At 42.9% G+C, this 1,057,972-nt stretch overlaps 18 protein-coding genes, 3 long non-coding RNA genes, 2 other non-coding genes and 4 pseudogenes across 56 annotated transcripts; 13 read left to right on the top strand and 14 right to left on the bottom strand.

Annotated features, from left to right (window-relative positions):
- Positions 1-138,477: 138,477 nt before the first annotated feature.
- Positions 138,478-138,584, bottom strand: LOC115932148 (U6 spliceosomal RNA). The gene has a single exon (XR_004068471.1). It is a non-coding gene; the product is annotated as a U6 spliceosomal RNA (small nuclear RNA).
- Positions 138,585-170,592: 32,008 nt separating this feature from the next.
- SLC2A1 (solute carrier family 2 member 1) lies at positions 170,593-204,111 on the top strand. The gene is made up of 10 exons (XM_004025589.4): positions 170,593-171,654; positions 186,915-187,010; positions 199,046-199,206; positions 199,386-199,626; positions 200,219-200,381; positions 200,474-200,661; positions 200,940-201,044; positions 201,221-201,322; positions 202,449-202,652; positions 203,026-204,111. Exons 1-10 carry the CDS (start codon positions 171,637-171,639, stop codon positions 203,224-203,226), a joined length of 1,479 nt encoding a protein of 492 aa, XP_004025638.1. The 5' UTR covers positions 170,593-171,636; the 3' UTR covers positions 203,227-204,111.
- A 22,170-nt stretch (positions 204,112-226,281) lies between these two features.
- Positions 226,282-227,029, bottom strand: LOC101145474 (V-type proton ATPase subunit E 1-like; annotated as a pseudogene).
- A 10,815-nt stretch (positions 227,030-237,844) lies between these two features.
- On the top strand, positions 237,845-239,313 carry LOC101145118 (E3 ubiquitin-protein ligase makorin-1-like; annotated as a pseudogene).
- A 2,222-nt stretch (positions 239,314-241,535) lies between these two features.
- On the top strand, positions 241,536-243,711 carry LOC101147875 (transmembrane channel-like protein 6; annotated as a pseudogene).
- A 31,039-nt stretch (positions 243,712-274,750) lies between these two features.
- Positions 274,751-280,653, bottom strand: ZNF691 (zinc finger protein 691). 4 transcript variants are annotated; one of them, XM_004025584.5, is made up of 4 exons: positions 280,565-280,653; positions 277,812-277,934; positions 277,485-277,662; positions 274,751-276,276 (listed from the first exon to the last, which is right to left on the bottom strand). In XM_004025584.5, exons 3-4 carry the CDS (start codon positions 277,566-277,568, stop codon positions 275,413-275,415), a joined length of 948 nt encoding a protein of 315 aa, XP_004025633.2. In that variant the 5' UTR covers positions 277,569-277,662; positions 277,812-277,934; positions 280,565-280,653; the 3' UTR covers positions 274,751-275,412. The 4 variants fall into 4 exon arrangements, with proteins under 4 accessions (XP_004025633.2, XP_055202402.1, XP_055202390.1 ...); XM_055346427.2 differs by having other exon boundaries at positions 277,485-277,549; positions 280,565-280,630; XM_055346415.2 differs by lacking the exon at positions 277,485-277,662 and having other exon boundaries at positions 280,565-280,620.
- A 151-nt stretch (positions 280,654-280,804) lies between these two features.
- LOC109024303 (uncharacterized) lies at positions 280,805-285,364 on the top strand. The gene is made up of 5 exons (XR_004067774.3): positions 280,805-280,860; positions 282,548-282,721; positions 283,782-283,828; positions 284,316-284,457; positions 285,219-285,364. It is a non-coding gene; the product is annotated as an uncharacterized lncRNA (long non-coding RNA).
- On the bottom strand, positions 282,248-309,706 carry ERMAP (erythroblast membrane associated protein (Scianna blood group)). The gene is made up of 13 exons (XM_055393197.2): positions 309,425-309,706; positions 302,481-302,685; positions 301,495-301,610; positions 296,697-296,786; positions 296,115-296,462; positions 292,089-292,205; positions 291,479-291,511; positions 290,057-290,089; positions 288,324-288,344; positions 287,180-287,200; positions 287,055-287,081; positions 286,937-286,963; positions 282,248-284,715 (listed from the first exon to the last, which is right to left on the bottom strand). Exons 4-13 carry the CDS (start codon positions 296,779-296,781, stop codon positions 284,000-284,002), a joined length of 1,428 nt encoding a protein of 475 aa, XP_055249172.2. The 5' UTR covers positions 296,782-296,786; positions 301,495-301,610; positions 302,481-302,685; positions 309,425-309,706; the 3' UTR covers positions 282,248-283,999.
- LOC134757445 (uncharacterized) lies at positions 289,452-293,528 on the top strand. Its single transcript, XR_010131371.1, has 2 exons — positions 289,452-289,577; positions 292,112-293,528. It is a non-coding gene; the product is annotated as an uncharacterized lncRNA (long non-coding RNA).
- A 135-nt stretch (positions 309,707-309,841) lies between the features above and the next one.
- SVBP (small vasohibin binding protein) lies at positions 309,842-322,893 on the top strand. Of its 2 annotated transcripts, none has more exons than XM_031003364.3 (3): positions 309,842-310,050; positions 310,661-310,810; positions 319,676-322,893. In XM_031003364.3, the coding sequence occupies exons 2-3, from the start codon at positions 310,697-310,699 to the stop codon at positions 319,760-319,762; spliced, it is 201 nt and encodes a 66-aa protein (XP_030859224.1). In that variant the 5' UTR covers positions 309,842-310,050; positions 310,661-310,696; the 3' UTR covers positions 319,763-322,893. The 2 variants fall into 2 exon arrangements, with proteins under 2 accessions (XP_030859224.1, XP_030859228.1); XM_031003368.3 differs by having other exon boundaries at positions 309,859-310,050; positions 310,636-310,810.
- A 5,983-nt stretch (positions 322,894-328,876) lies between these two features.
- TMEM269 (transmembrane protein 269) lies at positions 328,877-341,932 on the bottom strand. 3 transcript variants are annotated; one of them, XM_055393176.2, is made up of 7 exons: positions 341,802-341,932; positions 340,517-340,617; positions 337,259-337,397; positions 334,295-334,392; positions 333,449-333,592; positions 332,580-332,780; positions 328,877-329,096 (listed from the first exon to the last, which is right to left on the bottom strand). In XM_055393176.2, exons 3-7 carry the CDS (start codon positions 337,297-337,299, stop codon positions 328,969-328,971), a joined length of 612 nt encoding a protein of 203 aa, XP_055249151.2. In that variant the 5' UTR covers positions 337,300-337,397; positions 340,517-340,617; positions 341,802-341,932; the 3' UTR covers positions 328,877-328,968. The 3 variants fall into 3 exon arrangements, with proteins under 3 accessions (XP_055249151.2, XP_030869009.3, XP_055249147.2); XM_031013149.3 differs by lacking the exon at positions 340,517-340,617 and having other exon boundaries at positions 341,802-341,926; XM_055393172.2 differs by lacking the exon at positions 340,517-340,617 and having other exon boundaries at positions 333,449-333,529; positions 341,802-341,925.
- A 55-nt stretch (positions 341,933-341,987) lies between these two features.
- On the top strand, positions 341,988-350,933 carry LOC109024688 (uncharacterized). Its single transcript, XR_002004177.4, has 4 exons — positions 341,988-342,200; positions 342,755-342,875; positions 350,037-350,197; positions 350,692-350,933. It is a non-coding gene; the product is annotated as an uncharacterized lncRNA (long non-coding RNA).
- On the bottom strand, positions 347,058-359,657 carry C1H1orf50 (chromosome 1 C1orf50 homolog). The gene is made up of 5 exons (XM_031013139.3): positions 359,463-359,657; positions 359,229-359,344; positions 353,207-353,293; positions 351,988-352,119; positions 347,058-351,647 (listed from the first exon to the last, which is right to left on the bottom strand). The coding sequence occupies exons 1-5, from the start codon at positions 359,539-359,541 to the stop codon at positions 351,462-351,464; spliced, it is 600 nt and encodes a 199-aa protein (XP_030868999.1). The 5' UTR covers positions 359,542-359,657; the 3' UTR covers positions 347,058-351,461.
- P3H1 (prolyl 3-hydroxylase 1) lies at positions 359,611-379,341 on the top strand. Its single transcript, XM_031013136.3, has 15 exons — positions 359,611-360,346; positions 364,377-364,529; positions 367,438-367,627; positions 367,845-367,976; positions 368,906-369,045; positions 371,185-371,274; positions 371,606-371,658; positions 371,833-371,954; positions 374,163-374,290; positions 374,458-374,553; positions 375,408-375,558; positions 377,417-377,534; positions 377,936-378,011; positions 378,322-378,462; positions 378,863-379,341. Exons 1-15 carry the CDS (start codon positions 359,882-359,884, stop codon positions 379,016-379,018), a joined length of 2,211 nt encoding a protein of 736 aa, XP_030868996.3. The 5' UTR covers positions 359,611-359,881; the 3' UTR covers positions 379,019-379,341.
- A 6,061-nt stretch (positions 379,342-385,402) lies between these two features.
- Positions 385,403-394,296, top strand: CLDN19 (claudin 19). Of its 2 annotated transcripts, XM_004025578.4 has the most exons (5): positions 385,403-385,876; positions 387,134-387,298; positions 387,406-387,490; positions 389,688-389,840; positions 390,584-394,296. In XM_004025578.4, the coding sequence occupies exons 1-5, from the start codon at positions 385,654-385,656 to the stop codon at positions 390,630-390,632; spliced, it is 675 nt and encodes a 224-aa protein (XP_004025627.1). In that variant the 5' UTR covers positions 385,403-385,653; the 3' UTR covers positions 390,633-394,296. The 2 variants fall into 2 exon arrangements, with proteins under 2 accessions (XP_004025627.1, XP_018893057.1); XM_019037512.4 differs by lacking the exon at positions 387,406-387,490 and having other exon boundaries at positions 389,688-394,296.
- A 28,798-nt stretch (positions 394,297-423,094) lies between these two features.
- YBX1 (Y-box binding protein 1) lies at positions 423,095-443,164 on the bottom strand. 3 transcript variants are annotated; one of them, XM_004025577.5, is made up of 8 exons: positions 442,818-443,164; positions 442,072-442,135; positions 431,923-431,956; positions 429,161-429,250; positions 428,505-428,807; positions 428,186-428,268; positions 424,395-424,660; positions 423,095-423,463 (listed from the first exon to the last, which is right to left on the bottom strand). In XM_004025577.5, the coding sequence occupies exons 1-7, from the start codon at positions 442,981-442,983 to the stop codon at positions 424,426-424,428; spliced, it is 975 nt and encodes a 324-aa protein (XP_004025626.2). In that variant the 5' UTR covers positions 442,984-443,164; the 3' UTR covers positions 423,095-423,463; positions 424,395-424,425. The 3 variants fall into 3 exon arrangements, with proteins under 3 accessions (XP_004025626.2, XP_018872243.1, XP_018872249.1); XM_019016698.4 differs by lacking the exon at positions 429,161-429,250; XM_019016704.4 differs by lacking the exons at positions 442,072-442,135; positions 442,818-443,164 and adding an exon at positions 442,173-442,599.
- Positions 443,165-443,916: 752 nt separating this feature from the next.
- Positions 443,917-467,397, bottom strand: PPIH (peptidylprolyl isomerase H). Of its 4 annotated transcripts, XR_008681468.2 has the most exons (11): positions 467,055-467,193; positions 466,659-466,723; positions 466,316-466,339; positions 466,001-466,045; positions 464,663-464,705; positions 460,616-460,708; positions 459,503-459,590; positions 458,983-459,023; positions 458,129-458,218; positions 446,680-446,823; positions 443,917-444,355 (listed from the first exon to the last, which is right to left on the bottom strand). XR_008681468.2 is itself a non-coding variant. In XM_004025575.5 (10 exons), exons 1-9 carry the CDS (start codon positions 467,118-467,120, stop codon positions 458,150-458,152), a joined length of 534 nt encoding a protein of 177 aa, XP_004025624.1. In that variant the 5' UTR covers positions 467,121-467,397; the 3' UTR covers positions 448,803-448,977; positions 458,129-458,149. The 4 variants fall into 4 exon arrangements, 3 of the variants coding, with proteins under 3 accessions (XP_004025624.1, XP_004025625.1, XP_018872257.1); XM_004025575.5 differs by lacking the exons at positions 443,917-444,355; positions 446,680-446,823 and adding an exon at positions 448,803-448,977 and having other exon boundaries at positions 467,055-467,397; XM_004025576.5 differs by lacking the exons at positions 443,917-444,355; positions 446,680-446,823 and adding an exon at positions 449,511-449,821.
- A 1,307-nt stretch (positions 467,398-468,704) lies between these two features.
- On the bottom strand, positions 468,705-661,988 carry CCDC30 (coiled-coil domain containing 30). 8 transcript variants are annotated; one of them, XM_055393051.2, is made up of 22 exons: positions 660,978-661,967; positions 651,913-652,094; positions 644,651-644,756; positions 642,415-642,568; positions 635,005-635,076; positions 628,011-628,126; positions 626,305-626,403; positions 588,546-588,671; positions 585,842-585,979; positions 579,913-580,082; positions 569,113-569,362; positions 558,953-559,132; positions 548,204-548,413; positions 543,911-544,065; positions 535,941-536,103; positions 514,435-514,547; positions 488,147-488,288; positions 482,936-483,072; positions 480,736-480,850; positions 479,223-479,405; positions 472,120-472,187; positions 470,725-471,741 (listed from the first exon to the last, which is right to left on the bottom strand). In XM_055393051.2, the coding sequence occupies exons 3-22, from the start codon at positions 644,663-644,665 to the stop codon at positions 471,531-471,533; spliced, it is 2,817 nt and encodes a 938-aa protein (XP_055249026.1). In that variant the 5' UTR covers positions 644,666-644,756; positions 651,913-652,094; positions 660,978-661,967; the 3' UTR covers positions 470,725-471,530. The 8 variants fall into 8 exon arrangements, with proteins under 8 accessions (XP_055248987.1, XP_018872232.1, XP_055249006.1 ...); XM_055393012.2 differs by lacking the exons at positions 569,113-569,362; positions 579,913-580,082; positions 585,842-585,979; positions 651,913-652,094 and having other exon boundaries at positions 468,705-471,741; positions 661,297-661,964; XM_063699728.1 differs by lacking the exons at positions 569,113-569,362; positions 579,913-580,082; positions 585,842-585,979; positions 651,913-652,094 and having other exon boundaries at positions 661,539-661,964.
- LOC115932122 (U6 spliceosomal RNA) lies at positions 556,285-556,391 on the bottom strand. Its single transcript, XR_004068453.2, has one exon. It is a non-coding gene; the product is annotated as a U6 spliceosomal RNA (small nuclear RNA).
- LOC109024295 (thymosin beta-4) lies at positions 624,815-625,165 on the top strand. The gene has a single exon (XM_019016718.3). The coding sequence runs from the start codon at positions 624,886-624,888 to the stop codon at positions 625,018-625,020; it is 135 nt and encodes a 44-aa protein (XP_018872263.1). The 5' UTR covers positions 624,815-624,885; the 3' UTR covers positions 625,021-625,165.
- LOC129525057 (small ribosomal subunit protein eS1-like) lies at positions 632,708-633,554 on the bottom strand (annotated as a pseudogene).
- Positions 661,989-662,430: 442 nt separating the features above from the next.
- Positions 662,431-704,209, top strand: ZMYND12 (zinc finger MYND-type containing 12). 5 transcript variants are annotated; one of them, XR_002003761.4, is made up of 9 exons: positions 669,087-669,315; positions 675,150-675,291; positions 676,564-676,735; positions 684,995-685,164; positions 688,488-688,610; positions 689,622-689,733; positions 691,719-691,864; positions 694,140-694,344; positions 703,229-704,209. XR_002003761.4 is itself a non-coding variant. In XM_063699755.1 (8 exons), exons 2-8 carry the CDS (start codon positions 675,229-675,231, stop codon positions 694,260-694,262), a joined length of 909 nt encoding a protein of 302 aa, XP_063555825.1. In that variant the 5' UTR covers positions 662,431-662,447; positions 675,150-675,228; the 3' UTR covers positions 694,263-694,579. The 5 variants fall into 5 exon arrangements, 3 of the variants coding, with proteins under 3 accessions (XP_063555825.1, XP_018872160.1, XP_018872175.1); XR_002003763.4 differs by lacking the exon at positions 703,229-704,209 and adding an exon at positions 695,288-695,495; XM_063699755.1 differs by lacking the exons at positions 669,087-669,315; positions 703,229-704,209 and adding an exon at positions 662,431-662,447 and having other exon boundaries at positions 694,140-694,579.
- On the bottom strand, positions 664,791-669,096 carry PPCS (phosphopantothenoylcysteine synthetase). Of its 4 annotated transcripts, none has more exons than XM_019016645.4 (3): positions 668,931-669,096; positions 667,853-667,956; positions 664,791-665,610 (listed from the first exon to the last, which is right to left on the bottom strand). In XM_019016645.4, the coding sequence occupies exons 2-3, from the start codon at positions 667,943-667,945 to the stop codon at positions 665,287-665,289; spliced, it is 417 nt and encodes a 138-aa protein (XP_018872190.3). In that variant the 5' UTR covers positions 667,946-667,956; positions 668,931-669,096; the 3' UTR covers positions 664,791-665,286. The 4 variants fall into 4 exon arrangements, with proteins under 4 accessions (XP_018872190.3, XP_004025620.1, XP_004025621.1 ...); XM_004025571.3 differs by lacking the exon at positions 668,931-669,096 and adding an exon at positions 668,130-668,705; XM_004025572.4 differs by lacking the exon at positions 668,931-669,096 and adding an exon at positions 668,575-668,685.
- Positions 704,210-706,731: 2,522 nt separating the features above from the next.
- RIMKLA (ribosomal modification protein rimK like family member A) lies at positions 706,732-744,180 on the bottom strand. The gene is made up of 5 exons (XM_004025570.5): positions 743,849-744,180; positions 725,374-725,604; positions 720,398-720,484; positions 714,816-715,019; positions 706,732-710,526 (listed from the first exon to the last, which is right to left on the bottom strand). The coding sequence occupies exons 1-5, from the start codon at positions 744,009-744,011 to the stop codon at positions 710,036-710,038; spliced, it is 1,176 nt and encodes a 391-aa protein (XP_004025619.1). The 5' UTR covers positions 744,012-744,180; the 3' UTR covers positions 706,732-710,035.
- Positions 744,181-746,626: 2,446 nt separating this feature from the next.
- On the top strand, positions 746,627-949,505 carry FOXJ3 (forkhead box J3). Of its 8 annotated transcripts, none has more exons than XM_055392956.2 (13): positions 746,689-746,707; positions 813,985-814,045; positions 848,534-848,858; positions 861,692-861,766; positions 898,339-898,422; positions 920,069-920,170; positions 926,708-926,836; positions 930,866-931,040; positions 934,191-934,607; positions 936,500-936,601; positions 936,972-937,163; positions 943,942-944,049; positions 946,216-949,505. In XM_055392956.2, exons 2-13 carry the CDS (start codon positions 814,002-814,004, stop codon positions 946,329-946,331), a joined length of 1,869 nt encoding a protein of 622 aa, XP_055248931.1. In that variant the 5' UTR covers positions 746,689-746,707; positions 813,985-814,001; the 3' UTR covers positions 946,332-949,505. The 8 variants fall into 8 exon arrangements, with proteins under 8 accessions (XP_055248974.1, XP_055248931.1, XP_055248958.1 ...); XM_019016587.4 differs by lacking the exon at positions 746,689-746,707 and adding an exon at positions 789,199-789,217; XM_019016579.4 differs by lacking the exon at positions 746,689-746,707 and adding an exon at positions 789,699-789,786.
- An 11,539-nt stretch (positions 949,506-961,044) lies between these two features.
- On the top strand, positions 961,045-963,124 carry GUCA2A (guanylate cyclase activator 2A). Its single transcript, XM_004025565.5, has 3 exons — positions 961,045-961,152; positions 962,204-962,411; positions 962,844-963,124. The coding sequence occupies exons 1-3, from the start codon at positions 961,078-961,080 to the stop codon at positions 962,906-962,908; spliced, it is 348 nt and encodes a 115-aa protein (XP_004025614.3). The 5' UTR covers positions 961,045-961,077; the 3' UTR covers positions 962,909-963,124.
- A 7,040-nt stretch (positions 963,125-970,164) lies between these two features.
- GUCA2B (guanylate cyclase activator 2B) lies at positions 970,165-972,574 on the bottom strand. Its single transcript, XM_004025564.4, has 3 exons — positions 972,444-972,574; positions 971,119-971,305; positions 970,165-970,450 (listed from the first exon to the last, which is right to left on the bottom strand). The coding sequence occupies exons 1-3, from the start codon at positions 972,534-972,536 to the stop codon at positions 970,389-970,391; spliced, it is 342 nt and encodes a 113-aa protein (XP_004025613.3). The 5' UTR covers positions 972,537-972,574; the 3' UTR covers positions 970,165-970,388.
- Between the last annotated feature and the right edge of the window lie 85,398 nt (positions 972,575-1,057,972).

Consider the following 1,057,972-nt stretch of genomic DNA (forward strand, 5'->3'; position numbering starts at 1 on the left):
AGTGAGAACATGCAGTGTTTGTTTTTCTGTCCTTGTGACAGTTTGCTGAGAATGATGGTTTCCAGCTCCATCCATTCCCTTGCAAAGGACATGAACTCATCCTTTTTTATTGCTGCATAGTATTCCATGGTGTATATGTGCCACATTTTCTTTATCCAGTCTAGAATTGATGGACATTTGGGTAGGTTCCAAGTCTTTGCTATTGTGAATAGTGCTGCAATAAACATACGTGTGCATGTGTCTTTATAGTAGAATGATTTATAATCCTTTGGGTATATACCCAGTAATGAGATCGCTGGGTCAAATGGTATTTCTAGTTCTAGATCCTTGAGGAATCACCACACTGTCTTCCACAATGATTGAACTAATTTATACTCCCACCAACAGTGTAAAAGCATTCCTATTTCTCCACATCCTCTTCAGCATCTGTTGTTTCCTGACTTTTTAATGATCACCATTCTAACTGGTGTGAGATGGTATCTCATTGTGGTTTTGGTTTGCATTTCTCTGATGGCCAGTGATGATGAGTATTTTTTCATGTGTCTGTTGGCTGCATTAATGTCTTCTTTTGAGAAGTGTCTGTTCATATCCTTTGCCCACTTTTTGATGGGGTTGTTTTTTTTCTTGTAAATTTGTTTAAGTTCTTTGTAGATTCTGGGTATTAGCCCTTTGTCAGATGGGAAGATTGCAAAAATTTTCTCCCATTCTGTAGGTTGCCTGTTCACTCTGATGGTAGTTTCTTTTGCTGTGCAGAAGCTCTTCAGTTTAATTAGACCCCATTTGTCTATTTTGGCTTTTGTTGCCATTGCTTTTGGTGTTTTAGTCATGAAGTCCTTGCCCATGCCTATGTCCTGAATGGTATTGCCTAGGTTTTCTTCTAGGGTTTTTATGTTTTTAGGTCTAACATTTAAATCTTTAACCCATCTTGAATTAATTTTTGTATAAGGTATAAGTAAGGGATCCAGTTTCAGCTTTCTACATATGGCTAGCCAGTTTTCCCAACACAGTTGTAGATTTGTGGTGTTATTTCTGAGGCCTCTGTTCTGTTCCATTGGTCTATATCTCTCTTTTGGTACCAGTACCATGCTGTATTGGTTACTGTAGCCTTGTAGTATAGTTTGAAGTCAGGTAGTGTGATGCCTCCAGCTTTGTTCTTTTGGTTTAGGATTGTCTTGGCAATGTGGGCTCTTTTTTGTTCCCATATGAACTTTAAAGTAGTTTTTTCCAATTCTGTGAAGAAAGTCATTGGTAGCTTGATGGGGATGGCATTGAATCTATAAATTACCTTGGGCAGTATGACCATTTTCATGATATTGATTCTTCCTATCCATGAGCATGGAATGTTCTTCCATTTGTTTGTGTCTTCTTTTATTTTGTTTAGCAGTGGTTTGTAGTTATCCTCGAAAAGGTCCTTCACATCCCTTGTAAGTTGGATTCCTAGGTATTTTATTCTCTTTGTAGCAATTGTGAATGGGAGTTCACTCATGATTTGGCTCTCTGTTTGTCTGTTATTTGTGTATAGGAATGCTTGTGATTTTTGCACACTGATTTTGTATTCTGAGACTTTGCTGAAGTTGCCTATCAGCTTAAAGAGATTTTGGGCTGAGACGATGGGGTTTTCTAAATATACAATCATGTCATCTGCAAACAGGGACAATTTCCTAATTGAATACCATTTCTTTCTTTTTCTTGCATGATTGCCCTGGCCAGAACTTCCAACACTATGTTGAATAGGACTGGTGAGAGAGGGCATCCTTGTCTTGTGCCGGTTTTCAAAGGGAATGCTTCCAGTTTTTGCCCATTCAGTATGATATTGGCTGTGGGTTTGTCATAAATAGCTCTTATTATTTTGAGATATGTTCCATCAATACCTAGTTTATTGAGAGTTTTTAGCATTAAGGGCTGTTGAATTTTGTTGAAGGCCTTTTCTGCATCTATTGAGATAATCATGTGGTTTTTGTCATTGGTTCTGTTTATATGCTGGATTATGTTTATTGATTTTAGTATGTTGAACCAGCCTTTCATCCCAGGGATGAAGCCAACTTGATCATGGTGGATAAGCTTTTTGATGGGCTGCTGGATTTGGTTTGCCACTATTTTATTGAGGATTTTTGCATCGATATTCATCAGGGATATTGGTCTAAAATTCTCTTTTTTTGATGTCTCTCTGCAGGCTTTGGTATCAGGATGATGCTGGCCTCGTAAGATGAGTTAGGGAGGATTCCCTCTTTTTCTATTGATTGGAATAGTTTCAGAAGGAATGGTACCAGCTCCTCTTTATATCTCTGGTAGAATTCGTCTGTGAATCCGTCTGGTCCTGGACTCTTTTTGGTTGGTAGGCTATTAATTGTTGCGTCAATTTCAGAGCCTGTTATTGGAAATATGATCTCTCTTTTTTTTTGCCTTAAATGTAAACTGAACCCAAGATTTCCCTCCAAACACCACTCAAAACAAAAACCAGCTGAACTAGCCCAAACCAGGAGCCTTTAGATATGGCCTTAGACCTACTCAGAAATGGAAAATTAAATTTCAAATTCTGTCTGAAAGAAAAGGCATCTATGTCTACTTTGGAGTTCTATAAACTGAGATTTCCTAAAGGGTCTTAATTCAGAGATGGGTGAACTCCCTACCCCATATCCCTCCGGGCCATGACAGGAGGAAAAGAAGGAATGCCCACAGCAAGTGGAAACAGGATGAGAGCTAAGGAAGGAGTTGGTCTGAAGCCCCTGGGCACACGAAGAAATTGCTTTTGCTGGAACTAGTTTCTGTTGTGAGGGCAGCAGGAACAAGATGCCATGGGGATGGGGACCATGTTATGCCTGTCTCTGCATCAGCCTGGTCTACACCTATGTCAAGTAGCTTGGCCTGAAGCTGAACAAGTTCATCCAGTATGATGACAACACCTGGTACCTCATCAAAGGACGATGCTACTGTAGCTGGGAGGTCAAGGCCAACCCAGATCTCTTGAGCTATTCTGTAAGCCCCACAGAGAAGGGCAAGAGTGCTATGAATCTCTTCTACGAGTTCATCGACAAGGTGCCTTCTGCCTTACCCCAGCATGGGTCAGGGAAGAAGAGGGTCTGGCCTAGGGTCACCTGGCAAGTTAGTGGACCAACCCAAGTCAGCTGACTCCTATTCAGTGCTCTTGTGATTGGGCCACATCTCTTCTAACAATCTCCAAGAATGTTGCCACCAATCCCACTGCCCAGTCCCCTCTCTTCTCCTGTCCCTGGGTGGTTTGATTAGTGGCAGTGGGAGGAAAGGGAACCACCAGATAACCCAATTCTTGGTAATGAATCAGTCCTCCTGGCTTGCAGTGAATGTCTTCACCTTAAAGTTTAGTCTTCAAAAGGTCTTTAAATGAAGGTGAGATACTTGGGAAAAGAGGAGCTCCTGAAACTACCCTTGCCCTGGTTCTTCAACTCCCATCTCCTTGCGCCCACCCAGGAATTCTGCTCTAATCTAAAGCTCCTTCTCTCTCTTACCCTCCTGCAGTTCAAACATAGTCTGAAAACGTTCAACTGCAGCCACCTGATGTCCTTTTATGATTCTTACTCCACCAAGGTGAGTGAGGCAAAGAAGCCCCAGAATGGGAGTAAGGGGAGGGGTCCACGTTCAGCCTAGGCCCTGGGGTTGTCCCCTGCCTATCTGGATGTTCTCTTTCCACTGTCAAAACTGTCACCTTTCTGGAGTCCTGCCCCACCCTTGCCTCGGCCCAGTCACCTGCTGAAGCCCCACCCTAAATACCGGGCCCTCCACCCTATACTTCCATTTACTGAGACCCCTCTCCACAGGCTTACCTGCTGAAGGAAGGGAAGCTGAGCCGAGGAGCAGTTAACATGATTAGAGATATGATGAACCAGCATGTTTTATACTATAAGTCCTTCTTGGAGTCCCTGTGGGCTCAGAACCTCATAACCAAGCATGACAAGTAAGGCTGATCTGGGGTTGAGACGAGTCAGCCTCTCATCCAGCACTCAGAGCAGAGAAAGGGACCTGGGATTTATTGAGTACTTACCATGTGCAGGCGCTGTGCTGAGCACTTGCCAAGAATTGTGGCCTTTAATCCTAATGAGCCCCTGTGAGGCAGGCCCTATTGTTCAGAGCCATTTCAGAGGTGGAGCTGCTGACAAGCTATGGAGCTTCCCCAAGTTCACACAGCTTGGGCAAGGTCAGCGAACTCCTCTTGGGAAGCAGAAATGCAAGGTGGCCGAATCCATGGGCTGTGGAGCTGGGCTGCCTCTGTCATCCTGGGAAAGTCACTTCTCTCTGGGTGTCATCTTTCCAAACGATCAAATCCCTCACTGGCCAAGGGCTGTATATTAATTAAGGCAATGCATACGAAGTGTCCCGCACAGGGTGCAGGGAGCCAGTCCATCCCTTTCCAGGCCAGGAGCCCTGCTGGTATCTGGCCCGCGGGCACAGGTACCTCCCACCCTCACTGCCCCATTCACCCTTGCAGCTTTTTCGAGATCACTGGTGGCTTTGACCAGCTCCCCAAGGCCCTCAGCGCCAGCTTGAAGCCCGGCACCCTCCACCTGAGGTCCAAGGTGGAGACGGTGGTGAGGGACGGGCCCAAAGTCCGGGTCTCATACCGGGCGGACTGGCCCGCCTCTGTGCAGCGCACCCTCACAGCTGACTACATGGTGGTCTCCGCCTCGGCCAAGGCAGCACGCCTCATCGCCTTCCAGCTGCCCCTGTCCACGGACAAGACTGATGCCCTCTGCTCCGTGCACTACACCGGCGCTACCAAGGTGGTTTTGGCCTGTGACCAGCGCTTCTGGGAACGGGACGGCATCCAGGGCGGAGTGTCCATCACCGACCGTCCCTCGCGCTACATCATCTACCCCAGCCGCAGCCTCCCCGACGGCAAGGGCGTCCTGCTGGCCTCCTACACCTTGGATGACGACTCCCTCTTCTTCACGGCGTTGAAGCACGACCAGGTGGTGGACATCATCCTGGACGACCTGGCGGCCGTGCACCAGATACCCAAGGAGGAGCTGCGGCGCATGTGCCCCTCCTCCGTGGTCAAGCAGTGGTCTCTGGACTCCCTCGCCATGGGCGCCCTTGCGGATTTCACACCCTACCAATTTGTGCGTTACTCGGAGCAGCTCTCACAGCCAGAGGGCTGCACCCACTTCACCGGCGAGCACACCGGCCTGCCACATGGCTGCGTGGACACTGCCATCAAGACTGGCCCGGAGGCCGCCAGGAACATCCAGGCTGCTGTGGACCAGGAGGCCATGGTAGGGCAGGGAGAGAAGCCCTTCACGAACCTCCAGAAGGGTTCCTCCCCCGAGAGCCACCCCTGAAGGAGTCTGGAAGGTGCAGGATGGGAGGTAGGCAGAGGAGGCAGATACCCAGGAGAGAGGTCACCTGTAGTCCCCCCGGCCCACAAACAGGAACCCGAAATCCCAAAGAACCCAGCTGACAAGTCCTCAGGAAACATCACCCCCTCTCCTTTTTCTCCTCTTTTCTTGTAGGAAGGAAACAGCAGAGCCAGGGTATATGGAGAGGTAAGGAAAAAAAAACAAGGATGGAGAATGCTAGAATCCGCCGGTGGCTTGGAGGAGATTGTCTCCTGCTATAAGAAGCAGCAAAATTCTTGTCACCTACAAGCAGAAGCCCCTAAAGAAACAGACAAAAGCAAAGCCACAGTATCATTCAACCAGACTGACCACACGGCCACAGCACACACCCCACAGCACACACCCCACAGCACACACTGCACAGCACACACCCCATAGTACACAGTACACAGCACACACCCTACAATACACACCCCACACTACGCAGCCCACAGCACACACCCGACAGCACACACCACACAGCACACACCACAGCACACACCCTACACTACACACCCCACAGCACACACACTTCACAGCACACACCACACAGCACACACCCTACACTGCACACTCCACAGCACACACCCTACACTACACACCCCACAGCACACACCCTACATTATACACCCCACAGCACACACACCTCACAGCACACACCACACAGCACACACCCCACAAAACACACCACACAGCACACACCCCACAAAACACACCACACAGCACACACCCCACAAAACACACCACACAGCACACACCCCACAAAACACACCACACAGCACACACCCCACAGCACACACCCCACAGCACACACTCCACAGCACACACCCCACAGCACACACAGCACAAAACACACCCCACAGCACACACCCCACAGCATACACCCACAGCACACAGCACACCACAGAACACACCCCACAGCACACACCCCACAGCACACACCCACAGCACACACCACACAGCACACAACCACAGCACACACCACACAGCACACACCCCCCACAGCACACATACACCCACAGCTCACACACACCTCACCATTGTGTGCCTGAGCCAAGGGCATCATGTCTTGGACCAACATGGAGTCTAGGTGGATGAGAGTGATGAGAGTTGTTTTTTGCTCTTTTTTAGTGTGCAAGACTGGGATATTGGCTCCTTATAGATGACTCCTGTCTCATAGACTTTTCCTGTCCACCCTCATCCCTCCATCACCAACCAGAAGACCCATCTCTGCCTGCCTAGCCCACACATGACCCTGGAAGGACACCATGCTTGTTCTACATGCTCCTTCCCAACTCTTATCCTCTCTAAACCCAGCCTGTCCTTCCAGGCCTAGTTGAAGTTCTTTCCCCTCCCCCAAAATCCTCCCCTAACATTCCCACCCAAACCCCAGGGACCTCTCCTTTGAACCACAACCCTTTTCCCCTAGAGTTTCAAATATTTGGCCTGGAGATCTTATTATGCTGCTATGTAATTCCTTTATAAAGGTGTATTATTTCACCAAGGACTGGGACTATATCTTGTATGCCTTTTTGTGTTTTCCTCAATAGCCATGAAACACATATTATTTCCTGCAGCCTGTCAATAAATATTTGCTACACACCTACCATATATCAGGTGCTGTGCTGAGCACCAGAAATACAAAGAAGGAGCCACATTATTACCTCGAATGAAACTTCACCACCACCTGGGTCCCCATGCCTCCAAGGACCAGCTCCCAAATCTGGATCATTTGTTATCCGAAATCCTTGGGGACCAAGGGCCATTCTTTGGTATTTGGGTCCAACTAGACAAAAAGAAAGAATAAACAATGTCATAAACCCTCTTCCTGGAGAACATCCCCTCTAGGAAGCCCCTGGGGGACTCTGGAGACTAGCACAATAAAGTATTGGGATAGAGTGTTGTGGATTAAGACTGTGTATGGTGTGGGAGGAAAGCGGATAGAGAAAGGAAACTCCCATTTCATTACTACAATTTGGTCTCTTGTTAAAAGCCTGTATTCTGGTCTTCCATTTGCCCCTATTTTAGTCAAGACTTCTTTAGTTTCAAGTGACAGAAATCAAAACCAGCTTAAGGAAAAGGAAGTGTTTTGGCTTGCACACCTGGGAAGTCTAGGGAGAAGCTGGCTTCACCCAGAGTGACTGGATTCAGGAACTGAAAGACGTCATCAGTGTTCTCTCTCGTTCCACCTCTTGGCTCTGCTTTCTCAAAGCACCTCTGTATTGGGTTGAATAGTGTCCCCCAAAATTCAAGTCCACTCAGAACCTGTGAATGTGACCTTATTTGGGTCTTTGCAGATGTCAAGTAGAAATGATGTCATAATGGATTAGGATGAGCCCCAATTCAATGATTGGGAGAAAGAGAAAATTTTAATTATGAACATACACAGAGGGAAGACAGCTATGTGAAGATGAATGCAGAGTGATGCATCTACAAACTAAGGAACATCAAAGATTGCCAAAAAGCTATGAGAGAGGCATGGCACAGATTATCTCTTAGAGCTTCCAGAAGGAACCAACTCTGCTGGCACCTTGCCTTTGAACTTTTGGGCTTCAGAACTGAGAAAATAAATTTCTGACGTCCAATTTTGTGATGATTTGTTACAGCAGCCCTAGAAAACTAACAGCTTCCTTATTTCTTCCTTTTTTCTTCTGGCAAGGAACATAGAAGCAATTCCAAGATCATATCTTTATAGGTTGCCATCCAAGAGAAAAGAAAGGGTCCCTCTTTCCCAGAGTCTTCGCATTTATTTGCATCTTGCCCATCCACCTCTGGGCCTAGAAAGTAGGTCTTGTGACCAGCAGCCCCGGTGGCCACCATAAAGGGGGAATGGGACAATCTATTAAGAAGAGTATCCTAAGCAGATAAAAACAATGGATGTATACTACAAACTTCAACTCTTCTGGATCCCAAGGTAGGCTAAGGAATTCAGCTGAGATTCAGGGCCTAGTTAAACCAGCTCCCAGGCTGGGCGCAGTGGCTCACGCCTATCATCCCAGCACTGTGGGAGGCTGAGGCGGGCAGATCACGTGAGGTCAGGAGATCGAGACCATGCTGGCCAACATTGTGAAACCTCGTCTCTAAAAATACAAAAAATTAGCCCGGCATGGTGGCATGTGCCTGTAATCCCAGCTACATAGGAGGCTGAGGCAGGAGAATTGCTTGAACCTGGGAGGCGGAGGTGGCAGTGAGCCGAGATCATGCCACTGCACTCTAGCCTGGTGACAGAGTGAGACTCCATCTCAAACAAACAAACAAACAAACAAACAAACAAAAAACCCAGCTCCCTTGGGACTTCCAAGGCTGGATGGCTCACCACCAACAGAGTCACAATAGACACCGGGAACTAGAAGCATAGTAAACCATATTGTAGAAGCTGGTTCCATTCAGGGAGGACTCTTCTTCTAAATCATCTCCTGAACTGTTTAGATTTGGTATCCCCTTTAGTGTCTTGATAAAAGTCATCCCTTTCTGAGACTCTCCAAGCCAGCCTGAGAGGAACCCTGACCCAATTCAGTCCAGGCAGAGAAAGTGGCAGAAGGCAGAACAGGGAAAGAATAAGGGCCCTGAAGAGCTTACCATGAATCTCCATGAATTCCTAAGAACAGGATCCCAAAGAAACAAGTCGATGAAGAGCACAGACAAGAAGATGGGCAGCAGGTTCTCTTTGCTAACCTCCATCCATTAGCTATAAAAACGAGGCCCCGGGGGCATGGAGACAGCTGTGCAAAGAGGAGGGAACAGAGGGAGGAGAAAATCAATGGTGGAAGCCTGATTCAACTTGTGTTTTAGAGGCAAATGATGCCTAGCATTTGTATGGGAGTATTGGACATAGATTAAAAGACTCAGAGACTCCAGAGACCATCGCTGGGTCCACAGAGCTGTCACATGGGTTTCTTGATTACTAACAGCAGAAACCAAATCTGAGTAACTCAAGTAAAAAAAAAAATTGAGAAAGAATATCAAGAAGCTCACAAAATTAACAAGAAGTCTCAAAAACCAGTCTTGGAGAGTTGTCAGAAGCCAAAGAAGACTCAGTGACCTGAGCCACAGCCAAGGTCATGCCCCAGGACCTACACAGGCGGCACCATGGCGACTGAGCACTGGGCCTGGCTGCTGAGACCACCACCAGCCAAAAGATGCTTCCATTGCTGCTAGAACTAATTCTCAGCTGTCCACTGCTTCTTAAGGTCATTTCAGCGAGTTTCAAAGTCCCAGATGAGCACCTCCAATCTAGGTCAGTCCCCACTCCCTGGCTGCCAAGCATCAGGGAAAGAATGTAACCAGCAACACTCTTTGGCTTTTGAAGTGGGAGGTGAGGCATTGCCTGTCATAAAACCTTGCAATCATAGATTTGCCAAACACAGAAAACAGATATTGACGTTGGGCAGACATAAGGTATGGCCCAAAGGGATGAATAGGACACAGCGTACCTCTGCTATGTTAGCTATTTAACCCCTCTAAGAATCATTCGTCATCTGGATGATAAGAATGACATCCCATTATATCATGGCTGAAGGGACTGGAGATCCTGTATAAAATGCACATAGAGATTTTAGGTGTATAAAACACACAGTAGGTCCTTGCCCTCTCATGCTCTGAGAGAGGAATTATTTTCAGTCTAAAGAGGAGGATGCCCAGACTCAGTGAGGTTGAGGGACTTGGCTAAAGCTTTGACAGTGAGTGGTGGGGAGAGGATTTGCAGCCAGTGCTGCCTGACTCAGAAGTCTAGCTCTTCCCACAGTAAGATGCTGCTGCCAGTCTAGTTGGAGAGAGGAATTGCTGGCCTGAAAGAGATGAAGCACATTTCAGACCAAGCAGATGCCAAGGCAGGTAAGGTGGTGGGAGCTCCTCGAAGGTTGAGATGAATAGGGGCCAGAACTGACGGCTTGCCTCGGTGACATTATCTACATAATGTTACACTCTGCCATTTCCCTTCCTACATACTGTCTTGAGGGGGAAAAGAACAGAGTTGAGTTATAGCTCATAAAACCAACAGATTCTCTACAAATCTCCGCTACAAATTTGAGTGACTATTTTAATGTTACTACACTAAAACTGGAGAACTTTCATGGAAGCATGAGCACAAAAAACAGTCATGCATAACATATGCCTTAACAGAAACAACCATCGAGAATGACTCCAATAACTATCAAGAGATAAAAGCATCCCCCAATCTCTCCAGAAAGCACCATCCACACGATCCATTTGAAGGTCTGACTCTGGGAATTCCAGGCTGCTGCTGGCTGTGAGAGCATGAAGAGTCTAGAACAAACCCTCACTTGGAGCGCCTGGGCATGACATCTTCTCTTCCTGCTCCCAGGGGTGTTCTTAGAACCCAGTGAACGAGGCAAGAGCCAGGTGCCAGATAAAGAGGCAGCTGGACTTGGAGCTGGGCCCTTTGGCTGCCAAATACCCACTAATAGGCCCCAGGGAAACGGGCGAGGTAAATCCTTCCAGGAGCAGCAACTTAGCCTGTCTTCATTCTCCCTTTCCAAGCCCTTCTATAGTCATCATTGAATTTTGCCTCCCTGCTTGACAGATAAGGAAGTAAGGCTCTGAGAGGGAGATCATCTGGCCCAGGGCTACCAAGCACACAAGTGGAAGAGCCCAGAGGAGATGAAAATAATAATAGCCATCATTACTGAGTCTTACTTCGGAGGCAGTGAGTTAAGAGAATACATCCATTTTCTAACTGAATCCTCAACCCCCACTAGGAAAAAAAAAAAAAACAACTCTATGAAATAAGCATTATTATCATCTCTATTTTACAAATGAAGGAACTTTCTGAGAAACACTGGATGTTAAAGATGGAAAGAGGAACGGGTCAAGACAGTATGCCTAAAAATTCTACAAGAAATACTTCTCTTCTCCAAGTCTTTTCTTTTCTTTTTTTTCTTTTTTCTTTTCTTTTTTTTTTTGAGACAGAGTCTCACTCTGTTTACCAGGCTGGAGTGCAGTGTTGTGATTTCGGCTCACCACAACCTCTGCCTCCTGGGTTCAAGTGATTCTCCTGCCTCAGCCTCCCAAGTAGCTGGGATTACAGGCGCCCGCCACCACACCCGGCTAATTTTTGTGTTTTTCTGTTTTTGTTTTTTAGTAGAGACAGGGTTTCACCATGTTGGCCAGGCTGGTTTTGAACCCCTGACCTCAGGTGATCCACCTGTCTCTGCCTTGCAAAGTGCTGGGATTACAGGCGTGAGCCACTGTGCCTGGCCTCCAAGTCTTTTTTGACACATGACTGAGCTGTCAGGAAAGAGAATTATTTAGAAACTTTAAACAACAGGAAAAAGGCAAATCCACCAGAGAATTTAAGTGCTGGAGCTGAACTTTGCTCTGAGGGTATCTGTCAATACCTGGTGGCCTCGGGTCTGGGTTTAATAGACGACAAATGAAGGGACCAGAAATTAAAGCCAAAGTCCTGAGCAGACGCAGAAGGCTGAGGCGGGAGGATCACTTGAGCCCAGAAGATCGAGGCTTCAGTGAGCCATTGCACTCCAGCCTGGAAGACAGAGACCTCTTCTCTAAAAAACGAACAAAGTCCTGAGCAGAGACAGGTCAGACCAGACTGTCACCTAAAGGTATGATCTGCTCCTCTCCCATCTTCCCCCACCAATGGTTGATAATATCAATGGATAAACTAGAGAAAAAAAAAAAAAAAAAACTTGCTCCACAAAGTAAAATGGATTTGGTGTTAGTCTTGGCTCTGGGAAGAGGAGGAAAAGAAAAAGAAAAAAGAAAATTTATCCCTAAGAATTTTCATACACAAGCTCACATTTACATAGATTTGGCTGCAGTAGTTACACTACTTCTATGTCCTAAAAAACCCAAAGCCAAACTTTTAGTTTAAAAGGGTCCCAGATGGGTTATGCCCTTGGATCCCGAACAAATAAAAAGTAAATCTTCTCTAAAGGAAAGAAACTTTAAATCCAGGACTTCAAAGAATGCTACAGATAAAGTCCCAAGGAACAGGAGATCAGGATTTAAAAACACCTAAATATATGTGGAAATAAGCCACCATAAGGAAGAATCAGAAGAAAAAATGCAAATAAAACCCATTAAAAACTGTTGATATTGTAAAAGCACCAATCAGCACCCTGTCAAAACGGACCAATCAGCTCTCTGTAAAACAGACCAATCGGCTCTCTGCAAAATGGACCAATCAGCAGGATGTGGGTGGGGCCAGATAATAGAATAAAAGCAGGCTGCCTGAGCCTATAGTGGCAAGTGGGTGAGGTCTACTTCCACAGTGTGGTAGTGCTGTTCTTTGCTCTTTGCAATAAATCTTGCTGCTGCTCACTCTTTGGGTCCACACTGCCTTTATGAGCTGTAACACTCACTGCGAAGGTCTGCAGCTTCACTCTTGAAGCCAGCGAGACCGCGAACCAACCGGGAGGAATGAACAACTCCAGACGCACCGCCTTAAATGCTGTAACACTCACCGCGAAGGTCTGCAGCTTCACTCCTGAACCAGCAAGACCACGAACCCACCAGAAGGAAGAAACTCTGAACACATCCAAACATCAGAGGGAACAAACTCAGACAAGTCGCCTTTAAGAACTATAACACTCACCGCAAGGGTCCGTGGCTTCATTCTTGAAGTCAGTGAGACCAAGAACCCACCAATTCTGGACACAATATTAGAATTATCAGATAGAAAATATAAGATAAATCTGTTTAATATCAATAAAGAAATAAAAGAGGGAATGAAAACATGATGAAGGAAATGAGGGTGTCCAAATTTGCCGATCTCATTTGAAAAAGAACATTTAGAAGTGAAAAAGCATAACAAATGAAATAAAAACATAAGGGTTAGGTTTAAAAGAAAGGCTTAATTGAAAAGGTAATTAGTGGCCAGGCATGGTGGTTCATGCTTGTAATCCTAACATTTTGGGAGGTCAAGGCAGGTGGATCGCTTAAGCTCAGGAGTTTGAGACCAGCCTGGGCAACATGGCAAAACCCTGTCTCTACAAATGTACAAAAATTAGCCAGTCCTGGTGGCACGCACCTGTAGTCCCAGCTAATTGGGGGGCTGAGGCAGGAGGATTGCTTGAACCCGAGTGGTTGAGGCTGCAGTGACCCGAGATTGCGCCACTGCACTCTAGCCTAGGCAACAAAGTAAGACCTCCATCTCAAAAAGAAAGAAAGAAAGAAAGAAAAGGTAATTAGTAAATTGGAATTAAAAACTGAAGAAATTACTTCAAGACAAAGAGATGAACAACGTGAAAAAGAACTTAAAAGCCACATAAGATAGCAGAGAACATGTTGTATAAATTTGATGTAGCAGAAAGAGTAGATAGGAGAAAGAGAATACTTGAAGAAATTTCCCAAAATTGATGAAAGACAAAACAACAGATTAAAGAAGTCTGACAAATTCTCAAGCTGGATAAGTAAAAAGAAATTCACATCTGGATACAACATGGTCAACTGCTGGATGAAATCAACCCAAAACTGCTGGATAAAATCAACCCAATAGTCCCATAGACACTTTTTTTGTTGTCTTTTTGTTTTTGGATAAACATAGAAATGGACCCCTCTGGTCAATTTCCTTTTTTTTTTTTTTTTTTTTTTGTGAGACAGAGTCTCACTGTGTCGCCCAGGCTAGAGTGCAGTAGCATGATCTCAGCTCACTGCAAGCTCCACCTCCTGGGTTCACACCATTCTCCTGCCTCAGCCTCCCAAGTAGCTGGGACTACAGGCACCCACCGCCACGCCCAGCTAATTTTTTTTTTTGTATTTTTAGTAGAGACGGGGTTTCACTGTGTTAGCCAGGATGGTCTCGATCTCCTGACCTCATGATCCGCCCACCTCAGCCGCCCAAAGTGCTGGGGTTACAGGCGTGAGCCACCAAGCCTGGCCCTTAAAGCTTGAAACTTGCATTTGTTTTATCTGAGTTCCTTCTTAGCAACACCCTCAGGCCACTCAAAAAAAGTATCAAAGAGCTGAAACTTACCAGGTCACAGCATCCAGACAATGAAATGCCAGACCCCTCATTCATCACTATTGCTTCCTTACCCCTCCCTAGTTCCTTGGGAGGGGTACATTTTGTGTTTTCTTATGCATTGTTACATTTCTTCCCTGCCATATAAACCTCTAATTCCAGTCATCAGGGGAGACAGATTTGAGACTGAGCTCCCATCTCCTTGGCTACAGCACCCAATTAAAGCCTAAAGCCTTCTTCTTTGGCAATAATCCTGGTCTCAGTGATGGGCTTTCTCTGGGGCAAGCAGCAGGACCCAGACCAAGCCCCTGGTGTTGTGGTAACACTGAATACAAAAGACAAACAGAAGGTCTTAAAAGCAGCCAGAAAAGAGAGATTACCTATGCAAGGCTGCCAATTAAAGTGATAGCTGGCTACTCCATAGCAGCAATACAGGTCAGAATACAATGGAATAATACCTGCAAAGTGCTGAGAGAAAACAATAGTCAGCCTAGAGTTCAAGACCAAGCAAAATGATCTTTCACTATTAAGGGTGAAACAAAGACATTTACAGGCAACAAAAATTGACAAACAAATATCAAGTATGTAAAGTAATAATAATAATTATTATTGTTTGAGACAGTCCCCCTCTGTCACCCAGTTTGGAGTGCAATGGCACGATCATGGCTTACTGCAGCCTCAGCCTCCTGGGCTCAAGTGATCCTCCCACCTCAGCCTCCTGAGTAGCTGGGACTATAGGCACATACCACCATGCCCAGCTAATTTTTAAATTTTTTGTAGAGATGGGGTCTCCCTATGTTGCCCAGGCTGGTCTGGAACTCCTGGGCTCAAGCAATCCTCCTGTCTCAGCCTACCAAAGTGTTGGGATTACAGGTGTGAGCCACTGCACCCAGCCAACAATAATAGTTATGACCAAATTTTGTGTTAAAAATTTTAAAATAGCACTAAAATTCTAGACAAGAATAACCTGTAAGTCCAGAGGAAGGTGACTGGAGATGAACTATACCGTGTCCCAGGAAAAGAAATAACAAAGTATGGTCACAGATAAGGCTTGGTAAAATCACAAGAAAAATACTATGAATAGCTTTATGCTAATAAATTTGAAAATAGATAACTTTTAAACTGATGGAAAGGACAATTTTATATAAAAATATAATTTAGATGAAATGGACAATCTTATGTAAGGATATAATTTACCAAAAACAGTCTTAAAACGTATATTGATCTATAACCTTTAAATAGATAGAATTGATAGTTTGTAATAATCTGCCCCCCTCCCCACTAAAAAAAGACCTTGGAAATTTTAAAGGCAAGTTCTGTCAAATATTCAAATGGCATATGATTCTAATTTTACACAAGTTGTTCCAAATAATCCAAAAAGGGGGACACTGGGCAGGAAATGCTCTCAAATTCATTTAAGGTAATCAATCTAATTTGATACCAAAGCCAGTAAAAAGCTGAAGAAAGAAAATACATAGACCAGTTTCATTTACAAAGAGAGATGTAAAGAGCCTCGATACATTAGCAAACCATATCTCATATGTACAAAAAAAAAAAATCTTTTAGCAAATAAGGCTTAAAGGAAGCTTTCTTGGCCAGGTGCAGTGGCTCACATCTGTAATCCCAGTGCTTTAGGAAGCCCAGGCAGCTGAGGAGGGAAGATCACTTGAGCCCAGGAGTTCTAGGCTGCAGTGAGCTATGACTGTGCCACTGCATTCCAGCCTGGGCAACAGAGCAAGACCCATCTCAAAAAAAAAAAGAAAAAACCAACAACAACAGCAACAAAAAAACCAGCAGCAACTTTCTTAAACCTAAAAAGTATATCTTCTAAAAATCTATAGCAAACATCAACCTTCATGGTAAAATACTACATATAATTTAAGTCAGAAACAAGACAAAGATGCCCATAATTACCACTTCTCTTCACATTGCACTAGATGTCCTGACTAGTGCAATAAGACAAGAAAAACAAACATAGAGTTTAAGAATTGATGAGTAAACAAAGTTGCTAGCATTCATAAATAATTGGGTTATGTATATAGAAACACCAGAGAAAATACAAAGTACAATGTAAATTTACATAACAGTTTATCAATTTTATGAAAGAACAGAAAGATATTAGTGTTTTAAAGATATTAGTGTTTATTTTTAAATTATAATGATTAAAATTGTGTGGTTTTTGACCAATGAAACAGAATAAAGAGACCAGAAACAGACCTTCATATATGGGACAGTAATATGACAAAAGTAAGCCCTACAAATCAAAGTAGAAAAAATGGTCTATTCAATATTTGATCTTAGGACAATTGGTTACCCATATTTAAAAAAACAGAGCCTTATATATCACACCATATATAGAGATCCATTTCAGGTAGATAATCAGTTTGATGTGAAAGCAAAACTTTAAACTTTTAAAAGAAATTATAATAATGATCTGTTTATGAGCTTGGGGTAGGGAAGGATACAGAACATATAAAATGTAAATTATGTAGGATAATACATTTGACGACAAATAAAGTGTGTCTATGTATCTAAAGGTACAACAAACAAATTGAAAAGTTATGGCATAGTCTGGGGGAAAATATGTGTAGCACAAATATCAGCTGAAATAGCATTTCACTTAATCTTCATGGCAACCCTGTGAGATGGGTGTTTTATGTCCACCTTATAAATGTAGAAATTGAAGCTAAGTGAAGATAATACATTTGCTCATAATTGTGATAAACAAAGATTCAACCTAGATCTGTCTCCTTCTGAAGCTTATGCTTCTAATCCCTCTACCACAGCTCCTTGCATAAACACGAAGCACCATTGAATGGGTGCAGAGATGAGGGGCAGAGGAACAGAGACTCTAGCACAGGAGAGAAGCCAAGAAGGCATCCCCAATATGAGAGAAAAGTGAGATTTCTGGATGATAACAGAGTAACCAAACCAGGTTCAAGCAACTCAGAAGGCTCCAGAAAAGAGATCTTCAACAAGATGAAGTTTTAAGAAAATCTTGTGTATCTGAATTTGGGAGAAAACTTAGACAATAGTGGGGAAAGTATGAAGATGAATTAGTAATAAATAAATATAAAACTAAAGAAGAAAGGTAAATGGAAATTAAACACTATCTATACAGTGTGTGCGTCCTTCAGTAGGTGAGTGAATAAATAAATTGTGGAATATTTAGGGGATGAAATTCTATGCAACAGTTAACAATGAACCCACTACAACGATCCATGTATCAGCATAGATAAGTCATTAACAAGAATGTTGAGTGAAAAAAACAAATCGGAAAAAGTAAAACATACATTATTTTATATTTAAAATATGAGAACAAAATAATACTATATATAATATTATTTTTTAATAAATCCATATTCGATAAAAGACTATAAACATCAACAGAAGAATATACAGTAATTTCAGAATAGTGTCTACTTCTGGGGAAGAATGGATTGATACAATTATAGCAAAAAGTTAAAAGGTGTTAAACCTGGATGATGGATACAAGGATGATTGTTATATTTTTGTTATATTCATTTGCATATTTTTCTGTATTTAGAAAGTATTCCAGAAATCTTTAAAATCAAACACACACACACACACACACACACCCCCATGAGGAAGAACTGCTTAAAGTGAATCAACTCTTTTCCAAACTGCTTTCAGCCTCCAGGCTTTGGAAATTTAATACCAAAGCCTGGTCCATGTTTTGATCAAAATTCTTGGGGCAACTGAGTACAGAGGCCCATCTAGGTTCTAGGAAATGTTAAGCAAAACAATGGGCCTTGCCCCAGGAAACACATCAATAAGGAAGACTCTGAAAGTTTCTATAAATTGAGCTGATAAATTGATCAACAAAAATATTGACATGAACACTGTGTATTCAAACTGGCATGCTAGTACAAATAAGGAAACAGCAAAGAGGGAGGAGACTAATATTTATTTCGCACAATAGAGTCCACTGTTCAAACATAAGCCTGCTTTTCTCAGTACACCCACCAGGCCAGTACAATACTCAAGCAATGCTAAGTGATAAAGTTAAGCCTTTTATCAGACCTAATTAGGTCAGTCCCCTCTGATCTTCCAGAGCAAAAGTTGATCAAAAAACTACAGAAATATTAATGGCAAGTAACACTTATTAAATGTACTACAGTATCCCCTCATCTGTGGTTTCACTTTTTATAGTTTTAATTACCCATGATCAACTGCAGTCTGAAAATAGGTAAGTACAGCACAATAAGATATTTTGAGACAGAAAGGGGCTACATTCACATAATTTTTATTATGGTATATATATATATATATGTGTGTGTGTGTATATATATATATTTTTTTTGAGACTGTCTCTCTCTGTCTCCTAGGCTGGAGTTCAGTGGCATGATCTCAGCTCACTGCAACCTCCACCTCCCGGGTTCCAGCAATTCTCCTGCCTCAGCGTCCTTAGTAGCTGGGATTACAGGTGTGCACCACCACACCCAGCTAATTTTTGTATTTTTAGTAGAGAGAGGGTTTCACCATGTTGGACAGGCTGGTCTCAAACTCCTGACCTCAAGTGATCTGCCCGCCTCGGCCTCCCAAAGTGTTGGGATTACAGGCATGAGACACTGCGCCCAGCCTATTACAGTCTATTCTTATAATTGTTCTATTTTATCGCTAGCTATTGTTAATCTCTTACTGTGCCTAATTTATAAATTAAACTTTATCATAGGTACCTATCTATAGGAAAAAACATAGTATATATAGGGTATGGTACTATCTGTGGTTTCAGGCATCCACTGGGGATCTTGGAATGTATCCAGTGTGGATAAGGAAAAAAATGACAGTATTTTTCAGTTGTGTTTCTAAGTTCTTTAGATGTAAATGCAGAATCCTCCCAATGCTATTTTGCCCCTCATCTTACTGATGAAGGAACTGAGGCCCAGAGAGGTTAAGGCCACATTGAAATAACATGGTGGAGTTACCATTCAAAACCAGGTATTCATGCAAAAATCCAATTCAAATTGGATCATAGAACTAAATGTGAACGTTTTTAAAAAGACAAGACTTGGAAGTCTAAAGAGTTATGTTATGGTGATGTCAGCAAGATGGCAGAAGCTCCAGGTCCCTGTTCTCCCATGGAAACATCAAGTAAACGACAACGTATTTACTCAAAATCAGAGGCCGGGTGCGCCGACTCACGCCTGTAATCCCAGCACTCTGGGAGGCCAAGGCAGGCAGCTCACTCGAGGTCAGGAGTTCAAGACCAGCCTGGCCAACATGGCAAAACCCTGTGTCTACTAAAAATACAAAAATTAGCTGGGCATGGTGGCACATGCCTGTAGTCCCAGCTACTCGGGAGGCTCAGGCACGAGAATTACTTGAACCCAGGAGGCGGAGGTTGCAGTGAGCTGAGATTGTACCACCGCACTCCAGCCTGGGTGACAAGAGCAAGACCCTGTCTAAAAAAAAAAAAAAATCTCGGCTCCTACAGTTGTAGGAGCTGTAGAAACCAGTCAAGGATCTGCAGCAACCAATCAATTAAACACCCAATCAAGACAAAGCAACACTTAACACAGTAGGAAATTGTGTAGCTTTTTTTTTTTTTTTTTTTTTGAGCCCTTGCCTACCTTCTCCTCAGTGCAACACAGTCAGGAGGAAGTCACACAATTCCCCTTTCAGAGGGAAAAGACTGGGACTTGTTTGCACTGTTCTGTCTTGTCTGGAGGCTGCCTGAGGAACTGATTTTTATCTCATCTGACTCAGCTTAGATGGGAACGGTGGCATAGTTGGATAGCAGGTTGGACCCCACTGAAAGCAGTGGCAGGTGCCATGGCACATGAAAACTGCCGGAGAACTGTAGACCCAAGGGCACTTGGAGCGGGAGATTACAGGCAGAGAATTACAATGGAACATCTAAGACCCTGAGAAGAAGCAGGGGTGAAAGTCTTAGGAAAATCAAGACGTTTAAAAGCCGCTGTGCATATCTTTGAAAAGTCCACAACTAACGTCATACTCAATGGTGAACGACTGAAAGCTTTCCCTCTAAATTAGAAGCAAGAATGTCTCTTTTTATCACTCTATTCAACATAGTACTAGAAGTCTTAGCCAGAGAAATTAGGCAAGGAAAAGAAATAAAAGGCATCCAAGTTGGAAAGGAAGAAGTAAAATTATCTCTGTTCACAGACAACTTGGTCTTGTATGTAGAAAACCCTAAAAATCCCACCAAAAACAGTGTTGAAACTAATAAACCAATTTAGCAAAGTTACAAGATATAAAATCAACATGCAAATATCAGTTGTCTTTCTATGCACTAACAACGAACAATCCAAGAAGGAAATTAAGAACAAAATTTTATTTACAATAGCATCAAAGGGATAAAATACTTAGGAATAACCTTAGAGGCAAAAGACTTGTTCACTGCAAACTACAAATTTTGGTGAAAGAAATTAAGGAAGACACCCTTAAGTAGAATATCTTTTCCAATCCATGTTCATAGATTGGAAGATATAATATTGTTAAGAAGTCAATATTACCAAAAGGGATCTACAGATTTGACATAATGTCTATCAAAATCTCAATGATTTCTTTTTAGAAATTAAAAAATTACCTGGGCAATGATTCTATGAAAAAAAATCCACGTCAAACTAAGATAAAATCTCAAGGGACAAAACAATCGAAAAACAATGTCGGGGAGGAGCCAAGATGGCCGAATAGGAACAGCTCCGGTCTACAGCTCCCAGCGTGAGCAACGCAGAAGACGGGTGATTTCTGCATTTCCTTCTGAAGTACCGGGTTCATCTCACTAGGGAGTGCCAGACAGTGGGTGCAGGTCAGTGGGTGCGCGCACCGTGCGCGAGCCGAAGCAGGGCGAGGCATTGCCTCACTTGGGAAGCACAAGGGGTCAGGGAGTTCCCTTTCTGAGTCAAAGAAAGGGGTGATGGACGCACCTGGAAAATCGGGTCACTCCCACCCGAATACTGCGCTTTTCCGACTGGCTTAAACTGCGCACCACGAGATTATATCCTGCACCTGGCTCGGAGGGTCCTACACCCATGGAGTCTCGCTGATTGCTAGCAGAGCAGTCTGAGATCAAACTGCAAGGCGGCAGGCAGGCTGGGGGAGGGGCGCCCGCCATTGCCCAGGCTTGCTTAGGTAAACAAAGCAGCCGGGAAGCTCCAACTGGGTGGAGCCCACCACAGCTCAAGGAGGCCTGCCTGCCTCTGTAGGCTTCACCTCTGGGGGCAGGGCACAGACAAACAAAAAGACAGCAGTAACCTCTGCAGACTTAAATGTCCCTGTCTGACAGCTTTGAAGAGAGCAGTTGTTCTCCCAGCACGCAGCTGGAGATCTGGGAACGGGCAGACTGCCTCCTCAAGTGGGTCCCTGACCCCTGACCCCCGAGCAGCCTAACTGGGAGGCACCCCCCAGCAGGGGCACACTGACACCTCACATGGCAGGGTATTCCAACAGACCTGCAGCTGAGGGTCCTGTCTGTTATATGGAAAACTAACAAACAGAAAGGACATCCACACCAAAAACCCATCTATACATCACCATCATCAAAGACCAAAAGTAGATAAAACCACAAAGATGGGGAAAAAACAGAACAGAAAAACTGGAAACTCTAAAAAGCAGAGCGCCTCTCCTCCTCCAAAGGAACGCAGTTCCTCTCCAGCAACAGAACAAAGCTGGATGGAGAATGACTTTGACGAGCTGAGAGAAGAAGGCTTCAGATGATCAAATTACTCTGAGCTACGGGAGGACATTCAAACCAAAGGCAAAGAAGTTGAAAACCTTGAAAAAAATTTAGAAGAATGTATAACTAGAATAACCAATACAGAAAAGTGCTTAAAGGAGCTGATGGAGCTGAAAACCAAGGCTCAAGAACTACGTGAAGAATGCAGAAGCCTCAGGAGCCGATGCGATCAACTGGAAGAAAGGGTATCAGCAATGGAAGATGAAATGAATGAAATGAAATGAGAAGGGAAGTTTAGAGAAAAAAGAATAAAAAGAAATGAGCTAAGCCTCCAAGAAATATGGGACTATGTGAAAAGACCAAATCTACGTCTGATTGGTGTACCTGAAAGTGATGGGGAGAATGGAACCAAGTTGGAAAACACTCTGCAGGATATTACCCAGGAGAACTTCCCCAATCTAGCAAGGCAGGCCAATGTTCAGATTCAGGAAATACAGAGAATGCCACAGACATACTCCTCGAGAAGAGCAACTCCAAGACTCATAATTGTCAGATTCACCAAAGTTGAAATGAAGGAAAAAAAATGTTAAGGGCAGCCAGAGAGAAAGGTCGGGTTACCCTCAAAGGGAAGCCCATCAGACTAACAGCGGATCTCTCGGCAGAAACCCTACAAGCCAGAAGAGAGTGGAGGCCAATATTCAACATTCTTAAAGAAAAGAATTTTCAACCCAGAATTTCATATCCAGCCAAACTAAGCTTCATAAGCGAAGAAGAAATAAAATACTTTACAGACAAGCAAATGCTGAGAGATTTTGTCACCACCAGGCCCGCCCTAAAAGAGCTCCTGAAGGAAGCACTAAACATGGAAAGGAACAACCGGTACCAGCCGCTGCAAAATCATGCCAAAATGTAAAGCCCATCGAGACTAGGAAGAAACTGCATCAACTAACGAGCAAAATAACCAGCTAACATCATAATGACAGGATCAAATTCACACATAACAATATTAACTTTAAATGTAAATGGACTAAATGCTCCAATTAAAAGACACAGACTGGCAAATTGGATAAAGAGTCAAGACCCATCAGTGTGCTGTATTCAGGAAACCCATCTCACGTGCAGAGACACACATAGGCTCAAAATAAAAGGATGGAGGAAGATCTACCAAGCAAATGGAAAACAAAAAAGTCAGGGGTTGCAATCCTAGTCTCTGATAAAACAGACTTTAAACCAACAAAGATCAAAAGAGACAAAGAAGGCCATTACATAATGGTAAAGGGATCAATTCAACAAGAAGAGCTAACTATCCTAAATATATATGCACCCGATACAGGAGCACCCAGATTCATAAAGCAAGTCCTGAGTGACCTACAAAGAGATTTAGACTCCCACACATTAATAATGGGAGACTTTAACACCCCACTGTCAACATTAGACAGATCAATGAGACAGAAAGTCAACAAGGATACCCGGGAATTGAACTCAGCTCTGCACCAAGTGGACCTGATAGACATCTACAGAACTCTCCACCCCAAATCAACAGACTATACATTTTTTTCAGCACCACACCACACCTATTCCAAAACTGACCACATACTTGGAAGTAAGGCTCTCCTCAGCAAATGTAAAAGAACAGAGATTATAACAAACTATCTCTCAGACCACAGTGCAATCAAACTAGAACTCAGGATTAAGAATCTCACTCAAAACCGCTCAACTACATGGAAACTGAACAACCTGCTCCTGAATGACTACTGGGTACATAACGAAATGAAGGCAGAAATAAAGATGTTCTTTGAAACCAATGAGAACAAAGACACAACATACCAGAATCTCTGGGACACATTCAAAGCAGTGTGTGGAGGGAAATTTATAGCACTAAATGCCCACAAGAGAAAGCAGGAAAGATCCAAAATTGACACCCTAACATCACAATTAAAAGAACTAGAAAAGCAAGAGCAAACACATTCAAAAGCTAGCAGAAGGCAAGAAATAACTAAGATCAGAGCAGAACTGAAGGAAATAGAGACACAAAAAACCCTTCAAAAAATTAATGAATCCAGGAGCTGGTTTTCTGAAAGGATCAACAAAATTGATAGACCGCTAGCAAGACTAATAAAGAAAAAAAGAGAGAAGAATCAAATAGATGCAATAAAAAATGATAAAGGGGATATCACCACCGATCCCACAGAAATACAAACTACCATCACAGAATACTACAAACACCTCTACACAAATAAACTAGAAAATCTAGAAGAAATGGATAAATTCTTTGACACATACACTCTCCCAAGACTAAACCAGGAAGAAGTTGAATCTCTGAATAGACCAATACCAGGATCTGAAATTGTGGCAATAATCAATAGCTTACCAACCAAAAAGAGTCCAGGACCAGATGGATTCCCAGCCGAATTCTAACAGAGGTAAAAGGAGGAGCTGGTACCATTCCTTCTGAAACTATTCCAATCAATAGAAAAAGAGGGAATCCTCCCTAACTCATTTTATGAGGCCAGCATCATTCTGATACCAAAGCTGGGCAGAGACACAACCAAAAAAGAGAATTTTAGACCAATATCCTTAATGAACATTGATGCAAAAATCCTCAGTAAAATACTGGCAAAACAAATCCAGCAGCACATCAAAAAGCTTATCCACCAAGATGATCAAGTGGGCTTCATCCCTGGGACGCAAGGCCGGTTCAATATACGCAAATCAATAAATGTAATCCAGCATATAAACAGAGCCAAAGACAAAAACCACATGATTATCTCAATAGATGCAGAAAAAGCCTTTGACAAAATTCAACAACCCTTCATGCTAAAAACTCTCAATAAATTAGGTATTGATGGGACATATTTCAAAATAATAAGAGCTATCTATGACAAACCCACAGCCAATATCATACTGAATGGGCAAAAACTGGAAGCATTCCCTTTGAAAACTGGCACAAGACAGGGATGCCCTCTCTCACCACACCTATTCAACATAGTGTTGGAAGTTCTGGCCAGGGCAATTAGGCAGGAGAAGGAAATAAAGGGTATTCAATTAGGAAAAGAGGAAGTCAAATTGTCCCTGTTTGCAGGTGACATGATTGTATATCTAGAAAACCCCATTGTCTCAGCCCAAAATCTCCTTAAGCTGATAAGCAACTTCAGCAAAGTCTCAGGATACAAAATCAATATACAAAAATCACAAGCATTCTTATACACCAACAACAGACAAACAGAGAGCCAAATCATGAGTGAAATCCCATTCACAATTGCTTCAAAGAGAATAAAAACCTAGGAATCCAACTTACAAGGGATGTGAAGGAACTCTTCAAGGAGAACTACAAACCACTGCTCAAGGAAATAAAAGAGGATACAAACAAATGGAAGAACATTCCATGCTCATGGGTAGGAAGAATCAATATCGTGAAAATGGCCATACTGCCCAAGGTAATTTACAGATTCAATGCCATCCCCATCAAGCTACCAATGCCTTTCTTCACAGAATTGGAAAAAACTACTTTAAAGTTCATACGGAACCAAAAAAGAGCCCGCATTACCAAGTCAATCCTAAGCCAAAAGAACAAAGCTGGAGGCATCACACTACCTGACTTCAAACTATACTACAAGGCTACAGTAACCAAAACAGCATGGTATTGGTACCAAAACAGAGATATAGATCAATGGGACAGAACAGAGCCCTCAGAAACAATGCCGCATATCTACAACTATCTGATCTTTGACAAACCTGAAAAAAACAAGCAATGGGGAAAGGATTCCCTATTTAATAAATGGTGCTGGGAAAACTGGCTAGCCATATGTAGAAAGCTGAAACTGGATCCCTCCCTTACACCTTATACAAAAATCAATTCAAGATGGATTAAAGCCTTAAACGTTAGACCTAAAACCATAAAAACCCTAGAAGAAAACCTAGGCATTACCATTCAGGACATAGGCATGGGCAAGGACTTCATGTCTAAAACACCAAAAGCAATGGCAACAAAAGACATAATTGACAAATGGGATCTAATTAAACTAAAGAGCTTCTGCACAGCAAAAGAAACTACCATCAGAGTGAACAGGCAACCCACAAAATGGGAGAAAATTTTCGCAACCTACTCATCTGACACAGGGCTAATATCCAGAATCTACAATGAACTCAAACAAATTTACAAGAAAAAAAACAAACAACCCCATCAAAAAGTGGGCAAAGGACATGAACAGACACTTCTCAAAAGAAGACATTTATGCAGCCAAAAAACACATGAAAAAATGCTCATCATCACTGGCCATCAGAGAAATGCAAACCAAAACCACAATGAGATACCATCTCACACCAGTTAGAATGGCAATCATTAAAAAGTCAGGAAATAACAGGTGCTGGAGAGGATGTGGAGAAATAGGAACACTTTTACACTGTTGGTGGGACTGTAAACTAGTTCAACCATTGTGAAAGTCAGTGTGGCGATTCCTCAGGGATCTAGAACTAGAAATACCATTTGACCCAGCCATCCCATTACTGGGTATATACCCAAAGGATTATAAATCATGCTGCTATAAAGACACATGCACACGTATGTTTATTGTGGCATTATTCACAATAGCAAAGACTTGGAACCAACCCAAATGTCCAACAATGATAGACTGGATTAAGAAAATGTGGCACATATACACCATGGAATACTATGCAGCCATAAAAAATGATGAGTTCATGTCCTTTGTAGGGACATGGATGAAATTGGAAATCATCATTCTCAGTAAACTATCGCAAGAACAAAAAACCAAACACCGCATATTCTCACTCATAGGTGGGAATTGAACAATGAGATCACATGGACACAGGAAGGGGAATATCACACGCTGGGGACTGTTGTGGGGTGGGGGAGGGGGGAGGGATAGCATTGGGAGATATACCTAATGCTAGATGACGAGTTAGTGGATGCAGCGCACCAGCAGGTGTCCTGTGAGCTCTTCCATTGTTCAATAAACATTTTTTTCATCTTACTCACCCTGCACTTCTCTGCCTACCTCATTCTTCCCGGTTGCAGGACAAGACCTCAGGACTGACCAAATGGCAGAACTAACAGCTGTAACACAAACAGGGCAGAAACATGCCCCTTGCTTGCCACATTGTGGGCAAAGAGAAGGAGAGAAGAGCTGCAACCCCTTGGGGATCCCAGACCTGGGAGCTCCCTGAGCCAAAGCTGTGACTCCCTCTTTGTGGTCCTGTGGTGCCTGGCATCTCCAAGCTTTCAGGCACTACTGCATTCCCCAATGCCAGCTGAGGAAGCTGCTTGCCATGCACCTGGACCTGCCGCAGCCTTGCAGAGAGCTGGCACCCATGCTGGCACTTGGAGCTGCCTGCCCCACAGCAGCAGCTGGCATGTCTGACTGTGCAGTGGCTGGACCTCACGCTCTCTCACACACTCCTCACCACTCCATGGCTGGCTCGCCCTTGGCAGGCATAGGATCCAGCTGGGTAACATGAGCCAAGTGCAGCCTGCCAGATCAAGTGGGCAGAATGAGCCCAGCGGCCCAAGCAAAATTGGGCAAAGGTGCCATGGGCCACAGAGGTTTCTGGCCAGAAGAGCGACATCCAAAGATGTCGTAAAAGAGTTATGATGCTAAGTTGAGCATAAAGAACTAAGAATACTGAATGGCATAATAACACTTGATAAACGTCAAGTATCAATGCTATGATTACCACTACTATCAACACTGAAATGTTAGGATGGTTTAACCTAGGAAAAGAGAAAAACCATGATCAACTTCATTGTTGCTGAAAAGACATTCCATAAAATTCAACACTGACTTCTTTTAAAAATGCTTAGTAATCTAGAAATATAAGTAAGCCTCATATGTATCCAAAACTAAAAACTACAGCAAATCTCATTCTGTCACTCCTCTATTTCAGTATTTTTCTGGATGTCTTACTCAATACAAGAGCAAGAAGCAAGAGGCACAAATTTAAGAAAATAAGAGACAAAATTTTCTCTTACTTATAGATTGTTTGCAGATAATCTGAATAGCCAGAAATTCTGAGGCAGGGTAATCAATGGAGAAAACTATTAAAATTAACATTCAAAATTCAGGACAAGCATTGAAATGGAGTGTTTAGTGAGATGGCCTGATATAAAAATAACATATAAAGCCTGTCATGGTAGCTCACAGCTGTAATCCTGGCACTTTGGGAGGCCAAGGCAGGAAGATTGCTTGAGTCCAGGAGGTCTAGGCTGCAGTGAGCCATGGTTGCACCACTGCACTCCAGTCTGGGTGACAGAGTGAGACCCTGTCTCAAAAAAATAAAATAAAATAAAAAAGTATTGAAGTCAATAGTTTTGCTATATATACCATCAATAATGGTATCAGGGCTGTTGATATGAAAGAGCTTTTTTTAAGCAATAAGGGAAGTTATTGGGGTTAACAGAAATAATAAAAGGCTGGAGAATGAGGATTGGAAAATAGAGAAGAATTGATGCTAGGCAGCAGGAATCATAATAAATAATCACATAGCAAGAACAGGCTAAAGATAAAGAAACACACACATATAAGAAGAAAAAAGAGAGTAAACTAACCTATGTGACAATATTCTTTGCTGCAATGAACTCACCTCTGATCACCTTCAAATCTTCAATCAATATCAAAGTTCCTAAGAACACCTCACCTGCAAAAGCTAAACCAAATGCCAACCCCTTGGTGAGCCACACTCAGGGACATTGCTAAACACAACCTACTACCCATGCAACTAACTATTGTATATATAAACAAACTTCCTGATGAGAAAAACCAGAAATGTTTCCCAAAAAAAGAAGAAAAAAATCATAAACAAACGTTTCCAAATTCTAGGGAACCTAGTCCTGAGATTTTTTTTCATATGCTGTAACAATTTTAATTCTTTTTTTCCCCTGCTTCTACCACAAGAAAGACACAAGAAGTCTAGAGAAATCTCAGCTACTCGGGAGGCTGAGGCACAAGAATCACTTGAACCCAAGAGGCAGAGGCTGCAGTGAGCCAAGCTGGAGCCACTGCTCTCCAACCTGGGCGACAGAGTGAGACTCCATCTCAAAAAAAAAAAAAAAAAAAAAAGTCTAGGGAAAGACAAACACCTCCTTTTTTGTAAGATCAGAAGGCTCTGGATTCAAAGGAGAATTACTCTCAGGGGCCTAATAACACTTGAAGGCCCCAAGTCAGGAGTTATGACCAAGATAAACTTTGGAAATTCTATAATAAGGCAAATAAGCAAAGAAAAGGCAATGTTCTACTCACTCTGAATTCACAAACCTTATACAATATTAGTTAATTCAGTTACTAATTAAAGATACCAATTTGAGAGCCAGTTTTAACAACTTGAGAAAACACTTAAAGCAAAACCCAACTATCTTTTGGCTCTGCTAACCTGCCATGCTTCAAAACTTTAGCCTGAGGAAGCCATGGCTAAGAGTTCATCCAGGAAAAGTTGGCTTATTTTGGGGTATAAATTGTGCGAGAAGAGGATGTGAGGAATCAGAGAAATTTGGTTGAAGTGGGCTTTGCAATGTAAGTGTAAAAAGCATGGCCTATGGAGCTAGGAAGTCCTGGATCTGATTCCTGGTGTCATCATCACTCACCAACCATGCGATGCAAAGCAAGTTTCTGATCCTTAATTCATTTCTTTCATTTTAATTTTTATTTTATAGATTTAGAGGGTAGAAGTGCACTTTTGTTACATGAATATATTGTGTAGTGGTAAAGTCTAGGCTTTTAGCGTACCCATAACCCAAATAGTGCACATTGTGCCCAGTAGATAATTTTTCACCCCTCACCTTCCTCCCACCCTCCCACATTTTGGAGGGACCAATGTCTATTATTCCACTCTGTATGTCCATGTGAACGCATTGTTTAGCTCCCATTTATAAGTGAGAACGTGTGGTATTTGACTTTCTGTTTCTGAGTTATTTCGTTTAGGACAGTGACCTCCAGTTTCATCCATGTTGCTGCAAGACACCATTTCATTCATTTTACAGCTACACAGTATTGCAAGGTATATATCCAGTCATTACTGACGGACACTTAGGTTGATTCCATGACTTTGTTATTCTGAATAGTGTAGTGATAAACGTACAAGTGCAGTTGTCTTTTTTATAAAATTATTTCTTTTCCTTGGGTAGATACCCAGTAGTGAGACTGCTGGATAGAATGGTAGTTCTATTTTTAGCTCCTTGAGGAATCTTCATACTGTTTTCCACAAAGGTTGTACTAATTTACATTCCGACCAACAGTGTATAAGCATTCCCTTTTCTCCACACCCACGTCAACATCTGTTCTTTTTTGTCTTTCTAATAATAACCATTCTGACTGGTGTAAGATGGTATCTCATAGTGGTTTTAATTTGCATTTCTCATCTTACTAGTGATGTTGAGCATTTTCTGTATGTTTTTTGGCCACTTGTATATCTTCTTTTTAAAAATGTCTGTTCATGTCTTTGCCCACTTTTGATGGGGTTGTTTTTTTCTTGTTGAACTGTTTGAGTTCCTTGTAGATTCTGAAAATTAGTCCTTTGTTGGATGCATTGTTTGAAAATATTTTCTCCCATTCTGTAGGTTGTCTGTTTACTCCGTAGATTTTTCTTTTGCTGTGCAGAATCTTTTCAGTTTAATTAAGTCTCATTTGTCTATTTTTTGTTTTGTTGCATTTGCTTTTGAGGTCTTAGTCATAAGTGGTTTGCCTAGTCCAATATCCAGAAGAGTTTTTTGTGGGTTTTCTTCTAGGATTTTTGCAGTTTCAGGTCTTACTTTTAAGTCTTTAACACATCTTGAGTTAACTTTTGTATGTGGTGAGAGATATGGGCCTTCCTCCATTCTTCTGCATGTGGCTATCTAATTTTCCCAGCACCGTTTATTGAATAGGATGCCATTTCCCCAGAGTATATTTTTGTTGACTTTGTAAAAAATCAGTTGCTTCTAGATATGTGGCTTTATTTCTGAGTTCTCTGTTCTGTTCCATTGATCCATGTGTCTATTTTTATATCAGTACCGTGCTGTTTCAGTTACTATATCCTTGAAGTCAGGTAATATGATGCCTCCAGCTTTTTGCCTTTTGCTTAGAATTGCTTTAGCTATTCAGGCTTTTATGCGGTGCCATATGAGTTTTAGGATTTCTTTTCTAATTCTGTGAAAAATGATATCGGTAATTTATAGGAATTGCATTACAGATTGCTTTGGGCAGTATGGTCATTTTAATTATATTGATTCTTCCAGTCCATGAGCCTGGGATACTTTTGAATTTCTTTCTGTCATCTACAATTTCTTTCATCACTGTTTTATAGTTTTCATTATAGAGATCTTTCACCTTGGTTAAATGTATTCCTAGGTATTTTTGTAGCCATTGTAAATGGATTGAGTTCTTGATTTGCTTCTCAGCTTGATTGTTATTGTTGTATAGAAATGCTGGTGATTTTTGTACATTGATTTTGTATCCTAAAACCTTACTGAAGTCATTTATCAAATCTAGGAGTCTTTTGGAGGGTTATACACACACACACACACACACACACACACACATATATACTTTAAGTTCTGGGATACATGTGCAGAACCTGCAGGTTTGTTATATAGGTATACATGTGCCATGGTGTTTTGCTGCACACATCCACCCGTCATCTACATTAGGTATTTCTCCTAATGCTATCCCTCCCATCACCCCCAACCCCTCAACAGGTCCCGGTGTGTGATATTCCCCTCCCTGTGCCCATATGTTCTCACTGTTCAACTCCTGCTTATGAGTGAGAACATGCAGTGTTTGGTTTTCTTTTTCTGTGTTAGTTTGCTGAGAATGATGGTTTTCAGCTTCATCCATATCCCTGGAAAGGACATGAACTTATCCTTTTTAATGGCTGCATAGTATTCCATGGTGTATATGTGCCATATTTTCTTTATCCAGTCTAGCATTGATGGGCATTTGGGTTGGTTCCACGTCTGCTATTGTGAATGGTGCTGCAATAAACATACGTGTGCATGTGTCTTTGTAGCAGCATGATTTATAATCCTTTGGGTATATACCCAGTAATGGGATTGCTGGGGCAAATGAAATTTCTAGTTCCAGATCCTTGAGGAATCGCTATACTGTCTTCCACAATGATTGAACTAATTTACACTCCCACCAACAGTCCAAAAGCATTCCTATTTCTCCACATCCTCTCCAGCATCTGTTGTTTCCTGACTTTTTAGCAATCACCATTCTAACTGGCATGAGAGGTATCTCATTGTGGTTTTGATTTGCATTTCTCTAATGTCCAGTGGTGATGAGCTTTTTTCCGTATGTTTGCTGGCCACATAAATGTCTTCTTTTGAGAAGTGTCTGTTCGTATCCTTTGTCACTTTTTGATGGGGTTGTTTGTTTTTTCTTGTAAATTTGTTTAAGTTCCTTGTAGATTCTGGATATTAGCCCTTTGTCAGATGGATAGACTGCAAAAATGTTCTCCCATTCTGTAGGTTGCCTGTTCACTCTGATGATAGTTTCTTTTGCTGTGCAGAAGTTCTTTAGTTTAATTAGATCCCATTTGTCAATTTTGGCATTCGTTGCAATTGCTTTTGGTGTTTTAGTCATGAAGTCTTTGCCCATGCCTATGTCCTAAATGGTATTGCCTAGGTTTTCTTCTTGGGTTTTTATGGTTTTATGTCTTACATTTAAATATTTAATTAATCTTGAGTTAATTTTTGTATAAGGTGTAGGGAAGGGGTCCAGTTTCAGTTTCTGCATGTGGCTAGCCAGTTTTCCCAACACCATTTATTAAATAGGAAATCCTTTCCCCATTGCTTGTTTTTGTCATGTTTGTCAAAGATCAGATGGTTGTAGATGTGTGGTATTATTTCTGAGGCCTCTGTTCTGTTCCATTGGCCTATATATCTGTTTTAGTACTAGTATCATGCTGTTTTGGTTACTATAGCTTTGTAGTATAGTTTGAAGTCAGGTGGTATGATGCCTCCAGCTTTGTTCTTTTTGCTTAGGATTGTCTTGCCAGTTTTGATCTGATCTTAGTTATTTCTTGTCTTCTACTAGCTTTTGAATTTGTTTGCTCTTGCTTCTCTAGTTCTTTTCATTGTGATGTTAGGGTGCCAATTTTAGATCTTTCCTGCTTTCTCCTCTGGGCATATAGTGCTATAAGTTTCCCACTAAACACTGATTTAGCTGTGTCCCAGAGATTCTGGTACGTTGTGTCTTTGTTCTCATTGGTTTCAAAGAACTTATTTATTTCTGTCTTAATTTTGTTATTTAGCCAGTAGTCATTCAGGAGCATATTGTTCAGTTTCCACATAGTTGTGTGGTTTTGAGTAAGTTTCTTAATACTGAGTTCTAATTTGATTACACTGTGGTCTGAGAAATTGTTGGTTATGATTTCCATTCTTTTGCATTTGCTGAGGAGTGTTTTACTTCCCATTATGTGGTCAATTTTAGAATAGATGCTATGTGGTGCTGGAGAACAATGTATATTCTGTTGATTTTGGGTGGAGAGTTCTGTAGATGTCTATTAGGTCCTCTTGGTCCAGAGCTGAGTTCAAGTCCTGAATATCCTTGTTAATTTTCTGTCTTGTTGATCTGTCTAATATTGACAGTGGGGTGTTAAAGTCTCCCACTCTTATTGTGTGGGAGTCTAAGTCTCTTTGTAGGTCTCTAAGAACTTGCTTTATGAATCTACATACTCCTGTATTGGGTGCATATATATTTAGGATAGTTAGATCTTCTTGTTGCATTGATCCCTTTACCATTATGTAATGCCCTTCTTTGTTTTTTTTATCTTTGTTGGTTTAAAGTCTGTTTTATCAGAGACTAGGATTGCAACCCCTGCTTTTTTTGCTTTCCATTTGCTTGGTAAATCTTCCTCCATGCCTTTATTTTGAGCCTATGTGTGTCCTTGCACGTGAGATGGGTCTCCTGAATACAGCACACCGACAGGTCTTAAGTCTTTATCCAATTTGCCAGTCTGTGTCTTTTAACTGGGGCATTTAGCCCATTTACATTTAAGGTTAATATTGTTATGTGTGAATTTGATCCTGTCATTATGATGCTAGCTGGTTATTTTGTCCATTAGTTGATGCCGTTTCTTCATAGTTTCAATGGTCTTTACATTTTGGTATGTTTTTGCAGTGGCTGGTACCAGCTTTTCCTTTCCATGTTTAGTGCTTCCTTCAGGAGCTCTTGTAAGGCAGGCCTGGTGGTGAGAAAAATCCCTCAGTATTTGCTTGTCTGTAAAGGATTTTATTTCTCCTTCACTTATGAAGCTTAGTTTGGCTGGATATGAAATTCTGTGTTGAAAATTCTTTTCTTGGGCCGGGTGCGGTGGCTCACGCTTGTAATCCCAGCACTTTGGAAGGCCGAGGCAAGCAGATCACCTGAGGTCAGGAGTTCAAGACTAGCCTGACCAACATGGAGAAACCCCGTTTCTACTAAAAATGCAAAATTAGCCGGGCGTGGTGGCACATGCCTGTAATCCCAGCTACTCGAGAGGCTGAGGCAGGAGAATCACTTGAACCCGGAAGGCAGAGGTTGCAGTGAGCCGAGATTGTGCCATTGCACTCCAGCCTGGGTGATGAGAGTGAAACTCCATCTCAAAAAAAAAAAAAAAAAAAAAAAAGAAAGAAAGAAAAAAGAAAATTCTTTTATTTAAGAATGTTGAATGTTCAGTCTGTTCTGCTCTACATCAAGCATCTGTAACTCAGATTAGCTCCATGTGACTAGCACATAGGGGAATGAAGCCATTATTAGGTAGTCATTACACTGGTTCATTTGTAATTTTTCTGGAATATTAATGCCTTCCACCACCAACTAACAACATTTGAATTTGAGCACACTAATGTGACTGACTGCAGCAAGCTAAGGAGACTCTGATCCATTGTGTATATCATACTCATTTGCTCCACAGTCTTCCTTTTGGCCACAGATCTGTCATGGAAGTAACTGATGTAAAGTTTCCCCTGGTATTTGTGTATTTTATACTTATCTCCATAAATCAGCACTTATATCCCTTCTTTACATCCTCTTCATCAAGGTACCTTCATCTTTTAAGCTAAAGTCCTAAATTCACAGTTATTTCTCATTGGGAGTTTAACCTTTTTTAAAGTATGTGAGTTTTTTTCATTAGGGTCATTTTTGCACTTGTCGTTGCTGTGATTACAAAGCTGCAATGGTTTTAAGAGGTCTTCCCCGACCCTGTGTTTCCCATACTTGACGAACACAAAAAGTGGGAGTTTTCTTCCCCCTCCTCCAGAAACACGACGAAAATGATACAGTAGTAATAACAGCTACAATTTTTTGCATACACTATGTAGCATATATCATTTTAAGTGTCCTGTATGTACTGCTGCATGTAATTAAATCTAAGATGTCCGTTTTTAAGAACATCATTATTTTATGTACCACTAAGAAAAAACTCTACCAATAAAACTATAGCATGCTTTTTATCACATTGAATTTTTATTAAATAGATATTAAAAGGGCTTTCTTAAATTGTTATTATACATCACTTCTGTGCCTACATGAAGAGGAAATAAATTTGCGAGTGCATTACCCAGTGAAATACATATGTAAAAGTAGTCCTAAAATGCCTCTTTATAGTCTGACTCTTCTGAGCTGCATTTAAATTCAGAGGTGTCCATTTACAATATTTCTCTCTGTACCATTGTTAGCACTGAGATTGTTATGCCCAGACCGTTAGTTCCCCAAAGAAGACCACCAGAGTCCAGAGTCAAAGCCAAGCGGCAAGGATCTTTACTACAAGTTCGAACCTGGTCCCTCCATTCCACAGCATACAAGAGGGCCCTGAACAATGCGAGTGTTTGCTTTTTATAGCCTGAAAGTTACAGGGGAACAAAGGAATTCTTTTGGTTCCCGCTCTTTCAGTAAAACTTTGAACGGCTGTCCTCTTATCGGAGACTTTCCTGGTGGTGTTTGTACTGGGCTCAGGAAGTTTGAGAGATATATGGCGATATGTGGTGGGATGGGAGGATGGGATGTGTTTGTACTGGGCTTGTTTGTTTTGAGCCCGGGGCTGAGGAATGTGCCCGGCTCCTTTGTTTTGAGCCCGGGGCTGAGGAATGTGCCCGGCTCCTTTCAAGATACAGCATTTCTTAAAAGAAGCTGTGAAAGTTGCCAGTACCAAAAGGGAGTCATTTATGTCAAATTCTAACAAAATGGAGTCAGGGGAGGCCATGAAAAAGAAGCCCTTATGCATACATCCTCATAACAAGACTTATCAAAAGAAATTCCTGCACATAGACCAGTAACAGGACTTATCACAAGAACTTCCTCAAGACTGCTGTATTCCAGGTAACCACTTGCACAAGGACATTTATCTAGCAACAAGCGTCTCCACCAATGAATTGATGCCAGCTCCTGCAACAAGCCCCTGTAACCTATGGTCTTTGTTTCAAAATACCTTATGTGGACTTCTTTTTTTGTCTTTAAAAGTTTCCTGGAGGGGCATGGTGGCTCACGCCTGTAATCCCAGCACTTTGGGAGGCTGAGGTGGGCAAATCACTTGAGGTCAGGAGTTCAAGACCAGCCTGGCCAATAGGGTGAAACCCTGTCTCTACTAAAAATGCAAAAATTAGATGGGCGTGGTGGCACGCACCTGTAGTCCCAGCTACTTGGGAGACTGAGACAGGAGAATCGCTTGAACCTGGGAGGCAATGTTGCAGTCAGCCGAGATCATGTCACTGATTTCTAGCCTGGGAGACAGAGTGAGACTCCATCTCAAAAAAAAAAAAAAAAAGTTTCCTTTTGCCCCAGCCTCCCCAGATATGCATATGGTTGCCATAGTATGTATATCCCAGATTGCAATCCCTTTGCTATTCCCAAATAAACTCTTGCTTTGCAGAGTTAGTCTCTTTGTCACTCATTATAGTTGACAATTTGGTGTCAGAAGTGAGAGGGAAGCGAGCTCACCTTGGAGAGACTGGTGGCCCCAGGAATACAGTACAGTACCCACTTGAGCTCCCTGTGCTCTTCATTTTCATGAATCACCTCTTTGTTTCTGTCAGTTGCCTCATAGATTTTGGACTCACTCCTTTTGGTTGAGCTCTGACTTTATTCAGGATCCGGTTTTATAAAGGCCTCAGGGACATCATCCACCTGGTGAGTACTTTTTTGGTTTCTGCACACCTAATTTAAAATTTAGGTTAGCTAGATTTTTCTTGTTTCTGAACATCTTCCAAGAGCAAAATAACATTTTAACAGGCATGAGTCAACACTATTTTGACTTTCTGTCTATTGGAGGCACACAGGTATTGGAGCTGCATGTGCAGGCACCAGACCAAAAGGTTAGAAGCACCCCAAGAATAACCAAACAGAAATGTTGTTTGTGTTCCATTTGCAGCTAATACATGGCAAGACAGAAATGTAGGTTGCACCCTGTTTGCAGCTAGTGTATTTGTAGAGTTTTTCCTTTTGCTCTTGAGAGATTAATAAGAAACAGAATGGGATCCCAGATTCTAAGGTATGCAAAGATAATGCTCCAACAGAGACTTTAGCCGGCCACATATTCAAACATTATGGCCCATTATCTTGCATATTTTTAAACCGATGGGCAAATTATGCCAAAGAAAATTTAAAATTACAATGACCATTATGTAACACATTCCATATGAACAACACTGCACTTTAAGAAGGGCATTTAAAAATGAAGGCTCCCAAATTAGACCCACCTGGGATACCTGCTGAGGTGCAGAAGCTCCTAAAAAGATTTCAAACATTTTTATTTCCTCTTTTAAAAGACTCTTCACAGAAGACAAAGAGCTTGAGTAACTAACTTATTTTTTTAAGACACAAAACAGTATAACAGCTAGTGTTAGAGACTCCCTTAACCAGATTGAAAATCTAAAATCAGAACAAAGTTCATTTCATGCACTTCCGTGTGGAGAGACCACCAAACAGGCTTTGTGTAAGCAACATGGCTATTTCACCTGGGTGCAGGCGGGCTGAGTCCGAAAAGAGAGTCAGCAAAGGGAGATGGGGTGGGGCTGTTTTATAGGATTTGGGTAGGTAAAGGAAAAAGGGGAGTTGTTCTCTGGCGGGCAGGAGTGGGGGTCACAGGCTACTCAGTGGGGGAGCTTTTGAGCCAGGATGAGCCAGGAGAAGGAATTTCACAAGACAGTGTCATCAGTTAAGGCAGGGCCGGGCATCTTCACTTCTTTTGTGATTCTTCAGTTACTTCAGGCCATCTGAGCATATATACGTGCAAGTCACAGGGGATGCAATGGCTTGGCTTGGGCTCAGAGGCCTGACATTCCTGCCTTCTTATATTAATAAGAAAAATAAAACAAAATAGTGTTGAAGTGTTGGGACGGCGAAAATTTTTGGGGGGTGGTATGGAGAGAGAATGGGCAATGTTTCTCAGGGCTGCTTTGAGCGGGATTAGGGGCGGCGTGGGAACCTAGAGTGGGAGAGATTAAGCTGAAGGAAGATTTTGTGGTAAGGGGTGATATTGTGGGGTTGTTAGAAGAAACATTTGTCGTGTAGAATTATTGGTGATGGGCTGGATACGGTTTTGTATGAATTGAAAAACTAAATGGAATAAGAGAAGGAGGAAAACAGGTATAAAAGGTCTAAGAATTGGGAGGACCCAGGACATCTGATTAGAGAGTGCCTAAGGAGATTCAGCATAGTCCTGCCAGCAAAGATGATTTATTTACTTCAAGAGTTAAGAGTGGCAGTTTGGGGATAGCACCAGGAGATATCAGCTGTGATGGCTTGGAGAAACAGTGTAAACCGGCAGTGTAAACAAGAGCAGGGCATGTATGAGTAGTTGAGAATGGTGAATAGGCGTATGACTAGATAGAAGATAGTAGGGATGACAAGTTTTTTTGGGGCACAGTCCAAGTTGGTCTGGTGTCTGGAATGAGACTGGGGCCTAATAAAAAGGAACGTCTATACAGGAGCTCAAATGGGCTGTAGCCTGCAGCATTCTGAGGACAGGCCTGAATTCTGAGAAGGGAAAGTGGTAAAAGTATTGTCTAGTCCTTTTTAAGTTGGTGGCTGAGCTTGGTGAGGTGTGTTTTTAAAAGACTATTAGCCCATTCTACTTTTCCTGAAGACTGAGGACTGTAAGGGATATGAAGGTTCTACTGAATACCAAGAGCATGAGAAACTGCTTGGGTGATTTGACTAGTAAAGGCCGGTCTGCTATCGGACTGCATAGAGGTGGGAAGGCCAAACTGAGGAATTATGTCTGACAGAAGGGAAGAAATGACCACGGTGGCCTTCTCAGACCCTGTAGGAAAGGCCTCTACATATCCAGTGAAAGCGTCTACCTAGACTAGGAGGTATTTTAGTTTTCTGACTCGAGGCATGTGAGTAAAGTCAATTTGCCAGTCTTGGGCAGGAGCAAATACTCGAGCTTGATGTGTAGGAAAGGGAGGAGGCCTGAATAATCCCTGAGGGGTAGTAGAATAGCAAATGGAACACTGAGAAGTGATTTCCTTGAGGATAGATTTCCAGGATGGAAAGGAAATGAGAGGTTCTAAGAGGCGGGCTAGTCGCTTGTACTATAGCATAGCCTGCCTTTGCTGGTGTGTGGCGATTAGGCCTGGTGGAACTGCCATCAATAAATCAAGCATGATCAGGGTGAGGAACAGGAAAGAAGGAAATATGGGGAAATGGGGTGAATGTCAGGTGGATCAGAGTGATACAGTCATGGGGGTCAGGTGTGGTATCAGGAATAATGTGGGAGGCCAGAATGAAGTCTGGGCCAGGAACAATGGTAATTGTGGGAGACTTAACAAAGAGTGAGTATAGCTGAAGAAGCCGGGGAGCAGAAAGTATATGTGTCAGGTGTGAGGAAGAAAATAGATTTTGGAAATTATGAGAGCTGTAGAGAGTGAGTTGAGCATAGTTTGTGATTTTGAGGGCCTCTAAAAGTATTAGGGCGGCAGCAGCCGCTGCACGGAGACATGATGGCCAGCCTAAAACAGTAAGGTCAAGTTGTTTGGACAAAAAGGCTACAGGGTGTGGTCCTGGCTCTTGTGTAAGAATTCTGACTGCACTAACCATGCCTAGGAAGGAAAGGAGTTGTTTTGTAAGGGATTGAGGTTTGGGAGACTTAATTGGACACGATCAGCAGGGAGAGCACAGGTGTTTTTACGAGAATTATGCCGAGATAGGTAACAGATGAGGATGAAATTTGGGCTTGACTGAAGTAATGGGGGCTGTCTGTGAAGCCTTGCCACAGTACAGCCCAGGTAATTTGTTGAGCCTGATGGGTGTCAGGGTCAGTCTAAGTAAAAGCGAAGAGAGGCTGGGATGAAGGGTGCAAAGGAATAGTAAAGAAAGCATGTTTGAGATCCAGAACAGAATAATGGGTTGTAGAGGGAGGTATCAAGGATAGGAGAGTATATGGGTTTGGCACCATGGGGTGGATAGGCAAAACAATTTGGTTGATAAGGCGAAGATCCTGAATTAACCTGTAAGCCTTGTCTGGTTTTAGGACAGGTAAAATGGGGGAATGGTAAGGAGAGTTTATAGGCTTTAAAAGGCCATGCTGTAACAGGCGAGTGATAACAGGCTTTAATCCTTTCAAAGCGTGCTGTGGGATGGGATATTGGCATTGAGTGGGGTAAGAGTGATTAGGTTTTAATGGGATGGTAAGGGGTGCATGATCGGTCACTAAGGAGGGAGTAGAGGTGTCTTATACTTGTGGGTTAAGGTGGGGAGATACAAGGGGAGGATGTGAAGGAGGCTTTGAACTGAGTGAAAAGGCGGAAATGAGGTGTGGCTATAGCCCAGGAATAGTCAGGGAAGCAGATAATTTAGTTAAAGTGTCTCGGCCTAATAAGGGAACTAGGCAGGTGGGGATAACTGAAAAGGAGTGCTTAAAAGAGTATTGTCTAAGTTGGCACCAGAGTTGGGGAGTTTTAAGAGGTTTAGAAGCCTGGCCGTCAATACGCACAACAGTTATGGAGGCAAGGGAAACAGGCCCTTGAAAAGAAGGTAATGTGGAGTGAGTAGCCTCTATATTGATTAAGAAGGGGACGGACTTACTCTCCACTGTGAGAGTTACCTAGAGTGTCTATGATGGTCCTGTAGGCTTCTGAGGCGATCGAGCAGTGTCAGTCTTCAGATGCTAAGCCAAGAAGATCTGGGAAGGAGTCAGTCAGAGAGCCTTGGGCCAGAGTTCCAGGGGCTCTGGGAGTGGCTGCCAGGTGAGTTGAACAGTCCGATTTCCAGTGGGGTCCTGCACAGATGGGACACGGCTTAGGAGGAATCCCGGGCTGCGGGCATTCCTTGGCCTAGTGGCCAGATTTCCGGCACTTGTAGCAAGCTCCTGGGAGAGGAGGTTCTGGAGGAACCCTTGGCAGCTGCGGTTCAGGCGTCTGGAGTTCTTGTGTGCTAGAGATGTGGCTGGGGTTTGTCTCACAGTGGAGGCAAAGAATTGCAACTCAGAAATACATTGCTACTTGGCTGTCTCTACTCTGTTATTGTACACCTTGAAGGTGAGGTTAATTAAGTCCTGTTGTGGGGTTTGAGGGCCGGAATTTAATTTTTGGAGTTTTATTTAATGTCGGGAGCAGATTGGGTAATAAAATGTATATTGAGAATAAGACAGCCTTTTGACTTTTTAGGGTCTAGGGCTGTAAAGCGTCTCAGGGTTGCTGCCGAATGAGTCACGAACTGGGCTGGGTTTTTCGTATTTGATGAAACAGCCTAAATGTTCACTGATTTGGGAGAGGTCTGATAAAGAAAAGGGAGCATTAACCTTGACTATGCCTTTAGCTTCAGCCACCTTTTTAAGAGGAAATTGCTGGGCAGGTGGGGGAAGGCTAGTCGCAGAACGAAACTGTAAGCTGGACCAGGTGTGAGGAGGGGAGGTGATAAAAGGATTATAGGGTGGGGGAGCAGAGGCTGAGGAAGAATTGGGACCTGGCTCGGCCTGGCGAGGAGGGGAGAAGTCAGATGGGTCTGTAGAAAAGGAAGATTAGAAAGACTTAGCGACACTTGGGGTTGGGACTGAGGGGACAGGCGGGAGGGAAAGAAGGAGGATCTGGGACGAGTCACACTGGGAACAGAGACTAGGGAGGGAAGAATGCATAAAAGAATGCCTGGACATCAGGCACCTCAGACCGTTTGCCTATTTTACGACAAGAATTATTTAGATCTTGTAGGATGGAAAAAATTGAAAGTGCCATTTTCTGGCTATTTGGAACCACTGTCGAGTTTGTATTGGGGTCAAGCAGCATTGTAGAAGAAAATAAGGCATTTAGGTTTTAGGTCAGGCGAGAGTTGAAGAGGTTTTATGTTCTTAAGAACACAGGCTAAGGGAGAAGAAGGAGGAATGGAGGGTGGAAGATTGCCTATAGTGAAGGAGGCAAGTTTAAAAAAAGGGAGAGTAGAGACACGGAGGGAAGCAGTTCAGGGGTTCTTACCCTCCAGAAAAGGGGGAAAGGGGTCGGGCCACATAAATAAGGGGTTGGGGTGCAGAAATAAGAGGTCGGGGCACGGAAATAAAGGATCAGGGTGCAGAGATAAGAGGTTGGGGTGCAGAAATAAGGGATTGGGGTGCAGAGATATGAGGTTAGGGTACTTGCCCCTCCCTTAGAAAAGTGGGACTTGCCGCTAAGGGTAAAGGAGAAGGGGTTGGGGGTTTCTTGCCTCCCAGAAAGGCGGAGAAGGGGTAGAGACACGGAGAGAAGGGGTTGGGGTACTTGCCCCTCCCCCAGAAAAGTGGGACTTGCCGCTAAGGGTGAAGGACCAAGGCAGGCATCCCTGCGTGGTCTGACACCTCTGAAGCATGGAAGAATAATCAGAGAGGTGTCCCTGCAATGATTAAACACCAAGGGAAGGCTGCCTTCCCAGTCCGCGACCGGCGCTGGAGTTTTGGGTCCATGGATAAAACGTGTCTCCTTTGTCTCTACCAGAAAATGAAAGGAATTGAAATTAAAAGAAGGGAGAGATTGAAGTGTGGTGCCAAGATTGAAAGGAGAAAGAGGTTGAGGGATAGTGAGGGAGGTTGGAGAAGAGAGTAAAAAGAGGCCGCTTACCGGATTTGAAATTGGTGAGATGTTTCTTGGGCTGGTTGGTCTGAGGACCTGAGGTTGTAGGTGGATCTTTCTCACAGAGCAAAGAGCAGGAGGACAGGAGATTGACCTCCTAAGGGAGGTCCCCCGATCCGAGTCACGGCACCAAATTTCATGCGCGTCCGTGTGGAGAGACCACCAAACAGGCTTTGTGTGAGCAACATGGCTGTTTATTTCACCTGGGTGCAGGCAGGCCGAGTCTGAAAAGAGAGTCAGCGAAGGGAGATGGGGTGGGGTCGTTTTATAGGATTTGGGTAGGTAAAGGAAAAAGGGGAGTTGTTTTCTGGCGGGCAGGAGTGGGGGTCACAAGGTACTCAGTGGGGGAGCTTTTGAGCCAGGATGAGCCAGGAGAAGGAATTTCACAAGACAATGTCGTCAGTTAAGGCAGGGCAGGGCATTTTCACTTCTTTTGTGATTCTTCAGTTACTTCAGGCCACCTGGGCATATACGTGCAAGTCACAGGGGATGCGATGGCTTGGCTTGGGCTCAGAGGCCTGACGGTTCAAATCCTTTAAACCCGCCATAAATTCTTTTTTCAGTAAATTTATTTAGCTTAGGAAAGAAACACTTGCAAAAATTAGTTTGAATTATTTGTATATTTGCAGCATGATAGGAAGGTCTTTTTTGTTTGTTTGGCCTTCTCTCCTAAGCTGAAATGGAACCATATACTCAGGGGGAAAAAAAGGAATTTAATATTGCCAGGAATATTTGCTGTTTGTCCCAGCTGAAACCTGATTATAAGATATTTTTAAAGGACTTTTTAAGAGCTCTATCAACATAAGTCAGCTTAATTGGAAGCTTGTAATTTTGGTGGGGGTGGGGAGAGGGGAGAGCTTTCTATTCTCTCTATTGGATCCTACTTCTTCCATGAAAACTTCTCAGTCAACTAAGCCCCTCTTCTTGGACCCCTGCTGACTGTATGCTGTGCCCCATCTGTCTACTTTCTTTCTCGTGGGCATGATTTTTGGCTATTTAAAAATTGAGCAAATGAAATATCTTAAAGGTCTTTTCTACTAATATTTGTAAAAAGCATTATTTGAATTGACTTAGAAATAAATGAGCAGTACCTAAAACTGCTAGAAATATGAGAACTAACCCAACATGCTTGTCAAGTTCACGTGACTTAAATGAATCTTTGGCAAATAAGACAAGCTTAATATCATTGGTTTAATGAAAACAGCTGTGTCTTCTGGGTTATCAATGAAATACCCATGTATTTTACTTTAGGGTTCCTGCTTCAGCAATGACTGCCTGATATGCTCATGATGTATAAATGGTTAATGGGGAAATAACCTAAAAAGATGGCTAACTTTGTCTCTAATGTCTCATTTAATTTTCATGAGTATTCTAGGCATAATTGTTAAAAAAAAAAAGTGATCTAAATAGCTATAACTTGGATAAAGTTTATAAATGAACTTTTTAACAACAATTATGTTTTATAATATGTCTGCTTAAAAACTGTTTCCTAAGGCCGGGCGCAGTGGTTCATGCCTGCAATCGCAGCACTTTGGGAGGCCGAGGAGGGCGGATCATGAGGTCAGGAGATCGAGACCATCCTGGCTAACACAGTGAAACCCCGTCTCTACTAAAAATACAAAAAAAAAAAAAAAAAAATTAGCTGGGCGTGGTGGCGGGCACCTGTGGTCGCAGCTACTCAGGAGGCTGAGGCAGGAGAATGGCATGAATCCCGGAGGTGGAGCTTGCAGTGAGCCCACATCGCGTCACTGCATTCCAGCCTAGGCGACAAAGCGAGACGCCATCTCAAAAAAAAAAAAAAAAGTTTTCTAAATCTCTTTAGTAACTGTACCCTTAGAGTTTTGCTAGGTTAAATTAAATGATAGCTATTCATTGAATAACTATGTTATTTCCAATTAACATAAAATACTAAAACATAAATTACTGAACACAAGTTTAATTTTATTTTTGGCTTTTAAAATTTTATAAAAAGACTAAATATATTTGGGTCTGTTAGCAAACATGAAAAAATTGTTCTATGAGGAAGCACCTGTTTCTAGAAATTATAAAATGATAAGACAGTTTACAATGCTTGCTAGTTTTTATTGAAAATTAAGGTTTCTAAGAGTTTGTAAAAATACTAATCAATATATGGCAATTAAAATTAAAAAGGAAAAGGAGAATAACTCCATATGTGAAGAAAGTAAGACATGTTTTTGGTAAGTAAAGCTGTGAGGTATGAAAGATGAGCTTTTTGGTAAGGAAGGACTAAAGGTGTTTGGATATTTTGTTTTGTTTAGGAGGATCCATAGGAGTTTGCATTTACATAGGACGGATATCATTATGCATTCACAGGTTTCATGTTTACATTCACAAAATTCACATTTCTCCAGGGCTATGTAAATTCTTCTTCTCCCTGTTATAATAGAATCCAAAGAATCTTGAACTGTTTGACCACCCCACAGACCACTTTGATGATGTCATGTTAGTTGGACCTAGTGAGTAAAATGTGGCCAGAACTCTGAATGCCTTGGTAAGACACATGTGCTTCAAAGGGCAAGGGACAACTCCTACAAAGTTCAACTTCTTTTAATGAAAAAATCTTTCACAAAGTTAGAATAGAAGGGATTTTTCTTAATTTGATAAAAACCTATAGCACATTATACAGACTTAGCATAGAATTTTAGATCCACTCCAGTAAGATCAAGAACAAGGAAAAACATGGCTGGTATCCCAGTTAAGTGTTTAACATGATGCTAGAAGTCTGGTCAAAACAATGAGAAAAATAGTAAGTGTAAAAATGGGAAGGAAAAAATATATTATTACTATTCACAGATGATATGAGAATACACAGAAAATCCAAAATAATCAAGAAACTAAAACCCATACAAGAGTTAAGCAAAGTGTCCAGATATAAGATCAATTGACTAAAAAAATCTGTGATATTTCTTCCAAAAGTGCATAACCTGAATCTAATCACTAGGAAGCATCAGACAAGCCAAAATTAAACAACATTCTAAAAATAAAGTGGCTTGTTGTGGTGAGCAGATGTCCACGTCCTGATCTTCAGAACCCATGAATATGTTAGATTACACGGCAAACGGGCAATAGGATTGCAGATGGAATGGGAGTTGCCAGTCAGCTGATTGTGAGATGGGGATAATCCTGGATTATCCAGAGGGAGCACCTAATGTAATCACAAGAGTCCTTATAAGTGGAAGACGGAGACAAAAGAGAGAGAACAAGATGGATGGCAGCATAACGTTGCTGGCTTTGAAAATGGAAGAATGAAGCCTTGAGCCAAGGAAAGGAGGCGGCCTCTAGAAGATAGGAATGGATTATCCTCTAGAGCCTTCAGAAGGAGTATAGCCCTGCCAGCACTTGATTTGAGCCCAGTGAGACCCGCTTCAGACTTTACACCTCCAGACTTGTAAAATAATTAGTGTCATTTTAAGCCACTAACTTTGTAGTAATTTGTTACAGCAGCAATAGGAAGTTGATATACTAGTGCCTTCAAACACATCAAATGTTTTATGGAAAAAAAAAGAAAAGAAAGAAAAAAAGATCCTGCCAGGCACAGTGGCTCACGCCTGTAATCCCAGCACTTTGCGGATCATGAGGTCAGGAGTTCAAGACTATCCTGGCCAACATGGTGAAACCCCTGTCTCTACTAAAAATACAAAAATCAGCTGGGGTGGTGGTGCGTGCCTGTAATCCCAGTTACTCGGGAGGCTAGGGCAGGAGAATCGCTTGAACACGGAAGTCAGAGGTTGCAGTGAGCTGAGATGGTGCCACTGCACTCCAACCTGGTGACAGAGCAAGACTCCCTCTATAAAACAAAAACAAAAAACAAAAACAAAACTAAAGAGCCGGGCACGGTGGCTCACACCTGTAATCTCAGCACTTTGAGAGGCCAAGGTGGGTGGACCATGAGGTCAGGAGTTCAAGACCAGCCTGGCCAACATGGTGAAACTCCGTCTCTACTAAAAATACAAAAATTAGCCAGGCTAGTGGTGTAAGCCTGTAATCCCAGCTACTCGGGAGGCTGAGGCAGGAGAATTGCTTGAACCCAGGAGGCAGAGGTTGCAGTGAGTGGAGATTGTGCCAATGCACTCCAGCCTGGGTGACAGAGCAAGATTCTGTCTCAAAAAAAAAAAAAAAAAAGACTAGGCCAGGCACAGTGGCTCACACCTGTAATCCCAGCACTTTGGGAGGCCAAGGTGGGCTGATAACAAGATCAGGAGATTGAGACCATCCTGGTTAACACAGTGAAACCCCATCTCTACTAAAAATACAAAAAATTAGTTGGGCATGGTGGTAGGCACCTGTGGTCCCAGCTACTTGGCAGGCTGAGGCAGGAAAATGGCATGAACCTGGGAGGCGGAGGTTGCAGTAAGCCGAGATCATGCCATTGCACTCCAGCCTGGGCGACAGAACGAGACTCCATCTCAAAAAAAAAAAAAAAAAAGACATGGCAACTGGAATCAATCCTTGAATAAAAATCTTCTTTTGCTATAAAGAACTCTGTTAGAAAATCTGGAGATATCTCAACAAGGTCTGTAGATTACAAAATAGTAGGTATTGATGTTAATTTCCTGGTTTTGATCATTATATTGAGGTTATTAAGATAATGTTCTTGTTTGGGGCCTACATATACACTGAAATATTTAGGAGTAAAGGAGCATCATTTCTGCAACTTACTCTTGAAAATTCAGAAAAAGTATACACACACACACCCCAACACACACACACACACACACAGAGAAATATGTGAAGTGCTCATTGGGTTTTTGTGTTATTGTAGCTTTGTTGCAACTTTTCTGTAAGTCTAACATTATGAAGTTAAAAGACAAAGCTTTTAGTCCAAGTTGTAGCAAAACAAAGACAACAAAACCCAGAATACTTAGATTTTCAGACACCTGGATTTATTTCTAATAACTAGAGGAATGTCTACCTTCAGTAGGAGAATTCCAAAGTTTTATTGCATACATAGCCTTTTATACTAAATATTGACACTGGTAATCTAAGATCAGTTAACTTTTAGGGGTCAAGTTGTTCATACCAACATTTCCAGATATCATACCTTCATATAGAGACAATTTGCTTCTATTTCAGGTTTTGTCCAGTCACATTCATTCTTGTATCTGGCTATAAATATTTTATACCAATTTTTATCTAATAGTAAAATCACAAAGTAGCAGGATAATTTCCAAGAATACAGTCTGTTAATAGGTTTTGCCTAGTTATATGTCTCTTCTGTTTCGAGAATTCTTCACATTTAATACCAAAGATTCTCAGGCATGTCCTCATCATTCATTGGATTTCAATTGTGTGCTTTGTAGGATTCATTGCTCACCACTGTCTCCGGTACTATTCAGCTTCTCTATCTTGACAGTCTCAATTCCCATAATTCACAATATGAGATATACAGATGGCCAATAAAAACATGGAAACATGTCCAACCTCACAAGTAAAGAATTGCAGACTGATATGGTTTGGATTTGTGGCCCCTCCCAAATCTCATGTCGGATTGTAATCCTTAGTGTTGGAGGTGGGGCCTGGTGGGAGGTGATTGGAGCATGGAGGTGGTTTCTCATGAATAGTTTAGCACCATCCCCCAAGTGCTGTTCTCTTGATAGAGTTCTCATGAGATCTGGTTGTTTAAAAGCCTGTGGCATCTGCCCCTTCTCTCTCTTCCTCCTGCTCCAGCCATGTAAGACATACCTGCTTCCCCTTCACCTTCTGCCATGATTGTATAGTAAGTTCCCTGAGGTCTCCCCAGAAACAGAAGGCACTATGCTTCCTGTACAGCCTGCAGAATTATGAGCCAATTCAACCTTATTTATTCATTTTCTGAGATGGAGTTTCTCTCTCGTTGCCCATACTGGAGTGCAGTGGCATGATCTCAGCTCACTGCAACCTCCACCTACCCGGGTTCAAGCGATTCTCTTACTTCAGCCTCCCAAGTAGCTGGGATTATAGGCGCCCACCACGCCCGGCTAATTTTGTATTTTCAGTAGAGACAGGGTTTTGCCATGCTGGTCAGGCTAATCTCGAACTCCTGACCTCAGGTAATCCACCCACCTCGGCCTCCCAAAGTGCTGGGATTACAGGTGTGAGCCACTGTGCCTGGCCTAAATCTCATTTCTTTATAAATTACCCAGTCTCAGGCATTTCTCTTTTTTTGGCAGGGGGGCCAACAACATGACCAGGCATTTCTTTTTTTTTTTTTTTTTGAGACAGAGTTTCACTCTGTCGCCCAGGCTGGAGTGCACTGGCGTGATCGCCGCTCACTGCAACCTCTGCCTCCTGGGTTCAACCTCTGCCTCCTGGGTTCAAGCAATTTTCCTGCCTCAGCCTCCCAAGTAGCTGGGATTATGGGCATGTGCCACCACGCCTGGCTAATTTTTGTATTTTTAGTAGCGATGGGTTTCACCATGTTGGCCAGGCTGGTCTCAAACTCTTGACCTCAGGTGATCCATCTGCCTCAGCCTCCCAAAGTGCTGGGATTACAGGCATGAGCCACTGTGCCCAGCTGGCTTTTCTTTATAGCAGTGCGAGAATGGACTAATACACAGACTTAAACAATAAGATGTTATTTTCCATCCATTAATCTGGCTCTTTCTGCCTTCTTCAGGATAGTAGCAATGTTGGCAAAGATGAAGTGAGAAGGCTACTCTTGTGCTATTGGTGGGAGCACAGATTGATATATTTTGGGAAAGCAATTTGGGTTTATATTCAAAAAGCCTTAAAAATATATACACTGCATTCCAGCCTGGGTGACAGCGAGACTCCGTCTCAAAAAAAAAAAAATATGTATATATATATATACACACACACACACACACACTCTGTGTATAGGGTATTGTTTTTGCCTGCCTTGCAAACATTGTCCCTTAATCTCACAATAACATCTTAATTTCCTTTGAGGAAATATAGACTTGGTGGGATTTCTTATCAAAGTGCCCTGTTCTCCCTTACCGAAGAGAAGAGCATATAACCCAAAAGAAGTTAATCATATTCTCTTTCCTGAGAATTTGAATCTTGAGATTACAGAGCGAGAAGTCAATAGATGTTAGTAGTAGTAGCAGCTGCAGTACTATGACTACAGCTAATATCTACTAGTCATTAGATATCCTCACTCTGTTCTAGGCACTATCTTGAGTGTTTTATATCCTTATAAACAACTGTGTAAGTAAGGTACTATTATTATCCCTATTTGCAGATGGGGATGATAATGGTGACACAAAGATCCATAATCACTGAGGATACCTTAACAATACTGTATTAGTTATTTGCTGCTTCACAACAGATTACACCAAAACTCAGTGGCTTAAAATAACAAGTATTTATTATCTCACAGTTTCTGTAGGTTCTCAGCTGATAGTTCTGGCCCGGGGTCTCTTGTGAGATTGTATTAAAGATGTCAGCCAAGCTGAAGTCATCTGCAGTCCCAGCTTGACTGAAACAAGGACAGACTCTGAGATGGTCCACTCATGTCGCTGGTGGCAGGAGGACTCAGTTCCTCACCCTGTAGCCCCCACTTCCCACCTCAGGGCTGTTTTACTGTCTTCATGGCATGGCAGCAACAGGTGATCAAAGACAGAGTAAGGGAAAAGCCACAATGCTTTCTATGGCCTAGCCTCAGAAGTCACACACTACCATTTCTAACACGTTTTATTCAGTAGAAATCAGTCACTAGGTATAGTTCACACTCACCTATAGGGGAATTAGATTCCAACTCTTGAAGGCAGGAATATAGAAAGATTTGTGGACATCTTTTAAAACTACAGGTTGAATATTCCTTATCTGATATGCTTGAGACCAGAAGTGTTTCAGATTTTGGATTTGGATTTTTGGCAGATTTTGGGATATTTCTATATATATAATGAGATATCTTTGGAATAGGACCCAAGTCTAAACATGCAATTCATTTATGTTTCGTGTATACCTTATACACATAGCCTGAATGTAATTTTATAAAATATTTTAAATAACATATGCAACCCATCACATGAGGTCAGGTGTGAAATTTCCACTTGTAGGAGCTCAAAAAGTTTTAGGCTTTGGAGCATTTTAGATTTTGGATTTTCTGAGTAAGGGTGTTCAACCTGTACCGCTAACACCATCCATTGGTTCTGTTACATAGATCAGCAGATTTTCCCTGCTTCCCATCTTGTCTATGGACTTGTTCAGTCTTTTCTTTGATTCTTTGAATTACATTCCCTTAAAAAAATTATCTCCTTTTTATCTTAAGCTATTTCTCTTGCTTTCAACAACAACAACAAACAAAAACAAAAAACAAACCAAAAAATACCCACTTTTGGCTCAGTCACTGCACTTCTGGAGTTCTCCTGTCTTAGCCCAGGTCCCTTAAAAAAGAGAACCTGAGGCAAAGTTTACATGCTAAATCTTTCTTGGAAAGTACAATCCAAGGACAATAAGAGTGAGGGGAAAAGGGAAGTCAAGCAGGGAGAAAAGAAAGCAAATACAAGATGGTGCATCACCGAACTTCACAAGAAGGCCCAGGTAGCTACGTGGTCATGCAGAACAGCTTGCCAACAGTTTGTACTGAAAGCCACACCCTGATACACACCCTGGTGGTGTTAGGAGATGAGGCATGGCGGGTGGGGGAGGGGCGGGGGACGGGGCTCTCCATTGAACAAAAGGTGGGGTCCTGGAGCAGGCGACATGAGCAAATCTAAGGAGGCACCTAAACTGGGTTTGACACAACCCACCCCTGGCATCACTCAGATCTGTTCATGTCCTCTTATGATATGTGGCTGTCATATCCATGTGGAAAAGGGGATACTGCTAGTCCATGGGATGCAACATTAATGCAGTTACTTAAATTATTACCTACAAATGGTTATAATCAAGGGCCTATTAATGACAAGGCTAGTAATTAGTAGCTTAATCCACAATTGTCTAACGCCTAGAACTTTTTGAGCTCTAACATGACGCCACAAGAGGAGAATTTCACACCTGACCTCACATGATGGGTTGCATATATTATTTTAAATACTGTGTAAAATTACCTTAATAAGCTACTTATTACTAAGTAGCTATAGTAATAGAACATTATCATAAAAATTCCAGTGCTGCTTCTTGGTTGGCAAAGAAAGGAGGAATAAAAAATAGAGTTAAAAAAGAACATTATGATAGAAATAAGGAATACAAAGACTATAGGACGGGCTGGCTTCTTCTGAGTATGTTGGAGAAATAATATGGCAAAGTCAGAGCTTTAAACTCTCAGCTGGCTACATAGGTAGAAAGCCAGAAAATATGACCAACTTGAGGGAATTCCTTATTTTTTGTAGTGCAAAGTCTAGATTTATGAAAACCAGAATCTGTTCCTGTGGTTGACTAAATTACATACAAATTAAATTCACAGCCTTGCTTTTTAAATATAAAGTTATATTGTTGATAGAAAAAGACAGATTCTGAGAATTGTAATAGGGGCATTTCGGTAGATTTAAACCCCCTTGAGCCCCCAAATTATACTAGTTCTCTTTTGCCATAAAAACCAGCCCTTCCTCTCATCTGAAGGTATTAGCTGCCCCTTTCCAGAAGATTCTATAGTTATCTTGCTAGAGGTAATCACCTTGAAGAGGCATACTGATTCTTTTCAAAATCCATATGCATGATCCATCATTCCTTCCAGGCACATAATAATATTCAAATCACAGTAGATCCAAAGAGAAAGAAGGACTACCGGACTACAAAGTGTGACTCAAGAATAGGAACCAAATGGATGACTGAATAAAGAAAATGTGGTATATATACACAATGGAATACAATGCAGCCATAAAAAGAATGAAATTGGCCAGGCACGGTGGCTCACGCCTGTAATCCCAGCACTTTGGGAGGCCGAGGCGGGCGGATTACAAGATCAGGAGATCGAGACCATCCTGGCTAACATGGTGAAACCCCATCTCTACTAAAAATACAAAAAGTTAGCCTGGCGTTGTGGTGGGCACCTGTAGTCCCAGCTACTCCGGAGGCTGAGGCAGGAGAAAGGCGTGAACCCGGGAGGCGGAGCTTGCAGTGAGCCGAGATCCCACCACTGCACTCCAGCCTGGGCGACAGAGCGAGACTCTGTCTCAAATTAAAAAAAAAAAAAAAAAGAATGAAATCATGTCTTTTACAGCAAAACGGATGGAACTAGAGGCCATTATCCTAAGTGAAACAACTCCAAAACAGTCAAATACCACATGTTCTCACAAGTGGGAGCTAAATAATGTGTACACATGGGCATAGAGTGTGGAATGATAGACATTGGGTGGAGGAGTGGGAGGAGGGTGGGGGATGAGAAATTACTTAATGGGTACAATGTACACTATTCAGGTGATGGATACACTAAAAGCCCAGATTTCGCCACTACTCAAAATATCCATGTAACAAAACTACACTTGTACAACCTTAAATTTATACAAATTAACAAAGAATAGGGGGCCAGGTGCAGTGGCTCATGCCTGTAATCCCAGCACTTCAGGAGGCCGAGGCGGGTGGATCACCTGAGGTCAGGAGTTCGAGACCAGCTTGGCCAACATGGCGAAACCCCATCTCTACTAAAAATACAAAATTAGCTGGTGGGTGCCTGTAATCCCAGCTACTCAGGAGGTTGAGGCAGGAGAATTGCTTGAACCCAGGAGACGGAGGTTGTAGTGAGCCAAGATCGCGCCACTGCACTCCAGCCCAGGTGACAGAGCAAGATTCTATCTCAAAAAAAAAAAAAAGAAGAATAGATATCAAAAACACCAAAAGAACTGCAAGGTTTTGCCAGTATACATTTTGCAAGGCTATACTAGTAAAAGCCTGGGAAATATTTAGGGAAGTGGATTACAAGAGTGTTATACCAGAGAGAGAAAAATGTAATTTTTGATTGCACTGAATTCATTGATACAGATATGTTAGCTCAAGAAACTGAGAGTGGCTATAACAGCTTACTGGGCTGGCTAACTGAAACTTGGACTTAATGGTGGCCTATATTACATTAAGGAGAAAGGCCAAAACATCCGTGGTACACTATAGAACAAGATATCCAAAGACAGAGAGCTAGGAATGTCAGTCAGTAGGGACCTTTAGAAGCAGAATGCATTTACCTGGTGGAGTTAACAATACAACTTCACTTTCTTCACTCAAAGCTATATCAACTGTCCAGCCCTCTATCAAACTCTAGCCTGCTAGGACCTAATCATTTCCCCATTTCATAGGAGATCATGCTGGCCTACTACATGATAAAATCATACTGATTGGACTAGGTGAGTATTACTTGATACCCTAGACACGCTGGTAAGACACATATATACCAGATGGTATGGAACAAATCCCAAACAAAAACTAAGGAATCTACCACCTTAGTGAAATTTCTTGCTTCCAGGGCTCTCTAGCACATCAAAATATCGTTTATAAGGTGAACATGAAAATATCCCTTGTAAGATTAAGGATAGTTGTTACATCTGGCATCTCCCATCACAAAGAAAGAAGCATCACATTAGATTTTGGAGGCAACATGGATCTCATTTGGGCATGCCACTATGGCCTATTTACTGAGTGAGCCATAAGGGCTGCTACAACGGGGCAGTGTGGGATTCTGGAAAGTTTCCTGGTTTCAGACAGGTGGATGGCGGGGTCGGGGGAATCTTGAGCCTATTTTCTCATACGTAAAATGAAAATAAATACCTTCCTTGGAAGGCTATGGTACTGTAAAATGAGGTAACAGGTGAAAAAGCCCTTTAAAGTACACATCTTCAGGTGTTGGCTGTACCACTCTGCCATTTGATGCTATGCCAATGACAAATTTTTTCAGCCTAGAGTAAAAAATTATTCCCTAAGAATTGCCAAAAATCCTATTTTTTCTATTGAGTTGTATCATAGATACAGAAGTGCATATGAAACATTAATGGAGAGTTTAAAGAATAATTATGATGTAACACCCTTCTAACTAGCACTTGAGTCAGAAATAGAATATTGTCAAAGTGGCCACTAACCCTGCACTAGGGCACCCAGATAAGGAGCAAGTAGGGGCTGAAATATACCAAGCTTCTACCCAGAACTGTTGGGTGAAATATGCACCCACCACCACCCCCCGTCCCGACTCTAAAAGGACAAGCTGGGGTATTCTGAGCTCCTTCCTCCCACTTTTATTGTGGAGCAAGCAGATTGCTAGCTCTCCTCCCTTCCAGGACATATCATATATAGAACACCAGGGGGCGGCAACTCCCCACAGATGTTGGTACCTGGGACGACAACGGCTAAACCAAGGATGAAGCAGCTTGACTTTCTACTCTTTTTTTTCTCTTTTCCTCTTTTCCATGTCCCTCTACTGCTCTGCAGGCCTGCATCACACATCACAATGGCACAGTGCAAAGATTCATGGCTTTAGTAACAAGGAGAGCTACGTTTGAATCCCAACTCTACCACTCATTACCTTTGACCTTGAGCAAGTGACACCATCTCTCCAAGCCATGGTTTCCTTATCCGGAAACATAGAATACAAAAACAGTACCTACCCCATAGGATTGTTGGAATGATTAAGTGAGATAATGTGGGTAAACAGCAAAACATTGTCCAAATATTAGTTGTTTTTAGACATCATAATTAATCTAGGCCGGGCATGGTGGCCCAAGCCTGTAATCCTAGCATTTTGGGAGCCCAATGTGGGCGGATCACCTGAGGTCAGGAGTTCAAGACCAGCTTGGCCTACATGGTGAAACCCTGTCTCTATGAAAAACACAAAAATTAGCCAGGCGTAATGGTACATGCTTGTAATCCCAGCTACCTGGGAGGCTGAGGCAGAAGAATTGCTGGAACCCAGGAGGCAGAGACTGCAGTGAGCTGAGATCATGCCACTGCACTCCAGCCTGGGTGACAGAGCGAGACTCCGTCTCAAAAAAAAAAAAAATAATTAATGTAATTTGATTATCACCAATCCTGGCAGGCAAGGTAGGTAAACACACTTCCCAAGTTTCAGATAAAGAAATTGACCTGCGGAATCATGATGATAATGTGGTTTCATTTCCTTTTTGTTGTTGTTGGGTTTTATTTTGAGATGGAGTTTCGCTCTGTTGCCCAGGCTGAAGTGCCGTGGTGTGATCTCAGCTCACTGCAGCCTCCGCCTCCTGGGTTCAAGTGATTATTTTGCCTCAGACTCCCAAGTAGCTGGGACTACAGACACGTGCCACCATGCCCAGCTCATTTTTGTATTTTAGAGATGGGGTTTCACCGTGTTGGCCAGGCTGGTCTTGAACTCCTGACCTAAGGTGATCCACCCACCTCAGCCTCCCAAAATACTACGATTACAGGTGTGAGCCACCGTGCCCGGCATGGTTTCATTTTCTAAGACTCCCCCTCAACACTTTTGTCATGATGACAGCTTGCCTTGAGAGACTCATTGATAACCCTTTGGAGATATCTGGGATTCTGAGGCCCAAATACGTTATGTGTGCTGAAGGCCACATAACCAATCAGTGGACAAGTCAGGAGCCAAAGAGCCAGCTCACTGTGCTCCCAGTCCAGGGATGCAGCCACTTCGCCACCACCTCATGAATTTTGCTTGACTGCTTACTGTAGAATCCCATCTGTAAGTCTTATCTTCCTGCCTAGACTGTGAGCTAAAAGAGAAAAAAAAATTCTCAAGGAATATTTATTCTTATGGAAAAGCATTTATGCTATGTTGCTAAATGAAACAAGGGATTTACAAAACAACTTGTGCAACATGATCCCAGTATGTATTTACGTATACTTGCAGAGGAAAAAAGTAGAAAGTCATTACACACAATGGTAAAAACACTTATCTCTGTGTGGTAGAATTACAGGTGATTTTTGTGTTTTTCTCTTACATTTTTGCACGTTTCTAGGTTTCTCCCATGAACATGTTTTACTTCTGTGATCAGAATTAATATCCGTGTGTGTGTGTGTGTGTGTGTATTACACTATTTCAATTGTCCATTTAGAAAATTACTACATTAAGAGTCAGAGATCTTGGGCTGCCTTCCCCCAATAATTTATCGTGACTTTGCACAAGTTTCTTAACCCTCTGAGCCTCAGTTTCTCCACTGGAAATATGAGAATATCACCCCTGCCATCCCATCCCCAGAAGCCTCCGAACCTCCCCTGTCTGGCTGCCACAAATCATTCCCCCTTCTCCTCAGCCAAGCTGCTGAGCAGTCACAGGACACCTGCCTCTGTTTCCACTTCCCCATCCCATTAATTAATCCCTCATCTAGCCGCAGCTTGGGTTTTGTTCCCTCTTCTGCAAAGCAGATTCTACAGAGGTGGCCTCTTCAATGCCAAAGCCCATGGCCTCTGTGCTGCCTTTTCCTCCACCTCTACCTCCTCGCCTGGCTGTTTCCCCAGACGGGGCTGTCTTGACTGCTCCCTCCTTGAAGCACATTCTTCCCTCACCTTCTCTGACCACTGCTTACCTTGGTTTCCTTAGCCCCTGTGGCTGCTGCTTCTCCCAAGGGTCTGGCTCAAAAGGGGTTCCCTGGGTTGCAGGGCACCTTTCCTCTCTCTTAGGCTGGTGCACGACCTCACCCAAACCAGCAACTTCCAGCACCACGAGCAATGAGTGACCTGCGCTTCCCAAATCTCTCCTGGGCCCCACCCCACTACCCTCAGACTGTCAGAAGCTGAGCCCCATCTCTCCCCAGTCTCCTCCCTATCCCACCAATCCTCCTCTGAAAATGGTTTTTCAGGTGCTGGTCACCCAGGAACAAACTCAAGGCCAATCAGTGGAGGGGGTTCTGCCCACCTTCCTGCAGCCCTGCTGAGGACTCCAGCCAGTTAACCCAGGGGACAGTGTCATGGACCTCAGCGTGGTATCTCATCCACATGATTCTTGTGGACTCCCCACTGGTGTCCCTGTCCTCTCTCTGTCCCTCCGGGCTAGCCTTAAATACAGGCCTCATCACCAGGAGCATCACAGCTATTACTGAGCACTGACCAGTGTCAGGCATTGAGGGCTTTGCCTGTATTCTCCTTTATTCCTCAAGACAACCATGGAAGGGAAATACTATCATTATCTCCATTTCTTTTTTTTTTTTTCTTAATAGAGACAAGGCCTCACTACATTGTCCACGCTGGTCTCAAACTCCTGGACTCAAGCTATTGTCCTGTCTCGGCCTCCCAAAGTGCTGGGATTATAGATGCAAGCCACCATGCATGGCCTATTACCTCCATTCCAATGATGAGAAAAGTGAGGTATGGAGAGTTTAACCTGCTCAGGGATGTGTGGTTATACAGTTACCAAAGTCTTAGAGCTGGGATTGGAATACAAGATAATCTGATTCGACTGCAGATCATGTGCCCTAAACCACTCAGCTACATGGCAATTTTACCTCTTACCAGAATCACCTACAGGATAAAGTCCACATGCTTCCACCTGGTCTGCAGGGACCCTCATGTATAGCTCAGACACGCCATTTCAGTCCTAGGACCCAGTGTGTCCAATTGTCCCACTCTCCACTCTGACCGCACTCCTCAGCTGCCCACTTCCACACCTTAACCCATGTCTTCTTGCCACCCAGAGTCTCAACCCCACCTCCATATGTCAAAATGCTCCCTCCAAGGCCTTCTCAAATTCCTCTTCCTCTACCCAGGGTAGGTCATGCAGCATGATGGAGGACAGGCCTGTGGTGATGGGGAGACAGCGGACCTGATAACATGGTCCTTGCCCTTCCAGAAGGTGATTGGGGGATCCAGATCCCTCACTCTGGGCCTGTGCCCTCATCTGTAAGACGGAGGGGGTGGGACTAGATAATCTTTAGGAGCCTTCTTGCTCTAACAGTCTGAGACCCTACTGCTTTCACCATCCCCCAAAATAGAGGTGAAGTTGCCTTTTTAAAATCCCCTTAACATTCACAGAATGGAGAGAATGTTGGGGCTGGGAGGACTTCAGAGGAAACTAATCTCGCCCCCTTACTTTTCCCCCAGGCCTGGCAAACCATCTGGGGAGTGGTGGGAGGGAGGCCATGCTCTCTGCTCCACCAAGAACCCATCTCAGCAGGTCCCCAGCCCTGCAGAGAAGGGGTGGGAGGAGCCTGGAAGGGCAAAAGCTGCAGAGCTTGGCTCCGGGCCGGGCCTGGCCTGCCCAGCTCCAGGAGGCCTCGGTAGTTTTCCATAACCAGCAGGCCCACAGCCCAGGACATGTGCTCCCCTCTCCCTTGGCCCCCTACATTCCTCTGCACATTCAGGCAGCAAAATGGCATTCAGGCTCTGTTGGGGGCGGAAACCCAGACACACACAAAGACTCATAGATACAGGTTCAGCCACAAACAGACTCGGAGAGATAACGCAGATCCTGGCAGGGTCAAGGTGCCCAGGCACAAACAGCACCCACAGATACAATACGCCCACCCCGCCAGAGCCACCACGATCCGTTCTCAGAGGCACATGTGCATAAGAACATCACAGAGATATTCATTCTGTGCAGACACACAGGCACATGCATAGCGGGAGGTCACGTGTCCACTCAGCAGTCGCCCCCATGCCCCTGCCATCCTCCCTCCTCCCCTGAGCCCCCGCACTCCCTGTCTAGGTCAAATCTTGGTCAAGGAATGGAAAAAAGTCCCAAGCCGCCGTAGTTGTAGGAGTCAGGACAGAAGCCAGACAGTCCCGGGAACCAGCCGAGCTCCCTTCCCGCTGAGAAGGTGCCATTTTTTAATTCCATAGAATTCACGGGACAATCCCCATCCTGTTCCTGGGAGGCCAGGGTGAGGCTGGATCCTGGATGGTTCCCCAGCCCACCCTCATGGCCTCTGGGGTTCCAGCTCCCTCCCCAGCTGCAGGGGGAGGGCAGAGGGACCTCTGGAAAGTCATTTCCCAGATGCATTGCCCTCCAGTCCCCTCTCCAGCCACCTGGCGCCTCCACCCTCACCCCATCTCCCTCCTTCAGCCCCACATCTGTCCTCCAGGAGATTAACGGAACTCATTCCCCGGGTCCACCACACTGAACCAACCAGACAGAAGGCCATGAGCAGGGGGACCCTGTGACGGGCCCATGGCAGAGCCTCCGGCTGGATGTCAGTGATTACCTGGGGTCAGGGGTCTGCTGGGACTGCCTGGCCCCCATGTTTGGAGCAGGCAGTCCTGGGCTCCAGTCCCAGCCTCACTCCCTTCTTGTCTTAGGACGTTGGGCTGGCGGCTTCAACTCTGAGCCTCACATTCCTTCATTTATAAACTGAGACTAATAACGCCACCTAACTCTCAACAACAAATACAGAGTTTATCATGGGGCGTCATTTAGAACTCTGGCTTTAACCAAGAAACAAGTTGTGCGACTTGGGCTAGTAACTGGACCTCTCCTAGCCTCGGCTTCTCTGTCCGGGAACGGTAGCCTTTGCTACCCTGGATGTACGGAGCAGACGGCCTTCCTGGGGGCCTCCCGCCAATGGGCTCCAATCCTCAGCGCCCACCTCGCCCCCAACCCCGCTTCCCGTTCCCTTGCCTGGCCCCAGCCGGCAGGGCTGTCAGCCGGAAGGGATTTGCAGCCCGAGAGGAATCAGCTGGGTCGGCACAGAGGCCGCCTTGTCCTGGTGGGGACCCGAGCCCGCGCAGTCACGTTGCTCAGCGGGCGGTCGTGGTGCCAGCGCCCAGCCCACCCCCGCCGCCCCCGCCGCCCCCTCCCGGCCCGGGTGCGCTTCAAGGGCCGGCGCCGGATTTCCTGGCCCCGCGCCCAGCGCCCCGCGGGCTGTTTGGGAGCGCCCGGTGAGGGGACTGCAGGGGCTCCGAGGGCGCACAGCTTCCGTCCCAGCTCCCGCGCCGACTGGAAGCGGCCGGGGCGCACACCCCGCCTGCCCGCTCCCACCCTAGCCCTGCAAACTGGATCCCCTCCCCTTTCCCCCAAAGGGAACAGGCCTGGCCTCCTGCTCCCTTCCCCAGTCGCAGTCATCCCGATCGATGGTCACACATATCGGCAGAAAAAGTCTTCGAACTTGGAAGACCTCTCAGGATGAGCCTCACCGAGGCTGGGTGGGGAGGAGGGAGGCCTGGGTGAGTCCATTCCCCGTGTGGGCTCCAGATCTGAGTCAATTGTAGGCATCTAATCGGGATGTTCTGGGTCTGGGTTGGAAGCAGATCCAAATGGACCCGGTTCGGGTGTTGGGATCTCCTCTTAGTGTTCAGGGTTTGGGTGCTGGGACCCTCTCTGGGTGCTCGCATTTGGATGTTCGGTTCTTTACGGGAGTTTCTGGATGGCGTTGTAGTGATCCAGTACTGAGTTTGTAATGGAAACTCAGCCTGTGTAGATGCGTCTGGGTCAGGTGCTGGGATCTTTTCTCTGTGTTCAGAGCCCAGTTGTAAGTTCTCTCTGGGTCAGGTGGTTGGGGCTTTCTCTAGCGTGGGTGTTGGAGCCCATTCGGCCTGGTGTTCAGTGTTGGGTTCTTCTCTGGGTGTTCAGAGTCTGGGCTTGGGACATGCCTTGTGGATAAGGCCGAGGTGTAAGCAGCCATTCCGGGTTTGTTTGGGACTCCCGGACAGGGATAGAGTGCCCAGCCCCAGACCCTCCCATTGGCCAGAAGGCAGACATCACTGTTAAGCCCCTGCTCTGCATCACCAAGACCACTATGGGACCAGCAAAAAGCCGGAGAAGGAGGGACTTGGCAGCTCAGCTTGACACCCCCGTCTTTAGAACCCAGGAATTGGAGGCAGAACCTGGACTGGAGCTGGAGTCAGTCAGGACCTCACTCTGACCAGAGACATGTCCCTTCCCTTCTCTAGCCTCAGCTTCCTCACCAATAAAATGAAAAGATGGATTTTATATTCTCCAAGGTCCCTAGGGCATGCTCTCGCTAGTATACACAGACTCGTGCACACATATGTACGTTACTCAGTCCAGCCTTCCCACTTTGCCCATATTGATCTTCCTGCCTAGAACACCCTGCCTCTTTCTTCTCTCCCCAGTCTCTACCAGTCCCTCAAGCCTCTGCCCCTCCTTTTTCCAGGCCCATAGTTGGAGCCCTCCTGCCCCAAGACCACGGGCAGCCACAGAGCCAGCCTGACTCTTCCGGCTCTCTCCATCAGGCTGGAAGCTCTCTGAGGTCGAGACCCTGTCTGCTCCTGGCTCCCACGCTGAGACTTCGTTCTAGAGGGGCCTGGGGTCCCAAGATCAGCTCAGCCACCATCCCAGACTTGCAGTTGACCCTTTAAGAAGAAGAATCTCTTTAGTCTCTAACACACCGGATGGCGGGTGGGCACTAATCGGATTTGGGAGCCTGTCTCCTGCCCACCCCAATCCTGCTTTCCAGGCCACTGCACCCATGTGACGGCCAGTCTGGAGCAGCAGGGAGGCCTCAGGACCACGTGGGTCCAGACAGGTAGTTGAGAGACTGTCTACCCAAGGCTGTCTCTCCTGGGTGGCTGTGTTCCCAGCAGACAGAAGTCAGAAACTGCAGAAGGCAGGAGTGATCTAGAGCACTTACCCTGTACTCTGGACCAACCGGCACAGTGGAGCATGTGCGCATGAGTACCCACATGTGTGCATGTGGGGAACACACATATGCGCGCGCACACACACACACACACACACACACATCTCAGAGAGGGAGCTGAGCCAGATTCTGGGCTAGGCGCTTTACAAACAATATTTCTTAGCCCTCAGAGCAGCCTTATAGGAATCATTAGCCCTATCGGCAGAGGAGGAAACTAAGGCTTAGAAAGGGGAAGGGGCTAATCTGAGACCATACAGCTGATAAATATGGAATCAGAATTCCGAGCCATGCCCCTTGCACAATACCACTCTGCTGCTCTCACACACACACACACAGGTGCACGCAGAGCCTTCACACACTTGTACACAACCCCTAAACCAGTTGTTGCATATCAAAGCTGGAAGGGGACTTAAAAGATCATCTTGGCTGGGCGCGGTGGCTCACACCTGTAATCCCAGTACTAAAAAGTACAAAATTAGCTGGGCATGGTGGCAGGTGCCTGCAATCCCAGCTACTCAGCAGGCTGAGGCAGAAGAATAACTTGAACCCGGGAGGTGGAGGTTGCAGTGAGCCGAGATAGCGCCACTGCATTCCAGCCTGGGCAATAAGAACGAGACTCCGTCTCAAAAAAAAAAAAAAAAGTCATCTTGCCTTGTACTGTTCATTCTATTTTATGAAAAAAGAAAGGGGAAGGGATTTGTTGAAGTTTTCAACAGTTATGAAACAGCAGAACCAAGATGACATTCACGTCTCTGTTGTCACATGGAGTCACATGTATACACATCCACAAACCACATAGTTTACTCATAGACTCTCACGCACAAACCCATGAGCATACACATTAACATACACATACACCCCTGAGCATACCCACAGACATTTACCCTTCACACACATACATATATACATGGACATAGAGTCACACGCCATCCACAGGCACATACACTCGTTCTCACACAATCCTCATGCTCACAGATCTATTCACACACGCAACACATACCCATGTTCCCTCACTCCCACTCTCACATGTACCCACCCTCTTGATGCAGAAGAGATAAGCTGACCCTGATCGGGGCCCTGCACAGTCAAGGCTGGACCCTGGGGTGGGAGTACACACTGAGCCTTTAAGAGGGGGTGCCCTGGAACCAGTGAAGCATTGCGTGGGTGTGCCCTGCCCTTGACGTCTGTAGCCCTGGGGAGTGTATTCTGCCAGCAGCTCCCCACAGGCCCAGGCAACCTGTCCCACATCATCTTGGCCAAGCCCAGCAGGTAGCCCCAGCAAGTGCCAATTCATGGGCCAAGGGTGTCTGGGCCAGGCTGGCAGCAGGGCTGGTCCCAGCTTGTTCACTAATATTTGTCTTCTGCCTGGAGCCCTTTTGGGGACGCTCCTCCCTCCATGGGCCAGACCCTGAGTCACGAGGCCTCTTCCTAGACCCAAGTGAAGATGAGGATCGAGGCACCAGGATTTGGGGGCAGAGACTCAGAGCTGCTAATGGGGTTTACCAAGGTTGGTGAGCTGGCTAACTCAGGCTTCTGCAGGACACTTTGAGATGGGCCAGTTAAGCCAACTAAGTCTTTCTCGGTGACTGAAACGCTATGCACATTTCAAATACAACTAATCTCAAAACCTAGTCTATGAGGAAGGATAGTTGTCAACATCTTCTAATAGATGAACGCTGGGCAGGAAGCAGACAAGTTGGACCAGAGGTGAGGCCACTTAAGCAGTTTCTTGAGGGGTGAGTAGGGGTTCACCAAAAAGCTTTTGAGGCAGAGAGAAAAATGTTTCAGAGAACAGCTTAAGTGTGAACTGAAGTAGAGGGTAGGGTGAAGGTATAGAAGATGAGGCCAATTAGAGTCAAGCACTCAGCAAACATTTACCAAGAATCTGCTGTGTGCAGATGATGGCATGTAACAAGGACCTGGTCCCTCAAGGAGCTCAGGCTCAAGGGTCCTAAATTTAAGTGCTTTCAGGTGCCAGGAAGGTAATCTAGATGAGTAAAAATGGAGGGCATAGGTTAATAGGGAGTAGTGGTGTTTGTTTCTAACAGGAGAGTCCGTGCCCTGTCGAAAGCTTTTACATTCAAGAGTATTTGTCACCTATAATCCCAGTACCGTGGGAGGCCAAGGAAGGAGGATCACTTGAGCCCAGGAGTTCAAGACCAGCCTGGGCAACATAGCAAGACCTCATCTCTACTAAAAATATAAAATAAAAATTAGCCTGGTGTGGTGGCACGTGCTTGTGGTCTCAGCTACTCAGAAGGCTAAGGTGACAGGATCCCTTGAGTCCAGGACTTTGAGCCTGCAATGAGCTATGATCTGATCACACCACTGCACTCCAGCCTGGGCAATAGAGTGAGACCCTGCCTCACCACCACCACCACCACTGACAACAAAATCTTTCAATCCTGTGGCAACCAGAAAAAAAACAGAACCTGAATTGTGGACTAGGTTCAGCAGTAGACCTTGAATTGCGCCCCAGGTTCTGGACTCCGGAATCTAGAGCCTAGAATCTGGAGAAGACTTGCAGGTGGAGCTGAGGAGTCCGAGCCCAGCTCTGTAGGTGGCCTAAGACCTGTGGAAGGTTCTTGCCATGAATCGACAGTTGTCATGGGAACCTCCCAGAAAAAATCTTTCACACTGTGACTGTTGGACATGACAGGACAGTGTGTGTGTTGCCCAAGATACTAAGGACAAGGACAAGGTTTTGATTTGCCCTATCACAACTGTGTCCTGGCCAGGGCACGTCATTTTCACCCCTTCTCCTACTCCGGAGCAAAATTCCTCCTTTTTCTACCCACATCTTAGATAGAAAAACTGACTAAATTGGGTCCCCTCACATTTCTCTCTCTGACCTAAGGCCAGCACAAAAGGGCAACCCCCCTACATGCACACACACACACACACACACTTCCATCCAAGGGGAGAATAAAGAGTGCTCTGTCAGCCCTGTCCCTGGCCTTCCTCACAAAGCACCTCTGGCTGTGGGCACTGGGGAAGCGGCCTCCATTCTGCAGAGGTGGGCGGCCTGGGAGGAAAGGAGTGGCCAGGCCATAGAGGCAGAGGCCATCAAATAAACAACCTTGCATTTTGCTAATGTTTATGTGTGTTGTTGATCTTGGTCTAAAAGTGTGAAAAGGTCGCTGGATGCCAACTGAGAATTTCTTGGTTCTAAGCCTGGTCCAAACTCAATTTTGCTGGGTGACCTTAGGCAATTCCCTGCCCCTTTCTGAGTCTCGGTTTCCGTTCTGTAAGGCAAGGGGGTTGGACTAGTTGGTCTAGAAGTGATTTTCTATGTGTTGCATCTCATGCAAATGTCAGAACAGCTTTAGAGATGAAAATGCTGGACTTTGTGTCCTGGTTCCCCTGAAGTCTCATGGGACACCTGGGGACTAGGTTGGTGTCCAGGCAGGAGGCACAACACCAGGACTAGTTGGTGTCCTGGCATACCCAGGTTAGATGCAGTTCTGCCATTGCATGGAGCAGGAGGGGGTCATGGCCAGGCACCCAACACAGCCATCTTCCCTTCCCAGAACACACACAGACCCCAGATGCTGGGCTCTGGAACCCGGAAGCTGCACTGGGCAGAAATGGGCCCCCCTTCCCACTCCCCACCAGCTGCAGCCTCCCTTCTGGATTCTCATTAAATTATTCTACCCCACTGGTCCCAGGCTCAGGCTGCATTTGATGTATGCCCATCTAGCATCTGAGGCCAAGACCAGGGCTCTCACACCAGGCCAGGCTGATGGGCTCTGACAGCTTCCATGGGGCCCCAAGGTGGCAGGAAGACCAAGGCCCACACACACCCACAAAGACACATGCTCAGACCCGTGCACAACCACAGATTTTTTCATACACATGCACACTCGCCTAGTCTCACAAAGACACGTGTGTCCTACATTGTGGCACAGACATGTGCACTGCGGCACACTCACATGCATCCAAGCACACGCACGCATCCAAGCACACCCACGCACTCACCCATACACCGCGCTTGTAGCATGTGCACCCTCATGCACACTTGTGGTCACTCACACTCACTCAGCTCAATGGCACTCAGGCTCTGATTCAGGGCCTCCTGTTGCCTTCTTCCTTGCCCCTCAACTGGCATTTAAGGTCTTCTGCAGCCTCACCTCTGACCTCCTCACCTTCCTCATCTTTTGGAGGTCATAGCATTGTGATTAGGAACCCAGGCATCCTGATGCAGTTTTGGGTACCTCATTTATAAGCTACGTGACTGTAAGCAAGTTACTAACTTCTCTGGCCCTCTGTTTCCTTTCCTGTAGAATGGGAATGATAATAGTACGCTCTGTCAATTGAGGAAAATAACGAGACGAGTCTCAATCATTTTAGCAGACTGATTCGCCAAAGTTAAGGACACACCTGGGAGACAGCTTTACGCCTTTCTTCAAAGATGATTTTCAGGGCTCTCAATTTAAAGGGGAAAGGGTGGGATATTGAGAAGTACACAGTTTTCCTGTAAGTGAATCTGCATTTTTTTTTAGGTAAGATGACATAAACAAAGGGGCAGAGGAAAAATGGGAGGAATCTGCATTTTACATAAGATAACACAGACACAATGGGGTAGGGGAACAATCAGATATGCATTTACGTCTGGTGGGCTGGGGTGACTGCCTCATAAAGATAAGCTATCAATATGCGTTGCCATTGTGAAGTTTTAACAGCTCACTAGGAATTTCCTTGTGGGCAAAATATGGGTACCTTTTCATCTTGTAGCTGGGATTACAGGCGCCTGCAGCCACACCCGGCTAATTTTTGTGTTTTTAGTAGAAACAGGGTTTCACCATGTTGGCCAGGCTGGTCTCGAACTCCTGACTTTAGGTGATCTGCCCACCTCGGCCTCCCAAAGTGCTGGGATTACAGGCTTGAGCCACTGTGCCTGGCCAGCCATCTTACTTAGGAACTAAAAGTGGCAGGCAGGTTTGCATGATCCAGTTCCCAGCTTGACTTTTCCCTTCGACTAAATGCATCTGGGGTCCCAAAATTTAATTTCTTTTCACAATGCCTAGGGTTGTTGTGTGGCTTAAAAGAAATTCAGTACTTAATCACTTAGAACAGCACCTGGCGCACTCAATAAATGCCAGCCGCTTTCTCTTGCCCTTCCTTTTCATACCATTTGCCTCAGCCACAACAAAATCATTCAATTTCCTAGACATGCTAAGCTGCTACATGCTTCCAACCCTTTTCATATACTGCTCCCTCTACTTGGAGCACCTCTTCCCATTTCCTCCTCCCTGCTATACACCTAATGAGCTCTTATTCACCTTTTTTTTTTCTTTTCGAGAAGGAGTCTCGCTCTGTCGCCCAGGCTGGAGTGCAGTGGTGCGATCTCGGCTCACTGCAAGCTCCGCCTCCCGGGTTCACGCCTTTCTCCTGCCTCAGCCTCCCCAGTAGCTGGGACTACAGGTGCCCACCACCAAGACCAGCTAATTTTTGTATTTTTAGTAGAGACGGGGTTTCACCTTGTTAGCCAGAATTGTCTTGATATCCTGACCTTGTGATCTGCCCGCCTCGACCTCCCAAAGTGCTGGGATTACAGATGTGAGCCACCGCCCCCAGCCCTTTTTTTTTGGAGACTGAGTTTTGCTTTTGTTGCCCAGGCTGGAGTGCAATGGCACAATCTTGGCTCACCGCAACCTCCGCCTCCCGGGTTCAAGCGATTCTCCTGCCTTCCTGGGTTCAAGCGATTCTCCTGCCTCAGCCTCCTGAGCAGCTGAGATTACAGGCATGTGCCACCATGCCCGGCTAATTTTTTTGTATTTTTAGTACAGACGAGGTTTCTTCATGTTGGTAAGGCTGGTCTCGAACTCCTGACCTCAGGTGATCTGCCCATCTCAGCCTCCCGAAGTGCTGGGATTACAGGCGTGAGCCACCGTGCCCGGCCTTATTCACCTTTTAAAGCTCTGCTCAGGTGGCTCTGCCCTTGGGAAGCCCTCCCCACCCCCCACCAGCAGAACTGATCACTGACTCCTTTGTGTCCCAACCTTCTCCTAAATTGTCTATTTCCTTAGCCTGTGAGCAACTCAAGGACATGGGCCTTGTAAAATTCATAGCTTGATCTGGTACCCAGTGCTGGACATGGATAATCGTGAGCATCAGTGGTGTGTGGAGGAGTCAATTGTGCTACATCATGGTGAGGTATAAACAAGAAGCACTTGTGCAACTGATTGTTAACCAAATGCATATTTTATAAAGACAAACACATTTTAAGGGCACATTTTAAAACACATTGGAGTGGATTCCTAGAGTGAGTAAAGGAGTAAGGAATGAGCATGAGAATCTGGGAAGAGGGAGAAAAATTACATTAGCATGGAGGAAGGAGTATGAGTTGCTCAACTCTATGCATTTGAAGTCCAAACAAGCAGAAACAAAAAACCAAATCTGTGGAAGTGCACCATTTTAATCTCTTTTACAGTTGAGGCAATCAACTAGTTAGACAGTCGTTCTTTTGTTTAGATGTTGGTTTTACAGTCCCTACACAGCATCATTGTTGATAGTTTTCCTTAATGCAGAGAAAGTCGAATTTTCATTTGATGTGCCATCCCCGCCCCTCTGTTGCATGCACAGAATCACGTAATGAAGCCCTGATTGGAGCCTGAGCCATGTTCTCCCTAAGAGTGGGAACTTAGAGGCTTCTCCAGGGCAGACCCTAAGACTTCCATGTCCTACAGATGAATGAATGAATAAACGAATGAATGAATGAATGAGTGGTGAACAAGGAAGGGAAAGGAAAGAGAAAGAAAGGGAGCTAGGATGAAGAAATGGAAAAAAAAAGATTCCGCGGAAATTTCAGGATAGGAGGATGCTCCCAGAACCTTCTCTTTCTTTCTTGATCCCTACCCAGGGCATGAGTACTGAGCAGGGCAAGGGGTGGGGGGCAAGAGGCTACAAACTGAACTGCTGATCTGCTCAAATCTTCCCACTCACAAGGAGTTACTTCTCTTGCGGAGAGGCAGTGATCACAAGATAGCACACTCTTAAGGATCCAAACCCCAATAGGACACTCGAACCCCCCACTTCCACTCCAGGAAGGATGCTGAAGCTGGCCCCTGTGCTAACGACAACAAGGATAGTAATAACTGATGTGCTACTTTGTACTGGATGCTTTCATCCATTTAATCCATTTTAATTCTCATATCAAGTATGCATGTTAAGAAATTATCGTCATTTTACTGGTGAGACTACTGAGTCTCAGAGAGCTTAAGAGACTTGCTTAAAGTTATTGAACACTCAGTAGTAGCAATCATAGCAAACACTTTTTGAATACCCACTCCATGCCAGACCTTATTCAAGCACTTTGTAGGCTTAACTCATCTATCCCCACAACAGCCTCTGAGCAGCAGTCATTGTCCCTAACTCACAAATGATGAACCAAGATACAGACAGTCACACAGCTAACACATGGGAGACCTGGCGAAGGAGGTTAGACAGTCTGACTCCAGTTTACTCTCTCCACTCCCAGGCTATGTTACCTTTTGCGAAGCAGAACTGGGCAGGGTAGACCTTTTGTGAAGCAGAACTGGGCAGCCATTTGGATTGGGTTTGGGTGGGGGTAGGGTAGCTAGATCCCTTGATATTTGGGGAGCTGGCTCCCTGCCAGCCAAATGGCAGCCCATTGAGAATGAGATCGAGGACATACAGAGTCAGTTACTGGTCCTGCTGGGGCCCCATAGTCTGCCTGCCCTCTCCTCCAAAGGGCCCCTAAGCCTGGGGAGATGGGAGAGGCTGCCTCTCCCCCTTTCCCAGCCAGAGCTGTATGAGCTAATCCCGGGAGAAGACACATTAGTCGAAAAGAATCAGTTCCTGCCTGCTCTGCTGAGTCAGCAGGAAGTACAGCCCTGGCTCTGCCAGCTACGTGAGCCCCTGCACGCCGGCCACCACTGCCTCCCTGCCGCCCCAGTGTGGCCCCTGCCATCCATCAGCATAGCCTCACGTGCCTCATTCCTGCTGACCTGCCCCTAAAGCACCCTCCAGCTCAGCAATCCTGAGCCTCCCTGTCTGTCCACTTTCCCAGCAACCGACCTGTTTTTCAGCACCATCCCCACAGACCCCCAGAAAACAGCCATCTCTGCCTGCACAGAGAATTAATCCTCACCAGGATTGCAGCAGGTGGAAAGAAGGGCTTTTGGAGAATGTGGTGAGCCATTTTCCCCACGTCCAGCATGCTGTCAGCTCCAGAGAAGAGAGCTTGCAGTCGACTCATGGTATCTAAGGGTATCATTGCCAGAACCCGTACCACTCTCCGTGTAATCCCCACCTTCCTGGTCATCATCTCTGCTTCTACCACCGCTACCACCACCGACTTCCCACCACCCTCCCTACTACTGCCATTATCGCTGGGACCACCACCTCTGGTGCCACTACCATCAGCCATGACAGCAAGACTACCATCAAGTTCACCACTCACACTAGCACCCATGCCACTAGCACTTCCATCAATGTCACCTACTGAGACAGGTAGGTGTCACCAATACCATTAAAAACATTACTTTAACTAATACAAACACCAATACCACCATTATCACCAACACGAAGCATCATTAAAATCATTTTGACCAACAACACCTCCTTATACCAACCCCACTGTAAACATTGAACATAATTGTCATTTTACCATCAAAACTATAACCATTCCTTGCAACTCCAACATCATCACCCTACCTTTACCACTGTCACCCATATCAACATCATTGTGCCCCCACCATCACCATTACCACTACCATAAGCAAGACACCACCATCATTGTCACACTACCCACCACCACCATCCTTACCATAACTGCAGTCAACATCACCACTAAACATCACCATCAGTATCACTACCACCATAGTTATAACCAATACCAGTGTCACCATAACCACAACCAACACCACCATCACCATAACCACAATATACTTGTCACCAGTACCCCCACCACCATGAACACACCATCACCCCCAACACGGTCACCATGACCGTAGCTCTCCATTAGAATGAGAAACTGTTGCTGTTTATCTGTACCCATTTCTATGCCAGGCCGAATGTCACAACAACAGTGAGAGAAAAAAGTAAAGTTCTAACTTATTGTTCTGATCATACAATGATATGCACACTTGCTTTCCCTTAATATCCCCCTTTGAACAGACATGATTGTTTCGCTAAATTGGTTCATTTAGTGATTCATAGAGGAACAGCCATGCATGCCTGAAAAACACGGGAGTGGTCACGGGACTCATCCCCTACTGCCTGTGACATCAGTAAGCCCAGCTCCCAACACACCCTTGTCCCTCCCACCTCCCTCCAGACATTCCAGGCCACTGCAGATTTGTCTGCCCCTCCAATGTAGATTTTCTTCCCTTTGCTCTCTTAATTTTAAACTTCCTGTAGGGCAGAACAGCATGTGGAAAGAACCCATGCTTCTTCCAAGATGTGTTGCATGCTGTTTTATGACAGGGAATTGAGCTGTTTCCCAGAGAACTCTGCAAACAAGTGTTTAGAACACGCCTTTGAAGGATGTTTCTTATCCTCGTGTCTATGACTTATTGTGAGGGGATTGCATGTACATGTTTAAAAGCTGGCAGTCAGAGCCATGCATTCTAGACTTGGTCCTACAACTAACTGTATGTGTGGCCTTGAAAAGCTTGCTTATTTTTCCCCCACCCCAGTTTCCCCACCTAGAAAAGTATGACCTTCTGACTCTGGTGCTCTAAAGATTTTTTTGAGCTGAGACACTCCTAGGATAGGTCTGAGTGCTTTTTCCAGAAGGTCCTTTTGAATGGTAAAACAGAATGTCAAGTCTGATTGGTTCCCCCATCCCATCAGCCTTGGTTCCCCTGGCCAGCATGTCCTGGGATCTCTAAGGACATCTCCTTGAGCCCTGAGATGCTCCTGCCTGGGCAGGGTGGGGCCCAAAGGGTTAAGCCAGTCAGAGCTGTGTGTGAGCAAGTGTCTCAGATGAAAGGTTGGTCCGAGAGAGAACGCCATGTGGCTGTTGTGGTTGGCAGGTCTGGGGCAGTGGGACCAGGCTAGGTCCCGAAGGAAACCACCTCCTGGTCTCACCAGAACAAAGTGGTGTTTTGCAAAAACGCCATTGTTCTTGGGCAAGTCTTTCCCATCTCAACATAAACCAGGAAGCAGTGCTTCCTTTCCTTGGGCGAGACCCCAAGGTCCCCCCCACCGTTGGGAGTGGGGGGAGAAGAACAGACTTTTCCTGACTCGAATGATCTTCTGCAAAGCTCAGCTGAAGAGCAGCAGCCTCTACCTGGCTATATCCAAGGGGGTGTGTGTGTCTTCCCTACACAGGGAGAAAGAAACAGAGGAGGGTCACCGAGTCCTGTTTCCTGTCTCCAAACAAGACTCTGTACCTAAGCCAGACTGTGAGCGACATGTCACTGCCCATCCATCTCCCCTCACCACTGTGCCACTCAGGCTTTCTCTGTTGCCCAAGCATGGCGGTTGTGTTTCTGCCTATAGCCTGTGTGTGGCTGCTCCCTCTGCCTGGAACTCCCTTCTGCCCTTCACATGTGGGCTCCTTCTCATCATCGTGGTCTCTCTCCTAACTCAGTGAAGTACTAACTATTTAATTCCTTGTTCAGTGTCTGTCCTTCCTGACATTCTGTGAGCTCCCCAGGAGCAAGGGCCAGGACCTGGGTCAGCGCTGCTCATTGCTGCATCTCCAGCACCTGGCACAGGACGGCCTCCCATGCGTGTGACTGTACCTGCGTGTGCTCCCCACCCCACTCCCAACCCCACTACCCCTAAAGAAAACAGATCCAGGCTGGGCGGGGTGGCTTGCACTTGTAATCCCAGCACTTTGGGAGGCCAAGGCGGGTGGATCACGAGAGGTCAGGAGTTCGAGACCAGCCTGGCCAACATGATGAAACCCTGTCTCTACTAAAAATACAAAAATTAGTCAGGTGTGGTGGTGCGCACCTCTAATCCCAGAGACTTGGGAGGCTGAGGCAGGAGAATCCCTTGAACCTGGGAGGCGGAGGTTTCAGTGAGCGGAGATTTTGCCATTGCACTTCAACCTGGGCAACAGAGCGAGACTCTGTCTCAAAAAAAAAAAAAAAAAAAAAAAAAGAAGGAAAGAAATCGGATTCAGCCTCAAAGGCAAGGAAGCCATTTCCCTTGTCAACCCTAGAAGACCAGAGCAGTCTCAGACCTTTAGAGCATCCCATCCAACCACTCCATTTTCCTGAAGGGGAAACTGAGGCTTAGAACCGGAAAGGTTCTGGTCCAAGCCCCATGGGTGATCAATGGAAAAGCTGAGTTCGACTCTGGGACTCCTGGTGCCAGTGCTGCTGGACAAGGCCTGTCACCTAGTTTCCAAGCTTAGGCACAGCCTTGCTCTAAATCTCTCACCTCTTCAGATACAAGACCCGGCACATTCAGGCTCCCACCACTTAGGAAATTCCAGCATTCACCCAACCCACTTCCCAGAGAACTGACTCACTGTAGACCCAAGGAGAGAAATTCCTCCCATGGCTTTGCCTAGCTGAGGAGATCAGAGTCCCTTCTTACCATCATCTCAGTGCTTCCCATTGATCACTTTTTCCTATCCCTTAGATACTAAGAGGGGCATCCTTATGGGCCAAGGAAGCCAGAGGTACAGGTTTCTATCCCTTTAAGCTCCTTTTTTTTTCCTTTTGTATAGTCAGCATGTCTACCTTTGTTTCTACAACTTTTGCTTAAGTCAGGAAGGCTCATTCGCTTAAATATTTGTGGATGAATAAATGGAGAAGGGCCGGGCGCGGTGGCTTACGCCTGTAATCCCAGCCTTTTGGGAGGTTGAGGCAGGTGGATTACATGAGATCGGGAGTTTGAGACTAGCCTGACCAACATGGAGAAACCCTGTCTCTACTAAAAATACAAAATTAGTGGGTGTGGTGGCACATGCCTGTAATCCCAGCTACTCAGGAGGCTGAGGCAGGAGAATCACTTGAACCTGGAAGGCAGAGGTTGCGGTGAGCCAAGATTGTGCAATTGTACTCCAGCCTGGGCAATAAGAGTGAAACTCTGTCTCAATAAATAAATAAATAAATAAGTAAGTAAGTAAAAATGGAGAAGGGGTGGTGATACCTCCTCATGGGGGCTGCTGGGAGGATTACACGAGACAGCACCCCTAGTGCAAGTAGATGCTGGATCAATGCCAGATCCCTTTGAAAAGTGTAAAGTGCTCCGCATATATGAGATACCATTACATTCCAAGCAACGGGTGTTTACAGATTGCTTCATTTACAAATGGGTTTTTAGGGATTCTGTGGAAAGAAGGTGAAGCCTCTTTTAAGAATTGTTTCCTGGTCAGGCGTGGTGGCTCATACCTGTAATCCCCGCACTTTGGGAGGCTGAGGTGGGTGGATCACAAGGCCAGGAGATCAAGACCAGCCTGGCCAATATGGTGAAACCCCATCTCTACTAAAAATACAAAAATTAGCCTGGCGTGGTGGCAGGCGCCTGTAGTCCCAGCTACTCGGGAGCCTGAGGCAGGAGAATTTCTTGAACCCGGGAGGCGGAGGCTGCGGTGAGCTGAGATCATGCCACTGCACTCCAGCCTGGGTGACAGAACAAGATTGTCTCAAAAAAAGAAAATGAATTGTTTCCTGAGGTTGGCTGTAGCTACAGAGGGCTAGCCTGGGAATGGTAACCCTTTACATATATATATATATTTTTTTGAGACAGAGTTTCACTCTGTTGCCCAGACTAGAATTCAGTGGCGTATCCTCAACTCACCACAACCTCTGCCTCCCAGATCCAAGCGATTCTCCTGCCTCAGCTTCCCGAGTGGCTGGGACTACAGATGCCCACCACCACACCAGACTAATTTTTTGTATTTTTGGTAGAGACAGGGTTTCACCACATTGACCAGGCTAGTCTCGAACTCCTGGCCTCAGATGATCCACCCACCTCGGCCTCCCAAAATGCTGGGATTATACTTTGTCTATTCTTTACAAAATAATTTATACTCCCAGGTAGCGCATTAAGCAAGCAAAGGAAGTAGAGATGAAGAGGTAATCGAGAGAATTGACACTAACACTGCTTCCCTTCCTGAAAAGAGAGGTCATCAAACAGGGTTGCTCTCTGGGTTTTTTCATTACTCCTTGGTTTTTCTCTTATCCTAGGTTGAGGTGAGGGTAGGGATGGGGTACATAAAGGTGGATTTTGTGCTTTCAGACAAAGATAAGATAAGGAACAGTTAAAATTCCAGGCAAAGAAACTAAGATAAGCAGCTCCTCAAGGGACTTAAACTGCCCAGGAGTGGGAAGGGGGGACAGGAGAAGAGGCCTCTAACTCCCAGCTTCTCAGAAAACCCCAAACAATGTACACAAAGCCCAGAGAATTTATAACCCAGGAAAGGGAGAGCAGATGTATGCTGCTTGCTAAATCCAACCCTGGGGCAAGACAGAAGGAATGGCAGGGTGAATAACCCTCAAATTCCCATAAAGATACAACTTAACCTGAGCAACCTGGACCCCAGCTATGTGTTTGTAATCACAAACTCAAGTCTGCAAGTTCTTTCAAATAAAATTAAAACTGATAGTGCATCCCTTTATGCTGTGCTGATGGGAAATTCCAGTTCTGTTATTATTGGAAGGGGCCTCCCTTCTTTGAGAATGCAAGAATCTGGAAGGCTTCTGTCGTGCCCAGAAAACATGGAACCAGCCCTTTTAGCTTCTTGCTACTCGAAGTGTGGTCTTGGGAGCAGCAACATCAGAGTCCCTCAGAGCTTATTAGAAATGCATAATTTTAGGACCCCACCCCAGGCCTACTGAATTAGACTGCATTTTATCAAGATTCTCAGGTATTCCTGAATACATTAATGTTAGAGAAATACTGTAGACCTCAAACCATAATGGTCCCCTCTAAACCCCAAATACCCCAGTAGGTTGACATCTCTGCAGCTTTGGAGGATCAAAGGTACCTGGGTGCCTGGAATCCAGGTTCCTTAATGGGGAGCACATAACCAACCACTTGCCTCTGGGATCCTGCTGGTTCTTCCCAGGACCTACTCACCCAATTCCATCTCATTCCTCCTTTTCTTTCTCCCAGCCCAATCCCCTCAAAAAACTCAGGCTTTCAAACAACAAAAGCCTGCAAGACCAGTTGTCTACCAGGGACTTCTCATTTCAGCCGCTTCAGCAATACCACCCGCAAGGCAAGGGAGCACAAAGGTACCGCCCAATACTTGGAATGAAGGACAAAAACCACCAACACAAAATAACATCTCAATCCATTTTCCTGCCACACTTATAATTATTTTAACTCTTGCTCTCAATTATATCTGGATTTAAGCGTGCAAAACAAAGGCTTATGCTATAATTTTAATGGACTTGTTTTTATAGGAAAAAAATTTGAGTCTCAGAATCCTAGAAATGATTGCTTCTGAGACTCACAGGGATTTAATTAGCTCCTAGTGTGGGGATTAAAAAATTTTTTTAGCAGCCGTGGAATGTTTTCAGGCCTTTCTCCACTCCAAAATAAACTGCAGGGAGAATCCCATTGTATAAAACAGAAATGGAGTTGCTTTGGTTGTAAGGTGAGGACACAGAACCCAACTACATAGTCTCCTCTCCACCTCCATAGTGGCCCAGGTGGTGGCTGCAGCAGATCCCTGAGCTTGGTGGAGCACAGGGTGAAGGAACAACCTCAGCCGACCCTCCACCCAATACTGAAACCCCCCTTTCTCCACCTCCGATCACATACTTCCAAGAGAGAAGTCCCACAGGGCAGCCGAACCCGTCATCCATTGGCACCCATGGCTGGAAAACACTTCCTCTACCATGATCCCCACACGTCTTCCTGTCACTTCCATCGGAAAGTCCCATTTCTGCCCAGAGGCCTGCAAGGAACAGATTTATCCCCTCTTTCCCATGGTTTACAGAGCACATATTTCCCAGGAGTCTCTTTTCTAGGTGAAACAGGAATTTAAATCAATGATATATGTGACTAAGTGAGTGAAGAGATAATCATTGAATGAGTGGATGAGTGAGGAAAGAGGAAGGAAGAAAAAGAGCAATGGAATGCGATACTCTGGTCATTCTCTTCTGGACACTTTCTAGCTTGAAAATGGTTCTCTTCACATGTGATACGTGGAAGAAAATTGTAGCATTTGAAACTACGCTACTCCAGCTATACCATAACCTGGTGATTTTCTTTTTTTTCTTTTTTGTTTTTCAGACAGAGTCTTGCTCTGTCGCCCAGGCTGGAGTGCAGTGGCACGATCTCAGCTCACTGCAGCCTCCACCTCCTGCGTTCAAATGATTCTCCTGCCTCAGCCTCCCGAGTAGCTGGGATTACAGGCATGCACCACCATACCCGGCTAATTTTTGTGTTTTTAGTAGAGACGGGGTTTCACCATGTTGGCCAGGCTGGTCTCGAACTCCTGACCTCAGGCGATCCTCCCACCTCGGCCTCCCAAAGTGCTGGGATTATAGACATGAGCCACCGTGCCCGGTCTAACCTGGAGATTTTAAACTGTGGCCAATGACCCATGTATATAGTAAAATCAATTTAATGGCTCTCAACTAGCATTTTGCTTAGTGAAAGAAAAGAATAGAATAGACCATGGTTCGTCAACCTGCGCTAAGGTTAGGGGTTGTTTGGAAAAATGTTTTTCAGTTATACATACACATGTATGTACATATATGTAGGAATGTGTGTACTGGGAGCTGACATAAAATATATTTCTTACTGTGGGTCACAGGTCAAAAAAAGGAAAGCCAGTGTTCTCACCCTATGAACTAGCCATCATTATTATCCTCCTTTTCTGATAAAGAATATAAAGCACAGATAAATTAAGTAACTTGTCCCAAGGTCACCCAACTAAAAAATGGTAGAGCTGAGCCTGGAACAGGGAGCAGCCTGACTCCAGAACCTGAAACTTTAACCTCTCTATTCCATGGCATCCAGTAGAAATGGCCGTGCAGTGCAGGCAGGTGGACAGTAGTGCAGGACCAATCCCAGGACTCGGGGAGGGACGTCAGCAAAGTGTTCCTCTCACACAGTAGACAGACATTCCTGTGCTGTGCACCCAGCCTTCCTCACAGGGCGCCCCAAGAGCAGACCCATATGGGTTAGTGAAAGGACCACACTGCTTGATGCTCCAGGTCATAACGCAGGCAGAACCGCACCCAACAGAATCAATCCATTCCTTTTCTTCTGGGCAGAGGGGTGCAAACAGCCATGCAAAGGCTGAGCTACCCTAAGATTTGGTCCATATTTCTGCATTTACCCTCAAAGATATGTGTGAGAAACATTTCAAAAGCCTCATCCACAGCAAAATCGACTGTGATGCTGGTGGCACCTGAGAAGGAAACCAGGTCCTTAACCTGCAGACCTTCATGTCGTGCATTCTAAGAGACTCTCACTATTCTCTTCCCCCGGGCAAACTGCAACCTCTTTCAAGATCCTAAATGCTTTATTGGACAAATACTACCACCCCCTCTGAAATGGATGTTATCAGTATCCATTGCCTCTGAATTCTTCATCTTCCTCATTTGAATGTCCCAAGCCCCTCCTCCATTGCCACCCAAGAGGCAAATTGTGGCAGTATCCTTGAGTCAACCTGCTCAAAAGGGAAGCCTATAGCATTGATATGTGATGGGCTGGGGTGAAGTGGATCTCAGACCCTGGCTGATGAGCTCTCTTCATTCTTCCTCAGGGCAGTTGCAATAACAGCACAGTCCTATTTTTACATTCTGAGTCTGTGGTCCTTTTCCCACACATGCTCTGATTACCCTTCCTCCAAGAGTAATCTGGGGAGTTAGTCATGCCTTGACCTAAGTGAACCCATCCTGGCTCCCAGTAATCCCTGCTTAGGAAAGGAACTTCTGGAATTTTGCCTAGGATTGTCATAAGCTAGCTGCACCATATTTTTCCCATGCTTAAATTGAGATAGTATGTTTCTGGCTTTGTCTCCTGGCACCTCCCTTCTCCCCAGAAGAGCCTCTGGAATGGCCCCATCTCTGCCTGATGCAGCCTTGAATGGAGCAAAAGCATTTGGGAGCAGCCAGGTCCCAGCCCAGGCAGGCCCACAGCTTCTCGTGAGCCAGACTTGTTCCACTTGTCTAGTTTGAAGAGTTTTCTCCTTGATAGAGAAGACATGGTCATTTGGGTTATGTTATATTGTCTGTAAACATTAAGCCTGCCCCTTATTTTTTTTCCTCTCTTGGTCTAAATAGGGTTCAGAAAGTCTCTTCCATCTTTTTTAGGTCTCAATGTTTCAGGGAGGAGGGACTCAGCCACACCCAGGAAGTGTTTATCCTTTTCACACTCCAACTCAAAACTGAGGGCTTAGGGGCAGGGTTCTGAGGAGCCAGGGCAAGGGCAGGGCCAGAGGACCGGGCCAAGGCCTGGTCTCTTGGGAAGAAAGCCAATGTGGAGCTATCAGGCATTACTGGGGGAGATGCATATCCCACCTGCATCAAGGAAAGCCAGGTGAGCCTTGGAGTCACACAAACCTGGATGGGGAATTCTGGCAACCATTCCTCCTCTCAGGGTTGCCGGGAGGATTAAATGAGACCTGGCATGTAGTAAGGATTCAACAAATCACAGTTAATGTCATTATCATGACTTTTGCTATTATCTAAAGGGCTCTGGTAATCCCAAACTCTCCAGGGAGCCTTTAGGGCCTGCCCAAGACAACCCTGACTCCACGAGCAATTCAAGTTGCCTAATTCAGCACACAGACGCTGCAGGCCAGGGCAGGCTGCAGTCACTGTGGCCCCGGCTTCCCAACTACCTAGTTATGAGTCAGGCTTCTCTGATGCCATCCACACAGCTCTGGGCAATGACTGCACCCAGCTGTGCTTGCATGGAGGCAGAGCACTTGGCTTGAAGGGCCATGGGTTAGGGACCAATCCCAGCTCCACTTTCTGACTTCTGCTGAGCCTCAGTTTGCTCATCTATCAAATGGGCATAATAATAAGGCCTCCCTCACTGGGTTATCATAGAGGTTATTATGGGAAAGTACCTAGCTGAGGACCTGGTACAAAGTAGGGAACTCAAGAAAGTTTGTTCAATTTCAACTCGGGTGCCCAAATGCCTGAATAAAAGGAGACAGATATCCTGGAGAAGGAATGAGAGGCCAGGAGGATGGTGAGTGGTCTTGGAAATGGAGACTTTTCCTTAATAGCTCATTGGCAGTTCTGGCTGAGAATCTGCCCCTGCAACATTCTGGCTGGGCATGTGGTATGGATGGAAAGAGGAAGAGAAAGAGACAGGAATCAGAGAGATGATAAAGATGAGGCCGCTTCAGGAAGTGCAGAGACTGAAGTTCCATGACCAATCAGTAAAGAAGCTGAGATTTGAACCCAGATGTGTCTGACCCTAAAGCAGAGGTATTCAATGTTTTGGCTTCCCTGGGCCACATTGGAAGAAGAAGAATTGTCTTGGGCCACACATAAAATACACTAACACTAACAATAGCTGATGAGCTAACAAAAAAAAAAAATCACAAAAACATCTTATGTTTTCAGAAAGTTTATGAATTTGTGTTGGGCCACATTCAAAGCCATCCTGGGCTGCATGCTGCCCATGGGCCACAGAAAAGTTTGCCCTAAAGCCTGTGTCATTTCAACTTCCAGGGGTGTCCAGTGGTAAGAAGTGGCCTTCCAAAGGGGCTGGTGAATGACCCTCTCACTTCCCAGATCCATCAAACAGGACACTGAAAGCCCAGGGTTACTTAGTGTGACCCCAGACTCCCAAAGGTGGTCATGTTGCAGTCAGGATGTCCACCGGTCGTCTGTTTTGTTTGTCCATGTCATGGGAAAACAGGAAGCCCCTGAGAAGCAAGGTTTTAGGAATCCCCAAATCCTCCCCTACCACTTGCTGAGGTCTGATGATTCCAAACAGCTGCCTTGGTGCAGGTCAAGGTATTAGAGGCAACTGGATCTGGGTTCAAGTCCTGGCTCCACCACTTGGGAATTGCTCTGTGGTCTTGGGCAAATCACTTCACCTCTCTGAGCCTCTGGTTTTTCCTCAGTGAAGTATAGATCACTATGTCTCCTTCCCAGCATGATGAATGAGCTTTGTTTTTCTTTTTGTGACCTATGTTCACAGCAGAGAACCAGATACAGAGCAGCTGCTTAGGAAATGTATCGAGTGAACAAGTGAATAACTCTAGCTACCATTTATTGAGTGCTTCCTAGGTGCCAGGCACTGTAGTAAGCACTTTGCATGTATCATTTCATTGAATTATCACAGTAACCCTTAGCAGTTTCAGACCATCTCATTTTACAGATAAAGAAACTGAGTCACAGGAGGTGAAGTCACTTACTCAAAACCACTACAGACAGAAAGTAACAGAATGAGGATTCAAACCCAAGTCCCTGTAACTCCAGAGCTGGAGCTATGAGTGAAACTCACAGAACAAGAAGCTCCATCTTTCTCCAGGGACCTCCACCTGGGCAAATGGAGCCCCTAATGGGTATGGGAGTCCAATCAGTGGCCTGGCAGAGCTGGCTATCCTGCTCAAGACTACCATGGAGTGGCCTCAAGTGCCAGCCATTTTGCAGGCAGCATCTCATTTAACCCTCTCAACAACTGTGGGGAGGCATTATCCTTTCCATTTTCCAGTGAGGAAAGAGAGACTCAGAGAGCTGAAGACCTTCGCTCAGGTTCACACAACTGGGAAATAGCAGAGCTAGAATTTAAACTCTTTGTCTATGAGTCTTCTGGGAAGCAAGAGCTGGGAGTATGAAAGGTTGATTGCAGTGACTCGTGAAAGACAAAGGGGAGGAGACGGGAAGAGAAGCCTTCAGACCATGATGCGAAACTGACAAGGTCCTACCAAATCAGTGGGGAACCCCCCAGCAAGTACTGCCCACTAGAAGAGTTCCACACTCAGCAGAAATGGCCAGGTCTTCGCAGTACCCAGGTCCTTCTCGCTGGCCAGGAGCATCCCAGAGAGATGACCTCAGCCTGCAGGCACTGCAGCTGGAGGCTGTCACCTTCCTGGGTCACTCACAGCTGAGTGGCGAGTTCTTCACTGAAGGGAGGTCCGAGTAGCGTACCTCGTGGCTCCCGCAGTCCACTGGCACCACAGGATGTACTTCTCAGACTCCCAGTGGACCTCTCTTCCCAAGGTGAAGAGACTTGGAAGAGGGAGGTCAGTGGGATAAACCCCAGCCCCCACCACTGCAGTCCATCTCGGGGCTTCACCTAGTGCTCATCCCCACCTTGGCAGGTCGAATGATGTAACCCAAACCCTCATTCCTGGCAATCGCGTCCTTGGGGTTGCTGTACTTGTCCATTCACAGTCACAGTGGGACAGGGGAGGACAAAGAGATCCCAAGTGGATCATCTTGGTTCCACACATAGTCCTCCCATTTTATTTTTTAGATTTTTATTGTGTATCCACCCATTCTGCAAAAGCAGCTGCCTCCTTCTGAAGCTCAGGGCCAATTACTCCAGCCAAGATGGTGACCCACTTTTCACCTTATAATTTCTGGACACAAGGAGTCTAAAGTGCTTTGGCAGTAGCCATAACTTGTAGTTCAATGAGGCGTTGCTGTGTTCTCTAGCAAGAATTCACCATTTCTGGGACGAGGACCTCTACCTTTGCAGAGCCCAGAGCTGCAGGAGTGGAAAGTACAAGGTCCCTAATGGGTCACTGGAAATGAGAGTAAATGGGATCATGCCTACTTCCATCCTTTGGTTCTCAGACCCATGTATTTTTCTGATTCCATGAAACCATGATGAGATTTCTGATTCAGTGTGTATAGTGCATCTGGAGGATGGTCCCCGTCTTGCCACAAACCAAGCTCAAGTTTTTTCCTTCCCTTTCGAGTAGTAGTACATGATCCCCCATAGAGTCATAGGTATAAGTTGAGAGAGGGGCACAGATGCAACCATGATGGGTGGCATGGGGGTCTGGGCTGCTTGCTCATGAAGTCCCACCAAGGATTGATCCCAGATATACTGTTTCTATCTTATGGTGAATTGCAGCTGGACTTGCTAGGCTTTAAGACTTGGTGGGTTCAATACGACCTAGCATATATGGGCAATTCCAGCCAGACATCTGGTCAGCAATTCTGTCTCAAGCATGTCTCAGTAGCATACAGGAGCTGTTTTTCAAAAGGTGTACAATTCTTTCCTGTGAATGGCATGGCCTTAGCCCAAAACCCCAGGGTCTACCTTTTAATTTTCCATGTGGGGCTTGCCAAAAACTCCATACCCCATCTGTTTCCACACTGACATTTCCAACACCAAGTTCTGCCGGAGTTTATGGCCCAAGTGTCAGGGCTCTTTGCCGTGCAGTCCGGATCTGCTGCAGAGCCCTTTCCTGCTCCAGGTCCCACTTAGAGCTGGGAGCTTTGCATGTCACCCAATGGAAGGACTGCAGTGGTGTCTCTAGGTGTGGAATGTGTGCCTCCAGAACCCAAAGAGGCCTAAGTGGCATTGGGCTTCCTTCTTTATGGTGGCAGAAGCAAACAGCAGCTGTTTGTCTTTTGCTTTTGGTCGGATATCCCAGCATGCCCCTGACTCCTAGATCCCTCATATCTTTGCAGATATCACAGGTTTTGAATCTTTGCAAGGTTTACCTCCCACCCCCTGGAGCACTTGTCTTATCAAGGCCTCCAGTGTGCTGTCCACCTCGGCTTATCCTCCTGGTCAGCATGACGTCATGGGTGTCATGGAGCAGTGTGATGTTCTGCAGGACGGTCAGGTGTTCTGCAGGACGATTCTCGTTGGACTATATTATGAAAAGGAGCAAGAGAATTAACACAGCCCTGGGATAAAACTATAAAGTAGATTATTGTTCATTCTGTGTGCATGTGAACTGCTTTATCTTCTTTCCTGGTTATGATAGAAAAGAACACATTTGCCAAATCAATAGCTGCATACTATGAACCTGAAACAATATTAATCTGTTCCAGCAAAGACAGCAGACCAGCACAGCAGCTGTATTTGGGGCTACTATTAGGAAAACTTTTGAGTGTCTATAGTCACACTGTAGGATACACCTGGTTTATTTTTTTAATCTTTAAAAACTTTTTTTTTTGTTTTATTTTCTGCAGAGACAGGGCCTCACTTTGTTGCCCCGGCTGGTCTCAAACTCCTGGCCTCAAGTGATTCCCCGACCTAGACCTCTCAAAGTTCTAGGATTACAGATGAGCCACAGTGCCCAGCCTCATCTGGTTTAATTTTTCAGTCTGGCCCCTGCAGAAACTAGATGGACCCTCGCTCCTGCATCTTGAGATCCTTAAGGGTAGTGTTACAGTAGTTCCTCCTTACTCATGAGGGATACCTTCTAAGACCCCCTGTGGATGCCCGAAACCACAGATACCACAGATAGTACCAAACCCTATATACACTATGGGTTTTTTGTTTGTTTGCTTTGTTATTTTGAGATGAAGTCTCGCTCTGTTGCCCAGGCTGGAGTGGAGTGGCATGATCTCAGCTCACTGCAACCTCCACTGCCCAGATTCAAGCAATTCTTGTGCCTCAGCCTCCCGAGTAGCTGGGACTACAGGCGCCCACCGTTCCTGGTTAATCTTTGTGTTTTTAGTAGAGACGGGGGTTTCACCATATTGGCCAGGCTGGCTTTGAACTCCTGACCTCAGGTGATCCGCCAGCCTCAGCCTCCCAAAGTGCTGGAATTACAGTCATGAGCCACCTTGCCCAGCCAACTATGCTTTTTTCCTATACAGTATCGGTCGGGTAGCATAGACAGCATCATGGATGCACTGGACAAAGGCATGATTCATGTTCTGAGCCAGATGGAGCAGGACAACACGAGATTTCATCACACTACTCAGAAAGGCACACAGTTTAAAACTTATTAATTGCTTATTTCTGGAATCTTTCATTTAGTATCTCCAGACTGCAGTGAACTGTGAGTAACTGAAACCTCAGAAAGCAAAACTGTGCATAAAGGGGGACTACTGTATTATCTATCTCCCCCACACCAGGTTGCAATATTGTTTTTGATTTAATATATTGGTGGGGAGTGGGGCAGGTGAAAAATAGATGGTGGGGGGGAAGGCGTGGTAGAGGTGCAGTTTCAGAGGGTTCCACTTGCCCTTCCCCACTGCGATAGCTCTTGCCCCACAGGGCAAAGGCCCAATGTGGGGATTATTCCATCTGCCAACTATGTCAACCCAATTATTCATTCAGAGACTGAAAAAATGACTACTGAGTTGTCTCATGTGCCCAGTGGGTCCACTGTGAGCTGGACTCTGGACAGGACTCCAATTATTAATACCTTCACACTTAGTTTTTTTTTTTTTTTTTTTTTTTTTGAGACGGAGTCTCGCTCTGTCGCCCAGGCTGGAGTGCAGTGGTTCAATCTTGGCTCACTGCAAGCTCCGCCTCCTGGGTTCACGCCATTCTCCTGCCTCAGCCTCCCGAGTAGCTGGGACTACAGGCGCCCGCCACCAAGCCCGGCTAATTTTTAGTATTTTTAGTAGAGACGGGGTTTCACCGTGTTAGCCAGGATGGTCTCGATCTCCTGACCTCGTGATCCACCCGCCTCGGCCTCCCAAAGTGCTGGGATTACAGGCGTGAGCCACCGCGCCCGGCCTAGTTTTTGTTTTTTTAAATGCATTCAGCTTTTCATTATCTCTCTGTAGAATCGATGCAACTTAACACCAGCTAACTTCATTGTCTTCCTATACGCCATCCCTGTTCTTTTCAAACACTTGACTCAGTGTGTGGCCAGGGTGTTCCCTCTGTTGAAGCCTTCTCTAAGTCATTACCAATGAAAGTTTTAGCAATTGAGCCACCACCTTATGCCAGGGACTACCCCTACCCTACATGCCTTGGGGATGGAGTCTTCACTGACAGCTGGACAGCAGGTGATCCAGTAAATGAGCCCATCTGGCCTCCTGTGTCAGTTTTGATCCTTTAGAAAGGAGACACAGTCTGGAGTTAGGAGTGCAAAATATTTATTGGGAGATGCCTGTGAAAGATGAAGGGGGAGGAACAGGAAGAGGAAGAGGAGGGCAAGCCTTCAGACCATGATGCAGATCTGAGAAAGCCTCCATAGGCTCAGTGGGGTGCTCTAGAACCAAGACTGCCTGGTGGAGGAGTCCCCATTGGGCAGAAATGACTGGACTCTGATCCCCCTGTTGTGCTCAGCCACTGATTGAGAGCTGCCTGGGGAGAGTGTAGCCACCTGAGGGTGCTGCATCTGGAGAGGGTTTGCTAACTGCACTCCTTGTAGCTTGCTATGGGTCAAATTTTTGTCTCCTCCAAAAAGATATGTTGAAGTTCTAACCCCCATTACCTCTTGAATGTGACTTTATTTGGAGATAGTGTCATCACAGATGTAACTAGTTAAAATGAGGTTATAATGGAATATGGTAGGCCCCTAATCCAATATGACTGGTATCCTTACAAGAAGATGGCCATGTGAAGACAGAGACACAGGAAGAACACCAGGCGAAGACAGAGGATTGGAGCAAGGCATCTACAAGCCAAGGCTCCCCTGAAGCTACCAGAAGCTAAGAGAGGCATGGAACAGACCCTTCCTAGCACCTTAGAGGGAGCATGGCCCTGCTGACAGCTTGATTTCAGACTCCTGGCCTCCAGAACTATGAGACAATACATTTCTGCTATTTTAAGCCACCCAGTTTGTGTTCCTTTGTTATGGCAGCCCTAGCAAATGAATACACAGCTGAACAGTAAGTTCTTTTTCGAAGGGAGAGCTGAGAGACCCAGTTCTGTGGCTAACACAAATCCCACACTGGCTCCAAAGCTCACATTTTTTACCTCCCCCTAGGATCCCCATGAGCTGGGGAGAAAGAGAAGGTCAAGGCTTGGTGTCTTTCCTTTGGATGTCCTATACCACCACCACCTTGCCCCATACTGGCCTCTGATGTGTGCACTCATCGGAGACTGGGGTGTTGGAGACTTAGGGCAGGCCCCCTACATACACACACACCCTGATAAGAAAGGCAAGGCTCTAGGGGCCTAAATCCCATCTAAGCCACGGCAGTCCACCTGGCCCCATTGCTTAGGTGACAGGGAAGGAACTAAGAAGGCACTTCATCTGCCACCCGTCATTTCTCCTACGAAGCTGGCCCCCAGTTCCTGTGAAACTGGAGACACTCACTGAAAGGAGGGGGCTAAAGAGGGTGCCCCATACCAAGCCCAGCACCACTAGGGGAGGCCCAAGGGCAGCCTCTGCCAGCCTATATACATATATATTTCCAGGGAGAGGGTGTGGGTTTCTATCAGATTTTCAGACATCTGTTACCACTCCTCCAAAGGTACGAACCCCTGATTTATTCCAAGTCTTCCTCTCAACCAAATTTCTTCTTCTCTCTTTTTTTCCAAAGTTTTAAGAGAGAGGGCCTTGCTCTGTCACCTAGGCAGGAGTGCAGTGGCACTATCATAGCTCACTCACTGCAGCCTCGATCTCCTGGGCTCAAACAATCTTCCCACCTCAGCCTCCCGAATAGCTAGGACTACATGTGTGCACCACCATGCCCGGCTAATTCCAAATCTCTTCTTAGCTCTGCACTGGGTTCACGATTTCCTCCCCTCCCTACAGCCCCAGAGACCTGCTCCTTGGTGACACTGTGGGGCCAGGTTCCATTTTTCTCCAAAGAAGACTTTGGCCACCTTTCCCACAAGGCCTGCTCTGTGTCTTTGGAGCTCTACATAGACAAAACTTCATCCACCTGAGGTCTCAGTGGCATGGAAGTGGCAGAGAGCTGAAGTAGGCAGCCTTTGCTATGAAAAAAACTGAGAAGCATTAGGGAGCCCTGGGGGTCGTTTCGAGAAAAGGGGAAGAAAACCCCTGTGTCCTGAGTTCACACTCTGTGCCAGGCCTGGTGTGAAGCATTTCCCCCATAGCCTCATTGTTATTGGTGCCACTTCGTAAGGTAGAGGTCATGGGCTCAGAGAGAAGTGAAAGGCCCTGGATCCCCAACTACAGAGTGGGGAGATGGAACCTGAACCTGGTCTCCTAGCTCAAGAGCACGCTGCCCTCTCTTGAATCCTCATATGGAGAAAAAGATGGAAATCTGCAATGATTCATCTCCCATTTGGATTCAAATAGAGTCAAGTTTTACATGAAGACATTTGGGTGTATTGGCCAAACCCTCATTTCTGGTCTCAGGAAAAATTGTGAGAAAGACTTTGTGAGGGCATAAAAGATTACTGGGTATCCTGTCTGGAGTTCTCGTCCAGGTTATCGTCACATTTTATCATCCTTGAGACATTTTGCAACTCTCTAGGTTGTGGAAAATTGATAATGCAAATTATTCTTTTCCATAGAAATGCAAGGAAATTGTGTCCAGTGGAATGCAACTGGGTATCACTCTTTTTATTTTTTTTTATTTTTTTGAGATGGAGTCTCACTCTGTCTCCCAGGCTGGAGTACAATGGCACAATCTCAGCTCACAGCAACCTCTGCCTCCTGTGTTCAGGCTATTCTCCTGCTTCAGCCTCCCAAGTAGCTGGGATTACAGGCATGTGTCACCATACCCAGCTAATTTTGTATTTTTAGTAGAGATGGGGTTTCTCCATGTTTGGTCAGGCTGGTCTCAAACTCCCAACTTCAGATTATCCACTCGCCACGGCCTCCCAAAGTGCTGGGATTACAGGCGTGAGCAACTGCGCCCGGCACTGGGTATCACTCTAAAGACAGATCAACTTTTAAATTCCAATTTTTTTTTGAGACAGGGTTTCGCTCTGTTGCTCAGGCTGGAGTGCAATGATGCAATCACAGTTCACTGCAGCCTTCACCTCCCAGGCTCAAGTGATCCTCCCACCTCAGCCTCCCAAGTAGCTGGGACTGCAGGTGCATGCTACTGCCTAGCTAATTTTTAAAAAAAATTTTGTAGAGACAGAGTCTTACTATGTTGCCCCATCTGGTCTCAAACTCTGGGGCTTAGGCAATCCTCTTGCCTCAGCCTCCCAAAGTGCTGGAATTACAAGTGTAAGGAATGGCACCTGGCCTAAACATTTCTAAATTCATCAGCATTCTTATAGCCTATATACATGTGGTTCTTTAAGTTCTCCTTTGAACCAGTTGTAACATCTTACCAGTTCCCTCATTAATTAATGGGTTAAATGACACATGTTCATTAAATATTTGTACGTGACTGGGAAATTCATATTCTTGGATGACTTTGGCTCTGACCCAAATCCCCTACTCATGACAAGGTTTGAGAGGCAGGACTTTGGATTACCCAGAACTAGCTTTTTAAGACCTCTTTCAGAGTCCATAAACATTCTTTTCCTTTTTGTTCTTTTCTTTATTTTTATTACTATTTCCTGTCTTATTAATATTTATTCTCGTGTGTGTCATAGGAAGGGCCACGAGCACAAATGTACCTGTGTCTCTTGGTAGGAAGGCATATGTGCTAGCCAAGGCCACACGGGAGACATTTATTGACTCTGTCACCTCCTCTGTTTACTCTCTCTCCAAGGACAGACTGTAACCCAGCAGGATGGGAAGGGGCAGGAGGTTCGGGATCCTTCTTGGACACTTGGACTTTGGTAACAGGAAAGGCTGTTGGAGGCTCCAGTACTGATAACCTCCTAGGCCAGTGTGAGCCGGACAATCTGGGAGCCGGGCACAGTGGACAATTCTGATGAGGCTGAGGATCCACCAACGTCTGAAAGACGATGCTGTTGGTCCCATTGGCCCCCCGCAGGGACCGGCCCGAGCTGAGCCCCAGAGCAGGAAGGAAATCATCCTGAAAGCCGAAGTTCAGGATGGTCCCCCAGAGCTGTGGTCTCCAAACTTCTTTGATCTCATACTACTACTGGTTAAAAATAATCAGAGTTATGCAGCTTCTATATAGGTACACTTTCTTTTTAAATTTTAGGTTTGTTTATCTCCATATTAAACAGTAATAAGATGTAATTACTTTTGTTATTTAAAAACAAACAAACAAACAAACAAAGAGGGTTTTTTCCTAAAGACCAGAGGACTGTCTTGCGTCCCCACTTTGGAAATCATACTGTCCAGAGACAGACTGTTTTCACAGGACAGGGGGAGAGTGGAGCATGCAGGGAGTGTGTAGCCTGGATCTGCCACCCGCAACTTTGACAAACTGTGTCTCCCCTCTAGGGCTGGATCTCCATCCATTTAAAATTGGAATGAGAGCACCTGTCACTAGCAAACCTCCCATATGGTTTTAGCATAAACACCACTCTACATAAAAAATGCAAAGTATTATAATTATGGGCTGTGGGTGTGTCATTTCCAACAGACTGAAATAGTGGCATTTTTTTTTAACAGCAGCCAAAGCCTTTAGGGCCAGAATGAAAGCTCAGATCTAAACAAAGGAACATCCCCCAGGATGCTATAAACTCACTGCAGTAAAGCCTGTCTACGACTACAGTCAGATCCTCTTCTAAGGGTCTGTGTTAAGGGTGAGAGAATCCTGGACAGGACCAAGAGATGTAATCAGGGCCCCAAGATAAACAGTGTTGCCTTCTTTTCTTTGCCGCCTGTAATAACCAAAAACTTTGTGGTGTTACTATTTGCTAAAAGTAATCATACTATCTACTACCATTTATTGAGCACTCCAGATTCAAAGTACTTTTTTTTTTTTTTTTTTTTTTTGAGACGGAGTTTTGCTCTTGTTGCCCAGGCTGGAGTACAATGGTACGATCTTGGCTCACCGAAACCTCTGCCTCCCTGGTTCAAGCAATTCTCCTGACTCAGCCTCCCGAGTAGCTGGGATTACAGGCATGCACCACCACACTTGGCTAATTTTGTATTTTTAGTAGAGACGGGGTTTCTCCATGTTGGTCAGGCTAGTCTTGAACTCCCGACCTCAGGTGATCTGCCCACCTCGGCCTCCCAAAATGCTGGGATTACAGGCATGAGCCACCGCGCCTGGCCCAGATTCGAAGTATTTTGTGCACATTATCTCATTTAGTTTTCAAAATAATCCAGGAGTAGGGCATTATTATCCCATTTTACATGTGGGGAGCCTGAAACTCAGACACGTTAAATAAGTGGACAAATAACCTGGACACTGAGTGGCAAAGATAAGTCTGCCAGCTCCAACACCACCTTCGCTACCACACTCTAGTGCGGCTCACACCTTCCTCCCATGTGCCTCCAGTCTCTGGTGAGATGCGCGGCAATGCCCTTCTGTCAGACTGTCATCCTCCCTTCAGGACCCCCTGAGAGATGGAGGCCAGGCGTGTCACCAGCTAGCTGTGCAGAAACCCTGGGTCCAAGAAAGTCACCAGCAGCTCTAAGATGTGCCTTAGAAGAAGGAGTTGAGGCTGGCACAGCCATATTCCTGGAAGCTCAGAGCTTGCAGTTGGAAAGCATTTAGACGTGTCAGATTTGGTACTACTATTTCATTGATTCTCAAACTGAGGCCCACAAGTGTGATATACTCTGCTTGGGGACTCCCATGGTTGGTTAATGTAAAAAGGCAGACACTGCTATATTTGTTTGAAGTCAGTCTGAAGTTTGAATCTCAGCTCTACCATGCATTCACTGCACCTTTTTTGGCAAGTGGCTTCCCCTCTCTGAGTCTTGGTTTCCTAATTGGTAAGATAACACCTACCTCATGACTGCTTTGCAGTTCCTTCACTTACTCATTCTACAAATATTAGGTTCGATCATATGCAATTGCCAATATTCAACCACTTTTTACTGACAGAAACAGCAACTTCATGCGGCTCAACTCTAGTATTCTTGAGGACTTTATTCATCAAGGTTTTCCAGAGAAATGAAATCAGTAGGAGCTCTGTGTGTGTGTGTATGTGTGTGTGTGTGTGCATGTGTGTGTCTGTATGTGTGTGTGCGTGTGTGCATGTGTGTGTGCATGTGTGTATGTGTGTGCGCGTGTGTGTGCGCATGTATGTATGCGTGTTTATGTGTGCGTGCGTATGTCTGTGTGCATGTATGTGTGTGTGTTTGTGCGTGCGTGTGTGTGTGTGTGTGTGTGAAGTCGGCTCATGTGATCATCAGAGCTGGCAAGTCTGAAGCCTGCAGGGTAGGTCTGAAGGCTGGAAATTCAGGTAAGACTCAATGTTGCAGCCTTGAGTCTGAAGGCGACAGGGCAAGCCAGCAGGTGCACAACTCACGCAGAGTTTCTATGTTGCAGTGTTGTGGCTGCCTCAGTCTTTCCGCAAACTTCAATCTTTGCTGTGAGGAGGCCGGGGTGGCTGACAGCAGTGAGTAAAGGGGAGAGTGATAAGAGACGAGTCCAGAAAGGACCTAGGGTGCCCTGCAGATCACTGTTGCGTGGGAAAATGAGGATTAAATCAGAGACACGTGTGTGTCAAGTAATGAGCATGGTATTTGGCAGAAAGTGGCAGCCTTCATTCCTCTTAGTGACCTAAGCCCAGAGCACAGGCTGGTGGATTCTCGTTCAGGCCTCCTTCCTCCCTGCCGCCTGGATCCCAAGTCCTGGACTCCAGCTTTATTCACTTCATCCCCAAGCAGGGATTTGTGGAGCCTGTGGACCATCATGACAGCCTGGAAATCCAACAGTACCTGCTGCATAAGTGAGAGAGCCAGGATCCACGGAGAGAGGAGCCCAGGGCCACCCTGAGTGGGCCAGACTGAGGAGGGGGCGGGGGCTGATACATACGGAGCCGCGCCCCCACTGGCATCTCAGCCCTGACCCGCCTGCCCAGGCTGGGCTGTAGCCTTGTCCAGCTCTGTCCCAGGCTTTGTTCCTGAGTCTTCGAGGCCCCTCTTCCTGCCAAACAAAGCCCCCAGCCTCCGCCTGCCGCCCAACAGGCACCTGGGGCCTCCGGGCCTGGGAATCAAAGCCTGTTTTGCAAAGGAGGCCCTGTGTTTGGAGAAACACCCATCCCCTGCTGCCCAGCCCTTCAAAGAGCCGGCATTGTTCTGCACTGAGAAGGCGCCTCCTGACGCGAGCAGGGGCCGGGCTGACGCGGGTGGACCTCTGATCTCAGGCCAGGCCCCCACGCCACTTGGAGTAGGGCCGGGGGGGACCTAAGGGCCAGGGTGGGAGCAGTCTGTCCTGTGGCATTGTGCCCCTTTCCCGTCCTCTGCCCACCTGGGCCTCCATCCGTGTGTCCTCACCGAGGCCTGGACCTGGAAACCTGGAGAACCAGGCAGGCCCAGAGGGGCATGAGGAGAAGAACTGAGGTAGAGACAGGGCTTAGTGATCACAGAGGTGTTCAGGGCAAGTATGTTGAAAGACTCTGTAAAAAAAATACCTTCAGCTTACAGATTACAGGACTGAGGCCAGAGGAGAAATGGAACTGGGTCCAGAGCCCAACTCAAGCTGGGGTCAGGCTGAGCCTTGACTTATACCCTTGGTAATCATAATCATATGTCCAGACTAAGGCCCAGATCTTCTGAGCTGGATTTCAGTACTCTTTTTCTTTCCTAAAGAAATATTTCAAGGCCAGGCGCAGTGGCTCCTGCCTGTAATCCCGGCACTTTGGGAGGCCAAGGCAGGTGGATCACCTGAGGTTGGGAGTTTGAGACCAGCCTGGCCAACATGGTGAAACCCTGTCTCTACTAAAAATACAAAAAATAGCTGGGCGTGGTGATGTGCACCTGTAATCCCAGCTACTCAGGAGGCTGAGGTGGGAGGATTGCTTGAGCTGAGGAGGTCAAGGCTGCAGTCAGCCAAGACTGCACCACTGCCCTCCAGCCCAGGTGACAGAGTGAGACCCCATCTGAAAAAGAAGAAGAAAAAATAAATATTTCATATACACTTTTTTCCCTCAGAGTTGTTTTTATTGCAACTTTGGTAGAGATGACCTTCCCTTTAGATAAATGCTCTTAACAGAGAGTTAAGGCCATAGAACTAGCAGCGGGGCCCAGGTGGGTCCTGAGAGCTCCCTCAGGACTCAGAGCCCCTACCCTGCTGCCTATTTTCCTCCTGCTGCCATCCTCACACTTCGCATAGCCCAGAGTTGGCTGTGGGGCCTCTTAGCCTCATCCCTGTTGCACAAACGAAGTCTCTCAAGGCACAGAGAGGTGAAATAATCTGCCCAAAGTCATACAGGAAACCAGGGACAAGACACAACCCAGAATCACATCTCAGATGTGACTTCCGTACTCTTTTTTTCCTCCAACTACACTCCTCCTGAAGCCGTATCATTCCAGGTCCCTCTGCCCACGGTGTCCCTGGTACTAACATTTACTTTGCAGTCTGTGATAATGATTAAGAGCAAGGGCTCTTTAATCAGACAGACGGGAGTCCAGTTTAGTTCCCCTTCTCTGGAAGACTTTAAGTAAACTACTCATCCATTCTGAACCTCAGTCTCTTCTGTAGAATAGGAACAACAGTAGCTGCCAACCTTGAAGGCTGTTGTGAAGATTCACTTGGGGGGCAACCTATGAAAAGTCCTTAGCACATAATAATAAACACTCAGGAAGCACTGTCCTGATTAATCATTATTCCTCCTACTTTCACTATGTGGAAGGGAGGGGAAAAGAGGGGCCGTGGTAAGGTGTGGAACTGTCTCTTTGTATGAGCTGCTTCCTGAAGCAAACAGCAACAACTCCTTCCTGTTGGGCTAAAGGAAGAAGGAAAGGGAAGGGAGGGAAGCGGGGCGGGGTGGGGGAAAGACAGGCAGAGAGAGACTTTGAGCTCCAGCTTGGGATTCTTGCATTTCACCTACTTGGCCTTCTGGGTACTCAGTGTGACCTTTTGACAGTCAGGATGTTGCTGTCCTGGTCATCTTTGTCAAACATCTAATGACCACAGCGGTGGCTTCCAGCCCCAGAATCCTGGAAAATTCCACAGGACTGTTTGGAGAGGTGGGATAGCAGAGTAGAAGCTGTGGCAACACCTTAACAAGCCACTTCACTTCTCTGAGGCTTGCTCGAGAAACAGGTGACCACAATGGTCCAAGGTTCCAGTCCTAGCCCTGTTGTTTGCTAATTGTATGAACGTGGGCAAGTCTCTTAGCTTCTGTGGATCTCAATTTTTTTCCACTAAACAAGAATAATAAAATTCATGCAATATTATGACTTAGGATATTCTATGTGCCATGTTACCAGACCCTAAATGATGCCAAAGATGACATTATCCAAAAACATGTAAAATGCTTATACATATACAATATACAATGCATGTTATATTATAGATACTTAACAAATCCTAGTTTCCTTTGGAGCCAGAGTTTAGACTCTCTTAAATTTGTGTCAATGGACAAGTCACAATCATATAATAAATAGCTATTTGTTATATGATTCTTCATCTGTAAACTGGGGCTTAAAATACCTTCCTTACAATAATAATAATAACATTAGCTTGTGTTTGTTGATTATGTATGACATTTGGGTATTCTCTGTGCTCAGGATTTTTTCTTTGAGACAGGGTCTCACCCTGTTGCCTAAGCTTCAGTTCAGTGGCATAGTCATGGTTCATTACAGCCTCAGTCTCCTGGGCTCGAGCAATCTTCCTACCTCAGCCTCCTGAATGGCTGGTACTACAGGTGCGTACTACCACGCCTGGCTAATTTTTTATTTTTTTATAGAGACAGGGTCTTGCTTTGTTGCCCAGGTTGGTTTCGAACCCCTGGGTTCAAGGAATCCTCCCACCTCAGCCTCCCAAAGTGCTGGGATTAGAGGTGTGAGCCACCATGCCTAGCCAGCATTTTAAATATATTAACTTATATAATCTCAAAAACTCCATAAAGAGGTTTTTGTTGTTTTAGAGACAGGGTCTCACTCTGTAGTCCACGCTGGAATGCAGTGGTATGATCACAGCTCACTATAATCTTGAACACCTGGGCTCAAGTGATCCTCCTGCCTCAGCCTCGTGAGTAGCTGGGACTACAGGCATGCACCACCACACCTGGTACATTTCTTAATATTTTTGTAGAAATGGCGGGGGCTTGCTTTGTTGTCCAGGCTGGTCTCGAACTCCTGGTCTTAAACAATCCTCCTGCCTTGGCCTCCCAAAGTGCTGAGATTACAGGCATGAGCCACTGTATCCAGCTCCTGCTGTCTTGAACGAGAAAAGCAAGCCAAGTAGAATTAGCAGTAGGATGGCAGTTCTGCTTTTAAAATGTGCATCTGAGACTGGATGCAGTGGCTCACGCTTATAATCCCAGCACTTTGGGAGGCTGAGGCAGGAGGATTGCTTGAGCCCAGGAGTTTGAGACCAGCCTGGGCAACACAGCAAGACTCTATCTCTACTTTTTATTTTTATTTTTATTTTTATTTTTATTTTTTTAAATTATTTTTGAGATGGAGTTTTACTCTTGTTGCCCGGGCTGGAGTGCAGTGGCATGATCTCAGCTCACTGCAACCTCCGCCTCCCGGGTTCAAGCAATTCTCCTGCCTCAGCCTCCCAAGTAGCTGGGATTACAGGTGCCCGCCACCACACCCAGCTAATTTTTTCATATTTAATAGAGACGGGGTTTCACCATGTTGGCCAGGCTGGTCTCGAACTCCTGACCTCGTGATCCACCCACCTCGGCCTCCCAAAGTGCTGGGATTACAGGCATGAGCTACCATGCCCGGTCAATACTCCATCTCTAAAAAGAAAAAATGAAAAAGAAAAAAAAAATGTGCGTCTGTTTTTATGTGCAGAGAAAAGCCAGGAGAATGTCTGTCAAAATGTTTCTGTGGTTATTGATGAGTGATTGAATTGGATGCATTTTGGTTTTTTCTTCATACTTTTTTATATTTTCCAATTTTTTTAAATAAGAAAAATGATGGAACATAGGTACTAGAGGAAGAATAAAAGTAGGCTTCTAGGCACTCCTTCATTCAATAAGTGCTTATTTGTGTACTCTGTCAAATTATATTTTTGAGTGCATATTACAATGGGCCAGGTACCAGATGGAGTGTTAGGGATAAAACAGTGGCCTAGTGGCTGGGCATGGTGGCTCACGCCTGTAATCCCAGCACTTTGGGAGGCCGAGGTGGGTGGATCACCTGAGGTCAGAAGTTCAAGACCAGCCTGGTCAACATGGTGAAACCCTGTCTCTACTAAATATGCAAAAATTAGCTGGGCATGGTGGCGGCGCCTGTAATCCCAGCTACTCAGGAGGCTGAGGCAGGAGAATCACTTGAACCCGGGAGGCAGAGGTTGCAGTGAGCCGAGATTGCGCCATTGCGCTCCAGCCTGGGCAACAAGAGCAAAACTTTATTCCAAACAAAACAAAACAAAACAAAAAAAAACAGTGGCCTGGAATGCTGAGAACCATTCCAATGTCAGAAGCTCTGTACCAATTGTCCCCACATGTGCACTCCACTCATTCATATACTTAACAGAGGTGATCAGACACTCCTGCCAGGCACACCAAGTCCCACACTAGGCACTGAGTACACAAATGGCCTCAGTCAAAGGCCCCACCTCCAGGAACTCACAGAGCTCAACACATACTGCTGCAGTCCAGCACAGTCAGGGCCATAGCAGGGGACATGAGCATTAAAGGAGGGAACTGCTGACTTGGAGACCATGAAGACTTCCCCAAGGAGAAGACAGACAGGCCCCGGGTGCAGGAGGACACACCCTCAGAGTGCTTGGAGAATTTTGCCGCATTCCTAGATTGCTAGACCAGGAAGCTATGACCATTGAAGGTAGGAGACAGTCAAGAGTTGACACATTCAAAACCCAGCAACACAGTTTGGAACAGCTTGCATTAAAAACTGTAAAATATGCATACCCATTGGTCCAGTCATTTCACATCTAGGCACTTATAGCAAAGAAACAACTAAAAATATGTACAGAGATTTAGCTGCTGCTATGTTCATTTGAGCATTGAGAAACAGTAGAGTGTAGGGGTTAAGCCCACAGACTTGGAATCCTTGTCTGCCTGGATGTTAATCAGGCCCCACCACTTAACTCACTAGCTGTGTGACCTTTGACAAGTCACGTACTACTTCTGTGTTGAAATTTCCCAATTTTGCCGGGCGCGGTGGCTCATGCCTGTAATCCCAGCACTTTGAGAGGCCGAGGCGGGCGGATCACAAGGTTAGGAGATCGAGACCATCCTGGCTAACATGGTGAAACCCCGTCTCCACTCAAAATACAAAAAATTAGCCAGGCGTGGTGGTGGGCACCTGTAGTCCCAGCTACTCAGGAGGCTGAGGCAGGAGAATGGTGTGAACCCAGGAGGCGGAGCTTGCAGTGAGCGGAGATGGTGCCACGGCACTCCAGCCGGGGTGGCAGAGCAAGACTCCGTCTCAAAAAATAAAAAGAAATTTCCCAATTTATAAAATGGAGACAGTAATAGTACCCAATTCATAAGGTTTTAGGAGAGATTAAATGAGTTAACATTGGTAAAGCACTCAAACAGTGTGACGGCAAGCACCATAAAAACGTTTAAAGAGGCCAGGTGTGGTGGCTCATGCCTATAATCACAGCAATTCGGGAGGCCAAGGCAGGCAGATCGCTTGGGCGCAGGAATTTGAGACCAGCCTGGCCAACATGGCAAAACCCTGTCTCTACCATCAAAAATACAAAAATTAGCCAAGCATGGTGGCCTACACCTGTAGTCCCAGCTACTTGGGAGGCTGAGGTGGGAGGATGGCTTGAGCCCAGGAGGCGGAGGTTGCAGTGAGCTGAGATTGCACCAGTGCACTCAGCCTTGGTGACAGAGTGAGACCCTGTCTTAAAAAAAAAAGAAAGAAAAAAAAAAAGAAAAGAAGCCAGGTGTGATGGCTCACATCTGTAATCCCAGCACTTTGGGAGACTGAGGTGGGCAGATCATGAGGTCAGGAGTTCGAGATCAGCCTGGCCAACATAGTGAAACCCCGTCTCTACTAAAAATACGAAAATTAGCCGGGCGTGGTGGCACGTGCCTGTAATCCCAGCTACTTGGCAGGCTGAGGCAGGAGAATCGCTTGAACCCGGGAGGTGGAGGTTGCAGCGAACCAAGATCACACCACTGCACACCAGCCTGGGCAACAGTGCGAGACTCTGTCTCAAAAAAAAAAAAGAAAAGAAAAAGAAAAAACATTTGAAGAAAATTGGAAATAACCTAAATGTCCAACATTAGAGGTTTGCTCATTTGACATTCATATGATAGGATACCATACAAATATTAAAAATCTAAAAATGATTTAGAAGAATATTCAATAAATAAAGAGACATTCAGAATATGACTAAGTGAAAAAAAAAATAAAGCCAGTTACCAAACAACATGCTTGATTCATATTTAAATGTATTTGCATAGAAGAATGCCTGGAAGGACCTGTATAGCAAATTAACACCAGTGGTTAAGGCTGGACAATGGGATTGCATGGAACTGTTATTTTTTCTTTTTAATCAACTCTATTTTCTAATTATTTTTCTAGAATCAATATAAATTTATTTTGTAATTTTAAAATATTCACAAATGCAGGAAATAATGACTTAGCTCCACCAGTTAAAAAAAGGACTGAGTTTTATTCTATAACATTTATTTATTCACTTAATAAATATTCAAGTATCTACTATGTGCCAGGCATTAGGGCACCATTCTAAGTGCTGTCCAGCAGCAAGTTCAGTGGGTCCAGAACAACATCACTGTGAAGAAGAAAAAGGAGGAGGAGGACAGGGAGGAGGGGCAGGAGGGAGGGAGTCACTTCAAATGGGTTCAGATTGGGGTCTGGACTCGAGCATGAATACACACAGGTCTTCTTTCCAACAGTCCTTGGTGAGGACTTCTCCTCAGTAGTGAGCTATGCGTCTATTCAAAGTAACCAGCCTTTCCTTCCAAATGACTCGTTGACAGGGAGACACAGGAGCTCATGCCACATGTGAAGGGACAGAGCAGAAACATCTGCTGAGGGAGATGTCACCGTGCTGGGGACTTTCATGCCACCCATTCAGTGAATCCTCCCAACCACTTTGTGAGGAAGGTATCATCGTCTCTATTTTCCCGGATGAGGAGCGAGAGGCTTGGAGAAGTAAAGTTACTCGTCTAAGGGGACCCAGCCAGACAGGGGGTGAGCTAGGACTTGAACCCAGCTCCTTCTGGCTGAGATGCCTTCACCCTTCTACTATAGGACCCACCACCTCCCTCCACCCCTTCATCATCACCATCAATGCTCCAGGGTGTTTCGTGGGAGGCACATTGCTAAGGGCAGTGTCTCAGGGTTACTCTTCACCTGTGAGGTGGAGGGATGAGGGGGTGAGGAGACTGAGGCTCAGAGACGTTGCTACCTGCCCCAGGTCACACGGCTCTGGCATGGTGGAACTGAGATAGGCACACGGTCCTGCTGGGTTCCAGTGCTCTGACCCTGAACACCCACACCACCTCGCCTCTCCTCCGGTCCTTGGTTAGCCTCCTCTGAACACCACGGTGCATCTTTGGGGTAGCATTTGTGAATGCAAAAAGTGTCAACTTTTCTTTCCTTTCTTTTTTTTTAAGAGATGGAATTTCGCTCTTGTCGCCCAGGTTGGAGTGCAATGGCGTGATCTCGGCTCACTGCCAACCACTGCCTCCAGGGTTCAAGCGATTCTGCTGCCTCAGCCTCCCGAGTAGCTGGTATTACAGACGCCTGCCACCACACTGGACTAATTTTTTGTATTTTTAATAGAGACGGGGTTTTGCCATGTTGGCCAGGCTGGTCTCAAACTCCTGAGCTCAGGTGATCCATCTTCCTTGGCCTCCCAAAGTGCTGGGATTGCAGGCGCCTGCTACTGCCCCTGGCCTTCTTTCCCTTTTCTTGCTTTTTACAACATTCATTGTCTTCTAGCAGGGAGTCTGTGTCACTGTGGAAAGACAAAGAAGTCAGAGCAGCAGAAAGGAAGACGTAGGAGGAGTGTTTGACAATCCATCAAGCCATAAGAATAAAAACCTCATTCTTTTACAGGAGTAAAAATTCTATCTCTGAAGAATGAGCATAGAAATATGGGAGATAAGAGAACGGAGAATGGCTCAAAACCAAAGTCTTGGAGGTACAGTTAAAGGAACTAGAAATATTTAACCCAGAGAAAAGTATTATAGTTTTGTTCATTCAACCAACAGACAAGTGTAAGGCTTCTCCTCTGGGGCAACTATTGTGCAAGGTGCCGGTGACTCGGAAATAAACCAAACGGACATGGCCTCTGTCCTTGTGGAACCTAAAATGGGTAGATGGTTGTGATCTCTGCCTGAAAACACCTGAAGGGGCATGGGGAAGACAGCGTGGTCTTGTTCTGTGCGAATCTCGAAGACAGCTGGGACTGTTGTGTGGAAGTTTCAGCGGGCAGGTTTCTGCCCCAAAGGAGGAAGAATTTGCTAACAGAGCTCTTCTTCCAAAATGGACAGGTGCTTTGGGGAGTTTGTAAGCTCCCCATCATGGGGAAAAGGACGTATGACCCCTTTGAGAAGTTACAGGCTGGGCGCGGTGGCTCACGCCTGTAATCCCAGCACTTTGGGAGGCCAAGGTGGGTGGATCACTTGAAGTCAAGAGTTCAAGACCAGCCTGGCCAACATGTGAAACCTCGTCTCTACTAATAAAAAAAATATATAGCTGGGCGTGGTGGTGCACACCTGTAATTCCAGCTACTCGGGAATTATACTGAGGCAGGGGAATCGCTTGAACTGGGGAGGCAGAGGTTTCAGTGAGCTGAGATCACACCACTGTACTCCAGCCTGGTTGACGAAGTGAGACTCTGTCTCAAAAAAAAAAAAAAAAAAAAAGAAAAGAAAGAAAATACAGAAGAGGGGCTGTATTAGTTAGGGGCTGCCATGACAAGATACCATAGCCTGACCGACTTAAACAACAGAAATTTATTTCTCACAGCTCTGAAGATTGGGAATTCCAAGATCAAGGTACCAACTGATTCCATTTCTGGTGAGGGCTCTATTCCTGCTTGCAAACAGCCACCTTCTCACGATGTCCTCACATGTTTCCTTGGTGTGTGAGCACGGAGGGATAGAAAGCCAGTTCTCTGGTCTCCCTTTTTATTATTTATGTATTTAGAAACAGAATCTCACTCTGTCGCCCAGGCTGGAGTGCAGTGGCACGATCTCTGCTCACTGCAACCTCCACCTCCTGGGTTCAGGTGGTTCTCTGCTTCAGTCTCCCAGGTAGCTGGGATTACAGTCACACACCACCACACCCGGCTAATTTTTGTATTTTTATTTTTTATTTATTTATTATTTATTTATTTATTTATTTTTTGAGATGGAGTCTCGCTCTGTCGCCCAGGCTGGAGGGCAGTGGTGTAATCTCGGCTCACTGCAAGCTCCGCCTCCTGGGTTCACGCCATTCTCCTGCCTCAGCCTCCTGAGTAGCTGGGACTACAGGCACCCGCCACCACGCCCAGCTAATTTTTTTGTATTTTTAGTAGAGACGGGGTTTCACCGTGTTAGCCAGGATGGTCTCGATCTCCTGACCTCCTGATCTGCCTGCCTCGGCCTCCCAGAGTGCTGGGATTACAGGTGTGAGCCACCGTGCCCAGCCTAATTTTTGTGTTTTTATTAGAGACCTGGTTTCACTATGTTGGCCAGGCTGGTCTCAAATTCCTAACCTCAAGTGATCCACCTGCCTCGGCCTCCCAAAGTGCTGGGATTACAGGCGTGAGCCACCACGCCTGGCCTGGTCTCCCTTTTTAAAATTTTTTTTGAGACAGAGTTTCACTCTTATTGCCCAGGCTGGAGTGCAATGGCGTGATCTTGGCTCACTGCAACCTCTGCCTCCTGGGTTCAAGTGATTCTCCTGCCTCAGCCTCCCAAGTAGCTGGGATTACAGGCATGTGCCACCACGCCCATTTAATTTGGTATTTTTACTAGAGATGGGATTTCTCCATGTTGGTCAGGCTGGTCTCGAACTCCCGACCTCACGTGATCCACCCACCTCAACCTCCCAAAGTGCTGGGATTACAGGCCTGAGCCACCGCACCCGGCCTGTTCTCCCTTTTTGTAAGGTCACTAATCTCATCACAAGTTCTCCATCTTATCTAACCCTAATTATCTCCCCAAAGCTCTGTTTCCAAATACTATCACATTGGGCATTATGGCTTCCAGTGAATTTAAGAAGGACACAAACATTCAGTCCTTAACAGGAGTCTCAAGAACCAGGCAGTGGGACTAGCTCACCTGAGAGGGCTCTGCTGTGCCTGATTCTGTGCTTCTGGGGAAGTGAGGACCATGTGCACCCCACTGCTGAGGATCCAGTGTGTATCAGGTGGCTGAACTTAGGCAGGGTGAGGAGTTGAGAACCAGACAGAATGACTGAGTGGCTCACCCATCGCCCTCTCTGCTCTGGGGTTGGCGATGCAAAGATGAGCAAAACCACTCCGGGTTATACCACTCTGAGCAAGTCACTTACCCTCCTGCAATCTTAACTTCTTCATCTGAGACAGGGTATGACAGTGCCACTTTCTCATAAAATTACTGTGAGGACAGAATGGGGAAATGTATGTGAAGGCACAGAGTGGACGCCTGATGAGCACCCAGCAGATGCAAGTCGCCACTTAAGAAAACTAACAAAAATTATAAGGGGATGGGACACACAGAAACCCAGACGGAGAGAGCACGGAGTAAGAGGCGTGGCGGCAGGTGTTGACGGTGGCAGAGTCTCCACATCAGAGGAGGCTTAGTTCGCACAAGTACCCCTGTTGGCATTCAGGAAAAGCTTTTCAGTAGAAGGGACGTTTTGAGCTAAAACATGAAAGAAGGCTGAGAGGCTGGCTGTGGTGGCTCACTCCTCTAATCCCAGCACTTCAGGAGGCTGAGACAGGAGGGTCGCTTGAGCCCATGAGTTCGAGAACTGCCTGAACAACAAAGTGATACCCCGTCAAAAAATTAGAAAATTAACCAAGCGTAGTGTTGTGTGCCTGTGGCCCCAGCTGCTTGGGAGGCTGAGGTGGGAGGATCGCTGGAGCCCAGGAGATCGAGGCTGCAGTGAGCCGTATTCACACCACTGCACTCCAGCTGAGACCCTGTCTCAAAAAAACAAGAAGACTGAGGAAGTTGTGGAGTTGGGGGCAAAGTTGCTGTAAACCAAAGAATGAGAAACAGACAGGCTGCTGGGCTAACTGGAGAAAGAAAATGGCTCAGGTGACCACACAAATCGATTCACTCATTCTCCCATTGGTCATCAGTCACCTCCCACAGCATCACCGTGGACCCTGCTGACAGCCAGAACCACTCCAGCTCTAAAACTCTAATTCCCACACCTCGCCAGCTGCCCACAGCCTCTCCTCTTCCCACTCACCAACTGCATGAATCCCTCTGCTTGTGCTCTCTGACGACACAGGCCCCTCCAGCCACTGGCCCTCTACTTTCTTCCAGCCCATCACCCTCTTCTTCCTCATGTCCTTCCTTATCACAGCTCAGCGTGGAGGTGCAGTGTCTCAGTAACGGTCTTTTCAATGCTATGAGTTCTCTTCCCTGTGTCTTCATCTCACTGGTCAAGCAAACTCCCCCCCTTCTGCATCCTCCCATGCCTGTCCCTGGCAAGCCAAATGCTGCTGAGACAGTCCCACCACAGCCAGAGGCTTCCCCGTAGCTCCTGGACCCTCACTTCGAATGGGCCTTGGACACTGCTCAGTAATCAACCACTATCCATTGGCATCTTAAAAAACTTCACCACTCCTCAAACCTGTACCCCTCTGCCGTTATTCTTAGAGATGACACCACCTTCTACTTAACAGAGAAAGAAGATGCCACCCCTTGTCTTCTCCCATTGACACACACACACGCACACACACCTGCGTGCACACACATGCACATGAACACATACACATGCAGACGTTCAGAGACATGCACACACCCCTACATCCACCCTCTTCTCTTTTCCTCTGTTTCAACATGGAAGCTGTCGCTCTCATCTAAAGCCAACCCTCCACCTGGATTCTGGTGCCCTCCCTTTCCCTTTCCTCAGGAACCTATGTTTCTTATTATCCCTTCTTCTCTTGGATTTTCTGTCTCTACTTCTAGGTAAGATCCTTTCAGCTAGCCTTTATACACAGTCAAATCACATTTTTTTTTTTTTTGAGACGGAGTCTTGCTCTGTTGCCCAGGCTGGCGTGCAATGGTGCGATCTCAGCTCACTGCAACCTCCGCCTCCGGGGTTCAAGCAATTCTCCTGCCTCAGCCTCCCGGGTAGCTGGGATTACAGGCACCCACCACCATGCCTGGCTAATTTTTGCATTTTTAGTAGAGATGGGGTTTTGCCATATTGGCCAGGCTGGTCTTGAACTCCTAACCTCAGGTGATCTGCCCGCCTCGGCCTCCCAAAGTGCTGGCATTACAGGCATGGGCCACCGTGCCCAGCCCAAATCACCTTCTTAACCAAAAACAAATGCCACCTCTGTCACCTTCTCATCTCCCTCAGCAACCACTCACTCTCTGTTTCTCATCTCCACTGCAGAGGCAGGGGCCATCTGCACTGTCTCCATGTCCCTACCTCCCACTCGTCTTTTCTGACAGCTCTAAGAAGGCATAAGTGATGTGCAATGAACTGCACATACTGAAAGTGTACTATTTGATGAGTTTTGCCATATGTATACACCTGGGAAACCCTCACTATAATTAAGGTAATGAACATCTCCATCACTCACAAGTGTCCTTGTTCCCATGTACAAGCTTCTTGCTCCATCACTCGCTACCTCTCACCAAACCTGATGGGAAATGGTCATTGTCTCTCAGATGTCTCAGAAATATCCTAAATTCAATCTGTTCAAAACCAGACTGATAGGCTTATCCCCAAACCTACTTCTCCTCCAGTAGTACCACCAGGAATTGTTCCTGACACACTTAGGCAATGCTGCACAAAGCACCTTCCATATCACCTACACAGCTGCCTCCATCCCCTCCTCTCCATCTCCATCATCACCACCTTAGCCTCAAACTCCTTAATCACTCATCTGCAGCATAGCAATGGTCTCCTAACAGCCAACTGTATTATGTTGGTGCACACACTTCACCTCCAAGCTGCAGCCAGAGGGATCTATTTGGAAAGCAAGTAAGATCATGTAATCCTCACCCGCATTTATTATAAAATATGGACAAAGACTGAAATCCATAGCATGGCCTATAGGGCTTGTGAGGTCTGGCCTCTCCTCTCCTCTCCAGCCCTCCCTTACCCCATCCCCACCTTGCTCTCTGGGTTCTTACCACACTGGCCTCTTTTCAGTCCCTTTAACTAACTAGGATTCCCCATCACAGGGCTTGGCACATGTTGTTCCTCATCCTGAATGCTTTCCCATTCATGCTTCAGACCTTGGCTCAATTATCACTCCCTCAGAGAAGCCCTTCCTGACTTCACTAAGTGAGTTGAACGTCTTGTCCCATCTTCACTTAGCACTTAGCACCTCACCTTTGTAGTGGGTGCCACAGTTGTGATTTGATTATCTGTATGCCTATCTGTTTCACTCACAATTCACTTCCTTTACTAAATTCCTAGGGAAGAGACAGGGTATGTCTTTCTTTGCTCACCATAGTAGCCTCAATGCCTGACCTAGTTGACCTAGTCCCTAGCATTAACAATAAATATGTGTGAAATTAATGAGCATAGAGTGAGTAACTACTGTGTGCCAAGCTCTTCTGCATATTCAGTTGCATTTACTCCTACCACCAGCATTTCCAGTTGGGTATTTTGTTCTTTATAAATGAGATGATCAAGGCTCAGGGAAGCTGAGAAACCTACGCATGGTCACACAGCTGAAAGTGACTGAGCCTGAGTCCTTGTCAGCTCCCAGCTTCCTGGAAGGGGTGAGGGAGCATCTTCATATCCACTCCCATGCTCCATGGATCTGTGCATAGGAGGTGCTTTACAGCATTACCTCAGTTCGCCCCCAGAATTGGCTTGTGATGTGGGTGCTCCAACCTTTTCCAAATGCAGTCATCTCATTGAATTACAGAAAGATTATGTGAGCAGCCTACAGTTACTCAGCAAAATTGCAGAGCTGGCCTTGTAATACAGAGTATCCGGGATGTTTTCACTGCACTGGGCACGATAGAACAGGCAGGTGAAATCAGCATGGAGGAATCGTTAACTCCCAAACAAAGGTCTGAGCTGGCTGCTGAACCTCCCCTCCAGTCACACTCACCACTCTGAGTCATCTGGGCTTTGGAAAATGCTCTTTCTTGGAGCTGCTCTGTTGGTGCATGACCCTGGCATTGGAGAGTGTCCAACCAAAGGGGAAGCAAGGGTGGGAGCCATGCTGCATCCTGGTGCCAACTCAAGGAGGCTCATGTCAAGACGGGAGGTGGCAGCGTGTCCCTGCAGCTGACCTTCCACCTCAGCTTAAAAATAAATTCTGGTTTTGGGGTGGCTTTTCCACCGAGTCTGTGTCAGCCATCATCTTCCCTCTGGGCACAGTGTGGAAGCGCGGGGTGGGTGCGGCCCAGGAGCACGGTGCCAGGTGTCTGCAGGCCCTGGGCAGGATCAACCAGTATCCAGCTGGACTAGAACCAAGAGCCCTTGGGCGCTGGAGCTGCTTGGGCCTGTGCCTCCCTGCCTGCCTTTCTTGTGAGGTGGGAGAGGCTCATCAGCTGTGGCGGCTTATGGTAATAGTGGGGTTCCTAGGAAGACTTCTCTAGGCTGGCCAAGTGAAGACCACCATCTGACTGGAGGGATGGGCAGTCTGCCCACCTGCCTCCCTGTGGTGGATCCATTGGAGACCCCATGCTTTCCTCCGCAGGCCCACGACTCATGCCTTCCTTCTAGGTATAACTGAATAGAGCAGTGTTTCTCGAATTATCTACAATCAGTCTCAGACCCATCTTTTCAGGTCACAGCCCTTGCATGTTGTGGCAATTCCAAATTATTATAAAACATTTCTAATTTTTTACTCAGGATTTTGGTACTTAGCTCACTGTGGTCTAGGAACAAGGAGTTAGCTGATTTGCATGGTCCACGGACTACACTTTGAAGACCACTGGAATCGAGGACCAATTGTAGGCTAAGATCTTGGGGGCGTGAGTGAGGGGACCCAGAAATGAGAAAGACCCTGTCTGTTGCCCTGGAGGAGCACAGGCTCTAGAGAAAGAGACCTGAATTCAATCCTGCCTTTTCACCTGCTAGTAATGTTTGGCAGGTACTTCCTTTTGTTGTGCCTCAGTTTCTTTATCTGGAAAACAAGGATACCTATTATAGAAAGTAGCTATTGTTTCTTTCTTCTCATTGTCTGGACAAAGATATATAGCATCTGATTTTCCTTTAAATTTGGGTATATTGACCCCTTCCCATGGCTTCAGGGATGGGGATACAACCTAAGTGTGGCCAGTTAGCAAATTTGATCTCCCTGATTTATGATTGGTCCAGAATTGTGCACACACCCAAGCTGATGCACTGAAGGTCTGTCATGGACCCCTCGCTGGATGTGTTGAAGAAAAGATGCTGTTTTTCTGCTGGGGTTGCTAAGTACAAGGAGCATCTTTCTGAAAACAAAGTCAGTACAGAAGAAAGCCAAGCCAAAAGATGGAGAAAAAGGCTCCTTGAAACAGTGTTTGAGTGCCTGGTTCCAGACAAGCCTAAAGCTACACTGATTCATGGAACTTTCAATTAGGTGCTATACATCTTTTTTATTTTTTCCTAAGTTGGTTTGAGTTTAATTTTGTTACCCACAACCAAAGAAGTTTTTTTTGTTTTTGTTTTTGTTGTTTTTTGAGATGGAGTCTTGCTTTGTCCCCTAGGCTGGAGTGCAGTGGCATGATCTTGGCTCACTGCAACCTCCACCTCCCAGGTTCAAGAGATTCTCCTGCCTCAGCCCCCTGAGCAGCTGGGATTACAGGCACCCGCCACCATGCCCAGCTAATTTTTGTATTTTTAGTAGAGATTGGGCTTCATCATGTTGGCCAGGCTGGCCTTGAACTGCTGACCTCAAGTGATCTGCCCACTTTGGGCTCCCGAAGTGCTGGGATTACAGGCATGAGCCACTGTGCCCGGCCAAGAAATTTTAAAATACCAATCATGAGATGAAGTAATATATGAAAAGGGCTCACCACAGTGTCTGATACAGATTAAACACCCAATAAATGGAAACTATCATCATTATTCTCATCATCCAGTATCCATTGAGGTGTATTATATGCTGTGTACTGGGGATATGAAGATAAATCAGATATAATCTGTCCTTAAGAAGTTTCCAGTCTATGGGGAGGTATGAATCAAAGAGACCCAATTCTTGTAACAAACAGGGAAAAAGTCCATCAGGGTCAACAGAGCTGGACTAACCAAGGGTCATGTGGCTGCAGGAAGAGAAAGACACTGACAGGCTGGCACAATGGCTCACACCTGTAATTCCTGTACTTTGGGAGGCCGAGGCAGGTGGATCACTTGAGCTCAGGAGTTTGAGACCAGCCTGGCCAACATGGTGAAACCCCGTCTCTACTAAAAATACAAAAATTAGCCGGGCGTGGTGGCACGTGCCTGTAGTCCCAGCTACGTGGGAAGCTGAGGCAGGAGAATTGCTTGAACCCGGGACACAGAGGTTGCAGTGAGCTGAGATTGTGCCACTGTACTCCAGCCTGGGCAACAGAGTGAGACTCCATCTCAATAAATAAATAATAAAATAAATAAAAATTGACTTTATTATAATTTTTAAGGAAGCTAAATGCAAGAGAAATCCAACTGACTAATGCTCAGAAAAGATTTCCTGGTCTCTTCAGCACATAATGTTCCCTGCTAGTTTCACCCTTTTGATGCTTCCTAAATAAGACATGTCCTAGAGATGTTCATTCCTGCTGAGATGCACCATGCTCTTGGTATTCTGTCTTTCCCCTGCTCATTCACCCCACCCCTGCACCACACCCAATCAGTTGCCAAATCTTGTTCATTCAAACCCTGCAATGGTCTTTCACAAGGCCATCCCCTCCCGCCCATCTTCCCACTCCCCCGGCCCTGCTGCGCACACAGCCTCTACCCAGGATCCACTACGTCCCATCTCACCTCCTCTTCCCACAGCACATTCCGGAGCTGGTGAGAGCTTCTCATTGCCTAAGAAATAAACAGCAAACCTCTAGTGGGACTGCAGGGCTTCCATGAACACTTCTCACTTTCCTTTCTAAAACAGGTGCTATTGGTACCCTGCCCATGCCCCTTAGCCCATCTGGAAAGTCACCTACGGATTTTGTGAAGGATTCTTGTACACACTGGTGGTTTCACGCCTCAAGCATTCACAGTCCTCTGCCCCAGGGCTTTCTTTGGTGGCTGGAGGTGGCTCACCCACCTGGGCAGGGTTGAATAGCCAGAGAGTTGATGTCCTGGGGAGCAACCCTCAACCACTGGAATTCTGGACCTACCAGAATAGGCAGACAAATACTCCAACATCGTTGCCTTTCTGCGGAACAATTCTAAAGTGTGTTGTACAGAGTCTCTCAGAGGGTCCTCAGTTACCCAACTTACTCATCTTTTATTGGCTTTCCTCTCTTCTCTGCCTCTCTTCGCCACTTCTTCACAGTGCTCCCTTCAACATCCTCTCAAATAAAATACTTGCCCACCCTATTAAGTCCTTGATTCAGCATCTGCTATGTGAGGTGCCCAAATCAGGACACTTTCAAAGCCTAGGCATAATTCCTATCACACTGTGTCATGCACCCTTAAGTACAACCAACTTAAAACTATATGCCCCCTGCTTTCACCCTTCCATGACTTTGTCTGGCTGTACCTTCACCTTGAAAGGCTTCCCACTTTCACATCTGTCCTCTCCCATCTATTGTTCAAGAATCAACTCAGGTTTCAGTGTTTTTCATGATAAGCACAAGGAGTGATCCCTCAATGCTTTGAACTCCAGAGCAGTTTATCACTTCCTTCAGCATCACCTTTGTCCTCCAGGTTTCTCAACCTAGCGGAGTCTATTGACAAACTCTCCTTTACTTTTGTTCAGCTGATAACCCCCATGGCCGGATCTAAACCTTATCATTACCCAGTTCTGGGATCTTAGATTCCAGTGTTTCCTGGATGACCACAGATACCTTTGGCTTTCTTGCTCCAGGGACACCTGCTCTATGAGGTTATCGAGGCCCCCAATCTCTTCCTCCCTATCTCTCAGCCTCTCTAGACCAGGCCTACCCTACCAATCCCATCCAGGTGAATCTTTTCCTCTAACTCACCAATCCTTTGGCCTCTTCCATCCTTCCATTTGTACAAAACCCACGTCTCGGTCAGTTCACCCATCAGCTTCATTGGTTTCCTCTCACCAGTAGCCTCAGAAGAAGTGCAAATCAGTTAAGAGCGTACACAGGACTTACCAGGACTAAAACCCTAGCTCCACAGCTATTCACTGTATGACCTCAGGCAATGTAAGTTTTTGGACTTCAGCCTCCTTCTCTGTAAAAGAGAAAAATAATAAAATGTTCTTCTACCCTCAGATAAAATTCAGTATTATTGAAACTTCAGTGTAAGTTTCAATTTTTAAATACCAAAGACAGGACAAACCGTCAGTAACTAGTAATAGGTTGTGTTAATCTTGCTTCTATTACTGTGTGTCTACTTCATTTCGTTTCGGTGGTGGGGGGAACTTAGAATTGTGCCTGGCACACGGTAGGCACTTCATAAATGCTGGCTGCTATTATTACTACTATACTAGTTTCCTACAGCTGCCATAACACACCACTACAAACTGAGTGGCTCAGAACAACGGAAGCGTATTTTCTTTTTCTTTTTCTTTTCTTTCTTTTTTTTTTTTTTTTTTGAGACAGTGTCTTGCTCTGTTGCCCACGCTGGAGTGCAGTGGCACAATCTCCGTTCATTGCAACCTCTGCCTCCTGGGTTCACGCCATTCTCCTGCCTCAGCCTCCTAAGTAGCTGGGATTACAGACATGTGCCACCATGCCCGGCTAATTTTTGTATTTTTAGTAGAGACGGGGTTTCACCATGTTGGTCAGGTTGGTCTCGAACTCCTGACCTTGTGATCCGCCCGCCTCAGCCTCCCAAAGTGCTAGGATTACAGGTGTGAGCCACCGTGCCCAGCTCGGAAGCATATTTTCTTACAGCTCTGGAGGGCAGTGTCTGCAGAGATGGCTCTTTGGAGGCTCTGAAGGGGCACTGACTAATGCCCCTCTCCTGGCTCCTGGTGACTGCTGGCAGTCCTTGGTGTTTTGGTTTAGAACTGTACTGCTCTAATCTCTGCCTCTATGCCCACATGGCCATCCTGCTCTGTGTCTCTGTCTCCAGTCTCCCTCTGATTTGCTCTTATAAGGACACTTGTTATTGCATTTAGGGCCCACCCTAAATCCAGGATGATCTCATCTTGAGATTCTTTTTGTCTTTTTGTTTGTTTGTTTGTTTGTTTTGAGACAGAGTTTCGCTTTTGTCGCCCGGGCTGGAATGCAATGGTGCGATCTCGGCTCGCTGTAACCTCTGCCTCCCAGGTTCAAGCATTTCTCCTGACTCAGCCTCCCGAGTAGCCGGGATTACAGGGATGCTCCACCACGCCCGGCTAATTTTGTATTTTTAGTAGAGACAGGGTTTCTCCATATTGGTCAGGCTGGTCTCGAACTCCCAACCTCAGGTGATCCGTCCACCTCGGCCTCCCAAAATGCTAGGATTACAGGCGTGAGCCACCGTGCCCAGCCTCATCTTGAGATTCTTAATTACACTGGCAGATACCTATTTTGTCCAACTAGGGTCACATTCACAGGTTCCAGGGATTAGGACTTGGACATGTCTTTTGGGGGGTCACTATTCAACCCACTGCAATTTTCTTTGCAAAGAGTTTCAGTGGAAAGGTGGGAGTGGAAGCCAGATTGCAGAGGATCAACAAAGAGGAGGCAAAGAAACGTAGGTGATTATTTTACATGCATATTTTTTTGAGACAAGGTCTATTTTTTTTGAGAAGGAGTCTTGCTCCGTTGCCCAGGCTGGAGTGCAGTGGTGCGACCTCACCCCACTGCAACTTCTGCCTCCCAGGTTCAACCAGTTCTCCTGCCTCAGCCTCCCAAGTAGCTGGGATTACAGGCGTGTGCCACCATGCCCGGCTAATTTTTGTAATTTTGGTAGAGACAGGGTTTCACCATGTTGGTCAGGCTGGTCTCAAACTCCTGACCTTGTGATCCGCCTGCCTCAGCCTCCTAAAGTGCTGGGATTACAGGAGTGAGCCATCGCGCCCGGCCTTGAGACAGTCTCCAGACTGGAGTGCAGTGGCACAATTTCAGCTCACTGCAACCTCCACCTCCCAGGCTCAAGTGATCCTCCCACCTCGGCCTCCTATATAGTGAGTAGCTGGGACTACAGGCACACACCACCATGCCCAGCTAATTTTTTAAAAGTTTTTTGTAGACACACGGTTTCCCTGTATTGCCCAGGATGGTCTAGTATTTCTGGGCTCGAGCAATCCTCCCACCTCGGCTTCCCAAAGTGCTGGGATTACAGGCGTGAGCCACCAGGACCACCCTAGATGATTATTTTAGACACTTGGTTAAGAGGGGATACAGATGAAGGGAGAAATGGAGGAGGGCTAGAAGCAGAAGAGGGATTTTTGTTCTGTTTTAAAATATGGTGTATCTTTGAGTCTCTTGGGGGAAAAAAGATGAGAAAGACGGGGGAAGATCTTAAAGATATAGGAGAGGGAGGAACAATGAAGCAAGGAGCTGGCCCCAGAACTGAGTTGCCATCAATAAATCAGGGCTGAATTGATGACTCAGTAAACCCCAGGATGGGCCAGCCACAGACCAGCCACCATCAAGCAGGTCGGAACAGAGACATGGCCGGAGGAGAGAAGTGTGAGCCAAGGAGCCTCCAAGACAAGAGAAAACAAAACCAACCAAGCCTCTGGTGGAAGACCTGAGATTTGAAAAGGGATGAATCAGGATCATTCCCTGGACAGTTTATAAACCACTTTCATCAGTTTCTCATCTGAAGCACTGATTCCTGCTGGAGGGCAGGCAGAGGAATCACAATGTTACTTGAACAGAGGAAGAAACCGAGACCCAGAAAGGCCTTGGGGCTAGTGAAGGACGCATAGGTAGTTGTGGTGTTCAGAGTTCCAGCTGAGGAGGCAGGAAGCCCAGGAAGTCCTGGGGAGGGGGGTCCTCTGTCTGACAGCAAGGAGAGGCAGTTATTGAGGCTTCCACTCAGAAATGAACACTTTATTTTAGTAGTTTTTGGGGTACAGGTGGTTTTTGGTTACATAGATAAGTTCTCTAGTGGTGATTTCGGACATTCTAGTTCTCCCAAGCTGTGTACGTTGTACCCAATATGTAGTGTTTTATCCCTCACTCCCTCCCAAGCTTCTCACCCGAGTCCCCAAAGTCCATTGTATCATTCTTATGCCTTTGCATCCTCATAGCTTAGCTCCCACTTTTTTTTTTCCCCCAAGATGGAGTCTTGCTCTGTCACCGAGGCTGGAATGCAGTGGCGCAATCTCGGCTCACTGCAACCTCCGCCTCCTGGATTCAAGCGATTATCCTGCTTAGGCCTCCTAAGTAGCTGGGATTACAGGCATGTGCCACCACACTCGGCTAATTTTTGTATTCTTAGTAGAGATGGGGTTTCACCATGTTGGCCAGGCTGGTCTTGAACTATTGACCTCGTGATCTGCCCACCTTGACCTCCCAAAGTGCTGGGATTACAGGCGTGAGCCACCATGCCTGGCCGCTTAGCTCCCACTTATAAGTGAGAATGTACAATATTTGGTTTTCCATTTCTGGGTTACTTCACTTAGAATAATGGCCTCCAGCTCCATCCAAGTTGCTGCAAAAGACATTATTTCATTCCTTTTTATAGCTGAGTAGTATTCCATGGTGTATATATACCGCATTTTCTTTATCCACTCGTTGATGGGCACTTAGGTCAGTTCCATATCTTTGCAACTGCGAATTGTGCTGCTAAAAACATGTGTGTGCAGGTGTCGTTTTCATATAATGACTTTTTTTTCCTTTGGGTACATACCTGGTAGTGGGATTGCTGGATCACGTAGTAGATCTACTTTTAGTTCTTCAAGGAATCTCCATACTGTTTTCCATAGTGATTGTACTAATTTACATTCCCACCAGCAGTGTAAAAGTATTCCCTTTTCACCATATCCATACCAACATCTATTGTCTTTTGACTTTTTGATTATGGTCATTCTTGCATTAAGGCAAAGTGGTATCTCATTGTGGTTTTAATTTGCAGAAACTGAACACTTAAAATACTGTTGCTCTTGTTCCCCTTTTGCACTCTCCTCCCTGGGCTTCTATGAGACACATCTTCCCAGTTTTTCACCTCTTGGATCTTTCTCAAGATCCTTTCCAGAGTGCCTGTTGCTCCTCCGACCCTTCACAGTGGGCGCTGTCCAGGTACTTCTCCCCCACTAAACTGTTTCCCAGGGTGGGCTCTGGTGGCCCTGGGCTCCAATTCATACCTCTAGTCTATTCCTTCCAAACCTAATCTTCTGCCCAGCCCTGTCTCCTGAGCTCCAGATTCATATACCCAGCTGCCTGCTGCCCTGTCCATCTGGGCGTCCCATGAGTACTTCAAACCCAACAGATACCAAACTGGACTCATCCCTTTTCCCCCAAAACGGGCTCCTCCTCTCATGTTCCCTGCTCAGTTGCTGGCACTACCTGCCACAATCCTGCCTCTGCCTCTCCCCCAGCATCCTGTCAGTCACCAAGAGTTATCTGTCTCTTTTGGCTCATAAATATCTCATGATCTTGCCTCCCTCTCTCCATCCCCAGGCTTTGTCACCATGGCTTACCTGGACCCTACAACAGGCTCCCCCTGCCTGCTGGCCTTTCCAGTCCATCCTCCAAATGGCGACCCCATGATCTTCCTAAATCACAAAGATGATCCTCTTGCTCACCTCTTTAAAGATGTCTGTTGGCTTCTCCACTTCTGCTGGGTAAAGCATGAACTGGCATTCAAGGCCTTTGATGATCTGGCCTCTGGCCATATTCTCCAGCCTTATCATGCCCGCATGTATTCCACCCTCCAGCCACACCTATGATTTGCCATTTCACAAATGCCCCCCACCTTCATCTAGGTTGTTTATTCTCCTTCCCACCACTGTCCACTTGAAGCCAGCTCAGGTATCTCCCCCTGCAAGAAGCTCTCCTGACCCTCCTTCCCATGAGTTAACTTCTCCATGTGTGCTCGCCCCCACTCCTCTCATCTGCTCACACTGTATGGTGATAGTCTACCTGCCTGTCTACCCACTAGTTGGTGCAGGGACCTGTCTGGGTTCCCAGAGTGGAATCCAGGACCTTACACATGCTCTGTACTCAGTTAATGTTTTCTGGACTGTGCTGAATTGTCACAGTGTGAACCAAGCTGCCATCATTTGCAGTTTACAAATTCATTGCACCATTATTTTTCCACTCTTCTTCATGACACATAGTCAGCTCAAAATATCTTTATACAGTAAGTTGTTTTTTTTTTTTCACCTTTGCATTAGATACTTGGAATATACTCCCCAAACCGGTTTCTCTTGGTCAGGGGTTGTACTTAAGTGTGTGGTTTTTATTAGAACTGCTAAATAGTTCTCCAGAAAGATTGTGTTTATTCACATCACCACTATGTATACAGGAAAGGTATGATACCTTTCCTCATTCATCATAAGGTTATTCTTTTTTTTTGTTGTTTTTTGAGATGGAGTCTCACTCTGTCACCCAGGCTGGAGTGCAATGGTACGACCTCGGCTCACCGCAAACTCCGTCCCCCAGGCTCAAGTGATTCTCCTGCCTCAGCCTCCCAAGTAGCTGGGATTACAGGCATGCACCACCACACCTGGCTAATTTTGTATTTTTAGTAGAGACGGGGTTTCTCCATGTTGGTCAGGCTAGTCTTGAACCCCCAACCTCAGGTGATTCACCCGCCTCAGCCTCCCAAAGTGCTGGGATTACAGGCGTGAGCCACCACACCAAGCAAGGTTATTCTTATAATAAAAGACAGATTAACAAGAAAAAAGCACAACAAATTTATTGAATCAAAGTTTTACATGACATAGGAGCCTTCAGAAATAAAGACCCAAAAGCCTAGAGAAAACTGTGTTTTGTGTTTAGGTTCAATGAAGAATGAACAGCCATGTGGAGATGTGATTGGACAAAGGGGCATGACCTCATGGTAATAGACTGAGCGGGGAGATCCAGCAAAGCCTATCCAGATTCTTTTTGGTCTCCTTGTGAAGCATTCCTTCCTGCAGCGTATGGGACAGGACTGCTCTGGGATGAGGGTCTTCAAGGGGCAAGGGAAAAGGGAGAGTGTAACCTTTCTAGATTTTATGGCTGGCTTAGGGGGAGAGAGGTTCTAGTTTCTATGACGTGCTTTGGGGAATAGGAATTCTGTTTTCTCTGATTTGCTTCAAGGGAGAAAGAGGAGCGGGAGACACAGGGACTGGATATTTTGCTTCTCTTTGAGTTCAAGTACTCAGCATGCCAAAGTGCCATACATTGGGCTATCACGTTCTGAGCCTCAACACCTGCAACACTGCCAGCAGTGGGTTTTACTATTTTTTCATTCATATTTGCTACTTTAACGGGCATGCAGAGGTGATGGTCTCTTCCTTCAGGGAGGCTTCTATAATTCTAGAGAGACAGCTATGGTAGGGTGTGACAAGTGCCATAACAGAGGGGTGGGGTGTGGAGGGTAGCAGAGGAGACTGTGGGAGCCCAGGATGGCAGGGAGAGTCTAATCCAAGTTGTGGGGTTGAAGGAAAACTTCCTAAAGGAGAGGCCAGCTACCTCAGACTAATCAGGCTGATGCCTCCCACTGCCTCCTGTCTTCTATAGCATTCTTACTGCCATTGGCTTTCCTCATCTTATCTCTATCTTCTAGCTACAACAACTCAATGGGAATAGATACTTTTCCCATCTCACAAATGAGGAAACAGAGGCTCACAGGGACCACACAGCTAGAGACGGGGCTAGAACTCAAACCCAGCTCTATGTGATGTCCTTGGGCCAGTGCTCTTCCAGCCGTCCATGTTGATAAGGAACAAGGGACAGATAAGATACTTCCTAGGGATGACCAACCCGGGGAAGGGACTTTTTAGCAACTACCCTCATTCACTACAACCCTGGAGGGTGAGTAATGTCAGCCCCAGTCTATGAAGTCTAAACAACCTCCCCAAGGTCACACTGTGGTGCAACATAGACTCTCATCCCTACAGAGGACTTCCCCTCCCTGCCACGCCCATTTGAGAGGGAGCAAATTTTATGCCCCTAACCTCTCAATTCATAAGTTGAAGTCCTAATCCCTTGTACCATAGAATATGACCTTAATTTAGAGACAGGGTCTTTACAGAGGTAATCAAGTTAAAATGAAGCCGTTAGGGTGGACCCTAAACCAATATGATTGGTATCCTTATAAAAAGGGGACATTTGGGGCCAAGCGCGGTGGCTCACGCCTGTAATCCCAGCACTTTGGAAGGCCGAGGCTGGCGGATCACCTGAGGTTGGGAGTTTGAGACCAGCCTGACCAACATGGTGAAACCCCGTCTCTACTAAAAATACAAAATTAGCCGGGCGTGGTGGCATGCACCTGTAGTCCCAGCTACTTGGGAGGCTGAGGCAGGAGAATTGCTTGAACCCAGGAGGCAGAGTTTTCAGTGAGCCGAGATAGCACCTCTGCACTCCAGCCTGGGCAATAACAGCGAAACTCCATCTCAAAAAAAAAAAAAACACACACACACACACACAAAAAAAAAACTGGCTGGGGGGCGCAGAAATTTGGACAAGGAGATGGACGAGCATAGAGGAAAAAAGATGGGAAGAGACACAAGAAGAAACAAGACAAAGAACATGGGAAGCTACCAGAATTCACCTGACATGTTCCATACCAGAGAGGCATGGAACGGATTCTCCCTTACAGCCCTCCGAAGGAACTAACCCTGCCAATACCTTAATGTAAGACTTCCAGCCTCCAGAACTGTGAGATAATACATTTTTGTTGTTTAAGCCCCTTAATTTGTAGTACTTTGTTATGGAAACCCCAGTAAATTAATAAAGAGAAAACTGCCACCCACCCCCAAAACAGGGGATCCTGAAGATATTTTTGAACAAATAATTTTTGTGATTTCAAATTTTGTAATGTCTTCATTATATTTTTTATTGAAGAAAATTGGGGCCGGGTGTGGTGGCTCACCCCTGTAGTCCCAGCACTTTGGGAGGCCAAGGCAGGTGGATCACCTGAGATCAGGAGTTTGAGACCAGCCTGACCAACATGGTGAAACCCCGCCTCTACTAAAAACACAAAATTAGCTGGGTGTGTTGGCGGGCACCTGTAATCCCAGCTACTTGGGAGGCTGAGGCAGGAGAATTGGACCTGGGAGGCGGAGGCTGCAGTGAGCTGCGATCGCGCCACTGCACTCCAGACTGGGCAATGAGAGTGAAACTTGTCTCAAAAAAAAAAAAAAAGAAAATTGGGAAAAGATTAGAAAGAATAAAGGAAAAAAGTTAAAACACATGCCCTCTCCCCTTGCTGTTAACATTTTGTTGCATTTCCTCGCATATATATTTCTTTGAATATATATATTCAATATATACATTATATATGCAAAATATATATATTCAATATATATATAATATATATATTCAATATATATATAATATATATATTCAATATATATATAATATATATATTCAATATATGTCTATATTTTTTTCATGCAGTTACTAGAATCTTCTTTCCAGGGCTGCTGTGATGCTCGAATGGGAGATTGGGATTGGCTCCCAGTCCAGCACCATGCATGGTAGATATTATTTATACAGTTACTGTATAAAATTGGAGTCATGCTGTTTTACAACTTCCTCTTTTCACTTACCAGCTTATCTTCAGTGTTTCCCATGTCTTTCATATTCTTCAAGAACGTGAGTTAATTTCTGCAGTCTTCTGTCTGCGAATGAGGCATAACCTACTTACCCAATTCCCTGTCATTGAACATTTAGAGAATTTCCAGTTTTTCCCAGTTATAAATAAGACTGGAATAAATAATCTTTTATTTTAGGATATGCCCCAGAAACAGAATTGCTAAGTCAAATTCTAATTCTTTTAAAGGCTTTTGTACATACTGTGACATGTTCCTGCAGAAAAGTGGTACAATTTACCTCCTTAGCAGTGAAAAAAGCACTCCCTTTCCCACACCTCACCAACATCTGGTGTTTTCACTTCTATTATCTTGACCAGTTCTATAGATAGGAAAAAGCAGACTCTTTTTTTTCATTTGTACTTTGGGATTTCTACCGTTTTCACAGGTTTTTGTATTTCTTCAGTGAACTACGTTAATCATCCTTTGCGTGTGTCCACTGGTCAGTTCCTCTTATTGTTAAGGGTTTAGCAGGACTTGAAAGGCCCGCTGCAGATGGGAGCCCACGGGCAGCTTCCTCCCCACCCTTCTGACCCTCCTCCTCCCACATTCCCATCCTCTAGAGCTTTCCTTTGCTCTCCAGGGAACCTTTGTCATTCAAACAGGCCGCTGCTTCCCAGGGCCCTGGGAAAGCCACCTCCGGAGGCCCTCTCCACTTTTGACTGCTTTCCCTCCGGAGCCCCACATTCCTGCCTCACCTCTCCCCACGCCCTGCACATCCTCCCTCGAAATTCTTCAAGGAGGCCCAAAGCCACAGGGGACCCAGCCCCTGGCCTAGCCCTAGAGCAAGAATCCCAACCCCGCCCTGCTCCAGCTTGAAAGCAGGAGAGATGGAGCTAGGTGGGGAGGAACAGCTGTCCTTGGGGGAAGGCCTGGGAGAGAAAGGCCACAGCACGCGGTGGAAGAAAGAACCCGTCTTTGATGTCTTGTGAAGTCTGACGTCATTCTAGAACCAAGGTCAAATCCCAGGCCAGCCACTTTCGGGCCACATCGCATCACTAGTTTGCAGGGCTGCAGTGAAGGTCAAATGTAACTTACATGTAAAGCTTCTGGAACAAAAAGTCAGGTGAACTGATTACCGCAAAGCCCCAAGGATCAGGCACGGCTTCTCCAGGAGAGATGGCCCTTGGAGAGGCCGGCTTTGCCCTAGTGGCTGGAGAGTGTATCCGGCAGAAGGGGCAGCCTAGGAAAAGGCTGGGAGGCCAGGGGTACCGGATGTGCAGTGTGGCTGGGCATGGACACGCGAATGAAGGGCCTCAGGGCACACACGGAGTCCCGAGAGGGAAGCTCAGACATCAGCCCAGGCAGTGGACGGGACTCCACGCTAGACTTGGGAGACCTCGGTTTCCATTCCTATCGGTCTTCAGCTTCATTCATCCTATCACCCACGGAAGACTTTCCTGGGCGGCCAGGCAGTATGCCGGCCCCACCCAGGACCTGGATGGGTTCAAAGACAAGCGATCAGGGCAAAGCGGGTGCCCCAGGGAGAGTGATTAAAACTGGGAATCAGCGGAGGCTTCTGAGAAGCAGCCTTTGAACTGGGCCTTAGGGTGCGACTGAGGGTGGGGAAGGCGGCCATTGCAAGCAGGGGGGTCGCAGGGGACGGGAAGGCGAAGTCTGGCTTCTTTGAGGGTGGCCGAGCAAGGAAAGGGGCGAGATGAAGTGAGCGAAGGGCGCTAGGGCCCCGACCCCAAAAGCCCACGCAGGAGAGGGGTGCCAGAGTCCAGCTTCACAAAGACCCGCCTGGAGCTGCCGCAGCCCCAGGCCCGGGAATGTGGGGCGGGGACGGGGAGGGGAGGGGAGGGGAGGGGAAGGAGGGGGCCGCCGGCCGGCAGCACGTAGCGCTCGTAGGCCGGGCGCGCCGGGGCAGGTAACAAAGCTGCCAGTGTGTCCCGGCGGCGGGGCGGGGCTGCCCGATACCTGTCTGGCGGGGGGCCGGGGCCCCAAAGGGGAGGGCAGCGGGGGCTGCTGGGCACAGTAGGCCGCGGCCTGCGCTCTGCCGAGCCTTCCCCTGCCGCAGCCTCCCCAGCGGAGCCGCGGCCCGAGAAAAGCGACACAGTCGGTTTTGCAGACTAGATGCCCGAAGCCCAGACACTAATAGGGCCTGGCCCGGGGTCGCGCAGGAGTCGTGAGATGCACAGCTCTGTGCCAAGGAGGGCTGGCGAGGAAATCCTCACCCAGGTCCCGGCCGCGTGCTCGTTCGCTGGGTGGGGCGGGGAGTCTGCCCCAGGCTTCTGAGCGGAGTTGGAATTCGGATGCATGGATATTCGGGTGCGCGGCTCTGCGCCCCGTAATTTCTTCTCTAAGAGGCGAGAAGAGTCCCCCTAGATGGGCTGATCTCCAAGTGGCTCTTTCCAAGAAGGTTAAAAAGCAGTCTTGTCGGCCGGGCATGGTGCCTCACGCCCGTAATCCCAGCACTTTGGGAGGCCGAGGCGGGCGGATCACGAGGTCAGGAGATTGAGACCATCCTGGCCAGCACGGTGAAACCCTGTCTCTGCTAAAAAATACAAAAAATTAGCCGGGTGTGGTGGCGGGCGCCTGTAGTCCCAGCTACTCAGGAGGCTGAGGCTAGAGAATGTTGTGAACCAGGGAGGCGGAGCTTGCAGCGAGCCCAGATCGCGCCACTGCACTCCAGCCTGGGCAACAGAGCAAGACTCCGTCTCAAAAAAAAAAAAAAAAAAAAAAAGGCAGTCTTGTTCACATCAAAGGAAGCGAGGAGGGCTGGCCTGATGGAGGTTGGGGGCCACCAGAGCCTCCGCACCCCATCTGTGGCGTCACTGTCGCGGGTTCCCTACTACAGGATGCCTCCATGGAACTCACTATCCCCGTGCGCGTGCCCGTACGTGTGGTCCCACAGACCTGTCCACGTCTGACCTCACACACGTGCACAGGTCGGCTTGTGCTCCCCACACGCAAGAGATCCTGTCAAGGGGTGCTGGAGAGTGAACCCTAGAATGACCCTTTGAGATCCTTCTTGCTCTTCCCCCACCGCTTTCGCCGGGGCCCTTTGTCCTCTGTGCAGGGCAATCCAGGGGCAGATGGAAGAAAAGAATTGGGTCAGACTCTTAGGGAACAAAGACACTTTGGGAGGGAAGTGTCCTCTCTACTGGAATCAGCTGCCCTCCCCCAGGGCCCCCACAGCTCAGTCCTTTGCAGAGGAATGCCCCATCCCCCCACCAAAGCTAACAAATGGGCAAGACCACCCAGGATAGAGAGGGAGGAGCAGAGAGCTAAGAGGCCAGGCCCCCATCCCAGCGTTTGGGCGTGGAGGTGGCTGCCTCATTAGTACCGTGCTGATGGCTGTGCTCCAAGGCCCTCTGTCCCGACTGCTTTGGAGCTTATCAGCCGACCTGGGGATAGGGGCCGACATGGCCACGCCCTCTCCCCTACCCTGGCAGCCTGGCCTAGAGCCCCCATTCCTGGAAAGGGAGCCCTGAGAGCAGCAGAGAGAGGCTCTGAGGCGCCAAATAGTCTGGCCCAGTCTCCTCTATGTCAGCTAAAGAGGAGTGAGACCAGGCCCCTGCCCTGGAGGTGTCGAGGCCGCTGAGCAACAGGCACAAACACAGATGCAGACGGGCTACAGCCCCAGGTGCTCAGTGCTCAGACCAGTGTTCAGAAAGATTAGATGGATAAGCAGATGAGTGAATGCACGTCCATGAATTCATTTGGATAGAAAACCCTAGGCACCCCCAGGCTGGGGCTTCTTGCAGTTTGTCACTGCTCTGACCCTAGTGTGGTCAGACTGCAGCTCCCCTGGGCCAGGAAACCCTCTGATTCGACTCCCAGCCCAAGGCCTGACATTTACAAGGTGGTCAAGCTGTGCTTCCTGAAAATCCAGAGTAGCGTGCTGATGTGTCCACCTCTCCACCAAACAGTACTCCTTGCACGTATCTTCAGGTATGGCTCAGATTCCTTCCCCCGTCTTCCATCCCAATATCCCCTATAGGGTAAGCAAACTGTGCCAAAAGACAAATACCAGAATGAAGGCAGGCCTGGTCACTTCTTGGCTATGTGCATCTGAGCAGTCATTTCTCTCTCTGACCCTTAGTTTCCTTATCGGTAAAATGGAGGCAAAGATGCCTTTTCCACTTGATGGGATTGGGGTCACGTGCAGCACTACCCCTCCCCCTCAGCTCCCTCCCCAGCACTCAGGGCTCTTTGTTCAACCTGTACGTGCTCTTACCTACTTCTCCCTTTTTATCTGCATCTATACCTGCACTAGTGGCTCCCCAAGGGCGATGGCCTCCATCTCTCTGTGCCACTACTGCCCAGCATTGCCCAACATATGCTTCAGCACATGCCCATGGAAGTCAGTGTTGGTGGAATGGTAAGCAATGAGTGAAAACATTTTGTTAACCAGAGAAGGCTGTGCAAATACGAGGGCTTGTGTCATGATAATATTTTAAATCACAGTAGTTTAGGACTTGAACATAATCTTACAGATTAACTGAGTTCTCCCATTCGACAGATGAGGAAATTGAGGCCCAGAATGTGAAACAGACTGCCAGCGATCACTCACAGAGGTTGTCCAGCTTGGACCTTGATATGCTTTGGCTGTGTCCCCACTCAAATCTCATCTTGAATTGTAGTACTCATAATCCCCACGTTTCATGGGAGGGACTAAGTAGAGATAATTGAATCATGAGGGTGGTTTCCCCCATCCTGTTCTCAGGATAGCATGATAGTGAGTTAGTTCTCATGAGATATGATGGTTTCATAAGGGGCTTCCCCCTTGGCTGGGCACTCACATGTCTCGCCAGAGACCATATAAGACGTGACTGTTTTGCCTTCTGCCATGATTGTAAGTTTCATGAGGCCTCCCTAGCCATGCAGAACTGTGAGTCAATTAAACTTCTTTTCTTTCTTTCTTTTTTTTTTTTTTTTTTTTTGAGCTGGAGTCTCACTCTGTCGCCCAGGCTGGAGTGCAGTGGCACGAACTTTGCTCATTGCAACCTCTGCCTCCCTGGTTCAAGCGATTCTCCTGCCTCAGGCTCTTGAGTAGCTGGGATTACAGGTGAGCACCACCACGCCCGGCTAATTTTTGTATTTTTAATAGAGACGGGGTTTCACCATGTTGGCCAGTCTGGTCTCGAACGCCTGACCTTGTGATCCGCCTGCGTTGGCCTCCCAAAGTGCTGGGATTACAGGCTTAAGCTGTCGCTCCCAGCCACTTTTTTTCTTTATAAATTACCCAGTCTTGAGTATGTCTTCATAGCAGCATGAAAACAGACTAATACGGACCTCAACTGAAGTATCTTAACTCCCAGGAGAGAGGGGCCTCCCTATACCCACTCCTCTCTGCATGGCTTCAGCCAGTGCAGACAAGGGTAAGCCAGTACTTGGAACCCTGTCTCCCAGTGACTGCCTTCCCCAAGAGATCTGACAGCCACGGATGCATCCGGGGTTCTTGAGGGCCAAAGACAGGGTGCTGTTTTAAAGATGCTGTGAACGCTCAGTGTGCACTTACAGTAGAAGGCAGAGGCAGTGACAGCAGCAAGGCAGAGCTGGAACCTTCACTGTAGGTTTCCCACTGTCATTCCCAGGACAGTGGAATCAGTATGGATTTCAGAGTCACACCAACTTGGCTTTGAATCCTGACTCTGAAACCCATTAGCTGGGTGAGTTTCTTGGGCAAGTTATTTCATCTATGAGCCTCAGTTTCTTCACCCATAATTCCATAATATTGGAATATGAATTCATATCTGATAATCCAGTTGAGACGACTCAGTAAGAACATAAGCAAAAGCATCTGAGTCCAGAGTAAGAAGACCATCTCTTCCCTTCCTACCTTCAGTTTCCCCTCTACTTCCAGGATGGAATAAGGAAAGATTCCTGGCTGCTGCCCCTTCCCCCACAGTCTAGAAGCCATCGTAAGCAGGATAGTAGTGTGGAGTGGTGAGGTTTGGGGGAAGCCAAAAGTGGTACCTCAAAAGATATCCACATCATTATGTTGGGCATGGTGGCTCACACCTGTAATCCCAGCACTTTGGGAGGCTGAGGTGGGAGGATCACTTGAGCCTATGAGGTCAAGACCAGCCTGAACAACATAGTGGGCAACATAGTGAGATGCTGTCTCTACAAAAAATTCAGTTATTAGCTGGGTGTGCTGATGGTGCCTGTTGTCCTAGCTACTCAGGAAGTTGAGGCAGGAGGATCACTTGAACCCAGAAGTTCGAGGCTGCAGTAAGCTACGATCGTGCCACTGGACTCCAGCCCGTGTGACAGAGTGAGGCCCTGTCTCAAAAATAAATAAAATTAAAAAAAAAAAAAGATACCCACACGAATCCCTGACACCTGTGAGCATTATCTTATATGGCAAAAGATGTGATTAAGTTGAGGTTCTTAAGAGGAGGTGCTTAACCTGAATTGTCCAAGTAGGTCCTAAATGACATTACAGGTGTTCTTATGAGAGAGGAGAGAGACAGACAGAGAGAGGAGAAGACATACCCAAATAGAGGAGAAGGCCATGTGAAGACAGAGTCTAAGATGAGAGTGATAAAGTCACATGCCAAGGAACACCTGCAGCCACCAGAAGCTGGAACAGATAAGGAATGGATTCTCCCCAAGAGTCTGGGGAGGGAGTGGAGCCTTGCTGACACCCTGCTTTCAGACTTTTAGCTTCCTGAACTGTGAGAGAATACACTTCTGTTGTTTGAACTCACCCAATTCATCATCATTTATTACATCAGCCACAGGAAAGTAATACAGGTCTATCGATTCTGGCTCCAAATCAGCCAGTCCCCTGCCTCTGCACCTCTCATCTTCTAGCCAAATCTGGACCTAGGCCTTCATGCATTCACCCACCAAACCCCGAAGCCTGATCTTGGTGGGGTGGGATTCCTGCTACCCGCCACACAGTCTGGGTCATAGCTGTCACCTGCTCCTTGGCCCTGTCTGCCTCCATTGGGCTGCAGCACCAGTTTTTCTGCCCCATTAGACCCCAGTGGAAGTTGGGGGGAGGCATGCCTACTGGGGCCAACTACTGGCTAGTGGGGAGAAAACACTAATAGTAAAAATCAGGAGGCCTCTATTTACATTTAGCCTACGCATTAACTTGGGCAAGTCACTTCACCTCTCTGGGTCACACTTTTCTCACCTGCCACGTGCCCAGATTGGACTGTGTGATTTTTCCATGTCCTTTCAGTTCTGACTGCGAATGAGCAGAGGAAGAAGGAGTGGGAAGCTTAGGAGGAAGGAAGAAGATAATCAATGCTCAAGAGTAAAAACGTGCAGTCCTATAAATGGGGTTTCAGTTTCTCTTAGAGGCTGGATGAAGAGCAGTGTCAGGTAACAGTGAACCTCACGGCTTGGGAGGAATGAGGGTTTAGGATTGGAGGTCTGCAAGACAGGTGTCCACCTGCAAGAGAGGGGACCATCTGCAAGACAGGTGATCTTCTATATGGGAAGTGTCCATCATAGGGCCTGCCCCATCACATTCCTTTCTAGGAAGATGGTTCTGTCCAAAATCCCCATAGCCCAAGTGGGTACATTTGGACATTAAACCTTGTCCTCTGCTATGGTCTGAATGTTTGTGTCTTCCCAAAATTCATATGTTGAAATCCTAACCCCCAGGTGATAATATTAAGAGGTGATTATGTCATGAGGGCAAAGCCTTCGTGAATGGGATGAGTGCCTTTAAAAAAAAAAGGGTCCAGAGAGCTGCCTTGCCCCTTCTACCATGTAAGAATAGTGAGAAGTTACCATCTATGAACCAAGAATAGGGCCCTCACCAGATACCACATCTTCCAGTGCCTTGATCTTGGACTTCCCTGGCTTCAGAACTGTAAGAAATATAAATTTGTGTTGTTTATAAACCCCTTAGTCTATGGCATTTTGTTGTAGCAGCTTAAATGGACTAAGACATCCTCTGTGGATGGAGCCAATTGGAAGAAGAAGGAATCTGACTCAAGGGCTGCCTGACAATCAATGACTTGGAGGGAAAAGATGGGATGAGCCAAACTAGATTCTCACCTTGGGAACCTGAATTGGGAAAACATAGTAGGAAAATGGAGGCAAAGACATCGTGATATGGAGAGGTCCAGAGATCTGAGCCTGTTCAAGCCAGTGACTGAGCAGAGAAATCAAAAGGATTGAGTTAGTGAGTTGAAGCAGGTGTGGATGATAGTCAAGTTGTTGTGTTAATGTCGAGCTGTGAAAGTAAAAGTTCATGCCCTCCTGCTACAGGTGGTCCTAAAGGTTCTTAGCATTGAAGGGGAAAGACCACAGACCTAGAATTTAAAAGTACTCTGTTACTAAAAATGCATGCCGGGAAAGGAGGAGGAGAGTATTCACAGCCAGGAATTGAGGACCATCACACTAGGTTCTTAACATGTCAAAATTATAGACTTCTTAGCTACTAGAACTAATAATAAGTGAGAACTAAGTAAGTTTAGCAAGGTGGCAGAACACAAAGTCAATATTTTAAAATCAATTATATTTCTATATACAAGCAACCAACAATTGGAAACTGGAATTTTACAAACACTTCTTAAAAGTACATAAAAACATCAAATACTTAGGCCGGATGCAGTGGCTCACGCCTGTAATCCTAGCACTTTGGGAGGCCGAGGCGGGCGGATCACCTGATGTCAGGAGTTCGAGGCCAGCCTGACCAACATGGAGAAACCCTGTCTCTACTAAAAACACAAAAATTAGCCAGGTGTGGTGGCGCATCCTGCAATCCCAGCTACTCAGGAGGCTGACGCGGGAGAATCACTTGAGCCCGGGAGGCGGAGGTGGTGGTGAGCCAAGATCGCACCATTGCACTCCAGCCTGGGCAACAAGAGCGAAAATCCGTCTCAAACAAAACAAAACAAAAAAGCCACATCAAATACTTAGTGATACACTTAATTAAATATGTGCAAGATGTATGTGTTAGTTATCTATTGCTGAGTAACAAATTATCCTAAACTTAGTGGTTTAAAATGAACATTGACTATCTCAGTTTCCACAGGAATTCAGGAGCAGCTCAGCTGGGTGGTTCTGGTTCTGGGTCTCTCATGAGGTTGGAATCCAGGTGTTGACCAGCGCTGCAGTCATCTGGGGGCTGGACATGGTTGTTAGCAGAGGCCTCAGGTAGTTCCTCATCACATGGAACTCTCCATAGAGCTGCTCACAACCTTGCAGTTGGTTTCTCCTAGCTGGGATGATGCTACACACTCTACAGTATACAGACTAGCCTCTTACAACAAAGAATTATCTGGGCCAACATCCCAATAGTGCTGAGGCCAAGAAACCCTGGGCTAAGCAAAGACTTAGAGAGAACATAAAAGACAGAAATCATTAAAAAAAAAAAAAAAGATACACAAAATCAATATTTTGTGTTAAGATTGTGTTTATTTAGGTTAAGATTTCATTTTGGCTTTATCAGAATGAAAAACTTTTGCTCTTTGAAAGACACCATTCTTAGACCGGGTGTGGTGGCTCACGCCTGTAATCCCAGCATTTTGGGAGGCCAAGGTGGGTGGATCATTTGAGGTCAGGAGTTTGAGACCAGCCTGACCAATATAGTGAAACCCCATCTCTACTAAAAATACAAAAATTAGCCAGGTGTGGTGGTGGGTGCCTGTAGTCCCAGCTACTTGGGGGCTGAGGCAGGATAATTGCTTGAACCCGGGAGGCGGAGGTTGCAGTGAGCTGAGATCACGCCACTGCACTCCAGCCTGGGTGACAGAGTATAAGACTCAGTCAAAAAAAAAAAAAAAAAAATTTGTCCAGGGGAGATTCCTATTAAAGATCTATATAGGTGGTCACGGAGTTTGTCCAGGGAATGAATCATTTAAGGATCTCTTTATTAGTTGGGGTTTTTGACATTCAGAATCTTTGAAGACACAGGTAGTAGGGAGGGATTGAATTCCTCATCAGTTAGGTCCCTCATGAGGCCCATTGCTGGTAAAATCTTTGTAATATTCCTGGAATTTCACTTAGTGATTCATGCATATTCTTACACCAATGCCCCTTTGACTGGGTCAGTGTGAGTGGTCCAGGACTTTGTTTCTTGCCACTAAAAGCTCTTCACTAGAAAAGGGTCAGAGTTCTAGTTTATGACTAAGGGTTAGGTTAAGATTAGATTTAGAATTATGCTCATGGAAAACCTAGCTCAAATGGTTCCTAGAAATTGTCCACATAGTAAGTGATCAGTATATATTGGTCAAAGAAATGAATGAATGGAAACTGGTTTAAGCAAATGGAATCTGTTAGCTGGCTTCAAGTGACTCAAACAACATAATCAAGAATGGAGAGGGGGTCTCTCTCTCTCTCTCAACCTGCTCTGATCTCTGCAATGTCATGCTTAGATGACCCACTATCCACGACCTACCGCCACTGTGCTAAAGGATTCCGTGTCCTTCCCTACACTGTCCCAGAAAAGGAGGTCTCCCTGGTAGCACCCACGGGTGTGGGGGGCAGCCACTTCTCTTTCTCAAGAATGCCAAAGACTGGGTGCGGTGGCTCACGCCTGTAATCCCAGCACTTTGGGAGGCTGAGGCGGGTGGATCACGAGGTCAAGAGTTTGAGACCAGCCTGGTCAACATGGCGAAACCCCGTCTCAACTAAAAATACAAAAAAATTAGCCAGGTGTGATGGTACATGCCTGTAGTCTCAGCTACTTGGGAGGCTGAGGCAGGAGAATCACTTGAACCTGGGAGGCAGAGGTTGCAGTGAGCCAAGGCGGTGCCATTATACTCCTGCCTGCGCGACAGAACAACAACAAAAAAGAATGCCAAAAAAGTCTCTCGCTTTCCTTGGCTCTGATTTGGTTCAGAGCCAGCCCTGAACAAATGGCTGCAGATGGCGGGTGGGACATGTGGATTGGCTAAGACCCATCAAAACCTATTCCTGGTCCTGGGGCATGAGCTACTTCCTTCAGGCATGGGTAGAACAGATGCTTAGTGGCCAAACTTACAAATGTTACAGGAATTTCAGGGTCTGGATTAGAGTGCCAGGAAGGTTCCAATCTAGACTAAGCAATAAAAAGGTTCAGTTGTGTTTTTCCAGATGAGAGAAAAATGCATAAACACTTTGAGCCCTGCATTCCACTCCCAGGGCTTTTCTTAAAAACAAAAAAAAAAATCACCTTCCCTAAAAGCTGTTGTTCATGGTGTTCTTTATGTAGAAGAGTATAAGACCACATGGAAGGCCAGGCGTGGGGGCTCATGCCTGTAATCCCAGCACTTTGGGAGGCCGAGGCTCGTGGATCACGAGGTCAGGAATTCGAGACCAGCCTGACCAACATGGTGAATGAAACCCTGTCTCTACTAAAAATACAAAAATTAGACAGGCATGGTGGGGTGCGCTTACAATCCCAGCTACTCAGGAGCCTGAGGCAGGAGAATCACTTGAACCTGGGAGGCGGAGGTTGTGGTGAGCCAAGATTGCACCATTGCACTTGAGCCTGGGCAACAAGAGTGAAACTCCATCTCAAAAACAAAAACAACAACAACAAAAAACACATGGAAAGAGATAAGGTTGGGGTAGGAAGGGTGAGGCAAACAAAATGCTATGTACATTACTGAATGATAGTGATAAAAAAAATACTGGCTAGGCTGGGTGTGGTAGCTCATGCCTGTAATCTAGCACTTGGGAGGCTGAGGCAGGAGGATCGCTTGAGCCCAGGAGTTCAAGACTAGCCTGGGCAACATAGTGAGACCCGGTCTCTCCAAAGAAAAAAAAAAGAAAATTAAGAATTAGCTGAGTATGCTAACATGCACTTGTAGTCCCAGCTACTATTTGGGAGGCTGAGCTGGGAGGATAACTTGAGCCCAGGAGATCAAGGCTGCAGTGGGCTTTGATTGTGCCACTCCACTCCAGACTGGGCAGCAGAGTGAGGCCCTGTCTCAAAAAGAAAAAAAAAAATACTGCCTATAAAAGTCACTAGACATAGGCTGAGCGCAGTGGCTTATGCCTGTAATCCCAGCACTTTGGGAGGCTGAGGCAGGCAGATCACGAGGTCAGGAGTTTGAGACCAGCCTGACCAACATGGTGAAACCCCGTCTCTACTAAAAAATACAAAAATTAGTCGGGCGTGGTGGCGTGTGCCTGTAATCCCAGCTACTCAGGAGGCTGAGGCAGGAGAATCACTTGAACCCGGAAGGCAGAGGTTGCAGTGAGCCGAGATCGCGCCACTGCACTCCAGCCTGGGCAACAGAGTGATCGCGCTACTGCACTCCAGCCTGGGCAACAGAGTGAGAGTCCATCCCCCCAAAAAAAAAAAATCACTAGACATATAGGGATTCAATGATGTACAGGGGTTGGCTGAAAGCAATTGAAACATGTTTTCTTTTGCCTTCCATAATGATTACAATGCTTGTATAATCATAAAAACAAATTAGAACACAGCTTGGATTAGGTTAGGGGTAAAGCTGGGGCTGGAATTCAGTCAGGTGACATTTCCTTGGAGAAGTGATTTAACCTTTCTGAGCTTTCCTTTCTGCCTATGTAAACAGACGTATTAATAATAATAGTGCCACCTCCTAAGGCTATTATGAGGGTTAAAGGAAAAATCTCCATAGAGTGCTCAGCACACAGTACCTCATGCACAGTAATCATTCAATGTGGCCTTGGGATTGTCACTGGCCGTGGGTGCACAGAACTGGCATCAGATTTTTATAACAGCTTTATTGAGATATAATTGACATACAATAAGCAGCACGTATTTAAATTATATGATTTGATATGTTTTGACACATGTATACATCCCTGAAACCTTTGACCCAAACAAGATTATGAACATATCACCTCCAAGTTTCCTTATCTGTATCTGTAGCTCATTTCTTTTTATTGCTGAGTAGCAACATTGTATGAACATATCACAACTTGTTTTACCATTCACCTGCTGATGAACGTTTGGATTGTTTCTAATTTTGGCTATTACATATAGAGTTGCATTCATTTACGAGTCTTTGGGTAGACACATGCTTTCAGGTGTCTTGGGTAAATACCTACTAGTGGGATGTCTAGGTTGTAATGTGAGTGTAGATCTTTTTTTTTTTTTTTTTTTTTTTTTTTTGAGACGGAGTCTCGCTCTGTCTCCCAGGCTGGAGTGCAGTGGCGCGATCTCGGCTCACTGCAAGCTCCGCCTCCTGGGTTCACGCCATTCTCCTGCCTCAGCCTCCCGAGTAGCTGGGACTACAGGCGCCCGCCACCACGCCCGGCTAATTTTTAGTATTTTTAGTAGAGACGGGGTTTCACCGTGTTAGCCAGGATGGTCTCGATCTCCTGACCTCGTGATCCACCCGCCTCGGCCTCCCAAAGTGCTGGGATTACAGGCGTGAGCCACCGCGCCCGGCCGTGAGTGTAGATCTTTACGAGAAACTACCTGGCACCAGATGTGGCCATCAGAGTGCGGGACTGCCCTGGAGAGGAATGAGAGGGTGGAGGTCAGAGTCAGGGGTCTCCTACACCCTCTCCTTACCTTCTCAGGCTCGATGGTCAACTCCTAGAGGTCTATGGCTGGCATCTCAATAGGGCCTATTCCTTCTTAGAGATGCCCTCCTCCCCATGGCAGGAGTTCCCATATCCCAGTGGGCATCAAAATGTCCTGGAGAGCCTTCTGTTTATTTATTTTGAGATGGAGTCTCTGTCTCGCTCTGTTGCCCAGGCTGGAGTACAGTGGCGCGATCTTGGTTCACTGCAACTTTCGCCTCCCAGGTTCAAGCCATTCTTGTGCCTCGGCCTCCCTAGTAGCTGGGACTACAGGTGCATGCCACCATGCCCAGCTTTTTTTTTGTATTATTAGTAGAGATGGGGTTTCACCATGTCAGCCAGGCTGGTCTTGAACTCCTGACCCCAGGTGATCCGCCTGCCTCAGCCTCTCCAAAGTGCTGGGATTACAGGTGTGAACCACCATGCCTGGCCCTGGGGAGCTTTAAACACTGTAGATTCCTTAGGCATGAGCTGAGAGGAGTGAATAAATTAAATAAATAAATAAAGTAAATAAACAAACATCGTAGGCTGGGTGCGGTGGCTCCCACATATAATCCCAGCATTTTGGGAGGTTGAGGCCTGAGTGTCGCTTGAGCCCAGGAGTTCGAGACCAGCCTGGGGCAACACCCCATCTCTACTAAACATACAAAAATTAGCTGGGCGTGGTAGCTCACACCTGTAATCCCAGCTACTTGGGAGGCTAAGGAAGGAGAATTGCTTGAACCCAGGAGTCAGTGATTGCAGTGAGCTGAGATCATGCCACTGCACTCCAGCCTGGGCGACAGAGTGAGACTCCATCTCAAAAAAAAAAAAAAAAAAAAAAAATACAAAAAACTTAGCCTGGCGTGGTGGCACGCACCTGTGGTCTCAGCTACTCAGGAGGCTCAGGTTAGAGGATCACTTAAGTTTGGGAAGTTGAGGTTCAGTGAGCCGAGATTGTGCCACTGCACGCCAGCCTGAGTGACAAGAGTGAGACCCTGTATCCAAAAAAACCCAAATAAATAAAAATAAACACTGTAGATTTCTGGGTCCCATCTGAGGCCTGCTGACTTAGAATGTTGCCGGGTAGGACCACAGAATTTGTTCTTTTAAGTGCCCTTTGTGATTCTGCCATATTAACAGGACCTCACCTGCCAGGTCAAGTTTAAAACCTCAGGCAAGGCATTTCCAGCCTTTTGCCATCCGGCCCCCATGTCCTGTGCAGGCTCACACCTTGCCCTCACCCAGACACGCAGTCTCATGAAACCACTCCATGTTCCCGACATGCTTAGGCTCTCTCACATCTGAGTCTTCACACAAGTTCGTCTTTCTATATCCCCCTTGTCTACCTGGGAAACTTCCACACATGTCCTCTGAGGCCAGCTAAAACACTATTTCCTCTGGGAAGCCTTCCACATCCTTCTTCCAACCAGCCAGTCAGAAGTCTTTTCTCTTTCCTGTGAGTCTCCCAGCACCTCCCACCATTCTGTATCCCAGCACACATCACTCTGCCCCATAATTATTTAGTGATGCCTGTGTCAAACAGTTTGTATTGCTTGCCTTGTTTCAGGTCCCCAGGAACCCTCTGAGGTAGATGATGATGATGATGACGATAGCAGCAAAGGTTTAGCAGGTGAAAAGTTTGCTCAAAGAATTCTACATATGGGCCAGGCGCGGTGGCTCATGCCTGTAATCCCAGCACTTTGGGAGGCTGAGGCAGGCGGATCACCTGAGGTCGGGAGTTCAAGACCAGCCTGACCAACATGGAGAAACCCCGTCTCTACCAAAAGTACAGAATTAGCCGGGGTGGTGGCACATGCCTGTAATCCCAGCTACTCGGGAGGCTGAGGCAGGAGAACTGCTTGAACCCGGGAGGCGGAGGTTGTGGTGAGCCGAGATCGCGCCAATGCACTCCAGCCTGGGCAACAAGAGCGAAACTCCGTCTCAAAAAAAATATATATATATATATATACTCAACTGAATAGTTAAGGGGGACCCTCTGAGTGTCTCCAGTGCTCTTTCTCTGTAGTTCTCCTCACTCCAGTGCTCTGCCTTACAAACTTCAGCCTCTTTGGCTTCCCCCAGGCCCCTGGACATGTCTTGTTAATGAGGGGAGCCATGGCATGGGAATTTTCTCCAGGTGACAAGTCAGTAGGACTAACCTGTATTTCTTTTTTTTTTTTTTTTTTTTTGAGGCGGAGTCTGGCTCTGTCGCCCAGGCTGGAGTGCGGTGGCGCAATCTCAGCTCACTGCAAGCTCCGCCTCCCGGGTTCACGCCATTCTCCTGCCTCAGCCTCCCGAGTAGCTGGGACTACAGGCGCCCGCCACCACGCCCGGCTAATTTTTTTTTGTATTTTTAGTAGAGACGGGGTTTCACCATGTTAGCCAGGATGGTCTCGATCTCCTGACCTCGTGATCCGCCCGCCTCGGCCTCCCAAAGTGCTGGGATTACAGGCGTGAGCCACCGCGCCCGGCCACTAACCTGTATTTCTTCGTTTCTCTCATTGATCACTGTTTGCCATTATCTAATGTACAGATAGTGTCTTGAGTGCCATTTTGTGTGTGTGTGTGTATGTGTGTGTGTGTGTGTCTGTTTGGTTTTGTATTTTAAGGCATTTCAGAAGGGAGGATAAATCTAGTCTCTGTGACTCCGTTCTGAAAAAGCAGAAGTTTGTGGCATCAGAGTTGGCATTGGAGTTGGTCAGGAAGTGTCAGAGCTGGCTCTGCACTGGAGCGGGGAGGCTTTTCTTCCTCTATACCAGCTGGCACACCTGCCCCCAGAGAAAGACTGATCCTACTGTGCCGTCAAGCTCTCAGGCACTGGGTGCCAACTGGGTCAGTTACCAGGGAGAGGAGGTAACTGGTGTGCCCATGGGAAACTAGAGCTGGCATATCTCATTATAACTGTCAACAGAATGCTTCTTCACCGAGGTTCCAATGCTGCCACCTCTCCAGCCAGCCCAGCTGGGGTCAGGGTGACTTCCTCTAAGGGCTCTGACCTCATCTCCAGTTATTGACCTCACCTGGCCACAGCTGGAGGGGATTAGCACTTACGGCCTCCCAGCTGGTAACATTAGCCACTACCTAGCAACAACAATGACAAACTTCCATTTTTCGAGCAGTTACTATTTGCCAGGCCCTGAGCTACCTACCAAAAAACTGAGGCTAGAAGAGGTAAAGCTGCTCACCCAAGTGATGCAGCTGGAAAGGGGAAAAAGCGGGATTCAACACTTACCTCTGGAGACCTGGGGGATGGTCTGTCAAACATACATCCTGGGAACTTTTGGAGGCTCTGGGTCCCATCCTCTATTTTGGCCTGGGCTCCTGTCTCTGTTTCTGGCTTTTGTCTGCCTCTGGGTCTGAAGACCTAATCCGAATCTGCTTAGTTCTGGGGCATGGCATGGTGCGCGGGACACACACTGACTTTGATAACAGGCAGACTGAGGTTCAAATCCTACTTTCTTTTTTTTTTTTTTTTGAGACAGAGTCTCACTGTCGCCCAGGATGGAGTGCAGTGGCGTGATCTCAGCTCGCTGCAAGCTCTGCCTCCCGGGTTCACGCCATTCTCCTGTCTCAGCCTCCCCAGTAGCTGGGACTACAGGCGCCCACCAACACGCCTGGCTAATTTTTTGTATTTTTAGTAGAGACGGGGTCTCACCACGTTAGCCAAGATGGTCTCGATCTCCTGACCTCGTGATCCGCCTGCCTCAGCCTCCTAAAGTGCTGGGATTACAGGCATGAGCCACCGCGCCCGGCTCAAATCCTACTTTCTAACTGTGTGACCTTGAGGGAGTCACTAAATTCTTGCCGAGCCATAAGAATCACCTCTGCAACATGGGGTAGTGGTATTACTTCACAGGGTGAATGTAAGGATTAAATGAGATAATATGTAAAAAGTGCTTACTTCCACCTGGGTGTTCAATACATGGTAGTGAGACGTCTAGTGTCCAGTCAGGCATGTAAGGGGCTTGGACGTTGTCTCTCTGTCCTAATAATAAGTAAAAAGTTGAGCAAACTGGAAAATCAACAATTCTTCTTAGATCCTTTAGAGGAGTCAGGTCACAGGGCAAACCACTGCCATCAAAATTGAAGAGACAGAGAAGGAGAAACCCCCAAGTAGAAACCTGCTCTAGAACCAGTACCAGGGCAGGACAACCTAACCTGTAATTGAAGAATAGCTGGAGGCTCAGCGTGGGCAAATCTGAACATTAAACATTCCAGCAAGAGCCAGCCATAGGGGCGTCCCCACATGTTTGTGAGTTTAATCTTCAGGATCTCTATCGAGTCCTCCCAGTGAATGTCAGAGAAAAATCTCCTTGTGCTTTCAGCAGGGGGATGGGAAAAGTAACCATTTTGAAATATGCCAGAGCATTCTGTTCTTAACAAGGCCTGCTCTCAACAGAAACTATTTTAGCCCAGCCCAATCTTCTGGAGCTTTATCAGAGCCTAGCTGACCTGAGGGAGGGGAAATAGCCAACTCCACTCCCATCTCTGTCCCACCTAAGGGGAGAAAAAAATGGAGAAGCACTGGTGAACTTCACAGCCCAGGAGGGTTCCCAGGCTCATGAAAAGAGTGAGAGCTAATCACAGGACTGTGGAACGCCATCCCTGCCCCAAACCTCCTCCACCACATGACTAAAGGCCTATTTTACGGGAATTCCTTTTACCCAGTGTAGGAGCTATGGGAAAACTTTCCCTTCACTCTCTGAAGTTTCACTAAAAAATCAATTTACAGGCTGGACTTGGTGGCTCACACCTGTAATCCCAGCACTTTGGGAGGCCAAGGTGGGTGAATCAGCTGAGGTCAGGAGTTCGAGACCAGTCTGGCCAACATGGAGAAACCCCGTCTCTACTGAAAACACAAAAATTAGCTTGGCATGGTGGCGGGCGCCTATAATCTCAGCTACTTGGGAGGCAGAGGCAGGAGAATCATTTAAACCCAGGAGGCGGAGGTTGCAGTGAGCCGAGATTGCGCCATTGCACTCCAGCCTGGGCGACAACAGCAAGACTCTGTCTTTAAACAAAAAAAAAATCAACTTACAAAAGGCAAATTAGTAGGAGAAATGGCGTACAAATTTATTAGCATGCACAGGGGAGAATCACAGAGTGATTACCCAATATCCCAATGGAGTAAGATGGTACCCTTCTTTTTTTAAAACTTTTATAAATTTTTTAAATTAAAAAAAAATGGAATGCTTTACGAATCTGCATATCATCCTTGCACAGGGGCCAGACTAATCTTCTCTGTATGGTTCCAATTTTAGTATATGTGCTGCCAAAGCGAGCACTATATACCCTTCTTCTTAGGGGAAAGGAAGATGGGAAACTATACATGATTTTAGGGGATAGGAAATGAGTTTTAGGCGAATTCAATGGGCTTGAAGAACATACAATTTCCTTGCACAAAGTCTGTTCAAGACAATGGTTTGTGACAAAAGTCTGTCTAACCATCCTGGCCAACATGGTGAAAGCCCATCTCTACTAAAAATACAAAAATTAGCTAGGCGTGGTGGTGAGAGCCTATAGTCCCAGCTACTGGGGAGGCTGAGGCAGAACCGCTTGAACCCGGAGGCAGAGGTTGCAGTGAGCCGAGATCACGCCATTGCACTCCAGCCTGGACAACAGAGTGAGACTCTGTCTCAAAAAAAAAAAAGTCTGTCTGGATTTGTTGACAGACTTGGGTCTTTCTTCCTGTGACATGAATTCAGTTAATGAAAACTCAAAGAAGGGACTAGAGGTAATTGTTTTCTTCTTTGGCGGATCTGGACTTTAGGCAGATAGGGGAACTTCAGAAAACAACTTTATCATGTGCTTTGGGAGGGACGGGAGGACTGAGAGACAGGAGATGAGGGAAGGTCAGAGAGACCTTGAGGCTTCTTCTTCAGTTTGGCATGTCAAAGCACCATATTTTGTTGTATCGGTTTCTGAGCCCCAACACCAGTATACCATGTGTGGCTTTCAACGGGAAATTACAACACATATTAAAGGCAAAACACACACTTTGAAGAAAAAGAGCAAGCATCAGAACCAGGCTGGGATACGACAGGAATGTTGAGATTATAAGACTAAAAATTTAAAACAACTATAATTAATGTTAGGGGCTCTGATGGAAAAAGTAGATAACATGCAAGCACATGTAGACAGTGTAACCATAGAGACAAAAATTCTAAGAAAGAATTTTTTTTAATGATAGAGATAAAAAATACTGTAATAGAAATGAAGAATGCTTTTAATGGACTCATTAGTACATTGGACACAGATGAGGAAAGAATCTCTGAGACTGAGGATATATTAGTAGAAACTTTCAAAACTGAAAAGCAAAGAGAGAAAAGACTGAAAACATGAGAAAGAATATCCAAGTACTGTGAGACAACTATAAAAGCTATATTATATGCATAATGGGAATAGCTGAAGGAGAAAAGAGGACAAAAGAAATACTTGAAGCAAGGATAACTGAACATTTCACCAATTTTTTTTTTTTTTGAGATAGAGTCTCAATCTGTCACCCAGGCTGGAGTGCAGTGGCGCAATCTCCACTCACTGCAACCTCTGCCTCCCAGGTTCAAGCGATTCTCCTGTCTCGGCCTCCCGAGTAGCTGGGACTACAGGCGCCTGCCACCACGCCCAGCTAACTTTTTTGTATTTTTAGTAGACAGGAGGTTTCACCATGTTGGTCAGGCTGGTCTCAAACTACTGACCTCAGGTGATCCACCTGCCTCGGCCTCCCAAAGTGCTGGGATTACAGGCATGAGCCACCACACCCTGCAACTTCACCAAATTAATGTCAGACACCAAACTACAGATCCAGGAAACTCAGAGATTTTTCTCTCTCTCTCTGTCTCTCTCTCTCTCGCTCTCATACACACACACACGCGCGCGCACACACACACACAAAGCCCCAAATGCTACACCTAGGCATATCATATTTAAACTGCATAAAATCTAAAATCAAAGATAAAGAAAAAATCTTGGAATGAAAGCAGAGGGGTAGCCAACAGTACTCTGGCCAAAAAAAAAAAAAAAAAAAAAGGAATAATTTTTTAAAAAAGAAACCACAGTGGGGAAAAACTTGCCTATAGAGGAGCAAAGACATTACATCTGAGTTCTCAGAAACCAAGCAAGCTAAAAGAGAATGAAGTGAATATTTTAAATGTTGGGAGAAAAAACCCCACCAACCTAGTATTCTGTATCCTGAAACTTTCCTTCAAAAGTGAAGGAACTGGGTGAGGTGGCATGTGCCTATAATCACAGCTAATTGGGAGGCTAGTGTGGGAGTATCCCTTCAGCCTAGGAGTTCCAGGCCAGCCTGAGGCAACATAGCAAGACCCTGTCTCTAAAAGAAAAAAAGTTGGCCAGGCACAGTGGCTCACTCCTGTTAATCTCAGCACTTTGGGAGGCCGAGGCAGGCAGATCACTTGAAGTCAGGAGTTTGGGATCAGCCTGGCCACGTAGTGAAACCCCATCTCTACTAAAAATACAAAAATTAGCCAGGCATGGCAGCATGCACCTGTAATCCCAGCTACTCAGGAGGCTGAGGCAGGAGAATCACTTGAATTTAGGAGGCGGAGTTTGCAGTGAGCCAAGATGGCACCACCACACTCCAGCCTGGGCAACACAGCAAGATTCCATTTCAAAAAAAAAAAGTCAACAAATCTAGACATATATATAAAGTTTAATAAATCTAGTCTGAATAGAGTTTAATCTCAGGAATGCAAGGTTGTTTTAGTATTTGAAAATCAGTTTGTGGCCTGGCACAGTGGCTCACGCCTATAATCCCAGCACTTTGGGAGGTCAAGGCTGGTGGATCACCTGAGGTCAGGAGTTTGAGACCAGCCTGGCCAACATGGTGAAACCCCATCTACTAAAAATAAAAAAATTGGCCAGGCGTGGTGATGTGCACCTGTAGTCCCAGCTACTCGGGAGGCTGAAAGAGGCGAATTGCTTGAACCTGGGAGGTGAAGATTGCATTGAGCCAAGATCACGCCACTGCACTCCAGCCTGGGTGACAGAGTAAGACTTTGTCTCAAAAAAAAAGGAAGAAAGAAAATCAATTTGTGTACTTGATTATATTAACAAAATAAAAATTATATTCCTTTTTTTTTTTGAGACAGAGTTTCGCTCTTGTTGCCCAGGCTGGAGTACAACGGCGCTATCTCGGCTCACCGCAACCTCCGCCTCCTGGGTTCAAGTGATTCTCCTGCCTCATGTGCCACCACGCCTGGCTAATTTTGTATTTTTAGTAGAGATGGGGTTTCTCCATGTTGGTCAGGCTGGTCTCAAACTCCCGACCTCAGGTGATCTACCCACCTCGGCCTCCCAAAGTGCTCGGATTACAGGTGTAAGCCACCGCGCCCGGCTTTGTTTTTTAAAAAGTGAAAGAAAAACAAAGATTTTCTCAAACAAAATTGAAGGAATTTGTTGCCAGTAAACCTAATTTACAAGAAATGTTTAAAGAAGTTATTCAGAGAGAAGGAAAATAATATAGATCAGAAACTCAGATCCACTTAAAGAAAGAGCAATAGAGAAAGAACAAGTAGAGAGAAAATTAATACTTTTATTCTTCTTATCTTAATCTAACAAGAGAATGTTCAAAATAATAATAGCAACAATGAATATAGCTATATATAAGCAAAATGAATACAGTGAAACAAGGGATGGAAGGAGGAATTAGGAATATTTCATTATTGAAGCAGAATAGTGCCATTTGAAAGTGGACTGGGATTAGTGTATATGTATACAGCAAACTCTAGGGCGAGCACTAAAAAAACTTTTTTTTTGAGATGGAGTCTTGCTCTTGTCGCCCAGGCTGGAGTGCAGTGGCGTGATCTCAGCTCACTGCAACCTCTGCCTCCTGGATTCAAGCTGTTCTCCTGCCTCAGCCTCCCGAGTAGCTGAGATTACAGGCACACGCCACCATGCCCAGCTAATTTTTGTACTTTTAGTAGAGACGAGGTTTCACCATGTTGGCCAGGCTAGTCTCAAACTCCTGACCTCAGGTGATCCGCCCGCCTCAGCCTCCCAACGTGCTGGGATTACAGGCGTCAGCCAGCACGCCCAGCCTAAAAAATTTTTAAAAGGTAAGTATATTGGGAGGCCGAGGCAGGCAGATAATGAGGTCAGGAGTTTGAGACCAGCCTGACCAACATGGTGAAGCCCCGTCTCTGCTAAAAAAAAAAATAAATAAATACAAAAATCAGCTGGGCGTGGTGGCATGCACCTGTAATCCCAGCTACACGGAAGGCTGAGGCAGGAGAATCGCTTGAACCCGGGAGGCAGAGGTTGCAGTCAGCCGAGATCGCGCCACTGCACTCTAGCCTGGGCCACAGAGCGAGACTCCATCTCCAAAAAAAAAAAAAAAAAAAAAAAAAAGTAAGTATAATCGATATCAATACGCTGAAAATAAGAAGAAATGTAATTATGTAAAATGCTCACTTAAGGCTAAAAAGGAAGAAAATGTGTGGAAGACAAAAATACAAGGGCAATGAAGAGAAAACAATAACAAATATGGTATATATTAATCCAACTACATCAATAATCACTGTAAACATCAATGATCTAAATATATCAATTACAAGACAGAGATTTGGTCAGAGTGAACCAAAAACAAGACCCAACTATATGCTGTGTAAAAAAAAAAAAAAACAACACTTTTTAATTTTATTTTATTTTTGAGACAGAGTCTCTCTCTATTGCCCAGGCTGGAGTGCAGTGGCACGCTCTTGGCTCACTGCAACCTCCACCTCCCAGGTTCAAGCGATTCTCCTGCCTCAGCCTCCTGAGTAGCTGGGACTACAGGCAACTGCCACCATGCCCAGCTAATTTTTGTATTTTTAGTAAAGATGGGGTTTCACCATGTTGGCCAGGCTGGTCTCGAACTCCTGACCTCAGGTGATCCACTTGCCTCGGCTTCCCAAAGTGCTGGGATTACAGGCGTGAGCCACCATGCCCGGCCAAGATACTCACTTTATTTTATTTTATTTTATTTTATTTTATTTTATTTTATTTGAGTTGGAGTCTAGCTTTGTCACCAGGCTGGAGTGCAGTGGTGTGATCTCTGCTCACTGCAACCTCCGCCTCCCAGGTTCAAGCTATTCTCCTGCCTCAGCCTCCCGAGTAGCTGGGATTACAGGCACGCGCCGCCACACCCAGCTAATTTTTGTATTTTTAGTAGAGATGGGGTTTCACCATGTTGGCCAGGATGGTCTTGATCTCCTGACCTCGTGATCCGCCCGCCTGGGCCTCCCAAAGTGCTGGGATTACAGGCATGGGCCACCGCGCCCGGCCAAGATACCCACTTTAAATACAAAGACACCAGAGGCCTGCCTGGCCCTCAAGAGACTGCCCACCATGCCCTGACTGAAGGCCCCATCACTTGGGGAGGGGATCCTGATAGAGGGCACTGCCGCCATTGTTGGGGCTCAAGTCACAGCCATTCCAGGCAACAGGGGAGGGCACACAGCTGAAAGTGGAGCATCACCTGGTCTCCTGGGGAACATGTTCTTAACTCCAGAGTGGGAGGGACAGGGAGAGTACTGGAGATTCAGATTCTCAGCCACTCCCTGGGGTTTGGTCTCAGCTGGCTAAGCTAGTACCTCAAGCTAGATACTGTCCGTGGACCTGGGCACTGGGATGAACCCAGGACAGCATGCCAGCCCCTACAGGGACAGGCAATGTACAGAAAAGGCCCAAACCAGCCAGGCGCAGTGGCTCACAACTGTAATCCCAGCACTTTGGGAAGCTGAGGTGGGCAGATCACCTGAGGTCAGGAGTTCGAGACCAGCCTGGCCAACATGGTGAAACCCCATTTGTACTAAAAATACAAAAATTAGCCAGGTGTGGTGGCATGTGGCTGTAATCCCAGCTACTCAGGAGGCTGAGGCAGGAGAATCGCTTGAACCTGGGAGGTAGAGGTTGTGGTGAACCGAGATCGTGCCACTGTACTCTAGCCTGGGAGACAGAGTGAGACTCCATGTTTTAAAAAAAAGGGCCCAAACCCCCTGGGCTGCCAAGACCAAAGGCAGATGGCGAACCACATCTCAGCTTCTCTTTTGGGCTTTCCATTAGTCTCTTCCATATTTGTCTTCATGAGACAACCAAACAGTACAGGCTCAGTTTGGGGAATGAGAGGCTTGCAGCCACGCTTTGGACTGGGGTTCCTTGGTAGCAGCTCTGTGGTAGGAGAGTGAGCCTAGAAGATGACCCCATGCAGCCTAGTGGCCCTCAGAGGGCAGAATCCAGACATAGGCCTGCTGCCTCCATGCCCACAGGCGCTCCTGCAGCATGCACAGCTTAGAAGCACCAGGTTTGATATGAGGAGAGGGATCCTTATCCACATATCCTTGAAGCACACAACAGTCAGAAAACAGTGTAGGCAAGGATCAAGGCCTCGTGCAGGGACAGGATAGGGTCTTCCCCAGGCCCCGTGTCTTGGGAAGGAGGAAAGCCGGGGCTGGGTGAGATGAGGCTCGGCCTGAGGGAGTTCATCTGGACCAGAGGGCTGCTTGCAGCCCATCTCAACAAAGACTCACTGCTCCTCACTGCTTGGTGTCGTGCAGGTGTGCCACTGCGAGCCGGGTGGGCAGCCCAGCCGCATAGGTAGTGGGCAGAGAGTATGCATCGCCCACACACAGTACCTTCTCATATGACACAGCAGCCCTGTGGTGGTGCCATTTCCATTTTTTTGGACTAAGAAACTGAGGCTCAGAGACACTAGGTCCTATGCCAGGGTCATGTAGCTAGTAAGTGGCAAAGCCAGGTCAGTCAGCCTAATCCCCAAGCACTAAACTCACTCTGCGGTTCTGTCTCCTGAGACACCTGTCTCCCTCTCCCCGCTCCTCCTCCTTCTTCCCTCGGCCCCCTCTCCAGGCTCTGCTGCCACTTCAGGCTTTTCCTTGTGGGTATCTCAGCCTCCTAGCCAGCCATGGTGGGACTCCCATGGGGTGGAAGAACCTGCGCCTTCCACCCACAAGGGTTTTATTTCTGCCTCTGCCACCTGCCTGTGCTGTGTCCCCTATATAAGCTACTGTCCCTCTCAGAGCCTTGCTTTCTCACCTGCAGAATGGGGAGGGCCTGTCTCCCACCTCCTGGGGCCATGGAAGGGACTGGAATGGTTCTCCCTTGAGCTGTTCTCTCACGTCCTGCCAAGTTCGCCAGACTCTGGGGCTCTCCACTTCCTCCCAGAGCTGCGGAGTGTTGGTCCGGGGGGAAGCCTGGTAGGTGCTGGGATCCTTGCCTCAGGGATGGACCAGTCACCTGTCCCCCCTCTCTCCTGGCTGACCCCACAGAAAAAAAAATTAAAAAAAAATAAAGAATAAATACAAAGACACATATAGATTAAAAGTAAAGAGATGGAGAAAGATATAACAGGTTAACACTAATGAAAAGAATGTGAGAGTAGCTATATTCATTTCAGAGCAGACTTCTGAGCAAGGAAAATGATCAGGGATGAAGAGAGACATTACATAATGATAAATGGGTCAATTCTCCAAGAAGACATAGTTAAATCCTTAATGGGTATGTGCCTAACAACAGAGCAGCAAACTATGGAGGCAAAAACTGACAGACCTACAAGGAGAAATAGATGAATCCACTAGTATAGATGAAGACTTCAGCATCCCTCTGAGAAATGGACAGATTCAGCAGGCAGAAAATCAGTAAGAACATAGTTGAACTCAACAACACCATCAATCAACTGGATATAATTGGTGTCTATAGAATTCTTTATCCAGCAACAGCAGAAAACACATTCGTCTCAAGCTCCCACAGAACATTCACTAAGACAAGCTGCATTCTGGGCCATAAAGCACAGCTTAACCAATTTAAAATCATAGAAACCATACAATGTCTGCTCTCAGACCACATTGGAATTAAATTAAGATAGCAGGGTAATCATTCTCCTTCAGTTGTCCTGTGCTATGTACATTAAAATAAAATGGTTATGCCTTTTCTTCTATTAATCTGCCTTTTGTGTCAGTTGATTACAGTGGATCTTCAGAGGATAAAGGGAAAGTTTTTCCTTGGCCCCTATAATAAGATGGGCCAGTATTAAGCTAATTTTCAATGCTGTAGCTAATCACATTATATTGAGGTTGAAATGCAGTGGAAAATTGAAATGTATCTTCCACATATCCCCTCTTGGAAGACCTTAGAGATGGTTTTCAATATTTTATCAGAGAACATGAGAAATAGCTTGCCAGACCCAGAACCCAGAAGCTTTATACATTAGCACTTGAAATCAAGCCAAATGGAATGTACATACTCTCGTGGGAGGTCTGGGTGTCTGGGAAAGATGAGTCTAGCAATACACTGACAGAGGACGAAAATAAAGCTTAAGAAGGAAGCAGTCCTTTAAAATTTTGTTGTCATCGTTTTGCATTTAGACTTACCAATTAAAACATACCATTTTTTGCCCTTTAGTTCAGATGTATTTCCCTTCTTAGAGATAAAGACTCTAATAGATTATTCAGGTTGGGTGCAGTGGCTCATGCCTGTAATCCCAGAACTTTAGGAGGCCAAGGCAGGTGGATCACCTGAGGGTGGGAGTTCGAGGCCAGCCTGACCAACATGGAGAAACTAAAAATACAAAGAATACTAAAAATACAAACTTAGCTGGGTGTGGTGGTGCATGCCTGTAATTCCAGCTACTCAGGAGGCTGAGGCAGGAGAATCGCTTGAACCTGGGAGGCGGAGGTTGCGGTGAGCTGAGATCGCACCTTTGCACTCCAGCCTGGGCAACAAGAGCGAAACTCCATCTCAAAAAAAACAAAAATAGATTATTCAAGTCTACGCATAGTTCAAATAACAAGCTGTCTTCCAATTTTTCTCAGAAGTATGCTTTTTTGTTGTTGTTGCAGAGGCAGTATCAGCACCTGCCAGCAATGTTGCAGAGGAGATGCCTGTGTTGAATAAGGTGTGGACTCAATGACCCCTTAAGGCCTCTTCTAATTGTTAAGATTTTTGGGATTCTGAAATTCTCCACAATTCTTAGAACTTGTGGTCCTTAGGCTGGGTTATTCCAAAATTTTTGTTTCTTAGATTATTTGCTATTAAAATTCTGTGAGTCTCAGGTTTTATAAGTGGCACTAAATATGATAAGGCATACAAAAATTACAACCTAAACATATGGCCCAAATTCCTGTTAGGAAAAGGAACTACTTTTGTTGAGGAAAATGCTTTGATAAGGGCTTTGAGTTAAGACCCCACCAAGAGCCTGGGATAGCTTATGCCTGGGCTCCTGAGGAGCAAATTGGGAGGGAGGGAGAGAAGTGAGCAGAAAGATGACAGGTCAGGGAGGAATAGCTCACATCTCATTGTACATCTGGGTAGCAATAAGCTATGCTTCACAAGACGTGATACCTCTCCAGAACATTCTGGACCTCTGTATAATCTGCTCTCGGGAATGCTTAAGGAGAGTGATTTTACTTTTTTATTTTTATTTTTTTAACTTTATTATTATTATACTTTAAATTTTAGGGTACATGTGCACAACGTGCAGGAGTGATTTTATTTTTATATGGAATCCAAGTTTCAGTTTCATCACATTCAGGTCAGTGTGGCTCAGGACAAAGCCAGCATGTTTTGCTGGAGGCAGAGATTATGGTACTAAGTGTGAGCCCCCTGGGACTTAGCCGACTTCTCTGGGAGAAATGTGGGCTTTCTCACGCGATGGTGCACGTCATGCTGCGTCTAAGGAACTCCATTCACATCAAAGTCTATGTGAATGGCCTTCTTTAGAGGTATGTTAGGTACAACCTGAGCAACTGAATGTGACAGCCCTGGAACTCAGGCATTAGAGGACATTTCGCCTCAATCTGAAGGAATGGGGAGATCTCCCTTCTTCACCCTCCTAGCTAATATTCTGGTGCACGTTATATTTATATATATTTATAAACCTCTATGTCTAAGGTTCTAAGGTCCTAGGGTTCTATGATTCTACAGTTCTCTGACTCCAAGAACCTAAGAGTATAATCAGGTTCTATAATTCTATGGCAACAAGAACCACACAGCTAATGCTACTGTGCTTGCTATACCTTCTAGGCACTGTGCCAGGCACTTTGCGAGTATTATCTCAATTAATCCTGAAGCCCTATGACATACACACTATTATTCTCTCCATTTTGTAGATGTGGAAACTAAGGCACAGAGAGTTCTGTCATCTGTCCAAGATTATGGTGCCAGGACTGAAGCAGCTAGTCTGACTTAGAGTCTCTTCCCCTCTGCCTTCCGCTGCTGACATTCCAATAAGCTCCCTCCCTAATTAATAAGCCTCCTTTCACTGGGAGCTGCCCTTTTCTCAGCTGAGGCCCCAGAAGTTAGAAACCAGACCTGAGCCCTTGTGTCCTGTGTTGGGATGTGTGAAGCTGTCATGTCGCGTTGTGTTGTAATAGGCTGTGTTGTGTTTCATGCGTTTGGCTCCACTGTATTATGAACTCTTCTATCACAAGGACTGAATCTGATTTGACCTCGTAAATCCAGCTTTCAGTCCAAGGACTGGCACACTTTGGGGGCTTAAAAAAAATGTTTATCATATGAGTGACTAATTGCCCAAATGGGCTGTTGGGAGTGAGCTCTGGTGTCTATTAGACACCAGGTGTCTGGCAGTCCCAGAGCATCACTGCAGGGGAGGGAAGATTTCCCCTCTACCCTCTGAGGGTTCGGTAATTGAGTCTATGAAATAAACTGACAGTAGAAGAAAGGGTTACAGAAGAAAAGGTACACAAATATACTACATGCATGGGGGCATCACATGAAAGAAAAGCAAATGTCCTAAACCTCAGTGAGAGCATATATACCTCTTACAGGGGGTGAGCAGAGGGAGGGTTCAGGCAACTTAGGAGAGAGTAAATGATTTGGAGGAAAGATGAATGGGCCTTCAGAAGAATAGGTGATATGTGATAAAGTCTGTCTGGGGGTGGTGTTGACCCCCAGTCTCCTGTCCTGTGATCTGAGTTTACTCTTCTCTGGTTGATGAGGTTCCTGGGGAGGGGATTTATAACCATTGAGTTCCTTTTGGAGGATTTATCTTGAAGCAGATAAGGGAAGTTCAGAGAAAGTCCCTCCCTGCATTTGCTGTTCCTCAAATGCTCTCAGTTTGAAGTCCAAAGTGACGTACCTTGGGGTGGCATTTCCTGAACTCTTTCATCATCCTGAGACTGCATTCTGACGAGGCTGGCAAGGTGGGCACATTTCCGAAGGCACTTGAGCAGGTGGAGCCAAACCAAAGTTCATCCTCGCCAGGAGATTGGAGCCAGGAGCAGGACACCCTTGGGTCCCAGCTCAGGATCAGGTTGTAACTAAGTCAAGATGCGGAGCCTGGAGGGAGCCTCATCGGAGCGGGGCAGGTATGAGGAAGAAACTAGCCCCAGGTGCCTCCAGGTGTTCATATCTCATTGTTACAGGGAGCCATAAGAGAGAAGTGGCCAGAGATGTAAAGGTGCCAGAGCCAGGTGTGCTTGGTGCTCTACCTTGTAGTCTCTTCTCCCTTCAGGACAAGGGCCCCACCTGACACCCAGCCTGGCTCTTGGGATCTTCCCTAGGCTGGACTTTGCCCTGACTCCCAGGTATGGGCTGGAGTCCTGCTGTGGACCTTCCCAATCGCTAGACACAGATGCAGCTGCATCTGTTGACTGTGAGCCTGCTCAAGCCAGAAGCCCAGGAGTGCCTTCCTGACTCAGCCTCCCTTTGGTCCCGAGCCCTGAAAACACACAGCTGCCTTCAGTGTGGCCAGCTCCACAGCTCATCTGCCCCTCTCCCACCTCAGCTCTTACACTGAGAGGTGCTCACACTTGCTGAGCCACCTGCCCTGTCCTAGGCTAGGCATCAGCTTCTCCTACCTGGCCTGTCTGATCCTCTTTATTGAACACCCTGCCTGACCTCTGCCTCTTCCACCCATTCCCCAAAATCAACTTCCATAGCATTGTTCTAAGAGGCAGATCTGGCTGGGCGTGGTGGCTCATGCCTGTAATCCCAGCACTTTGGGAGGCCGAGGCGGGCGGTCAGGAGTTGGAGACCAGCCTGGCCAACATGGTGAAACTCCGTCTCTACTGAAGATACAAAAAATGAGCCAGGCGTGGTGGCGGGCACCTGTAATCCCAGCTACTCGGGAGGCAGGAGAATCGCTTGAACCGGGAGGTGGAGGTTGCAGTGAGCCGAGATTGCGCCATTGCACTCCAGCCTGGGCGACAGGGTGAGACTCCATCTCAAAAAAAAAAAAAAAAAAAGATGCAGATCTGACCATGTCCCTTCTCTCCCTAAAATCCTCCAATGGCTGCCCACTGCCTAAGGCAGAAAGTTCTAGTTCCTCAGCCCAGCTTCCCAGGCCCTTCATGGATGCCCCTGCTCATCTCCCAGCCTCCACTCCCTCTGCTCCCCTGAACCTGCCATGCTGTAGCCATCACAAACTTCGTGCCTTTGCATTTGCTATTCTCACTGCTAGGTATGCGCTGCATAAATTCCTACTCATTCTTCAAGAATCAGCCTTCCCTGGGTTACTCCTTGGTTTTATAACACCCTATGCACAACTCCACAGTGGCAATTATCATGTTATATTAGAGCTGTCTGATTGTGTTGGTGACCCCATCCAACTGGGAACACCACATGAGGCTGTATATTGCCTATGGCTTTATCCTGTGCCTGGCACATGGTACCTATGTGTTGAATGAGAAAGGAAGAAGTAAATGAATGGCAATAAGCGAGTGAAACAGTGCCATCGGTGATGGTGTGGGTGGGGTTGGAGTGGGCAAGGGATCCTGATGAAAGGAAACAACAGAACACAGCATGAAGACACAAGAGCCGACTCCAAGAGGGAGGTGAGGAAGCTGCCCCGGGAGCGTTCCCCCCATCTCTCTGTGGGAGTCCGTCCTGGACCGGAGCTGTGTGCTCTGAAATCCTCGGCATCCCTGTCATTTCCTTGTGTTTGTTGTTTCTGCTACCCCTGTGAGGAAATGATCCTTAACCCTGCCCTTGGGAAGAGTTGCTCAGACCTTACCCAATGTTGTTGTCTCCTGTGTAAGATGAGGTGGGAAGGCGGCTGCACAGCTCACTCCTACCCCAGGCACCAGGACCCCCCTGGTAGGGGGCACTGAGGGCACAGCCTGGGAGTTTGGCCTGCAAGGCTAGAGCCAGGACAAGAGACCGGGCCTGTGAGAAGGGGGAACCAGGAAGCCACAGGGCCTGGAGGCTGGACCACTGAGCCCTGCAGCCACTGCTTGAGCCCCCAAGGGTGGACTCCTGTCCCAGCTCTCTTGTGCTTAGCCACATGCCTGATGACACAGCACTTCATGCTTAGCAGAGCCAAAACAGCAGGAATCACCCAAAGCTTTGAGTCAGGAGGTTGCGGGGAGAAACTACCTATTTTATTCACTTTCAGTACCCAACAGCATGCCCAGCACATCGTGGAGGAGCTCAAAAACTGTTGGGAAGAAGGAAGGAAGGAGGGAAGGCTGTCTGTCCTTGCTGGAGCCAAAGGGCTATAGGAAAGAGGCAGTTCCAGGGGTCAGCCCTGGTGGTAAACGGCCATCAGAGTGTGGGACTGCTTTGGAGAGGGGTGGAAGGCTGGGGGTCAGAGTCTCCTACACCCACTTCCCACCTTCTCATGCTCTCTCCCCAAATATTGGAGGTCTGGGGTGGGCCTCTCAATGGACCCTATTCCTGTTTAAAGATATCCCCCCACCCTCTTCCATGGCAAGGGTTCCCAATTCTGGGTGGGCATCAGAATTTCCTGAGAAGCTTTAAAAAGTGAAGATTCTTCAATCTAAATGCCCATCTGTGATAGAGTGGATAAAGAAAATGTGGCAAATATACACTATGGAATACTATGCAGCCATAAAAAGGAACAAGATAATGTCCTTTGCGGGGACATGGATGGAGTTGGAAGCCATTATCCTCAGCAAACTAATGCAGGAACAGAAAACCAAACACTGCAGGTGCTCACTTATAAGCTGAATGATGAAAACACATGGACACATTGGGGAGGGGGAAACAACACACACTGGGGCCTGTTAGGGGTAGGATGGTGGGAGGGAAAGCATCGGGAAGAATAGCTAATGGATGCTGGGCTTAATACCTAAGTGATGGAATGATCAGTGCAGCAAATCATCATGGCACATGTTTACCTAAGTAACAAACCTGCACATCCTGCACATGTAACCCTGAACTTAAAATAAAAGTTGAAGGAAAAATGTAAAGATTTTTGAGTCCCACTTGAGACCTACTGACTTAGAATACTGTTGGGCAGGACCATAAAACAGTATTTTTTTTTTAGTGCCCTGGGTGATTCTGCCATTTAGACGGGTCAGAACTCCTCACCAAAGCCGGGCGCGGTGGCTCACGCCTGTAATCCCAGCACTTTGGGAGGCCGAGGCGGGCAGATCACGAGGTCAGGAGATCAAGACCAGCCTGACCAATGTGGTGAAACCCTGTCTCTAGTAAAAAATACAAAAATTAGCCGGGTGTGGTGGCATGTGCCTGTAAAGTAATCCCAGCTACTGAGGAGGCTGAGGCAGGAGAATCAGTTGAACCAGGGAGGCAGAGGTTGCAGTGAGCCGAGATTGCGCCATTGTTCTCCAGTCTGGGTGACAGAGCGAGACTCTGTCTCAAAAAAAAAAAAAAAAATTAAAAGAACTCCTCACCTACCAGGTCAAGTTTAAACCCCCCAGCAAGGTATTCCCAGCCCTTTGCAATCTGGCCCTAGTGCTCCCGTGCAGCCTCACGCCCTTCACTCCAAGCACGCAGCTCATGAAACTGCTCCACGTTCCTCATCTTTGGTTGCTCTCTCACAACCAAAGATGATACAAGTTCATCTTTCTGTCTTCCCCTCATCTACACAGGGAACTTCTACATGTCCCTTGAGCAAGGCTTTGCAGCAAATAAAAATATTTCACCCCAAAATATACTTCTTTGATGTATTTTGAGATGACTGTTCAGAGAGCCTGGGAACAGAAGTAGGCCTGCAAAGCTGTCTTTTGTAGGGGAGACCTGCATCTATAGGGACATCTGCATTGATGCAGGCAGGCTTCCTCTGCAGACCTTCCCTTGTCAGATCTAGGACAGACTAACTGATGAGAGTCTGGTACCTTCAAAGGTCTACTCTCTCTGACAGCTGCTATCTGTGAGGTTTCATCTACATAACAAGACCACCTTTGCTAGGGAGGCCTTCTCTTCTCCCCATCTCATAAACTGTTTTGCCAGGATCCAAGCCCCCCTTTCTTTCCTTCCTTCCTCCCTCCCTCCCTCATTTCTTTCTTTCTTTCTTTTTTTTTTTTTTTTTGTTTTGTTTTGCTCTCGTTGCCCAGGCTGGAGGGCAGCGGTGCGATCTCAGCTCATGCAACCTCAGCATCCCTGGTTCAAGTGATTCTCCTGCCTCAGTCCTCCCGAGTAGCTGGGATTACAGGCACCTGCCATTATGTCAGGCTAATTTTTTGTACTTTTAGTAGAGACAGGGTTTCATTATGTTGGCCAGATTGGTCTCGAACTCCTGACTTCAGGTGATCCACCTGCCTCGGCCTCCCAAAGTGCTGGGATTACAGGTGTCAGCCACTGTGCCCGGACTGTTTTCTGTTTTGGTTTTTTTTTTTTGTTTGAGACAGAGTTTCACTCTCGTTTCCCAGGTTGGAGTGCAGTGGCGCGATCTCGGCTCACTGCAACCTCCGCCTCCTGGGTTCAAGTGATTCTCCTGCCTCAGCCTCCCGAGTAGCTGGAATTACAGGTGCGCACCACAACACCCAGCTAATTTTTTGTATTTTTAGTAGAGACGGGGTTTCATGTTGGTCAGGGTGGTCTCAAACTCCTGACCTCAGGTGATCCACCCACCTTGGCCTCCCAAAGTGGTGGGAATACAGGCATGAGCCACTGCGCTCAGGCCCCAAGCCCCCATTCTTTCTGTAACCTCAAGATGGCATATAAGCTTCTGCACCCCATTGCAGAGTGAGGCGTAATCAATCACTCTGTGGTTCTCCCTGTGTGCACATTAATAAATTTGCATGCCATTTCTGCTATTCATCTGCCTTTTGTCAGTTGACTTTTCAGTGAAACTTCAGAGGGCAAAGGGGAAGTTTTCCCTTGGCTTCCATACCTTCCACACCCTTCTTCCACCCAGCCAGACAGAAGTCTTTTCTCTTTCCTGTGTCTCTCCCAGCTCTTCCCTGTATCACAGCACCCGTCACTCTGCCCTGTTATTATTTAATGACATCTGTGCCAGATAATTCGTACAGCCTGCCTTGTTTAAGCCCCCCAAGAATCCCTGGAGGTAGATGATGATGAGGATGAGGATGATGGTGATGATGATGGCAACAAAGACTCTGCAGGAAAAAAGCCTGCTCTAAGAATTCTACCTGTGCTGCCAGACCCCTTCATCCTCACCACAGCCCTGTGAGGGGTAGCTTTCATTATTATCAAGTCCATCTTAGAGACAAGGACACTGATGCCCAGAGAGGTGAACTCATTCACCCTAGGTCACACTGGTAAGGGGTGGAGCCAGGATCTAACCCAGGCAGTGCTCCAGTTACCCACTGAGCTTCAGCCCTTTTATACATGAAGACCCTGAGGCCCAGGGAAATCATTTGTCCAAACTCACCCTTCCCATAAGTGGCAGAGTCATAATTTGCATCCAGTAACCTCTGACCTCAGGGCTCCACACTCTCACATGGCCCCTGTTTAAACCTGCTGCAAAGTAATCTCCAGGTCAAGCTCCTATTCCTGGCCTGTTCTATGATGTTCCCTTCCTCTATCCCACAAACCCCCAGAGACTTGCCTTCCCATCTTCCCAACATGGCCTTCCCTCTGATCTCACTCCCTACCCATCCTGCCCCACCTCGGGTTCCCTGGAAGGAACACCCTTCCCTTACGGAGGTCACAGCTTCCCTGGCAGGCAGAGATCCAGCAACACTTGGGAGCTTTTCCCATTATTTCTCTATCCTGCATTCTGGACTAAGCAGGCAGAGGCAATGGAGGTGTGGGGGGAGCACCCTCTTCCTCTCCCTGGGCTTCTTTGTCAGTAAGGTGGAGAATGGCCCTGCCCTGGCTGCCTGCCAGGGCCAAGAAGATGTTCTGATGGGATAATGGGGCACAGAGCTTCACAAACGCTGGTGGTCCAGCCCTGAATGCCTCACTCCTGGGCCATGATAGGAGGGTGGGGTCCCAACCAGCTGGAGACCCAGCCCCACCATGCTGACAAGGTACCTACCCACCCTGCGCCCCAGCAGCCTCCTCTAAAGTACCTTCTGCATAGAATCACTATAAGAATTGACTGCAGCACAGACTGTACACATATAAAGGGCATCCCAACAGAGGAATAGCTCCATAAATAAAGGGTAGCAATTACGTGAAGGGCCCGGCCTCCTTCTGTAGAATCAGAGCTGTGAAATCAGGCACCTTTTCAGAGAACTCCAGTGGGAAACCAGCTTTCCACAGTGGGCCCCCAGTTCAGCCATCCCACCACTGAGAATAACTCTAGCTGTCCAGCTGGGCAACAGCAGGCTTTCAAAATTGCGTTGTAATCTTGTAATCACAGATATCCTTTTTTTTTTTTAAATAAGGTCTGGCTCTGTCACCCAAGCTGAAGTGCAGTGGCACAATCTCAGCTCACTGCAACCTCTGCCTCCTGGGCCAAGGGATCCTTCCGCTTCAGCCTCCAAAGTAGCTGGGACTACAAGCACACAACACCACACTCAGCTAATTTTTTTTTTTTTTTTTTTAGAGAGACAGAGTTTTACCATGTTGCCCAGGCTGATCTCGAACTCATAGACTCAAGCAATCCACCCACTTTGGCCTCCCAAAGTGCTAAGATTACAGGTAAGAGCTGCCACATCCAGCCCTGCAGATATTCTTTACCTCACAGAAGTTGTAGAGCTCTTAACCATCTGCTTTTCTCATCAATCCTTTACAAAGCCTACAGAAGGAGTTTGCGTGGTTCCGTGCTGGCCTGAGCTCATCTCCAGCTCTGTTTCTTACTTGCTGGGTGATCTTGGGCAAGTAATTTCCCTTCTCTGGGCCTCAGTTTGCTTCATCTGTGAAGTGGGTGGGATACTCTCAGCCTTTGAGGGTTCCTGTGAGAATCACAAGTATCAGGCACAGAGGAAGAAGATAATAGTCCTTAAATCACCATTACCCTCATTCTCTAGATGAAGAAATTGAGGTTTGGAAAAGCTCCCCTACTTGCTCCACAGCTAGGAAGAAGCAGGGTCGGCTCTGAGTCCAGGAGCTCTGCTTCCACACAAGAAGGATCCCCCAGTTTTAAAACTTCTGACACTATGAGGTATGGCTTTGGCTGCTCAAAAACAAAGACCAATCTCAGGGTCCTGTTTTAGATGCCCCTTGTTACAACTCTTAGTTACAGCCAGCCTGGCCCAGATGCAGCACCAGGTCCTCCAGACTGGGTCAGAGGGAACAAGGTGAAAGCCAACACGGGCGTGGAGGGTGAGGCCACGAGCCCTGTGTCTGCCGGAAGGCCCACAGACACGGGACAGGAAAGCCATGGGCTTGTCCCAGTCGACCGCACAGTGAGGACACAGTGACCTCATCCCCACAGCCATGAGCACTGTTGTCAGCACCATGCTCCAATTTTACAGCCTGAGTCAGCGGGCAGAGGGACACTGTGCATTTAATAGCCTGACATTGTGCAGAGAGACACTTTGCATTGCCCCGGCCTCGACCCTGCTGATTTATTCGGGCTACCTCAGAGTAAAAGACGAGAACTCTTCTTAAGCATCTGGCTCTGGGTAACTTACTTCTAATCTTCTCTCTTTTGAAGACAATGATAAAACACCATTTTTCGATTGACAAAGACTGAAAAGACAAACCACACCCAGTATTGACCAGAAGATTTCGAAAGAGCAGGTCTCTTTACAGCTGATAAAAGTGCAAAATGTACCATTTTTTCTGAAGGGAAATTTGGCAAAGCTTTAAAAATTCACCTGTCCTTTGGCCCTGTAATCCTTCTACTACAACGATATGTACTGAGTTCTTGGCACAAAGCTGTCCTTCATAGAGTTGTTTATAACTGCCTCCAAATGAAAACTGCCTAATTACTCATCAAGAGGATAGTGGTTCAATCAATGATGGTCTATCAGTCAGCCATTCAAAATCATGTTGGGGCTGCGCATGGTGGCTCACACCTGTAATCCCAGCACTTTGGGAGGCCAAGGCGGGCGGATCACCTGAGGTCCAGAGTTTGAGACCAGCCTGACCAACATGCAGAAACCCCATCTCTATTAAAAATACAAAATTAGCCGGGTGTGGTGGCGCATGCCTGTAATCCCAGCTACTTGGGAGGCTGAGGCAGGAGAATCGCTGGAATCCAGAAGGCAGAGGTTTCGGTGAGCCAAGATCACACCATTGCACTCCAGCCTGGGCAACAACAGTGAAACTCAGTCTCAAAAAAAAAAAAAAAAAAAAAAAAAATCATGTTGGGGGCAGAGTGCAGTGGCTCACACCTGTAATCCTAGGACTTTGGGAGGCTGAGGAAGGTGGATCACTTCAGGCCAGGAGTTTGAGACCAGCCTGGGCAACACAGCAAGACTCCCATCTCTCAAAAAAAATTTTTTTTAATTAGTGTATTGGCACATGCCTGTGGTCCCAGGTACTAGGGAGGCTGAGGTGAAAGGATCACTTGAGCCCAGGAGTTGGAGACCAGCCTAGGCAATACAACGAGACTCTATCTCTTAAAAAAAAAAAAAAAAAAAAAAAAAAAAAAGATTAGCTAGGCATGGTAGTGCGCACCTGTAGTCCCAGCTACATGGGAGGCTGAGGCAGAAGGATTGTTTGAGCCCTGGAGTTCAAGGCTGCAGTGAGCTATGCTTATACTATGATTATGCCACTGCACTCCAGCCTGGGCGATAAAACCAGAGCCTGTCTTTAACAACAAGAAAAAAATCACATTGGGAAGAATATTTACTCACATAGGAATGTTCATGAGCAATCAAGAGACAAAGCAACTTAAATCCAGAATGATTTGCATTGATATAACTAGGCTTGATAAGCTTTTCCACATGAGGATTGTCCCCTTGGAACGCTCCCCATTGGAACCCAGCCACCACACTATAAGGAAGTCCAAGCTATCCTTCAGGAGACAGAGGAGGATGCAACACCGTACGGAGAGAATGGCCCAGCCATGTGTCTGGCTGAATGCTACTGCATGAGTCACCCCAGCTGCCATCATGTGGGGCAGAACTGCCCAGTCAATCCACAAAATCATGAGAAATAATAAGCTGTTGCTGTTTAAAGCCACTAAGTTTTGAGATGGTTACTCTTTTTTTCTTTTTTCTTTTCTTTTCTTTTTTTTTTTTTTTTGAGATAGAGTCTCACTCTGTCACCCAGGCTGGAGTGCAGTGGTGTGATCTTGGCTCACTGCAACCTCTACCTCCTGGGTTCAAACAATTCTCGTGCATCAGCCTCCCACATAGCTGCGATTACAGGCATGTGCCATCACACCCAGCTCATTTGTTGTTTTTTTTTTTTTGTGGGGGTGAGTGGGGGCTCTGTCACCAGGCTGGAGTGCAGTGGCACGATCTTGGCTCACTGCAACCTCTGCCTCCCGGGTTCAAGCGATTCTCCCACCTCAGCCTCCCGAGTAGCTGGGACTACAGGTGGGTGCCACCACGGCTGGCTAATCTTTGTATTTTTAGTAGAGACGGGGTTTTACCACATTGGCCAGGATGGTCTTGATCTCTTGACCTCGTGATACGCCCACCTCGGCCTCCCACAGTGCTGGGATTACAAGCGTAAGCCACTGAGTGGGGCCCCTTTTTGTATTTTTAGTAGAGACAGGGTTTCGCTATGTTGGCCAGGCTGGTCTTGAACTCCTGGCCTCAGGTGATCCACCCGCCTCAACCTCCCAAAGTGCTGGGATTACAAGCATGAGCCACCGCACCCAGCCTGACATGGTTAATCTACAGCAATAGATAGCTGTGGCACCTTGTTTGCGTTCCTAGATTTTCAGAATGCACACAGACCACAAGAGCAGAAGCACCTGTGTGGAGCATCAACTTAGTTGTGCACACCTGGAAGGCAGAGCTTTAAGTGACTCCAACTTACTGAGCCTCCACCACTGGCCAGTCATTGTGCAGCTTCCACAAATACCATCACGTACAAGGTACTTAATAAGTATTTATGGAATAAGTGAATAAATGTCTTAGTTAACACACACTGTATCCCTGGGAGGTAGGAACTGTTTTATTATTACTATTACTATATATTTTTTGAGATGCAGTTTCGCTCTTGTTGCCCAGGCTGGAGTGCAATGGCATAATCTCGGCTCACTGCACCCTCCACCTCCTGGGTTCAAGCAACTCGCCTGCCTCAGCCTCCCGAGTAGCTGGGATTACAGGCATGTGCCACCACGCCGGGCTAATTTTGTATTTTTAGTAGAGACGGGGTTTCTCCATATTGGTCAGGCTGGTCTCAAACTGCCGACCTCAGGTGATCCACCCACCTCAGCCTCCCAAAGTGCTGGGATTACAGGTGTGAGCCACTGCGCCCGGCCCAAAAACATTTTTAATGAATGCATGTGTGCCTGTGTGACAACATCAGAAGGAACACATGCTTCCTCCACCCCATCCTCACACAGAGTGGGGCTCTGCCAGCCTTGTTTGTGCTCTGTGACCGTATCACCTGACCATAACCAAATGGACTCAGGACAAACATCTCACCCAAATTGTTCCTATCAGCTCCTCTCATCTTAGAAAAGTCAGGGCCAGGAGACAGCTGAGTCAGCTTCTAAGGGTTGTTGAAATGGTCCCATGCAGACTCTGGTATTGCATCATGGGCATTTTCTGCTGTGTGGGGCAGAAAAGGCCTGTTTGTGTTGAAAGAGAGAAATAACACAGATGAGAAAGGTAGAGCATCCTAGTGGCAGCCTACTCACTGAATCCAGATCTTCGTCAGCGTCTTGTTGCATCCCTGTGCCTGGTTTATGAGACATCTCTGTATCCTTTATCTTTTTTATTTTAAAATATATTTTAAAGATTTTTTTAAAATTATTTATTTATTTATCTAGAGATGGAGTCTCACTCTATTGCCCAAGCTGGAGTGCAGTGGTGCGATCTCAGCTCACGGCAAACTCTCCCTCCCAGCTTCAAGTGATTCTCCTTCCTCAGCCTCCCGAGTAGTTGGGATTACAGACACGCACCACTTCACCTGGCTAATTTTTGCATTTTTAGTAGAGATGGGGTTTTGCCATGTTGGCCAGGCTGGTCTTGAACTCCTGACCTCAGGTGATCTGCCCGCCTTGGCCTCTCAAAGTGCTGGGATTACAGGCATCAGCCACCATGCCCGGCCTATTTTTTTTTTTTTTAACTTTTTTGTATTTTTAAAGACAGGGTATTGCTGTGTCACCCAGTTTGGAGTGTGATGGCACAATCACGGCTTAGTGTATTCTCGAATTTCTAGGCTCAAACCATCCTCCTGCCTCAGCCTCCTAAGTAGCTGGAACTGTAGACATATGCGACCATGCCTGGCTAATTTTCAAATTTTTTTTTGAGGTACAATGTCTGGCTATATTGTCCAGGCTGGTCTGGAACTCCTGGGATCAAGCAATCCTCCCGCCTTGGCAAACCCAAAGTGCTAGGATTACAGGTGTGGGCCACTGCATCCAATCTCTATATCCTTTATTAAATTCTCCCTTTTTCCCATAATCCCAGCACTTTGGGAGGCTGGGGCAGGTGGATCACCTGAGGTCAAGAGTTTGGGACCAGCCCGGCCAACGTGGTGAAACCCCATCTCTACTAAAAATACAAAAATTAGCCAGGCATGGTGGCAGGCACCTGTAATCCCAGCTACTTGGGAGGCTGAGGCAGGAGACTTGCTTGAACCCGGGAGGCAGAGGTTGCAGTGAGCCAAGATCACACCATTGAACTCCAGCCTGGGCGACAAGAGCTGAAACTCCATCTCAAAAAAAAAAAAAAACAAAAAAACTCCCTTTTTGGTGACAGCTGGTTTAAATGCATTGACACTTGCAACCAAAATATCCTAACAATCATTACTTTAAGGAAATAGGGAAGATAGGACTCTCAGCCACAAGACCAGGCCTCCGGGAACCAGTTAAAAGAAACACGCAGGACAGACTACTGCCTGAGCAGTCTCTGTAAGTAAAGACTATACCAGCCACTTTACAATACCAGGTGTACAGGCTGGAATGTAAGCTCCACGAGGGGAGGGCTCTATAGCCAAACAGTCAAAGCCCTCCTTGATGTGGCTTCTACCTCCCAGCCTCAGCCCCAAATGTCGGGTTGGGCACTGGCCAGGTTGTAATGTGCCATTCTAAAGCCTCCCCAGCTGTCACACCTATAAATCTAAGCCAGGGTCCCAGCCCGCCAGGAAGATGGTATAACAAGTTCTAGAAGTGGCATTGGGCTTGCCAAGTACCTTCACCCCCACTGTCTCCTGTGATCATCCCATCAGGGTCCACCAGCCCAACTTTAGGGACATGGGAATGAGGGAGGCAAAGGGGTTAAGCAACCTGCCTGAGGGGTAGGTGAATAGAACTGGGACTTAAATTCAAGTCTGAGCCAACCGCGCTACTGGGAGAAGGATTGAATAACACTTGATCTTTATTATCGTAGTTTTAAAGATGAGGAAACTTTAAATGAGATACCTAGAGTAGTCAAATTCACAGAGAAAGTAGAATGGGGGTTGCCAGGGATTAGGGGTAACAGGGAATGGGGAATTATTATTTAGTGGGTTCAGATGGATGATGGCAATGGTTGCACAAGTGTGAATGCACTTAATGACACTGAACTGTAATCTTAAAATAGGTAAAATGGTAAATTTTATGTCATGTAGTTTAATTTTAAGTGAGGAAACTGAGGTCTAACAGGATAAAGGTGTAGAGCAGATTTTTTTTTTTTCTGGGATGGAGTCTTGCTCTGTCACCCAGGCTGGAGTGCAGTGGCACGATCTCGGCTCATTGCAACCTCTGCCTCCCGGGTTCAAGCAATTCTCCTGCCTCAGCCTCCTGAGTAGCTGGGATTACAGGCGCCTGCCACCGCGCCTGGCTAATTTTTGTATTTTTAGTAGAGACGGGGTTTCACCATGTTGGCCAGGCTGGTCTCCAACTCCTGACCTTGTGATCCACCCACCCTGGCCTCCCAAAGTGCTGGGATTACAGGCATGAGCCACCACGCCCGGCCTTAGACTAGATTTTATACAAAGTCTGGGGACAAACCAGGTTCAATTATTAGCTCGGCCACTTGCTGACCTACTCAACCTTGGGCAAATCACTCTGAAACTGTGCTTCAGTTTCCTCCTTTGAGAAATAGGATAAAAAATAGTAAATCTAGAATTCGTTATGAGAATTAAATGAGATATTAATAACTCCATACCAATCACTTACCTGGCACATAGTAAATTAGCAACACATACAACATTATTATGACAAGGTTTCTCAACCCAGAGCAAGAACAGCCTTTCAGACGCTTGAAGAGTCTTGGCGCTTATCTGTTGCAACCCCTTTGTTACAAAGCTGAAGAGACTGAGGGACAATGACTTGCCCGAAGTCACCCAGCCAACTTGTAACAGAGCCCAGAGTTGAACCAAACCACTCTTCTCTGAGTCCAGAGATCCCCAGCTCCAGCCAGCTCACAGTGCTTTCCCTTTTTAAAGAACTGAACTGCGGTGGATTTGAGGCATGAATTTCAAGCCTCAATGTGGAAAGCAGGGGCTCCTGTGGCTCTCAACTGATTCTCTCTCCCTCTTGCAAAGCATGAGTCAGCTCCAGTATAATGTGTGAGTCAGCCAGCTCCTCCGTGATGAATGTGCATATGACTGCCAGGTGGCATCCAGGTGGAAGCTGGGCGGGGCAAGCGGGCACAGCTAGACACCGGCTGCTCTGTCCGGGCATAAGCTGTGTGCTTTCTTTCAGATCCAAATTGCTGCATGGTGGTATCTATAAGTCAGGAGGCCCAGGTTTTACACCTTCAATTTGCTTCCAAATTCCTCCTTCACTGTGATCTCAAGCAAGTGGCTTAATTTCTCTGTGCCTCAGTTTCCACAACTGTGGATACATGAATAATTCTAGTCTTGCCTGCAGCATAAGGTGTGGGGAGGACCCAAGGAATGACATGTGGGAAGGAGTTTTGCAGAGTTACAAAGTTATATCAAAGCCAGGTACGGTGGTGCTGGCCTGTTGTCCCAGCTACTTGGGAGGCTGAGGCAGGAGAACTGCTTGAGCTCAGGAGTTTGATGCCAGCCTGGGCAACATAGCAAGACCCTACCTCTAAAAAGAAAAAAAAAGAAAGAAAAAGTTATATCGGCATGAAAGGCATTGTTTTTCCACTTCTCTGGAGAAATATGATTCTAAGAATAAAACAAAACTGTGCCAGACTATTTGTTTTTCCCATCAGTCCTTGGGCTTCTCAGGATCTTTCTGGTCTCCTTGCTGTTCCCCCAGCCTCAGGGTGCCAGGTTACTTCCTCAGACTCAACACTTGTGGAGGGCTTACTGTGCACCAGGCCCAGGGCCAAGCCATTGAATCCTCCCCAGAGATCTCCAAGGTCAACATCATTCTGGGTCTTAAAAAAAAAAGAGGGCCGGGCGCGGTGGCTCAAGCCTGTAATCCCAGCACTTTGGGAGACCGAGGCGGGTGGATCACTTGAGGTCAGGAGTTCAAGACCAGCCTGGCCAAACATGCTAAAACCCTGTCTCTACTAAAAATACAAAAAAATTAGGTGGACGTGGTGGTGGGCACCTGTAATCCCAGCTACTCAGCAGGCTGAGGCAGGAGAATCGCTTGAACCCAGGAGACAGAGGTTTCAGTGAGCCAAGATTGTGCCAGTGCACTCCAGCCTGGGCAAAAAGAGTGAGACTCCGTCCCCCCCCCCAAAAAAAAAAGATTATTATGGGCCTTATTTTACAGAGAGAAAACTGAGGCTCACTGGTAATAAGGAACTCGCCAATCACAAGTGGAGCTGGGCCATGAAGCCAGACTTTTGGACCGTTCCAGAGTTCTGCCCACCCCACGGGGAAGAAAGCTCCTCAGGGAGGCATCATCAGGTCCTCTTCTTCCAACCTCACAGACCTCCAGAAAACAATACGTGGAAATTGAGAGGGGACGACCCCTGCAACCCTGAAGAAAATCAGGCTTTGAGAATGTAAAAAAATGGAAATAATAATAGTTACCACGTTTCAAGTATTTACTGTAGGATAGTCACCTGATACACGTTTCCTTACTTCATATTCACAATAATTCTTAGAGGTGAGTACTGCTATTATCCCCATCTTACAGTTGGGGAAACTGAGATTCAGGTGAGGTAACATGCCCAAAGACACATAGCTAGCAGGTCTGTTTCCAAAACCTGTGGTCCACCCACCAAATACCACTGTCAGCCTCCTCCTTCATTCATTCTTTGATTAATTCATTTATTAAACATTTATAGCTTCTTTCTTGTGCCAAATAACTTGCTGGACAGAGGCAAGACAGGAATACCTGAGCCCCAGCCCTAGAGGAGGTCATTATCTCAGAGGAAGATAAGGCTCAAATAATTGTAATCTAAGCGATAAGAGCCAGGCAAAGCAAACTGCTTGTACTGTTGCTGGATCAGAGCAGGCAACGCCAGCTGGAGTTTTTGTTGTTTTTATTGCTTTCTTTAAAGGCAGAGAATCTGGCAGCATTTGATTTAAAACAAGTTTCTCTAGAGTCAAGTCATCCATTTATTATTATTTTTTATTTTTATTAAAAAAAAATTTTTTTTGAGATGGAGTCTTGCTCTGTTGCCCAGGCTGGAGTGCAGTGGTGCAATCTCAACTCACTGCAACCTCCGTCTCCTGGGTTCAATAGGTTGTTCTGCCTCAGCCTCCCAAGTAGCTGGGGTTACAGGTGCACACCACAACGCCTGGCTAATTTTTGTATTTTTAGGAAAGATGGGGTTTCATCATGTTGGTCGGGCTGGTCTTGAATGCCTGACCTCATGATCCCCCTGCCTTGGCCTCCCAAAGTGCTGGGATTACAGATGTGAGCCACTGCGCCTGGCCTATTTATTTATTTTTAGAGATGGGGTCTCACCATGTTGCCCAGGCTGGACGTGAACTTTTGAGCTCAAGCAATCCTCCTGCCTCAGCCTCTTTAGTAGCTGGAACTATAGGCATGCACCACCACACCTGACTCCATTTACTTTTTCAATCCAGGTGCTGGAACTCACACTACCTGTGTGATTTTGGGCAAATTACTTCCCTGAGCCTCAGTTTTCTCCTTTAGAAAACAGAGAGAAAAAGGCCAGGCGCAGTGGCTCACGCCTATAATCCCAGCACTTTGGAAGGCCGAGGCGGGCGGATCACGAGGTCAAGAGATCGAGACCACCCTGGCCAACATCATGAAACCCCGTTTCTACTAAAAATACAAAAATTAGCTGGGCGTGGTGGTGCGCACCTGTAATCCCAGCTACTTGGGAGGCTGAGGCAGAAGAATCTATTGAACCCGGAAGTTGGAGGTTACAGCAAGCCGAGATTGCGCCACTGCACTCCAGCCTGGCAACAGCGAGACTCCATCTCAAAAAAAAAAAAAAGAAAATAGAGAGAGAAATACTTATTTCATAGAGTTGCTGTCGGAATTAAATTAACTGAAATGTTGTATTCCTTCATTCAACAAAAATGTATGAGACCCAGTGTGAGGCAGGTGCTGTTTTTGGTGCTGGGGACACTGGAAGAAGCAGATGGAGACACTCCCTTGGAATTACAGAAATATTTTAAGTAAAAAAAAAAAAAAAAAAAAATTCAATTTGGTTAATTGAAGCAAAATACGCACTCAGAAGAGTACAAAAATCAGAAATGTACACACCTCAATGCATTTTCACAAACTAAACACACCCGCAACCAGCACCCTGATGAGGAAACAACATTACCAACACGGTCAGAAACAGGGTGTGACGAGAAAGGCACTCACCTCCCCTGTAAAATTTAAGCAGGGGTGGAGGGGGGCAGAGAGGGGCGGCGGACTCTGTCATCAGGATAAATAATATTTTTAATGCAGTAATTTTGAAAAACCAGAATTAATGCAAAAAATCCATGATGACAAAATATCAAAATTTTAAATAAAAACAGGATTAGTAACATGCTGTGCTGAGTCATATTAAAGCTCGAGGCGAAAGAAAAAAACATCAGTACTGCTGATCTGGTCTCCACCTGCCTCACCCTGATTACCAGCACCCGCCCCCAGAGTCGCGACCCTCCCTTCCAAGGGTAACTACTGTTACCCCGGAGATAAGTTTTGCCTGTTTTTAAACTTTATACACATGACATCACACTCTTTTGCACAGCTGCTATCACTCAATATGTCTGTGAGATTCAGCCACGTTATTGCGTGCCATGGAAAGATGTTTGAACAAAGCAGTGATGTGGTCAGCTGTGCATTTTAAAGAGACCAGTGTGGTGGCAGGGAGGAGGATGAATGAATAGTGGTCCTAGCCTACGCTGGAGGAGGGACTGTCTGCATGGAGAGGGCAGGCAGAGTCCACGGGATGGGCAGGCAAAGTCCACGGGATTGACTGGATATGGGGAATGAGGGAGACAGAGAGGGGTCAGGGAAGATACCAGATCTCTGGCTAGGGCAATTTGGTGGCTAGAGGAGCCATCTCTAGGGTGGGGACAGGAAGGGATGGGCGAAGATAATGAGTTCAGGTTTGAGCATGGTGAGTGTGAGGGACCTGTGGGACATCCAGAGGGACATCCTGGAGGCAGCTGGACAGAAAAGCCTGGTAGTCAGGACAGAAGGGAGGGGAGTATGTGCCTTCAATTCCCCCAGCGTCAGCGAGCAGGTGGTAGCCCTGATAAATGCATTTGCAGAGGGTCGGAGGGCATACAGAAGATAAAGAACGGATGCCAAAAAGCTTTCTGGAAGCAGGTGGTTCAACCAGATGTGCAAATCAGAATGAAAACATTAAACACACAAAACTGTCCTGCCTGGCCCATCAGACCTTCCTGGAATCCATCACTGTGTTTACCTGCAATCCAGGAGGATTTGAATTGCAAAACACCCTTTGGATTAGGGGGGCTTCCGTCCCAGCCCCTGCTATCCCCTCTTGTACCAATTGCAGCTGACTCAGCAAAACCTTTCCTCCTGGCTGCCAGGGACGCTTGCCTTTAAAGGCAACAGAGTCTTTTCCCAGCCCGCCTTACTCACTCCTAACTCTGGAGCTGCTAGGACCCGCCCTGCACGGCCCTGCCACCACCACCATCACCACCACCACCCCTCCCCCACCCACTTGCGTGCTCTGAGGCACGCACTAGGCTCCAGCATCTGCCTGGCACCTGACACCTCCCTGCTAGCCAGTCCCAGAGAGCTCTTTTCCTCCAGACTAGCTGGGGCTGGAACTGCTTAGAATCGGACCCAGAAGAGGCCGAGTTCCGTCCAGGACTAAAGGCAGCCTCCAGGGAATAAAGCTGTCAGTGTGGGCGCAGACTAGGGAAGGGGCACTAGGTTGTTCAAGCTGAATGCTGGGGTTCCACAGCCTCCTCACACCCCCTTTAGTGCCTCAGGTAGAGTAGGCTTGTGGGGACACTGAGGTTTCCTCAGGTCCTTTCCCTGCTCAATAACTCTCCATGGCTCGCCACTACCCACTGCATAAAGCCCTAACTCCTATACCTGGCATTTGGGAGCCTCTGTGATTCCACTTCTTCAGTCTCTTCTCCTCCCTAAGCCCCCATGCCCCAGCCACAGGGGCTACTTAGGTGCCCCTCCTGCTCCCCTTTCCCCTTGCACCCAAACCTTCTCTGCTCATGTGCTATTTCCTGGGGCCTTCTCTAGGACTCATTCCCTAGTTGGAGTTAAATTCTGCTTCCAAGGAATCAGCCACCCAAATAACAAACCAGTCCACCTGAGAATCTAGTCTGTGATGCAGCGTCAATAGCTTCTGATGAATGAATTTGCTTCTGACCAGTAGCCTCCAGGGGTCATAAAACATTCACAGAGAGGAACACAGAGAAGGTAATGGGGGTCTGTGTGTGGGCAGGTGGGGTGGGGTGGGTGAAGGAAAAGCTTTTTTTTGGCCACTGTGCTTTTTCCTCAAGCACCGCCCTACCATGGGATGGGGATTTGACTGAACTTCTCACGTCAAGAATGAGTACAGTTTATATAGCTAAGCCTTTATAAACATCCACTTTCCCTCAGGCCTACCCAGGAAGGGTTTGTTATATCTATTTTACAGATGTGGGTCTTCAGGCTCAGAGAAGAGAAGGCATTGTTTGCCCATGAATGTTTGCAAGTAAATAGCAGAGCTGGGACTCAAAGAGTCTGGATCTGGGGCTCCATCATGAATCTCTAAGAGTGGCCCAGAGATTCTCACGTTCCCTAGGTAATCATTCTGGCAGTCTGCTGCCTTTGCACATGCTCTTCTCTCTGTTGAGAATGGCCTTCCCTCAGTCCATCTGGTGAACTCCTATTCAGTCTTCCAAACCCTGCTTAGCATGACCTCCCCCTTCCCAGATGCTCTCTCTATTCACTCTCCTTCCCCTGTGGTACAAGTTCTGCTCCTGTACAGATTCTTAACCCTCTACGCTTGACTTGGTATTGTTGCTGCTCATTTCCCCTCTTGCTCCTCCTCCAGCTTGGGGCCTCCATGAGGCTAACAATGGGGTCACATGTCTCTGTCCCTGGGAAAGTGGCCAGCATCGGGCTGGCCCAGAGAAGGACAAGGTGGCTGTTTGGTGAGTGTGACCCATGGGCTGAGTAAGGCAGACCCGCAACTGGGAAAAGGCATAGACTGGATGTGCTAAGAAACAAGGAGCTGTGGAGAGACTTTGAGGAGGGAAGTAGCAAAACCCAAAAGGTACTTAAGGAAAGACTGGAAGTATCAGCAGGACGGACTGGAGGGGAAGGAACATTCAACACAGGTAGATTAGCTGCTCACTCATTCGTGCATTCCTTCCCTCCTTCAGTCATTCACCCACGTGCCTCAGCTGCAGAACCTGTCCTCAAGGTGCTCACAGGCTGAGGGAAGGCAGGCAGAGGACAAGTGGCAACCTACAAAACACCAAATGGTAAAGGAGAGAAAGATTTCCACTTGGGAGAACCAGGGACACTTCCCGGAGGAAGGACCCATGGTGCTTTTTGGCATGGTGAGGTGGGGGAAGGCTTCCCAGGCAGAGGAGACAAGCTGAGCAAATGTGTGGATGTGAGCTGCTGGTGTGAGGGGCGAGGCTGAGCATGTAAACTGGTGCCCTGAAAAAGGACCGTGATGGCCAGGCTTGGCCCTTACTCCCTCCATGACAATTTCAGACAGAAGAGCAGGAGAGTGGCAGGGTGCAGGACTGGAGGACAAAAGACCAGAGGAGATGGAGGCCCTGCAGACAGCAGGGGAGGGAAGGAGGATGAGGTGGTGTACACAGCGGAGTCAGCAGGACTTGGTCTGTCCAGGGGTGAGGAGAGAGGTGGCCCAAGCTTTCCAGGCTGAGCATAGAGAGACCACAGGAATTGAAGCCTTGGGCAGGGGGGTGCCCAGAATGCACCTGCCTTCTGTTTCAGGGCTCCGTACTCAACCAAGGTGCCCCTCAGCCAGAACTGGACACATTGCCAGAGAACTCCAGGGGTCATCTGGTCGGCTCAGCCTCCCGGTTTCCGACAGACAGTAAGCCCACCATGACTCCCTCCATCAGGAAAGGGACCCTCAAGACTTTGATCAGACCTTTGGACTGGGGGTCCTTCCCTTCACTGTGTCTCAAGTAAGGCACTGGTCTAGAGGAAATAAGGTGAAGTCAGATGACAGCAATACCACTACCAGTGCAGTGGCAGATGCCTGCACTCCCAGCTACTATGGAGGCTAAGGTGGGAGGATCACTTGAGCCCAGGAGTTTGAGACCAGCATTTATTTATTTACTAACAGAATAAATAAATAAACCAACAATATCACCAACCAGTAAATGAGAACGTCCATGCTAAACACTTCATGAGCTTATCTGGAAATTGCACCTCTCCTGACAGCAATGATATTGGTGTGAGAATTCCATTTACTCATAAGAAGACAGCCTCGGCCGGGCTCAGTGGCTCACGCCTGTAATCCCAGCACTTTGGGAGGCGAGGCGGGTGGATCACGAGGTCAGGAGTTCAAGACCAGCCTGGCCAAAATGGTGAAACCCCGTCTCTACTAAAAATACAAAAAAATTAGCCAGGCGTGATAGCGGGCGCCTGTAATCCCAGCTACTCGGGAGGCTGAGGCAGGGAACTGCTTGAATCCGGGAGGCAGAGGTTACAGTGAGCCGAGATCGTGCCGCTGCACTCCAGCCTAGGCGACAGAGCGAGACTCTGTCTGAGAAAAAAAATTAAAGAAAAAAACGAAAACAGCCTCACTGGCCAGGAACTCGCCCAGGATCGCGGCCGGGCCAGTATACAGTTGAGCTGGTTCAAACCCGAGGTCTATCACGTCCTTAATGTCCTATCATGTCAGTCAGTTAGCCTGCCTTTCATATTTTCCACACTTACAGGTCACCATAGACTCACCTGAACTGTGAGAAGTAGAGGAAGGCGTCCCAGAGGAGGTGATTTTAAAGCCCAGGTTTGAGATGGGTATGCATTTCCAGGCAAGAGAGCCCGGCCGGTGCAAAAGCAAGGCTTGGCTCACAAACGCGAATGTGGGGGGTGGAGACAGGGAAGGGAGAAGTCAATCACTGGGCAAGACCTCCTGGAGTCTCTCTAACAAATAGATACTACTTTCCATGCAGTAGACGCTGTTCTAAACACTTTACAAATATTAACTCACTTGGTCTTTCTACAACCCTACGAGGTGGTACTGTTACTGTCCCTAGTGCACCGAAGTCACCCAGCGGCCGAGTGAGAACTCCAGTCCAGCTTTCCACCCGCTACTGCGCGCATCCCAGCTTGCTTTACAGCCGGGTACCGGCTCCACCATTTTGCTAGAGAAGGCCGCGGAGGCTCAGAGAGGTGCGCACACTTGCCCTGAGTCACACAGCGAATGCCCTCCGCGGTCCCAACGCACAGAGAGCGAGCCGATCGGCAGCCTGAGCGAGGCAGTGGTTAGGGGGGGCCCCGGCCCCGGCCACTCTCCTCACCCCCTCCCCGCGGAGCGCCGCCCAGGACAGGCTGGGCCCCAGGCCCCGCCCCGAGGTCCTGCCCACACACCCCTGACACACCGGCGTCGCCAGCCAATGGCCGGGGTCCTATAAACGCTACGGTCCGCGCGCTCTCTGGCAAGAGGCAAGAGGTAGCAACAGCGAGCGTGCCGGTCGCTAGTCGCGGGTCCCCGAGTGAGCGCGCCAGGGAGCAGGAGACCAAGCGACGGGAGTCGGAGTCAGAGTCGCAGTCGGAGTCCCCGGACCGGAGCACGAGCCTGAGCGGGAGAGCGCCGCTCGCACGCCCGTAGCCACCCACGTACCCGGCGCAGCCAGAGCCACCAGCGCAGCGCTGCCATGGAGCCCAGCAGCAAGGTGAGTCGCGCGCCCGCGGGCCCTCCCGCCAGGAACAAAGGCGCGGACTCCTGCCCGCCTTACGCCGGCCAGGGCCTCCCCCGCCGCCCCGCCGCGCTGTGCGCCCGGGGCGGGCCGCGCGCCTCTCCGAGCCTGGCTCGGTGCGGGTCCCGAGCGCAGCTCCCCGCCGGGCCGCTGGCCGCAGTGGGGATGGGCTTCGGATCTAGCGGGCCGGAGGGCGCCGCGTGCGTAGTTGGCGCCGGCACTGAGCACATGGCCTCCTTCCGGGGGCGCCGCGCCGTCCACGCGGCCCTGCTGGGGCTGGGGACACAGGGCCCGGGCGCGGCACGTCGCACACGACCTCTGCAGCGGCAGCCCAGCGTCGGCCCCTCCCGGTGCGGGGGAGGGGGCCCGAGCGCGGCGCCCATTGGCTGAGCGGGCCGAGCCCCCGGCCCGGCCCCGGCCCCGGCGGGCGGAGGAGGCAGGAGCCGCCCCCGCTCTCCGTCTGATCCTCTAGCCCGGGCGCCCCTGTAGGTGGGCGGCCTGGTGCAATGTGTCCCACCGGTCTCCCCTACTCCTCCCGCCAGTCCCCCGCGGTGACGAGGCCGAGGCCGAGGGGAGGGCACTTTTCTCCAGGCCCGGGCTCGAACGCGGGGGTTGAGATGAACCTCCGGTCTCGGAGGCTCTCCTTTGCGAGGAGTACAGGCCCCAAAGCTTTGGCCCAGTCTCGCGGAGATGTGTTCCGCGGAGGCAGGTTTACCCTCGGGGCCGGGCGGGGAGCGCAACCGGAGGGGCTGGGGATCTGGGGGCCAGGAAAGAGCCCCAGGCTGAAGTCTAGCGGGAAGCGCGCACGCCACGGGGTTGGGGAATGAGGGATGGGGACTCTGGGGACCAACAAGTCCCTAGATAGGATTTCTTTTTTCCTGTGTAAGTGGGCTTGTCCTGCAGGGCATCTTTGTAGCGTCCGCAGAGCGATTTCTTTTCAACAAATTGTTTGTGGAGCCCCTCCTGTGTGTAGGGCATTGTTTCTTTCCACCTCCCTTCCTCCCCCTAGTCTACAATATTTTCAAGTCCCCTTTTTCTTTTGAAACGGTCCCTCTTTATCTATTATACTTTGATTTTTCCATCTCGTCAGCTGGGCGGGCACCTGGATGGCCCTTGTTTTCTTAGCTGGGACGCGGGGGTAGCACTGAATTTTGAACTGCCCTTCCTACCGGCTGTGGAGGTGTCCCGCTGGGACTGAGCGGGGTGACGCTGGGCCGCACCCTCGGCAGGAAAAGGCCTTCCGCCCCACACCTGTTGAATCCATAAATCCAGACGACTTGCTTCACCCTTCCTGGGCCCTCGCTTGAGGTGAGACCCCGGGGAAGTTCCCGGGGAAGGCTCCCAGGATCTTAGGTGAGCCGTAAGGGTGGGACATAACTAAACAAAAGTTCAGCGAGAAGCTCTTCTAGCTAGTGGCAAGGAAGTCCAAATATCTCAGGGCTCTTGCAGGCCACTTAACTTCTGGGCCTCAGTTTTTCCATCTGAAAGAGATCACTTTTGTCACTTCCTCTAGGGAAGGAACTATCTATTCAGCATACTATGCCAGACATGGGTATTTATTTGTTGAGTGGATAAGGGAATATTCTACGTGGAGACAGAAAAGTGGAGGAGAAAATCAGCAGGTTCTTAGCCAAACTACTTTCAGCGTCACGGACCTTATAGCCCTGCTGGTGACTCACTAGCCTGGAGCTCAGAGAAGGGAAATAAGTTTGCCAAAGTCACACAGCTAGTAAGTGGTTGAACTGGATTTGAACCCAGGCCCATCAGATTTAATTTCATTTCTGTCTCCACTGTCTCTCTTCACCACAACATTTCTTGAATTTTGGGCAGAAGGGAGAGAGTTTGCCTATCTTCAAAGGTGGCCCCTTGTGCCAGCTGGTTCTAAATATTGTAGCAGGTGGGTGCTCTTCATGGAGTGTTCTCCAAGTTTTCCACTGTCTACCTCGTCAGTAGTTAATGTTGGAACACCTCTTTCACAGTGGTATATCTGTATTTTTATTTTTTTATTTTTATTTATTTTTTTTTTGAGACGGAGTTTCGCTTTTGTTGCCCAGGCTGGAGTGCAATGGCGTGATCTCAACTCCCTGCAACCTCTGCCTCCTGGGTTCAAGCGTTTCTTCTGCCTCAGCCTCCCGAGTAGCTGGAATTACAGGCATGTGCCACCACACCCAGCTAATGTTTTTTTTTTTTTTTGTAGTTTTAGTAGAGACGGGGTTTCTCCATGTTGGTCAGGCTGGTCTCGAACTCCCGACCTCAGATGATCTGCCCGCCTCGGCCTCCCAAAGTGCTGGGATTACAGGCCTGGGATTACAGGCGTGAGCCACCACGCCCGGCTGTATTTTTAAATTCATGCACATGCAGTTTGATACTAACAGATGATATGCCTTCATAAAATAGAAATTTCAAAAGACAAATAGATACAAGACAGCAGTTATAGTCATTTTCCCCTCCAAATCTTGTGTAGATCATTCCATATACATTCTGGAATAAAGCCCTTCCCTTTGGAGACTGCTGATTTGACCTGCAAGCACAGCCTTTTTGTGCATGATGTTAAACTGAGGCCTGGAGAGGTCATATCGCTTGCCTTTCACACAAGATCTGAAAACCAGGTGTGTCTGGCTCCAAAGCCTTGGTTCTGCTATGTTCCTCTTTGTCTCCTAGGAAATGGGAACTGACTTAACTAACTTCCCCGTGTTCCATTGTGCTCCTCTGTAACTCACAGTAATGAGCTTAGCTGAATAGGAAGTAGGGGACAGATGGAATCACCTTGCCTCCAAGCCAGGCGTTCACCCACGATCTCTCCTGGGCAGCACGCAAGGGTGAGCCCTGCCCCAGATGTCTCACCCCACCCTTCGGGAAGAATTTGTAACTAGCCTTGCCTATGACCATCACTCATCACTTTTCTGGCCAGTCTCTACCTTCCAGAAAAGGAAAAATCGGAAATCTGCAGGCTTTCTCAGCCCCTTTGTGGTGCAGACAGCATAGTTTTTTGTTTTTTTGTCTTTTTTTGAGACGAGGTCTCACTCTGTCACCCAGGCAAGTATCTTGGCTTACTGCAACCTCTACCTCCCAGGCTCAAGCGATTCTGTCACCTCAGCCTCTTGAGTAGCTGGAACCACAGACATGCGTCAGCGTGCCCAGCTAAATTTTTGTGTTTTTGGTAGAGACAGGGTTTCGCCATGTTGCCCAGGCTGGTCTCGAACTCTTGAGCTCAGGTAATCCGCCCACTTCGGCCTCCCAAAGTGTTGGGATTACAGGCGTGAGCTACCGCACCCGGCCAAACGTAGGTGTTTGCATATGTGGTTTTGAATCCCAGCTTAGCTTAGTTGCCCAGTTTTCATCATTACAGTGTCTAGGAATTCAGAAAAGAATGTACGTCTCTGTCCCCATAGATGCTCCATAAATATTTCTTGCTTCCTTGGACTCCCATGATGCATTGCACTTACCTGGGCTGTGGATGACTTGTACCTGGGCCTTGGCCTTTATCCAAAAGCTGGCATTCTGGCAGTATGAGCTTTTGGGGAGTCAGGATGCTGGCCCATGGGTATTAAGTCAGGTAAATCATTAAAGCTCCCACTAACCCATTCTTCCTAGTAGGGGCTTGTCGGGAAGTGAGTAGGCATGGCACATGGGTGAGAGTGCCAGGCCAGGGAGGGTCAGCTCATGTGAGTGCCCTGTGCTGCTTTGGGCTTCTTTGCTTTGCTTTTTTGCCTTGGGCTTCCTGCCTACCTTTCTGAATTTGGGTCACCCTTGGGATAGTTTGAAAGGGACATTCATGTCCATTAACTCCTAGGGCCCTCACAACTGCCCTGTGATACAAATTGCAGTGACCTCATGGTCCAATAAAAAATGACTTTGCCAAGATCACACACTGAGCCTCCCACCCCAAGACATGCTGCCAGCCTTTCCAGGATGACATTAGAGGGTGTAAGGAACCCAGAGCAGGAGGGGCCTTCCAGCCATGGCCCAGCCCTCCATTTGACAAATGGGGAAATTGAGTCCAGGGAAGGGAAGAGATTTGTCCAAGATAAGGCAATCACAAAAGATTTGAGGCGTTCTATGGAGCTGTGTTTTGTTTTGTTTTTTTGAGATGGAGTTTCGCTCTTGTTGCCCAGGCTGGAGTGCCATGGCACAATCTCAGCTCACCACAACCTTCGCCTCCCAGGTTCTAGTGGTTCTCCTGCCTCAGCCTCCCGAGTAGCTGGGATTACAGGCATGTGCCACCACGCCTGGCTAATTTTTGTATTTTTTTTAGTAGAGATGGGGTTTCTTCATGTTGGTCAAGCTGGTCTCGAACTCCAGACCTCAGGTGATCCGCCCACCTCGGCCTCCCAAAGTGCTGGGATTACAGGTGTGAGCCACCGCGCCCGGCCTAGCTGTGTTTTTTTTAAAAGATGCTTTCTTCTCCACATGCCTGTCTGTGCCATCCTCCACCCACCCCAAATGAGCAGGAATCCCCAGACACAGGACTTGCCATGCCATAGGAGCCTGAAAGTTGGATTAGACGTAACTTGACAACTGAAACTCTACTGTGAATGGAAACAAAACACTAGATGTTCCCACTAAACTCTGACCTTGAAGAAGTGGCCTTCCTTGGAGCCTTGGTTTCCTTCTCAGAAGATAGAGACTTGGCTACCCCCAGTGGATGTGGTGAGACTGGCCCCGTGCCCTAAATTAGAGAAGTGGCTATTTTAAGTGGAAAGACCCTTTGTAAGGCCAGTCTGGGTGTACAAATGATGTAAACAGCCCCAAGATGATCCTTGTCTAGTACCGAGCCATCCAGGGATTCGACCCTATTTGCCCCGGAGCTGGGCCAGCCTCAAATCCCCCGTAATCAGCTTGTGACTTCAAGGAGCTCAGCTTTGCCCAGTGCCTCCTGGTCACGGGGTGTCGGCCCAGAGCTCTGCTCAAGTACCAAGGGTACAGGCATCCAGCTCCCTGCTTCCCCAAGACTGGCAAAGCTGGGGAGGCCTGGAACAAAGAGGAAAGTGTGCAGTGTTGGCTTGGGGCCTGCAACCTCACCCCTTCCCCCACCTCACTCCTAGGCATAAAGGTGATAAAGCCGCTCACTCAGTCTGGTAACCGACGTCCCCATGATGGCGGAGGCTGGGAGGCCTCCTGACCAGATTCATGGGCTCAGAGAGGCTGTGTCCAGGCCTGCGGGCCCAGCCCTGGCTACCCAAACAAGCCTCCAATTGTTACCTCTCTCCACGGGAGGGGTGGACTGGAGCCTGAGGCTCTGTCTTCCAGCCACCAGGCCTGGCAGTAGCTGATGCATAAACATTAGGGTTTTGCAGTAACTGAGCAGGGCTCCCAGGCCTTGAACCTGGGCAGAAAGAAGACAGCATCTCCTCTCTTTGTGACCACACTGACTTGCCTCCCTGAGGCTTCTGCACCCTGGAATGGGAGAGAGCTCTTGCGAGGCCTCAGCTGATGGAGCCTTTGGCTACTGAGGCCTCTGCTGGACAGGAAGTCTGCCTATGTCTCCTAGCCCAGTTTATCTCCCCCTGCCCTGGCATTTGGGAGTGGGGAGGAAACGGCTCCATCAGAAACAGCTCTACCATTGGACCTTAGACCAGCCACACTTCTTGTTGGAGCTTGTGTCCTCAGCTGTACTGGGGATGAGAGCTAGCTGTCTGGGTCAGCGGCACTGAGGCTCCAGGGGAGCATGTGGTCTGTGCAGCAGGCTTGGGGAGTGCTGAGCAGCACAGATTGGGTTTCATAGCACAGTGGGAGCCCAGACAGGCCAGCTAGCCATAAGCACCTCTGCTGGAGGAAGAGGTGGACTCTCTTGGGCTGGAGGGCCCAGTTCAAGGAAAGAAACAAACAGCTACACTGGGCTCCTTGATCACCCAGCTGTGGCAGTTCTTCTTGAGGACTTCCTGCCCCTAGCTGGGGGCCGCCTTCAGCTCCCTGCTGCGTGTGATAACTTGGGTGTGGCCCTCACAGCTGTGCAGAAGCTATTCACAGAGGGTTTGGGCCCCAGGTAAACAGAGTCTGCTCTGGGCTCGCCCTGCCTCCATCCCACAGCCCTGTGTGCTGTCTGTGGCACAGCCTAGAGCAGCACTGCATCGTGGCCCTGGCCCTTATGCGGCTGGAGCTGATCCTGAAGTCCAGTGTCCCAGCGGTCATGGCTGGCATCATCACCATCTACAACCTGGTGATGGAAGTCCTTATCCCCAACTCCCTGATCGACTGCATCAGCCTCTACGGGAATCTCCTCCAGCCAAGTGCTAGGCTGAGTGTGGGCCTGAGTGGCCCGGCAGCCAGCTATGTCATCAGCACTGTGGGGGACACAGTGCTGCCTAGAAGCCCGGGCTATTTGTGGGCTTGATCCTGATCCTTATTTTCACTGCATGGTCTCATTCTCTCCACAAAGTAGCCTTTGAGCCCACCAGCCACAGAATGTGATATAAAGATCACCCCTGCTTGTTCCAGAATGAACAGCCTGACAGACATATCCCTTCAGTAGTTGGTCTTGTGAATGCAGTGTCCTAGTGCAAATGCCCATCATCTGTTGACCCCATCCTTGCCCCTGCCTGCCCCATGCTGTGGATATCTGGGCCCCCTCATCACCCATCCTGGCCCCCTGACCAGTGAGGATGCCCCCTCCCATCTAGGGTACTCTGTGTCTAAGGATGAATTCCAGTGTCATTTTCCTCTCTTCTGTAGGTTTATTTATGGAAGATTGGACCTGTTCATACATCTGTGGGGCAGCCCTCCATCTCCCAGCTATATAAAGTCTCTAACCACAGTGTTGCATTGTGGGGTTACCATGTGGTCTGACACTTCCTTGCATGAAGTACCCTCACTCCAGCCCTGGACAGTCCAGGGCCTAGCAGGCAGTGTGTGGGGCCTAGCAGGTCATAAAGTTCTTAGATGTGACTGGAAAAAAAAATTGGATTAAAAAAGATTTCAGAAGTTACAGAGCCAACTACAGAGAAGCATAATAAATGAAACAGTGTCTTCTAGTTTTGACAGTTTGGTGTTTACCCTAAAGACTTCTCTTTGTGCATGTGTAGATACATGCCTATAAATAGAATATTTGTGTAGTTGGATCCCACTTTCTGCATAGTTCTTTGCCACCCATTCTGTTCACCAACCCGACCCTTAGAGGTAAATACTGGCACTGTTTCTCTCTGCACATACAACCAAGTGCCACTATACAAGTTCACTAACTCCCTGTTCCTTACACAATATGTACATCCTATTGCTTTTTTTCCCCCCTGAACAATCTACCCTGGTACTCTTCATAACACATACGTGTTATGTGAAACACAGATGTGTTTCATTCTTTCCAATAGCTGCATAATACTTCATTACAGGCATGTCCCACCATGATTAAGAAATAGCAGCCCCATCACCTTCTTCATACCACTCACCACCTGATGTATTACATGTATTTATTTTCTGCCCCAGCCTTCAACTAATCTATCAAGTTCCATAGGCAGGGATTTGGTATAGTTTTATCGCTGAATTTCCATTGACTAGAAGAGTGTTGGGAGCATGCATTCCGGCATAATCTTTCCTTAGCAATATCATTTATTCATAGAAGATCCTCTCTTATGGAGAATTAACTGAAGCTTAGAGGAAGAGACTTTTTTTTGAGACGGAGTTTCACTCTTGTTGCCCAAGTTGGAGTGCAGTGGCGCGCGATCTCGGCTCACTGCAACCTCTGCCTCCCGGGTTCAAGTGATTTTCCTGCCTCAGCCTCCCGAGTAGCTGGGATTACAGGCGCGCGCCCCCCACGCCCAGCTAATTTTTCGTATTTTTAGTAGAGATGGGGTTTCACCATGTTGGTCAGGCTGGTCTTGAACTCCTGACCTCAGGTGATCCGCCCACCTCAGCCTCCCAAAGTGCTGGAATTACAGGCGTGAGCCACCACGCCCAGCCAGGAAAGGACTTTTTTAAGGTCACACAAGTGGAGGAGCTGGGACTTAAATGTGTCTGCTGAGAGTGACAGTGAACTTTGCATGTGCCCAATCTTACCAAATTAATGTTCTCTTAGTTGAATTATTGCCCATCTCACCACCAAATGTGTATCTTCTCAGGGGCGTCAGTTTCCCCAGGGTCCAGATCCTGGCCCCACACCCACACATGGCCAAGGAGCCATTTACATTTAACATTCCATAATAGGATGCATACCTTTTCGGTTATTTAGGGAGGATGTGGTTTTGCCTGGAAGGCTTTGAGAATGCTGGGCAGCTAGCTCAGGGGACGTGGGGCTTAAAGCAGAGGCCGATCAACTTTTTTCTAAAGGGCCAGATAGAGTGTAAATATTGTCAGCTTTGTCGGACATGTAGTTCTCGGCCTGCCACTCAGCTTTGCTGTTGCAGTACAAAAGCAGCTGCAGACAAATGAGTGTGGCTGTGTTCCAATAAAACTTTATTCATGGTCACTGAAATGTGAATTTAATATAATTCTTACATATCACAAAATATTAGTCATTGTCTTTTTTTTCTCCCCAGCTACTTAAAAATGTAAAACTCATTCTTAGCTGCCATAGTTTGCCAACTTTGGCTTACAGCAAATGCAGCAAAGTGGCCCAAAGGTTTCTGAGCTTGTGCCCGGGCTGTCTCAGCTCAGAGTGGGCAAGGCTCAGAGAGTTGCTTTTATGGAATTTGACCTACATAGAAAGCACCAGGTAGAAACCTTGTTTCCTTCAGGGACCAGTACCCGGAAACAAGGGGGAGGACCTAAGCAGGAAAGGCGTAGTATTTGGCATCAGAGACCCCCAATTGGAAGCTTCCCTGAAGCCTAGAGTCCCCTGGTTCTGCGCTTTTCCCTCTCTCTCATTTCTCATCTGTGAAAAGGGAGTAATCACTCCCCAAAAGCTTGTTCTTGGTGGTTAATCAGAATGTATGAGCAGCCCCTGGCAGGGTGCCTCAGCTCACTGCTGCTGCTGATAAATGCACCAGCTCCCTCCTCTCAGTTCTACTTTGAAGACTGGCGAGTGCCTTCTGCCTCGAGGGCAACCAGGGGTGTCTGGAGGTTCAGTCATGCAAGGGTCTTGACATCATTGGAAGGCTTAAAGGAAGTGGCTTCAGGAGCACTTAATGCTTGAGGTCACCCTAAGGTCAGGTTTTGGACTGTTAGTCCATCACTCTTCTTTTTTAAAAGACTTGGCAGGATGGAACCGGTCAGAGGGTAGAATGCCAGGCTAGGAAACCAAACAACTCTAGTCCCAACCCTGGCTTTTGTTTGTATGCTAGGCTGGGCACCTGCCCTCTGACCTCAGGTGCCTCCTGTCAAGTGCCGATGTTACAGCAGTCTGCAATTTCTTGAGCTTCTTTCTTTCTTACTGCAGCCAAAGCTGTCTTATTTTTTTTTCTTTTGAGAGTGTCTCACTCTGTCGCCCAGACTGGAATGCAGTGGTGCAATATCTGCTCACTACAACCTCCGCCTCCCAGGTTAAAGTGATTCTATTCTCCTGCCTCAGCCTCCCAAGTAGCTGGGATTATAGGCATGTGCCACCACACCCCACTAATTTTTGTACTTTTTTTTTTTTTTTTTTTGGAGACAGAGTCTTGCTCTGTCGCCCAGGCTGGAGTACAGTGGCGCGATCTCAGCTCACTGCAAGCTCTGCCTCCTGGGTTCATGCCATTCCCCTGCCTCAGCCTCCTGAGTAGCTGGGACTACAGGCATGCGCCACCATGCCGGGCTAATTTTTTTTTTTTGTATTTTTAGTAGAAACGGGGTTTCACCGTGTTAGCCAGGATGGTCTCGATCTCCTGACCTTGTGATCTGCCCGCCTTGGCCTCCCAAAGTGCTGGGATTACAGGGGTGAGCCACCGTGCCCGGCTCCAACTTTTGTATTTTTAGTAGAGACAGGGTTTTGCTGTGTTGGCCAAGCTGGTCTGGAACTCCTGGCCTTAACCAATCCGCCTGCCTCGGCCTACCAGAGTGCTGGGATTATAGGTGTGAGCCACTGCGCCCAGCCTTGAGGTTCTTTCTTTTAATGCCCAGAAGTTCATTTAAATGAGTAAGAAACACAACAAAACAAATTAAAAGGGAGCTGTCATGGATTCAGGTAAACCCCTCCCCCACTCCTTTGAGCTGTGGACTAAGCAGTTGGAAAGCCCTGCGTCCCCTGCTTCCCTGCACCTGGGGAGCCCATGTGGGATGCTGTGGGAAGAGGACAAGATGGAGCAACATCTGGAGTCTGCCAGCCCTGGGACCCTCCTCTTGCCAGGAATACCCTGCCTCTGAGCGGCAGTAGCCATGTGCCCTCCCTGTGCCAATATAGATTGCGAACCTGCTGCAGGCCAACTCTGGGGCTGGAGCGCAATGCTGACACACTGACATGGGTTAAAAGGCCACAGTGTTTGGCAAGTTATACAATGTGGCCAGGGCCATCTGGCATCCGAGTGTTGGGGGAGAGGTCCTGAATCTTAACACCTCATCCGTGGCTTCCTGGGAGAGGGAGGGCTCTTGTGGGTCGTGAGACCCCCAGCGGTGGGATAGGGAGGGTGAGGGGTGGGGACATGAGAAATGCTTCTCTGTGCTGGACCCTGAGCCCAGTCCCTGGCCAAGCTGAGAGGCCATGACTCTCCTAGGAGAGTCAGGATTTGAACTCAGTCTGCCTGACTTCAGAGGTCTTTCCTCGACAGCCCTGTGGGCTTGGAGTGGAGGGTTTTGTGGGGTGCTGTATTTACCTCTCAGAGCTCTGATGTTCCAGCACTCGTCAGGGGTTTGATAAATGGCTAAGGATGAACCCTGGTCTGGCACAACAGATACTCACAGAGCCAGCTTTGCCCAAAAGCCGAATTGAAAAGTGGCAGGTTTCTTTGTTTGGCAATTGGCATGTGCTGTTCCCTACTCTGGTCACTCTGGCTGCAGACACGGTATGACCCAGGTTCCATTCCTTTTTTTTATCTCGCTCTGTTGCCGAGGCTGGAGTGAAGTGGCATGATCTTGGCTCACTGCAACTTCTGCCTCCCAGGCTCAGGTGATACAGATGTGTGCCACCATATCCGGCTGTTTTTCTTTTTTTTTTTTTTGTAATTTTAGTAGAGACCTGGTTTCACCATATTGCCCAGGCAGGTCTTGAACTCCTGAGCTCACCTTGGCCTCCCAAAGTTCTGGGATCACCGCGTCCTGCCCCTGGTTCTATTCTTAAGGAGTTCCCAAACTGAGTGGCAGATGGGTAATAAGCTAGAGACTGCAGAGGACATAGCAAGAGCAAAGGCCTGGAAGAGAATGGAATGTTCTAGAAAGTAGTCTCATCCCCAGGGAGTGGTGATGGGCTGCTGGGGATCCCAGACTCTGGGCTGTACATTGCTCCCCGCCAGTAAAAAAGGCTCCCACAAGAAAATCACAAGCTCTATGGGGCTAGTACCCTTCTCTAAGTCATCACCAACTGTTCATCAGCTCGACACCAGAATAAATACACGTTGAGTGAATGGACTTCATTGCCATGTTCCAGTTCCAGCCACTGGCTGGTGGGGGCAGATGGTGCTGAGGTTGCCCGATCGAGGGCAGCTTGCTATTCTTCGCCGATCCAGCAAACACTTGTGGAGGGAATTCTGCCAGGCTTCATGATGGATACTGATAGAAAACTTAACAGCAACCCTTTAAGGAAGGAACTTTCATCCCTGTTTTCTAGGTGAGGAAACCAAGGCCCAGAGCAGGGCTGGCTTGTATCCAACTCCAAGGTGAAAGGAGGCAGCTTGCTGCATTTAAACGTGGGTCTGCTTCCAAGCCCAGCAATGATCAAGCCGGCTATGGTGGGCGCAGCAGGGTGGCAGCATGAATCTGAGATTGGTCGCAGTGTCTTGTGCCTACTGAGGAGCAGGGGCCATGTCCCTCCCCCTACACCTAGCACTGAGCCACACTGAGCACCCTGTTTCTTAATCTGGCTGATTGGTCCCCATTTCTTCCCCCTGCACATACTGTTCTGTCCACCTGGAATGTAGCCTTGCCACTGCTTTCCCACTTGGCAGACTCTCTGTGTGTCCTTCACAGCCCAGCTCCAATGTCACCTCCTGGGAACTCATCTTTTTTTGTACCCAGGCAAAACTGGAAATCTTTCCCTCCAGGGTTCTCACAGTGCCTCATACCAGCCCCCTGTTGAAGCCCAGACCACACTAGCCTCTCATCTTCATCTGCCTCCCCACTGCCCCCACCCCACTGGACTGGAAACTCCTTCCTTGGTGTCAGGACTGGGTCCAGTTTCATCCGGGGCCCCAGCTCTACTTAGCATGAGACCTAGAGCATGGGTCACTGGTATTTTAGTCAGTCCTAGTGCAGCAGCTGCCTGGGTGGATGTGGACATGACCCAGGGCGTGGGTAGGCAGGTTTTCTAAAGTCGAGTTTGACCTCGACCTGCTGATGACAAGGTCCAGCAGAGGGGTATGTCCTTGGCCTCCAGCAGCCCCCATTGACAGAGGCTACAATCGAGCAGCTGCTCAGTGGGGCCCCAGGGATGACTTCAGAGGCTCCAGAACCCTGGAACATCAGATGCAGACCTCAGTAAAACAGGGCCTGTGATAATAGCACTTACCTCACATAGCCAGTGTCATTCACTCATGCCCTACCAACATAATTTTTGCCAGATCCATGGATCATTTGTATTATTTTCCACTTAATGTTTTTATTTAAATTGCTTTGTTCTAAGTAATATGAAATCATAGGGCTTGTAAAAATTATTTTGAATAGGTGATTCCATTCACACCATTCAGAATTCAAAAAAGTGCCAAAGGCTATAAAATGAAATCTCCCTTTCACCCTGTCCCCAGTCACCCAGGCCCCCCCGGGGTTAGAATGTTACCTTTCTTGTACATTCTTGTTTTTTGTTTGTTTGTTTGTTTGTTTGTTTGAGACAGAGTCTGCTCTGTCGCCCAGGCTGGAGTGCAGTGGCGCCATCTCGGCTCACTTCATCTCCCAGATAAAGTGATTCTTGTCCCTCAGCCTCCCAAGTAGTTGGGACTACAGGCACGCGCCACCATGCCCAGCTAATTTTTGTATTTTTAGTAGAGACAGGGTTTTGCCATGTTGGCCAGGCTGTTCTTGAACTCCTGGCCTCAAGCTGGGATTATAGATGTGAGCCACCGTGCCTAGCCTCTTGTGCATTCTTTTAAATAGATGTGTATATTCTCCCCCTACCCCCAGCCAATTTTTTTTTTTTTAACCCAAAAGGTAGCATACAATATACACACTGCTCTGTTTTTGGTTTCGCTTTTGTTTTTTGGGACAGAGTCTCACTCTGTCACCCAGGCTGGAGTGCCATGGGGTGATCACAGCTCACTGCAGCCTCGAACTCCCAGTTATGTATTCCATTATATAACTATGCCACGTTTTCTTAAATCATAGATTGATGTCACTGCATTGCTTGTTTTTTAATCTATCCTAATGTGTTCCAGAAAAATATAGTATATACTTTGCATCCCATGAGCAAATGCAGGTAATTCCGCAGGCAGAAAGCCCAGCACGTGGCGGGCCTGGCAGTCACTGTTTAGTGAGCCCTCCTGGTGATGCTTAGTGCCTTGCTACAGCCTCTGAATTAGTGTCCACCCTATGAATTAGGCTTGACCTGGTGTGTCGCTGGGGTCCCCCAGAAATTTGTCAGCTGCTCACTACCCACTCAGAACAACAGCTCTGGGCCTGAAGGCTCCCCAGAGAATTGAGAGAAGGGAGATTCTGGGGGCAGTGCCAGGACATACGGGGGGTGGGGGCTGTCTTTCTAGTTGGGCAATGCAGAGGATTTAGAGGGAATGGAGTCCCTGTGGTATGAGGGAAGCCCCAGCATGTGGAATAAATGTCCAGAGGCAGGCTAAGGGGTCAGGTAGACAGACTAATGGGAAGGAAGGATGCAGCGCACACACAGAGGGGGCTCTGAGCTGCACACTCCTCTTGGGCCGAAGCCTTCTTCCTCTTTCGCAGCCTCTGATGTGAGAGCCTTGGCTTTTGCAATCGTTGCCCTGACTGACCGCTGTCAGAGAATGAAAAGACCACACTGGGAATATGCCTGGTAACAGCTATGCCCAGGGCTATCTGTGATGATCTTGAAGTAAAGGCTGCTTCTGGGTTCTGTGGAAACCAAGGCCCAGAGACCCACAGCCAGGCAATGGCCAGCTCCACCCACTTCCAGGGCCCAGCTTGGTGTAGTGTGCGTAGTGAATGCCAGTTGTTTCTTTGGCATGCCTCCCGCAGCCTTGTTCTCCCACAATCAGTTAAAGGCCTGCCTAATGTCACATTTCCTGACTTCCTCATTTTTGTAGCTGAAAAGAGCACTTTTCTTCAGCAGGGCTGACACCCTGCTGGCCTCTCAGTCACCTGTGGCTAAGCAGGGCTCTTCACCTGCTGGCCTCTGCCCTTCCTGCTGCCTTAGGTCCTCGGCTTCCAATGGACAGAAGCAAACTGCTCTTTTTCTCTCCCATCCCTTTGCCCATTGGAAACACCTTAGCCCCACACTCTTACTCACCTTGTGCACTTTTCCAAAGTGCATTCCTGCCTAGCATGTCGTCTATGTCCATATAACCTTGGGAGGCTTATGGTTTGGAGATTATTGCTGCGAGGAGCACTGGGTAGGGAGTCCGGAGCCCTGAGCTCTGCTGCAGGCTCCTGAGTGATCTGGAACTTGCCTCACCCTCTCAGGGCTCAGTTTCCTGCCCTGTGAACAGCAGGAAGGGTAGGGCAAGGTGGGATCACATCTCCAATGTGACAAACGAAGCTGTTGCCATTTTGCTGACAAGCAAATGGAGGATAGGGGAGAGGTGGTACATGGGGGACTTAGCCTGCTGGAATTCACAGAGCAAACAGGCAGATGGGCTGGAATCAGAAGCCAGCGGCTTCAGCTCCAAATCCAGGGTGCTTCTCCTATCTATATCTGTGCTATTCCTACCAAGTAATTTGGGCCCCTTTGCATAGGAGGGCTGGTTCCTGGGCCTACCAGTCAGAGAGTCTAGAACCACCAGACCCTAGGCATGGCTCCACCAGGGAAATGAGACCCCCAAGAATCCAAAGCCTCTCCCTCTCTGAGACCTGGCTACAGAGAGAGAAGATCATACTTCCCCTCTCTCCCCAGGAAATGGCCCGGCCAGCCCAGTATCTTGAAGTCAGCTAGGCTGGTTTGGGCACCTAAGGTCAGGAATTGGCCAAGTTTCCTGGGAGAAAGACTGGTGTGGTGCCAAGAGTCAGGCAAGATATCTGAACACAGAAACCTGCCAGTCCAGGCCCTGCCCTGTAGTAACCTGCTCCCAGACACGCCTATAACAGTGTGGTTTGTTTCTCCGCAGAAGCTGACGGGTCGCCTCATGCTGGCCGTGGGAGGAGCAGTGCTTGGCTCCCTGCAGTTTGGCTACAACACTGGAGTCATCAATGCCCCCCAGAAGGTGAGTATTGTGCCATCGTTGGCTTATGGACACCAGCCTGCTCTGTTGCACATCTCACATGCCCACAGTCTCACGCCACCACCTGAATTAGAGTCATTTATATGAATGCACTGTACTGTCTGCCTCTCCAGCCAGTTTTCTGGCCCTGATCATGTCAGAGACTCTTCTCTTGCTTTGGAATCAGGGTGGCAGAATTCTAGAATCTCAGGTCCCACAGAATCCTGGGGTCTTGTATAGGCCCTCTTCACCAACCCCCCACCCAACTCAGTCATTTAATAATATGTTTGATGATATAATAAACTCAAAGCAAAGCTCAATATAATAATGCTGCATTTCCATGGCATTCTGGGGCTGCAGAGGGTTTTCGTGGGCTTGTCTCACTTAATGTTCACTGCAGCACTGTCAGGAGGCAACAGGCACCACTCCCAGCCTGCAGGTGTGGGAAACGGCCAGAGAGAGGAAACCCACCCAATATCACCCAGCTAAGTCAGAGACAGAGCTGGTATCCAACACCTGCCTGCCAGGTGGTCCTTGAGCCTGCACTCATACCCATCCACAGGCAGCACACTTCCTTTTAAGGCATCCATTTGTAGGTTGAAACCGCGTCCTCTCCCTGAAGGCCCTGTGCCAATCAAAGCAGAAATGGCGTCTTGCCCTAGGGAGCCACAGTGGGTGAAGGTCTGTGCTGGCTTCCTCCTCCCTGCCGTGCATCCTAGATCTGTCCTCACTTGTTTACTTGAATGTCAGGATGGGAAGGGACTTAGACCATCTCCTCCAGCCCAGCCTACTTGCATTAAGGAGGAGAGAAGAGGAAAAGGGGGTAGGGGGTAGGAGGCAGGGACAGGAAAGGAAACTGAGCCCTTCCTCTGTACCAGGCATTTTGCTTGTGTTTATGAGATTGGGTGGTGATTTCCATTTTGTAGACCCGGAAACTGAGGCCCAGGCAGATGAAATGGCCGACAGGCCCAAGGTCACAAAGCTATTGAATGCTGGAGTCAGAAGCCAAGCTCTGTTGTTTCCATGGCCTCAGGCTGTCTTCCTAACCAGCTGCCTTGCCTGTTTAAAAATCTGTACCTTCCCAGAGAGGACCAAACGAGAGTGGGCAGTCCTCACGTCAGGACCACATTTCTTGTCCAGACAGATGAGGCTAGAAAGTGAGTGCGGTGACTCCCAAAGATCAGGGTCCTGTTTGGGGGAACCAGGTAGTGTCTAGAGTTAGCTGGGCTTCTTCCAAATAGGCAGACAGTGGCTATAGGGCCACGCCCGATGCCGAGGAGCGAGTCACCAGGAAGGCTTGGCCTGCTGAGTCATGCTCAGCTGCAGGGGAGGTGACAGGACTTTTCCAAGTTTGCTGGGCATGGTGACCGTGGGCTCATGCTTGGACCAGCCCCAAGCCCTGCATTTGCTAAGTGCTCTTGACAGCTCTTGCCAAAGTGTGTGCTTCAGAACTGGCTCCCTTTGGGAATCCTTACAGATGGAAAGTCTGTAAGACAGGCTGGGAGGAAACAGAGCGAGGTTGAGCTCTCCACTTGGTTGCACATTGGGGTTTCCAGAACGCCCCCAGATTCTGATTTAATTGGTCTGGGATGCTGTTTGGGCATTCAATTAAAAGCTTCCCAACCAATTCGAATGTGCAGCCAAGGTTGACAGCTACTGGATTTAATGATGTCTTGACTGTGATCTCATAGTGAGTTAATGACAGAACTAGGACTCTAAGGCCAGGACAGAGGAGGTGTTTTCCAGAAACAGAACAGGGTTGGGGTGAGCAGGGGGCCTTCAAAGCAAAATGCCCAGAAGACAGAAAGCCTGGCATTCAGTAAAGCGTGAGTAGTTTAGTGTGTCACTAGAGTGAACAGGAGGAGGGGAAAGGTTGGGGAGGTCAACAAGGTAAGGTAGGCAAGAGCCAGACCACAAAGGGCCCTGTGAGTATGTCACGGCACAGTCAGAAGGGGCGGATGGGCACCAGCGCGGGGGCCCAGCTAGGGAGCATGGACTTCAGGATGAGGACAATAGGGACCCACTGCCCAGGGCAGACGTGATCAGACTTGCATTGTAGGGAAATGACTCAGGCGTCTGGTATGGAGGGGCGGACTTAAGAATGTGAGACTAGAGACGGGAAACCATCAAGAAAGTGGCCGTTGGACTAGTGACATAAAAGCAAACCCTCAGAGGAAGAATGGACAGGATTTGGTCATCAATTCCATGCGAGGGCAACAGAGAAGGGTTTAAAAATGGTTTCTAGGTTTCTGGCATGGGTGATGTGTGGTTTGAAGAAGGAGCAGGTGTGCCAGGAGCTGAGAGGTGGCCGTGGGATATGCAGGAATGGAGGCGTGGGGTGACACAGCTGGAGATGTGCAGGAGGCACCTGTATGTATGGGTCTGTTTCTTAGACCCAGGCTGGAGAAAAGTTGAGAGTTAGTCACTGGGATCCACACAGTGGAGAAAGATCTAGGGAGACTGTGGAATAAAAAGAGAAATGAAGATTAAGGCCGGGCATGTGGCTCACGCTGTAATCCCAGCACTTTGGGAGGCTGAGGTGGGTGGATCACTTGAGCCCAGGAGTTCAAGACCAGCCTGAGCAACACATCAAGACCTCATCTCAATTTTATAATTAAATAAATAAAAATTAAAAGTAAAAAGATCAAGGCCCCAGAGAACAACCCATTGCTAGAAAAGGACCCTAAGTAGAAGAACAAGAGCTGGTATCTCTAAAACCAGGAGAGGATACCCTCCCAAGACAGAGGGATAATGTAAGCCATCGAAGGGCCAGGGTATTTGTCTGGTTTATCCACGGCCGTGTCCTTAGTGCCTAGAACGGTGCCTGTCATAGTAATAGACACTGGTGGATAGTGAGTGGAGGAAGGCCATCGGGTACCCCAGGGGTTGAACTGGGCAAGCCTCTCCACATTGCTGAATGCAGAAGAGGCGATGGTGGCCTTGTGGCCACTCAGGCTGACTGGGTGGCACAGCGTGGATAGAAGCCTCACTACGATTGGGTGAAGAGTGAGAGGCAGATGAAAAAGGGTGGAGACGGCTCTTCCAAAAGAGTTGGCGGGAGAGGGAGAAAAGAGGAGGTTTGGAATGATGGTATGGCTAGGAATTTATTTATTTATTTTAATGAAGGTTATTTTTAAACATGTTGGAAGGAATCAGCAGGAGAGGGTGAAGATAAGGAAGTGAGGGCGGAGGTCTTCCAGGAGGGAGGGTGGTGTCGGAGCAGAAGGGAGGGGCTGCCTTTGGCCAGGAGGGACTGAGCTACCTCTTTTTTTTTTTTTTTTTTTGAGACGGAGTCTTGCTCTGCTGCCCAGGCCAGAGTACAGTGGCATGATCTTGGCTCACTGCAACCTCCGCTTCCTGGGTTCAAGTGGTTCTCGTACCTCAGCTTTCCAAGTAGCTGGGCTACTGGTACAGGTGTGTACCACCATGCCCAGCTAATTTTTGTGTTTTTAGTAGAGATGGGGTTTCACCAGGTTGGTGAGGCTGGCCTCAAACTCCTGACCTCAGGCGATCCACCTGCCTTGGCCTCCCAAAGTGCTGGGATTACAGGTGTGAGCCACCATGCCCAGCCAGGGACTGAGAGACTTCTGAAGATGTAGACAAATCTGAGATGAACTTCTGTGATCCCCGGGGCCTCCCGTCTAATCAGAAATAGGCAAGAGGTTATAACTGTCATGGAATATGGGCGGAACCTCTGACCAGGGCATCACGGGGCTGGTCAGCAGCACAGAGGGCCCAGGTGAGCCTGTAAACTGCATTCATAGGACCATGTATGGTCACCTGTCCAAAGGTCACTTCAGGAACCAGCCCCAGCAGACCGAAGCGGGAGATGTGAGTGGCCAGAACTGAGAAAGCTGAAATCTAGCGGTGTTTCTTGGGCAAGCACCCAGACACTTGGTCTGTTGACTTTTGTACTTTACAAACACTTCTTACAAGGCTGGCTGTAGTTTTTCCAACCAGGAGCCAGATTAGAAGTGATACATGTAACATGTGAAGAGAGGACAGAAGGACCCAAGAAGAAGAAATGAAAGTGAGGCTCAGAGCCCATGTGTAGTAACAGGGCAGAGAGACTCCTGTGCCTGCGTAGGCTGAAGGCCTGCCCAAGGGCGACACAGGGATTCCATCCGGCCAACCCTTTCATTCAGCCAGGACTTCCTGAGCATCCACGCTGTGCCAGATGCGGTCCTAGACAGTGAGGAGGGAGAAGTATAGCTGTGAACACAGCAGGCACATGCTGGCCCTCAGGGAGCTGCCTGAGACACAGTCCGAGCCAGGCCCTGTCTCCACAGCAGTGGGAGAGACCCCTTGGAGAAAGCCAGAGTGTCACTAACAGAGGGCTTCAAGGTGCTGTGAGAGCAAACGGGGCAACTAATGCTGGGGCTGGGGTGACAGGGGAGATTAAAAAAAGGGCTTCACGAAGGACTTGGCAGCCATGCTCGACCTTGAAGGGTTAGTTGACCTCATAGGGCAGGAGGGGCAGGTGTCTGGGCAGTGAGAGGGGCTTCTGCAGAGGTGCAGGGGTGTGGAATGTTCTGCTGATGCGGAATTGCTAACTGCCTGCAGTGGGCACACTGACTTCCCTTGTCTGTTTAGAAGAACCTCTCTTAGGAAACAGCATTGGGTTGGCCACAGTTTGCCTACTCTTGAGAAGAGACTTTGCCCCACAAGTGGTGAGGATGCCAGAAGCTTGTTCTCTTCCATAAAACAGGCCCCAAAGGGCTTCCTCCTGGAAGTGGTTAATTAATCATACTACCTTATATGTTTACAAAGCACCACCCCATAAATTACCACCTCACAGCAACTCTACAAGGCAGGCGGGGCTGACATCTTCCCCTCTTCTAAATGAGGGAACTGAAGCCAGATGAGGTATCTGGAGAGTGAGAGGCTGAGCTAGAGGTGGGCTCCAGGCCTTGTGCCTCCCCAGCTCTGCACACTGCCCCTGCCCTGCTGTGAGTGTGACAGGACATTCCTGCCATGCATCCCCTCCTGGAGGAGGAGGACAGAGGCGGAAGAGGTGAGCCCAGCCACAGAGGGAGCAGCTAAATGAACCAGGGAATCCTGACCATCATGCTGGGCTCATCCGAGCACTGCCTTTCCCCTCCCCAAATGACTGAGCTGCCAGTAGAGATGACTGACAGCCACTGAGAAACCATGAAGTCCTGGCCCAAGGGACAGTGTCAGGCATGTCTGAGAATAAGGCATCCTCAGAATCCAGAGTCTGGGCCAGAAAGGGCCTCATTGTTTGACAAACAACACTCCTTGTTTGACAAAGGAGGAACCTGGTCTGCAGAGGAGGTGAGGTCTGCCCAGGATGACCCAGCTTGGTGAATGAAAGAGCAGGAGGCAACACCCGCCTCCCAACCCAAGCCCTGTGTACCGTCAGGCTGAACTGGGCTGAGCTGGGCTGAGCTGGCCTTCGTGCTCTAGGCAGCCTCTCCTTCTCTCTCCTATATCCAGAGTTCTAGTCCCCTCTCCCCTTCACCCGTCACCACTACCATAAACCCTTACTGCTTACTTACAGCTTGCCCAGGCATTGTTATACGTACTCTAGAAACAGTAATTCAGTTGTTCTTCAAAATAACCCCATTAGGCAGACACCATAATTTTCCCTGCTCTATAAGAAACTGGGGCACAGGAATGTTAAGCAATTAAAGCAAGGACACACAGCTGGTAAGTGGCAAGGCTGCAATATAACTCCGGGGAGTCTGGCCCTAGTCTGTGCCCTTGACCATTGTGGAAGATGGACACAGTCCCAGATGGGCACGTAAACACCCTTTCACTCACCTACAACTGCCACCTAGCTGGCCGTGTGTGGTCTCACTTTGGAGCTGAGTCAAGCTCAGTCATGTACCAACATCTCAGGTTTCCCACACACAGTTGCACAATCTCTTACACCATCACACCCTGTCATATCACATCACCCCTCAAGCCCTTCAGTTAGATTCATGGCTTGTTGGTCATTTAGTGTCAACTCTGCACCTCCAGCACCATGCTGGGCACCAGCGACACGGATGCATCAGACAGACCATCTCCGTGCTGAGGTTTACTGTAGAGGGAGCACACGGTACCTTACAGTTAGTCGTCTAAAGGCGATGATGGAAATGCGAGCAAGCACAGTGGGAGCAGGGAAGGAAGAGGGAGAGGGTGCTTCGCCCTTAGAGCAGGGTTTCTCAGCTTGGCACTGTGATGTTTCTGCTGGTGTTGTGGAGGCCTGTCCCGTGCATTGGAGGATGTTTATCAGCATCCTTGGCTTCTGCCCTCTAGATGCCAGTAGCCAGTGTGACAACCAAAAATGTCTCTGGGCATTGGCAGATGTCCTATGGGGTGCCGAAGCCGTCTCTGTGTGAGAACCAGTTGCAGTGGAGTGGGAGGGGTGGTTCTCGGGAGGAAGGCTTTCCAGAGGAGTATCTGTGCATGTTCTGAAAGGTGATTAGGCCCAAGCAAAGGTGTGAGGTGTCTAGGTCATATGAGGGAGTCACTGCGTGTGCCTCGTGAGTCATAGTTGGGGTAGAGGAGACACTTTATTGCAAGAGCCGAGAAGGGCTTCGGGTGTGGCCACGGCAGTGGGATGATTCCTCTGTCTGCCGGGAGGCCTGGCCTGGCCTGGCCTTGGTTTGGAGGCTAGCCATGTCAGGGCTGTTCCAGGGAAGCAGCCTGGGTGGCCCAGCCCTCTGCAGGGGGGTTGGGGCCCAGCTCTAGCCCCAACCTGGGCCTCTTCCCCCAGGCCCCAAAGTGAGGCCCCAGGGGACCCAGTGGGCAGGGTTATCTGTCCAGCCCCACCTGGAACATCTGGCTCCAATCTCCCACCTCACCCAGGGGTGTGGCTGAGAGTTGCTGTGGAGATGAAGGCCCTGGGCTGAGAGCTTGTGGGAGGGGCAGTGTGGGGCCAGCCCCAACTGGAAGACAGGGGCAGGCAGGGAACAGGGGTGAAGGCCAGGCTGAGAGGCTAAGCCGGAGAAGCTGGCCCTTTCCTCCTTGTAACTGGCGCTGAAAGCTTGGCTGGCAGTTTAGCCCCTTCTTCCCCACAATAGCATCCCGTAGAGCACAGGCAGAGTTGAGACCGAGCCTGAACCTGGCCCAGGGATCCCTGCTGGGGACGACCTAACTGACCTAGTCCTCCTGGGGTAAAGGAATGTCTAGCGGGAAGGATGGTGAGACCAGCCAGAGGTTCCAAAACGCATACCCCTCCTGGCAGTGGTCTAGAATCCTAGATCAAGGGTTGGCAGGAGGGCCACATCCAGCCAGCAGCCTGTTTTTGTGCAACCCATGAGCTAACAATGGTTTTTACATTTTTACAAGGTTGAGAAAAGAAGAACAATGAGTGACAGAGGCCATATGTGGCTCACAGACCCTACCTAATGGATTCTAGCTAGCCTTTTACATAAAATGTTTACCAGTCCGGCTCTGGAGCACTTTGACTTGCATGCTCCCTACTTACAGGGAACTCACCACCTGTAAGGTGGGCAGCCTCATACCCTGAAGTCTAGAAAGCTCTTCCTTCCCCTGAGCTGGAGTCTGGCCCTGGCACCTCTGCCCTCTGGGGCTACAGAGTGCTGGGTTCCTCTGCCAGGAGCAGCCGAGCGGGGTCTGGAGACTAGCTTTATTCCCTGAGGCAGGCCCGTAGTTCCTTCAGGTTCCTCCTTACTCTTACATTCTTAGGGTAATGATTTCTGGCAATTTCAAAATGGAAAACCTTGTCCCTAAGGCTCCTCTGAAGGTGGTGACTTCTTTTCTTGAGAGAGCAACAGTGACAACAGTAACAGCTTACCCAGGTGCCAGGCAGTGTTCGCCGCCTCATGCCCCTCTACAAAGGGGAAGTGAGAAGTTCCTTGGCAGATGGGCAGACATGTAGTCTCACCCACAGTTGTCTCGACTGGCGGGAGGTGGTGTGGGGATTCCCAGGTGTCCTTAGGCTTGGGCAGGCCTCCCCCTCACCCCAGGAGAGCCACCGGGTGAGGAATAGCTTCGCGTACCAGAAGCCATCCAGTCCAAAGGATCTCAGCTGCCCAGAGTCAACCTGCTTCTCCAGGGTGGTCTCCATGGTGGGTGTCCTCTAGGCTCAGTGAGGCACCTGGACAGAGATCTGTAGTAGCCCCTCAGCTCTAGGCTGGCCGACACCATGGCAGTCCCCCTGGGAACTAACCAGAACCGCTCCTCCCTCCTCAACACGCTTGCCACCACCCAAACCCCACAGCTGGGTGAAGAGACTGGGCTGGGAAGGGAGCAGAGAAGCGGGTGGATGGCCGAGCCTGGCACATTTGGTGTGCAGGACTCCAACTGCATTCTGAGGGGTGGTTCACTGTGGGAAATGGGGTCTGACTTTGGTGGATAGGAAGAGTCGGGAGCAGAATCCAGATGAGACCCAGGGCAGGCTGCCTGGGTAGAGAAGTAGGACAGACTCGGAGGCAGAATCGAGAGGACCTGGTGATGGGTGGATGTGGGGTGGTGGCAGCATCAAGTGTTTAAATCCTAAGCTTGGGACAGGCATGTGAGGTGGGAGCGTTCAGAACAGGCACGTGCCAGGTCTCACCTCACACATGACCCAGGGTTGTGGAGGCTGCTGGGAGCCGGCGGGATTGGGCCTGTGGGATCCTGTCAGGGCATAATAAGTAGACTCTTCTTTCCTGAGGTGCACCCAGACACTTCTAGGGAGGATGTGACCCCAGAGCTTTTCCCCACGTAGGGTTCTTCTCATTCTCCAGCATCCCCCTGCCTTTCCTGGGCCAAGAGTCAGCGTGGAACCCCATATGAATCCCCAGGGAGGAGAGGGCACAGAGCACCGGAACCAGCAGTAGGAATTGGAAAACCAGGCGTGGCTTCTTTCCAGAAATCTCAGGCATCAAGAGGCAGAAACCCACTCCCCAGCCTCAGCTTGGCCAGGAAGTGCTGCTGTGGGCTGGAGAGGATGAGTCTAGGCCAAGGTTAACATGCAAAGAGCTGGCTGCTCACCCTTCCTCCACCCCATGAAGTGGTCTGCGTAACAGAGCAGCTAGGCAGCGTCCAGGAGCCAGCCCTGGACAAGGTTGAGTCCCTTTGACTGTGTGACCACAGGCAGGAGACGTAACTCAGGGTTGAGCTCTGGTCACACCTCACTTACACACAGCCCTCTTGTCAGTTGCCCCAACATCTCAAGAGATCTTCAAGCTTATTTAGGTAGTTTCAAGCCTTACTTAGCACCTATTTACTCTTTCTTTGTATACAATTCAAACAAATTCCATTTGCTGACTTCTTGGCAAATTTCAAAAGAGGTGTGGAGAGTTGTACAAGACAAGCCTCTGAACTACAGAGGGTTGGGGGAATACCTTAGAACTATGGAATGCAGAAATTTAGCCATCAGGAGCCAGTCTGCACACGGACAAACACCTCTCCTTGCCCCTGGAGAGAGCCCCAAGGGCAGACACCATTGCCCTGCAGCCCCGCTTGTAGGTCTGGTTGCTCAGGAGAGCAAAGTGAAATCTCTTCACATTTTCACCCCATAATGGGTCAGGAAAGACTGGACGCTCAGAAGGGCAAGCGCCATTTATCTGGACCGTTCCCATATCCACCCTCATTCAGAGCAGCCTGTTCTTGGTGGAGCCTGATAAACGGGGCATTACTGTTCCCAACCAGTCCTCCTCTGGGGTTAGTTTCGTCCACAGAAGAACACTTTGCATTTTGTTGCTCTGTTTTTTGTCAAAATCTGCCTTCTGTCTGCCCCCAGCAGAATCAAGGGGTTCTAAGAGGAGAGCCTAACACCTTTGGTTCGATTCCTCCATTTACTCACCAGGTATCCCTGGCACTGGCTCTGGGACAGACCATGGTGTGAATCAACTGTCTTCCTCAGGGAAGACAAACTCCTGGAGTCAGGGAAACCTGGATCTCGAAAGGTTTCAGCAGTAAGGCCAGGGGTACCTTCCAGGCAGGAGTAGTAGCATCTCAAAGGCGTAGAGGGGTGGGAAATGGTGTGTAGTGAGTGCAAAGGTGTGGTAGGTAGGGAGATTGGATTGATACCTGGCAGAAGCCCCGATTTTGAGTTACGGGTTGAAGGCTTGGGGAGACTCTGTTAGTGGTCTGCACAGCCTTCAGGCCACCAGTGTGCAGTGGGGTGATTTTAGGGATGATGACACCAAGCACTGTTTCACTGATTCCCTGCAGCACTGTGAAGCAGCTACTGCTAATGTCTGCACTTTAGAAATGGGGCCATGGAAACTCACAGATGAAATAACTTGCTCATGGTCACACTGGAAATAAGGGGTGGAGCTAGGACCTGAATTTAGTTGTGTCCAGAATCAGAGTTCAGGTTTCTATTCACTGCTCTGCATGGCATCCTTGGAACAGACAAGCAGATCCTTAGGGCTTGCCTCTGCCCTACCAACTGTCCTCGCCCCTTGGAGCCTGGCCTCCATCAGATGCCTGCTGACTTGGGACAGGTTGTGACAGGGCAGGGAAAAAGATGGCTAGAGGCTGAGGACCCACAGCAACAGGAAGGAAGGCACCAGGAGGCAGGCCCAGCATATTTGAATAGGTGGGCATTTCTGGGACTGCAGGCCTTGGTTTGGCAAGTGTGCCCGCCCACACCTTCTTCTTCTGCTAGACCTCAGTGGGTTGGAAGGGATAGGGAGGACCAACAGCAGTGATGGAGGCTGCAGAGGCTGCATACTGCTGTGTGTGCATGAACTTGTGGCATGCACGCACACGGAGGGGTGTTGGGATGGGTTGGGTTCACATGGAATTGAGTTTGAGCTGTAAGTGGTAGGGGATGAGGGGCATGTGAGTTTGTGACTGGCTGAAGCAGGAATATTTAGATTCTATGAGCACGGGTATGTATGTGTGTGTGATGGTATACGTGCATAAGAAGCCGTTTCTGGGTAACTAGGGCCTGCACTCTGCTATACGTGTGGCTGGGTGGGTCTGGCCAGTCCTATGGCACTGAGAGTGTGGTGAGTGTGCTCAGGCAGAACGGGTGCTGCCTGCCTACCACATCCGTGGGAGCTGGCCAGGGTGGGGGCAGGGCTGGTGGGCAGGGCTGCCCTAGGACGGGCATTTCCAGTTCCTGGAACTGCTTCCTTGTGTGGAACCTTTCCCCATACCTCCTAGCTGGGCCCTTGGGAGAGGGGAGGAGGCCGTGGGTCCTTCAAGGGGGTGCTCGCAGGCCAGACACAAGGGAGCTAGGCCTGGGGAACAGAAAGCCACAGTGTGAGTCTTTCAAGCACTTCTGAAGGGTGACATGTGTGAGTTTGTCACACCAGGCCCTCAGTGCGGTCAGGGAGTCTGTACTTCCTGGATGGCGGAACCTGTCTGTCAAGCCCTGCTTCCTCCTCAGCAAGGGGTTGGGGAGAGGGCCTGATGGCAGGAGATGGGCCCTTGGGGCTTTGAGACATGGTGAGGAGAAAAGGGGCAAGTGGGAAGACCCTTTTCCTTCTGTATTTCTCTTTTTTTTTTTTTTTTTTGAGACATAGAGTCTCATTCTGTCACTCAGGCTGAAGTGCAGTGGCGCAGTCTTGGCTCACTGCAAACTCCGTGTCCTGGGTTTAAGCAATTCTGCCTTAGCCTCCCGCGTAGCTGGGATTACATGCTTGCGCCACCATGTCCAGCTAATTTTTTTTTTTATTTTTAGTAGAGATAGGGTTTCACCATGTTCCGAACTCCTGACCTCCAGTGATCTGCTTGCCTTGATCTCCCAAAGTGCTGGGATTACAGGCGTGAGCCACCACACCTGGTCTTGTACCTCTCTGTTCTATGCCTGAACTTCCACCACTGATCACTTGCCATCATCCCAGCAAGTCACACTGAGCCTGTGAAACCACAGGGCACTGGAAACCACACGTTAGGGGAAGTGGGAGAGTTGGCGGGGTTCTCAGATGAACTCCAACCCCTTGTTTCTTGCCTGGGGAAAGTGAGGCCCACAAAAATAGAGGGACTTGGCTCAAGAACATGCAGTGAATCTGTGGCAGAGCCAGGCCCTGGCCCTCTCTTAGGGAGGGGTGCAAGGGGAAAGGAAAAGGAAGACTGGGTCCTGGCCCCTGGCTTGCTCACCCAGGCTGCATCTCCCCCTGCAGGTGATCGAGGAGTTCTACAACCAGACATGGGTCCACCGCTATGGGGAGAGCATCCTGCCCACCACGCTCACCACGCTCTGGTCCCTGTCAGTGGCCATCTTTTCTGTTGGGGGCATGATTGGCTCCTTCTCTGTGGGCCTTTTCGTTAACCGCTTTGGCCGGTAAGTAGGAGAGGTCCTGGCACTGCCCTTGGAGGGCCCATGCCCTCCTGCCCAGGGAGTCCCAGATGGGGTGGGAGGTAGGGGAGACTTATCTGCCTGTTCCAGGGTATTACCTCTGATCCAGCCCCTGGGAGCCCAAGGAATGTGGGCACTGGCCTGACCTGTGACCCCATCCCCAGGCGGAATTCAATGCTGATGATGAACCTGCTGGCCTTCGTGTCTGCCGTGCTCATGGGCTTCTCGAAACTGGGCAAGTCCTTTGAGATGCTGATCCTGGGCCGCTTCATCATCGGTGTGTACTGCGGCCTGACCACAGGCTTCGTGCCCATGTATGTGGGTGAAGTGTCACCCACAGCCCTTCGTGGGGCCCTGGGCACCCTGCACCAGCTGGGCATCGTCGTCGGCATCCTCATCGCCCAGGTAAGCTGGGGCAGGATCTACCTGCCCGGCAAGGCCCCTGCCCACAGCTTCAGTGGCTCTCGGATCTGTGCCCAGCAGGGCAGAGTTTCTCTTCCACCCAGCCCCCACAGCCTTGCAGAGGACAACTATGGTACACACGTCCAGAGAACACAGCACCATGGCCTCCCAGTTGACAGCAAGATGGCTTGACTCTTCTCAGTCCCTTTCTTCTCACTCTAGGCCTCCAACCACAGGGCCCGCCTTCCCCCAACATGCCGCAGGCTGTTATGCACAGTAGCCTCTCTCCAGGAGGCTTCCCCTTCCCTGTCCCCAAAACCCTCTTGTGGCAGAGTAGCAGCCCCCATTCTCTGTGCTGGACACATCTGTGGCCTTGTCATTTGTCCTCCCAGCAACACTGTGGGGTAGGTCCTACTTTTCCCATGTGACCGATGAGGAAACTGAGAAACAGGGCTCATGCTAGAGTGGCAGAGCCTCTAGAACTGGGGCCCTTCCCTGAAGCAGCAGCTGACACAAAGTAGGGAAGGCCACTCTGGCAGGATGGGGTGGGAAAGGGGGTCAGGGCAGAGGCGCTTACGGCCCCTGCTTCCCCCAGGTGTTCGGCCTGGACTCCATCATGGGCAACAAGGACCTGTGGCCCCTGCTGCTGAGCATCATCTTCATCCCGGCCCTGCTGCAGTGCATCGTGCTGCCCTTCTGCCCCGAGAGTCCCCGCTTCCTGCTCATCAACCGCAACGAGGAGAACCGGGCCAAGAGTGGTACGGGCATGGCCCTGCCCTCCTCCCCACTCCCTGAGCCCTGGCCTTCTTCCCACTCTGAGCCACCCTCACCTTCCCTCCGGTCCCCCCAGTGCTAAAGAAGCTGCGCGGGACAGCTGACGTGACCCATGACCTGCAGGAGATGAAGGAAGAGAGTCGGCAGATGATGCGGGAGAAGAAGGTCACCATCCTGGAGCTGTTCCGCTCCCCCGCCTACCGCCAGCCCATCCTCATCGCTGTGGTGCTGCAGCTGTCCCAGCAGCTGTCTGGCATCAACGCTGTGAGTGCCCCCACCCACCCTTCCTGTGCCCCAGCCAAGCCCTCTGGTCAAGTGTGCATGGTGAACAAGTCCCAAACTTGAAACAACAGATACGCCTCTGCCAAAGAAGCTTCCCTTTAGACCCCAAGCCCGTAAGGTCACTGCAGTGCAGTGTCCCTTCTGCCTGAGTATTTGTCCCCTTCATTCTTTACTCATCCTGGGTCCCACATCCACTGCTACAGAGGCAGGGAAGGGCCACAATGTCCAGGTAGGCCCCAACAGTTTCTCTTGTCTGGCAGGTCTTCTATTACTCCACGAGCATCTTCGAGAAGGCAGGGGTGCAGCAGCCTGTGTATGCCACCATTGGCTCCGGTATCGTCAACACGGCCTTCACTGTCGTGTCGGTGAGTCTTTGCTTACTGGCCCCCCCAGCCAAACCCCAGGGAGGAGGCAGTGCCATCTTCCCCACTGGTCTTTGCAGTGCCCTGTGACTTTCTCAGCTCTTGAGGCAAGGCCTCTGGGTGGGTGGGTTCAGAAGGGCACCAGGCAGGGGTGGCACTGACACTGTCTCTGCCCACAGCTGTTTGTGGTGGAGCGAGCAGGCCGGCGGACCCTGCACCTCATAGGCCTGGCTGGCATGGCGGGTTGTGCCATACTCATGACCATCGCGCTGGCACTGCTGGTGAGTTGCTAGGTTCTGGAGAGTGAGGGATGCAGGAGAGTTTGCCTGGGCTTCAGATCCCAAAATGCCTGTCTCAGCCCCAGGCTGGCAGGCCTGTTGGTGGCTGCATTCTCCCTGGCTGTGGGTCTGACCTTCTGGCTCCTGAAGTTGTCTCCTTCCAAACCACACACATCCTCTCTTGAACTTGCTCCTCCCTGCTTGATGGATTCTCAGCGCAGCACCTCTGGTCCCAGATCCCAAACTCTCACCTCCTTAAGGAATTGCTTTGCCTAATATTAACCCTTTCCAATCTTCATCTGTAGCCTCAATTCATCTTCACAGCAACCCCGGGAAGTAGTGCTATCCTCCCCACAGAGGTGCAGAAACATGCCTTGCCTCATTCAGTTCACACTACTGGAGGTGTAGTTCAGTTCTTCCCATTTTATGGGGGAGGCAGCTTAAGTCCCAGTGAGGTTAGTAACTTGTTAGATAAAGGATGAAGCCAGGAATCAACCTCAGTCCCAGGCCTGTGACTGTGACCGCTGTGCCAACCCTGTGCCTGGCACTCACACACAGGCACTCGTTTATTTAGCCTCTGGGCAAGGAAAGCACCATGACCGTCATTTTACAGCTCAACGTGGGCTTGGAAAGTTTGGTGGTTGCCGAAAGGCCAGACAGGCAGCAAGTGGAAAGCCCATAAATTTTCTACCCTGGCCTCCTCAAGAATGGTTATATGCAGAACCGTATGCTTAGCGCTTACTCTGTGCCAGCCTGAGCTGGGCACCTCACACGCCTTAGAACCTGAATCCACCCCACCCCCAGGAGTGTTCTTCTGCATCCTGCCACAGGCAGACTGTGCTGCAGGCACAGACAGGGGACCATGGGGCCTCTTAGCACCGTCCACATGCACACCACATTACCACTCCCAGGGGGTGGACTCAACACTTGCAGCCACCCTGCAGGACTTAAATCATTTTGTTCAGATGAGGAAACTTAGGCCCAATGCTGGATACACAACAAATCCAGGACCATCCCCAGGCTTCCTGCCTTCTCGCATAGCTCTGCTCCGGCCTCTGTAGCTTCTGTTTCCCCTGAGGATCCATCACAACCCAGTCTAACTTTTCCCCCTCTCCGTCATCCTCAACAGGAGCAGCTACCCTGGATGTCCTATCTGAGCATCGTGGCCATCTTTGGCTTTGTGGCCTTCTTTGAAGTGGGTCCTGGCCCCATCCCATGGTTCATCGTGGCTGAACTCTTCAGCCAGGGTCCACGTCCAGCTGCCATTGCCGTTGCAGGCTTCTCCAACTGGACCTCAAATTTCATTGTGGGCATGTGCTTCCAGTATGTGGAGGTGAGAACCCCCACTGTCTCTGTACTCACCATTTCTCACCCGCACGCATGACCCCACAGTGCTGTGCAAAGTGCTGGCCCAGCATTCTCATTAGGAATCATGCTGAGGAGGAAACTGAGGGTAGGAAGCCCAGGTCACATGACCAAGAATGCTGACCTCAACTCCAGGGTTCTCCCCTTAGCCTTGAATGGTGCTCCTGAAGCCTGTTACATTCTAGGTACAAGCGTGGTCTCAGTTAATTATGATAGCATCCCTGGGTAGGTGGATGTTCCCTTTTCAGCTCAAAGGCCCAAAGGTAAAGTGACTTATCCAAAGTCCTACAGCCAGGATGTAGGGTCATGACTCCAACCAAGTGTGTCTGTGTGTCTTTCAGCAACTGTGTGGTCCCTATGTCTTCATCATCTTCACTGTGCTCCTGGTTCTGTTCTTCATCTTCACCTACTTCAAAGTTCCTGAGACTAAAGGCCGGACCTTCGATGAGATCGCTTCCGGCTTCCGGCAGGGGGGAGCCAGCCAAAGTGACAAGACACCCGAGGAGCTGTTCCATCCCCTGGGGGCTGATTCCCAAGTGTGAGTCGCCCCAGATCACCAGCCCGGCCTGCTCCCAGCAGCCCTAAGGATCTCTCAGGAGCACAGGCAGCTGGATGAGACTTCCAAACTTGACAGATGTCAGCCGAGCCGGGCCTGGGGCTCCTTTCTCCAGCCAGCAATGATGTCCGGAAGAATATTCAGGACTTAACGGCTCCAGGATTTTAACAAAAGCAAGACTGTTGCTCAAATCTATTCAGACAAGCAACAGGTTTTATAATTTTTTTATTACTGATTTTGTTATTTTTATATCAGCCTGAGTCTCCTGTACCCACATCCCAGGCTTCACCCTGAATGGCTCCATGCCTGAGGGTGGAGACTAAGCCCTGTCCAGACACTTGCCTTCTTCACCCAGCTAATCTGTAGGGCTGGACCTATGTCCTAAGGACACACTAATCGAACTATGAACTACAAAGCTTCTATCCCAGGAGGTGGCTATGGCCACCCCTTCTGCTGGCCTGGATCTCCCCACTCTAGGGGTCAGGCTCCATTAGGATTTGCCCCTTCCCATCTCTTCCTACCCAACCACTCAAATTAATCTTTCCTTACCTGAGACCAGTTGGGAGCACTGGAGTGCAGGGAGGAGAGGGGAAGGGCCAGTCTGGGCTGCCGGGTTCTAGTCTCCTTTGCACTGAGGGCCACACTATCACCATGAGAAGAGGGCCTGTGGGAGCCTGCAAACTCACTGCTCAAGAAGACACGGAGACTCCTGCCCTGTTGTGTATAGATGCAAGATATTTATATATATTTTTGGTTGTCAATATTAAATACAGACACTAAGTTATAGTATATCTGGACAAGCCAACTTGTAAATACACCACCTCACTCCTGTTACTTACCTAAACAGATATAAATGGCCGGTTTTTAGAAACATGGTTTTGAAATGCTTGTGGATTGAGGGTAGGAGGTTTGGATGGGAGTGAGACAGAAGTAAGTGGGGTTGCAACCACTGCAACGGCTTAGACTTTGACTCAGGATCCAGTCCCTTACACGTACCTCTCATCAGTGTCCTCTATTGCTCAAAAATCTGTTTGATCCCGGTTACCCAGAGAATATATACATTCTTTATCTTGACATTCAAGGCATTTCTATCACATATTTGATAGTTGGTGTTCAAAAAAACACTAGTTTTGTGCCAACCGTGATGCTCAGGCTTGAAATGCATTATTTTGAATGTGAAGTAAATACTGTACCTTTATTTGACAGGCTCAAAGAGGTTATGTGCCTGAAGTCGCACAGTGAATAAGCTAAAACCCCTGCTTTTAACAATGGTACTATACAACCCCTACTCCATTAACTCCACCCACCTCCTGCACCCCTCCCCCCCCACACACAAAATGAACCACGTTCTTTGTATGGGCCCAATGAGCTGTCAAGCTGCCCTGTGTTCATTTCATTTGGAATTGCCCCCTCTGGTTCCTCTGTATACTACTGCTTCATCTCTAAAGACAGCTCATCCTCCTCCTTCACCCCTGAATTTCCAGAGCACTTCATCTGCTCCTTCATCACAAGTCCAGTTTTCTGCCACTAGTCTGAATTTCATGAGAAGATGCCGATTTGGTTCCTGTGGGTCCTCAGCACTATTCAGTACAGTGCTTGATGCACAGCAGGCACTCAGAAAATACTGGAGGAAATAAAACACCAAAGATATTTGTCTCTAGAGGCTCAGCTGACAAAATCTGGGAGAAGTTTGTTTTTGTAACTACAGGCAGGCTTTTTTCTCCCTGACATGAAGAGGGGTTGTAAGAAGGGTGTGAGAAAGGAAAACTGGTACTTAGCAAATGGAAATACCTATATGTATTACCATTAGGTGTAAAGAATCTATAAGGACATCCATCTGCATCTCAACAAAGAAGAGCAGGTTGCGAAGAATATGCCCTGCCTGAGCCTGGGGACAGGGCGGTTAACTGGTGAAGGGCTGAGGCCAGATGAAAGGAAGCCTTATCGTGCGCTCCCAAAAGACTTCTGTTGAAAGGAGTTATCCGGGTCCCCGTGCGGGAGGGGGTGCGGGGGCAGGGCAAGGAGGAGAGGCCGGGGGCCCAGGCTATCAGGGCTGCCACTCGGGTATCACTCCTACGACGCTGCTCACTCAGGGCTGTCCCCACTGGACCAGAAAGGAAACAGACGGGGTGAGGTGGGGTGGGGATGGGTGGGAGCCCCGCGCCGGTGGCCGGACGCAAGGACTACAAGGCGGATGGCGCGCGGAGCTCATTCACACTCGAGGGCCCAGAACGTTGGCAGAGCCAGGCAGCACCCCAGCCCCGCCCCGGCCCGGAGGTTCAGACCCCGGTCTGAAAAGGCCCGACAATCCACTCGCAGCTGCCTCCCGCCCTGGGTCAGTATCGACGTCCCCGAGCACCGCCATTTCCCAAACTGCAAAATGTCAGCGCAGGCGCAGGGAACCCGGCCCGCCCTCAGCGTGGTCCAGAGTGCGGCGACGGCACAGCTGCCGGTCGGTCCCCTGACGCCTTTCCTCTAGGGGCCGCAGTCCACCCCGGGGTAGAAGATTTGGGGCCAAGGTTCGGCCGCCTACTGCCGAGGTCGATGGCGCATCCTCTCCAGACCTCACAGCCGTCCCCTACGCCCGGCCACCGGCGGCGCACGGACACGATTGGGGATGGGCGGGGCCAGGTGGCGTCTCCACCAATCAGAGGCGCATCGTTGGGCCCGACGAGGGGCGGGCTCCAAGACTCCACCAATCACACCCTGGCGGTTCCAGGCGCTGGCCCTTGGGGACGACCTGGGCGCCTGCTTGCCAGGCGATGCGGTTTACTCTGGAGGGGGTGACGGTGACTTGTGTATCGCTGGGCATCCCTGGGGACGTAGCTCACCCGGGTTCCTATCCCGCGTAAGGTGACGTCTACGGTTTCTGACGAAAAGGGGTAAATAGATAACGGGACTGTTCTCCAGGCCACCATCTTTTCCGAGCAGTGCTTAGTTGTTTCACTGACAGTGTTATGAGATCTTTCATTTGAAATCTTAGGCGCAAATCTTCTCTCCCTGGAAGCCTTCCGGATCAGGTTTTCCCGGGAACACTACATCGGCATTTCCTCCATCAAAGCGCTCTCCACGCTGTACCGGAATTGTCTTTCCACCACATTGGGGGCGAGGGCGGGGACGAGGGCGGGGGTGGGGGGGGGAGGGCAGCTGCCGCAGGAACAGGACTGAGCCATTCCTTGGTCCCCACTTCCCACCACAGACTCTGGTCAGGATTATTGAATGAATGAAGTAGAATTTAGAAGCCAAGAAGTTCTGAAATCTGAGTTCTTACAGTGCAATTTTAGGTAGACGATCTGACAATTCAGGATGTATTTAATAATAGGGAAAGGATATCATTCTCTTATGTCAACTACATTTTTAATGACCCCTTTTTCATTCTGTGATTTTTATTTCATAAGTCTCCTACAATTCTGGTCCGTCTGTCCATTGCAATTGCTGGGCCTACTGCTGGCCACTCATCACCTCTCCCAGGATCACTGCAACTGCCTTCTCACTGATCTCTGTGCTTCCTGCTTCCTCCTCATTCTCCACACTGCAATCGATGATCTTCCTAAAATTCAAATCTAGTTATGTCTCTCTCCTACTTAAAAACCTTCCTGGGTTCCTCATTTCTCTCAGGATAATGTCTGTGTTTCTTAACCTGAAAATTCAAGTCATTCATGATCAAGCTGTCTCCCTCACCACTGCCCTCACTCAACCCCAACCCTATCCTCCAGCCATCCATCCACTCTGTTCTCTGATCACATTCTCCATCTCCTCTGGGCCTCTGAAGTCTCCTCCGAAGAGACTGCCCTCCCACCTACTCCTGTTATCCACTAGGTGATCATACCCCACCACAGCTCAAGGAGTGAGAGAAGAGAAGCTGCTAGTTGGGAGTCTGGCTCATCCATTCATTGGCACATTCCTGCCAACTAGTGGCTGTTTTGTGAACATTTTGATCAGGGCAGGGTTTAACCTCACCCTTTCAGGGTTTCAGAGATACTACATTGCTTTGGAGGGAACCCTTGACTGGTCCTACTACAACAAATCCATCTGGTAACCCTGACCCTGGCTTCCCAAATGATCTTCCTAAAAATGTGTTCTGACCACATTATTCTATGGGTTAATACTCCCCACTTTCTCATGATAAAGCCCAAATTCCTTAACCACATTCTGGCCTTTGCAGACCTTTTCTTCCAATACACTTCTTCCACACCCTAATCTCCAGTGAAGCTGATGTACTCTATGTTCCCAGGACAGCTCCTCACCCTAAAACTTTTTGTTCAGTCCCCTTTCTCCTGGTCTGCCTTTGGTCTCTCCACAAGATTATCTGATATCAAAATACCAAATTAGCTGTCACTTTCTCTATGAAGCATTTGCTCAATTCTTTGAACCATTACCTAACTGAGTACACACTTGTTGCCACGTTTTCTCCTCAGTTATGCTGGGTCTTGGAAAAAATATGGTTTCTGGAGTCAGAAATAGCTGATTTAAGATTCCTGCACTGCTATTTAGCTGAATAATCTTGGGCAAGTCACTTCACCTTTCTGATCTTCTGTTTCTTTTCTGTTGTAATATTAAAATGAAATAAGATAATATATATTGTAATGCAGATGTCAGCTGGAGTTACATCATCTTCCCCCTTCCAAATGTTTCAGAAAGTCTGGTAATCACCCCCAAGGTTTCTGTGAATTCCCAGGGATCTTTTGTTTTCTTTCTTTCTTTTTTTTTTTTTTTTTGACACAGAGTCTCCCTCTGTCACCCAGGCTGGAGTGCAGTGGTACCATCTCGGCTCACTGCAACCTCCACCTCCCGGGTTCAAGCAGTTCTCTGCCTGAGCCTCCCAAGTAGCTGGGATTACAGGCCCCCACCACCACACCCCGCTAATTTTTGTATTTTTAGTAGAGACAGGGTTTCACCATGTTGGCCAGGCTGGTCTTGAACTCCTGACTTCGTGACCTCATGATCCACCTGCCTCGGCCTCCCAAAGTGTTGGGATTACAGGCATGAGCCACCACGCCTGGCCCCCAGAGATCTTTTATATTCTTTTTTTTTTTTTTTTTTTTTTGAGACGGAGTTTTGCTCCTGTCATCCTTTGGCCTCTTTCCCAGCTCAGGCTTTGGGCCCAAACTCCAACCAGCTTGCCCAGTCCCCACTTTGCTTGTCAAAGGCCTTGACTAATGCTTTGAAATGACAGCTGGTAAGGACCTGTCAATTTACTTGGCCTTTCCTTTACCCAGTTTTTATCAGGGAGCAGGGGAATCACAAATTTCCCCTTAAAATGTGCAATCTCTTACAAAAGTTATTCCATACACGTTTGCATGAAGCAATGGATGAGAAGACTTAAGCGTGTTTATTAAGTGGTAATGGATTTCCTTTGTTCTCGGACTCACTGTTTTTGTCCTAGTCTCCTCATAAAGGACTGGATCTCAGTGCCTCACAATTGTCATGGACAAAGAGCTTGATTTTGAATTATGGTTCAAGAAGAGGGTGGTTTTGACCCCAACCTAGGATATCAGTTTTTCCATCTTCCGCCACTGTCTCAAAACGAATTCCACATCTCTGTCTTTCTTCTAGAGTAGTTATCTTCAAATTTTTTTGCTCACATACTTCCTAAAAGAATTTTGAGGCCAGGCCTGGTGGTTCACACCTGTAATCTCAGCACTTTGGGAGACCAAGGAGGGTGGATCACTTGGGCTCAGGAGTTTGAGACCAGCCTGGACAACATGGCGAAACCCTGTCTCTACAAAAAATACAAGAGTTAGTTGAGTGTGGTGGTGCATGCCCATAGTCCCAGCTATTCAGGAGGCTGAGGTGGGAGGATTGCTTGAGGCCAGGAGGTCAAGGTTGCAATGTGTGAGCTATGATCACACTACTGTACTCCAGCCTGGGAGACAAAGCAAGACCCTGTCTCAAAAAAAAAAAAAAAAAAAAAAGAATTTGACAAACTATCTCTTTGCTTATTTTTAGATTGAAGTTACAAATTTGTCTTCTTAAATTCAAATATTTGCAGGAGATTTAATTTCTGATATGTGATATTGTCATTTTATTTTATTTTATTATTTTTTGAGATGCTGTCTCTCTCTGTCCCCAGGCTGGAGTGCAGTGGCATGATCTCAACTCACTGCAACCTCCACCTCCTGGGTTCAAGCAGTTCTCCTGCCTCAGCATCCTGAGTAACTGGGATTATAGGTGCCTGCCATCATGCCAGGCTAATTTTTGTAATTTCTTTTAGTAGAGACGGGGTTTAATCATACTGTCCCGGCTGGTCTCGAACTCCTGACCTCAAATGATCCACCTGCCTCGGCCTCCCAAGGTGCTGGGATTACTGGCATGAGCCACTGCGTCAGGCCGATATTGTCATTTTACAATAAAACTCTTACATTACTCTTCTTTATATATTCAAACAATATACCACAGTGTTACTATATCCATATCCACAAAATGGGAGATTTTGTATATATATTATTAGATTTATACATAAGTATTTCAATATGGGGTGTGCTAATATAATGGTAGTATGTTTTAATTTCCACTTGTTCATTGCTGGCATATAGAAAGCAAATGACTTTTGTATATTAATCTTGTATCCTGCAATGTTGCTATAATTAATTGCTTATTAGTTCCAGGGGTTATTTTGTAGATACTTTTGGATTTTCTATATAGATGATCATGTCATCAGCCAACAACAACAGTTTAATTTCATCATTACCAATCAGTATACATTTTATTTCATTTTGTTGTCTTGTTGCATAAGCTAGGACTTCCAATACAATGTTGGAAAGGAATAGTGAAGAGGACATCGTTGCCTTGTTCCTGATCTTAGCAACAATAATGCTTCACATTTTTCACCATTAAGTATAATATTTAGCTGTAGGTTTTTTGTAAATATTCTTTAATCAAGTTGAGGAAGTTTCCCTCTATTTCTAGTTTCCTGAGAGTTTTTATCAGGAATGAATGATGGATATTGTGAAATACTTTTTCTTTCTTTCTTTCTTTTTTTTTTTTTTTTTGAGACAGACTCTCACTCTGTTGCCCAGGCTGGAGTGCAGTGGTGCAATCTCAGCTCACTGCAACCTCCGCCTCCCAGTTCAAGTGATTCTCCTGCCTCAGCCTCCTGAGTAGCTGGGATTACAGGTGTGCACCACCACACCCAGCTAATTTTTGTTTTTTAGTAGAGACGGGGTTTCACCATGTTGGCCAGGCTAGTCTCGAACTCCTGACCTCAAGTGATTCGTCCGCCTCGGCCTCCCAAAGTGCTGGGATTGCAGGTGAGAGCCACCACACTCAGCCCTGTGAAATACTTTTCCTGTATGCACTGATATGACCATGTGATTTTTCTTCCTCCTCTTCTTCTTCTCCTCCTTTTCTGTCTTCCTTTTCTTCTTCTCCTTTTTTTTTTTTTTTTTTTTTGAGACAGAGCCTCACTCTGTCACCCAGGCTGGAGTGCAGTGGCACGATCTCGGCTCACTGTAGCCTCTGCCTCCCAGGTTCAAGCAATTCTCCTGCCTCAGCCTCCCAAGTAGCTGGGACTACAGGCACATGCCAACATGCCCGGCTAATTTTTTGTATTTTTAGTAGAGATGGGGTTTCAACGCATTAGCCAGGATGGTCTCCATCTCCTGACCTTGTGATCCGCCCGCGTTGGCCTCCTGAAGTGCTGGGATTACAGGCGTGAGCCACCACGCCTGGCCTTTGATTTTTCTTCTTTAGCCCATTGATGTAATTACATATAGATTACATTAATTGAGGGTTGTTTTTTCAGGTTTTGTTTTTAAGACAGACTCTCTCTCTGTCACCCAGGCTGGAGTGCAATGGGGCAATCTCAGCTCACTGCAACCTCTGCCTCCTGTGTTCAAGCAATTCTCCTGCCTCAGCCTCCCGAGTAGCTGGGATTACAGGTGCCCACCACCACACCCAGCTAATTTTTGTATTTTGGTAGAGATAGGGTTTGGCCATGTTGGCCTGGCTGGTCTCAAACTCCTGACCTCAGGTGATCTGCCTGCCTCGGCCTCCCAAAGTGCTGGGATTACAGGCGTGAGCCACAACGCCCAGCCAATTGAGTTTTTAATGTTGAACCAGGCTTGCATGCCTGGAATAAATCACATTTGGTCATGTATATAATTTTTTTAATGCATCATTGGGTGTGCTTTGCTAATATTTTGTTGAGGATTTTTGCATTTATGTTCATGAGAGATACTTGTCTGTAGTTTTCTTTTTAAATTTATTTATTTATTTTAAATTGACAAATCAATTTGTAGTTTTCTTGTAATGTATTTGTCTGGTTTTAATATTAGGGTAATACTGGCCTCATAGAATGAGCTGTTTCTATCTTCTAGAAGATGTTTAGAAAATTAGTATAATTTTTTTCTTAAGTGTTTGGTAGAATTCACTAGTGGATCCATCTGAGCCTAGTACTTTTTGTTTGAAGAGTTTATTATTTATTGATTCTGTTTCTTTAACAGATGCAAGCCTGTTTCAGATTGTCTACTTCTTGTGTGAGTTTTAACAGATTGTGTCTTTCAAGGAATTGGTCCATTTCATCTGGGTTGTCAAATCTGTGGGCATAGAGTTGTTCATAATATTCATTTATTATTCTTTTAACATCCATGGGATTTGAACTGATCTCCTCTCTTTCATTTTCAATATTTGTAATTCATGTCTTTTCTCTTTTTTCTTAGTTAGTGTTGCTAGAACCTTATGATTTTATTCATTTTTACAAAGAAACAGGTTTTGGTTATGTTGATTTTCACTATTGATTTCCTGTTTTCAATTCATTGATCGCTGATATAATTTTTATTATTTATTTTAATCTGATTGCTTTGAAATTGTGTATAGAATCCTAGGTTTTTGGCTTTTTCTCTTTCAACACTAAGTATTCCACTCCATTATCTTCTTGCTTACGTGATTTCTGAGAAGAAGTTGGATATAATTCTTATTTTTGCTCCCCTATAGGTAAGTGGCTTTTTTCCTCTGGCTTCTTTCAAAATTTTTTCTTCATCTTTAATTTTCTGCAGCTTGAATATTATATGTCTAGGTGTAGTTTATTTGTTTGTTTGTTTTTGGCATTATTTTGCTTGGTGATTTCTGAGCTTCCTGATCTGTGGTTTGGTGTCTGGCACTAATTTGGTGAAATTCTCAGGCATTATTGCTTCAAATGTTTCTGTTGTTCCTTTCTCTCTTTCTTCTTCAGGTATTCTCATTATGCCTATATTATACTTTTTGTAATTAGATATTCTTTCTCATTTTTTTCACATCTTTTTTCTCTTCACTTTCAGTTTTCAAAGTTTCTGTTGACATATCCTCAAGCTCAGAGGTTCTTTTTTCTCCAGCCATTTGCAGTGTACTAATGAGTCCATCAACAGCTTTCTTCATTTGTTAGTGGTTTTTTTCTTATCTCTATCATTTCTTTTTTATTCTTTCTTATAATTTTTATCTTTCTGTTTAAATTGTCCATCTGTTTTTGCATGTTATCTACTTTTTCCATTAGAGCTCTTAACGTATTAATCACAGTGAGAGGTGACAACGTGCTAGCAGCCCTTGCTCGCTCTCAGCACCTCCTCGGCCTTGGCATCCGCTCTGGCCATGCTTGAGGAGCCCTTCAGCCTGCCGCTGCACCGTGGGAGCCCCTCTATGGGCTGGCCGAGGCTGGAGCCAGCTCCCTCTGCTTGCAGGGAGGTGAGCATGGAGAGTTGCGGGCGGGAACTGGGGCTGCCCACAGCACTAGCGGGCCAGCGTGAGTTCCAGGTGAGCGTGGGCTCCGAGCCCCACAGTCAGAGTGGCTGGCTGGCGCCGCTGGCTCAGGGCAGTGAGGGGCTTAGCACCCGGGCCAGCAGCTGCAGAGGGGGCACCGGGTCCCCCAGCACTGCCAGCCTGGGCCACACTCAAATTCTCACCAGGCCTCAGCCGCCTCCCTGCAGGGCAGGGTTCAGGACCTGCAGCCCACCATGCCCAAGCCCTGTGGCGGTGGGCTCCCACGCAGCCCCAGCCTCCCCGATGGGCGCCGCCCCCTGCTCCGCAGCGCCCAGTCCCACCGACTGCGCAAGGGCTGATGAGTGCAGGCGCATGGCACGGGACTGGCAGGCATCTCCGCACCCAGCCCTGGAGCGGGATCCACTCCGCGAAGCCAGCTGGGCTCCTGAGTTGGATGGGGACTTGGAGAACTTTTATGTCTAGCCAGAGGATTGTATATGCACCAGTCAGCACTCCGTGTCAAGTTCAGGGCCCGTGGATGCACCAATCAGCACTCTGTATCTAGCTAATCTGGTGGGGACTTTGAGAAACTGTATGTCTAGCTGAAGGATTGTAAATACACCAATCAGCACTCTGTGTCTAGCTCAAGGTTTGTAAACACACCAATCAGCACTCTGTGTCTAGCTCAAGGTTTGTAAATGCTCCAGTCAGTGCTCTGTGTCTAGTTCATCTGGTGGGGATTTGGAGATATTTTACCTCTAGCTAGAGGATTGTAAATACACCAATCAGCACTCTGTGTCTAGCTCAGGGATTGTAAATGCACCAATCAGCTCCCTGTCAAAACGGACCAATCAGCTCTCTGTAAAACAGACCAATCAGCTCTCTGTAAAATGGACCAATCAGCTCTCTGTAAAATGGACCAATCAGCAGGATGTGGGTGGGGTCAGATAAGGGAATAAAAGCAGGCTGCCGGAGCTAGCAGTGGCAATGTGCTTGGCTGTTCTTCTGCATTGTGGGGGGTTTGTTCGTTTGCTCTTTGCAATAAATTTTGCTGCTGCTCACTCTTTTGGTCACTACTGTGTTTATGAGCTATAACACCGCGAAGGTCTGCAGCTTCACTCCTGAAGCCAGCAAGACGACAAACCCACCAGAAGGAAGAAACTCTGAACACGTCTGAACATCAGAAGAAATCAACTCTGGACACACAACATTTGAGAACTGTTAACAGTCACCGCGAGGGTTTGCGGCTTCATTCTTGAAGTCAGTGAGACCAAGAGCCCACCAATTTCAGACACAATAGTAGTTTTAAATTCCCAGTAGGGGAATTCCAACATCCCTGCCATGTCTGTGTCTGGTTCTGATGCTTGCACTATTTGTTCAAGCTGTGGTTTTTTTGCCTTTTAGTGTGCCTTCTAATTTTTTTGTTGGAAAAAAATGAGCAATTTTGTACTGGGTAAATGGAACTGTGGTAAATAGGCCTTTAGAGCCTGGGGAGCAGAGTGAGACCTATCTCTAAACAAACAACAACAACAAAACCTTAACTAAGCATGCCTGTATTCCCAGCTACTTGGGAGGCTGAGGCAGAAGGAGCACTTGAGCCTAGGAGTTCGAGGCTACAGTGAGCTATAATTGAGCCACTGCACACCAGCCTGGGCGACAGAGTGAGACTCCGTCTTGGGGGGAAAAAAAGGTATAGATCTTTAGTAATGTAGAAGTGCGGTGTTGCAGGAGGGAGAAGTGTTCTACAGTTCTATTATTAGGTCTCAGTCTTTTGGTGAGCCTTTGGGTCTGGGCTGTGAACTTCACCAGTGCTTCTCAGCTTTTGTTTTTTCCCCTTAGGTGGGGGCAAAACCACTAGAGGAGACTGAAGTTGGGTATCTCCCTTCTCCTACAGGGAAGCTTAGAGGAAGCTGGAGTTGGTATTTCCTTTCCCCCAGGTGGGAGGCTACAGGCTGCTGGAGTTGGGTATTTCCCTTCCCCGGGGTAGGTTAGCCTCTGGCAAAATTCTTTCTTCTGAGGGTAGACCTTTTTAAAAACAACAGAATGCTCTGGCATACTGCAAAATGGTTTATTTCGCCTCCCTCTGCTAGAAGCATGAAGGGATTTTTCTCTGAGATTTACTGTGAGGATCTGGTAGATCTCTGAGAGGTAAAAATCACAAAAGTGTTGGGGAATCTCCATAACTCAGTACCCCTGGAATGTTTTTTTTCTTTTGAGACAGGGTCTTGCTCTGTCACCCAGACTGGAGTGCAGTGACATGCTCATGGCTCACTGCAGCCTCAACCCGTCTGGGCTCAAGCGATTCTCCTGCCTCAGCCTCTTGAGGAGCTGGGACTACTGGAGTGCACTACCAAACCCAGCTAATTTTTAAAGTTTTTAAAGAGACGGGGTCTTGCCATGTTGCCTAGCCTGATCTTAAACTGTTGAGCTCAAGCAATCCTCCCACCTCAGCCTCCCAAAGTGTTGGGATTACAGGTGTGAGCCACCATGCCTGGCCCCTGGTGGAATTTTTAACTCTCTGAGTTGTCCACACTGATTCTCCAAAAATTGGGGCAGTTACAGTTTAGGTTTTCCTATTCCTGTTTTCAAACCTCCTGTAGAGGCTTCTGCTCATCTATTGCATTTCCAGTAACTTGTGACTGCCTGTATTTTCCTGTCTCTCCAATTTTGGCAGCAGCAATCTCCCTAGTGGTCTCATTCCTCTAACAAATCTAAGAAGAGTTGTTCAGCTTTTGTTTGGTTTTGTTATTGTTGCTCAGCTTTTTAACTTGTTTAGATGGAGTGTTACCTTCTAAGCTCCTTACATGCTGGACTGGAAACCAAATTTCTGTCCTTCGTTTCTGAAGGACAGTTTTCCTGAATACTATTCTTGCTTGGCAGGTTTTCTTTCAGTGCTCTGAATATATCATCCCACTCCCTTCTGTCCCTAAGGTTTCTGCTGAGAAATCTGCTGATAATTTTATAAGAGCTCCCTTGTACTTGATGAGTCACTTTACTCTTGCTGCCTTCAGAGTCTCTCTTTGACTTTTGACAGTTTATTATGTGTCTCAGGGATGGCTTCTTTGGATCATATATTGTATCCCATAAGTCCCTTAGGCTTTCTTAACTTTTCTTCATCTTTTTTTCTTTTGTTTCCCCTGACTCAGTAATTTCAAATAACCTGTCTCAAATTTCCTGATTGTTTCTTCTGCTCAATTAAATCTGTTATGATCCCTTCTACTGAATTGTTCAATTCAGTTATTGTTTTTTTCAACTCCAGAATTTCCATTTGGTCTTTTTCTTAACAGATTCTTTTTTTTCTTTTTAGAGACAGGGTCTCACTCTATTGCCCAGGCTGGTCTCAAACACCTGGGCTCATGTAGTCCTCCTGCCTCAGCCTCCCAGAGTGCTGGAATTTCAGGCCTGAGCCACTGCACCCGGCCTCTGCATCTTTGTTGGTATTCTGGTTTTTATGCATCACTTCCTGGTTTCATTTGCCTATCTGATTCTCTTGTAGCCCACTGAGCCTCTTTAAGATGATTATTTTGAATTCGTTGTCAGGTAATTCATAGATCTCTGTTTCTTTAGGGTTCTATTTCTGAGACATAGTTGGTCCTCTGGACCATGTTTCCCGCTATCATCATATGTCTTGTTATTTTTTGCAAGAGTTTGTGGATTGAAGAAATGACCATGTGTTCCAGTTTTAATGGATTGGCTTCATAAAGGGGAAAACCTTAAACATTCAGCTCAACTAACAGTTTGAGGGAGTGGTCTCTCAAACCTTTTCTGGAGATACGTATTCTTGGGCTTGTGCCTGTAATTTCCCAATTCAAGAGGTTTGCTGGTGTCTTTTCAGAAGTTTGTAGTCTCTTGCTCTCTCTGGTGTCTGTCTTACAGTACTGCAAGTTCTCAGGGTCTACAACAAGCTGTTGATGTCTCTTGTTCTCAGCAGTCCCCTGGGGATTCAGTCCCCAGGGGATACACACACACACACACACACACACACACACACACACACACACACACACACACACACACACTACATATTGTATATACACACATACATATATATATATACACATATATATATATGTATAATTTTTTTTTAACTTTATCAGCACTCAATGTCAGGCAAGACAGAAACCGGTCCCTCAGGGAGTCCCCTGAAAAGCCTGAATGTTGGACGCACATTCTACTCTTCTGTTTCACATTCAAGGTAGAAGCTTCAAGTTGAGCATTTACTCCTGAAAGCACCAAGCTGTACTGGCTTTGGGAAAGGGCTATTGTAGGTTAAATGAAAATGGTTCTTCTTACCCATTTTAATATAGCTGTTCTTGACTTTGAACTTGCCTCAGGCACTAGTTTCTAGAATTCTCATAAAAGCTTTTTGGACCATATATTAAGTCAGTGTCTATGGAGGAACAAGGTCTGAGATGTCCTATTATGCTGTATTGCTGATGTTACTCCTCTCAGGAAGATTAGTTTTTGAAAAGAGTACATGCAGAAAGTAAAGATCGGGATTTGGACATCGATTCCCTTAAAGCTAAATATGTTCACATATTCCTTGGAAATTTTTTTGGACATCCACAGGTATGAATACCCAGTTTGAAGATAACCTTTTTGGAGGATTCAAATTAGTATTCTTCTGGCTGTCTTTGGGATTTTGTTTCCTAAGTCTGCCTTGAATGTGCTCTCAAAATACCTACTTCCTATACTGGATCTCTTCCACCCCCAAGCTGGGCACCTGGGTCAGAGGATGTGTCTGGCAGGCTTTGAATGGTATAATGGTTAATTTTATGTGTCAACTTGACTGGGTTAAGGAAGACCCAAATGGCTAGTAAAACATTATTTCTGGGTATGTTTTTAGAGTATTCCCAGAGATTAGCATTTGGGTCAGCGTACTGAGTAAAAATGATTCACCCACCCTAGTGTTAGCAGGTCTTATCCAACTCATTGAGGGCCCATTTGAATGGAATAAAAAGGTAGAGGAAGGGAGAATTCTCTCTCTCTCTCTTGAGCTGGGACATCCATTTCCTTCCTTTGGACATTGGAGCTCCTGATTCTTAGGCCTTCAGACTTCAGGAGTCAGAGCAGCAGCCATCTGGGTCTCAGGCCCCCAGCCTTGGATTGGGAGTTATATCATTGGCTCCCCTGTTTCTCAGGCTTTCAGATTCACACTGAATTTCACTACCATATTTCCTGTTTCTCCAGTGTGCAGGCAGTATATCATGGGACGGACTTCTTGGCCTCTACAATCACTTGAACCAATTCTTACAATGTATCTGCCCTTAATATCTATATAAATATCCTATTGGTTCTGGTTTTTTTGAGAACCCTGACTAATGCAGATTTTGATACTGAGAGTGGTTCTAGAGCAACAGAATTTTAAGGATGAGTTTGCTGAATTGGTTTTGGGGCTTATGGAATTGGCTCTTCAATCTTCTTAGATTTCAAGATGCTAAGGACTCTATATCTAGTAGTCTATTGCATGAGCTATTTATAAAGATATGCATTAGATGCTCCTAGTTTACCAAATATAAGAAGTAAAAACCTAAGTAACTCTGTATATGCTACTTTCAAACATTTTTGGAAAACCAAGGAATATAATGCCGTTGGTTGGTTGCTCCTAATGTCACTGAACAAAATGGTGAAAGAGGAGGATGAGCTCAGAGATTCAAATTACCAGCTTGAGCTTCACATAAATGATCGAAGAGCTTCTACATGTGCCCTGAGGGAGAGCCTTATCTCCTAAAACCTCAGTACTGAAATTGCTGCAAATGAAGCAGAAGATTTCATCTTGTAATTGGCTGAATTACAATGCAAATTGAACACGCAGCCTTATTACAGGGTGTAAGTAGGCAGCCTTACACCCTGCCTACTGTTGAAGTGAGGGTATTCATTGGGAAATAATGTCCCATCCAATATGTTAGCATGGGGACTTAGGGGAAGACCCTAATGAAGCTGAGGACATTGAGTCTTAAATCCTGATAAGTCTCCTTTGCTAGTGGAAGAGTTCTTTCCACCCCCAGAAAAAGTTGCCTGCCTACTCTCAACAGAGGTGGCTTCCCCAACCCCAGCAAAAGTGGCTTCCTCACTCCCAACAAAAATGACCTCCCCCACTGCAGTGGTACTGGCTTTTCTACCTCTGCCCAATGGGATTAATCCTAAATTGCCTGAGGGATGGTAGTGGTCTCCACTAAAGCAGTTGCTAAGCAAGATAATGTTGATTCTTCTCAGGACTCATCCCCACCACTCCTCTTTCTTCTACACCCCTAACTAGACTCAAGTCCCAGCAGGCCCCTAAAGTGATTTATGGCTCATGAGAAGATATGTTATATTCCAAAAGAATTACTTGAGTTTTCTTCTTATATAAGCATAAATTTAGGGAACATGTGTGGGAATGGATATTAAAAGCATATAATAATGGCAGAAGGAACATAAAGTTGGATGGCCTAATTTATTATTTTCCAATCCTGCTCCTTCTTTACAGGCCTAATTTATTGATATGGGCCTACTAAGCAGAGATTCTGCGTTTAATGTTGCCTCTTGGGGAAGTTAGGGCTCTAATCATTTGGTTTTTGGCTGAAACATGGATCAAAAGGTGGCCCATGATGAGCGAGTTGGAAATGCCTGATCTCTCTGGTTTAATGTAGAGGAAGGGATTCAAAGGCTTGGGAAAATTTGAATGTTACAATGGATTTGTCATTTAAGACCTACTAACCCATACAAAGAGAGTCCAGAAGTCATATCTTGCACAATACTTTTAGAAATAAATTTATGAGGGTGTAGTCCCAGCACTTTGGAAGACCAAGGCGGGCAGATCAGTTGAGGTCAGGAGTTTGAGACCAGCCGGGCTAACATGGTGAAATCCCATCTCTACTGAAAGTAAATACACAAAAAAATTAGCCGGGTGTGGTGGCGGACACCTGTAATCCCAGCTACTCAGGAGGCTGAGGCAGAAGAATCACTTGAACCCAGGAGGCAGAGGTTGCAGTGAGCCTAGATCACGCCACTGCACTCCAGCTTGGGTGACAGAGCAAGACTCCATCTTTAAATAAATAAATAAATGAAATTTATGAAGGGTTCTCCAACATCCTTGATCACTGTCTTCTGTAGGCCAGATCTTACAGTGGGAATCACAGCCACTGAACTGGAAAACGAAGGTAGTCAGAGTAATTAGATTACGTGGTGGCAGGGGCCAAGTAGCAGCACTAAACTGCCAAAGGTATGGTGGGCATAGTTACTATAATGGACATCAGAGCCAAAGCAGCAATAGGAATAGCCTGACTCCTGCAGACTTATGGCATTGACTAGTTAATCATGGTGTTCCTAGAAGTGATCTGCATAAGCAGAAAGGTTCCGGGTCAAGTGAACAATAAGTCTAACTCAAATCATTTTAAAAAAGAGTCACAATCCCTCAATGAATTCCCAGACTTGAGCCAGTTTACAGATCCAGAACCCCTTGAATTAAGGGAAATACAGGTCCCCTGGAGGAAGGATCTTGGTGCACTACCAAAAATTTATGCTGTTCATCTTTCCCTCAACCTTCCTCAAAGGGACCTATAGTCTTTAATCACAGTAACTGTGCACTGGGGAAAATAAAATCATCAGACCTTTCAGAGACTACTGGACACTGACTCTGAACTGACCTTGATTCCAGGAGACTCAAAATGTCACTGTGGCACTCCAATCAGAGTAGGGGATTATGGGGGCCAGGTGATTAATGGAATTTTAGTTCAGTTCCATCTCTCAGGGGGCCCAGTGGGTCCCCAAACCCATCCTGTAGTTATTTCCCCAGTTTCAGGATGCATAAGGAACAGATATACTTAGCAGTTAGTAGAACCTCCACATTGGTTCCCTGACAATGAAATGAGGGATATTATCATGGAAAAGGCCACTAGAAGCCACTAGAACTGCCTCCACCTAGGAAAACAGTAAAACAGAAGCAATAACTGCATTCCTTTCATTGCAGAGATTAGTGACACCAGACACAGGGGTGGTGATTCTCACTACATCTCATTCAACTCTCCTAATTGGCCTGTGCAGAAGACAAATGATCTTACAGAGTTAGAGTGGATTATCATAAGCTTAACCAACTGGTGACTCCAACTGCACCTGCTATACTTGATGTGGTTTCATTGCTTGAACAAATGAACACATCCTCTGGTACCTGGTATGCATCTATTGATCTGGGAAATGCCTTTTGCCACACCTGTCTATAAAGCCTACCAGAAACTATTTTCTTCTGGCTGGAAGATCAGAAATATACCTTCACCATCCTACCTCAGGGGTACATCAACTCGCAGTCCTGCCATAATTTAGTTTTCAGGGATCTTGATCATTTTTTCATTCTACAAGATATCGCACTCTTCCATTACATAGATGACGTTATGCTAATTGGACCTAGTGAGCAACAAGTATACTTGAGACTTAGTGGTAAGACATTTGCATGTCAGAGGGTGGGAAATAAATGCCACTAAAATTCAGGAGCCTTCTACGCAGTGGAATTTCTAGAGGGCTAGTGGTGTGGGACATATCCCTTCTAAGGTAAAAAATAAGTTGTAGCATTTGGCCCCTCCTACAACCAAGAAAGAGGCACAATACCTTGTGGGCCTCTTTGAATTTTGGATTTTGCCTCCAAAATGGTCCATTTACAAAGCGACCCAAAAAGTTGCTAGTTTTAAATGAGGCCCAGAACAAAAGAAGACTCTACAATAGGTTCAGCCTGCTGTGCGAACTGCTCTGCCACTTGGCCCATATGATCCAGCAGATCCTATGGTGCTTGGTGAGTCTATGGCAGATAGGGATGCCATTGGGAGCCTATTTAGCAGGCTTGCATAGATGAATCACAGTGTAGGCCTTTGGGATTTTGGAGCAAGGCCCTCCATTATTGGCAGATAACTACAGTCATGAGTCGCTTAATGACAGGGATATGTTCTGAGAAACGTGTTGTTAGGCGATTTTGCCATTGTGCAAATATCATAGAGTTTACTTACGCAAACCTAGATATTATAGCCTACTCTACAACTAGACTATTGCACCTAGGCTATAAACCTGTACAGCATGTTACTGTACTAAATACTGTAGGCAACTGCAACACAATGGTAAGTATTCACGTATCTAAACATAGAAAAGTACAGTACAAAATACAGTTTTATGATTTTATGGAGCCACAGCAGTATATGCGGTCCATCATTGACTGAAACATTACACAGTGCTATTCTTTTGAGAGACAGCTCTTAGCCTGCTACTGTGCCTTAGTAGAAACTAAACACCTGACCATAGGCCACCAAGTTACCATGTTACCTGAGCTGCCCATCATGGATGAGGTGTTATCCGACTCACCAAGCCATAAAGTTGGATGTGCATAGCAGCTCCCCGTCATCAAATAGAAGTGTTATATATGCAGTAAGTCCAGAGCAATCCCTAAAGGCACTAGTAAGTTACATGAATAAGTGGCCCAAATGCCCATGGTCATTCTTACTACACTGCTTTCTTACTCTCTCTCAACCTGTACCTATGGGCTCATGGGGAGTTCCCTGTGATCAGTTGACAGAGAAAGAGAAGGTTTGGGCCTGGTTTAAAGACGGTTCTGTACAATATGCAGGCACCACTTGAAAGTGGACAGGTACAGCACTACAGCCCCTCTCTGGGACATCCTTGAAGGACAGTGCTGAAAGGGAATCTTCCCAGTGTTAGAATGACAGGCAGTGTACTTGGTTCTACACTTTGCTTGGAAGCAGAAATGGCCAGATGTGCGATAATATATTGATTCGTGGGCTATAGCCAATGGTTTGGCACGGCCAGGGACTGGGAAGGAGCATGGTTGGAATATTGGTGACAAAGAAATTTGGGGAAGGAGTATATGGAAAGACTGCTCTGAATGGGCAAAAGACATGAAGATATTTGTGTTCCATATGAATGATCACCAAAGGATGACCTCAGCAGAGAAGGATCTTAATAACTGAGTGAAGAAGGTGATCCATTTTGTGGATATCAATCAGCCTCTTTCCCCAGCCACCCATGTCAACACCCAATGGGCTCATGAACAAAGTGGCTATAGTGACAGGGAGGGAGGTTATGTGTAGGCTTAGCAGCATGGACCTCCACTCACCAAGGTCAGCCTGCCGATAGCCACTTCTGAGCTCAATCTGTCAAGAGCAGAGACCAACACTGAGCCCCCGATATAGGACCATTCCCCAGGATGATCAGCCAGCTACCTGGTGGCAGGTTGATTATAATGGACCATTTCCATTATGAAAGGAGCAACATTTTGTCCTTACTGGAATAGACATTTACTCTGGATACAGATTTGCCTTCCCTGCATGCAATGCTTCTGTCAGCTACCATTCAGGGACTTACATCTTTCCTTATCCACCATTGTGGCATTCTACGCAGCATTGTTTCTGTCCAGGAAACTCACCTCACAGCCAAAGAAATGCAACAGTGGGCCCATGTTCATGGAATTCATTGGTTTTGTCGTGTTCCCCACAACCTGAAGCAGCTGGCTTGATAGAATAGTGGAATGGCCTTTTGAAGACTCACTTGCAGAACCAGCTAAGTGACAATACTTTGCAAGGCAGAAGCAAAGGTTCTCCAGAAGGCTGTATGTGTTCTGAATCAATGTCCAACATACAGTACTGTTTCTCCCATAGTCAGGATTTATAGGTCCAGGAATGAAGGGGTAGAAATGGGAAGGGCACCACACACACTAATTCCCTAGTGACCTACTAACAAAAATTTTGCTTCCTGTTTCTACAAAGGTATGCTCTGCTGGATCCAGAGGGAGGACTGCTTCCACCAGAAGACACAATTGAACTAAATTCCATTGAACTAGAAGTTAAGACTGCCATCCAACCACTTTGGGCTCCTTATGCCTCTGAGTCAACAGGCCAATAAGGGAGTTATGGTGTTGGCTGGGGTAATTGATCCAGACTACCGTGGGGAAATCTGACATAAAAGAGGTAAAAAAGAATATGTCTGGAACACAGGAGATCTCTTAGGGTGTCTCAGTATTACCATGCCCTGTGGTTAAAGTCAATGGAAAACTATAACCCAAACCAGGCAAGACTATGAATGGCCCAGACCTTTAGGAATGAAGGTTTGGTTTACCTCCCCTCCACCCTCAAACCAACCTTGGCCTTCTAGGTTAAGAAGCATAACCAGCTGAGGTTCTTGCTGAAGGCAAAGGGAATACAGGATGGGTAGCTGAAGATGGTAGTTGTAAGTATGAGCTACAGCCATGTCATCAGTTACAGAAAAGAAGACTGTAATTGTCATGAATATTTCATCCCTATTTTTTTAAAGAATGTGTGTATGTACACATATATTAAACAAATATCTTTGTTTTCTTTCCTTTCTTATCCCTTATCATGTAACATAAGATGTATTGACTTTATACTAGTATTCTAAGTACTAGTATTGTTAATACTTTAAAGACATCTTAGTATTTTAAGTATGGGATATCAGAAGACTACACATCACTCACAGACTTTACCTCCTCTTCTGGAAAAGGGATTACTGCATTTTTTGTTGTATGCAGGATAGTTGTATCATGTTAAGTGGAATTATGACCTTGTTATTGTCATTATTTGGAGACTAACTATGGTTTAAGGAGATACATATGGATGCCAAGTTCACAAGGGGCAGACTTGTGATGGTTAATTTTATATGTCAACTTGATTGGGTTAAGGGATGCCCAGATAGCTAGTCAAACATTATTTCTGTGTGAGTCTATGCTGGTGTTCCCAGAGGAAATTCGCATTTGAATCAGCAGACTGAGTAAAAAAGATCCACTGACACTAGTGTGAGCAGTTATCATGTAATCCATTAAGGGTCCACCTGAGTAAAACCAAAAGGTGGCTGGGCGCAGTGGCTCACGCCTGTAATCCTAGTGCTTTGGGAGGCCGAGGTGGGCAGATCATGAGGTCGGGAGTTTGAGATCAGCCTGGCCAACTGGTGAAACCCTGTCTCTACTGAAAATACAAAAAAAATCTAGGCATGGTGGCAGGCGCCAGTAATCCCAACTACTCAGGAGGCTGAGGCAGGAGAATCGCTTCAGCCTGGGAGGTGGAGGTTGCAGTGAGCCGAAACTGCATCACCGCACTCCAGCCTGGGCAACAGAGTGAGACTCTGTCTCAAAAAAAAAAAAAAAAAAGGAGGAAGAAAGTTTTCTCTTTCCCTTCTTGAGCTATGACATCCATCTTCTTTTGCCCTTGAACATCAGGGTTCTTGATTCTCAGGCCTTCACACTCCAGGACTTACACCAGCAGTTCCCTGCACCACTCCCCCACCTTCTTCCAGTTCTCAGGCCTTCAGCCTTGGACTGGTAGTAATATCATCAGCTACCCTCATTCTCAGGCCTTTGAATTTGGACTGAATTGCACCACTTGCTTTTCTAGTTCTTTAGCATGCAGAGAGCATAATGTGGGACTTCTTGGCCTCTGCAATCATGTGAGCCAATTTCCATAATGAACCTCTATTAGGGTTTTCGAGAGAAACAGAACAAATATATAATCTATTTGTTCTGTTTCTCTTGAAAACCCTAATAGAGGTTCATTATGTTTCTCTTGAAAACCCTAATAGAAGTGGTGAGAAATGGACAGCTGTCCTGAGCCCAGATATAATAGCATCAGGGTTTGTGTTTGGCCAGGAGGGTAGGCTATTCCCTCTTCACTCCCAGAAGTCCGCCTCCACCTTTACCTCAGACCCACATATGCTGAGAAAGGAGTGTCACAGTGGCTATCTTCCCTTGCTATCTCCTCCCTCCAGGGAGGTAGGAGGGAAAGGCAACATGAGCTGTTCTTTCCTGGAGTCTGCATGGTTCCTCTTCCGGCTCTGCTCCTTTCATTTTTAAAAAATTTTTTTAAATTATACTTGTTTTTTTTTTTTAAACATTTTTATCTTTGATGACAGTACAACATGAACATAATTTCCACATTGTTTAAAAATCCACATAACTCTTTTAATAAATAAAGCATATTCATGGCTTAGATTTTAAATCACATTTACAGATGAGAGAAAACTTCTAGGCCTAAACAGGTAACAGTGAAGCGACTACTGCTGGAAGGAGTGGTGTGCCACATGCGTCTTAAGCCTCAAGAGTGGAGACTGCAGGGCTAGGAACACCAAACACATCACCTCTAGGCCAGATGGAGAGCCGAGACCCAGGAAGCCCATGCAACCACCATCTGCCCCCTCCCCTAGTGCTGCAGAACCAACTGGACGCTGTGTTACTTTCAGATGAACTGGAGGTGGGTCCTGATCATATTACATGAAGCTTCCCACCATTGTGAATAATTAGGCAAGGCATTTGTGTCAGAGGGGCATCACTGATAAATGCAAAGCAATATTGGGGCAGTAAAGAGGAAGCTACAGAAACATTCGCGTTTCTTCAAATATCAGAATCTTCCACATCACAGCAGGAGAGCTGAGAATGTGCTCCACCTCCTGAAGGCTTAGTCCAAAAATTTCCTGTTGGCTTTTGCACCAAACAAGGCTCCCTGGACTTCTAGCATCATCTGCTGGGCTATGAGATCCAGCCGGCTTTCTGGGGTTTTGGAAACCTTTATTTTATGTTTCCCATTATAGATCTCAACTCCACCAGCTATGTCCTCAGGCAGGTAGGACTCCTGGTCGATTTGGACATCAACATTGTTTTTGGTGGCAATTTTGTACATAGGGATTGCCTTTTGCACCGCAGCCTTTACCAGAGGAAGGTCTTGTTTCCTGCAACGAACAATCATTCGGTGCTCCAGCAACTGGTACAAACCCTGGAGAACCAGTCCATCTAGCAGCACTTGGTACCTGGTTGTATCTTTTACCACCTTGCTGAGTCTCTGTTTTGCTTCATTTAGTAGGTCTGTGATAAGGTCATCTCTCGCTCTGAGGACTTTGAGCCTTGCTTGATTCATCAAATTGGATATCTGAATTTTCTTCTGCTACTCAATCTGTTTCTCTTTCTTCTCATGATATTCCATAATCTTTAGTCTTTGGGTTTCCACAAGCTGACCTTTCTCTATGTTGAATTCTTCTTCTACCTTTGCATCTATTTCTTCTGCTTTCTCATTGGCTTCGTATTCAATGAAAGCCATCATATGCTTTATCTGCTTTTGCATGTCAGCATCACTGACAGCCATGGCAAGAGCAATGCTAGGCCGGAGAGCAGCAGGCTCGAGTTTAAGTTTGAAGGGGAAGGTGGGAGGATTGGGCAGAGGAAACCCCTGTGCAGATCTTTATCAATTTCCTTTACTTTATTAATTTCCACACTTTCTAAGCAAGCCTTGGCTTCAAAATGACCACAGTCAGGTTCTCCAAATGAGTGCAATATTTTATAGATGTCTTTCCTCTGCACAGCCCAAGTAAAAAGTATGAGCAATTCTACTAAACTGAGTCTCAAGCCAAGACACCCCTCACAGCTTCCCTCTGAAACTGGGCAGTAATGCTTCCACCTCAGGAGTCATGCTGTCTTTGGGAAAATGCACTGTTTCACTGGGTGCCTGGCAGCATGGGTCTCTGCTTTATCCCAGCCTACCCCTATGTCTGTGCTTTGGTGAGTATCTCAATCTCTATTTTTAGGTAGGTTCCTCACACTGTTAACAGAGTAATGGGTATAACCCTGACCTGGGCCTATCCTGGGAGTCTTCTGACCTGCTTATTCCCATGCCCCAGGCTCTAAGTGTCAAGAATTTGACAGGGATGCTCAATAAATGAAAAATAAGAACCTTTAACCCAACCAACGTCATATATGGCAACCCAAACCTTCTCCAGGACTCAATCTATTACCAAGGCTCTAGGCAATCCATAATAACCTAGATCTAGGCCAAAACCAAATGACAGTAACCAATACCCTTCATCCAGTCTCTTCCTCTAGACTAGTTGCTCTTTGTTTTTTGTTTGTTTTTAAGACAGGGTCTTGCTCTGTCACCCAGGCCGGAGTGCATGGCACAATCATGGCTCACTGCAGCGTCAGCCTCCCAGACTCAAGCAATCCTCCCATCTCAGCCTCCCGAGTAGCTGGGACTACAGGTGCAAGTCACCACACCTGGCTTAGACTGGTTGCTCTTTGAGGGCCACTGGAACACTGTCCGCAAGAGAGATCAGCCCAACACAAAGAAGTTATCAATAAGCGTTTAGTGAATTTGACTTTTCCTCCTTACACTACAGAGCTACCACCTACAAAACCCTAAAAACACTTTTCCAACATTTCTTCTCTTAAGTAACAAACCCAGTCTCCTGTAATCTAGGTTTTATTCATTTAGACAAGCATTTACGTCTAATTTACGTAGGTTGCTGAAGAAAAGCAAGACAGATATCCCTTGCCTTCAACATGCAGTCACAGGAGAAATAAGGGACACACAATTAAGTTATAGTGTAGTATCATGATTCTTGGCCAAAAGAAAGAGTAAATGTCAGCAGTAAATATGAATGATATAGTGAGGTAATACAAAGAACTTTGAAGTGAGAGAGGTAAGGTTGCCTACTATACTGGACTTCTGTTTTGGCTGCCTGCCATCCAATCACCCTTTTCAAGGAAGATTGCTCCTTCCCTACTCTCAGTCCATATGTTTATGGTATAGTTAATTCCACCCCAAACTCCAAGGGTCAACTTCTGACCCCAGGCATGACCATTAAAGCATCACCTTCCCTTGGTCACAGTGATTAGTTCTAGAATGGACCCATGACCTACTCATCAGTGAGATGCAATGATTCTTTTGTGAGAACAATTAGAAGAGAGGCAGTCCATGTTTTAGCTATACTTTAGCCCAGATGGATAGCTCCAGTGGTCTTGTACCACAAAGGGAAAGAAAGCCTGTCTCTGAATGGAGCCAACAGTCTGTAGCTACCATGTCTGAGGCCAGACTTTTCAGCTACGTGAGCGAAAAAATTATCTTTCCTTAAGCTGAAATTGACTGCTTAGCTATAAAATCAATCTATAATACATATAATCAGACCTTGGTAAAGTTACTTTGAAAAATTTTATTTAATTGATCCCAAGTCACCTGGCTCTTTAGGGGGTTGGTCAGTCAAGGAAGCCATATGTTCAGTGGGGACACAGGTTTTAGAGCCAGACATTCATGGAGCTGATTCTGGCTTCTTAACCTTTCTAAGTGTTAGTTTCTTCGTTTGTTAAATGTAGATAACAATAGTGTCATGTAATTTTTTTTTCATGTCTGAGGGCAGATTCTGTGAGCACAAAATAAAAGACTACTTACAAGAGCTTAGGTTTTAAGTTAATATTTAATTTATTAATTTAAAACTCAATACCTAGGTTTATGTCTTAAAATTCAGTTCATAAGTATACTATTCTATCTGTAAGTCTATTATATATATCTATTATATAGATTTACAGATAGAATAGTATACTTATAAACTGAACTTATATAAAATAATAATTCAGTTTAAGGGGATCTTTTATAATTGTTCAAGTAACTCAGGTAGAACTATCTAAACTCTTAAACAGTCTCACTTATAAGCTTATACAATGTAATTATATTAGAATTTTAAACTGAATTTGTAAATTTTTATATTCTTTTTTCATTCTGTACCTGTCATATGCCTAATCAATCAAGTTCCATCCCTGAGGAGGCAGGACTAGATTGCAGCTCTGACTCTGATGGACAGAGCAGCATGTGGAGGCTTGCATGGTGAATTTTAGCTCCAGAATGACTGCAGGAATAAGTAAAGAATCCTGTGAGGACCCACAGACCCTCTGAAGGAAGTGAACTTCTCCTGCAAGACCTGGGAGACACCCCAAATACTGTGAGTACCCAAACTGCGGAAGTGGGAAAGGGAGATCCTCCGCCCCTGAACACACACCACCACCAGGGAAACTGAAGGTCTAGTTTTTGGGAGAAGATTTCGACCTTACCTGGAGCTGAGTCAATTTAGAAAGCCAAGTGAAATACAGGGGTAGAGGAAGCAGTGGGAAAGGCCCTGGGAGCTTGCTGAGTCCCTAAGCAGGCCATTGCTGCCTGGCATCACAGGGCTCGTTTGAGAGGGTGGCCAGAGGTGCAGAGAAAATGCCACAGAGAGAAGAAAGTCTCCAGATGAACTGTGTAACAATTTGAGCTAGTTGAGGAGCCTCCTGATTAGAACTTGGGGGAGGGTGTGAATCCTGTGTGCAGACTCCACAGGTGCGGGAAGAACTAAAGCCCTTTTCTTTTGCAGCTGGGAGGCAGGTAGCCTGGGGCAAGTTCTCAGCCCTGCTTACCCACTGCCTGGAAACAGACTCGGTGCTATTAGCAGGGGCATAGTGGGAATGAGACTGGCCCTTTGGATTGTGTGGGAGCTGGGTGAGGCTTGTGACTGCCAGCTTTCCCCCGCTTCCCTGACAACCTGTGTGACTCAGCAGAGGCAGCCATAATCCTCCTAGGAACATAACTCCATTGACCTGGGAACCTCACTCCCATCCCCCACAGAAGCCGCAGCAAGACCCACCCAAGGAGAGTCTGAGCTCAGACATCCCTAGCCCTGCCCGCACCTGGTGGTCCTTCCCTACCCACCTTGATAGCTGAAGACAAAGGACATATACTTTTGAGAGTTCCAGGGCCCCATCCACCACCAGTTTCTCTTCATACTACCACAGCAGATGCTCTCTGGAAAGCACCACCTCCCAGCAGAAGGCCAGCCAGCAAAAAAATAGAGCATTAAACCACAAAAGCTAAGAACCCTCATAGAGTCCATTTCACCACCCTGCCACCTCCACTGGAACAGGAGCTGGTATCCACAGCTGAGAGAACCATAGATGGTTCACATCACAGGACTCTGTGAAGACAACCCCCAGTATTACCACAGAGCCTGGTAGACTTGCTGGGTGGCTAGACCCAGAAGAGAGATGACAATCACTACAGCTCGGCTCTCAGGAAGCCACATCCATAGGGAAGGGGGGAGAGTACTACATCAAAGGAACACCCCATCAGACAAAAGAATCTGAACAACTGCCTCCAGCCCTAGACCTTCACTTTGACAGAGCCTACCCAAATGAGAAGGAACCAGAAAAGCAACCCTGGTAATATGATAAAACAAGGCTCTTAAACACCCCCCAAAAGTCACACTAGCTCACCAGCAATGAATCCTAACCAAGAAGAAATCCCTGATTTACCTGAAAAAGTATTCAGCAGGTTTATTAAGCTAATCAGGGAGGCACCAGAGAAAGGTGAAGCCCCATGCAAGGAAATCCAAAAAAACGATAAAGAAGTGAAGAGAGAAATATTCAAGAAAATAGATAGCATAAAGAAAAAACAATCAAAACTTCAGGAAACATTGGACACACTTAGAGAAATGCAAAATGCTCTGGAAAGTCTCAGCAATATAATTGAACAAGTAGAAGAAAGAAATTCAGAGCTCAAAGACAAGGTCTTCAAATTAACCCAGTCCAACAAAGACAAAGAAAAAAGAACAAGAAAACATGAACAAAGCCTTCAAGAAGTCTGGGATTATGTTAAATGACCAAACCTAAGAATAGTCGGTGTTCCTGAAGAAGAAGAGAAATCTAAAAGTTTGGAAAACATATTTGGGGGAATAATCAAGGAAAACTTCCCCAGCCTTGCTAGAGACCTAGACATCCAAATACAAGAAGTGCAAAGAACACCTGGGAAGTTCATTGCAAAAAGATCATCACCTAGGCACATTGTCATCAGGTTATCTAAAATTAAGACAAAGGAAAAATTCCTAACAGCTGTGAGACAAAAGCACCAGGTAACCTATAAAGGAAAACCTATCAGATTAGCAGCAGATTTCTCAGCAGAAGCCCTATAAGCTAGAAGGGATTGAGGCCCTATCTTCAGCCTCCTCAAACAAAACAATTATCAGCCAAGAATTTTGTATCCAGCAAAACTAAGCTCCATATAGAAGGAAAGATACAGTCTTTTTCAGACAAACAAATGCTGAGAGAATTCATCACTGCCAAGCCACCACTACAAGAACTGCTCAAAGGGGCTTTAAATCTTGAAACAAATCCTGGAAACACATGAAAACAAAACCTCTTTAAAGCATAAATCTCATAGGACCTATAAAACAACAACAACAACAAAAAACATCAAGGTACACAGGCAACAAATAGCATGATGAATGGAATTGTACCTCACATCTCAATACTAACATTGAATGTAAAAGGCCTAAATGCTCCACTTAAAAGATACAGAACTGCAGAATGGATAAGAATTCACCGACTAATTATCTGCTGCCTTCAAGAGACTCACCTAACACATAAGGATTCATATAAACTTAAAGTAAAAGGGTGGAAAAAGGCATTTCATGCAAATGGACACCAAAAGTGAGTGGGGATAGCTATTCCTATATCAGACAAAACAAACTTTAAAGCAACAGCAGTTTAAAAAGACAGAGACATTATATAATGGTAAAAAGCCTTATCCAACAGGAAAATATCACAATTCTAAACATATATGCAGCTAACACTGGGGCTCCCAAATTTATAAAACAATTACTAATAGACTTAAGAAATGAGATAGACACCAACACAATAATAGTAGAGGACTTCAATACTCCACTGACAGCACTAGATAGGTCATCAAGACAGAAAGTCAATAAAGAAACAATGAATTTAAACTATACCTTGGAACAAATGGACTTAACAGATATATACAGAATATTCCATCCAACAACCCCAGAATATACATCCTATTCAACGGTGCATGGAACTTTCTCCAAGATAGACCGTATGATAGGCCACAAAAGGAGCCTCAATAAATTTAAGAAAATTGAAATTATATTAAGCACTCTCTCAGACCACAGTGGAATAAAACTGGAAATCATCTCCTAAAGAAACCTTCAAAACCATGCAAATACATTGAAATTAAATAAACTACTCCTGAATGATCACTGGGTCAAAAACAAAATCAAGATTGAAATTTAAAAATTCTTTTAACTTAACAACAATAATGACACAACCTATTAAAACCTCTGGGATACAGCAAAGGCAGTGCTAAGAGAAAAGTTCATAGCCCTAAACGCCTACCTCAAAAAGACTGAAAGAGCACAAACTGACATTCTAAAGTCACACTTCAAGGAACTAGAGAAACAAGAACAAACCAAACGCAAATCCAGCAGAAGAAAGGAAATAACCAAGATCAGAGAAGAACTAAATGAAATTGAAATGAAAAAAATACAAAAGGTAAATGAAACAAGAAGCTGGTTCCTTGAAAAGATAAATAAAATTGATAGACCATTAGCAAGATTAACCAAGAAAAGAAGAGAGAAAATCCAAATAACCTCAATAAGAAATGAAATGGGAGATATTCCAACTGACACCACAGAAACACAAAAGATCATTCAAGGCTACTATAATCACCTTTGTGCACATAAACTAGAAAATCTAGAAGAAATGGATAAATTCCTGGAAAAATACAACCCGCCTAGCTTAAATCAGGAAGAATTAGATACCCTGAACAGACCAATAACAAGCAGTGAGATTAAAGTGGTAATTAGAAAGTTACCAACAAATAAAAAGTACAGGACCAGACAAATTCACAGCAGAATTCTACCACACATTCAAAGAAGAATTGGTACCAATCCTTTTGACACTATTCCACAAGATAGAGAAAGAGGGAACCCTCCCTAATTCGTTCTATGAAGCCAGTGTCACCCTAATACCAAAACCAGGGAAGGACATAACCAAAAAAGAAAACAGCAGGCTGATATCCCTGATTAACTTAGATGCTAAAATCCTTAACAAAATACTAGCTAACCAAATCCAACAACATATCAAAAAGATAATCCACCATGATCAAGTGGGTTTCATACCAGGGATGCAAGGATGGCTTAACATGGGCAAGCCAATAAATGTGATACATCACATAAACAGAATTAAAAACAAAAATCACATGATCATCTCAATAGAGACAGAAAAAGCATTCGACAAAATCCATCATCCATTTGTGATTAAAACTCTCAGCAAAATCATCATACAAGGGACATACCTCAATGTAATAAAAACCATCTATGGCAAACCCACAGCCAACATAAGACTGAATGGGGAAAAGTTGAAAGCATTCCATCTGAGAATTGGAACAAGACAAGGATGCCCACTCTCACTATTTCTCTTCAACATAGTACTGGAAGTCCTAGCCAGAACAACCAGACAAGAGAAAGAAATAAAGGGCATCCAAATCGGTAAAGAGGAAGTCAAACTGTCACCGTTTGCTGACAATATGATTGTTTACCTCGAAAACCCTAAAGACCCCTCCAGAAAGCTCCTCGAACTGATCAAAGAATTCAGCAAAGTTTCCGGATACAAGATTAATATACACAAATCAGTAGCTCTTCTATACACCAACAGCAACCAAGCAGAGAACCAAATCAAGAACTCAACCCCTTTTACAATAGCTACAAAAATAAATAAATAAATAAAATACTTAGGAATATATCTAACCAATGAAGCAAAAGACCTCTACAAGGAAAATACAAACACTGCTGAAAGAAATCATAGATAACACAAACAAATGGAAATATATCCCATGCTCATGGATGGGTAGAATAAATATTGTGAAAATGACCATACTGCCAAAAGCAATCTACAAATTCAATGCAATTGCCTTCAAAATACCACCATCATTCTTCACAGAATTATAAAAAAATTCTAAAATTCATATGGAACCAATAAAGAGCCCACATAGCCAAAGCAAGACTAAGCAAAAAGAACAAATCTGGAGGCATCACACTACCTGATTTCAAACTATACTATAAGGCCATAGTCACCAAAACAGCATAGTACTAGTATAAAAATAGGCACATAGACCAATGGAACAGAATAGAGAACCCAAAAATAAACCAAATACTTACAGCCAACTGATCTTCAACAAAGCAAATAAAAACATAAAGTGGGGAAGGGACACCCTTTTCAACACATGGCACCGGGATAATTGGCTAGCCACAAGTAGGAGAATGAAACTGGATCCTCATCTCTCACCTTAAACCAAAATCAACCCACGAAGGATTAAGGACTTAAATCTAAGACCTGACTCTAGAAAAATACTAGAAGATAACACTGGAAAAACCCTTCTAGACATTGGCTTAAGGATTTCATGACCAAGAACCCAAAAGCAAATGCAATAAAAACAAAGATAAATAGCTGGAACTTAATTAAACTAACGAGCTTTTGCATGGCAAAAGGAACAGTCAGTAGAATAAACAGACAACCCACAGAGTGGGAAAAAATCTTCACAATTTATGCATTTGACAAAGGACTAATATCCAGAATCTACAATGAACTCAAACAAATCAGCAAGAAATAAAACAAACAATCCCATCAAAAAGTGGGCTAAGGACATGAATAGATAATTCTCAAAAGAAGATATACAGATATCCAACAAACATATGAAAAAATGCTCGACATCACTAATGATCAGGGTAATGCAAATCAAAACCACAAGGTGATATCACCCTACTCCTGCAAGAATGGCCACAATCAAAAAATAAAAAACAGTAGATGTTGGCATGGATGAGATGATCAGGGAGCATTTCTACACTGCTAGTGGGAATGTAAACTAGTACAACCACTATGGAAAACAGTATGAAGACTTCTTAAGGAACTAAAAGTAGAACTACCATTTGATCCAGCAATCCCACTACTGGGTAAGTCAATATAAGAAGTCATTATATGAAAAAGATACTTGCACACACATGTTTATAGCAGCACAATTCGCAATTGCAAAGTCGTGGAACAAACCCAAATGCCCATCAATTGATGAGTGAATGAAGAAACTGTGGCATATGTATGCAATGGAATACTACTCACCCATGAAAAGGAATGAATTAACAGCATTTGCAGTGACGTGGATGAGATTGGAGACTGTTCTTCTAAGTGAAGTAACTTAGGAATGGAAAACCAAACATTGTATGTTCTCACTGATATGTGGGAACTAAGCTGTGAGAATGCAAAGGCATAAGAATGACACAATGGGCTAGGTGCGGTGGCTCACGCCTGTAATCCCAGCACTTTGGGAGGTCTTGGCAGGTGGATCATGAGGTCAGGAAATCGAGACCATCCTGGCTAACACGGTGAAACCGCAACTCTACTAAAAATACAAAAAATTAGCCAGGCATGGTGGCGGGCGCCTGTAGTCCCAGCTACTCAGGAGGCTGAGGCAGGAGAATGGTGTGAACCTGGGAGGCGGAGCTTGCAGTGAGCGGATATTGTGCCACTGCACTCCAGCCTGGGTGACAGAGCAAGACTCCATCTCAAAAAAAAAAAAAAAAAAAAAAAAAGAATGATACAATGGACTTTGGGGACTTGGGGAGAAGGGTGGGAGGGGGCGAGGGATAAAAGACTACAAATAGGGTGCAGTGTATACTGCTCAGGTGATGGGTGCACCAAAATCCCACAAATCACCATTAAAGAACTTACTCATGTAACCAAACACCACCTGTACCTCAATAACCTGTGGAAAATTTTTTAAAATAAATATAAATTTAAAAAGAAAACAAAAATTTTCCATCCCTGATAAGCAAATCCTTCCCAAGTGCTCAACTAAAAATTATTATGTATATTAAACATGTAAATCTATTAGGTCTAATTGTCAAATATTTCAATACTGTTTATAACCCTAATTAAATTTACATACACCTCACAGGTCTAATTGATCAAATTAAGCTAATCTATTGGATTCTTCAATATGACATATTATATTAAAATTGCACTTTAAGTACCATACTCCCCCACACATGAACTTATTATAAACATAAAATTATTAACATAATAGGTTTGATTTATTTATCATCTCTATTTTTAATTCTAGCCTTTTCAGGTTTGAAAAGCCACTTACTCACTGAGTTCTAGCATCTCCAGGGAGTTCGGATTACTAGGTCAAGAATTGACAACCATGATAGAGTTACCATCTCAGGGGGCCAAGTTGAGGTGACTGGCTCAACAGTTCACGGCTGTGAGATAGTTACCTTGTCAGGAAAACTGGGGTTGACATCTTAAACAAGTTGAAGCTATAGAGTTGACAATTTATTAACACAATAAGGTCATTATCGGTTAGAGATTTGACATTGGGGAACAGGATCTGAACTTTGCAGGCTTCCAGAATGATTCTACCTGAGCTACATGTGGATACAGTGAGTCCTTTTTGTAGTCACCATGACAACAGGGGACTTCTAGTTCATATCCTTCTACTGGATTCAAATTACACCCTTCTGTAATTCATCTGGTCAAAGTTTGCAACCTCACTCAGGTTGCAAGAATAGAAACTTCTACCACAATTTGAGTAGATACGTGAGCCTCTTAAGAATTTTTTTTTTTTTTTTGAGACAAAGTCTCACTCTGTCGCCCAGGCTGGAATGCTTTCAGCTCAGAGCAACCTCCATCTCCTGGGTTCAAGTGATTCTTCTGCCTCAGCCTCCCGAGTAGTTGGGATTACATGTGCATGCCATCCAACTCAGTTAATTTTTGTATTTTTAGTAGAGATGGGGTCTCACCATGTTGGCCAGTCTGGTCTCGATCTCCTGACCTCAGGTGATCCGCCCGCCTCGGCCTTCCACAGGGCTAGCATTACAGGCATGAGTCACTGTGCCTGGCCATCTTATGATATTTTAATGTACTTGTTTTTTAACAACTACATGCGTGACCTTTCCACCCATCTCCCAAAATTCTGCTGTAATTGGTCTGGCTAAAGCCTAGGCATCAGGATTTTTCAAGTCTCCTCTGGTGGCTCTAATATACAGCCAAGGTTGAGAATCACTGATATGCCTTCTCCTTCAGCCGTAAAGACATATTAATTTTATTCCACCAGAGCTTGAATACCTCTCATACCTCTTTGTCTGCCACGAAATTGTGTTGATCACAGTAAGTTATAATATGGGATAGTGGTTGAAACTTCAGGCCCTAGAAACAAACTGTTTAGGTTTGATCTTGAGTGAATTTCTTACCTTCTCTGTGCCTTAGTGTTACTAATTGTAAAATGGGAATAATAATTGTGCTATCATAAACAATAATGGTGGATGCTGCAGCTCCCAGAACTACAGCCACAATATCAGGAGCAGGAGCGGCAGTGATGGCAGGTCACCTGCAGGTATTTTATGCATGGGGTTTGTAAGAAGGAGATAACTGTCGCTACTCGTATGACCTCTCTGACAGTCTGTATGGTGTAGTGTGCAATTATTTTCAGCAAGGGTACTGCATTTATGGAGACTGCTGCAGATATGAACATAGCAAGCCACTGAAACAGGAAGAAGCAACTGCTACAGAGCTAACTAAAACGTCCCTTGCTGCTTCCTCAAGTCTCTCATCGATAGTTGGACCACTTGTCGAAATGAATACAGGCAAAGCTGAGTCAAGAAATTCAAACTTTGCAACTATATGAGCAGGTTCAGAGGACTGGGTGAATACTATTGAGTTTGTTCCTGGGCAACCCTACTGTGGCTGTACTGTGCCTTCCTGCACTGAAGCTCCCCTGCAGGGCTCAGAAGAATCAGAGAAAGAGCAAACCGCTGTGGAAACAAAGAAGCAGCTGCGCCCCTATGCTGCAATGGGAGAGTGCCAATATGGGGAGAACTGTGTGTTATCTCCACGGAGATTCATGTGACATGTGTGGGGTGCAGGTCCTGCATCCGATGGATGCTGCCTAGAGATCACAGCATGTAAAATCGTGCATTGAGGCTCACAAGAAGGATGTGGAGCTCTCATTGGCTGTGCAGCACAGCAAGGACATGGTGTGTGGGATCTGCATGGAGGTAGGCAGTCTATGAGAAAGCCAACCCCAGCAAGTGCCACTTCAGGATCCTCTCCAACGGCAACCACACCTACTCTCTCAAGTGCATTTGCAAGTGGAGAAGTGCTAAGCAATTTGAGAGCAAGATCATAAAGTCCTGCCCAGAATGCCATATCACATCTAACTTTGTCATTCCAAGTGAGTACTGGGAGGAGGAGAAAGAAGAGAAGCAGAAACTCATTCAGAAATACAAGGAGGCGATGAGGAACAAGGCGTGCAGGTATTTTGATAAAGAACATGGGAGCTGCCCTTTTGGAGGGAACTGTTTTACAAGCATGTGTACCCTGATGGCCATAGAAAGGAGCCACAGAGACAGAAAGTGGGAACATCAAGCCGATACTGGGCCCAACAAAGGAACCACTTCTGGGAACTCATTGAGGAAAGAGAGAACAGCAACCCCTCTGACAACGATGAAGAAGAGGTTGTCACCTGTGAGCTGGGCAAGATGTTGCTTATGCTTTGGGCTGCAGGTAGGGACAATAAACGGACAGACTCTGAAGATGAGTGGGACTTGTTTCATGATAAGCTGGAAGATTTTTATGACTTGGATCTATAGCAACCTTGCATGGCGTGTGAACTGGTCTGCTGACCCCAGACAGCAGCTGTCCCCTGTGGTGGTGTGGCAGTGCCTGTGTTCTCTCCTAGGCAGGCCTATCAACTCCAAGTGCTGCGGTAAGAATTTTTACCCAGGGCCTGTCTTCTCAACCCCTACCCTTTCCCCGAGGAGTGTGTTTTCCCTGTTGAAAAAACTTACAAAAATAAATCTTAAAGTTAGTTTTTTGTAACATGCATTTAACTGTCAGTTAGTGTAGGTGTGTTGCGCCATCTGTTTTCAACCAGATTGTGTTTATGGACTTCTCACACACTCATTTTGAGGACCCCAGCTTCAAAAGTAAAAGCAGTGGCCCTGCTTTGGGGTCCAAGAATAGGAGTGATGGGTGAAGGGACCTAAGCTGGCCAATAGCCTTCTGCTCCAGACATGGGACGTGGATCCTTGAGGTTTCTGGTGAAATCTGCACATCTGTGTTTTTATATCTGTTCCCTATCCTGTAATCCCTACCACGTGCACTTGTTCTGTGGTTTTTGGTCTCTTGTTTAATTGTACATAAGTGATACTACTGGGTAACCAGAACCAGGTGCAAATGTGTTGAGATTTCTACTGTTTTGCATGTTAGGAAAATTGAGAAAGAATACATATAAAAGATACAGAGGCATAACATCAATGCAGAGTTGGAAGTTGACTCCCAAGGGCTGACATGGTGTGTATGAGTGTGGGTGTGTGAAAAGCTTCTCATCCCTGCATAGATGCAGTATTCTTAGCCTTAGCAGAAAAAAGTGGTTTAGTGGTTTAAACCTTGTACAGCAGATAGATCTTAAAGGGCAAAGCACTATATTGGTAGTTGTCAATATAGCAGTGCTAGCTCTGTCTATATAAACAGAGAAATGGGGTTAGCCATAGAGGTTAAAACTACCTGGTTATCCCATATGTTAACACAAACTGGGTCTTGGATACATTGTTGTATTTAGTGTTTTACGATCTAGCTTTTCCAGTACAGGCACTTTCTGAAAAACCTTTGTCTTCATTTGGGGCATTTTGTTGTCGAGTTTTTGTGGGTTTTTTTTGTGGGTATTTGCCTCATTCCACCCCTGAGTTTTCACATAGACAGATGTGATACAAAACTCTGTTCTAAGGTGTTTATTGTAGTGGACTAATGGGTTTGCAGTAATAAGTCATACTTTTCCACTGAAGGGGAGGGCTTGGGAATCCCTAAGACTAGCTAAAGTTAAGTTGTTTGAAGAATTCCTTGATTGGAAATTTTACCTTTGTGTTTTGTTGCTTTGTTTCCTGAAAGTAACTCGGGGATGCTCCTGGTTTGTCCATTTACTGCTTTGATTCCTGGGATCCCACCCATTCTTTCACTTTATGAAAATACAAATAATTGTTGCAGAGGTCTCTGTATTTTGCAGCTGTCCTTTTGTAAGAAGCACTTTTCCCAAATAAAACAATTCAAATAATAGTCACTATCTGTAAGATGTGAGGAATAATCGTTCCTATCTTCTAGGGTTTTTTTTTTTAAAGTAGGGTTAAATGGCATTAATTATACATTAAAGGCATTATACATGTAATGCTTACTGCACAGCATTTACACATATTAGGTGCTCAATAAATTTTAGCTATTCTTGGCTGGGTGCCAATGGCTCAGGCCTGTAGTCCCAGCACTTTGAGAGGCCAAGGCCAGTGGATTACTTGAGTCCGGGAGTTCCAGACCAACCTGGGCAACATGGCAAAACCCCATCTCTATAAAAATACAAAACAATTAGCTGGGGGTGGTGGCGCATGCCTGTGATCCCAGCTACTCAGGAAGATGAGGTGGGAGGATCGCTTGAGCCCGCGGAGTGGGCAGAGGTTGCAGTGAGCTGAGATTTTGCCACTGCACTCCAGCCTGGGCAACAGAACAAGACCCTGTCTCAAAAAAAAAAAATTTAGCTATTCTTATCATCATTATTTTCTATGTGAATTATCGTGTAATCTGAAAATAAATCTCTTCCTCTCCAGTCCTTATACTCCCTCTTTCTTTTTCCGATCTTATTGTATTGATCGGGACCTCTAATATCATGGTGAGCATTGATGGTGACAGAAGTACCCCCATTTTATTGGCCCGTTTAGTTACTACTGTTAAATAAAGTGCTTCCAAAGTTTAGAAGCATTCCTCGCACATTAAAGTATGAGGTTTGATAGAGGTTTTGCTATAGATACCCTCTTTCATATTAAGGAGGTTCTCTTCTTATTTTTAAAGAGGAACTGAATTTTATTGCTTGCTTTTCTGTCATTAAGAGAGATGATCATACCGTTTTCCTCCTTCGATTTATTAACGTGAATTCCACTTGTTGAAAAGATATAATTCCCTCCACCATGGCACCTCCCAGCCAGGAGCCCAGCCCCTACGATGAGACTGAAATGCACTACTCCTTCCACTAGCTCATCCAAGAGCAGAGCCGCTGGGAGGCCCAGGAGGGGCTGGAGCTGTAGCAGAGGGAGCGGGGTGGTGGCCACAGCGAGTGGCCAGCAGACACTCTTGGGGTCCCCAGGGCACCCACAGCACGGCCACACTCTGCGTCCTGGCTAGCATTCCCAGCCTCACCATTGGCCGGCCCCTGCTCGTGGACTTGGTGCGCTCCTCCCGGCACAGCCTGCGCCTGTACGACCTGAAGCTGGACCCTACGTCCTGGGAGGAAGAGGAGGAGAAGCGGAGCCTCCTGGTGAAGGAGCTCCAGGGCCTGGCTGTGGCGCAGCGGGACCACGTGCTTCGAGGGATGCCCCTAAGCCTGGCTGAGAAACGCGGCCTGCGAGAGAAGAGCCGGACCCAGAGCGGGAAGTGGAGGGGCCTGCGGGGCCATGGCAGAGTCTGCTCCTGCTGTGGCTGGCTCAGATATGTCTGTGAGCTGGCCTTGCACAGCGTGGGGCTGGCGCTGCTCTTGGGCCTGCAGGCCCTGAAGCCGTGGCGCTACGTCCTGAAGCGCATCAGGGGCTAGTTCAGCTCCAACGTGCTCTCCCACTTCCTCTTCCTTAAGACCCTGCTGGCCTTCAACGCCTTCCTGCTGCTGCTGCTCGTGGCCTTCATCGTGGGCCTGGAGGCCGCCTTTACGCCCGCCCCGCCGGGCCCTGCCCGCGTCTGCTCAGGCCTGGAGCTCCTCAAAGACACAGGCTGCTTCACCCACATCGTCGTGTATTACAGCCACTACAGTAATGCTAAGCTAATGCTAATACCGGGTGGGCAGCACCTCTGGCATCCATGCCGTCACTATCTTCTGCTCCTGGGACTGCAAGGTGAGGCAGAAGCGGGCCTCCCCCCTCCAGCAAGACAACAGATAACATTCGCACCGGGAGAAGGAGCTGCTGGCCCGAGCAGCAGCTGCGGCAGAGCCCTAGGAGCGTGTGCGGGAGGCTGCGGCAGGCGGCTGTGCTGGGGCTCATGTGGCTCCTGTGTCTGGGGACTGCGCTGGGCTGCGCTGTGGCCGTCTACATCTTCTCGGAGTTCATGATGCAGAATCCGGAGGCTGCTGGTCCTGCCTCTGGTGGTCGGCCTCCTCAACCTGGGGGGTCCCTACCTGTGCCTTGGCCTGACCGCCCTGGAGCCGCATGACTCCCCGGTGCTGGAGTTGTACATGGCCATCTGCAGGAACTTCATCCTCAAGCTGGCCATTCTGGGGACGCTGTGCTACCACTGGCAGGGCCGCAGTGTGGGCGCCCTGCAGGGCCAGTGCTGGGAGGAACCCGTGCTGTACGGGTTCCTGGTGATGGACTTGTCCTCAAGTGCTGGACACGCTTTTCGGGGAATTGATGTGGAGGATTATCTCCGAGAAGAAGCTGAAGAGGAGACGGAAGCCTGAGTTTGACATTGCCCGGAATGTTCTGGAGCTGATTTACTGGCCGACTCTGACCTGGCTGGGGGTGCTCTTTCTCACCCCTCTTCCGCGCGGTGCAGATCATCAAGCTGCTGCTCGTCTTCTACGTCAAGTAGACCAGCCTTTTGGCCAACTGCCAGGCACTGCTCCGGCCTTGGCTGGCCTCCCACGTGAGCACCGTCTTCCTCACGCTGCTCTGCTTCCCCTCCTTCCTGGGCGCCGCCTCTTCCTCTGCTATGCCATTTGGCCTCTGCTACGCCCTCAGCCATCTGCGGCCCCTTCTGGACCCTGGACACCATGTACGAGGCCCGCAGGATGTGGGTGCCCCAACTGGAGGCGGCGGGCCCCAGGGGCTCCTGGCTGCCCTGGGCGCACCGGTACCTGGTGGAAAACACCTTCTTCGTCTTCCTGGTGTTGGCCCTGCTGCTGGCTGTGATCTACCTCAACATCCAGGTGGTGCTGGACCAGCGGAAGGTCATCTGCCTGCTCAAGGAGCAGATCAGCAACGAGGGGGAAGACAAAATCTTCTTAACAAGCTTCACTTCATCTAAGAGAGGAAGGAGAGGGAGGAGAGGAGCAGGGTTGGGACAACCCAGGAGGCTGCGGCACCCCCTGCCCTGCTCAGACAAACGGGATGCCTAGGGGGCCGGCGATGGGCCTCGCAGGCCCGCCCAGCGCCCTGAGACCACACTGGTCCCTCCCAGTGACCCCGCTGGGACACCAGGACAAGGAAGAGACTGCTTCTCCTCTCAAAAGCTGTAGCCGTGCCTAGGCTGGAACCGAAAGGGTGGGTGAATCCGACTTGGACACCCCCAGTGAACTCTGCCCTGCCTGGGACAGATTAAAGGGGTTTTGCAGAAAAGAAAAGACATCATTAAGAAGGTGAATTTATCATATAAGAAGAGGGAAAGAGGGAAAGGCATCAAGATTAACTAAAAGAAATAAAATTAGTTAAGTCAGCAAATTCAAGAGAAACTATACAGATCAGCTAGATCTTATGAAGAGAGAGGAGAGAAACGAACAAAAGTTATGGAATGTTTCTATTCTTGTGACCATCACTGTGAGGGTTTCAAGAACACAGCGGGTGGTCAACCAAGTAAGATTAACGTCTCCGAAATGGCTGCACTGCATATATTCTTTCTATCTTTAACTGCTCTTGCCTCTTTCCAATTACAATAAGATTCTATTTTGTTAATTTTTTTTTTCAAGTGAATGGTGTCAGAAAAAGGGTGCATTTTGTTTTGTTTTGTTTTCAGTTTTTTTCTCCCAACTTTTTATTTTGGAAAATAATGTCGGCCGGGCGCAGTGGCTCGCGCCTGTAATCCCAGCATTTTGGGAGGCCGAGGTGGACGGATCACTTGAGGCCAGGAGTTCGAGACCAGGCTGGCCAACATGGCAAAACTTGTCTCTATTAAAAATACAAAAAATTAGCCTGGCATGGTGGCTTGTGCCTGTAATCCCAGCTACTAGGGAGGCTGAGGCAGGAGAATCACTTGAACCCGGGAGGCAGAGGTTGCAGTGAGCCAAGATCACGATATCGCACTCCAGCCCAGGCAACAGAGCAAGACTCTGTCTCAAATAAAATAAAATAATAACAAAAAATAATCTCCACAAAAGGTGAAATTATAGTATAATGAGTTAATAGTTTCTCCATCACCTAAATTCACTGATTGTTAACATTTTGCCACATTTTACTTATCTATATAATTTTTTCTTTTTTGTTGAACCATTTGAGAGTTGCAGACATCATGGCATTTTAAATCAAAACACTTCAGCATGCCTCTGTTTAAGAACAAGAACATTCTCCTATATATCCACAATGCCATTATCACATCCAATAAATTTAACATTAATATAATTGTATCTAAATATATAACATATTAACATTTCATCAATTCTCCCCAAAATTTCTTTTCTAACTTTTTTCTTATTTGATCTAATTAGGGATACCATATTGCATACAGTTGTCAGGCATTTTTAGTATCCTTTAATTTTTCTTTTTACATTTTTGAAAAATAGAGACAAGTTCTCGCCATGTTGCCTAGGTTAGTCTCGAACTCCTGAACTCCAGTAATCCTCCTGCTTTGGCCTCCCAAAGTACTGGGGTTATAGGCATGAACCACTACACGGCATGAACCACTATGCCTAGCCCTTGAATCTTAATCTTTAATCTAGAATAGTATACACACAAATGCATGTATGCATATAACACACACACACACACATATATATATATATATAGTTTTTCATAACACTAATATTTTTGAAAAGTCCAAAGAAGTTGCCTTGTTGAATGTTCTACAATCTGGATTTATCTCACTCTTCTCCCATAGTTAGATTCAGGTTAATCATTTTGGCAAAAATACTACATACATGATGCTGCATACTTCCTATTACTTCACATCAAGAGGCACCTAATGTCAGTTTGTCTCATTATTGGTGATAAGTTTGACCACTTGTTTAAGGTAGTGTCCATCAGATCTCCATTACAAACATGTTTTTCTGTTTGTAATTAATCACGTAACCTACAGAATATACTTCGAAACTGTGTGAACATCCTCTTCTGCAACAATCTTTCACCCACTGGTTTTAGCATCCATTGATGATTCTTGCTTGAATCTGTTTGTTACGCTCATGATTGTAAAATAGTGATCTTCTAAGGCAATACCACATGCAAATGCTATTAGAGAACTTAGCTCTACCTTAGGAGGAGGACTGGGGAGGCATTTTCAAGAGATTCAAGCAGAAGACAAAGAGATAATGTCATAAATGAAAAAATTATCTTGAGTTTCTACAGTCAAGAAAGTTTCTAGGTTTTAGATCCATAGAACAGTCGTTTCTCCTGTCAACTTTAGCCAAGTCAGTTTATGTTAATAAATCATCACTTGGGCTGGGCTCAGTGGCTCATGCCTGCAATCCCAGCACTTTGGGAGGCTGAGGCAGGCGGATCACCTGAGGTCAGGAGTTCAAGACCAGCCTGGCCCACATGGTGAAACCCCATCTCTACTAAAAGTACAAAGAAATTAGCTGGGCATGGTGATGTGTGCCTGTAATCCCAGCTACTCGGGAGGCTGAGGCAGGAGAATTGCTTGAACCTGAGAGGTGGAGGTTGCAGTGAGCCGAGATCATGCCACTGCACTCCAGCTTGGGCGACAGAGCAGGACTCAATCTCAAAAATGAATGAATAAATAAATAAATAAATCATGCAGTTACACATCTGTTTTATCTCTGTGTTGAAGTCATTAGCCTGATTGTCTGGAATGAACCCAAATGTTCATTCCCCTAGTCCTCTGTATAATTTGGCTTGGATCAGAGTAATTGTAGTGGCTGATTGCTTACATTGTTCTCGTTGCCTATGCCATTGCCTCAGATGAAGTAATGAGACTAGGCTGGGAAGCCAAAAGCACTGATGGAGTTTCTAATTTTGAAAACTCCTTACGTTTCTGGAATAAGCTATACTTTGTGAATGTGTTATTTTTAAATTTAATACTGGACTTAAAATTAATATTTTATTAAAATTTTTGCATCCATGTCATAAATAAGATTGTCCATTCTATTGCCCTTAAATGTTTTTGTTATCAATATTATTTCAACCTCTTAAAAATGAGTTGAAAATTTTTTTCCCCTCTGGAACAACATGTATAAGATAAGAATCATCAGTTCCTTTGAAAGTTTAGTAAAAGCTCACTAGTAAAATGGTTTGGCTTGTGGGCGGATCACGAGGTCAGGAGTTCAAGACCCACTGGGCCAACATAGTGAAACCCCATCTCTACTAAAAATACAAAAAAGTAGCCGGGCGTGATGGTGGGCACCTGTAATCCCAGCTACTTGGGAGGCTGAGGCAGGAGAATGGCTTGAACCTGGGAGGCGGAGGTTGCAGTGAGCCGAGATCGTGCCATTGCACTCTAGCCTTCTTGACAGAGTGAGACTCCATCTCAAAAAAAAAAAAAAAAAAAATGGTCTGGCTTTAGTGACTTTAACGATAATAAATAATTTGCAGCATTCCTCTAAAAAGAATACAATAAAATTCATACTCTATAAAACTATAGAGCAGTAAAAATCAAAGAATACATGTGACAACATAGATAAATCTCAAAACTATAATATTGGACATTTCAGTTGTTTCCAGTTGCTTTTGTTATTTTTGTTTGTTTTGCCATTATGGACAATGCCACTATACACAGTCTTCTACATGTTTCTTGGTGCCCACATGCAAGAGTTTCCCTAGGAAATATACCTTGTAGTGGAATTGCTAGATTGTAGGGTACATGCATGTTCAACTTTTTAAGGTAATGCCATACAATTTTCCTATGGGAATTTTCCAATTTATACCAATATTAGAAACATACGAAAGTCCCTATTATGCCGTATTCTAGTTAACATTTGGTATTATCCAACTTTTATATTTGGCGGTTGTGAAACTGGATTTTACTGTGGTCTCAACACACATTTTCCTGACTTTGAATGAACCTGAACATTTTAAAATATGTTTACATATTGTTTATGCTTTTTATTGAGTGGAAATAATACTGTTTTTTTGTCCATTTTGCTAACTGAATTGTCTCTGTATTGACTTACAGAAATTATTTACATATTCTACATATCAAATCTTACTTAGCTTTATGTGTTGCAATTACTCTCTCATTTTGTAGCTCATCTTTTCACTCTTTTTTTCTTTCTTTCTTTCTTTTTTTTTTTTTTTCTGAGACAGAGTCTTGCTCTGTTGCCCAGGCTGGAGTGCAATGGCATAATCTCAGCTCACTGCAACCTCCACCTCCTAGGTTCAAGTGATTCTCCTGCCTCAGCCTCCCGAGTAGGTGGGATTACAGGCGTGTGCCACCATGCCCGGCTAATTTTTGTATTTTTAGTAGAGGCAGGGTTTCACTATGTCATCCAGGCTGGTCTCGAACTGCTGTCCTCAGGTTATCTGCCCATCTCGGCCTCCCAAAGTGCTGGGATTATAGGCATGAGCCACTGTGCCCGGCCCTTTTCACTCTTTTTATATGAAATGTTTAATGTTAATGTAGTCAAATTCATTGATATTCTTTCTTTTAGTTTGTCCATTTTTGACCAAATTAAGAAATATTTTCCTATCCAGTAGTCAAAAAGATAATCTTCTATATTGTCTTGTATAACAATTTTTCTGTTTATATATAGGTCTCAAATACTCTAGGAATTGACTTTTGTGTATGTTGTAAGATAGGGATCCATTTTATTTTTCCCCTTATAATCAATCATCCACATACAATTTACTTTAGAAGGTCTGTGAATTGTCTATTTTAAAATTTTTAATTTTGAAATAATTTTAGATTCAGAGGTAGTTGCAAAGATAGTACAGAGTCCCTGTATACCCTTCAATGAGTTTCCCCCAATGGTTGTATCTCACATAATTAAGGTACACTATCAAAACCAGGAATAACACATGGATACAATGTATGTGTATAGTTCTATATCATTTTATCACATGTGTATATTTGTGTAACCATCACAACAATCAAGATACAGAACAATTATATTATTATAAAGATCTCCCTGTGCTACTATTTATATTCACACATACCCAATTGTCTTTCTATTCTGTTTAAAGTATCTTTCAAAGACCAGAAATTTTGAATTGAAAAAGAAAACAAACGACCCAATAAAAAATGGAAAAAAATATGTAAACAGACACTTCACCAAATAAGCTATATGGATGCAAATAAGCACATAAAAATATTTTCAACATCATTGGCCACTAGGGAAACAAACATGAAAATCCCAACGGTATACTTTGGAAAACAGTTTGGCAGTTTTTTAAAAAGGTAAGCATATACCTACCACTTGAGCCAGACATTTCTAGTTATTTATTTACCCAAGAGAAATGAAAGCATATTGATGGCAGCTGCAGCCCATCTAGAGTGGCCACTGCAAAGTTGCTGGCTTTGCAATGGAGGAGACCCAGCTGGAACTGCACGCACCAAAGAGCTGGGAGCTGGAAACAGGTAGGAGCCCCACCTTTTTCCAAATTGGCAGGGTGGGAGACCTGCCATCCCAGGCACAGCTGCAGCCACCCAGATGTGGCTATGCATCCAGGCATCCTTGCACTCTTGGGGGCCCAGGAAGCCCCCCTGCCCCTGCAGGCTTGGAAGTACCTGCTCCCCTTGCCTGGCCTATCCCTGTATCCAGTGCATGCTCTGATTTTGGAACAAAGTTGAGGCCAAGCCTGGGCACTGTCACAACCCAGCAGGGTGTGGGAGTACACTCAGGGTGGCGTTGACACACCAGCCCCCTGCCGCCTCGGCCACCTCCAGACTTTGAGGTTGAGGGGGTTCTGAGGGCATCTAGGCACGGGCCTGCAGGCACCCCTCAGCACAAACAGCCTGGGCACTGTGGATGACATGATTGATGGTGGCAGGAGGCTGACAGGATTCTGGGCAGGTCCCCAGTGAAGCCCCATCTTCATGCCAGAAATGTCCTGGAGCATGGGAACTGGGCTGTCAGTTCTGGAAGGAGTCTGCAGCCTGGAATGAGAACTTATGGTGCTTTTTCTGGGCCCACCTGTGGCCACCCATGGATCAATAAGCACACACTTCCTCCCTTCTGAAGCCCATAAAAAACCCAGACTCAGCCAGACTCAGAGTCACACAGATGTTGGGACAACCTGCCTGCAGATAGGAGCTACCCACTCTGGGTCTCCTCTCCTCTGAGGGCTGCACTCGACAGGATGAACTGCCTGTGGAAAGGAGCTACCTATGTTGGGTCTCCTGAGAGCTGTACTGTTGGTCAATAAAGCACCTTTTCGCCTTGCTCACCTTCCAGTTGTCTGCATACCTCATTCTTCCTGGATGCAGGACAAGAACTCGGGACCCGCCAAATGGTAGGGCTGAAAGAGCTGTAACACAAACAGGGCTGAAACACATCCCACCCCCTCCCACTGGCTTGCCACATTGCAAGTGATGAGAAGGAGAGAAGAGCTGCAGTCCTTCAGGGAGTCCAAACCTAAGGGCTCTCTGAGCCAGGGCTGTGACACCCTCTTTGGGGCTCTGTGGTTCCTGCTATCTCCAAGCTTCCTGGAGCCACCGCGTTCCCTGGAGCCCACAGTGGAAGCCACGTGCTGTATGCCTGGTCCAGCCACAGCCTCACATGGAGCCAGCACCTGGGCCAGCGCCTGGAGCTGCCCACCCACAGCAGCTGGTGTGCCTGGCTGTGTGCAGTGGCTGGACCCCATGCACCTCTCTCATGCACCTCTCATCACTCTGCACCTGGCTCACCCTTGGCAGGCATGGGATCCGGGCCAGTAGAACAAGCTGAGCACAGCCTGTCAGATTGAGTGGGCAGAATGAGCCTAGTAGACCCAAGCACAACTCGGGCAAAGGTGCCACTAGCCACAGAGGCTTCCAGCTGGAAAAGTGACACCCTAAGGATCCTGTGACAATTTGGCTATACAAAGAATTCTGCAGAAATGTTCATAGCAGCTTTATTTGTAATAACCCCAAACTGGATACACTCAAAATGTCCATCAAGAGGTGAATGGATAAACATATAAATGTATGGCCATCCAATGAAATAAAATTCAACAATAAAAATGGATAAATATTTATATACACTACATAATGCATGAATCTCAAAATAATTATGCTGAGTGAAAGAAAGCAGACCAACCAAAACAAGAATACATACTGCATGATCCCATTTATACAAAATTCTAGAAAATGTAAGCTAATCTACGGTGACAAAAGCAGATTCAGTGTTCACCTGAAAGCCAGTGGACAGAGAAGAGGGATGAGGGAAAGGGATCACAAAGGGCATGAAGAAACTTTTAGGTGTGATAGATGTGTTCATTATCTTGATGTGGTGATGGCTTTATAGGTGCAAACCTATGTCAAAACTTATCAAATTGTGTCAGCTGTGCCTCAATAAAGCTGTCAAAAAAGAAGAACCCATCAAAGATTTCTTTCCTTCTTTTTTTTTTTTTTTTGAGATGGAGTCTCACTCTTTCACCCAGGCTGGAGTGCAGTGGTGCAATCTTGGCTCACTGCAAGCTCTGCCTCCTGGATTCACGCCATTCTCCTGCCTCAGCCTCCCGAGTAGCTGGGACTACAGGTGCCCGCAACCATGCCCAGCTAATTTTTTGTATTTTTAGTAGAGATGGGGTTTCACCATGTTAGCCAGGATAGTCTTGATCTCCTGACCTTGTGATCCACCCGCCTCGGCCTCCCAAAGTGCTGGGATTACAGGCGTGAGCCACCATACCCAGCCAAAGATTTATTTCTTGCTCATGACACATGTCCATCATGAATTGGCTAGGAGTATTGTCCTCGTCCTCAGTCTGGGACCTGGGCTGATGGAGAAGGTACTACCTAGAACAATCCTGGTTGCCATAGCAGTGGAAAAAGAGCACTGTGGCAAAATACACACTGATTCTTAGAGCTTCCACTCAAAGAAACAAGGCTACACATAATTTTTGAGGTGCTTATAACTTTGGAAATATATATTACTAGTGAATTGTAACTCCTCATTATGTGGCCATTTGTATCCCTAAGAATGCTTTTTTCCTTAAAGTCTATATTTTCTACACACTAAATTTCTTTTAATTGGTAATTCCTTGGGATAATTTTTTAAATTCTTGTACTTTCAACCTTTCTGTGTGCTTACATTTTAGGTTTATTTCTTATAAATAACATATAACAGGATTTGAGGGTTTCTTCTTTTCTTTCTTTCCTTCTTTTTTTCTTTAGCAACAGGGTCTCACTCTGTTGCCCAGGCTGAAGTGCAGTGGCATGATTATAGCATACTGCAGCCTCGAACTCCTGTAAAAAGATCCTCCTGCCTCAGCTTCCTGAGTAGCTCGGATTACAGGGATGTTGCCCAGGTTGGCCTGGAACTCCTGGCCTCAGTAAATCCTCCTGCCCCAGTCTCCCAAAGTGCTGGGATTACAGGAGTAAGCCACAGGGGTTTTCTTAACTAATCTGAAAAATTTTTGTGTTTTAACTGGTTAGTTCATTCCATTTCACATTTATTTAGACAAATATTTCTATTTGTCCTATTTTTCTTCAGGATTGATTTGTTTTCATTAATCCAGGTTTTCCCTTTTACTAATTGGAATTCAATTTATTGCTTTAGTGCCTTCCTTACCATTTTCACAGGAATGCTTAATCTCAAAAATTAATATTTTTCCCTTTACCTTTTCTTGTCATTGTCTTGTCATTAGACTCACAGCCCTGACCAGTAAACATGCTCAGAACATCCAAAGTGTCAGCACCCACTTGTCACTTGGTTTTCAGCTTCCTGTTTGTTTTTTACCTCTAGGAATTTTCCTTATTTTCTTGAAAGCTGGTAATGACAGACACTGCTGCTCCACTCCTACCAGTGCCCCATCCCAGCTAATGTGCGTGCACCCCACTGTGCCTCTGCAGCTGCTAGCATGTGCAAGTGAGCACAGATCCTGCTGCTACTGCCCCTATGAAGTACTTTGGCTGGCACTCTCCACTGGAATGTTGTGTGGCCAGCAGTCTGGGAATACCTCAGCCTCTCCAGTGTAACAAGTTCCTAACCTTGGGGGACCAGACAACAAAGCTGGGGGCTCAGTACCACGCCCCCAGAGTTAGAGTACAAAGCCCAGGAGTGTTGAGCTCTGCCTTGGCCTCTTGAAATCTTCTAGAAACAAAGCCCGTCAACTGAACCCACATTATGCCATTATCAAACCCCCAAGGGCATCAAAGAATATAAAAGCAAAACACCCCATCAAAAGGACAGCACATTCAAATATTAAAGGAACATCAGCCCACATAGATGAGAAAGAACCAGCACAAAAACCCTAGTAAGAGTGTCTTCTTACCTCCAAATGACCACACTAGTTCCTCAGCAATGGTTCTTAAGCAGGCTCAAATGGGTGAAATGACAAACATAGAATTTAGAATATAAATAGGAACAAAGATCATTGGGATTCAAGAGAAAGTTGAACCCAATCCAAAGAATCTAAGGAACACAATAAAATGATATAGGAGCTGAAAAATAAAGTGGGCATTTAAAGAAAAAAGCACACTTATCTGATAGAGCTGAAAAACACTACAAAAATTTCATAATACAATTGCAAGTATTAACAGCAAAATCGACCAAGCAGAGGAAAGAATCTCAGAGCCTGAAGATTGGTTCTCTGAATTAACTCAGGCAACAACAGAAAAAAAAAAAAAATAGAATAAACAAAACTTCTGAGAAATACAGGGTTATGTAGAGACCAAATCTATGACTCTTTGGTATCCCTGAAAGAGAGGGAGAGAAAGCAAAGAACTTGAAGACATATTTGAGGATATCATCCATGGAAATTTCCCCAACCTCACAAAAGAGGCCAACATTCAAATTCAGAAAATGCACAGAACCTGAGCAAGATACTATATAAGATGACCATCCCCCATACACATAGTTATCAGATTCTCCAAGGTCAGCATGAGAGAAAAAATATTAAAGGCAGCTAAAAAGAAGGGGCAGGTCACTTATAAAGGGAACCTCATCAGACTAACAGCGGACCATTCAGCAGAAACTCTATTAACCTAAAGAGACTAGGGGCCTACATTCAGCATTCTTAAAGAAAAGAGACTCCATTCAAGAATTTCATAACCAGCTAAATTAAGCTTCATAACTGAAAGAGAAATAAGATCCTTTTTAGGCAAGCAAATGCTAAGGGAATTCATTACCACCAGACCTGCCTTACAAGAGGTCTTTAAGAGAGTGCTAAATATGGAAAGGAAAGACCATTACCAGCCACCACAAAAACACACAGACTATTGACACTATAAAGTAATTACACAATCAAGTCTGCATAATGACCAGCTAACAGCATGATGACAAGATCAAGTAAACACAAACCAATATTAACCTTGAATGTAAGTGGGCTAAATGCCCCCAGTTAAAAGGCACAGAGTGGTAATTTGGATAAAGAAGCAAGACCCAAATCTATGTTGTCTACAAGAGACCTATCTCACATGCAGTGACACCCATTGGCTCAAAGTAAAGGGATAGAGAAACATATACAAAGCAAAGGAAAAAAAAAAGCAGGGGTTGCTATTCTAATTTCAGACAAAACAGATTTTAAACTAACAATGATGGGAAAAGACAAAGAAGAGCATTACGTATTGGTAAAGGGTTCAATTCAACAAGAAACACTTAGCTATCATAAATAAATATGCATCCATTACAGGAGCATGCAGATTCATAAAACAAGTTCTTAGAGACCTGCAGAGGGACTTAGGTAACCACACAATAAGAGTGGGAGACTTCAACACCCCATTAGCAGTATAAGACAGATCACTGAGGCAGAAAACTAACAAAGATATTCAGGACCTGAACTCAATACTTGACCAAATGGACCTAACAGAAATCTACAGAACTCTCTACCCCCAAACAGCAGAATGTACATTTTTCTCATTTGCACATGGCACATGCCTTAAAACTGGCCATAAAACAATTCTCAGCAAAATTAAGAAAGCAAAATCATACCAACCACACTCTTGAACTACAGTGTAATACAAATAGAAATCAATACTAAGATCACTCAAAGTCATACAATTACATGGAAATTAAACAACCTGCTCCTGAATGACATCTGCATAAACAATGAAATAAAGCCAGAAATCAAGAAATTCTTTGAAACTAATGAGAACAAAGATATAAAAATACCAGAATTTCTGGGACACAGCTAAATCAGTGTTAAGAGGGAAGTTTATAGCATTAAGTGCCCATATCAAAAAGTTACAAAGATGTAAGTCAAGTTAACAACCTAACATTACACCTAGAGGAACTAGAAAAATAAGAGTAAACCAACCCTGAAGCTAACAGAAGACAAGAAATAGCCAAAATTAGGGCTGAACAGAATGAAACACACACACACACACACACACACACACACACACACACAAGATCAATAAAACCAGAAGTTGGTTCTTTGAAAAAATAAATAAGATTGATAGACTGCTAGATAGACAAAGAAAAAGAGAGAAGATCCAAATAAACACAATCAGAAATGACAAAGGAGACATTAACACTGACACCAGAGAAATACAAAAGGCTCTCAGAGACCATTACAAACACCTCTGTGCAAACACAAACTAGAAAGCTTACAGGAAAGGGATAAATTCCTGGAAACATACAACCTCGCAAGATTGAAACAAGAGGAAACTTAAACCCTGAACAGACTAATAATGAGTTCCAAAATTAAGTAAGTAATAAAAAGCCACCCAAGTGTGGTGACTCATGCCTGTAATCCCAGCACTTTGGGAAGCTGAGGCAGAAGAATCGCTCGAACATGGGAGGCAGAGGTTGCAGTGAGCTGAGATCGCGCCATTGCACTCCAGCCTGGGTAACAAGAGCAAGACTGCATCTCAAAAAAAAAAAAAAAAAAAAAAAAAAAGCCTACCAACCAGAAAAAGCCCAGAACCAGATGGATTCACAGCCGAGTTCTACCAGATATATAAAGAAGAGCTAGTACCATTACTACTAAACCTATTTCAAAAAAATTGAAGAAGAGGGACTCCTTTCTAACTCAACCTATGAGGCCAGCATCAATCTGATACCAAAACCTGGCAGAGAAACAACAGAAAAAGAAAACTTCAGACCATATTTTTCATGAACATCAATGCGAAAATCCTCAGCAAAATACTAGCAAACAGAATCCAGCAGCATATCAAAAAGCTAGTCCACCATGATCAAGAAGGCCTTATCCCTGGCATGCAAGGTTGGCTCAACATATGCAAATCAATAAATGTGATTCATCATGAAAACAGAACTAAAAACAACCACATGTTAATTTTGATAAATACAGAAAGGGCTTTCAATAAAATTCAATATATCTTCATATTAAAAATTCTTAACAAACTAGGCATTGAAGGAACATACCTCAAAATAATAAGAGCCACCTATGACAAACCCAAAGCCAGCATAATTAAGGGGCCAAAGCTGGAAGCATTCCCCTTTAGAATCAGAACAAGACAAGTATGCCTGCTCTCACCACTCCTATTCAACACAGTACTGGAAGTCCTAGCCAGAGCAATCAGGCAAGAGAAAGAAACAAAAGGCATATGAATAAGAAAAGAGGAAGTCAAACTATCTCTGTTTGCAGATGATATGATTCTATATCTAGAAAACCCTGTAGTCTCTGCCCAAAAGCTCCTAGACCTGATAAACAATTTCAGCAAAGTTTCAGGATATAAAATCAATATACACAAATCAGTAGCATTTCTATACAATAATAACATTCAAGCTGAGTGCCAAATAAAAACACAATCTCATTCACAATAACTGCAAAAAATGAAAATAAAATAAAATACCTAGTAATACAGTTAAACAGGGAAGTAAAAGATCTCTACAATGAGAATTACAAGATACTGTTGAAAAAAATCAGAGATGACAGAAACAAATGGAAAATCATTTCATGCTCATGGATAGGAAGAACCAATATTGTTTAAATGGCCATACTGCCCAAAGCAATTTACAGATTCAACACTGTTCCTATCAAACTACCAATGACATTCTTCACAGAATTAGAAAAAACTATTCTAAAATTCATATGGAACTTAAAAAAAACAGCCTGAATAGCCAAAGGAATCCTAAGCAAAAAGAACAAAGCTGGAGGCATGACACATTACCCAACTTCAAACAACGTTACAAGGCTACAGTAATCAAAACAGTATGGCATTGGTACAAAAACAGACACATAACCCCATAGAACAGAATAGAGAGCCCAGAAATAAAGCTGTACACCTATAACCATCTGATCTTTGAGAAAATCAACAAAAACAAGCAAAGAGGAAAGGACTCCCTATTCAATAAGTAGTACTGGGATAACTGGCTAGCCATATGCAGAAGATTGAAACTGGAACCCTTCCTTACACTATATACAAAAATCAACCCAAGATGGATTAGAGACTTAAATGTAAAACCTAAAACTATAAAAATCCTTGAAGAAAATCTAGGAAATACCATTCTGGACATAGGCCCTGGCAAAGATTTCATGAAAAGATGCCAAAAGCAATTGTGACAAAAACAAAAATTGACAAATGGGACTTAATTAAACTAAAGTGCTGCCACACACCAAAAGAAACTATCAATAGAATAAGCAGACAACCCACAGGATGGAATAAAATATTTTCAAACTATGCATCTGACAAAGGTCTAATATCCAGAATCCATAAGGAACTTAAACAAATTAACAAGCAAAAAACAACCCCATTAAAAAGTGGGCAAAGGACATGAACAGACACTTCAAAAGAAGACATACACGTGGCCAACAAGCATATGAAAAAATGCTCAACATCACGAATTATTAGATAAATGCAAATCAAAACCACAATGAGATACCATCTCACAACAGTCAGCTATTATTAAAAAGCAATAATAATAATAATAATAACAGATGTTGGCAAGGCTGCAGACAAAAGGGAATGCTTACACACTGCTGGTGGGAGTGTAAATTAGGTCAGCCACTGTGGAAAGTGGTTTGGGCTATTTCTCAAAGAACTTAAAACAGAAGTACCATTTGACCTGGCAATCCCATTAATGGATATATAATCAAAGGAATATATTTTTCTACCATAAAAGACACATGCATGCATATGTTCATCACAGCACTATTCATAATAACAAAGACCTGGAATCAACCTAAGTGCCCACCCATGGTAGACTGGATAAAGAAAATGTGGTATATATACACCATGGAATACTACTGAGGCATAAAAAAGAACGAGATCATGTCTTTTCCAGCAACATGGATAGAGGTGGAGGCCATTATCCTTAGCAAACTAAGCAGGAATAGAAAACCAAATACTGCATGTTCACATGTTCTCACTAATAAGTGAGAGCTAAACATTGAGTACACATGGACACAAAGAAAGAAACAATAGACACCAGGGCCTGCTTGACGGTAGAGGGTGGGAGGAGGATGAGGATTGAAAAACCACCTACTGAGTACTATGCTTATTACCTGAATGATGAAATAATCCATACAGCAAACCCCTACAACACACAATTTACCTATATAACAAACCTGCACATGTACCTCATCACTACAAGGTTTTTTTTAAGTTCTTTATAAACTGGAAAGTTCTATGCCAATAATGAGCATTATAATTAGATTTAGCCACAAAATGTATGCACGTTGTTTTCATTAAAATTTACTTGTATAATCAAAAAATAAATAAATACAAACTGAGTCTCTGTAAACTAAAGAAAAAAAGTTGCATGCATCTAAGTGGATATTTGCTGTGTTTTATGTAGCAATTGCACAACTGTAGGTGCTTTATAAACGGTTTTTTAGTCCACAGAATTACCAGAATTGGAAATTCATTTTTGTTTTTCTCCTTCTTCCTCTACATAGAAATGTTTTTCTATGTTTAATTTTTTATCTATAGCTGGTTTGATTTTTCTCTCTTTTTTCTCTTTTCTTTTTTCTGACCACAAAGATCCAGAAGATATCTACAACTGGTTTGAAAGTTATATTTTTATACTTCTGGAGGTTTCCCCTAACTTACCTACGCTCACATTTATACTTTTTTTTTCTTATGATTGCCTAAAACTCATGGTATCTAAATCTTTGCCCCAAACAAATTAAGAATCTTGGCATGCATTTACCTCTCTCTCTCTGTCTCTTGATTACCTCCCTGACACTTTGAAATCATTGGAAGCTTTAATTCTAGACTGTTAGGGAAATCTAATCTTTTTAAAATGGCATTTAATTATTTAGACAACAAAGACCATTTCTAATTTCCTTATACCATCCATCCCATCCCTCTATTCTTCAGTTTAATGGCTGCTATCTGGAGGACAACTGAAACAATAGTACTGGGTGAAAAAGCAATATCCCTGGTCTAATCCAAGACACAGACTTATTTCCCATTACATAACTGAGAAGTGTAAAGGGTGCTTTACAAAAGTTTTGAGCAGTCTTGGTTTTGCTCTTTGAGACTCCTGAACCCCTATCATATCTTTCCTTCCAAATCTGTGCATTCTAGGACATAAACGGTCAAGCCAATTCTTGCCTTAGCTCATTTCTTTCTCTTTATTTTTTCGTGGTTAAAAAAAATACATAAAATAAATTCACCCTCTCAATTTTTTTTTTTTGAAACGGAATTTTGTTCTTTTCACCCAGGCTGGAGTGCAGTGGTGCAATCTCGGCTCATTGCAACCTCTGCCTCCCGGGTTCAAGCGATTCTCCTGCCTCAGCCTCCCAAGTAGCTGGGATTACAAGCACCCACCACCACGCCCAGCTAATTTTTGCATTTTTAGTAGAGACGGAGTTTCACCATATTGGCCAGGCTGGTCTCGAACTCCCTACCTCAGGTGATCCACCCACCTCAGCCTCCCAAAGTGCTGGGATTATAGGCATGAGCCACTGCACCCGGCCTACCCTCTCAATTTTTAAGTATACACTACAGTCTTGTTAACTATGTGCACATCGTTATATGACAGATCTTCAGAACATCTTCACCTCACGTCTAAAACTCTGTACCTATGGAATAATAACTTCCTATTTCCCTCACTCTATAGACTCGCAACCACCATTCTACTTTCTGCTTCTATGAGTTTGATTACATTAGATAACTCATTTGAGTAAAATCATGCAGTGTTGCAGTGTTTGCTTTTTGTGATTGGCTTATTTCCCTTAGCATAATGTCCCAAAGTTTCATCCACATTGCAGCATATGACAGGATTTCATTCTTTTCAAAGGCTGCATAATCTTCCATTGTATGTGTATTAGGGTTCTCTAGAGGGACAGAACTAATAGGATAGATGTATACATAAAGGGGAGTTTATTAAGGAATATTAACTCACACAATCACAAGGTCCCACAATAGGCCATCTGCAAGCTGAGGAGCAAGGAAGCCAGTCTGAGTCCCAAAGCTGAAGAACTTGGAGTCCAATGTTCAAGGGCAGGAAGCATCCAGCATAGGAAAAAGATGTAGGCTGGGAGGCTAAGCCAGTCTAGTCTGTTCATGTTCTTCTGCCTGCTTTTTATTCTGGCCACGCTGGCAGCTGATTAGATTGTGCCCACCCAGATTAAGGGTGGATCTGCCTTTCCCAGTCAACTGACTCAAATGTTAATCTCCTTTGGCAACATCCTCACAGACACACCCACGAACAATATTTTGCATCCTTCAGTCCAATAAAGTTGACACTCAGTATTAACCATCACAAGTCCACCCCCTGTCAACTTGAACCCATACACATCTCCTGAGATCATACATAATCTTCAAATAAGACAATAAAAACATAATCTTCAAATAAAGACATAATTACACCTAACATAATACAACTATCCTTTGGGCACCAATCCCCAACCCAAATGCTATTACGTAAAATTAAAAACACTTAAATGCTGATATGAAGTCAATAAATCTTATATCATATGATAAAGGAAAAAAGGAAATAAAAATGAAGAAAATTTTCTTAGTACAAGTGTACACATGCATAAACATGTTTTTAACAAAAGAAGGAGCAATACTCATGACAACTACAGTCATTTCTGCATCTGGTCACATGGTCATAGCTGGTATTGATGACTACTTTCTTCTACTACCTATTCCTTATTCCCTTTGCCTTCAGCAAGCACCTCAGCAGGTCATAATTTTTTGCCTGGTGGAGTAACCCAAACCTTCATTCCTGAAGGGTCTGGGCCATTTGTAGTCCTGCTTGGATTGGGCTGTTGTAGTTTCCCACTGACCTTAGTCACAGGGCATGGTAATACTAAGAGATGCCATAATGGATCTCCTGTATTTCATGCATACTCTTTCTTACTTCCGTGGTGGAGCAGCAGACTGATTTCATCTTGATAGTCTGGGTCAATCACCCCAGCCAACACTGTAACTCTCTTCTTAGCCTGTTGGCTTAAATGTAGGATGAACCCAAAGTGTCCAGGTGGCAATCTTAATTTCCAGTTTAATGGAACTGTTGTTGTGTCTCCTGGTGGCAGCATTCCTCCCTCTGGAACTAAGACCTCTAGGTCAGCAGAACATAATGTCACAGGAACAGAAAGAAAAATTTTGCTAGTGGGTCACTAGGGGTAATGATGAGTGGTGCCACTTCCACTTCCACCCCTTGATTCCTGGACTCATGATCTTGGCTATAAGAGAAACAGTACCATATACTGGACATTGATTCAGAGCATACACAGCCTTCTGGAGAACTTCACCCCAGCCTTGCAAAGTACAGTCACCTAGTTGGTGTTGTAATTGTGACTTCAAAAGGCCATTCCACCATTCTGTCAATCCAGCTGATTCAGTATGATGGAGAACATGGTAAAACCAGTGAATTCCATGAGCATGAGCCCACTGCCGCACGTCTTTAGCCGTAAAGTGAGTGCTATGGTCAGAGGCAATCCTCTGTGGAATACCATGATGGTGAATAAGGCATTCCGTGAATCCGTGGATGGTAGTCTTGGCAGAAGCATTGCATGCAAGATAGGCAAACCCATATCTGGAATAAGTGTCTATTCCAGTGAGGACAAACCTCTGCCCTTTCCGTGATGGAAGAGGTCCAATATAATCAACCTGCCACCAGGTAGCTGGCTGATCACCCCGAGGAATGGTGCCATATCAAGGGCTCAGTGTTGGTCTCTGCTGCTGGCAATTGGGCACGCAGCAGTGGCTGTAGCCAGGTCAGCCTTGGTGAGTGGAAGTCCATGTTGCTGAGCCCATGTGTAGCCTCCATCCCTACCACCATGGCCACTTTGTTCATGGGCCCATTGGACAATGACAGGGGTGGCTGGGGAAAGAGGCTGAGTGTGTCCACAGAACGGGTCATCCTATCCACTTATTAAAATCCTCCTCTGCTGAGGTCACCCACTGATGAGCACTTACATGGGATACAAATATCTGCACAGTTTTTGACCACTCAGAGAAGTCATCCACATACCTCTTCCCCAAATTTCTTTGTCACCAATTTTCTAATCATGCTTCTTCCAAGTCCCTGGCCATCCAACCAAACTATTGGCTACAGTCCAAGAATCAGTACATAATCGCATATCTGGCCATTTTTCCTTCTATGCAAGGTGCACAACCAGGTGCACTGCTCAAAGTTATGCCCACTGGGAAGATTTTCCTTCACCGCTGTCCTTCAGGAATGTCCTAGAAAGGGGCTGTACTGCTGCAGCTATCCACTTTCAGGTGGTGTCTGCATATCATGCAGAACCATCTGTGAACCAAGCCCCAGTTTTCTCTTCCTCTGTCAACTGATCATAGGGAACTCCCCATGAGGCCATCAGTGCAGGCTGGGGGAGAGAAGGCAGGGTGGCAGAAGTGGAGACCATGGGCATTTGAGACACTTCTTCATGTAACTGACTTGTACCTTCAGGACCTACTCGACCCTAATCACATATATACTACTTCCATTTGATGATGGAATGCTGCTGTGCATGCCCCACTTTATGGCTAGACAGGTCAGAAAGCACCCAGTTCATGATAGGTAGTTCAGGTTGCATGGTGACTTCATGACCCGTAGTCAAATGTTCAATTTCCACCAAAGCCCAGTAACAGGCCAAGAGCTGTCTCTCCAAAGGAGAGACGTTATCTGCAGAAGATGGCAGGGCCTTGCTCCAAAATCCTAGAGGTCTCCACTGTGATTCACCTATGGGGTCCTGCCAAAGGCTCCAAATAGCATCTCTATTGCCACTGACATCTCAAGCACCATTGGATCTATTGGGTCTTATGGTCCAAGTGGCAGAGCAGCTTGCACAGCAGCCTGGACCTGTTGCAGAGCCTTCTCTGTTCTGGACCCCAATAAAAACTGGCAGCCTTTCGGGTCATTCAATAAAAGGGCCAGAGTAACACACCCATGTAGAGAATGTGTTGCCTCCATAATCCAAATAGGCCCAGTAGGTGTTGTGCCTCTTTCTTGGTTGTAGGAGGGACCAAATGCAGCAACCTATCCTTCACCTTAGAAGGAATATTTTGACAGGCCCCACACCACTGAACCCCTAGAAATCTTACTGAGATAGAAGGTCCCTGAATTTTAGTCAGATTTATTTTCCATCCTCTGGTATACAAATGTCTCACCAATAAGTCCAGCGTGTTTGCTACTTCTCACTCACTGGATCCAATCAGCATAATGATATCAATGTAATGGACCAGTGTGATGTCTTGTGGAAAAGAAAATTGATCAACGTCTCTCCAAACAAGATTATGACACAAAGCTGGAGAGTTGATAAACCCCTGAGGTAGAACAGTAAATGTATATTGCTGGCCCTGCCAACTGAAGGCAAATTGCTTCTCGTGGGCCTTATGGACAGGAATGGAGAAAAAGCATTTGCCAAATCAATGGCTGCATATCAGGTACCAGGAGATGTGTTAATTTGCTCAAGCAATGAAACCACATCTGGTACAGCAGCTGCAATTGGAGTCATGACTTGGTTAAGCTTATGATAATCCACTGTCATTCTCCAAGATCCATCTGTCCTCTGCACAAGTCAAATAAGAGAGTTAAATGGGGATGTGGTGGGAATCACCACTCCTGCATCTTTCAAGTCCTTGATGGTGAAACTAATCTCCACAGTCCCTCCGTGGATACCATATTGTTTTTTATTTTTCTAGGTAGAGGCAGCTCTATCGGCTTCCATTTGGCCTTTCCCACCATAATAGCCCTTACCCTACCAGTCAGGGAGCCAATGTGGGGGTTCTGCCAGCTGCTAAGTATGTCTATGCCAATTATGCATTCTGGCACTGGAGAAATGACCACAGGCTACATCTTTCTCTTGTGTTGGATGCTTCCTGCCTTTAAACATTGGACTCCAGGTTCTTCAGTTTTGGGACTTGGACTGGCTCTCCTTTCTCCTCAGCTTGCAGACAGCCTATTGTGGGACCTTGTGATTATGTATGTAAAAAGTATAAAAGTGAGTGTAGGTAAGTTAGGGAAACCTCCAGAAGTATAAAATATAACTTTCAAACCAACTGTAGATATCTTCTGGATCTTTGTGGTCATAAAAAACAAAAGAGAAAAAAAAAAGAGAGAAAAATCTAACCAGCCATAGATAAAAGTTAATAGATAAAGTTAAACATAGAAAAACATATTTCTATGTAAAGGAAGAAGGAGAAAAAAATAGAAAAATGAATTTCCGATTCTGATATTACCTTGTTGATTTTCTGTCCAGATGATCTGTCCAATGTTGAAAGTGGGGTGTTGGAGTCTCCATCTATTATTGTATCGTGGTCTCTCTTCAGCTCTAACACACTTTACATATCTGGGTGTTCTGGTGTTGTATGCATATATATTCACAATCCTCCTTCTGAATTGATCCCTTTTTCATTATATAATGACCTCTGTCTCTGTTTTTTCACTTAAAGTGTATATTGTCTGATAAAAGTATAGCTATCTTTGCGTGCTTTTGGTTTCCATTTGTGTAGAATATCTTTTCCCATCCCTTCACTTTCACTCTATTATATGTTTAAAGGTGAAGTGACTTTCTTGTAAGCAGCATATAGTTTGGTTTTTTTTAAATCCATCCAGCTGTTCTACATCTTTTAATTGAGGAATTTGAAACGTTTATATTCAGGGTTACTATTGATAGGTGCGGATTTACTCTTGTCATTTTGTAATTGTTTTCTGATTGTTTTATATATCATTTACTCCTTTCTTATTGTTTATCCTTGCAATTTGGTGGTTTTTCTCTAGTGATAATATTTGATTCTTTTTTATTTGTATATCAACTCTACCAGTGAGTTTTATACCTTTCTGTGTTTTCATAAGTGTTGATATAATCTTTTTGCTTGCAGATGTAGGAGTCCCTTAAGCATTTCTTTTAGGACCAGTCTAGTGGTGATGAAGTCCCTCAATTTTTGCTTATCTGAGAAAAACTTTATTTCTCCTTCATTTCTGAAGGATACCTTTGGTGGGTATTCTTGGCTAGTAGTTTTGTTTTGTTTTTTTTTCCTTTAGCACTTTGAATATATGAGTCCTTTCTCTCCTGGCTTGTAAGGTTTATGCTGTTGTTAGTGTGATGGGAATTCCCTTATATATAGGACTTGATGCTTTTCTCTTGTTGTTTTTAGAATTCTCTTTGTCTTTGACTTTTGACAGTTTTATAATGTGTCTCAGAAAGGACCTTTTGGGGTTGAATCAATCTGGAGACTTTTGAGCTTTCCATATCTGGATGTCTATATTTCTCTCTCAAGACTTGAGACATTTCCAGTGATTATTTCATTAAGTAGGTTTTCTATGCCTTTGCCATCTCTTCTTCTGAAATACCAAAAATACAAATGTTTATTTTCTTGATGGTGTCCTATATGTCATATAGGCTTTTTTCTTTCTTTCTTTTTTTTTTTTTTGAGATTGAGTCTCACTCTGTCACCCAGGCTGGAGTACAGTGGCATGATCTTAGCTCACTGCTACCTCTGCCTCCCGGGTTCAAGCAATTCTTGCGCCTCAGCCTCCCAAGTAGCCGGGATTACAGGCATGCACCACCATGCCGAGCTAATTTTTTTGTATTTTTAGTAGACATGAGGTTTCGCCATGTTGGCCAGGCAGGTCTTGAACTTTTGGCTTCAAGTGATCCACCCGCCTTGGCCTCCCAAAGTACTGGGATTACAGGCATGAGCCACTGTGCCCGGCTTCCGGAATTTCCTTAACATCATTATTTTGAATCCCTTTTTTTTTTGAGACGGAGTCTTGCTGTTGCCCAGGCTGGAGTGCAGTGGCGCGATCTCGGCTCACTGCAGGCTCTGCCCCCCGGGGTTCACGCCATTCTCCTGCTTCAGCCTCCCGAGTAGCTGGGACTACAGGCGCCCGCCACCTCGCCTGGCTAATTTTTTGTATTTTTAGTAGAAACGGGGTTTCACTGTGTTAGCCAGGATTATCTCGATCTCCTGACCTCATGATCTGCCCACCTCGGCCTCCCAAAGTGCTGGGATTACAGGCATGAGCCACCGCGCCCGGCTTGAATCCCTTTTAAGGCATTTCGTAGACTTCCTTTTCTTTGGGGTCTATTACTGAATAATTATTGTGTTCCTTTGGAGGTGTCATGTTTCCTTGCCTTTTTGTTTGTTTGTTTCTTGTGTCTCTATGTTGATATCTATGCATCTAGTATAATAGTCACTTCTTCCAATTTTATGAAGTAGCTTTCACAGGGGAAGAATTTTTCCTGTAGATGTACTATACTATCAATTGGGTAGGGTTGTTTAGCTTTGGTTCTGAGTGAGCATTATAGTGTAGTGTCTGTATGATTCCTACAGCTGTAATCAGTGTCACCAGTATCTCCAAGTTCCTCATTGGCTTAGGCTGCAGTTGTTTGTGAAGGCTGTGGTGAAGCTTTGCTGTAGATATAGATTCTGTGTGGGCCAGTCCTCAGATCCCCAGGCAGTGCATGCAAGTATCAGTAGTGGCAGCAGTGACCCTAAATGGATTGTCCTCTGGTCCCTGGACAGCATGCACAGGTGCTGGTGGTAGAAATGGTTGCCCTTGGTGGGCCGGTCGTTGGCCCCAAGATGGCATGCACACAGGCACCCATGGTGGCAGTGGTAGCAGCAGCCCCAAGCAGTTCAGTCCTTGGGCCCCCAGGCAGTGTGTGACCCCTCTGCTAAAGGGGGCAGAGTTGCTATCAGTGATGGTGGCCCTAGGCAGGCAGCTCTCAGACTCTGAGGGGCGTGAACTTTGGCTCCCTATGTCCTGGGGGCAATCTCCCTGATGTGCTGGGCTGTCTGTTCCCTGGGGTGTAGGGTACTGAGTGGTCTCAGGTGCCAGGAACATGGCCACATCACTGGTTCTAGCTAGTGTCAGGACACTGCAGTCCTCTGACATTTTTAACTCTGAGACTTATTCCAGAGGAAAGTCTCAGCTGGCTGGAAGTCAAGAAGGAGCTAAAATGAAACGGGCTTAGTTTAACAGAAAACCAGGAAGGACAGACTAGTTCCTTTCACTGCTAAGAAAGAGAAAGACCCTTCTCAGAAAAGGAATGGAGTACAAGTCCTAAATGAAACAAGGAGCTCTACAGAATTTCAAGTACCAGTCCCTTGTGAGCTCTCCAAATGTTCCAGAAGTTCATCAGCTACAGTTTAGGTTTTCCTACCCTGGCACTGGTTTCCACACAGGTTTCTTTTCTGGTATGTTGTGATTCTCTGTATCTATCTGTCTCTCCAATTTGGGGGGCAATAATTTGCCCTGTGACCTCACTTGTTTTATGGATCTAAGAAGAGTTGTTGATCTTTCAGTTCGTTCAGCTTTTACTTATTGCTAAAACAGACGGGTGACTTCTAAGCTCCTTACACGTGGAACTAGAAACCAGAATTATTTTTATTCATTCAGCTACACTATGTCTTTTGATTGTAGAGATTAATCCACTAACATTTAAAATAATTACTGATAGGAAGAACTTATTATTGCCACTTTATTATTACTTCTGTCTGTCTTGTAGTTATTTTGTCTCTCTTTTCTTCTCTCGGTGCCCTTCGTGTTTCACTGATTTTTGTGTGTGTTGACTTGCTTTGATTCTTTTCTCATTTTTTTCTGTGCATCTTCTATGGATATTTTCTTCATGGCTTCCATGAGATTTACATACACATCTTATAGTTATAACAATCTATTTTAAGCTAATAACAATTTCAACTACATACAAAAACTCTACTCCTTTACCTCTCCCCCACTTTATCAATGTCACAAATTTCATCTTTTTATATTTTGTATGCATCAATGCAGTTTGAGTTTTTATGTTTTTCTCTCTTAAATTATATACCAGTTATTAAGGGATTTACATACCAACATTACAGTGTTACAGTATTTTGTATTTATCTATAGATATACCTTTACTAGTGAGTCGTGTATTTTTGTATGTGTTTGTGTTGCTGTCTAGCATCCTTTAGTTTAAACCTGAGGACTCACCCTAACATTTCGTGTAAGGCAGGTGTTGTGGGGATGAATTCCCTAAGCTTTTGCTTATCTTAGTAAGTTTTTCTTTCTTTTTTTTTTAGCATCGTCTTGCCGTCACCCAGGTTGGAAGGCAGTAGCATGATCATAGCCCACTCTAACCTCAAATTCCTGGGCTTCAGTGATCTTCCCACCTCAACCTCTTGAGTAGCTAGGAGTACAGGCTCATGCCATCACACCAGCTTTGTGTGTGTGTGTGTGTGTGTGTGTGTGCGCGTGTGAGACAGGGTCTTGCTATGTTGTCCAGGCTGTTCTCAAACTCCTGACCTCAAGCAATCCTCCTGCCTTAGCCTCCCAAAGTGCTAGGATTATAGGCATCAGTAACCATACCCAGCCTCTCTTTCATTGTTGAAGGACAGTTTTGCTGGATGTAGTGTTCTTGTTTGTTTGGCAGGGTGTGTGTGTGTGTGTGTGTGTGTGTGTGTGTGTGTGTGTGTGTTTTCAGCACTTTAACTATATCATCACAATCCCTCTTGCCTATAAGGTTTCTGCTGAGAAACTCCCTGATAATTTTATAAAGTTTCCTTGTATGTGATGACTTGCTTTTATCTTGCTAGCTTCAAAATTTTGTCTTTAACTGCCGACAGTTTGATTGTAATGAGTGCTCCTTATTGTGGGCCTCTTTGGTTCATCTTAATTGGAGTTTTTTGAGCTTCTTGGGATTGGATATCCATTTCATTTCTCAGATTTTGGAAGTTTGGGCCATTATTTCTTCAATTACATTCTCAATCCCTTTCTCTCCCTCTTCTTCTGGACTCCCATAATGTGTATATTGATCCACTAGATGGTGTCACATAAATCCCTTGGGATTTTTTAACTTTTCTTCATTCTTTTTTTTCTTTTTGTTCCTCTGACTCACTAAGTTCAATCTGTCTTCAAGTTACCTGATTCTTCATTCTGCTTAAGTCTGCTGTTGGACCCCTGTAGTGAATTTTTCAATTCAGTTATTGTATTCTTCAGTTTCAGAATTTGTTTGGTTATTTGTTTCTGTCTCTACTGACATTCTCATTTCGTTCACACATTGTTTTTCTGATTTTTCACAGACTGGCTTCATACAGAGAAAGATCTTCAATAAGGTCTTGGCTTCAATAAGCAGCCAAGATAGATTCTGGGAACCTCCAAATCCTTTCGGAGGGGATGTTACTTTTCTGGGCTCATGCTTGTAATTTCCCAATTACAGACCTTTGCCAGTTTGTTGTTACTTTCAGAAGTGCATAATTTTCTGTTCTTTCTAGTTTCTGTCTGAGGTACTGCAGGTTCTCTGGTAGTACTGCAGCAAGTCTCCCTGCTCTCCTTTGTGCTCAGTGGCCCCCAGGCATTCAAATTATGTTGGCTCCCCATTAGCACCCCAAATTAGGTGACAAATACCAGTCCCTTAGGCAGTTCTCCCAAAAGGCAGAATACTAACACATGTTCTGCTCTTCTCCTTCCTTCCCAAGAGAGAAGCCACAAATTGGGAGCCTTCTCTCAATTGTGCTGAGTGTGCTGACCTCTGTCTCTGGCACTACAGGCCCTCCAGTGTTGCAGCAAGATGTACTTCCCAACCCCATTCTCCCTTGCTTTCAGTGGCCCCCAGGCATCCAGAGTATTCCAGTTCCATTAGTACATCAAGTTAGGCAAGAGAATAAACCAGTCCGTGGGCAGCCTTCCAAAAGGCCAGAACATTAGATGTATGTTCTGCTCTTCTCTTTCCCCCAAGGAAGAACCTGTGACCCAAGCTGAGCTGTGCTGGTTTGAGGAAGGGACAATCACAGATAAAGTGAAACAGCTCCTTACCTGTTTCAGTATGGTTCTTTTTGGCTTTGTGCTTGCCTGGGGTAGTAAAACCTAATTGGTTTTTAGAATTCTACCAAAATAAAGGTATTTTGGTCTGTATATTGTTAAGTCAGTGTCTCTGTGGGGGAAATGGAGGCTGACACCTACCTCCTATTGTACCATCTTGCTGACATCACCATGTCATCTCTTTCTTATGTGATATTTCATTTAATCCAAAACATTAATTGTAAGACACACTGCAATTTTGGAGTAATTATTGCAATGTGGAAAAAAAAAAGATCAATGGTGATAGTAAAACACCATGTATATAGTAAGATGCAGGCTGAGCACAGTGGCTTGTGCCTGTAATCCCAGCACTTTGGAAGGCTGAGGCAGGAGGATCTCTTGAGCCAGGAGTTCAACACCAGCCTGGGCACCATAGTGAGTGTTACATGCATTCATGTGAAGAGACCACCAAACAGGCTTTGTGTGAGCAATGAGGCTGTTTATTCACTTGGATGCAAGTGGACTGTATCCGAAAAGAGAGTCAGCAAAGGGAGACGGGGTGGGGCAGTTTTATAGGATTTGGGTAGGTAGTGGAAAATTACAGTTAAAGGTGGTTATCTCTTGCAGGCAGGAGAGGGGGTCACAAGGTGCTTGGTGGGGAGCTCCTGAGACTCATCGTCCAGGGGAGGAATGTCACAAGGTTGATTCATTAGTTAGGGTGGGGCAGGAACAAATCACAATAGTGGAATGTCATCAGTTAAGGCAGGAACTGGTTGTTTCGCTTCTTTTGTGATTTTTCAGTTGCTCCAGGTCATCTGGATGTATACGTGCAGGTCACAGGGGTTATGATGGCTTAGCTTGGGCTCAGAGGCCTGACAGTGAGACCCCCATCTCTAACAAAAATAAATAATTAGCTAGGTGCGGTGGCACACATCTGTGGTCCCAGCTATTGGGGTGGCTGAGGTAGGAGGATTGCTTGAGCTCAGGAGGTGGAGGCTGCAGTGAGCTGTGATCACACTACTGCACTCCAGCCTGGGCAAGAGGGAGATCTTATCTCAGAAAAACAAACAAAAAACAATGATGCACCCTAGTCTTATTGTGGCAATCCAGAGAGAGGGTGGGGAGGCGAGCAGAGATGACAGAATAGGAAGCTACTCACATGCCTTAATGTAACTCCTCACTAAGATTCTCAATCTCTAGGAAGGATTCTAAACTTATCAAAAGAGCTGAGTTCTGTGACAGGACTAATGGGGACAAAATAGAAAAGGTTTGTACATATCACAGGAATCTCAGGCAAGAGATTATGAGGTCATAAACCCAAGGAATCTGCAGAAATTGTGTGGAAGGTTTGAACTTTCCCATTTTGTGGAATTGGCAATGCTCTGAGGCAATCATACAGAACTCTCTGTGGATCAGGAGGGTCCTAATTGGCACATGGTTTACACACAGAGCATGTTTCCAAATCACTCATCCCCCTTTAGTTCATCCTCCACACTAGCCCAAGTGCTTTTCCTAAATAAAGAGTGAATGTTATCATGTCACTCCTCAGCTTTAAAATTCCTTATTGTCCACAATCCAAAATTTCTTATCCTGGCATCCAACACAAGGGCTTCCTCTCCTCCTCACACAGGGCACACTATCAAACATTTCATTATTTCCTAAAACCCTAAGCCTTCCCTTCCGTCTGAAATAAACTTTCCCTTTCCTCTCTTTTCTCTGCTATAAACACCTATTCATTCAGACCAAATTCAATCATCCTTTCAGATTCCCCTCTCCTGTGAAGTTAACCATTCCCACCTGTGTTCCCCCAGCACCTTGTTCAGAGTAGTTTCACTTCCTCTGCGTTCCTTGCAGGAAGGACTATGTCTTTTTATTTTTATTTTTATTTTTTTGTGATGGGAGTCTTGCTCTGTCACCCAGGCTGGAGTGCAGTGGCGCGATCTTGGCTCACTGCAAGCTCTGCCTCCCGGTTCATGCCATTCTCCTGCCTCAGCCTCCCAAGTAGCTAGGACTACAGGCGCCCACCACCACGCCCGGCTAATTTTTTATATTTTTAGTAGAGACGGCGTTTCACCGTATCAGCCAGGATGGTCTCAATCTCCTGACCTTGTGATCCGCTCGCCTCAGCCTCCCAAAGTTCTGGGATTACAGGAGTGAGCCACCGCACCCAGCCAGGAAGGACTATGTCTTACTCACTTTTGGGCCCCATGGTCCAGTACAGGCCAGGTTAAGGCACTCCCCCGGCTTCTAGAGCATCCTGGGTACAACTGTAATGATACCTACCATCCTGCATTGCAACTCTGGATTTGTGTGGCAATCTCCTACACTAGAAATCAGGGACCACATTGTCTTCAATGTCAGTATTACAAGTTACTAAGAGGGAAGGAGGAAAAGAGGGAGAGGAAGAGAAGAAAGAGTAGATGGAGTGAGGGAGAAAGGGAAAAAATAAGGGGAATGAAGGATAAAATAAAGTTTAAAAGGAAGTTAGACAGTGAATAAACGGACTAGTCAGGACTCAAAAGCACTGAGTAAAACAAAAAATCTTAGCATATAAGTTAGGGTCAAAAAAGGGCAAGTGAGCCGGGCACAGTGGCTCACATCTGTAATCCCAGCACTTTGGGAGGCTGAGGCAAGCGGATCACCTGAGGTCAGGACCAGCCTGGCCAACATGGCAAAACCCCATCTCTAGTAAAAATACAAAAATTAGCCAGGCGTTGTGGCACATGCCTGTAATCCCAGCTACTCGGGAGGCTGAGGTAGGAGAACTGCTTGAACCCGGGAGGCAGAGGTTGCAGTGAGCCAAGATCGCGTCACTGCACTCCAGCCTGGGCAACAGAGACTCCATCTCACAGGAAAAAAAAAAAAAAAAAGAGACAAGTGAGATTGGCTGGGGAGTTTTGTTCCAAGATCAAAGCAGGGGCCTGGTACATTGGTCGTAGGCCCAACTGGCAGCAGACACTCATAATTATAAAAGTCACAGCGGGGCTGGCCACAGTGGCTCACGCCTGTAATCCCAGCACTTTGGAAGGCAGAGACGGGTGGATCACCTGAGGTCGAGTTTGAGACCAGCCTGTCCAACATAGAGAAACCCCGTCTCTACTAAAAATACAAAATTAGCCGGGCATGGTGGCACATGCCTGTAATCCCAGCTACTCAGGAGGCTGAGGCAGGAGAATCGTTTGAACCTGGGAGGTGGAGGTTACAGTGAGCCAAGATCCCGCCGTTGCACTCTATCCTGGGCAACAAGAATGAAACTCTGTCTCAAAAAAAAAAAAAAAAAAAAAAAAAAAAAATCACAGTGGTTGTCACAAAGTCTCCAAGTCAGGAAGGAGTCAGACCAAGCTTCCCAGACTGAGAGGGGATCTGTAGACCTAGCTTGATAGTGGGTATAATGAAGAGCTTGACCTTGGGATCAGACATACCTGAATTAAGTCCCCACTCTGCCAATAGGTCTGGTTACTTAATCTCACAGAATTTTCTTGCCTTGAACATGGGGACATTACTACCTTACAGGATAGTATGAAGATTAGAGATAAGAGTTGTACAATAATTGGAACTTAGTAGGTATTTAAAAGATGGTGATTTTTATTGTTAGGGTGTGTGCCAACTCACACACACAAGTTTGGGTGACTATATGTTTAAAATATATTGTGTGGAGATTTTCAAGGAATCAGAAAATGTGTATGAAATAAAAGTGCTTGGTAAACAGTAAAGTACCCTATAAATATAAATGAATCATTTGGGAAGTCTTTTATACTTGGACAAAATACAGGACTTGAATTTGGGCAGTAGTTCAGGTCCTACACTCTGCATTTACTTGCTCTGTAACCTTAGGCAAGTCACTTTCTTTATCAGCCTATTTCTACATATGGCAAATGCAGGTCACTCTTAGTTGCTGTGAAAATTCAATAATGAGTGTAAAGTTCCTAGCACATCTCTTACTGGTGAACGGCAGGGTTCCCATGTTAGGTAAGGTTATGGGTGATGTCAGTTCCAAGCCCGGTGCCAGAATCACACTCTGCCAACTGGCTACAAATGAAGAGGGCCCCTCACTCTGGAAGAGTAGGGCCCCAGATTCACAAGAGAGGTAGATAGGAGTCTTTTGTATTTGTTAGAGGAAGGGTTCTTTTGTATTTGTTAGAGGAAAACTGGGTGAACACTAAACTTCCATGTAGAAAACACTGAAATCTGCCATGTGGAGCCAGGCCTAAACCAGGAGGACAGGAAACCAGACATAATCCCTGCTAAGCTGTTCCAGCCTTGAGGACTAAACTATTGCTACTAAAAGCAAAGACTCTCATTATGGGTTTTAAGATTTCTCTCACCTTATCCCACCCTTCACTCCGTACTCCCCGTCACTGCCGTTTTTCCTAGGTACAGAGTAAGTGCTCAATCAATAACATTGAGGCCAGGTGTGGTGGTGTGCACCTGCAGTCCCAGCTACTCCATACACTGAGGTGGGAGGATTACTTGAGCCCAGGAGATCAAGGCTGCAGTGAGCTGTGATCACACCACTGCACTCCAGCCTGGGTGATAGAGCAAGACCCTGTCTCAAAATAAAATAAAGTTGAAAAGGTTCTCATACTTGGCACTGACTTGCCATAGAGCAAATGGTCCAAGGCCATATTAAGAGGTCACACTGGCTCCTAACTCCAGGCAAGTCTCCTAAGTGGCTCCTCCTTCAGAAGCCAAAAGGTAAATGTAGTGAAAAGAGCAACAGCTGGCAGTCAGGGAGGCCTAAGTTTGAACTCTGCTCCACAACATACTTGCTGTATGACTTCACAGCAAGTGACTTTATCTTCCCTCACTTCCATGTCCTCTTCTTATTCCTTTGAGGGTTGCTGTGAGAACTACATGAGATAATGAATGTAAATGTGATTGGTAGAATTAATCGCATGTAGTGGATGCTCAATTAATGTTAGTTCCTTTCCTTTCCCCCTTCTCCTCAAAGGCCCCAGAAACTCAGTCTGCTTTCCTTTGCTTTTCAGAGCATCTATCCGTCTTTCTTAGAATTCAAATCCCTTCCAGAGTGGGTTCAGTGGGACAATCTCCCCAGCTCCCCACTTCCCCAAATAAGTACACGGGTCCTTTTCATTGAAGGGTTTTACTGCTAATCACTCTGGGGAAAACAGAGGCAGGTTGGGGGAGGGATAACAAGTAACAAATATGGGGGAGTGTGAAGGTCCCTGGGTCATGGCTCCCTGAGGGTTTCCCTTTCATTTCTAAGGTGGGACCTCAGATCTCTTCTCCAGACCAAGGAGGCCCCTTCCATTGAGAAGGTCACTCCTCCCACCCCAGAGATCTAGAAGCAAAGTTGGGGCACGACAGGTGGGAACTAGCAGGACACTGCAGTGCACTCCTACCTAAGCAGTTCACAGACAATTTGGAGAACCTTCAGACAGTGACACCCATCTCATAGGTACTTCCTCAAAGGCCAGGGGGACTGCTGCCTTAATAACATGAGCATGTTCTGAGCCTACCCTATTTCTCTTTCACCCCAAGAAAGTAAAGCCAAGACTGGGTCTTCTGACTTTCCAACACGAGAAACTGGCCTGGAAAGAGGCAAGGGTTTTTACTCCAGAGTCCCTTCTCGGGACTTCCTGAGATCCTGACTTCAGAGGCTATACAAAACCATTCTCCAAAGTGGGATGAAGGGCTTGAGGTCAAGGTAGCAGCAAAAGATGCTGAAGATCTTCCTCCAGTAGGTTAGGGTCTCTCACTCTCTCCCTCACTCTAAATGGGGCTCTCCTTCAGCTGGAATCTTTCCCAGCCTGTTCGCCCAAGTGAGTTTTCTGGTGGCGGATGAGATTCGAGCTCCGGGAGAAGTGTTTCCCACACACAGTGCACCGGTAGGGCTTCTCCCCTCTGTGGGTCCGCTGGTGTGCTCCAAAGTTGGAGATATCGCTGAAGGTCCGCCCACACTCAGTGCACTCATAAGGTCTCTCACCTGTGTGGGTGCGGTGATGCACGCCAAAGCTGGAGCTGTTGCTGAAGCTCTTCCCACACTCACAGCAGATGTAGGGTGCTGGCTCCAGGTGGGTCCGGTGATGCACAGCTAGCGTGGCACTCTGGCTGAAGCTCTTGCCACAGATGTCACAGCGGTATGGCCGCTTGCCTAGGTGATCTTGCTGGTGCGTGGTGAGGTCTGAGCGCCGCCGAAAGCTCTCCTGACACTTGGGGCATTTGTAGTGTTTCTCTTCCAGGTGGATCCGCTCGTGCCGGATGCGGTTGGAGCTTCTCGAGAAGCTCTTGCCACATTCAGAACACTTGTAAGGCTTCTCACCAGTGTGGATCCGCTGGTGTGTTCTCAGGTTGGAGGTATTATTGAAGGTTTTGCCACACTGGGCACATATAAAGGGCTTCTCATCTGCCTCATGCCTTGGATGAGCAATGGGGTCCCCTAGCTCTCGAGCCGGGACAGTGACTTTCTGCCATGGCTTTTTTGGATGAGTTTCTTGCAGTTCATCCGACAGGCTCTCTTGCCCATGCTCCTTCTCCCCAGGTGGGATCCAAGAACCCTCTGAGTCATCCACTCTCCAAGGCTTACCCCCTTCCCCTTCCTCAGGCAGGTGTGGTTCTGGACTCTGCTCCTTCTCACTGCCCATCTCTGAACCCTGAGAATGAACACAAATGGCCAACACCTTTATTCTTTGGGTTGGGCCAGATCACAGGGAATCTTTTGTTCAGTTTGAAGGGTATACACCTTCCCCATGGGACCATCCATTAGAAATAACCTCAATCAACTGGAATACTTGGATAGAATACCTTTACTTGCTACCTTTTAAGTGACAAACTTTCAGAGATATTTAAAGCTACCCACCAGAGCAAAAAGAAGGCACCCGCTTTGTCCACCACCACCAGATGATATTTGTGCCATTTGAATAATGTCACTCTTCTTGAAACCACTAAGCAATGACAATCCAGACTATAATTCATGGGCAAGTAAAAGAGCTTTCATTTTGGGATAAGTTCAATTTTTCTGCCTAACTGTAAGTTAACTGTAACTCTTTTTATGTTTAATCCTTTTTGAAAAACCTTCCTTACAAGTATCTACCTATATGCCTGCTTTCAAAATGAACAAAACAAAACCTCTAAATCTTGAGGCTTTCCTAGGTGACAAGGCCCAGCTTTGGCTTTTCTTGAGATTTCTGCCACTCTACCCCTCTCCAGCCCACACCAGAATCTAGCAAGTAAACATCTGGGTTAATACCTGGGACCTCTAGGACCTACTGTGGGGCCTGGGCTGTGTTTCTTCTGATCAGTCAGTGCCCTCCACTACATTCTCAAACACCACACAAAGCCCCACCCACACCCCCCGCCCACACTCGCATGCATGCACACAAGCAAGCAAAATCACACAGACACACTCACACCATACACAAAGCCATATTCTCACGTAACACGGTCATACTCACATACCTGACATACTTGGTCACATTCTCATACCACACACAACAGCTATACACCTACACACCACACACAGCCATACATTATCACACCACACACATACATACTACATACACACTCACACCACATATAGCCACATACCACAGCCACACACATATATAGCTACATACATGTCTATACACATATACCCATACACCACACACAGACACACACTCACATACCAAGTACACACAAAGATAAACACAGACACAGACACACAAACCACACTCCCCACACCCCACCCCAAAACTAAACAGATAAGAGTGCCCAGTACAGGTCCTGATTTGTGCAAACATCAGTAAATGTGTGCTAAGCTGCACAGACTCCTTTGGGTTCCTACAGCCAAGGACAGGGAAAGAGATGGGGGGAAAAGTACCTCTGATGAAAGTGGTAGCATTTCCTCCGGGCCTTGAAGAAATAACGACATTTCAGCAGAGTGGGCTGATGAACAGAGTGACATGAACAAAGGGATGAGGGAGGGAAGCACAAACTATCATAGGACACTGATGATAGAAAATGAAAGACTGATAATTCCTTCAAGTCTGCAAGTATTTCTGGAAAAAAGAAACACAGAATAAAGAAAGGGGTACTGACTACATTTAGGGTTGGATTACAACTGTGACACATACTATCTTTATCGCTCTCTGCAAATTATTCAACCACTCTGAGCCTAAACTCCCTCATCACTAAAATTGATACCTACCCACACTACAAGACTTTGTATTAGAAAAAAATGCCTGTAATACTCAGCAGAGTGTGTGACACATGCTGTCATTCAGCAAATGGCAGCTGCTGTTACAACTGTTGAAGACACTACGTCCAGGCCCTGTGAAGAATACAAGAAAAAGATCTTTTAAATGATCTCATTAAGAAAAAACTTTTAACTTAAACATAGCATAAAACTGTATATAACCTTCTAAAATGTGAAATACAGACAGAACCTCAACTCTTTAAGAACCAGAGGTTGACAAGCTTTTTCTGTAAAGGGCCAGATAATATTTAGTAAATATTTATGGCCATGGGATATCTGCTGTAACTATTCAATTCTGCCACTGTATCATGAATCATGAAAGCAGCCATAGACAAGACATAAAGGAATGTGTGGCTGTGCTCTAATAAAACTTTATTTAAAGCAACAGGAGGTGAGCTGTGGTTTACCAATCCCTGTTAGTGTTCCTTGAAGAATTTAGATAAGAATATGAAAAATAATTGGTTTGCTTTACTTCCAAAAATGCAAGTAAACATGAGAAACTATTCCTTGATACTTAGACACTGTTTCCTGACCATCCTTTAAAAAATTAAAATCACTCCCACACTCCCAGTCCTCCTGCCCCATAGCACATCTTACCTTCTGACATTCTCTTTATGTCTATTATTTATTGTCTGCTTCCCTAAAACATAAGTTCCATGAGAGCTGGTGTCTTTGTTGTTTTTTTTTTTTTTCTTTATTTACCAATGTAACCAAAACTCCTAGAGTAGTGGCAGCCATATACAGTAGATCCTTCATAAGTATTTGCTGAATGAGTTGAATAAAACACCAGCTCTGTCTTCATGGGACACAAGTAACCATGAACTGTCTCACCCACTTTTCCTCAGCAATCTCCTGATTCCTGCCTACTTTCTCCTTTATGCAGTCACAGAATCTTGTGCTTGGCTTATAGTGGTTTGCAACTACTAGTAGAACATGTCTGTTTCTATTAGTAGTTTATAAGCAACTTGAGGAAAGGGACTGGGTCATATTAGTAATCTCCTTCTGCAGCATAAAGCTGGGTGCTCAAATGTCTTTTGAATGTATAAGTGACAGGATGTGATCTTAATTCACACCACCATCCCATCCCCCACCCCCTGCCCTGCTCCCATCTGACCTACAGCTACAGTATCTCTATGCAATGAGCTATTCAGCCTCCACTCACTTCCAAAACTGCTACTCTGAGAACCTATAATTTACCAAGTTCCAGCTCTACCCGGGGCTGGATGCTAGGTCAATGTAAGAGCAAAAGGATTTAGGATTATGATTACCACTCAGTTTGTGATACAGTGTACTGAAACAGACCGTGAACTCCAGAAATTGTCACACAATGCAGAAGGTTAAGTTCAGGGGACAGGGGCAGGAACTGTGCCTTAGTCACCTTTGTACCCACTCCTCAGTGTCTAACACAGCACCTGGCACATTATTAACATTTTTTTAAAGCTCGTATCAAGTGCTAAGCTGTGGACTAAGGACCATATATGAATCATCTAATTTCACTTCACATCATCCTTATTTTAGAGATGAGAAAGCTGAGGCTCAGAGAAATTAAGTATCTTGCCCAAGGGCACACAGCAAGTAAGCGGCAGAACTGGGGCCTATGCCCATCACTTCAAAGTCAGTGCTTTTAACCATTATACTATTACTGAAGGAAAAAAGGAGAGAAGATGGGAAGGAAGGAAATAAAAACAGTACCACTGAAGTTCACATGATACAGATGTATCTCCCTGATGAGATCAGGGCTGAGCAGTTTCAAGGAGTAGGTATTTGACCCAAGATTTGCAGGATGGGTAAGACTGGGACTTGCAGAGATACAGAGCCAACTACCTACTGAGAAGACAGTGCTGCTGAAGTACAGAGGCACTTTCATATTACACTGCAGAGATCTGGGGGGAAAAGGGGTCTATTGGGTTTTGTCTTCCTGGTGGCTCAGCTGCACAGAGAGAAGCAACGGTGGAAAGGGCTGAGAAGTGGAGAAGGGGCCAGGTCTAAGAAGTTAAGAGCCAAGAAGATGGGGCTAGTGATCACAGATGATGAAGGTGAAGGGCCTAGGTTAAAGGGAAGGGGCCAAGCCACAGTGCGGTATGGAGGTCCGAAGTTACAGGTCTTTGGGGCCAAGTCAAGGGCTGCAGGGAGGAAGAGGAGAGAGGAGCTATGAAAGACCAAGAGCAAGGTGCTAACAGGGTAATTGTACAGGGAAGCTAGATAACGGGTCAGAGATACAGGAGGACCAAGGAAGTCAGAGGGTCGCAGGAGACGGTCAGGGAAGAGGGAGCAAAGGCTGCCAGAAGTGTCACAGGCCAGGGCCCAAGAGCTGAGTTGTGTGTTGCGGGGCGGGGAGAAGCCAATGGCGGAGGTCCAACGGTACAAGAGCTGGTTTCAGAGATTGCCGGCGGGCTTGGGGCCGGAGGGGTGGGAGAGGAGGAGTGGCTGATCCTAAACGTATGGTCAGCGGCAGGAAGGCTGTATACTCAAACCCAACAGAAGGGCCGGGGAATGGGGTGGGGACAGCCACCTGGCTGCGTGGGCCGGGGGCCAGGGCCGAGGGTCGCGGCGGAGGGACCACAAGGCCCCTTGGCTTCCCACTCGATCCAGGGAGCAAAGCAGCAGCATCCAGATCCTCGGTGAGAGGGAAGTGGCCGTGTACAGAGTTTCCCGCGAAGTCGTGTCCGCCTCCCCCCGCGACCTCGGGCCCAACCCGGACCCACCTCGCTCCCGCCGCTCAGTCAGGGACAGCGCCGCCTCTGTAGGCGAGGGAAGGAGCTGGAGCCGGAGCCGGAACCCAGGAAGGATCCGCCCTACTACTCCAGGATTGGTTTCCTAGGATAATTATTTATTTCCATTGGCCACAATGACTGCCACAACGCAAGCGACCTGGCGGGACCGCCAATAAGCTTTGACCTCTGGCGTGGCATGCTGGGAGTTGTAGTCCTAAGGAAGCGCGTAGACTCAGAAAACTTGCGAAGTTTAGGATGGAGCTGAAGAGACTGGGTTCCGTCCTAAGGTGGGATTTCTTTCCGTGCTCGCGCGTTCAGCCCCAAGTCTCAGGGCCACTCGTCTGGGAAGTTGTAGAATCTGTATAGCTAACCTACACAACCTCCAAGGAGGCAAGTACTCAAATTTCCTTCTTTACTTTGAGTTGGTAATCCTTGACCGTCCTGTAGACGTCCAACGAAGCCTAGAGTCTGGCACCTCACTCAAGGTTTATAACTTAAAATCAAAGTAGGGTAGAGCTGGAAGGGAGTTTAAAGATAAAATAACCCAATCTCCTTATCGGAGAAGCTAAAAGTACCCTGTTCAAGGATCAACCTCCAGGTCTTCCAGCGCCCCTGAGCAGGGATTTTCCCGGGTTCCGCGTGCATCCCTAATTAAGCCTGACACGTGTTCGTCAATCCAGACACAACAAGATCACCAAAGTATCCAGGACTAGGTCTTTTTTTTCAGGTTTTATTTTTTAAAATAATAAAAGGCTAATGAAATACGTAAACTACAGACTTCTCGTATCTGCACAATGTTTCAGTGCAAAGAACAAGGAGCATTGCCTTCAGAGCTAGATAAACCAAGTATAAAACTCTGGCTCTACCACCTAGCCATTTGGAGTACCAACTCCCTCCCCCATAAAATCCCTGGCAGAATTACTGTGAGGATATTGTATACACATACATATATTCTCATGCATGTGTATGGGTATACATATATACATATATATGTATGTATGTTGTATATAGTTGTAAGGTTATAATACATATATTGAGGTTATTTCTTGATGACATTAATATTCAAATCAGTAGACTGATATGTATGTACATATATACATGTACAATACACATACATGTGCATATACATATACACATATATACATTAATGTATACATGTGTAGATACATGCATACATGTGTGAATATGTATTATACATACATATGTATATATGTGTATACATATACACATGCATACATGCTGAATACATATACATATATACATATACACCTATGTAGTACAGATACGTATATACACATACATGTGTACGTGTGTATATGTGTATGTATGCATACGTGTGTGTATATTATATGTATATTCATGTATGTATGTGTATATGTATGCATGTATTCTGCCTCCACAAGCTGACAATGTGAGTGAATTTTAAGATTGGGATATTCAGGAATGCATGTTTGGAACTGAATATGGTTGAGTGAAATATGTGTGCCTGATGAACACTATTTGTTTATAAATTGATAAAATAAAATACTAGAGAGCAGACTCAGGAATAAAACTATGGCTTTAGTATGAACGGTGGCTAAACCTTGCCTTGGGGGACTCAAAGCTCTTTGGAAACCAATCTCTTACCTTCCCCACAACTCCTCATTCGCAATGAAAATAACAGCATACCAAAACACAAATACCAAACTTTTATTTTAAAACTGTACAAAAGCAAACAAAAAATTCCACTGAGTCACTGTGATAGTTAATCTTATGTATCCACTTAACTGGGTCACAAGATGCCCAGCTATTTGGTCAAACATTATTCTGAGTGTTCCTGTGAGGGTGTTTCTCAATGACATTAACATTCAAATCAGTAGACTGAGTAATGCAGACTGTCCTCCCAAATGTGGGCGGGCCTCGCTGAATCAGTTGAAGGCCTGAATAGAACAAAAGAGCTAACTCTGCCCTAAGAGAATTCTTCCTGCCTAATAGCCTTTGGACAGGGCCATCAGCTTTTTCCCTGCCTTCGGACTTGAATTAAACATCATCTCTTCCTTGGCGTCAAGCCTGCTGCCATCAGACTGGAACTAAACCATCAGCTCTCATGGGACTCCATCTTGCTGACTTACCCTGCAGATCTTGGGATTTAACCGCCTCCATAATCACGTGAGCCAATTCCTTATAATAACCACCGCCCTCCTGCCCCAATATATATTGATTCTGTTTCTCTGGAAAACCTTGACTAATACAGGAACTAACGGAGAACTTCTGACAAACAGAAAGATACAGTTTCTGTTGGATAGAACTGTGTATTCATCTGCAAACTGATAACCAATATGTCCATGATTAGGCCAGATCGCATATATGATGTGACTTGAAAGTGACGAGGCTTCTGCAATACACACCCAAAAATCAAGGTCATTATTTCATCCTCACACCTAGTCTACCAACTTCCTATCTGAAATCAATACTCTCCAACCTAAGAGGCTGTTTGCTACACAAATAGTCAAGTATTGCAGTACAATGGTCTTGTGGGGAAAAAAAAAGCTTCTATGTTGGTGGTTAAAACTGCCACTTTTTCTAGCTGGACCTCTCTGAATCTCAGAAAGGGTTGGCACAACAGATTGATTCATAAGACAGTCACAACAGACTCAACAGACTGAGCCTCTGAAGGTCTGGGCCAAGGTCAGAGGGCAACATACAGCTGAGTTCTCTGCAACTGTGCTTCCCAGCTCCCTGATGTGCTCCTGGGGCTTTTCAGGATTATAGCAACTGTGTTTAAAGTCGCTGTACCTAGTTATCATCAGCAGGCAGATTAGCTTTTGAAAGCATGTACATTAGCTCTGGATATCACCAAACTACGTTGTAAACAGCATCAAGAAAATAGAAAAGGATGGTATGTTTTACTCATCAGCCTTTCCCAACTCATTCCTGAAGAAAGAGGGAAAGAGTGAGTGGTCTAAAACACGCTTGCTTTTAGAAAGCTGACTTTGGGGGGCAGAGGCCAGAACTCAGAGAGAGAAAGGCAGTCCTCAATGGGATAAGTAAGAAGTCAGGGACGGGGGCCATAACTTCTTGACTAAAGCTTGAGGGCAGGATGAGGCAGAGAAAGTGTCTTCTAAATAACCCCTGGAGTAGAGAATTCTTTTCCCTGAACCTGTGCTGTATCTTGGTAACACATATTCAACATCTCCACCTGCACCTAAACTGATTGTTTGGTTTCCAGGAATCCTCCCTCCAGGTCACTGGGAGCTTCAATTCCTTAGAAGAAAGGTAAGCTTCAGAACTGAGTCCTGGGAGAAAAGTGGTACAAATAGAAACTACAAAAGGGTCTGGATTTGGGTTAAGGTGAAGAGACGTTCCATAATCATGGGGTTGGGCCAGGCGACTGAAGTCCAGGGTGCTGGGCTGGATGGTGATGGGAGCAGGTAATGTGGCATATCCCTAAAAAGAAGGAACCTTGAGCTCCTGAAGGGCTGGGCCAAGGTCAGGGGGCAAGGACAGGATTATATCCTTCAGCTCTGGGGCCTTCGGGGGTAGTAAAGAAGAGTTCACCTTCAGGGACACATCTCCATTAGCATGGCCTTTCCCTTCTGGCTTGGGGACAGTTGATTCCTCTGATTTGTGTAGTTCTGAACAAATGACTAGAGGTGCTGTGTTTTTTCCTCCATCATGAAGGCAAGGTTCAAAGAAAGGGCGAAGGGGGCCAGAGAAATTGTGGGTGAAAGTAAAGATGTGGGACTTGTTGGTCACATTGTAGAAAGAGATGACTCCTGCTTCATAGTCCAGGAAAATTCCCACACACCGTGGAGGCTCTTTAAGGCGGAAGGAGGTCTGCGGGGATGTGAGAGCTTCATACTCATTCCCACGACTCTGTCGCAGAAGCCAGTGTCCATTGGCAGGTGAGGCAGTAACCTTCCCCTTCCTGCTCACTGACTCACTACATACTCCAAGAATCCATTTGGTCTTGTCTCCCACATACACCTCCCAGTAGTGGCAGCCAGTCGTGAAGTACTCAGAGCCTAGGATGCTGACAACGAAATCAAATCTCTGGGGGTTGTCAGGTACAGGCTGCCGTCTGTCTCCAAGCCTTACACATCTTTGGTCCTCAGAAAGGATGAGTTTGGGATGTGCTGTGTCTGGGTCCAGGGTCACTGCCACTGCAAAGAGACACAGACAGGTGAGGCTTGGAAGCATAGGTCTTAAGGGATTTGGGGATGGCTTTGGAGGGAAAAAGAATCTTAGGTCTGCCATCACTGTCATTAGCCCATTTTAGTTCATGGATTCCCGCCCCCACCATGTGTACTGGAACCAAAGAATATTCTCTTTCAAAGAATAGGTCTCCTGGTCGATTACTAAGTAATAGAAGAAAAAGTTCTTCTTCATCTGTCTGTGAAACTGCTTTAATCCTCAGGAAATAACTACCTATTATGATTTAAGTGTGTCCCTCAAAAATTCACGTGTTGGAACCTTAATCCCTCATTGCTGCAGTGTTCAGAGATAGGGCTTAGTGGGAAGTGTTTGGGTCCCTCACAAAGAGATGAATGCAGTTTTCACAACACTGGGTTTATTTCTCTGGAGAGTAGGTTATGATAAAGCAGGTCAGGGCACTTTGTCTCCTCTCTGCTTTTGCAGGCACTCACTTGCCCTTCCGTTCTTCCAGCAGCAACTATCACCATACTATGAAGTAGCACAAGCCCTTCATCAGATACAGTCGCCCAGTCTTGGACCATCCAGCCCCAAGAACCATGAGCTAAATAAACCTCTTTCCTTGATAAATTACCCAGTCTCAGGTATTCTGTTATAGCAACAGAAAACAGAGTAAGACACCACCTTTGTCTTTGATGTTCCAAAATAATCAAATGTGTGATGATAAATACAGGGTTTGTTGTTAGATCCTGTAGCCACATAGCATGTTTGAATCTCAGCTCTGCCACATGCTAGTTATGTGACCTTGGGCTTGTTATTCATCTCTGAACCTTAGTTTCCTCATCTGTAAAATGGAAATAGTAACAGAACCTGTGTTGTAGAGCTATTGTGCAGACTTGATGAACTAATGATATAGTGCCTCACTCCTACAGTGAGTGCATGATATTCATTCTGTCACCTAAAATTATTACTTATAATTATCTGCTTTATTTTATTTTATTTGAGGCAGGTTCTCACTATGTTTCCCAGGATGGAATGCAGTAGGTATTCATGGGCATGCAGTCATAACACACTACAGCCTTGAATTCCTGGCCTCAGGTGAACCTCCCACTGCAGCCTCCCAAGTAGGTAGGACGAAATTATTATTTTTAAATGTTAATATAGAGAGAAGGATTCTTCCCTAAAATTGTGGATTATGAGCGTCACAGTGAGTCTCCTTCCTTCCCCAAATACAGGAAACAGGTTCTTCTTGGAGAGTTAAGTCCATAAACCATACACAGTTGAGGTGGTGGCAATAAGCCAGACCGTAAATGTGAGACAGAAGGGTTTGTAAGTTCCCAGAATGCCAGCCAAGGTGACCTGGAGTTCTCTCGAGTGGTCAACTCATAATTTGTTGTACTCTGCCTGAAGGAAGATGGTGTGAACAGGAGGAGGATAAAAGCCTAGAAAATTGATAAGGATCCCAAAGCAGTGAAAAAAACAGGTCCCATTTGAACAGCAGCAAAAAATGCAAACTATTTAGGAATACATTGAAAGAGAGGTGCAAATCTTTTCATAATGTATATTGTTGGGGCATCTGCTCAACCCATTCCCTTCTTCTCTGAGAATCTCAATCACCACCCCTAAGCAAATTGGTCTGCAGAGAAAGAAGAAAAAGCAAATGTGTAGAAAGAGGCAGAAGCAGTGGCTATTTATCTGGTTGTGGGATAGGAAGGACTTCCCAAACCTGAAAGCATGGAAGAGACTACACAGAAAAAGATGAATGAATTTGACTACATAAAAATAAAACACTTATGCATCAGAAAAATACTATAAGGAAGTACAAATGAAAAGTAATTGGTGACAAATATGACAAAGAGCTAATATACTTTGTCTAGAAAGAGTCTTCACAAATCAAAAAAAAGCCCAAACAGAACAGGAACAGACAAGTCACACAAAGAAGAAATACAAATAACTGATAAACATAGGAAAAATCTCAAAAATCACAGAAAACCCTTAAGAAGACCAAACCTAATATTATCAGTGCTCTAAAAGAGGGGATACTTTCTAAATCTAAATATGACCTCAAGATCAATCACAAAGATTTTTTTAATTTAATAGGCAGATATACAGATTTGATTTAAAAATTTTTAAATTACATGCATTCCAGAGGAATGGAACAAAATCTAAGGTTACAAAGCCATAAGGAGGAAGTGCTCTGAGATATGGACCTATTTGATTCGTATAACTTACCAAAATGCAACCGGGCTCTTCTCCAGCCTGAAAAATGAGAAAAGGGGATCATTAAAGTACCAGAGACATCAAGAACTCCCGTAGGGTGGTGGTCAAATGTGGAGAAAGTGCATCTCACCTGAGTTTGCTGCAGCTCTTTTCAACTCTATGAAAGAAGAAACAAGGGGAATGAGCTATCACTGCAAATATTAGGGCAACAGGAGATAAGTTGGTACGGAAGTTACAAGAACATGGGAAACTTACTCAGTTCACTCCGGAGTTTCTCTAAAGAATGAAAACAATTTGGCAAATCAGAAGGAGGGCCTCTATGTAGAGGCCCTCCCATAATGCTACAGTCCTATCCCAACCATGAGCAGACAGATACTCAATAGCCATACCCTGGAACTTCCCCAGAAGAGTTTGCAAGAGCAATAGATCCCAGCTGTGGACCATGGGAGTATCCCCAGAGATACTGCAGAGGATCAGCAAATTCCTATGTGAGCCAAACCTTATCTGCAGGCTAAATAAATAACACATCTCACACCTACAGGTAATGACAACATAAATTATGTAGATGTTGTAGGAAATATTACTTCATTTAAAACTATCACTGAGTATTGGACTTTGTGATCATGTATATTTTCTCAATGTAATAATAATGCATAGATATGTCACATGTCTACAGATTTATTTTTATTTTTATTTTTATTTTTATTTTGAGATGGAGTTTCGCTCTTTTTGCCTAGGCTGGAGTACAATGGTGCAATCTCGGCTCACTGCAACCTCCGCCTCCCGGGTTCAAGCGATTCCCCTGCCCCAGCCTCCCAAGTAGCTGGGATTACAGGTGTGCACCACCACACCCAGCTAATTTTGTATTTTTAATAGAGACGGGGTTTCACCATGTTCTCAGGCTGGTCACAAACTCCTGTCCTCAAGTGATCCACCTGCCTTGGCCTCCCAAAGTGCTGGGATTATAGGCGTGAGCCACTGCACCTGGCCAGATTTTTTTTTTAATGTTAAAAAGAGGTCCTCACACATGAAATGATGGAGAAGTACTGCTCCAGCATATTCAGTTTGATGAGGATCCCATCCTCCTGGACTCCATCTAAGGAAATGTCATGCCTGGGTGATAAAAGGGACTTCCAGATGGCTTCACCTATGGGAGGTGCATCTATCTCTTCCTGGTGAAACGTTTTTCATTTAAAGACTAAATAATAGTTGTGCAGGAAAGAGGAGCAGAGAATACTTGAGAAAAGAGGCCTTTGAGAGCCAAGAAAGCCCCAGTCCCCATGGCTTGAATTATCAGTACCCCCTCCCTTCTGCCCCAGGAAGTGAAACTGAGATGCTCATCCCAAAGCAAAAGTGTCAGCAGAAGGAGCTTGTGCCATGGATGAGGAGCAGAACTTACTGACAGCTTTATGGAGTTTTCCTAAAAACCAGAAAGAGAGAGAAGAGTGAGTGATCAGATCCTGCCTCTTTTTCCTCAGAGCTGTGGAAGCCTCATCACTCCACCCCACAAGATTAAAATGATGGTGACGCTTCTATGTCCCTAGTCCAGCTCCGTGTCCCAGAGTTCAGACCCAGAAATCTGATGGTGCTGGTGACACTGTCCCAGTGACCCAGCCTGCCCGGGCCTTTGGTTCCTCCTTCCCCTTCCCCTCCTTTTCATCTGTCTGGTTTCATTTCTGCTGTCTGCATGAGTGTTTCTATATGTTTGTAACTGCGGTACATGAGTGTATGCACTGCTGTCCTTTTATAGCCCACCGTTTATGGTATCTAAGGTGTAAAACTAGCTAAAGGCCTAGCATGAACTTGTTAATATGGCTTTATTATTCTCTACAGTAACTCCCCTGAGGTTATAAATTTCACAAATTGGAGGTCCCAGAAGATTTGGGGACATGTGTATGAGACATATGTTTCTGGGGAGTACTTGCAGCTTCTCTGGAGGGCCATGTGGCCCACATTTCCCCCGACCCAGCATTGGCCCTGCTGGACAATTGAAGTTACACATCCTGAGTCCACCACCAGTCCCTGTGCTAAGGGCAGGGCATGTGTTAGGCATTAGGCATTGGAGCAATGCAGCCGAATACGACACAGCTCCTAAGGAGCTTATGGTTTATTGTTACCATCTCCACTACTAACAGCTTCCATTTACTGTCTTCTGTGCTTATAATGAAGTAGGCACTGAATCCTCTCAATAATGTGAGGTGCCTAGAATTACTATTGCCATTTTATAGGGGGGTGGTCTGAGGCTCAAAGGGACACAAAATTTGCCCAAGGTCTTCCAGCTAGTAAGTGACCAAGGAGGCAGGATTCAATCTAAGTCTGTCTGACTCCTGAGTTGGAGGCCCTCTCCCTTACCCCACACTGTTCCCTCTTCACTTGAGCAGAACAGCCAGTGTCTGCCAGATACACGCCACACTTTCACCGGCTTGGAGGAAATGTAAGGAGGGAAGAGAGGAGACGCTGAAATCATTAAATCTGGAGTCATCTGAGCCAGTGACTTGTCTTCCCAGATAGACTTCAACAAGGTGTCCAACTCAGTGGCCCACAGTAAATGTCAAATTAATGAAGACAAAATGGCTATAAGGAAAAGGAGTTCCAGGCACTGTGACAGATTTTTTTTTTTAAGGTTGCCTGTTTTAACACTGAAAACAATCAGGTAAGGGGAAGTTATCTGCATTTTGCTGATGAGGAAACCAAAACCTAAGTGGCAGACCAATGATCTGAGGTGTCACTGACCCCAGAGCCTGCGACCCTTCCTTTGTATCACACCACCTCTCTCTATGCAAAGGTTGTGTGGATTCTTGAAATTCCCATACATCCCATATGACCACATTAATATACTTTTCAATAATATGTAGACTTCTTTTTAAAATGGTTGGCGGAAAGGCTAATGAAGGGAGTTTACGGTAATCTAGGCCTGTGAATTTTGACCTGGGCACCTCCTTACCCACTGCCACAAGCTCCATAGCCCCTTGACATTGCACACTAAATTCCAATAATATCAATGGAGGATATATGTGTGCATGTGTGTACAGTATTATAAAAATAGACTTATAATAATGACTGTCAACATTTACATAGAAAAATAAAGAATGTGTTTTTTGTTCCCTACCCCTTACTCTTTTATATCATTACCTTTTTCTTTAGCATGGTCTGAAAGAAGATTGTCTAGAGGAAGAAAGGAAAAGATAATGAGATTTTTTGCTACTGCCTTGAGGGTCCCTGATTCCTATTGATTTTACCTGCCCTTGGACCTGTCCACCTCTATCTTCACCTCCACCTCCCTGATCCGGTCTCTAATCAACTCTCACCTGGACAACAGAAATGGCAGCCCAAATTGTCTCCCACATCCTGTCTTAATCCCTCTGGTCTCTACTAAACTCTGCAGCCTGAGAGAATTGTTTAGTTTTTTTTTTTTTAATCTGCCACCCTGGCTGGATTGCAGTAGCATGATCTTGACTCACTGCAGATTTTTAAAAAAAATCTGCCACCCTGGCTGGATTGCAGTGGCACGATCTTGACTCACTGCAACCTCTGTCTCCGGGGTTCAAGCAGTTCTCCTGTCTGTCTCCTGAGTAGCTGGGATTACAGGCACGCACCACCATGCTCCACTAATTTTTGTATTTTTGGTAGAGACAGGGTTTCGCCATGTTAATCAGGCTGGGCTTGAACTCCCGACCTCAGGTGATCCACCCTCTTCAGCCTCCCAAAGTGCTAGGATTACAGGCGTGAGCCACCATGCCCGGCCAAGTTTTTCAAAGCACAATTACATCTGATATCCCCATTCCTTGCTTTACCACTGCTCTTACGAGAATGACTAAAATCCTGAATGTGACCCACCAGGCCTCAGGAGGCTCAGCTCCGCCTCACTCCCCAGCCTCACCCCTGCCACTTTTCCCTTCACTCCTGCACCTCCTCAGCTCCCCAGCGAGTGCTGCTTTCCCCGACCATGCTTCTCTCTGAAGCTGTTCTTTCTGCGGTGGCTGGTTTTCCATTCCCTCTTCACTCATGACTTCTAGTCCTTCAGGACAAACTTCATACCCTCAACCCTCAAGCTTGGTTGGTTCATTCTGGTCATAGCCTTCACAGAACCAGGAGCTTTCTTGTGTAGCGTTTGTACACATTTATTTGTGTTAACTATTTAATTCATCTCATTTCCCTGACTACACTGAAAGTTCCAGGAGGGCAAAAACTGTGTCTGCTTTTACTCACTATTGCATCCCCAGAATCTAGTATTGTCCAGGGCATTTGGCAGATAATTATCAAGTATTTGTTGAACAAATAAAAGCTTCCCCCATGTTCAAGCTACTCGACTCCCACAGAATAAGATCAAGCAATGAGCTCACAGGCAAAAATCATTAAACATACAGGAAGGCAAAGCTATTACAAGTAAGAGGCAGTAAAAACTGGAAGCAACGGATTTAGACATTGCCACCATCACCAAGGATAGCAGATAATGGAATTTTCAGGAACAGAATCCAGGTTAGTGGGTATGGGGAGCACAGAAATTAACAATAAAAGAAACATCTCCCCTGCCCCCCAGCCAAGAACACTTACCCACCTCCGTCACATGTTCATAGAGAAGCTTTTCTAAAAGGGAGAGAGAAATGTCAGCTCAGCTTAGGAAGGGCTTTTTCTAACAGGCACAAGTGTCCCAAGATGGCCCAAGCTGCCTGAGTAGGACTGACTCCTTGTCACTACAGGTAAGCGGGCATTTGAAAGGATTAGAGAGTCTTCAAACCATCAGATAAGGGCAGGAGTGTTGGATTACATGACTGTGACTTTCAAAGTCCCTTGCAGCCCTGAGATCCTGTGAAATGTGACCATTTTTTATGAGAGTCTTATCCAATGGATATAATTGGATTTCTTTATTAAAGGGCTGTAATTCATTTCTTAGTTAATTAGAAGGCTGGCATAGTCGGTTATTTTCTTATTTTTCAAAGGATGAGAATTTACAGCTCTGCCCAGGGGCCTTTCTGCAGTTTATTGAACTCCCTTTGCAATGTGTATCCCCAGGGCACGGCTCTACCAGTTTTCTCCCAGCCAACTTGCAGTGTCCCCAACCTATGGACAAATGTCAGGTCTACATCTACTTCCGTCTGGCCCTTTCCCAGAGCAGCCATAGTCCCACTTCCCACCAGCCTGAGCTCCCTTACCATTTAATTACCTTTTGATCTTCTTTGCTTCCAGATAAGGCAAAGGCACACCATGATGAGAAGTACCAGGACAGGCAGGATCACAGCCAGAGCCACTGCTGAGGGGGAGAGACTCCCCACAGATGGGGCTGAAACAGAAACCACGAACGACTGACCTCAGGGAGATGTCTAAGAGCTTCTGGCATGCCTCAGATGGCAGGCGGCTCCAGCACATCCCAACTGTCTCCATCACCTCTAGGGAGAGAGCTCCGGCCAAGAGGCTCTTTGCTTCTCTGATAACTCAAGGCCTGGATGGCATTAAAGATAACTGAGGCTGGGAACGGTGGCTCACGCCTGTAATACCAGCACTTTGGGAGGCAGAGGCAGGAGGATCATCTGAGATCAGGAGTTCAAGACCAGCTGGCCAATGTGGGGAAACTCCGTGTCTACTAAAAATACAAAAATTAGCCAGGTGTGGTGGCGGGCACCTGTAATCCCAGCTCTTCAGGAGGCTGAGGCAGGAGAATCCCTTGAACCTGGGAGGCAGAGGTTGCAGTGAGCCAAGGTCACGCCATTGTACTCCAGCCTGGGTGACAAGAGTGAAACTCCATCTCAAAAAAAAAAAAAAAAAAAAACCAACTGAGATGTTCCTCTCTTGGGAATGGTTTGGATGGTCCTGCCTCAAGATGATGACTTAAACAAACTTCTTGACCACAATCTCATCCTGCCCTATAATTCAATGGAAAAATAAGCCCGGGACTTCAGAGGACTGAAGGCACTCTCCTCACTAGACACCTCCAGTCTTCCCAGGAGCACCTGCCTGTTTACCCCTGTCAATCCTCACTCTGCTCTAGAAGAGCAGGCAGCAACCTCTTTGCCCTGAGCACTGTCCACGGGGGCAAAGCAATTTCTATGATGCCACAGCAGTAGGCCTGAAGCCTAGGCAGGAGAGAAAGGGGAAAAGAAAGAGGAAATAGAGGAGAGGAAACGAGCAGAAGCGGGCTATGGGTAGAAGTGGTTAAGAGCCTAAGCTGGGGGTATGTCCTTGCTCAATGCTGTGTGACCCGAAGCAGGAGACTGAGTACCTCCAAGCCCATTGTCCCTCATCTGTAAAATGTGCGCATGACAGGACTCCTTATCTCTTTGAGGTTTGGAGAGATTTAAAGAGGTCAGTCATATAAAGCATTCAGTCTCCTAAGTAGCTGGGATTACAGGAACATGCCACCATGCCCGGCTAATTTTTGTATTTTTTTGGTAGAGACAAGGTTTTGCCATGTTGGCCAGGCTGGTCTCCAATTCGTTTCAAGGATCATTAAAAGGTTCAGGCCAGGTGTGGTGACTCACACCTGTAATCCTAGCACTTTGGGAGGCTGAAGCAGGAGGATCACTACAGCTCAGGAGTTTCAGACCAGCCTGGGCAGCATGGTGAGAGCTCATCTTTATTATAAATAAAAAAGAAAAAATAAGTAAAAGGTTCGAACCCTTGGACCCATTAATTCTACTTCCAGAAGTACATTATAAAAAAAAATCAAAATCACTTTCCAAAATATGTTCAAAGATGTTCATTGCACCCTTCATTATAATATGAGGAAAATTTGGAAAGCATCCAGATGCCCAGAAACAGGGCTTTGATTAATTTTATTATTCTATAGCCACATGGCGAAATACTATGCAGCCCTTAAAATCATATTACTTAGGGACATGGGCAAAGAAAACAAATGCTCATGACATCATAAATGGAAAAATATCCTGGGCACAAGAATACACATGCGTAAACATACATGCTCAGAGATACATATATACAAAAAAGTCTTGCAAGAAAGATACAAAAATGTTAGCAGCAGTTCTCTCTAATTTAAGCTATTATAGGCCATTTTTCAGTTTCCTTTAAATATTTTGGATTTTTTCAAATTTTCTACAATATATATGCTTTATTCTTAGGATTTAAAAAAATTGAAAATTCCTCAAAAAGTTCCTACTAGGGTAGGAATTTCCTCGGGAACCACCAGCGCCTTCAAACCTGTTTCCACCCCAGCTTTTACTTGCTATGACCACAGCTGTGGTCTTCTCTTGGCCAAGGGCCATGTTGTGGATGGTTCAGGACACATTCCCCAGTGTGCTGTCCCTGACTCTGCTAGACACTGCTATTTGGAAGAGCCCAGCTTTTTCCAGAGAGTGGGCCTCTGACAGGGATGGAAGTACCCTGCCTTGAGGTTCTCTCCACTTGGCCCAGGGCTCTGGGAACCATCCCACCTATCTGCACACCAGCAGGGCCTCCGCCAGGGTATGGTCCTGGCCACAGCCCTCTTCCCCCATAGCCTCCTGTGATGAACAGGGGCAGCTGTTAATGGAACTTGAATGTTTGTCCTCTCTCCACTCTCTCCCCACGCTCCTCCTAATGGGATAAGCCAGTCTCTAGCTTTATTCTCAGACATTTAAAAATTCACCCATAGCAATAAATGTATCACATGATTCAGATTCCTTTGGGCACCTTGGTCCCCTTTTAAAAATTACTTTTCAGCCGGGCATGGTGGCTCATGCCTGTAATTCCAGCACTTTGGGAGGCTGAGGCGGGTGGATCACCTGAGGTCGGGAGTTCGAGACCAGCCTGACCAACATGAAGAAACCCTGTCTCTACTAAAAATACAAAAATTAGCCGGGCGTGGTGGCACATGCCTGTAATCCAGCTACTCGGGAGGCTGAGGCAGGAGAATCACTTGAACCTGGGAGGCGGAGGTTGTGGTGAGCCCAGATAGCATCATTGCACTCCAGCCTGGGCAACAAGAGTGAAATTCCATCTCCAAAAAAAAGAAAAAAGAAAAAAAAATTAGCTGGCCATGGTGGCGGGCACCAGTAATCCCAGCTAACTCAGGAGGCTGAGGCAGGAGAATCACCTGAACCCAGGAGGCGAAGTTGCAGTGAGCCAAGATTGCACCAATGCACTCCAGCCTGGGCAACAAGAGCAACACTCCATCTCAAAAAAAAAAAAAAATTAATTTTCACCCCAAAGGACTCCAATTTGGAAAGTCTGTCTACCAACTATTGAGTGTTTTAAAGTAATTGATTCATCCCCACTTCATGGTGTGCAACTTCAAATTATGACCAAAAGATAATCAGCATGTGACCATGTGAAGCCAGTGTCATTCAAGCAAATGCAAAGACATGGTTTGGGTTGGGTTGAGTTGGGTTGGGTTTGGTAGACTGATTTTTTAAAATATTAGTAGACTGATTTTTGTGGACTGATTTTCGGTAAACTGTTTTTTTTTAAATATTGAAGCTAGTTTGAGAACACTCTCAACTGGGTGCAGTGGCTCACACCTGTAATGCCAACACTTTGGGAGGCCAAGCGGGGAGGATTGCTGGATTGGAAACCAGTCTGGGAAACATAGGGAGACCCTGTCTCTACTAAAAGTAAAAAAAAAAAAATTAACCAGACATGGTAGTGTATGTGTAGTCCCAGCTACTTGGGAGGCTGAGGTGGCAGGATTACTTGAGCCCAGGTGGTCAAGGCTACGGTGAGCTATGATTGCACCACGGCACTCCAGCCTGGGCAACAGAGCAAGGCCCTATCTCAAAACAAAAAAAAAAAAAAAGAGAGAGAGAGAGAGAAAAAAAAAACACTATCTCTCCATTCCTAACCCTTTACTTTCTCAGGAACCCCAGGAGAGGACCCATTAAATAAATCCTGTCACAGCAGGGGATCTGTCCCTTGAAAACATTTCTTTACAGCCATGTAATGAGTTCCTTGATAATGGAGCACAGAAAGATGACCCAGGGAGGAAAAGCTATTATCTGAGCCTCCAAGCCCTATTTAACCAGGACCTGCATTGTACAGTGTTTTCCAAAGTCTGAGTTCCTTCCTTATCAGAAATGCCTGGGCCAGCTTCACAGCCTCAGCTGAGATCAATGGACATGGCTGGGTAAGGCTGAGCCATCCTGGCAAGTAAAAACTACACTGCAGATGAAAGAAAAGTCTAGACATGGAGAGACAAACTAGGTCCTGATTGAGCTTGTCCAATTGCCACAAATGACCCTGGGCACCTCAAACCCATTCTAACCTGCAACCTGCAGGATCACGGTGTCCTCTTTACTCAGATTTCCAACTTGGATCAGACATCGGTAAGACCCTTGGTCCTCAAGGCGCACGTCAAGGATCTGCAGAGTGACACTTCCCTCTTGGGCATCTCTCACCAGCACCGTCCTCCCCTTATATTCTGGCATCAGATCTTCATCCTGGTCCTTCCCATCCCGGAACACGTGAACAGCCTGTGAGCGCTGCGGGAATGGGGACCGCAGCCACCTCACCTCCTTGGGTACCGTCCCGGGCCAGAGGGAGAGAGGGCAGAGCAGCTCGGCTGTGCCCCCTAGTAGGGCCACGTGGAACTTGCCGGCATCCCCTGCGCGGCCTGGACAAAAAAAGAGACAAGGCCAACTGGGAGGGACGGCAGGAGAAAGCTTGGGAAGGGATGAGGAAGAGGATATCCCGGGGACGGACAGAGCCCAGGAAGGACTCCGGAAAGGATTGCCAGGGCCGGGGGAACAGAACCCCAAAAGACATAATGTTTCCAGCCAAGCTTCATTATTCTGGGGACGCCAATATCACATGTACCAGGCAGGGAAAGAGGATCAGAAACTCCTACCTGACACATGCACAGACAGCCGGAGGAAGACGAGAGGGATGAGGCAGCCAGAGAGCCAGGAGCCGGCAGAACTCGCCATCTCCATCCGAACTAGGACACACAGAGGGAGACAGCACAAGCGGGCTGACGGGCGTGGCGTGACAGAGGGTATAACCCAGGAGCCGAGGCCGAGACGGTATTGCTGGTGCTCTGGGATCACAAAGGCCGGGGCTCCAATCCCAGCTCTGCTACTTACCTCCTTGTGATATTGTGACTGAAATTCTCTGAGACTGTGTTTCTTCATCTTCAGAATGGGTAAAAGAACTGTGCCTCCTTGTGGGATTATGGTGAGGGTTGAAAGAGGTAAATGCTCACACAGAGGCTGGCGTGTTAAGTCTCTAAATGCCATGAGTGAGGATGTCAGTGCAGATGAGATGAGTGAGGATCCAGAACTTATACCCAGAACTAACCAAGGAAACACCAGTAATGGCCTCTTTTTACAGTTGGTGTCCAAGGCCAGGCTTGGGAAATGCCTGTTTCAAGCCAATCTTTGCCCAAGATGCAGCCTGGAGGTTTCCCTGACAGCCTTTTCAAGTTTGACTCTTGATAAATAACAGATCAAGGCAGTGAGGTCCCTCCATGTCATCCTGAAGGCACTAATCCTACAAATTCAGGGTCTGGCGCTAGAAAGACCTGGGTTCAAATCTTAGCTCTGCCTATTACTAGCTCTGTGTCGCTAGGAAGGTTGCATAACATCTCTGGACCTTGGGTTCTTAATCTATGAAGGGAAACTGTCCTCACAGATGAGTGTGAGGGTTCAAAAAGATACTGCCTGCCAAGCACTGGCCACAAATGCCTGGCAGAACAAGTGCTCATAAGTGTGTAGTTGTTGTTATTATTACTAACTAAGTGAGGAAAATTATCCCTAGCAGGTCCAGATGACCGTGTGCATGAATCACAGGGAGACCCTAAAGGATTTCCTCCTGTAAAGCTCTTTCCCCACCTATTTGCTACTGCCTGAAATTGCTTTAGCAGGAAACAGAATCTCTCATGCCACAAGTGAGCATAAAGTTTAAAATGTAAATGCTCTAGGAAAAGGCAACTCATCTCTTAAATTCTCTCCAAGGTTCAAATCCTTTCCAAAGAGGAGGCTTTTGTATAAGTCAGAAGGCCCAGTCCCTGAAGGTCATGGAAAAGGTCATGACACACGGAGGGGGTGTCAAAGGGAGACTGGGAAACTGAAGATGAAGCTAGCGTTGAACACATTCTCATTTTAAACACCCAATTCTGTTTTCTCATGGCAAAAAGCACACTGGTTTAGGGTTGTTCTTGTTTTTCTTTAAATCATAGTTTATACAACATACCCCTCTAAGCAAATGACAACATAGCACTAGGTCATAGTGAGGTTAGGATCACATTAGGACACATTTTTTTGTGACTGTCCCACCCACTTTCCTATAGGTTACTAGCTACTCAAAAACTGGACAAGAGAAGTTAAGTAAATGAGAAAAGCTCTCTATTTTATCAATTGTGGTTGAAGGTGGAAGTAGGGCCCAGGATTCCCTGGCGTTATCCCTAATCCCAAAACCCCTCAACTTTCTAGTGACTCTGAAGCACACCCTGGGTAGACATGCTCAGAGTGACCCAGAGCTCCAAGCTAACCCAAGGCTGCCTGAAATCAAATAGGAGGAGACCTCTATGGACCCATATTCCAAGATTCAGACAATCTATGAAGTGGTTAAGAGGGTGAGCTCTAGGCTGGGCATGGTAGCTCATGCCTATAACCCTGCACTTTCGGGAGGCCAAGGCAGGAGGATCACTTGAGTTCAGGAGTTAGAGACTAGCCTGGGCAACATAGTGAGACTCCATCTCTACAAAAAATAAAAGAAAATTAGCTTGGCATGGTGGCACGCACCTGTAGTCCTAGCTACTCAGGAGGTTGAGGTGGAAGGATTACTTGAGCCTGGGAGGTTGAGGCTGCAGTGAGCTGTGATTGCACCACTGCACTCCAACCTGGGTGACAAAGCAAGACCTTGTCTCAAAAAAAAAAAAAAATTTAAAAAAAAGAATGAGCTCTAGAGTCAGCCTGGGTTCACGTCCTGGCTCTGCCATTTCCTAACTGGTGGCCTTAGACAGGTTAGTTTACTTCTCCAAACCTACTCTTGCTCACACATGAAATGAAGTTAATAATAGTACCTACCTCATAGATAGGGTTATAGTAAGGATCAAAGAAAATACATGTAAAATGATTTGCACCAGATGCTGGAAATAAAAAGCAAATGAAGTCCTTCTGTTAGATTGTCACTATATGTAAGAAGTGCTACCAGGTCTTTTTTTTCATGTTTTCTTACACTGATGTAAGAACCATCTGGTCACCATACTGACCTCCAGGATTTATTCTTCTAATCTAGTTTGCCAGGATGGCCCCTTCCTCCATCTCTTCTAACATGTAACATATCAATATTATAGTAGTCAACATCCTATTAATGGCTGTGAAGTAACACTAAATCATAAATATGTTTCTAATTATGATATTGCTCTAAATCAATAATAGTTCTTATTTATTGCATTTGTTGGTTCTCCATATATATTGTCTTCAGTACTGACAACATCTCTGAAAAGTAGGTATTATTCTCTTTTACACTTAGAACAGGAAAGGCAATCATACACACTTCAGTGTACCATGCAAGTGAATTGCCGGGATCCTTTCTGGAAGCAGATAGAATGTAAAACATGGATAAACAGATGAATGAATGCATGCCTATATAGCCCTGTATCATGAGTTATAAAATGAGCAAATGACCACCACACTTTACCGAGTGATTATCATGGAACTCCTTTACAAAGAAATTTTCCCCAACAAATATAAAATATGATTTCACGTCCTAAAGTTCAATGTATATGCCACAGTTTGGGGCTTTTTCTGTCTTACTTATTGTAGGAAAATCTGGAAATGATCCAAAACAAGGACAAAAATTTCAAATCATCTGTAATTCCTCCACCCAAAGATAATGTTTCTATAAATATTCTTTCTATGCATGTACATAACTTTTTGTAAAACAAACAAACAAAAACCATGACTGGGCACAATGGCTCACGCCTGTAATCCCAGCACTTTGAGGTAGAGGTGGGAAGATTGCTTGAGCCCAGGAGTTTGAGACCAGCCTGGGCAACATGGCAAACCCCTGTTGCTACAAAAAAATACAAAAATAAATCAACTGGCTATGGTGGTACGTGCCTGTGGTCCCAGCTACTTGGGAGGCTGAGGTAGGAGGATTACCTGAGCCCAGGAGGTTGAGGCTGCAGTGAGCCATGATCGCGCCCCTGCACTCCAGTCTGGATGACAGAGCAAGACCCTGTCTTAAATAAATAAATAAATAAATACTTTATATACTGTTTTGATACCTGATATTTTCACCAAGTGCTACATTATGTGCATTTCCCAAAGCAATCAAATCTTCTTTACATGACTTTAGGATTCCATCATGGACATAGAATTTTAGAAGTTAGGATATAAGATGTAAAAGCTTTAAAATAATTCTATATTGAAGACATTTAGGTTGTTTTCCAATACATCGCTATTATAAACATTGCTATAAGTGACAGTGGATTGAGGGCTAGAATCAGACGGCTTAGTCCTAGTCTTGGCTTGGTCCCTTACTGCTCTGTGATTTTGTAACTTTTTTTTTTTTTTTTTTTTTTTTTGAGACAGAGTTTCACTCTGCCACCAAGCTGGAGTGCAGTGGCATGATCTCAGATCACTGCAACCTCTGCCTCCCAGGTTCAAGCAATTCTCCTGCCTCAGCCTCCCGAGTACCTGGGACTACAGGCGCACACCACCATGCCCAGCTAATTTTTGTATTTTTAGTAGAGACGGAGTTTCACCATGTTGGCCAGGATGGTCTCAAACTCCTGACCTCATGATCTGCCCTCCTCGGCCTCCCAAAGTGTTGGGATTACAGGTGTGAGCCACTGCGCCCAGCCATGACTTTGTAACTTTAAGCAAGTCACTTAGATTCTTAGGCCTTAAGTTTCCCATCTTTAAAATGGGAAGACTTTTCATCTGCACTGACAAATTGCCCTCCAGAAAGTCATATCAACTTACCAAAGTATCAAATGAAATTTCTTGTTTTCCCACAACCTTACCATCACTGGATATTATCATTTAAAAAAAAATTTGCCAATTTCATGAGTAACAAAATGCCATCTCTTTTTTTATTTGATGGTGTTTCATTTCAATTTGTATTTCTTTGATTACTCACGGGTTATTTGGACTTTGTCAATTACCTGTCTACGTAATTCGCTCGTTTATCTATTGGGACATTTATTTCTTAATGGTTTGCAAAATTCTTCATATACTAACCATTTTTTTCCACTACACATGTTGGAAACATGGCAGTTATTTACATTTTAGGTTTGAAACAGTTTAATTTTTAAAACTTCTAAATCAGAAAAAAGATTGTAACAGATGTTCTCTTGACAGTCCCAAGCAGTTTAATATGACCCTGCAAATCTGCAATTGATCAGTCTAAAAGCACACAGCACAGCATCCAGCAAATAGTAAGAGCTAAATAAATGTTGGCTTTAATTTAATAATGATGAGAATACTACTTAAATAAGAGTACTTCAACAAAACCCATCCAGCAATCTTGTCACTTGTCTCCTTTTGTGTTTCTTTAGTGATAGCTAACAACTGCCCCATTTCACCCTTGAAAATGTTCTTGTGCGTAAGGAGAAAGGGGATTATTTCTCTACTAAACCTGAGGATCCTGAGAAAGTTAAAGGACTAAAAAGCATGAAGAGAGAGAGGAGGACTCACCACCTTCTGGATCAGGGACGCTTGTTCCTCTCACAGGCAAAGCTGGAGTTTGCAAGCTGGGAACACTCCTTCCCCATGCAGAGAGACCAGGGAGCAGGCAAGCGCATCAGGAAGGCCTAGGGATGTGGGCCGGGAAAAGTTCATATTTTATGAAATATGAGAGGCCAGGGCTCTCTCTGCCCCCACAGAACTCCCTTCTCGCTGTCCCTGTAAACCAGCAAGCCACACCCTGTCTGTCTGCCCCTGATAAAAGAACAGAGCAAAGAGGAGGCTCCCAAAAATGAGGGAACCACTGAGTATGACTGACCGGGTAGGAGGGACGTTTGCCCCTCCACTCCCTTTTCCTCCAATGCTGCCAATAGTAATTCCCTTTGATGCGTTTTGATCCTATCACATTCTTTCTGAAAACCTTCCCCCTTTACTTTTCAAATCAGAGTAAATTGGAAGATTGGTTTCAAAGACATCCACCAATTAACCACCTTCTTTAACTCACTATCTTTATCTCCAGCTACACCCTGACATGTGCCTTCTGATAAGCAAGCTTGCTGTTTTCCAGCACGTGATAAACGCTTCCCGCCTGTCTTGCTTTCATAATATCCTTAGCTGTATGTTCATAATCTCCATAATTATATCATTAACAATACATTACACATTTTTATGTCCTTTGAACTTTATAAAGATGGAGCCCATTGTACATAATTCCCAATTATTCCCTTTTTTTATTCAACATTAGCTTCTGAGTCTAGCAGACATCTGTGGTGGCCCACACCATGTCCCCTCAGCCCACCCAATTTTGGTGTAGCTGAGACTTGCAGGCAAGCTGCTAGCATGTCACCTCATAGGCCATGGCATTTTTTTGCTTGCCTGTCTTGGGGCTTTCTACAAAGCCTTGGAAGGCTGTGCAGCCCAGGAGTTCACCAAAGCTAACACCTTGGAGACATAAACAACAGTGAGGGGAGTCAAGACAAAATGCTCCAGCCTTGCACCTTCAGCTCTGAGCTGTATTCGACATGATTCCTCCGAGTGTTCCCAATGGGACTGAGCACGGTGGTTCATAGTGGTAAGTAGCTCCGTACTGCACCTTTTATTGACTTTTCTTCCTTTTCTGCTCATTCCCATTTCTGCTTCCTGGGATTACCTCCTAAATACACTCTTGAACTGAAGGACTTGTCTCACACCTCACACTCTGTTCTGGGGGTGTACAAATTAAGACACTGAAATTAATCCAGGTTGTTTAACAGAGCGCTAGGATATTCATTCACTGCTATATAGTAGACCACTATATAAATCTACCAACAGTTTCTCTCGTCCCTTAATGATAGAAATGTGGGTTGTTTCTGGGCTTTTGCTTTTATAAATAATACTGTCCTGAACATTCTTTTTTTTTTTTTTTTTTTTGAGACAGAGTCTCGCTCCGTCGCCCAGGCTGGAGTGCAGTGGTACGATCTCGGCTCACTGCAAGCTCCGCCTCCTGGGTTCATGCCATTCTCCTGCCTCAGCCTCCGGAGTAGCTGGGACTACAGACTCCCGCCACCACGCCCAGCTATTTTTTTTTTTTGTATTTTTAGTAGAGACGGGGTTTCACCGTGTTAGCCAGGATGGTCTTGATCTCCTGACCTTGTGATCCGCCCGCCTCGGCCTCCCAAAGTGCTGGGATTACAGGCGTGAGCCACCGCGCCCGGCCTCGTGCCCTGAACATTCTTGATAGGTATTTCCTGCTCACATGTGCAAGAATTTCTCTAGAGCACCAGTTCTTAATGTGTGGTCCACAAACACTTGAAGTCCCTGAGGCCCTATCATCCAGGTTAAAACTACATTCATCATAATAAAGACGTTATTTGCCTTTTTCACGGTGTTGACATTTTCAAGGACACTGCAAAAGCAATAGTGGGTAAAACAGCTAGCACAAATCAGGAAGTGGCACCAAACTGTAGTAGAAGTTACAAATTTTATTAAATTTCAACTCTTAGATACACATCTTTTTAATAGTTTGTGTGACAAAATGGGAAGGATGCATAAACAGTTATGCTGCATATCAAAGTATGATGACTTTCTCGAGGAAAAAACCTTAAGTGATTGAGTTGTGAGCTGAAGTAATCGCTTGACTCATGGAGCACCATTCTTACCTGAAAGTACAGCTGAAAGACAAAGTATAATTATTCAGACTTGGGTATTTGGCAGGCATTTTCTCCAAAATGAATAAAGTGCACCTGTCACTTCAGGAAAAGCAACTGACAGTGTTTGTTGTCAATGAGAACATTCAATCTTTTGAGCAAAAATTAGAATTTTGGAAAATTTTTATCTGCTGCTTGATACCCTCACAATAGCAAAAGACTTTTCTGATGAGATTGGCATTGGTATTAATAAATGTGATTTTTTGATGTTGTATAATGAAATGTGTCAACATTTAGAAGATCTGTATAACTCAGTGACTCAGCAATTTCCAAATGACCAATGGGTGTGTTGACAAAACCCTGCATGGGTAAAACATTCATTCAAAATGCAAGAAAAAACTGTGAGTGTTGCTGTAATAGAGTATAAAAAGGTCATTGCTATGGTTTCAGATTTCATGTCACAACTAAGCTTTAAAAAACTACCATTTGCTGAGTTTTGGTGTCTTATCAAAGAATATCCACGATTATCTGAAAAAGCTATTGAAATGCTCCTTTTCCAATTGCATACACTTCAACCACAAAACATACTGCAGCAGATTGAAAGATATAGCTGGCTTGAGAATACAGCTGTTTTCTATTAAGCCAGACATCTAAAATATTTATAGCCATTAAAAAGAATAAAATCCCATCATTCAAAGTGACATGGATGGAACTAGAAAACATTACGTTATGTGAAATAAGTCAGGCACAGAAAGTTAAACACCACATGTTCTCACTCGTAGTTAGATGTTAAAAAAAAGAAAAAGTTAATCTCATAGAAGTGAAAAGCAGAACAGAGGTTACTAGAGGCTGGAGAGGGAAGGGGAGGATAGGGAGAGATTTGTTCAATAACACAAAATTACAGCTAGGTAGGAGGAACAACTTCTACTGTTTTATAGCACTGTAGGATGACCATAGTTAACAATAATATATTATGTAGTTTCAAATAAAGAAGAAAGGATACTGAATGTCCCCAAAACACAGAAATGATAAATGTTTGAGATGAATATGCCAATTACCCTGATCTGATCACTACACATTGTATGTATCAAAACATTACTCTGTACCCCATAAATATGTACCATATGTGTCAATTAAAAATTAATTAGGGCTGGGTGCAGTGGCTCATGCCTGTAATACCAGCACTTTGGGAGGCTGAGCCAGGCGGGTCACCTGAGTTCAGGAGTTCAAGACCATCCTGGCCAACATTGCGAAATCCTGTCTCTACTAAAAATACAAAAATTACCCAGGCGTGGTGGCACACGCTTATAATCCCAGCTACTCAGGAGGCTGAGGCACAAGAATTGCTTGAACCTGGGAGGTGGAGGTTGCAGTGAGCTGAGATCACACCACCACACTCCAGCCTGGGCGAGAGAGTGAGACTCCATCTTAAAAAAAAAAAAATTAATTTTTAAAAAAGGATTTATATAAATATAAAGCAGTGCTACTCAGTAATATTTTTGTTTCAAAAAAGTTGCTTTTCATAAATATATGTTTTGTTGTTATGTAATTTATTATTTTTATTTTTAAAAGAAGTAATAATTATATTTAATTTTTCTTAGTTTTTTTTTTTTTTTTTTTGAGCTAGGGTCTAGCTCTGTTGCCCAGGCTGGAGTGCAAAGGCACAATCATAGCTCACTGCAGCCTTGAACTCCTAGGCTCAAGTGATCCTCTTGCCTCAGTCTCCCTAGTAGCTAGGACTACAGGTGCATGCCACCAAGCCCAGCTATTTTTTAAAATTTTTTTGTAGAGATGGGGTCTTACTACGTTGCCCAGGCTGGTCTCAAACTCCTGGCCTAAAGTGATCCTCGCACCTTGGCCTCCCAAAATGCTGGATTACAGGCATGAACCACCACACCCAGTCAGTTTCAATTTTTAATATGGAAAATTTCAAAAAATATAACTCATATAAACTGAAGCTCCCTGAGGTCCTCAATAATTTTTAAATGGAAAGCGTTTCTCAGAATATATACCTAGAAGTAGTATTGCCAGGTTATAGATGATACTAAATTGTTTTCCAAAGTAATTGTACCAATTTATAACTTGTCATAATTAATATTTTTACTGCTTTCTCCAGAAGCATTTTATCAGATAGTCTAAATCACATCATAAAATGAGTTTCTTATCTGAAATGTTCTTTTTAGACTTCTAACTCTATGAGTGAGAAAAACAGATACAGACATAGATAAAGATATCACTCATAATCGTAATCTCAGAATCTAGTAATAATCACTGTAATTTTTTTGGTCTATATGCTTCCTGACTTAAAAAGAGGGAGCTCTGGATTTCCAGTTAAATAAACATGTCTCATTGAACACAAATGCTTATCTCTGTTACCTCCCAAAATGATCTAAAATGACAATCTTGGAGTGCAAAAGGAAAAGCCTATAAGGACAAAGAGAACAGGACAGTAAGTAACTGTGCAATAGAGATGTCAATACATTTCTTTAATGAAGGAAAGCAGAGGGCTCACTAGTAATAGATCTAGGAAAAACTGAACTCTAACCCAGGTGCCTGCAGAGGGAGGCAGGATTGGGGGAAACATCAGATAAAGGGTTCCTGACATCAACCCTTGACATCAGCAAGAAGAAAGCTGATTCTCAACTGAGAACCTTCCAGGCTTGGGATGGGAGGGACCAGGGCCTGGCTCTACCTCCCGGCGTTGTTGTAAGGATTAAATTAGCTAAAACATGCAAAATACTTAAAATAGGGGCTGATACTCAATGGTAGCTGTTATTGTCTGAGGATAAGCTCCAACTTGAAAGCCAGAGACCAAAATAAACAACAGAGACAATCTAGGAAGCAGAAGAAAACAGCAGAAAATTACAATTGGAATCCTCAGAAATATGAAATAAGAGAAGATCCTGAATCCACAACATAAGAGCAAGAGGCTACCAAAAAGGAAAGTCGGGGATCAAACAAAAACTCTTGGAAATTAACATTTTTGTAGCAGAAATGAAAAAATTCAATAGAAGAACCAGGGGATTCAGCTCAGGAAAATCTCTTATAAATTAGAATAAACAAAACCAGGAAATGGAACACGAAGAAAAATTTAAAAACAGGGAAACTGGCTGGGTGCAGCAGCTCATGCCTGTAATCTGAGTACTTTGGGAGGCTGAGGCAGGAGGATCACTTGAAGCCAGGAGTTCAAGACTAGCCTGGCCAACATAGGGAGACCCTGTCTCTATTTGTTAAAAAAAAAAAAAAAAAAAAAGAAAAACTGATCACAGAGAACGTTTCCCAGAATTGAAGACTTTGTTTCCCAATTGAAAGGGGCCACCGAGTGCTTAGCATAATGAATGAAAAATACTTATAGGACAGTTTGTTATGAACGTTCAGAACATCAAGGATAAAGGAGAAAAATATCCTAAACAAATTAACAAATTAACAACAAAATACATGGGAAGTAACACAAGTCAGAATAAATCAGTCTCCTCAAGAGTAGCCACATGAGAAGCTAGATGACAATGAATCAATGCCGTTAAACTTCTGAGGGAAAATAATTTCCAACGTGGAAATCTGTCACTCAAGGATGAAAGAAAATAAAGCCATTTTTAGACAAGCAAGGACTCAAAAATTTAGCTTCCATGAACCCCTTCTGGGGAGTTAGTGGAGAACATACTGCTCCAAAATGAGAGAATAAACCAAGAATGGAAAAACATAAGATCCAGAGAGCAGGGGATTTGGCACAGGAGAAACAAGAAGAGAATCCCCAGAATGTGGTTAGGTCCCTAATCCTAGGACAAGAGCTGTGAAGCAAGGCTAAGCAGAGGAGTTTGGAGCAAAGAGAGGATGAGTCTAAGGAGGGATGCTGCCAAGAAAAAAAAAAAAGACACTGGTAAATGACCTGGTTCACATCTGTAGTACCAGCCACTGAGGGGCTGAAGCGGGAGGATCACTTGAGCCCATCTCTGAAAATAAAAAATAAACAAGGGATGCATAGATCATTAAGCAAATAAAAATAGATAATTTTTTGACTCTAGAAAAAATGTTATTCAATAAAGTGAATATAATCTTAGTGTAGTATATACCTCAACTGTAAAAATATTCTAGTTATATTACTATAAACTCTTGCTAGTCATTCAACAAACCAGGAAATTCTGCAGCCTGGCCAAGAGTCCACTGGTAGACACAAAAGAGACAGACAAAGCATAAACTCATGGAAAGAATAGAGAGGGGACTTTGACAGTGTTCAGCCTCACCGTTCACTCCCTCGTGGCTCCAACCTTCACCTTCCCAATAAAGAATGTAGAATCCCAAACTGGTATCTCCAGTTCTGTTCTTTTCTGAAATCTTCTAATTGCTCACTGGACAATTCTTCTTGCCTATTGCCACTTGAAGTGTAATCTAGCTCTTTCTCTCTCTCGGTCCCTCTCTTGTGCGCACTCACACACACACACACACACACACACACACACACACACGCTCCTAACTTATCCTCTTCCTCACCGTTTCCCAAACCAACTCATCACACCTTCTCCACTTTCAACAGTGGCTCAATGGCACCACTACTTTTCCAGTCTTCCATGTGGCTTTTCCACTCCTCCATTCCCTATAGCTGGTTTGTTTTTAGCTGGCTTCTAAAGGTCCTGCCGTGTCTTCAGCTGTAATCTAGTTCATAGCTTATATGAACGTTATAAACCATACCATGTGACACAAATGTAAGATACCAGTACTACATCAAGATTTCTGAAATAGACTCTGACTTGGTTACTTTTATTAATAATAATCGAATCAGCATTTGTATAGGGTTTTTAAAAAGACATTTATTGTACTTTCCTCTGATTGCTAAAGTATAAATGTTTACTGTAGAAATTTTGGAAAAGCTGGGCGCAATTGCTCACATCTGTAATCCCAGCACTCTGGGAGGCTGAGGCAGGAGGATCACTTGAGCCCAGGATTTCCAGATCACCCTGGGAAACACAGTGAGACCCCATCTCTACAAAAAAATTTTAAAAAATTAGCCAGGCATGATGGTGTGTGCCTGTAGTCCCAGATACTTTGGAGGCTGAGGTGGGAGGATTGCTTGAGCCCAGGTTACAGTGAGTTATGATCACACCACTGCACTCCAGCCTGGGTGACAGAGCAAGACCCCATCTATTTTTTAAAAATTAAATAAATAAAAAATAAACATTGTGCAGCAGATCTCTAGAACTTTTTCACCTTACAAACCTAAAATTCTATACCCTTTAAACAATTCCTCTTTTCCCTCTCTCCTAGCCACTGGCAGTCACCATTCTACTTTCTGTTTCTTAGACTTTGATTGCTTTAGATGCTTCATATGAATGGAAACATGCAGTATTTGTCTTTTTGGGGCGTTGCGCTCACTTTTAAGGCTTTTGATACCTAGTACTAAACTGACCTCCAGAAAGGCTGTTAACGATTTAGTTTGACTGGAAGCGTGTGTCCATCTGGGCTGAGTTCATTGCTTGCTTAGCATCTATCAGTTGTTTCAATTCTTGCCAGTTTGATAGAGGAACAAATAGTGGACCCAAACAGGGTTTTACTTTGGATAAGGCCATTGTCCTATGAATCCTGGCTGAAATATTTGCTCCAGCACTTAGGAGCTGTGTGACACGGGACAACTCACTTAACTTTTCAATGCTTCTGTTCCCTTATGTGTAAATGGGGATAATAATATACACGTATACATTATACACACTTATTATGAGGAATTAGTTAATAAATGTGAAGCTGTAAGAACAGTGCCTGGAATATAGTAAGCCCAAATGTAAGGTAGCTATTATCATTTTTGTCAATCCTTGCTAATGTAATACCTGGAAAATTACAGCCAGCTATTTTAATTTACATCTCCTCGGTAATCAGTTGAACGTAAATGTTCTCTGTATTTATACTGGCTATTGGTACTTCTGTCAAGATTTCCTTTTTCAAAGCACTGTGGCAAACGGGATCTCACTTGATCCTCCCAATAAACTCATGAATGAAGAAGGTGGCAATCATCAATCCCCACTTTTCGAATTAAGAAATTGAGCCTCGGAATTCGAATTCTGAGCAATTCCAATTCCAGGATTCGGATCTCACCCTCTAAAACCTAGTAGCTGTTGCAGAAAATATAACGGGAAAAAGCTTTTGTTAGCCGTAAACACCACCCACCCCGGTGTGGCTCCGCCCCTGCCCGGCCCCGGCACCGGCTTGCCCCGCCCCGCCCTGTACGCGGTTTTCCAGACATCCTCTCTGCGCACGCGCGGCCGCTCCTGCGGGCGGAAGCCTCCTGGCGCTCGGCCCTGCGCCCCTCCCCCCGGCGCGCGGCCCCGCCCAGGACGAGGGGCGGTGGGCACGCAGCGCTGGGTCCAGTGGTCGGGAGAAGGCGAGGATTACCCTCCCGCAGGAGTTGTCTGCGACTCGGCGGAGGCTCCAACTTCCAGTGGCCCGGTCGGGAAAGGTACAGACTCCCCAGCCCCTCGGTCGGCGGCTCCAGCGGCCGCCATTTTCCTCCAGGAGAGGGAAGACGGCAGGAGGCGGGGGCCGTCCCCTGGGGCCGGGCGGGCCGGGGCGGGGTCGGGGGGCCGGGCGGTTGGGGGCGGGCCCGGCTGGCTATGGGGCCCGGCCCCCTGGCCCCAGGAGCGGCTGCTGCGGCGGAGTTAGGCCGGCCGCGGTGGGAAAACCCTGGGCGCCCTCTGGGTCTCAGCGTCCCATTAGGACGGTTCCGCGCTGGGTGCCGCACGCCGCAGAGTGGGCAACGCTTTCACAGGGGTCTTTGCATTTCACCCGCACACAGCAGCTCCTGGAGGGAGGCCAGGAAAACACTTAACCCATTTTGCAGACAGAAAACTAAGGCTCAAAGTGGGGAGGAGACTTGCCCAGGGACACCCAGCGAGGTTGTGGCGTTTGGGACTCGGTTCCTACTCCCCCACATCCAGCGCCCTTGCCACCAGACCACTCTGCCTCACCTGGCAAAGGATGGGGCGGAGCTAAAGGATTAGAGGAGTAACTGGCAGGGTATTTTTTGTTTTGTTTTGTTTTGAAGATCTGCCTCTTTCTGTACCACCCAGATCAGAGCCTCCTAAGAAATATCCAGAAGTCAAGCCATGGATCCACCTGCACGTAAAGAAAAAACCAAAGTTAAAGAATCTGTCAGCAGAGTTGAGAAGGCCAAACAGAAATCAGCCCAGCAGGAGCTGAAGCAGAGACAAAGAGCAGAGGTGAGATTAAGGCGGAGGCTCTGTATGCCTGTAGTCTGCTGGAGATGATGCTGGAATAGAGAAACAGCAGAAAGGAGAACTGACAGCGAGCCATACTTGCCTCCAGGCAGGATGGGTGTTCTCCCAGGTTTAGAGGGGACAACACTGAGGTTCAGAATGGTGAGGTGGCAGCCCAGAATCACATGCCAAGTTAGTGTCAGAACCCCAGTCTGGTGCGGAGCTTTTGTGGTAAGAGACCCAAGGGAAGGAAGAAAGGAAAAAAAATGATATGTAAGGGGAAAGAAGGGGTCAGAATGAGAGAGAGCACGCAAGTGTCAGACACCCCCAGTATAGATGTTCTGGATTTGGTGCGGAAAGTAGCTACTCATGCCAGGTAGAGGCCCAAGCTTTAAACTCACCAGTGTGTTCCTTTGTTCTCTCAACGATTACAATCAACTTGAGAATAAAAAGCTTTAAACTTTTACCCTGCCAATATTGAGCCACATACAGACATAAGTATTTTATTTTAGTATTTAATGTCAGGGAAAATCTTGCTGGTGTCTTTTTCCCTCTTTGTTTTGTTTATCTGTCTGCTTTGTTCATTTCCTGTCTTACATCCTTTTACCTCTCCATGGACAACTACTTTTTTTTTTATACTTTTACATTCAAATATATTAATAGATATCCTTGAACAATATACAATAGTATTTTAAATTTTTACATTAATAAAATTCCTGCATTTTATTTTGCATTTTGCTTACATTGTTTTTTAGAACTATTCATGCCAATATAAGAATTTAGTTTATTCTCATTAATTTTTATAAGTCTATTTTATGCATCCATTTTACTTAGTATATTTATTCATTCTTACAGAGATGCACATTTAAATTATTTATAGTATTTTTTGCTATTACAAACATTGCTGTAGTGAAAAGCTTTTAGGTGTCTCCTTTGGCACCTGCCTTAGAATTTCTATAGGTTATTTAACTAAAAAAATTACTGGGTTCATTCTCAATTTTACTAGACATTGCCACATTGCTTTTTTTTTTTTGAGATGGAGTCTCTTTATTTTTTATTATTATACTTTAAGTTCTAGGGTACATGTGCACAACATGCAGGTTTGTTACATATGTATACATGTGCCATGTTGGTGTGCTGCACCCATTAACTCATCATTTACCTTAGGTATATCTCCTAATGCTTTGCCTCCCCCCTCCCCCCACCCCACAACAGGCCCTGGTGTGTGATGTTCCCCTTCCTGTGTCCAAGTGTTCTCATTGTTCAGTTCCCACCTATGAGTAAGAACATGCGGTGTTTGGTTTTTTGTTCTTACGATAGTTTGCTGAGAATGGTGGTTTCCAGCTTCATCCATGTCCCTACAAAAGACATGAACTCATCCCTTTTTATGGCTGCATAGTATTCCATGGTGTATATGTGCCACATTTTCTTAATCCAGTCTATCATTGATGGACATTTGGGTTGGTTCCAAGTCTTTGCTATTGTGAATAGTGCCACAATAAACATATGTGTGCATGTGTCTTTATAGCAGCATGATTTATAATCCTTTGGGTATATACCCAGTAATGGGATGGCTGGGTCAAATGGTATTTCTAGTTCTAGATCCCTGAGGAATCACCACATTGTCTTCCACAATGGTTGAACTAGTTTACAGTCCCACCAACAGTGTAAAAGTGTTCCTATTTCTCCACATCCTCTCCAGCACCTGTTGTTTCCTGACTTTTTAATGATCACCATTCTAACTGGTGTGAGATGGTATCTCATTGTGGTTTTGATTTGCATTTATCTGATGGTGAGTCTCTTTTTTTTTGAGACGGAGTCTTGCTCTGTCACCCAGGCTGGAGTGCAGTGACGCAATCTCGGCTCACTGCAACCTCTGCCTCCCGGGTGCAAGCACTTCTCCTGCCTCGGCCTCCTGAGTAGCTGGGATTACAGGCGTGCATCACTGCCTTGGCCTCCCAAAGTGCTGGGATTATAGGTGTGAGCTACTGCACCCGGCCGATATTGTCAACTTTTATTTTTTGTTAATCTGATTCATTCATTAAATATTGGCCAGGCGCAGTGGCTCACACCTGTAATCCCAGCACTTTGGGAGTCTGAGGCAGGCGGATCATGAGATCAAGAGATTGAGACCATCCTGGCCAACATGGTGAAACCCTGTCTCTACTAAAAATAAAAAAATTAGCTGGGCGTGGTGGTGCGCGCCTGTAGTCCCAGCTACTCGGGAGGCTGAGGCAGGAGAATTGCTTGAACTCAGGAGACGGAGGTTGCCGAGACTGTGCCACTGCACTCTAGCCTGGGCGACAGAGCTAGACTCTGTCTAAAAAAAGAAAAAAAATTGAACTGCTAGTATGTGCCAGGCACTGTTCGAGGAACTTGAGTCACATGATGACAAAGCAGAAAAGAATCCCTGCCTTCATGGATCTTGCATTCCAGCAAGGGGAGGCAGTAAACATAATAAGTAAACTTACTAGTGCATTTGAAGTTAATCTGTAAACTGAAATCTACCTTTGGGTTAAGGCAGACCCCCTGAGAGCTGTGGTGCTTTACCTTCCCATTCCCACCTGGATCCGGGTCCTCAGTTGATGTGACTGCATTGTGCTTTGGTGAACAATATGAGGGTTGCTATAAGAAACAGCCCTGCAACAGGAGAACAGAAGCTACAGATAAGAAAACCATTGATCAGAGAAATGGCGATACAGCCAAGGGAGCTCTCACTGGAGGAACAGAGCTATCTATACTTCCGTGTACAACAAATGCTCTGGGAAATGGAGAACCAGTTGCCAGCCCATATGTGGTTACCTCACACCAATCAAAAGTGACTGTGGAGAGCACCCCCAATTTGGAAAACCAAATGAAAATGGAGTATCTCTGTTCAGAATGAAAATTTTGAAGAAATTATAAATTTACCCATTGGATCGAAACCATCCAGATTAGATGTCACTAACAGTAAGAGCCCAGAAATTCCTTTGAATCCAATTTTGGCCTTTGATGATGAAGGGACGCCTGGGCCCCTGGCTCAGGTAGATGGTGTTCAAACACAACAGACTGCAGAAGTTAAATGCGTATTTTTTCTGAAGAACCAAAGTCAAAATTTAATGAGAATTTCTATAATTAATGGAATTCCTTTCATGCTATAAAAGAGCATCCCCTCTTCCAGTTTTCTAAAGATTTCTTGACCATCATTTTGAAAAGATTTATTTAAACTAGCTAAAGACAACAGACAGGATAGCTTTCCTAATAATTTTCATCAGTAGAAAAAAAATACTCCTCATTCTTCAGTACTTTAAAATGGCTTTTTCCAGTGTGCTCCTTCTTAGCAAATTAGTATTTTTCTGCGTTATTGAAAAGACAAGAGCATTTGGCTATAAAATGATTGACTAGGATTGACTAGGCATGATTTTTTTTCACATAAATAGTTTGGTCTTAAAGCTTAACAGCTTAAAATTGGCAAAAAAAACTTTTGCCTTTTACCATGTAATACTTGAAAAGTAAGTACCTCTTTGCTACAAGTAGAATGAATAGGGAAAAGTTTAAGCCTGTTTTTTTAAAAATATTATTTTAAAGAGCTCTATTTGTAGAGGCAAATTATAGGCAGATTACCAGTTTCTTATAAATACAAACTTGTACATGGACATTCTGCAAACCCAGCTGTCATATTCTTGCAACTACTTTTGCAAAAGCATACTAAAAGGTTTTAAAATGTGAAAAAACATTATTTTTTCAGAGCAAGAAAATAATTTACTGTTGTCTTCAATAATGTGTAAAGTTTTTCCAGATAAACTTATCAAATAAATTAGAACAATGTGACAACATTGCAAATTTGTCATTAGATGCATTCTTTCTCACGTTACCAGGGGAGGATGTTACTGATGATTCAAGGCTGTTTCTGAAGTCTGTATGTTGCTACTGTCCCCAGTGATGGTGGGACTTACCTCTGTCCTACTTGATCACAAATTATGTTAGGGGGAAATAAAGATTTAATATTTCATTAAATAAAAAAGAAATTTGGTTTTGCTCATTTAAGAGCAACAAGAAAATGGTGGTGTGTTGACTGTGTTTGGCCGCAGGGCACAGACCTTTATGGAAATCCTCGCTCCGCATGGCATCCGCCGGCTTTTCACCTTTCATTCTTATTCTTCACTTTTGCTGCTGAGCCTAGCTGTACAAATTTGCGCCTTCATTTGCTAATGTAAATTCAATTTATTTTACCATTTTAGAGACTACTAATGATTAAATGTAAGAGAGGACACACATGTTTTTATGTGGAGTGTTAAAAAAGATAAATTTATACCACTGTAATGTGCTGGATTTATTAAAAGAGATTGGTTAAACTGCTAGGTTGAATGAGAGACTTCCTCTATTGTACTCTTTTTTTTTTTTTTTTAAATCCAAGGATATTGTCTTTAGTAACAGCTTGTAACTTGTTAAAACATTAATTTGGGGTTTTTCCCTATTCTTAGTTGTCTATGTACACATAGTAATTATGTTAAAATCCGTTTTTAAAAAAAACAGCCCTATGAAACTGTCTTCTGTGCATATTGTAAGGATAGATGTTGAGGACATTGTTCATGCCCTTATTGACACCCTTCTGTAAAGTTCTACAGGTTAAATTTATTTGTCTGACTTCAAATCTCAGCTCCTCCATAAATCCCAGTTCTTCCATGTGACGTTGGACAAGATACTTAACCTCTCTGAGCCCCAGTTCATCAGTTCCTCCTTGGTAAAATGAGGATAACATCTACCTCAGAAGACCATTAAAAGGAGTAGAAATACCACGTGTAAAGCCTGTAGCGCAGTACTTGGCAGAGGAAGCATTTGATAACTAGCAGTGATTATGATCAGGAATAATCTTGTGTTTCCAAGCAGGCAGCCTGCTCTTATTGTGTGGACCCTAAATTGAACAACTGCTGAGTTCCTGTTGACCTGCTGAAATGCAACGTTGCTGCACTCAAGCAGCAGCTGGCCCCATGCAGCTCTTGAGATGTGCCAGGACCGAGCCAAGCCTACACATGCATAGCCACATGTAGTCCTCACACCAGGGCTCCAAAGCAGGAGTTACTGTGACTCCCATTTAACCTTGGTTAATCCGATATGTAAAATATATGGCCTTGTGAGGTAGGCAGTATTATCCTCACTTCAAAGGGATGTGAGTAGAGTCCTGTAGTTAAAGAGGGGCAGGCCTGTGGTCTAAACATCTTCTGACTTTTGTCTGTTGTTTTTTGCCTTGCCCCTACAGCTGCCTTGCTGTTTTTTTCTGTTTGGTTGGTTGGTGTTTTTGTTTTGTTTTGAGACGGAGTCTCGCTCTGTCACCCAGGCTGGAGTGCAGTGGCACAATCTCGACTCAGTGCAACCTCCGCCTCCCAGGTTCAAGCAATTCTCCTGTATCAGCCTCCCGAGTAGCTGGGATTACAGGCACCCGCCACCATGCCTGGCTAATTTTGTATTTTTAGTAGAGATGGACTTTCACCAGGTTGGTCAGGCTGGTCTCGAACTCCTGACCTCAAGTGATCCGCACACCTCAGCCTCCCAAAGTGCTGGGATTACACCTGTGAGCTGCCGCACCCATCCTGTTTTTTTTGTTTTTAATGTTTATTGCCTGGAATGTAATGCAACAAGACCCTTTGTGGGGAGGAAGAGACAGTTTCTATTCAATTCTGCAGACGCCAGATTCCAGAAAGTTAGATGTGAAGGAGAGATGTGGGAGGTGAATGGGAACGGAAGGCACATTGGCAGTGGAAGCACCGTTTGACACTGCTAGGGTCCGTTTCCTTCTTGACTGAGAGTCATTCTTTGGCCTGGACACCCTGACCCATTGTGAGTCTCCTCTTTCTCCTACCATCTTGCCTCCTTGATCTGGAGGTCTCTGAGAAGTTATTTAATTTGCGTCTCAGTCCCTAGTACAGTAATGTGCAGATTAAAAATGCTCAGTAAATACTTACTGAATGAAGCAAGCAGAGGTTTTCAAATATATATGTATATATGTGGGCCTGGGCACAGTGGCTCACACCTGTAATCCCAGCACTTTGGGAGGCCAAGGTGGGCAGATCACGAGGTCAGGAGATCGAGACCATCCTGGCCAACATGGTGAAATCCTATCTCTACTAAAATACAAAAAATTAGCCAGGCGTGGTGGCGCACGCCTGTAGTCCCAGCTACTCAGGAGGCTGAGGCAAGGGAATCGCTTGAACCAGGAGACGGAGGTTGCAATGAGCTCAGATCGGGTCACTGCACTCCAGCCTGGTGACAGAGCAAGACTCTGCTCACAAAAAAAATATGTGTGTGTGTGTGTGTGTGTGTGTTAAAAGTATATTTATATAATGTGTGTGTGTGGCTTAAGAATAAAACACCCAACTATAGAACGTGACCAGTAACTGGGAAGCTTTGTGTACCCCTTTCCTGGTCATGTACCTCACCCTTCCCGCCAGCGGTACCCTCTTTGCTGTATTTTATGCTAATCATTCTTGCTGTTCTACGTTAATTTACTGTCTGTGTACCTCTAAATATTTTGTAGTGTAACAATATATTGTTTTGAATGTTTCTGATCTTTTATATATGTTACCGTGACTGGCTGTCTTCACTCAGCCTTTTTTTAACCATTCAAGTTTATTTATTTTTATTATGGTAAAATATACATAAAATTGACCAGTTTCATCAGCCGCATTCTGTGTTTCAAGAATCATTTGCGGTAGTGTTAGTAACTATTTTCATCACTGTGTAGAATTCCATTTTTCTTAAAGATGACAGGAATATTCAAGCTTTCTAGTCAGTTTGGATCATTTTACTTTTCCTAGGAACTTGTTTCATTTAGGTTGTCAAATGTGTTGGCACGGAGTTCATAATGTTTCATTTTCATTTCTGTTATGTCGTAGTTAAGTCTTCTTTCTAGTTCCTAATAATGTTTATTTGTGTCCACTCCCTTTTATGTTGATCTGTCATGTCAGAGGTTTGCGAGGTTTGCAAGTTTTTTTTTTAGTATTTTCAAAGAACCATCTTGCAGTCTTGGTGATCCTCTCTATTGTAGGTTTGGTTGCTTTTTCATTCGTTTCTGCTCTTATTTTGTATTTTCTATTTGTCCCACTTCTAAGTTTCATTTTTTCCCTCTTCCTTGTCTTTTCAGTTAATCAAGTTATAGCTCCTCTACACACACACACACACTCTGTCTTTCATTTTTTTCTTCTACAAATTAGAAAGTTTTGTGATCTGTTTCTGTTCTTAGTGGGTGGATTAATTAAGAATAAAGAAAGATGAGGAATAAGGTGTAGTTACCCTGCCTTTCACCTGAGGATGTCTCTTGCCATCTTCTTTCCATCACCACTGCCTGCTGTAGACGATATTCCCACGACCTCCTTTCTGGACTGTTGTAACAGATGCCTCCTAAAGCACAGGTAGAATCAACGTTGCTTATGGCTGGGCACAGTGGATCACGCCTGTAATCCCAGCACTTTGGGAGGCCGAGGCGGGAGGATCACATGAGGCCAGGAGTTGGAGACCAGTCTGGCCAACATGGTGAAACCTTGTCTCTACTAAAAATACAAAACTTAGCCGGGTTTGGTGGCGGGCACCTGTAATCTCAGCTACTTGGGAGGCTGATGCAGGAGAATTGCTTGAACTTGGGAGGCAGAGGTTGCAGTGAGCTGAGATCATGCCACTGCAATCCAGCCTGGACAACAGAGCAAGACTCTGTCTGAAATATATATATAGCTCATATATATATGCAATATATACATACATATATAGCTTATGTATATGAGCTATATATACATACATATATAGGCTTATAGGCTATATATATAGGCTATATATACTATATATATACTATATAGTATATATACTATTAGTAGTATATACTTTGGGAGGCCAAGGTGGGAAGATCTGTCATGTCAGAGGTTGCAAATATACCATATACTATATATAGTATATATACACTATTAGTATATATAGGCTGTATAGTGTATATAGCTTATATATATACTGTATACAGTATATATAGCTTATATACACTATATAGCCTATATATACTATATAGTATATATACCATTATTATATATATGTATACACTTTGGGAGGCTGAGGCGGAGGATCTGTCATGTCAGAGGTTTGCAAGTATAGTGTATATATATTAGTATATATAAGCTATAGTATATATAGCTTATATATTATAACATATATATACTCTACTTATAACTTATATAAGCTATATATACTATACATAGTATATATATACTATATATATATTCACATTGCTCCCCTGCACACTTATCTTTGCTGGCTCTCCAGAATCTGCCAGATAAAATCCAGATTCCTAGGCATGACATTTAAGACCCCAACATAATTTTCTTGCTTTCTCCAGCTCCCCAACCCCTACTCTATAATATCCTTTATATTGGCATACTTGAAGTTTCCAGAACAGACTCTATACTTTTCCATTACATTTATTTACACATAATATCCTCCCCCACCACCTGTCATATCCCATGATAGATTTTAAGCTGAGATGGCCAATTTGCAGCCTTACAGAACTAGACCAGAAGATTATTTGTGGATAAATCTCATCTTCCTATATGTAACTTCTACTTCACTGGTTCCTCAATCTCAATTGGCCACATGCTTGCTGAAGAGACTTGTTTTCTTCTTAAGGGATCCTGCTAATCCCTTAAAGACCAAATCAAGCCACCTGCATCACTGCTGCTGTCTTGATTCTCCAGATGGAACTAATATCTAACTTTCCTATTCCCAGAGCACTGTCCCTGCATTACCACTACTGATGAAATTCTGGTATTTTCAGAAGGCACCACCTGTTATGTCAGAAGATGCGTTGTGCAGCTGCTTCCATTGCTAACAGATGTATCTCTTTCTCTCATTCAGATCTATGCCCTCAACAGAGTCATGACAGAACTGGAACAGCAGCAATTTGATGAGTTCTGTAAACAGATGCAGCCTCCTGGAGAATGAGGCCCCAGGTTCAAACCAGATGGGATCCTGAGAGCTTTGAGAGGGTGTTGCCAGTTTTAAGCTGAGATGGCCCATTTGGAGCCTTACAGAACTAGACCAGAAGACATTTGTGGATAAATCTGAACTCACTTCCTGTGTGTAACTTCTAACTTCACTGGTTCCTCCCATCTGAATTGGCCACATGCTTGCTGAAGAGACTTGTTTTCTTCTTCTAAGACAGTGGTTTTGTTTTTTGGGTTTAAAAAAAAAAAAACACACACACACACAAAAAAACACTTTTGTTGGAGAAAAATCAGTGTTTCTTATGAAACTCTATATCTTCTCCAAAAATACAAATAAAATACTAATAAAATGTTCATTTGCTCATACTTTAGCAAGTGCCTAGCCATAGAAAATGGAGTACAAAGTAATGTGATAGGTAAGAAAAGTTGAGGTGAGCAGAAGGCACCCTCTCTCCTTCAGGAGCTTGGCAGAGAGGAGAGAAAGAACATGACTGCTTCCGGTTTTCATTCTTCCTGGGGCTAAAACTTTGCAGACCTTGCTGATCTCTAGTTTGTAGGCACACAGATAGAAATATGTGACCCCTTTACTCCCAGATGAGTCACTAGTCAGGGTTAGAGGCCTGAAGCTAGGATTCCCTCACCGGTGATGTGGAGAGCTAGCAGCAGGCTTGCATCAACAGCAAGAGGGGAGTGCAGGTGCTTTTTGTTTTTTGTTTTGGTGGCTGCCTTATCAGACCTAGAAATGGATTTATGGTGGAAATATTCAGACGTCCCTCAGAAACCAGCCACCAGCCCTCCGCCATTCAACAGCCATTTTTAGGTGTAGAAATGTAAGGTTGTTTCTGCTGCTGACATTTGTATCAAGAATGGTAGTTCATACCTGAATGCTTAGCTGTAGAGTTATTTTAATGCTGAGCAAAAGAAGAGATTGTTCTTCCAGGATATTTCATTTCCAGAAATTCCTTGGGAGTAGGGGGAGGAGGACTTAAGAGAGCTGAAAAAATGCCACTCAGATGGGGCAAAGAGCCAGACACTGCCACCTGCTTTCCTCTAAGCTGGAAATGCTGGAAACACCTCAAGCTGTCCCTGTCTCCTCTGTCTCCCTGCTGCCTCTGAAGTCACTGAGAATACTTTTCCATTGCTCTGGCATATTTTAGGAGTAAACTGGGGAGTTAATGGGATGTTAAACATTATACCATTGTGGAGAATGTGTTTTTAGAGCCCAAGTTATAATTAAGGATAATCTCTACATAGATTATCTCCACAAATGGTAATTAGGTTCTGTAGCATCCTGCTAAATTTGGTTGAATGGAATTTTGTGTTTTCAGAGAAGTAGGGGGTTGGAGGGAGCTGTCCCTATAAACATACAGAAATACTGTCATATGCTAAAAAGAGCAGTTTTGGAGCCAAATGACCTAGGGTACCCAACTACCAGTTATCCTCTCTGAACTGCACTTTTCCTATCTACATAATGGAATGGTATTTTCTTCCTCTCAGGAGTGTTGTTGAGAAATAATGTATGTAATAGATACTCAGTGTCTTAGTTCACTTTGTGCTGTTATAACAAAACCTCAGATTGGGTTTGGTTTTTGTGGGTTGGTTGGTTGGTTTTTTGAGACAGGGTCTGGCTCTGTTGCCCAGGCTAGAGTGCAGTGGCACGATCTCGACTCATTGCAACCTTTGCACCTTTGCTTTCTGGCTCAAGCCATCCTCCAACCTCAGCCTCCTGGGTAGCTGGGACCACAGGCTTGCACCACCACACCTGCTAATTTTGTATTTTTTTGTAGAGACAGGGTCTGACTTTGTTGCCCAGGCTGGTCTCAAACTCCTAGCTCAAGTGATCCACCCGCCTCAGCCTCGCAAAGTACTGGGATTACAGGGATGAGCCAACATACCTGGCCTAGATTGGGTAATTTATGAAGAACAGAGATCAGTTTCTTACAGTTCTGGAAGCTGGGATGTCCAAAGTGGAGGGGCCCACATCTGCTGAGGGCCATCTTGCTACATTATCCTGTGGCTGAAGGTGAAAAGGCAAGGGAGGAAGAAGGAGGCCAAACTTCAGCCTTTTATTAGGAACCATTCCCAAGATAACTAGCCTACTCCAGCAATAACAGACAGCATTAATCATTCATGATGGCAGAGCCCTCATAACCTAATCATCTCTTAAAGTTTCCACCTCTTAACACTGTTGCATTGGGGATTATTTCTAACACACGAACTTTGGGGGACATATTCAAACCATAGCACTCAGAAAATGTTACTTCCCTTCCCAGCCACCTTTCAGATTGTTTCATGGGAAATGTTTTCAGATTTCACATAACCAGGAAAGACATGATCATTGTCTGGAAAGATTCTTAGTTGGGAACTGCTTGTATTAACATCTCTCAGCCTTGGGTATATTCTTGTCGTGGAGAAACACTCTAGTAGGGCACAAGTGGTTGTAAAATCAGTTTAGTAAATTATGACCAGCTTTTCTTTTTAATGAAATAACAAATTAGAAAATACCACATGTGGGGCCGGGCTCAGTGGCTCACGCCTGTAATCCCAGCATGTTGGGAGGCCGAGGCGGGTGGATCACGAGGTCAGGAAATCAGGACCATTCTGGCTAACGGTGAAACCCGGTCTCTACTAAAAATACAAAAAAAAAATTAGGCGTGGTAGCGGACGCCTGTAGTCCTAGCTACTCAGGAGTATTGGGAACAAGCCCCCCAAAATCTGGCCATAAACTGGCCCCAAAACTGGCCACAAACAAAATCTCTGCAGCACTGTGACATGTTATGATGGTCACAACACCCACGCTGGAAGGTTGTGGATTTACTGGAATGAGGGCAAGGAACACCTGGCCCGTCCAGGGTGGAAAACCGCTTAAAGGCATTCTTAACCCACAAACAATAGCATGAGCGATCTGTGCCTTAAGGACATGCTCCTGCTGCAGTTAACTAGCCCAACCTATTCCTTTAATTTGGCCCATCCCTTCATTTCCCATAAGGGATACTTTTAGTTAATTTAATATCTATAGAAACAATGCTAATGACTGGCTTGCTGTTAATAAATATGTGGGTAAATCTCTGTTCGAGGCTGTCAGCGCTGAAGGCTGTGAGACCCCTGATTTCCCACTTAACACCTGTATATTTCTGTGTGTGTGTGTCTTTAATTCCTCTAGTGCCGCTGGGTTAGGGTCTCCCCTACTGAGCTGGTCTCAGCACAGGAGGCTGAGGCAGGAGAATGGCGTGAACCCGCGAGGTGGAGTTTGCAGTGAGTGGAGATCGCGCCACTGCACTCCAGCCTGGGTGACAGAGCAAGACTCAAACAAAACAAAACAAAACAACAAACAAAAAAAACTGCCACATGTGGTAAGGATATTGTTTGGTGAAACTTTTGTTTTAGGCTTACATACACATGAATGTGTATACTGCATTGGATGTAAAAATTATTCCTTACTGTGGGTTGTGGTAAAAAAAACAAAAATCTAGATACAAGAGGATGCCTGAACCAAGACAGCAATGGGTCATCTTTGTATTCCCCCTTCCTGTTTTTTTTTCCGCCCCCCCCTTTGAGTCAGGGTCTTGCTCTGTCGCCCAGGCTGGAGTGCAAGTGGTACAGTCACGGCTCACTGCAGCCTTGAACTCCTGGGCTCAAGCAATCCTCCTACCTCAGCCTCCCGAGTAGCTAGGACTACAGATGTGTTCTACCACACCCAGCTAATTTTTTAAAATTTTTTTGTAAAGATGGGGAATCGCCACATTGCCTAGGCTGGTCTCAAACTCCTGGCCTCCCAAATGCTGGGATTACAGGCATGAGCCACCATACCTGGCCTTTTATTCACATTTTAGAAAGAAAAAGATTTATCTTCTACCCCTAAGAAATACCAGCATAAGGGGTCCAGAGGCAATTGTGTCCATAATTGGAATAACATTGAATGCTAAGGGTCTTATAAACATAGTCAAAGAAAACTAGGAACACATCATCTCTGCTTACCTGCCCAGAATTCCCTCATCCTGATGTGGTCCATCCCCAGTTTCTCAAAGGTACAGAGATATTTTTGAAGCTTTACATCTAAAACCAATAATGACAACACTGACTTTGGAAGTCAAGCTGTCTGGGTTTGACTCTAAGATCCACTACTTGGTGATTGTGTGGGCAAGTGTTAATCTCCCTAAGTCAATACTTTTTTTTTTTTTTTGAGATGGGGTCTTGCTCTGTCACTCAGGCTAGAGTGCAGTGGTGCTATCTCAGCCTCCTGGGTTCAAGAAATTCTCCTGCCTCAGCCTCGCGAGCAGCTGGGATTACAGGCGCCCGCCACCACACCTGACTAATTTCTGTATTTTTAATAGATACAGGGTTTCACTATGTTGGTCAGGCTGGTCTCAAACTCCTGATCTCAAGTGATCCGCCCACCTCAGCCTCCCAAAGTGCTGGAATTACAGGCACGAGCCACCGTGCCCGGCCCCTAAGTCAATAATTCTTAAGTGTTTTGGTCTCAGGGGTTTTATGTACTCTAAAAATTGTTGTATATATCATATTTGCTTTATTAGAAGTTAAAAGTTTAAAAAATATTTACTAATTCATTTAAAAGTGATAACCCATTATAGGATAACATAAATAACATTTTTGTGAAAAAATTTCAAAAATAATCATTTAGTGAGGAGTGGCATCGTTTTACATTTTTGCAAATCTCTTTAATATCCAGCATAATGGAAAAAAGCTGAATTCTCATATCTGCTTCTGTATACTGTATTCTCATCTTGTTTTGGTTGAAATATATGAAGAAAATGCGGCCTCACATTGATATGTAGTTAGAAAAGGGAGGAGTATTTTAATAGCCTTTTATGATCATTGTAGATCATCTTTAATACTATACCAAAACTCAGCGAGTGGTGGTTTCTTAAAGGTTAGTTGCAATATAGAATCTGATAGCATGTCAGTGATCTTTTTGTACTTTATTACATTAAAATCCTTTGGTCTTTGCATCTTTCCCTGTGAACAGATCTTTCACCCATGCATGATTTTGTAACATCATGCACTGATCATTTAGAAAATGTTGGTTCACCGAGTTATGCGGATTTTCCAAATGTTACCACATTGCACTACACAACGTCAGAAATATTTATTCATTAATATCCCCACTGATCTCACCAGAAAAGTCTGAGTATTGGAAAAGTGTCAAACGTACAGTGACAGTGAGTTTGGATACAAGTTTTCCAAAATTCTACTTTTCACTTGGAAGCTCAAATTTTATCCTTGGCAACAAAAACTATTTCTTGAAGCAACAGGCTCTCTCTGTTTATATTTTCAGAAAGACAAGTCTGAGCAACCCTAGTCTGTCAATCGTCCTTTGGTGTTTCATAAGAAAAGAAGCGAGTTCAGCTCAAACTCAAACCAGTGCTTTTCCTCCAGAAAACCATCATCACTGCAGTATGCAGCAGGAATGTTCTATGTGTGCTTTCCGTTTCATTCCACAGAATATTAAAAAGATGTGTACTCGGACAGGCACGGTGGCTCACGCCTGTAATCCTAGCATTTTGGGAGGCCAAGGCAGGTGGATCACCTGAGGTCAGGAGTTCAAGACCAGCCTGACCAACATGGTGAAACCCTGTCTCTACTAAAAATACAAAAAATTAGCTGGGTGTAGTGGCGGGCGCCTGTAATCCCAGCTACTCAGGAGGCTGAGGCAGGAGAATCACTTGAACCCAGGAGGCGGAGGTTGCAGTGAGCCAAGATCACTCCATTGCACTCCAGCCTGCGTGACAATAACAAAACTCCGTCTAAAACAAAAAAAAAAAAAGAAGTGTACTCAAGGGTAAAGGTTTAATAAAATTAATAATTTTTACTACTTCATCATGACATTCTTCAGTTTTTTGTTTTTTACTGTGAGCCTGCAGCAGTGAAAAGTACAATAACTAGCAGTACTGTTTAGGGCCACTGCCTAGATTCAAACCAGAATGTCAGGCATGTTGCCCACCATTGCTTTGCTCCATTAGCAAAAATGTCAACAGAGTGACATTTTAGTCCCAGTTTTAGGATTAAGAAAACACGGTGGCTCACGCCTGTAATCCCAGCACTTTGGGAGGCGGAGACAGGCAGATCACGAGGTCAGGAGATGGAGACCATCTTGGCTAACACGGTGAAACCCGTCTCTACTAAAAATACAACAACAACAAAAAAATTAGCCAGGCGTGGTGGCGGGCACCTGTAGTCCCAGGTACTCGGGAGGCTGAGGCAGGAGAATTGCTTGAACCTGGGAAGCAGAGCTTGTAGTGAGCCGAGATCACGCCACTGCACTCCAGCCTGGGTGACAGAGTGAGACTCCGTCTCAAAAAAAAACAAAACAAAAAAACAGTTTTGACCCTGAAGGGGTCTCAGGAACCCCAGGGGTCCACAGACCACACTTTGAGAACTGCTGACCTAAAACCTGTGGTCACCTACCTCATTGGATTGTTTAGGGGATTATGTAAAATAGTAAAATTCAGGGAACGGTTCCTGACACACAGTAAGTTATATGGTATAATATAGTAAATGTTAATTATACATTTACTGTACATAGTAAATGTTAACTATTATTACCATTCTAAATTGAAATATGTATATATGGGAAGAGAAGAAGGCTAGAGGGGACAGAAAGCCATCTAACATTTATTTAACATATTTTACATGCCATTCATTATTCTAGGTGTTTTACGTTCATCCACATAAAACATCACGGTTGTTCAATCCACAAAACAACCCTGAAAGGAAGTAAATCCTCCATTTTACAGATAGGAAAATAGGCTTAGAGAGATTAAATGTTTTATTCAAGGTCACAGGGCTAAAAGAGTAGCAGAATTCTCAGTCACTTGATTCCGCTTATCAGACACAGAAGTAGGACTTCAGGTTAGGAAGAAGGGACTAGAATTTGACCAGGAGGGAAATCTACACTCTCTCTCAAGTTTAGGACAAAGAGAACTGCCTAAACCCCATTGGCTTCATGTATGCATTTGAGAAGTGCAGATTTTAAAGTCTTGGACTTCTCCCTTGTTCCTAAGAGGAAGCCCAAGAAGAGACATTCTGTTTTAGAAAACCACTGTCCGAGGAAGTGAAGGCATTGAATGAGTAGCCTTAGTATCTGAGACCCTCAAGCCCATATAGAATTATAACCATACTCTCAGAGAGGTGCAAGGAAGCATAGATCCCTCTGTTAACCAGCTGTCAGCTGACCTATAACTATCCTAGTGTCATTAACCTACAAAAAAAAACTGGAGGCAATTAAGTATGAATTATTGCCGTTACAATCAAGCGATAATTTACACATCCAAATGGGCATTTTACTTTTCAAAGCTGTCCTCCTGGGGGTCTGTATATTTATCTCTGCTGCTGTCACTTAAAATGGACATGGAAATTCTCTTTCAGAATTGCATCTTTTTCCTTTCAACATAGTTTCAAATTTTAGAAACAGCCACAAGGCATTTGAGTCCAAATATGATACCTAATTTGATTTAAGAATATGACATAATTGGCTAATCTCAAATGTTAGGTTTTTAGAAAAAATTTAGTTCAGAATAAAACCTGTTTTTCGCTTTTGGTGGTGGTGGTGGTGTTCCAGCTGCTTGGTCCTTAAGAATTTATGTGAAGGCCATTTTCAGATTGGAGTTCCTAAAATCTTTGATTAAGGGGAGCATCACATTGAAATGGATGTACAGCATTGAAGGACATTGTATTGAAATGTCTAAGCCTGTGTATATTTGTAAAATTCTTACCACATTATAGAAACCTTGTATGTAACTTACGAGAATCCACAACTAAATCAATTCATATACAAAGGGAACATTTCTGAGTGTCAGGCACTATGGCAGATAGCAAAAATACAAAACTTAAACTGAAGGAGATATAAAGTCATGGGACACAGGCAAATCCATCTAACTTAGGAACATATGAATGATTTAACAGGAAGGCACTGTCTATTCTGTTACAGTCAAATCTTACTTTGGGTTTTTATTTTTAAACATCTAATTTGAGAATAGATGTATATTTACCACATACATTGTTCTGGAAACTTAAAAAAGTTATATCCAGGGTAGAAGGTGTTCTGGCACAGTCTCTGAGGGTGGAGCAGAACCAGCCATCAATCCTTTTTTCCACCATCTGGGAGGTGGAATGTCTATCTACGCTGGGGGCTCAGCGGACCCGAGTTCTCGGTGAGATACACTTTGCCATACAGTACTGTTTATTTGTATTTGATCTGGATTTTAGAACATGAAGTAGCATCTGGATAGCTAGAGTTTAGTAGTTTCCAGCGTAGGAAAGAAAATCCACAAGAGATCCTGCAAGCCAGATGATGCCCTGTGTCACCAATGTATCTAACTGCTAAACAAAGCAAAAGGCAGCAGCTTTGAACTATTAAAATACAGAATGTAGGCCGGGCGCGGTGGCTCACGCTTGTAATCCCAGCACTTTGGGAAGCCAAGGCGGGCGGATCACGAGGTCAGGAGATCGAGACCATCCTGGCTAACACGGTGAAACCCCCGTCTCTACTAAAAATACAAAAAATTAGCCGGGCGAGGTGGCGGGAGCCTGTAGTCCCAGCTACGCGGGAGGCTGAGGCAGGAGAATGGCGTGAATCCCGGGGGGCGGAGCCTGCAGTGAGCCGAGATCGCGCTACTGCACTCCAGCCTGGGTGAAAGAGCGAGACTCCTTCTCAAAAAAAAAAAAAAAAAAAAAATACAGAATGTTGAAGTTACAAAATCCTACACACATTCAAACTAGGCAACAAGAGAGTCCTGTGATTGGCTCTACTCTCAGAGCCAGAGTCTGCAAGAGTAAGAAATGCTTCAGGAAGCCCCACCAGGCAGGGCTGAGGCTGAGGCCAATACCAGTTCTGAAGGCTCTCACTCCTTTCCAAGGGATGGACCTTAGTAGCACACAGTCACCCGGCTGATAATGGAGCTGGAACCCAAACCCAGCCTACATTGAGCTTGAGGCAGGGGGATATTCTGTTCTACATGACATAAACAAGTATTGTCCGCAAGGGAGTCAGAACCCTGAATAAAGAGAAAGAAGTGAAGGTCACTGACCCTGCTTTGGGTTTCTAACTTCATGGCAACAGACATACCATATATCTAGTATATGACAACACAGGTACACATACAAAGCTTTAGTGCAGGCTTGACCCAATATGCTGACACAAACCCCACAGAGGCCGGCAGGAGCTGGTAGAGCTGCTTAGCTTCCTCAGTGCTGTGGCGAAAGACAGGCTGCCTTGCCCCACAGAGCATCTGGAAAGAAGATGTACGAGAGCGACCACATCAGGCAGTAAAAAGCAGACAGAGACAATGGGGAGAAAAACAGCATGATGACACCTGGAAGAAGAAAAAGTGCAGACACTCAATTTCTAGGAAGCTGTCTTCTATGCTTTCTACCCTCTACTCTCCCGTCCCCACCCTCCCATTCTTTACTTTTCACCCACAGTGCCTAAGAAACAAACAGAAAGAGACAGGAGCCCTGTCTTCAAGTTCAGTTTAATAGAGATAGGTAAGTAACTAGAGAAGTATAGCCCAATGCAGTCTCAGGTTCCATTGTGTCAAATTCACATCAGAAGTTACAGCCAATAATAAATCTGAATTGCCTTTGTTAGGGAAAACAAAACAAAACAAGACAAAAACCAAAAACCCTTGTTAGGAAAAAAAATCTTCCTCATTGTTTTAAATTTAACATGTGATAATGACCAATGCAGTATGATATGTATGCAGAAAAGAGTTTACGTGCAGGCCTGAGACTGCTATCCTCAGAAAGGCCTTCTTGCAAGGCTGGCCCTTGGCTGATGCCTGGAATCTTGAATAGTAAACAGTTCCCTAGACCAACATAAAACTTCCCCCAACTGATAAGAGTCTCACTGTTCCTAGACTGTCCATATAAGCACGGTGGTAACACCTGGTTTCCTTCTGGGAGTCTGGAATTTTGGTACATGGTAGGCACAGGCTGCTGACATGACCATCCCCCAGTAAAACTTGGGCACTGAGTCTCTCATCAGTTTCCCTGGTAGCCAACACTTTATTGTATTATCACAATTCAGTGCTGAGGAATTAAGTGCATCTCGTGTGACTCTACTGGGAGAGGACTCTCTGAAGCTTGCACCTGGTTTCCCCTGAACTTTGTCCCATGCACCTTTTCCCTTTGCTGATTTTGCTTTACATCCTTTTGCTGAAATCAATCTTAGCCATGAGTACAACAAGCTGAGTCCTGTGAGTCTTCTCAGGGGTGGTCTTGGGGACTCCCAACACAATTTGCATCTCAGATTCGCCACCAAAAGGCAAAAGAGCACTCACGTTTGTGGAATATCTATTTTGCACTAGACATTCTGCTAGATGTGTACATGTTTTTCATTTACACTTCACAGTAATCCCGTGGTTTAGAACTAAGTCTGTTTTTCATAAGAAGAAACAGAAGTAACCCGTACAAGGTCCTGATTCAAACCCACTTCTGCTTGACTCTTAAAAACTAGACACACTGCCTCCGGGAGCTCAAAAAGAGGACAAAGAGAGTATGAGCCAATGGTATTTCCATGGGAATGATCACCATGTATCCTGTAGAGAAATCAGAACATATGATCTGATAGAAGACCACTTCTAGGAGTAATAAGCAGTTAAAATGCATGGGCATTTTGGAATACTGTATTTCAAGAATAGTCATTGATCTGTTGAGGCAAAAAGACAATACTGAAAACCAGAGTTGTCTTGGAAAGTACATGGCTGGCGCGTTGGCTCATGCCTGTAATCTCAGTACTTTGGGAGGCCAAGGCAGGAGGATTGCTTGAATCCATGAATTTGAGATCAGCCTGGACAAAAGAGTGAGACCCCTCTCTACCATATATGTATGATTTTGGGCTACTCCCTGTAAAAAAAAAAAAAAAAAAAGGTATATCATATAAGATTTCAGAGTGCTGGTCACAGGCCAGTTCTCAGACGTACGAAGCTTTATGGGGTAGAAGGGACCTCAGTCTAAGAAGGCGACTGGCTGCACTCCAAATAAGAGGAATGTCCACAGAAGCCATTTTAAAATCTACCCAGTAGGGCTCTGGTATTAACTGTTGTCAAAATCTGTAAGGTGCAGTTTCCTCCCTTACTCACACAGCAGGACAATCTGAGGAAGGCTGAGGCCAAGTATGTGGTTTATTTTTAGAAAAGGGGGATCAGTAGTATCTACAGGAGCGAAGAACACTAAGCAATACTACTGTTATGAGATAGGAGAAGGGGAAGTGGAGGAGAAGGGCGAGGCTAGAAATGGACACATCTGTGCCAGAGGATTTATATTTATTATCTCATTTAATCTCAGAAATCCTGCAAAGTAGGGATTAGTGGCTTCGTTTTACAGATGAATAAAATTGAGCTCAAAACAGTGAGGTATTAGCCCAAGTTCAACTAATATGTGCTAGAGTTAGAGCTTGGGCTCAGGTCTTCCTGAGAAGCTTCCAAACCCAGAAGCTTCTCACCACCATTCTGCCTCTGCCACCTAAGGCATAGGAGGAGCCAGCTCCTGGAGCTTTGAAAGGGCTGTTGGTGCTAATGTTACAAAAGGTATAAACCTTAAGGGAGAGGTCAGGATGAAACCCAAGACCCTATAAACTAGATGGGACTCACATGGGAATAATGGAAGGAACTCTGTATCCCCATAGATGTTTGTCTTGTTTACAGGAGCACATTTTAAGAGAAGAAAAACTGATATTCCTTGAAGGAAGCCCTAAATCAGGGGAAGCTCTAGGGAGACGTCTGCAAGGCCCCAGTGTGACCAGGAACTCAGGGCCCGGAGCCCAGTGCTCAGTTACTTCAAACCCAACCCTAAGAGTCATCCATGTCTCCTCCTCCTTCCTCAATGTCAATTCTATTTCCAACATTTATCTCAAATCCATTCACTTCTCTTTATCTCCACTGCCACCATCACCTCTCATCTGAACAAAAAGTTTGTTTTCCTCCTTGCATTCTCAGACCTACAATCTGTTCTCCACATTGCAGTCAAAGTGATTATTGAAAACTGCTGCTCCAGCCATACCACTTCCCTGCATAAATCCCTTTAGAGGCTCCTCATTTGCCTTTGGTATCAAATCCCAAATCCTGCCAGGTCTGCTCACCTCATGGCCTCAGTCTGTGTCACTGGCTGTCTCAGCAAGTTTCAGCCACATTGCTCCACTAATGTGTCCAGCCCCTGTGGCCTCAAAGCCATCACAACATACTGTTCCTCTGCCTGAACCTCCTGAACTCCCCATCCCCACCCGGCCACTCCTCTTGTAGGTCTCACTTAAATGACACCTGCTTAAGGATCCTTTCCTTCCCTTCAGATCATGCCAGCCTGAAGTAGGTCACCCTTTGACACTCTCTCAGAGCACCCTGCACTTACATAATACATACAGTAAAACTATATGTTTCTAGATATTTCTGCCATTATTTGTTTGATCTCTGTCTCCCCTGTGATCAGGCTCTAGATTCAGAGGCAGGGACTGTTTGCCTAGTTTACCAATTTGATTTCCAGTACCTGGCACACGGTGGGTGCTTCCTAAATCTCTATTGAACTTATTAACATTTAGCAAGTATATACTGAGCACCTACGATGTGACTGACACACTTCTAGGCATTGGGGATTATATTAATAGCATGAATAAAAGAGAGTCCTCTATTGGGGGTAGGTTTAGTGTTTATAGACAATAAGAAAACTAGTAAATATGTCAGATGATTATCAGTTCTATGGGGAAAAATAAAGCAGAATAAGGGAGATAGAAAAATGCTGGGGTGAGGTACAGTGGCAATAAGCAACAGTGATAACAAACTGGCCATAGTGACATTTTCACTCACCTCCTATATAAACCAATTTTTTCCAGTTCTCAGACTCCAGGATTTTGTCATATGGATAGTAGCTCTGGTCCATCATGAAGAGAATCATGAGTGAGGCCATGCAGCAGAGGATGAACCTGTTGCCTTTGGTCAGAAGGGAGGTGGAAGCCAAGATGCAGGAAGCATAGGGGCAGGGTAGACCCTTGTATGTGGAGGGGACTCCTGCCAGGAAGAACGCTGGAGATTAGCTGCTTCCCTCTGCTCTAAAGATACCAAAATGAAGCAAGCCCCTCTCTCTTTGGGTATTCCCCTACCCAGGATACAATATTCCCTTAAACCCAAAGGCAGTGGCAGGCTGAAAATCATTTATTCACAAAGATGATGCATGGGTTTTACATTGGTTTTCCAAGGGAAAGCAGGCAGCCAGCTAGGACCAGGGTGTGCCCTGGCTCCTAGGAAGTCTCTGCTGAAAGGGTCCTTTGAGACCTGCTAGTCTAAGCCCTGTGCTGTATCTGTTCTCCCTCACTTTGTGACCTTAGGCAAGACAATTTCCCTCACTGGAGCATGGTTTCTCCATCTGTTTTAAGGAACTGGAATACAACCTCCAGTTCTAGTCCAAGAATCAATGTGCTCCATCCAAAGGTCACAGGTCATGCATTGAGAAAGAGGCACAGCTGCTCCAAGAAATGAAGGCCCTTGCCTCCCAGCCCAGGGCTCTGCCAATGCAGCCTGCAGCCTTCAGTGGGCATGGGGCATGGGGCATGCAAGGAGGAAGGAAGAGGAGCTCCAAAAAAGGAGTCAGTAACTGCACCCCAGGCTTCTGGCACCTGACAGCCCCCTGTTCTGTGCTCCCCTGCCCTCTGTTCTAAGGCAACCTTGGTTCCACTCACCAGATGAATAAAAGCACAAGTGGAAAGAAGCAGCTGACACATAGATGATGGCCAGGATCCCACTCAGAAGTCCATCCACGCCTAGGAGCAGAGCGGAGGCCAAGCCGAAGGTGGTGAAGACGGCAAAGTCATTCAGCTCGGCTCCTGCCCCAGAGGGCCCAAGGTTAGAAGAACTTATACTCCCACGTCTTGCACCTTAGCCCCCATCTAGTAGGGGAGCTGGGGTAGTGACAAGAGGGGTCCTGAGGTCCCAGAAAGCAACAGCTGCTCCCCTGGGGCAGTCTTCAGATCAAAGATCGGGATCTCCTCCTGGCTCTGCCTTGCGCTGGCCAGTGGCCTTGGGCAAGTATTTCCCCCTCAGATCTTAGTTTTCCCATCCCTTAACATGCAAGGCTTGGACTACAATCAGATACAAACTGATAAGCTGTGGGACTTTTTTCAAGCTAAATCTTACATGGAAGCATTTTACTGTATTTTAAACCAGCTGCTCTGCTAGTTTAATTTTCATCTCCTCTCTGCCAACTTCCTCTCACCCCACCCCTACCCACTTCCACTCCAATACCTGGATGGGCCCAGAACAGGGAAGCAGGGCAGATGAGAAAACTGAAAGCCAGGACAAGGACTGCCCAAAGGTCAGTAAGTGAGCCAGCAGAGGAGCTGGAGCTGGACCCGCGGGGCTCCTGAACTCCTGCTCCAGGGCTGCTGCTGCTGCTGCTGCTCTCAGGGAGGTGTGAACAGGGTTGGATGTCTGATGAAGGCCTGCGGGATGTTAGAGGATGGACGAAGGGGTGACCCCGGATGGATGCTACTGGGGGCAAGGATTAGGGGCCTGGGGCCTGAACTCACCCAATTTGGAGCAGATGTTGATGTGGCTGGTCATTGCCCTGACTGCCATGTCTAACAGGAAGCTGACCAGGAGCATCCAGGAGGCATAGTGGCGTTTCCTAAAGTGCAGGCCAGCAAGCCCAAACAGGGAAGCACTTTTGCAGTTTCCACTGGAGACTCTCCCCTGCCCCCCATTAGTATATTAGTATACACTAATATACTTCCCACACACCTCCCACACTTGCACACATACACACCTCTTCATGTCCCCCACACTCACATCCCTTCTGATATATGCTGCTTTTTGCACCACACATGCACACACATGCCTACATCCCTCACAAACTCAATCTACAGTCTTAAAGGGGTGCCCCAAACCCCCTAGAACATCACTAAGATCCCTTCCAACTCTAACTTCCAGGCATTTTTGATGGCACAGGGGACCTAGGTTCTAGCCCAGCCTCTGCCACCATCTCCCTATGAATTCTTAGGTAAATCACTACCCCATCTCTAGGCCTGTTCCCCCATTTGTAAAATGAGGAGTGTGTGCTAAATGATTTGTTTAATAGATACAAACCTATTCAGATGACCTGTTTCTCCTTGTGTGAGTTTTGGTAACTTATGTCTTTTAAGGGATTGATTATTTTCAGCTACGATATCAAATTTGTGGGCGTAGAGTTGTTCGTAGCATTCCTTTATTATCCTTTTAATATCTGTGGAATCAGTAGTAATGGCCCTTGTTTCATTTCTGATATTGGTAATTTCTGTCTTGTCTTTTTTTAAACTTGGTTAGCCTGGCTAGAGGTTTACTGATTTTATTGATCTTCTCAAAGAATCAGCTTTTGGTTTCATCCATTTTTCTCTATTAATTTCTTGTTTTCAATTTCTCTGATTGCCACTCTAATTTTTATTTTATTTTTTTGAGATGGAGTCCCTCTGTTGCCCAGGCTGGAGTGCAGTGGCACGATCTCCGCTCACTGCAACCTCCGCCTCCCAGGTTCAAGTGATTCTCTTGCCTCAGCCTCCTAAGTAGCTGGGATTACAGGCATTTGCCACCACATCCGGCTAATTTTTGTATTTTTAGTAGAGACGGTGTTTCACCATGTTGGCCAGGCTGGTCTCGAACTCCTGACCTCAAGTGATCTGCCGGCCTCAGCTTCCCAAAGTGCTGGAACTACAGGCATGAGCCACTGTGCCCAGCCTGATTTTTACTTTTTACTTTTTATGCTTACTTTGGATTTAGTTTGCTTTTCTTTTTCTAGTTTCCTAAGGTTAAAGCTTAAATTATGGATTTTAAATCTTTCTTTTCTTGACTATATGCATTCAATGCAATAAATTTCCCTCAAAGCAAAGCACTGCTTTCCCTGCATCCTATAAGTTTTGATAAATCATGTTTTCATTTTTTTTTAGTTCAAAACATTTTCAATGTTTCGTGAGACTTCTTCTTTTATCCATGTGTCATTTAGAAGTGTCTTGTTTAATCTCCATATATTTCAGGATTTTTCAGCTATCTTTCTGTTATTGACTTCTAGTTCATTTCCATGTTGTCTGAGAGTATACTTCTTTTAAATTTGTTAAGGTATGTTTTATGACCCAGAATGTGATCTGTCCAAGTGAGTTTGAGAAGAATGTGTACTCTGCATGGTTGGATGGAGTTCTCTATGATGTCCATTTTATCCAGGTGACCAATAGTGTTGCTGACTTCAACTATGTGTTTGCTGATTTTCTGCCTGCTGGATCTGTCAGTTTCTGATAGAGGGGGTGGAAATCTCCAACCTTGATAGTAGACTCATCAATTTGTCCTTGCAGTTCTATTAGTTTTTGTCTCATGTATTTTGATGCTTTAAATGATTTCCATGAGCTCTTTCATACCCCACATTCTTGATTCTGTGCCTCCATCCAGCACCTGCTCTCAGGTCCTTCTAAAAGCTGCCACCACAGCTCCAAGCAAACCTGCCCTGAGAGGCCCATTCTCAAGTCTGCACCCTGATTGCAATGCTTAGGCAACCCAGAAGAAGCAAAGGGCCTGACCTAGACCTCAGCTGTCTCCAAACTACCACAGCATTTCCTTTGTTTAGACCTAGTCCTATGTATCTAAAGGGGACTGAAGTTAAATAAAAATACTCAGGGCACCATGATGGCAACACTTCTAGAAAATTAGGCTGTACTAAGAAGATAGAAATTTTCTGGGCTGGGCACAGTGGCTCACGTTTGTAATCCCAGCACTTTGGGAGGCCTAGACAGGTGGATCACTTGAGCCCAGGTGTTTGAGACCAGCCTGGGCAATATAATGAGACCTCATCTCTTAAAAAAAAAAAAAAAAAGTTTCTTTAAAAAAGAAATTTTCTGCTGTAGGTCTGCCCTACTTTATTATACTCCAAAAACCAAGACTTAGAGAATCACAAAAATTTCCAGCTGGAAGGGGGCTTAAACATCATCAGGTAAAGTCATCTTATTTTGTGGATGAGAAACAAATCCAAAGAGAAGTCACTTACTGATGGTTATAGACAATCAAGTAGATTAGGAGATGTTACCTGCATCATAAAGGATTTATCTTTAAAGCACTGACATCCCAAAAACATTGAAATGGGATTCAACTTACAGAAATAGAATTTGCTTACAACATTTTGGGGGAACATATAATGGCTCGGACCTCCCAGAACAGTGCTAATTTCAAATATTCTGCCAGGTCATATGATCTAAGAATTAGAAAATATGAACTGTGGCCTACCCAAAGATTGCATAAGGGCCACCAGAACAGAATCTATTGACTTTCTCACAGAAACCATTCTAGACTGCCATAGCTGGAATGAACTGGTACCGTTGAGTATGGGATCTTGGCCTCTTGACTCCTAAGCACTGCACTTACCCTGGGTACACTGTGGATTCCTATGCCTCAGTGCCTGCTCTCTAAACTCTCCCTCTCCTTCCCGCATGCCATTGGCTCCAGCTCTTGGCTAAGAGCTTGCTGGGCCCCAGACCTACCTGCTGAAGCTGAAGATGATGGAGAAGAGCCCCAGCACCATGTTGGCCAGAGATAAGGCACTGGTAACATCCTTCCAGGAAACCTCATTTATCTGGGAATGGCTCTGGTCATGGCTCAGGAAGAAACTGGTACCCTTACCTGGGGCCCAAGAGAGAGGGGCGAAGGGTTCCCAAGGTTAAGGAGTCCCAGCAGAGGCTCCCAGGGACCTGTTCCACTAGATCTCATCCCAGAATGGCACCCTCCCTACATTCTGTTTCACTGGCTGGACTAAGGGAGACAGGAGGTAGATGAAGGAGACTCAGGAGGTGAAGACAAAGGTGCTGAGGATCCAGCGTCTTGGGAAAGCTCAACAGCAGAGTGGGTGAACCAACACAAGCATAGTTTCCACTCCCTCTCTGACTGCACCTTTGCCCCACAGCGCAGACATCCCTCCAGTCCATATGCTGACTCTCCTGAAGCCCCATGGCCCAGAATGCAGGGGGTATGGGGCCTTTCTCCCATCTGAGAGGTGGGCCCTTGTCACTGACGAAGGGTTGGCTTGAGAGAGAAGTAGTGCCAGGAATCCCTGTTGTCCCACAGTCCAAGTTCACTCCTTCTGAAGCACAGGGCTGCAGCTGAGGTGCCTCAAGGTCCTGGTTCTGACAGGCCCCAGTCAGAACAGCAGGCCTACTTCCCACAAGGAAAGAGACGGCAGATTAAAAATGAATGTGTAGCCGGACACGGTGGCTCATGCCTGTAATCCCAGCACTTTGGGAGGCTGAGGCAAGTGGATCATCTGAGGCCAGGAGTTCGAGACCAGCCTAGCCAACATGTTGAAACCCTGTCTCTACTAAAAATACAAAAATTAGCCGGGTGTGGCAGTGCACGCCTGTAATCCCAGCTACTCAGGAGGCTGAGGCAGGAGAATCGCTTGAACCTTAGGAGGCAGAGGTTGCAGTGAGCCGAGATCACACCACTGCACTCCAGCCTGGGTGACCGAGCGAGACTCTATCTAAAAAAAAAAAAAAAAAAAAAGGGTGCAACACTGAATAGTTCACAAAGATCTTTTCGCCATGTTCCCATCCCCATGTCTGTTTCTCAGATCCTGACAACCTCAGGAGATGGTGCTAGAATTCTCCCCTATTTTATGAATGAGGAAACTACAGTTAAAAGAGAGGAAGATACTTGCTCAAAGTCACACGGTAAGTAGAACCAAATCCCATCTGTTTGATTCTAAATCTGCTGTTTCTTTGCTGCGGGCATAGATTTCAGCAGGAGGAGATGTGTGGGATGTGGCAGTGAACGAGCTCAATGGCCAGGTCTGCGAGGCAGCAGCAGCCTCCCTGTGTGTGTGGGACCGTCCAGCCCAGGCCCCACAGTGCTCCCAGTCTCTCCCAGTCTCTCCCAGTCTCTCCCACAACAGGGAATTGGCTGGCCCTGCCCATCTTCACAGTCTGTCTTGTCTGTTTTCACTCTAAGACCACATTTGTACACCTTACACTCAATCTGCTTGAGAAACTGAGTCTCTTGGAGAAAGAGCCCCATTCCTCCCCAAAACTGAGAAGCCCCGCTGGTTGGGGCAAATGTACCAGCCACAAATAGATCCTGCACTTGAGTGAAATAAACAAGTTTCAAGGTGTTCCCAGATCTGTTTTCTCATTTAATCCTCACCCATTTCAGATGTGAGGATTAATCTCACCTCCAGCTCTGCCTCCATCCAGCCCTTCTGTTCAGCCCCAGGCCCATCTGGTCTGGACAAGAGCTGAGACAAACCATGGTCTTTTCTCATAAACCCGCCACCAACATGCCAGCAGCTGGGAGGGCTGACTTGGAGTTTGGGACTAGAGTTTATCAGGGCAGCACTGCTGGGCTCACTGCCTCCATGGGCCAGCGTCACTCACCAAAGGGGATCAGTAGCTACATGGCCAGAGCCATTGGGATTCCTAAGACCTTCATATGCCAGAGCCCCTCCAAACCTAAGACAAGAAGCAATGCAAGCCAGGGAAACCTGGGAAGGGAAGGGGACAAAGGACTTGCTGCATACTCCCTCCCCATGAACCCGCTGTAGTGGTCTCTCCTGGGTCTCTGGGCTGACCCCAGCAAGATCAAACATCCCACTGTCTGCTGCTCAGAGCCAGTTAGCAGGTGCCCAGGGTCTGTCTACCACCTGTCAAGCATTGCTGCTGCCTCTGTGCTACTTCACACTGGTTAATTTTTAATTAATGGTCAATTGTCTACTATATTATCTCTTTCATTATCTCCTCCATTCACAAACCACTTTCACATTTAGGATTTCCACTGGCCCTGTGAGCTCTGTCAGGCAAGGGTTCTTATCCCTACTTTCCAGGTAAAGCAAGGAAGACTCAGAGATGGGAAGAACCTAGCTCAAGGTCACACCAGAAGTGGCAGAACAAAAGTTACAATTTTGCCTTAAGTGTTCTTTCCCCTGTGCTCTGCTGTCTACCAACCAAGAGGACTGAACATTGTATTGGTTATATGCTGTGCCTGAGCTGGGTGCTGGTAGAAACCTTGGTCCCTACCATCACAGAGTTTACAACCTATCCAAGGAAATGAGTCTCTTGCATACATGTAGAGACTTAGACCCTATTCATAGTGGTACCTTATCTTACAGATGGGGAAACTGAGGTTTCAGGAGAGTTAAGTGACTTGTCCGGTAAATGGTGGAGCCAGGATTTGATTTGAGTCTCCTCTTTCCCAGTTAAATGCTGTTTGCAGCAGAATGCACAGGTCCCAGGTGTGAAAGGATGTGGAATTGAGAGTAAGGGCTGTAGAGGACAACAGAAATAAGGAACCACCCACTCATTCAGCAAATGTTTGGCCAGGGGCAAGATGTGGTGCCTGGTGCTTGGGACACAGAGAAGATTAAGACCAAAGGACACAGTTTAGCCACAGTACCTAACCCTGCACAGAAAAGAGGCGACCGGGCTACTAATGGAGCACCGAAAAGGGGCTCAGCCTGCCACGGGCTGAGAAGGCTCCCAGGAGGGGCGAGGGCTGAGGCTTGGCACAGCACGAGACTGCAGGTGATCTGGTCACTCCTCAGCTTCTTGAATGCCCTCAGGATGGAGTCCAACTCCTGCGTTTGTTATGCCAGCCCTGCTCAGCTCTCCCAGCTTCCTCTCAGTCCTCCCCACCCTTCTCAGAACCTCCCTTTGGACTTGGGTTGGGTGGTGCTCCTCTTTGGGAAGCCCCTCTGACATCCCCCCTGAGCACATTAGGTGCCCCTCATCTGTATGGTCTTGTCTTCTTGTGCTTACCATGTGACACTTGGCACTCTGTTTTGGCACCGCCTTCACTGGCTTTCCTACAGGGAATGCAATTTGAGTGCTGGCCGAGGTCCCTGTACCCAGTATGAGGCCTGACAATAGAAGTTGTTCTGTGTTTGTTAAATTAACATCACAGGTCACTCTGGTGCTTCCCTGAGGTCCTCTCGCTGCACCAAATCTATTGACCTTCCATCTAACCCTGCCCAGTGTGGCCTCTAAGAAGCCTCAGATGAACGCTCAACAGTCCAGCCCCTTCCGCATACCCAGCAACTACCCAGTTCTTATGGTCTTCCACTTACTCATTTTTTAAAATGCTGTTTATTTATTGCCAATGGCTGCTCTGTGCCAGGCCTTGTGTGTGTGGGGGGTGGGGGGGTGAGGAGAACAAGAGCCAAGCCGCACCCTCCAGCAGCTCAGAGTCTGGTAGAGGAGGCAGCTGTGTGTAGGGACAAGTGTAATGTTGGACAAGGGGATGTGCCAGCTGTTGTGGAGAGACTAAGTCTGGGGTGGGGCAGGGGAAGGTTCCACTCCTGTGGTGACATTTATCAGGGTCTCTAAGGATGAACAAAGAATTAGGAGGGACATTCTTGGCCCAGGGAATGAACCGCAGGTGCGGAAGCACGATGAGGAGATGGATCCTGGGAGAGAGGGGTGACCAGAGATGACACTGGCAGGTAGGCTGCAGGGGGTGGTCGTGCGTATGTGACCTTGAGTGGCAGCCCGTGGAGGGCACTGTGGTGTTCAGTAAGGGAGCAGAGTCTTTGTCAGACACGGGCAGGGAGCGCAGGGCGGCTTGGAGGCGGCAAACTGCAGAAAAGGAAACCGGCCAGGAGACGGGGGTGGGGGCGAGGAGGGTGGACGTGAGGAGGAGAAAAGCAGGGCTGTGGCAGTGGGGCTGCAGAGGAGGGGAGAGTTGAATATGGCTCTGAGGTTTCTAACTGAGTGGCGGGGCGGCGCCTCCGCGGAGTGAAACCATCCAGGCGGAGCTCTCCAGCCGGCGACACGCGTGGCACAGGCACGGCGACGACGCCGCTCATGCCAGCTACAGACCCCCTCCCCTCCCAGCCCCCGCTCCTTTCCTGGAGGCTGGAAACCCTCCGACGGAGGGCCGGCCTCTGGGGACGGGACGTGGTCCCCTGGCCCACTCTGGCTGTCCCGAGGCTGCCCAGGCCCGGCTTCAGCCGCGACCACATCGGGAAGATGGAGCCGGGCTGGTCGCCGACAGCACCCGGGCAGCTGCGCTTCTCGCCCGTTCCACGCGGCCGCGGAGGCTCACCTGAGGGCTCACCCTGGGGACAAGGCATTCCTACATGAGATGGGGGTCCGCCCTCCTGCCCCGTTTCCTGTGCGGTGGAGGGGGCTAGCCCTAGAGAGGAGCGCCTCTCGCTCCCACCCTAGCTCTTAGCTCACAATCCCCAGAGCAGGGGAGGGGTTGCGGGTCTGTAGTCGGGGAGAAGGGCCTCAGTTTCCAGGGGAGCCCAGGTCTTGTAGTGGGGGCGGTGGGGAATGGAGGAGTCCCAGGGAAGGGGACGTCTCCTCTACCTGGGCCAGGCTGGGAAGGCTTCATGGTGGAGACGGCGGCCCAGGCGCGTGGGCCCGGAGTGGGGCGGGAAATGCGCTGGGGAGGCGAGGCTGTGCCGGGATGCTGGGCCCAGCCTCTCCTGCGCCCCTAGAGGTAAGCTCCACGCGGGCAGGGCTGCTTGTACGTTTGCTTCGCTACTGTTCGCTGTGCCTATAGGAAGGGCATAGGCACATAGGAATACTATTTGGATGAATGACAAGCTAGGGAATTTGGATTCAATTCCTGAAGAAAAGTTTTTCAGTAGGAAGGTGACATGGTCAGGTTGTTAGACTAACCTGGCAGGCATTCTGGAGGAAGGATCTGCAATCCCGCAGGGCAGGAGGCAGGTGAGCAACAGATGGGATGGGAAGAAGGAGCCCCCTCAGGAGCCCATGTGAGATGGACTCCCACGGGTGAGAGCAGCGAGAGGGAGGGGATAAGAGCATCTCAGAGGTGACTATCTTTGGCAGCTGGGCTGACAAAGTGCTACAGAAAGAAACTTTTTGGTATTGGGTAAGGATTTCAGGCATGGGTTCTCAGATAGTGCCCCATCCTCACCAGTCCACCGGAAGCGACACTGGAGCAGGGATCACTGCGAGGACCCCACAGGAGAATATAAAAGGGCAAGGGAGCTAGGAGGTCAAGTGACACTTTGCCTCTCCTTGCAGCCAGCCCGGGAAAGAGGAGTTTAAGACCAAGCATGTTCTGAGAACACCACACAGCAAGTACTGGGCTACATGTTGTACAGACATTCTCATCATGTCACTGGAACTTCTCAGCTACCCTGAGGTTAGTGTTAGCATTCCCACCCTACAGAAGAGGAAATAGGGGATCAGACAGCTGATTCTACTGAAGAACACACCATTAATAATTAGTGGAGCTGAGACCTGAAAACAGTGATACCAAAGTCAGACCTAGGGTGTGTGAGAAACCGGGCGGAGGCAACAAAAGGTTTGCTACACGCCCCAGCCTGAGTCAGACCAGCTTCCTTTGACCATCCACGTGTTTCTCTTCATTGCTCCCTGCCATGTGGCCCATTAAAGTGGCAAATTAGCCAGGCACGGTAGCTCACACCTGTAATCCCAGCACTTTGGGAGGCCAAGGCAGGCAGATCACAAGGTCAGGAGATCAAGACCATCCTAGCCAACGTGGTGAAACACTGTCTCTACTAAAAATACAAAAAAAAAAAATTGGCCGGGTGTGGCAGTGCGTGCCTGTAGATCCAGCTACTCGGGAGGCTGAGGCAGGAGAATGCTTGAACCTGGGAGGCGGAGGCTGCAGTGAGCCGAGACTGCACCACTGCACTCCAGCCTGGGCGACAAAGCTAGACTCCATCTCGGAAAAAAAAAAAAGAGTGGCAAATTAAAAATTGTAGCGTAATGATTATACCAGCTTACCTTTAAACCAAGTTTACATTCCAGCGTTAACACTTACCAGATGTATAAACGTGAACAAGTTACTTTTTCTGAACCTGTTTCCTAATCTGTAAAATGGGATTGTTGTCAGAATTAAATGAGATTATATGCTTGGCAGAGAGTAGAAGCTCAATTATTAGCATTATTAATCTAAGGATATGATCATACATCTATTAGCCTGGACATCCCCAAAGTTTCCTTCAGGAGAGGGGAAGGAAGCAGGGTAGCTGAGAAAGATACCCCCCTAACAGAAGTTTCTAGCTTCCCTCATTCTGGATCTCACAGGAAGTACAGAACAGGAACAGTAAGTTAGGCTACTTACACTTGTGCTAATATGGTAGCCAGCAGCCACATGTGGCTACTGAGCACTTGAAAGGTGGCTAGTCTGAATTGAGATGTGCTATAAGTATAAAATACATACCAAAGTTTGAATGCTTAGTTTAAAAAAGAATGTAAAATAATTTCTTTTAGTAATTTGTTGAAATGCTAATAGTTTGGATATGTTGGGTTAGATAAAATGTATGTATGTATTTATTTTTTTGAGACAGGGTCTCACTCTGTCACCCACGCTGGAATGCAGTGACATGATCATGGCTCAAAGCAGCCTGGACCTCCCGGGATCAAGCAATCCTCCTACCTCAGCCTCCCAAGTAGCTGGGACCACAGGCACACGCCACCACGCCTGGCTAATGTTTGTATTTTTTGTAGAGATGAGATCTCCCTATGTTGGCCAGGCTGGTCTTGAACTCTTAGGCTCAAGCGATCCTCCTGCCTCAGAGTCCCAAAGTGCTGAGATTATAGGCATGAGCCACTGCACCTGGTGATAAAATGTATTCTTAAAGTTAATTTCACTTTTTACTTTTTGATGTAGCTACTGGAAAAATTTAGATCACACATGTGGCTCACATTATATTTCTATTAACTGCATTGACTTGGATCCTTCACAGGATATAGGTGCAGAGCTGCAGATGTCCATCCATTGATTTATTCTTTTTTTTTTTTTTTTGAAGTGGAGTCTCACTCTGTCGCCCAGGCTGCAGTGCAGTGGCACAATCTCGGCTCACTGCAACCTCCGCCTCCCAGGTTCAAGCAATTCTCAGGCCTCAGCCCCCTGAGTAGCTGGGATTACAGGTGCCCGCCACCACACTCAACTGATTTTTATATTTTTAGTAGAGATGGGGGTTTCACCATGGTGGCCAGGCTGGTCTTGAACTTCTGACCTCAAGTGATCTGCCTGCCTTGGCCTCCCAAAGTGCTGGGATTACAGGCATGAGCTACCATGCCTGGCCCACTTATTCATTATAAAGAGTATTTATCATGCGCCAGGCACTATTTTAGATGCTCGAGACAGCAGTAAACAAGACAAAGACAGTCTCTGTCCTCACAGAACTTATAATCAGAGAACTTATAAACAGAAGCAAAACATAAATCATTTCTGGTTGTGCTAAATGCTGTGGAAAACAAAGCAGAATCAGAACCACTTTAATGTGAGAAGGGTTGGTATTTCTGATAGGGTAATCAGGGAAGTGGTATTTCAGCAGGGACCTAAAGGATGAAAAGACACAAACCTGCAAAGACCTTGGAGGCAATGCTCCAAGCAGATGAGACAGCAAATGTAAATGAGCAGCAATGAGCTTGGTGTGTGGGAAGAACAGCAAGGTCAGCAAAGCAGGAACATGCTGAGTCCTGAGAGTGGCAGATCACATAGAATCTAGGGAAGAAATGAGAAATTCTGGGATTTTTTTTTTTAACAGAAGTGTTGTGATCTGGCTTGTAGTTTGTTTGTTTGTTTGTTTTGAGACAGAGTCTTGCTCTGTCGCCCAGGCTGGAGTGCAGTGGCGCGATCTCCGCTCACTGTAAGCTCCGCCTCCCAGGTTCACGCCATTCTCCTCCCTCAGCCTCCCGAGTAGCTGGGACTACAGGCACCCGCCACCACGCCCAGCTAATGTTTTGTATTTTTAGTAGAGACGGGGTTTCACCGTGTTAGCCAGGATGGTCTCGATCTCCTGACCTCGTGATTCGCCCGCTATACCCTCCCAAAGTGCTGGGATTACAGGCGTGAGCCACCGTGCCTGGCCTTGTAGTTTTAAAAGATGCTGCTGACAGCCTCTGTGGAAGCAGGGAGGCAAGTTAGGAGATTACTGCATTGTCCAGGCTGAACATGTTGGTGGCTTGGACTAAGGGGGAAAGGGGTGAGGTGAAGAGAAGCAGTCACATTTGGGATACATTTTGAAGGCAGAGCTGGGACTTGCTGACTGGTATGGGGAGAACAAGAGAAATCAAGAATGACTTAGGTCATTCTTGTTGTGGCTGCCACAAGTGTGAGACAGGTGCTGATGGAAAGAGAGAGGCCTGGTGGTGAAACAGGTTTTGGGGATGAACTCAAGAATTTAGATTTGGACACATTAAATTTGTAATGACTACAAGTCAAGTAGATATCAAATAAGGCTGTTGGACAAACAAGTGTGCATGAAACTTGGGGACTGATGAGGGCTGGAGATATGTATGCGAGTCAGCAGCGTGTGGACAGCATTTAAAGCCTGGGGAATGGATTAGACCACTTAGTAGAGAGAAAGAGGAGGGGGCCATAGACTTGGCCTCAGAATGTAGATGTCAGGAAGAGGAGGAGCAGGACACAGAAAAGGTACAGTCAGTGAAGTAGAGAAAAGCAGTAGATGATAATATTACAAATCAAAATGAAGAAAAAAGCTTTCAAGTACAGACTGCTCCACTGAATCAAATGCTGTTTAAGACTACAGAAATGAAATTTTTCCAGGCACACTGTAGCTCCTTCCTCCCAAGCTCCAGCTCCTTAAAGGAACGAATGAACCCTATCTTCTGATGGGGGTTCTATATCCAGGCTTTAATGCCAGAGATATGGGCTCAATTGTTTATAAGTTGTATGACCTTAAATAAGTTACTTAACTTCTCTATACCTTGATATACATCCTCTACATACCTATCACTAAACGCTCAAGTGAACTACTCCAATAGTATCTCATATAAACATCTTATTCTGCTTGAGGCCAGGAATTTTGGACTAGCCTGGGCAACATGGTGAGTCTTCATCTCTACAAAAAAAAAATGTTTAATTAGCTGGACATGTTGGTGTATACCTGTAGTCCTGGCTACTTGGGAGGCTAAGGCAGGAGGATCACTTGAGCCCAGGAGTTCAAGGCTGCAGTGGGCTATGACTGAGCTACTGCTCTCCAGCCTGAGTAACACAGTGAGACTGTCTCAAAAAAACAAACAAACAAACAAAAAAACTCACTTTATCACTTTTGTGATTTAACTTCTTTATAGCTCTATACTGAGATCTTTTACGACTGTCTTAATTGGCCCAAACAGGATTAAGGTTATGGTCAGACTCAAACAGGACTGTGTCTGAATCTGACCTCTACCACTTCCCATCTGTATAACCACAGGCCAGTTTCAGAATCTCTGAGATGTTCCTGCTCTGTAACATAAGAATACTATATACCTCATTGATGGTGGGTTATGTGAAGATTAAAAGAGATAATGGATACACTTAGCAGAATAAAGGCTCATAAGACAGTAGTTATCATCTTTGTATCTGTAACACTAATACTCTTCATGTTTGTGGACGGATAACTTGAGAAAGTAAGATACAAGCCAGCTCTCCTTTCCTCCTTCCAGAGCACTAGGGTGGAGAAAGGGAGCTACAGTCAGCTGTTACTCACACCCAGTAACTTGGTAAGGGCCAACAAGGTAGATTATCAGTATCACAGAGTATCACTGATTATTCTGGAAAATAACAGGGATATCCTCCTCCTCCTGAAAATTTTGTTGAGGGGATCCCCACTATTCAATGCAGACACTCAAGCCAGAAATTCAAGCATCATCTAAGAGTCTTTCCTCTAATCCCTCTGACATTTTATTAACAAGATGGCAATCGATTGTACTTTCAATGTGCCATGCTTCGTCAAATGTAAGATGCTATGTTATGATTCTTTTTTTTTTTTTTTTGAGATGGAGTCTTGCTCTGTTGCCCAAGTTGGAGTGCAGTGGCGCAATCTCGGCTCACTGCAAGCTTCACCTCCCAGGTTCACGCCATTCTCCTGCCTCAGCCTCCCGAGTAGCTGGGATTACAGGCGCCCGCCACCACGCCCGGCTAATTTTTTGTATTTTTAGTAGAGACGGGATTTTACTATGTTAGCCAGAATGGTCTCGATCTCCTGACCTCATGATCCGCCCGCCTCAGCCGCCCAAAGTGCTGGGATTACAGGCGTGAGCCACTGCGCCCAGCTTGTTATGATTCTTTTATGTAGCTCTAAGAAAGAAAAAATGCCACTTAAACTGTGACATGCCACTGACTTTTAGAAGTGTCCAAGTTTGACAGACACCAAAATGTGGGGGGGGGGGGGGGGGAAGTACACCTTGTAATTGGTGAAATACAGGCCCTCTCATTCTACTACTGCTTAATTCAGACTCCCATCATCCCTTGCCTTGATTAGGGATGGAAGCTCCTGTCTTCCCTCTACCCAACCTCTGCTGCCAATATTACCAGCCTCCCCAAATCCTTCCATTAGTTCTTCTCTCATAGTCCCCAGTCCATATTCTCCTGTTTAACTGGCTGCGATTCCCCAAATGTCGTGTCAATTCTGGTCAATGTCCCTTCCATGTTATTTTTTGTCTGGAATGTTTTTTCCTCCCCGTCTTCAACTATCTCCTAGCTTTTAGACACAAGGATTTTCTAGCCAGGACATATCTCACTCCACCCCTCCTCATTGCCAGGACTGCTTTGGTTGATATGGCTTAAATGGATGTCACTTTCTTCATTCACAAATAAACTCCATCCAAAAATGAACCCTACCCCAACCCCCAAAAGACAAACTTCCTATGAAAGGGCAATTGGAGCCTCCAGAAAGTTCTAACTTGTATGGTTTTCAACACCAAGCAGGCATCAGCTCCTCCAAGTGTCTTCCCAAATTCTCCAAGCTCAGTAAGGAACCCCTCCCCGGAGCTCCATAGTATTCCATGCATACCTCTATCACACCCCTTCTTAGAGCATCTTGTAATTGTTAACTTGTTTCCTTCCCTACTATACGTGAGCTCCCTGGAAATTGTGATTTCTTATTCAGCTCCATTATTCACCAGAACCTGGAACCTAGAAGGCACTTAACACTAATGAAATTATCAGGTGAACAGATGGATGGGTAAATGAAAAGTGATTACTGTATATAATCACTGGGTCCTAGTTTCCCATTCTGAGGTGCCCCAAATCACCTCACATTGCCACTAGCCCTTCCCAAGTGTGGTAACTGGCTTAACCAGGAAAGAGCAATGACACCCCTTGGTGGTCAGTGCAGGGAGTACATCTTACTGAACAGAAGGCAGTTTCTCTCTTTTCAGTCACTGCTCTCCCACTCTTTAGGTTAGGAAATGTCAAAAGTGAGGGAGATTTGGCATTTTCAAATGATCAAGCTGATGACTGCATGCAGAATGGATTGGAGAGGGGATAGAGGGGGAAGCAGGGATGCCAGCTGGGAGGCTTTGTCAGAGTTGACAGTCAAGTGCAGATCTGTGACTTTGACACCATCACACTTAACCACTTTGTAATATTGCCTTTTTTACCTAGAATTTTCCTTTCTTCTTCTCAACTGAGCACTGTGGCAGATAGATTCTAGGATCTGTTCAATGATTCAATGATGTCTGCCTTCTGGTATACATGCCTTTGTATAACTCCCTCCCTTGAATATGGGCTGGCCTAGTGACTTGCTTCCAACCAACAGATTACGGCAAAGGTGATGAAATGTCACTTCTGTGATCAGACTACATGATACTGTAACTTCCATCTGGCTAGCAGACTCTAATCCTTGTTTACTTTGCTTAAGAAAGCTGCCATGTTATAGAGGCTCGTGTGGCAAGGAAGTGAGGGCAACCTCCAGCCAACAGTCAGCTAGTGGAACCCCTGAAGCCAGCAACCCTTGCGGAATTGAAATTCTGCCAACAGGCCAGGTATGGTGGCTCAAATGCCAGCACTTTGGGAGGCTGAGGCAGGTGGATCATGAGGTCAAGAGATAGAGACCCTCCTGGCCAACATGGTGAAACCCTGTCTCTACCAAAAATAAAAAAATTAGCTGAGCATGGTGGCGTGCGCCTGTAATCTCAGCTACTGAGAAGGCTGAGGCAGGAGAATCGCTTGAACCAGGAGGCGGAGGTTGCGGTAAGCTGAGATTGAGCCACTGTACTCAGGCCTGGCAACACAGCGAGACTCTGTCTCAAAAAAAAAGAAAGGAAAGAAAAGAAATTCTGCTAACAATTTAAGTGAGCTTGGAAGCAGATCCTTCCCCACTCAGGCCTTCAGATAAGAACAGCCCTGACCAATAACTTGATTTCAGCCTTCCAGGGTTTCAGAGAAACCATGAAGCAGAGGACCCAATGAAATGGTGCCTGAACTCCTAACCTGTAAGCTCTGAAATAAATAGGTGTTGCTTTAAACCATTAAGTTTGCAGTAATTTGTTTATCTGTAACTAATAAAGCACCTATTCAAAATGTGTCATCATCATGCAGGTCAGAACCTTCTGAAAACCTGGGAAACTTTCTGTAGTCAGAATCCACTACTGTACCACTAATGTCTCTTCCATCCGGCTCTGCAGCACCTGAGCAAAAGATCTCTGCAGCTGAGTCCAAAGAGCATTCCCATGTGAACCGAGCAACCAAGTATCATCGGAGTGAGTTTGTTAGATTCTAGCCCCATCCTGTGCTAGGCCTTAGGTAGACCTCTTACAGCTCAGAAGAAATGCAGTTTATGAGGAAAGACCATGAATGGGGGGGCGGCCCGGGGAGGGTATTACCAAGCAGATCAGCATCAGGAACATCATTCCCAGAGAGAAATTTGGCCAATTGTCAGTTCAAGTACACATCTCTCCCTCCTTTTACAGCATATTGCAATAGATTATAGCCATGCGAAATAATCCATAAACTTAGCTAATTCCACCAAACAGATAGGAAAGAAGGTAGAGTCCTACAAGAGCCTAGTCAGAATAAGAACTACAGTAATTTTGCCAAAACCCTGTTAAGTTCTTGAATAATTCTGGTCAAAATGGATTTCAATCTGAGTTAACTCACAGACAACAATTTGGCTGTTTTTCTTGTTTCTCACTCTACTGCCTTACTCTCTTCCACAGTGTTAAGTAGCCATTTAAATGGGTTTGTTCTGCTGCAGGTGGCTGAGCCTGGGATTTCCAACTTGGGAGACTACACAGTGGATTCTATAATGATTAGTGGCAGCATCCAATGTCTCTTCCAAGTCTAAAATTTGTGAGTTTCAAAGTTGACTCTCCCCAAACCTGGCCTTTGCTGCCTCAGATTCTGTCACTCTAGCAAGGCAGAGAGAGCAAAAGGGGCAAGACAAACCTCATCAACAGCACAGAAATCCCAGAATTACACACTCTCTGGTCCAGCCAAGCCAGGTGTTTTTTGTTGTTGTTGTTGTTTTTTAAATCACCCTCCATTACTCAACATTCTCGTTCCCAGATGAATTTTAAACTGGAGTTGCACCAACTGTGAGACAGCCTCAACCCCAATGTTAAATACTACCAGTTATATATATATATATTAAAAAAAAAAAGACTGAAAACAGTTCTCTCTGGAAAACGATCCACCAACCTTTTTATGGGGAGAAGGTCTTCTCTAACACTTTAACTTAAGGGAAGAAGTGATGGAGAGGAAGAAGGAAAGTACACTGGCCAGTACTCTGAAACTGACTGACTTGGGTATCTGTGGTCCAAAGAGGATCCCGAAAGACAGTGACTCTGTCTCAATGATTATTCCCATCCCAATTAAAAGTCATAATGACAGCATTTACATTCACACAAGGTCTCATTCCAAGAAGTTTGTGATTCACCTACATGTCTTCAATTCTCAAGGCAACAGTGGGGGCAACAAGGAGGCTGACAGCCAGGTCCTGTGAGAGCTGTTTGTCAGAGCCCACTCTCAGTGAGTCAGTCCCTGGAAGTTGGGTTCAGTGCATGGAGGCAGGGCCACTGACTGGCTTAGCAACGTGTCCATCATGCTGATTTTAGCATCTTGCTTCTCAATGTCCTCATATGGAATCCAGGACAAGTCATGCTGTAGTTTGTAGGCACCAAGGAAGTCATGTGGACAACTTGTCCCCCATTCCTAGAGAAGGCAAAGGAGGCAGTTCCCATCAGCGTGGGTTGTAAACAAACTGAGCTCATTTCCTAATCATGCCACAATCTCTTTTTTGGCTTTTCACTTCATACTAGTCAGAACAACCTTTGGAAAGCAGTTACCTTACACATCAGACCCCTCCCTTAATGAAGAAAATGAGTGAAATAATTTAAGCACAGGTATATTTTTTAGAGTCATGTCTGGGCTCACATCACCCCCAATTTTCTAAGAAACCATATACCAATCCACATGTCTACATTTTCACACATATACCAAGAATTTCTCAGAGGCTGGAGTAGATTTTTGGGCAAACAATGTATGTTCTTACCTTTGGAGAAATGATGGAAAAATACTGCTGACCACTCTCCCGTTTATAGAGATAGTAAATGTTGCCAGGTTTTTTCACTATATTACAAGCTACATGGTGCAGGTTGGCATCTCTGTGAGCATCTTCCAGTACCTATGAATCACAGATATGTAACAAATTAGGTATTGGAGATAACAGGCACCCACATTTGGTGATCATCCCAATTAAAATTTGGAAACCATTCAGTGCTTAGGATCTTGCTCACCCATAGCAATGAATCACTTCTGAGATCCAGATTATTCTGAAGAAACAAAAATTAGACTATGCTGCTATGCTGTAAAAATGCCTTTAGAAAAATTATATTTCAAGCCAGGCACAGTGATTCATGCCTGTAATCCTAGCACTTTGGAAGGCCATGGCAGGTGGATCACTTGAGTTCAGGAGACCAGCTTGGGCAACATGGCAAAACCCTGTCTCTACTAAAAATACAAAAAATTAGCCAGGTGTGGTGGCATATGCCTGTACTCCCAACTACTTGGGAGGCTGAGGCTAGAGGATCACTTGAGCCCAGGGGGCAGAGGTTGCAGTGAGCCGAGACTACACCACTGCAGTCCAGCCTGTGTGATACAGTGATACCCTATCTCAAAAAAAAAGATATTTCAAAATGTTGAGCATTAATGACCCTGGGTAATTTTTAAGCTTCTTTCCTATTTTTCTGTGCTAAGTACATCTCTTTTATAAATGAAAACATATTCCCCTGTTAAATGCTTTACCTCATGAAACCTTCTTCTGGAAAAAACAAAACAAGGGAGGCTGAGGCAGGCAGATCACCTGAGGTCAGGAGTTCAAGACAGGCCTGGCCAACATGGCAAAACCCCATCTCTACTAAAAATACAAAAGTTAGCAGGGTGTGGTGGCGGGCACCTGTAATCCCAGCTACTTGGGAGGCTGAGACAGGAGAATCGCTTGAACCCGGGAGGCAGAGGCTGCAGTGAGCTGAGACCATGCCACTGCACTGCAGCCTGGGCAACAAGAGCAAACCTCTGTCTCAAAAACAAACAAACAGACAAACAGAAACTTATACTTAACCTCTTAAGCTTATTCCTTCTATTTTACTCAATACCTCGACATTTCTAGGAGGTATTAAAGACATAAAAAGTCACAATGATTATAAACAAGTTCAGCCAATCCTGAGAACTAAATAAAGAAAATGAAAGCCTGTCTAACAGTCATTCCTTACCTTCCTGGCTTGTTCTTGCAAATGTTGGATTTGCTCAGCTATGACTGTCAGCTTGTTGGTGGCATTTGCTCGGATGAATTCATCAGCCTACAGGTGAGAAAAAACTAAACTGTGGGTTGGAAGAGGAAAAGACTTCTATGATGTTCTTATCTTGATCCCAGGGTTATGTTAATATTTTGCTTCTGCCTAAAATATTTTTCCCATTCTCGCCATTGCCCCATAGCCTCCCACTCATCCGAGGCCCCACTCAGCACTGTCATGAGAAGGCCACCCTGACATGACTCCACGCCACAGAGTTAAGTGCTCTCTTCTATTTCCCATAGCTTTCCACCCCTTCGCTATGAACTGCAGTTACACTGAACTTCTTTGGTTCTCCAGCATGCCTTCTCTCTTTCTCTCTCTCCTGCTACCAAATATACTGAATATATCCTCTCCTCCAACCAATCCATTTTTCCTCCTGCTCTTTACCTAACAAACACCACACATTTCTCAGGTCTCCATTTTCTCATGTTTAAACACTTGTGAAATCAGGGATGGATTTTAAATAATTAAAAGACACTTGTGATCTGGCCCTTATCATCTGCTAAGGTAGAAATCTAGATACACATAGAAAGTATTCGGGTTTTTCTGTGTGACCCCCACACCCCCAGAACTGAGAAAGTATACGTTAATCTGACCATTTCCTCAGTTATTTACATCACAACTACTTAAATTTTAACTTATATGTGCATTTCTAATTATTACTTAAAATGTATTTTAAAAGACTGCATTATGATGTGGACCTGAAACAGAGTTATAATGTACACACAAGACTACCTGTCATGTGCCACAAAGTGCAACTGAAGGCAATGGAAATTTTTTTTTTTTTTCAGACAGTTTTCGTTCTTATTGTCCAGGCTGGAGTGCAATGGCGCAATCTCGGCTCACTGCAACTTCTGCCTCCTGGAGTCAAGTAATTCTCTAATCTCAGCCTCCTGAGTAGCTGGGATTACAGGTGCCCGCCACCATGCCCAGCTACTTTTTGTATTTTTAGTAGAGGCAGGGTTTCACCATGTTGTCCAGGCTGGTCTCGAACTTCTGACCTCAGGTGATCCGCCCACCTCGGCCTCCCAAAGGTCTAAGATGACAGGCGTGAGCCACTGAGCCCAGCCAGGACATTTCTTAAAATAGATCAAATTCTCAAAGCTAGGAGAGACTAATGTGACAAATTCATGTGCTGGGAAGGATTACCACTCAGGCAATAGAAATCTGTCAAAAACTTCCACCTTACTTTTAAGAAAAGCTGATTATACACAATTAAGGTAAAGAAATGAGATTAAACTAGAACTTGAACTAAGAAATATTAAAGATAATTTGCTGGTTAGTTGAGGAGTCTTAAGGCAAAGTTCAGGTATAAACCAGTGTTATGAGTGAACAGAAACCACACAAGTAAACTGAGTCATTTATCTGTCCCACAGATGTATATTAGGCAGCTACTATGTGTCAGACACCATACTAGGCACTGGGTGTACTGGCAAACAGGAAAGAGAAGTCCCTGCCTTTGTCAAGATGGCAAGTCAAGTCTAATACTGTTCAATAGAAATATGAGGCAAGTTGCATATAAAATTTTAAATTTTCTGGTAGCCACGTTAATAGTAAATTAATTCTAACAATACTTTTTTTTTTTTTTTTTTGAGGCAGAGTCTCACTCTGTCACAGAGGCTGGAATGCAGTGGTGCAGAGGCTCACTGCAACCTCCGCCTCCCGGGTTCAAGCAAATCTCGCACCTCAGCCTCCTGAGTAGCTAGGACCACAGGCATGCGTCACCATGCCCGGCTAATTTTTGTATTTTTAGTAGAGATGGGGTTTTGCCATGTTTGCCAGGCTGGCCTCGAACTCCTGGCCTCAAGTGATACACCTGCCTCAGCCTCCTAAAGTACTGGGATTACAGGCATGAGCCACCGTGCTCAGCTAATACATTTTACTTAACCTAATATATCAAAAACATTTTCATTTTAACATGTAATCACTATTTGTAAGTTGTTAATGAAATATTTTGCATTTTTTGTTTGTTTTTGTTTCTTTTTTTGGTCCTTCTCAGTCTAATCCATATTTTGCATTTGATATTAAGCCTTTAAAATATAGTGTTTATTTTGTACTCACAGCACATCTCAATTTGGATGCTAAATTTTCATCAGAAATACTTCATCTGTATTTAAACTTAATAAAATTTATATGTGAAAAAATTGATTCACATACTCAAATTGTTTCAATATACTTGAGTTCCAATAATTGAAGTAATTATCAGGTTTTTTAAATTCAAATTAATTAAAATCAAATAAAATACAAAATTCGGTTCCTCAGCCACACTAACAACGTAACACAAGTGCTTAACAGACATAATGTTGCTAGTGGCTACCTAAAAGCACAGCTCCAGTGAGTAATTGATACCAAAAAGTAAAGATGATTAAAGCTAATATTATATGTACTCATAACAATGCACTGTTATGAAGGAAATAACCACAATTATGTCGTAGAAGCAGGTTAAAGATAACAAATGAGTTAAGTGAAAAAGCTACTTCATTTTTATGAAGTTTAATAATAGGGAGTGGTGGGGAATTGGGAAGTATATGTAGCCTAGAGGTATGTGAATTCAATTTAATAATACTGTCATTTGGATGGGGTAGGGTACGGTCTTCTTCAGACAAGAAGGCCTCACTAAGGATATAACATTTGACTTGGGTCTAAATGAAAGGAGAGGACCGACCATGAAAAAAGCTGGAAAAAAAAGTTTGCAGGCATTTGAGGCCAGTGCAGCTGAAGAGTAGTTAGTGATGGGCAATGTGTACAACAGGGTTTAAAAAGAGAGCAGAGACCAGATTGTGCAGTCTTGTAGCCCATGGTAAAAGAATTTGCATTTTGTTCCAAGAATGAAAGCCCAGGTGTGGTGGCTCACACCTATAATCCCAGCACTTTGGGAGGCCGTAGCGGATGGATCACCTGAGGTCGGGAGTTTGAGACTAGCCTGACCAACGTGGAGAAACCCTGTCTCTACTAAAAATACAAAATTAGCCAGGCATGGTGGCACATGTCTATAATCCCAGCTACTCGGGAGGCTGAGGCAGGAGAATTGCTTGAACTCGGTAGGCAGGGGTTGCTGTGAGCCAAGATGGCGCCATTGCACTCCAGCCTGGGCAACAAGAGCGAAACTCCATCTCAAAAAAAAAAAAAAAGAAAGAAAGAAAGGAGGAGCCATATATGGCCAAGGAGAGAGTAGGTATTTCTAGAGCTAAGGTAGTTCCAGATTAGGGGTGGCCTTATAATAACCCTCCCTTTTCTTAAGGTGTTAGCAATAAATCTCATAAAATTTGAATTTATATTTTGAAGAGTTAATATAAAATGCAAAATATGGATTAGGCTGAGGTCCAAAAAAAGGAAAAAAGAAACAAACAAAAAAATGCAAAATATTTCACGAACAACTTAAAAACAAAAGAGCCTCATAAAAAAGAAAGGAAGGGAAGAGTACCTACAGCTACTAAGCACTAACCCTGGCCTCAACTACTCTGAGGCCCTTTACATTCATCTCATTTACTTCTCACAACACCTTTATGAAGCTGGAGATGATAACCTCACTTTCTCATTTTAGCAATTAAGACTCACAGACATGAGGCAACCTGTCCAAGGTTTCACAGATAATAAACAGCAAAGGATCTGAACGCAGGTCAGATTCCAAAATTCATGCCTTAATACCAGGCCTCCTGAGCTTTCTGAACACACACCAATACCTGGGTCAGTCCTGCTAAAAAAGTACTTTTTTTTTTTTTTTTTTGAGACAGAGTCTTACTCTGTCACCCAGGCTGGAGTGAAGTGGCACAATCTCCACTCACTGCAACATCTGCCTCCCAGGTTCAAGTGATTCTCCTGCCTCAGTCTCATGAGTAGCTGGAATTACGGGCGTCTGCCACCATGCCCGGCTAATTTTTTGTATTTTTAGTAGAGACAGGGTTTCACTATGTTGGCCAGGCTGGTCTTGAATTCCTGATCTCGTGATCCACCCGCCTTGGCCTCCCAAAGTGCTCGGATTACAAGCGTGAGCCACCGCACCCAGCCCACCACCATTTTTTTTTCTTTTTAGACTTGCTCTGTCACCCAGGCTGGAGTGCAGTGGTGTGATCTCAGCTCACTGCAACCTCTGCCTCCCAGGTTCAAGCAATTCTCCCGCCTCAGCCTCCAGAGTAGCTTCGGACTACAGGCACACACCACCATGCCCGGCTAATTTTTTGTATTTTAGTAGAGACAGGGTTTCACATGTTGCCCAGGCTGGTCTCCAACTCCTGAGCTCAGGCAATCCTCCTGCCTTAGCCTCCCAAAGTGCTAAGATTACAGGCGTGAGCCACCACACCCAGCCTCATTTTTTTTTTTTTTTAAGAGTCTCACTCTGTCACCAATTCTGGAGTGCAGTGGTGCGATCTCGGCTCACTGCAACCTCTGTCTCCTGGGCTCAAGCGATTCTCATGCCTCAGCCTCCCGAGTAGCTGAGACTACAGGCATGAGCCACCACACCTTTTAGTAGAGACGGGGTTTCACCATGTTGGCCAGACTGGTCTCGAACTCCTGACTTCAAATGATCCACCCACCTTGGCCTCCCAAAGTGCTGGGATTACAAGTGTGAGCCACGGCACCTGGCCAAAAAGTACATTTTAGATAGTTAATATGTTTGATTCAATTTGTTTGTCTCTAAAGTTTTTTTTTTCTTCAGCTTCTCAAATACAGATTGTATTGGGGAAACAGAGGCAGCATAATAATGCATCCTCTGTATTTCATAAGATTATAGGATGAAAGACAAAAACTGTGTTCTTTCTTCCATCTGTTCAGGCCATTGTAATAAACATGATAGTCATTCAATAGCACATGAATATGTTGTGTGCACAAGATTCTGTCCCTACCAACCTCCCTCCCAGTAAGAGTAATCTGATTAACTAGATGCATATTCTCTTAATAAATAAAAGTTGCACTTTGCTCCCCAGCTCTTCAAAAAGAAGAAAGCCAAGTTTTGAATTAAAGGAGCTTTCCTGCGTATCTGAATTTTTCTTAATTTAAAAAAAAAAAAGGATTCGAAGGATTTCCAGGATCATTGAAAAAAAAAAAAGAGATGTGAGGGAATCTGAGCACATTAAATAATTTTGAGCAAAGTAAAGACCCTGGAACATAATCAAGGCCAAATCTGATAGTGTATACAGGGATAAGGGGCCATGATAATCTTTAAAACAGCAGGACCCTCCATCTGTGGACACTGAAGAGGGTGTACAACTGGAAGTCTTGATAAGAGATAAGAAGGAATCTGGTTTTTCATTGAATAATGACAAAACTTTAGATCTTGGAGCTCTCCTACCTTTCACTTCACAGATAAAATAGTTGAGGTCCAGAGAGAAGTAATCTGCCTTAAGTCGCACTGCAAGTTAGTATCAAAAGTGGGATTAATACTCATGTGTCCAAACTTCCAGTGTTTTTTCCATTATTTCACATTTCCTCCTTATTTGACTTATTTTGGCCATCCATATATAAACACTGGGCTTGGGAATACGGTGTTTAATGAGGACTAAACTTGGAGTCCTTGCCCTGCTAGAAGATGTTTAAACTCTCAGGTAACAAAGATCTTATGGGAAGCAGCTTAAAATAAGCGGACCTTGAAACTTCCCGAAGAACTTTTCTTTGTGTCAGATGGGAAGAATAACTCTGTACTGCCTACCTCACAAGGCTGTCCTAAAGTGCAAATGAAATAATGAACACTAAAGTGTTGTGTAAACCTTCCCACGAAGGAAGATTATGGGCACTCAAGTTGCAGTTAAAGGAACCTTTGGTCCCAGAAGGTCATTCGAATCAGGCCACCGACTCACAATGACAGTCGGCTTTACTCGTCTGTAAAATGAAGACAAGAGCAAATGCCACCCCCACCATAGGTGGTAGTGAGGTCTGAGCCGAAAGACGCAGAGCACAACGTGAACGAAGATGGTTATTCGCTGCCCCGGCCGCGCCTCCTCACCTTCTGCACCTGCTCTGCGAGCGCCACGAGGTCTAAGGGGTCCCCGGCCCGGTGGGTGTGGTAGGGGCTCACCAGGGCCAGGCCGCCGGGGGTCGGGGTGAGCTCCACCAGGGCTCCTGCGACACACACCCAGGAACACAAGCCGTGAGCTCCCGCCGTCGGCCTCCCGCGGAGCCCCGAGACCGGCTGCCTCGTGGGGGCTGACTTCCCCCTGCTGATTCCCGCCCCGCATACCTCCCTGGCCTGCAGCTGGCGGCGCTCCTTGCCTTTCAAGGACCCCCTCGGTCCGCCCCGGCGCGGCGGCGTCCTCCATGACAGCGCCTTATCCTCCCCACTCCCTGGGCTGTGCGAGTAGGAAGAGCCTGCGCATAAAGGCGCGTGGGCGGAGCTTCCGTCTTTCTTGTCTACTGGGCGTCAGTTCGACTGAGCAAGGCCTGAGCTCGGAGGCGGGGCTCCGGCTGACGCGCCGGGATTCGCTGAGGGCCGGTGGGGGGATCCGGGTTGACTGAAAGGAAAAGAGGCGGTGCAAGCCTCGTGGGCATGCGCCGCCCGGCTTGGAAGGTGGGGCTTCGCCCGGGGGCGGGCCTTCGGCGGGGGTAGGACTCCGGCCTCGGTGGCGGGTGGCTGGCGGTCCCGTTAGGTCTGAGGGAGCGATGGCGGTACGCGCGTTGAAGCTGCTGACCACACTGCTGGCTGTCGTGGCCGCTGCCTCCGAAGCCGAGGTCGAGTCCGAGGCAGGATGGGGCATGGTGACGCCTGATCTGCTCTTCGCCGAGGGGACCGCAGCCTACGCGCGCGGGGACTGGCCCGGGGTGGTCCTGAGCATGGAACGGGCGCTGCGCTCTCGGGCAGCCCTCCGCGCCCTTCGCCTGCGCTGCCGCACCCAGTGTGCCGCCGACTTCCCGTGGGAGCTGGACCCCGACTGGTCCCCCAGCCCGGCCCAGGCCTCGGGCGCCGCCGCCCTGCGCGACCTGAGCTTCTTTGGGGGCCTTCTGCGTCGCGCCGCCTGCCTGCGCCGCTGCCTCGGGCCGCCGGCCGCCCACTCGCTCAGCGAAGAGATGGAGCTGGAGTTCCGCAAGCGGAGCCCCTACAACTACCTGCAGGTCGCCTACTTCAAGGTGCAGACCTGCCTGGAGCCAGGCGGCCGGGGTCCTTCTGGGGAGAGGAGTGTTGCAGGGGACCTGAGGAGCTTGGGGGATCGGGGAAGTGTCCGCAGGGAGGGGAAAGTGGCCTCCTGGCTGGGGAGCTCTCCTCGGAGCCGGGGAGAGCTGCTCCCTGGCAGGAGACCTTCCTCGCCCAGTTCGCATGGGCAGATGCTAACCCCAAAGGTCCAGCCTGGGGTTAGGGCACAGGCCAAGCAAAACTCATGGCCATTTTGTTCCCTGGGAAATCTCCTGGAAGGAATTAAAGCGGCAGTTTGGGTCTCCCATTCTGATGTCATTGTAAGTGTCCGAGTGAGAAGCTAGTAGCGGTCTACAATATCTCCCTTCCGGTTGGTTTTCCAGTGGTGCTTTTCCTGCTGTTTGATTCAGCAGCTCTCTTTCAGGATGTGAGGTTGCCACGTCGCCAGCAGGGGCTGCCTGGCCCTTTCTGTGGGGGGGGGGGGGGACCCTCTGGCTAGTCTGCCAGGTTTACAAAGAAAATGAGTATTTTTCGGAATGCCAGAGTGCCATGTGTCCAAGTGTACACTTGGGCTTGGAGCGTTCCAGGCTTGCTTGGTGGTGGTGATGGTGACGATGATGATGATGATGATAGCCAGCACATACTTCCAGGCACTATTTTAAGCAGTTTGCATTTATTAACGCATTTGCCCTAATCTTCACAATATCTTGTCAGGTAGATGCTGTTATTAGTCCCACTGTATTGGGGGTGGGGGGAGAAAGAGTTGTGCATTATATCTGTTATATCTGTAGTTTAAAAGACCTTCGATTCGATCTAAAGAGAGACTTAGAGACTCTTGGGGACCTCAGATTTCCTCCCCTCCACAGCATTCTGCCTACACAGTTCCCCTCATTTTTCCTAGTTACTCGGAAGAGCGCTGGACTTGAAATCAAAATAATTGCGTTATGTCTTTGGTTATGTCGCTTCATCATAGCACTTTCTAAAACTATTTGACAAACATGTATTGCGTACCTACTGCATTCCAGTTCTTGTACAAGTAATTAAATTCTCGACTAACGTCTTTGCTTTGTCTTACTTTGCTGTTAAGAGTTACTGTAGTAAGGGCTACTGCAAGGGCATATACTTAGGGCTGTGGGAGCACAAAGGAGGGAGACTCTAGCTTTATCTCAGAGAAATTAGACTTCAAAGAAGAGGTAATATTGAAGCCTGTCCTAAGTATTGCGAGGGGGAGAGGAAAGAAGGCTCCTCCAGATAGAGAGAAAAGTAGAACCAAAGCATGATGTGTTCAGGAAAAAAAAAATGAACTGTTGTGATTGCAATGTCGAGATGTGTGTGGGGAGTAGTAGGAGAGGCGGCTAGAAAAGTCAGTGAGGCCAGATTTGGAAGAGAATTCTGCGGACTGCAGGGAGCCATCCTCAGATTTGGGTTTTAAAACGCTTATTCTGGAAGCCATGGTGAATGAGCCTTGGAAGAAGGAGAAAGTGGTGGCACATGATTAGGAGACAGACATTTGTCCACAAGAGAGGAGGTTAAGTACCTCAGTGCTTAGAGAGTAAAGAAGGCTGGGGGTGGAGAAAGGAGTGAGGACATGAGGGAGAACAGAGAAAGGCAGGAGCAGCGCTGAAAGACACAAGAGCTAGAGTAACTCCATGAAAGGGACAGACCTGAGAAAATTTCTAATTTTACAGTTAAAGAAACTGAGGTACAGAGATAGGGAGTTATTTACCTTGGGTCACCTAACCAGGGCTGACTCCTTTAGTGTGCCTTTACTAGTACCAATGATAAGAAAATAAGTTTTCTTAGCATATTAATCATACCACCTAAAATTTATTGAGCACTTAATCTGTGCCCAGCACCATGTAATTACAGGCTGCATATTATCTCGTTGAACTCTCAACAATGCTAGGAGATAGCTAGAGAATGCTATCTCCAGATGATAGATTAGGGAAACTGAGTTTAGAAAGTAAACTTTAAGTATCTTGTCTACTGCCCAGCCAGTCAGTGAGTCATTAAGCCCAGATGTGCTGCTGGCCTGTCTCTTTTCTTTCTTTCTTTCTTTCTTTTCTTTCTTTTTTTCTTTTTTTTTTTTTTTTTTTGAGATGGAGTCTCGCTGTTGCCAGGCTGGAGTGCAGTGGCGACCTCGGCTTACTGCAACCTCTGACTTCTGGTTTTCTGGTTCAAGAGATTCCCCTACCTCAGCCTCCCGAGTAGCTGGGATTACAGGCATGTGCCATCACACCCGGCTAATTTTTGTATTTTTAGTAGAGACGGGGTTTCACCATATTGGCCAGGATGGTCTGGATCTCCTGACCTTGTGATCCACCTGCCTCGGCCTCCCAGAGTGCTGGGATTACAGGCGTGAGCCACCGCACCCGGCCCTCTTTTCTTTTGAGACGTAGTTTCGCTCTTGTTGCCCAAGCTAGAGTGCAATGGTGCGATCTCGGCAACCTCCGCCTCCTGGGTTCAAGCGATTCTCCTGCCTCAGCCTCCTGAGTAGCTAGGATTACAGGCACATGCCACCACGCCCAGCTATTGTTGGTCTCAAACTCCTGACCTCATGATCCGCTGGTCTCAAACTCCTGACCTCATGATCCGCCCGCCTCAGCCTCCCAAAGTGCTGGGATTACAGGCGTGAACCCCCGTGCCTGGCCACGGCTGGTCTCTTTGATACCAGTGTCCACATAGTTAATTACTAGATCATCAGTGATTTATTTGGTTGGATTCTATATATGAAACCTGTGTTACTTTGACATGCTGGAGTCCATTGCTGTGGGCATTGTGGTCTGTAGCGTATTTCTCCCCCTTGGATTTCTTTTTTTTTTTTTTTTTTTTTGAGACAGAGTCTCGCTCTGTCACCCAGGCTGGAGTATGGTGCTGTGATCTCGGCTCGCTGTAACCTCCGCCTCCTGGGTTCAAGCGATTCTCCTGCTTCGGCCTCCCAAGAAGCTGGGATTACGGGTGTGCGCCACAACGCCCAGCTAATTTTTGTATTTTTAGTAGAGACGGGGTTTCACCATGTTGGCCAGGCTGGTCTCAAACTCCTGACCTCAAGAGATCTGCCCCCTTCAGCCTCCCAAAGTGCTGGGATTACAGGCATGAGCTACCGCCCCCGACCACCCCCTCAGATTTCTTAGAGCTATTTGAACCTCATGAGCCCTGAGCTTTGAGTCAGAAAATACTGTGTCTGGACTTAGTAAAGGACCTTAGAATTTTTAGCCATCCACCTTCTCCCTAAATGTCTCAAAAATTCTTCATTTTATTTTATGCAAAAAAAAAAAATTTTTCTAGGAAAATTCTTAGGCATAGTCTGTTAGCTGCTCTTTTTTCTCTACCCCTAAATCCTTGAAGCCACAGAATTTCTTCAGCTCAGGCATTACATTTGATTCATGAAATATATATATGTATTTTTTTTTTTTTGAGTCAGGGTCCTGCAGTGTCACCCAAGCTGGAGTGCTGTGGCACCATCTTGGCTTACTGCAACCTCTGCCTCCCAGGCCCAAGCGTCCTCCCACCTCAGCCTGCAGAGTAGCTGGGACTACAGGCATATAGTACCATGTAATTTTTGTATTTTTTGTAAAGACAGGGTTTCACCATGTTGCCCAGACTGGTCTTGAACTCCTGAGCTCAAGTGATCCACCTGCCTCGGCCTCTAAAAATGCTGGGATTACAGACCTGAGCCACCGCACCCGGCATGAAAACATATTATGTGGGCAGTCAGTCTTTCACAGCACTCCCCATACAATATGACCTTTGTTTTAAAATGGAACATTGCTACTTCCTGTAATCTGGGGAACCCCTAAATCTGACTTGGGAAAGAGCTACAAATCTGCCCAGGGCACTGTGCTCCTAATCTGTCGTGGGTAGTTCCTGCAATAGGTGTGCTTCCTGGGGCTGGCAGGGGCTGGGCACGCTGAGTGGAGGGCTCAGGGAGGCAGGGATTTCCTGTTTATGTGGACTGCTCATGTGGACACAAACGTTCAGAGTTTGGATGTGAGCATTATCTACCTTCTCATGCTTCATTCTTAGATCAACAAGTTGGAGAAAGCTGTTGCTGCAGCACACACCTTCTTCGTGGGCAATCCTGAGCACATGGAAATGCGGCAGAACCTAGACTATTACCAAACCATGTCTGGAGTGAAGGAGGCCGACTTCAAGGATCTTGAGACTCAACCCCATATGGTGAAAAAAACTTTATCCCCTTCTTTCTCTCTTTCTTTTTAAATTTATTTTAGAGACAGAGTCTTGCTCTGTCACCCAGGCTGGAGTGCAGTGGCTTGATCATAGCTCACTGTAACCTCAAATTCCTGGACTCAAGAGACCCTCTAGTCTCGGCGTCCTGAGTAGTTGGGACTACAGGCATGCATTCTTTTGTTTTTTTTTAATGACATTACTAAGGTTGTTTTCTAATTACATTACAGAAGTAATAAATGTTCATTGTATAACATTGTAGAAATGTAGGTAAGTATAAAATAAAAAGTAATCATTTGTAATACTGCCACCTTAAGAAAACCAGTTTATATTTTGCCCTATTTTTTAAGTCTTCCGTATATAATTTTTTTCATCTAATTTGGTGTTATATCATGTATGCATTTTTTATCATCTTTTTTATTTTTTTTGAGGCAGGGTCTCACTTTGTTGTCCAGGCTGCAGTGCAATGGTGTGATCATAGCTCACTGCAGCCTTGACCTCCTGGGCTCAAGTGATCCTCCCACCTCAGCCCCACAAATAGCTGGGACTAGAGGCATGCACCACCACACCCAGCTATTGTTTTTATTTTTTGTAGAGACGGGGTCTCACTGTGTTGCCCAGGCTGATTTCAAACTCCTGGCCTCAAGCGATCCTACTGCCTTGGCCTTCCAAAGTGCTGGGATTACAGGTGTGAGCCACCATGGCCAGCCCCATCATCATTTTTTAACTAACATTATTATCATGAGTCTTTTCTCATGTCTTCAGTTTTATTTGAAAACATAATTGTTTATGGCTGCATGATAGTCCATCTTATGCAGAGACTATATTAATTCACTAGTCACATTTTTTTGGTCATGTATGTTTTTGATTTTCACTGCAATAAATGTTACAGTATCCCTCAATGTTCTTATTCTATTTGTTTAGCAGGAAAAGTTCCAAAGGAGAGACTGTCTATGATGATATAGCATTTTATAGAGAGTTTACGGTTCCTTACATTTTAATTATAAAATAGGAATGTTAGAAACAATGTAAGAATGACTTTTAGGCCAGGCGCAGTGGCTAACACCTGTAATCCCAGCACTTTGGGAGGCCGAGGTGGGTGGATCACTTGAGGTCAGGAGTTTGAGACCAGGCTGGCCAATATGGTGAAACCCTATCTCTACTAAAAATACAAAAATTAGCCAGGCATGGTGGCACGCACGCGTAATCCCAGCTACTCAACATGGAGGCAGGAGAATAGCTTGAACCTGGAAGGTGGAGGTTGCAGTGAGCTAAGATTGTGCCACTGCACTCCAGCCTGGGTGACAGAGCAACAGTCAAAAAAAAAAAAGAATGACTTTTAAAAGTAAGTCGTGTCCAGGTGCAGTGGGTCACACCTGTCATCCCAGCACTTTGGAAGGCCAAGGCGGGCGGATCACAAGGTCAGGAGATCGAGACCGTCCTGCCCAACATGGTGAATCCCTGTCTCTACTAAAAATACAAAAATTAGCTGAGCATGGTGGTGTGTGCCTGTATTCCCAGCTACTCAGGAGCCTGAGGCAGAAGAATCGCTTGAACCCGGGAGGCGGAGGTTGCAGTGAGCCGAGATTGTGCCACTGCACTCCAGCCTGGGTGACAGAGCGAGAGTCCATCACACACACACAAAAAAGTAAGTTGTGTCGGCCAGGCATGGTGGCTCATGCCTGTAATCCCAGCACTTTGGGAGGCCGAGGTGAGTGGATCACTTGAGGCCAGAAGTTCAAGACCAGCCTGGCCAACATGGTGAAATCCTGTCTCTACTAAAAATACAAAAATTAACCAGGTGTGGTGGTGTATGTCTGTAATCCCAGCTTCTCAGGAGGCTGAGGCACTAGAATCACTTGAACCCAGGAGGTGGAGGTTACAGTGAGCTGAGATCATGCCACTGCCCTCCAGCCTGGGCTGTCTGTCTCAAAACAAAACAAAACAAAACAAAAAGTAAGTTGTGTTTATTTGAAAACTGTTAGCCCTACAAAAAAGTGCAAGAACCTGGGCCAGGCACGGTGGCTCATGCCTGTAATCCCAGCACTTTGGGAGGCCGAGGCGGGCAGATCACCTGAGGTCAGGAGTTCAAGACCAGCCAGACCAACATGACAAAACCCCATCTCTACTAAAAACACAAAATTAGCCAGGCATGGTGGCGCATACCTGTAATCCCAGCTACTCTGGAGGCTGAGGCAGGAGAATTGCTTGAACCCTGGAGGCGGACGTTGCAGTGAGCCAAGATCGCACTATTGCACTCTAGCCTGGGCAACAAGAGTGAAACTCCGACTCAAAAAAAAAAAAAAAAAGTGCAAGAATCTGTCACTAATGGGAGGGGGGAAGAAAAGAACAAGAAAATCATAATGAACTCCTAGATATCTTTCATCTAGATTAAGAGTTAAATGATTTTGGCCAGGCACAGTGGCTCACACCTGTAATCCCAGCACTTTAGGAGGCCGAGGTGGGAGGATTGCTTGAGGTTAGGAGTTGGAGACCAGCCTGGCCAACATGGTGAAACCCCATCTTTACTAAAATACAAAAATTAGCTGGGCACAGTATAATCCCAGCTACTAGGGAGGCTGAGGCAAGAGAATCACTTGAACCCAGGAGGTGGAGGTTGCAGTGAGCTGAGATTGTGCCACTGCAGTCCAGCCTGGGCAACAGAGTGAGACTCTGTCTCAAAAAAAGAAAAAAAGCTAAATGTTTTTAAATTTCCAGAGCTAAATATTTTGTAAAGACCATTTACAAAAGACCTTCATTTTATAGTGGTACCCAGGTCACCCCTTTCCATCCATAACCTGAGGAACAGGAAATTAGGACCCCTGTGAAGGTGGCTGAGGGCAAGGAGAGAGGGTTCCTCCTCTGTGGCCTGCATTTGAGTGCTCCTTCTTCCCAGTAGCAAGAATTTCGACTGGGAGTGCGACTCTACTCAGAGGAACAGCCACAGGAAGCTGTGCCCCACCTAGAGGCGGCGCTGCAAGAATACTTTGTGGCCTATGAGGAGTGCCGTGCCCTCTGCGAAGGGCCCTATGACTACGATGGCTACAACTACCTTGAGTACAATGCTGACCTCTTCCAGGCCATCACAGGTGCGTGCAGTTCAGAGCCAGACCTTCAGCCAGGCCTCCTGGGACTCTAAGGTCACCATCTGATAATATAAATGGGGACTCTTCACCCTCATTCCTCAATTTATTAAATCTGAGAAGCTGATGAAAAATTGCTTCCATTTGAATTTGTTCATCTTAACCAGAATTTGAGTTCTAAAGAGTGACCTCATAGTTATTCCTTCTCTTTGATTCCTTTCAGATCATTACATCCAGGTCCTCAGCTGTAAGCAGAACTGTGTCACGGAGCTTGCTTCCCACCCAAGTCGAGAGAAGCCCTTTGAAGACTTCCTCCCATCGCATTATAATTATCTGCAGTTTGCCTACTATAACAGTAAGGCCTACTTTCCTTCCTCTTTCTCTGCTGGCTAACTAAGAAGCTAAAGGCAAGGTGGGCAGGGATTACAGCCACTTACTTCCTCAAGGTGTTTGGCTTATTTCAGTAGCTATGGGAGGCACCATGCCAAGTGATCCCTGGGTAGTTTGTTATAAACAACTGGCCTAGGAAGCCAATACCAGCAACCCAAAAAGCTGGGGGAGGGAGACTTAGGACCTCATCTCTTGTCCCTTCTATAACTTATAATCTATTTTTGCTTTTGAATTAAAGTTAATAGCAAAATAAGGGTATGCCACAGTTGAAACTAGCTCAGAGGACATTTGCTAGCCCTCTCCCTGGTATAGCACTGATGCTTTTGTGGGGCTGCCAATTAATACCCAGAAAACCAACTCTTTGCAGAGTCCCTACTGTGTACTAAGCATTACAAACATATTGATGAGTATACAATATTTACAGTTGAGTTGAGATGACTAACAAATATCAACAAGAACTATTTTGCCAAAGAGACAATCTGCTATTGTAATCTTCCCTGTCTTCTGAAAATCTATAGAAACAAGAAGGTAGGAAGACAGGGAAATTGATCTAATGATTGAGTGTATTGAGGCAAAATATTAAGGGGTATTGGAATTATTTGTGAATCTTAAAAGATGTGGGCATGCAGAGAATTCTGATTCTTTTCTGTTTCATTGTTAGGCAGCCCTGAGGACATTGACCACCTCACCTTAAAATTAATCACACATTCTATGTATATTACTTAACTCCTGCCCCTGAAATCAGGCCATGATGTTAAGTAGCAGGCACCAGCTTGTCATGCTGCCATTGCCTCAAGCTTTGTGGAGATTGAACACTAAGTGGTCCCTGGTGCTAGGATTTTATTCTTTCCTTTTGACTCTTTCCTCTCAGCCATTCTTCTTTCCACTTTGCAGTTGGGAATTATACACAGGCTGTTGAATGTGCCAAGACCTATCTTCTCTTCTTCCCCAATGACGAGGTGATGAGCCAAAATTTGGCCTATTATGCAGCTATGCTTGGAGAAGAACACACCAGATCCATCGGCCCCCGTGAGGTGAGAGACTTCCTTCTGTTATGACAGCTGCCAGCTGAACTCAGACCTGAGGGCAGAAGAGTGGGGTAGCAGAGGGGAGTCGGTGCTGTGCATGCAGGGCAGGGGCCAGATGTCAGTGTCGGGGCCAGATGTGAGTTCAGTCACTCGGCTTGTTATTCAGAGGAGAAGGGAGCACAGGGAGGGAGTGTGGGGAGTACACAGGAGCCTCAATTAGCGTTATCTGGGCCCAGAAGTCTATTCTCTGAGTCCCGCAGAACTGCGCGGTGAGCATATTCTTTCCCCTCTTGGCACCCCTAACTTGGACACTCGATATTATTTGGCCAAGAGCTATCATTTTTCACTTAATACTGGGTGTTTTTTTTCTGCTCACCTCTTTTCTGTCTCCATTTTCTTTCCCATCTCTTCTTCTTCCTGCCATTGTTTGTTCTCTCCCATCTTTCAGCATTTTCCCTGTCTCTCTCCAAAACCAGGAGAAATATCTGTATAACACAAAGACTGCTGCGCTGAAGGGAGACACCCAGGCTCTTCTTCCGAGCTCTGGAGTCTGAGAGCCTCCAGTAGAAACAGCCTCTTGCTGCCCCTCCTGTGTGGGTTGTCATTGTAGTTGTCCTCTTTAGCCACTAGATGGTGACCATCTGGCTTTAAGATGGCACTTCCAGTCTCTTTTGTCTTGTTTGGTTAATACCTTTTCCCTGCCTTCCTTATGGGCATTAGGGGGAGTCTGAGGGGAGTGAGGGGAAATAAACCCACGTGGCCAATCTAGCATTTTTAACTAGAAGTCCCCTTTTGGAAAGAAGGTAACTAACATTTGTTGAGCTGCTGTCCAGGCGAAGCTCTGTGCGGGGTGGGCTGTATCCATCATCTCATTTAATCATCACAGCCACCCTGCAAGGTCGGCACTCTTCTTCCCACTTTAGGGATGAGGACTGTTAGCATCTGAGAGATGAAGTAACTTGTGCAGTGGCTTGTGGCCAGTCAGTGGTGACCGGAATCTGTTCCCTGCTTGGACCCAGTGCAGGCACAGCTCCAGACACATGGCTGACACTCAGTAAATCAGCATCGAATGAATAAAGATGGAAGTGGGGTTTGCTTCATAGCAGCCTTATAGGGTCATTGGAGAGGGTTAAATAAGATAACATAGCACTTGGTGACAGAAGCCAGTAATGTAAACTCCTGAAGAGAAAACGTCTCTCTTCCTCTTAGGTAAATATAGTAGATGACATAGGATTCATTGACTCCTTTAATTCCTCCTTGAACTGCCTCATGTTTTATTTCAACTGATGTCTCCTTTTTCTCTTCCTTCCTCCTCCTGCTGCTTGGAGATTAGCAGGGCACCTAGGGAAAGATCTGACCCCGGAAAGTACTCAGTTTCCCTGCCCTGGGTAAGCCTTGCCTGGGAGTCCATGTGGGAAGGCCAGAGTGCCAGGCCCTCCCCTCTAGCTGCTTATCCTCAGGGAGGAGTGTGGTCTGGTTAGGGTCTGAGAGGAGGCAGGTGGCAGAGCAGAAAGCACATGGGCTTTAGGACTGTAAAGACCCAGCTTTGTCTGTCCAAATGCACATTCTGCTATGAAAAAAAAGAAAAAGATAACAGAAGACCTGGGTTTGACTGTAGGTCGCTGCTCTCCCGTGTCCTGTAGTGTCACCTTAGACAGTGGTACATCTCCTCTGTGCCTCAGATGCTTCCTCTGTAGAAGGAGCATACTAGTATCAACCTCAGATGTGGCTATTAAAGATCAAATGAATAACATGTCAGTTGCCTAATGCCTGATTCCTTTTCCTGCTTTGTGGACTCCTGTAGAAGTCAAGAAGGAATTCTCCTTTGAAGAATATTTCCACTTTTGAGAATCATCAGATTATCTGTCCTAGAGACTAATGGGGGGTTGGGATGGGGGAGGAGCAGGGCTTTTTCCCTTAAGGAAAGGCTGGTTATTCCAGTACCTCAGAGGTACTGTTGCTTGTGCCAGGCAGAGGACACAGAAATTAGACTTTTGTCTCAAACTGGGGAACAGACAGCATTGGTAGGGAGAGGAGGCCTCAGGTCACATGGGAGCATCAGTGTGGGGTGCCAGGGAGGGGAACTCCCAGAGGTTAAAAGACAGGGCTGAGTTCTGGGGGATTTGTTTGCTTTTTTACCCTCAGAGTGCCAAGGAGTACCGACAGCGAAGCCTACTGGAAAAAGAACTGCTTTTCTTCGCTTATGATGTTTTTGGAATTCCCTTTGTGGATCCGGTGAGCTAGGGTACAGGAGCCGGAAGGGAGCGGGGAAAAAGTGAGCGAGAGAGATGAATGGGGAGGAGGGGAACACTGTGCGATTCTGAGAGAAAACTTGCTGGAGGCTGAGCCTAGCCTGGGATCTGTGCAAGGCAGGGATGAGAGACAGATGAAAGGGGAACACTGGGCAGCTAGAAGGGACTTAGATGTGGAAACCTCCCATTTTGTCTCCTGAAAGGAAGAGGGTGATAAAAGCTGGATTACTCCTGTGGGCCTTATTTTATGCATTGAGACACCTAGAAGATTAAGTAGATCATCTTACCTTTTTCATTTCTTCCTGACCTATTAGGATTCATGGACTCCAGAAGAAGTGATTCCCAAGAGATTGCAAGAGAAACAGAAGTGAGGACCTTGAAGAAACTGCATGGTTGGATCAGTCTGATGAAGCACTTGAGGCTTCCTGAGCCCAGGCAGATGTGAACTCCTGGCAAGGGGTGGGCAGGTCCAGTTTGGGAAGTCGGGGTGGAGCCCAGGGCTGGCCCTGGAATGCAGTCCTCAGAGCGGCTGTGCTCATAGGTCAGAACGGGAAACAGCCGTACGCATCTCCCAGGAGATTGGGAACCTTATGAAGGAAATCGAGACCCTTGTGGAAGAGAAGACCAAGGAGTCACTGGATGTGAGCAGACTGACCCGGGAAGGTGAGAGGACAGAAATAGGGGCATGTCTGGCTGTTGTCAGGGAGCCAGGCAGGTCACCCCACATTTGCCAGGCAGCGCTCCACCCCAGCATTGCAGAGCTCACCATGAGCCAGCCACCCTTAGGGTGCAAGTTCAGTGGACATCCTTCCTAACTCACCAGCGGGACTTTCAGCTGGAAAGAGCACTGAGAATCATCCTTTGGCTCAGAAATCAGACTCCAGGATGTAGTGGTGCACACCTGTAATCCCAGCTACTCGGCAGGCTGAGGCAGGAGGATCGCTTGAGCCCAGGAGTTTGAATCCAGCCTGGGCAATATAGCAAGACCTCATCTTTAAAAAAAAAGAAAAGAAAGAAATGAGACTTCTGTGTCACAGAAACATGAGTGACTAGTGTTGTCCACTTCCATAGGTATTAACTCATCCTGTCTCCCCACTCCCAAACTGTTTTCTCCCGGTTTTCACCATTTGTCCCTTTACTGAGACTCAACGCCTTCAGGCCTCCTTTGGCTCCTCTTCCTCCTGTGCCCGTTTTCTGCAAGCTGCTGGGAAGGCCTACTGATTGTGGCTCTGCTCTGCAGTGCTTCTCAGCTCTCTCCCCAGCCTTTTCCGTTTTTCATTGCCTCAGGCTTCCTTCAGGCCCTGGCACCTCCTATCTGCACCCACCCTTTCCCCATCTGGCCTGTCCTTGCCCCTGCCCACACAAGGTAGCTAGGCCAGTCTTCCAGACACTGGCCTCTGACCCATCCTCCGTGCCTGCCCCTTAACTGAATGTTCTACTCTTGTCCTGTTTACACCGTCTCTTCACACAGGACTGCACTTTGTTCCGTGAGCCCACCCACTGCCCACCAGTCTGTGTTTATGCCTGGCTCTCCTAGTATGCTTCCCACCATCCCTGCCCATGAGGGCATCTGAGATACACCCTGCAAAGCCTTTCTTTTTTTTTTTTTGGAGACGGAGTCTTGCTCTGTTGCCCAGGCTGGAGTGCAGTGGCGCAATCTTGGCTCACTGCAACCTTCACATCCCGGGATCATCAAGCAATTCTCCTGCCTCAGCCTCCCAAGTAGCTGGGATTACAGGCATGTGGCACCATGCCTGGCTAATTTTTTTGTATTTTTAGTAGAGATAGGGTTTCACCATGTTGGCCAGGCTGGTCTCAAACTCCTGACCTTGTGATCCGCCTGCCCTGGCCTCCCAAAGTGCTGGGATTACAGGCATAAGCCACTGTGCCCTGCTGTAAAGCCTTTCTTAACCTCCCAGATGATTGGAGTCCCCTCCTTTCTTTTGAACTTCTTAGGGCATTTATGGTCTGTCTTATGCTAGTTATTTGCATAATTGTTAGAGAACAGGTACTGTCTTCTAGGATTCATCTCTCAACCTGTCTGGCACAGTTCCTGGTACACACTGAGGCCTCAGTTATCAAGTGGAGTTGAACTGAGTCTCTAGTATTAGTATGTCCCTAGCACAGAGAAACACCATGAGAACTGTAAGAGAGAAATGTTGACCTTTGCCCTATAGTTGCTTAAATTAACAGTGGTTAATTAAACAAGATTAGCGTATGAAAAGAATTTGTCCAGCATTCCTTTGTTTTCAGACCACTTTCACTTTGTTATTTCTCTTGATTCTTATAACTGAGAGGTGAGTCATGCAGATTGCAAGATCCTTATTTTAAATGAATAATGATGATGATATCATGGTAGCCAAACTTTTGAGGACTTACCATGTGCCAAATATTGCACTAAGCTTTTAACTTGCCTTCCTTGTTCTTAACATTATACTGGCATCAAACATATAAGGTAGATGCTGTTTGACAGATGAGAACATTTTAATTAATTAAAATTAACCTCAGGGAGGTTAAGTAACTTGCCAAGGTCACACAGCTAATCAATGGAGGATCCAGGAATCAAAGTCAGTTCTTCCTCGTTCCCAAGCTCATGTTTTAGGATTGTGTTTCTGATGTTTCCTCAAGAGTGTGTCATGGCCCAAAAGCCAGCAGCTATTTGGTCATGGAGCTGGGACTGGGAATCTCATCTTTCAGCTCTATGTTCTGTCCTCTGGACTATTCTACCTTTGAAAATGACCTAGCGGGAGATTTTGCTGGTGAAAAGGAAACAGCTGGAATTTCTATTTGTGACGAGGAGGCAATATCCAATGGAGAGTCTTTGGTCTAGCTGCTGCTAGATTTAGCTAGAGTTTTGTCATTGCTTTGCAGGTGGCCCCCTGCTATATGAAGGCATCAGTCTCACCATGAACTCCAAACTCCTGAATGGTTCCCAGCGGGTGGTGATGGATGGCGTAATCTCTGACCACGAGTGTCAGGAGCTGCAGAGACTGACCAATGTAAGGGAAGCCCAGTGACTGCACCTTCCCCCAAGGGTCCAGCATCCCCCCACCAAGTGCCCCTTGGGTGGTAGCCTTCGCCTTCCTCTTCCTGGCCACAGTTGACCACCTCTTCTCAAGCCCTCAGCTGCCCTGGCTAACATCACCTTGTGTTTTGGGCCTTGTAGGTGGCAGCAACCTCAGGAGATGGCTACCGGGGTCAGACCTCCCCACATACTCCCAATGAAAAGTTCTATGGTGTCACTGTCTTCAAAGCCCTCAAGGTAAGACCAACACTGGGCATTCTAGAGTGTGGAGAAAGGGGTGGGGAAGGGGGAAGCTCAGGCTTTGAGGAAGAGTTGGGGCTGGTGGCAGGAAAGGTGAAGAGGGTCCACCTGCCAACATTCCTGTTGCCAGGAAGCGAGGATGAGTTATGTTGAGTGAGGTTCACTTTTGAATCCTGTTAGACCGAGTGTAATCAAAACAAAGTGAGCAGGATAAGACTGTTCGCCAAAGCTATGAGAATGCTTTCTTTAGAAAGGCTGATTCCAGAGGGCTGTGCTTCTGTGCATGATGCACAGTGTGCTCATAAAGAGAGATAAGAAGGATAGGAGGAAGAGGAATATAGTAGGGGTATGGGGCGTGGGCAGCAGAGGCTGCAGCTTCAGTGGGGGTGTGGGGACGTGGGATGGGCCTGGTACTCATTGTCTCTGGCGGCCTAAAGAGGGGCGTTGTGTTAGTCCGTTTTCACACTGCTGATAAAGACGTACCCGAGACTGGGCAATTTACAAAAGAAAGAGGTTTACTTGGACTTACAGTTCCATGTGGCTGGGGAAGCCTCACAATCGTGGTGGAAGGCAAAGAGGGGCAAGTCACATCTTACATGGATGGCAGCAGACAAAGAGAGAACTTCTGCGGGCAAACTGCCATTTTTTTAAAGCCATCAGATCTCGTGAGACTTATTCAGTATTATGAGAACAGCACGGGAAAGATCCACCCCCATTATTCAGTCATCTCCCACCAGGTCCCTTCGACAACACATGGGAATTATGGGAACTACAAGATAAGATTTGGGTAGGGACACAGAGCCAAACCATATCAGTCGTTGAGGGCAGCTGACCATCTGTCTCCTTGGCAGCTGGGGCAAGAAGGCAGAGTTCCTCTGCAGAGTGCCCACCTGTACTACAACGTGACGGAGAAGGTGCGGCGCATCATGGAGTCCTACTTCCGCCTGGATACGCCCCTCTACTTTTCCTACTCTCATCTGGTGTGCCGCACTGCCATCGAAGGTGGGCCTCATCACCCCTGCAGCACCCGCCCCCGCATGCTGCACCTCAGCTCTGTGCTAGATGCTGAAGACACAGAGAGAATAGGATGTGGTCCCTTTTCTTCAGTTGGGGAACCAATGTAAACACATGGGTGGCATCCCAGTGTGATGCATGCCACAGTAGCATGGAGGAAGTTATAGTCAACCTACCTGGGGATCAAGAAGGCTTCCCAGAGGGAAACGGGGTGCAGCCAGAAAGGGGGCCACCCGTCACTCGTCACACAACGCACTTTCATGGGGAAGCTGGCGCTAAACCATTCGTAGAGGACCTGCCTCCGGGTCAGGATTTCATACATAGCTGAGCAGCTCCCTCGCTGCCATCTGTTGAAAGACAGCCCTCAACAGAAGGGCTTGTTAAAAGCAAAAATAATAACAACAACAACAACAACAACAAAAAGAAGGCTTCCCAGAGGAAGCAATGGCAGTTTTGCAGGATGAATACGATTACGGAATACTCCGGGTGGTGGGACGGTGCTTGCACAGGAGTGGAGGCATTGTGCAGCCCGGTAGTCAGGGGAACTAAGAAAGGTGCCAAATCCTGGAGAGCTACATTCAAGGGAATTTTTATCCTTTAGCTCAACCATAGCTATGTGGCAGATTCTCTTTTACTAATTGTTAAATACCAAATTTGTGAGAGAGCTTCGTGATTTACAAGTGAGAGTGGCCTGGAGGTTATTCCTCATTCCCTCGCCCACCCACATGCCCTTTTGCATGTCCAAGAAGGGGAGAGGTTCAGCCAGTGCTGCAAGGATCCCATGTGGCCCAGAGCTGGCTCTGTCATACTGGAGCCTCCAGCAGGCCCCTGGCAGTGACAGCCATTGGTAGGTGGCACAGATCAGAGGGCTTTCCTCTGCCTCAGAATGTTTGGAATTCTGTCACAATCTGGGCACACCCAAAGGGACCAGTCAGACACACAACTGGGTGTGTCACAAGCCCCCGGTGGGAGAGCACAGGCACAGGTGCCAGGAGGCCAGGAGGCCTCATCAAGCAGTGAAGCCTTGACTTTTAAAGGATTCATTTTGCTGCTGTGTGTGCGGAGAGGTTTCAAACCAAAAAGGGAAGCTGGTCAGCAATGACCTCTGTGGACAAGGGCAAAGCCCTAAACTCAGGAAGTGGCAGTGGGAGGAGGGAGAAGTGAGGCCCCGGGAAGGTGCAGGAGGTGGATGGACAGGACCTGGTGACTGGCTGGACAAGTGGGAATGGAGAAGGAGGCACCCACCACGACGTGACGGTGCCTACACAGAGCATGCCAAAGGTTTGCGTTGGGGAAAGACGTGGTCTGCCTGGCATTTGACAGTGAGCCCGGTCTGTTCCCTTTCGTGACCTTCTCCCTGCATGGTTTCTCCACCCACCCCACCCCAGAGCCCCACTGAAGTTCATGCTTTCCCTTTGCTAGCCAACTCTTCTCTGCCCCGCTTCCTGCCACTCAGCCCCATCTCCTGCAGTCCTGATGGAGGACTGACCCATTCTGCCCTGTGTCCGTCCCACTTCCTGACCCCTCATTCTCACTTCCCTGGGCCTTTGTATTTTGTAAAGTCCAGCTACAAACCAGGGTTGTGCCATTCTGCCCAGGATCTGCCCTTGGTTGGAGCCCTTCATTCCTGCTTGCCACACCCTGCTCACTTCTGCCAAGAACTGTCCTAGAAAGCCTGCAGACTTGTCCTGACCCCTAGGCTTGTGGCTTAGCCAAAGACACCCCCCTAGTTCATTGGGCATTCCGTAGACTCAAACACATTTTGGGAAGCACCTCCCCTGCCAAGAAGAGAGCTATGCCGTCTCCCAAGGTTTTCCCTTGCTAACATGTGTGACATTGGCCCCAGAGGTCCAGGCAGAGAGGAAGGATGATAGTCATCCAGTCCACGTGGACAACTGCATCCTGAATGCCGAGACCCTCGTATGTGTCAAAGAGCCCCCAGCCTACACCTTCCGGGACTACAGGTGAGTGCGGGGCAGGTGCAGGGTGAGGAGGTCTGTGCCCTCCTCAGAGGCCCCACAGTGCCCTGCACTCTACTACCCCACCCTAGCACACACACACTGGTTGGGGCTAGCTGTTCCCAGAGTCCAATCCTTTATCCCCAAACCCGCTGGATAAGAAGATAGGCAAAGAGGGAATCATATCGTGGTGTGACAAGAACGGTAGTGTGAGTGGGCACAGGGGACTCTAAGGCGAGGGTGGAGAGTGGAAAGGTGGAGTTTGTGCGGCATCAGTATAGGTTCTTAAAGGTTTCCCTCCCACACAAAGCCACCCTCCCGCTGCTGGTTGAGAGCACCTGGAGGTGAAGGCTCAGGGGAAAGGGAGGCAGGGAAGGCCCATGATGAGATGTCTCTGCCTTTCCCAGCGCCATCCTTTACCTAAATGGGGACTTCGATGGCGGAAACTTTTATTTCACTGAACTGGATGCCAAGACCGTGACGGTGAGTGCTCCCTTGTCCTTGTCCCTGGGAGATAAAAAGTCTGTTTTCTACAGCTGATGTTCCCAAAGTGCAGTGGACAAAAATAACCAACTGGGCTTCCCAGTGAGCGGTACCCTTCCCCCATCCAGAGGGGCTTTGAGACGTGTCCATCACTCCTCTAACCAGTCACCCTTTCTCTTTAGTTCTGGCCTTAGGGAAGCCAACCTGAAGAGCTGCCCTCCGTCGTGAGCCCTAATGAGCCCATGTCTCTTCTGAGAGTGGATTACAGTCTTTGTCCTGTGCAACCCCCCTCCCTTTCTGTCCCCCTTAGGCAGAGGTGCAGCCTCAGTGTGGAAGAGCCGTGGGATTCTCTTCAGGCACTGAAAACCCACATGGAGTGAAGGCTGTCACCAGGGGGCAGCGCTGTGCCATCGCCCTGTGGTTCACCCTGGACCCTCGACACAGCGAGCGGGTGAGAGCAGCTGGTGCTGTGGTGACCCGTTCCCAGAGCGCCCTTGGTTTGCCTTTCTCTTCCCCAAATCCCATTGCCAGTGGCTGAGACACGAAAGGAGCACTTGGGACACCAGCTCCAACGCCCTGTCATTATGGTCACATTGCCTTGTCCTCCCTGGGCCTGCTGTGAACGGGATCCAGGTGGGGAAAGAGGTCAAGACAGGGAGCGATGCTGAGTTCTTGCTTCCCTCCTTGGGCCCCACTTCAGCTGTCCTTGTCCAGAGAGTAGGACCTGCCGGGAAGGAGATGAGCCTGGGGCCATTAAGGAACCTTCCTTGTCCCCTGGGAAGTAGCAGCTGAGAGATAGCGAGTGTCTGGAGCGGAGGCCTCTCTGAATGGACAGGGGTTTGTCCTTGCAGGACAGGGTGCAGGCAGATGACCTGGTGAAGATGCTCTTCAGCCCAGAAGAGATGGACCTCTCCCAGGAGCAGCCCCTGGATGCCCAGCAGGGCCCCCCCGAACCTGCACAAGGGTCTCTCTCAGGCAGTGAATTGAAGCCCAAGGATGAGCTATGACAGTGTCCAGGTCAGATGGATGGGTGACTAGACCCATGGAGAGGAACTCTCCTGCACTCTGAGCTGGCCAGCCCCTCGGGGCTGCAGAGCAGTGAGCCTATGTCTGCCACTCAGCCGAGGGGACCCTGCTCACAGCCTTCTACATGGTGCTACTGCTCTTGGAGTGGACATGACCAGACACCGCACCCCCTGGATCTGGCTAAGGGCTCAGGACACAGGCCCAGCCACCCCTAGGGGCCTCCACAGGCCGCTGCATGACAGCGATACAGTACTTAAGTGTCTGTGTAGACAACCAAAGAATAAATGATTCATGGTTTTTTTTACTTGGTTTGTTCAGACAGTGGAAATTTGCCCATTCTGTCCCAAAGGTCTCACTTGATAAAAATTGCTCTAGGCAGGACCCAGTGGCAGGTGTGGGACGAGAAGGCCTGGCTTGGCACCTGGCTCAACCACTTGCTGTGCAGCCACAGGCCAGACACTTAACCTTCAGCACCTCGGGGTTGTCATCTGTATAATGGGGATCATAGTCCTCCCTCTGCTCACCTTCTGGGGCAGCTGTATGGCCCAGATGCAATATCGGATGTGACAACACTTTTGTAAACGGTAAAGCTCTGGGTGAATGGTTGGGATTATTGTTAATCCTCTTCTGGCAGGGAGCAGCGGTCAGCAGTGCTCTGGCACGTCACCCCTATGTCAGCCACATGCTTCCTGCTCTGCCGTCTGGCCTCAGTGTCCTGTGTCTCGGCCTCCCTGTGCAGGAAGACACACTCTAGGAAACACTGGAAATGGAGATTCAGCTCCTCTGGCTACATCCCTGGTACTAGGTCCAGAGCTTTTACTGTGCTTGAGATGCCACAGGGCGTTGAGTGTAGGAACCTGCACATGAGTGTTCACTTCTTCCGTCAAGCAATATGTATTTACTGAGCACCAGCTAAGTGCCTGGTGCTGGGAACGTGGCAGTGAACAAAACAAGTCCCCACCTTCATACAGCTTGTATTTTGTAGGAGAGACAGATAACACATGTAAATTGTGTGTGTGTGTGTGTGTGTGTGTGTAAAACCCTTAGTGGTAGAAAATAAAACAAGTCAGGGTCCAAGGTGGAGGAAAAACAAGGAAGCCAATGTGGCGGTGTAGATTGGTCAAGAAAGAGTATGGTGACATTAGCCAGGAGACGTGTCACGTGCCTGTAGTCCCAGCTGGACGCTGAGGCAGGAAGATCGCTTGAGCCTGGAAGTTCGAGGCTGCAGTGAGCTATGATCGCCCGACTGCACTCCAGCCTTCACAAGAAAGCAAGATCCCAACTCTAAAAACAAATAAAAAGGAAAGTGGTGGATTGTCAGGGGTGTCTGGGGGCCTATTTTTAAAGTAGAACCAACAGGCATTGCTGATGGATTGGATGTGAGGTGTGAGAAAAGGCATCAAGAAGAAGCTAGGCCAGGCTCAGTAGCTCACGCTTGTAATCCCAGCAGTTTGGGAGGCCAAGGCCGGTGGATCACTTGAGCTCAGAAGTTTAAGACCAGCCTGGTCAACATAGGGTGACCCTATCTCTAAAAAAAACTTGAAAAGCCAGGCATGGTGATGCACACCTGTGGTCCCAATACTAAGGAGGCTGAGGTAGGAGGATCATGAGCCCAGGACGTCAAGCCTGCTCCATTGCACTCCAGCCTGAGTGACAGAGCAAGACCATGTCTCAAAGAAAGAACAAGGCTGGTCATTGTGGCTCACGCCTGTAATCCCAGCACTTTGGGAGACTGAGGTGGGTGGCTCACCCAAGGTCAGGAGGTCGAGACCAGCCTGGCCAACATGGTGAAACCCGTCTCTACTAAAAATACAAAAATTAGCTGGGTGTGGTGGCAGGCACCTGTAATCCCAGCTACTCGGGAGACTGAGGCGAGATAATCATTTGAACCCAGGAGGCGGAGGTTGCAGTGAGCCAAGATCGCGCCATTGCACTCCAGCCTGGGCAACAAGAGTGACACTCCATCTCAAATAAATAAATAAGAACAAAAACAAAAATTTCAGTTAAAAAGGTTATTGGGCTGAGCACAGTGGCACACGCTTGCAATCCCAACACTTTGGGAGGCCAAGTCAGGAGATCACTTAAGCCCAGGAGTTCAAGACCAGCCTTGGCAACATTGGAAGACCGTATCGCTATTAAAAAAGAAAAATTGTTTTTTAGGAAACGATTATTTTTTGAGCTGGGAGATAGCACTGCGTGTTAGTTGGCTGGTGGGAATGATCCAGTCAAGACAGTCACTCCTCCTTTTATCATGGTTGATCCCCGCCATCCTATTTGGGTGGCTCACTCGGCGTACAGAGAGGACCACATTAGTGCAAAAAGCATGAACTTTACCCACACACTGAGCTGGGTGACACTCCCACTTCCACCACGTGGAGTTGTGTGACCTCCAGCAAGTTAGGGAACCTGTATGTGTTTCCTCACCAGCGGAATGGAATCACAGTCCTTCCCGGGATGGTTGAGCGGATGAACAAGGGAATGCTCACAAAGCAACCAGCACGACACTTAGCCCATGGTAGACATCAACATTACAGAAGACTACATCAGCCTAATTCTGGTTTTCCAGAAGTTTCCACATCAAGGCAGATGACTTTACAGTTTCAACTTATGCTAAACAGATACAGGCAGCAGCCTCTTAACTGAGCTCACAAAAGGCCAGATGTTTTCAAGGCAGCAGGCCCAAGATAAGTGTATATAGAGTGGGGCGAGTCCTCCTGGAAGCATGGGGTGATGGCAGCCCGGCTGAGATGCGACTGTGATTTCGGTCTGCGTTTGGTAACGCACGTGCAAGGTCGCGCGAGCAATGAGAGGATGACTGCTTGAGAAGAAAGGAGAGAGCCCATGGGAGGGTTGGAAGGGATGAAAGGCAACTCCTCAAACACAGTGAAGATTCGGATATGGAAGATGCCGCTGGTCTCTGGTGCCCCAGGCATCTAGCAGAGCTCTCAGCAGGGGCATCAAGAGACAGATGCTGTACTCAGTGTGGTTAGCACAGGAGAGAAGGTAAATGGGACAGCCACATGTGTCACAGAGGCGCCGGGCCCGGGCGAGAGGTTGGAACACAAAAATGTGTCTGCTAACACAGTCTCAAGGTGCTCAGGGACCTTAGGAAGGAGGTAAACGATGCAATAAGTGCAGTGAATGGAAATATGCCAAGAGTATGATGGGATTGCAGATCAGGATGCTTAGCCGTGCCTGGGCAGGCAGAATCGTTGGGGGTGGCCACACAGCTGGCTGTATTGCTTTCTAGCTGTGCGCCCTGAGGCAAGTAGTCTCCATTCCAAGCTTATAGTTCCGGGAATATCAGACTCTGAGTTGGGAGGGTGATAAGAACTCCAAAATTTCAAATGATGATTGCAGAGAAGGTGCTAGATTGCTAAAGACTGAATCAGACCCTCCTAACTGGCAATGAGAGAGGGCGGTGGAAAGGTCTCCAATTTTTCACAGGGAGGGAGGCAACAGCATTGAATCCTCATACCAATCAGTCAATGATCAACACATACCTAGCAAGGCTGGCTCTCGGTCAGGCACTGTTGCAGAGGAAGTGGCAGTGGGTCTTCAGCCACAGGCAGTCTGCCCACTCCCAGAGTGCGAAGGCTGGAGGGGCAGACTGTGCGGGGAGTCTTTTTGGAACAGAGCTTTCATTAGTCACAGTTCTGCAGGCGTTTTATGCTTTCAAACAGCCTTTCTCACCTATCATCTGATCCTTGTGAACTCCCTCATGCATCAGACAGGGCAAGTGTTATTATCCCTACTTTTCAATGGAGAAACCAGGCCCAGGGAAGCTGAGGATTTGGCTAATGTCCCATAGCTTTTCAGTGGCAGGGGTAAAGCTAGAACTGTAGGCTTCTCGTAGCCTGAGTGAAAGCACAAGGTGCTGTGCCACCCCAGGGCAGTTGCAGTGAGCTCTTAATGGAGGCTGGGCTGTGACCCTGAGCCTTCCTGTTCTCCCCGCATGTCTGGGAGTCACTGGACTGCAAGGGGGGGCACCAGGAGTGGTAGGTGTCCTGGGTGGAGAAGCTGTGCCAGGTTAAGGAATGCCGCTCCAGAAGCAGAATCTGAATTCCAAAAGGCTTTGGAACAAGAATGAGGGAAGGCCGTCAGGGTAGGAGAGAATATTTTGGTAGAACAGACTCAAAGCCTCAAATAAAGAGAAGGGATAAACAGAAGCACTTCAGAGGAAGAGGAGAGCACTGTTCCGGATCACGAAGAGGCTCTGGGAACACCCAGGATGGAGGAGCATGCAGGCCTCCTGCTGGCTCTGTGGCCCCTGTGGACCCGTGGCTCCCTTTCTCTCTTTGGCCCTCAAATTGTCAATGGAGGGGGCCGCAGCCCATGGTCTCTGAGGCATGTTTCTGACTGGCCTCTGGGCTCCTGACCCAGGTCCCCCTGAAACCAGAATGACCCCTGGATCTTCCCTACAGAGAGAGCGCCTGCAGATGGCGGGGAAAAGGGGCCAAGCCCAGCGTGGAGCGAAGGAGGGCTTTGCCTTTGGAGGAGCATATGCGGAGCAGCTACCCAGCACCAGGCCCCTACCCTCCCCAGACATCACTTACTTTAACGGACCACCACAGCTCCATGAAGCAAACCTCCCATTTAGAGTGAGGACCCTGAAGCACCACAGTCATTCAGGTCACCCCTGGGGAGCATCTTGTCACTGCCCGCAGCCCCCTTCAATCTGGACCTGGTGCCTCCCTCAAAAAGGGAGGAGTGTGGGAGAGAGACCACAGGGGCCAGCACCACACAGTTTCAAGCGGAAGGCCCTTCCTGCTGTTTCCTGGCTGGGGGTCTATTACCTCCCTCCGCCATGGTCTCCTTACTGTTAGGAGGCCTGCTGCCTGCAACAGTGGCCCACATGCTTAAATTAATGCACTGGTCGCAGGGTGCCCATTGCGGCCCCAGTAGGATGGAGGAGGCTCCCCTCGATCCTACTGTCTTGTCATTGTGGCGGAAGAATTTGAGCTCAGGACTTACTTCTCTGCCACTGTCCTAGACCCCATTTGGTCTTTGGGACCCACAGGTCGTCCAGGAAGCAGGTCTGTGTGTGTTCGGATCCACGTGGCTCTGACCCTCCCAGCACAGGGAGCTTGAGGGTCCCAGTGTGCACCACCACAGGTCAAGCAGTGCCCACCCTTGACCCTCAGACAGCAGACCACTCCCCCATCTCTGGCCAGAGCTGCAGGCCATACCAGAGGCCTACGCCCTGGGCGGGCACACAGGGCTGCCATTGTCTGCTCAGCGCCTGGCACCCTCTCGTTTGCATAGCCACGTGAAGAATGCGAGAGCAGGCTGGGGACTTGTCCCTTCAGAGGGGGGTTGGGGCTGTGGGGGAGGAAGCCAGCAGGGGTCTGCAGCAGGACCCTGCCTTCCCCCAGTGCAGTCCAGGAAAGGTGGGTGGGCTGTTGGGGACGGAGGGGGCGGCGGGGGGCTGGCAGGAGTGGAAGCAGGGTTGTGACATTCCTCCTGCACCCACGCTGCAGTGGGGCCCACTTGAACGTGAGGGGATTGCTAATGAGGTGGAAGAGAGTTAAACATTCCCCTACTCCTGAAGACCAAGAGAGACTGGGAGAGAGAAGAGGGAGGTGGGGGTGCTCGGAGCGGGCAGCCTGAACCCCAGGAATGTGCAGAGGCCACTGCTCCGCGCCAGGCTGCTCTAGAGCTGGGGGCCAGGGCCCAGTGTTCCAGTCCCAGCAGGAGCTACTAAGCCAGCCAGCAAGGGGATTAAGGGGCTGAGCAATCCGCCTTCCTTCAGGCTGATGCCAGAAGGTCGGGGCTGTCTCCCCAGCTCCCCACCAGGCCCCTTGCTGGCCGGCAGCCAGCGCTGGCCCAGCCTTGATAGGGCCCCTTTTCTGTCCCCCTCAGATCTCAAAAAGACCCCATAGTACATATTTCCTGGTCTGGCCTCCCTGATTTTTGGCACACACAGCTCCCAGGTACCCATGACCCCTCTTCCCAACACCCCACCGCTAGCTCAGCCTCCCCACATCTAGCTTCAGAGCCCCTGCCAAAAAGTTATCCTTGACGTCTAACTCTAGTTTTACCCGCTGCAAACTGGCATCCCTTTCCCTTCTGTCCTAAAGTCAAAGGGCAGAAAACCCCAAGGGTTAGATCAGCCTTGCAAGAGCAAAGTCCATCCTCCCAGGGCTGGTGTTTGGGTTAGGGATTATCCGAATTTTAGGACACCCGAATCAGGTTTCTAAAGGGGTTTCCCTGTGGGGAAAGGCCCAGAGGGCAGCTGGGTCATTCCTCTCAGCCCCTCCCTTCCCTATCCCTGGGGAACGGGGTGGGGCAGGGACACCACCTGGGCCATGGGCCGGCCCTCCGCCCCCAGGGGGCTGGGCATGAGCTTTGCTGGGGACCCTGCTCTGGCTTAGGCGGCTGCTGTGGGCGGGCCCTGGCCTTTTCCAGCCCCTGCCTCCCCCTGCATTCTGGAGTCCAGAGCCACTGCCTTTGCTCCAGCCGCTGCCGCCGCACCACCTCTCCTTCTCTGCCTCTGACCCTCCTTCTCGCTGCTCCCCCTGCCCAGCTGCTCCTCCCACCTGGCCATGACCAAAGCCCCTGCTGGCACCCTGGCCCAGCTCTGAGTCCTGGGACCCTCGGTCCTCTCTCCTGGGCCATGGCCAACTCAGGCCTCCAGCTCCTGGGCTACTTCTTGGCCCTGGGTGGCTGGGTGGGCATCATTGCTAGCACAGCCCTGCCGCAGTGGAAGCAGTCTTCCTACGCAGGCGACGCCATCATCACTGCCGTGGGCCTCTATGAAGGGCTCTGGATGTCCTGCGCCTCCCAGAGCACTGGGCAAGTGCAGTGCAAGCTCTACGACTCGCTGCTCGCCCTGGACGGTAGGCCCCAGGCCGGCGGGGTGGGAGATGGGAGGTGGGAACAGCAGGGGAGTCTGGAGCAAGTTTTCCTCACAGTCTGCTATCTGCGCTGGGCTCCAACCTCCAGCCTCCGCTCTACAATTCCCCCACTTCTGCCCTGTGCCCATTGACAGTCCAGGCCAGCCTGCTGCCCTGTGGGAGGGGAGGGCTCTAGGGTCTGGCAGCTGTGGGTCCAGATTCCTGCTCTGTCACTATAACTTTGAACCAGTCACCAAACCTCTTCCCATTGTGATGTTCTCATCTCTAAAGGGGAATACTAATACCTGTGGCACTCTGAAAGACTCAGTTAAGACCCTTCATCCACTTCTCCCCACAGTCAGTAGACAGACACACACTGTATGATGCACACCTGCTCCCTAGTCCTGCTCCCAGGCTTGTGTGCCAGCATATGGGTGCATGCACATGCATGCAAACACACATGCACACACACACACACGTGCACATGCATGCACAGACAGGTGTGTCTGCATGCAGTCCCTCTCCTTCTGGGGTGTGGAGATGAGCCTGACAGGCACCGCCGAAGTTCTAACTCTGGGGTGGAGGTGATCCACCTGCAATCTGCCCAGGAGCCCCCAGGGACAATCTGCTCCCCATGGGAGCTGGGAGCAGAGCGGCCTTCAACCAGCCCCATTGTGCCAGTTCAGGCAGGTCAGTTCAGGCAGGTCATCTAGCCTCGTTGAGGGACCCAGGTCTCCTGAGCACCCCCCAGGGCCCAGGATGGACCCATGCACCCATGAAGAGGCAAGCTTCCAGCTGCCATGGGCAGAGGGGAAAGTGACTGTTGTCTGAATGGCTGCTGGGGAGGGGTTGCTGCGGGGCTCAGGCTGAGTTGAGCTGGGCCTCAGATACCCCCAGCTCTTCCACCTACCAAACCTGAGGGGACCCTGGAGCTGCCCTCAGCTGCTTGGGAGGATGGGCCAAGCCCAAGAGGGAGTCCCCAGGCCAGAAAGCAACAGCAGAGTGAATCATACTACCGGAAAAGCCTGCAAGGGCGAGTGGAGAACGGCGTTGACAGTGAAGGGGACTCTCACCCCCACACCCTGTCCTCATGCCCGGGCTGTCACTCCTCACTATCCTGCACCTGCCAGAAGGTGGTCTGACCCCCCAGGCCAGCTCTTGCTCAAGCCCCTCTCAAGCTGGGCTCCTTCCACCGACCCCAGGAACCGACCCAACCCCCATCCCCGCCAGCCCGACTCAGTGTCATCCCGCCCACCCTAGGTCACATCCAATCAGCGCGGGCCCTGATGGTGGTGGCCGTGCTCCTGGGCTTCGTGGCCATGGTCCTCAGCGTAGTTGGCATGAAGTGTACACGGGTGGGAGACAGCAACCCCATTGCCAAGGGCCGTGTCGCCATCGCCGGGGGAGCCCTCTTCATCCTGGCAGGTGAGTGCCCCTCACTCCTGCACAATCACAACCGTGGCAGGCAGCCCCAGCCCCAGTGGCCTCGGGGGGCCAGAGCAGAGCTGAGCGCCCCTCTGCTTTGTCTTTAGGCCTCTGCACTTTGACTGCTGTCTCGTGGTATGCCACCCTGGTGACCCAGGAGTTCTTCAACCCAAGCACACCTGTCAATGCCAGGTGGGTGCCAGGGCTTGGGTCTTTTGCTTCACCTCTTCTGGGGCCACTGACCTTTGTCCACTGGATCACCTGGCGGGGGAAGTGGGGACAGGATCCAGCTGCTGTCCAAGAAGCTTTAAAGGGGGGCGCCAGGAGGAGTGTGGTGGGGCCCTCCATAGGGGCGGGAGGCCTGTGATGGGCACCCAGGTGCAGCAAGGACTCTCTAAGGACCTAAGTGCCCTGGCTCTGGGTTTCAATCCCAGCTCTGGCTGGGCGCAGTGGCTCACGCCTGTAATCCCAGCACTTTGGGAAGCCAAGATGGGTGGATCACCTGAGGTCAGGAGTTCAAGACCAGCCTGGCCAACATGGTGAAACCCCGTCTCTATTAAAAATACAAAAATTATCCGGGCATGGTGGCGGGTGCCTGTAATCTCAGCTACTCGGGAGGCAGAGGCAGGAGAATAGCTTGAACCCGGGAGGCAAAATTTGCAGTGAGCCGAGATTGCGCCACTGCACTCCAGTCTGGGTGACAGAGTGAGACTCTGTCTCAAAAAAATCAAACGATCAATCAATCCCAGCTTTGCATGCACTGTGTCACCTGGGCAAGTTACTTAATCTTTCTGTGCCTAGTTTCCTCCTCTGTGAAATGGAGCTAGAACCTGAGCACCAGTTCACACATGGTTGTCAGGATCCAGCAGGATGCAGGTGAGGGTGTGGCACCGTGCCCGGGCCCTGGACAGTGCCCAGCGAGCCTGAGCTGTTTTCATTTCTGCTGGTGGCAGCAGGGCTGAGATGACTTCCTGCAGGAGGCAGCAGTTATTCTGGGCCAGGAAGAAACTTGAGAATAAGGGCAGACCGTGGAGGGCCTTGCAACCACAGGAAGATTTTGTTCCTCATTTGGGTGGAGGCAGCGGCAGTCCTTCTGGCTGTGATGTGCAGAATGGTGGGGAGGGAGTGACACCAGGAAGGCGGCTGTCCCAAAGGTCTGAGCAGAGAGTTTGGGGCACCAGGGAGGGAGCAGTGGAAAGCAGGCTGATATTCAGGAGATAACCAGGACTTGTAAGACTGTGGGCATGGGAACTGAAGGGGATGCTCTGCAAAGGGCCTGGGCCCACCTTGGCTCCTCCCTCACTTCTCAGCCTAGCCAGGAGCAGAGAATGGGACAGTCTCAACCCTAGACATCCCAATGGGCTTTGGGCCTTGGGGTGGAGAGAGGATGAGAAAAGATGTCTGGGCTTTTGCAATCGGGAGGGATGCCTGGAGGAGGCAGAGGTGTTGAGAGGCGAGGGGAGGGAGGAGATCTCAGGTACAAGGTTTGTTCCCTGGGTGGTGGCTGCAGCCACAAAGTCTGCCAAGCAAGGTCCAGCTCAGGCATGTCAGGATAGGACTCGGCCCCCGATCCCTTCAACAGTCCCCAATGCCACTTGGGCTGCCAGGCCCTGTGCTGGGTCCTGGGGACACTGATGGCTCTGTCTGCCCTCAAGGGGCTTCCCAGGGAGCCGGACAAGCAAGGGGCTGAGGCCTCCTGGAGAAAGCATGGTAGTGGAGTCGGCGCAAGGGGCGGGGTGAACACAGAGGATGTCAAGGAAAGACCCCACGAAGAGGTGGCATCTGAACTGGGCTCTGAAGGCAGAGAAGGAACTGGGGAGGCACAGGAGTGGTGGGCTGGGGGGCTTGGTGCCCCAGCTGGGGGTGCCTTGTGCAAAGCCACCAAGGCAGTGAGAACCAGGAGCAGGGCTGGCCTGGCCAGCAGGGTCTGGGTGTGGAGAGCCCAGAGTGCCAGGTGGAAGGGTCTGGCCTTCTCCAGAGGGCAGCGGGAGCAGTCCTGGCTGGGAGTTCTGTGGGCCAGAATGTGACTGGGAAAAAACATGGCAGGGATTGCCCCAATCCTCCCGTGCAGACCTCTCAGGCTCTCCCATGCCCCCTCCACTGGCCAGATCAGGAAATGAGCCCAAGGTTGCTCACAGCAGGAGCTGGAGGCCCAGCCTCTAGCCTTCACGCCTACCCCAGGCCGGGTCACCCTGTGTGGTGTTGATATTCTGGGCTGGGGGGAGGGAGAAAGGAAGAGCATTCACCTCAATTTATCTGGAGATATGGAAGAGGTTGTGAGGCTCCAGCCTCCAGCTCCACACACTCTGCCCTTCCTCTGCCAGGGCAGGGACTGGGAACAACCTGAGACGGCAGCCACACCTGATGCCACTCTCCCTACCCCTTGCAGGTATGAATTTGGCCCAGCCCTGTTCGTGGGCTGGGCATCAGCTGGCCTGGCCGTGCTGGGCGGCTCCTTCCTCTGCTGCACATGCCCGGAGCCAGAGAGACCCAACAGCAGCCCACAGCCCTATCGGCCTGGACCCTCTGCTGCTGCCCGAGAGTACGTCTGAGCTCCGCCTGCCCTGGCCAGCCCCCAACCCAGTGGCCCCCTTGCCCAGCATCCAGCCAGCCTCGCAGCACCCTGGGCAGGGCCACTGGGGCATAGGATGGGCATAGGTGCTCTGAGCAGCTTGTCCTCAACACAAGCACCCACCCTGCAATCTGAGACCCAGATCCTCAGAGAGACACCAGAGGCAGGACCCAGCCCCCAGGCATACACACAGATGCAGGTCCAGGCACGGTCTTGTCTGCACAGCCTGGTGGGCACCAGCATGCATCCCTGGAGACAGGCCCTCAGGCACCAGCCCGGCTGTTTACTCACTGAAGAGCTGCGTGGGTGTCTGCTACGTGCTGGGCCCTAGAGATACAGCAGTGGCCAAGATGTACCTTAGTACCCAGGTCCTTGGGTTGAGCAGAAACCTTCACCCTCCCCAGTCCCATGGGCTCCTCACAGCAACCCCACAAGGGCAGTGCCGGGATGCTGAACGTTCACACAAGGACAGGGAGGGTCTGAGTTTAGGTCTCAGGTTCTTCCAGTGCGCCCAGGGCTGGGGGCCACCTACACAGATGGTGAGGTCGGACCATGGCGCCCCTGCCCCCGGGAATGGGCCCCAGGCAGGGCTGCTGTGAGGGCCAAGGTCTGGCCACGCTGGCCAGTACCCATATCCGGGCCTGAATGCACAGCCCCTGCCCCCGACCCCATAGCTCACTCCACTAACCAGCTCTCTCTCTTTTGACTTTCAGACCAGTTGTTAAATTGCCCGCCTCCGCCAAGGGCCCCCTGGGTGTGTAATGTCCAGTCCCCAGCCAGGCTCTGTCCCCTGCCATACCTAGACTGTGTGTTTCATATTTTTTGGAAAGAGAAGTGAACATCCAGCCCCAATCATGGTATCATTCGGTCTGTCCTCAGCATGGTTTGGACGGGGCCTGGGTCAGAGTGGTCAGTGCTGCTTGGGCAGAAAGATGAGGAGACAGAGGTCCAGGGTGGGTTACATAGCACATCCAGGGCTGAGCAAGAAATAATTCAGAGGTCCTACCCTCTGTCTAGGGACCCCTCTCCCAAGCCTGGCCTTGGCCTTGGCACAAAGTCGTCCTTGATAGGAGATCCCACTCACTCCTGGAGGCTGCCCCTGAGGCTTGGCCCAGCTCTAGGAGCAGTCCCCAGGGTCAGGGAGCCCCTGGTGTGGAAAGAGGCCCCAAGGTAGTAAACCCTGCCCCTGTTACTGTGCTCCAGAGACCTCCTAAGGGAAGGGACAGTTCCTGGAAGGCCCTCCAGCTGGATGCTGGGGATCAGCGATAGGTGAAGGGACACAGTGTAGGAGCTCCCCATGTAGAAAAGGGAATGTGGGGAGGGCGTTAGGAGCTTGCAGGCATTAGGACTGTCCTGAGCAAGGTCTGCAGCCCCCAGCTCTGCTCACCCCGAATCCTGCCCCTTGTTTCCACACCTACCATTCCTCGTCTCCTGATCCCCAGCATCCAGCTGAGGTCCAAGGTCTTTGTCCTAGAATCAGAGTGGGGAGGGGACAGCCTGAGGCTGCCCAGAGACTGTGGGTGGAGCTGCCTGCTGCACTCAGCAGTGCGGTCAGAGAAGGGCTTTTGGTCTTGAAGTCCAGGTACCATCCCCCCTTAGCATACAGGGGGAAGGGCCTGAGAGGAATGTAAGGAAACCAGCCCAGATCAGTCCCAAGGCCACAGTCCTTTGTCCTACATCTCCCTGAACCAGAGTGTGCCCTGCCCCTCATGCTCAGACCTCTCCCACCTCAAACCCTCTCCCGGGACTCAGTCTCCCTGGCCACTGCATATCAGGCTTCTGGGGAAAGCATCCATCACAGAACCTCCCCTTCCCTGCCATGCACCTTCCTTGGCCAGCTCCATTCTGGCTTCCTCCACCACCTGCCTTGTGACCACATCTCCCACCACGTCCCCAGATCTCAAGAACGCAGCTCAGCTTCTCCTTCGAGCTTGACTCTGAGAGGGAAAGTGATGGAAACCAAGTCAGATGAGATGACTGCCATGTACACTGCAGTCAAGGGCAGGGAGGGGAGGAATGACACAAATGGCAGGGAGCTGCTGGGGGACTGACCCCTCGGCGCCTGGCCTGGCCGGTGCTGCACATCCACCGGGGCACAACAGGGACTTGTCCAGCCTCTGGTCAGAGGATGCGGCCACCTGACCCTAAATAGGTTCCCCAGAGTCCTGCCCCTCTAATGAATGAGAACTGAAGGAGTTTCTCCTCTGGGTGCCTGAAGCTATAGTGCAATGGTTCCCAACCCTGCGTGCACATTCGAATCACCTGGGGGCACGATGCCTAGGCTCCAACCCCAGACACTCTTATTTCATTGGTCTGGGTGGACCTGGCATCAGAAGTCATGTAGCTCCTCAGGGGACTGTAGTGTGTGGTCAGCACTGAGGGCTCCTCTATGAGGCCTCAAGCCCAGGTGACTCTGTGAGGTCTGCAGAGGGAGAAAAGAACCCACAAGAAAAGAGGTGGAGGTCAGGCACGGTGGCTCACGCTTGTAATCCCAGCACTTTGGGAGGCCGAGGTGGGTAGATACCTGAAGTCAGGAGTTCGAGACTAGCCTGGCCAATATGGTGAAACCCCGTGTCTATTAAAAATACAAAAATTAGCTGGCTGTGGTGGTGGGCACCTGTAATCCCAGCTACTCGGGAGGCTGAGGCAGGAGAATCGCTTGAACTCGGGAGGTGGAGGTTGCAGTGAGCCAAGATCGTGCCACTGCACACCATCCTGGATGACAGAGCAAGACTCCATCTCAAAAAAAAAAAAAAAAAAAAAAGAAAAGAAAGAAAAGAAAAGAGGTGGGTAGCCGGGCGTGGCGGCTCATGCCTGTAATCCCAACACTTTGGGAGGCTGAGGTGGGTGGGTCACAAGGTCAGGAGTTCGAGACCAGCCTGGCCAACATGGTGAAACCCTGTCTCTATTTTAAAAAAATACAAAAATTAGCCGGCTGTGGTGGTGGGCACCTGTAATCCCAGCTACTCGGGAGGCTGAGGCAGGAGAATTGCTTGAACTCAGGAGGCGGAAGCTGCAGTGAGCCAAGATTGTGCCACTGCACTCCAGCCTGGGCAACAGAGCAAGACTCCATCTCAAAAAAGAAAGAAAGAAAAGAAAAGAAGTGGGGAGAGGAAGCCCCACTCACTCCTGCCTTTCCCAATACCAGGCTGTTCTGTGACATGCCCACATCTTCCCAATCAATTCCCCTTTTGGCTGAAAAAACGTTGAGTTTGAATCCTGTCCCACACAGCCAGAAGAGCCCTACCTAACAGGATTTGGAACCTGGAAACTCAGCACAGCCTTGCGGAATCCTGTTATATGGTGCCAGTGGAGCAGGGATGGGATCATCCTCCTATTCTAGGCTGGGTGTTGGGCAATCCTTGCTATTTGGTCATGAAGCAGCTGGCCAGGAAACCACACGTCATTCTCTCTTGAGATTCAGGGTCCAATGGAGAATGCGAGGATAGAGTGTGCTGGCTACTTCTTGTGGGTTTCAGGGATAGGCTGCAAGACAGACAAGATACATGCAAGTGGCGGGGGGCGGCAGGAGCGCTGGAGGGGGTGCCTGATGGCAGAGTGGGAACAAGCTTCAGTCTGTTCCTTTGTTAGGGGAAGCCCTTTCTGCCTATAGCCAGGGATTAAAGATGCAGAGGGTCAGAGAACCACACGTCTCGCTGAACTAAACAACCAATTAATACACTGATTTAAAATAGTGAGATCCTGGCAATGAGAAGATATCTGGGAAAGAACCAGAGGAATTTGAAGCTAAAAGACTGAGATGCCTGTTCCCACAGGCTTCTCCTGAAGCAAACCCACTCATATATCTCCAACAAGGCCACCTGGGCTGCCAACCGGAGGCAGGGCTGATAATCTGGGCGTCATGTCCAGGTTGTTGTTTACTGTCCTAGCCTTAAGGCTAAAGGACTGGGGAGAGACCCAGGAAGGTAGGGCTCAGACTCAAAAGGCGTGATTCTAAGGCTTTTGCCTTATTCTAAAGCATTGTGTATTATTAAACAGAGTCGTCCTGTTCCCCGCCCCCCAGAAGGAAATTGGCAGGCCATAAAATATGATTGTAGGAGGAATACACCCATGTACTCAGCCCCAGGGCCAAGGAGCACAGAAACAGAAGATGTTCAGCAAAAAGGAGTGAACCTGAGCCCCTGGAGAAGCTGATCAGGAAAATCAGCTATTGCTTGGGAAGAGGCTCAAAAACTGTGCAGCTGAGAATAGAGCGTATGGACTGACTATTAGATTATCAAGGAGTTATTGTTAATTTTGTGTTACAAATATTGTTAGTTTTGTGTGATAATGATACTTTTTTTTGTTTCTTATTATTCTTATCTGGTAGAAGTGCATGCTGAAATGATATAATGGTTGCATTTGCTTTCAAATAACAAAGAAAAAGTTCAGAGGCAGCGAAAGTTATAAAATAAGATGGGTGAACCCCAGTGGTACTTAGGGGTTCTCCTTATGTATGTTTGTAAATTAAAAAAAATAAAAGGTTTAAAAATACCTCTAAGGTTTGCTGGTTGTATCACATAATATAATCCTCCTGACCAGGGAAGTAAGGATGATGGACACTCCAGAGATTTGCTACTCAAAGCACAGCCCTCAGATGGCAGCAACGCATCACCTGGAAATATTAGAAATGCAGATTCACAGGCCCCGCCCCAGACCCCGTGACTCAGACATGGCATTTTTAACAAGATCTCCAGGTGATTCAGACACACAGTGAAGTTTGAGAAACACCGATGAAGCTGGTGAGAACTTCTCCTTTTTGAGGGGAGAATTTCAATTGACCTTGTCCTGTTTTCCTCCGTCGTTTGCATACTAGGTATATTGAAAGTGGTTCATTTTATGATTTTTGTCTACAGCTGGCAAATTATGAGGAGCTACAACTAAGCATGATCCAGGCCAGGTGTGGTGGCTCACACCTGTAATCCCAGCACTTTGGGAGGCCGAGATAGGAGGATTGTTTGAGGCTAGAAGTTTGAGACTAGCCTGTGCAACAACCCTGTTTCAATTATTTAAAATTTAAAAACATTTATTTAAAAAACAAAAAGTTAGCCAGGTATGGTGGTGTGCACCTGTAATGCCAGCACTTTGGGAGGCTGAGGTGGGCGGATCACCTGAGGTCAGGAGATCGAGACCAGCCTGGCCAACGTAGTAAAACCTCGTCTCTACTGAAAATACAAAAATTAGCCAGGCGTGTGGGCGGGTGGCTGTAATCCCAGCTGCTCGGAAGGCTGAAGCAGGAGAATCGTTTGAACCTGGGAGGCAGAGGTTGCAGTGAGCTGAGATCGTGCCACTGCACTCCAGCCTGGGTGACAGAGCAAGACTCCGTCTCAAAAAAAAAAAAGATACAGGCAAAATTTCAAATGAAGACAGGCAACACCCAAAGTAGTACTTTCCAATTTTTTCTTCTCATCAAACATAAAAATATATTTTGTTCAACTTATGAGAATACTGCAGGCAATTTCGTTCTGGCCAACCCTCCTGTTGAAAACAACTAAAAATGGGTGAAGTGTAAAAAATTCTTCAACGCATCAAAAGGCTGACAAGGATCCTATGGAATCACCAAGTCAAAGCCTAAAGAGCTTTTCCTCTCCCTTTCAGCCACATGGTGGCCCACGAGGTCACCGCAACGCTGAGGAGTGGTTGGCTGGCATGGCTGGAGATTAGTTACATATAAGGGGATTAAACAAATATGTCAATATCCTGAAGAAAATGGGAGCCAGGCTTACAAAGATGGAAAGGGGGAAAATTAGAGTAAATTCTGTGGTGTTGAATTCCAGTTGGGGGTATCTGGATGAACTTGTGGTTTTTAACATATGTAGATACATATTGAAATAAATACGGGTGTGTGTGTGCACACGTGTGATGCATATATCCATGAGCTGTACCCCCTAGGAAGGCTTAGCAGTCATGATACCCCAGTAGCAATGGGCACACCTAAGCCACTAAGCCATATCTTGGTTTCTAAATACAATTCTCCACTAAAAGTGACCAGGCTCCAAGGAAAAATGACTGATTTCAGAACTGGAGTAGAGAAACTACAAAAGAAACTTGGAGCATCTTGGTATTCCAGAAGCAAAAAGTGCTCAACGAATGATGATGATGTGTCTAAGGGATCCAGAAGCTGGATTACAGGTGGTCCCACTTGCTTTATCTGGGATAATTTGAGCATCAAAATAAATAATAATGAATAATGGGTTTCAACTCACTGGATACAAATAAGAATCTACTAGTCCTTACCAATTTGATTAAGTGGGGGAAAAGAAAAAGTTCTATCTTACAGTAAAATGACTATATGAATAACTTATTAACAAATAAGTAAAAATCATGACTTTACAGTGATGAAACATAGCAGACATTATATATATATATATATATTATTATTATTTTTTTTTTTTTTTTTTTTTTGAGACGGAGTTTCGCTCCTGTTGCCCAGGCTGGAGTGCAATGGCGCGATCTCAGCTCACCGCAACTTCCGCCTCCCAGGTTCAAGCAATTTTCCTGCCTCAGACTCCTGAGTAGCTAGGATTACAGGCATGCGCCACTACACCCAGCTAATTTCATATTTTTAGTAGAGACAGGGTTTCTCCACGTTGGTCAGGCTGGTCTCGAACTCCTGACCTCAGGTGATCCACCCGCCTCGGCCTCCCAAAGTCCTGGGATTACAGGTGTGAGCCACCGCACCTGGCCAAGACATATCTTAATCAAGTGATAAGAGTTACCCCAGGAATGGGACAAATTGAAACGGATGCCCCTTGCTGGAATGCATGGAGAAAACCACAGCACAACATCATTTGCATGATATTCCTGCTATAGGTGCATAACCTGAATCAATCATGAAGAGACAGAAAAACACAATTGGGACTGTTTTATAAAATCACTGACCTGTACCCTTCAAAACTGTCAAAGCTAAGAAACACAAGGAAAGACTGAGGTTATATTACAACAAAATGCAATGAGTGATCCTGGATTGGATTCTGGACCTATAAAGGACATGTTGGGATGACCAGTGAAACTGGAATTATATCTGTGGTTTAGACGGTAGTATCACAGCAAAGTTAATGTCCTGAGCTTGACAGTTACCTTGTGGTTTTGTAGAACACTGTCTTTGTTTTTTTAAGGAAATACAAGAGGATAAAGAGGCATCAGAAAAAAAATATACAGAGATGCGCAAGAAGTTATATGAAATATTTGCAGTATAATACTAATTGAACCATCGAAGTGAAGGACGTATGGGAATTCTTTGAACTGTTCTGGCAACTTTTCTCTGTTTGAAATTATTTCAAGATTAAAAGTAAAGGCCGGGCGTGGTGGCTCAGGCCTGTAATCCCAGCATTTTGGGAGGCCAAGGTGGGTGGATCACCTGAAGTCAGGAGTCCGAGACCAGCCTGGCCAACATGGTGAAACCCCGTCTCTACTAAAAATACAAAATTGGCTGGGCATGGCGGCACATGTCTGTAATTCCAGTTACTTGGGAGGCCGAGGCAGGAGAATTGCTTGAACCCGGGAGGTGGAGGTTGCGGTGAGCCGAGATTGCACCACTCCATTCCAGCCTGGGCAACAAGAACGAAACTCAGTCTCAAAGAAAAAAAAAGGATTAGAAGTTAAAAAATGTCTTAGGAAAGTTAAAGAAGCTTTCTTCTCAGGGGACATTTAAAAATCTAAGCACACTTAAATATCTCCTAGAATGGGGAAAGAAGGGAAAGCCCTGGCTCACCTACAGTGGGGGATCTATCAGATCCTCCAGACATTAAATTTAGATACCAAATGTTATACCCTTAAAGGTAAGGCGGGCCGGGCGCAGTGGCTCACGCCTGTAATCTCAGCATTTTGGGAGGCCAAGGCGGGCGGACCACCTGAGTTCAAGGCTGCAGCAGTGAGATACGATTGTCATTACACTCCAGCCTGAGTGACAGAGCGAGACCCTGTCTTTTTTTTCCTTCTTCTACTTTTTTTTTTTTTTTTTTTTTTTTTGAGACAAGGTCTTTCCCTGTTGCTCAGGCTAGAGTGCAGTGGTGTGATTTTGGCTCAGTGCAGCCTCGACCTCCCAGGCTCAAGCCATCCTCCCATCTCAGCCTCCCAAACAGCTGGGACTAAGAGTACACGCCACCACACCTGGCTAATTTTTAATATTTTTTTGAGCCTAGGATTATATTATTTTCCTTTAGTAATATTTTATTTTCTTTGGTGAGGTGCCTAAGGGCACCAGCAATCCAGGATCACTTTTGTCTAAGTTCAGGACTAAAGATTTCTGGGTCTTCAGTCAGGTTGCAATCCACGTGAGTGTCAGCTTAAGTTACCACTATGGCACATTCATCCAGGGTCCCCAACTCAAAGCATTGGGTAGTCTATAAAGGTTACCAGACTGTATCTAGATGTTTTCCTCTATCACCGTACGATTGCCCCTCCCAGATAATCAAACACTTATGCTTCCAAATCAACACTCAGTCTCTCAGTTCCCTCTAAGAGATTAGCAAATAATTCGAGGGCAAAAGCAACCCTGAGCATCAGACTTACTTTCCTACACTACCATGTTCTCCTGGACCCAAGCCTGGAAATCTCTCAAGATTTTTGTATATTTTGCATCTAGAAAGATTTTTTTTAAGTATTTTGTATAGTTTTCTTAGCTGTCTTCAGCAGAAGAGCTGCTCCAACATTACCAAATGTGGAAGTCAAGAGTAATCTTTTCAAAATGCCGTCATATAATTTCAGGACACATTTCAAAATTCTTGCACAAGTAGAACATTATTGTTTATTATTTTCTCTTCTGTGACACGATTGTTCATTACAATCCAAATTAACAGAATTACTAGATATTAAAATACCACAAAATTGGTTTAAAATTGTATCAACTTATTACTTGAGTGTTTTAAAAGTAAGTATGTATTTCAAAAATTATATAATGAGCACATGAAGCCTGTTTTAAGCAATGTTTACAAAAATGAGAAAGAAAGTGATATACAAATGACAAATTCTCCTTAAATGGCCTTTCTTATTATTTTGAGATGGAGCCTTGCTCTATTGCCCGGGCTGCAGTATAGTGGCACGATCTCAGCTCACTGCAACCTCCACCTCCCGGGATCGAGTGATTCTCCTGCCTCAGCCTCCTGAGTAGCTGGGATTACAGGTGCACACCACTATGCCCAGCTAGTTTTTGTATTTTTAGTAAAGATGGGGTTTTGCCATGATGGTCAGGCTGGTCTTGAACTCCTGACCTCAAGTGATCCACCTGCCTCACATTCCCAAAGTGCTGGAATTATGGATGTGAGCTACTGCACCCAGCCGTGTTTCTATTACTATAAACTAGTTTGCATTTTCTACTACTTGATATAAATGGAATCACAGACTATGTACTTTTTATGCTCTGGCTTCTTTCACTCAGATAATTATTTCAATATTTATCCTTTTTGTTGTGTGTTTATTCTTTATTACTAAGTAATACCCCATTGTATGAACCTATACATTCATCTTTTGATAAATATTTGAGTTATTTCCAGTTTGGAGCTATTATTACAATTAAAGTGGCTACAATATATACAAGTCTTTATGTGGGCACATGCTTTCATTTCATTTGGGTATATTCCTAAGAGTGGAATGGCGGGGAGTATGTTTAGCTTTTTAAGAGAATGCCAAACTATTTTTCCAAGGTAGTTGTATCATTTTATATTCCCATCAAAGAGAGCTAATTTGTTTTATGCATTCTCTGCAATTATTTTTTTTCTTTTTTTTTTTCTTTTCTTTACTTTTTTTTTTTTTAAGACCAGGGTCTTGCTTTGTTGGCCAGGCTGGAGTGCGGTGGCAAAATCTTGGTTCACTGCAGCCATGACTTCCCAGGCTCATGCGATCCTCCCATCGCAGACTCCTGAGTAGCTGGGACTACAGGTGCGCACCACCATGCCTGGCTAATTTTTGTATTTTTTGTAGAGGCAAGGTTTCATCATGTTGCCCAGGCTGGTCTCAAACTCCTGAGCTCAAGCCATCCACCCACTTCTGTCTCCCAAAATGGTGGGATTACAGGTGTGAGCCACCGTAACCAGCCTATCTCTGCTCTAATCTTTCCTTCTGCTAGCTTTGAGTTTAGTTTGTCTTTTTTTTCTAGTTCTCTAAATTGCAAAATTAGGTAGTTGATTTGAGATCTTCCTTGTTGTTTTTTAATGTGTTTATTTATGGCTATAAATATCTCCTTTAGCATTGCTCTCACTGGTTTCCATAAGTTTTGGTATGTTGAGTTTTTGTTTTTCATTTATCTCTAAGCAATTTTTTTTTTTTTTTTTGAGACAGGGTCTTGCTCTGTCACCCAGGCTGGAGTGCAGTTGCATGATTGTGGCTTACTGCAGCCTTGACCTCCCACACTTTTTTTTTTTTTTTTGAGATGGAGTCTCCCTCTTGTTGCCCAGGCTGGAGTGCAATGGCATGATCTTGGCTCACTGCAACCTCTGCCTCCCGGGTTCAAGCAATTCTCCTGCCTCAGCCTCCCGAGTAGCTGGGATTACAGGTGCACGCCACTGCCTGGCTAATTTTTGTATTTTTAATAGAGATGGGGTTTCACTATGTTGGCCAGGCTGGTCTCAAACTCCTGACCTCAGGTGATATGCCTGCCTTGGCCTCCCAAAGTGCTGGGATTATAGGTATGAGCCACTGCGCCCAGCCCTCCCAGGCGTAAGTAATCCTCTCACTTCAGCCTCCCAAGTAGTTGGGACTACAGGCATGTGCAACCACGCCTGGCTAATTTTTTATTTTTTGTAGCAATGGGGTCTCACTATGTTTCCCAGGCTGATCTCAAACTCCTAAGCTTAAGTGATCCTCCTGCCTCTGACTCCCAAAGTGCTGGGATTGCAGGGGTGAAACATGTGCCTGGCTTCTCCAAGTATTTTCTAATTTCCCTTGTGACTTATTTGATCCATTGGTTCTTATTAAACAATACACTCATATTGTTTAATTTCTACAAATTTGTAATTTTTCTAGTTTTTCTTCCATTATTTCTAACTTCATACTTTGTGGTCAGAGAAGACACTTGATATGATAGCTATCATTTTAAATCTATTGAAACTTAAGTTTTAGTCTCCCTCCTCCCTCCTTCCTCTCCCTCTCCCTCTTCCTCTCCCTCTCCCTCTCCCTCTGCCCTTTCCACGGGCTCCCTCTCCCTCTCCCCTTTCCACGGTCTCCCTCTCATGCTGAGCCAAAGCTGGACTGTGCTGCTGCCATCTCGGCTCACTGCAACCTCCCTGCCTGATTCTCCTGCCTCAGCCTGCCGAGTGCCTGCGATTGCAGGCGCGCGCCGCCACGCCTGACTAGTTTTCGAATTTTTTTGGTGGAGACGGGGTTTCGCTGTGTTGGCCGGGCTGGTCTCCAGCTCTTAACCGCGAGTGATCCACCAGCCTCGGCCTCCCGAAGTGCCGGGATTGCAGACGGAGTCTCGTTAACTCAGTGCTCAATGGTGCCCAGGCTGGAGTGCAGTGGCGTGATCTCGGCTCGCTACAACCTCCACCTCCCAGCCGCCTGCCTTGGCCCCCCAAAGTGCGGAGATTGCAGCCTCTGCCCGGCTGCCACCCCGTCTGGGAAGTGAGGAGCGTCTCTGCCTGGCCGCCCATCGTCTGGGATGTGAGGAGCCCCTCTGCCTGGCTGCCCAGTCTGGAAAGTGAGGAGCGTCTCTTCCCGGCCGCCATCCCATCTAGGAAGTGAGGAGCGTCTCTGCCCGGCCGCCATCCCATCTAGGAAGTGAGGAGCGCCTCTTCCCGGCCGCCATCCCATCTAGGAAGTGAGGAGCGTCTCTGCCCGGCCGCCATCCCATCTAGGAAGTGAGGAGTGCCTCTGCCCGGCCGCCATCCCATCTAGGAAGTGAGGAGCGTCTCTGCCCGGCCACCCCGTCTGAGAAGTGAGGAGCCCCTCCGCCCGGCTGCCACCCTGTCTGGGAAGTGAGGAGCGTCTCCGCCCGGCAGCCACCTCGTCTGGGAGGGAGGTGGGGGTCAGCCCCCGCCAGGCCAGCCGTCCTGTCCGGGAGGGAGGTGGGGGGGTTAGCCCCCCGCCCGGCCAGCCGCCCCATCCGGGAGGTGAGGGGCGCCTCTGCCCGGCTGCCCCCACTGGGAAGTGAGGAGCCCCTCTGCCCGGCCACCGCCCCGTCTGGGAGGTGTACCCAACAGCTCATTGAGAACGGGCCATGATGACAATGGCGGTTTTGTGGAATAGAAAAGGGGGCAAGGTGGGGAAAAGATTGAGAAATCAGAAGGTTGCTGTGTCTGTGTAGAAAGAAGTAGACATGGGAGACTTTTCATTTTGTTCCGTACTAAGAGAAATTCTTCTGCCTTGGGATCCTGTTGATCTATGACCTTACCCCCAACCCTGTCCTCTCTGAAACATGTGCTGTGTCCACTCAGGGTTAAATGGATTAAGGAGGGTGCAAGATGTGCTTTGTTAAACAGATGCTTGAAAGCAGCATGCTCGTTAAGAGTCATCACCACTCCCTAATCTCAAGTACCCAGGGACACAAACACTGCTTAAGGCCGCAGGGTCCTCTGCCTAGGAAAACCAGAGACCTTTGTTCACTTGTTTGTCTGCTGACCTTCCCTCCACTACTGTCCTATGACCCTGCCAAATCCCCCTCTGCGAGAAACACCCAAGAATGATCAATAAAAATAAAATAAAATAAAATAAAAAATTAAAAAAAAAAGAAAATACACCAAATTGGTAAAAAAAAAAAAAAAAAAAAAAAAAGAAACTTAAGTTTTAGCCTAACCTATGATCTATCCTGAATAATATCCCATGTGCACCTGAGAAGAATGTGTATTTCATTGTCATTGTGTAGAGTGTTTGGAACGTATATGTTAGATCTAGTTGGTTTATTATGTTGTTCAAGTCCTCTATTTTCTTACTTATCTTCTCTCTAGTTCTATTCATTACTGCAAGTGGAAAATTGAAGACTATCATTCTAGAAGTGTTTCTCCCTTCAACTCTGTCAATTTTTGCTTCATATATTTTGATTATTTGTTATTAGGTAACTAAATGTTCATAATTGTTATATCTTTTGCTATATTAAGTGTTTTGTTAATATATACATATATAGTGTCCTCCTTTGTCTCTCATAACTTTTTTTGATGTTAAGTCTATTTTATCTTAAATGAATGTAGTATAGCCATCCCTGCTTTCTTTTGGTTATTATTTTCGTGGGTTTTTTTTTTTCTTTCATTCTTTCTGAGAGAGTCTCACTCTGTCGCCAGGCTGGAGTGCAGTGATGCAATCTCAGCTCACTGCAACCTCAGCCTCCTGGGTTCAAGTGATTCTCCTGCCTCAGCCTCCCGAGTAGCTGGGATTACAGGCATCCACCACCACGCCCGGCTAATTTTTGTATTTTTAGTAGAGATGGGGTTTTGCCATGTCGGCCAGGCTGGTCTTAAACTCCTGACCTCAGTTGATCTGCCTGCCTCAGCCTCCCAAAGTGCTGGGATTATAGGCGTGAGCCACTACGCCCCGCCTGGTTACTACTTTCATGAAATATCTTTTTTCATCCTTTCACTGTTTTGTTTTGTTTAGAGGCTGGGTCTCACTATGTTGCCTGGGCTGTAATTGAAATTCTGGGCTCAAGTGATCCTCCTGCCTCAACCTCCTAAGTAGCTGGAATTACAGGCAAATGCCACTGTGCCCAGCCTTCCTTTCACTTTCAACCTATTTTTTAAACACCCCCGCCCCCTGCTTTCTCTCCAACATTTTTTTTTTTTTTTTGAGACAGAGTCAGTCTTGCAGTATTGCCTGGGGTTAGACTGCAGTGGCACAGTCACAACTCACTGCAATCTCAACCTCCCAGGCTCAAGTGATCCTCCCACCTAAGCCTCCTGAGTAACTGGAACCACAGGCATGTGCCACCATGGCCAGCTAATTTTTAAAAATTTGTTGTAGGGCCAGGATCTTGCTATGTTGCCAGGCTGGTCTCGAACTGTCTCAGCTGGCCTCCTAAAGGGTTGGGATTATAGGAATGAGCCACCGTGCCCAGCCAGGGTTGTTGATTGACAGTTCTGTTTTGTTTTCCCTTTTTAGCACTTTAATTATATCAGCTCAGTACCTTCTGGCATCCAAAGTTTCTGGTGAGAAATCTGCTATAATTCTTATTGAGGGTTTCTTATATGTGACAAGTCACTTCTTTCTTGCTGCTTTCAGGTTCTTTGTCTTCAGTTTTTGACGGTTGGATTATAAAGTGTCTCACTATGGGTCTCTTTGAGTTCGTTCTACTTTAAGCTCATTGAGATTCTTGGATTTTTTTTTTTTTTTTTTGAGACAGAGTCTGCACTGTTGCCAGGCTGGAGTGCGGTGGTGTGATCTCGGCTCACTACAGCCTCTGCCTCCTGGGTTCATGCCATTCTCCTGCCTCAGCGTCCTGAGCCCCGCCTGGGACTACAGGCATCTGCCACCATGCCCGGCTATTTTTTTTTTTTTTTTTTTTTGTATTTTTAGTAGAGACGGGATTTCACTGTGTTAGCCAGGATGGTCTCGATATCCTGACCTCGTGATCCACCCACCTCGGCCTCCCAAAGTGTTGGGATTACAGGCGTGAGCCACCACGCCCGGCTTTTTTTTTTTTTTTTTTTTTTTTTTTCAGATGGAGTCTCGCTCTGTTTTCCAGGCTGGAGTGCAGTGGTGCAATCTCGGCTCACTGCAACCTCCACCTCCTGGGTTCAAGCGATTCTCCTGCCTCAGCCTCCCAAGTAGCTGGGATTACAGGCACCCACCACCATGCCTGGCTAATTTTTGTATTTTTGGTAGAGATGGGGTTTTACCATGTTGCCCAGGCTGGTCTCAAACTCCTGACCTCAAGTGATCAGCCTGCCTCAACCTCCCAAAGTGCTGGGATTACAGGGCATGAGCCACCACGCCCGGCCTCTGATTCTTGGATGTTTATATTCATGTCTTTCATTAAATTTGGGTATTTTTTGGCTATTTCTTCAAATATTTTCTTTTTTTTTTTGTGGGGGATGGAGCTTCGCTCTGTCGCCCAGGCTGGAGTACAGTGGCGTTGATTCTTTTTCTTCTTCTGGAGTTCTATCTATTGTGGTTTGCTTGAAGGTGTCCCATAGGTCCCTTGGGCTCTGTTCACTTCAGTTTTTTTTCTTTCTGTTCCTCAGACTTAGTAACTGTCCTCTCTGCAAATTATCTGCTTTTTTTCTTCTGCCTGCTCAAGTCTGCCTTTGAATTTCTCTAGTCAATTTTTTTTCTTTTTTCTTTCTGTAGAGATGGGGTCTCCCTCCATTGCCCAGGCTGATCTCAAACTTCTGGGCTCACATGACTCTCCTGCCTTGGTCTCTCAAAGTGCTCCGATTACAGGCATGAGCCAACATGCCCAGCTGCTAGTCAGTTTTTTATTTCAGTTATTGTACTTTTCAGCTCCAGATTTTTTTTTTTTTTTTTTTTTTGAGATGGAGTTTTTGCCCTTTTTTGCTCAGGCTGGAGTGCAATGGCGCGATCTTGGCTCACCACAACCTCCGCCTCCTGCGTTTAAGTGATTCTCCTGCCTCAGCCTCCCAAGTAGCTGGGATTACAGGCATGCACCACCAGGCCCGGCTAATTTTGTATTTTTAGTAGAGATGGGGTTTCTCCATGTTGGTCAGGCTGGTCTTGAACTGCTGACCTCACTTGATCCGCCCGCCTCGGCCTCCCAAAATGCTGGGATTACAGGTGTAAGCCACGGCACCCAGCCTGTTTTTTGGTTTTCTATCTCTATTTGATATTTCCATTTTTTTCATACTTTGTTTTCTTGACTTTCTCCATGTATTTCTTTTAGTTCTTTGAGCATCTTTAAGACAGTTATTATAAAGTCTTTGTCTAGTAAATCGGTTATGTGGTCTTTCTCAAGGATGGTTTTTGTTGGTTTATTTTTTCCTTTCAATGGTTCAAACTTTCCCATTTTTTTCGTATCCTTATGATCTTTTTTATTGAAAACTGAACATTTGAGTCTAATAATGTTGTTAACTCTGGAAATCAGATTCTCCCCCTTGCCCAGGGTTTGCTGGTTTTGGTTTGTTTGTATTGCTTTTGGCTGTCTGTATATCAAAGATCAGCATGAGGTTTAACTTCAGGTGTTTCCAGGTCTTTTGGCACCCTGAACTCTTCCCTGGGATGTGCAGTGACTTTCTAATTTCCCCTGTATATGCTTTTTGAGTTTTTAGTCTTTAATGTCTGGATCCCAAGAGGGGAAAAGATAATGAAGGGGGAAGGACCCAGATTATAAGAAGTCCCTTTCAATTCCCTGGAAGCCGCTTCAGCTGGAGGGGAGGGGTTTGCATAGCAGGAGAGGTACAACAGCAGCTGCTCACCTTTGTGTCTGCACCTCCTTGATCAGTGATGAGAACACAGTTAATGATTAACATTAATCAGCGATGAGAACACAGTTCCCTGATACTTGGAGGACTTGGTCTTTATTGTCCACCCTGGCTCCTGCAAACTGTTTGCAGGCTCCTCCTGGAACACATGCACAGCTTCCTGCCATGGGGTTAGGGGAGAAGGGGATAGGTAGCTGCAGCTGAGCTGGGAGTTGAAATGGATTGGAATTAACTGCAATTTCACATCCAAGCCTCCTCTGGAAGTTGCAAGACTTCAACAGACTCCAAAATAATTACATCAAATAGATTGTCAGTGTACTTATTGTCCGTGTTGTGGGGGCAGGGCAAAATGCTGTTGCTTCCTACTCATCCATTTTCCCAGAATCCTCTCACCTTCTTACTTTTTATTTTTTAATTTTTATTTATTTATCTTTTTTTGAGACAGTGTCTTGCTCTGTCACCCAGGCTGGAGTGCAGTTGCTCCATCTCAGCTCACTGCAACCTCTGCCTCCCAGGTTCAAGCGATTCTCCTACCTCAGCCTCCCGAGTAGCTGGAACTACAGGTGTGCAGCACCACGCCCAGCTAATTTTTCTATTTTTAGTAGAGATGGGTTTTCACCATGTTGGCCAGGCTGATCTCGAACTTCTGACCTCAAGTGATCTGCCTGCCCCAGCCTCCCAAATTGCTGGGATTACAGGTGTGAGCCACCATGCCCAGCCCTCACCTTCCTACTTTTTAAATGATGCTTTTTATGATAGTCTGGGTCCTCCAAACAGTAGACCCCCTAGTGGGATTAAATATGTAAGAATTTTATTAGGGAAATATTTGTGAGAGAAAATGGAGAGGCAGCTGGGAGAGCCATCCCACAGTGATGCAAGCCTGGCCCAGGATGCTGGGTGGAAGCATCCTAGATCACTACATAGTCTAAGGAAAGCTTGGCATGAACATCAGGGGAGACCTTGAGGCATAGTCGGCTGTCAGTCCCATGTCTCCCAGGAAAAGGCCTGTTTTAGAATCCCTGCCACACTCAGCCATCAGCTTGGGAGCATTTGGTAAGCAGAGCCTCAGGGCAAATAAGGTGGTCAATTTTAGAGCAAAGCAACTTGGGCCCTTGGTTAATTACACTCCCTGTAGTTGGAGGTCTATAAACCACTTTCTTGTGGCAACTACACTTCTACAGTTTACAATTTTTATACCTATTATCTCAGTTTATCCTTAGATTATTCCTGTAATAACACAAAACTTATTTATTTTTTTGAGACAGAGTTTTGCCCTGTTGCCCAGGCTGGAGTACAGTGGTGCAATCATAGTTCACTACAGCCTTGACTTCCCAGGCTCAAGCCATCCTCCCGCCTCAGCCTCCCAAGTAGCTGGGACTACAGGCATGTGCCATTATGCCTGGCAAAAAAAAAATTTTTTTTGTTTTCTTTTTTTTGAGATGGAGTCTCGCTCTGTCGCCCAGGCTGGAGTGCAGTGGCATGATCTCAGCTCACCGCAACCTCCGCCTCCCGGGTTCAAGTGATTCTCCTGCCTCAGCCTCCTGAGTAGCTGGGATTATAGGCGCATGCCACCACTTGTATTTTTAGTAGAGACGGGGTTTCTCTATGTTGATCAAGCTGGTCTCAAACTCCTGACCTCATGAACCACCCGCCTCGGCCTCCCAAAGTGCTGGGATTACAGGTGTGAGCCACTGTGCCCAGCCCAAAAAAATTTTTTTTAAGAGATTGGGTCTCACTCTGTTGCTCAGGCTGATCTCAAACTCCTGGGCTCAAATGATCCTCCTGTCTCGGCCTCTCAAAGTGCTGAGATTACAGGCATGAGCCACTGTACCCAGTCAGCCAAGACTTACTGAGCACTAACAAAATGTGGTTTCATTGATTCTTGTTTCATCCTCACAACTTTAGGAAGTGAGTACTATTTATACCCCCTTTTTTTAATTAGATGTTTAATTTTCTCCCATGTCCTGGATTCCGGAGGCAAGTGGCTTCTGGTATTGGCAAAGGAGGTGATCAACGTTAGGACTTAAGATGAAGTTTCACTGGCAGGACTAGAGCTCAGGTTTTCTTACTCCGAGTTGCTTTCCAAGATTCTCTCATGTGAGGACACCGTGAGGTGGTGGTGAAGGTGGCTTTCTGCAATCCATGTCAGAAGAGGACCCTCACCGGAACCAAATCTACTGTTACCTTGACCTGGACTTGCCAGTCTCCAGAACCGTGAGAAATAAATATCTACTGCTTAAGCCACTTAGTCTCTGGTATTTTGCTACAGCAGCCCAAGCAGGCTAAGACATGGTTCCACAGTCCCTTTCTAGCAGCAGCCCTCGTTTCCTTCACTGAGCTGCCAAGCCTCTTCATGGTTATCCATAATTTATTAATTTCAACATACGTATTGAGCTTTTGTTCTGTACTCTTTTAGCCCCATTATAGACGCTGGGATATAGCAGCAGTGAACAAAACAAGACAGAAATCCCTACCCTTATGTAGCTTAACTCCTATCAGAGCAAGATAGTAAGCAAGCAAGTTAATGTAGCCAGCAGATGACATGCACCATGGAGGAAAATCAGGAAGGCCAGGAATTGGGGGCTAGCCATGGGAAGGGGTGGCCATCTTAAACAGGTAGGCAGGGGAGGCCCTGCTGATCAAAGACCTAAAGAACTGAGGAAGAAAGCCACTAACTTATCCGGTAGAACATTCTTCCAGTCAGAAGGGAACAACAGGTGTGAATGCCTTGAGGTGGAAGAGTGCCAGGAAAAGGAAGCCTGTGAGGTTGGGTGGAGTAAACCAGGGGAGAGAGTAGATGGCATGGGGCAGGTGGGGGCACATTGTGGAAGCTCCTGGAGGATGCTGGCTTCTGCTCAAAAGTGAGACTGGAAGCCTCTGAAGGATTTTGAGCAGGAGTGTCTCGAGGCCTGACACAGGTGTTAGGGTAGGAAGATGGTAGCAGGGAGGCTACCACAGCCTGGACCCAAGTGGTCAGAGGTAAGTGGTCAGATTCTAGCTGTTTCAAAGTCAGAATCAATGGAATTTGCAGACTCATTGGATGCGGAGGATGAGGGAAATTGAGAAGTCAAGGATGACTGAGGGTTTTGGCATGGACCTGTAAGGATGGACCAGCCATCGTGGAGATGCGGAAGGCTGCGGGAGCAGCAGGTGCGCTGTAGCTGCCCTATGCACCCCTCGCCTGCTGCAGTCTGAGGGTCACCTCCACATTCCACTCCCCTCACCAGTCATCTCCTGGTTGCTAAGGCCAGTAAACACTTTTCAACTCCCACCTTCTTGGACCTATTGGCTTTGATGTTGTGAGCCATTTCCTATTTTGCTCCCCAGTTTTCTGTGATGCCCCCTTTCTGGATTTGCCACATCTTTTTCTAGCCATCACTTCTATGTCTTGACCTTGTTCCAAAAGTTTGTGTCTCCATCCTCATCTCTCCACAAATGCCCCTAAAGGGATACGATTTTACCCATGATCACAGCTTCCAATAGCCACCTGATGAGTGTCACTCTGCCTCGGCCTACACCTCCCTCCTTAGCCTCCGACACACTCCCCATGGGTGCCCCCACAGGTCCTCAAACTCCACGTCTCAACTGAGCTATCAGACCCCTCTCCTCTTTATGCATGTTTTTATTCCAGCGAATGACAGTATCTGCATCAACATTCTGCAGTCATCCCTGCATTCAGCTAGTTACCTACATCTGCCAACTCGATTTCTGAAAATATCTCAAATTTGAGCCCCTCTTTCTTACTCCATATTTCTGGTTGAGGTCTCATTAGTCATCTGGACTTTGGGACCTAACCTGTCATGCATTACACTTGACTGTGTGCCTCAGTCTCAGCTAGGCGTCCAAACTTCCCCAGTCAGCTGTCACTGCCTGTTAATTCTCATTAGCTCTCTACATCTCCTAATCTAACTCAATATAGCTCCCTTCCCAACCTTCTTAGGGGCCCGCTGGAATTCAGGCACAGCCTCTTCTCTGTATGTTCTTATTCAGCTTTTTACTCTTTCTCTAATCATACTTACCTCCACAACCTTCTTCCCTTGGAGCCCTTTCAATGCAGTCTGTTTTTTTTTCTCCTATGTCCCAAATACCATGGTGTCTGGTGGTGGGCTAAGTCTCCTTTGTTACATTATTGCCACTTTTTTTTTTCTTTTTTTTTTTAAAGACAGGGTCTCACTCTGTCACGCAGGCTGGAGTGCAGCGGCTCAATCATGGCTCATTGGAGCCCCAACCTCCTGGGATCAAGTGATCTTCGACCTCAGCCTCCAGAGTAGCTGGGACTAAAGGCATGCACCACCAAATTTGGCTAAGTTTTTATTTTTTTTTAGAGAGATGGGGTCTCACTTTGTTGCCCAGACTGGTCTCAAACTCCTGAGCTCACATATTTCTCCTGCCTCAGCCTCCCAAAGTACTGGGATTACAGGTATGAGCCACCACTGCCACAATTTTCCCTCTCTCCTAAGCCCTCAAAAACCCCTTCTTTGAAGCGATGGACAAAATTCATTTAGTCCAACGAGTTTCTGGATTAAACTCATTATCCAGAAGCATTCCTTCAAGATTTAATTCCTGTATCCCCTCACTGTCCTTTCCACACCCACTAACTACTTCCACCATCACTTGTGGCAATTTCAGCATGCACACAAAAGATCCACTGAACACCGTGGTCTGACTCCACATTCAGTCGGCTTGTGATTCTTCCTCCTCCATCTCCCATCTACATATCCACAACCTAAGCTTTGTCATTACAAGTAACTGCACCATACCCCATCCCAGCCTAGGACCACCACCTCATATCCTTCCAGTTCCCTTAATAAGTACAGTCATGTACCACACAAAAATGTTTCAGTTAATGACAGACTGCATATATGATGGTGGTCCCATAAGATTATAATAGAGCTGACTCAATAATTGAGCATGCCGTTCAGGGGCCTGGAAGTTGTCTGGCCCAGTCCACCATCATTGGCATATGAATACTCCTCTTGGGGTCTGAAGTTGTGCTGACACAACCTGCCGATACCACCAGAGCTGGCAACCACCTGCACATACCACCAGCAGGCCAAGAGACTGGCCCGTCCAACCTGTTGTAGCTACCACCGACACTAGCATGAACCATTTGGGTTGCTCCACCACTGCTACTGCCATCACCCACATCACATCAGCTGCCAAGGGGCCTGAGAACCTGCCTGGGTGCCCAGACCACAGCTGCCATTACCAGCATCTGAGCAAGCCCCCTGGAGGCCCAAGAATCAGTCTGTCTGGATTCACTGACACTGGTGCCAGTGTAAGCTGCCCAAAGACCCAAGGACAGGTATGCCCAGCCCACCACTGCCACCACTAGGGACTGAAGACTGGCCCATCTGGCATTCTAGTCCCCAGCAACTTTCCCACAGCCTCCACTAATAACCATACTCTACGCCACTAGGGAAATCACAGATACCACTGAAGCTATTTACAGTGGAAGAAATAATATACTACTGCATGCACCCGAAATCAAAATCAAAGTGCCCTACTCAACCAACACCATAGACGCATCTTCAGAAAAAGGACTTCCCTACAAAAGCAATGTCAAAAAATTAAGGGTGGGCACAGTGGCTCACATCTGTAATCCCAGCACTTTGGGAGGCCTAGGCAGGCAGATCACTTGAGGCCAGGAGTTTTGAGACCAGTCTGGCCAACATGGCAAAATTCATCTCTACTAAAAATACAAAAATTAGCTGGGTGTGGTGGTGCACACCTGTAATCTCAGCTACTCAGGAGGCTGAGGCATGAGAATCACTTGAACTTGGGAGGTGGAGGTTGCAGCAAGCCATCACACCACTGCACTCCAGAATGGGTGACAGAGTGAGACTCTGTCTTAAAAAAAAGAAAGACACAACTATTATACCAGATGTATAGATAATAACATAAAGACAAAGGAAATATGTATAGATATTAACATAAAGACATAGGAAACATGAAAGAGCAAGGAAATATAACACCTCCAAAGAAACACAGTAAGTCTCCAGCAACAGATCCCAATCAAAAATTCACAAAAGCCTAGATAAAGATTTCAAATTACTGATTTAAAGACACTCAGTGAGATACAAGATAAATACAGAGAAAATAGAAAAAAAAAATCAGGATATGAATGAGAAATCTACCAAAGACACAGGTATTTTTCAAAAGCACCAAACAGAGGCCGGGTATGGTGGCTCATGCTTGTAATTCCAGCACTTTGGGAGGCCAAGGTGGGTGGATCACCTGAGGTCAGGAGTTCAAGACCAGCCTGACCAACATGGTGAAAATCAGACTCTACTAAAAATACAAAATTAGCTGGGCATGGTGGTGCATGCCTGTAATCCCAGCTACTTGGGAGGCAGAGGAAGGAGAATCACTTGAACCTGAGAGGTGGTGGCTGTGTGAGCCAAGATTGCACCATTGCACTCTAGCCTGGGCAACAAGAGCAAAACTCTGTCTCAAAAAAAAAAAAAAAAAAGCACTAAACAAATTTTGGAACAGAAGAATTAACTGAATGCAATACAAAATACATTTGAAAGCTTTAACAATGGACTACTACATCAAACAGAAGAAAGAATCTCAGAACTTAAAAACAGGCCTTTTGAAATAATCTAGTCAGACAAAAAAAAAAAAAAAAAAATGAATTAAAAAGAAGGCCAGGCACAGTGGCTCATGGCTGTAATCCCAGCACTTTGGGAGGCCAAGGCAGGAGGATTGCTTAAGCCCAGGAGGTCAAGGTCAGCCTGGGCAGTAAAGTGAGACCCTATCTCAATAAAAAGTTAGCTGGGCGTGGTAGCTCCAGCTACACAGGAGGATGAGGCAGGATAATCTCTCGAGCCCAGGAGATCAAGGCTGAAGTGAGCCATGTTAATGTTACTACACTCCAGCCTGGGCAAGAGTGAGACTCTGTCAAAATCGGTCAGTCAATGAGAAACGCCTTCATGACATCTGTAATGACAAAAAGTGACAGAATATTTGAATTATCAGTGTCCCTGAGGGCAAACAGAGAATGAAAGGGTTAGAAAACCTATTTAATGAAATATTAGATGAAAACTATGCAAGTCTAGCAAGAGACCTAAACATCCAGATCCAGGTGACCCAAAGATCCCCAAACAGTACAAAAAGGTCTTGTACACAGTCAAAACTATCTAAAGCCAAAGCAAAAGAGAGTATACTAAAAACAGCAAGAGAAAAGCAGAGGCACCTACAAAAGAACCCTCATCAGACTAACAGCAGAGTTCTCAGCAGAAACCGTATAGGCCAGAAGAGAATGGGATGAAATATTCAAAGTGCTGAAAGAAAAAAAAATGCCATGCAATGATATTACATGAGCAAAATTATCCTTCACAAATGAAGGAGAAATAAAGTCTTTTCTAGAGAAGCAAATGCTGAGGGAATTTAACACCACTAGACCAGCTCTACATAAAATGCTCAAGGGAGTCCTAAACTTGCAAGAGAAAGGACAACATTTACCATCATTAAAGAGCACTAAAGTATAAAACTCATTGGTAAGTTAAACACACAAATGAGGGAGGACTCAAATGGTACCACTATAATATATCACTAAACCACAATAAGAAACAGTGAGGAAAAAAAGAAACAAATATACAAAGCAATCAGAAAACAATTAACAATGTGACAATAACAAAATATAACATAGCAATAATAACCTTGAATGTAAATGGGTTAAATTTTCCATTTAAAACACACACTGGCTGAATGAATAAAGAAACATGATCCAACTATATGCTGCCTACAAGAAACCCACTTTACCTGCAAAGACACATATAGACTCAAAGTAAAGGGACAGAAAAAACACTCCACACAACTAGAAACCAAAAGCAAGCAGGAGCTTTGATATAAGCTATACTTGTATTAAATAAAACAGATATTAAGCCAAAACAGTAAAAAGAGACAAAGAAGGTAACTATATAATGACAAAGGAAGGGATCAATCCAGCAAGAGGATATAAAAATTCTAAATATGTATGCACCCAAAACTGGGGCACTGAGACTCAAAAAGTAAATATTACTGGATCTAAAGAGAGACTTCAATACAATAAAAGCTGGGACTTCAAAACTCCACACTCAGCTTAGACAGATCATCTCAGGAGAAAATCAATAAACAAATACTGAATTTAAACTGGACCTTAGAGCAAATAAACCTCGGGAGAAAATCAATAAAGAAATGTTGAAGGCTGGGAGCAGTGGCTCATGCCTGTAATCCCAGCACTTTGGGAAGCTGAGGCAGGTGGATCACCTGAGGTCGGGAGTTCAAGAACAGCCTGACCAACATGGAGAAACCCCATCTCTACTAAAAATACAGAATTAGCTGGGCATGGTGGCGCATGCCTATAACCCCAGCTGCTCAGGAGGCTGAGGCAGGAGAATCACTTGAACCCAGGAGGTGGAGGTTACAGTGAGCCACAATCACGCCATTGCACTCCAGCCTGGGCAACAAGAGTGAAACTCTGTCTCAAAAAAAGAAAAAAAAAAAGAAAGAAATATTGAATTTAAACTGGACTCTAGAGCAAATAAACCAAAGAGACATTTACAGAGCATTTTAACTACAGAATAGACATTCTTCTCACCAGCACATGGAACATTCTGCAGGACAGACCATATGTTAAACCACAAAACAAATCTCAACAAATTTTAAAAAAACAGAAATCATATCAAATATCTTCTCAGACAACAATGGAATAAAACTATGAATCAACACCAAGAAGAACTTGAGAAACTTTATGAATACATGGAAATCAAACAACATGCTTTTGAACTACCAACTGGGTCAATGAAGAAATTAGATGGAAATAAAAAAATTTCTTGAAAGAACTGGAAACAGAAATACAACACACCAAAACCTGTTTGATACAACAAAAGCACTACTAAAAGGGAAATTAATAGCAACAAACGCCTACATCAAAAAAGTAGAAAGATTTCAAGTGAACAATCTAATGATGCACCCCAAGAAAGTGAAAGAGCAAGAACAAACCAAACCCCAAATGAGCAGAAGCAGTAAAGATCAGAGAACTAAATGAAATAAAGACTAAAAAAAAATGCAAAGGATTAAGATAACAAAAAGCTGGTTCTTTAGAAAGATAAAGTTAATACACCTCTAGCTAGACTAAGCCAGAAAATGAGAAGACCTAAATAAACAAAATCAGAAATGGGAAAGAGACATTACAATTGATACCACAGAAATACAAAAGATCAGACTATTATGAACAACTATATGCTAACAAACTGGAAAACCTAGAGGAAATGGGTAAATTCCTGGAAATATGCAACCTACCAAAAGTGAATCAGGAAAAATAGAAAACCTGTAGAGACCAATGAGTGGTGAGGTTGAATCAGTAACTGAAAGTCTCCCTACTGGCCGGGCACCGTGGCTCACGCCTGTCATCCCAGCACTTTGGGAGGCCGAGGGGGGCAGATCACCTGAGGTCAGGAGTTCAAGACCAGCCTGGCCAACATGGTGAAACCCTGTCTCTACTAAAAATACAAAAATTAGCCAGGCATGGTAGCGGACGCCTGTAATCCCAGCTGCTTGGGAGGCTGAGGCAGGAGAATTGCTTGAACCTGGGAGACAGAGGTTGCAGTGAGCCAAGATTGCACCACTGCACTCCAGCCTGGGCTACAAAGCGAGATTCCATCTCAAAAAAAAAAAAAGTCTCCCTACAAAGAAAAGCCCAGGACCTCATGGAGACACAGCCAAGTTCTACCAAATATATGAAAACAACTAATACCAATCCTCTGGTAAGTATTACAGAAAATTAAAGAGGAGGCAACTCTCCCTAACTCATTCCACAAGGCCAACAGTACCCTGATTCCAAAACCAGAGAAGCACACAACAAAAAAAGAAAACTACAGACCAGTACCTCTGATGAACACAGATATAAAAATCCTCAATAAAATACTAGCAAACTAACTCCAACAGCACATCAAAAAGATAATACGCAAAGACCAAGTGGTATTTACACCGGGAATTCAAGGGTGGTTCAATATATGGAAATTGGCCAGGCATGGTGGCTCACACCTGTAATCCCATCACTTTGGGAGGCCGACGTGGGTGGATCATTTAAGGTCAGGAATTTGAGACCAGCCTAGGCAACATGGTGAAAACCTGCCTCTATTAAAAATACAATTAAATACATTAAATATAGCAAAAATATTTTGCTATAGTACCAAAAACAGCAAGGTATTGGTATAAAAACAGACACACAGACCAATGGTACAGAATAGAAAACCCAGAAATAAATCTACATCTTTACAGCCAACTGACTTTTGATAAAGGTGCCAAGAATATGCACTGGAGAAAGGACACCCTCTTCAATAAATGGTGCTAAGAAAATTGGATATCCATAAGAATGAAACTGAGGGGCTGGGCACGGTGGTTCATGCCTGTAATCCCAGCACTCTGGGGGACTGAGGCGGGTGGATCACGAGGTCAAGAGATAGAGACCATCCTGGCCAACATGGTGAAACCCTGTCTCTACTAAAAATACAAAAATTAGCTGGGTGTGGTGGTATGCGCCTGTAGTCAGCTACTTGGGAGGCTGAAGCAGGAGAATTGCTTGAACCTGGAAGGTGAAGGTTGCAGTGAGTCGCGATCACGCCAACTGCACTCCAGTCTAGGGACAGGGCGAGACTCCATCTCAAAAAAAAAAAAAGAATGAAACTGGTCCCTTATCTCTTCCTATATACAACTCAAGATGGATTAAAGACTTAAACTATAAAAACTATTCGAAAAAAAATCATAGGGGCTGGGCATGGTGGCTCATGCCCTGTAATCCCAGTACTTTGAGAAGTAGAGGCAAGAGGATCACTTGAGCCTCAGAGTTTGAGATTAGCCTGGGTAACATCAGCGAGACCCGTCTCTACAAAAATTAAAAGGATTGCTTGAGCCTAGGAGGTGGAGGCTGCAGTGAGCCACGATCATGCTACTGCACTCCAACCTGAGTGAGACCCTGTCAAAACAAACAAACAAACAAACACATTGGTTCCAGGCAAAGATTTCATGACTAAGGATGCAAAAGCACAACTGTAATAAATATAGACAAATGCGATATTAAACTAAAAAGCTTCTATACAACAAGGGGAAACAACAGAGTGAAGAGAAAACTTACTGAATGGGAGAAAATATGTAAACTTAATGTCCAGAGTATACAAGGAACTCAAATAACAATAAAAAAAACAAATAATCCTATTAAAAAGTGGGCCAAGGACATGAATAGACATTTCTCACATGAAAATATTCAAGTGGCCAACAGATAATGGAAAAATGCTCAACATCACTAGACATCAAGGAAATGCAAATTAAATCCATAATGAGATATGATCTTACCCTAGGAAGAATGGGGATTATTAAAACATCAAAAAATAACAGATGCTGGCAAGGATGCACAGAAAAGGGAATTCTTATACACTGTTGGTAGGAATACAAATTGGTACAACTACTGTGGAAAATAGTATGGAGATTCCTCAAAAAATTATGAATAAAACTACCATAGAATATAGTAATCACAATGTTGAGTATTTACCCAAAGGAATAAGCATCTGTATATCAAAGGGATGCCTCCATTTGCACGTTTAGCATAGCACTATTGACAATAGCAGCAGTCAGGCGTGGTGGCTCACACCTATAATCCCAGCACTTTGGGAGGCCAAGGAGGGAGGACTGCTTGAGTTCAGGAGTTCAAGACCAGCCTAGGCAACATAGGGAGAATGCATCTCTACAAAAAATTTAAAAAATAGCCAGGTGTGTTGGCACACACCTGTAGTCACAGCTACTCAGGAGGCTGAGTTGGGAAGGTTGCTTAAGCCCCACAAGTTTGAGTCTGCTGCAGTGAGCTGGGCTGATGCCACTAAACTCCAGCCTGGGCAACAGAATGAGACACTGTCTTAAAAACACAAAACAAAACAAAAAACCCAGAACCAATAGCAAAGAACAAAGAGGGAGTCAATCTAAATGCCCATTGACAGACGAACGAAAAAAATGTCATATATATACACAATGGAATATTATTTGGCCATTAAAAAACAATGAAATCATGTCATTTGCAGCAACATAAATGGAAATGGAGGCATGTTACATGAAGTAAGTCAGGTACAGAAAGACAGATGCCACGTTCCTACTCTTATGTGGGAGCTAAAAAAAAAACTGATCCCAGGCCAGGCACGGTGGCTCATGCCTGTAATCCCAACACTTTGGGAGGCTGAAGCGGGTGGATCACCTGAGGTCAGGAGTTCGAGACCAGCCTGGCAAACATGGTGAAACCCCGTCTCTACTAAAAAACACAAAATTAGCTGGGTGTGGTGGCAGGCACCTGTAGTCCCAGCTACTTGGAAGGTTGAGGCAGGAGAATCGCTTGAACCCGGGAGGCAGAGGTTGGAGTGAGCCGAGATCACGCCATGGCACTCCAGCCTGGGGGGCAACAGAGCAAGACTCGTCTCCAAAAAAAAAAAAGAAAAAAAAATTGATCCCACAGAGATAGAGAATACATACTAGAGGCTGGGAAGGGTGTCCAGGGTGGGTAAAGAGAGGTTGATTAGTGGGTGCATAGTTAGAATAAGCCCCAATATTCTATAGCACAGTAGGGTGACTATGCATTGTATATTAGTAACAATGTACTCTAATTTCAGCATAGCTAGAAGACAGAACTTGAAGTGTTACCAATAAGTAGAAATGATACTCAAGGTGTACCTCAAGGTGATACACCCCAAGTACCCTGACCTGATCATCACATTCTATTCATGTAACAAATGCTCACATGTACACAATATGTAAAATACTTCGTATCAATAAAAGATACTGTAGCTGAAAAATTCCTACTGCCTAATGACGTCCTAGCCATAGGAATGTCATAGCGCAACATGTTACTCGTGTTTGTAGTGATGCCGGTATAAACAAATCTACCACTACCAGTCACATAAAGTATAGCACAATTATATACAGCTTGTAATAATAAATGACTGTTAATGGCTTATGTATTTACTACATGACACTATAATAAAATATATGCCTAGTATGTTTTTTAAAAGTTAACTTTTAACTGTTAGCCCCAGGCAGGTCCTTCAGGAGGTATTCCAGCAGGCACTGTTATTGTTATCAAAGGAGATGACAGTTCCATTCACGTTACTGCCCCTGAAGACCTTTCAGCGGGACAAGTGTGTAGGTAAAAGACAGTGATATGGAGAATCACAAGTTTACCTAAATAACAAACCAGCACACATCCCCCTTGAACCTACAAGTTAAACTTTTTTAAAAAAGCTTACAGGTATGTATTTTCATAAAGTTGTAGTTTTAAGTTAAGAGTCAAAAAGTTCTTAAAAATTAGTTTGTGGCTGGGCGCGGTGGCTCACACCTGTAATCCCAGCACTTTGGGAGGCCAAAGCGGGCGGATCATGAGGTCAGCAGTTCAAGACCATCCTGACCAACATGGTGAAACCTTGTCTCTACTAAAAATTCAAAAATTAGCTGGGCGCGGTGGCGGGTGCCTGTAGTCCCAGCTACTCAGGAGGCTGAGGCAGGAGAATCACTTGAACCCAGGAGGCCTCCGCCATTGCACTCCAGCCTGGGTGACACAGCAAGACTCCGTCTCAAAAAAAAAAAAAAAAAGTTAAATGGAAAATACCTTTTATCTGGCTAATTTTGAAATTTTTGTAGAGATGAGGTCTTGTTATTTTACCCAGGTTCGTCTCAAATTCCTGGTCTCCCAAGATGCTGGGACTACAGGCATGAGGTACCATGCACACCCTTCTGTACCTCTTCTGTGCTTAGACACACAAATATTTAACACTGTGTTATAATTGCCTGTATTCAGCAGTTACATGCTGTACAGGTCTGTAGCCTAGGAGTAATAGGCTATACCATATAGGTCTGCATACATACTCAATACCTTTGCTCTTTCCTTCCTTTGTTGAATTCACCTGGCAAAGCCCTAGTTAAATCCAACTCCCCACCTGCTGGTAATTCTGCATGTCCCTAGTACATTTGTTTTCCCATTCCCAAGACAACTATTTCACATCTTTTTCTCTTTAAATCTTCAACATCCCTTCAGGCCCCTTTCTGTTTGCTTTCCAAGACACACTACAATAACCCTAAGACTTTATATATTTTTATTATTATTTTGAGACGGAGTCTCCCTCTGTCACCAGGCTGGAGTGCAGTGGCGCGATCTCGGCTCACTGCAACCTCCGCCTCCCAGTTTCAAGCAACTCCCTTGCCTCAGCCTCCCGAGTAGCCGGGACCTCCCAGTTTCAAGCAACTCTCTTGCCTCAGCCACCCCAAGTAGCTGGGACTACAGGTGCCTGCCCCCACACCTGGCTAATTTTTGTATTTTTAGTAGAGACGGGGTTTTCACCATGTTGGCCAGGATGGTCTCAATCTCTTGACTTCGTGATCCACACGCCTCTGCCTCTCAAAGTGCAGGGATTACAGGTGTGAGCCACCATGCCTGGCCTAATAACCCTAAGACTTTAAAACTGAAATACATTTAATCACTGGATGAACTGACTAGTCTTAATATCCATAAACATGGAAAAAAAAATCCACTGTCTTTTGATCGTTCCACTCCCTTCCATAAAGATCCACAGATTCACTCCTAACTACATTTCCTTGATAGTATCATGAGAATATGTGTTTATATTTTCTAGACACTACTATACAGAAACACAACTAGCCAATTATAAACACTCAAATTTGACCGCAATATCTTTTGGATTTTCTGTGTGGCCAGCATCACCTATGCATGACAATTATTTCTTCCAAATCCTTCCGTTTTTTTAACTGTACCACCCTAGGTCTTCCAGTGCAACGTTCAAAAGAAACTATTACACACTCGCTTTTTTCCTCACTTCCTGCTCTCCTGTGCTCACACTGCTCAAGTTCACTCTGCTCCAAATGGCACATCTCTTCCGGAAGACAAAAAAAAAAAAAAAGGAATACAGGTTATCTCACAATTGCTAAGGCTGGGGAACCAGGCTCAGCGTCACCATCTAGGTGAGGCAGATAGGAGGAAACCATTGCTGCTGCAGCATCACCAAAGCACAGCGACTACCCTCGCTAGCAAAAGGAGTTTGCATAGTTTCCTAGCAATGTCTCCAGGTCTCATGTTGGTGTATCTGATTGGCAGAACAGGTTCTAAACCTTGATCTTGGCTGCAAGTTTTCTGGGTAGTTTTTGAGATGTATAGCCTCTGTAGTCCTTACAAATAATCATTAAGTACACAAAATACTGGCAACAGAACACAAGACAGTATCTAAAAACATGTACGTAGTTCTGTTTCCAACACTAGCACGTAAGATTGTATTCCCCCAAAAAACTGTTCTCAACGTGTTTTCGAGAATCTCATTCTAACATTATTGGATGTTTAACCAATGTTGTTGGTCTTCCCATTTCCATGATATCCTAATACAGATGCTCTTCAATTTATGATGGGTCAATGTCCCCATAAACCACAAGTCAGAAAATCATTAAGTTGAAACTGCATTTAATGTTGGCAACACTGCAGTCAACTTACAATGGTTTCGTTTATGATTTTTCAACTCTGTGATGCCATGAAAACAATGTTGATTCAGTAGAAACCATAACCCCACTAAAAGCCCCTAAGTCAAACCACTGTTTAAGTCAGGGACTGTGCGTCTGCAGTTGTAAGTAACAGTTTAGATGCTACCAACAGTTGAAGTTTCAGGTCCATTGCACTCTTGCCAACACAGTATTTTCATAAACACCAGCAAGAAACAGGCTAACTCACTTCTGCAGTACAGATATTTACACTAAGTAGGGTTAAAAAAATTTTTTTGAGTAGTCTCTTATCAAGTCCTCTGCAAAGAGTTAGTCCCAAGCAGGAGATGACTTCCACAGCACTGCAGGATTCCTGATGTGCCACTCTGGCCTACTCCCGACCCCTACTGTCTGCTTCCCCTGGGCCCTGATAGCTGGCCAGGATGATCTGGAGTGTTTCGGGGCAGCAGTCACTATCAACTACATGACTATTTCACAAAGCAAGTCAAAGAACATCTAACAAAACATTAGAAAACAAAAGCCAGAGGCCGGGTGCGGTGGCTCACACCTGTAATCCCAGCACTTTGGGAGGCTGAGGCGGGCGGATCACAAGGTCAAGAGATCAAGACCATCCTGGCTAACACAGTGCAACCCCATCTCTATTAAAAATACAAAAATTAGCTGGGCATGGTGGCACACGCCTGTACTCCCAGCTACTAGGGTGGCCTAGGCAGGAGAATTGCTTAAACCTAGAGGTGGAGGTTGCAGTGAGCCAAGATCGTGCCACTGTACTCCAGCCTGGTGACAGAACATGACTCCGTCTCAAAAAGAGAAACGATCAGCCAGACTAGGCTTAGGATATAAGGTGTTGAGAACCACATAATTACAAGCTCACCAACCTCCATGTTCCTAAGCAGCTTTCCCATGGGTTTTATATTACTTGTTTCCATCTCTAGGACATAAGGAGCTGAACCAATATTTGATGACCACACCAGGCAGTGTGACAGGTTCTCCTAACACTTCAATTGGCATCTTCAATTGACACACTGAAACAAATTCTCCCAAGGTGACAAAACTAAGTGGAGCAGGATGAGAGTCTGGTCAATCTAGGCTAGAGCAATGCCCTTTTAAACAATGCCTCACAGCCAAAGGGACCCACCCAAAATCTACACTCTCAAGTCTTTCTTACAAATGAGCTAAATCCTTCAATGAAAAATGGCCAGGTTATCAGAGTATGTATTTTCTAATTTTTAGTATGGGCCCACAGGCATGCCACTTAAAGGATTAGAGATTTTGAGACATTTTACCTGAGGGAATTACCAGTGAGCATCATCTATTTGTAGACTGAGTCAAGCTAAGGGTCCTATAAATAGCTAAATACTTACAAACTAAAGCAAAACTAGAAAAATTTACACAAAGACAATTATTTAAGACCTTTATTAACAGGTGCTTGCAGTTTGTTGACTTTTTTGAAAAAATCAAGTTGTAAACTTTTATTACAAATTAAAAATGAAGTTCTTAAAAATCTCAACTTGACCAGATATGAAACAATTTAAAAACCTTTAAAGGCGTATTGAGAAAAACCAGGCTTTTTTAAAAAACACGTTTGTTATTACCAAAAAGAGACGTCTTTAGGTAAAAATAATAAAAACCCCATGCTGCATAGATAATGCAGATAGTTCTATTTATCTGGTCAACGGGCAAAAAGCAAGCACTTAAGGTCTTCAGCTCCAATCTTTTGTTCATTTCTTATTGCTGGAATTTCATATTTCTTCTTGTTGGATGACTAAACTGTAAAGAAAAAAATAAAGATGATCATGTAGAATTCATGGTGATCTTCATTTAGTGTAGTACATGCCCTAGTTTACATTACTTGTGTATTGGGAGACATTAACACATCTTTTGCCATCCAGCAAATAGTAAACGGGAAAAAACCAAAAGCACCACTGGTTGAATGCTAATTTTGGAGGGAACAACAATCACATACCTCTCGATATCATGTAAAAAGCGGAATGAAAAAGAATCCCTTAATTTTGGAATTAAGGGTAATAAAAACAAGTGAGCTAATGAGCTAAAGTAACAAGAACGTAATTGTATCATGTGGTCTGCCAGAGAATTATTATTAATCTACAGGCAGTTTAAATAAACCATGATAAACCACGTGCCATTCTCCTAGGAGTTTTTTAGACACAAAACACTCTCATCTTTTTCCGGGAACAACATAAACCAACAAAAAAAACAATTAGAAATGATTAAAAGATTATATTAATGTTGCCACTTTCTCCAAACAGACTCTATTTGTCACCATCTAGGTTAATTCTAATAGCTATCCCCACTTCCTTTTTGAAATAATGCATAAATAATAATGTAATTAACATATTTCTCAGAATACAGCTAGCAAAACTTTCCTCTGTTTACTAGTGAAATCATAAAATTCATTCAGAAAAGTTGATAGAAAGCACTAATAGTTCAAAATACTCATGAAAATACAGGTCTCCAGTGTCAGAATTGAGAACTAGCTGAAGGGTTGGCCAAATATGACTCTGATATTCAATATTCCTAAAATGAAATATTAGGTAATTAAGAATAGGGCAGAACACATTATAAATAACATGGCTTTCATTATCTGATGGAACTGAGGTTTTTCTACTCTTGCATTAATAAAACGAAATGGTCACCACTCACGACTGCCATAAATGGATGGCCATCCAAGCTTGCTTACCCGGATGATGGTAGAGATGGTAAGCCGGCATTTACTCAGCCCCGCCCTGCTCAGCCTCGGGAGCGGACGAATTCTCAGCTGGTGGATCGGCTGCTTTTGTCTCTTTGCCATCTTGTGGTTTAGGGTTTTCTGGGCGTCTGCGTCGGTAATTGAAGTTGCGGCGGTACCGACGTTGAGGTGGCTGCTGACCTTGGGTCTCATCTCCTTGATTTTCTTTATCTTCTTCATTGCCGTCCTCTCTAGGCTGTCTTTGGCGAGGAGGGCCCCTGCAATGAACGGTGTGTCAAACTTAAGAATGATAAAACCTTCTCTCTTCAACACACCCACCAGTGTAACCAGTTGGTTCACAACTAACTCACCATGTCTGGCCCATTCTGTATCAAGTGGTCTGTAGGCAATTTGTGTAAAGAGATGGGTTTTTTTGGGGGGGGGGGGGGGGGGGGCGGGGGGGTGCTGAGTAGGGGAAGAGTCTTGCTTTGTTGCCCAGGCTAAAGTGCCATGGCATGATGACAGCTCACTGTGGACTCAATCTCCCAGGCTCAAGTGATCTTCCCACCTCAGACTCCTGAGTAACTGGGACTATAGGCAAGCCCCCCACGTCTCATTAATGTCTGATTTTTAGTAGCGATGTGTTGCTATGTTTCCCAGGCTGGTCTTGAATTCCTGACCTCAAGCTATCCTCCCTCCTTGGCCTCCCAAAGAGTGCTGGGATTACAGGCTTGAGACTTTTAATCACCAAGATAAAGATACTAAGTTTCGGGATTTTCTTTCCCCCAGTGCTCAGAAATGATGGATTCCTGGCCTTTCCTCCGCCCATACTCTGAGCACTCCAGAAAGCCCCAGGCCTTTAGTATCCATGAGTCATCATGGGAATAAATTCACATTTACCTTTGTACATTCTAAAACTCTTTCCCCACATCTTTTGGAACTCATGATGAATCTTCAACAAAATTGTTCTGACTTTTCTTTGCAACCCTAGAGTGGTGACTGTTCTAACCTTACTGTGGCTTCTAAATCAACTCTCCCAGTTTCTAAAAACTAGGCTTTCCATCTTATTTTGGATTCTGCTCCATTTACTATCTTTTTCTTACTGCAGTTATTACTAAGGTTTGAGTGTAACAGCTTCTAATAACCTGGGCTTTCAGACTGACCTCCCAGTCCAGCTGTTTTCTACCTGGGTTTTTTCAATTATACCACTCAACTTTCCAATTATGTACCTTCCTATTTTTCCTAGGTAATTCCTTATTGTTTTCTCATTCTTAATCTAGGACCTGTAATACAGTGATTCTATCACCTATTCATCTCACTCCAAGGTTGGGCACAGTGGCTCACACCTGTAATCCTAGCACTTGGGGAGGATCACTTGAGGGCAGGAGTTCAAGACTGCTTGAGTAACACAGTGCAACTCCATCTCTACAAAACAATTTAAAAAAAACCCCTCATTTTCCCCTTTTCTCCCCTCTTTATCCAAGTATAAAGTCTACCACTAATCATATGACCAATCCCTACCCCAGTGTCTTCATCTGGATAAACCAGATCTGGATAAATCAAACCAGATCTGGATAAACCAAATCTGGATAAATCCAACTCTCTGCCCAACCTGAGCCTGATGCCCAAATGGCTAGAAACACAGAGTCAAGCTGGGTGAACTCACTTCTAATTTATGATCGTTCTCCTATTACTTATAAATTTACCATCTCTATTTTCTGTTCTAGAGGGTTCTTTGCCCCAAACTTTTCAAACTTCCTCTTTACTTTCGTCTCAATTTAGCAACCAAAGGCTTCCATGTCTTCCCATTAACACAGGCGTGCCCATGTATTCTTGTTTCTTACACAGGAAAACATCAGGTTCCTAACAAAAGGTCAACATTTTCACCTGTGGGCAAAACCCTACCCTCTCCGAGAAAGAAAACAGTTCCAGCACTCACTTTCCTGCCATCAACTGTTATCCTGGATTGCATTTCAGCCTATAAATGTTATTTCTCAACAAAAAACCTCCCTTTTTGAGTCCCCATTTTCCCCTTACTACTATTTGTCTCCTTTTCAGCAACACTTGTACTATACTCTGTCTTAAGATTTCCCTTTCAATTTGCTCTTGAACCCACACCAGTCAGAATTTCACCACACCATTCCATGCATTAGGGGCAGCATGTTTCATTTACTCTCATTTGAACAGAAGATTCCTGCACAGTTTGGAAAGTCTAGCATTCATTGATAACTTCCAAGCAATTTTATGTTACTTCTGCAACTATCTGGCAGGACTGAGCATTCTAAACATTGAAACACGTAGACATTAAGTCTAACTTAAACCAAAAGGCAAAAACCTCTGCACTGGAGGGTTAACAATGGACAAAGATACCTTTCTAAAAGACAAATCAACCGCAAGCTTCTTGTTTGTCAATATAAAGACAATTTACTCAACGGTGAACTGAAGCGCTGAATACAAACACAAAATTATGCTATTTTTAAGGACATCAATGAAACTAGGCAGAACATTTAAGCTCTTCAGTGTAACAAAAGGTAAACCAAAGATTCTGCTGCTGGAACCCATGGACTTAATAGATGGACTGCCATGAGAGGCTATTTTAGACCTACTCTGAAAAATAAAAACCCATCTATCTTCAACATCCAGCATCTGGCTAACACAATCTCCTGGTAGAAAACTGAATCAGAGATCTTCAATTGTGGTAGTGATCAGTTAGGACCTCAGCTCTTTTAACTGAAAACTCAGGACAAGACATATTAATACAAAAAATATGATGACATCACCTGCTCTTGCAAAACTCTCAATGTACATGTGCTGATAAATACATGTAATACAACCTCGACTAGATTCCCTAGTTCCTAAAACTTCACTATGTGCTCCAACTTTGGTAAAATTTAAAAACCTATATACAGAAAACCCCTCTTATAGACTCACAGTATATTTTGGATATGTTGGATACTTCTAGAATAATAAACTTGACACTTAAAAATTTGAGGATTTAAAAGTTGCGATTTAAGTGATCAGTTAAGATGCGTTATTACTGTATTGGTTTGATTCTTCAGAGGTACCTGTCAGCTTTTGGGGATCACCTATGAAAACTCAATGCTTTGATATCAAACCCTTAGAGAAACAACTATTACACCATTCTATCCTACCACCGTGGGACTGGGAACACTGCCTCAAAGTATACTAGAGCATGGACTAAAATATGCTTGGTTCATGGAATTTTTCCTCAATTACTCTAATAATGACATCTATTAATAAGATTTCTAATACCCACTCAAGTAGATAGTTGTCTAACGACAGACTGGATATCCGCCCCCAGAATGTAAATTCTTGGTGGAGCAATTTCATTTTGCAACTTTGAGCTGACAACCCCCAACTCCAAAAAAAAGGGGGTACATATCTAAACTGAGAAGTGTTTAGTGGAAGATAATGTATGCCATTTCAAGTGATAACACTGTTCATTCTTCACTAATGCCATGGTACAATTCAGACACTCCTAATGCTTTCCTTTCTCCCTACCAAGGAGGCAGGTTTAAAAGGTGTGGTTTAAAATATTATCTTACCTGTTCAAGGACAGAAAATTTGAAATTCCATACCCTCATCATTTTCTAAAAAAATTTATGTATAAAGCAGACCTCATCTATACAAGCTGTTTTTAATAGGTTCACCTCTTAGGCATCTGATGAAAGAAAACGCGAAGTGTTAACAGAAAAATGAGTCTGCAGGAGAGGCATGATATTGTTGAGTCCTAACACAGGTTTGAGGAAATTTTAATAGAAACATGTTTACGTGGACCATACCTGCGGAATCGTGGTCTATATCCCCGATACATATTCTGCCTCACTGGTCTACCTTGTTCTCCTGCACCCTGGTTGTCAGCACCCTGAAAAAGACAATGGAAATTAAGCCTACTGGGTCAGTTAATATAATAAAAAAACCCAACCAGATAAATCCAAGAGTTAAAAAACAAACAAAACAGACCACCTAGTAATTGTGACTACATTATAAATTAATCCTGTTGGTTCTTACTAGGAATCCAAGTTGCTTTCCATATAATTAACAGCTCTAAACAGTCCTACCAGAACTTATCACATTGCTGTTACTGATGGTGAAACTTACCTCCATCACTTCTCCCTGCACAGGAGGGTTGGAATACTGTGGTCGACGCCCATAGGGTCTCCGCATGTAGTAAGGTGGGAACCTTCGCCTGCGGTAGGGCCGGCGTTGTTGGGCCTGGCCTTCGGGAGCACTCTCCGATCCCTCGTTCTTTTCCCCACTCTCACTATTCTGGTAATTTTGCTGGTAATTGCGTGGAGGACCCCTACGACGTGGATAGCGTCTATAATGGTTACGGTCTGCTGCATATTTACTGCCTTGAACTGGAACACCACCAGGACCTGTAACATTTGCTGCCTCCGCACCCTACAAAAGCCATTACATATTGATAGTGACAAAGGAAATCAGAACACTTTCAACACTTTCAAAAGGAAATCAGAACATTTTCAAACAAAGCAAAAAACAACAAAGTTAAGGAAAAGGGGGGGGGGGGGCGCGCAACTGCGTGACCAGGGGTGCACAGAAATGACTAAATATCAGTTCCTCACTGTTCTGAAGAGATTGCCCTCTAACTGCAGCCAGAACATTAGGCTTGATGCACCTGTGTTCATGAGGTCACCTGAACACATCCATCCACATTAGAGCCACCATCCTAATGGATGAGACCTCCAAAATATTTCCATACTGAAGTCAAACCTTTACACAAAAAGCATCCTCACCTTTTCTCCTTCAACAACATCAAACTCCACAGTCTCTCCATCTCCTACACTGCGAAGGTACTTCCTGGGGTTATTCTTCTTTATGGCAGTCTAGTAATATCACATTCCAAAAATAGATTAACAGGGGAGAATAATGTGCTTTTTCATTTAAAATGTACCAGAGTCAATATTATTTTAGCTTGGATATACACTTAAGATTTGCTTTAAATAAGACCAAACCATCAATAAATTTAGGAAAGCGGGGACCACACTATCCCCAACTTCAACAAAAACACTCCAATCATACAAGGCCCCAGCATTTTACCACTATTTACAAAACTAAAACGAGTAATTTAACACTCAAGACAGACACAACATTTTAAAAACTGCTTTTTGCAAAAGCATTATATGTAACTTTTAACAAATGAGGATATCCATCTATCCCCTGAAGACTGCACTTAATAGTAGAAGGTGGCCCCACACTGGGTCAGTTTAGATGACAGGCGAGTTTGGTTTTGCATGCTTCAAAGCTGACCAAACCAACTTTGCCCCTGTGTTACCGTATCAAACTCAATTACAAATGTCAACCAAAATCCCTTCCAATCTGATAATACATCAGTGGAAATGCAATTCATGTGTATTAACTATGTCATTCTTTATATGATCTGACTGCATGGAATTGTTAGTTATCACCTCCCCAGAATTCAATAAATCTTGTATTAGAGACTTGTTGCTTCTACTTTCTCCAGACTGTTAAGAGAAGGAAGAGTAACATCTCACGTTTCTATGAAATTTTTTTGCAGCATTCTTTCACTTACTATCTATTCAATCTCATTATGAGACAGGACATGTGAAAGTATTGTTAATCCCATTACACAGATAATGTAACAGGCTTTAAAGTTAGGTGACTTGCCCAAGGTCACACAGTTAGTAAGGAGACTTTCTAAACCCAGGTATTGGGTCTCCAAATCCCATGTTCACTCCAAATCTCAGCTATATCCATTACAGGATCACTCATGCATTTCCATTGCAGAGGAGACAGGACAATCAACAAATCTGAGGCCAATTAAGTGAAGCTGCCCAGAACTGCAGTCTCCTTGATACACCACTAAGACCTGAGCAGCCAAAGTCCCAAGAAACAACTACATGTTGAAACCACTTCCAAAAAAATGAAAGCATATTGGTGGCACCTTGTGAATCAGTACAACTGGGTGAGTTGAGTCAAATAATTGATCTCATCTGTCATCTAAACTGTCACATAGTTTTCATACCTTTCAGATATAGCCAACTATCAATTACCTGCAGTCATAGGGGATAGCAGAATTATGGATAATTAAAATCCCAACTCTTTATTTTTATCAACATCTCCACCCCTGCCCCAACCCCAACCCTTAAGGGTTGCCAACAGGCAACAAGATCAAGAAACTTTGCTGTCTCTTGTTCCTAAGTCTACACATTCTTTTGAACATGCAGAAGGGGAGTAAGGAACAGTTGAGCTGTGTTCATCCAAACAAGAATACCAATTTTATAAAACATCTGCTTTAAAACAACATTTTGTCTGAAGAAGTCCTGTATTTATTTACATTTAGAATTTAAATGATTCCATAATTACATTTGACCCTGAACTATCTGATTGGGTTTGGGTGTACTAGAAATTGATATAGCTTCCTCCTTGTCATCAAATGCTGTGTAGGACACTTCAGTGAGCTACAAAGCACCAACCTATGACAGCCCTTCCTATGAAACATGCTGCCATATAAGCTAGTATCTAATTAAATGTGAGTATGGATATTAACTTTTAGGTATTTTGATTTCTGGATTATAGTACAAAAAAGTAGTTATGGTCTCTAATTTTAATACAAGTTGACAATATTTCAAAAGCCTTAGTGAGAAAACTGATAGCACAAACATATTTTTTCCTACTCATTTCGTATCTGTGAGGATAAGTACATTCAATGTAGCCTATAGCATACCTAAATTTGAAGTATTAACATACACTTGGCAGTGGTTTACATTAGCAATAATCTTAATTCCTGAATGTGCAAACATTTTCCCTACATGATACTTAAGGAGAAAGTTCAGTATGTAGTACTCATCAGTACTCATCCTATGTTAACAGTTTTCTCTTCCCAAAACACTGGAAGCCAATCTAAAAATTATTTAATGAGCAGCTGCCAACCTTGTCACACTTCCCCCCACTTAACCTTAAACTAGTGAAATTTTTTCATTTTCCAAGCCAGCCAAAACTCTCCAAAGGTTAAAAAAAAAAAAAAAACCCAATACCCATTCAAAGTGATTTAAAGTAAGCAGAAGGCTCTTTATGCTACTTTTCAAGTATTCACTTCAATTACTATGTTTTGCAGGTCTGTCTTATTTACCCTTGATTATGGAGATTTGTCCCTACAGGTACACCTAAAAGCCTTTGAAAACTTCTTGCCAAAGTTTCTGTGTATTTATAGCAACATTATTTGTTCAACTTTAGAATCATGGAATAATCTGTTCATCTGAAATTAGGTATAAATATTTAATGCAGTGAGTTTGACTCAACATTTGAGAAAGCCACAGCTGTTGACAAAATTCCAATTTGAAATGTCTAGGATAATTAAGTCAACTCTAACACATTTCCATGTATACATTTTTAAGCATGCTACTACTCCCGTCGTAAGTAAATAAACTGGTGGTTGGACTTAACCTTTTATAAGGAACAAAAGCTGAGAACATATCTAACCTTTTCTTCTTACAATCCTTGAATCAGAAGTGCAAATATCTACACAAGCACTCACCTGGTGTACAAATACATCTTCCTTGGTGTCATTCCTGCAAGACAGAACCAAGTTGAACAAGTTAGAAAATGAAATAAATCTCATGTTGTCAAAGATTAATTTTCCCAGAGACTCTCTGGCTGCCAATTAGGTACCAGGAAATTTGGCAAAAATCAAAAAACACAAGCCACCATGCTCTCTGCTTTCAAGACTTCAGCAGTTGCAAACAGTTGTAGCCTCATTACCCGTAAGATAGGCAAAAAAAAAAAAAAAGTCTAAGAAATTAAAGTGTGACCTACTGAGCCATAATTAAGAGGGTAGCAATGACTAGCAAAATATATTCTGCCCCTCCTTATCCTATTAAACATTAACTGTTTTAGCACACCCTCCTCTTACCTCTAGAGCATGGTTACCAACAGAAGTAGTAGTTACATTCTCACCTTATCCTGCAATCATTTCCTCTTCACCATTCCCAACTACCAACTTTCCTTGAGATCATAAAAATGAGAACCCCCCTCCCCACCAACAGAATGTATAACCCAAAGAGTGAAACCTAATGTGAACTGTGACCTTTGGGTGATAAGGTATGTTTGAATGTAGGAAAAGCCCAGTTATAAAAGCTACTCCACAAGTCCAGACAAGGACTGATGAAGGTTTAGACCACGGAGCCATGTATGAAAAGACATTTGAGATCTCTTTTTGAGGCAAAATGAGAAATTTTGTGGATGACTGGATGTCAGAAGTGAGGGGGAAGTAGAGAATAATCTCACTTTTTAGCCTGGATATTGGGATTAAGGTGATAACACTAGGAGCAAGAATCACCACTGGAGAAGGAAACGGATTTCCAGGCCTGCAGTGGCCTGCCTCACCCTCTTTACTCCGTCAGGTCACAGTGAGAAAAAGCTCAGTAGTAGCTCTAGCGTTTAATGACAAAGGGAACAAAGGTTACAATGAACTGGACAAACTGGCTTACTAACTGTTAGCTTCTTGCTGAACTGGGGGCAACATATGCATCAAAGGATCCACATAAAATTAACTTTAAATCTGACCTGTAAATTATAGCTTGGATTATTATGAGAACATTTTTAATTGATGGGAACAGGATAATTAAAAAAACAGAACAGGTAAACTGTAAAAGCGACTTAAGGCAAGTGACTGAAAACTGACCTTTCAAGCTAGATGATTAGGATTACCTAGGGAAATGATGGCTGTACCTAATGTCCATCTGTCCATAACTCCATAGGCACCACAAAAACAGATTACAGCCATCATTTATTAGTTCTGCTCTCCAATATGACTGAATTTCAAACTCTAAGGCTCTAAGGGGAAATACAATAAAAAACTGGTAGAGTAAGAAAGGCAAATACAGGCATAGTCTAGAATAGTGATTTTCAACAGAGGCAATACTTCCCCTGGCAGGGTATTTAAAGTTTTTCCAGTCCGGGTGCAGTGGCTCATGCCTGCAATCCCAGCACTTTGGGAGGCCAAGGTGGGAGGATCACCTGAGGCCAGGAGTTCAAGATCAGCCTGGCCAACATCGTGAAACCTCGTCTCTACTAAAATTACAAAAAATTAGCCAGGCGTGGCTGTGTGTGCCTGTAGTCCCAGCTGCTCTGGGGGGTGAGGCAGGAGAACTGCTTGAAGCTAGGAGGCGGAGGTTACAGTGAACTGCTGCACTCCAGCCTGGGCAACAGAGTGAGATTCCATCTCAAAAAAAATAAAAAAATAAAATTTTTTTCCAAAGATAGGGAGCACTATCCACATTAATGGAAGTGGTGGGTGTTAGTTGCTAGAAGACTATGTAAAGATTTGGTATAGAAAGTAAATTTGTTTATTGTTATCTGAGTCATGTATGTATTTCTGTACTGTTTTAATATGCATTAAATTCACTAAAAATGCAGCTTCTGTGGAGAATTTTTCATTATTGATAATGCTACTCATGGTATCTGGGTAATACATCATTTCTTTATCAATCCATTTTGTGGTGGCACTGACTGTTTGTTATGCCTTCTAATGTAGTTACAACAGGTATTCACATATCAACATCATCATACCCGGCAATAAAAAGAATTAAAAGTAGTTACGTGGCGAGACCCTATATCTACAAAAAATAAAAAATTAGCCAGGCCTCCATTCAAGTCCCGGAAATGAGGGTGCAGTGAGCTATAATCATGCCACTGTACTCCATCCTGCGCAACAGAGCAAGACCCTGTCTCTAAACAGAGAAAGCACAAGGCTGCCATTACACACAGGGTAATGTCACTCCTGCAAAGATAGGGAGGTGTTTTGTGGGTATAGATAGATATGTGAAACTAACACAGTTCACTGACCAGTGTCATGACAGTAAAAACAGTATTGCAAAAGGAATACTTAGCCAGGGCCTCAAGCTCAAGGTATTTACTGAAAACATCCTCAATTGCAATAAAAACATTATACCATTAAAAAGAGTGATTTGTTGAACCAGTGATTTAAATGTATTGATCTGCTTTGAATTTGCAACCAGCCAGAATCTCTAGTTTAAACTGGCAGTTATAACAAAGGAGACCCTCAAATATTAGACAGCTGCAGTGCAGCTTTCTGGGTGCAGGTGTCACTCTCTGCCAGCCATCACTATTCTTTTCTGTTCAGTTTTTCTCTCAGGTGTTTGCTGGGAAATTAACACTTTTCCGGCAGTGAATGTAAGCTCTAGCTCCCCCATCTACTATAAAGAAATGTCTTCAAGATGTAGAAATAAGGAATATTCTGAAAATAAAAATTATACAGTAGTAAAGATAATTCAGAAAGAAAAAGCTACCTGTTAGAATTTCCAGTCTAAATGGCACAGGGTAGTTAGGGAGAAAAGGGGTTGGAGAAAGAGAAACTATGACTAAAGATGAGAGGTATGAACAAGCTGTCAAGTTCCTATGGGCTTAAGCTGGGGCAATCAGGCCCTGAACTCCAAAGCTGGATAAAGTATTTCTTTCTATTCTTCTTGGCCACCTGCACAGTCTGACACATACATATGTACAATTAGACTTGCAGGTCACAGGAGTGCCCTGCATTGTTTTAACTAGAAATAAAAAGTATTAGTCTAAATGTGGTTCTGGTGCCCTGTATATATGTAACAATACAGGACCCCCAAAATAGATTTTGCTTCTGGTGAATCTTATTCATTGGGTTAATGTATGACTGTCTATAATATTTTCCATTTGTATTATTACATTGGGGAAAACATTTTTATCACTTTCTATTGTTAAGAAAATGCAAAACTTAAATATGGTGTTAAAAATGGAAATATATGTGATATTTGCATTATTAAACCCCTTTGCAGATCTTAAAAAAAAAAAAAGAAAAGAAAAAGAAATAACAGTACTCAATTTTTTTTTGAGATGGAGTCTCACTTTGTTGCCTAGGCTGGAGTGCAGTAGCGATCTTGGCTCACTGCAACCTCTGCCTTCCGGGTTCAAGTTCTTGCACTTCAGCCATGAGTAGCTGGGATTACAGGTATGCACCACCACGCCCTGCTAGATTTTTAGTCTTGATTCAACTATTAACAGCTGTGTAACCTAGGAAAGCTGCCTCATTGGCTTTTTTACCTGCAAAATGAGAAAAACTACACTAAACACTTAATAACTTACATTACTAAGGTAGGTACTCAAATCTTTTTAGTATTTATTGGGCATTTACTATTCACTAATACTAGCCAGATTTCTAAATTAAAATCTAATTGCTACCACTCCTATACTATGGCCTATCCAGATTGGTAAGGGTCTTAAAAATAGACAAAATGCAACTCAAAACGGGAAAACAAAGGCAAAAAAATTTAACTTCCCTGGAAAACTTTTTAGTAAGTCAAAAGACAATTACAGCTTGCCAGATAATTCTCCATGCCACAGGAACTAGGAATTCTAGCATTTGCTTTTCATGGCCCAATCCATCCAAACTCCCGGACTCTACTCCAGCATGTTCACCATGTTTGACCCCCCTCCCACTGCTTTTAAAACATAACTATCTTTATCCTAAGCTGTATATCTACATAAAAAATAAGCTAAATTTTAGAAAACTTTTTTGCCAATCCACAGTATTGCCTTAAATAAGACTTATTATACATAAATTTATCCGTAACTAAATGCTCTTATACTACTACTTTGTTGCAGATTACCAGACCACACTAGTCTAACACCTTAATTCACCTAACTGCATACACTAATTTACAATCCTGTGGTTATAAAAACTCCAGGATTTACCATCTATATGCTCCATAACCTAAAGCAACCAGATACCAATTTCCAAGCCTTGTAGATGACTGTAAGATAATAACGTCCACTTATCTTTGTATTTCTTCTCTATTAAACACCCTTCACACCCAACAGACTCACTTCTGTTTCCCACATATCGTCTATGATTCCGCCTTCGGACAAACTGTATGTTTCCAAGGGCTAAGACTGGAGGTTAGCAAACTCAGCAACTGCAGCCCCAGGACTAGGGGGACAGGAAGGTAATACAGTGTATCCTTGAATAACTCAATATCTATGAGGGTGGATAGAAGTTTGAGGTGCCAACCTGCTGCACAGTTGAAATCTGCCTGTAACTTTTGACTCTTCCAAAATTTAATGGCTTACTCGTGACTGGAAAGCCTTACTGGTAACATAAATCCTTAACACATTTTCTGTCTTATATGTATTATATACTGTATTCTTGCAATAAAGCTACAGAAAAGAAAATGCTGAGAAAGTTGTAAGAGAAAATACATGTACAGTACTGCACTTATCAATACAGTAAGTGTACATCTGTCTGAAAGGTAATTCCAGCTGTAGACCTCATCTATAGCACATATCGAGCAACTGAACTTTTTCTTACAATGCCATGACTTTTCTCAGCATCACTAGTGCCACTTTGCATGGGTCCCATGGTGCTATTGAAGACTTACAGTATTGCACTAAACCACAATACGTGAGTACTACAAGTTCTTTTTACTGACATGCAATTTACTGGAGAGATAAACTGTTCATGTGAAGATGATTAGCGTCACATGGCATTTTAAGGGGCTCACTGCAGTAGCAACAGGCAGTGGCTACATATTATAATAGTACAATATTACTACAGTGAATGTCGTGCAGTTATGATTTAATACTGCCTGAATCTTTATGTTTGTTTACATTTCTCAACTGCAAATGGCTGTATTAACTTTCTAATGGATTTGTGTACATTTTATGGTAGTAAATAATAAAATAGACTAGTATCCTCAACATACTCAACTTTTCCTTATTTTGGGGGATACTTCTTGGCTACGTGGTTCATCTGAAGTTTTCAGGTTGTTGCAAATCTCCAAACATTTTTCCAATATATTTATCAAAAAAAATCTGTGTGTAAGTGGACTTGTGTGGTTCAAACTCACATTGTTCACGAGTCAAACTGGATACTAGTTCTCTATCCTAGATTTCAAGAGTAAAGGATTCTACTTTGGGAGGACACAGGGAGTGGGACCTACTAGTATTCTCCAAGTCACGTATCAGTGACTTGGTGAACACGGACGACTTCCTGCCAGCTTAAGATCAATGGTTAATATAACCAGCATACAAATCTCTCCTAATGTCTCCTGCATACATGTCATTGATGTTTGTCTTTAGGGTTCCAGTTTGGAACCTTCGACATCTCTCCCTTAGTAGCACCTGCAGGAAAGTCTTTAAGCCTTCCCTAGTGCCAAAACATTTTGTCAGTTATGTTACGGTCTACCCATGACTTATGTGGCTTAGCAATGGATCTACTGTGATCAAGTTAAGATCAGTGTGACTTTAACAGCCCAAGAGATTTTTGGTAATGACATCCTTCCAAAGGTTTACACTTTTATTAAGAACCACACATTTGGGAGGCTAAAGCTGGAAGATCACTTGAGCCCAGGAGTGCAAGACCCACATGGGCAACACAGAGAGACTCCACTTCAAACAACCAACAACCACACAGTAAGTACTTTACACCGCCGCCTTTAAAAAAAAAAAAAAAAGAAAAGAAAAAAAATCACCCTTTAGAGGCCGGGCGCAGTGGCTCACACCTGTAATCCCAGCACTTTGGGAGGCCTAGGCGGGTGGATCACCTGAGGTCAGGAGTTTGAGACCAGCCTGGCCAACATGGAGAAACCCTGTTTCTACTAAAAATACCAAATTAGCCTGTGTGGTGGTAGGCGCCTGTAATCCCAGCTACTCGGGAGGCTGAGGCAGGAGAATCGCTTGAACCTGGGAGGCGGAGGTTGCAGTGAGCCAAGATCGTGCCACTGCACTCCAGCCTGGGTGACAAGAGTGAAACTCCATCTCAAGAAAAATCACCCTTTAAAAAGGCAATATTCATTCTTACCTTGCAGGCCATATAAAAAAAAAAGATTAAGTGAGATAAGATGCAACATTCTCTCCTTTAATTCTTCACCTCCCAGTATCAGGAATTAAGCAAGTCCTTTTATTTGTATAGCTGACCTACATGCTAAACTAGAACTTTTAACAATCCCAAACTTCACAAAGTAGATAGTGAAAGGCGGAAAACTTTTCAAATCCAGGAACTAGCAAGTCAGCAGACAAGAGCCCCAGTGACATACTTGGATCATTTAAGAGCCTTTCAACGGCTAAAAATAATCACCCCAAGAAATTATCTGTAACTATGTGGACAACAACCAAATTGAAAATGGCTAGGGTCTATTTCAGAGACAGCATAAGAGCAGTTGGTGAACACTAACTCCAGAGTCAAAAAACAGTTCCAATCCTGCCACTTATCACCTATGCTTATGGGGACAAGTAACAACCCCTTTGTGCCTCAGAATGACAGTACCTACGCCTCAAAGGTTTTTAAAGATTAAGTGAATTGGCTCATTTTAAGCACTTACTACAGACCCTAGTATAAATACTTGTTAGCTGTATTTATTTTCACCAACATGTGAAGGAAGTCACCTATCAGTTATGTACATATGGAATCCCCACAAGGGAGCCCCCACCCCAAAGGGAGACTAAACCTGATAGGCATGACTAAAGAGAGATAGCTAAACCTTTCCCTGGCTTGGTTTATTACATCTTCCCAGACCATGGGTAATAAACTCAAATGCATACACAGAGGCCAGGCGTGAAGGGAAGTCAGCAACCTAAGACAACTAAGCATGACAGACTGTCGTAAAAAAAGTATACCCCACCTAAATGTGGTGACAATACGGCCAGGTGGTTTTTACTTATGTGGAAATACAGGCCCCCAAAGTCAGCTAAAGTTCAGATCTTAAAAATATAATAATCTGGATTACTTGGTGTTATCTCCTGAATTATAAATGTTAGTAATTAATCCCAATTCCTTTAAAAAATACTGTACTGTCTAATCAAAGCATCTGGGAGTAGTTTTAGCCAGAAGGTCACAAGTTTGTGACCTCTGCTCCAAATTCTTTCACCTCAAAACATTAAGAATTATTAATTTAGACATTTTAAGTACTCTGGAAACAAAAATATTCCTATTCTGGTCACTATAAACTGTTGCCAATTCATGGTAATCTTTGGTGAATATGGATCAATTCTCAACCACTAACAAAATTCAACAGTAATCTGGGGGGAGCTAATAAACCCCTCTAGTCACATTCTCCGATTGTTTTGTAGACACAGTTCACAAAAGAATAACTCAATGAATTTCTTAGAATTTCTAGATTACACAGTCTAACAAAATAAAGCCAAAACTTCTGCTATTTTTTAAAAGCTCTATGCTCATGTTACTTAGCACCTTCTTCACAATATAACCATCAGGGAGAAGCCCTTTCATGAATTAATTCTAGCAAGGTTGTAACAATTCATCGGGTGGTAATTCAGGCTGGAATAAACACATTTACAATGAAATTATGTCTTTAAAGGCAGAAAATTTACATACAATATTGTAATTATAAAAATTCCTTACAATCCTAGCATATATAATCCAGCGCATCCAAAAACCGCAATTAAAAGTCGTCACAATAGTCATCCCGAACACTGCACCCTCTCCTTTATGCAGAAAACAGCACGTTATGTGTCAGCCTGTCTCCCTCCCTCATAAGAGACAGGTGCCTCCAGCCAAGTCTATTTGTTCCACTACACGAACTACATATAGAACCAACTGCTAGCTTCCAAACTGATTTCTTTTATCACATACGTTTTCCTTAATTAAAGCAAATCTTCCCTGTATTTAATTGGAGTCAGATTTTACAGCATCTTATTAAAAAGTCCCAGAATCATTAAAACAACCAGTTCAGAAGCATAAAGAACATTTTAACCAGTTAATTTGACAAAATAATTGAGGTTAGGATAGTCCAAACAAAGGACCATCAAAAGCCAATTCATAACTTGCCCTGGAGGATGACCAATTGAGTTGATTCCAATTCAGAATAGAGATATTCAATGAACAGTATCTCATGGACTAAATACTTACAAAATGTAAAGATATTACTCTTATTCTGGACAAAACTGTTGATTTCAAAAAATGTCATAACCTATGCCTACTTAAAAAAAATGCAGCGAAACAAGGCACATGCTAAAACTTCTTAAACACATACAAAAACTGCAATCTATCCGCTGAAAAGGCTGCAAATTTGCACACCAGAGTTACCATTACATTTGGGTCAAGGGTTAAAAGCAGTGATTTTGAAGGTATGGCCCGAAGACCATTATCATTCCTGTTAAAAATGTACCCAGACCTAATGAATCCAAAGCTCAGAAGGAGGAACTCACCACTTACATCACACCCTCCCAAGGTAAGCACACTTAAATTTGAAAACCACTGGTTTAAGGGTTAGACTAGTAACGATAATCAGAGTAAGACAGAAATACAAACTAAAACACTAGTAAGTTCAGAGAGATCAGTTAAAAAGCTATCAGTATGCCAATTATATATAAGCATTCCCTTCCTTCTTTGCTAGTAAGCCATTATCAAAAAATTAATGAAAAACGTAGTTTCGGCCAGCCAGGAAGGCAAACAGTATAGAACAAGATGGAAAATCCTAAGATTTTGGAAGAAACAAAATATTTTCCCACAATTGCAAAAGTAGAGAATAGATCACCAAATGCTTATCTCTTACTCTGAGTGTTTCCACAATACTCTATGATTGATTAATGAACAGTTTTTCATCAGGCAATGATTCTGTCCTTAAGCTTGATTTTGCCCATTTGTTGTCCATTCCACATTGTTCTTTTAATCATCTGCTTAGGTCTTCTACAGTACGCAAGCAAGAGAATGCTGAGATGGCACTAAGTACCATACCTGTGAGGCCAAGATTGCTACTGGCATACCCAGTGCTCTGCACCCATGTAACTAGCACTACTAGCCTTGGCAGCCATCTTGAAAATGATGCCCGGCTTACAAGGGAGCCCATGGAATACAGTGCGTCTACTGCACGTTACCACCACCACTCCTACAAACAACCTGAAGGGTAAGTCCTAAAGACGTGTCTGCAGCTTTGTCTTCAAACAGGAAGAAAAATGTCAAGTTACCAGTGACTATGGCCACTCTAATAAGCTACAGCCAGGGATTTAACAGAAATCGACTTAACCAGTTATGATTCTAGGACAAGGAAGATTGAAAAATAAGAACTGAAGAAGGAAAAAAAACCACTTTCTTGCAAATATATTATTTACTGGATGAGCAAATAAAAACAGTTCTCTCTGGTCAAAGCTGTGCTAAGACAAAAATTATCTCAGGTATTAAAATGAAACGTGAAACAAAGGCAATACAACCTCTCGGTAAAGATGACAAAACCTCATATACTTGACACATCAAATCCTCTTACCCTAAAATGTTAACAACGCATAAATATCCGATGTCAGTGGATCACATTCTCAAATACCGAGTTCAATAACGTAGAAAAAGATGACAAGGATAAAAATGTACTGGACCGTAGTTTCCCGTTTACCCTGTTAAGGAATGGCTCATTCACTCCGCTTGCCTTTTGAATTGCTTTGTACTGTGACGAAGCCTTTGAAGTTAGCTTCAAATTAATATTTAGCTGCAAAACAAAGGCATTCTCTAGATCCACTAATCCGTAATCAAGGAAAACAACAACAACAAAAAAATCATACTAATACACCAGAGGTAGTAAACGCCTTTCAGAACAGGGCTGTGGATTGGGGCTTCCCAAGCCCCGAGAAGCCGACAGAGCAGGAAGCAAGCAAGAAGGTGGGATGGAGGCTTCAGAGCCCGGCAGCTCACCTGTTGATGAAACCATATCCGTTCCTTACATTGAACCATTTTACTGTTCCCAAAACCTTCGTTGCTGGAAAAGAAAACAAAGCAAAACAAGCCACGATTACCAGCTATCCTTTTCCAAATCCGCCCGGCTTGGGCATCCGGTCCCTCGCACGCCGGCCGCCGCGGCCACCTGACAGCCCTTTCTCTCCACCGCCCGGGTGCGGGGCCGCGCCGGGGCCAAGCAGTCGCCGCCGCCGCCGCACACGTGGGTGAGTCTGAAGCGCGGGGCGCTCCAGGGCAGGCCCGGGGCGCGGGCCCCAGGATGGGTGTGTGCGCAGGCCGCGGACCGAGAGCACGTGAGGGAAGGGGAAGCCGCTCCGGCCTGCGTAGGCGGTGCGCCGCGCCCTCCGAGCACACGCGGAAGGGAGCTGGGTGGGGGAGACGCGAACAACGGCGTGCGGGCCCGAGCGCACGAGGCCGGTCGGCGCGGAGGGGACCCCGTCGCACACGCGGTCGGCGGCGCGCGGCCGCAGGGGGAGGGGCGCGCGGCCGCGCGGGGTCCACAGGGGGCGCGGGAGACAGTGCGCGCACGCCTGCCGGGCGGGTCCCCGCGAGAGGGAGTGAGGGGGGGACGGGGGGGATGGGCGGCCGCGCGCCGCGGAGTCGGTGCCCACCGGCCGCGCGCCCGCCGGCTCGCCCAGCTCCGGCTAACGGTTCCGCTGCCGGGCTGCCCGAGGGCCCCACCCCCGTCCCTGTCCGGTCCTCACCGATGACCTTCTTGTCCCCGCCGGCAGGCGCCGCCGATGTGAGGCCGCCCGGGCCACCGCTCCCTGCGCCGCTGCCCGTAGTGCCGGGCTTGGTGTCGGCGGCGCTGAGGGCGGGGGCGGCGGGGGGGGCGGCGGGCGGCTGCTGGGTCTCGGCCTCGCTGCTCATGGTTGCGGTGATGGTGACTGGGGCCGGCTGCGGCAGCTGCGGCTCCTCCCGGGGTGTGATGGTAACTAGGCCGGCGGCGGCGGTGGGGCTGCTCAGGGCTCTCTGGGGTCCGCTCTCCGCTCCCGCTACCGATCGAACTAGCGAGAATGGCGGGACAGGCGGGATAAACCCTACGAGCGACCCGCCCTAGGCGTTGTTTACTGGCCAGTGGTACTGTCAATCTGCCCACCTGACCCCAATCCCTGGCTTCTATTGGCTAATATTTTATCAGTCCTCCACTCTCATTGGACCTTTGGCGGCTAATTCAGTCGACCTACAACCGTTCCTGCCTCCGCCGGCCGCCATAGAGACCGGAACTAGAATTAGAGTAGTCGGCCACGAAAACCATAGAGTACCCGAGAGGACGGGCAGAGGGAACGTGACTTCCACGAGGCAGCCGCCGGGCTGGCGGGCCCCACGTACAGGGTTGTGTCTCGGCTGAAAAAAAGGCACGCCCGAACGCTGGGCAGGGATTACCCGGCCGGACCCGGGATTGGAAGGGGGCTCGACGACGCCTTAGCCCCCCGTGAAGAAAAGGCTTCCCTCTCTCCCAGCTCCAAATACGGTCCCTGTGATCTGAGAACATTACGGCGGGCATAGAGTCGTCTTTTCTTTAATGGCCGTGTAGTCGCGGCACAGCCGAGGGTTTCTGGAATTGCCTTAAACGTATGCGTTTGAAGAGCGTACCCTTTTGTCGGAGCAGTCACCTTGGAGGGACCACGCAGGCTATGGCAGCCCGGGTTCAGCATGTTTAGGGCGAGGGTGTGCTCCATGGGGACCTGCCTTCTGATCCGTTTTACCAGGCATATATTTAAAAAAATGTGTCTTCCTTTCCAAGTATTCATATCTTTTTCTACTGACCACAAATCAGATTTAATTCAACTCACATTTATTGAACAAGCTAGCCTGTTTTGTTTTTTCACTTTATTCCTGCAACAGCCATGTGATAGAGGGATTACTATCCACGTTTCACAAACGATAAAATTGAGGCTGCCACCTGATGTTACTGAAGTCCTCCACCCACCTTCTTTCGTTCTTTTTTAAGCGTCTACTATCGGCTGGGGATGGAATAGTTCGCGAGTCAGTTTCTGCCTTCTGATGGAGGCAGAAATTTAAACAGCCAACACGGTAAATACTCCAGAGCTGCAAAACCACGAAGTATTTTGGGAGTGGAAGCAGGGAGAAGGTGGAGGGCTGACTTTCCGCGCACAGGGTACAGGCGAGAAGAGGTGGGATCTCGGGAAATGCAGTCAAGTAGTTCAATAAGACTCGAATGTGACATTGGGTTGCAGAGGTGGGCAGTCACTTAGGTATATTTAATTGGAAATATATCCTGAGGGGAAGAGTGAGAAGAGCAATTTTAGAGTCATACGTAGGGAGGGGCATCTTTTTAAAAATGGCTGCGGAGTGGAGAATGGGTTGCAGAGGGGCAAGGAATGGAAGTAGAGAAAGCAGTTAGGAGGCTAATGCAGTATTCCTTACCCCTACCAATGCCGTCTAGGCCTGTGAGTTCCACCTCCTAAAGGCGTTCTTGAGTCAGTCCTAAACCCTCTAAATGTCAATTCAGAGTCTTTTCATTCCTACTGTCACTACTGTAGGCCATCATCACCAATTGCTTAGAGCAAGGGGTAGGAACCTTTTTCTGTGAGAGCCAAATAGTTAATAATATAAGCTTGGCCGACCATATGGTTCTGACTTACTACTCAGGTTTGGAGCTTGAAAACAGCCTTAATTTTTACATGACACGAATCTTTACATATTTTCAACTATTTAAACATTTTAAAAACCATTTGTATTCTTAGCTCATGAGCCACAGAAAAACCGAGTGTAGTCGGCTGACCCCTAGCATAGAGCAGTGCTGTTGGCTACTAACCACACCTCTCTACCTCTTTCTTACTCTAATATTACCCACCACAACAGCCAGAAAGTTCTTTTGAGAACATCTATCTGATCATGACACTGTCTTACTTAAAATCTTCCAGTGACTACCATTACCCTTAGGGTAGTCCAGATTTCATAATGTGGTTTACTGGACTCTATGACTTCTAAGAGAAGTCTTAGAGTCTTCTCTTGTATTCCCTGTCCAACCTTCCAGGTGCTTGTAACTACTGGCTGCAGGATACTGCAGGAGCAGAGGTAGCAAACAGCTGAATTCTATGACAATAGAACTTGGTTAAAAGTGTTGCTTCAGTGTATCAGATGACAAGGGAGATGGTGAAATATTACAAGGGCCCTACAGAATAGACACTTGTAACTCTCCAGCCAAGCAAACATGCTTCAGAGGACATCGTAGAGAAAGGACTGTCATCTAGTGGAGTCCTTTAGCCACTGTTACATTTGGAGTATTACATAAAATTCTACATACAACACTCTTTCTTTCCTCCTTCCTCTTTGCCTGCTTAATTCTTCATCCTCTAGGTCTTGGCTCAGATGCTACTAGGTTAAGAATCCCTCCCATCTTAACACACTGTATTGCTCTAATTAAATGTTCCCCACCAGACTGTGACTTCCTTGGGCATCTTAGTGCCTGACACATAATACCTTAAAAGATTTGTTAAATGAGCGACATGGTGTAGAACATGAATTGAAAAAGGTACTGGGAGCAGAAGGGTCATCTGGGCAGCTGTGCCAGTAATCCAGGTGAAAAAGGCTTTCAGCAGCAATGTGTATGGAGAGTGGGTGGATTCCACAGCTGTTGTTCATGTGTTCCAGCTCCAGATGACTTGAATGTTAAAATGTTTCCCCAAAAGGCAGTCCTGCCAACACTGAGGACATTTAAAAGCATGCCCTGTAGGCTTGAGAGCTTTTCTCCAGTTACAAAGACACTTAGAAAATATTGCAGCAGCACCTCTACGAATAAGTGAACAGCCTCACTATGTAACTGCTTTGAAGGGATGGCTTCTCAAGCAAAAATACAAATTGTGTAACATCTGTCTTTTCAATGTTACTTTAAAAAGTATCATTACTTACTCATCCAGTTACTTCATTCAGCTCTCTTCGTGCTCAGTGAGCCTGAGGATAAGCTGTTTAAGAAACTAGTTTGCAGCCAGGCATGGTGGCGCATGCCTCAGCACTTTGGGAGGCCAAGGCAGGCGGATCACTCGAAGTCAGGAGTTCGAGACCAGCCCGGCCAACGTGGCAAAACCCCATCTCTACTAAAAATACAAAAATGATCTGGGCATGGTGGCATGTGCCTGTAATCCCAGCTACTCGGGAGTTTGAGGAGGGAGAATCGCTTGAACCCGGGAGGCGGAGGTTACAGTGAGCTGAGATTGTGCCACTGCACTCCAGCCTGGGTGACAGACTGAAACTATGTCTCAAAAAATAATTTTCTTGTAGCCACCTCTCTACAAGCACCAATAGTTCATGACTGTTCCAAAGTGGGAGAGCACCACTCCAGAGCTTTACTAGTCTCCCTGCCATCCTGGGAGCTCACACCACCCAGCTGTCCGTGGTGAGCACAGTACAGACAACTCCAGTGCCTGCCTTTAAGTGATGTGATGGGCAAGGGATTCATCCCAAGAATCTTCTCTGCAAAATAACTTTTACCTTGTCCCCCCATCTCTAACAGACTGTGGCCTAAGAACACAGTTCCCTCTTCCTAGAAAGCCCTCGCCACCTTGTTGATCTGGCATATTAAAGCCTGTCAATACTTACCTCAAGTGTCACCTCTTCCAAGAAGCCTTTTTCCCGTTTTTTTCCCTCTTCCTCTTATACCACTATCATTCATGCAACAAATATTTATTTAGCATCTATTAGATTCCAGAAGCTCAGTTCTTCCAGGTGTTGGGGACACAGCAGCTAAAAACAAAACAAAGCAAAAAGATCGGCGAGGCGTGGTGGCTCACGCCTGTAGCCTGTAATCCCAACACTTTGGGAGGCCGAGGTGGGCGGATCATGAGGTCAGGATATCGAGACCATCCTGGCTAACACAGTGAAACCCCATCTCTACTAAAAATACAAAAAATTAGCTGGGCACGGTGGCATGTGCCTGTAGTCCCAGCTACTCGAGAGGCTGAAGCAGGAGAATCGCTTGAACCTGGGAGGTGGAGGTTGTAGTGAGCCAAGATCGCGCCATTGCACTGCAGCCTGGGCGACAGAGTGAGATTCCGTCTCAAAACAAAAAACAAAAAACCCAAATGTCCTGCCCTGCCCTCACACGGGCTCACATTCTAATACCACCGTGCATTGAAACTGTCCCTGTCTCCTATCACAAGCATGAGCCACATCTTACCTAGCTCCAGGGCCTAGGACAGAGACTGGCATAGAATGTAGGTGCCAGATGTAACAGAGTGCAGCTGACCAGCCCATCTCAAGAATGTCAGCTCCAGATCACAGCTGTTCATCCTCCCCATCTCTTTACAATCCCACCCTATATAGTTACTTAAAAATCTCTCCTCCACTAGATGACAGTCCTTTCTCTACAATGTCCTCTGAAGTATGTTTCCTTGGCTAGAGAGTTGCAAATGTCTGTACTGTAGGGCCCTTATCACCATCTCTTGTCATCTGATACACTGAAACAACACTTTTAACCAAGTTCTATTGTATAGAATTCAGCTGTTTGCTACCTTTGCTCTTGCAGTATCTTGCTGCCAGTAGTTAAGAGGCATCCCCATCCACAAGACAGAAGAAAGCAAATAAGAATGAGAGGAAACAGAAAGTGCCTCATGAAAGAAACATCAGGGAACTTTCTTCTTTGCCTCTTCAAAATAGATGGGGTCTCACTCTGTCACTCAGGCTGGAGTGCAGTGGCACGATCATAGCTCACTGCAACACCAAACTCCTAGGCTCAAGGATCCTCCTGCCTCAGCCTCCTGAGCAGTTAGGACTACAGGTATGTGCCACCATACTCAGCTAATTTTTTTGTTGCTGTTGTTTCTTTGTTTTGTAGAGACAAGGTCTTGGTATGTTGCCCAGGCAGGTCTTGAACTTCTGTGCGCTGAAGTGATTCTCCCACCTCAGGCTTCTGAGTAGCTGTGATTATAGGCAGGAGCTACAGCACCCAGCTAAGTGGGATCTTTATATGTTGAGCTGTTTCCTTTCAAAACTAACATTTTCTTTTTTTGAGACAGTCTCACTCTGTCACCCCGGCTGGAGTGCAGTGGTGCGATCTCGGCTCACTGCAACCTCCACCTCCCAGGTTCAAGCGATTCTTGTGCCTCAGCCACCAGATGGGTGGCTGGGATTACAGGTACGTGCCCCAAGCCCAGCTAATTTTTTTTATTTTTAGTAGGGATGGGGTTTCACCATCTTGGCCAGGCTGGTCTTGAACTCCTGGCCTCAAGTGATCTGTCCACCTTGGCCTCCCCAAGTGCTGGGATTACAGGTGTGAGCCACGGCACCCGGTCCCAAGACTAACATTTTCTAAGGTATTGTTGCTGTTTACTACAAATTACCTTCATATCCACTCTCTTATTTGACTCTTTCAAGGATGCTCTGAGGTAAGTAGATAGGTCAAGTTAGTGACCCTTTCCCCATGGGCTCAATCCAGAGCTAACCAAATTGATCCTTCTGGGAACATCCTTGGAATAAGTAGAGCTGTAAAGTCCTGGGGCTGTGCCTTCTTTGTCCATCAGCTTTAACCTAAGAGAGTTAGGTTTGCTACAACTGCCTGCAAGTCAAGAGGCATTAACTATACACAGCAAAAGGTTGGCTCTGGTCCATGCTGGCCTCTGAGGAGTGCCAGTCCTCCTAGCTGAAGCTGAGGTGTGAGGAGACAGGGCTATTACAACTATTTAAAAACAACCCACAAACAAAACCAAAAGAAAAAAAAAAAACCATACACATACAAAAAAACTTTATTTACAGTTGAAAACTTAAAGACAATCTTGGATTCTGAATCTCTGACACTTCCATGGTCTCTTGATCAAATGGGGCAGCAGCCGGCAGGGAAGCAAACACGGGGGCCAGTCCAGATTATCTTACTCAAGAACACCACCAAGAAGAAGGGAAGGCCTACAATGGCAGAGACATGGAGGTCAGTGTGGGATGGGGAGGTAAGCACCTCAGAGGAACTGGAAGGGGACATCCCATGTGAGACAATGCTCCCAGCTATTCTCTCTTTTTTTTTTTGAGACAGAGTCCCATTCTGTTGCCCAGGCTGGAGTGCAGTGGCGCGATCTCGGCTCACTGCCACCTCCGCCTCCCGGGTTCAGGCAATTCTCCTGCTTCAACCTTCCGAGTAGCTGGGAATACAGGCGCCTGCCACCAGAATTTTTGTATTTTTAGTAGAGATGGAGTCTCACCATATTGACCAGGCTGGTCTTGAACTCCCGACCTTGTGATCTCCCTGCCTCGGCCTCCCAAAGTGCTGGGATTACAGGGATGAGCCACCGTGCCTGGCCACTCCCAGCTATTCTCTACACTCCTAATCCTCTTTTCCCAAAAGGGTAGAACAGGTCAGATTCTCACCATAAGTCAGACCTTTAGGTCCCCAGAGCAAAGTTGGGCAGTAAATTACAAAAGAACCAGGAAGAAAGCAACTAACATTTATGGTCAAGCATACTATCTCATTTATTTGCCCTTCACAACTCCATGCATTATATATTATCTAATTATGCAAAGGAGTAGGGTCCCAAGGGGTTTCATGGCTTGACTAAAGTCACAGAATTAGACAGTGATGAGACTTCCTGGTCTACTTGGCTCCCAAGCCTTTGTCCTTTTTGTCAGACTCCGATGGCTCTTTGTGGAGGTCCAGAACAAAAAGCAATCCTTCTTCCTTGCAGGTTTCGGTCCCAGAGGTAAAGAGAAAGGGAAGTCCACACTCTGGGTTTATGGCCTTGAAGTCGAGCAAGCTATACTAAGAGAACAGAGTAAGTACACCCAGATACTATTGTCCCCCTCCTCCTGCCATTCCTCAAACATGCCACACCTTGCTCCAGTGGACAATGGGTACTGGCATCGTACTGCAGGCACAGACTGAAGTTTAACTGTGGGCCCTCAAGCAAAGTGTATGAAAATGTATAAATGTACTTTGTAAGCTGCGTGGTGTGCCAGGACCTAAGCTCTGTCGTACCAGGCACTATGTTAGTCAGCATGATCCTTGCTTCAACAAGTTCTCAGTCCAGAGAAAAACAGACTATTTGTGATACAGTATATTAAATGCCACAGTGGAGAGATGAACCAAGTGCTGTGGGAGCACCCACTGTCTGGGCTTAGACCTGGAAGAGGAGGTGGAGGGATCAGCAATGGATTCACAACTGATGTTAGCCACAGCTGTGGGCAGGCTCCTGGGAGGTGCTGGGAGGATTTAGGATTAGTTAACACTACATATAAACAGTATGTATTTCTATTACAAGATACATGTTCAAGGTAGAAAATTCAAGCTTAAATAAGGCAACTGAAAAGTCTCTTTGCTATCTCTACTCTGCAGAAGTATTATCAACAGTCTGCTATATATCACTGCAGATTCCTGAAAGTCATTCAAAATAAACAGTAACATGCTTACATAAATTACTACATCTTGACTGTCACTTAACTTACCTTAGAAATCTTGCCAACACATCCAGATCTACCTCTTTATTTTGTTAAGGCTGTATAGTATTCCACTGAAGAGAATGGAACCTCTACGTGTGTAAGACTTGGCTGCAATGCAAGCAGCTTTGCCTTTGTACTGGACTGGAATGGACTGGAGCCAGACATTCTCTCCACCCCTGGCCTTTTCAGCTGGCAGAGCTTCTGAGTTTCAGGACAGGGAACAAACAGTGTCACATGCCCAGCAGGCACATAAATATTTGCTGCCAAATCTCCAGTGTTCCCCAGACCCATATTTTCATGTAAAACCTCTTTTCTCTTGCCTGGACTACTACTGCAGTGGACTCCTCACTGGCCTCCAGCCCATCCTCCACAATGCTGCCAGAATCATCTTCTGAACATGAAAATTCATCTACAATATTCTGCTAAAAATCCTTAAGTGGTTCATATTGGCCTGATTCTTTTTTGGAGGGTCAGTGCCCCTTTTGAGAATCTCAGGAGCACAGTGGACTCCTTCCCCAAAAGGGAAAAATTACTTCATGCCTGAAAGTCAGCCCCTGCCCTCAGAATAACATATGAACTGCTAAGCTTGGCACTGGCTTTCACTACTGGCCCTGGCCTCTCTCCAACCTTCTCACCGTTTGCTTTTCATATCTTCCTGCTTCAGTCATATTGAATTATTTGCAGCTTCCTCTACACTTCCTGCTGTTTCCTGCCTTTGTGACTTTGCATAGGCTGTTCCTTCTGCCTGGAATGCCCTGCCCAGTTTTAGCCACCTGACAAGTTATATTCTTTCTTGTACTAAACTGAAGCATCATCTCTTCTGTAGTCTACTCAACCACTCCGGGAAGATCCGGGCATTTATGCTTTCCTCACCTTGTTCTAAAACCTCCAATACAGGGCTTTATTGTACTGTAATTGTCAGTTCTCCCAAGAGACTGAGTTCCTTGAAGGATGGAACTGACTTTTCAAATCTGTAGCCTCATATGCAGCATGGGAACTATCTTAATTCATCAGCGCTTAGTTGTGGAATGAATAGAGGACCAGCCCAACTGCCACCAACACATCTTTCCTAATCTTCCCCTACGGGAATGTCTCGCATCTATAGGTAATTCTAGAATGAAACACAGTGTTTCCTAAACCTTAGTCATTCAAATAGCACCTTCACAACTGTTACAGTATCTATCATCCACAGGTACAATTTATTTTTTAAGCTAATCACTATTTGAACTTCAATATTGCCTCACTATAAGCTGTAATAACTGTAAAATGATGTATTGTGCTAATTCTGTATTTTTTCCTAAGATCCAAATATTAAAATAAAAGACAGTCATCCCAGCACTAACTAAAGTAGTGTTTCCCACACTTCTTTATTAAGAAGCATGTGAGATACTTGTTACAAACATAACATCCTGGTCCCACCCCAAAGCCACTCAATCAAATACTCCAGGGAAGGGATCTAGGAATTCGTAGGTTTAACAAGTGCCCCAAAATGATTATTATCTGTTGGAGAATCTAGGCAACAATGAATTAAGGAAAGCTCTCTACCACTTGGTACTGGTACCAGGTTTGAGGATCACAGGGAAGAGGGTAAGCATATCAGACTAGCAGAGTTGCCAGAACTCAGGCTTTCAAAAGAGAGGTGCCACCCTCTCCCATGTACATGTAAGTAGCAAACAACCCATTCAGACTACAGCAGGAGAATCCTGAGGGTAGAGGTTCATTTATGCTATACATAACCAAATTCATCATAAAAAGTTTTCCAAGGGCTGGGCACGGTGGTTCACGCCTGTAATTCCAGCACTTTGGGAGGCTGAGGTGGGAAGATCGCTTGAAGCCAGGAGTTTGAGACCGGCCTGGACAACATGGTGAAACCCCATCTCTAAAAAGTTAGCTGGGTGTGGTTCTGCATGCCTATAATCCCACCTACTAAGGAGGCTGAGGTGGGAGGAACACTTGAGCCAGGGAGGTCGAGGCTGCAGTGAGCTGTGACTGCGCCACTGCACTCCAGCCTGGGTGACAGAGTAAGACCCTGTCTAAAAAAAAAACTCTCCCAGAACTCACTGAGATAAAACCAAGGTTTCTATAACTAAAGTTGTACAGACCAGGCATGGTGGCTCACGCCTGTAATCCCAGTACTTTGGGAAGTCAAGGCGGGCAGATCACATGAGGTCAGGAGTTTGAGACGAGCCTGGCTAACTTGGTGAAACCCTGTCTCTACTAAGAATACAAAAAAATTAGCCAGACATGGTGGAGCATGCCTGTGATCCCTGCTATTCGGGAGGCTGAGGCATGAGAATCTCTTGAACCTGGGAGGCGGAGGTTGCAGTGAGCCGAGATCATGCCACTGCACTCCAGCCTGGGCGACAGAGTGAGATTCTGTCTTTAAAAAAAAAAAAATTGTACACAAAACTTCATTTTCACTAAAACCAAAGTCAGAACCTAGGAAGGCAAAACACAAAGGTTCTGGAAAGAAGTGCTCCATAGGGAGGTAGAATTGATCAAGTGACCCGTCTTCTATCTCCTTCTTAGCTGTTTCACTGCATATGTCCAGTGCCTGGGCACAAGGCCTCAAATGCAGGATTAGGTGATACCTTGATGTGAATGCAATGGATTCCTGCTGGACTAGTACCACCAAGAGAGTACTTCCTCTTGGTCTTTTTTTTTTTGGAATATGGCAAGTTCTCAATTAAAAGATAGACTCTTATCCCCTATTGACTTGCCTCTCAAAGTCTGCATCAGCATCACCTGAGAGCTGATTAGAAATGCAAAATCTCAGTCCCCATCCAAACCCACTGAGTCAGAACCACTATTTTATAACAAATCTCCTGGAGATCCGTATGCACATTAAAGTATAAGAAATACTGCCCGGCCAGGCATGGTGGCTCATGCCTGTAATCCCAGCACTTTGGGAGTCCGAGGCGGATGGATCATGAGGTCAGGAGTTTGAGACCAGCCTGGCCAAGATGGTGAAACCCTGTCTCTACTAAAAAATACAAAAATTAGCCGGGTGCAGTGGTGGGCACCTGTAATCCCAGCTACTCGGGAGGCTGAGGCAGGAGAACTGCTTGAACCTGGGAGGCAGAGTCTGCAGTGAGCCGAGATCGCGCCACTGCACTCTAGCCTGGGCAACAGAGCAAGACTCTGTCTCGAAAAAAAAAAAAAGAAAGAAATACTGCCCAATAGGGCTTAAAAATACCACTTCCCTTCCCTCCAGACCCCTGCTCCATGGGAAATTCATCTCCTCTTTCATTAATTTTTCTTAAATCACATTATTCAGAAACCCAAAATGGGGTGCCCATCTGTAGAACCCCTTTACATTAGACTGCCACCCAGATTTCCTAACACTTTAAAACCTATGATAGGGATTTTTGGTAAAATGAAATGCGATAATTCAAGTAAAGTTCTTAGCTCATTATCTGGGCACAGGAAGAATTCATTGAAGGATAACTGCTTTAATTATAGTGCCCTTAAGTATTAGCTACGAGATTCAGTTCTAAGCAAGCCAGGGCGAGTAGATTGAGAAGCTTACATTTAAAAGAGTTCACTGTCCAGTACAGTAGCCACTAGCTACAACTGGCTCTTTACATTTATTATTTTTTTATTTACTTATTTATTTTTGAGACAGGGTCTCGCTCTGTCACCCAGGCTAGAGTGCAATGGCACAATCTTGGCTCACTGAAACCTCTGCCTCTCGGGTTCAAGAGATTCTCATGCCTTTGCCTCTGGAGTAGCTGGGACTACAGGTGTGTGTCATCACGCCCAGCTAATTTTTGTATTTTTAGTAGAGATGGGTTTTACCATGTCGGCAAGGCTGGTCTCAAACTCCTGGCCTCAAGCGATCCACCCGCCTCGGCCTCCCAAAGTGCTGGGATTATAGGTGTGAGCCACCACATCCAGCCTAATTTAAATTTAATAAACTACAGCTTAGTTCTGTCAATTAAAAAAAAAAATAGGCTGGGAATGTTGGCTTACGCCTATAATCCCAGCACTTTGGGAGGCCAAGATGAGCAGATTACCTGAGCTCAGGAGTTCAAGACCAGCATGGCTAACACAATGAAACCCCGTCTCTACTAAAAATACAAAAAATAGCCAGGCATGGCAGCATGCGCCTGTAATCCCAGCTACTTAGGAGGCTGAGGCAGGAGAATTGCTTGAACCTGGGAGGTAGAGGTTGCAGTGAGCCAAGACGGCGCCACTGCACTCCAGCCTGGGCGACAGAGTGAGACTCCATCTCAAAAAAATAAAAAATAAATAAAAAATAAAAAGTTAACAGTTTAGTCCCTCAGTTGCACCAGCCACATTTTAAGTGTTCCGTTGTCACATGGGGCTGGTAGCAACCATACTGGACCTCCCAGATCTAGAATCTTTCCATCATCACAGCCTATGGACAGTCCTGGTCTAGCGGGCCTGTGGAATGTACAATGGCCACCTGAGGAATGCGTTCTGCTTGGGTTGCAGGCTGAGAAGAAGGGCTTTCTTGGAGGCAAAAGTTCATATAACTTTTGCTAACAGTTGGGGAGAGCGGGGAGGGTTGATGATCCCCACCCTCAGAAATAAAACCTCAACAAGGACTTCCAGTAACTTTATGTAAAAGACTCAAAAAGATACAGAAAAGAGGCCCCAACATTAAGAATTTCTAAACTTTATTCTTTTTGTTATCGTTTGTCCTCTGGTAGTGATCAGTGGTCAGTCTTTGGAAAGAAAGGACCTATGAACTCAACTTTAGTTACAGCAAAGAAATGAGTAGGAGACGGAGGGAATGGCCAGCAGCCATTGAAGAGGGAGAGCAGGCTGGGCCCAAGGGGGACCCAGTATTGGCAGAAAGGAAAGCTCAGGGTGTCAAGTGGGCCTGAGAAAGGATCATCTGGCTGAACGAGAGGTCCACATGTAGCTCTCAGCACACACTTGTGCATTCCAGCCTCAGCATTTGCTCACACGAGTTCCCCGCCTAAAATGCCTGACATTCTCCCTCTCTACTTAACTCATGTAATAAATTTTTACTGAATGCCTGTAAGTGCCAGGTATTCTGAACAGAGTTGGTCACAGATAAAGGTGTGTTGTAGAGTCATTAAAATGGTCAGGTATTTGACTGGATCTCCATTTGGAAAAAAAGACAAGAAAAAGTCCTATCTTAACACTATACAGAAAAATTAATTATAGATGATTTTATAAATATACAAATAAGACTTTAAAAATACTAGAAAAATGATCTTAGCTCCACCATATAAAAAGAAATACTAGAAAAAACACAGAAAACATTGTGATCTGAGGTAGTAAAGACCTTAAATGAGACAAAACCGAAAAGCAGTGAAAGACTGATAATTTGGACTTCATCAAAATTTAGAACTTCTCTTTAACAAAGAATATCACCAAACTTAAGCAACACAATACTAATTTTTTTCTTAAAATATATTCTGAAGAAAACAATTACAACATATAAAATTAAGAACTAATGCTCAGTTGGGGGCAGTGGCTCACGCCTGTAATCCTAGCACTTTAGGAGGCTAAGGTGGGCAGACCACTTGAGGTCAGGAGTTCAGGACCAGCCTGGCCAACATGATGAAACCCCATCTCTACCAAGAAATATAAAAATTAGCTGGGCGTGGTCGCATGCACCTGTAGTCCTAGCTACTTATAGCTATTGTATAAGGTAATCTTATACAATATTTTTAATACGTTTGTGCATGAAACAGATAATTTTGACTATGATCCATCACATGAGGTCAGGTGTGGAATTTTCCACTTCTAATGTCATGTTAGTGCTCAAAAAGCTTCATATTTTGGAGCATTTGGGATTTCGGATTAGGGATGCTCAGCCTGCACTGCAGTTTTGGTTTTTCTTTCCTTTTTTTTTTTTTTTTGAGATGGGGTCTCACTCTGTCATCCAGGCTGGAGTACAGTGGTGTGATTATAGCTCACTGTAGCCTCAAACTCCTGGGCTCAAGTAATCCTCCCACCTCAGCCTCCTGAGTAGCTGGGACTACAGGCATGCACCACCACATCTGGCTAATTTTTTTTTTTTTTTGGAAAGACGGGGTCTCACCAGGTTGCCCAGGCTGGTCTCGAACTCCTGAGCTCAAGCTATCTGCCCTCTTTGGCCTCCCAAAGTGCTGGGATTACAGGAGTGAGCCACCTCCTGCCGGGCTGTTTTCATTTTTTAATACAAGGTGGTTTTACATGAACTAAGAAGGAAAAGTTTTCAAGACATATTTTTTAGAACATGAAAAATATAGTATGATTTCATTTGGGAAAAAGAAAACCTCCCAAAATTAGATGGGCAAGGCAAAGGCCCTGATGGACATACATCAAACTAATAAGGAAGTGACCTTTGGAAAGGGGAGTGGAATTGCAGGTGGGTATTGTCAAGAGGGGCTTTCACTTTATCTGTTTGGTGTGAAAGTTTTCACAATGAGAGTGTATTATGTTACTTGTGTAAACCAAATGAAATGAAATATGGGAACCTTGATTGGATCACCTTTTTTTAAGCTACAAAAGTTACTTTTGGGACAACTGGGGAGGTTTGAAAATGTACTATATATTAGATAATATTGTGGTTACGTAGGATGTTCTTATTTTTAGGAGTTCCTTGCTGAAATACTTAGGGGTAAAGTGTCAAGAAGTCTGCAGCTTTCAAATGGGAAAGAGAAGAAGAAAGGGTAAAGGAAGGAAGATGGGAAGAAAGATAGGAAGGAAAGGATGGAGGGAGGGAAGAGGAGCAGGAGGGAGGAGGAGAGGCAATGGAAATGGGTGAGGAGGCAAGAAGGGAAAGAAAAAAACAAATGTCAAGGCAAAGCAATAAAACAAGAATGTTAATCATTGGTGAATCTAAGTGAAGATATATGGCTGTTCAAGGTATTATCTTCTAACTTTTTTGCAGGTTTGAAAATAAAAAGAAAAACAAAACATCACTACCCCTCACCTGGCTGGAAGTGATGGATTTCTCCCTTGTACTCTTCTCATACTTGGCAATGTCACTCATATTACTAGTGATCACCTCTGGGAATGTCTTACTTTCCATGAGCTCCTGAAAGGAGACATCTTTCAATTCTTTGTCCCCCTCTCTGCAGCTAGCATGCTGCCCAGCGCAGAGCAGGCAGTGGTAATTACGGGTAAGAAATGAGTCCATGTAGGCTGGAAGATGCAAGGCATTCACCTATGAGGCCAGCGAATATGAAGTCGAGGCCTGGAATTGCAGTATCAGTTCTGATGAGAGGCATGACAGATGTGTCTCCTGGCTGCCTGGCCTGGTCCCAGCAGAGAGTTACTCAGGCCTGGAGCCAGGTCTTTCTAGGGGGACTACTGAATGGAACTGTAGTCTGAGAGTGCTGTTACAAACTGCCTGAGTAGTTTTCACATTGATACTTTGTACATTACAAAGTGATAGAAAAGTAAAGTGCTCCTACAACCCTTTCTCTTTTGATTTTTACAGTGACTCTGAGAGATAGGTATTACAGTATTTCCATTTGACAGATGAGGAAATGTGCTCAGAGAAGGAAAGTGACTACTCCAAGGCCACACACGGAGGAACTGGGCTCAATCTCATGTCTTCAAGACTAAAGTTCTTTCCACTAGACCATGCTGCCTTCTCTGAGGTCTGACTCCTAACCTAATAGGAGAAAGACACACTTACCTGATTCAGTCTTTGTCTGGACTACATCTCCCCACACTGCGAGATCACCACAGGTAGCTTGGGCTTATTGTTGGGGCCTGTGGGAACATTCTAGGAAAAAAAGCACAATGGAGATTCATCCACTCAGGCACTTCCTCGTTCCCTTATCAAACTTTTACTGATGCCTGCCAGCCCTGTGCTAAGGACTCAGCACTCAGAAACAGTCCATGTCCTGGCAGACAGGTAAAGCATATAATACCTATCAAAGAGAAAATGCAAAACACTTAGAAAATATCAAACTTATGATAATATAAGAAAAAGTTATAAGAGAGAGTTGGATAAGGGTTAGATGGGCAACTAAATTGGGGCTTAAAGAGGTCAGGGAAGGATCCACAAAAGAGGGGTATTTGAACTGTGCCTAGAAGGATGAATGGGATTCCATCGGGAGGGAAGGAAAGAAGAGCATTCCGGCTAGAGGAAACTGTGTGAGCAAAGGCTCAGGGGCAGGAAAGAGCAAGCGGCAGGGACATGCATGGCAGATTTAGAGAAGAGCTAGTAGCCTGATGTGACTGGAACATGGAAGAGGCAATGGCAGGAGAAGGGGCCATGGAGAGGTAGACAGGGACTAATCATGAAGGACCTTGAACGCAATGCTAAGGAGTAGAATTTTATCAAGTAGGCAACAGGATCATCAGAGGCCAAACCTCAGTGTTGGCCAGACAGGCTAACTTAGGTGGTTTCTCTTCCCTTTTCCTGGGGCAATGAAGACAGCCTAACAAACTGGAGCTCATTCCCCCTTCTCTAGCTCCTGCACGCTAGTCAGACAGTACCAGACCACAATGGCAGAGAAACAGAAAAATCAAAGCAGTACTTACCTCAATCTTTCTCATCACTAGAAGTCCATCGATGATTTTTCCTGTAGGAAGAGCGTGAGCTGGACTTTATTCTTGTTTACATAGCATTTTCCAGCTTCCAAAGCCCATTCTTAGCTATTTTCTCATTAAACCCTCATACTAACTTTAGGAAATTAAGATGCGGTAGAGGTGAAATGACTTGCTCAAGGTCATAGGTAATAAGTAGAGTTAGGGCTCAAACTTATACCTGAGTGACTCCAAAGTCTCACCATATCATGCTGCCTCTATGGCATTTCTTTGGTGCTAGCAACTGGGTTTTCCCCCTAAGTGGTTCCATACTATATCAAATGGCCCTTTTGTCCTTCCCTCTAGTTCTCTAGCCACACATGTTCCCCACCTCCCCACCATTTCTGTTTTCTCTATTACCACCTAAGCAGTTACACAAGTTGAGCTTTCTTGGTAAGAGTTTGAGAACTAACTCCTCTGGAGGTTCCATCCAGGGTGAATGGGGCCTGGACCATGAGACAGGAGTAGGACTTACCAAACACCACATGCTTCCCATCCAGCCAATCGCACTTAGAGCAGGTGATAAAGAACTGACAGCCATTTGTACTCGGACCACTGTTCGCCTGATGGAAACCAAATATACCTGCAGTAAGTTTCCCCGGCCATGTTAGCTGAAGGGCAAGATTTCCAAAAGAGCTTGTAACACTGATTCCTCCATGGTTTTTTTCAGTAAATCCAACTTAGCACCTATTATGAGCCAGGGCCTAAGCTAGGATCCAAGGATATAGAGATGAACAGGATATGGCTCACTGCAGCCTCAAACTCCTGGGCTCAAGCAATCCTCCCCACCTCAGCCTCCCTAGTAGATGGGACTACAGGTGTGTGTCACCACACCTGGCTAATTTTTTTTTTTCTTTTTTAAGTAGAGACTAAGTCTCACTATGTTGCCCAGATTGTTCAAACTCCTGACCTCAACCTCAAGCAATCCTCTTGCTTTGGCCTCCCCAAAGTGCTGGGATTACAGGTGTGAGCCACCACGCCCAGCTATGAGTATGTCTTGAAAGCACAACTGTTTACATTCTGAGCAGTAGGGCTGAATGCCCAGACACAAATCCTGGTTCAGATTTTAGTTCCCCAGCATGCTAGCCTGCTAGTGGGCCTTACCTACTGGTTTTCTTTTCTTTCTTTTCTTTGTTTTAAGATGGAGTTTCGCTCTTGTTGCCCAGGCTGGAGTGCAGTGGTGCAATCTCAGCTCACTGCAACTTCTCCGTCCTGGGTTCAAGCGATTCTCCTGCCTCAGCCTCCCGAGTAGATGGGATTACAGGCACCCACCACCACACCTGGCTAATTTTTTGTATTTTTAGTAGAGATGGGGTTTCACCATGTTGGCCAGGCTGGTCTCGAACTGCTGACCTCAGGTTATCCACCTGCCTCAGCCTCCCAAAGTGCTGGGATTACAGGCGTGAGCCAGCGTACCTACTGGTTTTCTCAGTCAAACCAGACTAAGAAAGGAGGTGGTAAAGGTGAGTCCTGGGCCAAGCAAGAGAAGGAAAGCATTTGCTTCCATCCCAAGAGACAGCACTGGGCCTCAAGAGGGGCCCAGAAACCAGCTGGCTATAACCCAAAACATTGATTGGACCTCACTTACCATGGAAAGCAGGCCTGGAGCTGAGTGTCTAAGTTTAAAATTTTCATCTGCAAATGGCCCCCGGTAAATACTGGCGACTCCAGTACCATCTCCCTGAGCAGAGAGAAGGGAAGTATTAGTGACTTGGAATGTTGGGTCCCTGGAAACCGGAGGAAGAACACTGTCGCACCTAAAGCATGACGTCTTTAAAGTCTACTCTTACTCTTGTTGGTCATCTTGGAAGCTGCACCTATTTGACCCCACCCTGCAATCAGAGCAAGCCTTATACAAGGTACCTACAGCCCACAAAGACTGGCTGGAGCATTTTATAGATTGGATAAAAGAGGTCACAGCTGGGCCTCTAGAACGATCAATTAAGATGCAGACAAAGTAGGGAACAGCAACAAGGTGATCACATACTCAATCCTTGCCATTCCTGAAGACTCTCATGCCTTCAGTCACATAAAAGTACCCACTTAAGTGACTACCACCCCATTCCCCTAAACTATCTAAGAGGGTGGGTGAGCTCTTGGCAGTCTGTATGTACAACATGATACCACCCTCCTGGTCATAGTTCATTGATCCAGGGAAGGATGCCTAACTCACTCTGGGCCAACTAGAGTTCCTTCTCTGGGAATCTGGAGGTGGGATAGATGCTCTCTTTGAGGCTAAATTTGTAACATGTAAACCTGAGAGCTGGATGTGACTACCATTTGCAAGCTGGGCTAGAGAACAGAGAGAGAACACAACACAGATGTGTAGCGAGCACTAGAGAAACGGAGATAAAGAACTGCCTTGGTTCTCTATGGTTCTAGTTCCTAGTTCTATTTCTTCCTTTAGTTCCATGAAACACTCCCTTTATTATAAACTCCCAATTTCTGCTTAAACTAGCTTTATTTGCATTATCTCTTTGCTCTTCCAGCAACCTTGAGGAATAAGCATTATCATCTTCCCCATTTTTCATGTGAGGAAACTGAAGTCTGGGTAATAAAACAATTTGACCAAGGCCATATTTGCAGTGCCTTAAATAGAATCCCTGAGTTTTAAAGGCAATATTGAGGAGTGCCAAAAAGATCAAGCTCTCCTCGTCAGTTAGTAAAGAGAAAGAGTACATGGGAGAAAGGGAAAACACTGACCCAGTGAGGAATCAAGGGTCCCTTTTTGGGAAAGAACTACCATTAATATAAGCCAGAGAATAAAGAAAAACTGTCCAAATTCAAACCTTTGTTTGCCTAAATATTATCAAATAAAATCAAGTCTGTATATTAGAAAGACCTGGCCTGGTGTGGTGGCTCACACCTGTAATCCCATCACTTTGGGAGGCTGAGGCGGGTGGATCATCTGAAGTCAGGAGTTTGAGACCAGCCTGGCCAACATGGTGAGACCCCATCTCTACTAAAAATACAAAAATTAGCCACGTGTGGTGGCGGTGCCTGTAATCCCAGCTACTCGGGAGGCTGAGGCACGAGAATCGCTTGAACCCACCCGGGAGGTGGAGGTTGCAGTAAGCCAAGATCGCACCACTGCACCCCAGCCTGGGCGACAGAGCGAGACTCCATCTAAAAAAAAAAAAGATCTGAATTTGAGTTCCAGATCTATCACTTAGAGCTGGGAAAGTCACTTCCTATCTGTGAGCCTCAATTTCCTCATCTATCAAGTGAGGATGAAATTACCTACTCTTTACAGTTATCATGAAGATTCAATTAGATAGTGTCTGTAAAAAGCACTGTACAAACAATATAGTACTATATAAATAATCAAATAAGCTATTATGTCATTAACTAACTCCACATACATATTAATACAGAAGGAAGAGAGAAAACAAGTTCATCTCCAATTTCCCAGTGAACCTAAGGGACACATCAGTTACCGTGCCATTCTCCGTAATCACGTTATCTATAGCTCTCCAGAAACAACAGGGAAAATTACAAAATTAATAATTTGGAGCAAACAATAGAAAGCAACTTATCTTCAACTATAGTGAATTGATCAAATAACTTGTCTATTCATAATGAAATATTAGGTGGCTATTAGCATGTTTTAGAAGACGTAAGGACAAGGGAAAATATGGACAATTATGAAGTACAAAAAAAGTAAAACATATAGATTATTTTAAGTCTTTTAAAAATTATATAAACACACATATACATACTAAGGTAAGACTGACAACTGTAAACCAAAATGCCAATAGTACATTGTGAGGTGAGAATGAGGGTAATTCATTTGGTGATTTATTTTCTTCTTTGCACTTTTCTTTTGCAACCAAAATAATAAATACTATTAAAACCAAAAATAAATGAACAAAACAAATATTCTTGGTCAAACTTTGGAAGGTCTCAAATTCTGATTTTTCTGACTCTTGCTCATTCCATTTTGCCTTCCCCAAGGAAGGTTCTAAGCAAGCTTTTTTTTTTCCCTTTAGACAAGGTCTCGCTCTGTCGCCCAGGCTGGAGTGCAGTGGTATGAACATGGCTCACTGCAGCCTTGAATTGACCTCCTGGGCTCAAGGGATCCTCCTACCTCAGCCTACCAAGTACCTGGGACTACAGGCGCACACCACCAAAAATAAAAAAATAAAAAATAACTTTTCTTATTTTTGTAGAGACAGGGTCTTACTATGTTGCCAAGCTGGTCTCAAACTCCTGGGATCAAGCAATCCTCCCAGCATCCCAAGGTACTGGGATTACAGATGTGAGCCCTGCCAGCAATTGCTTTTAACTCGGCCTTCAGACTGAGCAACTATTGTCTAACCCCAGAGTTATCGACAAGTGATCAGATGTGCCTGGGGCAAAGACTAGTAAAAAGCTATTCCTCTCCTTGTAAGGCAACAGGGGAGCCTAGGGGGAAAAAAAGGAAAGAAGGCAGAGGATAGCTTCTCAGCCCTTCTTACCAGCTAACAAACCCCACTACCATTATTTGTTTCCAGGGGCTGCAAACAAATGCCTACAGGAGCAGGCAACATAAATAAGGGAAACAGTTGTGGAGACTGGTGAAATGGCAAAGATATGCCATGTCCAAAGGGACCAGTTCTTTGATTCCAACCAATTGTCACTGTCACTGCCACTGTGAGAAATGCAGGCCCAGCGTACTTCCACTTTCCATTTTTTAAAGAGAAAAAAAAACTAGGATTTTTTTGTGCCATTTCACAGTTATACAACACCATGCAGATGAATCAAAACATAGGTAAAAACATAATTCGGCCTAAAACCTGCCACTCTGCAACCCTGTATTGCATAGGAAAGGAAAGAGGTCTTAAAAACTCATGAGAGTCAGACTAAATAAACACATAAAAGAGAACACATGTCTCCCAGATCCAAGAAAATAGCAACACAACTAACCAAATGATATTAATAAGAGTAAAGAAAGACCATTCAGAAGTGGGGGGTAAGGACAAAAGCAGGTTTAAGAAAGAAAAAATGTAGTTTATCCCACACCCTCCAAGGTTGGGTTGGGGAGGGAGGCTTCATATGGGGGACAAAAACAGTCTACTTACAAGAAAGTTATGGTTAGCAAAAAAGAACTATTTCACTGGGCTCTCCCAGTGAATACAGCAAAATTCCTCCAGAACTATCTACCTCTCTCGCTCTGATTCCTTGCCCACAAATCAACTTCTTATGAAAAACTCAGCTTTCCAGGCACTGTGACACCCAGAAGTAAAAGAGAAAATGAAACAAGCATTTAGCCCACTAAAAGGAGACTTACCTCCATTCAGAAAAAAACAAAAACCACAGCTGATTTCTGACTAAGTTTCATATGACTAATTAGTGTGAACCTATCATAGATCATCTATAGGTATTCTTAAAAAGTCCAATTTCTGGCTCAAAAAGGCTGAGATTTGGACCATGGAATTTAATGCCTCAATCAAAGTGCTAAAGTCTGTTATCTACAGTCAGTCGTACCCAGCCACTTTCAAGAACTTCCCCATCACCATTCTCTCCAACACCCACATCAAACCTGGCTATTGTTCTCAAGCCTTAAGACTGGGTCTCTGTAGTAAAAACAGCAATTGCAACAATAACAACGAAAACTAAAACTACGGGTCTTTGATAGGAAAGGAATAGTACTTACATTAACAAAATCTCCACCCTGAATCATGAAATCCTTTATGACCCTGAAACAGAGAGCAAAGAATACTGAGAAGATTTTATGGTTTAGAAAAACATAGACTTTGTTATTATTGTATTAGATTAACATTGATTTCAAAATACACTATCACTTTGGCTATTATAAAATCATTACTCTTAGCTGGGTGCAGTAGCTCACGCCTGTAATCCCAGCAGTTTGGGAGGCCGAGGCAGGCAGATCACATGAGGCCAGGAGTTTGAGACCAGCCTGGCCAACATGGCAAAACCCCGTCTCTACTAAAAATACAAAAATTAGCCGAGCGTGGTGGCACATGCCTGTAGTCCTGGCTACTCGGGAGGCTGAGGCAGAAGAATTGCTTGAACCCAGGAGGCGGAGGTTGCAGTGAGCCAAGATCATGCCACTGCACTCTAGCCTGGGCGACAGAGTGGGACTCTGTCTCAAAAAAACAAAACAAAACAAAAAAAACCTGAAGATTATTCTTTTCCTGAATGATTAAGCTGAAAGGATAATTAACCATAAAAAAGGATTTTAGTTATAAATTAGGGCATGTTAGAGTTGATCAAGTGCATGATCTGGTACCTGAACAGTAACAAGAAGAAGCGGCTGAAAGCTTACTTGCCAAAGCAAAAGGCAGAGCAAGGGTTTGATGTAAATTTGGGGGAAAGAACTACAGAGAATTTATGTGAAATGTACTGCTACACATGTAAGGGCTTAACAACTGTTAGCTATTACCCCTAGGGAGGGTCCTTAACCTTTCTTATCCTCAGTTTCCTCCTCTGTAGAATGCAGATCACCCATACCACTTCACAGGAGTCTTACTGGGGATTAGAGACCCACAGCTCTAAAGCTGTGATATAATTATGTGCTAACACTGTTACTAACCACAGTGAGGCCATGAGAAAGATTCTATATTGAAATGAGACTAAGTGTTGCCATACTCCACTCCCCAGGAAATATGATTATCCTTGGACAATCATATATGATCATTTCAGGAATTAGTTATAAATATCAACCAGCAGGACATATTATATGCACTTTAGGATTACAAGTGTACTTTTTAAAAAATCTGCATTCGCACAAACAAGTGCATGAAAAAGACAAGATATTGTAAAGATGAGTAGTTTCTGTTTTAAAGACCTAAGAAGTGGGGGAGTGTAAGTAGAGTTAGAACATTTAATAAATCTTCAGTTGTTGAGTCCACAAAAACATTTCTTCTCAAGAAATGTAAGAATTACCCTCTGGTTTTATTTTCCTCTAAAGAGCCTAATCCCCCAGGAAATATTTCTGAAAGACTCCAGGATGGCTTGCCAAGAGCCTTACCTGTGGAAGGTGCTTCCTTTGTATCCTATTGGAACCCCATCTTTCCTATAACCAAAAAGAAAGAGACTTGGAGTGACAGCAGGTAGCACAAGGCCTTTCCAGTTTACCATGCACTGGAGCCAAAAGGACTCTCCTAAAGATGGTTGACAGACATAAAGAAGGCAAATAAACTAGGGACAGACCCTTGGGCCATTACCTTCTATCACTGTCACCAGCAATCATTCAAGGCCAGCAGGTGGTTCACCGATACCCTCACTGCAGCCCCAGAACACCCCTCTGGAGCAGGCAAAGAAGTCAAACACATCTGAAACTGACCTGAATTCTCCGGTGCAGAACTGCCTGAAAGGGACAAAAAATGAATGATTCAATCACTATGATATCACAGTCGTGAGCGCCTCTAAATACGGGAAAGAATAAACACTGGAGCCAGCAAGTCCACCAATCGGCCAGCCAGACGTCCAGACACGCAGACACACAGACTAACAACGTAAATTAACACGGGAACAATCCAAACGGCAACCAGACAGAGCAATGCACGGAGGAATCAGGTCTCAAGAGCAGTGAGCGGACGGACAGAGGTAGACAGGCTATTTCAGGCGGCTGACTGGAGCCCGGCTTCTGCCTCAGCTAATCCAGCGGAGCTGGAGCACGTCCTTACCTAAAGTTCTCGGCCGTCTTAGGCACAACGTCTGCAAAGAGCTCGATCTTCATGCGGCCAACTTCCTGCAATCAGCGGGAGAGTGTCAGAAGGCCCAGTCCAAGACCATGAGGGCTTCACGGAGCAGGGGGCACGATGGGCTGACCCACCACCCTGCCGCTCGGTATCTCCCACCTCCGCCTCCCTAGTCTAACCGCCCAGTTCCTCCAGAAGCGGGGCGCTAGGATTGGGGAGACTCCTCCTCCTCCTTTCCCCCCGCCCGGCAGGTCGGTAGGTTCGGGTGCAATTTCACTTTCTGGCTGGCTTCCCGAGTCCGCTCTCTCTGGGTGAGTTCTGCCTGCCTAGCCCCGAGCAGTTTCCCTTCGGCGCAGGTGTGGGCAGCCTCCTGGATCTCACCTGACCGCCAATACTGACATCAAAGAACACCACGGGGTTAACAGGACTTGAATTTGCCACCGCCATGGCTCCGACCCGGAAGCAGAAGTCGGGAGCGTGGGATTCCGGCGAACCTAAAGCCCGGTCCGCGGATTTCGTCCGGGGAGCAGGCGCGGTAGACGTGGAGCGAGACCGGGCCCCGCCCCCGGAAGCTGTCGTCCCGTGCGGTGTGTGCTGAGGCTGCTAGGGTCTAGCTGAGAGACTCTGCCTGGCACTGGGGACGCGGGAGTGAGGAGGAGGAAAGCCTTGACATCTTTTTGATTAAGGTCAATGGTCACCCCACTCACGTGGCTGTACTAAGGGCAGTACAAGTTGATCTTGCTCTAGCTAGGACTTTTGGACTAGGCAGTCGCCAGGGTCCTCCTTATCGGCTCTTGCAGCCAAGCCCTCTGCACCGCCACACGTGCTGTCTGTCTTCTGCCCGCTTGTGTGAACACCGTGAAGGCAGGAACTCTGGTTTGTTCATCCTCAGCGTTTAGAACAGCTTGGCACGTACAGGCTTGCTAAGTAAATATCCCTTCCTCTAAGTCAGGACAATAGATAATGTTTGTTCTGCCACAAGCTACCAGTTTTGTCATTTCCAATTCATTTCCCATAAAGCAACTAGAGTTTTTTATTTTTTATTTTTAAAATAACTCTTGTGCTTCCTATTTATTTTAAAAATAACTCCTGGCTTCCTATATTTAGAATAAAATCCAATTCCATGCATACGAAGCCCTACAGTGCATTTATCTGGCTATCACGTACCTGACCTCATCTTGTACCACTTGCCCTTAGTTACTGTGCTCTGACCTGTCTGTTCCTCCAGGTCACTGAGATCCCTCCTCTCTTTAGGGCTTTGTAATAGCTGTTACTTCTGTCTGAAATATTCCTTCCAGATCTTAATGTGGGTTGGTGGGGGATGGTGGGGGTTGGTTGGGGTATGCGTGTGGGAAGTAATGCTCCTTGTAGTTCAGGGCTCACCCCAGATGTTACCTCCTGAGAGGCAACATTAGACCTAATCTAAAGTAGCCCTTGGTCATTCAGATCACTGGTTTGTTTTCTTCATGCCACCCCCCCTTCCACATTATCTTCGTATGGTATGTGTCTACACCTCATTTCCTGCCACACACACATAATCTTCCTCCCTGATAGCATATAAACTCCATGCAAGTAGAGACTCTCCTGGTCCTATTCGCAGCTGTAGCTGCAATGTCTCCTACTGAATAGCATATAGTAGGTATTCAATAAATAATAGATGCAATGAATTTAGTGAAAGAAGGGGACCTTGGGCAAGGCTCATTCAATATAACAGCATGCATTTAATATAATAGTTATTATTTCCTAGTTCCTTTGATCATCTTTCTAGCTCTGTTGTCTGAGAAAGCAAGGATTACATATAAAAATACAGTGTGTCTCAATTTAAAGGGTCATTTTTATTTCTGGTTACTGATCCTCTCCTCTTGGTCTCCTCCAACTGAAAAAGAAGAAAGGGGAGGAGGGGGAAAAGGAACAGCAGCAGTCACGCTTCAGTATAATTTTATACCAACTGTTTTAGAATAAATCTTTAAAATTGATAATATCCAATGTTAATGAGGTTGTGAAAAAAATAGTACATTGATAAACCACTAGTGCAAATAAATGATGATAGCATTTATTAAGCAGTTACTACGTGCTAAATACTTGACATGCTTCATTTCATTTTGTCCTCACAACCCTATGGGATAGAGAACTATTATTGTTCCCATTTTATGAATCAAGAAATTGAGGCTCAAGGAGGTTGAGTAACTTGACTATGAAAACAGTATGTTGACACACTTTTTATTTATTTTATTATTTATTTATTTATTATTATTATTATTATTTTTGAGACAGAGTCTCACTTTTTGCCCAGGCTGGAGTACAGTGGAGTGGTCTCAGCTCACTGCAACTTCTGCCTCTTGGGTTCAAGTGATTCTCGAGCCTCAGCCTCCCGCATAGCAGGGACTACAGGTGTGCACCACCATACCCGGCTAATTTTTGTATTTTTAGTAGAGACAGGGCTTTGCCATGTTGGCCTGGCTTGTCTTGAACTCCTGGCCTCAAGTGATCCACCTGCCTCGGCCTCCCAAAATGCTGGGATTACAGGTGTGAGCCACTGCAACTGGCCAGGCAGAACCCTTTTTTAAGGCAAAGGAAGTGATGTCCTAGAGCAATATTAACATTTATATCCTTTGACTTAGTCCAATCTTGCAAATTTGTTTTCTGGAATAATTCAAAAGAAGAAAAGAACTACATGCACAAAGACCTTCAACACAGCATAATCTTAAATAGTAAAAAAGTAAAACCAGGCCTGGCATAGAGGCTCATCCTATAATCCTATCACCTAGGAGGCTTAGGTGGAAGGATCACTTGAGCCCAGAAATTTGAGACCAGCTTGAACAATAGAGTGAGAGTGAGACCTCGTCTTTATAAAAAGTACAAAAATGAGCCAGGCATGGTAGCACATGCCTGTACTTGGGAGAGGCTGAGGAGAGAGGATCACTTAAGCATGGGAGGTTGAGGCTGCATGAGCAGTAATCAAACCACTGCACTCCAGCCTGGGTTACAAAGTGAGACCCTGTCTCAAAAAAAAAAGTAAAAACAACTTAAATGCCAAACAAGAGAACGTTTAATTTATAGAACATCCACATCCTCAGAAATACTGAGCAGTACTGTTCTACCCTGATAGATGAAATGGATGTGAATGTTGCTGATCTTTTCTGAAGAAGCAGTCCCACTACACTAAAGATGAGCTGGAGACTGTTCACCTACTTTGTACTCCTGTTTGGAAATATTTAGGGGTAGTTTCTATGTAATGGGGTTTATGTGAACTCTCTTCTCATACCCCCTCCCCCAGGAAAAGCTCTTGGTATTTTCCTATCCACTTTTATTTTATTTTATTTTATTTATTTTTTCGAGATGGAGTCTTGCTCTGCCGCCCAGGCTGGAGTGCACTGGTGCAGTCTCAGCTCACTGCAACCTCTGCCTCTCGGGTTCAAGCGATTCTCCTGCCTCAGCCTCCCCAGTAGCTGGGACTACAGGCGCACGCACTACCACACCTGGCTAATTGTTTTTGTATTTTTGTTAGAGACGGGGTTTCCCTAAGTTGGCCAAGCTGGTCTCGAACTCCTGACCTCAGGTGATCTGCCCACCTCGGCCTCCCAAAGTGCTGGGATCACAGGTGTAAGCCACCGCGCCCAACCTCCTATCCACTTTTAAATAATGTATTGCTCTAAATCTTCTTCATTAAACATTTAAAACTTTTCCCATAAAAATAATTATAGAACATCAACATAATTGAATATCATATGGCGATTGAAAATGTTTCCATGGTATATACAGTAAATTAAAAATCAAACTGTGAAAATGAATATACAATATTATAATAACCATTTAGAATATATGTACTTGAATTAGGACCAAAAGGGAATAACTGTAAAATAAAATTAGTTGTGTTAAGACTGTGGTATTGGTGTAATCCCAGCACTTTGGGAGGCTGAGGTGGGTGGATCACCTGAGGTCAGGAGTTCAAGACCAGCATGGCCAACATGGTGAAACCTTGTCTCTACTAAAAATACAAAAATTAGCTGGGCGTGGTGGCGGGCACCTATAATCCCAGCTACTCGGGAGGCTGAGGCAGGAGAATTGGTTGAACCTGGGAGGCAGAGGTTGCAGTGAGTGGAGATCATGCCATTGCACTTCAGCCTGGGTGACAGAGTAAGAGACTCCGTCTCAAAAAAAAAAAAAAAAAAAGCTTGTGGTATTATAGGAGGGTTTTTGTTTTTGTTTTTTGCTTTTTTTGAGATGGAGTCTCACTCTGTCACCCAGGCTGGAGTGCAGTGGTGCTATCGCAGGTTCACGCCATTCTCCTGCCTCAGCCTTCCGAGTAGCTGGGACTACAGGCACTCGCCACCACACTCGGTTAATTTTTTTGTATTTTTAGGAGAGACAGGGTTTCACCGTGTTAGCCAGGATGGTCTTGATCTCCTGACCTCGTGATCCACCCACCTCGGCCTCCCAAAGTGCTGGGATTACAGGCGTGAGCCACCACGCCCAGCATAGGAGGGTTTTTTTAAAAACAAAATTTGCTTTAATGTGACTGTATTGTTTTTACTGTTAAAAAATAAATCAGAAAAGATACCCATGATAATGGGAAAGAATGTTGAATTAACCCTACATGTGCTCTGCTGAAGAGAAACCTAAATAAATCATTGAACTAAAGTCAATATTTTGGTCAATACAAGGCATCTGAGGATATCCAACAAACTTGAGAAATCCATTTTTACAACTGCTTTAATGAATTTATCAGCAATTTTGAAGACTCTTGGGTGATATCCATTTGGGATCTGTGGTAACTCTTCTCAATGTCATGGTCCACCTTTTGTCCAGGCTTTAAGTTAGCACTTTTGTTCAGTATAGCTTTAGGCACCAGTGATTTTATAGTTCTGACTTTTGGTCTTGTTCTTGTATACCATGTGTCTCCTTCAGAGAAGCCACATTTATGTATCCAGCCTCAGAATTCTGTGAACACACAAGATTCTCAGGGGACTTTTCAGGGGACTTTGAACTTGCCATTGCTTCTTTTGACTTGATCTCTTCAGTCTCTTGAAGACTTGCAAATGACTCTACCAAACCTTTTCCTGAAAAACTAAGAAATGCCATATGTGAGGACATCATGTACATAGAGTTTGTTGGTAGCAGTTCAGGGTTACAGGGATACAGGCATTGATAGAATTTCAATTTTTTGCAACTGTTACACAGAGAAAGCCAAATAAAATTTACCTTAAACCTATGTTCATATTTTATTTCCTACCTTAAGTCAGGATTCTGTGGGGTTTAGGGTTGAAGGAGTGGCAAGGGGAGGAATTGGAAGAAGATTCAAGTAATTCATGTAGAGAAAATGACCCCAGAATGCTATGCCTTCTCAAGCCAGCAATCCAGGACTAGTTAGGCAGCCATGACTCTCAGGCATGGCTGACAGTCCATCTCAGATAGACTTTACTTTACTTGTCTTGACTTTACTAACCTGGAGTTTGATAAAGGCAATATTTCATTCACTACTTCAGATTCAAGGATGTCACTAATTATTGTTTCCTAAAAGGAAAGAAAGGATGAATGTGAAAAGTTATAATGATAAACCATTAGCTATATGATCCTAGAAAAAATATATATATAATAGATAAAATACCTGCACATAGTACAAACAATGAAAAACATAAAAGGGTATAGAATGAAAAGCTGGTTGCCCTCTCTCTCTCTATATATATAATCTATCTATATCTATCTATAGACGATCTATCTATATCTGTCTGTCTATCTAGTTTTACACACATGGTACTATACATACTATCTTCACCTTGCTTCTTTTGTTATATAAATTTTGGAGATATTGCAGAAAATTTTATTTTTAAAATAACTGCTTTGTTGAGAAGTAATTCACATACTATAAAGTTTTCCCTTTTAACGGGTTCCATTCAGTGCTTTCTAATGTACTCACACACTTATGCAACCATCACCACTGTCTAATTCCAGAATATTTTCATCACCCCCCAAAAAAGCCCATACCCGGGAGCAGTCTACTCCCCATTTATTCCTCCCCCGAATCCTTGGCAATCACTAATATACTTTCTGTCTTTATGGATTTCCTTATTCTGGATGTTTCATATAAATGGGATCATACAATATGTGGCCTTTTATGTCTGCCTTCTTTAAAATATTATCATGTTTTCAAGCTTCATTATGTTATAGTAAGTATCAATAGTTTATGTCTTTTATGGCTGAATAATATTCCAGTGTTTGGATAAAATACATTTTGTTTATCCATTCATCAGGGGATGCAGAGTGGGTTGTTTTCACTTTTTAGTTATTATGAATAATGCTGCTATGAATATTTATCTACAAGTTTCTGGTAGGACATATATTTTTATTTCTCTTGGATATTGTGATGGTCAGAAAGTTTTTTAAAATTTTTATTTATACTATTGAATATTGACAAATTATAAGTGCCTATACTTACGGGGTACAAAGTGATGCTATGATATATAATATGGAATGATTGAATTGAGGTAATTAACATATCCATCACCTCAAATACTTACTCCTCCGGTCTAACTGAAACATTGCACCTTTGGCCAACATCTCCCCATTGCCTCCCCACCCCTCAGCCTCTGGTAACCAGCATTTTGCTCTATGCTTACATGTGTTCAATTGTTTTAGATTCCACATTTAAGTGAGAAGATGTGGTATTTGTTTTTCTGTGCCAGGCTTTTTTCACTTAGCATAATGTCCTCCAGGTTCACCAATGTTGTTGCAAATGACAGAATTTCCCTCCTTTTTAAGGTTAAATAGTATTGTATCATATATATATACCACATTTTCACACACCATAGTGTATATCACATACTGACTTCAAATCCTTTGGATGTATACCCAGAAGTAAGACTGCTGGATCATATGGTAGTTCTATTTTCACTTTGTTGGGGAAACTCCACACAGTTTTCCATAGTTGCTGTACTAATTTATATTCCAAACAACAGTGTACAAGATTTCCCTTTTCTCCACATCCTTGCCAACACATTATCTTTCATATTTTTGGTTTGTTGAGATAGGGTGTTGCTCTGTTACCCAGGCTGGAGTGCAGTAGCATGAACATAGTTCACTGCAGCCTTGACCTCCTGGGCTTAAGGAATCCTCAGACCTCAGCCTCCTGAGAAGCTACAACCACAGGTGCACACCACCACACCCAACTAATTAAAACAAAAAAAATTTTTTTTTGTAGATACAGGGTCTTGCTGTGTTGCCCAGGCTGGTCTGGAACTCCTGACTTCAAGCAATCTTCCCACCTCAGCCTCCCAAACTGCTGGGATTACAGGTTTGGGCTACCATGCCTGGCCCTTATCTTTCATCTTTTTGATAACAGTCATTTTGACAGGTGTGAGGTGATATCCCATTGTGGTTTTAATGTGCATTTCCATAACGATTCATGATGTTGAGTTTTTTTTTTTTCATATATCTGTTGTCCATTTGTATGTCTTTTTTTGAGAAATGTCTATTCAGGCCCTTTGCCTACTTTTTAATTGGGTTGTGTTCTTGCTATTGAGTTGAGATCCTTATATATTTTGGATATTAATCCCTTATCAGATGTGTAGCTTACAGATATTTTCTCCCAATCCATAGGTTGCCTCTTCACTCTGCTAATTGTTTCTTTTGCTGTGCAGAAGCTTTTTAGTTTGATATAATCCCATCCCATTTGTATATGTTTGTTTTTGTTCCCTGAGCTTTTCGTGTCACATTGGAAAAATTGTTGTCCAGGTCAGTATCATGTAGTTTTTCCCCTATGTAGTGTTCTTCTAGTAGTTTTACAATTTCAGGTCTTGTCTTTAAGTCTTTAATCCATCTGGAGTTGATTTTTTAATGTGGTGTTAGGTAACGGTCCACTTTCATTCTTCTGCACATAGATACCCAGTTTTCTCAATACTGTTTTGTTGAAGGGACTGTCCTTTTCTCAATGTCATTTTCATCCTTTGTCAAAAAATTAACTGACTGTAGGCCAGGTGTGGTGTCTGACACCTATAATCCCAGCATTTTGGGAGGCCAAGGCAGAAGCATTGCTTAAGCCCAGGAGTTTGAGACGAGCCTGGGCAACATGACAAGACCCCATCGCTACAAAAAATTTAAAGAATTAGCTGAGTGTGATGGCGTGCACCTATGGTTCCAGCTACTTGGAAGGCTGTGGTGGGAGGATTGCTTGAGCCCAGGAAGTTGAGGCTGCAGTGACCTATGATTGCACCACTGCTCTCCAGCCTGGGCAACAGAAAAAGAAAAATCAATTGTAAATGTGTGGGTTTGTTTTTAGGCTCTCTATGCTGTTTCATTTGGTCAGTGTGTCTATTGCCAGTCCCATGTTGTTTTAATTACTGTAGTTCTGTTATACACACACACACACACACACACACACACACACACACATATTTTTTTAGACAGGGTCTTGTTCTGTTACCCAGGCTGGAGTGCAGTGGCACAATCATGGCTCACTGCAACCTCTACCACCTGGGCTCAAGCAATCCTCTTGCCTCAGCCTCCCAAGTAGCTGAGATTACTATGCCCGGCTAATTTTTTACTTTTTTGTAGAGATGGGGTTTTGCAATGTTGGTCTTGAACTCCTGGGTACAAGCTGGTCTCAAACTCCTGGGCCCAAGCAATCTGCCCCCCTCAGCCTCCCAAAGTGCTGGGATTACAAGCCTGAGCCACCGTGCCCAACCTGTAATATAGTTTGAAATCAGGTAGTATGAGGCCTCCAGCTTTGTTCTTTCTGCTGAATATTGTCTTGGCTATTTGGGGGTTTTGTAGTTCCACATGAATTTTAGGACTGTTTTTTCTATTTCTATGAAAAATGACATTGGAATTTTGATAGGTATTGCACTGAACCTATAGATTGCTTTGGGTGGTATGGGCATTTTAGCAATATTAATTCTTTCGATTCATGAACATTAATATCTTTTCATTTATTGTATTTTCTTCAATTTATTTCATCAAAGTTTTGTAGTTTTAAGTATACGGATCTTTCACCTCTTTGGTTAAATTTATTCCTAAGTAGTTTATTTCTTTTGAAGTTATTGTAAATGGTATTATTTTCTTGATTTCTTTTTTGGATAATGTGTTGTTGGTGTATAGAAGCACTACTGATTTTGGTGTGTTGATTTTGTATCCTGCAACTTTACTATATTTGCTTCTTCTAACAGTTTTTAGGGATTTCTATATATAAGATCATGTCAACAAGTAGACACAATTTCAGTTTCCTTTCCTATTTGGATGCCTTTTATTTCTTTCTCTTGCCTAATTGCTCTGGCAAAGATTTCCAGCATATATGAAATAGAAGTGGTGAGCGTGGGCATCCTTGTCTTGTTCTTGATCTTTGAGAAAAAGCTTCCAACTTTTCACCATTGAGTATAATGTTAGCTGTGGGCTTGTCATATATGGCCTTTATTGTATTGAGGTATATTCCTCCTAAACCTAATCTTTTGAGAGTTTTTATCATGAAAGGATTTGAATTTTGTCAGATGCTTTTTCTGTATGTAATAAGATGATCATATGGTTTTTGTCCTTCATTCTATTAATGTGGTGTATCATGTTTATTGATTTGCTTATGTTGAGCCATCCTTGTATTCCTGGGACAAATCTCACTTGATCATGGTGAATGATCTTTTTATAGTCTTGCCTGGTTTTGGCATCTGGGTAATGCTGGCCTCATTTAATGAGTTTGTTAGTATTCCCTCCTCTTTATTTTTTTTGAAGAGTTTGAGTAAGATTGGTATTCCTTCTTTAAATATTTGGTGGACTTCAGGAGTGAATCCAGCAGGTTCTGATCTTTTCTTTGATGGAAGACTTTTTATTATGGCTTTGATCTCATGATTCATTATTGGTTTGTTGAAGTTTTCTATTTCTTCATGGTTCAATCTTGGTAGGTTGTATGTTTCTAGAAATTTATCCATTTCTTCTAGGTTTTCCTATTTGTTGGCATATGGTTATTCATAATAGTCTCTAATGATTCTTTGTATTTCTGAGATCTCAGTTGTTATGTCTCCTTTTTCATTTCTGATTTATTTATTTGGGTCTTCTCTCTTTTTTTCTTAGTTAGTCCAGCTAAAGATTTGTTGATTTTGTTTATCTTAAAAAAAAAAACCCAACTTTTTGTTTAATTGATCTTCTATATTGTTCTTTTAATCTCAATTTCATTTATTTCTGCTCTAATCTTTTTTGTTTGTTTGTTTTGTTTTGAGACAGAGTCTTGCTCTGTCACCCAGGCTGGAGAGCAGTGGCGTGATCTCGGCTCACTGCAACCTCCACCTCCCAAGTTCAAGTGATTCTGCTGCCTCAGCCTCCCAAGTAGCTGGGATTACAGGTGCATGCCACCACGCCCAGCTAATTTTTTGTATTTTTAGTAGAGACAGGGTTTCACTGTGTTAACCAGGATGGTCTCAATCTCCTGACCTTGTGATCCGCCTGCCTTGGCCTCCCAAAGTGCTGGGATTATAGGTGTGAGCCACTGCGCCCAGCCTGCTCTAATCTTTATTATTTCTTTCCTTGTATCAATTTTGGGTTTGGTTTGTTCTTGCTTTTCTAGTTTCTTGAGGTGCATCTTCAGGTTATTTGAAGTCTTTCCACTTTTTTGATATAGGTGTTTATTGTTATAAACTTCCCTCTTAAGGCCAGGCATGGTGGCTTATGCCTATAATCCCAGCACTTTCGGAGGCTGAGGCGGGTGGATCATCTGAGGTCGGGAGTTCCAGACCAGCCTGACCAACATGGAGAAACCCTGTCTCTACTAAAAATACAAAATTAGCCAGGCATGGTGGCACATGCCTGTAATCCCAGCTACTCAGGAGGCTGAGGCAGGAGAATTGCTTGAACCCGGGAGGCAGAGGTTGCAGTGAGCCAAGATTGCGCCATTGCATTCCAACCTGGGCAACAAGAGTGAAATTCCATCTAAAAACAAACAAACAACAACAAAAAACTTCCCTCTTAATATTGCTTTTATCATATCCCATAGATTTTGTATTCCCGTTTCCATTTGTTTCAAGATATTTTAAAATTTCCATCTTAATTTCTTAATTAACCCATTGGTCATTTGGGAATATGTTGTTTTATTTCCATCTGTTTGTGTAGTTTCCAAGGTTTTTCCTGTTATTGATTTCTAGTTTCATTTCATTGTGTTCAAAGAAGATACTTGACACAATTTCTATTTTTCGAATTTGTACTTGTTTTGTGGTCTAAGATATGGTCTATTCTGAAAAATGTTCTATGTGCTGATGAAAAGAATGTGTATTCTGCAACAGTGGGTATGTTCCATAAGTGTCAGTTAGATCTACTAGGTCTAGTGTGTAGTTTAACTCCACTATTTGTTGATTTTCTGTTAGGATGATCTGTCCATTATGGAGAGTTGGGTGTTAAAGTCCCCACTATTATTATGTTGCAGTCTATCTCACTTTAGGTCTATTAATGTTAGCCTTATATATTTGGGAGCTCTGGTGTTGGATGCATAGATATTTATAATTGTTATATTCTCCTGCTGAATTGGCCCTTTTATCATTATATAGGTTACCCTCCTTGTCGTTTTTAGTCTTTGACTTGTAGTCTAATTTATCTGATATGACTATACCTAGTCCTGCTCCTCTTTGGTTTCCAGTTGCATGGAATGTCTTTTTCCACTCCTTTTCAGTCTCTGTGTGTCTTTATAGATGAGATGGGTTTCTTGAGGGCAGCATATAGTTGGGTTTTATTTCTTTATCCATTCAGCTACTTGCTGACTTTTATTTTTTTGCATTGATTTTATTTATTTTATTTTTTTTTGAGATGGAGTCTCACTCTGTCACCCAGGCTGGAGTGCAGTGGCTCAGTCTTGGCTCACTGCAACCTCTGCCTCCCAGGTTCAAGTGATTCTCCTGCCTCAGCCTCCTGAGTAACTGGGATTACAAGCACATACCACCACGCCCAGCTAATTTTTTTGTATTTTTAGTAGAGATGGGGTTTCACCATGTTGGCCAGGCTGGTCTCGAACTCCTGACCTCAGGTGATCATCCACCGCAGCCTCCCAAAGTGGATTACAGGCATGAACCACCGCACCCAGCCAAATCTTTAATGCTAGATCCCTGCCTCCTTTTTGGCTCTAGGTGGCACCTTAAGCCCAGGTTCACCTTGGCTCTAGTAAATGGTGAGAGCACTGCCTGTCCCAAATAGGGGAGGTCCCAAAGGGATTATCCTGGCAGTGAGGGAAGGCTGTCTAGGGGCTAATGCCCAGGAGACCTGGGGGACATAGCTCCTACAGCCACTCTTATGTCTTCTTTGGCTGAGTTACAGAGCAGAGTCCCACCTCTTCTGTTTCAGGGATATTTCAGGGATATGCCTGTCTTCAGGGATATTTCTGCCTGCAGGAAGTTGTGATACTACTACCTGTGGGTTAAGACAAGGACAGGTTTCTGGCTAGGAAACCCAAGAAAGTGGGGAATCTGTTTGACTACCTGTTTTACTTTTTCCAGTGTAGAAACCATAAGTTGAGAGATTTTCCAAACAGTGGGTGCCTGGCAGAATGTGGGGAAGGGTATTGTGGATGTGGAAGTTGGATTCTCCTACCATCTGCTCAGAGTGTTTCCACTTCTCTGTGGCCTCAGGAACTGACTCATCCTCATGCTGGAGTTCTGCATTGTTGCTGGTGAAGACCTCAGTGCTGTATATTTCTTTCTGTTTCTTTGTTGGAGGGAGAGAAGCCAGCTTGCCTCTATGCCACCATTTTGGAACAGGAAACTCCTTAAGATTCTAAGTTTAAAAACAATTTTGGAGTTATTTATTCCAATAGGTATCAAGATGTTAGAAGTTAGTACCTTTGACACATACGGAATATTGAGTTTGATGTGCTATAGTTCTGATCCATGTGACCATTCTTATCTTGATTCAAGGATAACAATATGGATCGCAAAGCTATTGGTCCCAGACACACTCCATTAAGTCTTCTAACTCAGCACTTGTAATACTATAGTACTTATTTACAAATGTGTCTGTCCTTCTCTAGTAGACCAAAGGCCTCTGAAAACAGGGACTATCTTTTTATTCCTAGGACCTAGGCCATTTCCTGGAATTGATAAGTATTCGTTGAATGAATAAGTAAAAGAATGAATGACTAGACAATAGAAAACAGTTGTGGCTCAAGGAAAGACATAAATTACTGGATATCAAGCCACACTACTTGGCAGTTCTACTTTTGACAAAATCAGAGAAAAAAAAAACAAAAACCCACTCATATAGCTTGGAAATAATCACCTCTGTGAGACCAAACAAGTCTTACAGCAACAGTGATCAACAAGCAGGATCTACTATCCAGTATCTTGGGAAGAAACATCTAGTAGGTGATATAAACCAGAGAAGAAAGTAATCAACCTCCATCTTGGTTTCAGAATATGATTCTGTTCATTGAAGTCCCTCTTGCTGACTTGCTTACCAGACAGACTATGGACCTGATCTGAACCTGTACTATTTTCTGCATCTCTCTGTATTTGGCCACTTGTCTGCTTGGACTTTTGGAACATAATTGCTTCTCTTTCACTCAGATGCTCTCTTTAGGCTTGACTCTTTGCCATAGCAAACTTCACTTTACTTCACTGAGTCTCAGATTTGCTCATGTTTTAGATGGGGCTAGAATCACACATGGCAAACAGTGCTGTTGAGAATAAGGCACATATGTTAAAACACTGAATATTTATTCATTCTCAAATATTTATGGAGTACCTGTCCATAGGTACAGTAATATATGAGATACACTCCTTGCCCTCCAGGAACTCACTGCTGAGTTAATGAGATAGAGAAGAAAAAGGGCAATGACAATACAGTGTATTAAGGAAGAAGCTATCAGGCATATACAAATTGCTTGGAGATCACACAGGAGGAGATAGTTTACTAAAATCTGGCTGATCAAGAGCAGTCTCAGGGTCTGCTATCCTGGTGTGCAGCCAAGAGCCTCTTTGCCACAGCCTACCATGAGGCCAAGAGCCCAGCTACAGCTATATAAAGATGAAGGCAAGAGACAGCACAGCAGCCGTAGCAACCCGAACTTCACATTAAAGGCAGGCCCAGTAGGAAGCACACATCTTACCTCTCCTCTGCGAATATGGATGCTCCTTATAATTCGCTCTAAGAAGCCAATCTGCTGTGTGAGACGAAGACTATTTTCCTGTAATTGCTTATTTTCTTTATCCATGTAAAGTACCCTAAGAATGGCATAAATCAGTGGCATGATTAGAAATTTCTGTATCATTACTAAAAACCCAAAACTACATCCCACTTCCCACTGGCCCTGGATCTTAGACTACTGTCCAGATTTTAGAAGCAAGTTTGACAGAATAATTCCCACCATATTCCAAGAACAAGTGTGTTGTTTAATACTGAGTGTCAACTTGATTGCATGGAGGGATACGAAGTATTATCCTGGGTGTGTCTGTGAGGGTGTTGCCAAAGGAGATTAACATTTGAGTCGTGGGCTGGGGAAGGCAGATCCACTCTTAATCTGGTGGGCACAATCTAATCAGCTTCCAGTGAATATAAAGCAGGCAGAAAAACGTGAAAAAGAGAGACAGGCCTCGCCTCCCAGTTTACATCTTTCTCCCATGCTGGATGCTTCCTGCCCTCAAACACAGGACTCTGAGTTCTTCAGTTTTGGGACTCGGACTGGCTCTCCTTGCTCCTCAGCTTGTGGACAGCCTATTGTGGACCTTGTGATTGTGTAAGTTAATACTTAATAAACTCCTCTTTATATATATATATATATACTCTCCTTTACATATACATATTTATGTCTCCTATTCTGTTCTTTTCCTCTAAGAGAACCCTAATACACCAAGTAAAAGTTAATAAACTTCTGGGCTGTACATGGTTATTAAATACATGTACAAGAGTATTAATTCTAGCCCTTGAAAAATTTAAGGAAGGATATGATCCCATTTAGGGTGGGAATGAAACAAGAGAGACTCTGTATCCCTTCAAATATTGTAGCTACATAGCTTGTATCTGGTTCTGTTCTCATACTGATCGGATTCTGATTTCTTGTGAAGTAGAAATAGTGGTAGCAGCAGCAGCAACCATGTTTCAAGTACTTGCCATGTACTTATGCACTGTAACCTACCCACACAGTAAGCACTTACAACTTTTCATGTATTAGCTCATTTAATATGCACAGCAACCTGACGAAATATACACTGTTGTGACAAATCTGAGCCTCAGTTTCCTTATTTGTAAAATGAGGAAATACTCCTTGGAAGAAACTTACTCTAAGGAAAACATTCAATCCAGTCCAGGTGATTGTGTCATCAGTAGGGCAAGACAGAAAGATGATTAATGTTAATGCAAAGGTAATGAGTTAATTGTGTTGGATCCTGACTGTCAGAAGCTATGACAGTTTGAGAAGAGCAATGATTTATATGGGACATCTAAAAGGGGAGACACAGACAGTAAAAGATCAGAGATTCTCCAAGCCTGCCCAGAGACGTGTGCCCAAAGCAGTGGACAAGAACATTCCAGTCTGCTTGGCAGTCCTCTCCCCAGACTATGGTGCTATGGTCTAGGGCCAAGCTGCTGAGGTCCACATGCTGCTCTGTCACTGACTGGGCTGAGTGAGTTCCCTCACCTCTCTAGACCTTGGCTTCCTATCTGTAAAATAAGGCTAATAGTGCCTCTCTCCTGAGATTGGTGTCAGGATTAAATGAATGAAAGAGCTTAGAACAGTGCCTAGCATATAGTAATTGCTCAGACAAATCTTAATCATTCCAGTTATTATTGGTGACATTATTTGTTAACATCAACCCACTCTCTTTGATTATAATTAAAGTCTCCTATGAAGAAGAGAATGCTCAGGCTGGCTGATATATGACTTATTTTCTGCTTATAATATTTCTCATTAAAAATTAATACACTGATATCCTGTGGATTTCATGAATTTAAGTTACTTCTGTGAGCCTAATTCTCTCTTGTTCTACCTTGATTCCATAGGTATCCAATAATAAAAATGTGGATCAACACACACAAAATGACAGCCCAGAATGCACACAGCCAAGTCCTCAGTGAGGCAATGACATTATGAAACAGCCTATCTAAATAGCCAACCAGCCTCCTCCATGATATTTTTCTCTTTAATTTAACAATTTCTGCCACTTGTATGATCTGCCAAAAACAGCAGACAGCAGAGCGAGAGTCATAGGGTAGGCTACAAACTCAAAGGACAGTCTCTAGAACCATCTCTTTGTTGAGGGAGAAACATCCTCTTGTGGAGTTTATTGGCTCCCAGGCAGGATGGCACCTACCTGCTCTGGATGGAAGATATCGTCCATTTGTTGCTGTGGATCAACTGTTCTTGCTCTATGACTTGCTCCTGAAGTTTCCTTTTTTCTAGAAGCAGGGTATCATTTTGGGCAGTGATCTGGTCCTGTATTGCCTTCTCCTAGGGATTTGAAAGTCTCCTAATTACCACAGCAGGGGAAAGTATGATAAATTTAAGAGCAAAAGCCTGTTTCTAAATCTAGCAGAAATTTTCCCTTATTTACTTTTTTTTTCCTGTCCCCTAGTCTGTTTCTATCTGTTTGCTGACATTGTCATTCACTGTAGCTAAATAGTTTTTCAATTTTCAAGAGGTTATTTTATGTCATGTCATATATATTTTTTTGTTTGTTTGTTTGTTTGTTTAAGACAGAACTTGCCCTGTCACCCAGGCTGGAATACAGTGGCGTGATCTCTGCTCACTGCAAGCTCCGCCTCCCGAGTTCATGCTATTCTACTGCCTCAGCCTCCCGAGTAGCTGGGACTACAGGTGCCCACCACCACGCCCGGCTAAGTTTTTTGTATTTTTAGTAGAGATGGGGTTTCACCGTGTTAGCCAGGATGGTCTCTATCTCCTGACCTTGTGATCCGCCCACCTTGGGCTCCCAAATTGCTGGGATTACAGGCTTGAGCCACCGCGCCCAGCCCATGTCATGTATTTTTTTTTCTTCTTTTTCATGACCCTGAAAGTAGTGAGATCATGTTGTTTTTTCTTTGTTTGTTTTGTTTTGTTTTTGACATGGAGTCTTGCTTTGTTGCCCAGGCTGGAGTGCAGTGGCAATATCTCGGCTCACTACAACCTCTGCCTCTCAGGTTTAGCCTCAGCCTCCCGAGTAGCTGGGATTACAGGCATCCACTACCACACACAGCTAATTTTCATATTTTTAGTAGAGACAGGGTTTAGCCATGTTGGCCAGGCTGATCTCAAACTCCTGATCACAAGTGATCTGCCCGCCTAGGCCTCCCAAAGGTTTGGGATTACAGGCGTGAGCCACTGCGTCCAGCTGTTGTTTTTTTTTTTTTTTTTTTTTAGACAGGGTCTAGCTCTGTCATCCAGACTGGGGTGCAGTGGTACAATCATGGCTCACTGTAACCTCACACTCCTGGGCTCAAGCGATCATGTGCCTCAGCCTCCTGAGTAGCTAGGACTACGGGCATGAACCACCACAGCTGGCTAATTTTTAAATTTTTTGTAGAGTCAGATGCCTGGTGCCATGGCTCACACCTATAATCCCAGCACTCTGGGAGGCCAAAGTGGGAGGATTGCTTGAGCCCAGGAGTTTGAGACCAGCCTGGTCAACATGGTGAGACCCCATCTCCACACGCACACACACACACACACACACACACACACACACACACACACACACACACACAAAAGCCATGTGTGGAGTTCAAGGCTGCAATGAGCTAGGATCACACCACTGCACTCTAGCCTGGGTGACAGAATGAGACTCTGTCTCAAAAAAATTGTTTTAAGATAAAAAATAAAATAAAATGGTAGAAACAGGGTCTTGCTCTGTTGCTCAGGCTGGTCTCAAACTCCTGGCCTCAAACTATCCTCCTGCTTCAGCCTCCCAAAGGACTGGGATTACAGGCATGAGACACTGTGCCCAACCTACACGTTTCTTTTAAATAAGATACTAATGTAGGTCATTCAGAAAAGACTGGCCATCTATTATTATTATTAATTTTTTTTTTGATAAAGTTTTTCTCTTTCACCCAGGCTGGAGTGCAGTGGCGCAATCTCGGCTCACTGCAACCTCTGCCCGCTGGGTTCAAGCAATTCTCCTGCCTCAGCCTCCTGAGTAGCTGACATTATAGGTGCCCACCACCACACCCAGCTAATTTTTGTACTTTTAGTAGAAATGGGGTTTTGCCATGTTGGTCAGGCTGGTCTCAAACTCCTGACTTCAGATGATGCACCCACCTCGGCCTCCCAAAGTGCTAGAATTACAGGCATGAGCCACCATGCCTGGCCATCCATCTATTATTAAAGACCTGTAGGATGTAGATTAGATTATGTTCCGAAAAAGCTATTCCAGATTTTAAAGTCCGTCTCAGAGACCCTGCAATATCTAATGGTAGTCTCACCTGTTATAATTTAAAGACATTTAATTAATAATGTATTGGTAAGGATTGAGAATAGAAGCAATCATCCCACAGATAAACCCTAGACAGCTCTAACTGGATTAAAAAGTGTACTGCATGAGGAAGGTGACTGACACCTTGTCCTTGGGAAATACTGTATTTTTTAAAACAAACAAAAATTCCAGACACATGCTGTGATAATAGGATAAAATGAGAAAGTCTGGTTTGAGTGGTCACAACAGAAGTCTCAATTGACTCATTCTATAAAGAAAAAGCTGAAGGAATGAAGCCAAAAGAAGTGGCATTACTTTTTGGAGACTTAGAAAGAAATCCGGCATTTTTATGCTCAGTGCTCTGGTCCTTGGGCCCTAAAATACATAAAATAAGAATTCCTAGGTTTGTACCACTGTGGCATTAAAAGCTCTAACATCAGTCTTCTCTAGGCTAAGTCGTTCTAATTCTGTTAACAATTTCTCATGTGAACAATGAATCCACCAATTAACATTCTTCTAAGATTTTTTTTTTTTTTTTGAGACGAAGTTTCACTCTTTTCACCTAAGCTGGAGTGCAATGGTGCAATCTTGGCTCACTGCAACTTCTACCTCCCTGGTTCAAGCAATTCTCCTGCCTCAGCCTCCCAAGTAGCTGGGATTACAGGCACGAGCCACCACACCTGGCCCTTCTAAGAGATTATATACCAAAAAAAGGAAAATAACATCTATGAAAAATGTGTATGTACCAAGTACCACTTTAGAAATTTTATGTTTTAATACTCACAAAAGCCTTGTGTATGTAAGGTAGGAATTATTTCCCTCATTTTACAGATGAGGAAAGTGATACACAGAGACTTGTCCAAGCTTACGGGCAGGGCTAGAATTTGAATCCAAGTCTATTTAAGGCCAAAGCCCACAGTACCCTTCAATGGCAGTGAGCAAAAGATCCAATTATTTTCTCAGCCTCTGCTTATTTGGGAGCTCCAGCATATTTTATGAAGACCTGTGGTTATTTGGGTAGGTGCATTAGTTTCCTAGGGCTGCCATAACATTTTCTCATAGTTTTGAGTGATAGAAATCTGAAATCACATTGTTGTCAGGGTTAATTACTCATGGGGGCTCCAGGAGAGATTGTGTTGCATGCCTTTCTCCTAGCTTCTGGTGGTTGCCAGCAACCCTTGCTATTTCTTGGCTTGTAGCTGTATCATTCCAGTCTCTGAATTCATCATCATGAGGCATTCTTCCCCTGTCTGTGTCTGTCTGTGTGTTTTCCCCTCTTCCTATAAGGACAGCAATCATCTTAGATTGATGATTCACCCTAATCCAGGATAATCTCACTTAACTAATTGTATCTGCAAAGACCCTATTTCTATATAAGGTCACATTCTAAGGTTCTAGGACATGAATTTGAGGGACGCTATTCAACCCAGTGTAGTCAGGAAGAAAGCTAGCATGCCTGTTGAAAGCAGAAGACTGTTTTTCTGGCCTAGAAGCAAAATGCAAAAGTATGAAAAAGAACTGATAATATAGAAATAGGCTGATGATATGTCTGATGGACCCATGAACTAGGGTGGCTACTTTTTTTTCCTTTCTTTCTCTTACTCTTTATTTATTTATTTATTTTTTTAGATGGAGTTTCGCTCTTGTCCCCCAGGCTAGAGTGCAATGGCATGATCTCAGCTCACTGCAACCTCCGCCTCTTGGGTTCAAGAGATTCTCTTGCCTCAGCCTCCTGAGTAGCTGGAATTACAGGCCTGTGCCACCATGCTCGGCTAATTTTTTTGTATTTTCAGTAGAGATGGGATTTCACCATGTTGGCCAGGCTAGTCTCGAACTCCTGACCTCAGGTGATCTGCCCACCTCGGCCTCCCAAAGTGCTGGGATTACAGGCGCAAGCCACCGTGCCCTGCCTCTTTTTTTTTTTTTTTTTTTTTGCCCATGGGTGCTATTAAAATGGATTACTACTTTTTCTTATACACTTTCCATAGCCTTTTCCTAGTTCTAAGCTGGATCTCAGTCTCTAAAAGTTTGAAAAATTAATGGCAAAAAAAGGAGGTCTGCAAAAATCCAACTTATTTTTCTTCTCTCACTATAGTTTAGAGTATCAAGAGGATTTTTTATTTTAGTTAGAGACAGAGCTTCTCTATGGTGCCCAGGCTGGAGTGCAGTGGCTATTTATAAGCACAATTATAGCCCACTGTAAACCTTGAACTCCTGGCCTCAAGCAGTCCTCCTGCCTTGGCCTCCCAAAGTGCTGGAATTACAGGCATGAACCATTGCACACAGCCAATTTTTTAAAACTAAGAATGCAATATTTGTGACCCACCTATTATATTCCAAAAATGCTTTATTGTGTATAGTCTGGGAATTCTTGACCTAGAGTCCCAGGATAGTTGATGGAATCACTGAAATTACATTAATGGTTATGGTATCCTTGGCACACAGTGGTGGTATAAAAATTTGTTAAGTGTGGAAATGAATATTTTAGGAATGATGATAGAGTTCTCAATATTCTGAAAGGGCTAGTGATCCCAAGAAGGGAAAACCTTACTGGCCTAGTCAGTTACTCTCCATCTTGAATTTATATAGTTTAATAATCCCACAACCATTCTGCATTTGATTCTATTAATCTGTCCCATTTCCTGTTTATTCATCCACCACTAAGTCACAAGGGCAATAAGACAAACAAAAAAGCTTGAAGGCAAGGACTGATAAAGGAGTAAGGATCACCTATTTTCACTGCCATTTAAAACTGACACTGAAGTCTGAGGCAAAATGAGGGCTCCAGAAAGCAGAAGTGAGTTACTGAGAGTGGTTTGGAAGTCTGTGCTCGGGGGTGTTCAAGAAAAGGCATTTCCATCTGAAGAAAGACATTGATCATAAGTTGGCAGTACAGAGTATTTTCAGTATTCAATTCCGTTTAGCAGCACTAGGAGTCTTATGTACTTTTGGTCAGGGCTTAAAGAATTACTTATTGAAAGATGGTGCAAAGAAAAGAAATGAAAACAAGGACTACGAAGGGGTCTCAAATAATTTTTAAAATGAAAAGGCTTTCTCCAAATGGCTGACCATGGGAATCACCAGTGAGCTCTTCACCTTTTATTTTTTCCTCACCTTTTCTATTTTATGTTGCAGGATTCCAATTTCATCTTCAAATTGGTTAATTCTCTTATCTCGTAGTTCTACTTCATTAGTTAAACGATACTTGACTTTTTGAAGCTTGACTTTTTGTTGGTGATGTTTCTCATTATAGTTTCTATAAAAGTAAATTTGAGTTTAGACACATCTGAACACAGTTAAAATTTATTTTGCATCCTCAGTATGCACCTTTCTTGGGTGTCCTCTTCTTGCTTAAGTCAGGGAACTGGCACTGGATGTGGATACTTATCCTGCCTCACATCTTCTTGCCCTCCATTTCAGGGAGTGGGCCAAGGATAACCCCCTACATAACACCAGCTTTAACTACTGCTGTGGACTCAAGTATTTGGCTTATCTTGGTCTTTTTTTTTTTTTTTTTTTTTTTTTTTTTGAGATGGAGTCTTGCTCTGTCACCCAGGCTGGAGTGCAATGGCAGGATCTCAGCTCACTGCAACCTCCGCCTCCCGGGTTCAAGCGATTCTCCTGCTTCAGCCTCCCGAGTAGCTGGGACTACAGGTGCCCGCCACCATGCCCTGCTAATTTTTGTATTTTTAGTAGAGACAAGGTTTCACCATATTGGCCAGGCTGGTCTCGAACTCCTGACCTTGTGATCCGCCTGCCTCAGCCTCCCAAGGTGCTGGGATTACAGGCGTGAGCTACCGCACTTGGACTACCTTGGTCTTGTACTGATGGTTGTGGTATAACTTCAGCATCTGAGTTTAATTTAGGAAACTCCTTGATTTTTTTATTGTGGTATAACTGATTTTTTTATCCCTGACATCTAAATTCTGGCTCCTGTTCCACTAATTCAGTCATTAACTTAAAATTTCCTCGTTCTTGGCTGTATCTTGGACAGTGATATACTCCCTTCAATCTTCTCTAATTTCCAGATGGCTGGGCCTGTTCTCAGTCCTTGCATTGAGTCTGGACCTCTTCTTCTTCTTCTTCTTTTGAGACAGGGTCTCACTCTGTCACCCAGGCTGGAGTGCAGTGGTACAATCACGGCTCACTACATCCTCGACCTCCTGAGCTCAAGCAATCCTCCCACCCCAGCATCCCAAGTAGTGCACACCACCACACCTGGCTAATTTTTTAAATTTTTTGTAGAGATGGGTGTCTCACATGTTGCCCAGGCAGGTCTTAAACTCTGCCTCAAGCTATCCTCCTGCCTCAGCCTCCCAAAGTGCTGGGATTACAGGCATAAGCCACCCAGCGAATCTGGACTTCTAAAAGCCAGTTCCATATAGGTCACTTTCAAGACTGATTCTTAGATACATCTAAGTTATGGCCAATAAGCACATGAAAAGATGCTTAACATTACTAGCCATTAAGGAAATGAAGATCAAAAGCAAAATGAGATACTGCTTCACACGCACTAGGATGGCTAGAATAAAATGACAGATAATAACAAGTGCTGACAAGGATGCAAAGAAATTGGAACCCTTATACACTGCAGGCAGGAATGTAAAATAGTATAGTCTCTTTGGAAAACAGCCTGGCAGTTCCTCAAGTGGTTAAACATAGAGTTGCCATTTTTTTTTTTTTATTTTGAGATGGAGTCTCACTCTGTTGCCCAGGCTGGAGTGCAGTGGCGCGATCTTGGCTCACTGCAAGCACCGCATCCCGGGTTCATGCCATTCTCCTGCCTCAGCCTCCCGAGTAGCTGGGACTACAGGCACCCACCACCACGCCTGGCTAATTTTTTGTATTTTTAGTAGAGACGGGGTTTCACCATGTTAGTCAGGATGGTCTCAATCTCCTGACCTCGTGATCTGCCCGCCTTGGCCTCCCAAAGTGCTGGGATTACAGGCGCCAGCCACCACATCTGGCCTAGAGTTGCCATTTGACCCAACAATTCTACCTAGGTCTATATATTCAAGATAAATGAAAACATATGTCCACACAAAAACTTATACACAAATGTTCATAGCAGCATTATCCATAACAGCCAAAAGGTGGAAACAACCCAGATTGCCATCAACTGATGAGTGGATAAACAAATAGGGTATATCTAGCCAGGCACGGTGGCTCACACCTGTAATCCCAGCACTTTGGGAGGCCAAGGCAGGTGGATCACTTGAGGTCAGGAGTTCAAGACCAGGCTGGCCAACATGATGAAACCCCATCTCTACTAAAAATACAGAAATTAGCTGGGTGTGGTGGCGGGCGCCTGTATTCAGGAGGCTGAGGCAGGAGAATCACTTGAACCCAGGAGGCGGAGGTTGCAGTGAGCCGAGATTGCGCCACTGCACTCCAGCCTGGGCAACAGAGGGAGACTTCATCTCAAAAGATAAACAAACAAAAAAAACCAAATACGGTATATCCATACAATGTCATAAAAAGAAAGGAAGTACTGATACATGCTACAACATGAACCTTGAAAGCATTATTCTAAGTAAAACAAGCCAGGCACAACAGACCAAATATTGTATGATTCCATTTATATGAAATGTCAGTAATAGGCAAATTTAGAGAGAAAGAAAGTAGATTAGTTGTTGCCTAGTCTGGTGGTGGGAAGGGAATTGGGGATAGAGTGATAGTTAAAGAGCATGGGGTTTCTTTTAGGTTGATAAAATGTTCTAATGTTGATTGTGGTAACAATCAAAACATGGACAAAAGCCATTGAACTATACACTTTAAATGAGTGAATTGTATAATATTTGAATTATATCTCAATAAAGCTGTTTAAAAAACCAAAGAAACAAAAGTCTAAGTTACCATTTCAAGCTACTATAATTTCTAATCAGAGTAAACAAGAAAATAGATTAAAGCATCCATACTACCACTAGCCAAACCTCATGGAGCATGAGTGTGATACAAACAAAAAGAATGTTGTTCTTTAAAGTTAAGGAGAAGCTTCACTTTGAACCTACTAGATGTGATTACACCAAATAACTCTAAACAAACCTCTGCATTGTTCACATTTTAGGCCTGATAAATATTTGTTGTGGAAGGCTATAATGTGCACTGTAGAATGCTTAGTAGCATCATTGGCCCCCACCCCCCAGATGCCAGTAGCACCTCCTACAGTTGTAACAACTAAAATGGTCTCCAGATATTGCCAAATGTCCCTTTGCCCTGGAAGGCTGTAATCATTTTTTTTTTTTTTTTTTTTTTTGAGACAGTCTTGCTGTGCAGCCTTGATCTCCCCAGCTCAAGTGATCCTCCCACCTCAGCCTCCTGAGTAGCTGGGACTAGAGGTATGCATCACTATTGATACGGTTTGGCTATCTCCTCACCGAAATCTTATCTTGTAGTTCCCATAATCCCCATGTATCATGGACGGGAGGTGATACCTGGTGGGAGGTAATTGAATCATGGGGGCGGTTGCCTCCATACTGTTCTATTGATAGTGAGTGAGTTCTCATGAGATCTGATGGTTTTATAAGGGGTTTTTCCCCTTTTACTCAGCACCTCTCCTTGCTGCCACCATGTGAAGGACGTGTTTGCTTCTCCTTGTGCCATGATTGTAAGTTTCCTGTGGCCTTCTCAGCCATGCTGAACTATGAGTCAATTAAACGTCTTTCCTTTATAAATTGCCCAGTCTTGGGTATGTCTTCATTAGCAGCATGAGAACTGACTAATACAACTATGCTCAGTTAACTTTTAAAACAATTTTTAGTAGACGCAAGGTCTCGCTATGTTGCCCAGGCTGGTCTCGAACTCCTAGCCTCAAATGATTCTCCCACTTCAGCTTCCCAAAGTGCTAAGATTACAGATATGAGACACGGAGACTGGCCTGGGAGGCTGTGACATTGACAAAGATATATTTGGTCTCCCTCCCGGTTTCCTGGTGGAAAAAAACAAAAACAAAAAAACCTCTTAAGTCCTTGGAATCTTCTCTGGAGTAATAAGTGTCTTTTGTATGTTAATGAAATGACTGGTGTCTGAAGGCCCTTAGAGAGCTTCAGGATTCTAAGGTACAATTAGAGAGTTGGGGCTTCCAGGTGCATACCCTTATCATTCAGGGAGGGGAGAGGATGAAGGTTGAGTTGAACCACCAATGGCCAAGGATTTAATCAATCATACTGAGAAAAGAAAAATAGCTCAGAGCAGTCTGAGCTATGTGAAGCATGCAAAATTCATCAGGCCCAGAGACAAGAGTATAGAACTTCAGTCATTACCTGCCCCCATTCAGACTTTTTATAACTGAATTTGCTTGGGGGTGACTGTTTTAAAATCATTTTGTTTCTAACTAGCTGCCTCACTCATTATTTTCTGTTCTTGAAATTTGTGATACAAAGAATAATGTATAGCTGGCCAGGCGTGTTGGTTTACACCTGTAATCCCAGCACTTTGGGAGGCAGAGGCAGGCAGATGACTTGAGGCCAGGAGTTCAAGACCAGCCTGGCCAACATGGTGAAACCACATCTCTACTAAAAATACAAAAATTAGCTGCGTGTAGTGACGCACATCTGTAATCCCAGCTACTCAGGAGACTGAAGCACCAGAATTGCTTGAACCTGGGAGGCAAAGGTTGCAGTGAGCTGAGATCGTGTTACTGCATTCCAGCCTGAGCAACAGAGCAAGGCTGTCCCTGAAAAAAACAGAACAATGTATTGCCAATCAATGTATAGCTTATGTTATTTATTTACTTTTTTTTTTTTTTTGAGATGGAGTTTTGCTCGTTTCCCAGGCTAGAGTACAATGGCACGATCTCGGCTCACCGCAACCTCCGCCTCCCAGGTTCAAGCAATTCTCCTGCCTCAGCCTCCCAAGTAGCTGGGATTACAGGCATGCACCATCACGCCTGGCTAATTTTGTATTTTTAGTAGAGACAGGGTTTCTCCATGTTGAGGTTGGTCTCGAACTCCTGACCTCAGGTGATCCGCCCGCCTCAGCCTCCCAAAGTGCTGGGATTACAGTCGTGAGCTACCGCCCCCGGCCTTATTTACTTATTTTAAGGTAGAGTCTCACTCTGTTGCCCAGGTTAGAGTACAGTGACATGATCTTGGCTCACTGCAACCTCCACCTCCCAGGTTCAAGCAATTCTCCTGCCTCAGCCTCCTGAGTAGCTGGGATTACAAGTGTGTGCCACCACGCCCACCTCAACCACAGCAGGATAGGGCACTGGTCAGAGTAATGAGGCCCCCTTTCCAGGCCCTAGCTCCTGGACATACCCTAAGCCATAAGGAAACCCGCTCCCTTGAAGGGAAGGACCCAGTCCCAGCAAGATTCATCGTCTGCTAACTGAAGAGCCCTTGGGCCCTGAATAACCAGCAGCGATACTCAGATACTATATTAAGGGCCTTGGGTGAGACTCTGAGACTTGCTGGATTCAGGTGACAGCACATTCCCAGCTGTGGTGGCTACAGGGTGAAACTCCTGCTTGAGAAAACTGGAGGGAAAAATAAAAGGGACTTAGTCTTACAGCATAGGTATCAGCTTTGCCACAGTAGGGTAGAGCACCAGGAAGCCTCTTGGGGTCTATGATTCCAGGACTTGGCTCTTAAACAGCATTTTTGGACATGCCCTGGGCCAGAAGGGAGCCCATTATCCTGAGGGTGAGTACCAAGCCAGGCAGCATTCACCACAAGCTGATTTAGGAGACACTGGGCCTTAAGGGAACATTGGCGGTAGTCTGGCAGTACTCCCCATGGGCCTGTGATGGTAGTGGCTATGAGGTGAGGGTCCTCTACCTTTGGAAATGGGAAGAAAGAGTGGAAAGGACTGCATTTTCGGGTTTGAGTACCAGGCTAGCCACAATACAACAGAACACCAGGTGGACTTCTCAGGTTTTTTTATTCTAGTCCCTGGCTCCCAGATGGCACCACTGGACCTGCCTGGGGCATGGGGGAGCTCGCTGCCCTGAAAGGAAGGACATAGGCCTTGCTGGCTTTGCATCTGCTGATTGCGGAGCCCAGGGACTTGAGCGGTCATAGCTGGTAGCCAGGGAGTGGTTACAGCAGGACTTGGGAGAGACCCAGTGCTGTGCTGGCTTCAGGTATGACCCAACACAGTCCTAGTGGTGGCCATAAGGGTGCTTGTGTCATGCCACCCCCAGTTCCAAGTAGCTCAGAACATAGAGAGAGACTCCATTTGTCTAGGAGAAAGTAAGGGAAGAGAACAAGAGGGAAGAGAACAAGAGTCTCTGCCTAGTAATCCAGGGAATTCATCCAGGTCTTTTCCAAGACCATTAAGGCAGTACCTCTACCAATCTGCGAGAACCATAGCATTACTGGGCTTGGGGAGTCTCCTAAAGCAGGTAGAGCTTAGATGACAACACCCAAGTACTTTTGAATATCTGGAAGGTCTTCCCAAGAAGGATGGGTACAAATAAGCCCAGACTGCAAAGACTATAATGAGTATCTAACTCTTCAATGCCCAGACACAGATGAACATCTATAAGTACCAAGACCTTCCAGGAAAACATGATCTCACCAAATGAACTAAACAAGGCACCAGGGACCTATCCTGGAGAAACAGATATGTGACCTTTCAGACAGAAAATTCAAAATAGCTGTTTTGAAGAAACTCAGAGAAATTAAAGATAATACAGAGAATGAATTCAGAATTTTATCAGATAAATTTAACAGAGATTGAAATAATTAAAAAGAATCAAGAGGAAATTCTGGAGCTGAAAAATGCAATAGGCATACTGCAGAATGCATTAGAGTCATTTAATAGCAGACTTGATCAAGCAGAAGAATTAGTAAACTTGAAGATAGACTATTTGAAAATACACAGGGCCAGGTGCGGTGGCTCACGCCTGTAATCCCAGTACTTGGGGAGGCCAAGGCAGGCAGGTCACCTGAGGTCAGGAGTTCGAGAACAGCCTGGCCAACATGGCAAAACCCTGTCTCTACTAAAAATACAAAAATAGCTAGGTGTGGTGGCACGCACCTATAATTCCAGCTACTCAGGAGGTTGAGGTAGGAGAATTGCTTGAACCTGGGAGGCAGAGGTTGCAGTGAGCTGAGTTCATGCCATTGCACTCCAACCTGGGCAACAGAGCGAGACTCCATCTGAAAAAAAAAAAAGAAAAAAAGAAAAAGAAAAGTAAATACAAAGGCAGAGGAGACAAAAGACAAAAGGAATAAAAAAGAATGAAGCACACCTACAGGATTTGGAAAATAGCCTCAAAAGGGCAAATCTAGCCAGGAACAGTGGCTCACACCTGTAATCCCAACACTTTCGGAGGCCAAAGTGGGCAGATCACCTGAGGTCAGGCATTCACAACCAGCCTGGCCAACATGGTGAAACCCCATCTCTACTAAAAATACAAAAATTAGCTGGGTGTAGTGGTACATGCCTGTAATCCCAGCTACTTGGGAGGCTGAGGCAGGAGAATCGCTTGAACCCGGGAGCTAGAGGTTGCAGTTAGCTGAGATTGCGGCACTGCACTCCAGCATGGGCAACAGAGCCAGACTTCATCTCAAAAAAAAAAAAAAATAGGGGGGCATATCTAAGAGTTATTGGCCTTAAAGAGGGGGTAGGAAAAGACATAGGGGCCCGTGCAGCGGCTCACGCCCGTAATCCCAGCACTTTGGGAGGCTGAGGCCGACGGATCACGAGGTCAGGAGTTCAAGACCAGCCGGGCCAATATGGTGAAACCCCATCTCTACTAAAAATACAAAAATTAGCTGGGTGTGGTGGCACACACTTGGGAGGCTGAGGCAGAAGAATTGCTTGAACCCGGGAGGCAGAGGTTGCAGTGAGCCGAGATCGTGCCACTGCACTCCAGCCTGGGTGACAGAGTGAGACTCCGTCTCAAAAAAAAAAGAAAAGAAAAAGAAAAAGAAATAGAAGTAGGAAGTTTATTCAAGGGGATAATAGCAGAGAACTTCCCAAACCTAGAGAAAGATATCAATATCCAAGTACAAGAAGGTTATAGAACAACAAGAAGATTTAACCCAAAGATTACCTCAAGACATTTAATAATCAAACTTCCAAAGGTCAAAAATAAAAGATCCTAAAAGCAGCAAGAGAAAAGAAACAAATTACATATAATAGAGCTCCAATATGTCTGGCAGCAGACTTTTCAGTGGAAACCTTACAGGCCACGAGAGAGTGGCATGACATATTTAAAGTGCTGAAGGAAAAAACTTTTACCCTAGAATAGTATATCCAGTGAAAATATCCTTCAAGCATGAAGGGGAAATAAATACTTTCCCAGACAAACAAAGCTGAGGGATTTCATCAACACTGGTTCTGTCCTACAAGAAAAGCTAAAGGGAGTACTTCAATCAGAAAGCAAAGGACGTTAATGACTAATAAGAAATCTTCTGAAGGTATAAGACTCACTGGTAATAGTAAATACATAGAAAACCACAAAATATAACACTGTAACTGTGGTGTGTAAACTACTCTTAAGTAGAAAGACTAAACAATAAACCAATAAAAAATAATGACTACAACAATTTTCAAGACATAGTACAATAAGATATAAACAGAAACAAGTAAAAGTTTAAAAGCGGAGGGATGAAGTTAGGGTATAGAGTATTAGTTTTCTTTTTCCTTCTTTGTTTATGCAAACCATATTAAGTTGTATCACGTTAAAATAATTAGCTATAAGATAGTGTATTAGTTTGCTTTCAAGCTGCTGATAAATACATACCCAAAACTGGGAACAAAAAGAGGTTTAATTGGACTTACAGTTCCACATGGCTGGGGAGGCCTCAGAATCATGGTGGGAGGTGAAAAGCACTTCTTACATGGCAGTGGCAAGAGAAAATGGGGAAGAGGCAAAAGCAGCAACCCCTGATAAACCCATCCGATCTCATGAGACTTAGTCACTATCACAAGAATAGCACAGGAAAGACTGGCCCCCATGATTCAATTACCTCCCCCTGGGTCCCTTGCACAACATGTGGGAATTTTGGGAGACAAAATTCAAGATAAGATTTGGGTGGGGACAAAGCCAAACCATATCATTCCGCCCCGGCCCCTCCAAATCTCATGTCCTCACATTTCAAAACCAATCATGCTTTGCCAACAGTCCCCAAAAGTCTTCATTCATTTCAGCATTAACCCAAAAGTCCACAGTTCAAAGTGTCATCGGAAACAAGGCAAGTCCCTTCCGCCTATGAGCCTGTAAAACCAAAAGCAAGCTAGTTACTTTCTAGATACAATGGGGGTACAGGTATTGGGTAAATACAGCATTCCAAATGGGAGAAATTAGCTAAAACAAAGGGGTTACAGGGCCCACGCAAGTCTGAAATCCAGTGAGGCAGTCAATTTTAAAGCTCCAAAATGATCTCCTGTGACTCCAGGTCTCACATTCCAGGTCACACTGATGCAAAAGGTGGGTTTCCATGGTCTTGTGCAGTTCCATCCCTGTGGCTTTGCAGGGCATAGCCTCCCTCCTGGCTGCTTTCATGGGCTGGCATTGAGTGTCTGTGGCTTTTCCAGGCGCATGGTGCAAACTGCCAGTGGATCTACCATTCTGGGTTCTGGAGGATGGTGGCCCTCTTCTCACAGCTCCACTAGGCAGTGCCCTAGTAGGGACCCTGTGTGGAGGCTCCAACCCCATATTTCCCTTCCACACTGCCCTAGCAGAAGTTCCTATCCCTATAGCAAACTTTTGCCTGGACATCCAGGCATTTCATACATTTTCTGAAATCTAGGTGGAGGTTCCCAAACCTGAATTCTTGACTTCTGTGCACCCACAAGCTCAACACCACATGGAAGCTGTCAAAGCTTGAAGCTTCTACCCTCTGAAGCCACAGCCCGAGTGCTAAGTTGGCCCCTTTCAGCCATGGCTGGAGTGGCTGGGACACAGGGCACCAAGTCCCTAGGCTGCACACAGTATGGGGACCCTGGGACCGGCCCACAAAACCACTTTTTCCTCCTGGGCCTCTGTGCCTGTGATGGAAGGGTCTGCTGTGAAGGTCTCTGACATGGCCTGGAGACATTTTCCCACGGTCTTGGGGATTAACATTAGGCTTCTTGCTACTTATGCAAATTTCTGCAGCCAACTTAAATTTCTCCTCAAAAATAGGGTTTTCTTTTCTATTGCATCATCAGGCTGCAAATTTTCTGAATTTTTATGCTCTGTTTTCCTTTTAAAATGAAATGCTTTTAACAGCACCCAAGTCACCTTTTGAATGCTTTGCTGTTTAGAAGTTTCTTCCACCAGATACCCTAAATCATCTCTCTCAAGTTCAAAGTTCCACAAATCTCTAGGGCAGGGGCAAAATGGCGCTAGTCTCTTTGCCAAAACATAACAAGAATCACCCTTGATCCAGTTCCCAACAAGTTCCTCATCTCTATCTGAGACCATCTCAGCCTGGACCTTATTGTTCATATCACTATCAGCATTTTTTGTCAAAGCCATTCAACAAGTCTCTAGGAGGTTCCAAACTTTCCCACATTTTCCTGTCTTCTTCCAAGCCCTCCAAACTATTCCAACCTCTGCCTGTTACCCACTTCCAAAGTCGCTTCCAAATTTCTGGGTATTTTTTCAGCAATGCCCCAATCTACTGGTACCAATTTACTGTATTAGTTCATTTTCACACTGCTGATAAAGATATACCTGAAACTGGGAATAAAAAGAGGTTTAATTGGACTTACAGCTCCACATGGCTGGGGAGGCCTCAGAATCATGACGGGAGTGAAAGGGACTTCTTACATGGCAGTGGCAAGAGAAAATGGGGAAGAAGCAAAACCGGCAACCCCTGATAAACCCATCAGATCTCATGAGTCTTATTCACTATCACAAGAATAGCACAGTAAAAGACTGGCCCCCATGATTCAATTACCTCCCCCTGGGTCCCTCCCACAACATGTGGGAATTCTGGGAGATAAAGTTCAAGTTGAGATTTGGCTGCGGACACAGTGAACTCATATCAGATAGTATTTGCAAGCCTTATGGTAACCTCAAACCAAAAAAAATACAACATATATACAAAAAATAAAAAGGAAACTAAATCATATCACAGAGAAAATCACCTTCACTAAAAGAAAGACAGGAAGGAAAGGAAGAAGGAAGAGAAGACTACAAAAAACCAGAAAACAAATAAGAAAACATCAGGAGTATTAAGTCCTTACTTATCAATCATAATACTGAATGTAAATGGACTAAACCTTCCAATCAAAAGACATAGACTGGCTGAATGGATTAAAAAGCAAGACCCAATGATCCATTTCCTACAAAAAGGACATTTTACCTATAAAGATACAAATAGACTGGAAACAAAGGGATGGAAAAGGATATTCCATGACAATGGAAACCAAAAAAGAGCAGAAGTAGCTATACTTATATCAGACAAAATAGATTTTGAAACAAAAACTATAAGAAAAGACAAAAAGGTCATTATATAATAATAAAGGGGTCAATTTAGCAAGAGGATATAACAATTGTAAATACATATACATGCCCAACACTGGAGCACCCAGATATATATAGGGAGTATTATTAGAGCTAATGAGAGAGACAGATCCCAATACAGTAATAGAGGGAGACTTCAACACCTCACTTTCAGTATTGGACAGATTTTCCAGACAGAAAATCAACAAAGAAACATTGGATATAATCTGCATTATAGACCAAATGGACCTAATAGATATTTACAGAACATTTCATCCAATGGCTGTAGAATACACCTTCTTCTCCTCAGTATATGTATCATTCTCAAAGATAAACCATCAGGTCACAAAACAAGTACTAAAACATTAAAAAAACTGAAATAATATCAAGCATCTTCTCCGACCATATTGGAATAAAACTAGAAATAAATAACAAGAGGAATTTTGGAAACTATACAAATACATGGAAATTAAACAATATGCTCCTGAATGACCAGTGGGCCAATGAAAAAATTAAGAAGGAAATTGAAAAATTTATTGAAACGAATGATAATGGAAACACAACATACCAAAACCTATGGGATACAGCAAAAGCAGTAAGTTTATAGCTGTAAGTGCCTACATAAAAAAAAAACTGCAAATAAACAATCTAATGATGCATCTTAAAGAACTAGAGAAACAAGAGCAAATGAAATCCCAAATTAGTAGAAGAAAAGAAATCATAAAGATCAGAGCAGAGATAAATGAAATCGAAATGAAGAAAACAATACAAAAGATCAATGAAACAAAAAGTTGTTTTTTTGAAAAGTTAAAATCAACAAACCTTTAGCAGGCTAAGAAAAAGAGAAGATCCAAATAAATAAAATCAGGGACAAAAAATGAGATATTACAACTAATACCACAGAAATTCAAAGTATCGTTAGTGGCTATTATGAGCAACTAAATTCAGTAAATTGGAAAACCTAGAAGAAATGAACAAACTCCTAAACACATACAACATAACAAAGATTGAACCATGAAAAAATCTAAAACCTGAGCAGACCAATAACAAATAAGGAAATCAAAGCCATAAAAAAAAGTCCCCCAGTAAAGAAAAGGCCAGAACCCAATGGCTTCACTGCTGAATTCTACGAAACACTTAAAGAAATAATACCAATCCTACTCAAACTATTTTGAAAAATAGAGGAGAAGGAAATCTTTTCAAACTCATTCTACAAGGCCAGTGTTATCCTAATACCAAAACCAGACAAAGACACATACAAAAAAGAAAACTGCAGGCCACTATCACTGATGAATATTGACACAAAAATCCTTAACAAAATAGTAGCAAACCAGCTGTATGCAGTGGACTCATGTCTGCAATCCCAACACTTTGGAAAGCTGAGGCAGGAGGATAGCTTGACCCCAGGAGTTCAAGGCCAGCTTGGATAACATAGCAAGACTCCATCTCTACAAAAAATTAAAAATTAGTTGGGCATCATGGGGTATGCCTGTGGTCTCAGCTACTCAGGAGGCTGAGGTGGGAGGATTGCTTGGGCCTGGAAGGTGGAGTTTGCAGTAAGCCAAGATCACACCACTGCACTCCAGTCTGGGTGACAGGGTGAGACCCTGTCTCAAAACAAACAAATGAAAAACCTAGCAAATGGAATTCAACAATACATTAAAAAGATCATCATGACCATGTGGGATTTATCCCTGGGATGCAAGGATGGTTCAACATACACAAATCAATCAATGTGATACATTATATCAACAGAATGACAAATGATGTGATACATCATATCAACAGGACAAAAACCATATGATTATTTCAACTGATGCTGGAAAAGCATTTGATAAAATTCAACATCCTTTCATGATAAAAACTCTCAAGAAACTGGGGACAGAAGAAACAATTTTATAAGAAACAAATTTATAAGAAGCCAAATTATTCTTGTTTGCAGATGATATAATTTTATATTTGGAAAAACCTAAAGACTCCACTAAAGAAGTACTAGAACTCATAAACAAATTCAGTAAAGTTGCAGAATAGAAAATCAACATACAAAAATCAGTAGCATTTTTATATGCCAACAGGGAACAATCTGAAAAAGAAATTAAAAAGCGATTCCATTTATAATAGCCAGACATAAAATTAAATACCTAGGAATTAGCTTAACCAACAAAGTGAAAGATCTCTATACTGAAAACTATAAAACACTAATGAAAGAAATTGAAGGACACCAAAGAATAGAAAGATATTCCATGTTCTTGGATTGGAAGAATCAATATTGTTAAAATGTCCATATTACCAAAAGCAATCTACAGATTCAATGCAATCCCTACCAAAATACCAATGACATTCTTCACAGAAATAGAAAAAACTATCCTAAAATTTATATGAAACCACAAAGGACCCAGAATAGCCAAAGATATCCTAAGCATAAAGAACAAAACTGGAGAAATCACATTACGTGCCTTCAAATTATACACAGAGCTATGATAACCAAAATGGTATAGTACTGGCATAAAAATAGACACATAGACCAATAGAACAGAATAGAGAACCCAGAAACAAATCCACACACCTACAGTGAACTCATTTTTGACAAAGGTGCCAAGAACATACACCAGGGAAAAGATAGTCGCTTCAATAAATGGTGCTGGGAAAACTGGATGTCCATATGCAGAAGAATAAAACTAGATCCCTATCTCTCACTATATACAAAAATCAAATCAAAATGGATTAAGGACTTAAATCTAAGACCTCAAAGTTTAAGAGTACTATAAGAAAACACTGGGGAAATTCTCCAGGATATTGGTCTGTGCGAAAATTTCTTGAGTAATACCCCACAAGTGCAGGCAACCAAAGCAAAAATGGACAAATGGAATCACATCAAGTTAAAAAAAATCTTCTGCACAGCAAAGGAAACAATCAACAAAGTGAAGTGACAACCCATGGAATAGGGAAAATATTTGCAAAATACCCATCTGACAAGGGTTTAATAACCAGAATATATAAGGAACTCAAACAACTATGTAGGAAAAAATCCAATAATCTGATTTTAAAATGGTCAAAATATTTGAATAGACATTTCTGAAAAGAAAACATACAAATGGCAAACAGGCATATGAAAAGGTGCTCAACATCATTGATTATCAGAGAAATGCAAATCAAAACTACAATGAGAGGTCATCGCACCCCAGTTAAAATGGCTTTTATGCAAAAGACAGGCAATGACAAATGCTGAGGAGGATGTGGAGAAAAGGGAACCCTCGTACACTATTAATGGGAATGTAAATTAGTACAACCACTATGGAGAACATCTTGAGGGTCCCTCAAAGAACTAAAAATTGAGGCTGGGCATCGTAGTGGCCCATGCCTGTAATCCTAGCACTTTGGGAGGCCAAGGCGGGCGGATCACTTCAGGAGTTCAAGAGCAGCCTGGCCAACATGGTGAAACCCCATCTCTACTAAAAATACAAAGAAAAAAAAAAAAGCCAGGTGCGGTGGGGCATAAGTACGCCTGTAATCCCAGCTACTCAGGAGGCTGAAGCAGAAGAATTGCTTGAACCTGGGAGGTAGAGGTTGCAGTGAGAAAGACGGTGCAAGACTGTTTCAAAAACAAAAAACAATAAAACCTAAAAATTGAGCTATCATATATTTGAGCAATCCCGCTGCTGAGTATATATCCAAAAGAAAGGAAATCAGTATATCGAAGAGATATCTGCACTCCCATGTTTGTTGCAGCACTGTTCACAATAGCCAATATTGGCAAGCAACCTAAATGTCCACCAACAGATGATTGGATAAAGAAAATATGGTACTTATACATAATGGAATACTATTCAGCCATAAAAAAGAATGAGATCCTGTCATTTGCAATACAGGGATGGAACTGGAGGTCATTATGCTAAGTGAAGTAAGCCATGCACAGAAAGACAAACATCACATGTTCTCATTTATTTGTGGGATCTAAAAATCAAAACAATTCAACTCATGGAGATAGAGAGTACAAGATGGTTACCAGAGACTGGGAAGAGTAGTGGGGAAATTAGGGGAGGTGGGGATGGTTAATGGGTATGACTATAAAAAAAAATTCTTTAACTATAAAAAATAAAGAATGAATAAGACTATAGTCAATAATTGTACATTTTTTTAGATTGTACATTTAAAAATAACTAAAGAAACAGACCAGTTGCAGTGGCTCACACCTGTAATCCCAGCACTTTGGGAGGCTGAGGCAGGAGAATCGCTTGAGCACACAGGTTCGAGACCAGCCTGGGCAACATAGTAAGACCTTGACTCTACAAACATAAACAAAATTAGGCCGGGCACGGTGGCTCACGCCTGTAATCCCAGCACTTTGGGAGGCCGAGGTGGGCGGATCACAAAGTCAGGAGATCGCGACCATCCTGGCTAACACAGTGAAACCCTGTCTCTATTAAAAATACAAAAAATTAGCCTGCGTGGTGGCAGGCGCCTGTAGTCCTAGCTACTGCGGAGGCTGAGGCAGGAGAATGGAGTGAACCTGGGAGGCGGAGCTTGCAGTGAGCAGAGATCACGCCATTGCACTCCAGCCTAGGCCACAGAGCGAGAGTCCATCTCAAAAAAAAAATAAATAAATAAATAAATAAAATAAAATAAAGAAAATTAGCCAGGTGTGGTGGCACATGCCTGCAGTCCCAGCTACTGTGGAGGCTGAAGTGGAAGGATCACTTGAGCCCAGGAGGTCAAGGCTGCAGTGAGCTGAGATTGCGCCACTGCACTCCCAGCCTGGGCAACAAAGCAAGACCCTGAAAAAAAAAAAGAAAAAAGAAAAGAGAAAAACCAAAAAAGTATAATCATATTATTTGTAATGCAAATGCTTGAGGGGATGAGTACCCCATTCTCCACGATGTGATTATTACTCATTGCATGCCTGTATCAAAACATCTCATGTACTGCATAAATACACACACCTACTATGTACCTATAAAAATTAAAAATAAAATTTTTGTTTAAAAATCCACTTGTAACTTCTGCTAATCAGATTGTATATTCAGGGCAATTTGAATCTATGCTCTGGGTTGTAATCCCTAAGCCTGGATCAAATAAATTCTCTACTTACATTAATTTTGCCTCAGCTTCTTCCCTTTAGGTTGACAATGGCTACCTCATGAAACTTTCAAAAAAGCCCGAAAGGACTGGGTTTGGGGGACTTCCAAATAGCTGAACACAGGTTCCTGGAGGGTGGTGCACCCAGAGAGGGTATAGAAACTCCAAGCCCCTTCATGGGAAGGGATGATGTGCTCTGTTCATCTCTTCCACCTGGCTGTTCATCTGTATCATTTGTAATATCCTTTGTAATAGATGGGTAACATAAGTAACTCTTTTCTTGAGATCTGTGAGCTGTGTGCCTTTTTCCTTAGCTGATTTTAATCTGTATCCTTTCACTGTAATAAACCATAACCATAGCTGTTTTTCTGAGTTTTGCACTTCATTCTAGGGAGTCATCAAACCTGAGGGGAGTCTTGGAGATTCCTGACAGACAAGTTACTTTTTTTTTTTTTTTTTGCCCCTCATATTGTCCCACATACTTTGAATAACTGTGCTCTGCCTGATTTATTTGAGATCTTGAGCCAGCGAGGTCTGTAGGTATTTCCCCACACTCTTGTTTGAACTTCCCTGCGGGCAGCTCTTCCTCAAATATTGTATGGTTCAAGGTTACTGGTGTTTTCTAGTTTTATAAAAGCTTGTTTTTTTACATTTCATTTTAGGTTTGGGGGCACATGTGAAGGTTTATTACACAGGTCAAAACGTGCCACAGGAGTTTATTGCACATATTATTTCATCACCCAGGTATTGAGCCCAGTACCCAATAGTTCTTTTCTACTCCTCTCTCTCTTCCCCTACTCCTCAAGTAGACCTCAGCATCTGTTGTTTCCCTCTTTGTGTTCATAGGTTTTTATCATTTAGCTCCTGAGAAGTTATTTAAAAGAAGTTATTCTAAAGAGAAGAATCTGACCCCAGAGCCTATGATCTTCCCATCATACCCTACTGCTATAATACTAACAAAAGTAGGCAAACAGATATCCCTGATTTCTCCTGATGAGATATACTTCATTTTGTACAACCAGAAGGGATTGGAAGAACAAAGCAGACTTATCTAGATGCTAATTTTAGTTAAACTGGTATGGAAGAACTACTCCAAGGGAGTCCTATATCCTTGTAAGTTGAAGGAAATGAAAATATTTCACTCCAAAGTATATTTCCTTGATATATTTCAGGATACCTATTCAGAATGGCTGGAAATACAAGAACAGTTGAAAAGTTGTCTTTCATGGGAGCAGGTGGATGGGGGGTGGGGATTTGCATCTATAGAGAATACGTTCAGCCAGGCTTTCTCTGAGGGCCTTCCTTCCCTTGTCAGATCTAGGAAAGATTCACTGAGAGTCTGAAACCTTTAAAGGCGTGAGCGATATTGACCATCTATTCTCTCTGAGGGCTGCTATAATACCTATGAGGTTTCATCTATATAACAAGACCACCTTTGCCACGGAGGCCTCCTCTTCTCCCCTTCCCTTAACCTGTTTTGCCATGATCTAAGCCCCCATTCTTTCTGTAATCTCAAGATGGTGTATAAGCTTCTATACCTCATTGGAGACTGGGGTAATCTTTCTGTGGTTCTCCCACACACACATTAATAGATTTGCATACTATTTCTCCTATTTATCTGCCTTTTGTCAGTTGATTTTTCAGTGAAACTTCAGCGGGTAAAGGAGAAGTTTTCCCTTGGCCCCTGCTAAGTTATGTCTTACCCTTAAATGCGTTTTTGCAGGACTCCTCCATTTTCCAAAATAGTATTCCTCTTTCTCCTATTTGTTAAGTGTACATAAAAGAATCACTTTGCATGTTTTTCCCTGAAGAGATTAATTTAGCCAGATACCAAACTGAACAGTTTGGCTTCCTGTAGGCCAGAGGCATGTATACAAAGCTAGATATAGCTTGCTTGTCAGTGCATGCTGGAGTGATTGACTGCTGGGGTTGTACCCAATCCAACTTCTCCTTCTTCTACATTATATACCCCGATTTTTTTTGCTGGGCACTGGTTTACTCAGCATAGGAACTACATTTTCTGGCTTTCCTTGCAGTTATATGAGGCCATGTAAGTTCTGGCCAACAGAATATTACTCAGCATAGGATGAGTTATTGCAGTTAAATGAGGCCATGTAAGTAAGTTCTGGCCAACAGAATATGAATGGAAGTAGTGTGCCTTAAAGGAAAATGGAATGCCCTTGCCTTCCCGTCTTTCTTTCTTACTGCCTGATATGTGGATATGGTAGTGAATTATTTTGAACTATGTGGATAAGGGAAACATGTTAAAGATGGTGAAGCAAAAACAAGATAGAGGGAGCCTAGGCTTTTGATCCATTGAGCCACCATCAGCACCCACTACATAATATAGGCATGTACTTTTGCAGACTGTGTTCACAATTACCACAGCTGTGACTTAGGTTCTTTATAAGGAGGTATTCTTTACAGAAAGGTACACTTCATAACTGTTCTCATTCTCCTTTCTGCTAGGAACGTTTGGTAAAAGATATCACTGGTTTTCAGCCAGGCATGATGGCTCACGCTTGTAATCCCACCACTTTGGGAGGCCGAAGCAGGTGGATCACCTGAGGTCGGGAGTTCCAGACCAGCCTGACCAACATGGAGAAACCCCGTCTCTATTAAAAATACAAAATTAGCTGGGCGTGGTGGCACATGCCTGTAATCCCAGCTCCTCGGGAGGCTGAGGCAGAAGAATTGCTTGAACCTGGGAGGCGGAGGTTGCGGTGAGCTGAGATGGCACCACTGCACTCCAGCCTGGGCAACAAGAGCAAAACTCCATCTCAAAAAAAAAAAAAAAAAGATATCACTGGTTTTCAACATCCTCCAGTCTATAGCTTCAGAGATGTAAGATCCAGCAGTATACCTGTCATCCTCTGGGTTTCCCAGCTGTTCACAGTTGCTCTGATGTTTTGACATCATTTATAATACAACATGTACTTCTGGAACTGTTTTTGCAAAAATTATAACTGAAGAAATTATAATAGTGAAAGAGATCTGACCTAACTAACTCCATCTTACTTCTAACCTCCAAGCTGTTCTTGTTCATTCCTAGGTGTAGGCCCAACTAACTTTGGGAGAAACTTAGTTTATAGTTTAACTTCAAAACAAACTTGATAACAGCCCTTTCCCAAAACAAACCCCCTTCTTGCCTGGGGACTAGACTGCCTTTGCAGGACTAACAAATGAGCCACAAGATTAGAAATTGTGGTTTAGGAGTCACTGTTGTAAACCTGAAATCAGTGCTTGAGATATTTTGCAGACCCTGTGTTGAGGTGCACCAGCTGATGACACCTAGATGGATAAACTGGTTCATGTGGTCTTGTGGCCCCCACCCAGGAACTGACTCAGTGCAAGAGGACAGCTTCAACTTTCTGTGATTTAGTCTTCGACCTGATCAATCAACACTCCCCACTTTCTAAACTCCTACCCACCAAATTTTCCTTAAAAACCCCAATCATCAAATTTTTGGGGAGACTGATTTGAGTAATAAAACTCTCGTCTCCCATACAGCTGACTCTGCATGAATTAATCTCTTTCTGTCTTGCAATTCCCCTGTCTTGATAAATCAGCTCTGTCTAGGCAATGGACAAGTAGAACCCACTGGGTGTTACACTTCTGGAATTTCTTTCACCTATCCTATACTGGAATATTAAAACCCCAGTCTCTAACTTCTTATGCCAGACAGCTGCTCTCTTATTCTGCCATTTGGGTAATTAAAAAAATAAATTTATTCCTTAAAAAAATTTTTTTTTTGGTAGAGACGAGATCTCACTTCGTTCCCTAGGCTGGTTTTGAACTCCTGGGTTCAAGTGATCCTCCTGCCTTGGCCTCTGAAAGTGCTGGGATTACAGGTGTGAGCCACCATGCCAGACCAATTTATTATTTAAAAGAATTAATTACAGAAAGTTTGGGAAAATCCCCAACTCCCAATATGACCAGTACTATGATATTGTATTTCCTTCTAATTCCTTTTATAAACATCTTTTGTTTAAACATTGTCTGCATCAAAATGTTTATCGTATGCTCTTTTCACTTATTACATTATAAGCATTTTCCCACATTGTTATCTAATATTCACAGCCATCATCCTTTACTGCTGTATTATGTCCTATTAAGTGACTGTATTATACTTTACCTAATTAGTCTCCTATTATTTGAAATTTAGGATACTCTCCGTAATGTTACACACGGTTTGGAAAGCATGTTGATGCAGTACAGCTGGTGAGAACTTAGAGATTCCCTTGTCATTGCTGGCTATTTGTCACTGCTATTGGTTCGGTCTGAAGTCCTGTTGGCTACCTTGCCTGAAGAACATGTAGATTTTCTATGCTTATTTTTGGCTTTGTTAACTATTAATGTTATGAGGCGACACAATATTTATGTTCTAAAATTTAGGAACAACTTTTAGCTTGTGTTTAAGTAAAACCAGGTTGTCTATACTTTGATTTGAAAAAAGCAAGGGAATTGTTCCTCTGGAAAAGTGGTAGAGAAAACGTAAAAAATAACCATTGCCTGTGAAAGTCAGGACTGGGATCAGGGAAATGAAAACAAAAATAAAGGTAGAGTTTCAATTAATTCCTTCCATTTTCTTTCCTAAATATAGTTTTCAACCTCGGATGCACATTAGAATCACACAAGGATGCTTTTAGAAAAGTATTGATCCACAGACCCTATGCCCACAGGTTTTTATTTTATTCTTCTATGTTGGAGCCCAGGCATGTGCAGCGGGGTCAGAATCCACCACCCTAAAAGGCTGTGTACAAATAATGTGGAAAAACATTCAGCCTCACTAGCCATCAAAGAAATTCAAAATAGGCCAGGCACAGTGGCTCATGCCTGTAATCCCAGCACTTTGGGAGGCCAAGGCGAGTGGATCGTCTGAGGTCAGGAGTTCGAGACCAGCTTGGCCAATATGGCGAAACCCTGCCTCTACTAAAAATACAAAAATTAGCTGGGTGTGGTGGCACGCACCTGTAGTCCCAGCTACTCGGGAGGCTGAGGCAGGAGAATCGCTTGAACCCAGAAGGCGGAGGTTGCAGTGAGCAGAGATTGTGCCACTGCACTCCAGCCTAGGTGACAGAGCGAGACTCCATCTCAAAAAAAAAAACCAAAAAAACAAAAAACAAGTTCAAAATAAAATCACAAGTAATTTCTGTCTATAAGTGCTCTTAAAAATAATAGAATATGTTGAACAAAAGAAGTCAGACACAAAAGAGTATGAAGCTGCCCCAACAAGGTTGACAGGAAGTACATGCTGGGTTCTGGACAGCAATATAATTATAATAAAGCATTAATCAGGCTTCACTTTGGTCCACTTCCTTGTTGCTAAAAGTCACACAGCATTAGATACTGATCATTTGCATCCCCATTGTTCCTACAGACAGGACCTCTAACATTTAGAATCGCAGGGTATTTTTTAAGAATTGCTTGGCCGGGCGCGGTGGCTCACACCTGTAATCCCAGCAGGGATTACAGGAGGCTGAGGCGGGTGGATCATTTGAGGTCAGGAGCTCAAGACCAGCCTAGCCAACATGGTGAAACCCCATCTCTATTAAAAATATAAAAATTAGCCGGGCAGTAGTGGCGTGCGCCTGTAATCCCAGCTACTCGGGAGGCTGAGGCAGGAGAATCGCTTGAGCCTGGGAGGTGGAGGTTGCGGTGAGCCAAGATCGGGCCACTGCACTCCAGAGTCTGGGCAAGAGAGTGAGATCCTGTCTCAAAAAACAAACAAACAAACCAAAGGAGTTGCTTAAGATGTTTTTCAGACACAAATTCCAGCAACCAGTTTGAAAACCCCCAGAGAGGAACAGCATCAGCATGAGAATATAGCTACTTCATCTCCCTGTCCTATGACTTCACCCTGGACTCTTTGACCTATCAACCATCTTCACATTTTGGCCCAATCCAAAATCCTTAAAAACCCTAAACCTAAGTTCCTCAAGGAGATGGATTTGAGGTTTCCTCCCATCTCCTCATTTGATGACTGTACGATTAAACCTCTTTCTCTGCTGCAACCCAATGGCTTGGTGTATTGACTTGCTGTGTGCATTGGGCAACAAACCTATTATGGTTACAATTACATGTAGTATAATTCCATTTAGAAGAAATTCTAGGACAGGCAGAAATCAGAACAGTGGCTACTTGGAGGGAGATGGGAGAAGCAGTAGGTGCAGATCAACTGCAAACAGGTCATAGAGAACTTTTAAAGGACAGTAGAAATATTCTGTATCTTTTTTTTTTTCGAGATGGAGTCTTACTCTGTCATTCAGGCTAGGGTGCAGTGGCATGATCTTGGCTCACTGCAATATCTGCCTCCTGGGCTCAAGTGGTCCTCTTGCCTCAGCCTCCCGAGTAGCTGGGACCACAGATGTGCACCACCATGCCTAGCTAATTTTTGTATTTTTGGTAGGGACAGGGTTTCACCATGTTGCCTGGCCTGGTCTTGAACTCCTGAGCTCATGTAATTTGCCGGCCTCAGCCTCCCAAAGTGCTGGGATTACAGGCATAAGCCACTGCGCCTGGCCCTGTTCTGTATCTTCATTGGGGTGGTGGTAAAATGGGCACAAACATTTGTCAAAACTTATCCAATTGTACATTTAAAAATCTTTGCATTTATTATATGCAAATTATATCTCAATTAAAGAATATTGGCCAGGTGCGGTGGCTCACGCCTGTAATCCCAGCACTTTGGGAGGCCAAGGCGGGTGGATCACGAGGTCAGGAGATCGAGACCATCCTGGCTAACACGGTGAAACCCTGTCTGTAATAAAAATACAAAAAATTAGCCAGGCGTAATGGCGGGCGCCTGTAGTCCCAGCTACTCGGGAGGCTGAGGCAGGAGAATGGCGTGAACCCAGGAGGTGGAGCTTGCAGTGAGCCGAGATGGGGCCACTGCACTCCAGCCTGGGCGGCAGAGCGAGACTCCATCTCAAAAAAAAAAAAAAAAAGAATATTGGGGAAAATTTCATCAGAACCTCTCTCCCCCATCAATAGAAGTACTCAATGCTAACGAGGATGTGGTAAAATTGCTACTCTTATATAATGAAGGCAGAAAAATTTGGTAGTGTCAGAGGCATTTGAACCAGAGCAACTCCATGTTGAATAACGGCTGGGTAAAATGAGAATGAGACCTGCTGCGCTGCATTCCCATGAGTTAGGCATTCTTAATCACAGGATGAGATAGGAAGTCGGCACAAGATACAGGTCACAAAGATCCCTGTGATAAAACAGGATACAGTAAAGAAGCCAGCCAAAACCAGCCAAAACCAATATGGCAATGAAAGTGACCTCTGGTCGTCCTCACTCCTCATTATATGCTAATTATAATGTATTAGCATGATAAAAGACACTTCCATCAGCGCCATGACAGTTTACTAATGCCATGGCAACATCTGGAAATTACCCTATATAGACTAAAAAAAAGAGGAACCCTCAGTTCTGGAAAAATTCCTGTCCCCTTCCCAGAAAGCACATGAATAGGCCGGGCGCGGTGGCTCACGCCTGTAATCCCAGCACTTTGGGAGGCCGAGGCGGGTGGATCACGTCAGAAGATGGAGACCATCCTGGCTAACACGGTGAAACCCCGTCTCTACTAAAAATACAAAAAAAAATTAGCCGGGCGTGGCAGTGGCCGCCTGTGGTCCCAGCTACTCTGGAGGCTGAGCCAGGAGAATGGCGTGAACCTGGGAGGCGGAGCTTGCAGTGAGTCGAGATCCTGCCACTGCACTCCAGCCTGGGTGACAGAGCGAGTTTCCGCCTCAAAAAACTAAAATAAAATAAAATAAAGCACGTGAATAATCCACCCCATATTTACAATCAAGAAATAACCATAAAAATAGCCAACCAGCAGCCCTCGGGGCAGCCTCTGTCTATAGAGCAGACATTTTTTTATTTCTTTACTCCCTTAGTAAGTTTGCTTTTACTTTACTTTTTAGATTTGCCCCGAATTCTTTCTTGCATGATTTCCAAGAACCCTCTGTTAGGGTCTGGGTTCAGGACCCCTTTCCGGTAATAGTAGGATATTTTGGAATGTTTGTCAATACATTTTAAGATCTATAGTTCTATAAAAATAAATTTAAAAATGAAAAATATAATACTAAAATGATTTTTTTCAGCACTGTTTTGAATAAAAATATTCAATCATCAGACCAGTGAGTAATTCTTAACCAAATTAGGATTATGTTGTGAGAGTTAATTCCAGCAGGTCTAGGATTAACCTAAACTGTTTTGCTAAAGTGCCTGTTTGGCACTGACTGTTGGTCAAGCATATGACAAAGGGAAATATAACGATTAAAATAGTGTGGCTTCATAACCTCAGGTCCAAGTAGTTTCATGGCAGTTTGTACCAGTTTATCAGCATTGTTTATTCATAACAGTGATAATGATGATTTGCACCTGGTCTCATTGAGACCCGCAAGAAGTCTCTGCTCTTGAAACAGGTTACATGGCAGGAATATGCTTATGTGAACAACAGAATATAAAAAGTATTTAATAAAATCTCAGCTGAGACTTGGTTTTGGGCTCCCTGGTTGTGAGGTGGTCAATGCACACATGAGTGGTTCTTGATCTTAGGGAGGAAGTGCATCCAGCCACGACCCTCACAGAGTGAACAACATTGCAGCTGCTGCCTGACTTCTCTGGCCCCCTTGCTGTGAAACACACATGGGCTCTAATGCATATTCTTCCTCTAATGCTGTTTCTATTTGATATCCTATTCCTGAAATAAGGTATACATTTGTTAGCACTGTAATTGTAGGTTCTGTTAGTCTGTTAGCAGTTGTACCCTGTTTAACTGCTGCTGTTAGTGCAAGGGCATATCAACTTCATGAAATATTAAGTTTTATGGAAATAGCAAATTTGAAGACTATAGCAACAAAGCACAATACTTATATGATATTAAGAGAAAGACAGTATAAAACTTTTATGAAAGCTATAATAAAACCATAAAATTATGTTTATTGACAAGACACTAGGAGTGAACTTGGGAGAATGTCTGCATAAGTTTTGTTTCATTCAAAAATTTTACACTGAGAGGTGTGCCATAAATAATTACAAAAAAAAATTGCACTGTGCACAGTGGCTTATGCCTGCCTATAATCCCAGCATTTTGGGAGGCCAAGGAAGGAGGATCACTTGAGGCAACATAGTGAGACCCCTGTCTCTATAAAAAAATTAAAAAGTGAGCTGGGTGAGCCTGCACATGACTGCAGTCCCATCTACTCAGGAGACTGAGGTGGGAGGATCACTTGAGCCCAGGAGGTTGAGGCTGCAGTGAGTTGTGATCGTGACACTCCACTCCAGCCTGGGTGACAGAGTGAGATCCTATCTGAAAAAATAATTTTTTTTTGCAATGTTGTTTCATTATATGTAAAATGAAAAAAAAATTAACTGCCTAAAAACCAAATGTCATTTTACCTTTGGACAATGGTATTTGCCTGATATACATATATGTATATATGTTTGTATGTATGTATGTATAGAAAGAGAGAGTATATAAGTATCATATATGTAATAGGTATATCATTATATATAACATCTATATAATATACATGTTAGTAATATTCTGTGTCAATTCTCTAAAATAAAAAATAAAAAAGCTCTTTAAATGAGGAGCGGGTGGTTCAGGCTGAGGAAAGTATGTGAGGTGAAAAAAAGTGTGAAGGCAAGTGAGAAGGGTGTATTTGGGGAAAAACAAGTTCAATACCATCAAAGGTCAATGAATGGTAATTCCCTTCTCCTTCCCTCTCTTGAGAAGAAATTAGGCCCCATATCTCCCTAGGAAAAGCCCTGTGGATAGCACTTTTGGAAACACAGGAATTTTATGATGGCCCTCTTGAAAGGTTGCTTCAGTGAGCAGCCCACCATTTAGCCCTAGAGCCTGCTCAGCAAGAAATAACTACTCTACATAGTTTTCTTCCAAAGAGAACTTGTCTTTGTTTACCTCACATGGACATTAAGCAGCTTCAACAATCGCAAATATTCTTCACGTAGAGCTTCCTTCTCTTGCTGAAGCTTAGATAGCTTCTCCGACAATTCCTGGTTGCTTTTGACATGCTGAAAAACATTGAAAAATAATGAGAACTCTGACCTGACAAAGGTATGATGTTGAAGAAATGCAAAGTCTTTCTGGTAAAAAAAAAAAAAAAAAAAGCTTATAGTCACTCCTGCTTCTGAGATCATAGTAGCTTCACGGGATTCCTGTACTTCCAGATTTTCTGAAAGTCAGCAACTATTTCCCCTTGCCTTCTGCTTTCTCAGCCTTCCCAATAATTTTGTAAGCATCTAATTCCCTTTATTAAAAATCTTCCAAGGCCGGGTGTGATGGCTCACACCCATAATCCCAGGACTTTGGGAGGCTGAGGCAGGCATATTGCTTGAGCTCAGGAGTTTGAGACCAGGCTGGGCAATATGGTAAAACCCCATATCTACAAAAAAATATAAAAATTTGCCAGGTGTGGTGGTGTGTGCCTATAGTCCCAGCTACTTGGGAGGATGAAGTAGGAGAATGGCTTGAGCCTAGGAGGCAGAGGTTGCAGTGAGCTGAGATCATGCCACCACACTCCAGCCTGGATGATAGAGCCAGACTCTGTCTCAAAACAAAACAAAACACAACAAAACAAAAAAACAAAAAATCTCCCAGCTTAAAGTATATAAAGTGAAAGCTGTTCTCTTCAATTAATATTTGGTTCTAGAAGTGACTGAAGTGATGAGAAACTCAAAATTAGGAATTTGGGATTGGTTATCTGACTTGGCTAGCTTTGAAGGTGATATAGTCTTGTCACTAGTTCTAGCAATCTATGGCAAAAGAATTGATTATCACTTATAGTTGCTGGTAATGAAGTACTTTGGAAGATCATATGAGTGGTATAAAAAATGTTATAATGGAATTGAGGACTACAAGGATTGTGAGGTGGGCTAGCCACATCTGATCATGTTACTGAGCTTAGAAGAAAATGTCCCACTTGGGGATTTAATTACCGGAACAAGGCATTGTCTGAGAACCACAGACCTTCTATGAGTGTCCTAAAATAATTTCTCTCTTGTAGTCAGAAGACCAATATATCCAAAAACCAAATCCCAAATATCAAGTGGACTGCAGAATTACAGCACTAATTGATTTCACAGGCTTGCTAGGTCTCTTATGTGAGAAACAGGCTTTGGGAATGCGTGGAAACCTGAGAATTACAGTGCCTCTCTTGCCATCACAAGCACTCCCTCCACTCCTGTCTAAGGAGATTAAGTTTGAAGATTCTGTATTGATTTCACCCAAGGCACTTACCTTGTAAGGGGATGCCTATAGTCCTCGAGGCCCACCTCTATACCACCACCACTTCTCGTTGTCTCCAATCCTGTAACTACAGTTGGATCCCAGCACACCATGGTGAGTTGGGGTTAAGTGTAGGGACTGACTTTGGGACTGCCATATTGAAAGAATGGCAAGATTTTGCCAACTTAAATTGGCAAAAACTCTAGGACTATATGCAGGAATGTATTTGTAGGGAGTTACACTAATCAGTGCCCCTAACCCCTGAACAACATGAGAGTTAGGGGCACTGACCCCCCACACAGTTGAAAATCTGCATTATGATTTTTTTGACTCCCCACCAAATTACTAACAGCCTACTGTTAACTAGAGGCCTTATCAACAACATAAGCAGTTAACACATATTTTGTATGTGTATCATGTATTGTACTCTTGCAATAAAGTAAGCTAGAGAAAATAAAAATTTTATTAAGAAAACCATAAGGTAGAGAAAATATATTTACTATTCATTAAGTAGAAGTGGATCATCACAAAATTTTTCATCCTCATTGTCTTCATGTTGAGTAGGTTGAGGAGGAGGAGAAGAGGAGAAATTGGTCTTGTTATCTCAGGGGTGGCAGAGCTGGAAGAGGTGGAGAAGGTGGGAGGGAAGGCAGGAAAGGCAGGCACACTCAGTATAACTTTACAGAAATACACTGTAATTTGACTTTTTTGCTTTTTCATTTCCCTAAAAATATTTCTATACGGTACCAATCCTTCTTTCATTGTTTGTGTTAGTTTCAGAGTCTGTATCATATAGAAATGTCCATATTGTAAAATTTGTCAAAAGCAGTCTTGAATATTTGGAATCCTTCTGCCAGATTGTCTAAGGTCAATTTGTTTTCTAGTACTGCTTTTTCTGTTTTCTTCCTCATCATGTGGCACTGGTTTGAAAGTGCTAATCTCCATCAAGTTGTCTTATGGTAATTCCTCCTCTGGATGTGGTGTCTATTTGCTCTTGAATTTCTCCAAGATTCATATCTTTTTTTTTTTTTTTTTTTGAGACGGAGAGACGGAGTCGCGCTCCGTCTGTCGCCCAGGCTGGAGGGCAGTGGCGCGATCTCAGCTCACGGCAAGCTCCGCCTCCCGGGTTCACGCCATTCTCCCGCCTCAGCCTCCCGAGTAGCTGGGACTATCCAGGCGCCCACCGCCACGCCCGGCTAATTTTTTTTTTGTATTTTTACTAGAGACGGGTTTCACCGTGTTAGCCAGGGTGGTCTCGATCTCCTGACCTCGTGATCCGCCCGCCTCGGCCTCCCAAAGTGCTGGGATCACAGGCGTGAGCCACCGCGCCCGGCCAGACTTGATGGCTTTCACAGCTTTTTCTATAACAATGATGGCATGTCCGTGCCTGTCACTTGCCACATAAACTAAAAATGACAAAAATCAAAACAAACAAAAACAATGATGGCATCTTCAACAGTGCAATCCTTCCAGACTTCTCTCTCTATCAGGGTTCTCTTCCATAGTTGACAATCCTTTCCATAGAGTACCGTGTGTGATGAGCCTTAAAGGGCCTTATGACCCCTGATATAGAGGCTGAATTACAGACATGGTGTTCGGGGCTGAATTACAGACATGGTAATGAGCCTTAAAGGGCCGTATGACCCCTGGTCTAGAGGCTGAATTACAGACATGGTGTTTGGGGGCAAGTAGACCACTTCAACATCTTTGGTGTTGAACTCATGTGGTTCTGGGTGGCCAGGGGCATTTGTCCAACATCAAAAGAACCTTAAAAGGCAGTCCCTTGTTACCAAGGTACTTCTTGACTTCAGGCAGAAAGCATAGATGGAATCAATCTAGAAAAAGAGTTCCTGTTGTGCAGACCTTCTTTTTATACAACGAAATCACTGACAGCTGGTGTTTACCTTTTCCCTTCAAGGCTTGGGGATTAGAAGCTTCATAGATATCCCTTTCTGCTTTAAATCTGTGTTCACTGATTTTCCTTAGTAATACATGTCCTTTGTGATTTTTTTTTTTTCCCAGAATAGGGCACTTTCACCCGCATTCAAAAACTGTTCAGCAGATATCCTATTTCCTCAATGATTTTCTTCCTTCCTTTCTTTTTTTTTTTTTTATAGAGACAAGTTCTTGCTATGTTGCCCAGGCTGATCTCGAACTCCTGGCCTCAAGTGATCCTCCTGCCTCAGCCTTCCAAAATGTTGGGATTACAGGAGTGAGCCACTGTGCCTGGTCACAATTATCTTCTTAATGGCATCTGGGAACTCACCTGCTGTCTCTCAGTCAGCAGAAACTGCATCTCCTGTTTTCTTAACATTTTTAAAGCTAAACCTCTTCCTAAAATTAACAAACCATCCTTTTTAAAGCTAAACCTCTTCCTAAAATTAACAAACCATCTTTTGCTGGCATTATTATTTTTTAGAGATTGGGTCTTTCTCTGTTGCCCAGGCCAGAGTACAGAGGTGCAATCATAACTCACTATAGCCTCAAACTCCTGGTCTCAAGTGATCCTTCCACCTCGGCTTCCCTAGTAGCTGCTACTTTGCTAGCTTTAAATTCTCCAACTTTCAATTCTTCACTTTCCTTTTGGTTTAAATTGTCATATAATGACTTCTCTTTTTCTTGAGTCATATTAGAATCTATAGATATGCCCTTCTTATAGTAATCCTGCACCAACATAAAAGCTGCATTTTCAATATGGATAAAAAGGTATTTCACAAAAAGTGCATGGTTTTTACGCCTGCTAGCACAGCTGCAGCAACAGCTTCATGAATTTGCTTTTCTTTTTTTATAACGGTCCTCATGTTGGATTCATTTATCTTGAAATGTTGAGAAACCACAGTTGCAGACCTCATCTATGGTACCTATGAAGCAATTCAGCTTTTTATTGTAATGTCATAATTTTTCTTTGTTTCTTGGCAGCATTTCCGACATCACTAGTGGCTACTTTGTATGAGTCCCATGCTGTAATTTAAGGTTTATGGTATTGCACTAAACACAGTGAAAAATACTTGAGACCCACGAGAGATTTCTTTTTAATTCAACACAAAATTTACTGGCCAGAGGAACCTGTTCATGCAAAGAAGATTGGTGTCACATGGCATTTTAAGAGGATACTTGCAACATGTGAACTCACTGCAGGCCGAGGCGGGTGGATCACTTGAGGTCAGGAGTTCGAGACCAGCCTGGCCAACATGGTGAAACCTCACCTCTACTAAAAATACAAAAATTAGCCAGGTGTGGTAGCAGATGCCTGTAATCACAGCTACTGGGGAGTCTGAAACGGGAGAATCATTTGAACCCGGGAAGCAGAGGTTGCAGTGAGCTGAGAGCGCACCACTGCACTCCAGCTCGGCAACAGAGTGAGAATCTGTCTCAAAACAAATAAATAAATAAACTTACTGCAATACCAAAAGGCAGTGGCTATGAAATTATTACAGCAGTACAGTGTGTACTACAGTTAATTTTATGCAGTTATGATTTAATACTGCATCTTTACATTTGTTTACCTTTCTCTCAACTGCAAATGACGCTATGTATGGTCTGTAAGTGTTTGTGTGTGTGTTTTCATAAATGTTAACTTTATAATAGAGTTATGTATACTTTATGGAGTAAAGATAAAATAGTATCTACATATACGCTTTCACAACGTGCCTAACTTTTTCAATGTTTCTAAGCTACGTGGCTCATCTGCAAGTTTTTTCAAATTCTGGCAAATCTCCAGAAAATTTTCCAAAAGAATCTGCATACAAGTGGACCAACACAGTTCAAACCCATGTTGTTCACAGTCAAGTGTAATGTTACATAGGCTGAATTTATTAATATGAATACACTTATTGGACATTCAGGATTTAATGTGTTAATTTGAACATCTAAGAGTGACTTTGGGCCAGGTGCAGTGGCTCATGCTTGTAATCCAAGCATTTTGGGAGGCCAAGGCAGGTGGATCACTTGAGCCCAGGAGTTCAAGACCAGCCTGGGCAACATATTGAAACTCTGTCTCTACATGCAATAATAATAATAATAAAATAGCCAGGCGTGGTTGCACATGCCTGTAGTCCCAGCTACTTGGGAGACTGAGGTGAGAGGATCACTTAAGCCCAGGCAGTTGAGGCTGCAGTGAGCCATGATGGCACTACTGCACTCCAGCCTGGGCGACAGAGTGAGACCCTGTCTAAAAAAAAAATAATGACTTTGTTTGCTCTTTTGATTGACTGAAACTTGGACACACAAGTGACTTATATTAAATGATATTAAGGTGCCAAACTTCTTTGGCATAAGGGAGAAAAAGGCATCCAAAGGTTTAAGCAGATAGGAAATTTGGGGTGGGTTTATAGTTACTCTTCATAACCATGGGAATCCAAAAGATACTCCCCTCACCAAGGCTTTACCAAATAACACTGGTGAAAAAGCACCAAATTACTTGAAATGCTATATAATGCTAACCTATTGAGGATAATGGTGGAGGTGCCAACACTGAAATGGCTCCCTGATTTTAATGGGGATGATGGTACTACACAGTGTCAGAGGTCAAGCGGCAGTGCTTAACTTTCAGATACAAGGTAAGTATTATTAATGTTAGTAGGAAATTGGGCCAGAGATACAATCAAAGGGTTTGATCTATAGCTATCTTGTCATAGTTAATTGATGACAATGACCGTAGGACTAAAATATACAGGCAGCCAATTAAAGTCTTACCTGAAATGTATTTTCAAACAAAGAAGTAAGTAAATAAATAAATAGAACTCCTTAGGTCTGGTGAACAAAGGCCCAATTTAAATGACAAGAATGGAAAGTAATGGCCTCTTCTTGTTCAATCCCTAGGCCTGGGTCAGCTCACAGATCCAGAGTCCTTTGAATGATGAGCATGCTAGGTTTTCTTCAGGAAAAACCCTGTGATACTGACACAAGTATGTGATCTTCTTCCAAACACTCCCCTAAGAGGACCTGTAGTCTCTTATCAAGGGGACTGGGCATTGGAGAAAGGGAATTATATAGACTTTTGGTGAACAGCAGTACAGTGATTCTGAGTCAACACTAATAGCTTGGAACCCAAAACACCATTGAATTTCACAATTCAGGGTGTGGACCTTAAGGAAATGAGGTGAAAAATGGAGTTTAAAATCACAGTGTATCTTAGGACACGTCCGCAGTGATTCAATGGCTACATGTATGTTTCTGAATCTCCTCAGTGGTTATTTCCCTAATTCTTGAATGTATAGTCAGAATAGATAATCTGGGATAGCAGACTCTCCATACTGGCTTTCAACCTGAGGAGTGAGGGCTATTGATGGAAGAAAAGGCCAAGTGCTTGGAGTTGCCTCTTTAGATTCTGGAATCAACATGTACCACATTTGTTCCTTCAACTCATTTAATTTTTTAAGAGACAGAATCTCACTCTCAAATGCCTTTCTAAAATTAACAAACCATTCTTTGCTGGCATTATTATTTTTTAGAGCGTGGGTCTTGCTCTGTTGCCCATGCTGGGGTGGGGTGCAGTGGTGCAGTCACAGCTCAGTGCAGCCTCAAATTCCTAGGCTCAAGTGATCCTCCCGCCTCAGCCTCCCAAGTAGCTAGGACTACAGGCATGTACCACCCAGCTAATTAAAAAAAAATTGGAGAGACAGGGTCTTACTATGTTGCTCAGGTTGGTCTCAAACTTCTGGCCTCAAGCAATCCTCCCACCTCAGCCTCCTAAAGTCCTAGAATTACAGGTGTGAGCCACTATGCGTGTCCCTTCAAACCACTTATTAAGTGAGGGCTACAAGTTTTTAGTGGTGTCCAAAGAAAGACATTTTTCTTGCTTCCAAGTTTTGGCAGTTATGAATAAAGATGCTATAAACATCTGTATGCAGGGTTTTGGGTAGGCATAACTTTTTCAACTCCTTTGGGTAAATACCAAGGAGCATGGTTTCTGGATCATATGGTAAGAGTACATTTAGTTTTATGAAAACCAGCAAACTGTCTTCTAAAGCGACAGTGCCATTCTGCATTCCCACCAGCAATAAAGGAATGCAAAGATATTGCTTCATATGCTTGCCAGCATTTGGTGTTGTCAGTGCTCTGGATTTTGGTTCATTCTAATAGGTATGTAGTAGTATCTCATTGTTGTTTTAATTTGCATTTCCCTGATGACACATGATGTGGAAGTTTCCCATATTTCCAGTTTACTGACAGCATTTATAGTGAATGGATGTTGGATTTTGTCAAATCCTTTTTATGCATTTGCCATGGTTTGAATGATGGTGTTCCCTCCAAAATTCCTATTGAAACATAATTCCCAATGCACCAATATTAAGAGGTATAGCCTTTGGGAGGTGATTAAGTCATGAGGGCTCTGTCCTCATGAATGGAATTAGCATCCTCACAGAAGCGCTCCCAGTTGAAGGGAGCACCCTCTTACCCTTTTATCCTTTCCACTATGTGAAGACACAGAGTTCCTCCCCTCCAGAGGGTGCAGCAACAAAGTGCCATTGGAAGCAGACAGCAGACATCATCAGACACCAATACTGCTGGCATCCTGATCTTAGACTTCCCAACCTCTAGGACTGGAAGAAATAAATTTCTGTTGTTTATAAATTACCCAGCCTAAGGTATTTTGTTATAGCAGCATAAACAGACTAAGATAGCATCAATAGATAGAATCATGTGATTTTCCTTTTTAGCTTGTTGATGCGATGAATTACATAATTTATTTTCAAATGTTGAACCAGTTTTGCATACCTGAGATAAATCACTTGATCATGGTGCATAATTCTTTGTACACATTATTGGATATGGTTTGCTAATATTTTGCTGAGGATTTTTATATCTACATGAGAGATACTGGTCTGTACTTTTCTTATAATGTCTTTGGTTTTGGTATGAAGGGAATTCCAGCCTCATAGAATTAATTAGGGAGTATTCCCTCTGCTTCCATCTCCTAAAGAGACTACAGAGAATTGATATAATCTATTCTTAAATGTTTGGTAGAAATCACCAGTGAAACCATCTGGGCCTGGTGCTTTCTGTTTTAGAAGGTTAGTATGTGGATTCAATTTCTTTAACAGATATAGTTCTATTCAATTGTCTATTTCTTCTTGTGTGAATTTTGGCAGACTATATCAAGGAATTGGTCCATTTTATTTAGGTTATCACATTTGTGGGCATAAAGTTGTTTATAATATTTATTGATGATTGCTCTAATGTTCGTGGCATCTGTAGTAATGTTCCCTCTTTTCGTTTCTGTTATTTGTAATTTGTAACTTATGTCCTCTCTCCCTCTTTTTTTTTTGTTAGCCTGGCTAGAGGCCTATCAATTTTATTAATCTTTTCAAAGAGCCAGTTTTTAGTTTTGTTATTCTATTGAATTCCCATTTAAATTTCATTGATTTCTTCAAAAATTTTTTTTTACGCAAACACCACCATGTTAGATAATTTCATTGATTTCTCCTGTAATTTTTATTATTTCTTTTTTTTCGGCTTACTTTGGATTTAATTTGCTCTTCTTTTTGTAATTTTCTAAGGCCAAAGCTTAGATAATTGATTTTAGATCTTTTTTTCCTCCTGTGTATATTTTCAAATACCCTGTCTTGAGCTCACTGATTCTTCTACTTTATCCATCCTGCTGTCAAGAGCCTTTAGTCCATTTTTCAGTTCAGCAAATGCATTTCTCACAGTTCTAGGATTTCTGTTTGATTTAAAAAATTTTCAATATATTTGTTGAATTTATCTGATGAATTTCTGAATTTCTTTTCTGTGTTATCTTGGAATTCACTGAATTTCCTTAAAACTGCCATTTTGAATTCTTGATCCAAAACCTCACACATCGCCATCTTGTTAGGGCTGGTCACGGTCTCCTTGCTTTGTCTGTCTGGGGAAGTCATGGTTTCCTGTTTGCTGTTGTTCCTTTGGGCTTACATCTTTGTCTTCACATTGAAGGATTAGTTATTTATTCCAGTCTTTGCTGACCAGCTTCTGTTTGTCTTTCTAGGGTGTGTTTGCTTACAGGTTCTTTGCAGTTCACCTGTTGAATCCCCTTTACTCTAGGTCACTGCCTCCTTTTCAGGACTAGATGGGTGCCTTAAGCCAAGGTTTGCCTCAGTTCTCCAAAACATTTGCAGTGCTGCCCATCCTGGATTGTGGTTAGGGGTGTCCCAAAATGGGATGCCCTGGCTATATGGGAAGGCTAGCTAGGGGTTCATGCCCAGAAGACTCATGGACTCTGCCTCATACAGCATGGTGGTGCAGAACAGCCACTCTGGCTTTGCATCTCCTTTGGCTGAGATAAATAGCACGATTTTGTGGGCTGGGGTTGTTAGTTCCAATCCCCTCTCTTTGTTTCAAGCTGCCTTCAGGGGTTTTTCTCCCTTCAGACACTCATCAACGCTTCCCGTCTTTCTTCTCTTCTAATATATGCATTCAATGCTATAAATGTCCTTCAAAGAACCACTTTCCAACAAATTTTGATAAGTTGTATTTTCACTTTCATTTATTTCAAAATATTTTGAAATTTCTCTTGCGATTTCTTCTTTGACTTTTGTGTTTACAAGTCTGTTGTTTAATCTCCAAGTATTTGGGAGTTTTCCAGCTATCTTTCTGTTACTGATTTCTAGTTTAATTCCATTAGGGTCTGTATTAGTCCGTTCTCACACAACTATAAGGAAGTACCTGAGACTGGGTAATTTATGAAGAAATGAGATTTAATTGACTTGCAGTTCCACAAGCTATACAGGAAGTATGGTTGGGAGGCCTCAGGAAACTTACAATCACGGCGGAAGGTGAAGGGGAAGCAAGACATGTCTTACCACGGTGAGTGGGGGAGAGAGAGAGAAAGAAGGAGGGAGGGAGGGAGAGAGCGAGAGTGAGAGAGAGAGAGAGAGAGAGCACAGGGGCAAATGTTATACACTTTCAAACAACCAGATCTTGTGAGAACTCTATCATGAGACAGCACTAGGGGGATGATGCTAAACCATCAGAAACTACCTCGATGATCCAGTCACCTCCCACAAGGCCCCTCCTCCAACACTTGGGATCACAAGTCAACATGAGATTTGGGCGGGGACACAGAGCCAAACCATATCAGGGTCTGAGAGCATACATTGCATGATTTCTATTCTTTCATGTTTGTTAATGTGTGTTTTATGGCCCAGAATGTGGTCTATCTTGATTAACATTCCATGAGAGCTTGAGAAGAATGTGTAATCTGCTGCTGTTGTTGGGTGAAGTAGTCTATAGATATCCACTATATCCGGCTGGTTTATGGTGGTGTGGAGTTCAACTATGTCCCCACTGATTTTCTGCCTGCTGGATCTGTCCATTGCTGATAGAGGGGTATTAAAATCTGCAATGATAACAGTGAATTTCACCTACTCCTCCTTGCAGCTGTATCAATTTTTGCCTCACATATTTTGACATTCTTTTTTTAGGCACATACATATTAAAGATTGTTTTTTCTTCTTGGAGAATTGACCTTTTTAATCATTAAATAATGTTCCTCTTTATCCTGGATAAGTTCCTGATATGATTTGACTCTCTGTTCCCACCCAAATCTCATGTTAAATTGTGATCCCGAGTGTTGAAGGTGGGGCCTGGTGGAAGGTGATTGGATCATGGGGGTGGTTTCTAATGGTTTAGCTCCATGCCCCTAGTGCTGTCTGGTGATAGAGTTCTCACAAGATCCAGTTGTTTGAAAGTGTTTAGCACCTCCTGCCTCACTCTCTCTTCCTCCTCCAGCTATGTAAGATGTGCCTTGCTTCCCCTTTACCTTCTGCCATAATTGTAAGTATCCTGAAGCCTCCCCAGCCATGTAGAATGGTGAATCAATTAAATCTCTTTTCTTTATAGATTACCCAGTCGCAGGTATGTCTTTATAGCAGCATGAGAACAGACTAATACACTTCCCTTACTCTGAAGTATGTGCTGTCTGAAATTAATTTAGCTACTCTCACTTTCTTTTGATTAATGTTAGCATGTTACATCCTTCTCCATCCATTTACTTTTAATTTACATGTGTCTTTATATTTAAAGTGGGCTTCTTGTAGACAACATATAGTTGGGTTTTGTTCAACTTTGACCAATTTGGACATTCTTTTTTAATTGGTGCATTTAAACCATTGATGTCTAAAGTGATTATTAATATAATTGGATTGATATCTACCATATTTATTACTGTTTTCTATTAGTTGTTCTTTGTTGCTATTTTTGTCTTCCATGCTTTTTATGCCTTTTGTGACTTTAATTGAGCATTTTATATGATTCTATTGTCCTCCTTTCTTAGGGTATCAGTTGTACTTCTTTCTATTTTTTCTAGTGGCTCTAGAGTTTATAACATACAACTAACCCAAGTCCACTTTCAAATAACACTATACCACTTCACAGGTAGTGTGAGTACCTTATAATAAGAAGATAATCCTAATTCTTCCTTCTTGTCCCTTATACCATTGCTGTCATTAATTTCACTTACACATAAGCATATCTAAGTGTATGTATGTGTGTGTATATATATTTATACACAGTTATATATGACACACATAATCAAATACATTGTTGCTATTATGCTGAACAACTTATCTCTTAGATCAACTAAAATTTTAAAATGAAAGTTTTTACTTTACCTTCACTAATTTATTCTCCAATGCTTTTCCTTCCTTATGTAGATCCTGGTTTCTGATCTATATTTTGTTTCCCTTCTCTCTAAAGAACTTCTTTTAACATTTCTTGCAAGGTAATAGATTCCCTTAATTTTTTTTGTCTGAGAAAGTATTTCTCCTTCACTTAGAAACAATTTTTGTTGTTGTTGTTGAGACAGAGTCTCACTATGTTGCCCAGGTTGGTCTCAAACTTCTGGTCTCAAGCGATCCTCCTGTCTTGGCCTCCCAAAGTACTGGGATTACAGGTGTGAGCCACCACACCTGGCCCTCACCTTTACTTTTTTTTTTGAGACAGGGTCTCACTCTGTCACCCTGGCTGAAGTGCAGTGGCATGACCAACTTTGACATTCTCTTTTAATTGGTACATTTAAACCATTGATGTCTAAAGTGATTATTAATATAATTTGATTTATATCTACCATATTTATTACTGTTTTCTATTAGTTGTTCTTGTTCTTTGTTGCTACTTTTGTCTTCCATGCTTTTTCTGCCTTTTGTAATTTTAATAGAGCATTTTATATAATTCCATTGTCCCTCCTTTCTTACTGCATCAGCTCATTGCAGCTTCAACCTCCTGGGCTCAAAAAATCCTTCCACCTCAACCCACTCCCAGTCCCCACCCCCACCGCCACCCCCAGTAGCTGGAATTAGAGATGCATGCCACCACATCCAGCTAATATATATATTTTTTGTAGAGATAAGGTTATCACTATGTTGCCCAGACTGATCTTGAACTCCTTCGCTCAAGAGATCCTCCTACCTCAGCCTCCCAAAGTGCTGGGATTACAGGTTTGAGCCACCATGCCCAGCTTCCCTCACCTTTGAAGGATAATTTTGCAAGGTACAGAATTCTAGGTTGGTAATTTTTTCTCTTAATACTTTACTATTTATGTATTTATTTATTTCACAGGCCAGAATGCAGTGGCACAATCATGGTTACTGCAGCCTTGAACTCCTGGGCTCAAGCGATCCTCCCACCTCAACCTCCCAAGTAGTTGGGACTGCAGGTGGTGCTCCACCACACCTGGCTAAGGTTTTCTTTTTTCCATTTTTTGTAGAGACTGGAGTCTCACTATGTTGCTCAGGCTGGTCTTGAACTCCTGGCCTTAAGTGATCCTCCCGCCTCAGCCTCCCAAAGTGCTGGGATTACAGGTGTGAGCCACTGTGCCTGGCGATTTTTTTTTTTTAAGGCAGATTCTTGCTTTGTCCCCTAGGCTGGAATGCAGTGGCATGATCACAACTCACTGCCGCCTAGACCTCCTGGGCTCAAGTGATCCTCCTCCCTCAGCCTCCTGAAGTGGTATAGTGTTATTTGAAAGTGGACTTGGGTTAGTTGTATATTATAAACTCTAGGGCCACTCAGCTGGGACCACAGGTGTGCACTACCATACCCAGCTAATTAAAAAACTTTTTTTTTTTGTAGGGATGGGGTTTCACCATGTTGCCCAGGCTGATCTCAAGTGATCTTTCTGTCTTGGCTTCTCAAAGTGCTGGGATTACAGGTGTGAACCACTGTGCCCGGCCTCAACACTTTAAATATTTCACTCCACTCTTCTCTTGCTTTCATGGTTTCTGAAGAAAAGCTAGAAGTAATTCTTATCTTTGTTCCTCTCTGAGTAAGGTTGTTTATTTTTTCCTCTTTCAAGGTTTTTCTTTCTCTTTGATTTTCTGTCATTTGAAAATTTTATGCCTAGATGCAGTTTTTTGGGCATTTATCCTGCTTGATGTTCTCTGAGCTTCCTGGATCTCTGGTTTGGTGTCTGTCATTAATCTCAGGAAATTCTCAATCATGATTATTATTTCAAATATGTCTTCTGTTCCTTTTTCTATTTCTTCTCCTTTGGTTATTTCCCATATGTATCTATATGTATCTATCATACCCCTTACATTTATCCCACAGATCTTAGATATTCTGTTGTTTTTGTTTTAGTATTTTTTTGTTTGCTTTTCAGTTTTGTAGATTTCTATTCAGATGTCCTCAAGGACAGAGGCTCTTTCCTCAGTTGTATGCAGTCTATTAATAAGCCCACCAAGGTATTCATTTCTGTTACAGTGTTTTTGATCTTTACTTAAAAATCAAAAACACTGTAACGGAATTTCTATGTGGTTCTTTCTTAGGATTTCCCTCTCTCTGCTTGCATTGCCCATCTCTTCCTGCATGTGGTCTACTTTATTTGTTAGAGCCCTTAGCACATTAATCACAGTTATTTTAAATTTCTGGTCTGATAATTTCAATATTCCTGCTGTATCTGAGCCTGGTTCTAATGCTTGCTCTGTCTGTTCAAACTGTTTTTTTTTTTTTTTTTTGCCTTTTAGTGTGTCTTGTAATTTTTTCTTGATAGCGAAACATGATGCATTGGGTAGAGGAAACTGCTGTTAAATGGGCCGTTAGTGATGTGGTGGTGAAGTGTTGGGGTGGATGGGTGGCATTCTATAGCTCTATGATTAGGTACAGTCTTTTAGTAAGCCTGTGCCCCTGGACTGTAAATTTCACACGTGCTAGTTTTTTTTTCTCCACCCACCTCCCTTTTGTGGGATGAGATGGCTAGAGTTGGCTGGAGTTGGATATTTCTATTCCACTAGGTCTGTTAGACTCTGACAAAACCCCAACAGCTTAGGCTCTGGTTAAATAGTTTCTCCTGCCGGCAGACCCTGTTAGGAAGTTTCAAATGTTCCCCTTTTCTCCCCCTTCTGGAAGCAAAAGGGGATTTTTCTCAGATATTCACAAGAACCTGGTATGCTACAGGAGGTAAAACTCACAAATGTGTCTAAGTCCCCTAATGACTGGGTCCCTCTGGAGTTTCTCTCTCTCAGACTTGATACACTGAGCCTCCAGCAATTCATCATTTACAGTTCAGGTTTCCATACCTGGGCACTGGTCCTCATGAAGGTTTTGCTCCAGTAAGTTGTGATTGTCTGTATTTGTCTATAGGTATCTCTAATTTTCGGGGTAGCGGTTTGGACTGTGACCTCTCTTCTCTGAAGGATCTAGGGAAATGTGTTGATTTTTCAGTTTGTTTGGCATTTCACTTGTTGTCAGGACACAGTGACAACTTCCAAGCTTCTTACATGCTGGATCAGAATGTAGAAGTCTGTTTCACATGTTTTTGCATTCGCACCAGAGGCATCTCTCAATAATCAGATGGAACAAATAGTGCTTTCTGTACATGTCATTTAGCCTCTTTCTAGCACCCATTTGCCTGCTTAGAGGGCTCATGGACAAGATGCATGATAGCAGGAATATATATTTTTCAGGGAGTCACTAAGGCTAATCCACTTAATTTGCCAAACCCCAAGATCCCAATGTAAATCCTGAGCAAGTAATATGGCACCATCTCCTGGGAGAACCAGCAAGCAACCTGGTAGCAGGTTCATTACCTTTCTATCATCAGTATCGTGGATAGAATGACAATTTGCTCTCAGTGGACTAGACACTTATTATAAATATGGATTTGCTTTATCTTTTGTTTTTCTTTTTCTTTTTTTCTCTTTTTGAGACAGAGTCTTGCTCTGTCACTCAGGCTGGAATGCAGTGGCGCAATCTCAGCTCACTGCAACCTTCACCTCCCAGGCTCAAGCGACTCTCCTGCCTCAGCCTCCCAAGTAGCTGGAATTACAGGCATGTGCCACCACACCTGGCTAATTTTTGTATTTTTAGTAGAGAGGGGATTTCACCATGTTGGCCAGGCTGGTCTCGAATTCCTGACCTCAAGTGATCCGCCCGCCTTGGGCTTCCAAAGTGCAGGATGGCAGGCGTGAGCCACCACGCCTGGCCTGGATTTACTTTTTCTGTCCATAACGCTTTTGCCAGGACCACCATTTGTGGACTTACCAAATTCCTTATTTCTCGTCATGATACACAACTCGGATCTAGACTTGTAGTAATAAAAAAAAAATATTGCTTCTGACCAAGAAAATCATTTTATAGCAAGAAAAGTGAAACAATGGCTCCTATAATCATATGACTCATTGGTTCTACCGTATATCCTATCATGCAGAAAAACCAATCTGAAAAAAAAAACGGCGAAATTACCTATGGGAGACTTAGCTATGATGCTGGCCAGGTGACAACACTTCATAGGTTTGAAGTGTTGTCTTACAAGATGATGTATAAACTTTTAACTGTGATTGATATATGATATTATTTCTCCCCTAGTCAGAATACATGAAAAGGGACCAAGAGATGAAATTGGGAGTGGCTTCTTATGCCAATACCCATTAGCAAAATGCGTGCTATTGTATTACTGGTAGTTAACTTTATAATTTTTTGTTTTAATTTTTAAAATTTTCATTTCTTTTTTATTTTATTCAGAGCAGAAGACCATGATGTTTTAATTTAAGAAATGAGGTCTGGCTATGTTGCCCAGACAGGAATACAGGGGCTATTCACATATGCAATCATAGCATACTGAGCCTTGAACTTCTGGCCACAAGCAATCCTTCTGCCTCAGGCTTCTAAGCAGCTAGTACTATAGGCACTTGCTTAATTATAAGTTCCTGGCTTCTAATTAAGCTTTTTCTTTTTTCACTTGAGGTCTCACTCTGTCACCCAGGCTGCAGTGCAGTGACACAAACACAGCTCACTGAAGCCTTGACCTCCTGGGCTCAAGCAATCCTCCCACCTCAGCCTCCCACGTAGCTAGAGCTGCAGGTGCACACCATCAGGCCCAGCTAATTAAAAAAAATTTTGTTTTGTAGAGACAGGGTCTTGCTATGTTGCCAAGGCTGGTCTCGAAGTCCTGAGCTCAAGCAATCCTCCCACTTCAGCCTCCTAAATCATTGGGATTACAGTCGTGAGCCACCACACCTGGCCTATAATTAAGTTTTAATGTTATAGTATATCCATGCATGTGGATTGAGACTGAAGTAAAATGAACATCACCCCAAAATAATCATAGATACTGATTGGACTTTGAGTATTCTTTATTTTTATGGAGACAGTGTGTCTTTATTTATATGAATTATAGTGCATCATATTAAGTGGAAGCATGATATTCTTCTTGTAGTTTAGAAGTTAAGCCACAAGGTAAAAGCATTTGTATGGATGCTGAGTATCCCAAGTGGACTGTGCTAGAACTCAACATGACCCCACTCTTCTCAGCTTTCCCCTGGGCCATGAGCTTGGAAGCCTGAAAACTGCATTTTCCAGACTCCCCTGCTAGCAGGGATCAAGTGTAGTTTCTGCAGATGAGACGAACTTGCACACAATTTGGAAAGCATAAGGGAAGGAAAAGTAATTTTTCTTCTGTTACTGTGGTATAATACATACATATTTTGATCTTTGTCCTATTTCCTGGCATGCTGCTCCTAAAACTCTTGGAATCTCTGAAGCGGTAAGTGTCTTTTTTTGTAAACTAATGAGAAGACTGATGGCAGAGGGGTGGGGAGACTCTGGGGCAGCCTCAGGATGTAGGCAAGTTGCCAGAGGTACCATTATATGATGAGAGGGTTGGAACTTTCAGGCTCACCCAGACTTCCCAGGAAGGGAGAGGGACTAAAGGTTGAGTTAATCACTAACAGTTAATGATTTAACCAATCATGCCTACATAATGAAGTCTTCATAAACCCCCAAAAGGACAGGGTTTAGGGAGCTTCTAGGTTGCTGAATATGTGGAGGTCCTGGGAGGGTGGTGTGATCAGAGGTCATGGAAGTTCCACATCCCTTTCCACATGCCTTGCCCTATGCATCTCTTCCATCTGGCTGTTCCTGAGTTGTATCCTTTTATAATCAGCCAGTAATCCAGTAAGCAAACTGTTTTCCTGAATTCTGTGAGCCATCCTACAAAAAGATCAAACCCAAGGAGAGGGTTGTGGGGACCTCTGATTTATAACTGGTTGGTCAGAAGCATAAGCAAAAACCTGGACTTGCAATTGGCATCTCGAATGGGGGCAGTATTGTGGGACTGAGAGCTTAACTCATGGGATCTGATGCTATCTTCAGGTAGATAGTGTCAGACTGACTTACATTTTTGTACATCCAGTTGGTGTCCACAAAGAATTGGAGAATTGCTTAGTATGGGGAAAAACTCACATAACTGGTGTCAGAAGTTGTATTTAGCCATTTTTGCATTGCTATAAAGGAATACCTGAGACTGGGTAATTTATAGAGAAAAGAAGTTTAATTGGCTCATGGTTCTGCCGGCTATACAGAAAGCATGGTGCCAGCATCTGCTCAGCTTCTGGTGAGGGCCTCAGGAAGCTCACAATCATGATGGTAGGTGAAGTGGGAGCAGACATGTCATATGGTGAGAGGAGCAAGAGAATGGGGAGAGGTGTCATGTACTTTATTTATTTATATTTTAAATTTTATTTATTTATTTATTTTTTGAGACAGGGTCTGGCTTTGTTGTCCAGGCTGGAGTGCAATGGCGTGATCTCAGCTCACTGCAAATTCCACCTCCCAGGTTCAAGCCATCTTCCCCACCTCAGCCTCCTGAATAGCTGAGACTACAGGTGCATGCCAACACATCCAATTAATTTTTGTATTTTTTTGTACAGATGGATTTCTCCATGTTGCCAAGGCTGGTCTCAAACTCCTGAGCTCAAATTCAAGGTCAAGCTCAAACGCCTTGGCCTCCCAAACTGCCGGGATTACAGGCACGAGCTACCATGCCTGGCTACATACTTTTAAACAACCAGATCTCATGAAGGGCACACTCACTATTATGAGGACAGCACCAGGCCATTAATGAGGGATGCATTCCAATGACCCAAACACCTCCCCTCAGACCCAACCTCCAACAACGGGGATTACATTTCAAGATGAGATTTGGAGGGGATAAAGAACCAAACCGTATCATTCCACCCATGACCCCTCAAATTGCATGTCTTTCTCACACTACAAGATACAATCATTCCCTACCAATAGTCCCCAAAAGTCTTAACTCATTCCAGCATCAAGTCCAAAGTCCTAAGTCTCTTCTGAGACTTATCTCCTTCCACTTATGAGCCTGTAAAAATCAAAATAAGTCATTTACTCCCAAGATACAGTGGTAGTACAGGCATTAGGTAAACATCACAATTCCAAAAGGGAGAAATTAGCCAAAAGAGTCAATAGGCCCCATGGAAGTCTAAATCTCAGCAGGGCAGTCATTAAATCTTAGAGCTCCAAAATACTCTCCCTTGACTCCATGTCCCACATCCAGGGCACAATGGTGCAATGCGTAGGCTCCCAAGGCCTTGGGTAGCTCTTCTCCTGTGGCTTTGCAGGCCGCAGCCCCTGTGGCTGATCTCACTGGTTGGAGTTGGGTGTCTGAGGCTTTCCCAGGTACAGGATGCAAGCTGCCTGTGGATCTACCATTCTGGAGTCTGGAGGGCAGTGGCCCACTTCTTATAGCTCCACTAGGCAGTGCCCCAGTGGGGACTCTGTGTGAGGCTTCCAACCCCACATTTCCCCTCAGCATTGCCCTATTAGAACTTCTCCGTGAGGGCTCTGCCCCTGTGGCAGGGTTCTGCCTGGGCACCCAGGCTATCTCCCACATCATCTGAAATCTATGTGGGAGCTGCCAAGCCTCCTTCACTCTTGCATTCTATGTGCCCACAGGTTTAGTACCACATGGAAGCCACCAAGGCTTATGGCTTGCATCCTCTGGACAGGCAGCCTGAGCTGTATCTGGGGTCCTTTGAGCCACAGCTGGAGCTGTAGTAGCTGGGATTCAGGGAGCAGTGTCCTGAGGCTGAGCAGAGCAGTGGTACCCAGTGCTTGGCCCCCTAAACCATTCTTTCCTCCTATGTCTGTGGACCTGTGATGGTAGGGGCTGTCTCCAAGTTCTCTGAGATTGCCTTTGAGGCCTTTTCCCATTGTCTTGGATACTAGCACTTGGCTCCCATTTAGTCATGCTAGTTTCTTTAGCAAGTAGTTGCTCCATACCCTGCTGGGATTCTTTCTCTGCCACATGGCCAGACTGCAAATTTGCTGAATTTTTATGCTCTGCTTCCCTTTTGAATATAAGTTCCAACTTTAAGTCATTCCTTTGCTCCCATATCTGATCACAGGTTGTTACAAGGAGTCAGGCCACATCTTGAATGCTTTGCTGCTTAGAAATTTCTTCTGCCAGAGACCCTAAATTACCACTCTTAAATTCAAACTTCCACAGATCCTTGGTACATGAACACAATGCAGGAGTTCTTTGCTAGGGTGTAACATGAGTGACGTTTATTCCAGTTCCCAATAACTTCCTCATTTCCATCTGAGACCTCACTAGGCTGGCCTTCGCTGTCCATATTTCTATCAGTATTTTGGTCATAACAATTTAACCAGTCTCTAAGAAGTTACAAACTTTCATCCTCTTTTTTTTTTGAGACAGAGTCTTGCTGTGTCACCTAGGCTGTAGTGTAGTGGCATGATCATGGCTCATTGCAACCCCGACCTCCCAGCTCAAGTGATCTTCCCACCTCAGCCTCCTGAGTAGCTGGTACTACAGGTCCATGCCACCATATCTGGCTAATTTTTTATTTTTTTGTTGAGACAAGGGCTCACTATGTTGCCCAGGCTGGTCTCGAACTCCTGGCCTCAAGCAATCCTCCTACCTCAGCCTCTCAAGTGCTGGGATTATAGTTGTGAGCCACTGCTCCTGGTCCTCCTGCCTTCTTCTGAGCCCTCCAAACTCTTCCATTCTCTGCCTGTTACCCAGTTCCAAAGTTGCTTCCACATTTTCAGGTATCTTTTTTAGTAATGCTCCGATTCTTGGTACCAATTTTCTGTGTCAAGCTGTTCTTGCACTGCTATAAAGAAATACCTGAGACTGGGTAATTTATAAAGAAAAGAAGTTTAATTGGCTTACAGATATGCAGACTATACAGGAAGCTTGGTATCGGCATCTGGTCAGCTTCTGGTGAGGGACTCAGGAAGCTAACAATCATGGTAGGTGAAATGGGAGCAGACATGTCACACGGTGATAGTGGGAGCAAGAGAGAGCGGAGAGGTGCCACACACTTTTAAACATCTAGATCTCGCAATAATTCATTATCGTGAGGACAGCATCAAGCCATTTATGAGGGACCCACCCCCATGACAAAACCACCTCCCGTTAAGCCCCACCTCCAATGATGGGGATTACATTTCAGCATGAGATTTGGAGAGGAGAATCATCCAAACTATATCAGAAGTGAAGTATTCAGAGTGGTACGAGTATAGAAAGAAGAAACAGGTTTGTTTGTCTTTCCCCCCAACAGTTCTTTAGCACCAGCAGATGGATAAAAGGGCAGACAACAGATGAGACATTTGTAGGAGCTTCAGGAGAGTTCCTGCAAATTCTCCACTTTGACGCTGCAGGAGGTGGCTTCTCTGTGATTTCTGAACTTCTGCATTTATTGAAAGCTAGCAGCAGTCCTTTCTGACTCTACTCTCCCCTGGTCCCTTCCAACTGTTTTGTAAGCTCTTATTCCCTGTGTTAAATCTCTTCTTGCTTGAAATACCTAGAGTAGATTCTACTTTCCTGACTGAACCCTGACTAAAGGATTACGTTTAGTAAAGTGCTAGGCACTCAATAATAATTAGCTGTTACTAATGGGAATAGGAAAACTGAGAAGCATGTCTATTTACTTTCTTACCTCATCATATTTTCTTTTTTCATTTTCCAGTTGTTTAAGTAGGGCCTCTTGTTGCTGAATTCTGGATTGTTGCTGAGAACAGGTCATTTCCAGTAGATTTTCTTTATCTTGTAAGGTTCTCACTTGCCTGTGTAACTCATCTACATTCTGATATAGAAGTTTCCTGAGGGCAATTAATGTAGATTAAATCACACCATGAATTGCAAATGAAATTCAGACCTAAAATTTTTATGGCATCACACGGGTTTTTTTTTTTTTTTGGTTCAATGAAGTAGGGTATGTGTCTATAAGCTAAAGGGACCAACACAGGGAACCTCTTTTGTGATAGAAGCTTTCCTTACTTCTCCCACTCACTCATCAAAATGACCCTATGAGGAAAAAGTAGTTGTCCTTATTTCAGAGATGAGGAAGTTGTGGTAGAGAGAACAGTTAAGACAAGGTGGAGGTAGGGCTCGAATCCTGAATCCCATATTCTTTCTTCCTTACTGCTTTACGAGTTGAGCCCTTCATCTTCTGGGTTCAAGGTAATGTTAGTTACAAGCACTATTGATAATAATAAGCACACATTAACACTGCTATAAATGAATCATAAATGAGCCTGCATTTTATGAGAAAATTTACCATTTTCCAAAAGAGGGTAAAGGAACTCACAGAATTTTACCTCAAATATGGTATCCTGGTATACTAAATATTTTGAATGAAAGGCCCTTAGAGATCAGCAGATGCTAGAAGAGGCTTTTCTCTTATCTGTGTGAAGACTGGACTTACCAAGGAGAACAATTATACCCATCCACTCCCTGAAAATGCATTATTTATGGATCTTCAGAAAAGAAGATTGAGGAATATAACAACACCTCCACAGACCTTTTCACAAGACAATGGCTATCTCTTAAACTCATTCAAATTCCCAGGTGAATAATTTATGAATTAATTTTTGTCTCCAGGGTCCCTTCACTCTCCCTAATGAGTTACTGTCCCTTGGAATTCTCTACATTCCTCATCTCCCTCTCCCCTGGAAATGGGTATATAAGCTTCTGCAACACACTTAGACATTGGGTCATCACACTTGATTTTCCCCACCCCACGTTAATAAAATTGTGTTTGCTTTTTCTCCTATTAATCTGTCTTTTGTCAGTTGACTTTTCAGAAAACCTTCAGAAGGGGAGGGGAAATTTTCCCTCCACCCCTACAAGGGCCATTAGCATTCTTTCAGTCTCATCATGAAACCAGCCCAACTGTCCCATAGAAATTACACTTACAGTTTTTTAAACAAATGTAGAAATGTACCCTCCCAGTCTTAAAACTTGAAATTTATATCTGAGTTCCTCCCTCAGGAGACTGACCCTCAGGCAAGAAACTAAAATTCACCAGATCGTAGCATCCAGAAAATGAGATGCCTCATTCCTCATGATTGGTTCCTTACCCCTCACTAATTCCTGTTTTACATTCCTTCCCTGCTATAACCCCCCAAATTTTAGTTGGTCAGGGAGATAGATTTGAGACTGATCTCCCATTCTCCTCAACTGTGGCACCCTAATAAAGCCTTTTTCTCTGGCAATACTCATTGTCTCAGTAATTGGCTTTCTGTGCACTAAGCAATGGGACCTAGACCAAACCCCTGGTATTTCAGTAATAGAGTACAGTTTGTGGAAAGAGTTTTCTGAGGATTTCAGACCAAGGTTCTCTGGACTTAGGAGATTCATCTTGAAGACTGTGATGATGATAATGAAATAGTACTGGTGGGCAAAAGTCTCACCTGCATGCTAGGGCAGTAAAATCCTGACATTAGACAATTATGTTTGTTTTCTCTAACTTCAGTATTCTGAGAAATCAACAGGTTATTGGGGGACAATTATATTTGAGACATGGGCTCACATCCCTCCACCTCTCGTTCTTCTCCTTATGTTTCTTGGATGTAAGTGCAGACTCTCCAAGGACTGCTATAGCTAATTTTCTACCATTCACATCCACTTCTGCAGCAATATCCTCTCTTTCATCTCTCCTTCATCTAATTCACTGTATACCTGCTATTATGGCCTACTTCTTTTTGGTTCCACTCTCAATTTCCAGACTAAGAGATAAGCCTTGAAACTAAAAGAGAAGTTTTGATCCACTGAAACTAAAAACACTTGAGTTATTGGCAGTAAAATTTGAGAGCTGAAAACTAGAATTGGAAAGTAGGAAGCTGGCTGGACATGGTGGCTCACACCTATAATCCCAGCACTTTGGGAGGCCAAGGTGGGAGGATCGCTTGAGCCCAAAAGTTCAGGAGCAGCCTGGGCAACATAGTGAGAACTCGTCTGTATAAAAAATTTTAAAAAAATTAGACAGGCATGGTGGCATGCGCCTGTAGTCCCAGCTACTCAGGAGGCTGAGGTGGGCGAAGTGCTTGAGCCTGGGAGGTCAAGGCTGCAGTGAACTGTGATCGCACTACTGCACTGCAGCCTGGGTGACAGAGTGAGACCCCATCTCTACAAAAAGAAAAAAAGCAAATTCAGAAGTCAAAATTAAAACAGCAACTCAAGAATATGCGAGAAGTTAATTGATATAGAGTTTGAAAAATAAAAGACTAACAAACCAGGTCTGCCAATGAATAAAATTAAGAAATTGGTGTACTGATAAGACTCCCTGCATTCTCTGCAGCCTGAGCCTCTTTTAGTAGTCAGAGTGTTCTTTCTAAATTGCAAACTAATCATATAACTTCCTCTGCTTAAAATCCTATAGTGGCTCCCCATTACTCTTTCTTATATATATATTTTTTCTGTTCCTTGATTCAGGAACCCCATACTCTTAAGGTAAAGTCCAAACTGTTCACCATGGCTTGATATATTCTGCATGAGAAATGGGCACTGTGGCTCACAAGAGCTGAGCACCGTGGCTCATGAGGATCTGTGGCACTATGGCTCACACCTCCTAATACTTTGGGAGTCTGAGGCTGGAGGATCACCTGAGGCCAGGAGTTCTAAAACAACCTGAGCAACATAGGGAGATCCTGTCTCTAAATTTTTTTTTTTTAATTAGCTGGGCATGTTGGGTATGCCTATAGTCCTAGCTACTCAGTAGGTGGAGGCAGGAGGATCATCTGAGCCCAGGAGTTCAGGGCTGCAGTGAGTCATGATTGTGCCACTGTATTCCAGCCTGGGCAACAGAGCAAGATCCCTGACTCTAAACAAACGAACAAACAAACAAACAAAATCTAAGGTTCTGCATGAGCTAGGCCTACGTCACCTCCTTATCTCATTTTCTCACCACTGTCCCTAACCTCATTTTCTTTCAGCCAATGAACTTTTTCACTTCCTCAAAGTGGTCCTCCATACTATTCTCTATTTAGCTTCTTGATACCAACTACTTCATTCTCAACTAAAATCACTGTCTTTGAGGAAGTCTTTCTTAAGCTCCCTCACTCCGTAGATAATCCGTGTTATGTACTATCATGGCAACCTAAACCTCCTTTAGTATAACACTTACCACACTTCATCATACTTCATTGCAGTTGCAAAGTCTTATGTATAGAGATATTTATTATAGCTTTATAATAGCAAAAAAGTCTAAAAGATGTAAGTATTACATAAAGTATGATATATCTATGTAACAATGTCATACAACTGTTTAAACTGATATTATGAAACCATAAATCAGTAAGAAAAAGAGAGATGGAAAATTCTAAATATTTTGGATAAGCAACACACTTCTAAATAATACATGAGTCAAAAAGGAGGTCTCAATAAATTAAAAATAGTTTGAACGAAATGAAAATGAAATACAACTTACAAAATTTATAGGATACAACATAGCAGAAAACTTGTAGCATTACATGCATATATTATAAAGGAAGAAAAATCTAAAATCAGTAATCTAAGCTTTCACCTTAGGAAACTAGAAAAAGAAGAACATTATAAGCCTAAAGCAAGCAGAAGCAAAGAAATAGTAAAAATGAGAGTATTAGTCAATGGGATTGAAAACAAGAAAACAATAGAGAAAAATCAATGAAATCAAAAGTTCATTCTTTGAAAAGATGAATAAAATAGATAAACCTCTAGCCAGGCTAACTAATAAATAGAGAAGACAAATATTAATAATATAAAAAATGTGGCCAGGCACAATGGCTCACATCCATAATCCCAGCACTTTGGGAGGCTGAGGCAGGAGTATCACCTGAATGCAGGAACTTAAGACCAGCCTGGGCAACACAGCAAAGCCTCATCTCTATTTTACAAATAAAACATTTATTTTTAAATATCAAAATGAAAGAAGGGCCACCACTACTAACTCCATGGACATTAAAAGGATAATAAAGGAATATTATGAACAACTCTGCCTACAAATATGATAACTTACATTATATGGACTGATTCTTTGAAAGACACAAACTACGAAAGCTCACACAAGGAGAAATAGATAATCTAAGTTGGCCTATATCTGTTAAAGAAATTGAATCAATAATTAATTACCTTCCAAAAAATAAAGCATTAGGCCCAGATGATTTCATGGTGAATTCTACCAAACATTTAAGAAAGAAATGATACCAATTCTCTGCAATCTCTTCCAAAAAAAATTGAAGGAGAGGGGACACTTCCTAAGTAATTTTTTGAGACAAACATTACCCTAATACCAAAACCAGATACAGATATTATGTGATAGGAAAACCACAGACCAATACCTTCATGAACAGGTTCAAACTCAGTGTGGTCTGTTAAGTTCTACATGACCTAGGTCTAGCTTACCTTTCTAGCCTCATTTTCTTGCCACTTTCCTTGTCTCTAAACATTTTGTTCTGGCCAAATGAACTTTTTTCATCTTACTGAGAAGATTATGATGATAATGACAACAATAGTAACAACAATAACATCCAATATTATAATAACAGCAAAACTTTCTTTTTTTTGAGATGGAGTCTCGCCTGTTTAGCCTGCCCTGTTGCCCACGTTGGAGTGCAGTGGCGCGATCTTGGCTCACTGCAACCTCTGCCTCCTGGGTTTAAGCAATTTTCTTGCCTCAGCCTCCCAAGTAGCTGGGGTTAACATGTGTCTGCTACTATGCTTGGTTAATTTTTGTATTTTTAGTAAAGATGGGATTTCACTATGTTGGCCAGGCTGGTCTCAAACTCCTGACCTCAAGTGATCTGCCTGCCTCAGCCTCCTAACATGCTGGGATTACAGGTGTGAGCCACTGGTGCCAGGCCTAATTTAAACTAAATAAAATTAACTATAGTTTAACAAATATATTTTTAATAGAGTAGCTTTGTAACATTTTGACTTGTCTAGTTTCCCAGAATTCCTTCTGTGTAAGTTTCTGGTTATAGTGGGCCACAGGAGATAATATTTGTGTAAGATTTAGAGAACAGAATTGAAACATTTTGGTTTTTCCAGGTGGAAGGTTGGAGCAGGCATTTTTATAGTTTATAAACACTGCTAGATATCTGCTGCTCACCTTGGCATGACACAACAGCCAGGCCTACAACTGCTCCACCTTCCCTTGAATCCTCCTTCACCTTTTCCATCTCCTGGGCCAGATGTCTATTTAGCTCCTTGATGAAGGGTGCCAGTTTTTCCTGTAGGATACCTACACTTTATCAAGGTTAGAGGCAGCAAGAACTGACATGGCTTCCAGTCCATCTTCATGGTTTTCACCTTGTTGCTCTTCCACTTTACATTCAACTTCATTTCCTGATTGTTTGCCCTGCAGACTTCAAGCTCTAGCATAAGATGCAAAGATGACGCCATACAGACTGCATAACCAGTTCCCACAATTGCATAAGACCAAGTCCCTGTAATAAGGCTTTTATTAAATATATATTCCTACTGATTCTATTTCCTGGTAGAAGTGCTTATTATGTGTCAAGATATATATTATGTCACTGAAATAGAAGAAACTGGGAAAAACCTAAATGTTCAACAATAAAGGATTTATTAAATAAAATGTGACATATCATTAAAATAATATTCTAGAAAAAATGTAATGTCAGATAAACAGATCGTAATATTTTAAGTGAAAAAGTAGGTTACAATCTAACTATTTAAATCAGGGTTACTTTCTTCCAGATTATGAAACAATATACACTATAGGGTCCCCTTTCGGTAGAAGAATTTCCCTATATATTTTATTTTCCTACACTTAGTTTAAATAGTGCATACATATTTCTTCTTAGCAAATCTTCACAAAAGATGTATAGAACTGGCATTACAATTCCCACTTTAGACAGAAGGACACCAAGCAAGAACAAACATCAAATTTATGGTGAAACTAAGGTGGAAGAATGCTGAAGTCATTGATGCTTTAATGAAAAGTTTAAAGAGACAACAGCCCAAAGAAATCAGCAGTTTACTAATGGATAAGTCATTTTAAGAAGGGATGAGATGATGTTGAAGATGAGGCCCACAGTGGCAGACCATCCACACCAATTTACAAAGAAAAAAATTAATTTTTTTGTGCCCTAATTGAAGACTGATAATTAGCAGCAGAAACAATAGCCAATATCACAGACATCTCAATTGATTCAGCTTACCACAATTCTGACAGAGAAATTAAAGTTTAGCAAACTTTCCACTTGATGGATGCCAAAACTGTTGCATCCAGATTAGCTACAGACAGGAGCAAAGCTTTCAATAGGAATTTTACACAAGTGGGATGAAGATCCTGAAGCATTTCTTTGAAGAATTGTAACAGGAGAAGAAACATGGCTTTACCAATATGATACTGAAGACAAAGCACAATCAAAGAAATGGCTACCAAGAGGAGGAGGAAGTGGCCCAGTCACAGCAAAAGTGGACCAGTCAAGAGCAGAGGTCATGCCAACAGTTTTTTGTGATGCTCAAAGGATTTTGCTTATTGACTTTCTAGAAAGCCAAATGATAACCTGTTTATTATGAGAGTGTTTTGAGAAAGGTAGCCAAAGCTTTATTTTTAAAAATCCCTGGGAAAGCTTCACCAGATTCCTTCTCTACCATGACAATGCTCCTGCTCATTCCCCTTATCAAACAAGGGCAATTTTCCAAGAGTTTTGATGGGAAATTATTAGGCATCCACCTTACAGTCCTGATTTGGCTCCTTCTGACTTCTTTTTGTTTCCCAATCTTAAAAAATATTTTAAGGGCACCCATTTCTCTTTGGTTAATAATGTGCAAAAGACTGCAACGATATGGTTAAACTCCCAGGATTCTCACTCAGTTCTTCAGGGATGGACTAAATGGCGTGCTTCATCACTTACAAAAGTGCCTTGACCTTGATGGAGCTTATGTTGAGAAATACAGTTGTTTTTTGAGACAGGGTCTCATTCTGCCACCCAGTCCAGAGTGCAGTGTTTCAATCATGGCTTACTGCAGCCTCAAACTCCTGGGCTCAAGTGATCCTCCTGCCTCAGCCTCCTGAGTAGCTGGGACTACAGGAGTCCACTGTCATGCCTGGATCATTTTTTTTTTTTTTTTTGGTAGAGACAAAGACTCACTATGCTGCCCAGGCTGGTCTCAAACTCCTAGGCTCAAGTGATCCTCCTACCTCGGCATCCCGGAGTGCTGGGATTACAGGTGTGAGCCACTGCACCTGGCCAATATATTTTTTATTTTATCTTTCAATTCAATTTTCCCACAAACTCTCTGAAGTCCCCTTGTACAAAATATCAACTTCATTGTAGTTTGAATTTTGTCAGACTACATGTCAGAGCAAATTCCATAGTATTTCATAGGCAAGTCAGTCAAGAATATTTACTGTTACCGCTAGGTGTGCCCCAGAACCAGAAGAAATAATCTCTGCCTTTAAAAATCTCACACTCTAGCGCCAGAGGTAAACTAGAAAATAAACAATTAGAATACAGTGTGGTAAGTGCAATACATCAGGAATTGTGTGTGGCTGAGTTTACTTCAGTGGGGACAGAGCAGAAATACTCTCTGATATTCTGTTAGAAAAAATTGATATTGCTGATTAACTCAGTCATGGCTAAACCCACAGGAAACTGAGATCTCTGCTCCTCTTACCTCTTCTGTTGTTCTTCTTGATATTGTTGCTTTACTTTAGCTTCATTTTCTGTTGCTTCTTTTATCTTTTCCTCTAGCTGCTGCTTCTCTGAAATACAAGTGTCTGTGAGACAGACTTTATGAGCATGTTCTAATTTGCGCTGCAGGTCCAAAATCTTGAATGAAAAAACATTTACAAGTAAAGCATTAAGAGGAGTGTGACCTTTTTTCAAATTAGGGGAATAACATATAAATAGCAAACATAGCAGTGCTAACATATTAATCTGACCTGAAGTAAAAAGAGTAGCTAGATTTAATTTTAAAATAAATTGTTTAATTTTTGCAGTATGTAATGCATTCATATAATTCAATGTGTGTATATAAAAGAAGCTACAGGCCAGACATGCTGGCTCACGCCTGTAATCCCAGAACTGTCGGAGGCTGAGCTGGGTGAATCGCTTGAGCCTCAGGAGTTCGAGACCAGCCTGGGCAACATGGTAAAACCCCATATTTACAAAAAAATACAAAAATTAGCCGGGCGTGGTGGTGAGTACCTGTAGTCCCAGCTACTCAGGAGGCTGAGTATTTGTTTGTTTGATAGATAATGCCAAACTGCCTCCACAGGTATTAGACCAATTTATACTCCCAACAGCATTGTGAGTGCACCTAGTTTCTCCACAGTGTGGCTAGATTCATGAATAACACTGCAAAACAAAATAGAAGTCTCTTATAAACCAAGCACCTATTAGCATATTGCTTAGCATCAATAATAGGTTTTTTAATGCTCTGGGAGAACTAAAAATATGATTTATGAATTTGAAAGAGAGACTGTTATATTTTAGAGTTTATATGACAGATTTAAAGTGTCATTTAAAAACATTTTTTTCTTGCCTTTTTCATGTAGCAGCAAAAAAACCCCACATTTTTTAAAGATAAATTTCCTTTACACTTGTTTACTTATTTTTATAAACTCTTGTGTCACCTTAAATTGTGCCTCGTACATAGTAGGTGCTCAATAAATATTTATTGAATGAATAGATTTCAGCAGGGTAGCTATTATCCCTCTAATATATTTCTGACCCAACAAGGAATCTTTTACAATGGCTTGGCATCACATTCCCACAAATATTCAGTGAATGCCAGTGGGTGTCACCCGTTTTCTAAGAGAGGGGCTTTCTGCATCAATCCCAAACCCCTGTACCTAGGTCTCTGCATAGCCCACACAGCATGAGAGAGAAGAAGATGCAGAATGATTCAAGGGGAATGGTAGTAGGCGGCCAGCCATCTGAGGCCAGCTCAAGTTCCTTGGAGCTGTTCTATTTAGTTCTGTCTAGGGAGAATTCTTACTTAAGGAATTCAGTAATAATTCCACAGACAAAAGCATCACCTCATTGGCTTCTCTGTCAAGGATACATCCAAACTTTTGAACCTGCCACACAATTTAAGAAAGGGAACATTTCCAATACTTGAAGCCCATTGTGTGACCCTCTTTGATTATCCCTCATCCCTCCCCACCAGAGAAAACCAATATCCTGAATTTTGTGTTAATCGCATCCTTGCTGTTTCTTTTTAATATATGAGAGGTTTTTTTTTTTTGAGATGTGCTGTTGCTATATTGCCCAGGTGATCCTCCTGCCTTAGCCTCCAGAGTAGCTGGTACTACATGCATGTGCTAATATGCCCAGCTAACTTCTTTATTTTTGTAGAGATAGGGTCTCACTATGTTGCTCAGGCTGGTCTTGAACTTTGGGTTCAAGTGATGCTCCCATCTCATCCTCCCAAAGTGCTGGGATTACAGGTATGAGCCACCATGCTAATAGTCCCTTCCTTCCTTCCTCCCTTCCTCCCTTCCTTCCTTCCTTCCTTTCTTCCTTGCTTCTCTCTCTCTTTCTCTCTCTCTCTCTTTTTGAGACAGAGTTTCGCTCTTGTCACCCAGGCTGGAGTGCAATGGTGTGATCTCAGCTCACTGCAACCTCCACCTCCCGGGTTCAAACAATTCTCCTGCCTCAGCCTCCTGAGTAGCTGGGATTAAAGGCATGTGCCACCACACCTGGCTAATTTCTGTATTATTAGTAGAGATGGGGTTTCACCATGTTGTTCAGGCTGGTCTCGAACTCCTGACCTCAGGTGATCCACCCACCTTGGCCTCCCAAAGTGCTGGGATTACAGGTGTGAGCCACTGTGCCTGGCCATTCACCTCACCTGGCCACTTGCCTTGCCTCGCCTCTCCTTTCCTTTCTTAAAAATAAGTTAATTCAGCCAGGGTGGCTCACGCCTGTAATCCCAGCACTTTGGGAGGCTGAGGTGGGTGGATCACGAGGTCAAGAGATCAAGACCATCCCGGCCAACATGGTGAAACCCCGTCTCTACTAAAAAGTACAAAAATTAGCTGGGCGTGGTGGTGTGCACCTGTAGTCCCAGTTACTCAGGAGGCTGAGGCAGGAGAATCGCTTGAATCTGGGAGACAGAGGCTGCAGTGAGCCGAGATCGCGCCACTGCACTCCAGTCTGGTGACAGAGCGAGACTCTGTCTCAAAAACAAAAACAAAAAAAGTTAATTCTAGGGAAATGGCTGTTCCATAGACAGAGTAGGGCTACCCCATAGGCAGAGTAGCCTGGATGCTCTTTCTTTGCAACTGATACAAAGTGGGGGAAAGAACTCAGATTACCAGTAATACTACCATATAAATATACAATTTATTTTTTTGATCTTTTGCCAGGGGACATTTGGGTTGTTTCTAGTTTTCTGTTATTCGGAACAATGATATTATGAACATGACTATATTCCTGTTTCCTGATACATACATACATGTAACAGTTTTTCTTATGCCTAGTAGAAGTGTTAAGTTGTATGATGTACACATCTTTAAAACATTTATACTAGTTAACTCTTCCAAGTGAAGTTAATATATATGAGTTCTTGTTGCACCAAATCCTCACTAATATTTAGTATTGTCTAAGTTTTAAAATCTTGCCAATCTTTACCAATTTTACCAATTACTTTTTAATGGAATTATAACATCCATATGGTAAAGTAACATACAATATATACATATGGTGAATAACATACATGTCTTAAGTGTACTCAATGAAATCTGACTTGTATAACTACTTCCCCGACCAAGATATAGAATACTTGCAGCACCACAGAGGATTCCCTAGTGCCCCCTTCAGTTAATACCTGTCACAGGAATAACCACTATCTTATTTCCATAGCTTAGTTTTATCTATTCTTGAACTTCATACTATACATAGAATTGTATAGTAAGAACTCTTTTGTTCTGGTTTCTTTAACTCAACAGTAGATTTTTTTAGTTTAATTCAGATTGCTGTCATCTACTTTTTGATGTTTGCTTCATATTATATGGTTTGATGAAATTTTTTTTGTCGAATTTAACTCTCAAACTTGCACATCAAAATGTACAACTGTTACATACTACTGCCACCTAGTGTTGGGCAATCTAAAATGAAGGGAAAATATTTCAAAATGGTTCATTTCACAACACAAATCCCCCTACAAAATTACAAAATATGTTTGATGTGATGAATATGATAATTACCCTGATCTGATCACTATACATTATATCTATTGAAACATCACTATGGGCCAGGCTCGGTGGCTCATGCCTGTAATCCCAGCACTTTGGGAGGCCGAGGCGGGTGGATCACGAGGTCAGAAGATCGAGACCACCCTGGCTAACATGGTGAAACCCCATCTCTACTAAAAATACAAAAAATTAGCCGGGTGTGGTGGTGGGTGCCTGTAGTCCCAGCTACTCGGGAGGCTGAGGCAGGAGAATGGCGTGAACCCAGGAGGTGGAGCTTGTAGTGAGCCGAGATCGCACCACTGCCCTCCAGCCTGGGTGACAGAGCGAGACTCCGTCTCAAAAATAAATAAATAAATAAATAAAAATAAACATCACTATGTACCCCATGAACAAGTACAATTGTTTGTCAATGAAAAAAACAAAATTAAAACAACATTTACATTAACAGCCAATCCAAATGAGAGAATACACCTTCTCAAATGTGAAAATATAAAACAAAGGCCACATGGGATCAGTCAGTTCTTTAAGTTCATGTTATAGCTTTAATAAAACGGACCTTTTTAAGCCCATGAAGTTTTTACAAATACACAAGAATTCCTAAAATTGTAGGAACAGGTGAAATCAAAACAGAAGAAAACATGGGAGAGAAAAAAAATCTTAGAATTCTATCAAGTCTGCATCATATTTATTTCTTAAAATCCTCAGGGAAATACGATTTCAGTAGTGGTATTCAGTGTATGCTGTTTATTAAGCATGAGGATAATTACCTTTTCCTCTGCATCAGCAACTTTAGATTTCTCCTGAGCCAGCTTTTCCTGTAGGTTGTTCTGTGATTTAATGCTCTGAGTGTGTTTAAGTACTTCCAACTCCAGTTCCTTGATTTTCTGCTGACAGTGCTTGCACTCTGCCGTGAGTGAAGAGCACATCTTTGTGCTGTCTAATAACTTCTGTTGGGCATGCTTTAGTTCAATCTTTATCTAGAGGTAGAGAATAAGTAAGAGTAATACAAATAAGTGTGGAATGAATGTGAACTAGAATAAGCAGCTTTCAAAGGAGTATAGTCCCCTAAAAGCCAACAAATACCAATGTCACATGGCTGAGTACCTCTTTAGAGCTGCCATGTAAGAGTTTCCAAAGTGTAGACAGATGGCAGTTAGATAAAGGAATTTTCCTGAGTTTCCATATATGCATGGTCTAAACATTTTCCATCCTTTCTTCAATCTAGTCCAAACTGGCTTTCATCCCCACTACTCCAGTGAAACTTTCTGCCAAGGGTACTAACTGACCTCTTCGTTGCCAAAATAAATCCAATGGACAAGTGACTTCTCAGTAGCATTCTGTGATACCAAACTTTGCTGGTTTTCACTTAGCTCTCTGCTGTTCTTTCTTGGTCTTCTTTGTAGACTCTTCTAATGCTACCCAACATGTGAGTATTATTGGACTCTTCTAGGCCTAGAGAGTAGATGATTTGCTATCCATTTCTATAATTTGAAATGCCATTTTATGCCAATACTTGCCAAAATGAAACTCCTTGATTCTGCCCGTATCTCCAAAGTCTTTTTTTCTCTGTCTTCCCAATTTCAGTAAATAATGCCACCATCCAGACTTTTGTGCAGGTCAGTAATCCCTGAGTCTTCCTTTTCCATTATGAACCAATTCCAATCATTTAGCACATGCTGTCCTTCTATCCCCACAATACAACTTGCATTAATCCATTTGTGTCATTTTTTTTGCCACCACTCTAGTCTGGGGCATCATCTCTAGCCTGGGCTATAGCAACTGCCTCTGCACTGGTCCTACCACTTCCATTTTTACTCTTTTCTAATCTATCCTCTAATGCTGTGGCCAAATTTTCTTTTAAAAACATAAATTGAACTACTTGACACCCCTGCTTAGAATCTTTCAGTGGTCCCTCACTCCAGATCCCACCAGCTTGCCTGGTTTTGTACACTCTGGCCCTTTTCTATCTCTTTAAAACCATCTTGTTATTTCTCCTTCTCCCACTGTAACTCCTGTCACACTGGTTTGTATTAAGAGTTTCCAATACACCAAATTTTTTCCACACTTCCCTCTGCCAGAAATGCTTTCCCTTTTCCCTTCTCATTGTATGGTTGCCTGCCTATTCTGCAGGTCTTAGCTTAAATGTCATTTTGCAGGGGGCAATTTTCAGAATCATTTAATCTGAAATGTCCTTACTCATCACTGTACCACATTTGTTTCCTTCATCAAACATACCATGATTTATAATTAAGTATGCATTTATATACCTGTTTATATCCCCTTCCCCACTTTAAATTCCAAGAAAGCAGAGACTATGTTTTTTTGTTTGTTTGCTTTTTTTTTTTTTTTGAGACAGGGTCTCTCTCTGTCGCCCAGGCTGGAGTGCAGTGGCACAATCTCTGCTCACTGCAAGCTCTGCCTCCCAGGTTCACGCCGTTCTCCTGCCTCAGCCTCCTGAGTAGCTGGGACTACAGGCACCTGCCACCATGCCCAGCTAATTTTTTTGTACTTTTAGTAGAGACAGGGTTTCACCAAGTTAGCCAGAATGGTCTCGATCTCCTAACCTTGTGATCTGCCCGCCTCGGCCTCCCAAAGTGCTGGGATTACAGGTGTGAGCCACCGCACCCAGCCAACACTATGTTTTTAATTCACGTCTTAATACCAAGGCCTATCAAAGAACCAGAGAGTAGGTGATTAATCAATTATTTACTGAGCAAGGAAATGAATGATATTCTAAAAAGTATCAGAACATAGTGAATGTATACACTGGGCAGGGAAGGCTCATAGACAAAAGTGGTGAGAGAGAATTTACTTTGTTTTAACGGTAAATAGAATTCCCTGGTCTCAAAGCTTTTCAACTGAATTAATAGGGATGATAGCTATAATGTCCTTCATCTGTGCTTTCTCTATATTAACCAATCAGATTATATAAAATGAATCTAAAACTCAATTGTGTTCAACCACTTTGAGCATCAGTTTCTTCATCTGTAATATGGGGATAATAACTACTTACCTCATAGGATAGTTGTGAGGCTGCATTAAATGAGACAAAGCAATTAAAGCCTCAAGAATAGAGCCAGACACATAGGAAAGACCTAACAACAGTTAAGTGTTGATATTCAATAATTGCTTTTAGAATATCTACTGCATTTGAAATACAGAGCTGAGGCATATGCTAATATTACTACTTTACATTTGTTAGGCTTTCACATCTATGAAGTGGCTGGGATTGGTATTTTAGCCCATTTTAGAGATAAAAAACTGAATCTCAAATAGTTGCCAGATGATAGAATCAAGGTCTGAATATAGATTTTCCGATTCTAATCCAGTACTCTATACTATATTTACTCTAAACTGTGAAATATGTGTATTTATTATTTCTCTAAAAAGAATACATTAGAGTGGATCAACAAGCTAAAATTTCATTCTTTAGACAGTCTAATAAAATGAATAAACTTCTAGTGAGACTGATCAAAGAAAAAGCAACAAGGCAAGGGTAACTAATATTATAAAAGTGAAACGACCATCATTATATATCTTTTCTTCTTTTTTTCAAAAGCTACCTTTGTTAAAATATATACATTTTAAAAAGAAGACAAGATGAATAAATTTCTGTAAAACTTTAAAAAATTTAAATGAAATGGAAACTTTAGAAAAATAAAATATAACAAAGTTGATGCAAAAAAAAGAACTTGACTTCTCATAACTATTAAAGAAATGGAACTAGAAATTGAAAACCTACCCAAAAGAAAGCAAAATCAGAAGGCTTTAGGGATGAGTTTTTTGCAATAATTTAAGAAGAAATCATTGTAACTTAATACAAACTCTTCTAGAAGACAGAAAAAGAGGGTATATTACCCATTTTTATTTTAAGAGGGTAGGATAACCTTGATATCAAAATCTGACAAGGGCATTGCAAGGAAGTAAATGACAGACTAGTCTCACTTTTGAGCAAAGTTGCAAACATCCCAAAGACATATTAGCAAGCCAAATCCAGCATTGTAGGAAAAGAATGATAATTTATGATGAAGTTAGGTTTATCCCAGGAATGCAAAATTGGATTAACATTAGAAAATCAGTCAAAGTAATTCAGCATATTAACAGATTAAAATTTTTAAAAAACCTTCTCAAAATATTCAGAAAAAAATTTATGAAATTCAACATGTATTTGTCATAAAACATTGAACAAACTAATGCTAGAAAGCAATTTCCTTAATGTAATAAATATTTTTATTTATTTTTCTTTCTTTCTAAAGTACATTTGGATAAAATATCTATTTTTAAAAAGCTGTAAAAACATACTAAATGGTGAAATTTGAGAGCTTTTCCTTTGAGACTGGGAATTAGAAAAGGATGCCTACTGTCACCAGTTCTATTCAGCACTGTGGTAGCCAGTAAACAGAACAAGAAAAAAGAATGAAAGGTTTAACATATGGAAACGAAGAAAGCAAATTGTCTTTAGATGATATGATTACTTGCATAGAAAATCCAAAATAACATATACATACATTGTAAGAATAAAAAAGTATGGGAAAGTTTTTATTAGAAAATGATTATATATTTTCTATATATTGGGAAATAATTAGAAAATGAACATTTTTAAAGTTACCATTTATAATAGTATGGAAAATATCAGCACCTGTGAATATGTCTAACAAAAGATATATAAGAAAATTTAAATATTGAGAGAAATTAAAAACCTAAATACACACACTCTCTTCTTAAATTAGAGGATTCAATATTGCAAAGATTTAAATTCTGCCCAAATTGACCTATAGATTCAATGTAATTCCAACTGAAATCCCAAAAGGTTGTGTGTCAGTATACATGTGTTCTATGTGAGTTCATGTGAGTATTTGTGTGTAGCTTAACAAACTGATTATAAAACTTATATAGGAACCCCAAAGGCCAGGAATAGCCCAGATATCCCAGAAAAGAAGAACAAGGTGAAAAGATTTGTTCTATCAAATGTTAATATTTATATAAAGCTAAAATAATCATGATAGCATAGTACTGGCACAAGGGCAGACAAATAGAACAATGGAACAGAATAGGGATCTCAGAAATATGCCACAATAGGCTGGGCACGGTGGCTCACGCCTGTAATCCCACACTTTGGGAGGCTGAGGTGGGCAGATCACCTGAGGTCAGGAGTTCGAGGCCAGCCAGGCCAATATGGTGAAACCGTGTATCTACTAAAAGTACAAAAAAATTAGCCAGGCATGGTGGTGTGTGCCTGTAATCCCAGCTATTCGGGAGGCTGAGGCAGAAGAACTGCTTGAACCCAGGAGGCAGATGTTGCAGTGGGCCAAGATCATGCCACTGTACTCCAGCCTGTGTGACAGAGTGAGACTCCATCTCAAAAATAAATAAGCAAATACATAAATACATAAATAAATGTTAATGTAGAATAGCTTTATGACTTTGAAGTAGTAAGATATTTATTAAATCAGACCCCAAAAATCACTAGTTATAATGAAAAATAATGAATATTAAAATTAAAAACTTTGGGTCATCAAAAGATATATAAGGAGAATGAAAATGCAAGCCACAGAGTCGATGTTTATAATACATACCTGCTAAAGGATTCATGTATTTAAAAAACTTCTATAAATTAATGAAAAAATTAAAATGACAGAAACCCCAAATAAATATGAACAATATCTTGAACAAGCACTTCACAAAACAGAAATTCAAATGCCAATTAAATGTATAAAAAGCTGCTCAACCTTGTTTGCAAACAGGCAAATGCACACTAAAACCACAAGGAACTACCGCTATACACGTATACTAGGTTTGCAAAAATTTTAACGTCTGACAGTTCCAAGAGTTGGTGAGGATGTAGAGCAATGGGAACCTTCAGACACTGTTGGTGGAAGACTTTAGAAGGAGTTGAAGTAATACATATTCTATGATAAAATAATTCCACTCCCAATCTCTTCCTAGAGGAATGTGTACTTACGGACATCAGGATACATGTGCATGAATGTTCATTGCAGCACTCTTTAAAAAGTAGAAACATTACTCAGTTCTATTCATATATCTTGCTACTCAGGAAAGAATCTGATATTCATTGACTGAACATATCTGAAATAATGTGCTGTTAAACCCTCTGTTCAAAGGCAAAGTTCTTTCAATAAAAGCTGCTCAAGTGTGTAGAGTGCTTAGCTTATGAAACTTCATTTCCTCATTTTTCATTAATTTTTGAAGACCAGAAATGCCATTTCCAAAAATGTTAGTGGACACATAAAAATGGTCAAACGCTTTGTTAAACACAATGAAATGAGTGTATGTAGAAGTAAAGAAATTAAACCCTAAGAGCAAAATGCCTTGATATCATTGGTGGATCAATGTAGGTCAACAGGAAAAAATGTAATAAGCTTATCTCATTGATATTACCAAAAAGAAATTCTCAATCAAGTTTTAATAAACTTCCTATTTTTCTAGTAAAAAACCATTTCCCACCTTGCCATTCTAAACCAGCTCACCTTCTGGCTCTTTTTTTTTTTCATTTTCTCATTTTATTTTGGAGGGTTAGTATAACTTTTGAAATTTCAATGATAAGAACAAATCTATTAGCTGTTGACTTCTTCTAAAAAGGCACTCCAGCCTTTTAGAAAGCCTAGAAGTTTCATTTTTCAAGAACAATCTTACTATGAAAAAAGTAAGACACAGACAATGAATAGATAAGAAACAAATCAAAGAAAAAGAAGAAATCAAGTGTTCTGGAGTATTTGGTAAATTGAATTTGTTCAAAATTAAGAAACCTAAATGTCTCATTGTAAACAGAAAGGGTACATACAAGTCCTTTCATAATATATTGTCTATTTACTCCACAGGCCAAGAAAGGTAAAGGCCTCTTGGGCCTGTGATCAAAGAGTCAACACTTAGGGTTTTGGCGATGCTGGTAATGATGAAATAAGACAACACGGGGGCAAACACTGTTATGGCCAATGACCTATGCATCCAAGGCAGCTTCTTCAGCTTCAAGTTGGGACAGTCGAGCACCAAGAAGAGGATCTACATCAGCGTCTTGGTACTGGTGGTGACAAAGCAGCAATCTGCCTGAGGCTCTGCAAGCCTACAACATTCTTTTTAACATCCCCAAGCTGGAAACACGTAAAATGTCCATAAGCCACAGAAAAAATAAATAAAGTATGGCATTTTCTTACAATAGAATACTATATTGCAAAGAAAATGAATAAATAATGGCTATACACTATAACAGGAATGAATCTTGCAGACAAAGTTATCATAAGGCAGACACAAGGTATAAATGCTGATTATATTTTTGAAATATGAAAAATAGGAAAGATAACTATATTGTATGAGATTCATAAATAGTTGATAAAATTATAAAGTAAAGCAAGAGAGTTATTACCAAAATTAGCGGTTACTACTGGGGTGGTAAGGTGATGGGATTATGATGGGGACAAGGTGTGCAGGGGCCACTAGCGTGCTGGCATTGTTCTATTTCTTCTCCTGGGTAGTGTTTAGATGTCTATTTACTTTATGACAACTAGGTAAACTGTATGTTTTATGCATTTTCTAAGTGTTATATTTTATAACAAAATGATTTAAAAGCAATAAGTTAGTATTTTGGTTTCTTTTTCTTTTTTTTAAAGAAAAAGTGATATTTTAATTTTTATTTAATTTTTTTTTTGAGACAGGGCCTCACTCTATTACCCAGGCTGGAGTGCAGTGGTGTGATCATAGCTCACTGCAGCTTCAAATCCCTGGGCTCAAGCAATCCTCCTGCCTTGGCCTCCCAAAGCCCTAGGATTGTAGGCATGAGCCACTGCACCAAGCCACTATTTTTATTTATTTTTAAATTTTTAAATAATTAATTTATTTTAGTTTTAAATTATACTTTAAGTTCTGGGATACATATGCAGAACACGCAGGTTTGTTACATAGGTATACATGTGCCACAGTAGTTTGCTGCACCCATCAACCTGTCATCTACATTGGGTATTTCTCCTAATGCTATCCCTCCCCTTGTCCCCCACCCACTGACAGGCCCTGGTGTGTAATGTTCCCCTCCCTGTGTCCATGTGTTCTCATTGTTCAGTTCCCACTTATGAGTGAGAACACGCAGTGTTTGGTTTTCTGTTCCTGTTTTAGTTTGCTGAGAATGATGGTTTCCAGCTTCATCCATGTCCCTGCAAAGGACATGAACTCATTCTTTTTTATGGCTGCATATTATTCCACGGTGTATATGTGCCACATTTTCTTTATCCAGTCTATCATTGATGGGTGTTTGGGTTGGTTCCAAGTCTTTGCTATTGTGAATAGTGCTGCAATAAACATACGTGTGCATGTGTCTTTATAGTAGAATGATTTATAATCCTTTGGCTGTATAGCCAGTAATGGGATTGCTGGGTCAAATTGTATTTCTGGTTCTAGATCCTCGAGGAATAGCCACACTGTCTTCCACAGTGGTTGAACTAGTTTACACTCCCACCAACAGTGTAAAAGCGTTCCTATTTTGCCACATCCTCGCCAGCATCTGTTGTTTCCTGACTTTTTAATGATTGCCATTCTAACTGGCATGAGATGGTATCTCATTGTGGTTTTGATTTGCATTTCTCTAATGACCAGTGATGATGAGCTTTTTTTCATGTTTGCTGGCTGCATAAATGTCTTCTTTTGAGAAGTGTCTGTTCATATCTTTCACCCACTTTTTGATGGGGTTGTTTTTTTCTTCTAAATGTGTTTAAGCTCCTTGTAGATTCTGGATATTAGCCCTTTGCCAGATGGACAGATTGCAAAAATTTTCTCCCATTCTGTAGGTTCCCTGTTCATTCTGATGATAGTTTCTTTTGCTGTGCGGAAACTCTTTAGTTTAAAAAATACGGAACGCTTCACAAATTTGCGTGTCATCCTTGCACAGGGGCCATGCTAATCTTCTCTGTATCGTTCCAGTTTTAGTATATGTGCTGCTAAAGTGAGCACGTATTTTTGTTTCTTAGTCTCATAAGCATGCCTAACATTAGCTAGATACTCAAGTTTGATAATTTGAATGGATTTTTTTTTTTTTTTTTTGAGACAGATTCTCACTCTGTCACCCAGACTGGATTGCAGTGGCCCGACCATGGCTCACTGCAACCTCTGCCTCCTGGATTCAAGCAATTCTCGTGCCTCAGCCTCCCGAGTAGTTGGGACTACAGGCGTGTGCTACCATGCCCGGCTAACTCTTTTTTTTTTTTTTTTGGACTTTTAGTAGAGATGGGGTTTTGCCATGTTAGCCAGGCTGGTCTCAAACTTGTGAGCACTTTAAGTGATCTGCTCACCTCAGCCCCACAAAGTGCTACGATTATAGGCGTCAGCCACTGCACCTGGCCTTGAGTGGATTTTTAAAAGTGAGTCCTAAGTTTGTAAAGCTGAGGTTCCAAAATGACCCAAATTGAGGAGGGGTGTAATATGGCAAGATGTCTATAAAGGAAAGAGAGAAACAAACTTGAGTTTAAGTTCTGACTCTATAATTTGTTAGCTTTGCAATCTTGAACAGTTTCCTCATCCATAAAGGGCTGACCCTTTAGGGTTGTGAGGCTGTTCGTAAGAGATAAAGTAGACAGGCAGGGCCCGGTGGCTCACACTTGTAATCCCAGCACTTTGGGAAGCTAAGCCGGAAGGATCACCTGAGGTCAGGTGTTCGAGATCAGCCTGGCCAACATGGTGAAACCCTGCCTCTACTAAAAATACAAAAACTAGCTGGGTGTGGTGACATGCGCCTATAATCCCAGCAACTCAGGAAGCTGAGGCAGGAGAATCTCTTGAACCTGGGAGGTGGAGGTTGCAGTGAGCAGAGATCATGCCACTGCACTTCAGCATGGGCGACAGAGCGAGACTCCATCTCAGAAACAAACAAACAAACAGAGATAAAGTGGACAAACTCTCAATAAAGGATACTCGTCATATATAACTTTCATAGGTGCCTGGCCAAAGGAGCTAATCAAGAGGCTGATGTCTTATTTCTAAATGGCCAATAATTTATCTCACCATGGAGATTAAAATAGATAAAAAAATTCTCTCTTTTTTTTAAATTTACTGCACGCTCTTTACAAACAGTGAGAAATAAAAATCTTCTCTTGTTACCAAGCTATCATTTATCCATCCCTGAAAGACTGTTCATTAATCCAATAAATATTTATACGGTACCAATCATATGTAAGGCATTATAATCTGTGTAGTTCTGGCCATTTTTCCTTAAGAAATATGTAGTATTGTTAGAATATGTCCCGAGTTGGAGAGTTAAAATGATCTAAGAAATGTCCTTGAAGGGAAAGTGAAAGACTGTCTCATGAGAACATGTGATAAAGATTTAGAATTTAATTTAAAACTACAAAGGCTTGAAGGAATATGATCAGTCTTCAAAAACTCATGAAGGGTGAGGACAGGGAAGAGGTTTATTCAAATAATCCCGGAATACGAGAACTCCCTTAGAAGGCCTTCCTTGAAGTTTGGGATAAACGGATATTTGTTTTCCTCTATATCTCCCCTACTAGACTGTGAGCTCTTGAAAAGTAGGGACCTTTCTTATCCATGTTTATGTCACTTTTCAAATAAGATCATTTTATCCTGCTACACCAGGTGTGGGCAAACTTTTCTCACAAAGGGCCAGGTAGTAAATATTTTAGACTTTGTGGGTCATATGGTTTCATCACAACTATCAAATCTGTTGCTGTAGCACAAAAGCAGTCATAATATATAAACAGACAGATATGGCTGCCAATAAAACTTTATTTATAAAAACAGAAGGCAGACAGAATTTGACCTACATGCCAAAGTTTGCTGACCCCTGCACCATGGGAATAAGGATTGTGTCTATTGTGCCTACCATTAAACTCTCAGTGTGTCTACAAGATTGCATATGAATATTGAATGTTGAATTTTAGAACCTTCAATAGAGGCTTATAGAAACTAAGTCCTTAATATATATTTACAGAATTGAACCATAATTAAGAGGAAGTACTATTTTACACGGAGGTTAATTTTAAACATTTATGTGGTCCATAAAATTTAGTTGAATCTGTGTATGGCAGTTCTGCATAGATTATTTTTAAACAAGCTTTTGGGGGATGTTGCCTTAACTATTTCATGCTGTTGTATTAGGAAGAACAACTTTGCTCTCCCACGAATTGTACCTTGGTGCAGTTGAGATCTGATTGAACCAATAATAATGGATACATCTAATAGGGATAAATAAGTCTAGTGATACACAGGGCAGGACAACCAGGGTTTAGGGCTCAGGTCACTGAAGTTTAGTAAATACTAAAAATTTTAGATAGTGTTTTCAGAAGATTATGTAATTTAATGCCTTTTTCTATTTACAGGTTGATAATACACACATTCTTACTTAGCAGGGAAAAGTTAAAGAAGGAAGTTACCAGATAGCTCACATTGTCCACATATTTGTGGATCCTATCATGAATTATCAAGTAGAGGAACTTAGTTTCGTTTATTCCCAGGGCCAACTGAAACCCTTCCATAAAGCATGTGCCCACAAGAGTTACCTTAATGTTTTCTTCCTGAAGTAAGCTATTATGTTGCTTTAAGTCCAAGTTCTGCCCTCGTTCATATCGAAGCTCATTTTCAGCTGAGTTGCATAGAATCTGGAGCCGGTGCAAATTCTGGTAAAGTTGTTGTACTTCCCCTTGCTGGTTGTATTTTAGTTTTTCTCCAGATGATGGATGCTAAAGCAAACATTTTAAAAGAGAAACACAGACAATTGGAAAGAATATTGGTAAAACATGGGTTCAAGTTGTCAGAACCGGAATTGTCAGAATGTGATTATTCACATGTAAATGTTTTTGGAGTTAGCTTATCTACAACAAACTACTCTTTTACATTTATGGATAGTTGATACATGTTCATATAATACATGTTATATTAGAGTGAAAATAACAATAAAATTATATTAACAAAAGCAGTTAGGCACAGACAACTTACCTTATTTTTCATATCAATGATAGCAGCACAGACAATTTTAGGGTAAAACACATTTAAAATGGGAAGTTCAAAGAGTCCATATGTTAAGAAGTAGAGTGTGAATGTGTGTGTGTGTGTGTGTGTGTGTGTGTGTGTGTCTGTGTGGTGTCTGTTGGCAAAAAGAAAGAGGAAATTTAGTAAGAGACCTTAAGTTTCTAGCCTTCCTCATCACTTTCTTTTATTTCCCGATGATTCTTCTCCCATAAACACACTCCCATAAAACACATTCTTTCAAGGATGAATAGTATTACATTGTGTATGCACACACACACATCACTTCTGCAGATATCTCTTTGACATACTGGTTTCAAATCCCTTGGATATATACCTGGAAGTGGAATTGCTGGATCATATGGGTAGCTCTATTTTTAATTTTTTGAGGAACCTCCATACTGTTTTCCATATTGGTTGTACTAATTTACATTCCCACCCACAGTGTCAAAGTGTTCTATTTTCTCCACATCCTTGCCAACACTAACCTTTTGTCTTTTTGATAAAAGCCATTCTAATAGGTGTGAGGTGATATTTCATTGTGGTTTTAAAATTTGCATTTCCCTAATAATTCATGACGCTGAACATTTTTTCACATACCTGTTGGCCTTTTGCATGTCTTCTTTTGAGAATATTTGCATCCTTTGCCTATTTTTAAATTGGATTATTTGTTTTCTTGCTATTGAGTTGTTTGAGTTTCTTATATATTTTGGGTATTAACCCCTTATCAGACGTATGATCCATAAATATTTTTGCCCATTCTGTAGGTTGTCTTTTTACTCTGTTGATTGTTTCCCTTGCGGTGCAGAAGCTTTTTAACTTGACGCAACCCCATTTGTCTATTTTTGCTTTTAGAGTCACATCCAAAAAATCTTTGCCAAGAAAAATGTGAAACATTTTCCGTAAGTGTCAATCAATGGATGAATGGAAAAGAAAATATAGTATACACACACAACACAAACACACATACAATGCAAAACTGTTCAGCCTTTAAAAAGACAGAAATCCTGTCATTTGTCACAACATGAATGAACTTGGAGGGCATTATGCTAGGTGAAATAAGCCAGGCGCAGAAAGACAAATACTGCATGATCTCACTTATACGTGGACTCTGAAAAAGTTGAACTCATAAAGTTGAACTCACAGAAGCAGCAAGTAGAATGGTGGTTGAGAGGCTGGGGAGGGGAGGCATGGAATGGGAAGATGCTGGTCAAAGGGTGCAAAGTTTCAGATAGACAGGATAAATTCTGGATATGTATTATACAGCATAGTGACTATACTTAATGTGTTGTATACTTGAAAATTGTTAAAAGAGTAGAGCTTAAATGTTCTCACCACAAAAAAGTATGTGAGATGATACATATGTAACTTAGCTTGATTTAATCATTTCACAATGTACACATAAATCAAAACATCAGGTTGTACACCACAAATATACAACATTTGTCAATAATCCTGAATAGGCTGGGCGTGGTGGCTCACGCCTGTAATCCCAGCACTTTGGGAGGCCAAGGTGGGTGGATCACCTGAGGTCAGGAGTTCAAGACCAGCCTGGCCAACATGGTGAAACCCTTAGCTGGGTGTGATGGTGCGCACCTGTAGTCCCAGCTACTTGGGAGACTGAGGCATGAGAATTGCTTGAACCCAGGAAGTGGAGGTTGCAGTGAGCCAAGATCACACCATTGCACTTCAGCCTGAGTGACAGAGAGAGACTCTGTCTCAAAAAAAAAAAAAAAATCCTGAATAAAGCTGTAAAAAAAGCACATGTATCAAACACCAGCAATACACTTTCCTATCAGGCTTCTTCAGTGAAATAAGAGAATAGTCATTTGGATTTTCTACAAAGGTAGGCACAAGTAGTATGCTGAATAGATAAAGAATTCAATCTTATACACTTCAGTAGATAAGATATTCTTAGAGTTTCCTTAGTCCTGGTCCAGCATGCTCCTGTCTACAACTTTCTAAAAAGCCCATGTCATTATTTTAGTTTTATCTTGCTTATGTCCCTAAAGTAACACAGAAGCCCTCAAGTCCAGTTAACTCTTCAATTCCTATTTTGGTTTAGCTAGAAAGGCAATCTAAACACAATCTGATTTTCTTAGAGCTGCAAGATCCCTAGGAAAAAAAAATCTTCAATGGGTTATAATGTAATTATGAAGAAGCCTCCCTTCTTTTTTTTTTTTTTTTCTGAGATGGAGTCTCGCTTTGTCGCCCAGGCTGGAGTGCAGTGGTGCGATCTCGGCTCACTGCAACCTCCGCCTCCTGGGTTCAAGCAATTCTCCTGCCTCAGCCTCTTGAGTAGCTGGGATTACAGGTGCGTGCCACCATGCCCAGCTAATGTTTGTATTTTTAGTAGAGATGGGGTTTCACCACGTTGGTCGGGCTGGTCTCCAACTTCTGAAGGTGATCCACCTGCCTCGGCCTCCCAAAGTGCCGGGATTACAGGCGTGAGCCAGCGCGCCCAGCCACTTTTTAAAAAAATTTCTTCTAAAAAAAACCAGGATACATATGCAGAATGTGCAGGTTTGTTACATAGATATACGTGTGCCATGGTGGCTCGCTGCACGTATTGACCCATCCTCTAAGTTCCCTCCCCTCACCCACTACCCCCAGCAGGCCCTGGTGTATGTTGTTCCCCTGTCTGTGTCGATGTATTCTCAATGTTCAACTCCCACTTATGAGTGAGAGAACATGTAGTGTTTGGTTTTCCGTTCCTGTGTTAGTTTGCTGAGGATGATGGCTTTCAGCTTCATCCATGTCCCTGCAAAGGACATGATATCATTCCTTTTTATGGCTGCAAAGTATTCCATGGTGTATATGTACCACATTTCCTTTATCCAATCTATCATTGATGGGCATTTGAGTTGGTTCCATGTCTTTGCTATTGTAAATAGTGCTGCAATAAACATATGTGTGCATGTGTCTTTACAGTAGAATGATTTATTTTCTTTGGGTATATACCCAGTAATGGGATTGCTGGGTCAAACTGTATTTCTGGTTCTAGATCCTTGAGGAATCGCCATGCTGTCTTCCACAATGGTTAAACTAATTTACATTCCCACCAACAATGTAAAAGCATTCTTATTTCTCCACAGCCTCGTCAGCATCTATTGTTTCCTGACTTTTTAATAATCGCCATTCTGACTGGCATGAGATGGTATCTCATTGTGGTTTTGATTTGCATTTCTCTGATGATCAGTGATGTTGAGCTTTTCTTCATATGTTTGTTGGCCACATAAATGTCTTCTTTTGAGAAGTGTCTGTTCATATCCTTCACCCACTTTTTGATGGGGTTGTTTTTTTCTTGTAAATATGTTTAAGTTCCTTGTAGATTCTAGATATTAGACCTTTGTCAGATAGGTAGATGGCAAAATTTTTCCCCCATTTTGTAGGTGGCCTGTTCACTCTAATGATAGTTTCTTTTGCTGTGCAGAAGCTCTTTAGTTTAATTAGATCTCATTTTGTCAATTTTGGCTTTTGTTGCAATTGCTTTTGGCGTTTTTGTCATGAAGTCTTTGCCCATGGCTATGTCCTGAATAGTATTGCCTAGGTTTTCTTCTAGGGTTATTGTGGTTTTGAGTTTTACATTTAAGTCTTTAATCCATCTTGAGTTAATTTTTGTTTAAGGTGTCGGGAAGGGGTCCAGTTTCATTTTTCTGCATATGGCTAGCCAGTTTTCCCAGCACCATTTACTGAATAGGAGAGCCTTTCCCCATTGCTTGTTTTTGTCAGGTTTGTCGAAGATAAGATGGTTGTAGATGTGTGGTGTTATTTCTGAGGTCTCTGTTCTGCTCCATTGGTCTATATGTCTGTTTTGGTACCAGTACCATGCTGTTTTGGTTAACGTAGCCTTGTAGTATAGTTTGAAGTCAGGTAGTGTGATGCCTTCAGCTTTGTTCTTTTTGCTTAGGATTGTCTTGGCTATACGGGGTCTTCTTTGATTCCATATGAAATTTAAAATAGTTTTTTCTAATTCTGTGAAGAATGTCATGGTAGTTTGATGGGAATAGCATTGCATCTATAAATTACTTTGGTCAGTATGGCCATTTTCCTGATATTGATTCTTCCTATCCATTAGGATGTTAGGATGGAACATTTTTCCATTTGTTTGTGTCCTCTCCTATTTCCTTGAGCAGTGGTTTGTAGTTCTCCTTGAAGAGGTCGTTCACATCCCTTGTTAGCTGTATTCCTAGGTATTCTCTTTGTAGCAATTGTGAGTGGGATTTCATTCATGATTTGACTCTCTGCTTGCCTATTGTTGGTGTAAAGGAATACTTGTGGTTTTTGCACATTGATTTTGTATCCTGAGACTTTGCTGAAGTTGCTTATCAGTTCAAGAAGTTTTTGGGCTGAGATGATGGGTTTTTCTAAATATAAAATCATGTCATCTACAGAGACAACTTGACTTCCTCTCTTCCTATTTGAATACCCTTTATTTCTTTCTTTTGCCTGACTGCCCTGGTCAGAACTTCCAATACTATATTGAATAGGTATGGTGAGAGAGGGCATCCTTGTCTTGCACTGGTTTTCAAAGGGAATGCTTCCAGCTTTTGCCCATTCAATATGATATTGGCTATGAGTTTGTCATAAATAGTTCTTTATTATTTTGAGATATGTTCCATCAATACCTAGGTTATTTAGAGTTTTTAACATGAAGGGATGTTGAATTTTATCAAAGGCCTTTTCTGCATCTATTGAGATAACCATGTGTTTTTGTCTTTGGTTCTGTTTATGTGATGGATTATGTTTATTCATTTGTGTATGTTGAACCAGCCTTGCATCCCAGCGATGAAGCCAGCTTAATTGTGGTGGATAAGTTTTTTGATGTGCTGCTGGATTTGGTTTGCCAGTATTTTATTCAGGATTTTTGCATCGATGTTCATCAGGGATATTGGCCTGAAGTTTTCTTTTTTTGTTGTGTCTCTTCATGGTTTTGGTATCAGAATGATGCTGGCTTAATAAAATGAGTTAGGGAGGAGTCCCTCCTTTTCAATTGTTTGGAATAGTTTCAGAAGGAATGCTACCAGCTCCTTTTTGTATTTCTGGTAGAATTCAGCTGTGAATCCGTCTGGTCCTGGGCTCTTTTTGGTTGGTAGGCTATTAATTACTGCCTCAATTTCAGAGCTTGTTACTGGTCTATTCAGGGATTCAACTTCTTCCTGGTTTAGTCTTGGTAGGGTGTATGCAACCAGGAATTTATCCATTTCTTCTAGATTTTCTAGTTTATTTGCATAGAGGTGTTTGTAATATTCTCTGATGGTAGTTTGTATTTCTGTAGGGTCAATGGTGATATCCTCTTGTCATTTTTATTGTGTCTATTTGATGCTTATCTCTCTTCTTCTTTATTAGTCTAGCTAGTGGTCTATTTTGTTAATTTTTTCAAAAAACCAGCTCCTGGGCCAGGTGCAGTGGCTCACACCTGTAATAACAGCACTTGGGAGGCCGAGGTGGGAGGATCATGAGGTCAGGAGTTCGAGACCAGCCTGGCCAGCACGATGAAACTCTGTCTCTACTAAAAATACAAAAAATTAGCCAGGCATGGTGATGCGTGCCTGTAATCCCAGCTACTTGGGAGGCTGAGGCAGGAGAATCACTTGAACCCAGGAGGCAGAGGTTGCAGTGAGCTAAGATCACGCCACTGCACTCCAGCCTGGGTGATGGAGCAAGACTCTGACTCAACAACAACAACAACAACAACAACAATAAAAATAGCTCCAGGATTCATTGATTTTTTAGAGAGTTTTTCATGTCTCCATCTCCTTCAACTCTTCTTTGATCTTAGTTATTTCTTATCTTCTGCTAGCTTTTGGATTAGTTTGCTCTGCCTCTCTAGCTCTTTTAATTGTGATGTTAGGGTGTCTATTTGAGATCTTTCTAGCCTTCTTATGTGGGCGTTTAGTGGTATAAATTTCCCTCTTACCACTGCTTTAGCTGTGTCCCAGAGATTCTGGTAACTTGTCTCTTCGTTCTCATTGGTTTCAAATAACTTCTTGATTTCTGCTTTAATTCCATTATTTACCAAGGAGTCATTCAGGAGCAGGTTGTTCAATTTCCATGAAATTGCATTGTTTTGTGTGAGTTTCTTAATCCTGAGTTCTAATTTGAGTGCACTGTGGTCTCAGAGACCATTTGTTATGATTTCAGTTCTTCTGCATTTGCTGAGGAGTGTTTTACTTCCAATTATGTGGTCGATTTTAGAATAAGTGCCATGTGGCACTGAGAAGAATGTATATTCTGTTGATTTGGGGTAGAGAGTTCTGTAGACGTCTGCTAGGTCCATTAGATCCAGAGCAGAGTTCAAGTCCTGAATACCCTTGTTAATTTTCTGTCTCGTTGATCTGTCTAATACTGACAGTGGGGTGTTAAAGTCTCCCACTACTATTGTGTGGGAGTCTAAGTCTCTTTGTAGGTCTCTAAGAACTTGTTTTATGATTCTGGGTGCTCCTGTATTGGTTGCATATATATTTAGAATAGTTAGCTCTTCTTGTTGAATTGTTCCCTTTACCATTTTGTAATGCCCTTCTTTGTCTTTTTTGATCTTCGTTGGTTTAAAGTCTGTTTTGTCAGAGACTAGGATTGCAACCCCTGCTTTTTTTTGCTTTCCATTTGCTTTGTATATTTTCCTCCCTCCCTTTATTTTGAGCCTGTGCGTGTCTTTGCACATAAGATGGGTCTCCTGAACATAGCACACCAATGGGTCTTGACTCCTTATCCAATTTGCCAGTCTGTGTCTTTTAATCGGGGCATTTAGCTCATTTACATTTAAGGTTAGTATTGTTATGTATGAATCTTATCCTGTTATCATGATGCTATTTGGTTATTTTGCACACTAGTCGATACAGTTTCTTCGTAGTGTCATTGGTCTTTATATTTTGGTGTGTTTTTGCAGTGGCTGGTACCGGTTTTTCCTTTCCATATTTAGTGTTTCTTTCAGGAGCTCTTGCAGCGCAGGCCTGGTGGTAATGAAATCCCTCAGCATTTGCTTGTCTGGAAAGGATTTTATTTCTCCTTCACTTATGAAGCTTAGTTTTGCTGGATATGAAATTCTGGGTTGAAAATTCTTTTCTTAAAGAATGTGGAATATTGGCCTCTAATCTCTTCTGGCTTGTAGAGTTTCTGCTGAGAGGTCCACTGTTAAACTGATAGGTTTCCCTTTGTAGGTGACCTGGCCTTTCTGGCTGCTCTTAACAGTTTTTCCTTCATTTCATCCTTGGAGAATCTGATGATTATGTGTCTTGGAGTTGATCTTCTCATGGAATATCTTAATGGTGTTCTCTGTATTTCCTGAATTTGCATGTTGGCTTGTCTTGCTAGGTTTGGGAAGTTCTCCTGAATAATATCCTGAAGTGTGTTTTCCAGCTTATTTCCAGTCTCTCCGTCTCCTTCTGGTACTCCAGTCAATCATAGCAGAACCCTCACTTTGGAATTAGACACGCCTGTGTTTCAATCCTGAATCTACTGCTTATCAATGGGTGATCCTGGAAAGATTACTTCATCTTCTATACTTCAATTCCCTCATCTTAAGATATGGATAATAATGATTACTGCTGGATGGGGTGATGAGTTAGAAAGATAACACATGCAAGCACTTAGCACAATGTCTGGCACTTAATAAGCACTCAATAATGTTTCCCATTACTGTCGATGCTTCCTAATTTTCCCTTAACTGTCTTCATTTTCCATCTGCAAACAACATGGAATGCCTTGATCACCATTCTACCTTCTTGTTTAACCATTATACAACAGCTTTTAACAATTAATTCATAATCAACAGCCTATAGGTTAACATACCAAAACAGTGATACTGTATACAAGAGATGCACCCCAGTTTTACCAAGAGGACAAAGGCCCAAAAGTTTTAGTTTCTTTTGAAGGATGGAAAAACCAGAACAGTAGTTCTTCTCATCTACATTTTCCAGTTCAGTCACTCTGCCAGAGTAGAAATGCAAATTATTTTTCAAGAAAGTCAACTGTTGAAGCAGCTAGCTACTAGATAAGCAGCCAACAAGAGTCTCTATTTTTTTTCCCACCATATAATCCTGGTAGAAAGTTACTGCAGAGCATATACACTCAATCAGGTTACTAGGAACCACATAAAAGAGCAAGGTAAGTACACAGGGGTCTTTTGTTTTTTTCTCAGTCAACAGATCTATTAAGCCAATTACCCTTTCTTAGTCTTCATTTATTCATCTGTAAATTAAAGACATAAGACCAGATGATGCCTAACATCTTTTCCGTCTTAAGGAATTACAAATTCCTTAAGAATTAAAATAAAACAAATTGGAACTAGCCTTAACTATCCTAATTTTATCAGCTTTTAATATTTTAAAATTTTAAATATTTTATTATTTACATATTTTATTTAATATATTTAATATAAATAAAATATTTTATTTAATATATTTAATATAAATAAAATATTTTATTTAATATATTTAATATAAATAAAATATTTTATTTAATTATTTAAATATTTTATTGTTTAAAATTTTTAACATTTTATTTTAATAAAATAAACATTAAGTACAAATGAACTTCATAAAACACTGGTCCCAATGGCAAGTTCATTCCTATTGTGGCAATAGAGTGAAGACTACTGGCCAAGAAAATATTTGATAATCTTTGTGATCACAGTGTTCAGCTTCTGCTCAAGCCTCCCACACTGGCCAATGTCCACTGACCAATGTCCATCTGGAGCTGTAAAAGTAATCTCTTCTTAAATATTTGATGTCATGTTCCCCTTTGGTCTTCTGAACAAATTTAGTGACTCCTTTTCCTTTCACAGGTGTATCTAAATCTCCTTACAGGTAAATATTTTCCCCGTTTACTGTGACTTGTCTAGTTTTCAAACTCTGTATCTGAATCCTTTCAAATATATTTTTTAACTTCCTTTATTGCTACTCTTTTTCTAAACGTATACTTGAATCACTTTTCAAATGTATATTATTGGCCTTCTATTTACTTATGAGTACACAAAGGCCTCCCTTCTGTGGATCTCAAAATAATTTCTGGAAAGGTGTATGTAGGGAAATTTTAATTTGTGTAAGAGAGAACCTGTAAAATGAGGTATAAGAACCAAAATGTGGCTATAGTCACTACTTATTTCTCCTACAGGCAGATCCCTAGTAAAATAGCAAAAGCCATAATTAAAATAATAAAATGTCTGTCGTCTTTTCCTCACTAAAATGAAATACTCTGTCTAGTAAGCTACATACCAGAAATGGAAAATGTGGTGCATCCTATCATCCCCAAATCCCATCTGGCTAGGGCAGATGTCAACAGTCAATTGGTAATTTTCCTGCTGAGCTTAGATGCAGTTTACGAACATTTTATAATAAAGTGCATCAACTGATGGACTTAGTTCAGATTTTACTTGCTATTTTGTTACTATTCAGGCCATGGTTATAATATTGCTCATAAATGTATATGATAACTCAAAGAGTGTACCTGGATTGTTTGTAATACAAAGGATAAATGCTTAAGGGGATGGATGCCCCATTCTCCATATGTGGTTTTTATGCATTGTATACCTGTATTAAAACATCTCATGTACTCCATAAATACACACATCTACTATGTACCTACAAAAATAAAAAAATATATATATATGAATGATGGTATTTAAAATGATGCTTATATCCACAGCCAATCAGAGGAAATGAACCCAGTCAGGGCATGTGTTTATAGCACCTACCTGGGCACCACTGTCATCTGAACTATCCCCAGAGCTCTGAGGCTGAAGGAGGCTCTGATTTATATGGCTCAGCTCTTCTCTAAGCCTCACAATTTCCTCAGGCTTCATGGTTAACTGCTGTTCTTTTTCTTCATCTTTCATATCTCGATTCCGTTGTGAGCCCTCCTCCTTCTGCCCCTCTCTTGGAAAACTGCCCTCCTTTACTGACTCCTCTGGAATTTCCTTCTGCTTTCTTTCTCCTAATTTGGGACTTGGTGCAAATATAAAAATAAAATCTATCAAAATGCTTATTATAGCAGTAGAATCGGGGAAAAAAAGCTACAAGTCAAGACAGTGTTGCAAACAAGATTTTCAACCTGAATTCTATAGCACAGCAGTCATCTTATTCTTAAAAATAAACTTTAAAAACATAAGTCGGCTGGGCGTGGTCGTTCACGCCTGTAATCCCAGCACTTTGGAAGGCCGAGATGGGCAGATCACCTGATGTCAGGAGCTGGAGACCAGCCTGGCCAACGTGGTGAAACCCCGTCTCTACTAAAAGTACAAAAATTAGCCAGGTGTGGTGGTGTATGCCTGTAGTCCCAGCTACTCAGGAGGCTGAGACATGAGAATCACTTAAGCCCAGGAGGTGGAGGTTGCAGGGAGTCAAGATTGTGCCACTGCACTCCAGCCTGGGCGACAGAGTGAGACTGTGTCTCAAAAAATAAAAAATAAAAGAAAACCCACAGATGAGTCACATTTTTTACTTACATTCAGGGAGATGACCCATCACAGGTTTTCATTTACAGCCAAACTGCCAGTTTAAATGAGTTTTATACTTTTTCAACTTTTAGTATGGCATTGAGCAGACACAGGTTATAATGATTTTAATAAGCACTAGCCACTTTGGCAGGCACTAGGGCTTCAACAGGACATGATCTCTGCCCCAAGGAGCTTACAATTTAGTGATGAATGAGGATAAGAAATGAGCTTACAATTTAGTGAGAAATGAGTAGTAAGTAATACAAGGCCTGATGGATGAGTAGGCACAAGCTAAACAAATGTAAAGGGAAGAAGGAGTGTGTATGTACTTGCATGTGTGTATGGACATTGGGGAAGGTGGGTGTTGGTATAGATGAGAACATGAACAAGCAAAGGTGTGCCAAAATGATTTAATAAATAAGATATGTAAAACCCCGAAGCAAAAGAGAGAAGGTGCTTTAGAAATATTATTTGGATGCCATGTGGCAGGGAAACCATTTGAGAGACAGTTGTAATAATCCATGTAATAAATAACAATAAATAGAACTATGATGGATTCTGGAGATATTTAAAAGACAGTATTGATAAGGTTTGTCATTTATTGGATGTGGCAGGTAAGGGAGAAAAAGGAATCATCATGACCTGGATTTCTGACTTGGGAAATGGGCAAGTGGATGGTAGACCAACATGGGGGAATGTGGCTATAGACTGACTACAGAGATGTCTGTGGTGAGGATACAGACACAGAAGAACGTGAGCAGAAACACTGGGACTGGATAAGACGAACCAGGGAGAAAGGGGAAAGTAAGAGGAGGCAGATCATCCTAGACAGAAGCCTAAAAACTTGTAAGGAACAAGCAGAGGAGGTGAAAGCCACAGAAACCAAGAGGAAGGAATGCACTTTCAATGGTTAGAGAGTGTGGATGACAAGGAGAATGAACACAAATATGCTGGTTTTATTTTTATTCCCTCAATCTTAAATTTTGTTTTGAGTACCTTGAAACCTAGCACAGCATACTTCACAGATTATAGTTGGTAATCATATTCTTCAAGAAAGCAATTTGGCAGTACAGATCAAGAGCTATGGTCAGGTGTGGTGGCTCACGTCTGTAATCCCAGCACTTGGGGAGGTGAGGTGGGCGGATCACCTGAGGTCAGGAGTTCGAGACCAGCCTGGTCAACATGGCAAAACCCTGTCTCTACTAAAAATACAAAAATTAGCCAGGTGTGGTGGTACATACCAATAGTCCCAGCTACTTGGGAGGCTGAGGCAGGAGAATCTCTTGGACCTAGGAGGCAGAAGTTGCAGTGAGCAGAAATTGCACTATTGCACTCCAGCCTGGATGACAGAGGGAAACTCTATCTCCACAAAAAAAAAAAAGCCATAAAATGTCCATAATCTTTGAATAATTGCATATGAATGAGTTTACTGCAATAAAATAATCCATAAGAAGAAAAAAGATGACTGTGCAATAATGCTCATACTAAATAGAGATATGGAAATGGCTAAGAGAATTAAAGATGCTTCAACTTAAAAGTGACCTCAAGACTATTCATAAACATGAAAACTACTTATCAAAGTAAAATTGTGGTGCAAAAACAAATAAACATATATGTATTAATGTGTGTACACACATACATACATATATATACTATGGGAAAATGTCTAGAAAAAGCTGGAAAGGAACAGGGAGAAAAATTGTGTCTAGGGAGTGTTTTATTCCTTTTAAAATTCCTCTAATACTATAAAGAAAATAAATATTTTATTTTGAATTTGGCAGTTTTTAAAAGATAATATATTCAAATGATGCAAAACAGTATGAGATAAAGGGTAAAATGCCTTTAAAAATTTTTATAAAACAACAATGAAATTTTCCATCATTTATAAACCCCTTTCCTTTTCTTATATCCAGTGGAAGCTAGACACACATTAAGACTGGGAAAATGCAAATGTATACCATGTATGTGTGTGTGTGTGTGTGTGTGTGTATGGAATCTCACCTTGTCACCCAGGCTAGAGTGCAGTGGGGTGATCATAGCTCATTGCAGCCTTGAACTCCTGGGCTCAAACAATCCTCCTGCCTCAGCCTCCTGAGTTGCTGGGATTACAGGTGTAAGCCACTGCATCCAGTAGTTTCATATTTTTTTTTAAATGGAGAAAATGGACTTTTTCTTCGAAGAAGATGGAGTAGACACACTTTCCCCCTATTTTTACCATTAAGTACAACTAAAAACCCTGAACATTATATATAAAACAGACATTAAAAGACTTTGAAAGGTGGAAAGAAGAAGGCAGACCAGCTAGGGGACTCAAGACCCAAGGAATGACATGGCTGTGAGTTTCCTGGGTGTTCTTTTTGCCTCACAGATCCCTGAGTTGGAGCTGAAGAAGACAGCAACCCGGACAATGTCAACAAGCACAAACAAAAACAACAACAACAAAAAAACAAAAAAGTCCCAACAAAAGTCTGCCATCTTTAGCCAAAGCACCAGAAAAGGCCAAGGAAGAAACACAATTTTGGACACCTACCTACTCCAGCTGAACGTCACAGAAAAAACTGTGGCTTCACCTCCACTTATGCCAGCAAAGCCCAAATTGGGAGCCTAGATTTCCACCCTCACCAGGCTGTAATAAGGGATTCCAATTCCCTGACTGGGGTGGTGTCAGAGAAGGCCAAGTAGGGATAAGGGACTTTTATCCCTGCCAGATAGTAAAGAGCTACCCTACCCTGCAGTGTGAGGGGAGACCAGGTGGTGAGTTTAGAATTCCAACCCACCTGGAAGGGAGGAGGCACACTTCTCCCTTTCCACTGGGGCGGTGTCAGAGGAGGCCACCACCTAGCACAATAAGCCACCCCCACCCCCCTGCCTTGTGGTATCAGTGGCGGCCCCGGGGAGAGAAGTCACAAGGCACTCCTCCCTTTCTCAGCCATGTGCTATAAGTGGAGGCTACTGGAGAAAAGGAACTCCCACCCTCACCAGCTGTAATAAGGAACCCTTCCTCCTGCAATTACTTCAAAATAATTTTTTTTAAAGTTTTCCATTTAAAGTATATTTTTCCATTTAAAAAATGGAAAATCCATGAATTGGTGCTTTAAGTTTAATATATATGAAGGTGTCTCATTTGTCACATTAAGAAGGATTAATGACTTTATAAAGACCAGACTTAACCAGACCAATTTAATTTCCTTCTGTAAATACATAATGGCCATAGAAGAACAGAAGTGGCCTTTGTTATGTTTCCATAGTTTAAAGATAAGGTTTAAGTGTCCCTCCTCTTTGGTGGGTCCATGAGATGTGCCTGTACAGCCACATTCAGAGCATGGCAGTCAAGGAGTTTTCCCTGACTTGGAAGGAATGAGCAGTGCTCTCCAGGATACAATTCTGGGCTGATGCCATTTTACATTTTTATTAATGGGCTGGATAAATAAATTGCATTCACATGAATCAGTTAATTAGTAAATTAAGGAGAACTAGCAATACCTGGGAATACAGGGATTTAATACTTAAGTGATATTGATACATCAGGACAAGAATCCATGAAAATAAATGCTGCCCCAAAAGAACAGAATTTGGCTAGGTACAGTGGCTCATGCTTGTAATCCCAGCACTTTGGGAGGCCAAAGTGGGAGGATCACTTGAGCCCAGGAGTTCGAGACCAGCCTGCGCAACATAGGGAAACCTCCATCTCTACAAAAAAATTTTAAAAATTAGCTGGATGTGGTGGCGTGTACCTATGTGCCTGTGGTCCCAACTACTCAGGAGGGTGAGGTGGGAGGATGACTTGAGCCCAGAAGGTCGATGTTGTAGTGAGCTGTGATGGCACCACTGCACTCCAGCCTGGATGACACAGCAAGTTCCAGTCACACACACACACACACACACACACACACACACACCCACACACACACCAGAATTTATCCTTTCAAAAGGTATAAGAGAAAATGTGTATACTTAGAAACCAAAGGAAGACTGAACAGATTTTTAAAAGTAATAACTAATAGTATGTATTACTTTATTATTATGTTCACATAATAATAATATTATGTATTGCATTAACGTTGTGTGGGCAAAAGCAGACTATCAGCCAAAAATTATATGGAGTTGAGAACATGTCCTATAGCCAGCACATCTGCATCTTAAGAACTGGAAAACCCACCATGACTCTCAAATTTTTGCTTCCTCCTGTTGTAGTTCTTAATTTTTAACTGAAAGGATTTATTACCTAGTTCTTATTGAAACACCTCCCTTCCCCCAGCTTCTGCTTTTTTACATCATGCAATACTTTTGCAACTGTCACCAGTCTTCAACTGGTGGGAGGTATCTAGGCAGCAACCCTGTCCTATTCCTTTTCTAGTAGCATACATGCATAGCAGTCTCAAACATATACAGATTCAAGAAAGAGCACAGTACAGTAGAAACCATGAGTGGTAGTCCTGTATCTTCCACCTACTATTTACGTAACCTTCTACAAGGCACAATCACTCAGAGTCTCAATCTCTTCATTTGCAAGGTGGTCTTTCCTTTCTCATAAGCTTTTTGGGATTTTTGAAGTAAAATGTAAGGCATTTTGAAAACCTGCAAGGCAGCACACCAACATGGCACATGTATACATATGTAACAAACTAGCACGTTGTGCACATGTACCCTAGAACTTAAAGTATAATAAAAAATGAATAAAAAATAAAAAAAGATATCATTAAAGTGAATTAAAGCCTAGTAGAACAGAATAGGGGTGGCTAACGATGAAACTTTGTTCCCACAGACAAAGAAAAAGATTCAGTCATTTATTTGTCAAATATATGTTGAATATCAATTATATGACAAGCACTACTCCACATACTAAGGATTCAAATAAGTGATCAACACAGCCAGGTCTGTGCCCTCACATAGCCTACATCTAGAGGAGGACAAGAAACAAACACACAAACAAATAAGATAATTACCGACTATGATAAGTCACAAACAAGGTGACATGGTAAAGTATTTGGAAAGTAGGAGTTACAATTTTCCTAGACATGGCAGTTAGGAATTACCACTCTGAGAAGGAGTTAGCCATGAAAAGCTGGGGGAGGACTATTCTGAACAGGGGAACCTTTTAGTGCAAAGGTCCTGAAGCAGGAAAGTCCTTTAAAAGTTGGAGGATCTAAAAGGCAGCAAGATGAGGAGGAGGTAGGTAGAGGCCAAGTCATGGAGGGCCTTATGGGTCATGGTAATGGTTTAGATTTTAAGTGCAATAGGAAGCCATGGAGAGGGTTTTAAGAGAGAGAACAATATTACTCGATTTGCATTTAGAAAAGAGCATTTGGCTACTCCATGGAGAATGGATTGGGAGGAGGGTATGGAAGCACGGAGGACAATTAGGAAGATATGTAACAGTCCTGATGAGTGATATCAGTGCTATGGAGTAGGGTAGCAACAGTGGAAATATAGATAGAAGTGAACAGATTCAATATTTTATGTTTTCATGGTAGAAGTGACAGGATGTGTTGGTGGAACAGATGTGGGGAAGAATCAAAGGTGACTCCTAGGTTTTGGCTTGATCAACTGTGTGAATGGAGGGGCTATTCACTGAACAGATTGGACTGGGGAAGAAATAGTTTGGAGGAGGATGAAAAATACATTGGTAGTCTGTGAAGGAGACAGAAAGTCAACATCAAGTTGAACTTGAAATTAAAATGGACTTGAACACTTATCAAACAACCCTTGATAAAGGTAGAAACGATGCAATGAAATAGTGAATGAGAGTGTGTTGGAAAGAATAAAGCTCATTAAGGTCAAGGAAGCCACCAGCTGTTCTGGTCCAAGCTTCCTAATAAAACAAAGACAGGCTGAGATCAGCTGGGCTCTAACAGCTTGGGGCTGCTATTGGAATTCCAACTTCGGATTCAGTTGCAAGATAGTGCAATTGTATACCCATTGTACACAGTAGGAGTAGGGGGAAATTTTCATTTACTCAAATATTTTGTGAGTACCTACTATGTGTCTGGCATTGTTCTAGACACTGGAGACATAGTCAAGAACAAGACAGTCTGGGCTTAGAAGAGTTCCTCCCACCCTACCTCTCATGTTATACATATAGAGAGACTGTGCCCTAAGCAATTTTTCAGCACCATAAAGCTCATTTTCTGAGAAAGTGACCTAGAACCCAAGTGTCCCAAGACCTTCTTGCCCTTGCGATATTTGTGACTACATCTTCTCCAAAGCAGATAAAGTAGTACTTCTCGTGACTCAGCATTAGGAGACTTGGGTCCTCATCCCAGTCCTGCTGGTAACTTGCTGTGTATGTGATTGTGAATGAAATAGTCATTTCAGTTTTCTTGGTCTCAGAGACCTCATTTGTGAAAAAAGAAGACTTAGCTAAATATCAGTGGTTTTCAAACTTATTTTAGCTGTGGACCCTTTATTGAATTAAAAATCTTACACAAAACCCAATATATGAAACATAAAAGTGGAGCTTCTCTGGGTGAAATGGGAATGGAGGGCTCAATGGTCCCGCTCATCAGTCTTTCCTCATCTTACAAGGTAATTTCTGAGGCCCCTCTGCAGAATTCCTAAAGTTTTGGGAAGTAGAAATTTGAAAACTGCTAAGTTGGAAGATCTCCTGAAGGTCCTTCCGGTTCTAAGAGTCCGTTACTCTATGACAAAAGCACGATAAACAGAAAAACAAGACACGGCCCATTACCTTAATACCTTAAAGGAGCTTAAAATCTAGTAGAAGAGATGTACTGTAAGGATCAATCAATCAACTTGGCTTATAAGCAGCTTCTGTGTGCATGAGACCATGCTAGGTATGCTGTACCACTTGCTACTTCACTTCAATTGAAGACTCTGGCTCGTGGCTTTCTGTCATCTTCTTCACCCCAAGTCCTGCCATCATACTGGAAGATTGCAAGTCCCATAGAGACCACCCATGAATGCCTTGGCATCGCTTCTTCCAACTCCTTCTCTCCAATTACCTTCTCATCTCTCCTATTTTGTCAACTACTTGCATGACCATGTCATGAGTTGTCAGCAGCAGCAACTATTTCACTTCTGAAATATTAAAATTAAATATTGGATTCCAGCTTTTCCTTTTTATATAACTTGGTCCCAAGGCAATCATAGTATCTGCAATTCCTTGTCTATTTTTCTATCCATTTTACTGATAAAAAGCCCTTTTTTTACTTGCTTCCAAATCCAATATAGAGTTTAGAGTTCATTATTTCAATCACTGTCTAAATAAAATGGTCAACTCTCTTACCCCATTGTCTTTCCACTGCACTCACATGGCAAAACCCCAACCCTGGATAAATCCAACTGTCTTCTCTTGCCTATACTAAACTACTGAATATTACTAAAGAATATCATCTATTCTCAAAGACAGATGAGCCAAATAAATTCAGCTTCTCTAGCCTGTTCTAGTATCCTCCATGCTACCAAACACTGTAGTAGTTTCCCACTATCCAAACTCCCTAATACAGGTCTTCGTGTCCCTTCATGATCAGGCCTCTGCCTGCCTCTTCATTCTCATCATCCTGTTCCCCATTTCCTCTCTTCATACTCCATGCTATAGCAGCATAGAGGTCACTTTTAGGGCCTCAAACAAACCATGCTTTCTCTTGAACATGCCATATCTCCCCTGAAAATTATTCTCCCATCTTTTTGCTTGGCCCCTGATTACTCAGACTTCCTTTAAGAATATTTTTTGATTCATTAGCCTGGGCCAGAGCCCATGCTTTGTGTTCCCATAGTACTCAGTACTGCCTTGTTTAACCATTTTTCTCCATCAGACTATGTGGACCATAAGGATAAGAAACTGTGTCTTATTTTATATCTTCGGTACCTCCCTACAGTGCCTGACACATGGTAGATACACAATGTCTTGCCCAATGTGGTTGTGTTATGGACCCATGATGAGGGGAGGCTGTGAAGAGGGGAATAGGAGATAAACAAGTAGGAAAACATTATGAGAAAAAAAGGAGAAGGAGGCAGATGGCAGATACCTAGACTTTTCAGAGTCCCAGTTATGGGAAGCAGATTGGACCAAGTCCTGGAAACAGGTGGCATCAAGGAGCTCTTAACAGGGAAGGCCATTATCTTTCTTATGGCAAGGTTTCCCATCCCTAGATGAATTAAAGCCACATCCTTGCTCCCCACGGCAAGTATCCCTGCCAATTACCCAAAATCACCTGGGTCGACTTTTGTCAGATTTGATTATTTATGTCAGCTCCTTTTTGAAGAACTTTCAGATTGACCATTTCATCTTCATTGCCACTTACTCAATGTAGGCAACCATCTCTTCATCTATCACTCATATATAGATTAATTGGTCTATCTTCCATCTCCATTTTATCTAATAAAGAGATACTAGAACAATCTTCCTCAAAAATCCTGTAAGACACTGTTCCAGTGCTCAAGAACTAGATTTTCTCTTTCCCTACAGCAAACCTAAATGCTGTGATGTAGCTTCTTGGCTCTCTGTTTTTATGACCATTATCATACCCCTTTCCCATCGTCTCTCCAAGATGCTCTCCCACATCTGCAACTAGCTTTCATAATTGTGAATCTTGGACTCAAAGCTTACTCTAAAGTTAAAGCAACTTTTAAGAGGGCATAATATTTAGGAGCCCCAAACTGGCAAAATAATCTCCTTCTATCTTTAGAACATTTACAAAGATATAAATTTGTCTACATCTAGACTATATTTTCTCACTTCATTGATGAATGTATCCTTTAGTATGGTATATGTCAAAATTGACATCATTGTTTCCTTTTGATTATTTAGTTCTAGACTTTTTCCCAGACAAAATTTGATTGCAACTATTAACTTATGTGCCCAAGAAGAGTAGTGCACTTGCCAAAGCCTCACGTTTCTGTGAAAGATACTTTTGGTTAAAAAAGTAGAAGTACCTTTAGAGGGCAAAATTAACAAGATAGATAGATAGATAGACAGACAGATAGATAGATAAATAAGAGAAAAGTGGTCAAAAAATTATCAAATGCAATGTAAAATAGAGACAGCAAAAAACAAACTCTGCAGAGTATAGTCATAATTATGTAAAAATATACATATATGTGTATGTATACAGAAAAAAGAAAGACAAATTAGGATGTTAACATCTTAACATCTTTCCCTGGTGAGAATTAAGGGTTGTTATAATCGCCTTATACTTTTGCATGCTTTCTAAGTCTTCTAATAAAAGGATATCTATATATCCTTTTATTAGAATACTATATATATATATATATATATATTTTTTTTTTTTTTTTTTGAGACAGAATTTCACTCTTGTTGCCCAGGCTGGAGTGCAATGGCGTGATCTCGGCTCATCGCAACCTCCACCTTCTGGGTTCAAGTGATTCTCCTGCCTCAGCCTCCCGAGTAGCTGGGATTACAGCCATGCACCACCACGCCCAGCTAATTTTGTATTTTTAGTAGAGATGGGGTTTCTCCATGTTGGTCATGCTGATCTCGAACTCTTGGCCTCAGGTGATCCGCCCGCCTTGGCCTCCCAAAGTGTTGGGATTACAGGCATGAGCAACTGCGCATATGTAACAGGCCGCATACATTCGTTGTTTAAAAGCAGGAAAAAAGTTTTAAAATGTAATAATATATCAAAAGACGAACCTTTTGGAGAATGCTTATAACTAATTTTTCCACTCACATAATTTGGAAATGAATATTAAATTATTATTATTATTATTATTATTTTGAAACAGGGTCTAGCTCTGTTGCCCAGGCTGCAGTGCAGTGACACAATCATGGCGCACTACAACCTCCACCTCCCATGCTCAAGCAATCTTCCTACCTCAGCCTCCCGAGTAGGTGGGACTACAGACACACACCATCATGCCAGGCTAATTTTTGTTTTTTGTAGAGATGGAGTTTGCCATGTTGCCCAGGCTGGTCTCAAACTCCTGAGCTCAAGCAATCTGCCTGCCTCAGTCTCCCGAAGTGCTGGGATTACAGACTTAAGCCACTGCACCCAGCCGAATGTCAAATTCTTATAATGATCAAGCCAAATAAAATATACCCTCTCTGAATAATTAATGTGATATAGGATTTTCTCAATTTACCAGAGTTCCTCTGTCTCTTCCTTTGGGCTTTGAATTTCTGTTTCCAAAATTGGTTCATTAGATTCAGGATCTTTACAGGTATTTTCACTTGTAATTAAATTAGAAGGTACAGTTTTTCCCCCTAGAGTAAAATGATTTAATTGTGCAAATTCTTGTGAAAGCTTCAAGACCTGCAAAATTAAGTGAAAAGACAAATATTCTTTTTTGCATACTTTTATTTACAGTTGTGAAAAAAAGTATACTGATTTCATTAAATGCTTAACTATTGGCTTATATAATATAAAATGACATCCTAATTGAAGTCTGATTCCAACTTAATTTAATACTTTGCAGTTGTTATATAACTTAATCGATTTTTTTTTTTTACCATAGGCATGAGGGTATGTAAATTCCCTTTTTTTTTTTTTTTAAAGGTATTTTTGGTCTCTGGGGTTGGGTTCTCAGAGTGCTGTTTAGCATTTGGTTATACCTTTTAACAAGCACAAATATGTGATCTACAGAGTTTTACATGATCACCACACATTTTTGTTTTCAAGTTTTGAATGTACTTCATTGATTCATAAAAGCAATAATATATAATAAAAACAAAAATATATTGCTGCCAGAAAACATTAGAAAGAATATTAGATATATCTTACGGAGATATCTTCTATATCTATAAGAATATTAGATATATCTTACAGAGAAGAACTTTCTTCCATAATGGTTCTCAAACCACTATGATATAAAAGCATCAGCTGAAGAATTTATTAAAAGTGCAGTCTTGGCTGGGTGCAATGGCTCACATCTGTAATCCCAGCACTTTGGGAGGCCAAGGCAGGCAGATTGCTTGAGTCCAGGAGTTCAAGACCAGCCTGGGCAACATGGAAAGATCCTGTCTCTATGAAAAATTAGCTGGGCATGGTGGTGTGCACCTGTAGGCCCAGCTACTCAGCAGGCTGAGATGGAAAAATGGCTTGAGCCTGGGAGGTGGAGATTGCAATGAGCCGAGATCAGGCCACCGCACTCCAGCCTAGATGACAGAGTGAGACCCTGTCTCAAAAATAAAAATAAAAAATAAAATATTTGTTAAAGAAAATGCAATCTTATATTGTAGCCCCTACCCTGAGTAAGATTCACTATCAGTGGTCTGGGGGCGGAAATGGAAATCTGTACTTTAAATAAGCCTCCCATGTAATTCTGTAAGTAGATGCTTTGAGAATCACTGCCTTTTGTGATTTGGCAAACCATTTGCTCAGTCTTTTTGTTTTGGTTTGACAAACAGATTCTAAAGATTTCCTTTCCTGAAAGGTTACTCTATATCTTCATATAAAATGAAAAAACATTTCCTTCAGGGAGTAGAAAGGATGGGTGGGGAATGATTCTAAGAAACGAAGATGGGCTAGGCGCAGTGGCTCATGCCTGTAATCCTAGCACTTTGGGAGGCTGAGGTGGGAGGACTGCTTGAGGCCAGGAGTTTGAGTCCAGCCTAAGCAACATAGAAGACCCCGTGTCTGTACCCAAATAAACAAACAAATAGAATGGAATAAAAAATAAGAAAGGAAAATGGATCCCCATTAAAGTATTGTGCTAAGGTAGACAATAGCCTGCCTGATTCATATCCTGAGCCTGTCTGAAAATGCAAAGCTTCTACATGTTTGATTCTAAGAACACAATGGACTTACTTATAAAGATCAATTTAGTTTACTTTAAGAGATCCCTTTGGTTTCCTATGCCTTTTCAATTCTCTGAAGAGAAACTACAGTGTGTAAAATGGACTATAATCTCATAAAATCCATATAATCTCATATGGACTATAACCTTTCTAGGGGAGAAGGTTGGTCTTGAACTAGTCCTTTCAAGTTGGGAAGACATAGATAAGAGAAGAGACTACAAATAGCACATTTTAAGCATGGGGAGCAATATGGCCAAAGGCACTGACGTAGAACTGAGTATAGAGTAATTTGGGGGAAAGTAAGGAGGATGATTTCATTGGAATAGAGGCTACAAAGTAAGGAGCTGCAGAAATAAAGCAAGATTGCTGGAGTTTGAGACCAGCCTGGCCAACATGGTGAATCCCCATCTCTACTAAAAATAGAAAAATTAGCCAGGTGTGGTGGTACATGCTGCAACCCCAGTTACTCAGATGGCTGAGGCATGAAAATCACTTGAACCTGTGAGGTGGAGATTGCAATGAGCCAAGATCGTGCCACGGCACTCCAGCGTGAGTGAGAAAGACAACTGAGTGAGAAAGAAAGAAAAGAAAGCAAGGTAGGAAGGAAGGGAGGGAGGGAAGGAGGGGGAAAAAAAAAAAAAGAAGGCCGGTCGTGGTGGCTCACACCTGTAATCCCAGCACTTTGGGAGGCTGAGGTGGGCAGATCATGAGGTCAGGAGTTCAAGACCAGCCTTGCCAACATAGTGAAATCCCATCTCTACTAAAAATACAAAAAATTAGCTGGGCGTGGTGGCAGGTGCCTGTAGTCCCAGCTACTCGGAAGGAATAAGGCAAGATTGAAGGGAGAGGTCAGATTATAAAGGAATGTAAAAGACAATTTTATTAATGAGCTTGCATTATTTTTGTAAGCAGGAAAAAATATTCCAAAATGCTACTTAATCACTAATCTTTGTGGTCATTGTAAAAATGTAAACATTACAGATAATAAATGTTAGTCACTTAAGTAGTAAAGAAAGGCAGCCTGGCAAAATAGGGAGACCCTGTCTTTATTAAAGAAAAATTTAAAATTAGCCAGGTGTGGTGCCATGTGCCTGTGGTCTCAGCTCCTTGGGAGGCTGAGGCAGGACAATCACTTGAGGCCAGGAGGGGGAGGTGAGCTATGATCTTGCCGCTGCATTCCAATCTGGGTGATAGAGAGACCTCATCTCGGAAAAAAAAAGGATAAAACAGTGGAGTTTAGATTTGATGTTATAGCAAACTGAAAGCTGCTGAGGGTTTCTGCAAAGGATGGTGACACTAACACAAAGCATTTTCTAGGTATTCTGAATTCTCACATGACAAAGTAGTGTATATCTTAAGTGAGTAGAAGCTTTATTCTTTATAACAAAGAAAGTTAAAGCCATCAGACCCTCCCATGACATGGATATTGTGGAACAGGACCAACTCTGTTCCACAGACTTCTTCCTACCAAAATTGTATCTTAGTGATATAGCTCAGTTTAATAATCAGCCATGTTTAAGTAGCATAAGAATTAAGCTTATGGTTCCACTTTCTGATTGAGGCCTTAGGCTAGGGTAGAAAGAGCATAGGCTGAGAATCACCATGTAACTTGGCAGCAGCCTAATATCCCTGGGCCTTGGTGTTCTTATGTGTAAACTGAAGGAGTTGGCCTACATGATCATACTCCTTTCAGCTCTAAAATTCTGTATGAGTCTAGATGTTGTAACCCAAACAAAAATGACAGCCTGTAAAATGTGGGCTTCAGCAAATACATACAGCTTCTTTAGCAAGACTATCTTTAAGTCTAAAGCACTCTATATTCTGAAGAAAAACTAGAATATAATTTAAAAATCAAAGATTCAAAACAGAAACTTTTAATGAGTAAAAGTTTGATGGGAAACATAACACATAGTCTCAAAGTATCTCCCCACAAGATATTTATCTATTGCAAAGGCGAAAGTAATAACTTTGTAGTGGAGAAATCTAGCAGACAGTACCTTAACCAAATGATCCAAGTTAATATCATGAGTAATAGAACAAAAAATGTCATGTCTCCTGATAAAATACACTGAGAGGGATACAACATTATCTCTGTAGTGTGGGTAATCTGAATTACATCGTGAGAAAACATCAGACTAATCCAAATTAAGAGACATTCTTCAAAATCAATGGTCTTGTTATGCACTGCATGTTTGTGTTGACTCAAAGTTCATATGTTGAAAGCCTTACCCTCAATGGGATGGTATTAGGAGGACACATTGGCAAGTAACTAATTCACAAGGGTGCAGCCCTCATGATCATAGTAGTGCCCTTATGAGAAGAGACAGGAAAGAGCTTGCACTCTCTCTCTCTCTTTGCTGTTGGCCATGTGAAGATACAATGAGAAGATACCTGTCTGCAAATCAGGAAGAATGCCCTCACCAGACACTGAATATGCCAGATATGCCAACATCTTGATCTTTGATTTCCCAGCCTCTAGAACTGAGAGAAATATATATTTGTTGTTTAATCTACCCAGTCTATTGTATTATGTTATAGCAGCCCAAACTGACTGAGACAGTACTCTTCGAAAATATCAAAATCATAAAAGACAAAGACAGACTGAGGAACTTTTGCAGATTGAAGGAGCTATAGAGACATGACAATTAAATGCAATGTATGATCCTGGGTTGGATCTCAGACTAGGAAAAATGTTATTCTCTTGCTATAGAGGGGAATCAGAATAAAATCGGAATACGAGCTATAGATTAGATAATAGTATTGTGTCAATGTCAATTTCCTGATTTTGAGACTTGTACTGTGGTAATAGGAGATGTTATTGTTTTAGTAAACCCACATGGAAATATTTAAGGGTAAAGGAGATTATGTCTCCAACTTACTCTCAAAGAGTTTACAAAAAACTGTGTGTGTGTGTGTATGTGTATGTGTGTGTGTGTGTAGAGGGAAAGAGAGACAATGATAAGGTAAACACGAAACCATGTTAACATTTGGAAGAGTGAAAGTATATGGGAAGTCTTTGTACTTTCATAATTTTTTCTGTGAGTCTGATATTATTTCAACATAAAAAGTTTAAGAAAAAAGGAGACCCAGATTACCAGAAGAGCAGATCTGGATCTCTTCATTTTATATTATATTCTTCTCATTTCAGCTCATCTGTTGTTAACTTTTTCAATGATATTTTAAAAGGCCTGGTCCTTTAACTGTACAACGTGATGATAACTTACCTTGCTGACAAGGTCCCACAAAAAAGGCTTAGTTGTATATTATGCTCTACATAGCTACTCTCCCACACAGCAAACCCTATGTTCTGGACCTTTCCCTCCCATGTCACATGCTATCTGATCTATGTCCCAATCCCTCAGCAACCTGCTCCTGATTTTCTGGGATAACTACACATAGGTTAAATTAGGCTTTGATTTAGTTACTCACCTTACATATGGTGTTAAAATATAGCCTAATATATTTTAACTGCTGTATTCAAGACTTTGCTCCTTAATCTTTAATCTAGGTCAAAAGAGTGATCAAGGAAAGGAATTTTCAGCCAGGAGGAGATAGTGATAACCTAATAGGTGGGACTCTAGAAATTATACAGGCAACCTTTCAGTCTAGTATTGGACTAGATGGGAATTCTTTGCCCTGGCCAGGTAGCCTTTTCTTTTTTTTTTTTAGAGATGGGGTCTCACTGTGCTGCCCAGGCTGAAATGCAGTGGCTATTCACAGGCACAATCACAGCACACTACAGCCTCTAACTCCTGGGCATATTTTTAAACTTAGGCTCCCTGGAAGCCATTTTTAAACTTAAGGAACAAGCTTGAATCAGGACATTTGAACATTTTCCTAATTCTAAGCCCAATTTTCAGTGTAACTGAGAAAGACGCTTTGGTCCTACATTTTTAAATTGAAGACATTTAAATAAATCTTTTACATTATAGAAAGATGCTTTGATCCTAAATTTTTAAATTGAAGACATTTAAATAAATATTTTACATTATAATATGTACTCCAAAAATTAAGTTGGTGGGAAGCTGATTTAAAGTAAAAAAATTTGCAGATTAATCCTAATTGCCAAGTGCTGGTTGAAGTCTGAATATTTATCTTGACATATAGCTTGACTCATAATCCACACTATATGGCAGTATATGGCAATTTATGCTATAATAATAGAAGAAACTCCAATTCCCAAATCATCTGTTGCTTAAAATTAATTTCCTTTTAACCTATCCTCATAAAAGCTATGTTAAATATTGAACATTTAAATACCTAACTCAGTCTCACCTTTGTTTCTAATTCAGAATTCTCTCTTTGTAACAGGTCACATGCTATTAAAAAATGGTCTTTGCTTTCTGATTCCCCTGGAAGATTGTGAACTTCATTATAAAGGCATATAAGCTCTGACTTTGATTTTTGCAATTCCTGATTAAGAAATGAAGACATTTAGTAGAATAAAATAAGACTATTTTCCCCCATAAAAGATATAATATTTTTAAGAATGAATCTTGAAATGGTCCTGACAAATTTTTTGTTTTAAATATTCCAACCTATCCTTCTGGCAGACCGATGCCTTTCTTAGTAGTTAAAACAAAGTTTACCTAAATCAATTAAATCAATTAAATAAACTGAGCATTCTTAGTTTCTATCATTCACAGGTTGAAAGATTTAGTTTCTAGAGTCCTTCCTACATTAAGCAAGGCTTATATACAGGTAAATTCTTTGGCAATGCTTGCAATGACTATCAATAGTTATATTATCTGTTTCTAAGATGTATCTTTTTAGAAGTACCATTTATAGAACAAAGTGCTATGTGGTTTACCTTTAATGTTCTGACAACTTTATAAGGGAATTACTGAAAGTAAGGCTCAGAGATCTTAAGTGACCTGCCTAAATTCACATAGCTAGGAAGTATAAAGCTGAGATTCAAAATCCATAAATCTGTCTGACTTTAAACTCTGTGGTTTTTTAAAAAAATATTTATTTATTTATTTATATTGATGCAGTCTCGCTATGTTGCCCAGGCTAGAGTGCAGTAGCTATTTACAGGTGTGATCATGGTGCACTATAGTCCTCAACTCCTGGGCTCAAACCATCCTCCTGTCTCAGCCTCCCAAGTACCTGGTACTATAAGGGTGCCATGACGGACAGCTTAAACTCTGTGTTCCTAACTACAAATTATGCATATTTAATTATATTCAGTGACTTAATTAACCAGGGTTTTCTTTAATCCTCTGATGTTTTTTTCTCTTTCTCTTTTTTTTTTCTTTTCTGAGACAGGGTCTCCCTCTGTCACCCACACTGGAGTGCAGTGGTGCGATCACAGCTCACTGAAGCCTTGACCTCCTGGGCTCAAGTGATCCTCCCACCTTAGCCTCCTGTGTAGCTGGGATTACAGACACATGCCACCACACCTGGCTAATTTTTTTTTTTTTTTTTTTTTGTGGAGACAGTGTCCCACTATGTTGCCTAGGCTGGTCTCGAGCTCCTAGTGATCCTCTTGCCTCAGCCTCCCAAAGTGCTGGGATTACAGATGTGAGCCATTGTGCCCAGCTTGATTTTTAAAAATATATATCCACAAGAGAAAACACTTTGGCTAAATGCAGATTTTTTTTTTTTTTTTGAGATGGAGTTTCGCTCTTGTTGCCCAGGCTGGAGTGCAATGGCGTGATCTCAGCTCGCTGCAATCTCTGCCTCCTGGGTTCAAGTGATTCTCCTGCCTCAGCCTCCCAAGTACCTGGGATTATAGGCATGCACCACCACGCCTGGCTAATTTTGTATTTTCGGGAGAGATGGGGTTTCTCCATGTTGGTCAGGCTGGTCTCGAACTCCTGACCTCAGGTGATCCGCCCACCTTGGCCTCCCAAAGTGCTGGGATTATAGGCGTGAGCCACTGTGCCCAGCCTAAATGCAGATTTTTATCAGATTTTTACATTGATGACACAGGATGTGCACTGATTGACTGGTGGAAGACTTTGGGTTGAGAGTCAGTCTGTGGTGCTCAGTGAAGGGAATAGGTTACATAAAATTTACTTTAGGAGATGAGCTACTTGGTATTTTCCCAAAGCCTTGAAGTCAAAGTGGGAGGTAAATGCTGATTAGAAAGGCTTAGACAAAAAGGCAAGAAGGTAGAGGGTGGCCTCCCAAAACCACAGGAAGAGGGTAAATGATAATTGATTTCCTATCTTATTTCACTGAAAATTCCTGTAGGTCATTAGGATGAGATTAGGGGCACTGCAAACTACAAACTGAATGAGTGTCACTATCCTCTAAATTACTGATTTAGACTTCCATGAACTCACTTCCAGGTCTCTTTTCATAATATAGGCTGATTATGTCTCCTGATAGATCTTTCCAAGATGGCAGGACAAGAAGTTAAAACGAGCAATAAGCCCATGACTCTATGAACACTACAACAATCAAACGTCTGCTAAATAAAGGACTCTTTGATTAGTGCTAGAACTCAGCTTGGAGAAACAACAGAGCTACCCCATTATTATTATAGAAACACATATTCTATAGTGCTATGGACTGAATTGTGCTCTCCCTCCCTATTCATGTTGTTGAAACCCTAATTCCCAATATGGACTGTATTTGGAGATAGATAGGGTTGATAAGGAGGTGATAAAGGTCAAATGAGGATATAAGGGTGGGGCCTTAATCCAATAGGGTTAGTGCCTTTATAGGAAGAGGAAGAGACACCAGAGCTTGCTCACTCTGTCATGTGAGGACACAGCAAGAAGGTGGCCATCTGCAAGCCAGGAAGAGAACCCTCACCAGGAACTGACTTGGCTGGCACCCTGATCTTGGACTTCCCCTCCTCCATAACTGTGAGAAAATAAAATTCTGTTCTTTGAGCCACCTAGTCTGTGGTATTTGGTTATGGCAGCCCAAACTGAGACATACAGTTATACTTTATTTAAAAATGATAACATGAAATCCCTAAATTAGAACTACAACAAGAAGAAAACAGCTTCCTGAATGGTAATACCTCACTTTCAACTTTCAAGGCCTTCTCTGCAGTGTCAAGACCAGATGCCAACTGCTTCTCTCTCTCTCTCTCTTTTGACCACTCACTTTCAAACATTTCATTTTTTTCTTGGCTCATTTTCAGGATCTGTAAAAAGCATTTTACATAATTAATTTTATATATAATAGCAGTGTTTCCTACAAATTCTGATAATAACAACTTTCTAACTCAATAATGAAATCATCCAGGGGATTTATGAACCTAGGAAAACTAGTTTATAGCTCATAAGATACGTTTTTCTCTCTAAGCCTTAATTTACACAATGGTAAAATGCAGTAACACTTGTTCTACCTACATTATAGCCATCACAGTAGGACTAAAATGTGATTTTGAAAGTATTTTATAAAATTTAATCACTTATCAAATATAAGGCATTATTGAAATCTTTCCAAATTATTTGAAAATAATAAAAATTGGAGTCATAATGATGACAGCTACTTTATATTGAGGACTTACCACATGTCAGAGACTATGGTAAGTATGTTAGATGCATTATTTCATTTTGTTTTTCTAGGACCCCTATGAGATTGGAATTATTATTACATTATTTTTACAGTGGAGACATGTGAGGCTCAGATATGTTACATAATTTGTCCAAGTTCACACAGTCAGTACTGGGATTCTAAGTCAAGCCTAACTTAAATCTCTTACTTTTAATATCTACTCTATTCAGCCTTGCCAAAGTGAATTTTCTGTTATGTACAAAAACCTATTAGGAGATAAAATTGAGATCAAAATACAACTTAGGAACACAACAAAAACTGAGCCAATTTCTTTGATGAGCACACTATCACCAAGCAGCAGACCCCTCTCCATTGTTTATTTTTTAAATTTTTTAAAAATTATATATATAATATATATTTTTTATATATTATATATTTTATATATATATATATGGTAGTGATGGGATTTCACCATGTTGCCCAGCCTGTTCTCAAACTCCTGGGCTCAAGCGATCCACTCACCTCGGCCTCCCAGAGTGCTGGGATTACAGGTGTGAGCCACCGTGCCCGGCCGACCCCTCTCCATTGTAAAAGCCAACCTGTCAAATGAACTAATTGCACATTTGGTTTGGCCAGTCAGGAAGCAGCTGAAATTGGCACATCTGTATTTTGTAACTTGGGAAATGCAGAGTGGTATGTAGGAACAGCCCTCCCAGTCCTGTTCTACCGGTTTCCAACAATGGCATCCCGAGCTAGTTACCTCACTTTTCTTAGCCTTAGTTCCTCATATTAAAAATACAGATAATGATGCCTGGACATATATGGGCTCCTCACTTATAGAAAATGCTCTGTATGTGGCAGTTTATATTATTATTGGATTGTTCCAAATTTTTACATTCATTCGTTAGTAAGGCAATACCTTTAAACCATCCTTATAATTTCAACATACCAGTTTATCCTAAATACATTAGTAAATGGGCTCCTTACTGATTGAGTACTCCTGGCAAGGTTTTCTGTAACCACTGGTCACAATCATAGGATGTATATTCCTAGAAGTGTGCTTTCTCCTTTTGCCTGTTTTCAGTGATTCTTGAGCATCCTTATGGTGTCTGCCTTACCTCTATTAGAAAACGTAACTGAAAATTATCCCTTTTTTCTTACCTCATTCAAATCTTGTACTTTGTCTCTTGATCTTTTGTACTGGTTTCTCTTCTATCTTCCTATGTTACTGATAATTCAGGCTCTAACATGGAAGCCTCAATCTAAATAAATCACCAGTTACAAAATGTCATTTTAAAAAATACTGAAAAAAAGCGACATTTCTTAAGCATCTTCTTCTGAGGTAGTAGCCCTGAAATCGCTTCCTAGCAACAAGTTTCACCTCCTATCTGGTCTTGGATCCTTAAGAGATTTGCTTTATTATGGATTTGAGACTTTGCTGTTGTTTGGTAGCTGAGCCAAAGGGAACAAGTATTAGAAAAATACACTACAGAATCCTGATTGTTCTGAATTAATCAAACTACTAATTTACCTTTCTTATGTTTAATGTCATTAAAACAGAAATAACAATCCCAAGCTGATGAGTTAGAAAGAATGGGGAATGCTATTAGAAAAATGGATACTAAAATCCTAGTGTAACTTTTATAATTCCTCCTGTCCAGTGGTAGGGACAAAAGACGTAGTCAAGAATCATGTCAGCTTAGCAGCACTGCACAAGGAAATGGAGAAGAATAAATGTTTTTTTTCCCAGAGTACCTTCTCCCATCAGCCACCATCTGCACTGCTGAATATTTTTTCAAATTCACACATGACATGCTGATGCATTCAACACTCAAGGCAAGAATTCCTTTAGCCCCACCCTTATGGCACCTGAGATGCTTCAGTACAAAGTAGAAGAAACATCTCAACTCTTAAATATGGACCCCCCCTCATTTTCTTTGTCTTTTCCTAGAGTAAGAATGTCATGTATTTCAATGCTATAATTTTTAAAAGATACCTTTCCCAAAGAATATATATTTAAAATTTACCATAATTCGTGGCACATTGAATATAGTTACGCCTTTAGGCAATTTATATACTTAATGAGCCCAGTAACCAAAGTTTAAAGCAGAAAAACACATGAAAGGGGCAGTAAATAATGTGAGAGATGAGCAATAGGATACAGAGATCTCTGAGTAGCTGAGGGAGCCTACCTCACCTGCCAGCCAGCAGTAAGCAAAGAGGACTATGACTTAGCATGGGTAGCCACCAACGACTCTGGAGATGGTGTAACAGCTCAGAATTTTCCACTTTCAATGTTCTACTCTCTGAAAGGTGGGGATCACCTAATGCTCTGAACTAAACTGTGCCTCCCTGCATATAGTATGACAAGTTTTATTGTCGTCCCACTGTGTGCTTGCATTGTGCTGCGCCCTCTCACAGGCACAGTCAAATGAAAAGATGAATGCAGGCACTGTAGAAAATAAAATACTGCCTGGTCATCACCTGTAGGTGGAGGCGGTTTATGTGCTCAGTGCTGGGTATGCTGTAGCCCTCATGAGTTATAATAAGTCCCCTATATAAATCTCCTCTATAAGTTGCCCCAAGAGTTGTTATGGTGTAGAAAATGAGCCCTGGGGCCAGATAAACCTGGATCAGCTCCTGGCTGCAACAATTACTTTGGTCAAGTTCCCTTAAGTTCTCACAAATATGTAATGGGAATACTCCTGCTTACTCTGGGGAGGGCTGTGTAAAATATGACAAGGTTTCTCTTCAACCAACCTGATTAATCCTTTATTCTTTAATTCTCAATACCCCTCCACCTCTCTTTCTTCTTCTTCTTTCTTTTTGCTTTTACTACATGCCCAGGCATGCCACAACACCAGTGACATTATCAACACCAGCTCACATTCCTTTCCTTATTTTTTAAAAAACTGACTCTCTAACTTGCCACAGACAACCCCTTCCCTCTCTCTCCTCTCTCCCTTACGTGCCCACCTTATCTAAAAAAAAGTTTAAATGTTTATCCAATCAAGTCTAGCTTAAATTATACAGTCCAACCCCACCCAGTGGGGAAAGGGCACAGGGACAAGATTTACGTCAAAACTAAAAGCTTTTGGCCGGGCAAGGTGGCTCACGTCTGTAATCCCAGCATTTTGGGAGGCCGAGGCGGGTGGATCACGAGGTCAGGAGATCGAGACCACAGTGAAACGCCGTCTCTACTAAAAATACAAAAACAAAATTAGCTGGGCGCGGTGGCGGGCACCTGTAGTCCCAGCTACTTGGGAGGCTGAGGCAGAAGAATGGCGTGAACCCGGGAGGCGGAGCTTGCAGTAAGCCAGATGGTGCCACTACACTCCAGCCTGGGCGACAGAGCGAGACTCCATCTCAAAAAATAAATAAATAAATAAATAAATAAAAACTTTCACCCTCCTTTACTGTATATGCTCTCATAACGACCAGCCATATGGGCGGCACCCCCCTGCACAAAAGTAAATTTGCTTTGCTGAAAAATCCTTTATCTAAGTGCTCATTTTCCTTACAACTCCAAGGTCTATTTCTAACGCTGTTATTGGGATTAAATGAGATTATGTTTGTTAGACACCTAGAACAGATCATGACACATGATAGATGCTCAATATATTGTGGCTATTATTTTCCTACCAGATACCTAGCATTTCTTCTATTTTAAGCATGTTCTCTGAGAACACGTGTAATAACAGCACTAAGATGGTCTATTTAGTGATAAGTCTGTCTCCATAGAGAAATGGGTAAGGAACACAGTTACATCTTGAGAAGAGTGCTTGATATAAGGGAATGATTTCCTAAATTATTTTTCCTTTTTAAGTCACAGGACTCCCCTCTCCCCTTTATTTTCGGAATAATTCTTATGGAAAAGCCCTTTACAGAGTTCCCAGAAGTGGAGATTTCTCTGACTGATGTGGAGGTAGAAGACCCACAGCTTTCTATTTATGGAACATCAAAGATCCCTGGAACACAGTTTGGAAACTACGATGGCAAAAACATTAAGTCTTGTTTTGTTTGTTTTTTAAGAGACAGGGTCTCACCATGTTGCCCAGGTTGATCTTAAACTCCTAGGCTCAAGCAATGCTCCCACCTTGGCCTCCCGAAGTGCTAGGAATATAGGTATGAGCCACTGCACCCGGCCAAAACATAGGTCTTGTAGTTAGGTTGAGATTTGAAATCTTGACTTTCACATTTTACAAATCTGCGATCTTGGTTTTCTCATCTGTAAATCAGGGTGAACAATACCTGCCCTCTCTGAATTTCTGTTAAAATAAGTTATGTCAAACCCCCAGGAGAGTCATTACAACACTGTAGAGACTCATATATTAGTTTCTATCTGTATTTGACAGGGTTCTTTGGAGAAACAGAACCAACAGAAGATTTTATATATATATAGTATAATTTCACTATCATTCAGGCTGAAGTGCAGTTGTATGATCACAGCTCACTGTAACCTCTGTCTCTCAGCACAAGCAATCCTCCCACCTCAGCCTCCTGAGTAGTTGGAACTACAGGCACGCGCCGCCACGCCTAGCTAATTTTTGTATTTTTTTGTGGAGGTGGGGTTTTGCCATGTTTCCCAGGCTGGTCTCAAACTCCTGGACTCAAGTGATCTACCTGCCTTGGCCTTCCAAAATGCTAGGATTACAGGTGTGAGTCATTGTGCCCAGCCCAAAAATAATGTTTAATCAGGTATCTGGGCATCCCAAACCTCAGTCAAGTTGACATATGAAGTTAACCAGTACACCATCTATGCTAGTTCATTCTTGCATTTATAATAGTATAAAAAACTACCTGAGACTGGATAATTTATAAAGAAAAGAGGTCTAATTGACTCACAGTTCCTCAGGCTCTACAGGAAGCATGGCTGGGGAGGCCTCAGGAAGCTTACAATCATGGCAAAAAAGGGAAGAGGAAGGAGGCACGTGTTACATGGCCAGAGCAGGAGGAAGAGAGAGAGGGTGAGGTGCTACACACTTTTAAACAACCAGATCTTGTGAGAACTCACTCACTATTACTAAAACAGCAAGGAGGAAGGTGTGCCCCCATGATCCAATCACCTCCCACCAGGCCACTCCTCCAACATTGGGGTTTTTATTTAATATTACAATTCGACATGAAATTTGGGTGGGAACACAAATCCAAACAATACCACCATCTTTTTACTTCCTTTTTGTAAGAAACAGAAAATAAAGTACAGCAGTCCCCCTAATCTTTGGAAGATATGTTCCAAAACCTCCAGTGGACACCTGAAACTCCCAATGGTACCAAACCCTCTATACAGTCCTCCCTTGATATCTGAGGGAGATTGGTTCCAAGATCACTGAAGGTACCAAAATCCATGGATGCTCAAGTCCCTCATATAAGATGGTATAGTATTTTACATATAACCTATACACATCCTCTCATATACTTTAAATCATCTCTAGATTACTTACAATGCCTAATATAATGTAAAAGCTATGTAAATTGTTGTTATACTATTTTTAAAATGTTAAATTGAGAGATGAGTCTCATTATATTTCCCAGGCTAGTCTCAAACTCCTGGGCTCAAGCAATCCTTCTACCTCAGCCTCCCAAAGTGCTGGGAGTGAGCTACCATGGCCAGCCTGTTCTATACTTTAAATTTTATATTATTTTATTGTTGTATTGTTATTTTTTATTTTAATATTTTCAACTCATGATTGGTTGAATTGGGAGATGTGGAACCTACAGATATGAAGAGCCAACTGTACTGTTTTTTCCATGTATACATAACTAAGATAAAGTTTAATTTGTAAATTAGGCATAGTAAGAGATTAGCAAAAATAATAATAAAAATATACTGTAATAAAAGTTATGTGAATGTGGTCTCTCTCTAAATATCTTATTGTACTGTACTTAACCCTCTTGAGATGATGTGAGATGGTACAATGCCTAAATAATGAGGTGAAGGTGAATGACTTAGGCATTATGACATGGCATTAGACTACTACTGACCTTCTGATGATACTTGAAAAGTAGAGTCATCTGCTTTGAGTGATCTTGGATCACTGAGCCATGATGATGTCCATGGTTGCATGTCAGGAGCAGGCTGACTAATGCCCATGACTAATGGGTATACAGTGTGTATGTTGTAGGTGCACTGGTCGAAGGGATGATTCCCATCCCAGCAGGACAGTGTAAGATTTCATCATGGTACTCAGAATGGTTCACAACTTAAAACTTATGAGTTGCTTATTTATGGAATTTTGCATTTAATATTTTCAGTCTGCAGTTGACTGCAGGTAGCTGAAACTGTGGAAAGCAAAACTGAAAATAAGAGGGAACTACTGTAGTCAGCGATAAGGAAGGAATGACTGAAGGAAACAACCCATGCCAGGAATAGCATATTACTAGGTCAAGATCTGGAAACAAGTTAATGGGAATGGGCTGTTACTCCTTACCTGCTGACTACAGCACTCAGTTCACTTAATTCCTGTGCTGAAAATGATCCTTCAGTTAATACTTGTTGCTATCACCATCACCTGGCTGCCAAACACCATCAAGAAATCTTGAGGCTTTTCCTTCATGAAAGATTAAGAGAGAACTTGGAAGGCAAAATCTTTCTTTAGGAAATGATTTTAGAAGGTCATCTAACTCTAATTGATTATTACTAACTGAGACCATTTATTTATTTATTTATTTTGAGATGGAGTTTTGCTCTTTCACCCAGACTGGAGTGCAGTGGCATGATCTCAGCTCACTGCAACCTCTGTCTTCTGGTTTCAAGCTATTCTCCTGCCTCAGCCCCCCAAGTAGCTAGGATTACAGGCGCCCGCCACCACGCCCAGCTAATTTTTGTATTTTTAGTATTTTTGTATTTTCACCATGTTGGCCAGGTTGGTCTCGAATTCCTGACCTTATGATCCGCCCACCTTGGCTTCCCAAAGTACTGGGATTACAGGCGTGAGCCACCGCAGCAACTCATTTTCCAGTTTTAAAGATTTCTACTTGCTAACATCTTTAAAAAGAAGAAATATTTACAGTGTTCATTAGTCCAATCCAGCTTGCTTTATGTGGGATGATGTAAGTGAAAGGATTATTAGAGTCAATATAAAGCTTTATTTTCTAATTTTAGAAATCCACACAAACTTCAGTCTCGATGACAAGGAAAAGAAAACTGGTTTACATCACAGCTTAGAGGATTGAGATTAGACACACATACACAATTCTGGTACTTAATGTTAAACGTTAGGGAAAACCGTGTGATCTTTTCTGAACATCTTTTGAAATAAAACAGATGCTCATTTATCCAGAATGTCACAGATAACATTTGTCAAAGAGGGAGGTAGATTAACCAGGTATTCTCCAACGATCTTCTCCAAGCATAAGTTCTACAATACAGACAGCCATGTGGAGGTACACCACTGATACCTCCCTTCAAAAAAGTACTTGCCTCTCTTCCCAGGTAGCCTCCAGTGAATGACTGAGCATGGTGGGAATATTAAGGCCCGCCCAATTCTGCCCAATGTGTAATTCCTCTACAGGTTATCAATATTCCAAAATCATCTGTTGGGCTGGCAGAGACTTTCTCAGAGCTACACTACAGTTTGAGGCTCTTCCTACCCAATCAATCTTCCTTCTTTCTCCCTCTCATTTAACAGATGTCAGACCTGCATTGTGATCTGAAGGCTTTCCCTGGCCATGTCTGCTCCTTACCTTTATATTTCACAGATGCCCCCTCAATAACTCTTGAAATTCTATGTTCATCTTGGGGCCTGCTTCCCATATCAAGCCTCCTTCACACGGATATATGAATGACAGAGCAAGGTGTGGGCCACAATTGTGGTCACCATGAAAGAAAAAAGAAGTCAGAGTTTAAGCCATTCTCACATAGGTAGTCTTTTGAAAAATATTTCTCTTTTGGAAGACAACTTATCAGAGCTAGCACACCTATTCTATGTTCCAACTGGTTTGTTCTAGACTTCAATGCCACTAGAAAAGGTAAAAGAGGCCGGGCGCAGTGGCTCATGCCTGTAATCCCAGCACTTTTGGAGGCTAAGGAAGGTGGATCACCTGAGGTCAGGAGTTCGAGACCAGCCTGGCCAATGTGGTGAAACCCCATCTCTACCAAAAATACAAAAATTAGCTGGATGTGGTGGTGGGCACCTGTAATCCCAGCTACTCAGGAGGCTGAGGCAGGAGAATCACTTGAACCCGGGAGGCAGAGGTTCCAGTGAGTCGGTATCGCGCCATTGCACTCCAGCCTGGGCGACAAGAGCAAAACTCGGTTTCAAAAAAATAAAAAAAGAAAGAAAGAAAGAAAAAGAAAAAAAAAGAAAGAGTAGAGAAGATGAGGTTAAAAGATTAGAAAACACAACTACCCTCCTTCCCAGACACCACAGGAAGGAGCAATTCTCAACATCATTAATCTTTTTCCTAGAATGTGGGAAGGAAGAATGGGAGGTTAGTGAGATTTGCATAAGAGATTCAGTCTGCTTTTCTTTATGTTTTGTTTGAAAAATTTGACCTTTTAAAAACTTTAGTGTTACATGTGTACAATAGTTTCCTTCAGTAATTCTAAAGAAAATGTTATCCTGTTAAATAAAATCACCTTTCTTCTTATTGATTTGTTTGTATGTTTACTCATTAATTCACTCAATGATTACTGAGTACAAAATATGCCTTCATTCTTTGCTGAGTCCTAGGGACATTATTATTCTCATTTTACAGGTAAGGAAGTTAAGGACAGAGAGCTAAGTAATGTGTTCAGGGTCACAATGTAGTTGATAAGAGCTAGGATGTGAACCCAGGCAGACTGGTTCCAAAGTGTGCTCCCAACATCTAAACTAAAGTTGCTTGATCACATCTTTCTGTGTTACAAATACCCCTGTGGTCCTATCCTAGTAGAATGTCACAGTGGGAAAGCACAGATATGCAAGCAGATAAGTTACCCTGTAAAGTTATCAGCTCTGTAGTAGGGGTGTACAACAAGTACTGAGGCAGTCAGAGGACATTATGTATTGACCCAAATCCTTATACTTGCAAGAAGTTTTACTAGAAACACATGTATTTATTTTCAGGTTACCTTCCTGGTCAGCTTTACACCCTTCAGAGTAGTTATTTTGAAAAATGATGAACACAAAGTATGTTGGAAATCCATGTTTAAAATCACCTCTGAAATGGTGAACACACGCAAAAAAACAAAAACAAAAACAAACCCAGATAATAAGTAATCATCTTTCTGGGAAAGGTTGATTTTTAGGGGGAACATTTAATATGTTCAGATATTCAGAGACAAATTTGAAAATTTACTTGTGTAACAGTTTGGGGGAAGTTTCATTCTATAAGACAAACTATCTTATGTAACTATGCAGTCAATTTGTAAAGAAAAATTTAAAAATAGTTTTTATCCAATGCATGTGGCAAACATGACTAAAGCACCCCAGGAAAACTGTACTGAAGGAGATACAATATTAGGGTAGATAAATTTTGGTGTATTCACTTAAAAAAAATAATAAAAAAATGATTTTAAACCACAGAACATTAAGTGTAGAGAGTCATTCCCTCTGTTACAGAGGACAAAAACCTTGGAGATCCATATTTAAAAGATCAATTTCTTTAGCACCTGGAAAAGAGATCCAAATAAAAACAAGGCCTGGGAAAAGGATATGAATTATTCAGGTAGTCAAGCAGAGATAGTTCTGGGATGATATCATTTGTATGATTTGACAAAATGAGCCAGAACTTAGAAAGTACTCAGCGAGAAGAAAACGACCTCAAAACCCAACACTCCAACAAAAAAATAGACATGAAAAACAGGTCATGGAAAAAGAAAAAAAGGGCCATGATGGAATAATGAGGATGAGATTTTCCTCACCCTTACACGTGGAAGAGTGGAAAAAAACTTATAAAACAACTCTTCTCAGACACTTGACAAGAGACATTAGGGGACTTTACTCCACTAGAGATGGGTGGAAATTAGGTGACACTACAATTGCCAGGGATTTCTGCCTTGAAATACTTTCTAGAGTGTGGTGATATGAGGGAAATCCTGTATAGAGCATAGCAATCTTGTGGAATTGAGGAGACAGAGAAAGGAGTTCAGAAAGATGAAATGGCAGAAATACGTGGGATAGAGTACCACAGAAAAGGGAGCCACACAGAGAAAAGAACTGCAGAAATCTGCAGTTTTTCAAGTCTTTCCTGAATACTGAGCCACACATGAGTAGGGCAAAACTCCACAAAGATAAGTAAAGAACAATGAGAGAGCTGTAAGAACAATTCTCAGAGGTCAGCAGGGTTGGGAGATGTTTGAGTTCTGATCAGCTAGATCAGAGAGTCCTTATTGAACACCCAGGGTCACACCATAAGAGTAGGACTATTCTAGCCCTAGAATAAAAGTTCCTATAAATCTGCCCTAAGGAAGCTTAAAAACAATCCAGAAAGAATTAAGCTATTCAGCAAGTAACTTAACCTACTGTGAAAACAAAGTTTAATATTATTTAAGCAAGACAATAAAATTCAGTCCTCAACAATATAAAATTCATAATGTCCAATATCCAGTAAAACATTATTAAACCTTCAAAGAAACAAGTGCAACACAACTAGGAAAAAAATCAGTGAATAGAAACAGACCTAGAAGTGGCAATGTATTTTTTAAGAGACCTAATGAATAAAAGATAAAAGATATTCAAAAAAGAACTAATGAAATTTCTAGAGATAAAATTTTCAGCACTTTAAATGAGTGATTCATGGGATGGGATTAAAAACACAATAAACACTACAGAAAAAAAATGAGTGAACTTGAAAACAACAATAGAAATTATCAAACTAGAACAAAGAGAGAAAAACTGGGGAAAAAATGAACAGAGCCTTTGTGAAAATACCAAAGGATGTAAAACACATGTAGTTGGATTACAGAAGTGGAGCAATACAAAAAATTTTGAAGAAATGAAGAAATAATGGCTAAACTTTTTCCATATTTGAGGAAAACTATAAACTCACAGAATCTAGAAGCTCAAATACTCCCAAGCAAGATAAGTACTAAGAAAACCAAGAGAAACTGTAATCAAACTGCTAAAAAAATTTCATAAATGCCAGAGAAAAAAGAAATAGTAAATATAGAAAAACAAAGATAAGAATGACTATGAGCTTGTCAAAAACTATGAAAGCAAGAAGACAAAGGAATGACATCTATAAAGTATTGTTAAAAGAAAGTCAACTTAAAATTCTATATCCAGTGAAAACATTCTTCAAAAATGAAGGCCAGGAGAGATGACAGATTGGGAAACACCAGAAATCTGTCTCTCCACCTAAACAATAATCCTGCTGGTGGCATCTGTCTGATACAAATATTTTTGAACTCTGGAGTCTATTAAATGCTTGAAACTTCTAGAGGAAAGGGTTGGATGGTAAATTGCTGTTAATTTCTATCAGTTTAAGCTCTTAGCCCTGCAGCAGCCATCTCCTCTCCTCCACCCCTGTGGCAGGCAGTGTGCATGAGTTCCTGGAACAGCTTGCATGCAACGTGTGGGAGTCAAAATGGACAACAAGGATGCTTTCCTTTAAGTATTGGGGATTTGTGTTCTGATGGGTGATTGCTGCTTTCGCTCATGTAGGTACAGACAGAGTCAGGTGGCCATTGTTTTTGCACCTCCACCCATTGTTGCAAGCCCCTCCCCCTCTGGCAGAGGTGACATTCAGGAGATTCAAAGGGCTAGCATCCTTTTTCTTCTCTCCTTAATTTTTCTCTTTTTCCCTTTTTGGAAGCCAGTCATTAAAGAGCAGAACATTTGAAAGCAACTGCATATAGAGAGGAAACTGGAAAATCCACTGCATATGATAAGGGAAAGGCACACACTCAGAAAAGACTCCAGAAGACCTTAAGCTTATACATCAGGCTAATGCCACAACAATAAAAAACAAAACAAAATAAAGCAAAAACAGCAATCCCTGGGAGGGTGGCGAATCTGATTTCGAGAGTTACCACATTAGATTCAGATGTTCAATTTTCAAGAAAAAAAAAATACAAAGAAACATGAAGGTGTGGCCCATTTAAAACTTAAAAAAAAAAAAAGAAAACAAAACCAACAGAAACTGTCCCTGAAAAAGACCATATGGCAGATCTACTACACAAAGACTTTTAAAAAACTATATTAAGGAAGCTTATGGACACATGGAGAAAGTCAAGAAAATAATGTATGAACAAAACAGAAATATCAGGAAAGAGATAGAAAACCTAAAAAGAAACAAAAAGAATGTCTAGAACTGAAAAGTACAACAACTGAAATAAAAAATTCACTATAGGGATTCAAAGGCAAATTTGAGCAGGCAGAAGAAATAATCAGTGAACCTGAAGATACGACAATTGAAATTACTGAGTTTGAGGAACAATAACAACAAAACAAAATTGAAGAAAAGTGAACAGGGCCTAAGGCAGCTGTGGGACATCATCAGGTGGGCCAACATACACACTGGGGAGTCCCAGAAGAAAGAGAGGGCAGAGAGATTATTTGAAGAAATAATGGGTGAAAACTTCCTAAATTTGATGAAAGGCATGAATACAAACAACCAAGAGGCTCAACCAACTTGAAATAAGATGAGCTCAGAGACGACCACACCAAGACACATTATAATCAAACTGTTGAAAGACAAAACCAAAAGAAAATGTTGAAAGCAGCAAGAGAGAAGCAACTTATCACACACAAGGAATCCTCAATGAGATTAACAGCAAAATTCTCCTCAGAAACTTTGGCAACCAGAAGGCAGTGGGCTGAAATATTCTAAATTCTAACAGGAAAAAATTGTCAGTCAAGAATCCTATATCTGGCAAAACTGGTCCTTCAGAAATGAGACAGAATTTAAGACATTCCTAGGTATGTCTGGGGAAAAAAGCTGTAAAGTTGTTTACATTATACCTGCTATTCAAGAAATGCTAAAAGGAGTCCTACAGGTTGAAATGAAAGGACAGTAGACAACAACCCAAAGCCATATGAAATTAATAAAGATCTCAGTAAAAGTAAATACACCGGCTATTATAAAAACCAGTACTGGCTGGGTGCAGTGGCTCATGCCTGTAATCCCAGCACTTTGGGAGGCTGAGGTGGGCAGATTACCTGAGGTCAGGAGTTTGTGACCAGCCTAGCCAACATGGTAAAAACCTGTCTCTACTAAAAATACAAAAATTAGCCAGGTGTAGTGGTGTGCACCTGTAATCCCAGCTACTCGGGAGGCTGAGGTGGGAAAATCACACACTCCAGCCTGGGCAACAGAGTGAGACTCCATCTCAAAAAAAAAAAGGAAAAAAAAGTAATATTGTAACTATGGTTTGTAACTCCACTTTTTGTTGTCTACATGATTTAAGAAAGAATATATTTAAGAAAATTATTGGTCTAAAACTAGTATTATTGTAACTTTGGTTTATAACTCCACATTTTGGCTTCCACATAATTGAAAAGATTCATTTATTTTTTAGTTGTTAGTTTATGTTTTTGGAAACACATTTGTACAAAGATGTAATTTTGGGACATCAAAACTGAAAGGGATAGTGATGGCTGTAAATGAGCAGAGTTTTTGTATGATACTGAAGTTAACCTAAAGAAATTCAATTTAGAGTATCATAACTTTAAGATGTTAAATGTAACTTTCACATTAACCTTAAGTAAAATAGTTACAGAATATACACAAACGGAAATGAGAAGAAAAGTAAAGTGTTTTACTATCCAAAGTCAACTAAACATAAAAGGGTAATGCAGGAAATAAGTGGGGGAAGCTAACAAAGCATATAGAAGACAAATAGCAAAATGACAGAAGTAAGACCCCCCTTTTCTGTAATTATTTTAAATGTAAATGGATTAAACTCTACAATAAAAAGACAGAGATTGGCAAATTGGATAAAAAAAGTCCAACTACAGTTGGCTCTCTGCATCTGTGGGTTCCGTATCTGCCATTTCAACCAACCCTGGATTGAAAATATTAAAAAAAATAAAAATAACAATATGACAATAAAATGCAAATAAAAATGATACAGCATAACAACTATTTATACAACACTTACATTGTATTAAGTATTGTAAGTAATCTAGAGATAATTTAAAATATATGGGAGAATGTGCATAAGTTCTATGCAAATACCTACACCATTTTATATAAAGGACTTGAAAATTTTGTATCTGTGAGGGGTCCTGGAATAAATCCCCTTATGATACTGCAGGATGACTGTATATACAGTCTAAAAGACAAAAGTAGATTGAATGTGAAAGAATAAAAAAAGACATTTCATGCAAATAGTAACCAAATTAGAACAGGGAAATTACTACACTATACTAATATCAGACAAAATAAACATTCAATTTCAAAAAGGTTACAAAATATTGTAAAATATATTATATATTAATAAAAGGCTCAATATAGTAAAAATATATCATAATTATACATATTTTGGCAAATAATAAGACCATCAAAAAACAAAAGAAAAAATTTACAGAATTGAAGGGAGAAACAGACTGTTCAAGAATAAATGGAGTCAATACCCTACTCTCAATGATGTATTAAATAACCAGACCAAAAGTAGGTAAGGAAATAGAGGACTTGAACAACACAATAAGCCAACTAGAGCTAACAGACATATACAAGATGCTATAACCAACAGCAATAGCTTACACATTCTTCTCAACTGCACACAGGACAATCTACAAGATAGATCATATGTTAAACCACAAATTAAGTCTCAATAGATTTTAAAAAACAGATATCATACAAAGTATCTTCTCCAACTGAAACAGGATAAAGTTAGAAATTAACAGGAGGAAAACAGAAAAATTCACAATTTGTAGAAACTAAACAACACACTTTTAAAAAACCAATGGATCAAAAAATAAGTCACAAAGAAATTAGAAAATACTTGGCCAGGTTTGGTGGCTCATGCCTGTAATCCCAGCACTTTGGGAGGCCGAGGCGGGTGGATCATGAGGTCAGGAGATTGAGACCATCCTGGCTAACGTGGTGAAACCCTGTCTCTACTAAAAATACAAAAAAAAAAAAGTTAGCCAGTCGTGGTGGCGGGCGCCTGTAGTCCCAGCTACTCCAGAGGCTGAGGCAGGAGAATGGTGTGAACCCGGGGGCGGAGCTTGCAGTGAGCCAAGATTGCACCACTGCACTCTAGCCTGGGCAAAAGAGCGAGACTCCGTCTCAAAAAAAAGAAAGAAAAAAGAAAATACTTAAAGATGAGGCTGGGGGCTGGGTGCGGTGGCTCACGCCTGTAATCCCAGCACTTTGGGAGGCTGAGGCAGGTGGATCACAAGGTCAGGAGATCAAGACCATCCTGGCTAATACAGTGAAACCCTGTCTCTACTAAAAATACAAAGAAAAAAAAATTAGCTGGGTGTGGTGGCAGGTGCCTATAGTCCCAGCTACTTGGGAGGCTGAGGCAGGAGAATGGCATGAACCCAGGAGGCGGAGCCTGCAGTAAGCCACGATCACGCCACTGCAATCCAGCCTGGGTGACAGAGTGAGACTGTCTCAAAAAAAAAAAAAAAAGATGAGGCCAGGCGTGGTGGCTCATGCCTGTAATCTTAGCACTTTGAGAGGCCGAGATGGGCAGATCACGAGGTCAGGAGTTTGAGACCAGCCTGACCAACATGGTGAAACCCTGTCTCTACTAAAAATACAAAAATTAGCCAGGCGTGGTGGTGCATGCCTGTAATCCCAGCTACTCAGGAGGCTGAGGCAGCAGAATTGCTTGAATCTGGGAGGCAGAGGTTGCAGTGAGCCAAGATCATGCCACTGCACTCCAACCTGGGCAACAGAGTGAGACTCTGTCTCAAAAAAAAAGAAAAAGAGAAAAGAAAGAAAATACTTAAAGATCAATGAAAATGAAATCATAACACACCAAAACTTACCAGATACAGAAAAAGCAAAGTGAAGGCGGGAAATTTGTAACTGCTTACAGTAAAAAATAAGAAAGATCTCAAATCAATAAGCTAACTTCACAACTTAAAGAACTAGAAAAGGAAAAACAAAACAAACCTGAAGGTAGCAAAAGGAAGGAAATAAAGATTAGAAAAGAGATAAATGAAAGACAGAAATGAAAAATAATCAAGAAAATATACAAAACGCTTTGTTCTTTGAAAAGATCAACAAAATTGACAAATCTTTAATTATATTTACTAAGAAAAAAGAGAGAAGACTCAAATTATTAAATTAGGAAGTGAGGGCATTACAACAGATACTAGAGAAATAAAAGTGATTTTAAGAGTGTACTATGAATAATTGCATATCTAGAAACTGGATGACCTAAATGAAATGCAGAAATTTCTAAAAACATGGCCAGGCATGGTGGCTCATGCCTGTAATCACAGCACTTTGGGAGGCTGAGGTGGGCGAATCACAAGGTCAGGAGTTTGAGACCAGCCTGGCCAACATGGTGAAACCCTGTCTCTACTAAAAACACAAAAAAAATTAGCCAGGCATGGTGGCAGGTGCCTGTAATCCCAGGTACTTGGGAGCCTGAGGCAGGAGAATTGCTTGAACCCAGGAGGTGGAGGATGCAGTGCTGAGACGGCATCATTGCACTCCAGCCTGGACAACAAGAGAGAAACTCCATCTCAATAAAACAAAACAAACAAACAAACAACAAAAAAGAAATTCTAAAAACACAAAGTCTACCAAGACTAAATCACAAAGAAACAGAAAATCTGAATAGACTAACTAGTAAGAAGAATGAATCAGTAAGTAAAATCTCCCAACAAAGAAAAACCCTAGATCTGATGGCTTCATTAGTGAATTCTACCAAACATTTAAAAAAGAACTAATATCCTTTTTCCCAATGTTCCTTTAAGAAAATGAAGCGGAAGAAATACTTCTTAACACATTTGAAGAGGACATAATTACTCTAACAGCAAAGCCAGATAAAGATACCACAGGAAAAGTAAACTACAGGCCAATGCCCCTTAAGAATGTTGATGAAAAAATCCTCAACAATATACTAGCAAATTGAATTCAGTAGCATATTAAAAGGATTATAAACCATGACCAAGTAGAATTCAGTCCTGGAATGCAAGGATGGTTCAACATATGAAACTAAATCAACGTAATACATCAGGTTAACAGAATGAACAGAAAAACACCCATATAATAATCTCAGTTGATACAGAAAAAGCATTTAACAAAATCCAACATCCTTTCATGATAAAAACACTTAACAAACATGGAACAGAAAGAATCTGCTTCAAAATAATAAAATCCATATGAAAAATCCACAGTGAACATTATACTCAATGGTGGAAAGACTGAAAGCTTTTGCTCCAAGATCAGACAAGGATGCCTGCACTTGTTATTTCTATCCAACAAAGTACTGGAAGTCTTAGCCAGAGCTATTAGACAACAACAACAAAAAAAATAAAAGGTATCCAAATTGAAAAGGAAGAAGTAAAATTACAGTTGTGTATTGTTTAATGACAGGAATACATCCTAAGAAATGTGTCGGTAGGTGATTTTGTCATTGTGCAAACATCATAGAATGTACTTACACAAACCTAGATGGTATATCCTATTACACACCTAGGCTATATGGTTTAGCCTATTGCTTCTAGGCTACAAATCTGTACAGCATGTTACTGTATTAAATACTATAGGCAATTAAACAAAATGGTATTTGTATATCTAAACATATCTAATCAGAAAAGGTACAATGAAAACACAGTATTATAACCATATGGGACTACTGTCACAAATGTAGTCCATTATGCTGCATAACGATATCTCTGTTTGCAGATTATATGATCTCATAAGTAGAAACCTAAATATTTCACCAAAAAAACTTCTTAGAGCTAATAAATTCAAAAAGTAGTAGGACATGAAGTCAACACACATAAATTAGTTGCATTTCTATACTCTAACAATGAACAATCTGGAAAGGAAATTAAGAAAACAATTCTATTTATAATAGCATCAAAAAGAATGAAATACTTAGGAATTAGCTTAATGAAGAGAGGTGAAAGACTTGTACAATAAAAGATAGAAAACATTGGTGAAAAAATTAGGAAGATGAAAATAAATGGAAAGACATTCATGTTCATGATTGGAAAACTATTGTTACAATGTAAATACTATCCAAAGCTATCTACAGATTCAATATAATCCCTATCAAAATTCCAACAATATTTTTTGCAGAAATAAAACAATCCATCCTAAAATTTGTACAGAGCCTAAAGGGACCCCAAACAGCCACAACAATCTTGAAAAAGAAAAACAAAGTTGGAGGACTCACACTTTCTGATTTCAAAACTTACTACAAAGCTGCAGTGTTCAAAACAGTGTCATAATTGAATAAAGACAAATATATAGACCAAGGGAATACAATAGACATCCCAGAAACAAACTCTCGCATATTTGATCTTGCATATTTGATATTTAAATGTTTGGTAGAATGAAGCCATCAAGTCTAGGGCTTTTCTTTGTTGAATGATTTTCAACAAGAGTGCAAAGACGATTGAGGAAAGAAAGTTTTCTAGTAAATGGTGATAAAACAGAACATCCACATGAAAAAAACTAAGACACTTACCTTACACTATTCACAAAAATTAATTCAAAAAGGATAAAAAGACCTAAACACAAGAGCTAAAACTGTAAAATTCTTTTGCAGAAAACTTAGGGGGAACTCTCCATGACTATGGATTTGGCAATGATTTCTTGGATATGACATCAAAGACACAGGCAACAAAAGAAAAATTTAAAAATTGTATTTCATAAAAACTAAAAACTTTTGAATATGGAAATAACACTACTGGCCAAGTGTGGTGGCTCACACCTGTAATCCTACCACTTTGGGAGGCCAAGGTGGGAGGATTGCTTGAGGCCAGGAATTTGAGACCAGCCTGGGCAACACAACAAGATCCCATCTCTACAATTTCTTTTTAATTAGCTAGGCATGGTGGCATTTGTCTTTGGTCCTAGCTACTCAGGAGGCTATGGCAGGAGGATTCCTTGAGCACAGGAGTTGGAGGTTACGGTGAGCTATGATCTTACCATTGCACTCCTGCCTGAGTGACAGAGCAAGACCCTGTGTCATAAATAAATAAAATAACACTGTCAACAAAGTAGAAAGGCAACCTACGAAGTAGGAAAAAATATTTGCAAATCATGTATCTGATAAGGAATATTAACATCTAGAATATACAGAGAACTTTAAAACTTATAAGAAAAACCAAACCTAATTCAATAATGGGGAAATAATTTAATAGATATTTCTCCAAAGAAGATAAACAAATGACTAATAAACACCTCAAAAGATGCTAACATTAATAATCACTAGGGAAATGCAAATCAAAACCACTATGAGATACTACCTTAGTCCATTTTGTATTGCTATAACAATACCTGAGCTGGATAATTTATAAAGAAAAGGGGGTTATTTGGTTCATGCTTCTGGTGGCTAGCAAGTTCAAGACTGAGCAGCTGCATGTGGTAAGGGCCTTATGCTATTTCAGCTTATGGTGAAAAATGGAAGAGGAGCAGACAGGAGCAAGAAGAGCACGTGGAAAAAGAGAAGGCAAGAGAGAAACCAAGGAAGTCAGATTCTTTTTTTTTTTTTTTTTTTTGAGATGGAGTCTTGCTCTCTCGTCCAGGCTGGAGTGCAGTGCAGTGGCGCAATCCCAGCTCACTGCAACCTCCACCTCCTGGGTTCAAGTGATTCTCTTGCCTCAGCCTCCCGAGGAATTCATATTCTTTACATAAACTAAATCTTGCAAGAGCAAGACTCACCCCCACAGGAAGGCCTTAATCTATTCATGAGGGATCTTCCCCATGACCCAAACACCTGTCACTCGGTACCACCTCCCAATACCACCACACTGGGAATCAAATTTCAACATGAAAAGGAGTTTTGGCAGGGACAAGCCATATCCAAACCATAGTACCACTTCACACACTTAGGATGGCTACCACGAAAAAAACAGAAAGCAACAAATGTTGGCAATGATGTGGAGAAATTAGTATGATTCTACACGGTTGGTGGAAATGTAAAGTGATATAGTTCCTGTGGAGAATAGTATGACAGTTCCTCAAGAAAAAGTAGACACAGAATTTCCATATCATCTGACAATTTCACTTCTGGTTATATACCCCAAAGAATTTAAAGCAGGGATGCAAATATGTATTTGTACATCCATTATTTACACTAGCTAAAATGTGGAAGCCACCCAAGTATCCACTGACAGACAAATAGATCAGCAAAATGTGGTATATACATACAATGGAATATGATTCAGCCTTAAAAAAGAAGGAAATTCTGACACATGCTATAACATGGATGAACCTTGAAGACATCATTCTAAATTAAATAAGCCAATCACAAAAAGATAAATAGTACATGATTCCCCTTATATGAAATATCTAGAGTAGTCAAAATCATAGAGACAGATAGTAAAATGGTGGTTTCCAGAGGCTGGATGCAGGGAGTATCTTAGTCCCTTTGGACTATTATAACAAAATACCATAGACTAGGTAATTTACAAACAATAGAAGTTTATTTATCAGAGTTCTAGAGGCGAGAAGTTTAAGATTAAGGTGCTGGTAGGTTTGGTGTCTGGTGAGGCACCTTTCTGCTTCCAAGTTGGCACCTTGTTGCTGCATTTTCCAGAAGAAATGAACACAGTGTCCACACACAGTCTCATTTCAACCTCAAGGCCTTTCACAAAAATGCTAAATGCCATTCATGAGGGCTCTGCCAAATCATCTCCCAAAGGCCACATCTCTTAATACTGTTGCATTCTAGTTACCATAACAAAATCCCACAAACTGGGGTCTTAAAACAATAGAAATGTATTATCTCACAGTTTTGAAGGCCAGAAATCTGAAATCAAGGTATTAGTAGGGCCATGTTCCTTTTGAGACTCTGGGTAGCATCATTTCTTGACTCTTCCTAGCTTCTGATGATGGCTGCTTATTCTTGGTTTTTTTTTTTTTTTTTTTTTTTTTTTTTTGGCTTGCAGCTGCATCATTCCAGTCTCTGCCTCTGTAATCACATGGCATTCTCTCCGTGTATGACTGTCTTCACATGGCATTTCTTCTTGTTATAATTGTACCAGTCATATTGGATTAAGGCCCACCCTAATTAACTCATCTTAATTTGATTACTTCTTCAAAAGTACTATTTCCAAATAATGTCACATTTACAGGTCCTGGGGGTTAGGACTTCAATATATTTCAGGGTAGAGGACACAATTCAACACCTAAGAGGCCAAGCACAGTGGCTTATACCTGTAATCCCAGCACTTTGGGAGGCCAAGGTGTGTGGATCACCTGAGGTCAGGAGTTCAAGACCAGCCTGGCCAACATGGTGAAACCCCATCTATAAAAAAATACAAAAATTAGCTAGGTATGATGGCAGGTGCCTATAATCTCAGCTACTTGGGAGGGTGAGGCAGGAGAATCACTTGAACCTGGTAGGCTGAGGTTGCAGTGAGCTGAGATCTCGCCATTGCACTCCAGCCTGGGCGACAGAGCATGACTCCATCTCAAAAACAAAAACAAAAACAAAACACACAAGAGACTAATATACAAAATATATAAAAGAGCTCCTGAAACTCAACAAAAAGAATAAATAACTCCATTAAAATTGGTAAAGGATTTGGAAAAATTTTCACCAAAGAAGATATGCAAATGGCTAACAAGCACTTGAAAAGGCAGATACTCAGTATCATTAGTCATTCAGGAAATATAAATCAAAACCACACTGAGACACTACTTCACACCAGCTAGGATGGTTATAATAAAAAAGAAGGATAGGTGTTGGAGAAGATGTGGAGAAACTGCAACCCTCATACATTGCCGATGAGATGTAAAATAGTACATCTTCATTGGAAAACAGTCTGGTAGTTCCTCAGAAGGTTAAATGTAGAGTTAGCATATGACCCAATAATTCCACTTCTAGGAATATCCCCAAGAGACATGAAAACATATGTCCATACAAAAACTTATAAATGAACATTCATAACAGCATTATTCATAATAATCACAAAGTAGAAACTATCAAATGTCCAATTGATGAATAAATAAACAAAATGTGATGTATATCTGATATAGCTTGGATATTTGTCCTCACCAAATCTCATGTTGAAATGTGATCTCCAATGTTGGAGGTGGGGCATTAGTGGGAGGCATTTTGATCATGAGGGTGAATCCCTCATGAATGGCTTAGTGCCCTCCCCACAGTAATAAGTTCACATGAGATATGGTTGTTAAAAAGAGGCTAAGCCCTTCCCCCTCTCTCACCATGAGACAGACCTACTACTTCTTTGCCTTCAGCCATGACTGTAAGCTTCCTAAGGCCCTCACCAGAAGCAGATGCCATCATTATGCTTCTTGTACAGCTTGCAGAACTGTAAGCCAAAATAAACCTCTTGTCTTTATAAATTAACCAGCCTCGGGTACTCCTTTATAGCGACATAAAATACACTAATGATATAGGAGTTAAAAAGAAATTATTTAGGCAGATTTTGAGGGTAAGGAAGTCCTCATTAAGGTTTTACTTTTCATGAAAAGCACCCCCAAAACCATTTTCTTTTCTAACAAAGAGCAGTCTGTAAAATTGAGCTGCAGACATAGACAAGCAAACTGAAAACTTGCACGGGTGAATGCCGGCAGTTGTGCCAATAGGAAAAGGCTACCTGGGACTAGGCATGATCAAAATGGCGGCTCCATCTTCCCTTCTCTTTGCCAGCCACATGTACAGTAAGGAGCAGACAAGATGGCACTGGCCAAGTAGAAAACCCATTTGCATATTAAGATCAGGGTGGGGTGACAAACCTTCCCCACACACTATGTAAATATTATACCTGGTCAGAACAATCTGTTGGCCCCACATAAGTCAGACACTGCCTTCTCAATCCTGCCTATAAAATCTGCTGCAGTCCGCTGCAGGCCAGCTTTTCCCTTTCAGATGCCCCTCTCTCACACAAGAGAGAGCTGCTCTCCTCTCTCCTTTCTTCTGCCTATTAAACTTTCCCCTCCTTAACCCACCCATGTATGTCCATGTCCTTAATCTTCTTGGCATGAGACAATGAACACTGGATATTTCCCCAGACAATGATGCTGCTTCACTTGGGGGCTCGTCCAGGATCAGAACAGGAACAGAAGGTATAACCATCAGAGTGGTAAGAATGGGAGCAAATCTCAAATCTGTCCTTTAATTTTGAGGTTCTTGGCCTCCATTTTAGAATCAAATCAAACTAAATAAAAAATACTGGGCTCCCATCAACCATTTAAAAACACGGTTAGTGTGGCTGCCAGCCTTACAAGACACAGGGGTGAGGCGTACTGAGGAGAACATGGAGAATCCCCCAGAAACCACGGGTTGCTGGGCATGTTGGCCATGTTTGAATGAGTTACTTTTCATGTTGGGCCTAGCCACCGCATGGGGCTGAGTGAGGTCCTGAAACAACTGAGGATTTCTGGTCAGGGCAACAACCTGCTATTATCCAAAGGCTTCTGGACTAATCCCAGCCTCTGACTGCTTGACTGGGTGTTGGCAAAAAGGATCTCCAGCTATCCTGTTGCAAAATTTCCTTCTTTTCTATCCATGGTTGCCATGTCTCCTATCCTCTCTCTGTGTGCAATATGCAGGAAGTTTTACAGCTCAGGGAAGTGATCCTGTTAGGCAAGATCAGGAAATTCTATAGTAACAAAGGATATAACTCAGGGGAATGCTGTTGTGATTTTCTAGGATCAGAGGGTCTCCCCCAACCCGCCACAGTGAGGTCACTCCCTGCCCTTAGTCTGGAGAGCACATGGCATTTCCAGGTCACTCTCTGCCTTTGGTCAGGAAAGCATATGGCATTTCCAGGTCTGTTGGGAATGGGCCCCCAAATCTGGCCATAAATTGGCCCCAAAACTGGCCATAAACAAAATCTCTTTGAGCAGCACTGTGACATGTTCATGGTAGCCTTGACGCCACACTGGAAGGTTGTCGGTTTACCGGAATGAGGGCAAGGAACACCTGGCCCACCCAGGGTGGAAAACCGCTTAAGGTGTTCTTAAACCACAAACAATAGCATGAGCGATCTGTGCCTTGAGGACATGTTCATGCTGCAGATAACTAGCCAGAGCCCATCCCTTTATTTCGGCCCATGCCTTTGTTTCCCGTAAGGAATACTTTTAGTTAATCTATAATCTATAGAAACAATGTTTATCACTGGCTTACTGTCAATAAATATGTGGGTAAATCTCTGTTCAAGGCTGTCAGCTCTGAAGGCTGTGAGACACCTGATTTCCCACTTCACACTCTATATTTCTGTGTGTGTCTTTAATTCCTCTAGCACTGCTGGGTTAGGGTCTCCACGAGCAAGCTGGTCTCAGACAGGTCACTCTCTGCCCTTAGTCTGGAGAGCACATGGCATGTCAAGGTTGTCAAGGTCACTCTCTGACCTTGGTCTGGAGAGCACATGGCATTTCAAGGTCAATAGCGCCACCTAGAGGAATAAAAATCCTCTCCATGAGGCACAATGTGGTCTCTTTGCCAAATTCTCCTCCCAATTCTGCTCCCTTTTTGCACCAATATACAAAAAATCAGGCTCTATGACCCTTCTGTAAATGGGAAAACTCTGCTTTTGACAATTAGGAGTTCTAATTGGCCACAAATGGCCTCTGGCACCAAATTTTAGTCTTGACACTGTCCCATCGGCAGGAAAAATGCCATTTGGTCCCTGTGTTCTTTTAAGGCACCTATTCTACCTCCAATTAGAACAGTACTTAAATAGTAAGGGAATTTTAGGTCCAGAAGTTAACTGGAACCATTCTCTAAGGGGAAACGCTTTAGCATGGGCCATAATAGTAGGATATAGAGTTCAATCTAGTACCCTTTCTCCATTAAAGGGGCCTTGTCCAAATGCAACTATTACATAGTATTTCCTGAGATCCATCTTTGAGGGAGCCATGCAGATCACATAAGTCTAGGAAGTCAAAGGGAAATCACAAGTGGAGGACTACAGTCACATGGGTAATCGTAACTAATCCCAGTTGCTTAGTTCCTCTGGTTCCACAACTGAGGGTCATGCCCGCAACCATGGGTGGCACATCTAACAAGGTGCTGGGACCCAGGAACCAAGGAGGGAAAACAGTAAGGGGGATGCCCTCACTGTCTTCCCCTACACGCTGGGTCACACTGAAAGGAATAGGATTAAAGGGACGTCTTTTTCTCGCTTCTCTTTCTAAATGGGTAACAGACCATCTTCAGCTTGCACCTCTCTGTAGTGCTTTCTGAAGCACAAGGACTCCTTTGACCCTGAGACTTTGAAGAAAAAGTGGCTCATTTTCTTTTACACAAGAGCATGGCCTTTTTACTAGATCTTCACAAGAGTTGCACAATCAACCCAGCCCTTATAGCAGTCATATCAGGCGACCTACAGAGAATGATTCCCCCAAATTAGAGAAGCAACTTCCAGGGAAACCGTCTGAGGATCCCCCTTATTTGGGGCCCCCCTCAAGTTCCCTTCTCATTGCAGGACCTTAGGCAAATAAAGGGAGACTTAGGCCAATTTTCTGACGATGCTGATAAGTATATAGAAGCTTTCCATATTTTTTTTTTTTGAAATGGAGTCTTGCTCTCTCACCCAGGCTGGAGTGCAGTGGCGCGATCTCAGCTCACTGCAACCTCCACTTCCCAGGTTCAAGTGATTCTCCTGCCTCAGCCTCCCAAGTAGCTGGGACCACAGGCATGTGCCACCACATCCAGCTAATTATTGTATTTTTAGTAAAGATGGGTTTTCACCATATTGGCAAGGATGGTCTTGATCTCCTGACCTCGTGATCTGCCCACCTTGGCCCCCATAAAGTGCTGGGATTACAGGCATGAGCCACCACACCTGGCCTCCAAAATTTAACTCAAGTGTTTAACCTCTCACAAAGGGATATTATGCTATTCCTAAGCCAAACCCTAACCAAGGTTGAAAACCAGGCAGCTCTGCAGACAGCAGAGAAATCTGGAGATGAGCAATATGTCTCCTATGGTAGGTCAAAAGGAAAAGAGAAAATAGAGAGAGTAAAGAAACATGGGAATCATCATTCCCAATTGGAAGAGAGGCAGTACTTATTGACAACCCTAATTGAAACCCTCAAATGCAACTTCCAGATGCCCTGGTTCTTCCTGCCCACCATCTACATTGTCAGCTCCTCCAATTCTACAACACAAACCCCCAGACTTTTCTATGGTATTTTTCCTTCCTTTTTTCATGGTTTATAATGTTCCTCCAAACTGGGAAAAGTTAATTTCCCCAAACCTTAAAATGCTTGGCTTAGAGTTGAGCTTGGAGAAACGGAACCCAGAAGCTTGACATGCTGGCAAAAGGGTAAAAGTTTTACGGTTTTTTTTTTTAACCAGTGGGCTTTTGGCTTCTCTCTCTCCGTGCAAACTGGTAAAATGAATAATAAGAATCACTGTTTATATTCTCTGTTAAGTTTTAATTAATGAAAGAGGATTTGTGAGGTTGGTCTTAAGTTGCAGCCAGTCTAGTGTGCATTGTGTGTCTTTCTGCATGATTCTGTTAAAAGAAAGGGTACCTTAGGTTAGGATACAGGCCCGGGACCTCATAAGCCTGTTGATCAAGCCAGCTCAACAAAATGTTCAGTAACAAACTTTGCTACAGGCCTCTTCTTGTTTTATGTCCTTGGGAACATGACCTGTAACCACATGGCAATACTTTGTTTTAGTCCCCACCATTGTAAAATGGTGACTGTCTTCTGTGCTAAGTCAGTTCCTGGGTGGGGGTCTCAAACTCAGATAAGCCAGTTTATCGATCTGGGTGGTGCTAGTTGATCTATCAAGGGCGGGGTTTGCAAAATATCTTAACACTGACCTTGAGAGCAGTTTAGAGAGAGTCAAAATCTTGTAGCCTCCAGCTACATGGCTCCCAAGCAATGGTTTCTAATCTTGTGACTAGTTTCTTGGTCTGCTCCCCAGGAAAGAGGGATGGTTATCATCTTTGTTTTAGACTATAAACTGTAAATCACACTCCTTCCAGAGTTGGTTCAGCCTATGTCTAGGGATGGGGAATGGCAGCTTTGGGGCTGGAAGCAAGATGGAGTTGGTTGGGTCAAAACTCTTTCACTGTCTCAGTCACAGTTTTGCAATGAAGTTTTCAAAAGCTGCTTACCACCCCTTTGAAAATACCTCATACACTCACAGCTAAGTCATAACCTAATTTAGGCTGGTTGGTTTCACCTGTGAGGTTACTTTTTGTAAAGTTCAAAAGCTGAAAAACTTAACTGCTAGGTGTGGCTAAAGTCAAGTAACAAGAGACTTAAAAGGATTTTCTTAAAGAGTGCTCAGTTTGATTAAAAGTGGATATCCAAGCAAGGGTATATTTTAAAAACCTTTATGCTTTTCTCTTCTTGGAGCCTGTTTTTTTTTGAAAAAGGGCTTTTTTCTTCAGTCAACTGAACTATTTTTCTCCATTTTTTTTGTCTTGCCACTCTTAATGCACACATAAGAGGCCCTAAGATAACTTCTGGTAGTCTGGGACTTCTTGGGAAAAACAGAGGAGGTGCCACAGACCCTGTTTTGGGAAAACACATACACACACATGCACACACCCTCTGTTTCCCTCATGAAACCCCAGGAATTAAAAGCAGCTAGATCTCTCTCAAAATCAAAGGTGCTGTTCTGTTTCGCATTGTGTTATCTGATGGTTTTAAGTTTTGGGGCTATCAAATTACTTTGCATTATGAGAGGGCTTTGTGTAATAACTAGGTAAAAAATATACCTTAAGGGATGGCTAATAGAAGTTATGGAGGGATACTTACTTCTTTGCACATCTGGATCAGAGAAGCATGCTCTTGGCTACCTGGAAGATTTGGAAACATCCCCACCCCAAATTAAGGGATAAGGCTCCCATGGGGAGTGGGCTGATTACAAAATGGGCTGATTGCCTTTGGGTTGCCTTGCAATGAAATGTGCGGTAGAAGCACTACACTGTCTTCTCCCTATAGTATTTCCCTCCTTTTGGGAATCCAGGATCCACTATAAAATGGCACCCTTAATTTTGAGGATCTGTCTTTGCCTTCAGCTGTGCCAGCTTATTCAGCCATAAAAATGCATGTTTTCCTAGTCGTGTTCCTCCAAGGTCTCCACCCTGAAGCCAGTAATCCAATTAAGAAACTAGCAAATGAAAAATTTTACAAGTGCTAAATCTTCTGTCTGGGTAGCTATATATGTGTTGTGTGTAATATCTATAAAAAGAGCTCTAATTAATTGGCTTAGAGAAAAATAAATGCTTAAATATTTTAAAGAAAGATAAAAGCTGTAATGCTTCTTAGTTAATGTGACTTTAATTTCTAAGAAATAAAAAAGTCTTAAAGATTATTGGTAAAATACAAGTGTTATCAATATAAACAGGTGATCTAAATCATATAAGTCAAATACTAGGTTTGCTAAAGGTTTCAAGGTTGTAAACCACCTGCTTCACAATTTGGTAAGGGCTGGGGACATACAAAATTAACAACCCCCTAACTATGCTGGAAAAAGTAACTGATTTTCTCTGTGCCTAGTACATAATCAAAACAACCTACCAGGTTTCACATTAAAGTTAAAAATTGCTATGAGTTACTATCATAATATGTAATTTTGACTACTAAAAATAGATTTACATGCAAGGTGTGTAAAAACAGTAAAATATGTTTTTTAGTAAGAGATTATAAGAAAGTATGGAAATGTAAATTTTACCTAGTCATAAAGAATTGTCTTAAATTAGATAAGATAAAGCTGAAGGTTTAAGCAAGTTATGGAAAGATTATAAAAATTAATCTGGCAAAAATTCCATGTGTAAACCTTAACTAAATTCAAAAGGGTATTATATGGTTTTTTCATAAATTGAGCATTGAAATAAAAGCACAGCAAAGTTGTCTTAAGACACTAATTCGCATTTCAGCAAAAGGGTTATAAAAGGTTTGCAAAGATTTCACCTCATGGTCAAATTGGTTAAGATTAGATGGTATTGTCTATGAGGTTTCATTAAAAAATTGAGGCTGGGCATGGTGGCTCACGTCTGTAATCCCAGCACTCTGGGAGGCCAAGGCGGATGGATCACCTGAGGTCAGGAGTTAGAGACCAGCCTGAACAACATGGTGAAACCCCGTCTCTACTAAAAATACAAAAATTACCCAGGCGTGTTGGCACATGCCAGTAATCCCAACTACTTGGGAGGCTGAGGCAGGAGAATCACTCGAATCTGAGAGGCAGAGGTTGCAGTGAGCTGAGATTGCACCATTGCACTCCAGCCTGGGCAACAAGAGCAAAATTCCATCTAAAAAAAATGGGGTTAACATTAAACCAATGCAAGGATAAATTTTGGCTTTGAACAGGATTTTCACGTAATAGTAAAGGTTAATGAAAGATTTTTGCTTTTTGACTTATCATTTTGGCAAAATAATTTATGGTAATCTAGACTTCCATTTCATAATATCAAGTGTTTTAAACCTCTAACATATTTATCAGGCTTCCAAAAATCAAACTTCAAGTTTCAAAATTGTCTCTCCTGATGCCTGGCTTTCTGGATGGTTCAGAGGGTCTCTAAACCATCCAAAGAAGAGGTAAACAGAATTATTTGACATATTTAATTACATGGAATTGCTAAAATGATGTCCAATCTTCTTTAGGTTCTATTTTGTTGAACAATACTAATACATGTTCCAAAATTGTATGGGATTTCTAAAATTCTAATGTCTATGTATATGCTATTAATCAAAATTAAGATTGAAGTTATTGTAAACCACAAAGATAACCAAATCTCTTTGTCACTCGTGTTTTTAACTGTAACTATGCTGGAAATTTTGTCATCTGCAGGCAATTGTTGTATTGCTTTGTTCCTTTTCAAAAGATAGTTTATAATCAAGCTATAGGACTTTTACAGGTGTTCTCAAATGCAGGTTTCTAACATTGGAATAGAGAAAAAACATACAGGATTCATGAGGAGCTGAAATGTTCATGAACATCAAACAGGAGGTAACTGCATGAACTACACTAACAGAAGTCTGACATAATCTTTTTTAACTTTTTGCTTGAAACATTGCTCATCCTTATTTTGTCCTTCAGTGTCAAGGAAACTTTTATTTTAAGCTATCTACAGCTTTTAACAATTAAGTAAGGTATACTCTTGTGAACAAAATTTAAGGCATACTTCTTTCTCATTGCCTGGTTCCTCTAAAATTTGGAAACGTATTCTTAACTTATGGCAATATAGTTATTTGCATCAGTACAATAAGAATCCATTTTCTTTTTCAACAGAATACAATTGGAGAAACTGGTTGTCTTTATCAAGACTTTGACTGGAAGGCTGTATTTCTTCCAATGGAATCAAGCTTGACTTGAAGAGCCAATAAAAGCCCTTTGGGGAAGACTGGCCTCATATTCTTGCCTACACAGTCCCCCAGGCAGATTCCTGACCTACGGTCAGTAAAAAATGTCACTTTCTAACAGGTCCAGGTGCTCCAAGCTTATCTTAGGAACTTAAGAGGAAAGGATCACCCAACTCACAGGTATTTAAGGATAAAAACCCATGGCTGGACTTGGCTTTAAAAGGTATTATTTGAGATTCCTCCTGGAACAGAGTTTCATCAAATCCAATCCAAAAGGCCTATGTAGAAATAATTATTCTTGTTGCACTTTATGCAAATAATCAGGCCAAGTATATGACTAAACTTTATTCTACAAACAACATGGTCCTATCATAATTTGTTTTTACTGAAAATGAAGACTAGAGAGAAAAAAATTATGCTCCAAAACTTATACATTTGTCATTAAATTCTAGTTTCATTGGTTATTTTTAAGTTTTTTTCCCTACATTTTAGACTAGCCCTGCTTATTCTTGTGAATCAAGTAATGATTTCCTGCAGCTTGGGAAAAAGAAAAATGTATGGGTAATGTAAAAATCTGGATCAATTATCCTGCAAATAATTGGCCAGATAGTTCTGGCCAATTATCCTGCAAATCCTGCCATGTAATAAAAGTGAGTAGGTTGCTCATAACGCAGAAATTTCTTTAGGAAAATAAAACCAAGGAACTTCATAGACCTTCCAAAAGGGAAATTCTATATCTTGGCAACTAAAATTTTAGATGGAAATGATCTGCTACACCACCCTTGTGGGAATCGCTACACACACTCTACTATTTGTGGTAGAGTTATACATGGTAGCACCTTGTAACTGAAATATTGGACAGAGAGTTTCCACTGCTGTAGTATTTTGCTTAATTATTATCCTTATAGCTGGAATAATAGCTACTGACAAGAGGTAAACATGAAGGTTTCACTATTGCTGAGTCCACCAGGACTTTTTATTGGGTTCGGTAATATGTCACACCCTAGCTATGCAAAGAAGTTTATAAAGAAAATAGATTTTATATAAGAAAGGATCTTGTATGGTAAAATTTTATCCTGAAGAGAATAACTGCTTGTTTAAAAAGAGGGATGTTTAGGAAAAGTCAGAAAGTTTAAACATGTCATAAACGGTCTGTGGAAGTCGCAAAAGAATTAATAATTGCAGGAAAGATTTAGCCAAGTTTAACAGTAGTTACTCTAGCCACCCAAATCCAATGCCACTTATCCTTTTATACTAACATTATTAACATTTGTTAATGTTACTTTTATATTAACACTATTAACATTTCAGCAGCATCTGGTGGAGGCAAACGAGTATTACAACCCATTGGAATGGCGGACAGCAATCAAACTCCAAACGGTGCTGCATACAGAACCATGCATCGACATGCCTTTCTTCTGAGGACCCTAAGAGAAGCCCCAGCTGGTGTTCTCCACAGGGCACCCCTTTTCCGCAGAAAGTAGTGAGAAAGAGTCATCACCTAACACCCCTTGATAACAGGTGTTGGGAACAAGCCCCCTGAAATCTGGCCATAAACTGGCCCCAAAACTGGCCATAAACAAAATCTCTGCAGCACTGTGACATGTTCATCATGGCCATAACGCCCACGCCGGAAGGTGGTGGGCTTACTGGAATGAGGGCAAGGAACATGCCCTCATGTTTTGGCCCACCCAGGGCGGAAAACCACTTAAAGGCATTCTTAAGCCAAAAACAATAGCATGAGCGATCTGTGCCTTAAGGACACGCTCCTGCTGCAGTTAACTAGCCCAACCTATTCCTTTAATTTAGCCCATCCCTTCATTTCCCATAAGGGATACTTTTAGTTAATTTAATATCTGTAGAAACAATGCTAACGACTGGCTTGCTGTTAATAAATATGTGGGTAAATCTCTGTTCGGGGCTCTCAGCTCTGAAGGCTGTGAGACCCCTGCTTTCCCACTTCACACCTCTATATTTCTGTGTGTGTGTCTTTAATTCCTCTAGCGCCGCTGGGTTAGGGTCTCCCCGACCGAGCTGGTCTCCACAGTTAGGGTTACCACTCCTGAGGGGGGAATAAGACAGGAGTTAAAAAGAAATTATTTAGGCAGATAGTGAGGGTAAGGAAGTCCTCATTAAGGTTTTAATTTTAATGAAAAGCAGCCCCCAAATCATTTTCTTCTCTAACAAAGAGCAGCCTGTAAAATTGAGCTGAAGACATAGACAAATAAGCTGGAAGCTTGCAAAGGTGAATGCCAGCAGTTGTGCCAATAGGAAAAGGCTACCTAGGACTAGGCATGATCAAAATGGCAGCTCCATCTTCTCTTCTCTTTGCCAGCCACGTGTACAGTATGGAGCAGACAAGATGGCGCTGGCCAAGTAGAAAGCCCATTTGCATATTAAGATTAGGGTGGGGTGACAAGCCTTCCCGACATGCTATGTAAACGTCACACCTAGTTGAACCTATCTGTAGGCCCTACATAAATCAGACACTGCCTCCTCAAGCTTGCCTATAAAATCTGATGCAGTCTGCTGCAGGCCAGCTTTTATCTTTTGGATGCCCCTCTCTCTCACAAGAGAGAAAGCTGCTCTCCTCTCTCTTTTCTTCTGCCTATTAAACTTTCCACTCCTTAGCCCACCCACGTGTGTCTCTGTCTTTAATCTTCTTAGTGTAAGATGCCGAACCCCAGGTATTTACCCCTGACAACAATGCCACTTCACTAAGGGTGGGGTGTACTGGCTCATGTCTATAATCCCAGCATTTTGGGAGGCCAAGTGGAACGATTGCTTGAGCTCAGGAGTTTGAAACTAGCCTGGGCGACATAGCCAGAACTTGTCTTTACTAAAAAATCACAAAAATTAGTTGAGTGTGGTGGTGCACATTTATAGTCCTAGCTACTCAGGAGGCTGAGGTGGGAAAATTGCTTGAGCCTGGAAGGTCAAGGCTGCAGTGAGCATCCACTCCAGCCTGGGTGACAGAGTGAGACCCTGTCTCAAAAAGAAAATCCATACAATAAAATATTCAGCCACAGAAAGGGATAAAGTACTAATTCATACTACAATATGAACTTTGAAAACATTATGCTAAGTGAAAGAAGACAGACACAAATGTCCACATATTGTATGGTTCCACTTATGTAAAATGTACAAGATAGCCAAATTCAAAGGCAGAAAGTACTTAAGTGGTTGCCAGAGGCTGGGGGGAGGGGGCAGGTAGAAAAATAAGAAATGGATACTAATGGATAATGGATAGAGTTTCTTCCTTGGGGGATAAAAATTTCCTGACAAGAAGTCACGAGGGAGGTTCCAAGATGGCCGAATAGGAACAGCTCCAGTCTACAGCTCCCAGCATGAGCGACGCAGAAGATGGGTGATTTCTGCATTTCCAACTGAGGTACCGGGTTCATCTTACTGGGGCTTGTCAGACAGTGGGTGCAGCCCACGGAGCATGAGCCGAAGCAGGGCGGGGCATCGTCTCACCCGGGAAGAGCAAGGGGTCAGGGAATTCCCTTTCCTAGCCAAGGGAAGCCATGACAGACGGTACCTGGAAAATCGGGACACTCCCACCCTAATACTGTGCTTTTCCAATGGTCTTAGCAAATGGCACACCAAGAGATTATATCCCGCGCATGGCTCGGAGGGTCCCAGGCCCATGGATCCTCGCTCACTGCTAGCACAGCAGTCTGAGATCGAACTGCAAGGCAGCAGTGAGGCTGGGGGAGGGGCGCCCGCCATTGCTGAGGTTTGAGTAGGTAAACAAAGAAGCCAGGAAGCTCGAACTGGGTGAAGCCCACCGCAGCTCAAGGAGGCCTGCCTGCCTCTGTAGACTCCACCTCTGGGGGAGGGCATAGCTGAACAAAAAAGGCAGCAGAAACTTCTGCAGACTTAAACGTCCCTGTCTGACAGCTTTGAAGAGAGTAGTGGTTCTCCCAGCACGGAGTTTGAGATCTGAGAATGGACAGACTGCCTCCTCAAGTGGGTCCCTGACACCTGAGTAGCCTAACTGGGAGGCACCTCTCAGTAGGGGCAGACTGACACCTCATATGGCCGGGTGCCCCTCTGAGACAAAGCTTCCAGAGGAAGGATCAGGCAGCAACATTTGCTGTTCTGCAATATTTGCTGTTCTGCAGCCTCTGCTGGTGATACCCAGGCAAACAGGGTCTGGAGTGGACCTCCAGCAAACTCCAACAGACCTGCAGCTGAGGGTCCTGACTGTTAGAAGGAAAACTAACAAACAGAAAGGACATCCACACCAAAACCCCATCTGTACATCACCATCATCAAAGACCAAAGGTAGATAAAACCACAAAGATGGGGAGAAACCAGACCAGAAAAGCTGAAAATTCTAAAAATCAGAGTGCCTCTTCTCCTCCAAAGGAACACAGCTCCTCACCAGCAATGGAACAAAGCTGGACACAGAATGACTTTGATGAGTTGAGAGAAGAAGGTGTTACACCTTATAATTTCAAGACTTACAATAAAGTTACAGAATGGAATTGTTCTAAGAATAAACACATCAGTTAACAGAATGGAATACAGAGACCAGAAGTAGATCTTTATAAATGTTTTTAATAAAGGCGCCAACCTTAATCCATAAGGAAATAACTCTTTTTACCAAATCTTTCTGGAATAACTGGATATACACTAAAAATGAATGAACCTCTCAATCTTACCTCACAGTATATACAAAAATTACCTGCAGTAGACAATAAACCTAAATGTAGCAACTAAAACTATAAAAAATTTAGAAGAAAGTATAAGAAACATATTTTGTGACCTTAGAGTAGACAAAGATTTCTTAAATAGGCTTTTTGTGTCCTATCACAAAATTATAAAAGAAAACATTGATGAATTCACCTCCATCAAAATTTTAAAACTTCTACTCTTTATAAAACACTATTAAGAAAATGAAAGACATGTCATAGAATAAGAAAAGATTTACAATACATATATCTAAAACAAAGGACTGGTATTGAAAATATATAAAGAACTCTTGGCCAGGTGTAGTGGCTTATGCATGTAATCCCAGCACTTTAAGAAGCCAAAGATGGAGAATCACTTCAGGCCAGGTGTTTGAGAGCTTGGGCAACATGGTGAGACATCATCTCTAATATGTAAAAAACAAAACAAAACTACTTCTACAATTCAATATAAAGAAAGAATACAAGCCAGAGGCTGGGCACGGTGGCTTTCACCTGTAATCCCAGCACTTTGGGAGGCTGAGGCGGGTGGATCACGAGGTCAGGAGATTGAGACCATCCTGGCTAACACGGTGAAACCCTGTCTCTACTAAAAATACAAAAAATTAGCCGGGCGTGGTGGTGGGCGCCTGTAGTCCCAGCTACTCGGGAAGCTGAGGCAAGAGAATGGTGTGAACCCGGGAGGCGGAGCTTACAGTGAGCCGACATCACGCCACTGCACTCTAGCCTGGGCGACAGAGCGAGACTCTGTCTCAAAAAAAAAAAAGAGAGAACTCGGTGGTGGCCACTGCGCAGACCAGACTTCGCTCGTTCTCGCGCGCCTCACTCCGCTTTTCCTCAGCAACTATGTCTGACAAACCCGATATGGCTGAGATCGAGAAATTCGATAAGTCGAAACTGAAGAAGACAGAGACGCAAGAGAAAAATCCACTGCCTTCCAAAGAAACGATTGAACAGGAGAAGCAAGCAGGCGAATCGTAATGAGGCGTGCACCGCCAATATGCACTGTACATTCCACAAGCATTGCCTTCTTATTTTACTTCTTTTAGCTGTTTAACTTTGTAAGATGCAAAGAGGTTGGATCAAGTTTAAATGACTGTGCTGCCCCTTTCACATCAAAGAACTACTGACAACGAAGGCTGCGCCTGTCTCTCCCATCTGTCTATCTGGCTGGCAGGGAAGGAAAGAACTTGCATGTTGGTGAAGGAACAACCTTCTGGGGTAGAAGAAGTGGGGTGGGACGACAGTGAAATCTAAACCAAGCTGGCCCAAGGTGTCCTGCAGGCTGTAATGCAGTTTAACCAGAGTGCCATTTTTTTTGTTCAAATGATTTTAATTATTGGAATGCACAATTTTTTAAATACGCAAATAAAAAGTTTAAAAACTTAAAAAAAAAAAAAAGAATACAAGCCAGAAACAGTGGCACATGCCTGTAATCCCAGCACTTTGGGAGGCAAGAAGATTACCTGAGGCCAGGAGTTTGAGACTGGCCTGGACAACATAGTGAGACCTCATCTCTACAAAAAAAGATTTTTTAAAATTAGTTGGGTATGGTGCTGCATGCCTATAGTCCCAGCTACTTGAGAGGCTGGAGCAGGAGGATGGCTTGGGCCTGGAAGGTTGAGGCTGCAGCGAGCTAGGACTGCACCCCTGTACTCCAGCCTGGGCAACAGAGTGAAAACCTATCTCTAAAAAAAAATAATAATAAAAATAAAATAAATTTTTTAAGAATACAGACCACTCCATTAAAAATGTATAAAAGATTTGAACAGATGCTTCACAAAAGAACATATATAAATGGCCAAAACATATTCATGGTCATTAGACACCCTCAAAAGGCAAATTAAAACCACTATTTACTAGATATACCCTGGCACTTGTATCAGTCTGTCTTGGGTTTGATTGCTTTGCTCACCACTTCAGAGGCTGATCATGCTGAATATAGTAGACACTGTACACACTGGAGCCTACATCTTATTAGTTCTCCATGATATGCTCAAATTGTATCTTTATAAGATTATTTTCTCTTCAGAGAAACAATCTACTATATTCTCCAAATTAATTGTTCTCTATGAGGAAGAAGTAAACAGAAACACATCCTCTGTAGCCCTCTTTCCTCTTCCACTCTAATTAGCTGAGCACTAGAAAAAGACAGCCCAATAAGAAAGAGTAGCAAATGATTAGCACCAATCACTCTAGTACACTCTGTAAAAATGCAACTCAAAAATTAGAGATCAGAAAGAACAGAACTTTAAAATACAATACCTGTTCTCTCTGTTCACCACCCACAGTTTTTCCAGGGGAGTGGTTTCCAAGTTGCTTATTCTCTTGAGATTCACACACCTCTCCTTTAAGTCTTTCAACCTTAAATACAAAAGTAAACACCTTGTAGACTTCTCAGTTTTTGTTTGGATAAATTATTGTTTTGTTTTTTAATTATACAAGTAATATATAAATACATTCTCCTTGTAAAACTTCAACACATAGGTATACAGAATAAAAAATGGTATTTTCCTTCATATCACAACTGGTCCTCCCTTTCCAGAAATAACACTGCTTGGAATGTACCCTACCTGAACTTTTTCACGCACACACACATGTATTAAATATATAAATGTATTAGATACATAAATTTATGAAGACTTAGACAACTTACCAATCTTCACTTGTTTATTCATTCTTTTTATGATTGCATTTTTATTGTGGTAAAATACACATAACACAAAATTTACCATGTTAGCCATTTTTAAGTGTACAGTTCAGTGGCATTAAGCATCATTAAGCATATTATTAAGTACATTGTCAGACACACTGTTGTGCAACCATCACCACCATCCATCTCCAGAACTCTTCATCTTGCACTGAAGCTCTATACCCATTAAACAATAACTCCCGTTACTCCCTCTCCCCAGCCACTGGCAACGACCATTCTATTAATACTTTCTGTCTCTATGACTTTCACTACTCTAAGCATGTCATATAAGTGTAATCACATATTATTTGTCCTTTTGTGACTGTATTATTTCATTTAGAATAATGTCTTCAATGTTCCTTCATGTTGCAGCATGTGTATGAATTTCTTTCCTTTTTAATGCTGAATAATATTCCACTGTATGGCTACACCACATTTTGCTTATCTGTTCCTCTATCAACGAGCATCTGAGCTGCTTCCAACTTCTGGCTATTGTGAATAACGCTACTATGAATATGGACGTACAAATCTATGTATGAGTCTCTGTTTTCAATTCTCTGGGGCATATATCCAGAAGTGGAATTGTCAGACCACATGGTGATTCTATATTTAACTTTTAGAGTAACTGTTTTCCATGGTGACTGCACTACTTTAGATTCTCACCAGCAATGCAAAAGGGTTCCAATTTTTCCACATCAACATTTGTTATTCTCTGTTGTTTTGATAGTAGCCATCCTGATGGGTCTTTAGTCACTCTTGCAAAAAAATTTCTAAAGCACCTAGTATTATGCCAGGTATTTTCTTAGACATTAGATATACGATTATTTAATGAATATAAACTAAAATTGAAGAGATGTATTTAAAATTTGGAAGTACATATTTTTAAAAATCAGTAAATTGCTAAGAAGAAATGGTTAAAAATATAAACAGTTAAAGATTTAGTATTAATAATCTTAAACTTATCCAATATAATAGAGTAATATTTTCTATGTGGTGAACGTGTTAACTATAAACTATTATCTAATTCCTTATTTAAAAGATCCTAGATTTACATGATAGCAACAATGTTGCTGTTTAGCATACGTAGTTAAAATGTATAAAATATAAGTACAGATAGAATGCATCTAGGTCAAAGCATGGCATCCCCCTGAGATATTACAGCCACCAGTATTGGTCCCTGCTAAAGACCAACTTACATGTTGTATACCTGTGTTGCTTATGCTGTTGATTGTTATGGTAGACACATTTAAATACGTTCTAAGAAGTAAATTAAACTTACCATTTCACCAAGCACCTTTTTTTCTGAGTCAAGTGATCGAACCCTATTTCTTAAAGCCAGAATTTCCTCATCCAGTCTCTGATTATGTTCCTTTGCTTTCTGTAGGTCAGCTGCATCTAAAACAGAGAAGAACACAGTTTACTCAACTGGATCAAAGTTTTAGTTTCAGGGGCACTAACTCTAAAAACGAAGGAAGTGCTATTTGGCCCGCCCTTCTTGTCAGTCCTACCATGTCTCTGCATATGTGGCTGGCTCTCTGTGCAGGAGAGCCACTAGGCTCTCAAGTCTAGTCCTAGAATATTCTACCAAACCAAAGAAATAACAGAGAAAGTTTTATATTACTCACACCAGACCAATGAATTGGACTTTTTGAGTGTAGGGTTTGCAGCAACAGAGGTTCTTCTAGGACCTAGAATTTTAAAACAATTTAGCCTAGCCTACCTTTTAAAAGTTAAATGACCAAAAAAATGCCTTTCAGTCCTGTCTCTTTTACATACCTCCTAGTCCATTAGTTTATATATCTGTTCTTAGAACAATTCCATGCTGTAGCTTTATTGTAAGTCTTGAATTGTAAAGTGTTAACACCTCAAATTTTATTGATCACAAATGGAACATAGGCTTTTTGTTAATCAAACTACATAGTTTTGTTCAAAGTGAATATTTTTATCCCACCTTCACCTAGTACCATGTCCCAAAATAATATTTTTAACACATAGTAAATATTTTCAGACATTTATATATATATTTATAGTAATATACAAACAGACAAAGTTGTGTTAAAAATATTTAACAACTGGTTAAGCATGTACCCTCATCCATAAGAATGTAGCTCTGAAGTAGAGTTCTAGAGAACATTTTGCTGTGCTAAATATTATCTCTTTAGTAGCTGGGAAGACATGGGGCTAGAAGGAGATAAGACAATTAGGGCAGGTAGAAATGCTTGGAAGACTCAGGACAACAGCTACTTACAACTCAACACAGAATTATTCCAGTATCTTCACAACATTACTGCCATAATAGTATATACCAGCTCACAGAGGTCCTGTGAGTACACACACACACACACACACACACACACACACACTCCACAAATAAAAAACCCAAATGACATTATACCAAACATCTTACTCTACAACTTGCCTTATTCACTTGATAATATATCACAGAAATCTATTCATTGTCAGTGCACACTTGGCTCCATGTCGTCTTTAACAGCTGCAAAGTATGCCTCGTATAGTCACTTATTTAACAATCTATTGTTGGTAAACATACTGCATTTAATTTTACTGTCCAACAAGTTATTTCTTACTCTCTGTACTTCTTTGTTAACTGGCCACTTAAAAAGGTGGGAAGTATTCTCTTCTTCAATTTTCTGGAAGAAATTATGTAAATTTAGTATTATTTATTCCTTAAATAATTCCTCTTATTAGAATTCACTAATGAAGCCATCTGAGCCTGGAGTTTTCCTCATGGGAAAATTTTTATTTTTATTTTTTAATTTTGTTTTATTTTTTATTTGAGTCAGAATCTTGCTCTGTTGCCTAGGCTGGAGTGCAGTGGTGCAATCTCACTGCAGCCTCTGCCTCCTGGGTTCAGTGATTTTCCTGCCTCAGCCTCCTGAGTAGCTGGGACTACAGGCATAGGCCACCAAACCTGGCTAATTTTTTTTTTTTGCTTTTTTATTTTTATTTTTATTTTTTTATTATCATACTTTAAGTTTTAGGGTACATGTGCACAATGTGAAGGTTAGTTACATATGTATACAAGTGACATGCTGATGCGCTGCACTCACTAACTCAGCATCTAGCATTAGGTATATCTCCCAATGCTATCCCTCCCCCCTCTCCCCACCCCACAACAGTCCCCAGAGTGTGATGTTCCCCTTCCTGTGTCCATGTGTTCTCACTGTTCAATTCCCACCTATGAGTGAGAATATGTGGTGTTTGGTTTTTTGTTCTTGCGATAGTTTACTGAGAATGATGATTTCCAATTTCATCCATGTCCCTACAAAGGACATGAACTCATCATTTTTTATGGCTGCATAGTATTCCATGGTGTATATGTGCCACATTTTCTTAATCCAGTCTATCATTGTTGGACATTTGGGTTGGTTCCAAGTCTTTGCTATTGTGAATAGTGCCGCAATAAGCATACGTGTGCATGTATCTTTATAGCAGCATGATTTATAGTCCTTTGGGTATATACCCAGTAATGGGATGGCTGGGTCAAATGGTATTTCTAGTTCTAGATCCCTGAGGAATCGCCACACTGACTTCCACAATGGTTGAACTAGTTTACAGTCCCACCAACAGTGTAAAAGTGTTCCTATTTCTCCACATCCTCTCCAGCACCTGTTATTTCCTGACTTTTTAATGATTGCCATTCTAACTGGTGTGAGATGGTATCTCATTGTGGTTTTGATTTGCATTTCTCTGATGGCCAGTGATGGTGAGCATTTTTTCATGTGTTTTTTGGCTGCATAAATGTCTTCTTTTGAGAAGTGTCTGTTCATGTCCTTCGCCCACTTTTTGATGGGGTTGTTTGTTTTTTTCTTGTAAATTTGTTTGAGTTCATTGTAGATTCTGGATATTAGCCCTTTGTCAGATGAGTAGGTTGCGAAAATTTTCTCCCATTTTGTGGGTTGCCTGTTCACTCTGATGGTAGTTTCTTTTGCTGTGCAGAAGCTCTTTAGTTTAATTAGATCCCATTCATCAATTTTGGCTTTTGTTGCCATTGCTTTTGGTGTTTTAGACATGAAGTCCTTGCCCTTGCCTATGTCCTGAATGGTAACGCCTAGGTTTTCTTCTAGGGTTTTTATGGTTTTAGGTCTAACGTTTAAGTCTTTAATCCATCTTGAATTGATTTTTGTATAAGGCGTAAGGAAGGGATCCAGTTTCAGCTTTCTACATATGGCTAGCCAGTTTTCCCAGCACCATTTATTAAATAGGGAATCCTTTCCCCATTGCTTGTTTTTCTCAGATTTGTCAAAGATCAGATAGTTGTAGATATGCGGTGTTATTTCTGAGGGCTCTGTTCTGTTCCATTGATCTATATCTGTTTTGGTACCAGTATCATGCTGTTTTGGTTACTGTAGCCTTGTAGTATAGTTTGAAGTCAGGTAGCATGATGCCTCCAGCTTTGTTCTTTTTTTGTATTTTTAGTAGAGATGGGGTTTCGCCATGCTCACCAGGCTGGTCTTGAACTCTTGACTTCAAGTAATTCACTCCCCTCGGCCTCCCAAAGTGCTGGGATTACAGGCATGAGCCACGATGTCCAGCCCATGGGAAGGTTTTTAACTAAAAATTCCGCCTCTTTACATAGATTTAGAGCTATTTCTTCTTAGCTGAGGTTTGGTAGTTTGTGTCTTTTAAGGAATGTGTCCACGTCATCCAGGTCATCAATTTACTGGCATAAAGTTATTCATAATATTCCTATATTATCTTTTTATTCTGTAGAATTATTCTGTTATTTTTTATATTGGTAATTTGTGACTTCTCTCTTTTTTCATGACCAATCTAGCTAAAAGTTTATCAATGTTGTTCTTTCTGAAGAAGCAGCTCTTGGTTCCACTGATTTACTCTATTGTGGTTCTGTCTTTAGTTTTGTTGATTTTTTTTTCTTTTTTGAGATGGAGTCTCCATCTGTGGCCAGGCTGGAGTGCAGTGGCACGATCTCCGGTCACTGCAACCTCTGCCTCCCAGGTTCAAGAGATTCTACTGCCTCAGCCTCCCGAGTTAGCTGGGATTACAGGCATGCGCCACCACACCCAGCTAATTTTTGTATTTTTAGTAGAGATGGGGTTTCACCACGTTGGCCAGGATAGTCTTGATCTCTTGACCTCGTGATCCACCTGCTTCAGCCTCCCAAAGTGCTGGGATTACAGGCGTGAGCCACTGCGCTCAGCCACTTTTGTTGATTTTAACTCTTATTTTAATATCTCCTTCCTTCTGCATGCCTTGGATTTAACTTTCTCTTCTTATTCTGTTCTTATTCTTCTTATCCTTATTATATTTAATTATATTCTTATTGTTCTTATTCTGCTCACCTTATTCTGGGTTTCTGAGGTATAGACTTAGATTATTTTGAGTCCTTTCTTGATTTCTAGTATAAACATTAAATACTATAAAATTCCCTCTAAGTACTGATTTAGCTATGTCACAGAAATGATGATATTGTTGCATTTTCATTTTCTTAAATTCAAAATATTTTCTAATATCTCTCTTAATTTTTTTCTCTGAAGGCATGGTCTTTTTATAAATATCTTTTTAGGCCGGGTGCGGTGGCTCATGCCTGTAATCCCAGCACTTTGGGAGGCTGAGGCGGGTGGATCACAAGGTCAGGAGTTCAAGACCAGCCTGGCCAACATGGTGAAACCCCATCTCTACTAAAAATACAAAAATTAGCTGGGCATGGTGGCAGTTTCCTGTAATCCCAGCTACTCGGGAGGCTGAGGCAGAGAATTGCTTGAATCTAGGAGGTAGAGGTTGCAGTGAGCCGAGGTCATGCCGCTACACTCCAGCCTGGGCGACAACGTGAGAATCCATCTCAAAAAAAAAAAAATCTTTTTAATTTCCAAATATTTCCAACGAATCTACTTCTGTTACCAATTTTTAGTTTAATTCCATTATGATCAGAGAAAATAATTTGTATGATTTCATTTTTTTCACAGAGATTTGCTTTATGGCCCAGGATGGTCTCTCTTTTTTTTTAATTTTGAACTTTAAACAGATTCTTGGACCAGTGCTTCATATCCATCAGCTAATTCGACTTTAGCACCTGTCTCATCCCCAGTGGCTTTTCCAGAACAATTACCTTCATGAATTTTCCCAAATCAAACTTGGGCATCTTCAGCATTTTTACTTTTCTAACAAAGACATCATGGAGAAGATAAATAGATAGGCAAAGCTTTTCTCTTTTCCAGTGCTGTCTGGAATCAATTTATTGACCACTTCTTTCAAGTCATTTGCACCTTTCAGGTCATAATTTCCATCATTTTCTTCTGGATTTCGCAGACCTGTTGGTGCTGAGCATAAGAGGCCTTCTGTATCAGATTGTTGTGTTTTTTAGTAAAATCAACACAGTAGATGAAACAAATAACCATTGGTAGTCTTGACATCAATGTGAGGTTCAATCATGGTCTGCCATTTTTTGACCACGGAACACATTTCGTCAGGGGTAAATCCATGCCCTGGAAGTTAGTCAGTTTTTTTCCTGAACATCTTCAGCAATCAGCTGGAATTTTCTAAATGCAACTTCATCATTCTGCAGATCAGCAAGACTCACTTCAAACACACGACCCTTGAGGCTATCAGATGCAATTTTGGTTCCTCGAGTCCTGGTGACTAGCGTCTCTCCAATATTTCTTATATTGAACATAGCAAGTGCTTTTACATCACACCAATCTTTCTTAGAAAATGGATCAACCACTCTATTTTCGGCTCCCTTTTTGCCACCTTTCATAAGGTGCTTGTTCTTGCCAACAGCCATTGTGCTGCTCACAGAGCCAAAAGGCTACATGTTTTGATACAGGCATGCAATGCGTAATAATCACGTCATGGAAAATAGGTTATCCATCTCCTCAAGTATTTATCCTTTGTGTTACAAACAATCCAATTATACTCTTTAAGTTATTTTAAAAGGTACAATTAAATTATTATTGACTATAGTCACCCTGTTGTGCTATCAAATACTAGGTCTTATTCCTTCTTTTTTTTTTTTTTACCCATTAACCATTCCCCACCTCCCACTGAAACTGCCCCTCTACTCTCCTTCCCATCCTCTGGTAACAATCTTTCTGCTCTCTATGTCCATGAGTTCAACTGTTTTGATTTTTAGATTCCACAAATAAGTGAGAACATGCAATGTTTGTCTTTCTGTGCCTGGCTTATTTCTGTTAGCATAATGACTTCCAGTTCCACCAGGATGGTCCCTCTTGGTGAATGTTTCATGGGTGTATGAAAAGAATGTGTATTCTGGTGAAATTTTCTATAAATATCAATTAGGTCATGTTGACTGCTAGTATTTTTAGGACTTTTATATCCTTACTGATTTTTTTCCGTTTACTTGTACTATTAATTACTAAGAAAGCAGTGTTCATTTTATAATTGTATTAATACATTTTTAAAAGGAGGGTATGCGTAGTTTTAGAATTTAAAAATTGGTAAATGTATTTAAAAATTTTTTAGCTGTTACCATTAAAATAGTCAAATTTCATTATATTATTGATAACTGGTAGCATTTTTATATAGGCAAGCTAGGGTCAAACTAATTCACCACTGATTCAAGCCTACTGGCTTTCCAGTGAACAAATATGTATAAAGTATTGTTAAATGCATTATAAAGTATATTGGTGTCAGTGGTCCCAGTAAAATATGCATGATTTGTATTGATCACAGGTTTGGGAGTCAGACATATAAAGATTCAAATACCAGCTCTGATACTTAATGTAGCTACTGGATAACTCTTAACTTTGCCATGACTCAGTTTGCTTATCTAAGAAATGGGGATACTACTACTCACTACTTGGAACTGCTATGAGGATTAGATGAGATATGTGTGTTCAGGGTGGTATGGCCATAGACTGTTGTGAGGATTAGAGATAACGCATGTGAAGTGCCTGGCAGAGTACCTGTCACTTAGTAAGCAATAAATGGTAGTAGTAGTGGTAGTAGTAGTAGTAATAATAACAGTAGTAGCAACAGCAATAATAGTAGTAGTACTTATTATTTTAATTCCTGAATATTATTTTAAAGCATATTAATGTGTATTATATTATTTCTTAATGTATTATCATTAAATAATAATTCTTTTAAAAATTTATTCTTTTGAGATGGGGTCTTGCATTATCACCCAGGCTGGAGTGCAGTGGCACAGACATGGCTCACTGCAACCTCCAACTCCTGGGCCCAAGCCTCCCAAGTCTTTGGGACTGCAGGCGCGTACCACCGTTCTTGGCTACTAAATAATAATCATCATATCTTCTAGAATGACTTACCATTTTCTTTCAGCTTTACCAAATTTTCCTTCAATTTGTCAATTTCTAGTTGAGCCTTCTTAAGTGCAGAATCTAAAAAAAGAAATAAAATATTTGTATAAGGAACAAATGATTAGTTTAATAATCAAATTTCAAATGACTCTCTCTCTCTGGAACACTTTCTTTCACCTGGCTACTGTCCTAGGAGTTTCTGCTTAAATGTCAGCTCCTCAGGGAATTTTCCCAGACTTCTCTCTTAGAGTTCCTACTGCACCCTATATTTAGCCCTATCCCTGATTATCTGATCTTGTAACTGTCTTTCCTTAATAGTTTCCTCCATCAGATTTCATGATGAAGAGGAATTTAAACCACTGTAAACAATAGGAAAAGCTCAAAGTTTTTAGGTATGGTACTACCAGTTTAGTAAAAAGAAATTACACCCAGAAATAAGTAAAAATAATTCCTGCAATCAATCATATTTAGAATTTTGCCAATAGCTGCTAGAAATATCAAAATAACAAAATTTCAGGAAATAGCTTTTGGTACTATGCAAGAATTGTATAAGGATGGCACAGTGATATTTAGGAAGACTATTGGATTTGGGCTCTCTACTTCAGGTTTTACCCCTTTGTCTCCTATGGTCTCCTCATCACCAGCGATATTGCTGGTGGATCTCCTATATTATCAGAACGAAGAACCTCCCAGAAGTAAGAGACTAACATGAATTTTATAACAGGTCACTTCTAACCACAGAGTGAGCACATCAGCACAATTGTGAAGGTTTTATTATTACATCCGTAACACTCAGTTCTTTAGAGTAAATCCCAGGATAACCTACCAGATTCACCTAAAACTGCATTCCTAACTATAGCAATACTATTACTACTACTGTTACCATAGCAGTAACTACCAGTGCCAGATGTATGTACCATCATAACAAATCTGCAAAGTAGATATTCATGTTTCCATTTTATAGATGAGATAAACAAGACTCAGAAAAGTTAAGCAAGTTGCTCAACATTACACAACTAGTAAACTGTATGGCTGGGATGTGAACCTAAGTCTGTTTACACTGAGCCAAAGATGTAAAAATAGCTTCTGTTTTTACTAAAAGAACAGTTTTCTAAATGTATTCCTCTATGGAAGAAGGAGAGAAAGTAAAGTGAGGGCAGGTGGAAAGGATATTCTGGAAAGAAGGAATAAGACGAGTAATATAGGAGGTGGGACAGAACAAAGGAGATGACATAGGAGGGAACACTGAGTAGTTCTGGAACTATGTATAGTCTAATACTGCCTGGTCTGTAGTGCAGAGAATTAGGACAGTGTGGGATATGACCTGGATACATAGGCAGAGGCCAAACCAGAAAGACCTTATTTGCTACATAAGACAGCTCAGAATTTATTATGTGAACCAGGGGCTTCCAAACTGTATTCTATGAACCTCAAAGTTCTGAAGACTTCAGGTGTTCTGAAAACATTTGACTTAATTGCCATTTGAAAAAAATTACTATTTTTGGAATAGCACACATAGTGAAATATATTGCTCCAAATTTAGATAATATCAGACTACCAAATTTATTAACTTGTATGGTCAGGTTAGTTTCTGCCATGTTTGTGAAGATACTTGAAAACTGTAGCTTTCTGGGGTTGGGCACAGTGGCTCACACCTATACAACACTTGGGAGGCTGAGGCATGAGGATTGCTTGAGGCCAGGAGTTTGAGATCAGCCTGGGCAAGTAAAACGCCCTTCTCTACAAAAGATTTAAAAATTAGCCAACTGTGGCACTACATGCCTGTAGTCCTAGCTACTCATGAGACTGAGGCAGGACGGTCACTTGAACCCAGGAACTCAGTGAGTAAGTGATGATCGTGCCACTGTACTCCAATCTGGGCAACAGAGTGAAACCCTGTCTCTAAAAAAAGAAAGAAAAAAAAGAAAATTTTAGCTTTCCAACAGTCCTCCTAAACCAGTAATATTTCTAAAACTGTATTGGTTGTAACTTTTCTTGAGATCTCTCTACCAGATTAACAGTTTTACTTTCTTAGTCTATTTCTAAGTCTCTTTCTAAGTCTGGTTAGCATCGATTTAAAAAAAAAAACTTTTTTACTTATGGAAGATTTCAAATATATACAAAAGTAGCTAGGGCAGAGTTATGGTAATACCTACATCCATCACCCAGCTTTTAACAATTACCAACTTATGGTCAATCTTGTTTCACTTATACCCTTACATATTATATTAATTTTCTAATGTCGTATAACAAATTGCCACAAACTTAGTGGCTTACAACAGCATCCATCTACTAGTTCACGGTTCTCTAGGTCAGGAGTCCGGGCACGGTGTGCTGGGGTTCTGTGATCAAAGTCTTACAAGGGTGAAATCAGGGTGTTAGCCAGGCTGTGTTTCTCTCTGAAGGCTCTGGAGAAGAATCCATTTCCAATCTGATTCAGCTTGTTAGCTGAAATCAGTCCTTGAGGGTGTAAGACTGAGGTCCCCATCTCCTCACTGTCAGCTGGAGGTCTCTCTTGGCTCTTGGAGGCTGCCCACATTCTTTGTTACGTGGTCTCCTCCATCTTCAAAGTCATTATTTATTTGTTTTTCAAAGTCATTAATGAAGAATCTCCCTCATGTTAAATCCCTCTTGCACTTCAAATCTCTTTTGCCAGGAAATGCCTTGACTCTTTTAAGAGCTCACCTGATTAGATCAGGCTCATGTAAGATAATCTCCCTTCTTTAAAGTCAGTTGGTTTGGGACCGTAACTACGCTTACAAAATCTCTTCACAGCAGCATCTAGATTGTATTTGGTTGAATAACTGGGAAAAGATGTGTGTATACCAGGGGGTGGGGCTCTTGGAGGCCACCTTAGATTTTCACCTAATACACTTATTTCCCCCAGTTCTTATATTTTTAACAGCTTTGAGGTACAGTTTACATACCTTAAAAATTACATATTTCAAGTGGACAATTCAATGGTTTTTAGTATATCTACAGGTATGCAACCATCGCAATCTAATTTTAGAACATTTCCATCACCCTATTAAGAAAATCATATGCACTTAGTCAATCCCAATTTTCATACCTAGCCCTAGACAACCACTAATCTACCTTCCTTTTTTTTTTTTTTTTTTGAGACAGGGCATCACTATGTTGCTCAGGTTGGACTCAAACTCATAGGCTAGGTGATTCTTCTGCCTCAGCCTTCCAAGTGGCAGATAATTGGGACATAAGCATGTGCTACTGTGCCCAGCTATGCCAATCTACTTCTTATCTCTATAGGATTGCCTTTTATGTACATTTCATCTAAATGGAATCACACAATATATGATCTTTTGCATCTGACTTCTTTTACTTGGCTTTTTTTTGAGATTCATCCATGTAGCAGGTGTAAGTACTTCCTTCCTTTTTACTGGCAGATAGTATTCTATCATATGAGTGTCAGGAGTTCCCAAGATCACCCCCAGGTTTGGTGATGTGCTAAGAGGACTCACAAGACTCAACATATGTTCCTATTCAAAGCTAAGATCTCCTACAGCAAAAGGATAAAGCAAAATCAGCAAAGGGAAAGGATGCATAGGGCAAAGGCCAGAAGAAACCAGGAACAAGCTTCCAAGAGTCCGCTCCCAGTGGAGTCACACAGGATATGTCTCCAGCAGTGAACTGTGACAATACATGTAAAATGTCTACCTGGGAAGTTCATGAAAGACTCACCACCTAAGGTTTTGTTGAGGGCTGGTCACACACACACTTTCTGCCTAGCATATACCAAGACTCTTAAAGGAAAGCAGGTGTTCTGCATGGACCACATTGTATAAACGGCTTAGGCACAGTGAGCCACTATTGGTTAAGGAATGGTGGAAACCCTCCCAAAATCCAAGTTCCCAGATGTCAGCCAGATGCTTGTGACTGTTATAAGCAGTCCTTTCTTAAGAATAGCAGTATCGGGTGTGCTGTTAGCTACTTTCTGCACAGTATGGATATACTGCATTTTGTTTATCTGTTCACCAACTGACAGACAGTTGGGTTGTTTCTAACTCTTGGCTACTGTAACTAATATTGTTATGGACATTTACATACAAGTCTGTGTTGATACATGTTTTCTTTTCTCCTGGGTAGATAGCTAGGAGTAGAATTTCTGGGTCGCCTTTAATATTTTGAGAAACTGTTAAATGTTTTCCAAAGTATCTTCACTATTTTACCTTCTTACTAGCAATGTATAAGGGTTTCAATGTTTCCACATCCTTACCAACACTTGTCACTGTCTGTCTTTTTTAGCATGGCCATTCTAGTGGGTATGAAGTAGACGCTCATTGTGGTTTTGCTTTGCACTTCCCTAATACCTAATGGTATCGAACATCATCTTCTTAATCGACAAATAATAATTGTATATGTTTATGGGGTACAATGTAATGTTTTGCTATATATTTATATTGTGGGGTGATTAAATCAAGTTAATTAACACATCTATCACCTCACATACTTATCAATTTTTGTGATGGGAGGTGCTGAGCATCTTTTCATGTGTTTGTTGGTCATTCACATATCTTCTTCCTGGAAATGTCTTTTCAAATCCTTTGCCCATTTTTTTTCTTTGAGACAGGGTCTTGCTCTGTCACCCAGGCTGGAACAATCATCGCCCACTACAGCCTCAAACTTCTGAGCTCAAGCTATCCTTCCACCTCAGCCTTCCAAGTAGCTAGGACTACAGGTGCATGTCACCACGCCCAGCCCTTTTGCCCATTTTTAAATTGGGCTGTCTTTTAATTATTAAATTGTAAGAATTTGTTACATATTCTGGATGTAAGATTCATATCAAACACATGATTTGCAAATATTTTCTTCTAGTCTATGAGTTGTCTTTTCACTTTCTGATGGTATGTTTTGAACTGTAAAGGTTTTAAATTTTGATTTAGTCCAACGTATTAGTTTTTCTCATCATTTTTGCTTCTGGTGTCATATTTAATGTATCACTGCTTAACCCAAGATCATGAAGATGTTTTCCTTGTTTTCTTCTAACAGTTTTACAGTTTTAACTTACATTTAGCTCTATGATCCATTTTGAATTAATCTTTGTGTAGGTGTAAGGTAGAGACCTGTATTATTTTGAAGCAAATCCTAGACATCATTTCATTCACTTATGAATATTTCACTATACAGCTCTAAAAAATAAGAACTCTTTTTAAACAAATAATTAATTTAACAAAAATTTAACAATAATTCTTTAACTCATATGTCTAGCAAGTGTTCAAATTTCAAATTGTTTTATTAATGTTAAAAATTTGAATCAGGATTCAATAAAGGCCACACATCATAATTGGTTAATAAGTCTCTTAAATCTTTAAAAATTCATCTTTTTTCTTGATATTCATTTGTTGAGGAATAAATATTTTATATAAATTCTTTTTTATTCTTGAAAAAATTATCATTGAAAAAATTTTTCATTTTCATCCAAATTTTATGATGTGATAGAGAGCTAAAGAATAAATTAAAGAGAACTAAAGGGATTTATTTTAAAGAGTTTGTTGAAAGAAACAAGCTAATACTTGGGAAACACTGTCATATAACACATGCCTAGCTACAAATTCTGCTATAAGTGGATGACTCAGGAAGTTACAGATGGCGCACACACTGATACTGCACACAACATTCCAAAAGGACTTGCTAATTCAGCTTCCCAACAGTCCTAATAGACTCACTGTGGAGATGGCTTTCAGTTGATACGTTTGGGATTTACCCTACAGAGCAACTGCTGATAGAACAGGTTGCTATGTGATTGTGTTCTGTTGTGTCCAAATGTAACTACTAAGGGTACTGAATATCCTGCTTTCCTTTTTTCTTCTTGTATGGCAAGCAGCAAATATTGCTTCTCATCGTGCTCATGTGACCAAATTTATTTTCTTTTTAGATAGTGTTTACTGAGGAATAAATTGCATGCAGTGAAATTCACCCTTTTAAGTGTATAGTTTGAAGAATTCTGACAAATATGTACAACTGTATACCCACCAACCCACATGGGATATGGAACATTTCCATCATTCTGAAAAGTTATTTGTGTCCACTGTTTAAAATGTATTTATAAAAAATTTACATCCTGATATTCTTTGTTTTTTTATTATTTGTTTTTAATCACACAGTTAGGCATAATCATTATTGTTTTATACATTTAACATTTTTAATGTTTATGATTCTAAAGTAACCTATATATTGCATTTGTAAAAGAATCAGTCATGGATTAAAAATATAGAAAGGAGATAATTATAATTTAAAATTTTTATACTAAATTCTAGATAAAGCAAAGATGTAAATATAAACAATAAAAGTACCCGCCCCCCAAAACCAGGGGTAAATATTTTCAATAATCTTGTAGTGAAGAAAAGGCTTTAAACATGAAAACTCAGAAAGCATAAAGAATAATTCACTTAAACCCAACTTGATGAATATTAGCATTTATGGTAAAAAAAACAATAACAACAACATAACATTTATAACCAACAAAAGGCTCATATCCACAATATATAAAGAACTCCCACAAATAAATAAAATAGAAAAATATACAACAGACTCGAGCAGGAACTTCACAAAGTTGTATATCCAAACGAGTAACAACAACAACAAACATATGAAAAGATCTTCAACTTAATTAGCAGTCAGGGAATACCAGTTAAAGCCACACTTATATATCACTATACACTCAACATAAAAGGTGAAGTTAGTAAGACTGACAGTACCAAGTATTGAAAACCAAGGTGGAGGAACTAAAATCTCACATACAACCGAGGAAAGCTTAAATTAGTATAATTACCTTGGAAGACCAAAGTAGAACCTGCCCTTTGATTCAGTAATTCTGCTCTTACCACAATCAGAAATGTGTAACAAGCACACTGAGACATATACCAAAATGTTTATAGCAGCAATATTCATAATAGACAAAAACTGACAACACAATCGTCCATCAGTAGAATGGATAAATTGCAGTATGTTTATTAATGAAATACTATAAACAGCAGAGTGAACAAACAACTGCTACGTGTAACAAAATGAATGAATCTTATAAGACTGAGCAGGAGAAGCAAACCATAGAAGGCATACTGCATATAGTCAAACGCAGAAACTGCATTCAGTCAGGACAGTAGTTACTCTGAAGGAGGAGGAAGGATGTAGAGATAGAAAGAAGGAACACAGGGGACTTCTGAGAGGCTGGGAATTTCTTGTGGTGAGTGGTATACACTTACGAGTTGTGCACTTTTGGTAGATATGCTTGGGCTTTGACAAAAATTCCTAGCATGGTAGAAAATGAGGCTGTTCATCACTTTTATGTGTTTATCTTAAAGACTTTTTTCTCAGTGTTTTTTTTTTCTCATGTTCCACCCTGAGATGAGATCAGTACAGTTAAAGCATGATCGGAAATGGTCATCTGAAACCACAGCTTACCTAATTTACATTGTTCCTTCTCCTTCACTTGTAGTTCATCAGTGAGCCTTTGAATCTCTTCATGAGCCACCCCTAACTTCTTTGCTACTTGTTCCATTCCTCTTCCTAGGCAGTTTTGTGATGTTTTGTCTTTTTCCAGGTCTTCATTATGATACTGAAATAAAACTTCTATTAGTAATAAAACAAAGAGCAAATGTACTCTCATGACATTTTGCTATTTTCTATTAATGTTTAAAAGCCAATAAATTAGCAAACAATATCTATGTGTATTTCTTTGTGTGTGTGAGTGTGTGTGTATGTGTGTGTGCCTGTGTATTTCCTTTCTTAGGTTGAACCAAATAAAACTGGTGATATTTGATTGCTTTTACTTATAAATATTTGGTTTCATGTGGTTCAACCTAACATCCAAGAGATATGAGCGTATTGTTATATTTCTTTGCAGTATTTTTTATTTATATACATTTTTACATAGTCATAATACCAACACATGTACAAGTTTCTGTCTGGCTTTTTAAATTTAACATTATACAGGAACACTTCTCTGTAAATTGCTGTACAGATTTTGTAATGTAATTTTTTTTTTTTTTTGAGATGGAGTCTCACCTGGTCCCCCAGGCTAGAGGGCAATGGCACAGTCTCTAATGGCACAACTACAACCTCCGCCTCCCAGGTTCAAGCGATTCTCCTGCCTCAGACTCCCAAGTATCTGGGATTATAGGCACGCACCACCATGACTGGCTCATTTTTTGTATCTTTAGTAGAGACGGGATGTCACCATGTTGGCCAAGCTAGTCTCGAACTCCTGACCTTGTGATCCACCCACCTTGGCCTTCCAAAGTGCTGGGATTACAGGCATAAGCCACCGCACCCAGCTTGTAATGATAATTTTTAAAGGCTGTACTGTGTTCCAGCATGTCTATAACATTATTTCTGTACTCACTTAAAAATTTGGATAGCTTCTGATTTTTGCTATTGAAAATAATACTGTGATGTACAGTTTAATCTTGGGTTACCTCCCATACTTAAATTCACAGTGTATACTTTATTCACCAGACTTACCTTTTAATAACATTTCCCTAGATCAAAAACATTAAATTCCATGAGCAGAATTGAATATATTTAAAATAATGTGCTATATATTCTAAAGAACTCCTTAAAAGGGGAACTACAAACATATTTGTAAATAAAAAATATGTATAGTCCCAAGGTGATTTTTTTTTTTTTTTGAGACAGGGTTTTGCTCTGTCGCCCAGGCTGGAGTGCAATGACATAATCTCGGCTCACTGCAACCTACGCCTCCCAGATTCAAGTGATTCTCCTGCCTCAGTCTCCCTAGTAGCTGGGATTACAGGTGTGCACCACAATGCCTGGCTAATTTTTGTATTTTTTAGTAGAGACAGGGTTTCACCATGTTGGCCAGGCAGGTCTTGAACTCCTGACCTCAGGCGATCTGTCTGCCTTGGCCTCCGAAAGTGCTGGAATTACAGGTATGAGCCACTGCACCTGGCCTAGTCCCATGGTGATTTTTAAAAGGACATAACATACATTGATTGTTTAAATTTTGATACATTCAATAAAAAATCAGCTATCATGTCAAATGAGAGATTTTTTCCTCCTCAAATTTTTGTGATGTGTTCAAAATACTTTTATGCATAATTTGATAATTCTTACAGCATGACTTTTTTTTTTTTAAGAGATGAGGTCATGCTCTGTCACCCAGGCTAGAGTGCAGTGGCGCAACCATAGCTCACTGCAGCCTCCAACTCCTGGGCTCAAGCAATCCTCCCACCTCAGCCTCCCATGTAACTGGAACTATACCACACCCAGCTAATTTTTTTTATTTTTCATAGAAACTGAGTCTCACTATGTTACCCAGGCTAGTCTTGAACTCCTGGCCTCAGGTCATCCTCCAGTTTTGGTCTCCCAAAGTGCTGGGATTATAGGCATGAGCCACCACATCTGGCCATGAATCTATACATTATCATATATTCAAACAAAATACTTCTAAGGTAAAAGCTGATTTGTAATTAGCCACAATTATTAAGTAAAGGATTATAATTTCTTTTTTACCTCACTCAGTTTTTTTAGACTGTTACACAGGTTCTTGATGTTCTCTTTGTAGAGACTGGTGGATTTGTTCCAATTTCTTCTTAACAAAATTCAATATATAAATGAAGCGTACATAAATCAGTCTTCATGAACAAAAATGTCATTTTGCCTGGGTGTGGTGGCTCACCTGTAATTCCAGCATTTTGGGAGGACAAGACAGGAGGATTACTTGAGCCCAGGAGGTTGAGGCTGCAGTGAACGGAGATCATGCTACTGCACTCCAGCACTCCAACCTGGACAAGAAAAAGAAAGAGAAAATGTTTAAATCTTCAACTAAAGTATAAAAATGAATGATAAATTTTAGCAAGATTGCTAGATATAAGGTCAATATATAAAAATAATTATAATTTAAAATACCAGTAACAAATTAGTAGAAAATTAATTTTTTTAAAAAGATAGCATTTATTATTAATAGCATCTAAAAATATGAAGCACCTAGGAATAAATCTAACAAAAATGTGCAAGATCTTTGTGGGGAAAATTATAAAAATTTACCTATATACATTAGAAAATGAATAGATATTTCATAATTACAGATCATATCTATCAAACAATTTGAGTTAATTTTTATATATGGTGTGAGATAAATTTATTGCAAGGTCTAAAATTTCATATATTGCCTTGACATCTTTCAGCCTCACAGAAGCCCCAAAAAAGCCTAGCCATCAGTTACTCGGCTCGCACCAGAGATGTCCCCCATCCAGAGAGAAAGAGTCTCCATCTGGCCAGTTCCTCTATCAGCCGGAGCAGCTGTACTCCACCCAGTCCTTAAACTAATGAGTTTCACTTCCCTGCCAGCCCACGGAATTTTCCAGACAAGCCAATCACATCTTCCCATGGGAACCAGGAGGCACCTCATCTTCTTGTTACTACAAAGCCTGCCTCCCATACTCCCTATGAGTTCATTCTATTCCTGAGAATAACCCCTTGTGGCCCTGCATAGCATGGCATATCTATCCTCTTCCCATGGGCTGAGTGTATCTGACTAATAAGCTGCTATCAATCTCATCTCTCTCCAGTGTCAGGTGTCATGTATTTGGCCATCTTGTGGTATTTAGAGCAGGCATTCCTCACCAATGGGGAACAGAACTTCGATCAGGATTTGGGGGGCTTTTTTTTTTAGCATATGTCTATATCTAACTGTTCCAGCATCATTTGTTGAAAAGGTTATCCTTTTCTCATTGAATTACCTTGGCACCTTTGTTGAAAATCTGTTGATGGTGTACTTGTGGGCTTATTTCTGGACTCTCTATTGGGAGTTCCATTGATCTATAGATCTATCTGAATGCCAAGAATGCATTTTCTTTTTTTGAGATGGAGTCTCACTCTTTCGCCGAGGCTGGAGTGCAATGGTGCAATCTCGGCTCACTGCAACCTCCACCTCCCATGTTCAAGCGATTCTCCTGACTCAGCCTCCTGAATAGCTAGGATTACAGGCACTCACAACCACGCCCGGCTAATTTTTGTACTTTTAGTAGAGATGGGGTTTCACCATGTTGGCCAGGCTAGTCTTGAACTCCTGACCTCCGGTGATCCGCCCAACTCGGCCTCCCAAAGTGCTGAGATTACAGGTGCGAAACATCGCGTCCAGCCCAAGAGTATATTTTCTTGATTGCTACAGCTTTATGGTTAAGTCTTGAAATCAGGAAGTGTTAGTGCTCCAACTTTGTTCTTTTTCAGTTTTTTGACTAGTCTAGGACCTTGCATGTCCACATCAATTTTAGAATCAGTTTGTCAGTTTCTACAAATAAAAAAAGTGACTCTGCTGATTATTTTATGCTCAGGCTCTTTACAACATTAGCTAAAACAAAATATTAGCTTTAACCAAATTAGGAATGCAACACAAATGTTACAGGCTATATTTTATCATAAAATGGGTATCTGGGGGGGGCGCAGTTTGGTTTTTGTTTTGTTTTATTCTGTTGTTTGAGACAGGATCTCACTCCGTTCCCCAGGCTGGAGTGCAGTGATGCAATCATGGCTCACCACAGCCTCGACCTCCCAGGCTCAGGCGATCCTCCCACCTCTGCCTCCCGAGTAACTGAGACTACAAGTGCATGCCACCATGCCTGGCTAATTTTTGTATTTTTTGTAGAGATGGGGTTTCGCCACTTTGTCCTGGCTGGTCTCAAATTCCTAGGCTCTAGCAATCTACCCGCCTTGGCCTCACAAAGTGCTGGGATTACAGGCGTGAGCCACCGTGCACGGCCAGAGAATCTGTGTTAATTTTTTCTGGCCATTATTGGAAAACTATGATCTAAAAGTGATTGAGTAGATGGTATTAGAGTCATCCAAGATTTCACCCACCATTCTCAATTTGTTTGATAGATTTCTTTTCATTAATAAATCAGTTCATCTTCCCTTCACCATTTACACTCTGAGCCTTGTTTTCGTTCTCATTCTTTGATTATTACTGCAAAACTACCCCTAAGTTTCCCAGTTCCAATCTGGTCCCTATGTAATCCATCTCTCTACTGTTGCTAGAGTAATTTTTCTAAAACATGAATCAGATCATGTTAGCTGCCCTCTTAAAATTATTTAGTGATTCTCCAGATATTTTATAACAAAGTCAATAATTCATATGTTCAAAAATATTTGTATGCCTTTTGCATAGTCCAGGAACATCAAGCATAGTCCAGGTGTCAAATCCAAATGCCTTAGTTTAGCACACGGTTTCACCATGACGTGGTTCCTGAAAATATCTCCAGCCACATTTCTTCTTAGCATTCACTCACGTGAACCACTATGTATTATCAACTCTGTTCCCTTTGCCAGGAATGCCTTTCTCAGCTTCTTAATCTAGCTAGCACCTTTCAAAACACAACTCAATGCAATCTCCTTTGGAAGCCTTTTCTGGTCACCCTGCCCATCCTGTCTTTCTCATCACCTCCCCTGAATTTTCCTAGTATTCTGTGCCTTCCCTTAGCATAGGACTATCCACACTGAACTACAACCACTGGCTTATCTCTTTCCTTCACAGTTTACAGATTTATTGCAAGTCCAGATCAAGTCTAATTTGAAGAATGTGGGATGAATAGGATTGACTTACAAACTGAGGCTTACTGGCAGTCCAAATCATTAACATGCTAGGGAAAACTGTATATGAACTTTTGCATTATAATGACATCATTCTCCTACTTATCAATCATCATGAGCTAATTTATATTGCAAAAACACGTGGCCTGTAATCCCAGCACTTTGGGAGGCTGAGGCGAGCAGATCACGAGGTCAAGAGATCAAGATCATCCTGGCCAAAATGGTGAAACCCCGTCTTTACTAAAAATACAAAAATTAGCCAGGCATGGTGGCGTGCATCTGTAGTCCCAGCTACTAGGGAGGCTGAGGCAGGAGAATCCCTTGAAGCCGGGAGGCAGAAGTTGCAGTGAGCCGAGATCATGCCACTGCACTCCAGCCTGGGTGAAAGAGTGAGACTCCATCTCAAAAAAACAAAACAAAGAAAAACACGTTGGCAGTAGGACATACAATATCTTCTGTTTCTTGCAGTGTGGCAGATTAGAGCCCTTGAACAACCTTCCTACTGAGAATTACCAGAAATGCCAGAAGAAATTTTCCAGAAGCTTTGTAGAGGGAAAAAAAAAAAAGCCAGAATTAAAGAAAACTCTTAAAATGCAACCATTATACAAACAAAAATAGAGTATTAACTTTAAATCATCAGAAGAAAATTCAGTCTACCCAGTAGAAAGGAAGAAAGGAAAAAATGAGGGTACAGTACAGTAATATGTCCTATAATTAACTCAATTTTCTCTGCACCTGGGCAAAAAAAAAAAAAAAAAAACTTCCATCAACAAACTCTTGTAAAAGAAATTTCTAAAAGGAAAAAAGGAAAATGATCCTGAATGGAATATCTGAGATGCAAGGAAAAATGCTGAGTACAGAAAATAATAAATATGTGGTAAATATAATCACTGACCATATATAATAATAAGTATAATAACAGCACCTAATTTTTTTATCTTTTTTTGTTTTGAGAAGGAGTTTCACTCCTTTTGCCCAGGCTGGAGTGCAATGGCACAATCTCCGCTCACCACAACCTCTGCCTCCCAGGTTCAAGCAATTCTCCTGCCTCAGTCTCCCAAGTAGCTGAGATTACAGGCATGAACCACCACATCCGGCTAATTTTGTATTTTTAGTAGAGACAGGGTTTCTCCATGTTGGTCAAGCTGGTCTCGAACTCCCCACCTCAGGTGATCCGCCCGCCTCAGTCTCCCAAAGTGCTGGCCTAATAGCACCTAAGTGTGTAGCTACACAAATATAGAATATTTTAAAAGGATTCTGTCTGTATTTTCCTTTGCAGCTTTGAAGTACTTAATATTTTCTAAGTCCTTAATATGCTAGTGAAGGAGTTAAAAATACACCACTCTGGTGTATTGACTATTTTGAGTTAAACACACTTGAAAAACAGCAGGTGCAAGATCATTCTGATCTTCCTTCTATTTCTTAAAAGCAGGAGATGAAATTCCCGTGTTGAAAGATGCCCTCCCTTTGCTAGAAGGAAAGCAACACTCTTCTGATTAAGGATGGGAAGTTGAGGCCAAGAGAATTCTGTACAGACCTTGTTAAAGTAACTCTTATCTTTTCAGCCTTTCCATATATTTAGTTGCTTTTCACAGCTTACTATTGTCTGTCCAATTCAGTATATGAGAGATTGATTGTAAGTGCTTCTTTGGGTCTTCATCTCCATTTATTTCCAATTTAAATAAATGTGTATGCTTTTCTCCTGTTAATCTGTTTTATATCAACTTAATTCTCAGGCTCAGCTGGGAAAAAAAAAAAAAAACTAAAGAGGAAGAGGTAAAGTTTTGCCTCCCCTAAACTGGGTACTTTACAAACCAGGTACTGTGAGAGACACAAATCACTAAAACTAGGACATGATCTCTACTCCAGAGGAGCTGATACTGATTATAATATAGTGTGGTAAGTGCTGTAACAGACACTGAAAGAAAATACCCTGCACTCTCATACACATTTCAGACTATTTCAGAATACATACTTTTTTAAAAGACAGGCAGAAAATACACCTAAAACATTAGAAGTATTATACTTTTCTTGGGGTAGAAGATATAATTTTTCCCTTCTTTATAAGAGCATACATTTCTCAAATTTTCTATAATGTCATATGTTAATTTCTAGAATTAGGGAAGAAGTTTTAAAATGACATGCCCACAAAAGGAAAAACAACTCTGTTTGAGTTGGAGCTCTTTAAACTCATGTCTAAGCTGTTCATTTTCCTTTTCATCATAACCATGAAAAAACGCTTCTCTTCCCTCTGTTAGGTTACAAATATAGTTTGCATAATTTTCCACCTAAAAAAACCACATTTTCTTACTTTTAGTCCATGGCTCATATTTTAATCCATATTAAAGGTCCGGGAAGTGAAAGAGCAAGTAAGAGATCACCATTCTATCATGACTATAATCTGAGAAATCAACAGAAAACTCAGCTTTCCTCAAGTGTTGGCATCTGGCTCTAAACTCCCTTCCAACTGTCTTACATTATCATACACTATGTTTCCCATAGGTATAATGACATGTAACCACAAATTTCTGGGACAGTCCCAATCTCTAATAGTTTTTTCTATCAACATACCAGGTTTTAAATCAAGTTTCCCTCTCTGTGGTTTAGGAAATATGGTCATGATATCCATGAACAGAAAAAAATCTACATAATAATTAGGTTTATACTGCTATGCTGAAACTGATGGCTAAGATGATTAAATGTTAACAGGAGATTACATTAAAAAATTGTTGTGTATTCTTTGAAAAGCTTGCAGTTAATATAACGGCTTCACAAAAAGCTACTTTTATGTGCATAATAACAGGTAGAAAGCTAATATGCTCCAGGCACTATATTAAGTACATCAAATATTTAATTGTCTCCACAACCACATGGGACTATTATTCTCCCACTTTGGAGGTGAAGAAGCAGGCTTAGAGAGGCTAAGAGCCTTGCCTTGTCACATAGGGAATAAGGGGAGGAGCTAGAATTCATACTCTGATGGGTAGAAACCAGAGACTGAGTTCTTAGTACGCCAAAGTGCTTAGAAGTAGACTACCGAAATAACTGAATTGCATTTTGGTGAATTCTTTGGAAGCCTATAGGAAAACTCCTCAAAATATGTACAGAAAGATGAATAGTATAGAAGGAACATAGGAATCACAGTTCAACTTTATCACTTCCTGGCAAGCTTTAGTTTCCTCTTTAAAATGGCAGGAACAATATCCATTTCTAATGATAATAGCTATCATTTATTGAACACTTGCTAGGTGCCAAGTACCTGGGTAATTTATACACACTAACCTGTATAAATCTCACAAATCCCTTTGAAGATGCTATTAACATCTCTATCTTACAGACAGAAATTTCAAGCTCAAAGCAGTTGAGTAACTTGCCCAGGGTTAAACAGAAAGATAATGCTAAAGGCAACTTTTCACCCCCATCTGCCTAATGTTAAAGTTCACACTCTATGATGCTATACTGCTTTTCATTCTAAAGGAGCTGCACTCTTCTTTAGAATTTGGAGATTGGATTGTCCTTTAAGAATTAAATTTAAAAATGTTACCTGTGTGAAGCTGAGATGTAAAAACATAGCAGAGTGATTCCCAGGCAACCTGAGATAATTCATTAGTTCATTTAAAGAAAGTATGTAGAAAGTATGTTGATGAGTATTGGAAACATCCAAGAGAGTAACAATAGGGTCAAAAAAAAATAGCTTTATCTACTCCTCTAAGCACTAGGTGCCTGGTCCTAGGATATGAGGTCCAGAAATGAGGGTAGATACAGATAGCCCTATTGTGGAAACCTGGCTATCTCAGCCAATGCTATAAAAAGTTAGAATCATTTGTTCACCAAGTAAACATCTAATTAAAAGTTGGCTTCCCACATAATGTGCCTGTAAGAGAATACATCAGCCACCAAAAATACATGTTTAGTTCCTCTGGCAATTATATTTCTTATTGTCAATTAAAAAGGAGGTGTCTCATCTCTATGACTTTGGTTAATACAAGCCCACCTTTGAGAAGCAGATCCACTGATACTATGCCGACATTAGTTTCCAAGCCTTCAAAGAAAAGAGTCACCTAGAAGGTCAGCTCCTGAGAGGATGACTTTACCAAGATAATAAAAGCTACCTGGAGCAGTCCTGTTTAGATGTTCAGCCAGTCATCACTGGGCAACATCCTATACATATAGTCTTAATGGAAACCAACACAGACTGTTGCCATGTTTCATTAGAAAAAAAAAAAGTCTACACATGGGTGCTTTTCAAACTATACAGTGATAGCCAAACATTAGTTTTTAATATGTCAATTTAATGAAGGGCAATGAACAAAATCACAGGTGTCTTTAAAATTCTATGCTATTAGTTCTCACTTCTTTTGTTTCACCCATGTGCTTCACTATAAGCTCTTCTACATCTGTGGTAGCGGTCCTCAGCCTGTCTTCACTGTGCTGGCTGGAATAAGCACCAAACAGAGTCATTCTTCTGTAGTGGCAAGGGGTTGATTTCTTCTTTTGTCAAGATGGTGAAGTATGTCTTCTAACTGAACTTTTCCCTTGATAGAAGAAATAAGCATATGTATATGAACACAGACACACACACGACTGAGGATTCAAGATATCTATGTGGGTGCCACCTTAGTCTCCTTATTAGAGTACTAGTCTTTAGGGTACTAGTAATAGAAAGCTAGTAAGCCACCTGAACCTTCATCACACTTATGTATGTGTATGTATATATATCTTGGAAAATCCAAGATATTTCTAAAGAACAAAATATAGCTGGCAATACACATACAAAGCTGCTATGTGAGGAAAACTGAAAGCGGAAATAAAGAAGTCTATGTATATATGACTAGAGTCAGACTCTCTACAATGTATATTTTACTTTTCCTGCTGTTATCTAGTTATGAGCACTTAAATGAAACAGCTGGTAATACCGAAAAATTTAAGCTTTGAACAATTGTGTATCTTCTAAAATAACAAATGACATGATATACTTAATGAAAATTATGTACAATGGAAAAAAAAAAGCTTTTCTGTCTGTTCTAAAGTTTGCAACTTTTATCTGAAAAGTCTCCCAAAGGGCTCTTGTTTCTTTTTTAAAGTCCAAAGAAGTCTTTGTTCCCTTTATTGCATATTTAGAAATAAAAGGATTTCTCTGGAAGCTAGAGAGGCCCCTAATTCTACACTATCCAGGATTTATTTTACTCACAGAATATGTCTTATAATTTATGTTGACTTCTCATTAATTCAGTTCTCTTCTGCAACTTCTTGATCTAAGCCTGCTATCAATATCAATTTTTTTAGGTTGCAAGTAATCATGACATAACAGTTTGCAGTATGACAGTATATGAAAGATAAATATCTGCTGATCGATGAAATGATATCTGTGTTACTAGAGCCACTAACTATTTTTTTTTCTTTGAGATGGAGTCTAGCTCTGTTGCCCAGGCTGGAGTGCAGTGGTGTGATCTTAGCTCACTGTACCTCTGCCTCCTGGGTTCAAGTGATTCTCCTGCCTCAGCCTCCTGAGTAGCTGGGATTACAGGTGTGTGCCACCACGCCTGGCTAATTTTTGTATTTTTAGTGGAGACGAGGTTTCACCATGTTGGTCAGGCTCGTCTCAAACTCCTGACTTCAAGTGATTAGAACCACTAACTATTAATAGGACTTGCTGTTCTAATCAAATACAACTTTTAACCAAGTTAATCTGACCCAAATTGCAGTGACAAATTGTTATTGTACTTCAGTCCATATAAATATACTATTTTGCTTTTTAAAAAGCAAAACCATATTTTTATTATTTTTCTCCTTGATTGCTAAGTTTTCTAGAGTCTTACCATTTCCACATCAACAGTATTTATAGATGATACATGGTTTTAATTATCAGCTGATACTCATACTGATGAAAAAGCACCCAAGTCTGAATCCTGCACCTCTGTAGGTCCTCTTCATGACATATAACTAAAAATTTTCTTCTGTTCCCCCGATCTCCTTCACCTGGTCCCCACTCATATCTTCCCCCTTCTCCCTACAAGGGTCTCTGAGCAACATACAGTTATTTGTGGTTTTAGTCCTGGGTAGCTGAGAGCCCAAGATACTAAGAATACATAGCATCCCATGAGGACTATTTGGCAATATGGAAAAATGCTAAGAAATATGTGATAATGCTAAGAGAAAAAGCACAATGCAAAAGTATTATTATAACTATGTAAACACCAGACACACAAAGAAAAGACTGGAAGCAAATACCTCAAAGTGCTAAAAGCAGTTGTGATAAACTGATGAGGTAATTAGAAAATAAATGCTTAAATTATTATAAGTCCTGTACTGTGGGTTGCTTGCCCAACAGCATAATCCCCATGCTGTAGGGGTGGAGTAGGGGAGTCTAAGGTTGGAGGATGTTAAAAGGAAAAGGGGATCAGGATATTGGAAAATACCTTTGGATCTGATCCTTGCTGATCAGTAGGACGGTATAGGCTTCAGGTCAATACTCAAGTGCACAAATCACCCAAGCTCCTTCACTTGACCATTCTCCCAAAGCCAGTGATCTTTATGCACATTTTATTTAGCCGCCCATCCTCATGGCTACACCTGAGTCCTTATCAACAGCCTGAGCTAATGTTGAAACCCTGCCATCCTAAACTCCATGTGTCTCCCTCTAACACCTTCTATGCTTCTTCCCCCTTTTTCTTAATTGTAAATATACATAACTTAAAATTTACCATTTTAACCATTTTTAATAAAATTCCATGGGATGAAGTACAATCACAATGTTGTCTAACCATCACCACAATCATTTCCAGAAATTTTTCATTATCCCAAACAGAAACTCTACACCCATTAAACAATAACTTCTCATTCCCCTCTCCCCCAGGCCCTGGGAATCTCTATTCTACTTTCTGTCTCTATAAACCTGCCTATTTTATATAACTCATAGAAGTGGAATCATACAATATTTGTCTGTTTGTATTGGCTTATTTCATGCAGCATAATGTCTTGAAGATTCATCCATGTTGTATCGCTAATCATAATTTCATTTAAGACTGAATAATATTCCATTGTATGTACATAGCACATTTTATTTATACATTCACCTGTTGATGGACATTGGAGTTGTTTCCACCTTTCAACTATTGTGAATGATGCTGCTATGAACACTGGTGTAAAAGTGTCTGAGTCCCTGTTTTCAATTCTTTGGGGTATATACGTAGGAGTGGAATTGCTAGATATATAATTCTATGTTTAACTTTTTTTTTTGAGGAACTGTCCTACTGTCTTCTACTGCAGCTGCACCATTTTACGTTCCTACCAGCAATGCAGAAGGTCTTAATATCTTCATATCCTTGTCAACACTTACTTTGGGTTACTTTTAAAAAAAAAATAGCCATCCTAATGGGTGTGAAGCAGTTGCTCTCTTAAACTAAAAGAATTCTACAATTACAGTGAGACCTCCAATCTCTGGACCATTACATCCTCTCTCAAACTACCAGATACTCTTTGGCTTCACTTGTTTGCCCCTCAAGCCTAAACCCAACTGTTGATCATTTCAATCCTTCACCAACATCCCCAGTTATCTTACCCCTTTGTCCCACCTTCCTTGCAAATCTCAGCCCTGGAAAAGTTCATGCATTTGACTATTATCCACCTATTTTAGGTTGCTGAGTGCCGATAGAGAACAAAATCAAACAGGCATGCAAATCTGAACCATTACAAATTCATGGCCTCTGGTCTGAACCAAGCTTCTCAACCGCTGGGTCATTTATGAGTTGTTAGTTTCTGTTACTATTTCACTCAGCAACTATTCAAAACTTTTACCTCTCCCATCAAACTGAATATCTCATCTCTCCCCTCACTCTTGACAAATGACCTTGTCTCCCAGAGAACTAGTAAAACTAAGGTCATCATAAAACTGTCAGTTGCTTCTCCTCATCAACATACCAACCTTCATCTTTACCAGTCTTGTCCTCTTTCCCTTCTCAGTGGAAGAGCTTCCCATCCTCCTGATCAAGGTTAATCCCTTTACCTGTATTCTAGGCCCCATCCCATACTGCTTCCTTAGGGAAGCATTTTCTTTTCTGTATGTTCCTTATCTGCTTTTCTACTGTTCTCTTGTCCTCAGCTCAAGACATCTCTGGTCTTAAAGATACAAAAAATAACCTTCCTTTAGCCCCACCATATGCCTCTCTAGCTACTGTCCTCTTTTGGACAATTTGTCTCCCACACTCCTATATTGTGGCTTCTGTGCGTGGCTTCCACACTCTCACACTTGCTGCATTTTGCCTTCTGCTCTTACCATTGTACTCAAATTATCAGTCAACAATGAACTCAAAATGCCATATCCATAGCTCACTACAGTTTCAAACTCCTGGGCTCTAGTGATCCTCCTGACTCAGCCTCATGAGGAGCTAGGACTACAGAAATGTGCCCACATGCCCATCTTATTTTTTAAACTATCTTTTTAGAGACGAGGGTCTTATATGTTGCCCAGGCTGGAATTGAACACCTGGGCTCAAGTGATCCTCCCATTTCAGCCTCTCAAAGTGCTGGGATTACAGGCGTGAGCCACTGTGTCTGGCCCTGTTTTTGTTTGTTTGTTTTAACATATGATCTCTTTGCTGTACCTCTTCACTCCTTCCCTGAAAGTTTTTTTTTTTTAATTCTGTTCTGTGATGTCACTTTCTCCTGTTTTGACTCCTATGTCTCTAGCCTTTCCTTCTCAGTATGCTTCCTGGGTTCCTCCTCTTCCATCCCTTCAAATGCTGCCATTTCCAAGAAAACCCTGCCTTTAGCTCTCTGCTCTTTTCACTACCATGTGATTAATAGCTTGGGCACAAGAGTCTAACATACCTTGGCTCAAACCTTGGCTTTGCTACTTTGTAATTGTGTGACTTACACAAGTCAGGTAACTTCTTTAAATTTTTATTCTGTCTGTAGAATAAATGTAATAGTAATGCCTACCTCACTCTGTTGTTTGAAAGATTAAATAAGAATCTCTCTCTGCTATGCTCCAGATCAATCTAGAAGAAGTGGCAAGAAACAGAAACACATTGAAGTTGGAACAAATACAGGTGAGTGTGGGAGAGACTGCTGGTGTCCTTTCATATTTACTATTCCCTTCTTCCACAGAAATAAGATATTTAGTGTTTTGACTGATCACAAGGCTGACTTCCTTACTGATAGATACAGCCAGGTGACCAAGTTCTGACCAATGGGTGTAAATGGAATTATGTGGTGCTTCCAGAAACTGTCCTTAAGGAACGTGATGCCCCCTTTCTTGCTCCTTTCTCCTTTCTACTAGCTGGAATTCAGACAAGATAGCTGAAGCTTGAGCAGCTATCCTGGGCACCATAAGCTGGAAACCACATGCCATGGATGCTATAATATCAGGAGAGAAGAAATCTGGGTCTCTGACCATTTCAAGGTGCTGCTCTACCAGTTATAGATTGTTTTGTTTTTGACTTTTATGTGGGAGGAATACATTTCTTTCTTTTTCAATGCATTATTATTTTGGGCTTTCTGTCCCTCACACAACCAGCTAATCCCAACTACTATATGAGGGTTATTGAGTGGATGAGGTACAAGGACATATGCTGGAAGCTAAATGTGGCTACACAGGAACTGGATACGGAATTACAGAGCCATTAACAGTCTCTCCTGACCCATGAGGTCTTTTGTCTCTGAGCTTCCCTGCGAATTTGCTCCTCTTGCTTCTCTACAGAGATAAACTTCCTCTGCTTGCTCATCAGCAAGGCTGAAAACAGCTATTCAAGTCCTTAGCCAATGTGACTTTTTAGATTAAACCATTTCTATCTTTGTATCTCTTAGTTCAAATTTTTGAAAGAGACAATTGTTTGTTGCTCACCAAATAGGCTGTGGCCCCCTCTCCAAAGTTACCTGCATTTTCCCCATTCAGTCAGTTGTACATGGAATGGGTTGGAAGTAGAGGTACAAATATGGCCTCTGAGGGCCTACTCTTTAAGCAAGATTTGGCAGACAGATGCAAGTTCCAGAGAAGAGGCTATAAGCTAAGAGGGCAATATAAAATGAGTCTACTGTTTAAGACCAATGCGTGTCCAGTTTTCTAGTGAACAACTCAGCTTGAACAACCCATTCATCTTTCCCTCCTCCTTCTCTATTTCATAGTTAAAATCACTGTCAACATAGTTTCCCAAGCCAGAAACCCAGGAGTCATCCTTGATCCTCCTTCCTATTCATTCTACTCTGGTATGCAACCAGTCACTGAATTTGCAGTACTTCTTTCATCATTTTCTAATTCATCCTCTCCATGTCTAGGGTTACTGCCTTAGTTTAGGCTTGCCTACTATTTGTTCAATTTAGTATGATAGCATCCTTAACTGATGTTCCTGCTGCCAGGCTGGCCCTCATCCAATCCATTCTCAGCAAAACTCCAGACTGATCCTCCTGAATGCAAATCACTTGCTGCCTAACCTTCTCGTTGCTTTCAGGTAGAGTTCAAACCCTTTAGCTTGGGACCAGATATTCTTCACAATCTGGTTCCTCCCAGTCTCTCTAGCCTTGTCTTCTGCCGCACCTTGACATTAGCCATTCATGTCGGTATACTTATTGGTCCCCATCATGCTGCTTACATTTCCACAAATTTGGACATTCAGGTCACTCTACCTGGAATGGTGCTATGAGATCCCCAAACAAACATTTTCCCAGTGGATTTATTGAGACCTGATGATTAACTTTTAAATTCTAGTAAACTAGATCTTGAAGTAATAAAACTAAATTATAAATGCTCTGACATCTAAACTGTACCTAAAATTGCCCACACAACAAAGTACATAAGAATACTATTCTTGGCCGGGCGCGGAGGCTCATGCCTGTAATCCCAGCAGTTTGGGAGGCCGAGGCAGATGGATCACCTGAGGTCAGGAGTTCAAGACTGGCCTGGCCAACATGGGGAAACCTCATCTCTACTAAAAATAGAAAAATTAGCCGGGCATGGTAGCGGGTGCCTGTAATCCCAGCTACCCAGGAGGCTGAGGCAGGAGAATCACTGGAACCCGGGAGGCAGAGGCTGCAGTGAGCCAAGATCTCACCACTGCACTCCAGCCTGGGCGACAGAGCAAGGCTCCATCTCAAAAAAAAAAGAAAAAAAAAAAACTATTCTGTCCAAAGTAGATACTAAGTAAATGCTCACTAAATCTCTTAAAAATCCAATCTCTGGAAAGAAGTGCATCCTGAAGTAGTTTTAGGCCTCCAAAAACTTCTAGATGTAAAGAATAAGGTGGTAAAGCAAACTGAGACAAAGAATTTTAAATGAGAAGAGGACAAGGAGAATGGGTGCAGTCTCCTTGTTTTTTCTCCTGGTAGGTACTCTCCAACTGCACTGCAGGGGCCAGGACCCTATCTTACGCCATAGCACATCTCCTGCCTCTGAGCAAAGGCTGAGCTTTGGATTCCAAAGTCTTTGAGTGACTCTAGGGAACAAAGTACATAGCACGGCCACAAAAACTGAAATATGCTGTCAGGTGACTTTTCACTGTAACCTTTCTTTCTTCTATCTTCCACTTCTTTCACACAAATATAATTTAAAACTCACACACATCTTAAACACAATAAATATTATGCATAGTTTTTCAATTCCCAAATAAAATTAGTATACTTTTTTCAAAAGTTGAAAACAGTGTAGCAATGTAAAAAATGTTTAAAATATAAAGTGAAAAAGAAAGGCAAAATGTACATAACTATGTAAAAATGTACACAGCTAAGCAAGAGTGACAGAACAAAAAAATACTGTTGATGTGTTAAGACAGAGTTTCTCAACCTTGGCACTACTGACATTCTGAGCTGTTGTGGAGGCAGTTCTGTGCATATTAAGATATGGAGCAGCATCCCTGGTCTCTACCAACTAGATGTCAGTAGCATATCCCTAGTTGTGACAACTAAAAATGCTTACGTACATTGCCAAATGTCTCACAGGGGGCAAAACCCCACCCCACTCCCCTGGTTTAAAACTGTGCTAGAAGTCGGGTGCCGTGGCTCACACCTGTAATCCCAGCACTTTGGGAGGCTGAGGGGGGCGGATCACCTGGGGTCAGGAGTTCAAGACTCAGCCTGACCAACGTGGAGAAACCCCGTCTCTACTAAAAATACAAAATTAGCAGGGTGTGGTGGCACATGCCTATAATCCCAGCTACTCAGGAGGCTGAAGCAGGAGAATCACTTGAACCCGGGAGGCGGAGGTTGCAGTGAGCCAAGATCGCGCCATTGCAATACAGCCTGGGCAACAAGAGTGAAATTCCGTCTCAAACAAAACAAAACAAAACAAAAACAAAAACAAAAAAACTGTTCTAGAATGACAGGAATTTATTTTTTTTGAGACAGGGTCTCACTCTGTAGCCCAGGTTGGCGCGCAGTGGTGCGATCATAGCTCACTGCAGCCTCGATCTCCCAGGCTCAAGTGATCCTCCCACCTCAGCCTCCAGAGTAGCCAGGACTACAGGAGTGCTCCACCATGCCTGGCTAATTTTTTGCATTTTTTGTAGAGTCAGGTTTTTGCCATGTTTGCCCAGGTTAAATTGTTTTTAAATTTATGCCTTGCTATTCAATAAATACATATTAGAAGAGGAAAGGAAAGCCCCTTACAATATAGCATCTAACACTTTTTTCAAGAGTTACGGTTTATCCAGTTCCAATTTAATGTGCAAGATTGAAAAGGCTGCAGAACTTGTTTTTGTTTTCCGATCTATTCTAGAGGAGAAAGCTGAATTTCTCAGTATTTAAAAACTTGACCTGGCTCTAAGCATGAGACATCACAAACGACTGCTTCTATTGAACTGAGAAATCAAAATATCCAAATCATTGTAGCCCCAAATAGCTGTTTAAAATGTGTATGTTCTGTATGTCCTCAAAATAGGTTTACTTTTAAACCTGAATACTGAAGAAGAAATAGTAAGATTCAACAAGGAATGCGTATTGTAAGACAAATTAAGTCAAGCTTTCCAAGCTAAAATAAAATTGCACTGGATCTAAATTAATCTTATGCCATATTTAAGGCCCTCTGTTCCAGCCTTTTTAGAACAATTGTGTCTGCTCCCTTGCCAAAAATATTTATTTTCAATCACTCCTTATTGTTTTCATTTATTGGCTTACATCACAAAGAATGTTTTCTGATTCAGAAATTGACAGGAAAAGAAGGCACAAGTACTATTTCAATCATCTCCTCTCCAGAAAATTACATCATATCCCCAGTGTTGGGTTCATATGGGCTTAAAGTTGAAATCCTGTCTTACATGATCATTTTGAATGCCCTTTTCACATTGATAAACACATCAATAAAATTTAATTAAACAAGGAACAACCTTCTTTCATTATGTAAGCCTGAAATGGGTCCAATACTGCAATTTTGATTTTTTTTTCCATTTTCAAAACACACTAGACCTGCAGTATTTAATGTTTATATTTACCAATGTGCACTTCTCCTAGTCTCTAGTTTACCCAAGACTGAAAGGTTGCCATAGTGCAAAGAAAAACAGAAAATCTTCCCAATGACTGCAGAGCTGGAGAATGCGAAATACTTAGGTACGCAAAGCATTGCAGCAGGAAGGCAGAAGGAGGTGGTCTATAGATGACAGAGGTGGTGCAGACAAATGGACATTCAATAATGTGCAGCGTGAACAGGGAAAGGTTAAAATGGCTGTGAAATAAGCAGGATGAGAAAGCTGGTGCTTGGAGTGATGAGAGAAGTGGAAAAAGTTGTAGCTTGAAAGGCAGAAGGTAACTGACTTCATGACCTCTGATGTTGAGGATACAAAAGGCCTCCAAATCTTCATCGGGATTCAAGGTTCTGCATGACGAACATCGGCCAAAAAAAAATCAGAAAACGGTAGTTCTTTGTTCGCGGGCCTACACGTAGGGGAAAGCTGCCCCTCCGTGGACTTCGTAGTGGCCTGGACCTTCGGGCGTTGTCTGTCCAGGGGCGCGTCTCGACACCTCACCTTTAAGTGAGAAAAGGAACGCCGACCTACCTCCCTGAGGATGTTCTAAGCCCGCTCTAATAATAAGCGGCAGCCTAATACTAAATGCTTGTGGCAGCTGGGTCCGGGGAAAACGGGCGAATTCTCCTTCAGGCGGAATCACTCCAGCCAGGGAACAGAAAGGCCGGGCCAGGAGGTGTCCCCCTCCTGTAGTTTCGGACCATACTGGGGAGAAGCAGAAAAGGCCCGGAATGCGGAAAAGAGGGGAGAATGGGTGCTTTCCTCCTTGGGGCTGAGGCAGGAACCTCAAGAACCAAGTCGGAAATTTTCCTGCGGAGGGTGCCGCGAGCGTCCCGGGGTCGCTCGGCCCCCACGCGCTCAGCTGCTAGCTGCAGGTGCCGACGGAGACCTGGGCGTCATAGCAACCGCGTTCGCCGCATTGACGCAGTCGCGTCCTTCCGGCGGGAACCATAGAGACGGCGCACGCCAATGGAACCAGCGACTGTGGTTCTTGTGGAGACTGTTATTATGTCTCACTCCATTGGCCTTCGGGTCGGGGGCGGAGTTGTCCCGGCCGTATCGATAGTACAACTCATTCCATTGGCTTTGGCGACAGCTGTAACCATGGTAACATGTCGAGCGTTTGCGACTTTGCGAATACATTTTGTCTTGTGGCGTTCTAGTTCTCAAAGAACTTCCCGCCAGGCCTCAGCTGGAGCCCCTGCCTACTAACCTTGGATTTATTTTTCTACAAGTTCCTTCATTCTTAAAGGGGCAGGAAGTGCTAGCTCAAGAGTTCTGAATTTTAGGCCTAGATCGTGTCACTAGCCACGTGGGGTACGCAAGATAAATCACAATTTTTGGATCCAGCTTATTATTGTAAAAAGGAAGAAACTGGGCTTGACTAGAATTGTCCCTAAGGCTGAAGCCCTTTAGAAGTCCTAAGCACTGAAAATTCAGGTAAGGTGAACGTTATCTTCCCCACCTATGTAATGCAAAATAAAAACTTATAAATGACACAATATTTAACATACTCAATTTATATCATCTTTTTAGATGCTCTTATTGCAAAATTCTAGTTAATTATCAAACTTGATTTTACTCATGTTTTGGGGGCCCTTGCTTTGCTGCTATCCCAAACACAACATTTCTTGGTCTTACTCTAGTTCCCCAAGAGAATACTTTCCAAATTTTTGCTGGTTCTACATGCATTATCTGGACGTATCTTACTCTTTATATAATAAAGTGCCTCAACCTCTCCTTCTGGCACTAGACCTCTTGCAAGTGTTTTTTTCTGAACTAAAATGCTCACCACCAGCACTTGTAGCCCACTTCACTCCTGTTTATCAGTTTAAGTATCACCTACTCAGGGAGACATTTCTTGATCCTCCATCCAAGATCAGGTTCTTAGTTACCCTCATTGACTCATGTTCCTTTTCTTTATACACTTCCATTTGCTGTTAAAACACACACACACTCTCTCCCCCACCCCCCTGGAATTTTTACTTGTGTAAATAATCTTTTTAAGTGCTCTGAATATAAATTAAACTAAAGTGGAAAACACTAAATAATGTCATGTAGAACACTGATTGTTTTTAAGCGTTAACAAGACAGGATATAAAATTCCCAAGGGAGGTAATAATTATGGTAAAGACAAACATTAAGATCACTTCTACTTTTAACCCCATATATCCCCATTGTACATTCAAAGATGATGACAGTCATCATCCACATAAAGCTATGAATGCAGAGAAGAACATATTCTACTTCTTGCCCTTCAGTACTGCAGCCACTGACAGAGCCCACTGCTTTTGGGGTTTTGCAAATCGGACCTGAAGTTCACTTAAAATCATTGTCAAAGGAGCCTGGGTGGCTGGGCGCGGTGGCTCACGCTTGTAATGCCAGCACTTTGGGAGGCCGGGGCGGGCAGATCACGAGGTCAGGAGATGGAGACCATCCTGGCTAACAAGGTGAAACCCCATCTCTACTAAAAATGCAAAAATTAGCGGGGCGTGGTGGCGGGCGCCTGTAGTCCCAGCTACTAGGGAGGCTGAGGAAGGAGAATGGTGTGAACCCGGGAGGCGGAGCTTGCAGTGAGCCGAGATTGTGCCACTGCACTCCACCCAGGACGACAGAGCAAGACTCCGCTCAAAAAAAAAAAAAAAAAAAGAGCCTGGGTAACATAGTAAGACTTTGTCTCTATGAAAAATATTTAGCCAGGCATGGTGGCACACACCTGTAGCCTCAGCTGCTCAGAGGGCTGTGGCAGTAGGAGTGCTTGAGTCCAGGAGTTCAAGATTACAGTGAACCATGATTGGACCACTGCACTCCAACCTGGGTGACAAAGCATGACCTTGTCTCTAAAAAAAAATTATTTTTGTTCAAAGGGACTGCTGCTTCCAGAACAGTCTTGACTGCTGCAGTTATTTTTCCTCTGTTCAAGGTCACACTTCCTGATTAATGAAGTCTTTCAGTCTTACAATTTCTGTCAAATCTTCTCAATTAAATTTATTGTACTTCTATTATCAGACAGACACAGGGGCTACCCTTCCCTACTCCACGAAACACTATGAATTGTATTTTAAGTCAAATATTTATGTGAAACACAGTACCTGCTTCTACCTTAGTCATCAATGCTAATTTTTCAGATTGCACCTGGACTATCCTACAGATCATTTAGGGAATTTTTTTGCACTATGCTACTTGTGCACTCCAAACCCAAAACGTAGGACAGCAAGAGAAGTATTGAAAGTTTTTCAAAGATTCTCAAGGATTCAAAGATTAAGCAGGGCACTGGTGTAATCCTGCTTTGCTAAGTGAGAAAAACAATAATTGCAACCATTTAGTGAGTGTGAATCAAATGCTAGGCACCAGACTGATGCTTTCTTTTTGCTATTTCATTTGATCCTCACAATAAATGGCATTACTTTGCAGAGAGATTATCCTCATTTTATGCATGCGGACACTGAGATTAAGTCAAATGCCTAAGTTTATAAAGCTAATAGGTGGCACAGCTGGTTAAGTTGACTCCTAGCCCATACTCTACCACACTGTAATGCATCCCTCAGGACAGAGATCACCAAGTGGCCCCTGCCTGGTCCCAGGTGGAAGGACATATTAAGTTAAACTGAAGAGCAGTCCTAAAATACTTGAAATGTAAACTATTACCCAAACATGAGGTGAATCTATAATAAGAAGCAAAAAGTAAATGCAGTGAAAAGCTCACCATTCTACAATCTATCTTCAGGGAGGTATCCTTCTTTCCTACTACTATATTTGATAAATTTCAAACAAAACAAAACATCCTTTCCATTGTGTCGACTTTTGGACACACACTTTATTGCACTTGATTTTTTTATACATCCATTTCCTAAACAAGATATGTTTATTCATCTTTTTAATCCTCATGGCTCAGCACAGGGCCTGACATACATAGGCATTCAACCAATATTTGATCTCCAAAGCATGACCATTCATGCATCCATAATCCTCTTTTTACAGTATAAAGATGGCTGACATTCAGGCCCCCATGTATATTTTAAGGAATATATAATTCCCAATAAGCTCTTCTTTTTAAAGGTGATTAACAGTTCTAGTGTTCAATTTCAAAATCAAAATGACATCAGGTGAGCATATCAGGTGTCATTAAAAGACAAATGCCAAACCATATTTGCCTGCACACCACTGCCTTTTCCCTTTCTTTCATTTTCTCTGTCCATATGAAAGCCATGGTTTTTTTGTAGTTTTCACCATCTCTAAGAGCCCTGAACAATTTTTGATCCTATAAGGGCTTTTTACTTCAGTTTTTGTCACCTATAAAAGCTGTGTGTCGAGACTGAAGATTATCCACTATCTTCTCTTCTATCTCTATGCCTTTTTCTATTTCTTCCTCTGATAGCAATAACTTGGTTTCCGAGTCTTTGGTTACAATAAACACAAAGGACTGTCGTGACTCAAGGATATTAGCCACCACCACTTGATGCTGATAAATTTCCAAAGCCTTCCGAGCTCGATTAATTACAATGGCGGGGTCAGTCTCCAACTTAAAGGAAATTATAAATGCTTTGGGAGCCCAATCTTTAACCAAAGGAGAAAGCAGTTTTGGCACCATCTTCATTGTTATCTGTATTGGAAAAAGAAAAGCTTAATAAGCAAACAATGGTCATTACCTACCAGGTCAATCTCATGGGAAACTAAGGAATTAAATTTAAGTGGGATTTCTCAACCATCAAACTTTTCAGTTAAATGTTTAGTTTAAAAAGTCTTAGGGGAACACAGTGGCTTGGCCTGTAATCCCAGCACTTTGGAAGGCCAGGGTGGGTGGATCGCTTGAGCCCAGTTCAAGACCAGCCTGGGCAACATGGCAAAACCATGTCGCTACAAAAAAATACAAAAATTAGCCAAGCATGATGGCACCCACCTGTAGTCCCAGCTACTCAGGAGGCTGAGATGGGAAGATCACTTGAGCCTGGGAGGTTGAGGCTGCAGTGAGCTGTGTTCGTGCCACTGCACTTCAGCCTGGGCAACAGAGCGACACCTTGTCTCACCAAAAAAAAAAAAAAGCCTTGGCTCTGTAGAGTTCACAGTGATGCCTAAATTCAAGGCTCCATATATATTCTGGGGCAAACCATGCCTTCTGAATAAGCCCTGCCATGCTCTGCCAACCTTACCACCATTAATATTTTCTCAAGCATGTCCCTTTATTTTTGAACCAAACCCTCAAATAAACAGATACAAATAATCTGTTCATACAAATGTTTGGCAGAAGCCCAAATAAAGTTGGGTTTTTAAACCTCTCAGCCTAAAATATTTCTTGCATTGGTAGAATGGCTATTAGATTCCATTTTTAAATTGTCACATGTAACACAACTTAGCAGTGAGGAAACTGATTTTATTTTCACTTGACCAAAACTCCTAGTACCTCATCCCCAATCCCTTCTCAGGGTAATGTTCAGTTGCTTTGTTACTTTCAAGATAGAACTAAAAACTGTGGGATAAACTAAAGATCCCAGAGATTTAAAAGCATGAAATCACTAAGCTAATCATCAGACTTTCCCCTAAAAAAAAGCTGTTAGTGTGATAGGGATCATATACCAGTTTATTTATACTTTATTTTTCTCCTTAGCATTTATCACTACTAAACGAGTTATGTATTTGACTTATTTGTCTCCTCTGCAGAGGAAGCAACACAAAGGCAGGGTATGTTTCTTTTCACTGCTTTCATCTCCAGGTCCTACAGCAGTGTAGGACCTCAATAAACTATTCTACGAAGTCGGCAAATGCCCCACAGATAAGAGTTTCTCCTAATAAAATCCTACCTGTATCACCCAATAAATGACTAAGAACTCCTGAAGGTTCCAAAAATCTAAAATCACAACCACACCTACCTTATCCATATTTCTTCCTTAACCTACAATAGCCCCCAACTAATCTACCCACTCCACTTTCTCCCTCTCTACTTCATCTTTCATACTGATGCCAGAATGTTGTTCTCAAACAAAAACTTTATCTCATTCTCCTACTTATGTGTCCCTTAGCTCCACAAGAAAAAGTCCAAGCTCCTTAAAAAAGGAAAACAAAGTCTTCTACAAAGCAAGCCATCTCTTCAGTCAGCCCTCCAGCCTTACCAAAGCACTTCGGTTCACAGCCCACTGCCCACTTTCAAATTCCTACTGGCATACTCCACCTGGAATGACCTTTCCCACTTCGTACACCCTCTGCTCATTTTGTTTTTGTTTTTGTTTTTGTTTTTTTTTTTTTGCGATGGAGTATCGCTCTCGTCGCCCGGGCTGGAGTGCAATGGCGAGATCTCAGCTCACTGCAACCTCCGCCTCCCGGGTTCAAGCGATTCTTCTGCCTCAGCCTCCCGAGTAGCTGGGATTACAGGCGCCTGCCACCACGCCCGGCTAATTTTTGTATTTTTTTAGTAGAGACGGGGTTTCACCATGTTGGCCAGGCTGGTCTCGAACTCCTGACCTCAGGCGATCTGCCCTCCTTGGCCTCCCAAAGTGCTGGGATTACAGGCGTGAGCCACCGCGCTCGGCTCTGCTCATCTTTTAAAACCCAGTTCAATTCATCTCCTCCAAGAAGCTTCATCGACTCCCCCAGGATTCACTCGCCCCATGATCTGACTGCACTTTGTACATACCTCCACTAGAGCATTTATCACTCTGTATTGTAATTATGTCTGTGTCCAGCTCCCTCACTAGATTGTGAGGTCCATGAGGGAGGGAGGTGTCTTATTCATCTCTGTATCCCCTGTGCCTAGCGAATACAGATGCAGAAAGGCCATCTCCAGATCAAGAGGAAATTAACCCAAGATTGGTTATATGGGATTAGATCTCTGGAAGAGAAGCGCCCATCACCTGCAGTGGGCCCCCAGATGACTGGATCTTGTGTTCAGGCATTTCAGAGACAGGAACATAGAAATCTGACACAGCCGCAGCCAGGTAAAACATCGCAGAAGGGCCTGCAAAGAGAAACACAAGGTGTTAACAAATCGGCGAGGTACGATATAGGATCAGCTCCTTCTCAACTCGGGTTCCCCAGCTGAGATCCGTGGGTAAGCAGGAGGTAAGGGGATAAGTGGCTGGAAAGAAAGGCTGTGCTTCCAGGCAAAAGGGGTACTCCTAGGGCACGCACCTAGCGGATTGAGTGCCTGGGCCGCAGCCTGCAACAGATGCAAATAGTCCGCCAAAGTGGTGAACTCTACCACCAGGAAGGTGCCTGCAGCCGCAGCCTCCTGGTAGCTCCTCAGAGCCTCAGCAAAACCCGGAAGTGCATTCTCCTCCGCCTCCAGGCTCAGCAAGCCCGAAAGGGCTGGGCCCGAAGGCCGCAGAGCGGACAGCCAAGTCTGGGGTGGGAAGCGGTGGGCATAGGGGAAGGCAGAGCGAGCGCGATACAAGAACAGGACCCCGTAGCCGGCGGCTAGGAAGGCCTCGGCCGAGGTTGCACCGCGCCGCCCGCTGCTGAAGTTGTCCAGGAAGCGCACCGGCCGCGCTTCCAGTGGGACCTTGGTGCCGCCTGACGTAACCAACACCACCCGCCGGCCCTGCGCGCCCAGCCTGGCCGCGAAGCGAGCCATAACCTCAGCCCAGCGCGCAGCACCGGGAGGCTGGGGGAACTCGGCTACCGGATCCATTTCCGCCATCTGCACCGCAGCGGCCGGCGCCTGCGCACGTTTCGCGGCCGCCGCGCCACGCCCCTTCTTCCCTACCTGGTGTACGCGCTGCGCCGTACTGAGTGGGCGGTTCACTACCCTTCTTTTGACACTAGGTCCCGATCTCGCCAAGTCTGGAAATGCGTAGTTGTTCTGCCCCAGAGCCCAGCGAAAGTGACACTGCAACGAGGGGGATCCCCGGCTGGGTGGGCATCTGGTAGGGTCACGTTCCCTCACTTTCGTTTCCTAGCCTGGGTGAAGAACTGGCCATGTTTGACCCTTACCGGCCACTGTACGGGCCTTCCTGGACTTGGACTCGTTGGGAGTCGTTTCTCGGCCATTTGACCCGTGGGACTTGTGGGTTTTGTGCTGCTTTTTCTTTCTTTCTTCCCCTTTTTCAACTTCAACAATACACCCAGATGTTAGTCGAGTCACGTCCCGCCCCCCTCTGCCCTTGAAATGCTGGCAAGTACGCGGCCCCGCGATCGTCACGTGACGCCGGGGTTCAGCGTATCCTTGCTGGGCAACCGTCTTAGAGACCAGCACTGCTGGCTGCACCATGAATGTGATCTACCCACTGGCAGTCCCCAAGGGGCGCAGACTCTGCTGTGAGGTGTGCGAAGCCCCAGCCGAGCGGGTGTGCGCGGCCTGCACAGTCACTTATTACTGGTAGGCCCTGAAACGTGGCACCTGGGCGCTATAACTCCCTCCCTATCTCCCTTTCCCGGGTCTGGCTTGGGTACCTTGCGTTAGCCGTTGCCCCTGACTCTGCAAGGGACACCTCAAAACGGCTTTAAGACAGGCCCCTAAGACTCCCATGGCCTCGTCTGCCTCATCTCCCACTTATTCGTCACTCATGTTTTCTGAAGGCGTACTCTGTGTTATGCACTATTTTAGGTGCTAAAGTTACTGGGGCAGCTCGGTAGATCAGTTCCTTCAAAGATCTAACATTCCAATGTGGGAGACAAATCAGTAAAGAAACAGGCCGGGCGCGGTGGCTCACGCCTGTAATCCCAGCACTTCGGGAGGCCGAGGCGGGCGGATCGCCTGAGGTCAGGAGTTCGAGACCAGCCTGGCCAACATGGTGAAACCCTGTCTCTACTAAAAAATACAAAAATTAGGCGGGAGTGATGCTGGGCGCCTGTAATCCCAGCTACTCGGGAGGCTGAAGCAGAAGAATCGCTTGAACCCAGGAGGCGGAGCTCGCAGTGAGCGGAGATCGCACCACTGCACTCCAGCCTGGGCAACGAGAGTGAGACGATAGTGAATGGGGCAGTATGTGGAAAGCTTTCCCTGTGGAAGAAACATTTGAGCTGCATTTTGAGAGGGCAGTCAGAACCTGCTGTGTACAGGAGTAGTGAAGAAGGGTAGGGCATTCCCGGCATCCGGGACTGCTAGGGCAAATGGCAAAAGAACAGAGTTTGCTAAGGGCTGAGTGGAGAACGTAGTAGTGGAGGGAGCAGTCAGTGATTTTCAAACCGCAGGCCAGGGCCCTTTAGCAGTTTATGAATAAGTCACAATCACCATTTAGAGAAAACAACAACAACAAAAAAGAGCATAGAATGAGTAGAAAGTATCAGGTTAATCCTACCTGAATTGTTTCTTAAAACTTTTGTCTTAGTGTTTTATGTGGACATGTGTGTGTGTACAGGGAAAATGTATTTCTTACTATAGGTTGAGTCAAAATTAGCCGGATGTGGTGGCATGCACCTGTAATCCTAGCTACTCGGGAGGCTGAAGCAGGAGAATCGTTTGAACCCGGGAGGCGGAGGTTGCAGTGAGCCGAGATCGCTCCTTTGCACTCCAGCTTGGGCAACAAGAGTGAAACTGTGTCTCAAAAAAAAAAAAAAAAGTTGGAACATCATTGTGATAGGTAGTAGAAGTTTAAACCAAGAAGATAAAGGTTAGGGCTAGACAGTGACATGAGATCAAGGGTTTGGAATTTATCCCCTGGGAAACCATGAATGGTTTTGAGCTGACATGCTCTCATTTGTGTTAAGGAAAGAGGATGGGCTGCAGTGTGGCAGATACAGAGGAAGGTAGACACTGACGGCTGCATCACAGATCAAGAAGCTGTTGCAGTACCTTCTCATACTGGCCTACGTGTCCTTCCTCAGCGCTCTCAAAGCACTGAGTATGTCCCCTATCCTAACACTTAGGACATGAACTGAAATCATTTATTTATTTCCTTCATTAGGCTGTATGCCCCACAAGGGCAGGGATGGCATCTGTGTTTTCATTGCTATCTCCTATTTGGTGGCTTCCTTGCATTTAGAATATAATTAAGAATTTGTAACAGAAAATACAAGGCCCTGGTTATTTCTCTACCTTCACTTCCCACCACACTCACCCCATTTTTTCTTTGCTGTAGTTATAGAGAACTGAAGTTCTAATTTGCTAAGCCCTTTCTTCCCTCAGTTTCTTTTCCCAGACTGTTCTCTCTGCTAGGAACCTCCCCTTCAACTACAAGCCTTCCTGGCTCCCTTTCATCCTTCAGTTCTCAGTTTAAATGTCATTTCTTCAAAGAGGTCTAAACCCAGTCTCAACTCCCCGTCATACTTTTCTCTCTCACAGTACCATTTTTTTTTTGCTTTTTCTGTACTTTTATATTATTGTGTTTGCTTGTCTGATGTCTATGTCTTTTACTAGACCCAGTGCCCACACATACCAGACACTCAATGAACATCTGTTGAATAAAACTAAATGGATAATAAACCCATTAACTTGGGCAAGGAACACGGGGAAAAGATGACAGGCGTCAGATTTGGTTGTGGGCATAGAGTTTAAGAGGCCTTTGGGTCACCCCTGGAGAGACGGCCAGTAAACCGCCGTGAGTAAAACCTGCCACTCAGGCTTGGGAAAGATTCAACCCTTTTGCTTGGTGTGAGCACTGACTTTTTCCTTAAAACACCCCTGTCCTCTGTATCCCTCCAGCCGGAAGTAATTCCTTCTTCCTCTGAACTAACTTTACAGTACTCTGTATCTCTCAGATGACTCATATTTCCCTTCATTTTAATTGTCGGTGAGTGTGTTATTTCAATTTTGTTATGCTCCATTAATGCTAGATACTATGTTAAATGTGTACAGAGGGACTGTCAAGTATGCTAACTTTTGATCTATGTCCGACCTGTCATTGTATGCCCCATAGTCTCTAGCAAAGTGTCTTGAAATAGTTGGCACTTGTGCGTTTATCCCTTGGGCCAAAAAATAAAAAATAAAAATGTGAAAAAAAAGACATAGTTGGCACTAATATCTGATAAATGCATGTATAAATTATCATCTATCCCCTTATCTTCGATTTTTTTTCTTTTACTTGCTTTTAATTCTCTTTAAGACCTTCTCCTTTTGTTTTTTTGCTTCCTTTTCTCCAGATTTCTGTGTCTTTGGGTCTTGGAGATTTCAAGATTTTTTGATAAAACAAAACTGAGGTCGTTGTTCTATAGGTTTTGATGGTTGAATGTAAAGCATCTAGTACCCTGCCTGGAACCATGTTGGCACACAATAAATGTTCCTTTTCATCATCCCAAGTTTAAGGAACAAGAAAGTCAGTCTGAATTTGTGAAAGTTTTTTTATGCAAAAGAATTTTTTTCCTGATTATAATTGCAATTCATGCTCACTGCAGAAAACCTGAAAATATAAAAAATAAAGAAGAAAAATAATCCATAGTCCCACAACCCAGGGATTAATAACCTGAAATTTTGGTGAATTTCGTTCTTTTCTCTGAATACATTTATTTTATATATTGTGTGTAATCTTGTGCATATTGCTCTATAGTGGATTATGACCATTCTCAGAGAATAGCACATTTTTATTTACTTTAGAGACACAGTAGAACTTTTATTTTTTTATTATTTTTTTGAGACGGAGTCTTGCTCTGTCTCCCAGGCTGGAACGCAGTGGCACCATCTTGGCTCACTGCAACCTCCGTCTCCCGGGTTCAAGCAATTCTCTTGCCTCAGCCTCCCAAGTAGCTGGGATTACAGGGATGCGCCACCACGCCCTGCTAATTTTTTTGTATTTTTAGTAGAGACGGTGTTTCACCATATTGGTCAGGCTGGTCTCGAATTCCTGACCTTGTGATCCGCCCTCCTCGGCCTCCCAAAGTGCAGGGATTACAGGACAGTAGAACATTCTTAAGAAAAGGTAATTTTATGGAAGTACATACTAAAACATTGGTGACAAGTAAAAGAGACTTCAGTACCATAGGTTTGCATGAATTTAAATGTCTTTAGTCAGGGCGTACATTCTGTAATTCACTACAAATACTATTGCTTCCTGTTCTTGAATACCACTTCACCATTTGTTTTCTTCTTCTGGCCAGTGACGGCATTTAAATTTGCGCTTCGTATGTCAAACAAAAGGAAAAATTATTGCAAAAAATATTGCAGATCACTAAGAAAACAAACAGTGAAGTGGTATTCAGTAATAGGAAGCTATAGGATCAGTGGTGAATTGTAGAATGAATGCCCTACCTAAAGACATTCAAATTCAGCTTAAAAAAAAACATGATAATAGCCAAACAAAACATGTGGCTCACAAGCTACTTAATTGTGAGCCCTGATTGAAAGCATTTATCCATTCCTACTTTATCCCTGACCCTGTGTTAGGTGTTACGGGTGGGACAGATCAATAAGCAGGGAGCCCGCAAATATATAAATAAAGCTCACTTTATTTAGAAAGGCAAGATATGTCAATGGCTCTCAGTGGAACAAAAGCTCAGGCATCTAAGTTAACATTTCCATTGCTTACAAGCCCCACTTGATAAATTCCCTGTGGAACTCAGCTATATCCTGGCTAAGTGCTTTTATTGATCTGTTTATAATAATTCTCTACCTCCCCAAAAACATTTTAAATGGTTTCTGTCATTTCTTTGGTAGCAGTCACAACTTGTAAAGAAAATACTTTAGTTGCATTTCTATTGTCCAAGAAGGTGGCAATATTGTCCAAGAAGCTGCTTGAACATGGCTGTATATTGTCTGTGGCTGCTTTTGTGCTACAACAGCAGAGTTGAGTAGTTGTAACAGAGATCCTATAGCTCTCAAGCCTAAAATATTTATCTGACCCTTTACAGAAAAGCTTTTCTGATCCCTCCTCTAGATTATTGTTACCTGTTTTGAAATATGTATAAATGGAATCAAACAGTTAACTTACATTTAAGTGAAAATGTGTAATAAGCAATAGAAATGCAAAAACCCATGACTGTATGCATCTAACAACAGAGCCTCAAAATACATGCAGCAAAAACAGACAGAACTGGGGAGAAAAATAGACAATTTAATAATGATGGTTGAAGACTTCAATATCCTACCTTCAGTGATGAACAGAACAACTAGATGAAAGATCCAGTATCCCACTCTCAGTAATGAATAGAACAACTAGGTAGAAGATCAAATACCCCACTTTCAGTAATGCATAGAACAATTAGACAGATCAGCAAGGAAATATAAGACTTGAACCACGCTGTAAACCAACTAGACCTAACAGGTATCTGTAGAACACCATTCAATAACATGAGAATGCCTATTCTTCTCTAGAGCATATAGAACATTCTTCAGGATAGAACATATATTAGACCATAAAATAAATCTCAATAAATTTATAAAGATTGATTTCATACAGAGTATGTTCTCCACCTACATGGAATGAAATTAGTAGTCAATAACAAGGAAATTTGGTAAATTTACAAATATGTAGAAATAACACACTCTTAACCAATGAGTCACAGAAGAAATTACAAAGGAAATTAGAAAATGCTTTGCGATAAATGAAAACAAAAACAACATACTAAAACTTAGATGCTGGCAAAGCAGTACTCAGAGGTTACTATATGAATTTAGTACTCATATGAATTTATACTAATATACATTACATTGAAAAGAAGATCTCAAATCAGTAACCTAGCATTTCATCTTAAGAAACTAGAAAAAGAAGAGCAAACTAAAACATATTTATAAACTCCTTTATGCACAGCCCTGTGTTGGGTATAGACACAAGCTAGCAGAAGAAAGGAAAATTAAAGATTATAGCAGAGATAAAACAGAGAATAAAGAAACTACAGAGAGAACTGATGAGACCAAAAGTTGGCTCCTTGAAAGACCAACAAAATTGACAAACCTTTAGCTAGGTTGACTGGCCTAGAAAAGAAGATTCAGATTACTAAAATCAGAAATGAAAGTGAGGACATTACTACCAACCTTGCAGAAATAAAAGAGATTATAAGAGAACACTATGAGCAATTGCATGCCAACATCCCTGTGTGACTTCAGAATGTGAATGTGTGCCTGCAGAAACAACATACTCTCCAATCCCAACACAGTTTATACATCATCAAATAACCACATGAAAGGAAAGAGATTTGAGTCTCAGAAATGGCTTTGAGCTCCCTGCCTGGTTTGTATTTGGCTTACTTTTCTGGTGTCTAGGGATAGGCCAGTAGGAGGGTTAATGGAATCTTAAGTCATGCCAAATATAAAGATCATGAAGTCTATGTTTCTTTTGTCAGTGGGGTGGTACATCAGAAAGCTGACTGGGACAGCATCCATGAGAAAATATGTCAGCTCTTGATTCCACTGCGCACTTCCATGCCCTTCTACAATTCAGAGGAAGAACGGCAGCATGGCCTGCAGCAGCTGCAGCAGCGGCAGGTAGGGCCTACGGCACTTTCCAAGGTTAAGTCATAGGTGCGGTGAAGCTGCCCAAGACAAGGGTCAAACTGTGTTGGGATCACTAAATTGTAACCTCACTGAGGGCAGAGACTTTGTTTTATATCTTTTTAAGTCCTCAACACCATCCAGTCTGTTGTTTTCCACATTTACTAAATACTCACTGTATTAGTCTGCTAGCACTGTCACAATCAAATATCACAAACTGGGTGGCTCAAACAGCATGCATTTATTTCCTCACAGCTCTGGAGGCTGGGAAGTCCAAGATCAAGGGGTCAGCAGGTTTGGTTTCTTCTGAGGCCTCTCTTCCTGGCTTTCAGATGGCTGCCTTCCTGCAGTGTCTTCACATGGTCCTTTGTGTGCAAGCATGCCTGGTATCTCTTTGTGTGTCCAATTTCCTCTTTTTATAAAGACACAAGTCAGATTAGGTTAGGGCCCACCCTAATGGCCTCATTCTAACTTAATCACCTCTCTACAGGCCCTAGCTCCAATTATAGTCACGTTGTGACAGACTGCAGGATAGGGCTTCAACACATGAATTTTGGCAGGGGACACAGTTCAGCCCATAACATCCACAGATGCCAAGAGTCTGGCCACATAATAGGAGGGTTAAGAATGATGTATGGATATACTACTGAATAAATAAAGGAGGTTACCAAAACCTACCGCTATTATTATGTATAGTATTGAGTATTGAGCATCTCAATCACTCTAAAAAATTGGCCCCTTATTATAAGCCATAAATCTCTAAACATAAGATCCATCCATTTTAGTGTTATGACACTTTGATAGTGGCCTTAGAACAATGCAGAGTTAAAGTTTTTTGTGATATTAGCTAAATAGGATAATTCTGGAAGGGAAAATGAGATGTTTCTCTCAAAATTAACTCAACTAGGAAGGCAGAAAGTTTCAGATTGTCCTGAGACATGCTAGCTTTGCTAAAGTAAAGTTTTATTAGAACTATAAAAATAATACTCATTTATTCATCTGATAACTCTATATTGAGCATTCATCTACGCCAAGCACTGAACTAAGATGAAAATACACATGTTCCTGGGCCTTAAGGAACTCATAGTCCAGAGTTTGCTTTCTTATATCACTTATGTGGGGCTTCACGTCCACTCTAATACAGGCAGGCTCACTATGTGCCTTTAACTGGGTCATTAGGTGTTGGCCTTATCCCCAGGGCCATCTACATCCACCTTTGCCTTTAACTTTAGACTGTCTCAGATAGTCTGTTTCTCTCTTCCACAGAAGTATTTGATTGAATTCTGCTACACCGTAGCCCAGAAATACCTCTTTGAAGGGAAACACGAAGATGCTGTACCAGCAGCTTTGCAGTCCCTTCGCTTCCGTGTGAACCTGTATGGCCTGAGCTCCATAGAGCTTGTGCCTGCTTACCTGCTGTTGGCCGAGGCCAGCCTTGGTGAGTGAAACCGACTTGAGATCCTTGGATCCCTTAAGTGGTGTTATGTTTGGGTCACACCAATGATCAAAGAGTCACCCTTGACAGTGGCACCAAGAGACCTATTGTAGAAGGAGCAGGGTTGCTGTAAAGTTTAGCACAAGGTAGGGAAGGAGATGTCACAGACTTTTGTCTACAACTGGCAGAAATCCACTCAAGCTGGCCTGCACAAAAAGGAGGAACTTTGTGAGGGTGCTGTAGTATCCTACAGGAGCTGAGGCTTCATGAGGGACTAGAATTGGAGTGCCTTTCGTTCTCTCTTGGGCCTTGTCTCCTGTATCTACTTCTCTCTGGGTATCTGCTTTGCTATTTTCCCTCTCTGCAGACCAGATTTGTCTACCCTGTGCTCACTGTAGAAGACAGCTACCCCAAAATGTCAGATGGAGTTTTTCAGTTTACATGTTTTCTAGGTTTGAAGTAGGCAGTAGAAACTAATTAGCTTCTGATTTCCAATTACAAATTCGTAGAAGACAGAATTTTGTTGACATGGCTTGAGTGTGGGATCCACCTTTGTTCCCTGGGATCAGGGCTACATAGTTCAGAAATACAGGAACCCACCCCTATAGATGGGAGAGGCAATTCTGAGAGTATAGAGCAGACTTAGTAGATACCCTACAGGGTGGCCGCCGTTTAAAAAAATGCTTCATATGTTTTAATAGCCATCATTTAAAAAAATACTTTTTTAAAAGTAAAACTGTTAAAATTAAGTACAATATAAAGAACTTTTATCCCCTGAGTTCTCTGAGAGTAAGTTGTTCACCTGATTCCCTATCCTTAGAATACTTCAGTGTCCCCTTAGTAAATGAGATCTATTGTATTGTGGTTATGAAGGAGAATGTCTTTGTGGGAACCACACAAGGGGACCCTGTCATCTAAGAAGACCCCATTCAAGTTTCTCGAATTTTCCCAATAACATCTTTATAGCAAAAGGATACAGTTCAGGGTCACACTTTTCATTTTGTTGCCATGTGTTGGCGACAAAACTCTGGAATAGTTTCTCAACCTTTTCTTGACTTTTATGACCTTGACACTTTTACAGGTTTCAGGCCAGTTGTATAAAACATTTCTCAATTTGAGTTTGTCTGATATTTCCTAATGATGGGACTCACGTTATGGATTTTTGGCAAAAACAGTACAAAGGTGATGCTGTGTTCTCATCCCATCCTATAAACTGGCATGTTTTCATTTTTTTCATTACTGATGATGTTCATTTTAATTACTTTATTAGGATGGTGTCTGCCAGGCTTTCTCCCTGTAATGTTACTCTTTCACCCTTCTGTAATTAATAACTTTAATTTTCATTTCATGGAGATGTCCTTTGAAACTATATAAATATCCCATTCCTCATCGAATTTTCAATGTATTCATTTAGTTATTTGTATCAGTATTGCCTCTTTATTCAATGGGCTTAAATCCATTACTATTGTTAATTTGATCCTCAAACTGTCCCTGATTTGACCAGTGACAGCCCCCACTCAAGCTGGCTTCTGCATCTCCCAGATACAACCCCATTTGTTCTTTGCTCACTTGACTGCTTTCTGGAACATACCTCTAAAGAGCCCTGACCTCTTTCAGTGGAAAGTGAAAATCAGAAGCCAAAAGCTGTGCACTACATGTACTCATGCTTTTGGGGTATTACTGCTCCCAGGCCTTCTCAGTGGAGTTAGGGAGTAAGTGTAAATATAATAATGGGTATACGCATACACACATTACATCTGTATTTATTTCTATATCTATATATCTTTTTTTTTTTTTTTTGAGACTGAGTCTCACTCTGTCACCCAGGCTAGAGTGCAGTGGTGCAATCTGAGCTCACTGCAGCCTCCTCCTCCCTGGTTCAAGCAATTCTCCTGCCTCAGCCTCCCGAGTAGCTGGGACAACAGGTGTGTGCCACCACACCTGGCTCATTTTTGTATTTGTAGTAGAGACGGGGTTTCACCATGTTGGTGATCTTGAACTCCTGTCCTCAAGTGATCCACCTGCTTCAGCTTCCCAAAGTGCTGGGATTACAGGTGTGAGCCACCGTGTCTGGCCTGTATCTATATATCTACATCAATATCTGTATGACCACTAGTCTATACTGTTTGATCCAGATCTAATACAGCACCATAGGGTTCAATCTGATTTACTTCCATTCCTTAATTGCAACTCCCTTTGCTGACAGCTTTCACTTTCATTGGTTTATTTACATATTAATGAGTTCCCCTATATGAATCAATCCCCGCTCTCTAACTCCATCCTTTCCACCTTACAGATACCTCCTCCCGCTCCATGGGCTCTGACTCCCCATTCCAGGCTGCCTCTGCTGCATGGATCCCTCCTCACTTGTGTGGGTTCCAACTCCCCATAACAGGCTGTTTGCCTGCAGGAATGACCTGCTCACCCTGCCCAGGTCTGACACCCCATTCCAGACTGTCTTTCCTCCAAACTAATGAGAAAAGCACTGGACAAGAAAATACAGCCCAGGTTCTGTTTACCTCTGACAGTGGCTAGCTATGGGATTCTGGAAAAGTCACCCTAGCCCAAGTCTCATCATCTCTCATCTAGACCACTGCCTACTAACTGGTCTCCCCACATCTTCTCTGGCCTCCCTCCAATGTGGTTTGCATACAAAAATGTGACCCATCACTCCTCTAAATAAAGATCAAATTTCTAAAGCAACCCGTGAGGCTCTGCTTGATCTAGCCGTTAACAAATTCTCTCACCTCAATTCTATCACCTTGTCTCTCTTGAATTATTTTCTCCCTCCCTTCCAGTTACACCGATCGGCCTTCTCTCAGTTCCTCAGAAGCATGATGATTTCCTTGTTTGGAAAGGCTTTTCTGTAGCCACTCTCTCTGCTTCTCCTCCTCTTCCCTTCACCAAATTAACTCCTTGTCATCTTTCAGGTTTCAGCTCAAGGGTTACTACTGCCTTGTCTAGAAGCTTTCCCAGGGCTCCAGACCAGGTTGGGTCTCCCTTTTTTTTTTTTTTTTTTTTTTTTTTTTTAGACAGAGTCCCGATCTGTTGTACAGGCTGGAGTGCAATGGCCTGATCTTGGCTCACTGCAACCTCTGCCTCCCAGGGACAAGTGATTCTCCCACCTCAGCCTCCCGAGTAGCTAGGACTACAGGCACGCGCCACCACGCCCAGCTATTTTTTTGTAGTTTTATAGAGATAGGGTTTCAGTATGTTGCCCAGGCTGGTCTTGAACTCCTGGCTTCAAATGATCCACCCACCTCAGCCTTCCAAAGTGCTGGGATTACAGGTGTGAGCCACCGCACCCAGCCGGGTCTCATTTTTAATATACTCGTTTAAAGAACTACCCTTTCTGGCCGGGCGTGGTGGCTCACACCTGTAATCCCAGCACTTTGGCAGGCTGAGGTGGGCGGATCACGAGGTCAGGAGATGGAGACCATCCTGGCGAACACGGTGAAACCGCGTCTCTACTAAAAATACAAAAAAATTAGCCGGGCGTGGTGGCGGGCGCCTGTAGTGCCAGCTACTCTGGAGGCTGGAGCAGGAGAATGGCATGAACCCGGGGGGCGGAGCTTACAGTGAGAGGAGATCGCACCACTGCACTCCAGCCTGGGCGACAGAGCGAGACTCCGTCTCAAAAAAAAAAAAAAAAAAAAAAAGAACTACTCCTTTCTTCTGAGCACTTAGTCCATTAATAATTGTATTCATTGATGAGATTATTTAATTGTCTCCCTGCTCCAGTAGACTGTAAGCTCAGGGGAGAACTGGATCTGTGTCTATTCTTACTTATCACGGATGTCTTCACACTCAGCCCAGTACGTAGCACAGAGAAGGTACTAAAAAAATAATTTCACAGTACCTGAAACCTCGCGAGCACTGTGTAAGTATGTGTTGAATCTGAGTTCTCTTCACAGGATTCTTTTAAGGGTGAAATGAGTTCGAGTGTAATGACCATGAAAGTGCTTTGAAGTCTGGAAAGTGCTGTCTAAATGGAAGATTTCACTGTAACTCCACAGTCATTGGTTTAAAACCTTGCTAACCTTTCTGGAAGTCTAAAGAAATCACTTTCCTGTGCACATGTTTCTTTCCCATCTTAGAGATTCCTTCAGACTGGAGTGGACAGATAACAGAAATTCAGCTTTTTTTTTTCTTTTTAGTAAAACTTTGAAATTTTAATCAACTAGAAATGACATTTTCAGTAACACTTCAAGGAGGAGCCACCCTACTCATCTTCCCCCACTGTTATCAGCGATTTGGAAGCAGGAGAGCCTGAGTTCAAATATCATCTCTTTCTTTACTGTCTGGGTGATCGTAGGCACCAAGCTCTTCCTCACTCAGAGCTCTCACATATATGGTTCCTTCTGCCTGGGATGCTCTTTTCTCTCTCATACGTGGCTGGCTTTTGATCATCCTTCAGGTGTCTGCTTAAACTGGCCAGGTGTGGTGACTCCCACCTGTAATTTCAGCACTTTGGGAAGTCGAAATGGGAGGATCTCTTGAGCCCAGGAATTCAAGATCAGCCTGGGCAACCTAGCAAGACCTCATCTCTTAAAAAAAAAAAATTAGGCGGGCATGGTGGCATGCACCTGTAGTAGTCCCAGCTACTTGGGAGACTGAGGTGGGAGGATTGCTTGAGCGCAGCAGGTGGAGGCTGCAGTGAGCTAGGATTTTGGTTACTGTGTTCTGTTCATTTCCTTCACAGCACTCATGTTTTGTCTATTTATTGTATGCCTACTTCACTTGATTTTAAGCTTCTTGGAGTCAGGGATCATGTCTTAGTGTGCATTGAGCATCACGCATTGTGATAGAGACTCAATCAATTAGGTGAATATATGTTTGGTTGAATGAATGAATGAAGTTGCCTCCTCTTCAAACTCCTCATCTGATGTTTATTTCACAGGGTTGTTGGCAGACTTAGACCACCGATGCAAAGGGACTAGCACAATGTCGGGCAAATAACAGGTCTTCAGTAAATACAGATTCCCCTTTCTTCCCCTGGGCACCTCACAGCCACAACCTTTGACTCAGCTGTGACTGCTGTATGCTGCATTCCTTCACTTTCATCACCAAGTCCTGCAAAATCTTCTCCCATAATATCTCCCAGATCTGCCATTAACCCAGTGTAAGCCTGTTGCCTCACCCTTCAGACAAGTACCACTGGTCTGTAAGAGGCTGTCCTTTCTCAATTCCATACACTAGTAAAATCACCCTAAGGGATAGTATCACTTCCTTTATGTCTCCACCACCTCCACCTCACCCTATGCCTCTCCAGGTGGGCACTGTCCATAAGAGGCAGACCTGAACTTACGCACTCACTGGTCACAAGCTTAGTTCTGACTGTAATCTCATGGGCTAGTAGTAGCCCATTCTTCTCACCGTACTCTCTCTCTCTAGCCTCACAGTTTATTCTCCCAAGTATGCCTTTTCCTTTAGGACTGATGCTTGTTTAGATGCTGGTTCAGCTGGGCCTTGGAGTCTTCATTCTTTGGCATTGCCTCCTTGAGTGAGAACTGGATGTTGAAAATTTTAAATTTCCAATATTTGTCAATGCCCTGTACCATTTTTTTCCCATCTAAACAATCTTAGTTAAGAGTCATTTGCTTCTTCAAATGTGAGAGGACTTCAGCCTAAACCTCATATTTTATAGACAAAGCCTGGAGGGAAGATGTGACTTGCCATGTTCACGTGAGCCAGGATCAGGGACAAGGCCTCGCGCTCCTAATCTAGTAGTTTCCCATTTTAGTTTGCACTTTGACCTTCCATCAGGCAAAGTTACTTGCTTCTTCTTGTAGACTGCTTCCTCTTCATCTCTTTTCCTTTAATTCAGTGATGTAGGGTTACAACTAGAATAAAAGCATGCTTACATATGAACTAGGTCTGACAGGAAGGACACAGAGGAGCAGAGGGTTGGCTTATGAGGGGTTCGTGTCCTTACCTCTTAACCCTTTGTTGGTGCCATTTCTGCTGCAGCACCTATCACACCAATGCTTCGCCCCCAGAGCACGCCTCCTGCCCTGCAGCACACCGACATAGTGGCTTTCTATTCAGTTCTGACAAATTTCCCCAGGAGTCAAGCAGGTAGGCAGGCCTCTGTATATATAAAGATGATATGTAATAAACAAAAAGCTTTAAGTGTCAAGAGTATCTAAATATTAGCAATAAAGGTGGCTTTCCTTTCCCTTACCTTCCACATTACTTAGTAACCGTGTGTTGTCCATTCTACTTCCTGTCTCTTTTTGATCTCCTCCTCCTTAGTTCACTGTCTTGTTTCAGGCTCTTAAGCGTGCTTGCCCGAACTATTTCAGACATCTTCCAGTGAATCTTCTACCTTTATTCCTCCCCTCTGGTCCCTCCTCCACATTGGTTCCAGAGGATCTTTCTAAATTTAAATCTGATTCTCTTGCCCTTTTTGAAAATCCTCTAGTTTTTATCCACATGCATCAAGTTCCTTGGTATAACTCACCAAGCCCTTCATGACCTGCCCCCTGCCTACCACTATAGCCTCATTTTCTGCCATTCTGTCTTTCACAATTTGTGCTCCAGCATCACAGGCTGATACAGTCCCTACACCCTCCATATTTGTAGGTTCTGCATCTGCCCATTCAAGCAACCATGGATCAAAAATATTTTTTAAAATAATACAATGATTAAAAATGATACAAATAAAAACAATACATGATGTTACTTGTGGGCTTATAAACAAAAAAAGAAAGAATGTAAACAAAAAAGACAAAAATGATATAGTAGAACAACTATTTACATAGCATTTACTTTGTATTAGGTATTATAAGTAATTTAGAGATGATTTAAAGCATAGGGAATGATGTGCATAGGTTATATGCAAATACTACACTACTTTATATTAAAGCCTTGAGCATCCTTATATTTAGGTATCTGATGGGGGTTCTGGAACCAATTCCCTGCAGCTGTGACTCTATATAGTTCTACGAACATAACATATTATTTCATATTTCTATGACATTGCACATGCTGTTACTTCTGCCTGGGATGCTCTCCCTGCCTTATCTACCTGGAAAACTTCTATTCATCCTCAAAACCCAGCTCAGACTCTGCTTCAGTGTCCCTCTCCATCTCATCTATAGAATTAAACATTTCCTATCCTCTGACACTTCCAAAGCTTGTGTTGCTATTGCAATTATACTATATTGTAAATATATTTGTTTTCATGTTGCACTTTGATTCCCCATCACCCAACACAAGGCCTGGCACATAAAGGGTATTAAATATGCATATATATATTTCACAATTGAGATATAATTCACATATCATAAAATTCACCCTTTTAAAGAACAATTCAGGCCAGACGCAGTGTCTCATGCCTGTGTTCCCAGCACTTTGGGAGGTCGAGGTGGGTGGATCACCTGATGTCAGGGGTTTGAGACCAGCCTGGCAAACATGGTGAAACCCTGTCTCTACTAAAAATACAAAAATTAGTGGGGCGTGGTGGTGCATGCTTGCAGTCCCAGCTACTTGGAAGGCTGAGGCATGAGAATCACTTGAACCTGAAGGCAGAGGTTGTAGTGAGCCGAGATCGCGCCACTACACTCCAGTCTGGGCAACAAAGTGAGACTCCCTCAAAACAACAACAACAACAACAACAAAAGGACAATCCGATGGTTGGTTTTAGCACATTCTGAAGGTTGTGCAACAATCACCATGATCTATTTCCACAACATTTTCATCGCCCCTAAAAGAAAGCCTGTAATTATCAGCAGTTACTCCCTCTTAGTGCCTCCCTTGCATTGGACCCCCTGTTAGTGCCTCCCTTGCACTGGACTCCCCCTGTCGCCTGGCCACCACTAGTCTACTTTCCGTCTCTATGGATTTGCCTATTCTGGACATTTCGTATAAGTGGAATCATACAATATGTGGCCTTTGGTGTCTGGTTTCTTTCACTTAGTATAGTGTTTTCAAAGTTCATCCACATTATAGCAGGTAGCACTACTTCATTCCTTCTTATGACTGAGTAATATTCCACTCATGGATATGGAGATGGAGATGGAGATGCCTCCTTTTGTTCATCCACTCATCAGCTGATGGACATTTACATTGTTTCTGTTTTTTTTTTTTTTTTTTTTTACTCTTCCAAATAGGCTGCTATGAACATTCCTGTATGAGTTTTTCTGTGTCAATAAATACCTGAGTCAATGAATACATGAGTGAATGGGTAATGACTCATATTTCCTCATGTGTTCTTTGGCCTGGATATGAATTATAACCTTCTTTTCTGCTTTTGGGCAGGTCTGGGCCGAATCGTTCAGGCTGAAGAATATCTATTCCAAGCCCAGTGGACAGTCCTCAAATCAACTGACTGTAGTAATGCCACCCACTCTTTACTGCATCGGAATCTGGGACTTCTCTGTATAGCTAAGAAAAACTATGAAGAGGCCCGTTATCATCTGGCCAATGATGTAAACAAGCTAAGTTATAACACCTGTATATTTCCAAAATCTAAATTATAACACCTGTATATTTCCAAAATCTGTTTAATTTTTTTAAAACTGTGCATTTCTCTAAAACTTTCTGTTTACAACTGATTATTTGGTGGGATGTTAGCCATAACACAATTCTACCGACCTGAGTTCAAGCATTTCTACTTCATAGCTATTCAACCTTGGCCAGGTCACATATTCCTGAAGTTTCAGTTGCCCTGAAGAGTAAAGGGAGGCAAAACAGCATACTCGTTGAGAGAAGGGCTTTGCTGGCTGGGCATGGTGGCTCACGCCTGTAATCCCAGCACTTTGGGAGGCCAAGGTGGGCGGATCACGAGGTCAGGAGATTGAGACCATCCTGGCCAACATGGTGAAACCCCGTCCCTACTAAAATACAAAAAATTAGCCAGGCGTGGTGGTGCACGCCTGTAGTCCGAGCTACTCGGAAGGCTGAGGCAGGGGAATCGCTTGAACCCGGGAGGTGGAGGTTGCAGTGAGCCAAGATCGCACCACTGCACTCCAGCCTGGCGACAGAGCAAGACTTGGTCTCAAAAAAAAAAAAGAGAGAGAGAGAAGGGCTTTGCTTCTAGTCACAGATCTGTTGTTTCACTAGCCACATAGTCTTGGAAAATTTGTTTAACCTCTTTTATCACCTGCAAGACAGGAATAATAAAATAGTCTCTGTCTCACTGGGTCATTGCGAAGATTAATAATAGGACAATAAATGTACAGTACCTTGGCTATTATTTTAAAAAATAACAGTAATATCTCTACTTCAGAATGTTGGTTATTAAATTTAAAAGAGCTAGATGTATAAGAAAGCACTTATCGATGATAAAACTCTGTACAAAGTTAGATGGGATGTTGAGGATGATAACTGAATTGTTCTTTCAAAATTTAAGGGGTTTCTATTAGGATTTCAGTACTGGAAAATATTACCAGAGAAAAGAGTTCCTGGGCGTGAAATCTGAGTTAGCGTAGAGTCAGACTGCAGTCTCCATGCAGGTTGGTTCTCTCTTCAGCCTCTCTTCTGGCCTCTGCACCAAGCAGCCCTTCCTCTGGTTGCCTGCCTGTACAATGCCCATAAATTAAATTTTACGCTGGTTATTCTTTAAATTCCACTAACCCATATCCATTCTCTGCCCTACTCTATGCCCTGGGAGCCTGACCTCTATGGACTACACAACCTCTATGGACTCCATTGCTCTCTGGGCTTGGTTGGGTTTGGAGAGTGGAAGGCATAGTAGGGGAGTGGAGAGTAGGAGGAGAAAAAGGCTGGGGCACTGATTCTCTCTGCTGCCTCTCTGCCCCACCCCTGATCTGTCAGGAACAGTGTTCCTCTGTGGCCACAGCTCCTGTCAGGCAGCCTTCTTCCATAGTGCTAGCTCTTGCTGGGCCCTGGTAACCTTGTTTCCTCCCCTTGCTGTTTCAGGTGTAGGGATGGTAATAGTTTCTTGCTGTTGGTAGTCCCTGGTGTTTCACTAGGCCTTGTTGGTTTTACTCGTAGGGCTTTTCCCTAGCCCTTGTTGGTTTCTTAACCCTTCTACATGTCAAATAATAATTCCACTAAACTATCTTCAGGCAATCTTATTGAGGGTGCCATCTAGTTCCACCTGGGCTCCTGACTAATACAGTTCTTTGTGTTTCCTCTCTATACTCTACATCCTCCAACAAATTAAGCAGAGGCACATTCTGTCCTGAGCTGGGCCACACAGTTAAGAATTAGTAGGCCAGGTGTGGTGGCTCACGCCTGTAATCCCAGCACTTTGGGAGGCTGAGGCAGGCAGATCATGAGGTCAGGAGTTCGAGACCAGCCTGACCAATATGGTGAAACCCCGTCTCTATGAAAAATACAAAAATTAGCTGGGCGCAGTGGCTCACGCCTGTAATCCCAGCACTTTGGGAGGCCGAGATGGGTGGATCACCAGAGGTCAGGAGTTCTAGATCAGCCTGACTAACATGGTGAAACCCCGTCTAAATATACAAAATTAGCTGGATGTGGTGGCATGTGCCTGTAATTCCAGCCACTCGGGAGGCTGAGGCAGGAGAACTGCTTGAACCTGGGAGGCAGAGGTTGCAGTGAGCCAGGATTGCGCCACTGCACTCCAGCCTGGGCGACAGAGTGAGACTCAGTCTCCAAAAAAAAAAAAATATGAAAATTAGCCAGGTGTGGTGGTGTATGCCTGTCATGCCAGCTGCTTGGAAGGCTGAGGCAAAAGAATCGCTTGAACCCGGGAGGCGAGGTTGCAGTGAGCCAAGATCGCGCCGCTGCACTCCAGCCTGGGCGACAGAGGGAGACTCTGTCTTTAAAAAAAAAAAAAAAACATTAGCACAAGCTCAGATTCCTTAGCCTAGCTTTTTAAACACACACACACACACACACACACACACACACACACACACACACACACAGCTTTATTGATACCATAAAATTCACCCATTTTACATGTACAATTAAATTATTTTTAGCAAATTTACAGAGTAGCGCAACCATCAGCACAATCAAGTTTCAGAACATTTCCATTACCCCAAAGAGATCCCTTGTATCCATTTGCAGTCATTTCCCATTCCTGTTCCAGCCCCAGCAACCACTTCCTGTTTCTACAAATTTGCCTTCTCAGGACAGTTCATACAGACAGCATCATGTGTGGTCCTTTGCATCTGACCTCTTTCACCTAGGGTGATTATTTTGAGATTCATCCATGTTGTTGCATGTATCAACAGTTCATTCCTCTTATTGCTGATTAGCATTCCATTGCCCGGATATACCACAATTTGTCTATCCATTCATCAGTTGATGGACATTTTGGTTGTTTCTATGTTTTGTATATTTTAAATAATGCTGATATAAACTTTTACGTGCAAGTCTTTGTGGGTAGGTACTTAGAAGAGGAATTTCTGGGTCATATAGTAACTCTATGTTTAACTTTTTAAGGAACTACCAAACTGTTTCCACAGAGGCTGCACCCTTTTACATTCCCACTGGCAATGTGTGAGGGTTTCCTTTTCTCCATATCCTTCCCAACACTTTTTATTTTCTGTATTTGATTCTAGCCATCCTAGATGCAGTGATATCTCATTATAGCTTTGTTTTGCATTTACCTAATTACTATGTTAGTATCTATACATGTGCTTATTATTCATCTGAATAATTTTTGGAGAAATGTCAATTCAGATCTTTTGCCCATTTTTAAATTGGAATGTTGTAACAGTTTTTTGTATGTATTCTAGATACAAGTCCTTTATCAGATATATGATTTGCAAAAGGAACTCAAGCACTCTCCTTCTTCCTTCTGCTATAGATTTATTTTGCCAGTTGTGCATTTGGAACAGAGGACATTAGGACTTCAGGAGGCTACTTCCACCTGGCTAATATATTCTATGACCTTAAAAAGTTGGACCTGGCAGACACATTGTACACCAAGGTCAGCTGGGGAATGTGAGAGCTGAGCCTTCACTCTTAGGCTTGGTGTCTTACAACTTGTATTAGACTATTCATGAAAAACATACCATTCACGAGAAAGAGAGGCACAGAGAGATGAAGTGGCTTGCCCAAGACTATATAGCCTGATACATGATATACTCCATTTTCTTTCTTCCAGTGTCTCCACTACCAAAATAGACTAACCCTTAACATCCATAGGGTGATTAACGAATAATGAAGGACAGGTCAGTAAGAGCCAAACCCCTTCAGATAGACTGTTGTATGCTGTGTCATACCCATAGCAGCAAGCTAATGTGGGCTTATTGAAGTGTGCGATAGAGAAGGAGATTTCCAAGGGAAGTCTGTTGCTACAAGATCCTGTCAAGGGATCCAAGAACATCAGAAATTTCCATATTTACATGTAAAATATTTTAAACTGTTTCCAAAATATTAAAATGTCAGCTGTATCCATATAGTAACACCTCACTTAGCAGGCAATCATTTGTGTAATAAATGTGTAATATAGGCTTTCTGCTGATTGTTGATTCATGTTTTAGAACTGCTTCTGAGAAAGAGGCATTTTGCTGTAGTTTAAAAGCTTTAGAATCAGATAGACCAGGGTTTAAATTCTGGCTATGCCACTTAACAGCTCTTACCAGAAGTCACATGTGATCTTCTCTGAGCCTCGGTTTATTTACATGTAAAATGGGAATAATAAGAATATTACATCAGGATGTTGTGAGGATGTGAAGGTTTCGTGTTGTGTGTGCTATACAAAGGATAACCACTAGGGCTACCCCAAGATGAGCTGCCACAGGCCCTTTTCAGCCCATCACTTGTCACACTTACCTTGGCCAGGCCTGTTTGGGCTCCTAGGGTTCCCTCTGCCTCCAGGCACAGTAAGAGAGAGAACCTCCAGGTTGTCCAGAAGCCCGGCCAAATGCGCTACTCTCCTCACCTGCCTGGTCCGACGGCTGAGGTCTGGCCTGCTTATCGTCTCTTTTCCCAACAGGTCTCTGAGATCTGGCATGCATATTTGAACAATCACTATCAAGTCCTCTCACAGGCTCACATCCAACAAATGGATTTACTGGGCAAACTATTTGAGAATGACACTGGCTTGGGTAAGTGGCAGTTTTCGCTGAAGGGAGAGCAGTGACTTCATCTCACCCAATACACAGACCTTGTCCCTAAGAGGGAAAGCAGCTGTCCCTGTCATGAAGCACACCATTGCCACCTTCCCCATGTTGCTGATGGAGAAAACTGAGACACGGGGATCAAAGAGATTTTACCAGTGTTGGGAAGAATTCAGATCCCTATCATCACACATAGCCATTCGGGGGTTACTAAGGGACAGATTTAGAGGAAAAAAAAGACCACATCAAAGCCCCCTGTGATTTCTGCAGAGCATCCATTTCTATGTTATCCCTCCAGGGCAGCAGTCCCAATCTCTCCCTGGCACCAGGGACCCGTTTCATGGAAGACAATTTTTCCATGGACTGGGGGGCGTGGGAGGAATGGTTTCAGGAGAATTCAAGTGCATTACATTTATTGTGTACTATGTTTTTATTATTATTAATATATTGTAATATATAATGAAATAATTATACCATGCATCATAATGTAGAATCAGTGGGAGCCCTGAGCTTGTTTTCCTGCAACTAGATGGTCCCATCTGGGAGTGATGGGTGACAGTGACAGATCATCAGGCATTAGATTCTCATAAGGAGTGTACATCCTAGATCCTTTGCATGCACAGTTCACAATAGGGTTCACACTCCTAAGAGAATCTGATGCTGCTGCTGAACTGACAGGAGGTGGAGCTCAGGTGGTAATGCAAGCAATGGGGAGTGGCTGTAAATACAGATGAAGCTTTACTTGCCCCCACCACCCCTGCTCACCACCTGCTGTGCAGCCCGATTCCTAACAGGCCACAAAACAGTTCTGGTCCATGGCCTGGGGGTTGGGGACTCTTGCTCCAGGACACGTAAGCCAAGGTAGACTCTACACAGAAGGTGCATTGCTGATTTCTTCTGGTGCCTTAGCTTCATGCTTTACTGAACAGTGAGCTTCTCAGTGGCAGGGCCCAATTGGATTAAACTGTATTCCCTGGGCCAGCAAAGGGCTAAGTGTTGAATAGTACCGTACAGCATCATGCCCTCAGAGACAATGAAAAGACACAGAGGATCTAGTTTCTGCTCAAAAGAGACATACAGTGCAGTTGGTGATATAGAACCTATAGGCAATAACAAAAGAACATTCCTGTGAGTACAAATTATGTTACAAGATGAGTCCCAGAATGAAGAGGTGAGGACAGCTGGGTGGTGTTGAAGAAGGAAGACTCTTTGGAGGAGAGGTTTTGAGCTAAAGTTTAAAAAATTAATAACTTTATTGAATTTTCTCTCATTATGTAAATAGTTCATGTTATAGCTGAAAACTTGGAAATCATAGATATCCAAAGATAGCCAGCCTTAACATGATGGTGTATATCCTTTTCGTCTTTTTCTCTAAGCTTAGTACTTGTATAAGTGCTTTTAAATGCATGTAGTGACTTCTCAGTAAATGATGACTAAAGTAGGACCAAAAACTACTGGGGAAAATAGCAAACAGACTCTCAGAGGGAAGCATGAAGGTTGTTGCTTACGCATCTAAGGCCTAGACGAGAAGAGTTAAGCTGCTGCAGCTGCAAGAAGTCCCTTTCCCCAGTTCTCTCCTCTCAGCTGTAGAGTGGAATCTGAATTGGACCCAAGGAATCTGCCTGTGACAGATTATCTGTGTTTGCAAGCCCAAGAGATCTAGAGTTCAGGACTCCGAAAGAGAGAAACCTTAGCAACTTTGGGACCTGTGGGAGTGAGCATATTTTTAGGCTACTCTGATAATGGCATGCTAAGCAAAGCTGGAAAGCGGTCTGAAACTCCTGCTTCGGGGCTTCCTGCTTTGCACCTGGAGGGAGTCCTCTAGGTAAAAAACTTGCTGTAATTGGTGCTATTTCCACCAGTGCCCCTGGGAAGGCTTCAGCAGACCAGGCGCTTTAACAGCTGAGTGCTTTTGATGAGGGCAGACTCAGTTGCCAAGAGCCTGTTTTTTCTTTCTTCCCCTTCCAATGCAGATGAAGCCCAGGAAGCAGAAGCCATTCGCATCCTGACTTCAATCTTGAACATTCGAGAATCTACATCTGACAAAGCCCCCCTAAAAACCATCTTTGTTCTGAAGATCCTGGTCATGCTTTACTACCTGATGATGAATTCTTCAAAGGCAAGTTTCCCTAAAAAAGCAACACGTCTAAAATGAAGGTAGAAATTCATCTAGTTGAACTCAAAATTTGTGTTTTGCCCAATTCCAATAGCTTTTGCCCTCAGAGCAAGCCCTCACTCCAAAGAGGTTCAGATGCTCACGACGTTTCTCCTGTGTTGGGTCTAGCCTGCATAATGGAAACTGGATTGTCTTCTTCCCCCGAGGGTTCCCAGTCTTGCATAGATAAAGGGAGTCTGGGGCAGTGCTGGGAAGCCTGCAGGGCAGGAAGGCTCTGGGGAGCCTTGGACGGATGAAGTAGCCGCTCTAACTCCACTCAGTTACTGAGTTCCCTGTTGCTGCGGGGATTCAGGTAGAAATGCATTGCCATGAAATGATTCAAAAAGTAACTTTTTGAGTACTTTTACATACCAGTTGTTGGCCTAAACCCTTTACATAATTATCATACTTAATGCTTACACCAACATTAATGAGGTAGCTATTTTATTATCTCTACTTTACAAACAAGGAAACTGAGGCACCGAGAGGGTCAATTCTTTGCCCAATGTCTTACAGACAGTAAGTAGCATATCTCAGGTTTATTGACTTATTGGTTGATTCTCTCATTCATTCAAACATTTATTGAAAATCTACCATTTGTAAAGCACTAATCTAGGGACTGGGGATACAGTGGTGATCCATACATTTCCTATCTCCATGGCACTGGTGTTTTTTGGAGGAGTGGAAATAAACATATGTATGTGTAATATAATTTCAGATAGTAGAAACTGCTATAAAGAAAACTAGCCAGGCACAGTGTCTCATGACTGTATTCCCAGTACTTTGGGAGGCCGAGGAGGGATGATTGCTTATGTCCAGGAGTTCAAGACCAGCCTGGGCAACATAATGAGACCCACTCTCTACTAAAAATAAAAATAAAAAAATCAGCCAGGCATAGAGGTTTGCACATGTAGTCCCAGCTACTCGGGAGGCTGAGATAAGAGGATTACTTGAGCCCAGGAGATTGAGGCTGCAGTGAGCCATGCTTGTGCCACTGCACTCTAGCCTGGGTGACAGAGCAAGATCCTGTCTCAAAAAAAAAAAGAAAAAGAAGAAGAAGAAGAAAAAGCAGTAGGCAGGGGGAGAGAGAGGAGGCTGGTTGGAGGGAGCCCTTTTTGTGTGGGTGACATGGGAAAATTTAAGACTCCTTTCCTCCCTCCTCCCTCTCTTCTTTTCTTTCTTCAGCTAACTTTTACTAAGCACCTGCAGTATACCAGGCCTGGAGGAGCTCACAGGTTATAATAGAGTGTGACAGTGAAGCCCAGAGCACTGTGGGAGCACAGTGCACAGGGCACTAACCCTGTCTGGGATAGGGGTAGGAATGGGTGAGGAATAGGAAAATATTTCCACTGAACTTTCAAATTTACATTGGACAAAACCTCATTTCTACGGTGCAATGTCCAATTTTCCACTGTGTACTCAAGGAAGTCATTACCCCAGGGTGTGTTAGATCTACAAGAGACCTTAGACAAAAGGCACACATCTATCTATCCATCAAGACTGGCACCTCACTTCCTTCAGGCCTTCACTTGACTCAGCTGTTTTCTTTTCAGTGAAGCGTTCCCTGCTCTCCCTGTCTAAAACTGCAAACCCCCACTACTACCTCTAATGCTTCCTATCCCCTTTCATGCTTTATTTTTTTCCTTAGCATTTATCATTTAAGATACTGTCGTGTTTACTTATTTGTCTTCTTTATTGTCTTTCTCCCCTACTACACTGTAAGTTCCATGAGAATAGGAATTTCTGCCTATACTCACAGGACCTGGAACATGGTAACCATTCAATAACAATTTATAGGAAGGAAGGAAGGAAGAGAAGAAGGGAGGAAGAAAGGGGAGCCTCTTTCCAAGTCAAAACTCTGGGCCACATGGTCTCCAGGACCACCCCAGAGTGATAATTTACTTGTGGCACCTGTCACCTCTATGCCTTCCAGTGATGGCCTCTAGGGCCTGATTAAGGTCCTACAAAGATCTCACTTTGTTAAGAAGGTATACTTAGTTTGTACTTAGTTTGTCAAGTCAGGTGGGGTTTTTTTCTGGTGCCCTGCTGCCCCGCCCAGCGCACATGTGGCTAGCTGTAAGGGCCCAGTGTGTTTACAGGTTTATCAACAAGAGCTCAGTGGGTGGTGTGAAAAGGTGGTCAGTTCTCTCTCATGTTTCTGGAGTTGAGCACAGATGGGGCTTCCCAGTGTTATGCTTTCCTGTGACAACTTCCTTTTGTCACTGCAATTCTATTTCAGGCACAGGAATATGGCATGAGGGCCCTCAGTCTAGCCAAAGAACAACAGCTTGATGTCCATGAGCAAAGCACCATTCAAGAGTTATTAAGTCTCATTTCAACTGAAGACCATCGCATTACTTAGTGACCCATGAGCTCTGCATCAAGGGTTATTCCAGGGGCTACTGAAGATCTAATATATTCCAGCCTTGCACAACTGCTTTGAGGTACTGTAGACTGCTGAAGTTTCCACCCTCTTCCCCTGGGATTGCACACATAGCTGTTATTTTTTTCTTACACAGCATATTAAGGGAATATAAAGCTTTAGGCATAGAAATCACTAAAAACTGTGTTTGTCATGACCTTTGTACTTGATTTATCATGACTTTGTATGACTGAGTAATATGTAGTCAGATCACTAATATGGTATTTGTAATTAAACTACAAATAGTTTGTCATTTCCCAGAAGTCTCCCAATGATGCATGTTTCATACACTTTTGCTAAAGGAGGGGTAAAGGAGGGGGTAGGGAATAAAGCTATATTGGAACAAAGTTTCTCTATTCTTAATTCCATGCTGGAATTAACTTAGCGTTAATCTGAGGTAGATTGTGATAAAGTACCCATTATAATAGAGCAATCACTAAGAAAATAACTCTAAGAGTAGTTAAAAATCAACAAAGGGATTACAATGGTATGCTAGAAAATACCCACTTAAAGAAAAGGTGAGATAGAGGAACAAAAAGGACATGAGACACATAGAAAACAAATAGCAAAATGCAGGCATAAATTAGATATAAGGTCTTCCTGTGCCAGAGGAGGCCCCTGGGCCTGCCAAGGAGCTTCAGTATGGACTGACTGAGATGCCATTCCAGGGTGGCATCTTTCTTATCTCAGACAATAATTTGAAGCAGATGTGGGCCATCTATACAGTCTAGGGGAGAGGCATTCTGAAAGATCCCCTGTGATGGAGAGGACAGAGGGTGAGCCTTGGACTCAGACATGCCTGAGCTCAAATTCCAGCTCTCTCACATCATTGGTTTGTGACCTTGATCTCCCTATGGCCTCATCCATTACTGTTGTAAAATGGCCCAGATGTGGCCACAGCTATATCAGCTCATCCCATCTTGATGACTCTGGTAATTTGGCATATCCTTTTTTTTCTCCCTTAGTTCCTCTCCAGACTTGCCAAGCAGCATTTTGCTTCGTGAGTAGATCTGCACCCAGGGAGAAGATATGCAGGTCAAGAACCTGTCAGAGAGTTTTATGTTCCTCACTGTAAATTAATTCACTCAGACACATATAATAAAAATAAGTCAGATGGGTCACCCTGCCCCTTCAGGTAAAATCAGCTGGAAACCGCCCCCCACCCCCTGCTCCCACCCCCCCCACTTCCATACTTGTGGGCATTCTTATGCTTCTCCATGATGGCTATGAAGTCCCAGGGGCTTACTTGTCTTTCAGCCATCTCTTGATCTAATTTTCAGCCTCAGATGAATTCTCATTCTCCAGTCAACATTGTGTAGCACTTTCTTCTTCTCTTTAAAGACAGAGCCCCTTCTTCTTAGCTCTTAACCCGTAACCCCAAATATGAGTCAGCTCTTTCAAATAGACTCTTAATGAAGACTGGAGGGGTAAGGAGGAGGATCAACAACGCTTCAGCAGATAATTTCAGAGAAAATATTAGAACTTACCTATTCTGAAAACATTCTAAAAAGTCCATTTTATTAGACTCCTACTCTATCCTTTATTCCTTGGCCTCTTTTTGCCTTCTCACTCCTGTCTTATCTATTCTCCCTGAATTCCTGTTCATTAACCCTCCTGCATTGAATAAATTTATAAAGTTATTGTTTAAATATATTGTTTCTATTTCTTTATTTTTATTTTTATTTATTTATTTATTTTTGAGATGCAGTCTCGCTCTGTCGCCCAGGCTGGAGTGCAGTGGCCCGATCTCGGCTCACTGCAAGCTCCGCCTCCCGGGTTCACGCCATTCTCCTGCCTCAGCCTCCTGAGTAGCTGGGACTACAGGCGCCCACCACCACGCCCAGCTAATTTTTTGTATTTTTTTTTAGTAGAGATGCGGTTTCACTGTGTTAGCCAGGATGGTCTCGATCTCCTGACCTCGTGATCTGCTCGCCTCGGTCTCCCAAAGTGCTGGGATCACAGGTGTGAGCCACCACGCCTGGCCAATTTATTGTTTCTATTGACTGATTTACTTCTTGGCTATAGGCCATAATTTTCTGCTTTTTTTTCATGCTTAGTAATTTAATTTTCAGTTTTTCTTCTTTTCTAACACATGCATTTAAGGCTATAAATTTTACCCTATATACTGCTTTAGCTGATCCCATATATTTTTAAAATGCAGTATTTTATTTTTCTAAATGTGTCTTATTTTTTATGACTCATGAGTCACTTAGAAATATGACTCAATTTCCAAAAGAGAAGTTCTAAAACAACTTCTTTGCTATTGATTTCTAGCTTTATTGAGGTCCTAGAACATACTGTATATAATTTTGATTTTTAGAAATGTTCTTTATAGAATGTGGTCAATATTTTAAGTGTTCTGTGTGTGCTAGAAAATAATGAAGTTATTGGGAGCAGTGCCCCTTAAGTCAAGTTTGTTCATATTTTCAATTCTTGCATATTTTTGCTGACTTTTTGTTCATGTCTAAGAAAGGTATAAAATCTATCCACTAACATTGTGGATTTATCTATTTCTCCTTGTAGTCCTGTTAGTTTTTGCCATATATATATATATATATATATATATATATATATATATATATATATGAAATATGTATGTGTATGTATATATATATATTTTTTTCTTTTTTTTGAGATGGCGTCTCACTCTATCGCTCAGCCTAGAGTGGAGTGGCATGATCTTGGCTCACTGCAACCTCTGCCACCTGGGTTCAAGCAATTCTCCTGCCTCAGCCTCCCAAGTAGCTGGGATTACAGGCATGTGCCACCATGCTCAGCTAATTTTTGTATTTTTAGTAGAGACCATCTTGGCCAGGCTGGTCTTGAACTCGTGACCTTGTGATCCACCTGCCTCGGCCTCCCAAAGTGCTGGGATTACAGGCGTGAGCCACCGCGCCTGGCCTGTTTTTGCTTTATATTTTTTGAGGCTTTGTTATTAGGTGTCTACACATTCAAATATTATATTTTTCTAGTGAATGGAATTTTTTGTATTATGAAGTGTGATTCTCTTTATCTCTAGTAATGTTTTGGGCCTTAGAGTTTATTTTGGTCTCATATTAATATAGCTGCATTCACTTCCTTTGGGGCTGGATTGCTCGTTATCAGCTAGGCATCATCACCATTCCCTTCATCATTTCCCTCTGCTTATAAGGGGAAACTTAGAGCTATAGTTCTCAGTATCCCTCTCCTTTTATGATTCTGGATAACATTCTGTCAATGAGGGCCAACTGCTCAAAATTTGGAAGCTGCATAAGGAGCAACCATTTACCTTCCTGTGAGTCATCCACTGTTGTTTTCCTGAATGCAGATTTCCTGTGGAAGCAGCTTACTGCCCTTTACCCCCTGATCTTGATCTCCCAGCTACTTCAAAGATTGTGTATGCCTCTAATTCTCTGTATTAAATAACTTTCTTTATTCAAAATGCCCAGAGAGGTTTCTGTTTCCCTGACTAAACTCTGACGGAAACTCTTGATATTTCTTCCCAACAATCTATATGTCTTCTATACTTCCAAACAATCTATATCCTTAGAGGGGTTCTCACTATGTTTTGCAGGCTGGATTTGAACTCCTGGGGTCAAGAGATCTTTCTGCCCCAGCCCCCTGGGTAGTGGAATTGGGGCAGGCACCACTGGGCCCAGCTCGTAATGTTTGTGATGCATCTCTTGTAAAAATAATATGATTAGATGTTTTTATATCTGTCATTCTTAAAGAATCATTTAGTCCATTTACATTTTGTTTATACACTAAATGATTTGAGTTTTTAAAAGTTATTGGAGTTTAAATCTATGATCTTATTTTAAGCCTTCTATTTGTTCTGTGTGTTCTATTTTTTCCTTTTCTTTCTTTTGGATTGATTACATAATTTTTCTCCTTCCATTTCTTCCACTCTGCGAGCTTTTAGTTTATATTCTGTGTTTCTGTTCTTTTAGTGATTGCCCCAGAAATCCAAGCATTTGTTCCTTACTTATCAAAATTTAAAGTTATTTGGGAAACTCTCATCCCTGACAATAGAAGGTCTTTAGAATCTTTTAACTGTATTTACCTCCCACTAACTTATACCTTCTTATTATTTATTTCAAATATATCTTAAACTCATGTCATAATTATTTTGTAAAGTCATCATGTTCCTTCTTTTCACATCTTCCATCTTGGCTCACATTACTGATAAATATTTCAGTATTTCCTATAGTGAGGGCCTAAAGATGGCAAATTCTCAGATTTTCTTTCATTAATTCAAAAATGTTCTTATTTTGCCCTAATTTTTTTTACTCTTCAATGAAAATGTATTTCATTTTTATATATGATTTATTGATGCAGGAAATCATCTCAGTTCTGAACAGCTCTACAAAATGTGGTTTACTTGGCCGGACGCAGTGGCTCACGCCTGTAATCCCAGCACTTTGGGAGGCTGAGGCGGGTGGATCATGAGGTCAGGAGATCGAGACCATCCTGGCTAACACAGTGAAACCCTGTTTCTACTAAAAATACAAAAAAATTAGCCAGGCGTGGTGGTGGGCGCCTGTAGTCCCAGCTACTCGGGAGGCTGAGCCAGGAGAATGGCGTGAACCTGGGAGGCGGAGCTTGCAGTGAGCGGAGATCATACCACTGCATTCCAGCCCGGGCGACAGAGCAAGACTCCATCTCAAAAAAAAAAAAAAAAAAAATGTGGTTTACTTGACCCTGAAGGGTATAAGTAGGTTGAAATGAGCCAGGATTCCTGGGTTCCCTATAGAGTGTCTCTTATCTCCCCACCTGGTGATCACATCTTTCCTAAGCGTCTTCAGCAGAATTCATAAGGGTGGAGCTGAAGGATCATCTCTGAAAGGCCTGATTAAAATTTTCCACTAGCAAGCACATATGCACTGTTACAAATATATCATATCGTCTATGAATCTTTATTTAACAAAAATTCACTTTGAGTTGCTGCTGTACGCTCTCACTATATAACATTTTATCATTGCACTCCATGGCTTTCTGCTGTGCCACAGGGCCTCAGATGATCAAGATTGGAACCAAACTGCTCTAGCACCAGGCCTTGCCATGTCCCATTACAGATACACATTGTACAAATGAGGTGTCTCTGTTCTCATGATGACTCTGTGAGGTACAACATTTCTCAAACACAATAGGTCACACAAAACAAACAATTGGCAAAGAAAATGCTTCAGAAAAGATGGTGAAGCATTATTTGGATGACAGAACTATGCAATCATTTTGCCAAACACAAAACATATGTCTTTCCTAATATTCATCAAGATCAGTGCAATGTGATAGAAATATTTTATATTATGTACATACATACACACACACTTTTAATAGCTAATATTTAAATAAGCAGTAGCAGGTTTTAAAAACATATGAACAAGGTTACTATTGGGAGCAAGATGTAAAACCAGAATTATATATTATAAGCATTATCCCATGCAGACCTTTTTCAGGATTGTGTATCTCCTGGAACATCTTAATGAACATGGCAAAAAAGAAAAAGAAAAGTTTTCAGTGAAAAAAGGTGGTTCATGGTTTAAAAGTCAAGTTTTACCACAAAAAACCAAGTTGGAGGTAAGGGTTGAGGAAGGTAGCAGCCAAAAATGACCACTGTAGTTCTGTTTTATTTTGTGTGTGTGTGGTTTGAGCAAGTGGTTGGCATTGTGCACTCAACTGAGGAGGCCCTGAAAGAGCGGAGGTTTGTTGGGGAGAGATAAAAACATGAATTCAGCTTGAAACATGGTGAATTTGAGACGCTTATCAGACATTTGAAGAGAGATGAAGGGTGGGCAACTGGATATGCCATCTGACCTTAAGAAAAGAAGCCTGGGCCGAGCACGGTGGCTCACGCCTGTAATTCCAGCACTATGGGAGTCCGAGGCAGGTGGATCACCTGAGGTCAGGAGTTCGAGACCACCCTGGCCAACACGGTGAAACCCCGTCTCTACTATAAATACAAAAACATCAGCTGGGTGTGGTGGTGGGCGCCTGTAGTCCCAGCTACTTGGGAGGATGAGGCAGGAGAATTGCTTGAACCTTGGAGGTGGAGGCTGCAGTGAGCTGAGATTATGCCACTGCACTCCAGCCTGGGCAACAGAGTGAGACTCTGTCTCAAAAAAAACAAAACAAAAAAAAAAGAAAAGAAAAGAAGCCTGGGTTCAGAGATAAATTTGAAAGTATCATGTACGTGGTAATTAATACCAAGCAAATGGAGATCATCTAGGGATGAAACCCGCAGCTAAGGAATAGCAGAAAGCCTAAGGAAACGCCGGAGGAAACAACATTTAATGGAGAGGAGGTGAACCCAGCACAGGAGGCTGATGTAATTTCAGACTTACTCAGCCTACTCATGCAAAGAATTCCTATAATACCTTTCACCCAGATCTCCCAAATGTTAACGTCTTGCCACATTTGCTTTATTTTCTCTCTCTAGAAACCCATTATTTTCTGAGCCATTTGAAAGTAAATTGCAGACATGATGTACCTCTATCCCTCGATATTTAATGTGTATTTTCTAAAAACAAGGACACATTCTTACGTATTCTTATTAGAACAATCACCAAAATGAGGAAATTGACATTGATATGATACTATCAGGCAATACAGTACAGACCAGTTGTCTTAATAATGTCCTTTAGAGCAGAAGAAAATCCCTGGGCAGGCAGTGTGCTCAGCTGCCACTTCTCTTTAGTCAGAGGAGTGCCTTTAGATGTGACACAAGTGCTGCCACTCCAAGGTTCCCTGACCCATCTCATGAGAATTTCAGCCAGAATTTTCTAACAAAAGATGCTTAGGCCCTTGGGGAGCTCCAAAGAGCTGTGATTCACCAAGAGTACAGTAGACCTAAGGTTAGTGGAAGAGCGATCATTTTTGAGAGAAGCCTCTCACCAGATTTAAGAAGTGCCATTAGTGAAAGCAGCAGCTGCAGGAAAAGCAGCGGATACCAGCGTGATAGACAAGTGGGTGCCAGCAGCATGAAGCTGGGAGAGTCCTAGAGGGACACCATGTGACTCTGGGAAGTAGAAGGGGAAGTGTCACAGGCTTATTCTTTGAGGAGAGGAAATCCCAAGATCCCACAACTTGGAAAGGCATCTGCAGCCAGCCTGAACATCTCTCCACCTGTGTCCCTGCAGCATGGTTTCTGCCAGAGCCACCGTCAAGAGGGTAGGGAAGCCATCAGCAACCTTTCCAAAGTACTTCCTTTCTCACCAAATACGCTGGTCTACCATGGAGCTAAATGCAGTTCTCTTTGAGACAATGGAGGAATTTGAATATGGACTGGGAATTAGATGGTATCAAGGGATTACTGCTAATCTTTTTATATGTGGTAAAGGCAAATGGAAAGGTCCCTTTCTGGGGAGTTTACTATTCTCTCCACTTTTGTGTAGTTTGACGATTTTCATGTAAGAGAAGAAGAAAGAAACATAGGCCACATTCCCCAGTGTTTGGGTTCAAGGACAATATGAATGGTACATAATGTCATACCCCAAATCATCCTCGGCTGCAGCAATCAAGCACTATCCCTTTGATGCTCTGACCTCAGTTTGGACTCCCTGACCCTCAGAAGCTGGGGAATAGCCTTAGTTCAAGGGTCTTGAGCCTTGTTTTGACTGTTAGTCCCCCAGGGTCTTATCACCGCTTCTCCCAGGAAGCCTCTTGAAATGTCAGGCAAACACAAGTCCTGAGGGCCCTGCCTGACCTGTCAGAGTTCTTCTGGTGAGTACACAGATTCTTTCAATCCCCTGAGACCCCTTACTGCACCATACAGCCATTTTAAACAGCTTTCAGCTCTCACTTGCTATTTGAATCTTAATTCAAATGTCAGCCCAGGAGAGCACGCTGAGCAGGCCCGTGACAAGCTCACGCCATCTGCATTAGTATTTTCCTCCATCATCTTGACAGTTGAGAGTTGGCAGTATTACAATTCAGACGGCACTCTGCGTTTGAAAGGAAAATTATAGTTTTTCAGAACGCAGCTGGTGTGCAAGTGAATAGGGTGAAGTTTCTTCTGTGAAGGCTCTTCCTCATTTTATGATATGAAAATAATAAAATGTAGATTCAGCATGTGATTCTTACTTTACAAGAACCACCAAAAGGCACAGAATTTTGGAGACAAAGGCAAACAAAGCATTCTGTTCCATAGTAATAATTTTAATAAAAAGCAAAAACAGCAAAACAATCATTTATAAATGATTTCTTCTCTGTTGGAGAAGTTAACACTGTTATTGCTGTATAAACCACTTGGAAATGAGCTATTTTGGTGCCTAGTTAAGATGTATTCTTTTCAGCACATTTTTATTTTGCCAGTTAGGCAGGAAAAACTACAGTCCACTTTCCTGGAGGGAATTTAGCGGAACTACTGCCCACAGGTGACAGTGAACTTTACAAATCACTCCAATAAGTTTAGTAGCAAAGTAAACATCTTTCTCAAGTGTTAAAATCACAGAAGTTAGACAGAACAAGCAGAGAAGCAGTCTTTTAGGTGTTAAACTTCATGCCACTTGTGCACATTACACTAGGACACTTGCTACTGAGAAATACAACACAAATGCTACCTCCCTGGAACTAAGATGTTCCAGTGCTCACGTGTATCAATTTCTTCTCTCTGTCTCCCAGCAGCAGTGGTGTGCTGACAAATGTTTAGCAACCAGCTCTTGGGGAGGGCGGTCTTGATATAGAGTGTTTGCCAATCTCTGTGGTGTAAATACTCTCAATAGGGCCGATTCTGCAGCTACTGATGTGATGTCACTGAATGTTCAGGTTGGGAAGAGATGTGCAATAGCACGCCATTATACTGTAGCACACCATACCAATACAATAGATGTCAGTATCCTCAAGAACATAGATAATAGTAAAATAATTAGGAAGTGATGAGTTTTGAGTATTTATTACTGTTTTTAACATACTTTATTTAATTGCAGGTTAATATAATCTCTAATGGTCACTGTGGCTGTGTTTACCAACCAGCTTACAAAATTCCTGAAAATTGAACAATCCACTCTCATGGGCCAGCGCAAACCACTTCAGCATACCACTGGAACTCGGGACCTCAAGGTGGGACTAAGCAAACCAGGCACCTGCCTAGTCCTGCCTCCACAGTGACCGTTATCAGCTCTGCAGAATGATTAAGGGCCCCAGCTCTCCCCTTGCAGATCAGTGTTCCTTCTAAATAGGAGATTATGGGAGTCCCACTCCGGATAGGCCCAGGACAGCAGAATTTTAGCAGCTTTATTGGTTAGTTCCATCTGATCTCAGGGCTGTCATCCCTGCCAAGTCCAGATGGTGCTGTCAGACTATCAGAGTTCCCCACACAGCCCCTCCTTCCCCCAGCCTTCTGCACTCCCCTCACCCTCTATTTGACAGGTTTAATTCACGTCCCTGGCACCACCTCCTTCCATTTGATGCGAAGCCAGCAAACCTAATACAGGAAGAGCCAAAAAACCCAGGTGCTAAATCATCCAAGGTCAGGCTGCTTTCCAGGTCGGCTTTCCAGCCTCCCAGTTGTCTGAGGCAGTCTCTCCTCCAGGATTTTTCTTAGCCAAATACGTTCGCTAGATCTTGCACATAGCGTCATAAAATCTCAAGGATGGATGGGACCTTCCAGTCATTAGCCTGAACCACAGCATGCTTGAGCTGCCGCCAGCCCTGCCCCCAGCAGCTCTTTTTCCCAGCTGTAAAGCTGCTGTCTGCCAGCTTTTATCCCTTGGCACTGAGCCATGATCTCAAGAAGGCGATGCTTGTGTTGCTCACAGTGGGGGAAGCAAGAGGAAAGGAACCTATGGAAAGCCAGGCATGTGGTTAAGTGCAACACATTCAAGTTTGTTTATGTATCACATTTATAGGTGACAAAATTAAGGTTTAACAAGTTGAAGTAAAGTGTCCCTGGGTCACACAAGCTTTAAGTTACCTGGATTTGAACTGGATCTGACTCAGACTAGTACCATTCACATTAGCCCACGCTGCCTTCCAAAAGGTGTACCCCTGACAACGAGTGGTGAATATGGTCATTGTGATGCCTGGCTTGTGCAGTGGGAATTAAAAATGCATCACCTTAAGAGATGGCACTCGAATTCCGCTTGAGGAGGGAACTGTCTTTGTCCAGGAAAATGTTTTTAATAAGCCACCCATGGTAAAAGGTGAAGTCATGACGGTAAGGGTGTTGGCAGGAATCAAATTAAGAAAAGGAATGGCTATCCATGCGGTTGTGAGAATATAAATGGATCTGCTCTGTCCCAAGGACAGGAGACAGGGACCACGTGGAGTGGAAGGTGAGTGGAGATTCCTCCATAGTATATAAAAAGAACATTCTATAAATGGGGTACCGAGTCTGCACTGTTGTAGCATCTGCCATTCCTTCCCACGTCACTGAGACACACGCAGGCACACACACTCACTCGCTTGAATTTTGCTATGTGGAAATGGGCGAGGGAACTGAGCTTCATGTCTCAGCTGATGCATTGCAGGGATAAGATGCTATTTAAAATGAGGTAGCAGAAGTGTGGAGTCAGCAGTGGCTACAAAAATATAAGTCTTTGAGAAATCACAGAAATCTAGAGGTTCAGAAACAGAGCCCAGTTATCAGACCTCTCTGGATGCCAAGAGGCAAGGAGCCCTCAGCTGACATTTGGGTTACAATAGGGATGAATCTGTGCCTAATGTCTGGCTGCAAGGGGAATGCACTGTGGAACAGAAAGTGGGGGGAAGCTTTTGACCTTGTTGCTGATTGAAACTGGAGCATGTGCATCGAACAGGATTTCTTCTTGGGTGTGCCTAATGCAATAGGTTTAGGAGCTGCAAACCCTTGGGTTCCAGGACATTCTGCAGTGAGGGAACATCAGCCGAATTGGAGCCAAATAAGCTTTCAGTTAGCTTGGCATGGGCTTTCTTCCTCACATCCCACCACTGAAAGTGTGGGGTAGAGTTAAATGGTCTTGGCTGGTCTAAAGACGGTGCGGGCCATGAGCCAGCTTGCATCATGGAAATATACATGCCTCTGGGGCTCTCACCTAGAAGCCATCCAAGTGCTGAACCCTTGACAGCTGGCACATCAACACCGTGTTGATCCAGAACAGAGGCTCATCAGAAGGGGAGGAGGCGGAGGGTAGGCCCAGGATGGGAGCACGTGCTAGATCCCAGGGAGGGATGGAGCTACCTCTGGCAGTATGCCAAAGTGGATGAGGAATCAGATTGCCTGAGTCCAGCCTTGCTATTGACTGGCAAGTGACCATGGCCTCTGGAACTAAGTAAGATTCCTTACTTATGAAATGGGGGACTAGACTGGTCTCCAAAATGCTAATTCCATGGTCTCAAATGGGGATCATAAGCGACTTTCTTAGTGTTGCCCTGGAGCCCCAGAGAACACGAACCTCACAGCAAAATTACCAAACCAGGTTGGAATGCCAGCACAGGGCTTGAGACAGTGCATATTGGCACAGGAGCTGTACCTAGAGAAGGAAATGGAAAGGCTTAAAAGAAGAAAGTTTCCACATTCAGCCCTGTGGTTTTAGGAGGGAGGGCTGCAGAGTCTAGCCATAGACCTGGAATGGAGGCATGATTTCGTTTTAGGAAAAGATTAAAACAGTATAGCCCTTAGAAGAATCGTCTTCCAGGTAACATTTTAAAGTAACAATCTGTCCTGATCTTGAGTCTCAGAGGTACAGTCAAAAACAGTCCCAGATCTATGAACATTCACTTTAGGGACAGTGACAAATATGGCTATTTTCAGGGGCTTTCCCAAGACATCCACTCAGACTAATGGCAAACAGGCTTACCTCCAGTTGCAAAGGAAAATATTAAACTGTAGTGACTTGACTAAGGTTGGATTTATTCTCTGACCTGACTCCTTAAACTGACCTGCTAAGGCTATGCCTGCACACAGCATTGTGGTTCATTAGCCTCTGGGAGGGTCAGCTTTTATTTGGGTGGTCCTAAAACTCCCCAGCCAGCTGCTTACATCTTCCTCAGATTTGCATTCAGTGTTCTCAAGACCAGCATTCCTCAGGATTTAAAGAAGGGAGGAAGCACATCTCCCCCACTTCTCCAGGGTGGATGGAAATCCATGCATCTCATTATCTTTATGCAGAACAGCTTCAAAGACATCTACCTCTGATCAATACATATTCATGATTCTTTCATTAAAACAGCCCACAGAAGAGCCATTTTTTCCTCTTTCCTACTAGAGTTCCATATGATCCCAATTTTTTATTTCTTTCACAAAACTATTCCGGACCTTTCCCTTTTCCCTTTCCTCCTCTCCTGGTCCGCATGGTCATGGAATCTCCTTTTAGCTGGAAGCAGTGGGCCTGAAATTGTGACACTAGTGGCTTATGATCTACTTATATTGTTTCTGAGATCCGAAAGACCTAAAGCCCCAAATCCTCATTCTGGCAACCCCATACCCGATCAGAAAAACAGCATGAAGACATTTTTCCCAAGTGCAGAATCATATATTCTGAGTGACTGAGCTATTGGCATTCAAGTTTTGACCAGTTTCAAGATGCTACTACCAGATAATGGGAAGACCATATACAGACACTGCAATCTATGTTACATAAGGAAGACTTTGTTAGTTGGTATACAAGAGTGGAGAGTTTCAGGTTATATACGATACATCCAGAAGGCTGTCTGAATACACAAAGAGCCTTATTCCTTTCAGGTCTTAAGTTTCCCTGGCTGGAAGTGAGGCCTCTGAGAAGCTGCATTCCTTTCTCAGGGTCCCTACCACTGTTTGGTGTGCTAATGCCAAGAATGTGTGGCTTTTTTTTTTTTTTTGAGACGGAGCCTCGCTCTGTCACCCAGGCTGGAGTGCAGTGGCATAACCTCAGCTCACTGCAGCCTCCACCTCCAAGGTTCAAGCAATTCTCCTGCCTCAGCCTCCCAAGTAGCTGGGACTACAGGCGCCCGCCATCATGCCCGACTAATTTTTTGTTCACTGTGTTAGCCAGAATGGTCTCGATCTCCTGACCCCATGATCCGCCCGCCTCGGCCTCCCGAAGTGCTGAGATTACAGGCGTGAACCACCATGCCCGGCCTGACCTTTTTCTTTAAGGAGTGATGGGAAACTGTTATAAAATCAGATGTGGGAGGTGCTCTACTACCATTAATTTACATGCACCAGTCTCACTTACTTCAGCCTCAAAGAGGTAAACAAAGGAGGCATTTTCTCTATCTGAGTGAATCATGGAGATGCAGAGTTCCTGTGATTGCACAAGGTCAGCTGTTCAAGCGGAGAACCAGAACCAGGCTCTGGCTCTACACCCCATGTTCCTTCAGCAGGCCTGTGGCCAGCTGTGAGAAGTATAGCCTGGCCACCTGGCTGAGGCTCACAGAGTCCACAGCCAGCATGGTATGGGAAATCCTGGATTGGGGCTGGTTGTGGTCCAGCTGTGATCCAGCTTTCTCCACTTCTAGACAGGGCTAGTGCCAGGCAATGAAGCCAATGACTACAGATGTCACTCACAGCTGGAAAATGGGCCTCCTTTGGCAAAGGAATCTGGAAGCACTCTCTAGCTGCTCTGCTCAGGCTGGGGCCCTGCTAGCCTCCTTTCAGATAAAGTGGGGAGACTAGATTCACACCAAACAGTGGAAATGAGGGAATGCAGCTTCCAGACGATCATCACTTGGTTAAGTTTGCACAGAAAGTGTAACCAGTTCCAGTGAGAACAAACCTAAAGCTGTCCGTCTTTTAAAGCCACCCTGAGTGGTAAAGATAAGGTACATATCTTAACCTATATAAAGGTGAAGTATTATTTTTCAACTGTACAAGACACATTACTAGGGTTACAGTTCAGTGGCATGCACCTTATGTTGGACTGCATTTAAACTACAACTGTGTAGTGTGACATCTCCATTACATGGCACCAAACATTTGTCAATTGCACAACTATTACTTGGTGAGATCTGGTTTTAACTACAATACTTTAAAAGCCAATTTCTATTTAAATGTGTTACGAAAAAATGCAATAGCTTAACTTTATACACATTTTACATTTATGGCAGAGTAAGTACGGTAATTTCTGCACCCGAATGGGTAGTGTTGCCTTTGAAGTAGTCACCTTGGGAAGATGTATGTTTATTCCAGTGAAGCTGACCTTACACAGAACATTCCTAGAACCCTCTTTAGAAACTGTCAACTTGTAAGGGTCTTCAGTGTTGGTAAATCTTTGTCCTTTAAGGGTAGATCTATTTTTTGAGGAATGATTTTTTTTTTAACAGCTAAAGAGCATTAGAAAATAAGTCTGCTAAATAAAATGGGTGATGAAGCTCAGGATTATCTTGGTGGGCAGGAGGAGGGGTTGGATAAAACACAAGGTCTGACTATAAAGTTGCGAGGCCTCTTGCCTTGCATGGCTTCAAAGGTAATCCCAAAGGGGAACCCTAAGTGTTCTTGGCACATGCAACATCAAGAAAATAACTCCAATTATGCTAACTCTTGAGTGCATATGTTCTAGTGTATTTGGTTAAAAAGGTGGCTTTGTTCATTTTCAGTCATATTTCATATAAGCAGAAATGGAAAACTCCATCTCTGTGATTTCTCCCAAGGGAAAGATCTCATCTACTGCTTAGCGAATTAAAATGAAAAGCACTTGGTGTCATGTCTACATTAGCCCCCCCGCAAAATGTGCAATGGGTAATTCCTGATACCTGAGTCTTCCCCGTTTGGAAAAGTGGGTAAGGACAGGTGTCTGGATCCTAGATAAAAGTAGAGTTTCAAGGGGATTGGAGTGTTTCCAATGGCTCCCATCTACTCAATAGACCTCCAACACCCACTCATACAAGAAAACCCCCTACAGCTAAGCAGTACACAAAGTTTCAGTAGAGGAGGGGAAGAATGATGATCTCCAAGTAGCTTTCTATGGTAAAAACCCACTGGCTTCTGGATGACAAGTGAACAGAGTCCATTGAAAAAGAAAGTCCATGGTGTTAGATTCTAGTGCACGCTTAAGAAATAAACTGAGTGGCCACTAGCTCATTGAAGTGCATTTCCAGCTGAGGCCAAAGGCAGCAAAGGTGCAAGAAGCTGCTAGAGCTGACGTTAGTTGAAGCAGGGTCTATAAATTCAGAGTGGCAAAGCAATTTGTAGAAAGGCCCAGTTACAAAGCAGGACATTTGCCAACCTGTGAAGTCAAAGAACGTTCAATCTCACTTTCTACAAAGTGCTTCATTGAAAATGCTAATGAGGAAGCTCCCTAAAACACCATATCCTGAGTGTCGGAGAAATATGGTCAAGATGGTGATTGATGGGGAGCAGAGATCGATCCTCTAATAGTGTTTGAACTGTGTATTTTCCAAGCATCACACACACACTTAGTGAAGAACCTATTACTGCAGTCACATTCCACCTCATCTGCACATGCTTCCATCCCGTGGTTGCTTTTGAGTACATAATTCCAAGAGCCATTTTGAGCTAATGGGTTCTACTGCTAAAAGTCAGAAGCAACAGCAGAGTCAGTGCCTTAGAGTCAGCCGTAATATCCACGTGCTCACAGCAGACATCAGTCTCATATTGATCAGTCGGGACGTTGTTCTTGTGAGTGTTTTTATATTTGTCTTTGTAAAAACCACAAAGCTAGGCCATTTGCTTAAATCATCGTTAGAAAAAATGCTGAGTGCCCAGATGGGATTTCTAGTTTCTGTGCAAATGAAATCACATTAGTCCAGATTTTATTCACTCAAAACTACTAGGGAAGCAGTAGGATTTGGTTTAAATGCTGCCAAAAAGCAGGAATTCACTTAAGTTTTAACTCAGAAGCAATCCTGTTGTTAATGTTGTAGCCAGGTTCGGGCAGCATGGAGGGTGGGGCCCCCATTGTGCTTGCTGAGGAATCCCGGATCTCTCCCAGTTCAGGCTCACTTTCGCTAGAGGTAGACCCACTGTTGATGGTATAGACGCTCTCTGCAACTCCCTGAGCTGAAGCACAGCCATCCGGCTCGTTCTTCTCCCTCGGACTCGACAGTCCTGGGAGGACAGCCATCTTTCCAGTCTGCCTATTTGGCAGCAAGGACATGGTATAGTCTGCAATGATCCCACCCACATCTAAGTTGCATGCCTGGTCGAAGGCTAGGAAGCCGACATTAGCATTTGCCTCACACACCACAAAGGAGCCATCGTCCATGATAAGGAGATCAATGCCACAGAAGTCCATGCCTAGGATGTTGGACACCTGAATAGCCAACTGCTTGCCTTGTTCTGTCAGCGGACACTTGACGCCCACGCCACCTGTGGGGAAAGCACAGTGATGTAAAGGTGACAACTGAGAAGTCAGATGACTCTTCAAAGAAGAGACAGGGATCTGCCCAGGAGGGGCAGAAAGAGAGGCTCGATCATTAATCACAAAAGGTCTGGATGGAAATCAGTACACCTTGGGAAAACAATACGGCCATTTTTTATCTAGTCTTAAAAATGCTGATTTCCTCTGACTCAGCCATCCTACTACCAAGGAAATAATCTTATATATGGGGGAAAAAAAGCTTTATGCACAAAGATGTTGATGGCAGTATTATTTAAAATACAAATCACAGAGCCAGGTACATGATGGGCACTTAATAAATATTCAATAAATATTGAATGAAGAAATGAAAAATTATAATCTAAATCTCTCACAATAGAGAAAAACAGTGTATTTTACAGCCATTAATAATAATACCAGCTGGGTGCAGTGACTCATGCCTGTAATCCCAGCACTTTGGGAGGCTGACGTGAGAGGATTGCTTGAGGCCAAGAGTTTGGACCAGGCTGGGCAACACAGTGAGACCCCATCTCTACAAAAAAATAAAAATAAAACTAGGTGGGTATGGTGGCTCGCTGTAGGATTCCTCCCACCCCAGCTGCAGTTCCAGCTACTTGGGAGGCTGGGGTGGGAGGAACCCTAGAGCTCAGGAGTTTGAGGCTACAGTGAGCCATGATCATGCCACTCCACGCCAGCCTGTATGACAGAGTAAAACCCTGTTCCAAAAACAAATAATAATGCCCACAGACAGCTTGTAATTACATGGGAAAACAGGGGATTAAAGACTATACAATATGACCATAACTAGGCAAAAAGAGATTTCTCAGAAGAAAAGACTGTAAAGAATGACACCAAAATATTAACAGTAGTTGTCTCTAAATGGTGGGGACGATAAATACCTTTTTCATTTGACTTTGCTGTATTTCCCAAATTTTCTTTTTTCTTTCTTTTTTTTTTTTTTTTTGAGAGACTCTTACTCTGTCACCTAGGCTGAAGTGCAGTGGTGTGATCTTGACTCACCGCAACCTCCGCCTCCTGGGTTCAAGCAATTCTCCTCTTGCCTCAGCCTACCGAGTAGATGGGACTACAGGCGCCTGCCACTACACCCAGCTAATTGTTGTATTTTTAGTAGACACGGGTTTCACCATGTTGGCCAGGCTAATTTCGAACTCCTGATCTCAGGTGATCCACCTGTCTTGGCCTACCAAAGTGCTGGGATTTCAGGTGTGACCCACTGTGCCCGGCCATATTTTCCGAATTTTCTACACTGAGCATGTATTCTTCTCATGATTAGAACAAATAAAATTAACTTATTTATTTATTTATTTATTTGAGACAGAGTCTCACTCTGTCGCCCAGGCTGGAGTGCAATGGCGCGATCTCGGCTCACTGCAACCTCTGCCTCCCGGGTTCAAGTGATTCTCCTGCCTCAGCCTCCCAAGTAGCTAGGACTACAGGCACATGCCACCATGCCCAGCTAATTTTTGTATTTTTAGTAGAGACGGGGTTTCATCACCTTGGCCAGGATGATCTTGATCTCTTGACCTTGTGATCTGCCCGCCTCAGCCTCGCAAAGTGCTGGGATTACAGGGGTAAGCCACCACACCTGGCCAACTTCTTGATTTTTAAGAAGAGAGATGGCTCCTTCTTCCGTCTTTCTGTGCTGACAGAATGATGCACGTCAATGTCCTGGCTGATGCTCTCAAGGGCATCACCAAAGCCAAAAAGAGGCAAATGCCAGATTCTTATTAGGCCATGCTCCAAAGTCATCATCTGGTTTCTAACTGATGATAAAGCATAGTTACGTTGGCAAATCTGAAATCACTGATGATCATAGAGCTGGGAAAATTGTTGTGAACCTCACAGGCAGGTTAAACAAGTGGGGAGTGAACAGCCCCAGTCTGATTGGCAATTTGAAGATCTAGAAAAATGGCAGAATAATCTGCTCCCATTCCATCAGTTTGGTTTCACTGTACTGACAACCTCAGCTGGCATCATGGCCATCATGGCCTGTGAAGAAGTAAGATGAAAATACACAGGTGGGAAAATCCTGGGATTATTTTTCTAGGGATGTAATAGATACTAATATTTATAAATAAAATGCCTCAATGGACCAAAAAAAAAAGAGAGAGAGATATGGAAAGGACTGAGACAAAATCCTGTACCAAGGACAGAGACCGATTCCCCTTACTTTGCTAAAAAGCTAAGACTTCAGATTTGTCTCCAGTTAGTCTCCTTGGAAAGATTTAAGAATTGTATTCTCAGGTCGAATAACTAGTGTCTTTACCTTAACAATGTCCCTTCCCACCTATGACACTGTATGTAAAAAAGTCTATAAAACAGTTTTAAAACAGCTCACCAAGAAAAGCAACATGGATAAATTATAAAGCCACGTGGTTACTAATGAATGGATTTTGTAAGGTAACTAAAAAAGTCAAAATGATAACACACACACAAGGTTCAACACCTTGGCACTAAGCATGATCATGAAAATGGGCTGGGCGTGGTGGCTGACACCTGTAATCCCAGCACTTTGGGAGGCCAAGGCGGGCAGATCACAAGGTCAGGAGATCGAGACCATCCTGGCTAACACGGTGAAACCCTGTCTCTACTAAAAATACAAAAAGTTAGTCGGGCATGGTGGTGTGCACCTGTAGTCCCAGCTACTCGGGAGGCTGAGGCAGAATGGTGTGAACCGGGGAGGCAGAGCTTGCAATGAGCGGAGATTGTGCCACTGCACTCCAGCCTGGGTGACAGAGCGAGACTCTGTCTCAAAAATAAATAAATAAATAAATAAATAAATAAATAAATAATAAAATAAAAATACAAAAATCAGCCAGGTGTGGTGGTACACACCTATAATCCCAATTACTCGGGTGGCTGAGTCATGAGAATTGCTTGAACTTGGGAGGCGGAGGTTGCAGTGAGCTGGGATCATGCCACTGCATTCTGGCCTGGGCAATAGAGCAAGACTGTCTCAAAAAAAAAGAAAAGAAAAAAAAAGAAAATGAGATAACATGTAAGGTACTTAGTAGTGTGTCAACCTGAATCTAGCATTTTTGACACCAACACACCACTTTATCACAATTATCTTACAATTATCTCTTCTTCTTTTTTTTTTTTTTTTTTTTAAGAGATAGGGTCTCACTCTGTTGCCCAGGCTGGAGTGCTATGGCACAATCATAGCTCACTGCAGCCTCAAACTCCTGGGCTCAAAGGATCCTCCCGCCTCAGCTTCATCAGTTCAGCTGGGACTACAGGCATGTGCTACTGCACTTGGCTAACTTTTAAAAAAAAATTTGTAGAGATGGGGTCTCACTTTATTGTCCAGGCTGGTCTCAAACTCCTGGCTTTAAGTGATACTCCTGCCTTGGCCTTCCAAAATGCTGGGATTACAGGCATAAGCCACCACACCTGGCCCATGTCTTCTTTATGGGACCACATGCTACCTGAGGGCAAGGGCTCTCTCATCATCTCTATATTCCCGGCATCCATCACATAATCTGTTCCTGGAAATGCTCAATGACTATCAATGAAAGAAGTGCCAGACAGTGTCCAAGCCTCTTTATTAGTCACTGGACTTGGTATACTCATATGGTTATTTAGGAAATAATAACTAGTGATTGTGATTTTTTTTTCCTATCACCAACATATAAACTCATTCAGTGAGGTTGACAATAGCTTTCTGTGATGGGGACAAGAACTTACATCCCTCTTGGAGTATCTCCATTCAGTACAACAGATAACAAACTTTATCAATGGGTTAATGGGATGGGTTTATGCATTCGACCAAAGCATAAACTGTAGCTTTCTAATAGCATCATACAAAAAGGAAAACATTTCCATTAAAATATAAAAGGAAAATATATTTCTCCTGTCATCACTTTAGACTCTTATTATTTTTTTTGCCTGAGCTGTTGCAACAGCTTCAAATCTCATCTCCCTGCCTCCCATCTTATGCCATCATTCCATCCTTTACCCAGATGGGAGTTTTTCTCCAACGTCGGTCCTCATGTCACTCCCTTTTTAAGTCTTAACACCTAGAGGACAGTGTTCAGTCCTCCATGTCCTGAAACTCCTTGCCTGACCTCTGCCACAGCGCTTACACTTGTACGCTCCCCTCCAGGATTGCTTGCTGCCATAGGAAAGAGTTTGTTCCTCATTCTCATCTGTGAGATCCTGGTGTCTAGCAGAGGGTCTGACAAGACAGCAGGGATCGATACACATTTGCTGAATGGGTCCAAATACCCTAATGAAACCCTGTGCTTTTATACCTTACCGAGAGAGCAGTTGCTCTGCATCCGTCCATCAGTGGAGCAGCGAAGCATAGAGCCTATGACCTGGCCCCCTACCACCACCACCCGGATGTCCTTTCCATGGGACTCCTTCACGTACTTCTGGAACAGGTAGGGCACATCGTGGCGGATCAGATGGCAGATGTCAGAGAGGTGATGTTTATCTCTTGCCAGAAAAACAGCTTTTCCTTTAAGAAGAAAAAGAGCAAGAGAAGGGGTTAGAGAAGGCTCTGGACTCTGTACTTGCCATCTGGCCTCCTTGTCCATAAAGTCATCAGTTCTCTCTAAACTTGCCTCACTTTGGTCCCTTCTATTTCTCTGCTAGACTTTTGTTTCTTATCAAATGACCACAGAACCTTACTTTCCCTTAACTTTCCTCAGGTCCTAATACCCTCTCCCTCCACCATCACTCTTTTTGAAATGACTTAATGATTATTCCAGAAACACAGAGAAAGAGCCAAAATAGAATCCAAAGATCTAATCAATTCAGTGCCCAAAACAGTTAATTAGCATCTCCCATCACCCCCAGGATGCTGATTAGGCAGGATCCACATCTAACTCATTTTAAAAAAATTCCTCAGACCTAACACTGGGCTGGATGCACAGGGCAGATGCCAATTAATGTTTGTAGAACATAATTTATTGAAAATACTTTAGAGAAATTCCAAGTCTGGATGGAGAGAGATCCCCAAAAAAGGTAGCACAGAGTGATATAACATCAACAGAGGTCTATGCATAATTCTGTGGGAGCTCAAAGGAGGGAAGCACTGACAGACATCCTTCCTTTTAGACATAAAGTTATTATTTGGCTATACCCATTTAATTCTGAAAGGAATGGCCTATGCCTCTATTGATCTCTGCAGAAAGCATTCCTTCTTGATTCTAAATTCTTTATTTTCTGTTCAAATTGCCTACACTTTTGTAATTATTTAGCATCAGCTTTTTTTTTTTTTTTTTTGAGACAGAGTCTTGCTCTGTCACCCAGGCTATAGTGCAGTGGTGCGATCTTGGCTCACTGCAACCTCCACCTCCCAGGTTCAAGCAATTCTCCTGCCTTAGCCTCTGGAGTAGCTGGGATTACAGGCACGCATGCCTAGCAAATTTTTGTATTTTTAGTAGAGATGAGGTTTCACCATGTTGGCCAGGCTGGTCTCGAACTCCTGGCCTCAAGTGATCTGCCTGCCTCAGCCTCCCAAAGTGCTGGGATTACAGGTGTGAGTCACCATGACCAGCCAACATCAGCTTTTCCATTGATATATTAGTTAACAGACCTGAGCAGAGGTTCTGATAAGTTTGCTCTGCAAATCTGACATGAGCATGCCCAGTCTGAACATTCTTTTCAGCAAATATGGAACAAAGAGATGGTTTTCCTAAGCTTTGTGTCACCATCTTACAAGGACTGGAACTCTTCTGAAGTCTTAATAAAAAGACCAGTCCCAGGCCAGGTGCAGTGGCTCACGCCTGACATCCCAGCACTTTGGGAGGCTGAGGCGGGCAGATCACCTCAGGTCAGGAGTTTAAGACCAGCCTGACCAACATGGAGAAACCCCATCTCTACTAAAGATACAAAATTAGCTGGGCATGGTGGTGCATGCCTATAACCCCAGCTACTCGGGATGCTGAGGCAGGAGAATCGCTTGAACCCGGGAGGCAGAGAGGTTGCGGTGAGCCAAGATCGCACCATTGAACTCCAGACTGGGCAACAAGAGCAAAACTTCATCTCAAAAACAAACAAACAAATACACCAGTCCCTAGTGGTACATAAAACTGAAAAGTAAATTCCAAAACATGTTATAACCAGGATGCAATCATTCCCAAGATGACTGGACCCTAGACACCTGACAGAGCTGGAGGAGTTCAGCCACGTGATCTGAAGATGTCCACATGGCAGGTGACAGGAGAGTGTGCAGGTAAGTGGGTGTCAGTGTCAGGGAAGCTGGATAGGGCCCAGCAAGGGGTCACAAGAGGAAAATGGAGAGGCCTCAGCAAGTGTGGACGATGCAGCATCAGTGCTCCCTGTCTTCAATCAATGAGTGTGGGGCAAGCAGATACACATCTGATGCCAGGAGATCTGGAGATCTGGCTTCTGGCAACAGATGGCTGGGATTCAGGTATATGCACTGGGTTCTCCGGACATTAGGTAGGATTTTCAGCAGAGATGGGGGCTAGAGATAGGAACTGGGTTTCTTGGTTTCGGGTACAGAAGTTCTAATATGGGGGTCAGTCTGCAGTTAATAAAGGAGCTACAGTTTTAAGGCAAGAAGGAAAAAAGGAGAGAAAGGCAGTAAGATTGGTTAATCATGTACTAAGTGCCAAGCAGTTTGATTTTTTATTATTTCACTTATACTTCATGCTAGCCCTAGGAAGCCATTATAACAAGGATGGTTAATCCCATTTGAGGGAAAAAGGGTCCAATCTCAAAACTTACTATAAAGTTACAGTAATCAAGACAGTGTGGCTTGGCATATAGAACTATATCAAAAGAATAAAATTGAGAACCCAGAAATCAACCTTCACGCACATGGTGAACTGATTTTTGACAAGGGTTCCAACAGCTTTTAGTGGCGGAATGAACAGGCTCTTCAACAAATGGTACTGGGAAAACTGGATATCCACATTCAAAAGAATAAAGTTGAACCCCTACCTCATACCATACATAAAAATTAACTCAAAATGGATCAAAGACTCAAAGGTAAGGGCTAAAACTATGAAGCTTTTAGAAGGCAACATAAATGTAAATCTGTGTGGCTTTGGATTAGGCAAGCACAAAATGACATCAAAAGCATATGGAAACAAAAAAAAAAATAGGTTAGACTTTACCAAAATAAAAAACTTTTGTGCATCAAGATACTATATCAAGAAATGAAAAGACAACCTATGGGAATGGGAAAAACATGTTCAAACATGTTGTTATATATCTAATAAGGATTTAGAATCTACATTATACGGCTGGGTGCAGTGGCTCATGCCTGTAATCCCAGCATTTTGGGAGGCTGCGGTGGGTGGATGGCTTGAGTCCAGGAGTTTGAGACCAGCCTGGGCAACATGACAAAATCTCATCTCTATAAAAAATGCAAAAATCAGCCAGGCATGGCGGTGCATGCCTATAGTCCCAGCTACTTGGGAGGCTGAGGCAGGAGGATCGTTTGAGCCCAGGATGCAGAGGCTGCAGTGAGACAAGATCGCACCATTGCAGTCCAGTGAGAGCATATCTCAAAAAAAAAAAAAAAAAAAAAAAGAATCTACATTCTACAAGAACCCTTCAAACTCGACAATAAAAAGATTAAAAACCCAGTTAAAAAGTGGGCAAAGGATATGAAAAAACATTCCTCCAAAGAAGACACACAAATGGCCAACAAGCACTTGAAAAGATGTTCAACATCATTAGTCTTTGGGTAAATGCAAATCGAAACCACAATGAGATACCATTTCACACTCACTAGATAGCTATAATAAGCATACATACATACATACTTACATAACAAATAACAAGTGATGGTGAGGATATGGAGAAATTGGAACCCTCAAACATTGCTGGTGGAAATGTAAAATGTGGTACAGCCATACAACAGTCATATTATTAAGTCACAAAAAGAGATAAACTAGTGTTACTTGCTACAACATAGATGAACCTTGAAAACATCATGCTAAGTGAAAGAAGCCAGACACAAAAGTCCACATACTGTATAAATCCATTCATATAAAATAGCCAAAACAGGCAAATCTATAGTAACAGAAAGTATTATTAATAATAGGTCAGTGGTTGCCAGGGACTGAGGGAGAGGCAATCGGGACTAACTACTACTAGGTATGAGGCTTCTTTTGGGGGTGATGGAAATGTTCTGAAATTAAGTAGTAGTAATAGTTGTAAAACACAGTGAGTACACTAAAATCCAGTGAATTTTACACTTTGCGCTGTTAAATTTTTTATGTGAATTGTATTTTCATTTTTTTAATTTCCAAAACATTACGTATATTTAATTTGTTTGCTGTCTTACCTTTCTACAACGTAAGCTACTCGAGGGCAGGAACTTTTGTTTTTATCTGTATCCCCAACGCCTGGAATAGTGCCTGGCATTTTGTAGACACTCAATAAATATGTGAATTTTATGTTATGTGTATTTTACCATAATAAAAATGACTAGTTGAAAGGCTGGTTGAAATTGAGCTCAGTAGCACATCTGCATCGCACTAAGAGTCCCGCTTTGCCACCCAGGCTCCTTTCTCTGCTCCTCAGCACGACTCATCTATGCTCACAGGTCGCGTTGCCTACCCTTGCTTCTGTGTGTTGCTCACTCACTTCCGCCAATTCAAATTCTACACATCCACTGAAGTCTCCTTTTCTTCCAGTGAAGACTTCACGGCAGAATTGTCCCCTCCCTCCTGTAGGCTTAAACAGACCCGTGGGCATACTTGCTATATCAGTGATGATCACCCTGCAATGCAACTGTGTCTACACATTTGAGCTCCTCGAGATCAGTGACTGGGTCTAGTTTGTTTTTGTTTTTTTGTTTTTTGAGACATGGTCTCACTCTGTCGCCCAGGATGGAGTGCTGTCTAGTTCATTTCTATTGCACAGTCCCTACACCATAGTAGTTGCTCACTGTGTATCTATTTAGGGTGACCTTCCCTCACTCCAGATGCCTGGAGTGTTTAAGCATGCCACCTGGGTATCCCGATGAGGCACCTGCTCATATACTGCAGGAAGACTCCTTTCTGTTGCTGATGTCCCTACTGAGTCCCAGCGATGCACTGAGCACTACAGTAAGCCTTACAGAGACAGATGCTCAGGATCTGGTCCCCACCACTGAGCAGCTCGCAGTCTAGTAAAGGAAGGAGGCATATAAACCTGTAACTGTGACAAAGTATAGCACTCTGCTAGAGGCACATACAAAATGCTATGGAAACAAAAAGGGAAGAGCAATTAATTTTGTCTGGAAGAGAGGGAGGGAGATCAGGGAATGTGTGTAGAAAAGAAATGACATCTGGAGCTGGCCTTAAAGGATGAGCAGAAGGTGACCAAGTGAGCAGAGAAAGATGGCATTCTCAGCAAAGGGAAAAGAGCAGACGCTTAAAGAGGGGAAAATGCACGGTCTACTTGGTGAATGAGAAGTAGTCTGGAATGGATTATGAAAGGTTCATGTGGCCAGAGATAGCTGCAAGAGAAGGCTGAGGCTGTTTGTACAGGGCCTTCAGTTTCATGATGAGGAATAGGGACACTGTCTAATAGGCAGCACAGGGTCTTGGGAGGGTTTTTCAGTGAGAGAGTAACAAGAATAGATCTATGTTTCAGAGAAATTACTTCAAAAAAAGAACAGAAGAGGCACTGGCAGTGGAGTTAGGGAAACCGATCAGCATTAAGTCAGGAGTTGATTGCAATAGTTCAGGGAAGAGGTGAGCATGATCTGACAAAAGCAAGAACAGAGGACAAAGAGGAAGAAACACTGCAAGCTCCTCAAAGGGGAGCTCCATTTTTCTAAGCAGCACTTGAGGAGTGTCTTGTCCAGGCAGAGCAGCAGCCCTAGTGGGCTGATTACCCAGGAAGCCCTGGAGAGGTGGCACTGACCCCGGTGGCCTCGTGTGCTCTTCACCACGACTGGGTAGCCCAGGGGCTCAGCTTCATCAATCATTTTTGAAAAGTCTTCATGCCCACCTGCCAAGAAAAGGTGAAAGTCAGTGAAGGTAAGGCTGATAGTCAGGTAGTGGTCACCCCAGCCCCGCCCCTCTGTAGGAATTCTTGTGAGACCCCATCTCTCTCTGATTAAGGCCATTCAAACCCAGTTGATTCAACAGACACATGTTATGTACCTGCAAGGTAAAAGGTGGGAGCAGAGAGGTAAGGAAACCAACATCTAGCAGGTACCTTCTCTGTGGTAAAGACTTCACAATCCTTATAACAATCACATAGGTAGATACCTTTCCCTTTACAATGGCTGTGGTAGGTGGAACCCCAAGATATATCTGTCCCCTGGTGTAAGCTCCTTGTATAATCCCCTCTTCTAAGTGTGGAAGGGACCAGTGAATATGTTGGGATATCACTCCTGTGATTTTGACTTTTAGTTAACTGAAAGGGAGATGATCCTTGGTGAGCCTGACCTAATCAGATGAGTCTCTAAAAAAAAAAATGGTGAAACATCAGAGAGACTCTTCTGCTGGCCTTGAAGGAGCAAACTGCCATGTTGTGGAGAAGGCCATGTGGCAGGGAGCGGAGGACAGCCTCTAGCAGAGAATGCCCCCAGTTGATGGCTAGCAAGGAAGTGGGGGACTCAGTCCCACAACTACAAGGAACTGAACGTCGACAATCAGGCAACTTGGAAGAAGACCCCAAACTTCAGGTAAGACCACAACCCCAGCTGACACCATGATTTCAGCCTAAGGAGGCCTAACCAGAGAACCCAGCTATGCTGTGAGACTTCTGATCTACAGAAACTACGAGGTAATCAATGGGTATCATTTGAAGCTGCTCAGTTTTTAGAATTTTGTTATGGAGCAATAGAAAACCAACACTCAAAGAAACCAAGCCTGGGGATTTGTCTCACCCAAAATTAAGGTATGACTCTAAAGCCTGAACTGGCTCCACCATACTCCTATAAGCCTTAATTTAAAAAAATATGAATAATGATGTGCATGAAAATCTTTCTAAATGGTTTTATGAACCTGGGTTCTTATATATACTATATCAAACATAATCTTTTCTTGATAACTTAGAGTCCATGTCATGAACATTAACAACTGCACCGTAATGCCCCAAGGGACTACATCTGCCCTCTATTCAATGGCACCAAACTAGTGTACTTTCTAGTTTGGGAACCTGGTTTTTTAGTGGTTTGTCACATTCCTTGCTGTCAGATGTCAACTAATATTTCTCACTGCTGTCAGTATAGAGCAGAAATAAGCCTCTTTTCCTGCTTCTCTTTGCTGTGGGCTTAGAGAGGACAATACAACTTGTGAGAAGATTTTTCTAGCACAGGGGAAACTAGGTTCCAGATAAGTCTGGAGGGCTTTCCCATTCATTAAGTAAAAGAGGGAGGTTCAATGCTTGTTGGAGTTTGTGACACATATTTGGGCTGCTTAGAGGTTCTTTTTGTTTACTTCCTAGTTCTCAAAAATGTGCTAAATAGATGTGTTTTGTAGGTACAGTGGGGCACTAGTTTTCTCTTGTTGCTGTAACAAATTACAACTTGGTGGTTCAAACAACACAAATCTATTGTCATACAGTTCTGTAGTTAGAAGTCCAACACAGGTCTCACTGGGCTAAAAAAAAATGTTAGCCAAGACCAGGTGTGGTGGCTCATGCCTGGAATCCCAGCACTTCGTGAGGGCCGAGGTGGGCGGACTGCCTGAGCTCAGGAGTTTGAGACCAGCCTGGGCAATGTAGTGAAACCCCATCTCTACAAAAAATACAAAAATTAGCTGGGTGTGGTGGTGCACGTCTGTGGTCCCAGCTACTTGGGAGGCTAAGGTGAGAGGATCAGTTGAGCCCAGGAGGTCGAGGCTGCAGTGAGCCACAATCATGCCACTGCAGTACACCCTGGGCAACAGAGCAGAACCCTGTCTCAAAAAAAAAAAAAAAAAAAAAAAAGTTAGCCAGGTGGATTCCTTTCTGGTGGCTGTAGAGGAAAATCTATTTCCTTGCATTTTTCAGGTTCTAGAGGCTACCCACATTCCTTGGCTAATGGCCCTCTTCCATGTCCAAATGTCCAAAGCCAGCAACAGCAGGTAGAGTCCTCACATGGCAACACAATGATCTTCCTCCTCGGTCACCTCTCCCTCTGACTCTCTCTTCTGGTTTCCTGTTCCACTTTTAAGGACACATACAACATTGGGCCCTCTTGGGTAATTCAGAATAATTTCTGTATCTTAAGGTCGTCTGCTTAGCAACCAACTCCATCTGCTGCCTTAATTCCCTTTTGCCACATAAACTAACATAATCACAGGTGCTAGGGATTAGGACTTGGGTATCTCAGGGTGGGGGAGTGGCATTATTCTGCCTACCACAGGCAAAGTAAAATACTCTAGAATACTAACAAGACCTGTCTAGTTCATAAGAGTGCTAATGATTTTTGAAAAAGAAAATGAGGCCGTGAAGGTAATTAGGGGCATCTTCATGAAGAGGATGTTTTGTAAGAAGGGAACTCCCAGCTTCCCGCCATCCCGCTGATAAGCTTATGTTCTCTCTAGCCATCCTTTCTTCCTTTCTTTTCGATGCAGTAAGAGAGGTCTTCCTAATCCATCCCTGGCCCACTGTGCTTTAGACGCCCTTTCTCAACTCCCCAGGGATTTTGCACCCTCTCTGCTATATCTTCAACCTCCCAATTCCTAATTTCATGGGCATTTTAAACATGCTCAATTATCTTCCATCTTAAGCAAATAAGAGTCCCTATTCTTTGACCCTGCATCATCCCTTAACTATAACTTTGTATCCCTACCATTGAGCCACTGAAAGAGTTATAGAAAGCCAGTTTCCATTTCCTAACTTCCCATTTATTTCCTTCTCCCTCTCTCCAGCACTAAACTGAAGCTGTATTCATTAAACTCCCTTTTGCTGAACCCAACACACACATCAATGTTGACAAGTCGCATTATGTTACTTGTCCTTTTGGAATCACACAATACTTTTGATTATACCATCCATCTTGGAATACTCTCTCCACTGGCTTCTCTGATCTCTCTTTTTTCTCTTCTCACCTCTCAAGTTGCCTGCCCTCCCTCCCTCCTTCCTTTTTTTTTTCAGACATGGAGTCTCATTCTGTCATCCGGGCTGGCAATGGCATGATCATAGTTCAAAGCAGCTTTGAACTCCTGGGCTCAAGTGATTAGTTTCTTTTATAGATTCCTTTTCCTGTACCCATTCCCTAAAGCAGGAGTCCCCAACCCTAATAACAGACTGTGGCCTGTTAGGAACCGGGCGGCACATCAGGAGGTGAGCAGCAGGTGAGCAAGCATTACTACCTGAGCTCCACTTCCTGTCAGATCAGCAGCGGCATCAGATTCTCATAGGAGCTCGAACCCTATTATGAACTGCACATGCAGGGGGATCTGGGTTGTGCACCCCTTATAAGAATCTAACTAATGCCTGATGATCTGAGGTGGAACAGTTTCGTCCTGAAACCATCCTCCCCCACCCCACTCCCATCTGTGGAAAAATCGTCTTCCATGAAACTGGTCCCTGGTGCCAAAAAGCTTGGGGACCACTGCCCGAAATGATTCCCTCTTTTAAAAAAATGTTGGTGTTAAAATATACATAAAATATACCATTTTAACCATTTTAGGTGAACGGATCAGCCTTCTTCCTACATACTGTCCCTGAGTACTCTCATCCATTCCTGGGACTTCACCTCACATAATGAAGGTTTCCAGCTCCACTTCCCTAGTCTGCACTTCTTTCAGAAGCTCCAGATTCATTTATCTGCTGCCTACTAAATATTTTTACTTGCATGTACTACAGACACCTCAAACAGATCATGTCCCAAACTGAAATCACCTCTCCCCTATAATCCTTCACCCCCTACCCACAAATCAGCTTCTTTCCTCCCACATTTCTAGTCTTAGCAAATGTTTGCTTTCACATCTGGTTGCTCAAATCAGAAACCAGTCACTCTTGATTTCTCTCCAAACTCTTCATATAGATCAATCATCATGTCCTATTATTTCTACAAACTTCACAATTCCTGAATCTGTTCACACATCTTCATTCCCACTGTTAGTTTAGACCATCGTTGCTCACTTGGATTATTTTAAAAACCGACCACTACTTGTCCTGTCGCTACTTTGCCCCTGTCCAATTCCTTCTCCACAGTATAGCCAAAGTGATCATCTGAACTGTAACTCTTATCAGGTCACCTCCCTGATTAAAGCTCTTCCATAACTTCCTGTTAGTCTCAGGATTAACCCTCATCTCCTTCACCTGCTGTATATAGTGCCCTCTTATCTTCCCAGCCTTATATTTCAGCTATATCTCTCTTAACATTCTACAAACTACTCAGAATACCACCAACAGGTCAGGGTGTCTCTCCCCTCTGGGTCTTTCTATATTCTGCTCTCTCGTTACATTACCCCCCTTCCACCATCTCCCTTTGCTTAGCTAGATAACTTCAGCTTAGCTCTATGTTAGCTCTTTTAGGAAGACTTCCTCAATGTCTAAACTGCACTGGGGAGCTCTCCTACATACTCCTGCACCGCTCTGCACTTATTCTTATCATAGCATGTTTCACATTGCTCTGAAATTGCCTGTTCACTTGCCCTCTGCCTCTGATGAACTGGGAATGCCTTGAGGGCAGTAGCCTCTTGCTTAATGCTGTAACCCAGTGCCTAGCATGCTGCCTGGCACACAGTGTGTACCAGATATGTATTTAATGAATAACTTACAGAAGGGAAGACGCCAAGGCATTTTCAGATAGAAAGGCCAGGATAAAGATTTCAGATAGGCCAAGATGTTGAATCAACAGACTCACATTCAAAAGCAACAAAGATACTAGAGGGTTTCTAGGGAAAGAAAACAGAGATGCACATGATTTGGGAAGCTATTTCAAGCTGACTCACCATAGGAGAAGGTGTCTGGCATGGGGACCCCATGTCCAGCCAGTTCTTGGAACGTCCAGAATTTGTTGATGCAATTTAAGATGCTCTGTGGGCGATTGACCAACCGGCAGCCCAGCTTCTCCAGGTGTCGCAGGACAGTGATGTCACTGTCTGACTGCACTGAGGGTGTGGGTACCCGTACAAGCACCACATCCGGGAAGGTGGTGAGGGCCTTCTGGTTTAGCTGGAGGCCTGCAATTCAAGGACAACAGTGAGTGCTGTGCCTGCTATCGTTTAGTGCACCAGAAGAAATGGTTCCAACAGACTCTTCAAGACTGAACCTAGTAGGAACAGAGCCTCAAAATTGGCCCCCTGGACATCCTGGTGTACAAGGAAACTCTATAGGCAACCCTATACGCCAAACAAACAGGCAGAGCATGATCATGAGGAAACACAAAGGAATGACCAGAAAGAAAGCATATCAAGAATAATCTAGGTTAAAAGAATCCATAGGAGATATACAGTCACCTTCCTTCCCATAGGACAAGTATGACTCAAAGTGTAGTGGCTTAGGAGGTGGAAGGCTTAATGAAAAGGAAATAGTTTTGCCCACTTTAGGAATCCCTACCACTCTTTTATATCTGATTGGAACATTATATAGCCCTTTTTTATTTTTATTTTTTTATTAAAGACAGGGTCTTACTCTGTCACCCAGGTTAGAGTGCAGTGGCGTCATCTTGGCTCACTGCGACCTCTGCCTCCCAGGCTCAAGTAATCCTCCCACTTCCGACTCCCCAGTAGCTGGAACTACAGGCGTGCACCACCACGCCCAGGTAATTTTTGTGTTTTTTGTAGAGATGGGGTTTCGCCATGTTGCCCAGGCTGATCTCACACTCCTGAGCTCAAGCAGTTCACTCGCCTCAGCCTTCCTGTGTTAGGATTACAGGCGTGAGCCACTGCACCGAGCTATGCAACCATTTAAATGATTTTATCAACATAATGCACAAATGTCAATGTTAAGTGAAAAAACAGGATATAAAATGATAAATAATGCATTATGATCTCCGCTATATAAACAGATACAAGTTGGGAACAGCTAGAAGGAAATATACCAACATTTTAACAGTGGGTAATGGAATTACAGGTAATGTCTTCTTTATATTTTATACTTGTCTGTATTTTCCAAAATTTCTCCAAGTACTTATTACCTTTACAACAAAAAACTTTCTGAAAAATCAGTCTACTAAAAATCAGTTCAATTCAATATCAAAGAAAACTAGAATGCATCCAAAGACAACCAATCCACTTTGCAAGATGACGTGATGCTGTATTCCACTGGGTTAAGTATGAATATTAACTTGAAGTGAAGACTCAGAGGAACAGGAGCACAGTCTTCAAGTTTCTGAAGGGCTTCAGTGCAGAAGAATTATTTGGCTTGTCTTCTAAAACTCCAGGAGACAGAGATATCCATAAGAGCATTATTTTGTCTGTCTGTTCACTGATGTATCCTCAGCACCTAGAATAGTGCCTGCTGCACGGTAGGCACTCAGTGTTTGTTGAATTGAATAGATGCTATAGGGAGATGGATTTGGACTCAACAAAATGGATACTTTTCCACTCCCTTAGGATGTAAGGGCCAAGGCTCATTACTCAAGGATGGTAGAAGAGAGCATGCAAGGGTAAGAGGGGTTCACAGCAACTTGCTTGGTCCCTCTCAGTCCTGACATCCTATGGCTGGTATTACTCTATGTCATTACCTAGGTCTCCATGGTGCACCCAGAATCTGGTGATGGAATGATGCAGACAGGATATGGCATGAGTAGGGCAATGAGAAGCTAGTTCAAGGAATTATACTTGGTCTGCTCTAATTAACCTTGAAGGAATCTCTAAAATGCTCTAAAGAATATATTGTATCATTTTATTTTATTTTTTAGACACAGGATCTTGCTATCGCTCAGGATGGAGTACAGTGGTGTGATCACAGATCACCACAACCTCTAACTCCTAGGCTCAAGCGATCCTCCCACCTCAGCTTTCCAAGTAGTTGGGACTACAAGTGTGCACCACCATGCCTGGCCAATTTTAAAAAAAATTTTGGGGAGATGTAGTCTTGCTATGTTGCCTAGGCTGGTCTCAAACTCCTGGTCTCAAGTGATCCTCCTGCCTTGGCCTCCCAAAGTGCTGCGATTACAGGCATAAGCCACTGTGCACAGGCAAAAAAAACCTTTAAAACACAATCTACAGAGATATTTTACAGGCTTTAACCCAAAGCACCTTCTATTTTGTAAGTGATATTATACTGCATAACCACATAATTCTAGGGGGAAAAGGGTGCTAATGAAGTTACAATTTCTCCACCAGGTGATGAATAATATCAATATAAAAGCTCTAGGCACAAAGATGAAAAACAAAACACCCACAAAACTACTACATGGCTCTGAATTGCACACTTTCCCCCACTCTAGGAGATATTTCACTGATTAAAAAGGGTAGGGGTAGGAACAATCATTACAATAAACTGTTTTTTGTACTTCCGCTGATCATGTGAATCCAAGGAACTGGAACCTAATTCTCAGGGTTATAAACAGCATCCAAGTTATCTTCACTTTGCCATCAGAAAACAATATCACTTACAGATGCTTTTACTGTTCTTTGAAAAATTCCTTTGACACTTACAGCCCTTGGGGGAAATAATGCGAAAGGTAAAAGTAAACCATGTGTAGTAGCCTCAAAAGTGGTTGGAGAAAAAAGAAAAATATTCAAGTTGCTTAAGATAGTAAATACAGAACACCCAGGACAACATTACACAGTGAGATAATATATGTGAAAATGCTTTGAAAACTATAAAATACTATACATATGTAAGGCACTGGCATTATTACTACACAGACATTCTACTAAGCAAAGTAGGACAATTTATGGAGATTTTTACCACCTCACAAGAAAAACAGCTTTACAACAGAAACATGACCTAGAGGAACGAGAAGCAGCAAAAACGTCTGGCTTTCAAATCCCAACATGAGACCACAGACAAACAGTTAAACTTCTAAATGGGAAGAAAAGAATTCAATCATTTCTGGAAATACCAACCACAAGTGGACAGAGACAACTCAGCCTCAACGAGCAGATTCACATAGACCTAGGAAGTCTTACCAGGACTTCATCTCTCTTCTCCAAAGGTAAATCTTTGGGCCTGGCTCATTCCAACTGAAGCCTTTAATAAATGAAGAATGGAATGGGTTAAAGTATAGCCCAAAAGGCTCTACTAAGCAGTTAGACAGGTCTTGTGCATACTGGCTATCCAGGCCTGTGCAGAGAGGGACATGACAGGTTTAGGGACGCAGTTGCAAAACTAATCACAATCTTTGCCCATTGACACAGCTCTGACATTCTTTTTTTTTTTTTTTTTGAGATGGAGTTTCACTCTTGTTGCCCAGGCTGGAGTGCAATTGCGTGTTCTCAGCTCACTGCAACCTCCACCTCTCAGGTTCAAGTGATTCTCCTGCCTCAGCCTCCCAAGTAGCTGGGATTACAGGTGCCTGCCACCATGCCTGGCTAATTTTTTTTGCATTTTTAGTAGAGAGGGTTTCATCATGTTGGCCAGGCTGGTCTCTTGACCTCAGGTGATCCGCCCGCCTCAGCCTCCCAAAGTGCTGGGATTACAGGCGTGAGCCACCGCCCCCAGCGCTAGCTCTGACATTCTTGCCATGAGCAACTTCACATGCCTCCTGCTCTTTCCCATTGCCACTGCCATCATATTTCTAGTAGTAGTAGACAAGAAGCAGCTGCTCATGTGGCTTCAGTGGGAGCAACAGTTATACACAGCCATGGCCAAGGACAATTTGGGTTTAAGGCTGGCCCTCGGCAAACCTGTCTGTAAATTTTGAGACCTTTAACCACTTAAGTAATCTCCTCTAAGGAAAGGACCTAATAAACTTAATACAGGATGGAGCTTAATGTATCACCTCTCCCAGGATCGTTAACATTTCCACTGCAATCTACGGACCTCAAGTCAAGGGAACGAAGAGCTGATGCAGGATATCAGGAAGGACAGGGCTCTGCTTGGTTGCCAGTCAACAGAAGGAAAGCCCTCAACAATCAGAGGCTCATGCCCTCCAAGAAGAGATTTCATGTGATTAAGTACCCTAGTGCTCTTGGGTATCACCCTAACTTGGGGAGAGGGAGAGGCAGCTGAATTGTTTCTGGAATATTTTGGGGTCTCCCAGACTCATGGGTTGGGCTTGAGATTATGTTTAGCCTCAAACCCCTTAAAAAAAAAAAAAACTAAAACAACCACTCCGTCCCCAAATAGGTCAATGAAATATTAGTGGAAAAAAGATCAAACCTCAAACAAGTTAGGACAGTGACCAACTGCCAACCCAGTTAAAACCAATTTTTTGAAACCAAAACAATATTTTCTCTATGTTCTAAAAAAGAATAATCTACTTTTATGGGTAATTGTGTTCTGATTTCCTTTTGAATTCTCTATTTATATTTGAAAATATTTTAATGTATTAAAAACAAGATAGAAAACCAGGATAACTTTTCCCAAAGAACAGAGTCTGTTTTTTCTAACCCATATACTGGGTTAAATTCTACATAACTAGGTGGGGCACAGTGGCTCTCGCCTGTAATCCCAGCACCTTGGGAGGCCAAGGCGGGTGGATCACCAGAGGTCAGGAGTTTAAGACCAGTCTGGCCAACATGGTGAAACCCCGTCTCTACTAAAAATACAAAAATTAGCTGGGCGTGGTGGTGTGCATGCCTGTAATCCCAGCTGCTTGGGAGGCTGAGGCAGAAGAATCACTTGAACCCAGGAGGCAGAGGCTGCAGTGAGCTGAGATCGCGTCATTGCACTCCAGCCTGGGCAACAAGAGCGAAACTCCGTCTCAAAAAAAAAAAAAAATCTTCATAACTAGACTTACGCATTTGTATGTGCAATAGCGAAGAAATACACTTTATGATAAAGAGAAATAGCTTCAGAAATAAATCTTTATTGGAAAGCAGAGTTCTAAAACTTAACCATTCTCAATCATCATAACAACAGAGGGAAGCAGAGGCATGGATAATAAAAGGTCTTGTAGTTCAGATTTGAATTCGGACAAGATTTTTATTGAGCCTCTATTGCGTTTTAGGTTATTTGCTAAGAACTTTCACACATTATCTCGTTTAAAGTAAAGGTGTCTTATAATGCAGATCCTTGGAATTGATTTGACTATAAATGTCTTTGCATTTACACAAAGCCGATACATAATGAGTCATCACCCTCCAACCTGTGCATGCATGTCACTCACATATGTGTGCACACATGTGCATCCTTGGATTCACTAAAGAAAGCTTCAACACCAAACGGATGTCTGGTATGCCAGAAAAAACCTTCATGTACAAAACAAGCAGAAAAATTAAGAAAACAGCAGGATACTAAAGCATGACAGCAAACAAGGACCTCACTTATGGTAGCTTTTAGAACCATTATATTTGAGCAGGATCATGTAACAGTGGCTGGCAGTGAAACTCTGAAAGTTACCAGAAAGGAATCAACTATATAAATAACGTGAATATGCCAGGCATACTGGCTCACGCCTGTAATCCCAGCACTTCAGAAGGCCGAGGCAGGCAGATCACCTGAGGTCAGGAGATCGAGACCAGGCTGACCAACATGGTAAAACCCTGTCTCCACTTAAAATACAAAAATTAGTTGGGCGTGGTGGCAGGCGCCTGTAATCCCAGCTACTCAGGAGGCTGAGGCAGGAGAATTGCTTGAACCCGGGAGGCAGAGGTTGCAGTGAGCCGAGATCCCGCCACTGCACTCCGGCCCTGGGGGACAAGAGTGAGACTTTGTCTCAAAAATAAATAAATAAATAAAAGTGGATAATCCACTTAGCACTTCAGATTATCTTGTGTTGTGAGGAAGATGTGTCATCCAAACATGACTTGGCACACCTCCATCAGTTTCCACCTTTCCCCTTATTTCTTCCTACTCCACCCACAGCATTTTCTCGTAAAACAGTTATTTTTATTTTTAACAAGTAGATGCCACACCCCTCTCCTTCCCTTTTAAAGTTCTTTGTGACAATGCCCAAAGAAAGCTCACCTCCACCTCACTAAAACCCACAGACATTTATGTGGCCATCTTCTCTTTCCACCAACTGTGATTTTGAGGTGATTTAATTCAATTCAACATTTATTGAACTGGTTGGTATGACTCAGACACACTACTAAGCAGGAATACAAAGTTGAACTAGATGGTTTCTGCCTACCAGGAGATTATAGTCTCCTCACAGAGAAAGATACACAACTTAAATATTCATTTTTTTCACTCCTGAAACACATTGATTGTTTCACATATTCATTCAGGGAATATTTATTTAGCACCTACTTTGGGCCAAGCCTAGTGTTAGTTTGGTTTCTGTAGAAGCTCACTCACACAAGGATTTAAGTGCAAGTAGTCTATCTGGATAGTAATTTCAGGAAATGTTGGGAGGGGCATAGAGAAGGGAATGAGGCAAACAAAACATACTTTATCAAGGGAGTTACCACCTCTCAGCAATCAGAGCTGAATCCTGCTGAGGAACTCTAGGAAATGGCTTAGTACATGCACTTCAGTTATTCCACCTGAGAGGCCAGGGAGTTGACAATTTCAAGTTTTTGTTTTGAGACAGGGTCTTGCTCTGTCACCCAGGCTGGAGTGCAATGGCGCGATCTCGGCTCACTGCAACCCCTGCCTCCCGGGCTCAAGTGATTCTCCTGCCTCAGCTTCCTGAGTAGCTGGGACTACAGGCACGAGCCACCATGCCTGGCTAATTTTTGTATTTTTTGTAGAGACGGGTTTTCACCATATTGCCCAGGCTGGTGTCGAACTTCTGAGCTCAGGTGATCTGTCTGCCTCAGCCTCCCAAAGTGCTGGGATTTCATAAACTCATAATGTCTACCTCTCAGGGTATGAGCCACTATGCCCAGCCAATTTCAAGTGTTTATACATCAACTCAGTTTTTGGCTAAGGCTGCTCCAGTGGCATGGTGTTAATTTTCTGACCCTTCTGGCTTGCCATACATGTGTGGGCAACATGGGATCCTGTACCAGACAAAGCCCTCTAACAGGTGCAGGTGCTGGTAGTCAGAAGCCGGGCCCTGGTGCAATCAAATGGTAAAAGCCAAAGGGACTGACAGGGAAGGAACAAGCACTGTCTTCTTAAGGGCTGGGCATGGGAGTTGACAGGTGTGAGTAAAACAAACAATATCCCTGGAATTTAAGAAGCGAGACAACACACAGTTGTTATTAATGCTGTTAATGTTCTGTGTAGAGCACCTGGGTCTTGTTGAGCAGGGGGAGGGAGAGGAGACTGACTGTAACACAATGTGCTAAGTGCTCCAACAGACCTACATCAGGGTCCAGGGAGAGCAAAGGAGGAGGGAGCAGTTAGGATGATTATCTCTGCCTGGGGAGAGAGAAAAATCAAGGAAAGTTTCAGAAAGGAAATGTTGACACCTCGTGCCTCTAAACTCTGAAGAAATGTGGAAAACTAATAAATTCATAATCTCTACCTCTCAAACAAATCAATAGTAAGACATTGCATCTTATAGGCACTGAGTTCAAGAATGTCTCAAGGCTAAAGTAACTCCTTGGAAAGGCCCTTCAAGAAGTTGAAACAACACGAGATGAAAGGGAATTTGGCAAAGTGGATACAGTATTGGCCTTCAAGTCAGAGACCTGATTTATTTAGCTGCTCTCATTTAGCTTGGCAAGACACAAAAATCGCTTTGGGTCTGTCTCCTCTTCTATAAAATGGAAGGGCCCCAGAACCTGGCAAACCTTCCTCCCTCATCTCCCTCGCCATCTCACAACATGATCTTTCTGCAGCTATGAAGACAAAGCTCAGCAAGTCCTTCTCCTCTGTTCATATCAGTCATCCAAGTCTCAGTCTCTGAGGCCACATCATTTCCCTGGACTCTATACCCCATATGGCTCTGACACTGCCTTTTCTCATTCCACCCTCCACCTCTTCCCATCTCCACTCTGCCCTCTGAAACTCAATGGACAGAAAATTCCCTTATCCTCAACCTTTTCCGTGTGCCTTCCCTTCACTTTCCTTCTTTTTCTGAGTCAAGCTGCACCCTGTCTCTCACCAATGACACCGCTTCCCCAACAGCTCTCTAAGTTGTGGCTGTTTTCTCCCCTCTCGCCACAGATTACTGGGCCTAGATATCCTCCTCGCTCCTGATTGCAATTAGAAGACCATTCTGCCTTCTCTCCTCCCTAAAATATCCAGCCTGAATCTCATCAGGCCACACAACACATCACCCCTTCTTGTGCAAGTCGTCTACAGAGCCCAGGTCACTCCCTCTGTTCTTGAAGCTTTAGCTCCTTACTCTTATGCTGTCAGAAATATTGGTGATTTCCATGTCCCTATGAAGAATCCTTTCAATGCCAAGGACTCTCAATGTCTTGACCTCCTTTTCTCCAAAGATCTTCTCCACCATCCCACCTCAGCTACCACTCCTGGTTACATTCTAGACTTTGTGCAAGCATCCTTATTCTAATCTCCAACCACTCCTCCTATCTTTCCAGCTTGCTTCTTCTAGTACTATACCTTGACCCAGCTATGCATTGACCCCACAAGAAGCTACCATCCACGGGTACCACCATCTTTTCACTGTCCCTCCGTTCATATCCTCGACTTCCCTTCTTATCCTATTCAAACTCCACAGTCAAGCACCATGATCACTTCCTGCATATACCCTCAAATCCTTGCACCCACTTATTGTTTATGTAAACCACAACTCTGGCCAGACCAATCCAACCCTTTATGTCCCTCCTTTGTAATGAAACGTACCTAGGGAAAATACACAAACCTGCTGACTTGTCTCAAGGGCACCCTTAATGTCTGGCAATCATTATATGTCCCTAGTCCCTTCAATCAACCTCAACACTATTTCACACTTTCTCTTCTTATCTTACACTTTTATTACTTTGTCCCATCTTCTCATTCTTCCTATTTCAATGTGAAAAACTGAAGCAATCAGAAAAGACCTTCTCTGTAAGTTCCCACTATCACATCTACCCACCCACCTGCACCTGTGACATATAGATTACCTTCTCTGCTCTTGTAACAGCTGAATTGTCCTTACTCCTAGCTTAGACCAACCCCTCCAAATACGCAGTAGATCTCAGCCCTTCTCAGCCACTTAAAGCACTGCTCCTGCCATTTGCCTGTCTCTCCTACATCACCAATTTCTCCCGCTGTATTAGATCATTCACAACAGCATACAAACGTACCATTATTTACCCCTTCTTTATGAAAAGCCTCTCAGCTGGGCACAGTGGCTCACGCCTGTAATCCCAGCACTTTGGGAGGCTGAGGCCGGCAAATCACTTGAGTTCTGAAGTTTGAGACCAGCCTGGCTAGCATGGTAAAACCCCATCTCTACTAGAAATACAGAAAATAGCCAAGTGTGGTGGCATGTGCCTGTAGTCCCAGCTACTCAGGAGGCTGAGGCAGGAGAATCGCTTGAACCCAGGAGGCAGAGGTTGCGGCGAGCTGAGATCACACCACTGCATTCCAGCCTGGATGACTGAGCGATACTCCGTCTCAAAAAAAAAAAAAAAAAAAAGGAAAAGAAAATCCTCTCAATTCTGTCTCAATCCTGATAGCCTTTGGGCTATCATCCTGTTTTTCACCTTCCCTTTACAACAAAACTCTTAGACTGTTTATATTCACTCTTTTCTACCACTTACCTGAAACTGCTCTTATTGGGGTTGCTAATGCTACACGCACATTGCCAAATCAATTATCATTCTTCATCCAACTTCATCTACCAGAACATTTTTTTTTTTTTTGAGATGGAGTCTCGCTGTCACCCAGGCTTGAGTGCAGTGGCACGATCTCTGCTCACTGTAACCTTTGCCTCCCAGGTTCTAGCGATTCTCCCACCTCAGCCTCCAGAGTAGCTGGGATTATGGGCGCGCACCACCACGCCCGGCTAAATTTTTTTTTTTAGTAGAGACGGGATTTCACCATGTTGGCCAGGCTGGTCTCGAACTCCTGACCTCAAGTGATTCACCCACCTCGGCCTCCCAAAGTGCTGGGATTACAGGCAAGAGTCACTGTGCCTGGCCTACCAGCAACATTTGACATGATCTGATCACATCTTCCTTCTTAAACAACTTTCTCCACTTAGCTTACAGGACGCCCACTCTCCTGGGTTTCATTTTTCTTTTACTCAGGATTCTTTGCTAGTTTCTCCTACTCACTCTGCCCACTAAGCACTGGAGCTCAATCTCTGAATCCTTCTCTATCTATAGTCACTCCCTTGATAGGTGTGTAAAGGTGCTCCTACTTTGATATCTCCAGGCCAAGCCTTTCTCCTGAATCCCAATCTTTCCATAAATGGCTACCTGACATATCCCCTTGGATGTTTAATGTGCAACTCATACTGAGTTCTGATATTCATCACCTGCCCAAACTTATACCTGTCTTCCTTTCCATATCAGCAAATAACATATTTTATTCTTCCAGCTGCTCAGGCCAAAAACTTTGGAGTCCTCCTTGACTAGTCTTTCCTGAACACCCAATATCTGATCCAGTAGTCAAATCCTGACCACTTTGTCTTCAAAATATGCCCAAACCCAGTCAATTTTCACCTTCTCCCTTGAAATCATTCTAGCCCAACAATCTCGTTTCACTTGAATTGTAGCAATAACCTCCTAAGCAACCTCCCTACTTCTGCCCTTGGTGCCTCTAGTCTATTCTCAACATGGTAGCCAGAATGACTCCGTGACCCATTAGGCAGATCATATCATTTCTCTGGTCAAAAGCTTTCAGTGGAGGCCAGGCACAGTAGCTCACGCCTGTAATCCCAGCACTTTGGGAGGCCAAGGTGGGCGGATCACGAGGTCAGGAGTTCAAGACTAGCCTGGCCAAGATGGTGAAACCCCATCTCTACTAAAAATACAAAAATCAGCCAGTATGGTGGCATGTGCCTGTAATCCCAGCTACCTGGGAGGCTGCGGCAGAGAACTGCTTGAACCTGGGAGGCAGAAGTTGCAGTGAGCTGAGATCGTGCCACTGCACTCCAACCTGGGCGACAGAGCAAGATTCTATCTCAAAAAAAAAAAAAAAAACAAAACAAAACACAAGCTTTCAGTGGGCCAGGCACAGTGGCTCATGCCTGTAATCCCAGCACTTTGGGAGGCCGAGATAGGTGAATCACTTGAGGCCAGCAGTTCAAGACCAGCCTGAACAATGTGGCAAAACCCTGTCTTTACCAAAAATACAAAAATTAGCTGGGTGTGGTGGTGTGTGCTTGTAATCCAAGCTACTGGAGAGGCTGAGGCAGGAGAATCGCTGGAACTCAGGAGGCAGAGGTTGTAGTGAGCTGAGATCGCACCGCCGTACTCCAGCCTGGACAACAGGCAAGACTCCATCTCAAACAAACAAACAAAATCCTTCAGTGGATTCCCAGCTCATCCAGAGTAAAAGCAAAAGTCCCTCAGTGACCCACCAGGCCCTATGTATCTGCTTCTTCCCCCACTCCCCTCTCTGACCTCCTCTCCTAATACTCATCCCTTGGCTCACTCTGCTGTGCCATGCTGGTCCCCTTGCTATTCCCTGTTGCCTAAACTACTCTACCTCCAGATATCTAAATGGCTTGCGTCCTTACCTCCTTCAGATCTTTACACGGATTATCATCTTCTGGGTGAGGACCACTCTGGCCACCCCATCTAAAATTGCAATCCACTCTCTTACCTCCAGAAACATTCTCTTTTCTTTTCCTTTTTTCTTGCTTAGCTCTTTTCACCAATATACTATACTTTTTATTTACCTTGTTTACATCCTATTTTCCCCATCTAGAATGTAATCTACTTGAGAGGCACAGATTTCTGCCTACTTTATTCTGGTGCCTAGAAACAGTACTTTATACACACTAGGCCATCAATAGATATCTGTTGACAGGATTTAAAAAAATGAATAAAATCATAATAATGAGCGTGAAGCCTGCCTCTGTTCCCACTCTCCATTTTATCTCTACTGCCTAGCACAATGCCTGGCACAGAGTGGGCACTCAATAAATATTTATTAAATGAAATAAATGAATGTATAGGATTGTTGCAAAGATTAAGACATATAAAGTATACTAAAGTATTAACAACAGAGTTATAGGAATGCAGAATCAGTATTCCTGTTAGTTCCTCAACACAAAGTAATCTAAATTTATCACTTTCTCATAGTGGAATCTGGAGTTACATTTTTTTTTTTCAAACAGGGTCTCGCTCTATTGCCCAGGCTGGAGAGCAGTGGCACTATCACAGGATCCTCCTGCCTCAGCCTCCCAAGTAGCTGAGACTACAGGTGCATTCCACCATGACTGGCTATTTTTTATTTTTTATTTTTTGGAACAAATAAAAAAACAGTCTCACTGTGTCACCCAGGCTGGAGGGCAGTGGCTCAATCTCGGCTCACTGCAACCTCTGCCTCCCAGGTTCAAGTGATTCTCCTGCCTCAGCCTCCTGACTAGCTGAGATTACAGGTGCATTCCAGCATGCCTGGCTAATATTTATTTATTTATTTATTTGAGATGGAGTCTCACTGTGTCACCCAGGGTAGAGGGCAGTGACGTAATCTCAGCTCACTGCAACCTCCGCCTCCCAGGTTCAAGTGATTCTCCTGCCTCAGCCTCCTGAGTAGCTGAGATTACAGGTGCATTCCACCATGCCTGGCTAATATTTATTTATTTATTTATTTATTTGAGATGGAGTCTCACTGTGTCGCCCAGGGTAGAGGGCAGTGGCGTAATCTCAGCTCACTGCAACCTCCACTTCCCAGGTTCAAGTGATTCTCCCACCTCAGCCTCCCGAGTAGCTGGATTTACAGGTGCATGCCACCAAGCCTGGGTAATTTTTGTATTTTTTTTTTAGTAGAGATGGGGTTTCACCATGTTGGCCAGGCTGATCTTGAACTCCTGACCTCAAGTGATCCACCTGCCTTGGCCTCCCAAAGTGCTGGGATTACAAGCGCCTGCCACAGCATCCCCCCTAATTTTTTATTTTTATAGAGACAGGGTCTCTATAAAAAAATTTTTCAGAACATGTTGTAGGTTTGTGTTAAAACAATATAAACCCAATTATAACCAAAAAACAATTATAATCCAAATTATAATTGTTTCTCGGGAGAATGGGTAAAGTGGCCAGGGAAGTGGCTGGAATGAGGTGAGGCTAACACTGACATATGCAGATGCAGTGTCCTCCCTGCTAGTGAGGGTAGTGGCAAGGAGGTGAGGTGTGGATGGGTGGAGATGACACAAACATCGCTGAATGATGGCTGTACTCCCTTCCACCAAGCAGGCCCAACAAATTTGGTGGAAGTGTTCTGCTAGCTGCAACAGGTGGCTCAGAAATCTAGGAGTAGGGGCCAGGCTCGGTGGCTCACGCCCGTAATACCAGCACTTTCGGAGGCCGAGGTGGGCAGATCACCTGAGGTCAGGAGTTTGAGACCAGCCTGGCCAACATGGTGAAACCCCATCTCTACTAAAAATACAAAACATTAGCCCGGTATGGTGGCACATGCCTGTAGTCCCAGATACTCGGGAGGGTGAGGCAGGAGAACTGCACGAACCCGGGAGGCAGAGGTTGCAGTGAGCCGAGATCACACCACTGCACTCCAGCCTGGGTGACAGAGTGAGACTCCATCTCAAAAAGAAAGAAAGAAAGAAAAGAAAAGAAAAGAAAAGAAAGAAAGAAAGAAAGAAAGAAAGAAAGAAAGAAAGAAAGAAAGAAAGAAAGAAAGAAGGAAAGAAAGGAAGAACGGAAGAAAGGAAAGAAAGAAAGAAGGAAAGAAAGAAAGAAAAAAAAGAAAAGAAAGAAAGAGAAAGAAAGAAAAAGGAAATCTAGGAGTAGGGCTTTGAGATCCATGAAGGATCTCATCCACTGGTTCTAAAACTCTTCCTAACATAGTTCATGGGGTATCCATAAAAACTCCTGTTAGAAACATAAACTAAACATCCACCCCACTCTCAGCCCTTGTAAAAGGATCCAAGAACACTTTGATTTAAAGAATCTGACCTAGAATTTGCCATTTAGCTACCAACGTTTTAGCTCTAAATGTAAGGGAAGGAATGCTGAATCATCCTGCTCCTAAGAGACAAACAGTAACACAACCTCATTTCCAGGTCAGACTCATTTATATGTCTTGGTGGGTATCTGTCCCTGAGTTTGTGACTATACTTGTTTCTTGAGCCAATTAATCATACAGACCTGTGGGTGGGCAAAGAACTTAATTCTTCGTAGTGAATCTGTCCTCATTTACACATCCCCTCATGATCTCCCCCACACAGAAGCTCCTTCGCTCATTGCAGTAAAAGTCTCACATACTTCAAATTAGCTTTTAAGACATTTCATTCAGTCATCCAACAAACATTAACAGAAGGCCTACTGTGTTCCAGTTTTGAAGCACACATTTGAGGAATCCTGGTTCTTCAGAGGGAGGGGGGATATAAACTGTATAAATAGACAAATTATAGCAAAATATGATGAGTGCTATTTTAAAAGGCATGGACAAAGCTATTTGGCAGCAGATGGAAGAGAGGGACTACTTGAGGACAGAGAAAGGAGCTCAAGCAAGCCTTTTTAGAGATAAGTGACTTGTGCTGGATTTGAAGGATGAAAAAAGGTGAACCATGTGGGAGGGAACAGTGGGCATCTGAGGCAGAGGGAATTTTAGTGCAAGGTCTGGAGTCACACAGAGGCATGGTGAAATCAGTGTAGATTGATGCAAGGGATAAAGTGGAAGAGAGGAGACAAAGTGTTTAGACCAGAATTACTGAGTATTGGTCCTAACTCTCAGCCAGTGCTATATTCCCATATATCCTTATTGGCATTTAGAAGAGCTAATAGGTAAAAAGAAGCTAAACCTATGCCCAGCACAGAATAAACACTATATATATATATATATACGTATACACACATATATACGTATATATATACACACATATATACGTATATATATACACATATATATACGTATATACACATATATACGTATATATATACACACATCTATACGTATATATACACACATATATACATATATACACACATATATATACATGTATATATATATATACACACACACACATATATATATGGCTATGACCATTATTATTATGTGCGTTCTGGTGTCACATTCATCACTTTATCCCTAGGGTTGAGAATATTTAGTACGTACTTATGAAACGAATGAAGAACTTGCAGTTTCTAAAAAGGAAACGGAGATGGGTATGATTTTCACATAATGCTACACCCAGCAAAAAGTGAAGGGAGGCTGTTTTCTACAGGATTGCTTCAGTCACCTAAAGATCATTTTCCTCTCCCCACTGTCTCCCACTCAGATTACTAGATTAAAAATAATAATCATCAAAACTTGTAATCTCTTGTCTGAATCCTACTTCCAGATATAACCTGAAACTCTAAGCCCTGGATTTGGGCTCCCACTAGCCTCCAGGGAGAAAAGCTCAGGAATGAATTTAAGCAATAGGCTGAGGCACTGCCCATACCTGCCCCAATCAACTCCATAATCATATTCCTACACTAACATAAAGAAGCAATGGAAAGCAGTGAAGGCACAAAGGCTTTGTAAAGGTGATACCTGAATTTCCTAAATTATAAAATTACATTGCAAAGTCACTGTCTAGCCTCAATATAACTCAATTCAGTTAAATTCCACATCTACTGAGAAAGGTACTATAGGCTGCAGACATCCTAAAGGAAGCTTATTCCATATCACTGGGCTAGAAATTAGAAAACCAGGTTTTTTAACTTTAAGTTTGCTGTTAACTAGCTGGATGGCATTGAGGAAGTCACTTCACCTTTTAGAGCCTCAGGTTCTTCTTTGTAAAATGAAGGAATTAGAATGGATGATCTGAAGATCCTTCCCAGCTCTTACATTCTGTAGTTCTCAAATGGTAAATAATATCAATATCATCATAACTACATATTTCTGTATTTCAAAGCAAGTTGAATTCTGGAATTTTTTTTCGAGAAATACTTTGGCTCAGCAAATTACCAAGTGTTTTCTATAGTCTGACTACGGAAGAAACTGGGAACCAGAGATCATACCCTGATTCATTTAAAAAAATATGTATTGAGAGCCTACTATGTGCAAGGCACTATTCTGGCCACTATTATAGCACTGAACAAAGCCAACAAGGTCATTCTCATGGGACTCACTTGTGCTTTAATTAATCTACTTCCATAACAAATCTTTGGACAGCAGAATTGGTGATCTAATCGTTTTGTTCTACGTTTTGTGATTTGTGTAGGCTACCTCAGAATTAACAGAAATTAAAACTGCATCAAAAAATACCTGTCTTCAATTTCTCCATCGACCAGGCAAATAGCTGTGTACATTTTCCTGTAGTTAAAAAGAACAGGCCGGACGCAGTGGCTCACGCCTATAATCCCAGCACTTTAGGAGGTCGAGGCGGATGGATCACCTCAGGTCAGGAGTTTGAGACCAGCCTGACCAACATGGTGAAACTCTGTCTCTACTAAATAAATAAATAAATAAATAAAAATTTTAAAAAAATGTAGTGGCACATGCCTGTAATCCCAGTTACTCAGGAGGCTGAGACAGGAGAATTGCTTGAACCTGGGAGGTGGAGGCTGCATGAGCCAAGATGGTGCCATTGCATTCCAGACTGGGCAACAAGACCCAAAACTCTGTCTCAAAAAAAACAAAAAAAACGAACTCCTGGTTTGTGAATAGATTAAGGTATTTTCACACATGAATTCTATTAACATTTAAGACACTAAACAAAAGGGTTTGAGTGTTTCCTGTAGCACTAGCATTTAATTTTATCTTTTTTTAGGACTGATTCTTTAAAATGAGGTTTTAGATACAGAGCATTTTCTTGCTCTTACAGAATTTGTGACGGTTCTACAACCTAAATGTGATGTGGAATTTGGCTACTTAACTCAAAAAAGAGACATCTTTACAAACTGTAAAATAAATAAGCAAAAAGTTCATCCTGGGTAGAAAGATGTACATGTTAACTACTTAATCTAGGTCGGTGAAATACAACAGATTATACAATTTAAATATGCTACTGAAACACATAAAGTGAGAGGAACCTTAACCCCTAGTTTCTATAAATAAGAATCCTGAGATTCAAAGACAAAAGTGGTTTGCCCAAAGCAAAGCCAAGATACTTGTTAACTGTAAAGCTGTAATAGGAATTCATATCTGCAGATTCCCTGTTCAGAAATCTAGTTCTACATTAACTGTGACAGTTTTAATAAATCAAGGATAGAGAGAGGGTACCGGTTGCATCTGATAGACATTGTTGTAGATTAAATGTAAGGTACCTAATGTTTATGGTATATTTCTCCAACAGGATATACAATCTGATATTAAGTATGAGGGACTTCGATAAACTTGGAGATGAAAAATCTATAACAGATATATTCCACTCAGAAACAGGTCATATTCAAAATCTCACTTGTAAGTAGTCTTTCCGAATTTGAAATTCCTTCCCCTGCCAAAGCAAAGTAACAGATTACGAGCTTATTTAACCATTAATAATTGTTGAAATAATGCGAACAGTATCCCAAGATGCACCCTGAACTGGGCGCAAATGCTTTTGAGTCCTGGACTCCCTGAAATGGTTGGATGCCTCCAGTGGAGCCCCAGAGACACTCAAACAGCAAGCCAGAGGGTTTTCTGCGTCAGGGATTCCTAAATCAGAGACGCCTGTATTAAGGATATACGAAAAAATAATTAACCTTTTGAGGTCAAACCCACAGATGACAACCATGTCTTACCCACAAAAGTCTCCTGAACACAGCAGTGGAGTGATCAGTGAGGCCAGAACTGTCTGAACCTGAAATCCCGGCTCTTCTGGAATCAGAATTCAACGCTGCTAGGGAGAAGGATGAGTTAAACCCATCAAAGGTCTACACTCCCACTTTACACTCGAGAAGTGACTCCAATCTTTCTCAGATTTCCCCCATATGTGGCCTTCTAGTTTGGAAATAATATTCTATGTGGTGCACATTACTGATGCTCACACACTCCCAAAAAACTTTTTTAAAACAGTCATCTTAATAGTAATTTCGTAAATCTGGTGTGGATTTCTAGAAACCTCAGAGTCTAAACTGTCAAGGTATCGATGCGAGCAGGATTTGCAAATGAGTGGTTTAACAGCCTGATTTTCCTCGGACACCTGGGTGGCTTCAGGTGAATTTGGGTTTCTCACAAAATGAAGTCCCCTACGTAAATTAAATCGCGTTCTCGAATCTTGGCCTCGGGGCAGGTGGCGGTGGTTAAAGAAGCTATGAAGGTTAGCGGCTTTCTCCAACCCCGAGAGGTCTCGCAGCGGGAATGCGGCTAGTGTGCGGGCCCGAAGGAGATTCTGCAGCGGGAGGCCCGGCGAGCGCGCCCACCCGACCGGCTCTCGTGGACCCCGGCGCGCCTCCCTGCCCTCCCGGGACCCGCCTCGCTCACCGAGGTGGCCGCCGACGATGGTGACGGCGATCTGGTCCATAAGCACCGCCCGGAAGCGCACGTCCTGCTCGGAGCAGCGCTGCCGGAGGGCGCGCAGGATCTGCACCTGCGGGTAGTCCTCGCGGATGCGCCGGTCCGTCAGGAACCAGAGCTGGGAGCACATGGCGGCCAGGGCGGTGCGCCCCGAGCGGCGCGGACCCCTCGGCGCCCCGGGCCGCTCGCTCAGTAGGGCGAGCGGAGGGGCGGCCGGCGTCCGGGGCGAGCGCGCCACGGCTCCGCTCCCGCGGGTGCGCCAGGCGCCTCTGCAGCCCTGACCCAGCGAATCCGCCCGGCCACTCAGCGCCGCCGTCGGCCCCGCCAGCCAATCAGCGCGCGGCGGCGGGCGCTGGCGGCTGCAGAGGCGACCCCGGCGGGCGGTGCCGGGGAAGGACGGCGGGTGGGGGGGCTTGCGGCGGCAGGGGAAAGGACCCAGGGTTCCGGGGAGCGAGCCGCCGGCAGGCGCAGGCGAGGCGGAGGAGGGCAGCCCCGGCAGGCCCCTGACCCCCGGTGGGCGTGGCGCTGCGGGCTGGGGTGGGACAGCTGGAGCGGGAGGGGCCGGGGCGGCGGCCCTGTGCGGCTCGGAGGGTTTCCGAGCTAACTGGCCAGAGATGCGCAGTGGGCGGCGGATGCGTCTCCAAGGCGATCCTGAGCGCTCGGGGGCTGGGACACGGGCGGACGCCTGCTGAGCCCCGGACAGGGAGGGCCTCGGGGACGTCCCAAAGGGATTCCGGGGCATGGCGAAGGTCACACGGCTAGGTCCCCAGTTGGACCCTAAAGCATTGGAAAGAGAGGGATTTCTCTGCCGAAATCCTAGCCTGAAGCCCCACGGGGGTGGGGGAGGTTGTAGGAAAGGGGGAAGTTGAGTCTTACCCACCTCCCATTCAGATAATTTGAAAGTGCATTTCCTGGGGTCTCAGATTTTCTTACACTGGACATCCCCTCCTAGGTTTCAGCAGGTCTGAGCCTTCACAGACTCGAGGTAATAAAAAATTGACCTAGCATCCTTTTCAGTTAGAAGGACCACTGGCTGGTCTCCCTTCACCACTCCCGCTCTCCCCAGGCCATACAACTGAGTCATCTTTAAACACTGTCCTTGGTCCTGGCCAATTGCAAACCCTGCCTGCAGACAATAGTGTTTGAAGCCAGATTTTCCTTTCTTAATAACTGCAGGATTGAAGTTAGCCATTTTTGGAGACTGCATTTGCTCTTCCAGTTCATTAAAATATGCCTTTTTTATTTCTTTTTTGGCTTAGGGAAGCAAGAGTAGTTTCAAGGTAGACCCAGCAATGGCAACTTAGAAATGGGGTAAGTTGTCTCAGGGAAGGCACAGGCTTCTCTGTAAATATTGTGCAGGTGTGTGCATTTACTCACTAAGATGAGCCTGTAGGAAAGTTCTGTATACTGGAATTTCAAAAGTTATTTTTCAAGCAATGTTTTTTTTCGTTTTTTTTTTTTTTTTGAGACGGAGTCTCGCTCTGTGGCCCAGGCTGGAGTGCTGTGGCGCGATCTCGGCTCACTGCAAGCTCCGCCTCCCGGGTTCATGCCTTTCTCCTGCCTCAGCCTCCGGAGTAGCTGGGACTACAGGAGCCCGCCAGTACGCCTGGCTATTTTTTTGTATTTTTTAGTAGAGACGGGGTTTCACCGTGTTAGCCAGGATGGTCTCGATCTCCTGACCTCGTGATCCACCCGCCTCGGCCTCCCAAAGTGCTGGGATTACAGACGTGAGCCACCGAGCCTGGCCTTTTCAAGCAATCTTAAGTAAGTATTTTGATGTTGCAAAATATCTCCTCCCCCGTTCTATGAATGTATTTTCTTAAAGTAACAATAGTGCCCTATGGATTGGTAACTTTCAAAACTATTTTATGGCAAAAGACAAAATTACAACAAATTTAATTATAGATTGAATTGGCTTTTGAGATTCATGAATTGGGGTAGCCTCCATTCCACAGAATAGAATGAGAGCTTTCACTGGGCAATGGCAAAAGAGTAGGTTTTAGAAGAGGGGAACAAGGAAATAGAGCAATGGAAGAAGAGCTGATTGCTGAACATCAGGCTACTTTGGGTTACTTTTTTGGTAAGGGTTAAAGCAGAGGGGACTTCCTTATTCTGACTCAGGTAAACTGAAATCTCCTGTTTTCAGGAAAACCTGGTCTGTTGTGGGATGTATCTCAAGTTTGATTATGTGGCATTTAGCAGGAGGGATTCGATTTGGTTTGGTCTATTCTGTTGCGGCCTAGTGCAAAAGCTCAGTCCAAAACAATGGCCTCCCATAATTTTTGTTTAACACTTCGTAAGCTTGAGCACTAGAACCTCTATGTTCTACATTGGCCTTTTCCGTGATGTTTCCTGTTATATATTTTTTGACCCTGGCTCCTACAGTGTCACCCATAGAATGTGATGCTTCCTTTAAGGCTTCTATAGTATCACCCATAGGAGGTCTATAAGATAGTCAGAACCTTGATTTTCATATATCTTTACTAAAAGATCTATAAGTCAGTGAATTTAAAAGTTACTTATAACCCATTTTCAAAGCCATCCACACTAGACTAGAATGTTTTAAGTTAACTGTAAATGGCTATCGAGGTCCATAAAAGCCAGGCTTGAGAAAAGCAGAATCTGAGGATGGGATCCAGATGTTGTAATCACTTTCTCTGAACTCCCTCACCAGGAGCTCACTACCACCTCTGTGATTTCCCCTTCTCCAGATGGGACACAAAGACCTGGGACAGTAGCATATCCAGTTAGGAAATGACTACACATGTATGTGCAATGTTCTCTTATGTCACCGGAATTCCTCAAGCACAGAGGCAGCTTTTCCAGGTACAGTCTGCTTTCTAAGATGTATTACTTTATGGAATATTTCTCCATAGGTGACTCCCAAATTCAAATTTAACCTTGATGTTCCCTGAGCTTTAGGATTTAAAAGGATGTTGTTCTGCCATCACCTCAATGTCCCTAGGCTAAACTAATTATTTTCCCCTCCAGTCCAGGCTCAACTGTCTTAAACAAAAAGGAAAATGAATTATCTCATATAACAAGAAACCTGGAGGTAGGTAGGTTAGGATTCTTTTTTTTTTTTTTTTTTGAGACAGTCTCACTGTGTCATTCAGACTGGAGTGTAGTGGCGCGATCTTGGCTCACTGCAACCTCCGCCTGCAAGTTCAATTGACTCTCTTGCCTCAGCCTCCCGAGTAGCTGGGATTATAGGAATGTGCCATCACACCCGGCTAATTTTTTTTTATTTTTAGTAGAGGTGGGGTTTCGCCATGTTGGCCAGGCTGATCTCTTAACTCCTGACCTCAAGTGATCTGCCTGCCTCATCATCAGTGACCCAGACTCTTTCCATATTTTCACTCTGACAGCCTTGGGCTAGTGCCCCTCATAGCTACAAAATGGCTGCCACAATTCTAGCTGACGTACACATATGCACAATGTCCAGCAGAAGCAGAGAGACTATTTCTTCCTGTGTGTCTCTTTTTTTAATCAGCAAGGAAAACTTTTCTCAGAAGCCCTCAAGTCGACTTTCCAGTCTCATATGCCCACATCTAAGCCAGTTACCAGCAAAGAAAAGGAAACTATCATGAATGGCTTAATTTCATTATGGTTCATTCCTTGGGGCTGGGAATTAGACTCCCTTCCTTCAAGCACATGGCCATGTAGAGGTGGATGAACTGGGGAAAGATTGGAGGTATTTTAGGAGGATTGAAAGGAGAATAGATGGCCGGGTGCAGTGGCTCATGCCTGTAATCCCAGCACTTTGGGAGGTTGAGGTGGGCAGATCATTTTAGGTCAGGAGTTCGAGACCAGCCTGGCCAACATGGAGAAACCCTGTCTCTACTAAAAATGCAAAAAAAACTAGCAGGACATGGTGGCGCGTGCCTGTGATCCCAGCTACTTGGGAGGCTGAGGCACAAGAATCACTTGAACCCAGGAGGTGGAGGTTGCAGTGAGCCGAGATTGTACCACTGCACTCCAGCCTGGGCCACAGAGCAAGACACCATCACAAAACAAAACAAAACAAAACAAAACAAAAAGAATAGATGTTGGGAGGATAAACAATGGTGCTTCGTATAGATGACAATATGGTAAATGTATCAGTCAAGATAAGCTACGTTAGGCTGTGGTGACAAGTGATCCCAAGAGGGCTTGCAACAATGAAGTCTTATTTCTGAAAATGTACTCATACATGGTAGGACAGTATGGCTATCCTCTAGGTTGTTTTTGTGCCGGGACCCAGGCTGACAGAGCAGTCTTTACTATTTCTTTTTTTCAGAGAGAGGATCTTGCTCTGTTGCCCATGCTGAAGTGCAGTGGTATAATCAGAGCTCACTGCAGCCTCAAACTCCTGGGCTCAAGCAATCCTCCCACCTCAGCCTCCTGAGAGGGTAGGACTACAGATGCACACCACCATACCCAGTTAATGTTTTTCTTTTTTTGTAGAGATAGGGGTCTCTCTGTGTTGCCCGAGCTCATCTTGAACTCCTGGCCTCAAGTGATCTGCCTGCCTCAGCCTCCCAAAGTGTTAGGATTACAGGCGTGAGCCACTGTACCGAGCCCAGAGCAGTCTTTATCTGGAATATGTTGGTCTCTCATGGAAGAAGGAAAGTGATTATGATAAACTACATGCTGGCTCTTAATACTTGTGCCTGGCACTTACACATGGTACCAGGTCACATTTTCTTGGCCAGACCAAGTTCACCTGGCCACACCTGATGTCAGTGAAGTAAAGGAAATATAATCCTTCCCTGGGAAAGGCAGCAAAAATTTGTGAACAATTGTGACCAACTATACAGTCTGCTACAATCGAAGACCAGAAATAGCCAAATCCTGCTCTGCTAATCATCCTTCCTCTCCTTAGGGTTCCCAAGGGAACTATATCCAAGAAAAATTGGAGTAGAAACCAAAGGATCATTTTATTCATAGCTGAGCTAGCACCCAACAACCTCTAAAGCAGAGCTCTGCAAAAAGATGGAGTCGAATTGCATGGCTTAGGTTTAAGGCTGAAGTGATGCTTCCTAATTCCCTGCCGCACCCTCCCTGCACTGTAAGTTTTGGGACCAGTATGCTTAGGCATGCCTACAGAAAGAGAGGAGAAGATGCTCAGGTCTGCAAAGCTTTACTCATCCAAGTGTGTGCTAAATGAAGACTGGTCTGGGCCTACTCAGAAGGAAATGAGGGCTAGGCACAGTGGCTCACGCCTGTAATCCCAGCACTTTGGGAGGCTGAGGCGGATGGATCACCTGAGGTTAGGAGTTCGAGACCAGCCTGGCCAACATGGTGAAACCCCCATCTGTACTAAAAAAAAAATTAGCCGGGCGTGGTGGTGGGCGCCTGTATATTTCCAGCTACTCGGGAGACTGAGGTAGGATAATTGCTTGAACCCAGGAGGCGGAGGTTGCAGCGAGCCAAGATCACGCCATTGCACTCCAGCCTGGGCAACAGAGGGAGACTCTGTCTCCAAAAAAAAAAAAAGAAGGAAATGGGGAATGATCCTTTAGCACAAAGTGGCCCCAACCACTAGTGTGGAAATATCCTGGTTTGATATTGTGATATAACAAGGGATATATATTTTGGTCTCTGTCTCCAGCTCCTGACTACATCTCCTAAAATCCTTGTAATTTCCTAATGGTAGGAGCTATAGGAGCATCTTTTCCTGAAATACTGGGTTTAGTCCCTGGCTCCTGAAACAGCTCCAGAATGATAAAGTTGTGTTGTTCCTAACAGGCCCGCTTCAACCACACCTGAGTTTATGTTAGTAAGGTGACTTTTGGAAATCTCCCAAAGATGAGGAGCTGGTTACCAGAGGAACCAACCATGTGATTACAGAGTTGGAACTTTCAACCCCACCCACTCACCCACCCCAGCCTCTAGAGAGAGGAAAGGGGTTGAAGGTTAAGTTGGTCACCAATGGCCAATGATGTAATCAATCACTCCTACTTAATGAAGCCTCCATAAAAACCCTAAAGGACAGGCCAGGCGCCATGGCTCATGCCTGTAATCCTAGCACTTTGGGAGGCCGAGGTGGGCGGGTTGTCTGAGCTTAGGAGTTTGAGACCAGCCTGGGCAACATGGTGAAACCTTGTTTCTACTAAAATACAAAAAATCAGCTGGGCATGGCAGCGTGCGTCTGTACGTCTGTAGTTCCAGCTACTCGGGAGGCTGAGGCAGGAGAATTGCTTAAACCCAGGAGGCAGAGGTTGCAGTGAGCTGAGATCATGCCACTGCACTCCAGCCTGGGCGACAGAGCTAGACCCTGTCTCCAAAAAAACAAAAAACCCTAAAGGACAGGGTTCCAAGAGCTTCTGGGTTGGTGACTACATCAAGTTGCTGGGCGGTGGTGCATCTGGAGAGGACATGGAAGTTCCACGTTCCTCACCCCACACTTTGCCTATGCATCTCTTCCAAGGCTCTTCCTAAATGGTATCCTTTATGATAAACCAGAAAACATAAGTGAAGTATTTCCCTGACTTCTGTGAGCCATTCTGGCAAATTTTTTAAACATTTATATTATAGACAGGGTCTAGCTCTGTTACCAAGGTTGGAGTGCAGTGGCACAATCACAGCTCACTGCAGCCTCAACCTCCTGGGCTCAAGCGATCCTCCTGCCTCAGCCTCCCAAGTAGCCAGGATTATAGGCATGTGCCACCAAGCCCAGCTAATTTTTTTAAATAATTTTTTTGTATAGATGAGGTCTTGCCATATTGCCCTGGCTGGCCTCAAACTCTGGCCTCAAGCAGTCCTTCTACCTCAGCCTCCCAAGGCACTAGGATTACAGGTGTAAGCCACCACACCTGGCCATTCTAGCAAACTGTTGAACCCAAGGAGGGGGTCGTAGGAAGCCCCAATTTATAACTAGTTAGTCAGAAGCACAGGAGGCCCAGACTTGTGACTGGCATTTGAAGTGAGGTCAGTCTTATGGGACCAAGCTCTTAACTTTTAGCATCTGATGCTAGCACCAGTAGATAGTGTCAGAATTGAATTGAATTGAATTGTAGGATACCCAGTTGGTGTATGAAAAGAATTGGAGAATTGCTTGTTGTAGAAGAGACCCACACATTTGGTGTCGAAAGTATTGTGTGAGCACATAAAAAATACATCTAGGCTGGGTGCAGTGGCTCATGCCTGTAATCCCAGCACTTTGGGAGGCTGAGGTGGGTGGATCACCTGAGGTCATGAGTTCGAGACCAGCCTGGCCAACATGGAGAAACCCCATCTCTACTAAAAATACAAAAGTTAGCCGGCTGTGGTGGTGGGCACCTGTAGTCCCAGCTCCTCGGGATTCTGAGGTGAGAGAATTGCTTGAACCCAGGAGGTGGAGGTTGCAGTGGGCCGAGATTGCGCCACTGCACTCCAGCGTGGGCAATAGAGTGAGACTCCGTCTCAAAAAAAAAAAAAAAAAATTGGCCGGGTGCAGTGGCTCACATCTGTAATCCCAATACTTTGAGAGGCCGAGGCAGGCAGATAACGAGGTCAAGAGATTGAGACAATCCTGGCCAACATGTTGAAACCCCATCTCTACTAAAAATACAAAAAATTAACTGGACCTGGTGGCGCACGCCTGTAGTCCCGGTTACTCTGGAGGCTGAGGCAGGAGAATTGCTTGAACCCAGGAGGCAGAGGTTGCAGTGAGCCAAGATTGTGCCACTGGACTCCAGCCTGGCGACAGAGCAAGACTCCATCTCAAAAAATAAAAATAAAAAATAAAATAAAAAATATTTTCCTTTGGCCTGGGCTTTGACCAATCAGGTTAATATCTCCTTCTTCCTTGTGATCATAGCCGTAAGAGGACAGGGGAAAGGAGATAATTCCTCTGTTCCCACATTTTGTTCTCTCTTACTCCATTGGGAAGATGAGTGGAAAATTCTCCTACCAAACAGAATATGTGCGTTGTCTAATTACCTCCCCATCTAGATTAAGCCTCTCAAGGTCAGGGGCAATGCATCATGCATACTGTTTCTACATGTGGTAGGCGCTCAGTTTCTGTTGGTAGCAATTGTGGTTGTCATTTAAGAAACATCATTGCAAGTTCAGTTTACAAAACTGTGGCCAATACAGATGTAGCAGGATTTTGTAACCTGGGGTTTTGGGGCTTTCTTATCTTTCTTTCAACCTTCACTATATATTGGCATAGAAAGGTATTGAGATATGGGACTGGACAGTAGAAGGAGTGTCTTTATAAACATTACATATATCCCCAAGAAGATGGATCTGCCAAGTATATAGAAGATGAAAATTCAAGCTACCTCAATAAATTAGAGAAACAGTTGTCAATAGCAGGTTAAAATGCACTAAAGTAATTGGATTGTTCCTAACACAAAGGATAAATGCTTGAGGGGATGGATACCCCATTCTCCATGATGTGATTATTTCACATTGCATGCCTGTATCAAAACATATCATGTACCCCACAAATATATACACCTACTATGTACCCACAAAAATTAAAAATTTAAAAACTTACATAAAATGCTCTAGGATAAATGGAAAAGTGGTATAATTAAGGAGAGAAAAAAAAAGCATCACATGGCTGGGTGCAGTGGCTCATGCCTGTAATCCCTGCACTTTGAGAGGCTGAGGCTGGTGGATCACCTGAGGTCAGGAGTTCAAGACCAGCCTGGCCAACATGATGAAAACCCATCTCTACTGAAAATACAAAAAATTAGCTGAGTGTGGTGGTGCATGCCTGTAATCCCAGCTACTCGGGAAGCTGAGGCAGGAGAATCACTTGAACCCGGGAGGTGGAGGTTGCAGTGAGCTGAGATTGTGCCACTGCACTCCAGCCTGGGCAACAAGAGCAAAACTCCATTTCAATTAATCAACCAATAGCATCACACACAATAGAATTCAAGGGAAAAACTGACCACACAGAAATGTGCCAAGAAGGGCCTGATAGATGTGGCAAACCAGTAATGGAATGTGTAGAAAAATTGGGAGCTATATTAACAGAAGCCTGGGAGGCCAAATTAATCTTCATATCTCTGTGACTTAGCACAGTGTGTGGCACACGGTGGATATTGATCCATATTTATTGGAAGAAAGTGTGACATTGACTTTGGTCACATCATCTTTACTGTTCCCTGCCTCTGAAAAGTATTTGCATAACCAATTCCTGTCCACACTTCAAGACCCAGCTTAAACACAACTTGTTCCCTGTTGCCTTCCCTAAAATCCACCTCAACCCCAGCTAGAAGAAAGGGTTCCATTTCTGAATTATTGTAAGCATTTAATAACTCAAGCAATTATTTTAGTAATGTGCACTCTGATTGCATATTGGGTGAATGATAATTGTTAGATTATGGCAATGCAATCTATATAATTTTTAAATTATAGAATTAATAAGGGAGGGTGTGTGAAATTCTAGAAGTTTAATCTCTGGCACTGTCTCTGACTTTCCTTGCTCTAGTTTTTTTTTTTTTTTTTCCAGATGTTATATGTCATCCAGATATCAGCCTCATCCTCTTATTCAAGCTCACACCCCTTGTGTCCTCTCATACAAGGGCCTTAGTGAACCAGGCAGAATTTACTGAAGTAGAGACACAATTTGCATCATGTAGCTTGCAACAATTCATTTAGTAATCCCTCTATAAACTATTTTCCAGAGGACCCTCTCTGGTTCTGCTACTAGAGTGTTTTTTGTACTCTTCTCCACCCTCCAAGCCTCCAGCTTTGCTGCTCTTAACTCTCTCCCACTCCAGAGCCTCTTCCAAATTCCTCAGCCCTTCATTACTCAGAGGAAAGCATTTTATCCCAGCTCATACTTCCAAAAAGTGTACCCTGGACAAATGACTCTGCTCAGCAAAACAGAAGTTCTTCCAATTAGAGGACCCATGCTCTTCAGAAAACAGAGGAGGATCATAAATACATTTTCCTTTCTGCAAACAGAATTAACACAAAATGACTAAGTGGGGTTAGTCAAGGAAGTCTTATTGGCAGGCTTGTTGGAGTCAGCTTTTGAAGGTGGCAGTGGACATAGTTTTGCAGGGTGGAGTGCAAAAAAGGCATTCAGGTGGTTGCTGGCTGCAATCCTGCTCTGGATGAAGTTGGCTCCTAGAACCAGGTAGAAGTTTATAGTTTTCAAGGGACTTTTCCTATCCCTCCCAAGACAAGGCTGCGTAGTTGCTTATCCTGCTATCTGCCAGCCTTAGCTTCACTCAGCTATAATCATTAAGGATAGACATTTGTTGTCTCAGCCTTTCCTAGCCTCTTAGTCATTTCTGACCAAGTCAGGAATTAGATTAGAAGCCTCAACACTGTTTCCTTCCCTTCTGTGTTAGGATACAGGCTATGCTGCTATAACATAGACCCCCCCAAAAGACAGTGACTCAATAAGAAGTTTATTTCTTTCTCACTTAATAGTCCAGTAAGGTGGATGTCTGACTATACAGATAGCTCCGCTCCACTTGTTCGTCTTGGAACCCAGGTTTCTTTCATCTCAGTGTGCCACCTACTCCAGGATGTGCTCATTGTTTGCATGGTTGAGCCTGGCTCACTTGGCCACATCTGTGTCTAGACCTCTGGAAGGAGAAAGAAGGGAAAGAGAAGATGGAGAGCAAGTAGCTTCCCTTTAATGACACAACATCAAAGTTGTATTCTTAACTTCCATTCACATCTCTTTGGCTAGAACTTGGTCACATCTACTACAAGGAAGGCTGGATAATATATTCCCTAACTGGATAGATATATGCTCAGCTAAATGTAGTGGAGGAGAGAACGTCTTCCATTACAAAAAGGAAGAGGAGAAATGATGATAGGGATGATGAGCAGTTTCCACCATACTTCCCCATGGCCTGTGGAATAAATTTCTTAGCATGGCATAAGAGACCCTATGGGACCTTCAGCTTTCCACTCTAGTAATATCCAATTACTTGACATGCCCTGAACTTGCTTTGCTGTGTTTCCCCTCCATGACTGTTTATGGTAAATTTTTCTCACCTTTCTTTGCCTGCTAGAATCAGCTCAAATAACATCATCTCCAACAAGCGTTCCTAAACCTCAGTCTGGGGCAAGTGACTCTTCTTTGTCTTCTCAGAGCACACTATGCATTCATCTCCTCTGGCACTTGTCAAATTCCCCCACTGACTGCAAAAGTTTGAAATCATCTCCTTTCGGCTCTGTCACCATCTAGATTGTAAGCACCTTGAGAGCAAGTATGCTATGTCTTAGTCGTATTTGTACCTTTAGTTCCTAATTTGAGCTGAATTCCTTTTGCCTACCAGTGGGTGAAAGATGTTGCGCCATTGCCTGAGCCCTTGCATGCTCACTGGGTTGTAGCTTACATCTGTAATAGCCAGGCTGTATTAGTAGACATTCTTGTTCCCACTGGTTTGGAAGCACTAGCCTGAGACTGCTGCTGGTCTAGGATCCCAATCCTCTTGCTAGTCCTTGTGAATTTCCTCCTTTGAGGAGCCTAAAGCTTGTTTTGGTTACCCCTAGGGGCTAGCCGCTAAAGGGCATGACTGCCATTTACTGCCTTTGATCTTGGAAGCTCTTGCTGCTAGGCTTCACCTGCTATGGATTTTCCTGATGGTGAGACCTGGGGGAATTCAATTCTGGTTTATTGTCTTTGGACACTGACAAATGATCGTTTAGGTAGATCATTTCCTCCCAGTTCTGCTCCTAGTGGGCTCTGGCCATTTTCCACTTGTCACTGTGAAGACTGTATCCTGCCTGACTTGTGAATGTTTTCCATTTTAAGATTGATAAGTATTATTGGTACCTTCTATTTTAAACTAACTGGTCCATGATGAGAATGGATTAACAGCTTTGTGGCATATCACTGGCACAAAAAGCAACTTGTACAGACTTTCTTTGGATGAATATATATATATATATACACACACATACATATACATATCTACATACATGCTTAAAATATGAATATGTGAGCATGCAAACCAGGGTATTGAGAAGGTTATTCATATGGTAGATGTTCTTTATTTTATAAAAGGGCTTACTAGGAAGATCTTATGCATTATTTTCTATCTTTTTTGGTATAACTTTGGTAATTGTTCAGCAAGGCAGAATTCCCAGGTCAGATGGATGATTTGGGCAGCCACATAATCTGCCCTTCTGTGTGTCAAAGCTATGGATCAGAACAAGGAGATTTAACCTTAAAAAGTCAGCAATTTAGTCAGATTGTCAAAAGAACTCGGTAATATCCAGGGAAGTAAGAGGCAGGGAACTCTAGTGTTCTTGATGAGCTGAAAATGAATTGGTAATTTGTCATGAACTGAAAATTCTCAATTCCAAAAGGTCATGGAAGAGTCACAGATAGGTCCCACCTGGGCAGCTCAAGTACCGAGAACCCTTCCAAGTTTCCCTGCCTGTATTAGTTAGAAGTTATTCATTTACAAATGACAGAAATCCAATTTAGCATAAGCGGCAAGGGAGTGTACTGACTCACAGTCCTTGGAAGGCTAGGAATGGACTTCAGTCACAAGTAGATCCAGAGACTAAAATGCATTTTCCAAATTGGCCTTTCTCATTTTTTTCAATCCCAACCGTCTTATTCTTCATTGATCCCATTCTTTTCTATGGGAATTACCTTCCTCCACAAGGCAGGGAAGATAGCCCTCATTCACATTCTAAATGTTCTTTATCTGGAAGGCTGGATAACTTTTCTTCTATCTCCAAATGAAAAAATTCCCAGGAAGAACTTTGATTGGCCTGACTCAAGTCACATTCTAGCCCTGGACTAGTCATTGTGGCCAAGAGTACAGGGTACGATTGGCTGGGCCCTGTGGCTGGGAAGTGGGGTGGTATAACTAGTAGCCTCGTGAGACTCAGAATTCATGTGGGTCACACACTCCTTTCTAATGCTGAGACTCTCCAGTAAATATCTCACATGTTCGCACCAAACAGCCCAGGCTTCATTTCATACTTCTGCTTGTTTCTACTCTTGATGTTCTGCACTGACCACTGCTTGCTTTTAGTGTGAACACCTGCTTTGTGGTTCCCTTAGACTGCCACTAAAACCACTTAGCTGGACCACTGTTGGCCACTTTGCTGCTCAGGCCACTGCTTGTGCTTTTTTTCCTGGACCTCCTTTCAGTGGTCTATTTGGAGAAGTGCCCATGGGCGTCTCAGATACTCTGGCAGGGACTAGTTCATGCAGTTGTGTAATTAGGAACAGTTATATAGGTCGTTCAGTGCATAAGGGCATCCCATGAAAGCAAACATGGGAACTGAAGTCTAGCATGAAATCCAGCTTACTAAGCTATACACCTACCTTTATGTGTTCTCCAGGTAGAAGACATACTTTTTTTATTCGCGTAAGGGTACCAAGCCACCATGCATCAGGGAGAACATATTACTTGAGCTGATTCTAGCAAGCAAAGAAACGTGAGAAAGATTTACCATAAATAGTCATGGAGATAAGATACAGAAAAGCATGTTCAGGGAATTTCAAGTAATTGGATATTACTAGAGTGGAAAGCTGAAGGTCCCATAGGGCCTCTTATGTCATGCTAAAAAGTTTATTCCATAGGTCGTAAGGAAGTGACATTTTATTTTATTTTATTTTATTTTATTTTATTTTATTTTATTTTATTTTATTTTATTTTATTTTTTTGAGAGTCTCACTGTCACCCAGGCTGGAATGCAGTGGCGTGATCTCAGCTCACTGCAACCTCCACCTCCTGGGTTCGAGCAATTCTTCTGCCTCAGCCTCCTAAGTAGTTGGGACTACAGGCGTGTGCCACCATGCCTGGCTAATTTTTTTGTATTTTTAGTAGAGATGGGGATATGCAATGTTGGCCAGGCTGGTCTTGAACTCCTGACCTCAAGTGATCCACCTGCCTCGGCCTCCCAAAGTGCTGGGATTGCAGGCGTGAGCCACTGCGCCTGGCCAGGAGGTGACTTAAAAATTCAGACAAGGCTGGGCGTGGTGGCTCACGCCTGTAATCCCAGCACTTTGGGAGCCAAGGCGGGCGGATCACGAGGTCAGGAGATTGAGACCATCCTGGCTAACACGGTGAAACCCTGTCTCTAATAAAAATACAAAAAAAAAAAATTAGTTGGGCGTGGTGGCGGCTGCCTGTAGTCCCAGCTACTTGGGAGGCTGAGGCAGGAGAATGGCATGAACCTGGGAGGCAGAGCTTGCAGTGAGCCGAGATCACACCACTGCACTCCAGCCTGGGCGACAGAGTGAGACTCCTTCTCAAAAAAAAAAAAAAAAAAAAAAAAATTCAGACAAAGCTTCCCTGCAGGCTAGCAGCAGCATAACTCTGGCTGTTTCCTCTGAAAGGTTAGGAACAAGTACATCTCTTCTGTTTGCCATTGTATCAGAAGAATGCCACTACCATAAACATAACATTGTGGGAGCAGCTAGGGGCACAAGCCCACCTCACCTGTCTTTGTTAGGCCTGCTATAATAATATACCATAAACTTATTGGCCTACAAATGACAAAAACGTATTGCTCATAGTTCTGGAGACTGGGAAGTTCAAGATCAAGGCGTTGGCATATTAGATGTCTGATGAGGGCCTATTTTCTGGTTCATAGATGGTAACTTCTTGCTGTGTCCTCACATGGTAGAAGCGGCAACGCAGCTGTCTGGGGTCTCCTTTATAAAGGCACTAATCCCAATCGTGAGGGCTCTGCCTTCATGACCTGATCACCTCTCAAGTCCCCACTTCCTAATTCCATCACATTGGTGTTAGGTGTTAGCATGTGAATTCTGGGGGGACAGAAACATTCAAACCATAGCACCACCCCATCATCAAACTACATCTTCATATATGATAGTCTCAGCAATGTGAATAAAACTATTTTGAATAATTGACCTTCACACTGATTTGCCAACTAAGTCAGTCCTGGACCTACAAACTAAACCCCTGGTGAAAAGCAAAAGTCAGATGAGCCATACCCCTTACTTGGAAAAATTAATAGTCATTGGCCCTGACCTTTCTTGCCTGGGAAGGTGACAACATACAATCAGTATCTTGTATTTATTTTGTCATGTCTTGCTGAAGCCTACATATTTTATTTTTTTTTATCTTGAAGCAAACTGAAGGCTCCTAGGTGCAGTTTTGATTTCACTACATCAGATAATTTAGTTATATTCAATAGAAGAGCGTGTACTGTATATAGCATAGATTAGGCAGACTATATAGGAGGCAACATGGGTAGTAGGAAAGAAACCTTCGAACTGGGAGACCCAAGTTCTTGTCCTGCCTAGCACTGCTAACTAGCTAGCATGTGACATTAGAAAAGCCATTAAAACTGGCCAGTCATGGTGGCTCATGCCTATAATCCCAGCACTTTGGGAGGCCGAGGTGGGCAGATCACCTGAGGCCAGGAGTTCGAGACCAGCCTGGCCAATGTGGCAAAACCCCATCTCTACTAAAATATAAAAATTAGCCGGGCATGGTGGCAGGCACCTGTAATTCCAGCTATTTGGGAGGCTGAGGCAGGAGAATTGCTTGATCCTGGGAGGCGGAGGCTGCAGTGAGCTGGATCATGCCACTGCACTCCAGCCTGGGCAACAAGTGCGAAACTCCATGTCAAAAACAAAACAAAAAAACAAAAATAGAAAAGCCTCTAAAACCTCACTAGCCATCTGCAAAATGAAGGGCTTTAGATAACCTCTAAGGCCAGCTTTAAAATGCCATCATTCCATAGTCTCATCAGAAGTGTCTGTAGGCTGTTCAAGAAACTCATAGACACCAGGGTCCAAGGACAAATCAGCTGCCCTGAGCCAAATACCAAGAGGGAACAAGCCCAAGCTGGTGATAACCAGAGGTGCAGACGCAAAGTGTGCACTTGTCTTCCAGGAAGGTGTTTGGTGGCTGGGCACGGGGCAATGAGAGATAGTGTTGGAAAATAATTTAGTCATGGGTTCACTAAATGTTCCTTTCAACCTAGGTTTAAGATACATCTAAACTTTCCCCATCAGTTGCTTTTCTGGGGAGGTGGGTGGTGTCATCATATCTCTAGAGAAATATATTCCTAAGACCTACATGCATAGTAAAGCTCTCTGTGGTACCTTTAGAGGCTGTGCACAACTTCACAGACAACTGGTAACATTAGGATAAAGTATTATATTGTTAATCCTGGCTAGTTAGGAGGCTGAGGTGAAAGGATTGCTTGAGGCCAGGGATTCAAGATGAGCCTGGGCAACATAGAGAGCCCTCCATCTCTCCTAAAAGAAAAAAAAATATGTTGTAGCCATTCTGGATAGTTCCAAATGTGGCCCAAAGGGTACTGGCTATCTTCTGGCCTTGCTTGATCTGTGATGTTGTTTATGCTCATAAGCTATAATCTGTACTCTGTTGATGGCACAGCTTGGATTCCAGATACCCCCTTAGTTATCTACAAGAATAGGAGAGTGAGTCCTGGCCTATAGGAGATAAGACTCAGACTAGGTCTGTATAATATACATCACATCTCCAGAGACTGCTGACAAGCCATATGAGACACGGAGGAAGTCTTTCAGAATACCGCCATTTCCAAGATATAGTACCTGTCTATCTACCAAGTCCTATGTCCCAGTAAAAGAGCCCGGGGCCAGGCGTGGTGGCTGATGCCTGCAATCCCAGCACTTTGGGAGGCCAATGCAGAAGGATTGCTTGAGCCCAGGAGCTCGAGACCAGCCTGGGCAACAAAGTGAGACCCTGTCTGTACCAAAAAATATAATTTTAAAAATCAGCCAGGCTTGGTGGTGCATGCCTGTAGTCCCAGCTGTACCCTTTGGAAGAAAGCGTCGCTATGCACAGCCCACACTAAGGAGTGGGGTGGTATGCTTGCTTCCTTCAGGGCAGAGTAGCTACATAAATTATTTTGAATTCATTTGCATGGGAGATTCACCTCTTCTCCTCATTTACTTATTCTTCAATCACTTATTTATTTCATTCAGTGACTTCTGCTTTCATCCAATTGGCTGTTCCTATCTGCAAGAGAAATGGGAAATGCAGTTTTTCATGTGGGCGCATTGTTCAGAATTTGGAAGGAAAGAGTCACCCTGGATTTCATGGATATTTATTTTGTTCATTGGGTTATAATCCATTACTAATTTGTTTATTTTGTTGCTCAAATTTTTCCAGCTTTGGCCATTGAGAGTTCTTTCAGTTGGTCCCTGTTTCTCTTTAACATATTCCCATCATTGTGTTATTGTGGTTTTTGGTTTTGTTTAGTTTTGTTTATGTTGCTTTTTAGCATTTCCTTATTTCTGGTACTAGAAGATGTTTCAGATTCATCTTGTATATTTTCTGTCCTAATTTTGGAACCAGCCATTTCTCCAAGGCCCAGGGTTTGTTCCTTGATTTGCATATTTCCATTTAAAACAAACTCCTTAGAAAGTGGTGATATCAGCCAGGGCGCGGTGACTCATGCCTGTAATCACAGCACTTTGGGTGGCTGAGGCGGGTGGATCACTTGAGGCCAGGAGTTCGAGGCCACCTGGCCAACATGGCAAAACCCCATCTCTACTAAAAATACAAAAATTAGCCAGGCGTAGTGGCAGGCGCCTGTAGTCCCAACTACTCAGGAGGCTGAGGCATGACAATCATTTGAAGCTGAGAGGCAGAGGTTGCAGTGAGCCGAGATTACACCATTGCACTCCAACCTGGGTGATGGAATGAGACTCTGTGTCCAAAAAAAAAAAAAAAAAAAGAAAGTGGCGAGGGAAGTTGAGAGGAGAGGAGAACGGGCAGGACCTACTACCCCTCTCACTTCCTATTGATTCAGTTGTTTTACCTTGCTTAAGCAAATAAAAGTTTGAAACTCATATTTATTTCCTATTGTTGCTATAACAAATTACCACAAACTTTGTGGCTTGAAACAACAGACATGCATTATCTTATAGTTTTGGGGATCAGAAGTGTAGAAATGGGTCTTATGGGGCTAAAGTCAAGGCAGGGCTGTGTTCCTTCTGGAGGCTCTAGGGGAGAATCTGTTCCTTGCCTTTTTCAACTTCTAGGGGCTGTTTCTCTCCCTTCCTTGGCTCATGGCCTCCTTCAATAATGACATCACTCTGACCTCTGTCTTTGTAGTCAAATCTCCTCTCTCTTCAGCTTCCCTCTTCCATCTTTTAATGACCCTTGTTATTACATTGGGCCCTGTATTACTTCATTCTCACACTACTATAAAGAAATACCTGAGATTGTGTAATTTATAAGGAAAAGAGGTTTAATTGGCTCACAGTTCTACAGGCTGTACAGGAAGCATGGCTGGGGAGGCCTCAGGAAACTTACAATCATGGCAGAAAGCAAAGAGGAAGAAGACATGTCATACATAGCTGGAGCAGGAGGAAGAGAGTGAAGGAGGAGGTGTTACACACTTTTAAACAACCAGATCTTGTGAGAACTCACTATTATGAGAACAGCAAAGAGGAAATCTGCCATCATGATCCAATCACCTCCCACCAGGCCCCTCTTCCAACATTGGGGATTACAATTTGACATGAGATTTGGGTGGGGACACAAATGCAAACCATATCAGGCCCACTCAGATTATTCAGAATAATATCTCTATTTTAAAACCTTTACATTAATCACATCTGCAGAGCCCCTTTTACTACATAAGGTAACATAGTCACAGGTCCTGGGGATTAGAACATGGATGTCTTTGTGAGGGTGGGGGTGTCATTATTCTACCTACTATAAAACCTTAAAACCAAAAAGTGGCATCTGCTGATAAATCACAGTTTTACCTTCCTTTATGCTACACAGGACACTCAAACTCTGAATGTTTTCAACAGCCTCAGACAATCATTTCTTCTTTTTCCAAAAGGAGATGATAATAACAGTATTATTTAATAAACCATTCTAAAAACCTTATGTTGCTTTTTGGTATTTTGCCAAAAACGTATCACAATTTTCCTCACTTATTCTACTGATATTTTCCTCAGTAGCAATTTAGAACGTGTAGGTTAAATAGTACGCATGGTTGATTTCCTATACTCATTAAATGATCTCTTAAACTTTAAAGGCTGAAATGTTTATACAGGCTTCTAGGTTCATGATGGCCCACAAAGCCTATCTATTCCTTGTCTTCTATGTCTTTTCCATCCTGATAGTCTAAGTCCTCATCAGGCAATCATATAGATTAGAGAATGCAAGCTATGTGTCCCATAAGGTAGACCTAATGCATTAGACTTACAGTTAAATAATTGTGGATTTTTTTCCAAATGAAAAAAGTTACATTAATGAATATAATTTGTTATAGATTTCAAAAATGTTGCCTATTAATTTTCCTCAACATTGGTACCTCTTTCTGCTTGTCTGTCAGTGTATGCTAGCTGACAACAAAAGAAATGAATAAGAAGCCAATTAATATTAATAGAAAAAGTCAGAGATAGGAAATAAATTATGTCTAGTTTGATAGGTCACGGTGTGTTTCTATAATTTTATGTTGCATACATCTAATAGAGAACTATTTTGCTAGCTGAAATGCTTTCTCACATAAAGAACTCTAGATGTAAAAAATAATTACCTTTCCCTAAATATGGTGGAGCCAACTACTATTTTTTTCATTTTATTGCAGATACTTTACAAAAATATACTATTTTCCTCTTGTAAAAGAGAAGTTTCCTCCTGGAAAGGCAAGAATATGGGCTTTGGAGCTAGATAAATCTGAGTATTAACATCTTACTAGTTGTATGACTCTGTTAGTTTTTTTAAAATTCCCCTCCCTCCCTCCCCTCCATCTCTCTCTCCCTCTCTGTCTCTCTCTCTCTCTTTTTTCTTTTTCTCTCTTTCTTTCTTTTGACAGGATCTCACTCTCTCACCTAGGCTGGAGTGCAGTGACACAATCATAGATCACTGCAGTCTCAACCTCTTGGGCTCAAGTGATCCTTCTGCCTCAACTTCCCAAGTAGCTTGGACTACAGGCATGCACAACCATGCCCTGCTCATTTTTAAATTTTTTGTAGAGATGGGGTCTCACTATGTTGCTCAGGCTGGTCTCCAACTCCTGGCCTCAAGTGGTCCTTCCACCTCAGCCTTCCAAAGTGCTGGGATTACAAGTGCCTGACCTAGTTGTATGACTGAATACATCACTTAACTGAATAATTTGTAAGAAATTACATGTGGTTGTTTGTAGAAGATACTAATTAAAGCAACTTAAATACAAAAGAGGCATATTTCTTCCTCAGAATAAAGAAGAGCAGAGTTAGGCAGTTCAGGGTTGGTGTGGCTGCTCCTTGGTCATTAAGCATCCAGGATCTCCCCTTTCCATGTGCTCTGCCATCTTTGGCACACACCTTCATGTTCTAGGTTACTCTTGGTCCAATATGGCTTTTGAAGCTCTAGCCACCTCATCTGCCTTCCAAGCAACAGAAAGGACAAAGGGAAGAAGGGCAATAATGACAGCGTTCCAAGAAGCCTACCCAGTGACTTCTGCTTACATCTAGTTGGCCACTTTTATCTGCAAGGGAAAGGGAAATGTATTACATGTAATAGTTATTAGTATGGGTTTCAAGAAGCTGATTAAACCACTTGGAGGAAATAGGCAGTGTGCTACCCCACCAGTATAATAGAGAAATATTATGTGCGAGTCTATCCTTGATTTAGCAGCAAAAGCATAAGAACAATAAATATCTTGGACTTAAATGTAAGTAAGCTAGTTGAAGAGTTTGTAGAAAATACCCTAATGCATATTCTCTCTCTCTCTCTCTCTCTCTCTTTTTGGAGTCAGGGTCTCACTCCTGTCACCCAGTGGTGCTATCATTCCTCACTGCAGCCTCAACTTCCTGGGCTCAGGTGATTCTTCCACCTCAGCCTCCCAAGTAGCTGGTACTACAGGTGCGTGCCACCACACCTGGCTAACTTTTTGTATTTTTAGTAGAGACAGGGTTTCGTCATGTTGCTCAGGCTGGTCTCAAACTCCTGGACTCAAGAAGATCCACCCACCTTGGCCTCCCAAAGTGCTGGGACTACAGGTGTGAGCCACCATGCCTGGCTGCATTTTCTCTTAATAATTTGGATTATTTCCCTGCCACTCCCTTGCCTGTACTGTTATTCAATCAAAGTAGGCAAGGGCTAATGCCACGTAGGAAGGAAAAGGGTATTTGGTAGAAGAATTCCTGAGAGACAGGAAGGGAAAGCAGGAAGTTCTTCTGATAATTGGGAAAAGCAGAGTGTGTGAGAGACAAAGGAGTGGGAGGCCAGAAATAAGTGATTTGGGGATACAGATCTGGTGAAATTCCAAAACATGGCTCATGCCCACTTTCCAGATTTTGTTTCAGATGATGCCGGTTCCTTGGAACAACCCTGTATTGGGGTTGGTACCATGTTCAGTATGACTCAGGTAGCAACGGATGAGGGAGAAGTCTGAGAGCAGCCTCCCAGGATCCCACAAGTACATCATGTCAAGGAGAAAGCAGTCAAGAGTTCCTTGGATTCCTCAGGGGACAGATGGTGCTGAGGGGAACCACTTGGCTGCAGAAAGCCTTGGGTTGCATAAGCAGAGCACAGAATGCAGGAATGAAGAATCTCAGTAATAGGCAGCAAAATGATGCCACAAAAGATAAGACACAGCCAAGCTTCCCTCTGTCAGCTTCAACAGTGGGATGAGGGACATCTCAGGGAAGGCCACAGGACAGTGTGGTATTCTCCTCCTGCTTTTATGAGGGGAGAAAACAGCCAGCAGGGAGTGTGAATTTTTTTTTTTTTTTTTTTTGAGACAGGGTCTCATTCTGTCGCCCAGACTGGAGTGCAGTGGCATGACCTCAGCTCACTGTAACCTCCACTTCCCAGGCTCAAGTGATTTTCCTGCCTCAGCCTCCTGAGTAGCTGGGATTACAGGTATGCGCCACTACCACCTGGTTAATTTATTTTGTATTTTTAGTAGAGACAGGGTTTCACTGTGTTGGCCAGGCTGGTCTTGAACTCCTGACCTCAAATGATCCACCTACCTTGGCCTCCCAAAGTGCTGGGATCACAGGTGTGAGCCACCGCACTCAGCCGGGAGTGTGAATTTTGAATGAATTAAATTCTATTTAAACTCACAGAGACATAAACACAATTTAAAAATTTCCCCCTGCTATTAGTAGGAATTGAGGCTTGAGTCTAAAATAGGAGTCATTACAGAAAGTAACAAATGTTAACATTCTTTCGCACATCTGAGTCATAGTATGCAAATTTCTGTCCTGCTACATGACACAAGGTCTGTACAAAAAAAGCACATGTATAGGTCAATTTCATTTATAAACATAGATTCCAAAATCTTAAATAAAACACTGGTAAATTTAATCCATTAGGATAGTAAAAGAATAATACATCACATCCAAGTATTGTTTAGTCCACAAATGTAAGTGTAATAGATTTCAAATAGGAAGTGTCCACCAGAAACCCTAAGGCAGTAGATATTAGATGGCAAAGTTGTCAGCATACCCTTCTGTGGGAGTTTCAAAGTAGATAATCAAAAACCAGTTGCACAGTTCTCAAGCCCCTCATCCTCAGGGAGGTAAAGAGATGTTGCTGTAGGGCTTCTTTGAAGAGGACTTTTCTGGAGAGACATAAGCTTGTGAGGATTTCTCCTCCCTCTCTCCCAATAAGCAGGGTTGGGTGATGCTTTCTTATTCTTAAGCCAAGGGGGAGCCATTTCAATGGGACCACCTGGAGACCTTGATATGTAACTCCTGCAGGTAATGGGATGCGGTGGACCAATATCTAACTCTTGCCTAGGACATGTGAAAGGCAGTGGTGGACTAGCTAGCTGTTCCAACTACAGGGGTGAAGGTCAAATAAATGATTATATCAAGTGGCCTGCACTCCAAGAGTTTGTCAGGGTGGAAGGTTTCTTTGGAAGGAGAGCTGGCTTAAACCGTTTAAAATCTTGCCTAAGAGGATTGCCTGGAAGAGCCATGGAACTCCTAACAGAAAGACCCATTGTAGACTGGACCACCAAAAAACAGAGGCTGAGATGAGAGTAGCCAATGAAAGGGAGATGGTATCACCTGAATTATATAAGGTACAACAGAATCTTCCTACTGGGTCTTCTGCAGAATCTGTAAATGTGTCCTAAGAGAGAAATAGTTAGCTTTGAATATCTGCCAATCCCAGAAAGCTTGAAACTATTTAACAAAGCTTAGAGAACCAGTATGTGAAAATGGAGACTAAACTAAATTCAACTGCCTCTTTTTTTTCTTTTACCATAACTTGTTTTCTCAACTTTCCCACTCCCTTCCTGCTATACCCTCCAGTAGAAGAAATTGATGCTCTATGCCATGTCCATGTTTTGTTGAATTTGCTCCCTTTTTTTCCTCTGCCTAGGATGTTTGTACCCCACCTCTTCTGATTCACTCAGTCCTCCAGAAAACCATCAGCACCGAGGTCAATGAATAACATAGGGGCCTTTAATCTGTGTTAAGAGACCTTAGAATGACTATCTCAAAGGCCATTTATCCAATGTGATCAGTCTAGAAATGGAACCATTCCATTAAAGTAGGGAATCATAAAATATGATCTCTACTTATTTTAAATATTTTAAGGTCAAACCCATTTATATACATCCATTCATAGGCCTTCGAATGTGAGGCAAGCTTGTTTTTCTTTGTACAACAGTCCACTGATTGGAACTCTGTATTATCATTCTTGAACAAACCACTCACAATATGCATTTTTGTGATTCTTCAGTTTGGGTTTCTTTAACGTGCAAGAACTTAAACACACCTGGGAAGATACCTATGTGTAGGACTTTAAATTACTTAAAATTATTTACCCAACTCTATAGTTGTTTTGCTTACATTTATTTCAACAGTCGTTTTTGCTTTCTTTTTTTTTTTTTTTAGCAACTCAGTCAGTCTTCAGTCTTCACTGAGTCTTTCCAGTGAATAGGGGAGCCATAGATCACAGCCAATCCCCCTTCTAGCTCCTAGTGGGCTCTTTGGCTGGATCTGGAAACCAAATTGACACCAAGCAGATGAATAAAAGTATACAAATTGTATTAGTTTTACATGTACATGGGGATCTTTATGAGTGAAGTCTGAAGAAATGGCCAAAGCAAGATACTCTCATACTGTTTAGACAAAGAGCAATAAACTTGAGAAGAAATGACCCAGAACTGTGCTCCAAGAGAGAAATATGTTTGAATATCTGCCGATCTCTCAGGAGAGCTTGAAACTATTTAACAAAAATGTTTCCCAAACCTGAGAGAAAATAAAATCTGGCTAGGGCAGTAAAATTTTCTAGGGGAGTCGTTAGGAAATACATGGAGGGGTGTAATACAGGTAAAAGCTAAGGGTAACTTCACTAGGTATGTTTATTCAGGCCCATTGCAGCCTTCAATTCCAAGTTTCTAGTGATAAGGGCTATTTCCTTGCTCTGGTATAGAGAGGGTACCCCTCCCAGAGGAATCTGGCTACATGCAGGAAGAAAATTGTCAGTTCTCACCCTTTCTGAAACTACAATTTCTCCAATGTTTTCTTTTTTAAAAAATGTTTTGGCCAGGTGCGGTGGCTCATCCCTGCAATCCCAGTGCTTTGGGAGGCTGAGGCGGGTGGATCACCTGAGGTCAGGAGTTTGAAACCAGCCTGGCCAACATAGTGAAACCCCATCTCTACTAAAAATACAAAATTAGCTGGGCATGGTGGCACAAAACTGTAATCCCAGCTGCTTGGGAGGCTGAGGCAGAAGAATTGCTTGAACCTGGGAGGCGGAGGTTCTAGTGTGCCGAAATTGCGTTATTGCACTCCAGCCTGGGCAACAAGAGTGAAACTCTGTCTCAAAACAAAACAAAACAAAACAAAACAAAACAAAAAGTTTTTATTTTTGTAAAGATGGGCTCTTGCTATGTTTTTTTTTTTTTTTTTTGTCTTGAGACAGGTTCTCGCTCTGTCACCCAGGCTAGAGTGCAGTGGTACAATCACAGCTTGCTGCAGCCTTGACCTCCCGGGCTCAAGTGATTCTCCAACCTCAGCCTCCTGAGTAATTGGTACTACAGGCACGTGTTCCCACACCAGGCTAATTTTTATATTTTTTGTAGAGATGGGGTCTTACTATGTTACCCAGGCTGGTCTCGATCTCCTGTGCTCAAACTATCCGCCCACCTTGGCCTCCCAAAGTGCTTGGACTACAGGCATGAGCCATGCGCCTCGTCTCCAATGTTTTCAACTTGAAATAATAAATATACCAATCTGGCATATTTTGGGATGGCACATTCTTCACTCCTTCAAAATCATTCCACTTAGTTAAAAAAAATTAATGAAATGGTGCAAAGTTAAAAAATTAATGAATGTTGCAAACATACAAAAACAGAATGGACACCTGTTCCCACACCCAGCTACATGAATGCTAACATTTTGTCATACTTCAGATTTTTCAAAAAAGAATAAACATTTCAGGTAGAAATGAAATCTTCTGTACACTCCATGCTGATCTCATTTCTGTCCCTCTTTCCCATCCATAACAACTATCCTGAATCCTGTGTTTAGTTTTCCCATGTGTGTTCTTATACTCAAAATATGTGTGTCATAAATATATGGCTTTATTTTACATATATATATATATTTTATTTTGAGACAGAGTCTCACTCTGTCGCCAGGCTGGAGTGCAGTGGCATGATCTCAGCTCACTGCAACCTCTGCCTCTCCGGTTCAAGCGAGTCTTCTGCCTCAGCCTCCCGAGTAGCTGGGACTACAGGCATGCGCCACCACGCCCAGCTAATTTTTGTATTTTTAGTAGAGACGGGGTTTCACCATATTGGCCAGGATGGTCTCGATCCCTTGTCCTTGTGATCTGCCCACCTCGGCCTCCCAAAGTGCTGGGATTACAGGCATGAGCCACCACGCCTGGCCACATATTTTTAATCTATATGTAAGTGGTATACTGTATGCATTATTCTGCAACTTGACTTTTTTGTCTCTCATGTGTTTGACTTATCCTTATTGATGTATGCAGCTCTGGTTAATTCATTTGAACTGCTGCATAATATTCTATTTTGTGAATATACTAAAATTTATTTATATTTTCTCTTGTCGAATATCTGAGTTGTTTCCAATATTTTCTATTACAAACAACACTACAATTATCATTTTTATATACATCTCCTTGTATACAGATGCGTGAGGGCTTCTCTAGCCTGGCAAATATAACAAGACATGGAATTTCTGAGTCAAAGCACATGCACATCTTCACCTTCACAAATACACTGTCATTTTCTAATAAGTTATTACAATTGACACTCTCACCAGCAGTGTGTGAGAGTTTGTTGCTCTATATCCAACACTGGTATTATTCTCTCTCTTTTTTTTTTTTTTTTTTTTTTTGAGACGGAGTCTCGCTCTGTCCCCCAGGCTGCAGTGCAGTGGCGCGATCTCAGCGCTCACTGCAAGCTCCGCCTCCCGGGTTCACGCCGTTCTCCTGCCTCAGCCTCCCGAGTAGCTGGACTACAGGCTCTCACCACCACGCCCGGCTAATTTTTTGTATTTTTAGTAGAGAGGGGGTTTCACTGTGTTAGCCAGGATGGTCTCTATTTCCTGACCTCGTGATCCACCCGCCTCGGCCTCCCGAAGTGCTGGGATTACAGGCGTGAGCCACTGCGCGCGCCCCAACACTGCTATTATTCTCTTAAGATTTTTTCCAATTAGATGGGTGCGAAATGGTATCCCAAATGGTTTGTTTAATCAATAATGAGGTTTATTATCTTTTATATGTTTATTGGCCATCCAGAAGTCCTCTTCTAGGAATTCCCAGTTTCTGTTCTTTACCCATTTTTTCTGCTCTTTATCTTGTATTCTTGATTTGTAGGAATTTTGTTATAAATTCGTCATACCTGCCGGGCATGGTGCCTCATGCCTGTAATCCCAGCACTTTGGGAGGCTGAGGTGGGCAGATCACGAGGTCAGGCATTTGAGACCAGCCTGGCCAACATAATGAAACCCCGTCTCTACTAAAATTACAAAAAATTAGCCGGGCATGGTGGCGCGTGCCTGTAATCCCAGATACTTGGGAGACTGAGACGGGAGAATCGCTTGAACCAGGGAGGCGGAGGTTGCAGTGAGCTGAGATCGCACCATTGCACTCCAGCTGGGCGACAGAGCCAGACTCCGTCTCATAAATAAATAAATAAATAAATTCTGCATACCTTTTCTTGTCAATTAAATGAATTACAAATATCTTCTCTCAGAGTGCAGCATGTAATTCATCTGTTTCATATCATCTTTTGTTAAATACATGTTTTAAATTATAGGTATCGTACGTATCAAACTTTTCTTTCATGGTTTATGCTTTTTTTGTTTAAAAAAAAAATTTCCTATTCTGAGAGAAAGGTTTTTCTACATTCTCTTCAAAATGTTTTAAAGCTTTATTTTACATATTTAGGTTTTTATTCCTGTTAGATATGGTTTTGGATACGGTGTGGCGTAGAGACCTAACTTTCTTTTTTTCTATACACGCAACTGTCTTACCCAGGTTCTCTGAAAAACAGAGCCTGAAATACCACCTCCATGCTAAGGTATTGAGAGGGGCAATCCCAGGCCAACAAGAGTGAGGGGAAAAGGGAAATAAGTCATGGAAGAAAAGAAAGCAAATGCAGGATACCATGTTAGAAGCTGGGCACAGCTTCCTAAGGAAATTCAGCCTGTGGCTTTGTTACCCAGGACATCTTCCAGATAGGTTTCGTGGAAGTGCTACACCTCAGAATTGTGCATCAGAGACAGGAGAAAGGGCAAATAATTTATTTTCTGGCTCCACTTCTGTTTGTTCTTGGTTGAAGTTTGCTCTACGGGGAGTTAGTTAACTTCTGGGCTGTGTTACACAGCTTCTCTGTCTAACCAGTTGGCAAACCAGGCTTCCGTGCTGTTATATGGTGCTTGATGCTTTATCCGAGATTGATGGGGATGGGAAGACTCTCTATGAGTCTGGTAGGGTGGGACCTGGGCACCAGAGTCATTGTGTCTTCTGATGTACTGAGAGCAATGGAGGCCAGGCTCTCACTCTGTGGGGAGATTGAGAAGTGTTGGGAAATGAAGGAATGTCAGCAGCCCCTGGGGCTCCCCAGGGGGCAGGTGTATTATTTTGGTCCTTTAGAACAACCAATTTTCCAGTTATTGACTAATTCATTCCTTCCCTCTACATTTGTAATACCACCTTTGAGCATGTCAAGTCTGTGTATATTCATAGACTTCTTTCTAAGGTTTCTTTTCCATTCCATTCAACAATTTATCCCTAAGCTAATGTCATACCATCTTAAATCTTATAACTTTAAAATAAGGCTGGGCGCGGTGGCTCATGCCTGTAATCCCAGCACTTTGGGAGGCTGAGGAGGGCGGGTCACCTGAGGTCAGGAATTCGAGACCAGCCTGGCCAACATGGCAAAACCCTGTCTCTACTAAAAACACAAAAATTAGACGGGCGTGGTGGCACATGCCTGTAATCTCAGCTACTCGGGAGGCTAAAGCACAAGAATCACTTGAACCCAGGAAGTGGAGGTTGCAGTGAGCCAAGATTGCACCACTGTACTCCAGCCTGGGTGATAGAGCAAGACTCAGTCTCAAAATATAAATAAATAAAATAAGTTGATATGTGGTGGCACAGTCTTTCTATGTTCCGCATCTTCAAAATTATCTTGTCCTTTTCTACTTCCAGATGAATCCTAAGATCAGACTGTTTAGTTCCACAAAAAGTCATAGCTGGATTTAATTTAGAATTATATTGAATTTATGGACAAATTAGGGAATAATTTACATCTTTAGGATATTGAACTCATGAACCTGGTGGATATCTTCATTTATTCAGATCTGTGTATGTATTTGTATTTGTTCTTCAATTTTGGAATTTTCTTCACAATGATCTTACATAATGTTTGTCAGGTTGATTTCTAATAATCTTTTTATTTGTATCAGTATTGTGGATGAGATCTTCATTTCTAATACAGGTTTTAATTATTTATTGATATTGAAAGTCTATTGAGCCAGGCATAGTGGCATATAGCTGTAGTCTGAGCTCCTCTGGAGGCTGATGCAGGAGGATCACTTTAGCTCAGGAGTTTGAGGCTGTAGTACACAGTGATTGCACCTGTGAGTAGCCACTGCACTCCAGCCTGGGCAATGTAGTGAGACCCCTGTCTCTAAAACAAATAAAGAGAAAAGAAAAAAGAAAGGCTATTGATTTCTTTATTGGTCTTGAATATGGCAAACTTGCTAAACTCCCTTACTAGCTTTAATAGATTCTATTCTAGCTCGGGTGTGGTGGCTCAAGCCTGTAATCCCAGCACACTGGGAGGCTGAGGTGGGCGGATCACCTGAGGTGAGGAGTTCAAGACCAGTCTGACCAACATGGTGAAACCCTGTCTCTACTAAAAATACAAAAATTAGCTGGGCATGGTGGCGCATGCCTGTAATCCCAGCTACTCGGGAGGCTGAGGCAGGAGAATCACTTGAAACCCAGGAGGTGGAGGTTACAGTGAGCCGAGATCGCGCCACTGCACTCCAGGCTGGGTGACAGAGCAAGACTCCATCTCAAAAAAAAAAAAAAAAGATTATATTTTATAGATTATTTTGGGGCTTTGTATGTAATCAATCATATTATCTCTATATAAGGACCATAGCTAGACTTTTAATTCCAGTTCTAAAGATTTTTTAAAACCATGAATGAGTGTTAAATGTTGATGCCTTTTCTGTATTTATTGAAAAGGTCATAGTTTTTCCTCTCTTAATCTGTTAAAGTGGTATACTACATGGTATACTACATCAATAGATTTTAGGATGCTGCACTTCCTTGCATTTCTAGGATAATCAACACAGTCTTTACAGAAACAACTCTCATTCTTTTGACATTTATAGTACATTGGTCTATATAACTATATTAAATAAATTAGTTAGAATATCAACTACGCATGATGTCAATAGGTTATTAAATAAAATACAAATGACTCCGAATGAGCACGAAACTCAAGTGCGCAACAGCCCATTACCTATAAGGCTTCACACTGATGGTTCTTTTAAGATAGTAGGAATAGTATCAGTTAAGTGGAAGTCAACTAGAAAGTGTTCACTGTTTAGGGAAATTAGTGATTGTGGCAACATACCCACTATATGCCAACATGATTTGTTTCTATTCAACTAAATTCAAGAAATAGTTACGGAGAAACTACTATATATTAAGTACCATGTTAGGCATCATGGCTAAACACAAAGGTGAATCAAGCAGTTTCTATTCACAAAATATTTCCCAAACTAGTAGACAGGTTAAGTAAGATCAAGTGCTTAAATATCTCATCAAAATACAAAGCAGAGTAAGACAGATGTCCAAGGAAATACAAAAGTTATCACATATCATGGAGGGAAAGTGTAACTTGGGGAGAGGAGTAATCAGGAAAGGAGTTTTGGAGAAGGTAGATTTTGCAGTGAACTAAGTGGGAGGTTAGACCATTGGTCTCGCAGCCAGCCCCTTTAACTGATCTCTATTAGTCTAAGCAATCCACTTTAAAAGCAATGAGAGCTATCCCATCTGATGTGTTCTGACGATCATTTCTTTTCTTGCTGGACTTGCACACAGATTCTCCCTTTCTGTCCAGCCCTTTCATGTGAGATGTCCATCCCCTAATCCTTGGAACCTGTGAATATATTAATTTACATGGAAAGGGAGAATTAAGATTGAAGATGAAGTTTAAGGTTGCTAATCAGCTGATCTTGAGATGGAGAGATTATCCTGTATTGTCTGTATTGGCCCAATGCAATCACAATGGTCCTTAGAAATAAAAGAGGGAGGCAGGAGAGTGAGTGTCAGAGTGATGTGACATGAGAGAGACTCGACCATTGCTGGCTTTGAAGATGGAAGGGGGCTATGAGCCAAAGAATGCTGGCAGCTCCTAGAAGTTGAATAAATCAAGGAAATAGATTGTCTCCTAGAACCTCCAGAGGAATGCAGCTTTTGCAAAACCTTGCTTTTAGCCCAGTGGAACCTATTTCAGGCTGCTGACCTCCAGAGCTGTAAAATAATACATTTATGTTATTTTAAGCCATTAAGTTTGTGGTAAGTTGTTACAGCAGCAATAAGAACTAACACAAAAGATTAATAAAGCCAACCAGGATAAAAAACAGGTTTGGAAGGAAAGGTCATAGCTTTGCTTATGTTGAGCTGAAGAGCTAGTGCCTGTCTGTGAAAGGCCAGCAGGACAGTGGAAATGTGGGTTTGAATATCAGAAAACAGGCTGGGATTTGGAACCTTAAAATCATTTCATAAAGGGGATATTTGACACCTAGAGCATGGGTGAGATGTTTTTAGGAAAAACATTTAGATCAATGCTGTCAAATGGAAATATAACACAAGCTGTGAATGCAAGCTACACATGCAATTTAAAATTTTCAGCAACCATAATAAAAATCTAAAAAAAGAAGTGAAATTAAATTTTAATTATGTATTTTATTGTACTAAACATATCCAAATTGTTTTTTCAACATGTAATATAAAATTATTAGATATTTTACATTTTTACACAAAATCTTTACAATCTGATATGCATTTTACACTTACAGCACATCTCAGTTCAGCATGTCTATAAATAATTTCATGGGCTCAATAGCTATCATGTGGCTAGTGGCTATGGTACTGGGCAGTGCAGTTTAGAGAAACAGCAGATACAAAGGGTGGAGCTTTGAGAGACACCTGCATTTAGGAGACGGGAGAAGGAAAAGGAGCCAATAAAGAAGTGGACAGGGCCGGACACAGTGGTTCATGCCTGTAATCCCAGCACTTTGGGAGGCAGAGGTGGGCGGATCACCCGAGGTCAGGAGTTCGAGACCAGCCTGACCAACATGGTGAAACCCCATCTCTACTAAAAACACAAAAGTAGCCGGGTGTGGTGGCATGCGCCTGTAATCCCACCTACTCAGGACGCTGAGGCAGGAGTATCACTTGAACCCGGAAGGTGGAGGTTGCAGTGAGCCGAGATGGTGCCACTGCACTGCAGCCTGGGTGACAGAGCAAGACGTCTTAAAAAAAAAAAAAGAAAAGAAAAGAAAGAAAGAAATAGACATAGGAGGATAGTCAAGATAGTGCAATGTCTCAAAATCCAAAATAATTTTATTAGGGAAATGTAGGGATGAAAATTTCAAAGGCTCTTCTTCAGTGCTCTGGCTCATTCAACTCTTATATTTGAGAGGTTTTCCCTCCTCTCTGAAGTGCAGCTCTATACTACAAAGTCACTTTCATTTGATCTGGCTTTTTAACAGTCTCATATATCCATCTAAACATAAATTTAGGGGTGCCATCATAGGTGGCTGGGGATAGCAAGGTGACTAAGAGAAAGAAGAAAGGAGCATTGAGGTGGTTTGAGGTTGTTGGAGGATGTGATGATTTAGAACAGGTGCCTGGTGGGAGTAAGATGGAGATCATGTTACCATGACAACTGATTATTTCATTGGTCCAATGACCAGTTGCCATGGTGACAAAATCTTTGTGTCAGTGTGATATGGATCCCAAGGGAGAGAATGCTTGTGCAAAGGACCCCTTCGCTCATTGGTAAAGCTTTTATATTTGCAATGATTTCTGCATTGCTTGATGAAGTCTCCTTCAGGAACTTCAATCAACATTGATGTCCCCTTCTCCTTATTGCTCATTTATAGCAGTCAAACCACATGCAAAATGCACACATTTTCATTGTTCATCTTCTACATACTGCTTTCTTATCTGACATTCCTTAATTGTTTTAGTACTTTAATCTCTTTCTCCTAAACAGATATAATCCCACTGAAGGCAGGGATTATTCGTATAATTTAGTTGTATTTTCAAAGGACTGGGAGTTAGAGGGAAAAAGCAGACATGCCTTGGGCACCAGACATATCTGGGTTACATGCCACCTCTGCTTTTGCCATTTGCCTTAGATATTTCCTAATGGACTTAGGAAAGTCATTTTATCTTCCTGAATTTAGTTTTCTTCTATAAAATGGGGATATTAAAATTTGCACTGTGGGGTTGTTATGATGATTAGAAATATCCGAAATGAAGTAGTTGGCCTACAGCAAGAACTGAATAAATGGTGCCAGTTATTACAACATGGTTCCTAGCCCAGTCCTGGATGCCATGATCAGTACTTAGCAATACCTGATGAACAATAAGATAATGATGACAAATAATGCCATGGTAACAGTAGGACTAGATGAATTTTAGGGTTTCTTAAAGATCAGTTGTCCTATGGTGGCCCAATTATATACCAGCTGCAATTCTTAACTTGCAACCCAAGTTATGCTAATTGTAACTTCTTGGGAGGAAAAATTTTTAAGTATTTAAGAAAAATTAGAGGAAAGAACCAGATACTTTGTGCCTTCTTGATGGAGAAACATGAGAAAAATCACATATGAATGATCCAGCCTCTGGATCCAAGTACTTATTTACACAAAACACAGAAAGGCCTGGCGTGGTGGCTCACATTTGTAATCCCATTTGTAATCCCAGCACTTTGGGAGGCCAAGGCAGGCAGAATCACTTGAGGTCAGGAGTTCGAAACCAGCCGGGCCAACGTGGTGAAACCGCCTCTCCACTAAAAATGTAAAAATTAGCTGGGCCTGGTGGCGGACGCCTGTAATCCTAACTACTGGGGAAGCTGAGGCAGGATAATTGCTTAAGCCCAGGAGGTGGAGGTTGCAGTGAGCGGAGATGGCATCCCTGCACTCCAGCCTGGGCAACAGAGCAAGACTCCATCTCAACAACAACAACAAAAACCAAAAAATGGAGGGCAGAGATACATGTTAAACACCACAACAGGGAAACAATTAGCAAAATCCATACTGTAGAAATACTACAGGAAAAATGGTGTGGTTTCTTCAACAAATACATTGCAAGAAAAAATAATGGAAAAGGAACTTACAAAATAAAAAAAGATGTAAGAGACTTATTAATTCCCACGTGTGGATCTTACTTGAGCTTTGATTCAAACAAACAAAATTTTAAAAAATTCATAAGGTGATTGAAAGTTTAAATACTGACAGGAACAAAGACATAATACTAGTGACTTCAAAAATTCTCATTAATTTTTAGATAAGTTAATGGTATGTTTTGTTAATAAAAGGGTTCTTATCTTTTGGAGATGTATTTTTAAAATACGTGTGTATTGATGTAGTATGAAGTCTGGAATTTGCTTCAAAGTAACACAGAAGGGGCAATGTGAGGATGAGGGTAGGGATATAGATTAAAAAGGTTAGTTATCTGAGGCGGGTGGATCACCTGAGGTCAGGAGTTTGAGACCAGCCTGGCCAACATGGCGAAACCCCGTCTCTACTAAAAATACAAAAATTAGCTGGGTGTGGTGGCACGTGCCTGAAGTCCCAGCTACTCGGGAGGCTGAGGCAGGAGAATTGCTTGAACCTGGGAGGCAGTGGTTGCAGTGAGCCGAGATTGCACTACTGCACTCCAGCCTGGGTGACAGAGCGAAACTCCATCTCAAAAAAAAAAAAAAAAAAAAAATAAGGTTAGTTACTACTTGATAACTGTTGACTTTGGAAAATGGGTATATGAGGATTTATCATATTACTTGCATATCTGAAGTTTCTCTATATTTAAAACATTAAGTGCGTCTATCCAAGATTATATGAACAATAAAGACTTAGCTATAAGGAAATACAGAATATTATTTAATACAATGTTGGACAAATGCATTGTGATGGTTTAATGAATAAATTAATGTGTATTTCCCCTAGCTAGACCTTCATAGCCAGGTTTCTACATTATATACATAAATGATATTTTTCTTTCTTTCTTTTTTTTCTGAGATGGAGTCTTGCTCTGTCGCCCAGGCTGGAGTGCAGTGGTAGCAATCTCAGCTCACTGCAACCTCCGCCTTCTGGGGTCAAGTGATTCTTCTGCCTCAGCCTCCCAAGTAGCTGGGACTACAGGCACATGCCACGATGTCTGGCTAATTATTTGTATTTTTAGTAGAGACGGGGTTTCAGCGTGTTAGCCAGGATGGTCTCAGTCTCCTGACCTCGCGATCCCCCTGGCTCAACCTCCCAAAGTGCTGGGATTACACGCGTGAGCTACCGCGCCCGGCCATAAATGATATTTTTCTATTGCAAATTATAGTTAGTATCATTCATGATGTCTTAGGTTAGATTCCTTGAGAAAAAGACTCTGAGAGGGAGTTTTGTGGGCAAGAAGTTTTTTGTCGGGTAGGGTAAAGTGGGGGTGTGCTTTTGTGTTCAACCCTAGTGGATAGGAATGGGCGGAGGAAGGATCTGAGCAGTGATACAGTTGCCATACGTATCTCATCTGATCTCACCTCACTCAACCCCTAGGGAGCTTGAGAGATGGAAGGCGCTTTTCAAATATGTCCCACGTTGAAGAATGGAGCCAGGCCTTTATCCTTGGAATCATTCTTCTGCCTACTTTGCCTCAACAAACTTGAACTCATTTTTCAAGGATGTGGTCAAGTGTTTCTGTATCTGCAAACTCTTCCTTAAAACACTCACTCTCGCCTGGGAGGCAGAGGTTGCAGGGAGCCGAGATGGTGCCACTGCACTCCAACTTGGGTGACAGAATGAAATCCCATCTCAAAACAAACAACCAACCAAAAAAACCAACAAAAAATGCTCACCCTCAGTCAGATCAAATTCCTTCTTCCACTATCCTTCCTATATGAACCATACAGGGGAATAGGAAGAGCTAACATTTATAGCACTTCTCATGTGCTAAGCACTGTGTTAAGCAGTCTAACTGTGCATGGTTTCAATTAACTCACAGCATACCTACACAGGTAGGTACAGATGCTCCTTCATTTAGGATGGGACTACATCCTGATAAACTCATCAGAAGTTGAAGATATCCTAAGTGGAAAATGCATTTAATACACCTAACCTACCAAACATCATAGCTCAGCCTTGCCTATCTTAAACATGTCCAGAACAATTACATTAGCCTACAGTTGGGCAAAATCATCGATCATGAAGCCTAAATAATAAATAATAAAATAAATGTATTATTTTATAATAACATGTTGAATCTCTCATGGAAGAGTATTGTACCACATATTGCTAGCCTGGGAAAAGATCAAAATTCAAAATTCAAGTATGGTTTCTACTGAATGCATATTGTTTTCACACCACTGTGAGGTCAAAAAATTTTAAATCAAACCATCTTAAGTCGGGGACTGTCTGTATTATTATTATCCCCATTTACAGATGAGGAAACTGAAGCTCAGAGAGATTAAGCAATTTGCATAACTAAAACCATTGAACTAGTGAGTGGCAGGGCTGGCCATTTAACCCCAGACGAGGGAGCCCACATTTTTTTTTTTTTTTGAGACAAAGTTTTGCTCTTGTTGCCCAGGCTGGAGTGCAATGGCGTGATCTTGGCTTACTGCAGCCTCCGCCTCCCTGCAGCCTCCACCTCCCAGGTTCAAGCGATTCTCCTGCCTCAGCCTCCCAAGTAGCTGGGATTACAGGCACGTGGCACTACACCCGGCTAATTTTTGTATTTTTAGTAGAGACGGGGTTTTGCCATGTTGGCCAGGCTGGTCTTGAACTCCTGACCTCAAGTGATCCGCCTGCCTCAGCCTCCCAAAGTGCTGGGATTACAGACGTGAGCCACCATGCTGGCCGGGAGCCCTTACTCTTAATTGCTATTATGCTATACTGCCCCCTAGCTACTGCTTTTATCTTTGTACTCCCAGCCCTTAGCACAATACCTAACCTAGAATTAGCACTTAATAAATATTTACTGAATAAATACATATTCATTTCACCAGCATTTCTAGCAAATTTCATTTTAGAAAAAGATCAACTCCAGATGAAATTTGTAGAAATAAGGGTGGTATATTTCATGGTAGCATGGAACAAGAAACCCCACTAGAAGAGTTAAGCTTGGCTATACTTAACACTGCAGAAAAAGAGATCTGATGGGGGGCAGTGGGCATAGTATAGGCCATAAATTAACTGCTAAATAGTTAAAAAGGGAAACACTTTACTTAAGTACATTAAAAGAAACTTTGTGTGTGTGTGTGTGTGTGTGCACATGCCTTTTTAGCATATTTTGCTTTAAGAATCATTGCAAAAAGAAACATTTCTTATTTATTCTACCATATTAAAGTGGGGGCAAGCCATGGATGAATCATGAACTTAGATGAGATATAATGAAAACAGCATAAGTCAGTAAGTATTCAAAATAGTTGCTAAAAGGTGGAAATGAGATCCTTTAGGACAGGTGAAAGATATAGGAATTACAAATAAGTTTCCTTTACGTAGCAAAGCAACTCTTCTTCATTTTCACTGAAATACAATATGAGATGACATATTTAAGCAGTCTGTGTGGTGTGTTAGCAAAAGGAGGGATTTCAAAGTCATGAATTGATGCTCAAGTCTTTATATTGCCATTCACTAGCAAAGTGACCTCAGTTTCCCTTGCCTACAAAATGAGGAGGATAATCTCCAACTCTTACATTACATGGATTTATTAATATAAAATATTACTTCTTTTTCTGTTTCCTGATTCTGACGGAAGCCATCGTTCCCTCCTCTGAACTTCTACAGACATCAACATTTTGCCAGTCTTGTTTCATCTCTCTCACACTTTTTTTTTTGAGATAGGATCTCTGTTGCCCAGGCTGGAATGCAGTGGCATGATCAGGCTCACTGCAGCCTCAACCTCTGGGTTCAAGTGATCCTCCCACCTTGTAGCTGGGACTACAGGTGTGTGCTACCACGTCCAGTTAATTTTTGTATTTTTTGTAGAGATGGGGTTTTTCCATGTTGCCCAGGCTGGTTGAGAACTCCTGGACTCAAGCGATCCACCTGCTTCAGCCTTCCAAAGTGCTGGGACTACAGGCGTGAGCCACTGTGCCTGGCCCTCAAATTCTAATTATGCCAACACTGTCATACTCCAGAATTAGATGCCTGTTATGTTTGCAGTATTGTCACTTCTTAAGTGAATAGTAGAAACAACAGGTTGAATTTCTTCCTAGTTTTGAAGAACTGATCCACAGATCTGAGCAGTCCTAATTAGTTCTCAGGACTCTCTTCAATGCTTGCATCAAGGACATTCCACAGGTGGTTTTTCAATTACTGCCCAGTAAGCTTTGGAAATGTCTGGAAAGTGTTAAGACTTAGGACTTTGCACCTATGTTTGTCTAATTTAAAAAAAAAATTTTTTTGTTGAGACAAGGTACTTTCTCTGTTGCTCAGGCTGGAATGCAGTGGCACGAACACAAATCACTGCAGCCTCAAACTCCCGGGCTCAAGTGATCCTCCCACCTCAGCATCCCAAGCAGCCGCGACTACAGAGTTTCACCATGTTGCCCAGGCTGGTCTTGAACTCCTGGGCTCAAGCGATTCACCCGCCTCTGCCTCCCAAAGGCTGGGATTACAGGTGTGAGCCACTGTGCCCAGCCTGTTTACCTAAATTTAACCTTCACCTACATGTTCTCTTAATCTGGTCCCATTAAAAACTTGGTCCCCAGTGCACTTCAAGCTAGATTTCTCATTGCCAAATCCTTTGGGATCTTCAGTGTCTTCCATGCTTTGTGATTCCTTCATAGAGGACTGAGTGCCTTTACTGAATATTTACCATGCTCCAGGGCCTGCAGATCCTATTGTTCCAGATATTTTTCATTTATCTGGCATTTCAAATAAATTAGGTACACATAATATTTTATATAAAAATTAGCTACTAATAATCCCTTAACCCAAGTTAGCAATATGTCACAACACAGGAAGAGCCTTTGTGGGGAGTTAGGAGACTTCAGTTATAGTTCCAGATTATTCCATAGCATTAATTTGACAAAAATTTACTTATTTAGGGCCTACAGGCTGCCACATACAGTGATGGGTTGCTAGGTATAGAAGCAAATGATCATGGCCCTTATCTCAAAAACAGGGACTGTGCTGGGCATGGTAGTTCACACCTATAATTCCAACACTTTGGGAAGTTGAGGCAAGAGGATTGTTTGAGGCCAGGATTTCGAGACCAGTCTGGGCAACATAATGATATCTTGCCTCTATTAAAAATAATAATAATAAAAGAAAAGAAAAACAGGAGCTGTATCTTAACATTCTTTGTAAGTTCCCCACCTTCTGGGGCATGACATGGTCCATGGCACTTATAAAGGGTTGTCTGAGCCCACAGATCAAGACTGACTGAGTTTCAAATTCTGTATTTTTATTTTATTTTATTTTTATTTAGAGGCACTGTCTCACTATGTTGCTCAAGGTAGGGTCTCTCTCTCTCTCTCTCTCTCTTTTTTTTTTTGAGACAGAGTCTTGCTCTGTCGCCCAGACTGGAGTGTGGTGGCACAATCTCGGCTCACCGCAATCTCTGCCTCCTGGGTTCAAGCAATTCTCCTGCCTCACCCTCCTGAGTAGCTGGGATTACAAGCATGCACCACCACGCCCAGCTAATTTTTGTATTTTTAGTAGAGACGGGGTTTCACCATGTTGGCCAAGCTGGTCTTGAACTCCTGACCTCAGGTGATTCACCCGCCTTGGTCTCCCAAAGTGCTGGGATTACAGGTATGAGCCACCACTCCCGGCGGGTCTCTAACTCTTAGCCTCAAGCAATCCTCATGCCTTGGCCTCCCAAAGCTCTGGGATTACAGGTGTGAGCCACCATGCCCTGCCTCAAATACCTCAAATACTGTATTTTAAAGCCTTTCACTATACTACACCAATCATCCCATTCTCTATATTTTCTCATAATCCCCAAGCAATCTTTCTACCTGAAGATGACACCAGAAATTTGTGTCACTAAAGAGCAAGATTCAGAAAGTGTCTGCATTAGTCATTATAGGCTCTGTTATGCTATGGTATCAACCCCAAAATCTCAGTGGCCTAATCAGCAAAGGTTGTTTTTCTCGCTTATGCTGTGTCCTTCCCAGGTCAGCTGTGGCTTTGCTGCACATTGTCTTCACTCTGGGACTGAGGCTGATGGATTAGCCTCTATCCAGAACGTTGCTCGTCTTGAGGACAGCAGGAAAGGAAAACATGGTGCAGCATGTTGACTGAGAGCTTCCAGCTAGAAGTGGCTCATACTGCCACTCACATTTCATTAGCTAATACAAGTCACACAGCCAAGCCTGCTGTCAATAGGAAATTACAGTCCAATTCTGGAAGGCACAATAAGTGTTTGGGAACAATTATATAGTCTTCCACAGGGTCTCTTTACCCTTTATTTGTGACACTTGGATGTAAACACACCTTCTCACAGTGCCTCACCCAGGACCTTAAGACTTGCATATTGGTGTAAACAATCCGCTGGTTTAGAGTCTTTGAAGGCAGGAGAGAGGGCTTAGGATCAGACAATTTTGGCTTCAAATCCTGCCTCTGACACTTAAAGTACTGAGCCTGTTTCCTCTTCTTTTACATGATGACCATCTTGTAGTTTTACTGTAAGGATTAAAAAAACCAAACAGATGCAAAGGGCCTATTGTGTTGCTACTCACACAAAGAACAGTAAATGTTAACTATTCCCCCACCAAACTCCATCTAGCATTGGGGTTTCTTGATGGTTCTTATTTAGCTCATCAGGCATGAAGTAAGCCAATTATCTTTGCAACTTTAAATAATTGTTTCTTACTACCGAGTTTGTACCAGAGTTTCAGGCTCCTTTGGGCTGCAAACCTTGGCTACTTTTTCCTGCTAACCAGGTTCCTTTCTATCATCCCAAAAGATATTGCTAACTAACTGGCAGAGAGATTTTCCTTGATCCTACTCTGTTTGAACATCCTCTGACTCACCCTTCCTAGTGCCACCCAAGTTTCATCTGCACCATTGCTTACACATAATACAAGTACTTTATTTACTTACGCATTTGTTAATGTTTGCTCAGCTGTCTTGGTGCCTTTGTGTCTTTCACTGTGCTTTTAATTAGCTTGGCTGATTCTAAAAGTGGAGGTAAGCCAAGGTTTGAACCAGGTGGTTACAAGGAACATGGAGATGGGTTGCAGGTGGGGGATGGCAGATTGTTATGAATGCACTAGTGCAAAATCATTGACAGCCTAGGAAAAAAAAGTATTTTAGGCTAATGCCTTCTACTGGGAAAAAATAAACTAAGCTACTCCTTTCTACTAATAATGATTAAGTAGTAGAGTCTTTGGGAAGGATCACATTTTGCCTTTACTGATATAATCTGAAGTTAACACCAAGCTACCAGAGGACAGGAACTTGATGGTTTACATAGAGTGATGTGGTCTAGCTGCATGAGTTAGTTATTGCCATCAGCCACCAATATTTAATGACTACTTATAAGACTATCACTTCTGTGGCCTCTACTTTTCTTGTATCTACCCAACCTCTTTGACTTTGCACAAGCTGTTCTCTGCCCCCAATTGTCTTTCTCTACTCCCAGTCTTGCTTCTATCTCTGCATGGCAAATTCCTGCTCATTTATTAAAATTTAGCCTTAACTTTACCTTTTAAGGATGAAGCTTTCTTTGGCCCCAGTGACTGTGCCCCACCCTCCACCTCATCCAATTTGACAGAATTAAGCTTTGCTTCTTTTCTGTTTCCATGGCACAAGTATAAATTTCTACCAAATTGCATTGGGATTAACTGTTTACATGTCTGCTTCTGTTTTATTTTCTTTTGACTCCTTGGTATTTAGTACAACATCTGGTATAGAGTAGGTGCTTGCTAAATGATTATTGAATGCTATTTAAGTGTGCATAGTGACCAACGCCCAAGCATTTTCCTTAAATAGCAGTTAGTAGTGCTGAGACCTCTCAGATGGCCTACATATAGCCTTTTAAAAAACCTAATTCAAGAATTATAAAATATTAGATAAAGATACCCAGGAAATCTGGAAGGCTCTTCCCGGGCTAGGAATAATAGGAGGGGCTCTCTCGTGTTTTTCCCTCTCCCTCTTGCAAGTCTTGGCTCATTTTAAATTCATTTCTCATTTTCTGATTTCCTCTTACAATAAATACAGAGGGAGAAAAGGATCAGGTGAAGGCTCATTTATCTTAGCGTCTAGGTCATGTGAAGTGTCGAACACTCAGCTGTTGAAGCACTGCCAGTGTCCAATCAAGGTTTTTGTAGGGCTATTGCAGCCCAGCTCTGGGCTGTGTTCCTTTCAGAGAATTCAGAATTCAGATGAAGCTAGGACAAGATTGCAAACAATACAAAACAATAAAACCACTACCTCATTCCTCTGGGCAATCTGTGTCTTTTAAGGATCTGTCCCTTGAGCTGGATAATATCTCCTCTTTGAAGGCTATCCTGCTCTGCACCCTCCCTTCTAGTCCACTCCCGTCTCCCAAGACAGTCAACTACTATACTCTTTTCTGTGCTGACACTGGGACCTTATAAATAATAACAGCTGTCCTGGGGACCTTTATTTTTGGCAGCCTGTGCATGGTCTCTTTTGCTACATAGCTATGATTATTGTTCCCATATTAGAGGCAGGGAAACAGAGGCTAAGAGAAACTAAATAACTGATGTAGGCACAAAGGAAGTAAGCTATGGAATATTAGACTTGAATCTAGGTCTGCCTTCTCAATCTAGGCTTTAAGCTTTTCCTCCTCACAATGTTCCAGAATTCCCCCTGCTGCTATGGCCATCCTTGCTTTTAATTTATTTTTTATTTTTCTTAGAGTCAGGGTGTCACTTTGTTGCCCAGGTTGGTCTCAACCTCATGAGCTCAAGTGATCCTCCCACCTGGGCCTCCCAAAGTGCTGGGATTACAGGCGTTAGCCACCATGCCCGGCCTGCTTTATTCTTTCTTTCTTTTTTTTTTTTTTTTGAGGAGAGATACTCCTCCACTTTTTTTAATCTATATATTTAAGGTACACAACATGATGTTATGGGATAGTCAAAAAGTCACTATAGTGAAGCAAATTAACAGAGCCATCATCTCACACAGTTATCCATTTTTTTGTTTATTGTGGCAAGAGAAGCTAAAATCTACTCATTTAGCATGAATCCCATATGTAATAAATTTTATCGCCCCTCCACCTTTTAATACCCTGGGACTCATACTTCTTTCCTTCCCAAAGGCTGCTGATCCCCACCTTCCCACCTCATTCTGGCAGCTATCCACCTCTGTTCTCTCTCCAGCCCTATCCCATATTAGCTCAGGATGAGCACTTCAGGGAAGTGCCTTAGAATTCCAGACAAGTGAGAGGAGCGGAGCTGCCCAACGCTTGTAAGAGGTGGTGCTAAACAGGAGTTCAAGACAAGTCTGAGCAACATAGTGAGATCCCATTTCTATAAAGTTAAAAAATTTTTATAAAGAAAAAAAAACCCAAAAGCTCCAGACTTGGAGCTAAGTCTACTTTCTCTCTCTCTCTCTTTTTTTTTTTAAAGACAGGGTCTCACTCTGTTACCCAGGCTGGAGTGCAGTGGCACAGTCACAACTCACTGCAGCCTTGACCTCTTGGGCCCAATCCTCCCATCTCAGCCTCCCACATAGCTGGGACCACGGATGCACACCACCCTGCCGGCTAATTTTTTTATTTTTGTAGAGACAGTCTCCTTATGTTGCCCAGGCTGGTCTTGAACTCTTGTGCTCACGCAATCTTCCCGCCTCTGCCTCCCTAAGTGTTGGGAGACCGTAGACTGACTGTACGTTATTTATTTTTTAGAGATGGGGGCTTGCTGTGTTGCCCGGGCTGCACTTGAACTCCTGGGCTCAAGTGATCCTATCCTCCTGCCTCAGCCTCCTTAATAACTGGGATTACAGTCAAGCGCCACTGTGCCCAGCTGAGACTGCATCTTATTTATCTTACTCATTGCTACTATCTAGTTCAAGCCATCATTCTGTACCTGGGTAATGGAGCCTCTGGCTTCCACCATTGTCCTCTTAGTTCTGCTCTTAGCACGGCGGCCAGAGTGATCTTTTGAAAGCACGAGTCAGATCCTATCACTCCTCTGTTCAAAGCCCAGCAGTGGTTCTGTTTCAGCCGAGATTCCTACAGCTCCCTACTTGAGACCCCTCTCTCTGATCTTATCTCCTCATTCGGCTCCCATTTGCTCACTGCTCCAACCGTCCTGGCCTTCTCATTATTTTTAACACTTCCCGAGGCTTTTGTCTCCAGGCCTTTCCACCAGCTAGCTGTTCCTTCTGCCTGGGACACTTCCCCAGACAACTGCATGGCTGACTCCCTCAGCTCTTTCAGGTCTCCGATTTAAAGTCATTTTATAAATGAGGCCCATGCTGACGGCTCTATTTAAAATTGCAGGCCAGGCGCGGTGGCTCAGGCCTGTAATCCCAGCACTTTGGGAGGCCGAAGAGCGCGGATCACTTTTGAGTTCGGGAGTTTGAGACCAGCCTGGCCAACATGGTGAAACCCCATCTCTACTAAAAATACAAACATTAGCCGGGCGTGGTAGCGCGCGCCTGTAATCCCAGCTACTTAGGAGGCTGAGGCAGGAGAATCGCTTGAATCCGGGAGTTGCAGTGAGCCGAGATCGCGCCACTGCACTCCAGCCTGGGAGGGAGAGCAGGATTCCCTCTTAAAAAAAAATTGCAAACCCCCTTCCTCCAGTTTTCCTCATACCCCTTACCCTGGTGTATTTTTTTTTCCCCATATGCCTTCTAACATATTACATAATTCTCTTACGTTTATCATCTTTCTCCCTATACTAGAATGAAAGCTCCAACTGGGAAGGGTATTTGTTTTCTCTCTCTCTTCTGTTTACTGATACATCCCAAGCACTAAAATAGTGTCTGGCAACCTTAGTAGTGATTGGCAAATATTTGTTGAGTGAATGAGTACATGAATCTTCAGAATCTTGCTAGTCTTATAAAGAAAAGGAATATGTGAATACTTTGAATCTCCAGTGCCTAGAAATGCTTGACCAAACGGCAGGTGTTCAATGTTTACTGAAGGAATTGTGTGCTCAGATCTGCTGGAGGTCTTTATCTGAACCCCTTGAGACTATGTCAAAAAAGTACCCAGGGCCAATTCACTCATGCCTCTCCTTTACCTCTCATCCAATCAGCCTAGTATTCATCTAACAAATATCTAAGTCTCCAAATACTGAGCCACCCATTGTGAGTTCAAAAGCGTGTTTGGCGCTGCAGGGGAATATGTGACTAACGCGAATGAAGCAACAGCAAATACTACACTGGAATGTAATTAAGTGTGAAATTATAGGGCAGATTATCAGTGCTAATAGTTTAGAGAAAGAATCAGTGAAGACTGACGTAGAAGTAAATTCCAAAGTTCACTCGTCGACCAAACTACCCTTCTAAACGCTCCACCTACTGATAGTAGTACCATAACCTGGGTAGCTACCTTGAGAATTAGAAGGGCCTTTAGAGGTCCAACTCCTTTAAGAAAGAAAGTAAGACCAGACACGGGAAAGGCCTCCGCAGACATGAGTCTAGCACCTGGGACTCATGAAGTTCTGAAAGGAGGGGTGTCCTGAAGGTCCAAGGCGCCTTTGTTGGGGGTCACGGAATCCGCGGTGTGCCAGGTCGGAAAAGGCGTCCGCTTTCCTGGAGAGGAGGCTAAGGTGCCGGGCACTTCGGTGAGGTGGCGGAGGTTGGGGGGCGGGGGAGGGCAGAAGGCACTATTCCTTCGGGGCATGGGGCCCCAGGTATCCGTGGGCAGGGTCCAAAGCCACCGATCCCTACTGTCCTCAACTGCGGGGTTGCCTCCGCCGCCTTTGCTCCCAGACGCCACTCCGAGGCACAAGGACCCCAAGTCGCTCAGAACTGCCGGCAGCTAGATGACACCGGCTGCGCCGAGGCAGAGCCCCTGGAGTCTCAGGGCACTACTTGTCCCAGCGGAGGGATCCCGCATGCGTCGAAGCGACCGTGACCGCGCAGGGACTTGACGCCGCTGACGCCGGGCCGGCCGCGCAGCGACGTCGCAGGAGGCGGTGGCGGCGAGGGCGGGCGGGGGATGCGGGTCGGGAAGTAGTTCCGGGTGCGCGGCCCCGGATGTTGGCTGCTCTTGCTGCCGCCGCCGCTCTCGGCGCTGCTCGGGGCCTCGACCGCTCGCAGTAGGCACCGTTGGGACCTTTCCCGGGGGGGGGCGGAGACGCACGGAGCGGCCGGGGGCTCGGCCGGGCCGTCCCGGCCTGCGCAGCCTGAGGTAAGTGCCCCCCGCCAGGGCGGCCGGGCCTGGGCGGCGAGCGAGGAGGCGGGGCTGTGGCATCTCCCGGGACGGAGGCAGGGGCTGCCCTCCGCGAGACGCCCTCTCTCTTCTAGCCGCAGCCGCGCTGCGGGGTGGGCGGCGGGCGGGGCACGGGGCCTGGGCCCCGGCTGGGGCCTGGCGGACGCCGAGGGCTGGGTCCCTCCCTCCCCCGCGGCGCTTCTCAGCTGCTGCTGCCCCTCAGCTGGGAAGCAGCGGCTTCACGTCTCCCGCCCCTCCCCCAGGCGGGGCCCCGGGGAACCAGACGTGGATCCCGGGGGCGCCTAGTCCGAGGGCAGCGACCGTCTCCTTTCCTCCATGACCTGTCCCCTGGCCTGGGCTAGCCCCCGACCCCGGCACTCTGCGTCTTCTTCCCTTTAAGCTTGGGGGCGCTTTTCTGCCGGCAGGGCGGGGTGTACCTCACGCCTTGGAGTGGCCCTTTGGGGAGAGGAGGCCCATGCGAGGGTGCCTGCGTTCCCGCCCATCCTGTGTCTGTGTCCTTTGCTGGGATTAGGGCAAAGGCAGCCGTTCCATGCGGACGTGTTGCTGTCCTGTGTGTGTTGCATCCTGCCCACGTGGTAGAGTGTCTCCCGCCCCCCCTCCCAGCTCCATTTTTGCAGCTGGTGAGGAGGGAGGTTAACGGGATGGTTTTTCCTCTGTGATTTCCTCCGGGTGGCGTGGAAGGTGTTAGGGTCAGTTTGCTTTGCCGAAGCCGACTGTTGGTTAGATGAAGAATCAAGAGTTGTACTCTGAAATTGAGGCCAGTAGGGGACATAACAGGGCTTAGTTTCATTAACATCTTTTTTCCTCTTCCATTAGCTGCTCTTATTCTTTTCTCTGTTGCTTAATCATAGAGAATAAGCGCTTGCTACGGATGCATTCAGGTGTATAGTTTTCATTTCTCTGTTTTACTTTTTGTGTGTCTGGTTAGCAAAGGTTTTACTATTCCGTGTTGGTGCATTCCACGTCTGTGTTGTCCCTGGTTGGATTCCTGAATGAGTTAGAGCCATTCACTCTAATTCCTGAAGGAGTTAGAGATTGGTGGGCACCTTTTTGGTCTTTTTCTGAGATTTATTTGTGTGTGTTTTCTTCCTTCTGTTTTGTTTCCCAGTGAAAAAGCGTGATGTCATAGGAGCGTTATATGCATAGCTCTTTTTCTCACAAGGCAGCACTAGTTTCACCTAGTCACTTATTTTGTAGAAGCTCTTTTGCTTCACTTTTCCTCTTACTCTGTTGAGTACCCATTGCACTCTGTTTTTTTGAAACTGGTTTGAAACATGGTTTGAGTAGTTTTTTTCTTAATGTCTCTTCCAGATTAGGGTTTCCATCTTCTGTTTTGCTGTTTTGAGACCACAGATTGTTCCCGCAGTAACAGTGAGAGAAGCCTATTCCTCCTGGTCCCTAGCAAATATTTATAGAAAAGCAGTAACTCCTCTCTCTTTTTCTGAGTGGCATATATCATATAGATGTGATTAAATTTTTTAGTTTCTTAGATAAATAGGAGGATTTCTCTTTTTGCTTTTGTCTCAGAATTGAGGTGAATCTTCTTGGTTTTGTGCTGCTGAGGACAAAACTGGGAAGTTTCTCATGCTTTCATTAGATTTTTTTTGGATAAGGCTAGAACGTGTTTATTTTGGCTCTTTTTTGTTCATTAGTTTGGGTAAAATAAAAAAACTTAATGTTTCAAAGTCACTTATTAGATTCCAAAGTGGCCTGCATTCTCACTTTGTTTTTCACATTGTACATTCTTTGAGTATATTTTTGACATTTTTTTCTTTTATCTGGTACAGTTCGTATATTCCCTTTCCTTCTATGTAGAATGAAAATATTTAAATATAGATTTTAGATTATATCTTTTCATTATGCTAAGTATGGGTGGGGCAGTGGAAAATGGAGAATGTTGTTCTGATACATACTGAGGCTTTTTGTTTTTTTTTTTTGGTAAGTCAGCATTTGTGTACTTCTGTAAAGTACGTGTTATCTATGTGTGAAGTCTGTATGAAGAGACGAATAAGATACGTGGTCTCTTGGAAAGCTTCAACTTATATCGAAAGAACAGTTTCTTTTTCTGTTCGGGAAACATGTACATCATTCAGAATTATCAAACTGCATCAAACTTCTCCTTGGGATAACAGTACAACCAAGGTCAAAAGTGTAAGGGACATTTGAGAAAGATACAAATTTCCAAAGGGAAAGAGGTGTATTTCGGGAGAGTGAAGGGGCCTGTGCAAAGCGAGAGAAGTGGCAATGTACAAATGATATCAAGGAGCTTGACTGTCAGATCATCTGTGTCGGTGAATGATAATAAATGAGTTTAGGATTGGTGAGGGGGTATTGATGGAGGATCTTTCAAGGATAGAGGGTTTAGTTTGATAGGGTACCACAATGGGTTCTAAAGAATGAGAGTAAGATGATGCATCTTGTTCCTGAGGAAGGTTTTTGTATTAGCTGAGTGTCCTGGGAGTGGAGAGACTGATTAGAATGCTTATGGAGAATTTTAGGAATAAGCTGATGAGGGTCTGATATAAGATAGTGGTTGTAGGAATAAAATAATAGCTAACATTTACTTACTGTATGGCAGATATTGTTCTAAGCGCCTACGTTTGTTTAATTCATTAAATCTTCATAATAAGGTATTAAAATCAGAAGGGACTTTGGGCAAGTTGCTTAACCTTATGCATGTAATTATTCCCATATACAATGAACGGTTAGATGAAAGGTAGATTTTGCACTGACCAGGGATATAGATGCTAGTAAAACACATCAGTAGATGTGTGTTGGGAGGGTAGTAGTATAATGAAGAAAGAGCTTTGAGGTTTGGAATTTTGGGTCCTGTAATAGGCTGATAGCATTCTGAGAAGAACCAGAAAGTGCATCATTTCCAGGATAGGAAGATTTTCTACAAGGGCAGGGTGTTGACAGTTTCAAATGCGGTGTAGAAGTTCAGAAACAGTGACTACAATGAAGAGACAATTGAATTAAACCAGAAGAGATAATTTGTAAACTTAGAGAGAAATTTGAAAGGAGGGGTAAGAATAGATGCCAGATTTGTTTTTCACAGGATTTGTAGAGACATTAGGATCTGATATGGTAATTATTAGTATTTCCTTAAAAAGGAAACAAACTTATGTTCCAAAGCCAGTGATTTTATACTTTAACGCTTCTCTCCTTAAACTTTTATTCTTTTTTTAAAAAGCTTTCTTGAAGTATAATTCACATACCATTTCATTCACACATTTAAAGTATACAAGTCAGTGGTTTTTAGTGTATTCACAGAGTTGTGCAACCATCACCACAGTCATTTTTAGGACAGCATTTCAAAAAGAAGCCTTGTACCCATTGGCAGTCACTCCCCGTACCCTCACCTCCAGGCAGCCACTAATGTACTTACAATCTTGTAGAGATGTTGATAATTCCAAATGCCTGTTGTGGGCATTTCATACAACATACGGTCTTTTGTGTCTGACTTTCACTTGCATATGTTTCAAGGCCCATCCATGTAGCATGTATCAGTATTTCATTCCTTTTTATTGCCAAATAATATTCCACTGTATGTATATACTGCGTTGATAGCCATTGCTTTAGTTGATGGGCATTTGAGTTTCTTATTCTTTCATTATTATTATTATTATTATTTGAGACAGAGTTTCTGTCGCCTAGGCTGGAGTGCAGTGGCGCCATCTCGGCTCGCTGCAACCTCTGCCTCCCAGGTTCAAGCGATTCTCCCACCTCACCCTCCACAGTAGCTGGGATTACAGGCGTGCACCACCATGCCCGGCTAATTTCTGCATTTTTAGTAGAGACGAGGTTTCACCATGTTGGCCAGGCTGGTCTCGAACTCCTGACCTCAAGTGGTCTGCCTGCCTCGGCCTCCCTAAGTGCTGAGACTACAGGTGTAAGCCACCACGCCTGGTCAAGTTTCTTAATTCTTTTAAACTCCTCCCCATTTTCATTGAATCTTCACCCTGCCAACCCCTCACATGGCCTTCTTTTAGATTATAACCTCTGCCATGCATTTTGCTAAGCATTGGGGATATAAAGATGAATAAGACATGGCCCTTGAACATTCATATAGTGTTTTATTGGTTTATATACATTTTCTCATACATTCTCTAATTTGATCTCAACAACCCTGTGATAAAGGCAGAACATCTTAAGATGAGCAATTTGAAGTTTAGGTGACCTGCTTAGGGTTGTACACTTAAGTAATTGGTGGAGCAGGTAGGTCTTCTTAGTTCATATTTGTGCTATTTCCACTACTCTGTGCTGCTATTTTAACTTAAAGATTCTCATGTAATTTCCTGGAGACTTAGAGGGACTGGAAAATGTACTGACTCAAAGAATCACTGTTTTTATTTGTTTGTTTGTTTTGTTTTTGAGACAGGGTCTCACTCTTGCCCAGGCTGGAGTGCAGTGGCACGATCATGGCTCATTGCAACCTCAACCTCCTGGGCCCCAGTGATCCTCCCACCTCAGCCCCCCAAGTAGCTGGGACTACAGGTGTGCACCACCATGCTCAGCTAATTTTTGTATTTTTTGTAGAGAAGTGGTTTCGCTATGTTGCCCAGGCTGATTGCTAACTCCCGGGCTCAAGTGATCCACCAACCCTGGCCTCCCAAAGCGCTAGGATTACAGGCGTGAGCCACTGCAGTCAGCCCACTGATTTTCTTCCGGACTTAAAATGAAGATTTTTTTCCCTAGATTCTGCCACTTGTTTGTTCTGTGTTTTAGACAAATCATTTCATATTTCTTTTCTTTCAGAACTTTCATGGAGTTCATGTGATGATAATGATAATAATAGCTAACATTTTTTGAAGCCTTACTATGGGCCTAAAAGTGTTCTAAGTACTCTACATTCATTATCCATATCTTACAACCCTTAATATTTTATAAATTTTATAAGTAGATTTTATAAATATATTGTAGATTTTATAAATTTATTGTAGTTGTAAATTTTATAAATACGGTAGTTTTACAGATGAGGAAATGGGCACAGAGAGGTTGATTTGACTAAGGGAACATAGCTAGGAATGGAAAGAGCCAGGATTTGAACCCTTGTAGTCTATTTTCAGAACTCTGTGGCTCTTAATCACTACACTGTTCTGTTTACTGTGTTATGAATTAATAGAGGATAATATTTCAAGTAAGGGCATGATATAATATGAAGCTTTGATTTTGAATGTAGTTGGGGAAACAGTTAAACAGCAGTTTTAACTTGACATCGCATCCGCATTTCTCTTAAAAGTGGACTTAACACTACAGTGTACAAAGATACATATTGTTTAGACATTTTTTTGTTTGTCCCTGCTCAAAGCTTCTCAGCTCAGAAATTACATTATTTTCACTGATCTTCACTGTTGGCTTTGTTAGTCACTTAGCTTTCCACATTGCCACTATTCAGAAACCTTGGCTTGAGACAGCTAAAGCTCACTTTTACCTCTCTCCTCAGCCTTCCTTTAACTGTGAATTTTTGTTTTCCATTTTGAACAGTTAGCCTTTCAGTCCTAGAGGGAGTTATTCTTTACCTCTTCCACTCCAAAACCCAGAAAACACCACAGTGGCGTTTTATAACAACTGTCACAAAATTTGACCATCTTAATTGGCATAACATGATTTTAGTGCACAAATAAGAACCAAAGCATAGTGTTTTGGTTAAAGAGATTGACTTACTCTGAAATTGGAAAAGGCATCTGCTGTACAGGATTTTTGATTTAATAGAATTTGTTATAACCAGATCAGCAGAGCATTATTACTGTGGGCCATCTGTTGGAATATGGAAATAGCTTTGTTATATGGAACCAGATGTTGTTTTTATATTTATAACAATGACATTCTACTTATTTTAAGTAACCTTTTGTAGTTAGGTACCTTTGGCTGCCATTCTATTTGACATGTATATCAACTGATAACCTGAGAATGTGATGTCTTTCAAAGTGGCCATTATTCTGTGGGATCAGGACAACACAGGTGAAACAAAAAGGAAATGAGACTCATACAGTGTCAAACTTTAGTGCTATAACAAGATAAAATATAGGAAAAATGACCTGGTGTGGTGGCTCACGCCTGTAAACCTAGCACCTTGGGAGGCCGAGGCAGGCGGATCACTTGAGGTCAGGAGTTTGAGACCAGCCTGGTCCACATAGTGAAACCTCGTCTCTACTAAAAATACAAAAATAAGCTGGGCATGGTTGTGGGTTCCTGCAGTCCCAGCTATTTGGGAAGCTGAGGCAGGAGAATCGCTTGAACCTGGGAGGCCGAGGTTGCAATGCCGCTGCATTCTAGTCTGGGCAAGGGAGTAAGACATTGTCTCAAAAAAAAAAAAAAAAAAAGTATGAATATGTGATATGAGATAATTAGGACCATATTAAATAAGAGCTCTGACCTTGAGAGTATTAATAAAGGCCTCGTTTCTAATAATTACTAAGCCACTTGGTTGCTCTAAGAATTTTTACCCTAAATCTAAAGTGATTTGATTTTGATGTAATTGGACCTATATTAATACCACACTGTCTGACTTGTTTCCCATCATCAATTGATGAAGTAGTCTGTAACAAGACTCATACTTGTAGAGTGGGACTCAAACTTAGAGTGCAATAAGAGGAACTGTTTTTAGAACACAGACTTAGAGAACTCTGTTCTGAATTGAACGCTAACAATTTGAAGATGACTAGGTCTTTGGGTAGGAATTTTTATTTTTTTGAGACAAGATCTTGCTGTGTCACCCAGGCTGGAGTATAGTGACTCCATGAGAGCTCATTGCAACCTCCCAACTGCAGGGCTCAAGCGATCCTCCTGCCTTAGCGCCCCAAGTGGCTGGGACTAGAGGTGCTTACCACCACACCTGGCTAATTTATTTATTTTTAATTCAGACAAGATCTGACTATGCTGGCTCCCTAGGCTGGTCTTGAACTCTTGGCCTCTTCCTCCCTCCTTGGCCTCCCAAAGTGCTGGGATTGCAGGCGTGAGCCACCAGGCCCGGCCTGGGTGGGAATTTTTAGAGAGTCTCTCCAGAAACTGCATGATATCTGTTTTTATTGTCTTCAAATCAATGTAGAGTCTGTGGATTCCATAGAGTTGGCCAGCTATTCTAGGATGAGCTTTACCCAGTAAACTGACTTTCAGTCAGAGTTTTCACCTGGAGTATAAAACAAAAAGTTCTAACGGAATTCTCCTACCTAGAGTCCTCCTCAGTGGTATAGTGTTTACTAAGGAAATAAGATTGATCTTCTGATTGATTGGTAGAGTGTGGTGCCAGTGTGACCTTATTAAAAACCTTGTAAATTGGAATCTTTTTTTTTTTTTTAAGATTGGGACCTGACCTTTGATACCACTAATAAGCCTTGTTTCCAATTAGCACTATTGTGTTGAACAGATTTGTGAGAGGAATGGATAATAAAGGAAAGACTGCTAGAACTTACTAACTGTTGCAAATTTTGTTTGCTTACAGAGAGAGGGGATTCAATATGATGGAAGTAGGTTATCATAAAGACTCTAGATTTTGGCTGGTGGTACATGGGTGCTTATTAAATTATTAAAATTAACTTTAAAAGGTTTCTGTGGCTTGGCCATCAAATTTTGGGTAATTACAGACACAACAGTCAAACATGCAGCAATCAGGGTCAGGTTGGCCTTTCTGAATGAGGATGGAGCAGACTGTTATGGCAGGAGGTGAATGATACATGGCGTCTCTTTCTGCTAGGATAGTTGGGTCTGTGAGTCTGTGACACCTTACTTGTCTACCCTGTGTACAGAACTGGTGATGGTATTGTCCCACTGTGTATACGTGGGTAGCCGTCACCATCAGAAATGGCACCTTTGTGTATCAGAGGAAGTCGTGTTTTATATTATTGTAGGGGATGTGTATTTTCAAAAGATTTCCACCTTACATTTGAATACTATTTTTTCAAAAGTGTTTTATCTGATCTGTTGGATTTTGGAGCCTTATAACAGCCTTGTGATATGTGTTAATAGTGATATTCCTATTGGCAAATGGAGAAGATGAGATAGAAGCTAGGTAGGACTCAGTGCCACTCAGTTATTTAGTAGTGGAGCAGATGCTGGAACCCAGACCCTGCATTCTCCTTGTTTCTTACTCTTAGTATGAAACTGACAAAGTTTTGGTGAGGAACTTGCTCTGGATTTTTGAGGTAAAAATGGAAGGTTATAGACCCCAAAGGACCTGGCCTACTTGGAGCAGAACATATGATAATATCAGACTTAGAGTACATAAAACCAATGGGAGCGGTTTCTCCCTTTGTTAAATTTAGGTCCATTTCTAGTCATTGGAAGCATTTTTACTTGAATCTGCATTCTTTGTCTTCGTAGAATTCAGGAGTTAAGGGAAACTTTAAAGGATTACTCAATAGCAGATTTGGTCTTGTTTTATGTAAGTATACATCTATAAAATTTAGACATTGAAAAAGTATCCCTGGAACATGATTCCGCTAAGGATGCCTAGGTTACTGCCACAGTGGGAGATGTGTTGTCTGTTGCCTGGTGGTTGGGAAGAGTAACAGTATATAGAGAAGTTATATCTGCATAGAAAAAAAGACTGGGAGAGAATGCATCATAATGGGTAATTTAAATTTTCTTCTTTGAACCTGTATATATTTTCTAAGCTCTCTACAGTGACCATATATCATTTTTGTACTCAAAGAAAACGTATACAGTTTGATTTTTATGGTTCAAGTGAGAATTTGGAAAAATGTGGATCTTCGGACTTTTTTTTGAGTTGGAGTCTCACTCCGTCTCCCAGGCTGGGGTGCAGTGACGTGATCTCTGCTCATTGCAACCTCAACCTCCTGGGTTCAAGTGATTCTCCTGCCTCAGCCTCCCAAGTAGCTGGGATTGCAGGCGCCCACCATCACGCCTGGCTAATTTTTGTATTTTTAGTAGGGACGAGGTTTCACCATGTTGGCCAGGCTGGTCTCAAACTCCAGACCTCATGTGATCCGCCTCCCAAAGTGCTGGGATTACAGGTGTAAGCCACAGTGCCCAGCCTGATTTTGGGACTTTCGAAGAGCAGTTTAAACACTTGATGCTATGAAGTTGTTTTGCTTTCTAAGCAGTTTGTTAACAAATCAGTTTGATAAATTATTGATTATCTTATGGGTCAAGTTGTGAGTGTATTAAGTGGTTTGGGTTTTTCTTTGCATTAGAAGTTGGTCATTTAGCTCTGCTGATCAAGAAATTAATTTTAGTCCCCTGGAAGCAACGAAGACCTTAAGTTTACTTACAGTAATTATTTATCAATAAATGATCTAGAAATAGCACTCCAATTTAAATCCTGAAAACTAACTTAAGGATCTACTTATATGCTTCCATTCCTTGGCAGATTTTTAATAAAAAACCAAATTGTTAGTGCTTCTTTAAGGTAGTGTTTTTCATCCAGGTACATTGGACTCATCATTTCTCTCACTCATTAGCTTGCTCATCTGTTCCCTCTTTTGCTGTGTCCTGGACACAGTACTAAATACTGGGGACACGACTAAGGCAGGGTCCCTGCCAGCAAAGACTACAGCTTTTAGTTTGGGAGAAAAATCAGAGATGTCCTTGGCATCTGGAAGTATCCTGTGATTTCTTCTGTTTTCTTCTTTTCGACTAGAAAGGCAGAATGGGTAGCTTGTTCAAAGAACTTAATGGATTTAGGGATGTGAATAGATGGCTTTAAGGGAAGCTGATGACTTCATAGTTATTTCTCTGATTGCAAAATACTGAAAATTTAAGGAATTTCCTCATCTAATGAGCATTTGTTACTGAGGTAGATGACCTGGGCATTCAGGTTTGCTTTGGGAACTTAATCAAACAACATTGTATCGATTCTTCCAGGATGGAGACAGTGTCTTTTTGACTCTTATCCTCTATACTAAACACTGTGTGTGATACATAATAGACATTATTATATAGCCATTATACAGTCATGTGCCACATAATGACATTTTGGTCAACTGTGGGGCATATATATACAGTGGTGGTCCCATAAGGTTATAATGGAGCTGAAAAATTTCTATTGCCCAGTGACCTCAAAGCCATCATAATCTTGTAGTGTAATTAAAAAAATAAATTTAGTGTAGTCTATGTGTACAGTGTTTATAGAGTCTACAGTAGTGTACAGTAATGTCCCAGGCCTTCACAGTCACTCATCACTCACTCACTCACTCTGAGCAACTGCCAGTCCTGCAAGCTCCATTCATTGTAAGTGTCCTATACAGGCATACCATCTTTTATACAGTATTTTTACTGTACCTTTTCTGTGTTTAGATACACAAATACTTTTGTATTCCAGTTGCCTACCATATTCAGTGCAGTAACATGCCATTCAAGCTTGTAGCCTAGGAGCAATAGGCTGTACCATATAGCATAGGTGTGCAGTAGGCTCTACCATCTAGGTTTGTGGAAGTACACTCTGATGTTTGTACAGTGATGAAATTGCCTAACGACACGTTTCTTAGAAAGTATCCCTGTTGTTAAGCGATGCATCACTGTACTAATAAAGGATGTTGCGTGTTTAAACTTAATTTTGAGAATTTTAATATTACTACAGATAGTTTTGTCTAAAACAGTGATATATGTTATATATATAGTATATATAGTATTTATATGTTATATATAGTATATATAGTATATATGTTATGTATAGTATATATAGTGTATATGTTATATATCTCGTGTATATATAGTGTATATATGTGTATATTATATATACAGTATATACGGTGTATATACACACTATATACACTGTATATAGTGTGTATATACAGTGTATATACACTGTATATAGTGTGTATATACAGTGTGTATATACACACTATATACAGTGTGTATATACACTGTATATACACTGTATATATACAGTATGTATATACAGTGTGTATATACACTGTATATAGTGTGTATATACAGTGTGTATATACACTGTATATAGTGTGTATATACAGTGTGTATATACACTGTATATAGTGTGTATATATAGTATATATATATATTCCTAGAATTTATATATATAGTATATATAGTATATATATTCCTAGAATTTATATATACTATATATACTATATATACAGTGTATATATAGTATACAGTGTATATATAGTATATAGTATACAGTGTATATATAGTATATATACAGTGTATATATATACATATATATGTGTGTATATATGGTATATAGTGTGTATATAGTATATAGAGTGTATATATACTATGTATATAGTGTGTATATATACACACACTATATATATACTATATGTATTTAGTAGTTCCTAGAATTTTAAGAGTTAATCATTCAGGTCAGTGAAATATATCGCTAAAACACTTGATATATAGTCATTTGGCTACTTTTAGAACACCTTTGGTCACTCATAGCTATAAGGTAACCTGTTTGTTGTTAGTTGTAATTGAGGCAAAATATGCATCTAACATCATCTCTTTTTCTTAGTTCTTCCCTGTGGAACAGTAGAGACCTAGTCTGCCTTCTTTCACAAGATAATCCTTCAATTATTTGAAGGTGATTATTCAGCATGTGTCTCTTGAGTACCTGTGCATGCAAGACACTGTCCTGGATATTGTGAGAGATCCAAAGGTAATTAAGAGGCATAGTCTCTTAGCAAGAAATGGGTACAGATACTAAGAGCTATGGGTTTACTGAGAAGAGGGAGTGTTTTTTGCTTATGATGATGACAAAAGCTTCGTGGATGAGATAGTGTTTGGATTAAGATTAGACATGGAGCATTCTAGGCTGAGAGCATAGTCAAAGACTTAGAAATGAGGAAGCACAGTGCAAGTTAGAGGAATAGAGACCCAGCTTGGCTGTTCCCCAGACTATCCTCCAGGATATTAAAACTGTTCGTTGTTGTATCCCCAGCACTTGGAGGAGTGGTTGGCTAATAATTGGTGCTTAATAAATATTTGTTGAATGAATGAATGAATGGTCATATTTGAGAAATACCGATCATCATTTTCTTGGACATTAACAAAGCATTTTAGGATATTGAACACTTTAAGTCATTTAGAGAAAAAAAGTGTTTATCTCAATCTTCTTTAATTATGGAATGTGCATTAACAACTCTTGAAATCCTCTGGAAAATATTACACTGGTCTGTATGGTAGAGGTGAGGTGGAAGGCTAGAAAGTGTTTTCTTCTCCAAGCTAAACACACCCAGTTTCTTCAGTCATTATACACTTGACATTTGGTTTCTGATCCCTCACTAGTTTGATATCCCTCCTTCCAAGGATTCTGTCCTGTAAGTGTTCTTAAAATGTGGTGTTCAGAACAGAACATGTTTCCCTCCATAGGTGATATTTTTTAATTCTATATTAAAACAAAACAAAAAACCCTCAGAATACAATACTCCAGTTGTGAACTAAGTAGTGAGGAGTACATGGTACTGTTACCCTCCTTTTCTGGATACTGTTCTTCTAATGAAGCCTAAGTTTGCATTTTGTTTCTTTTTAGCAGCTGAGTCACTCTCTTGGCTCATATTCAGTTCTCATCTTAATTTACAACAAGTTCTTTGAGTAGATTCAGAGAGATTTCCTATTAGTAGAGCTAACTAATGAATGCCCATTTTCTTCTGATTGAGTCTAGGCTGTTTTCTCAGAAGTACTAGTCATCCTTAGCTTCCTGAAATCTGAGAAAGAAAAAAATTAATTATCCATTGGTATTGTTGAGCAACTAACACCAAACAACTTTAGTCCAACTGCCCTTTTGAGTATATTCAGAAGTATATAAAATATGAAGAACCCCCCTTTACCCATCGAGATTCAACAAATTAAGATAGGTGCCACATATGCCTCAAATACCTTTTTTTTTTAAGTATTTCAAAGAAAATCATAGACACTGTCTTTTCACTCCTATGTCAGTATGCATCTTTAAGAAAATGTAAATATTTTCTTATATTACCCATGCCATCATTGTATCTAACAAAATAGACAATATTTTTAGGTATCATCTAATATCCAGTTCATAATAAAATGTCCTGATTCTTTAAAAACATCTCTTTACAGTTGGTTTTTAGTTGACTCAAGATCCAGATAAGGTATATACACTGCATTTGGTTGTTATATTTCTTAAATCTCCTTTAAGTGAACCATAGCCACTTCCCACTCTCCCCACCTTTTGGATAATTTGACCCCTTTGGCCCTTCACGTCTCTATCTGTACCAAATTCTGTTCCTTTTGAAATATCTGCTAGATTTTTTTTTTCTTTTATGACAATTCAGCAATCATTTTGGAGTGTTATGTGTAGAACATGTGCTAGGCATTATGGGAGATAACAAGTTAATTCGATATTCCAGTGGTAGGGACAGATGTTTACAGAAACAACATGAAATGGATTATTTGTCCTCCAATGCATCATGCCTTGATGATAAAGTCTCCCATTTTTTTTCCCTGGAAAATGATGCCAATGGAATCTTCTTCATACATCTCTTTAATCATATACTGATCAGGAACCCACATTTGGTTTCCTCTTGAGTCGGTTCATACTTGACTGTTTTTGGCCTGTCACTCAGTTCTTCCACTGGCTCCCACTGTTATCCAAAGTGGCGCAAAAATCTTTTTATTTACTTTATTTAAAAAACCCACGTTTATGTTATGTAGAATTTTCATTTCTCCAACAAGATTATAAACATCTGGAGAGCAAAAGTCATACTGTCTTCTTTTTCTTTGTAATGCTGGGTGCTTAATAAGTACTTTTGAAGAGTCCTGGTACATATATCAGGTCTGTTCTTCTGTTTCCTACCTTTCTAGAGTCAGCTGGAGATTCTGCCAGTTAAAAGTAAATAATCCAGACCTGGATCTCTAATTACCTCAGAAGTCTTCTTAGAAACAGTCCATTCAGTGGTCTGACTGAATCAGGGATGACAGATAAATGATTTTCATGTTACCAATTGCTCATCACCATGTCCTTGGCAGACTACTAATTTCTGCTTGTGTTTAGACATTATTTTTTCATTGTAGCACTTCAGGCAGCCACTACCTATTGAGCATTATTGACAAATGATAGGAAACCGTTCTGCTACCCTTGTCCTAAACCAGTAGTTCCAGAATCAGACTACGTCAGAATCAGCTGAGATAACTTTTAATTAATAGATTTCCCAAGTTTCACCTAAATCAGGATTTCCAGGAATGGGATAGAAATGATTATAAAGTCAGCAGTGGTTTGTTTACTGGCTTTGGGAATGAGGCAGGTAATTTTTATTTTGTTAAACATCTCTGGCAGTGGAGGCTTTATAGCTTCCTATCTTTTCAGTTTCAGTACAGCGTTTTATTCCTCTGACAGCCAGTAAGTTCTGTTAGGTTCAGTGGACTTTTCAGCAATATGGGTAGGATCTGTTGCTTTGAATTACACCAGGCAAAGCACATGAATCAAATGCCCAAGATAAAGATACAGGATCCAGGGAAGTGGCGTCTTGGTTTTCTAAATATAACTGAGCTCAAATTTAAAGCCTCACAGCCTTTAGCCCTCCAAAAACTTATTCTTTGTTTAGTGAATACCTTTAAATGTTGCTTAAAATGTAAGAGTTCAACATTTTTGCAGTAGATTAGCTTTTGGATTTTTCATATTTCATGTATATTCAATAAAGGTGATTTAAACATATAATGTGATCTAATTTCATATACCTTTAAACATATAATGTGATCTAATATTGTATACCTCTAATTTCATATATCTCATTTCATATACCTTTAAACATACAATGTGATCTAATTTCATATACCGTATAATTTCAGTATTTAAACATACGGTGTGATCTAATTTCATATACCTTTTTCAGGTTTTCTGTAAAAATAAATGTGTAAATTGGGAAAGGGTTCTTTATTAGACCACATGATATGATTTTGGGACCAAATATTAGGTAGTTAAGTTTTTGAGCAAAGTAGAGAGACTGAAGCCTCAGGATTATCTAGTGAGTTAATGACAGACCCAGAAATAGAATCTTGTGCTGTTTGCTTGGGTTATGATTTAGTTTGAAGAGGGTGGCCTGTGATCTGTTTACATAAATTGCAGGAAGTAAGGTTTGGGGTTTGGAAGAAGTTATAGCTCTGTGATGTTTGGCCAGGAAGCCCCCCTCCCCCATGCTCACCACCTCTTTTATTGACACTAGTCCTAAAATATGGAGGAAAAGAGGCAGTTACGTATATTTCCTACTGTTAAAACAGTCTTTAAAAGCTGAAGCTGATTTTTTTTTCATCTTCCGTTAGTCTCTTCCTGGCCCTGGTCTTGTTTTAGGAGGAGAGGAGTATAGCCTAAATAGTCGATTTGTAGATAGTAGTAGTTTCCTTGATAATTTTTTCAGGTGTATGAAACTTTTTTATTGGCTGTACATGTATCTTCATTAAACGTGTTTAGTGAATAAACAATATGGTTTAAAAATAGTGGAGGCCACCAGAAAACTATTGAATGGTTCAAGGAGTTATAGATTTGTAAGTAATTGTTTTTTCCAGAGTTGTTTTCTGGTGAGGTAGTTACTTTTACTCTCCCTTTCCTGTTCCAGCTTTGGGGTTTGGGGGTGGATCCTGTGGCACTAGTGAGAGAAGAAGCAGCAATGTGACAGAATAAAAACATTTGTGTGTGGTGGTTCTGAACTTATTTTTTTTCTAACTGCTTTGTTGAGATATAATTCACATACCATAGAGTTCGTCTAGTTCAGTGTAAAATTCAGTGTTTTTTAGTATATTCACAGGATTGTGCAACCATTGCTACAGTCTAATTTTAGAACGTTTTTCTCCTGCCTTGAAAAGAAACTCCATACCTAATAGCAGTCAATCTCTATTCTCCATTTACTTTTTCTCTTACTGCTAACCCTAAGAAACTGCTATCTAATTACTCACATGAATTTGCCTATTTTGGACGTTTGATGTAAATGGAATCATACAATATGTAATCTTTTATGACTGGTTTCTTTCACTTAGCATAATGTTGTTAAGGGTTATACATGTTGTAACATTTATTCCTTTTTATTGTCAAACAGTATTCCATTATGTGGATATAACACATCCATTCATCAGTTGATGGGCATTTGGATTATTTCCACTTCTTAAACAAAACAAAACAAAACAGGGTCTTGCTCTGTCGCTGAGCTGGAAAGCAGTGACACGATCACAGCTCACTGCAGCCTCCACCTCTTGGGCCCAATTGATCCTTCCACCTCAGCCTCCTGAGTAGCCGAAACTACAGGCACCAGCCACCGTGTCTAGCTAATTTTTGTATTTTTTTAGAGATGGGATCTTGCCATGTTGCCCAGACTGGTCTTGAATTCCTGGGCTCAAGCCATCTGCCTGCCTCAGCCTCCCACAGTGCTGGGATTACAGGTGTGAGCTACTGCATGTGGCCTATTTTCATTTTTTTGCTATTATGATTTAATACTGCTATGAACATTCTTGTGCAGATTTGTCTGTGGATGTATGTTTTCATTTCTTGGGTATAGAATTTCTGGGTCATATGGTAACTCTTATGTCTAACTTTTTGATGAACTGCCAAACATTCCCAAAGTAGCAACACTATTTTACACTTGTACTAGCAATGCATGAAAGTTTGAATTTCTCCACGTCATTGCAACACTTGTTACTTTGTGTCTTTTTGATTATAGCCATGTTAGTGGGTATGAAGTGGTGTCTTGTTTTAATTTGTATTTCCCAGCTGAGTGCAGTGGCTCACGCCTATAATCCTAGCACTTTGGGAGGCCGAGGTGGGCGGATCACCTGACGTCGGGAATTTGAGACCAGCTTGACCAACATGGTGAAACCCTGGCTCTACTAAAAATACAAAAAAAATTAGCCAGGCATGGTGGTGCATGCCTGTAATCCGAGCTACTTGGGAGGCTGAGGCAGGAGAATCGCTTGAACCTGGGAGGTGGAGGTTGCAGTGAGCCAAGATCACTCCACTGCACTGCAGTCTGGGCGACAAGAGCGAAACTCCATCTCCAAAAAAAAAGAAATTGTATTTCCCTAGTGATTAATGATGCTGAACATCTTTTCATGTATTTATTGGACGTTCATATATCTTCTTTGTAGAAATGTCTGTTCAGATTCTTGCCCATTATTAAATTGGATTATTAGTCTTTTGGTTATTGAGTTGTAAGAGTTGTTTGTATATTCTGGATACCTAACTTGGTCTTCTAACTGCAGACTGGTCCTAAATTGCTTAGAGATAAAGTGATAGATACAAAAGACTGTGTTAAGTAAAGACCTGGTGAGTTGTCAGATCTCATTTTAAGTTTCTTTTCCCCCCCCAATTTTTGAAGAATCTGGTTTATTCATTCACTGAATAAATATGAGTGCTGGCTTTATACTAGGTTTTGGGAATATAACAGAATGAAACATGGAGCTCACATTCTGATGGGGGAGAAATAAAAATCATATCAGATGGTGATGAGCTTTTCGGTTTTCTATTTCTATTTATGAAGAATAAAATAAGGTAATAGAGATAATGTGATGAAAGTTCTAACATTCTCTACCTTTCCTGAATTCTTAATCTATACCTTCTGTTCTTACATTTTCTACTTAATTTTATTTAACACAACTTGTAGCTAAACTTTTATTTTTCTTTCACTCCTGATTCTTAACCCCTATCCATGCTAATTTTTGCCTTCACTATTCCACAAAACTCACCCACTGTCGTATTATCTTCTATTAAAAGCCAGTATTCTCTTTTCAGTTTTTATCCTTCTTGATCTACACTGAACATGATTGCCTTTCTCTCTCTTAAATCACTTGCTGCTATCTGCAGTCCAACTTCAAGTTTTTGTTTTTTTTTTTATGGTTTCTCTTAATTATCTATGTGGCCTCTCTTCTGATACTCTGTGGTGAATTGCAGATCCTCATGATTTTAATTGCTCTCTGAAAGCAGATGACTTCTTAGCTCAAGCTGCACCTCTGCCTTCAGGTTTAGCTAGAGTGGCTGGGATGAACAGCTGATTGCTTCTCACTCATCAGGATTCTTTCCCTTTACTCTTTCCTCTGGCACAGTTCTTCTATTTGGGTTGATTAGGATACAGGTTATTTTTGTGACTGCTTTAATGATTACCTGTTACTAATGGTATAATAATCTGAAATGTTCAGTCAAGTTTCTTGAATCAAAGGGGTTGTTTCTTCATGAATGTTAGTGAATGTTATACTTTCAAGTCTTTTGGAAAGATATGGCTGAATTCAGAAGTAAAAAAAAGGAATAGCTTCTTGACCTCTAGAGCTGTGACAGTTTTTTAAATAAATAAAATAAATAAAAAATGAATTTTTAATTTTTTTATTTCAGTAGGTTTTTGGGGAACAAGTGGTGCTTAGTTACATGAATAAGTTCTTTAGTGGTGATTTCTGAGATTTTGGCACACCCATCACCCGAGCAGTGTACACTGTACCCAATGCGTAGTCTTTTATCCTTCACCCCACTCCCACCCTTTCCCCTGAGTCCCCAAAGTCGATTGTATCATTCTTATGCCTTTGCATCCTCATAGCTTAGCTCCCACTTATGAGAACATACGTCGTTTGGTTTTCCATTCCTAAGTGTAATAGTTTTAACAAATTTTTAATTCTTACCTTTGTCTGGTGTTACACTAATGCTTTCACTCAAGCTACTGTCATAGTAACTGAGGCATTTACTGCATTTTTCCATTCTTATGAAGGAGGAAATTAAGCCTTAGGGAAGTTAACATATCCAAGGTCACACAGTAACTGTCAATAGTTGGGATTCCAGTCTTGAGTCTTCAGCTACAAGGTCATGAATGGTAGTAAGTTTTTTGTAAATTATAAAGCATTACATTTCTGTGTAGGTGGGTGAGGGGAGAGAGCTCGTAAGTATTTCGAGCTGGGTGTGATGACTCATGCCTGTAATCCCAGTGCTTTGGGAGGCTGAGGTGAGAGGATCATTTGAGGCCAGGAGTTTGACATCAGTTTGGACAACACAGCAAGACCTTGTTTCTACAGAAAAAAAAAAAAAAAAAGCCCCATGCAGTGGTGTGCACCTGTGGTCCCAGGTACTAGGAAGGCTGAAGCAAGAGGATTGCTTGAGCTCAGAAGTTCGAGGCTGCAGTGAGCTATCATCTGGCCACTGTACTCCAGCCTGGGCAACAAAGCAAGACTCTGTCTCTTAAAAACAAAAAGAACTTATTCAGAGCTTTTTCAAAATACTTAGTTCTATTTCACTCCATGCCCCCAGATAATATGTTATTATACAACTGTTAGTGTGTTGTGATGGCTGCTTCCTAAATGTGGATAGTTTGTAACTCAGTTTAATGTACACTTGAATACTGCTTATGTTAAAAGAAATTCCATGCTTTTCTGTTGGTAATGGAATATAATACAGTAAATAGCTTGTATTGCAGCATACTCATTAGCTAATGCCTGGCTTTTAGTACTCATATTCTGGTTGTGTCATTCTACTCTTTCTTGATACATATTAGTTTTCAAAAGATTTGGAGATTTATGCTGTTGGCACCAAATAAAACCATGTAAATAAATTATGGATGTAACTGAATGAGGTAATATAGTTGTTCAACTACAGTTGATGCCACAGAGATTTGTTTGTGACCTGGAGGACTTTGAAATTTCCTGACTTCAATGTGAACCTTAGCCTTCTTTTGTGAGATTTCCCTGTTGCTGTTCAGTTGCCTGGGTAGGGAGAATACTGGTATATGTTTGTTCTTTCAGTCAACAAGGCTAGGGTTCAGGACGTCATTTAAGGACGGTAATCTAGAGGAAAAATGAATAACACTGGAATTAAAGCATTGAAGCTAGAGCAGATTGGAAAGATAACTAGAAGTTAGAATTTGATAGTAAATGGTAACTTATTGGAGGTACTAAGGGTGTTGATGTTTGGACAGTTTAGTATATGAGATCATTTTCCCTTGCCTGAGTTTTGAGCTGATTGAGAAATAAGAACCTACAGATGAAGAAGCAAGACAGTACCTTTAAAAAAGTTAGCTTTTTATTCAGGTAAAAATCACATACTGTGAAGTTCACCATTTTAAAGTGTACAATTCAGTAGTTTTTAATGTATTCACAAAGTTGTGCAACCATTACCACTATCAATTAGGCCATTTTCATCACTCTAAAAAGAAACCTCCTAGCAGTCACTTCCCATCTGCAATCTTCCTCTCTTCCCCCATCTCCTGGCAACCACCAATCTACTTTTCATTACTATAGATTTGCCAATTCTGGACATTTCGTATAAATGGAATCATACAGCATGTGGTCTTTTGTGTCGTTTTCACTTAGCATGAGGCTTTCAAGGTTCATCTATGTGGTAGCATGTAAAAGTACTTCATTCCTTTTTATGGCTGAATAAAGTTGCATTGTATATTTTATGGCTATTACTTAGATAAACCATACTTTGTTTATCTGTTCATTAGTTGACAAACATTTGGGTTATTTTCACTTATTGGCTTTATGAGTAGTGCTGCACATTTGTGTGCAAATGATCATTTGTGTGCATGTTTTTGTAGGAACATTTAAATTCTCTTGGAGATGTATATGCTTATAATTGCTGGGTTTTATGGTAACTCTGTGTTTAACTTTCAAAGGAGTTGCCTTTGTTTTTGATAAAATCTATATTGTAGAACGGGACTTAGGTTTAAGAGCCAAATGAGTTGGCTGACTTTCTGCAGCCCCTCATCCCCATCTGTCAGTGGGACAGTGCACCCTAGAGGATGTTTGGGTCAGCAGAGCAGACACACTCAGATCATTGCCTTGTAGAATCCTGGATGGAGAGTGAAAAGGAAGAGACTGAGGGCTGGGCGTGGTGGCTCACGCCTGTAATCCCAGCACTTTGGGATCCTAACCGAGGCAGGTGGATCACCTGAGGTCAGCAGTTCAAGACCAGCCTGACCAACATGGTGAAACCCCCTCTACTAAATACAGAAAAGTAGCCAGACATGGTGGTGCATGCCTGTAATCCCATCTACTTGAGAGGCTGAGACAGGAGAATTGGTTGAATCCAGGAGGCGGAGGTTGCAGTGAGCCGAGTTGGCGCCATTGCCCTCCAGCCTGGGCAGCAAGAGTGAAAACTCCGTCTCAAAAAAATAAAAAGATTCTGAGTCCCTGGTATTCAGTTCTTTTGTTAAGTTAGCTCTATGTACTAACCAATTTACCTCTTTGGAGAGGAATGGGCTAAGAGGCCAGGAGTGTTTACTGAAGTAATTCCTCATAGAGACTAAGAGTTGGAAAAAAAATTAGTCTGCTCTAACAAAGAGTAAGAGTTAAGCTAGAAACCTGAAAGCCATTCTTAGATGAAAAGGCTGTGCCATTTTATCCAGGAAGGAAGTATATTAAGAGAAGATGATGAATTCAGTTTTAAACATGGTAAATTTGGGATTTCCAGGAGGGAATGTTAGATATTTGTTTGGAGATCAGGAGATTGATCTCTGCTAGAGATGAAGATTAGAGATCTATCTACCTACAGGCAATTAAAATACAAGACTAGGTAAATCACACATAAAACAGTAGAGAAGTATGTCTAGTAATTTTTTTTTTTTTTTAAAATAAAGAAAGCTGCTCTGCTGTGTACGAAACCATGACCCAGAAGCAGGTTGTCTGTGAGTGGTTTAGCGCCAGGTTCCCCACGAAAGTGTGTTCCGTGACAGGCAAGGGGACGGCTGCCTTTTCAGCCACACCCCATTTCCCAGGACGAGGGGCAGTCCACACTGGACCCTGGTCCCAAGGATGTCTAGTAACTTTTATATCTGCATTCCTTGTGGTTTATTGTGCTAACTGATGTTTCTGCTGTATTTTGCTGTGAGTGGCTGATTTCCTTCTGGGTTTTGTGATTTTTAATTATGAATACATTTATTTTGAGATCTTACCTGTGGGAATTTTTCCAGGCTTAGGTCAAAGGTAATTTCCTCCAGAGAGAACGTACATTTGCTTCTATCAAGATTGGGTGGGGGATACAACCATCCTAGGGCTACCCTAAACACAATTCTAGGTATGAAGCTTTTTTTTTTTTTTTTGAGACGGAATTTTGCTCTTATTGCTTAGGCTGGAGTGCAGTGGTGTGATCTTGGCTCACTGCAACCTCTGCCTCCCAGGTTCAAGCGATTCTCCTGTCTCAGCCTCCCAAGTAGCTGGGATTACAGGCACATGCCACCATGCCTGGCTAAATTTTTTGTATTTTCAGTAGAGACGGGGTTTCATCATATTGGTCAGGCTGGTCTTAAACTTCTGACCTCAGGTGATCCGGCCGCCTCGGCCTCCCAAAGTGCTGGGATTACAGGCATGAGCCACTGCGCCCAGCCGGTATGAAGGTTTTAAAACCATAATCTAGGGGAAGATCAGCTTGTGGTTGTGAAATATCAGGGAAGACACCCTTGCACTGCTGTCACAGTCCCTGATCCCCTCCCAGCACTAAGTGCTGTGGTTAAAAAAGTAGTTTTCCTGGCAATTTTCTTGGTTAAGAACTGAACATTGCTGCTGTCATAGTCCTGGATCCCCTCACCAGCCCTAAGTGCTAAGGTTAAAAAAGCAGTTTTCCTGGCAGTTCTCTTGGTTAAGATCTGAACGTTGTTGCATCTTGTACATTGTGTCCCACAAGGTCTTGGAATTGCAAGCCAGAATTCATAGTGCTTGGCATAATGCCCTAAAGGTGAAGGAAAGCTATTGTCAGTACTCTGCATACCTTTCTAGTTTCCACTGTTTCACCTAGTTTTTGGATTCTGATCATACCTCATTTTCTGTCAAGTTTTTGATTTATATGTAAAGATTTTAAGATACTTTACTCAGCATTTTAGTTATTTTCAGTGGTTACGAGATTGAGCCGTCCACCCTGTCATTCTGGCAGAAATAGAAGTGTCTATCTGTGTCTCTCTTCAGTGTATGCGGGGATAATTATTAGATGCAGGGACTTCAATCACCTTCTAAACCAAAGGTTACAAACTTGCAGCAAAATCCAGTTTCTGTTTGGCCTACATAGTATTTAGGAAATGAAAATCAGGGCCAGGTGCAGTCGCTTATACCTGTAGTAAGCTCAGCACTTTGGGAGGCCGAGGAAGGAGGATCACTTGAGCCCAGGAGTTCAAGATCAGCCTGGGCAACATAGCGAAACCCCATCTGTATTTTTTTAAAACGTTAAAAAATCAAGAGATTGCAGGTAAAATTTTGGATTTTTTTGTTTCTCTTGAAAAATTGGAAGTTCTTAAAATGCTGGGTCTATAATACTCCTGCCTAGCAACAATTGACTAGAACTGGTAATAGCCCTGATCCCTTTAGACTGAACATGCTCTCTTCAGTTGCTCACAGTTTCCGCCACTTGTGCGGTGTATGCATATGTATACACTTAAACCCATTTTACCTTATCCCATTTATGTGTTACCATTAGGCATTTGTGAATCATTGTTCTGCCTAATGAAAATATTGATACCCTCCCATGTGCTCCATAGTAGTGCTGATAGACATTTACATTTGTTGATTTATTTAATTCTAACAAGCTTTCAGTTTAATCCCCTCTGAATAAAGTTATGTGGGTGGTATTAGCCCTACGTTACAGATGAAGAAACTGAGGTTCATTGAAGTTATATAAATCCTTTAAGGTGTCTATAGTGCCACAGTTAGAATTTGAACCTAAAATCTAGAATTTGAATTCAAAGCTCTTTCTGTTTCAGTGCTTCTCTTTACTACTACTACTACTACTACTACTTTTTTTTTAAAGCAATGGAACTGTTTCTTAGATGAAGTCTTTGTGAAGTCCAATGTTTAAAACCAATAAAGGTAGCACTATTTTGATGGAAGAATAGATTTGGTGGGGCACTTACTTGGGGGTTGGAACCTTGCATGCTTAACTCTGTGGTAGCTTTTGGGCACCTCTCTAGAATCCCTAGGACTCTACTAAAACAGTTTGGGCACTTTATGACATAGCCATAATCATTTGTTACATATTATGAAATCTCAGCTTCTTTAGATGTTACAGTTATAGTGTATCTATTTCTGTTATGCTTCCTGATATGTCTGTAGGCTTCCTGATATGTCTGTCTGTCTTAATGTAATCCCTCTTATGACTCAGTAGCATTTTTCTTTCATGTAAGTTTGTGTTCTGATGGGGTGATTCGTTTAGTAGAATTCTTTAGTAGAACATTCTACTTCTGTTTTCAGAGTGTTTTAAATTAAATCTAAAGTGAGACTTATGGTTTAATTTACTTTGCAGTATCTGATAACTAACTCTTCTTTACTTTTCAGATTCTCTTTGTGGCCAGATGGGTTTGTATGGACAGGCTTGTCCATCTGTAACTTCATTAAGGTGAGTGCTCTTTTTTTTTTTCTTTATTAGAACATATAACATTTTAAAAGTTAGACTGGTCACCTCATATTACAATGAATCTCAAGGTGAGATTCAGAATAAAATATTGTAGCTTGTTTTGTCAAGTAGTGCAATTTGGCGGAATGGAATGATATTTCTGCTTACTGAAATTTTCGTGGTAGTGGGATTTGGATATGCTTTTAATCTTCATTTAGTGAACTGAGTATAGTGTGGTGGTAATTTGTAAATGAAACAACATAATTAACACTTCTTTGTGTTTCTTTTGAAAAGACTAATCTGGGCTGGGCACGGTGGCTCACATCTGTACTCCCAGCATTTTGGGAGGCCGAGGCGGGTGGATCACCTGAGGTCAGGAGTTTGAGACCAGCCTGGCCAATATGGCGAAACCCTGTCTCTATTAAAAATACAAAATAATTAGCCAGGTGTGGTGGCTCACACCTGTAATCCCAGTTGCTCAGGAGGCTGAGGCAGGAGAATCGCTTGAACCTGGTAGGTGGAGGTTGCAGTCAGCTGAGATCGTGCCACTGCACTCCAGCCTGGGGGACAGAGCAAGACTCTGTCCTAAAAAAATAATAAAAAAAAAAGCCCAGGTGCAGTGGCTCATGCCTGTAATCCTAGCACTTTGGGAGGCCAAGGCGGGCGGATCACGAGGTCAAGAAATTGAGACCATTCTGGCCAACATGGTGAAACCCCATCTCTACTAAAAATACAAAAATTAGCTGGGCATGTTTGCACGTGCCTGTAGTCCCAGCTACTCGGGAGGCTGAGATAGGAGAATCACTTGAACCTGGGAGGTGGAGGTTGCAGTGAGCCGAGATCTGCCATTGCACTCCATCCTGGGAGATGAGCAAAACTCCATCTCAAAAAAAAACAAACCTAAACCTGCTTTCTACTCAATTTAATTAGAACATAGTAAATTTGGTTGCCTTTGTAGCAGATTATTAAATAAGACTGAAGATACTGATTTTAATTTCTTTCTAAGGGATGGTAAAAACATAATATCTAGATTTCTCTCATTTACAATAAAACATGAGAAATGTAAAAAGTTGGAACTGTTGTGTTGTGTACAACCCAGTGGTTTCAGATTTTTGAAGTCACCAGATGAGTTTTGCCAATCAATTCATATGTGAAGTCAAATTAGTAAAGCAGATAAATGTATGACTTCTTTTTGCTGGTGTAAGCTTCCATGTTCTACCTTCACACTGGCCCCTGCGGGATTGTTGTGGTTCCCAGAGTGAAAAATAATCTAAACCTAATCTGCTAATTGAAATCTTAGAATATGAAGTGTTGATGGCAGGACCTACTAGTTACATGTGGTTGTGCAGTCAACCATATCATTTATTCATCTAGCATATTGAGCATCTCCTGTTGTCAGATACTATTCTAAATGTTGGGGCATAGCATTGAGCATAACATGTAAAAATCCTGTAATCATGGAATTTATATTTTGGTGGAGGGACAATTAATAAACAAAATAGTATAAGTATTTGTTAGTGATATGATAAAGGGCTAAGGAGAAAAATAGAGAAGGGGAACAGGAAATAATAGTAGTATGTGTTATTTTAGACAGGCCAGTCCTAAGGGAAGGCTTCACTGAAAAAGGGGACATTTGAATGAAGATCTTAAAGTATGATGGAGGGAGCCATATATTGGATAAGTGGTAGTCGAGCATTCTTTAGGCACAGAGGGAGTGCAGGAAGGTCCAAGGCAGGAGGCTGCCTTGTATGTTTGAGGAGGAATGGAGGAGGTCAGTGTGGTTGGAGCAGCCTAGATGATGAAGAGTTATAATTGCCCAGCTTTGGAGGGCAGAAGGAGAGAGAGGACAGATACAGAATTGCCAGAGCCATGATTGGGAAGTCAAGGAATCCTTAGGCTTGAGAGAAATCCTGATTTTCCAGAATGCCACACACACACAAAATGAACAATGAAGTTACGTTTGTAGTTTTTACATATTTGACTTTTCACAAGTCAAGGCTGACTATCCTATTTCTCAGTAGAAAAGCGTTTTTTTTTTTTTTTTTTTTTGTAAAACGACTGTTGTTATTTCTTTAGTGTCCACTTTCTACCGATTAGACTTCCTTAAGATATTTTAGTTGTGGGAAATGTGAAACATTCATATATTAAGGTAATTGACTGAAATTTTAAATCTCTATATGTGAATACTATGTTTATCTTTGGGTTAAGCCTTTATATGACATTGGGTTAGGAATAATATGTGTGTAACTTTTGTTTGATGAAAGAGAAGAGGTAACGTAAGTTATGTTGTAATTTACTCATTGTGTTGTAATTCCTCTGCACAATATTCTAGAATCAGAATTTTTTGGGATATAGCTATATATCTAGCCTTTAATTTATAAACTGAGAAGCCCTATGACATCTGAGTCATGATATTTAATCATGGTATCTAGCATTTAATTTATAAACCGAGAAGCCCTACGGCATTCGGAGTCATGATATTTAGTGTCCTTATATATGTCTTTCATTTCTCTAATATTCTGTGTGGTCCACCTCTGAAACAGAGGATTCTCATTCTTAGATGTATGTTTAGAAGACCATTGTCTGTCACCGATTTTTCTTAGTGGAAGCCAGTATTGTTTTGAGACGAAGAAGGGAAGAAAAACTGGATTACTTAATAACCACAATAAATTTTAGTCTACTTTCCCATAGAGTCTTCCCCAAACCAGAAATGGCCCCTGCACACTACACTACCCAATAGGAGTAGAGCCAGAACTCTTAAGGTAACTCAAAACTACTGACAAACACTGCTTGTTTGCCTTCTCTCTCTTGTATATACTACCTTGTATATACTATCTGTATATCTAGAAAGTGGCTAACCTCAAGACAGGAAGCAAATGAGTTGGTGGAGAAGAACTGGACATACGGCTGGGAATCAGAAAATGGATAGGCAGGTGGGAGTTTGTAGGCACAGGTATGAGTGGGAGTGGACAATTTATGTATAAGTGAAGGTAGTGAATAGAAGGAAAGTATAAAAAATTTGTTGGTTCGAACAGGGTAGTTAGTGAATTAAAACTCTCTCCCCCAGTCTCTTTAAATATTTTGGGTAAGGTCAACAAGTATTGTTTTCTGTGGATGATAGTGGATCCTTGTTTAACCTGAGTCTGTTAGAATTGTTAAAATTAGACTTACTGTATTTTTATGATTAAAAAGTAGTACATATTGTAGAAAATTTGGAAAGACAGAACTTGCCTTTTTTATACCAGTAGATATTATATGTGAATTAGAAAAAGACCCTCTAAATTTTTCTTAAAAAAATGGCTGCAAAGTAGTTTGTAGTGATAGTTAAGTATACTCTGTAATTTTAACCAAATTGCACTGACACTTTGGTCTACTTTACTTGCTGGTATAGGTAGAATTGCATTTCAACAAAAGTCACTGTAACAACATCATATTCTACATGAGACTGTTTTATCATTCAGGGTTCTCTAGGGAGGCTGAAACTATACCAGTATTTGAACAGAGATAATACTTTAATAGAATTGATAACTAGATATAAATGTGTTAACTAAGTAACATAAAGGATAAAAACAAAACTAAAGTATCACAAAGATAGACATAACAGGCGGCAGCTGCTGCCCATAGGGCTCAGGGACCAAAGGGAATGAGAAAACATTAGGAACTTAGAGGAAAGTCCCCGAAGAAATGACACTTAGACCTCTGAGAAGCCGCTGCATGATTGATGCTGGTATCTGAGCTTGGCAGAGGGGTTCTGTGAGGTTGGGACCCAGACCTTGCTGGCTGATGCTGGTGTCTCTCAGTGGTTTATGATGAACCTAGTTCTGCAAGTGTTGGAAACACTGCAAGCTGGATTCACTTGTTGCTGTTGGAAGGACCTGCTGCTATAGGGCTGAAGAAGCCTTTGCTGGGGAAATGGCTCTTATGAAACCTGAAGATTAGATAGGAAGATAGTCTTTTCTTCTTCCTCCAACCTTTCAGTCCATCTTTAGTGCCTCTTCTTGGGAGAGCTTTATAGGAAGCCAGCTGGCAAAGCAGGAATGTGGTTCACAGAGAGTCTTAGTGCAAGCACCACAAAGCAGAATACGGGTAGGGGTGCTGCAGTTTGGAGCTGAGGGGCAACAGCTTAAATAGCTGCCATCCTTGTTCCAACAGACTGCTGAGAAATAGGGTACAAGAAGATATTTTCTAAGATGTTTTACAGCTAGTATTTATGAGATTTAGTAGAGTCCTGCATATTACTTAAAAAATCCTCAAAAGTTTTTTAAACACTGAAATTATATTAAAAATTTATGTTAAGATTCACAAGTATTTGCAGTCTGAATCTATTGTATTTATATCCTGAGTTTGGGTGATAAGAGTCTGGATAGTGAGGGATAGCAGGCCATTCACATCTGTTCAATTCCTGAGTTTTGGATAGCAAGAGTGAGAGTTCAGAGAGTGGGACCGGGCACCGTGGCTCATGCCTGTAATCCCAGCACTTTGGGAGGCCAAGGTGGGCGGATCACGAGGTCAGGAGTTCGAGACCAGCCTGGCCAATGTGGTGAAACCCCGTCTCGACTAAAAATATGAAAAATTAGCCAGGTGTGGTGGCACTCGCCTGTAGTCCCAGCTACTCGGGAGGCTGAGGCAGGAGAATCGCCTGAACCTGGGAGGTGGAGGTTGCAGTGAGCTGAGATTGTGCCACTGCACTCCAGCCTGGGTGACAGAGTGAGACTCTGTCTCCAAAAAAAAAAAAAAAAAAAAAAAAAAAAAGTTCAGAGAGTGATGGATATAATTTCTGTTAAACAGTAGAATCTTAAAAGCTTAGCAGAATCTTTTTGTTTTCCTGAGTTTGGATAAGATGGATTTGAATCCTCAGATGTACCTGTATTTTATTTCCAAGTACAGATTCAGTAAGAGCAACAGCTTACTGAAAAAGCAAAGGCTTTCCTTGATTGTTTGCTTTATGTAGACAAGTGAATATGTATGTATCTCATATGACATACTTCTTTTACATATTGTGACAATAGACTTTTTTTGTAACTTCGTTTTGTTTCAGTTTTTAATTTTTGTGGGTAAAATGTATATTTATGGGGTACATGAGATATTTTGATACAGGCATGCAGTGCATAATCACATCCATAAGTGGGGTGTATTCATCACCTCAAGTGTTTATCTTTTGTGTTACAAAGAATCCAATTATACTCTTTTAGTTATTTAAAAATGTACAATTAAATTATTACTGACTATAGTCACCCTGTTGTGCTATCAAACACAAGGTCTTAGTCACTCCTTTTATTTTTTTGTACCCATTAACCATTCTCACTCTCCCTGATACCCTGCTTACTGTTCCCAGCCTCTGGTAACCAACGATCCTTCTACTCTCTGTCTCCGAGTTGTTTTCATTTTTAGCTCTCACAAATAAGTGAGGACATGCAGTTTGTATTTTTGTGCCTGGCTTATTTCACTTAGCATAATGACCCCCAGTTCCATCCATGTTGAAAACGACAGGATCTCGTGTATATATGTACCACATTTTATCTGTTCATCTGTTGATGGACACTTAGGATGCTTCCAAATCTTGGCTATTGTGAACAGTATTGCAAACAATATGGGAGTACAGGTATCTCTTTAATATACTGATTTGCCTTCTTTTGGGTATATACCCAGCAGTGGGATTGTTGGATCTTATGGTAGCTCTACTTTTAGTTTTTTTTGAGGAACTTCCAAACTGTTCACCGTAGTGGTTGTACTAATATACATTCCCACCAACAGTGTACAAAATCCAGTGTTCCCTTTTCTCCACATCCTCTCCAGCATTTGTTATTGCCTGTCTTTTAGATAAAAGCCATTTTATCTGGGGTGAGATGACATGTTACTATAGTTTTGATTTGCATTTCCCTGATGATCAGTGACATTGAGCACTTTTTCATACACCTGTTTGCCATTTGTATGTCTTTTGAGAAATGCCTATTTAGATCTTTTGCCCATTTTAAAAATCAGCTTACTAAACTTTCTCCTATACAGTTATTTGAGCTCCTTATATATTCTGGTTATTAATCCTTTGTCGAATGGGTAGTTTGCAGATATTTTCAGCCATTTTGTGGCTTGTCTCTTAACTTTGTTGATTGTTTCCTTTACTGTGCAGAAGCTTTTTAACTTGATGTGATCCCGTTTGTCTATTTTCGCTTTGGTTGCCTGTGCTTGTGGGGTGTAACTCAAGTAATCTTTGCCCACTCCAACATCCTGGATAGTTTCCCCAATGTTTTCTTTTAGTAGTTTAGTTTGAGGTCTTAGATTTAAGGCTTTAATCCATTTTGGTTTGATTTTTGTATATGGCAAGGAATAGGGGTCTAATGTCGTTCTTCTGCATATGGTTATTCAGTTTTCCCAGCACCTTGTTGAAGAGACTGTCCTTTCCATTGTATGCTCTTGGAACCTTTGACAAAAATGAGTTCACTGTAGATAAATATATTTGTTTCTGGGTTCTCTATCCTGTTCCATTGGTATGTCTGTTTTTATGCCAGTACCGTACTGTTTTGGTTACTATAGCTCTGTAGTATAACTTGAAGTCAGGTAATGTGATTCCCCCAGTTTTGTTCTTTTTGCTCAGGATAGCTTTGGGTATTCTGAGTCTTTGGTGGTTTCGTATAAATTTTAGGATTTTTTTTTTCTATGTCTGTGAAGAATGTCATTGGTATTTTGATAGGGATTGCATTGAATCTTTAGTTTGCTTTGTGTAGTATGTACATTTTAACAATATTGGTTCTTCTAATGCATGAATGTGGACTATCTTCCCTTTTCTTGGTGTCTTCTTCAGCTTCTTTCATAAATAATTGATAGTTTTCATTGTGGAGGTCTTTCACTTCTTTGGTTAATTCCTAGGTATTTTATTTTATTTGTACCTATTGTAAATGAGATTACTTTCTTGATTTCTTTTTCGGATTGTTCACTCTTGGCATATAGAAACTCTGGTTTTTATATGTTGATTTTTGTCTGCTGCAGCTGTCAGTTCTAGTAGTTTTTTAGTGGAGTCTTTAGGTTTTTCCAAATATAAGATCATATCATCTGTAAACAAGGATAATTTGGACCTCTTCCTTTCTGATTTGTGTGCCCTTTATTTTTTTCTCTTGTCCGATTACTTGAGCTAGGACTTCTGTTAATTTGGTTCGGTCAAAGCAAAATAGGTTTGCTGTTTCTTAGGGCTTGTTGAAATGCAATGCTTTCTGCATTTCTGAATTACCTAACATTTATTAGAGGATTTATTTTATGGTTCTCACATGTGTACAGCTTGGGACACAGTAGTACTTGTAGTAGTTTCTGGTGATATTTAATGCCTTCTACCTGAGATCACTTCCGCTCACATTTTTCTGTATTTATCCCTTTTTATCACTCATTTTTGTTAATGCTTCTTCCTTAAAGATGCCTTTTATTATTGATCTAATTTGTCTACTTAGCATATGCCAGGGAACACATAGAAATAGTTGAATGCCCCAGATGAATTTCCCGTTCGTCTGTTTCCTCATTTCCCTCCTCTTGAAATTGATGACCCTGCTGTTTAGAACTACCAGAAGAAGGCAGATTTATTTCAAGCCTTCTTGCTGCCTCATTTCTAGAAGCATACTGGTATTGATAAAGCAGCTGTGGTGTACAGACTTAAGATAATGTAGATACAGGTTCACATCTCTCTCTTCTTACTATTATACCAGGCATTATTTAAGCACTTTAAGTTTATTAAGTTCCCCCAACAATTCTGTGAGGTCAGTACCATTATTATCCTTACTTCACAAGTGAGGAAACTGAGGTAAAGTTAAGTAACTCAAAGATATATAGGTAATTAGGGATAGAGCTGGGATTCATACATAGGTCCTTATCCAGTGCCCATGCTTTAACCATTTAACTCTACTGCCTCTTGGCTATAAGTATTTATTGTAATTTCAGGCTTCTTTCTTAAATGAAGGCTGCCAAACAATATTAGCCATGTACTCTTGGGCAAATTACTTTTCCTAATTTTGCTTTAATAGGGTTGCTAGTGTTTACTTCACTGCTCTTACTTCAGAGCCTCACTGAATATACCGGTGAGTTAAATGTAAAACATGTGCCTGCTAACAGTGCACATGGTACAAAATTATACTGAAAAATAAAAAAGTAATTGATTTCACTTAGAAAGCTTATCATAGGCAAGCTTTGTGGTTCAGTGGCACTCAGTGCAGAGACGTATCTCTAGGCATTTGGAGCACCCACTCTTCTAGATTAGGAGTTTAGGCTATACTCCCCTTCCCATACAGAGGAAGGGGATTCAAGGAATTAAATTTATACATGAAGAATCTGGCATATTTTCTCCTCTTTTCTAGTTTCTAATAGTAGAAAGCAAAAAGGTTTGTCATTTTTAGAATAATAGAAGGAATGGGACAGATTTGTATCCTTTGCTAACAGTGTAGAAACATGGGGTAGAAGAAAGTTTCCTGTTTTCCTTTGTTCTATTTCCCCTTCATCCTAAATTCTAAGATTCTAGAGTATCTACCAGTAGTATTCAGGTTTGCCACTGGCCTTCAGGCTAAGGATGTTGCTGACATTTAATATTATTGTATGTTTACTATATTTAATATGGTTAAAATATTAGGCTTTTGGATCTCAGTGGCAGAAATAGCCTTTGCATTATCATGCCATGTTTATCATCATTTTTATTAATTTTTTGGAATTAGTAAAATCTTTTTTAATGTACATGTTTAGATATGGCATGTTCCAATTAAATTATGAGTAATGAGAAAACCCTTTTAATTTGACCATTACAGAAACTTTCTCTAAAATGCATTTTGAGTTTTCTGATATGGGAGCTAGTAACCTCTTGTGGCTATTTAAATATAAGTTAATTAAAAATAGTTAAAATTAAAAATTCACTTCATTAGTCATACTAGCCACATTTTAAGTGCTCACTAGCTATACATGGCTAGTGACTGTCATATTGGACAGCACACAGATATTTCCATTGTTGGAGAAAGTTCTGTTGGACAGCGCTGGTCTATTTTATGTTTGATTGATTGAGATAGGGTTTTGCTTTGTTGCCCAGGCAGGAGTACAGTGGTATAGCTATGACTTATGGTAGCCTCAACCTCTTGGACTTAAGAGTTTTCCCCACCTCAGCCTCTCGGGTAGCTGGGACTGACTACATGCGTGTGCCACCGTGCCCAGCTAATTTTTAAATTCTTTGTAGAGACGGGTCTTCCTGTGTTGCCCAGGCTGGTCTCAAAACTCTTGGGTTCAAGTGATCTTGCCTCACTGGCCTCCCAAAGTGCTGGGATTTATAGACATTAGCTACTGTGCCAGGCTTAACAGCACTAGTCTGGATCACCCTAAGTGTAATTTAATCTTTTTTTTTCTTTTTTTTTTTTTTTTTTTTTTTTTGGAGATAGAGTCTCACTCTGTCGCCCAGGCTGGAGGGCAGTGGCGCGATCTTGGCTCACTGCAACCTCCGCCTCCCGGGTTCAAGTGATTATCCTGCCTCAGCTTCCCGAGTAGCTGGGATTACAGGCACCCGGCTAATTTTTTGTATTTTTAGTAGAGATGGGGTTTCACCATGTTGCCCAGGCTGGTTTCAAACTCCTGAGCTCAGGCAGTCCGCCCGCCTCGGCCTCCCAAAGTGCTGGGATTACAGGCATGAGCCACCACCCCCAGCCATAATTTAATCTTTAATCTAAGATCCTAATTTCCTAAGGCCTCCATTTTTGAACACCAGATATTGAGGAGTACTATTGACTGACTGACTTACTGACTTAAGGACATAAAGTTGCTTTTGTGACTGAATACTGACTTTGGTAGGTAGCATTTATGGTGTTCTTACTATTAGACCAGGCATTATTTAAGCACTTTAAGTTTATTAAGTTACCCCAACAATTCTGTGAGGTCAGTACCATTATTATCCTTACTTCACAAGTGAGGAAACTGAGGTAAAGTTAAGTAACTCAAAGATATATAGGTAATTAGGGATAGAGCTGGGATTCATACATAGGTCCTTATCCAGTGCCCATGCTTTAACCATTTAACTCTACTGTCTCTTGGCTATAAGTATTTATTGTAATTTCAGGCTTTTTTCTTAAATGAAGTCTGCCAAACAATATTCTTCTTAATTGAGGGTACTATAAAAAATAAGTAAAAAAGAGAAATGTCAGTGCAGGAGACTGTGGAAAAAGGTAATAGAAAACCAGCACTTTAATTTTGGAATACTAAAATTGAAAAAAAAAATCTTGTTTAAAATTGATAAAATATTTTGCTTTTTTGTTAGCAAAAGACAGCAGGTTTTTTTTTTATTTCAGGGAGATGGAGAAATTTTGAGTTTTTATGAGGGGGAATCATATATCAGAGGTAATAGGGAATAAAGAACATCACTGAATATACTAATGAGTTAAATATAAAACACATGCCTACCAACAGTGCATATATAGTGCAAAATAATACTACTGAAAAATAAAAAAATTATGTGATTTGATATAATAAGCTTATCATAGGCAAACTTTATGGTTCAGTGGCACTTAGTGCAGAGACGTATCTTTAGGCATTTGGAGCACCCACTTTTCTAGATTAGGGTTTAGGCTGTACTCTACTTGCCATACAGAGAACTTGGGGCAGTGGAGATTTCCCAGCTCCATGCCTAGGCATACCTCTGGGTAACTGGTGGTTGCCCATTGGACCCCAGCTCTCCCCTGCCCCCCATACCTGGTGCTTGTGCCCTGCTATTGGGAGACCTGTAGGTGGGCCTGCCTGGTCTGGACCCACCTGTCTTGGTCTCCTGCTCCAGGGCTGGGCAGGGAGCTCAGACACCTGTGCATTCTGCAGATCAGCCCTATTGCCTGAGGCAACAGAGAGCTCTGTAAACAAGGATCACATATATACCCATCTACAATGGCTTCAGCTGGCTCTTAACCTGTGAGTGCCACCAACTGACCTGGAAGTTTAATTGCATGACACAGTAGAAAATCTGCTGACACAAGTGTGCAGCACTAGGGATCTAGATAGACTTCCTGAGACCTCCACCACCCTGGCCCCACAAGATGCAGTAAGCCTGCTCACGTGCCCAGTACATCACTGATACAACCAGCATTTGGGAAAACTACCATTCAAAGGCTGTCTACAACCGACTCTTTGCCACTGAAAGCACCCAGAACTAAAGCCAAAAGACCCTACGCAACATATATTATAGACACCTTCTGAAGGGCAGAATCACATCCAAATGAAAGCAAATTCAAAAAATAAGGAGAGACAGCTTATCTAGATGAGAAGCAACCAGAGGAACAACTCTGAAAGTATGAAAAAAGTATGTTAACAATGCTCCAGAAGGATCACACTAACTCTTCAGCAATGGATCCTAACCAAAATTAAAATCTTTGAAATACAAGATAAAGAATTCAGAATGTTGGTTTTAAAGAAGCTCAGTGAGATCCAAGAGAAAGTTGAAAACGCACACACATCAGAAAAACAGTTTGGGATATGAAAGGAGATATCACTAAAAATAAACACAAACATCTTTTGGAAATGAAAAATTCATTGAAAGAATTACAGAACATAGTTGAAAGCTTTAATACTAGTCTAGAGAAAGGAGAAGAAAGAATTTCAGAGCTGGAAGACAGGTCTTTTGAATTAACCCAGTCAGATGAACATAAAGAAAAAAAGAAGTAAAATAAGTGAACGAAGTCCAGGTGTGGTACCTCATGCCTGTAATCCCAACACTTTGGGAGGTGGAGGCGGGTGGATCACTTGAGGGTCAGGAGTTCAAGACCAGCCTGGCCAACATGGTGAAAACCCCATCTCTACTAAAAATACAAAAAAAAATTAGCAGGGCGTTGTGGCATGTGACTGTAATTGCAGCTGCTTGGGAGGCTGAGGCAGGAGAATCGCTTGATTCCAGGAGGTGGAGGTTGTGGCGAGCCAAGATGGTGCCACTGTACTCCAGACTGGGTGACAGAGTGAAACTCCATCTCAAAAGAAAAAAAAAGTGAAAAAGTCTTGGAGAAATATGGGATTGTATAAAGCATCCAAACTTACAGGTTATAGATATTCTACAGAAGAAAAAGTAAAAAGTGTAGAAAAGCTATTTCAGGAAGTAATTAGGGAAAACTTCCCTAGTCTGGGAAGAGATTTAGACATCCAGAAACAAGCTCAGAGAACTCCTGAAAGATAAATTGCAAGAAGAACCTCATCTAAGCATATAGTCATCAGACTGTTCAAAGTCAGTTTGAAGGAAAAAGAAATTCTAAGAGTACCAAGAGAGAAGGGAAATCCCATCAAACTAACACCAAACTTCTCAGCAGAAACCCTGCAAGTCAGCTGGAAGAGATTGGGGGCCTATTTTTAGCAGCCTTAAAGAAAAAATTACCAGCCAAGAATTTATTTTGTTTTTTGGACAGGGTCTCAGTCTGCCGGCCAGACCTGGAGTACAGTGGCGTGATCACAGCTCACCACAGCCTTTACCTCCCAGGCTCAGGTGATCCTCTTGCTCAGCCTCCCAAGTAGCTGGGACTACAAGTACATGCCACCATGCCTGGCTAATTTTCTTGTATTTTTTGTAGAGACAAGGTTTTGCCGTGTTGCTCAAACTGGTCTTAAACTCCTGAGCTCAAGCGATCCACCCTCCTTGGCCTCTCAACATACTGGGATTACAGGTGTGAGCCACCGAGCACAACCACCGGCCAAGAATTTTATATCCTGCCAAAAAAATAAGCTTTGTAAATGAAGGAGAAATAAAGTCTTTCCCAGACAAACAAATGCGAAGGGAATTCATCATCACTATACTGATCGTATAAGAAATGCTGAAAGGAGTTCTAAGCATGTTAACGAAAGGACAGTACTTACCATCATAAAAATACAAAGCTCACCGAGTCTATAAAGCAGTTATATAGTTGAAAATCTAAGACAGCTAACAATACTGTGACAGGAACAAAACCTCACATATCTATATCTCTGTCTCTATCTATTTTTTTTTGAGACAGAGTCTTGCTCCATTACCGAGGCTGGAGTGTAGTGGCACGATCTCGGCTCACTGCAGCCTCTGCCTCCCGGGTACAAGTGATGCTCCTGCCTCACCCTCCTTAGTGGCTGGGACTACAGGTGTGTGCCACCACACCCGGCTGATTTTATATTTTTAGTAGAGACAGGATTTCACCATGTTGGCCAGGCAGGTCTCAAACTCCTGACCTCGTGATCCGCCCACCTGGGCCTTCCAAAGTGCTCGGATTACGGCGTGAGCCACTGTGCCCAGCCTATATATATATATTTTAAGATGGAGTCTTGCTGTCTTGCTCAGGTTGGAGTGCAGTGGCATGATCTTGGCTCACTGCAACCTCTGCCTCCTGGGTCCAAGCAATTCTCCTGCTTTAGCTTCCCAAGTAGCTGGGATTACTGGTGTGTACCACCACACCTGGCTAACTTTTGTATTTTTTAGTAGAGATGAGGTTTTGCCATGTTGGCCAGGCTGGTCTCGAGCTCCTGACCTCAAGTAATCTGCCCACTTTGGCCTCTAAAGGGCTAGGATTACAGGCATGAGCCACCACACCCAGCCACATATCAATATTAACCTTGAATGTAAATGGCCTGAATGCTCCACTTAAAACATACAGAGTGGCAAATTAAATTAAAAAAAAAAAAAAAAAAAAAAGACCCAACCATCTGCTGCCAGCAAGAGACCCCCCCACACACTGGTTAAAGACAGTTACAGACTCAAAGGGGTGAAAAAAGATTTCTCATGCAAATGGAAAACAAATGCCAGCAGTAATATCCATTCTCGTATCAGATAAACTTCAAACCAATAACAGTAAAAAAAAAAAAAAAAAGATGAGCATTATATAACGATAAAGGGTTTGATACAACAAGAAGATTTAACTATCCTAAATATATATGCGCTCCACACCAGAGCACCCAGATTCATAAATACTGCTAGGCCAAAGCAAACAGATTGATAGCAATACAATAATAGTGGAGAACATCAACGCCTCACTGACATCACTATTCAGATCATCGAGGCAGAAATTCGAAAAATTCTGGACCTAAACTATAGACCAAATGGACCTAATAGGCATTTATAGAACATACATTAATCTCATCTGCACGTGGAACATTCTCCAAAATTGACCATATGCTTGGCCATTAAAGCAAGTCTCAATACATTCCAAAATACTGAAATCAGATCAAGTATCTTTTTGGAGCACAGTGGAATAAAATTAGAAATCAAATACCAAGAGGAACTCTTAAAACTATTCAAGTAGATGGAAACTAAACAACATGCTCCTGAATGAACTTTGGGTAAACAATGCAATTAAGGCGGAAATTGAAAACAATTTTGAAATAAATGAAAATGGAGACACAGCATACCAAAACCTCTGGGATACAGCAAAGACAGTGCTAAGAGGAAAGTTTATAGTGTTAAATGCCCACATTAAAAAGATAGGAAGATCTCAAGCTACCACCATACATCAAGGAACTAGAAAAATAACAAACCACACAAAAAGCTAGCAGAAGAAAAGAGCAAAGATCAGAGCAGACCTAAATGAGATAAAAAAATGATACAAAGGATAAGTTAAAAAAAGTTGGTTCTTTGAAAGGATACACAAAATTGACAGGCTGCTAGCTAAGTTAACCAAGGAAAAAAGAAAAGTTTTAAATATAAGCAGAAATGATAAAGACAGCATTACACCTGACACCACAGAAATACAAAAGATCATCAGAGACTGCTGTGAACATTTCTGTGCTCATAAACTAGAAATAGCTGGGGGAAATGCACAAATTCCTGGAAAGATACAACCTCGCAAGATTGAACCAGGAAGAAATGTGAATCCTGAACAGACCAATAACAAGTAACAAAATTCAATCAGTAATAAAGGAAAACTTCTGTATTAGTCTGTTCTCATGCTGATATAAAGAACTACCTGAGACTGGGTAATATATAAAGGAAAGAGGTTTAGTTGACTCACAGTTCCACAGGGCTGGGGAAGCCTCAGGAAACTTACAATCATGGCAGAAGGGGAAGCAGACATGTTCTTCACATGGCAGCAGGAAGGAGAAGTGCTGAGCAAAGTGGAGGGAAGCCTCTTGTAAAACCATCAGAACTCGTGAGAACTCACTATCAAGAGAACAGTATGAGGGTAACTGCCCCCATGATTCAATTACCTGCCACTGAACCCTCCCATGACACATGGGAGTTATGGGAACTATGAGGTGAGATTTGGGTAGGGACACAGCCAAACCATATCACCTTCTAACAACAAAAAAGGCCAGGACCAGATAGATTTATCTGAATCTGAATACTGAAACTATTTCAGAAAATTGAGGAGGAGTAATTCCTTTCTAACTCATTCTACAAAACCAGTATCAAAGTCAGGTGAGGACACCAATATCAAAGTTAGGTGAGGACACCAGATACCAAAGTCAGGCAAGGACACAACCAGAAAAGAAAACCATAGGCCAATATCCCTAATGAACATAGGTGCAAAAATCCTCAACAAATGCTGAATCCGACAGCACATCAAAAAGATAATATATCATGATCAAGTGGGTTTTATTCCAGGGATGCAAGAATGTTTAAGCATATGCAAATCAATAAACATGATTCACCACAGAAATAGAACCAAACCCCAAAACCGTATGATTATCTCCATAGATGCAGAAAAGCGATTTGATAAAATCCAGCATCGCTTCATAACAACCCTCAATAAACTAGGCACTGGAGGTACGTACCTTAAAATAATAAGAGCTATATATGACAAACCTACAGACAACATCATGTTGAAGGGGAGAAGTTGAAAACATTCTCCTTAAGAACAGGAACAAGACAAGGATGTCCACTGTCACCACTCTTGTTCAACATAGTACTGGAAATCCTAGCCAGAGCAATTAGGCAAGAGAAAGAAATAAAAGGCATCCAAATTGGAAAAGAGGAAGTTTGCTGATAACATGACTGTATACTTAGAAAAGTCTGAAGACTCCTAGACTTCATTGAAGTTTCAGGATACAAAATCAATGTACAATGATCAGTAGCATTTCTATAAATAACTTTGAAGCTGATAACCAAATCAAGAACCCAATCCCATTTACAGTAGACACACACACACACACACACACACACACACACACACACACACACACACACACACACACACCCCCTAGGAATACATTTAACCAAGGAGGTGAAAGATCTTTACGAGGAGAACTATAAAACACCAATGGAAGAAATTACAGATGACACAAACAAATGGCAAAACATCTTGTGCTGTTGGATTGGAAGAATCAATATCACAAAAATGACCGTACTATTCAAAGCAATCTACAGATTCAGTGAAATTCCTTTCAAATTACTAACATCAGTTTTCACAGAATTAGAAAAACAGCACTGGAGTGCATATGGAATCAAAAAAGCACTCAGCCAAAGCGATCCTAAGCAAAAGGAACAAATTCAGAGGCATCAGATTGCCTGACTTCAAATTATACTACAAGGCTATAGTAACTAAAGCAGCATGATAGTGGTACAAAAATATGCACAGAGATCAGTGGAACAGAATAGAGAGCCTAGAAATAAAGCCACATACCTACAACCAACTGATCTTTGACAAAGTTGATGAAAATAAACAGTGGAGAAAGGACGTTAACACTCTATTCAATAGATGGTGCTGGGATATTGGCTAGCCATATGCAAAAGAATGAAACTGGACCCTTGTGTCTGACCATGTATGAAAATTAACTCAGGATGGATGAATTAAAGACTTGAACATAAGACCTTAAACTATAAAAGTCCTAGAAGAAAACTTAGGAAGAACTCTTGGATGTTGGCCTAGGCGAAGAATTTATGATGAAGACAAAAATAGACAAATGAGGCTTCATTAAACTAAAGCTTCACAGCAAAAGAAATACTCAACAGATTAAACAGCCTATAGAATGGGAGAAAATGTTTGCAAATGATTACTTTCAGAAAGGATGAACATCAGAATCTGCACGGAACTCTAATAACTCAACGAGGAAAAAACAGCTTCTTTTAAAAACTAGGCAGAGGACATGAGACATTTCTTGAAGAAATACAAGTGCCAACAAACACGTGAAAAAAATGCTCAACATTACTAATCATCAGAGAAATGCGAATTAAAATCACAATGAGATACCATCTTATACCAGTCAGAATTGCTCTTAAAAAGCCAAAAAATAACAGATGTTGGTGTGGTTGTGGAGAAAAGGCAGTGCTTACACACTGCTGACGGGAATGTTCAACCTCTGTGGAAAACTATGGAGATTTCTCAAAGAACTAGAAATAGAACTACCTTTTGATCCAGCAAACACACTATTGGGGGTATCTGCCCAAAATAAAATAAATCGCTATATACAAAAGACACCTGGACAGGTGCGGTGGGTCATGCCTGTAATTCCAGCACTTTGGGAGGCCAAGGCAGTGGATCACCTGAGGTCAGGAGTTCAAGACCAGCCTGGCCAACATCGTGAAACCTTGTCTCTACTAAAAATAGAAAAATCACTCAGACAAGGTGGTACACACCTGTAATCCCAGCTAATTGAGAGGCAGAGGCAGGAGAATCGCTTGAACCTGCGAGGCAGAGGTTGCAGTGAGCCAAGATTGCGCCACTGCATTCCAGCCTGGGGGACAGAGTGAGACTGTGTCTCACCAAAAAAAAAAAAAAAAAGACACTTGTAGTCATGTTCAACACTATTCATAACAGCAAAGTCATGGAAGCAACCTAACTGTTCATCAGCAGTTGACTGAATCAAGAAAGTGTAGTGTACAGATACCATGGAGTACTATGCAGCATAGAAAAGAATGAAATCATGTACTTTTCAGCAACATGGAGTTGGAGGTTATTATCCTAAGTGAAATAACTCAGAAACAAAATCAAATACCACATGTTCTCACTTATAAGTGGAAGCTAAATAATAGGTATGCATGTACATAAAGATGGAAATAATAGACACTGAAGACTCCACCGGGGGGAGGGTGGGAGGAGGATGAGGGTTGAAAAATTACATGTTGGGTATAATGTTCACTATTTGGATTGTGGGTACACTAGAAGCCCAGTCTCCACCAATATGCAATATACCCATGTAACAAACATGTATGTTTACCCACTGAATCTAAAGTTTAAAAGCTTCGCTTGGTTGCAAGAAAACTAACTCTGGATACATCAAGCAAAAAAGAAAAAGAATTTATGGAATGAATTTAGAAAACATGGTTGTATTTTACAGAATACAAGGATAGTTTATTCTCTTGAAATGGAACTAAGAATTGATGAAATACTGTTAGAAACCTAGGCATTGTACTTACTCTTCTGCATTGAGTTTCTCTGAATCTAATTTATTTCTTCATTTCTACAGGCAACTTTTTTTGATTTTCTTACACATAGCCATTCTATCCCTCAAGTTCATGGCTTTTTCTTTTTTTTTCTTTTTTTTTTTTTGAGACCAAGTTTCACTCTTGTTGCCCAGGCTGGAGTGCAATGGCGTGATCTCTGCTCACTGCAGCCTCCGCCTCCTGGGTTCAAGCAGTTCTCCTGCCTCAGCCTCCCAAGTAACTGGGATTACAGGTGCCCGCCACCACACCCGGATAATTTATTTTTTATTTTTAGTAGAGATGGGGTTTTGCCATGTTGGCCAGGCTGGTCTCGAACTCCTGATCTCAGGTGATCTGCCTTCCTCGGCTTCCCAAAGTACTGGGATTATGGACGTGAGCCACCGTGCCTGGCCTCAAGTTCATGGCTTCTTTATTCAGGAGAGCAGCCCAAACTGTTTCACTTCTAATTCTAAATCCTGGGGGAGAAAATTTAGGTAAACAGCTTGAATCAGGTAGCACCCTTGGTTCAGATCCTTTAATTTGTTCCTGTATTACTGGTACGGACAAAGTATAGTACAACATTCAGAGCCCTGGGGATGGAGACACCTCTGAGAAAGGGCCTTGGTATGAGCTAGGCAAAACACTACAGAAAGTGTTTGAGACAAAGCAGCATGTATCCACTTTTGGTTGAGAAAGGATTTCAAGAGAGGATAATTTTAGGATTCCTTATGATCATTGGGTATTGAATGGGAGACTTGATTCCCAGCTTTATATTAGAACATCCAGAGTATCCTTAGAATTGTGGATTTGGAATTGGACTCCTGCCTCAATTCTATTCAATCTGACAAATATATATTGAATACTTACGTCCTTACTAGTGTTCAAGAGTCCACAAAAGCAACAAAACAAAAGGAAAACAAAAAGATTATTCCACCCCCTACTAGTGCTTACTTGAGAACCTGATGGATAAGTGTTTGGCTGGGTCTCTTTTGAAGGTTAGGGATCTGAATGGGGCTTTTAGTATAGGGATCCATTTCTTCACAGTTTTATTAACACCTTGCCAGTCTCTCACATATATTTGGAGCTTGCAAAATGATGTATCAGCTATGTTAAAAAGCACAAAGCATAGAGGTATGGAAAGACGAGACTATCTGAGTAAACAGAGGCTGAGAAAAAGATAGTGCTTCTTAGTATAGTGCAAGATAGGTCTATAGATAATTCAAGAAATAGAAAACCAAGAGAAGCTCGTGAGACTGGATTGGAAGCCATATGAAATGGAGATACTCATTCATGCTTTACCTCACAGCACAAATTTTTTTTTGCTATTGATATCAAGAAGAACCCAGTATGCTTAAATTCAGGAAGGAGGATTATTATTATTGCTTTTCAGATTTTTTTAGACATTTTAGTGGGTTTGGAATAGTATCTTGTTCTTTTAGTTTGCATTTACCTGATAACTAGTGATGTTGAGCATCTTTCTTGTGTTTATTGGGGTTTGTATGTCCTTGTTTAAATTTTTTGTACATTTTAAAACTGGGTAGTTTGTCTTCTAATTATTGAGTTATATGAGTTCTCTAAATACTCTGGATACAAGTTTTTTTTTTTGTTAGAGCAAGAAAGTTTTAAATTTTGGTAACATCTGACTTACCAATTTTTTCTTTCATTGTTCAAGCTGAGAAATATTTACTTATTCCTAATCACAAATGTTTGTTTGTCTCTTTTTATGTCCAAGCTGAGAAATCTTTACTTACTCCAAATCACAAATACTTGTTTTTTATTTTATTTTTGGAGGCAGAGTCTCCCTGTGTCACCCAGGCTGGAGTACAGTGGTGTGATCTTGGTTCACTGCGGCCTCCACCTTCCAGGCTCAAGCAATCGTCTTGTCTCAGCCTCCCGAGTAGCTGGGACTACAGGTGCCCACCACCACACCTGGCTAATTTTTGTGTTTTTTTGTAGAAATGGATTTCACCATGTTGCCCAGGCTGTTCTCGACATCCTGAGCTCAAGCAATCTGCCCACCTTAGCCTCCCAAAGTGCTGGGATTACAGGCGTGAGCCACCATGCCGAGCCCACAAATATTTGTTTTTGAAAAACAGCTTTACTGAGATGTAATTGACGTAGTACAGTTTTATAAGTCTGACAAATACATACACACATAAATCATCACCACATCAATGTGGTGAACATACCCGTCATTCCCAATAGTTGCCAGAAGTGCTTCTGTCAAGTTCTTCGTTGCTGTCCCTCTGTCTGCAAGGTATCTACTGATCTGCTTTTCTGTTCCTTATATATTTGCATTTTCTAGATTTTTACATAAATGGTATCATACAATATGTATTCTTATTTTTATCTGGGTTTTGTTTCATTATTTTGAGATTTATCTGTGTTGCTGCATGCATCAGCAGTTCATTCCTTTTTATTCCATTGGGTATATTCACAACAGTTTGTTTATTCATTCTCCTGTTGATGGATATTTGGATTGTTTTCAGTTTTTGGCTAGATATCTGGGGGTGAAATGACTGCCATATTGTAGGTGTATGTTTAAGAAACTCCCAAGCCATTGTCCTTAAAGCAGTTGTGCCTTTTTAAACTCCCACCAGCAGTATGTAAGAGTTCCATTTGCTCCATATGCTTGTGAACATTTAGTATGGTCAGTCTTTCAATTAGCCTTTTTGGTTGGTGTGTAGTGATATCTCAGTGTAGCTTTAATTTGCATTTCCCTAATAACTAATAATGTTTAGCATCTTTTCTTATGAATCCTTTTTCTTTGCAACCCCTCTTTAGGGTTCTGTCCCCTGGCCTCCCCCCCTGCTCAGGGTCCCGTCCTCTGGCCTTGTATCCCCCTCCTCAGGGTCCCATCCCCTGGCTCCCACTCCTGCCTTTCCTCCCACCGGCGTCGGGGTACTGAGCCCACTCCCGTCCTCATGGCCCCATCCGGCTCCTGCCCTCGGCTCCTCTGAATCTTTGCTATATTTTATTTGTTGAAGTACCTGTTCAAGTCTTTCCCCTTTAAAAAAAATGGGTTTTCTCATCTCATTGAGTTTTGAGAGTTCTTTATATTTTCTGGATACAAGTCCTGTTGGTTCATCCCCTCCACCCACAGTGGGGTGGATCTTGCTTTGTTGCCCAGGCTGGAGTACAGTGGCATGATCATAGCTCACTGCAGCCTTGAACTCCTGGGCTCCGGCGATCTTCCTGCCTTGATGAAACAAAAACAAAAAAAAAATTTTTTTTTTTTCTTTAGAGATGAGTTCTTGCAATGTTGCCCAGGCTGGTCTTAAACTCCTGGCCTCAAGTGATCCTCCTGCCTTGGCCTCCCAAATGCTGGGATTACAGATGTGAGCCCTGTAATTTGTAGGGTTAAGCCCTGCACAAGTCCTTTTTAAGATATATGCTTTGCAAATGGTTTCTGCCAGTCTGTGGCTTGCCTTTTCATTCTCCTAACACTGTCTTTGAAGAACAGAAGTTTTAAATTTTTATAAAGTCCAGTTTATTAGTTGTTTTATGAATTGTGATTGTTTTTGGTGTCATATCTAAGAAATATTTGCCTAACCAGATTTTCTCTTATGATATCTCCTGCAGGTTTTATAGATTTAGCTTTTACATCTAGGTTTGTTGTTCATTTTTCAGATTTTTATGTATGATGTGATGTAAGGGTCATTGTTAATTTTTCTCCCATGCAGACAATTGTTTCAACATAATATTTTGAAAAGTCTTTCCTTTCCCCACTGACTTGTCTGATGCCTTCATCAAAAATCAAGTGACTGTGGATCGATCTATCTATCTATCTATCTATCTATCTATCTATCTATCTATCTATCTATCTATCTATCTATCTATATGGGTCTTTTCTTGGACTCTGTTCTGTTGATCTATGTCTGTCCTTTCTCCAAAACTTGGTCTTTGGAATTTTACAGTAAACCTTGAAATCTGACAGTCTAAGTCCTTTATGCTTTTGAAATTGAGAAAAGAGCCTGATATCCCATATCTGCTTAGTGGAGGGTTGAAAATTAGGGTATTCATATTTACAAATTACCAAATAAAAATTTAAAAGATAGTAAATAACTGTGGCTTCTTTGAGCACATGGGAGGGGTTGAGTAGTTCCATCAAGTAAAGATTGTGATGTTTGAAGGAAGAAGTTGCTGTACTTAATAAGAAGAAAAAGATAAAGTCTGTGATAAAGACAGCAAAGTTCAGATGTTTTAAAGTGATGGCAAGAAATAAAAAATAGAAACAAAAAATGTAGGATCTTTTAAAAGGAGCCAGTATAATAGAATAAAGAAGATAGAATAAGAAGGATTTTAGGCAGAGAGATTCTTAGAGTCTGAGTAAGTTTAAGCTGCAGCATCTTTACACGTGGACTATTAGTGAACATCCCAAATAGTGCTGGGATTTTCATGGAAGTCAGTTATCTTCACACCTTTTCACTCCTTTTCATACCATGCATGGAATTTTAATGATAATCAGTGTTGATGTTTTATGTAAGTAGATAATGACTGATGCACTGTTACAACAGAAGGTCTGTTTGTTTAGATATTGACTAGTAGTAGGTAACAGTCAGCTGACTCATGGTGAGATCCATAACCTTAAGGGATTCTAGCTTAACTTATTCCTACTTATTTTTTTGAACTCCTTCAATGAGTATGAATTCCTCCAATGAATTGACTTGTGGTGTAGTCCTCTAATTTTTCTCTTCTTTGATGACTTGTTTTAAAGTTCAGAGTTGAGTGAATTTTAACATAGACTTTATCTTTTTCTTCTCCTCCAGCATAGGAACTTTTTCCTTAAAACATCATAGCCTTTTCTTGACGGAACTACTCATCTTCTACCATGTGCTCAAGGGAACGTACTTATTTACTATCTTCTAACATTTTAATTCTAGTTGAATGTATTTTCTTTACCCAGCTTTCTCTACTTACCCTTTTTATCTTTTTGTCCTTCTTTTAATAAAAAATTAAAGTGGTTTTGTGTAAAAGACTCAGTCTAATTTTTCTTTGAACCTTAGTGCACTTGAAATTATAACAGGAAATCTAAAGGTAGATAGAATGTATTTATGATCCTCTGAAAATAACTCCAACTCAAGTAATCATAATGAGCAGTATGGAAGGTCTGTAATATTTATTATTTCAGACATTTTATGTATTGTTAAATAGCTTGTGTCAGATTGCTTATCAGAGAAGACTTATAGGTAATTCAGAGATTATTTTTTGGCCTCTTCAGGTGCTGTGCATTTCATGCAAAGCCTGACATGTGCATGAGCAGGGAAGATTTTTGTCATTTTAAATCTACAACATAGAACTGAATTGAATTGTATTTGTATATGTTGTACACTATGGAGACTTTTGACAAAGGGAAAATAAGCATGTCTTTTTAAAAGTGTTTCTAACAAAATTGATTATATTTTTCATTTATTGAATGCCTACTATGTGCCAAGCATTCACTGTGTGCTAAATATTCCACATGTATCTTGTCATTTATTCCTCAGAGCACTTCTTTGAGGCTTAGAGGTTTATTTGACTTCTTTAAGGATACATAGTTAATAAGTGGGAGAGTGAGAATTTAAGCCTAGGTATCACAGTAACTTCAAAGTCTTTACTCTTTCTGTTATATATAAGAAACACACATACATAAATATATATATTAAGAAACATATATTCATATATAAATATTGTATATACTATATTAAGACACATGTCTAAATAAATATAAGAAGAGACCAAAAGACTGAAGATCAGTGTTGCTTATTTTTTGTCCCTTAAAAAATTAGTGCTTAAAGAGCTTTTGTTTATGTGGGTTATATCTGTCAATATTTATTGTATTACAAATTAAAATTAAGAAAAATTTAAAATAGTCACATAAAAATAACAAAAGTCTCCGTAGTGTACAGCATATAACAAATATAATTGAATTCAGTTCTACATTGTGGATCTTTAAAAAACCCTTTGCCAACATAGATAACAAGTTTTATGAAAAGTAACTGTATGTTCCAAAACAAAATTTAGTGAGAAAATTGGCATTACATTATATTTTTGCAGATCTTTTAAATATCTGACTTAATAGAAGACAGCTGGATTCTCATCTGTCTCTCTGCATTAAATCTGTTGTGATATCACACACCACATAGCATCTGAAAAGCTCTACTATACACTTTATGAGAGGATCAGCGTGAAAAAGGCAAATAATATTTTATGAAAATAGTTTTGACTCTTCAGACTGCCTGAAGGGTCTCTGGACCACACTTTGAGAACTGCTGATCCATAAACACCACATATAGCAGCTTAAACTGTTTCTTTAGCATTTTCTGTACATCATACTTAACACTAAAAGACAAGACAGGATCACTTTCCACTGTGTTAGCCCTCTGCCAGCATTGATGCCATACTTACTTGTATAATGCCATGGAAGCAGAAGTTGTAGAGAAAAAAACTGATGATAGAATATCCAGTAAATGTTGGTTGGTGAGCTGAAGTAGTATGGTTGCAAACAGAGGTCAGGATAACCACTTTAATGAAACAAAATTAGTGGACATATGTTACTTGAAGGATGTGTATGTGTGTTCTAAACTGGATATAAGAAACATTCTGGAGCAGATTCTGAGTTTTTAAATTACGGCTGCAAAGATGATGTTGAATCTTCTTATGCGAAAGACTGGTTGTGTTCATCAATCTTTACAACTACTCAGAGACATAGACATTTTAATAGGGTGAGATTTAAATGCAAAATAAAATATTTACTTGATGACAGAATAAACATTTGGTTAATGTTCAACAGTCTTTATTTTTTCCTCCCCTAAATTGTAAAGTGAAATATTTTGAAGATGAGAATTATAGCATAAAATATCTTTGACCATATATATGATGCTTAGGTTTGTATTCTAAGTGGAGTTCTATTTTTATTTTATTTTTTTGTGACAGGGTCTCATTCTGTTGCCCAGGGTGGAGTGCAGTGGTGTGATCACAATTCACTGCAGTCTCGACTTCCCTGGGCTCAGGTGATCCTCCCACCTTAGCCTTCTGGGTAGCTGGGACTACAGGGACACACTACCACACTTGACTAATTTTTTTTGTATTTTTTGTAAAGATGGGGTTTCGCCGTGTTGCCCATGCTGATCTTGAACTCCTGGGCTCAAGTGATCCGCCTGTCTCTTCCTCCCAAAGTGCTGGGATTACAGGTGTGAACCACCATGCCCGGCCCTAAATGGAATTCTAAAGAAGGCTTTAGATTGTATAAATTCAGAACACAGTTTTATGAATCTAAGATTAAATAATTGTGGAATGATTTGGAGAGACTAGAGAAGAGCAATAAACATATTGTGATTCTTAAAACAGATCTTGTGAGAAGAGTTGGAGAAGTTCTGGACTTTTAACTTAGAGAAGAAGGAACCCAAATAGTGTTACTGTTGTAGAATATGTTACAGTCATTATGAAGAGAACCCTGACCAGTTCTCATTTTCCAAGATAGAATTTATAGAAATTTACTTCTCTGTAGCAAGGGTAATTTAGATCAGCTTGTTAAAACTTTTTTTTTTTTTTTTAAGATGGAGTCTCACTCTGTCACCCAGGCTGGAGTGCAGTGGTGGGATCTTGGCTCACTGCAGCCTCCACCTCCTGGGTTCATGCGATTCTCCTGCCTCAGCCTCACAAGTAGCTGGGATTACAGATGCATGCCACCATGCCCAGCTAATTTTTGAATTTTTTAGTAGAGATCGGGTTTCACCATGTTGGCCAGGCTGATCTCCAACTCCTGACCTCGTGATCTGCTCACTTTGGCCTCCCAAAGTGTTGGGATTACAGGTGTGAGCCACCGCATCCCAGCCAACTTTTTCTTTTAACCACAATGAATTGTATACCCTAGAACAGATCGAATATATTGTGAATTTTTCTTCCCTTGGAGATTTTACGAAATATTGTTGGTCTCCAAAATAATTAATACCAGGACTTGGCTGGGCGTGGTGAATCCCAGCACTTTGGGAGGCCGAAGCAGGCGGATCACCTGAGGTCAGGAGTTCGACACCAGCCTGGTCAACATGGTGAAACCCCGTCTCTACTAGAAATAGAAAATTTAGCCGGGCGTGGTGGCACACACCTGTAATCCCAGCTACTCGGGAGGCTGAGGCAAGAGAATCGCTTGAACACGGGAGGTGGAGGTTGCAGTGAGCTGAGACGTGCCATTGCACTCCAGCCTGGGCGACAAGAGTGAAACTCCGTCTCAAAAAAGAAAAAAAATTTAGGAAACCCTGAAGAGTATGAACTTCATATTAATATTAACTTGATAACAATATGAGCAGTTACTGTGTGTTGGAAAGTGTTCTCAGTGCTTTATGTGTATTAACTCATTTAATCTTACAACAGTCCTTTGGGGTGGGTATTATTTTATCCTCATTTTACAGATGAGGAAACTGAAGCATAAGGAGGTTAATTTACTTGTTCAGGACCACATAGCTGAAGGGAAGAACTTGGATTCCAGTCCAGGCAGTCTTGCTCCAGAGCCTCTATTCTTAATCACAAAGCCATGTCTTTTCCCATATATGTGGACATTGACTGTTTTATTTTGCGGAAATTATACTAAGAATAGAAACTTTGATTTGGGTTGTATATAACTAATTTAGAAAAAAGTAACACCAGCTGTTTTCCTTTGGAAATAGCCTAAGTTATTCATTTACAAACCTAAAAAAATTTATTTTACATTACATGATAACAAAATATAAAGTCAGTCTGTAGTAAATTATTTTATTTCTTTTTAGATTTCTTCCATAGTTGACTCCTTTGTCTACCCAAGCATCCACATAAACTTTTCTTCCTATATCTAATACTCATTTGCCCATTCCTCAAGGGAGACAACCCAGAGATTCTACCATTTACTATATTGGAAAATATAAGATCTCTGGATACAGTCCCTTTCATCAGAGCCAAGGATGACTTCTTGTGATTTGAAAACCTATATAAACCAAAGATGAATTATATGCACTCTACATATCCAGAATACAGTGGTGGAGAAGGAATAGGAAAACAACAATAAAAGGTGTTATTCAGAAAAGAGGATAATGGGAAACTCAGTAGTCACTAGTCCATATTGATCATAAAATCCTGCTGGATAGGAGTGGCAGAGACTCCCTGGCAGAGTAATAAGTCCTTTTAATCTGCTCTTTGGGAAGATTTTCATTGTCCTTTATGGTCTTTCAAGGAATCTTACCTTGTCCATTATCCTCAATGGCCACATTTTAGATTGGTATTGATAAAGATGCCCTTTCTGGGAAATGCACAGTTTTTACAGCTCTCTTCGTTGATAAGCCTTGGGGAGTATTTTAGAAACTTAAGAGACTTTTGCAGTTTAGACTCTTTTGCCTCTCACCCTCCCATATAGTTACATTAAAAATTTTAATTTCTAGACTTTTTGTTCCTTCGAGTAATTAGAGCCAAAGAACCTGCCCAGACACTTTTTTTTTAGTGTGAAGACTGCCATTTGTACTCTACTTACCTCAGGGATACCTTGTTTTGGTGCCATGGAACATCTTTAACAGTCTGGTGAAGCCTATGCATCTTTCTCAGAATAATGTTTCAAAATTCATAAAATACAGGGGTGGGGTAGGGGGAGGGAGGGCATCAGGAAGAATAGCTAATGGATGCCAGGCTTAATACATAGATGATGGTTTGATCTGTGCAGCAAACCACCATGGCACACGTTTACCTATGTAACAAACCTGCACATCCTGCAAATGTACCCCTGAACTTATAATAAAAATTGAAGGAAAAAAATCATAAAATACAAAAGATTAAAAATAAACCAGTTAATTATATCAAAATACAGTTATCAAAATACTAACTTTGTGACATAGTAATATATACTTTTAAAATAACACGTTGAACAAAAGATCTAGTGACAAATCTAAGAAAGTCAGTTTTGAAGTAGTTGATGGGTTTAAATAAAAATTTTAGATTTCTGCAACATTTCTCATTGGTTATATTTGTGATTTTTATTGGTGGCAGAGTTACAGATACTATTAATGTTACTGTGATTTGTTGTCTACTGTCACAGTTAAAGGAAATGCTAAATTTCAGTCACAAGTTAGTGGAAATAAAGAAGATATTTTCCTTCATCCAAGTTATTTGACCTCTTTTAGCTCCTAAAGAAAAGGTGGCTTTCGTGAGGCGTTCTGAAACAATAGTCTGGGTGGAAAGACAACACCTTAACATTACCTTTGTGTAGTAAGGTATCAGTCTTCTCTACTGCTAATGCTGTAGTTTTGTAGGTACACTCCCCTACCTCAGTTTGGACTTCAGAAGCACTTGGTTTTTTCAGCCTTGCAAGACTTCAGATTATAGGACTCTTAGCTGAAATTTCAGGACAAGGGCAGGCAGTACCTATCTTAGCAAATCTGTACTTTCTCTGTCTCTTCTTATAACTCTAATCAAAGTTTATTTCTCTTTTAGGACTTCACTTTAAATGGCGAGAAAGAGCCAACACATGCCAACATTCTAAATTTTTCCTGCATTTCTGTTTTTGCACTAGCCTCAGTTGGCATATGGCTGGCTTTTCAAATTCCACAGATAACAGTTCGACCAAATTATTTGTAATCAGCTTTCCAACCGTCAGTATCGGAATTTATTAACTCATTAATTCATCTTTAAGAGAGTGTGCTAGTTTAGGTTATATTACTTGTATCACCACACTGCCATGTCCTAAATTCTCTATGTTAGGAACTACATTCATCTGCTAATAGAGACTCTTTTATAGTCGTTACATACATTAAAATTCTGTAGGGTAGGCAGTCTGCGGCTGGGATGGCAGCTTCACAATCTACTTCACAAAAAAAATCAGGGACCCAGACTTTTTCTCTGTTTCCATATGCTCAGTGTCTGGCTTCCATGTTCAGGATCATCTTACGATCCATGATGACTGCTAGAGCAATAATTAATTCTGTCCGCATTCCAGAGGGCAGGCAGGGCAAAAGGTGCAATACCATCCTGAGTAAAATTGGGATTTATTCCTAAGGTAAAAGGTAAGAACAGATATTAAGTGGCAGTAGAAGTCTCTGCCATAGTCCCTGCTTCTGGTTGCTTTGGGTGTTGAAACACTGTAATAGGAGTGATAGCACATATTGACCCAAAGAGATGCATGAGATCAGAATAATTCAAGAATCAGTCCTGTGGTAATAACAAGAATTTCTCCTGAGTTCTAAGTTGCTCAGTTTTTTTATGTGCCGCAGGTCTTAAGATGAAATGCCATGTGCCGGGAATGAAGTGGGAGGATTCAGTAATATTTGGGTCACAACATTGTTACCCTCATTATTCTTATTCTTTTTATTTTCTTTTGTGTCTTACCTCCATTTAGGGAGCCAACAATATTTGTACCCATTTGCCCCCCTTTTTGATACGGTTGAAACTTGAAAAACTTTCTGAGTAAGCCTTTGCTACACTTCGGGAATTAGGAAAGTTGCAGAGGTAGGCCACGCAGTGTACTAAAGTAGCTAAAAAGCATACATGGGATCATATGAGTGTCCCTGTTTCATATAGTGGGATTAAAACCCCCGTGTTATGACTCAGTTTTGAGTTGTTATAGCCTGAACCTGGTGCTCCTTATCTTTTAATTTTATGAAGAAAAAAATTCTGTATGGAACTTCTTTTAAGTGATAGTTACCATCATAGATTTAAGAACTGCAGACAAATTCTTCTCTGTGCTTTGCTTTCTCCCACAGGTAACAGTATATGCTTTTCATCTTACTCCCATATTCTCATTTTTCTTTGTTATTCTGGTAGAATGGTTTCTTTTCCTGTATAAAGCTGCCTGTCAGTCTGTGCTCTGAGTCATACTTTTTTCTGTCTTATGAAAGACTTCAAACCTATGAGTACCCTTACCTTCTGCTACTTAGTACTCTCACCTCTTTAACTTTTGAACTTGTTACAGTCTCACTTGTTTGGGGAGGAGCACACGCATACCTTCATTGGATAGTTACTATTTCAGTCATGAAAGTTTCTTCTTTCAAGGAGATCAGAATCTCCTGGGGGAGAGGTAGATAAAGATAATCACAGTTACATATAAATTCTGTGATAGGGGTATTTATACTCTGCTTTAGGAATAATAGCTCCTTTAGCTTAGGAGATGGAGGATGGAAAGAGGGGATTGACCAGGCTTTCTGTAGCGGGAGATGTTTGGTCTTGAAGTAGAAGCCAGCCAGGCAGACAGAGAAGGAAAGGACATTCCAGAAAAGAAGGCCCTTATTCCTTATCCAGTTACTATGTTATTTTTCAGATAACTTGTACCTGGCACGGTATTGGATAGCATCAGAAGTACTAATGTATGGTCACTGTCCTCAGTGGTCGGGGGAGAGGAGGTGAGGGTAGAAAGCTTAAGCATATGATTCAAGTATGCATGTGAAACAACATGTCAGTTGCCAAACTGAGGTTGTAATTGTTCTAGGAATTTAGAGAAGGATTAATAAAAGATTAGTAAAAGCTAAAGTAGTTGAAAATGAGGAATTTAGATGTAGTATAGTAGGAGTTAGGGAGCCGTTGAAAGTGTTTAGGCATAATGACATGAAAGCAGTGTTGATAGATTTCTCTTGGAGTGTATGCATGGACTGGATATGATTAGTAGGGAGGAGTGGTTGAGACATCAGAGTCCAGGAAGCCAGCTAGGAAGCTTTTGGAATGAGGTGAGGTAATGAGGGCCTGACATTTCTTAACCAGATTTCCATAACCAGATTTCTCCCAGCCTCCCGTGCTGTTTTTAAATTTACCACCATCTGTTCTCGTATACAAGTGGACTTCTGTCATCACCATTCCACTAATAAGTTTGTTTCTTTTTTTTTTTTTTTTTTTTTTTCCTTTTTTGAGACTGAGTCTCGCTCTGTTGCCCAGGCTGGATTGCAGTGGTGCAACCTCAGCTCACTGCAACCTTCATCTCCTGGGTTCAAGTGATTCTCCTGCCTCAGCCTCCCAAGTAGCTGGGATTACAGGGATGTGCCACCATATCCAGCTAATTTTTGTATTTTTAGTAGAGACGGGGTTTCACCATGTTGGTCAGACTGGTCTCAAACTCCAGACCTCAGGTGATCCGCCCGCCTCAGCCTCCCAAAGTGTTGGGATTACAGGCATGAGCCACCGCACCCGGCCTAATGAGTTTGTGTCTAAAGTTACTGGTGATCTGGCCAAACCTAATGGTCATCTTTTGTGCTCTCCACACTTGATGGAGAACCACAGTAGCCACCAGCCTAAGTACCAACAGTGGGGACACTTTTTGCTTCACTACCAAGAATGCTGTATATAAAATTTAAGAAATTGCAAACAGAACAGAAGCCCCACTTTTTTAGAGTTTAAATTTGAGATGTTTTTATAGTGTACTTAAAATTTGCTCTTGTGGAACTGATGAATATAAGCACAGTGGAATAATTTTTACACATGATGGCTTTGAAGACTAGGGTCCTTTTTCTTTCCAGTCTATTTAAATCTTTACTTAGCTGAAGTTCTTCAGCTAAGTCAATCTTAACTTAGCTGAAGACTTGCTAAGTTCTTCCTTCTTCACCCTCAAGGCTTTAGTCCATGTTGTTTATTCCTTTTCCTGAACCTTCATAGCACCCAGAGCTCAGCTGTGTACTTTTATTCAGTTCTTTGTTGTGTCTGAACTTCTTTATTGGATTATAAGTTCCTGGAGGACAGGTATGTGTGTATTTTTATTTTATTTTATTTTTTACTGTAACATAGCTCTTTACACATGTATAATTTATGCATCCTTGTTAAATATATAACACATAGTAAATACCTGTATTACTGAGATTCTTATAAAGTCTCATTACTGGCACTGGTGGAAGGGAGCAGAAGGCAAAGATGGTTCTCAGTAGGGAGCACCTGCAATACCAATTATATTCCAATTTGTAATATGCTTTTGTATGAAAATGCATGTAACTGGCTGCTTTGGGAATTTGAACAAAATAAAGCTCTACTCCATGGAGACTTGATTGAGGTAAATTGGATGACAGCATGGTATAAAATAGCCAATCTGTATTGAATGAAATGTGAATAATAATATAAGCAACTACTCTTATTACCAATACGAGTAGTTAACATTTGTTGAATACTTATTACTTGCCTGGCACTGTTCTGAATACTTTACATCAGTGAGGTGGGAACTATTTAAATTTTTTCATTTTACAGATGAGGTATGTTTAGCAAAACTACCAGATTGGGTATCAGGAGATCTGGGCTCTGGTTTTTGTACTACTGCTAACTACCTGTGTGAAATTGGATGAGCTTTAACTGCAGTTTTTCATTACTGAAGGGATTAGTTTCTGATCTCTAGGGTACTTTCTCTACTGTTTTGACATTGTGTGATCTCTAAATTATCCTATCTTCTTATTCTACAAGTCCCTATAACTTCTTGCTGGGAACAGGCATTTCTGGTTGAGATTGTAGAGTAGGATAGTAAGTTTTTTTTTTTTTTTTAAAGATCTCTGAAGATGCTATATGGATGAATTTAAAGTTCAGGTTCAGAGGAATGTGTACAATAGAGATGGAGGGAATTTGAGAAAATGAGTAAGGTAAAATTATGGATCAACATACCTGAAAATCAAGAGGACTCAATTTACTGGCAGTGCAGGTAGAATCCTCGTGGTTGTCTTCTGATTTATAATTGTTTTTGCTTAATGTGGTTTACTTTATAGTGCATTAGTGCCCTCCCAAGATACTCCTAGACTAATATTATTAACCAGCACTTACTGAATATTTTTTTGTGCATGTTTTAATACATTTAATTTTCGAAGTAATATTTTGACCATAAGTACTATTGTTGCATTTTACAGATGAGGAAACTGGGAGGTAGAGGTAATTAACATCTTCACAGTTCTACAGCTTATAACTGTTAGAATCAATACTTAGACTCTGGGTCTTCCTTACCCCAAACTCCCTGTTGTTTATTATTCTCTGTTGCCGCCAAGTTGTTCAGATCCTATACATAATATTCAAGGTTGCTTTTTGTCAGGAGCCGTTTGGAATGAAGGGGCTATATGGGATTTTCATAGCTACAAATGTTTTCTTTTGACTTTTAAGTCAAAAGAAACCTTTAAGTTTTTTTTATTTTGTTGTCCTTTTTTCCTTTAGTTTGATATCACTTAGAAGTCTTTTCATTCTTCTCTACTTTATTGTCAGTCATTATTCCTGCTTCTTTGATCCCAGAATAGAAGGGCTTATGTCCTCGCTGAAAGTTAACCATTCCAATGTGAAGTGTCAAGCCTTGTTTCTATATTCTTATCTTCAATTCTTAGAGCAGCTTTCTCCCTTTTCGAGGATATATGTTAACCTGGCAGATTTAGTTTTCTTTCTTTGTGTGGTAATGGTCTGAATTTTTCAGCTTTGGAGAGAAATACACTACAGAATTCAAATCACTGGACGTTTGCCCAAACCTGTCTTTTAGTTTTTAATGCTTCTTTTCTTGCTGACCATTTATGTGATTTAATGCCTTAGATTCTGTACTCCCACAATTTCAGTTAGTTTTTGTAAACCTGTTCCTTGACTTGTTTTTTAAAAAAAGTAACTCCCTGGTACTGCCTATTTTATTTTTCTCTCACTCATCAGTGTCCTTGACTTTGCATTACTTTTTTCGGTCAACTGCCCCAGCTAGCTTGTCTCCTTGCTATTCTTGTATACCCTGCTTTACTCCTCCTACCTCCTACCTGCATGAACTCTACCTTCTTTCCTTCATGCAGATTCCTATGCCAGTTTCTCAGTTACTTCTCTGACCTCTTGCCTCCACCTTACTTTTTGGTAATTTGTTTTTATGGCTCTCCTAAAATTTGTGTAAAAGAAATGCCAGAGGTACATTTTAAGCTTTTAACGGCTTGTGGTGGTGAGTAAAAGAGTTGGGCTGCAGCTGGGTTTTTCTTACCAAGATCCTGTTGCCCTCTTAAAAGAACCAGGCAGTGATTTTTAGAAAGACTGGCATCGGAACCACTTTGTTTGTCTATATTCTGTATTTTAAACAATTTTAAAACCAAGTTTGTTATGTTTTGGTGAGGAAAAAATTAAGAAAAAAGATTGGAAATGTTGATCCCTTAAATATTTGGTTTGCTCATTAACATACTCAATCTTTTTCCTCCAGATGTAACTCAGGCTTTCCCTCACTTTGGAACTCCTAGATTTGTGAATATTGGATATTTTGAGAAGCAGGGGTTCTTTCCTTGATATTGACTAAGGAGTCTATTTACCTTCAGGATGACATCTGAACTGGAGAGCAGCCTAACATCTATGGACTGGTTACCACAGCTCACCATGAGAGCAGCCATCCAAAAATCTGATGCTACACAAAATGCACATGGAACAGGAATTTCTAAGAAGAATGCACTCCTTGACCCAAATACAACTCTGGACCAGGAAGAAGTCCAACAGCACAAAGATGGGAAACCTCCATACAGTTATGCCAGCCTCATTACATTTGCAATTAATAGCTCACCCAAAAAGAAAATGACTTTAAGTGAAATTTATCAGTGGATTTGTGATAACTTCCCATATTATAGAGAGGCTGGCAGTGGTTGGAAGGTAAGGATTTTATTTAAATTACTTTTATGAAGTAAGCAATGATAATGTTGATTTCTACTGAAAATAAAGCTTTGTGAATGCTCATGTAATTGAATATGAAATTTCGATCTCTAGTGATTTTTAGGATGTTAAAAAGATTTTAGCTTAGGTGAATAACTTTATTTTTGGTAGATTATTAGTGTGTTGAAGCTTGATTATATTATAGGACTGATGTAGCATAAAGTAAGAGCAGGGATAATGTAGCGTTCACTGGAAACCATACCTGCAGTTCAGGTGAGTTGACAGTGAGCCTAAAGTGAAAAACAACGTAGTATTGCAACTAGTACTAACTGTCTTTATCAGTCAAGATTTTTTTTTTTTTTTTTTTGAGATGGAGTCTCACTCTGACGCCCAGGCTGGAGTGCAGTGGCGCGATCTTGGCTCACTGCAAGCTTCACCTTCCGGGTTCACGCCATTCTCCTGCCTCAGCCTCCTGAGTAGCTGGGACTACAGACGCCTGCCACCATGCCCAGCAGATTTTTTGTATTTTTAGTAGAGATGGGATTTCACCGTGTTAGCCAGGGTGGTCTCGATCTCCTGACCTTGTGATCCGCCCACCTCGGCCTCCCAAAGTGCTGGGATTACAGGCGTGAGCCACCGTGCCTGGCCAAGATTTTTTTTTTTTTTTTTAAATTAGAGACAAGGTCTTGCTCTGTTACCCAAGCTCGAGTGCCTGAGCACGCCACCATGGCCAGCTAATTTTTAAATTTCCTGTAGAGATGGGGCCTTGCTCTGTTGCCCATGCTGGTCTTGAACTTCTGGCTTCAAGTGATCCTCCTGCTTTGGCCTGCCAAAGTTTTGGGGTTACAGGTGTGAGACACTGTGCCTGGCCAAGACTTTTTAAGAAGTATTTATCTTGAAAGAATTTTAGATTATTGCAAGAGTTGCAAAAGCAATACAGAAGGTTCCCATGTATACTTCATCAGCTTCTTCCAATGTTAACATCTTACATAACCATAGTACAATGATCAAAACTAAGAAATTGACTGAGCATGGTGGCTCATGCCTGTAATCTCAGTGCGTTGAGAGGTGAAGGCAAGAGGATTGCTTTAGGACAAGAGTTTGAGACCAGCCTGGGCAATATATGTTGCTCATGATTAGATGTTTTCTTGTAATTAGAATGAGGTAATACATTTTTGGGAAGAATAATACCAATATGGCCTTTTGTGCATAACATATCAGAGGATAGATAATGTAAGTATGTCTTAATGGGAATGTTAACTATGATTCTTTGGTTAAGGGGATGACTGCCAGGTTTCTTCATTATAAAGTTTACTATTTATCACTTTGTAAATAATAATATGTTTTGGGGGGATGCTTTGAGCATATGCAAATACAGTAAGTCCTCAACTTTGATAGGTTCTTGGAAACTGACTTTAAGCAAAACAACATAAAATGAGACCAATTTTTTTTCCTCAACATTATAACGAAATGATGTTATTTGAAGACGTGCTATACTTTTGTTTGACTTAATGTTGCAGTTTCCAAGAACCCCATTAGTAGTGCTAAATGAAGACTTACTGTACTTTATTTCTTAAACTTTTATCCATTAATTTTAGCATTCATTGATAGGTTATAACTGTAGCAATTATTACTCTCTCCTCTCTCTTCCCCCTTCCCCCCCCCCCCCCCTTTTTTTTTTAAGACAGAGTCTTGCTTTGTCGTCCAGGCTGGAGTGCAGGGGCACCATGTTGGCTCACTGTAACCTCCGTCTCCTGGGTTCAAGCAATTCTCCTGCCTCAGCCTCTCGAGTAGCTGGGATTACAGGCGCCCACCACTGTGCCTGGCTAATTTTTATATTTTTAGTAGAGACAGGGTTTCACCATGTTGGCCAGGCTGATCTCGAACTCCTGACATCAGGTGATCCACCTGCCTCGGCCTCCCAAAGTGTTGGGATTACAGGTGTGAGCCACCGTGCCTGGCCAATTATTACTGTTTTTAAATGGTGATTGTCCCTTTTCCTTAATTCCTTCGACATTTATTAATTGATATTCTTCTGAAAAGATGAGTTGTTCCTTTAGTCCCTTTTATTCATTCAATAATTTATTTATAATAGTATGCACTCATAGATATTTATTCTTTGTGCTATTGTTGTCATTCAAATTGTGCAACTTTGGCCACTGGGAGCTCTTACAGGCTGGCCCCATACTTCTGTTTGCTTAGCACTTTCTTTTTGGCACCTTGAGATGTTCCAGGGCTGTATTGTATCTTCCTTGCCCCTGGAATCAACCATTTCTTTAAGGAGACTTTTGAGGTACTAGCTAATTTATGTTATACAACAAATAATTCAACTTTCTTTTTTTAAATTTTTATTTTAAGTTTTATTTTGTTTTTAGACAAAGTCTTGTTTTCTCTGTCAGCCTGGCTGGAGTTCAGTGGTATGATCCTAGCTCACTGCAGCCTCAAACTCCTGGGCTCAAGTGGTCCTCCTGAGTAGCTAGGACTACAGGTGGGTGCTGCTATGCCCACCTGGCTAATTTTTAGGGTCTTGCTGTGTTGCCTGGACTGGTCTTGGCCTCAAGTGATCCGCCTGCCTCTGCTTCCCAAAGTGCCGGGATTATAGATGTGGGCCACTGCTTTCTTTCGTCCCTGCACATGTTATATTCATATTCTTACATAGGAATTAACAAGTCGTGTGCTATGTGGGGTGTGTGTATACATGTAGAGGAAGGGAGTTATAGGGCTTTAGATCTATCATCAGATGGTAGTTACTCTTTAGTTTCTCTTAGGCCTTCCTACTTCAACACTTTTGCCTTTTTCATTTGACTGGATTTATTAGAGACATTTGCTGATTTACCGTGCACCAAGGATGTGCTGTGCGTGATTCCCTTGTAAGGGAAGGGATTGTGCCTCATTGAAGTTTTTGTATCTCTTTCTCTTCCATACCTTAGCACAGAGTGCTTCCATTTAGTAAGCTTCAGTAAGTGCAGTTTGAATGAAAGCATGAATCTTGGTCCCAATCTACCTTTTTAGCTTTATTTTTTGTACCTTCCTTTCATATACTTCTCGCCATTCCAGCCTACTAGCTGTCCCTGTAAGTAAGCACATCTATTTCCTTCTTGCTTTTGTTTTTTTTCTTATTTCTCCTTGGACCTTGTCTGTTTTGGCCCCCGCCGCCTTTTTTTTTAGTTGATATTGCCCTATTATTTCAGCTCATGTATTATTTCTCATCTCCCTATAGAATCAGTCTCTTGTGTTACCATATGCTTTATTAATAACAGTATTATAAACTTAGAGTTTTTTTGTTCAGAAATTTTGTTTCATTAGTTTTTGTTTCTGTACTTAGATACTCAAATGATAGCTGCTTTTATTATTTTCTGTCTGCCAGGCACTATACTAAGTGCCATCATTGTCTCTTTAGGCCACACAGTAGCCTTATGAAGTAGGTACTATTATTTTCCAAATTTTAAAGGTAAAAAAACTGAGAATTAGAGAAGTTAAGTAACTTTGTAGAGTTTCTCAGCTAGAGAATGATAGAGTCAGGATTTGGTACCAGACTTGGTAGATGTAGAGATTTTTTTCAATGCTCATGTTCTTAACCATTACACAAGATGCATAATTCTGCAAAAACTATATTAAATACTTATTAAATTTAATTTTCCAGGATAAACTCCCCTCAACTGGCTGACTCAGTATGAGAAGTGATTGTTAACAGTATATTTTGAATAGGAGTCTATCCTAACAGAATGTTTCAGTGGAGGATATACCTAATAAAACTTGAATGAAACATGAATCAATGCATCATTCTAAGCAAGTAGTAGTGGCTGTATTTAAGCTGTGCTTTCTGGCTTTACCCCTGGGTACTGTAGACTTTTTTTGTCAAGATTTAGCCTGAGAAAAGGCTAGAAAATTTTGATAAACCTGTGTGGCAATGAAAACACATGGTGGCTAGGGAGTAGAAATGGCTAAAATTTGAGTATGTGGCTTAGAAAGCCCAATAAGAATTCATGGGTCCGTATCATTGATTGTAAACCTTAGTGCCTGCAGATGCCAGATAGGTGATGTAAATGGGGAAAGCAAAAAAGGTGCCAGACTAAAGAGTGTGTTTAATGTAAAAGGAGCAACTATGTTCTAGTCAGTTACTGCTTTTTAGGGCACATGGCAGATCTTCCAGTCTACCCCGCTCCCCAAGAAAAGGGAAATCTGGATTTTGTGTGTAATTTTCAAATTTTTAACTGTTGTCAACTAATTCTGATTTTCATGAATCTCTGCAGGCCAGACATAAGTCTTGTGTCTGGGTTCAGCCTAGGGAGTACTAATTTGGAATCTCTGGTCTGCATGATATCCTCCTCTTTTCTGCTTTTTTTTTTTTCGAGATGGAGTGTCGCTCTGTTGCCCAGGCTGGAGTGCAGTGGTGTGATCTCGGCTCACTGCAAGCTCTACCTCCCTAGTTCAAGTGATTCTCATGCCTCAGCCTCTCGAGTAGCAGGGACTACAGGCGCATGCCACTATGCCCAGCTATTTTTTTGTATTTTTAGTAGAGATGGGATTTTACCATGTTCAGGCTGGTTCCGAACTCCTGACTTCAAGTGATCTGTCTACCTTGGCCTCCCAAAGTGCTGGTATTACAGGTGTGAGCCACCACGCCTGGTCCTCAGCTGATTTCGTCTTTCATTCGATAATGTGAAAAGGATTTATTTATTATCTGCTCTTGTGAAGCAGTATGCTAGGCTTTGGCAGTACTAGGAAGCATAGCACAGGGCCTAAGGGAGCTACAATTTTTATTAGATGAGAAGAATACATATAAACAAGTAATTATGCTGTGTAAAAAGCTCTGTAATGGAGGAATCCAGAGTGCTGTGCTATAAATAGTTGACTAATTGGCCACACCTACTGTGTGTAAACTATAAAAATATCCATTGTGTATGTGACCTAGTAAAAAGTGTTAAATGAAGGGTACAGTTAATGAGTTTATGGGGAGTATGATAATCTAAATTGAGTGGTACAGAGAGTAAATGCCACTAGAGTACAAGGAAGTGGGGAATCATTAGATAACCATTGAGGGAAGTGGGACTTGAGCTGTGTTTTGAAGAAGAGTTAAGATTTGTGGAGGTGTTTTTCAAAGTTCAAGTGTTAAGAAGCACTTGGTTATAGTGGCTTGCAGTAGAGAATGTGATAGAGTCAGAAAATGGAGATCCTATGAATATATGAATGCCAAACTGAAGAGCTTGGTCCAAATTTAAGGAATAGCATATAAAGTTCGAATGTTGTTTCCTCATTAATTTGTCTGGCTTCATTTTTGATGACGTCTACCTAAAAATGCCAAATCCATTCTGCTGATACTCCTTGCCTATAGCCAGCCCAAGTCATGGGTCTGAAACTGTTTTAGATATAGTGATACAGTTTCAATGGGAAGAAAAAGAAATAGAGAACTAATGGGTAGAGAAGGATGATGTTGCTCTTAGAACTAGAAGATCCTGAGAGAGATGATCTGGTCCTATCTACTGCTTTAGGCAGACTTTTAATATTTCCAGAGATTACTATTAAAGTTTCCTTTACCCAATTTTTAAGTATTTGGTGCCTAGCACATGGCATGATCACTTTTAATTTTATGTTTATAAACATAGAAATATTTTGAACACTTCGAGTGGAGACAGATGGAACCTAGTTTATCTTCTCCTTTGCACAGGCCTTTTTCTATTTTACTTCCCATTCACTCTCCTTAGTTTTGTTTAGAACACTTCAGCAGTCTGCTGCTAACTCTTCTTCAGGTATGGAGGAGATGGGTTGTGGGAAAATGGGAGGTCACTTAGAGCTTGTGAAGTTAGCTTGTATTGGTTGAAGAGAGGTTTGGAGAAAGATCTTAAAGTGACTGTCACCACCTTTCCAGAAATGCAGAGTGAACTTATGCAACACAGAGGACATTATGTTGCCCCTGTTGCTTAAAAGGACTCAAACAGAATTTTAGTAAACTCCCTTTCATTTTGTGTCAGGGCCTTGAAGGGAGATTACATATTAAAAATACCTCTTTGGATATTCCATAATTGAATGATTTTGTATTCTGAACTAGAGGAAAAGGAATTAAATTTTCAGGCTCTGTGCAGTGGGGGCTCATGGCTCGTGCCTATAATCCCAGCACTTTGGGAGGCCAAGGCAGGAGAATCACTTGAGACCAGCCTGGCCAGCATAGCGAGAACCTGTCTCCACAAAATAAAAAATAAAAAAAGAAATTAGCCGGGCATGGTAGTGTGTCCCTGTGGTCCCAGCTACTTGAGAGGCTGAGGTGGAAGGATTGCTAGAGCCCAGGAGGTTGAGGTTGCAATGAGTTATGATCATGCCACTACACTGCAGCCTGGTGACAGAGCGAGACCCTGTCTCCAAAAGAATAAAATAAAAAATAAAATTTCATGGTATTCACTTTGAGGAAAGTTAACTTATTAAGTTGTTGAAGTTTAGGATAATTTAAAAAAAGAAAAATACAAAGGTGGTGTGTGGGTGTATTGTGCTACTTTTTGTGTAGGTAAAAAAGGAATAATATTATACATTATGTGTTTGCTCATTGTTGTGAAAAGAAATTTAGGAATTTAAACTAGAAGTGTATTTAATATAACTACCTCTAGGGGATAGTTGGGAGCCAAGGTGGAAAGGATGTAGAAGGAAATAAGATTTTGAGTATACCTTTTTATATGGTTTTAACTTTTGAACCCATGTACATGTTTTACATATTTAAAAAAAAAATGAAAAGGGATGAAAAAAGGAAACCCTCAAAGAGAATGCAAGCAGAAACAAGCCTAACATTGTTTTGAATTAACAATGTGATCGATCACACAGAAAAAAGCAAATTGAAGAAACTTTTGATATATACCTTATATATCTTCATGGCATACATTCGAAGGCCAAAAATAGTTACAAAGAAATCATCAACTTAGTAGATTTGTGTTCGGTAGTGGAACTTCAGTAGAGGCAGTCTCTATCTCCAAAAAACCCCTAGGAAAGAAGCTGGGAGGGAAGAAGTTAGAAAATTGAGAGCAGTTCTGAAACCATTTTAGGTAGGGTAGAACAAATGAGTACTTATATTGATTTTTGGGGGGACCTGTGGGGACAGAAACCAGGACTCACAGAAGAAAGAATGGATAAGAATGTAGCAGTTGGATTGGAGATGGCAGTTTAAACTCAGCTTTAAATAAAAATTACATAGAATGCTTTTAAAATCAGAATTGTCAGATCACTACTCCAGAGATTTTAAATTAGGTGCCTTGGATAGAGCCTAGGAATCTACATTAAAATAACATTTCAAGTGATTCTAGTGCAGATAAACTGTAGTTTTGAGAAACTGCTTTTGGGGATGGTGTTTTTAAGGCCAATCAGCATGGCTTCATCATATTGATTAGGTGATTGAAAAAAATCACCTAATTATTTCTGCCTCTCCACTTCACCAACTTCTTTTCTTGGGGTTATGGGAGATGGGGACTACCCAAGCTGTAAGGTCTGAAGTAACCTCTTTTCTTTGTGGGTTTTATGTGTATGTACAAGTCTTGGCTTTCGTATCTCAGTGTTTTTACATTCTAAATAGGTTTTAGGTATTTTTTTTTTCAACAGATATGTGATTACCCTTTGAAAAACATTGTATCCTAGCTTTTGGGTTAAAAGACAAGGTTCCTACCCTCATGGAACCTATTTACATTTTGGTAGAGAATACAGCATGGAGGGGGAAGACCATTAAACAAACAATTGCAAAGGTGATGAGAAATTCAGGATGACGAAGTTTATTACAGTGGAACTTAACTAATCTGTGAACACCAGAAAGGGCTTCCCTAAAGAACTGAAGTTTAATCCAAGAATGAATTGAAAACTGAGTAGATTGATTTAGGTGAAGAAGATGGAGTAAGGCTAGGGGCAGTAATCTTTGCAGATGTAGCAACTTGTGGAAAGCTTAGAACCTGAGAGAGAACGTTGGAGGGGATGAATGTTGAAAGCAAGATAGGGTCAGATCATGAAGAGTCTCTGGGGGCTTAAGAATATTGGATTTTTTCCTAAGTGCACTGGAAGTTTTTAAGTGAAGGGGTAACACCAAAATAGCATTGTGAAGACATAACTCTCTGCAGGGTGGAGAATGATGGAAGCAGGGCTGAGAGGAAGGGAGACACCAGTTAGGAAGCTGTTGTACTAGTTTTGCTGAGACTGGTTCCCTGGACTGAGATAGTCACAGAAAAGATGGGGTAAGATAGGCAGATCTAAGGTAGACTTAGTAAGATTTAGTGATAGATTTGTTTTAGATGGTAAGGAAGAGACAGGAGTTAAGGATGTTTTTTAGGTTTCTCATTGGAGCAGTTATGTGAATAATAATGTCTTTAAACTGAGAAGGGAAAACTGAAATAAGATCACATTGGGCATAAAGATTGAGTTTAGTTTTAAATATGTTGAGTTTGAGGAGTTTCTGGAGATGTGCAGTTGATAGTTGGAAATACACGTTAGGAACTCAGGAGAAAGGTCTGTGCTGGATCCAGACAGATTTAAGTGATTTATCACAGGTGGCCATTGGCTGTAACTGAGATTGGCTAGGCAGCAGATGTAGAAATGAAAAAGACATAGGGCAGAACCCTGAAGATTTCCAACATTTAAGCTTTTTGTAGAGGAGGAAGACTGTAGAGGTGTGTACTTCCTTTGAAGTGATGAGTTCACACTGAGCCATTTACTAATGATACTTGTTTCTTCTGACCATCTTGATTTGTATTTTCCCCTCATCTTGAACTTTTAAGCTGGGTAGGTGAACTAGTTTGTCTGATGCCTCTTTCTTTTTTCATGTCTTATTTTAGATTTGAATTGTGTATTTTTTATGATTCCATTTTATCTCCACAATTCTGTTATTAGTTATCCCCTTTCTAAATTTTTTTTTATTGATTACTCTAGGGTTTACTATATACATCTTAGTTCATTCAGGCTGCTATAACAACAAAAAGAAAACCAAAAACCTAGAGTGGGGGGCTTAGAAACAACAAATGTTTATTTCTCATAATTCTGGAGGCTGGGAATTCCAAAATCAAGATGCCAGCAGATTCTGGTGATGGCCTGTTTCCTGGCTCATAGATGATCCCGTTCTCATTATAACCTTACATGGTAGAAAAGGGAAATAAACTCTCTGAGGCCTCTTTTATAAACACTAGTCTCATTCATGAGGACACCCTTCATAACCTAATCACCTTAAAGGCTCCACCTCCAAATATCATCACATTGGGAATTAGGTTTCAACATAAGAATTTTGAGGGGACGCAGATATTCAGTTGATTGTAACATCTTTAAGTTACTGCACTTTACCTTCAAGTAGTATTAAACCATTTCATGTATAATGTAAGAATTTTATAAACCACGTCTTTCCAGTTCCTTTGACCCATCCTTTTTGCTATTGTTGTCATACATTTTACTTTTACATAGTTCCAAACTCCGTAATAAATTATGTTTGCTTTATACAATTTATTTTTTATGTTTTATAGTCTGAATATCTTAATACAGTTTTTTTTTAAAGCATTAAATCTACCTTCATTTTTTACCATTTCCGGCACTGTTCATTTATTTTTGTGATTTGCATTTTTGTTTGATTTCATACTTCTGCCAAAAGAACTTCCTTATAACAGTGTCAGTGAGCCGAAATGAATTTTTTCAGCTTTTATTGGGAAGTCTTTATTTTGCCTTTATTTTTGAGAGATATTTTCACTGCACAGGTTTTTTTTTCTTTCAGTATTTTAAGATGTCACTCCATTGCCTTCTGGCTTGCATAGTTTTTGAAAAGTCCACTGTAATTCTTACCTTTATTCCTTTTTATGTAATCTGCTTTCTCTGGCTGCCTTCAAGATGTTCTTTATTTTGATTTTTAGCCCTTTCACTGTAATTAATATGGGGATGTGGATTTTTACTTTATTCTGCTTGGTGTTCTCTGAAATTCTTGCATATTTGGGTTGATGTCTTGCATTATTTTTTTGAAGATTCTTGACTGTTACTTCAGATTTTCCCTCTGCCCCATTCCTTTTTTTTCTCCTTCTGGGACTTTAATTGCATTTATCATCACACAGTTCTTGGATGATCTGTTTTGTTTTTGTTTTGCTCTTTGTGAATGTGCCAGTCTCTGTTTGGAAACTTCTGTTACTCTACCCTCAAATTCTCTGAGCCTTTCCCTAGTTGTGTCTAGTTTAATGATGAGCCCATCTGAGGAATTTTAAAAATCTTTAATCATGTTTAATGTTTTTTATTTCTATTGTTTATATTTGTCTCTTTCTTTAGTTTTCACATTTCTGTTGAAATTCTCCATCTCTTTATGCAAGCAAGTTGTCCACTTTTTTTCTGCTAGACCCTTTAACATATTAATTATGGTTATTTTAATTTTTTTTTCTGATAGTTCTAACACCTGAGTCTTCTCTTGGGTTTTGTTGATTATTTTATCTCTTGGCAGTAAGTTTTCCTTTCTTTTCTATGTCTTATAATTGTTGACTGAGACCAGATATCTGTGTAGAAGAATGGTAGACGTTGAGTTAAATAGTACTTGTACTTGTGAATGGACAAGCATCTTTTTTCTCAGGCCGTTCTTGTGGGGATTGAGTCAGTCTGTCAGTAATTTGGATTTTTAAAATTTATGTCTTTATCTGCAGTATACCACAAACTTTACATTCCTCCAGCAGTGGGCTCCTGTTAATTTGTGCTTGGAGAGGGTGCGGTAGGATTTTTTTGTTTTTTCGTCTCTTTAGATTTTAGTTGTCTCTGCCCACCTTTTTACACATGGGGATTTCTCGTCCCTTCTCTGTCAGTAGACTGCGTTTGCTTGTTATTCAGTGGTATGCTTTTGGTAGAGGCAAGGAGTTTTCTCTGTTGTGTTGGTCCAACCTTAGTCTTATGCAGACCCTCGAACTTAGGGTGGGCTGTTTCAGTGTTTCTTCCCTCAGCCAGACTAGTCTTGTGTATCTGTAGTTACTTTTGGGTGAGAGTTTCATGCCTCTTCTCCAGGTGTAGCAGACCTCTACATGGTATCTGTATAGGATCCTGGGCCCAAGGTAGTTTCCTATACCTCTCCCAGAGTTCAAGGGATTTGCTTCTACTTTTCCTCCAGCAGCAGAACATCTTTGCCCATGTACTGGGTAAGGGTTTCCTATCCTTCCCTAGAGGCACCAGGGTTTTGTTTCCATCCTTCCCCCAGAAGCAGTGAATCTTTGCCAGAGTCCTATGGGTGAGAGGTTTTGCTGCCTTTACTGCAAACTTGTTTTTTTGCTTTGTAAAATCTGTGGAAGGTTGGTGGGCTTTGTCTTCTCACTGCCTGTCACTGTCAATCACTTTCTTCCTGTTTATGCCACTAGGGGAGACTTTCTTGGGTCTCCTTTCCTACCGCTATTTTTTCTTAGGAACACATGGTAAAGGCCTATGGAGAAGAGCTTAAGAGTGTGTGGGAACTTCTCGTGTCTGGGGTTCTTGTTGCTCTAGAGTGACAGCCCCACGCTTGGCCTTTAAAATTTTAACTAATTACTTTTTAACTGCTTGGATGGTGGCCATCTCTTTTTCCTGTGCTCTGCCAAAGGTGATTTAGTTGTGTGTCCAGTTTCTCATTGAATAGCCTTGCTCCTCTTAGGAATGTGGTTTGGTTGCCTTGCAACCTGAGCTCTCTGATGTGGCTTAAAAATAGGTTTTTTTTGTTTTTTTTTTTAAAGCTTACCTAGGGTTTTCTCTTTGGGAGAGAGCATCATTCTTTGTAGCTGTTTACATCCCAAGCATAAGTTTTAAATTTCTGCTTTGGTAATAGATGGTCTTGAATTTATATTCTGTAGTCATCTTTTAAAAACGTTTAAAATTCCAGTATTGTGCCTGAGGAAGAGAAGTTTTATTACAGGCATTCTTGTTAGACTACTGAATTTTATATTAAACAATAAAGCAGATATTATGCCAAAATATGATCCCAGAAGGTACCATTCTAAGTAATGGCTAAATGCAGTTGGACCTCTTCTCTCCCAAATACTAGCCATTTGGGAACAAACCGAGATAATTTGAGAATGGGTTTTGGAGCATTTAATTGAGAAGAAATGGACTTTGGGGCATATTCTGTAAGAATTGGGGTACAGTCCTACCTATTCATGAATAAATTTCTATTTCACAGACTCTGCAGGTTTCCAAGGGCATTTTCCTTCTACCCACCTTGGGTGTTCTTCCCTGCTACAGTGAAGAATTTAGATGTTCTTCCCAGCTCCCCGTAGCCAGTATCTTTCCATGTGGTTTTCTTTTTTACAGATTGTGGTGAGAACCTAATAGGGTTCTATATGTTTTTTTGTAATAGAGCAGTGAATGTTTTTTTAAAACATTTTTTAAACTAATTAATAAGTGGTAATACATGTGTCTTGCAGACCATTTGGACTTTGCAGAAAAATAAAGAGAAGAAAATAGTCATCATCTTTAATTTCATGTAGAGTAACTTCTTACATTTTGCATTCTGGCTTATTTCCAAGAATAAATAAATAAACTTAAGTACCACAATTAAAGTCATAATATGTATCATAATATGCCAATTTTATATTTGGAATTTAATATTTAACATTACATTACAGGCATCTTCCTGTATCAATAAAAGTCATAAACACTTAAAATGCTACATATATTACATTTTATGAAATCCTCTAGAAATTATTTTCCAGTAACAGCTTCCCCTCGTAGCATTCATAATTTGAAAGTCAGAAAGATTTAAATTTTAAGCTGATTAAAAAGTTTATTCCATTTGTAATTGTCTTGCAAAGCATAGAGATGTTTAGATTTCTAATTCTGTTTTTAAATTTGGGTTATGTTTTTTGGATTTTATTGACCTTATGGCTTTTCTTCTTTAATTCCAGAATTCCATACGACATAATCTGTCATTGAACAAATGTTTCCTTAAAGTGCCTCGATCTAAGGATGACCCTGGAAAGGTAGGATTCATCTTCTTAAAACAGTTGAATTCTTCAGTATGTCACTTGTCATGTTTGAATTAAGAACTTTTCCGGTTCATTGAATAGGAACCTCTGCAAAATAGTAAGTCCTCCCCCACCCTGCTCTAAAGCTTGTTAGAGAGTTTTAAGCTGTGGGAAGCTAACTAGTGTATAGCTGTTGCACACCACAGTGCTGTTGTACTTTGCTGTTTCTAATCTAATCTTTGGTTGAAGTATTGTGTATTAAATTAAATTTGGTGGTTGAGCTGCTTGTCAGGAACCGTAATTCATTATTACATATAAGGGGTGCGTCTCTGTGTAACTGGCAAAAAGTGGAAGTATTCTTACACTGGAATAAAACAGTTTCTCTGTTATTAGCCCATTTCTGAGTGTAATCAAGAAGAGTATTCTGTACTTGACTCTTCTTATCTCCTGACACCATTGCATTTTTCACGTTTTTGGTGTTTTTTCTGTGGTGACTCCTCCCTTTTTTTGTTGTTTTAATAGCTAGTCAACTATAGTGTGCTCTGAACTTGGTCCTAGTTGCTTGGTTTCTGAAACTTAAGAGTACTTGGTTGTACTGTATTTGGTTGTCAAGGTAAGTTACTAGATAGGACTTTGAGACAGTGTATTTATTGGGAAGCACGATGCTTGTTTAGGTGGCTAGACTTCTTATATTTGTTTTTAGGCTAACTGATTTTGGAAGAATCTTTCTAAAATGTAAGCCTGGTCATGTAAGCACCTTGCTTAAAAGTGTTCCTTAGTGTCCAGGAGGTGTTTACTTTCTCTTCTTGTAAAATATTCTTTACTGTTTTTTTCTCTATCTGCCTTTCCAGCTATAATTCATTTCATTCAAGACTCATCGTGAAGAACTACTTGAAGTTTTCCAAACATGCTATTCATATGGTCTTCTGTACAAATTTCCTTGCTTTACTTGTCTAGACTGCTTCTTATCTTTCCATATTGAGCTGCAACATGACTTCTCTGAGGCTTTTTTGTTTCCCCATACTTCAGCTGAATTTGTTGCTCCCTCTTTTGAGTTCTTTTTATTTTGTAGTGACCGTCATCATTGTAGTAGCTCCTAATTGGACTCTCAATGGCTGGGCTTGATCCCTCCAGTTTATATTAACTTTCACATAGTAGGCAGCAATCTTCAAAAAAAAAAAAAAAAAAAAAAAGTTAACCTACTCATATGGTCTCTCTTTTTCAAGCTCTTTGTTAGTTATCTACTGCCCTTAAAATCTAAATTTATGCAAGTAGGGATCATGTGTATCTTGTTCACTGTTTAGACCCAGTTGCTTGCACAGTGGCTGATGGCACTGAGGAGACACCCTTGTTGAATGAATGAATATACTGTATCCTCTGTTAGACTGTTAACTTCTTGAGGTTAGAGATGAAGAGTTATCTGTTTCTATCTTTAGGCAGTTTTTCTGAAGTAATGAACATTTTATAGCACTTTTTATCATCTGTCTGCTCTGTCAAGTTGGTTCTCAGTAAGATTGAACAGATTATTATAATAGTCTTGTAAAAAATTGTTTCTCTATGTTTTTAACTTTGAGATTCTGAATAGGAATTGGTGCACCTTTTCCTTTAAAGGAAAGGAGGCTTATTACAAAAAGATAATTAGATTTTAAAAATAAATTCTTTATCACATTTTCTATAGGCAATGAGTATATATGAATCAGACTGAAAAATATTTTTAAGAGACTTCAGAGATTATTTACTAGAGTCCTGTGAAGTTACTATTTGGGTTCTGTAAACATTTTGGTTCTGATTGGATTTTTAAATGAATTTGAAATAATTTAAAAAAATTAAAAATCAGTACACATGAATGCTTAATTCTATCATGTACTTGATTTTAACCAATTGGAGACTCTTAAAAATGTGTCATGTGAGGTATTTTTCTTTTGTGTAGAAGTTTAAGCTTTTGTTCATCTTTAATATATGGGGTAAGACAGATGTGGAAAACATGTTACTCTTTGCAACTCTTCTTTTTGAATCAGGATTCTCAATGTGCAACTAAAACAAAATACAGAAATAAATTGAGTCCTGAGAGGCTAATCAGAGCTTTCATCTTTTACCAGTAGTTTTCAGTTTTAAGGTTTTGTATGTATTAAAACACCTCATTCTTATTGATTTTGGTCATAATAAGTAAATATCATACATTTGATTTTATAAAGTACATTTGTAGTAGTAAGTTTTCTTTTCAGTCTCAAAATGAGGTTTATTTTATTTGTTTGTTTGTTTGTTTGTTAATTTTGAGACGGAGTCTCACTCTGTTGCCCAGGCTGGAGTGCAGTGGTGCAGTCTCAGCTCACTGCAGCCTCCGTCTCCCGGGTTTAAGCAATTCTCCTGCCTCAGCCTCCTGAGTAGCTGGGACTACCGGTGTACATCATCATGCCTGGCTAACTTTTGTATTTTTAGTAGAGTTGGGGTTTTACCATCTTGGCCAAGCTGGTGTCAAACTCCTGACCTCAAGTGATAGGACCACCTCGGCCTCCCAAAGTGCTGGGATTACAGGCGTGAGCTGCCGCACCTGGCCACAAAGCGAGGTTTAAATACATTTTTCTCTTTGATTTTGGTCAGACATAGATGTAAATTTGGTCTTATAAAATACATTTATGTGAATAAAGTCATTTTTATTTTTGATTTCAAAATGAGATTTTGTTTTTTAAGAAAACACAAAATTCCACTGCTTTAAAAAAGCTTTGAAGACTTCAGCTCAAGCCCATTTCATAAAAGAAGAAACTAAGGCCAGTAGATGAGGAACAGCTTGCTCAGGTTCATTGTGGAATTAGAACCCAGGCATATTCGCCAGACATACTTGTCAGTCACAGAAACTCAATACAAACTAACTTAAGGGGAAAAGTACTTAAGGAAGAACTGGAGCCAGGTTCTTAAATTATATCACCAGGAATGTCTCTTCATCCCTTAGTTGTGCTACCTTCTCTGATAGCTTCATTTTCAGTCCAATTAGTGGCAAATATGTCTTTCAGCAGCTTCTGGTTTATATTCCACCAGCTGAGTAACACTTAACAGAGAAAGTAGGCCTGGTGTTCACCCCGTCACCCCCCAAATCACCTGGAATTACAGAAAAAGTCTTAGAATGAATGTTGAACAAGCAAAACACACTTGGTTTCTTAGTTCTTAGATTAGTACTTTTTCCATGATATCAGTCTTCCTTGAGAGGGAGACCAAAATGTTAGTTAAGTTTTGGTACTTAAGAATTGTTGTTTCTTTTTGTATTACAGTGTTTCCTGACATTTGAGGAGCTTTTCCAAAACCACCCTCACCACAGTGGGAGAAAACCGTTGAGCGAAGGTGGGGTGGGAGTAGATTTTGGTCTTGGGTATGGGATGGCCTTTATAACCTCTTAGGATTTTGCTAGCTGCTGCCATGACTTAGGTCAAGAGGTAGAAGTAGCTTGTATAGCATCTTCTCTGTATTTTCACGATACAGCTTTCTGTTCGTTGTATTACCAGAGAGGTGTGAAGAACAACCTAATCTTGAAGTGTATTGTTGAATCATAGATGTTTTTATGTGGCTATCTAATCCTTACTTAATCCATTTTCAAGAAGATTGTGTTGTAAAAGCCCTTAAAATTTGGTACCCTTTATGTACATTGGTAGTCTGAGATTCATTTTTCTCACCTCTTTACAACTAATTTCAAGCAGCTATGTTACCACTTTATTAAAACACACACACACACACACACACACACACACACAATGAAATTCAGTTTTGCATCCACTTTGCTGCTTTTCTGGGGACAGATTTATTTTTCTTTTCTCTTGATTACACCCTTTTCACCCTGTCTATGCATTCTGCAGTCTATCTCCATTTTTAAAATCCCATCTTTTATCTCTTCTCTTTTCATTAGTTCTGTTTTCTCTATATTTATCTTTTTTTTTAATTCTTTGGGTTATAAGTCTTATTGTGTAATTCATACATGTGTCTTAATTATCTTAAAGGTAAATATTTACATTAGGGAAAAGCAGATTACTGGCTAAATATAGTTTAAAAAATATAATTCTCTTTCTCTGCTTTTCAGCTTAACCTTTTCTCAATTTTGTTTCCCTTTCTTCAGTTCAGAGAAATGATCTTTGACTTGAAAGGAACTAAAGGATTATAGGGCTTAGTTTCAACAGTTATCTAAACTTAGTAGCAGTGGGCTCTAATAGAACTGAGAAAATAGCTAAGAAGTTTAAAACCACATGAAGGCCACCTGACTATCCTGGGGAAATAACTACAGTTAATTCATAGAAGAGTTTTTAGGGTTGTAGGGGTTGGGGAATCTTTGTCTTGCCTGGGAATGGGAAGTTGTAAAGCCTCAGTGACCATAGAGATTGGGGTCTCCTGGTTTGTGAGGAAATAACAAATTCATTGCTAAGAGACTAACTTTTGAAACTTACAGGTTTGTGATTTTTTTTCTTTAAAAATTTCTTTTGAGACAGGATCTTGCCCTTTTGCCCAGTGCAGTGGTGCTCTCATAGCTTACTGGGCTCAGGTGATTCTCCAGAGTAGCCAGGATGACAGCACATGCCACCATGCCTGGCTAAGTTTTTGAAATTTTTTGTGGAGATGGAGTTCTCACTATGTTGCCTAGACTGGTCTTGAACTCCTGGCCTCAAGTGATCCTCCTGCCTTGGCTTCCCAAAGTGTTGGGATTAGAGGTGTGAGCCACCACGTCTCACAAATTATGAATTTTTTTCTATTCCTATTCTGTAGCTTAGTATAAGGGACCATAACATAGTTGACTGATCTTTCTTTTCAAAGGGTATTCTTTTTTGGGGGGCTGTATTAGTATTATGTTAGATTTATTTGTAAATTGCTTGTTAATCTCTGGTATCCCATTTTGGTTATTTTCTTTAAAAAATATGTAGAAAAACTGGAGAGGTTTGAGGGAACATAAAATATAACATTAAATGATGAACAGTGTTGTAGGAGTCATAGGTATTACCCTAAAGAAGGAAGATAAGATTATAATTTTAATGCTAGTCTTAAGTAAATGCTTGATTTTTGTAAAGAAGATGATGACTGCTTATCTGTGTTTCTGTACAAACTAAACAGGAAGTAGGACTGAAGGATAAGCAAGAGTTTGGTTGGACCGAAATAAGAATGTCATATTTATTGAAGTGAAAAAACACTGATATAGCTTCCTAAGGGAGACTTTAGAGTTTGTCACTTCTGAAGCACTTGAATAGATGAGGTTGCTAGCATTTGTCATTTTAACTCATGGTAGATAAGAACTCGAGTTGAAGGCTGGAAGAGGATATGATCAAGTTTAGCTGAGGGACGAGTCAGAGCAAAGCTGGGTAGAATCAGGAATTAAGGGAATTAATATAAGTACTAACATGAGATCCAAGAGTGAAGAAATGGATTAGTGCCATTGAGTGATTGTCGAGACAGAGGTGAATTATGAATGTGAGGCATTCCATTAGACAAACCAAGGTTAGAAAGCCAAGGTATTCAGAAGATTAGAAAGATTGAGTTAGATAGAAGTGAGAGTCTGATTCAGGGAGATAAAACTGCAGAAGCTGAAAGAAGTGTTGGCCTAGAGCCCTGACGTTAATACCGTTTGAGCAATGTGGTTGCAGCTGCCTTTTGTTTAGACATACAGTGTTCTCTGTTCTCTTTTTAAAGTTGGAAGAGAACATTTTGTTGTTGTTGGCCTCTTTTTTCTTTTCCAGATCTAAACTACTTTAAAAAAATAACATTATACCTAGAAATTTAAAAAAAATTATGTATGGTGAAATTTACTCTTTGGTGTGTAATTCTATTAGTTTCAACAAATGCAGCGTAACCATCACTGTAATCAAAATAGAGAACAGTATTCCAGATTGTCAGTTGGTAGTCAGCCCTTTCCCTCATCCCCAGGCCTTTGCAACTACTGATCTGTTTGTGTCCCTATAATTTTGCCTTTTCCAAAATGCCATATAAATGGGACTCATATAGTACATGGCCTTCTGAGTCTGGCTTTTTTGCTTTAGTATAATGTATTTGAGAGCTATCCATGTCGTTGTGCATATCAGCAGTTTTGTTTCATTTCATTGCATATATTCCATCATATAGATTTATCAGAGTTTAATCACTATTTGAAAGACATGTTTTTGTTAGTTGTATGATCATTTGACCATCAAGTTACTTTCTTTTCGGCTTAGACTTGGCAGATATTGAGCTATAACACTCAAGTAGTAACATAATAGTCATGTTAAGCTGCCTTGTGAGTGGATTATGTAGGTGAGCCATCTGTTTCTTGGAAATTCGTTATGATATAGTAAAACTTTATCTCTAACTTAAAGTTTCTAAAAGGATTGATTGGCACTATGATTTAAAAGCAAGATATGTCTGTTAATCCCTTAATAGGATGTACTTTTTAAGTATCTTTAACATTTAGGGGAATTGTTTACTATACCACAGTCAATATGCCAATTACATATTTTAATCCATTAAGAGTAAATTTCTTAACACTCTCTCTAGGCTTAATTTGATGATCTATGTATTTAAAAGTAATAAAAACTTGTATTTGTTCAAAAAGGGTATTTCAAGGACCTAAGCAGGCATTGGAATAGTTGTTATCCACATGTTCATTCAGTCAGCTAGCCAGACAAGCAGACTGCCTTTGAGTACTTACTGTGTGTTTGACCATTCATAGGCTATTTTTGTGGTCTCAGTAGCTATTTAACCTATTGTCCAAGCTAGAAACTTCTGAGAATGAAAGCGGTGCTATTCTTAACTATGTTTAGGGAACAGGTACAAAGCAGGATTGAAACTCCCAAGTATGGTTGCTCTAGATCTGTGGTGCATGCAAATGCTGTGCCTGAGCAGTTACCAGGAACAGCATCCTAAGAAGCTGGGAGAAAACAAGGCAAACAAATCTTTTGAAGTTGGATTGCCAAAATAAACTGGGAGAGGTTAAAAAAATAAAAGATGAAGGCATGGTATAAAGCCAAAGAAGTCAGGGACAAGAGGAATCCAGCTCCTGAGGTGAATATGCATTGAAAGCTAAGGAAGAGCAGAGAATTGTCTATGATGATTCCCTTTACCAACGGGCATATACTTGGCAATAGTAATAGATTTCACCATTTGGAATGTTTAGCTATTTATGACAGGGACTGCTCTCCCCAGGAGTCTGAAATTAATATTAGCATTTTTGGTTTATTTGTGCTTAATCAGGTAATGGCTTTTTTGTTAGGCTATTTTCAAGCTAAGATAAATATGCAGGGTACTTTGTGTTGACATAAAATTTTAGCTAGAAATAAAGTTTTGGAATAGTGAAAATGCACTTTATTTGAAGTAATAAATACTTTATAATGATGGGAATAAAGACATTTAAGTTTATTGTTGATCTTTGACACATCTTCATTTCTGATGCATTTTCTTTTCTTTCTTTCTTTCTTTCTTTTTTTTTTTTTTTGAAACAGAGTCTCACTCCATCACCCAGGCTGGAGTGCAGTGGCATGATCTTGTTTCACTGCACCTCTGCCTCCCAGGCTCAAATGATTCTCCTGCCTCACCCTCCCCAGTAGGTGGGATTACAAGTGTGTGCCACCACGCCTGGCTAATTTTTGTATTTTGTATTTTGTATTTTTTTCTTTTTCAGTAGAGATGGGATTTCACCATGTTGGCCAGGCTGGTCTCGAACTCCTGACCTCAAATTATCCACCCGCATTGGCCTCCCAAAGTGCTGAGATTACAGATGTGAGCCACTGTGCGCAGCCATTTCTGATGGATTTTCTATATCTTGATTACCTTGATTTTTTTCTGAAGTTTATGAATTGCTGGTATTTGTTTGCTCTGTTCTACGTAACAGTGACACCTGGTTTTCAGTTGGGTTCCACTTTCCTTCCTTCTGGAATTAACTTCTGTTTTAGGGTATCTTGATTGATTTTTGGAAAATGTGGTCAAAGTTGTAGAATTCTTGTGATCTTTCTTTGGGATTTTACAGGGTAAGCCACTGCAGTCTTTTTCCATCAGAAAGGGCGTTACTGTGTTGTACTAGAATTGTTGATATAAATTAATGTCTACATCTGTATATTGCTTTAAAGAATTTAGAGCCATTTTACATGCATTATCTTGATCCTCAAAATAAGCCTGTGGTCAAGCCCCAGTTTTAGATAGTGATCCTTGAGTGCATAGTAGATTTTTTTCCATAAGTTCACATAATAGAACTACATGTAAATGGAATCATTCAATATATACTCATTTGTGTCTTTCACTCAGCATAATGTCTATAATGCTGCTACATATATCACTTGTTTGTTTCTTATTGTTAAGTGGTATTCCATCGTATGAATCTATGACAATTTGTTTATACATTTATTTGTTGACAGACACTTCAGGTGTTTTCAGTTTTACGCTATTAATAAAGAATTACTAGTAAATTCTTAAACAGGTTTTCTATGGACATGCTTTCATTTTTCCTGAAGGATAGAATTACTGGGTCAGAGGGCAGATGGAAGGTTAACTTTATAAGAAACTGCCAAACCCTTTCCCAAAGTGGTTGTGCTATTTTACATTCCCAACAGCAATACCTGAGAGTTGCAGTTTTACATCCCATGGCGAACAGTTGGTTATTACCTGTCTTTTTAACTGTAGCCATTCTACTGGGTGTGAAGTGGTATTTCATCATGGTTTTGATTTGAATTTTCCTGATGGCTGTTGATATTGAGCATCTTTTCATGTGCTTCCTGGGCATTTGTGTATCTTCTCTGAAAGTTCTTTTAAAATTCTTTTGACTTAGAAAAAATTGATTGTCATTATTACTGAGTTGTAAGTGTTTTAAAAAATATATTCTGGATACAAGTCTTTCCTTAGATTTCTGTTGTTTAAATGTTTTTTTAGACTATGGTTTGCCTTTTTGCTTTCACAGTAGTGTTTTAAAAAGTAGAAAATTTGAATTTTGGTGAGGTCGAATTTATCAATTTTTAATTTAATGGTAAGTGACTTGTGTATGCCATCAGGAAATCAAGTACGGTCATGAAGATTTTCTTTTTAAGTTTTATAATTTTAGATGTTGCATTTAGGCCCATTGCAAATTGCTATTTATGTATAGTGTGTTTATTCTTCCGAGTAAATTATTCTTTTATCTTTATGAAATGTTCTTCTTAATTTCTTTTTTTTTTGAGACGAAGTCTCGCTCTGTTGCTCAGGCTGGAATGCAGTGATGCGATCTCGGCTCACTGCAGCCTCCACCTCCCAGGTTCAAGCGATTCTTCTGCCTCAGCCTCCCGAGTAGCTGGGACTACAGGCATGTGCCACCATGCCCGGCTAATTTTTGCATTTTTAGTAGAGACGGGGTTTCACTATATTGGCCAGGCTGGTCTTGAACTCCTGACCTTGTGATCTGCCTGCCTCGGCCTCCCAAAATGCTGGGATTACAGGCATGAGCCACTGCATCTGGCACTTAATTTCTTAAAATGCTCTTTGTCCTGAAGCCTACTTTGTCTGATACTAATTTAGCCATTCCAGCTTTCTTATGCAACATCATGGTGTATCTTTTTCCAGTATTTTGCTTTTAGATTGTAAACATCTTTGTGTTTAAAGCGTTTCTCTGGTAAACAACATGTGGCCATTGGCTCTTGCTTTTAAAATTGTCTAATGATCTCCACCTTCTATTTAGACCACTTAGTCTTTGTATTTAATATGATTATTGGTATTGTTGCTGTTTGTTTTTCTTTTGTTCTTAACGTTGCTTTATTTCTGCAACCTTTGGAGTTAATCAGATAGTTTATAGGATTCTATTTTATTTCGTCTCTTGACTTCTTAGTGTCCTCTTTTAATTAGTTTAGTAGTCATTCTAGAGCTTAACAATATGTATCACCAACTTATCAGAGTCTATTTGGAGGTAATATTATACTACCTTCCACTTCATACCTTACACTTTATACCACCTACTCTACCTCTTGCCATCCATTTAAAAATGTATTAACGTTACAACAGTATAATTTTGTTTATCTACATTCCTTTCTTTGTGCTATTGTCATATCTTGTGCTTCTGCTTATATCGTAAATCCCGTCTTAGGATTTGTCTTACTTGCTTTAAATAGTTAGTTGCCTTTTAAGGAAATTACATTGGAGGAAATATTTTCTTAGTTATTTACCTTTTCTTATGTTCTTTCCTAGAAATCTAAGTTTCCATCTGGTATCCTTTTTTTTTTTCTTTTCTTTTTTTTTCTTTTTTTTTATTATTATTATACTTTAAGTTTTAGGGTACATGTGCACAATGTGCAGGTTAGTTACATATGTGTACATGTGCCATGCTGGTGTGCTGCACCCATTAACTCGTCATTTAGCATTAGGTATGTCTCCTAATGCTATCCCTCCCCCCTTCCCCCACCCCACAACAGTCCCCAGAGTGTGATGTTCCCCTTCCTGTGTCCATGTGCTCTCATTGTTCAATTCCCATCTATGAGTGAGAACATGCGGTGTTTGGTTTTTTGTCCTTGCGATAGTTTACTGAGAATGATAATTTCCAATTTCATCCATGTCCCTACAAAGGACATGAACTCATCATTTTTTATGGCTGCATAGTATTCCATGGTGTATATGTGCCACATTTTCTTAATCCAGTCTATCATTGTTGGACATTTGGGTTGGTTCCAAGTCTTTGCTATTGTGAATAGTGCCGCAAGAAACATACGTGTGCATGTGTTTTTATAGCAGCATGATTTATAGTCATTTGGGTATATACCCAGTAATGGGATGGCTGGGTCAAATGGTATTTCTAGTTCTAGATCCCTGAGGAATCGCCACACTGACTTCCACAATGGTTGAACTAGTTTACAGTCCCACCAATAGTGTAAAAGTGTTCCTATTTCTCCACATCCTCTCCAGCACCTGTTGTTTCCTGACTTTTTAATGATTGCCATTCTAACTGGTGTGAGATGGTATCTCATTGTGGTTTTGATTTGCATTTCTCTGATGGCCAGTGATGATGAGCATTTTTTCATGTGTCTTTTGGCTGCATAAATGTCTTCTTTTGAGAAGTGTCTGTTCATATCCTTCGCCCACTTTTTGATGGGGTTGTTTGTTTTTTTTTCTTGTAAATTTGTTTTGAGTTCATTGTAGATTCTGGATATTAGCCCTTTGTCAGATGAGTAGGTTGTGAAAATTTTCTCCCATTTTGTAGGTTGCCTGTTCACTCTGATGGTAGTTTCTTTTGCTGTGCAGAAGCTCTTTAGTTTAATTAGATCCCATTTGTCAATTTTGTCTTTTGTTGCCATTGCTTTTGGTGTTTTAGACATGAAGTCCTTGCCCATGCCTGTGTCCTGAATGGTAATGCCTAGGTTTTCTTCTAGGGTTTTTATGGTTTTAGGTCTAACATTTAAGTCTTTAATCCATCTGGAATTAATTTTTGTATAAGGTGTAAGGAGGGGATCCAGTTTCAGCTTTCTACATATGGCTAGCCAGTTTTCCCAGCACCATTTATTAAATAGGGAATCCTTTCCCCATTACTTGTTTTTCTTAGGTTTGTCAAAGATCAGATAGTTGTAGATATGCAGTGTAATTTCTGAGGGCTCTGTTCTGTTCCATTGATCTATATCTCTGTTTTGGTACCAGTACTATGCTGTTTTGGTTACTGTAGCCTTGTAGTATGGTTTGAAGTCAGGTAGCGTGATGCCTCCGGCTTTGTTCTTCTGGCTTAGGATTGACTTGGCGATGTGGGCTCTTTTTTGGTTCCATATGAACTTTAAAGTAGTTTTTTCCAATTCTGTGAAGAAAGTCATTGGTAGCTTGATGGGGATGGCATTGAATCTATAAATTACCTTGGGCAGTATGGCCATTTTCACAATATTGATTCTTCCTATCCATGAGCATGGAATGTTCTTCCATTTGTTTGTATCCTCTTTTATTTCATTGAGCAGTGGTTTGTAGTTCTCCTTGAAGAGGTCCTTCACGTCCCTTGTAAGTTGGATTCCTAGGTATTTTATTCTCTTTGAAGCAATTGTGAATGGGAGTTCACTCATGATTTGGCTCTCTGTTTGTCTGTTATTGGTGTATAAGAATGCTTGTGATTTTTGTACATTGATTTTGTATCCTGAGACTTTGCTGAAGTTGCTTATCAGCTTAAGGAGATTTTGGGCTGAGACGATGGGGTTTTCTAGATATATAATCATGTCATCTGCAAACAGGGACAATTTGACTTCCTCTTTTCCTAATTGAATACCCTTTATTTCCTTCTCCTGCCTGATTGCCCTGGCCAGAACTTCCAACACTGTGTTGAATAGGAGTGGTGAGAGAGGGCATCCCTGTCTTGTGCCAGTTTTCAAAGGGAATGCTTCCAGTTTTTGCCCATTCAGTATGATATTGGCTGTGGGTTTGTCGTAGATAGCTCTTATTATTTTGAGATATGTCCCATCAATACCTAAATATGTAGAGGGAAATTTATAGCACTAAATGCCCACAAGAGAAAGCAGGAAAGATCCAAAATTGACACCCTAACATCATAATTTAAAAGAACTAGAAAAGCAAGAGCAAACACATTCAAAAGCTAGCAGAAGGCAAGAAATAACTAAAATCAGAGCAGAACTGAAGGAAATGGAGACAAAAAAAAAAACCCTTCAAAAAATTAATGAATCCAGGAGCTGGTTTTTTGAAAGGATCAACAAAATTGATAGACTGCTAGCAAGACAAATAAAGAGAGAAGAATCAAATAGATGCAATAAAAAATGATAAAGGGGATATCACCACTGATCCCACAGAAATACAGACTACCATCAGAGAATACTACAAACACCTCTATGCAAATAAACTAGAAAATCTAGAAGAAATGGATAAATTCCTCGACACATACACTCTCCCAAGACTAAACCAGGAAGAAGTTGAATCTCTGAATAGACCAATAACAGGATCTGAAATTGTGGCAATAATCAGTAGTTTACCAACCCAAAAGAGTCCAGGACCAGATGGATTCACAGCCGAATTCTACCAGAGATACAAGGAGGAACTGGTACCATTCCTTCTGAAACTATTCCAATCAATAGAAAAAGAGGGAATCCTCCCTAACTCATTTTATGAGGCCAGCATCATCCTGATACCAAAGCCGGGCAGAGACACAACCAAAAAAGGGAATTTTTAGACCAATATCCTTGATGAACATTGATGCAAAAATCCTCAATAAAATACTGGCAAACCGAATCCAGCAGCACATCAAAAAGCTTATCCACCATGATCAAGTGGGCTTCATCCCTGGGATGCAAGGCTGGTTCAATATATGCAAATCAATAAATGTAATCCAGCATATAAACAGAACCAAAGACAAAAACCACATGATTATCTCAATAGATGCAGAAAAGGCCTTTGACAAAATTCAACAACCCTTCATGCTAAAAACTCTCCATCTGGTATCCTTTCTCTTCAGCCTAACAGTATCGTCTGGCAGTTCTTGTAGTGTAGGTCTGCAGGCAGCAAATTTTATAGGCCTTTGTTTCTCTGAAAATATCTTTATTTCATCCTCAGTATACTTTTTTCTGGGTGTGGATTCCTGGGTTTGCAGGGTATTCCCACTTGTCAGAGTTTTGAATATATTCAGTTTTGAAGATGTTCCATTGGCCTCCATTATTTTCTATGAAAAGTCAGCTGTCATTCTTATTTTTATTCTTCTATATGTAATGAGTGTTGCACCCCCAAACCCCTGTCACTTCTGGTAGCTTTCAGTAAGTTTTCTCTTTTTCTTTGGATCTCAGCAATTTGACTGTGATATGCTTTGATGTAGTGTTTTTATATTTATTCCAGGCCTGCTTATCTAGGATCAATAAGAAGAGGCTTTCATCCAAATTTGGGATATTTTCAGTTATTATTTATTAAAAATTCTTTTGGCCCCATCTTTTCTCTTTTTCTTTTAGGGTCAGTTATAATAAGACATGAAATTTTTTCACAAGTCCTTGAGTGTTAATTTTTCTCATCTTTTTGTTCTTCAGATTTGTTAGTTTCTACTGATCTATTTTCAGGATCTCTGACTCTGATTCTGTCTAATCTGTTGGTGAATTTTTATTTCAATTACTGGACTTTTTTTTTTTTTTTTTGAGCTGGAGTTTTGTTCTTGTTGCCCAGGCTGGAGTACAATGGCGTGATTCTCTGCTCACTGCAACCTCTGCCTCCCAGATAGCCTCCTGAGTAGCTGAGATTACAGGCATGTGCCACCATGCCCAGCTAATTTTGTATTTTTAGTAGAGACGGGGTTTCTCCATTTTGGGGTTTCTCCCTTTGGGGTTTTATTTTAAGAGGGTATGAAGTATTATCCTTATCTGTGAACCTAATTCAGTCTCATGTGATTCCTTCTGTCATCACTGATCTTTTCAGATCCTGGTTTTTATACGAAAACAAAATAATTAGAAGAGTTGAGATTTTTAAAAAAGTAAAATGATTTTAACAATAAATAACCTAAAATACTATGTCACTTTCCACTAGTCTTCTCTAGTCTCTGTTTACTTTTTCTGTGCCTTCTGCATTGTTGCCTTAAGTTATGGCACATGAGTAAAAAACACAAGTCTACTTCCATGGTCCTATTTTCAAGTCCAGGCTCCAGCTTCATGCTTCTAAACTTTATATTCAAGCTATACTGTACTATTTTTCTTGGATTTATGATACACGGTATCTAAAATAGTATTTCATTTTCTTTATCCTTTAAAGCCCAGCTCACATTTCAGTATAGTAACTCGGAAAGGAAGTTATTTTCCTTTTTTAACCTACTCTAACTTTTCAAAATTAATTGCTCTCTTCTTTTTGCTCCCATGGTTCTTGGAGAATTTCACTATTATAGCTCCCGAATGATGTAGTTGTCTATGTATTGATCTGTTCCATTCAATTGTGAGTTTTTCATTTACAAGGATTAGGTCTTTGACATTTTCATACCTCCATCATACCCAGCAGTGTCTGATACACAGTAGATGCCTAATAAATGTTTATCTCAAAAGTGATGTTTGTCTTTTCCTAGTTAACTAAGAAGTCGCTGTTCTATTCTCAGACTTTTCAAATTGTACATTAATTTTTTGCCATTTTAAGATTGGTCTTTGAATGTTCTAGAAATTGTCACTTTGCCTCATTTTACTCAGACTTTGATTTTTGATCAGTAGGTTGGGGCCAGAAAACTTATTTCACTTCTTGACATTGATTCACATCTACTTTAAATTCGGGAGAATCTTTTGAGTTCTTAACCTTCATGTAGGTGAATTCCTTGATTTTTCTCTTAATGACTTCTTTAGGTAACTTTTATCACAGACTAACATGGTCCAGAGGAGAGCCAGGAATCAGCTAGAAATCAGGAGCCTTATACCAAAGAAATATATACTCATTTACGTCTATTTCTTTTACTCAGCATATCTTTATAATCATTCTATTTTAAAGATACATGCACATGTATGTTTATTGCAGCACTGTTCACAATAGCAAAGACATGGAATTAACCCAAATGCCCATCAGTTATAAAGAGAATATGGTACATATACACCATGGAATACTATGCAGCCGTAAAATGGAATGAGATCACATCCTTTGCAGGGACATGGATGAAGCCGGAAGCCACCATCCTCAGCAAACTAACAGGAACAGAAAACCAAACACCACATGTTCTCACTCATAGTGGGAGTTGAGCAATGAGGACACATGGACACAGGGAGGGGGACAACACACACCGGGGCCTATCAGGTTGCGGGGGCAGCAAGGGGAGGAAAAACATCAGGACAAATACATAATGTATGCAGGGCTTAAAACCTAGGTGACGGGTTGATAGGTGCAGTAAACCACCATGGCACACTTATACCTATGTAACAAACCTGCACGTTCTGCACTCGTATCCTGGAACTTAAAAAAAAAAAACAACAAAACAAAACAGGAGACTTGAGTTCTTTCTGGACAATATCACTGGCTTTGCTTTGTGAAAGGTGACTTTTGACTGTATTGGATATACCCTGTGTTTGATTAGAGCCTGTTGATTCCTTTTTCTCTTAGATCAAAAAAATGTTTTTTATTGAGAAAAAATTTACATACCGTAAATGTTGTCCTTTTTTTTTTTTTTTTTTTTTTTTTGGAGACGCAGTCTTGCTCTGTCGCCCAGGCTGGAGTGCAGTGGCGCAATCTCGGCTCACTGAAAACTCCGCCTCCCGGGTTCATGCCATTCTCCTGCCTCAGCCTCCCGAGTAGCTGGGACTACAGGTGCCCGCCACCGCGCCCGGCTAATTTTTTGTATTTTTAGTAGAGATGGGGTTTCACAGTGTTAGCGAGGTTGGTCTCGATCTCCTGACCTCGTGATCTGCCCACCTCAGCCTCCCAAAATGCTGGGATTACAGGCATGAGCCACCACGCCCAGCCAATGTTGTCTTTTAAAAGTATATAATTCAGTAGTTTTATTATGATTGCAAAGTTGTGCAATCATCACTACCAAATTTCAGGACATTTTCATTTCATCCCTCCCAAAAAGAAACCTATCCATTAACAATCTCTCACCATTTCCACCATCTCAAGTTCCTGGCAACCACTACATTACTTTCTGTTTCTGTGAATTTGCCTATTCTGGACATGTTACCTATTTTGGACATTCATATAAAATAATTATATGTGGCATTTTGGGCTTCTTTCACTTAGCATAAGGTTTTCAGGGTCATCCATATTGTAGCATGTAATAGTACTTCATTCCTTTTTATGCTAGAATGATACTCCATTGGATAGCTATACCACAATTATTAGTCTCTTTATCCAGCTGAAGAACATTTAGATTGTTTCTACTTTGAAACAAAAATGCTGCTGTGAGTATTTGTGTATACACTTTAGGATAGACTCAGTGTTTTTATTTTTCTTGTGTATGTTTTCAGTTTTTTAGGAATGGAATTGCTGGGTCATATGTTTAATCTTTTGAGGAACAGCCAGCTTTACCGTTTACATTCGCACAGTTTTGAGGTTGCAGTTTTTCACATCCTTGCCAATAGTAGTTATTAAGTGTCTTTTTTATTATGGTCATCCTTGCGGGTATAAAATGATACCTCATTTTATAATGGTTTTGATTTTCATTGGATTAATGGCAATTGATGGTGATCAAATTTTGATGTGCCTGTTGACCATTTGTACATCTCCTTTGGAGAAATGTTTATTTAGATTATGTGCCCATTTTAAATGGAATTATTTCTCCCTTATAACTCAGTTGTAAGAGTTCTTTATATATTTTAGATACAGATCCTGTATTGCTAATATAATTTGCAAGTATTTCCTTTTATTGTGTGGTTGTATTTTTTTACCTTCTTAAAATTTTTTTAAAACTTTTTAATTGATACATATTATTTGTGCATTTTTATGGGGTACTTGTGGTATTTTGTTAAAGGCATAGAATGTGTAATGATCAACTCAGGGTAATTAGGGAATATATCACCTTAAGTATTTATCATTTTAACGTATTGGGAATACTTCAAGTACTTTCTTCTGTTTATTTTGAAATAAACAATACATTGTTGTTAATTATAGCCAGTCTGCCCTGCTTTGGAACTTATTTCTTCTATCTAACTGTATGTTTATACCCATTAATAAACTTATTTTCACCCGGCACTGCTACACTCTTCCCATCCTCTGGCGACTGTCATTCTGCTTTTTACCTCCATGAGATTAACTTTTTTACCTCCCACATATGAATGATACTATATGATATTTGTCTTTCTGTGCCTGGCTTAACATACTTTCAGTTCCATCCATGTTGCTACAAATGACAGGCTTTCATTCTTTTTTATGATAGTATTTCATTGTGTATATATACCATATGTTCTTTATCCCATTCAGCCATTGATGGATATTCAGTTTGATTCTATATCTTTGCTTTTGTGAATAGTGTTGCAGTAAACATGGGGTTGCAGGTATCCCTTTGATATAATGATTTCTTTTCCTTTGGGTAAATACCTAGTAGTGGAATTGCTGCTTAATATGGTAGTTCTATTTTTAGTGTTTTTTTTTTTTTTTTTTTTTTTTTTTTAGAAAGCAACATACTGTTTTCCATAATGGCTGTACTAATTTACATTCCCACCAAAAGTATATGAGAGCTCCCTTTTTTCCACATCCTCTTCAGTGTCTGTTATTTTTTTGTCTTTTTAATCACAGCTATTCTAACTGCTGTAAGAGGATATCACCTTGTGGTTTTGATTTGCATTTCCTTAATGATTATTGATGTTGAACATTTTTTTCATATACCTGTTGGCCATTTGTATGCCTTCCTATGAGAAATGCCCATTCATGTTTTTTTGCCCACTTTTTAATGGGTATGTGTGTGTGTGTATGTGTATGTGCATGTAAATAATTATTGAAGTTGAGTTCCTTGTATATTCTGAATATTAGTCTCTTGTCAGATGAATGGTTTGCAAATATTTTCTGCTACCCAACAGATTGTCTCCTCACTCCGTTGATTATTTACTTTGCTATGCAGAAGTCTTTTAGTTTAATATAATCTCATTTATTTTTGTTTTGTTGCCTGTGCTTTTGAGGTCTTAGTCATAAAATCTTTGTCTACTCAATGTCCTGAAATATTTCCCATGTTTCTTCTAGTAGTTTTTTAGTTTTGAGTCTTTCATTTAGGTCTTTAATCCATTTTGAGTTGAATTTTGTTTATGGTGAGATATAGGAGCATTCTTCTGCCTATGGACATTCACTTTTCCTAGGACCATTGAGTTTTTTGGGGGAGTCTTTAGGATTTTCTAGATGTAAGGTCATGTCATGTGCAAAGAGGGACAATTTGCCTTCCTCTTTTCCAGTTTAGATGCCTTTTATTTCCTTTTCTTGCCTGACTGTGCTGACTAGGACTTCAGTACTGTATTGAATAGTAGTAGTGAAAGTGGGCATCCTTGTCTTGACCAGCTTTTAGAGGAAAAAGTTCCAGCTTTTCACAGTTTGGTATGATGTTAGCTGTGGGTTTGTCATAAATGGCCTTTATTATGTTGAGGTGTGTTTTTGTTATGCCTGATTTCATGAGAATTCTTATGAAATGATGTTGAATTTCATCAAATGCCTTTTCTGTATCTGTTGAAATGATCATATGATTTTTGTCTTTCATTCTGTTGATGTGATGTATTAGGTTTATTGATATGCCTATGTTGAACCATTCTTCTATCCCTGGGGTAAATTCCACTTGGGCATGGTGTATTATCTTTTAGATGTGCAGTCAGATTTGGTTTGCTAATATTTTGTTGAGGATTTTTGTGTCTGTGAACATCAGAGATAATTGGCTTGCAGTTCTTTTTTGTGGTGTCCTTGTTTGGTTTTGGTATCAGGGTAATGCAGGCCTCATAGAATGAATAAAGGAGAATTCCTTCCTCTTTAATTTTTGGCAACAGTTTGGGAATTGGGTTAGTTCTTTATAAGTTTTGCAGAATTCGGCAGTGAAGGCTTTGTAATCTTGGGCTTTTCTTTGTTGGGAGACTTGTTTTTTTTTTTTTTTTTGAGACGAGTCTCAGGCTGGAGTGCAGTAGTGCAATCTTGGCTCACCGCAACCTTCGCCTCCCGGGTTCAAGCGATTCTCCTGCCTCAGCCTTCTGAGTAGCTGGGATTACAGGCGCATGCCACCATGCCCAGCCAATGTTTGTACTTTTAGTAGAGACGGGGTTTCACCATATTGGTCAGGCTGGTCTCGAACTCCTGACCTCATGATCTGCCCGCCTCGGCCTCCCAAGGTGCTCGGATTACAGGCGTGAGCCACCGCGCCTGGCCAAGACTTTTAATTACTGATTCAATCTTGTTGCTTGTTACTGGTTTGTTCAGATTTTCTGTTTCTTCCTGATTCAGTATTAGTAGCTTGTATGTATCCATGAATTTATTCATTTCCTCTCAGTTTTACAGTTTGGTAGCATCTAGTTGTTCATAATAGTCTGATGATCTGTATTTCTGTGATGTCAGTTGTTACATCTTTTTTGTTTCTGATTTTATTTGGGTCTTCTCTCTCTTTTTTTTTTTTTCTTGGTTAGTGTGGCTGTCAGTGTATTGATTTTTATTAATGTTTTGAAAAAACCAACTTTTAGTTGACAGTTTGTATTTTTTAAACCTCTTTTGTTTAGTTTTGCTCTGACCTTTATTACTTTTGTTTTCTTAATTTTTTTAGATTCAAGGTCTTGCTGTATTGCCCAGTCTGGAGGGAAGTGACACGATCCTAGCTCATGGCAGCCATGAACTCCAGGACTAACAGGATACCTCTCACCTCAGTCTCTTGAGTAGCTGGGACTATAGGCAGATGTCACCATGCCAGGCTAATTTTTAAATATTCTTTTAGAGATGAGATCAGCCCATTGCCCAGGCTGAATTATTTCTTTTCTTCTATTAATTTTGTGTTTGGTTTGTTCTTGTTTTTCAGGTTCTTGAAGTGCATTGTTAGATGTTTATTTGAAATCTTTCTGCTTTTTTTGATGTAGGCATTTATTGTTATAAACTTTCCTTTAGCTCTACTTTTGCTTTTGCTATACTCCATAGGTTTTGGTATGTTGTGTTTTCATTTTCATTTATTTCAAGAAAGTTTTTTATTTCCTTCTTAATTTCTTTATTGATCCAATAGTCATTCAGGAGCATCTTGTTTACTTTCCATGTATTTGTAGAGTTTCCAAAGTTTCTCTTGTTGTTGCTTTCTAGTTTTAGTCCATGTTGTCTGAGACTATACTTGGCATAATTTTGATTTTAAAAATTTTTTGAGACTTTTTTGGGACCTAACACATGGTCTGTCCTGGGGAATATTCCATGTACTGATAGGAACAACGGGTATTCTGCAGCTGTTGGATAAAATATTCGGTAGATGTTTTTTAGGTCCTTTTGTTTCTAAGTGCAGTTTAAATCCAGTGTTTCTTTGTTTGATACTTGTTTTACGTATCTGGTTGCTCCAGTGTTGGATGCATATATATTTAGAGTTTTTGTATCTTCTTGGTGAATTGATCCCTTTATTATTATATGATGACTGTCTTTGTCTCTTTTTGTTGTTTTTGACTTAAAGTCTGTTTTAATCTAATGCAACTATCTCTACTTGTCTTGGTTACTGTTTGTGTGGAATATCTTTCTCCATTCCTTTACTTTCAGTCTACGTTTCCTTACAGGTGAAGCAAGTTTCTTGTAGGCAGCATATAGTTGGGTCATGGTTTTTGTTTTTTGTTTAAATCCATTCAGGTAGTCTGTATCTTTTAAGTGGAAAATTTAATCTGTTTACGTTCAAGGTTGTTATGGATATGTGAGGATTTATTTCTGTCATTCTGTTAATTATTTTCTGGTTGTTTTATATCTTGCTTTCCTTTCTCTCTCGTTGCTTATTATTGCAATGTGGTGGTTTTCTGTAGTGGTAACATTTGAGTTTTTTCTCTTCTTCATTTGTGTGTTCGTTCTACCAGTGAGTTTTTATACTTCTCTGTGTTTTCTTGATGGTAAATACCATCCTTTTGCTCATGGATGTAGGACTCCCGTAAGCCCTTTCTTTGTAGGGTTTGTCTAATGGTCATGAATTCCTTCAGTTTTTGTATTTCTGGGAAAGACTTTATTTTGCTTCAGGGTAACTTTCCTGGGAACAGTATTTTTTACCTACATGCTGTGTTCTTCCAGCACTTGAATATATCATCCCATTCTCTCCTGGTCTGTAAGGTTTCTGCTGAGAAATCCACTGTTAGTCTGATGAAGGTTGTCTTATAATAATAGACTAGTTTTTTTCTTGCTTTTTTAGAACTTTGTGTTTGACTTTTGCCAGTTTGAGTATAATGTATCACAAGGAAAACCTTTTTGGATTGTATCTATTTGGGGATCTCTGAGCTTCCTGTATCTGGATGTCTAAATCTCTTGCTATAATAGATTGGTAAGTTTTCTGCTGTTACTTTGTTAAATAAACTTCCTATGCCTTTCATCTTCAGTTTCTGGAACACCCAGAATTTGTCTACTTTGGTCCCTTTATGGTGTCCCATATGTCACATGTGCAGCAGTGGGCCGGGTAGATTGCCGTGTCCTTGGTCACCTGGGCAGCATGTGTGGCGTGAATGATGGCAGTAGTGGTGGCAGGAGAGCCCTCTTTCATTCTTTTTTTTTTGTCTTATTGAGTTATTTCTAAAGATCTCTCATCAAGTTCTGAGATTCTTCTTTCTGCTTGATCTAGTCTATTGTTGAAGCTCTCAAATGAATTTTTAGAATTTCATTGATTGAATTCTTTCATTCCAGGATCTGTTTTTGGTTCTTTTTAATGATATCTGTCCCTGGTGAATTTCTCATTCGTATCCTCAATTGTTTTTCTGGTTTCTTTGTACTGTTTATTTGTGTTCTCTTGTATCTCACTGAGCTTCTTTAATATTATTATTTCAAATTTCTTTTCTGGTATTTGATAAATTTCATTTTCATTGGAATCTATTGTTGGAGAATTACTGTGTTTCTTTGGAGGTGTTGTATTTTTTTTTTCACAATTCTTGTGTTTTTATGTTGTCTGTGCATCTAACGTAGCAGTTACTTCTTCCATTTTTAGGTTGAATTTCCTAGGGTAAGACTTTTTCCTGAAGATGTATCTATGAGACGTCTGTTGCATAGAACACTTTAACTTTGATTCTGGGTGTATGTAGCAGTGTAGTCTCCATATGATTTCTTCATTTGTAAATGGCATCAGTGATTTTTGTGTTTTTCTCAGTGACTTGGGCTATAGTCATTAGTGGAGGCTGTGGCGAGGCTGTGCTAAGGATGTGGATGCTCAGTAGGCCAGTTCTTGGGCCCTGGTGGTGGTAGTGGTGGGTTGGATGTTACTGTCCTTGAGACCCTGCGTAGTGTGACGGTGGTGTTAGTGGGTCCAATTGGGCCATTCGGCCTCAAGGCAGCTTGGCTGGTTGCCGACAGTGGCAGCAGTGGGCTGGACAGGTGATGTGTCCTCATTCCCCTGGACAGCATGGGTGATGGCAGTAATGGTGGTGGGACAACCCTCGGGATCCGAAGTGGTATGCATTGATGTTATCAGTGGCTGTGATGTGTGGGAGGGCCATTCCCCAGACCTCATGTATCACTCATAGGTGGCTGGTGGTTGTGGTAGTGGCAGGCTGGGTGGGTTTGTCCTCAGGGCCCCAGGAAGTGTGCACAGATGCCAGCCATGGTGGGTGGGGCAATCCCTGGTCCCCTAGGCAGTGTGCTTTGGCACTTGGAGGGGATGTTTCCAGCCAGAGTGGCTTGTCCTAAGGTGTACTTGGGCACTAGCTTTGGTGGGCAGAGTGGGGGTGATCCCCAGGCACTTTGGCAGTGTGCTCAGGTAGCTGGAGCAGTGTTTGGGGTGGGCTGGGGAAGTCTGTCCTCAAGGCGTGTACAAGTATGCTGTGGCTATGCTGCTACGGGTGGCAGAGTTGTCAGTGGCTGCAGCTGCAGGCAGTTCTTAGGCTTCAGAGAGTGTGTGCTTCAGACCCTGGTGGAGCTGTCAGGAAGCTCCCTGTGCTAGTCTCAGGGCCCTCGTGGGGATTCTTCTGTGGTTAGGGTTGCAAATGTTCATAATGAGAATGTGGACCTCTGGGAATCACTCACTTATCCTTTTCCCACAGTGGGCAGCCTCTCCAAGATTCCAGCTGAGCTGGCAGCCTGCTTCCCTCGCCTCCTTCCCTGCCTCAGGTGTTTCCTGTTACTTCTTTGTTAAATTCTAGTGTTCTGTCTTAGATGCTATGTTTGAAATGTGATTATCTGCTTGCTATTTGGTTTTTCTAAGTGCAGGTGCCAAGTACCAGATCTGTTTTCACTTTCTTAATAGTGTCTGTTGACAAAACAAGTTTGCAATTTTGATGAATTCTTCAAATTTCTTTGGGTTGCTTGCACTTTTGATGTCATAGCTAAGAAAAGATTTCCTAATCCAAGGTTACAAAGATTTACATTTATCTTTTCTAAAAGTTTCACAGTTTTATCCCTTCCGTTTAGATCTTTGATCCATTTTGATTAATTTTTACATGTGGTGTGAGTTAGGAGACCCAGTTTCATTCTTTTGCATGTGGACCATTTTCCTGGCACCAGTTGTTGAAAAGACAATTTCCCTGTTGAATTGTCTTGGTAGTCTGTGGAAAACAATTTGACCATAAATATATAATACATGGATTTACTTCTAGACTGTCGGATCAGTTCCATTGATCTGTATGTCTGCTCCTATGCCAGCATCACACTGTTCTGATTACTACAACTTTATAATAAGTTGTGAAGTCTGAGAATGTGAATCCTCCAAGTTCTTCTTTTTCAAGATTATTTTGGCTATTCTGGGTTCCTTGACATTACAATATATATTTTAGGATTATCTTGTCAATATCTGCAAAAAAGCCAGCTGGGATTTTGATAGGACTTACATTGAATCTGTACATTGATTTGGGGAGTGTCGCCATCTTAACATTAAGTCTTCCATCTGTGAACACATGATGTCTTTAAAAAGCTGATGAGCAAGGCCCTACCTCTATAAAAACAAACAAAAAACTAAATTTAGTTCAGTGGACCCAAATAGTATATTGAGTGTTAAGCAAAATATATGTCAAAGTATTCCCTCCTCCAATATCTGGCCTTATATTGTTTTGTGTTAATCTTAAGATATTCTTCTTTCTTACCTCCTACAATTTCTGTGAAAGAGCAAACACACAAATATTTGGCAAATCCTAAATCTTAAGGGCAGAAAAGGACCTTTAAAATCATCTACTACAACTTTTATATAATTATTGTGGAGAATGATTACTAAAGAGAGTTATGCCTGGGAAAGGTAATTTGGCTAACCCCAAAAGATTTGTGTTTTCATTTAGCTTGCAAGGGAATAGATGATAAAAAAATGAAATAGTTGGTTGGATTCATCATTCTACTTGGAATTTATAAATCTAAACAGGAGAATATTTTTCGCGATTGTGGAGCAGAGATGACTATCCTTCAACAAAATTATAGGCCATCAAATACTTCATAAGTCTGGCATTTTGAAAATGTAAATACAAAAGCCAGAGTAATAATACTCTAGAATCTATTAGAGTTGTATTTGAAATTTGGAATTAGTGTTTACAAGATAGGTACTTTTGTTTTAGTTTTATGTGTGACAATTGATGAGTAGTTAGTTACATTCAAAAGATGTTGTCCATTTTGGTACATATACCTTTAAAACCAGGGAGATTTAAGTAACTCATCAAGTGAGTAGAAGATAGCTAAAAAAAATCATACCATGTCAGGTATAGAAAAAATATTTGACCAAGGTTAACACTCATCCAGCAAACCACCAATAAAAAGAGAATTTCCTTAACTTGATGAGAAGCATTTATGAAAAATCTACAGTTTATATTATACTCTGAGATTGAGAACAAAACAAGGATGTTTACATTCAACCACTTTTATTCAAAATTCTATTAGAGGTCCTAGCCAATGGAGTAAGGCAAGAAAAAGAAATAAAAGGCATCCAGATTGAAAAAGAATAATGTAAGCTTGTCTTTATTTGCAAACATTAGATCCTAAGGAATCTATGGGAAAAACTACTAGAAATAATATGTGAGTTTAGCAAGGTTACAAGATACAAGATCAATATATATTTTTTTCTGTACTAGGAAGGAATGCTTGGAAAATGAAGTTAACAAAAGCAAAGTAATGAAATACTTTAGGGATACATTTTAACAAAATACATGTTGACCTGTTCACTGAAAACTGCAAAACATTACCAAGAGAAATAAGGGCAGATCTACATGAATGGAGACATGTATAGTATGTTTGTGGAGTGGAAGACTCAATGTTAGATACCAGTCCTCCCCAGGTAGATTTATAGAGTTAATGTAAACCCAATAAAAAAATCCTAGGCTGGGTGCGGTGGCTCACACCTGTAATTCCAGTGCTCTGGGAGGCTGAGACAGGAGGATCGCTTGAGTTCAGGGGTTCAAGACCAGCCTGGGCAACATACAAAGAAGAAGACAAATTTGTCAGGTATGGTTGTGCATGCCTGTGGTCCCAGCTACATGGGAGGCTGAGGTGGGAGGATCTCTTGGGCCTGGGAGGTTGAGGCTGCAGTGAGCCATGATTGTGCCATTGCACTCCAGCCAGGGTGACAGAGACCCTATCTCAAAAAAGGAAAAAAAAATTCCTCATAGGTTTCATTTTTAGAAATTGGCGTGCTGGTCGTCTTATTTATGTGGAAATGCGAAGGGCCTAAAATAGGCAAAATAATGTTGGAAAAAACTGAAGTTGGGCAAACCACTGCCAGCCCGCAGGTCAGCTTGCCCTGGTGGTGGGGAACCAAAGTTGTAGGATATATACTGCCTGATTTCTGATTTTTATACAGTTAACAGTAATTAAGATAAAATGGTATTGGCGGCTGGGCATGGTGGCTCATGCTGTAATCACAGCACTTTGGAGACTGAGGTGGGCGGATCACTTGAGGTCAGGAGTTTGAGAGCAGCCTGGCCAATGTGGCGAAATCCCATCTCTACTAAAAATATAGAAAAATTAACCAGGCATGGTGGTGCACACCTGTATTCCCAGCTACTCGGGAGGCTGAGGTGGGAGAATTGCTTGAATCTGGGAGGTGGAGGTTGCAGTGAGTGAGATCACAGCACTCCACTCCAGCCTGGGTGACAGAGTGAGACTCCCGTCTCAAAAAGTAAAAAAATAAAAAATGGTATTGGCATAAGGATAGACATGTAGATCAATAGAATAGAGTTTAGAAATAGACTGTCACATATATATGTGTGTGTGTATATATATGTGTGTGTGTGTGTGTGTGTGTGTGTGTGTGTGTGTGTGTGTGTGTGTATTTTGATAGAGGTACCAATGTAATTCAGTAGGGAAATGTTACAATATTTTAAAGAAATGATGCTATATATCTGAGTGAACAAAAAATTAATATTGCTCCTTATCACACACTTATACAGAAAATTAACCCTATGTGTACCAGAGACCTAGACATGGAAGTTAAGACTATAAAACTTCTGGAAGAAAACAATGGAGAATATATTTGCTATCTTGGAGTAGGCAAATTTAAAAAAAAAGATATAAAGTACATACCATAAAATGAAAATTTGATAAATTGGACTTTATTGAATGAAAAGCTTTTTGCTCCTTACAAGGTTCCATTATGAAAACAGATAACCACAGATTGTGAGAAAATACAGTACATATTCACATAGAAATGACTCGTTATTCAGAATATTAAAAAGTCTAATAACAGAAATAGCATATATATATATATATATATATATATATATATATATATATTTTTTTTTTTTTTTTTGAGATGGAGTCTCGCTCTGTTGCCCAGGCTGGAGTGCAGTGGCATGATCTCTGCTCACTGCAAGCTCCGCCTCCCGGGTTCAAGCCATTCTCCTGCCTCAGCCTCCAGAGTAGCTGGGACTACAGGTGCCTGCCACCATGCCTGGCTAATTTTTGGTATTTTTGGTAGAGACGGGGTTTTACCGTGTTAGCCAGGATGGTCTTGATCTCCTTACCTCATGATCCACCCCCCTCGGCCTCCCAGAGTGCTGGGATTACAGGTGTGAGTCACCGCGCCTGGCCCAGAAATAGCCTATATTCTTATAATCCAAGTAAAACATGGGCAAAAGATATTTGGAATACTAAAAAGTCTAATAACAGAAATAGCCTATATTCTTATAATCCGAATAAAACATGAGCAAAAGATATCAATAGACACTTTACAAAGGATAATATATGGGTGGCAAATAAGTACATGCAAAGAAGTACAACATCTTTGTTAGAGAAATGCACTTGCAAATCACTGAGGCACAACCACACATCAGTAGAGAGGGTGTAATTGAAAAGGCTTAAAATACCAAGTGTTGGCAAGGACGGAAAAGCTGTATTGTCATACACTGCTGTAGAGAGTGGAAAATAGTTTCACAGTTTGAGTTCACTTGTATGAAATGCTAGAAAATGCACAATGATAGGAATCAGTGGTTGTGTGGGATGAGAGAAGGCGAAGGAAAGGGAATTGCTTCCTGAGTCACGCAAAGGAGATTTTTAGGGTTCTGTATTTTTAGTGTTAGTTACATGAAGGTATACAGTTGTCAAAATGTCTTAAATTGCACACTTAAAATGTGTGCATTTTATTTTTATTTAAATATACTTCAGCAAAGTTGATTTTAAAAATAAAACTAGATTGAGTGTGATGGCTCATGCCTGTAATCCTAGTGCTTGGGATGCCTAAGTGGGAAGATACTTAGAGGCCGGAAGTTCAAGATGAGCTTGGGCAACGTAGCAAGACCCTGTCTCTACAAAAAGATAAAGGAAAATATTAGCTGTGCCTGGTGGCAGGCACTTATAGTCCTACCTATTCAGGAGGCTGAGGAAGGAGTATTGATTAAGCCCAGGAGTTTGAGGTTGCAGTGATCTATGATTGTGTGCCACTGTGTTCCAGTGTTGGCACCAAAGCAAGACCTTGCCTCAACACCCTTTCCCTGCCAAAAAACAAAAAACAAAAAAACCCAAAACCACTTAAACAAAAACCTCCTGTTTCCTACTTGCTCCACATGAGCCTAGTGGTGTAGATCCTACTCTGGGAGGAAATTGGACTGAGCCTGTGTTTGTTGATTGGCTGTCTAAAATGGCAGTTCAATTTTTGTGAGATTTCTATACTGTCTAACAAGGAAAAGCAAAGGTAACTGCTTCTTAGATGGCCGGGTGTGATAGCTCACACCTGTAACCCCAGCATTTTGGGATGCCCAAGGCAGGAGGATCATTTGAGCCCAAGAGTTTGAGACCAACCTGGATGACATGACGAGACCCCATTTCTACAAAAAATCAGAAAACTAGGCCTGGTGCAGTGGCTCACACCTGTAATCTCAGCACTTGGGAGGCAGATCACCTGAGGTCAGGAGTTCGAAATCAGCCTAGCCAACATGGTGAAACCTTGTCTCAACTGAAAATACGAAAATTATCCGGGTGTGGTGGCGGGCGCCTGTAATTCCAGCTACCTGGGAGGCTAAGGCAGGAGACTTGCTTGACCCCAGGAGGCAGAGGTTGCAGTGAGCCGAGGTTGCGCCACTGCACTCCAGCATGGCCGACAGAGTGAGACTCTGTCTCAAAAAAAAAAAAAAAAAAAAAAAATGGGTGGAGCCAAGATGGCCAAATAGGAACAGCTCCAGTCTACAGCTCCTAGAGTGAGCGATGCAGAAGATGGGTGATTTCTGCATTTCCAACTGAGGTACCAGGTTCATCTCACTAGGGAGTGTCGGAAAGTGGGTGCAGGACCGTGGGTGCAGCGCACCGAGCATGAGCCGAAGCAGGGCGAGGCATTACCTCACCCGAAAAACACAAGGGGTCAGGGAATTCCCTTTCCTAGTCAAAGAAAGGGATGACAGACAGCACCTGGAAAATTGGGTCACTCCCACCCTAATACTGCGCTTTTCCAACAGTCTTAGCAAACGGCACACCAGGAGATTATATCCCGTGCCTGGCTCGGAGGGTCCTACGCCCACGGAGCCTTGCTCATTGCTAGCACAGCAGTCTGAGATCAAACTGCAAGGCAGCAGCAAGGCTGTGGGAGGGGCGCCTGTTATTGCCTAGGCTTGAGTAGGTAAACAAAGCGGCCAGGAAGCTCCAACTGGGTGGAGCCCACCACAGCTCAAGGAGGCCTGCTTTACTCTGTAGACTCCACCTCTGGGGGCAGGGCATAGCCAAACAAAAGGCAGCAGAATCCTCTGCAGACTTAAATGTCCCTGTCTTACAGCTTTGAAGAGAGTAGTGGTTCTCCCAGCATGCAGCTGGAGATCTGAGAACGGACATACAGCCTCCTCAATTGTAGCCTAACTGGAGGCACCGAGTAGCCTAACTGGGAGGCACCCTCCAGTAGGGGCACACTGACACCTCACACGGCCCAGGTACTCCTCTGAGACAAAACTTCCAGAGGAACGATCCGGCAGCAACATTTGCTGCTTGCCAATATCTGCTGTTCTGCAGCCTCTGCTGCTGATACCCAGGCAAACGGTCTGGAGTGGACCTCCAGCAAACTCTGACAGACCTGCAGCTGAGGGTCCTGACTGTTAGAAGGAAAACTAACAAACAGAAAGGACATCCACACCAAAATGCCATCTGTACGTCACCATCATCAAAGACCAAAGGTAGACAAAACCACAAAGATGGGGAAAAGACAGAGGAGAAAAACTGGAAACTCTAAAAATCAGAGTACCTCTCCTCCTCCAAAGGAACACAGGTCCTCACCAGCAACGGAACAACGCTGGACGGAGAATGACTTTGACGAGTTGAGAGAAGAAGGCTTCAGACAATCAAACTACTCCGAGCTAAAGGAGGAAGCTCAAACCCATGGCAAAGAAGTTAAAAACCTTGAAAAAAAAATTAGACAAATGGCTAACTAGAATAACCAATGCAGAGAAGTCCTTAAAGGACCTGATGGAGCTGAAAACCAAGGCACGAGAACTACGTGACAAATGCGCAAGCCTCAGTAGCCAATTCGATTAACTGGAAGAAAGGGTATCAGTGATGGAAGATCAAATGAATGAAATGAAGTGAGAAGAGAAGTTTAGAGAAAAAAGAATAAAAAGAAATGAACAAAGTCTCCAAGAAATATGGGACTATGTGAAAAGACCAAATCTACATCAGATGCAGAAAAGGCCTGTGACAAAATTCAACAACCATTCATGCTAAAAATCTCAATAAATTAGGTATTGATGGTATGTATCTCAAAATAATAAGAGCTATCTGTGACAAACCCACAGCCAATATCATACTGAATGGGCAAAAACTGGAAGCATTCCCTTTGAAAACTGGCACAAGACAGGGATGCCCTCTCTCACCACTCCTATTCAACATAGTGTTGGAAGTTCTGGCCAGGGCAATCAGACAGGAGAAGGAAATAAAGGGTATTCAATTAGGAAAAGAGGAAGTCAAATTGTCCCTGTTTGCAGATGACATGATTATATATCTAGAAAATCCCATCATCTCAGCCCAAAATCTCCTTAAGCTGATAAGCAACTTCAGCAAAGTCTCAGGATACAAAATCAATGTACAAAAATCACAAGCATTCTTATACACCAATAACAGACAAACAGAGAGCCAAATCATGAGTGGACTCCCATTCACAATTGCTTCAAAGAGAATAAAATACCTAGGAATCCAACTTACAAGGGACGTGAAGGACCTCTTCAAGGAGAACTACAAACCACTGCTCAATGAAATAAAAGAGGATACAAACAAATGGAAGAACATTCCATGCTCATGGGTAGGAAGAATCAATATCATGAAAATGGCCATACTGCCCAAGGTAATTTATAGATTCAATGCCATCCCCATCAAGCTACCAATGACTTTCTTCACAGAATTGGAAAAAACTACTTTAAAGTTCATATGGAACCAAAAAAGAGCCCACGTTGCCAAATCAATCCTAAGCCAGAAGAACAAAGCCGGAGGCATCGTGCTACCTGACCTCAAACTATACTACAAGGCTACAGTAACCAAAACAGCATAGTACTGGTACCAAAACAGAGATATAGATCAATGGAACAGAACAGAGCCCTCAGAAACAATGCCGCATATCTACAAACCATCTGATCTTTGACAAACCTGAGAAAAACAGGCAATGGGGAAAGGATTCCCTATTTAATAAATGGTGCTGGGAAAACTGGCTAGCCATATGTAGAAAGCCGAAACTGGATCCGTTCCTTACGCCTTATACAAAAATTAATTCCAGATGGATTAAAGACTTAAACGTTAGACCTAAAACCATAAAAACCCTAGAAGAAAACCTAGGCAATACCATTCAGGACATAGGCACGGGCAAGGACTTCATGTCTAAAACACCAAAAGCAATGGCAACAAAAGACAAAATTGACAAATGGGATCTAATTAAACTAAAGAGCTTCTGTACAGCAAAAGAAACTACCATCAGAGTGAACAGGCAACCTACAAAATGGGAGAAAATTTTCACAACCTACTCATCTGACAAAGGGCTAATATCCAGAATCTACAATGAACTCAAACAAATTTACAAGAAAAAAACAAACAACCCCATCAAAAAGTGGGCAAAGGATATGAACAGACACTTCTCAAAAGAAGACATTTATGCAGCCAAAAGACACATGAAAAAATGCTCATCATCACTGGCCATCAGAGAAATGCAAATCAAACTCACAATGAGATACCATGTCACACCAGTTAGAATGGCAATCATTAAAAAGTCAGGAAACAACAGGTGCTGGGGAGGATGTGGAGAAATAGGAACACTTTTACACTATTGGTGGGACTGTAAACTAGTTCAACCATTGTGGAAGTCAGTGTGGCGATTCCTCAGGGATCTAGAACTGGAAAAACCATTTGACCCAGCCATCCCATTACTGGGTATATACCCAAAGGATTGTAAATCATGCTGCTATAAAAACACATGCACACGTATGTTTGTTGCGACACTATTCACAATAGCAAAGACTTGGAACCAACCCAAATGTCCAACAATGATAGACTGGATTAAGAAAATGTGGCACATATACACCATGGAATACTATGCAGCCATAAAAAATGATGAGTTCATGTCCTTTTTAGGGACATGGATGAGGCTGGAAACCATCATTCTCAGCAAACTGTCGCAAGGACAAAAAACCAAACACCACATGTTCTCACTCATAGGTGGGAATTGAACAGTGAGAACACATGGACACAGGAAGGAGAACATCACACACCGGGACCTGTTGTGGGGTGGGGGGAGGGGGGAAGGATAGCATTAGGAGATATACCTAATGTTAAATGACGAGTTAATGGGTGCAGCACACCAGCATGGCACATGTATACATATGTAACCTGCACATTGTGCACATGTACCCTAAAACTTAAAGTATAAAACAAAACAACAGGCGTGGGGGTGGGGTGTGGACCTGTGGTCTCAGCTACTTGTGAGGCTCGGGGTCACTTCAGCTTTGGTGGTCAAGGCTGCATTACGCCATGATCGTGCCACTGTATTTAAAAAAAATAAAAATAGAAACGGCTGAGAGGTACTTTTTTGGTGGCAAAATATACATAACATAATTCTTACCATTTGAATCATTTTAGGTGTACAGTTCAGTAATATTAAGTTCATTCACATTCTTGTGCAGTTATCACTACCATCCATCTCAAGAACGTTTTCATCTTCCCACACTTAAATTCTTCACTCATTAAACAGTAAGTACCTACATTCCCTTCCCCTTATCCCCTACCAACCATCATTCTACTCTTTGTCTCTAAGAATTTTAGTACTTATAAGTGGAATCATACAATATTTGTCCTTCTGTGACTGGCTTATGTGTCAGAGTATCCCTCGTTTTTTTTGTTTGGTTTCTTTTTTGGAGATGGAGTCTCACTCTGTCACCCAGGCTAGAGTGCAGTGGCGTGATCTCAGCTCACTGCGAGCTCCGCCTTCTGGGTTCACGCCATTCTCCTGCCTCAGCCTCCCGAGTAGCTGGGACTACAGGCACCTGCCATCATGCCCTGCTAATTTTTTGTATTTTTTTTTTTTTAAAGTAGAGACGGGGGTTTCACTGTGTTAGCCGGGATGGTCTGGATCTCCTGACCTTGTGATCCGCCTGCCTCGGCCTCCCAAAGTGTTGGGATTACAGGCGTGAGCCACCGGGCCTGGCCAGAATATCTCTCCTTTTTAAGGCTGAGTAATACTCCATTGTATGCATGTGGCATATTTGTTTATCCATTTATCCTTCAATGCACACTTGGACTGCTTTACCTTTTGGCTGTTGTGAGTAATATTACTGTGAACATGGGTGTTAAAATACTTGAGTTCCTGCTTTCGTATCTTTTGGATATATATCCAAAAGTGGAATTGCTGGATGATTTGGTAATTCTGTTTAATTTTTTTAGGAATTGCCATATTTTCTACAGTGGTTACACCGTTACACATTTCTATCAGTAGTGCATAAGAGTTTCAGTTTCTCTATGTGCTTGCCAATACAGGTTGAGCATCCTTAATCTGAAAATTTGAAATACAAATGCTATAAAATCCAAAACTTGTTGAGCGCCAACATGATGCCACTAGTGGAAAATTCCATGCCTGACCTCATATGATGGATTACAGTCAATATTTTGTTTTCATGCACAAAATTATTAAAATTATTACAAAAAATTACCTTCAAACTATGTGTATAAACATTTATATGAAACATAAATCAATTTTGAGCTTTAGACTTGGGTCCCATCCACAGGATATCTCATTAGGTATATGCAGGTATTCCAAAATCTGAAAAAATCTGATATCCAAAAGACTTCTGATTTCAAGCATTTTGGATAAGGGATACTTAGCCTGTACTTGCTATTTTCTGCTTTTTTGATCATAGACATGCTAGTGGGTATAAAGTGTTATCTTACTATGGTTTTGATATGTGAAGAGGAATTTTAAGGTCTCTTTATTCAAACCTGTGATTTCAGAGATCAAACTCAAATACTGTGTTAGCCTGAACTGTTTGGTGGAAGATTTCACAATTAGTTTTGTGAATCTTTTTAATTATTAGAGTTTGCATTTAGGCTTTCAGGATTTTATGAATACCTAGTGGATAGGTAGGCTATGGGCAAATTTTTTCCCTTTTGTTGATTTATTTGTGACAAGCCACAACCATTCGTATTTGGTGTGGAAGAAGAGTTATCTATTTGTTTTTGTAATTTTATTGAAATGTTTGCTAACAAATCAGGGTCAAGTTTTGGACATTGAATGGTTTCCCCAGATTAATACACATATACACACCCATCCAAAACAAAACTAAATGCTGGAATTTGTCATTTCTATGAAAAGTGGTTTTTAAACTATTGTCCAATGAGTTTTGGTATTTTCTCTCCTATTTTATTTTTAATTTTTATAAGAACTCAGTATAAAATTTTCCCCCTTGCATTTATTCTGAAACTTGCTAGCCAAACCTATTCCCAAAATCACAGTTTTCCCATTTTTAGTGCTTTTTGTAGCATCTGCATTTTATAGGGCTCTTGGCAAGTTTGTAGTTCCTACCTAGCAGGTTCTTACCACATCTGGTAGACTCCTTAGCTGAAATGTAGTGACCGTTTTGAAAAGATAACGTAGAAATACCCCAGCAGTAGCTGGGTGATGAAATGAGCATTAAGCTCAGGTACCTGCATAGACCAGGATCTGAGACGTACACACCTACCTTGTACCCCAACAGTGTACACTGACATGTACATAGTAATACCCTGTACACTGATATTCTTGGTGCAGTTTGTTAAACAGCTTTTTTTCCCTTCTCATTTCAACAGATGTTAATTGAGTACTTGCTTTGTGTCTGACATTGTGACTGGCACTGTGGATATAGAAACGAGTAAAATAGTCCCTATCCATACGGAATTTATAGCCTAGAAGGGGATACAGACCTGTAAACAGAATTGAATGTTAATTTGCAAACAATGGTCTAAATGTGTAAAAAGTGTAGAGATCTTGCAGAGGGAGAGAGTGATGAATTCTTGGGTATGGCAGGACAGTCAGAAAAGGATTCCTTTGGATAATCCGAGGTAAAATTTGAAGGTGGAATATGAGTTTGTCATTTGTATGGTGGGTATTACAAGTAGTGAGGTCAGCGTGTAGGACAGGAACAGATAAACAACATGGTATGTTCAAGAAAGTATAAGGAGATGATTCGTGTTGGGCATAAAGTTTGAGGATTGATAGGTGAGGGTTGTATTTCCCCTCATTGTTAAGCGTTGCCTTAAAAAACGGCCTAGGAAGATGAATGAGATAGTAGAGGTGAAGACTAAATTTGGATATGATCACTGGGATTAATTGTAAAACTAGGATATACATTGTGTTTCTGTTTCTGAAATGCATATCTTCCTCCCTTCCCTCTTTCCCTTTCTTGAACTCCCCTCTTTCATGCTTTCCTCCCCCGTGTGTGTGTGTATAGAGGCGGGATAATTGAGGGAAAAAGAGCTAAAAATCCAGACTTTGTTTCTGTTTGTTTTTGTTCCTGGTTCTCACAATTTTGAATGGGAAAGCCACTTTATCTTTCTGTGTGTTGCTCTTCTTGTTTGTGTAATATTTGCAAACTTATATTATCTATGGATCTATGCTTTTCCAAAGTTTTTTTTTTTTTTTTTGGAGAGTCACAGTTTCTGAGTACCTGGAACACAGTAGGTGCTCCATACATATTTTCAAATGAATGCTGTGATAACTTGTCTCAAAAAGTAAGAGAGAATAGTTAAGTCACGACAGAGTAAGCAGTAAAAAATTTATGTACATATCATTGCTTCTCAGGAACACTTACTATATAAAATGTGTTCAAGCAGTTTGTCTTTAAAAATGTTTCACTAACCATGTAGATTTGTGAGGTCCTGGGCTATAGAAACTACATTATCTTTATACATTAAATTCTTCTATTGTCATATAATTAACGTCTGTTCAATTGAGAATTACTATAAAAATGTGTTTTGTTGATCATTTTCTTTCTAATTTTGGTGTGGCAGAAGTTCTTGGATTTGGATTCTTTAGTTTATGAAAGTTTTCTTTTAATAATGTAATTATAAGTGGATATATTCTTATATAATCTTTTTCTCAGTTCAAAACAAGTGTTTCTTGTGCTATTTTTCCATTGTATTTGCAGAATGTTTGCTTTTGATGCAAAGGATTATAAAAATCCATTTTAATATCATAGGTTTGCTGTAATATACTGTTAATATAATTTCTTTACCTCTAGGGGTCCTACTGGGCAATAGACACCAATCCGAAGGAAGATGCGCTGCCTACTCGGCCAAAGAAGAGGGCACGATCTGTAGAACGGGTAAAGGCTCTTTTTCATAAATTTAGTGTAATGCATTGAATATGTCTGAAATACAGATTTTGAAAGTTCTTTTCCAGTCTAGCACATGTAACTATAATGATGGTAAGATTTTATTTGTGTAGCATTTTACATTTTTCAGAACACTTTTCAGACTCATTTTATTTGATCTTAACTCTGAGGGACAGTTTAGGAATTAAGTAAAAGGTTTTGTCATAATTAGGGCGCAGGTGTCGTTTGAGACTTGAATCCCGCTCTCTTGAGTTTTAATTTGGTATTCTTTTCTCTACAACATTTAGGAATAGTTTTATGTAACACAACTATTCCCTTCTATTATAGAGGATCAGTTTGGTTGCATTGAATTTTCCCCATTGTCCTCAAAATACCTTTTCCTGGTTCTTCCATTTAATAGTCACTTTGTACACAACATTTCTAAGTTGGGTGCGTGTGTATTGCTTGTAAGATAATTCTTACTTGTGAATTAATGGTTAAAATTAATTTGCAAGAGTGAAAGTAAAAAGGAACTATAGTTAATATCCTAAGTTGTCTATTTTAACATATTTTTAGTCAGCACTTTGACTGCCGTCAGCTTTCCTTATCCTTTCTACATTTCCAGCATCTCAACTAAAACATACAAACACATATCCATCCTACCTTACTGTTCTTCAAGACCCATTTCAAATGTTAACTGCTTTGTGAAGCTTCGCTTACTCTCTTCCATTTGTGTTCTTGTAGAATTTTTATAAAACTCTTTTATGGAATTTCTTACACTTTGTAGAAATTATTTGTTTTTATATTTGTCTCCTCTACTGGAATATGTGCCCCTTAAGGGCAGAGAAAATACCTTTCATTTGTATCTCCAGTGTTACCATTTTTCACAGCTTATAATAGATACTAGTAAATGTTTGCAGCATGAATCAGGGCAAAGAGAATAGGATAAGATGGAAGAAATGGAGTAAATGCTTGTCAAATAAATTTGTTCTGTGCCCATTCCCGGTAAAGGGTTAAAACTTTTGAGCCTCAAAGATAAAGATCTCAAACTGGGATTAGGTTGGGATCACATGAGTTCATGAGGTACAGCAGCAATGAGATTTAGTAAGGAAGATTTATTGGATTCAGCAGAGGGAATTCAGTAAGCCAGTTATCAAGATATATAAAATGAATTCTTAGGCCAGAACAACTTTTGACTTTACACAAACCAGAGTTTAAGAAGTTAAAGTTTAGCATTGGTGACATGGTCTTCTGGTAACAGAGCTAGACAAAATTTTTTTTTTTTTTTGAGATGGAGTCTCGCTCTGTCACCCAGGCTAGAGTGCAATGGCGTGATCTCAGCTCACTGCAACCCCCACCTCCTGTGTTCAAGCCATTCTCCTGACTCAGCCTCCCAAGTAGCTGGGATTACAGGCACCCACTGTGCCCGGCTAATTTTTATATTTTTAGTAGAGACAGGGTTTTACCATGTTGTCCAGGCTCGTTTCGATCTTCTGACCTCGGGTGATCCACCCACCTTGGCCTCAAACTGCTGGTACTACAGGCGTGACCCGCCGTGCCTGGCCAGAGCTAGACAATTTTACAAGAGATGTTGATAAGCTCAGTATGTTATCATTTGAGAAGGAATGAACATCAGTTTCTGCTCTCTTGCCTTTGCCATTTTTTTTTTTAAGCACTCCTCTCAGCTTATACCTAGCCTTTGCCTTTTAAAGTAGGCTTAATGCATGGACATTATATGAATGTGTGGAGTATAAAACACTTAGCATCTGTTGCCAGAATTTGAAGGAAGGGGAGCAAAATTCACATTTTTAAAAACACATAGCATTGTTAAACAATTTGGAAAAGATTGAAGAGCTGAAGAATTGTGTTCTTCTCTGTTTGCTTTTTTCTTCTGAAGTTCCTGGAATTTCAGTTATTTTTGGAAGTTGGAATTGGGTTAACAACTCTCCGTGTCTTTTGGATATTAAGCTTGCCTTTTATTCTTGTTACCTTGTTTTATTAAAGCAATCCCTCCCTATTTTTGAGAGTCTTCCTTTTTTTTCTGAGACTGTATTGGCAGTTTTATAGTGGAGGCCTAAAGAAATACAGGATTCAGGTTACAAAAACATGTGTTATTGAATGTACATTTTGGACATATATTTTCTGTATTCATTTTCTACTGCTTTTTGATCATCACTTTAAGTTTAAAATGTAAAATATTCAGAAATTTACTTTTGTGGTATATTTTCACAAAGTATTCATAACCATACCAGGGCCTTTCGATTACTAATACTGATACTCATTTTGGCCTAAGCTGGATATTGGTTGCCCCTGTAGGAGCATACAAAGAGATTAGCTATAACCAAAGGGCATATAATTAGGGGGACAGATATTATTTAACAAATATACTAAAATATAGTGTTCTTATGAAACATAATTTCCTGCCCTGATAAACTGAATTACCTGTATTTTTCCTTTAGAGTTTTTTTTAGAGTGGGAAGTGAGAGGTTATATAATATATAGTATTTTTGTTAGGACAGAGTTTATATTTTAAGTATGGGGTTTTATCTAAGAAAATGCCTAGGGCAAATAGTGATGGTCCTGAACATGACCTTCAGACATTTAAAGGATAAAAGTTAAATGTAGATGGTAAATAAATTGATACCCCTCTAAGTTCCTTATTAAATTTCTGAAATTTGTGATTCCTTTGTCCACATGTAAACATTGAAATTCTGTGTGAAAAAAATAAAAATTATTTCACACATTTTTAATTTTGAAGTGATGAGCTTTTGATGGAACAGAGAAGGCTTTCTTTCCTTTTTTTTTTTTTTTTGAGGGGAGACTGGATTTCACTTTGTCACCCAGGCTAGAGTGCAATGGTGCTGCTGGCTTACCGCAGCCTCTACCTCCCGGGCCCAGGTTGATCCTCCTGCCTCAGCTTCCTGAGTAGCTGGGACTACCACCACGCCCAGCTGATTTTTAAATTTTTTGTAGAGATGGGGTCTTGCCATGTTGCCCAGGCTGGTCTCAAACTCCTAGGCTCAAGCAGTCCACCCACTTCAGCCTCCCAAAGTGCTGGGATTATAGGTGTGAGCCACTGGGCCCAGCTGAAAAAAGACTTTCTAAACTGCTAAAGAGAAGTGATTTTTAAAAATGCAAGCAAGAGCATCTTTATGTCTTAAACGGAAGATAAAGCTTGACAGTTACCTCCATCCTAATGTTATTTTTTCTTTCTTATTTTTATTTATTTATTTTTTCTTTTGAGACAGAGTCTCAAAAGACACCCAGGCTGGAGTGCAGTGGTGCAGTCTTGGCTCACTGCAACCTCTGCCTCCTGGGTTCAAGTGATTCTCCTGCCTCAGCCCCTCCGAGTAGCTGGGATTACAGGCGTTCACCACCACGCTCAACTAATTTTTGTATTTTTAGTAGAGATGGGGTTTCACCATGTTGGCCAGGCTGGCTCCATCCTAATATGCTTAACCCAGTTCTCTGGAATACCTGTCCCCTCCATTTACATGAGCATAAGCCTGTGTGTGCTCTCTGTTCTGTTATTATTATATTTCTTCTTTTCTTAATCCATGAGTTAGTTTATAAATCTCCTTTTCCTTTTAAAAATTTATTTCATCTTATCATTTTTTAATCATATAGTGGTCCTGAAGACCTTAAACAAATTGAATAAAATTTCAGTTTATTGAAAAGATACTGAATAAAATGGACAGACTCTAGTAGGAATCTCATATTTCTTTTCTGACTTCACAACTTACTAGTTCCTGTGACTTTTGGCAAGTTGTTAAATTCTTTGCACTTCAGTATTCTCAGCTATAAGTAAGAGGCTAAAAGTCAAAACAATAGAAGATTATGCTGAATTTATGTGTCAAATGCTTTTTAAAGGATTTTATGTGTATTAACTCACGTAATTTTTAAAATAACTCTGATGAAGCTGATGAACATGGATGTTAAGTGAGTTATCCAAGGTACTAAAAAATACCAAAGCCAGAATTTGAACTCAGATAGTCTTGCCTTCACAGTCTGTGCTGTCTACAACTACATTATTCTTCCACTGGTATTTGTTATGCTGAAGACTACAACACTGAATCAAAATTCTTTTTACAGATGCATATTCTGTTGTGAGCTCATCATCCTTGATTTAAAGCAGAATTCCCTACATTAATTCAAACATATATAATTAAGTAACATAAATGTGATTATAAATGACAGAGCAAATATTAAGTAATGAATTTGGTAGACCAACTGAAGTGACTCAGAATACATAATGCTGTCTGGGAAGGCCTCTAAGGAAGAGGAATGAGACTTTGAGACTAATAATTTTGGTGCGAAAGTGGAGCTGTTTTTGCGTAGAAAATGCTAAAGGATGTTCCACTTGGAGACACAGCATGCATGATTGACTAGTAGGTAAGAAGTACAGGTGGGCATAATTGAAGACCCTTTAAATTATTGTGAAGAACTTAGGCTGGAGTGTGGATATTTAGATAAGGGGTGGACAGATTTGGTTAGATAAACTAAAGTTATGATCAGGACTTTTACTTTGGTTTGACAGCCCATAGTGTTGAGAAGTGAATCAAAACAGTTAAGGTACATACTCTTCACAAAATAACCCATTGCAAGAGGAAGATGCTGAGTAGATACAGATGGTGTTGCAATAGTAATGGCCTGAGCTAGGGATATATACATAAATGAGGTTCTCTGGAAAACTAGCGTGCTTTCTGAATGCTGTATATACCTGTAATTATATGTAGTGTCATTTTATCAGTTTGACAGATCTTTATTCTGTAGATACTGTGTGCCAGGCATTGTACTAGGGTACTGTGGTGCATACCAAGAAGAATAAGACGTAAGACACATAATTTTAGGACAAGGGTAAAGTATAGAAGGTATTTTAAGAAAGATAAACTATTGTGTGCAGAGGAAGGAGAGATTATTTCTTACTAGTACTGTCTGAGAAGGCTTCATAGGTTATGTGGCTTAGCTTTCAGGTGGAGATAGGCAGAGCAAAGTAGAGAGAATACCATTCAGGGTATATCTCTAATAAATGAGGGTTAAGTGTCTATCATTAAAAGGTATTGTTCTAGATCCTGAGGAAACAGCAATGAACAAAACACAAAACCTACATCCTGTCCTCATGAAGTTTATGTTCTGATTGAGGGGAGGGAATTTAGAGTGAGAAAGGTAGGAGTAAATACAAGATAAGAGGTCTTTATTAAAGGTATTGGGTAGAAAAGTATTAGGATTTGAGTGGGAACACGGTAGTTAATTTTGTCTGGATAAGATTTTCCTTTTTGAAGTTAATTTGCATTATAAAAATTCATGCTTATCAGACCACACCTTTTGTATTCTAAGCACTAAGTGTTGAGGGAACAGTTGGTAAACAAGACAGTCATACCCTCTCCTCACTCAAGCAGGGAAGATAAACTGATAAGGTAGGATGAATGTACATTCCTGGTGTTGCTTATTGTCTCAGCATAACTACTAGTTCCGCATTCATTCTCCAAATAGCTTGTGGATGATAAATTTTGTGGTCACAGAAAGATAAGGGTTTCTGAGAACTGTGGGGCCATGTAGCAGAGAGGCATAACAATCTAAGAATCAGGGAAGGTTTTCTTGAAGAAGTGGCGTTAATTGGAGGCCTGATGGATGAACTGAAATAGGGCAGATTAGTGGGTTTTGGAAGGTGAAAAACTGGTCGTAAAAAGGAATGCCCTCAAAGCGCAAGACAGGTCAGTATGGTTGACTGAGCATGGAATCCAAGAAAGACAGTAATTCCTTATTTTTCAACTTTTTATATCCTTTTTCTTCTTCTTCTTCTTCTTTTTTTTTTTTTTTTTTTAAATAGAGACAGGGTCTTGCTACATTTCCCAGGCTGGTCTCAAACTCCTGGGCTCAAGCAGTTCTCTTGCCTTGGCCCCCCAAAGTACTGGGATTAAGGTGTGAGCCACCTGTGTTTGGCCAGTTTCCTGACCTTTTTGCATTTTGCTTTTTAATTTGGGCTTGCAAGCAATTAAACTATTCCAAGGAAACTAGTGTCAAGGAGTAGAAGAGGGAACATATATCTTAGGTAGTTTTTTAGCAGTGGATCATGCCTATAATCGCAGTACCTTGAGAGTACTGGGCAGCAAGATAAGACCCACCTCTCCATCTCTACTAAAAGAAAAAAAAAAAAAACTGGGTGTGGTGGCACCTGCCTCTAGCCCCAGCTACTGGGGAGGCTGAGGCCAGAGGATTGCATGAGCCCGGGAGTTTGAGGTTGCAGTGAGCCATGATTGTGCCACTATACTCCAGCCTGAGCAACAGAGCAAGACCCTTTCTCAATAAAAGAAATGCCTCAAAACAGTGAGCGCGCCAAGTTACTTTTATCATGTTGATAATCAAGAAATCATATTCTTGTCTATTCATTCTTTGATCCCCCCAACCCCCTTTTTAACTTAAATCTTTTGTCTTGGCTGTTTTCTAATGTTATTCTTTGCTTATAGAAACTTATGATGCTGTCTCAGTAGTTCTCTGTGTGTGAGGCTGTTTCAGGGAGCACATGAGGTCAGAACTGTGTTCATAATAAAACTCAGATGTTCTTTGCTTTTTTCATTCATTATCGCTCACAACTTTTCTAGAGACTACATGACGTGATTTTGCCATAGATTGCTGAGGCAGATGTGTCTTCTATAATGGCAAGCATTAAAGCAATTAAAAATACGTAAATTAATGCCGTTCTTCTAAATATTTTTGTTTTGGAGAATGTTTTATGCAAAATAATATTATGTTAACATGTATGTTTATTCTTGTTGGTTTTAAATGAATTAATGATTATTGTCCTGAGACTAAAAATTTGAGAACTATTGCATTAAAGGAAGATTTTGTATCTATCCTAGGAGACTTTCCTTTTGAGAAAAAGAAAAGATGTCTGCTGTGGTTTGGGTTTCCTCAGAAGCAGACAAGAAATTGAGCACAGGTAGTTTGAGGGATGATCCTTGCAAAGTAGGGCGAGGAGATAGGACAAGGGAATGAAGCCAATAAGGGTAAATCACCCAGTCAGTTAAAACTGTTAGCACCTAGAGCTCGATCTCACTGGGGACTCTGGGAGACAGTTTAGAACTGCAGGCCAACAAGTGGGATATTTATCCATCAGTTCTTCCTTCTCATTAATTGAGTGATGCTTCTAGGGGCTTTAGCTTTTCAGCACCTTTGGCTTGCCCTGCATGAAGCCAAAGCATGCTTCCCAATCAGAAAAAAAGCACTCGAGGAGAAAGTTGCTGTTATTTGTAGTAAGCAACCTTCAGAGTGTAGGTGGGATATGGGAGGGTTTGGATGGTTTTTGCCATGTCTTTACTTTTTTTCTATTGGTGGAGTGTGTTTTCAGACCCTTTGTTTTTGTTTTTTCCTTTGCAGCCTCCTGGATTTTCAATTCCTAGCACAAGAAATCCTTTAAAAACATACTTTGTCTCTTTTCAAGTGTGTATGTGCACAACTGTTCCTCTTAAATTAGTAGACTCACGGTGTATCTTTTTGAGTGTATTGTTTCGTGTAATTGAAATAGTCTCTTCCTGGTCACGGCTTAGTGTGCCTAAGTTCCATATTCAGAGTTAAAAAATATAAGTGACGCATTCAACACTTTTACAGAAGAAGTTGGAACTCTGTGACTATTGCATATGGGTAGTGATTTCAAATATTTACTGTGTTTCTATTGTATGCTTAGCCCAGGTAAGGTACTTTGAAAGAGTTATAATTAGGAAATAATGCACTTGTTAGAAATGTAAACTGTCTGAACATTTAAAGCTGCTAGGAGTGAGGATAGGGGTGTTGCCAGTGGTAGAAAATGGAAATTCTAAAAAGAAAACTCCAAAACTTTATTTGTTGGAGACAAAGTCTCACTCTGTTGCCCAGGCTGCAATGCAGTGTTGTGACCATGGCTCACTGCAGTCTCGACCTCCTGGGCTCAAGCTATCCTCAGCTGTTTAGCTTCCTGATTAGCTGGGACTATAGGTACATGCCCAGCTAGTTTTTCTTATTTTTGTAGAGACAGGTCTTTCTTTGTGTCAAACACCTGGCCGATACCTCCTGCCTTGGCCTCTCAAAGTGCTAGGATTATAGGCATAAGCCCTCATGCTGGGCACCCAAAACTTTAGATTGCTTTGTGTTTTAGCATTATTTAAAGACCTAAAGTTTCTGTTTAGGTTACTATTTTACCGTGTTTTTACATAGTAAGCGCAAAGCCAAGTTATGTTATAAAGTCATGAGGGTATCATTTTTATTTGGTGCAACATTTATGGGAAATGGTACAGTAGACCTCCCTGAGGGGTATATGTTCCAAGACCCCCAGTGGCTGCCTGAAACCAGATAGTACTGAACCCTATATATACCATGTTTTTTTCCTAAACAGGCATACCTGTGATAAAGTTTAATTTATAAATTAGGCACAGTAAGAGGTTAACAACAATAATAATAAAGCGATACCACGACAGTCAGTCTGATAACCAAGAGGGCTGCTGGTAGTGTATACAAAGTGGATATGATGGACAAGGGATGATTCATGTCCCAGGTGGGACAGAGTGGGGTGACACAAGATTTTATCACCCTGCTCAGAATAACATGCAATTTAAAACTTATGAATTGGTTATTTTGGGAATTTTTTTCTTTAAAATTTTTAGACCATAGTTGATCACAGGAAACTGAAACTGCAGAAAGTGAAACTGTGGAAAAGAGAGGACTCCTGAACTAACCTGGAAGTTTGGAGACCTAGTTTTAAAGTTGTGTGTTATAACTTAGAATATGTATTAATTTTTCTGGCTGTAGTTTCTTTATAGAAATGTAAGTGGATTGTCAGCTGTACAGGCCTGGGAATCTGCTGTCCTACAAGTGCAAGGGCTCTGAGGTAGAGATATATTTGGCATGGTGAGAAACAACAAGGAGGCTACTGTGGCTGGACAGTGTTTGAGGAGGGAGGAGTAGTGATAGGGCTTCACATTAGAGAAGTAAGGGGTGGGAGCAGGAGGCAAATTGTGCAGGGCTTTGTAAGCCATTTTAAAGACAATCTTTATTCTGAGGGAGGTGGAAAGCCATTGGAGGGATATGAATAGAGTAGTGACATGATGTGACTTAAATTTTAACACGGTCACTCTAGCTGTTGTGTAGAATATAAGTGGTAAGGGAACAAGGGCAAAAGATCAGTTAGGAGGAAATTGCTGTGGATAGTTTTGCCTAAAATCTTATAATGCATTGTTATAAAAGTTACATGAGGGAGAAGAGGCCAGATCTGTCAACTCACTATCCTAAACATATTGGCCCTTGCGGAAAAATAACACATTATCTGCAATTATCCAGCTTTTTTTGGAACAGAGATGGAAGAAATACACATTACTTTTTCCTGAAGGTGTTTACAATCACCTGAAGGTGATTACAAGTATAATCAGTAAAAGAACTGGAGGATAGATGGATAAATAGAAAAGAGAACATTTTTCTAGGTGGGATACTCTCCATCTGGACATGTATCTGAAATTTTTGTCATGCTGTTACTTGTAATTCAGTTTCTCAATTATAATACCAGAGTGGTTTTGTTGATTAAGTGATTCCCTCACTGTGTGCCTTCCCTCTCTGAGGTGGAGTCTGAGAAAGAGTGAGGATTTAGTTAAAGGAAAGGGTGTAAGTGACCACAGAAAGAATTGCAATCTACATGCCTACTCTTAGCTGTAGAACTGAATAAATATTTATTTCAATTGGGAAAACTACTGAGTGTACATTATGTGGGAGCACTGCATGTTGTCTGCAATATATATGTCTAAGTAGAATTTCCTGGGGGTTAAAAATGGTGGAAATCCTGTCTGGTTAGAGATGGAGATCATGAAAAGTTTCATAAGAGGTCATTGTGATGAATGGGTAGGATTTTGTTTTTTTACAACACTATTGAGGGATAGTTGTACAGTTAACTGCGTATTTAAAGTTTATGAGTTGAGGAGTTTTGGGATCTATACAACTGTGCAGTTATCAACAGTGGCACGTTAACATTTTCATCATCCCCAGAAATTCACTCAACTCTTGTCCCCAGGTAAGCAGTGATCTGGAGAAAATTGACATCCTAGCAATATTGAATATTCTAATCCATAAAAATGTTGTATTTCTCCATTCATTAGGTCTAATTTAATTTCTCTGAGGAGTGTTTTTTGGTTTTCAGCATAGAGACATGGATGCTTCCAGTTAGATTTAATCCGGAGTATTTTGTTTTTCAATGGTATTGTAAGGATTTTTTTTTTTTGAGGCGGAGTCTTGCCCTGTCGCCAGGCTGGAATGCAGTGGCACGATCTCGGCTCACTGCACCTCCGCCTCCCGGGTGCAAGCCATTCTTCTGCCTCAGCCTCCCGAGTAGCTGGGACTACAGGCGCACGCCACCACGCCCAGCGAAGTTTTGTATTTTTAGTAGAGATGGGGTTTCGCCATGTTGGCCAGGATGGTCTTGATCTCTTGACCTTGTGATCTGCCACCCTCGGCCTCCCAAAGTGCTGGGATTACAGGAGTGAGCCACTGCACCCAGCCTATTGCAAAGTATTTTAAAATCCATTTTCCAATTGCTTGTAGCTAGTATATAAAAATATAATTAATTTTTGTATATTAACTTTGTATTTTATTATTTTGTTCTAATAGTTATTTAAAGATGCCTCTTGCGATTTGTCATAAGTAATTGTGTCATCTGCAAATAGAGACAGTTTTCCTGTTCCTCTCCTCCCCTCCACCCCAGATCTATATATTTGAAGGTGTGGCTCTTGCAGACAGCATTTATCAGTCTTGCTTTTTTAGCCTCTCTGAAAGTCTTTGCCTTTTCATGGAGCATTTACTTAACATTTAATGAAATCATTAGTATGACTGATTTAGGTTTATGTTTTGTTTTCTGTTTGACCTCTGTTTTTAGTTTCATCTCTTTTCCCTTTTCCTGCCTTCTTTTAGATTATTTTGGATATATTTTAGTATCTCATTTTAATTTATCTGTTGGCTTTTTAGCTATTCCTATTTATTTATTTATATCTAGGAATTTCAGTGTACATCCTTAACCTTTTGCAGTCTACTCAGTTATTAGTGTATCACTTCATATAAATGTAAAAATCTTCCAACCATGTAGATCCTCTTTGTTCTTTTCCTCGCTATACCCCATAGTTGTAATATGTGTTACATCTGTAGATGTTCATAAGACAGTGTTATAACTTTTGCCTTAAATAATTTATGTGATTTTTAAAACTTAAGAGGAAAACAGTAGTCTTTTATATTTAGCCAGTGTCTACCATTTCTGGTGCTTTCATTTGTTTCAGAAGGTCCAGGTTTTTTCTTTGCTATAATTTTCCCCTGCCTAAAGAACTTTCTTATAGTGCAGGTCTCCTAGCAACAAATTCACTTAGTTTTTCTTTCCCTGAAAATGTATTTATTTTGCCTTCATTTTAAAAAAATTTTCTGTTTCACATATATATGTATATGATATGTTATATAAATTTTTTCCCCCTTAGAGATGGGTGTCTCACTATGTTGACCAGGCTGGTCTCAAACTCTTGGCCTCAAGTCATCCTCCCATCTCAACCTCCCAAAGTGCTAGGTGTGTGAGCCACCACGCCCAGCCTGCCTTCATTTTTGAAGAGTATTTTTTATTAGATGTACAGTCTGGATTGATAATTCTGTTTTATTTTAGCACTTTAAAGATGTTCACTGTCTTATAACCTCCATCATTTCTGATGAGAAATCCACAGTCGTTTCCCAGTCGATGTTTACCTGCATGTGATATGTAGTTTTTCTCCAGCTTTTTTCTATCTTTATTTTCAAGAATTTGATTATGATGTATCTAAGTGTGGTTTTTCCTTCCATTTATTTTTATTGGGGTTTACTGAGCTAATTGAATTTGTTAAATTTGTCTTTTACTAAATTTTCAAAGATTTTAGTCCTTATTTCTTCTATTTTTTTCTGCCCTTTTCTCTCTTTATTCTTCCAGAAATCACAGATATACATTAGACCTTTTGAGATTGTCCCACAGCTTTCTGAGGCTCTGTTCTTTTTTTCATAAGCTTTTGATTCTTCAGATTGGTTACTGATCTGCCTTTAAGTTTACTGATTCTTTACTTATTCATTTCCATTTCAATATTAAGGCCATCCATTGATATATTTTTCTTTTGGATATTTTTCCATTCTAAAATTTTGATTTTTTAAATTTTTCTCTTGAGATTTCCTTTATTATATTTCCATTCAAGTTTTTTTTAACTTTATTTCATTGAGCATAAATAATTATAATAGCTGCTTTAAAATCCTTGTCTCATAATTCCAGCAACTCAGTCTTTTTTGGAGTGGGCATCTGTAGATTTCCCTTTCTGCCAAGAATGGGCTATATTTTCCGTTACTTGTGTGCCAGGTAATTTTGGATTGTGTCCTAGACATTGTGAATATTATGTTTTTATAGACTCTGGGTTCTATAATAATCTATAGAATATTGATATCTGTACTTTAGCTGGCTTAACTGTGTTACACTGTAAGCTTTCTCTTTCACCTTCTGTGAATAGTGGTTCCAATTTCAATTTGATCCTTTAGCCTCTACTTTGATGCAGATCTGTATATGCATGGTTCAGGCCTCAGCCTGGCACATTTGTGCTGTGTTATACACAGGATTATGTATTATGTCTTTCAACTTTCTCTCTTACAGGATTGCCTTTTCTCTCTGGTGGCTGGCTGTGTTTACCTCGGGTCTTTTCCCTAGTTCCTCCTGACGGAAGAACAGCTTTAGCTGTCTGCACTCCACATCTATTGCCTAATCTTGGGGCAAAGCTGCAGCAAAACAGGAAATTCACCCACATTCTTCCCAAGTTTTGACTTACCTCCCCAACCTGCCTATTGTATTTACCCTTTGGAATGCTCAGAAAGCTATTTTTTTTCTCACCATAATACTTTATAGTTATCAGCAGAAGGTTGGTCTGTAGGGGTATCACACTGCCAAACAGGAAGTGGAACTCAAATGGGTATGATTAGGGAACTCCAGAAAGGACCTTTCTTGAGCTAACTGGTGCCACCAGATTAGATTCATTGATACTTTCTTTGTCCAGAATTTCGGTTGATGGCTGCTGTAATAAATTATCCAAATACATTTTGGGATGCCTGAATCTATTGGCTTTACCGATCAGACTACTTTTTGCCTATTAAGAATATAGAATCAGTGCACCTATAAATAAAAATATGTACCATGCTATTGAGTATGTCAGAGTATGCGAAGAGAGTGCCTTTACTCTCTCTATTGAAACTGAAGTATTCATGAAAAAATAATTAAAAGCTTTTTTTTGTTTGTTTAATTTACTGTTTTGTAATAGTTGAAGCTATGTGGGAGTACAGTGCCTCATACCAAAGCTGTCACCTTTCTTATTAGTCACCATTGAGTATTCCTTTGTTTTTACTTTGTTTTATTTTATTTTTAATTGACAATAATTATATATATTTATGGGGTACAGTGTGATGTTTCAGCACATGTATACATTGTAGAATGATGAAATTAGGCTAATTAGTTTATCACTTCAGATATCATTTGTGGTAAGAACATTTAAAATCCTCGTAGCTATTTTGAAATATACAATATATTATTAACTGTAGTCATTGGGATGTGCAACAGAACACCAGAACTTTGTACCCATTGACCAGTGTCTCCTCTTTGCCTGTTCCCACTTCTGGTAATCACCATTCTATTCTCTGCTTTTATGAGTTTGGGGTTTTTTTTAGAATCCACATGTAAGTGAAATTATACAGTATTTTCTATCTGTGGCTGGCTTATTTCACTTAGCATAATACCCCCTAGACAGAATTTCCTGTTCTTTAAAGACTGAATAATATTCCATTGTGTATGTGTACCATGTCTCTTTTCTTAGCTGTAGTACTAGTGATTTTATGAATCTGGGAGCATTGGAGTTAGGTGCATGTGTATTTAGGTTTGTTATATCTTCTTGTTGAATTGATCCTTTTATCATTATATAATCGTGTCTTTTTTTTTTTAACTGTTGTTGTTTTACAGTCTTTTTTATATGATATATGAATAGCTACTCCTGCTTGCTTTTGGCTTCCATTTGCCAGAAATCTTTTTTCACTCCTTTATCTTGAGTCTTTAAGAATCCTTACATGTTAGGTATGTCTTCTGAAGACAGCAGATACTTGGTTTGTGATTTTTTTTTTTAATCCATTCAGCCAGTGTATATCTTTCAAGTGGAACATTTAGACCATGTACATTCAACATTAATATTGAAATGTGAGATACTGTTCCAGTCATGCTGTTGATTGTTACATAGTGACTTTGTTTTCTTCCTTGTGTTATTGTTTCACAAGCCCTGTTAAGTTTATACTTTCAGGAGTTTCTATTCTTTTGCGCATCAACCTTTTGTTTCAAGAACTCCTTTTAGCATTTCTTGTAGGCAGGCCTATTATTGACAAGCTTCCTTAGCATTTCCTTTTCTGAGAGACTTTATTTCTCCTTCACTTATGAAACTTAGTTTTTTTTTTGTTTTTTTTTTTTGCTAGATACAAAATTCTTGGCTGACAGTTATTATGTTAAGGAGTAAAGATAGGACCGCAAGCCCTCTGGCTTGTAAGGTTTCTGCTGAGAAGTCTGCTGTTAGTCTGATAGGTTTTCTTATATAGGTTACCTGATGCTTTTGTCTAACTGCTCTTAGACTTCTTTCTTTCACTTCGACTTTAGATAATCTGATGACTCCATGCCTTTGGTGATGTCCTTTTTGCAGTGAATCTCCCAGAAGTTCTTTGAGCTTCTTGTATCTCTAGCAAGACCAGGGAAATTTTCCTTAATTATTTCCTCAAATAGGTTTTCCAAATTTTAACTTTTTCTTCTCCCTTAGGAACACCTATGATTCTTAGGTTTGGCTCTTTTACATAATCCCATATATTTTGGAGACTGTTCATTTCTTTTCATTTTTTTTCTTTATTTTTATCTGATGAGGTTAACCTGAAAGCCTTGTCTTCGACCTCTGAAATTATTTTTTTCTAACTGGTCTAGTCTGTTGTTAAAACTTTCTACCACATTTTGTAGTTCTCTGAATAGGTCTTTTATTTCCAAAGTTCTGATTGGCTTTGCTTTAAAATACTTGTCTCTTTAGAAAATTTTTCCTTCATATCCTGAATTGTTTTTTAAAATTTTTTCTGTTGCATTTTCATCTTGTATTTCTTTGAGTAAACTCACAATTAACTTTTTGAATTATGTTATTATTGAAATGGAGTCTTGCTATGTCGCCCAGGCTGGAGTGCAGTGGCACCATCTTGGCTCAACCTCCACCTCTTGGGTTCAAGCCATTCTCCTGGCTCAGCCTCCTGAGTAGCTGGGACTGCAGGCACGTGCCACCATGCCCAGCCAAATTTTGTATTTTTAGTAGAGATGGGGTTTCACCATGTTGGCCAGGCTGGTCTCGAACTCCTGACCTCAAATGATCCACCCACCTTCGCCTCCCAAAGTGCTGGGATTACAGGCGTGAGCCACTGTGCCCAGACACTTCTAATTATTTTTTAATTTATTTTTGATTCAACTGTGTCTTTTCATTTCTTAGCTTCTCCCGGCCCTCCTCACCCCCACTACTCCAGGATGTAACTTTAATGTTTATAATTTGTTGTCACCCAGCTTTGGTTCTGGGTGCTTTCCGTGGTGAAAACTCTATATGAGTTTCTTGGTTACAGAGAATCTTTGTGTAGTGGCTTTCTCAGATGCTGGTTGTAGTAGCATTGTGCTGGATGTGTGAGCAGGCTCACTATCTCCAGTGGAGCTGGAATGGCAGAGGTCTCTTGAAGCTTATCTTGTTCCCCAGTGGCGTGCATTTAAAAATTTTTTCCTCCAGTACTTTATTCACTGAGTTGAATAGTTTAGGCTTCAGGCTGATAGGAGGTATCCACAGGTATGGCCAAAGGAGGTAGTAAAGGCAATACCCCAGTGGTGGGCAAAGTTCCCAGCCTTGGCAGAGGTTGCTAGGGAAGCTCTCGGTGAAATGCACTGAGGTCTTCTCAAGGGGAAGGAAGGAAACCACCAAAGCTGTCTTTCAGGCCAGCAGGAAAACAGTCACCTCCCAGTCACACTCCTGACCAGATGTTCCAGCTATTCAGATCAGACAGGCATCTCTTTTCATATGCAGAAATGTGATGTTCCATGTAAAGAGGGATTATGACTCTACCTCTCATGGAAGCCTGAATCTGGAGGGCACACCTCCTTTAAGGATGCAGTTACCCCAAAGTGTTCCAGGAAGAGTATCTACAGATGCACCCATGCCAAGCTCCATGGGAGAGGCCCCAGCTGTGTCTGCAATGATGGGCAAGAGGAGAAGAAATCCCAATCTTCTTCAAGACCCTTCACGAGCACCAGGGCCGCCTGACTTTGGGGTAGAGCCAAACAAACTTTCCCCACTGAGCTTAGCACTGCACGTTTCTCTGATAAAAGAAACTCCCCCACAAGTGGAAAGTTAAAGGACTTGAGGCCTGCAGTCTGGTTTCTTTTGTCTCATGAGGTGCTCCCTTAATGTAGTACACTCCCCGCCCCACCCCTTCCCTTGGGAGTAGCAGTCCCTGAGGGCCAGACTATTGTGGAGCTTGCTGCTCTTCTGGGTGTAGCTGCTCAGTGGGGTTGGCCACACTCCAGGCTGGTGCTGGGGAATGTATGCAAGGGATTCAGTGATGTGACCTGTCCTCTAGTCTCCCAGCAGCGGGTACCAGCACTAGCTCTGATGGGGGTGGGAAGGGAGTTATGTAGACTATGAGATTTCCTTGGTTATCTCAAGGAAATCTCCTTGAGATTTGTGTTGGCTTTCTCAAATGCCAGCTTGTGTTGGCTTTCTCAAATGCCAACTGTAGTAGTAATGTACTGGGCACATGGACAGACTCAAGACCTTCTGGTTAGCCAGGGTGATACAGGCAATGACGATAGCTGAGGTCATGCAAAAAATTTCTCCTTCCTCAGGGTGGTGTTATTGTCCCTGCAGATGTTGTAATGGGCTGTGCTGGTTGGCCTCAAGAGGTGATGCTTGCAAAAGAACACCAACTATGGTGGTAGTGGTGGGATTTGTGCTTGCCTTATGTTACCCAAGGTACTCTGGTGTCTCAGGCCATAGGCAGGGCCATGGAGCTTTCCAAAGTCCCAGTCTGTTGTGTTATGCTACCAGGGCGAGTGAAGGGACAAAGCCAGATGGGGGCCGGGTCAAGCAAGTCTGCACTCTGGCTTTTCACATGTGGGTGCAAGCAGTGGCCCCAGTGGGGGTCAGAGGGCAGTTCCGTGGCTGTTGGGATAGTGTTACAGGGTGGAGCACAGCTGCCTCTGATGCATAAAATAATCTGCATGGGGCATCGGGTGTAGCAAATGGCATTAAGCCCCACTTAGCTCCCACGGACTTGGCAACACAGGTCTTACACCCAGTGTTCTGCTAGCAGCAGCTAGTTGGGTTGTAGGCAGCCTGCACTTAGAACTCAAAACTGCCCCAGGCTATAAGCCTTCCCAGCCAAGACAGAAACCACAGTTTTCAGGCCATATCCCTCCAGGTCTGCCTGCAAAGCAGGGACACCCAGCTCCTGCACCTGTGGCTGTAGCACACTTCTCACTTGCCCCTTGGTTCTGGCCAAGGGGTTCCATCTGCACTCAAGGTTATATCACAAGTCTCATTTGGGAGTGTCTCTCAACCTGTGACCTCTGCCTGAATTAGCTGGCAGTCTTCCCTGAGATAGGATCAGGAATGGCTTCCCTCCGGGCCTGCTGGAGTCTGGGAATGGATGTAAAGCATGTCGTGATGCTGCTGCTTCTCATATGCTCCCCACTGCTCATTAAGTCAGCTCCAGCACTGGGTAGCATTAAGGCATTCCCCCGTGGCCTGGACTGGGTTAAGGAATTTTATACCTGGGTAGGGTTAAGCCATTTCCCACTGGCCTGACTCCGTAGTGAGAGTATGTGTCATGGAGGAAGTCTCTCTCCCACTCAAGCTCTAGAGACACAGTTTTCTTCCTGTTTCGTGGTGTAGGCTGCTGCCCGCCACTTATTTCAAAAGGTCTGCATTTTCTTTCAGTTTTTCTGTTAAGTTCCTGTGTTGCTTCTAGGAAAAAAAGTTCACAGCATGAATCTCTACACATGATTTTATTTTTCCAAGTGGGAGGGACATATTAATCCCTTTAATCTACCATCTTGGAGAAAGAAAAAATGAATTGTTTTCTTAATAGCTTTTTTAGATAGTTTGTTGTTAGTGTATAGAAATGCTACTGATTTTTATAGGTTAATCTTGTATCCTGCAACGTTACTGAATTTGTTTACAACTTTACTGAATACTGTTCTGTTTTTGTTGAAGTCTTTAGGATTTGGTCTATATAAGAGCATGTCAGCAGAGACCATTTCACTTCATTGCTTCCTATTTGGACGCCTTTTGTAGATAGTACCTGACTTAGAGAATGTTTTGGCTTACAATTTTTTGGCTTTAGGACGGTACAAAAGCAACACATATTCAGTAGCAACAGTACTTCAAGTACCTATACGACCATTCTGTTTTTCACCTTCAATATGGTATTCAATAAATTACATGAGATATTTAACACTTTATTATAAAATAGATGCTTTTGCTCATGTGTGGCTTAATGTGTAAGTGTTCTGAACATGTTTAAGGTAGGTTAGGCTGAGCTGTGATGTTCAGTAGGTTAAGTACATTAAGTGCATTTTTGACTTATGGTAGTTTCAGTTTATGATGGGTTTATTGGGACGTAACCCCATCATAAGTCGAAGAGCATCTCTAGTTCCTTCTCTTGCCTAATTGCTTTGGCTAGGCCATCCAGTACTATGTTGAATAGAAATGGTGACAGTGGGTATCCTTGTCTTGTTCCTGGTCTTAAGAGGAAAAGCCTTTAACTTTTCACCATTGAGTATGGTGTTAGCTATGGACTTATTATATATGACCTTTATTGTGTTGAGGAATGTTCCTTCTATACCTTATTTGTTGAGCGTTTTTGTCATGAAAGGATATTGAATTTTGTCAAATGCTTTTTAAAGTATCTTTGGGATGATCCTTCATTCTTTTAGTCTTTGATTCTCTTAATATGGTGAATCACATTTATTAATGCATGTATATTGAATCAGCCTTACATCCCAGGGATAAATCCCACTTGATCATGGTGAATGATCCTTTTACTGAACTGTTGAATATGATTTGCTAGTATTTTGTTGAGGGATGAGTATTTCTTTGTATCAGCAGATCCTTGACATCAGTAGCAGATATATTCTAGTGGTCATCATAGTTGCCAGCACTTACTGTGTGTTTCAGTTACCATGCTAAGCGCTTTACATGAAACACTGTGTTGATGTTCTTAACAGATCTCTAAAGGAAGTAGCATAATCATCTTTTTATAGATGAGAAAACAAGCATAAAGTTCGAGTAATTTACATGAAATCAGATAACAAAAGTTTCCCTTTTCCTACTAGAAGGGAAGAATGAGAATTAGTGAACCAATAGTTCAGACTGAGATGACTGAGTTGAATTAAGGGAATATGAGATTTGTACCTTTCTAAAGTAATCTTCTGTGTTAACTTAATTATAGCTTGGTTGGCTGGCACCAAACTGAGGCATAAATAAGAGTTATTTTTATAGCTCTTCTATTTCACCTTGCTCTCAATGTGTACCTGGGACCTAAGTGCTGATTCTAGCTTGTAGGGGTAGCTCTGGTCTTTTTCAATCAAGATCCCTATTCTCTGCCCGAAGGTTGATTAGATTATCTGGAATGAGAAAAATGCTGAGGGATTAAAGGATAGATTAATTTCAAAAATGTGTCTTGGTAAAATTGCTCTCTCGCTCATCTGGTGTGATCTTTTAGAAATGCATGTACAATTAGGATCATGTGTGGGACAAATAGTTTTTGCCAGAGAGGGAATATATATGTAGCTAGCATCATAATCATAAATTACTTCTGTTTGCCCCTCTTTAACATTTACCATTGAAGTTGAACTTTTGAGGGCTCAATAAAGCAATAAAAACCGTTTCTTAGAGGAGTTATCACAATGTATATATTCAAAATTCTAATAGCAGAAAACTTTCTGTATTGTTTTTAACACCCATGTTAACTCTAAACAGTACATATGAAGTATATTTAGGGGATCATTCAGTTGCTCTAGCAAAGGAAGAAAAATAAAACTATAACTGATGTACACTCACAGAAAGACAAATATTGCGTATTCTCACTCATATGTGGTAGCTAAAAAAGTGGATTACATGAAGATAGAAAGTAGATTGGTGATTATCAGAGGCCAGGAAGGGTAGGGGGAAGGGATATGAAGACAGGTTGATTAATGGATGTAAATATACACTTAGAAGAAATAAGAACTGGCTGGGCATGATGACTCAACACCTGTAGTAGCACTTTTAGAGGCTGAGGCAGGTGGGTCACTTTAGGTCAGGAGTTCAAGACCAGCCTGGCCAACATGGTGAACCCTGTCTCTACTAAAAATACAAAAATTAGCCAGGCGTGGTGACACACACCTGTAATCCCAGCTACTTGGGAGGCTGAGGCAGGAGAATCGCTTGAGCATGGGAGGTGGAGGTTGCAGTGAGCTGAGATTGCACCAGTGCACTACAGCCTGGGCAACAGAGCGAGACTCCATCCCAAAAAAGAAGAAGAAGAAGAAATAAGACCTGATGTCTGAAAAATCAGTAGGGTGGCTGTAGTTAACATTAATTGATTGTATATTTTGAAATAGCTTAGAAGAGAATAATCTGAATATTCCCAGTATAAACAAAAGATAAATAAAATTTGAGGATATCTCAAATTTTTCATTTGAGGATATCTCAAATTTTTCATTTGAGGATATCTCAAATTTTTCATTTGAGGATATCTCAAATTTTTCATTTGATTATATGAATGTATTAAATTATCACATGTATACTCAAAATATGTACATCTAATATGTATCAGTAAAAATAAATAGCAAAAGTTTTAAAAATCTATAACTGGCTTAAACCAGAGAGATTTATTTCTCTGTCAGGTAGAAGCCCAAACTCATGGGTGGGTTAGAGATATAAACAGCTCTGTTTCACAAGGTCATTCAGATGTCGAGGTTCCTTCTAATCCTGTTTTTCCAGTATTTTCCCAGGGTATTACCCTCAGCTATTTATGGTTAAGCAAGATCACCACCACCATATCTGTCTTAAATCTGCAATAAGAGAGAAAGAATGAATGGTGGGCAAGCAGGTTTCTTTCAAAGACATGACCCAGAAGTGGCACACATCACTCCTGCTCACATCCTGTTGGTCACACTGTAGTCACATGGCCACAGGCAGCTCCTCACGAATCTAGAAAGGTAGTCTGTGGCTGGGCAGACATGAGTAGATACTGTAAATATCTATTACTGAAAGGGATGAGGGGAGAATGGGTATTAGGGGATCATTAGCAATTTTCACTACAGAAGTTTATTTGTAATTTTTGTCAGCCTATCCTGCAGTAAATTAAAAGAGTTGTTAGAGAGTAGCCATACCAAAGGACTTTGTAATATCAAGTCAGTAGCATACTAAAATATAGTAGAAGAGATTTCACTAGTGATTTAAATTCATTTTCAGAAACAAAGCACAAAACTGGATGTTCAAGAATTTGATGAGATCCCTTCAAACTGTGTTAAAGTTGCTGGATATATGAGCTAATAATTATTTATTTTGTTCTTGTATTTTAGGCCTCAACTCCATATAGCATAGATTCAGATTCTTTGGGAATGGAGTGTATTATTTCGGGAAGTGCCTCTCCAACTCTGGCAATCAACACTGTGACTAACAAAGTAATTTCATTTTTTAAAACATTATTGAAATGTCATTGAGTAGTACATTTAATTTGCCTTTGTAATAATGATAGAATCCTATATGGTTCAGTTTAAAGATTATATAAATTTGTCTACCCTATGCATGGTAGCTTGAAGGCTAAATTCAGAATGTTTTGAGGTATGCACAAATTAGAACAAAATATCTCTCAGGAGAAATTGGAAGGTCCTTACCGAGAAGTTCTATACTCGTTTAAAAATTCTTGGCTCTCACAGTTCCCATTGATAGAATTTGTGAGCCAGCATTTTATTGAGTCAATTTGTTTCAGAATTGTTAATTAGCTCTCCAGATATGTGGTTGAAAAAAAGATTGTCAAATTCTGGGGAGTTAACAGAATCTAGTAAAATAAATAATTGGACAGCCTCATAGAGTTCACTGGGATGGTGGTCTACCTATTTTCATGATATTCAAGTCTAGGAATATAGCCAGAAATAGTACATGGTTGTTTGCTACATTTTGATGGTTGAGTCACAACTTTGTGATGGGTCGTTATATACCTAGTGGGATACAGGTATATATCTGTCTCTTCTTTATAAGACAGTTTCTTAATCTTACATCTCAAAACCCTAAAAAGACTCTGGGAGGTTCATGAATCCAGTTTTGTTCTTCTGCTTTCTTCCCTACTAGACCATGAGTACTCCAGAGCCGTAGATCTCTCACACTTTTGCTTAGATTCTCTTTCAGTCTTGTTTTCATTTTCTCCCTCTAGCTTTCACCCTCTTTTTTTCTCTCCCTCTCTCTCATTTTCATTCTTCCACTTCATGCACACACATAAATATGAACACATACACATACATCATTGCACTAATATGGTACTCCTAGGATCCTTTTACTTGTAGAAAGATAATGATTAAACAGATGACAGATTATAATCAGAGTGACATATTCAGATTTCTAGTTCAGAAAGGAAACTGGTAGCCTAGGCATAGAGGAATGATTCTTCCCACATGGCAGTCTCTGGAATAATTACATCACAGTCACTTAGAGAGAGGGTTTATGGGGCAGTTGAGGGGTGGGGGGTGGTGGTAGTGGTGGTAATCCCAGGATTCCATTGCAGTTCTACCAAATCAGTTACTGTGTCATGAATAGGGCCCAGAAATACGTCCTTTAAAAAATGATCTCTAATGGTGACCAGCTAGGTGAGAATTTCTGGTGAAGTGGTTGGGTTAGAATCAGAAATACCTAATACTGCTCTGTGCCGTAGTCTAAGTGGTGATGAAGACCTAAACATAGATGATAGTGTGGTTACTAGGAAACAATTAGGAAGTAGTAATGATGGGACTTTATGACCAAATAATGCGGATGTCAAAGGAGCTGAAGATTTTGGTTTTCTGCATCCAGATATGACAGAATACTGGTATTAGATTAACCTTTCTGCCTATCTGTGTAAAATACCAGACATACATAGCCACACACCCCTCCCCACCCACCTCCTTGATTGAAAAAAAAGAAGAGGGAGGTATTGGAAACTAAGACAACCAGGGCTTCAGGGGTCAGGAGCCCAGAGAATAGTTAAACACATTGAGATAAGCTTTGTATATTTTCCTTTGGTGCATTTCCCGATTCTCAGTGCATAGCATAGGGGCTACACAGAGAGCAGTAGCCTAGAGCAGTCATTCAATCAGGGAGACAAAATTGGAGTTTGGGGTTACCAAAGAGCCAGGGCTTGCAGAGCCGAGATCCTGAGGAATATCAGGGGTGAATCCAACTTTTTTTTTTTTTTTTTTTTTGAGACAGGATCTCACTGTGTCGCCCAGACTGGAGTGCAGTGCGGTGATCTTAGCTCACTGCAACCTCTGCCTCCGGGGTTCAGGCAATTCTCCTGCCTCAGCCTCCCAAGTAGCTGGGATTACAGGTGCCCACCACTGCGCCTGGCTAATTTTTGTGTTTTTAGTAGAGATGGGGTTCCACCATGTTGGCCAGGCTGGTCTCAAACTCCTGACCTCAGGTGATCTGTCTGCCTTGGCCTCCCAAAGTGCTGGGATTACAGGTGTGAGCCACCACACCTGGCTGAGTTCAACTTTTTGTAAGTAGTATCCACTTAAGGCATTTGCTAACTCCTAATTATGTGTGCTAGGGCTCAGACACAAAGTTTTTCACTAGTCAAAATTCAACACTCTCACAGAATAGGAGGGACAAATATTGTAGTTTATGGTCTTCAAAGGAGGAGAGAGCCATGGTAATACACCCTAGGCTTTCAACTTGATATCTGAGAAAAATTTTGTTCTGAGAGTAAGAGCAAACCAAAATAGATCAGCCTCAACAGTTACTAGAGTGGTATGCTAATATTCTATCTGCCGAAAGAAAACGGAATTCTCTTTGGAGGAAGATAACATCATCCAGAGCTTCTGTAATTTTCCATAAGCATAGGGTGCAGCATTCAGTCAAAATTTCCAGGCATGCTAGGAGAGAGAGTTCGAAATAACTAAACATGCAGTTGGGGGAAGACAATGTAAACAAGTGATTGAATATTGATCGCAAAATAACTATAACTGATATGGTCAAGAAAATAGATGAGTTATAGAAAATTTACCAGAGAATTGGAATTTATATGGAAGAATCAAGAGGAAACTTGAATAAACCCAGTAGATGGATTTAATAGCAGATCAGACACATCAGCAGAGAAATTTAATGAACTGGAAGATAGGTCTGTAGAAAATGTGCAGATGGAAGCACAGAAAGAAAAAAGGATGGAAAATTCAGAAAAACTTAAGAGGTAAATGGGACATGGGGAAAAGGTCACACAAGGTTGTTTTTAGTGTGCAGGAGGAGAGGAAAAAGGAATAAAGAAGATCGTGGCAATAGATTTAAGCATGCCTTTCTGTAACTCATAGAACATGCAGACCAAATCAAAACAACAAACAACCTCATTTAAAGAAAGACAATATTTGGACTGGGTGTGGTGGCTCACCCCTTTAATACCAGTACTTTGGGAGGCTGAGGTGGGTGGATCACTTGAGGCCAGGTACCAGCCTGGCCAACGTGGCAAAAACCCATCTCATACTAAAAATATGAAGATACTATACTATATCATGTATAAGAACTTTATTACTGTACACTCCCATTTTTTTCTCCTTGTGATAGAAACCTACAATACGTATTTGTTATTTTTGCTTTAAACAATCAATTATCATTTCAAGAGATTTAAATCATAAAAAAAATGGCTTTACATTTATCCACATAGTTACCATTTCTGCTATTCTTTATTCCTTTGCATAGATCCGGATTGCCACCAGCAACTTATACGTTTATTGGTTTGCTTGAAACTGTCCCCAGAGCTCACTAATGTTCTTTACTTTTTTTTACAGTAAACAACCCATAGTGAGAAAAAAGTCACAACTGACCCAGAAATGATAGAAATGATAGAATTAGCTTAGAAAAGGACATTAAAGCAGTTTTATCTATATTTTATGGAGAAGCTAAAAGACACATTAAACAATCTGTGTAGACACATGAAATATAAACCCAAAGCAAACTCCTAGAGATAAAAACTGCAGTGTCTGAATTGAAAAGTACATTAGATGGGATTAATTACAGACTAAACAGAAGGAAAGATTAGTAAATTTGGAAATACAGCAATAAAAAGCTTTCAAAAATGAAAAAACAGGTGCTATTAAAGTTGATGAAAGAGAAATACAATTTGCTGATATCTGGAATGAAAAAGAGCTATATGGATTCTACAGAATTAAAAAGATAATGGAAGGATAGATATGAACATCTTATGTAAATAAAGTTGAAATTTTAGATGAAATAGACAAAATCATAAAAAATGACATCAAAACTGGCGCAAGAATAAATAGAAAATGTTAATACTTTTGTATATATTAAACCCATAATTAAAAAATATTTCTTTATAGAAGACTTCAGGCCCAGCAAGCTTCAAGGAATTCTTATAAATATTTAGTGAAAAAATAATATTGATCGTATATAAACACTTCAAGAGAATTTTAAAAATGAGGTAACATGTCCCAATTTATATTATGAAACCATCATAACCTAAGTAGCAAAACCTGACAAAAACTTCACAAGAAAGGAAATTTTCAGCCAGTCTCATGAGCATAGGTATTAAAATCTTAAACAAAATGTTGTCTAATTTAACCCAGCAATACATAAAAAAGATAACATCACAAACACAGTTGTATTCTAGAAATGCAAGCTAGGTCTAGCACTAGGAAATCTATTGCTGTTGTTCTTCTGTTCGTAGTTAGAAGTACTACATGTATACTCCACATTTTATACGGAATATTACAAAGGCATACTCAGGTCATGACTTAATAAAACTCTTAGCTGTAAATAGGTGGAAATTTTTTCAGTGTGGTAAAGAATATCTACAAAGAAGCATATAGCAAATGCTATATTAAATGGTGAAATACTGAAAACTTTCTCTTTGAGGTATGGAAGAAGAGAAAGGTGTTTGCCATCAGCACTTTTATTTGACATCGTGTTGGAGGTCCTTGCCAGTTAGAAGTTACAAACAAGAAATAAAAAGCATAAAGTTTGGAAGGACAGAAATAAAGTTGCCACAGATGATCACAGAAAATTGAAAAGAATCTACGGATAAAGCCTTAGAATTAATAAGTGAATTTAGTGAATTCTTTTCAGAAATCAATTTTATTTCTGCCTACTAGCCACAGATAGTTTGAAAATAAAATTTAAAAGATAACACTTATGTTAGCATTCAGAAACATCAAATACCTTGGCTTAAATGAAAGATGAACTCTATACAGAACACTATAAAAATTACTGAAAGAAAACGACATAGATTATATAATGTTCACGCAGAAGACTATTGTAAACAAGACAGTTTTTCCAAAGTTGATATACAAATTTAATGTGATTCCAGTCCAGATGTTCTTTGTGGGAGAGAGGAGGTGGGTAGAAAATAAGCTGATAGTAAAACAAAAATGAGAATCTAAATGACCAACGGTAGCTAAAGGAAATATTGAAGGCCAGGTGCGGTGGTTCATGCCTGTAATCCCAAAGCCTCCTTTGGGAGGCCGAGGTTGGGTGGATCACGAGGTCAGGAGTTCAAGACCAGCGTGACCAACATAGTGAAACCCTGTCTCTACTAAAAATAACAAAAATTAGCCAGGCATGGTGGCGCGCATCTGTAATCTCAACTACTTTGGAGGCCGAGGCAGGAGAATCGCTTGAACCCAGGAGACAGAGGTTGCAGTGAGCCGAGATCGCACCATTGCACTTCAGCCTAGGCGACAAAGTGAGACTCTGTCTCAAAAAGAGAAAAAAAGAAAATATTGAAGAAAAGGATAAAACATGGAGGATTTATACTTCCAAATACATAAATGATAAAACAATAAAGCTCTGTTGCACAAAAAAATGAATTTTAAAAAGGAAAGAAGGAAACATAAATATTAAGAGTAGATATTAATGCAATAGAAAACAAGGCCTTGTAACAAGGATATACACTATGTTATTCCGTTTATACTTAGTTCAAAAATAGGAAAACCAATCAGTAGTGATAGAAGTGGTTACCTGGGACAGGAGATATGGATGGATGATGACTGACGTGCATGATGAATGGGAGAGTACATGAGCTTCTAGAGTGCTGGTCATACAGTGTATCAGTGGTTCTCAAAGTGTGGTCTCTGGGTGCCTGGGTAACTGAGACCTTTGTAGAGAGTCCGTGAGGTCAAAACTCCTATTCGTGATAATATGTATTATTTTTTTCTTCCTTTATATTTGCCTTTTTTTTTTTTTTTTGAGACAGAGTCTCGCTCTGTCGCCAGGCTGGAGTGCAGTGGCGTGATCTTGGCTCACTGCAAATAGGCTAGTTTTCTATTCCAAAAATACCTTTTTTTGTTTGTTTGCTTCTAATTAAAAATTATAATACTTATAGACAAACTCAAGCACTGTAAAAATATACACAAATGTAAAAGTCTTCAGGAATCCTCAGCCCCTTCTAGATAACCATTAACAACAGTTTGACAGTTTTTCACATCTAATGCATATATTAGCACATTATTTTTTAAAAGTTAGATCATATAATTATGATTTTATAAATGTGTTGAACAGTTGTTTCCAATCTTCAGTATTAAAAATACTGTGATGCCTGTGATTTAAAAAAAAATCTTTTTTTTTGTATGTGCTTCGTTTTGATTTCTAAAATTCTGATAGAACAGTAATTTTGCTTAAAGCCTGAGCAAAAATTTATGCATTATAGAAATATTTAATAAAGTAAAAATCTGTCATATTCCTCTCTTGTTAAATGTTTATGGGCTAATTATACCTGGTAAAGTATGCTATAAATTAAATTTCTATACCTCTGAAAGACATGACCTTTAGTTTGAGTATTGAGAAAGTTATTTTATGATGAACACGAACTTAGCCATATGGGGCATGGAATGGGGGGTGGGGAACCTAGGGAAAGGCCACTGAGATTTTTTTCTTCTTGCCATATGCCTGCTCAATTGTATTTTTGCAGAGTTGCTTAAGAAGTACCCTTATATTCAATTGTCATTTTTCTTTTTTCATTTTAGGTAACATTGTATAACACTGATCAGGATGGTAGTGATAGCCCACGCAGTAGCCTTAACAACAGTCTCTCAGACCAGAGTTTGGCATCTGTTAATTTGAACAGTGTTGGAAGTGTGCATAGTTATACACCGGTAAGTCTTGATGAAGTTAACATGTTAATAGTTATTCATTTAGTACTTAAAACTAAACCAAACATAATTGAAATGCAAATTCAAAAATGAAGGTATGTTTTTCTCACTAATAAATTTATTAACTTAGTAAGTAGATCAAAATTAGAGGAGATTGTAGCTTGTTAGTGTCTTAATTTGATACCATATTAGATTTTTAAAAAATGGTTGTGCAGTGTTAACAGATTTTGGTCTACTTTATTCTGTCCTGTGTCCAAGAGAAAAGCAATTGGAACAGGAAAAAAATTGCACTTTAGTTTAGTAGAGCGATAGTTGGTGATATTCTGTACTTCTTAGAGCTTAGAAGATGTGTGTGTCAACATGGTTTCCAGCTGTAGATCTGAGAAGGGAATTCTGTAAACCCCAGAGGTTAGGGTGGCCTGGTACACTCAATTGTTAACTACTCATGTATTTTCAATTTGGATCCAGGGGGGGAAAGGCAATGCTATAAAGGGACCTGTGTGTATGTATTCTTGCTCCTATGCTAATTTGTTACCTATTACAAGAACATGAGTCTTAGGTTATCTGTTATTTCTTTTCAAACTACCTGGCAACTGTCTTCCTCAGTGAGCAGATAATAGAGCCCAAGAGCTACACACCACATTGTTTGTCAGTGTAAATTTGATCTTACCAGGTCACTCCCTGTTGTTCCAGGATGAGTAAATAGGAAAAAACTTACACGGGACAAAGATATAAAGGGAGGGACCCGAAAGAAAATAACACAAGGGAAAGAAAAACGTAGCAGAATTAAAATTCACATTGAATGTAGGGAAAAAGTTGCCTCTGCAAAATTATTATTGCTCTGTAAAAAAAAAATAAAGTATTATCCCACAATGGAGAAGAAAGAAAATGGAATAAAAATTATGTAAAAGAAGACAATAAATGTGGAGAACTGAGAATTATAGTTGTCCCTGCAGAAGAAAAAGTTGTTATAGAAGCAGTTTTCAGAAGAAATAGAGATTTAAAGGGTTACTGAGTTCTAGAAGAAATTAATGGGGAAAAAATCTATACAGTCAGCCCTCCGTATCTGTAGGTTCCACATCCACAGATTTAACCAAACATTGGATTGAAAATATTTGAACAACAAAAAACAATTAAAAGGTACAGCAATAAAAAATACATGCTGGAATGAGGTGGCTCATACCTGTAATCCCAGTACTTTGGGAGGCTGAGGCAAGAGGATTGCTTGAGGCCAGGAGTTTGATATCAGCCTGGCCAACATAGTGAGACCCTGTCTTAAAAAAACGAAACAGCCAGACATTGTGGCATGCACCTTAGGAGGCTGAGAAGGGAGGAACACTTGAACCCAGGAGTAATCACGTCACTCCACTCCAGCCTGGGCGATAGAGCGAGACTGTTATTTCTTTCTTTCTTTTTTTCTTTTTATTAAAGAAAAAAATATAGTTTAACAACTGTTTACATTGTATTAGGTATTAATCATCTAGAGATGATTTAAAGTGTATGGGAGGATAGGTTATATGCAAATATTACAGCATTTTGTATAAGGGACTTGAGCATGTGCAGATTTTGGTGTCCTAGTGGGTTGGGGTTCCTGTAACCAGTCCCTCGTGGATACCAAAGGACTGCTGTATCTAGATACATTATGGGAAATTTTAAAATTTCATAAGTAGTTACCCATAAAAATACTCAACAGAATGAGTAAATTATATATAAAGAAACACAAATCAGACCTCCCCCTCTTTTTTTCTCTCTTTTTTTAGACACAAGATCTTGCTAAGTGGGCCAAACTGGTCTCGAACTCCTGGCTTAAGCAATTCTCCTGCCCTGTTGACTTCCCAAAGTGCTAGGATTACAGGCATGAGCCACCATGCCTGGCCTCAGGCTTCTCTTTGATGCTACTAAATGCCAGAAGATAATGGAGCATTGTATGCAGAGTTTTGAGGGAATGGGTTTGGAATAACAAATATTATGCCCAAATTTTAATTCATATGTGAAGGCAAGAGAAAGAAGTTCCTTGATCTGCAGAGATTAGAAAGTATCCTGCCCTTGTTTTCATGTGTCTTTCCTGAAAAAAATTACTTACCTGTGATCAAGATTAATTAAATTAAATAATAATGACAAAGTGAAGTTATAAAACAACCAGTTGGAACATTGAAGCAAACTAAGCAAAGATATAATGATTTTAAGTTGCTTTTTGAAGTAATTTAAGTGTAAAAAATCTTGACCAAAGGAAAGCAAAGCACACAGTCCAGTATCACAAAACATTATAAAAGGACAAATTAAAGAAGCATGTATAGAACTAGATGACAGACACAGCTAACATGTTGGTTGTGCCAATAAATGTAAGAGGGTTAAACTGCCGTGTTTAAAGCTAGACTTTGTAGACTGCTTTTTTTGTTGTTTTTGAGATGGAGTCTCTCTCTGTCGCCCAGACTGGAGTGCAATGGTGTGTTCTCAGCTTACGGCAACCTCTGCTTCCCAGGTTCAAGCGATTCTCTTGCCTCAGCCTCTCAAGTTGCTGGGATTGCAGGCGTGAGCCACCACACATAGCTAATTTTTGTATTTTTAATTGAGGCAGGGTTTCACCACGTTGGCCAGGCTGGTCTCGAACTTCTGACTTCAGGTGATCTGCCCGCCTCGGCCTCTTAAAGTGCTGGGATTATAGGCGTTGAGCCACTGCACCCGGCCCTGCTACTTTCTTTCAACAACAAGTTGTCAAATGGTCGAGCAGTCCCTAAGCAACAGTGCAATGGCAGCTGCTGGTTGGGTTTGTCACATCTATATAGTTTGATCCTGTAAGGCCACAATGAGCCCACATGGATTGAGATAACTTTATTACTTATACAGACAGTATAAACCAGGTTAGCATGGTGTCAGCTCCCTACATCCCACGTGACAGTACCAAAACAGAGGACCAAATGACAGACTACTCGAGTAGTAGCTCACTCTGTAATAGAGGAACAAATTCCACAGTGCAACTAAGCAGGGTACAACCTGCAGCTGTACCCTAAGGGAGTAAGGCAGAAAGTCCCATGCCTCACTCAGCCAGGGAGGTAGATGAGAAACTGTTTCTTGGCAACCTCTGGCAAAATAGAAAGGTAGATGAGTAACTGCCCCATGGCCATCTCCTACAAGACATAAGGGCAGATGAGAATTTTCGCCTCAAAACCACTTGTTCCAGGATAATCACAGGGTGTTCCACCAAGGCTTAGGTCATCCTGCCATGGAGCCTTGCCTATATGGTTTGTGTGGAGATGCGTAAAGACACTAGGGTGCCAGTGGCGGAGCCATTTTCCTATGTAAAAATTCATATTTTTCCACGTTATTGCAGACTCCTTATGAGCATTATTTTTAATGGATGCGTAAGTTTCTAGTCAATGTTCATACCTTAATTTTTCAAAACACTAAACAAATGGTAGTTTACCACCCTTTCATATAGTACGTAGTCTTTAAGAAATACAGATGATTATCTTTTATTGATTTTATTTCTAGTTTTCCTGCTTTTAAAGATAAGTTTTCCCTGGAAATGAAAAGTTAGGCATATTTAAGCTCCTTGTTGCTTTGGGCAGAGCCATACATCTGACTCATAGTAATCACAGTATTTGGGTTTGTATACTAAAAAGTTAATTGAATAAATGAAAGAAATGTTAGTAGTTTTATAGCTTAGTGGAGTTTGAGATAAAATAGCTTATGTAGAAATCAAGATTGAAGATTCTACAGAAAGGCTAGAAGGATTCTAGGCCTAACTCATCACTTATTTGTATGATCTGAGGCAAGTTATTTAACTTCTTTGAATTCTTTCCTTCTGTGAAATATGGAGATTGGGTTAGACTTCTACAGTTCTTCAAGATTCAGTTTAGCTGTTTTGCTTTCTGTCCATTATGCTTTAACAGAGGATGGGAAAGCCTAAGACAGAAGAGTTATTTTCTTTGAATTCCAATGTTGACACTGTTTTCAGTTATATATTTTATATAACAAGCCAATTGTAATTAGTAGAGAGGCTGAATTAGTTGTGTTTTCTTTTAATGTTAGGTGACAAGCCATCCAGAATCAGTCTCTCAATCATTAACTCCTCAGCAGCAACCACAGTACAACCTTCCAGAAAGAGACAAGCAACTACTTTTCTCAGAATATAATTTTGAAGATCTTAGTGCCTCATTTCGGAGCCTTTATAAGTCAGTTTTTGAGCAGTCACTTAGTCAACAAGGTGAGTTTTCTTAAAATCTTTTTTATAACAAAGTTTTATTGGAAAAAAGTTTTTAAATTATTTCACATGGCAGCTGTTATACTCTTAATCTTAGAATATTATCATCACAATAATCAGGTAATTAGATTTTGCCCTTTGTGCCTTTACTGTGTTCTATTTATATCATAGCACAAAAATGGCAGATAAATTTTATGTTGCATGCCTACTTACTTGTTTACTAGTGGCATCCAGGAGCACTGTGTTAAAGCATTCTGACACTGCATCTATACCATATGGGAAACACTACTATAATTAATTAGTGATATCTGGCATATGAAGTGTTTGAGTGGTGAATGTTGCACCACAAGAATAGATGTGCGTTGCTTTTGTTCTGACTGATATTAGCAAAAAGAGATAACTATCGGAATGTGGTAGCGCCAAATTTGTGATTTTGAGTGTGGCACTTAGAAATGAATACATCAGCTACTAGTAAACGCTAGGTCATTGTTGTACACGATATACTTAAGTCAGATTTTAATATTAAAAGTGACTTTAGTTGAGATACACTGTTGCCTCTTGACCAAATGGTAGATTCTTGCTATAATATGTTCTCTTCCCATTAGCTGCTGGTTTAATTTTAATCAGAGGGTAAAAATGTCACATTATCTTTTCCCCAGAGATGAATTGTCAGAAATTGTTGGGAACTCTACTGTTGACGCATTTCCTAATTACTTGTTTGTTTGGCACATTAACTATTTACACCCCATGTTTTATTCCTTTCCTGCTGCCGTGTCAAGATACCTTAGAATGGGTAATTTATAAACAACAGAAATTTATTTCTCACAGTTTGGGAGGTTGGGAAGTTCAAGATCAAGGAACCAGCAGATTTGGTGTCTGGCGAGGGCTTGTTCATCATAAATGATGCCTTTTAGCGGTATTCTCACATGGAGCTGAACGCTGTGTCCTCATGTGGCAGACGACATGGAAGGGCAAAAAGTAGCTAGTTCTCTCAACCCCTTTTGCAAGGCCTAATCCCTAATTACCTCCTAAAGGTCCCACTTCTTAATACCATCACCTGGGGGTTTAAGTTCCAACATGCGAATTTTGGAGGGACACATACATTCAAACTGTGGCACCCCAACTCAGAAAGTTTACATGTTCACAGCAGTGAACAAAAATGAACAGAAATCCTTGTCTTTATACTGTTTGCATTTTAATACTTACTGTCAGTTAATGTTATATACTGTTATTTATATTGATGAATACTGATGTTGTGTATGTGAAATGGCTTTTTCTGGTTAGTATTTGAGTTTAAAGTAAGATTCATATGTTTCCCAACTTTTAAATTTTTTATCTATAAAAGTATAAAAAGAACTAATGGAAGACTTTGCTAAGCAAATCCAACCTTGGTATTCACAATAGAAAAATAAGGGCTTTGAAATAACAATGATGACAATTTCTGAAGCCCATAATTCCATTCCATCACACTATTAAAAAAAAAAAAAGGAACATCGATAGGAAGTCTGGGTTCTAGTCCAGGTTCTGCCATTAAGTCAACTGAGTTTACTTCTCATCTCTGGACCTCAGTATCCCCATTTGTACAATAAAGAGGGTTGGATTAGATCAGTGATTTTCAGATTGTTCTCTTCAGAGGCCTTGGCTTTTGTAAAGATCTTAGGGACTGCAGGAGGAGAACTGTGCAGATGCAGAGGTAGACCTAGTAAGCTTCCTTCCCCAGCTTCAAAAAAAAAAACTATATTATACTTATCAGTTTTATATATTGGGCTTCTGGAGAGATATTTTGCTTTCTTTTATTTAAAAATAATTTGAGATTGAAAATGTTGATACAGATCAGACCTTGGTTCCCTTGTAAAATGCTAGGATTTTATTGAAAATTGATAAATTACTGCTTTCTTTGATCTTACAGTAATAATCCTATAGATTCCTTATATGTGACTATTTTCTAGGGCCAAGGCAAGAACTTTTATTAACTCTTCTGCCTGTAAAACTTGGTAGCTTTTAAGATTATCTTGCAATGTACACAAATACAGTTTTACTACTAATGACAAATAGAATAATTTTATCTTTTTTAAAAAGCTTGATTCTTTTATTGATTGATATTATCTTGTGTTTTTTTTTCATTCAATAAAATTATTTTTATGTTTGGTGCAGCATAACATTGCATGGGCTACCCTTTAGGATTTGAAAATAGTCTAGTTACATAGAACCAAATGTTGCAGTAAGGTTATCTAACTACTTGGAGAACAAACATAAATTATCCTTAACATTAAGCATTTTTGGCTTAATCATCATCATGGCAGCTAACATTTACAGAGCTCATGCTGCAGCTTACACCTTCACTATGTAGAAAGTAAAAAGTTCCTCTTCATAGTTTCCCTTCTTGTTAAAGAGTAAATCATAAGTGTTAGAAATAATAGTTTCTTTTAAAAACTAACTTCCTTTAAGCCTTCTTACTTTATGCTAATAACTTTTTGTTGGGTAGCTGTTAAACATGCTCACAGGCACGTAGTACATTCTGTGTCCTTGTACCTTAACTGAGATATTTGTGCTGGACGTGCTCACAGGCATGTTCCAGCTTGCAGCCTATGCCCCTTCCCTATTTGGCATAAACAACTTCCTCTTTTCCTTTGTCTTTCCATTACTTTTACCTATTTGGAAAAGTTTTAAACTATTAGCCAGTCGAGATTTAGTTTAGATTGTGCGGTCTTCTATCAAAGCCTTGGTCTTTATGCCTACAGAGAGCCATCCTGAGTGTGACCCCCACACCTTTCCCACTTTTCCCCGAACATTTCCTTATCTTTCAAGACCCAGTTCAGGCACTGTCTTTAAAAGAAAGGTTTCTCTATATTTTCAGCCTCCTCCTAGCTGAACAGACAAGGAGCAGTTTTCATAATCCTCTGTATACTTTAGCTTTAGTACTTAAATTGTTGGTCATAATCTTGTCTTTCTCTTCCACTTGAGGGTGGGGCATTATATTTCTTCTCAATAACCACAGAGCCTAGTGTGTAGTGGATGTTGCATTAACACTTGTTAAATTGAACCAGTGTTGCTTCCTGGCATCATATGCTTTTGTTATGTTAATAATTTTACAAATGTTTGTCATAAAATACAACTGAAATCTGACCATAAATGATCTTGCTTTGTTTTTAGGTTTGATGAACATCCCTTCTGAATCTTCCCAGCAGTCCCACAGTTCATGTACCTATCAGCACTCTCCCAGCAGTACAGTGAGCACTCACCCACACAGCAACCAAAGCAGCCTGTCCAACAGTCATGGCAGTGGCCTCAACACCACAGGCAGTAATTCGGTTGCACAGGTCTCACTGTCTCACCCCCAGATGCACACACAGCCGTCTCCACATCCTCCCCATCGACCGCATGGTTTACCGCAGCATCCGCAGCGTTCCCCACACCCAGCACCACACCCACAGCAACACAGCCAGCTCCAGTCCCCTCACCCCCAGCATCCCTCTCCACATCAACACATACAGCACCATCCGAACCATCAGCATCAGACGTTAACACATCAGGCACCCCCACCCCCACAACAGGTATCCTGTAATTCTGGTAAGTTTTTGTCTCCTGGCTTGTGTTTGGCTAACTGTGAATTAGGATCTGTCCTTTGTTATTTAGAGCTCATGTAGTATTTACTACCAAAACCTCTTTACATCTGTTTCCTTGCTATAATCCTATAGTAACTCATTTAATTCATAGACTGACCTGGCGACTTTCTTGATTAAAATTTATTGTGGCAACATACGCAAACCCAGCAACCCTTGCAGGTTTTTATTTTAACTCTTGTTTATAATTTAGATACATTATCTTACATTATCCTGCCAAATCAAGTATAGATGATCACATTTTATATATGGGAAAAGTGCAACTAAAAGAATTTTAAGTAATTTGCTTAAGATCATACTGTGGTAAGTGGTAGAACTGGGGTTTATATTCTGACATGTCTGACTTCAAAGCTTGTAACACCAGTTATTCTAAAAGAACTAAAATTAGCAGACATTTGCTAAGTGGGTAGGGTTTGCTCACCCAGTCGCTGCAGAGTTTGCTTTATTTTTATTTGCCAGGTCACTACTTATTAAAGGAGCCTCCTCTTCCTCTTACCCACAACAACAACAAATTAGTCATGGCAAATGTCCTGGTTCCTGCTCATAATTTCATTTCAGTTAACCTTTTTCCTACTCTGACCTTTTGACTACCTGAGTTGTGTTTACCTCAAGAGATCTGGATTCTAGTACTGCTTTGGCTGTTGTATTACCTAAGTGACTTAAATCATATAATTCCTTTGAACCTTGGTTTCCTTATCCATGAAGTTCTTCTTGAACTAAAGGATCTGAGTCTGGTAGACTTGCATGTTCGTGGCTCATTTGGATATTAGTTTAATCCCCTCCCACCTTAACAAATTTCTTCCTAAGTTATGACTTGCTTCATGGCAGGGTCATGTTGTCTCTAGTTGATTGTTTATTTTAAAAATCCATTATTGGCAGAATTTTGTAATCAAGTAGCCAGTAGTTGATATAGCCAAGAGTTGCCTTGATGTAGCAAAAGCAAACCAACCAGCCCTTTTTATTGGTCTTTATCTTCATCCATCCAGGGGAGGTCCTAGAAACAGTGGCTTGACAGCAGTCACTGAATGGAGAATTTTCTTCCTCTATTCAGCACTGCTGTCTCATTGAGGGTAACTCTTGCTGCATGGCCTCTGACTAATGACTGGTTTGCTGACATACAGATTATGGAGTCTTAAACTCTTCTGATGTCATACCAGAGGATACCATTTCTGACTAAAAATGCCGTGACGTGGATTCATCAGCATTTCTTACAGAGATCTCACCCTTCTTCCTTCACTACCTTGGCAGGGGGACTGTGTTAAATTTTTTTCTCCTAAGGTTGCCTCGGAAGAAGCATTTACTCTTACTATATGATCTAATCCACCTGCGTTAAGTCATTGCATTAAATTGTACTGTGTGTTGCCTCTAAATGTGAACCTGCCTCTCTTGAGTTTTTTAAGGTCATAAGAAGACAGGAAAATGAACTTTATATAGGGGAAAATACAGATTTGCGTGACATTTCCTATCTGTTCATTTATTGGTACTGTAATGTAAAGAGCAGTATCAAGTTTGATATTACTAGGTGATGGGGCAATTTGGAAACTGCTAGACTGGAGGTTAGAAGACCTGGGTTCAAGTCTTAGATTCATCATGATAACCTTGCTAAGTTATGTCATTTCTCTGGTTCAGTTTCTTTTATTTGTAAAATGGAGAGAAATAATACCTTTCTGCCTGTCTCACAGAGCAGATTGCCCAACACGTGATATAATGGGTACAAATCCCCTTGTAAGACGGGACAAGAATCAGCCAATTTCAGGAATAAGGGCAGCTCATCGTTTTCCCTTACCACACTTCACCCTTTCACCATCCAGGAATTACACTGTTGTCAATATTTTATAGGTGTTTCAAATGATTGGTATGCGACACTTGATATGCTAAAAGAAAGCTGTCGAATTGCCAGCAGTGTTAATTGGTCAGATGTAGACCTTTCACAGTTTCAAGGTGAGTGTTGGTTCTTTTTGACATATAACCAAATACACATAATCCTGTTTCTCTGCTAGATTATAACTTTCTTTGTAGTAGAAATAAACATCATCTTATATAGCATTTCTTTTGCAGTTGGTAAAATTCATAATAATTTTGGCCAGTTGATATAGCAGAGGGTCACAGACAAGTTCTGAAAGAAATTTGGCCACATTTAAAATAATTGGGCTTTGAATAATTTAAAAAGGTCATTCTTCATTGCGTGGATCACTACCATAAAGTGGAGTGAGTGGAAATTTTGAGGGCTGAAAAAAATTATGTCTTGCTATTTTCCTTGCAATGTTTATTGCATAACAGTGCTAACGTATTTTTAATGCTTTCCTCATAGGTCTGATGGAGAGTATGAGACAGGCAGATCTCAAGAACTGGTCTTTAGACCAGGTTCAGTTTGCCGATCTTTGTTCTTCTCTTAATCAGTTCTTTACACAAACTGGCCTTATACATTCACAGAGTAATGTTCAGCAAAATGTTTGTCATGGTGCCATGCATCCAACAAAACCTTCCCAACACATTGGAACAGGTATGGGGTTAGTTATCTTCTTAATTTTTCTCATTTTCTCATTCATACAAAATTTAGTAACTGTCTTAACCAACTTGGTTTGCTGCTAATGGTGACAGTGATCTGTTTACAAATTTTTATTTATAAGAAATGAATGAAAGCAAATAATTTATATGTAGGGTATATCTTAGAAAAATTGAGGTAAAGAGATTATGTTTTTCTGTTGTGATTTATATGATTGCTTTATTATTTACAGTTAACTTGTAATCGCTATCCTTTTACTAAGTTACCAAACAAGAATTATATTGGAGATACTTATGTTTTTATAGGAACGTAATTATGAAATTATATTTAAATTTGTACAGATCTGCAATGGAAATCAACGTGTCTTGTGTATCTCCTAAGAATGTTAAAATTGAACAATTTGAAGTGTTTGAAGAGTAGACGTAATGGAAAATAGTCTCACTGATGTTTTACTTTAGACCCAAAATCTTTCCTGTGTATTTTTTAAATCTCGCTTTCTTCCTTCATTCTTTACCCTTGCAGCCATGTCTTCTACTCTGATTGCACATTTTTCTGTAGGAATTTCATATCCAAGTTACTTCTTTCTTCATTTTAATTCCTTACCTTCTCTTATCATCAAGTTTACTTCTTTTCTGTATGTTATATTGATTTTACATTTTATGCCAACAAGCTCTCTCTTGTTGGCTCTCCTGAGTGGCTTCCTTTAACCATTATTCTGTCGTACTTCACATCTTTTGTTCACCCATGGTTTGAGTTTATTTAACTCAAGCTTATCAGTCTGTGTCTTTCTTTTCATGAAATCTTTATTTCTGTATCCTTTGATGTAGTGGAAATCTATTATCTTTTCTTCTTCCATGTTGAATAGCTTTTCCTAAGCTATTTTGAATAGCTTACCCTAAGCTATTTTGAATAGCTTACCTTGCCTGAAACTTTCAGTCACTATTTGATTCTGGTGACCTATTCATTCAGTAAATTATATCCACGCAAGGGCCTTGTTCAGTCCCTGGCTGATTGCCCTCTGTGCCAGACACTAAAATTTAGTTTTTGATAACTTTATAGCTTCTTTGTCTCTCTCTCTCTCCTTTTGTTAGTTCTTTTTGGTATCTTTCTGATATATATTCATTTTTAAGCATCAAGATCTCTGTAATTCAGGTATCCTCACTTATGTGCCCTTCTTCCATTTCTTTTTTTTTTAAATCTTTTCTTGCAGATGGACAGCGTGTCTTCTTTGTTTCTCTCATGGGTTCTAAGCCCATACTTTGTCCCTTTCAGGATATATCACTTTAATTTTTCCAACTTGCTTTAAGTCCTTAGACCAGGTGTACCACCTCTCTCCGTTTTTTGTCCCTTTTTTCTCCTTTCCTCTTTTTTTTCTGTGTTCATCCAAAATTGTTGCTTCTGAGTGCTGTCATGCTGTTCACTTCTTTGCTAACTCCATCTCTAACCATTTCAGTCAGCCTCAAAAAGTGCTAAGTGAAATTAAATAGCTTATGTATATATCACTAGTCTTGTGTGTTTGGGGGTAAGTACCTGTGTTGCTCATAGATTGTTGCCTTAGGCAGGAGAAGTAGAAGATGATGTGGGTCAGTCTTAGAAGAAGGCAATCTCGGCCAGGCATGGTGGCTCATGCCTGCAATCCCAGCACTTTGGGAGGCCGAGGCGGGCTGATCACCTGAAGTCAAGAGTTCGAGACCAGCCTGGCCAACATGGCGAAACCCCGTCTCTACTAAAAATACAAAAATTAGCCGGACCTGGTGGCACATGCCTGTAATCCCAGCCACCCGGGAGGTTGAGGCAGGAGAATCACTGGAACCTGGGAGGCGGAGGTTGTAGTGAGCCGAGATCACACCAGTGCACTCCAGCCTGGGTGACAGAGGGAGACTTCGTCTCAAGAGAAGAAGAAGAAGAAGAAGGCAATCTCAAAAGCCAATGTACATGTTAGGCAGTAGCTCTCATGTTGGTGAATTTCAGTTTTGTGCCCTAAGTCTGTAAGAAAGATCTATGTGTACCTTTTGGTCTTGGAACTTGGTAGTTTTGTCATGGAAAAAAAACACTTTATCTGCTGCTGTCCTCTGTCAGAGTACCCAGGCACTCCTTCTAGATTCTCTCTAGACTGAGATCCTGAGTTATTTTCCTGAAGCCCTTTGTTCGTCGACTTCTGTAGTCATCTATTCTTGAGCCTTGACTTTGGTTATTTGTTCTGGTGTTCTGTGATTCTGTTAATTTTTTCTGTCATCTCTTTTGTCAGGGCCCTCCTCCTTTCTAGGGTCCCGATGACACCTTCGTGATTCTCAGTGCTACCCTAGTCACAGCCTATCAAAGGTAGAAAAACTATAGTTTTTCTTCAGTGTTTATTCAATTCTTTCTACTCTCACTCCCCTTTTGTATTTTCCTTCTGACTCATGCCTGCCAAGCTGTGTTGGCCTCTGACAGCAGTTGTTCTCTCATCAATTATGGTGCTCCAAGTATCCATCACTTCATGCCTGCTGATGTCTGTTCACAAATATTCAGATTTTTTTTACGTGTCCAGCCTGCTTCCTCTTGTTTTAAGTGTCAGTGTCTTTCTGTCATTCCTTTTTTCTCTGTCTTACATCCCTGTATATCACATCCATTCAGATCTTTTACTTCCCTCATCTCTGCACCCCAATAATTCTTTGTCATAATTTCTTAGAAGTGTAGTCAAGAGGAGACTTTCAGAGAGCTGTTGATTTTATCCCTTTATTTAACAGATAAGGACATTGTAATCCAGGGGGAGAAAGTGACTTACCCAGCTTTGTAAAATTCATTTAGGTGTAGGTCTTGAGTCCCAGAATATAGTCTCTCCATTTCCTTAAACCTTTCCTGTCATTCCTGTCTTCAAGGACCCGCTTAGTAAACACCTCCATGAGCTTCCTGTAGACTCCAGAAATTAGTGGTGTAGTGTGCTAGTGTGGAAGGGAGAAGGGGAGAAGGTTGTTATAGAACACAGTCTATGACATCTTTTCCTAAATCTTTTTACCTGTGGTTATAATTTGTTTATATCTTCTGGCTCTACTATTCTAATTTGATGTGTTGCTTAAAGGTCATCATTAAATATAGGTAGGAATGCAGTCATTGAGCACACACTAGACACCTTTTCTGTGTCTAGCTTTGTATTGGGCACTGAGAATAAAGACATGACCCCTGTAGTAGCTTTTATCTCAAAGAGTTCACAACCTAGTGGTTGAGACAGATCCATCAAGAAATACAGTATGTTCACTTTGGGAGGCCGAGGCAGGCGGATCATGAGGTCAGGAGATCGAGACCATCTTGGTTAACGTGGTGAAACCCCGTCTCTACTAAAAAAATACAAATAAATTAGCCAGGCGTGGTGGCAGGCGCCTGTAGTCCCAGCTACTCAGGAGGCTGAGGCAGGAGAATGGCATGAACCCGGGAGGCAGAGCTTGCAGTGAGCCAAAATCGCGCTACCACACTCCAGCCTGGGCGACAGAGCAAGACTCCATCTCAAAAAAAAAAAAAAATTCAGTATGTTGAGGGCTACACTTCTCCATAGGGTATAAGTGCAATAAGAATTCAGAGAAAGGGGTGCATACTTCTCTTGGAAAGATGGAAAATTTTTCTAGAAGACAGCATATTTAAGCTGGACTTTGTAGGTTAAGTAGGATTTTGCAAGACAGAGAGGTCAGATCATGTCATGTCTGTTTTCTGCTCAAAACCCTCCATCTTTCTCAGTAAAGACCAATGTTGTTACTATGGCCTATATGGCCTACACAATCTGATCACCGATTATTTCTGATCTTGTCTCCTGCCTTTTTCCCTCCACCCCTGTGCTCCAACACTGCTGGTCTCCCTGGTGTTCTTTGAATACACTAGGTAGCACACTCTACCTTAACAGGGCCTTTGTACTTGCTGTTTCCTCTTGTCCAGAGTGGTCTTCCCTCAGATAGACACATGACTCATTTCCTCATCTTGTTCCGTTTTTTTTCCTCAGAAAACAGCTGCTCGGGGGATGCCTTCCTTGGTCATCCTATTTAAATGGCACCACTACTCAGCAGTCCTTGTTCTCTCTCTCTGCTTTTTTTCCATAGCATGTTACATACTATTTAATCCTACTTTGTTTGCCCCTATCCAACATGCCCAAGAATACACTCCCGAAAAGCAGAGTTGTGTTTTTTCATTGTTGTATCCATAGTGCCTCGAGCAGTGCCTGAAATCTTTGGAAACTGCATTGGAAGTTAATTTCTTACATAGGAAATTCAGGAATACACTCATTCAGACTCTATATTGAGAATATGGGAAAAAATGAGAATTAATGGGAATTTCTATATGAAAATAAAAGTTACGAATATGATGGAATTACAGAAAGTTAAGCCTTTTATGTAGATGTTTGTTTATTGTCATAATCCTGTAATTCTTACTCCCCTCTGCCTTTAAGGTAAGAATTACGAAGCCATAAAAGAGAAGTGATAAAAGATTAATTCCCAATAAAAATCAGTTTTACATTTTCATTATGACATGAACTCGAAAGATGTGTAGAGTGAGAGCTAAGATTTTGAAGGACAGAGACAGGGAAATTGTGGGTATATGAGTGACCATATTACTCTGAGTGGTGTGGCCCCTCCAGCTTGGTGCAGTCTTTAGAAAGTACACTAGCCATGCATGTGAAGACCGATCAGCATTTGGAGACAGGATTCTGCCCCACGTCACTCGCACCAGTATTAGAGCTGTAGTTTAGTATAACTTTTCTCCTCTTTTTTCTTTCTAAATCATCAGTATGGTCAGTCAGTCAAAGAGCTCAGTTCTGACTATAAACTTCACTGATAAAAGGCATGTTATCATGGGAGGCAGGGACAGGGGGTCAGAAGTCTTGAATTCTGGTCCTGGTTCTGTCTCATTTCCTCTCTGTCCCTCTTTCCCTATCTGCATGGACAGAGGTAAGGTCAGATTAGATTATCTCTGAGGCCGTCTCAAGCCTGGATAGTCTAGCTTTCCACTGGAGGGTGAAGACTTGTGAGCAGCCAAATACAGAATGCCTTACCTTAATAGAAGTGGAAGATTTTTTCCACCATTTTTAGTTTCCTCTGGGAAAATGATTTCTATTTTTTAGTTTCATTACAACATTACTAGAATTCAAGTGTAATTTACATGAAATAGTAGATAACCTTAGGGAAGTAGCCTTTCCAGAATTCCAGATGTTCCTTACAGTGTGAACCACTTTTATAATCATTCCTCATGAGTTATTGGGGGAGGAGGGGTCATGTTTGTTCTCTCTTTTGCATTGTGATGTAATGTAGTTGACATTTTGGAGGCAGTAACACTTGATGTCTCCTGTTAATGAAAATATATTAAGAACCTTCTGAAGTAAAATTTGAATGAGATCCATGGTCCCCATCCTCACACTCTAGAATAATACTCCCCTCCCCTCCCCTCCCCTCCCCCGCCCCACCGCGCCCCTCCCCGCCCTGCCCCTCCCCGCCCCGCCCCCTCCGCTCCGCCCCCTCTGCTCCGCCCCCTCTGCTCCGCCCCCTCTGCTCTCCTCCCTCCGCTCTCCTCTCTCTTCTCTTTTGACAGGGTATCACTCTATTAACCAGGCTGGAGTGTAGTAGCACAATCTCGGTTCACTGCAACCTCCGTCTCCCAGGTTCAAGTCTGAGTAGCTGGGACTACAGGCTCATGCCACCACACCCAGCTAATTCTTTGTATTTTTAGTAGAGACAGGGTTTTGCCATGTTGGCCAGTCTGATCTTGAACTCGTGACCTCAGGTGATCTGCCCGCCTCTGCCTCCCAAAGTGCTGGGATTATAGACCTGAGCCACCATGCCCTGCCCAGAATAATGTTTTTAATCATCATTGCTTGTTGTAGCTCTTTTACCATGTGCAGATCTTTATTGTTACTTTGTGCTTCCCAGGTACTTGTTAATTAACAGGGGCACACATGGTTACACATAGTTAGGCCTGCTTCGAGGGTGAGAACATCAGGGAAGTAGAGAAATAGGTGGTGATGTAGAAAGAGTCCATGAGTGGCTGGGTGCGGTGGCTCATGCCTATAATCCCAGCACTTTGGGAGGCTGAGACAGGTGGATCACTTGAGGTCAGGAGTTTGAGATCAGCCTGGCCAACATGGTAAAACCCCATCTCTACTAAAAATACAAAAATTAGCCAGGCGTGGTAGTGCACGCCTGTAATCCCAGCTACTTGGGAGGGTGAGGCAGGAGAATCGCCCGAACCCAGGAGGCAGAAGTTGCAGTGAGCCGAGATTGCGCCACTGCATTCTAGCCTGGGTGACAGAGTGAGACCCTGTCTCAAAAAAGAGAGTCCATGAGTTAGGAGATCTGGATTGTAGTCCTAGCACTGTCAAACTAATGTGTCTTTGGGCAAGTCAGGTTAGCCTTTCTGAGTTTCAGTTGCCTCATCTGTAAAATGGGTGTAACAATCCCTGTCTTACCCTCCTTTGGGGCTTAGTGGGAGGGTCAGATGAAGTAATGGATACAAAAATACTTTTGAATTGTAATGAGGTATGTGACAGCAACAATAATAGACATAACTTGCCTACCAGCGTACAGTTAGTGGCAGCGCCAGCATTAGTTCCAGTGTGTTCACACCCAGCCTGGCACCCTGTTCAAAAGGCCAAGACCACAATTTTAACATCTGAGAGGAGTAATATTTTCTTCCCCCTTTCTCCTCATTTTACCTGCTTAATTTACTTTCAGAGTAACAATTCTGTTAAGATTTTAGTGCTCCATTTGTTTTATTTGTGGTAACATGTTTTCCCTCTTTCTGCTTTTAATCTGCTTAGGAAATTTGTACATAGATTCTAGGCAAAATCTCCCTCCTTCAGTGATGCCACCCCCTGGTTATCCTCATATCCCACAGGCACTCAGCACTCCAGGAACAACGATGGCAGGTAAGAGAGAGAGAGAGTGAGTGTGTGTGTGTGTGTGTGTGTGAGAGCACTCCAGGAACAACGATGGCAGGTGAGAGAGAGAGAGTGTGTGTGTGTGTGTTTGTGTGTGAGCACTCCAGGAACAACGATGGCAGGTGAGAGAGAGAGAGTGTGTGTGTGTGTGTGTGTGTGTGTGTGTGTGTGTGTGTCAGTTATTACCCAGAGTTTAATATTGAGAAGCGTGTGTGTGTCAGTTGTTACCCAGAGTTTAATATTGAGAAGCGTTAGCTTTCCCGATGGTGAATGAAGCTGCCTCAAGGAGTGAACTCCCTGTTAAGAGGGGCTAGGGGACAATGTCTGGACAGCCACTTGGCACTTGTGCTAGCAAAGGGATTCAAGCATCAGTTGGTGTTTGGACTGTAGGACCTGAAGTCCTTATTAGCCCAAGATGCAATGATTCTACTTATTCTAGTTATTTATTGTCTTGCCTCTCTAAGAAGTCCTGGGGTCATAGTTGAGGGTGTTTGACAGGACTTTAGCAGGTTTTAGGAACCTACTTTATTAGCTCCTGTAGATTCTGCTTCATTCATTCCTATGGAGTTCCCCCAGCTATAGTTTCCAGGGAAGTACCTTGTAGAGAAGGTAAATTTTAGGTGTTAACTGGTTCATACACTTTTCCCGCTGGGTTCTTGAATGCAGGATTCATTTAGCCAGGGGAATACGGCACATTGTTAGAGCTGGAAAGTATCTTAAGGATCACTTAGGGTAATGGAGGCTCTGAAGGAGAAATGCCTTGCCCAGGCCACCTAGTTTAGTGAGTGGCCAGACCAAGACTCAAGCCCCAGTGTCTGGATTCAGAGTCCATTGTTTTTCTCACATACCACACAATCCTTTACTTAGGCTATTTGAGGAAAAGACATAAAGGTAATGGGGTTGGGGGTGGATTTAAAACCTTGAAGAACTGTGTGGCAGACAGCAGTGAGGAAGGAGTTGGGATCAAGTGATATGTCCTTTGCTGAAGGGGGAAGGAATGTTAACCTGTTGTGAGTGCTTACTACTAATTTGTAAGTGGCACCATAATGTGGTAAGGCTCTGGAGCCGGATTGCTTGTGTTTGAATCTTCATGCTTTGCCACTTAATGGCTGTGTGATATTAGGCAAGCTACCTAACCCTCCTACCTCAGCTTCCCTGTTTGTAAAAGGGGCTAATAAAACTACCTATGTCCTCGAGTTGTTAGGATTAAATGAGAATCATGTAAATTAGTGCCTGACCCACATTAAGGAACTTATAAGTTTTTTTTAAATGGAGGCATTTTACCTATATTGTGATATACTGAAAACCTTAGCATTAAATAATTGTACAGGAAAGTATTTCAGAGCATATGAGAAAAATGAGTAGCAGACTACTTGAAATTTTGTAATCAGAGTACTAAAAAAAAATCCAGTAAAACTTCCACAACAGTTAAAAGGATATGTATAAAAATAAAAGAAAGAATTCTACAAGTAAATATCAACCTCTACTTTTAAAAAGCAGCTGGTTTAGAAGGGGGTCTGTCAAGATACGGTGGAGACACAGACCCAATGAATCAAAATTGGGGAGCACAAACAGCACATGGCCAAACCGGTACAAGAAGAGCATGGGAAGGTGGGCATTCTGTACTCAGCTGTGGTTCCTTCTGGTTTCCTGTGTTCCCTTGTTGATGTCCTCTGTGTTCACTTGACATTACTTGGTGGCACAGAAATTAGCTTGCTGGGGAAAATTCAGTATGACGTCATTGGTGCACTGCCATCATTATCCTGTTTACCATTCTCATGGGAGCCAATTCATGTTACTGAAACAACATATTGGAGCAAAACAGACTGTAAGAGCGGTGGCTACATTGGCACTTTTCTTGTGTCTTCCTTACTGCAGCCTGGTATAATGGAAGGAGTGTGGATCAAGTGAACTGACCTCAGATCCTATCTTTGTCCCCTAGTGGTTGTGTGACTTTGGGTAATTTACTCATCCCCTTAAACCGTATCCCCTTACCTATAAAATAAGGATCATAAGAGCCACTTTTTGAAGGCTTATGGTTGAATTAGTGAGATAATGTGTGCCTGGCATATAGGAAGTACACAGTAGGGGTTAGTTTATTTCTTACTTTCTTCTCTACCCAAGTCGCTGCTATTATTGCCTCTTTCCTTCCAGGCCATCACAGAGCCATGAACCAGCAGCACATGATGCCTTCCCAAGCCTTCCAGATGCGGCGTTCCCTGCCTCCAGATGACATCCAGGATGACTTTGATTGGGATTCAATTGTGTAGGGCTTGTTTCTGCAAGACACCAGACCCTAACGTTACCTTTCTGTGCAGTGAAGGGAAAGGTTTAAGAGAATCCAGTTGAGAAAACAAACTTGCTAATCACTTTACCAATGTTATCAAAATTACTTTTGAAGACAATCAGAAGGATTTTAGCTGGATAACTTACTGCTTTTATCTGACCCAAACAAGTACTACATGTTTGTCTCCCTGCCAGCTGCCCTATGTAGCTCCTAACTGTTGTGTGATTTGGACGGCTTTTTGCATATTTGTGTCAGTTTGATGTTAACCACAAGTGCCAGACTGATTTTTCAGACGGAGCCTATTTTGCTGCAAGCAGTTTATATAAAGATACATATGTGTAAATATATGTACAAAAATTACTGAAAGGCTTCAGTTTTTTCTAATTGGATTATTATGTCTTGAAAGGAAAGTTATTGTTAGTTTTTATTCCTTGTTAGGCTATTTTCTGCAGGATGCTTTTAACTGATGTAGGAAACTGAAAGGAAATAGATTTTTTCCAAAGCCCAGTTCCCCTTATTTAATCTTTTCTAGAAATGTGGGTAATGAATTCTACCTAATAAGTCAAGGAAACCAGAATTTGACACACTCCAACAATCCAAAGGGGCATGTTGCTCCTGAGCAGCATGAAGAACTGACCAAATTGGTTTTGATGCTTGGGGGATCATAGAGTATTTATGTCTGCTTTTCTAAATCTGCGTTATAATAGCTCTAAAATTTGTTGATCGGTAAGAAATTGGGCATTGCTTGGCTCTTTAAACACATCAGTGCTTCCACATTCACCTATGTATTTATTATTCAAAAGTGTCATTTTAATATTTATTGCTACCTTCTGTGAATGCTTAGCTCCTGTTGGGTTCATTAAGGAGAAATGTGTCTGAAAGCACAGGATTATTATTTTTTTTTCTTTTTTTGAGGTGGAGTCTTGCCCTGTTGCCCAGGCTGGAGTGCAGTGGCACGATCTCGGCTCACTGCAACCTCCGCCTCCCGGGTTCAAGCAATTCTCCTGCCTCAGCCTCCCTAGTAGCTGGGAGTGCAGGTGCACACCGCCATGCCTGGCTAATTTTTTGTATTTTAGTAGAGACGGGGTTTCACCATGTTGCCTGGGCTGGTTGCAAACTCTTGAGCTCAGGCAGTCTGCCTGCCTCAGCCTCCTAGAGTGCTGGGATTACAGACGTGAGCCACTGCGCCCGGCCCAGAGTTACTTTTCTTGATAAGAATTTACAGATAAGACACTCAGAGAGACATTGTGTCATTCTCTATCATCACTCCTTTTACCATGTGAATAGATTTCTCTGTCTTGGCATTCTTGCTGATTCAGACTTATTAGTTAAATCGGATTTTTCTGGAATTTGAATCAGATTCCATTTGGGCAACAACAGCAGGGCAGTGTTTCTAAAGCAGGTTTCCCCACTCATCTAGGTTGTCTTGAAAGGAGGATAGAGCCACTTACAGTTTTATTTGCTTCAGTGTTTAATGTAGATATTATGTGGCCTGCTGTTTCTGTTGTCTTGTATGTCTGTGTATGCATGACATTTGGTCCCTTTCTTTGAAATGCAGCCCACCTCTTACGGGTTTTTTAGTGGTGGTGGTTTGTTTTGTTTCATATCATATCACAGTTTGCATGGACTGATTATCTTAGTTTTATGATAAAACTAGAAGAAATGAGGGTTTTTTTTTTTAATGAATAGATTTTGAATTGATTCTTTAGACCCCCCAAAAAGTGTCAATTCTAATGGGGAAATATATTCCATCAAGTCAAAGAGTAATAACTGCTCACTAGTTGCTTTTTAGCATCTCTGGTCTTATCAGCCATGCTAAATCACTTTAATTAGCCTTAGTGATTCTATGGTTGAGTAATCTCTACTTGAACTAAACAAACATCTTTTGTTTCTGTGTGTGTGTGCTGTGTGTGAGAGAGTGTGTGCGCGCGCGCGTGTGTGTGTGTGTTTTAATGGAGTGTTGCCTTGAATGAATCACTGGGAAGCCAGCCATGGTAAGGGCTGGTGAGGTTGGGGAGAAAGGAAGAGCTTTATGTTTCTCTGTTGTTTGGACCCTACTTGGCATGAAAAAGGAAGCTCAGTTCCAGCCCCTTGGATCAACGAAAATCAGAGGATTCTGGAAAGGCAGCCAACTTGCGCCTCTTAGAAGGATCAGAGGCAAGATGAGATGGCAGCCTGCAGAGTAAATGCTTGAAAAAAGAGGGGTGATTTTCAATGGTTTGCTTAAGTCACTGTTTTCTAGACACCAAAATAGCTGTTTTGAAACTGTTTTAATTGCTTGGGTAGCAATGTGCACTTTAAACAATTTGGATATTGGAATGCAGTCTCATACTGAGTGATTTGAGTAGAACCACTGATGATGATTTTATAAATTGTGTGAAGCGAATTTCCCATTTGGCAATCATTTACTGATTTGCAGTGATGAATATTTTTATGAGAATTTAAACTTAGCAAGAATGGCCATGGAGGCAAAGCCTTCACCCAGACCCATCCCACTCTCCTGTGATCCAGGTGGTCCAGGAGCCCAGGACAGGCCTTTTCTGTGGGCCCTGGCCAGGCAGGGTTACCTGGTGAGGTGCAGAGAGTCCCTCTAGTGGCCATTTTGTATGGTAGTTGCTAATGCAGAACAAGTTCTGTCTTGGGCTTAAATTGACTGAAGACTTTAGGGGGAAAGAATAGTAAATGCATGTAAACAAATGGGGGCACTCTGTTCAGGAGAATAATCCGACTGGCATTTGTGGCAGTTTTTGAAATGTAAATGTATTCATGTGTGTTCTTGTAAATACGTGTCGCTCAGATGTCCTTTGAAGTGGGAGGGAATCAATCCGGGGATAATTTCAAATGGAATAGAGTATTTTGATATTGTTCATTCAGAGGGTGATGTGTACATATCTATATTGTATATATGTGATGAAAATGCATTGGCTTTTTGTGCAGATACAACCTGCTCTCTGTACTGCTGTTGGACAGTCAGTGTTTTAATGTTTCTACAGTTTTGCTATTGCACGATTTCATATTTTGCCTCTATGATGAATGGCAACCATTATTTGTAACTGTTTAGTGCTGTAAAGAAATATTCCAAGTGTCATTAGGATTGTTGCTGCCAGAACTGATATGCATGAATGGCACTTAAAATAAATATATTATGTTAACTCTATTTACAACACTGATTGGTCTCTGTTGTTTGCTGTAATTGAAGAAGTGAGAATGGAGCTAGTCCAGGTGCAGAAACCCCACAGCCGGGACCCCAGAGCCCTTGGGGTCACTGAGATTGTGTCCTTTGCATTACTACCTGAGGACAGTAATTGCTGCCATTTAGTGAGCATCTTATTAGCTCCATGAACTTGGGGAAGTCACTGGATTTCCCTGGGCCTCATTTTCCTTATTTGCAGCGCCAGTACAATGAGGATAGTATCTGCCTCCTAGAGTTGTAGTGGGATTTACATAAATTAGTACATGTAAACATTTAGGACAGCACATGGGACATGAAGCATACTGGTACTCAGTATGTGCCAGGTGCTGTGCTAAGTAGATATTGTGGTCCTCCTTTTACCGACATGGGAACAGCTCAGATAGAGGTATAGAAACTTGTCTAGATTCTTTAGTTGGCAGGTGATAGAGCGGAGGTTTGAATCCAGGTCATTTGATTCCAGGCATCATGTTTTTTGCACAATCCTCTCATGCTTCCTGAGGGAATTCCCCTCTCCCTACCCCCCTGCCCTTGCCCCATCTTGTCCCCAGCACTGCCTTCCCAGAGCTATTTCCAAAAGGTGAAAGTGGGGCTTTACATTTGCTGAGCACATATTCTGTGTCAAGCCCTCTCATGAGAAATCCAGAGATGAGGAAGCCGCAGTTCCTGCCTTTAGGGGGTGCAGACTTGCCCAGGACAGGTAGCAAATGCCAGCCCAGGGAGGCTATTCTGAAGGTATGCTCTGGTAAGGCAAGATTCTGGTGATGAGGAGTTAGGTCATACTGAGGATTGGGGCCGTGGTTTAGGAGAGGCTCCAGGTATGGGCTACCAAGTTGAGTCTTCAAAGGGTCCCAGACAGATGGGAGGAGGTATTGCCATTTATACCATTACCTTGGGCAAGGCATGGGAGCTACCTTAGCGTGGGGGTTGTGGGTTGAGGCGGGAGAAGTGCAGGGCTGCTGGTCAAGAGCTGAGCATAGCAATTCTGTGAGAAATGCTGTCCCCACTTCACTGATGTGGAAACAGGCCAGCAGAGGCTAAGCAACGGGCAGACCAGCCACGTGGCTGGAAGTGAGATTAACCTGGAGTCCCTCCCACTCTAGAAGGGGGACCTTTTCATCAATCCCATGATCTACCCAAAGCCTCAGGCTGCTGCTAACGTAACCCACACAATGCTACCAGAAACATCTTTGGCAGTTTTACAGATAGGGAAACAAGGCCCAGAAAAGTTAACCTGCCCAAATTCTCACAGCTAATAGAGGAGCTGGAATAATTCAGTCCAGACCTAACTCCAGAGTTCATTTCCTTTTACCTCACTGCTATCTAAAAAGAGGAATTTTCCCAAAGCCAAGGATAGTGACTATCCTCCGTGTGTATGTCCATGTGTCCGTGTGTGTTCCTTGGAGGGAAAGCTGTGCTTCACTCCCATCACAGGTAAGCATTTGTCATTCGCGGTGCCTCTGAAGGACTGTAGTAAGGGCACCACTAAATGTAGTCACCTTGCGCTGATTCAGATGCAGCTGAAGTATACTGCTGATCAGATGAAAAGGCGATGAAGATGCATGTGTAATTCTCAAGGTTTTAAGATACTACAGTGTGCAAAGGGCTGCTGTTTATAGATGTGACCCTTATCAGTTGGGTAAAGGAGTCCTGGAAAAACCATGTAAGCATCAGTTAACATTCACTGAAGGCTTGATAGCTTCTTGGCCTTTTGGCTAAGATCAAATGCATTGAAGGTTTGACTGCATTAAATGCCCTAGAATTACAGCACTATCCTAAAAGCTTCAAGCTGGAAGGGGCCTTAGAAATCAACTAACACAACCCCCACATTTTGTTGTTGGAGAACATTGAGACCCAGAGAGGGAAGGGTCTGCTCACGTTTCACACAGTTAGGGAAAATTTGGGGGAAGGGAATGAAAGTCATTTGCCTGGCAGCGATTTAAAATTCCTACACATACTGTCTTATTTGACTGCACAATAGTCTGATGATGTAGTAGTGTTACTGCCCTCATTTTACAGAAGAAGAAACAGCTTTGGAGAGGTGAGACACAATGGAGTTGTATCATGAATGCGCTCAATCAAAGCATGTAAATTCAGTTGTATATACTTGGCCAAAAAGAGAAGGAATGGAAATTTTAAATAATGTAATGGTGGAGTATCCACCTGTGATGGACATGTGCCCCTGGGTGTGAGATGGAAGATTCAAATCTGAGTCTATAACTGGTATTTACTTCCATGTACCTTCTGCGTGAGCATCTCATTACTGAGTCAATTCCGGTGGATAAAGAGACACGTGTTTGGTGCAGCATTGTCTTGGGTTCAAGCCGGCAGCTTCCTCCAATGCTCAAAGACAGACTTCAACCAAGAACTAGAAAAACTGGCCGGGTTGGGCTTATTGAGACATGTTTATCCACAAAAGTGCTGCCTTCCCAAAGGATTTTCAAGAGTGATTTTTGAACTTACCTCCTTGGACTCTTCCCTTAATATATGTGACTAGTCAACATGTACAAAGCAGAGACTTGGTAGCTGACTGCGTCAGAACCAGAATTCAACCCTAGGTCAGGTCTTCAACCCCCAGCTCTCCTGCAGTACCCCCTAAGCAATGCTGACCTCAGAAGTACAGAATTGGACAGCTACTCTTTATTAAAAGTTGCTGTTACTTAATATTACTTATCCTAAGCACCTGATGTGGATTATCATACTTACTCTTTGAAGTAACTGTGTGTGGTAGATACTGTTATTATCAACTTCATCTTGCAGAGCCACAGAAATGAAGTCCCTTGCCCAAGGTCATCCAGCTTGTAAGTGGTACAGGTAATAATAGTAATAGCAACAGTAAAGCTGGGGTTTTGAACCTAGGCCATCCAGCTCCAATGTCTGCGCCATTCACCACCACATTGTGCTGTTTCAGGCCCTGTTCCCGGAGCGACCAGGCGGATAATGAGGGCCTTAGAACAAAGCCAAAGCTACTTTGCAATTAGGCTGTAGTGAGTGCCTGTGGCCACTAGAGGGCGGGGCTGCCGGCTGTGCACCTTTCCTCTTTTGGAGGGTTTCCTTTACCCTTACTTAGGGGTGTGCTCCCTTTCTCTGCAGCCCCCAGGTTTTGGTGCTCCTAAAGAAAGGTAGGGATTCCACTAGCCAGCCCTTAGAATCTGTGCCCCTCCTCTCCTGTGTCAGAGCTTGCTGGAGGAAGCCAAGGAGCTTGTCTAGTTCTCAGCCACATACTGCTGGGGCCCACTCTAGAGCTGCCTCTGAAGCCTGCTGCCCCGTCCCAGCCTCCTGGTGCCTATGGCTCCCCTGCTCCAGGACTCAGGTGGGAGAAGGTGCCCAATGTCAACCCCACACTCTGAGGCTCCTCAGGCTCTGCTCCTTCCTCTTCTGGGGCCAGCTAATGCTGGGGGCTGGCATGGTTTCTGCAAGCATATAGAGGGCTGTGGTCCAGCCAGCCACGCGCCTTGCCCACTGGGCAGCTACCCTTGCCCCCCCCACCAGCCCTGCCTCTGAGCTGGAGCAGGCCTTGTCTCCACTTGTACACCAACTCCTGCGGCTGTCACAAACAACGATGGTTATTGCCACATTTGCCAGGTCCCTGCCTGGCACTGGACAGCGATTATCTGAGTGAGCATGCCCAGATGCCTTGTGAGGTTGGTGTCATTATCTTTTATGGCTGGACATTGCCAACTCAGAGAGGTGAAGTGATTTGCCCAAGGTCAAAGCCAGCGAGCGAGACTGGCAAGAGGACAGGAACCCACATCGGCCCCAGGCGTGCCTGCTCTTCTCGAGGGCGTGCTGTCTCTTCCATAGCACTTCCCAGCTGCCCTGACCGCCCTCTGGTCACCCTACCCCAGAGGCAGGCCTGAGCTGGCCTCATGGTAGACGGATGGCACCACTCTCACCCCGCATCCCGCAAAGGTCAGAGAGGCAACTTCCTGTCCCAGACAATGGCAATAAAGATGTCCAAGGACACTTCCCAACCTTCCCATGCCTGAGTGACGTTCATAGGCAGAGGCCTTCCTGGAACAGCCCTCTGTTTCTGTGTGACTGTGCGTGTGTGTGTGTGTGACCATATGTGAGCAAGGCCTTGTGTGCGTGTGCTCGTGTGCTTGTGTGAGCGTGTGAGTCTGTGGCTGAGCATGTGATACGTTGTAGCCTGTGTGATAGTGACTGGGACTTTGTGTATCTGTGTGTGCCCATAAAGGAGACAGGAGACAGGAAGATTGCTCCTCAAATTTGATGACTTGATAGCCACTCCCTCCTCCCACTAGGATAGGGGAACTTGCAGGAGGAGGGAGACGGCTTGCCTGGGTTGGAGCTGGGTTCACAGGCACTGTCAGGGTTAGACCTGTGGGTCTGTTACAAATTTTCTTATCACATCCCTGGCTTGTCCTTGTGGCTTTGAGGACTCCTCCCTCCGTTATCCCTTTGAGCTAGATCCCTGATCTATACCGGCTCCTTCCCCCAGGGATCCCCTCCCCTGCTGCCCTAAAGCTTTTACACCAGAAGTTGCTCCAAGAAGAGCAGCTTAGCCTGCATGTTCCCTGCAGGTCCCATAGGCTAGCAAAATACTTGAGGCAATGGAAATAATTCAGAGTTTGGAGTCAGAAGAACCTAGAATTATGTTTGGGTAGGACATTGCTCTCTCTGAGTCTCAGTTTGCTCATCTGTAAAATGGGGATGCAATACTTCACCTCAACGTGTTATTGAGACCATCAGTGAGGAGTCAGATGGCAAAAGCTGCCCTGGCACATATTAGGTTCCCAAGGGCGGTCTTCCCTTCTCTGTCTCCCTCCCTCTCCTCTCCATCTGTTGCCAAGTTGCCAAGACCAGTTGCTTTTCCTGCCATTCTATGCTTCCAATCCACCCCCTGCCCTTCTGGGGCACTGCCAGGGGTGGAACACAGACCTTCTCTCCTGGACCCATGCAGCAGCCATCGCTAGACAGTCCACTTTTAACGCCAAGTGCCAGGGCGCTCCTTCTGAATCATGACTCTTACCAAGGCCTCCCCTACTCTGAAAACTCCTATAGCTCCCTGCTGTCACCAGGTGAAGGGCAAAACTCCTCAGCCCGGTGTGTGAAGCCGCCTTCTCTGGGCTGCTGGCCCATGAGTCCTTGAGACACCCTCTGCTTCCACCTCAGCCACCCCCGCTTTGCCACTTATGCTTCCTGCTGCCAGGCCTTTGCCTCGCGGTTCTCCCCTCGATGGGTCCAAATCTTCCCATTGATCAAGACCTGTTGCAAATGCCACCTTGTCGGGTAAAGCATTCTCTGATCTGGTGCCAGGAGGACCGGTTGCCTCGGCTTGTTCCTCCCTCATCCCAGGGAGTCTGTGCCCATGCCCTACCCTCCCTGTAGCCTGTGGGCTCTGCGAGGGTCTTCTGTGGGGGCAGGTGGAGGGAGCTCCAGCTGTGCTCTCCTTCCCTGTCAGCCTTTGGGTGTGGGAGGTTGTCTTGGTGGCCAATGCCCAAAGCAGGCTGGGGGATGCGGGAGAAGGCTGCAGCTGCTGTCCCGCTGAGGGGGAGCAGATGGTGAACGGAGCTTCTTCACCGCCTCTTCCTGGTCAGGCCACAGGGCCCTGAGATGACATCGCTGAGCAAACAGCCAGGCACACCCCCTGCCCACTCCCCAGCTGCCCCCTGGAGCATCAAGGGAAAGAGCCGGGCCACCCAGGGCCTGGGGGTTGGGGAGAGATCCCTCCACCCTAGCCTGGACTTGGGCTTCAGCCAAAAGGCTTCCAATTCCAACTCAGCCATCCACTTTCTGTGTGACATTGAGCACTCTTTCTGAAAGCCTCAGTTTCATCCTCTAAGATGGACATCATTGACCTACCTCACAGGGTCTGACTCAGTGGTGACTCCTTTCTTTTTCCTTTTCCCTAGAAGGGGGCAAAAATGGGTGTTTGGGACCAGGAAGACAGTGCAGAGGAATGGGATGGACTCAGTAGAACTTCAGGCTTTTCTTTGGCAGTTGAAAGAAATGGATTCTGTTCTGGGATTTCTAGCTACGTGACCACAGTTGCCACCCAGTCCACCTGGCAATGAGTCTGAAGTATTGTGCTTTCCTCTAGGCTGAGGTAGTCGCATGTTTGTGTCCACACTTATGCTCTCTGTTGGTCGGGTACCCTTGTGCAGTGCACAACCAATACAACTGTACACAGCATCCCTGTATGCACCTTTGGGAAAATTATACTTTCTTAACCTCTCTGAGCTTCAGTTTACCCATGTATAAAATAGGGTTATGCAATTATTTCTTAGGTGTTTCCAGTGCTGTCAGGAGGTTCACATATATTGTAATGTCTGCCTCAGGCAGTTCTGGATTCTTATAGGAACCAGAGATTGTTACACCCTCCAAGACACATTTACAAGCAGGTTGGAGAGGCTGTGTATTGTGGACCACACCCCTTTCAAGGTTACACAGATCTGTATTGGAGTCTTCAGGTTCCCACCTGGGCTCTGTTCCAGGCCTTCCTGCTGAGGTCCGATTAGGCCTCTGGGCCTGTGGGAATGGGGGGACTGAGCCTTAATGGTCCCAATTTTAATGTGCACACAGGAGCCATGATAAGATCACCTAGACACAATAATCAAACATCAGCATCCTCACAGAGACTGGAGGGCTGCCCCAACAGCAGGGCAGAACCTCTGCAGCTTCTGGAAGTGGGTGAGGGGTGGCGGGGCTTTAGGGAGCAAGACTGGTTTCCACACTTGTAAAGCACTTGGCCAGAGCCTGGCACAGGGTGAGTCTTGATAAATATTAGCTGCTGTCATTAATGTGATGATCATTACAAACATTACAACCTGCCTCATTCTTTAAAGACTCAGCGGTACCTACTAAGTGCCAGGCCTTGTATGAGTATGGGGCCTCAGTTGAGTAGGACACAGTCTCTGCTTTCAAGCAGCTCCCAGGGCAGTAGGCTAAGACAGACAATTTGCTAAGTTTTGTGATGGCAAAGGTGTAGGAGGCTGGTGGAGCTCAGAGGAGTAGAAATGGTCTTAACTCGGGCTTGCCAGGGCTGGGGTCAGTTAGGAGAGTCTTCCAGAAAAACTGAAATTTGCAATCTAGCTGTTATTGTCTCCATTTTTTAGAGCAGAAACTGAGGCTCAGAAAGGTCATGGAGCATTTTTCCTTGCTCTGTCGCCCAGGCTGGAGTGTGGTGGTGCGATCTTGGCTCACTGCAACCTCTGCCTCATGGGTTCAAGCAATTCTCCTGCCTCAGCCTCCCGAGTAGCTGGAACTACATGCATGTGCCACCATACCTGGCTAATTTTTGTATTTTTAGTAGAGACGGGGTTTCACTATGTTGCCCAGGCTGGTCTTGAACTCCTGACCTCGTGATCCACCCGCCTCTGCCTCCCAAAGTGTTGGGATTACAGGCATGAGCCACCGCACGCCTGGCCGGTGACACTGGATTCTAATACAGGGCTGCCTGGCTCCGAAGCCTGAGCCCTTGAAGCCACAGCACCCCAGGTTTAAGTCCCTCCTGGGTCCACTCCAGGGAGTCCTTTGGGATCCTGGTTGAATGGAGAGCTCAGCAGGAGCCTGATCACAAAAACCCTGAATGCCAGGCAAGGGAGGCTGGCTTTCTTCCAAAGGGTTTGGGCAGCCACTGATGGGTTTTCAGAGGGGGAGGCAGGCAGGACAGGTGGCATGGCCTGGAAGGCTATTAGGAGCAAGAGTTTGCCAGAAAAGGCAGTCTTGGAGTGTGGGAAACCCAAACAGCCTCAGACCCTCCTTCTGCCCATATGGAAGAATGAGGGATGTGGGGGTGCTGGGGACCAGGGCCTGAGGACTCAGGGTATAGGCTGGGGTGGGAGGCAGGAAGCTTGGAGTTCAGGGAAGAGCCCAAGATCCAACTTCCAGCAGCTTCAGAGCAGGCTGCAGAGGTCCTGAGCACCCTGGAGGTTCAGAGGGGAGGGGACCTGAACTCACAGCTGGGGCCAGACTAGGCAGAGGGGCTTGGGGAACAAGGGAAGGGGAGTTGGTTCCCAGTTCCCAGGGTAGAGGTCAGAGGTGGAGTTGGGTAGGGGAGGACCCTAAGGGCCATGGCCTAGGAGTCACTTCCTCTTTCCCACAGTGTGGAGTGATGTCACTCCTGAACCCACTCCATTCCATCCCTGCCTTATAGCAGGCAAGCCTTGGCCAGGGGGTTGTGGGAGAAAGAGGCTCAGGGATGAAAGCCCCTGCCCTTTACCCTCATTCCTGCCACAGCTTGGGAGGGGAAAGACCAAAATGAGTCAGAAAAAACAGGTCCTCAGCCTGGTGGCCCCACCTAAGCCCCATCCTTAACTGAAAGTCAAATCCCAACCCAGCTGTAGCGTCACACTTAAGCCAGACCCACCCCCATCATAAACCTAACCCAGTCACACCTCCAATCTCTGCTGCAAACTCAACTCCAATCCCAGTCCTGCCAATGAGCCCTAACCTAGTCCAAACCAGCCTCCACGTCAGTTACAAGCACCACATCAGCTCAATCTGGACTGCGCCCTCGGCTCCACACCTAACTCTAATTTACCCCTGCCCAACCTCAGCTCCATCTCAACCTGACCCTAATCCAAACCAACTTCAGTGTCGCCCGAATTGACCCCAATCCCAACCCCGCTCCGGTCTCTGCAAGCCCCGGCTCCAGTCTAGCATGGACCTCAGCCGCACTCCCGAACTTCTCCCGGTGTTCGTCCCCACCCCAGCCTCCGAAACTCCTGCCCCTCACCTTTCCCCCAGCTCCATCCCCCGACATCCTGTTGCTCAGCATCCAAGTCCCACGCCCCGACCCTCAGCCCCATTCCTTCCCCTAACCCCACTCACTCCCACGCCCACTCCCACCTGCACTCAGCGAGGGGACCACTGTGTGGCTGACCTTGGTGGGCACACACGCATGTCCAGGCACGCACACACACCTCAGTGTATACACACACGTCAGCACACACACACGTCAGCGCACACACACACGTCAGCACTCACACCTCAGTGTATACACACACGTCAGCACTCACACACCTCAGTGTATACACACACTTCAGCACACACGCACCTCAGTGTATACACGTCAGCACACACACACCTCAGCACACACGTACCTCAGTTTATACGCACACCTCGGCACACACACCTCAGCACACAGACACACCTCAGTGGATACACACACGTCAGCACACACACACCTCAGCACATACACACCTCAGTGTATACACACACGTCAGCGCACACACACGTCAGCACACACACACCTCAGCACACACACCTCAGTGTATACACACGTCAGCACACACACGTCAGCACTCACACACCTCAGCACATACACGCACCTCAGTGTATACACACATGTCAGCACACACACACACCTCAGTGTATACAGACATGTCAGCACACACACACCTCAGCACACACACGCACCTCAGTGTATACACACACGTCAGCACTCACACACACCTCAGTGTATACACACACAGCACACACACAGCTCAGCACACACACGCACCTCAGCACACACACACACCTCAGTGTATACACACACGTCAGCACACACACACCTCAGCACACATACACACCTCAGTGTATACACACACGTCAGCACTCACACACCTCAGCGCACACATGCACCTCAGTGTATACACACACCTCGGCACACACATGCACAACACAGCAGATGCACTCAGCTCAGCATACACACACACACCTCAGTGCACATACACACACATATCTCAGTGCATATACACACATGAGCATACACACACACATACCTCAGTGCACATACACACACCCCAGCAGACACCCCAGCAGACGCACATCCCAGCAAACACACACACCTCGGTGTACACACATGCGCCTGTGTATATACACACTGACACACACACACCTCGATGTATATATGCACACCTCCTTGCACAGACACAGATACCTTGGTGTACACGGACACACATATACCCCTCAGCATACACACACATACACCTCAGCATATATACACATACACTCCTCAGTGTACACACATGCCTCAGCACACACACACCTTCAGCACAAGCACACATACAAACACACCTTGGCTACACACACCCATCAGGGTATATACAGACACCTTGGCATACACAGACATACACATCTCCGCAGACACACCCCCCCTTAACACACACACACACACACACACACTCACCAGAAAGGGGTGGGAAATCCAGTGCAGCTGTGAGGACTGCCCTGGGAGCTGGGCCAGAAGCTCCCTGCCCCTCCCTGAGGGCCTTGTCCCTGCAGTTCCCTCCTGGTCAGGCCCTGCTCTCTCCAATTCCCTCTTCAGTGTTGACTCTCCCCACCCAGGAATTCCTGCCCAACCTCCCGCCCTAGGGCTGTCCTGGCATCGGGCCAGGTTGGCTGAGTAGAAAGATGACAATCCCAGGGCTACCCTTTCTCCTGTGTCCTGGGGATTCCTGCTCACAACAGCACACAGTGAATGCACGCTGCGCTGAGGGCGCAGTCTGAATGGGGTCAGAGTCTATAGGGGCGCGGGCACACCCAAGCAGTTCCCCAGTGAGATCCGCGGAAAGGGGACTGTATCTGCAGGGGCAAGGGGGGCAGGCGGATTGGGGAGGAGCTCATTCGAGGACACCCTGAGGCTGCAGGGCAGGCAGGACAGGATGGGGACCAGCACAGAATGAGGACAGCCTGTGACTCAGACAGGCAGGAGGTCACCAGAGGGGCCAGGGAGGACCAGAAGCTGCTGTGGCTGCTAAAAATAATATGGGAATGGACCTCTGCTGAGCACCTTCTGTGTGCCAGGCATTGAGCTAAATGTTTTTAAAACCTCACTTGATTCTCGAAACAGTAATGCCTATCACACACCTACCCCATGAGGTAGGTATTATTTTTGGTTCCCACAGGGGACACAAGGGACAAAGAGACTCAGAGAGGGGAAAGCATTGGCCCAAGTTCACACGCCTCACAACTGGGCAGTAGCTGGAACGGAACCCAGGCTGTGCGGAGGGCTTCCTTGAGGTCCCGGCAATCAAACCCAGCCCCTGATTTGCCCTGCAGCCTCCCCCGTGGAATTTCTCACATTTCCCTGAATATTCCAGGCCCGTCTCACCTCCTGGCTGTCCCTTTGGCATGAAATGGCCTTCTGTCCTCAGTCCCTTCTCTGGGAAAACTTCCACCCATTCTCCAGAGCTCAGCCCCCAGTGCAGCCCCGCCACCTCATCCTAATCACCCCACCCTAATCGCCCTGCGTTTCACTGTCGGGCTGGGCCTTCCTCCTCAAGGGCAGGGTCTGCCGGCCCCACACACCAGCACAGGGCAGTCGTGAGTGAATGTGCCTTGTTGGTGAATGAATGCAGGACCCAGCCCGGCTGTGGGTCAAAGTAGGTGCTTAGGGAGGGGCCGGGGCCCCCCCCTGCCTGGCTCTTATCTCCTAGGGCTGTCTCGAGCCTTATCTGATAAGGCCTGACAGGTGAGCAGATGAGACTGACAGAGGCTTCCAGGTTACTCAGTAACCTGCCCTCTTTAAAAGTCCCGCCGCTTCCCCCTGGCATCCAGAACAGCCACCCCTCTCTCGGGCACTGCTGCCATGAATGCCCTCCTGCTCTCCGCACTGTGCCTCCTTGGGGCCTGGGCCGCCTTGGCAGGAGGGGTCACCGTGCAGGTGAGTCCTGTGTCCCTACCCCGGCCCAGCTGGCTCCCTGCCCCTAGTGCCCAGGTCTGGTCCCCTGAGAGAGTACCTCCTCTTTGGGGCTGGATTGAGGGTGTGTGTCCGAGGCTTGGCCTTCTTCGAGGAGCTCCTGCTCAGTCCAGCCACACACACCTTTCCCTTCAACTTTGGAGGAGAAAGAAACCCAGTGGAGGGAAGAGGAATAACCATATGGGGAAGGCGGGGAGTTGGCCAATTTACTGAGTGTCCCATGTGCCGGCTCCTTCCCCAGCCCCTCACTATGGTTCCACTATCAACCTGGAAGAAAGGGATCATTAGTCCCATTTTACAGAGGGGAAAACTGAGCCTCACAGAGGTTCTGTAACAGGCCATGGGCACATGGCTGTGGGAAGTGCAGGAGCTGGATTTAAATCCAGACCTTACTCCTCAGTTCCGTGCTCAGCCAAAGCACCCCTGTGGGTCCCAGGAACCACATGGACACCGTGGAGGTCCTGACAGATGGGTGTGCCTACCAGTGCCAATGCTGGCGACAGGCCAAGCTGGCACCTAGCGGGGGCCCTGATCTCTATCAAAGCCAGATTCCGGGAGGCCTTTTATTGCTTCTCAAACCAAAACCAGGCTGCAGGCTGGAGCTGGGGGCCCAGTAATCAGCCGCACCGCTCTCAGGCAGGGGAAGGACAGCCTGGGCTTGGCCACGTGGAACTACGATGCCTGGGTGCTGGTCCTTTGCCTCTCCCTAAAAATCAGCACACTGGCTCCTACTCATTAGGCACCTATGGTGTTCCTGGAGCTTCACACCCATTTTCTCCATTCCCCATACAACATGCAGAACTTGTGGGTTCCAGAGTGTCCAGCATCACGGAGCCAAGCCAGGACGTGGGGCCTGAACTCTGCCCCTCACAGTGCCCCACAGTGGATCGCCTGGCTCCCATATGCCATGAACACTGCCTGTGAGCACCACTGGGCTGGACCAGGGCCAGCACGGGGGGCACAGCCAGGAAGCAGGCTGCAGCCTGGCCTCATGGTCTGGGCTTCTCTCTTCCAGGATGGAAATTTCTCCTTTTCTCTGGAGTCAGTGAAGAAGCTCAAAGACCTCCAGGAGCCCCAGGAGCCCAGGGTTGGGAAACTCAGGAAATTTGCACCCATCCCTGGTGAACCTGTGGTTCCCATCCTCTGTAGCAACCCGAACTTTCCAGAAGAACTCAAGCCTCTCTGCAAGGAGCCGAATGCCCAGGAGATACTTCAGAGGCTGGGTGAGCAGCCTCCTTCCTCTCTGATTGGTGGGGCTCGGGAATACTCTGGTGGCACTTGAGGAAGAGATGTGCTCTGATTGGTGGGATTTGGAGGAAGGGCTCAGCTCTGACTGGTGGAACTAGGGAGCTTGGCTCTGATTGGTGGGTCTGTTCCATGCCCACTTCAATTCCAAGTTGTAACTGCTGAGGTTTGGGAACTAAGACCATTCATTTGGTCTTAGTTGCCTCTCTTTCTGGTGGAATCTCTGCTTTGATTGGTTGGTTTGAGTGGTCTGCGTGCCCTGGTTTGGGGCAAAAAGCCCAGTAGGTCTGAGTACGGGCCTGCTGAGATTCTCCTGGGGCTGGGTGGTGACGTACAAGCTCTGGGCCAAGGGCGGCAGGGGCCTTGCGAGGAAATGCTGGTTCTCACGAGGCTCCATCTCTGTTGTGCAGAGGAAATCGCTGATGACCCGGGCACATGTGAGATCTGTGCCTACGCTGCCTGTACCGGATGCTAGGGGGGCTTGCCCACTGCCTGCCTCCCCTCCGCAGCAGGGAAGCTCTTTTCTCCTGCAGGAAGGGCCACCCATGATACTCCACTCCCAGCAGCTCAACCTACCCTGGTCCAGTCGGGAGGAGCAGCCCGGGGAGGAACTGGGTGACTGGAGGCCTCGCCCCAACACTGTCCTTCCCTGCCACTCCAACCCCCAGCTAATAAACCAGATTCCAGAGTACTCTGGGTGTTGCCTTCCTTCCTTCCTTCATCCCCTAGTTTACCCTGCCCTGGAAGCTCGGGATGTAATGTACTAAGCGAAGGACCCCACTCTCCCTGCTAAGCTGCTCATTGTCCCTGGGGCTGCCACAACACAGAGGCGTGGAGAGGATCTGGATCTCCAAACCACCGAGGTGGTGGGGTGGGTTTGCTTTTCTTTCACGTCTCCTGAGGTCACTAAGTTCACTGAGCCACATGTGAGCACGGGAGCCAGTCTGAGCTGGTTTGGACGACCAATACAGGCACTTGGCCCACTAGAAGACTGGCACCAAACTCTTGGGTATTCAAGGACTTGGCTCCCACCAGCCATGCTAGTGTGGCCTCCAGCCCTGACCACATCCCAAACCACACCTCTTGCCATTTCCTCTGCTGCTGCTCACCTCTCCACTGCCCCTCTTCCCACACTACTGTCCAGGCAAACTCCTACTCCGGGTCCAAGGCTTTCGTTCCACGGCCTCTCCTCAAGACAACTTGCTCAACCCCCCAGGAAGAGTCTCAGTGCTCCTATTGTGACCTTGACCTTGGTGCTTTCTGGGCACTGTGATCACCCACAACCCTTGCACAGCTCTGGCCACCCTGTTGTGTAATGGCTTCTGTGCCTGGGGAAGTCTCTCTGACCTCCAGACCCACATGGATAATTGCATGAGGATATAAAACAGGGCAGGGTCCCAGGCACAGCTTTTCCAAGTACTGTGTGATCTTTGGAAAGTCACCTTCCCTCTCTGTGCCTCCACCTCTTCCTCTATAAAACTGGGGCACTAATATTTCCTGCCTCCCAGGCTGGGTGAAATAATGCATATAAAGCCCTCAGTTCAGGCCTGACACAAACGTAAGAGGAATTCAATAAGTGGTAAAACAAACTAGAGAAAAGGGGACCAGGATCAGGCTGAAAGTGGTTCAGACAGGGTGAGGAGGCAGGGTGTGGAAGTGAGGCCTATTAGCAAAGGTAGAGGGAACAAAAAAAAGAGGAGGCAGAACTCCCAAGGGTCCATCTTGAGGAGTGGGGTGGAGGGGAAGTGTCTCAAGGGGGATTCCATGGGCTTCAGAATTCAAAATATAAGGTCTCTTCTAGTTGAGATCAGGAAGGCTTTGTGAAAGGGGAAGGGCAAGTGCATTTGCATCACCCCTCGAGATTTGCACTGGGATGCAGGGAATTTCAAAACCAGTGTGGAAGTAGGCAGAAAGAGAGTGTTGCAGAAGGTGGGAATGGTGCAGACAGACACAAAGACATAGGAATGGTTCAGTCAGGACAGAGTGGAGCTTGGGAGGGCAGACAGGACTGAGTTTGAGCCTTACTGTGTCATTTACAAGCTGAGTGTCCCTCTCTGAGGCTTGGTTTCTCATCTGAAAGTGAGGATGATAACAGACCCTACCTCCCAAGGTTGGCGGGGGATTAATTGAGATGTATGGTAGAGTAGAATCATTTAATGCCCTAACTCTGGAGCCAGACTCTTTGGGTATAAATCCTGGCTCTGTCTTTTACAGCTATGTGCCTTTAGGCAGGCTACCTAGCCTGTTCTCTCCTCAGTTTTCTCATCTGTAAAATGGGGAAGATAAGAATCCATATATTGTAGGGTTGAGTGAAGAGTAAATGAAAAAATGCTGGAAAAATTTTTAAAACGCCCCTGGTTTTGAACAACCACTGGGTCAAATAAGAAATCAAAAGGGAAATTGAAAAGTATCTTGAGACAGGTGAAAATGAAAATACAGCATACAAAAGCTTATGGGGTGCAGCAAAAGCAGTTCAAAGAGGGAAATTTATAGCAATAAATGCCTACATCAAAAAAGAAGAAAGATTTCATATAAACAACCTATTGTTTTACCTTAAGGAACTAAAAAGAACAAACTAAGCCCAAAGTTAATGAAGAAAAGAAAAGATCAGAGCAGAAATAACTGAAATAGAAACCAGAAAAACAATAGAAAAGATCAACAAAAGTAAGAGTTGGGTTTTTGAAAAGATAAATAAAATTGCAAAATCTTTAGCTAGACTAAGAAAAAGGGAGAATACTCAAAAGCATTGGAAGCTATCCCTTTAACATCAGGAACCAGACAAGGGTGCCCATTCTTGCCACTTTTATTCAACATAGTACTGTATTGGAAGCCCTAACCAGAGCAATTAGGCAAGAAAAAAAATAAAAAAGCATACAACTTGGAAAGGAAGAAGTTAAATTGTCTGTATTTGCAAATGACATCATCTTATGTATAGAAAACTCTAGAGACTCTACTAAAAAGCTATTAGAACTAATAAGCAAATTTAGTAAAGTTGCAGATTACAAAATCAACATACAAAAATCAGTAGCATTTCTATAATTAACAATGAATGATCTGAAAAAGAAATCAAGAAAACAATCCCATTTAAACAGCAACAACAACAACACACATCTTAGGAATAAATTTAACCAATGATGGAAAAGAATCATACACTAGAAAAACATAAAACATTGATGAAAGAAATTAAACAAGATGCAAATAAATGGAAAGGTATTCCATATTCATGGATTGGAAGAATTAATATTTTTAAAATGTTTATACTATCCAGAATGATCCACAGATTTAATGCAATCCCATGTAATCCCTATCAAAATTCCAATTACATTTTTTCACAGAAATAGGAAAAACAATCCTAAATTCCCCAAATAGCCAAAGCAATGTTGAGCAAAAAAGAAAAAGCTGGAAGCATCACACTACTTGATCTCAAAATCTACTACAGAGCTGTAGAACAGCATAGTACTGGCACAAAGCAGACAATGAGACTAATGGAACGGAATAGAGAGAGCCCAGAAATAAATCTACACATTTACAATCTGATCTTTGACAAAAGTGCCAAGATCACACAATGGGGAAAGGACAGTCTCTTCAATAAATGGTATTGGGACATGCATAAAAATGAAATTAGACACTTATCTAACCTCATGTACAAAAATTAACTCAAAATGGATTAAAGTCTTAAGACCTGAAACTGTAAAGCTACTGGAAGAAGCCAGGAGCAGTGGTGAATGCCTGTAGTCCCAGCTACTCGGAAGCTTGAGGCAAGAGGATCACTGGAGCCCAGGAATTTGAGGCCAGCCTACACAACACAGTGAGACCCTGCCAAAAACAAACAAACAAACAAACAAACACCAAAACCCAAAACAAAACAAAGTAACAACAACAACAAAAAATGTACTAGAGGAAACATAGAGGAAAACTTCTTGACATTGGTCTTGGCAAAGATTTCTCGCCTATGATCCCAAAACCACAGGCAACAAAACCAAAAATAGACAAAAAGGAGTGCAGCAAATTAAACTGCTTCTGCACAGGTAAGGAATGAAAAGAATCTACAGAATGAGACAAAATATTTCAAATGAAACATATGCTAGTGGATTAATATCCAAAATACATACAGAATTCAAACAACTCAATAGCAAGAAAACAAATAACCCAATTTAAAAACAGGCAAAGCAACTGAATAGACATTTTTCTTTCTTTTTTTTTTTTTTTTTTTTTTTTTGAGACGGAGTCTTGCTCTGCCACCCAGGCTGCAGTGCAGTGGCGTGATCTTGGCTCACTGCAACTTCCGCCTCCTGAGTTCAAGCGATTCTCCTGCCTCAGCCTCCCGAGTAGCTGGGATTACAGGCATGTGCCACCAAGCCCAGCTAATTTTTGTATTTTTAGTAGAGATGGGGTTTCACCATGTTGGTCAGGCTGGTCTAGAGCTCCTGACCTAAGGTGATCCACCTGCCTCAGCCTCCCGACTAGCTGGGATTACAGGCATGTGCCACCATGCCCAGCTAATTTTTGTATTTTTAGTAGAGATGGGGTTTCACCATGTTGGTCAGGCTGGTCTAGAGCTCCTGACCTAAGGTGATCCACCTGCCTCGGCCTCCCAAAGTGCTGGGATTACAGTGGTGGGCCACTGCGCCCGGTGACATTTTTCAAAAGAAGACATACAAAAGGCAAGGAGGTATATGAGAAGGTGCTCAACATCACTAATCAGCAGGGAAATGCAAATTAAAATCATGATGAGATATCACCTCACATCTGTAAGAAGGACTTTTGTCAAGAAAGAAAAAAAAAGATGCTTGCTGGGTATGGGGGCACCCACCTGTATGTAATCCTAGCTACTTGAGAGGCTGAGACGGGAGGATCACATGAGCAAGGGAGTTTGAGACCGACCTGGCCAACATAGCAAAATCCCATCTCAAATAAATAAATAAATAAATACACACACACACACACACACACACACACACACACACACACACACACACACTAGCAAAAAGAAAAGATAACAAGTGTTGGCAAGGGTGTGGAGAAAATGGAACCCTCACACACTGTTGGTGGAAAGATAATTTAGCATAGCCATTATGGAAAATAGTATGAAGTTTCCTCAAAAAATTAAAACTAGAAATGCCATACAATCCAGCAATCCCACTTCTGGGCATATAGCCAAAAATACGAAATCAGTATGTCAAAGAAATATCTACAGTCTCATATCTATTTCAGCATGATTCACAATAGTCAAGATATAGAATCAACCAAGGTATCCATCAACAAATGCATGGATCAAGGAAATGTGATATATATACACAATGAAATACTATTCAGCCTTAAAAAAGAAAAAAATCCTGTCGTGGGTGATGAAGTGGATGAAACTGGGGGACATTACACTAAGTGAAATAACCCAGGCACAGAAAGACAAATCCTACTTGATCTCACTGAAATGTGGAATCTAAAAAAGTTGAACTCATAGAAGTAGAGTAGAATAGTGGTTACCAGGGGTTAGGGTTTGGGAGGAAGTGGGGAGATGGTAAACAAAGAAGAAGGAAAAGAAGAAGCTCCGCCAGGCCCACAGAAAGCAGCTCGTTGATGCTGATATCATTACTGCTTCTGGGCAGCAGCACAGCTGTGTGGCTGGCACATGGCAGGACTCAGACAGCGGCAGTTCTCTTTGCTGTCTCCAGCAGGCAGGTGGGAAGCCAGCGTAGCTGCAGGAAGCAGTGGGAGATGAGTCTAGATCTAGATAGTGCATGAGCTCTGGTTAGACTTGGTAGGGGGCAGTGTGGAGCCACGGAGGAGTAGGGGCACCATCAGAGCTGCGGTGCTCCTCTGGCACGGTGGGCATGGAGGGCCCACAGGATGCAGGACCAGGAAGGAAGTTCTGGCCTGGCCCAAAGGTAGTGATAAAGGCCCCAGTGAGTGAGGATGGAGGGGTGAGAAGTAGGGGCCCAGAGAACTGCAGGAGGCATTGCAAAGGCCCTTCACCAGCCTTGCCTGTGGGGTGATGGCAAGGAGGAACCTGTAGTCTGGGAGATTGCAGGACTCATGAGCAGAACTAAGCTGCTGTCTCGGGCATGCACCCGGGTCTTCAGGAGCTGAGTTCAGATGGCACAGCCCCTTGGCCTCCAACTTTGCTCCTCCCCGGCTGTCCAGGACCAAGGCTTTGGGGGACCCCACTCTGGAAAGGCCCTGCTCCCAGAAATTCCCAGCATGGCTCCCAGCCTGAATAAAGGCACTGAGGTTGGCTGCAAGGATGTGGAGGCTGCACTGGGTCCCCATGAGGCATCATCAGCTGGAGCAAGGCAGTAATATGGTGGTCAGAGCATGGACCCTGGCCCACATGTCCTGGGAAGTGCCCTGTCTTGTCATTTGGTTGGTCTATGATCTGGGCTTAGTTTTTCTCTCTGTACCTGACTCTTCTTAGACTGGGTGGGGTGATAATGACAGTATCTGCTTCATCGGTCTGTTGTGAGGACTCCATGAGTTACCATGAGTGCCAAGTGAGTAGGATAGTGCCCGGGATAGAGTGAATGCTCAATAAACATTGGCTGTTATAATTATAATAATAATTATTATTTTTATTTTTTTTTTTCATTTTTTTTCTGAGACAGGGTCTTGTTCTTGTCGCCCAGGATGGAGTGCAGTGCTGCGATCTCGGCTCACTGCAACCTCCGCCTCCTGGGTTCAAGTGATTCTCTTGCCTCAGCCTCCTGAGTAGCTGGGATTACATGTCTGGCTAATTTTTGTATTTAGTAAAGACGGGGTTTCGCCATGTTGGCCAGGCTGGTCTTAAACTCCCGACCTCAGTGATCCTCCCACCTTGACCTCCCAAAGTGCGGGGGGTTACAGGTGTGAGTCACCGCACCCAGCCTATAATAATTATTATTTTTAAATACAGAGTCTTGCTCTGTTGCCAAGGCTGGAGTTCAGTGGTGTGATCGCAGCTCACTATGGCCTCAACCCCCCAGGTTCAAGTGATCCTCCTGTCTCAGCCTCCTGAGTAGCTGGAACTACAGGCAAGTGCCAATACTTCTGGCTAACTTTCAATTTTTTCATAGAGATGGGATCTCCCTATGTTGCCCGGGTTTGTCTCAAACTCATGGCCTCAAGCAGTCCTCCCAACATGGCCTCCTAAAGTACTGGAATTACAGGTGTGAGCCACTGTGCCTGGCGTTTGTTGGCTATTAATTATTATTAATATTCCTCAGGCTGCCAGGATGGAGAGAGGGTGGGAAGGCCTCCCAGCTGGAGCTGGCCAGATGGTCCCTGTGGGGCTGGGAAAAGTGGGAGCTTGGGAGTGAGGATGAAGGCCAAGGGCCGATCTTCTCACGCAGACCCCAGGCAGAGTTGGCCCTGATTATGGCTTGGGAGGGCATGCTGCTTGAATCTTCCCTCCACTCTCTCCTTCTGTCTCACCTCCTCCCTGCCCCAACCCCACTCCTGGGTCAGGAGCATAGTTGCTCTTGCTCCGAAGCTGGGGAGGCCTTGAGTTCAGCCTGGGGGTCGCCAGGTCTGGCTGGCTCTGGGGCTTCTGAGCTCTGTGATCCTGGATGCCTCATTCCTGCTCCGAGCCTCAGCTCCCTCATATTCGGGATGGGGTTCAATCAACTCCCCGGGCCTTGAAAACTTCAGGAAAATTCCTGCCTGGTATTTTTAGTCCCGTCTTTCTCCTCAATCCACACCTCTTCTCCAGAAGCTCCTCCCATGGCTCCTGGGGATGAACAAAGGACACGTGGACTCGTGTGTTGTAGAATCTTTATTCAGGAGCTGGGCTGCCTCAGGGGCCTCCCCCTCCAACTCTATGTCCGATTGCTTTGCACCAGATCCAGCTGCTCAGGCCCTGGAAGGGTGGTGATGACCATGGTGGCCAGGGACCCATCTTGAGCATGGACGGGGATTCGAGGCTGCCAGGGTGGTGGGCTGAAGGGCGAGGTGTCCCTGGTGGGCTCAGGGTACCCAGGGCCATCTCAGAGGCAGCCGGTACACGCAACGTTCACACACAGCTCACAGTCGTCGTTAGCGATGGTCCCTGGGCAGGGAGAGAACTGGTCAGCTGACCTGAACCTGGGCCCTCTGTGGCCAGGCAGCAGAAAAGTTCTGCTTGGGAGTGGGCGGCATCTTCTACAGACTGGGAGCAGGAACCTCTAGAGGTGGAGTGAGGGCGTGGGTTCAAGTCCCAGACGCTCTCCTTCCTAGCGGCCACTGGGCAAGTCACTCACACTCCCTGTGCCTGAGATTTCTTGTTTGCTAAATGGACAGGGTCACTGTGAGGAGATAATGCAGGACCGACATGTCCCGGCACACAGTAGGTGCTCAGTAAGTGCTAGCTAGTTGCTACATTCTCGTGCCTGGCTCTGCACCATCCCTCAGGTTTCAGCTTGGCTGACACCTCCTCTTGGAAGACTTTCACACCCCTGTCCCACCGCAGATGTCAGCCAGCTCTCCTCTCTGCTCCATGCAGCCATTGTCTGTTGATGGGTCTGTGCCTGGCGTGGACTACGGGGACGAAGCAGGTTCCAGGCGTGCCTGACTCACAGTGCCCAAACCGAGGAGTCCTGGGAGCCAGCAGGACAGGGCCTGAGTTACTTGAATCTCCCCATCCTCAGCCGCTGGGTGCTTAAGAGAAACAACCCGGGTGGAGGAGCCTGGGCGTGGGAGGAGACAGAGCAAGGTTCTGCAGGGAGCGGGGGCACTTACTCAGGGTCTTGAAGATGCTGGAAGCCTCCTGCGAGGCGCAGACAGGCTCAAGGTCCTGAGGCAGAGCAGGGTGGTGGCACACGGCGGGCAGGAGGCTCTGGGCCTGCAGGCGGGGGCTGGGTGCCCACTGTGCCTCCAGGTCACTCAGCTTCTTCATGGATTCCAGCTGGACCCGGAAGCCTTGGTACTACAGGCAGGGGAGAGGAGATAGGAGCAGGTCAAGACCTGGTCCAGGGGCAGGCACTGCCATGACACCCAGGGTTGCTCAAACCCTGCAGATCCTCCAGAGCCTTCCCCGTCTCTATGGGAAGTCCAGGGCCACACTGGAAAGAGCCGCTGTGGTGAGAGGTGTGAGGAAGAAGCAGCGTGGCTGTGGAGCACAGTGGTTCGAGGCTTTAGAGACAGACAAGCCCTGGTTCAAATCCCACCTCTGCCCATGACCGGCTGCCTGTCTGTTCCCCACTCAGCCTCAGTTCCCTCATCTGACATCTCCCGTGGGGGCCTGGTACCAGGACACACTCACCAACTGAGTATGCCTGCCTGAGCTCACATGGCAGAGTGATGACAGCCCCAAGTAGCTGGTCTCCGAGGCCAGGGCTGTTGGGGAGGCCAAGTCTCCTGCACCCCTCTCTGGGACCCACTTTGTTCTTCCCAAGGAGACCATGCCCAGAGTCAGGGATGTGACACCCAGGGCCACAGACGTCTCTGCTATGCTGGGCGAGGCCAGCAGCATCGCCTGTGACGTGGCAGACAGGCCCTGCTGTGACGACTACTGCCACTCTCCCATGCTCCCTGGAAGGGCACTGGAACCCCCATAGTCTTCTATCTGGTCTTTGCACATGCTGTGCCCTTGGCCTGGAACAGTTTCCCCATCATCTGTGTCTGGCAACCTCCTGTTCATCTTGCAATGCCAGCTCAAGGGTTACTTCTCAGGAAAATTTTTCTGGAGCCTGTCCTCCTCCACCTACATGTGGGTGAATATACGGAACTGTGGGATCATAACAGGGGGTCTCCTTCCCTTTCTGGCCTCCTCCCATGCAAGGAGGAGCCTTCTGTTCCACACCCTGACCTCTGTGACCAGCACGGGCCTTCCAGGGGAGCAGCGCTGAATCAGTTTGGTGTTGTCATTGCCATCATCACTGCCATCAACATCTGGCTGCCCCCACCCACCAGCTGCCTTGGTCTCGGGGCTGTGATGGGTGTTGGGCTGAGCCCTGGGCCCCGTGCTCCCCCGGTGCCCCTCTGAATTCCCAGTACACTCTCTCCAGCCTAGCCTCCCACCATGGGGCCCTTCAGGCAAAGGGCACGCTGGCCAAGGGACTCACCTGGATGTAGACTGACTGTGTGCTCTGCAGCAGCAGCAGGAGGACCACGGCCACTCCTGGCAGGAGCCCTGACACAGCCCTGCAGCCCATCATGCTCCCTGGGTTCCCCCTGCCGCTGTCCACCGTCTCCCATCTGTGTCCCTGCCTAGCACCTCCTTATAGGTCAGGCTCAGGAGTCCTGGTCACTCATTAACTGGCCAGCTGGGGTGGGGTTGACAGCTAGCTGGCTCTCTGACAAGCCGGGGCTGGTTCCTAGGAAGGGGGTTGGGGGCGAGGAGGGCAGGAGCCCAGAGTCTATGGGAACACAGTGCTTGAACACCGAGTGCCTGCCATGTGCCGGGCTCTCCATGGGGGCCTTGGAGCACACCATCATTCACTCCTCAAGACACCTGTGTGGGTGTGAGGATAGGGAGGCCATTTTACAGACAGGAAAAGTGAGGCTCGGGAGGGAGGGTGGCTTGCCCCAGGTCACGGAGCTAGTTAATGTCAGAGAAGGGGCTCCAGCCAGGTGTCCTTGGCCCAGGTCAGCCCATGGTCCTTTCTCTGGGGGAAGGATACAGACAGAGAGGCTGGTCCAGGGCAAAGTGGGCAGACACTGCTGATTTCAGGGTTCTCAAGACCCCACTCCCCCAAGACCCACATCTCTCTCACTCCCTCTCCTCAGTGCTATTTAACGACTATCTTTCAGACCAGTCCTGGCCCCAGGTTTTGAACATGCCTCTGCTTGCCATCTCCCACCTGTGCCTGGGTGGTTCAGGCCATGTTTGACCCATCTCACCTGTCTGTGCTTTCAGAAGCCAATAGCCTAATCCAGCATGGAGGAAAAGGCAGTAGTGTTGGAGGCAGATTGACCCGCATTCAAATCCTAGTCCTGCTGCAGCTGTGTGATTTAGGATAAATCACACCAATTCTAACGGAACCTTAGTTTTCTCTTCCATCAAATGGGCATGATACAACCCCTCTCGTAAGGTTGCTCTGAGGGCCCTGGCCCACCTGAGGTTGCCCTTATCTCCTGGGTAATGCATCCATAGCAGCCCCTGAATCTTACAGTTGCCTTCTAGGCAATGCATAACCTACTGCCCCAGTGGTTGAAGGTTGGGTCAGAGAGAACAGGGCAAAGTCTCTAAGGGTGATATCACCACTGCCATAACAGGCAGCTGTAAACAGTGCGTGTGCCAGGGCTCAGCTCTGCCAGGCACAGACTCTGGCATGTTGCAGGCTCCCCTGACGTTGAGCCTGAACGTTGGATTGAAGCCCTGATAGCTCACCTTGGCATTTAAGATGCCACTCCCAAAAGTGGCTAAAATCTGATGTCATCGTGCTTCCCCATACCAACCCTATTTGCACAGGTCTAATCCCATCTCATGTCTTTGCCTACTCATTCCACCTGCCTGAAATGCCACCTTCCTTTTTCTTATCTCAGACTGAAATGAAGAAGAAGCTCAAGTGAACTTTGGAATTTCTTATGTATTGCTTTGAATCCAGACTTCAGCCTTTGCTCTTTAGAGTCTATGGAAATGAAGGGAATCTTACATGCCCTCTAATCTGTAAAATGAAAACAACCATCTGGGAATAATAGCTCTCATTTCTTGAATACTGTGCACAAAGCTATGCTATAGTCATAATCCCATTGAATCCTAAAGGATAGGCATAATGGTTATTCCCATTTTACAGATGAGTAACCTGAGGCCCAATGAAGCACCATGTTTGTTGTCACTGTGGGAGCAAGAGGGATAAGCAGATTTTGTACCTGGAATTCTTGCCTTTGCTCAGCCTGTGGTGTTATAGAAAAAGGAACCGAGGACTTAGAGATAAGGAGAGCTGGGTTCAAACCCAAATGACAGCACTTACCAGCTGTGTGATCTTTGGTACATTACTTAGCTTCTCTGAGCCTCCGCTTCTTCATCAGTAAAGTAGAGAAAATAGTAATAATAATTTTTAAAAAGACCTCATAGTGGTTGTTGTAAGGAAAAAGTGAACGATACCTGTCCCAGGAGAGCCTGTGACTCTCCCTAAAACCAACCATTTCCCCAGCATGTGCCTGGCTTATGGGGGATGCGTCATGAAGGGGGGTTTCCCTCCCTCTCCTTATGTAACTCCCATGACAAGCCCCATCTCTCAATCTATAGCGGGACCAGTGCTGCTTTCTGACTTGCACAGGCTGAACTCAATGCTGGGCCGGAATGTCCAGACCTGGGTCTGATCAACTGTAGGACCTTGGACAAGTGACGACCTCTGTGATCTCGGTTTCTCATTTGTAAAAATAATGTGATGTCTCCAGTGTTTGAGGTTGTTATGAGGCTGCTTGATACCTAAATCTATGGTCTTTCCACGAGAGGAAGCTCATCTCCCTTGACCCCCACATCAATGGGACATACCTCTAGGGTCTGGGGGCCCCTTGGCCATGGTGTCTGTCCTTTCCTTGCCCTGTGGCTCCTCCAGCCAGGGCCCGTCATGTGTCAGTCTTCCCTGGGAACCAGGTATGACTTCCCTATCTGCCTAACATGACTCAAGTTTATTTGTCAAACCCACCTCCTCCTAATCTCTTTCTAAATGACCCACCATCCATCACAACCAACTTGGTCACAGACGCAAATCCTTGACGCTACCCCTGGCCAGCCCATGTGCATTGACGTGGTATTATCAGGGCACTTCCTTCTTTATGGATGTGGGAAGTGACTGTCACAAGAGCCTGGAGTTCACCCTGTGTGGAAGCCTCAATCACAGATGTGGGGTGGGTGACAGTTTGCCCGTGTGCATTTGGGCAGCTCCGCTCTCTACCCTGGCCTCGCTGATCAGTGCCCACTGCTATGGTGCCCAGAGCCCAGGGCTCTCCCTGCCCCAAACTGCTCAGTTCCCCACAGCATTTGTCATAGCTGACCACTCCATCTTTCTTGGAGTAAAGTGCTTTCACCATTTGGCTCCTGGGACTCTCCACATTTTCTGCCAATCTCACTGGCTCCATATTCTCAGCTTCCTTCCTTGGTTTTTCCTTCTCTTCCTGACCTCTAGGTGTTAGAGTGCCCAGGGGGCACCAAGGCTGTCTTTGGACCTCTTTCTTCCTGTCTGTAATCACCCCCTTGGTGATTTATCCCATCACAAGGACTTTAATACCATCAACACTCTGTTTACTCCATAGCCTGGCCTTTCTTCTCAATCCCAAACTCATTTATCTACTGGCCTCCTCAGTTCCTCTCATACCGGTTGATAGTACTACCATTCATCCAGTTGTCAAGTCAAAAATCTGGGAGTCATCCTTGATGTCTCTTTTTTATTTGCCAAATTAAATTCACTAGCAAATCCAGTTGGCTCTACCTTCAAGATATTTCTGGATTCCACCCATATCTCATCATCTCCACTGCTATGATCAAGGTTCAAGCTATCCTCACAGGTTGAATGGATTATTGCAATAGCCTTATATTAGGCAGGGTTCTCCAGATAAGCAGAACACACACACACACACACACACACACACACACACACAGAACACACACACACACACACACACACACATCCTATATAGAGATATATATTTCTTACTAGAAAGTCTACTGATTGTAAATGTTAATCACATTGAAAAAAATCTTACCTCAGAGAGCTTCTCCCATCACTCCTAACTCTTTTAACTTGCTTTCTCGTAGCACCTGTCATACATATCCATCTAAATTGTTGCATCTTTCTGTCTCCTAGAATGTAAGTTCTATTACAGTAAAGAATTTGTCTGTTTTGTTCTCCTAAAACAATACCTGGCACATCTATCCTATTGGATAGATCTATCTATGTGTCATCTAACTAGATTTATTTTAAAGAACTGGCTCACATGATTGTTGAGCTGGTAAGTCTGAAATCTGTAGGGAAGTTTGGCAGGCTGGAAATTCAAATTAGATTTGATATTGCAGTCTTGACTCTGAAATCTGCAGGGCAGGCTAGCAGGTGAGAAACTTAGGGCTCCTATGTTGCAGTCATTGAGGCAAAATGCTTCTTCCTGAAGAAAGCCTTTATTTTATTTTATTTTATTTTTGAGATGGAGTCTCGTTCTGTCACCCATGCTGGAGTGCAGTGGTGTGATCTCGGCTCACTGTAACCTCCGCCTCCCGGGTTCAAGCAATTCTCCTGCCTCAGCCTCTTGAGTAGCTGGGATTACAGGCACCCGCCACCATGCCCAGCTAATTTTTGTATTTTTAGTAGAGATGGGGCTTTGCCATGTTGGCCAAGCTGGTCTCGAACTCCTGACCTCAGGTGATCCACGCGCCTTGGCCTCCCAAAGTCTTTTCTCTTAAGGCTTTCAACTGATTGGATAGGAAGCCCACCTACCATTATGAAGGGTCATCTGCTTAATCAAAGTCTACTGATTATAAATGTTTATCACATAAAAATTATTTTCACAGCAACATCTAGACTGGTGTTTTATCAAACAGCTGAGCATCATGACCTGGCCAAGGTGGCACATAAAATTAACCATCGCAAGCATCCATACAGATCTCCCCGGACCTTCTCCAGGCCTTTCTCCATGTAGCAGCCAGAGGAATCCTATTAAATTCTGAGTCAGATCATCATGTCTCTCCCCCGCTCACACCTACTAGTGGCTTTCCGCTTCACTCAGAGGAAAATCCAAAGGCTTCTGCCTACAAGGACCATTTGGCATCCCATCTTTATCTTTGACCTCAACTCCAAAAACTCTGCCCTTCACTCTCTGAGTTCCAGCCACCCTAGCTTCCTTGAGGTCCCCCAAACACACCAAGATTATTTACCTTTAGGTCTTTGCTCTTCACCCCTCTCTTCATGCAGGTCTCTGCTCAAATGCCACTGCCTCAGAGATCTTTCTTGATCTTCCTCCCTCAGAGAGTTTCCCCATCCCTCCTAATTCTCTTCTTTCTCATAGCACCTGTCATATATACACATCTCATTTCTTGCATCTTTCTATTAGAGTAAGGAATTTGCCTGTTTTATTCCCCCAAAACAATACCTGGCACATAATTGGTGCTCAACAAATACTTGATGAATTGAATAAATGGATATGATTCAAGTATCTATTCCACCAAGCACTAGATATTTAGCCTTTGGCCATTTCCTATTTCTCTGAGCCTTAATCACCTCATCTAGCATCTTGCTGGCATGTGGTAGGTTTCAGAGACCTGAAACTGGATTGAGAGAGTGGCAGGATGGAGAGGAGAGGTCCCAGGGCTGAGCTCTAGGGCACTGTAATACCTGGAGATGAGGCAGAGAAGGAGGAACCAGCAGAGGGATGGCGGGGAAGGAACAGTTGATGAAGAACAAAAAGAGACTTGCGTCTTTGAAGCCCAATGAAGAAAGGGCTTCAGGAGCAAGAACATGCTCACTTGGTCAAATGTGGTTAGCTCTAGTAAAATGAAGACAGATAATTGTCCTTGGATTTGGCAATATGGAAGTCACTGCTGATCTTGGTAAGACCAATTCTAACAGTGGGGAGGATGAAAACCCGATTGGAATGAGTTCAAGAAAAGATAGGAGGATGGAAAGTGGACCCAATGCCCTTAACTATCACTTTACATCAAAGCATAAAACAGAGAGATGAAAAATTTAAGGAAGGATCAACACATGAGCAGTTGATCTGGAAGACTCTGTAGGGAGAGTTGTATAAACCAAGATGTGATAGATTTCCCAGAAGCCCTCCAGGTGAATTTGGTTTTTCCCCGGAGAGGTGGGTGATCTAACGAGTGGTTCTATTTTTGCTGTGGTCACCAGGAAACTCAGAACCAAACTTTGCTCCAACATTAGTGACTGTACTAAAGCTCATTCAATCTGTGTCTTCCCCTTTGACTTACTTTCCCAGTCTACCCATATTGTACTGACCTTGTTACATAAGCATGTGCGCGGACGCACACACACACACACACACGCACACACACCCCCGTCAGGTTTGTTTACAGAAATGCTTCCAAGGGTCAGCACCTTTCTGGCCTGGGGTTGGGTAACAGGTATTTAACACAAATGTGAATCAGGGCTGCCCCCTGGTGATGGCAGGGAAGACTGCAGACGGGGAATGAGTCCTAATCCATTTCCCTGAGGCACCACCTTGAGAGTTAATGCGGTGAGCAGACATTTCTGCGCTTTGCTTTGAGGGGTAATGGACAGCCTCCCTGTCCCCGTGTCTGCGCCTGGGGGTCCTACCAGCATGACCGTGACAGTCAGCATCAGCGATGCGCCTTGGGGGTGCGGGGAGGGGAGGTGGTGTGCGGGGTCGTTACCGAAAAGCCCCTGCTGATGCCCGAGTCCTGGGGTCTGCAGAGAGGAGATGCGGAGGTGAACAGTGGGGCTGAGGGGAGGAGAGGAGGAAGTTCAGGCCCCAAGTGGGACCTGCATTGAAGTCGGGTCTTGGGGGCAGCCAAGGGCAGAGGGAGAACTACAAGGAGGACACGGGGCCCCCAGAGACCAGCTATGCCCGAGTGTTCTGTGAGGAGGAGAGGTGCATGGCTCTGACCGGGCTTTCTCGCTCATGGCCACACGGCAGGTGTGAAAGGTGTGTGTGTGTGTGGTGGGGGTGGGGGTTGTATCTGTGTGTGAGCATGTGTGTACATGCCCCAAGCCCTGGTGAGAATGTGCGTGGGAACATGTGTATCCAGGTGTGCTTTCCGTGTCCGTGCGTGTCCATATGTGAGAGTGATTGTGTATATTCGTGTGTACTTGTGAGTGCTCTCGTGTGTGTAGGGGAGCATGTTGTGTGTCCTTGTGTGTGAGGTGTGTTTACTGGTGTGTGGGAGTATGTGTATATGGGAGTGCTTTCTGTGTCTGTGTGTGTATCTGCATGTGAGAGTGTGGGCATGTGTGTGTGAGCCTGTGTCAGCCTGTGTGAGTGGATGTGTGTGTGTGAGTGGCATATGGGAGCGTGTGCGAGTGGTTTTTGCTGTGTGTGTGAGTGTGTCTGTGACCGTGCGGATGTGAGGCTGTGTGGTGTGTGGGTGGGCTGGGAGGGAGGCCATATGTGCTGGGCAGTGCAGAAGGGCTGATGGGGGCAGGGATCCCATCTGACTCAGGCGGCCCTGTGATCTGGCGGGGCGGGAGGTGAGGAGAGGTCTCTGCGTGCAGAGGTGGGGGCCGACTCGGGGAGGCGGGCCCGGGCGCAGCTGCCTGGAAACTGGGAATTCACGGAGGACCCGGAGCACGCCCAGCCCACACCGTCCGCGCCAGCAAGATCGCCCTTCCTCAACTCCCTGTCTCGCCCAGCAGCCGGCCGGGCGCTGGGGCTTTGGAGTCAGGTACAGCAGAGGTCCACACGAATGCGGGGTCTTGGACAACTTGTTCTCTTCTCTGAGTGTCTGTGCCCTCAACTGTGAGACGTGAATGACACCTCTGCCTTGAAATGGGTCAGTGAGGAGGGTGGAACGAAGGCGCAGTAGTGCCAGGAAGTGCTTGCTGGGAATCTGTGGTCTCAAGGCTGCAAAAATGTGAACATGCGGGTTCCTCACACAGCCCCAGGAGGCATGGAACTTCCCCCTTTTTAAAGAGAGAACCCTAAAGCGCAGGGAGGGCTACTAACCTACTTCTGAGGGGCTGGCCACCTTGGCTGTCTCTAGCACCACACACCGGGCCTGTGTGGGTGGTCAGCAGATATAAAGCCCTCCTCACGTTTGAGATCCTCCAGAGGTGTCCTCTTGTCCCCTCCAGCCTTGGAATGTCCCTTCCAGGGGTTAAAGAAAACAATTGAGTGTTCATCTCCCACGAACACTACCCCACGGAAGGCCCTGGATTCCTGGAATCCTGATCTCAAAGAAATGGCACAGACGATGGTCCAGGAGGCCAGTCCACCCCCCGCCTCTGCAGGAATAACAATGACCTGAGGGCATGTAATACAGTTAGGTGCCATTTTCCATTCAGCCATCAAATATTTATTGGGTTCCAAGTCCCTGTAGGGCACCAGGGCTCAGAAATGGATACATTCATCCCTGCCTGCAAAGGGTCTGTGGTTGAAGAGGACAGATGAGGACCACGCCACATGGCAGATGCACAGATAAGGACAATGCCCACGTAGCAAATGGGGAAGCCGAGGAGGTGGTGGGAATCCAGAAGGGGCACCGTCTCCAGCCAGGAAGTGGCGGAGCTGCTGAGCAGAACCCTCCAGCCCTTTGCTGACATCTGCCTGGGCTGCCTCCCTCTGCCCTCTGCAAACATCGTGTTTCCAGGAAGCCCGCCCAGACCACAGCCTTTCCTACTTTCCCCTTCTGGGGAATTCCTGCAGCCTTGGGTCCCCACCATGGAACTGAACATCTGCTATCTTTATTGCTTCTGTTTTTGGTGCTTCTGTTTTAGGTGCAAGGGACCCACCTCCACAGTTAGACTGCATCCTCTAGAGACTACAGCCTCAATTTCACATTCCTCAGAGACCTCTCCTTCCTCCAGGGCCCCAGTGCCTAAGTGGCCCTGCCCAAGATCAGGATGCACCGCATCTCTGCTGATGCTCAAGTCTGGGGGTTCTTTGTTTGCAGCACCCGGGCTGAGCTGCAGAGGAGATCCTAACTGCTGAGTCAGGGGCCCCGATTTGCCAAGCAGGATTGAGTTTCATTAAGTGGGGATGAAATACAAATCCCCCACCGCATTCATGGGATTGATGTCCAAGACGCAGCTGCCATTTGTGTTTTCAAATTTGCAGTTAGGGATCATTGTGAAACTTGATTGCTCTGTCTTGGGGGACTTTCTTAAAGTCCAACTCCACAATAAAGCCAATCAGATGGAACCATCAAATGTCAAATAGGAGCTAATGAACCATTCACAGGCTTGGGAAAGAAATCAGGCAATCTCTTATTTCAGGATTATCCCTTCCAAATATTGAATCTGAACTGTAAGCAGAATTTTCTATAATTGCATCCCCCTCCTCACGGGTGTGGGGATCATCGGCATTCACTTCATGTCTCTGTTTTCTGGAGAGAGGCTTGACAAGCCGACCCGTGGCTTTCCAGAGAATCACATTCCTGGGGGCATCGTTCTGAGAGGGAGGCAGGGCAGAGGTTGCCGGGATTCCTTCTCTCCACGGGCTGGGCATGCCCAGAGCTTGCTGGCAGCCTCCGCAGGAGGTGGGAGAGGGAAGTCTGAGGCCGGGGAGGGGGATCCCCTCACATATGTCCCACCAGGTACTTGGGTGTGGCCTCAGGAGGGGAGGTGGGGTCCAGGGACAACGTAATGTGTCTGGTCTCTATCTCTGTCTCTGCTGCGTTAACTCTGCAATGACAAGCATCTTTGCAGCAACTTAGTGTAGACTAATGCCTGAGCACATGTGCTGTTTTTTGGTGCCTCTTTGACACACCTGGCAGGTGATTTGGGTTACGATGAAGGGTTTGCCATCACTTCTTCCTGCGGCAGTGCTGTGATGCAGAAAAATCTTACTCTGATCCTCATTCCTTTAGGAACTTAGGGTAGCACCAGGTGGGTCACTCCCTGCAGCAGAGATGGCTGATTGTCCATCAAAGTTGATCTGCCCTTCCAAACTAAACAGTTGTGGCTGGAAAGCAGCTGTCTGGCTGGGGACTTGAAGGTAGGCTTAGTCATGTGACTGGTTTTCATCAGCAGAATGTGAGAGGAAGTGATGTGTGCCACTTGTAGCTCAAGGCTCTTAAGAGGCCACGTGCCTCCTCCATTCTTATTTTCCCCTTTTATTGAGTGGTTTCCTGTGATGACAAGGCTCCTCAGGTGGCAGGAGCCAGAGTTCCTGAATCAACATATTTGGGCTGGAGATCGTGGTAGACAGAGTGCATTAAATGGTTCTGTATCTCACTTCTCCTTGTATCTGTGTCTATTGTCATGTGGACTTGGAGCCCTTCCCATAAAGCTGGAGTACACTGGCCAAAGCAATGGCGTATGTTCTCCATTGCAATAAAATGAGGCAGAAGCGATGTTGTGTCAGTTCCAAGGCTAAGTCACAAAAAATCCTGCATGTTTCTGCCTGTTTGTTGCATCTCTGCCATCTCCACAGGAACATTCCTGACTGTTCTGCTGGAGATGGAAAGACACAGGACGGAGCCAAGTCACTCCAGTTGTGCAGCTCAGCTCAGCCTTTAGCCAGCAACCCAAGGCATGGGAGTGCGTGCAGGGAGATCAGCAGAGCTATCTAGCCAAGCCCTATCTGACCCTGGATGCCTGAGCAATAAATACGATTGTGTGTGCCACTGAAACTTTATGGTTGTTTGTTACATGACATTAGGACAATAGATGACTGATACAGCAGTTTACCGACCAGGAATGAATCCATGCCTCAGACTGTTAGGTGCGAGATATTTGCACTGTGACTGAAGGGTTCTATATTTCGGAGTGGATTTATAATAGCAGTTTCTTACCCTGGTTCACGTGCCCTACAACTACTCCCTCATTGCTTCAGGATGGAGGGACCACAAAAATCTGGCCCCTGAATGCCGTCTGGCTCCATCTGGCATGTCTCTCCCCTTTTCTTTCTACATCCTAGTTGCATTGGATTTCTTTTAAGCCCTTGAATGCCCAAGAAGTCTCCATCATTATGATCTCATTCTCTTTCCCCTGCTTAGAATGCCCCCTCGCCACCTAGCACAGCTAGCTCTCTGCTGAACGTCCCTCCTTCCAGCAAGCTTACCCCAATGCTAGGAGGAGGTCAGCCCCCAAATAATATGGTCCCAAATCCCTCTGCACTTCCCAGTGGCACTCAGCTCCTTTGAGATTCCCAGCCCAGGTATGCCTTCTCCATTGCAAGGCAGGATCCCTGTCCGATGTGCTCATCGTGTGTCTCTCCCATTGGGCACAAACCCGGCACACTGTGCATGCTCAGTGAGTATTTCTTGAATAAATGGGCTGGTGTAGGTGACATTTTCCAGAGTAGAGTTACTCAGCTTTTTCAGTGGAACACCTCTGAGCTTGCGAGGACTCATTGGGTACCTGGTTGTCCTCCAAATACATTGTCCAGTTGCATGTTCATGTCCCTCCCACCTTCCCCCTGAGCTCAAGTGGCCACGTAGAGAGTGGTATGGACTCTGCAGCCTGCCTGCCTGGAACCAGATCCTGGCTCTACTCCTTACTGACTGTGACACTTTGGACAAGGTTTTGAATGCCTCTCCATCTATAAAATGGGGATTAGGAGGGTGTCCATCTCATAGCCCTGTTTCTCATGGGGCTGCTCTGAGAAATAAATCAGTTAATATATGTAAAGCACATACACAAAACCTCATGTAGTAAAAGCTATAAAAGTATAAGCTAGTACTATTCAAGGTTAAAGACTAGATATTATTCATTTTTGTATACCCCCAAATGCTTAACCCAGTGCTGGCAAAAAGAATGTGGTCAGGCCGGGCATGGTGGCTCACACCTGTAATCCCAGCACTTTAGGAGGCCGAGGTGTGTGGATCACGAGATCAGGAGATCAAGACCATCCTGGCCAAGATGGTGAAACCCCCGTCTCTACTGAAAATACAAAAATAGCCGGGCGTTGTGGTGGGTGCCTGTAGTCCCAGCTACTCGGAAGGCTGAGGCAGAGAATTGCTTGAGCCCGGGAGGCAGAGGTTGCAGTGTGCCGAGATCGTGCCACTGCACTCCAGCCTGGGCGACAGAGCGAGACTTGGTCTCAAAAAAAAAAAAAAAAAAAAAAAAAAGAAAGAAAGAAAGAAAGAAAAAAGAATGTGGTCAATAAATGTTTTATTTTTTATCTTCTTTTGCAGTCCAGAAGCCTTTTTTATTTAACACCTATTATGACATGAATCATAGAGAATAGTTTCCAGCAGCCCAGACCCCATTCCACTGGCTCTCACAAAGTGTGCTTCCCTGGGTGGAGCAGGCTGGCGCTTCGTTAAACACAGGTATCTTATTCTTTGCCTTCTTTCTTTTTCTAATCATTTTCCTTCATGCATTTCTGGTGCCTAATATGCTCAATATGCACATTAATTCTCTGGTCCTTAACTTGTTTGTTTACAACAATGCTAACAGCGTACTGGGGGACACTGTAGACTTTCTGGTTTTGCCATGGTAACATTTGTGGGGCATTCCCTTTTTTTAACAGTGCGTATTCCCTTGATGTCTACAGTATCACAATTTTTTGTAGAGTCACATGTATGTGGCCAAAGGAACAACTCCATGTTGTCTTTCTTTCTTTTTTTTTTGGAGATGGAGTCTCACTCTGTCACCCAGGCTGGAGTGCAGTGGCGCAATCTCTGCTCACTGCAATCTCTGCCTTCCGGGTACACGCCATTCTCCTGCCTCAGTCTCCTGAGTAGCTGGGACTACAGGCGCCCGCCACCACAGCCGGCTAATTTTTTCATATTTTTACTAGAGACGGGGTTTCACCATGTTAGCCAGGATGGTCTCGATCTCCTGACCTCGTGATCTGCCCGCCTCGGCTTCCCAAAATGCTGGGATTACAGGAGTGAGCCACCGCGCCCGCCAAACTGCATGTTTTCTAAAAGGCCTGGAGAACATGGCAGATGTCCCTGCACCTTCCTTTTGTGTTCTCTGGTGTGTTTGTAATTCCACACCTGGACGAGTGGACAAGCAAAGCCCTGAGGCAGCAGCCCCACGTGATTCTAGGAGTGGCCCATTCCACTCATGGGCCCACTCTTTCTTGGTGGACAGTCACTGCGGACTGATGGTTTCCAGCATGTGTTTGGGCCAGAGGAACTAAGTTTCAGTTCTAGCTTAGCCACTCCCTAACCATGCTGGCTCTCAGTTTCTTCACCTGTAAAATGGGGATAATGATTGTACCTTCTTCTTAGGACTGTTTTAGTGGGTAAATGAGGTAAGGCATTCAGCCCAGGACTGGCATAAGAAATAAACAGATACTTATTAAACACAAAACAAAGTAAAGAAGACTGTCCAGGTATTTTGCCCCAAGGCGATATATTTGTTTTGCATGGAAATCCGTAGTGTGAAGTAACAATACCAAGGTAACACTTACATAGCACTTACTAAGTGCCAGACATGGTTCCAAGAGCTTTAACTCTATTAACTAATTCCTTCCTCAGCCCTATGATGCGGGTATTATTATCTATTATCATCTTCATTCTACAGATGAGGAAACTGAGGCACAGAGAGGTCTCACTTAGAAATTTCCTGGGAGGCTCCATTTGGATGCAGGTTGCTCAGCAAGGGGGCAGGTTGGTTTGGGATGAGAGAACTCACTGTTATCATCTGGTGGAGCATCCTAGTATATCCCCCAACATCTGGGAAACCACCTCCCAATAAGGTGAATATTCTTTTTTAAATTAAAAGTTAAGAACTCCTATTCTTCAAAAGATGCTATTAAGAGAATGAGAAGACAAGCAACAGAATAGGAGAAAATATTTTGCTAATCACATAGCTGATAAAACAATTAGGTCCAGAATGCATGAACAACTCTCAAAAGGCAATAACAAGAAAACAATAATCACACTAAAAAAAAAAATGAGCAAAAGATTTGAGCAGACACTTCGACAAAGAAGATAAATGGATGACAAATAAGCACGTGGAAGGCACATCAATCCTCATGGTCTTAACGCAAATTAAAACCATACTGAGATACTGCACACCCACTAGAATATTAAAATTAAAAAGTCCGACTACGCTCTACACTGAGAGCTGGCAAGAATGTGGAGCATCTGGAACTCTCATACAATGCTGCTAGAACATCAGATGGAACAACCACCTTGGGAAACAGTTTAGCAATTCCTTAAAAAGTTAAATTTAGACCTACCTTATGATCCTAGCCATTTCTAGATAAATACTCCTAGGTTTCTCTCCAGGAGAAATGGAAGGACATGTCCACACAAAGACTGGTGCATGAATGTTCACAGCCACTTTATTTGTAATAGCCCATCAAGTAAATGGATAAACAAATTTTGGTATATCCATACGATGGAATACTACTCAGTAATAAAAGAGAACATGCAATAACATGGATGAAACTCAAAATAGTTATGCTGAATGAAAAAAGCCAGGCAAAAAATGAGTAGATGTCTGATTTTATTTATATAAAATTATGTAAAATGCAAACCAACCCATACTGAGTGTATTAGTCTGTTCTCACGCTGCTAATAAAAGCATACTCGAGACTGGGTAATTTATAAAGGGAAGAGGTTGAACTGACTCACAGTTCCACATGGCTGGGGAGGTCTCACAATCATGGTAGAAGGCAAAGGAGAAAAGTCATGCCTTACACGGCGGCAGGCAAGAAAGGTGTGCAGGGGGTGCTCTCCTTTATAAAACCATCAGATCTTGTGAGACTTATTTACTGTCACAAGACCAGCACAGGAAAGACCTGCCTCATGATTCAGTGACCTCCCACTGGGTCCCTCCTACGACATGTGGGAATTATGGGAACTACATTTCAAGATGAGATTTGGGTGGGGACACAGCCAAACCATATGACTGACCAAAAGCAGATGGGTAGTTGCCTGGGTATGGGGAGAGGGGGAGGGATTCCCAAGGGCCTTGGGGAAGCTTTAGGAGCCGTGGATTTGCTTATCATCTTGATTGTGGTGACGGTTTCACAGGTGTACACATTTGTCAAGACTTATTGGATTGTGTGCTTTAATTATCTTCGGTGTTTACATGTTAATTATACCTCAACAAAGCTGTAAAAAACAAAAGTCATGTCTCATGTGCCAAGAGTGAGGAGTTTGGGAGCTCGTAGAGGTCCCGGATGGTTCAACTCAGGCTCCTTCTAGGTTGCTGTCAACTAAAAAGTTATTTTTAAAATAAAATCTCCAATATAGGCCAGGCCCTGTACTAGAAACTTTCACTTTGTTTTCTCAGGACCTGGGCAAAGCCTGTGTAAGGAAATATCCTCCAAAAGACAATGGGGTAGTGAAGGGCTGCTCAGAGCCAGGAGGGCTTGGGGAAATCCCTTCAAATCTCAATCCAGTTTTCTGCTTACAAACGTGTTGTTCTGGCCCTTTTAGAAAGTGAGCTGTGTTCCCTAAATCTCCTAAAATGAGGAGGGTGTTAAAGGATAAATGTGTTTCAGTGGATGCTGTCAGTCGTGCCCGCCTCCCTGGCACAGAGCTGAGGGAGGGAAGGGTTGTGGAGGCGGGCAGAGCCCTGGGTGAGCCCAGGCGGGGTTCGCGTCACCTTCGAGCTCCCCTGGGGAAGTCGGGCTGTCTCATGCATATTCTAGCTTGTCTCCTGTTGAGGCCGACTGGGCAGACAAGGCCAGGCTGACAATGTGCTTGTTCACGGTCTGGTGCACCTGCCCTCCTTGCACAAACTTGAGTGAAGATTTTTAATGATGCTCAGAAATGGTTTGCAATGGAAATAATGACTAAATCCCGCTCTCCAGCCTCTTGGTGTGTCTGTGTGTTGTTGGGGGTGGATTCCAACCCAAGGCAAATGCCAGGTGGCTCCCAACACCCCTCCAGGAGGCAGATGTGGAATTCTCCCCGCTTGGCTTGGCAGTCTGTCGGGAAGAACCTGTCTACTGGACTGATGGATAAAGGCAGGCTCGGCATTAAGTAGGCTGTTAGTCTTTAACCAGCACAGCTGACAGTGTAGATGACAGAAGGAACAGGCCCCAAGAAGTGGGGGGAAATGAGTGAATGAGTGTATGAACACATGCGGAGTCCAAGGACTCATCTAGCCCTGGACCGCTTTGGTGGAATCAATCTTCATTGTGAGGGGATGTCCTGTGCATTTTAGGATGTTTGGTAGCTTCTTTGGCCTCTAACCGGTAGATGTCAATAGCCGATCCCACCCTCTCACTTTCTGATCAAGACAATCGAAACTATTTCCAGATGTTGCCAAATGTTCCCTGGGGTAGGAATCCCTGCTGGGTGAGAGCCACTGGACTGATTGCTTTGACCTCAGTTCTATCACCAGAGAGACGGCCACACACTTGACCTTTCTGAAAAACAGAGATGGGATGAGACCTGCCTTGTTCAATAGCATAGCCACAAGCCACATGTGTATCCTGGACAGTTGGAGCACAGCTGGTCTGAATTGACATATATCCTAAGGGTATGAATGCTTAGGATAATAAAAAGAAGGGAAAGTATCTTATTAATAATTTTGTTATTGATTACGTGTTGAAATGACCATATTTTGGATACATTGAGTTAAATAAAATACATTGTTAAAATAAATGTCATTTGTTTCTTTTACTTTTTAAAATATGGCTACTGGAAAAATGTCAGATGTCCTGTTTGGCTCATATGATATTTCTATTGGACAGTGCTGGTGCGGAGAAGGAACAAAGGTTACTCAAATGACCATGAATCAGTGTGGTGGCACACTGACAGGGACAGTGGTGTGGCCATGACAGTATGTGGGGTAGACAAGGGTCAAAGGTCAAGTGTCAGGGGAGGCTCACCTAAAGAAGAGATGCTAGAGTGAAGAACTGGAGAAGAAGGAGGAGGGGGAGGAGAAAGAGGAAATAGAAGGAGGGGAGAAAAGAGGAAGGAGAAGAGAAGGAGGGGGAGGGGGAGGAGAAGGGCAAATGGATTTATGCAGAGGAAACAGCTAATACCAAAGTTGGGCGGTGGGAGGGAGCATGGCACATCTGAGACACAGACCAGAGGCCACATGGTGGAGTGCAGGGAGGCCAGGGAGGCTGGCAGGGTGAGAAGTTGGCCTCCATCCTAAAAGCAGTGTGAGGCCATTGAAAGGATTTTAAGTGGTGGGGTGACATGATCAAATTCACATTTTAAAAAGCTCACTCTGTCTTTGATGCTTTATCTCCCCTCCTAAGATATTACAGAAGGCTCTAGAATCAGACTGCCAGGTCAAATTGGAGCTCTGTCACTTCCTAACTGTAATCTTGGGCATGAACTCTCAGTGCCTGTTTCCACATCTGTAAAATGGGGATGACGATGATAATAGCATTGACTTCATATGCTTGTTGTGATGATTAAATGAGTTATTATGTGATGAACACTTAGAACAGGACTGGACACATGGTCACCACTCAGTGTTACTTAATAGTAAGTTCCTGGGGTTGGGGGACACTCCATTTTAGAAATCTTGGCTTTTCTCATTCTGAATACACATACAAATATGAGTTGAAAGATTTGGTTTTTTTTGTATGTTTCTCTTTTCTATTAGGCTTTTTCTTCTCCCAGGAGAAATCCCAACTTGATTGGCATTCTTGTGTTCTGTCCCACGGGGTGGTTGTAGAACAGAAAGGAAGAAGGTGGTGGGCACTCAGGGGACATAAGGAGAGAACCCCATGAAAACCTGGATTCCAACTTCTCCTTGACAGACAGCAAGATTATTGACAGTTTCTTCCAACAATTCTTCCTTTCACAGTAAGTCTGAAGAAAGAGGTGCTTTCTTCACAGGAAGGCAAAGAAAAATGAACTCCCCTTGGCTCCTGCCCATTGTAATGCCCCATGCTGCTGGCAGAAGGTGGGGAGAAGGCACAGCTTTCACAACTTTACACACATATTTGGAGAAGTCCTTGATTGTTGAGTTCTTTGACCACATTCCAAGAACCCAGCAGTGCCTGTTTGGAGGGTGACCACTGGAAGCCAAGACTCATCTAGGATATGTTGCAAATTGCCCAAGAGTTAATAGCAACTTTGGCGGCATGACATGTATACACAAGAGCTCAAAATCTTGAAAATCTATCTAGGTGCTGAGCTGTGTAAATAAAACCAAGTACTTCTGCAGCTCCTCATGTTAATTCAAGTAGAAGTTTCCTAAGTGCTTACCCATAGGCCCGACTTGCCATCAGTGGGCAGGCTTGGGTGACCATCCATCAAACTTATCTCCTGGGAGGATAACATTGATCCTTTGTGCACCAGCAGCAGAGGAAGAAAGGCTCCTGTCGGCCATGAGGTGGGGAGACCTGCTGTTACCCATTCCTCTTCCTGCTTCCTGCACCATTAAGAACTGAATTTGGTCTGGGCTGTCTTAGAAACTTTGCTCAGTCTGGGATATGCTTTGAGCACTTGAAACATCAGGGGTCCCAAGGGACTCTTGATGAATTTCATTCTTTCTAAGGCACAGTGTAGGAGCAGTATGATCCAGCACGCCACTGCAGCTCCAGGCATCCCATCCCTATATTCCTGTTTCCCAAATAGAAAAGAAGGGGCCATGAACAAACCTTCTCCTTGCGGGCTGTCTTATCAGAGAAGAACTTTCCCAAATGTCCCCAGCAGACCTCTGCTTGTGTATTATTGGCCAGAACTGTGACACTGGTCCTCCCCCAGGCCAATCACTGGCGTAGGATTGCCATGATTGGCATAGACCACCATGATCCATCTCTTGGGCCCAGGCACACTGGGCTTTGGTGGCAAGAAAGAAGTGGGATAGGAACTCTATTGTCCTATAGATCCTTTATCATAAGAGCAAGGAGGAGCCATTGTAGGGCTTTAAGCAGAAGAGTGACGTGATCAAAAATGTGTTGTCAGAAGTCATCTTGGCAAGAGAGTGAGGTTGAATGGAAGCATGAACAGAAGTGGGAAGACTAGTTCCTGGCTGTCCAGGCTTTTATCCCAATAGGTAGAGTCAGACAGGATTGCACTTTATGTGCCATAAGTATTAACACTTTTTTCAGGTTGTAATATGTTGCAGAATAATGCTTTGAAAAACATCCTGATATCTTTTCCCTTCTTAGTAATTTGCTTTTTGCCCCTCTTGCAGCCCTTAAAGCTGGGCTGGGAGGCCGAGCTGCTCCAGGGAAAGGAGGGGGAATACCTCCTAAAACAAAGAACACATTGCCGAGCGTGGAATTAGACTTTAAAACTCTGCAGAAGACAATAGTCTAGAACAGGGTTGGCAGACTGTGGTGTGTGGGTCAGATCCTGTGGCGTTTTAGTCAATAACGTTTTATTGGAAACAGCCACGCTTGTGTGCTCAGATAGAGTCTGTGCTGCTTTGATGCTACCACAGCAGAGCTGGGCAGCTGTGACAGGGACTGTGTGGCCCACAAAGCTTAAAATATTTACCATCTGGTCCTTTACAGAAAGAAAGTTTGTTGACTCTAGTGGAGAAAGGCAGACTTTGGAGAGAGCAGGCATTTTCCTGGAATATCTGGAGCTGCATTTTTACATGCCAGAATCCAAAGCTTGGAGGACTCTGCATAGAGGAGGAAGGATGGGGACATGTCACAGGGATGGTTTTGCCACCCGGTACTAGGGAAAGTCCCTCGAGTGAGAGGCGGGCAGGCCCAGTGAACTTTGGGTGTGAGTGGCATCCTGGCTTCTCCTTCAGAGTCAGAACTCCCAACTGCCTGCCAGGCATAGCTCAGGGACATTCAAGACACCCAGAATGTCTTGTGTGTGGCCTGGTACTGCTCAAATGTGGCTCAGTGACGCAGGCTAGCAGTGGCCCAGGAAGACTCCTCAGAAAGGTGGTCCCCAAAGCAGCCTCACCTGATCCCACCATTCTTGTCTCTGGACAGCTTGGACAGTCGAGAAGGCCTTCCCTCATCCCTCACTCTCACTCCACTAAGTTAGCCCTTTCCTCTCCATATGCACAAAGAACTCCAGACCTCCCTTCTCACAACACTCATTTGATCTGTAATGATTCATTCAGTATTTATTTAGCCTATAAGACAATTAATCCTCCAAGGCGGAGACTATAATTTGTTTATGGCTTTATGCTAAGCATGTAACTCAGTGATAACACTAAGCGGATGTGCAATGAATGAATGAGTAACTCAAAAGACCACTCCCTAGTTTATCCCTATCTGTTTGGTGTTTTATTTCTAATAGCTGTTGGCATCATCATGATGAAAGGCAGGATCCCCATTTACAAGAGGAGATGAGAAAACCATCAGGCTTGATGGCTGCCTTTGCAGGCAGCACTTGGGAATCACGAAGGCCCTGGAGCTAAGACGTGTTCTTGACGTCGCTACACTGACATGCACTACTACCAGCTCTCCAATAACTGTTGCTGGTATCTGCAGGGAACAAAGACTTTCCCACATCGATTTCTCCTTGGGGAAGTGAAGCCAACTGGCCACCATCTAACTGAACCAATCAGCCTGAGGTATGGCAAGTGTGTAAATGGACAGAACAAGATGTCGCAGGAGGGATGACCTGGCTGAAGTGCCCTGGGACAAAGAGAAATTGGTGGCGGTTGGGCCAAATAATATAAATAATTTTGTAATTTTATGCATGAATGTTATACTTCAGTAACAAGTTACAAAATGAAAAAAAAAACCCCAATCTCCACAAATTTCTACCCAAATCAATAATAACAATAAAAGGCAATCTTTGTCTCATGTTCAACAGGGCTACTTGCTCTTCTAAGTACCTGACATGCATTTTCTTGTTTAATCCTGACAACAACCCTATGAGACACTCATCATTCATTCATTGAAAAGCTGTTTAACGAGCACCTGTACCAGGCCTTGTGCAGGCCCTGAGATGTACACAGTAAAGAAGACAGACAGGGCAGGTCCCTGCCCTCCTGGAACTTACATTCTAGTGGACACACACCATTATTAGTCCCAGCCTATAATCTAAAAAAAAACAAAGCTCTGAAAAGCCCGGTCATTTACCCCGATTCTATGTTTGATAAACAATTTGATCAGGCCAGGATTCAGTTCTAGATGTCTCTGACCCCAAAAGGCCTGAGCACTTCTCCTGCTGTTTTTTGTTTGTTTGTTTTTAGATAGTGTCTTGCTGTGTCGCCCAGGCTGGAGTGCAGTGGTACGATCTCGGCTCACTGGAACATCTGCCTCCTGGGTTTAAGTGATTCTCCTGCTTCAGCCTCCTTAGCAGCTGGGACTATAGGTGTGTGCCACCAGGCCAGGCTAATTTTTGTGTTTTTGGTAGAGATGGGGTTTTACTATGTTGGCGAGGGTGGTCTTGAACTCCTGACCTCAAGTGATCTGCCCACCTTGGCCTCCTAAAGAGCTGGGATTACAGGTATAAGCCACCACACCTGGCCCTCCTGCTGCTTTTTTTGGTGCCGAATCCCTTAGAGGTTGTGCAGATGACCCTCTATACGGGGCTCAGGAGTTCTCTGCTGCATTGTTATACGACAAATTCTATTTATTTATTTTTAGAGCAGAAAAGGTTTCTGTGCTTGGAAAGTGGGAGGGAGGGTAGATGGAGGTGCTCCAATGCTGTCATGAGGACTCCCCCTCTGCATCCTGCTTTCCTGGGTGTCAGCTTCCTTCTCAGGCAGGAGCTGGCCGCAGCAGCCTCAGGGTTACAAGGCCCTGGCAATTGGACATCCCAAGAGGGTCCACACGCCTTTTTCCTGGGCTCTGGCAAACACTGGGACTATGCCCTTCCTTAGGGCATATGCTTTTCCCCACTTGCTCACAAGGCCAAGGGTATGAGTATTCTTTTTCTAATTATATTTATTTTCTGAATATGTTATATATGGCATAAAATTTGAGAAGTTAAAAAGAAGTTATAAGAAGCAGGTGCCCCCTCACCCTGTCCTCCAGCCATCCTGTTTCCCTGCCTGAAGCTCTTTGTGTAGGTAGGTGAACAACATACTAAGATAAAGGGAGTGGAGACAATCGCTGGTGGCCCTGATTAATAGACAGAGATGGAGGGGTTCACCCCTGAGCCTCCTAAGACTTGAGACCTGAGCTGCTCAAGTCTGAGGGGATCCTAAGATACCCCCAATACAGGCTGAAGACACCTTTCTGTGACCACCTTCTGTTCCATGAAGCCTGCATTTCAGAGCCTTTGGGAAGCCAGGCCAGGGACTGGGAAGAGTAATCTCCACAGGAAATGAGCACACTGGTGCTCTGGGATGTGCTCTGGGATCTTGTGATTTGGTTTACTAAAATCCCATCTTAGCATCGGTGCTCAGACAACATTGTTCCCAGCTGGCACAAGACCCAGGAATGGGGTGGTTGCTCTAAAGCACTGTCTCCTCCCAGTGCCCGTGAGCAGCTAGTCCTCCTGTCTCTGTGGCCTCTCTTGGTATTTCTCTTTAAGAAATGACTTTTTTTTTTTTTTTTTTTTTGAGACGGAGTCTCACTCTGTCACCCAGGCTGGAGTGCAGTGGTGTAATCTTGGCTCACTGCAGCCTCCACCTCCCAGATTCAAATGATTCTTCAGCCTCAGCCTTCCAAGTAGCTGGGACTACAGGCGTGCACCACCACACCCAGCTAGTTTTTTTTTTTTTTTTTTTGTATTTTTAATAAAGATGGGTTTTCACCGTGTTAGCCAGGATGGTGTTGATCTCCTGATATTGTGATCTGCCTGCCTTGGCCTCCCAAAGTGCTGGGATTACAGGCATGAGCCACCACACCCAGCCCTAAGAAATGATTTTCAGAACACCCTGGGTCTCTCCTATCCAGTTCCTAGGCAGGTAAAAGACATTTGAAATGTTGGGTAATTGGTTTTAAAAAAAGCCAGGGTCATCAGTCTTCTGACTCTTAGGTGATAGAAAACACAGATTGACACTGGTCACCATCCATAATAAACCATCTTCAGGGGAGCCGGTGGGCTAGTGTGTACTCTACCAGCTCACTGATGGGAGTTGATTTAACATTAGAGTCAGGCCATTTGGCAGAACCAAGCAATTAATATTTTCAATGTTTGCTGAACTTGTCTTGTTCCTCAGTTTCAGTAGACCCAAAAATGTGTTAGAAATGGATATTCTTGACCATTCTTTTGAGATGATCATACGCAGTATTCAAGGTCATAAAATTGGTAGGCTGTTTTGTTTTATCTTTTATTTAAGTGGATGCTTTTCTTTGCAATGAAGTGTTCTGTTGCCAAAGACCATTTGGCTCTGCTTCCACGCCCCCATCAAATTCTCTAGACTTTTGCTAACCCAAGCCCTATTTGAGTAAATCATATGCATATTGGAATTCTGTGGGAACTGGGGTCAGAACAAAAGTTGCCCATTTTCTCCTTGTGTCAATCCTGCAAACACTCTCTGAATTCCCTGCCTAGGGCTATAAGACATTGACATAGCAGTATGAGGGTTTGCACACAGCAAGAGCGGGTGATAGGTCACACACTAACTGTTCTGGTGTTCACCAGACATGACCCAGTGTCTAAGATCAGAAATGAATTGTTCAGAGACTGGTTGGAGACCTGTGGCTCTCACAGGGATCACTGGAGAGTGTTGGCAGCAGGCGGAGGATGAAATTCAATGTGCTGGATTAAGAACTGAGGAACACAAAGATGACTGAGATGTGATCCCATTTTGGGGATTCTACCATCCAGGATGAGAGAGGAACGTTTGTTCTAGAGATATGTAAAGCACATCTACCATGTGCCAGGCACTGGGGAAACAGAGATAGTAAGATGGGGGCACTGCTTGCTTGTAATGCATAACTTGACGGGAGACAGACATGTGAGAAGAGAACTGTGATCCCAAATGATAAGTGGATGCCAAGCATTCTTGAGAGGAAGGAGGTGGGCATGGAATATTAGAAGTAGCTTCATAGTGGCCAGGTGCGGTGGAGCATGCCTATAATGCCAGCACTTTGGGAGGCCGAGGCCGGCAGATTACTCGAGGTCAGGAGTTCTAGACCAGCCTGGCCAACATGGTGAAACCCTGTCTCTACTAAAAATACAAAAATCATCCAGATGTGGTGGCAGGTGCCTGTAATCCCAGCTACTTGGGAGGCTGAGGCAGGGGAATCACTTGAACCCGGGAGGCAGAGGTTGCAATGAGCTGAGATCGCACCACTGCACTCCAGCCTGGGCAACAGAGCAAGACTCCGTCTCAATGGCTGGAAGGGAAAAAATAGATTGATAGTAAATAGGAATGTGTGGGGAATAGCAGTAACGATGATGACACTAGCAAATACTAATGAGGCACCACGAGGCACTGCTGTTAGATTTTAGATATATTGGGTCACTTGATCCTCACACAATCTTATGTACAGATGAGATTGGCTCACTTGCCTATGATCACAGTGCTTGTTAGGAACAGAAGTGGGATTTGAACCCTGGCAGCCTGGCTCTCTGGAGCCTGGGCTTCACCACTACACTCTGTCACCATGTACCATGAGAGCATGATGTGGGAGTGGAGGAAGCTAAGCTAGGAAAGATCTGACATGTAAGTTAGAGCTAGATGGTGATAGCTTTGTCTGCCATCTGTCAGATTTGAGACTTTACCCCGTAGGCACAGAAGGATTCTGCGTAGGAGAGCTTGCAACCAGATCTATGTTTTGAAAAAAAAAAAAATCATCTTAGCAGCTATAATAATGAACTAGAAGCAGAAGAAACTGAAGGCTGGTTTAAGGCTATTGCAGTTGTCTAGGCAAGACCTGAGGAGACCTGAAGGGCTGGAGAAGAGGGGAAAAATTCAAGAATTACATAAGGAGTAAAATGGGCAGGATTAGGGGAGTAACTGGGGGGATGACAGGAGTTGTCAATGGCTGATGCTTGTAGATTGGGTGCCATTTGCAGCTGCCAGCTCTGATCCACTGCTCTGGGCTGCTGGCATGTGGGGACCACCTTCCTCCATTAAGATGCTGCTACACCCTCATGCTGGCTCCAGAGGAAGGCATGGCATGAGAAAGGTCACATTCCCCTGATGAGTCTGTCCCAATGTGGACACAGGCTCATCTCTTAGTTCCCTTCAGTACCGCAGACACCAGCTGTAGGATAACAAAGGAGCAGAGATCTGAGTGTAACACAGAGAGATCACAGGGCAGGACCAGCCACTCTGTCTCACAGGAGCTCTACGGCTCCTTCCTACTGCAGAGCATGCTAAACCCAGATCGTCTTTTCTTAGATCCTGGGGTCCCAAATCCCCAACTGCCCCCACTCAAGAAGGCAAAAATCTAGTTTGCATTGTTACAACCTCTGTACTAGGAAGACAACCTTTTGGCATTTTCTAGCTGCACAGTATCTCTTCATTGTTTCAACCTCTCCCTGCAGACTAATTTCTCAGTTCACCTTTGCATACTCAAGAGACTCATTAAAACATTTTCCCAAACAAAAGAGCAGTCTTCTCCCAAAGATGAATTTTGCTGCCACCCCTAGAATGCAGAAACAGCTGCAGGCATCTTTGAAAACTGCAACGTTTTCATTCTTCCTATAATATTAAATATCGCAAAAAGGCCAAGAATGGAGGCCATTAGATTTATCTAGCATCTTATTGAATGAATATTTATTGAGGGAGAATTTCCACCTCTAGGAATAGAAGGGTCAACTGTCTGGCTAAGGACAACAAGAAAGGTTGGACGTGTTAAAAAAAATGGTCTGTTGTATCCGAGAGCTAAATCAGGCCTTACCCAGACTGCGGCTCAGCTTCCAGTCATCTCGGTGGCCCGGAAAAATCTCAGTTCCTGCCACTGGATGATGATAGCCCTGTATTGCTAGTGCCCCTCAGGCAACTGGCAAAAGCAAATCTAAATCTTCTCTAGTGGAAGATACGATCATCTGAGACCTCAAGTTATGCATATAAACAATTCTTCTACTACAAAATTGGATATCAAATCAAAGTAAATCAGGCATGTGAGTAAACCTGATAATATAACTGACATCCATCAGAAGAAAACAGATAATGGAAACATGGAAGCTCAGATATTAGAATTATCAGACACAGATTTAAGATCGTCATTGGGTAACTATTATAGGTCAGACACTTGTGCTGGCATCAAGGATAAAACAGTGAACAAACAAAGCATGCTTCCTGACCTTATCATGCTTTTATAGTCTTCTTGGGGAGACAGGCATTAATCAAATAAATCATGCTATGGTAGGTTGATTGCCAAAATGGACCCAGTCCTCCACGTTCCTCTTCCCCTTCCCAGTATCTGTACCCTTGGTAGTGTGACTTTGCAGTGCTCCCAGCAGCAAGCAGGTGAAGTCTATTTCCCATTCCCTGAATCTGGGCTAGCCTTGCGCTTGCTTTGGCCAACACAATGTGGCAAAAGTGATGGTGTGCCAGTTTTGAGCCTGGATCTCAAGAGGCCTTGTGTCCATCTGTTGGTTCTCCTGGAAAGCTGGCACTGAGAACAATTCTGGGATCCTGTTGGAGAAAGAGAGATTGTCCCAGCCAAGGCTCAGACCCATGAAAGGGTTCAGCCAAGATCAGCAGCTGACTGCATATGCTCAGGTGAGTCCCACCAAGCCCTGCTCAGATCAGGACTACCCAAATGGACCCACAGGCTTCTTAGAACAAATTTTTATTGTTGTATGCCACTTAGGTTTGGTTGTAGTTGTTATGCAGCATTATTGTGGCAATGATGACTGACGCACACATAGATGAGTAATTCTGACCTGATCAATGACAAAGAAGGTGTGGTAGACTCTGAGGGTTTAGGAGAAACTGATTAAGCCTGGGAATTAAAGGAAGGCTTCTCTGAGGAGCTGATGTTCAAAGTGAGACTGAGGATAAAGATCGTTAAACGAGCAAAAAAGAGGACCGAACATCACAGGCAGAGAGAACAGCGTGCACAAAGACCTTGAGCAGAGAGGCAGTGGGACATTTTGAGGCACTGAAGGGAGGAGGTAATGCGAGGAGGGTGAAAGACAGGGTGAAGGGAGGAGACAGGGAATAGACCAGGGAGGCTATGCCTTTAGTTCTTGTTTTATCAAATGTAGCTAGAACCTTTTGATTCTCCTCTTTGTAAGATGAGGGTATTAGTGTCTGTACTCTTTCCTTCTCTCTTCTTCCTTCTCTCATACCCCAAGTTCTGTATATACTTTAACTTGCATATTGTCAAGGTCAGTGATGTTTATTCTATAACTATAATATCCATGTTTTAGCTCTAGATGAAGTTTAGAATTGAAGATCAACAAAATTATTTACATTATTAAGACTGTTTACATTATTATAACAAAGACCTTGTTCCATTATAGCCAAATGGTACGCTATGGTTTTCATTTTCCCAACTGAATTTAAATTTTTAAGTGGCTTTCTTTTTCTTTCACTCTATCTTTCTAAACTATTACTAATATCAGATATTCTATTGGAGAAAAAATGTTTCCCAAGAGAATTCCCTTCTAGGGTTTTAGAACCTCGTTCTGCTTCAGTCTAGACTAGCTGTTCTGATGTTACCCTGGAACTTTGCACTGCATTCAGGGATTACATCCCTATTTCCAGAAATGGATGCTTCTTTCTTGGTTTACCTCTTGTCTTACTAAACCACATCTTCAAAATCTTTCTTAGAAAGGGCATGTGGAAGGTAATTTTTTTGGTCCATGTATGTCTGAGAATATTTTTATACTACCCATACATTTGATACATATCTTGTTTATTTGTAACAATCGACTCTGAAAATAATTCTTTAGAATTTTGAAGGCATTGCTTTATTATCTTCTATCATCCAGACTTGCTGGTGTAAAGTCTGATGCCCTTCATTTTATTTTCCTTAACATAATTTTATTGTGAAATATAACACACTTGCAGAAAAGTGTGTAAAAGTATAAAACTTAGTTATTTATCACAAAGCAAATATTTGTGTAATGACTAGCCTGGTCAAAAACTAAACAATTGCTAGTCTCCTCCCCTCTCCAAAACCCCCACTTTATCTCCTCTTAATTACTGCTCCTTCCCTTCACCCAAAGGTAAGTATTATCCTGACTTTTATGGTAATCTTGCGTTTGCTTTTATTTAAAACTTTACTACCCAACTTCATATTCCTAAATTCTAAAGTTTCATTTTGCCTATTAAAAAAACTTTAATATGTATATAGAAGAAAATAATTTATTCTTTTGAGCATAGCTTTTTAAAATTCAACATTATGTTTGTGAAATTTTCCATCTTGTTCTATGTAAACATAGTGGATTCATTTTTCATTACTGCTTAATATTCCTTTGTTTGGATCTACCCTAATGTATTTATTTCTTCTATTGTTGATGGATATTTAGGTTGTATACAGTTTTTGGTCATTTCAGGCGAAGCTGTCAGGAACATTTTATACATGTTTCTTGGTGCAGCCATATATATTAAAAGTAATGGCAAAAACTGCAATCACTTTTGCCCCAACCTAGTACTTTCTGTTGGGTATATATCTAGGTGGAGTAATATTGTGGGGTTGTAGGTCGTGTAGGAGCATATCATTGTAGTTTTAATTTGTATTTTCCTGATCGCGAATGATGTTGAGCATCTTTTTGTATGCTGTTGCCCATTTCTTTTTCTTCTTTTGTGGTGTGCCTATTTAATTCTTTTGTCTGTATTTCTATTTTACTGTTTCTATTTCACTTTTCTATTTTTATTATTGATTTGTAAATGTTCTGGATACAAGCCCTTTGTCAGTTATGTTTTTGCAAACATTTTCTCCACCCAGTGGCTTATCTTCTCACTCTCTTAATAGTATCTATATCTATCTACATCTATTTATTTATTTTTGTTTGAGATGGGGTCTCACTCTGTCACCCAGGCTGGAGTGCAGTGGCATGATCTTGGTTCGCTGTAACCTCTGCCTTCCGGGCTCAAGCAATTCTCCCACCTCAGCCTCTTAAGTAGCTGGGACTACAGGTGCATGCCACTATGCTGGGCTAATTTTTGTATTTTGGTAGAGATGGGGTTTTGCCATGTTGCCAAGGCTGGTCTCAAACTCCTGGACTCAAGTGATCCACCTGCCTCATCCTCCCAAAGTGCTGGGATTACAGGTGTGAGCCATGACATCCAGACTTCTTAATGGTATATTTTGAGGATGAGAAGATATTCCTAATATTTATGTCATTGAATTGTAATTTTTCTTTATGGTTAATCTTTTTATATCCAGTTTATGAAGATTTTTCTTTACCCCAATATTGTAAAGCTATCCCCCATATTAACTTTTAAAAGCTTTATTGTTGCCATTCACATCTATATATACAATACATCTGAAACTCATATTTGTATATGGTTATGAGGTAGGGATTGAGTTTGGTTATTTTTCTATATGAGTATTCAATTAACTCCATATTGTTTATTTTAAAAGTTTTTCTTTCTCCAATTCTCTGCAATGTCACCTTTATCATTAACCAGTTGTCTACACAGACATACAGACACACACACACACACACACACACACACACACACACACACACACATTTCTGGACTCTCTATTCTATTCCATTGTTTTATTTTTAAAATTTTGCACTATTACCACACTCTCATAATTACTGTATTGTTATAAGAAATCTTGATAGCTCATAAAGCACTTTCTTAACCTTTGTCTTTCTATAAGAATAACATACCTACTTTTGGCGCTTGAGATTTCCAAATAGTTTTTAGAAATATATTGTCACAGAATTAACCCATTGGTATTTTTGGGGGATTGCAATAAATCTACAAATTGGTTTGGTAATAATTGATGTCTTTAAAATATGTAGTCTTCAATCCATGCACATAGTATATCACTTCTAAAAATCATCTATTTCTGTGTAAGAAGCTACCTTACAATGTAGTGGCTTAAAACAACAATTTATTATTTCTCATGACTCTATAGGTTGGCTGGGCACTTCCTCTGGTGGTTTCACTGGGGCTCATTCATGTGGCTGTATTCAGTTAGAGTTTTGGCTGGACTGGAGGGTCCAGGATGGCCTTACTCATACATCAGGCAATTGGTGCAGGCTGTCAGCTCTTGGTTGTCCTTCATGTGGCCTCTTATCCTGTGTAGGCCAGTTTTTTTGTTTTTTTAAACATGGTAGTCTCAGAGTACTGTTCCAAGAGGTCAAAGGTGGTCTCTTGAGGCCTCTACTCTGAAATTCATACAACATCATTTCCACCACATTTTGTTTGTCAAAGAAAATCACAAGGCCACCCAGATTCAAAAGGTAGGACAATAGAATTGGCTTCTTAATGGAAGGAGCTTTAAAGAATTTGTGTAATATTTAATATCCCATCTCATTCTTTTGTCTTTAATTTTTCTCATGTATAGTTTTCAGTGTGGAGGACTTGCACGTTTGTTACATTTATTTCTAGGTATCTGATGTTCGTTGGCACCATCATGTTGTTTTATTTTCAAACAACTTTATTGTAGTAGAATTTACAAACAGTGAAATGTATCCATTTAAAGTGTAGAGTTCGATAGGTTTTGATAAATATTTACACCCATGTAATCACTACCACAATTAAGATAACCTTTCCATCACCCCTAAATATCCCTTGTGCCGTTTATTGTCAATTGCCCTCTACTCTTGGCCTTAAGTAGCCACTAATCTGTTTTCTATTCCTATAGATTAGTCTTTTCTAGAACTTCATATAAGTGGAATAATATAGTATATTCCCTCTTGTTTCCGCCTTCTTTTGCTCAGTACAATGTTTTTGAGATCCATTCCTTCTGTTGCATATATCAGTAATTCATTACTTTTTACTGCTGAGTAGTATTCCATTGTGTGGGTATACCACCATTTTTTATTCATTCTTCAAATGATAGACATTTGAGTTGGATCTGGTTGCTTCCAGTTTCTGGCTATTACAAATAAAGCCATTGTAACTTTTGGTTACAAATGTTATATATTTGTATTTATCTTGGGTAAACAACTATGAGTAGAATTACTAGGTTGAATAGTAAGTGCGTATTTAGCTTTATAGTAAAGTACTAAACTTTTTCCCAAAGTAGCTGCATCATTTTACATTCTCATTAGCAATGTATGAGAGTACCAGTTGCTCCATATCTTTGCCAACACTTGGTATTGTCAGTTTCATCATTCCTTCCTGAATCTCAGATTATTCATCTGGGCTCACTTTCCTTCTGCTTGAAGCACAACCTGTATTAATTCCTCTTAGCGTGATTTCACTGGTGGCAAATTCTGTCAGTTTTTGTTTATTTGGAAATATCTTTATTTTGTTCTAGTTCTTGAAAAACATTTTCATTGGCTATATAATTCCAGTTTGGCAATTTTTTTCAGGCCATTAATGACATGATTTTATTGTCTTCTGGTTTTCATTGTTGTTTAGAAATCAACTCTTAGGGCTGGATGCGGTGGCTCATGCCTGTAATCCCAGCACTGTGGGAGGCCAAGGCAGGTGGATCACCTGAGGTCAGGAGTTTGAGACCAGCCTGACCAACATGGTGAAACCGCATCTCTACTAAAAATACAAAAATTAGCTGGGTGTGGTGGCACACGCCTGTAATCCCAGCTGCTCGGGAGGCTGCAGCAGGAGAATTGCTTGAACCTGGCAGGCAGAGATTGCAGTGAGCTGAGATCGTGCCACTGCACTCCAGCCTGGGTGACAGAGCGAGACTCTGTCTCAAGAAAAAAAAAATCTTCTCTGGTTGCTTTTAAGACTCCTTTCTTTGTCTTTAATGTTTGACAGTTTCATTATGATGTGTCTAGTGTATTTATATTTATTTGTCTTGCTTGGAATTTGCTTGGCTTCCTGAATATTTGGAATGGTGTTATCAATTCTGGAAAATTACCTTGAAATATTTTCTCTTGAAATATTTCTCTGAGTCATTTTCTCTCTTCCATCTCTTTCTAGAACAAGAAACATTAGCCATTTACTAGACCATCTCACTTTATATTCCGTATCTCTTAGCCTATTTTGTATGTCTCCCACTCCTCTGTCTTCCCATTTTGCATTTCTCCTGACTTATTTTCTAATTCACAAATTCCCATTGCAACATGTCAAATTCTAAAGTCCACCCATTTGTTGAGATGTTATGTTTTATTTTTCAAAAGTTCTATTTGGTTCTTTTTCCTATCTTCTATACCATAGTTAGAAGTTTGTATAGTTTCCTCTTCTCCCCTATATCTTATAAACCTTGTCTTTTATTTTAAAAAACATTAAGCTTAATTATCTAGAGTTTCCAGATAATTCCAGTGTCAGAAATATTTGCGGATCTTGTTCTGTTGTCTGTGCCATCTGTTGATTTTACTTATGGCATATTGATTTTTATGCTCTTTTTTATTTATGATTATGTATTGCTCAGTGACCTAAAGTGAAGGCATGTACAGAGATTGGCAGACATTTTCTGTAAGGACAACATAATAAGCATTTTGGGCTTTGAAGGCCATATACAGTCTCAGTTGTTTCTCCTTTTCTTCCTGCATCTCCTTTCCTTCTTCTTCTGACAACACTTTAAATATATTAAAACTATTTTTAGGTTGTGGGTCTTACAAAGACAGGCCATAGGTTGGATTTGGCCTGAGGGCCATTGTTTGCTTATTGCTGGTCATTCTAGGCTTTCTCCAAAGATGTTTTGTTTCTTTCTTGTGTGTAAGGGCATTATTTTAATTAAATATATGGCTTTTAAAAAAATTGAACCACTTAGGTGAAGTGAATTAGGGCTTCCAGTACATGAGGGATAGTTTACTTTGGTTCACTCTTAGCTTGAGGAAGTAGCCCTTTGAAAGCTCTGCTAGGTCCAAATAACCTAGCCTGTTATAATGGAAACAAAAGAATTCTATTTTCTTCTGAAAATTGTATTGAACGGCTCTTATGGGAAAGATGACCTTCTGAAAGACTATTTAAATTTGTTTTGTTCAGTTATGTTAGTAAGTCTTAGTGGTAAATGAAACATCATAATTTTAGGAGAGTACAGCAAATAAATGTTCATTTGAAAAAAATAAATGTGAGGTTATGACCTTAAAAATATCTTTTTAAGCTCTGTTAATAAAAAAGTGGCCCAACAGTGATAAAAACAATTTTATCTATGAAGAAATAGCAATCTAGCACACAGATTTTGGTTTTTAGTATCATTCTCTATTTAAAGAACTAGAAAAATCAAAATAATTCTGGAAAACTTTGTTTTCCAGATGCAAGAATAATTTCAAATATGTTTGAACTGAAAGGACTTCAAGAAACTCCCATTCAATAAGTTATAACAATTGAACATAAAGAATACATATCATTATTATGAATGTAATTATTTGGAATAAATTAATAGAAGTCCATAAGTTTCTAACGATATCCAAAAGATAAAAGTTAAAAGTAAATGTACAAAAAGTAACTGTAATACAAAAGGAGGGATGGATATAATAGAATATGCCCAATTTTCGTTACTTTAAATAAGCAGAAGACTTGATATTTAGAGATTTTGGTGCTTTTTGTTTTTTGAGATGGGGTCTCACTGTGTTGCTCAGGCTGCAGTGCAATGGTGCAGTCTCAGTTCACTGCAACCTCCACCCCCCTGGCTTAAGCTATCCTCCCACTTCAGCCTCCTGAGTTGCCTGGACAACAGGTGCATGCCACCATACCTGGCAATTTTTTGTAGAGATGGGGTTTCGCCATGTTGCCCAGGCTGGTCTCAAACTCCTGAGCTCAAGTGATACACCTGCTTTGGCCTTCCATGGTATAGGGATTACAGGCTTGAGCCACTGTTCCTGGCCAGATGCTTTTAAAACATATATTGGGTTATAAAGCAAATATATTTAGTGTTTTAATATGTGTAAGCAAGAAAGAACAAACACAAACATATGTGAATAGACCAAGAATCTTGGGAAAAGTAAGAATGGTACCAAGAACAAGGACTGTTTGAAGCCATGGGTCAAGCAACATATCCAGGTAAACAAAAGGTCAGCAGTCATTCGGCATCAATGGTCATCTACAGTACGACCAATGTCAGTTCTAAGATGATAAATTAACCAAGTCTTTCAAACAGCAGAAATCATTGCACAGATTCTATCTCTCTTCTAGCTGTTCTAGCTAATTATAATGAGAGTCTGATGAAGTCTACTTAAAATTTCAATACTACTCACAGAGTGGGTCAATAGATCACAATGACAGTCAATTAATAAGGTAATTCTGAGCTTGTGAGACTTAAAGAGTATATCATATCTGGGAAAGATAGCAAATGTCAAAAATACAAATTTTACATGAAATAAGTCCTATTGATGCAATGAGTGAAACTTTATTATACAAGAAGCTTAGGCCAATGAATAGAGGCTCAGGTTTGAGTCTCCTTGCACTGTGCAACCAGGTCCTGTTTCTCAACTGAGAGCTAATAGGTTGACATCCCAGAACTTGCAAACTTAGCTCCTCTGAGATGGTGTTTGTTTCTTCTTCTGAGTCTAATAAGATGACTACATCCCGAAGAAGGTATAGATGAGCTCTGTTCAAAAGAACCATCTTCAATGGTGGAAATTTTCTTTATCTGTACTGCCCATATGGTAGCTACCAGCTATATGTAGCTATTGAGCACGTGAAATGTGACTGCCAGGGACTGAATTTTAAATTAAACTTAATTAATTTAAATTTAATTAGTTTAATTAATTTAAATAATTTAAATGGCTATTGGCTACTGCATTATGCAGAGGAGGTATATATCAGAGCTGGTAAAATTACTACAATTCTAGGAGGTAACCCCCCAGAACAAGGAAAAAACAAGAATAACAATAGGTAAAAGATAAAAATAGAGATGACCGAGAAATAAATTTAAGTCAGGGGCATTAGTATTTCTGTAAATAGTTTTAATATAATAGTAATAATCACACTTTAAACAATTGTGATATTTTGGGGGTGTTTAAGGTATTTAGGAGAATCTGATATGAGAGTTATGATCCTGAACACCTCAGAAGACTAAGTTAGTAGTCAGTTTTTGAGTGCTTGTGGAAACCTAATTTAATAAATCCATCAGTTATGATTTGTATTTTGTATGCATTTTGGGTGACCGAGAAGAATGTATTAATGATTTCAGGTTTAAAATGATGCTAGCTTAGTAGAATTATAATATCAATAACCTGAATATTAAACAAAGTTCAGGGAGTAGTCAGTGTTCCTCTTCATGAACAATAGGCCCCTGCGTACACTTTTTCCTCTGGATTTTCCTACACTGGCTCTTTACAGTTTGTTTCTAAATATAAATATGCTTTGCTTTAACAAAATGCAGTGTGTGGCTTTGTGCCCTTACGACCCTGAACAGTTATATTCATGAGTTATACAATTCTTCTGGAAAGTCCACTGTTTCTAAAGAGACAATATCCTTTTATTCTGTCCTTCACAAGTGAGTGAAGTGTGCCCTGGTGGACTACCCAGCCTTGTCCACATGGAACTCATCCTGCCAGTAAGTTCTGCTGAATTCCCAGTTGCTGACATCAAGACTGCAGCTTCTCAAGCACTTTTTAGCTGGTAGGTTGAAGGAGAGCTTAGAACTGGGGACACTAGAGCCAGACTGAGTTGGATTCAGTACCAGCTCTACCATTAAATCTGTGTGACCTAAAGCAGATGATTCTGTGCTTGGTGATGATGATACAAATAGCTACTTGGGTTTTGTTAGGATTAAATAACCTAGTTAATGTAAAGTACTTGGCATTATTATTAATTTCTCGATAAATACTCAAATTCACTGTTCTCAGTAAATCAGCTCAAATCGCCCCTCCACCTACAAGGCTAGTACTTGTGGCTCTTATTGTCTGACTTATCCAAAATGACATAGCAGTTTTCACTCTACCCTTGTCCCTCACCCCTTTCAATTCTGCTGTTCTTTTTGCAAATTACTTTATTGGGATGTTTTCTAAGCCCACTGTTCTCCAGTTTCAGTGAGTGGGGCTTTTCCCTCATCCGCCCCCAGGCTGCTCTCCTCTTTCATGCCTCTTCATCTGTCTCCAAACTCCAGCACCTGCTCTGTGAGCTTACTCTCAGAGAAAACAGAAGCTGTCAGAAGAGAGTTTCTGCGACCTCCCTGCGCCACCGGCAGCACCTTCCAGCATCTGTACCTGCCGCTCTGCCATTCCTTTCCTTCCCGTGGATGAAGCGTTTGTGTTCCCATCTATGACCAAGTTGACCATGGGTGCAATGGAGCGCAGCCTCCTCATGCATTTGAATGCTCCCGGCTCCTTTGTTGATCTCCCCTCTGTCCTGCATCCGTTGTCAATTGTGTCTACTCCATCCTTCCCATCATCATGCAAACATGCCGAAACGTCTCTCTTCCTTTCTTCCCTTTGCATCAGAACTCATTGAAGAATTGAGTAACATATTGTCTCCATTTCCTCTTCTCCCCTGATCCCCTGAACCCTCTCTGCCCTTTCAAAGACATTGATTTCACCAAGATCATCAGGGACCTCCACATATTCATATCCAGAGGTCAATTCTCGGTCCTCATCTTACTTGACCCTTTAGTATGATTTGACACAGTGATCTCTTTGTTCTCCTGAAACATGTTTCCCCCTTGGCTTCCAGGACACCCCAATCTCCTTAATATTCCACTAAAAAGCCACCCATTCTCAGTCACTTTCATTAGCGTCTCCACAACCTCAGGCTTTAAATGTTGTGGTGCCCAGGGCTCAGTCTTTGGAGCTTTTCTCCTTTCTTCACCTATTCACTTGGGGATCTCATCCACCAGAGTTTTAAATGCCACTATATGTTAACAACTCCCAAACCTTATGTCTCCCGCAGACTCCTCCCTTATGGGTTCAACTTCCTACTTCCATATTTCCATTTGGATGCCTACTAAACATCTCAAATAAAAAATGCCCATGAGCTCTTAATCTTCCCCCTTAAACTTGCTCTTTCTTATGTCCACCTTTTCCATGGCTCAGGCCAAAACCCTTTTTCCCTCACTTTCTTTCACGCCCCGTATCTAATCCTTTAGTAAAGGCTGTTGTCACTACCAGCAAAACATACCCGGAATCTGACCACCCCCAGCTCCCGCTCTAATCTAACCTCAACTTTCTCTCTGGGATATTCCTGCAGGAGCCTCTTACCCAACCTTCCAGTTTCCAACCTTGCTCTAATCTAACCTCAACTTTCTCTCTGGGATATTCCTGCAGGAGCCTCTTACCCAGCCTTCCAGTTTCCATCCTTGCTCCTAGAACAGAAGTGAGGGTGATTTAGTTAAAAACCAAACTCAGATTGCATCATTCTCTGCTCAAAACTCTCCAATGGGCTGGGCGTAGTGGCTCATGCCTGTAATCCCAGCAGTTTGGGAGGCCATGGTGGGTGGATTGCTTGAGGTCAGGAATTCAAGACCAGCCTGGCCAACATGGTGAAACCCCATCTCTACTAGAATACAAAATTAGCTGGGTGTGCTGGTGGGTGTCTGTAATCCCAGCTACTAGGGAGGCTGAGGCAGGAAAATTTGTTGAACCTGGGAGGTGGAGGCTGCAGTGAGCTGAGATTGTGCCACTGCGCTCCAGCCTGGGCGATAGAGCAAGACTCGATCTTGAAACAAAAACAAAAGACCTCTCCAATGCTTCTATCTCACTCAAAGTGAAAACCAGTCCTTAGTGTGGCCAGTGCAAGTCTACACAGACTGGTCCCTGTCTCTCTATGACCTCATCTACTGCCTGTCCACTCACTGCCCCAGTCCCACTCCCCACCCCGCCTCCCTGTTGTTCTTTAATGAGCCAGGCATGCTCCATCGTGGGCCTGCCTCTCTGACCCATTGTGCCAGCTCTGCTCCTTGTTCCCTCTGCTCTGACTACATTGTCTTGCTTCTAGGTTCTTTCTTCAATATTCCAGGCTGTCATTGAACGTTGCATTTGCTATTCCCACATGACCTGCTTCTCCATATTTCCAGGTTTTCGGTCTGGAAAACTTGGAGAGAGGTCCATTGCCCTCTCATTTTCTCTCCCCAGTGCTCTGCCCATTATGTCTCAGCATCCCTGATGAACTTTGAGAACCCCTTGACTCTCCCAACCCCAGGTTGATCCTGGGGTCGTGATTCTCTTTCCACTGGAAAGCAGATTTGTAATAGGCACTATTGGTAAGAGTGTGAGGAATCAGGCTCTGTCTACTTCTTGGTGAAAATTAAAATTGGTACCAAATTTTGGAGGGCAGTCTATGGAGGTGCCTCCTAAAGAAATAACCTCAATGCCTATTAATGGGGAATTAATTAATAGGGAAAGCCTTAGTGAAGCTTTAAGTGACCCTGCATTTAAAATTAGGATGCTCATCTCCTGATCTTTTCTGTTTACCTTTCCTACACTGTTTGTTTATTGTCTGTTTCCCTCAACTCCCATCCCTGCTAGAGGGTAAGCTGCAGGAGGTCAGGATTTATTTATTTATTTATTTTGAGACAGAGTCTCACTCTGTCGCCCAGGCTGGAGTGTAGTGGCCTGATTTCAGCTCACTGCAACCTCCGCCTCCTGGGTTTGAGCAATTCTCTGCCTCAGCCTCCCGAGTAGCTTGGATTACAGGCACCTGCCACCACACCTGGCTAATTTTTGTATTTTTGGTAGAGATGGAGTTTCACCATGTTAGTCAGGCTGGTCTTGAACTCTTGACCTAGTGATCCACCTGCCTCAGCCTCCCAAAGTGCTGGGATTACAGGTGTGAGCCACCGCGCCTGGCCAGGATTTTTTAAATCCCTGTATGTTTTGAAAATAATTATCTATAACACCTAGGCACATAGTAGGCACTCAAAATTAAAATACCCATTGAAAAGGTGAGTGAATGATTGAAGTTAACTGAGCTTGACTGGCTCTTGTGAAATGTAAGAATTCTTTGAAATATAATTATTTTCAATTAGTTTGCTCAAATTCAGAGTTTTAAAAGCTCTTTTTAGTGTTTGATATAATTAATGCTCCTTTTTTGACAAGACTTTGTATAATAGGAAAGGATTTTTTGAGATTTAAAAAAAGGCGCTAGAAAGAAGCATTCTTTTAATTTTAAGTTGATGAAATAAGAGTTCTTTCTCCCTGCCCCAAGTCCTATTTTAGACTGCAAATTGTTTCAAGGGAAGAATCATGAGATTAACATTTCATTTGAATTCCTGAAGCTGGACACACAGTAGCATAAAAAAATTTTTTGTAACTTAAATACGCTGCGATAAAAGAACGCTTTCCCACAGCAGAAGATGGTTTAACTGAGGTCCTACTTTAAGGTGAGACCACTCACTGGTATGGAATCACTGAACCGCAGAGGTGGAGAAGCTCTGGAGATCACTTGAGCAAGGGATCCAAGTCTGTGTTAAGCGCCCACTCTGCTCCAGGGTGGGGCAGGGCCTCTGTTGGGGTGGTGCCCTTTCTCATACAAGAAAACGGGTTCAATGAGGTCAGTCATTCAGCCAAAGTCATTCATCTACTCAATGGAAGAATCAGGATTCTTCCATTTGCAGGTCTTGGCTTTTCCTAGGAGACTTACATTTGCCCTCAGCCTTTTACAGACAAGGAAATGGAGGCCCAGAGAGGAGAAAGGACTTATCCAGGGTCAGAGGAAATATTAATAGTAAAATAGTCAGAGGAAATATTAATAGTAAAACCCATGGTCTCGTCCTTGTGGTCCCCCTCAGCAACAGCCTCTCGGTCAATTGTCAAAGCATCCATTTCATCCAACTTCCCAAATGGCCTTACGTTTTTACTGCTTTTCATGTGTTCAAATGCAGTGCATTATCGTTCAACTATTACTAAAATGCATTCTGTAACAAGTGAAAATTCCCCATTATTTCCCCTCTAAAGAAAGCCACCATCATCAGCTTGAAATAGTCTTTCATGGTTTTTTTTTTTTTTTTTGCCCCTCACCGACACACGAGTTACATAGTTTTGTAACTTGCAATTTCTACTTCACAGTCTCTTTTGGGACTCTTCGTGTCAATAAATGTTACAACCCCATTCTAACTGTTGCATAATATTCCTTATGTGGATGCACCATGTACCATATTGTATTTAACTAATTTCCTATTAACAGTCATTGAGGTTGTTTCTTTAGGGTGCATCTCCATTGGCTGCCCTCCAAAATTTGGTGCTAATTTTAATTTTTACCAAGAAGTAGACGGAATCTGTTTCCTCACACTCTCACCAGTAGTGCATGTTACATATCTGCCTTCCGATGGAAAGAGAATCAGGACCCCAGGGTTAGCCTGGGATCAGGAGAGTCAAGGAGTCCCTAAAGCTCATCAGGAATGCTGGGACATAATGGGCAGAGCACTGGGGAGAGAAAGTGAGAGGACAATGGACCTCTCTCCAAGCTGGCGCCTTACCCGGCCTCAGCAGAAAGTACTCCAGTTCTAGATTCTTTTCACAAAGCAACTCACGTCTCTCCTCTTCTTAAAGTCCTCCAATGGCCTATTACTTTTATCTAAAGACACATGCCTGAGCAGAGTCTACAAGGCCTTATGATGTGGCCTCTGTCCTTTCACCCTTAGCTTGCACTATGCTCCAGCCACATGGTCCACCTCTCTGTTTCCCAAAGGAGTGAACTGGGGCAGGTTTTCCCAAGTGACAGCCCAGCATAGTTAAGGGCTTTTCCTCCTGTGCTTCTTACTTCCCCTCTGGGTGTCAGGAATACCATCCTATGTTTGGGAGTTTATGAGCACCTCGGGTTGTTGGCCAAGGGGCAGCTCCAATGACACTCAGCACAAGTTTGGGGTCCAGGAGACTGTCACTTTTCTGGTTCATCATTGGTGTCTTGTAGGCTTCTGTCAATGGAAGGTCTTCTCCAGAGAGCGGTGATGGCACTGCTTTTGTGGCCCCTCAGCTGGAAGGACTCCCGGGACTGGCTTGATGATGGTCTGCAGCCATTGGCTTGGCCTCCTCCTGCTCATTGTCTCCTCCTCTCCTTGCTGATCATCTTCTCCAAGATCCACTGGTTTTCTTCATGAAGGAACACTACTCATCCAACTCTACTTACAGCCTGTGTGGCTCCCATCCCGTGCTCAGGGGAGGGTGGGGTGCATCTCTTCTCTTCTTTATTCATTCCATAGCAAAGGCTTAAATTCGACATCCTCTCCGTTTGGAGTCTCAAGAGACACTTTTTCCCCCCCAAGAAAACCCAACCCTTGCAAATCCAAATCTTTGGCCTTTAGGACTATTATTTCTGACATGGAGTTCAACACATAAGCTTATTTTAAAAAGCTGAAAAAGAACACTAACTACCTCTGTCTTTGTATTCCTGATATAAAAATCCTAATTATCTTTGCAGCAGCATCCAGGATGTTTCTGACTGATTTTTTTTTTTTTTTTTTTTTGAGATGGAGTTTCGGTCTTGTTGCCCAGGCTGGAGTGCAATGGTGCGATCTCAGCTCACTGCAGCTTCTGCCTCCTGGGCTCAAGCAATTCTCCTGCCTCAGCTTCCCAAGTAGCTGAGATTATAGGCACCTGCCACTACGCCCAGCTAATTTTTTGTATTTTTAGTAGAGACAGGGTTTCACCATGTTGGTCAGGCTGCTCTTGAACTCCTGGCCTCAGGTAATCCACCTGCCTTGGCCTCCCAAAGTGCTGGGATTACAGGTGTGAGCCACCGCACCTGGCCTCTGACTGATTTTTGAAATATTTGTAAGTAAGGGAGTATAGAAAAGAACAGGACAAAGATGATCGTGTCTAGATATTATCTTGTGATAGGCAACATTCCCTCCTACCACGGGACCTTTGCACATGCTCTGGCTACTGGCTTGATCTCTTCTCTTTTCTTCTGCATGTTGATGCTCTAAAGCCTCAGGAAAACTGACCCTACCTAACCTCCAGTTCCATGACCTCTTAGCACTATATACTCTCCCTCCTTAACATTTGTCACAGTTACAATTTTACATTTTTTCATACTTTTATGATTAAATGCTTATCTCTCCACTAGACTGTGAGCTCCAAGAGGATGAGCACCAAGTCTCCTTTTTCTTCCTGTTTAACCCCAGCATTTAGCACAAGACCTGGCTTATTGTAGGCACTCAATATAAGAAAGAAAGAATAAATGAATAATAAATTAGCACAAACTTTAACTGGGCTACATCCAGTGGCAGTGCTGGCTTGTACCTACTCATGACAGCTGACTGTGGACCTCTTTTTCCAACTTTGCATTCAGTGATGTTATGATAACTTGAATTCAGTGAGGGTGGCAATATTTGTACTGTGAAAATTGGCAGATACTACAAGCAAGATCTCTTCTTTCTCCTGCCCCCCATCTGTCGTTAAATGTTTACCAGCTCTCTACTGGGTATATCATATCCAAAAGTGTTTCTCCTTATCCTCTATATTATATTCACTTCTACACTTTTAATGTGATATTATATAATCTTAATGTACCCATGGTCAACTCTTTGCCAACTTTCCTAATTCTTCTTTTTAGCATGCATTTTTTTATTCTATGTAGGCGTGAACTGTAAAATCAACAGGAATTAAAATGTGTGATATTTATTGACTGCCATAATAGAACCTAAGGGTTCTGCTGCACATCATTTCACCAAAATATCAAGATTTCAGGAAGCACAAAGGCAGAAGGCAGTCTTTACAGTTTCTTCTACCAAGAAACTACAGATGCACTATAGAAAATACATTTATTTGGTGGTAGCAGGATGACATGGGCGAAGCAGTGAACAGGGATGCATGAGGTCTCCACTCCATGCCTCCTTCTACTACATAAGGGGTATGTAGCTCTGCAAAATAACCCAGCTTTTCTGGTTCCGTTTCCTCAAGTGAAACATGAGAGGGTGAAATTTAATGATTCAATTACAGGCTTTCCTGAAGAAGATGTGGTTGAGGCTGACCACACAGCCACTGCGTAGAGGAGAAAATTGAATGGATTTGGGATATGTTGGCTCATTTTGGTGAAGCTGCTCATTTCTGTTTTTACCAACTGACACTTGGTCACTGGGGAGTGTGTTTTGTTCTTTCAGAGCAGAGGTCCATCTTGGGTGCCTATGTTCACTTTTTATGACTTACTGGTAATTTAGTGAATACAAGGACTAGGTTAAAGTGTAGTTATTATTGAGAAAGGGGTCTTGGGGTATGGAGGTAGGGTGAGGGAGATCCCAAGCCAAAAACTTAGTACAGTTAGCTTTGAAGAGATGTGCTCATCCTGCAAAGATCATGAGCACCCACCACACATGGTCGCTGCTGCAATCATGGGTTACTTCCTGAGTCTACCTTTATGTTAGGTGGGGCATACTGATCCCAGTTAAGACTGTTATGAATGGCCTCAAAGCAATACAACATACAACTCTGCCTTTTGGTGGTTACAGTAAGTTCTGTAATGCTGGCAAAGTATTTTCCTTGATAAATGTAGGAGAGAAGATTCTAAGTTGCTTAAGAAATAGAGCTCTAAGAGGTATTGTTGATGTTGTCAGTCTTTCTAAATACACATGGTCTTTCTTATTTTTTGAAGACAGTCTCACTCTGTCACCCTGGCTGGAGTGCAGTGGCACAGTCTTGGCTCACTGCAACCTCCACCTCCAGGGTTCAAGCGATTCTTGTGCCTGGGATTACAAGCGTGAGCTACCACGCATGGCTAATATATATATATGTATATATATACACACACACACACATATATACATACATATATATACATATGTGTGTGTGTGTGTGTGTGTGTGTGTATATATATTATATATATATATATATATATATTTGTAGAGATGGGGTTTCACCATGTCGGCCGGGCTGGTTTCGAACTCCTGGTTTCAAGTGATCTGCCCACCTCAGTCTCCCAAAGTGCTGGGTGTACAAGAGTGAGCCACTGTGCCCAGCCTAAATATACATGGTCTTTAAAAGACCTTATATCTGATAGCAAATCACCTCTAGGTAATAGGCATTAGCTCATGGAAGTCCTAGGAGTCTTAGAGATATTTTAAAAAAGAATATTGTCTTAGTCCATTTTCTGTTGCAATAACAGAATGCCACAGACTGGGTAATTTATAAAGAAAAGAAGTTTATTTAGCTCACAGCTGTGGAGGCCGGGAAGTCCAAGAGCATGTTGCTTGCATCTGGTGAGAGCCTTCCTGCTGTGTCATAACATGGTGGGGGACATCACATGGTGAGAGGGCAAGTGTTTGGGTGTCAGCTCAGGTTTCTCTTCCTCTCCATACAAAGCCACCAGTCCCATCATGACAGCCCTACCCTGATGACCTTATCTAATTTTAATTACCTCCCAAAGGCCTCACATTCAATCAGCATACGAATTTGGGGATTAAGTTTCCAACACATGAAATTTGGGGAATACATTCATACCATAGCAAATACAAATTCCTTTCTCATGACCTTCATAATGCCTTGGTCAAAAGTAAAGGTCACTGGGGTAATGCATAGGGATGCGGAAGTTTATAATTACAAGGGGCCAAGTCACATTGACCATTCATAAGTGAGGCAAGCCCTTTTACAATCTCCCTGAAAATGATCATCTAATTTCTCCTAAAATATTTTCAGCAAACTAACACCTTAAGAAGGCAGCTCACAAATTATAAAATATCAGAGAGAACTGAAATTCATCTTCCCAAAATTTGCACCAACTTTGTAACTGCCATCACTCACCAGGCCCTGATTTTCTTCTTAGGCTTTAGTAAAATCCTTTTTCCCAGCTCACCCTGAATGTCTATTTTTAAAACCCAGCTCAAACCTTCCTGATATTTACCATCAATAGCTGTGACTTAGACTTATTTGGGCTTCAGAAGATTCCAAGCTACTTTCTCCAGATTCTACGGATACTTCTATCGCAGCTGATGTGTCTGGCAGCCGAGCAGACCTACAATTTTAGGAGAAGCATCTCACAAATAACTTAGTGCATCAATGTATGTGGTTCTAATGATCAGTTGCCCCGACCCTCTCACCCACTTTACTTAGGAACCATGTGAATGTGCAAAAGGCAGATAACAAGAGACTTGTAGTATTGGTGCTCATGGTCTATCAAATCTCTAACTTTTAAAAACATATGGTGGATCATGAGGTCAGGAGATCGAGACCATCCTGGCTAACATGGTGAAACCTCATCTCTACTAAAAATATAAAAAATTAGCCGGGCGTGGTGGTGGGTGCCTGTAGTCCCAGCTACTCGGGAGGCTGAGGCAGGAGAATGGCATGAACCTGGGAGGCGGAGCTTGCAGTGAGCCGAGATTGCACCACCGCACCCCAGCTTGGGCGACAGAGAGAGACTCCAACTCAAAAAACAAAACAAACAAACAAAAAACATATATAGCTCTGAGAAATCATACCGAAATAAAGTCCACAAGAATTTTTTAGACTGCCTAAGGCACAATGACTGTTAGGCTGAAAATTTTGGAGAGTTTTCTACTTCACCTCTGATCTTGGTGCAGTGTGGGCCAGTATTTGTAAAACAGGTCACCCTTAGGAATACTTCAAGTTTATGAAAGCGGGTTCTCTCCACTGTGAGTGGCTGGAACACCGGCAGAACACTTGTAATCAACCAGTAAACATCTAGTGAGATAAGGTCAGGCTCTCAAGGAACTTCAACTCAGTTGGGAAAAAAGCTGGCAGGACTTGATGGGGAAAAAACCAAAGTAAATGCATTTTAAAATGTCTTCTCAAATTCCCACTTTTATTAGTCAGGATACAAGTTTGGGGGCTGTAATAAAGAAAGGTCAAAATAAAGTGGCTTAAAGGAAGATTTTTTTCTTTCCTGTGTGAAAATATGAGTAGATGGCCCAGAGCTAGCATGGTGATTCTGTAGTGTTGAGGAGCTGAGATTTCTTGCTTCTCTGCCATCCTCAACATTCAGATTCCATGTCATCCTCCATGGTGGCTGCACGTTTCAGCCATTGCATCCATAGTTTAGCTGGCACAGGGCCTACTGCATCTAGTAGTCTATCTAGCACAGGGGAAGGGGAGGGAATTCTTCTTCCCTTCTATAGCACAACGTGGAAATCACACACTCCTCTTACACTTATGTCTGGCTACGTATATGGTCAGATCTTAGTCACACAGCCACACACCCAGCTTGAAGAGAGTCTAGGGAATGTCCCTTTAGTTGAGTGAACATTTGCCCAGCTAAAATGTATATTGGTATGGAAGAAGGGGGAATTGGATTAAAGAGGGGGACTAGCAGTCTCTGTCCCATCATTGAACTTAATAACAGAGGCCCGGTGCAGTGGCTCAAGACTGTAATCCTCCCAGCACTTTGGGAGGCCGAGGCGAGTGGATCGCCTGAGATCATGAGTTCGAGACCAGCCTGCCCAACATGGTGAAACCCCATCTCTACTAAAAATACACACACACAAAAAAAACTATCTGGGTGTGGTGGCAGGAGCCTGTAATCCCAGCTACTTGGGAGGCTGAGGCAGGAGAATCGCTTGAACCCAGGAGGCCGAGGTTGCAGTGAGCTGAGACTGCGTAATTGCACTCCAGCCTGGGCAACAAGAATGAAACTCTGTCTCAAAAAACAAAACAAAACAGCAGAGCAAAACCACCAATTAGAGTTGCTAACATTAAAGTGATTGCATCCAATGTTGGTGAGTATGTGGGTAAGCTGGTCCCCTCATACAATATTGACAGGAGTGTAAATTGATGTAAGCTTCTTAGAGGGAAATTTGGCAGCATCAGTCACTCTTTAAGATGTGCATGCTCTCTGTCCCAGCAATTGCACTTCTAGAAATTTATCCTACAGAAGCATCCTACAACATGCTTAAGTATTTATCTATAAAGACGTTCATGGAAACATTGTTAGTGATAGCAAATGACCAGAGAGTCCTTAAATACCCATCAAGAGGGAGCAAGTTTATTTTATTTTACTTTTGAGACAGGTTCTTGCTCTGTTGCCCAGGCTGGAGTGCAGTGGTGCAATCACGGCTCACTGCAGCCTTGACCTCCTGGATTCAAGTGATCCTCCCACCTCAGCCTCCCAGGTAGCTGGGACTACAGTTGTGCGCCACCATGCCTGGCTATTTTTTAAAAAATTTTTTATTGTAGAGATGGGGTTTCCCCATGTTGCCCAGGCTGGTCTCAAACTCCTGGGCTCAAGCCATTCACCTGCGTTGGCTTCCCAAAGTGCTGGGCTTACAGGTGTGAGCCACTGTGCCCAGCTAACAGGGAGCAAATTTAGAAAGTTATGGTGCATGTACATAATAGAATGGTATACAATTATTGAAAAGAAAAAAGTAGATCAATATATACTGATACAGAATATGTCCAAGCCATATGAATTAAAAAAGCAAGTTTGAGAATAGTACACATAGAAATGTTCCATTTTTGTGAAAAAATATGCATGTATATGTTTGCATATATACCCACGTATGTTTGTATATGCATAGAAAAATGTGAAAGGGTGTAATCTGCAGTGTTAGCTGTAATTCCAGGCTGTGGAATTACAAGCTGGGTGGTGTAGTTTTCACTTTTGATTTTATACACATCTGTAATGTTTGGGATGTTGCATGAATACGCATCCCTTTTGTAGTGAAATATACAAATTTGAGGAAAATTAATTTAAAAAAGATAAAGCATTAAACCATGAAATGTCATTGCAGGAAAATGTAACTAAGTGCAAAAAGTTTGGGATATCTCAAATGCCACAGGAGTTAGGGTGAGGGGAGATCAATCAGCATTGAAGAGGTAGAAGGAGGCTTTCTGAAGAGGCAAAGAGAACAGAATTACATGAAAAGGACAGAATATAGGATTCTGTACACAGTGTGATGCTAGTGAGAATGCGTGCATCCATGTAGATAGATGCATATAAATAAACACAACAGTGGTACCCCAAAATGTGATTAACAGTGTTATTAAATGCTATTAGCTCTCTGTGAGATATGTGTTTTAATTTTCTTAAAGAACACTCTTGATTTTATAATTTTTTAACCAAAAAATTAAAAATAAAAGACTCAGTGATGTTTGTACAGGTGGGAAAGGATGAAAGGAGCTTCTGTTTGTAGAGCAGGCAGACGGGTGGATGTGTGAGACTCTTCAGATGAGTCTCAAGCGGAGGTCAGGAAGACACCACTTCTCCATCAGTCCCTCACACGCCCAGATGCAGGGTGGGAGAGTGGCGATTAGGACTTATTGGCCACTCCTGAGTCAGGTGCTTTGCCTCTTAACTCACTGAATCCTTAGTATGTTCCTGCCCCTGAAGAACATAATTATCTCCAGGATGGGAGCAGGAGTTATAGGAAGGCATATTCTAGCTTGCTGTGAGGGCAACAACCTATTAAATTGGATTTTTTGAAAAATTATACTTTAAATTCTGGGATACATGTGCAGAATGTGCAGGTTTGTTACATAGGTATACATATGCCATGGTGGTTTGCTGCACCCATCAACCTGTCATCTACATTAGGTGTTTCTCCTAATGCTATCCCTCCCCTAGCCCCCATCACCTGACAGGCTCCAGTGTGTGATGTTCCCCTCCCTGTGTCCATGTGTTGAAGTCATGCACCGGCCAGTCCAACATGTTCATTTTCAAAGGTGATATACAAATTTTGGCTCAATGACTCTAAATGCCACCACTCACCTCAAGGGTAGTAAGAGGCCAGGTTGTGTAACCATTGGTGGAGAGGACTTTTGGAGAGAACTATAAGTGTACTCCAAAGTCCCCCAACCCCAACACAAAAGGGAGAGAGTGGGGGCAGTGATGTACGAAAGGGTGGGGCAGGAAGGGTCTGTCCCAGCAGGGAGAGGTACTTTGTCACAGACACTGTTTAGTATTGCCAGAGCATGTTGATCATAAAAATTAGACCAGCATTTAACTGGTTTCACTATGATTTAAAAATTCTCTGCAACACTGCACCTCCTCACTGCCTGTACCCAGGGCAGAATGCTCCCATCACCCCTGAACCTTAGGATGCTGCTGGAGGGATGAATCTTTGTCTTCCATAAGTCAAGAGAGAAATGCTATTTTCTTTCTTCTCCATTATAAGAGAAACTTATGCATCTGCAGTTTGAGAGGGGAGAAGGGCTGTGAACTGGGGTCTGATTCCCATCTGAGAAATCTGAAGCAGGTCAGGCTGGCCAGCTGCCAGTGGGTAAGTGGAAAAAGAGGAGGGTGTGTTGGGGGAATCCTACAGCCCCAGAATGTCAGGGCAGAGGATGCTGAAGTGTTTTGCATAGACCAGTTTCTGGCCATATGCACAAAAAACCTTGGGTGGAGTCACAACAGGTCCCCAGCCACCACCTCCCCTGGGAAGGTTGGCTGGAGGGGCAAACATGCAGCAAGATGCTTGTACCAAGAGAATCACTCAGTGATGGGTGAGTGGCTAGCCCTAAAGAAACCACAGAAGCACCCATGGAAAGGAAGGGTCAACTCTAAACACCTGCCAGACCCAGGGAGCCCAAAGCCAGCAAAAAACAGTACCCAGCACCTAAGAACTTTCCTGTCTCGGGTGGGGGGCATAAGTATTAGCCAGCCAGTGGGCGAGGGAGGAAGAGGGAAAGAAGCCTGGTTGGGTTTTCCACCTGGGCCTGGTCTGAGCTCAGCAGAGGGGCAGTGAAGAGCCCCTCTTCACTGTTGAATGGATTTGGGAGAGTTGACAGCTACCTGAGATTGGACACCCTCATGACTGACTGGAGGACTTGTATCACCCAAAAGTGGCTAGAAAAGTCAAAGGAGGACCTGAAGAGTGGAAGACAAAAAGACAGGTGCTTTGGACCATGAGTCCTACTTGTTCAACACACTGTTACATAGAGAACTTTCTAAAAATTAGAGCTCATTACCCCATTAGGCTCTTAGTGCCAAAAGGGCAAGGCTGGCATCCATCTTGTTCCTTGCATCTTCAACACCTGGCACAGTGCCTGGCATATCCACGCAGTCTATAAGTAGTCCTTGAATGAATTAATACATCTTAATCAAGCTAGGTGGGCTGTACTATGAAGGGGTGAGCTTCCTGTGACAAGGAGGATGGAAGTAGGTGGTCCCAGAGGTGGACTCGCAGAGGGTCTCGCTTTGTCTGGAAGATTGGCTAGGTGGTGCCTACATTTCCTTTCCGCCCACTGTTTTCATGGCTTTATGCTCTGGCATGGTTTCCCTACCTTATCTATAAAGAGTTAACACCAAAAGCCAAGATAAGGCCAGGCTTTAGAAAAGGTGTGCTTTTTTGTTTCTGCTTTTGATTTTTCCAAAAATGAAATTAACGAGCAAAGTACAAATCTTTGTGCTAAGTATTTACATGTATTTTCTCTTCTCTGAAATAAATCTGAAAGGCAGATACTATTTTTAATCCTCATCCTGAGAGAGGTTGAATAATTTACTCAAGGCTACTACTTAAGCTAGCAAGTTGCCAAGATGGGATTCAAATGTAGGATGCTTTTTTTTTTTTTTTTTTTTTTTGGAGATGAAGTTATGTGATTTTCTTTCCTTATTCATGAGGTGAGACACTTTCTCAGGCTTTTGGATTCACATGGCTTAGGGGAAAACCATGCGTGGTTTTAGGATTAAACGGGCAGAATTTGAGAGGCAAGGGGCCATATATTCAGAGTGCTTTGGGTCCAAGAAGAGGAAAGGGGTAGAAGGATTACAATATGGAGCCCCTCACCTGTCTTTGCAGGTAGCCGTGGGGCACACTGAGCAGCTGCAGACTTGGGATGAGGAGCCAAAGCCCATGGATCTCAGTGGGTTTTGAGGAACTGATCAGTGGGTTTCTCTAGACCCCAGAATGCACATCAGTGGATACCAGGGCCACACTACTTGGATGGACTTAGCTTGAAGATGCCATCAGAGTCAAATGTATCTACTTTAATTTTTCAAGCTATTTAATTGAAGTATAACATACCACATGAAAGAGCAGAAGTCATAAGTTCACAGTGCAGTGACATCTTCCAAAATGAAAACTTCTGTTTGGACACCATCCAGGTCAAAAAACATAATGTTAAGACCACTCCAGACCCCCAGCTCCTTGTGTCTCCAGCCAGTCCCAAACCCTCACCCCAAAGGCAGCTACTATTCTGCTTTCTAACACCATAGAAATCTTTGTCTAGTTTTGAAATTGAATCAATGGAACCAAACTGTGTGTTTTGTGTCTGATTTCTTTTGGTCAGCATTACATCTGTGAGATTTGTTTACGCTGTTGCATATAGTTTACTCTTTTTCATTGCTGTATATTATTCCATTGTAGAACTTCACCATGGTTTATTTCTTTTGCTATTAACAGACATTTTTTTTCCAGTTTGGGGTGATGACAAATGATGATGCTATAGATTTCTTATATATGTCTTTTTGTGCATATATGCACACATTTCTCTTGGAACTATACTTGGGATTATTGAGTCCTATGATATGCATATGTTCAACTTTGCCAGATCCTGCTAAACCATTTTCGAAGGTGAATGTACAATTGTCCCCACTCACCAGTGGCATAGAACGTTCTAGTTTTTTTTCACATCTTTGCCAATACTTGGTAATACCAGTTCTTTTAATTTTAACTATACTGATGAGCATGTAGTAGTAACTCATTTTGGGTTTATTTTGCATTTCTTAGATGACTAAAGCTGTCGAACATCTTTTCATAGGTTTCTTGGTGGCCATTTGAAATTATCGTTGCTTGTGAAGTGCCTATTCAAGTCTCTTGCCCATTTTTCTATTATATTGTCTGTCTTTTTTCTTACTGATTTGTAGGGACTTTTAATATACATGACTGTGAGCTCTTCATCAGCTCTCTTTTGTAAATACCTCCCACTCCATGGCTTCTCATTCCCTTAATGGCATGTTTTGAAGAAAGAAAGTTATTCATTTTAGCATAGTCCAATTTATCACTCTTTTGGTCATAAAGATCTTGTCCTATGTCATTTTCTAAGAAGGCGTTCTTCTCCCTATTGGGTGGTATTGGCAGCTTTGTCTTAAATCTAGCATCCATATGTGCACGAATTTGTTTATAGATAGCTTATGTTTGGTCTATTTGTCTATATTTATTTTCCAATGCCACACTGTCCTATTTCCTGTACCTTTATAATAAGTTTCATTATCTGATAGCATACATCCTTTATCTCTGCTCTTCTTTCTCTTCAAAATTGCCTTGACTCTTTGCATTTCAATAAAAATTTAGAGTCTGCCTGTCAATTTCCACAAAAATCAAAACCATCTGGGGATTTTATTGGGATCATTTTGAATCTATAGAGGGAGAGTGAACATCTTAACAATATTGTCTAATCATGAATATATTATATTTCTCCATTTATTTATTCAGTCTTTAACATATTTCAACAATATTTTTGAGTTTTTGGGTTGAGGTCTTACACATCTATTTTGAATCGAATTCTAGGTTGATTTGTTTTGTGATGCTATTGTAAATAGTATTTTTCTTAACTTTTTTCTTTTTTTTAAATTATACTTTAAGTTTTAGGGTACATGTGCACAACGTGCAGGTTTGTTACATATATATACATGTGCCATGTTGGTGTGCTGCACCCATTAACTCGTCATTTAAATTTTATTTTCTAAAGGCTTGTTGCTGGTATATATAAATAAAATTTAAAAAATATATTGATTTTGTATGCACTGGCCTTGCTAAATTCACTATTTTTCTCTATCATTCAGTCATTTAATGACTTTATTTTAATTGTGGTAAAATACATATAACACACAATATACTATCTTAACTACTTTACGCTTAACTATCTTTAAGCATGCAGTTTAGTGGCAGTAAGCACATTCCCATTGTTGTATCTTCACCACCATTCATCCACAGAACTCTTTTTGTCTTGTAAAACTGAAATTATGTACCTATTAAACTCATTTACTCATTTTGAAGTGAGACATAATTCACATACCATAAAATTTACCCTTTATAAGTGTACAATTCAGTGGTTTTTTTTTTAAACCACTGATATTTATTTTTTTCCAATTTGGGCTGAATGGAGAAAACTTTGTGAATGGTTGCACAAAGTTATGCAACCATTATCTAATTCCAGAGATGTTCAACTCTCCAAAAATAAACCCTGTTCTCATTAGCAGTCACTCCCAATTCCCCTCTCCCCTCCTCCCTTCTTTATTTTTATCCTGTTTATCTTTGTATCTGTTCTTACACCAGCACTGCACTGTCTTGGCTCATTTGAAATTGAGAAGCATGAGTCCTCTGAACTTGCTTTTCTTTTTCAAGATTGTTTTGGCTATTCCGCAGCCCTTATATTTCCATATAAATTTAGGATCAGTTTTCAATGTCTTCAAAAAAGACAACTGGAATTTGGTAGAGATTGCATTGAATCTGTAGATCAATTTGGGAAATATTGCCATCTTCATAATATTAAAGCTTCCCATCCTGTAACATGGGAGGCCATTCCATTTATTTAGATCTTTAATTTCTTTCAATGATCTTTTGTAACTTTTATCATATAAATATTATACTTCTTTTACTGAATTTATTTCTAATTGTTTTATTCATTCTGATGTAATTATAAATAGATTTGTTTTCTTAATTTTCTTTTTGGATTTTTTTGTTGCTGATGTGTGGAAATAAAGTTAATTTCACTATATTGATCTTGTATCCTGCAACCTTGCTGAATTTGTTTCTTAGCTCTATTTGCTTTTTAGTGGCTTCCCTAAAATTTTCTGTCTATAGAATAATGTCATCTATGAATACAGAAAGTTTTATGTCTTTTCCAATGTGAATTTAAAAAAATTTCTTTCCATTGACTATTGCCATAGTTAGAATCTCTAGTGAAATGTTGAGTAGAAGTGGTGACAGTGGACATCCTATGTCTTGTTTTTGATCTCAGGAGGATAACTTACAGTCTTTTGCTACTAAGTATGATGTTAGTTGTGGGTTTTCATAGTCAACTTTTTTCAGGTTGAGGAAGTTCCCTTCTATTCTTAGTTTGCTTAGTGTTTTTTTAATCATGAAAAGGTGTTGAGTTTTGTCAATGCTTTTTCTGCATCTATTGAGATGATCATGAGGTTTTTATCCTTTATTCCATTAATATGGTGCATGACATTGATTGATTTTTATATGTTGGGCCAACTATCATTCCTGTAATAAATCCCACTTGATCTTGTGTATAATCCTGTTATGTAATATTTTGTGGATTTGGTTTGTTAGTGTTTCGTTGTGGATTTTTGTGTCTATATTTATAAGCCATGTTGGTCTGCAGTTTCCTTGTGATGTTTTTATGTGGTTTTCGTGTCAGGGTATAATACTGGCCTCATAGAATGGATTGGAAAGTGTTTCATTCTCTTTTATTTTTTGGAATAATTTGTGAAAGATTAATATTAATTCTTCTTTAAAAGTTTGGTGTGTTTCACTAGTTAAGGCATTGGGGTTTCCTTTGTGTGAATTACTACTAATTCAATTTCTTTACATGTTATAGGTTTATTCAGATTTTTTATTTCTTCTTGAGTCAGTTTGGTAGTTTGTGTTTTTCTAGGAATTTATCCATTTCATCCAGGTTTTAAAATTTGTTGGCATTCAATTTTTCATAGCATTCCCTTATAATCTTTTTATTTCTGTGAGGTTAGTTGTAATGTCCTCTCTTTCATTCCTGATTTTAGTAATTTGAAGTTTCTCTCTTTTTTCTTTTTCTTGATGAGTATAGCTAAAGGGTTGTCAAATTTTTTCTTGTACAATACACTCTGTTTTAAAATATTTTTAGTGACCTTATTGAAATATAATTGTTATTCCAAATTGCACATATTTAATGTATACAATTTTATAGGTTTGAACATATGCACACACCCATAAAACCATCATCACCATCAAGATAATAAACATATTCATCACCTCCAAAAGTTTCCTCTGACAGTTGCCTCTTTTTTGCAGTAAGAACATTTAGCTTGAGATTTACCCTCTTAACAAAATTTTAAGTGTACAATAAAGTATTGTTAACTATAGGCACAGTGTTTACAGCAGCTCTCTAGAACTTCTTTTTGCATAACTAAAACTTTTCCCCCGCTGCACTCCCCATTTCCCCTCCCCTCCAGCCTCTTGTAATCACCATTATATTCTCTGCTTTTATGAATTTAACTATTTTAGATACCTCATATAAGTGGAATCATGCAGTATATGTGCTTATGTGACTGACTTATTTCACTAAGCATAGTGTCCTCCAGCTTCATCCGTGTTGTCACATATAGCATGACCTTCTACTTTTTTAAGGCTGAAAGATATTCCATTGTATGTATAACACATATTCTTTATCCATTCATTGGTTTGGGGACATTTAAGTTATTTTATATCTTGGTTGTTGTGAATAATGCTCCAATGAACATGAGAATGCAAATATTTCTTTGAGATTGTGATCTCCATTCTTTTGGATATCTACCCAGAAGTGACATTGCTGGATTATATGGTGTCCGATTTTTAACTTTTTTTGAGGAAACTCCATATTATTTCTCATTGAGTTTGCATCAAAATCACAATGGCATATTTTATTTTATTATTTTATTTTAAGTCCCAGGATACATGTGCAGGGCGTGTGGGTTTGTTGTCTTCCACAATGATTGAACTAATTGACATTCCCACCAACAGTGTAAAAGCTTTCCTATTTCTCCACAGCCTCACCAGTATCTGTTGTTTCTTGACATTTTAATAATCGCCATTCTGACTGGCATGAGATGGTATCTCATCATGGTTTTGATTTGCATTTCTGTATAGGTAAACGTGTGCCATGGTGGTTTGCTGCACCTATCAACCCATCACCTAGGTATTAAGCCCCGCATGCATTAACTATTTATCCTAGTGTTCTCTCTCCCACTGCATCCTCTGACCAGCCCCTATGTGTATTGTTCCCCTCCCTGTGTCCATGTGTTCTCATTGTTCAGCTCCCACTTATCAGTGTGAACATGTGGTGTTTGGTATTCCGTTCCTGTGTTAGTTTGCTGAGGATAATGGCTTCCAGCTCCAGCCATGTCCTTGCAAAGGGCATGATCTCATTCCTTTTTATGGCTGCATAGTATTCCATGGTGTATATGTACCATATTTTCTTTATCCAGTCTATCATTGATGGGCATTTTGGGTTGATTTCATGTCTTTAGTATTGTGAATGATGCTGCAATGAACATATGTGTGCATGTAAAGACTAGCTCCAGGAGTGGGGGCTTTCAGGGAACTTCCAGAAAAGCCAGATAATGATATATTTTGAGGATGGGGATTTTGGGGAGCACCAAATTAATTCTACCCCCTCGATGGCGGCTAGGCTGCTGGTTTCATGGTTACCATGATTGTAAGTCGATTGGTTTTTAAGGCTACCATGGAGTTGGGGAGAAAAGTATGGAAATAAGGCAGGTTAAAGTACTGCAAACCATACTGCTCTTACTGAGATTTAGCTGTGTGTGTGTGTGTGTATTTTTAACAAATGCTCTTCAGATTGCATCAAACCTTTGATTATTTTCTGAGTTCTGAAAAAGTTGATTTTTACAGTCTCCTTCACCAGTGTTTTTGTTGCTTTTTTTTTTGAAGAGTAGGTTTTAAGAAGTCCTTACTTATCCATTTTCACTTATTAATTCTAATAGTTTGTAGTCTGTTGTGTTTTCCACATACACAATTATATTTTCTTTAAAGTTGGCAGTTTTTTCCTTCATTTCCAGTTCTTGCATCTTTTATTTCTTTTGATGACATTACACTGGCCAGGATCTCTAGTACAGTGATAAATAGAAATAATGGAAGTAGAATTTTTTCTTTTTCCTTAGCTTAGGCAGAAAATTTTTAACACTTTACCCTAAGTGTTACTATTACCATAAATATTTTGTAGCTGCTCTTTATAATATGAAGTCTAGTTTTAGTTTGTGAAATGTCGTGTTGTTTTACTTAACTAGGAACTAGTTTTGAGTTTCATCAAATGCTTATTTTTCATGGAGTGAGATGATTCAATGACATTTATCCTTTATTTTATAAATGTGTTTTCTATATTAATTTATGCTATAGTTTGAATGTTTGTAACCTCAAACCTCATGTCAAAATTTGATCCCAATATTGGAGGTAGGGCCTAATGAGAGGTGTTTTGGTCATGGGGGGTGGATCTCTCGTGAATAGATTCATGCTCTCCTTGAGGGAGTAGGTGAATTTTCACTGTATTAGTTCCCATGAGAGCGAGTTGTTTAGAAGAGTCTGGCACCTCTTTTAAACAACCTCTCTGTCTTACTTCCTCTTTTGCCATGTGATCTCTGCATATACCAGCTACTCTTCACCTTCTGCCATGAGTGGAAGCAGCCTGAGCAGATGCTAGTGCCATGCTTCACCAGAAGCAGATGCTAGTGCCATGCTTTTTGTACAGCCTGTAGAACCATGAGCCAAATAAACCTCTTTTCTCTAAAAATTACCCAGCCTCAGGTATTTCTTTATAGCAACGCAAAACAAAGAAGACAGGCAATTGGTACTGAAGAGTGGGGTGTTGCTCTAAAGATACCTGAAAGTGTAAAAGCAGCATTGGAATTGGGTAATGGGCAAAGGTTGGAAGAGTTTGGAGGGCTCAGAAGAAGACAAGAAGATGAGGAGAAGTTTGACACTTCTTAGAGATTGGTTAAGTGGACCAAAATGCTGATAGAAATATAGATGGTAAAGGCTAGGTCATGAGGTCTCAGATGGAAATGAGGAATTTATTGGTAACTAGAGCAAAGGTCATGCTTGTCACACTATTGCAAAGAACTTGGATGCATTGTGTCCATGCTTTAGGGCTTTGTGGAAGGCTGAACTTAAGAATGATGACCTAGGGTATCTGGCAGAAGAAATTTCTAAGCAGCAAAGCATTCAAGAAGTGGTGTGGCTATTTTTAACAATGTATGGTCAGATATGGCAACAAAAGAATGACCTAAAGGTAGACTTTATAATTAAAAGGGAAGCAGAGTGTAAAAATTTGGAAAAGTTGTGGCCTGACCATATGGTAGAAAATAAAAGAGAGTTTTTAGGAGAGGAATCCAAGGGTGTTGCAGAGCAAACATTTGCTAGAGAGATTAGCATGGATGAAAGGAAGCCAGGTGCTAATAGTCAAAACAATGGGGAAAAGGACCCAAAACATTTCAGAAGTCTCTAGGCTGTTGATACAGTTTGGATATTTGTCCCCTCCAAATCTCATGAAGGACCTCTTCAAGGAGAACTACAAACCACTGCTCAATGAAATAAAAGAGGATACAAACAAATGGAAGAACATTCCATGCTTATGGATAGGAAGAATCAATATTGTGAAAATGGCCATACTGCCCAAGGTAATTTACAGATTCAATGCCATCCCCATCAAGCTACCAATGACTTTCTTCACAGAATTGGAAAAAACTACTTTAAAGTTCATATGGAACGAAGAAAGAGCCCACATCGCCAAGTCAATCCTAAGCCAAAAGAACAAAGCTGGAGGCATCACGCTACCTACCTGACTTCAAACTATACTACAAGGCTACAGTAACCAAAACAGCATGGTACTGGTACCAAAAGAGAGATATAGACCAATGGAACAGAACAGAGCCCTCAGAAATAACACCGCATATCTACAGCTATGTGATCTTTGGCAAACCTGAGAAAAACAAGCAATGGGGAAAGGATTCCCTATTTAATAAATGGTGCTGGGAAAACTGGTTAGCCATATATAGAAAGCTGAAACTGGATCCGTTCCTTACACCTTATACAAAAATTAATTCCAGATGGATTAAAGACTTAAATGTTAGACCTAAAACCATAAAAACCCTAGAAGAAAACCTAGGCATTACCATTCAGGACATAGGCATGGGCAAGGACTTCATGTCTAAAACACCAAAAGCAATGGCAACAAAAGACAAAATTGACAAATGGGATCTAATTAAACTAAAGAGCTTCTGTACAGCAAAAGAAACTACCATCAGAGTGAACAGGCAACCTACAAAATGGGAGAAAATTTTAGCAACCTACTCATCTGACAAAGGGCTAATATCCAGAATCTACAATGAACTCAAACAAATTTACAAGAAAAAAACAAACAACCCCATCAAAAAGTGGGCAAAGGATATGAACAGACACTTCTCAAAAGAAGACATTTATGCAGCCAAAAGACACATGAAAAAATGCTCATCATCACTGGCCATCAGAGAAATGCAAATCAAAACCACAATGAGATACCATCTCACACCAGTTAGAATGGCAATCATTAAAAAGTCAGGAAACAACAGGTGCTGGAGAGGATGTGGAGAAATAGGAACACTTTTACACTGTTGGTGGGACTGTAAACTAGTTCAACCATTGTGGAAGTCAGTGTGGCGATTCCTCAGGGATCTAGAACTAGAAATACCATTTGACCCAGCCATCCCATTACTGGGTATATACCCAAAGGACTATAAATCATGCTGCTATAAAGACACATGCACACGTATGTTTGTTGCGGCACTATTCACAATAGCAAAGACTTGGAACCAACCCAAATGTCCAACAATGACAGACTGGATTAAGAAAATGTGGCACATATACACCATGGAATACTATGCAGGCATAAAAAATGATGAGTTCATGTCCTTTGTGGGGACATGGATGAAATTGGAAATCATCATTCTCAGTAAACTATCGCAAGGACAAAAAACCAAACACCACATGTTCTCATTCATAGATGGGAATTGAACAATGAGAACACATGGACACAGGAAGGGGAACATCACACTCTGGGGACTGTTGTGGGATGGGGGGAGGGGCGAGGGATAGCATTAGGAGATATACCTAATGCTAAACGACGAGTTAATGGGTGCAGCACACCAGCATGGCACATGTATACATATGTAACTAACCTGCACATTATGCACATGTACCCTAAAACTTAAAGTATAATAATAATAAAAAATAAAAAAAATAAAAAATAAAAATAAAAATAAAAAAGAAATGTGATCCCCAATGTTGGAGGATGGAGGTGGGGCCTGGTGGGAGATGTTTGGGTCATGGGGGTGGATCCCTCATGAATGGCTTAATGCTCTTCCCTTGGTAATGAGTGAGTTCTCATTTTATTACTTCACGTGACATCTAATTGTTAAAAGGAGGCTGGCACCTCCTCCTCTCTCTCTTTTCTCTCTCTCACTATTTCATGTGCCTGCTTCCCTTTGCCTTCTTCCATGATTATAAGCTTCCTGAGCCCCTCACCAGAGGCAGATGCTGGTGTCATGCTTCTTGCACAGCCTGCAGAACTGTGAGCCAAATAAACCTCTTTTCTTTATAAATTAATCAGCTTCAGGTATTCCTTTATAGCAATGTAAAATGTATCAGCACAGCTGCACATCCTATCACAGGCCCAGAGGCCTAGAAGGACTGAATTGTTTTGGAGGACATTCCTGGGACACCTCTGCCCTGCACCACATTGGACTGCTACTCCCTGCATCCCAGCTCCCTGGATACCACAATGGTGGTACAGGCATTGGGCATATATTCCCAGATGGAGCAGCCTTGGTTCAAATGGCCCCAGGTACTGCTTGGGCTGCCACTCCAGAGGACGCAAGCAAGCCATAAGCCCTGGTGGCATCCATGTAGTGGTAAGTCTGCAAGCACCCAGAATACAAGAGCCGTGGGGGCTTGGTAGCTTCCACCTAGATTTCAGAGGATGTATTGGAATGCCTAGGTGCCCAGGCAGAAACCTGCTGCAGGGATGGAGCCATGACAGAGAGTCCCCACCAAGGCAATGCTAGTGGAGCTTTGGGAGCAGGGCTGCTGCTGAGACCCCAGAATCATAGAACCACCAGCAGCATGAAACCTCCGCCTGGAAAGGCTGCAGGCATTTTCAGTTTCAACCCATGAGAGCAGCCATGTGGACTGTGCCCAATAAAGTGATGGTGGCAGGGCTGCCCTAGGCCTTGGGAGCCTTCCCCTTGCACCAGTGTGCCCAGGATGTGGAACATGGAATCGAAGGAGATTATTTTGGAGTTTTAAGGTTTAATGTGTGTCCTGCTGGGTTTCAGACTTTCATGGGGCCTGTTACCCCTTTCTTTTGGCCAATTTCTCCTTTTTGGAATAAGAATATTTACCCAATGCCTGTACCACCATTGTATGTTGGAAGTAAATAACTTGCTTTTGATTTTTCAGGCTCATAGCTGTAAGGAACTTTCCTTTAGTCTAAGATGAGACTTTGGACTTTTGAGTTGATGTTGACAACAAGTTAAGACTTTGGGGAACTATTGGGATAGAATAATTATATTTTGCATATCAGGAAAACATGAGTTTTTGTGCGGCCAGAGACAGAATGCTATAGTTTGGATGTTTGTTCCCCACAAAGCTCATGTTGAAATTTTATTCCAATGTTGGAGGTGGGGGCCTAATGGTTGGTGTTTGGGTCATGGGGACAGATCCCTCATGAATATATTGATGCCCTTAATGGGGTGGAGGTGAGTGAGTTCTCATTCTATTAGTTCCCATTAAAGCTGTTTGTTAAAAAGAGCCTGGCATCTTCCCCCAGTCTCTCTTGCTTCCTCTCTCACCATGTGCTCTCTGCACAAGCCCACTCCCCTTCACCTTCCACCATGGGTGGAAACAGCCCGAGGCCTTCACCAGAAGCAAATGCAGGTACCATGCTTCTTGTATAGCCTGGAGAACTATGAGCCAAATAAACCTCTTTTCTTTATAAATTACCCAGCCTCAGGTATTTCTTTATAGCAACACAAAACAGACTATGGCAATTTGTTTTTGAATTATATAACAACCTTGCATACCTGGAAGAAGTTTAATTTGGTTGTGATGTGCTCTGATTTTTATATACACTGAACTTCATTTGCTAATATTTCATTTAGGCATTTAAAATCAATATTCATTAGCAAAATTAGCTTATACTATTCCTTTCCTTTAGTGTCCTTGTCAGGTTTTGGTAGCAAGATTATGCCAGCCTCAGAAAGTTAAATTGAAAATATTAAACCTCTTGGTCTTCTGATTGCTTTATCACTTTTTTTTCTGTAAAACAAAACAAAACTCAGAAATGTTACAGAATCAGAGTATTAAAAAATGTACAAGTGTATATGCTTCCCAGACACACATGGATACATTTTTCCTCCACATTTTCACCATGGCAGTATTAAGTAGTGAGTGTGAATGACACAGCGTGAAACTGGTTACTGAATCAGCTATGAGCTCAGACGGCCTCAACATACATACTCAAGAAATGTTGCATGTTTAAATAACTGAGTGTGTGCTAAATCTCATCTAAAAAAAAGGAGGAGAGGGGCTGGGGAACTCAGGCTATTGATGCTTAGGGTCGTCTGACCTTGGCTGGCCAATAGACCTACACGGCCAAATTAATTTACGAGAGTAATAATTTTTCAAAAGCCAATTTTTTTTCTGTATTTTCTGTATGAAACTGCCAATATCATGAATAGAAAGGGAGAACCATAAAGGAGAAAGAACGTGATGTTCTGTTATGTTCATGTGAACCTAAAGAAACAATGTGGAGGCAGGCGCGATCAGCCGAACTCTAGGGACTTGGCGTTGCTTGGAAGGCATCCATACCTGCATTTTGCATTCTTCGTATGTAATCATATTGCCAAAGACAAACTATTTCATCATTTATTGTAAATAACACTTTTCCCCAGACCTACCATAAAGTTTCTGTGATGTATTGTCTTCCAGTTGCAATAAAAATTACTGAGTTGCATCAAAAAAAAAAAAAAAAAAGAAAGTATTGCCTTTTTTGTTGTTGTTGTTAGAGTAATTCAATTTCTTCTACACTTATTTGAACAACTTCCCTGATGAAGAAATCTAGGTTTGGAATTTTTTGAGTAGGAAGGTATTAAATTGTAGATATACCTTTTTTAATGGATGCAGGCATATTCAGATTTTACATTTCTATTTCAATTTTGGTAAATTGTGCTTTAAAAATTATCCATTTATTTTAAATTTAAAAAAATTTGCCACAAAATTGCTCAAAATAATCCCTTTATTATTTTTGTAGTATCTGCAGAGTCTATATTGATGTCCCATTTTTCATTGTAATATTATTTTTTTCTGCTCTCTTTTGTTATTGATCAGTCTCACTGAGGATTTGTCACTTTTATAGGCTTTTCAGAAATCAGTTTTTTACTCAAAAAATTCTCTAATGTACATTTTTATATTATATATTTGTTTTTTATTTTATTATTTTTGTTTTTTTATTATGTTCTTTTCTATTTGGGGGGATTTAATTTGTTATCTTGTCCAAATTTTTGTGATTATTCATTTTGAACTTTCATTCTTTTCTGCTATATGCACTTAAAACTAGAAATTTTCTTTAATGTATTTCTTTAGTTGCATTCTCTAATTATGTAATTTTTCATTATCATTCAATTAAAATATTCTAATTTTTATTATGATTTGTTCTTTGATACACAGGCTACATGAAAATACATTGCTTAGTTCCAAACATTCGGAGGTTTTCTTATCTTTTCTTGTTGATTTGTAGCTTAATTCCACTGTGGTCATACAATATACTAAATACAATTTTGTTTCCTTGCAATTTATTGAGACTTGCTTTGAGGCTCAGAATATATTTGATTTTGGTATGTGTCTTCTGTGCATTGGACAAAAATGATTATATTTCAGTTTTGGGGTACAGTGTTTCATATATAAGATGTATAATCAAGTTTTATGTTTTTATTCAGTATGGTAATCTATGTATTTTAATTGTAGTTGTAGTTTTTATTGCATTCATACTTAATATACTTATTGATAGTGTTGTGTTTAAATCTACTATCTTATTATTTATTTTCTATTTGTCCTACCTGTTCTCTGTTCACTATCCTTTCCTTCTTTTGTGGGGCTTAATTATTTATTATTACTACTTCATTTTTTATTATGCCTCATTAACTTGTTAATTATACATTATTTTACTGTTATTTTAGAGGTGTCCTTAAAGATTATAAGCATTCTTGACTTAGTAGAGTCTAATAGAAATTAATATTTTTTCCCACTTTTTGGGACAATGCAAGACTTTAGAATACCTCAGCTATACTTACCACCCTCCTGCCTTTATGCCATTATTGACATGTACTTTAATTCTGTTCTTATTTTATACTCCATAGGATATTATTATTATGCTTCAAACCATCAATATTAATTAATATTTATCCATTTCATTCTTCATTCTATGCTTCCACTTTGGATCACTTATTTTCTACCATTTAGTATTTCTTTTAGTGTGGACTGCTGCTAATGAATTATCTCAGTTTTTGTTTGTCCAGATAGTACTTATTTCACCTTTATTTGGGAAGAATATTTTTATCAGGTATGATGTTTAGGTTGTAGTGTTTCATTTTAGTATTTTGAAGATAATAATTCTATTTCCTTTTGGCTTTGTTACTCTATTGAAAATTTATCTGTTGGTTTTATTATTACTCTTGAAGTAACATGTGTTTTTTGGCTGGTGTATTAATTATACATTGCTGCATAACAAATTATACCACAATTTATCAGCTTAAAAAAGATGACGAGTTAGTGGGTGCAGCGCACCAGCATGGCACATGTATACATATGTAACTAACCTGCACAATGTGCACATGTACCCTAAAACTTAAAGTATAATAAAAAAAAAAACAAGTATTTATTATTTTACATAGTTTCTTATGGTCAGTAGTCTGGGAATGACTAGTTAGGTGCTTCTGTAACCTATTTCACAAGGTTACCATCAAGATGTCTGTAAGGGTTTTAGTCATCTCAAAGTTTGACTGGGACTAGAGAATCTGCTTCCAAGCTCACTCACGTGGTATCAGAAGACCTCGTTTTTGGCTGGCTGTTGGCTGGAAGCTTCAGTTCCTCAACACATGGACCTCTCCACAGCCTATATATGACATGGAAACTGGCTTCCCCCAGATTAGTTTATCCAAGACAGACAGAAAGAGAATGCCCAAGATGGGAGCTACAGTATTTTCATAACCTCATCTCAAAGGAGACACATTGTCACATTTCCTGTATTGTCTTTATTAGAAGTCAATTCAACAAATACTAAAAGGGAAGGGAAGTAAGTTTCATGTCTTAAAGAAAAAAGTATTAAAAAATTTTAGACATATATTTAAAACCACTTCATCTGGCTATTTTAGCATTTTTTCTTTATCTCTATTTGCAGCAATTTAACTATAATATACCTAGAAGTTTTTGCTTTGTTTTGTTTTGTTTTTTGTTTAACTCCTACTTGGAGTTCATAGAAATTCTTTAATGTGTGGACTGATCTCTTTGTTTTTGTAAAATTCAAATCCATTTTCTCTTCAAATATTACCTCTTCCTCATATTATTTTTTCTCTTTTGGACCCCCATTATCTCTATATTGGATGTTTTCACCGTGCCCCATATTTCTCTTATACATTTTTTTGTGTTTTGTTCTATCTTTTTGTATCTTTGTGCTTCAAATTGAATATTATATCCTGCCCTTTATTTTATTTCACCAATTCTCTTTTTAACTGTATGTATGTTACTATTAAAACCATTCATTGAATTTTTATTTCGTTTACTTTATTTTTCAGTTCTAAATTTCCATTTAATTCTTCTTTCTGGTTTTCAATTCTCTGGCCGAATTCTCTACCTTGTCATTTAGTTTCTTGAACATATCAATCATTGGTATTTTAAAATTAGTGGCTGATGATACCAATATCTAGATATCTTATGGGTCTGTTTTTACTTTATTTTCTGCTTTTTTTTCTCTTGAATTTTAGAAAATTCTTCTTTTTTGTATGTCTGGTTATTTTTGATTGAATACTGGACATTTTGTATGAAAATTATAAGAGAATTGGAAGCTATGGGTACTGTCAGTTTTCTGTTCAGATGAATAGCAAAATTTTCACTCTGGCAGGCACTTATGTTGGGGCATACCACTTAATCCAATCAAGGAGTATATCTAATTAGAAGACTAGTGTTGGTTTTCATAAAATTTCATCAGTCTTATTTCAGCTTTACTTCCAGGAGCTCTTCAGTACTCCAAATGAAAGCCTCAGGTGTTCACCAGGGCTCCTTGATCTTGGCAGACTCTGAGCTTTTATTTTTGTCCTACCAGCCCAAGGAGTCTGACCAAAGTCCTGCTCAGTTTCTCAGCCTCTCACTTGCTGCTTTATGCCCAGCTTCTTGTTTCTCAACCACTTTCAAATAACATATGTGTCAATAAGGAAAGTGGAGCCATATATTGGGTATACCTCTCTGGACTTTCCTTTTTATTTGAGATTTTTGTCCTGCAAGTCATGCTCTGGAAGTTCTCGCTCTCTTAAAAAAATCCCCCAGATTTTTAAATTGTTTTCAATCAGAGGGTTGATTCTAACCATGCTAGTCCACTATTACTACAGCATAATATTTTAAAGTCTCTTTCTACTTTTCCCACTTGGTTTTAAATTCCCAGTTCAGTGTTCCACAATGATGTCCCAGCTGTTTTACACTGATGATCTTGGTCTAGAATCCTGAAAAGGGGCCAGGAGATTTCTGAGCTCATTCTGGGTTTCTGGACACATTCCCTGGGTTCTCCCATGTCCTGGGACTATATGTTTGGGAAACGTTGGGTATATAACACAGATAGGTGGATATCTTTGTGTTATGTGATTGCCACTTTACGCATTTTTCTTAGAGAGGAAAAAACAAGGGTCATAACTGACAACCACTAGAGTCAACTCTACTCCAAGGAGAAGTAGGTAATAACCAACGAGGAGCAATCTGAGGGACACCAAAGAGCCCTCTGAGCCAACAACCCATTACATACCCATAGGAAAAATCTATCAACAGAGATTCAAACTTTAATGATCACCAATGGTCCAGATGTTTTGCTGTAAGTTTGTTCATCACTGTATTTTGTATAATAGGAAACACGGAAACAATTTAAATCTACCACAATATGAGATTGAGGAATAAATTAGGGAATATTCATGTAATATAGGGTTGGCAAACTATGGTCCACAGCTTCATACCACTCATGAACTGAATAGTTTTTACCTTTTAAATGGTTGAATAAAAAATCCAAAAGAATATCATAGCTCATGACACATGAAAATTATATGAAACTCAAATGATGTTGTTGATAAAGCTTATTGAGGTATTGCCACATTTATTCCTTACATATTGTCTGTGCTTTCTTTCATGCTATAATGGTAGAGTTGACTTATTTTGACAGAGACTATATGGCTGGCAAAGATTATAATATTTCCTCTCTGGCATTTATAAAAAATTTGATGTAATAGGGTGTTATGCAGCCACTTAAAATGATCCTGTAAATATGTATTTAATGATAGGAGAAAATGTTCACAGTAGATTAAGTGAGAAAATTAGGCTCCAAAATATTATTTTATTTTAATTCCATTTTTTACAGTAATCATATATTATACATTGATATATGCTTAGGAAAAAAAATAGCCCAGAAGAAATATTACTGGGGATTAGCAAATGGTGATGGAATTATAAGTGCTTTTTTCTTTCAGAGTGAATTTGATAATCTTCTTTGGGCTTTTCAGTATTTTCTAAACTTTCTCAATTAAATATGACTTTTGTAATATTAAATAAACAATGAAAGTCTTATTTTTCTTTAATTCAACCAAAATTCATTAACTGAATTAAGACTCCATCTTCTAGTATAGCCCATTATTCCAACCCATTTCTAGGCTGCAATGCCTTGGTAGAGCACTAGTCTATTAGACAACTAATTGTCACCTTGGGAAGATGTAAGTGGGTCAGCGTGGTCCTAAGAGAACTAGACGGATACGTTGGTTTTGATGAGAAGCAGAAAGGGCAAATCAGAATAATGAGGTGTAACTGTAGCAACAAGGCTGAGCTTGACCTGGGCAAGGTCTGAGAAGGTAGGAATCAGAATAAGGTGATGAAAAGGGGACAGGTGGGAGGGATGGAGAAAGAACATTACTATTTTGTTTAGGGACAGTCCTGATCATCATTGCACATACAGAAATGTGAGGTCTGAGGTTTATACAATTTAGAATTTAGGGTACCTTCTTCAGGAAAAATGACATGAAATTACAAATGAAAAATTAAGTACAAAGTATTTTCTTAGATAAAAAGAAATCATAACAAATTACTGTGTCCAGGAGCTCTATGATCCTTTCTTCTGAAACCTTTATAGGCAATTGACCAGAAACACCTATAAATGGTTCCCGATCACTACCTGGCTTTCCCTCTCTCCAGAGCCCTCTATCACTCCCAGTATTTCTCAACTGTCACAGGGATTAACACGAGCAAGGGGCCCTGAAACTTAAGTCTCATTAGCTTCATGTAATTCAGTTTCTGCTGATTGTCTTTCTCATTTCAAGTCTATTCAGGCTTTTCTCCTTGTCAATTCTTAGACCCCTAGGTGGTGAAACTATAGGACAGTGATTTTTCTATGACTTGCTATGGGCTTTTTGTACTTATGGGCTGCTCCTACCCCAGCTGCTCTGTTCTCTTAAAGTGGAAAAGTTGGCACCTTTCCTGCTTTCCCTGCGAGAAACTAGCATTTGCTAGAGAGGAGGACAATGATTCTGCCTGAAACAAAGACTCTGGAAAGTATGTAAATTTTACTAATTCATTTTCCCTTGCTGATATTATTATGGGTAATTCAAAATTTATTGCAAGTGTCAAATCTTGATATTGTAAGTGGGGAAATTGTTGGTCAAAGGGTCACACAGATAGTCTCAGCTTTTTGGTTTATATTTAAGTAAAATATGTAACAGAGTATTGCAAGTTCTCAAGGTAGGTGTCACTGGAAAATATATTTCCCTGAGTGGTAAATTTTCAAGTAATACTGGGTATCATTTGTCTTTATTTAATCTGAGAAATTCAACATGCATAGCAAGCATTTATTACTTAAGCCTCATATCACTTGTGTGGGGAAGGTTCAGCAAACATTATCTTTTTGCACAGTTGGAAAAAACTGAAGCATGCCAAGGTTGCAGGGATATATGTGAGGTTTATCCAGTAGAGCTAAGATATCAGGAAGGAGTCTGCCAGGCATTTCTTCTTCCCCCTCCCTGCTGAATTGCTTAGGAAAGAAAGCATGAGGACGATTGTGTAATCAGATCCTTTGCCCAGTAAAGGACTTTTGGAGAACTCCTGCTCTTGCTTTTCATGGATTGGTAAATTTAGTAGGAGCCTTTTGGTTATGAGGAACAGAAATCCATTTGAATGAGCATAACCAGAAAAGTGTGACTTTATTACAAAAAAATCTAGGGTTGTCTCATGGAACCCCAAACTGGAAATGCGGCCACTTCAGAAAAACTGAAACTAAGAGCTGGAAAGCGTCTAGGCTCTCCTTCACTCCACCCTTTATCTCTGTTTTAGTCTGTCATTGGAGACAAACTCTGTTTCTTTCACTCTGGGGAGAGAATATGGCTCCCAACTTTAGCTGCAGGCAGAGACAAATTTACTGGCTTTCTCAATGCCAATCAGAGAAAATCTAATTGTCCTAGGGACAGGTACAGAGTCATATGGTATAAACATGGCTGCCAGCAGCCTATGCTGGGTGAAGCAGAGGTAGTTCCAAGAGAAAGGGAAGGGGAGTATTAGGAGCTAAGAAAATCACACCAAATGTGTTTATTTAGGTGGAAAATGTATGAGATCATTAATGTCCTCATTAAGGGCTGCCTTGGGGACATTAGTCTTCACTTAAATCAAAATAGCACAGTAGGGGACTTCTAGTTTCTAGTCCAGCATGCAAGAAACTTAGAAGTTGCCACCCTGTCCTAATAACAAGTAAAAAGCTAAACAAAAGGAAAAATCAGCAACTCAAAATCTGTCAGAGAAATGAGGTCACAGGACAAACCACTGCCCTAAAAATTGGAAAGACAGACAGGCAGATATAGAGAATCAGAGCTTTACCAGAGCAGAAACTCACGAGCAGAAACTTCCACAAGAACCAGTGCCAGGGTAAGGAGACCTGAACTGCAACTGATGAATTGTTGGAGGCTGAGTGAGGACAAGTCTGTAAGTTAAAAGCTCCAGGGGGGTCCAGTCATAGGTGGGCCACATACTTTTTTGAATTTTACCTCCAGGAGTCTTACCAGGTTCTCACAGTGAATATCAGAGAAAAGTTCCATTGTCCTTCTGGAGAGAAGGTATAAATGTTCCCATTTTGTGATATATTTGTTCCTATTTTACATGTTCCTATCTTATGATATATGTTTATATTTTATGGTATATATGTATACATGTTCTTCTTAATAAGACCTGTCCTTCAGAGAAACAATTTTACCAGAGCCTAACCTGCTGAGGTTTTTATCAGAGCCTAGCAAACCTGGGAGAAGGTAAACACCCAACTCCAGACTTCTGTAGCTATTCTGTCCCACCCAAGGTGGAAAAAATCCTGAGAAGCACTGGTGAACTTCACAGTCCAGGGACACAGCCTCACCAAAGAATTGAGACCTAATTACAGGCCTGTAGGATGCTTCCCCTCTCCCCACACCTTGCCACTACATTACTAAAGGCCTGTTGACTACAGTTTCTTTTACCCAGCACATCTCGTCTACTTTTCAAAAAAAAATTATAAGGCAAACTAAAAGGCAAAAACACAGTTCAAGGAAAAAGAAGATACATCAGAACCAGAGTCAGATATGACAGGAATTTTACAATTACCAGACTAGGAATTTTTTAAAACTATAATTAATAGGCTAAGAATTTTAATGGATAAAGTCAACAACATACAAGAACAGATGGATAATGTAAACAGAGAGATGGAAATTCTAAGAAAGAATACAAAATAAACGCTGGAGATTAAAAACACTGTGACAGAAATGAAGAATGCTTTTGATGGGATTATTGCTATACTGGACATGGCTGAGGAAATAATCTCTGAACTTAAGGATATGATGATAGAAACTTCCAAAGATAAAAAGTCAAGAGAAAAAAGACCAAAACACCCCAGAGCAGGATATCCAAGAACTGTGGGATGGCTATAAAAGATGTAACAAACATATAATGGAGAAATAAAAAGGAGAAAAAAGAAAGGAACAGAAGCAATATTTGCAGAAATAATGACTGAGAATTTCCCTAAATTATTGCAGACATCAAACCACAGATCTAGGAGGCTCAGAGAACACTAAGCAAGATAAATGCCAAAACAAAAACAAAAACAAAAAACCCCACAAAAAACCAGCATCAAGGCATATCATTTTCAAACTGCAAACATCAAAGACAAAGAAAAAATCCTGAAAGAAGCCAGAGGGGGGAAATTAACACATCTAGAGAGTAACAAAATTAAGTATTACATCCAAAAACCATGCGAGCAAGAGGAGAGTGGCATGAAGTATTTAAAATGTTGAGAGGAAAAACCAGCAACCTAGAATTCTGTACCTTAAGAAATTATCCTTCATAAGTGAAGAAGAATACTTTCTCAGACAAACAAAATTTGAAAAAAAATTGTTGCCAGTAGATCTGCTTTGCAGAAAATGTTCAAAGAAGTTATTTAGAGAGAAGAAAAATAATATAGGTCAGAAACTTCATCTACGTAACAAAAGGAGCATGGAAGAATAAAATAAATGAAAGCAAAATAAAAACTTATTTTTCTTATTTTTAATTGTTCTAACAGTTTGTTCAAAATAGTAATAACAATGCATTTAATTATATGTGCTTATGTATATATCTTATGTATTTATTTACACGAATACATATATGCTTGCATGTACTTATATAGAAGTGAAATGAATGACAGAAATGATACAAAGTCTTGAAGGGAGGAATTAGGATTATTTTATTGTTATAAGGTACTTATACTACTTGTGAAGTGGTGTAGTGTTATTTGAAAGTGGATTTAGATTAGTTGTAAACATATATTGAAAACTCCAGGTCACCCACTAAAAAAAATGTAAAACCAGAAGTATAACTGATATGCTAAGAAAGGAAAGAAAACTGAATCATATAAAATGCTCAATTAAAGCCAGAAAAGGCAGAAAAAGTGTGAAAGACTAAAATAGGGACAAAGAAGAAAGGCAACATATAGAAAGGCAACATACGGAACACACAGGCACACACTGTGGCAGGTAAGGTGGGGAAAATAGTAAACAAATATAGTAGATATTAATTGAACTATATTATAATCACTTTAAATGTCAAAGCTGTAAATACACCAATTAAAAGAAAGAGAGTGTCAAAGTGAAACAAAACAAAAAAATTCAAGATCCAATAATACGTTGTGTAGAAGAAACCCACTTTAAAGGAGGCTTCAAGATGGCTGACTACAGATATGTGGTACCCACCTTCTCCACAAAGAACCAATATAGCCCTTCAAATGGAGCATCTAAGATAGAACACTGGAATTCAGAAGAAAAGTGACAGGAAACATCTGAAGCATGGAAAGAAAGGGAAATGAGGCAGCCAGTTTAGCCAGGATTGCCTGTGAGCCCCGTGAGGTTGCCCCATGTGGGAAAGGGTAAGTGAGATATCTCCAGCAGCCCACATTCCTGCAGTCCTAGCCGTGGGAGAGCCCTGTGACCCTTGTGGGCCCTGAGACTAATATCAGAAGCAGTCTGGAGTCTGTGTAATGGCATTGCTCCAGAATGGAAGCTCATGCTAGGTCCCATACATCCTCTGAGACTCAAGCAGCTGCAGCACACACCATTTTGAAAGCCCAGCCCCCACAAGACTGCATACTGCCCTGGGGCCCAAGAGCCTCTGTATCTTCCTGTGTCTGAATCCCCAGTGACATCCCCCAACATCCACCCAGAGGGCTAAAGTGGACAATGTTGTTTGGACCCAGCAGTGCAGCAGGGTCCTCAGCACTCCAGCTTACACAGTGTACTATACCCCAGGGAATGGATGGTATAGTGCATTGGAGAGGTTATCCCTGGGACAAACGGAACCAAAGCATGCACTCCCCAGCACAAGAAAGTCACTCTGCTTGCTGCCACTGAGAGCAACCTCATCCATTCTAGCAGCAGGGCAGGGTGCCTATGCATGCACCCTAAGGACAGGCTCTCCCCACCTGTAGCCACTGCTGCCACTGCCACTGGGACGAACTGTGGTCCTCAGAGACTGAGATACACCTGCCTGGACCTGCTGCCACCAACAGAAATTCCACCCCCTTCAGCAGCAAGACCACTGCACACTTGCACATGCCCTGAGGGACAACAATCCTGGCCTGCTATTGCTGCTGCTGCTACTGCCGCTGCTGCTACTGCCAACACCCTGCCGGGGGCCAAAGTACACATTCCCCAGAGACTGAGAGTCACCTCCCTGGGACAGCTGCCACTGACGACAACCCTGCCACCCAGCAGCATGGATGCTGTATACTTTCACACACTCTGGAAATGCTTTCCTGCCCACTGCTGCCACTGATCCCTCCCCCTGAGCATGCCACCCAGGAGCCTGGAGATAGCCACCTTTCCTGCCACAGTGTGTGCCCATGAACATCACTGAAGGGCCTGAGGACAGGCCCGCTCAACCTGGTACCCAACCCCACTGCCTAAGTATGCTGCCCAGGGGCCTGGGGATTTCCCCACCCCGTCTATGATGATTGGCAGCTATGCACTCCTCCAAGGGGCCTGAGGACAAGCCCACCCAGCCTGCAGCTATCACTTCTGAAAACTTCCTGGATGTGCCACCTGGGGGCCTTGGTCCTGGAATAGCCAGCCTGCTGCAGCCACCACCACCAGTGTGTGCTGCCTGGGAGTCCGAAGGTAGGCCCACCACTGGGCCACCTTCTGGGTACTCTCATCGCCCACACCATATATGTTGCCCAGGGGCCCAAACATCTGCCCACCTTCCTGGCCCACTGCTGTCACTGCTGGCATCTGGAGGTCCAAGGATTGACCTACCTGGACCCACTGACACTGCTGCCCACATTTGCCGCCTGGGGCCCCAAACACAGACAGAATCAGCCCTTGATGTGGTTTGGCTCTCTGTCACCATCCGAATCTCATGTCGATTTTTAATTCCCAGTGCTGGAGGAGGGATCTGGTGGGAGATGATTGAATCATGGGAGCAGATTTCCTCCTTGCTTTTCTCATGATAGAGTTCCTACACTATCTGGTAGTCAGAAAGTGTATAGCATCTCCCTCTTCACTGTCTCTCCTTCTCCTGCTCCAGCCATGTAAGACATGACTCCCTCCTCTTCACCTTCTGTCATGGTTGTAAGTTTCCTAAGGCCTCCTCAGCCATGCTTCCTGTACAGCCAGTGGAATTGTGAATTAAACCTCTTTTATTTGTGAATTACCCAGTCTTAGGTAGTTCTTTATAGCAGTGTGAGAACTGACTAATACAGCCCACCACTGTCAGCACTAGGGTCAGAGGACAGGCCCACCTGGCATCCCCATCCCCAGCAAAGCCTCATCACAGCCTCCACTAACAATTGCAGCCAAACACACTGAGGAAATCACAGACACTGCTGACACTGTTTACAGCCAAATAAATCATACAGAGACTATGCTACTGCGCACATCCAGAGTCAAAGGTAAAGATCTTTACCCAATCAACACCATAGATACATCTTGAGAAAAAAATCTTCTCATATAAAAGCCAATTCAAAAAATTGGAAGAAATTTTTGTTACACTTGATGCATAGATATCAACTTAAGGACACGAGAAACATGAAAAATCAAGGAAATATGACACTTCCAAAAGAACACAATAATTCTTCAGCAGTAGATTCCAATGCAAAAGAAATTTATGGAATGCCTGAAAAAGAATTTTAAAAATTGATATTAAAGAAGGTCAGTGAGATACAAGAAAACACAGTAAACAAAATAAAGATATCAGAAAAACAATTCAGTATGTGAATGAGAAATTTACTAGAGATAACTATCACGAAAAAGAATCAAACAGAAATCCTGGAACCGAGTAAGTCAATGAATGAAGTAAAAAATACAATGGAGAATTTCAACAACAGGCAAGATCAAGAAGAAGAAAGAATTTCAGAACTTGAAGACAGGTATTTTGAAGTAATCCAGTTAGACAAAAATAAATAAATAGAATAGAATAGAATAGAATAGAATAGAATAGAATAGAATAGAATAGAATAGAATAGAATAGAATAGAATGAACAAAGCTTATATGACATGTAGGATACCACAAAGTGACCAAATGTTCAAATGTTGAGTGTTCTGGAAAATGAAAAGAAGGCCAAAGTTACAGAAAATCTATTTAACAAAATAATAGCTGAACACTTAGCAATAGGTCTAGACAATACGTCTAGACATCGAGGTGCAGGAATAGACTTCCAGGTATAGGAATCTCAGAGATCCCCAAAAGGTTGTCTCCATGGCACATTATAGTTAAACTGTCAAAAGTCAAAGACAGAATTCTAAAAACAGCAAAAGTATCTAGTCACATGCAAGGGAACTTCCCTCATATTAACAGCAATTTCTCAGCAGGAACTTTATGAGCCTGCAGAAAATGAAATGATATAATAAAGGGATGAAAAAAACTCATCAGTCCAGAATACTGTACTCATCAAAGTTGTCCTTAATAAATGAAGGAGAAATAACATATTTCCCAGACAAGCAAAAGCTGAAGAAATTCATCACCACTAGACCATGGCCTACAAAAAATGCTTAAGGGAGTCCTATATCTGGAAGTAGAAGAACAATATCTACCATCATGAAAATATATAACTTACTGATAGAGCTAGTATGCAGATGAGGAAGAGAAAATATTTAAATGTTACCAGTATAGAAAATAACCCAACTGCAAAGATAAACAATAAGAAAGAAAAAAGGAACAAAAAATATACAAAACAACCAGGAAACAGTTAACAAAGCGATAGGAATAAGTCTTCACATATCAGTAATAGCCTCAAATTTAAACAAATTAAAATTTCCAACTTAAAAGATATAGACTGGGCCAGGCACAGTGGCTCACGCCTGTAATCTCAGCACTTTGAGAGGCTGAGGTGGGCGGATCACTTGAGGTCAGCAGTTTGAGACCAGCCTGGCTAATAATATGGTGAAACCCTATCTCTACTAAAAATACAAAACTTAGCCAGGCGTAGTGGTGTGTGCCTGTGATTCCAGCTACTCGGGAGGCTGAGGCACGAGAATCGCTTGAACCTAGGAGGCAGAGGTTGCAGTGAGCCGAGATTGTGCCACTGCACTCCAGCCTGGATGACAGAGTGAGACTCTGTCTCAAAAGAAAAAAAAAATATATATATATATATATATATGTGTGTGTGTGTGTGTATATATATGTGTGTGTATATATACACATATACATGTATAGACTGACTAAATGACTAAAGAAAAATGACTTAACTATATGCTACCTACAAGAAATTTACTTCACCTGTAAAGACACATATAGGCTGAAGGTAAAGGGATGGGAAAAGATATTCCACACACATTGAAACCTAATGCGAGCAGGAGCAGTTATATCAAATAAAACAGACTTTAAGCCAAAAACTGTAAACTGAAACAAAGGTCATTACATAATGATAAAAGGATCAATTCACCGATAAGATATAAAAATTCGAAATACATATGCATCCAACATTGGAGCACCCAGATATGTAAACCAAATATTACTCAGTCTAAAGCAAAAGACATACTCCAACACAGTAACAGTTGGAAACTTCAACATCCCACTCTCAGCATAAGGCAGATCATCTAGACAGAAAATTAACAGAGGAACATTAGATTTAAGCTGCACTGTAGACCAAATTGACCTAACAGACATTTATAGAAAATTTTATTAAACAGCTACCAAATATACATGGAACAATTTTTTTTCCCGAAAAGTCAATCTGCTGAATTAGTTCTTTTTTTTTTAAACTATACTTTAAGTTCTAGGGTACATGTGCACAACGTGCAGGTTTGTTTAATATGTATATATGTGCCATGTTGGTGTGCCGCACCCATTAACTCATCATTTACATTAGGTATATCTCCCAATGCTATCCCTCCCCCCTCCCGCCACCCCACGACAGGCCCCGCTGTGTGATGTTCCCCATCCTGTGTCCAAGTGTTCTCATTGTTCAATTCCCACTTATGAGTGAGAACATGTGGTGTTTGGTTTTCTGTCCTTGCGATAGTTTGCTCAGAGTGATGGTTTCCAGCTTCATTCATGTCCCTACAAAGGACATGAACTCATCCTTTTTTATGGCTGCATAGTATTACGTGGAACAATTTTTAAGACAGACCTCATATTAGGCCACATAAAAGTCTCAACAAATTTTAAAAATTGAAATAATATAAAGTATCTTCTCAGACCATAATGGAATAAAACTAGAAATCAGTAATAAGAGGTACTTTGGAAACTGTACAAATACATGGGAATTAAGGAGCATGCTCCTGAATGACCACTGGGTCAATTTAAACATTAAGAAGAAAATTAAAAAATTTCTTGAAACAAATTAAAATGGAAATGCAACGTACCCAAACCTATAGAATACAGCAAAAGCAACGGTGAGGGATGTTTATAGCAAAACAAAAAAGTAGAAAGATTTCAAATAAACAATCTAATGATGCATCTTAGGGAACTAGAAAAGGAAGGACAAACCAAAACCCCAAACTAGCATGAGAAAAGAAATAATGAATGTTAGAGCAGAATTAAACAAAATAGAGACTGAAAAAACAGTACAAAGGATCAATGAAACAAAAAAAATTGCTGTTTTGAATGGATAAGCAAAATTGATAAACTGCTAACCAAGGAAAGAAGACAGAAGACCCAAATAAACAAAATCAGACATGAAAAAGGAGACATTACAACTGGTATCATAGACATGTAAAAGATCATCAGACACTATTTTAAACAATTATATACTAACATAATGGAAAACCTAGATGAAATGAATAAATTCCTGGACACATACAACCTACCAAGATTGAATCAGGAAGAAATAAAAAACCCAAACAGACCAATAACAAGTAACAAGATTAATCAGTAATAAAAATTCTTCCAACAAAGTAAAGTCTAGGACTGGATGGCTTCACTGCTGAATTCCTCCAAACTTATAAAGTAGAAATAACACCAATTCTCCTTAAACTATTCCAAAGAATTAAAGAGAAGGGAATTCTCCCTGACTCATTCTATGAGGCCAGTATCACTCTGATACCGAAGCCAGACATGGACACACCGAAAGAAAGAAAACTACAGGCCAATATCCCTGATTAACACAGATGCAAAAATCCTCAACAAAACATGAGAAAACCAAATCCACATATCAGAAAGATACTACATTATGATCAAGTGTAATTTATCCCAGGGGTGCAAGGATGGTTCAACACATGCAAATAAATAAATTTGACATACCGCATCAGCAGAATGAAGAAGAAATACCATATGATCATTTCAATAGATACAGAAAAGCATTTGATAAAATTTCACATCTCTCTATGATAAAAATTCTCAACAAACTAAGCGTAAAAGGAACTTACCTCAACATAATAAAGGCCATACATGACAAACCCACAGCTGACATCATACTAAATGGGGAAAACCTAAAAGAACTGGAGCAAGATAAAAATTCCCACTTTCACCACTTTTATTTAACATACAGCTGGAAGTCCTAGCCCTTCCAAATTGGAAAAGAGGAAGTCAAATTTTCTCTCTTTCAGATGACATGATTTTATATTTAGAAAAACCTAAAGACTTCACCAAAATGTTCTTAGATCTGATAAACAACTCAGTAAAGTTTCAGGATACAAAATAAATATACAAAAATCAGTAGCATTTCTATACACCAATTAAAAAAACTAGCTGAGAAAGAAACCAAGAAAGCAATCCCATTTATGATTGCTACAGAAAAAATATACCTAGGAACACATTTAACCAAGGGTATGAAAGACCTCTTCAAGGAAGACTCAAAACACCTGATGAAAGAAATTAAAGAGAACACGAACAGATGGAAAGATATCCCATGCTCATGGATCAAAAAGCTAGTAATGTTAAAATGATTGTGCTGCCCAAAGCAATCTACAGATTCAATGCAATTAGTATGATAACACCAATGACATTTTTCATGGAAATAGAAAAAAACAACTGTAAAATTAGTATAGAACAAAAACAGATCCAAAGCAATCTTCAGCAAAAGAACAAAGCTAGAGGCATCACCCTGCCTGACTTCAATATATTGCAAGGCTATGATAACCAAAACAGCATGGTATTAGTATAGAAACAGACACAGAGACCAATGGAGCAGAATAGAGAACCCAGAAATTAATCCATGTATTTACAGCCAATTGATTTTTGACAAAGACTCCAAGAACATACATTGGAGGAATGACAACCTCTTCCATAAGTAGTGCTGGTAAAACTGGGTATTTATATGCAGAAGAGTGAAACTAGAGTCCTGTCTCTCACATGTACAAAAATCAACTTCAGATGGATTAAAGACATAAATGTAAGACCCCAAACTACGTATCCACTAGAAGAAAACATGGGGAACACTCCAAGACATTGGGCTAGGCAAAGGTTTTATGGCTGAGACCTCAAAAGCACAGGCAACAAACACCAAAATAGACAAATGGGACTATGTTTTTTGCAGACGTTTTACCTTTCTGCAAAGGAAACAATCAACAGACTGAAGACAACCTGTTGAATGGGAGAAAATATTCATCCAACAAGCGACTAATATCTAGAATATACAAGGAACTCAAGCAACTCAACAGCAAAAACACCAAATAGTTCCATTAAAAAGTGGGCAAAGGATCTGAACAGACATTTCGCAAAAGAAGACTTGCAAATGGCCAGCAGGAATATGAAAAAAAAGCTCAACATCAGTAATCATTAGGGAAATGCAAATCAAAACCACAGTAAAATATCATCTTACCCCAGTTAGAATGGCTATTATCAAAAAGACAAAAATAACAGATGCTGTCAAAGATGCTGAGAAAAGGGAACACTTATTAATTGCTAGTGGAAATGTAAATTAGTACAGCCATCAATATGGAGAGTTCTCAAAAAACTAAAGTAGAAGTGCCATATGATTCAGCAATCGTACTACTAGATACTTTTTTAAAAAAGGAAATCATTGTGTCAAAAGGATACCTGCACCCCATGTTTACTGCAACACTACTCACAATAGCAAAAATATGGAATCAGCCTAAGAATCCATCGGTGGATGAAAGGATAAAGAAAATATATACACATATATACACACAAGGGAATATTGTTTAGCCATAAAATGAATGAAATCCTGTCATTTGTTGCAACATAGATGGAGGTCATTTTATTAAGCGAAATAAGCCAGCCACAGAAAGACAAATATTGCATGTCCTCATTCATATGTGAGATCTAAAGAAGGTAGAGAGAAAAATGATAGTTACCAGAGGCTGGGATGGGTGTGTGTGGTGGTGGTCGGGGCAGTGATGAAGAAAGGTTTGTTAATGAGTACAAACATATAGGTAGATAGAAATAATAAGTTCTAATGTTTGATTACAGAGTAGGGTGACTATAGTTAACTACAATGTATGGTATTTTTCAAAAATAGCTAGAAGAGAGGACTTGAAATGTTCCCAAGACATAGAAATCATAAATACATATGTACTGTAAATATGTACAAATACTATGTAACAATAAAATGTTTTTTAAACGTTATGTATTATATTATGCCAACACGAATCAAACAAAAGTGAGAGCACCTATATTAATTTCAGGCAGAGCAGACATCAGAGCAAGGAACAGATACAGGGATAATGAGGAATATTACACAATGATGAAGGGATGAATACTCCAAGAATACATAACAGTCCTAAATGTGTATGTCCTAACAATAGAGTGTAAAATTCATGAGTCAAAAACTGATAGAACTGCAAGAAGAAATAGGTGAATCCAGTATTATAGATGGAGACTTTAACACCCCTCTATCAGAAATGGACAGATCTAGCAGGTAGAAGATCAGTAAGAACATAGTTTAACTACATAACATTATAAATAAACTGGATATAATTGACTTCTATAGGCTATTTCATCAGATGACAACAGATTATACATTCTTCTCAAGCTCACATGGAACATTCACCAAGATAGACCACATTCTGGACCATAAAGCACACCTTAACACATTTGAAATAATGGAAATCATGCAATGTCTGCTCTCAGAACACAGTGGAATTAAACTAGAGATCAATAACGGAAATGTAGCTGAAAAATCCCAAAATTATTGCAGATTAAGCAACAAACTTCTAAATAACACATAGGTCAAAGAAGAAATCTCAAGAGAAATTTAAAAATATTTTGAGGTAATTGAAAATAAAAAGACAACTTAAAATTTATGGATGCAGTGAAAGCAGTGCTTAGAGAGAAATTTATAGTATTGAATGCTTATGTTAGAAAAGGAGAAAGGTCTAAAATCAATAATCTAAGCTCTCATTTTAGGAAACTAGGAAAAGGAGCACATTAAATCAGAGGAAGTAGAAGAAAAGAGATAATACAAATTACAGCAGAGATCAATAAAATTGAAAACAGGAAACAGAAAATCAACAAAACCAAAAGCTGTCTTTTTAAAAAAGATCAGTAAAATCAATAAACCTCTAACTGAGAGAAACAGAGAGAAGATACAAATTACTAATATTAGAAATGAAAAAGAGGACATTGCCCACAGATCCAATGAACATTTAAATGATAATAAAGGAATATTATGAACAACTCTATGTCCACAAATGTGATAACTTACAAGAAATAAACCAATTTCTTGAAAGACACAATCTGCTAAAATTCACACAAGAAGAAATAGACAATATGAAGAGGACTTTATCTATCAAATTAACCTTCCAAAACAGAAAACACCAGGCCCAGATGCATTCACGGATGAATTCTTCCAAACATTTAAGGAAGAAATTATGTCAATTCTCTACAATCTCTTCCAGAAAATAGAAGGAGAATGAAATAGAATGCAACAATGTATAAAAATAATTATACACCATGACCAAGTAGGATTTATCCCAGATATGTAAGGCTGGTTCAACATTTGAAAATAATTTATGCAATCCATTCCATCAACAAGCCAAAGAAGAAAAATCACATGAAAATATCAGAAGATGCAGAAAAAGCATTTGACAAAGTTCAACACCATTCATGATAAAAACTCTCAGCAAATTAGGAATAGAAGAAAACTTCCTCAAATTCATAAGCAAAATATATTTTGAAAACCTACAGCTAACATTATACTTAAACTAATATACTTTAATGGGAAACTTGAAGCTTTCCTGCTAAAATCAGGAATAAGGCAAAGAAGTTCCCTCTAAGCGCTGCTTTTCAACATTGTACTGGAAGGAAGTCTTAGTTAATACAATATGACAAGAAAAGGAAATTAAAGGTATACAGATTGGGAAGGAAGAAATAAAACTGTCTTTGTCTGCAGCTGACATGATTCTCTATGTAGAAGATCTTAAGGAATAAACAAACAAATGAAACAACCCCGCTAGAACTAGTAATTACAACAAGTTTGCAAGATACAAGTTTAATATAGAAAAGTCAATCACTTTACTATATATCAGCAACGAACAAGTGGAATTAAAAATAAAAAACACACTACCATTTATATTAACACCTCATGAAATGAAATTCTTGGATATAAATATGATAAAATGTGTGCAAGATCTATATGAAGAAAACTACAAAACTCTGATTTAAAATACTGAAGAAGAACTAAATAAGTGGAGAAATATTTCATGTTCCTGAATAGGAAGACTCAATATTGTCAAGATGTCAGTTCTTCCCAATTTGATCTATAGATTCAACACAATCCAAATCAGAAACTGCCAAGTTGTACTGTGGGCGTCAACAAACTGATTCTAAAGTTTATGTGGAGAGGCAAGAGACCCAGAATAGCCAACTCAATACTAAAGGAGAAGAACAAAGTTGGAGGACTGACACCATCTGACTTCAGGACTTAACTATAAAGCTACAGTAATGAAGACAGTGTGGTGCAGTGAAGGAATAGGTAACAGATCAATGGAACGGAAGAGAGAGCCCAGAAATAGACCCATATAAATACAGTCAAGTGATTTTTGGCAAAGGAGCAAAGGCAATACAATGAGGTAAAGGTAGTTTTTTCAACAAATGGTGCTGGAACAACCGGACATCAATATGCAAAAAAAAAAAAATCTAGTCACAGACATTACACTCTTCACAAAAACCAAATCAAAATGGATCATAGACCTAAATGTAATAAGTGAAACTATAAAACCCCTAGAGAATAACACTGGAGAAAACCTAGATCGTCTTGAGTATGGCAATAATGTTTTAGATATAACACCAAAGGCACAATCCAAGAAAGAAGTAATTGTTAAGCTGGACTTCATGAGAATAAAAAAAGTGTTCTGCAAAAGACAATTTCAAGAAAATCAGAAGGCAAGCCACAGACTGGGAGAAAATGTTTGCAAAAGACATATCTGCTAAAAGACCGTTATTCAAAATATACAAAGAGTATTTAAAATTCAACAATAAGAAAACAAACAACTCAATTAAAAAAAAATGGGCCAAAGACCTGAACAGATGCCTTACCAAAGAAGATATACAGATAGCACATAAGCATATGCAAAGATGTTCTACATCATATGTCATTAGGGAATTGCAAATTAAAACAACAATGAGACACCACTACACACATATTAGAATGGCCATAAGCGAGAGCACTGAGAACTTCAAATGCTGGTGAGGATGTGGAACAACGGGAACTCTCATTCATTGTTGGTGGGAATGCAAAATGGTACAGTCACTTGCAAGATACTTTGGCAGCTTTTTTACAAAACTGAGTACACTCTTGCATGGAGGAATTTCTGAGCCAGGAGAAAGAGAGATAAGAATGGCTGGAAGAGTAAGTCAGAGAAATATGACTAATCCCATGGAAAGGCACATAGGGATAACTTCTAATCTAGGTAAGTCCATATAATATACTCAATAAATTTCCTGATATACACACCTTCAAATTCTTCAAGTTCTGTAAATGCACACTAACTACTTAGCCAAGGCAGTGAAGGAAATCAGGGTCAAGGCCAAGTTACAAGAACCTTAAATGTTATGTTGTGTGCTCTGGTTATATTTTCTAATGTAACTTAAAGGAAAATGTGGTCATCTCTTTCTGCTCCACTTTAAAAAAGTAAGTAAGATTGGCTTGGTGGTTTTGAAATGATATTGCTTGGTCACTCTAATTTTATCCCATAAGATTTTATTTTTGTTAATTTGTTTTAAATGAGAACCTTATGATGTCTATTATGTTATCTTATATACAACTAAATATATAAGATAGGAAATGGAATCTGATATCAGTTTCCAATACAGGTAACCTTTAAACAATGTGACTTAGGGGAATTGTTCGGGGCCAGTTCTGAACTGGGCTTCTCCCACCATATTTGGGTGGCATGTCTCCTTCTTGCTTTTTATACTACCCATTCATAGAGTTTTACTTAAACACTTGTCCAAGTTTTCTGTAAGAATAGTTTTTTTTCTTTTTTCCTGTCTCTTCTCCCATCTTTACTCCAACTTCCTCCTTCTTCCTCCTACCTATAGGTAACTCATATTAAAGATATAATCGTATAAAATTGTCTATACTCGCATAGCATTTTGTCTATTGTTCTTATTATATCGCCTTCTCAACATTTTTCTTTCCTCACTTAGGAGTAACTCATGGAAATCTCTCCAACTAAGTGGCCAGTGATTAAGTCTGTTTTTCAGTTGCTACATGATATTGTATAGCATGCATTTGGTGACATTTATTCAACCATTTCCCAGCTACAGTCTTTCATTGTTTCTAGCTTTTCTGCCTGCAGAGTGCTGCAAAGAACATCCTTATATATATGTCTCTACAAGTTTTACCACTGCTTAATTATTTCCAAAATATGCTCCAGTTAACCTGTTTCGGTAGAAAAACAAAAATGTGTTCTGATTTTTATAAAATGTTGTTTAATTAATCACCCAGCGAACAGATTGCCCTTTTATTATATTTAGTTATATTTAATGTATCATATTTTGGTGTCCCTCAACATGTTCCTCTTACTCTTAAAGAAAGATACGGGAGTCCCAGCACATTGGTTTTAAAAACTCAACTTTCAAGAAGTCAGTTTATGATTTGGATTAAAAAATATTCTCCCTCGTGCCCCAAATTCTGAACATAGTTTTAATTTAAGAAGTGCAAACTCAAATGTATGATAATGAAGAGTTATTTCTTATTGTATACATAGTGTTTGTGATACCATTGTCTCATATCATCTTTTAGAAAATTTTATAAATGGTCAAAACGGGGACTTAGTGTGTCTTCTTCCATCTTTTGTGTTTTCTTCCAATCTTTTAGGAAGAAAGTAATCATTGAATATGGCGGTTATCATCACAGAATTCCAACTAGAGTTCATGGCTAGAGCAAACTACTCAGTGGTGTCAAACATTGCCATTAGGCATTGGAAACGTTGGGAAAGCAATTCGTCAAAAGTTTCATGCTCTGTAACATGGACGTTCCCACTTCTGAAATAATTCAAAATACATAGAATATATTTCCATGAATATTTTTGTCATAGCTTTTTATTTATATAAACAAAAAATGGAAAGAAACCTAAATGTCCAAAAATAGGAGAAAGGTTAAGTAAATAATCACAGAAAGAGGGGATGGACCATTATGTAGCCATTATAAAGGAAGATTAGGAAGACCACTTAGCAGTATCAACTTAAAAGAATAATGCAGGCTAGAAAACTATGTGTGCAAATTGGTTACAACTGCATTAAAATATACATAAGGATAAAAAGCAAGTGAGAACTACACTGAAATCCTGACAGTTGACCATATGAGTTTTGGAGACAGGAGGATTTTGATTGATTTTAAAAATTCTATTGCCTAAATTTTCTATGGTTGTGTTATATTGCTTCTATGCTTTTTAAAAAGAGAGAACCAACCAAGAAAATAGATTTCTGATGAGAGTATAAAGAAATTCACCCTTGTGCACCAGTGGGAGTTATCCTGATTCAAGTAATATAAATTAGATGACAGTACAGGTTTTCATAGCAACAGTGTCTTTTGAAGGCAAAGAATATTTGAGAACAGATAATACAAGAAAGATTTTGTTTGTTGTATTTGGGTTTTTCAATGTATTAATCCAGAATTTATTCAACCAAAACAACAGCACTGTCAACAAATAAACAGAAAAAAGGAGAGGACAGAGTTAACTCTGAAGATGAAATACAGAGAAGTATGAGGAGCAACAGCAAACACCTTGTGTACTTGAATCCAGCTCTGTCAAAACCTAATATTTCCAATTTTGCTTATGATAATCTTTTCTTTACCCCATTTTCCTCCTTTCCTTGATCAGAGATAATCAATATCATACATTTTGTTATCGTTCCCATGTGTATTTTTATATTGTTACTATATTTGTATGTATCCATAAATAATAAACAGCATAATTTGCAGGTTTTCAAACTTATTGTCAGTGACATCATCCTGAATACTTCATCATGTACTTGCTTTTGCACTCAGGATCATGGCTTAAGATTTAACCATGTGGACATGTGTAGCTTTAGGTTATCTATTTACCTATTTGTAGAGCAGTCCACGGAATGAACATGCCACTACTTATTTATCCTTTCTCCTGTTTATGGATATTTAGGTCATTTCCAT

The sequence above is a fragment of the Gorilla gorilla genome, chromosome 1 (assembly GCF_029281585.2).
Source record: "Gorilla gorilla gorilla isolate KB3781 chromosome 1, NHGRI_mGorGor1-v2.1_pri, whole genome shotgun sequence".
Taxonomy (NCBI): domain Eukaryota; kingdom Metazoa; phylum Chordata; class Mammalia; order Primates; family Hominidae; genus Gorilla; species Gorilla gorilla.

Coding starts and splice junctions, on each gene's coding strand:
- RIMKLA (XM_004025570.5), bottom strand. CDS start 744,011: ATGTGCTCCCAGCTCTGGTTCCTGACGGACCGGCGCATCCGCGAGGAC. Junction 715,020..720,397: donor GAGCACACGAGGCCACCGGG/GTCAGTGCCACC, acceptor TTCTTCTTAAAG/GAAAAGCTGTTTTTCTGGCA. Junction 710,527..714,815: donor GCAGAGCAACTGCTCTCTCG/GTAAGGTATAAA, acceptor CTTTCCCCACAG/GTGGCGTGGGCGTCAAGTGT.
- SVBP (XM_031003364.3), top strand. CDS start 310,697: ATGGATCCACCTGCACGTAAAGAAAAAACCAAAGTTAAAGAATCTGTC. Junction 310,811..319,675: donor AGCAGAGACAAAGAGCAGAG/GTGAGATTAAGG, acceptor TCTCTCATTCAG/ATCTATGCCCTCAACAGAGT.
- CCDC30 (XM_055393051.2), bottom strand. Junction 488,289..514,434: donor CTGCTTAATGTCCATGTGAG/GTAAACAAAGAC, acceptor TTACTTTTATAG/AAACTATAATGAGAAACATC. Junction 472,188..479,222: donor GGAAACACTCTGAGCAGATG/GTAGGAGAATCC, acceptor CTTTCCTTTTAG/GAAACAATAATTAGTGACAT.
- ERMAP (XM_055393197.2), bottom strand. CDS start 296,781: ATGGAGATGGCGAGTTCTGCCGGCTCCTGGCTCTCTGGCTGCCTCATC. Junction 292,206..296,114: donor CGTGATCCTGCAGGTTGCAG/GTTAGAATGGGT, acceptor TTTCTGTTTCAG/CCCCATCTGTGGGGAGTCTC. Junction 290,090..291,478: donor TGAACATGTGACGGAGGTGG/GTAAGTGTTCTT, acceptor TTCTTCCTCTAG/ACAATCTTCTTTCAGACCAT.
- CLDN19 (XM_004025578.4), top strand. CDS start 385,654: ATGGCCAACTCAGGCCTCCAGCTCCTGGGCTACTTCTTGGCCCTGGGT. Junction 385,877..387,133: donor CTCGCTGCTCGCCCTGGACG/GTAGGCCCCAGG, acceptor CGCCCACCCTAG/GTCACATCCAATCAGCGCGG. Junction 387,491..389,687: donor AGCACACCTGTCAATGCCAG/GTGGGTGCCAGG, acceptor TACCCCTTGCAG/GTATGAATTTGGCCCAGCCC.
- C1H1orf50 (XM_031013139.3), bottom strand. CDS start 359,541: ATGGAGGACGCCGCCGCGCCGGGGCGGACCGAGGGGGTCCTTGAAAGG. Junction 359,345..359,462: donor GCCAGCTGCAGGCCAGGGAG/GTATGCGGGGCG, acceptor TGTGTGTCGCAG/GAGCCCTGGTGGAGCTCACC. Junction 353,294..359,228: donor TCGCAGAGCAGGTGCAGAAG/GTGAGGAGGCGC, acceptor TCTCACCTGTAG/GCTGATGAATTCATCCGAGC.
- P3H1 (XM_031013136.3), top strand. CDS start 359,882: ATGGCGGTACGCGCGTTGAAGCTGCTGACCACACTGCTGGCTGTCGTG. Junction 371,275..371,605: donor GAATTCCCTTTGTGGATCCG/GTGAGCTAGGGT, acceptor CTGACCTATTAG/GATTCATGGACTCCAGAAGA. Junction 378,463..378,862: donor ACCCTCGACACAGCGAGCGG/GTGAGAGCAGCT, acceptor TTGTCCTTGCAG/GACAGGGTGCAGGCAGATGA.
- ZMYND12 (XM_019016615.3), top strand. CDS start 669,206: ATGAATGTGATCTACCCACTGGCAGTCCCCAAGGGGCGCAGACTCTGC. Junction 688,611..689,621: donor CAGACACATTGTACACCAAG/GTCAGCTGGGGA, acceptor TTTTCCCAACAG/GTCTCTGAGATCTGGCATGC. Junction 691,865..694,139: donor TGATGATGAATTCTTCAAAG/GCAAGTTTCCCT, acceptor ATTCTATTTCAG/GCACAGGAATATGGCATGAG.
- YBX1 (XM_004025577.5), bottom strand. CDS start 442,983: ATGAGCAGCGAGGCCGAGACCCAGCAGCCGCCCGCCGCCCCCCCCGCC. Junction 442,136..442,817: donor CGGGGACAAGAAGGTCATCG/GTGAGGACCGGA, acceptor TTTCTTTTCCAG/CAACGAAGGTTTTGGGAACA. Junction 428,269..428,504: donor TGCAGGGAGAAGTGATGGAG/GTAAGTTTCACC, acceptor TGTCTTTTTCAG/GGTGCTGACAACCAGGGTGC.
- GUCA2A (XM_004025565.5), top strand. CDS start 961,078: ATGAATGCCCTCCTGCTCTCCGCACTGTGCCTCCTTGGGGCCTGGGCC. Junction 961,153..962,203: donor CAGGAGGGGTCACCGTGCAG/GTGAGTCCTGTG, acceptor TCTCTCTTCCAG/GATGGAAATTTCTCCTTTTC. Junction 962,412..962,843: donor GGAGATACTTCAGAGGCTGG/GTGAGCAGCCTC, acceptor TCTGTTGTGCAG/AGGAAATCGCTGATGACCCG.
- ZNF691 (XM_004025584.5), bottom strand. CDS start 277,568: ATGTCACTCTGTTCATCAGCCCACTCTGCTGAAATGTCGTTATTTCTT. Junction 276,277..277,484: donor TGCTACCACTTTCATCAGAG/GTACTTTTCCCC, acceptor GTTCATTCTCAG/GGTTCAGAGATGGGCAGTGA.
- PPCS (XM_004025571.3), bottom strand. CDS start 668,637: ATGGCGGAAATGGATCCGGTAGCCGAGTTCCCCCAGCCTCCCGGTGCT. Junction 667,957..668,129: donor CCAGGCACTCAATCCGCTAG/GTGCGTGCCCTA, acceptor TTCTCTTTGCAG/GCCCTTCTGCGATGTTTTAC. Junction 665,611..667,852: donor CATCTGGGGGCCCACTGCAG/GTGATGGGCGCT, acceptor TTTCCAATACAG/ATAACAATGAAGATGGTGCC.
- GUCA2B (XM_004025564.4), bottom strand. CDS start 972,536: ATGATGGGCTGCAGGGCTGTGTCAGGGCTCCTGCCAGGAGTGGCCGTG. Junction 971,306..972,443: donor CACAGTCAGTCTACATCCAG/GTGAGTCCCTTG, acceptor CCCTGCCTGTAG/TACCAAGGCTTCCGGGTCCA. Junction 970,451..971,118: donor CAGCATCTTCAAGACCCTGA/GTAAGTGCCCCC, acceptor CTCCCTGCCCAG/GGACCATCGCTAACGACGAC.
- LOC109024295 (XM_019016718.3), top strand. CDS start 624,886: ATGTCTGACAAACCCGATATGGCTGAGATCGAGAAATTCGATAAGTCG.
- PPIH (XM_004025575.5), bottom strand. CDS start 467,120: ATGGCGGTGGCAAATTCAAGTCCTGTTAACCCCGTGGTGTTCTTTGAT. Junction 466,340..466,658: donor AAGACGGCCGAGAACTTTAG/GTAAGGACGTGC, acceptor TGTCCCTTTCAG/GCAGTTCTGCACCGGAGAAT. Junction 464,706..466,000: donor AAAGGAAGCACCTTCCACAG/GTAAGGCTCTTG, acceptor TCTCTGTTTCAG/GGTCATAAAGGATTTCATGA.
- FOXJ3 (XM_055392956.2), top strand. CDS start 814,002: ATGGGTTTGTATGGACAGGCTTGTCCATCTGTAACTTCATTAAG. Junction 898,423..920,068: donor GGGCACGATCTGTAGAACGG/GTAAAGGCTCTT, acceptor CTTGTATTTTAG/GCCTCAACTCCATATAGCAT. Junction 944,050..946,215: donor TCCAGGAACAACGATGGCAG/GTAAGAGAGAGA, acceptor CTTTCCTTCCAG/GCCATCACAGAGCCATGAAC.
- SLC2A1 (XM_004025589.4), top strand. Junction 199,627..200,218: donor TCGGCATCCTCATCGCCCAG/GTAAGCTGGGGC, acceptor TGCTTCCCCCAG/GTGTTCGGCCTGGACTCCAT. Junction 200,662..200,939: donor AGCTGTCTGGCATCAACGCT/GTGAGTGCCCCC, acceptor CTTGTCTGGCAG/GTCTTCTATTACTCCACGAG.
- TMEM269 (XM_031013149.3), bottom strand. CDS start 341,829: ATGCCTTGTCCCCAGGGTGAGCCCTCAG. Junction 334,393..337,258: donor ATCATCTTCAGCTTCAGCAG/GTAGGTCTGGGG, acceptor CCTGCACTTTAG/GAAACGCCACTATGCCTCCT. Junction 329,097..332,579: donor AAAATTGGTTTATATAGGAG/GTGAGTGAAAAT, acceptor TTCTTCTTCCAG/GTGTCATCATGCTGTTTTTC.